General features: G+C 46.7%; 6 protein-coding genes and 3 pseudogenes across 11 annotated transcripts; 4 read left to right on the top strand and 5 right to left on the bottom strand.

Moving 5' to 3' along the window:
• Positions 1 to 89,572: 89,572 nt before the first annotated feature.
• On the top strand, positions 89,573 to 616,422 carry DOCK1 (dedicator of cytokinesis 1). Of its 3 annotated transcripts, none has more exons than XM_082673365.1 (52): positions 89,573 to 89,707; positions 140,426 to 140,509; positions 147,873 to 147,913; positions 151,867 to 151,922; positions 155,429 to 155,525; positions 158,366 to 158,514; positions 162,974 to 163,109; positions 164,323 to 164,480; positions 165,856 to 165,937; positions 166,361 to 166,496; positions 170,233 to 170,305; positions 173,542 to 173,684; positions 180,299 to 180,424; positions 185,131 to 185,255; positions 186,742 to 186,840; positions 187,777 to 187,849; positions 193,246 to 193,349; positions 193,899 to 194,082; positions 198,559 to 198,656; positions 204,120 to 204,209; positions 204,541 to 204,641; positions 208,953 to 209,087; positions 215,598 to 215,706; positions 267,907 to 267,977; positions 270,598 to 270,704; positions 289,921 to 290,048; positions 292,039 to 292,134; positions 410,273 to 410,374; positions 417,569 to 417,663; positions 499,245 to 499,323; positions 507,552 to 507,652; positions 518,021 to 518,079; positions 529,277 to 529,425; positions 539,189 to 539,274; positions 539,461 to 539,617; positions 545,786 to 545,826; positions 547,297 to 547,387; positions 550,901 to 551,020; positions 566,222 to 566,311; positions 567,182 to 567,286; positions 576,886 to 577,027; positions 577,162 to 577,240; positions 578,989 to 579,073; positions 582,123 to 582,209; positions 585,081 to 585,257; positions 586,255 to 586,338; positions 591,793 to 591,930; positions 599,829 to 599,974; positions 603,669 to 603,867; positions 607,700 to 607,853; positions 611,211 to 611,362; positions 615,272 to 616,422. In XM_082673365.1, the coding sequence occupies exons 1-52, from the start codon at positions 89,662 to 89,664 to the stop codon at positions 615,365 to 615,367; spliced, it is 5,661 nt and encodes a 1,886-aa protein (XP_082529491.1). In that variant the 5' UTR covers positions 89,573 to 89,661; the 3' UTR covers positions 615,368 to 616,422. The 3 variants fall into 3 exon arrangements, with proteins under 3 accessions (XP_082529491.1, XP_082529492.1, XP_082529493.1); XM_082673366.1 differs by having other exon boundaries at positions 204,129 to 204,209; XM_082673367.1 differs by having other exon boundaries at positions 173,605 to 173,684.
• Positions 159,040 to 159,195, top strand: LOC309834491 (large ribosomal subunit protein eL39-like; annotated as a pseudogene). The gene has a single exon. The product of its transcript is annotated as a large ribosomal subunit protein eL39-like (transcript).
• INSYN2A (inhibitory synaptic factor 2A) lies at positions 301,379 to 338,026 on the bottom strand (the record flags this gene model as incomplete). The annotated part of the gene is made up of 3 exons (XM_082673368.1): positions 336,849 to 338,026; positions 316,816 to 316,887; positions 301,379 to 301,559 (listed from the first exon to the last, which is right to left on the bottom strand). Exons 1-3 carry the CDS (start codon positions 338,021 to 338,023, stop codon positions 301,379 to 301,381), a joined length of 1,428 nt encoding a protein of 475 aa, XP_082529494.1. The 5' UTR covers positions 338,024 to 338,026.
• LOC309834490 (putative acidic leucine-rich nuclear phosphoprotein 32 family member C) lies at positions 393,233 to 394,188 on the bottom strand (annotated as a pseudogene). The gene is made up of 2 exons: positions 393,585 to 394,188; positions 393,233 to 393,313 (listed from the first exon to the last, which is right to left on the bottom strand). The product of its transcript is annotated as a putative acidic leucine-rich nuclear phosphoprotein 32 family member C (transcript).
• Positions 616,423 to 808,179: 191,757 nt separating the features above from the next.
• On the top strand, positions 808,180 to 809,874 carry FOXI2 (forkhead box I2; the record flags this gene model as incomplete). Its single annotated transcript, XM_082674073.1, has 2 exons — positions 808,180 to 808,726; positions 809,432 to 809,874. The coding sequence occupies 2 exons, from the start codon at positions 808,180 to 808,182 to the stop codon at positions 809,872 to 809,874; spliced, it is 990 nt and encodes a 329-aa protein (XP_082530199.1).
• Positions 809,875 to 886,382: 76,508 nt separating this feature from the next.
• CLRN3 (clarin 3) lies at positions 886,383 to 899,254 on the bottom strand (the record flags this gene model as incomplete). Its single annotated transcript, XM_082673581.1, has 3 exons — positions 886,383 to 886,663; positions 892,420 to 892,599; positions 899,026 to 899,254. The coding sequence occupies 3 exons, from the start codon at positions 899,252 to 899,254 to the stop codon at positions 886,383 to 886,385; spliced, it is 690 nt and encodes a 229-aa protein (XP_082529707.1).
• A 23,727-nt stretch (positions 899,255 to 922,981) lies between these two features.
• On the bottom strand, positions 922,982 to 923,777 carry LOC309834915 (S-phase kinase-associated protein 1-like; annotated as a pseudogene). Its single transcript has 2 exons — positions 923,666 to 923,777; positions 922,982 to 923,375 (listed from the first exon to the last, which is right to left on the bottom strand). The product of its transcript is annotated as an S-phase kinase-associated protein 1-like (transcript).
• A 101,765-nt stretch (positions 923,778 to 1,025,542) lies between these two features.
• On the top strand, positions 1,025,543 to 1,075,830 carry PTPRE (protein tyrosine phosphatase receptor type E). Its single transcript, XM_082674116.1, has 20 exons — positions 1,025,543 to 1,025,626; positions 1,033,035 to 1,033,153; positions 1,040,376 to 1,040,481; positions 1,040,786 to 1,040,859; positions 1,042,500 to 1,042,636; positions 1,047,938 to 1,048,028; positions 1,052,494 to 1,052,570; positions 1,053,251 to 1,053,287; positions 1,055,116 to 1,055,213; positions 1,059,473 to 1,059,592; positions 1,060,845 to 1,061,008; positions 1,064,552 to 1,064,687; positions 1,064,963 to 1,065,112; positions 1,065,437 to 1,065,530; positions 1,066,512 to 1,066,588; positions 1,067,775 to 1,067,909; positions 1,070,979 to 1,071,104; positions 1,071,980 to 1,072,146; positions 1,073,537 to 1,073,672; positions 1,075,523 to 1,075,830. The coding sequence occupies exons 1-20, from the start codon at positions 1,025,616 to 1,025,618 to the stop codon at positions 1,075,595 to 1,075,597; spliced, it is 2,130 nt and encodes a 709-aa protein (XP_082530242.1). The 5' UTR covers positions 1,025,543 to 1,025,615; the 3' UTR covers positions 1,075,598 to 1,075,830.
• Positions 1,075,831 to 1,092,202: 16,372 nt separating this feature from the next.
• Positions 1,092,203 to 1,109,861, bottom strand: MKI67 (marker of proliferation Ki-67; the record flags this gene model as incomplete). The annotated part of the gene is made up of 11 exons (XM_082672980.1): positions 1,092,203 to 1,092,207; positions 1,092,636 to 1,092,791; positions 1,094,632 to 1,094,803; positions 1,094,911 to 1,095,032; positions 1,095,122 to 1,095,443; positions 1,098,384 to 1,098,559; positions 1,101,368 to 1,101,413; positions 1,103,322 to 1,103,388; positions 1,106,485 to 1,106,600; positions 1,106,692 to 1,106,770; positions 1,109,770 to 1,109,861. 11 exons carry the CDS (start codon positions 1,109,859 to 1,109,861, stop codon positions 1,092,203 to 1,092,205), a joined length of 1,353 nt encoding a protein of 450 aa, XP_082529106.1.
• Positions 1,109,862 to 1,153,433: the final 43,572 nt, after the last annotated feature.

Genomic DNA, 1,153,433 nt, shown 5'->3' on the forward strand with positions numbered 1-1,153,433 from the left:
AAAATGGTTTAAAAAAAAACAGTACTGTATCCAAAAATAATAACCTAGACACAGACCTTACACCTTACACAAAAATTAACTCCAGATGGATCATAGACCTAAATGTAAAATGCCCAACTATTAACATTCTTGAAGAAAATCTATATGACCTTGGGTTTGGGGATGAGTTTTTAACTACAACATCAATGGAATGATTCCTGAAAGAAAAAAATTGGTAAGTTGGACTTTATTATAGTTAAAACATGCTCTGCACAAGACACTGATAAGAGAATGCAAAGATAAGCCACAGATGGGGAGGAAATATTTTCAAAATACTTATTTGTTAAAGGATTTGTATCCAAAATAGGCAAAGAACTCTTAAAACTCAACAATAAGGAAACAGAAAACCCAAGTTAAAGATGGGCAAAAGATCTGAAATGACGTCTCTACAAAGAAGATAAACATATGGCGAATAAGTATATGAAAAGGTGCTCAACATTTGTCCTTAGGGAATTGCAGGCTAAAGCAACAATGAGACACCACTGCACACCTATTTGAATGGTTAGAATCCAAAAGACTGACAGTACCAACTGCTGGAAAGAATGCAGAAAAACAGGAATTCTCAATCATTGCTGTAGGAAATGCAAAACGGTATAGCTCCTTTGGAATACAGTTTGTCAGTTTCTTACACAACTAAACACAGTCTTACCATAAGATCTAGCAATTACCTTCATAGGTATTTACCCAAATGATTTGAAAACTCATGTTCACACAAAAAACTGCACCTACACGTTTATAGCAGCTTCATTCATATTTGCCCAAAACGGGAAGCAACCAAAAAGTCCATCAGTAGGTGAAGGGATAAACAAACTATGGTATATCTGTACAATTATATGATGTTGGGGAAAAGGCCAACAATAGAGACAATAAACAGATCTATGGTTGACAGGAGATCCAAGTCAGGGTGTGCTGGTTGATTAGGTGAAGCACACAGGATTTTTAGGACAACAAACCTATTCTGTATGATACTATAATGATGAATACAAAACAGGAACATTTACTGTTTACCAAAACCTGTAGAACTTGACAGCCCAAAGAGGAAACCTTAAAGTACGCAAATTAGGCAAATTTATAAAAAATCACTGAGGATGTTGGGGGTCCCAGGATGGAAGTCAGAATGTGACAGAAGACTCTAAATGCAGTAAAAATATATTCAACAATCTGACTAGGATGGGGAATAAGGTGCTGACCTAAGAAACTTTGGAAATGAGTAGCGGCTATACACGTAACCTATACATAAGCACCTTAGTTGATAAACTTGTTCCCGTGGGGATATGCATTAGCAATTCTGAAACCGTTATACAAATATAATGAAAGTAAGCAGTTAATAAATGGCTGGAGTCCGGTTTCTCACTGTTAGAATGGGAATGGATTAGAGTTAGAGGTAGGAGTATGCTAAACTCATGTTCAGCTTGCTATAGATACAGATGGCTACACGTAGCAATATTTATAGATATGTACATACACATGGACTAGTACATGCATATATGACTGCTCTGTCAGCTGAGAGGACCTAAAAGGAATTACAGCCTAGGACTTCCCTGGTGGCTCAGTAGTTAAGAATCTGCCTGCCAATGCAGGGGACACAGGTTTGAGCCCTGGTCGGGGAAGATCCCACATGCCACAGAGCAACTAAGCCCGTGCACCACAGCTACTGAGCCTGCACTCTAGAGCCCGCGAGCCAAAACTACTGAGCTCATGTGCTGCAACTATTGAAGTCCACGTGCCTAGAGCCCGTGCTCCGCAACAAGAGAAGCCACCGCAATGAGAGGCCCAAGCACCACAACGAAGAGTAGCCCCTGCTCGCCACAACTAGAGAAAGCCCGCGTGCAGCAACGAAGACCCAACGCAGCCAAAAATAAATAAATAAATAAATTTAAATTTAAAAAAGAAATGACACCCTAGTAGCAACAAGCACAACAAGCACTAGATCTTGGTTTCTAATGACATTCTCCAGTGAAAGAAATCCAGGCTAGTTAGACAAATGGTGAGATTATAGACTGGGACAAGAAATACACAAGATGAGCCTGGAGCATCCTGTAATGCAAGGAAGTATAAAAAGAAAAAGAAAGCTGAGGATATTTTAAAGGAGTACAGAAGCAGTACTGAAGGAGTACTGAAAGAGCTCCCCATGGCCAAACTGGAAAATTCTGAGCAGTGGAATAAAATAAATAAAGTAGTATTGGATTATAACTCAAAGCATATAATGAATATGTAGGGTCCGTGCTGATGTAAATGATTAAATAAGTAAATAAATAAGAAAGATTAGGCAAATCTTCTATGCAGAAGAATTCCACATGATTTATGTATACACTCTACCTTTAAGGAAGGGGGGCATACTCCTTGCTCCTTAAGTGTGGGCTTTCTTTGGTGACTTTCTTCCAAAGAGTACCCGTAGGGAAAGGGAGAAACAGAAGTACAACTTTATAGTGGAGGGATCTGACAAACACAGCCTCAGCCCGGTGATCAAGGTCAACACCGGAAGTGATGAGTCATATTAATAGGAGGTACCCTTGGTATGATGTGATGAGAATAGCACCTTACCTCTGTGGTCTTCCTCCCCAGGACCCCTTGAATCCAATTCACTCATGAGAAAAACATCAGACAAATCCTGATTGAAGGACATTCTAGAAAATATCTGACTGGTAATCTTCAAAACTGTTTAAGTCATCAAAAACAGGGAAAGTCTGGGCTTCCCTGGTGGTGCAGTGGTTGAGAGTCTGCCTGCCGATGCAGGGGACGCGGGTTTGTGCCCCGGTCCGGGAAGATCCCACATGCCGTGGAGTGGCTGGGCCCGTGGGCCATGGCCGCTGGGCCTGCACGTCCAGAGCCTGTGCTCCGCAACGGTAGAGGCCACAACAGTGAGAGCCCCGTGTACCACAAAAAAAAAAAAAAAAAAAAAAAAAAAAAAAAACAGGGAAAGTCTGAGAAACTGCCACAGACAAGGGGGCTTTTAGGAGACAAAATGACCAAGTGTAATGTGGGATCCTGGGTGGAATTAAGAAACAGAAAAAGGGCATTAGGTAAAAAGTAAGGAAATCTAAATAAACTATGATCTTGGGAATTCCCTGGCAGTCCAGTGGTTAGGACTCCACGCTTTCACTGCCGAGGACGTGGGTTCAATCCCTGGTAGGGGAACTAAGATCCCACAAGCAGCAAGCCGTGGCCAAAAAATAAAAAATTAAAAAAAAAACTATGGTCTTTAATCAGTAATAATGTATCAACTTAGTTGCAGGAATTGTGACAAATATATTAACATAAGATGCCAATAACAGGGGAACTGATGTGGGGTACATGAAAACTCCCTGTACTATTTTGGCAATAATTCTGTAAATTTAAAACTGTTTTTTAAATGTTCATTTTTTGTAAATCAAAGAGATAGAAAGCAGAGGTCAAAATTGAAAAAACTCACAGAACTCTGAAATTCAGGCAACACATCTGCAAAAATAAACATTAAAAAGCTTGTTTTAATCTACCAACATGTCCATCATAATAACATCATTGGTTAATCTAACTTGATTCTGAAATAAACTGATTTCATTATATCTAATTATAGGCAAGATGCAGACACATACCGAACTCTTCAAGAATCAGATGGGCTGGAGACAATATCTTAATAGAATGAGTGGTTTGTTTCTTAAAATGCTACATCAGAACATGAAGATCCAAGCATGCATGCTGGCTAAACCCACACAGAGGTGGGCAAATAGAATCTCAAACATTGTGCTGCTAATTTGTGGCATCCTTATAACTCAATTGGGCAGTTTGAGGAACATCACAGAAGAAAGACAAATAATAAGAATGGACCTAAGGAGATTATAAACAGAGCTAGAAAATAAGAAAATGAGATTCCTGCTGGATAAATGCCAGTTAATACCTATAGGAAAAATAATCCCAAACAGATAAAGTCACAGGGAATGAGATGCTTAAAATTGCCAAAGAAATCAAGCAATGAAAGCAGATTAGATGTTAGTTTGTACGCAGTAAGGCGCGGGCAGTGAACCACGGTGGGAACAGGACGTGGGCTTCAGAGATGGTACAAACAAGCCAGTGAACCTCTCCTGGGTAAGGACCTCTGGTCCTCCGGGAAGCTGGGGGAGGGCTGAGTGTGGAGCTGGCTTGTCCCAGAGAGCAGAGAGCTAAGAGATTCCATGCTCTTCAAATTCATGCCAAATGAGAAGGTTGTTCTTCACTTCTGCTAAGTGTTCATAGCTGAACAGAGTCAAAGCAAGCCACAGAATATGAGAATTGGAAAGGACTTTTGAAATCCACTGTCTAAAAAACATGATAATGGGAGCCTTGGGCATCACTGAGAGGTGACACAGCTTAACACCATTATTTTCAAAAAATAGAAGTAGTCAATAGTGTTTGCTGAGCGCTTACCTCGTGCCAGCCCTGGGCTAAGCATCTTATGTGCATTGTCTCATCTAATCCTCACAACAGCCTCTAAAGGAGGAAATGGAGCTACAGGTTTCCCCCGCTGTCCAACAGCAGAGCATTCCTATGAAAGCTTCTGTAACTGAAGCAGCATAAAGGGAAGAAACAATTACCTTAGGACACATCTTGCTAACAGGTGTACAAAATAAACTGAGATAAAGCACAGGTGCTCACAGACACAGTTCAAAGCTCTGGTGACCTGAAGCTGAGATGCTGAGTGTAGTCCTGGGGAAGGAACTTGGCGGGTCCACTGCCCCTAAAGTGACTGCTGCAAAACAAACTCTGAACACAACTTTCACAATTTTTGCTTTTCACCTTTTTTTGTAAAAGTGAAAATCTTCTTCCAGTTTCTTTCAGTTGGCAAAAACAAGTACTAGTAAAGCTCTTTCATAAAAGCAAAGCATTAAGTGAACTTTCCAAAAGTGGGGGATACCTGCATCCCCATTTTACAGATGAGGAAGGTGAGGCCCAGAAAAGTTGAGGCACTTTCCTGAGGCCTCCAGGCAGTTGATGGCAAGGCCAGGATGGTCACCAGAGCTTCACAGTGCCCAAGTGTATGCCCCTAGTCTCTCAAAGAGGTGGCCCCCTGCTGGGCAAGCAGCCCAGGTAGTCCTGCTGGAGTGGCTGAAAGGTCTGAGTCCCCAGCCACTGCAGACAGAGGAGGCACTGGGCCACCTGCTGTCTTGTATGCTTTGCTTTCTGAGAAAGTGAGTTTCACAGGGCAGCTATAGCCCTGGGGTGGGGCGAGGGCCAGAGGATGTCCATACTATGGATGTGGGGAGCCCTGTGTGGCCACACACCTGGGTCTGTCCTCTTACTGACTCTTCATCTGGAAATGGGATGTGTTCATTGCCGTTTGCTTGATTCCTCTCATGAAGGGTCTCTCTCCCTCCCTGTCTCTCCCTGTCTCTGTCTCTCCCTGTCCTCTCTGTCTTTCCCTCTCTCTTCTGAACTCAGGCAGGTAACGGGATTGGCATCCATTAGCCCGTCAATCTCAACACTGACAAGTGAATAATGCAGTCCCCTCCCTGTGAACTCTTTCTGCTCCATAGAGATGGGCAGTGCCAAGGCCTCAGGGCCCCACCAGTCAGGGGGACACTCCCAACACACCGCAGGGCTCTGCCCCAAACACGTGGCCCACGCTTTCCTTGAGCCTTACACTCCCCCCCAACCCCCCGCCTACCAGCCAGAGGCCAGTTCAAATCATCTCTCCTGGGCATCAGTCCAAGCTCAAAGGGGTCTTGGGAATAGCCCCCTTGCTTAAAGAGTGTCCACTTTAGGTGGGAACTTCTCGTTTCACACCAGAAATGTTGATTTAAGGGGCTTCTCTGGTGGCACAGTGGTTGAGAGTCCGCCTGCTGATGCAGGGGACGCGGGTTCGTGCCCCGGTCTGGGAGGTTCCCACATGCCGCGGAGCGGCTGGGCCCGTGAGCCATGGCCGCTGAGCCTGCGCGTCCGGAGCCTGTGCTCCGCAACAGGAGAGGCCACAACAGTGAGAGGCCCGCGTAACGTTAAAAAAAAAAAAAAAAAAAAAGAAATGTTGATTTAAGCATCTGTTACGTGCCAGACACCTGTCTGACACTGGTGCAATCAGGAAAAATTATAAACTGTGCCCACTTTAAGGAAACCAGTCTGGTGGAGGCCACCATCATGTCCACAAGCCAAGAAGAAAGAGTTGGGTCTCTGCACAGCAGAAGCCTTGACATCTCCCAGGGAGTGGGCAGTGACCTCACCAAGCCAAGAGGATTTTATGTCCACCTACACATGGTGTTAGAATACACAGCTAAAGCACAATAGGGAATAAGAGAAAATAAGATGCAATGGAAGGAGGTGAAAATGATTGGGTCCAGGCAATAAGTAAAGAGAAAAAAAGAAGAAATAAGAGGTCAGTAGAAGGTCAAGGAGAAGGTTTCAAGAAGCAGCAAGACTTGACTTGGGTTTTGAAGGGCATCTGGGCTCCAGGTAGGCATGGCTCAACGCGCAAATGGGGTTTCATGTGGGGAATGAACGTGGCGAGCAGAAATCAGAGGAGGCCCAGGTCTCAGCCCAGGGCATGAGTGGGCACAGAGGGCACTGCCCACGCCCAAGGAGCATCAGGCAAGCTGGGAAAGGCCAGGGCCAGGACCGCTGCGAACACCCATCCGCTCCCCACTGACAGAGGACCTCGGCCCCTGGGCAGCCTTTGAGGAGTGTGTGGGCAGCCAGGATGGGCCAGAACTGTCTGGTCACTTCGAGGAAAGCTAGGAAGTTCCCTGCCCAACCTCCGAGGCCAACTGTGCAAAAAGTTCTACCCAAAGATCAGAGGAAAATAATTCCCGGTGGGCTCCCCACTTTAGATGTGATTCTTCAGAGTCACAGAATCCACCTGGAGGGGCTCATAAAACACATCTGATCCAGAGAGCCGCTCAACTACTCTTACAGAAAGTGGGAGTGAACATGACAGAGTCATCCAACGTGACAGACAGAAAGAGAAAGCGGCGCCGGGTCTAAACTCTGCGCTTAGACACGTCACCTACACAGCGCCAGGTATTTTAGGGGGTGCTGGGGATAGAAAAGTGACTAAAACAGACAAAAATCCCTGCCCTCACAGAGTCTGCATTTTGGGGGCATCTACAAATGGCAGATCATAGTAGTGCCTCCCTATGGAATTATCACAGTTAAAATCAAGTTCTGTCTTCGATGCAATGACTGTTCAATGGTGAAAGAAACAAATTCCAAGGCCAGCACAGAATCCATGGAGCTGGGACTCGACAAATAGGGAAGCCGGAGGTTGGACCCTCCCTGCCACGTCCCAGGATGTCCCCACTGCCCAGACCAGACGCCCATGAGGCTGGAAGCAGGAAGATCTCCGGCTTTGCCTCCTTGCTGGAGCGCCTAAAACCAGCAGCTCCACAGTGCAGGAGGCCCCCCCACCACCAAGGCGTCCCACGAACGCCACACCCACGTCCCCAGCCAGCTTGCACTCAAAAGGAGCCCCGGAAATCTTTGTCGACCAAAACAATGGAAATTGGTTTTTTGCTCAAAACCTGTGATATTCTTAGGCGTCTTCCTCTACAGATGCTTCCATTTACACCCTGTAGGTTTTAAGCAAAGATAATTAAATAGATCTTGCAAGGCAAAGACCAACCGGTGTGATAGAAAATTATAGTTCCGCACATGCTTCTAACTGAAACATGCAACTTAGCAAACAGACCCAGCACCTTCTGCCTTGTTAGTGCCAAACATTGATCTCCACCCTCAGGTGCGGTAACAAGAGAGGTGAAGAATCCTGAGCAGGCCCGGAATGTGATCTCACCCACCAAACCTTTCTGGCTTTCTTCTGGGTCCTCACTTTCAAGGGTCGGTGCCTCAAAGCCATCCAGCTTCAAAGCCCAAAGCTTCTTGCCTGGATTAGCGCCAAGCCAAAGGCCCCGCGAGGAGTCTGTCTGGTAAGGTCCTTCCTCCTGCTGGGACTGACTGTCCTGGAGGGAAGAGCTCCTGAAAGTCAGGGGCCCGGCCAACGACGCCACGCGTGCGTGCAAGGGTGACACCACGTGCGTGCAACCACACCACGTGTGCGTGCAAGGACGGCTGCCCGGCCACTGCACCCACCGCCGCCCTGCCCCTGGCCTGGGGCCTGGTTTGCTGGCCTCCGGGCCTGGCTCATAAGCGACCCTCCCCTCTGCCGCCGACTGCCCTCTGCTGCCTGCTCCTGTTTCTGCTGGTGATGTCGAACTTGCCCAAGCCCCCTGCCCTGGAAAACAGCGATGGTCAAACCCTGTCCCTGCCTTTTTTGTTCCAGCGAACAGCCAACTGCAGAGAACTGCCCTTCGCCATAGGGCTTAGGTCAGAATCACAGGTGCCCCCGCCCCGCCCTTGTTTACCCATAAGAAAGCCGGACACAGACCCCCAATTCCCATTTATGTCTCATAAATGATTGGCTGAACTGGCTGTGTCCACTGACCAATCTGGACAAAATGCCTGCTAACTTGGCCAAAGTTTCATCAGGCTCGGAGCCCCTTCCCCAGAGCCCCTGAACTGGTCCTCGGGCACTGGAACAATGAGCGAAACTTTCCTAACAGAATCAGCTGACCTCAGAGCCAAGCACGCCCCGTCCGCTGTCTGATCACGCACTCCTCCCGCTGCCCCATCCCTGGTGCTTTCTAGCCCGCTGACTCCACCCTATAAGGGAAAAGCCCTTGCAACGTGGATGGACCTAGAAATTATCATACTAAGTGGAGTAAGTCAGAGAAAGACAAATCTCCTATGATATCACTTGTATGTGGAATCTAAAAATGTGGTACAAATGAACTTATTTACAAAATAGAAACAGACTCACAGACTAGAAAACAAATTTATGGTTACCAAAGGGGAAAGATGGGGAGGGGTAAATCAGGAATTTGGGATTAACAGGTACACACTACTATATATAAAATAAACAAGCACCTACTGTAGAGCACAGGGAACTATATTCAATATCTTGTAAAACCTATAATGGAAAAGAATATATATATATATATATATATACATGTATATGTATATATACATATATAACTGAATCACTTTACTCTATACCTAAAACAGTGTAAATCAGCTATACTTCAATTTAAAAAAGAAAAAGAAAAGAAAAGAAAGAAAATGCCTTTTCTGCCTGACCTTGAAGAGCTTGCAGTTTCATGGTCAAGTGTCCTTATTAAAATAGTAGTCCCCTCCCCCTACTGCAATAATCCTTTTAAACAAAGTTTCTCTGTACTTCAGTCCAGATTCCTTTTATCTGACACCAGCACCTCCAGTCCTCCAGAAGCCCTCTCAGTCTCCCCCACTTTCTCCTTGATTACCTGGAAGCCCAGGTACCTTTTGTGACTTGTCTCCTCCACAAAGTACCACCTGACAGGAGGCTTAGCCCACTGGAAAGCAGATGGTGTCTGACCAGCTTGGCTCCAGATCGCTGCGTTGTTATGATGGGCACATGACCTCAACAAGTTCCTTCATCCCTTAGAGCCAAGTCTGCTCCTCTGCACAATGCCATTAAAGACGCTTTCCTCGCAGGAGGAATAAATCGGGGTGTGGGAGATAGGGGATGTGGGCATACGTAAAGCACTCAAGTCTCCAGAAGCCACAGCAGCAAACACAGAGCACGCGTGCCAAGACCGCTCCAGCCCCCAAGACAAACATCACCAGTCGGGCACAGCCCTCTTGCCCTGCCAAGGAGAGGACAGATGCAGAACCACCTGGGAGAGCCCAGGAACTGATACAGAAAGGAAACCGGCCAGGGCTGCTCCGAGAAGCTGAGTTTCTAACATCGGAACACAGCGCAGACGCCTTCAGGTATCTCAATGCTTCCTTCCCACCTAGTGGTTCCCACACAGCTGGAGTTCAAACAAGGTAATAATGGGGCTTTATTGTCTCTGTTTCCTATGTGCTTATCTGAGTTGAGGCTGCAGAAGCTCATTAAAATATCCATTTTCAAAATTGCTCTTAGTTGGCATCATAACAGTTCATGGTGGTAGCACTGGCTATGAACGGCTATATAAGAAACGCCTTTGAAAGGATGCAACTGACAAGGGCTTAATTTCCAAAATATACAAACAGCTCATACAACTCAATAACAAAAAAACAAACAACCCAATCAAAAAATGGGCAGAAGCCCTAAATAGACATTTCTCCAAGGAAGGCATACAGATGGCTAATAGGTATCTGAAAACATGCTCAATGTCGCTAATTATTAGAGAAATGCAAATCAAAACTACAATGAGGTACCACCTCACAGTGGTCAGAATAACCATCGTTAAAAAGTCTACAAATAATAAATGCTGGAGAGGGTATGGAGAAAAGGGAACCCTCCTACACTGTTGGTGGGAATGTAAATTGGTATAGCCACTATGGAAAAACAGTATGGAGGTCCCTCAGAAAACTAAAAATAGAGCTGATATATGATCCAGCAATCCCACTCCTGGGCATATATCCAGAGAAAACCATAATTCAAAAAGATCAATGCACCCTAATGTTCATTGCAGCACTATTTACAATAGCCAAGATGTGGAAACAACCTAAATATCAACAGCTGAATGGAAAAGGATGTGTTATGTATATATTGGGGGGGGGCCAAAAAGTGCCTTCCGTTTTTTTAAGTAAAAATAAAAAACACATTTTTCATTTTCACCAAGAACTTTATTGAACTACATATGCACCCTTTTGTTCCACTACCTCCTGCCATTTTTCAGGGAACTTCATAATTCCATCTTCCCAAAACTTTTTATCTTTTTGACAAAGAACTGTTCCAGGGGCCTTTTACAGTCTTCCAGGGAACTGAAATTTTTTCCATTAATAGAATTTTGTAAAGACAGAAATAAATGGAAATCCGAAGGTGCAATGTCTGGCAAATATGACAGATGAGTCAGAACTTCCCAGCCCAGCTGTAGCAGTTTTTGCCTGGTCAGCAAAGAAACATGTGGTCTTGCGTTAACACTGGTGGAAGATTATGCGTTTTCTGTTGACGAATTCTGCATGCTTTTCGTCGAGCGCCACTTTCAGTGTCTAATTGAGAGCAGTGCTTGTTTGAATTAATCATTTGGTTTTCCAGAAGGAGCTCATAATAGAGGAATCCCTTCTAAACCCACCATATACACAACATCACCTTCTTTGGATGAAGACCAGTCTTTGGAGTGGTTGGTGGTGGCTCATTTCACTTGCCCCACAGTCTCTTCCATTCCACATTATTGTACAGTATCCACTTTTCATTGCCCGTCACAATTTGTTTTAAAAATGGAACGTTTTCATTACATTTCAGTAGAGAATCGCATGTGGAAATACGGTCAAGAAGGTTTTTCTTGCTTAACTTATGTGGAACCCAAACGTCAAAGCGATTCACGTAAACCAAGCTGGTGCAAATGATTTTCAGCACTTGATTTGGATATTTTGAGTATGTCAGCTCTCTCCCGCGTTGTGTAATATTGATTGTTCTCAATTATCATTTCGATTTGATCGCTATCAACTTCAGCTGGTCTACCCAACCGTGGAGCATGGTCCAGCGAGAAATCTCCAGCACGGAACTTCGCAAACCACTTTTTTTTTTTTGCGGTACACGGGCCTCTCACTTTTGTGGCCTCTCCCGTTGCGGAGCACAGGCTCCGGACGCGCAGGCTCAGCGGCCATGGCTCACGGGCCCAGCCGCTCTGCAGCATGTGGGATCCTCCCGGACCGGGGCACGAACCTGCATCCCCTGCATCGGCAGGTGGACTCTCAACCACTGTGCCACCAGGGAAGCCCCGCAAACCACTTTTGACATGTTCGATCAGTCACAGCACTTTCTCCATACACTGCACAAATCTATTTTGCTTTTCAGTTGTGTTTTTACCTTTCTTGAAATAATAAAGCCTAGTATGCTGAAAATGTTGCTTTTTTACCTTCCATCTTCAATATTAAAATGGCTACACAAAAATTCACCAGTTTTGATGTCTTTTTTAAATGCACACTGATATAACAGCTGCCACATACAATCTAACAAAATTGATTAGAATGAAGTTAAAGACAACTAAGAGCTACTAAAGCCATCTTGTGGAAAAAACTGAACGAACTTTTTGGCCCACCCAATATATATATAAATATATATATATATATAATGAAATATATATTTATATAATATATAAAGGAAAACTACTCAGATTTTATATATATATAAAAGCTGAGTAGCATGTATATATATATACATATATATGTCTATATGTGTGTATATATATATATATATATATATATATACACAATGGAATATTACTCAGCCATAGAAAGGAATGAAATAATGCCATTTGCAACAACATGGATGGACCTAGTGATTATCATACTAAGTGAAGTAAGTCAGACAGAGGAGGAAAATACCATATGATATTGCTTATATGTGGAATCTAAAATATGATCCAAATGAACTTATTTACAAAACAAAAACAGACTCATCGATGTGGAAAACAAACTTATGGTTACCAATGGGGGAAGGGGTGGGAGAGGAATAAATTAGAAGTTTGGGATGCTAACTGTTATATATAGAATAGATAAAGAACAAGGTCCTACTGTATAGCACAGGGAACTATATTCAATATCCTGTAATAAACCATAATCGAAAAGAATATGAAAAAGAACACACACACACACACACACACACACTCACATATATATATATATATAATTGGATCACTTTGCTGTACACCAGAAATTAAAACAACATTGTAGCTCAACTATACTTCAATACAAATTTTTTTAAAAAAATAAGAAATACACTTTGTATGCAAGGTCTTTCCCAAAGTGAGCTCCATAGAGAGGAAACGTTCTGTAAAATATCCCATGACATAAAAGGTGACCCCCTAATCCTACAGCTAAAGCCCTGCGAAGCTGGGAGTGCCGAGTTTAGGTTACAATAGGCAGGTTTGCTTCTAAAGTAAGTTTTACTTGGCTAGCACATGAATCTTGGTTTTCTTTTGTTTGTTTTCTTATACATTTGAATATTTTCAGTTCCACAGTGCTGCCCATTCAAATGTGTGCTTTCCATTTTCCCACTGTCGCCCTCACCACTCAGTGACCCATTCCCACCAGATCCCACAGTTGTCACCTCTGCTGGGATACTATGGACATTTGGTTCTGTGACTTCAGTCAGGTCTCCTGCCTCCTTGACCAGTGACTTTTCCATAGTGTCCTGTGGCCAGCTGTGAACTTCAGCTGCTTCTCAAGGAGTCTTAACCCCAAGTCAGCCTCAAAGGCCAAGAGAGTCCTTTAGGTTCTCAAGGGACACATACAAAAGTCCGAGACTCAAAAATCTCATTGATTTAACCTAGAAAGCACAATTTTCCTTTCTGACCTAGCTTTTCTACTTCTAGAAACATATCCCCAGGAAGTATGATCCCAAAAATATACGTGTAATGATAGTTATCAGAGCACTGATTGAATACTAAAAAATTGGCAATCATTTAAATGTTTAGCAATGTAGCACTAATCCACAATTTACACCCACTGAGAGATTATACAGCCATGTAAGATATACATGCTATAATCAGATATTTGTTTAATAACATATTCATGGCAGAGAGTTAAGTGGGAAAATTATGCCTTCTCTTGTAGCGAACCCAGTTTGCTTGGTCCCCTGATCCCGCCACCCCTAGAGCCTTGGCTGTTTGCTCAGTGAGAATCCCACTGCTGCCACCAAGACCTATTTAGTCTCCTGACCCTGCCTGGTGCCTCAGTCTCCCCAGACAAGGGCTGGGCTCAGGTGCAAGCCCGTGCCTCCAACAGGCAGGTCTAAATCAAAAACCCCATGTATGGCGGCTCCCACCACTTCCAGATCCAAGTGAAGCACTTGAGCTGCTGGGTAGGACCTGCTTTCTCCAATGGCTGCCTGGAGAGGCCGGCAAGAAAGCACAGAAAGGCCAGATATTTGACGTCCATGGGGCAAAATTTGACCAATGAGAGGGAAGAAATTAGAAGGAGCCCTCAGGTAAGAACCTCTCCCTTCCAGCCCCTAAGAGTGTTCTGAGACATGGAGGTCCCACACAGGCTGTTGGAAGATAGCCCACTGCGTCTTCTTGTGAGGCTCTCGATAGCCCAATAACGTACCACATTATAGTTTGCTTTTTTTTTTTACCTCTTCTGCCTCCTTCCCCTTTTCCCTCACTGTTGTTGCCATGGGATTGCACCTCCCAGGAAAGCCTTAGCAAATAAGCTAGGTACCTAGGCTAAAACAAAAAAATATCTAAAAGATACTCTGTGTGTGTGCGTGTGTGTGTGTGTGTGTGTGTGTGTTCACACACATGCATGTGAGCCTGTGTAGGAGAGAGAGAGAACTGTGGTTTCAGGTGATGTTCACTTTTAAATTGTAATTTTTTGTATCATTTCAATTATGACTATTATTACATTTATAATCTTTAAAGTTTATTTTTTTGAGAGTGTCAACCACTGAATATTCTAACCGTCCCTGTAAAGGTTAGAAAACTGCAAAATTAGAGGAAGCACAGTCCACAAGGTCACTGCTGACACTAATTGCTAGTCTGGAGGATCCCCGAAACCCCCTGTAGATTTGATCACTGGCTAGAAGGACTCACAGAACTCACTGAAAACTGTTATGCTTGTGGTTATGGTTTATTACAGGGAAAGGATAAAATTAAAATCAGCCAAGCGTGGGCGGAGGGATAAATTAGGAGTTGGGGGATTAACACACACACAATACTATATATAAAACAGATAACCAACAAAGACTTACTGTATAGCACAGGGAACTACACTGGATATCTTGTAATAACCTATAAGAGAAAAGAATCTGAAAAAGAATATATAGATAGATAAAGAGATAGATACAGAGATGGAGATGAGATATATATGTATGTATGTATGTATAACTGAATCACTTTGCTGGATACCTGAAACTAACACAACATTGTAAATCAACGATACTTCAATTAAAATCAGCCAAGGGGAGGGGCTCATGGACAGAGTCCAGGAAAAGTCCCTAGTGCAGAGCTTCCATTTTTGTCTCCCTGTGGAGTCAGGAACAGCACTTATTTCCCAACATCAACATGTGACAACACGCACAGAATACTGCCAACCAGGGATGCTCACCCAAGTCTTGGTGTCCAGACTTGTACTGGGGTTCCATCACATAGGCATCACTGATTGCCTGTAGAGCTGGTCTGTCTCCAGCCCCTCTGGACCCCTGACCCAAAGTCCCCACCCTACATCACATTGTTGCTATCCTGCTTGGCCCAAGGCCCCAGGAAAATAAAAATGCTCTTACCAGGCAGAACATTCCAAGGGCTTAGAGCTCACCGCCCGGAAGCTGAGGGCAAAGGCCAGATCTCGTTCTGGGCAGGGATAAATTCTCTGGTGCTCATCCCCTGTAAAATTTTAGCTCAGTGGTCCTCCAGTGCCTCCATGGTAGAGTCAGATCTTTGCAGACCCTTTAAGATCCATCCACTGCGTATCTCTCCACGCATGTGCATCCCTCCCAACCACACATGCTCTCCTTCCATCCTGGTCTGTTGCAAGCACTGCTCTCTCTCGCCTCCAGGCCCTTGCGTGGTCTATTTCCTCTGCCCTGAGCATCTGGCTAACGTCACCTCACGCTCGGACACACTGAGGTTCTGCTTCCGAAGCCTCAGATTCTTATACCCACAAAGCCTTCTTCTTCCTTGAAGGCCATGTCTCAGGCCGCAACTCTCATGAAGGAATTCTCTTTGAAACATTGTTTCTTTGGGCAAAATAATGCCAGAAAGAAAATCCGTACTAGTGATGGAAGTAAAGCACCTAAGAAATGATGGTTCTTAACCAGAAAATGGAAGTGTAGGAGAGATTACAGAGTGAAATATCAAATGTGGCAGCCTTTCGTATCTATGCCTGTTACATATTAGTCTCTTTCTGGAAAAGCAGTTCAGGAGTTAACTCGACAAGCAGTCCTATTGCTACAAAAATTACACATTGAGTTAAAGATAAAACTTCAGTGATATTTAGAAGGACAGTCAACTATGGTGTATCAATATGCAGAGAAAACATGTAACTATCAATTGATTTAAATAATTTACTTAATCTCTTCTTAGAACCCACTGTGTGTCATATATTGTTCCAAACCCTTTACAAATAACTTTTAAAATAACTTATTTAATCCTTTTAACAATCCTATGAGATTAGTATTAATATTAACCTTCATTTACATAGGAGGAAACTGACACACAGAGAGGTTAGGTAACTTGCCCAGGGTCACACAGCTCATAAGTGGTAGAACCAGGATGGGCATCTGCATTCTGATTCTATGGTAATAATGTGATTCACTAGAGTATAAACTCCCAGACACCAAGAACTGAGATTAATTTGCTCACTTCTATATTCCCTGTTATTAGCACAGTTCCTGATACCAAATAGATACTCAACAAAGGTTTATTGTTAATTGATTAATTCATTAACAGGACTAAATATTTTTAATGTCCATTAATTAATTAATCACACTAAGGGTTTAATACATGAAATATTTAATGGACATTTTAAGACATTAAATTATCTGCCCAGTCAAACGTACTCTATAATCTAGCGAATGTTTTGTGGCTGCAAGGGAAACAAATGAGTTAGGGATTCAGGGAAGGATCCAGGGAAAGAAAAAGTTGGAGAGCCTTCTCCTAGAAAATAAGAGTTGGCAGATGACTTTCCGGGGTGCATATAGCTAAGATACAATTAAATACATTTCTTGTTGAAGTCTTGAGTACGCTGTCAGGTTCATTACTCAATGCCCATAAGGCTTAGATTGAGAGAATCACAGAATTTCAAAGGTGGAAGTGACCTTAGAGGTCATCAGATTTAACTTTCTCATTTTGCTGTGTTTTCATAAAAAGAAACAAAGACCCAGAATGTTCTGGTGGCTGGCTTATGATCATCTCTCCCTCTATGTCGAAAGCCCCTTGTTCCCCTCTTCAGAACGTCCTGGTGCAATGCATCCTACAAGGCTCTTCTCAACCCACCCACCCCCTTGTGGTCTTTCTTGCACCCTCGAAGCCACTGGAAGCCAGTTATCTCCTTTTAACTCCCGTAACATCCCGTTTTTAGCACTCTTTAATGCTTAGCTTTCTTCAGCAGCTGAGTGTGTGTTTAATTTCCCCAGATGGGCACGGAGGTCAGCAAGCATTTGTTGAATAAATAAATCCAAGCTCTGTGTTGGCTGACACAGCAGGACACATCTGGCTTCACGTTCCATGATGCAATGTGCCCGCTCACCGGGGCCTGGGGCCCAGAGAACAGTGTGCGTGAACTTACACCTGTCCTCTAGGAAGTCAGTGATCATAGTGGTTAGGGTCATAAGCCTCAGAGCCTGGGTTCACATCCTTTCTCCATCACTCACTGGCTGGGTTATTTAGGCATTTATTTATCTGCCCTCCTTGTCTGTCAAATGAGGATGAAAATAAACTATCTCTGCCCAAACGTACTCTATGAGGATAAAACGGATGATGTTACGTAAAGCACTTAGAACAGTGCTTAGCACATAGCGAGTGTTCAATAGATGTTACCAAAAACAGAATTATTAGTTTCTTGTTATTGTGCCTTGAATAAAGCCTGACATACAGTGTCTAATAAATGGTAACTGCTATTAGTTCCTTTGGCATCTAGAATCTTTGTCACTGTCTGCGACTACACTTCAGAATAGAACATTTCAAATGATCAGAAGAACAAAGAATACAAACAAAGAATAGACTAAGGAAACTGCACCCCTCGAGGGGAAGTGGTAGGAAAGCTATCTGTGCAGGAAGAAATGAACATAACTACTACAGACTCTTAAAAATTCCATAAAGTTGCATGAGCAATTAAAACACATTAGGGACCAATTCCAGATGTGCTCCCAGGACCAAATAGTGTAATTATGTCACTGAACTAATATCATCGTTTCCATTTAGCTGAAAGAGTTCTCAGGTCATAAACACAGTGGTTTGCGTTCTACCATAGCCGACTGCTATGAGTGTAGTGGATGCCTAATGACCCAGCCAGTTTAATCAAAGCAAGGAATCTTCTTTCCAGACGCTTCTGTCACTTACACTGCGTGATCTAAACTTAAAATCATGGCACAGCTCAAACACAAGGCAGTATTCGTTCACCTTTATGAAGCTCTTAGCTCTGAAGATTTAAAATATACTGAACCAAGTACTTTGAATTCAGGGAAGAAATGTTTCCTCAAGTTAAGTAATGGGAGTGTTAAGAGTTATGAGGCATTATTAACCTTTCCTGCCCTAGAACCACATTTCAGAGATGATGAAAGAGGATTTTGCGTTCCACCCTCCACATAAGCTTTCTTTCCTCTGATTTTAAATGTTAGTCTCAGATTCCTTTTTTTTTAATAGTAGAGCTGCTGTCTTTTTTTTAACTAATTAATTTATTTAATTAATTTTATTTTTGGCTGTGCTGGGTCTTCATTGCTGTGCATGGGCTTTCTCTATGCAGCGAAAGGGAGCTACTCTTCGTTGCGGCGCACAGGCTTCTCATTGCGGTGGCTTCTCTTGTTGCGGAGCACCGGCTCTAGGTGTGCGGGCTTCAGTAGTTGTGGCTCTCGGACTCAGTAGTTGTGACTCACGGGCTCAGTAGTTGTGGCGCACGGGCTTAGTTACTCCGCGGCATGTGGGATCTTCCCGGACCAGGGCTCGAACCTGTGTTGCCTGCATTGGCAGACGGATTCTTAACCACTGCGCCACCAGGGAAGTCCTAGTCTCAGATTCCTGTGGCCTGTGGGATAATGACAAGGTGCCCACGTTTTATCACATTTTCTCATCTTTATTGTATTTCCTACATTTGGGCAAATAGTCTAACTACCCAGCCCTGTCAACAGCAACAGGGGTCTCAGCAGCTCAGGGGGACCTCAAAGACCACCACCATCCTGCCCTTTGCATCAGCTTTGACCGAACAGGTAAATCCATGGCTGTAAGAAGGTCTTTGCGTCCAGGTTTTAGGTCTGCTTGACACATGAGCAGCACTTATGAGACAGAAACAGAAGTCCTTCTTAGACATAGCTTCTTTAGCAGGGCATTTTGTGAAAAGAAATGAGACCATTTGGGGCTTCCCTAGTGGTGCAGTGGTTAAGAATCCGCCTGCCAATGCAGGGAACATGGGAACACGAGCCCTGGTCCGGGAAGATCCCACGTGCCGTGGAGCAACTAAGCCCGTACGCCCAAACTACTGAGCCTGCACTCTAGAGCCCATGAGCCACAACTACTGAGCCCACGTGCCTAGAGCCCGTGCTCCCCAACAAGAGAAGCCACTGCAATAAGAAGCCCATGCACCACAATGAAGACCCAATACAGCCAAAAATAAAAACAAATAAATAAATAAATTTATTAAAAAAAAAAAGAAATGAGACCATTTGACTCCATTGTTAAGCAGTACTGTAAGTGCCTATAAGAATCCCTGCCTTCCTGTTCTTGAAGAGGGAAGTTTCATTGTGAGAGACATTCTTGATGCATTTCTGTCTAAATTTTATTTGAAGATAATTCTTTTGCACTTGTAGAAAGTTTATTTTATCTTTGCTGAAGGGAAATCAGCCCTGTTGTATTATGCTATTTTTTTTTAAATAGGAGGGATGTTACCTATTGCTTGGACTTTCATAGGAACCTGATATTCCTGTGAATAAGATAATTAGAAGGATATAACTGAATAGCAAGTGAATTGAAGCATCCTAAGGGTGCATCAGCATGAGCTGGTAAGGGAATGATGGCACTCACACAATGGAGTATTATAAAGCAATTTCAAAGAATGAGGCAGTTCTTGTATTAATATGGGATATTCTCCAATACAACATATTATGAAGAAAGCAAGGCCATAAACAGTGGAAAGAGTAGGCTACAATTGGTGGGGGTATTTTCAAAGGAGAGATAGACCCTTATATTTACCCATACACACAACTTCACTGCAAAAATCCAATAGAAATTTATAACAGTTTCTGTCTCTGGGGAGGTAACCGGAGAACTAGTGGACTGTGGAGAAAGAGACATATACTTTTCTACTGTATATTTCATTTATTTTTACTGAGCTCTAGTATTCAATTGAGAGAAAGAGAGAGAGAGAGAGAGATACATTTTTTGGTATCATTTTTTTTAGATTCCACATACAAGCCATATCATATGACATTTGTCTTTCTCTGTCTGGCTTATTTCACTTAGTGTGATAATCTCTAGGTCCATTTGCTGCAAATGGCTAGAAAGAGATACAATTTTAAAAAAGGTTATTTCTACAAATGATGTTAGAACAGTTGTCAGCCATACACAAAAAAATAAAACTTGACCTATATAAAGACTAATTCAAAGTGAATCAGAGATCTAAATATAAAATACAAATGATAAAACTTGTTAGAGGAGGGGACTTCCCCGGTGGTCTAGTGGTTAAGACTCCACACTTCCAATGCAGGGGGCGTGGGTTTGACCCCTGGTCAGGGAATAAGACCCCACAAGCCATGTGGCGTGGCCAAAAGATTTAAAAAAAAATAAATTTTTTAGAGGGAAACCATCAAAACCTGGGTAAGATGAAGAGTTCACAGAAATGACACCAAAATCATTACGTTAAAAATAGAACTTCAGCAGGTGTTGGAAGAGGAGGTATTTGGCTTTTATTCCCACTCAGCAATAATAATTTGACAGGCATCCACAGACAAAACATTTAAAAAATTGATAAACTGAATTTTATTAAGATCTAAGATTTGTCCTTATTCAAAGTTACCGTCAAGAGAATAAAGAGACAAGCTATAGACTGGAAGAAAATATGTACAGATCACATGCTCAACAAAGTACTTATATCCAGAACATAAAAGAACCCTGAAAACTCAACAATTAGAAAGCAAACGACCCAATTTTTAAAATGGGAATGGACCTGAACAGACACTTTACCAGAGACTATTTGCAGATGGTAAATAAGCACATAAAAGATGTTTACCATCATTAGCCATTAGAGAAATGCAAATTAAAACCATAGTGAAATACCTATACACCTACTAGAAGGACTAAAATGTTTAAAAATAATGACAATAAGAAATGCTGGCAAGGATGTGGAGCAATGACAACTCTCATACATCGATGATAGGAATACAGAATTACAGTCACCCTGGAAGACAGCTTGGCAGACGAATAATGAAGTTAAATTTTATCATTTGACCCAACAATCCCATCCCTGAGTATTTGCCCTAGAAAAAAAGGAAAACTTATGCTCACACAAAAACCTGTATTCACAGCTGCTTTATTCGTGAAAGCCAGAAGCTAGAAATATTCCAAATATTGTTCACTAGGCTAATTGATAAAGTGTGGCACATCTGTACAATGGACTACCACTCAGCAGTAAAAAAGAAAAAAGAGACAAACTATTGATACATGGGACAACTTGGATGAACTGCAAAGACATACTGCATGAGAGAAGCAGGCTCAAAGGTCTACATATTGTACAAGCCCATTTATTTGACATTCTCAAAAAGACAAAACTATAGTTACGGAAAACAGATCAGTGGTTGCCAGGAATGACAGGTAAGGGGAAGGTATCACTACAGAAGGAAAACATGAGGACATTTTGGGAGGGTAATGGAACTGTTCTCTATCCTGATTATGGTAGTGGTTACATGAAGATATACATGTGTCAAAACTCATAGAACTGTACCAAAAGAAAACAATTTTTAATTTAGTGTATATTTTTAAATTATTTTTTAATAATTTTTTTTAAAGAATGGTGAGTTCCAGCTTCCAGTACTAGTGGAGTAGTTTGGTAAAACTAAGACACTGTTACAATGTTCCTATATTATATATAAAGTAGTGAATTGTTAAATCTAAGTTGATTGTGATGAATTAATGTAATCCCTACAGCAACTATTAAAAAATAAAATTAAAACAGCAAAAATGCCTAAAGAAGAAACAAAAGAAATATTGTATTAACTCACAAGATGTCAAGAAAGGAGAAACAGAGAAACAAAAAGCAAATGAGACAAATAGAGAACAAATGGCAAAATAACTCACCTAAATCCACCTGTATCAATAAGTATATTAAATGTAAGTGAACTAAAAACTCTAATCATAAAATAGAGATTCTCCAGCTGGATAAAAAACTAAGATCCGGGCTTCCCTGGTGGCACAGTGGTTGAGAGTCCGCCTGCTGATGCAGGGGACACGGGTTCGTGCCCCGGTTTGGGAAGATCCCACATGCCACGGAGCCTGTACTCCGCAACGGGAGAGGCCACAGCAGTGAGAGGCTCACGTACCGCAAAAAAAAAAAAAAAAAAAAAAAAAACCTAAGACCCAAGTATATGCTGTCTACAAAGGAGTTATTTAATAGTTTTTTAAAAGACACAAATAAGTTGAAAGTAAAAACATGAAGAAAGCATATACCATGCAAACACTAATCCTAACAAAACTAGAGTGGCTACATTAGTATCCAACAAAACAGATTTCATGACAAGAAGCATTACCAGAGATAAAGCAGAGCATTTTATAATGATAAAAAATGTCAACATAGCAGGGAGGCATAACTGTATCCCTAATAATGGAGCTTCAAAATACATGAAGCAAAAGCTGATAATAAAAAAAAGGAGATGTCCGCCAACAGATGAATGGATAAAGAAGATATGGGAGATATATATATATATATATGTTGGAATATTACTCAGTCATAAAAAATAATGAAATTCTGCCATTTACAGCAACATGGATAGACCTAAAGAATATTATGCTTAGTAAAATAAGTAAGTCAGACAGAGAAAAACAAATAATGCATGACATCACTTACATGTGGAATCTAAAGAAATAATATAAACAAATGTATATAGCAACATAGAAACAGATTCACAGGTGTAGAAAACAAACTAGTGGTTACCAAAGGGGAGAGGGAAGGGGGAAAGGGCAAGTTAGGGGTATGGGATTAAGAGATACAAACTGTGTATAAATTACATAAGCAACAAGGATATACTGTATAGCACAGGGAATTATAGCCATAATCTTATAATAACTTTTAATGGAGTATAATCTGTAAAAGTACTGAATCACCATGCTGTGTACCTGAAACTAATATAATATTGTAAATCAACTATACTTTAATAAAAAAAAATAAGTTAACATAAATTTTTTTAAAAAAAAGAGAAATAGGCAAAGCCATAATCAGAGATGGGGATTTTAATGCCTCTAAGTAATTGATAGAACAATTAGAAAAATCAGCAATGATACACAAGATCTGAAGGGCACTCTAAAACCTCTGACCTAATAGACATTTACAGAACACATATTTAAGAAGTGTGCTGCAAAGTTTGAGCATTTTACCAAAAAAAGAAAAGTAAGTGTGGAGGAGAATGGGTATAATTACTAATGAAAAAAATTATGGATGAATGTTCATAATTGTTGAAACTAGGTGATGGGTACATTGGTGCACATGTATGATTCTGTTTACTCTGTATATGATTGAAATTTTGTGTAGTAAAAGCTAAAAATTAAGTTTAGGTCAGAATACATGGCCTTTAGCAGATGATTTTTTTCTTTTCCATTATGGTTTATCATAGGATATTGAATATAGTTCCCTGTGCTATACCCTAGAGCCTTGTTGTTTATCCATTCTGTATATAACAGTTCGCACCTTAGCAGAAGACTTTTAAACTTTGTACACACGCAAAGGCACGCTGACTCTGATGGTAGAACCTCAGGAACCAAATGTGGCGTGAACAGTGGCACAAGCCTGCTCCCTTGCCTGTTCCCTTTGTCTCCTTAGGTCTCCCCACCCTCCAGGCACACCACAGGCCCTCAGCATCCGTAAGATTATTCCCCCAAACTCCTCCTCCTCTCCAAAGGGCGAAAGTCCGCCTCGTCACACTCAACTCCACTTCCCCTGAGGACTTCTCTACCTACTCATCCTACTTCACCATGTGAAGATGTTGCCCAGAACTTTCCATGACACTCACCTGGCATTCAACACTTATCGTCCAGTATGGCTAACTTTCCTTCATTAAACCTCATAGTTCCAAAAATGGACACAAACTATAAAAATTGTCAGAATCTCCACATTCTGGGTAGAAAGCAGCCATTTTGTTTTGGCAAACACATTGGTGAACTCTTCCCTTAGACAAAGATGGCTCTCTAAACCTAGGCCGGAGAGAGTAGGTCACAAAATAGGAAGTTAAGTAGGAACAGAAATCTCCTGTCTACCCCAGGTTAGCCTTAACACTGTAGTAAAAGACTCCCACCCCAGCTAGGGAGGGGAGGAGCCAGGTCTGTGTCCACCCTCGTGGCACAGGTTTGGGGGAGAGACGAGCAGGAAAAGGGACCCACATGGCAAGAGGCAAGCAAGACACACCTCTGACCTCTGCTCCTTCTTGCCTTCCCAGCTCAGAGTTTCTCCCTTTTTCTTTTCTGTAGCAGCTAAGCTTTGGTTAAAGCAGTTTAAAATCTCCATTTCTATTTTGATAATATGAAATCTTCCACATTGGAACATAAAATATTGATCACGCTCACTTCTGAAACAGAGACTCACACATCAACCCTTTCCAAACAAGCTTGGAGAACACCCTGACCCCACGGATCATCTTCAGTCTATGCTCAGCTTTAGGAAACAACAAAAATCATACCAAGAGAAAGAAAGAAACATTTGTATCATGCACCCCTTCAAACCTCAAAAAATATGTATATAAACATTCATGAAAATATGAAGGAAAAACATGAAATACATGACCATTTCCTTTTTTAAAACTTCCTGGAACAGTATGAGTGTAGATGGTCCTCACCTTGCGTGGTGGTGCACGTTGGGACCATGCAAAATCAAGGACTGCCCGTACCCTTACTTAGTAATTTACGATCCCTTAAAATTGGTAGCAAAGGGAACTTTTTGATTAAAGACAGGGGAGTAAACCTACTTCTCCCATCCCTTTCAAGGTCACCCCAAACAACCTGAAAATGAAGGGAAAGCCTCTTCTTAAAATGGACAGGGAAAGAGCCACAACTCCAAAGCACAAAAGGATGCATGCCTACAGCGTGCTGTAAAACACAGTCAAAATTGGGGAAGACGCCGAGAGATAAGGCACATCTTCAGATTTTAAGCTGCTCACCAATGCCCATAAAAGTTTGTCAAGGTCCTGAAAGGCTAATCTCTTCATCAGCCTTTGATTAGATCTGTGAATAGGGTAGATCATGCTAGAAGCAAACCAATTAACTGATGGTCAGAAGAGGTCAATGTAAAGGAGAAACCACGAAGAGACACCACTTTCATTTATGAAGGACATGGTATCTGACCTGAGGGAGAGATTGCCTGAGAAAAAGAGGAAGGGGAGGCAGTCTGACCAGATTATGAAACAGAGAGGCTATGGCTAAGGACTTTATAAAAGTCCACTGACTTTATGGTTGTTGAAAATTGAGAGTACTTCTCTTTTATCTCAAAGATCACAGGTGCAATGGACTGAATGTTTATGTCCCCCCAAAATTCATGTGCTGAAATCTCATCCCCAAGGTGATGGTATTAGGTGATGGAGTCTTTGGGAACTGTTTAGGTCATGAGGGTGAAGCCCTCATGAACGGGATTAGTGTCCTTATGAAAGATCCCCTGCCTCTTCCACCCTGTGAGGACACAGGGAGAAGCGCCACCTCTGAGCCGGAAGGTGGGCTTTTGCCAGACGTCGCATCTGCAGGCACTGTGACCTTGGATTCCCAGCCTCCAGAATTGCGAGAGATAAATGTTTGCTGTTTATAAGCTGCCCCGTTTATGGTATTTTTATTACAGCAGCCAAAGTGGACTAAGACAGATGCAACCTGATTCTCTGATAAGAGATCAAAGAAAGAAGATTCAAACAGATACTATAAGGCACCAGAAGAAGACAAGCAGGTTGGAAGATCTAAGAAAAATAAAAACATTTACAAATTCAAATCAGTACATCAACTATACTTCAATTTTTAAAAATCTTAAAAATAAGTGGTTTGGAGGGGAGGGATAAATTAGGAGTTTGGGATTAACATATACATATGACTATATATAAAATAGATAATCAACAAGGACCTACTGTATAGCACAGGGAACTCTACTCAACCCTCTGTAATAACCTATATGGGAAAAGAATCTGAAAAAGAATGGATATACGTATATGTCTAACTGATTCACTTTGCTGTACACCTGAAACTAACACAGCATTGTAAATCAATTCTACCCCAATATAAAATAAAAACTAAATTAAAAAAGAAGGCACTATTGCTTTCACAATTCATAAAATGCTCACAAAACCTCATAACAGAAATAAAACATCTAAAAAGTTTCCAATGTAAAAAAGTTTTTAATTAAAAGAAGTTTTTAAGTAGTTTGGGAGCCCAGTGTTATAGGGTCAGAGGTTATTCAGCCCCCCACATGGGGAAAAAGAAGAATTTAAATCATATTGGAAACAACCAAAATTAGTGCTCAGAAATATAGCTGGGGCAAAACAAAATGCGAAAAATAAAGCTATAAACTTATCAGAGTTCTGCCTTTTGGTCATACAGACTAAGCTTCATGTTGGTTATAATAATTATAAACTCTGGACAAAAATCTTTAAAATATAACTTTTGGAGGCACTGGAGAGCAACCAAAATTAGGCAGAAACTGGAGGTAGTTCAACCCTTGAAAGAAAGGAGTCACAGGGGGTGTGATCCACGTTTAATTGCTTTTCCTTCCAGAACACTCTGCCCCGCATGGTGGGGGTCCCTTAGCTCTCAAGAAAGTCACAACCTGCTGGCGAGAGGAATAGGGAGAAATTCGGGGCTGCCAGGATGTAAGAAATTAAGGAGGAAATCCAATAAAGGAGGGAGGCACAGAAAGGGGAGCTCCATGACTGAATAATCTCACCTCCAAATCACTGGCTGGCCCTGAACTGTATATGTGACCGATGCGACTCCAAGTAGAGGGGGGACAGCAGGAAAGCTGAGTGCTGAGCAGGGATTTCTGTTCCCACCAGGAAACAGTTTGGCATTTCAGTGACCAAGTTAAAGGCACTGGGTAATCACCCAGGTTTCTAGTGAAGCCCCAGAAAGGCCAGCCCAGAGGCAAGTCCACATCCCACCCAATGGCACTGGGAAGCTGGACCGGAGGGCTCACGGTCCAGGTCATCGCATTCCAGCTGCCAGGGTCAAAGGACAAAGCCGAGACCAGGCCAGAAGATGGACATACAGCCAGGGTCCCTGTGAGTGTCCACCTGCCGAGGCTTGTGTCACAGGAGGGTCCAGGTGCACGGAGGAGCCCCCCCTCATTCCAGAACCTTCTTTCCCACGATGTTTCTCCCGGGCTTTGCTTCTCTCTGATGCTGTCTTGCTCTCCATTCTCTGAAACTCAGCCACGGGGCTTATCCTCTTTCCAGGATTTGTTGAGTAGCCCCTGTGCCGGGCCCTGTGTTGGTTGCTGGGTTTCTTCCAGCTGGTTCTTTTCAGCTCTAAGCTTTCACTTGGATCTTCCCTTCTGACAAGACACCATCCCCCTTTGGGGCCTCAGTGCCAAATCCTAAGATGCAGCCTGAATCCTTGGCAAGGGCAGAGCCAGAGATGACTTTACGTGTGTTTAAGGTGCAAGGGACATCGTTTCCTGGTGACACGTGTGAGCCCCAGTCATGACAAATACGTTGCACAATGGATGGGGCCACTCCTCCGCTGGAGGTTTGCCAAGATTGATTTTTTCTTCCACATACACATCCTTCCCATTACGTACCAGTCAGCTGGGGATCTCTCCATGAATTGTAACACTCTATCTTCAAGGCCTTTTTCCGTGATGAGTACAAACTGGAGAAAGGCATTTTAGAGCTTTCTGAAATCCAGCATCTCTGATGACTTTTAAATGTGTCTACATGGCTTCACTCTTAAGAATCAGAAAAATACATTTTTCTGGGACAAACTTCACTCATTCATTAATTCAAATGTCTGTGCTCTGTTCACAGGAGATTGATTCAAAACGCTACAAGACAAACGCTAATTATGAACTTAGCTCTGTGACCCTGGACAAGCGATATACTTACCTGCTGTAGTTTCTATTTCTTCTATAAAATGGGAATAATAATGTCACATACTTGATAGAGGTGTTTGACAAATAAAGAATGTATGGGAGTATTTAGTCCATGGCTGGCTCAAAGGAATCAGTAAAAGCTAGCTGTCGTTTCAGGTTTATCTCTATTCACAGGGTTAGCGCGGGAGAGAGCAGGGATTTGAACCTACGACCAGTGCTCAGAGACTTGTTACACTTTCTGTAGATGTAAAGCCCTCTGCCCTACACCTAGCACTCGGGAAACACAATAAATCATAGTAACTGTGGTTCTGAACCAGGTTCTACACTAGCAGAGGTTTACAACTGTACCTAAATAAATATACAGATGGACAAAGACTGCAAAATGAAAAAAAAAGTTTTAGAATAATGAATTATGGCTCTTTCCTTCTCTTTTCCCTTAATTTTATGAAACTAAATAAATGAACACTTTGGAGGAAAAACAAACATTTGTAGTTACAGGTTATAAACAGTGTAAGTGGAATGAGATACAGGGATTCTGGGAGGGGGCAGGAGCATCCCCAGAGACAGTGACAGAACTGTGACACCCAATATATCTGGACAGAACTAAAATTCAAAATGAGGGGCTTCCTTGGTGGCACAGTGGTTGAGAGTCCGCCTGCTGATGCAGGGGACACGGGTTCGTGCCCCGGTCCGGGAAGATCCCACATGCCGCGCGGAGCGGCTGGGCCCGTGAGCCATGGCCACTGAGCCTGCGCGTCCGGAGCCTGTGCTCCGCAATGGGAGAGGCCACAACAGCAAGAGGTCCGCGTACCGCAAAAACAAAAACAAAAACAAACAAAATGATACCTGCACCCGTATGTTCATAGCAGCCTAAATGTCCATTGATAGAGGAATGGATAAAGAAGATGTGGTACATATATACCAAGGAATGAAATACTGCCATTTGTAGCAACATGGATGGACCTAGAGATTATCATATTAAGTGAAGTAAGTCAGAAAGACAAATACCATACAATATGACTTAAATGTGGAACCTAAAATATGACACAAATGAATTTATCTACGAAACAGACTCACAGACATGGAGAACAGACTTGTGGTTGCCCAGGGTCGGGGGAGGGAGGGATGGATTAGGAGTGTGGGATTAGCAGGTGCAAACTATTATGTAGAGAATGGATAAACAACAAGATCCTACTGTAGAGCACAGGGAATATTCAATATCCTGTGATAAACCATCATGGAAATGAATATGAAAAAGAATATATATATATATGTATAACGGAGTCACTTTGCTGTACAGCAGAAATTAACACAACACTGTAAATCAACTATACTTCAATTAAAAAAAAAAAAAAAGCAAGCACTGTGGTGCCCAAAAGAAAGCTAAGGGGAAATACAGGTATTTGGTTCAAGTCCACAATCATCACGATTCTAATAGGTGACCCCTCTCTAGGTAAGTTAACATACAAAGCATTTAAAATAACAACAATCGCTGCCCACTTTTTCTTGAAAGTTTGAGAAATGTGCCAGTTTGGAGACAGGCAATAATAATAAAGAATTAAACATCGTTTCCCATGTTTTCACTGAGTAGCTCTGGCCAGCTCTCAGTAGCAGTAAACAAGAATGAAGCCTTGTAAGAAAAAAAAATGGATTAATAATTAAAAAAAAAAAAGTTTAGCTCTCTTAAGGGTCAGAACCAATAGATCCTGAGACCTGGGAACCCAATGGCACAGACCACATCTTTTTGCGTCCCCAAAACCCTGAAATGCTTCCCATTTCTCGACAAGTGTGTGGTACCACACGGTCCCTACTCACGAAGCATCTCCTCTGTGCTGGGCAGGCACTGTGCTAAGTTCTTCTCTGACAAGTTTCTTATCACACAGTCGCAGTGATAACTAACGTTGGGGCCAGGATTCAGACTCACGCTGGTCTGATTCCAACATGGGTGTCCTTACCCACACCCCAGAGCTACACCTGCCCCTTAGTCTCACTTCTGTTATTACAACAGCTCAGCCCCCAGAAGCACCTGTACCTTCCTCTCTCTTTTGTTTTGCTTCTGTTGTTCTCTCTGCAGAAATGCCCCCCTCCAGTGGGATGATGGATGTTTACTCAGCTTACTGTGATGATCATTTCATGATGTATATAAGTCAAATCATTATGCCTATACAGTGCTCTATGTCAGCTGTAGCTCAATAAACTGGAAGAAAATCAACGCTACCCCAGCAAGTCTGTTGAAAGCCATTCTTCCTTCAAACTAACCCTCACAGGCTACTTATCCCCTCCAGACAGAGATTTCTGCACTCCCATCCCTCCTCCCCCAACCCGTTCTCCCTGACTGTGCCCACATCTGTTTTTCTACACCTGATACACCTGCCACCTCTCTTAAGGAAACCAAAAGGGTATATGGGGTTTCATGGGGTCCTGGAAAATGCCTGGGCTTTCCCACCAGAGCTGGAAGCCAGTTCTGCGTCTCGTTCATTATGTGATGTTGAGTAAACGCCTCAGAATCCCATCTGTAAAACAGATGCAGCCCCTCCCACTCAGAAGGGTTCCCGTGAGGGTTTAGTGGGACGAACCAAGCAGCCTAGGGGCTCCGTGAGCCCTGCTTCCTTCTGCCTCCCCACGGACAGCCCTCCTACAACTGCCTCGTCTGGTGGTGAGTTGGTATTTCTCTTGCTACCTGGTTAAGCTGTATGACACACATGGACAGATCATATGTTACTCATCATGCCTTTCCTGCTCAGCCCAATACATATCAGGGCCTCTGTAATTACCTGTCTAACTGGATGAAATGCACATCTCCCCCAGAACACGGAAGAACAGTCGCCTCGCCCTCGTTTATTCAGTCTGGATCTCATAACATACATTTTTAATACAATAAGAATTATTCAGAGTTGTCCACATTCAGAAACAGTCTTTGCAACGAACTTCTAAATCTTTAGTAAGAGCCATGTTTACATAAATATTTATTGAGTTTAAGGCTTTCAGTGTATATTGTAAACAACACTGCCAGGCATAGTTCTTATTATTGCTCAGGAGAGACCGAATTTAATCATTCATATTCTGTTCTTAGTTATTAAGGATACATCACCCTGACCGGGTATCTCTGGAGCCACCGGCAAATAGAAGCAAGTAAAGAAAGAAGAAGAGCGTGATTCCAGGATCCTTGGTCACCATTACCACTCACCAGCCACGGACGGGTCCAACAATCCCATCTGTAAAATGGGGATGATTTGGGCATTGCCCTCAAGCAATGTTGTAAGAATCCAATTAAAAACCATATGCAGGGCTTTCCTGGTGGCGCAGTGGTTGAGAGTCCGCCTGCCGATGCAGGGGACACGTGCTCGTGCCCCGGTCCGGGAGGATCCCACGTGCCGCGGAGCTGCTGGGCCCGTGAGCCATGGCCGCTGAGCCTGCGCGTCCGGAGCCTGTGCTCCGCAACGGGAGAGGCCACAGCGGGGAGAGGCCCGCGTACCGCCAAAAAAAAAAAAAAAATGCAAACGTGTTTGCTAACAGGTAAGAAATGCAATGTTACTAAGAATTACTGACAATGCGATACTGGGGCTATTCACCAAACATAGCTCTGAGCTTCCTGGCTATCGAGTCTCAAGGGATGACCATAGTTTACATGGTTTTTCAATGTTTAGTAAGAGGAAGCTGAACAGTTCTTTCAAAAAGAAACTCTAAGGCTCTGCTGAGGGGAATGTGGCATCTTGACACACACAGGAGACCAGCAATTTCCTAATGAATGATGTGTTTGGGGCTGTTTGGGAAGGAACAGAGACCTTCTTCCTGGGACTATTTATCCCAGGAAGGTCTGATGACAGCTGAGGACATCAGGCAGGATTGTCGCCCAGGTTCCCAGGCAGCCAGATTTACTGCTCCTTGCAAAGCCCTTTTTTGGGGCTTGAGAATGTCTCAAAATGATAAAATGGCTTCATTGTCTGTAGACCCTCCACAAGGCAGGAAAGAGAGAGAGAGAGAGAGAGAGGGAAAAAGCAAGAGAGGAAGAGAGAAAGAGAAAGGACATTTAAAATATCAGCTTCACCTACACAAAGATCAAAGAATCCCAGATCCTTGATTTCCCCAAACTGTCTCATCTTACAAGCCAGAAAGAGATGAAAATCTTTACTAGAGTGTGGTAGCTCACCAAGAGAAAAATGCTGAACTAAAAATATTGGGCTGGCCAAAAAGTTCCTTCGGGCTTTTGTAAGCTGTTATGGAAAAACCTGAACGAACTTTTTGGCTGACCCAATACTTCCTTGTTCCAAAGTTAATTATTAAGCCACAATTTTTTATCAGTTAGCACAACCCTCATTTATCTGTTGCTCAATATTCAGCAAATATTTATTGGGCATCTATTATAGGCCTGAGGATATTATTATTGATAAAAACATATAATAAAAATAATAGCAGGCATTTACTGAGTGCTTTCCATGAGCCAAGGGAAAATTCTGGACATTCATGGTCAAAACAATACAGTCTTGGCCACCGCCCTGGAGAAGTAAAGCCTTTCCTCTTCCCCCTACCAGAATTTAGGGAGCAGGGGTCCTGGTGTCCCTCCTGGGGAGAGAGCCAGGAGAGCACTGAAGGCTAGGAAGATATGAAAGTGCATCTCTTATTAAAGGGTAGTATGGCCCCGTCTGCAAGATCAAAAACCACCACAGGAGAGGTGAAGACATTCGAGAACGAAAGGTGAGGATGACTCGTCCTGGGAAAGTGGAGATTCCAGTACCAACCCCACGTGCTCGCAAAGAGCAAGTCCACAGCTGAGTGTTTCTCCTTCAAATCAACTGTTGCAAACATGCACCTGCACATCTGGAATCTTCTAACTGACCTGCCCCTACTGGGTCCAAATCGTCATCTGCTTCCTAGATGCCCCTCCCCTTGTGCTCTGCAAGCAGCCAGAGAGCGTCCTGGATTGCAAGTCTGACTCGTCACTGCCCCCACTTGAGATAAACCCGTGGTGTGTCCCCAGTGCCCTCAGGATAGAGGTGGGCTCTTCACAAGTCTGTTCCCACCAACCTCCCCAGGTTCTGCTTCCCTCATCACCCTCAGACCCACTCAGTCCTCAGAGGTTCCCTCTGGACCCTCACCTCCTGGCCCAGCATGAGCCTCATCCAGTCCCCTCCTCCCGTTTCACCCATCTCACCTCTCATCCCTTTAGCCTCTGGGTCACATTCATGGAGCAGCTCCATCCCTATGGGGTTCCCCCACCAGGAACTGGCCACACTAACTATCGTTTCTCAACTGCTGTCTCACGCCCTGCCCGGCTGGCGTCGACAATAACAGCCCCATGGGGGGCTCCCAATGGAGGCTCGGGAATGTTGGCAGAATGAATATATTAAAGACGAGAGGTAGAGGGCCACCTAAGAAGCCGCTCCTGACCCAGGCTAGACCAACACCAGAGCAGGTGTAGAGCCATCCCAGGTCCACCAGTTCGTCACCTCTGCCTGGGGGCCAGCTAACTACAGACACGGCTTCAGTGACAGTGCAAGATGGGAAAGCCCTGGCCAGTTCTCTTGGGGCCGCTCACCGTGATGTTCCTCTCTGACCGAGTCAGCATGAAACGAACGTCAGTCTCCTCTGTGGTACCATCGCTTTCTTCGAGATGAGTACTATCACCGTATTTTAACTGTCGGTGGACTATTTCAGAGTATCTTCCCTCGTGAGCTCTGAGATAACCTTCCGCAGAATAACAGAATATAAATTCTAGGTCCACAGGGTCTGAGGGGGGTTTTGTGGCCACATTTCTGAAATCAAGTGATTTCTCCTTCAGTGACATAGAGCTCAGTACAATCTTTCACTTACGTGGCAAAATACTCTGAATTTTGACGCTGTGGGTGCACAAGTGAAAATCATGGAACTGAAAGGCCATAGCTTGACATGCAATCACCGGAATCCACCTCCCCCTCACACACGCCCACCACACACTCCAGGGATCTGAAGCCTCCAGGGCAAGACTTGATGCCCAATTTGGTGAACCTGGCAAGTTTCACTGGGGATCTCAAGGAAAATGGATAGACTCACTCTCTGAATGGGATCAAAACATCTAAGCAGAAAATACCAACAATGCTTTGTTTCCACCAAACTTAGCCCCTGGGGAAATTACGCTTGGATGGTTTACGGAATGCGGGTCTTCAGCTGCCGTACACTTTGCAGCGCCAACAAAGGCAACAATAATATGTAATTGATTCCACTTGGATCTCAGCGAGTCAATAAAGAACTTTGTTTATACATAATTTTGTTGGGCAAATCTCCCAGATGGTACTGAAATGTTGCATTTTTAAGATGTTGAGTTTGGTCCAGGAGGATCATAAATTATAAAGATAATGTGTCTTTTGTATCGTTACAGTCATCTAATTGTAATCACAATTATAGTCACTGTGAAATCTAACTACCTTCTATTTTAGTATTACGCCCGACATCTTTTTAAAGCTTCATTTACTTAAGAACCAAAAGTCAAAATAAGGGCTCCAGAATCCCAGAGCTCCACCTGCTAACACAAGGGCAATTTTACAGATTAAAACCTACCATGAAAATAAAAATTTAATATTTTCATAATAGGAATTAACAGCAGTACAAACATAAACTCTCCAATAGGTTTTAGGTTAACTTTCTCACTCTCTAGAAAGAGGCTTTAGCTAGGTTCCTAGGAAACTAACGCTTCATCTCTGCAATAATTTTCTACTCTCTGAAACGTGTAATTTATGCTTTTATTAAAGATAAAATTATGGTTCTCTCTCTTATTGCTGCATCACACAAAAATGCTTGAACAGATTAACACAACATTGGGAGGGTAGGTTTGGGATGTCGTGATTTAAAATATAAGGTGTCAGCTTAGGAAATGCCTGGGGGGGGGGGTGGCCCTGGTGGGTGCATTTCACAGAGCCTGGCAGGCATCCCAGAACAGCTGAGACTGGCACCCCTGCCCACCCCACGTGACTCCCTTCCAAGAGACCGACAGTGCCTGCATACTAAGACACTGTGGACAGAGGAAGCAAGCAGTAGGTTCAAAAACAAGCCCCCAAATGGAAAATTACCCAGGCCGAGGCTAACAATTGCCGGCATTGGCTTATAATTGAGCTGCTTCTCCCAAGGGCAACGCCGCATCACCTGCTCCAGGGGAGAGGCCTCCGGGATTTAGGTATCAGAGGCTGGTTAATGATTCTCTCAAGTCATGGCAGGAAGCCCAGCTGGCTTCAGAACAGATGGGAGGACATTCAGGGCAGAGGAGGGGGACCTGGAAGAAGGGACTAGAGAGGCAGTTCTCAGACCTGAGTAAGTGTCCCAATCATTGCCAGACACATTAATCACAGAGGGCCAGGCTAGACCCCGAAATTCCTATCTGAGGGCTTGGGATGGGGTCTGAGTAACTACGGTGCTAGCAGGTCTCCAGCTTCTGTTACTTACTGGTCCAGAAATCGCATGGGGAAAACCACAGCACAAGAGTCTCATGCTCTACCCAGACCCAGAGCAACACCTGGCACCTGTTAGAAACACAGAATCTCAGACCCTCCCCGGACCTATCGATTCAGAACCCACAGCTTAACGAGATTCTCCACGTGGTTCGTGCACACGTTAAAATCTGAAAAGCAGCATAGTACGTGCTATTTAAGGCCCTTTCGGCCCCTGGGATTCAACTAGTTCTGTGTCCACATGGTTCCAATGTGGATGCCTGTTGGGGGCATAGGGGTGCACGAGCACGCGCGTGTTTGGGGTGGGAAAGGAGGGTGTGGTTCGCTTTTAACCCTTGACTAACTTTCTCCCACTCCCTCTCCCCTCAAAAACGTACTGAGGAAAGTAAGGTTTTGCATCGACCCTCCTGGATAACCAGTCGGTACACGTGCAAAGCACATACATTAGCCCTGAACTGGCTATGCCCATCATAACACTGTAATGACCTGCCCATCCTTGAGGGTCACCCTGAGAGCAAGGTGGCACTGTCCGGAGAGCCCCCATTCTCGCCACAGCATGGTCTGGGCCAATAGATGTTTGCGGGCTGACCGAGGGCTGCCGGGTGAGGACAGTGGGGAGACGCACAGCACCTGATTGCGCTGTCACACCCCTGAGGCCCTCCGCAGCCCCCTCCCCACCTCGACATCCCCTCAGCCCCAGGGCCCGTGCTGTCCACAGCACCGCTCACCCGCATTCTCCATGCTCACAGCTCCTTTCCGGAAACGCCTGGGTTCTGAGCCTCAGCCCCCAGAACCCGGATGCTGGGTCTCAGACTAGAGCAGGAACGGACAAGCTTTTCCCACCAAGGGCCAGATGGTTAACACCTTAGACTCTGTGAGTCACACAAGCTCAGGTGGGCAGCCACTCATCTCAGCTGATGCTGCTTGAAATCAGCCGGAGACAGTACCTAAGCCATAGGCTACGTTCAGACAAAACCTTATGGACACTGACATCTGAATTTCATGTAATTTTTATGTGTTACAAAATATGATTCCTCTTTTGCTTTTTTTTTTAAACCACTTAAAAATGTAAAATTTCTTATCTCAAGAACCACACAAAAAACAGGAAATGGGCAGCGGCTGGATTTGGCCCATGGGCCATAGTCGGACCTCATCTAGAGGTCAAGTGCAAGGTTAAGGTCAAGTCCTGGCAGTGTGTCTGACTAGATGTGTGGCCTTAACCAACCGAGGGCTGCTGTCCCAGTGACATGAGATGACACACGGTCTGTGGCCTGCAGGGAGTGAGCAGTGAGTAGTGGCCGTTGTGCCTGTTGTCATGGTTGAGCTCCAGAAAAAGCCAGTGGAGGCAGGCGGGAAAGACCAAGACACCTCGGTCAGGGCTAGGCCTTGTTTGATAAACCTCCGTGGAAATATGGACTCTTTAGAGGAAAGGGGGCGTCTCTCCATGGAGCCCCAACCTGGAAGGCTCTGTGGACACTGAGCTGCCTACCCAGTGGTCACCAGGAAGATGCAATTAAGCATTTGACAGTTATGTGAGCAAAGGCAGCACCGGGACAGGCGGGGTGAGGTAACTGCAGATAGAGGAGCTACGGTGGCCGGAACAAGCCCCAACCAATGTGACCCAGAGAAGAGAGGGCGCCAAGGGTTCCCTAAGAACGTTGGAGTCAGGGTCTGGCTCCCCCGTCTGCGGGCCCCCAGGGCAAGCTGCTAATTCAGCCTGTTTGAGCCTTGGCTTCATCGTCTACAACATACCTGTCGATTTCTTTGGCAGGTATTTACTGAATACCTACTGTGTGCCAGGCACTGTGCTAAGTGCTGCAGATGCATATGGGTAATGGAGTCAAAAAAGACAAATGATGGACTTGCCTGGTGGCACAGTGGTTGGGAATCCGCCTACCAATGCATGAGACACGGGTTCGAGCCCTGGTCCGGGAAGATCCCACATGCTGCGGAGCAACTAAGCCGGTGCGCCACAGCTACCGAGCCTGCGCTTTAGAGCCCGTGAACCACAACTACTGAGCCCACGTGCCACAACTACTGAGCCTGCGCTCTACAGCCCGTGCTCCACAACAAGAGAAGCCACCGCAGTGAGAAGCCTGCACACCGCAAAGAAGAGTAGCCCCCGCTCGCCACAACTAGAGAAAGCCCGCACGCAGCAACGAAGACCCAACGCAGCCAAAAATAAATAAATAAGACAAATGATGGATCAATAGATAAATGATAGATGATGGATGAATGGATAAATAGACGGACAAATATTAACAGCTGCCATCAGCACCTGCCTTGGCTTACGAGAATAATTGGATCAGCCTTTTGTGTTGTGCACAGCGAGACCAAAGGCCACAGGTCAGCCCGCAGGAGGATTCCCCAGCTGCCTGCTGTCAGGTGGCAGGAGTGACAGGACTCTGGCCAAATGGACAACACGGACCCCCTTCAAGGGACAGACTGACGCGGGAAGGGGTGCTGGTTTTGCCAGATTGTCCACATTTTCCAAAGAAACTCAAACTTCCGCAGTGCACCCAATGTTAAATATTGGTCTCTAGTTCAAAAACTCCCAAAGGCTATGGAACAAACAAAACACACCCGTGAGCTGAAAGTATTGGCCCGTAGGCTGCCGGTTTGTGATCTCTGACTTAGAAAAGGAGGCAGCAAAACAAAGAAATCGCTAACTCACCCTGTAGGAGAGAAGCAGAAAGCAGAACAGACCGTGGGGGACACGGGGGTGGGAGGCTAATGGCGCGCGTCCGGGGCACTGTGCCCACTGGGCTCTGAAGGACAAGGATGTCTCATGTCAACACTGCATTGTTGTGACACCAACTCCCTCATCCCCGGCCAGACTCGGGCCTATCTGCCTTCAGTGAGTGGTACAGGAGAGATGAGGGGACAGACGAGGGGCTGAATACCACCTCTGGAGCAGGGTGGCAGTGGGAGGGTGGTGGCCAGCAAGGGCAGGACCCCAGGAGCCGCAGGACCTACCGCAAGAAGTAAAGCCCCTCGGGATCACAAAAACAGCCTGGGAGTGAAAGGGGAGGCTGGGGTCCATTGAAGTCTGAAAGGCCAGGGTCCCCCAGCCTATGGCAGGTTAAACAGAGGAGGGCAAAGCCTGGCCCCTCAAGGGGGCTGCTGAGGAAATGGACAACCTCACAGCACTGGGAGCGGGGGACAGATTACTCTCATTTACCCACAAAGAAAGCAAGGAGCAGACAATGGGATAATATGTCCAAAATCACACAGAAAAGAGTACATCCAAATCCTACCCAGGTCTGTCTGATGACCCCACAAAGTGTGATTTTGTTGTGTTGATGTGTTCTCGCAGCCCAACCCTGTCTGGAGAAGAGAGGCACTGTGCCTTGTCCCCCAAGCGTACCTAAAAGTGGAAAAGGACAGCACAACCGCTGCTGTGTGAAAGAACACGTCCCACACATTCTCCATCCTTCCTCATCACACTGTTTGCTGAGGGGATGCTGGGGACACAGTGGATAGTGGACCTGGAGCCTGACCATGCGGCTGAAGCCCAGTTTCCCACCTTCATCTGCTATGTCTTCTGTCTTTTAACCTCTCAGTTTCCTCATCTGTGAAATGGGAATAATGATAGCAGTTGCTGTCTTGAAAGTTTCCTCATGAAAGGCTGTGTGATTGACAGTATGGAAGGCCTCCATCAAAGACGTTCCATGCATCTGTTGGGCTGGGTTTTGTTGTCATTGTTGGGGCGGTAGCCCGCGCAGTTTCCCACCTGCGTTGTCGCCGGGGAAGGAAGCCCTGACTCCCGACCACAGCCGTAACCACCTCACGGGGCCGGGCTCTGAGTCTACGGTGTGACCCACACCAGGGGATGTCCCCTCCCCCTGGGGACTCATCATCAGACCCACCTGAGTTGCCTGGGCTGTGGTGATCCCACCATGGGGCGGGGCCCTTGGGGTCGAGAGAGCTGGAGCCCATCAGGGGTTCCGGCACCGACCCCCCAGGCCACTCGGGGTTTCTCCTTCTGTGGAACTCTCCGTCTTGATCGAGGTCTCCTCCAGGCGGGCCTCCACTCTCTCCGGGCCAGATGACCTGTACCATCCCCATCACGTCCTTCCTGTGTGTGTGCCAATGCTTCACGGCCTGTTGAAGCCCAAGTATGCTTATGTGAAGCCCTGCGTTTACTGAGACAGCCTCCTGGGGGCACGCCCATGATTTGGGGGGCAAGGAGGACTTGGAGTCTTAATTCAAACAATAGCTATCAGTGGAATTTTAGACCAAGGCATGAGGGTCACCAGGCTTGTTCTCTGCCGGGGGTCTGCTTACAGATGGGGTTCTGCCCATGACCATGGTTTCTCATTCTGTCTTTGAACAGGAGTCCCACCTGCATACGTAGACACCATTACAATGTCACATATACTGAGGGTAAACCTACCTTTTTTTTTTTTTTTGCGGTACGCGGGCCTCTCACTGCTGTGGCCTCTCCCGTTTTGGAGCACAGGCTCCGGATGCGCAGGCTCAGCGGCCATGGCTCACGGGCCCAGCCGCTCCGCGGCATGTGGGATCTTCCCGGACCGGGGCACGAACCCGCGTCCCCTGCATCGGCAGGCGGACTCTCAACCACTGCGCCACCAGGGAAGCCCTACCTACCTATGTTTTTAACTTCTCGCTTTGTGTTCGCTTAAGGAGGCTCACTGGTCTACACTGCGTGGCCCACTGCAGTCCCATCAATACCATGCCATGTCCTGGACAGCAGAGAGGGGGTCTGTACCAAGCCCAGTGACCCTCATTTTGGAAATGTCCCTCAAGTCCAAACCCGTGGATGCGGGAGGCAACCAAGCCTTGTTTCCTGGGCCCCATCCTCACCCGCTCCCGGTCTGCCGCACCAGGGCCAGCCAGCTGCGTGCATACACAGCTGCAGCCACAGACATGAAAATAAAAGGCCTTTGCCTTCATGGCACTGAAGGCATCACGCTCTTAGTCCATGCAGTACAGGTGCCACGCTTTGGGAATCACTGGCCTATACCGAAGAGTGTATAAATAAAGTCATCAAGTATACTTCCTTCTTCCACTAATTTTGTCATTTAATAAAAAACAATTTTGCTTGATATAGTCCATCTGTTATATACAGAAGGCATGGGCATTACTGCTTTAGGTTAAATATAATTTTGAAATGTGCCACCTGGATCCCATCATCCCCTGAGCCCTTTAAACTATATTCTCTTGGAAAGAATGTGACATGTAAGGTGAACATGGGGTCTTTTTTCCCCATTGTAAATGAGCGTTTTCTGTCCTCTAAAAATCAGAAGGATATTTCTACTGTTAGGATTTTATTATGCTTCTTTATAGTGTCGTTTGCTTTCGTGAAGTTAAAGGAAGCAGTGAAGTGGAGACCAGTAACAAATAGGGCATGTTGAAACCGAGCTCCAGAGTTTAAAGTTTCCATTCATTTAACTGGGGAGAAAAGCGTGTGTTTGTTTAGATACCTAATTATTGGGAAAGGAGAGGGTCATCTGTCTAAGTTAATATCCCCTAACCGAGTTGGAAATTAACGTACATCTCTTTAATTACACCTGCTGCTACAGCCTCATGGACCAGCCACACACACAGGATGGGAGGGGGTGTCCTGACCACCTGCCCCCCCCGACACTGCCTGTTGCTGGAAGGACGTCGGGCCCCCCAGGAAGCTCCAGGAGCCTCTTCCCCATCACCGGCTTGAAACCCACATGGCCCTAAGTGACCAGCCTCCATCAGTGTGCTCAGCCAGTGTATCCTCGGAGCTGTACGATGCTTGGCGCACGGATGTGCACAATAATTGTTGAATGACTGACTGAATGAATGAATGACAATTTAACAAGTGCTTGTGAGCCCTCCTCTGTGGCATCACATGGCATGTGGACTAACATTTGATCTCCAAAGCCAAGCATTAATAGGCCCCATGGAAACCACTGTGGCTCCCATAACTGCTCCCCCTGGAGGCTGGGAAGAGAAGGGCCCCTCCCGCTGTGGGGTTATATGTTAATTTCTAAGCCCACCATCTGGAGGTTCCATTTATTCACTAGCTTATCATTGCCGAAAACAAATGATCTGGAGCTTAAACGTCTGACAATCAAGAAATGGTTGAGGAAATAATAGAATTGCAATGCACTAAGTTGCTATTTAAAATGATGTTTGTCCAGCACTTATAATAACATTAGAAATGCTTATGATCTAATATTAATGGGAAACAAAATCGTCTACGCCATATAAAGTCATATGAAAACTATTACGGTAAAGGCATTTTTAAAAAATCAAAGAATTCGAATACAAGACCGGAAGAAAGCAGCAAGAATGTCAACTGTCTCTGGGTGATGAGTTTATGTTACTTGATTCTCCTTTGTGCTTCTCGGTGCTTGCCAGATTTTCTATAGCTAGCATCTACTACTGGTTCTATATTAAAAAGATCATAAAGCTTTTTTGTTTTCTAAGAGGAGGTGATCTATAGTCACCTCTCTGCCCCCAGCCAGCTGAGATTGCTGTTTCTGGTTTTCCTGAAGAGGGGGTCCTGGTGATACCTGCGTGTCCAGGAGGTTTTCCCACACCCGGAGGGCTTTGGGGTGTGTGCTGCAGAGGGGTGCGGGCCCCAAGCCCCGTGGCAGCTGCCCCTTTCTAGTGATCAAGGACTGAGTTAGTGTCCAGATACCCAGGGCCAGTGGAAGAATGAGACCAGAGCCCCTCCCTCTGCTTTTCCTGTTAATGATTCAGGCCCGTGGACTGCACGGCCTCCCCGTTACATTTCCAAGGCGTTTTACAATCAATAACTAATGTATTTATGATCCTCTAAGAAATAGGTGTCATTTTCCATCTCATTAAAATGCGGCTTGAGCTCCACCCATGACTGACATGGGGATTCAGCTCTGGTTGGGGCCCCTGGGATGAGAAGGTTAGGGTGGGAGGCTAAGGAGGGTTTATAGATTCTCCTGGTGCAGAGGGCAGAGGAAGGCAGAGGGGCGGGGACTCCTAAATGCTGCCCCCGAGCAAAGCTACTGTGGTTGGAAGGGAGGGACCATTCTGAGTTCCCCCAAGGAAATTTCTCAGTGTACATGGTGTGAAACCACTCTAGGGATTCTAGTAACCGGCGTGTGTAGGAAGGATTTTCCAAGGGTCCTTGGAAGTCCTGTGATAGCCAGGAAGCCCCGATGGTTGTGGTTGTTACTGCTAACATGCCCCCCACGTGCAAACACCTTCTGGATGGCATGCCCAAGGAAGCCGACCTATATTCATATATTTCCTACAATGTTTCATTTCTAAAGAAAAATCTTGAAGGTTTTATTTAACAATGTCTAAAACATTGCTGTCACGGGGACCAAAGTCGCTTTTTAAATCACTTATTGAAGCGTTAGTCATTTGAGTTCACAAAGATAGGGTCATTTAGCGGTGAAAGCACTGGATTCCATCTCCACCAGGGCTTCCAGTGCGCGTTCCCCTTGACTTGTTAGCATTTCTGAAATCCAGCAATTAAACCTGCTTAGAAAGGTAGCCAGGCAAATGGTGTTCTCAGCCTGGGTCCTCATTTAGGGTCTCCTTAATTCCCACCAATCCTGCACACGAGACTCCAACAGTGCCTACTCTCAGGCCCCAGATGGCGTCAGGTGCCATGCCCTCTGAAGGTCTTGGTCTCTCTCTTCCCCAACTCTCTGGCTCTCCCCAGGCTTCCAGGCAAACCCACCACATCATCACCCCTCTCCTGGCGCTATGGGGGTGGGGGAAAGGGGGCATCCCCACGCCACTTTCAGGGAAGAGGAGAGGAAGGGAAGGACAACGGAAATAGACTGTGAGATCATCAGGTCGGGGCATGAAAGGTAGGAGGGAGAGCATGTGAGATCGTTCCAGAAACGTAGAAGGGGGTCACTTTGGAACACCTTGAATGCAATGCCAGTGCTGTTGTCATTCATTCTGCAGGTAAAAGGGAGCCATTGATGGTTTCCAAGCACAGGAGTGAGGTGATCAGAGATGTGGTCTTGGAAGGTCCTGCAAGAAAATTATAGCTGGATAAAAGCAACCCACCCTGCAGCTGGAAGTCAGACCGCCCCGTTTGAGACCCCTCCTCATTCCTTCCATTCTCTTTCTATTCATGAAGACTTCTTTCTCCCCTTTGATGTGGCTTCTCTGTCCTCACGTGTCTCACTTTCTCGCTGGCCTGGCAGCATCTTGCAGGCAGGTTTGTGTCTGATGTACCTCCCTGACCAGCGTGTGTGGCAGGAATCCGGGCCACCCATGCTGCCTGCCTTGCTGCCTGATTTCAAACCTGCCTTATTTCGAAAGAGATTTAGGGCAAATTGTGGGTGATTAAGAAATCAGATGGATGTGTGGATGAATGAAGGAACAGATGAGTGCTTGAGGGAATGCCAGCTTTCATAGTCCCAGAGGCCCCTGCCTCTCCTGCAGCCCACTCTGCCCAGAGCTGGCAGTGCCTCTGGAAACCTCTGGGCATGAAAGCCTGAATGAGGGGGAGACTCCCAGAGTCCTGTTCACTTGTCACCTGGCACCAAGCGGCCCTGCCTCACGTATCCAGGTTCCGGGTACCCCCACTGATCCCTGGACGCCCTCTTCATCCTTCTCACCACATTCCTAAAGGATAGAGACTTTCTTCATTGCTAGCTTTGTGAAGATCATTAGAGCAGAAGGGTTACGCCCTGGTCATGCCAAACCGCACATCCTCGGCCTCTCCTTTAGAAAAATAGAAACCCTCCTTGTTTAAGGTGATTAAACTGTGGTCTGCCGAGATGCACGGTTCTTTTCCAGCTAAATGTCCATATCGCGACCTACCCCAGATCCAGTACCTGGGGAGTTTTGTTCTACCTACTGTACCTTTTCCAATTGCACTGGACCCCTGGGCAAGAGAGCATTTTTAAAGATTCCACCTCTGTACTAATATTATTGAAGAAACTGGGCTGAGCAGAAATATGATGTGTTTTAGAAAGATAAGTAAATACTGGGCCTCCAGGCTACGTATATATTTGACAATAGCCTGTACCCCAGGGTCTTTATTTATGATATTGAAGAGAAACTGTTTGGAAAGCTGTAATAGCTTTAACTACAGCATAAAGGAAGGTAATATGTAGCATGATTAGCTTGCCATTATGTTATTTGTGCTGTATAGATACAAAAGTTCAGAATCAGATATTTTATGGGAAATCACTACAATTCTGAAAATGTGACTGAACTTTTCCTAAATATATCAAAAAAGGAACAGCTTGTGAGCGTATATAATTAAAAACAAAGTTTATGAGGCGGTAGATGTCTACAAACATCAACAGAAATTTAACAGAACTGCGTAAAATTTTGTGTTTGGTCTGTTACACTCAGAAGCTCCCCTGCGTGTATCCACTGTTCCTGTAGTGGGAGGTGCTCAGCCCATTCGCAGATGGGTATAGTGATTTGATGAGAAGGTCTAATGGGGTTTGAGACTGATGGGATGGCCATGTACAGCCATGCAGGTTGCGCACTGAACAACTGCAGGGCACCCCTTTGCCATAGAGAATGATGTGAAAGGCCCCTGCTGGAGTTCACAGTACAAGACCCGTACAGCAGTAAGGAGTTCTTCTTGAGCCATCACCTTGATGGGGAAGCAGAATCCACCTGTAATCCCCCAAATAATACAGCTGAGAAGGAAAACCTAAAGCCTTGTGCACTGTTGATGGGAAGGCAGATTGGTGCAGCCACTATGTAAAACAGTATGGAGGTTCCTCAAAAAATTAAAAGTAGAACTACCACATGATCTAGCAATATCTCTTCTGGCTCCATATCCGAAGGAATAAAAAATTACTATCTTGAAGAAATGTCTGCCATGGCAGCATTAGTTTCAATAACGAAGACACAGAAACAGCCTATGTGTCCATCAACGGGTGAATGGGTAAAGAAAATGTGGTATATATACACAATGAAATATTATTCCACCCTAAAAAAAGAATAAAATCTTGCCATTTGTGAAAAAATAGATGGGCCTTGAAGGCATTAGGTTAAGTGAAATAAGTCAGACAAAGATAAATACCATATGATCTCATTTATATGTGGAATCTTAAAAAAAAAAAAAAAGGGCTTCCCTGGTGGCGCAGTGGTTGAGAGTCCGCCTGCTGATGCAGGGGACACGGGTTCGTGCCCCGGTCCGGGAAGATCCCACATGCCGCGGAGCGGCTGGGCCCGTGAGCCATGGCCGCTGAGCCTGCGCGTCCGGAGCCCGTGCTCCGTGGCAGGAGAGGCCACAGCGGTGAGAGGCCCGCGTACAGCAAAAAAAAAAAAGTATAGTTACGGAGAAAAGATTCGTGGTTGCCAGAAGTAGAGGGTGGGAGGAGGGGTGAAATGGGTAAAGGGAATCAAAAGGTACAAACTTTCAGGTATTAAAAAAAAAAGCTTTCCTAGCAATCATAACTACCTTCAATTCATTCATTCACTCATTCATTCATTCAGCTCTTGAAGTTGTGAATTCCCCCTTAGAACCATCACAGGGGCTGCCAGTGGATTCCTACATCAGGGAGAGAACTCAACTGCTGGGTGCACTCTCACCTGGGATCCATGATCTCACCAGCAAGCCAGATGCATTTCCTCCCATATTCCTGCTCTTGGGGGCATCTTTCTTTGACCCCAGTGTATGTGGGTTGGAACGCGTGCTGCCTTCTGACTAACAACTGGGATGGTTGCTTTTGTCATTTTTGGATTTGCATCTGAGAAAAGGCTCAGCTACATCCTCCTGTCTTACATGATGGGTTCCTAATGCTACCTGGCAGAACGTTAAATGGTTTCTCAAAAGCTGCTCATGCTAATGACCTACAACTACTCCATGAAACGTGCTCTCATTTTAGGTCCAGCAAAAACAATTCCATGCCAACAAATGATTTAGAGCTGACAAAAAATATCTCACAAATAAAATAGACACAAAAAAGCAGTGAGTTGACATCTGTTATGACTTTTGAAAATGTCCAGATTGGTATGGATAGATTGCGGGGCTACCTGCCTTTGTCGTAGTTAAAGCATCCTCAAGGGATCGCCACTCTGGAGCTGGAATTTTCTTTGCTGATTCTTCCCTGCCTAACTAGTATTTAACACCATCACACACATCAACACACATTGAATAATTACAAGAACTTAAGTCTCTTCTAGAGAAAAGAAAATCAGATAATTTAGGAGGTAGAAAACAAGACCTAAGACAGAAAAATAAATTGTTGGAATTAGGACTGTTTAACCCAGAGGCAAAAACGACCATCTGATGGGTCACTAATTCCGGCAAGTTGATTGAATACTGACCATCTGGTTTCCCCTTCCTGAGCACAGAAAGGGAAATGATTTTCAATTGCATCGGGAAGGATTTAGGTTGGAAAATAAGGAGGAGTTTCCAGATGCTTAAGTTTATTAAATACTGACTTCTGAGAGGCCACAGCATCACTTTTTGGAAATGATTCAGGGTATGACAAATTCTGTCCATCCAGGCTGTTTTAGGAGCAGTCTGAGTGGGGGACATAGGATGAGTGCAATGATCTCTTTGAAAAGCCTTGCTGCCCTAGTTGTTGTTCTAAAAGCACCTCTTAGAGAAGCATACATAATTTCTAGGCTTTCAAAATACTCTTACTGTCTCGCTTACGTAGACCCTTCCTAGAGGCAGAAAAGGTGAGTTACCTAGTTCTGGCCTCGCCTCTCCTGTCGGTGAGTCATGAGATCTGCAACGTGTTGGGATATCCAGCCCTAGTTTCCTCGTCTGGAGCTGCTCTCGCGGAGGTAAACATGTTGATGAACGGCTTGCTATGTGCACCTGCTGCTGTTTTTATCCTGCTGGCTTCCCGTCCCCTGGATCTGGATCTGGAATCTACTTCCCTAATTGCAGGGGAGGGAACTCAACCGAGGTGGCAATCCCCTCTCCTCTGTCCATTGTGATTGGTCCAGGGGTGGGTGTGTGTAACCCAAGGTGGGCCAATCAGTGTTTTACCTGTAGGTTTTCCCTTCAGTGTTTTCCCTTCAGTGTTTCACCTGAAGGTACTGGGGAAAGGTCTTGGTTTCCTTGCTGGAGGCAAGCTGGCCCAATGGGAGTCCATGACAGCCTGAAGCCATGTCTCCACTGCCTGGAGAAAGCTGTTTGTATAAAAATCCCCCAAACTGTGAGAGGCTGAAAGGACAGTGAGAAAACACTTCAGGCCCTCAAGTCAGCCCAGAAGATGGCCCTCACCCCGCTATTTCCCCTGGGGTTTTGTGAGTCGATAGAATACTTTTTTCCCCCCATAAGCTAATTTGAGTTCAGTTTCTGTCATTTGCAACCCAAACGTTCTGGTGAATATGGAATAAACAGGAGGTCCCGAGGACGTGGGAGCTAGCAAGAGCATAGGGCACAGAAGAGAGGGCACAAGCTGCTCTAAATTCGGAATATCTTTCAGCAAGATCTAGTCACACCTCAGGGGAGAGAAGAGAGAAAGGGGAAGAGGGAGGGGGCAGAAGATTGGAGCCAGGAACCCGGCAGAAGGCAGGGCACAGCCTGGCTGTATCTGCGGAGGCTCTGACGTGCCCTTAAGAACAGCAGTACATAACGTGGGGTTTTCGAACGCTAGCTGCACAAAGGGACTACTCCTATGGCCGTCGATTTCAGGAAAAGTTCTTCCACGTGGAAGCAGCCTATATTCATGGCAGTTGGAAGGGAGGTGTAGGGTCAGAGCTGGGCTCAACATAATGTAGACATAAGGAATGATCACAAGAGGCAGAGCACAGAAGGAGAGTCTTGCAAGCAGGAAATCAAGAATACTGGTCTGATCCTCTCCTGGGAAGCTAAGCCATGGGCTGTTTGCAGTCACTGACAGATAGCCTTTTCGATTTCCAGAGGCCCAGAATGGGTAGTTGAGTCACTGTTATCCTAGATGGCATGGGACCTGGAGATCCCAGAAGACACCTGGTCACAAAGGAACAGGCCTTGTTATCAGAGGAGACATTAAAATGGGGACCAGGTAACCTCTTTAAGTGTTATGGTTTATTCTGCTCTAAGGAAGTGTGTGTGTACGCAAGTCACTAAAATGTTCTCCTTTGATGGAATCACGTTGCACAGGTGATCCAGGACCCACACATGAGCATCCATTCACGACAGTTAAGCCAGGCCCTTTCCCATCTGGCATGGGGCATCTTGTAAACAAAGGACACTCAGCAACAGAGGAAGGTTTCCCCACGTCTCCAGGGGAGCCGAGCAGGACCCAGAATCAAACAGAAATTGTGGACAGGACAGCATCAGTAAGCCAACACAATTATTGCCCTAAATTGCAGAATGGAAAAAAGCAGCTTTCAGAATGAAATTGATCTGGGCAAAAATTGCCGAAAGCACTGTTTTGAGGAACAAGCTACCTTTTATTTTTTACCATCTAAGCTTATTCTGAAGTGACTTTACCATTAGGTTTTAACAAGAAGATTTAATGAGCGAGAAGCTAAACTTCCATTCAGTCGTTTCAAACACCCCCGATTCATATTTACTAATAATGATGATTTCCAAACTCTCATTCCTGCAACCCAGAATGGGCAGCCCAGCAGGCTGTTGCCGTGCATGGAGTAATCTGCATGTATAATTGCCTGTCAGCATGGCATATTAAAGGGAAACATCAAGGTTACAAGGTAATGCTTTGGTCTGCTGTCTAACTTGACGACACAAAGTGGAAAAATAGACTTGAGGAAAAAGCTTTTAGACTTTTCGAGTTTACATGAAATTTGGGAATCTTAACCCTTAGGGTGGGGCTTGGAGGGATCAACAGATGCCCTGAAAATGTGTACCAGACTTTTCTGCATGTCTGTATTATGTGCCTTTTTTCTAGGAAGAGGATCCATAGAGAGGATACAACCCCCCCAGACTTTTAAGAATCACTGAATACATGTACTTTTACCAGTGCGGCCCAATAGAACTTTCTGGAATGATGGAACTATTTTATATCTGCATTATCCAAAATGTTAGCCATTAGCCACTCATGGCTCCTGAGTGCATGAAATGTGGCTAGTGCAACTGATAAACTGAATTTTTAACTTTATTTAATTTTAATTAATTTAAATTTAAATTTGGAAAAGCAGAATTGTAGGGGTTAAAAAACAGATCAGTGGTTACCAGAGGCTAGGGGTTGGGAGAAGGTTGACCACAAAAGAGCAGCCTGATGGAATCATTTGGAGTGATGGAACTCTTCTGCATTTTGATTGGGGTGGCAGTACTTGACTCTATGCATTTGTCAAAGCTCACGGAACCCTACATCAAAACTAATGATTTATTGGGAATCCCCTGGCGGTTAGGACTTCGTGCTTCCACTGCGAGGGGCACGGGTTTGATTCCTGTTCGGGGAACTAAGATCCCACAAGCCGTGTGGTACAGCATATGCATATATAGTGAGTTATTACATGCAGATTGAAAATAAAATTTTAAAAGATGTAATTGCTTACATGTGGCTCGTGGCTACCATATCGGTTGTGCAGCTCTAGACCATCACTTTAAAAGACCTACGTGTGTAGGCATCACCAATGATGTAACTGGACTTTCCTGACTGACAGAACAGCCACGGTGACCTGAACATACGGCCTTAGCCTTGGTAAGTTCCACTGACAGTAGACATTTTACTCAGAAGCAATCTCAAACTCACGTGCTCATGGAAACCCTTTCAAACACAACTCCAATTTTTTCCCTTTTGACCGTTTATCAGTTTCCTAAGGCTGCCCTAACAAAGTACAGCAAACTGGTAGCTGAGAACAGCAGAAATTGATTCTCTCCGGCAGACCAGAAGTCTGAAATCCAGGTGTTGGCAAGACCGGTGTCTTCCTGACTGCTCAGAGGGAGAATCCAGTCTATGTCTCCCTTCTAGCTTCTGGGGGCTTCTGGACGTCCTCGCACGCCTTGGCTTGTGGTAGCATCACTCCCATCTCCATCTCCACCTTCCACCTTCGCAGAGCATTCTCCCATCTGTGTCTCTCTGAGTCTCTGTGCACAAATTTCCCTCTCCTCATATGGACACTAGAAATTGGATTTGGCCCACCCTAACTCAGTATGACCTCATCTTAATGTAATCACATCTGCACAGATCCTATTTCCCAAAAAAGGTCATATTCACGGGTACCAGGACTTGAATGTATCTTTTCAGGGGACACAATTCAACCCATAAAAGCCTAAAGTCATTGTTGGGACAGAATCCTTTTCCCAGTATAGAGCATTCCAGACCAAGTATAGCTTCACCTTGGACTTATCTTTAATTTCATTTGTGTGTATGTATCTGTGTGTGTGTGTTTTCCATTTCAGCATTTTTACCATGACATGAGTGTCCTGTCCGTGGCAAAGGGAGTGGTGCCTGGCCAGTACCCTCCTTTACCGGGCCCTTGCCATTCAGGAAAAACTTCCCTTCATTAATGGAAGGGCAGGCCCTGAGGCAGAGATGTGGCCTCTCCCAGATCAGTGGCCCTTGAGCTGGTTGGCAGAACTCTGGGCACAGGGGCAGGGAGGCCATAGGACAAGAGGAGCTGGATTTGACGCTAAAGCCTCTTATTACAGGTGACACAGAAGGACTTACTTTACTTTTTTTTTGGCGGCACAACGTGGCGTGCGGGATCTTAATCCCCTGACCAGGGATCGAATCCACAACCTCAGCAATGAAGGCGCGAAGTCTTACCACTGGACCGCCAGGGAAATCCCAGTTACTTTACTTTTTGAGCCTTAATTTCCTCACTAGTCACGTATGACTGTCATGCTTACTTCTTGGGTTGTTTTGATCATGAAATAATAGATCTATTGAGTACTTAGCTAATGGATGTGTAGTTTTCCAAGTCCTTCCCTTTTGGACTATTTTCCTTTCATTTCTCCATACACATAGAGCCTTATACTATAAAAATAATTTCTATTTAATATAAAATGCAGAAAAATGTAAAAGGTAAATGATTTGTAATTCCCTCACCCAGGGATAATCATTATTTAAATTTTTAAGTATTTCCTCACCATCTTTTTTCATGAATATATTTAATACACTATCTCTGCAAAATTGGTTTCATTCTGTGCATGTTTGTTTGGAACTGCTCTCACTTAACAAGACAGTACATTTTCATATTTAATATTTAATTAAATATTCCTCTAAAACACGGTTTATAATGGCTGCAGAGTGATCCATCATGGATATAACATATTTCTTCAACTAATAACCTTCTGTCAGCCCTTTTGGCTGTTCCCAATTTTTTACTTTTTCAAACAAGATTGCTAGAAACGTTCTTATGTATAAAACACTGTGCATCTCTCCAATTATTCCCTTTAAAAAAGTTATCAGGGGAGAATTTCCTGGCAGTCCAGTGGTTAGGACTCAGTGCTTTCACTGCCATGGGCCCAGGTTCAATCTCTGGTCAGGGAACTAAGATCCCCCGCGCTACACGGCACGGCAAATCCACTCTCTAAAGGACCATTTCATAACTTCTCCTTCCTGCTTCCATCTTTCCCTCCGCCTTTTCATCTCAGCTGATAACCTTCCCTCTTGATTTCACTGAGAAGACAGAAGCCATCAAAGAGAACTTTCTTATCTTCCCTTGACCAAGTCCAGCCACCTACCTTCTTCTGGACCATCACAGTATCTGGCCTCCCTCCTGTACAGATGAAGTTCAGCCCCTCCACCCACTTGGGTCCTGGGTCCTGGGTCCCAGCCTCTGTTGCTGGCTCAAGGATGATGCTCCTAGACCCCTCCCCTTCCTCTCCTGCATCTTCAGAGAGCTTTAGCGCATCTGCATCACCCCCAACACTTTGCAAACACACATGGATTTACCTCCTGTATTTGTTTTCTATGACTACTATCACAAATGACCGCAAACTTAGTGGCTCCAAGCAACATAAATGTATAATCTTACAGTTCTGGAGGTCAGAAGTCCAAAATGGGTTTTACTGGGCTAAAATCAAGGCGTCAGCAGGGCTGCATTCCTTCTGGAGGCTCTAGGGGAGAATCCACTTCCTTCCCTTTTCCAGCCTCTCTCTTATAAAGACCGTGTGATTACACTGCCATCTAGATAATCCAGGGTACTATGCCCATCTCAAAACCCTTAATCACATCTTCAACGGCACCTCTTGTCGAGTAAGCTAACATGCTCACAGGCTCCGGGGGTTCTACCATGGACATCTTCAGGAGATGGTTATCCTGCCAACCACATCTTCCATCTTTTCTCTCAGAAACCACTCCAGCTGGACCTTTGTCCCACTAGCATCCTGCTTCTGCCAAGTCCCCCATGGTCTCCCCGGCGCCGCATCTGTGGTCAGGTCTCAGCGCTGCGGTGCCCTGATGTCTTCGCTACATTTGACAAGAGATCACTATTCCCTTCATCCTTTCAGGACGCCAGAATTTCTTGGTTTTCCCCTTATTTCACTGGCTCCTCCCCCTCCATCTCTTATTAAATCCTGCCCCTCCCCTTGACCACTGTGTAACCCTAGGACTCACTTCTTTATCTGCACTGACTCCCTGGGTGACCTCCTTTGGTCCTACGGCATAAAACATTACGTGTACTGATGAAACCCAAATCTACGTTCCCAGTGCCAACCTCTCCTCTGAGCTTCCAGACCCAGAGCAGTCCTCTTGGATTCTCACAGGCGTCTCCCACTTGGCGTGTGCAAGGCTGAACTCAAGGTCCCTCCACCTCCACCTGTATTCCCATCTCAGCAAATGACGCAGGGCACCAAGATACTCTGACGAAAAGCATGAATTCATTTTGGTTCTGCTCTTTCCCTCAAAACCAGCATCTGATGCATCAGCAAGTCTCGAAGGTGCCACCTTTACCACACATCCTTGGACGATCCTCCATCCCTGCAATACCCCGTGCACTGTCCCCTCTCTGCTGGGTCACTGCAGGGACCTCCAAGTTCCCTGAATCACCAGTCTCACTGCTTCTAGTCCTGACTTATAGTCTGTTTTCAATGCAGAAGTTGGCACAATCCTTAAAATGTACATCAAATCCTGTCATTCTTGGGCTCAGATCCTCCGATCAGACTATATACAAGATCAGGATGGCAACCATGGCGCAAGGATCTCAGACACATAACAAGAGGATTAAGGACTTTGCTGATGACCAATGAACAGGTAGAAGAATCAGGGCATCGTAAGTCCTGTTGGCTGTTGGCGGTATTGCAGGAAGTTAGCTAGAAAACGGGCAGCAAAAGGGTGCGATCAAGATTTAGAAGAGCTGTGCATCAGAATTAAGAATTTCTGATCAGCAGTGTACCCACTGGTAAAATTAACAGAAACGTGACAGACTGGGAGATGTTTGCAAATCTACAACTGACCAGGGATTTAAAACAAAATTAAAAAAAAAGATTTCAAAGAGCTCCAACAACTGGGCCAGGCAGAAGCTCTGAAGCCTGGCTGTGCGTTAGAGGCAGCTCAAAAGAATTTTGACAATATTGCTGTCTGGGCCTTCCCCAGATGACATCAATCAGAACCTCTGGGCATGAGGTCCCAGCACCAGTACATTTTAAAAGCTCTCCACACAATTCTGCTTTGAGGACTGAAAGCCACTGTGGAGGGTATGAACATGGGAGCACGGAGATAAGGTGAGAAGAAGGAAAAGGAGGCTGAAAATGAGAAGATGAGCAGCTGAGAGGCCAGGGTGTCTGACGGTCATTTATGCGGGTGCTGAAGCCTCCGTGAGCTGCAGAGCAGAGAAATCCAGCTCTGATTGGAGACGTTTTCCTGGACTGATCTTCTGGGCATCTTGTTGAGATAAGACGGGCAATTTGTGGTGGGAGCTGGGACTGAGGTCCTCCCAGGGCACATGGGCCTCTGAAGAGCTCCCTCAAGTTCTTCCGAGGGCAGTGCTGAGGCCCGGGAGTGGGGTTATGCAAGTAGGAACATTCTAAGCTCAGGGACCTCTTTTGTGTCCGTGGCAGACAGAACAATGCCCACCTGGAATGGGCTGAATGGCGTCCCCCCAAATCCATGTCCACCCTAACAGTCAGAATAAGATTTTATTTGGAAGTAGGGTCTTTGCAGATGGAATTACGTTAACATGAGATCATACTGGATTAGGATGGTCCCTAAATCCAATGACTGGTGTCCTTATAAGAAGAAAGGACACGTAGAGATACACAGGAAAGAAAGAGGTCGTGTAAAGACACTGGCAGAGATGGAGATGACACAGCTACAAGGGAAAGAATGACAAGAATTGTCAGAGCCATCAAAAGCTGGAAGAAGCAAAGAAGGACTCTTCCCTAGAAACTTCGGAGGGAGCAGAGCCATCAGGACAACTTCTAGTCTCCAGAACTGAGAGAGAATAAAATTCTGTTGTTGTAAGCCACCCGGTTTACGGCACTTTGCCATAGCAGCCCTAGGAAATTAACATACCCAGAGATGTTCACATCCTACTTCCCAGATCCTATAAGTGCATATGTTATATGGCAAGGGGGAATTAAGGTTGCTAATCAGCTGCCTTTAAAATAGGGAGCTTCTCCTGGATTATACAGGTGGGCCCATTGTAGTCACAAGTGTCCTTAGAAGTGAAGAGGAAGGCGGAAGATTCAGTGTCCGAGGGATATGATATTGGGATGTGATGTTGGAAAGACTCAGGACTCAGCGGGTCATTGCCAACTTCCAAGATGGAGGAAGAGGCTACAAGCCAAGAAATGGGCAACCTCTAGAAGCTGAAAAAGGCAAGAACACCAATTCTCTCCCTAGGGCTTCAGGAAAGGAACACAACCTTGCTGACTGACACTTTGGTTTTAACCCAGGGAGACTCACTTAGGACCTCGGACCCCAGAACGGGAAGGTAGTAACTTTGCATTGTTTCAACCCACTGACTTTGCGGTAATTTGTTACAGCAGCAACAGAAAACTAATATAATAGCAAAAAATAATTTTTACCTTTTTCTATACATTCTCCCCCAATCAGTTTTAACTTTGCCACTTTTTATATAAGAAATTAACATTTTTTACCGAGCAAATTCTCTTGTATAATTTCCTTTATGTTTTTATCTTTTCGTACGATACCTAGATCTCCTCTCCGTAGAGGTGGGATATGTACTCCTTTTATCCTCTTACAGCTTTTCATGATTTGAATTTTTATATTTAATTTTATAATCCAGTAGCTTTTAACCAATTTTTTCTGGTTGCAGATCCTTTGAGAATCTGATGAAAGCTATAGATGCCAAAGAACACAAACATATACACGGAAAAATTTGAGATGATCAAGAACATTCTCAATCTTGCTGCAGTTTCTTTTGGTTTACAGCATGGAGCAGAGGGCTTATTTCAAAAAGGCTTTCTTGTCCCACTAACATGTCACATAAACAAAAGTTTCAAATATCAAACAAAAGGCTTTTATTCCCTTAGGCCAAAGTTTTCACCTCTAGAAAAAGAAGGTAAAAAAATTTCTTTTAAAAGTAAACCTAGGGGGCTTCCCTGGTGGCGCAGTGGTTAAGAATCCACCTGCCAATGCAGGGGACATGGGTTCGAGCCCTGGTCCGGGAGGATCCCACATGCTGCAGAGCAACTAAGCCCGTGCACCACAACTACTGAGCCTGCACTCTAGAGCCCGTGAGCCACAGTCACTGATCCCACGTGCCACAGCTACTGAACCCGCATACTCTGGAGCCTATGCGCAACAACTACAGAGAAGCCCATGTGCCGCAACGAAGATCCCTCGTGCCACAACTAAGACCTGATGCAGCCAAATGAATAAATAAATAAACATATAAATATATTTTTAAAAATGAACCTAGGTATATACCCAAAACAGCTGAAAGCAGGGACTCAGATATACGTACAGCAATGCTCATAGCAGCATCATTCATGAGCGCCAAAATGTGGGAATATCTGAAGTGTCCACTGATGGATGAACGGACAAACACAATGTGGTCCATCCATACAGTATCGTTCAACCTTAAAAAGGAATGAAGTTCTGACATTACCTTAAAATAAGCCAGACACAGAAGAACAAATATTGTATGATCCCCCTTATATGAGGTGCCTAATATATAGGCAAATTTATAGAGACAGAAAATAGAATAGAGGTTCTCAGGGCCTGGGGGAAAGATGGAATGGAGAGTTAGTGTTCAATGGATACAGTTTTAATCTGGGATGATGAAAAAATTCTGGATGTGTATAGCGGTGATGGTCGCACAACAACGTAAATGTGCTTAAAGCAGCACTGGGTGATACACTTGAAATAGTTGAAGGAAAAAAAAATAGTTAAAGGAGGATTATATGTTGTGGATAATTTACCACCATCAAAAAAAGAAAGAATTATTACTCCTCCCCAGGGAGTGTCCCGGGGAACCCCAGGTGCAGAGTCTAGGAAAGGCCTAGAATAACAGTCAACATTAAAATGGAATGTAAAAAAAAGAGAGAGAGAACAAAATCGATGGAACTAAAAATAACTTTTTGGAAACAAAAACGAAAAATGATCGGACTGAAGCTGTCAATGTTACGGGCTACTCATTTGTTGATTTCTTCATTCATTTAATGACTGTTTACTAAGGACCTACCACGTGTCAGGATAGTGTGAGATACGATGGGCAGAACACATGCACAAGACCTGTTTCCTCTCATCCCTCCCTGGGCTTCGAGTCCAGAGGCTGGACGTGGGGTTGTGCCACCGGGGGCCCCGTCAGAACTGAGCCACTGTTTCTCCCAACTGCTGGGAGCGCTGGCAGAGGATGCGCTCAGCTGAGTCTCCCTCCGAGCCTCACAAAGCCGTCGCCAAGCCTGAGGTCATGCATGCCACCTGGGGGCAGCCCACAATAACCTGTCCATGATGGGGTATAAAGGCCTGGCCAAGGAGGTCATCCCCAAGAAGGCGCTCCGGCTCCAGGGCCCCCAGGGGATGAGCCGAGGCCTGAGTCAAACTGCATCACACACACCTTCTCCCTTCACCCGATCTTGCTTTCCCACCCCACGTCCCCTGCTCCCCCATGGGGCTGATCTGAAGGATTCTTCCCAGTACCTTCCTGCACACAGATCTCCTTCACAGAATCTGATTCTTGGGTAACTCGACCTAAGACAAAGGGGCAGCAACACAAATTCATAAACAATGATAAGACAACTCTGAGTGATCCCCACCAGGAGGAGGGAGAAACTGTCTTCCTGGGTGGCCTTGTTTTCTGGAGGCCAGGCTGATTTTATCTGAAACATGGAGAACAGAAAAGACTTCTCCTGGCCACAGGCGGGAGGGCGTTGTACCAGAAGGGGCAGGCCTGACACAGACGAGAAGGGGTGGGGGGGCAGGGCCTGGGGTGTCCCAAAGGCAGTGGGGAGGCCGCTACAGACATTATCCTGCGAGTAAGTGAAGTAGGATGTTAGGACCTGAGGAAAACCAGGAACTTTGGAGAAGAGAGCTGGGAAAGATTATGTGTATTCAGCGTGGAGGTCTGAGAGGTGGAGAAAATTACCTGATGATAAATTGTTAAACTGTTAAAGACACAGCAACATCTTACCCTAAATGCTTTCTTTTATAAGTTCCATATGGGTACGTGCAGTGACCTGCAGGAAGAAATGGGGAGGCATTATATCTAACATCCCTTTTCACAGATGATGATTCAGACGAAGACATGCAGTGAGGTTAAGCAATTTGTCTAAGGTCAACCATTTGCAGATTTATATTCCTGCGGGGCAAGAGGGGCACATAGCAGCATATTTAACAGTGACATTGATAGAATTCATAAGTACATAAGAGGATTTTTTACGAATTTTTAGAAGTTATCCAAGTCCTTCATGTAACAAGCCAAAGTCTGAGATTCAGAAGGGTTAAGTAGCTCACCCGAGATCACAGAGCTTTAGAATTAGACGGGGTTCCCATTCTCAGGACCAAGCAGCTATGGAAAGTTCTGTCAGCCACATAGTGGGATTTGGAATTGAATCCTCCTTTAGGTTTAGACCAGTTTTATAAGCAGCCCAGTAGACCATGCCCTGGCTCGGTCCCCCATGACTGGTGAGCGGGAAATGTAGAAATTGTTTTCTTTAGTGCGCTCCATTGAGATCCAGAAAATGCTTAATGTGGTCCACTCTTGAGTGACAGGTTGCATCAAATTACAACCTTCGCATCATGATGTCTTGTGACTTGGAGCCCTCTCTATAGCACATGAGCCCATCACGATCCCAGATCGCTCAGCTGTCCAGGCTCATCTCCCCCTGTTCTGTACCACCTGCGTGGGCCCCAGCAACACGGAAGCCCGAGCCATCCCCAGGCCACCATGCTGTCATGATCCAGTGCCTTTGCACTGTGTGTTTCTTGGCCTCTGCTTTCCTCTGCTCTGCCCGGGAAATCCTATGTGTTCAAGACTCAACTTAAAAAAAAAAAAAATTCTACACCTATATTTATAGCAGCAGTATTCACAATAGCCAAGAGGTGGAGACCACCCAAATGCCCATCAAAGGATGAATGGATAAACAGCATTCGGTATATACACACAATGGAATATTAGTCAGCCTTGAAAAGGAAGGAAAGTCTGATGCATGCTACAACGTGGATGAACCTTGAAGACATTATGCAAAGTGAAATAAGCCAGACCCGAAAACAAATACTGTATGATTCCACTTATATGAGGTTCCTAGAGCAGCCAGCTTCACAGAGACGGAAGGGAGAATGGTGGCTGCCCGGCGGGGGTGGTGGGGGGGGTGCGGGGAGGGGGGAGGAGAGAAGCTGGGGGGAGTTATTGTGTAATGGGTACAAAGTTTCAGTTCGGGAAGATGAAAAACTTCTGGAAACTGATTGCACAACAGGGTGAATACACTTAACACTGCTGAATCGTCCACTTAGAAATGGTTAAAATGGTAAATTTTGTCAAGTGCATTTTACCACAATGTGGAAAAAAACGTTTTTAAAAAGTCCATCCTCTGCAAAGGCTTTCTTGCGTCCCCACGTGGGGTGATCGACTCCACACCCCCAGGTCTGCTTCAGGTCTTCTGGACACATTGGTATTGACACACTGACCACGGCCACCATGGAACTACTAACCGAGGTGCTTCCTTCAACGAATGAGGGGACTCTTGAGTGGAGAATGGCATGATTCTTGTTGGTCTCCGTAGCCACAGCCCCTACGCCGTTGCTGGTACATGCTGGACAATAATTGCTGCTCAGTTAGGACCCTAGGTAGGATGTTATCACGAGGCGTCAAGCCTTCCCTAGCTCCTTGGTAGAATCATAGGTCCATGATGCCGCTACAACTGACAAGCCATTTGTAAAGAACAGGCTTGACAGATTGAACACTTTCCCCTTGAAAAATGGAGATGAATAAGAAGATATTGAGCATCCTGAAGGCATGGGAAGATTTACAGAGACATTAACGAGAGCCCAGCCCCGCCCAGCTCAGCTCTGCGTTGTTGGCTTCTCATTCACCTCGCAGCCTGCCTCCCCTTATGGGGGTCTGCAATCTACAAGCCTATAAATATCACAGTAACATAGGACCAGGAGTGTCAGGGATGTCAGCCAAGGTGGTAAAAGTGTCTGTTGAAGAAGCTTGAGGGTGCATCACAGTGAAGGATGGACTGGAGACGGGAGATGCAAGTGTTAATTACAAGGCTGGGGTTTGGGATCCAGGGGCAAAGGCAGCCTTGGAGAGTGGAAGGAAGGACAGGGCCGAAGAGCTCCCGAGGCCAGGAGCCATTCCCGGGCCTCTCTTCCTCCTGAGCTGTTTCCTGCTCTCAGTGCTTGTGCATTGGGCCCAGTGATGAGTCGTTAATTGGGTCCTAACACAAGTCCCCGCGTGCTTTCATAGAGCCCCTCCCTATCCTCCTATGGTCAGCCTCCGACCTGGGCTTCAGAGGTGAAGAAGAAACAGCTAGATGGGGCAAGTGCCCCAAAGAGGGTGAGTAGTCAACCCAGAGGTGTGAGAGGAGAGGCTTCATCAGTGGGAGCTGGGTGAAGAGGTTGCAGGTGATGTAAATGATTATCTCAGAGCCAAGGTCACCTGGGGGGCTAGCACGACGCATACGAGACCTTCAGGGCAAACAATCCGAAAGCAAACAGCGATGCATGGACCCAGCTAAATGGCTCGGCTAATAACAGCAACGATAACTTACACTGACTGGACACGCGCTCAAGGCCACGCACTGTGCCCAGCATTTTTAAGTGCGCTATCTCATTTCATCCTTCAAGATCTCTACAGGGGATATGCCATTATCCCCACGTTTCTATCAAGAAAATTGAGGCCCTGAGAAGTCAAGTGACCTGCTCAAGGATCTGCGTGATGTCAGAACAAATGTGGAGAGGCAGGAAGGGAGCCATCATAAATCAAGATAAAGAGCTGCGACCTCGGGGCCGCCGAGGAAACACACGCTGGAGATGTGACATCAGCTGCAGTCATCACCAACAGGCAGAGGGTCGGAGCTGGGAATAAAATACCACCTAGGTATTCAGCATTCACGTTAATCAGAGGGTAGGTTGGTACCTCAATAAAAGGGGCAGTAGAGGAAGTGGGGGTGAGATGTACGGCCCGCTTCTACCTGGGGACGGCGAGCTATGGGCAGGGAGTCCATGCGGGCTGCACACTGGAAGCCGAGGGACACAGAGCAGCTGCTGCTCTCAAGGGAAGGCAGGCTGCCACCCCAGTGTCTCCTCCCACATACTCCAGCAAGACCTCGGCCACAGGCAGGGTGTGTCCGGGTCTGGCAGTTCACAGACACCCACGTCCTCAGGGGAAAGGAGAGGGCAGTCCCTTGGCAAACATCTTCTGGGGACTCTGCACTACATTTCAAGAACCTTCAACCTGCCCCTTCTCCAGAATCTGTAATGAAGTCTGCCTGAAATTACAGGCTTAAGTTTTAAGGATCACTCAGTAGAACATGCGATGACAATGATGAAGTGCATTCCCCAGCAGATACTGGGGGAAATACACTAACTCAGATTATCTTAGCCCTGGAGCTGTGCTGCATGACAGAAACTCACACTGCATCTCACACTCAGCACACGTTTAGTGGGTTCCTCCGTGTGCCATGGGCTGTGCTGGGTCCTGGGCCTATAAGGTCAAAGAAGACCTGGGGGGCTTCCCTGGTGGCGCAGCGGTTGAGGGTCCGCCTGCCGATGCAGGGGACACGGGTTCGTGCCCCGGTCCGGGAAGATCCCACATGCCGCGGAGCGGCTGGGCCCGTGAGCCATGGCCGCTGAGCCTGCGCGTCCGGAGCCTGTTGCTCCGCAACGGGAGAGGCCACAACAGTGAGAGGCCCGCGTAAGGCAAAAAAAAAAAAAAAAAAAAAAAAGAAGACCTGGGTTCAGCCCTCAAGATGCTCACATATGGGGGTAATGGGTCAGGAATGACGTGGACTCTGCAGGAACACACTGGCGGGTCACTGTCTGGGTTTGGGGACACCCAGACCTTGAGGTGAGAATTGGAACGCCGGGAGCTACTCAGCAGGTGCCAGCGATGCTAGTAGGGGGCGGAGAATAAGACCAGGGAGGAAAGCAGCCAGTAAAGGATGCGTTATCGAGCCAGCATCCCCGTGGGGTGAAGGAGCTTCATCCTGCTGGGGAAGCTGGGAGCCAGTGTAGGACACCTGCCTCTGAGCTACCCCACCAGAGGACGAGGAAGCTGGGGGCATTTATGCACCAACTCCCACCAGTCATGGGCTAAGCCTACTCCAGAAGCCTCTAATTCTGACCTGCCACACAGGTGACAGCCGGCTCCAGGGGCAAGCAGAATCCCTCGGGGGGCGGGTGGGAGGCTATGCTGGTGCTGGGACTCTGGTCCATCTGCACTGGAATGGTAAAGGCGAGGGGACGTGGCCAAGACACTCCTAGTGGCCCCCCGAGGGCCACACACCTCCAAGTGGTTATTTTTAAGGGGTTTGTCTTGCCTCACACATTGGAATATTAACCCGTCCAAGGACAAAGGCCCCTCCTACACCTCCCGGCATCCGGTCACATGTATTGCCACATATTTGACCAATACCCTGTGCCCAGTGTCAGACCGGGAGGGTTCCATGCACCATGCTCCCCAAGGACTCTGTGCTATGAAATCATCAAGCGTGTTTCATAGAGAAGGAAACAGACTCAGAGGGTCAGGGCTGGGGCGTATGGGCCGTGGGTGTCGCTCACAGCACGCCCATGCGGGAGCTACTCTGTGCAGACTTCTACATGAATGGAGCCTCCTAGCATTGTTCAGTGCGAAGCCTGGGCAACCGTGTCCGGGGGCCCCAGGTGAGAAAGGGTGATACGTTGCCAAGCATCCCTCTGCTAGGAAGTGGCAGTGTGGGCACCTGTCGGCTCCAAAGCCCCGACTCCTAGACCCTGCTTCTTTCCCTCCACAGCCCTGGAAGAAAGCACTTCATAAACAAAACCCATCTTAACTCTTTCAGTCCCTCGGGCTGCTGCTGAGTCATGCACCTCCAAGGCTTAAAGGATTTGCGCAAGTATTCAGCCCAGGCCGGGGGTGACATGAGTCATGATAGGCAACAGGCAAGAATCAGAAACAAGAATCAGAGAGGCGGAAGTGAGCAGAAAAAGCAGAGGTCTTTGGAAGACGACAATGAAGCAGGTTTAAGAGGCAAATGGGCAGCAGGAGAAATGAGGGAGACTTAGACTAAGGAACCGCACAGCATTTCCAAAGAACTCAGAACTTTTAAAAATAAATTTATTGATTTATTTTTGGCTGCATTGGGTCCTCATTGCTGCGTGCGGGCTTTCTCTAGTTGCAGCGAGCGGGGGCTACTCTTCGTTGCGGCGCACAGGCTTCTCATTGCGGTGGCTTCTCTTGTTGCAGAGCACGGGCTCTAGGTACGCGTGTCAAGGTCATGCATGCGCTCCACCTGGCCAGTCAAGTGATCCCTCCTCTGTCCTCATCCCAGCGTCTCAGTGACCTTCGCAGGGGGCCTCTCCTGCCTGCTGGACCCCACGCTTTCTGGGCTTCCCTCCTGGTCTCTGATGCTCCTTTCCAGCCCCTCCTCTGCTTCTGACCCTCACTGAGGGCATATCCAGGGTCTGCTCTGGGTCCCCTCCTCTTTCTCTCTGCACATTCTTCCCGGGTATCTCATCCTGTCTCCAGGCTCTAAACGCCTTGTATTTGACCCCTGAATCCATATCTCCTGCTCTCATCTCCTCCTGGAATTCCAGATTTCTAGATCCAACTGCTTTTTGACATGGCTCCTCACATGTCTAAGAATGATCTCAGACTCAAGAGGCCGAACAGAATTCTTTATTTCCCTCCCTTGCCCGCAGCCTGCATCCTTCCTGCATCCCCTCCATCTCTGTAATCACCACCCCATCACTCACCCAGATTTCCAAACCAAAAATCTTGGAGTCTTTCTGGCACCCCCTCTTCTCCTCACTCCCCACTTGCAGCCCGTTACTGGGTCCTGTCATAGCCCCCACGTGAGCGTGGACCTCTACACCTTGATCTCCAGAGATCTTCAGCACCTCGTAATGGGTATCCTGCCTCGACTCTTAGAGTCAGAACTTTAAAAACATTAGATGTGTTCCTTCTCTCAGCCTAAAATCCAAAGGTTACCACCACATCTAGAATAAAACCCAGCCCTTCTCATGGCCTGCCAGGCCTCTAGGTTGTCCACTTCTTAACCCTGACCTGTGCCTCTCTCACATGGTTCATGCCTTGCCAGCCATGCAGCTGTGTCTGTTCCTTAAACACGCCAAGTTCATCCTTCACGTCGGGCCTTGGCCACCCCTAGTTCCTCTCCTCAAAATGTACACCCCTCACCTGAGCATCACAGAGTCCCATCTTAAAGGTCCTCTCCCCGTCTCCGCCCTCTGTGACCCCCTCCCCCTTTCATTCTCTGCAGAGCCCGCCTCCTTCGTTCTCCTGTTTAGAGATTTGTTGGTTTACTGTCTGTCTTCCCAGACTCGCTCACCATGGTCACACCAGCGCTTGGAGGAGTGGGTGAACATTGTTGCCACCGAGAAGCACTTGAATGAACTCAGAATGGACAAATGTTTAAACTGACCCAAACCAAGAGAAATCAAGCTGTGAAGTCTCTTTCAAAAACGGGCATCTCCAAGAGTCTTCTGAGAACTAAGCCGCCTACAAGAACAGTGAGATTACCATTCTTCTGTCCCCAAAGACCAATGATAAAAGAAAGCGCATGCCCAGAAGTCCCGTCAAGGACATTGCCTTCTGGGGGCTTCCCTGGTGGCGCAGTGGTTGAGAGTCCGCCTGCCGATTCAGGGGACACGGGTTCGTGCCCCGGTCCGGGAAGATCCCACATGCCGCGGAGTGGCTGGGCCCGTGAGCCATGGCCGCTGAGCCTGCGCGTCCGGAGCCTATGCTCCGCGAAGGGAGAGGCCACAACAGTGAGGGGCCCGCGTACCGCAAAAAAAAACTCAAACAAACAAACAAAAACCAAAAAGGACATTGCCTTCTGACTCCTCTTCTAAGTCAATCTCATCATTGCAATTAGCTCCTTTCACATTACAGAGTCAACCTGAGCCCGATGGTAAATCAATGACATCTCGACGGAGAATAAGTGGGCCCATCTTACACTCCTCAGGCTCAAACTTCAAAGAAATGTGTGTGTGTTTCCTCTCTAACCCTTAACCCTTGTGCTGGCCACTCAATGACGTACAATGAGTGACAACTTTACAATTGTGTCATTGATCAACTGCCTAGGTTTTCTTTCATTGAGATTTGGACTTTGCTCTATCATTTTTCTATAATTCTATGTCAGGATGATATTTCAGTAAGAAAACCTATCTGAAATCAGAAGTATAGGTCTTAAATTTAGACATTAAAAAAAAATGCACCGAACAAGCAAGGTTTTGTGAACCTCTATCATACAATAATCTAGAGGTCAGATTGGCCCACAGCTGTGCAAAGTCAAAACTTAGTGTTGTTATTGTTCAAAGAGGGAAACTCTTTGGATGTGTAAAGAGCACAGTAGAATAAGCAAGATGGGCTGGGCTTGTTAAATGAAAACTAAGCAGGACTTCTCCCTAGAGATAGGATTTGCTCTTTGATAACAGTTGGAACTCTCAGACCCCATTTGACCTAGAGCCAGAGACTTTCTCCTTAAAATTCATATTTTAAAACCTTAATTCAGTTTATAATGTGTGTTGTCTTAAAGCCTGATGAAGATAGCGTTATCTGTGTTGTAATAAATACTAATAATCAACTTCCCAATATCATTGTATTCCTGATGTGGATTCTGTGACTTAAGGATGTGGGTTTAATGGAACCACCATCCCATTACTGCCATGTGACATCTTATCTGAGGACATGCCACTCCTGAATGATTGAGGATGAGGTCATTCATTGTACCAACAACCAGAGTCCTATTGAGATCTTAGCTCTTTGTGGTCTCTTATCTTATCTCCCATCTTTTCTATCAACTCCTATCCTAACTCTCTACCCGGGGCCAGGCCCGCATCACTTCTCCCTGGCAACACTGTTTCACTGCCCAGACGCTTCACCCTCCGGACAGATGTCTGGAGCCCAGCCTTCGGCATGCAGCCCCTGCATTTGATCTACAGGACAAATGCAATCACCAGGTTGAGACGCACTCGACATGGAGGGATGCCTACGGGAGAAGTCTTTGAACCCGAGCAGCCATGACCTTCCCCCTTCCCATCCTGACCTTCATTCTTGCCTCCTTGACCTTCCCCCTTCCCACCTTTCCAGTTGCCCTTCATTGTTCCTCACCCTTCTGTCTGGACTCTACTAGACCACAGGTGACTTCATGTCTTCTCAGCTTTACTCACACCCCTGTTGTCTCTTCTTGAAGGATTTTTCTCCCCTGCCCACCTCCCTGCCCAGCTCACATCTACTCATCTCCTGAAGCATAGCTTCACCTCTGCTGGCGAGTCTTCTGGGTCCTCAGACCTGGCTCCAGGCCGCTCTCCTGAGTGCCCATCATCCCCAGTGCACACAACGCGTTCCCAATAAACTCTTCTGGTCCACTTACCCCACTGGACAGTGATCTCCTTGAGGGCAGGGTCAGGGTGCTTTCTGGCACAGAGCAGACACTCCACAAAGGTTAACCAAATGAAGGTTGAATGGATGGGCCTGTTACTACTGTGATGCTAAAAGCTTTTGTAAGAAAATGCTAGCTCCTGTCGTCTGGACCAACAGGAGCCAGACAAGCAGCCAGTGTCCACACTGGGGCAGAGCCTTCGAGGGAAGGTAAGTTCACTTGTCGGGCCACCATGGAGGTGGCACAGGAATCGAAGGGAGAATCTGTCTCTGTGGTGCCAAACATGGGGGCTCTAAGTAGCATTTCAGGGAAGAAGACAACGGTCCTGACCTATGTACGTTGGCTCGAAGGGGCCATGGACAGAAACAAAAGAAGAAAGAGATTGGGAAAGGAATCTGAAAGCGAAGATGTAAAGAAAGGTGGTATTTAAAAATAATAACTGAATAAAGGAGAGGCCGTGAGGTATATGAACAACCCACTCATTCAACACAGGACTGATGGGAGGACACCCACAGACAACCACCTGAGAGCTGGGAGTTGGGGCTTCCCTCTGGAGGGGCCACGGCAGGAATCTCCACCCATCGAGTTTGCTTCAGTGCCTGTCTTGGCATCAACAAACAACTGACATCTCAGAGTTCCTGCTACAATAGGAAAAGCAGGCAATGACTGTCCCCTAGGAGGCCACTCAGTGTGCGCGCTGGGCCTCACAGGGGGCGCCAGCTAGATGTGTCCTAGTTGATGTCCCCGTGTGCCAGGTGCAGGACATCAACATTGCAGCAGCCGAAACCGAATCTGGGGTTGACCAGACATAGGAACAAATTCAGGTTAACAAAATTTCCAAGAGGTGAATGTATATAATAATACAGGCCACATGATCACTGATATCCAAAAATAAAATGCTGAGTTGCCTGCAAGACTCATGTCTGTGGATCTGTCATGCTCTCTTGGAGGGAGACCTCAAGGGAAGTCACACCGTCAATTGAAGGGCAGTGGAAGCACAGAGTCCAGCAAAGGCTGCTGCTTGGAGGACCTGAAGGCTAAGGCCAAGGGACTCTGCCGGCCAATGCCCCATCTTTATTGTAAGGTGGGCTCTAAGCTACCATCAGAAACTTGGATTTGAACTGACAAATTCTTCCTTTCTGTCTGCACCTTTTCTAGCCCTTCTCCCTTCCTCAGACTGGATATAGGGGACTAGGTTGAAGACTTTTTGGAAATAATACCCAAATAAGTGTCACAGTTTGGTTGCTCCCAAAAGGAAATACTGTGACAAAGATTTGCATGAAGATAGCTTTTTGGAAGGTGATCCCAGGAAACACGAGGAAAGAAGTGAGGAAAGTGAACAAGGAAGGGAGAAAAGTCGATGGTCAGGATGCTCCTTGGTCGCCCCTGGGGGTCACCTGAGATACCAGGTGGAAAATGCCCAGTAGAGCATTTACCCACCGATCCCTCTCCTACTGGTTGAAGTTTATCCCTGGAGGCAATCACTCTCCACTCACTTCCAAGCTGCACCTGTGTGCCTCTAGGCATGCTTCAAGTGCCAAAGAAAGCCCTCCAAGCAGACGGGAAGAGAGAGAAACCAGAGTTCAAGGTGGGGTGTTGTCAGGGTGCTGGGAGTTGTCTGCAGGTGCAGAAAAATTCACATGGGCCCACAGGTGATGCTACAGCTAGTTATCCTCAGGTCCCATGGGTCATACATTTACAGTCAGCTAAACTGCTCCATAAATGGGTAATTGGCTGATACTCAAGCCTTTTTCCTTCCCCTTGAAGTGTAACCTTCCAAAAAGCTCTGTTCGAGCCACCACCCTGGCTTCATGGTCCCACCCCACTCAGTCAAGGCATTCAACCCCAAGAATAAAAGTGATATTCCATGAAAAGATGATTCTTCTCTTCATAATGTTTTTATTCACTATAGACTATAAATGATTCATAACTTGATTTTCCCCACTTGTCACAAAATACGAATTTTCATTTCATGTTCAAGATTAAATTTTAGGCTTAAATTAGCCCCTTAAAAAGTAGAGTGATCTTTCAAATAAACTTGCAGTTCATTTCTATTTTAATACAGAGATTAACAGACCTACTCAAGATTTAAGATGTTATCTTTTTATTCAATTAATATCTTAGAATTAAGTGTTTATTATTGGTATTCATGAAAACTTTAAAAATTATTAATTGGGCCTAAATGACAATCAAGTCAAAATTTTCCAAATTAAGATGTGAGACTAAAACAAACACTTATCACTCCTTTCAGCTATGATATAATTAGGAAGTCAGTCAACCTACTATTTATTTAAAGTATCCATTCAACCACATTATAAACCATTAATTTTTAGGAATAGTTCAGTTGCCAAGCTCAAGCTCCTGGAGTATATTCTTTGTTCTTCCTCCCACTACAACAGCAAATGACAGTGACAAAGTTTCTCGCATCTGCTACCTCTAGCTGGAGTGCAATTATAGAAAGAGGGGACCATAATTAAAAGCCATCCGAAAGCAAAGATATAGGTGGATTCTGAGAACAACGGTTGAAACCAAGAGGGGTTTTGCCCCTTCCAATAGCAAGTGACTACCACAGGCCCGTGGGAAGAAGGACAAAGGGACGGGGGCAGCTCAGGGCCTGCCAGGGATTTCTTCTAGAACAGGGCACACACAGAGGAGAAACTGCAGGGGATGGAATAGTTTTGATCAGGACAGAGACAACAGAGAGGAAGGTAAGATCCAGGTCACAGTGGTTAAGGGGAATGGATCCCAGAAACCTTGCTCGGAAAGCAAGTTGCCAGATCTTTTAACAAGACACAAAAGCAACAGAGGAGGAGTTAGAAGAACTCTGGGGAGTTAGACAAACCTTCTTGAACACTGCCTTAATTGGAAAGTTAAGGAGAACTAATTCCACTTAAAAATGAGCAATGGACAAGGAATGAAGTTAAATTCCATACAAAGTGACTATAAGAAAAAGAACAGAAGAGGCAGAATAAACATCCCAATAGATGATCAAAGCATGCCAGAGAGATGAGACAACAGACAGATCAAAAGTAACCTATTATTTCAAGATAAGCTAAAATATATGAGTAAACAACATTTAGGAAAATTCAGGAATGAGATAACAGAACTTACAAAAGAAGTCAAAAAAAACTTTATATAGAAATTGAAGACTTGGGACTTCCCTGGTGGTCCAGTGACTAAGACTCCATGCTTCCGATTCAAGGGTGGGGGTTCGATCCCTGGTCGGGGAACTAAGATCCCACATGCCACGTGGCACAGCCAAAAAAACAAAAAGACAAAAAAAATTGAAGACTAATTTAGAAGGAACACAGTGATGAATAGACAGAAATAATGCCTGAAGAGTAATAGCAGAATTTTTAAAAAGTATTTTAAATCAAAAAGAAATTTAGGGCTTCCCTGGTGGCGCAGTGGTTAAGAGTCCGCCTGCCGATGCAGGGGACACGGGTTCGTGCCCCGGTCTGGGAAGATCCCACATGCCGCGGGGCGACTGGGCCTGTGAGCCATGGCCGCTGGGCCTGCGCGTCCGGAGCCTGTGCTCCGCAATGGGAGAGGCCACAACAGTGAGAGGCCCGCATACTGCAACAAAAAAAAGAAAAAAAAAAAGAAATTTAATAAAAGATTTGAGAAAAAGTAGCCAATGTTGAAGTAGGCAAAGAAGATTAAACATGCAGATAATAGGAGTCCCTTAAGAATGTGATCAAGGCAAGGGAAGAAAACAAATATTAAAAACATAATTCAAGAAAGATTCCCTGAAATAAAAAAAGGATATGAAACTACATATTGGAAGAGCATAGTACACACCTGAGACTACTGACCCAGAAAACCAACACCGAGACATGGTCTAGTAAAATTACTAAGTTTAAAAAATAAAAAAAGCCCAAAAAACTTTGGGCATCTAGAAAAAAAGAACATGGGAATTGTAAGGGAAAGATAATTAGACCATCTTTAGACTCTTTAACTGCAATACTTCCTGCCAGAAGAAAGTGGAGCGCCTATTTAAGAAACTCAAGGAAAGGGATGGTGAGCCAAGGTTTTTTTTTTTTTTTGGTACTCGGGCCTCTCACTGCTGTGGCCCCTCCCACCGCGGAGCACAGGCTCCGGACGCGCAGGCCCAGCGGCCACGGCTCACGGGCCCAGCCGCTCCGTTAAGTCAAGGATTTTTATATCCAGCAAAACTGACTTTTCAACATAAACACAAATTACTACGAACTTTCAAGAAAGCAAAGAATACTGGTCCAATCAGCTATTCCTGAGGAATTTAATAGAGAAAGACTTTCAGATCCCCAAATGATCAGACACTCATGGGCATAAGGACAGATGGTGAACACTAAATATACCATTATTTGTAGAACTAAAAGTAAGTGAGGGTTGAAATGTAGAGGTCATAGTAAGTCATGAGGATGTGCTCTGACAATGTAGGTAGAGACAACTGGTTTTTTTTTAATGGGGGATTAGAGATTGTGGAGAACGTATGCTCAAAAAATATTTAAATATATTCGTGGTAGGATTAGCACTATTATTCTGTGGCTGCTGCGTGCTTGATAGGGGATAAAAGAATGCAAAATTTGGGGCCGTATTAATTCTGTCATCCCCTGTGTCCTTAAAAACTAGGAGTTATGGGCTTCCCTGGTGGCGCAGTGCTTAAGAATCTGCCTGCCAATGCAGGGGACACAGGTTTGAGCCCTGGTCCAGGAAGATCTCGCACGCCACAGAGCATCTAAGCCCACGTGCCACAACTACTGAGCCTGCGCTCTAGAGCTTGCAAGCCACAACTACTGAAGCCCACACGCCTGGAGCCCGTGCTCCGCAACAAGAGAAACCACCGCAGTGAGAACTCATGCAGCACAACGAAGAGTAACCCCCGCTCGCTGCAACTAGAGAAAGCCCGTGTGCAGCAATGGAACCAATGCAGCCAAAAATAAATAAATAAATAAATTTATTAAATAAAAACAAACAAACAAAAAACTAGGAGCTACAGATATAGTAGGAGAAAACTGTAGAGTTTATGTCACAGCTCTAGAATCTTAAGGTTGAACTGGAAGATCAATATGAACTCAGGAAAAATTTTTTCATATACATATGATTTTTATATATGTATTTTTTCATATGTGTATATAACATTGCTGAAAAGGCTGAGAAACAATAATTAATCCAGTAACAATGAGCATTTCTAGAGCATTCTTTCTCACTGAAAGAAACCAGCACTTTTTGGAGAAATGACTGATTATATAGTCCTGGGGCAGAAAACATATAAATGGCCTGAAATATCTTTTAATACCATATAGCACAAAAGCTATCAACAACTCCTAGGGTCATGTCAAAAGGACCCAGGAGCCAATGTGAAATGCCACCTTCAGACCAAAGGTGGGACCATACCTTCAATAACGATAATAACTGCAATGGATTGAAACCCACCCAATATGTTTAAATCCATAACTTCATAAAGTTAAGGCCAAAAAAAAGGGGACTGCATTTGGAAGATTACAGAAAAAGAGTTCATCATCCTGAAAACTGGTAACTAAAGAAGAATTAAACATTATCTGACAAGCCCCCTGTGGAACCAAGTAGTAGATAAGGAGGAGTGTCTCTTTAAAAATGTATTTCAATTAGTAAATGAAAAGAGAAATGGTGGAATTAGAATACCACCACTTAGCAATCTCTAATAACTTAACAGATAAAGGCATTGAGCACCAAAGCCCGCTAACATTACAAAGGGAGAGACAACTAGTTATTAAGTGCATCCTATAGTCTGGCCAAAGGGACCTGACCTGAATCTGATCCAGTTTCTGGATCCAGCTGTAAGTTTTCAGGAAATACAGGGACAGAGGAACATGTTAAACTGTACCATAGGGACTTCCCTGGTGGCACAGCGGTGAAGACTCCAATCTCCCAATGCAGGGGTCCAGGGTTCGATCCCTGGTCAGGGAACTAGATCCCACATGCATGCCGCAACTAAGACCCGGCAAAACCAAATAAATAAATAAATATTTTTTAAAAAAACAAAAACCTGTACCATAAATGTGCAATCCGCAAAGCCCAGACTGTGAGAAATTTTACAGATCAATGGTCCTCCAACAGATACTGTATGGAAACAAAAGGGAGTAAAGAGAAACCTAGAGGTTAAAAGAGACTTGAAAGATAAACCAAAAATTTTTTTAACGTAAGACTATAGTTTTCATATAATAAGAAATATATATTCAGGCTCTACCCACACCCTTACTCCACCAATTCCTGGCACAGAGCTTCTCAGAGCCTAGAAATCTCTTAAGTGCTCTGAGTGTCTTTGGCATGCTAAAGAAATGATTCTTTTTTAAAAATTTTTATTGAAATATAGTTGATTTACAATGTTGTGTTATTTTCAGGTGTACAGCAAAGTGATTCAGTTATACATACGTATATATATATATATATATATATATATATATATATATTCTTTTTTAGATTCTTTTCCATTGTAGGTTATTACAACATATTGAGTATAGGTCCCTGTGCTATACAGTAGGTCCTTGTTGGTTATCTATTTTATATATAGCAGTGTGTTTATTTTAATCCCAAACTCCTAATTTATGCCTCTCCTGCCTTTCCCCTTTGGTAACCATAAGTTTGTTTTCTATGTCTGTGAGTCTATTTCTATTTTGTAAATAAGTTCGTTTGTATCATATTTGTTTTAGATTCCACATACAACTGATATCATATGATCTTTGTCTGACTTACTTTACTTAGTATGATAATCTCTAGGACCATCCATGTTGCTGCCAATGGCATTATTTCATTCTTTTTTATTGCTGAGTAATACTCCATTGTGTATATATACCACATCTTCTTTATCCAGTCATTCGTCAGTGGACGCTTAGGTTGCTTCCATGTCTTGGCTACTGTAAATAGTGCTGCTATGAACATTGGTGTGCATGTATCTTTTCAAATCATGATTTTCTCTGGATATATGCCCAGGAGTGGGATTGCTGCATCATATAGTAACTCTACTTTTTGTTTTTTAAGGAACCTCCATGCTGTTCTCCACAGTGCTAATGAGATGACTCTTAGCTGAGGGGTCTCTAGGTAGGGTGTAGGTTGTCAGGATCTGGGCTGGTCCCTCTGGCATGGAGGGCTGGGCAATTTGGGCTGGTTCCAGGCCAGAGGAACCTGCCCTGTGATTAGAGGGTTGCATCTTTCAGCACTACCCCAAAACCTTGGTGATTACTAGTGGCCAAAGATTTAATTAATTGTGCCTACATAATGGACCGTCCATAAAAACCCCAAATGAAGGGGTTTGGAGAGAGTCCCGGTTGGTGAACACATCCACGTGCCGGGAGGGTAGTGCACCCCAAACTCCATGGAGACAGAAGCTCCTGTGCTTGGGATGCCTCTGGACCTCAGCTTCTGTATCTCATCATCTGGCTGTACATTTGTAACCTTTATAATAAACAGGTAATAGAAAGTAAAGTGTGTCCCTGAGCTCTGTGAGTCAATATAGCAAATTATTAAACATGAGAAGGGGGTTGTAAGAACCCCTGAATTGTAGCCAAGTCATACAGAAGTGTGGGTAACCTGGGCACCCACTACTGGCAATTGGCATCTGAAGTTAGGAGGCTGAGGTTGGGGGACTGAGCCCCTAACCTGTGAGGTCTGGCGTTAACTACTGTGGTTAGTGTCAGAATTGAATTAAACTTTAGGACGCCCAGGTGGTGTGGGAGAATTGGGGAATTGCTTGTTGTGGAAAATCCATACAGTTGCTTCCAGAAGTGTTATGAGTGGCCAAAAACAATCAGTTTCAAAAAGCACAAGAAATTAAAAGTCAGGATAACATTGCATCTGGGGCAAAAGAAGGGGTTGTGATTGGGACAGGCATCGGAAGGAGCTATCAGGGTGGCTGGCAAAGTTCTGTTTCTCAACCTGACAGTGTTTGCCTTGAAAGAATTCACTGGGAATTCCCTAGCGGTCCAGTGGTTAGGGTTCCACACTTCTACTGCAGGGGGCACGGGTTCAATCCCTGGTCGGGGAACTAAGGTCCCACATGCCACAGGGCACAGCCACCCGCCCCAAAAGGGGCAAAAGAATGAATTTGCTAAGCCATATATTTGATTTAGGAAGTTTTCTGAATTTCTGATTTATTTTGTAATAAAACGTTTTTTTTTTTAAGTGAAAACAAAGGTCTGTCCCATGAAGACAATTTTCCTTTTGAAAGCTAGAACCTCATTTGTCTCCTGTTCTTTTCTATACATTATCAAATAACTATGTCTATAAGCAAAGATGCGTTTAAAACCTCTCGAGGAATCAGAATGCATAAAAAAGTTGTCATCTTGCTTTGTTTCACGAGGCTCCGTATGGCTTTTCTGCTCTGCAGAAAAATGGAGAAATTCACCCACACAACTCCTGCTTTCAGGACAGGATTAAGTCATGTTTCTTCAGCAGAACAAAAATGTACTTCTCTATTATCTGCTTGAGACGAACAGAGAGACAATCTGAGATTTAGTGATTTCTTTAGAAAAGTAGAGCCCAGTGCGGTCACTTAAGGTCACCCACGCTTGTTTGGATGTGAGCTAGCCAAGGGCTCCCCGCCTCAGACTAATGAATGGGTCCAAGTGTAATAGATGGGAGCAGACCACACGGCAGACTTGCTCTGGCTCTGCTGCACCTTCATCCCATGCGCCATAACTGCATCCTTGCATTGGCACCTCGCTTCTGAGCTCTTAAAACCAGTGATTTAGCAAACCCAGCCACCGGGGCCCTACAGAGAGGTTGGGGATATTCTAGGATCCTGCATGCCTCGTGGTACGGCCAAAACAACAGTGGAACTATACCATTATGATACCATTATGATGAACCTCAAAAAAAGGCTGGGCTTCCAGGTCCTAGGAGCTCCCTGACAGTGGGAGGAACCCAGGCTTCCTGCAGTCTCAGAGCTCCCGGCCTGCAGCACAAGCCTGGCATAGCAGAGGTCTTGTGAATGATAACACATAATAATAACACACATAATAATAAGTACACATACTATATTATGTATGTATTAGAAGTGTTCACTAATATACCCATATAAATAAATATAATATAAATACCTAATGCCGAGTAATTCCAAGGCATGGCTTTTCCTCCGCCATTTACCCCTGCACCTCCTCCCCTCTCCCCGCCATCTCAGACTCCGAGGTCTCCTTTCTGATCCCAGCATCCAGCAGGTGCATTCCTGCCTCAGGACCATTGCACTTGCTGTTCCCTCAATTCTGAACACTCTGCCCCCAGATTTTTGCAAACCTCCTCCTTCTCTTCATTCAGGTCAGCTCAGATGTGATCCTCTCCCATTATCTACCTGATTTACTTGTTTGCCTGTTTATTTCCTGACCCTTGCTGGACTATAAGCCCCATCAGAGAAGGAATCCTTGTCATTTCCGTATCCTGAACCTCTAGGACACCCCCAGACTCCATGCGTGTCTGGAGGACTGGAAGTCGAGGGCTGGCCCCTGGCCTTCACTGTCACCAAGAGCATCCCTGCCCACCAGGTGTTGAGTTCAACACAACTCACCTGGGCCTGGGCTGTGTGCTGAAGCAGGCAGCCTAGGCGCTGGGAGTCCCTAGGTCCCCTTCTCAATCTGGGGGACCCCCCCTTCTCTCCATGACTCTACAAACGTCCTCCTTTCTCCCTCCTATCCAGGACACCAGCCTCTTTCTTTTTTAAAAAAATAAATTTATTTATTTTTGGCTGCGTTGGGTCTTCGCTGCTGCGCGCGGGCTTTTCTCTAGTTGCGACGAGCGGGGGCTACTCTTCGTTGTGGTGTGCGGGCTGCTCATTGCGGTGGCTCCTCTTGTTGCAGAGCTTGGGCTCTAGGGACACGGGCTTCAGTAGTTTTGGTGCACGGGCTCAGTAGTTGTGGCTCACGGGCTTGAGGGCAGGCTCAGTAGTTGTGGTGCGCGGGCTTAGTTGCTCCGTGGCATGTGGCATCTTCCCGGACCAGGGCTCGAACCCGTGTCCCTTGCATTGGCAGGCGGATGCTTAACCACTGCGCCACCAGGGAAGTCCCAGCCTCTTTCTTTAACAAACCTTTTTAGGGCAGTTTCTCTAGAATTAGGCCCAAGATGGAAGTCTTGATCCGTGATGCTCTGCTAAGGCAGTGCTCTCAGGAAAAGGAAAGAGAGGGAGCAGAACAGGGAGGCAGTCAGCCGCCGAAGACTAGCTTCAGCCTGGCCCTGAGGCAGGAGGTGAGGGGCAGGGCAGGAGGGCAGGACAGGAGCTGTCCCACTTGGAGGTATGAAGTCCTGTTTTGTGCCTCTGGCCAATCAGTCACTGGCCTCAGGCAGGGTGACTGTGGGGTTCCTGAGCTCTCATCCAGCCCAGTGGGGCGATGCTCCCAAGGGGACAGGCCACCCTCACCAGGACTCTGCAGGTCAAGTTACCTGGGCGGCACTCATGACTTCAGGCAGCCTCAGCTTCCTGCCTGCGAGAGCCCTGCCTGCAGGAGGGAGAGACCACAGCCTGCAGGGCCTCTGCCCCAAAAGGAGAGGAAGAGGAACCCAAACCCACATCTCAAACGTCCTGCCATCCAAGCAAGCGCTCAGTAATGTTAGCTCTCAGCTACAGGTGTGCCGGGGGCAGCGGGGAATAAAGGAGGCCTGGCCACCCTCCTGCCCTCCCGAGGAGCACTGCAGCCCCCGAGGTGGCCAGCCACGCAGACTCCGAAGGCTTGTCCACTGGCGGCAGGGAAAGCGGGATGGCGGGGATCCCCTTTCCCTGCAGCTCCCCTGACCCGAGTCCTCTCCGTCACTCATTTCCTTCACAAGCAGCGGGAGAGCCTCAAGCTATAGATTTTACAGCCTTAGGAAATCCCATCCAAGTGATGCTGTTCTGGCAGAAAGAAAAGAAGAAAATCAAGGATGCCTAGAATACAGCAAGAAGACCTGTTTCCTTCTTTCTTTCTTTCTGTAAACTTTATTTATCTGTTTATGCAGCAGGTTCTTATTAGTTATCCATTTTATACATATTAGTGTATACATGTCAATCCCAATCTCCCAATTCATCACACCCCCCCCCGCCACTTTCCCCCCTTGGTGTCCATACATTTGGAGAACCTGTTTCTTAAAACTGTTTTAGTTCACTGATTTTAAAAAAAAACTGTGGGAGTTCCCCAGCGGTCCAGTGGTTAGGACTCAGCGCTTTCACTGCTGTGGCCTGGGTTCAATCCCTAGTTGGGGAACTAAGGTCCTGCAAGCCACGCAGTGTGGCCAAAAAAAAAAAAAATTGAACTTCAGAGAACAAAGATCTCCTTGAAATCTGCATTCATCTAAAATAGTGATTCAATGCATATTGCAATTATGACACACTCAAAATGTTTGCAGTTTTATTTGTTTTCTAACGTGATAAAAACCATGCAGGTCAACCCTGGAAGTCATTCATGTGTCTACCTGGGGTTGGATGGGGGTGGGGTCTTTTGTGTCTCAGAGTTAAAGTGGAGCGTGGTAGATGCAGAAAGAATTCTTCCCAAATGCCTCCCGAGCATGCCTTTACCTGGTCTCTCACCAGCAGTTGGGTCAGAGGGGAAGAGAGGGGCCAGGAGGCCCAGACACCCTATTTCTTCAGGGTTTTACCTTCCTTTATCCAGAGTTCTGAAATCGTACTGAAGGGCTCAACCCAGACAACCCAGCAGCTGGCAGCCCCACAGCCTCTGCTTCTCCAGCTACAGGGTCCTGTCCCCTCCAACCCAGCAGAATGGGTTTCTAACTCATGTCTTACCACCTACGCTGCTCCCTGCAGAAAACTTTCCATGCTGGTAAGACAGAATCCCCATGTCTGATTGTTTATGTCCCCCCAGAATTCATATGTTAAATCCTAACCCCGAATGTGATGGGATTAGGGGGTGCAACCTTGAAGAGGTGATTAGGTCATGAGGGTGGAGGCCTCATAAATGGGATTAGTGCCCTTATAAAAGGGACCCTGCAGAGCTCCTGAGTCCCTTCTGCCCTGTGAGGACACAGCAAGATGGTGCTGTGAACCACGAAGTGGGGCCTCACCCGACAGGTCTGCTGGGGCCTGGATCTTGGGCTTCCAGCCTCCAGAACTGTGAGAAACAGATGTCTGTTGCTTGTGAGCCCCCTAGTCTATCATATTCTGTTATAGCCACCTGGAGAGACCGAGACAGTTTCCCCTCTAGGGATGCACACGCACACACACCCGGCCCCAAGCGGCTCTGCGCTGTGCCCTTGCTGGTGGAGCCCTTCTTCCTCACCCACTCTTGCCCTCATTTACTCCCCTCCACCTCCCCGCAGCCCCATGACTGCTGCAGGGCCCCTTCTGCAGAACCACCCTCTCCTGGAAACCCTGTCCAGCTCCCCCCCACGCCCCTCAGCCCCACCTCCCCTCGGGGGTGAGGGGCCCTGGAGAGAGCAGAGTGCCCCCGGGGGTGGGACAGGAGAGGGTCTGAAGTAGGCAGGTGAATGAACACTTCCTTCTTCAGGCAGTCAGGCCTTTATTTTTAGTTCCTTTCTATTTACGGCAAGTAATACTGGTTCTCCTTTTTAAAATCAACTTACTTTTTATGATTTTTAAGAAAAATATTAAGCAAATCGTAGCACAAGTGGTGCTGGGCAAGCAAAAGTCCTCAGGGTGGAAAGAGAGGGATGGGTTTTTAGAGCCCGTGGCCCTCGCTGTTTCCGTCCTCACCTGCACTTACAACCATCTCAGCTGTTCCTTAGCTTGTGGCCCTCCAGACTGGGAGCTCCTGGGGGGTAGTCATCACTGTGTCTCCAGGACCCCCATGGTGCCCTCGTCCAGTGGTGTGCTGTGCACACTTCCTGCCCTGAGCTGAGCCCCACATGCTTGAGTTCCTCCGCTGGGCCTGGGTGTGTGTCTGGCTCAGGCCAGAAGCCACTTCCTCATTGTCTGTGGTCCTGGTCCTTGGGTGACAGCCAAGCAGGCACAGGGTGTGTGTGCCTGCTTGCATCTGGCTGGGGCCCTGCCTCGGGGCCCAGGAGTGGAGAGGGCTTGTTGGTGAACGTGTTGGCGAGGCCAGGCTTGTCCTCTTCTGGGGAAAAGGCCTGGGAGTGGGCCTTCCAAGACGCTGAGCAGGTTCTTTTGTGCAGGTTCAAGAAAAGGTTAATTGGGGTGAGCTCTGTCCCCACTGTCACTCATCTGCACCCTTGCACAGGTGGATCAGCTGGCCCGCAGGCCAAGGATGTGAGCTTGTATCACTGATAGCCCATGCCATGTGGGGACCCTGCAGCACCCAGAAGGGAGCCCGAGTCACCCCAGGTACTCACTCATTCACTCAACAAACATCTGCTGAGCTCCTACTCTACTGACAGCAGTAGCTGACATGTATTACACACTCGCTGTGCTCCAGGCAGCGCATGAAATGCTCCCACGTGGTTGTCTGCAAATGATAGGCTGTAATTAAATGAGATAATACATGAGCTCAATAAAGCCTGCCTCTTTGTATTATTACTGCTTTCATCTCGCTATTATTAGCCCCAAGCGCCAGGCTCCGCAGATAAGATGCATAAAGCCTCCCTCCCAGCCTGTGGAGCGGTCACAGATAATTACAGGACCCGAGAAGTCAGTCCAGTTAGATGCCCTCTGAGGGGGAAGGGCTTCTGTGAGTGCTACAGAGGGAGGGACTAACTGTCTGCAGGGTGAAAACACCTCACCTGGCTGACCCAGGCTGGGATAGCATTAGCCTTGGCCAGAGGGAGAGAGGAGGGTCAGGTACTGTACCGGTCTAGGAAGGCTTTGGCTTAGGTGCCCTCTAGGGCCTGAGCAAGTGGTGTATGTCCGGGGCCTGGCAGGAAGTTGTACGGATGGAGGCTGGTGGGGAGGGGCGCAGGCCCCTGGGGCACCTGGCTAGTAGGGCTTAAGCACCACAGTTTAAGTTGGCGGGCTGGGTGTGTGCCTGTGGAGCTCGAGGTGAACTGGCTGGGAGGAGTAGTCTTGGTGTGGAGGCCGCTCCCGGCAGGGCTGCCCTGGGCTCAGGCCACACCTAGGGAGGAGCCACCTGGCTGCCCTGCTGGGCCTGGATCTCCATCCAGTCATGGTCTTGGGACACTAGTGGTTAAGGTGGCCGTTGTGTGGTCTGGATGATGAGAATTATTCAGCTTTGACACGTGCCTTTGGACTGCCAAGTCCCAGAGACAGGGAGATCCAAGGAGCATTGGTCGCTGAAGACGAGAAGTCTGGAGGCCTGGGCTTTAGCCCCAGCAACCCTGTCAGCCTCCTCACGTGCAAAGTGGGCATAAGAATAGCCCGCACCATATCCACCCTATGGATTTGCCGTCAAGACCAAATTCACGTAGGTGGTTCAGAGTCTGGGGTCGGACGTTACAGCGATTGGGTTCAATCTGGATTCTACTGCTTTTCAGCTGTGAACTCTGAGCAAGTTACAGAGAACCTTCAGGAGCCTCAGTTTCGTCATCTGTAAGATGGGGCTAACCATAGCTCCTAACTCCCAGGTTATTGTGAGGATGACACGCTCCTAGTGCATTAGTGGGTGTGTTCTCAGTAAATTAGCTGGTATTGTGCACCTGTTTCATTTGTGAATGTCAAAACTCTAAACAAAGGACTTCCCAAATTCATCCCCCGTTTCCCCTTAACTCACTTTCTAGAACCATTTCTCTTTTCTCAGTCCATCTTCCCTTCTGCCACCAGGGTGAGCTTCTTAAAGCACAGATTGGCCTTGTGCTGTCGCTCTGGCTTGGTGGTCACAGCCCTTCTCCTCTGGCCGCAAACCCACCGCACCCACCACTACTCTTCATCCCACGCACGCGCTCCATCTCAGGCACTGAGCGCTTTCCGGACCTCGGCCATTCCTCACGCTGCTCCTTCTTCCTGGAATGATACCTTGGGTCTCACCTTCTCCCCATTATGGCCACCACATTGTCTGCTTTCCCTGATTCCTCCAGGTGGTACGAACTTCTCTTTCCTCCAAACACCCCTAAGCCTCCAGAGGCAGGGGTGTGGGTTTGCATGTGTATCTGGGCCCCGTGACTGACAGACCCGGGGCCTGCCCACCGTTGGCCTTTAGTAAGTTCGCGCTCACCTGGACTCCTCTGTGGTGGCTGAGAAGGAGCCTCTGGCCAAGGGTCAGGCTGCGAGACTCAGGAGAGGTAACGCTGCCTCTGCTGTCTGAACCATCAGAAGGCAACGGCCAGGCCCTGGAGCCGTGCCAGCCTCCCGCGCTGCGGCCCACATCCTGTCCCTGGCTTTCGTGGCCTGGGTGAGGATGTATGACAGCGGGAAACCTGGGCAGCTCCTGTGCAGGAGACTGCAAGAAGCCAGGGAGGAGAAATGTATTTCTTATAGATCTGGAGGTTGCAATCTGAGATCAAGGTGTCAGCAGGTTGGTTTCTCCTTGAAGCCTCTCTCCGTGGTCACTTTCAGGTAGTGTCCTCACATGGCCTTTCTTCTCTGTGGGTGCACTCCTGATGTCTCTTTGTGTGTCCACATTTCTTCCTTTTATATGGACACCAGTCAGATTGGATCAGGACCCACCCTAATGGCCTCGTTTTAACTTAATCATCTCTTTAAAGGCCCTATTTCCAAATACAGTCACATTCTGAGGTACTGGGATTAGGACTTCAACACACGACAAAATTCAGTACATAACCATGGGTCCCCAAAGGACAGCCAGAATGGCACTGTCCAAAGATGGAGGAGTAGGGGGGACAGATACTCACCATAATTCCTGACTCCCTCTTCACTCAGGCCCCATGCTGAAAGCAGTGAGCACTTTGAGAACCAGAGACAGAAAGGGTCTCATCTAGATAAGTTTAAAAGGAAGAGGCTGGGAGAATCCCAGAATTTCCCAGATAGAATAAGATACCCCACGGACTTCCCTGGCGGTCCAGTGGTTAAGACCCTGTGCTTCCACTGCAGGGGGCATGGGTTCAATCCCTGGTCGGGGAACTAAGATCCTGCATGCCATGTGGTGCAGCCCCCCCAAAAAAGAATAAGGTACCTTGTTCTTATCCTTAGAAGTATCTACCACCAACCCCACCATGACAATAACAGCTCCCATTTAGGAGCACTGACTCCGACTCTATGGTTGCCATCTCTTTCACACCATTTTTATGTTTTCCTCTACATTTTGTGGGACTTGGAGCATGTCGGTAACTCTGTTTTAAGGTCTTTGTCTGCTAATTACATCATCCCTGTCACTTCTGTGTTTGTTTCTCCTGATGTGTTTTTTTCCCTGGTTACGGGTCATGTCTTCCTGAATCTTTGCACGTCTGGTCATTTTTGGTTGGACGCCAGACATTGTGCGCTTGGTATTGTTGGGCGCTGGATTTTACTGTATTCTTTTAAACAGCACTGGATTTTGCTCTGGCTGTTATGTTCCTTGGGCTCAGTTTCGTTCCTTTGACCTTGCTTCTAGGTTTTATTATTTACTAGAGCAGCCTTTAGTTTAGGGCTAATGTCGTCCCACTACGAAGGTGTGATCCTTTGGAGGACTCGACTCCACTCTATATCATGAGGTCTTTCCACCCTGGCTGGAGGGAATACTAACTCCTGTGTGAGCTCTGGAAATTATTCAGGGCCTGCTACTTCCTGGTGTTCTTTCCACAGCCAGCTTCCTAGCATTTCAATCCACCCATGCAGAGTACTCAGAGATTCAATGCAGCGCTTCTGCAGATCTCTGGAATTCTCTCTCGGTGTGGACAGTTCCCTCCTCTTGGGTCCTCTGACCTGTGACTCCTAGCAGCCTAGGGTCTCCTGAACTCAGGTCTGTCTTCTGTGAGTGAGACCCCTGGCTTGCTTTAGCTCCCCTTCCTGTGCTGTGGCCCAGAAACTGGCTCCAGGAAGCCACCTGGGAAGCCATAGAACTCACCTCATTCATTTCCCTTCTTCAGGGATCACAGCCTTGTGTCACCTGGAGTCTGATACCTGAAAACCAGTGTTTCATCTGGAGGCCCTACGAGTGAAAGCTCTGCTACCATCATCTCATTAAGTCTTCAAGACACTCTAGAAGTCAGATTATTTTAAAAACAAGGCGGGGCTTCCCTGGTGGCACAGTGGTTAAGAATCTGCCTGCCAATGCAGGGAGGCAGCCTCTTCCTTTTAAACTTATCTAGATGAGACCCTTCCTGTCTCTGGTTCTGAAAGTGCTCACTGCTTTCGGCATGGGGCCTGAGTGAAGAGGGAGTCAGGAATTATGGTGAGTATCTGTCCCCCCTACTCCTCCATCTTTGGACAGTGCCATTCTGGCTGTCCTTTGGGGACCCACTGTTATGCACTGAATTTTGTCATATGTTGAAGTCCTAATGCAGGCGACACGGGTTCAAGCCCTGGTCCGGGAAGATCCCACATGCTGCGGAACAACTAAACCCTAGCCACAACTACTGTGCCGGTGCTCTAGTTCCTGTGAGCCACAGCTACTGAGCCTACACGCCACAACTACTGAAGCCTGCACGCCTAGAGCCCGTGCTGCGCAACAAGAGAAGTCACCGCAATGAGAAGCCTGTGCACCGCAACGAAGAGTAGCCCCTGCTCGCCACAACCAGGGAAAGCCTGCACACAGCAACGAAGACCCAATGCAGCCAAAAATAAATACATAAAATAAATAAATTTATTTTTAAAAACGAAATAAATAATAAAAACGAGGAAACTTAGAGCACCCAGGTAATTCTCCCTGAGTCAGACGGCTGCCAAGGTGTTGGTCACGTGTCCGCCTGACTCTGAGAATGCTGCCATGCACTGTCTGGACCCTGAGGGCATCCAGCTTCCAGGGGCAAGGCCTTGACCGTCTCAGGCCTTGCCACCTGGATCCAGGCTCCTTCTACTTCAGGACACTCCCCCTCCTGCAGGTGTCCTGGCCCTCAGCCCCAGAGCTCATTTCTGTGTGTACTCAGTGTGGGAAGGACTGTTTGGTCTGCATTTATATTCACAGTCACATCTGCCCACAAGGCACATTGGGTCAGCAGGCAGCATCCTCTACTGAACAACCTATTTGCTCTATGGAGCTGGTTGAAGTTTAACACCAAGGGTCTGCCTTCATGATCTTCACGGAGAAGGCAGAGCGGTGCACCTGGGAAATGAAGTAGAGCCCGAGTGACTGGAGTGAGGCCAGACCAGGCTACTGTTTCACAAGCGGCTTTTCAAGTCTCAAGCACTTCCCTTCCCTCACTTTATTTATTAAAAAATTTCAGGGACTTCCCTGGTGGTCCAGTGGTTAAGACTCCACACTTCCACTGCAGGGTGCATGGGTTCGATCCCTGGTTGGGGAACTAAGATCCCACATGCTGTGTGGCATGGCCCCCCCTCAAAAAAAATTCAAACATATAAAAAAAGTAGAGGGATGAAACACTCATAAACCTTTCACCTAGACTGAAGAATTTTGTTTCACCTTTCTTTGTTTTTGCTGCAGTATTTTAAAGTAAATGACAAACTTCTAAACACTGCAGCATGTATCTCTAAAATATAAGGACTTTTTTGATATAACCACGATAATTCTATTATTACACTTAGCAAAATAAATAATTTTAAAATATTATCTACTCTTGGTTCATAGTTAAAATCCTCTCTTGTCCTTAACAACTTTTAGAGTTGGTTTGTTAAAGCAGTACCCAGTCAAGGACTGAATTTCTTATATTTCTTTCTTTTTTAAAATTTATTTATTGTTTGTTTATTTATTTTTGGCTGCATTGGGTCTTCGTTGCTGTGTACGGGCTTTCTCTAGTTGTGGCGAGCAGGGGCTACACTTCGTTGCAGTGTGAGGGCTTCTCACTGCAGTAGCTTCTCTCATTGTGGAGCACGGGCTCCACCAGGGAAGTCCTCTTATATTTATTGTCTTTAAAATCTAGGACAGTTCTTTCCCACCCACCCATTTTTTCCCAATAATACTGACTTGTTGATGACACCAGACCAGTGTCCTACAGAAGAGACTACCTTCTATCTTCATCTGACTGTACAGATATTCCTCAACTTACAGTGGGGTTAGGTCCCAATAAATCCATTGTAAGTTGAAAATATCGTAAGTTGAAGATGTATTTAACACACCTAACTTAACAAAACTCATCGCTTAGCCGAGCCTACATTAAACGTGCCTAGAATACTTAAGTTATCCTACACTGGGGCAAAATCATCTAACACAAAGCCTGTTTTATAAGAAAGTATTATATTTCACGTCATTGATTGGATACTGTACTGAAAGTGAAAAGCAGAATGCTTGGTTGTCTGGATACAGAATGATTGTACGTGTCTTGGTCATTTCTCCTCCTGATTGCAGGGCTGACTGCGAGCTGCAGCTCCCAGCTGCTGTCCTGTATCAAGAGATAGAATTGGACTGTGTGTCAGTAGCCCAGGAAAATATCAAAATTCAGAATTCGAGGTAAGTTTTATACTGAACGCACATCACTTTTATACCATCCTAAAGTTGAAAAATCTTAAGTCGAACCATCCTAAGTTGAGGACTGTCGGGGGTTCTTGTGATGTCATTTAACCTTTAGCTCAATCTCCTCTATTTTCTGTAAACTGGAATTTAGGTCTAAAGTCTCGAATATACTTTTTTTTTTTGATTATACTTTTTAGTTCTGCGTGACATTATGTACTGTGACCATATGCTTGGTCATGTAATATGATGCTAACATCTGCTACTGGATCAAAGGGGCAGCAACTAGATGCCTCACTGCAGACCCCGTACCTCCCCTTTCAGGTGGCAAACAGTCTGTGTTAAGCCGCTTGATGAAGCGTGTAAAATCCCTGCACCCCGTCCTACTCTCATCTGCTCACCACCCTTCCTCGCCAGATAAACGTGTCCCCCTCCCCCATTCACTGTGCCTCTGGTACCTCCACCAGGCAAGATTTTGCTGAATTATCTCTTGAGTTTGCATTGTGAATATGGAAAATTTTTTCAAATTAAAAAAATTAATTTAAATATTCTTTCTTTTCTTTTTCATTCTTTTTTTTTTTTTTGCTGTACGCGGGCCTCTCACTGCTGTGTCCTCTCCTGTTGCAGAGCACAGGCTCTGGATGCGCAGGCTCAGCGGCCATGGCTCACGGGCCCAGCCGCTCCGCGGCATGTGGGATCCTCCCGGACCGGGGCACGAACCCGCGTCCCCTGCATCGGCAGGCGGACTCTCAACCACTGCGCCACCAGGGAAGCCCTAAATTTTCTTTTTTAAAAAATATTTATTATTTATTTGGCTGCACCAGGAGCGCGGTCTTCTCATTGCGGTGGCTTCCCAGGTTTCTCACTGCGGTGGCATCTCTTGCTGTGGAGCACGGGCTCTAGGCGGGCGCGCTTCAGTAGTTGAGGCTCGCGAGCTCTAGAGCGCAGGCTCAGTAGTTGTGGCGCACGGGCTTAGCTGCTCCGCGGCATGTGGGATCTTCCCGGACCAGGGATTGAGCCCCATGTCCCCTGTATTGGCAGGCAGATTCCCAACCATTGCACCACCAGGGAAGTCTCTGCACAGGATCTTTAGTTGAGGCATGTGGGATCTAGTTCCCTGACCAGGGATGGAACCTGAGCCCCCTGCATTGGGAGAGCAGAGTCTTAGCCACTGGACCACCTGGGAAGTCCCAATTTTAGTTTTCAAAAATTAATACTGTAATATCAGTTATGCTTTTTCATGGCTCCATCGCAAGATTCTGCCTTATCTTGGGAGGGGGTCACTAGTCTGAACTCCCACTGATGCCTAGGACTGGGGTACTCAGAGCCACAGTGCTCTTGGGCGGGTCACACCTGCAAGCACGGCAGAGATCCAAGTCCTGCGTGATGCCTGGGAGGTATGGCTGAGCTCCGTGGCCCAGCCACGTCAACTCAGGAGTTAAAAATGCCAACTCACCATAACCACCCATGGCTCGTGGAATTGGAGATGGTGCCAGTCTGGAGCTCAAGCAACCACAGGGCAAGGAGCCAGGGCCCAGACTCGATTTAGAGCTGCAAGATGAGACCACTGTCAGAGTCAGCCAGGGAACGCCGACAAACCTCGCAGTGCTTCAGGGACAGTGGCCAAACATCGCAATAATGGGACCAAAACTTCATTGTCTCCAACACATGGTCTGTGCTCCATCTGGAGTTTTAAAATTCTGATTTAGAGATTTATTTTTATGAGTGTCTTACAAAAGTATACAAATCCTACTCCACATTTATTTATCTATTCAGTGGGTCACCTTTATCAGGGTGAAAGGGGAAACTGCTCTAGAAAATGTTCACCATGATGTTATTAAGCAAAAAACCTGGGGGCAGCATCAGATGAGGAAACCAAGCACAGCTAGAGAAGGTCTTACCTGTTCAGCAATATCTTCACCTTTGATCCTCAGAAGAGCTGCGTGAGGTTGGTATCATTCTCCCTAGTTTATAGGTAGGGCTCTCAGAACCCTAAGGCTGACAAGCAGAAAAGCCTAGAGATGGAAGAACGGTGACACAGCTGGCCGTGGCAAGGCCAGGACTCTGAGATGTGCGCGGCTCTCAAGCCCCTGGTCTTTCGCTACAATACGCCATCTTCCCCAACATGTAGCCACACAAGCAAAAGTAAAATTGGGCACAAGAGAGATCAGTATCACTAAAATGTTTTCCAGGTTTTCCTTGCAGAATTCCAAGTTCCTAACAAGACCTAGAAGGCCCTTCTACTGCAGGCCCATTTCTTGGCCCTTTTCCCCTGGCTCCCTGTGCTTCAGCCACAGTGTCCTAGAAGTTCATTGAAGGATTTGTGCTCCTTCCCACCCCAGGGCCTTTGCACATGCTGTTCCCTCTGCTAGTCTCTGCTTTTCCTTAAAGTCTTGGCTTTCTCTGTTTTCTCAGGGAAGCCCGTCCTGATTTGGAGTCGGTCAGGCCGACATGTCGTTTGTCTCAGAGTGCCCTACTTCTCCTGTACAACACTTTCACTGTGCTTCTCCTTCAAGGCTCCGAGTCACCAGGCCACATGTTCAGGGCCTGAGCTCCTGAGGTTTCTAATTTCTACAGGAGGTTTTAAGTGTGTACATGAGGTTGTGTGTGATTGGAGCTCAGTCTCCTTCCTTCTGTGGGACTTAAGTTCCTTATCAGTAAAACAGGGCCTGCAACTTCCTATAAATCAGTGGTTGATGTCCGTGAACTCTCAAGTCATATATTATCCTCTGTACGTAGGAGGTTGCCGCTCAGCCACCCAAACTGACAAGCTCTTAGGGCATTCTCAAGTGTTTAATTAATTTATATTCTGGGTGGAATGTTGAGATTTCCCTGTCTCAAAGTGGTCCCAAGGACAGGCGATGGGCATTCTCTACAGCAGAATGGTGGCCTTCCCGGCCTTTCCTAGGCCCTACCAGCCCCTTCCCCAGCTCTGCCATCCAGCGCTGTCCCTACCCCATGGGGCTTTCCAATCTTTTCTACCTTCCTTCGTCCAATCCTTGAAGGCTTTCAGGCCTACTGCCTTGTCACTGGCTCTTGGGGTCATGAGGAGGCGACCAGCCAGTTAATATTCCATGACACCAAATTTACTCAATTTTATGGGCTGTCTTCATTCTGAAGCTGTCTCATTCCTCCTTTTCTTGGTTTTGACCTATTCTTTTCTGAAATTATGGTAAAAATAACTGTGTGTGTGTGTGTTGTTATAAGTTTTTCCTTGGAGAAATCTGAAACCCCATCTTCTACTGCTGTGGAAAACACAACAGTCTGAGAACTCGTACAGGGTGAAGAGCACGTTCCTCAGACGCCAGTGTGTCTGCTCCAGGCCAGGCCTGGGGGCTCCTCTCCAGGCCAGCATCTCTTCCCCTCTTTCCCCACTTCACAGACCTTGAGTCCTACTCCGCTAGCGGAAGTTTCTGGGGGCCCGAGGAGGCTGAGGTCTCTGGGCCCCAGCGGGGCCTTGCCTGCCTTTCCTTCCTGGCCTCTCCGGGTAAATGCACTCATTCCACACTCCAGCAAGAGGTCACCTCCCCGGTAAGCGCTCCCTGCCCAGGACTGCACCATCTCCTCCCACCAGCCTTGGGTGTCCCTGCTCAAGCACTGGGAGCCGACCCACCTCTTGTTATTCTGCTCATCACCTCCCCACCCCTGGCTTGGCTAGTGTGGTGCTCCTAGCGCACCCGGGCACTGGGTAGGTGCTCAGTTAATGGTTGTCAAATGAATGAATGAACCACGTGCTCTGGAAAGGCTCCTCCCAGGGAACCTGCGGGTTTCCTCAGCTCCAGGCCTCTCCCCCCAAGGCGGAAACTGAGTTGGGGACATCACATCACCGCGCGCCAGTCTAACCAGGGGCTGTTGCAAGCCACAAGCCTCACAAATTGCCAAGAATCCCCCTGCCCACCTGCCGGCCAGGGCGCACCCCTCTGAGAGGGGTGTATGAGATCCAGCCCCCGGGAGGGCTCCGTGGACAAGGGGGAGACGACGCCCCTGCGGGGCTGCTCCTCGGGGGGTGGGGTCGTGGGCCACGGCCCCCCGCCCGCCGCCGTCCCGCCTCCCGCCGGCGCTCCCGGCCTTTCCCATCCGGCCCGCGACGCTCCGCCCGCCCCGCCCCACATGACACCGCCTCCGCCGCAAACTTTTTCCACCCCATCCTGTCGCGGCTCGAAAGGAATGGAAAATGGCGGCCTAGGCGCGGAGTTTCCTGGCGGAGCGGCGGCGGCGGCCTGGGCGCCGGGACGCGGGCGGCGGCATGACGCGCTGGGTGCCCACCAAGCGGGAGGAGAAATACGGCGTGGGTGAGCACCTCCCGCGCGCCGCGCTCCGGGCCGGCGGGGCGGGGCGGGGGCGCCCGGGAGCCTGTCGCCGGCGGCCCGGGCGGCGCGGGCGGGACGCGGAGGGGCCGCGGAGGCCGGGAACCCGCGTCCCCGCCCTGCCCGCCTGAGGGTCCGTCTGCGGGCACTGCCCACTCGGACCCCGGGCGCACGCTGTTCCCGCGCCCGCTCCGGAGCCCGCGCGAGCCGGGCCGGGGACACGCGGGGGTGGGGGGAGGCTTGTGTCACTTCCCGAGGGTGTCCCCTCCGACATCCAGCTCTCGGGCGGGCACCCAGGCGGCGGAGCCTTCCAGCCCCCGGGGCTGCCCCCGACGCCTCGACCCCAGCTGGGCCGGGCCGGGCCGGGAGGCCCCGGCGGCATTGTTCGGCCGCGCCTTTTTGCTTTTCGGATGAAGTTGTGCTTCGTGTCTGCGGCTCCGGGCGGACAGTTTCAAGTTGCAGCGGCCAGAGCGAAGAACTGTGCTCTCCCGCGGTGGGAGGTGGCGTGTGCGACCGGGGCTGGGCGATCGCGCCGCCTGCCGCTCGGTGGTCCTGCCCTGGACGGCGCGGGACCCTCGGAGACCAGCGGCCGAGCGCTCCGGGGTCCCCGGGGCCGGGAGCGGGTTGCGAAGGGCGGGACCTGTTTTGGCTCCGCTGTTCTTTGTCGCTTCCTGGGGGGAGTAGGGAGGGTCGGCTGCAAGTTGACGTTTCGGACCAAGTACACATTCCAGAGTCGGAGGCTCTCCTTAATGGCAAAGCAAGCAGCCCCCCAGGCCCCGTGCGCCCTGCCGCCCTCCTGGCGGGGGTTGGTAGCCTGGACTGCGGAGGCCTGTGGGTGCTTGCCTTCTCTTAACTTGCGCACCGGAGGCTCTGTCTGGGCCCGCGGCTGGTCTCCCCCTCCGCACGGCTTCCCAGTTGGCTTCAGTCCCTCTTTCCTCCTGCTCCGCGATCCAAAGGCGTCCTTGACCACCTCTTCAGCCAGGCTGCACTCTGCCTGACTTGGAAGGCCTTTTGTAGCCTTGGCCTCCCCTCCGAAGCCAGGTGGTGCCCTCCTGGGGTTCCAGACCCTGCGGCCCGTCCCGCCCTCCCCGCCCTCCCCTCCCGACCCTGAGCCTTTGCGGGGAGCAGCCCACTCCCGCTGCTGGTGTGGTTCTGCCCTCCCACTTTGGGGAAGCCTGGGCGGTTCTGGTCCCAGGGCTCTCTCTTTTCTTTCTGTGATGCTTCTGCTAGATGCCAGGGACGTAGAGTGGAGCTGGCCTGGACATTGGGACGCTTCTAGGTCCCCTCTGGGCCCGCAGGGGCTTGTTGCACAGGTGGCGCTACTTCAAAACCACCGTGGCTGAATCCCCTTCCCTCCCCTGTTTTAGAGATGCGGCCTCCGGGGCTCAGGCACATCTACAAAGGCCAGCAGCAGAGCTGGGCTTCCGAGTGCAGCTGAGTTTGTAAGCAGCGTCCTGTGCCCATTCAGGTGGTTTCAACCCCGATAGAAAGGTCCTCATCGATCCACATTGGATGAGGGAGGTTTGGGTGTGGAGATTCCTGCTGGATCAACTTCGGGTGTGGGGTAGCATTGGGGGGGGCTCTGGGCTGCAGTGAGCCTGCTGGGATGCTGTGTGTGAGGGGAGGGCTGAGGGCAGGCCCTCAGGGAACGCAGTGCTTAGAGATGGAAGAGAAGCAGGAGCCCTGGGGAGAGGAGGGGGCCAGGCGGGGGCAGCAGAGCCCAGCACTCCTGCTCAGGACTTGCCCTCTCAGTCCTGTGTGGTGGGGACTGCTGTCCCTCCCACTTCTCAGAGGCAAAGGACAGACTAGCGCCACTAGTAAGTGCTCCATCCTGAAAGTGAACCCTGGTGGTGGCTCTAGAGTTCATGGTCACCCCTCTGTGCTCACCAGGAGATGGGTGAGGGACCTCTCTTTAAGGTCGCTTTGATACCTTTGGCTCCCAGGGTGACCTGGATGGTGTCAGTGAGAACCCTGGAGGTGTCCATACCTGTGGAGTGACTTGTGTCTCATGAGCAAAGGGAACATTCACAAGTAGAGACCCACAAGCAGGGTCTCCCCACTGGGGAGGCAGCTGTGGGCACGAACGTGGTTGTGTCCTTCCCACGGTAAGTCACATGCCTTCCAGAAGCTTTGCTAGCACTCACGGCAGTGCCTTCTAACATCACACCTTTGGTTAATACTTTGGTTTTAGGAAAACTCCAAGTTGAAAAGTTTCCAGAGAAGAAGAGTATCCTGGAGGTTTTGGAACCAGTTCTGGGAAGGATGTGAGTGGCGGTCAGGCAGGGGAGATGGGAGGGGGTCGTCCTGCCTAGTTTCACCAGGTGGAGAGGACGAGACTGCACAACTCTTTCAGCGGCAGGAGGAACTTTAAATAACTGGACCCCCTGTCGGGGAGGGCGCGCAGGCATAGAGCTCCTAGAGTTCCCGATTTGGGGCAGGGGAAGCCGAGGACGCTTGAGTCAGGCTGCCCTCCTGTCTGGGAGTTTGCCTGGGGAGGATCCCGCTGGTTCTCAGGGAGTGGGCTGGCTAGGAAGATGTAAGTGTTGGATGTAGAGATTCATTTCCACGAGTTTAATTCCTCTTTCTGCCGAAGGGAAAATTACTGGAAATCCCCTTTACCAACCACAGCGTTTTTTGGGGGGAGCCTCACAACAGGACTGTGTTTCCATAGATGGGCCCTGGTGGGTCTGTGGGCGGCCAGGCTTCCACCCGGCCAGTGACTTGGCCCCTGAATGAATCACGAGGGGAGAGAAAATGGTAAAACTCCATCTCATTTGGAAACATGAATCACAGCTCATTGTTTGCAAGTACTTAGAATCTGTTAGAAGCATTGTTTGTAAATGAGACACTTCAGTTATTTATTTACTTTGTGGAATCGGGAAAGGAGTAAACAGCTGATCTGTTGCTTGCTCAGCAAAGGCAGGAAACCCTGGTGGCCCCCCCCCTCCGCATTCATGGGAACCAGCCTGTTAATTTCTCCCCTTGGGCTTGAGTTTGGTGGGTCAGTTTTTACAGACCTGGCTTATTAACATGGACGTGAACTTTGACCTAGCTGTCACACTGAGGGGTTGGACCAGATGAACTTTCCCATCATCCCCCAACTAGGCAGAGTCAAAACGTCCCAACACCAGTAAAACTGTGTTCATGGGGCTCCTGTTCTTCAGATGAGGTGAAAAGATGCAGCCGTCACATCCGAGGCTGGCGTGCTCACGTCTCAGTGACGCCATGGAAGGCAGAATAACGGCCCCCCAAGTGTCCAGGATGCGTGAATGTGGTGTGTGACACGGCAGAAGGGACTTGACAGATGAGATCATGGCTGTGAACCCTGAGGTGCAGAGCTGGTCCCGGGTTAGCCACGTGGGCCCCCAAAGCAGCGGACTTTCTCTGTTTGCTCGCACAAGAGAGATTCGGCAGAAGTGGAGTCAGAGCGATTCCGAGCCTGGGAGGGTTCCATGCCCGGATGCTGGCTGGAAGATGTCGAGGTCCACTTGCTACCAGGCAGAGGCCTCAGGGAGCTGAGGTTGGCCCCAGCTGACAGCCAGCAGGGAAATGGGGACCTCAATCCTGCAATTATAGCTGGATTCTGCCAGCACCCCTGAATAAGCCTGGAAACATTCATCCTAGAGTATCCCGTGGAGCGCAGCCGGCCAGCACCTTTACTTTGAGACCCAGAGCCACTGGGTGTCTGACGTGGAGCACAGTAAGATAATGAATGCAGGTGGTTTTCCACTGCCAAGGGTGTGATGATTTGTTATGGCAGCAATAGAACAGGAATGGAGGTGGTGTGGAGAGCAGCTGGGCAAGACTACGGTTCTCTTTCCACCCTTTAGCTTTGCTAGAGGCAGATTGAACGAACACCAGTGACTTCAGCGTGCCCTTCACTCTCCACTCCAGGCAAACCTCAAAAAGGGGATGTGGGCACTGGCACCGAGACATCTTTAACTTCTGGCTCTTAATTGTTATGTGGTCCTTGAGCAAGTTATTCCTGCTTTCTTAGCCTCAGTTTCCTCATCTGGAAAGTGGACCCAAGCCTGCCTACTGCAAAGACCGGTGGGGATTCACTGAGATAATGTCCTCAGAGCGCAAAGCCCTGAGATCAGCGTTTGCGATAAGCCAGGTACGCCATGGAGCGGTGCTTTTAGTAATTTTTTATTTAATAAAGCGCAGTTTAGAAATGTAGTGACAAGTGATTTCCTGTTTGGATTTGACAGTCATGGTGGCTGGAGGGATGCTTCTCTTCCAAACTTGTTGTCTTAATGGTGTGTTTTGCCCCCATATTAGGGGGATGTGACATTTTGCTTGGTGTTAGGGATTGTGACGTGTGTATTCAGATTAGCCCTGCGCGATGATAATTGCTAGGAATGGTGTAATATCCAGTAAATTTGGGAGCGTGAGAGTTGCTGAGAGATGCTCTTTGTTGCTTAGAGTAGCAAGCAAGCTGCTACTTTGGGGGAAGAAAAATTTGATTTGCTTGCAAGTAAATAGAAATGCAGACATTTTCATTCACTGGAGTTGCAGAAAAATGAAATTAAGGCATATTATATTTCTACAAACCTGATTTTACTTTGGAAACACTATAAAAATTTTAAATTTATTGTAGTGCCAGTGTTGGCCCAGAATATCAGACGTCTTATCAGGATTGTCTTAGCGGGTGTGAATAGTTCTTTCTCTTGTTCTCTTGTGACCTCTGAGGATGCAGGTGGTGCAGACACGGAGAAAGAAACAGGCAGTTGTGAGTCCTGTGCTAGGTACAGCTGAGGAGCCACAGTGCCCGAGGGCACCTGCCATCTCTCTGTCTCTCCTCTCTTTTTCTCTTTCTTCCCTTCTTCCTTCTTCCTTCTTCCCTTTCCCCCTTGTTCTTTCCTTCGTTCCCTCCTTACTCTCCCTTTTTTTCTTCATTCACTTTGGGTTTTCAGATAATTACAGACCCAACAGTTGTAAGAAATAGTACAGAGAGACCCTGTGTACCCACTACAATTTTTCCCCAAGGTTATATCTTGCAAAACTGCAACACACGGTATCAGAACCCGGATATTGACATTGAAGAAGATCCAGAGCATTTCCATCATCCCAAGGACCCCTCCTGCCCTTTTGTTGCCAAACCCACCTCCCTCTGCCCTTCCGCATCCTCCCTGGCAACCATGAATCTGTTCTCTGTTTCTGTAATTTTGTAATTTCAAGAACGTTCCATGAATGGGATCTTGCGGTATGTAACCTTGTTGGATTGCCTTTTCTTGCTGAACATAATTCTCGGGAGAGTCATCAGGTTGCTGTGCGTATCCATGGTTTGAAGGATGTCTGGGTTTTGGCTGTTACTAGTAAAGCTGCTGTGAACATTGACGCACAGGTCTTTGTGTGAATGGAAGTCTTCATCTTCCGGGATAACTGCCTAGGAATGCGGTTGTTGAATGGAAAGGTAGTTTGGCTTTTTAAGAAACTCCCAAACTTTTCCCGAGCGGCTGTGCCATTTTATGTTCCCACCAGCCGTGTGTGTGTGTGTGTGTGTGTGTGTGTGTGTGTGTGTGTGTGTGTGTGTGTGTGTGTGTGTGTGTGTGTGTGTGTGTGAGAGAGAGAGAGAGAGAGAGAGAGAGAGAGAGAGAGAGAGAGAGAGAGATCCAGTTTCTCCGCATCCTAGTCGACATTTGCTCTTGTCCCCTGCATCGGCAGGCGAACTCCCAGCCACTGCGCCACCAGGGAGGCCCTCATCAAAAACTATTCAGCCTTTATCCTGGCCTGTTTGCTGTTTACAGTTGCTGCTGCCTTTCCTCAAGAGTGTGATACACAATTTCTATGCCATCTTGCTGATTTTGTTTAACTTACGTGGCTACTAGGTATACTTTCAGGTATAAATGTAACTGTTGTGATTTCCGTCCTGAATTAGGGTTGCCTAGCTGCTGTAAACAAACAGCCCACCGTTTCGCTGGCTTCATACAACGAACGTTCCTTTTTCCTTCACATCGCAGACCACGTGGCTGGTGGGGAGCGGGCCGGGAGCTCTGTTCCATCAGGTCATTCAGGGACCAGGGTGTCTTCTATCCTGTGGCTCTGCCCCCTGGCAGGATCTTGGGCTCCTTGCCTTTTAATTTGGGGGTGGGGGAAGAAAGAGATGAAGGCTAGTTCACAGGAGATTTCTTCCCTGCCAGGGCTGGAGGTGGTACCATCCTTCTGGTCGCATTCTTTTGTTTAGAGCTGCGTCCCTGGCCAGCGTGTGGGACCCAGAAATGTAGTCTTGCTGTGTGCCCTGCAGGAGGCTGATGTGGAGCTCCTCCGAGTGTTTTCCGTTGATCAGCAAGAGCTGTGATGGAGCGGTTAGCAACATGGGCATTGAGCAAGGGGGTTGTAAGATCTCATACCTTTTAGTCCCTGAGAATCCTTTGGCGGAACAGATGGCCAGACCCCTACAGAGATGTGAAGAGATGTGAATGGGGACAGATGCCGCCTTTTTCTTTGAGGTGTATTCCACTACTTATGTCCCGTAGATTTCAGGATGTTCTTTGCTGTGTACTTAATCCGGACGGCTGCTGGGGTCAGGGGAGTGGACCGTTGAGCACAAGGAGAGCTCTCTAAATTGGTCATCTTCCTATTTGTAGGCAGTTCCTATTCTCACCACCCTAAAATGTGTGCAGCACCCCAGACCCCGTTCCTGGGTCTGTTGAATTCTTTTGACCTCAGAAGATGGTTACTAAAGCCTGCTAGTGAGAACTGTGTCTGCTTCTAAGCGTTAGCCTTTGTTAGAATGGAGTCTTCATTTCCTTTTTCTTTTTAATAATTGAAGTACAGTTGATTTACAATGTTGTGTTAGTTTCAGGTGTACAGCAAAGTGATTCAGTTAATATATATAATATATTTATAGAAATAAAGATATATTCTTTTTCAGATTCTTTTCCATTATAGTTTATTACAAGGTGTTGAATATAGTTCCCTGTGCTATACAGTAGGTACTTGCTACTTACCTGTTATATATATAATAGTTTGAATCTGCTAATCCCAAGCTCCTAGTTTATCCACCCCCTGCCCCCTTTTCCCCTTTGGCAAACATAAGTTTGTTTCCTATGTCTGTGAGTCTGTTTCTGTTTTGTAAAGAAGTTCATTTGTATCATTTTTTGGATTCCATATATAAGTGATAACATATGTGTCTTTTTCTGTCTGACTTATTTCACTTAGTATGATAATCTCTAGGTCCATCCATGTTGCTGCAAATGGCATTATTTCATTCTTTTTTATGGCTGAGTAGTATTCCATTGCATATATGTACCACCCCTTCTTTATCCATTCATCTGTCGACGGACCTTTAGGTTGCTTCCATGTCTTGGCTATTGTGGCTAGCGCTGCAATGAACGAACCTTCATTTTCTGAAATAGCGCTTGTCTTTATGACCAAGCAGGCACTGAAAAAGGCTGTAAGGGTAAATCAGTCAGAACTGCAGTAACTTCAAGTGATGTGCGGGGATTTGATGGCGTGGGATTTTAAAGAGCGCTGGACCAGGAGTCAGAAGGCCTGGAGTCCAGGCCTGGGTGCAGCACTTAGTGCCACCTTACTGACCTCCCCAACCTCAGGACCTGCACGGGGCCCTGGGAGAGTCCCAGAGCCTGTGCTCACCTCTCAGCTGCCCGCGAGGAGCTACAGGGATCACGTGTGCGGGAGAGCTTGCTGCCAGAAAAAGTACCGCTCGGATTCGCTTACTGTGTGGGTGTTAACTTCCTATAGAGAAAATACGCAATTTCTGGTGATGGTTTTCTTGACTTTTAATTGGAAGAGGGCATTGTGGCCTCGTGAGCTTTCCTTTTCCTAAAGTTTGCTAATTTGTATTTTATTTGTTACAGACAAGTTGTCTGGTGATGGACTGGCATCGTGGGCAGATGAGCATTCTGAGTGAGCTGCTCACCTGGGCAGTTGAACCTGCGTGTAGGTAGAGAGGAGGAGCGATGGAGTGATGGCGTAATTGTGTCCCAGCTTCAGGGATGAGCACAGTGGTCCTCAACCACAGGGAATTAGCCATAGAAGAAAATGGTGCCTTCAGACAACCCCTTCCTCCCTCCCTCCCTCGCCCCCCCCACCTTCCTGTTTACTTGACAGCTTTGTTCCTAGACCTCGAGGATCCAGAGACACCCCATGTCTCATCTCCGCTGGATTTTTGCCATTCAGTGAATTACTCAGAACTCTGCGGTGTTCGGAACTTTGGGGTTTGCAGGCATGTGGATCTGTTCGGTTCCTTTTTCACGTTCAGTTTGTCTTCTGAGAGTGTGTCCTCCATCCCAGCGCTCGAGGTCTCTGATCAGACTCCGGAGACCGTGGTGCTGCCGCCTCCTTGGCAAGGGCATCCTTGAAAACGCCCCTCCCGGCCTTCTTGGCCTCCTTTCCTACTGCACTCCTGTCCCACCGGCTGACTGGCTGGTCCCAGGTCACGGTCTGCAATTTCCTGCCTCAGCTCCATAGGATCTGTGCCACATCCGGCTCATTCTCCCCCCCCCCCCGGCATTGCTGGGCTGCCAAGCCCTTCCGGAATTGACCGTCCCCGTGTTGCCAACCTCGGGCTGCGGGACAGGGTTGTGTGAGTGCTGAGGCCCCAGGGAGAATGGTCCTCAGTCCCCAGGGCCTGGGAGTCTTGAGGGACAAGGGAGGGGAGTGGTGGAGAGAGCGTGGGGAGGGGGCAAGCGGGCCCCGGGGTCAGGGAGTCAGAATTGAGGAGACCAGAGGCCAGCCTCCCCCAGATCTCACAGCACTCTGGTTTCCCTTCTTAATTTCATCAGCCAGAGTCCCGTACAGATTTGGCTGATAGAGCAGTGGTGCCCAGCAAGGGGTCCGGAGCAGCTGGCCTGAATATGGGGGAGGGAACCTGTCTAAGGCTCAGTGCCTCGTCCCTCCAATATTCAGCGACATCCCTGCAAAGAAGGTCCTTTGAGTGGAGGCTGCCCGGTCTAGGACCATAGTGCTGGGTCGGGATGCCCCTGGGGCTCTGAAGCCCGTCTGCCCCAGTTTACTCACTTGTCGACCATGGATGACAGTAGTTTCTGCCTCACAGAGTTGCTCAAGGGCTAAATGGGCGAATTCATGTAAAGCAGGTTTTCTCGACCTGTGTACTAGCGGCGTTCTGGGTTGGATGTATTTTGGTCTTGGGGGGCAGCCCTGTGTACTGCGGGGTGCTTGGCAGCGTCCCTGACCTCCATCCACTAGATCCCACTAGCAATCCCCTCCCTTCAGCGGTGACAACCCAAAATAGGTCCAGACATTGCCACCTGTCCCCCTGGGGGCCAGGTGGCTCCCACTGGTGTCAATAAAGTGCTGGGCGTCACCCCCAACTCCTAGTCAGCACTCTGTAGTTGTTTACTGTAGTATTGTGACTGTGTTGTTAGAAGCAAAGTCTTTGCCGCATATTTGGGAGGAAAAGTTAGAAACCTGCAGGACTTGTTTCCTGAGGGGTGTGCTTTGGGCAAGAGGGCTTGGAGGAGGAAGCCTAAGGGGGTTGGTGGAGGGGTTAGCGGGGCACCTGGGCTGTCTAAGGATGTTCAGGAGACAGCTATGTTTCTTCTTTCTGAGAGACAAACAGCAGTTTTGAGGTCATGTCCTGGGAAAAATGCACAGATTACCAGGGGAATTATGGTCCATCCCCAACATTCTGTCTAAGAAATATCATTCAGGCTGCCCACAGACCTTCATAAATACGGGAGGTCCGGCATTCGCTCTTGGAGTTTTATTTGCTGGAATAAAGGCACTTATCAAGACTCCATTTCCCCCCCCCCAAATAATAACTTATTTTCTTGAACATAATTGGCTTAACCAGGGGCAAATAATGATTTAGCAGGAGAGAAATGTGGTTATTTTTCTTCCAAATTGATGTGCTTCTATTAACTTCACAAGATTAATTTTCAAGTCCTTCTAACAACATCATGTGTGTTCTACTGCCCATTTTTCAAAGGCAAGAATGCGTTTTGGTCCTCCAGGCGCTGTGACCAGGCTGCCAAGTTTCTTCAGATGGTTCTTGGGGGGTATTGCTTTGAGGATCAGCCTGGAGAGGCCAGGGCGAGGGAGAGGTGGGGACGGGAACCCCTACTGGGGACTCCCACGTATAACAGGGAAGAGAGCTTCCTTTGGTTGACCTCACCGACGTCTGGTGGTGTTTCCATACTGAAGTTCTGGCACATCCTCCCCTGTGTGTTCTGGCGGTGCCACAGTGCCTTTGTGCATGCTCTTCTGCCTGCCTGGAAATGCCCTTTGTTTATCTTCCATCTGTCAAGCTTTTCCAGGCTCAGATCAACTTGTAAACCTTTCTTTTTTTTTTTTTTTAATTTATTTTATTGAAGTGTAGTTGTTTTGTTTTGTTTTGGTTTGGCCACACCACGAGGCGTGTGGGATTTTAGTTCCCTGACCAGGGATCGAACCCGTGCCCCCTGCAGTGGACCGCCAGGCAAGTCCCACAGTGTAGTTGATTTACAGCGTTGTGTTAACTTCTGCTGTACATCAAAGTGATTCAGTTATACCTATATACATTCTTCTTCATATTCTTGTCCATTATAGTTTATCCTAGGATATTGAATATAGTTCAGTATACCGTATACTGCTATACAGTAGGACCTTGTTGTTTATCCATTCTATATATGATAATCCCGAACAGCCAGTCCATCCCTTCCCCACCTCCCCTCCCCCTTGGCAACCACAAGCCTGTTCTCTGTGCCCGTGAGTCTGTTTCTGTTTTGTCAATAAGTTCATTTGCGTCATATTTTGGAGTCCACATGTAGGTGATATCATATGATACTGTCTTTCTCTATCTGACTGACTTCCCTTAATATGATAATCTCCATCTGTGTTGCTGCAAATGGCACTATTTCATTCCTTTTTACGGCTGAGTAGTATTCCATCGTATATACAGACCACATCTTCTTTATTCATTCGTCTGTCAGTGGACACTTAGGTTGTTTCCATGTCTTGGCTATTGTAAATCATGCTGCTGTGAACATTGGGGTGCATGGATCTTTTCAAGTTAGAATTTTCTTCGGATACGTGCCCGGAAGTGGGATTCCTGGATTATGTGGCAACTCTCTTTTCAGTTTTTTTGAGGAACCTCCATACTCTTTTCCATTTACATCCCCACCAACAGTGTAGGAAGTCAACTGGCCAGTCTTCCTTGATTCACCTGGGCTGCACGAGGGGCCCTTCTGCAGGCTGCTCTCTGCAGTTCCACAACATGCTTCTGTCTGTGGGTGCCGTTGGTGGATTCCTCCTTCATGTCCCCTGCTGGACAGAGGGCCCCTGGGGACAAGGGCTGAGTTGTGTTCCTTCCTCTGTTCCCTGCACCTGTGTGGTCCCTCGCACATCTTGTTGAGTGAAGGTGAAGGGACAGCTAGAGTTCATCTCGGCAAAGTATCAGGAGCTAATTTGAAAGCTGTGAGTGTGTGTATCTAGGTTATTACAAAATATTGAGTGTAGTTCCCTGTGCCATGCATTAGGTCCTTGTTGGTTCTCTATTTTATTTTTATTTAATTAGTTAATTCATTGATTAATTTATTTTGGCCTCCCTGCCCCGCACGCGGGATCTTAGTTCCCCAACCCAGGATCGAACCTGCGCCCCCTGCAGTGGGAGCGTGGAGTCTTAACCACTGGACCGATAGGGAAGTCCTGATTATATCTGTGTTATATATAGTAATTGCTAGACTCTTAAAGCCAAAAGGGCAACATTGTCTTGGTTTTCTAATTGAAGGACCAGGGCTGTGAGGGTAGAGCTCGGCTGGGACCCTCTGTGGCAGGCCCCCTTAGAGCTTTAATGAACACAAGAGGCCTCGGAAGTGCTGGGAGTAGGGGAGGGGCAGGGAACCTTGAGGGAAAGGTTAAAACCAGTGATGCAACAGAAATCCAATTCTGTAGGATTCCTGCCTCTTCAACCGTGTGTTGCCTCCAGTTGAACAGAAAATAAAACCTCCATTTTACAGTTTTCACCTGACCAGTAGTTACCAGTGGGGACCACGTGTGGTCAAGGGCTCGAAAACATTTGTACAATTTCCCCCTTCGACCGCTGTGATTTATAGGCAGGCACTTAAAGGTGGGATTAACGTGGAATGAGCCTTCAGAGTGAAGAATCTAAGTGCCTGGGAATAAAGTAGTGGATAAAAGTGTTTCTTAAGGACAGAGTTTTAATAATCATGGCATAAATAGTATAGCAGTAGTTACTTACATTTTTGAAGTCGATATTTTTATTCACCTAACAAAGTCTGCCGCTTACCTGCAAATACGTGCAGCGGCTTTGCAAACGTGCTTTAAATGTGTCAGCCTACAACAAGTTTTGGACCAGCTTATAAAATTTTCATTGGGCTTCCCGCCTTTGTCACTGACTTAATAATGATTCCTCTTGTGGCTGGCATTGCATCACAGCTGGAAGAAATGGAATGGTGCTGTTGAATCTTGTTTTCATTTTTTTATGAACACTTCTTGTTTCATACAGCCCACCTTGCTGGGCAGTGGGCCATCTGCCCTCAGCTTATGCTCTAAAATACTTTTAATTATGTGCGCGCGCACACAACCACACACACACACACACACACACACACACACAGCTGGCTGAAATCCTGGCATTACCTGGTCCAGCTTCTCCACTTTACTCTTCTTCTTACCTTTTCTTACCACTCAGGGGATTCATGGGTACATTTCTGAACATAAACGCGTGGCAGAGTATGTGTGTCATAGCTGCACCCATATGGACAACCGAAAACCTCGAAGGGCAGGAGAGACCAAACGAAGTGATGTTATTAGAAAACCTTTCAGGGACCCTTCTAGAGCAGGGATGCTTCCAATTTCTTCCTTTTCTGAGATGACAAGTGGAGGGAATACCCAAAAGTTCAAGTAGAGATGACTTTTTTTTTAATTGAAGTATAGTTGATTTAAAATGTTGTGTTAGTTTCAGGTGTACAGCACAGTGATTTAGTTTATATATATATAATATATAAAGTATATATATATAATATATATAAATATATATATAGAATATATATGGGACTTCCCTGGTGGCGCAGTGGTTAAGAATCCTCCTGCCAGTGCAGGGGACACGGGTTCGAGCCCTGGTCCGGGAAGATCCCACATGCCGTGGAACAACTAAGCCTGTGCGCCACAACTACTGAGCCTGCGCTCTAGAGCCCGCGAGTCACAACTACTGAGCCTGCATTCCTGGAGCCCGTGCTCCGCAACAAGGGAAGCCACCGTGATGAGAAGCCTGTGCGCCGCAACGAAGAGTAGCCCCTGCTTGCTGCAACTAGAGAAAACCCACATGCAGCAATGAAGACCCAAGGCAACGAAAAATAAATAAGTAAATAAAATTGATTCTTTTTTTTTTGAATCACTTGGCTTTTCTTTTTTTTTAAATTTATTTTATTTTTGGCTGTGTTGTGTCTTCGTTGCTGCACACGGGCTTTTCTCTGGATGCGTTGAGCAGGGGCTACTCTTCATTGTGGTGCACAGGCTTCTCATCGCGGTGACTTCTCTTGTTGCAGAGCACGGGCTCTAGCTGCGCAGGCTTCAGTAGTTGTGGCTCGCGGGCTCTAGAGCACAGGCTCAGTAGTTGTGGCGCACGGGCTTAGTTGCACCGCGGCATGTGGGATCTTCCCAGACCAGGGCTCGAACCCGTGTCTCCTGCATTGGCGGGCGGATTCTTAACCACTGCGCCACCAGGGAAGCCCAATAAAATTGATTCTTAAAAAACAAAGAATATATAAAAGAATATATTTATTCTTTTTCAGATTCTTTTCCATTATAGGTTATTACAAGATATTGAGTATAGTTCCCTGTGCTATACAGTAGGTCCTTATCATTTATTTTATATGTAGTATCGTGTATCTGTTAATTCCAAATTCCTAATTTATCCCCCCCCCCCCCCCCCCCCGCCTCCCACACACTACCCCTTAGTACAGATCACTCTTAACAATGGAATGAGATTTTCTTAAACTGCCACTTCTGGTGATTGAAACGAGCGCCATCTTTATCACAGAAGTCGTGGAGAGCCCAGGAGCTGGAGGGGATGGCTGACCTTGCTCTGGAGTACCGGCCTTATCAGAGGAGCTGTCCCGTGACATCAGCAGGGAGCTCCGTGACTGGAATCAATACTGTGGCAGTTTAATTAGTTATTTAATTAATCAGTCTATCTGTTTATTCATTTAGTTATTTTTCAAGCTTTATTAAGATATAGCTGACATGCAGCGCTGTATAAGTGTCAGGTGTACAGCGTAATGATCTGACTTACAGACATCGTGAAATGATTATCACAGTAAGTTTAGTGAACACCCGACATGTCGTATAGATACAACATTAAAGAAAATAAAATAAAATTTCCTGGTGATGAGAACTCTTAGGAGTTACTCTCAGCCACTTTCAGGTATCACATACACAGTGCGAATTATATTCCCCACGTTGTACATTCCATCCCTGGTACTTATTTATCTTATAGCTGGAAGTCTGTACCTTTGGACCGCCTTCCTCCAGTCCCCCTCCTGCACCCCTCCACCTCTGTGGCAATTTTAAGTCAAAGGTTAAAAAGTCATTGGTGACCAGTGGCAGCCCTGGGAGCGTGAAGGCCTTCCGAGGATTGGGGGCCTGGCCAGTGCTGATGTGACTGCCCTGTGTCTGACCAGGCTGGGCGCCCTCTGGGGGAGCCGTCAGGGAGGCCCTGTGCCTGTAGCTGTTAGAATCCTACCACGCAGGACTAGGAAAATGGAAAACCTCCCAGAGGGGCTCTCTCTCGGCAGGGATGTGATGTGGGTTGTGTCTGGTGTGTGTGTGTGTGTGTGTGTGTGTGTGTGTGTGTGTGTGTGTGTGTGTGTGTGTGTGTGTGTGTGTGTGTGTGTGTGTGTGTGTGTGTGTGTGTGTGTGTGTGTGTGTGTGTGTGTGTGTGTGTGTGTGTGTAGGCTGGGCGGTTGAACTAGGTAACAATGAGATTCTTCCGTCCCCGAAATCGAGCCCATGGGGGAGGCACTTGGCATGTATTCAGACCCCCGGATTCCTGTTTGAGTTTGGGCCGGTTACTTAACCTCTCTGAGCCTCAGTTTGCACATCTGCAAAGTGGGGATAATAATAGTACCCCACTTCCGATGATTGTGGAGAGGAGTGACAGGCTAAGTGTCAAATGCTTAGCACCCGCTAATCACTTAGTACTTGGGAACACCATCCTCAGCACCACATAAACCTGAAAATGGACCCCTGGTGACAAAGCCACCTCTGTTTAGTATACTTTAGTCTTCTGTTTAAAAAAAAAAAAAAAGAAAAGATTAAAGATTACAGAGCTATTAAGTAGAAGCATCGGATTTCCACGTATATTACTTGATGTTTGTTCTCGGTTCTAAACTATTTGCAAGCTTCAGTCTGAATTTAGATATCCAGGAAAAGTAGACAAAAGAAAAAAAATTAAACTTTGGAAAACAACATTTTCACAAAAGTATTTGCATATATTTACATATTAACTTGAGGAAAACACAGTTCCTGATACTTGCAGTATTGTGCTTGGATCCTTTAATCCACATTCTAGGATGGAAGGTGGAGGATGTTGTGGGTTAAATTGTGTCCCCCCACACCAACCCCTGTTGCCTCAGACCGTGATTTTATTTGGAAATAGGGTCGTTGGAGAAACAATTATCTTATTAGGTAAGATGAGGTCATCCTGGATTAGAGTTGGCCTTTTATTCAAGATGACTGGTCCTTAGAAGAAGGGGGAGACCCGGGAGAGACGACGTGAGGACAGAGGCAGAAATTGGAGTTAAGCTGCCAGTAGCCAAGGGACACCACGGAACGCCTGGGGCTACCAGGAGCTAGAGGCTGCAAGGGAGCACCCTCCCATCAAGGCTTCGGAGGGGAGCACAGCCCTCCCCATTCCTTGATTTTGGACTCTTGCACTCCAAAACAGTGAAAGAATAAATTTCTATTGTCATAAGCCACGAGGTTTGCAGTACTTTGTTATGGTGGACCTAATACAGAGGATTAGGGCAGAGATGCATTTGAGAAACAGGTGAAAGGGAGTTTCTGGTCTCCATTCAGTGAGGAAGCTGATGGTCAGAGACCTTGTGTCCCGGTATATTTTGCATCATCTTTTTAGAAGATTGTCTGGAGACTAAGGTGGTGACTGATGTGCAAATATGTGATACTGTTTGTAGGTTTTTGCTCTCTCTTTCATTTGCTTTTTTCTTTCAATTTGGATGTGATGTGGAGTTTCTTGGGCAGAACTTGAGGCCAATAGAAAATGCTTAATAAACTACCATCCCTCCCAAGGGTGAAGGCACTGAAATGTGCATGGAAAGTTCTTCTGGTTGGCAGCTGGCTCTTTAGTTGGCATCTGAGAGGTGATCTCTTTCTTTCCCTCCAGAGAGACCATCTGAATTCCTTCATTCATTGCTTCATCATTATAAGTAGACACTGAGTCAGAGCTTCCATGGAAGACACCCTTCTAGGTGCTGGGGACTCATTGAAGTACAAGGCAAACGTAGTGTGTGCCCTCGGGTTGCCCACCCTCGGGTTGCCCACCAACTAGTGGGAAAGGCGGACATGGGACCGGGTGGTTACAATGCTCGGAGTGAGCGCTCTCTAAGGGTGAGGGCGCCTACTCTGCAGGTGGGGGACCCCTACCCAGGGGCCGGACAGCCTGGGAACGCTGGCAGGAGCAAGTATCATTTCTAGAGACCCAGGGCCTCCAGCAGGTACCCAGGGGAAGAGACGGGACACGTGGTCTCAGCAGAGGGAACTACATGTCCGAGCTTTGGAGTTGGGCTGAGTGGCTTCTTGGAGAGGCTGAAAGAATAAAACATGAACAGAGTGAGGACATTGCCTGGATTCAGAATTTAAAACAGAGTGAGGTGATGGTCTCCAAGCCCCAGGTGGAAGGAAGGAGGCTAAGGAAGGGAGGGGGAGCATTGGACCCCTTTCCCTGGCTTTCAGCCGTGATCCATTGCCAGAGCTGTGTCCTGGGCGGATGGCCGGGCTCTGCCCCCAGGGGCCTCCGCAGAACCTGCTGCCTGACTTGTAAATTTGTCTGGCATTATTAAGTCTCCAACCCCCAGTTTACTAGAAACTCAGGAGAAACGGGCTTCCTTTCTTCCGTTTATAAGCATTATTTTGCACAGTTGCCGCAGAGCCACGATTGCCCTGAGCCAGAGGGTTTGATCTGTTGAGTCTAGACTGGTGTTATGGTTAAGTATTTAATCAGGTCACCTTCAGAACTTGGCTGTAAGCATTTAATCTCTGGAAGCATTTTCATATGTCTCGTTTGAGGGTGGCGTCTCTGTCCGGAAGGACCACAGGGAAGGCGGAAGGAACTAGGTTTGCAGCCATGTGTAGGTCTGTCAGGCACAGATGAAAATCCTTGCAAGTTTATTTGCGTCAGAATTGATTCTGCAGCTCGTTGTCAGGTCCTATTATGGGCTGGATGGTTGTTGGGCTGAATCCCAGAGGGGTAAGGGACCGTTTGCAGTTGGACCGAGCTGGGGGTGAATTCTGGCTATCCGCCTTGCTGATTGGGTAATTTTTAGAATTTACCTTACCTTCCGTGCCGTGGAGGGTGAATTTGCTCCCCTATAAACTGGGGGTAATAGCAGTTGCTACCCTAGTGTTGGCATGGATTAAAAGTCGACACCCAGGTCATGCTGTTATTTATTGGAGTTGCTCTCAAGAGTCTAGGGTGACGGTTACAGCGATGGGGATGCAAAGTGTTTGCCCTTGGCCTTGAAGGGGTCTGGTGCTTGGTTGTGGGCGGTACCCTGTCTGCGAAGCTTCACTGAGGACTCCTGGTGCGCCTCGGGGATGCTGAGGTTGGGAAGGGAAGCACAGAGGGAGCACCCGCTGGCGGGGAGCCCGTGGGAGGTTCTGCCTGGGCTGCAGCATGGGGTGCGGGGGGGAGAGGACAGGGGCCGGGCCAAGGGCTTGCAAGCCAGGTTAGGGGGTGGGAACTTGGTCCTGAAAGCCGCGGGGGCGGGCGGAGTGGGGAGGCAGGCAGGGCAGCACGTATGGCACAGTTGTCAGGTTATGAATCAGTGGCAGGATTTACAAGAAAAGTGATGTGCTGGGGGTGAGATCCACATAACGAACCATTAGGCATGATATGGTGAACAGTTCAGTGGCATTACTACACTGACAGCCTTGTGCAACGTCCTGCATCTAGGTTCAAAACATTTACATCTTTCCAGAGAAAAAGCCCGCACCCATTAAGCTGTTTCTCCCGCTTCCCTCCTCCTCTGAGGCCCTGGCAGCCACTCAATCTGTGTTCTTTCTCTGTGGATTTACCTGTTCCGGATCATACAACATGTGACCTCGTTTGTCTGGCTTTTTGGGCTTGACATAATGCTTTCGAGGGTCATCCACATTGTAGCGTGTGTCAAGGCTTCATTGCGTTCTGTGGCTGAAGAGTATCTCATTATACGTATCTATTACCATGATTTGTTTCTCCACTCATCTGTTGAGGGATATCTGGGTCATTTCCACCTTTTGGGTATTGTGAATAACGATGCCATGAACACTCAGGGTTGAGTATTTGTTGGAACGCCTGTTTCCAGTTCTTTTCGGTACCGACCGAGGAGTGGAATTGCCGGACCATATGGTAATTCTGTGTTTAAATTAGTTGCAAGATTCTTGGACATAATGGCAAACACTGGCTGAGCAGTAAAGATGCCGGCAGCACGGAGTCCTGGACAGGGTCAGGGGTCAGCTTTGGAGTGAGGGGTTCTCTTGGGCGTGTTAACCACACACACAGCCTGCTGAGCGAGGTCCCTGTGTTTTGCTGGAGCCGTAATGTGTAGGGTCGCCCGGGACCCCCTGCTCTGTCTGGTACTTCAGGAGGCAGCAGCTCTGACATCCAGGGCAAGGTGGGGTTGGAGGTGGCTCCCAGCATTTCATGGGGGAAGATTACTTGGAAGAAGGGCGAGGGCAGTATGGGATCTCAGCCTGCAGACCCACGCTTAGACTGGTTGGGTGTGTCACTGACGTGTGTGCACTTCTGATAAGAAGCAGGTGTCTCTCAGGTACAGCAGGGCCGGGTGTTAGGAGGAGGACTGGCAGAGGGACAGGGGATAGTGCCCGTGCAGGGAAGTTGGACTTGGGTCCTCGCCCATCTTTACCGTGTTCCAGCTGAGTAACCATGGGTGAGTTACACGCCTCCGTTTCTTCATCTCTCCACACGGTGTGGTTAGGAAGCTGCATCCTAGGGCCATGGTGAGGATGTTGTGAGCTAAGGGGTGTGAAGTACACGGACAGTGCCTGCCAGGCGGTGAGCATGATCGATGGATGACAGCTATCGTATTGGTTCCCTAGGGCTGCCATCATAAGGTGCTGTAACAAGCTGGGTAGCTTAAAATAACTGAATGTATTTTCCCACAGTTCTGGAGGCCAGAAGTCTCAAATCAAGGGGTTGGCAGGGTGGGCTCCTTCTGGAGGCGCAGAGGGGGAATCGGCCTTTTGCTTCTCTGCTAGCGTCCGGCAGTCCTTGGTGTCCTTGGCTTGTGGCATCACTCCAGTCTCTGCCTCTGTCTTCACATGGTGCTCTGTCTGTGTTTCTCTGAGTCTCTGTCCACAATTCCCTTTTCTTGTAAGCACAGTAGAAACCCCTAATTCAGTATGACCTCATCTCAATTTAATTACATCTGCAAAGATCCTATTTCCAAAGAAGGTCATTTTCCCAGGGACTGGGGATTCGATATTTGAATATAACTTTCGGGGGGACAAAATTTAACCTACCACAGCTACTAATTATGAATGTTTCAAAATAAACCGATCAAACAGATCTAATAACCTTGATTAGATCTGTTTCCAGGTTAGTAGAAACCCCATTTCCAGAAGGTTATTAGGGAGGTAACAGAAGACCACAAACCTGGGTGAGTGCTGACGCCCTGGGAGGACACGCCCATGCCGCACTCTCCTAATGCTGTCTCGGGACAGGCCTGGGCGATAGAGCGTGGACAGAGTTCCTCCATCTGGATACCTGCTGGAAGCTTCCATCTGCTAAAGCTGAGCTTCTCTAACTCTTGCCTTGCTGGGCTGACAGTTACAGCTCCTAGAAGTTTGGGGAACCCATGGTGGGGAACACTGTTTGGATCTCACTTAGGTGAGACTGGGGAGCTTCAAACAGCCTGGGGAGGTGGGCAGATCATTGCCCTCTATCTCAGAGATCAGACCCCCTTGAAAAGCCAGCCAGGGCTTCTAGGAAAGGGATTTCTAGAGCTTCCAAGGGGAGCCAGGCATGAACTGATAAAGTCTCTGATATGTCCAGTCCCTTTCTGAGGATTGGAGCTCCTCAGGAATACGGTCTGGACAGTCTATTCCCAGATGACCGTGGACGGGAAGGATAGCAGTGTTTTTTCATGGGAAGCCTCTCATGGGCTCCGACTTGGAGAGACATGGATGGAGCTGGAAGGACAAGCCCCTGACCTTGGGGGTGAGGGGGTCTTCCATCTCCGGAGGACCTCACGTGTTGGATGGGGCGGTCAGCTTTCCGGGTTTTCTCTGGTTCTTTATGGAAGCCAGCCTGGAGGGGGCGGGGCTACAGCGCAGAGCGCCTGCATCCAGGCTGGTGTAGGACACAGCTCGCATCTGCAAGAGCTGCAGTGTTTTCATCTATGAGCAGTTGGTGCACCTGGACCCTGTCTTTTTCCTGGTGTGGGATTCAGGGAAAGAAGGATGGAAAGCGCTTTAAGTGGTGCCTGGTGTGGGCTCCAGGCGCCTTTCTGGAAGGCATTAGAAAGGCAACAAGAGACAGTCAGATGTTAAAAAGGCATTAAGTCTTTTCTTTTCTTTTTTTAAAACGGTATTTCTTTTTTAAACTAATTATTTTATTTATTTTTGGCTGTGTTGGGTCTTCGTTGCTGCGCGCAGGCTTCCTCTAGTTGCGGCGAGCGGGGGCTACTCTTCATTGCGGTGTGTGGGCTTCTCATTGTGGTGGCTTCTTTTGTTGTGGAGCGTGGGCTCTAGGCACACGGGCTTCAGTAGTTGTGGCTCACGGGCTCTAGAGCACAAGCTCAGTGGTTGTGGCGCACGGGCTTAGTTGCTCCGCGGCATGTGGGATCTTTCCGGACCAGGGCTCGAACCCGTGTCCCCTGCATTGGCAGGCGGATTCTTAACCGCTGCGCCACCAGTGAAGTCGCAGCATTAAATCTTTTGTTAACAGGATGGAGTGGAAGTGTGGGCATATTCTTAGGGCTGGAATGATCATTTTAGAGTAGTGATGGGTAGAAGGTAATCCTCTGGAGCTCCTGACCGTTGGATTCTAGAAGGTTGCAGATAGTCAGAGCTGAACGTCAGAATCCATATTCAGAGAGGTCTTGATTGTTTCGGATCACAGGCCCAAGGACATCAAGGGAGCCTCTGCCAGGCTAACTGTGGAGTCTTAGGCTCAGGGACACAAATTGGCGGACGAGCTGCAAGAGGGCAGAGTGAGGCCTTCAAAAGCGGCCTCCTGCGGAGACCCAGAGACTTGTTCAAGCATCTCAGCCAGCAGCGTGTCAGGACTGCTAGAAAAGCAAAACGCACAGCGTTCCAGGCTGTCCTGGACAAGCGCAGCTGGAGGTTTGTAGGAGGGAAGATGTGGGGATGTGTGGTGGATGCAAGCCCGTCCTGCAGCGGAGTGGATGGGACCTGGTCTGGTGGCACCGGGGAAATGCAAGGCCCGGCGATGCAGGTTGAAGGGCCCAGAGCGGGGATAAGGGGCAGAATGTCCCCTGGAGGACCACGAACCACCCATGGGCGTGTGCACACCTTGGTGACTCAGGAAGGCCCAGCGGGATTGAACTAGAAGAGCCCTGAGTCCCTTCCTTCTGAGATTCGCTTCAGTTACTGCTGGTCCTGGGGGAGGGTTTTTAACAGCAGGTGACCCAGAGTGAGGTCACACAGAGGTCGACTCACAATGTCATTGCTGATTCATGGAGGGCGCCCGCTTTCTCCCCTGGTGTATCTAACATCTGTCCTTCGGACCATTTGCCATGGGTTGATTGGGTAGGTATCGAGGGAGCCTGCAGGCATGGGGTGGCTGGTGGAGGACAGCAAGGACATTGGCTTTGGACAGCTGGAGGAGTGGTGGCCCGCTCAGGTGCCAGGGGCACTGATGGATGGGCCGACCTCCACGGGGCTACCCGTGTGCGAGGCACTGGTCTGCTGGTGTCCACTTCCCACAGTTGGGACAGATTCTGGGTCGGGGAGGGGGCAGGTGTTGCGATCTGTGGCTCTTGCAGGTATGTTGAGATGGAAATGTGACTTTATTTGGAGGGAAACATGTAGGTGATAAAAGTGGTCCAGGTGGGTGCTGTGATGTGATAGAGGCCGGCACCTGCAGCATCTCATGGCTGATGTGATAATGCTGGGTGAAGCGGTTCCCGTAAGGAGTGCCAAGCCTCCGGGGCAATGGTGTCCTCCTTTAAACATTTATCTTTTGCCTTGTCGGACGGGCAGGGAAGGTGGGGGGCCCAGGCCACCACCCGCCTGGTATCTCGGGGCCCTGTGGAGCAGTGTTGCTTCCTGCCTCTTTTAAGTGAAATATTTCAGTGATTGAAGAATATGTGATGATTCTGTGAAGATCTTTGAACTTCTGGGATTGCATTAGCTTCCCTGGCATTAGCTGAGGGCTGCACATCCTGGCGCTGGCCTAGGGCTGGGGATCAAAGGGATGGAAGAGGCAGCCCTCGCTCCCGGGATGCAAAGCATCCCGGGAGACCAGGGCAGGCGTGCAGGGAAATGTGGTGATTTTAATCCAGCTATAAATGATGACGTGCTCATCATCGTGTTTCCCTTGGAGGTCGTCAATATTCTGTCAAAGGGGGCGGACGTTTTTTGTGAAGCAACTTGAACTCCCACCCAGGATGTGGGTTCTCCGGCAGTCTTCAGATGCGTGAATCTGAAGTCATTTTATTTACTCTTAACACTGTGGCATTAATTACATATAAGCCCAGATTGTATATACAGCACGATCCATGATCTTTTAGTCAAAATAAAATGTAGTGTTTTTTTAGTGGCCGCACCGCATGGCTTGTGGATCTCAGTTCTCTGACCAGGGATTGAACCATAGTAGTGAAAGCCCGGAATCCTAACCACTTGGCCACCAGGGAACTCCCAAAATTTAGTTTCTCATTGCCCCCAAACTCAAAACCAAACAGTGTGGTACTTGCCTTACCGTTTGCCCTTCCATCGTCCAAGTTGGAAGTCAGAGGGATGCCTTTGTGTGACAGTGCAGATCTTGGTCGTGACCTTGAGTGTGACACGCACACTACTATGGTGGCTGTGTGGCAGACCCTCACCTTCTGTGAGATGCTGTGCATCAGTGATCTGGTGTTTCCTAATCACAGCGCTCGGTGTTTAGGATCCAAGCCTGGTAAATTCTGCAAATACTGGAAGATGAGTTTTAACTTTATCTGAAAACAATCACAGTTACCTGACGTGGAGATCGTAGCAAGACTGGGCAGGTGCTTTAAATCCACATCGAAGCTCTTTAGGGTTTTATTCCTGCTTAACAGATGGGTGTCGACTTTATCTGTTTTCCCACCTGCTGTGAGTTGACTTTGGATGTGGCGCAGTGTCACGGCTAGCCAGAGCCTATTGGGCATTTGTGGGGTCTTCGTTTTTATTTTTGGCTTGTCTACTTGGTGGAGCCCTCACAGCCGTGGCACGAGGATTGGGCTCAGCAAAGGTATATGGAACTTTTCTTCTGAAATGTGGAGTCTTACATTGTGGTTATGTGAAAACCCTTCACTGGGACGTTACCGATTTTCATCGAGAATTTTCTGTTGAGAACGTCATGATGTTTGAAGAGTAGTCGTGATATTAACACATTTCATTGGTTTCTGATGGTTGAGTGTGTGCTTTTTTTTTTCTGGCTGCGCCTTGCGGCGCGCAGGATCTTAGTTCCCCAACCAGGGATTGAACCTGTGCCGCCTGCAGTGGAAGCGGGGAGTCTTTTTTTTTTTTAATTAAAAAAAATTTTTATTGAAGTATAGTTCATTTACAATATTGTGTTAGTTTCAGGTATACAGCGAAGTGTTTCATTTTTGTATATATATGTTGTTTCAGATTATTTTCCATTATAGTTTATTACAAGATATTGAATATAGTTCACTGTGCTATACAGTAAATACTTGTTGCTTATCTATTTTATATATAGTAGTTTGTATCTGTTAATCCCATACTCCTAATTTTTCCCTCCCTCCCTCACCCCTTTGGTAACCATAAGTTTGTTTTCTATGTGATATTAATAGACTGTGAGTCTATTAATGTTTTTTTTTATTGGAGTATAATTGCTTTACAATCGTGTGTTAGTTTCTGCTTTATAACAAAGTGAATCAGTTACACATATACATATGTTCCCATATCTCTTCCCTCTGTGTCTCCCTCCCTCCCACCCTCCCTATCCCACCCCTCTAGGTGGTCACAGAGCACCGAGCTCATCTCCCTGTGCTATGTGGCTGGGAAGCGGGGAGTCTTAACCACTGGACCACTAGGGAAGTCCTGAGCTTGTGGTTTTTATCTAGAAAATCCTCGTATGTGGTGGGTTTGTGCAGCCCGTTAGGGCTCTACCACAGACTTCACTGGTGGCCCCCAGAGGGATCCTGGCTGCCTCGCAGATGAGAGGCTCTGCCCAGGACATGCGGACTGGAGGCCGGTTCTTTAAAGGGCCAGCAGGGCTCATCCGGGCCTGGCCTGCCTCTGCTGCTGCGCCGGCTCATCTCACCACTGCTCTCGAGGGACAGCCAGGCTGAGCCATGTGCTTACGGCTGTTGGTCCGTGAAGGTGTCCTTTCTCTTAGCTGAGTGCACGTTCCTTGCCCTGCGCTCCTACTCCCCCTGCCCTCTCCTCTCTGCTGTTTGCCTTGCTTCTCTCTGATCTCCTTCCAGGTTTGGAAGCCCCCTTGGACACTTGCCTTCCGCTGGTTAAGGTGCCCCTACTACATGCGGCCCACAATGTCCGGCATAGTAGAGGCCAAGGTCACGGGCTGTGTTGTGACCGCCTGGTTACCGGCCATCTTGGTCCTCAGACTGGAAGCTCCGTGAGGGAGGGGTGGCGTCTGCCCGGCCTGTCTTCTCTGTACCCCTGGTGTCTGATGCTGACCTTGGCCCAGCTGGTGTTTCATCAATCTTTGAACAAATGAGGCTGAAATCTTAAAGTTCCAGAAATCTTTTGATGATCTGTGGGAGTGGCATTGCAGAACATTTGAAATTGGGGCCGTCCTAGAAAAGAGTTGGTAAACTTTTTCTGCTGAAGGCCAGAAAGTAAATATTTTAGGCTTTATGCACTCTAACGCCTCTGTTGGCGTCTACTCGTTTTTGCTGTTGTAGCCCCAAAGCAGCCACAGATGAGGCGTCAAGGCACAAGTGTGCTGTGTTCCAATACAGCTTTATTTATGGACACTGGAACTTGAATTCTGGATAATTTTCGCATGTCATGACATGTTCTTCTTTTAAAAAATTTTTAACTGAAATATAGTTGATTTACAATGTCATGTTCTGGTGTACGGCAAAGTGATTCAGTTATATGTGTATATATTCTTTTCACATTCTTTCCATTATGGTTTGTTACAAGATATTGAATATAGTTCCCTGTGCTATACAGTAGGTCCTTGTTGTTTACCTGTTTTATACATAGCAGTGTGTATCTGTTCATCCCAAACTCCTAATTTATCCCTTCCCCCACCACCTTTCCCCTTTGGTAACCACTAGTCTGTTCTCTGTGTCTGTGAGTCTGTTTCTGTTTTGTCAGTAAGTTCATTTGTATCATTTTGAAAGATTCCACATGTAAGTGATATCATATGATACTTGTCTTTCTCTGTCTGACTTCACTTAGTATGATAATCTCTAGGTCCATCCGTGTTGCTGCAAATGGCATTATTTCATTCTTTTTTATGGCTAAGTAATATTCCATTGTGCATATGTACCACATCTTCTTTGTCCATTCATCTGTCATGGACATTTAGGTTGTTTCCATGCCTTGGCTATTGTGAATAGTGCTGCTGTGAACATAGGGGTGCAGGTATCGTTTTGAATTAGAGTTTTGTCTGGGTATACGCCCAGGAGTGGGATTGCTGGATCATATGGTAACTCTATTTTTAGTTTTTCGAGGAACCTCCGTACTGTTTTCCATAGTGGCTGCACCCATTTACATTCCCATCAACAGTGTAAGAGGGGGTTCCCTTTTCTCCACACCTTCTCCAGCATTTTTTTTTTAAATTAATTAATTTATTTTTGGCTGTGTTGGGTCTAAGTTGCTGGGCGTGGGCTTTCTCTAGTGCGGTGAGCAGGGGCTACTCTTTGTTGTGGTGCGCGGGCTTCTCATCGCGGTGGCTTCTCTTGTTGCGGAGCACAGGCTCTAGGTGCGTGGTCTTCAGTCGTTGCGGCGTGTTGGGCTCCGTAGTTGTGGCTCACAGGCTCCAGAGCGCAGGCTCAGTAGTTGTGGCGCACGGGCTTCGTTGCTCTGCGGCATGTGGGATCTTCCCGGGCCAGGGCTGGAACCCATGTCCCCTGCATTGGCAGGCGGAATCTCAACCACTGCGCCACCAGGGAAGCCCTTGACATATTCTTATTTTGATCTTTTCCCCCAACTATTTAAAAATGTAAAAACCATTCTTGAGCTCACGGCCATACAAAAACTGGTGGCCGACCAGGTTTGGGTGGTGGCTACAGTTTGCAGACTTCTGGTCTAAGTAGTTACTGTTGATTAGGATCGTGTTCAAAATCGTGACCGAAAAGGGCAGAATTCCCACTTAAAAAGAATAAAAAACATTAGTGTAAAATCAAAGACAAATGATCGAACCTGTCAGGAGAAGTAGATTCCCCTGGTGTACTACCTGTTTACCTTTTTTTTTACATGTTATGTGTATTTTACCCCAGTCAATGGATTTTTGATCTCTTTTGAGTTGGTTTTTGTGTGCGGTGTTAGATCCAGGTCCAGCTGCATTCCTTGGTGTGTGGATGTCAGTGTCCCCAGCAGTATTGTTGAAGACTGTCCTTTCTCTGTTGGCTGGTTTTGGCTCCCTTGCTAAACATCACTTGTTCACATACGTGAGGGTTTATTGCTGGGCTTTCTGTTCTATCCCATTGGCCTATGTGTGGCTCTTTATGCTGCTACCACACTGTTTTGGTGACTGTAGCTCTGTAGTAAGTTTTGAAATCAGAAAGTGTGAGTCTTGCAGCTTTTGTTCGTTTTCAAGCTTGTTTGGGGATTCCTTGCATGTACCTGTTTACTTTCGGTGTATTTCTTGGCTGATAGTTTAAAGGATGTCAGAGTTTTTATTTATTTTAATTTAAATGTATTTGTCTTTTAATTTTCCCCCGACTGGCAATGGCTTGATTCGGTAGTCATGTACCCGTAACCTACCACGTGAGTGTCCTCTGATAGATGAATTCAGAGATCTGGATTTGGGGTAGCTGCGTCCATGCTTCCTGGATGCTTTGGTTTGGTGTTTGATAATCCTACAGGTCATAATATGAGGTCCCTTCTGTACTTGGGTCCCTCTCCTGGTGGCTGTAAGTGTAGCACATGCTCCTGAGTGAAGAAGGCTGCCTTATTTGGGCCCTTTGTCCTCTGGGGGTCCCGCCCAGAGGCTGGCCCTCACAGCAGCCTGGGTGAGCTGGAGGCTGGCCCTCGCCTTTGGTCAGGGCTAGTATGGCAGTAGGTCTAGGAGAAGACAGATGGGAGGAGAGGCAAGAAGGAGAAGAAAGTGGGCACAGTTTTTGCTTCCTCCCAAATGCCTTTCTAACCCTTTGAAAGTCCTACATGTGTGACATTGTTGCCTCTGATTTGGACATTTCCTTGTTGTTTCCTTAACTGACAAGAAATTGACCCAGTGAATTAGCATGGTCGGTAGGAATGGTGGCAGACCATGGGGCATTTGAGGACTCAGGGACTTATTTTGCTTCATAATGTAGATTAATTTGTTGGGAGCTGATTGAGAATGATGTGCAATAAACTGGCCCTAGGAAGGGGGAGATCCGTGCCACCATTCGGCTTATTCTTGCAAAGCCGGGTGATTTTCCAAGTTAGGTAAACACAGGGAATCTGGGGCATTTTACACTCAATGTAATTTTTCAAAGTACCTGTACAAGCTTCACTGCAAGTAACTCAGCGTTCGGACTTTTGTAGTTGGCCAGGGTTTATGTAATTAGTTTATCAAGTAAAATTTGAATCGTATTGACAAGATCTGGAGTTGTGATAACAAACAGTAATTGCTGACTCTTTATCAAGGAAATCAAAAGTGTCTGTTGAATTATAGTGACTCTATTATGTTGCTCTGTGAACTCACCAAGGTAATTCTTTTGGGGGTGATTAAATGTAATCACGAAACCATATATATGAGAAAGCAGACAGATGGATAAACAACCAAAGTGATTATCAGCTGTGCATTTACATTTTTCCATCACAATATTTCAAGGACCTGCTGGTCCAGAGTCATCTCTTAGGTCTTTGTCTGGAAGGATATTCTTCATAATGTTGTTTGATGGTTTATCTGCCCTGAGATCTGACCAGAGGGTGTTTCAGCAGCTTAACCTCCTAGAAACTGTTTGGAGCTTCTTGTTTTTATTGGTACCAGAGAGGACGAGAAAGTTTGATGGTGTGTGTACTGTGGTTATGAAAGGATGCTGCCTGCACTGTATAAAGAAGCCCTGAACAGAATACGAAAGAGATTACCTTTTGTGGATGGATTGCACATACCTAAATCCTGATGACATATTTCACTTTATGGTGCTAGTTTGAACTCTAGTCATCCTTTAAAACACAAACAGAAAACAAAACCAGTCAAATCAACAGCAATAAAGAACTCTGGCAAAATCAGAGTCAAACAGAATGTGTGGATTTTACCTGAGTATAATTGCCTTTCCTGGAAAACTCTCTCCTTTCTCAGTGCCTTTGCAGGTGGGGTGCTAAGAGTTCAAACTCGCGTGAAGATGCTTCTGGTGCTTCTCTGCATGTCTTGTAAGCTGCTTTGTTTGAGTGTTTAGACGTGAGTGCTAAGCTCACGCACCGTCCGGGACCTCCTGAGTCCCAGCAATGGGCACAAGGATTGGTGGGCCCTGTCTCTCTCCTTAGTTTGTTTCCAGTGGCGTGAAGCTCACTTTTCATTTCCGGTTGAAGTGGTACGCGGGTTGCTTGCTGTTACAGTGGAAATCAATCTTGGAAGACCTACAAGCATTGGAATCTGAGAGTAATGGACGAATCTGCACCTTATTTCTGATTTGCGGGAAGTTGCCTTAATGGAATGAGCTGGCCTCCAGGGATCAGCCATCTCTGGGAACCTGGGACCTACGATGAAGCAGAGACATAACATCCTGCTTATTCTTCCTGTAAATACACTCAGCATTACAAAAATTCATTAAAAGATAACCACGATCTGTCCTTTGGGGAAGCTTGTAATAGAAAGCAAGGGATAGCTGATGATTCCTCTGGCTGGGTGTATATGTATGTATGTATGTATGTATTTATTTATTTATTTATTTATGGCTGTGTTGGGTCTTTGTTATTGCACGCGGGCTTTCTCTGGTTGCGGCGAGCGGGGGCTACTCTTCGTTGCGGTGTGCAGGCTGCTCATTGCGGTGGCTTCTCTTGTTGTGGAGCATGGGCTCTGGGTGCGCGGGCTCAGTAGTTGTTGTGGCTTGCAGGCTTTAGGGCGCAGGCTCAGTAGTTGTGGCGCACGGGCTTAGTTGCTTCACAGCATGTGGGATCTTCCCGGACCAGGGACTGAACCCGTGTCCCGTGCATTGGCAGGTGGATTCTTAACCACCGCGCCACCGGGGAAGTTCTGGGTGTTTATTTACAAGGTGTTTCTTTCCAGAAAATACTTAAATAGATTATGTGTTTTACAACCTCAATATGGATTTTTTCAGTTTTCGTGAGCACTTGTGATTTTAATTACTATCCTAAAAAATACTCACTTCCTTTCCTTTTTCAACTAGAAATCATCATTAAAAATGGACAAGCAAAGGGTTTAAGACCTTCTTTGAACCTGACCTTCTTACTTTCTTTAAAGGGCTAGTTTTTCTGTGGTTGGAAGCACAGACTCTGGAGCCAGACTCCCCGGGGTCACACCCCAGCTCTGCCACTGCTAGCTGGGTGACCTTAGGCCAGTCAACCTCTGCATGCCTCAGTTTTTTTCTCTGCAGATGAGTTAGCTAAATTCATATATTCAGTAAATAATTACCAAGTGCTTACAAAATGTCAGTCACTGGGCTGGGCCCTGGGATACAATGTGGACCGAGATAGACACGGGGGGTGGCAAGTAAGTCGGCATTCACGGGACAGAGTGGTGAACAGTGGGAGGGAGAAGGGACTATCAAGGAAGGCTTCCTGAAAGAGGTGACATCTTTGTGGGTGATTTGAATAATAGGTATGAATTAATGAGATGAAGAAGGGCAGGCAGGAGTAGCATCAATATATCTGAAGGCCCAGCGGCACGAGAGTGCATGGGACGTTGACGTTCAGTCTGAAACCTTTTGAGGGTGGGTGGAGGATGGATTGATGTCCAGGTTGAGGTTGGATAACTAAGCTGGGTCTTTGCAGACCTCACTGAGGAATTGACTTTATCCCCAGATCAGTGAGTAGTTATTAAGGGGTTTAAACCCAGAGGGTAATGTCATCAGATCTTGTTCTAGAAAGATCCTGTAAGCAGTGGTTTGAAGAGCAGGAAAAAGGGAGGAGAGGAGGTGGGGAATGAGGAGGCTCAGGCAGCCAACCGGGTGACAGATGATGGTGGCCTGGGCAAGGGCGATGATGCAGCAGAAGTTGGGAGAAGTGGATGCATTGGAGGAATGTGAGGAGGATAAGTAATGCGAGGTTGTGCCTGATTGGTTGGGGGCGGGGTCAGGATGGGTGGCTCTGCTGGTGACTGGGTGGGTGGTCCTGGGGAAGGACAGACTCGGTGACGGACATTCAGGAGGTCTCTGCTGACTCCTACGGTGAGCATCAGCTCAGTTTGGAAGGGCTGAGCGCCAAGTATCTCTGGGACACCCAAACTCTGCCGGAGTCAGCGGGCACCGTTGATGGAGTTGGGAGTCATCACATGGACAGTGAGATGGTGACGGAAGCGGGAGGTGACTTAGGCACAGGAAGAGGAGAAGCAGTGGCTCAGGTCACAGGACCCCAGGAGCATCAGGTGTAAGGACTGAAGAGGGGGGGACCTGGAGAGTAGAGGCCCAGGAGGAAGTGGACGGGAAGACAGAGGTGGAGAGTGTCAGTGGCTGGGATGTCTGTGACCCTGACGGGCAAGGTCCAGGGGCACCGTGGCTGGAGCCTGAGTGGGCGCGAGAGCCAAGGACGTGGCTGGAGAGAGGTATGCGTGTCTGGAGAGCTTTGGGGCTGGAGGCTGTTGGAAAGCAGAGGACTGAGCCAGCTCTGCCAGCGCTCCTGTGTGCTAGGTCTCAACAGCTGCATAACAAACTATACCAAAACTTGGTGGCTTTAGATACTGTTTGTTATCTCAGTTTCTGTGGGTCAGGAATGTGGCTTTGCAGGGTCCTCCAGCTCAGGCTGTCTCGTGAGGCTGCAGGTCAGGTCCAGGGCCTCTCAGGGTTTAGCCGGGGTGGGACCTGCTTCCAGGCGCCCACAGTTGTTGTGGGCGGGGTCTCTCAGCGGCTTTTAGCTGGAGGCCCTTGTCACGTGGGCTTCTCCTTAGGGCAGCTCAGACATGGCAGTTGGTTTTATCAGAATGAGTGAGCAGTGAGAGAGACAGACAGACAGACAGACACACACACACCCAGCTAGAGAGACGGAAGCCCGAGTCCTTTTGTAACCTAAGCACAGAAGTAACGTCCATCGCCTGCTGTGTTTTATTGGCTGGAAGTCAGTCGCTAGGTCCAGCATGACACTGACAGGGAGGGAACCACGCGGGTGGGGCCCGCAGGAGGTGGGATCGTGGTGGCCATCTCGGAAGTCTGTTCGTCCCAGTCTCTGAGGTTTGTGTCCTCCCCTTTGTGGGTCCTGGCGACCTGCCCCCCTCAGGCTGTCGTGGTGCCCAGCACATGCCCTGCACACGCGGTGATGGCTGTGCAGGAAGCGTTAGCTCCCTGTCGGGGTCCTTGTAGGGAGGACCTGAAGGTTGAAGGGAGGTGCCCCCTTGGAAACAGAAAAGACTACATCGTAGAAAAAAATTGTTTTATAAGATACCATACGTCGAGTGCGGTTATATTTGGGGCCAGGGGAGGGGTACTCCTCGTCTTCGTGAGGCACAGGGGAAGGCTGTCCTTGCTGTTGGGTGTGTTTTATCGGAGCAGGTCAGCTGTCCTGTCCTGTGGGAAGGAACCTGCAGGGTGTGCTGGGAGGGGGGCGGTGCCTCCTGGGTCCTTGTCGCCTGAGGATGGCGGGGTGAGATGTTCCCTGGGCCCGGAGTCCTTGAGCATATTCTCCAAACCCTGGTGTGGGTGCTTTGGGGCAACTCTACTCAACTCTATCATTATACTGCCAGTAAATAAAACTTGACTTGCAAAAACAGGCACCAGGCCAGACTGGCCTGTGGGTTAGGGTTGCTGACTCCTGATCTATGGAATGAGGAAATAAAATGCCTCAAGTGCTTTTCACTGTTGGTTATCAATACTCATTTCAAGTTTTATGTTGTGTTTTATTATCCCTGTTAAAATTTGCACTCGGGGTTGGTGGAGATCACATGGACACTTCTGAGAGGCTCTGGGGAGTGGTGGTTAGGGCTTTGCTTTCCTGACACTGCCGTTTCTAAGCTGTGGGACTGCAGACAAGTTACTTAACCTCTCTGGGTTTGTTTTAAAAATTGAGCTCAGTTCAGGCTTCCCTGGTGGCGCAGTGGTTGGGAATCTGCCTTTTAATACAGGGAACACGGGTTCGGGCCCCGGTCTGGGAGGATCCCACGTGCCGTGGAGCGACTGGGCCCGTGAGCCACAACTACTGAGCCTGCGTGTCTGGAGCCTGTGCCCCACAGCGGGAGAGGCCACGATAGTGGGAGGCCTGTGCACCGCGATGAAGAGTGGCCCCCGCTTGCCATAACTAGAGAAAGCCCTCGCACAGAAATGCAGACCCAACACAGCAAAATAAATAAATTAATTAATAAACTCCTACCCCCAACATCAAAAAAAAAAAAAAATTGAGCTCAGTTCTCTCTCTCTCTCCTCCCCCTCCCTCCTTCTCCTCTCCTCTCCTCTCTCCTTCTCTCTCACTTCCTCTTGGCCCATGCTTGGACTTTCTCTTGCCTTGGGAATCTGTAGAAGTTAGAATTCCCTTGGTGACTCTTGGTCAGGGGTACTCCCGTTTCTAAGCTGGTACCTTAGGAGCAGAGCCTGAGGACAGGATTCTGGTCAAGTGGTTGAGTGAGGGTGCTCTCAGGAGAGGCCTGAAGGTCAACCGGAAAGCAGACAGGACAGGTGAAGAAACTCCCAGTGCGAAGAATCCCGGGACCTGATCCTCCTGAGGCCCCCGGCCTGGCCTACTGTGTTCTAGCGTCAGCCTGTCACTGGTTGCGGTCAGCCTGGGTGGAACGTCCCAGGTGTTTTCCGGCAGGGTGCCCCGCAGAGGAGCAGGCAGCCTTTGGGAGGGGCGCCCTGCATCCTGAGCACTGATAGCCCCCACCTGAGTGGCCAGGGATGTGGTACCTGAGGTACCTGGGTCTCTGTAACCTCCCCTCCCCTCCCCTCCCCGACCCTGTGCCTCTGCCCGGTGTGCATCCCGCCAGGCTCCAGGGTGGGGACCACCTGGACACGGGATGGCCCTGTACTCTTGCGCATAGTGCAGGGGAACCCACTGTGCTTCACGAGAAGGTGAGGCAGGAGCCCAGGTCCCTACACACGTTATGTATTTGCTAAGGTTATTTTTATTTACAGATTTTAAAAAGCATACATGTTTTGCATGGGTTAGATGTAGAAGAGTGACAAATGCACACAAGGTGACAGTGGACGTTAGGCAAGACGTTCATTTACACGCCCATCCCACGCAGCGGCCTAAAGGTGGCGCCATTGGGACTTCCCCGGCGGTCCAGTGGTAAAGAATCCTCCCCGCAAAGCAGGGGACGCCGGTTTGATCCCTGGCTGGGGAACTAAGATCCCACATGCCACGGGGCAACTAAGCCTGCGTGGCCACAACTACTGAGCCCTAGCGCCTCAACTAGAGAGCCTGCGTGCCACAACTACAGAGCCCACGCACTCTGGAGCTCCCACACCACAACTAGAGAGAAGCCCACGCGCCACGACCAAAGATCCCGCCTGCCGCGACAAAGACCCGATGCAGCCAAAAAAAAAAAAGATAAATAAATAAATAAGAGCACTTCAAATAAAAACGGGGTGCCGCCTATCGAAAAGTATAACTATCCAAAGAAAGATTGCAAGCGTTGACTCTAAGATTCTTATAATACTGGAAGGGAGGAAGAAGTGAAAGCATCCAGCATAACTCAGGATTTGAGTGGAAAATAGTTTGCCACAGACATGCTCCCTTCCTTGGCATAATTAAACTCTTAAAAGAAGAGGAGACTTGTACGTCTATTTATCTAGGGTAGCACTGCTGCTTATTAAAGATGAAACGGTCTCCAACCTTCCCTAGCGTAAAAACTAAAAAAAAATATATAAATTTTATCTTTAGTATAGATTTATTATATCTAGTATTAAAAACTAAAAAGTGTGTATAAACTATATATACATGTTAAACCTTTCCTACCTGCCGCAGGATCAAGGATGATGCCCTGGAGACTGGGAGAGGGCCCTCCAGTACCAGAGATGGAGCAAGAAGGTTCCAGTGCCTGGGTCTGAGGGCCAGCACACTGGACCAGAGGCCCCGTTTCCCCGGAGTCTTAGCCTCTTACGCAACCCGTGATCCCTGCATCCAGCTATTCAGCTACGATTAACCCCAAACTTGCTGGCCCTGCAAGTGTATCAGCTCTTCTGGTCCTTTGATATTCCATCCTCTCCCTCACAAGGGACCCTTGCCCCTGTCCGCCGTCCTGAGGTGGAGGCTGTGTGCCTGTGTGGCTTGTGTCTCCGCACCTGGTCGTCAGAGCGGCTGAGGCATTGCTGGTGCTGGCGGGAAGCACACCCAGCGGGTGTGCTCGCCAGAACCCCTGACCCTCACCCAGGCCTCCCTCCCACATATGCCCTTCGGCCCTGACCCTTGTGCAGTCAACAACCTAGCAACTGCACAAGGCGGTCCTGAATAGGTAGGTGGGTGAGGAATGTTCCTATGATGGATGGGATCCATCCTTGTAAACCCCTCCTCTCCCCAGACCATCGGTGCTCCCCTGTTTTACTTCAGAGGAGCAGGGCAGAACTGGGACACGGATGAATCTCTTTGTGTGATGAGAGCGTGGGGTATTGAATGTCTTTTTTGTGCAATGACCATAAATTCATGTTAGGAAAATGTAGCAGTTTGACGGATGCGGGAAGGATCTGGAGGGAAAAATATTACTAGAGAATATTTCACCTAATAAGGACTTGGTGACAAGGTTTGCTTGTGACAGTCTTTGTGTGATATTAGATGATACTTTGTGTGACTTTTGTTTTGACATCTCTCCGCCTGGTTTTATGAGAGCTATTCAGGCAGCACCAGAGGGAGAGCAGCCAGGGAGGAAGAGCCGTGTCCGGGTGCCCGTGCGGGTGGTGCTCCTTTAGAATGTCACCCGGATGTTTCGTAGCAACACACACGCCAGCGTCTGACTCCTGGCTCCAAAACGCGATGTTCCCCTCCTTCTAGCTCTGTGACTTTGAGCAGGCAGCTGAACACCTCTGTGCCTCTGCTTCTTTACCTGTGAAATGGGAATGGTAGTAGTAATACCTCCCTTGTCAAGTCTTGAGGTAACTGTAGCTCTCATTACAGTTTTTGCTGATTGTGTCGTTTGGAGACCTGGCTTCCCATCACAGGTCTATGGCAGGGTGTGTATCAGTCACGGCTCTGTTTCTGGCTGCAGGGAGATTGTTTGAGATGCGGAGCTCTTCAGGGTGGATGAATCTTGTCTTGCTCGCCTTGTGGGTCTCCACCTGCCCCGTGGTGCTCACCTGGTACCTTGGGCGGTAAACATTCCTCGTTTGCTGGACGGGCTGGTAGTCTTTGGGGTTCCAGTGAGTGCTTGCTTGCAGGGGGAGCCTAGCCAGGTGTGACATGGGGAGGAAGTTTCTCCTCTAGGGTTCTGTTCGTGGGATTAATGACATTGTTATTTCATGATGTCTCAAAAGCACTCTGGAGTAAGGGATGTGGGGCCTTTGATGCCGTCCCCGGTTGTCCCTGTCCCTTTGAAGCACAGTGCGGCCAGCTATAGAGCAGGCGCTCCCCAGCCCTTGTTTGTGAGGCGGCAGCACAGTTGCTCTTTGTTTGAACAGCCAGGGAGGGCGTTCTCCCAGCCAGAGGTCACATGATGCCCGTGGTGGTCAGTTACGCAGCACACCCTCCTTCCCAGTTCTTTGCTCAGAGCTTTATACGAAGAAATGGGGACGCAGTTAGTACCGACATCTTAGTGTGGGGTGAAGTGAGGAAGTACGTGGAGTCTTTTTAAAATTAATTAATTAATTAATTTATTTTTGGCTGTGTTGGGTCTTCGTTGCGGTGCGCGGGCTTCTCATTGCGGTGGCTTCTCTTGTTGCGGAGCACGGGCTCTAGGCGCGCGGGCTTCAGTAGTTGCGGCTCGCGGGCTCTAGAGCACAGGCTCAGTAGTTGTGGCGCACGGGCTTAGTTGCTCCACGGCATGTGGGATCTTCCCGGACCAGGGTTCGAACCGTGTCCCCTGCATCAGCAGGCGGATTCTTAACCACTGCACCGCGAGGGAGGTCCAGTATGTGGAGTCTTAAATGGAGTGTCTGGTGTTAGTAAGTGCAGAGTGAAACTTAGCTATGGTGGTCACCATGATGGTGGTGGAGGTGGTGCTGGTGATATTGTTGGTGGTGCTGGTGTGTTGGTGTCGGTATTGTTAGTGGTGATGATCGTGGGGCTGGTGAGCCCCCACCTTTCTCACTGGAAGCCTTTGCGGCAAAGCCCTCATGGGAGCAGTGTGCTAGGATATACCTCATTTGCAGTTGGGATTTTTCCTGGGAAACTGCTTTGGTGGAGGAAATATTTTGGGGTTGGTGGGTGTTGTCGTTTCTCAGGGGTCAGGTGTGGTATTATCTAGAGCCTGCTGTGGTGAGTGACAGGGAACAACAGGGAATTGCAGGGAAATGAGTGTTTTCTGATGTCAGATGTGATGGAGCTGTAAAAGTTAAAAATGAAACAAGTAGAAATGGTGGGGAGATGTTCAGTTTTTTGTTCAGTGCATTATAAGAAAATACTGAGTGGATCCTGTCTGCTGGGTGTGGTGGCGGACACACTGTTGCATGCGTATCCTGGGGTGGATTCTCTCCTGTCTTCCCTTTATCTTCTGCTTTTGTCCAGCAACTCTATAAGCAAGCAAATAGGTTTTTATAGCCTCTTGCTAAGTATTGCTCATCCCTTGCTAAGTATTTCTACCATGGTGCAAAAGCAATTTTGTTATGTGAGGCAGTATTTTTGTAGTCAATTGAAATGACTATTAAAATATAACATCGCAGTCAGGGTCGCAGGAGCTCTGCTGGAGAGGCACTGCCTTTGCGAAATGGGGCAGCTTCGTCCTGGAAAAAGAACCCTCCTTGGGAGCCAGAGCCAGACCCATAGGCCCGAAACCTGTGCAGTGACACAAGACCTTGCACTTACTTCTTTTTCTTTCTTTTTTAAAAAAATTATGGTAAAAAGGTGCATACCGTAAAACTGATGAATTTAGCCATTTGTAGGTGTCTAGTTTAGTGGCATTAAGTACATCCACACTGCTGTGCAACCGTCATCCCCATCTATCTCCAGAACTTTTCCATCTTCCCAAATTGAAACTCTGTACCCATTAAGCACTGTACCCTGCTCCCCAGCCCCTGGAAACCACCTACTGTCTCTGTGAGTTTGACTACTCCGGGAACACGCCATGTAAGTGGGATCATACAATGTTTGTCCTTTTGTGACTGGTTTATTTCACTTAGCATAATGTCCTCAAGGGTCATCCATGTTGTCTCATGTGTCAGAATTCCCTTCCTTTTTGAGGCTGAATCATATGCCATTGTACGGATGGACCACGTTTTGCTTATCTGCTCGTCCACTGATGGGCACTTGGGCTTCTTGCACCTCTTGGCTATCGTGAATACTGCTGCTGTGAACATGGCTATACAAATACCTGTTCAAGTCCCTGCTTTCAGTTCTTCTGGATATATTCCCAGAAGTGGAATTGCTGGGTCAGGTGTTAATCACATGTTTAATTTTTCAAGGGACCACAAAACTTTTCCACGGCAGCTGCACCATTTTATATTCCCACCAGCAGTGCACAGGGGGCCCAGTCTCTCCTTACCAACACTTGCCTTTTTTTTTTTTTTTTAAAGATAATAACCATCCTAATTGTCTTAAAATTTTTAATCATTTTTGAATAAGGGACTTCACGCTTTTCTTTGCATTGGGCTCGGAAAAGTATGTAGTCAGTTCTGCTGGGAAGGCACCCTGCCTCGGCCTTGCTGGGGGTTCTGTGGACTTACAGCCACGTTCAAGAGCATGAAGGTCTGGCCAGGTGTGGGCTTAGCAACCTGATGGGGAGGACAGAGGCTCGTGCCATCTGGGCCTAGAGCAGCTCCTGGCTGGCGGGTCTGGGGCAGAGGAGAGCTCTGAGCAGTGAGTGGGTGGGCAGGGGGGACCCTCCCCTTGGGCCCTGGTTTGTTTAACTCCTCGTCTTCGATCTGCAGTCCTGTCTGCGGGTCCACGTCACATAAGGTCTGTGAGCACGTGCTGGGGTCTGCTTTGTGAAAGGCAGCCCACCTGTAAACACCCCCTCAGTGAACATGCTGCCTTCTCCCCATGTGTGCACTGTCCATGGAGGGCAAATTGGTCAAGAGATTAAGGGAAGGTTGGTCCTGTGTCCTTAGGGAACTTGAACCTCACACTTGGTGGCTTCGGCTGGAGCAGGGCCTTTGCATCAGATCCATCTACACACCTGAGAAGACAGACACGAGAGGCAGGTGGCCCAGGTCTGGCCAAGTCAGGACCCTCAGCTCCCTCCTTCAAGGCAGTGCTGGGACGGACACTCTCCACTCAGGCCTCTTCTTCTCGACGAGGTTCGCACAAGGGTGACCAGTGAGGGGCTGGGTCGCTGGGCAGCATCTTTTCCACACTCAGAGCCAAGAGAGACCTGCTCAGTCTTGCTGCCCCTCACAGCCCGTCCAGGGCGTGTGGTTTGCTAATGGGCCTGAGTGTGCAGGTGCCCTGGGCAGGATCATTGGCGCCATTTGCCCAAGTGAAACTATGCTTATTCTGAGCGTGTGGTCAGACCTCCAGGACACGCCTCCCGGGTGAGGCTGTTAGAACGGAGGTGTTAGAAGCTGTCTCTGCCGGCTAAGACCCCAGTCTGGTCCTTAGTTTCTAATGTGAGATAAATGCAAACGAAGCTGCAGTGTTTTCCAGCGGATTTGGGATTCAAGTAGTAGTTTTGCCGCCTTGAAAACCTGTGCTGATTTGTTAAATGATTCACTCGATCAACATTGGTGTCACTCTGGGCGCCAGGCAGTGTGAAGCGAGGATGCAGTGATGGAACTGATGGAGGGCGGGTGTGGCAGGAGTTGGAGAGCAGAGAGGTGAAGGGGTAAACCGTCCTGTGGTGTTTTAGAAGAACTCCTCGTGGAATGGGAAGCCAGAGGAGGGGCCCTTCTTCAGGCTCCCCGTGACAAGCATTTATTGGATACCTGTTAAGTGATACGTGCTTCCTGCAGTGAGTAGCAAGTGGGCGCTTCGTCAGGGTGGGCAGAGGGCACTGTTGAGCTCCTGTGAGGGTGCTTCTCACCCAGTAACTCCCTCATTGGGTGAGAAGTGATGGGGAAGCTTTCCTTACGTGTGATGGATGAAGTGGAGGGCCAAGCCAGGTGAAGAGGGGGAAGAAAGGGCGTTCCAGACAGAAGTAGGCTTTGGGACAGAGTCCTGGGGTGGGGTGAGGGCTGTGGTGACCCTGTGGTACGGTGGCCTGGTAACCCCTCTGCTTACATTTGCACAATGACAAAGGCTTCCCCCAGGTTGACTGCTAGCTTTATTTGTGATATTATTATTTTGGGCCATGAAGAAAAACAAATTAGCCTTCTGGAATGTTCCTTTTGTCTTTCCCCTTTATTCATCACTGCTAATATTAGATTTGAAAAAACGAGAGGAGAAGGCATGGCCTCATTCTGCAAAACCAATCAAAGCTTAAGCCCAGTAAGAGGAATTGGGGCTTGTGTCAAAGAGACCTTATCGTTGAGAATCACAGGTGAACAGGACTAAGCTCGATTCTCCTCTCCTTGTTTATGGTGTGTCCCCGGTGGAGGGGACCTGGCTCATTTCTGTCTCCCCAGGCCCCCAGGCCTGTGTGTGTTTTCACTGTGCCCTTTAGGTAGAACCAGTTTGACCAGTGGGAGGAAGTTGCAAGTCCTGGCCAGGTCTGTAGCAGAGAAATAAGACGTGCGTCGGAGGGCTCCAAGCTCCTGTCTTCCCCATCGGGAACCTCGCTAGACCAGCCCCTGGTTGTCCAGTGCCCTGGGCTCACATCCCACGTGGCTGGTGGGTCTGCAGTGCCGTCTGCAGGGAGCCTCATGGTGTTTGCCCAGCCCTGTGGGGTGAGGTCACTGTAAGGTCTCCACGGCTGGGGTGGGAGTGGGTGGTGGAGGGGGCATGGGGTGGGTAAGAGCCGGGTTGTTTCACTGGCATATATTTTCCCAAATTGCAGTAACCTTTCTGCCTGAAGAAGGATGATTAAAGAGTTTAGATCTCTCCCCCATCTCTCCTCTGCATCTCTTTGCCGCTGAGCAAAATGAAATGCAAAAAGAGATAATATTCAGGTCAGCTAAATCTTTTCTGATTTGTGGGTGGATTTGCAAAGACCATCAATAATGAAGTCAGTGGTCTTCTCCCCTGGCACTGACGTTATGAAAGACAAAAGTGTGGAAAGGTGGACTCATTTTTCGTGTCACGGAAAAGCAATAAAGCCCAGACTCATCCACGACCAGTATATTTCCTAAGAAACCTGCGTATTTGGGGCACTGCGACCCTTTGGACCAGACAGAAATGAGATAGTTTCTGCCTCGTTGTGGATAAGGCTTCAATGATACTTTATTCTAAAGCAAGATATTAAAATATCTTTGAATTGTGTCTGTCAGTTCAGTGAGAATTTGACAGAAGACTCTTTTATGTATTTCTTTTCACTATCTTATCTTTGCCATCCCTCACACCTGTTTCCATACAAAAGGCAAAAAGAAATAATGAATAACCAAAGACGGTTCCTGTATCTTGCTATGCCCCTGCACCATTTCTTTAATTATTTGCATGAGTTCAGTGATTCTGATATCCAACATTGCATGAAATCTTGCCACAGGGAATTTTATTGGCAGAGAAAGCAATCTCTCCATTCCTAGGAAAGAAAGAGATGAACCCCAGAGAAGTAACTTTGTGACTTTGAAAGTGGTGCCCTTTTCAGAAATGTGGGTATTCTGTCAGACCCCCACTCATGCATGCAGCTGGAGGCATTTTCTGACCTTGAGCCCATCACCTCTAGTTTTCCTATATTTCTCCTTCTAGTTTGAACCTGATGTTTTGAACCAGGTAAGGGAAGCTGCTACACCCACTGGGGAGTTTGTATGTTGCACAGCTCACAGAAGTGGGGGATGCTGGGTCCACTGGGAATTTTCCTCATTTACTTTAGCAATCTTTCTTTTTATTCATTGCGTCTTTTTTTATTATTATGGTAAAATAGACATAGCATAAATTTACCATTTTTGGGTGTACGGTTCTGTGGCATTAAGCACATTCACATTGTTTTGCATCCATCACCCCCTTCCATCTTCAGAACTTTGTCATCTTCCGCAACTGAAACTCTCCACCCATTACACACTAACCCCCATTGCCCTCCTCCTCAGCCCTTGGCAACCACCATCCTACCTTCTGTCTCTATGAATGTTAAGAATTCTAGGCACATCATGTAAGAAGAATTATAGAATATCTGGTCTTCTGTGTGTGGCTTCCTTCACTTAGCATAGTGTCTTCAAGGTATCCTGTGTCAGCATTTCCCTCCTTCTTAAGACTGAATAATATTCCATTGTATGTATAGACCACATTTGATCTGTTGGTGGACTCTTGGGTTGTTTCCACATTTTGGCCATTGTGAATAATGCTGCTGTGAGCATGGCCGTACAGATATCTGTTCAGGTCCTTGCTTTCACTTCTTTTGGCTATATACCCAGTAGTGTAATTGCTGGATCATATGGTAATTCTAAGTTTAACGTTTTGAGGAAATATTAAACTGTTTCCCACAGTGGTTGTACCATTTTACATTCCCACCAGCAATATTATAAAGTTTCCAATTTTTCCACATCTTGGCCAATACTTTTTCTTTTCTATTAAAAAAAAAATGCCATCCTAGTGAATGTGCAGTGATATCTCGTAGTTTTTAAAAATTGATTTATTTACTTTATTTATTTTTGGCCGCATTGGGTCTTCGTTGCTATCTCGTAGTTTTTGATTTGACTAGTGATGTTGAGCATTTTTTCATGTGCTTATTGGCCATTTGTGTATCTTCTTTGGAGAAACGTCTATTCAAGACCTTTGTCCATTTTTGAATTACGTTGTTTTTTATTATCGAATTGTAGGAATTCCTTATATATTTTGGTTATCAATTCTTTATCAGATACAGGATTTGTAAATATTTTCTCCCATTCTGTGGGTTGCTTTTTCATTCTTTTGATAGTTTCCTTTGGATGCACAAAAGGTTTTAATTTTGATGAAGTCCACATCTATTTTTTGTCATTGTTGTTGCTGCCAGTGCTTTTGGTGTCATAGCCAAGAAATTTCTGCCTAATCCAGTGCCATGAAGTTTTTCTTGTGTGTTTTCTTCTAAGAGCTTTGCAGTTTTATTAGCTTTTATGTTTACGTCTTCTATCCGTTTTGAGTTACTTTTTGTGAATGATTCTTCCTTCTTTTGCATACAGATACCAGTTTTTTCCAACACCCCATTTGTTGAAAAGATTGTCTTTTCTCCAGGTCTTGGCACCCATGTCAGAATAATTTAACCATATATGTGAGAGTTTATTTCTGGGCTCTTTATTCTATCCCATTAGTCTGTATGTCTGTATATGCCACACAGTTTTGATTACCAGAGCTTTGTAGTATGTGTTGAAATCAGAAAGTGTGAGGCCTCCAACTTTGTTCATTTTCAATATTGTTTTGACTATTTGGGCTCCTGTGGGATGGATTTTTCTATTTCTGCAAAAATGTCATTGGGATTTTTTTTTTTTTTTTAAATGGGCGAGTGCTCGCTCTAGAGAAGGGTTTCTTTTATTTATTTATTTTTTGGCCACACCATGTGGCCTGTGGGATCTTAGCTCCCTGACCAGGGATCGAACCCATGCTCCCTTTAGTGGAAGCTTGGAGTCTTAACCACTGGACCACCAGGGAAGTCCCTGTCATTGGGATTTTAATAGGAATTGCATTGAATCTGTAGATCTCTTTGGGTAGCATTGACATCTTAACAATATTAAGTCTTCCAGTCCATGAACATGAGATGACTTTCCATGTATTTGTATCTTTTAATTTCTTTCTGCATTGGTCTGTTGTTTTCAGTATGCAAGTCTTTGACCTCCTTAGTTAAGTTTGTTCCTAAGTATTTTACTTTTTATTTGTTTTATCTTTAAAAAATATTAGAGACAACACTTGTAGCAGCATCCTTAGAACCAGGCTCTGAGGATCTTCCTTCCTTTCCCTTCCCTATCCTGTTCCTTTTCCTTGCTTCCATCCACGTTAGAGTTCCTGCTGTGTGCCAGGTACTGTTAGGTGCTGGGCAAAAGTAAGGCTGATGGTGAAAGCAGTGCTGAGGGTCACCATGGCTCAGGCCTCTGGGAGGCTCTAACCCTGCCTGAGTCGCCTGCCCCCAAATCAGAGAAGTGGAAGGACTGGGCTGTGGGTCATAGAAGCTGGTAATTGAGTGGGTGCCAGTCTCTTTTTTACAATAAAATTTAGGAAGCCCAGCCCCTAGCTCTGATGTAGGGTGGGAGCTGCCCCCTGCCCAGAGTCAAGTTCAAAGGTTGTGCATAAGTGTTTTCTGATTCTTTCTACACTGTTTTTCCTGAATGGGTCCAATATGTGAAAAGGTTGCTCCTTAGAGACCAGGCTGCGGGGTGACTTTACTCCCTGGGGCTGCATTGTGCTCAGCTCTTCTCTGCAGCACCAGCTCACTGCTGGACCAGAGCAGACGCCAGATAGAGGCTTGGGAAACGCTGTATGTCTGTGCTTGGCATGGACTAGATAAACATGTGTTGGGCTTGTGAAACTCAAGGAGAGCAAGACAGACAGCCCCTCAGAAGCAGGCCCTGTGGGGGGCACAGCCAGGATCCATGCTCCGTCCCCTTAAGGACAGGGTCTGCATTTTCCCCAGCCCTGCGAAGATGCCTGCTGTTGAACATTTTTTTCCCCACTGATGGCAAGACAAAGGGAATGAGATCACAGAGCCATTAATTTTCACAAATTGACTTTCTAAAAGAATTAATTAACTTTTAAATTGCTACTTGAAATCCTGAAGTCATGTTTCAGGGGGACAGTGTGTGGAATAGGGAGAGAAGCTGGGAGCTGAGCAGATTTTGAGAAGTGATGTGTGGTCAAGCCCATGCCTTTGGTGCCTTAAGGAGGCTTTGAACCCGCGCGCTGATGGTGGATTATCTCATTAGATGGAAGAAACCCATAGCAGAGCTGGGAAAGCTAATATTGTGTCTCTCTTTCTTATTGATTGAATAAGTCTCGGGCTCCTGGATCTGTCTGTGGAGGTCAAGATCATTTTGAAAAGGAACACATGATACAGTGTTTGCTTTCACGCTGTTGCAAACCTCACAAGAAGGAATACTTTGTGGTCTGGTTAAATGCAGTGAATTTTTGTTGAGTGCCTGCAAGTCATGGTGTTAGCCACTGTGGGAAATCCAGTGATTACCAAGTGTTTACTTTCCCCAAGGAGTTGGGTCTGGAGGAAGAGACAGATACAGATAAGTAACCCTCCAAGGCCCTGCGGTGCCACAGAGCTCATAGGAAGGTTGGGAAGCAAGCAATTAATTCAGGTGTGCGTGTACCATTTTTTGGTCCTGGGGAAGACGTCAGAGTTCAGTAAGGATCTGGAAAAGGATGTGAAGTTAAAGGCAGCCCTTGTAGACAAGTGGGGTCTTCAGAGGGAGTGGGGGGAGGGGCATTCCTAGTGGCAGGCGCAGCTTGTGATAGGCCTGGGGTGGGGGGAAGGGGAGCTGAAGAGGGGGAGTGGGGGGCGGAGACGAGATCGGAAAGGTGGACCGAAGTCAGATCCCACAGGGCTTTGAAGCCAAGAGAAACCACGTAGTGTTTTGGAGTAAGATTTAAGGAAGGTAACTTTGGTGATGGAGAGAAGATTTTGCATAGGAAACCAGCTGAAGTATTATTTTTCATCTCAATGAGAGATGGTGAAGGCTTGGGTCAGGAAGAGTGGTGTGGTGTTGACAGTCTGGCAGGGACACCCCAGGGTCCCAGGGCTGCCGTCATTTGCTGTGCCTCCTTGAGCAAGCCATGACTCCTCTGGAGGCCTCTGTGTTTCCATCTTTTAAATGGGCTGAGGGACTGTAGTGTCCCCCCCACCCCCCAATGTCAGAGTAGTCAAGTAGGTTTTTTTGTTTTTCCCTGAATAGGAGTTACATTTCATTGAATTCTTTTTCTGCACCGATTGGGATGATCATACGCTTTTTTTATCATTTACTCCATTAAACTGGTGAATTACATTAATCTGTTTTCTGGATGTTAAACCAACCTTGCATTTCTGGAATTACCTCAATTTGGGTTCTTCTGTGTAAGGAATGAGAGATCCATTACCATGATGTTGTGGACCCTGGTGGACTTTAGGAGTGCACAGGCACGTTTGCCTGTCAGGGATCCAGGCTGGACGCTGTGATTTGTGGGAGCCATCAGGAGGGCAGCGTGAGGCCCAGAGAGGGCAGAGTTTGAGGAAGAGACCCTGCAGGGCTGTGGCATTCTGGCCTCTCATCCAGGCTGGCCTCTGGCCCTGTATAGCCCCTCCACTGGCTGCTCATGTATGGGCCGACTCTGTGCTGCTATAAACCCTGATGAGGGCAGTGGGAAAAATTTTATCTTCACCTCCTAGGACTGTCGTGAGTGTTGAATTAGCTGAACGTGTGAAGCTTTTAGCCCACTGGCTAGCCCAGGGAATATACTCAGTAAATGTCAGCCACTGTCATTACCAGCGTCATCACCCTCATCATCATCGCTATCACCATCACCCTCACCACCACCACCATCATCATCTTCGTCTGTAGTATCGTCACCATCAGTGTTATTAATGATCTTGGTGTAAATGGAAGCCCTCCTGTATGACTTACGAGCCACCCTTCTTTCCTTACGTTCCTGGGCAGCCGTTTTTAGGGTGATCAGGAGGCTGAGCAGAGGAGATGACTTTGGCTTTTCAACATCTCTGATGCATCTAAGCTGTGTGAAGCACAGACCAGAGTGTTTATTTTTTATTTTGGGAAAAAACGATCCATGTGCTTCCTTCCTCTGTGCTGCTGCCGGCTCTGCCAGAAAAAACCTACCCCCGCCCCCCCACTCCCCCCAACACGCCATCCTGGGAAAGAAGCTCCCATTTCACTTTTCACGTGAATAACACGTCAAGCTTGTATGCTGGACTCTGCGGTCCAGGATTGAGAAATTCATGTTGCAGGTGCATTTATACCCAGTGACGCCGTTTCAAGCCAGGCTATTAAGAAAGGTAAATGGCTTTGAGGGGCAGGAATCGATGAAGGGTTCACCCACCAGCCAGAGGGAGGTGAAGGCTGCTCTCTCCAAAGATGTGAATGAAGGCGCGATGACCATGTTCTCTTGCAGAGGTGTTCCCACATCTTAACAGACCAGAGAGATAAAGAAGACAAACTGCAGAAAGGCCGCCATCTCTGTGCTTCTGTCAAGTAAAGACTTTTTTAAAACCAGATGCCATCTGTCATCATCATCCTTCGTAAAGGAGAAGATGCCTCTGGTCTTTCTCGTCTCTGCTTTTTCACCCCCCCACCCCCAAAAAGGGGCAGCTTCGAAAGGTCACATAATCAGAATAAGGCATAGCCTTTTACATTGAATACTTTTGGGCTTATTTAAGAAAAGTTCACTGCATTGTTCTCATTTTTCTATCACCCAAGAATCGGGGAACCTCAGCCTCAGACTTGTTCAGATGCTTGCAACCCTGCTCAGCAGTGAATAAATCAACCACAAAATACCACTTTTAAATTGTTTTCCACATTCCTCCCTGCACGTGTTTCCTATTGCTGCCATAACAAACTACAAACTTAGGGGTTTACAACAACACAAATTTATAATCTTACAGTCCTGGATGTCAGAAGTCCTAAAGTCAGCGTTTCGGCAGGGCTCTGTTCCTTCTGGAGGCTCCTGGGGAGAGTCCTTTCCTTGCCTTTTCCAGTTTCTAGAGGCTGCCAGTTCTCCTTGGCTTGTGGCCCCTTCCTTGCTCCCATGGTCACATCTCTGGCTGACTCTGACACTCCTGTTGTCTCTTGTGGAACCTTGTGATTACATTGGACCCTCCTGGATAACCCGGGATTAGCACCCCCATGTCAGGATCTTTAACCTAATCACATCTGCACTGGCCCCCTTTGCTGTGTAAGGGAGCATCCTCACAGGTTCTGGGATTTGGATGTGAACGTCTCTGTGGGCCATTTTTCTATCTACCACACTTCCTCCTCCCTCCCACTTCCTTGTCCAGTAATTTGTATAGTTGAGTCTTTTAATTTGCATTTCAATGTGGGATCCTTAAGGCTGGGGGCTGGGCAGCCATTGTTGTGGTCCAGGCTCTGCTGTGTCATTTCGGGCCACGTGCATAAACGAGGCTCCCTTTCCCTTCATCTGTGAAATCATCGGTCTTTAAAGCCTCATTTCATAGTTAAATTTGAAATGTCTCTATTCTTGTATGAGATTTTCACAACTGCTTTTCTCTGCCTGCTTCAGAGGTGGAGGGGCCACTACTTAAAGGTTTTTGCGCGTATGCCTTACAAATTCGCATGGACCTGGATGTATTTACAGTGGACTTGTCCATTTTATTTTAGTTGTATTGTTTTTGATGTGTTTATTTTTTCCACATCTGTAATAGAACAGGCATGCTGGCAAGGATGCTGTTAAGAACGATGGTAAATGCATTTATGGTTCCTGAAGGCTTTGAAAGCGGTTGTGCTGGGCTGGGAGAGGCTGGCATATGTTTTGAGCTTTCTTTATCTAATGCTGTTATTTCTTGTTAAAGATTCACCATAAAATGCTAAATAAACTTAATAACTACTAATAACCATTTATGTCAGTTGAGGACATTTAAATTTTATGAGTATGGGTGAAAATATAGGAAAATAACTGTGAAAATAGAATTTTCTATGTGTATATGGTTATTGATGTTTTATTTTATTTTATTTTTTTAACATCTTTATTGGAGTATAATTGCTTTACAGTGGTGTGTTCGTTTCTGCTGTATAACAAAGTGAATCAATTATACATAAACATATATCCCCATATCTCCTCCCTCTTGTGTCTCCCTCCCACCCTCCGTATCCCACCCCTCTAGGTGGACACAAAGCACCTTTGTGAACATGTGATAGTCTGCTAAGTCTTTGTGGCAGTAAAAACAAAATACCCTCAAACACAGTAAGAGCGTTTACAATTCAATAAGCGTTCACTGCAGGCAAACACATTGCATCAAGTTAACAGATCCATTTCTTTTTTTTTTAATTTGGCGGCGCCGGGTCTTGGTTGCAACATGCGGGATCTTAGTTGCGGCATGTGGGATCTAGTTCCCTGACCAGGGATCGAACCGGTGCCCCCTGCATTGTGAGTGCAGAGTCTTAACCACTGGACCGCCAGGGAAGTCCCAGCATTATTTTCTTTAAGACACAGAGTACACACACCATCCTATGAGGTAGATATCAGTCTCCTCATCATACAGATGGGGAAGCTGAAGATGTGGAGGATAGGGTGTTTGCTGGAGGTCACCCAGGTCTCCCTGGGGAGAGGTGGTACCCTGCCCACTCTGTCTGCTTCCAGAGACCGCAAATGTAGCTTGGTTATGGAGCTGGCGACAGGAAGCGTGCTGTGTTGCTGGGTATTTTTGTAGAAGGGGTTTGAACATGCTTGGACTTGGCTCTCTGGAAGAGGTGCACGGGTGGGAAGACCCCTTTGGCAGGGGAGGAATAAGGAGTGACACACAGGTGTGACTTCTTTCTTTCAAGGAGAAGCAGTGACAGGGGCCAGGAGTGTGTGGTTGGAAGGAGGGCCAGGCAGTCATTCAGATGATGGAGGCCCCCCATGCTTGTTGGAGAAATTTGCACATGATGTGACCAGGGAGAACTCCAGAAATGGACACAGTAATGGCGCCTGTAAAAGACAACCTAGTCCAACAAGGTGTTCAGGATGGATGGATGAGAGTTTGATCCTGATTGATGAAAGGTTTACGATGAATTTTGCCTCAAGTCTGACATCTTTTTAGGGAGAATCCAGTAGGAAGGAAAAACATCACTGTATTTATTTATTTTTATTGAGAGTAAGCTAACTGAATATTTGGGAGTCATAAGCAGTGTGATTGTTGCCTTTATCTCCATGCTTGAGCAAAAGTATGACCTGAATTTAAGGGAATCACTTTTACGTTCTTAGCTAGGAGGAACAGAACTGCTTTTTTAAAAAAATTATTTATTAATTTATTATTTATTTATTTTTGGCTGCGCCGGGTCTTAGTTGCAGCATGCGGAATCTTTGTTGCGGCATGCAGACTTCTTAGTTGTGGCATGCAAACTCTTAGTTGCGGCATGTAGGATCTAGTTCCCCGACCAGGGATCGGCTCCCGGCCCCCTGCAGTGGGAGCGTGGAGTCTTGCCCACTGGACCACCAGGGAGGTCCCAGGGATTTCAGACGTTTGTTGCATATTGTCAGTTGGAAGGATTGCTTCCTAATATTAGACATATTTTTTTGCCTTGCTTAATAGCAGCATTGGCTATGTAGTAATTTAAAGAATCAGTTTGATTTTCAAAAAATATTCAGTCCATGTGTCATTGATTTACAGATAGGAAAAAGTCATCTAATGAAAAAAGTCTGTTAATGGAAATATAAGATAGTATATGAAGTGATAATCGAAATGTTGTTGACAAGAGCTTTAGTCTTCTTTCTATTATAAACATTATTCCACCATAAAAAGAAATGAGGTTCTGATACATGGTACGATGTGCGTACACCTTGAAAACATTATGCTAAGTGGAAGAAGCAGACACAAGAGGATAATACTGTATGATTAACGGGGTGGCTGGAGTAGTCAAATTCATAGAGACAGAAAGTGAGTTACAGGTTATCAGGGGCTGGCGGAGGGAGTGATAGGGAGTGATGGCTTAATGGTTATGGGGTTTCTGTTTGGAGTGATGAAGAAGTTCTGGAACTTGATGGTGGTGATGGGAGAGCAACACTGTGAATGTAACTAACATCACTGAATTGTACACTTAAAAATAGTTAAAAAGGCAAATTTCACATCATACGTATTTTACCACAATAAACCACTTGTGGTTTTCTGGCGTTATGAGTAGTTATGAATTTCTTCTTCTTAAACTGAGGACCCTTGAAAAAAAAGCCTCCTTTTGTGGGTATCAGAGAGGATGATCCAGGCAAAGACTGAATATTTCAATCTTAAAAATGGCAGAAACAATCCAGCATAGTTACCTTTACTAATATCTTCTTACCTCTTTTTCCTCTGAACAGCTTTTTATAACTATGATGCCAGGGGAGCGGATGAACTTTCTTTACAAATAGGAGACACCGTGCACATCCTGGAAACGTATGAAGGTGCGTATTTATTTTGGTGTCTTTCTGTTTGTAGTTTTGTGCAGTTAGTACATTTTTCAGTGCGTAATGGGCAAAGCATTACCCTGTTAGGAAAGCGTGTATGGTTGGTTTTCTTGCATGATAGATGCTGTGTCGGGAAAGGGCAGTGGTGAGGTTATCTGTTATTTAAATCAGTTTTTTTTTTTTTTAATTTAAGGTGAACTTAAAACTAAACTCCTAAACTTTTAACCTCTCAAGTTTTCTGTTGAAATAGTTGTTTTATTGTTAAGAAAAAACCCCCCATTGTTTCCTCTTTTGCAAATGTATGTCCATCTTGACTGTTAATAACTGACCCCTTGAAAAAAAATTTTTAAATACATTTAAGATATTTTAGTGTTAGGCTCATTGTTTTGAGGTGTTTTATGTGAATGGTGAGACTTTTTATGCTCTCACGTAGATTTGTTAACAACTTCCTGAGAGGAACCAAAATTGTCATTTCTTATTTCCTTTTTAAAAAATCTATGACCCCATTTTCTGAATGGTGAACAGAGATTGTCACAGCTTTGTGGGATGTGGTCCAGTAAAGCAATTGTTGTAATCATCCAATAAATATACTGTCGGTGACAGTGGTTTCCTGATGTCCTTGGGTTTTCAGACAATTGGTTTTCATATTTAGGGTTTTGCAAATCATTAAAACGGGACACCTTTCGTTTTATGCTGTGGTTTATTGTTGCACAGAAAAGGAGCAATGACGGGCTTGAGTTTTAGACTCCTCACAAGTGTGAGAGGAGTGTTGGTGGCTTTGTTTCTTGTTCAGAGGGGGTGACTTCCATATAACATAGGAAAAAAGAGAACTGATTAAAATTGATAATTCCAACAGCAAAATTGCTTTCAGATTGGGGTTAGCCAGACCCTTCCAAGTAGGAGGTTGGGTGACGGGGAGAGGAAATTGCACACATCCCGTAGTAATCACAAATTGATCTTCAGACTCGGTCTTTGGAATCCTCTCTGCACGTGAGTGACGCAGCGTTCAGCTTCTGTGCACCAGGCAAGCTGCAGCTTGCTCCCGTGTTCCTGGAGAAGCGCAAACCCATTAAAATACCCATGTCCACGTCCATGTCTCTCACTTCCGCATCTGACTCATGCTGGCTTGGAATTCCATTCCATTTGCACCTTTTACCCTAAGAAATGTCCTACTGGGGGAAAAAAAATCGGCTTTTGTGTCATATGCCTGGAAGCAGATGTAATACTGCAAAAACGGTCTTTATGTGAATGAGTAGCTGCAATGGGCACCTTCTGCCTGGTTTCAGTTTTTACAGCTGACAGTTAGATTGCCTTATCTGCTCCCAGTATATATATGGCCAGTGGCTGAGAGGAAATAGAGAAATTAACTAGAGGTTAAGGATCAAAGCTCTCATCTCAGACACTTTTCAGATCTGAAGGAAGAGTGCTCTTCCATCTTTTTTTATTTCTGCCCCCGGTCAGTTGCATTTGAAATCCTGGTTAATAAACACTGGGCAATGATGTCATTCCTGAATAGATAACAATTTCCTGTGCAGCGCGGGGTAGCAGGGGCTGCGACTTCTTGTTTTTTGCTTTGTAAGAAGAATGCACTCTTTAAACAGGGGAATCCTTAGGTGAGTCGATGATCCCTGTACATTTAACTAAAAAAAATAATTGGTGGCAGGCATTTGACTGTTTGGCCAGCATCGTGATAAAGGATTCTTCAGTGAGCACTTAGTTTCCGGGCTCATCTATCTTCTAAGTCCTGATAAAAATATTCCAGTCTTTGTAAAGACCCTGTAACATAAAATGACTTCCCCTTCTTTAACTGCTGTCTTTTTTGGTTTTAGTCAGAATCCGATCAGAGAAATGCATTTGGGGAAGTAGTTTTGATTTTGGGAAACTTGGTGACTATTATCATCAAATAACAATGGAATAATAGTTTTTCTGCTCTCTCCTCTTGTTCTGCTTAAATTTTATGGATTATATTAGCGTTTGGCATTCTCTTCTTTTCTCCTCACCCCTTCCACTTTTCCCCTAAGAAAATTTATTTATGGTTGTCGAATTTAACTTTCCCTTTCTATGTGATCCTGTTCAGGGTAGGGTACTACTGGGATTGCTCCAGAGAATATAATTTCTAGATGATTATTCCTTATATTAAGGTTCCAAGAACACACTTACCTGCAAGTTATGGTTCATTTTTCTGACTCAGGCTCATGGAGGCGTGGAGCACAGAACAAAGAAAAGCACTTTTCCGGTCCCCAGGGAGGTGGACTGAGCTTTGAGGGCTCGTTCGGGGTATGCCTCTGCCTTTAAGCAGTGTCCAGGGTCAACCAGACAGGAGAGGTGAGCCCAGGTCACCGATGTTGATTAAGTGACTCTTCAGCCAAGGAGATGCCAATCCTGTCACCTGCTCATTTCCAGAAGGATCTCCACAGGCTGGATGCTGTGCCTGTGTGAGAGGACAGCACTGCACCCAGATTAGGAAGGCATTCTTTTGATGAAACCACAATACTGGAACTTCATTTGTTCAAAATTTTCAAAGTGATAATGATCTATTTTCTTCCAAAATGCACCTTAATTCCTTTTCCTGCCACCAGCATCTGTCAGCTGAAGGTCTTGAGAGGACTGCCTCTGGGTTTCCTGGGGCGACGGTAACCAAGTACCACACAGGGGGGAGTTTAAACAACAGAAACGTGTTCCCTCACAGTTCTGGAGGCTATAAGTGCAGGATCAAGGTGTCGGCAGGGTTGGTCGCTTCTCAGGGCTGAGGGGGCAGAAGCTGCTCCATGGGTCTCCCCAGGCTTCTGGTGGTTTGCTGACATCGCTGGCATTCCTTGCCTTGTAGATGCAACGCCCTGGATTCTGCCTGTGTGATCACATGGCGTCCTCCCTGCGCTTGACTTTGACCGTCTGTTCCTCCTTTTTATAAGGACACTGTATTGGATTAGGTCCACTGTAATGACCTCATCTTAACTTGATTATATGCCAAGACCCTATTTCTAGATGAGGGTGCACCCACAGGTGGAGGGAGTTAGGACTTCAACATCTGTTTGGGGTGGGCAGAACACAGTTCAACCCACAACAAACTGGAAAAAGTAGTCATGTTGATAAGGCTGTCATTTCACAGAAGACCACCAGGCCCTCCAGTGCAGCCTCCACCCAGCAGGCCTCCTTTGCACCTTGTCCCAGGTGACTGGCCACCTGGCCCCAGCCTAGTGGAAGAGCACCGCAGCTGTGCTTCTCATCCTGTGTTGCTTCCGGAACCTCCATCCTCTGGCCTGCAAAATATCGTACCCAGGACAGCTCCAGAACGCCCAGTGTGCACGCAGATGCTGTCCATTAGGGCATGGTTTGGTCAGATCCTGCCTTTGGCTGTCTTGTAGTTCAGTACTCAGAGCAGGACACAGTACACCTGACACAGGTGACTGTGCTGTCCATCCAGGCAGGTACTTGTGAGGTGGGCAGGACCCAGGACCTTAGTGATCTAGTTTCCTCCTGTCCTACCTGAGCCCCAGCCTTTTATTTTTTAATATTTATAATTTATTTACTTATTTGGTTGCGCCGGCTCCTTAGTTGCGGCATGCGTGTGGGATCTAGTTCCCTGACCAGGGATCGAACCTGGTCCCCCTGCATTGGGAGCGTGGAGTCTTATCCGCTGCGCCACCGGGGAAGTCCCCCCAGCCTTCTTCTCACACGTGTCCTAGCTTTGCTGCCGGTGGCTTCTCAGATGCTTGGTGAGCGCCCCTCTGCACCTGTGCTCTGCCGGGCCTCCCTCCTCCTTCCTCCATCTGACTAGCCATCCTTGAAGACTCCGCCTAAGCATACCTCCCTGGGCAGAAGCTCCTTTCCGACTCCCTTGCGCCTGCTTTGTTCTGCCTGGTCCTGTCCTCAGTTGGTTGCAGTCCTGGACTTGAGTGTGTGTGCTCCTGTCCTGTTGGGAACGCTCCAGTGTACCCACTGACTTGGCTGCCGTTTTCCTGGGTTGGACGGGGCCCTCCCTGTGTTTCAGGACTACGTCTGACCTATACTTGCCGTTGGGGGGCGGGTGTCTCTTGTTTGGAGCAGGTTGGTTGAGCCCTGCCTGGGAGGAGTGAATCAGCCTGTTAATTCAATGAACCATGCACCTTCCTGCTCCTATAGCTGCATTCCCACTGGCCTGCCCCTCCAAAGCAGCAGCCACTCATCATCCTTCTATGTCCCCCCACTTCCCTGCATGAAACCTCTGCAGGGATGTCCTCTCGCTTTCATGCTCAAATCTCTGCCCTTGTTGGTGGTTTGAGCCCTGCTTGTCGTAGGGGAATCTTCTGGTGTGTGAGCCCTTGGAGGGCAGAAATTGGGTCTAATCTACTGATATTTCTACATTCACTCTGTCTAGTGTGGCCTCGGGCACATAGTCTGGGTTCTCAGTTGGTGGAAGGAATAACAGACGCAGAAATTCTTGAGAAGGAAAAGCCTAGGTGTTCCTTTTGCTTAGGAAGAGGCCATTAAAAAAGAAACCACCGTCTGTTATCATAAAGTAAAATCAAAGGACCCCTTATCTTTTTATCCCAGTAGCTCAACTCTTTCTTCTCTCCCTTCTTCTGGAAAAACCCTTCTGCTGTGTTTGAAGTGAATTTTTCTCTTGGCCTGTACTGGTTGGTACACATATATATATAAATATTTTTAATAGATATTTATTGGAGTGTAATTGCTTCACAATACCGTGTTAGTTTCTGTTGCACGACAGAGCGAATCAGCCATCTGCATACACATGCCCCCATATCCCCTCCCTCTTGAGCCTCTCTCCCACCCTCCCTATCCCACCCCTCTAGGTCATGTATATAAATGTGGTTGTAGGTCTCATTCTGTTTCCTTTTTTAAAAACATTATTTATTTATTTTTGGCTGCGTTGGGTCTTCGTTGCTGTGTGCGGGCTTTCTCTACTTGTGGCGAGTGGGGGCTACTCTTTGTTGCGGTGCGCAGGCTTCTCATTGCGGTGGCTTCTCTTGTTGTGGAGCACAGGCTCTAGGTGCACAGGCTTCGGTAGTTGTGGCACGTGGGCTCAGTAGTAGTGGCTCGTGGGCTCTAGAGCGCAGGCTCAGTAGTTGCGGCACATGGACTCAGTATTTGTGGCTCGCGGGCTCTAGAGTAGTTGTGGCGCACGGGCTTAGCTGCTCCGCAGTATGTGAGATCCCCCTGGACCAGGGCTCGAACCCATGTCCCGTGCATTGGCAGGCAGATTCGTAACTGCTGCGCCACCAGGGAAGACCCTCATTCTGTTTCTTCCCTTTTTACTCAGCACTGTGCTCCAAGACGCAGTCCTGTCGTGTGTATATATTTAGTCCGTGGCCCTCACTGCTCTGTGTGCACCTGCACGTGTTGCTAGCCACCCTCCAGTTCTGGGCACTCATTCTGCCCCCCTAGATCACGCTGCCATGGGCCTCCTGTATCTGCCCCGCTGCGTGTGGATGGGTATGTGGGATGTCTTTGGGGTGCACGGCTGCTCACGGGGTGTGGGGTTATATACTCTGGATAAGTAGGGTCACGCTCACACTGTTTGTGTGGTCTCCACTCCCATCCTCAGTGCCAGGGGCTGCCGGAATCCTGCAGTGTTGAGATTTCTCTCCCTATAATAACCGTGCAGTAACATTGTGTTTAAAATTTTCATTTATCTGATTATTAGTGTGAGCATCTCTTCATTCATGTGTAAGTCTTTTAGGTTCCTTCTTCTATACATTGTTTATAAACATTGCTTATTTTTGACCTGGTTTCTGTCTTCTTCTTGTCACTTTGAAGTATTTCCTTAGATGTTCTAGGACATTCATCCCATGTCAGTTTCAGAAAAGAAAGGGCCAAGTAATACTGAAAATACGGGAAGGATAAAATAACAGGATAGCGGACCGTCCTTTACATTGAATACAGCCTTTTTCCGTTTCACTGTCTGTGAACGCTGTCCCGGGTGGATGCTGATTCTGGCCTTGGCAGGTAGAACCCGCGAAGGAGACAGTGCAGGGCTCTCAGGAGGTCATCCTCCAAACGTGCAGGAAAATCCAGGCATTTTGTGTCTGCGGTGCCCCCGAATCAATCGTGCAGGTCCCTTGTCAGGAAATGAAATGGGTTCGTTGTTTGTATCCAGGTCTTAGCAAACCCTTTGCGAGGCTCCTAGCAATTTCCAGCTTCTGTTCTGAATGCTCAGAAAGCATCTCTTCATAGTGCCTGGAGGATCTTAACCCCGTCACTTTCTGGTTCCTCTCCACCTCTGGTTGTTAAATTATTGCTCTGTTAGAGGTGTGTGGTCAGTGGTGCAATATAGGCCCGTTTTCAGTTTCTGGGCACCTTCATTCATGTATCCCAGGTTTCCGAGGTTTGACTGTTTCACTGTATAAAAGCGCAACACTTGGATGTTCTCTGGGAGTTGACTCGACGGGCGCTTTCCAAGTATCTCCGTCCTTTTGCTCCTGGGGGGCTGAGTTGGAATTTGTCCGAGCTTCTGATTTCCTTTTCTGGAGTGAGGTGGCCTACAGCAGCTTCAGAGTGTTTGGGATAGGGAAACATCCACCGACGTCCTGCCGCGGCGTGGTTGTTGGGAGGCGAGTGACCTGCCGTGGACCCCTGGGCGCTGGCAGGGGCGATTTCTGCCCTCAGTTGAAGTGGAGGGGACAAGGGAGTGGTCCGGTCCAGTCCGGCACTGAATGTCTCTTCCATTTGGCATTTAATTCCTGCCAGCAGTGCTAGCACGTCTGTCTTCTGCTCTGTTTGCTTGTCCTCCCCACGTGAGGGAATGGGAACTTGAATCTAGGCCAGACCCCAAGGGGGTAGGCGGACCCGTATTCCTGGGCCCGGTGCTTCCTGTTGGGGGTCCAGCCTTTGCCACAGAAGCACTTTGTGCGATCGTGGCTGCTCCAGGGCAAAGCCCCCCTCCATCCCTTAGAGGGAGGAAGTCGGCTCTCAATAGGATTTCTGTTCTGCGGCAGCTCTTGATGATCTGAGGATGCTGGTATGTGCACTTGGCAGTGACCCCGCTCCATCCGGCGGAGGAACAGATACGAAAATGCACACTCCAGGAGCCTGCCTAGGGCCGGGTGGTCAAAAGGACCACTCCTCCTCCTGGAACTGTGCTTCTTCAGTTCTCATTGGCGCCTTCAAGGCCGCGTGCGGCAGGTGCAGGTGAAGGAGCTGGAGGTCTGTGTGAAGAGGCCCCTGGCCAGGCTTCAAGCGTGGTTTTGAGATGCTGTTTAGGAGACCCCATAGCATCTCTCCAAAGCCTTAGGATTACTGAGTTCTGTTACGGGCTGACTTCCCTGGTTCTGCAAACAATGAGTTCTTGACAGCGGGAAGGTGCTGTTAGGACGCTGTGATGTCTCCTTGTACTAACTGTTTCGCTTTTGTGTTTGTTTAGGGTGGTACAGAGGCTACACCTTAAGGAAAAAGTCTAAGAAGGTAAGTCTTTGTTATTAAACACAGTGCGTGTCCCTTCATAAATCACAATAGGCGAGGAAATAAATTCTGTCTCATGGTGCCTAAGAGTTGTCCTTATATATCTCTTTCTCTGAATTAAAAAAATGCATGGGTTGAAATATAGGCTACCCTGAATTGTTTCCTTTAAAAAATTTTTTTAATTAAAAAATTTTATTTTGTTAATTGAAGTATAATTGATAATCAGTGTTGTGTTAGTTTCAGGTGTACAGCAAAGTGGTTCAGTTATACATACACATATATCCATTTTTTTTCAGATTCTTCTCCCATACAGGTTGTTACAAAATACTGAGCAGAGTTCCCTGTGCTGTACAGTAGGTCCTTGTTAGTTATCTATTCTATATATAGTAGTGTGTATATGTTAACCCCAAACTTCTAATTTATCACTTCCCTTCCCGAATTGTTTTCTTCTGAACAACATACGTACGTAGAAATTGCAATTTCATTTCTGTGAGTGAATGGCTGGGCTGTGGCGTGATATTGACCTGTTGTCCTGAGAGGTGGACTCTTCTTTTCCTGGTAGAATTCTGCATCCTGTTTAAGCACAGGATGTGTAAGAGAATGATCTGGGTATAATGACTTGGGAAGAAAGTACTGCTCACGATTTTCAATCTTGCATTATCCTTGATGATAAATTAGCAGTTTTGCAGCACTCACGCTTGCTTTTTCCCCTCTTGCTTATAACTATTTTTATACTGCTTACGTCGCTGGCAAAAGAAAGAGGTTCTGCCTTCCAGGGCAGTTTGCATGCGTGGTTGTTTGAATTTCTGAAGCTAAGATGTGCAGTTACATTGCGGTGGACAGTCCCGTACACAGTTCTGTTGTGGCTTTTCCATTCTCAGCTTCACAAAATCTAATGATGGCTCTTCCACTTCATTCTATGATTCTGAAGTACTGTCTATTCTAAGCTGTGGTTTGGCTGTCCATGTTACCTTATAAAATCTCATTATACTTGACAGATGGTTCATTTTATCTGTTTCTTAGCTTGGCCTCTCATTATCTAGTTACTGGGCTGGGCTCCTCTTGTGGTCCGGAGCCTGTAGCTAAGGCTGCTGGAGTCCAGCTGTGCAAGCACAGGGCCTTCTTCATCTGCTTTCCCCAGACGCCCTGCTCTCAGGCTGTGCCAGACAGGTGGGAGCTGTCCATCCTCTGGTCTCAGTCACCTCGGAGGCCTCCAGGCGGAGCTTCACGGCAGCCTTTCTCTGGCATAGTCTTTCCTAATGTGAGAGATGCTGTGAGGGATACCTGGTGAGTCAGATCTGCAAATGGGAGCCAGGACCTCCCACCTCCGCCCTGCCGAGCTCAGACTGGGCTATGAGTCTCTACACATCCAATGACCTGGAGCCTTGAGCTTTGAACAAGGTAGATTCCAACCAGGCGGCTGCTGGAATAGATTTCTCCAGGGAAAGTTCTATTTTCACATTGATTATCTCTTCCATAATTTGGGATTAGCAGATGCAAGCTATTACATATAAGATGGATAAACTACAAGGTCCTATTGTATAACACAGGGAACTGTATTCAATATCCTGTGATAAACCATCATGGAAAAGAATATGAAAAAGAATGTGTGTGTGTGTGTGTGTGTGTGTGTGTGTATATTTAACTGAGTCACTTTGCTATACAGCAGAAATTAACACAACATTGTAAATCAGCTATACTTCAATTAAAAAAAAAAAAGAATGTATTCCTGCAGATGAAAACCTGAGGTTCATGTGAGAAAGCCACAATTGAGGACTTTATTAATAAAGAGATTAGGGTTATGAACCATCCCCTCTCCCCAGTGACAAAGCTGCAACTTCATGTGCATCCCGGGGAAGCTGTTCACTTTTCTTTGATATTTGGCATTTGGTGTCTGGTACCACCTTCCCAGTTGGGGATCTCTCCCAACTCCCCATGCCTCCATGAGCCCTAACCCTTCCTACCCTGCACCACAGGGCCCTGACTTTACAGCTCACAGAGCTGGGTAGGGGCATATTTATTTTTCCACCTAAAATCTTCATTAGCAGATGAGGAAATTGAAGCCTTAAGAAGGTCGTGATTTTGCATCAGCACCCCTGCCCCAGGCAGTAGCAGAGAAGGGACTTGGCTCCTAGTAACCTGACTCTGTGTTCCGGAAGCATCCTTTTATTGGTATTCACAAATGAGCAATAGATCTGGGCTGGTCCCGGCCGCCCCAGCTGGAGAAGTTGCTCATTTCAGCCTTCCCTGGTGGCACAGTGGTTAAGAATTCCACCTGCCAATGCAGGGAATACGGGTTCAATCCCTGGTCTGGGAAGATCCCACATGCCGCGGAGCAACTAAGCCCGTGGGCCACAACTACTAAGCCTGTGCTCTAGAGCCTGTGAGTCACAACTACTGAGCCCGCGTGCCACAGCTACTGAAGCCCACGTGCCTAGAGCCTGTGCTAGCAACAAGAGAAGCCACTGTAATGAGAAGCCCGTGCACCGCTACAAAGAGTAGCCCCCGCTCGCTGCAACTAGAGAAAGCCCGCGCGCAGCAACGAAACCCCAATGCAGCCAAAAATAAAATGAATTAAAAAAAAAAAAAGTCGCTTATTTCAAGCCTCCAGATGTGTCCAGCCTCATTTCTTTTACTGTCCCTTCTGTGGCTCCATGATTCTCGAGAGCAGGTTTACTGAGACTGAGGGACATCTCTGGACATGGGCAGGGGGCGAGACTGGCCTATTTGTATGTGTGTCCGTCCCGTCGTCCCTCCCCGCCCCGTGCTCACCTGTTGACATCAAATGTGCACCTGGAGACCGTCCTGGGATCTGGAGGTGTCCTAGCATCGGGCCCCCGCAGTCCTCTGTGGTGCTCAGCCTCTGTCTTTCTGCCTGACTCCTTCCCTCTCTGTGATAATTCTTCTTCACATGAAGTGCGGCCACTTCCCTTGCAGGCAGGAGGAACCTGAACCAGTGGTGCCCATGCCCCCTTCCCAAGCAAGATTAGTAGGGTGGTTTCTGGATTTCCTGTGGAAATCCTTTGGGGCCAGATGCCAGGGAAACCTAGTCGGAAGCTCCTGTTCCCACGGCAGGTGCCCGAAGCCACCAGGGCCACTGATTGGCTTTTTGCTGCGTGCATGACATCTCACGTGGGAAGCTGCAACCTGTTAGCGTTGCATCGTTGCAAGATCCCGGGGCCTGGTGCCCCATTGCTTGCCCTCCAGGAAGGGAGGTAGTGTCCTCGCTCAGGAAGCAGGACCAGGACTCTTGGTAAAGCTCCTGGCGCTTCACGCACGGCGCCTGACACTGACCGTCCTCTTGAGGAGCTGTCTCCCTCGGAACTGTCTGTTGGGCCCTTGTGTGCCGTATGCTTGGGGGTGCCAAGCCCTGTCTCCGTGTAACGTGGTGTGCTCCCCCTAGGAGTCTGGCAGGTTGGGCGACATGCACCCAGTTTCTCTATTTTATCTGACGGCCCCTCTGGAGATGGTTGAGAAAGTCTCCTTGGGTCAGGTAAGCAGTCAGTGCCTATGTGATGATCAACGGTATAAACTAACTTTTGATGACAATTTTAGTATTTCGAAAGGAAGAGCTGTCAGAAGCCATTGTCAGAACTTGTTCTTAGGCATCCTCTGGCTGCGGGTCTTCCTGTGTTGAGGTCAGCAGTAAAAACGAGGTGTGGCCCGTGGAGAAGACACAGCAAAGTCCCTGTGGGATTTTTTCTTTGCAAACAGATTGCGTCTGTTTTCTTCTAAGACATCCGCAGCCTCTTTGAAACACAAGCGGAAGGAGTTGCCATCTTTTACACTTCTTTGTTTTCTGTGCTATGTTGTGTATGAGACTTACTTAGCATTAGGCTTGCAGATTTAATAGTGATCCAGCCACATCCCCACCTCCATTTTGGGGGGGCAGTCGTTCGATTTGCAATCGGTACTCATATTAATAATAAAACCTACTGTCTTTTTTCCTCCCAAAGGGTATATTTCCTGCTTCATATATTCATCTTAAAGAAGCCATAGTTGAAGGAAAAGGGTGAGTCTTGTCTTGATATTAAAATGAAGTCATGCAGTGATTGCATTTGGCCTGAGGCTCTTTGCAGGGCGATGTTGGGGGTTGGACGATGGGTGACATTGACCCTGATGTGACAGGAGTTTGGGGAGAGAAGGGAAACTGCTGATCTAGGGCTGTCCACAGCATGGCTTTGAGCCTTCACACAGTCTTAAGTTAAGTCAGCGTCGGAACTGCAGCCAACCTCCTTGAACCTGATGCGGGTTTGGAAAGCTTCGTAGTTCTTCCTCTGTGAGCCACCTATTAGGCAAAGCCTGCACGGCGCCCCCAGCTCTGAATCCATTTTTCCGGAAGACTTTGCAGGCTGTGACGCAAATGGGGTTGAGGGTGAAGCAACAGTTGTTAAATTGGGGTGTGTGTGAATTTACACGTTGCTTAATGCTGACGTATGTTTCCTAGAGGTCATAAAACTGATGTATAAGATCTTTAAAAGGGCATTTGTAGAACAGGAACCCATTAGGCTGGAATGGCAAATGAATAGCCAGGTGCGAACTTGGAGGAAGGAGCATTAGAATGTTTTCCTTTTTTGTCTCTGCTACATCTTCACACTCAGTTAAATATGTAAATGATAAAATTACTAACCATATGATTACTGCATAATGACATCTCTGCGGCTGATTACAAAATTGCCTTTCCAAGCAGTGTACTTTTAACATACGAAAAGGACTAGGTCGGGCTCTGTAGTTCCCATTAAAACGAAGAAAATAATTTAGAGGCATGAATGTGATGACCCGTAATAGGGTCCTTTTTTCTACAGATAAAATGTTTTGTGTGTACAGTTTCAAAGGGAAGTAAAAAGAGGAAAGTTTTGAAACTTTCATCCTTCTGTGCAAATAGTTGCATAAAGTGTGCTTTTCATGTAGTTGACATCAGTCTGTAGCAGGATCAGTCTGGACATCAGACTGTAGAGGAATTAGTTTTTTCAAAAGCACTTTGATGTACACAATGAGTATATGTAGAATGTAATTACGAAGCATAATAGTGGAGGGCACGAGGGGCTGTGTGGCTTCTTCGTAAGTAGAGTCACCCCCGGACAGCCAGATGGACAGGCAGACAGACACTTCTGTTCCTGTCACTGGGTTAGTGTCACATGCCCCAGCGTGAGCAAACGAACGGGGCACCGGTGAAACCAGCAGTCTAGAAAGTTCTCTGCCGATGCTCCAGGGCTCCTGTGATTGCTCTTACTGATACCTGCCCTGACCCTCCCTCGGCTGTTCCCACCCAAACCTGGCTGCTTCCCGCCTCCCTCCTGGCAGAGAACCTCCTGCCTTCAGACTTGACCGGTGGTCTCACTCCGTCCTTTTCCTCCGGATACCGTGGGCATCACCTTCCCTTTCTTCTCCTGGTCCTTCCTCCTTGCCAGTGCCGGCCACTCTTCATCCTGCCCCTGCCTGTCTCCTTGCTGTCCAAGTTCATCATCCCGTCTCTCCTGCAGGCTCTCTCTCCTCTCTGTACACCGGCCCTCCTTCAGGCTCAGACACCCCAGATCGTGGCTGTGTTGCGGCTGCCACCGATCCTGTGCCTTTAGCCTCGTGACCAAGGCAATTCCCGTTTGTCCCCTCCCCTGACACCAACATGGTTACCACACCTCCTAATCGCCAGTGTCTTCTTAGCCCTCCTCTCTGGAGCTTGTCTGTCGCATCTGACACTGGCGGGCGTCCGCTGCACTCAGCTCCTGTGGCTTCTGGTGCTTCCCTGCCCTGCATCACCCCTGCCTGCCCCTCCCAGGGCGCCCTCCTTACCTTCTCCTGGTTCTCTGTTGGCCCTCCCCCCTTGAGGTGGCTTCTGTTCTTGCATCTCAGCTGTCCCCTCTCTGTGGGAAACGCTTGGATGGGGACCTCCGGCCCTGACTTGTCCCATGACATCTGCTTCAGTCATGCAGAGCCAGGGAGCTCATATGAGTCACCACCTGTGACAGGCACTGTCGGGTGTGTTTACTGCTGGCCCCCAGCAGGTAGCAGGGTGGTTACAGAGGTAGCAGCACAGCCGCGTCAGATACCTTAGAGCCAGCTGGCACTCAGTCCAGGGGACAGATCAGGCCAATGCAGGAAAGAAGGTGAGAAGGATCCAGAGCTGAGACCGGGGTCCACCGTGTGCAGTGAGGCCCTCCCCCCATGGGGAAAGCGGGGTCTCATTGAGTTCCAGGTGTCTCCTAGCCAGTGGGAAGAGCCCAGTGGACCCAGCATGAAACTCAGGCTCTGTGACATGAGTGCAGCCCAGTCACTGACGAGCGTCCTCGCACTGTGCGTAGAGGAGCTCTCCCTGGAGGCTTTGCAAGGATGACATCACAGAGTCATATGACGTCAACCACATTTTCATCAACATCCCTACTGGGAAACTCGGTGACAGAGTTGGTAGGGCTGCTGTAACCATCACGTCCTGTAATGGACACTGATGATGTCCCAGCAAAGGGTAATTCCTAACAGCACTTTCGTGTGGGGTGGTCCCGTGGGCAGCCCTCCCTGGACGTCTGGTCCCTGCTATCCCGCTGGTGCACGTGGCCAGACCTCTCTGGAGGGACTGGCCCTCTCTCAGGGACTCCAGTGTTTCTTCCTTGGGGAGCACCCCGCCATCAGTGAGTCATTGCAGCCCTGAACCCCGATTGTGAGCTGCAGGGTCCTGCCCACAGGTCTGGGCTCCAGGCAGTTGAAGATATGTAGGTGGGACCTATTTCAATGCCCCCTGGACACTTCATGTTGATGGGAGTCTTGTCTGTTCAGGACCTGTAGGCCCAGGTGGTCTGACTTCACAAGCCACCAAATTCAGTCTCTGACCCAGTCCCAGATACCAATATTATGAGTCCTACTCAGCGCAATGCCGGACGCAGAGCACGTGACCAGAAAACAGTGGTTGATTTAATAAAAACCAGCACACAAATATTGGTAGATCATGAGTCAAGAATAAGTCAAGGGTTAACCTTCTGGGGTGGAGAGAAAAGGGAAAGAGGATAAGCAGAATTTGGGGATCAGGGCACCTGTGGACACTTGAAAGCTGTAACCTCGCTCATATTTCGCAAGGATAACTGCTTCATGTATGTTATCATAGAATGAGTTTTAGGCCTGATGGAAACGTAAAAAATCATCTTATCCCAAACCTGCATTTTAATGCCACACAGACTGGTGGTAATTTATGGCATCTGTAAAATAGATGGGTACGCACATTATGAATACACTTTCCACTTCTCAGACCTTGATGTTCTGACGGGATATTACTTGCCTCCTTCATCTTACCTTGACATATGAGGTAGATGGCTTACACGGAGGATGATGTACGAACGTTCTCAGACTCTGTACAGAAATTACTTGTCATTCGTAGAGATGTATGTATTCCTTTGTGGGCACAGTCTTATTTGTATACTGTCTCTCCATTTGCTTAAATATTGCACACTGTGGCCTAGATTTGGAATTTACAAGGTACCCCTGGTTTAACGAAGCCGTGACCATCTCTCTCCTTTCCTGCATCCTTCCCAGGCAACATGAAACGGTCATCCCAGGCGACCTCCCGCTCATACAGGAAGTCACCACAACACTGAGAGAGTGGTCCACCATCTGGAGGCAGCTCTATGTGGTGAGAAAATGGGATTTTGAATCGGCGCTTAGCAATAGAGAATGGTCTTTGTGGACCCCGCTGAACCAACAGGGTAGTTTGCCTTTTTCCGGGAACCTCAAAAGCAGAACTTGTGGGAGCAGGTCATACTTAGCAGCCTGGCCCAGTACTCTGGCCACCCTCAGGGACCATGTGCCCTTCCACCTGCTTTGTGTTGGGGTGTAGCCGTGCTGACTGCAGTGAAGTGGCTGTCAAGGAAGGGGCCGTGGGTTTCACCTTTCCTTGAGTTGAAAAGGGAAATGGGATGCTTTCAGGCTTTGGAAGACAGGCTGAGGCAACCTGCGCTGGGGTTCCCTCAAAGTTTGTATGTGAGTATGAAAGCGAAAATCTGCTTTGAAACTGTCGTAGGTGCTTCGTTATGGGTGCAGTAGAGAGGGATGACTATCTTTGCCATTGTTTGCACGTAGGTAATGCTTCTTTTCATTTGAGAAAAATGACATAGTCTTCTAGACCTAAGCGTGTCTGTTGCAGAGGGACGGAAATAGTTTACTTTCTGGCTTCGTGTGTGGTGTCCAGTTCTCCTCATCTCGGAAGAAGCCTTATTAATGCAGCGAGTTTAGAGCCCTGACATCTTCCATTTCGTATTCCCCGGGGCATTTCTTTGCACATAAATTCACATTTATGGAAGCATACCTTTTGTTAAGCCTGTATTTCTCTTCAGAGTCTTGACTTCTCATCTGCTAATGTTGTCGGCCCAAAGCTAGGACTCTGGAGGGAAGGCCGTGCTTCGATTTCTCGGGAACATAGAAAACTTCCCAGCGTCCCACAGCTGCTCTCCAGGCAGCCTTGTTGCTTTTGATTATACAGTGGTTTCCTATAAATGCACAGTAATAAGCAGTTGCAGTAATTGTTCATCAAATGTTCTCCAAACCTAAAAGCGTAAAGTTAGCCGTGAATGTTTTGTGTAAATCTGAGCAATTTCGGAGTCGGTGTTTCATGTTAGCAATTTTTAAACAAAAATGCAGCAGCAAAACAAACAGGAGTCGATGCCGACAAATATGTTAGTGGACACGGTTTTAGCCATACAGTCCCGGAACGGGCATTCCTAACTGGCACCTTGGTTTCCTTTTGAAAAATTTACGTTTGCCTCTTAGGGACTTACATTGCTAGATTAGTGCAAAGCTAAACAACGGTGCTTATTGTATGTATATATATATATATATATATATATATATATATATATATATACACACACACATATATATTGCTCATAAATATTTTTTCCCCCTCTGCTCTGTGGCTGTAGACAAGTTAGGAAGATATTGAGGATTTTAGGTATTTGGTAATGCTTTATAAAACTGGACAAGGAGAATTAATAAGATGGAAACAAACTTAATTTTAGAATAAACCAGTGATTTTGATTATTTAGTTTTCATTTAAGGAATTCAGATTATGGGAATTCCTTGGTGGTCCAGTGGTTGGTTAGGACTCAGTGCTTTCACTGCCGTGGGCCCAGGTCCGATCCCTGGTTGGGGAACTAAGATTCTGCAAACCTTGTGGCGTGGTCAAAAAAAAAAAAAAAAAAGAAAGAAATTAAGATTAGGATCATACTAAGGAAAAAAGCTCATGGGATGGAAGATAATCTGTTGGGGTATGATAGGATGGGTAAGTGGTGGGGGTCTTAGAAATTCCTAGAAAGGATGTCAAATATAGAAATAGTGGGGGTGAGAGATTCAGCTGTGTAGAGGAGAAGTTATTCTAACATGTAGCAATGACCACATTTTAATTTTTTATAGGCACCATGCCATGTAGAATTTTATCAAGTTAGGTTTCACCTAGATTTTTTTTCATGGAAAGAACCACAGGGTTCTTTTTCCTTTGGGTGATTCCTCATTTTCTTGATGAATTGTACTCTTTGCGGTGCGCAGGCTTCTCGTTGCGGTGGCTTCTCTTGTTGCAGAGCACGGGCTCCAGGCGCGCGGGCTTCAGTAGTTGTGGCTCGCCGGCTCTCGGGCGCAGGCTCAGTAGTTGTGGCTCATTGGCTCCAGAGCGTAGGCTCAGTAGTTGTGGCGCACGGGCTTAGTTGCCCAGTGGCATGTGGGATCTTCCTGGAACGGAGCTCGAACCCGTGTCCGCTGCCTTGGCAGGGGGATTCTTAACCACTGCGCTACCAGGGAAGTCCCTCTTGATGAATTGTACTCTTGCTGTTGCAAAACTGTTGCTTTTCTTTGTGCCATCAACCCCCTTGGAATATGTAGAAAGTGATAAGCGGTACGAATTTTGTATCTTGTTTGTGCTTCCCTTTTGGCCTAAACGCACCGAGAGCTTTTGTAGACTCAGATTTTGCCTTTTGCAGAAGCCTCTCTGCACGTGCCAAATGCACCACAGTCACCAGAAGAGCCCAGAGGCACGTTCTCTTGTAGCTCAGCCGACAGGCCTCGGGGTTGAGTTTCTCTGTGTGCTGAGAATTATCGGGGGAGAAGGTATTCTGAAGTCTCAGTAGGCAAGATCTGTAGGCTGGACACTTCCTCAGGGAGCTACAAGGGTTGCCCGTTCATAGGCCAGATTCTAGAAGCTCCCGTGCTGGCTTTGAGGCTCCAAGTCCAGATCGTGCCCTGGTCTACTCTGCTTGGCTGGAATATGCAAGATCGCGCATTGTCTTTTATTCTTTTCATCTTTTCGTGTGTGATGGGAACCAAATTCTATCTAATGTGTTCAGTTCCATGCTAAAAACATCTTTAATTTGACATTAATTGAACACCATCATATAAAGCACAGACATGTCTATTTGAGAAAAAAAGAAATCCACAGTGCTCTTTTAAATCAAGAACTTAACATCTGGCTTTTCCCCCCTCGTCTAGCAAGATAACAGGGAGATGTTTCGAAACGTTCGGCACATGATCTACGACCTTATTGAGTGGCGATCGCAGATTCTTTCTGGAACTCTGCCGCAGGATGAGCTCAAAGAACTGAAGAAGAAAGTCACTGCCAAGATTGATTATGGAAACAGGTTCGTTTATTCGAAAGATGATTTCATGCTTACATTATCCAATATAATAGCATCCCCATAAACCTTGAGGAGAATAGAATCCTATCTCACGATAAAACAAAATTTCTAACATCAAAATAATGGCACGGGTTTCATTTTTAAAAGGATGAGCTGTTTTCTCTTGGATCCTGAAGATCAGGGGTTTTCTGAGTCACTGTTGAAAAGTGTTCTTTTCAAGAAGATGGGCCTGGGATAACCTGTCATCGTCACTCTTTCAGAGGGGACCGTGCATTGATTCCCCTGACGGGGAACTTTTCCTTCCTGCTGACAGTATTTGACCTTGATTCCAGACATGGGGGTACTTTGTGTAGTAACAAAAGCACCAGGTTTCTTTCTGTGCAGTCCTGCGTTCTGAAAGTTGGAAGGGACATCGAAGGGCACCTTAAAACTTGGCACCAGTGTAGGGACGCCAGATTTGGCGAACAAAAATACAGCCAGCTGGTCTCTTCTCCGTCATCCTATGTGTGGTTGAATTTGCTCCTTGCCATGTCTTCTCACAAGACTTTCAGGATCAAGCGATTCCTGGCCAAGGAACAAGAGGAGAATTGTCCTATTCCCCAACGGATTTGAAAGAAAACTGGTAATAAAATCGGGTACAATTCCAAGAGAAGACATTGGAGAAGAACCAAGCTGGGTCTGTAAGGAGCCTCGCGTGAGGTGGCACACATATTTATGCTGTGTCAAGGTCACTTGCATGTTACCGTATCTCTCTGAGGCCATCACTAGTATCTGAACAGCCGGATGTGTTTTATTTTTGTGTCAGTATTTCTGCACTAGTGCAGAAACTATTATTATTGGCTTAATAATAAATATGTGAGACCTTTTGTTGGAAAAAGTATACAGCCAGCTAAATTTGCATTTTCGATATGAACAACACGTAATTGTTTTACAGGAGTATGTCTCATGCAAAAGTTCCCATTTACAGCGGGGTGCCGCCCAGCTCTGCTTGAATGCCTTTAACAATGGTGCACTCACTCTCCCACAGAGATGCGTGTCCTGGTGTGGGCATGCATTTCTGATGCACAGTCATCCCAGCTCTCCCAGGTTCTGTAACCAGAATGAGGCCATGCCTTTTCTACCGGGTAACTATTTGACTGTTCATATAATGTCAGAGCTGCAAGAAGCCTTAAAGAGTATCTGGTCACAGGACCCCCAAATGCTGGTCTGTATCAGAATCACTTGGAAAGCTTTCAAAATATAGAATCCTGGGAACCACTCCTTAAGATCCTGATTGCTGGCGTCTGGAATGCGGGCTAGAAATCCCAGTCTTTCAGAATAGACTTGGACTGTGACGGACAGCAGATTGGGAAACTACTGGTTTAGTCCAGCCTCCTCATTTTACACATTAGGATGTAAAGCTCAGAAAATAGCTCCATTCAGCTGAAGGGAGCCGTGGAAAAACTAAAAAAGTGTTTTGTAAAATCAGAATTATAACAGTTTTGTTTTCTGGTAATTCAGACTTTCAAGTGTGAAAAGGTTTTAAAAGCTGCATTATTAGTAAGATGTAATGTTTGGATTAGAAAAGCCTACAGGAGAAGGCTTTTTAATGTTTTTTTCCCCCAGGAAGCCAGAGATTTCTGGGTATAGGATATGAGATATTGTTGCAGTGAAACCCTCTTCAAGACCACCTGCCTAAAAACCCAAACTTTTGGAGCTTTGCTTCTATTTTCTCTTGGAGTATCATATTTTGAACTTATGTCCAGAAACCACCTGCTTCATTTGGCCGTGGGAAGCCAAAGTACATTATGTCGTGGAACAATCTAGTTAAGAAAGGGAAGTATTTCCAAACGTAATTTACTACTTTGATAGGAAATGCAGTCCTTAACAAGATAGGTTTTTGCCCAAGGAACTCACATCTACTCCATAACTTCTCTAAAGCCCAATACTCTGTGCATATCTTTCTAGTTCCTTCTTCAGAAAACAAAATAGTGAAAAATAAAATCACTGTGTTCAAAGTCGGATTTTAAAATGGTTTCTGGGAGACCTTTGAGAATGTGATTAAGGTCATGGACCATCTCTCTAGGAAAATGCACATACATAACACATACACACAGAATTTTGCACGTAATTTCAGGGCGTTCCCTCCCCCCTCCCCCGCCAGAGGTGCTTTGGGCGTCCACGGATTTAGTTTCTGATGGTGTTAGAGTCCCTTGCTCTGCTGCAGTGTACCTTCACAGTGGAGGCTCAGTCTGGATTCAGAACCACCCGAGCACCAGCTGCTGAGAACAGCGCATGGAATGGTTGGTGTGGAGATCCCTGAGAGACCACTTCCTGTGGCAGTTTCCACATGGCATTCCGGAAAGAGCATGGGCTCTGCTGTGAGAGGGCTCTGGCTCAGAATCCAGGCCCTGGGGTCTTTTAGATGTTTCTCTGAGCTTAGGTTTCCTCCTTTGTGAAATGGGTCTGACCAGCTGTACTGGCGGGCCTGAGGTACATGGCAGGGTGTACACAGCAGGCTGGAGCATGGCCAGAACCTCTGCTTCTCAGGGAGCCTGATTCTGTGTGGCCTGCAGGACCTTCTGGTGAGTCTTCCTAAAGCCAGATGCTTTGTAGTTCTGCCCACGCCAGCACTGGCCCTGCCCACACCAGAACAGGAACCCCTACCCACCCTAAACAGCATTGACTCTGCCCACGCCAGCACTGGCCCTGCCCACATAAGAACAGATCCCACTTCATTAGCATTGGCTCCACCCACACCAGCACTGGCTCCTCCCAGGGGACGAGCAGTAATATTTAAGAGGGAGGGGCTTTCCCAAATTGGTGAATCTTGTTACAAAGACAGCTAATAAGAGCATATTACCTCTTGAAATTCCTCACAATCATTACAACCACTAAGGTTCTTTTCATGCAAAGGGAAAAGCCTCTGTTCGTTTAAAAGCCCGTTTACCCTGGGCTGCCAGCAGGCCCAGTTGGTCTTGTTTCACCATCCGCGAATTTGCTCAGTAGATATATTAACAGGACAAAATGAGGTTTTTGTGATTTCCTTGCACAAATAGTGCAGTGGTCCAGCACAACTGACAAAACTGAACCTGCTTGACACGTTATTAGACTCATTCGCCTATAGCTTTAAGGTGTGTGACCTTCGGAGAAGTCAGAGATTCGTTCATCTAAATGGAGGTTTTACTGCCAAGTCAACTTTCCTCTTCAACTCGTAACTGTTAAAGATATTCTCCAACTGAAATTTATCTTCATTTCAAAAGATGTTTTCCTTTGTTGTATGGTTAAAAAAACTAAAAACGCCCCGCTTCTATAGACTTGTTGATAGCAGGAAGAAAAATCCGAAAGGCAGAGTGTAAGGCATCTGTGGTTAAGATCCTCACGTCTTACTAAAAGAAAACCAGAACACAACACCGTAGCACAGCTCTTGGTTTCTTTCTTTATATAATTGCCTTTGTTTATTCTTTAAATAAAAATTGTGGTAAAAATCACCTATTTCGTTGGATTTGGGGAAATGGAGAGAATGTTGCCAAAAAACATTTCCAGATGTAGACGGACAGGTTTATTAGTCAGATGCTGCCTGTGTTGTAAGGTGGCTACTACATTTAGCCACCTGGCCAGAAAGTGGCTTAACATCACTGTGGATGACTTCCATATGTTCCGTGTTGAAACAGTGGAACGTCTTTATCGAAAATCTTCTGTTGGGCTAATTAAGGGATTAGAACTGACTCTAGGTAGAAGGAAAGTAGTGCAGTAGAAGCTGCCAGAGACCGTGGTGAGGAAATGGAGTGGTGGGTGTGCCTCTGCTCCAGCTTTTCCTTCCGCCCACCTCTCCCCAACCACCAGCTGTATATATTTGGGCATATTGGTGGGCATGTGACTGTATATACGTACACATACACACAAATTTATATACACACATGTGCCACGGCATATACATGGCATGTGTGTACTTTAAACTGTCCATACAGGGCTTCCCTGGTGGCGCAGTGGTTGAGAGTCTGCCTGCCGACGCAGGGGACGCGGGTTCGTGCCTCGGTCCGGGAAGATCCCACATGCCGCGGAGCGGCTGGGCCCGTGAGCCACGGCCGCTGAGCCTGCGCGTCCGGAGCCTGTTCTCCGCAACGGGAGAGGCCGCAACAGTGAGAGGCCTGCGTGCCGCAAAAAAACAAAACAAAACAAAACAAAATTGTCCATACAGTTCACATGGTAATTAGCAACGTACATTTCATTTGGACTTTGTAGATCTGTAAGACAAAGCCACTACGGCAATGGAAGTAAAAACTGAATAAGTTTTTTTTTTTTTTAAATTCCAAGGGTATACATTTTAAGTTAAAGGCGGTGACCTTGCAGAATTGTGTTTCCTAATATTGTGTGGGTGCCCCGACTTTCGGTGATGTTTTCTGCTCAGTTGCTGGGACTGAAGTTTGTTAGAGAATTCAGAGCCCTTGGGTTGTGCAGTTCTGAATTCTTGTTGTTCTAGGATCCTTGATTTGGACTTGGTGGTGAGAGATGAAGATGGGAACATTCTGGATCCGGAACTAACTAGCACGATTAGTCTTTTCAGAGCTCACGAAGTAGCTTCTAAACAAGTGGAGGAGAGATTACAAGAAGAGAAGGTAAGTTCACCTCTCTGCAACATGCCATTTACACATGGAACACAGTTTCTCAGCAGCGGTTTACTACATTAGTAAAACATCACCACTGATGCCCATTACGTGCACTGAAAAGGACCTGAAAAGGCACAGCTGCACAGTATATTTCATACGACGAGGGGTGGAATGGAGCCCAGCATCAAAACATGCTGCTGATGACCTGAAAGCATTTCAGCTCTTGAGAGGGGTGTGCTTCAGCTCAGGGGGCAGGGTTTTAATGACATTGGCTTTGTGGTCTTAGCTCGTGGGAAACAATACTCGATTCTGTGTTTCCTCTGATAGGAGGAGGAGAGTGACATATCTAAGCTCAACGATCTTATTTGCAAAGCAGAAATAGAGACACAGACGTAGAGAACAAATGTATGGATACCGAGGAGGAATGGGGGGTGGGAAGAACTGGGAGATTGGGATTGACACATATACACTATTGATGCTACGTATAAAATAGACAACTAATGAGAGCGTACTGTATAGCACAGGGAACTCTACTCAATGCATTGTGGTGACCTAAATGGGAAGGAAATCCAAAAAAGTGGGGATATATGTATATGTAAGAATGACTCGTTTTGCTGTACAGTAGAAACGAACACAACATTGTGAAGCAACTATGCTCCAATAAGAATTAATTAAACAAAATAAGCTCAGTGAGGGTGGGGACACGTATCTTATTGATCTTTTCCATCTTCCATGGCCTTTAATGGTATCTTGTATGTAGTTGACACTGAGAACTCGATTGCCTGATCGAGCCGTCCATTCATTCAGCAGCTGTTGAGCACCTACTCTGTGCCAGGTACTGAGGCCATAATGAGGAATAACAGAGATGTCCTCGGAGGGTTTGATCTAATGGGAGAACCAAAAAGTAGACAAGCAACTCCACATGTAGTCTCCGTTCTGATTCATTGACTGGGCCCCTACGTGTTTTGTATCTGAAAATACTCAGTATAAGCTGTTATGCGACTGGGACCATTGCACAGGGCACTGTTATTTTCAGTTGGGTGCGTGCCTGTGATGAGAGTATCAGGTGAAGACAAGGAAGACGCTGCATGAAGGGCTTTGCTGTGTTACTGCAGCTAGTTTCACATGGTTTTCTGTCCTGTAGGGAATGAACAAAGCAAGGGGTAGCCAAGAGTGTTGCTCTTGTCGACTTTCTGTTGCATTGTTTTATTTCCACTGACAGTCTCAAAAGCAGAACATAGACATTAACAGACAAGCCAAGTTTGCTGCCACCCCTTCTCTGGCCTTGTTTGTTAACCTCAAAAACGTGGTGTGTAAAATCGGAGAAGACGCCGAAGTGCTCATGTCCCTGTATGACCCCGTGGAGTCCAAGTTCATCAGGTCAGTGACGTTCCCTGGCTGCTGTCTTTCCTCTTTGGTTACTGTGGGGAAGATGGCCTCAGGACCCCCCACAAAGTCTTGCTCTTGCAGGGAGCCCTAGGGGTGATCAGCTGGCCAGACTTCCCCCAGGTAGCTTTCCTGCACGTACGTGGATATTTGACGGTAAAGCTGAGTCTTGTAATGTTATAAGGACCTCGCAACTGCAGCTTGAAGTCATGCTTCCTATGTTGTCTTTAGAGGATGTTTTGTTTGTTGCCCCCGCCCCCCCCAAGCCCCACCCAATGTATTGCTCTTGTCTTAATCTTGCTTTTTCGAGCTTTGGTTCTCTGTGAATGTCATTTCTGGACCTTTGGCCTACTGTTATTTCTCTGAGATGGTTGGTGGAATACAGTGTCTAGAACGGTGCCTGCTATGTAAAGGCTCTCAAAGAATGTTCAATAAATATTGTAAATCCCATCTCTGCCATGTCTGTCCTTTCTCATGTGCTCTCTTTCTCAGTTCTTGTTTTTGTTCCTCAGTATAACTTTCTCTTTGTCCAGAGGGAAAAAGTATGGTTTAAACTGTGTGTGTGTGTGTGTGTGTGTGTGTGTGTGTGTGTGTGTGTGTTTTAAAAGTCTAGAATCTTCACTCGTATTTTTGAAAATTTAAAAACTTAGTATATGACAGAAAACAGAACAAATTTCATTGCCACTTCTGATAAGGACTTTATTTCTTCTTGTTGTAGGATTCAATATGTATTTTTAGGTCATATTTGGTTTGTGTCAGGCTCTGAAATAATCAGGCAGTTTTACTTTATACTATAAATGAATGAATGGTGAATGTGAGACTATAATTGTTCCAAATGAACAGATATGCTTTTCATAATAAACTTTTAACATATACACACAACTGTGTAAAATAAACAACAGCGACCTACTGTATAGCACAGGGAACTATATTCAGTGTCTTGTAATAACCTATAATGGAAGAGAAGCTGAAGAAGAATACGTATGTATGTAACTGAATCACTGTACTGTGCACCTGAAACTGACACAACATTGTAAATTAACTATACTTCAATTTAAAAAAGTGGTTAAAAAAGTAATAAAAACTTTGAAATGCCATTTGCATATAGTTCCTTTGGAATTATAACCCTGAGCATCCAAAATTAAAACCTCAAGGATTTTGTATAGGCCGTCCTTGCATACTATCCTGTATGGAAATTGCTTATATGTTAATGGCAGAGCAGCTGTATCTGATGTGGTTGATATTTCTGAACCCATTCAGTTGTCTGCGTCGTGGACCTCCGTGGTATTAATTAAAAGTCAGTGTGGATGTACATTTGGTACCCTGTTCTATTTGGGAAATTAATTTGCTTTTATTTCTTTTTTTCAAGTGAAAACTACCTGGTTCGCTGGTCAAGTTCAGGATTGCCTAAAGATATAGACAGATTACATAACTTGAGAGCTGTTTTCACTGTAAGTGCATCCAAAGATGTTCATTTGAATTGCTCACCATTCTAATGACTATTTTTAATGACCGCGGTCTGACTTTTCACCACACTAGAGCATGGGTTCTTGGGATGCCTTTAATACTTGTTAATTTACTATAATAACATAACTGCCCAGGGATCTTCTGGGTCTCTAGCTACCCTTAGAATCCCCATGACAAAGATGTGTACTTCATTACGTTGAGTATGTCTCTTAAACTTGGATCTTAAGTTCATTTAATGCTAGTTGACTTTTGTGATTCAGCTCCTTTTTGTCTTGTGAATGACTTATTAAAATGCTAAAAACTGGTTGGAGAAAAGAGTCGCAATCCATCTTTCTACTGTCTGTTTCAATTGAACCTGCATTGAATAATGGTTCTCCAAAATAACTTACGGAAATTAATATTTCTAGGATCTCGGAAGCAAAGACCTGAAAAGGGAGAAAATCAGTTTTGTGTGTCAGATTGTTCGAGTGGGTCGCATGGAACTGAGAGACAATAACACAAGGAAGCTGACCTCCGGCTTGCGGCGGCCTTTCGGGGTGGCCGGTAATCCACTTCTTTCCTTTTTCTTAAGAGTTTCAAGATCATCACCTTTGCCGTGAATACGAGCTGCCGTTGAATATTGGACAGCGGGCTGCTTGCTTTATAAGCTTTTCTGTTGGAGAGAAAAAAAAAATGTATTCGTTCTTCTCTGCATGGGTTCAGGTCCCCATTCAGCTCAGGGTCTTTACTCCACAAGCTTCAGGTGCAAATTGTATATTTGGTTTGAAAGTGGATCCTGTCTCCTGGAGGAGACCCTGACCCACATGCTTATCCTGGAGGGAAACCAGTCACTGGAGGGTTGCAGGCTTTCTGGACTTGGCGATTGATAGATTTAGGAATGAATTTACACAGAATGGTCGAAGGGATGAAAAGGTAGAAGGAGCAGAAAGCCCGGAGAGGACAGAGTTCTCTTCAAATAGGGGCCTTTTATCCTGCGGACGTGTGCTCTGGTTTTGTTCTGTTTTTGGTGACAGCACAAGTAAAGGGAGTGATGAGTTATCTCTGTGGAGGGGAGAGGAAAGTGTCCCCAGGACGTCCTGATTAGTTGACCTCTTGCAGTGTCACTCTCAGTTTTCACCGTTTGGGAAGTGATTTTCTCTCGCGATTTGGCGGCTGCAGTGGAGTTTCATTGCGCAGCCCTCTATTTCTTCCTGTCCTTTCTGTGGTTCTTGGGATTTATATCAATAGGTATGTGAGAAAATTCTTCCTTTCCGATACATCACTGGATTTCTTGTATGAGCAGAGATGGAAGGACTCTTTACCTGGGCTACCAGGAAACTCAGGGCTTAGTTCCGTTTCGTTTTGTTTTGGCCCATTTTAAACAGATTTTATTTTTAGAGCAGTTTTAGGTTCAGAGCAAAAGGGAGCAGTGGGGTGAGGTAGGGAGGAGGCAAGCGATCTCTTACCGTCCACGTTCATCCCAGAGGGCTGGCTTTCCTGAGCTGTTGAGCTGGTGTGTTTCTATAGATGCTACGTAAGGACCTGAGCCTTCTGCTTATGTGTTTCCCAACTTCCTACTCCTGTCTGCTCTGAGACGGAGGGAGGACATTTCATCGTGCGATGTGGCCATGTACACTTTGGGCACAAAAGGTAAATCTTTTAAGGCAACGACTCTCAGCCCTAAGTGTATTTCTCATTTGCACTTATACAATCACATACACAGCCTGGGGAGCTATTAAAACATATTCTTGCCCAGGTATGCGGTGCACATCCTTGAACTTGGATCTTTGTGTCTCTTCTGACTGTTGGGAGAGGACGAACCCCTAGAAGCGGATGCTGTGTATCTTGGCCACGTGGATGTGTGGTGCCCAGTGGCTATGAGCAGGCTGTGGGGGTTGTCACTCGAGCCTGCTTCTCATCCCTGCCTGTGCTGGCTTTCTACCTGTGCTGTCCCTCCTCCATCACCAGCATCCTGACGCCACCTTCCGTCTACCCCCTGCATCGTGTGATGTCATGTTTGTGGGCCATTTAGATCCTCCTCTGTCACACACCTTTGGTGACTACATACAGCTGGACTCTTGGCTTTCTTTTTTTTTTTTAATAGATCTTTATTGGAGTGTAATTGCTTCACAACACTGTGTTAGTTTCTGTTGTACAACAAAGTGAATCAGCCATATGCATACATATGTCCCCATATCCCCTCTCGCTTGCATCTCCCTCCCACCCTCGCTATCCCACCCCTCTAGGTGGTCACAGAGCACCGAGCTCATCTCCCTGTGCTATGCGGCTGCTTCCCACTAGCTATCTGTTTTACATTTGGTAGTGTGTATATGTCCACGCTACTCTCACTTTGCTCCAGCTCCCCCCGCCGTGTCCTCAAGTCCATTTTCTACGTCTGTGTCTTTATTCCTGACCTGCCCCTAGGTTCTTTGGAACCTTTTTTTTTTTTAGATTCCATATATATGTGTTAGCATACAGTATTTGTTTTTGTCTTTCTGACTGACTTCACTCTGTATGACAGACTCTAGGTCCATCCAGCTCATTGCAAATAACTCCCTTTTATGGCTGAGTAATATTCCATTGTATATATGTGCCACATCTTCTTTATCCATTCCTCTGTCGATGGACACTGTGGTTGCTTCCATGTCCTGGCTGTTGTAAACGGTGCTGCAGTGAACATTGGGGTACATGTCTCTTTTTTGAATTATGGTTTTCTCAGGGTATCTGCCCAGTAGTGGACTCTTGGCTTTCTTAAGATGGACCCTCATACCTGAACATAGAAACGCTTGGGCTCTTACTTTGGGGGTGACGCCCCCAAGTCCTTCATTCTTCCCTGGGCAACGGGGACCTTTGATGCCCAAAGTCCCAATCACAGCGAGAACTTTCTTCACCAGGGCCTGTGTGCTGAAGACCAGTGAGGGAAAGACATGGTGATGGGCGATTTCAACGCCTTTCCCTCTGAGACTGGGCTGGGGGCCCAAAGGGGCTGTCACTCCCAGGAAGTAGCAGAGCTAAGGCTGCTTTCAACTTACTGGTGCTCAGACCTAGGTTGTGTTTCTTGCTCACATGCTGCCTTCCTGCCAGTAGTTGCTGGGCTCCTGGATGTGTCCAGGGCTAGAGACAGGGCTTTGACAAGGGAGCTGGATTATCAGAGAGACTCATAGTCAGCTGGTGGGATGAGTCCCAGAGGAGAGAGGTCTGCGGACACAGGAGAGCTGCTCACTGCGGCCTGGGCTGCAGGAGGTAGTCTCCTGGGTTCAGACTCACTTGTTCTGACCCATATAGAGCCAGTTGTCTGAGCTGCTGCTGCAAATACCGAAGGCTGATTGGACTTGGGCTGAAAAATGAGCTCTATTTGTTGGTTCAGAACTGGTGGTAAAGATGTAGTCTTGGCCATATGAGCACCTTAACAACAGGAGGGATGCTTCTGTTCTGGTCCTGCAAATCCCTTGCCCCTTTTTAGGGTGGAGGGAGGTGGTAGAAATGGTCCCCATTTTTAATATATGATTGTATGTTGTTAAAGAGGGCACCGTGCAGAAGGAATTAAGTGAGGCGTGTTGCTCACTTACCTGCAGTCAGTTGTAGCCGAGAAGAGGCAGAGCACGTGTCCGGTGCCCCTAGGGCTCTTCTCGGGGTTTCTCGCTGTGTTGGTCTGAGCTGGGCATCGGTGATGTTCCAGCTGCCAGATTTGGGGCAAATTCATTCAGGTCTTTGAGCCTAGTTTCCTCAACCATACAGTAGGTGAGTGAGGGGATTAGCTGTCCAGTGTTTCTTGAAATGGTGTCCACGGATGCCAGCGTGGGGTGGGTAAACCGTAGCCACTTGATGTACTGTTTCCTTGTTGGGGCCGTGCAGTGGCTGATGTGAGGCTCCAGAGCGGTGCTGTCCAGTGTGGTCGCCCTGCCACGTGCGGCTATTTTGGCATAAGAATGAAATCAGAGTAAAAATTCAGTTCCTCCATTCCACCGGCCACATTTCAGATGGTCCTTGGGATAGAACATTTCATCAACACACAAGGTTCTATTGGAAAATGCAACTCAGTCGGTGCCAGTTGGGTAATAGACAAAGGAATTTATTAAGTGGAACTCTGCTGTTTAAGCCCCAACCCCATTTGGGCTGGTGTTTTCTGATAACTTGATTGGTCTTTCAAACGTGGAAATACTTTAAACTTGAATATAAGAAAATTCCACCAGTTTACGCTTGTTGTTGGTCAGAGGACATTCCGATGTTCTTTTGTTTGTTTGTCTTCCATGATGATAGCATTTAAGCAAAACCGCCTCTGTTCTTTTCTTGTCCCCAGTGATGGATGTAACAGATATAATAAATGGAAAAGTAGATGATGAAGACAAACAGCATTTCATTCCCTTTCAGCCGTAAGTATGGGGCAAAGTACTTAACCAGATAGAATATGGAAAATGTATGTTTGTAATAATTATCTTTATAATTCAGTTTATAAATTCAGCACAAACAGGAATTGATTATTGAATAATAATGAAACATCTGTTTAGTCGCTGCTCTAGTGAAGGGCATTTTTGTAGTCGCAAGAAACCTGCGTTACAGTTTATGGTCTTGCGAGTAGAAGATTTTACGTGTGATCCCTGACGTGCCTTATCCTGTGGGACGCTCAGAATTACAATTCCAATCTGAGCATGCATGTTTCTTCACATAATTGATTTATTCTAGTAGCTATTCACAGTTTCAAAGTACAGTAGTTTCAAATTCCTCATGGGAAGTTGCTGTCTTCAAAATAAAAAAACCGCACACAAGAAGAACGAATTCTTTTGTAACTTGTGATTTTTCTGTCTCTGGGGCTGCCTCGAGTGGACGTTGTCTGTGCTTTGCCATTTTTAGGGTTTGTCTAGTTCTGGCCTGAAGTCTATAGAGAGGTGTGCTGGGAAAGCACTTGGAGGAGATTCATTAAATTGATTCTCCGATTTGAAGGTAGTTCCCGTGGAAAAGGTTGAAAGAATTGGTGTTATTTCCCTGGAGATTAAAGCCAGAGGGCGCCTGGATAATGGTCTGTAGTCCCTTCAAGGGCACTTCTCCACCTTAGACAGAGAGAAAGGAGGAGGAATTAGAGGGGTTTAGGTTAACTACAAGAGGGGGCTTCCTCCTGGCGGTGTGAAATCTTAGAAGACAGAGTAAAGGATAAATTGAGTTAGAATGACCTGTCATAGTGCCCTGCATTCTGTCTTTTCTCCTCATTTCTCTTTCTACTTAAGTGATTCCAGGCTTGAAAGAAATTTTATTTTAGCCAGTTCTGGTTGTTTTCAGGTGTTGGCTGAGGGGGCTTGGAGGTTGGCGGGTGGTGCGGGGAGTCCTGTCCTGGGGGGATGGGGGAGCAGGAGGTGGTCTCCCTTTGCACCCCTGTCTTTGCACGACGGACCGCGCCTTCAGCCCCGGGCTTGAGAACCACTTGTTCAAGGTGGAACAGAGTGTTTTCCTTTACAGGCAGGTGATCTGGTCAGACAGCATCTTGAAGCATGGCTCAGTAGGCATTTAGAATAACAGAAAACATTGCATTAATGTGCTTGAAATTGAGGTTCGCTTTTACGTATCTCACCACACAACTGGAGGCGAAGGTTTTTTGTGGCTTCATTGCTTTAGATTTATTCTTCTGTCCAACACTGTAACCACTAGCCACATGTGGCCATTTCAGTTCATGAAAATTAACTAAAATTAAATATTTAGTGCGTCCATCACACTAGTTCCATTTAAAGTCTTCAGTACCACAGGTGGCCAGTGGCTACCAGATTGGTCAGTGCAGGTAGAGACCATTCCCGTCATCATAGAACGTTCTGTTGGAACGTGATACTTTGGAATCATACCTGGTGAAGAGAGTTACAAAGGGAACTCCATTCTGCAGAATCTGGAAGTTTCTTTAGTAAACAAGGAGAACATAATCTTGGAACATGGGCAGATATTGAGGTAATAACTAAAACACACCATTATAAAACGGTACTATTAAGTTGCCCATGAGAAAAACAATGCAGCCCAGTGATGTTTTGAATGCCGTTTTATTCATTAGACCTCAGAGTTTCTTGATGCCCAAATGCACCAGTGCATTGAAATTACCTGTTGCCTACTAGTGTCTTCTGGGAAAAGTCAAGGGAAGAAGAAAACTTGGGTTACGGTTTGAAAAGTGAGGGGGGTTAGTTTTAGACTCACTAATCTCAATTTCACCGGGACTTGTTATGACCTATTTGACGTGGCATCTTGCTGCCACCTTTTTCTCTCTTGTAGTGAAATGTCCACTTTAATTACATGTTCACTTCTTACTGTAATTTGTCACTTCCTGCTCCATTAAAGGAAGACTGATACACAGATTCATATGGTCAGTGTTAGAAACAAAAGAGAAGCATGATTTTAATAGCAAAATAAGCAATGGAAGTAGTTCTTTGGGAAATGCCATGCTAATGAAACCCATTTTTTGCTCCATTAAAACTGATTTGTTATACCACAGGATACATTTTAGGGAAGGAAGCATAGAGTACATTTCTCTCTCTCTGTTTTTTTTTTTTTTGCGGTACGCGGGCCTCTCACCGCTGTGGCCTCTCCCGTTGCGGAGCACAGGCTCCGGACGCGCAGGCTCAGCGGCCATGGCTCACGGGCCCAGCCGCTCTGCGGCATGTGGGATCCTCCCGGACCGGGGCACGAACCCGCGTCCCCTGCATCGGCAGGCGGACTCTCAACCACTGCGCCACCAGGGAAGCCCTCTCTCTGTCTTTCTTAACTTGGTGAAGTAAATGAAAACAGGACTCAGCTTTCTTGAGTAACGTGGGCTCAAGTGATGAATAGCGCTTGTCCTAGTTTCTAGGAATAATTGTAGACATTATGTACCTGATGTACATTTTCTCGCTTGTTGCATATTGTGCTTTGCTGTGCTACACAGTATCTCCCTTTGCCCATGTCGCCCGTTGGTTTCTGTTTTCTCAGTCCTAGTGCAGCTTCTATTAAAAGCTCCTGATCCATGAGTCCCCAAAACATTGATGATTTACATTCATAATTGTGTCACAGTTTTACTCTTCAGGCATGGTAGTTGTGTTCTCTGAGGATTATGCCACTCTTTTCACATTTAATTATTTTAGGCTACGTTGAGTACACAGTCTGATGGAGCAGAGTGGTTGCTACCCAAGCTTCCCAAGCAGTTAGGTCCGAGGGATCTTTTGTTTTTTTTTGTCTTGGTTTTGCTTTTCCCTTCAAAGCACCCACCCCTTGACCTATGCTATATGGTCAAGAATTAATGAAAAAGAAGAAATGGTCCTAAACATTCCTTGGGATTAAATGCTGTTCGGCCATGTTATTTTCAGATAAGTTCCCTTTTAGTAAGTTGTCTGATAGACATGGAGTGGTGCCCTGGTTCACCTTTATTTCCCGGGGGTGGGGCCGACCTCGTTCGCTTTACTCCTCTTGTGCGGTTCAGCATTTTCCTGATCAATGCTCTTCCCTGTCTCTCTTGTCACCTATCCTGTCCTTTGTCGTGCATTGACTTGTGATGACTCTCTCTCGCACTCGGTGATGATGATCTCTTGTGTTCCCTTGTTACCGTGACCTCTGGGTCCCTGTGCCCCTTTGTCTCCTGTGGTCTTGGTCGTCCCGTGCCCTCCAGGCTCGCGTTGGACGACGCCATTCGACACAAGCCGCTGAACATGTCATCCCGTTTTTCACCCAGGGTGGCGGGGGAGAATGACTTCCTTCAGACTGTTATAAACAAAGTCATTGCTGCCAAAGAAGTCAACCACAAGGGCCAGGGTATGTATTCTATGGTTTTGTTTCTATAAGAGTCCATTTGCATGAACTTGGGAACGTGCTGTGGTTTGAATTTTAGTTTGATGATGATGATGACGATGATGACGATGATATTGATGATGATGATGAAAATGACAACAGTGATTGATGCTGATAATGACATGATGATGATAATGGTGATGATAATGATGGTGATATTGATACGATGATAATGACAATGATGGTGATGATGATGTTGATGACGATGATGATGATGATGATGATAACAGTGATACTGATGGTGGTGGTGCTGCTGACGCTGATGATGATGGTGGCAGGGTTGGGTAATGATGTACTCGCTGTCCCTGATGTACGGCCTGTGAGGGTTTTCTTGCCGATCATCTTTTTTTTTTTTTTAACATCTTTATTGGAGTATAATTGCTTTACAATGGTGTGTTAGTTTCTGCTTTATAACAAAGTGAATCAGTTATACATATACATATGTTCCCATATCTGTTCCCTCTTGCGTCTCCCTTTCTCCCACCCTCCCTATCCCACCCCTCCAGGCGGTCACAAAGCACCGAGCCGATATCCCTGTGCCATGCGGGTGCTTCCCACTAGCTACCTACCTTACGTTTGTTAGTGTATATATATCCATGCCTCTCTCTCGCCGTGTCACAGCTCAGCCTTCCCCCTCGCCATATCCTCAAGTCCGTTCTCCAGTAGGTCTGCGTCTTTATTCCTATCTTACCCCTAGGTTCTTCATGACATTTTTTTTCTTAAATTCCATATATATGTGTTAGCATACGGTATTTGTCTTTTTCTTTCTGACTTACTTCACTCTGTATGACAGACTCTAGGTCTATACACCTCATTACAAATAGCTCAATTTCGTTTCTTTTTATGGCTGAGTAATATTCCATTGTGTATATGTGCCACATCTTCTTTATCCATTCATCCGATGATGGGCACTTGGGTTGTTTCCATCTCCGGGCTATCTTGCCGATCATCTTTGTAAACATTGCTGAGAGCCAAGCTCCTGGATGAGAGGAGAAAACTGACTAGGATACGATGAAATGTTTGGAAAGAGCCCAGGGTTGATAGGACTGGAAGCAGCTCCTCTGTTTGCTTTCCTCAGACTTCTCCAGCCACCTCCTCTGTTCAGAACACTTGAATGACTTCACAAGAGAAGAAAATAACTGTCCACTGCCTGTGATTTCACCTTGCTGTTTAGAGACACAGAGACATTCAACATCACCCACCTCCCCACGTGCTCTTCTCGCTGGTTTTTTCTCTCTCACTCGTGTTGTGAACTAATCACTGCCACCTTGTTTTCCGGGGCTCTCGCACCCCGTACCCCTGAGATAGTGGCTCCATTTCGCAGACTGGCTCCCCTTCAGTTTTGTAATCGAGGGGATTTCTCCTCCCCTGCTCCCCAGCCTGCAGTCATCGTTTTTAATCCCACGCTGACAAGTTTCCCAGCGGCTGACCCTCTGTTGGCAGAGGCGATGAATCAGTCACCACGGGCTGGTGACGGCTGGCCAGGAGGGCTGCCGGAAAACAAGTGTTTACTGAGGCCCCGCTTCCAGCTGGAAGGGAAGTTGGGGGAGTCACCTTCTGAGTTGCTCCGACCTGAGGCTGCTTTTAGCAGCCGTGGGAATATCCATTCCTCAGTCCTTGATTAGATGCAGACTTAACCATAAACTCAGTAGAGCTGAGGTGAACAGACCTGCTTCATTGTCTAGTTACCTTATGTCACCAGACTTTTAAGAAACAATTATCTTGATTCATTTCCCACTGTTCTAAGGGAGAGCGTGAATCAAACCTAAAGAATGTCCTGGAGGAATTAACAGCCCCCATCCCTCTGCAGGGGCTTTTTTGGCTTTCTTTTGATATGAACCACCCCCCTTCCCTGGAAAACAACAAAGCAAAAACCCCAACCCAAAATGTGAATGAATCGTGGCCTCTCTAGACAGAATTTTCAGCTGACCCAGGACCCGTCTTCCCATAAATTACCAGCCCTCCCAATTTGCGCTTTAACTGAAAACCGCAGGGAGACCCAATTAAAGCTGTTTGATGAGAGCGCTCTGAGGCAGTGGCCCCAGGCCCCAGGCCCCCGGCTCCTCTTGCAAAGTCATCAGAGTTTTGATACACTTTTATTACAGAGTCACGCAGGGAAAGTGGAGACTGGTGGCCGGCCAGCAGGAACTTGCTCACAGAGAGGACCCGTGGCCCTCTGTCAGTCTCACTGGTATTGTGGCCAAAATCTGTGTCGCAGAGATGGACTGTTGCCAGGGGACCCCGATTCCTTGAACTCTGGGGGGAGGAGGGGTGCTTTCAGGTCACAGTGAGAGCTAAGTGACAAGAACATTGATTGTTTTCAGAGGGACCATTGGTGCCTTCCTGAACCAAAATGCCCTTGGGCCACATCACTGGCTCAGGTTGACCTTGAACCGGAAGTGATGGAGTGACCTTTCGCCAGGGCTCACTCTCAGGCCTATTTCAGTGCATTACAGGGAGAGCTGAGAGGCCCGGGGCCCAGTGAATGCAGCATGGAGCGAGCTGCTAGGTTTGCGGAGTTTTGCCCAGTGGAGCCCCATGTTTCCATCCATGGTGACCCATCAGTTCACACAGTCAAGTGCACAGAGCTGTGGAAGGGACTTGGAGGGACATGGCCTGTCCCTTCTGAACTGGTCTCCAGGCTTTGGCCTAGTTTAGGTTAACATCTACATGTTTACTTGTTGCAATGGACATCTTTTATATTTAGCCCAAATTATTCTGAACCCAGAGGCGCTGGGTATTTTATGTGGACGGTGAGTCCTCCTCCACCCCCAGACGTCTGCTCCTGTTGTTTGAAATATAGCATATGCTAATACTCCCTTTTGTGTTTAGTTACTCTGGTTTAGCAAAAGTCAACTTAAATACACTTTTCCCTTGAAAATTGGCCTCATTTCCTCCTCTGAGGAAAGTGTTGGAAACCCAACGTAACTGGGCAAATTTAATCTCTGTGTTTAAATTGTGTTATAACAAGTTGTGTCACCAAGTTACTGGTTCATCAGCTAGTTGAGCAAGCTGGTACTTGTGAGAAAGCAAAGGTGTTGGAAAGACATCTTTACTTTTACGCTCTTAAATAATTATCTCAGCACGTCCTGCAAGTCCTTGAAAAGTGTCTTCGAGTTAGATTTATTCTGGAGATACTCCTTCCTTTGGGAGGTTTCGGGACTCAGACTCCTAAGATTTAGCTGCGTCCTGGTGTCCCCAGCAGGGAACAGGTTCATGTCAAGTGTCACGTGCAGTGATAATTCCCCTTGCACTTCTGTGAGCGTCCCTTTTCCCTGGTCTGCTCCACTGGAGGACAGAGCCAGGGGTTAGGTGCCCGGCACTCCAAGGGTCCGTCTGTTCACTCATCCTACAGGCCTGGAGCTGTGCCAGCTTGTGGTGCTTCTTTTTAATGTAAATTTATTTATTTATCTGTTTATGGCTGTGTTGGGTCTTTGTTGCTGCGCGCAGGCTTTCTCTAGTTGTGGCGAGTGGGGGCTATTCTTCGTTGTGGGCTCCTCATTGCTGTGGCTTCTCCTGTTGCGGAGCATGGGCTCTAGGTGCACGGGCTTCAGTAGTTGTGACTCTCAGGCTTTGCAGTGCAGGCTCGGTAGTTGTGGTGCACGGGCTTAGTCGCTCCGCGGCATGTGGGATCTTCCCGGATCAGGGATCGAACCCATGTCCCCTGCATTGGCAGGAGGGTTCTTAACCACTGCACCACCAGGGAAGTCCCGCTTGTGGTGCTTCTGTGTGAATTAGAAAGAGATGGTCTGTCCTCTGGGTGAGTGGGGAGACGTATCGCTGCCAGGATACACAGCTTGGTGAGCAGAGTGCAGGCTGGATTTAGCTCCCACTTGCCTTTCTTTGCTAGTTGCCTTGTGCAGTGCACATCCTGAGCAATGATACACATGTCCCTGCTGGGGTGCTACCCCCGACGACTCTTTAGAGACCTGTTTTTATTGGTTATGCTTCTCTCCTAATTCTTCAACTGTCCCTCTCATGGTCGGGAATTTTATATCTTAAAAAGAAAGGGGAAAAATATAGAAGGAAAGAAAAGAAAAGGAAACAAACAAAAAATTCTCCCTCTGTCTCTGTACTGACTAGCTCTTGACTCCACTGTTGATTTCTCAGTGGAATCTTTCGCCTGCTGTCCGCCCTTCATCTCCTGTAACTTCTCTGTCCTTCTCCCAGCAGCGTTTGCCCCTCTCCTCCCCCAGGAGGGCTCCTGCTGAGGCCCACCCTGGTTGCCCCGTGCTGCAGACACTCCCCTTTCCTCGGGCTGCATTTTGTGCCGTCGGCCACATTGATGCCACCCGCACCTGGTTTTCTTTTTTCTCTGCCCTCTGCCTACCCCTGACTCTCGCCTACTTCTCTTTCCTCGTGTGGACTCTCAATGTCAGCAGCTCTCCTGGGCACAGGACGGGCGTCTTCTTGCTCTCCTCCCTCTGTGCTCTGACCCTTCAGGACGTCTCCACTGGGATGCAGGGTGTGCCAGCACCTGCTCTTGGTCATGCCCGGGACTGTCGCCATCTCTGAGAGCCACTCCCCCTCCATCCCTCCTTCCTTCACTTCTGATATGACCCCGATGCTGCTCACAGCACCCCCGCCCCCGGTGCTGAGGTCCTGCCAGGGTCCGCCTGGGCTCCTGCAGTGGTCTCTCCACTGGGGTCCTCACTTCACTCTAAATTCCCAGCTACCCAGTCCCATGCAGCCACCTGAGCCCTGTCAGGTCAGACTCTGGTCGGACTACTCCCCCGGGCCCCTTGGTGGGGACCAGAGCTCCTGCCACGGCCGACAGGCCCTGGGGTCAGGTCTGTGCTGCTTTCCCAGCCGCATCCCACGCCTCTTCTGTCTGCATCTTGGGGCTGCAGCCTGGAACCCCCTTATTTAGCATCTCATCACCCCTCAGATCTCAGCACAATGTTCCTTCCTCAGGGGAGCCTCTGTGACGCCCAGGAGCGCGGTCTCCACGTGTGCTTTAGAAAGCTCTTTGTAGGCACGTATTTCACAGAGACACCCTTGGTGTTTGGCTCATGGAATAGAATTGAGCCCCTGGCAGTGGTGTGGTGAGTCTTTGCCCTGTGTCTGCAGTGCCCTGTGTGTGTCTGGCACACAGTGGGTGCACATTAGGTACTTTTGAATAAATCAGAGGGACAGTCTAGTTGGCAATAGGAGAGGGCTTTCACCGGCTGGTAAAGAAGAAAATGTCATCAGTGACCGTGGACTTTCTCAACGACAAGTTGTGTAAATCTTTGCAGAGGACAGGCCAGCTGCTGGGAGACGAGGGGGCTGGAGGGGGGAGGGGGAGGGAGTGAGGCGTGAGGTTTAATTCAGCAGAGCCGCTTGCAGCAGGAGCAGCCTCAGGTGTGTTCCTTGTGTGTCCACATCAGCTGTCTTCCAGGTCCAGTTAGAATGAAAGTTGTTTGTGAACAAGGTCTGTAGTTTTCCCATTTTCTTCTACTGAGTGCAGGGTGCTGAGCTAAACAGTGGTGAGTGGTCCCCAGAAGCGTGCATCTAGAGGAGGGACAGCTGGACAGACAGACACATACACACGTGGGCACACACACAATAGTCACGTAAGTGAGGACAGGTACTGTTATGTTCTGATGGGCAGGTGGGGTTCCGCAGAGCTGAGTGAGAGGAGAGCAAGCAGGCCAGGCCCCCAGAATCTCAAGGATGGAGACCCCGACCTGCCGACTGATAGTGACGCCCCTCCCTCCCTAGGGGAGCACGTCCTTGCAAACACTGACGGAGCCAAGCGACTGCTTTGTGTCCTGCCTTTGACTTTGTTAAGTGTTGGCTTTCTACCCTCTTATTGTTTGATTGCTGCTCCTGGAGCATTTTATACAAAATGCGTCAGCTTTTGTGGAGCGGGGGACAGAGGGCAGGGCACACACGCCTCCCAGGTACACCGTGCTCTCTCTCGGGCATCCTTGCACCTCTTTTAGAGGGTTTGAAAGCCTTCATTTTCCCCCTTGGAGAAAGGAGCTGAGTGGTGGCCAGAGCATTAGTTGCTACTTTGCTGTGACATTGTGAAACAGAGGGACGGGGCTGCCCTGACTGCCGCTGTCCCAGTCGTGTGGCTGGCCCGCTGGTGGTCCCCAGCCCTGTGTTCTGCGGCTCCCCTTCCCGGGAGCACGGGTGCCGCTGAGCAACTGGATACTTTTGTGGGTTTGTGAAGCTGCGAATTTACCCCCTGAATCCTCTCTCGCTGTCATTCTTCTTGGGAGAATGGAAAATGATAGCCTTCTCAATCCCCTTCCAGAAGAATGCTACCTTCTGATTTGTCTTCAATGTATATCAACTCAAAAGAGTCATCAGTCCCAGGCAGAGGTAGCACGTAACTGCTGTTATGTCCTTAGGCTCCTCCAGTGTGGGATTTGCATCCCAGCTAATCAGATGCGGGCATCTGTGCCAGGCACCTTTTCCCTGGTCCCGCTCCTGTCTTTCTTATCCACCCACACTTCCTCTTAAGGCATTGCGTTGTGAATTAAAAGCTGCTCATTTATTGATATTGATTTCATGAAAACTTCTAAAAATGTACAAGATATAAAGATGTACATGATAAAATGCGACTCATGCATCCATTGCTTTTCTAGGTTTGTGGGTAACATTGAAATTACTTCCTGGAGATATCCATCAGATAAGAAAAGAATTTCCTCATTTGGTGGACAGGACCACAGCAGTGGCTCGGAAAACGGGGTTTCCGGAGATAATCATGCCTGGTAAGAATGGATGAATCCTTTAGCCCCTCTGAGCGTGGGGTGCATGCGGCCGGCATTGGGAGGGTTTATGTAGCTGGCCGCAAAGAGCAACATTTAGGTAGGAGCTCAGGGAAGCAGAGGGTCGAGGGTGTAAAGCCCTGCGTGGCGCTGGGTCATTCCTGCAGGCAGGAGCTGTGGCCAGCGTGACAGCCGAGCACCCGGGGTCAGGCCGAGGGGAGGAGGTTTCTCTTGGTTATAATAACCCTGGAGGGCTGGTGTGGAGCGACTCCTGGTGATACAGTAACAGGCATAAGCAAATGAAACAGCATCGGCCAGAGACCCAGCCCTGAGACCTTGAGAGGGTTTCTGCCGCCAGCTGGGCAAAACGCCATCATGATCATAATCAAACGCACCGCTGTTCCGTGCTCTGCTGTTGCCCTTAATCAGGACGCCTGCAATTTGTCTTCTGCCCACAGTGTCTGGAACGGAAGAATGGACGTTTGACGTCTCGCTCACCCTGGCTGAAGGACTGAATGCGTTTGGTCGGGTGATACTTAATAATGTGATAGGGGGTGATCAGACAGGGGACCGTTTGGAGAGCTGTGCAGAATTCACTTTTAGGCTCTGAGGAACGGATTGATTATGATGGTTGGGTAGGACTAAGGCGACTCCTTTACGATAATAACGTACGTTCACGATGATAGTCCTGGGCCCGTCTTACGATCCTATAAGAGCATTTGAATTATCCAGAATGTGTTCAAAATGAAGGGAGCACAATTTGGGTAAATATACCCTCTTACGTTCCAAGCTTTGAAAATAACCCTCTTTGGTAGGTTATGGGTTAAATGTCTCTTCACCACAGTGGTCCACAGCCTTGAACCCCATCCGTTGGCCCCAGAAACGAGAGTGCAGGCATCCCACCCTCTGGTATGAATATCATTTCTGCCCCTCCCTGGCCCTGGGCAAGTTAGCCGATCTCCCTTAGCTGTGGTTTCCTCCTCTGAAGAACAAGAATAATAATAATTCCTACCTACAGATCTGGTTGGAGTTAGGATGCTTTGGGGTGTAAGTAACAGAAAACACAAGGCCAGCTCAAATGGCCACACCCTGAGCATACTTGTCGGTCATGTGAATGAGGAAAAGGGACAGAGCCTGCTGCCAGGTCAGCCTGGACCACTGGCTCCGGTTCTCTGCAGCCCGCTCTGCTGAGCTGTCTCCTTTGCGTGTTGACTTTATCCTCTGGGGACAGGTCCTGCTGGCGCCCATCTTCTTCCCAAATCCCAGTGTCCTGAAGAAGACGACATGCTTTCCACCCAGCGTTTCCAAACAAGCAGGCCGAGCGTCATCTGGCCTGGACTGCTCAGGTCCCCTGGGGACCCCGGACAGCGATGGTGGTTACGTATGCACATCGGCCACAGGGACCTCTGGAAGGGGTCAGCTCCTCCCAGCTGCCAGGGCTGTATGAGGGAGACAGGGACACACTACACATGTCTGGATAGACATCTGATCAAAAGAAGGAAGGGGGAGCAGAAAGTGACGGCCCAACACAAAGGCTGCCGCAGGGCGGATGCGCAGGTTCCACGCATGAAGCCTGTGAACGTTTACACCCGGTACCCGCTCAGTGTGTTTTAGGTATCACACTAGTATCGCCCCAACCCAACCATGGGTTTTACGCTTATTAAACTGGTAATGAGAGCCCATGTTAAGGTTAACCTCTGATATTTACATACGCCTTCAGTTTCCAAGTGACATTCATATTAATCATCTGATTTGATTCTCAACGAGATCTTGGGAAGCATGAATCTTTATCCTTGATAACCGTGGGATACTTTTTGGTTTGCAAATACTGCTCCCATTAATCTAGCTTGATTCCATATAAGGATCTTGGAAGCCTACAAATTGGTGTTGAACTAATTCCCATCAAGATTAAGCCACAGCCTGAAGACACACGGGTAACGAGCAGTGGAAACGGGGCCAAAGCACCCCATGGTCGGTGCTTCCCTGCAGCCTCCTGGTACAGGGCTTCGCTGTAGGTTCACAGGGAGAGCTGGGCACTCAGTGTGCCTCAGCATTATTGCTTCGCTGATTTTAGGGCATTTTAGGGACATGTTCTTTCTGCTCCCTCTGCCTTTCAGGGCTGTTGTGGGTCATTGTCTACTCTGTCTGTTAAAACGATAGGAAAGACATCTAACATCAGCTAGATTGAATGTTTGCCAGTCTCACCTGTAGAGGAGGTAAGCATGACACTCGGCAAGTTAAGAAAGGATGGAACACCTATTGCTTGTATGAGTCAAGGCTGTTCTATATGAAGCTAATTAACTTGGACTTCCGAGTGGACATACTGTTTGCATTTGGATTCGAGGTGCAAATTTGTAGATGAGGATAACGTCATTGACATCATGCATTTATCTTGGGTGACCTGAGGAGGCCCTCGTGTGCAAAGGGAAACCTGGGAAACTTCTGGTTCACACTGCCTGTGCCTCCCTTACAATTGATAGACTTAAAAAGTAAGTCTAAACCTCTAAGGTAATCTCATGATCGATGCATGGGAAAACTGTGCAGCTGGCTTGTTCCATCTCCTGAGTCTGGGGTTGGGCTTCCCATAGCGAGCAAGCACGGCTTGAGTGAGTCCCCCACATCCTCAGTGGCTGAGTGACCACTGAGAGGCTGTGAGCACCGCACCTTACCCTTTGGGGGGGCTCTCTCAGACCCCTGCCTTCAGCCTCGCAGAACCTGTGCCTTCTCGTATACACGTGTTTATGGAGACGTGCATCTCCCTTGCGCGGTGGGAGAGCCGGCCGTGTCACTGTTGCTGGTTCTCCTACCTTCTCATGACCCGCTGGGAATCCCTAGGTCCTTCTGAAGGATCCTGGTGGGGAAGCAGAGTTGTCGCCGGAGCTGGGAAGGCGGCTGGAGGCTTGGATGGGCCACCTGTATCTGCTTCCAGCCTCCTTCCTCCCCAGAATGAGAACCTTGTAGCCCGGGAGGCATTTGCTGAGACCCCTTTGTGAGTGAGTGCCCATCGGGGGTATCGACCTCCTATAAATTGGGTCTTACTCTTGGGCTGGAGTCAGCATCCCTAGGCCCATAGGAGGAGGGGACCCTGAGGTTCGGCCACCTCCCTGCCCAGCGCATGCTGCCTCTCTGGCTGACGAGGCCCGTGTGAAGCTGCTGTGGCCCTTTTTGATTATGGCGTTGGTGCTTTGATAGGATTTTCAGGCGGAGCCCTTGTACAGACTACCCTGCCTTATCCATCAGGCCGTTTAGTGGTGAGTGGCCTGGGGGTTAAGTGACTGGTCTGAGGTCACACAGCTAATTAGCGGCAGGTCCTGGACCGGCAGCCTTGCCTCCTGCCCCCAGCCCTGTACGCCATCCTTCTTAACTTCTCCGTGGTCGCTATCGGCGATCACAGCCCTACTTCTTTTCCAGCAGCTACTATGGCAGTGGTAGCAACCCGCTGGGATTATTACAATAATGACTTTTAAATGAAAGCTTAATCTAATAGTTGGATACATTAAAAGCCAGAATAGAGCAGTCTAGAAAGCAAAAGAAAAACAAGAAAGCAAGGGGATTTTTTTCTCTTCGGGGATCCTTGTTCTTTGCCCAGAGCAGGTCATTTGCTGCTCCTGGCCACACTGTTGAGGCAGCCAGACAGACAGCAGAGCAGCCGTCAGAGCGTAGCGATGCTTCCTCTAAATCATGTTGCTGATGAAGCTTGCAGAGTTCTCCCAGTCGGACCATTACCAGGGGCTTTGTGTATTCTCAGGAGGGGGAAGCGTCTCGAGCTCACTTGTTGCGTGTGTGTGTGGTGGTATTTTTGGGGGCACAGTTTAAGGCCCATCTCACTTAAAAAATGTATGAGGCTTTGCTCCCTGTGTCCCCGTTCAGGATCTTGACAACTGCCTGCCAGGAAGAGAGAGGATTCTTTGCAGAAAGTTTCTCTCTTGACCCATCCCTAGTCCCTGATCCTAAGTGTCAACTCAGGACATTGGCTTGGGGTTCAGATACTGTTTTTGTTCAACTCCTCAGTGGAACGAAAAGGAGGCCAATATTGCTGGTTATCCTTGGTGTGCCAGTGGGTGTTGGGATATTCCTTGGCTACTGAGCCTCAGATGACTGCAGCCATGCCCTAACAAGGGGTGGCGATGTGGGTTGCAGTGGGCCACGGATGCTGGGGGTTGGGGGGGGCTAGCGTCTGCGCAAACCCACTGACAGCATTCGAGCTGCCCTGGGCATGGGCTGCCCATGGAGTGTAAGAGCTCCTCTGCCCACGTGAAGCACCAAGCAGATAATTAGGGGCCCTGACGTTTTCCTCTTTCTTGCAAGTCTTATAGTGATGAAAATTGCCTTTGTCATGCTGTTAAATGCGGACGCTATTTTGTAGAAAATATTTCATAATCATCTAATACAGTATTTATGATACTCTGCTAGGAATGGCAGAAATCACAGTTACACTGTGAATAATGGATTGGTTTTTTTTTTTTTTTTTCTATTTTTGCGGTATGTGGGCCTCTCACTGTCGTGGCCTCTCCCGCTGCGGAGCACAGGCTCCGGACGCACAGGCTCGGCGGCCATGGCTCACGGGCCCAGCCGCTCCGCGGCACGTGGGATCTTCCCGGACCGGGGCACGAACCCGTGTCCCCTGCATCGGCAGGCAGACTCTCAACCACTGTGCCACCAGGGAAGCCCTATGGATTGGTTTTAAAGGTGTAATTTTTCCCCCCCAGGTGATGTCCGAAACGATATCTACGTAACATTAGTTCAAGGAGATTTTGATAAAGGAAGCAAAACGACGGCAAAGAATGTTGAGGTTACAGTGTCTGTTTACGATGAAGATGGAAAACGACTGGAGGTATTGATTGTTGCAAAGTTGAACCTGTAGTGTTTAAGTTTTACTTCCCAAGTGTGCGCCTTGGCTCTGCTGCAGGATGCCAAAAGCCACAATCTCATTTCTGGGGAAGAGCGTTTGCTTTTTCTTCCTTTTCTTCCCTTGCCTAAGAGGGCTGGTTTCTACCGGGTCCCAGCAGCCGGCCTGTCTCAGGACGACCCTGGGGTCCTGACCACCTTCTTTTTATTTATTTGTTTATTTTTGGCTGCGTTGGGTGTTCGTTGCTGCGCACGGGCTTTCTCTAGTTGCGGTGAGCGGGGGCTACTCTTCGCCGTGGTGCACGGGCTTCTCATTGCGGTGGCTTCTCTTGTTGCGGAGCACGGGCTCTAGGCGCGTGGGCTTCAGTAGCTGTGGCTCTTGGGCTCTAGAGCGCAGGCTCAGTAGTTGTGGCGCACGGGCTTAGTTGCTCCGCGGCATGTGGGATCTTCCTGGACCAGGGCTTGAACCTGTGTCCCCTGCATTGGCAGGCGGATTCTTAACCACTGCGCCACCAGGGAAGTCCAACTGACCACCTTCTTTTCCAAACTCTATCCTGGGGTCCCACTTGCCGGTGTAAACCCGCGGCTCAGAGGGCGAATGATCACGTTAGAAGTTCAGATACTGTTATTAGCATCTTTTGAGACAGATGGAAACTGAGCCCCAGAGAAATCAGTCACCTTGCTCAAGGTCAGAGAGCTCATGAGAGGTGGAACTGGGTTGTGAATCTGGGCCTCTGAGCCTTGTGCTTTGCTCGGTGGTGGTTACCAAGACCACCTCCTGCGTGGTCACAGCAGCCTGCGGGTGCCCTGGGAAGTGCTCAGAGGCTGCGGGCTTCTCTGAGGACTGGAGGCTGAGCCCAAGCTGGGGCCCTCCGCCAGCTGCTTCTCTGGCCCGTGGCTGCAGCCTGGGCTCCCCTGGGCCCACGTGGCCGAGAGCAGTGCCCTGTGGGTGCTCCTGAGGCCCAGCTGCGCCAGGAGGTGGGTGGCATCCTTTCTCTCTGGGTGGCCTGTGTCCAGTGTCCCTGCCCTTTTCCCCTGGGCTTTACCGGTCTCGCTCTCCGTAGAGGCGAGTGGTCAGTGTCTGTGGCTAAAGAAGGGACAGAGTGCTGCCACCTCCTTTTTGGTCTGTAGCCCTTTACTCCAGCCGCCGAGTCAGGCAACTTGCTGCGGGTCCAGGGTGAAAGTTATTAGGGGTAAGGGTACGAAGGATGGAGGACAGTAGCGTCCCCATATACCGCATAACCATGAAGATCTTAGATGTCTGTGAGCAAGGTTTTCTGCTGGCTGCTGGCTCCAGCCAGATCTGTTCTTCCATTGCTGGGAGGTGTTCCATGGGCCATGGGGTTTTTGGTGTTCCCCGAGGGCCCTCGCTCCTTCTGGATCATCAAACCGGGTGGGGGGTTGGGGGACATGGATGCAGCCTCAGACTCTGTGAGGGCTGATGCGATCTCTTTATGCCTCTTCTTTTAAAGCATGTGATTTTCCCGGGCGCTGGTGATGAAGCTATTTCAGAATACAAGTCCGTGATTTATTACCAAGTGAAACAGCCGCGCTGGTTTGAGACGGTTAAGGTATCATTTGCATGGTCCTTTTCCCATGGGGTTGATTATGAAATGCTCATTTGTACCCTGAGGAAGTTCCCGCCTCCTGCCCAGCCCAGGGCTGCCCACCGTGGACACCCTCTGCCAGCCCCCAAGGCACGTTCAACAAAGTCCTTTAGGGTTGCTAAGGAACCATGCTGGTGTTTCTTGGAATTTACATCTACTCTCATCTCCTTTGGGACCTAAAACCAGGACTTTCCTGGAGACAAATACAGAGTCCTTTAAAGATAGCAATTGTCTTTCTCTTTCGGGTCTGTTTTATGTGTGGCATGCTGTCTTTACACCAAATGGAAGAAAATAGAGATGATAATACACGGAGGGCATCGCTGGAGAGATGCGTCCTGTTCCCTTGGCCTCAGTGCTCTGCGGCTCCTAACGCAGCCCGCGGATACCCGCACGCAGCCCACACACCACGCACGGGCTTGGGTACTGGGACACCAGGCCAGCGGCTGGCTTTGGAATACAGATGTTAGCTATTAGGGACAGTCGGCTTAAAGGCAGCAGGTATTAAGTCTTTTTCCTTTTACTGTAAGTCACAAAGGGACCGCCTTCTCGCTGCAGCCGAGGGCGGGTCCCTACAACTGTAGAGGGAATACAGACACCTCCGAATCGGGGCCAAAATCGAAAATGGTAACTTTTAAACATAGACTCTTCACACTGAGGGTCACATTTAAAAACAAATTCGGCTGCCTTGTCCAGTGTGCCTGGCATCCCGGACAGTATTATCTGGTGTAAATTTTCAAAGGGCATTTGCTTCTGGGACAGTCATACCGGGGATGAGGCGTATGGTGTCTTCTCCCTGCAGCGCAGAAGAGCGTAGAGTGGTCCAGGATGTCTCCAGGGGAACAACGCTGATGGAGCGAGAAGATTTCCTAAAGGTGCTCAGCTTCTCTCTCTATTCCGCAGGTGGCCATCCCCATTGAGGACGTGAACCGCAGTCACCTCCGGTTTACCTTCCGACATAGATCGTCCCAGGACTGTGAGTAACCACACGCTTCGTTATCCCGTGTTTATCATGCACTTACTCTGGATGGTTCTAGAACGTGGCTACTGTAACACAGTGAGGTCTTGACACTTCAGCTCCGCGCCCACGCGAACCTGCTCCCGTGGAGTGCTGTCCACTCTGATTGAGTTGATCCCAGGAGATCTTCAGTTTCTTCTCAAATTTGTCTGATGAGGTGCCGCTCCTTCCTGCTCACCCCTTGGGTTTCCTCTTTCCCCTTTGGCTTGTAATACTGCCCCATCCATCAGAAAAGTCACTGAGATATAATACCTAGATTTCAAAAATTACTCTTGATGCTCTTGCATCGGTGTTGAAAACCTCTGGCTTTGCTGGCAGGTGCTGGTGCCTGGAGCTCTGGCTTTGCCTTTTCTCGTCCACGTTGGTGTAGCCTTGGCCATGAGGCTGAGACTTTGGGAGGAAAGAAGTTTGAATCAGTCAGCTTCCAGGAGGATTTATTATCGATGATTGAAGTTTGTCTCATTACCTGTGTTGAATTCGTTGTCTGTTAAGGACATCACCCTGTGCTAGACACTAAGTAAGATACCACAAGAGGAAGATACGCCCCCTGCCCTTCATGGTCTCTATCCATCTGGCAGTGGGCTAAGGTTTGAGAAAATAAGTGATGCTTGGTCATGTGTGCAGCGGCATCGAGGGAACGGTGGTCTGGGTGGGTGCATTTGTCACCCACCAGCGTGTAGGGGCCAGAGCCCTGCGGTTGGGGGACCTCAGCCCTGGCTCTGTGTATCTTCACAGATGTTTCAGCCTGAGGAGGGGAATGCATGGGGGCTGCCGATCCCTCAGCAGGATGCCGGCCGTAGGATAGGGCTCCACAGGACCACCGCTGCTGTGACGGTGTGTCTACCCTCCTTACTGTTTCTGGGGGCCTGCCTGACCTGTGCCCTCCCCAGGGCGTGGAGCCCGCAGAGGCAAGGGTGCAGCAGAGCAGCCGGGAGGGTGAACACGTGAGCAGAGGCGTGAAGTTGGGGGTATGTAGACCCCTGTGTGGGACCAGTGAGAAGCTCTGTGAGGTTGAAGAGGCTCGAGGACTACAGGGCTGGTGTGTGGAAAGTGTGGCTGGCAGCCCGAAGCTGTGCCTGCGTGGGGCGAGACCAGTAGGTGGCTGAGCCAAGGGGTCTGGAACAGCACGGGGCCCCTCGTGGTGAGCGGGCGTGTGCAGGATGCCGGGGGTGGGTGGGAGCGCGATAGAGCATCATTCCACCCCTCCTCTTGTCCCAGTGCTTGAGGGGCCAGCTGAGAAGGGGTCGGGGCCCAAGCAGTGTGGGAGGCGCAGGGTGTGAAGTCTGGGCAGCTTGGAAAGCCGGGCCCGCCCCATTTCGGGCCAAATCCAGGCCACCAGGCAGCGGGCTGGGGTCTGCTAACTGTGGGCACTCCTGGACGGCTGAAACGTGGATGGATAAGATGTTCGGACGGATGCGGACACCTCTTTGTACGTGTTCATCGTGCTTTTACTCTCTCCTGGCGCAAGTATTTTTACCACGTTATTTAGATGAGTCCTCACCACGATGCCATGTGGTAGATCATTGGCGCTTCCTACATTACAGATGAGGAAACTGAGCCTCAGAGACCCCACCTCAGTGGCCCAGAGTCACCTGATGGTCAGTGGAAGACCTCTGGTTCCCACCCCAGTCCTTGTGTCTCCCCTGCCTTTGGGGAGCACCGAGGCCACTGCCGTCATTTGGTCTGTGTTGAGCACCTGCTGTATACACAGCTCACACAGAGAGTTCTCCTCTTGCCAGACTTAGGTTGGGTTGAGGCGTGAGATTGGCTCGCGAGAGCCACGTGCGGAGCAGCGGCCTGGGAGCGTCGCATGCATTAGGCAGAGGTGCAGGGTGAGCAGGGTCAGGTGGTGATTGGGGGAATTGGGGCAGGTATGTCTTCAGCCAAGTCCCAGAAGGTGTGGTGGGCCCAGCGCCCTGCACAGCGGAAGCTGCCGGGGGTGGGAATGGGCTGCAGGGGAGGAGAGGGTGGGGAGCCCTGTTGCAGGGCAAGGACAGGGTTCTAGAATGCACAGGGGACTTGTCTCAGAAGCACGCTCCCTCTTTAGAACAAGCTCATTCTCTCTAATTAATAGATTACACCAGGGCAGAGGGATCTCTTTGGTAGCATTTTAATTTTCAAAATCCTTGTTTTTCTTGTCAGTTTTAAGTACTCATTATAGACAAGATGCTATCACCCGGCCTCCCACGACACATTTGCATAATTAATGAAGTCTCCCCGGCCACAGCTGGTGGGGTTTGGGGAACGTGTCGAGCATTGCAAGTGGGATGCTGACGACGTCCCGAGCTGTCCGCTGCCGGCGGGGTGGGGGCCAGTGGGGCCCGTGCCGCGGCCTCGTCTGCAGATGCTCTGGGTCAGAAATGGGAGGAAGGCCACGCTGCATGCCCTCCCCGCCGCCTCAGGCAAAATGCGCGCTCTTTACCCCAAGTGGAAGAAAGTGAGGGGATTTCTCCTACCGGGAGCTGTCCTTGGGGCTGGGACGTTTGGCGCTGGTGTGACCGTCTAACACTCTGCTGCCGCTTGTTAGCCGTTCCGAACGCATCAGCTGGTGTTCTGTGTGGATGCGGGCAGATGAGTGGCTTTTGGGGCCGGCCTGCCAGGAGCCGAGTTTCCCTTGTTTGCAGGGGGCTGGTTGGGTCCGCCAGCGCTGCCCGCCCTCTGGGGCATGTGGCCTTCTTCTGTGGCCTCTGACGTTTTGTAAATTTCTTGTCTGCCTCATAATGGCTGCTAATGAGGATGTCACAAATGCAGTCCATCCCCTGTGTGAAGATGCAGAATATTAATAAAAGGTGCACTTTTCAATTGTGTGCTACTGAAGAGTAGGGTCAGGGGAAGCCTTCTGCTGGCAGATATGCTCACGTGTCCTGAACTGCAGCTGCTTTCAGAGAGATGTGTTTTTAATTTTTTTCATGTCAGCCCAAACTTAAAAGGATCTCTTCCTTCTCACCTGAACACTGAGTTTTACGTTTTTAAGAACCCTTTCACAAAGTTCTTTCAATTTCTAGAAGTACATATTTTTTGCTTTTATCCCTCCCTTTAGCTTTGGTTGGTCAGTCGTTCATCCAGCTAATTAGCTAGCATTTATTGAGCACCTAATGTGTGCCAGACCCGATGGACACCAGGAACGCAAAGACTAATGAGACGTGGTATCTCAGGCAGTGATGTCCTATAGCAAATATTTTGAGCCCCTGACTCAAGGTGGGCAGATGTATGCTCTTCAACCTCTGTCCTTTCATCTCCAAAAAGAGAATCTGGGATCTATAATTTTTTTTTTTTTTTTTTTTTGCGTCCCAGCAGCCGTGGCTCACGGGCCCAGCTGCTCCACGGCATGTGGGAATCTTCCCAGACCGGGGCACGAACCCGTGTCCCCTGCATTGGCAGGCGGACTCTCAACCACTGCGCCACCAGGGGAGCCCATGGGATCTATAATTTTAAAGGTCTTTTCTAGCCCTGAAACTCAGTGTTTCCGTGCTGTGTTCAGCTTACATCTTGAAAAATTCATCACAAATCCATTTCTTCAGTCCAGACTCCTCATCTATCTCTACCTGATCTGGCACCTGCCCACCTTGGAGCTCTCACTGCCTACCACTCACCAGCCACACGGGCTTCTAGTCCCCAAGCAAGGCAGGCTGGTCCCACTTTAGGGCTTCCGTATTTGGCCATCTCTTTTCCTGGAGGGTTTACATCTTGGCTCATACGTCATCAGGAAGGTCTTCTCAGAGAGACCTTTTCCAACCATCCAGCTGGGTGGTCCCTGTTCCCATCAGCGCGCTTTAACAAGCCACCAATTTTTGTTTTATTTGTTATCTGAAAGGACTTTAAAAAAATAAAAAATTATTTATTTATTTTGGCTGCACCAGGTCTTAGTTGTGGCTCACCAGCTCCTTAGATGTGGCATGCAAACTCTTAGTTGCGGCATGCATGCGGGATCTAGTTCTCCGACCAGGGATTGAACCTGGGCCCCCCATTAGGAGCACGGAGTCTTACCCACTGGACCTCCACGGAAGTCCCTGAAAGGACTTGTTTGTTGGCGTCTCCCCATCTAGAACAAATATTTGAGTACCTAACTTATATAGCAGAGGCACTATTTCATGCACTGGGGAAATAGCAGTGAAAAAATACACAATGTCTTTTGCATGGGAAAGCCCAGTGGATGAAACTAACAATAAACGTCGTCTCCCCCCTCCCCTGGCCCTTTCTCATGCACAGACACCCTACAGGCTTGGTAATCTCTTGGTAATCTGGTAGTAATCTCTTGGTAACCTGTTGTCTTAATCTGCTTGGGCAGCCATAACAAAATACCATAGACTGCGTGCCTTAAGCAACAGAGATTTACTTTCTCACAGTTCTGGAGGCTGCAAGTCCGAGATCAGGGTACCAGCATGGTCAGGTTCTGGTGAGGACCCTCTCCCAGGTTGCAGACGGCCGCCTTCTCTCTGTGAGCTCACACGGAGAGGGACCACTCTGGTGTCTGTTCCCCTTCTTATAAGGGCACCCGTTGTATAGCGTCAGAGCCTCACCCTTATGACCTTTTAACCTTAAGAACCTCCTTCTAGGCCTTTTCTCCAATACAGCCACATGGTGGGGGCGGTTAGGCTTCAGCATAAGAATTTTGTTGAACAAAACAAAACATAACAGTTCAGCCCATAGCGACTATGAAGAACTGACCAGGGTAGGCGTTTGCTCTTCTAGGCAGGCTGGTCACTTCAGAGCAGGTGATACTTTGGCAGAAACTTGAATGAAGTGAGAGAATGAGTCTCACATGCTAATTCTGGGGGAAGGACTTTGTTGCCAAAGAGAACATTTCACAGTAGGGTGTTTAGTCCACTTGGGACTTATATTTGTGGAGGGTGTGAGGTGAGCGTCCATCTGTTTTGTTTGTCCCTGTTGACACTCTGACGGGTCTGCCCCTTCCAGTGGTCACTTGCAATGGCCTGTGTTTTCATGCCCTGTTTGTTCCCACTGGTCTGTGAATCCCTGTGTTAAAAACCCACCATCTTCATTGTTACCACTTTCCAGTTCCTGTTGGGTTTTAGTACTGCAGGCTTTCCTCCACGTTCCTTTTCAAAACCATCCTCCTACTGTTGGTCCTTTACTGTAGAATCAGTTTTCAAGTTTCACAAGGAAGCTCTCCCATGAGATTTTGATTGTAATTGCTTTGAATTTACAGATTAGTTTGAGCACAGCTGATCCTTTTATGATAAGTGAACGTTGTCTATATCTCCGTTTATGTTTACTTTAACATCTGTCAGAACAGTTTTGTAATTTTTTCAGAAAGGCAGCCCTTGTCGCATTTTATGATGTTTTTTTTTGTCGTGATGGCAGTAGAAAATGATTATTAATTTCCGTTGCAGCTAAGGATAAATCCGAGAAGATATTCGCACTCGCTTTTGTAAAGCTGATGCGTTACGATGGGACCACCCTAAGAGACGGGGAACATGATCTTATTGTCTATAAGGTACGCTCTTCTGTTGGTGCAGTGTTGCTAATATTGACTGTTTCAAGTCTTTCTGGGCTTCCTGGCCTGAGCTGACATTTCCCATCTTTGTGAGAACACTGCTATCTAGCAACATTTAATTATGTAAATGAACATTTCAGATGACCAGCTGTCCCTGAGGAGAGAAGCTGATACACAATAACACATTAAGTGCTGTTTAAAAAAATCCTCTGTCCATCTACAGGAATAAGGGAAATCATTAAAATAAGCAGTTTAGCACAGGGAACTCTGCTCAATATTATGTAACAGCCTAGTTGGGAAAAGAATTTGAAAAAGAATAGACACATGTATATGTATAACTGAATCACTCTGCTGTACACCTGAAACTAACACAACACTGTTAATCAACGATACTCCAATATAAAATAAAAAGTTAAAAAAAATAAGTGGTTTAGCAAATGATAAAGAGCAAATATCATGATGGTTAAAAGGATTAAGGATCCTAAGGGGTAGAAAATATTGCACGGGATTGTCAGTTGTATTTGACCTGTTGCATCATTAAACCCACAGGCCGAAGCGAAGAAGCTGGAAGACGCCGGCACGTACTTGAGCCTGCCATCCACCAAAGCCGAGTTGGAAGAGAAGGGCCACTCGGCGACGGGGAAGAGCATGCAGAGTCTTGGGAGCTGCACCATCAGCAAAGATTCCTTCCAGATCTCAACTCTCGTGTGCTCCACCAAACTGACCCAGAATGGTGAGTTTGGGGCCAGAAACGGGTTCGCCCCTGGAGTTTTTCTCCTTCAACCCCATCTTTCTCGTGCTCCCTGCTGAATGGAGGAGGCTTCCTTAGGTCCCTGAAGCCTGCCGGCGAGTCATTCACACCTTCCCTCCGTAATGGCCCGTGTGGATGCTGTTGGACAAGGAGAGAGGGAGAGGGTGACATTGTTCTGCTTTGAAACTCACGTTCTGATTTTATGCTAAGGATGAACCTCAAAGAGAGAGAAAGCAATGGATTTACTTTAAAAAAAAAAAAAAAGCTTTCTGGCCAAGGGAAGGGAGAAATCCACACAATTTGGAGTCAGACCAAAGCCCTGAACTTGAGCCTTGGCCCTGTGCTAATAACCCTGGGAATGACCTCGAACTAGAGTCTCTGAGCTCATTTTCCTCATCTATACCCTGGCTATAATGCCTGCCTCAGAGGGCTGTCTGAGGGCTACGGGAGCTCTAGGGGGTGAGGCCCCTACCCTCCTTGGATCTTTCCCTCTCTCAGCTACTCATTGAGATAATTACCAGTTACCTTTAGTTTTACAAGTTGGTGTTGACGACATTTCCAGTCCCCCTGACAGCGAGATAAGGCACCCCTTGCTGATGCACTCACACCAAAGTGCGACCTTAACGCAGCATCAGATGGTGCCCAGTGTCCCCACGCTGCGGCCCGGGTGCTCGACATTGTTCCCACGGGCTTGCAGCCTCTGCAAGGCATGGCCGTGCGGCCAGGGCACTCCTGATTCAGACCACACTGTCTGGTCGAGGCAGAGGGTCCTCTGCACAGATCTTACATTGAAAAATCGAGTTCACCAAGTGTGATGGTCTCACAGCCGTGCAGAGTAGCTTCACGTTCTCTTGAAAGGCAGCTTGAAAATCCAATATGTTTTCCTCTCAGCCACTGATATGGATTTTGATTATTGATGTCGGTTGCTGTCGTGAATCGTGTTCCCGGGGGTTGTCCGTAAAGCTTGGCAGTAGTCTCGGATGGGCTCAAGGGACAGTCATCGTGTGGACTTTAACAGGCTGATCACAGGACAGAAGGAACCTGTCATCTGGAAGGCCCTGCGTGGTAGTGGAGAGTGCGGGTCCTGATCAGACTTTCACTGCCTGCTCTAGTAACGTCCATGAGCAGACGGAAACCCTTCCCTGGGTCACTGTGTTCCGTGAACGCACGGGGAGGGGTAGGGAGTTTGCAAGTTTAGTGCCCAGGGAACATGCTGTCAGCAAGGCGGGTGCTGGCTTGAGACTGGGTTATAGGAATGATGACCCCGTAGGTCAGATGTTACCCTCTGGATATGGCCCTGATAGTCAACTAGCCTGACAGCTGGCTACTCCTTCTAGGGCTTCATTTAACTCAGGGCAGCCTGTCCAATGGGGCACTTAAGCTTCTGCTTTGTCTTGCCATCTTCGCTGTGTGGGAAGCCACCTTCCTAGAAATGGGTCATGTTCCAAAAGCACGTTCGGAAGTTATTATTTGGAACTTGAATGTATTTTCCCCATTAAAACAGTGTGTTGAATAGCGGTTAGGTTGTGAGGCCCACACACAGAATCCTTCTTAACCCACATATCCCTGGGGAAGACAACTGTGAACTAGGACATTCTCAAGGTATTAAGTCACAGTAATTTCCCGGGGAGATGTGTCCCACCTCCTGTCACCCTTAAGCTCTTTGAATCTCACCAGACACAGGGTAATCCCCTCTTTGGGACTGAGGGGCACAGCACGCTGGTCTCTCCAGTGGCTGTTGCCAGGCAACTAGGAAATTCCGATGTGATGCAGCTCACTAAGCGTGAGGGGGACACATCTTTTGTTGTTCATTTCACACCAGCCAACAATGCCTCTTTTCTGGATGGTGGCGTGTCAGGTGTGTACAAGATGGGGCTGCCCCAATTGGCCTCTGGCATTGAGTCCCAGATTCTCATTTGAGGGAGTCATTTTTCTGAAACCATGACTTGTTACTGCGAAGTTCCATTTCTTAGGGAAAAGTGCGGCTGAATTATTCATCGAGGTTTGTATTAAACATCTCTGTTCTCAGCGTTATGCTGGATGCTTTGGGGGATAGAAAAAGAAGTAGGGGACGTGGTTCCTCTCCTCCATCAGCTTACTATGTAATTAGAGAGAGAGAAGCCATGAGGCAGAGAATTATTACGAGCCAAACTGTGGTGGTTCCCTGGGAATGAGAGGGGACAGAGAGGGTGTGGGGCTGAGCAAGCTACCCCTCCTCAAAGGTGTTTGTCCACTGCTAATTTGCCCAGCTGTATCTTTTCTCAAAAGTACAACACAGAGGTGAACCTCAGCCTCCCTCTAATCCAAAGTGCCACTAACTTTGCATGAATGGGATCCAGAGTATTAACTCACCTCCATTAAAAAAAATGCTGGTGGACTTCCCTCGTGGTGCAGTGGTTAAGAATCCATCTGCCAATGCAGGGGACACGGGTTCAGTCCCTGGTCCGGGAAGATTCCACATGCAGCGGAGCAACTAAGCCCGTGTGCCACAACTACTGAGCCTGTGCTCTAGAGCCCGAGACCCACAACTGCTGAGCCCACATGCCACAACTACTGAAGCTGCGTGCCTAGAGCCCGTGCTCCACAACAAGAGCAGCCACCGCAATGAGAAGCCTGCGCACCGCAACGATGAGTAGCCCCTGCTTGCTGCAACTAGAGAAAGCCCTTGTGCAGCAATGAAGACCCAGTGCAGCCAAAAATAAAAAAACAAACAAACAAAAAACCAAAGATAAGCGGTCCTTTCTAGCATTCGCAAAAGCTGTTTAAAAATAAAACAAAACAAAAAAAACCCACAAAAAAAACCGCTGGTAACTCTTATGAGGTGGAGATCTCCATTAACCCTGGGACTGAGAGCGTGTCTGGGCAGGATGTAGCCCTTCTCACGACTTCACTTTCTATTAGAAATTAAAACACGTTAACCTTCATGATGAATGGCTAAAATGTTCACCTCTTTGATGGGTGGCTGCTGTTGGTCTTCCTGCCTGGCATCACACTAAGTGCTTTCTCCACATCTTGCCATTTAAGTCTTGCACCAACCCTGTGACCCAGGTAACACTGTGCCCATTGTTCAGATAGAAAAACTGAGGTGAAGGTACGTGTCCAAGGTCACATCTTGGTGGCGTGGCCCGGCTGGTGTTTGAGTCTACTCTCTTTGCATTCTAAAGACACTAGGATGCTGTCCCCTTCACACTTTCCTGTTTGTAACTCTTCCCTTCATCAGCTGTACTTGGGGGTGAGGTGATATAAATGAGAATGTGTGTTTGGCGCTCATCCCCCGTATGCCTTTTGTGTGGTCTGATCCTTGAATTATAACTGGTGTCTTGTGTTCACTGAAATTCTACCTATTGCCAAAATTATATATATTTTTTCAGTATTAACTAGGGTTTTTTTTATGGAGACAGTTTCTGTAGCAGAAGTTCATTCCCGATGAGCATAAACAGTAAATTAGATGTGCTTTGCTAACTGTGTTTTTTCACGTACTGGGATATTAATATGACTTCAGATGAAGACGTCCTTTCCCAGAGATGTTTTGGATTCTGTTTTCATGCCTTAAACAAAATCATTTCTCAACATTGTCTTCCACATTTAGTCTGCAAAAACCAATACGTTCAACTTGCAATTTTTCTATTAGAAAAGAAACATACAGAAACTTTTGGAAGGGCCAGGACTTGGTAAAGGTGGCAAGCTCAGTGCAGCAGGGGTCTCCAGGGCCAGGGTTCCTGTCTCCTTTGGGGACTGTCCCCTTGCATTCTCAGTACTTGAATTTATGTTGGTTATTTATTTTATCTTAAAAACCTAAGAATCTTATTCCTGAACAGGAGAAAACCCCTTGGCAGGAGCTGCCAGGACAGCACTGAATGGCCAGCAGCCTTGCAGGCCTGCTGCTCTTCTCATCTGCCTACTTGTGGGTTGGAAAGGCCGGTCCCTCTTCCATGCTCTGATCTGCCTTCTTGTGGGTTCGAGAGGCCGGTCCCTCTTCCGTAGGCTCCCCAGATGCCTTTTTTTTTTTTTTTCCTGGCGGTACGCGGGCCTCTCACTGTTGTGGCCTCTCCCGTTGCGGAGCACAGGCTCCGGACGCGCAGGCTCAGCGGCCATGGCTCATGGGCCCAGCCGCTCCGCGGCATGTGGGATCCTCCCGGACCGGGGCACAAACCTGTGTCCCCTGCATCGGCAGGCGGACTCTCAACCACTGCGCCACCAGGGAAGCCCTCCCCAGATGCCTTTTGAAAGCTTCCATGTGGAAATCATTTCATGGTAAATGTAGTTGGAAATAATGAATCCAGTCACACTGGGTGTCAAGGATGTTGCTAGAAAGTAATGAAATATTTACGTGGCGCACGTTTCCAAATAGGCTTGCTTCATCTGTTCAAAAAATGATTTAGAGGACCTCACACGATGGGTGAACGAGGGAGACAGAGTCCTTGCTGTGAGGAGCTGATGTTCGTTTACTGTTTCCAGTGGACCTGCTGGGGCTGCTGAAGTGGCGATCCAACACCAACCTGCTGCAGCAGAACCTGAGGCAGCTGATGAAGGTGGATGGTGGCGAAGTGGTGAAGGTAACGTGGCTCCCATGCTGGTTCTGGTTGTTTTGTTGTCCTTACGGATATGAGGAGGTGTAGGCTCCGCCTCCCAAGATGGTACAGGCACGCCTCCGAGACACTGCGGGTTTGGTTCCAGACCACCACAGGAAAGCAAGTCACACGAATTATTTGGTTCCCCAGTGAGTATCAAAGTTACATTTACACTCTACTGTAGTCTGCTGAGTGTGCAGTAGCATCACGTGAAAAAAAATAAGTACAATATAAAATAGGTAGCCAACAAGGACCTACTGCATAGCACAGGGGACCATACTCAATATCTTGCCATAACCTATAATGGAGAAGGATCTGGCTTTCTGAGCTAGACCCCTGACAGGGGTCCCTACCGCATTGTTCTGGGTTCCCATCGTAACTTAAAGGGAAACTTTCACAATGTCCAGAGCCCTTCATGTCCTGCAAATGTCGGAGGAGGATGTCCTCAAATTCCTTGCAAGAGTTTTAGTTGTAAACAAAAATGACTAAATAAAATATTATTCACAATTAAAAAGAAAAGAATCTGAAAAAGAATATATATATATATGTACAACTGAATCACTTTGCCATACACCTGAAACTAACACAACATTGTAAATCAGCTATACTTCAATTAAAAACAAACAAACAAACAGACAAAAAAACAACAAGGGAATTCCCTGGCGGCCCAGTGATTAGGACTTTGCGCTTCCATTGCAGGGGACACGGGTTCTGGTTGGGGAACCAAGGTCCCACATGCCTCACAGTGAGTGGAAAAAAACAAAAGAAGAAAAAAGTTTAAACAAAAGAAACAAAAAACCCTCAAAATTAAAAACCATGTCCATTAAAAAAACAATTAAAAAATAACTTTATTGCTAAAAAATGCCAAGCCATCACCTGAGCCTTCAGTGAGTGATAATCGACAGTCACATCAAAGATCACTGACCGCAGATCACCAGCACAAACGTAATGATAATGAGGTTGGAGATACTGCAAGAATTATCCACATGTGACGCAAAAGCACAAAGTAAGCAAATGCTGTTGGAAAAACGGCTCCAGGGGACGCGCTGGACCCAGGGTTGCCACAGATCTTTGATGGGTAAGAACCACAGTGTCTGCCAAGTGCAGTAAAACGAGGTCCGCCTGGTCCTAAGCCTTTTAACACCTAGTGTCTCCGGGATGTTGACATACGCCTCTAAGGCAACAGAATCCTTCTTGGACTCTGGTCCGGGGAGCGCGGCCTGGCTTCACTGTGGTAGAAACAGGCTTTGGAATCAACCAGGTCTAGGGTTCTGCTTCCTCTTCCAGCGGATCCTCACTGTGGGGCTGACACAGGTTAAATAACGTCTTTAAACCTTGCTTTCCCCTGCTGTAAAATGGACATAAGCAGAGTGCCTTGTTCACAGGGTCCCTGTGGAGGTTAAATGAGGTACTAGCCCCTGGGAGGCGGTCGGGTAGTATCAGGATATATCAGTATCGCTGTCATGATCGCCGTGATCGATAACCCTGGCTCTCGACTCACCTAGGAGCCCTGTCATCGATGTGGAGAGCTTCGCGGTGTGTCAGAAAGATCACAGCACTCAGTCCTGTCTTGGCCGTTTTCCTCCCATGGGGTCTTGGATTAATTGCTTAGCCTCACACAGAGCAGGCCCTGGAGCAGTGCCCTTGAATCTTCATCTGCGATAGGACAGTCAGACTAGAGTGATCGGAGGTCCCTTTGAGCGCTCAGATTTGGTCATCGTTGGTGGTTCCAATATTTTCTTCAGTGAAAGGCTCTCCTTGCCACTCCTGTGCCCAGTGACTTCTCCTTGTATGTAAGGAAATGCATTTCTGTGGCCACTGGGCTCCACCTTGGCTGGCGTGTGCAACAAGCCGGGCCACCACTCGTGGCTGCCCGAGAGCAAGGTCCCCACGGCCAGGTCCGTGTCGCCGCCTCAGTTCTTTATCCTCCGGGAGAGGTGCGTGCGGAGGGAGACGACCTTATCTCTGTGAAAATTAATTACTTAAAATGGCCTTAATTAAGCGGCAGTGTGGTTAACTTCAGTAGAAATTAATTTGCTGGCATCGCTCTCCTAAATTCATTGTATAACCGTTCAAACATATCCTCACTGATCTTCAAATTTTAATCACCTTTTCCTGGCCCTTGTCTTCTTCTGCTGGCTTGGACAATGTTAACTGCATTTTAAACTTCCCTGGGTTCTATGAATTCCCTAATTCAGATGAAAACTGGGTGAATTAAGTTAACATCACTTTAAAAGACCCACAGTTAATGAAATTGTGTCCTCTTTCATTTTTCGGTCCCTGTATCACATCAGGAATTGTATTTATGTTGAACTATTGACACACTGACCAGGAAAGTTCTAGAACCGTCTGGTTTTATTGCCCCCCTCAGTTCCTCTTATCTAATCTATTATCACATCTTGTTGTGCATCCCTGGAGATGGTTTTCTCACCTCTCTCCCTCTCCTTCCTGTGTTCACTGTGGTACTCCCCAGGGTTGGATGACCTGTCCGGCCCTTACTTGTTTTGCCTGTTTATTCCTTCCCATTGACAGTGTATCCTAATACCCTGTAGGCCTGGAGCAGGGAATAGACTCGTCTAAGGCCACCAGGCTGTTAACAGAGCCAGGAGCAGAGGGAATCCCAGCCTGCGTGCGGCTGCTTTTGTTCTGTTGAAGGACACTGATAGATTGTGGGTTTTATTCCATTTATTCGAGACCTCCCTTCTGTGTCTTTATAACTTTTAGTGGAGAGATGACATTGCTTGATAGACTGAGCAAAGTATTTGCTTGTTTAGTAAAAGTGACATTGCTTGAGAAAAGTATTTGCTCATTTAGTAAAAAGTATAGTTTCCCATTTTAGTGGGAAATGAAAATGGTGATTGTGCTCTTCCAGCGGATGGTCTTGGAGAGAGGGTGGGTGTCAGAAGAAGTCTTTCATGGCCTTGTGTGAGGGATCGCCTTCAGGACATTCGTGTCCCTGCACTGCTGCGGCTCTACGGCCAGATACACAAGGTCCCCGCTGTCTGCTGTCCTGTTTCTGTGTCATTTGTCTGGGTGGGGCTGGTAGACCTCTTTCCCTGAACTGTGACAAGCCAGGGCTTGGCACTGGACGCTGGTGTGTCTGTTGGCAGTAACATTGGGCTGTTAGCAGATGGCAGCGTCAAGTTGTTTTTTTTTTTTGCGGTACGCGGGCCTCTCACCGCTGTGGCCTCTCCCGTTGCGGAGCACAGGCTCCGGACGCGCAGGCTCAGCGGCCATGGCTCACGGGCCCAGCCGCTCCACGGCATGTGGGATCCTCCCAGACCAGGGCATGAACCCGTGTCCCCTGCATCGGCAGGCGGACTCTCAACCACTGCGCCACCAGGGAAGCCCCAGCGTCAAGTTTTGACCTTTGCAAAGCTTTTACAATCTGAAATGATGGGAAATGATACAAAAGTAACGAGAGGTGGTACAGGCTTAAACAATTACGGAGTGGACGGAGCCCTTGATGTCCAGGCCAGAATGCCTCCTGGTCCGGCTGGTTTCATTCCCGTGTCATTTATATGTGACGATTCTTGGCACAGACTAGGTGGTAGGTGGCACAGTGGAATAGAATGAGGATTTTATGCCTGACGCGTCTCAGATCACTTCCTAGGTCTGGGAACACGTCCTCCCTCAGGAAGAAGAGCTGTGGGGTGCTGGATTTGCAAGGTTCCACGGCTCACGGGGGGTGGGGAGCGAGCAGTGGTTGGGGAGCAGGTCTCTGTGTTTAGTTTCTGTGTCTGCGGGTCGAACTGTTTGAGGTCCTCTGCTGGAGACATGAAGGCCCCTGAGGTTCTGTGCATGGGCTGAGCCGCCCAGGAAGATCTGGTCTAGGGATCTCACTCAGTTACACCTTTGTCCCAGCTGTGGGCCCGTCTCACTTACTCCTTTCGTTTTTAATAACCACTTGATTGAGATGTAATTCACATACCTGAAAGCACCTTTCCGTTTGTACAGTTCAGTGGTTTTCAGTGTATTCACAGAATTGTGCAGCTGTCCACACTATCTCACTTCAGAACAGTTCCACCACTGGAAAAAGAAACCCCATACCCGTTGGCCATCACTTCCACTCTCCCTGCAACCGGCTTTCTCTATGGATTTGACTATCCGGATATTTTATGTAAATTGAATCAGACAATATATGACCTTTTTTGATTGGCTTTCTTTTGCTTAGTGTAATGCTTTCAAGGCCTGTGGTGGCATGTATCAGAACTTCATTCCTTTCTATGGCTGAATAATAAATACTGCACTGTATGCATATGCCACAGTTTTTTTTATCCATTCATCAGCTGATGGACACATTTTGGCAATGATGAATAAAGCTGCTATGGGTATTTTCATACAGGTTTTTGTGTGGATGTATGTTTTCCATTCTTTGGGTTACATACCCAGGAATGAAATGTTTGCGTTACGTGGTAAATGTACGTTTAACCCATTAAGGGATTGTCAGTCTGTTTTCCAAAGCCATGGCGTCATTTTACATTTCTACCAGCACCGTATAAGGGCTCTAATTTCTCTCCGTCCTTCCCCACACTTAACTATTGTACATCGTTTTGATGACAGTCACCTCAGTCTGGGTGAAGTGATATCTCATTGTGATTTCGATGTACTAATCCCAGTGACTAATGATGATATAGCCATACTTCATTCCCTTTTACGGTCAGTAGTCCATTGTGTGTCATTCTGCCTAGTCTTGAACTACCCCATCAACAGGGAACTCATTACTTCCAATGTAGTCTTTTTTAGTTCATCTTATAATACTTCTTTCAGGGGAGAATGGGGTCAGGGTTCAAAGCCAGGTTCTAGTGTGACATAACTTTGAAGTCTCCTAATTTTTTCTAAATTAAATTCATAGTGTTTTGTCATACTATGCTGTAATATTTCTTTGGTGAATTATAGTAGGCATAAAAGGAATTTCTCAATTACTGTTGAATAAGTTAAGCTCATGGTTCTCTGCTCTGTACCCCAGTTTCAGAATCACACACCTCTTCTGTCCTTGGCCATCTGTGTCTGTAGAAGATCCTTTATTATACTAGAAATTTGTCCCTGTGGCTTCTGCCCAGTTGCTAGCTCAGGTCTCACACTCAAACGTGTACGGAATGAGTCAGATTCGGACTTCCCAGGGTTGCTGTTGAGCTTTTTGTCCTGATGAAAGTCAGGAGAAGCGTTGGAGAGGTCTCATGGGTGGGTAGGCGGTGGGCTATAGGGCATCTCCCCGCTGCCCATCCTCTGCTTGGCTCAGGGTGGCCTGTCTTTGTTCTGAATTCACTCATCTCAGATTTTTGTCTTGTGAATCTAATGACTGATAAAAATCCTCAAAGTCTGTAGCTTGGTAGGTGCCATTTGAGAAAGGTGGGTGTTTGCAGTATTGCCAAGGATGATAGTTCTTCTAAGCTGGGGAGAGTGGGGTGAATTTACCTCGTCTGCTGACCTTTTGTGTCTCTCTAGTTCCTCCAGGACACCTTGGATGCCCTCTTCAACATCATGATGGAGAATTCGGAGAGCGAGACCTTTGATACATTAGTGTTCGATGCTCTGGTAAGAGGCCTCGACTTTGCATCTGCTCAGCTATTACGGGACGCTTTCAGGTTGCAGCCTTTGAAGCTGGGGCGGGATCCATCACAGTAACCCTGAAAGCGCTTTCAGTTGTAAACCCAATCAAAGCAGATGAATTGAGAGGGAGAAAGTTTCTCCCACTGTAACACTGTAGTTGGGCAAATGTAAATTGTAAGGGAAGAAGTAAAGTAGCTGACCAGCCTGTGTCCGAAAGTGTTAGAGCTCGTTGACTCACACAGAAGTGCAGGTGATTCAGCTGAAGATTCTAAAATGGTTTGCATTTCTTTTGCTAATGAAAGTATTAATTTAACAGGTATTTATCATTGGACTAATTGCTGATAGAAAATTTCAGCATTTTAATCCTGTTTTGGAAACCTACATTAAGAAACACTTCAGTGCAACATTAGCCTACACGTAAGTTCTGTTTTGTTGTTTTAAAACCAGTACTACTTTTTGTATATTTTTGTAAGAGTCTTTTCCATATACTTTTGCCTGTGATTCTATGTTTCCCTTCCCCAACTGTGAATTTACTGGGATCATTTTTATTATTGTTTCTCTCTTAACAGACCTAAAAATCTTGTTGAAAGAGATAGGTTATATATGATAAGATTCTGGAATAAGTTTTTGTTCTTCTCCACACCTTTTGTCTGTCTTTGAAATGTTCAGTTTGTGGTTGATGAAACGGATACATGAATGCAGAGTGCCCGCCGCACTGCAGCTTCCTGATGACTGTTTGATGAATGAATAAATGGTTGTGGTCCTCTATTGAGGTTATTGGTTATTTAGTATGAATAAAATTCAGTTTTGTACTTTTCAGTCTATCTTTTTGCTCTTTATTTATTTATTACCATTTTTAAGGTTGCAGGTGATTTGTTGATTTTTGTTCTGCTGGACAAAGCTGGATAAAATTGTTTTTTTTCGGGAATTCCCTGGAAGTCCAGTGGTTAGGACTCGGTGTTTTCACTGCCATGGCCCGAATTCGATCCCTGGTTGGGGAACTAAGATCCCGCAAGCCACACAGCATGGCCAAAAACAAAAAAAGGATCTAAAAAAAATTATTTTTTCTTTTAAATTGGCTGGTTAGTGATGTTCAGAGAGCCAGAATGTTCATGTTGTGCAGATAAAACATCTGCGGGTTTGACAATTGTTTCTAGACTTCATCTGGATATTGGCTTTTAATACTCTTGCATCTCTTTCTTTTTTAATTTTTTCTTTAAATTTAATTTTTTTATTAAAGTCTAGTTGATTTACAACGTTGTGTTAGTTTCAGGTGTACAGCCAAGTGATTCACTTATACATATATAAATATGTGTGTTTGTAATATATATATGCACATATATATTGTTTCCAGATTCTTTTTGCCTTTTAAAGAGTGCCTTTCCTTTTGTTCCAGAAGCTTCGGCTCTAACTAACTAGGATTCTTACTGCTCACCCAGCTGCTCTCCGCCTGCCCTACATCCCCACATGGGCCCCTTTGGGGTCTACTAGACACCAAGGGGAAGGTGTGAAGCCTGGTGCTGGTGCCACAGCCCTGGGACCCGGCCACCTGGGCTTATGTTACCACTCTGCCACTTTCAAGCTTAAGTTGCTTAAACTCTGTGAGCTTCAGCCTTCTCATCTGTGCAACAGCACGGTTGTAGGTTTTCTTGAGAATTTTAATGAGTTATTACACGTCAAGTATTTGGAATAATCCCTGCCACTCAGAAAGCACCAAGCAGTAGTTAGGTTTTGTTATGATTAGAATTATTAGGGCGAGTTCCTCATTCTCTCACCATGGGATTTATTGGCATTTATTCAGACTTTTTATTGTGTGAGTTGCAGTGAAAAAGAAAGGTTTAATTTCTTTAAGAACATTCAACTTAGAATCATTCGAATCATTCGAAATGGTTCTCTTTCAGGGCCAGGAAGTTGAGTCAAAGCTCCCATCTGTGTCTTGACCATACTTAGGTCAGAACCTGTTGTCCTTGGCTGTGGGACTCAAGGTCAGCAGCTCTGTCCCTGATTCTTAGGTTCTTCCGTGTCGGCTTGAGTGCATGTTTATTGCAGGCAGTGGGTGGAGCCCCCAGTGGGCGGGGAGCAGCGTGTCCTCACCACACAGGGCAAAAGCTGTGACCAGCTTTGTGCTTGCTGACTAAGAAGCCTTTGTTTAAAACATTCTCTTCTCTCAGTGGAGAAGCCCAGTTTGCCACACTTTGGACAGTTCCCTGCAGACCCTGGGAGGGCTGATCATGTGACACCATCTCTCTATAGCAACCAGAGGGAGCCCGGGGTTTATGGGCGTGGCCTCCGTGCTGCTCTGGGTGCCATGTGACCTCCATAGGTGTCACTTTCACCATTCTCCTTCTTTATTGAAAGGGGGCCAAACAGCTTTGCTCAGATCAGATTTTGCACTTTCATTTCAGAAAATCGGAACAGTGGTAAGGTCACCGTGCTGCATTCCAGGTCGCCTAGCTGGCGTCCCCCTGCCTGTGACTTTGGGGAGAACGGTGCCCTTATTCTCAAAGGTGGAAAACGAACATTGGGGAGCTTTGGGCAAGTTACTCAGTGGGAGACACAAAAAGTACCATTTTATTGTTAAGTTATGATGGGACGGAGTTGAGAATTGGTATCCTCTCATTCAGTCTGTCCTCTGCCAAAAAGGAAATTTTAATTTCGGAAAATAAATATTCTTGTCGTGTTTTGGTAAACTAGCAACCCCAAGTGGTTCTTCAGCCATTGGAATCTGAGTATTTTTGCCTTGAAATACCAGAGGAGATAATTGTGGTTCACGCAGTTCTAACCCAATCATGGAAGGTTGTGTCTGCACTAACGAAGTACTTTCAGCCTTCTCCCGCCCAGGGGACATTCGGGTTCTAAGTGTCATCACAGCCAGTCTCTCCTCCGCCTCTTCTAGGAGCCTTGGTTAGGCTAGAGTCTGGTCCAGGTAGTTTCTTTCTGTCTTTCCTTTGATAAACGTTGAGATCTGTAGCCTTTCTTTGCAAAGAACTCCAAGAGAAGAAATTAAAGATGACTGGAGGCGATGGGCATTACTTCTTAGCCCTCCGACTCTCGCAAAGCAGGAGCTCCCCTGCCTGGGCAGTTAACGGATCAGAGTGACCGGCTCTGGTCGAAGCGAGGAGGGAGGGAGGTGCCAGCTTTGGGGACGGTTCTTCCAGAAGACCAGCAGGACAGGCTCCTTCTGTCCACAGAGCTGCCTTGCCCAGAGCTGGGTCAGACCTTCCTCCCACTGAATCGACGTGCCGTGTGGTCCGCCCCTCTGAGCTGGTGCCGAGGAGGTTGGTCTTTCTGCCGTTACAGGTGGCGTGGCTCGCGTGGACTCGGATCTTTTGACTTCCAGATTTATTTTCTGGTTCTGGGTCATTCTCTTTGCAAATCATTCCTTCTTTGTATTCTTTTCTTTGATTAATCTATTGGAAGGATTTCCAAAATGTATTTCTATGGAATGTATATTTCTTGGGATATTAATAAGGTCTAAGAGTAAAAGGTGTGTGTGGTCCACTCAGTTTGGGACAATAAGTTAAACCGAGTGAAACAGGTTTTATGCCAGGACTTGAGATGTTCTGCCGTGCCTCAGGAACCATCAGGAAACATGTATGGGACAATACCTTTCTGACGTCAGGGCCAGGGGAGCCTGTGGGAGGGGGATCTCTCTGGCTTCCCTTCCTTAGGACATACTGGCAGGAAGCCTTCTATGGTAGTCTCTCATTTCTTGAGTTCTGCAGCCTGATCAGTGTTAGAAATGACTTTGTATCCACTCAGTCACCCAAAAGCCTTTTTATTGTGATTTATCAGTAGAATTGTGACTCTTAGAACCGTTCCGAGGTCATCCAGAATCCAAGTTACCGTTGCTCTTATGAGTGTCTTGTAATAATCTCGAATAACAAGCTAGTGCATGCTGGCTCCCAGCTTAATGGGAAATGCTGTGAGTGCCCTGACAGGTTATTTTTATGACTCTGATGAATATTTAAAAGCTACAGGGAAGTTCTGTTGATTACATAAAAACTTGGGGAGTGGAGAAGTTTGGTTTAGGGAGTAGTCTTGTTGGTTGTTGTCATACAGGTTTTACATATGCTGCTAGTTTTTGGAGAGTTACAGTGTAGCCCAGTACACTAAAAGCTGACAGTATACTGCAGTTAATTTAATTCTTCTTTTATGATTTAGAAAGCATAGCTTGAGGGTCATCCTTGTGAACAGTGATTATTGGTTTATGGGCCAGTAGTGGTAGAAAATGTAGACGTTTGGACAGAATCAAAAACTGATTATTACCATTACTGCCTCTATCATTTGAAAATACCATATGCTCAGTAGAAAAAAATGAGCATTATGAAAATAGATATGTCTGTAGAAATCCCTTTGATTTTTGTTATTTAGCGTTGGGAAAGCTAGTTTACCTACCTAATCCTGGGCTTCTCCATCTGTAAATTAGGGATAAAACTCATCACTTGCCTTATAGTGTTGCTGTGAAGAATAAATTGTAGAATACATTTAAATGCTTCCAAAAACATCTAAAACTTAGAAAGTTCTTGTTAAATGCTCAGATCTCGCTCCTCTGAGAGTTATTATATGGGTTGCTTTTAATCTGCTTGAGATATGTTTCACAAATATGCATATACTGATAAGTGTGTACCCAAATAAAAAGAACCCACTTGTGTATTTTTGTCCCAGTTAAGAACTGAGATATTGTAATCTTCTGGACTTGTTAACTTGTGTTTCCATTATGAACAGGAAGCTGACGAAAGTTTTAAGGAACTACGTGGACAATGCCGAGAGGCCAGGAATCAGCGACCAGCTGTATAAAGCCATGAAAGCTTTAGAGTACATCTTCAAGTTCATCGTGCGCTCCCGGATCCTGTTCAATCAGTGTGTATCACCGTGCTGGCTCTCCGGTGGACTTACAGGAAATCCTTTCCTTCCTTCCTTTTCCTTCTCCATCCCCCTTCCTCTTGCTTCTTCCCCTTCCTCTCGTCTTTCTCCTTCCTTTCCCTGCTGTCGAGCATGACACAGCAGTAACAGATAACAGTCCCGGGCTGGGTTTGCCCACACTCACTGTATCTGCTCCCACATGTAGTGAAAGGCAAGCATGAATTTGAGTCTTGAGCCCTGAGTCTGAAATGTGTGCCTGTGAGTCAAACGTCGTCTCCTGAAAGCACTGATAATTCTTCAGAGGTAGTGCAGACTGAACACCAAGGGTTCTGAAGTTCTTTTCAGTATATCTTATAGAGAAAAAAGCCCTTGAAAACCAAAATTAAAACAAACAAGCAACAACAGCAAAAAGCCAAAACCAAGTTAAACTACCTCACTTGGGAAGACTGGGGGCTTCCTCCCTCTTTCCTTCAACTAGAATCATGTTTTGTTCCTAGAGAGAGATTCCCACATACAAGATTGCCGTGCAAATGGACGCTCAGTGTTTTCACCTAGTGATGTGTTTCATACACTATGTAAGTGAATTTATGAGTTGTGTTTGAACTTTAAAGTGGATTGGGATATTCCCAATCCACTTTAAAATAATGACTTCATTATTTTATAGAGAACATTAGTATTTTTTCCTATATATCTTTAGATGAAAGACATGTGCTAAAATAAATGAGCTTTCAGTTGGTCCACAGTATTTAACTGTATGAATGAAGAGGTGTGCAATGGGTAGATGGGGTGTTGAAGTTGACTCACTCTGCTCCTGCTTTTGGAGCTGTAGCTGCTCTGGGTGACCTACAGTGGATGGTGTTGGTTGCTGTTGGTTATTGGAGGTTGGTGTTCTTGTGGTGAGTTCTAAACACAGAGACGGAGTTTAAGAATCAGTGTCCCTCTGAGTTAGAGAATACATGCGACTTCTAAAAGCACAGCCGTCTTGAAACGTATCAGTGAATCCTTCGGGATGGAGCGAGTGTGGACCCAGATTGGTCCCTCCTTATTGACTCTTTATCTTTGTTGGCCTGAAGTCAGCTTCTCCAGAAGGGCTGGGGAGAAAGGGAAGGTATTCAAAATCCAGCCTGTGCACACCATGGTACATGTAAGCCAAAGGAGCAAGTTACTGACTGTGTGTACAACTGTAAGAGTCGCAGATGGGAGGGACTTCCCTGGCGGTCCAGTGGTTAAGACTTTGCCTTCCAGTGCAGGGGGTGCGGGTTCGATCCCTGGTTGCAGAGCTAAGATCCCACATGCCTCAAGGCCAAAAAACCAAAAAACATAAAAGAGAAGCAATATTGTAACAAATTCAATAAAGCCTTTAAAAATGGTCCACATCAAAAAAAATCTTTAAAAAAAGAAAAAAGAGTCACAGACGGGGTAGTACCCACCATTAATCAGTGGTCATGGCCCCTGTGTTACTGGTCAAGGATTGTTTGTGCTTTGTTCACTCTGACATTCCGTGATCTAGGACCCACGGTTTGAGGCCATCGTGCTCTTATCCGTGACTGAGATATCAAAGGCACACTCTTCTATTTTTCTTATTGTGGATAAGGATGACTCTTGATGTGGGTCGAAGCTTTTTCTTCTCTTCAAGGTCAAAGCTGTTGATGATTTTCTCACTGTCACGGTATGAAAGATGACCAAGTAAACGAGGTTTTGTTTTCCTGTGTTTTATCTTATTATTATTATTATTATTTTTGCGGTACGCGGGCCTCTCACTGCTGTGGCCTCTCCCGTTGCGGAGCACAGGCTCCGGACGTGCAGGCTCAGCGGCCGTGGCTCATGGACCCAGCCGCTCCGTGGCCTGTGGGATCTTCCCGGACCGGGGCACGAACCCGCGTCCCCTGCATCGGCAGACGGACTCTCAACCACTGCGCCACCAGGGAAGCCCCAGATACAGTACTTCTTAAATTTAAATCTTTAGTCTGAGATTGCTGAGAAGAATCTATGATAGGAAAAAAAATCATAACCTTAAAGTCATGGACAACAGAGCTAAAGTCTCTTAGTCGCGTCTTGTCCTCAAACTGCCCAGGGCCTATTTTAGTAGTTCTTCATCTGTCTTATCAAAGGCATTGAGATGAAACACTGTTCCTATCTTGTATAGTCTGCTTAAGGAAAAAGCCATCCTGTGTCCTTCACAGATGTCTGGGATGTTTGATTCCTAAGCAGCTCTGATGCATGGTTTTTTTGAGGTGGGGAAGAAATCACACTCGGGTTCTCATTTTCTTACCTGCAACACATCTATTACCTTGGGAGAAAAACAGTTGTGCTCAGAGCTGGAATTGACAACTGTGTTTTTCTTTTTGCAGTTGGAATAAACTTTTGAGGTTTTTTATTTTTCTTCTTCTTTCAAACTGGTGTACTATGTTTTCACATAATGTAGTAGCTTTGTAAAATGCCATGATAATTGACAGTAATCCTTCCAAAGAAGGAAGGGGTGAAACTTTGGAGAAGAAGGTATTGAAACTTATGGTTGTTACTCCACTGTCTTTCTCACTATGCAAATCCATGCTTTTTGTTTTGTTTAGAAAGCTCATTTTGTTTTGAAATGAGAACAGTAGTTTTAAAACGCTGGTCCAAAGATATTTGGTTCCTGGGGAACCCACCGAAAGATTCCTGACAGCCAGGGGCACTTCTCCACTGGTTTTGTTTGTCTGTGTTTTCTGAGTGGGTGGATCACCTTAACTGGAAAGCCAGAAAACAGTCGCATCCTGCACCAGACCTTCTGACTCCAGTCGCTAAAGCTAGTTATTGCCCACTTCCTCTTCTGTCTTTCTGGTGCTTTGTTGAGTGTTTGCCTGTCACCTGGTGTTAGCTTCTTGAATAATTAGTCATTGATCGTAAGTTGTAAAGTTGAGTATTTAGTTCATTTATAAATAATTCAGTTAAATAATATACTAGGTTTATATCTGCTGTCTTTCTATCAATTTTCTCTTTTACCCGTCTGTATTATGTTTCCTTTTCCTGCTTTTTTTTGCCTTCTTTTGTATCAATCAAAATTTTCTTTTTTTAATCTCATTTTCTCTCTTTTTTGTGTTATTATTGTCATGCATTTCAAGTCTACATATATTTTAAGGCATTACTATTATTATTTTGTATAGTTGGTATTCATTCAGCATGTTTTATATTTATTATTGTTTTTCCATCTCTCTTTCTTTTTTTTTTTTTTTTTTGCGGTACATGGGCCTCTCACCGCTGTGGCCTCTCCCGTTGCGGAGCACAGGCTCCGGACGCGCAGGCTCAGCGGCCATGGCTCACGGGCCCAGCCGCTCCGCGGCGTGTGGGATCTTCCCAGACTGGGGCACGAACCCGTGTCCCCTGCATTGGCAGGCGGACTCTCAACCACTGTGCCACCAGGGAAGCCCTCCATCTTTCTTTTAATTTTATGTTTCTCTATAGGATAATCTTCCTTTGGTGCAAAGAACTTTATGTAGAATTTCTTTGGGTATAAGTCTGCTGCAGGTTTTGTTTGTATGAGAATCGTTGACTTCATCTTTGTTTTTGAAGGGTGTTTTCTTTTAATTTAGAATTCCAGATTGGCAGTTATTTTCTTCTTCCAGATGTTATTCTTTTCTCTTTTGGTTTCCATCATTTCTGGTGAGAAGTCAGCTTTCAGACTTACTGTTACATCTTTGAAGGTAAAGGTGTCTTTAAAATTTTTTCTCTACCTATGTTTACAATTTTTCTCTTTCTCTGTGGTTATTAGCAGTTTTACTATGGATTACATAGGAATGGTTAGCCTTTTATTTATCCTACATTGGATTTTGAGAGCTTCTTGAATTTTTCAAAATTAATTAATTAATTATTTTGGGCTGCTTTGGGTCTTTGTTGTTGCGCACGGGCTTTCTCTAGTTGTGGCGAGCGGGGGCTGTTCTTCGTTGTGGTGCACGGGCTTCTCATTGTGGTGGCTTCTCTTGTTGTGGAGCATAGGCTCTAGGTGTGCGGGCTTCAGTAGTTGTGGCATGTGGGCTCAGTAGTTGTGGCTCTCGGGCTCTAGAGCGCAGGCTCAGTAGTTGTGGCGCACAGGCTTAGTTGCTCCGCTGGCTGTGGGATCTTCCCAGACCAGGGACTGAACCCGTGTCCCCTGCATTGGCAGGCAGATTCTTAACCACTGCGCCACCAGGGAAGCCTGCTTCTTGAATTTTGGATTAATTCTTTATTAGTTTTAGCAAATTCATGGCCATTATCTATTCTAATGTTGCATTTGTCACATTGTAGCTCTCATTTTCTTCTGTAACTTCAATTACATGTATGTTAGATCTCTTCATTGTGTCCTACATATCTCTAGCACACTTTTCTATATTTTCTGTCTCTTCTGTTTATTTTTCTGTTGATTGTCTTCCATTTCACTGATTCTGTCTTTAACTCTGTCTAATCTCAAGTTAACCCATATAGTGAATTCTTAATTTTATTTTATCATTTAAAAAAAACTTTTTTTTTTGGCTTCGTTGGGTCTTCGTTGCTGCGTGTGGGCTTTTCTCTAATTGAAGCGAGTGGGAGCTACTCTTCGTTGCAGTGTGCAGGGTTCTCGTTGTGGTGGCTTCTCTTGTTGCAGAGCATGGGCTCTAGGTGTGTGGGCTTTATTAGTTGTGGCACATGGGCTTAGTTGCTCCGTGGCATGTGGGATCTTCCTGGACCAGGGATCAAACCCGTGTCCCCTGCATTGGCAGGTGGATTCTTAACCACTGTGCCACCAGGGCAGTCCCTGAATTCTTAATTTTAGATATTATATTTTTATTTTAGAATTTTCATCTTTTTTTATACATTCATTTCTCTACTAGAATTTTTTAATCTTACCTTCTATTTTCTTCATCTCTCTATTTTCATATTTCCAGTTTTCTATTTTTTCCATCTTTTTGTTTTAGAATATAATACATTTATTTTGACAGTCTTGATACAGAATGTAACTGCTCGCTAGCTACAGTATCTTGATCACTTGTGGGTCTGTTTCTGTCGTCTCTGTTTTGATTGGGCCACATGTGGTCTGGTGTTCTTCCGTGTTTAATAACTTTGTTTGAATACAGGACTGTGAATATATAAAACTGTCAAAGCTCCAGATGATGTGATCTTCTTCAAGAGATGATTCATCCTTTTCTTTTCTAGGCAGAGGGAGTGAGACTGAACCTTTACACGACAGAGGCTGTAAGGAGCCTTCGTGAGCCTCAGTCTTGTATGGTTTTCCTCTGGTTGCCCAGGGTTTTCAGCTGAGTCTGCTGTGTTACCTGGAGCCCCTCTCCCTGGCATTTTTCAGACTCTATTCTTTATCGCTGGAGACAGACAGACACTCCACTCTGCTTTATAGATGTTTTCATTTTGGTTTTCAGTCCCCTGCGCCATGGAACCTTAGGAACTGGCAGATACACTGGGAGCGGGGTGGGGGGGAATGGGGGAGAATGAATGAGTACATGCTAGAAGCCTCCCCAGGTATCTGCACCAGTCTGCCACCCTTGCTCCTTTTCACCTGCAAGCAGGAGTTCATGACTTCATAATGGTCATTGTTTGGCACACTGTTTATACAAACCCCTATTTGAAAACCCTTTACAAAACAGATACACTAGGTTGCAATGTCCCATTTTAGACAGAATTTGCTGCTTTACAGGAACTCATTTAAGACTACTTCTAGGGTAATTAATTATCACTTAGTTTACAAAATTTTCCATTGTACACAAGTTTTCAGGTATGGTATACTTTTAATTAGGCAGAAAACTAGTCTGTATTAGTAAAACATCTGCGCTGCATCATTTTAAAATGCAAATGTATTGCTTGTTAGTAACACAGCAGCTTGAAGTAACTGCTAATAAATAATTCATAGATGAAACTTATTTACAATTAGCAGCACGTATTTGCGTACATGTAACCAGTGTGCCACTTCCTTATTATCCATTTACTGAATATGATCCACATTTTGAATGTTTTCCCGGAACCACCAATTCTGTGATGGGAGAATTTGTATAGTGTCATTACTCTGAAATCAAGTAATTTTGAGTTTATGAGTATAGTATCATTTTCAAAAGGTTCTAAGATCATGTTAAACTTAGTTATCTTTGTGATTGTCAATTATGTGACATGGGTTTAAGAAACACTGGCAGGATATACACTGAAATATTAATGATGTGATCTCTGCGGGGTAGAATTCAAGCTGGATTTCTCCATCCTTCCTTCCTCTCTCCCTTCCTTACCCTCTCCCTCCTTCCCTCCCTTTTTATACATTTCTGCGTTTTTCAGATTTGTAGAATGTGTTGTGTTACAAGCCAAAAGGCAATGAATACAATGATTAAAATCAGCTTCCTCAGCGTGAAGGCCTGTCTCCCTCGCTGAGGGTCCAGGTTATAACCCTGGTCAGCTCCCATGTTCCCTGGATATCGAGGACGTTCCCTCACAGCAACTCTAATGTCTGTAGATGCAGGAGCACAAAGTGGCGATGTGCCGTGTGCCAGGCCCACAGGTCTGTGTGTTCCTTTGCAGGCTGTACGAAAACAAAGGAGAGGCCGACTTCGTGGAGTCCTTGGTGCAGCTGTTCCGATCCATCAGCGACATGATGAGCGGCGTGTCAGACCAGACCGTCCGGGTGAAGGTAGGTCCTCGGGGCAGCGTCGACCACACTCAGGGCCCCGCTCTTAGAGGCAGGACTCCCTGCAGGCCGGGAAAAGCAGGGTCTGCGTGTCCTTCGAAGCCTGGACGTGAGCGGAAGGTTCAGGAGCGGCTTTGCAGCGACCATGGTCGCGGTCCCTGTAATGGGATTCTTTTTGCTTCCTCTGGAGGGGCTCTTCAATGCTGTCCTTGGTCTTTGCTTCTCTGCAAGGAGAGGTTCTCAGTTTCCATCATGGAAGGATGGGGAAGTGGATGAGGAGGATGTTTTCACGTCACTTGTCAGGGCGTCTCAGTATCTGAGCAGGTGTGGGAGGCTGAGGCTGTAGGTGCCCCAGGCACCCATCAGACCTCAGGCTGAGCTGTGCTGATAGTGATATATCTTGGTCCCTCCAGCGAGTCTGGAAGAGTGAGCGAGGGATCCAACCTTCCCGTGGTCCTGCTGTTCTCGCCACCTTATTATCTGTTCTCGCCCTGTGGTCCTTTGGGAGAACAGATGCCTGCGTCTCAGGTGGGGTCTGTGTGGTCTTCAGGACACGCCGGCGTGGAGGTGCCAGGAGGTGGGGCGTGGGGGACGGGCCCAGGGAGTGGCCCAGGACCCGCACCCTTGCCAGCATCCCTGTCTGGCAGTTTCAGTGTGGCCGACGTACTGGAGAAGAAGCCATGCGAGTAGTGTGTGCTGCCCGTGCTGATTCCTTCAAAGGACAAGAATCTTCCAAATGATTAACTTGCAGCTTTCACTCTGCTGCTGCTTGTAGCAGCCTCTGTACTTTCCTCTTTGAATGTTCTTTTACTGTAGCATTTCCCAGGAAACATCTTTATGGCTATTAAAAATATTGTGGGAAAGTGATTTCCCAGCTTTTAAGTCTGGGACAGAGATGTACGCGTGCTCAGATGTGTGTCACGGTTGCTGTGACCAGGGGAGCAGTGTCACTAAACGTGAACGGTCATGATGGCCCTTACATCTCGGAGGTGAAGCTGCTGTCTGGCAGAGCCGTGCCGTCCTCGGTATCACTTCTCAGTCTTCATGTGGAGCTGGTGATCCACGGAGAAAGCTGTGTGGCGTGTATTTTCAAGTTTGGGCTTAATTATTTTGGCAACTTATTGCCTAAAGCTGCCTTATTGTTTTGAGGTTAAAATTAACAATGTGTTTGGTACATTTACTACGAAATCCTCTGGCATTTCTGGAAAACAGACACAGGGAGTCTAAGAATAGATACAAATGACAGGAAGTTTTGAGCCCAGAAGTCCTTTTTGGTTTCTAAATATACTGTTAGATTATTAAATTTGATTGGGCTTGACTTGTGTCTGCCCACCTCCCTGGATGTCAAGGCATTTAGTAACTGCAGACTTGAAAGTCCTTCCTTCAGTGGGTGTTTTATTATGAGACACGGGTGAGTTCAGTGACGTTTGTGCCTTGGTGCAGACCTTACATCTGCAGCACAGATGACTGAGTTTTATTTGAAATGTTGCCTCCTTGCTGCTGATTTCGTATTTTGTTCTTGCACAATAGGTGCTGCCTCGACTTCTGAAATTTAAGAATTCCCATCACGGGATCCTGTTTTTGTGTTGTTTTGACTCTTTACGTTTTGCTCTGTGGAAATGGAAATACAATTGTGAGTCATCTTACGTAGAGGAAATATGAAAAAGACTGGCATTTCTTAGGGGTTAACGTTGTTTCCCAAGGGTGGCCCTTGTTGGCTGTTTTGATCTTGGAGATGACGTCATTCGTGAGCAGGGGGTCAGCGCGCTCCATGCGTTCTTGGTGATGTTCAGCGTGACCTGCTAGACTTGTGGGCTGGGAGTGGCCGTTCTGAGCACCCCGCCGTCACCCTTCTCAGACTTGCAAGAACCACTTACACCCACCTTGTGGATCCAAGTCAGCATTTTATGCCTCAATGAAGGGAGAGGCAAGCGGAGTTTCTGATAATCATTAATTGCAGGATAGACACGGCATCCAATTAGAATTTTCAGCAGCGCTGCCTTCCACTGGACTTGGAGTTTGCAGCAGCATCATCTAACTTAAGCAGGAGCGTACTTGGGTACGTCTTTGTTACATGGGAGAGGGAACCACGGTGAATGTGTGGGCGATGCTCTGCCAGGTGGCCTCAGGTCTCCTCCACTTCTAGATCCTGCCCTGGGGCCCCCATGCGGTTCTAGAGACACACTCACCACTGTGCTGCTTCAAGATCCCTCAGTTAGTGACCCCCCAACCTCAGAGCTGCTGACAGGTCCTTAAAAAAATTCTTTATATGGTAAAGAACATGAAAAATTACCACTTTAACCACTTGTAAGAGTATAGTTCTGTGACATGACAGGCATTCACGTGGGTGTGAAACCATCACCACCATCCGTCTCCAGAACCCTTTTCATCGCCCCAGACGGAAACTCGGTACCTGTTACACCGTAGCTGCCCCGTCCTCCCCTCCTCCCAGCCCCTGAGAGCCACCGTGCTGCTGTCTGTCTCTATGAACTTGAGTATTCCAAGTTCCTCGTGTAAGTGGAATCATACCGTACATGTCCTTTTGTGACTGCCTTCTTTTTTTTTTTTTTTTTTTTTTTTTTTGCGGTACGCAGGCCTCTCCCATTGAGGAGCACAGGCTCCGGACGCGCAGGCTCAGCGGCCATGGCTCACGGGCCCAGCCGCTCGGCGGCATGTGGGATCCTCCCGGACCGGGGCACGAACCCATGTCCCCTGCATGGGCAGGCGGACTCTCAGCCACTGCGCCACCAGGGAAGCCCGTGTCTGGCTTCTTTTACTTAGCATAAGGTCCTCACAGTTCATCCATGTTGTAGCGGGTGTCAGCATTTCCTTCCTTGCTGAGACAGAATTGTATCCTATTGCATGTATCTAACAAATTTTGTTATTCGTGCACCGTTTGATGGACACTTGGGTTCTTTACACCTTTTGGCCTTTGTGAATGATGCTGCTGTGAAAGTAAGTACAAGTAACGAGCTGTTCAAGCCCTGCTTTCACTTCTTTTGGGTCTGTACCAGATGTGGAGTTGCTGGACTGTATGTGTAATTTTTTGAGGAATTACCATGTCATTTTCCACAGCACCCATACCATTTTATTTTTTATAAAAATTAAAGAAAAAAGATTTCTTGTTCCATTTATCTTAACAGTATTTCTGGCAGCTTCTCAAGCTTGAGACTCATTACCCACCCCCTTCCACCTTTAGCAAATGATGCCGGTTTGTCTGCTGTACTGAAAAGATCCTCTAATACCTGTCCAACATCACCTTTCCTTTCTCACTTCCTTCCGAAGAAGACGAGTCCATTCTACTACCTGAAACTAACCCTCCACCTGTGTTGAGTTCTCCCCTACCTGCCCCTTCCTTTGGGGTCCTGATGGATCCCTCACCCTTTCCTCTCAGTCTGGAATCTTCTGTCTGCACAGTAGATTGCCCCTTTGACATGCCTACAGCCACTGCCCCTTTGACATGCCTACAGCCACCCTCAGACATCCTAAGCATTCAGCAGGTGCTTCGGGGAACCTTCTTGGCCATCACACTTCTCCGTGTCCTGCCCCACCATGAGCAGGTCCTTGTACCTGTGGCCAGCGCCGTCTGGTCCTGTTCTCTGCTCTACCCTGTGTGGTCACCGTCTGCCTCTCCCCCACGCATGACCCAGCGGCACTTCGCCTGCAGCATCTCCAAGCCAGACGCGATCATCCTCTTCCATTGCCTTCTCTTCCTTTGCTTCCCGTGGCCATGCCTATCACGAGCCACTGTGTGTCTGGTGCGCAGTTACTCTTGATGAGATTATGGCAGAACCTCTCTTTACTCGCTACACCCTCAGTGCTATACCTGCCCTTCTTGTTCCCTAAAACTCACATCTGGCAGTAGACTTGTTTTTCTCAGGAAGCTGTGACGTTCTCCAGCTGCCTTGGAGAAATGGGTCAGATTCCAGGTTCTGCCGTTCAGAATCTTCAGTCAATCCAGCCAACTCTCCTATAGCCTTTGATTCTTAGAGACACGAGTGGAGCCCCTCTGGACGCTCGGAAGCCACCCGGAGGGTTAATGCCAAAGGCTGATGGGAAGAAGCATGAGCTCCAGGGGCTGCCATGCATTGCTCACTTGCCGTTCTGAGTGTTTATATTTAGCATCTTCTGTGACCCTCACAGTACTCCCGTTCCATAGGTGTGATCGTTGATTGTAGGTGAAGACACCTAGAGCTGTTAACGAACTTGCCCAAGGCCATGGGACCAGGCAGAGGGATAATTTAAGCCCACGTTGCCCAGATCCAGAGCCACATCCTTCCATTCAGTTCCCCCCAGAGAGGGTCACTGGGCACCAGCGATCCGATGGCTCAGAAACAGGGCCTAAAGTGGTTGTCCACGTCGACGGACAGCAGCTCTGGATCAGATGCTTTGGGGCTGTAAAGACATCACCTTCATTCCCTGTGGAGCTTTTCATCGGAGTGGATATGTCCTGTGTTTTTTGGCATAAAGCAATTAAAAAACTTTGACGCTATGCCAGCAGAAATTGGCTGTGTCTAGAGGAGGTAAAGGCGGTTCCGTGGGGCTGGTCGTGAGGCTTCTTGGAGGATGGGTCTCGGTGATGGGCCCCCTGCATTGGCCACAGAGGCTTCTGTTTCTTCACCACTTGTGGACTGTAGTGCTAGATTTGGGGCACGTGGGGTTTTGCCATCAGAATTAACACAGGCGTTGACATTTTCACTCTGTTCCACAAATCTTACAACTCTGTGGGATGATCCTGGAAAAGACTACCCTGTGAACTAGGCATAACCTCCCTAGAAATTTCTAGAACTTTCTGTTGAGGGAAACACTGACCCTGATCCACAATACAAAATGCATTGTTGGGCGTGTCTGTGTGTGTGTGTGTGTGTGTGTGTGAAGCTGAAAAGTCTTTCATGAAAACGTTCTAACCCTTTATCCCATGGGATGCACTCTGGCATTTTCTGTTCTATTCTGGTATCCTTTGGTCTATTCTGAACTAATGTATTTCACTAAAAAACAATTGCTGGTTGACAGGCACTAAATTTATTTCCTGAACAGCGAACGTATCTCAACCCACATTTGAAAAACACTGCTCTTTACCGTTCCTTCTATTTCTTCCACCCTCTTGTTCGGTTTAGTATGAAATATTATCAGTGTTCTGTGTGTCTTCCATTGTAAAGACACAGGTCCCTGGTGCTCAGTGAATTCCTCTACCAGAATGTGGATTGCACTGGGGTGAAGATTAATTGAATTCGAGGCTCCTGAGCTGCGATGGGCACACAGATGCGTGAGGCTTTGCCTTCCTTCCAGGGGGCTGCCCCTTGGGTGCCAGCTTCCCTGTTGCTTGCCCTTCTGACCCCTGGTGGTGCCACATCTGTCTGGCCTTCCCCGGGGAGAACTGTGTTGGAAATAAGCTATATGGTAATCACAGTAAATGCAGTTGTTGGGTGAGTTTTGCCCTCCAAGAAGCATGGTTTTCATTTCCTTAAATGTAAAATAGGTAGCTAGTGGGAAGCAGCCGCATAGCACAGGGAGATCAGCTCGGTGCTTTGTGACCGCCTAGAGGGGTGGGATAGGGAGGGTGGGAGGGAGGGAGACGCAAGAGGGAGGGGATATGGGGACATATGTATATGTATAGCTGATTCACTTTGTTATAAAGCAGAAACTAACAGACCATGGTAAAGCAATGATACTCCAATAAAGATGTTAAAAAACAACAACAACAACAACAAAAAATAATACCTGGACTTGAACTATACTTACTTCTCTTCTATTTTATCTAAAATTCTTCCTTATCAGAAGCTTTGGCTGCTTTTTGTCCATTTCTCAGCTAGCTTCCAGGGTCCTCACTGCTTCTAACAAATTTGTAAGTTTCGAATATTTTTGTCCTCTGGAAAAACTCTGAATGTTTTAGGGATGATGACAAAACAAGGATCGGAAATACTATGATTTCCTTGCAGATGAGAAAATCAGGTTGCACAGGTGACTGCTGACCTGCCCGGGGCCTTGGCTCTAGTAATAGCAGCTCCCACTTGACCCCTTCATCCTGGGCCCCAGTGTTCTCCACTTCATGTGCTGCTTTCAAGATTCCCATAAGGATGTGAAGTCTTATCAGCTCCCTTAAACAAAGCAGGGATTTATTGTGTCCTGGCCCTCAGTTTAAATGTAATATGTGATCTTTTTAGAAAAGTGGAAAATGCCAAAAAGTCAACTTCAGAAAAATAAGTCTCACTTGTCATCTCCCCCCCCATAAATTACAGTGTTAGCATGTTTGTCTTTATAATCGTAGGCTTTTCCTCCTTAGGCTATGATGATACATGAGATTATGTATATGATATATACGTACAGATATTTCCATATGTATGTATGTGTGTTTATACATACCTGTTTATACAACTTTCCTTTTTTCCACATACATTTCCCTACATCCTTCAGTACTCTTGAAGAACACCTTTTTTAAGGTTATATCGCTTCATGGTTGTGCCGTAGCTTATTTAACCAGTTTTCTATGTTTGGGCACCAAGATTGTTTGTAGTTTTCCTTTCCGTAAACAGTGCTTCAGTAACCTCCCTGGCCAACCCTTTCTCTATGGCAAAGACCTGGTTCTGTCCGGTTAGCTGGGTGCATACAGATTTCCAAATGCTCTGAAGGTCTGTGGAAGTTGTGAGCAGAGCTATCGGGACTTGCTCCCTGCCTGAGGACTCTGTGCACCTCCCATTTGGGCTGTCGTGTCCCACGTGATGGCCTGGTTTTCACTAGAGCCCTGGTCCAGTCTGTGATTCCGCTTCATCCTATTCCTTGTGGGACTGAGCGACTTGACCACAGCGCTGGACGCCTGGGGAGCTGTTTGATGCTCAGAAGTCACCTGCTTACGTAACCTTGGCGTCTCTTGGTACAGGATCAGTGGGTGAATCAAGTAAGGAGACAAGAGCTCTGCTGAGTGCAGTTCCTTCAGCTCAGATGATTCTGGGCTCTGAGGAAGCAGGCCAGCGAGACGTGGGAACCATCATAGACTTGTATGTATTTTAAAGACATGGGTAGCATCAGAGCCAGGAAGGTACACTCAGAGCAAACAATAAAATATTTTCCTCACTTTTTTTTGAGGCTGGGGGCTGGTGGTTGTTGATTGTGTTGATTGATCCAGGATGCCGCAGATGCGAGTCAGGGCTTTGCTTGCAAAGTCTGTCATCATTCGTCCGAGATGGCTTGGATGGAAAGTGACTTTCCAGGTCACTTGTCCATTTGGGGGGAAGACTTTCTGAACCAGGATACTCAGCAGCTGAAGGCTGGCAGCTCAGGAGAAGACAGCCATGAAGGGAACGGCCACATTGGATTGAGAATCAGCTACGGGCCAGGCCTTCTGGAGAGTTCTCCTACTAACAGGGAGGAGAGGGTGGTCCCAGACTCCAGGGGCCGAGGGGAACGAGCTGTGCTTGGAAGTGACACCAGTCTCCTCGGACTGCTGCAACTAAATACCACACACATGGCAGCTTGAAACAGAGATTTCTTCCTTCTGGGTGCTTGTCTTAGTTTGGGCTGCTGTCACAGAGTATCGTAGACTGGGTGGCTTATGAACAACAGAAATTTATTCCTCACGTTTCTGGGGCCTGGAAGTCCAAGATGAGGGCGCCGTCAGGGCAGTTCGGGTGAGAGCCTTCCTCTGCATTGCCCACAGCTGACTTCTTTCATCCTTACGTGGTGGATAACAGAGACATGAAGCAAGCTCTCTTGTGACCCTTATAAGGGCACTAATCACATGATGAGGACCCTACCCTTCTGACCTCACCTAATGCGACTCACCTGGGGGTCTTGTGAAAATGCAGACTCCCCCTCGGTAATTCCAGGGAGGGGCCGAGGGTTTTCATTTCCAGTCATCACCCAGTGAGCGCAGCTGATGTTGGTCCCTGGTCACACTTTGAGGTGGGTGTGGTTGGATCTCACCTGTGCAGTGAGTGTCCTGGCTGCCCTGGAGGGTGGGGGACGTAGGAGTCCAGGCAGGTGCAGGTGTTCCCCTCGGGGCTGGCTTCACCTGCGCCACCAGCGCTCCGCTGCCCGATGTTCTGGACTATTCTGATTTCACAAGTTTTCCTTATGCGTAGATGATAAGACACTTGCAAGTGAAGTCATGACTCGCATCAAAAAAGAAGAAGCAGGGCTTCCCTGGTGGCGCAGTGGTTGAGAGTCCGCCTGCCGATGCAGGGGACACGGGTTCGTGCCCCGGTCCGGGAAGATCCCACATGCCGCGGAGCGGCTGGGCCCATGAGCCATGGCCGCTGAGCCTGCGCGTCCGGAGCCTGTGCTCCGCAACGGGAGAGGCCACAGCAGTGAGAGGCCACAGCAGTGAGAGGCCCGCGTACCGCAAAAAAAAAAAAAAAAAAAAAAAATTTGAAGAAAACATTCTAGGTCGTTTGCTTGGTAAACCTTTGGCTCAAAATGCTTCCAATTTGAACTCACCCAACACTGGGGCTTCCAGCTTCCCCCAGTGTATAATGTGGAGAGCATTCGCCCAGTGTTGGATTTCTGGAATCTCTTCTGGCCAGAGTTCCTTGCAGGGGAGTTGCACAGTCTTCTCAGCTGTAGCCCCAGGACACTTGAGATACCACCCATGTGGGCAGACTTTGTCTGGAGCTGTCTGGATGGAGACACTTGTTTCCTGACCACCTCCCTGCCCCCATTTGTAGTGGACAGGACTTTGCAATAGCAGCAGAAATGCAGCCTTAGCGGAAAGCAAAATCATTTCTGTTCTCCACTCTCCTTCAGCAAGCCAACCGTTTGTGTTGGTTTTCTACCCAAGTTATGGTGCACGTGCGTGAGAATTTTTATAGTTACAACCTAGATAAGGTTCGCTTTGCTCCCTTTTTATCATTATATCATGAGTGCCTTTCCACATTAATGAGTAGTTGTAGTTGTAACGGCTCTGTGCCAGTTCAGAGCACGTGCCTGCATTGATGTGCGTTCGTTTGCTCAATCAAATGATTTTTCATCATTAATTTTTCCATGGTTGAGTACTAGGATTTTTGCTTTTAGCATTTTAAGCCTGCAGTGAATGATTTCATTGAGAAGTAGTTGGTGACATTGATCTTTCCTTTAATTTTGTGGTGGGTTTCCTCCATGTTCTTTTTTTTTTTTTGCGGTATGCGGGCCTCTCACTGTTGCGGCCTCTCCCGTTGCGGAGCACAGGCTCCGGACGAGCAGACCCAGCAGCCATGGCTCACGGGCCCAGCCGCTCTGCGGCATGTGGGATCTTCCCGGACCGGGGCACGAACCTGCGTCCCCTGCATCGGCAGGCGGACTCTCAACCACTGCGCCACCAGGGAGGCCCTCCTCCGTGTTCTTTACCCTCATGTGCCTGTTTGTGTTGGAGGACAAGGCTTGAATTTGGGACTGCAGGATGTCAGGCCTTTCCTAGCCACCTTGCCTGTCCTGCCCCCTGCAGTGATGCTCTCTAGTGGAAAAGCACTCCTCTCAGGCACCTGGAGGGATTGCCTTTTCCTGGCCCCTGACCTTGGCCTTCAGGGGTCTCTCCCCCAGCTCCCCTTCCTTATCCAAGCCTTCTGCCCACCTCTTCCACCAGGCAAGGTGCCCCCCAGCCCTTTTCTCCTTCCTCCATCACAGTCAGGATTTATTCAGTGCTCTGTGAAACTGAGCACGTCTCCTGGATGGCTTTATGCCTAGCCCCTCATTGTTCATTTATTGGCTCATTTGTTTTAAAAATTCATTTACTAATATGTTCATTCTGTGAGCCAGGCACTGTGCAGGTGCTGGTCACACACGTATAATACAGATGTGGGCTCTGTTCTCATGGTGATTACATTTAAGTCAGCGAGACAGGTATTAATCAAATCACCATACCCACACATGTATAGTTGTACGATTTCAAGCAAACCATAGACATAAATCTCTAATTTTAGATTGTAAAAGGTCCTTTGGAGGAAAGTAAGGGATAGGATGACCAGGGATATCAGGGGATGGGAAAGAGTTGGGGGGTTCAAGGAAGGTTTCAAGGAGGAGTTGGGTGAAGAAAGCATGAGGCGGGGCAAGTTCCAGGTAGAGGCCAGTAGACAGGAGGGTATTTGCTGCTTTCAAGGACTGGCCACAAGATCGGTGGTTGTGGCTGGATGGGGTGGGCAGTGAGCTAGCGAGGGCTGGGGGGAGAGGATGGAGAGGCGGAGGGGCGCTTGGGGCAGAGCCCTGTGGTCCTGCTCAGGATCCGTGGACGCCCCTGAAACGGGCATGGTCACGTCAGACGTGGCTTCTCAGAGGGTCATCTGGCTGCTGTCTGCACAATGGGCTGGAGCAGTTAAGAGAGGATGCGGTGGGGTGAGAGGCTGTCATGAAGCCCAGGTAAGAGACCATGGGGCTGGGGCTAGAGCAGGCTTCTTTCCTTTAGCACTACTGACATTTGGGGCCCATCCTTCTTGGTTGTGGGGCTGTCTTGTGCACTACAGATGTTTAGCAGAATCCCTGGCCTCTACACGCTAGATGCATTCCCTAGCGTGACAACCAATAATGTGTCCAGATGTTGCTCAGTGTCTCCTGGGATTGAGGTGGGGGCAGAATTGCCCCTGGTTGAGACATTGGGCTCCAGTATTGGTGATGAGTTTTGAGAAGGAGGAAGAGACTTGCTGGTATAATTTACGGACTGCGGTGGTGGCTCCCATGTGGGAGATGAGGAAGAGGCAGGGTGGTTTCATCACCTCCCAAGACGTTGGCTTAAGCCACTGCATGATGGAGAGACATCTTAAGAAGCGGGTGAAGGGACTTCCCTGCTGGCGCAGTGATTAAGAATCCACCTGCCAATGCAGAGGACATGGGTTCAGTCCCTGGTCCGGGAAGATCCCACATGCGGCAGAGCAACTAAGCCCATGTGCCACAACTACTGAGCCTGCGCTCTAGAGCCCGCGAGCTACAACTACTGAGCCCGTGTACCACAACTACTGAGCCCGCACGCCTAGAGGCCGTGCTCAGCAACAGGAGAAGCCACCGCAATGAGAAGCCTGCGCACCGCAACAAAGAGTAGCCCCCGCTCGCCGTAACTAGAGAAAGCCTGCACGCAGCAACAAATACCCAACGCAGCCAAAAATAAATAAATTAATTAAATTATTAAAAAAAATAAAGAAGCGGCTGATGATTCTAGAATATTTGGACATTGAGGGTGGGTTTCTCCTGAGACCCTGCTTAAAAGTTATCTCTTTCTGAGAACTGCTGTGCTAGTAACTCTGCTTCACTCCATCATGGGAAACATGTTCTTGTGCAGCTGTAGTGTGCCGAAAACGTCCTTATTTACATGCATTTTGGGTATCTACCTGACATTTCTAACTACATGACCACCGTTTAGGACTGGGCTCTCATTTTCCGGTTCCCTTTAGACAGCGTCCAGTTTCCACCCCTTGTCTGGTGTCTACTCAGTGGTGCTGCTGGCTGCGTGGCTGGAGGTGTCTACACAGATACAGTGCTTGTTGCTGTTGGATGCTTGGTTACGTTACATAATACAGTGGAGGAAAGTACCCAACCCAGACTCCTATATGGTTTGGAGAGAGCTTATCCGCTGCTTTTGTCCAGGTGGATTAGGGAGCCTGAGATCACCCTAAGGCCTTCTATTTGTGCAGCTCTCTCACTCATCAAAACCTTTCAGTGCACCTTCCTGTGATCCTCCCAGCGCTGCCACGGCACCCCGTTCAAAGTACTAATGAGAAAGCATGCAGAAGGGAGGGGCAGGAAACACGATCATGTAAAGTCGGTGAGTTTAATAGCAGAGTCATCGATGGAGACATTTAGAACCCACATCCACTGGCTCTTCTCTGCAATCTTCAAATTGCAGCTGCCCCTTGGAGCGCCTTCCAAGATTTTGTTCTAGGAAAGATGAGGGGGTTTAGAACAGGGTCTAAAGCAGTCTGACCCATCTAATGCAGGGTCTCCCAGGTGAACTGAAGGCACAGGGTCTGCAAAGGTCATGTGCACTTTGCTTGTGGAATGCTCCTTATAAGCGCATGTGCCTGTAGGTTCTTTTTGTATTGTGAGTTTCTGTGGATTGAGGCTTCTTTTGATTGCAAATGACGTAAACCTCAAACAAGAGCTAAACAAATGGCAAGATATTCCAGTGTATGGGTAAGAATACTCACTACTGTTAAGATGTCAGATCTTTCCAACTTGATCTATAGGTGCAATGCCATCCCAAGTCAAAGTCCTAGCAAGTTACTGTGTCACTGTTGACAAAAGTGACATGAAGAGGGCAGAAGACCCAGAATATTCCACCCCATACTGAAGGAGAACAGCATCAGAGGACCGACACTCCTCGACTTCTGGGCTCTCTGCAAAGCTCCAGTAATCTAAATGCATAAACCCAACGCACATTCACTTCCGAAAGAAGGAAAGTAACTGATTCTTGTCACTGGGGAGGCCAAGGCGTTAGTCATGACTGTGCCCAGGGGTTGAAAGAGATCCTTGCTCTCGGCTCAGTACTTTCTTCTCTCTGCTTGAGGGAAGAATGGCCACCACTAGTCAGAGGCCTGTAGTTTTCTTACTATTTGTAATCCTAGAGGACCCAGAATGACTGTCTAGCTTTTCAAGGCCAAAACCATCCGCAGAAAGAGCCCTCATTAACCTTCCTCCTGTAAAGGAAGGGACCATCCCTGAAAGGAAAAGACAAGGAAGTTGAAAAGAGCAATGGGGGCTTCCTGCTGCAGAGGAGAGAGAGAGGGTTAAAGGCGGCCGGTAGGGGGGCTGACATGACATTTGTGAGTGTAGCTGAAGCCAGTGCAAATTAGTGACCTTGTGAAATGGCTTCTGTAGCTGTTTTCCGGACTGTCTGCTGGGCTGATGGAAAGGGTAGTTAAAGCCTTCATTTAGGCTTGGTGTCCTGGCTGGCATACCGAGTAGCCCAAGCTGAGGCCCGAGAGGAGAATATACCCTTAAAAATGCCCAGGAAGAATTTTATTGAGAAACGAGTTGGCTAGTGCCAGAGCATTAGCAAGTGTGAAAAAAAAAATCATACTTGAGCTTAAAAAATCATCAGCTCCATTATACTTACATCAAATAATTACAAAATTTCATGAAAGCTATTTTTCAGAACTTCATGATGGAATGAATTACTTTTGTGTGTGTGTGGACGCAATCTTGGACTTTACGTTGAATTTTAAAAGTGCTCACGTAGTTGACACGGGAAATCAGGGAACTGGGGAGTGAAAAAGTCATACCTGAGTTTTTCCAGGACTTTATGAGGGGACAGAATGGTTCTGTGAGGGAGGGTCAGCCCTTGCTTTCCCCACGATATCCCGAATCAGACGTTAAGCTTATACCTTACACTGAAAACCTGAGAATCCTGGGCCAGGCAGAAGAGTTTTGATGAGAATCTGAGCAAGCATTATTCTCCATGAGCTGTGAATGTGACACTTTTATAATTCAAGTAGAATTATTTTCCCCTTGGGAAATCCTATGCATTCAATATGGTACATTGAATTAGGGGAAAGGTAACGGAAAGAAAAGGCCATAAAAGGCATATCTTGTTAAAATAAAGCAGCTTTTATTCTTGCCTGTGTAATCTTTAGACACAGTGATTGATTCTTAGAGTTACTCATATTGTTTTTGAAACGTAAATTGTCTCCTCTCTAGTTTAATGATTAGGGAAGAACAACAGCCCTCACTGTCTGGTTTAAATAAACGTAACTAAAGTGTAATTAATTTTTGAAAACGAGATTTTCATAGAAAATCTCAGGAAGTACACGCTGTGACATTACACATTTTATATGGTCACCACTCAAGATTAAGTACAAAGGTGATATGACTGAGAAATTAGGTGACCGCCAAGTCTGTCCTTTGTTTTTCTTTTAAACGATTCATTTTAAGATGGAAAAAAAGTACTATTCCTGCTGCCATTTGTCAGGCTGATCATCTTGTTAGTTCCTGGTAGGTCATGACTCTGCTGATGGGTTCCCATCAATGCATCCTTAAGGGGAGCAGCTTCGTGGATCCATTACCCTTGGCAATCACCTTGCTGGTTTGCGTGGTCTACCAGTTGGCCCCTTCTCCTGCCTTATTTTTCCTGGACCTGAAGATGAACCACTGGTTGCAGTATGTCGGAGGGCCCCAGTTATATGATTTATTGACTGTAATTTGCCCTCTGGGTGTGTTTCGGATGTGTGTCAGGCACTTACCCCTTCTAGTTTCCCAGCTTCCTACAATTTCCTCTGCAGCCAGAGGTACCCCTGGGGCAGCGGGCAGCTCTGTGTGGCAGCGAGCTGGGGTGGGAGCTGAGTGTTCTTTGTGCTTCATTATTAAAACTTTGCCTAGCGCAGAATCTTGAGCTAACAGAAGCTATAGGACTATTTTTAAATGAAATTTTCATTTCTTTGTTTTGATTGCTTCTCAAAGACGGTAACAAAAAAGAGTAAAGTACCATAAAATAGCACCTCAATCTACCACTGAGAGAGTACTCACTGTCAGCCCTTTGGTCACGATTGTGTCTGAATTCTTTGTTTCTGTATGGATTATACATGTGATTTCCAATAAGCCGGTGATAAATACTTGGCCAGCGCTGTCCCCTGCTTTGTTTTCCCGCAAAGCATGTATGAACTTCTTTCTACAGAATAGATACCTTCCTGTTGACACAGAGAGACTTGCTGCTTGGAACAAATCAGGATCCAATGAAATGCTGATAAATTCAGAACTACTTGACAGTACATGAGCCAAAAAAGCTCAGTCAAAATGATCAGCAGTCAGAGGGCTTCCCTGGTGGCGCAGCGGTTGAGGGTCCGCCTGCCGATGCAGGGGACACGGGTTCGTGCCCCGGTCCGGGAAGATCCCACATGCCGCGGAGCGGCTGGGCCCGTGAGCCATGGCCGCTGAGCCTGCGTGTCCGGAGCCTGTGCTCCGCAATGGGAGAGGCCGCAACAGCGAGAGGCCCAAGTACCGCAAAAAAAAAAAAAAAAAGAGAAAAAGAGTAGCAGTCATAATTAAGGAAAAGCAAAGAACCAGAAAGCAGGGGTCTCAGTGTAAACCTCAGTGGGAACCTTGGAGTTCAAGGCCTCAGGCAGCGTCAGTGCTGATGGTCTGGGGAGGGTCTGCAGGTGTGCTTCTGTGGCCCTGGGGCAGCCCTGGTTCTCCGTAATGCACCTGAGGCCTCTGACGTCCTTTCCGTTCCTCCTGGTTCTCTTCTTGCTGCGAGGGACGGGCCTGCCTCTTGTGCCTGTTCCACCTGCGCTGGCCTATCCCGGTGGGCCTCGGCCCTGCCCACAGCCACGCCGCGCCGCCCACTGCCCCTGAGCAGCCTTCCTCCAGGGCCCGCCCCTTCCTTCGTTCTTCCCGGGGGCCATGTCCATGTTGGGATCGCGCCTGCTTGTTTCTCTGTGGGCACGGGACTTCTTCAGTGACTCCGACATCTTCCTCCCCACCTTGCCTGGAGTTTCGCCGCGTTTTGCAGGCTTCCACGGGTGGAGGAGGGTAGGTGCCAGTAGCCTGTGTGTCCACAGTGAGGAGGGACCTGGTGCCTCTGTGGGAGTGGCCAGGTGGATTATTCTTGGGGGAAAAAATGTTGCGGTAACTTAAACATCTGTGTGGTGTTTGCCTGACGTTTATTAAATTCTTACTGAGGAAACAACCTTAAGCGCGTCTCCAGGTCTGCTTTAGATGTTGGGATCTTCATGATGTTACTGTCAGGTTCAGTAGTTTAAGATATATGCACTTTTAACACGTATGCAGAGGTGGTGTGGATGCGATCACTTGGCCTTATAGCTTGTTAAATGCTCATTGGGTGCCAGCTGTGGACTCGTCCTGGCGCAAGGACATGAGGAATACACAGAGGAAGGCGCAGCCTTCTGTCTGCAGGAGAGGAAAGCAGGTATTTAGTCCGCAAAATAGGTAACAGATGAGGTGGTGCATTATTGCATCGTTGGGCATCCAGATGGGAGACTGCAGGCCAAACAAGGACCCAGAGAAAGTGGAGGTGGGCAGAGATCACCAGATAAGGCATGGTGGGAGCAGATAGGGCTGGCTCTGAGCTTTAAGGGTTGGTGGGAGTAGAGATAAGCAAACATTCCAGGGAAGGGGCAGAAGGTTGGGGATGGGACGGAGAAGGAAAAGAAGGAGAGAGTGGAGATGGCGGGAATGGGTTGGTTTTGTGAGAAGGCTGCATCTCAGGGGCTGGAGTGGCCAGATGCGTCGGGAACAGGGAGGCAGGCAGCCTTGGTCCGACCCCAGGGCCTCAGAGCTGAGAAGAGGAATGCGGTCCTGTTCTGTTCATCAGGTAGTAGTAATCTCTGAGATTCTGAACTGACCCCCTGAAAATTGGCATATAGGTTTGGTTTTTGATCTAAAATTACATTTTTAGAAAAGGACAGGCTCTCCCAAGGGAGTAAAAAATGGACTTTCCCCCCAGGGGTCTCTCAGTACGAAAATTACATTAGAGAATTCTTTGTTAGTTCTTTTATTTGTGTCACGGGATACCTTTTTTCATTTGTATTTTTAAGTAAAACATGTTTTTAGTGGAAAAAAAGTTTTCCTGGAATCTTGCAAGTCCCCTCTCCGAGCTTTGTGGCTGCCATTGGGAGCTCTCCCAGGGATGGTGACCTTCCATCCAGGGAAGCCGCTGGGGGTATGGGGGAGTGGCCCCTGTCTGTCCTCCTCGAGCTTCGCTCAGCTGGAGAGGTGATGTCTTGCGTATGTGGAATATATTTATAGAAAATCATGACCATTTTGCAAGTGTGTCAGTCATATTTGCTAGAGGATGGGACGTGTCCTGAGTCGTCATCTGACGTGACGGTGGCCCCGGGCCCTGCCTTCTGTGCTTCATGGCTCTCCTTCACGTCCGGAACCCTTGCAGCTTTTCAGGCTGCCCTGTGGGCTTTTCGGTCACCTCGTGTGCCAGCAGCTTCCACGCCAGCAAGCCTTTTCCTCTGTGGGGCTGAAAGGACACTGCGTTAGGGGCTGGGAGGCACTGTCTCACCCAGAAAGCGGGCAGAAGCTGTGTTATTGGGGCAGGAAGATTTAGATTATTCCTCATGTATTACAGCTGCATCCACTTTCTGTGTGTGAGCGTGTACATAAAATAGCTCCTTTTACCCTTTTATTTTCAACCTTTCTTTGTTCTTATATTGAAGGACAGCGACTGGTATTGTTTTTCCTCAGCCTGAAACCTTTGTCTTTTATTTGGGATATTTAATCTACTGATTCTTTTTTTTTGGTTTTGTCTACAATACCTATATCAAAAAACTGAATTTTAAATTGAGGTATAATTCATATACATTGAAATGCACAAATGTGATATGTCCAGCTTATACTCTGTTTTGAGAAATGATTGCATCATGTAACTCACACCTCCATCAAAATAAAGAACATTCCCATCACCAGTTTTGTAGATTGGGTGTATTGACTGGTGATATTGGGTGCATTTCTTCTATTTTCCTCTCTGGAATCTGAGCCTCTCAATCCCAGTTGCCTCAGCAGCTCTGGTTCCTTCAAAATGAAACTTTTAATTCCACTGAGTTTTCTTGTTCCCATCAGTAAAATAAAGGAAATGGTTTAGACTGTGTTCTGAGGTTGCCCCTGCATTTACACACTGTGATCCTCTCTCTAGAAACGGTCACCTCTTTAAAATAAACTCCTCTTTAAAATAAACAATGAACATCAAAGAAGACTTTGCACAGGCTGAAAAGGTCAAAATGCCATCATTGGCTTGCATTGGGAAATCATTTCTTTTACGTGTGTACAGAGATGGAACGTTTAAAAGAAGCCGGTTGAGTGTGTAATGCAGTAGTCAGTCCTTTAGCAGTGTTTCATCTTTATATTTTAAACAAGTCGTAACTCCCCGAATTGCTGTGCCAGTTGTGTGATATTTAAAATCTTTTACCAGCTCATTTTTTTTTCTTTTTGACCCTATGTGAAATTCAGTGGAGCACAGTCTCATTCACACCCCGCTTATGCATAATTTGGGATAATTAATATAGTGACTGGGCTGCCATTCACGTCTTCCAGCTAGGAAAGTGAAGCTTTGCCAGATGAATCCATGCTGTGAGCAGGATGAAGTCATTGATGGCGTGCGTATACCTCCTCAGAGAGTGGAATCTTTTTAGGTACCGCATTATGCATCAGTACTCCTCAGCCCTTCTTTCCACCAGATTTCTACCAAGGAGCTGAGAAGTGATGAATTCCAGGTCCCCCTCCAGCTCTGAAATTCTGAGTTCTTGCCGATATCATGCTGACCTGGGTTGTTAATTTCCTTTGAAAACTTGAAAGTAATAGCATTTCATTTTTTTGAAAAGTTATCCTTCTTACCTCAGACCTTTTACTAATCTCTGTGCCCCCTGCTTCCCACCCTTACCCCCACTGCCCTCCAGTCCAGGGTTTGACTGATATTTGCTTTTGTATTGTAAGGGCTAGTTAATGTCTAACCATCCTGAGGTTTCCTTCCCTGCAGTTCCATTCCCCTGGATGTGGAAAATCGCATCATCTGGCGTGCCGGGGGTTGGGTGGTCACGGTCCTCCGGGTCTTCTGGGCCCGCTGGCCCATGCGTCTCACAGGGTTGAACATGCGTATCTTTGCTGGAAGGAGCCCTGAGTAGATTCTGTGTCACGGTTCACACTGAGTCTGTGTCTACCAACCTGTCTTCAATGCTAGGCTATTACAAATTGGTTTTATTTATTCTGTGTTTGAATTTGGACTTTCCTACCCAATAATTTAATATTTTAAAAAATGACAACTTTGGTCTCTTATTTGTCATGAGTGAGGATAGAGTTAGCCAGCCTGCAATTTGCCGCTCTCCTCTCTCGCCCTCCCAGCGTCTACTCATTAGCTCATAATTGTTTTCATAACCTTCTCGGAGTCTGGTGTGATCTCACTCTCAACCCTTTGTGACCCCCCCGCTCCCAAGGTAGTTAAGTGGGATTTTGCTCTCTCTATGAATTATACATGTCATCTCTATTTGAAATGTTCCTGAACCCATGATGCTATAGTTTGGCAAAATAAATACTACTTGCAGAGAATTTAAAACCCATCCATTTATATTTCCGTTTATTAGGAGATATAATGATCTTATGAGTCATGTAACTGTCAACTGATGTTCACCTTCTTTTTTTTTTTTTTTTTTTTTTTGGGCAGTACGCGGGCCTCTCACTGTTGTGGCCTCTCCCGTTGCGGAGCACAGGCTCCGGACGCCCGGGCTCAGCGGCCATGGCTCACGGGCCCAGCCGCTCCGCAGCATGTGGGATCCTTCCAGACCGGGGCACGAACCCATGTCCCCTGCATCGACAGGCAGACTCTCAACCACTGCGCCACCAGGGAAGCCCGATGTTCACCTTCTTGGAAGAAGTGGCTGCTGGCATTCTGCAGTCTGTATATGTGACAGTTCCTGCTCACTGATGTGCACTTGCGCAGACCCTAAGCGTGGGCATTGTTGTTCATTTTGAGACTTCCTGCCTTGATGGGCAGTTAATGACCTTTCACACTGCTTCTGTGGCCCCAGGTCTGAGAAGGGATGTGTCCCCTGAACGCTCTCCCTACAACATACCAAACCCAAGGGTCAGCATGGTTCTTGTCTTTCCTGTCTTCACTCTTCTTTCGTCTGCTTCTGTCTCTTTTCCGGTGCTCTCTGTGCTGTTCCATGGTCGCTACCTCTCCAGGGAGAGCACCTCCAATAGCCATGTGGCCTGAGTCTAAGGCTGGAAGGAAATCCCTGTGTCCTGGCTCAGAATTTCAGGCCATCTCTGTGGTTCTCCTGCCCTGGACAAGCAGAATCGTGGACCCTTGCGAGTTCTTTTTATTTTATTTTATTTAAAAAAACAGTTATAAGTTTATTTATTCAATTATGGCTGCACTGGGTCTTCGTTGCTACGTGCGGGCTTTCTTTAGTTGCAGCGACTGGGAGCTACTCTTCGATGCGGTGCGCGGGCTTCTCATTGTGGTGTCTTCTCTTTGTTGCGGGACACAGGCTCTCGGTGCATGGGCTGCAGTAGTTGTGGCATGCGGGCTCAGTAGTTGTGGCTCGCGGCCTCTAGAGCGCAGGCTTAGAAGTTGTGGCGCACAGGCTTAGTTGCTCCATGGCATGTGGGATCTTCCCGGACCAGGGCTCTAACCCGTGTCCCCTGCATTGGCAGGTGGATTCTTAACCACTGCACCACCAGGGAAGTCCTGAGAGTTCTTTTTAAAATCACTTTTATTGAGGTATAATTTACATCTTACAAATGCAATCCTTTTGAATGTATGGCTTGAAGAGTTCTGAAAATGTACCCACCATCTCATCCTGTTACAATCCAGAGATAGAATATTTCATCACCTCTGTGAGCTTCTTTTGCCAGCCCCTCGACGCTTATACGTATGCTGGTTCTTCACAGGAGAGCAGTTGCACCCAAAGACTGAGAAGAAGAGCCCTGATCTCTTTTCCTTTGGCTTCTACTGTGATTTTTCTCTAAGCTACAGTTTTTAAAAATATTTTAATTCCTCTTTTCCCTTTGTCACTGTGAGAGGCTGCTGACACCTCAGGCCAGTGAAGGATAATTGTAGTAATGAGGAGAAGTTTCCCCACCAGGTATCATTTCCTCACCTTGGACACAAGAGTCTTCTTTCTCCCAGTCATTTTTTGCTTCTTCAGTACGTGGAAATGTTAAGTCATGCCCAGTCCCTCTAGGCCCAGGGAGTTGGTGTCTGCCCAGGTCTGGCATGCAGTGGATGGGGCAGATAGAGGCTTAAGTGGGAGAACAAAAGGTGACAGCGGCTGTGTGGAAGGAGCCGGAACATGCCGTGGGCATCTGTCCCCCCCCAGCCCCTGCAGTCCGCTCCTGACGGGCTCCAAGCCCTTGTCAGCCTTACTCCTTGCTGCTCCCTCTTCGTCTAGACCCCAATCAGGACTGCTCACTTCCTGGCCATGCTGGTGCTTTTGCCTGTCTCTGAGTCTTTGCATGTGGAGATCTCTCTCCCTGGAATGCAGGCTCCCCTCATCTCTCCCCCGGGACCTGCCAGTCAGCTTCTGAAACCCAGTGCTAAAGCTGCTGGTATCAGTTTGTCCTGGCCTCCTGTGCTTCGAGCAGGTGCCTCCCAGCGTCCACTGCAGGACTCCACATTTTTATTAAATGACGGCAAGCAGGTGTGTTGGCGATTGTCCCTTGCATATTCTGCTTCTCCCACAGATCAAGACTCTCTTCCGTTGAGCACCTGGCCTGGCACCTTACAAACGCATGAACTGGAGATTAGAAAATTACTCTGAAAACACACCTGCTGTTGGCATCCAAGGAGCTGTAAAACACCTGGTGCCGTTGCTTTCCAGGACACCTCCAGGCAGGCTGAGCATCCCTGGTTCTGCGGCGGTACCTCCTTGTCGCGTGGCTGGGGAGTGTGCCCTGTTCCTGCATCTCACCTCTTGCTGTCTCCTTTGGTGTCGATTCCTGACCTGACTGCTTTGATATGAGAAACCCTTTGGCTGTTACCGAAGGAGCTGATCATACGATTAACACACTAACTGAACTTCATAGTGAGGAAGTCTGCTTCCTGTTGATAGGTAATAAAACAGAGTAGAGTAATTTGAATTCTTTATAATGGATATGGTTATAAATGATTTCCCTATTTACTCATATAGAAGGCTAAATGGAAGATGATTAGTGAGTCCTCTTTTCTGTTTTTCCTAAGGTGATTTCTTAATCTTCCAAATAAATTCCTCTGATACACAGAAGAAAAAGAATAAGCCCATTAATAGTTGCTTAAAATCTTTAAGAAGCTGTTTAAAGCTTGAGAACTGAGTTATTTATCTGTCCCTTTATTATGTTGTGACACAGGAGAGAAAATAAATTATAGACGTCCATTCCGCTGTGCTTTGTTAACCTGGGGACAAAGTTCCTAGATGTTTTACTGATCACAATATCAGGTTTCTGACGCTTGTCATAAGCAGAATCATGAGTTTTTAGACATAAAATATATTTTCCCTCTTTTGCTGTATTGCCACCAAAATATTAGTATTCTTAATGAATCTGAATCTTTCCAAATCCCTTTATAGTCCATCCTCCGTAGCTGCAGGAGATTGGTTCCAGGATCCCCCCTTGGATATCAGAATCCATGGATGCTCGAGTTCCTTATGTAAAATGGGGTAGTATTTACATAAAACCTAGGCGCATCCTTCTGTCTACTTTAAATCATCTCTAGATTACTTATAATGCCTAATACAATGTAAATGCTACGTAAATAGTAATAAGTACAAAGTAAATGCCATGTACGTAGTTGTAAATACAATGTAAACGCTGTGTAAATATTTGCCAAAGTGCTGCAAATTCAAGTTCTGCTTTTTGGAACTGTTGGGATTTTTTTTTTGGGGGGGTGCGTATTTTCACTCTGAGGTTGGTTGAGTCTGCGGATGAGGAACCTGCGGGTATAGAGGGCTGACTGTACTTAATACTGTCCTGTTGTTTGATGACTAAATAATGCTATTGTTTTAACCTCCTTTAATCCTCTTTATCCTAAGTTCTTCACCGAGTAATCTCGCCTATTGTGGGTGTTTCATCACTTATAACTAATTAATTCTTCATTGGTGAGTGATTGTTATACACTGCAGTTAGGAAGATAATGTCTAAAGCCATTTTGAGCTAACTTTGTGTGTTCTCTGCTACAGCACTTGGGTTTGGGAGGCATCTGGTGACCTCCTTATAATCACTGATCTCCTCGTTTATTTTATTTATTTATTTATTTTGTGGTACGCGGGCCTCTCACCGCTGTGGCCTCTCCCATTGCGGAGCACAGGCTCCGGACATGCAGGCCCAGCGGCCATGGCTCACGGGCCCAGCCGCTCCACGGCATGTGGGATCTTCCCGGACCGGGGCACGAACCTGTGTCCCCTGCATCGGCAGGCGGACTCTCAACCACTGCGCCACCAGAGAAGCCCTCCTCGTTTATTTTTGTTAAGCAGACTTCTGGTTCAAAGCCCCTCTCTCACCAGCATGTCGAAACGTTAAATCTAATCATAGTGTCAAAGACCCTCTCCCCAGAGGGGCCAGCGAGCATAACGGGGTCAGGGCTTTCCTCACAGTGTGCAGCAGCTTCTCTTTGGGAACCTAAATGGAAACATACAGATGCTGCTGCTGAACCTGTGGCTGCAGTGTTCTGTTCAGCACAGCAGGACAGTCTTCCTGGGATGGGGATGCAGAGAGACCACTTGTTGTTTCCTGTGTCATATGTCTGTGAGAACAAAACACAAATTACTATCTCAACAAAATATTAGTTTGCCCTGTCTTTCAGTGAGTTTCCATGAGGATTTCCTTGTTCAAGGGATAGAACTCAAACAACAGTAGATTCTCTGCAAAGTACATCCGCCCCCAGGCTGCTCCCTGGTGACCCCTGCTGTACCCACCAGGGGGACGCAGAATTTTGCAAAAGTGAGGAGGAGGGTAGGGGGTGGCTTCTGCAAAAGATGGTTGACCGGAGGAGGCCTTTGACCTCATGAAGACATGGTGAGGTGGGAGGCCGGGACAGCTACCAGGGCACTGAGACTGTCTCACCCCAAGTGGGAGGGAAGCTAGGAGTTCTCTGCCTTTTGATTCCTGGCTTGTTCATCATCCTCTGATCCCATCTCTGCCTTTTAGCCCATGGTCTACCCCAACCCTGCTTCTTGACCCATCCCATCAACCTCTGGCCTCTGTGGCGCGGAGCAGCCTTGGGCCTGGAATTTGGGGAAGACTTGGTAGAAGAGAGGGAGGTTAAGAATCCTTCTTACCCTTGACCTTCTTTATGGCGTGGGCTTCCTGGGTGGTTTTGCACAGTTAGCGGGATTTTGATGGGCCGCTAACGAGAAGTGGCCACCGACGAAAAAGCCGTATTCGCCAGCTGTTCTCGAGCCCCTGTATATTTGCCAGGCAGTATTCTAGGCGTGGAGATCTGTCCGTGGTCTGGGACTTGCGGAGGGGACTGTATACAAAGTCGGCATTACATTCTAATCAGGGGAAAGAGATGGCAGAGAACGGAGTCGTCTGTCACTTAGTGATAAACAACGATAAAAATCAACTGCTGGTTATGATCACTGTCATTTTATTTAAGACAGGCCCTCCTAACCTTCCTAAAGAAGAAGGGCCCTAATCTCATAATAGGAAACAGGTCTAAATTTTAAAAAATTTCGGCCGTAATAAAACTATTTCTTGGTGTCCGTTTTTCTTATTTTATCACAGTCCAGTGCGGGGACGGTGGTGGGTCACCCTAGGTTGCCCACAGGTACTTAAGACTTCTGACTGCAGAACTCTTTGAACCAAAGGCCTTCCTTCTGTTCCCCAGATCTCACCTCTGGATCCCGTGCCCCTCCTTTTTCATTTTTTAAAGCATTTTGGTGATGTTATTCATACGTGTGTTCATGTAACAAACGTTTGCCAGCACTAACTCAAGGCCAGATACTACGGAAGGTGCTGGAGATGCAGAAAGATAAGAGAGTCTCAGCTCTTGGGGAGGTCCTGAGTGAGTGATGGGGTGCGAGAGGACCCCAGTGAGAGGGACCAGGGCCCCCTCAGTCCTGGGACGTGTGGGAGTTGTAGGAAATTGCTGTGAAATCCTACAAATCAGATCTGGAGAAGCGCCCACATGCAGGAGGAGGAGCCCGGCTTGCCCTTCTCAGTGTCATGGCCTGGGTCTGTGCACCCCACAGTTGCCTCCTAGCTCTCGAAGCTAAGTAACTTTCTCTCTGGTCTTAGAACATCTTTCTCATTATTTTGTTAAAAAAATACTAAAACACATTAGCCTGAAATCTTGATGCTAGTTTGTCATGATTTTACAGGTTACCTGGTAGAATGGATAAAAGGGGAGCAAAGAAAGTTAACACATTTTGCGATTTCCTGCTAGCATGAACTCAAGTGTTGTCATTATAATAAGCCTTTTAAAGGTCATTTATAAAATAGAATAATTGGTCACATTGTGGAGATCATGAAAGATCACGAATATGTACTTAGATATCAAAGGTGCAAGTAGAAAGTTAATATAGAATAGTTTTGTGAAATCTGAGAGTGGACAAGTATATTTCTAAATTAATATCCATATACTAAGATGTTACATAGTTAAATTAATGAAGTGTAAATATTACAACTAGACACTTGGCTTTTCCCTATATCCATAAAAGTATATATATTTGAAGTGGCCAAAATCTCTCACTGGAAAAATGAGGGATTGTCTTACATCCAGGGTCAGCTGATTGATAGGAAGTTCCATACAGCTGGGTAGGTGGGAGTGGATATAGCAAGAGACGTTCACGGTGGGCTCCAGAAGGCTCCAGAATGTGAAGGAACATGGTCCGGTTTGGATGGAAGGAAGTCCACTCTGCAGCTTGTCCGTAGAGCACTAGCCATTAAACAGAGCCTTTGTTCATGTAATGTGTGTGTTAGATTCACACGATGCTTGCCAAAGTGGGAAGAGTTTTCAGAGGATGGGCTTGTCATTTTCCCAGCTGCACACAGAACACCTTGGGTGGATCCTGAGAAGCTCTGCGATGTTTAGAGCATCCAATAAGATGGATCACTGCTTTGTAACATTCATCCTGGCGTTGACCAAGTCCCAGAAGTTCATGCTGGGATTCAGTTCGTGATGCTCACGGGGGTGGGGGAAGGGAGAGGGCCGCTCCGTGGACCCATCTTGGGGAGAATACTGAGTGGGGTTGGTCCCAGGAGCTGTTAAGGATGGATCACGGTTCGGGGGGTGGGGTCCCTGAGAAATCATGAGTGCTCACTCTTCCAGAAGCCCACCGGGGTGGGCTGGGGAGGCTTATTGAATGTGAGGGCAGTGAAGGAACATCAGTTTGCAGACTTCATTCACAAGGAACATTGCCCCTCCCCTCCCCTCCTCAAGGGTTCTGTGGGGTTTGGGATTGCAGCCAAGCCTTTGTGAGATTAGTCCGATGAAATGTAAGTGGCGCTGGGGAGCTAAAGATTTGCATCGTTTAGGGCCATCTATGTTAAGTAGACCCAGAATAATTTTGGTAGTCATTGGTCATTAAAAGAGATACATGACTTTTGTTTATAAATACAAATCTTAGACATAACGGGGCATCTCATCCTGAACTTTCTTCTTCACAGCTTTATTTCGATATACTCTGTTGTTTGTCAAATTCTAGACCTTCCAAGATCGAGAGCTGAATTATTGCATTTTCTCTGATAATCATGTCATTTCATTTTCCAATAAATGTAATTCTTTTCCTGCAGTTGCTTTTGTATTTAATTTCAGAGTTTTCTCTGGTTCACTGTAAATCATCATTTACAAATGCCAAGTGAACGCCAGCAGGTTTTCTGTTTTGATGGTGGCAATTATGAGTGTAATTGTAAAATTCATTCCAAATTTTATTTAACTTGATAACCAGTTGGCTGCCATCAAGTGCCTCAGATTTTTTTTTTTTAAATTATATGTTCACACACACTGTGGAGTCTTCAAATAACAAACCTTTTATAGATTGGAAGTTGGGGCTTTTGTCCTTTTCACTTACTATTGCACTGTTTACTGTCATTTTCTCTGACATTTTTTCTATCCTTCAGTCAGTTTTGGAAGCCGGCGCTGTCTTCTTCTGGAGCAAAATACCATTTTTTTCCAGATTGCAAACAGGGACGTTCCTCCCCTGTCTGTGTTAAAAATACCCTTCAGAAATCATTAAAAGCTATTAACTTGACTAGTGTTTATTTTTGCAGTAGAAGCCTCAACATTGTTTTTTGATTTTGCCCTGGTTTTATGTCTTTCTGTGAACTCTTGTTTTGGTTCAAATTAATCTATCCTTCCTGTTACTGCATCTGGAAGTAACAATGATCATGGTGCTTGCCATTTATTTGAACTGTATCGAGGAAAGAAAACACGAGAGGTCCATCTTATTTCTTTTAGCATTACCTGGAAAAATGGATTTGAAGCCAGGTTCTGGGGAGGTCACTTTAAATGAATTTATGTTGCCTTTTCCATCGCTCTCGTGTTTAATTGCATCCACTTCGGAGGCCTTCAGGCCTGAAAGGGACTGAGGATCGCGTGTCTGCTGAGCGGTCAAAGACGGCACCTTCCTCAGGGGTCAAAGCTGTTAAAAAAGGAAAACCCTGTACTTGGAAGGTTTCTTTCTAGAGGTTCAACAGCTTTGCTGAGCATCCTCTTTGGAATTTTAACACATCTTTGCTCATCAGTGCATTTTGGTTTAACGAGTGAATGAGTAAATGGCTAAATCACGTGGAGCGGTGTTTCTTGCCTTTGTAAATTGGCTGAGCATTTGTGGTTTTTTCCCTTTTATTAATTTAGTGTGTGATTACTGAGCACCATTCTCTCCTGTTCCACAGTTCTTTCTTGAGTGTCTTGTCAGGGCGGGGCAGAGGTTGGGAGATCTAGCAGAACTAGGCAAGGCCCTTCCCCTCACCTTCCCCAAGGTGTGCTTGGTTCAGCGGGTCTAGGCGAGCTCACGCAGGGCTCTGATGGAGATGTGCGTGGGAGGTGTGTCAGTCTGGCATCCACTAGAAGACAGAATTAGTAGGGTACATGTTTACTAATTGCAAGGAATTGGCTTACGTGATCGTGGGGTTGCCTAGGCAAGGCTGAATGAAGTCTATAGGGCGGGCTGGAGACTCTGAGAAACCCCAGTTCTGTTCTTAACGTCTTTCAGTTGATTGGATCAGTCTCACCCAGCTTGTCCAGGATGGTCTCCTTTACCTAAAGTCACCTGATTGGAGTTACTAATCACATCCGCAAATTTCCTTCACGGGACAGCTGGGCTAATGTTGGATTGAACAGATGGCTGCTATAGCCTGGCCAGGTTGATACAAAATGGTGGCATTCACAGCAGGCTATGGTCAAGTTTGCCCTGGTCTTAGTCTCGGGTTGTGTCTGTATGCGTATCTGAGGAAGGGATGAATGGATGGCCAGTGCCGGGGCATCTCGGCTACCTGGTCAAGGGCTCAGTGAATGGGTTAGAGGGCAGAGGGTGGCAGAGGCAAAGGGGAGGATGCAGGACCACCTGGCTTTCTCAGGAATCTGGAAAGAAGTAAAGGTGACTGGGGCTTAGCTTTGGGGGATGGAAAAGTCAGTGGGGAGTGGCCAGGCTATGGCTGTCTTGTGTGTTAGGGAAAGAAGCTGGGACCTGGGCCTCTTGGGGCTCCAGATCCCTGCAGGTGCTCAGCAAGGAAGATGCTGAGCCAGCCCGGCACGCTGGATGTCTCTGCGGCGGTTGAAGCCGGATCCACTGTAGGCTATGCGGGGCTCTGGAGGGAGGGGAGCATCAGCTCCCTGCTCTCCCACGAAAAGCACCCACCTTGGCATCCTTGAGGAGCGGTGCGGGGCCATGGTGACCCGTCCCAGTGGAGGAAGCACTGAGCAAAGCGGGTGGAGATGGCGGAGGGGGGAGGACCTTCCAGCTGGAAAGGGGGTGGAGATGGCGGAGGGGGAGGGCCCTTCCAGCTGGAAGTCGTGCCCACGTGTTGGGAGGCGGCCTGGGCACAAGAGGACGTGGGCTCTGCGCACAGCCAGTCCTAGCTCTTGGGGACTCATGAGCCGTCATGGAGGGCAGACCCAGTGGGCTGAGCGGCGCTTGGGAGAGTCCCTGTGTGTGCAGAGGCCGTCTTTTCTGGTCACCCTGTGGTTCTGCACAGAGCACCCCTGTGTGCCTGCGGTGTGTGCTGTTACAGGACCAGAGCCATTTCTGTAAGTCCTCGCATCCAGCTGACCTGAGCTGCTGCTCACGCGTGGGGCTGGCGTTGCTCCCGTGAGCCTTAGCTTGCCGGCAGCACGTTCTGGGCTTCGTTCTCTCTCTTCTCCAGCAGCCACTGGGAGCTAGACAAAACACCCCATATGATCATCTGTTACAGTTCTTTCCAAAAATGTGCCTTGACCTTTCCTGGGTGCCAGGTGCTAGTCTCCGGCCTCAGGACGCTGACCGTCTGGCATTTCTTAACCCGTGGGCTCTAATCCCTGGCGCTAGTGCCCCAGGGACCTGCAGAGGAGCAGCTGTCTGCGGCCAGGGCAGCAGGAGTCGTCGGCCTGTGGTCCCGACGGGAGCTCGTGCCTGCATGGCTGGAGGTGGGGCCGTTTGCAGAAGGGTACTTTTGAGAGAACATGTTTGTTGGCAGACTTTGAACTTTCCCCGCTTGGGGCTGCCTTTCCTTCAAAAGAGCCTTTGTCAGTGCTCTGTGTTGAAGAACGTAAAATAATGAGAATGCCATTAGGTAGAAGAAAAAAGTCTTTTTATTAATAAATACGTTTGCACAAAGGAGGGAGAAGAGGGGAACAATATGTTATGGGCTGCATTGTGTCCCCAGCACATTTAAGCTGTATTCTGAGTACCTCCAAGTGTGACTGTACTTCGGAGACAAAGCTTTTAGGAGATAATTAAGGGACAGCAAGGCCCCTTAAGGTGGGCCCTGTTCCAGTCCTTATGAGAAGAGGAAGTTACGACATGGACACATAGGAAAGAGGAGAGACACAGGGAGGACCCGGGCTGGACCCAGGGAGATGGAGGTCCTCTGCAAGCCCACCAGGAGCCCAGCCTGGCGACACCTCGATCTGGGGCTTCTAGGAGTCACCTCATCCGTGCGTGTTAGGACACCTCTTGCTGACCCACACAGCCCGTAACAGCGAATCCCAGTGAGTTGCCTAAACTTAGGTTTGACTTCCTAGCGCCCCATCGTCATCACCCTGCCGCCCAGGGCAGGGGATCTTGCCAGGGCAGCTAGAGGGTGATCCAGGCCCATGCGCTCGGCCTCCCCGGTGACTCAGCCCTGCTGGGGTTTCCTTTGTCCTCCCCGGTCCCCCTATTTTGGTCTCTCTGTGACCTTCTCCTCCCCTGTCCCCTCTGTGTCCATGGAGCCCTGACCTGGGGCCCCTTGCCTTCTTAGCATCTGCATTCCGAGCAGGCCCACCTGCTCCGTTCAGAGAGAAGGACAGATGGACAGATGGTGACCGCAGCCTTCCCTTGCCTTGCTGGCTAGTCACAGCCCACCCTCCTCATTTTCTGCCTTCACACCCTCTGTGCACCCACTTTATTTCCTTCCACTCCTTTGTTCTCATCTCAGTCCCCCTGTGACATCGTGCTTCCCCCTCTGGGAGACCTCAGGATAACTGAGGATTCAGGTCTCTGCATCTAAGATTCTAGGAGAGAAAACCCCAGCCAGGGGAGCAGGCTTCCCGAGTCCTGGCACCAGGCCAGGGCTGCCGAGGGGTTGGGGGGCACGCGGGGCGGCAGAGGGCCTGACACTCGGGTCTCCAGGAGAGACGTTGCCCCAAGCTGTGTCTGGTACGGCGATAATTAGTCTTCCCAACCAGCTTTTCCTATGGAGGAGCAGAGACTGACCTGCGGAAATATTTTTAATTACCTAACCCCAAGCTTTTCATTATTTTGGCAACATTTATAAAAATTCCCCGTTCCACGTCTCTGAGTGCCTTTTTACCAAGTTATCAATTTGGATATTCATGGTTTGAATCCTTTGACCTACATGGTAAATGTTTGCTGAGACACAGCTATAGACAAGTGGGAAAGGGGGGGCCTCAGGGGTGGTATTTCGGGGCAGTGATCGGTGTTGGGGGCATCCGGGCGGCTCTTCTTCTGGTTTCCTTGGATTTCCACTTTGCTGGATTGTCTTACATTTTGCTTAATTAAAGCGTGGATTGTGGCTTCGGGGGAGACGTAGCTTTCCCAGTGAACCAGGCAGTGACATTGGAATCGTTATGATGATGACTAATTTCATGTCTCATTTTAGAGGAAGTTTGAGGCACCCTGCTGTTTCCAAGGTGCTGGTCTGTCTCTGCTGGAAACCATCGTGAGGGTCAGTCCTGTGTGTCACAGCTCGAGTGACAGAGAGTGACTCTGAATGACTAAATGAAGAGCAGTCTTGTGGGTGTCATTTATAGTCGGGGGGACAGCACATTCCTTTTTTTTAAATTACGTTTTTGGTGGTGAAATGTACGTACGTAAAATTTACCACGTTAGCCATTGTAAAGCAACCACTTAGTGCAATCCCAGTGTTGTGAAACCATCACCACTGCCTAGTTCGAAAACATTTTCACCGCCCCGGAAGGAAACCCTGTTCCCATGGTGACTCCCTGTTACTCCCTCCCTCAGCCCCTGGCAACCACTAATATGTTTTCTGTCTCTCTGAATGTGCCTATGTTGGATATATCATGTAAATAACAATGAAATATGTGGCCTCCGTGTCTGGCTTCTTCTACTTAGCATATCTTCAAGGTTCATCCGTGTTGTAGCCTGTGTCAGTACTTCTTTCCGTTTCACGGCAGAATCAAATTCCATTGTATGGATGGACCACATTTTGTGTATCCATTCATCAGCTGATGGACATTTGAGTTGTTTTCACTTTTTTGACTATTGTGAATCATGACACCGTGAACATTCTTGTACAAGGTTTTCTTTCAAGACCTGTTTTTGTTCTTTGGGAATAGACCTAAGAGTGGAACTTCTGGGTCATATGGTGATTCTCTTTAATGTATTGTATCGTATGAACTCCTGGATTACACATGAAAGTCGATATGGAAAAGTCCCCCCTTCTTTATTTTATTAAACCTTTCTCTGTAGGGCAAATGCAGGGCTGTATTTTATGTTTTCAGATATCTAGGATCTTCACTGAGATTCAAGACCCAAAGGATTCAAGTTCACGCAGTGTTTTTCCCTGAGCAGGAGACGGGGCATCCAGAAAGAAGAGAGGGAGGAGACGTAAGGTCAGAGTCATGGGACAGCAAATCGATCTCGAGAATTTAGAAATCACAACAGATATATTTTTCCAGGAGTACATCCTGTCAAAACCCACCATTCCTAATCAGAGACAGCAACATCAGTATTATTTACGACCTCCTAAATCTTAGAACCTATGACATGGAAGAGCCTCAGGGTGAAGAAGACTCGAATCCTGTCCTCAAGGAAATGATTGAGCACTGACCGTGCATCAGACGTCTTCCCTGCAGGTTCCCGTTTAATTCTCACAAGATTCGTCCTCTGGGAGAAATCGATACCAACCTACCCCAGGGTTCAGGGACCAACTTTGGGAGAAAAGGAGCAGACTGAGGAATGCTGCCGTGGGTGTCTCCTGGATCTGCATTGCCCTATTTAAATTTAAATCCTTTCAAATTAAATAAAGCTGGGATTTCTCCTCCTCAGTCACCCTAGGCATATCTCAAGTGCTCCATAGACACATGTACCTAGTGGCTATTACATTGGACAGAGCAACTGTAGGATATCTTCCATCACTGCAGGACGTTCTCCTGGACAGGGCTGGCGAGACAACACTGGAGTGACCACAGCAGTAATGTTGATGTGCTGGAGAGGAGGGTGTGGGAGGAGGTGTCAGGATTTGAACCTGGAAAGGTGGAACTCTAATCCCGGCTCCGTCATCCCTGACCAAGGCATATCCCCACCCCCAGGGAACTTGGACCTGCTGCTCTTAGTGTCACTGAAAGCGGGTGGTCTCAGACCCTTGCCTGTGCACGGGTGTTTATTACTTCTCCCTAGTGAGATCAGCACAAGCATTGACAGTAAATGCTTAGGAACTTACCCAGTAATTTGACACAGCTGTGTCACCCAAGTGGCATTTCCAGTTACTAGAAAATCATTTTAATTTTATTTTACAAAGCTGTTGGTTGGAAACGGACTGAAAATAAAAGTAAACTTTCGTCTTCTTTCACTACAGGTAGTGGGAGAAGCCTTTCCTTCTGGTCTTGGGTTGGGAAGTGCGTTAGTTTCCCAGGGCTGCTTTGAGAAATGAACGCGATCTGGATGGCTTAAAGCAACAGAAGTTTGTTCTCTCGTGGTTCTGGAGGTGTCTGCAGGGTCATGTTACCTCTGAAGACTCTAGGGGAGCATCTTTCTCTCTTTGTCTCCTCCAGCTTGTGGCGGCTGCTGGCAATCCTTGGCTTTCCTTGGCTTGCGTGTTCATTTTCCACCCAGCCTCTGCCTTTTCCCTTGCCTGTGCCCCTGTGCACAGCCCCCTCTCTTGGAAGCAACCTAAACGCCCATCGATAGATGAGTGGATAAAGAAGATATTGTGTGTGTACACACACACACACGCACGCATGCACAGGAACGTTAGCCGTAAAAACATGAAATCTTGCCATTTGTGACAATATGGATAGCCTGGCGGGTGTTAAGTGAAATGAGTCAGACAGAGAAAGACAAATACAGTGTGATTTCACTTACATGTGGAATCTAAAAAACAAGACAAATCAACAGATGTAACAAAACAGAAACAAGCTCATAGATACAGAGAACACACTGGTGATCACCAGAGTGGAGGGACCTGTAGGGAGATGGGAATAGGTGAAGGTGATGAAGAGGTACAAACTTCCAGTTATAAATTAAGTCAGTCACAGGGATGTAATGTGCAGCCTAGAGAATATAATCAATATTGCAATAACTTGGTGTAGTGACAGACGGTACCCAGACCTATCAGGGTGATCATTTCATAATATATAAAATTATCGAATCACCATATTATACACCTGAAACTAATGATATTGTTAGTCAACTATACTTCAATGAAAATAAATAAATATAAGTAAGTCACAATAAATGAGTAAATAAACAAAGCAGAGACACAGGCATTGGATTTAAGGCCCACCCTTTCTAGTGTGCCCACATCTTAATATGATTTCATCTGCAAAGTACCTATTTCCAAATAAGTTTACTTTCATGGGTCCCAGGGGTTAGAAGTGGAACATATTTTGCGGGGGGCGGGGCACAGTTCCACCCACAGTGGGCTGTTTTTTGCATTGGATGCAGGGCAGCCAGTGTGCACAGGACTTGGGGTTGGGGTAGGAGTGGGAGGGAGAGCCTGGGTCCGAGTGTTGGGCCCTGCTTGTTTTCACTGTTTACTCTCTTGAGGGGCCTTTTATTCACCCTGTTTGGCTACATCTGCCTGTTGAGTGTCTCCGCACCCTAGAGCGTCATCTCTAATGGTTTTCCTGAGGGGGGGTCAGGTGGGCTGGGGCGAGCGGGCAGCGGGAGGTGCTGGGAGGGTGGAGGAGACCAGCCTCCCTCCTGCATCTTCCGTCCTCCCTTGTCTGCTGGAGCCCCTTCGTCCACCCATTCCTGTTCCTCAAAGGCTGCGTTCTGTGAGATAATTCAGCCCGTGAGTAAAACACAAGTGTGACGTGTTGTTTCCTTCAGTCGCTGTTTTCAAAACTCCTTCACTGAAACGCAGCCCCTTAACATGCTTTGAATGGACCATCTTCTTATCTGTCGACTTCGGAGTTTCAAGTGTGTTTTAGAAAATCACCATCATTGGAAGCATGCTTTGCCTCCTGGAAGCTGTCTAGACAGGTGACTAACTTTCGCCAATTTGGAGGCAGTGGAGGCCTGTTCTAAAGGATCGTCCCCTTCTCACTGGGCCTCCTTGCTGCACGGCTGTGCCAATAAAAAGTAAAAAAGAAAAGTTCATAGTTTGTTTCAAATTTGTTCCTGCCGACATTACGGTAATACCACTATTTTGCATGACTTAATTCTTGGCAAATGGATTTTAGAAGGCTAGGGAGATCACAGTGGCTCCAGAGAAGAAGGTTTTGTGCTTTTTTTTTTTTTTTTTTTGGTACGCGGGCCTCTCCCCGCTGTGGCCTCTCCCGTTGCGGAGCGCAGGCTCAGTGGCCACAGCTCACGGGCCCAGCCGCTCCGCGGCATGTGGGATCTTCCCGGACTGGGGCACGAACCCACGTCCCCTGCATCGGCAGGCGGACTCTCAACCACTGCGCCACCAGGGAGGCCCGAAGGTTTTGTTCTTGAATGTGCTAATTCGTCCCCTTCTCTGTCTCTGGCCTTGTGCGTTTTGCACCGTGGTCCTGCTACCTAGAGCCCTGTGCTACCTGCAGGGCCCCTGTGCTCTGCTGAGCATCTCAGCCTGGCCTCATTTCCTGAGTCATGGCGGTTCCCCTGGCCCCTTGTCCTATAGTTCATTCCGTCCTTGAGCGAACTCCCTTCTGGTGTCCCATGTGCCCAGCCTCGGGGAACCAGGATGAAACAGGTGCAGGAGCTAGTTCCAAGAGTGAGTCTTAACCACTGAGAGGAGCTAAACGAGGGAGAGCAGAGCCACACCTGAGCCTGCGCGTCCCCGCCGTTTCCATACCTGGGCACATCCTTGTATAGCACAGCTACTCGTGGCCAGAGGGGACTAGCCCATCGATCCAGAGGCCTGGGTCTGGCCAGGCTGACCCAAGGGCTGAGGGCTTCTGCCCGCTGGGGACCCATTCGTGACACAGAAGGGGAAGCTCTGGTCTAACCTGGTGGTTCTTAGCCAGGGGCTGTTTGGGAATGTCGGGGACATCATTTGATTGTGATAGTGACTCTGTGTGTGTGTGTTATGTGCAGGGGGTTACGTGCATTTAATGGGCAGGAGTCGGAGAGGTGGTAAAAACTGTCCTGCCCAATGGAAATGACATCTCTCCCATGAGAAACAGGGGGACCTTCCCGCATTGTGGATATTCTCCAGGGAGGCGCAACAAGTGTCCATCTACTTTCTTTCTTAGCGTCTTTACTGGAGTCTAATTGCTTTACAGGGGTGTGTTAGTTGCTGCTTTATACCAAGTGAATCAGTTATACATATGCATATATCCCCATATCTCCTCCCTCTTGCATCTCCCTCCCACCCTCCCTATCCCACCCCTCTAGGTGGTCACAGAGCACCGAGCTGATCTCCCTGTGCTATGCGGCTGCTTCCCACTAGCTATCTGTTTCACATTTGGTAGTGTGTATATGTCCATGCCACTCTCTCACTTTGTCCCAGCTTCCCCTTCTCCCTCCACATGTCCTCAGGTCCATTCGATACGTCTGCATCTTTATTCCTGTCCGGCCCCTACGTTTATCAGAATGATTTTCTTCTAGATTCCATATATATGTGTTAGCATATGGTATTTGTTTTTCTCTTTCTGACTTACTTCACTCTGTATGACAGACTCTAGGTCCATCCACCTCATTACAAATAACTCAATTTCATTTCTTTTTATGGCTGAGTAATATTCCATTGTATATATGTGCCACATCTTCTTTATCCATTCATCTGTCTGTGGACACTTAGGTTGCTTCCGTGTCCTGGCTATTGTAAATAGAGCTGCAGTGAACATTGTGGTACATGACTCTTTTTGAATTATGGTTTTCTCAGGGTATATGCCCGGTAGTGGGATTACTGGGTCATATGGTAGTTCTGTTTTTAGTTTTTTTTTTCTTTTCTGTAAGTTTATTTATTTTATATATTTATTTTTGGCTGCATTGGGTCTTTGCTGTGCGTTGGCTTTCTCTAGTTGTGGCGAGTGGGGGCTACTCTTTCTTTGCAGTGTGCGGGCTTCTCATTGCCGTGGCTTCTCTTGCTGCAGAGCATGGGCTTTAGGCACGTGGGCTCAGTAGTTGTGGCTCACGGGCCCTAGAGTGCAGGCTCAGTAGTTGTGGCACACGGGCTTAGTTGCTCCGTGGCATGTGGGATCTTCCCGAACGAGGGCTTGAACCCGTGTCCCCTGCATTGGCAGGCGGATTCCCAACCCCTGCACCCCTCTATTTTTAGTGTTTTAAGGAACCTCCATCCTGTTCTCCATAGTGGCTGTATCAATTTACATTCCCACCAACAGTGCAAGAGGGTTCCCTTTTCTCCACACCCTCTCCAGCATTTGTTGTTTGTAGATTTTCTGATGATGCCCATTCTAACTGGTGTGAGGTGCTACCTCATTGTAGTTTTGATTTGCATTTCTCTAATGATTAATGATGTTGAGCATTCCTTCATGTGTTTTTTGGCAATCTGTATATCTTCTTTGGAGAAATGTCTATCTAGGTCTTCTACCCATTTTTGGATTGGGTTGTTTGTTTTTTTGATACTGAGCTGCATGAGTTGCTTGTATGTTTTGGAGATTAATCCTTTGTCAGTTGCTTCATTTGCAAATATTTTCTCCAATTCTGAGGGTTGTCTTTTCATCTTGTTTACGGTTTCCTTTGCTGTGCAAAAGCTTTTAAGTTTCATTAGGTTCCATTTGTTTATTTTTGTTTTTATTTCCATTATTCTAGGAGGTGGGTCAAAAAAAGATCTTGCTGTGATTTATGTCATAGAGTGTTCTGCCTATGTTTTCCTCTAAGAGTTTGATAGTGTCTGGCCTTACATTTAAGTCTTTAATCCATTTTGAGTTTATTTTTGTGTATGGTGTTAGGGTGTGTTCTAATTTCATCCTTTTACATGTAGTTGTCCAGTTTTCCCAGCACCACGTATTGAAGAGGCTGTCTTTTCTCCACTGTATATTCTCGCCTCCTTTATCAAAGATAAGGTGACTATATGTGCATGGGTTTATCTCTGGGCTTTCTATCCTGTTCCATTGATCTATATTTCTGTTTTTGTGCCAGCACCGTACTGTCTTGATTACTGTAGCTTTGTAGTATAGTCTGCAGTCAGGGAGCCTGATTCCTCCAGCTCCGTTTTTCTTTCTCAAGATTGCTTTGGCTATTCGGGGTCTTTTGTGTTGCCATACAAATTGTGAAAGTTTTTGTTCTAGTTCTGTGAAAAATGCCAATGGTAGTTTCATAGGGATTGCATTGAATCTGTAGATTGCTTTGGGTAGTAGAGTCATTTTTACAATGTGGATTCTTCCAATCCAAGGACATGGTATATGCCTCCATCCATTTGTATCATCTTAATTTCTTTCATCAGTGTCTTATAATTTTCTGCATACAGGTCTCTGGTATCCTTAGGTAGGTTTATTCTTAGATATTTTATTCTTTTTGTTGCAATGGTAAAAGTGAATGTTTTCTTAATTTCACTTTCAGATTTTTCCTCATGTATAGGAATGCAAGAGATTTCTGTGCATTAATTCTGTATCCTGCTGCTTTACCAAATTCCTTGATTAGCTCTAGTAGTTTTCTGGTAGCATCTTTAGGATTCTCTATGTATAGTATCATGGCATCTGCAAACAGTGACAGCTTTACTTCTTCTTTTCCAATTTGTATTCCTTTTATTTCTTTTTCTTCTCTGATTGCTGTGGCTAAAACTTCCAAAACTATGTTGAATAATAGTGGTGAGAGTGGGCAACCTTGTCTTGTTCCTGATGTTAGTGGACATGGTTTCAGGTTTTCACCATTGAAGATGATGTTGGCTGTGGGTTTGTCATATAACACCTTTATTATGTTCAGGAAAGTTCCCTCTATGCCTACTTTCTGGAGGGTTTTTATCGTAAATGGGTGTTGAATTTTGTCGAAAGCTTTCTCTGCATCGATTGAGATAATCATATGGCTTTTCTCCTTCAATTTGTTAACGTGGTGTATCACGTTGGTTGATTTGCATATATTGAAGAATCCTTGCATTCCTGGGATAGACCCCACTTGATCATAGTGTATGATGCTTTTAATGTGCTGTTGGATTCTGTTTGCTAGCATTTTGTGGAGAAGTTTTGCATCTATGTTCATCAGTGATATTGGCCTGTAGTTTTCTATTTTTGTGACATCTTTGTCTGGTTTTGGTATCAGAGTGAGGGTGGCCTCGTAGAATGAGTTTGGGAGTGTTCCTCCCTCTGCTATATTTTGGAAGAGTTTGAGAAGGATAGGTGTTAGCTCTTCACTAAATGTTTGATAGAATTCACCTGTGAAGCCATCTGGTCCTGGGCTTTTGTTTGTTGGAAGATTTTTTTTTGCTGTACGCGGGCCTCTCACTGTTGTGGCCTCTCCTGTTGCGGAGCACAGGCTCCGGACACGCAGGCTCAGCGGCCATGGCTCATGAGCCTAGCCGCTCCACGGCATGTGGGATCTTCCTGGAGCCTAGCCGCTCTGTGGAATGTGGGATCTTCCCGGACTGGGGCACAAACCCATGTCCCGTGCATCGGCAGGCGGACTCTCAACCACTGCGCCACCAGGGAAGCCCTTGTTGGAAGATTTTTAATCACAGTTTCAATTTCAGTGCTTGTGATTGGTCTGTTCATATTTTCTGTTTCTTGCTGTTTCAGTCTCAGAAGGTTGTGCATTTCTAAGAATTTGTCCATTTCTTCCAGGTTGTCCATTTTCTTGGCATATAGTTGCTTGTAGTAATCTCTCATGATCCTTTGTATTTCTGCAGTGTCAGTTGTTACTTCTTTTTTATTTCTAATTCTATTGATTTGAGTCTTCCCTTTTTTCTTGATAAGTGTGGCTAATGGTTTATCAATTTTGTTTATGTTCTCAAAGAACCAGCTTTTAGTTTTATTGATCTTTGCTATCGTTTCCTTCATTTCTTTTTCATTTATTTCTGATCTGATCTTTATGATTTCTTTCCTTCTGCTAACTTTGGGGCTTTTTTGTTCTTCTTTCTCTAACTGCTTTAGGTGTAAGGTTAGGTTGTTTATTTGAGACGTTTCTTGTTTCTTAAGGTAGGCTTGTATAGCTATAAACTTCCCTCTTAGAACTGCTTTTGCTGCATCCCATAGGTTTTGGGTTTTCATTGTCATTTGTTTCTAGGTATTTTTTGATTTCCTCTTTGGTTTCTTCAGTCATCTCTTGGTTATTAAGTAGTGTGTTGTTTAGCCTCCATGTGTTTGGATTTCTTACAGATTTTTTCCTGTAATGGATATCTAGTCTCATAGCATTGTGGTCAGAAAAGATACTTGATACAATTTCAATATTCTTAAATTTACCAAGGCTTGATTTGTGACCCAAGATATGATCTATCCTGGAGAATGTTCCATGAGCACTTGAGAAGAATGTGTATTCTGTTGTTTTGGATGGAACGTCCTATAAATATCAATTCAGTCCATCTTGTTTAATGTGTCATTTAAAGTTTGTGTTTCCTTATTTATTTTCATTCTGGATGATCTGTCCGTTGGTGAAAGTGGGGTGTTAAAGTCCCCTACTATGATTGTGTTACTGTCAATTTCCCCTTTTATGGCTGTTAGCATTTGCCTTACGTACTGAGGTGCTCCTATGTTGAGTGCATAATTATTTACAATTGTTATATCTTCTTCTTGGATTGATCCCTTGATCATTAGGTACTTTCCTTCTTTGTCTCTTGTAAGAGTTTTTATTTTAAAGTCTATTTTGTCTGATATGAGAATTGCTACTCCAGCTTTCTTTTGATTTCCATTTGCATGCAATATCTTTTTCCATCCCCTCACTTTCAGTCTGTATGTGTCCCTAGGTCTGAAGTGGGTCTCTTGTAGACAGCATATAGACGGGTCTTGGTTTTTTATCCATTCAGCCAGTCTGTGTCTTTTGGTTGGAGCATTTAATCCATTTACATTGAAGGGAATTATTGATATGTATGTTCCTATTACCATTTTCTTAATTGTTTTGGGTTTATTATTGTAGGTCTTTTCCTTCTCTTGTGTTTCCTGCCTAGAGAAGTTCCTTTAGCATTTGCTGTAAAGCTGGTTTGGTGGTGCTGAATTGTCTTAGCTTTTGCTTGTCTGTACAGGTTTTAATTTCTCCATCAAATCTGAATGAGATCCTTGCTGGGTAGTTTAATCTTGGTTGTAGGTTTTTCTCCTTCATCACTTTAAATATGTCCTGCCGCTCCCTTCTGGCTGCAGAGTTTCTGCTGAAAGATCAGCTGTTAATCTTCTGGGGATTCCCTTATGTGTTATTTGTTGTTTTTGTCTTTCTGATTTTAATATTTGTTCTTTGTATTTAATTTTTGATAGTTTGATTAATATGTGTCTTGGCGTGTTTCTCCTTGGCTTTATCCTGTATAGGACTCTCTGTTCTTCCTGGACTTGATTAACTATTTCCTTTCCCATATTAGGGAAGTTTTCAACTGTAATCTCTTCAAATATTTTCTCAGTCCCTTTCTTTTTCTGTTCTTCTCCTGGGACCCCTATAGTTCGAATGTTGGTGCGTTTAATGTTGTCCCAGAGGCCTCTGAGAGTGTCCTCAATTCTTTTCATTCTTTTTTCTTATTCTGCTCTGTGGTAGTTATTTCCACTATTTTATCTTCCAGGTCACTTATCCGTTCTTCTGCCTCAGTTATTCTGCTATTGATCCCTTCTAGAGAATTTTAAATTTCATTTATTATGTTGTTCATCACTGTTTGTTTGCTCTTTAGTTCTTCTGGGTCCTTGTTAAACGTTTCTTGTATTTTCTCCATTCTATTTCCATGATTTTGGATCGTGTTTACTGTCATTATTCTCAATTCTTTTTCAGGTAGACTGACTATTTCCTCTTCATTTGTTAGGTCTCATGGGTTTTTGGCTTGCTCCTTCAACTGCTGTGTGTTTCTCTGTCTTCTCATTTTGCTTAACTTACTGTGTTTGGGGTCTCCTTTTTGGAGGCTGGATGTTCGTAGTTTCCGTTGTTTTTGGTGTCTGTCTCCAGTGGCTAAGGTTGGTTCAGTGGGTTGTGTAGGCTTCCTGGTGGAGGGGACTGGTGCCTATGTTCTGGTGGATGAGGCTGGATCTTGTCTTTCTGGCGGGCAGGTCCACGTCTGGTGGTGTGTTTTGGGGTGTCTGTGGCCTTATTATGACTTTAGGCAGCCTCTGTGCTAATGGATGGGGTTGTATTCCTCTGTTGCTAGTCGTTTGGCATGGGGTGTCCTGCACTGTAATTTGCTGGTCATTGAGTGGAGCTGGGTTTTTGCGTTGAGATGGAGACCTCTGGGAGATTTTCGCCATTTGATATTATGTGTAGCTGGGAGGTCTCTCGTGGACCAATGTCCTGAACTTGCCTCTCCCACCTCAGTGGCACAGCCCTGGCACCTGGCTGCAGCACCTAGAGCCTGTCCTCCACACGGCTTAGAATAAAAGGGAGAGAAAAAAGAAAGAAAGAAAGAAGATTAAATAGAATAAAATAAAGGAGAATAAAATAGAATAACGTTATTAAAATAAAAAATAATTATTAAGAAAAAATAATTTTTTTAAGTAAAAAAAGGAGAGACAGAACCCTAGGACAACTGGTAAAAGCAAAGCTGTACAGACAAAATCACACACAGAAGCATACACATACACATTCACAAAAAGAGAAAAAGGGGAAAAAAATATATATATATCCTTGCCCTGAAAGTCCACCTCCTCAATTTGGGATGACTCGTTGTCTATTCATGTATTCCACAGATGCAGGTACATCAAGTTGATTGTGGAGCTTTAAACCGCTGCTTGTGAGGCTGCTGGGAGAGATTTCCCTTTCTCTTCTTTGTTCTCACAGCTCCCAGGGGCTCAGCTTTGGATTGGGCCCCGCCTCTGCGTGTAGGTCGCCGGAGGGCGTCTGTTCTTCGCTCAGACAGGACGGGGTTAAAGGAGCCGCTGATTCGGGGGCTCTGGCTCACTCAGGCCGGGGGGGAGGGAGGGGCACGGAGTGTGGGGCGGGCCTGCGGCGGCAGAGGCCGGCGAGACGTTGCACCAGCCTGAGGCGCGCCGTGCATTCTTCCGGGGGAGTTGACCCTAGATCCCGGGACCCTGGCAGTGGCGGGCTGCACGGGCTCCCCGGAAGGGGGGTGTGGAGAGTGACCTGTGTTCGCACACAGGCTTCTTGGTGGCGGCAGCAGCAGCCTTAGCGTCTCCTGCCCGTCTCTGGGGTCCGCGCTGTTAGCCGCGACTCGCGCCCGTCTCTGGAGCTCCTTTAAGCGGCGCTCTGAATCCCCTCTCCTCGCGCACCAGGAAACAAAGAGGCAAGAAAACTTTTCTCCGCACTCTCTCCCGGCCAGCCGTGGCGCACTAACCCCCTGCAGGCTGTGTTCACGCCGCCAACCCCAGGCCTCTCCCTGCGTTCCGACTGAAGCCCGAGCCTCAGCTCGCAGCCCCGCCCGCCCCGGCGGGTGAGCAGACAAGCCTCTCGGCTGGTGAGTGCCGGTCGGCACCGATCCTCTGTGCGGGAATCTCTCCGCTTTGCCCTCCGCACCCCTGTGGCTGTGCTCTCCTCCGAGGCTCCGAAGCTTTCCCCCTCCGCCACCCGCAGTCTCCGCCCGCGAAGGGACACTACTCTTACGGCTCCCTCCCACTGGTGCAGGGCCCGTCCCTATCCTTTTTTCTGTGTTTTTTCTTTTTTTTTTCCCCTACCCAGGTACGTGGGGACTTTCTTGCCTTTTGGGAGGTCTGAGGTCTTCTGCCAGCGTTCAGTATGTGTTCTGTAGGAGTTGTTCCACGTGTAGATGTATTTGTGATGTGTCTGTGGGGAGGAAGGTGATCCCCGCGTCCTACCCTTCCGCCATCTTGAAGCTCCTGTCGACCACATCTTTACTCATTCATCTGTTGATGGACATTTGCGTTGCTTCCACCTCTTGGCAGTTGTTTATAATGCTGCAGTGAATAGGAGTGTGTAAATGTATCTTCTGTATCCTGCTTCCATTTCTTTTGAGTAAATACCCGGAAGTGGGATTGCTGGGTCACATGGTCGCTCTATTTTTAATTTTTTGAGGAGCCTCCGTACTGTTTTCCTCAGTGGCTGAACCATTAACATTCCCATCAACAGTGCGCAGAGGTTTCAGTGTCTTTGCCCACACCCGCTATTTTCTGTTCTGTGTGTTTTTTAAAAAATAAATTTATTTATTTATTAATTTATTAATTTTCTGGCTGCGTTGGGTCTTCGCTCCTGTGTGCGGGCTTTCTCTAGTTGCAGGGAGCGGGGGCTACTCTTCGTTGCGGTGTGTGGGCTTCTCATTGCGGTGGCTTCTCTTGTTGCGGAGCACGGGCTCTAGGCTCGCGGGCTCAGTAGTTGTGGCTCGTGGGCTCTAGAGCACCGGCTCGGTAGTTGTGGCACACGGGCTTAGTTGCTCCACGGCATTTGGTATCTTGCCAGATCAGGGCTCGAACTTGTGTCCCCTGCATTGGCAGATGAATTCTTAACCACTGTGCCACCAGAGAAGTCCTCACTGAAGAATCTTAATCTTAGTGTACTGTTTGTACTTTTCTCACTACCTTTTTCCTTTGGATTTTGTGATAGTTATACATAAAACTACGCAGAGGAGTGATTTCCTCCAGCTGCTCACTTGTCACTCGGGATTGAATGAACCTAAACGTTGGCCGTAGAGATGGGGAATGTTATATTAAAGACCAGAATCTGCTTCAAGGGAGCTTGGTATAAAGAGGAGAGGTGATTTTAGATTTAAGATACAGAAGATGTAGGTAGTCTTGATTGAATAGGGTGTAAGGAGCAGAAGCAGTCACTGTCATTATCTTTCTTTTGTTCTGGATTCTTCTGTGTCTAAGAACAGTGTGGCTCATCCTTGAATCTCTCCAAAGTGCCGTGTGTTTCCATTTTAACTGCATGAAACCTTCATGTCCTGCCATCTGCTCCATTTCATTTGTGCCCTATGAAATACACAAGCTCTGGTCCAGGGGCACCTATTGGCTGAACTGTTCTTGCTACATGTTCCTGTATCAGGATGCTTTCCTGTATCAGGACGCTCTGGTTCTTCTGAGCCAAGTCTGAAAGGACAATTTGTGGACCATATATATTTTAGCTCAAAACCTCCAAATGGAATCATTTTAATATGTGTTTTCTGGAGAAATATGTAATTAATAATTGCTTCATACATTATTCAAGAAAAACTTATTTTGTATCACAGATAGCTCTTGTAATCTTATATAAAGATATGCTAATGGATTTAATTAAACTAATCATGCTGAAAAATGTAGCCTGAACTTTACCCTAAAATAGTGTCTGTTAATCATCATCAGTAGTAATATTTTTATCCAGAGAGATACTTACAACATTAAATCGATACTGGATGGAAAGTGCATGTTTTGTTTTGTTTTACAGTTTGGATTAAGTTGGCATTCTCATGAGATGCATGACAATTAAATTTGCTTAGGGAAGAGTATAAAATTTATTTAATTTCTTTAACCTGAACTGTTTGAGCAATTAGAAAACTTTTGGAATTTTCTGCCATTTCATAATTCTTTCATGCATTTCATTTCTTTCTCTCTAGAATTTTGGTTTCAATGTGTTTTTTGTCCATTTGATTCAGTTCTGACCATACTTTCCTTCCTCAGAGTTGTGATACCATGAGTTTTTTGTTTTAACCTTTAAATCATACTTCATTATTGCCCTCTTCAGAGGTGTTTCTCTCTTTTTAAAAAATGAAGTATAATTAATTTACAATGTTGTGTTAGATTCAAGTGTACAGCAAAGTGATTCAGTTATACACATACACACACATATATATATATTTTTCAGATTCTTTTCCATTATACGTTATTACAAGATATTGAGTATAGTTCTCTGTTCTATACAGTAGGTCCTTATTGTTTCTTAAAATTAATTAATTAATTCATTCATTTTTGGCTGCATTGGGTCTTTGTTTTTGCACGTGGCCTTCTCTAGTTGCGGCGAGCAGGGGTTACTCTTCGTTGTGGTGTGCGGGCTTCTCACTGCGGTGGCTTCTCTTGTTGCGGAGCTTGGGCTCTAGGTGCGCGGGCTTCAGTAGTTGTGGCTCGTGGGCTGTAGTGCGCAGGCTCAGTAGTTGTGGCGCACGGGCTTAGTTGCTCTGCGGCATGTGAGATCTTCCTGGACCAGGGCTCGAACCCGTGTCCCCTGCATTGGCAGGCGGATTCTTAACCACTGCGCTACCAGGGAAGCCCGGTCCTTATTGTTTGCCTATTTTATATATAGTAGTGTGTACCTGATAAGCGCAAACTCGTAACTTATCCCCCCCCCCACCTCATTCCCTTTGGCAACTATAAGTTTGTTTTCTATGTGAGTCTCTTTCTGTTTTGTGAATAAGTTCTTTTGTATCATTGTTTTAAGATTCCGCATGTGAGTGGTATCATATGATATTTGCCTTTGTCTGTCTGACTTACTTCACTTAGTATGATAATCTCTAGGTCCATCCATGTTGCTGCAAATGGCATTATTTCATTCTGTCTTATGGCTGAGTAATATCCCATTGTGTATATATATATATATATATCACGCATCTTCTTTACGCATTCATCTGACGATGGACATTTAGGTTGCTTCCATGTCTTGGCTATTGTAAGTAGTGCTGCTATGAACGTTGGGTGCCTGTATCTTTTCAAGTTATATTTTCATCTGGATATGTGCCCAGGAGCGGTATTGCAGCATCATATGGTAGCTCTGTGGGTACCATGAGTTCCTGATTGCCTGGATGTTAAGTGATGAACCCAGTATTAAGAGGACCACCCAGCAACTTGCCTGTCTTTTATTTTATTTTATTTTTTTTTTGCGGTACGCGGGCCTCTCACTGTTGTGGCCTCTCCCGCCGCGGAGCACAGGCTCTGGACGCGCAGGCCCAGCAGCCATGGCTCACGGGCCCAGCCGCTCCGCGGCATGTGGGATTCTCCCGGACCGGGGCAAGAACCCGCGTCCCCTGCATCGGCAGGCAGACTCTCAACCACTGCGCCACCAGGGAAGCCCACTTGTCTTTTGATATTAGTAGAAATAGCTTTACCACTGGCCCCTGATTTTGTTTCTTGTATCTTTCTGTGGATTGCTGCCTTTCAATCAGTGCTCAATGGCAGGGAGCCCTATTGTTTTTGGTGGTAGTTTCAGTTGTACCTGAATCCTTCACGTGCCTGAGTGTGTGGGGGACTGAAGTGCGTGTTCTCAGCATGTCAGTGGGTCATTGCACACGTATTTGAGGCCCAAAGGCCTTTAGGGTTGGACCTGTCCGTCCTCACGTGGGAAAAGCTTTTCCACGTTCAAGGAGAAGTGGCAGCCTGGACTTAAGCTGCCGTTTTGTTAATTCAGGTAAATTTAAAGTCAACTCTGAAAGAATAACTTTCTTAAAAAGCAAACACTGATTTGATAAGTTCAATTATGACTTAAGACACAGGAGACGGATAAACAAAGCTTAAACATTGAATTCATTTACATTCCTCTGCTGTGCTGGTCTCTGTTCCTGGCTAGACCCTGTCCGGTGGGTGTGTTCACACAGGTTATGTGGCCCCGGCTCACAGCCCCGGGAGGGGTGCCGAGGAGCTCCCACTCCAAGCTGAGCCCTGTCTCTGGGGCACATCCCACAGGCCTCACCTCCTGCCCACCTCACTCGCCCAGTGAACCGATGCGTGCCCCCCGCCTGCCCGGAGCCTAGCCAAGGCCTGGGAGGCACCCTGGTGGCTGCTGACATGCCATGCGGGCATCCTGGCCTCTCCCCTACCATTCGAAAGAGGCTGGCATGTTCTGAGCAAGATTTTGTGTAAATAAATAACTGGTTTACAAAAAGTAATAGAAAACAACAACAGAAAAAGAGACGTCTCCGGTGCCCTCCATTCCTGTTACCTGACTGTCTCTGAGACTTGGCAAATGATTCTACTCACTACTTACCACTTTAATCAGGACTTGATAAATGGAAGTTTTCACTGAATGGAGAGTTTTGCACGTTGAAGAAGGTGTGTGTGTTCACATCTGCACACATCCACACTCTCCTGCCGCCACAACGAGTGGTGAGCACCGTCCGTGGGCAGCAGTGATGGGTTGGGGGTGTCTCGTCGCCTCCACGGCACCCTTCCGTTCTCCCGACTGCCGCTGGAGGCCGCCCCATTCACCGCTACTAACCTCCATCTTTTCCCACTGAGAGGCACCCAGAGGAAAGGCTCCCTTCCTGAGTTCACATAGTAGGTGGCGGAGGTGGCAGCCTGGCCCGGAGCCCGGGTGCTCGTCCGGGGGGACACCCACTCCTGGGCGTCATGCCGTCTACCCTCCCTCGTCTGCGTTCGGGCCTTCTGTTTCTGGAGGCGCTTTCTGCAGATGAGGTTCGGCCCATCGCTGCCCCTCACCGAGCCGAGCCCGCCTTGCCTGGCCCGTGCCGCACACTTGAGACGCTCTCGAAGCAGCCCTGCCCTTGAAAGAGACCTGAATTCAGGGAAGCAGCCTGACTCCACGGAGGAAACGGGGGCCTTTTCCTGCAAGCACGAGCGGAAACCAGAACACTCAAGTCTCTCGTCCAGTAGCCAGTGTTAGAAATGGGCAAAGCGGGCTGCGCCCTTAACGAGAGTGGGGGATGGCACGCGCTTTCTCAGGAGGCTTGGGCTGCACTGGGTGGACCTCAGGGTTCCCTCGGCCTCTTCTGGCTGCTCATCTTCCTGGAGGGGATACAGCTGGGTCTCTCAGCTGACGAGGCCGATTTCAGTGGGTGCAAAGCAAAGAGGTGCAGAGTCTCTTGAGGTTAAAGAGGTGCTTTTGGGCAAAGCTCTGTGGGTCCGGGAGTCATGGAGGCTCTGCTGTGTCTAGGGTCCTTGGCCAGGCCACAGCCGTGAGACCCTGGTCGGGGGGCTACAGACACACGGCCCAGCGCGGTAATAGTCCTCGATGGCTGACCCGGAATCCGTGTGTCTTGAGGAAAACAATGGCTAAGGGCTGATACCTCTGCGTGTTTAGGACCAGGGGCAGGAGTGGGGGGAACAGTGACCCAGGAGGAGGGAACAGCATGGGCACAGCCTCGGAGCTGGCAGAGATGTCCGTAGCATGGGGGAGACTGAAAGAGGCTCCACATTGTTGGAAAGGGTCCTGCAGGTGGAGGTGGAGGCCCCTGACTGGGACATGGGGGAGGTGGGGCCCGGGCCTCTGAGGATGCTGGGTGGTCAGGCCTGTATCCCAGGAGCAGGGCGTTGCCACCCAAGTATCTCAGTTAGATTTGCATCTTAGGAAAGCTCCTCTGGCTGCACGTGGGACGTGACCTTGAGGAGGTCAGAGCAGAGGCGGGAGGCCCCTTAGGAGGCCGTGCCTTCCTGCCGGAGGGAGACACAAGAGGCGTGGGCCAGGTGGTGGACACTATAGAAATGGAGAAGGCCGTAGAGGCAGGGCGTGTGGAATAGTGAGGATCCACCAGGCTCTGTGATTGGTCAGAAGTGGGCTGTGCCGAAGACGCAGCATCCTGAGCGTGTTACCTGGGGGCTCCCGGGTGCAGCGCCCTGAGCCTGGAGCACCGGGACGAAGGGTAGGGCCCCCTCTAAGGCAGGGGGAGTTTGCAGCATCTGTGGGGCAGCCACGAGTCCAGTGGCCGTCGGGTGTGTGAGTGTGAAGCTCAGGAGAGAGGTGACCTGGGAGACGGGCATTAGGCGTCTGCAGCCGGCCGAAGGGGGCTCCCTGAGGGGTATGGAGAGGGGGGAGAAAAGTCTAGAATAGGACTGCAAGGACACCCACCTTTAAGGGAGGGGCAGGGGACAGAGGAAGGTGGTCGCCCTGGCAGTGAGGGCTGTGGATGCTCCGGAAAATGAGGGGTCACAGCAGTGTCACGGGAAGGTCACCTAAGCGAAGGCCTGGGGTCGCTGTGGCCTCGGCAGGAATGGAGACTTGATGGCGGCTCGAGAGGTCTGGGCAGTGCGTTGGTTACTGGACACCGGGGTGAGTGCACAGCTTGGGAGCTGTCTGTGCTGGGCTGGGCGGTGGGGAGCCTGGGGCTCTGGGTGCTTTCAAGGGGAGAGGCTGGCGTGGGCTGGAGTGTGGAGGAGAATGCGGGAGGTGCTCGATCAGACGGTGGGGCAGCGGGCAGTATCCCCCCACCCCCACCCCGTGGAGGGAGGTGCTCCCTCTGTCTGCCTGGAGGGACAGGCAGAGGCCGGGCGTCCGGCTTGTTTCGGCTTGAGTGGTGGGCAGAACTGCCCAGCCTGTTCTGATGGTTTTGGTTTTCCCTGAAGCGGGAGGTGAGCTGAGCGAAAAGGGGGTGGGATCCTGGGCTGGAGGAGAGCGAAGAGAGGCTGAGACGGTCACTGGGGGAGGGCAGACGGTGGAAAGGAGCCCACGACCGCCGGAGTACGGAGAGAACAGAGCTGGAAATGGGGTGCGGGGCACACCCTCGCCTTCGCTTCATTCCGTCTGTCTGCCCTTGTTACGTTATCCAGGACTGACGTGGGCTCGTGGTTGCTTCCTGTTCTCTGTGACCCTCGTGAACTGTAAAACGCGACGTCCCTAGCATCTGGCTCAGTTCGGCAGAGCTCCCTGTTAAGCAGCATTTGGGGGTCTCCGTGGGTACAGCCCTCCCTCTGTGGGTGTCGCCTGACCTTGGGTTGGGGAGCCTTCAGCGCCCGGCGGCCCCCGGGCAGCGAGCAGAGGGTGGGCCGCGAAGGCCTGTCTTGTTTGCCGCTGTTTGTCCTTGTAAGATGGTGTTTATCACGCTGCTCCAGGCAGATGGTGCTTCGTGGGGTACAGGCTAAAACGCATTATGCTGATGCATCCTCGCCCGCAGGACCCTCACAAACTAGACAAGACACTTTCTGGCCCGAGCAGTCAGCTGTGCAAACGCTTATTATTAAACGTCACAGTAAATATTTTTTTATTTTTTCAAAGCAACTCTAAGGTATTTGAAGCAGAACTTTGGAAGGCAGAATGAAATTATTTCTATTTAAGGTTCTTTTCAAAAGTTGCATCTCGGGGGCTTCCCTGGTGGCGCAGTGGTTGAGAGTCCGCCTGCCGATGCAGGGGACATGGGTTCGTGCCCCGGTCTGGGAAGATCCCACATGCTGCGGAGCGGCTGGGCCCGTGAGCCATGGCCACTGAGCCTGCGCGTCCGGAGCCTGTGCTCCGCAACGGCAGAGGCCACAACAGTGAGAGGCCCGCGTACAGCCAAAAAAAAAAAAAAGTTGCATCTCGGGCTTCCCTGGTGGCGCAGTGGTTGAGAGTCCGCCTGCCGATGCAGGGGATGCGGGTTCGTGTCCCGGTCCGGGAAGATCCCACATGCCGCGGAGCGGCTGGGCCCGTGAGCCGTGGCCGCTGAGCCTGCGCGTCCGGAGCCTGTGCTCTGCAGCGGGAGAGGCCACAGCAGTGAGAGGCTCTCGTACCGCTAAAAAAAAAAAAAAAAAAAAAAAAAGTTGCATCTCAAAGCAGAGAGTTGGAATTCCTTGATCTGGCCAGCATTGAAGGACAGGGTTAACACCTGGGGAAAAACACCACTAATTCTGTAGTGCAGATTTAGAGGTAAACTTGGCTTACCTGTCCTTGATCATCTTGACTGTGGCGCGTTAAGGCACGAGGGGCTTGGAGGTGGACTGGCTCCAAATACTGGCAAAACAGCTTCACTTCGCTTGTGCCTTGACTTGCTTTGCGATTATTTTCTCCCCGTGTGTGGCTTGTCTTTGTTGTCTCAGCAGAAGTTCTTTTGAAGAGCAGGAATTCTTCATTTTGATGATGTACAATTGATCCAATTTTTTTCTTTTACAGATTTTGCTTTTGGTATCATATGAAAGAAATCTTTGCTTAGCCCGAAGTCACAAGTATCTTCTTCTAGACGTTTTATAGTTTTAAGAATATAAGATCTATGATACATTTAAAGTGAATTTTTATATAGGATGTGAGGTATGGAAGGAATTTTATTTGGTGCTGACCGAGGGGGCACCTTTGTCCCTTGTTGCAAATTGGTTGACCATATATATTCAGGGTAATCCATTTAAGGTGGGTTTCTGCCTCCTTGCTTTTGGAAAACAATGCTAACAGCTGTTTAGGTAATAGGTGTGGCATTTTCCAGTGTTCAAAGTGTTATCCAGTTCTTTTTTCAATTAGATTTTGAGCTTTATTGCAGCCCCTGGAGGTATTTGACATGAGTATTATTTCCTCCATTTCATTCAGGAAGGGGGAGCCCCCCCCCCCCCCCGCCTCCGGTAGAAGGAGTCACTTAGAGTCAGAGGCAGAGGGGGGCGTCCCAGCCAGGGTCAGAACATTTAAAATCCAGGACCTTTTCCCAATCGCATATAGATGAGGGTGGGCTGAGGCCCTGGCTTCCCACCAAACTGAATTTTAATTCTAGCTCAGTTCAGTACTACCTGTGTGATCAGGGGCAAAGTAATTAACATCTCCGTTGTCAGTTTCCTTGCCTTCCTGCACAGCTAACTCCCTGTAGGAGGTCTGTTGGAATTAAAGATAAAATATACACTGGTCTAACACAGCTGGCAGAGCATGTATTAGCATCTATCATTATTACCATCACTCTTATTTTCTGAAAGTGTGGGTTTTCTGGAAGATACAGAATGTGAATATAGGAGATAAAGTTACTAAAGAAGAAAGTGATTCCAAGTTCAGGGACCTAGATATACAGGCAGTCATTTCTGGAATGGAGCAAAGGCAGTCATTCTCATTGTTGAGTGTGGCAGAGCTACAGTGAATTTGTGGGTGGGGAGTTCTTCTGGGGGCACAGGTCTTCATTTGCTAGGATTTCCTTTGGGTAAAGGGGAAAATCACATAAAAGCTTGGTACAGTATAGGCATTCGTGAGCAAGCATTGAATGTTGGCTTCTGCTCACATCACTTTTGTTATGTGTCAGGATATCCATGTTGACACATCTCCACTGTTTGTGGATCAGAGGCTTTGTGTTTTCCCCTCAATTTTTGTTGTGTTTAACCATCAACTTCTCATCAGGAAAGTGATCTTTGTTTTTTTGGTATGTGTGTGGTTTTTCAAAGTAATTACAACTTCGTGTGAAGATTTGCCAACTGCCTTAGGCTCAACGTTCTTCTTTGTTCTTGGTTTCCAGGGTGCAGCGCTGAAATACTTGCCAACCATTGTCAACGATGTGAAATTGGTATTTGATCCCAAAGAGCTCAGGTAAGGAAGCACCCAAGGCGAAGGCTTCCCGTGTGCCACGCTTGGCCTCCTTTTGAGGGCGTTAGTTCACGGGATGCTTGGGTTGTCTCATGTCCACATAGTTCAGTGCTCTGACTCTTTCTGGAACATGTTCTAGTGATGGTGTCTGTGACACTTTGCTCATTATGTCTTTATGTGGAAAAGGTGTCTTCTATCAACGGTCACAATATTTTCTTTAGAAGATTATTTATAGCCTCATGCATACGTAATACAAATTGGGCATTTTGCATCCTTTAGACTTTAGAATTCCATAAGTGGTTCTTGGGTTTGGGTTTGGGTTTCAGCACCTAAACGTTTTGACTCGGGAGCTTTAATATTGGTGTCTCTCCTCCTCTACCTCATTACCATACAGCTTCTTTCTGGGGGCTCCTGCCCAAGGGCTGTGAGCCTCAGACAGGAGCCGCAAGTTGTCAGCTCAGGTTATAGTAAAATGAAAACCAAAAACTAAACTCTGGGCGAGCTGGACACTGGCTTTCAGATGGAGGAGTCAGGCTGGGGACCGAATCCTTCCTTTCACCTTCGGATTTTGCCACCGTCCCCATCCAAGCTCAGTCTCAGTTGTTTACTGTGCAGATGTCACCGCATTTGGGAAAGAGGTGTCTCGAGCCCGTGGGTGCACGGCCTCTGTGACCCCAGACATCCGCAGCACAGCCCTCGTCTGCTCCTTGTTTGGGTTTTGATTTAACGTTTGACACAATAAACTTACCTGCGGGTGGTGACACCTCTTGACCAGCCAGAAAAGTCCACCTAAATATTAGTAAAGGGCCACCTTCCGTCGGGCGGTTAAGCGGAATGAAAAACGGTCACCCTTCTATACTTTATGTCCACCATAGGTCACTCATGCCCTGGAAGTGAAGGGTGAGGGGCTTTTGGGAAGCTGCTCTCCCCACGAATCATCACGTGTCTGATGTGCCTGAGGATTTAGTGTCCTGCGTGGACACATTTATTTTTGCTCCCAGGCACTGGCAATACTGGTTATAGTTTAGCAGGTTCTAAATGAGAAAAGGAGGCACAGATGGGCCCATGGGCAACAGGTCTGCCCTCCCGGGTCTCCGTGTGCTCTGTGCCTGCAGCCCAGCTCTCAGGCAGTGGTCCAGACAATGGCGATATCCGCAGCCCCTGGGAATTTGCTGCATCTTGGGTTCCTTCCCAGATCTTCTGAATTAGGAATTGGGGGCGGGGCCCAGCTATTTGGTTTTAGTGATGCCTCCAGACACTTTCAATGAATGCTGCTGTTTGAGAACCTCAGGTCTGGAGAAACAGAGGACGAGGGGGGAGCTGCAGTTGGGTGGGCCATGGCCATACTCTGGGCCTGTCCTCCTGGGGCATGGGGACCAGGCCTTTGCTCACTAGAGGGGTGACGTCCATGTTCACAACGGGCGCTTGTGCCTTGTGCTTGGAGATCCGGGGAAGACTCCCTTCCCCAGGACCGGTCCCATCTGCTCGTGGGCCCTTGACTCCGCGTGCGTGGGTTCCTCTTCAACACCTTACCTACTGATTTTTTAAAAAAATGACATTGAAAATCATGGATGTATTTTTCCCTGTTTAGAAAATTGAGTCATGTTTTGATGAAACAGAAGAGATCACAGAGGAGAATAACTCAAAGTTAATTCCACGAGGATCTGGATCTTCCTAGTTATCTTTCGTGTGCCAGCGTGTGTGCACACACACTAACACACACGTCCATACACCCCTAAAAGAATTCAGCATTACAGTTTTTATTTTACAGTCGACCCCTGTGCTGAAGACATCTTGTTTTCCCACATCAGGAAGGAGACTTCTACCCCATCACCATAATCTACTGTTAGAACAGTTCTGTCACCCCAGTAGGATTCCTCGTGCCCAGTCAGAGTCATTGCCCACTCCCACCCCAGCTCTAGGCAACTACTGACCTACTTACTGTGTGCATAGATTTACCTTTTCTGGGCATCTCCTATAAATGGAATCGTATAATATACGTGACCTTTTGTGACTAGCTTCTTTTCACTTAGCGTAACGTTTTCAAGGTCTGTTAGTGTCAGGATTTCATTCCCTTTTATGGGTGGATTGTGTGGATCTGCTGCATTATGTTTATCCATTCATCAGCTGATGGACGTCTGGGTTTCTCCACTTGTCAAGTGTTATGAATAACGTTGCTATGATTCATATACAGGGTCTTGTGTGGATAAATATTTTCATTTCTTTTGGGTATATACCTAGAAGTTGAAATGCTGGGTCATATGGTATCTATGTTTAACATTTTCGGGAACTGCCAAGCATTATTCCAAAGTGGCTGCCCCGTCTTGCATTCCCACCAGCATGGTATGAGGGTACCAGTTTCTTCACATCCTAGTCAGCACTTGTTACTGGCTCTCTTTCGGATTATAGCCATTCTGGTGGGTGTGAAGTGAAAAATAACATTCTAAAGCATCATTCTTTTGGAAGAGATTTCGGCCCATATTGTATAGTGGGCCTATTCCAACATTCTGGTGGCATCTAATGACCGTTCACTGAACTTGCGTCTCGGTACTGTCTTGTATCCCACTGGGTCATTTTGCAGTATTTCCAGCGTCTCTTTTCACTTGTGTTTTTCCTTTTATAGCAAAATGTTTACTGATTTCATCCTAAATGTTCCTGTGGGTTTGCTGACCATTCAGAAGCTATATTGCTTGATTGAAATAATTCACAGTGACCTCTTCACACAGCATGGTGAGTGAAACCCTGAGAATCCTTAAATTGTCACATTTGTCATTGTCTGTAGACCTTGCCCCGTCTGAATTCTCTCTTCTTTGTCGAAAGGAGTGGGGAGGGGCTTCCCTGGTGGCGCAGTGGTTGAGAGTCCACCTGCCGATGCAGGGGACACGGGTTCGTGCCCCGGTCCGGGAGGATCCCACATGCCGCAGAGCGGCTGGGCTCATGAGCCATGGCCGCTGAGCCTGTGCGTCCGGAGTCTGTGCTCCGTGATGGGAGAGGCTGCGGCAGTGGGAGGCCCGCGTACCAAAAAAAAGAAAAGAAAGGAGTGGGGAGGTTGCAGCCAATTAAAACAGCTCCATTACAAGACAGGAAGATTTAGCCCTTACCAGAGAATGGTAATTGGCATATACTGTAGGTAATAGATCATTGAAGAATGAAGGCACAAACCTTGCAGTTCGGAATTTAGGTGTAACACCAGAGCCCTAGGGTAATCAGCATACATTGTAGCCTGTAAGATGTGCGATTATCTGTCCTGGGGAGGCAATCACTGTCCTCCATTGAGATGATTGCAACAAAAAATTTCAAATTTTCTTTAAATGTGGAAGTCATGGTTATGTCTTAGCCTGAACTTTGCATTCTGTGACAGGGTTTCTTCAAACCCTGCTCAAAGGAAAAAGAATTTCAATGATTCCTCAACTCATTTATCCCAAGGAACACCTCACATTTCCACACGTTATCTCCCTACCCTTTTAATTAATCACTTTCTTTCTGTTTGGACAGATTGGATTAATATTTTACACTTGTCAAGAAGTTTTATTGAAAGCTTAAGACCTTTGCATAATTCCACAACCTTCCTCACTTACTGGAGACAGATGTGAAGACTGTTGAGTGACATTCTGATGGAGAGGCATACATTTATTCTATTCCATTTGTGTCTGGACGTTTGGCTGTTCTGTTCATTTTCTTTTGTCCTCACGTGTGGTGTTGTTTCAGGGCTGGAGCAGCTCAGTCCTGAGATGTCCCGGTTGAGAACTCAGTGTGTGTCTGGATTAGTCCTTTGTACCATCTAGACTACTGGACCCTATGTTTTTAATCTTATTTCTTAATTTAACTTTATACAATTCACTGGAGTCTGCACTTATAGCTAAGGCTTATGTCAAGAGGAAATGTTAAGACTTCATTTGGGTGGGAGTGTTCTTCTGGAGAAAACACATCAAACCAAGAAGGGAGTAGCTTTTTGCAGCCCTTCCAAACAGACATCTCTTTCTCACTTGCATAAAAGAAAGTCAACTGTGTCGCCGTTATTTGGGACTCAAAGCCCATGAATCGCCTTAAGCCAGTAATCCCAGCTGTCAGTATTTCAGGCTCTTCTTGGAAGGCTGGATATTGAATTGCTTATTCTTCAGGTGTCTTCTAAAGTTTGGGACTTTGTGAGACTCCAGGGAGGCATGAGGCGATAGGCGGAGATGCTGCTTCGTTGTTTCTTTCCATATTGACTAAACTTTATACCACAGTAGGTGAAGTCCCCTGAAAGTTTTATATCTGGGTCTTATTAGGTAGCTTACTAATATCTCTCCTTCCAACCATCCAACCCCAAGACACGCAAAAACACACACCACCACGACCACCACCATCACCATCACCATCGCTGCCACCACCAGTGCCTTCACTGAGCTAACAGTTATCAAAAAAATAACAGTTATCACGGATTGACTGTGCTTGGCTTTTATTGAGTGTTGGTACAGGGATGACCTTCTTGAGGACATATTACGTACATTTCAAAATTTCTGTTGCAAAACTTTGTTCCACGTCCTTTGCATAAGGACCTAAGGCTTAAATGGTTCAACCAAAAATCTTTAAAATAGATCTTCTTAAGGAGTGTATTTCAAGGAAATGTTTTCTTCTATGGACACTTTATTTCTTTAGCTAGTAGATAGCTTGAAGGCAAACTTAGTATTTATTTTTGCAAATTATATCAGCCGTTGTATTTGGCAGTTGTGATTCTCTTTACTGTGCTCCATTTCTATTTTCACTCCTGTTCTGTAAGTCTTTTATCATAGACTGCCTTAAGTCTTGTTTTGGAAATAATGCAGCATGCAAATAAATATTTAGCTTTGTTTGACGGGGTCTTGTCAGGATGTGTAACATTTTGGAATTATTAACTTAGTATCTTTCTAGATACTGCAAAGGTAGGAATTTAATCTTAATAGTCAGTTGCACCCAATGTAGTAAAGGAGATTGTAGGAGATATATGAGTCCACAATTATCACGGGCAAAGTGAGCCAAAATTAGCCTGAAGCTTCATGTCTTACAAGCAGTTCTAGAATTGTCCAATCAGTCGACATTGTCTAAGCCATAATCTTCAGTGCAAATGTACTTCCGGACGCTCACTGGCTGCGTGGAAGCATTTCAGGATGCGTTGTCCAATGTGAAAATGGCCGCGCTTACAGGCTTGAGTTTTAAGAATGTTTCTGGGTGAAGACAGCAAGGACAGCCCAGATTTTTCTCATCTTTAGGCTCCCTGCTTCTTCAAAGTTACCCAGAGCCATCTTACCTCCTTGTCAGGAAAGGTTTATCACTGGAAATCATCCAGTTGGTCTGTTCTTACGAAGATGTCATTACTTGTGCAAAATATTCTGTGCCACATTTGGTATCAATATTTAAAGCCAAACCATTTTCTGGTGAGATATGATGGCTGTGATTTTCTTGCCTCGTTCCATTTCTTGTTAATTTGTAAAAAAATGCAGTTGTCCGTGTCCTCTTTCCTGATCCAAGTGGAATCGGTCAAACTAGCTCCCTTCGTGTCTGGATTTCTGGAATGTGCTACAACTAGGTTTAGCTGCGCAAGCTACTGGGTGTGCTAGACCGTTGTCAGTGTTCTCTGGGGGATGTGGTCAGAGCGCATCCCTGTCTGGCTCCTCCGGTTCCTCTGTTGGGCTCCAGGGCACGTCTTTGCTCATCAGCATGTGTGTTGCTTCACTCATGGAAGAGACTCACTTTGTTGCTTTGCTCTGAAATGTTTCTTTTATCTCCCTCCAATATCAAAGTTATTGCGTTGTTTTGAGAGTCTTACTTTGATGGAAGTGGGAAGCCGATCTGGGTGCAGTGAGGCTGGCAGTGAATTCTGAAGCTGCCATTGCTCCTCTGCAGGAAAGCCTTCCCTTGACAGGTTTGGGTCCCAGCAGGCCAAGGCTTCCAGGCCCCTGGTTGGCTCAGCCTGGCTCCTCTTCTGTCCTCTTTAAGGACCAGAAGACTGAGGGTGCATCCTGCTGGGTTTGTTAGGCTACAACAGGAGATGTGTCTTTTGGCAAATCGGGTTGTGTTTGGCCCCAGCTAGTGTGGACACCACAGCTGCTGTCACTGCCGTCTGTTCCCAGCCGTGCCAGCTGTAAGGCTCCTTCTGAATCAGGACCTTGCAACTCCCACTGCCTCTGCAACCTCCACCCTGGTCTGGAGGAAATGAGAGTTCTTTACAGAGCTGTCCTCCCGCTGCTCATTTCCAGTTGCCGTCCTAAGAAGTCGTGCCTCCTTGGCAGAACCTGGAACATAGTTGTAGCTGCAAGGGTGGCTGTGGATTCGAGTTCTGGCTTCTGTACTGGGGAAAGAGAGCTCAAAATGTAGACCCCCCCCCCGAATTTAAGAAGCCTGTTCAGAAGATGTGTGTGGACCTGGCCCTCCTGCACGTCTGCCACAGTAGATTACTGACCATGCCAGTGGTCCAGCCCCTCGGCAGGTGTCCAGCGACTCAGAGTGCATGGTTGGTTGCCAGTCACATTAGCCTCTTCTCTGAGGACATGTCTCTCTCCCTTTGCTTTGCTTAAAAAATAAAATGAATGACTGGTTTGCATCATTTCTCCTGTAAATGATTTTACTGCCTCATTACTAAAGAACTACGCATGTCTGAAGCCCTTGCTGGGATGAGGGCAGGCAGCTCACGAGAGGATTGCGAGTGTGTGTGGGCTCTGTGATCACATTGCCTGGGTTCAGATCCTGCCTCTGTTACCTGCTAACTCAGTGACCTCGGGTGAGTTACCCTCCAGGCTTCAATTTCTCCAGCTGCCCTTTTCTTCTTGCCTCCGTTACGTATCTTGAAGATTAATACATATGTGGTACTGAGATTTACCCTGAGTGTTTCGTGAACATTCAAGAAATGTTAGCCGTGTCTTTTCATTTTTGTTGAGGGTTCATTAGAAGAATGGCCGGTGAGACCCTGCCCTCGTGGCGGGGTGCGGGGCTATCATGTCAAATAGGGGGCAAAAGAAAATAGACCTGGACCAAATACTGGAAGGGATTACATAGCGAGCTTCCTCCGAGAGGTGCTCTGATCACCCTGCATAAATAAAATGTCCCCAGACACACTGCCCCTGGGCTCCTTCTGCCACTCCCCACAGCGTGCAGTCGTTGCCTGGTTTTACTTCTTGGCTTGCTTGTTTTCTCTGGTCCTTCCTTAAAATGAGAGGCCTTGGAGCATGGCCTTCTTGTTCATCTTGCTGTTCCTCCATCGCTGGTGCCTAGAACAGTGCCTGGCTCACAGTGCATATTTATCTCATGTTCAAATGCAGCACTTCTTTCCCCAGGGAGCGGTGCAGAGAAGGAAGCGTGACATGCATATGTAGTTCCCTTGATCTGAGGGAGGAGAGGCCTTATGTTCACACGGGGAAGCTGGCTGTCTCTCTCCGTCTGGGCTCTGAATGGATGGATCATGGAGCAGGAAGGAGGTGTCTTTGAGGAGGAGTAACAGAAAGAGATAAGTGAGAGAGTTAAGATACGGAGGGTCATCTGTGAGCAGTTTTATAAAATTAAGATTGTCGTCTTCTCTTTTTTTTTTTTTTTATATGATTGCATCTACCCAGGAAACCATCTCTGGCCTCCCAGGCAACTGCTTTGGGGTCTCTGGTGTCCCATCCACTGTGCTGAGGTCTGGATGCAGATGATAATTATGATAGTTAAATAGTGCTGAGCTCTTACTGTGTGCCAGGGGCCATGGTAAGCCCTCATCTATCTATGTTAAATTTTCATTGGGGTATAGTTGCTTTACAATGTTATGGGGCTTTTTTTTTTTTTTTTTTTTTTAAGATTGTCTTCTTTTTGCCTCTGATTTTATTATTCCTCTGTTTTGTGGAAAGATGAAGTGGCAGAGGGGACAGCTCAACTCTACCTCTGGACTCAAGATAGCTCTTTGTTAAAATTACGGAAAATTTTAAACATATAGGAAAATGAGGAGAAGAGTGTAATGAACGCCTCGCTGGGCTTCAGAACTATCAAGTCATGGTCTTGTTTTTATCTCGATGCTCCTCCTCCGGATACTTTTCTTTACATTTATTTTATTGAAGTATAGTTGCTTTACACGGTTGTATTAGTTTCTGCTGTACAGCAAAGTGATTCACTTATACATACACATATATGTGTGTGTGTATATATATATATTCTTTTTCATATTCTTTTCCATTATGGTTTATCACAGGATATTGAATATAGTTCCCTGTCCTACACAGTGGGACCTTGTTGCTTATTCATCCTGTATGTCATAGTTTGCATCTGCTAATTCCAAACTCCCAGTCCATTCCTCCCCCGCCCCGGATATTTTTTTAAAATTTATTTTATTGAAGTATAGTTGCTTTACACGGTTGTGTTAGTTTCTGCTGTACAGCAAAGTGATTCACTTAAACACACACACACACACACACACACACACACACACACATACTTTTTTTTTTTTTTTTTAAAGAAGATGTTGGGGGTAGGAGTTTATTAATTAATTTATTTTTGCTGTGTTGGGTCTTCATTTCTGTGCGAGGGCTTTCTCTAGTTGTGGCAAGCGGGGGCCCGTCTTCATCGCGGTGCACGGGCCTCTCACTATCGCGGCCTCTCTTGTTGCAGAGCACAGGCTCCAGACGCGCAGGCTTAGTAGTTGTGGCGCACGGGCCCAGTTGCTCCGCGGCATGTGGGGTCTTCCCAGACCAGGGCTCGAACCCGTGTCCCCTGCATCGGCAGGCGGATTCTCAACTACTGCGCCACCAGGGAAGCCCCTACATTCTTTTTCATATTCTTTTCTATTATGGTTTATCACAGGATTTTTAGCATAGTTCCCTGTCCTACACGGTGGGACTCGTCGTTTATCCATGCTTTATATCATAGCTTGCATCCACTAATCCCAAACTCCCAGTCCATCCCTCCCCCTGCCCCAGATATTTGGAGGCAAATCCCAGCCTTCACAGCATTTCATGAGGTTGTCTTTTCAAATGTAAGTTTGTAGTCAGAGTAACTGGCATTGTTTCAGGAAATGGAGGATGTGCAGAGGGTGGATCCCCACGTTGGAGCCGGGACCCACCTTGGCTGTCCTGGCTCCTCCTCTCCAGCTGAGGTGAAGGACTTGGGCTCATTATCATGCTGTGTGCGGACAGCCAATGAATGGGCGGTAATGGCTCCAAGCACTGTTTGGAGATGTGACTTGACTACTTGAAAGCTGGTTAAATAGATTATGTGCTTCTCAAAAAAGATGACTCTTGCATGTAATCTGCAGCATGGAGTGAGCAGATTTTCAAAGCAAGTTACGAAGAGACAGAAAGGTCAGAGCTTCCTAATTTGTACATTTGTAGCTTTGTTCCCATGTGATTATATTGTTGCCCACGTATCTAACAAAAGCTGTGAAAATTAAAGCTTAAATCCTATTATAGAAATGAAAATTTTCAATATAATTAAATTAAAATAGGCACTAGGACACCAAGGTTTGGGATTTATGCCCACACAGATATTTTACATTAATGTTATAGGAATTGGAATAAAAGAAATCAACCTTAGATACCATTAACTTTTAAATTAGTCAAGAGCATTGGACATCCTTGCAAGAAGACTTTCAGCTGAGATGGGAGTTGTGCTCTTACCCACATGGGCTGCTTTCTGCTGCAGTCCTTAACCTGAGACCTTGGGAAAGCTCATTCCAGTTAACGCTGAATTCCCTTGCCTTTCAAGATCTAGCCTTTCCATATTCTCATATTCAAAGTGACCAAAGCAATTGACAGATTTCCTTTAGAGCTTACTGTCTACTTACCTTGTGTCATAAGTTTGTTTTTGCAGAATAGTGTAAGATTTGGAGAATAAAGATTTGAAGATTTAGTGGTAAGACAGTCCCTTTGTAGTCTTGATAGTAGTTTAGTTTAATACTCTTGGTGGATTACTTTGGTTTAAGCTTACTGTTCATTGGGGCCACCTTGTTTTTTATTTTTTCTCTGGTGTTTGGAATCTAGCAGTGAGTAGGAATGGAAAATGTGCCATTCCTTCATTCTCGGGCCATTCCTGTAGCTCTTTCCTTCAATATAACAAGTAGGCTCCTTTTACAGTGTTCATCAACCTCATAAAACTTCATTTGTGTTCCATTTTTTTTCTTTTTTCCTTTAACATCTTTATTGGAATATATCTGCTCTACAATGTTGTGTTAGTTTCTGCTGTATAACAAAGTGAATCAGCTATTTGCATATGTATATCCCCATATCCCCTCCCTCTTATGGTTCCCTCCCAGCCTCCTTATCCCATCCCTCTAGGTGGTCCCAAAGCATGGAGCTGATCTCCCTGTGCTATGCAGCTGCTTCCCACTAGCTATCTGTTTTACATTTGGTAGTGTATATATGTCAGTGCCATTCTCTCACTTTGTCCCAGCTTACCCTTCCCCCTCCCCGTGTCCTCAAGTTCATTCTCTACATCTGTGTCTTTATTCCTGTCCTACCCCTAGGTTCATGAGAACCATTTGTGTTCCATTTTTTTTTTTTTTTGCAGTACGCAGGCCTCTCACTGTTGTGGCCTCTCCCGTTGCGGAGCACAGGCTCTGGACGTGCAGACCAAGCGGCCATGGCTCACGGGCCCAGCTGCTCCGCGGCATGTGGGATCTTCCCGGACCGGGGCACGAACCCGCGTCCTCTGCCTCGGCAGGCGGACTCTCAACCACTGCACCACCAGGGAAGCCCTGTGTTCCATTTTTGAACAATACAGAGCTCCTTAAAAATGTAGGCCTGGAGAGCTCAAATAATTTTCCTCATTCTTATTTTCAAGGTGAATGATTCTTCCAGTTGTCAAGCAGAGTAAAATTCTCCTTTTTGATGGTGGAAACATTAGTTACAGCCGCTCTTTAAAACCTGAGGGCAAAGCCCAGATGCCTATTGGGGCTAGCTAGTAGGAATTAGCAAAGTCAGATTTCTAGACCGTTTTCACTGTGATTCGATCCAAGATTTTATATCTCTAAAATAATTACCCTGTCAATCAATTTGTTGTGCTTTAAGTTGTAGAAAGAAAAGCTGTGTGTTTAATACAGACCTATAGTAAAATATACCTTCTTAATGCTTTGGATCGATGAATAAATCAAAATAAAATCTCCTGAGCTTCTCCACTGTGGAGAATGGAGAGGTATTTCTCTTACTAAAAGGGTTCTTAAACCCAGACGTACTCTGTAGTAGTTTTTGTTAACTTGATGGATGCTTTTCACAGAAAGAAAAATTGGGGTTGGGACCCTCATATGCCGTAATTACTTAATGTACCACTCGTATAGCATTTTGGAATACTTTAATTAGAGAGTTGTGCTGAAGACTTCTAATGAACGTTACCAGCTGTGAACCCCAAAGTTGCTTAATTCTTTAAGTAATGATGGAGTATGAATACAATTTTCTCCTCTTTTTTTCGTGCCCTGAGAAAATTTTAATCTTTATCTGTAAAGTACTGTACCTTTTTCATCCCTCATTCTGTATGTCACTCTGTAGCTTTCATTATATGTGTTTTTGAAAAGATCATTTGTTAAAACAGTGCAGCCTTTTTAGAAATGGCCTAATGAATCTAGGAGGGTGAACTCAATTTCAGTTTCTTAATTATATCCATTCCAATTCCATTGTAATTTGTTGAGTACCTACCATGTGCTCAGGACTGTTGGTTAGCAAGTTTGATTCCTCTGAGAATGGCTTCAGAGCCATCAGTTTAAAAATGCATAATTGGAAAAGAGTAATTTTCTTAATTTACAGATAACGACCCAGGAGTTAAGTAGCAAGTCCTAGTCTGCAAGTAAAATCCCAGGCAGGGAGCTGTCCACCACCACCGTGGTGCTGATTAGGGAGTTGTCTTGTTACAAATCCACCCCCTACTCTTTTCATAAGCTGTTTCACATCCAGCATAAGAGTTATGCATTCTGAAAACTGAATTCACTTCAAGTGCCATATGGAACACGATAAAGTACAAGTATGTGAATAAATAAACACATAAATAGGTTAAACATAAATAAACCATGTAGTGTTGTGTTCATGTGCTTATGGAGTTTTCATAGTCTTCTCTTCTCTTTCTGTGTGATCATATCGACAGTGCCAAGTTCCTCAGGCTGTAGTTGGTCTAACCTTTATCATAGGTTAGCCTTTATCATAGGCCCTCTGTTCTGCACCCACCTCTGAGTGGACTCCTGTCCCTGTCGCTTGATACTGGGGACATGAGAGCAGTCTTAGAAGAGGCTGCCTTGGTTGTCCCATACCCAGTCATGCTCACATTGGCACTGGGACGGCAGGTCTCTGAGTCTCCCCAGTTCATGGTTCCTTCCCGGCCCCAAGCTTAGCTCTGTATGTGCACCGTGTTGCGTACAGAAACTTGCCTGGGACAGTTGGAGGAGCCCCAGGTCAGCCTGCAGTCTCCTATGTTCTCCTTCTAGACCCTACTTTTTTCTGTTGCGTAAACCCCTCCCTGAGGGCCCAGTCCTTCCCTCAAGGTGAAGCGGACAGACCATATGATTTTGACGTTGTTTTTTAAACTGTAGAGCTCAGTATGGGGGCAAGCAGTAGAGGAGTGTGTGCTGGGCCACACTGGCCAAAACCTGTGTTCTTGGTTAGCTTCACGCTCTTGGGTAAAAGCATGCACACGACTCCCCAGCTCTGTTTTCCTCTCTTTGTTTTCTCATCCTCCACGTGGTAAGATTCTGCCCAAGGATAGGCAGACCCGTCGAATTCCTCTCAAATGTACCAAGCCACCTCCTTAAATGCATTTCCATCCAGAGGATAGATTCCTGGTCTGACCAGTACTTTCCACACTATCTTCCCTGGCATTTTGTTTGAGTCTTTCTAATATTTTCATCTGCTTTTAAATGGGACTCATTTTAGACTTTTCTCCATTGGTTCTTCTTCCATTTCTTTTTTCTGACAAAGTATTTATTATTATGATACTAGTGGCTGGTTCACCTCTATGATTATACTTCTCCAAACTACAGGATACAAACTATCTGCTGCCCCACTCCGTTCTTTCAACAGATGACACACTTTTTACGAGGCCCGGTGGCTTCATCCAGAAGATGTGTCTTTGACCAGCTTCTTTTTCCTATTGTTCCACAATCTGTATCTTGCCATGTTCACTTCCAATTTCCAGGATACTTTTAATTGCTCTGTCACTCAATTAAAATTTTGTGACATTGGGTACCTCAGAGCTGACAGGCAGATTATCTTATTTCTGATCATTTCAGCACTGAGCCAAGTGGTGCTGAGAATCTTCTTACCAGAATACTTACAGAGGTACTACCTGTAGGTAGGAATCGAAACACAGTGCAGGGCAGTTGTATTTACTCCATTTTACAGACAAAGAAACTGAAGTTCAGAAAGGAGAACTGACATACTTAGGGTTACTTGATGTGAATTGATCCTACTGGTTCTGCTCATGATCACAGCTTACTTAAAGTGAATGAAAGTAATTCTTGGAAAAGTTTAATCTGCATTAGACCTGTAAAGATACCTGAGTCATACATGTTGACACACACGTGCACATGCGTGGGTCAGAGGAGCTCTGGCTTCAGGATCAGGCATCTGACTCTGGCTCAGCTGCTTCCTGGTCCCTATTCTGGCTCCTGGCTCCCACATCTGTAAAAGTTGGACACGAGTAGATTGCTCCCGTGATCCCTTCCATTGCTGGCTCTGTTTTCTTTATTTCTGGTGTTTAAAGATTTGCATGGAAGGAGAGAATTATTTGAACAAATCGAATCATGTGGGTGCCGAGTTCTTAGATCGTTGAAAAGTAAGACGACTGTATAAGACGAATAGCAAACCTCCCCCATTTGCGGGGCTCGTACTGTTTAACTCGCATTGAAAGCGTTCATCTGGGTCTCAGTTCTGTGTAACAGGCTCAAGGTTATTAAATGCACTTTATGGATCATTTGTTTAATGTAACCAAACTAAAAACTAAGAAGCACATTATTTAGTGTTCATAAAATGAAAGTTTTAAATGGACAGATTCATTCTTACTTTGATGTAGAGCTGTAATGGAGTTATAGACGGATATTCTGCTTGGACATTTATAAGCTGATAATACCTGTTGAATACCTTTTATAAAGATTAATATTTTTTACTCTGTGCCCATTACCAGAGCATTAATCATAATGGCTTCAGCCTGCACAGCTGAGGATGAACAGATGTGCAATCATTGCTGTCTGTAATCATAGTGGATCACACTGGGAAAGGGGGTGCGGAAGGCTGGCTGGTGTGTTGCAGGACCTCTGATCCCCACGGCTGATTTGCGTGGAGTCTGAGCCCATGGGCTGCCTGCTCCGGGCTGTCAGCATTCCCTTCTGTGCACGGCAGCGAAAACCAGGACAACCCAACCGTGCTGGCTGGTTTTCGCTTCCTTGTGGGGTCAGGCCTGTGCCTTGACTCAGACTACCAGGCACTGATGAGGCCTGCAGTCCTGTACGTGTGAAGAGGATCTGACAGGAGGAAGCTGTGGCCTTGATTCTCCTTCCAGAGATGAACACTGGTTTATTAAAATGAGAAATCGCACAAGAGGTCTGTAACATCTGCTTCCTAGCATACTCCGAGACTGCGCTGTCCAACCGAGTTAGAATGCCAGCTACGTATGTAATTGATAATTTTATACAGTCCACAGTAAGAAAAAAAAGTACAAAGCAGTTGGTGACATTAATTTTAATAATATATTTTATCTGAAATATCATGTCAACATGACTTTGATCTAAATAGGACAACTGGCATGTTTTACATTCTTGATTCATACGAAGTCTCTGAAATCCATGTGGTTTTCACATTTATCCCCATCTCAATTTGGATGCTATATTTTCATCACAGATGCTTGGTCTTAACATTTAATATAATTTACCAGTGAAAAGTAGACCTACATACCCGAGTTGTTCCCGTTGTTCCAAACAGTGGTTAACAATAACTGAATCAGATGTCTTTTTTTTCCATTTAAGTTAAAATAGTGCATAAAATTAACTGAAATGGGAAATTCTACTCCTCAGCTGCTAGCTACATTTCAGGGGTTCACTGGCTACCCTACTGGATAGCAAACTCTAAGGCATTAGTTTTCTGTGTGTACTTTGTTGAAAAGGCTGACTGCATAATAGTGTTATTTCTGTGACTGTTACTGACAGCTGCTAGTTACTGAGTGCTTACTACTTGCCAGACACACACATTATATCATCTAATTCTCACAGTAAACCCGAGGGGTTAACAATATCAGGCCTATTTTGCAAAGAAGGACAATTAAGGATTTTAGAGAATTTAAGTCACTCGCCTGAGATTCAAGGCAAAGAGTGAGCAAGGTGGATTTTATGATTTCCTGTGTGCACGGGTAAACTGAACTTTAGTGAGGCCAAAAGGCTGTTCCAAAATCAAAAAGACTGTTAGTCCCAAACTCCCACTTTGTCCCTCCCCTCTCCCTCCCCTTTGGCAACCATAAGTTTGTTTTCTATGTCTGTGAGTCTTGGGATTAACAGAACTACACTACTATGTATAAAATAGGTAAACGACAAGGACCTTGTGATAAGCAATATCTTGTAATAACCTATAATGGAAAGCAGTCTGAAAAAGGTTAGATATGTGTATAACTGAATCACTGTGCTGTATACCGGAAACTAACACATCATTGTAAATCAGCTCTACTCCAATTAAAAAGCCAACAAACAAAATCGAATAGACCCAGGTTCCTGGACTTCCAGTCAGGTATTTGTTGCAGCTGTTTTCCATGTGTTTATCTATGGGTAGTTTATTTGAAATGTGTTTTCTTTTTAAAATATAAGGGTTTGTTTGTTTGATTGTTTTTCTTTCTTTTTTTTTCTTTTCTCTTTTTTTTCCTTGAGTGGGGGGATTGTCAGGTTCCTGGGCCATCTGTTTTGAACAAAATGGGACAATTGGCACAAATCATGCTAGAGAAATGACATTCTGTTCATGGAGAAGGGTATTCAGGACACTGAGTTGGGACACTTAGAATATGACAGGAGATTCCTCTTCCTTGGATGCTTTAAAACAGCTCATTGCAGGCGTGAGTGTGTGTGTGTGAGTGTGTGGTGTGAGTGTGTATGGTGTGTGTGGTGTGTGTGTGTGTGGTGTGAGTGTGTGAGAGTGTGTGGTGTTTGTGTGAATGTGTATGGTGTGTGTGGTGTGTGTGAGTGTGGGGTGTGTGTGTGTGTGTGTGTGTGAGTGTGTGTGGTGTGAGAGAGTGTGTGTGTGTGTGAGTGTGGGGGGGTAGTAGCTTCCTCTGTGCTCTTAATTTTTTGTCTTGACTTACAATAAAATTTCGGGATCTCTAGTGTTATTCCGAACTTGTGTCCCACTACTTCTTGAAAAACAAACTTGAAGGAGCTGAAATGCAGAGTGGGGACGTCCTTTGTAGAGTGAGGTTTGTTCTGCTTTGGTTGCGGGCTGCTGGGTGGCTGGGACGGCACCAGGAGGTGGACCTGCTTCTCACTGCAGACTCTCCTGTGATAACCCTGCACCTGTAATCACAGTGACCCCAGACCACTGCTCACGTGCGGGTGCGAGCACACACACGCTCACACACACGTGTGCCCGTGCGCCTGAACACTGCTGTCCGGATCGGCTTGGACACCATCCAGTGAAACTGAGCCACCAGAAAGGCAGGAGCGATCTTGCTATGGTTGCTTTGTCCCTCTGGCGTCTTCCTGGGACGCGACGGGGCAGCCCTCGGCTGCAGGTCCTTCCTCGACGGATAGGAGCAAAGTGCTAGGTTTACGCATGAAAAAGGACAAAAAGTCCTATGGACAAAAGTCCTATGCAGCAGCTGTCCTGCTGGGAAGAGCGCGCTTCTCCACACGAGCGCATGCATGCATGCATGCATGCACACACACACACGGTTGCACACGTGCTTGAAGTCACTGCACACACGTGTGCACGCATGGACACACACACTTCCACTGTCAGGTCTTAGTGTATGTGTGAGGGCTACTCCCATGGATGAGAACAAGACCTCTGCTCTCACGGAGACTGTGTCCCAGGAAGGAGAAACAGGTCACAGAGCTAGTCGTAATTTCCAGCAGTCCCAGAGCTGGCACCTGAGGCCTGCCTGTCCCCAGGTCCGTCGGGGGGCTGAGCTGGGGCCTGCTGATCACGGCTCACCAAGAAGGTGGGTGTGTCAGCTTGGGCTGCTTCCAGCTTTGGTCCCTGCGGCCGCTGCAGGACTCTGGGGCGTTGCCATTCTTCCTGTGGGGACCTGGGACGTATTTCTGAAGGCGCTGCTGCCCTGTGACCCTCTGTCTCTGGAGGCCTGCGTGAGATGCCTGGGGTGGTCCTTGTGCCTGTAAGAAAAGCCCAGGCAAGAGGCTGCTCTGCCTGGTGACCTGGTCCCGTGATGGGCGTGTGGTCGGGGATGGGGCCCTGTCCTGGGGCCGGCGGTGTGGTCCTCCACACAGGAACGTTGGACCCTCACAAAGTCCTGCTCGTGTTGTCTTGTTTCATCCTCTCGATGAAGTAGCCTTATCCCCATGACCCGCCTTTATCGTGACCAGCCAGAGATGGGGTGGGTTATGGCGTTAGAGCTACAGTTGTCCTATGGATGTTGAAAACATCCCACATGTAAATACTATGGGTTCATCTGAAGGATTATAACAAATGAGTTTTTTATGTTCTCAGGCTAGGAGAATGAAATGTCTCTAAACGTGACAAAATGGTAGTGAAGTGTCCAAAAGTTTGGTGTCCAGAGCCTCAGAGGAGGCTGGGTAGCAAATGCACAGAGTGATCGCAGAGCCCTGGGCTGGGTGGGGGGTGGGCGCTCGCACCAGGCAGCCGAGGATGGCTGACAGCATCCCTCCCCGGGGAGGATGGACAGGGCGGCCATCACTTCCCTCTCCCTGGAGTAATTCTGACAGATGACACCAACACACTCGGTTACTTCTGAGAACGGTGAAGTCCACACCTGCCTGTCCAGCGTGACAGATAAATGAGGCCATATGGAATGGACTTTGGCCAGGGCATATGGGTTGCCAGGGCCTACAGAGCCATTTCTGCAAGCTCTGAGTCCAGAGCTGCGTTCCCTGATCCTCTAGGGCTGTTTGTGGACACACGCCTGCTCCCGCGCTGGCCTAGCAAGCCCACTTGGCCTTCTGCCGCTGTTGGGTCCCTCCCAGGCTTGCTTCAGACAAGGCTTTGCTAAGCCTCCGTTGTCATGTTTTCCTTGGTCATGTGGTCAGGGTCTGTTTTTACCTGCTCAGCTCTTCGTGGCTCTTACTTCTCCCACTGACATGTCTTGGAAACTAGACTTATCCCCAGAACGGTGGTGGCAGTGATAGGCATGACCGCGCGGACAGGGTGGCCGAGGGCTCACCCCCCGTTGAGGTCACACTGGGTGATGTGTTTCAGGTGGGAGGGAAAGAGGACTCATCCTGGAGATGTCCTGCCTGGGACCTTGAGGCTGAACACAGGCGGGGCTGCACGCAGCCAGCTCTGCCAGGGGACCTCTCCTGCCCCTTGGGTGCTGGGAGCTGGGAGTGTAGCCCCTACTGTGGATGTTGTGCTGTGGTGTGGAAGGTCAACAGAGCTACTGGGGCGGATGTAACTTGCGAACGTCAGGATTGTGTAGGAAAGACATTGGATTTGGGATGCTTGTGGAGTTCGTGTATGCAGTGGGTCAGCATTTTGGGCAGCTGCATTTTCAGGCTGGGTTCACTGCACGTGGTCATTTTCCTGTGGCATGTCCCTTGGACTGGCTTTGTCCCTGGGCGGCTCTTTGTGCCTGGGCTCCCCCATCCCCTGCACGCTGGCAGCCCGTCTCGGCTTGGGAGCACTTCCATCACAAGTTCAAGGGGCTGTGGCATTCAGAGAGATGCTCTCCATGGGGTCCTGTGTTCACCCTTGGCGTCACAGGAAGGGTTGGGTGGGAAGATAAGGGAATCATGTGATGGCCCGTGACATCCAGGAGCACCAATGTGGAGAGACTGCCTGGTCCCCATGGGACAGCGCCGCCTCCTTGCGCTGTGCTCTCACTCCCTCACCTTCGGCGACCCCTGACAACATAGTCATCCAAGCCCGGCTGGCCCCTGTCCGGAAGATATGCAGCACTTCAGCATGTCTGCGTTACCCCTGCCTATGTATTGGTTACTGTAATGGTGACATCAACAAGTAAATGCATATACTCATATATTCATTGGACAAAACTCAATCTGGAAAAATGGAGTTGCTATCAGTTCCTTTTCTAGGGATTAAATCAAGATGGAGCTTGAAAAAGCCTTAGCGTGAGCTTCCTACATGCGGTCCCCTGGAGGGCAGAGGAGCGGAAGGGCGTGTGCGGTTTCTGCACCTCCCCCTGAGCTGCCTCGCGCCTCCAGCCCCATGCCTTCTTTATCTTGTACTTCTTGGGAAAGTCTTCTAAGCAAGTCTCTGCATACGTTCAGGAACCATTCCGATGTTGCATGCTTATTCTTTCCTTATATTCAGAAAACTCAGGAAACATTAATGCACAACTTGCTTTTAGGTATCATTAACTTTGGAAGTCCTAAAGTGTAAAATTCTAAAAACAAGCACAGGATATTTAAAGTTCCCGAGCTCTGCTGTCTTTTCTCTCGTGCACTGCATTTTAAAGGGACCTACAGCGGCTGGGCTGGTTTCACCATCCAGAACTGGTGTTGTCAGCAGACAGTTCACGTTGGGGGATGGATGGTGCTGGAGTTAAACAGGATTTCCCAACAGGAAGAGACAATTAGTAACTGCATTTCATCTCGAATCTTATTTGTGTCTGGTTCATTATTTTTCTTTGATTTTTCTGAACATTCTTTCTATTGTCTATTCTAAAAAACAAATGAAAACCCAAGTGATCTTTGATCCTTAGACCCCAGTGTGCCTTTATTTCACAGCCGTGCTTTCCGGAGCCGTGTCTGTGCTCCTATTTTCGTCTTCTCATCCCACTCCAGGAAGCTGCCTTGAGAAGGACTCCATCTGCTTTTATTTATTTCTTCTTTAATTTTATTTTTTTTCGATCTTTGGGCTGCACTGCACGGCACGTGGAATAGTTAGTTCCCTGACCAGAGATCGAACCTGCGCCCCTGCATTGGCAGCGTGGACTCTTAACCACTGGACCGCCAGGGAATTCTCCTCGGTGTGCTTTTTATTGTCACATCCCAGGGCTGTGCTTTTCTACCCGTTCTTGCCACCATATTTGGCCACGCTGGCCACCTGCCCTCCCTTGGTTTGGGTGATGTCATTCATCTCTGCGTCAGCCCACATCTTTCCTCGCTCCGTCTTCTGTTCTAATACCAACATCCTGACTGCTGTTCACAGTTTTCCCTTCTCATTCTACACATTCCTCTTTGATGGTCTTATTCACATACTTGGCATTTATTATGGTCTAGGGCTGTTGCTTCTTCAGTCTGTAAGGCTGGAAATCTCTAAGGTCTAGAACCCTCTCTCCATGTGCCTACTAGATGAGGCCGCTTGGAGGTCCAGCAGCAACTCAGATTCAACGTGTCCAGAACCTGGTCCTTTTCTCTGCCCTTAAGCACCCTTCTGTCCCCAGTTTCCTCTCCTTGGATGGCATCACATGGTGCCTTGGATGAACTTGTCACGCAAACGCTGGGTGCTGTGTTTGACTCTCCTTGAGCCCCCACCCTCCTCTCCACTTCATCACCTGCCACTGTGGTCAGCCTGCCTCCCGTTTGCTTTTGTTCAAGGCCTCTTCTTTCAAACTTGCCACTGAAGCAGGAGGTCAGGCCTTTACTGTGTCTTGCCTGGACTATTGCATTAGCTAACCTGTCCAGTAATGAGCCTCCCATCTCCACTGCCCTACCTGGCGCTGTCACGGCTGCTGTCTCTGGCCTTTTGATCTGATCATGTCCCTTCCCTGTCAGCATCTTCCAGTTCTCCACCTCTTTCTGTCTCATCCATCACGTTCAGGATGAAATCCAGCTGCCCGTCTGGTCTTTTATTCTGCTTCTCCTCTCCCCACCCTCCTGTCTACTTGACTTTGTGAATAGGGTTCCTTTTCCTGGATGGCGCCCCCACTTTGTGGGAAATTCTGATTCCTCTTCCCAGCAGGTGAACGTATTACCTCCTTAACTTTCACCTCCAAGGTCAATACCTGCTCCCAGCGCCCCCTCCCTCATTAGCCCAGGGGTCTGGGAGACCAAAGAGGGGCTGGGGCTCTTCACCACTATCTGTATCACATCATAAGAGCAAGTACCCTGTCCTGAGCATCTCACCTGTGCCAGGCCCAGGCCTTCTTGCCTCACCTTGCAGGAGTACATTGTACCTCAAACCTGTGAGTAGCTAGTGCCACTGTGCCCATGTTAGCAATGCGGAAACCGAGGCTCAGAGAGGTAACTAGCTCTGCCCGAGATAACCGTGCAAGGAAGCCAATGGAATTTAAACCCAGGCAACCTCACTCCAGAGCCTGAGCTCTCAGCCCCCTGCAGACTGTCCCTCTGCAGATGTGAGCCCAGCAGAAAGTTGTCCCTGAGTGGGTAAACATTAAGTGGGGAATTTAGTAAGCTATGAACCGGCTAAGCTCAGGAAACTTCGGGAGGTATATGGGAGCAGGAAGGAACCATGCTCTGGTCTTCCTAGGAAATAATAAGAAGAGCTGCAATTCAAATCATTTTTGTTGTAACAAGTATTTCTTCTAAAGTTGCAAATCAGTAAATTTACAGTTCAGCACAGAAATTAGTTAAAACCCCAGCATGCTTGTTGGCATTTGTGTCTATGTACGTACTGTTGGATATATGTGAATATGTATTTATATGTTTGTTTGTGAACTATCGTTGTATATTTACATGGTGACACACACACATATGCGTGCACACGTGAGTGAATTATTTTATAAGAAAACAAGTGATTTCCTCCCAGTCAAGTAGTCTGACCCCCTCCAGATGTCAGTTTCACATTGCAATGTAAATGTAACATGCAGTGTCACAAGCTAGGAGAACAAGCTTCTAGCAAGCAGAGTTGCATCTTGGTGGGTCTCCTGCTGACTGGCAACCCGGTGTCCCCTGCAGACTGCAGAGAGATCCTGCTTCCCATGATGACGGATCAGCTCAAGTACCATCTGGAGAGACAGGAAGATCTGGAGGCCTGCTGCCAGCTGCTCAGCAACATCCTGGAGGTTCTGTACAGGAAGGACGTGGTGAGTAATGGCAGGGCTACCTCTGTGGACCCTGCAGCAAGTGTGGGCCTGCGATCCCCAGGGGCCCCAGCCTCCCAGGACCAAGTCATATTTGATTCAGTTAAAAAAGTATGGCCGGGGGCTTCCCTGGTGGTGCAGTGGTTGGGAGTCCGCCTGCCGATGCAGGGAACACGGGTTCGTGACCCGGTCCGGGAAGATCCCACATGCCACGGAGCGGCTGGGCCCGTGAGCCATGGCCGCTGAGCCTGCGCGTCCGGAGCCTGTGCTCCGCAACGGGGGAGGCCACAGCAGTGAGAGGCCCGCGTACAGCAAAAAAAAAAAAAAAAAAAAAAAAAAATATGGCCTGAATTTTAAGGGTTATCCTTTCTTTTTCTCTCTCTAGAGTTGCATCCTCAAATTATTTTTTATTTATGTGTAAAGCATGATGATTATATTACCATGTGTGCTTTTCAGCACTGAAGATACTGTTTTATGTTTGTTTCCTATGACTTCTCAGCTAAGTGACTCCCAAGACTTAGATTTGATATTTAAGGTCAAAGGCTTTGATATTAAAAATTAGAAATAAACAACAGGAGGCTAATTGCCTGCTTTCTTTCAATTATTATTTTATATTTAATAAATAGATAATATTATTATTTTATACACGCACATAGTAGTTGTTGGTTGTTTTAAGTGCGTCTGAGAGTTTTGAGAAGAGCAGTTCTCTGCCCCTTTTCCTGGGTTCCTCCCCCCACAGGCAGTTTTTTCCTGTGCTTTCTTGGCAGTTTTTTTTTAAAATGGTATTTCCTTTTGCATTTCTCAATTGTATGCTTATTCCACGGACCTTCTGTCTTAATCAAAAGCTGGTGCAAGCACACATGGAAACATCTGACCCTGTGCTTCTGCGACCCCATTGTACCCAGCACAATCATTTGGGCACACGTGTGCACACATATGTAAAGACATTGGTTCTCCAGGTGTGTCTGGACAGGTGTACAGGGCCATGTCTGTCTCTGCCTCTAGCAGTGTGTCTGCCTCTAGCAGTGGCCAGATGGGCCAGGATTTTAAGTCGGCAGGATTTGCTCTTAGCTCTTCCCCACGTGACCTCCTGCCACCTCCCCAGTCCACACACACACACACACACACACACACACACACGTGCACGTGCACGCGCATGCACGCACCTGTCCTGCCCACTTCCTTGCTGCACCTGCTCATTCTCTCAGAGCCTGGGTGTTGCCCTTGAAGAAGGAGATAAGGTAAAGTGATTCATTGGGATGGTGGCTGCATCCGCTCTTCCCGGGCTTTGCCTTTGAAAGATGTTGGAAGCCTTAACCCAAAGGCCAGCCTCCAGGGGTCCCATGCCAGGCCTTTTCCTTTTCTTATCAGATGAAAGGTTGGGAGTAAAGAGGTTGTGTGGCCAAGCCTCACAGAGGAGGTGGTGCCTGCCTGGCCTGTGCGGAAGCATCTAGAAAGCCCATTTAAACACGTTCAAAGTTCATGAAGAAGAATCGGCAGTCCCATCACACACAAAATAAAGGAGCAAATTCTTACTGATAGAAGGTTCTGTGGCACTCTGAATTTTAAGTAAACATTCAATTCCATGTGATTGTGCCCACATTATTGGGACCTGACATGCAGAGCCATCTATGGTTGTTATCTCAGCCTTCCATTTACAAGTGGCCAAGTGTCTTTAGAAAACTCACTGGTGAGCTAATCAGGGATCATAAACATTATATTGTTTAAACAGAGTTGCTTTTATTTTTAAGGTTTGCTTCAATTAAATTACTATGATTATATAACACATTATCATTAATGGACTATAATTAATAAAATGCCTTGAGTTTTCTTCGTGAAGGCTTTTGCCTCTGACGGGCCATTTTTCATCTCGTTAAGCGTTGTAATTGATTTACTCTTTACAGGATAAATGGATTCAGTGACAGCCGCGGGACGGGCATGTTAATGACTGTCTTAGGTGGTGGTATATTTACACTGGTGTGTCCTCCTGCAGGGACCAACTCAGAGGCATGTCCAGATTATCATGGAGAAGCTTCTCCGGACAGTGAACCGAACCGTCATTTCCATGGGACGGGATTCTGAACTCATCGTAAGTGCTCGGTGACACGCTTGTGGGTTTCATTGTGCCTGACAGCATCTTTCCCGGGAAAGTCATTCACTCTCAAGCCCGAAATTCCATGTGGTTCTTTCCCACCTGCCTTTTGAAACTAACCATGTTGTACAACGATACAGCAAGCAGTGGGGATGCATTTATTTACAGTCTAGTAGGTTAAAGGTACTCATTGCCACGACTCCATAAGTCAGTGTCAAAGTTGAAGAGTAACAAACCAACATTTGGTTCTAGTTTTCTCATTGCTTACTTCTAGCAAAGGATGTGTATGTTCTTCTAAGTCCTCATTCTTCTGGCAGATTCTTTCTACGTATTTACATTTAAGATGCCATTAATAAAATTTTATGAAGGGCCTTAAAAAGGAATTGAGGCCCTCCGACTTCGCTGTTTTGTGTCTACTCTAAAGTATTGTAGATGTCTGTCCTGTTCAGATTGTCGAGACAAGGAGTGGTATCTGTTCTTTTTCTCAGAGTTTTAACAATAATTTAGCAAGCTTATTGCTAAAGCAAGACCGCAGCATTTTCATATTATGGTGATATTTTCCAGAGTCTGCCACTCTCCTCCTCACCATCATTATTCTTAAATATGGTTTCGTGGGCAAAAGATGCATTCGTAGGTCCCATTTAACTTCTTTCGTTTGTAGTACATGTTACCGTGTAACTGAGTTTGGTGGTTCGCATTTCAAAAAAATAGCTTTCCTAACCACAGAACAGAAAATCCAGTTGGAGTCTTCGCTGGCAGTCAGACTAGGCACATCGGTCTTCCTTGGGTGATTTTAGTTGTGTCTGTGTAGCCTGGGAACGGATCAAGTACAGTGACCCGTCTGTCTCCGTCAGGCAGCAAAGCAAGACTGGAGCACTGGGCTTGTGTCGGTTTCTGTGGCTGCATCACCGTAAAGGCTGCGGTCTGTGGTTTTGGGTGAATCACAGGAGAATAATTGCTGCCTTTGTATGTTTCCATCCAGTCAAATTGTCTAGTTTATGTCTCAGGGTTTTAGCATGTGTTATGTGCAGAGTTTCCTTTTTAAGGTGTATCTCTTTTAGGTTTGGATTATAACATGTATAAATTAGGAAATAAAATATTTCCTTGTAAATTGGCGTTGCTTGCAGTGGATTTTCCATTATTCTGTAATCATGCTCTTCATCATAACGATTCTTTTCTGTAATCTGGAAATGCTTTTGTATACGTGGGTGGAGACTGAGCCCTGTGGAGGAAGAATTGGGGTGACTCCAGGGGCACCCCCGGGGTCCGGTGTTCCCGTCTTCTTGGGGTTGTGCCCTGGGTGCCCCTGGAACACTCTCGTTGTGGAACTCAAGAGGGCTTTAAGTAGAAAGAATGAATGTGCCTTCAAGTTGAACCAAGTTTGGTGTCATTCTGCTAAGCCCCTGTTGGAACAGGCTGGAGCAGCGGGGCTGAGGTGACGTTCTGGCTGTCACGGAGTCACAGTGAGCGTGTTGGGCACTCACGATGGGCAGATGGAGAACATGGCCGACGTGGAGGCCAGTGAACTGGTGAGATGTTTCTGTCTCTGGTTAGCGGTGTGTTCACTTGGGTTATAAGCCCACCCTGGCCAGCAGTTGAACTGGGGAGAGGAGGGCGGGGAGGAAGCCCATAACGGTTTGGATGGGACCTTAGCCTGGGGCCAGATTGTAAGACATGCTTGCAGCTCAGTCATAGTTTCTAGAATGGAGCGTGGTAACTTCTCTCAGACCACGTGGTCCTGGAGGCCTTTGGGAAATTTCTCACATCTCAGACATAGTGATAATAGCGGCGCAAGTAATAGCTGCTCTCACCGAGCACTTGTGGACGTGCTGGGCACTGTGTAATGAACGGAGGGTCCTCACTTAACCCTCCGCTTCATCGTGCATAGGCCGCTGCAGAAATGCCTTGCAGAGAGATGGGAAACGGTCCCAGACCCACAGCTAGCGTGGCGGCGCTTGCGGGGAGCCCGGGCTGGCGCCAGAGCTGGCTTTCCTTGGTGTCTTCTGTGAGACTGAGACTCACGGTGCTGATCTCAGTGCTGGTCCAGGAGGCCCAGAGGAGGGCTCGGAATTCCTCCTGGTTCGGCATCGTAGTTAGTGCGGCAGCCGCCCAGGGCAATAAGCACCTTTTGTCCTTTGCCACCTTCAGTCGTTTTCGTGGACCAAATGTCAGGATGTCCTGGAGGAAGACGGGCCAGACCATGGATCGGTTGCCCCTTTCCTGAAGGGCTTGGAGGAAGCCATGTGTCCTAAGGAACCCTTAGGGGTGCCTGGGAAGAGCCCTTGCACCTTTACCAAGGCGGCATGAAGTGAGGACCCAGGCTCAGTCTTACCTAGCTGTGGCCCTGCTCCTACTGCATAGGTGACGGGGTCCAGGGCACCGTCAGGGGCCACGGGGCACTAGAGCAAGCTGCCTGCATCCAGGCGCATCCCCCCACCGCCCTGTCCTTCTCCAGCAGAAGTCTCCAGAAGCAGGAACAGGATTTCGGTCCTAAGCTAACTCCTCCCAGTGCCAGCATCTCTAATGTGTATACAAGGAGGCCAGAAATTCCTTCCTAAAATGAACTACGACATCAGGGAAGGAATCTCAAAGAAAACAACTGAATATAACTATAATTATTTAATGAACGATGACAGCATTAAGATGTTTCCAGGAAGGACATTCTCCATTTCACATTGGAGATGTTCAGAGACTCTTTCAGTCGTCAAGGAACCACGAGTCCCCTCTGTGGCGTCCACAGAGCAGTGAGACTGAAATGTTGCCCTGCTGAGCTCAGCCTTGCTGTCCACATGGGCTCCCATGCAGATTTATGCATTAGCTTCTTAACGTCACTGTTGCAGCTCCGTGAATTTAGACGAGAGGAAGATCTGGGGAAGAAAATATCCCAGGCAAGGTGGCCAAAAAACGTAATCAGTGGCCCTTTTAGAGTGGAAAGAGAGCAGAAAATCGTTTTAGGCCTGTTTGGGCTCAGCTGTAACATCCCGTTACACCACAGAGATCCCAGCCCTTATGTGTTTGCTCCTCTTTTTTGCATCAGTGGAATGGAAATGGTATAACTGTGAATCAGCTCACAAATTCTAAAGAATCGCTGAAAATGGACTTTAACAATTTAAGTGATTAAAAAGGTTTTGAATAGCTGTGCTTCACTTAATGATTTATTTCATGATATTGTCAACAGTAGTAGAAGCGTGACGTCTCTTTCCATCAAAACAAGTTATTCGTTGGGGATGAGTTGTGGCCTGGCAGTTTCCCCATGTGTTTATATATGGAATTAAGAAGTGGGGAGCTTCACACACCATTGGCTAAGCTGTGATGTACTGTATAAGCGTCATCTTTTAACTGTATCCATGGTACCTTATAAACACCATGCAGTTGGTTATATATCATTTGTTTTAGTTCATTTTATACCTTTCAACTTTATATTTGAAATGGGCTATTGGAATGCATCTCAGGCAGAGGATAAAAATACGCCATGATCCTAAGTATTATAGTTTTTTTAACAAATAAAACTCCATTTGGCAAGTGTAGGACTGCAGATTGCGTGGTTGCCTACAGCAGGCCCTAACACAGAAGGCTTGCAGTAACCCTGCCACAGAATTAAGATGCCATTTTATCTTTATCCCAGGATCGTCTAATGCTATAGAATAATTGAGTGGGGTGCTGAGCTTTACATGGTCTCATTTCAGATTTTATTTTTCTCTTCCTCTTTGAAAAGATTTCTAGGCCATCAGCGTTGGGCACCTTCTTGGTCATTGTGTATGGTTCTGAGCAGGGGGCCATGGTGGCTTAGGTGCTCTTGTCTGGTGGGCAGGTGACATGGTTTCCCCCTCCCTTGACCCCCCCCCCCGCCACCAACACACACATGCCTGTGTCTTTGCTGGAGTAAGTGCTGTAACAAAGCTGGGTTGAGAGCAGACAGGATGAGTAGCACGCGTGACCCTTCTTTCTCTTGTGATGTTAGCCTCTGCTGCCTCTTTCAGATAATATTTACATTCTGTTAATGGGTCCTTTAAAAATGTAATTGAGTGAGAAGGACTTTTAAGAAGACTGAAAATTACTAACTCACGAAAACGAAAATGTGGCCTTCTTCAAAAGAAAGGTTCCCTTGGAAAATCCACAGAAGTAGGCTTAGGAAAGGGAAACATTCTTCCTGCATTCTCCACTTGTTCTTGTGACCACCAGACCTCCTGATTCCCTAGACTCAAGTGATGGAAGTTCTTTTGTTTCTACTCCGAACACCAGCTGTAGGGGACGTAGACGGGTGCGGTGTGTTTCATCGTGACAGTGGCGCTATTGGTGGGGAAGAGATGCTGCTAGTGAAAAGTCCGCTGACTTCTTTGAACCTGCGTGATTTATAATGACTTGACATACTTCTTCATTTAAAAGATACTGCAAAAGACTCCCTTTTACCAAGACTTATCACCAGATATTTACACAAAGATGTTATTTCCCCATGCACGAACATTTGTTTTGCGATATTTATTCTAATGGACTTTATGTATGAATGTGCTTTTAACAAAATGCTATTCTTAATCTTGCCTTGCAAAGGAAAGCAATGCATTATAAAAGTTTCAAGCGGACAGTATCTGGTTTTTCTCTATGAGTGTTGCAAAAAGTGTCTCTAACTTGTATGTTTGTTAATAAACCTACTTAGGAAACATCTGACTTCCAGAAAATCATCCTATCACAGGTACACGTGTGAGTTGTGATGACTTTATAAATTCATTTCCATATGGTATCGGTATAGCAGTTTTCCCTGCCTTTCACGTGTGTCTGTGGCCGTAGTATTTTTTCAAGGTTGGTCACTGACTGGATTTACTGCAGAGGAAATGAAAACCATATCATTACCTGGGTAAAATACGCTGTGCAGTTCCTGCATGTTCATCCCAAGCCGTATCTTAACTTAATTATTGAGCTCCTTAAAAGGCATTATGCTGCTTGCATATGACCTTCTCATCTGCCAAAGCGTATGCTGCACGTTGTAGCACGATGAGTTATCCCTAGTTCACAAAACAGAACATTGTTTCTGAATCATATAGTTCTTCTCTTCCTGTAAATAAGTTGGTTGCGCACTTACCCATGCCACATGTGCCAGTGGTAGAGCTTTTCTAGATAAAAGGAGATATATCAATGTCGAGTCAGCTGCTGTTATCTTTAGGTGACACTGCACCAGTGACTCTTGTCTTCCTTACTAGTCACGTCAAATTTTATTCACTGATAAAAATGCTCCCAAAGAATCATTCCAGCTGTGGTGGGCTTTGTAAACGTGTTGTGCCCTCACAGACAGGGTGGAATGGAGGCGTTCACGGCCCGTTTCTTGTATTTTGTCCTTGCTCTCTTCGATAAGAAGCACAAAGCAAGCGCTTGAATTTAATGGTGTGTCTTCTGAGTTGGAATTGAGGATTGTGTATCTGCCTTGCCTATGACGGCACCCTAAGGAGAATGGCTTTGCAAGGCGTGCTCGTTGTTGCGGTTTGAGATTGGAGTCGGCCTGGCGTGGGTCCGTGAATGATGATGCCGTTTCTGCCACACCTCAGGTCTCCATGGCAGCGGACACCTTGGCAACCTCATAGGATGTGGGAAACTTCTGCCAACTTCATGTGCCCTTTCCAAGATAGCAAGGTTTCCCCACACCTTGATTTTCTCCCCAGTTTTACTCTGCTTTGGGGGAGAGTCTGAGATGGAAGGACCAGATGCAGAGGCCTGGGACCTCTCCTTGGAGGCTAGTCGCACACTTTCAGAATGACTGGTGGGCACCTGTGTGGCAGAATGCCCTTTGTTGGATCTAGTTATCGATAAGAGAGGACCCCTGAGGCCGCACCAGTATTCGGCTCACAGATAATTGCAGAATGTGCCTTGGAGTTTTTTCCCCCAGCGCTCCGGGCATTGGGTCTTCCTCTCTATCCTATACTTGAGCTGCACTCACCCACTTCTTGCCCCAGAGGAACTTGTGAGGCAGTGGGAGCCTTCCATCTCAGCCGAATCCTTGCTCCCGCACCTTGCAAGTGGACTCTGCTATTGCAGAGCCCAGGAAAGGGGGTGGTGACCTCTCCTCTCCTGAGTTTCCAGGGGGCCCTCTCCCTTGGGAGAGGAGGTTGGTTTGCGCTGGTCTCTGTGGGAGACCCAGACTGAGCACCCCAGTGCTCAGTCCCATTGGGGCACTGGTCCCCTACCCCGGGGAGGGAAGAAGAAAGGAAGGAGTTGGCCGACCCCCTGGGGCTGTGGACCTGCCTGATGGATGATCTAGAGAGAATCTGTCTCCAGGGGGGCATGGCAGGGTTTGCCCTGGAAACACTGATGAGTTCAGTTGTCCCCCGGAGGTTCTTTAAAAATTAGACCTGGGCTTCCCTGGTGGCGCAGTGGTTGAGAGTCCGCCTGCCGATGCAGGGCGTGCCGCAGTCCGGGAGGATCCCACATGCCGCGGAGCGGCTGGGCCCGTGAGCCGTGGCCGCTGAGCCTGCGCGTCCGGAGCCTGTGCTCCGCAACGGGAGAGGCCACAACAGTGAGAGGCCCGCGTGCCGCAAAAAAAATAAAAATAAAAAATAAAAACAAAAATTAGACCTCAGCCAGATCCTGCTGTGTACTGTGCCCTTCGCCCTTAAAAGCCATCCTGTTCTCCTGGCAGCTGAAGCCCATGCCAGGGTGCGTGGTCTGGTCAACTGAGTCTGAGCTGGATTTCAGCCCTGCCCCCTCCCCAGCCAGACCAGGCCAGTAGGCAGTGCCCACGGCCCTTCTCCTCTCCCAAAGACCCAATGGAGTTCTCTTCAGCCTGAACATCTTTCCTTTATTATTATTTCCTCAGATTACTTATTTTTTACCAAATTATTGAAACCATGAAATAAGATTAATAGCCACACAAAACATGACCTTTGATTTTTTTTTTATTTAAAAATTAATAAAGAACTTAGTGACAAGTATAATAATTTAATCTCTATACGTAATGCCATGTGTACATCTACATATGAGGGAACACGGTACTTTTTACCTTGGTTTTGTATCAAAGATTTTACTTAAATCTTTCTAAGAGAAGAGTCATCATCTGTTAGGATACATTGCAGTTAAACTGTGAAATGAGTTTGAAAATATTTTTTTTTCTATTCTGAAGACAGTTTCATTTTTAAATAGGAATTTATCTTCAGTTTCCTTTTTGATCCTGAAAATATTAACTTTTTTTTTTGTCTAGACTGCTTTCAAACAGTGATGTTACTTTGTTTACTAGATGTCCTCTTGTTTAGACGGAATTATGGTACTAAGCAGAGAGCTGCTAACACCCTTATTTCAATTCACTGAGATAGTCGGGATTTTGAAAACACAAGGAGAGATAGCTTGTTGCAAACATTTTTTATAACTTTAGTTAAAAAGAGTAGAAAATACATGAAACACATTTTTTTAAACTTTATCTCTACATGAAACAATTGCACTTCCTTCATGGTACAGGATCAACTTAGCCTTCCTCTTGCACAAAAATATTTCTCAATTCTGTTAACTGATATTCAAGGATTTGGATCCTCATGTATCATGTCCACAAAAGATGCGTGTTTTTCTTTTAATTAAAGCACACATCTGTGATATAGCTTGAGTAATCCCCAAAGAATGCTTACATGAGATACTCCTGTCACTTTTTTTTCAAGTCCACTAAGGTCTTTCTAGAATCAAAACACTTAGAACGAAAATAGATTTGCTATTGAGTCAGGAGGAAAATGCGTGGCAAGAAATAGCTCCAATCTGAGAAACGCAGGTAGATCCTTTCACTAAGGCCGACCACCTTATTGGCATCTGGTCAGTGAGGTGTGCGTGTGAGCACGAGATTAGATAAGAAACGGTTGGACAGAGACCAGAAGACTCGGTTTCATTGTACATTCACAAACGACTCAAAATTAAAGTTGAACCAAAAAAAGTCAAAAGAAGATCCCTACGTCCTACTGTGAAAAGCCAAAACTTCATAGACAAGAGTCCTTAATAGACTAGGGGCTTTTGATTTCTATAAAAAGATACTTGCAAAGGTGCAAAGGAATGAGTGAAAAAATAAAGGAACTAAGATTTATATTGCAATGTGTAATCAAAAGAGAACTCGAAGTGTCACGATTTATTTAAAAAAGACCTAAAAACATTTGATTCACAGCTTTCCCCTAGGTATGTCATTTAGTACAACTCACTAATAGGTTAAATGTAGGTGACGTTAGTTGGTTTGTTGGTAGCAGCTAAACTAAGCACGCGGTTTCTCTTTGAGATAGTCAGATCTTCTACAGTTGTTACAAAGCGTAACGAATCGTATAAAATGTCTGGCTGCGCTTTCGTGATGAACAGTGTCTCAGAGATTGATCCACAGAAACACTTTCCGGTGGCAGAGAACGCCTGTGATTTATTGGTGACTGTATTATCTGCTGTGTATCTCTCTACGTGTGTTTTCAAATTCTTGCCAGGATTTATCATTTGGCCTTTGGGTACCAAAAGATTAAAAATGAGATCTGCGAAAGCTTAGTGTCCGATAGCTCTGACCCTGTCAGCTTGCAGTGATTAAAGGCATGTCCTGACTTTGGGGGACTCCTGGCTGCCGGGCATCTGCAGGGTGAGCAGTAAGCACGTCACCGGTCTGGAGTTGAAACAAACGCTGAATTTGAGGTGTCAGCGTGACGCTGAGATGTCACTTGGCTTAGCGCTACAGCACATGAGGCAAATATACATATAGTCACATTTTAGAGATTATTCATGGTCTCCGACCACTTGAAAAAAATTGTGCTTTCTCCGGAATTTGATGTGCTGAAAATTGCACTCGCCCCCCGCTTATTTGCAAAATTAAACATAAAAATGGAGTCCTTTGCAAATGTAAGGGCTACTTTTTCTTCTCAGTATTAAAAAAAAATAAAGGCTTGAAAATAATTATGAGTTTTAGCTGTGTTACAGAGTGACAGCCTGCCGTTCTGCAGGTTGATAATGTAATCCTTGCTGATCTGGGGTGCGGGCATAGAATGTTTACTTATCATCTTTGACTATGTTAAGTTTCGTTTCCGGTTTTACATCCCACATCCACGAACTGCAAGGAACAGCAGGCAAGGTGTGACATGTACTACTTCGCTTCTGTGAGTTGATCTGTTACAAAGGCCTTTTTGGTAAGCAGGGTGAGAACAGGTGGGGTCCGAGTCAGCCACCGTTCACTCCGTCCTATTCGTTTTGGGAAAGGATTTACTTTGAACTGCAGTGGGTTTTAAAGACGGCCTTTGGACTCCAAACACCATGAGTTTTAAAGGAACCAGAGTTTCCATCGTCCGTGCTTTTTAGATTCAGGTTTGGGTTTTTGCTTGGGAGTTGAGTAAGTCTCCTGAGAGTAAGGCGAGTGTGCGACCTGAGTTTCCTCGAAAGGATGGAGTTTCCTCAGAACTGGCTGGAGTTTGTCTTCTTGCTGCTTAAAGTCTAGCTCCACACTAGAAAGAAGAGAGAGGGAAGAATTTAGTGCTTGGTCTTTCCTATGTAAAGAGCTCCCTTAGAGACAGCAGAATTTGGTGCCATCCCAGCAGGGTAATGATCATTCGGATGGTGTTTAATGCCGTTTGACGGTTCAATATTAAGCAGTTGGCTATAATATGTTTTAGTGCTCGGTCACTGTGAACTATCTCAAAAAGTTTCATTTTCTTTGAAAAATAACTTATTTGCATTCATTGCCAACTTTTGAAGTTTTATTAATGTACACAGGTGGTGTGAAAGCATAGACTGTGTTTGTTGAAATGAGAAATGTGACATGTGAGTAACCCTTTTGCTTGTCCATAGACTGCACACATGTGCTTCATGGGACAGAGAGGTAACCGAAGATATGTGTGTTCAGGGGTCGTCTTAGTGCATATACACCAGGTATTTGGGAGCTCTGTGCAACTTTTCACAAGGTCAGAGAAAACCATTTATCTCACCTGAAACAGTTGTAAAGTGAAGTGACCTTGGCTTCTGGTCTCCTTTGCAAAATCTCATCTGCCTAAAAAACTGGTAAGAGCCCAAATATCCAACATTGGGGAAGAGAGTGTGTTTTATCAAGTCAACACCATTGAATATCACTCAGTTGTTCTCAAAGATAGTTTTCCAGGCAAAAAGATAGATAGTGTTCGGTGAAAATAACAAAACTGTAGTTACGTGGCTGAAGCCATAATATGCAAACATGCAGCCATGGGGAAGGACATTTGCCAGTAGTGATAGGGTTTGTGTTAGAACGACAGGGATAAAGCTGGTTTTCTTGTGTCTTATGAAATTTCTCCTGACAATGCTGCATTTGGCCTAGAGTCCTCCCATCCATTCATGGCTTTGGAAGGGACCATTGTTGACCCCCTAACTTTGGGTAGGACCCCCCTGCTCCAGTGTCACTCTTCTGTGATCAGCCCAGGGGCAATGGGCCTCGCCTCCCTTTTGGTTCCCTTGCCTGTACCCCTAGGATTTGAACCTGGGCGCTGCATCACGCCAGGCCTCCGGAGATGTCCACTCTGTGCTGCCTCCATTTCTGCGCTGGGTGCCAGTCGAAATGTCAGTAGATTTCACTAAAGGCTCAGCAGTGATGATAATACTTGAGCTCAACATTTTACGTCCGGTGGAACCGTAAACCATTTACAAACATGATATCCTATTGATTTAGAGAACCATTAATCCTAGCTACATTTTGACATTTTGAAAAGACAAAAACAGCAAAGCTGTATTATCTGGAGTTTTAAAAACAAGTTCAAGACCCATCTGATGGACCGTGTCATGCTTTAAATCCACTGTTCCATTTTTCGTATCATCAGAGACTGTATTAGTGAAAAAATTAAAAATATTGTCAGAGAAGTTTATGGCTAGTTCTCCCCCTGTTCCCAAAACAAAAACTATTTCCCCCCCTCATTTCAAAGGTCCTCTGAGTTATGCTGCAGTTTATGGGAAATAGAACAAAACCCCGTGAGCTCATAACTTGCTAATCTGGAACGGGATAATGTAGTCATGCTTCCTCACGGGGACAGTTGCGAAAAGTGCACATCTCAGGACGTGCTGCCTTTGTGAAACACGAGCGTCAGTTATCGTTTCAGTGGGAAGAACAGGGATTTCCCTCCTGGCTTTTTCATCTGATGCTGCGGAGTGGGGAGGGGGTGAGTGGGGGCTCAGATAAATCCCTTAACCTCTTTAAGGTTCGGTTTCCTTCACTTGAAGGGGTATAATAATTACTGTCCTGGTATCTTACTGAAAAATGGTAAGGATCCTCCCCACTCCCCCTGTCCTGAAAGAAAGAGTTTCTTAAACTATAAGATGCAATTCAGATACTATTTTCTCCTTATCATTTGTTGATCACTAATTGTATAATGGGGACAAGAGCTAACAATGATTAAGAAATACCTATTCAAGAATTCTTCAACTTGGACATTTAACAAGGAAAATAAGAACCTTGCCATTGAGTCTGTAAGATAGTATAGCATCCAATATGGTATTTTAGGTACAAAAGAGTAATTTTGTCAAGGTGCTTGGTTAGTATTGAAAGCATGTTCTCCAGATCATAACCATCTCAGTAGGCCCAGATAGGTTTTGTGTTATTAGGTCAGAGGGTGGGTGCTAGCATTTCCTGGGCTAACAGTACAATTCTGGGTACCTGTAATTATTGAATTCCCATTAAGCTCCTACATTGGGAATCCTGTTATTAACCGATTTATCACACTGCAGAACCACCACTGTAATCACAGCGTACTCTAATCTGAGTTCTTGTTTAACAAAATGACTCGACTTCATCTGTCTGTTGATTCCTATCTGCACTCCCCCACGACTGAGAAGCTGCCACCAGGAGCTGGTTTCTTCGTGGAGGGAGTGTGAGTGGCCGTGAGCACCTGCTGGGAGATGCCTGCAGTGAGGTGACCTTGAGCCCTGCACCTCCCTCCCGGTCTGTAACCCCAAGTTGCAGTGCACCTGCTTGTCAGGTGATGTCTGGGTACCAGGGGATGCTGTGCCCTGCTATCAGGTAGGAATAACGTGGCTCTGTCCAGTGTTTTCCACTGGGGGACTTTTCTCCTTTAGGGCGGAGCACACCAAGTCACGGGTCAACGTGAAGCAGACAGCCGGCTGGAGAGGGCAGTGTCCGAAGGTTAATAGTCTGGCCGACTCTAGCTGACACAGAGCAAAGGTCCCTTCAGTCTTAGCAGCCAAATGGCCAGGATAAAGCAGCACCTGCTGCCCTGGTCCGCACAGAGGACTTGGACAGAAGCCAGCGGTGGACAGTCTAGGGCACTTGGACTCTGTGCCCAGAGCCCCTCCCTGTTTAACACAGCGAGCTGTCCAGATAGGGCCTGGGAGCGGGGGATGGGGGGTGGGTGCTGCCTCGTGGAGAAGCGATGGCCCTCGATTTGGGCTTCCACACTGATCGGAGGGACACGGGGGGCGTGTTGGCGGGGTTGGCTGCAGCTGCCCGGCAGACGGTGCCTGTGGGCACCGTCACCGTCTTCAGGGCTGTCGCTTTCTCCCCTGTCTGGAGCACGTGTCCTGGCCACTCCTTGCCCCTCTGTCCCCAGGCCCACATGACCTCCTTACTCTCTAGCACCTTCTGCAAGCTCCCCCACTCGGCTCCTTTCTCCCTTCTTGGCACTCACTACAGATGATTGCATTTGTCTCTGTGTCATTTTGCCTCCGTCCCCCGAATGCAGCTGCTGTGACGGGGTGACTCTTGTCCCGTCTCTGCTCCCAGCACCTACAGCACGGCCTGAGTCGTGACAGTTGCCTACGTAATACTTACAGAATTAACGCGTGAGCCGTAAAAGACAAGTCCCGTCTCGGCTTTCGTCCCCATTGCCCTGGGCTGCTGTGTCTTGGTCGGTGATGTTGGCTGTGCCCCCTTGCTCTTCCCTCCCATCGAGCCCCCTCCTTACTGCCGGTAAACAGGGCTTCTCCCGCAGGCAGCGCTATGGGACCCACTCTCGGTGGAGTCTGTGGCCCGGCTCCCTTCTCTCAGAACTTAATCGAAGAAGATGCTGAAACTTTTGTCGTAAAACACACACCAGGATCTGTTTGCAGCCTGCCTCCCCCGCTTCTACTCCTGGCTTCCCCTTTTCTGGAAGAGTCTGCAAGATGGGCGGGGTCAGCAGGGTGCGGCCAGTTGTGCTCTTCGAACCCGGGAGTCTTGTGATTCCCTTCCCACTTTTCCTGTGGGCTGCAGGCCCTGCTGTGGTTTTCTGCATGATGCTGCTTCTAAGCTCAGTCGAGGGCAGTGCACCTGCCCTCTGCGGTTTGGACCTGCCTTCCCAGAGCAGTTCCAGCTCAGAGACTTAGCCCTCATTGAACAGGCAGACAGGAGCGTGTGTGTTCCAAGTCTGGCCTCTAGACCTTGTCCTCATCTGTTAGGGCTCGGCTGGGGCTTGGCACAGCTTCCTGCAATGCCCAGGGTCTCAGCGTCCGGCCGCACACGAGGCTGGAGGCTGCTGGTGGTACCGTCCGCCTCCTGCAGGCCAGATCTGGCGTCTGTAGCGCACCGTCGAGGGGACACACGCATCATGCGGAACACTTGCACCTCTGAGGAGAAGCAGCCTGGAAAAAGTCCTGACTCTAGAGAGTCCGAGCCTGAGTGTGAAGGGACTGGAGCCAGGCCAGCCTCCGCTAAGCTGGCTGTTCTCTCCTTTAGTGCCTGAGGTACAGCGCAGACTGCAGACTGTGCCGGGTGATCCAGAACGGCCCCAGGACTGCTGGGCTGTTTACAAGATATAAATCCCCGGGAGCTATCATTGTTTACGTTTTATCTCTCTCCTTCCCCTGCCTGCGTCCATCCAACAAAATGCTTGCGTTGAGAGCTCCGTGGTAACTGAAGCCGTGCTGCCAGGCGTGCCACCGAAAGCCACTGGCCACATCTGTGTGGCTCGCGGTGATGAAGGATTAAAGCCACGGGCTGCAGACTGCATTTTTTGGTTAGTCTTTTTCTCTTGAAAATAGAAGTTTTATGTGTAGGGACTTGGCTTACAGAATTATTACTCTACATTTCCAAAGAAATAAAAACCTGCGCTGAAGCTCAGGCTGCTCTGGCAGCTGGCACCAGCTTTATTTGCTTCCCGGCGTCTCTGCTGGGCTTTGTAGTAACACTTCTCCCCACGGCTTCATGCAGTTTTGCAGAAGAGCGTGGTCCCAGCATCTCCAGCGGATGCTGTGCTTGTCTGCTGCTCCTATAAATACCCGGGCCCTGCCACAGTTTCCTTAGCAAGATGTCTCCAGCTCCTTGAGTTCATTGAAGGGGAAATGGATTTAGAACATTCCTTTCTCCAGTCCCCTGGGTGTAGCAGTGAAGAGTTAAAAGCAGGTGAGTTCGGCTCCCAGGCATTGTGTGTTTCCTGGACTGGAAGAAAACCCGAAATCTCTGATTTCTCCAACCTTGACAGTGTTGGCGGGGCTCAGTGGACTGCAGAGCGGAGGCCTCCGTTTTTAATTTTCTTTGAATCAGATCGCAGAGTCCCCGGTGCTCGGTGTGGCTCCGACTGACCCACGCTCTGCCACCGTGGATACATCATCCCACCTTCAGGGACCTGAGCTTCCCGGGCTGTGAAACGACAGTGGAGATGCACACGCCCACCGCCAGGGGGCCCCATGGAGCCACCACGCCCACACGGAAACTCAGGCAAACTCGGGGCAGCCAGCTCGCTGGGGCGTGTGATGGCTCTCACAGTGTCCTCAAAATGCAGTGCTTTATGTCCGGCTGGCTTCACGTCAGCGCCTTGGATCACACAGTGTTGTTCAGAAGAAGCTGAAAGTCAGGCTCCAAGTCACAGGCTGGGTTGTCTCCCTTGCAAGCCTGGTGAACCAGGCACATCTCTTTTTATTTACTCCTCAGCCTCAGTTTACATATGTGGTCCCGGCTGTGCCTTTAGGCAGTGGGAGAACCAGGACCCAAAATAGCCATCATACTTCCCTGGACGCATCTCCGTGTGACTACTGAGGGGCCCCATCCATCTGGCATGTCCAGAATCAGAGCGTTTCCCCAGCCTGCTGCTCGGTCTTCCCAAACTCAGCTGCCATGCAGGCACCTTGGCGTCTAGCTGGACTCGCCCTTCCCACCTGCTTCCATCAGCTGGGTACCGTGCAGCCACCCTCAGCAATCTCCAGCGCCTTCCTCTGCCCCCAAAGAACTTAGGCAGTTTTCACTTTGGCCACTGAAACAGCCGTTCAGTGCTTCTCTCTCCGTCTCTCTCTTGCCCTAACGCGTTTTCCAAGTACCAGAGTCACCTTAGGAAAACCTGAAACTCCTTGACAAACTTCCGCTCGTCCTTTAAACCGAGGGCACTTGTTGCTGCCTCCTTCCATGGATTTTCTAGACTAACCACATGTGCCCGCCCCTCCGTCCCGTCCAAACTCCTCTGGTCCACACTGCTCAGGGCCTCTGCACATTTTTATCAGAGCAGTTCTGGCTCATAGCTACTTTTTCTCAGTTCTGTGAAACGCATCGAGGGATAGACCATGTTGAATTCAACTGCATCTGTGATGCCTTTAATACAGTGACAGACTCAGCACGTGACCTCTCTGTTTACTGAATTGAAATAAACTGATGAACTGAACCCGAACCCCCTCACTTCCAGTCTTAGCAGAATGCTGCCTCTGTTTTCTAATTATAACTTACTCATCAAAATGAACATATGTACAGACAACATGTCCATTTGTTATGTACCTGTTGTGTATATGTATGGAGCTTGTTCCAATAGTTTCCAGTATTAATAATTTGAACATAGAAATGATTCATCATAACTCTGAATCCTTCTTCCGCCACTTTTTCACACAGTAGGTGCCTAATCAAAGTTTACAGAGTCACTGTAAGATTTAAAATACTAGAAATAGATGGGTATTCAATAGTACTAATACCTGAACTATAAGATCTATTCCCTTTTTGTGATGGCCTGTGGCAAGGAAATTACGGTTATGGTTATAAAAAGCAAAACATTAGCCAGTTATCCTAGCTATAAAGTATATTCCAAAGTATCCAAAGTTATAGACAGTGACCTTTCTGAATACATCGTGGTACGTAGCCTGACCACGCAGGAGGACAGTCCTTCCTTTTAAGCTTGACTGAAGCTCCATCCTCGGTATCTTTCTTATCTGTGACTCCACTGGAATGCAAAGAGTGGTCTGGCACCCGGGCTTCATCTAAGTGCCCAAATTTGAGGGCTGGCCAGATGCACAGGGATCAGGGAACTGCGTTTGAGCCTCCTTTAATTTTGCACCACAGAGAGGTCGAGGCAGAAAGACTCAAGCGCTGTTTATAACCTCCAACCATAATCATTTCTCGAGTAAGAAAGGGACCAGATCACTAACAGTGTCACATGTGTATTAAGCATATCTGATGTCACACTTCTAGCAAGCCATCAAGATCAGACATTATATTTAGAAGGGATGGATAATTATTAAATGTGGACTGCCAATTCATTGCTGTCCCTGGCCTCAACAAAGAGCACACAATTGTTTTTTTTAATCTTTGAGCAGGAAGTGCATTGTAACTGCAGTTAAAAGGAGAAAACACAGGACTCTCTAAAATTGTTTGTAGTGGGTCCTTCAGGTGCCAGGGCTGGAACACCCAGCCAGGTGACCTGAGTCGGGTCGGCTGAGATCTTGGCCGTGACCTTGTCTTCTGTTCTCATCTTGAGGACGGACAATCTGTTGCCCAGAGAGGAATGACTTGCAGTCACAGTGCTTGAGCTGAAGTGCAGAGCAGCCCGGCCCCTCTGAGCCACCAGCCCAGAACGCTGAGTTGCTGACGCTCTCAGGAGCTTCCCCTCTTCTGACATGAGCAGAGAGAGAGAGAATATGGAGCAGTGACAGTTCTCAGTGCGTAGGCCAGAAAACCATTAGCTTCTTGTGCATGTCTTATGGTGTCACTGGTGACCTGTCTAAACCCCCGGGTTCCCTACCACACCTCCAGGGATGTGTTGTCTGTGGGATCAGTGCCTTCAAGGCGGCTGATGGGGCAGAAGAGTCAGCTGAGTGACAGCAGCAAACCCTAGGTGGTTTCTTTTGTCATTGAGTCCCCAAGGAATTTTACATGCTAACTTAGGGCACTCAGGTGAGGACTGGATGCTGTATCTAGCTCGTAGAAAAATCTACATGGTTGTCTAAAAGTGAATTACGCTGATTTGCTCGTGACACTGACAATGTCACTCCTTCACACTGTTTTGGACATAGGTGACTACCTCATTAATTTTGACTTTTGAGGGTCTTAAGAGGAGGGCTATCAGTATAATTAACCTTTCTCTGCTGAATAATTTTTAACTAATTGCTTTACAAGGAATATGTTGAAATGAGTAATCAGTTTTCACTTTTACAGCTGTAATCAGTTGCACATAGAATTTTTGATACTAAAGGTTAGTAAAAGGTCACTGAAGATGACTAAAACCTGATCCTTACATATTGGGGAAAAAGAAAGAATATATTTTTATAATTCTAACGGAATAGACAAAACTTGGGTTATTGGTTTGGGGAATTTTTTTTTTAAGATGTTGGGGGGGTAGGAGTTTATTAATTTATTTATTTTTGCTGTGTTGGGTCTTCGTTTCCGTGCGAGGGCTTTCTCTAGTTGTGGCAAGCGGGGCCCAGTCTTCATCGCGGTGCGCGGGCCTCTCACTATGGCGGCCTCCCTTGTTGCGGAGCACAGGCTCAGTAGTTGTGGCTCACGGGCCTAGTTGCTCCGCGGCATGTGGGATCTTCCCAGACCAGGGCTCGAACCCGTGTCCCCTGCATTAGCAGACAGATTCTCAACTACTGCGCCACCAGGGAAGCCCCTCAAGGAGAATTTTGAGGTCTGTTAAGTCATTCTTTTTTGTTTTTTTCTAACGTTTAGTTTACTTTATTAAAACATGTTTCCTTACATCAGAATGACATCGCCTAAAGTATTATCCAAGGAAATCCTTTCTGTCCTCTTCCTCCCACCCCCTCAGTCACTATAAATACTAGGAACAGAGCACTAAGTATTAGACAAAAGCTAATTTCCTCCACATCAGTTCATGTTGGTAAAGAACTTAATATGCACAAGTGGTGGTGATCGAAAGCAGGCCTGCAAAGGCCACTTCCACTTAGAGATAATCACTAAATGACAAAGGCAGCAAAGATTCCACTCCAAGTGGGCTCTGGACAGGCTAGACCTGGCCCCGGTTCTGCATACAAATGCAATTTACCTCTCTTAACAATAAGACTTCATTAGTTTCTAGGCGTCCAGTACTGGCTGTCCTGATTGCAGCTCCTTTTTTGCGATACTCTGGAATCAGTGGCATTTCCGTGCACATTTTTGTCTGGAATCTTTGCAGCCTTCTGTTTTGTGTTCTTATTGGTGATGCAATGAATTTCTATTGATGATTTGAGAAAATGCAAACCATTACTTCTGTGAATTCCTTTTCCATCTCATAATATTAGGGTATATTTCTCGTCTTTCCTGAAACCCTCCAATCATTTTGGAAAGGACCTTGCAGAATTTGGGAGCTTCCTTGATAAACAGTTAAAGACTTCGATGCACTGGAAGGTTCCCCAGCTGCTGTAAGGCTACATGCTTGAGTGCCAGCAGCAAGGCATCCCCTTTCATCCTTGGAAATCCTCGGGCTCTTTCTCCCCCTAATCCTTCCGGTTGTTTCCAACCCTCTAGCCTGGGGGGTGGGAGAGGTGTTCTACAGAACACATCTAAACCCTCCCCAATATGCTACCCCTCCAAGATGGTCCTCTGTCCTCTGCGTCAGCTGTCCCCGGGCGGAACACCCTGGTCGCCTTCATCTCCCTGTCCTCTGCCTTTCTTCACTGTGTCTGTGGCCCCCACACCTCCGGTGCAGAAGGTTCCCTGTTGTTGTCACTGTGTTGTTACGAGGTCTTACGGTAGGGGTTCTACAGGGTTGTCTTCAGCCAGATCACCAGTTCCTCCCGCCTCCCGGTGTGTGGGGCCATCATGCCCCTCATCTCCTAGGAGTTCCATGAAAAATGCTGAGGAAACGCACAGAAGCACCAAATGGAAGGGACCCGGGTGCTTTATCAGAACAGGTGTTTGAAATTTCACCTCTACTTGACCATCCATGGATCATATCAAAAGATGGAAATACAACGTAGACAACAGGGCATCCTGCAAACTCCCTCCCTCTGGGGTGTTGACAACAAAGTGATAGGCAGCCGGGCAGTGTTTCCCTTCCCTTCGGGGGCCAAGTCCACTCACGGATTCACTGCATAATTATTAGTGTCACTTGAGGCTGGCTGTGGGTGGCCCTGATGATACAGAAAGGACGCAGGTGCGGGCAGTGTCCTCCTGAAGGGGACAGGTGTTGTAGGACTTGGAACTAAATGGTAGGAATTCTAATACTTTACAGGAAGATTTAAATTCTGGTAAAGATTCTACTTAATTAGTCTGAATCATCATTATCATTATCTTTCAAAGCTCGCTTTCATTCCCCAAAGCCTTTGAACTGAGGTTAGCACAGGCTCTCCTCATAAAAATGCACAAATTTGAATTCAAGCCATTTTGTTGTGGTATTATTTTACGAATTAACCACTTCAGTAAAGCAGGGAAATGGTATGTTGCATTGTTCCTTTTTGAAACAAAATCTGAACAAAGGATGAATCATCAGTTAGCGTGACTCATCGGATTAGTTTGACAAGAGACCTACTGAGACGGGGTGGATACAAAGGATTTCAACTGCTGATGAGCTAAGATTATATTAGTACTTTATCCGTCGAATATTTTCTGAAATAATTATAGCCTATTTTGACAGGAAATATGGATGATAGCCAGAAAAGTTTTACTACAGAAAACTAAAACTTGTATCCCTTGTTATCTTGTTTCATGCTGAGATGGTCTTAAATTAGAATTTCACAATTGGTCCAGATCAAAATGGAAAGAATGTCATTTTAGGAAACAAAAACTGTAGTCATGTCAACCACCTCCAAATTCCCACTGATGGACGATACCACTTTTGGTGCTTGGGTTTCAGTGTCTAGGAAGCAGGGCAATCCACTGCCCAAGGATGGTTGCTTCGGCTCTTTGTAAATCGATTTGCCAGTACGGGAATGGATGCTGTTTGGTTGAGAAATGCCCTGTGAATGCCCAAACTTTCATCTCCAAGTAGACTTTCTTCTGAAGTTCTCAGATCCATTCCTCTTATGATTGCAGATCACTGACTCACGGCATTTCAGAGCTAGAAAGGACCTACCTGATCCCTTCCTTCAATCATGCAGGACTTGGAGATCTAATGGACACCCCTCCAAAAACAGAGGATGGCAGCTCAGCCCTGACCTCTGGGGCGCCCCTATCTGAGCATCAGTCCCAGGCAGGCTGATTTTCACAACCTTTCGTTTGTGGCCCTGGAGGCCCTTTTTCCATGAAATTGCTTCAGGATCTTTTGTCCCTTTGATATTTTTTTTCCATGACGGACTTATTTTTTTTAACAGAGAAATATGCCACCCAAGGCAAAGGCACACATTTATTCAAGGGCTTGCGTTGCTAGAACCACAGGCAGCCGTGTCTTGGACACGGCCCCCTTTGCATGTCCCTAGGCCAGTGTTACTGGCAACATGGTGGATTCTTACATGCTCGGAGAGGGTACTTGGGTTTTGGGTGAAAAGCAGTGTGTAAATGCAAGATGGGCGGGATCAAATTCATTGACCTCCAGGGCTCTCTGCCTGCCAGCAAACAGGTATGACAAGTGACAACATGTGGAAACTGGCAGCTCTGATGGCCCCTCGTGTTCGCCCAGGCTCTGGGACAACCACAGGTCTTTGGCATTTTAAAATGTCTTTATTTTGAAACTCCTTCAACCTATTCAGTTCTGAGGTGCTGCGGGCATCCTCTGGGAAAGACCCAGAAGAGTGGCAGAGATGGTGGTACAGGGACTCTTAGAACATTCCTGAAGTCTAGGGTGCAGGCCCTGGTACCTGAGAGCCTGGGTGCAGAGCCAGGCATAGAACCAACTGCAGGGACTCCGAGCTTGAACTCATCCCCTCCTGATGGGATCGTCTCTGCAGAGGTGTGTTTGCAGGAATTGATGGAGGATTTGTTGCAACGTCCTCCGTGAAAGGAGATGCACTTGAATCATAAAGCCTTTGCAATTTGGACACTCCCGCTGGCTCACCTCTGAGATGTTCTGGCTGCCCGCTGGCACTGCTCCAGGGTCACCTGGACAGGTGGTTTCTTCTGCCCAAGGCCTGTTGTGTTCTGGATGCTTTTCTATCGGAGAAACCTCTATCCTTCATGAAGCATTTGACATTCGAGGATTGAATCACAGGGCTGGCTGTACACTGAGAAGTCATCTGGGCGAATTCTCCCTTGCTCTACGCCCCCCATTCTTTTTTGGCAGAAGGGAACCCCAAGGGAAATCACCTATCTGGAGGTATGAACAGCTGCCAGCCACCACTCTCTTGTACCAGTCTTTGGTTTCCTGATGGGATCATGAGAGCCCCCTTCACCGAGGTGCTGGGTTAGTCACCACCACTGTGCCCCCCACGATGGAACTGCCGCCCACGCGGGGCTGGATGCTCCTGGCAAACAGGCTCCTCTGTTGTTGCTCCCTGACCCTCTGTCCTCACTTCTCCAGCTGTGTGCTCACCAAGGGGATGCTGGGTTTGGATCTGTTTATGCCGTTTGTACTCACCATTGAAATGATGTGATTTATTTGAGTGTTACATAAACCAATGAGATACACTGGAGGCAAGAAAGAATTATTTCTGTGGGTTAGATGTTTTGGACAGAGGAGCTTGCTACAAAGTACTGAGTGTGACAAAGGGAGGGGCACATCGGCGCCCAGAAGGACCCTGAAATCAGGTTCTGTCACGAGACGGTGTTCTACCTCAGGAAAATGGGTGTGGTTCGTGGCAGGTACCTTGGAAGTCCAGTGGGGGTGACCACGGGCACAGAAGACATCTGGGCTTCGCCTCAAAAGATTGGCATAACTTAACATCACGTACATTGTAAGACAATTATATGATTCAAATTCAAATAACATGTTTACGTTTAGGATTTCTCTTTTGACTGGTGTTCCAGTTAGTGAACCAGAAGTGAGCTTTCTTTCCTCTCATCTGTAGTGCTCAGAAAACTCTTGCTAATGTCAAGAACCAAACCAGTGTCAAGAGTAACTGTTAAATTTAAACAGTTATAATTTTAAATTATATCCTATATAAAGTGACAGGAAAACTGGGAAACAGAATTTAACGAAGATGTTTGTTCAACTTGGTAGTAATATAGAGACCTCTGTTTGAATTCTTAGCAGGAAGACTGCTTTTTGGGGCAGTGGGAGTCTGGCTGAAATGTTACTAGTAAGCCTTCCTTCTCTTTGCAGCAGAAGTTGGAGTGTTGGGAAATTTTTATTGTTGTTATCACTCTCATGGGGGGATTTTAAAACACTTTCCCGAAAGAGCTATCTAAAATTCCACCTCTTCTCTAGTACCGCCTCTCCCGGGATGCTCTGTGCGCTTAGAGAGGGGGCTTACTCACTGTAGGGTGGCATGGCTGTAGAGGCCCCCACTGTACACAGTTCCTGAGGATGCACAGTCCCTGCAGTCACATCTTTGATGACAAGGTCTCTGTGAAGAGACGCATTTCCCCAGTTTGCGGGAGATGAGCAAAGTGGTCGCAGTGACTCAATCCCTCTACCTGGTGAGTGAGTCTTACGAAATTTTGTCAAATTCTTGTGGTGCTGGAACTCCCAGTTCTTACGATAAACGGGCCAGTGGCCTGTGTACTGGGATTCACACAGATCGCTGGGTGAGCCATGTCTAAACAGTAACCACTCAAGGCTAATTCCTGTCCTTCACAGACTGTTAAATCACTTTAAACATGACTTTTTTTTTTCTTAATGTAAGTTACTTCTGGATTTAGAGCTAAATTTATGTAAATTACTTCAATTTACATTGGAGAGTGTCCTAATAAATTCTTCTTTCAGTCACCCACAAAATGTTAAGTGGGTTTACATCATCAGGCTCACTCTTCGCAACTTCTTTGGAAATCTGGGTTCACTTCGACTCTGTATAGCATTGGAGACTGGAGGCGTTTTAGCTCCCAGAGGAGCAGAAGCTAAATGGTGAGGATACTTATGCCAGGAGCTCTCAGTTCTTCATTTCTTTTCCTAATTGACTGGTTTAACGAAAGCATTTTTTTTCTTTGAAAGCATTTTATTTTATGTCACTTACATCCCTTCACTGTTGATTCAAAATTGTTTCGCATAATATGGGTGTAGTAAAAAGATTCCCACTGACCAAACTTCTCTAAGTCTGTATTTGGAGCGCTTGACGTTTCTTGCCTGGGCGCTTGATTTTCACCTCCTTGTTAATAGTGGAGAGCAATCGGGCATCTCGGCCTGCTGGGCCAGGGCTGCTGCAGGGGACCCGGGTCCCTCTGGGTAGCCAGGAGGCCTTAGCAGTTTGTGTGCCTTTTAGTAGATTGTAACCAGGCCATGGTTCCTGCAAGGCAGGCCTTCTCAGTCTTGGCACAATTGACAGTGGATGGGCTGACTCTGTGTCATGGAGGGCTGTCCTAGGCATTATAGGATGTTAGCAGCATCGCTGGCCTCTACCTAATAGATGCAGTAGCACCTCTCCAGTGGTGACGGCTGAAAGCACCTCCCTCCCTTCTTGCCAGATGTGCCCTGGGAGGGTCGAGAACCTCTGCAGGACGGACTTTTGCTACGGTGGTACCGGAGCTTGTGTCTGCCCTGTGGTTTCTTCTGCTGCAACCACACCAGTCACCAGGTGACCCAACTCTACTTTTAAAGAACCTGAGGCCCAGTCTGGGATGCTCCGTCTGGATTGGAGATGGGATGGACCCAAGACTGTGTGGACTCAAGCTTTTTGCCATTGTTAAGACATTTATACCCTCTCCCTGTCTCTACCTTCTTGATAAGAGGGTGGTAACTTTGAAGATCTCTTTAGAAGGTGTTTTTTGGTTGAGATTGGCGTTCCTTTATACGGTTTTAGATATAAAACTGTGCAGCTTTTTCTTGTTGTTGATAATTTGGCAAATCAAGTAAAATTGTTCTTCAGGCTTAATTTAAAAAAATGAACTAAATCATAACATCTCTTACTGCTCTCATCTTTTGCTTACGAAAATTACATTTCCAAAAAGAAAAAATAAAAAAGACAGTAACCTCTCTGAAGGTCATGACCATGTCTTAAAATCCTAAATTATTGCCAAAAGCCTAACATGCTTTTTGCTTGTTGAAAGTTTCTGCTGTATTCTTGTCAACGTGAGTAATCTAAACGCACTTCACACTGAAAAACAGGAAGACCAGCCACAGGGCTCTAGACAGGGGCTTATGCCCCAAGGGGCATAAGTGCCCAACCCTGGTGATTCCCCAGGACATAAACTGCACACTGGGTTTTTCTGTGGCATTCCTAGCACATACAGTGTGGTTTGCAGCCTTTGATCTATACCATCTGAAGGTCTTACATTTCACAGCCGTTACGGAACACACAGTACAGTGTTCATGGCTGTCGATTCTGAGGGAGCAAGCCATCAAACTTACACCGATTTTGGAAACACTGCTAAGATCCATTTGCCAGATATCCATGGGTTCAAGCTCTCCCTCATCCCGTGATTCTGTACGTGAGGTGGAGTATTGAGAAGCAGCCTAGAATTCTGGTCAGGAAAGGTTCTTTACTTTTTGTCTGATATAATCACCCCAGCATGATCCCAGATGATTCTTGCATTCGTGGGTAAACATCATTTGTCACTCATAATAACAAAGTGGGAAGAGGAGAACGTTGACATACCTATAGATAATACATGCACTGTTCCTGCATGTGTCACAATTAGCTGTGTCTTGCCCAGTCCGATATGAAAGCCTACAAGATAAGAACAGGAGAGCATTACACGTGGTGGCTGCTGGCTGCTGGCTTCTCTAGAGCACACAGCTCCAATCAGATTCTTTCCCAACGCCATTGCTCGTTATGGTAATAGAAATCGATCAGTGTGTTTCCCATTTTGCTCCTGTCTCTGCATTTATTGTATACGACCAACGCAACCTCTATAGCTGATGCTTAAATTAAACCTAGGATGCGAACATAAACTACTGGATGAAGTAAATAACCTGATTTTGTTCTAAGCAAAGGGAGTTTGGGATGTTTCAGTGCAGCTTGGTCTTTATGGTGTTTAAAAGAAACTTCGATGGGAAACCAACCCCAGATCTTCTGACTTGTTTCTGCCCCACCACCCCTCGGCCTGCGAGAGGAGGGGTCTGCAGACTGGGGCCCTCAGGCGAATCCCACTCTGAGCCAGCAAGCTAAGAGTGAATTTCACATTCATAAATGGTTGAAAAAGGTTGAAAGAATAATAATATTTGGAACACGTGAAAACTAATGAAATTAAATTTTCAGTGTCCATAAATAAAGTTTTAAGTTTTGATAATAAAGAATAGTGAACATTTTCACGTTAGTAGCTACAATACCCTTGGTCTGCAAATCCCAGGATACTCACTCTCTAGCTCTTTAGAGAAAAAAATTTGCTGACCTACGTGGTAGAGTGTCGTGCTGCATTGTCAATGCCTTCTGACACCGTCCCTCGCTACATTCTCTGGTGAGTTCTGTCAGCCCTATGAGACTAGACATTTTTAGGAGGAGAGGTAGGGGTGCTGATTCTCTTCCCATTAACAGAAATAACCTTAGAGTACTTTTTGGAGTATATTCTGGAAGGTTGTATAGACTTAAGGGTTTGATGAAAGGATCTTCTTGAATCTTTCTCAGCCCAGTCACCCCAAGAAGCTAGTTTTGGGGAGCTTTCATAATGTTTTTCCTACCACTTTGGCCGGCCTTCCCTCTCTGATATTTTTAACGTGCAGGCGTATTTTATTCTGAATATTACTTTGTGCTAAGGGACAAACATGCTAACCAGAATCTGTTAAATCAGTGGCACAAGAAGAGCTTCCATCTGAGTTGCCTTGTACATACTTCGGGGGCAGATCTACCTTTGGAGAGTGACTCAGCATAATAATGGTGCTCAGAAGGTTTTCTGTCAACATGGACAGTCGATATTTTATCACCTTCCCTATGTAAACTTCTCTTGCACGCATCATGGATTTTGAATTGAAATTAACTTTTGTTTTCCTCATTATATTTGGTGTTGCATAAACATTTGACAAAAGGATTTTCCTATCCATGCCACGTTGTCGCAGTGAGCTTTGGTGAACTCGGACCTGACCTTTGAGCTCTGTGCATTTCATTTATTCATCAAGTGACAATATTCTGTCCTAAAGTGTCGCCAGTCAGTGCCTGTGGCCCGTGATATTCGAGCCAGAGTTGGAATCACTGTGGCTGCGTTTGTGTTGACCTCTGTCCCCCATTTCGGACGCCTTTGGATGCCCACTTGGGGTCTTTTCCTCTCCCCTGAGCTTTGTCAGGAAGAGCTTGTGCATCACACCTTCCTCTTTTCCTTAGCCCTTTCCTCCTGATGACAAGCCCCACGGGTACATTCCTCCTGAACCTTCCTCCCTGGCTCCAGATTTGTCGAACCCATACCAAGGGTCCTCTGTGTTAGACATTGACCTCCATTCTCCCATGCCTTACTATATATAAAAGGCCTTTCTCCATCCCACTGATTTTACTGGAGCTCTGTCCTAAGCTCATGTCTGACCGTGGTCATTTTGTAGGGTAAAATAAGCATGGTGCTTGAACACAAGTCCTGGCAATGACATGTTTGCTGCAGGACGTGTCTGTCCCGCTGTTAGGCTGGGCTGCAGACGAGGGACAGCTCCTCTGTGTGTTGCATTGGTGTGTATTAAGCAGCAGCCAGGGAAGGGGATATGTAATAGTTTTCTGTATGCCCTAGTCACATTCTAAAGTTTAGGCTTTTAAGAGAAAACAGACGGAAATCAAGGGCATTTCCTATCCTTTATCTGAGGGGCACGCTTACTGGGCTCTAAGGAAAATCCGACTTCCATGCTTGCAGAACTTTCCTGCTCGAGACCTCAGGAAGAATCTGCATCAGTTCTCATCGACACCAACACCCCTTCCTTGCCCAGGAGCATGGAGTTCCCAAGTGTCTTACTTACATTAGAGCCTCAAGTCTTCGAATTAATTACGCTACCTCATTTTACAGAGGAGAATATAGCAACACTTCAGGTCTGGGATCTCATTATTCTTAGACCCCAGGCTTCTGATGCTCCGGGATGCCCTGCTCGAACCTTGGGACCTGTGTTCTGCACTTTGTATAATTGCCACCTTGGGATAGTCAATGAGTCCAGCACTGACGGGACAAAGACTTCAGGCACCTAAAACGCACAAGAGAACTCTCTTCCAGGACCTTGGGGTTCTTCAGTTATAAACTGCTCTTTTTAAAGCCCTTTCTGAACAGACTATTCTTATCACTTGGTAAAAAGCACGCATTTTCCCCCTGTTATAATCAAAAAGCAAATAATGATTAAGTGCCATTAGGTGTCAGACATCATTTTGGCTACTGAGGAGACATTTTGGAATAAGATTGTGTCCTTGTCCTCGAAGCTTACAGCAGAGTGGGAGAGCCAGACAGGCAACACATGAACACATGAACGAATGAATGAATGGCTTTGGATACGTTTCGTTGTTGAGGAAATGTTGTACGGGTGGCTTTGGCTAACCCCCCCCCCCCCGAGGACCCTGCATTTGGAATGAGACCTGGATGATAATGAAAGAGCAGTTAGTCATCTCCAGATCTAGAGATGAGTTTTGCAAACAAAAGGGCCATCACTTGTGAACGTCGTAATGGGAATGATGTTGGCATGTTTGCAGGACAGATAAAAGGGCCAGTGTGGCTAGAATAGCTGGGGCACATGAGAGAGGCGGGAGGTGAGAACAGATCCTATAAAATAGGAAGCTCTCTGGACATTGTTGTAAATTTAATGGGAAGCCACTGTAGAGGTTTATTTATACGTGGATGACAATGACATGGAACCTACTTCCTCCTAACCTTTACTCTCACTCCTCCCTTTCTATCACATCATTTGCATTCAGTTTCTTTTTTCTCCCTTTTATTTGTAGCCCAACCTAACTCACACAATCCTGAGATACAGTATGGTTTGGCTGATGTCTGTTGATTAGAATCAAGTGAGTCGTAATATCTGCTTTATAGAGTGACATATCTGTGTGTGGTCCCCACTTTTTTAGCTAATTTAAATGAAAATTGGGTGGTCCGGCATATTGCCACCATGTGTGAGAAGTGTTTTCGAGATCTCACTGCCACGCACTATTCTTGGGAAGACCCTTCAGGATGTTTCCATGGTTTTGTTAAGGACCTTTCTTTTTGAAAGGATTCAAATCTTTGGAGTCCAGAAAGGTAGTTCATAAAAACGGATGTCAGTGAGAGATTAATTTGTGGATAAAAGTTAAAGTGTTGTCCTTGTGTCATATGGTTAAGTCACAGGCTGCCTCCAGGAGCTATTGTTAATCGAGGTATGTCCACTACAATTTTATTAAGCGTGAGGGTGTTCTTAGTAGAGGTCTTAAACTGTGTAACCCATTGTGCTTATTGCTTTGATAGTCCACCTAATTGTCCTTGGGGCTTACAAAATGTAGGGTTTGGCTTCGCTGATGATTTTATGGTCACATTAATAATTGTGTTGCAGAATCTGAATAAATGTGTTCTCCAAATACAGACAAAACAGGTAAGTCCTTTCTGCAGGACACACAAAGTGCCATTATGGAATGTCCCTCATTTCCCTTCACTTGGAAACAAGTCATAAAACCCATACTTGGAATGATTATCTTTCTGGATTGCCATTGCCAAAAAGAGAAGCAATCCAAAAACTCTGAACTGCTGGAGCAGATGCTTCTCCAGTGACAGTAGGGCTAGAGGTCTTTTGTGATGAGAAGTTTGGAGAAGAGAGAGCTTAGATTATTGATGTCAAAGCCACAGAGGGAGAACACCTTGGTCCAAAATTATAAATTTTCTGTCTTGCACATGAATTGCTACCTTTATAAAACACTCTTCTCTTTCGTTTTGGGGAACCTATACCTTATATAGGTTTATAACCCCACGCCTGTCACGATGCCTGGTACGTGCTGGGTGTCTGGTTAATATTAATTTATTAACCAAATAATACAGTCAGTCTCTGTGTTCTCATATTGAAGTCCAGTAACAGACAAATCTAATGAAAAAAATTCTGAGTGCAAAAAGCATATGAAAAGTATAAATTATGAAAAGTTCTGATTCTCACTTTCTAGTGTGAACCTCCTTGGATCCCAGCGACAGGCATGCTCACTGCAAACATGGATTTTTTAATGCACTGATCTTTGCAGCGCTTGCCGTTTATCATCTCACTACAGTGAGTTGCCATTTGTCAATGTTCTGGACTCAACAGCGTATATTACTGTGGTGGGGGGAGGTGGGGCAGTGGAAAGCATAACATTCAGCACCAAGGACAGCGCCAAGAGGCCAAGGTGTTTTTCCTGTTCCATTGACCCTCTTGACTCCCATCCCCCCAGATCACGGTTCTAACCCAGGGACCATTTCTGGAATCCTGACCCTCTCCTTCCTTGATGCCCTTTGGACACTCATTGGTCAGGGTGGGCTTTATTGAAAGGTAAAGGAGACTAGACTTCAGTTATGAAATTAATAGGGATGTAAAGAGGATGGACTTTGTGGGAAGCACATGGAGGGGTGGTTGTTCTTGATTTGTTAAAGCAGAAGGTTTTGCTCAAGCTAATTTTACAAGGTAGTTTTGGTGGAGTCCAGTATGAGAGTCATTTCCATTTCCGCTTTGTAGTGAAACAGATTTCTTCAGAAGACCTTGCTGTACTTTAAAGAAAGTAAAATGAGTGTCCTTTGTTGAAGACAGCATGGAACTCTAGTTGGGGCACCCCCATTCAAAGAAAACATCAGATCCTCCTTTCTTAGTGGCCTAGAATTTTCAAGTTTAACTCAGAATGTGGTTCACCAGTTTCTCTAGCTACCTTTGGCTTCTGAGGCCATCTGCTCCAATTCTTTAGTTGTCATTATCAAAAAATCCTGAAGGTAAAAATATACTTTTGTCCACTTGTATAAAATAGACAGCATTGGTGACAATTTTGGGTCTGCAAGTCTTCAGTTAGTCCTGTTGCAGATCAGCAACAAAAGAGGCAATGAGGGATGGGATTTTAAAAACAGAAACAAAGAAGGGAAGGCAAAGGGCAGAGCTCGTGTGGCGGTCCTTGTCACAAAGCCTTAGGAATGATCAGCGAAGGAGGATGTCTGCCAGCTTCAGCCTGAGCTGGACCACAGGTGTGTCCCAGGAGGCAGGGATGGAGAGCCGGGGACAGGGGGGACAAGGCGGCATCTGCTTTTTCATGAACGCATCACAGGGAGATCTAAGGTAGCAGGGCCCTGGGTGGTAGGAGAGGGCGCTGCAAAATATCACAGAAAGGTCACCGGAAGCTTTCTTCCTGGCTCCACGTCCAAGTGGCTCAGTGTCTCTGAGACCTTGAAGATGGGGCCTGAGAGTGGAGACTGACAGCTCTGTGTCTCCAGTCCAGCCCCAGCAGAGAAAAATTGTTTGGTGGAAAGGTCAGGAAGGGGAAAAAAATGTCTCTTACTGTGCCTGCTCTCAAAAGCAAAGTCTGACAAAGTTATAAGCAGCTCAGAGAAGAGTGGTTGGCAAGTGGAAATAATTCTATGGTATTGAATTGTAATCACTGGTACTAGGTTACTGGATTGGCTTTAATGTGCTGTTTCTCCTGCCACATCTCACAACACTGTTTTCGCCAGAAGATCTTTAATTGCCCGTGGAAAAATCTCTTCTCACATTCCCTGGGGAACTGTGAATGGAGTGTTTGGTTTTAGATTTCAGAAAAGCATTCTCCTCTCAGCTAGCATCACCAGTGTGTAAGCATGCACCTGGAGGGGCCCCTCCTCCACTTCCACTTTGGGACACAGAGCAGGGCGCATGGCACAGGACACACAGCGCAAGTGACCCCATTGCTAATTTGTGGGTCTTTTAAATGACATGGTGATTTTCAGCAAGTTTAGAGCTCTTAGCATGTAAGCAAAAAACGTGTTTGGGTAATGTGCAAATCAGGGCGTGATCCTTTAATTGGGGTCTTCAGAACACTCGTTACATAGGGTATTGAGTCACTTTGAATTAACTCAAAGGTATGTGTTAGGCCCTCTGCTCAGACGTTGTTTGCTGCAACAAAGAAAATGGCACGGTCTCTGCTCCCAGTGATCATTCTATGCCGTTGTTCAATTTATTCTCCTAATTTTGATCTCTCTTGTTCTTTCAGCCTTCTCACTTTTTTTTTTTTTCCGTCCGCATTCTAGGCCAGGTTTGTGCTCCAGCTGTGCCTTCTTGATAACTGAGCCATCATTTATGGCGGCATCTTAAACGGCTTTTCTACTTAATAGTCTCAAAGTGACATTAATTAGAGGCATAAAGTGATACCACTACTTTTTTTTTTTTTTTTTTGTAGTACGCGGGCCTCTCACCGCTGTGGCCTCTCCCGTTGCGGAGCACAGGCTCCGGACGCACAGGCTCAGCGGCCATGGCTCACGGGTCCAGCCGCTCCGTGGCATGTGGGATCTTCCCGGACCGGGGCACGAACCCGCGTCCCCTGCATCGGCAGGCGGACTCTTAACCACTGTGCCACCAGGGAAGCCCGATACCACTACTTTTGTTAGGGGAAATTAAATTTCAAAACTAGTCAAACTCAGCTGTTTTCAGTGACCGTCTCCTATGTTTTAAGCCCACCTCTGGCAGTAGTTTTAGCTTGTTCCTAAGTCTAATTTCTCACTAGGAATTTGCCAGATTATGCCCTGCAACTGTAGTTTAGTTCCTACTATATCAGCTGTTTAGTGGCTAAAGTGAATGTAGACTTTCCCCATATAACCGTGGAAACTCAACTGTATCTGTTTTATTAACTTGAGCTATTGAATGCCAGGATTTGGGGGACATCCAATTTAAGTTCGTTAAAAAAATATGACGCCAGTTTTCTTAACAAACGCCAAGAACATCCATTGGTCAATTAAAGGCAGTACTGGCTTTCACTGGTGATGGTCTGACCAGGTCTCTTTTTCCCAGTAGCTGAGGGAAGTCGTTTTGTAGCCAGTGGCAGACCTGCTATGTTAGGCTGGGCAATTCTTTGTTCGTTAGTGGCCTGGAATCCCCAAGCTGACAAAGCAGTGTGTTTGTTTTAAAAACTGAGGTTGCAGTTTGAAGAACACAGACCAACACTGACCCCAGATCTTTTCACCACCCCTGCTTTCCCCTGCCTTAGGGATGTCTAAGTGGGCTGGCTGTTGTGAAGCCCTTTTAGAATTCTGCACTGTCACTTGCTCTTCAGGTGCCCTTTGGCCAGCTCTCAATGACTTTTCCTCCACGAGCACTCCCAGCATTTGGTATCGTCATGGCGTGCTTTGCCTTTTTCTTTGTTTGCCCAGCCAACATCTGGCTTGCTGGTCACAGGAGAGGTGGAAAGGCTTTGGATGCATGGAATGATGAATGAAAGAGCAAATGAAAAATAAAGTTGTTTGGGAAGGTAACGTTGTCTCAGTCGATCCATGAGGGTTGGTTTGATTTGTTTCAGTGGAATTTGACAGCTCCTGACATTTAAAGAAAGCTTTAAAAGACTCACTTCCATGTTTTCTGTTTATTGCCCTGAATATGGTAGAGCAGTGCCTGCACTAGTTTCTTGGTTATAATCGCTGCATTGTTTGTATTTAGAGAATTTTAGCCAGCAAGCATTTATTCTAGGACCCTGGTTTCTCTCTTCTCCTGCTCCTTTGCCTGTAGATGTGAGGTCAGGCAGTAAGGCCATTCTCATTAACTACTGGTTTCCTCTGTTTTTAGTTTCGTCTTCTGGACTTCTTTTTGGAGGAAAGGGCTCTCATTGAGATTGAAGGACATCAAAGACTTCTTTCCACACACACTCATGCGATCCTCCTGAATTTGAATGTGTATGTTCCAGATGTCGCTTGCATAAAATAAGAGTTGTTCTGGTTGGAACCTTTAAGGGAGATCCATTTTTGGAGTCCTGTGTTAGAAGAAATAATCGCTCTACAAACTTGACTGTTAGATTTCACAGCATTCTCTGTTGAGTCTCAGTACAGCTGAAGAAACTTGAGGGCTAGCCTGGGAACTCCAACACCACCTATGATTTTGGCTTGTTGGAAATCGTGCAGAGGTCCAACAAGTTACTTAGAAGTGATGTTTTAGAGCACAGCCCAATCATAGCTTGAGCTGGATCTTTCTTCTTCCCATTAGTGTTACCCTTACTTAATTTTTTCCACTAGAGGGTGAAGTTCTCAAAATTGTACCTGTACCATTCTCCCAGAGCCAAGAATTGAGATGTGGACCCTTGAAGAACGAGCTCTCTATGTAACCCCGTGTGAGCTGATTAAACACATCAGGATGGTTTTCAGTAATCCTAGTTATTTCTGTGTAGTGCTCTGATTATAGACTTTCAAGCACTTTGCTATAGATTAGCCAAAGTAACCAACTGGCTTTCACTGTGTTCGCGTGTTCCGTCCATGGGATGGTTCTTGTTCGCCAGCTCTGTGCACGGCCCTTTGCTGGGGAGCAGTTGCTTGGATGAATAAAACACAGACCTTGCCCTCATGACACTTAAAATCTAGAGGACATTTGTTTCCAAGATGAAGGAATTGCTTCCAAGTTAACGGAGTAAGTTGTGTAACTTCAAAAAGTAGCACTCCTTCCGTGGGGCGGTTTCTGTGCTCATTCACACCAGCATCCTTGGTCTGGACCAGCTCCTCTGTTCCCTCATAGGCTGCCCAGCATGGCTTCTGGCAAATTCCCAGCACCCTGTTGTGGCTCTTTTCCAGATCATTCCACAGCGAATGCTGATGATGTCCAGTAGAGGTGTCTTTCTCCTGTGTGGCTGAGAGCACACTGGTGGCTGTGGACACAGCTTCAGCCATCTCCCCAATCCCAGCACGTGGTCTGGTACCTCCTGGAGAGCAGGGCTGGAGCTGTGCTTCGTAAACGCGGGCTTCTGTCGTGACTGATAGAAAGTCAGTACCTGCCTCTCTTCTCTGCTTTAAACTTACCACCGTGGAACATGCCATAAATTTGAGTTATGGTTTTGCTTTTTAGTCTGTCTCTTCTGCTAGAATGTCAGCACCCCGAGGGCAGAGATTTTGTCTGTTTATTCCCTGATGGGCGTTTAGTGCTCACATTGGGGTCTGAAGTGTAGCGAGTACTCAAGAAATAGTTTTGAATAATGAACGAGTGAGTGAACGAGTGAATGAATGAATGAAGAATCTGCCTGAGTGTTCTGCTGGATTAACTGATACCCACCCACAGGGTGGTCAGTTCTGTGATGTTCCCAGCTGGATCAGGTGAAAACATCTGTCTAAAAGTATTACCCTGGTACCATCTTAAATTTCCCCACACAAGTGGGAAGGGTCAGTCATCCTCTGCTCCCCACACCCAGTTATTAAAATAAATGGCTTAGTCTGCGCCTAAACCAGCTCCCTCCTCACCCCAGGAAATGTCATTTCTTTATCCCAGAAGGAATCCTGGTGAACACGTTTCAGTGGCAAACACCATATATAATGAACTTGGTGGCTTTCTTTAGACGCTGTTGACAAATTAACTCTTATTAGCCCAGCCCCCCAACAAATGCAGTGACTCTGTTATTCTGGGGAGGCTCTGGCTGTTAGGGAAGCTTTTAATGCTTGTTTTCATTACAAAGAATTAAAGGGAAACTATAATGGTGGTGAGTGGTGCAGCATGGCCGCCAGCATGGGGAGTCGAGGCCATGCAGCGTCTCGTCCCCCGGGGCTGGCAGCAGCTACCTGCCTCTCCTCCAGCAATGGTGTCTCATCGTCTGTGCCTCTCCCTGGGCCCTGCCCCGGCTCTCTCCTTCCTTGCCTTTACACAGAGCCATGCGTGATGAAGAAGAGGGACTGTCTTCTTATTATTGCACAGTCATTATTACTCCTATCAGAAATACGTGGAGATTTGAACAGAGACAGACACGGAGATGACCACTATTGTTAGGGCAGGACTTTTTCTTTAGTGTTTTCTAATCCTATTTCCATAATATAAAACCATCATATGTAAAAATAGGGGCAGATATTGATTATTATTTGGCATGTAGAACTGCCTGGTTATATTACAAATAGGGCAGAGCTTCCAGTTTCCTTCATATATTCCTGAAATCAAGGAGATGCTAAGTTGCAAAATGATGACGATAATGACAAAAAAGACACTGGCCCCAGAGGGCACCAGGAGTAGCTATTAATAAAGGAAACAACTTTTTAGGGCTGAGCTGAAGCTGAGTTGATTAACTTGTTTCCTGAAGGAGACATAAAACTAAAGCTGTAGTTTATTGAAAATTAATGAAAATGAGTTTTGGTGGCCTTGCTGCCAAACTAGAAGGAAAATAGGAATGTGAGTACACTGTGCGAAAACGAATCTTCTTCTGGGCTGCCACTTCCTTCAGCTGTAGTATTGCCGCTTACCATCTCACAGAGGTTTTAATTTGAAAGCATTAGTGATGTGCGTTGGGCAGTGGTTCCGATGGTAAATAACCACAGAGCCTTTACCTTTGATGTATAATTTCTTTTGATGTATTTTTTATAGAGCACGTTAGTTCACAGTTTCAAATCAGACTTCCTCCCTGTGAAGCTTCTGTGCTTTGTTTCAGAAGCTTGACATTGCACTCGTTTTTTAAACAAATGCTTCAGAGCTCTTGCAGCTGAAGATGAAAATCTTCAAATTTTGGTGTCAGCAAGTGTAAAATTCTTGATGTCCAATTATGAGACTTTTATCTGGGGAGCCAGTCCAGTGCTGTAACCAATGAGATACTGACAAAAAAATCTGGCTCCATTTTGGGTCAAAATAGGCCCAGTTTTACACCTTCTTTACATAGAGGAACTCATTTTTCATAATTGTCCGTTCAGATCTGGCTTTTAAAACACAAGTTTGCTTGTTTTTATGGTGCATTAAAAACTTTGCTTCAGCGTTTGCTCCCATGAATGTGGACATACATTTGATTAAGGTAGAGCCCGGGTGGCGCTTGGTGGTCGCTGGACGAGCCACTTAGGTGACAGGCGGTACGTGAAAGCTTTGAAGTGGTTTCCCCGGGAGGGTTGCTCATGGACGGCTGCTGGTCCCTGGACTTGCATATCAGCGGCTTTGATTTCTCTGAAACTACCTCACAGGGGGGATTCCTCTTACTGATTAGGAATCCTTAAAAACATAATTTATTACTGGGACCCCTTCCAAGGTGCTTTCTGCTCCCCCCAGCGTTAAAAGGGTGCTTTCTCCAGAACATAAATTCACGTGGACCTTTACCAGGTCCGGGTGCGGGAGCCTCTTGATCCCATCCAGTAAAAGGAAGAACCCAGAATTGGCAGGAGCAGCAGAAGTGTCTGCTTTGCAAATCTGCGGAGACATCTAGGTCTCCCATTTTCAGAGGAGGGAGAGGATACTGCTGGGGCCTGATGGGTCTAGCTGTGAGTTTTGTCTTTACTGTTTCTCACCAGTCTTGACCTTGGGGATGTTACTTAATATATCTAAGCTTTAGTTTCCCGGTGGAAGCATATTCCTACCTTACAGTGTTATTTGGGGATTAAATGAGACAATGCAGGATGGCCACCATATTGTAGGTGCTCAGAATGGATGAGCTCTGTTGGTGCTCCGCCCAGAGACCCACACTTCACCGGAACTCTGCCCCAGAGCCAATGGGAAATAGAGCTCAAACCAGTTTTTGCGTAGCTTAGCAGAAGTTGCATGGGGTTTCAAAAAGAAAAAAAAAGTATTTGAAAAGTAGAGCTTGCATTTCATTTCTCTCTTTTTTTAAACCCGAGTTCTGGGACACAACTCCATAAACTCCATAAACGTTCATGCCAAGCCTTGAAGTGCTCATTTTATCTACGAATGGGGTGTCTGAATTGCCTCGTGGCTCAGTAGTGAGGCTTTTATTCACCTACCAACTTAAAAGGCTGGGGAGGTATTTGAAATCTTCTTTTGGCATTCTGCACAGGAAGATTATTTAAATTACATTTTCAAGTATGTGTGATACCTACATGAAGCCCAAAGCAAGAATTTGGAACCCGTTTTATATTCTCATAAATATATGTGCCTCATTTTTCATATTAAGGATGGAAAGGCTTATTATTGCCTAAAAACTTAAAAATAGTATTTACAACGTTATATACATTTAAGCTATAGGAAGGACCCAGTGCAGCCCTGTGTATTAAATGAAGAAAATGCTAGAAGAGAATATCATGTATGCTTCTATTTCAAAATCATAAAACACGGTAACTTGTACTTTAGAACTTGAATATTTTATCAAATATATAAAAGCCATTAGTTATAAAAGAAAAAGAAAAAAGGGGGGGTTCCCTGAAGACTATTCAAAGGATTGCAAGCTAGAAGGACAGAGGCCAGTTGCAGCATGTGTAGCAGTGGAAGAGATGAGGAATGGCTGAGGCATCAGGAGGAGAAAGAAAACCTAATAGTGGGACCGCTGTGTGCGTTTATTAACCGACATCCGTAGAAAGGGCTGTGTTGCTTTCTCTGTCTCTCTCTCAACTTCTGTATGTATTTACAGCAGTGGCTGAAATTATGAAGTTCTTGGACATCTCTGGAGGATTGGTTCTTAGATCAGAAAGGACCCTTGAGGTCCCTTGTCTCGTGTGGACTGTCCTCCTTTCATGTGGGAGCGTGGGGCTCAGAGGGGTGAAGCTAGGATGAGCTGGGAACAAAACCACGTTTCCTGACTCCACGTCAGCTGCCTTGGCCGTTAACACCAAATAACCCTGCCCCGTACGCTTCTCTGAAAGCAAGCACAAAGCTGGAGGTCTGCATCCTGTAATCCTCAGCCCCTCCTAATCCTTGGAAATAAACCTGCCTTTTGAGTAAAGCAAGAACGTCTCTCTGAAGGTGTTCACGCCTGCACCCTTGCATCATGCATTTTAGCACCTGGAAGGTTGCTTCTCAGTAACAAAGTAACTTGAAAGGAGTTAACTTTGCACACACACTGTGCAAAGAGAGCCTGGTCCTCGGTATTTTATTTAATCTCCCAGGGAAGCCCAGGAGGGGCGGGTGTTCTTAGGTCTCTTTCACAGAGTCAGAAGCCTCTGGAGAAAGGCACTGGAGAGGTTAATAACCACCCCCAAGCACATGTAGGACAGACAGGGAAGGACGGGGCAACGTGGCCAGCTCAGGACCAGTTGGCTGCAGAGGCCTGGTCATTCTCGGAAAATGGAAAAACCATGTGAACAGGAGGGAACCTCAGTCCGCTGGCTGGCATGTTTTAAAAAATGTTTTGGGTTGCAACAAATGGGCAGACACCAAAACTGATTTCTCAAGAACTTTAGACAATGACGTGCTGACATTTCCATCCCTTTCAAATAGGGAGCATGAGAGGACAGGGGTGCGGCTGGCAGGAGGAGAACCTTTTTGTTTCCGAGCTTGACCCTGTGTGCTGCTCTCCCTTCTCGGCTCACACACCCTCTTTCCTGTGATGCGCTGTCGGGCCAGACACCCAGGAAGGCAGTGCTCACATTCCAGAGACATCCGCAAGGACGCTTGTCAAGACCTCAGAAGCGCCCACCTCCCCTCCTTGACATCTGGCCATTCCAGCTAACCCGGTGGAAAACTTTGATCTCAGTTAATTGGGTGGGTTCGGGCAAGAGTAACCCGGTCTCCTTCTAGAGGGTGTACAGCCGACCTGAGATGGGTTTGCCTAACTGTGCCTGGCTCCCCCCTGGGCTCCGGGTGGGTGGGAGGCTGCACGCCTCCTGCTGGGACCTCTGACTCCGGGCGACTCCCTGGCTGCTGCAGTGATGCTCGATTTTGCTGTAGGTTCTTTCTGCTCTGTGACTTAAACAAATTAACTTGTCCCTTTACGCTTCCTCTGTAATTGCGATGCAGTATTTATTCTGTTTGGGCACGGATAATTAGAGAAAATTTGGAGAGATTTCTCATCCCCTGACAGGTCCCCCTGAAGAGTGCCTGCTGCTCAGTGATCTGTCAATATAAGGCAGAAGGTAAAGCAAGTGTGTAATTTCTGTCCATCCAGCGTTAACATCTAGGTGAAAGCAAGTCACATCATATAAATAGGTGTTGTGATGACCTCTTACTGCTGCTGGTGGGAGAGTGAGACCTTTTCCACATCATGTATGTATATGCATGTAAATTACAGGTTTGTGTATAATACACACGCACACGCACATGCACACTTCCCCAGCAGAATCCTGCAGGTTTGATGGGCTGATGAACAGATAAGCGTAGGCTTGTACAGACACAGTGTCAGCGACCTGTGAACACTTCAGAGAGGGCCTGAGTTCTTTGCCTTGTACCCTCCCCCCTCCACCTTGCCTGACACAGCGCGCAACACTTAGGAGACTCCTGGTAGAAGCCATTTGAACCTGTGAATGAATGGTACACTCGTCTGTGGGGCAGTCACATCTGGGATTGCCCTGCGCCCATATTGTGACCTGGTTTCAGGTCGAGGAACTATGGTTACTACACTTACAAGACCATGTCGCAGGAGCTGGCAAACTGGCCCAAGTCTGGCTAACGCCTGTTTTTGTGAAGTTTCCTAGGACCATGGCAATACTCACTCGTACGTGTGTCGTGTATGCCTGTGTTTACGATGTAGTGGCACATCTGAACCACTTGAACAGAGACTGCACGGCCCTCAAAGCCTAAAATAGTTACTGTCTGGCCCTTTGCAGAAAAAGCTTGCTGACATCTGCTACATTGGAAGCTGATCCTGAGATCTTTCAGTAAAAATAGATCCTGCAGGCCTAGGTCCTTATTTCTACGTGTACGTACCACACACACCCCCTCACCCATTCTGTGGCTGCCTCTGTTGTCAGTGATTAAAAGGAAAAACAAAGTTGAGCAAACGTGACTACAGGATTCCACACTGGGTTTGTCTTAACTCGTGGCCGTCCCCAGACCTTGATTCCTATCGCCTTTGCCTGCAGAGCCCCTGAGGCTGTGCCCGCAAAGGGCCCCAGACCTCAGGGCGGTCCCCCTGGCTAGTTCTTCCCTTTCCTGTCGCTGTGTGACGTGGACTCGGGAGAACGGGACATCCCCCCGTGGAGAAACCCGTTTCTCAGTGAGGTTGAATAGGACCCCATGGCCGGGAGATTGAATCACTGGATTTATAACGCTCACTGCAAGCTACCGGGCTCCTCGGGCTGGTTGGTTACTTAGGATTTTCGTGTCTTATGTGATGGCCTCACACGTGTTCTGACTCAGTACAAAGCCCCCGGAGCTTCATGATCTCCTGTCTGCCTGCTGGTCACATTTAAGGGCCAGGAGTGGCCTGGGTTTAGCTGCTCCTTCCTCCTTCCCACACACCCAAGCCTGCAGGTAGCACTTGGCTGATACTGGGAGAGACCCGACCAGTGAAAGAACCTTTCTCACCCTGGGCAATGGCAGGTCCTGCCCTCTCGCTTAATGGGTGGAGTAAAGCTTCTCATGTCATCTGTAGGTATTCTCTGAAGAACCGAGGGTCGCTGGGTTGTCATCAGCTAGTGAACCCCTCGAGACACCTCACATGTGGGGCTGCCAGCACCTTAGAAGTAAGCAGCCGTCTCCCTGCCGAGGTGGCCGGTAAGGGTGCAGCCCCTGAGCTGAGTGCTGCAGCCCCACAGCCTTGGGTCGGAGGGTCACCTGCCCAGCAACCCAAAGCTGCTCTGGGGAATTACGACTGTTAACAAGAATTGGTTGGGTTTCTAAACTCAGTGCCCCGTTTGCCCGGTCTCAGCCTTCAGCGATTACATTTGTGGCTCGTTTAGATATCCTGTGTCACCCTGAACTTCCTGGGAAGAGACAAGAATAACGCTGAGAGCTTTGAAATAAGCAGGATCATTCTTGGCATTCACGCAAACAGAGGGATCAAAGGCTGCCTGAATTGTTTAAAGTGAGCGGTTTTAGTGAATTGCCCAGACGTTTTACAAGGGACTAAGAATAAGAAGGCATGTTCCTGAACACTTTGTGCACATCCACTCGCTTAAAGAATGCCTCCCGCTGAAATGCTCATATTAGGATAGGTCCTTTTTCAGTGCCCGCTGTGTGTCGGTTATTGCTGAGACCTTTGTGGACAGCATTGTTAAGCTTCTAGCATCCCTGTTTAATAGAAGATGAAACTGAAGCTCGCTGAGATTAAGTAACTTGCATAAACTGAAAACTTTCTCTGCTGAGGCCTTTCGGGAATCTATATAAGCAAACGAGAGTAAAGAAAGAGTCTCTTCTGAAAAATAATTTGGAAGCTACTGAAAATGGTCCTGGTTGGTGACACAGAAATTTCTACGCACAGAGTAAGAACTATTGCAAGAACTTGCCTGGCAGACTTGGTAATGCATAAACAAACTCAACAATGAAAAGAAGTTCTATTCAAGTTATACATTCAATGTAATTTGCCCATGGCCATGCTAGCCAAGTTCAAAGAGCATTGTCTTCCTTTGGTCTGCGCTAGAGCACGCCTGAGGCCTCGCCAGCCCTGGCTCAAGCCTGCAGTGCAGTGGGGATCTGGGGGCAAAATGTGTCACTTGGTTTCAAAGTCGTGAGCTCTTAGATTGATTTCTAAGTCAAGTGCACACGGAATTCCTTCCCTCACTGAGACTCCTGGTCTCAGTTAATTTCTATACAAAGGCCCTTGCAAGCTAATTTGGGGGTGAAGGGTGAGGAGAGAAGTGGATTGTACACAGGTTCTGAGCATTCTTCACAGGTGATGACGTGGAGTGTTTTCCAGTTATTTTAATGTGGTCATGAAATTCCTTGTCATGTTACATAATGACTATAATAATAATCTGCGTAACGTAGAGTGAGCTTTCCTATTTTCTACCGTGAGATGCAACGATAGGATAACATTTCCTGGCTTAGATTGAGCGCATAAAATAAGTCGTGTGAATTCCTCCTTTAAAGTGACTGTCCTGGTGCATGTCCTTCAGGGGATTGGTCCAGTGCTCAGAGCAGCCGAAGGTTACATTTTCGGGATTTAATGAGCTGGCTGATATTGGCCACAATAGCAGTATTTACACCGTGGAAATCGGCAAATGCTACTCCCCCTTCTTTGAGAGCCAGTTGTTAAAAATGTACCAGCAGACTCTCCCCCCTTGCTGGCCCAGACCCCTGAGAAAGGGATGGAGAAGGAGCTTTGCTTCTTATCTGCCCGCCTCCGAGGCCGCTGTCTCCTTGTCCATATTCTGACGTGGAAAACAGTGGTGGGAATCTGAATTCTGGGCAAATCAATGACCCTGGGCAGTTGAGCAAGAGAGGTCACCTTCAAGGTGGCTTTGGGATTTGAAACCACTTGACTCACTGTTAGCCGGAGAGCTCAGGGAGGGAGGTGGAAATGCAGATTATTAGGAACAGATGTGGGGGTTCACCTGGCTATGGTCCTGCTTTTCTACCGTGAACTTGGCCTGTGCAGACAACTGACCTAGAGATTGATTTCTAAGTCAAGTCATCCTTTGCCTTGATCGAAGGTGCCCACTCCTCAAATGGTTAGGAGCCAGGCACTGTCCCTTGTTTTGGGGATACTGGGGCGAAGGCCTTTTTGTGATGATGGCAGTGTCCTCTGTCTTGTGTAGGAGTCAGTCTCCACAGGTGGCTCTTGGGCACCTGTGATGTTTCCGATGTGATTAAAGAACGGAATTATCAATTGTAATTAATTCGAGTTTGAATTTCAATAGCCACATGTGGACAAAGCAGGTCAGGGCGTGCAGGAACGGCACTTGGTGGCAGCCTGTGTACTGAGAGTGTGTGGGGTGCATCCGTCACTCTGGACTCAGACATGGGGCCACTCAGTGTTCCCCAGACCCCAACAACACTGACCAGCAAGGCAACCCTCACGCCACCAGCAGACACCAACCCATTCAGATGCACCTGGTGCTGGGCTCCGTGCATTCAAAGGTCACTCCCTGTCTTCCTCACCCTCGGTCTGCAGGATGGGGGATGAGCTCCCACTTACAGGTGAAGCAATGAGGCACAGAGAGGTGCAGCCCTCGCCCAAGTCCTCAGAGCCAGAATTCCCACCTAGACATGTCTTAACAAACTCAAAACCACTTTGAAGACTGATGTAGTCTCAGAGAACTCAGAGGATCCCATTTAAAACAACTTTCCGCCCTGTTCTAATAGAAGGAACCTCTGTGTAGAACACAGTTCTCCTTGCATGGGGTGTTTGTTGATGTTCAACCCACGCAGGTGTTTATTTTGGGACACACCCCTGTGAGATGCACGCGACTTAGTATATGCACTTGGTTTTATACCATTTGTTGAATTTTATTTCCCATTTGGTGATGTTGGTATCTTTCTAGTTTGCTGTCTGGTTTAAGTCACTACCAGCTGTATCGAAGTCAGTGATCGGTCCCTGTTTGGGCTTTTCATGTTTCCATGGGAGCGGTCTACTGATCAGAAATCCACCTTAGTGGATTACAGACCCACCTTAGTGTGTTGCTTTTGGTTATGTATTTATTCAAGGCTAAATGATTGAAGTGGGATGAAAATGGAGATGTAAACCCAAAATTCAAGAAAGCCTTTGAAAACCATTCGATAATGGTAGGTTACTATTAATCTACTGTTAGATTAGTTTGCGATTGGCTAGCAACTTGTTTTGCTTAATACTGTAGGCTGCAAACAATGCTGGGTCGTAGGAGGTGGGGGTTATTGAGAGTTAACTCCTTTTGTAGATGGACCACCTACACGAAGTTGGAGAAGCCAGACACCAAGGGCAACATCTGCACCAGGCACCTTGCCTCTGGGGCCAGGGCTTAAGATCATAGAGGTTGCTTCCTCCCCTTGTTTTGCAACATGCAAACACAATGTAACTCAACCACAACAATCCTGTGCAAGGGTGGTTTGCTGCCCTGACAGTGCATTTCTTGGCTTATCTTCATGCTGGCTGCCAGCTCACTTAACCCAGGGGTAGGAGCCCACGGGGTGAAGCGTGCTAATCACGTGAGGCAGCAGGGCACTGCCTCAGATGCCACCTCCAAAACATGGGCTGGTGGAATCCAGACAGCTTCTTGGGGGAATGGGAAAGAGAAGGTCTGGCCGTCTAGACAAAACCAGTGAGCCATGACACTGTTTCAAAAAACACGGAAGCAGAGCAGTGCTGGCTGTTTCGTATCAGCCTAGCACACTGCCTGGCTGTCCTAGCACAATTTCAAGTACAAAAGAAGGGAAACAAAGTTCAGCGATCTGTTATCAATGGCAGACAGTCCTGGCTGTTTTCATTCTCTCTCCTGCCCATCTGTGCACACAGGGCAACTCGTGGAGAAAGGCATCTTGCTGCTAATGGTATACACATAGGATCTGTCTAAGGATGGGCGTTGCTTCTATGCGTTCCAAGTAAGCAAAAAAAAATACTGTCTGTTGTATAAAATATAAAACCTCATGCAGTCCTGAATATCAATGTTATTCCAATTATTTAGCATAAGTGAGTCAGCGTTTACTTTTCAAAATGCCATCCGAATTTCTTTTCCATAATATGTTTCCTAAGAGGCAGGTAGCAGCTTATTTAGATTAGATATTCTGGACTGGCATACCTATTATACTTCATCAGTATTATAAACCTTTAGCCCTGGGAGATAAAAACGAAAGCTCCGTCAGTTCATTCAAAAAATAGGCATTAAATTCCAGGCCAGGCACAGGAATGCTAACCGACAAGTCAGTCCTGCAGGTGAGGATGAATGAGGTCTAGCATCATAAAATAACCTGGGACTGCTTTGACCTTGCTCTGTCCTCATCTTACAGCCTGTTCTCAGAAACACAGGCTTTAGTCTCATTAAGGATTTGGGCTTTGGGGGCTGCTGCTGGCCCCTGAGGGTGATAAGCCTGCAGAGAGCATCATAAAAAAGGCGTGAGCATACATACCCTTCCCGATGGGCCTCTCCTTTCTCCAACTCCTGAATGACCCCCAAGAGCACTTTGATGGTTTCTTGGCTTGAACTGATTAAGTTCTCCATCATCTGAAGCTGTGCTTTCAGATCGACCACTTCCGCACGAGGCACGATTTGTTGGCATTCTTCACCCGCGGCGAGCGCTGTCGGACAAGGCTGGTGCTCGTGCGCCGGGGGGGCCTGAGTCTGCAGGGACGCTTCACTACATTCGGGGGACAGGCACTGCGTCGGGGGCGAGCAGGCCAGGGCAGCGCCGGGCGGGGCCTGGAGCCCATTGGCCTGTGAGGCCTTCCTCTGCTCCTGGTCGGCCACGGGGCAGAGGGACCACTCGCTCGAGGGGGCGGAGTTCGACAAGGCCAGCTCGGGGGCCCTAGCGCCGGGGGCAGGTGCGTAAACGGTGGCCACCTCCGTCTTAAACACCGTCCCGTGGGCTGATGCGGCGGGTTCCTCGGCGTCTGGGGTCGCCGGGTCGTGCTTTGCTTTCCCGTGCAGCTGGTAATCGGGCTCTTGGGAGGGAGGACGAGTGGAGTTCTGGAGAGGAGCATCTGGGCAGCGGTGCAGGTCGGGGGTTCTGCATGGCTCTGCGCCGTTGACCCCGGCGGGCTGGCCCAGCGCGTTCACGTGCTCATCGGAGTGGAAAACCAATGCCGCCGCCTTCTGAACCCGGTCCGCGCCCCACTGCCGGGACTCCTCCCCGGGCCCTTCCTCAGTCTTCTCTTTCGCATCAATTACAAACCCATTGTTTTGACTTTTAAAGGCATCCGCGGCTGGGATGCCTTTGAGATTCCCCTTCTTGCGGTCCAGGGGGAAAGTTTGGTAACACTTCTTAAGGTCCGGTGAGGTCTGCACACCTGTGCTCTTGGTGACGTTGGGGATGGACCTTCGAGCGGGCACGGTCATGTATTTGCGGTAGGTGGCCCTGTAGGACGCCGGCTTGTCGCCCAGCTGTCCCGAGGAGAGCTGCGTGTCCCTCTGCTCGTTCTGCGCCTCGCAGATATCCTTGAACCGCACCTGCAGGGCTTTATTACGCTTCTTAATCTGCCGGTTGGGGTCCAGGGCGTATTTCATCTCCAGGGCCAGGCACGCGGCAGGCTCCACTTCACTCGCCGAGGTCGTGAGTGCGCATTTGCTGGGTTCCTTACTGACCATGGTTCCTGCAGTCGGAGACAGTAACAGACGTGTCAGTGGAACAGAAACACACACGCAAACGCAGGCAGCGCAAACTTTTGGCCGGAATGACTGCTGCCTGCTCCCTAATTATTTTTAAACAGGTGAGGTCGGCTTTTATGTTAAGGAAAATCAGACAGGCGGAGAATCGCTGGCAGGCACAGTTTGAAATGCTTCTCAGATATTAAAGCTTGCTTCCTTCTCCATGTGGGATACCCTCGTTTTTCTTTTGATAGTAAGGCATGTTTCCCTATTAGACAAACCTGTTTTACTATATTCATGAAGAAACCCGACGGCGCTGCCTCTTCTGCTTTGCAAATTGCCACTTCACGCACATCTCCACTTCACAGGCAGATGGTTTTCCAAATGCAACTTACTTGGTTTGGGTTTTTATTACTTTTTCGAAGATGACGTGATTAATCTATTACTGGAATCCGAGAGAATTGCTATTTTTTCTTAAAGACTTCTCGGGGATTCTAGCTCCTGATCGGATAAATGTGGAGAGCCCTCCGATGAGGAACTGAGCTAAATCTATTTATGGTGGCCACTCTGGATGCCGTGGGATAGGGGGCCGTGCTGCTTTATGGGAAAAGCATAAAGGAAAACAAAATCTCTGCAGTATGGCTTGCTTCTAATGGGTTAACAGGAACCATAGAAAGGACCTGGGTTTCCCTACATCTACAAAGTCTGTGTTAGCAACTCTGTTCTTTGATTCTGTGGAGAGCGGTATTTGAAAATACTGTTGTTTTTTTTTTAAAGAAATGATTCATTCTAAAATCAAGTTTTGTGTTTTGATCACAACCTCTGAAAATGAACACAATGGTGGTTGTTTCAGGATTTAAATCCTGAAAGAAAATACAATCACAAGGCTTTATGTTAATCATGCAAATTCATCTTGGGCTGAATTATTAAATGCAACTAAAAAGATGCAGGTGGCCAGTGACTGCTCCGGGGGAATACCAGTGGGTAGAATGCCTTCACTTTATTAGGCAGATTCACAGCTGTGTATTGCACATGGAAGAACTTTCTTGAGGGTTGAAGTGAAAGCGAGAAAATACAGTTAAGTATGCTGTTTGTGAGTTAGCATTCATTTTTTTCCCCCTGTGTTCGAGAAGAATACAGTCAGATGGGAGGAAGCTAGGCTGTACAGGGCACTGGCGTCCAAGCAAGGTGCCCAGAGAGGCAAGGTCACTGACAGGAGCCGGTGAGAGGGGAACAAGAACAGGGTCAGGCCACCCTGTCCCTCCAGAGCACTTCCATGAAATGCTAGAGGCACTGCGATCGCGTGGCTGCTGCTCTGGGACCCAGTGGGTGTGTGGGCCCCCAGGAGCTCTGCTGATAGAGGAGGCCCACACCTAGCACCTTCAGTGCCACACGTCCCTTTTCAAGGAGGAAACTGGGGTTCAGAGAGGTTATGATACTTAGTCATCGTCACACAGCAAGTAAGACATACTGGCAGGCTGCTGATCTACCTGACTCCCGAGTCCATGCTGTTTCTTGTCCCTCAGGTGTCCAGTGAACAGAGAGGCAGGACACTTCCCCACGTCCCGAGTCCTTACTGACTTAGGACTGCAGGCTAATGGGGGTGGTGGTTCAGAGAAGGGGAAGAGAGGAGAAGCCGGAGCCCCTGTCTGAGAGTGAGTTAATGGAACTGCGCCCCCTCGGAGTCCGGGGACTCCGTTAAGTTGACATCTCATGCCAGCATGGCACTGGCGCGGTCCAGCACTTCACTAGTGTTACTGAACGAAAGGCTTAGAGAAAATGCAGGTACTTCATCAATTCTGCCTTGAACAGTAAGCTGGGAATCACGTTAGAGGACATCAAAAATAATCCCTGCAGAGCTTGGTTTCGATCACACCAGGGTGTCCCAGCCTTGGCACTCCTGGCATTATAGGCTGGGTGATTCTTTGTTGGGCGGGCTCTCCTACACAGTATAGAATGTTTATTGGCATCTTGGCTTCTCTCCACTAGATATCAGTAGCACCTCCACCCCAAAGTGACAGCAAGAAGTGGTTCCAGACAAATGGCCCTGGTGGGGGGGGGGCGGGGGCGTGGCTAACCATTCCCAGTTGAGAACCACTGCATTAGACCTGTAACCTTGGGTGGCTAGAGTGTGTCCTGAAGGTAAGGCTGGGGTGGAAAGCCACGCAAAAGACCAAGAAGGGATGGCAGTGTCCCACCTCCCAGGGGGCAGGGTGTCTGCAAATACCAGCTCTGACGCTCCAGTCTGGGAAGGATCCAGCTCTGTCCTGAGCCAGCACCGAGGCAAGGCCTCACTCCATTGCCGCCTGTGTGCCCTCCGACAAAAGAATTAATCTGGAACAATCACAATCCGAGGGTAGTTTGGAGAAGACAGAGAACAAGCCTTCTTTGGTCTTTGGTGCTCTACTGGGTACTGAGGATATCTGGAGACCTTTGTCATCTGAAACTCGAAAAACTAGGCAGTTTTGGAGAGAAGGAAAGGGAGAGGTACAGACTGAACTAGATTATGGGTGGTGGGGACAGAGCATGCCTGCTAAGGGTAGATAATGTATATGGTTAAGAGACACTTACTTATTCCATGAGGTTAAAAAGATGCACACAAGGGACCTTGTGTTGGGGAGATTATGGGGGGGGCGGTTGGGATAATAAGGAAATGAAATCTTAACCCTCACTCGATCTCATATTCATTCTTTAATGCCTTTGTTGTCCAGGTTTGTCAGAATGTATTGTGCCATCATTCTACAGACGACCTTCATACTAGGGAAAATTTGAAAGAGAGAGCATTTTTACAAAAAGCAATTTACAGTAATTTTTCAGCCTTTTCCCTGCCACTACAGAAAAATGACTGTCTGAATAAGTTTGTCCTACCATGCTATATTCATCCTCACGATTTGCCAAAAACTGAACTGAAGTAATTTTTTTTACATCAGTCTGCTGGTTTGGAAAGATATTCTGAGTCTTGGAGCCAATCATCAAACTAATAAAACAAATCAGAAGAATTAGTTGCCAGTGGCAAAGTAATAATAATAAACAATTCCTAAGCACCTCTCTGTCTCACAGGGGGTTGCAAAGTATATGAAAATCATTTCCTTATTAGTAGAAATGATGGTGCTAAATAAGATTTTTTTATCAGTGTAGCTTGCTGTTGCTGAATTCGAGTATAGTAATGATGTCGTCCTAATTTCACTGATAGTAAAGACACCAAGGAGTTTTGCAGATGACTTATTCTGCCTTCAGATGAGTTTATGAGCTCTACTGATGACTGGATGGTATTCTCTAAAGCTTCACAATGGAATTTTCCTGGACATTAAGAATCACTTTTATATTAAGTTGGGCACATCTTTCCAGGGTATTCATTCACTGTTTATTGGGGGGATTGGGCTCGAAGTGATTACCATTAAGAAGACAATTTTGTATGGAAGTTTGGGAGTAGCGGAGGCAAACTATTATACATAGGATGGCTAAACAACGGGGTCCTACTGCATAGCACAGGGAACTATATTCAGTATCCTGTGACAAACCATAATGGAAAAGAATTATACATATGTATAACTGAGTCACTTTGCTGGACAGAAGAAATTAACACAACATTGTAAATCAACTATGCTTCAATAAAATTTAAAAAACAAATAAAAAAAGATTGTGTCACAAAAGAAAATTGGACATTCTCTAGATGAGAGTCTGAGACAAGTGGAACTGCCTGGCACACTCGTTTTTCATCGTCCCTTCACGCATTCGTTCATGTACACGTTTCAGTGTAACCTCAACATTCAGTCCCTATGTTCCCTGTTTCTGTGTCCTAACCGAATGCCAGCACTGTCCTAGGCACTTCACGTGCACCTTCTCCTTGACGCTCATGACAGCCTCACAGGGGCGGTACTACTGTTATCCTCAAGCTGCAGATCGAGAAACTGAGGCACAAGATTTTTTCGAAACCTGCTCAGAATCACACAGCCAGTGCATCCCTTTAAGCCCCATGCATTAGGCAACTACCCCTGCCTGGGGAAATCTGTAACTGGAAGCGACCCATGATAAACCTCATAAAGAATCAAACAGCTGGAACTCACGTAAGCCATTTCCTCGGCCTGTTGCCGCAGAGTGGGTGCAGGTTATGCAGAGAACCTCCAGGTAGGTCCCAGGAACGTACCTGGTCCTAGAGCACAGACTCAACAAGGGCTGCCTTGAATTTTGGATCGAGCATGACACCAAACTGGCATTTTCAGCGATGGCTTGCCTCGGCTGTGTCACCGCAGAGAACCATGGACTCTTGGAGTTAATCTCTTGGCTCTAAAGCAGCAAGAGTTCAGAAAGTTTATTTTTCATAAGAAAATTGTGTTTTAGAATTCACTGGACTGTGCTGTCTTGAGGTGAAAATGGCAAGTCATGGTTGCGCCTGGCTAGCTCGGGGAGAGCTTGATGTCAAGGAGCTGTTTGGAATATAAATGTCTTAATTACCCTCAAATTAAATTTCATAATCAGATGTGAGTTGTAAATATATAAACCCTGTATTTTTAGATTAGTGATGGAGAGTCATCTCTGCATGCTGCTTTAAATTAATAGCTTATATAAAGATGTTCATTCCAGCTTAAAGGAGTGAAAAAATGGAAGCAACTAAACGCCTAACAATAGGTAAACGGTTAAGTAAATTATGGTGTATATTCACTCAGTGAGGCCATTAAAATGATAATTATAAAGATTATTTAGGACTTCCCTGATGGCGCAGTGGTTAAGAATCCCCCTGCCAATGCAGGGGACAAGGGTTCGAGCCCTGGTCCGGGAAGATCCCACGTGTTGCGGAGCAACTAAGCCCGTGTGCCACAACTACTGAGCCTGTGCTCTAGAGCCCGTGAGCCACAACTACTGAGCCCACGTGCCACAACTACTGAAGCCCGTGCGCCTAGAGCCCGTGCTCCACAACAAGAGAAGCCACTGCAACGACAAGCCCGCGCACTTCAACGAAAGAGTAGCCCCCGCTCGCCGCAACTAGAGAAAGCCTGCACACGGCAACGAAGACCCAGCACAGCCAAAAATAAATAAATTAATTAATTAATTTAAAAAGTATTATTTAGTATCGGAAAAAAACGCTTATGAGATAATGTTAAGTGAAAGAAAGCAATCTACCAAATTGTACTGGAAGAACATGAACAAAACTGGTCATCGTTGTGGTGTTGAGATAGTGCTTTTGGGGAGGTGTATTTTCCCTTCTGTTTTCCAGTTTGGGTAGGGGGAGTTGCAGTGTTGTTATGTTGTTTGCCAATGAAAAAGACACAGGGCAAAGTTAGTCCACACCTTAGGGCAGCATGACAGGGTCAGGCCTCTGGAAAGTAGAAACACTTGGATCAAAAGAAGAAAAACCTAGAAATGATTAGATTTGGGTACAAGCAGTCTCCCAAAGGTCATCTTTTATTGTTTTGAGGAAACCTTGGATAAAGAAAGAAAATGAATTTCAAAATCCTAACAGTGTTCGTGTGTGTGTGTGTATCTGCAGGGTGTAGACATCTACGTACATGCCTCTGTATATAGGTGTGTGTGGACTGGCTGGGAGATCCGGGGAGCGTTTAGTAGAAGATATATCCATATGTGTGAAAACTCACTGTCGGCTGGAATTTGCCATCTGTTTTAATTAGGAATCAAGCAGTTTTGACCTATAATCTGCAGTTACCATCTGAAGGAAACTGTGGGATTTCAGCACGAGAGAGCATCTCCACTGGGTTAGTTCTGTTCTTAGTGTCTGAAGGGACCTGAGAGGTTTCCAGTCTGGCCCTGAGCTGTGATATAAATGGCATAATGCAGTTGACTGACAGTGGGGACTGGGGAATGGGACGGCCTTGCTAAGACGCCTCCCAGGGTCCCATCCGTCAGTGGATACAGCAAAAAAGCAAGGCAAGCAACCCGATGAGTTTGGAAAGGGACTGCGTGACATTATTGGGTGTTCTCGTTGCTTTCCCACTGTTGAGACACCTTGGTGTTGAAGATGCTGGCTGGGATTCAAGATTAATTGGGTCAGCATTTTCCTCTGTATGCGGAGGGAATGCCTGAACATTAGGCTACTCAGAGTGGGGGAGTGGTGAAAAAGAATATTCTTTGCCTTCACACGCTGCTTCCCGGAGGGAAAGGGAAGTGAGACGGAGCCTCACCTGTTAATGAATTCATCTGCCTTCTGAAATAGTTAACATTAAGACCTGTTTTATAGCCACTGATTGATTCTTCCAAAATGGGAGCCCTCCTCTCCTCAGGGCAAAGCTAACTGCTATAGATTTTGGACTGTGTCTTAGTTAGATTCATTATCCAGTTTAATTTCCTTTAATACACTGAAATGATATTTTCCCAGACATTTCTTGCCTTCTTCAGAGGTCATTGATTAAGAGGGCTGAAATGGGGTAAAAGGGTGAATGCCGACACCCCCCTGGGATTGAGCCCTGTGGGGAGGCTGCTCCCGTCTCAGCCTCCGATGCGGTGGCCCAAGTCACGCCCCACTCCCTGGATTTGTGGACTGTTGCGGTGAGGCCTCCATCATTAAGAAGTGAGGACCATCCAGTCGGAAGCAGGGCAAAGGGCACTCAGGGAGCTTCACGGCAGGCCTTGGGCAGAAGAAACAGCATGGCAGGTGGGGCCCCGGCTCATGTATATCTTTGATTTCAGAAAACCCATTTTAACCTACTGAAAACCTTTACTCAGTTACTTCAGCCGTGTAACATAAATAGATGCTCACTGGCCTGTTTCTAATGAGTGGGAACAGAGGGAGTGAACCATCCATTTTCTACGTGGATGCTTGGGTTTGGTGTTGAGGTTTTAGACGAACCAGATGATGCCCATTGGACCAGACTTTCCTCTTCATTTGTGTTTCACCGTTTACTTAGTTCTTCGACGTTCAGCTTATACTGACATTAACCTTTGTTCATCCTCTGTCCAAATAGAATCTAAATTACTAGAAATAAATTAGCAAAAGTTTATGATGGTGGCAAAAACCAACTGGAAAAAATACCTCCTCCAAATGAGATGTTACGTCACTGTAAGAAATTTTATGTGACGCAGTTAGCTTTGCTAACTAACAGTGTCCAAAAAGAATTCAGTAAACCTGGTTCCAATAGCTCCACCAGAATCACGTGTAAGATAAGGCAGAGGAACTGATTTCCCAGCTCCTCTTCTGTCCCCCATCAGTATGACAATTACAGAAAATGTTAACTCTAAGGGCTTTAGTTTTGAGCATAGCTTATGAGTGCATTGAGATTACTGTAGCAAATAGCTCACCTGCTCTATTCCCTGATGGTTCCAAGTAATTAAGCAACAATCAGCTGGTAGTTTGGGGCCCAACCCCAAGAGGCTGGAATTAGTAGGATGCAAATGAGGTGGCTTCCCTTTCTTAGACTGTTTATGGGAATCTCAGTCCTTTGAGAACACGTGCGTACTGGGATGGGCTTTGGGCTTGTTTTGCCTTATTGATGAACTATGGTGAATCCATACTTTTTTTTTTTTTTTTTTACTAAATGGCACGTTTTGACTCATGATATATCTGAAGCTAAAATTAGAACAGTAATTTCCCCAAGAAATGACTGTCAAAAGAGTATGTTTTCCCTGCTGCTTCTACCAGCTGAATCTCAGGATACCATATTGGAACACCCAGGCAGGGTTTCTGCTTGGAGGTTACCATTCACTACAATTGAAATCAATTAGAGTTGAAGATGTAATCCATCTCTCTGGCAAGGCCATGGGAGTGTCCATCTATTACCATCAAAACGGATCCCCGGTGTGCTTTTCATTTGTAGTGTCTCCCGTGTTTCCACGGTCTGGCCAAACTGTAGACTCTGCAAGGTCTTGGGTGTACTGCAGCGGTAGCAAGCCAAGAAAGAAAGGGAGAAATGAGCATTTCTTGTCATCGGCTTCTGTTTATAAGTGGATGGCAAAATGTAGAGAGACAACCGCCCAGGTCAGAATCTTAACAAAAAGCCACAGTCAGAGTCAGGGTGTGTGGTCTTCCCACGTATGGCTCATGCTTTATCAGCTGGGGTCCAGGGTGGAAAGGTTGCTTGGTCTGAACACTTGAGTCTTTCCTTTGATTCTTGGGCTAAAAATGATGCAGGGATTATTTAATCTGAGAGGACCGAAAGGACATGAATTAAGACCCCTTTCCTTTCCTTCCACGCAGCTGATGAACAGTGAGGGGGAACCTCAGAAGTAGTTCATTACCCTCAAGAGCGATGTCGTCAGTGTAGACCAACTTAGGCTCGGCAGGGAGAGAGTGTACACTTTCATTGAGGACAGGGAACCTGAGGGCACGTTACTAGTAGCAAGTGATAGTTCCCAACGGCAGGTGCACTAAGGGTGAACTTTCAGTGTGCAGGACCCCAAATGTCATGGTTAGGGGTGGGAGATGAAAAAGAGAAAACAAAAAGTGTCTGTGTGTCCCATACTTTAGCATCCAAATAGCTGTCACATTTTACTCCTTAACATAAATTCGACTTCTCATTGATCCTGGTGGGATTTTCTCCTCTGCCAGGCCAGTTGGTTTGTTAACTCTGTCCTTGACTAACGGCTGTTGTGAACTTCTGTCTTCTCCGTGCGTAACAATACGTAGCTACTTTTAAAAACTATGAAGCTCCACCGCTCCCCCCCACGAAAACCTCAGCAGCATCTCGGGCAGCCTGGAGGACTCTGTGCCCTCCCGGGAGGAGGGCTGGCACAGGGCAATGGCCTGAGACCCTGGTGGTCTGTACTCAACCCAGTAACAAAGCTACTGTGCTCACCTCAGCCGAGCATGGAGCAAAGGTGTTAAATGCAGGACTGAACTTGTCTTACCGGGGGGTCAAGAGATCCCAGCCCATCCACCATAGGCTCGTGTGAATCTCTGAGTCCTTTTATTCTGAGGGTGCCTTAACAGCTGCTGACAGTGCTTTGCCTGACTGACTCCCTAGTTTAATGCCCCCAACCCAGCAATCACCAGCTCCCACTGATTTTTGTTTTTCCTTCCTCTTGCTTCACCTATTGATTTCTTCCATTTTGTTCCCATCCTTCCCACCTTGACCTTGGTGTTTCTACATCCCCTGCCCTCAGCTCTCTACCCCTCCATCCTGCATGTCCTCTTAGCCCAGGCTTGAAGTGCAAACATCTCTCCTCTCTGTGGGTACCTACCTGAGTCCCAGTTTGGTGCTTCCAAAAAGCAATTTTTTAAGGGTCCTCTATAATCTTTCCCATCCTGCTAATCTCCCTGGACTTCTCATGGTACTCACAAACTCTGTCTGTTCAAGTTAAGTCAGTTCCTGTACTGTCTCTGGAGTACACCCTGGTCACTCCCTACTTTGTGTCTTTGCTTCCGGTGGTTCATGTTCTGGGGCTGTGCCCCACCCTCCTTTTTAATGGTCCGGGTCTAGCCTTGCCTTCTCTGGCTACTCCAGTCTTCATGGCTGCTTCCGCTGACTCAGCGAACGGCACCTGCACATGGAGGGTGACGTGTGCTGGGCACGCAGGGCATCGAGGAACAGTCCTCGGCAGTGTGCAGCTCAGCATGGGAAAGACATTCCTCTGTGGATGGCACCAGCCCACCGTGCTCAGGACCACCCTGGCGTCAGGAAGCAGAAAGTGCGGAGAGACGGTTCCCTGGGGGTCAAGGCAGGCCTCCCCTGGGAGACATGGAAAGCTGGCCTAAAGCCTGAGTCACTCTTCTTGATGTGCCAGTTCTCTCTTCTTACACGTATATAAGTGTTTGTAGACTAGGTTCTGCTAAGCAGCTCCTCTCTCTTGAGCTCAATCAGCCTTTGATTCTTGCTAATTAGTTTAAGAATATAATGATACACATCCCAGGATCCTCACAGCAGGGGCCTTACCCATGACATTTTAAGAAGGTGTAGAGCGGGTACTCAGTGTTACTGGCTTTCATGGAGTCTTTCTGCATAACCTGGATCCTCAGATCTGGTGAACAGACCTGGCTGTGTTCTGCAACCTGGGTAGGGATCGGATGAGTGGAAAGGGAATGGGACAGATTTCCATTAGTTTGAGCAAAACCATGTCCACAAATTTTTATCTTCTGAACCTTGGCGTAACTATCTTGAGTTTGTTACACGGTATTACTTTTAATTTTTTTCTGTGCAGGTGGAGGGAAACGAGATGACACACACACTCACAAAAATGAGTAGATGGTTCAGAAGTGGTGTATGTTTTCTATTTAATCATAAAGTTTACTGGGGCCCTTACAACATATTTGGTATAGTAAATGTGACCAGCAGGCTTGTTCTTACACTGCCCGGCTTCCTCCTTGGGAGTGGGATGTGGTCATGGCAGAATAAATTAAGAATCTAATTCAAAAATCTCAATAGCTTGGGATAACATAAACATGTTAGAGAGCGTGGAATCGGTGTAATCTCAGCCTACTAATTGGACTCTCGATTTTGCTATAGAGGAGGAACCCCTGACCTTTAAGGGTGGGGGTGGGGGTGGGGGTGGGAATCAATAGAGGGTTGGGAATCGCACCTTTGCATTGAGTTACTTCACAGCATGTGTGTTTTGGCCCAAAGGTGTTGAATGAAATAAATAGCTTTTCATTTTTCCTTACTTTGAAATGAGAACATAAAGTATAAAATTCCACTCAATAAATAAAATCAGTGGTTAGAAATATAATTCTACGCTACTGTTCGTGATGAACATGGGGAGGAAGGAAAAGGGAAATGGGGAAATAAAATGAGAGGGAGAATGTGAGGGGAACAGTGAATGCTAGAACCGCACAGACAGACACAGGAGAGGAAGGGGAGGTGCTCAGGGAAGCCAGTCCAGGCAGAGGGCATTACATCCTGAGTGCTATTAACTGGGGATGGAGGTACAGATCGTTCTGATGGACCAGAGCCACTACCGTCAGCTTTCCCACTGCTCTGTCTCAGGCAGCTGCAGCAACCCTTCTCCTCCTGTCCAGAACGGAGCTGGACAGTTCCTCCCAGGGCAAAACAAAAATCAAGCCAAGGACAGGTAACTGAGGCGGGACCATCGTACAGTTTCACATTTTATGAAGCACCCAACACACAACGAACACAAGTGTTAAACTGAACGAATAATCACATTTTAAGCTGACGTTTCTGTGTTCTGCTTCTGTCTTTTAATCTCTCTGGCACCTTGCTGGAACTGATGCTCTCTTCCTTCACAGGGATTGTGGTAAAGGGAGAGAGAACAGAGGGGTAAGACTGTGGAGGTTCAAGAAGTTAGCGTCATTGTGCGTAAGCAGTACTGCTGATCCTGAAATGATTCTCTGCGCCCATCAGAATCCTAAAAATACCGTTTTAAAGGAAAACATAAGTCTTCCTAAAACCTCAAACGACCCCTCTGTACTTGGCTTTCTTGAAACTTTGGAGGAGAGCACAGCATTGAAGAAGTGGTACCTTTTACAAGTTTTGTTGTTGTTGTTTTTAAAGACAGCCTTTCTGGCCACGTAGGGGAAAAGAATCCGAAGGGAGGCTGTGCTCATCCCAGAGGAAGTAGGAGAACATGCATCTTCCTCAAGGCCTCCATCCTTGGGCCTGACTCTCTAGAATACATATACTGGTCCCCAGCCCAGTCCAGGTAGTCAGAATTTCTGGGGAAACTGGTGACAGGGTGGCCGAGATCATTTTGATAATGCATGCAGGATGAAGAACCACTGGTCTCCGTGTTTTGTTTTGTTTTGTTCCCCTCATTTTCTTGTATTTCCTGCTGTATCCCTGAAGCTTGGAGCTACATGTGACACACAAAAGGTACCCATAAATATTTAACGAATGAAGGGATGAATGAGTGATGTCTCAGGGGAGCAAGCAGAGCCGTCCCCTTCTAGTTTTTCTAGAATGAACCTGGGACTCAGCCAAGGGTTGCCGATCACCAAACAGCCCAGGTCGAGGCCAGCAGAGTGGGCTTTCCATGGCTCTGTTCATGGAGCAGCAGTGGGCGTGGATGCCCCTTCCACAGAGAGGGACAATTAGTGACCTGTCATTGTCATCGTTTAAAATACAGGTCTTTTGCAATGTGGATTAATTATGAAGTGGCGAATTCCAGGTAAACAGTCACCTGGCAGGTCCATAGCAGGAATATGACACATTCACATCTTTGTTTCTTTGGATGATTCTGGTTGGGGGTGCAGCACATCTAGGATTCTGCCCCTTCCTAGGAATTCCGTGGGTGGGGACAGCTCTTCTCACCAGGGATCTGGGGTTGGAGATCAGTTATTAGTGCCAGTGCTTTTCAGTGAATGATTTAGATGTAGGATTTTATAAGTTAGCAAGGGGGTACACAAGGTCATCCCTGTAGACTAGACTCATTCTAGTCTTTTCTTGTCCTGGTCATTCCTGGATATGTCGTATCACACGGCGCTTAAGAACTGGGCTTTAGAGACTGACTGCCTGGCTTTGAGTTCTGGCACTTCCACACGTTAGCCCAGAATCCTGAGCATGTTATATGACCTGGGCAAGTCAAGGTAATACAACGCTGATGTTTCTATCCTGCTTGGCCTGGGTTAGGTGCCATTTTGTACTTTATCCATGTTCTTACATTGCATTTTCCAAATACTCTCTGAAGGAGGAGTTACCATATTTTAAAAGGTGGAGAAACTGAAGCACTGAGAAATAAGTCTGTGTCCACATCACCCAGATAGAAACTGGCAGAACTGGGGATGCAGGTGTGGACAGTGTCCCCTGGACATGCTCTCAGTGCTCTGATCCTGTGATGAGGGCTCAGGAGGCTGGTGCCTATGAAGCCCTCAGTATGTGGTCCTGGCGATGCTGCTGCTGGTGATGAAGTGCTGTTGACAAGGACAACGCACTCACGAATACGTTATGGGTGTAGATGACACTGGATATGTTATTTGAGAGAAACAGGTTTGAGAACCACTTGTTAGGTTTCCACTTTGGCTGATTAAAAAGTATACAGTTGGACTTCCCTGGTGGCGCAGTGGTTAAGAATCCGCCTGCCAATGCAGGGGACACGGGTTTGAGCCCTGGTCCGGGAAGATCCCACATGCCGCGGAGCAGCTAAGCCCGTGCGCCACAACTACTGAGCCTGCGCTCCAGAGCCCGCGAGTCACAACTGCTGAGCCCGTGTGCCACAACTACTGAAGCCCGCATGCCTAGAGCCCATGCTCCGCAACAAGAGAAGCTACTTCAGTGAGAAGCCCGTGCACTACAATGAAGAGTAGCCCCCACTCGCTGCAACTAGAGAAAGCCCGCACGCAGCAATGAAGACCCAATGCAGCCAAAAATAAATAAGTAAAAAATATAAAAAAAAGAAGTATATAGTTGTCCTAGGTTTTTACTTGAAAACAGGGCATGCCAGTGGTCATTTTCACATAATCTTTAGATCTAGAGTTAGAATTGAGGTGATGCTTTGATGTAAACAGAATTTAAATGGTCACTAGGAATGAATTGAGAGCCAGGGGCCCTGGATTCCAGTCCATTCTCTACCACTCACTCAGCAGTTGATCACGCCCCATCGAGAAGCCATGCCTCCCCTGAGCTTCCCCTCCCAACAAGAGCAGGTGATATTTTCATAGACCCAGTGTTGCCAACCATGTGATAAACTCCATCATTTAGCCTAACCCTTGGGGATTTTTGCCACACTAGAAAATCTGATAGAAAATAAATAAAGCAGAGACATACTTAGAGGAGAGTAAATAGTATACATGGAGACAAATAGAAATAGCAAAAACAAAACAAGAATGGAAAATACTTTTATGAAGCCACTGAACTAACAACTACTTTGAAAACAGACAGTAAATACTTGAGAAAATCAGCTATCGTGGGGTTTTTCAATGGCCTGAGAAGTCAAATGAAAAATATGGTTTTAAAGTGAGCAACTTATCTTTTTTAACATTTTTAAAATTTCAAACTTTCCACACTTGCACGTGGTATGAACTTTTCTTGGGAGTGATTTCTCGGCACACTTCTACAAGCTAGGCGAGTCTTAAGTGCATGACTAATGGGGTACTAGTTGTCTAGTTGTTTGTGCCATGCAGTTTCAACAAGGAAAAAAGAAACAAACAAACAAAAAACCCCAAGTCTTTATGAGCCGCTCTGGTATTGATTAGAACAGAAGAGCTACGTTGATGGGTCTGGCACAAAAACCAAGGGAGTAGACATGTCATGATATCATATTGAGAGGTGGGGTCAAGGCTAAGAGATCAGACGTCTTCTGGTGGTCTTGGGTTGACCCAGTGAACTCGCTGGTATTTTGGTAAAGTGAAAATTCCTTTCAACCCCAAAATGTCAGCATTTGGGGTAAAAGAGCATTTAATCTCTTGGATTGAGGCGAAATAGAGTCATCATCTGTCCTGTTCTTCTCCCTTGTTTCTTTCACTCTAACACTAGGTCACTAAACTTAAACGTATTCTTTCTTGCTTTATTCTTTACATTTTATTTATTTATTTATCTATATATTTTTGGCTGTGTTGGGTCTTCGTTGCTGCATGCGGGCTTTCTTTAGTTGTGGTGAGCGGGGGCTACTCTTCATTGCGGTGCATGGGCTTCTCATTGCGGTGCCTTCTTGTTGCGGAGCACGGACTCTAGGCGTGCGGGCTTCAGTCGTTGTGGCACGCGGGCTCGATAGTTGTGGCTTGCGGCTCTAGAGCGCAGGCTCAGTAGTTGTGGTGCACGGGCTCAGTCATTGTGGCTCACGGGCTCAGTAGTTGTGGCTTGTGGCTCTCGAACGTGGGCTCAGTAGTTGTGGCGTGTGGCTCTAGAGCGCAGGCTCAGTAGTTGTGGCACACGGGCTCAGTAGTTGTGGCTTGTGGCTCTAGGGTGCAGGCTCAGTAGTTGTGGCTCACAGGCTCAGTTATGGCTCATGGGCTCAGTAGTTGTGGCTCGTGGCTCTAGAGTGCAGGCTCAGTAGTTGTGGTGCATGGGCTCAGTAGTTGTGGCTCGCGGGCTCAGTAGTTGTGGCTTGTGGCTCTAGAGCACAGGCTCAGTAGTTGTGGCTTGCAGGCTCAGTAGTTGTGGCTCGCAGCTCTAGAGTGCGGGCTCAGTAGCTGTGGCACGTGGGCTCAGGAGTTGTGGCTTGTGGCTCTAGAGTGCAGGCTCAGTAGTTGTGGCTCACGGGCTCAGTAGTTGTGGCTCGTGGCTCTAGAGCGCAGGCTCAGCAGTTGTGGTGCACGGGCTCAGTAGTTGTAGCTCGCGGGCTCCAGAGTGCAGGTTCAGTAGTTGTTGTGCACGGGCTCAGTAGTTGTGGCTTGGAGGCTCAGTAGTTGTGGCACACAGGCTTAGTTGCTCCGCGGCATGTGGGATCCTCCTGGACCAGGGCTCGAACCTGTGTCCCCTGCCTTGGCAGGTGGCTTCTTAACCACTGCGCCACCAGGGAGAGCCGGCATTCTTTCTTTAAAAACTCAGCCTCTACTCATGTGAACTTTTACCAAAGGAAACTCTATAAGGTTGAGTTTGGGGGTGGAAAACCCCAGACCTTTGATGCTCTTTTCTTTCCTGATCACTGTGTGGCCCAGATGTAAGGACTGTCCGTCTCCAGAAGCTGTCTTCATTGTTAGCAACTTCTCACAAGACTTCCTTTTAATTCCTACTTCAAAACAACTTGAAATGGAAGAAAAAAAAAAATTTGTCCAATCTGGAGTCTGTGAATTTCTAGCAAGATCACTGACTAGGTTTATTGTTAATAGCCTCGTTAAATATTCATGAAGCACCTGTTATTTGATAGGGCTATTCTTAGTCCTTTAAGAATTTCTCTGTGTTGAGGATCCTTTGATCCAGTTTTCTTCTCTGAGAGTATATCTCATGGACATTGTAAGAAGTCAGAAATGATGAAGAACTTATCTTTTAAAATAATATTTCCAGTTGGAAACTCAAGTTCAAATTTCTAATAGTAATCATGTCTTTCCCCCCAAATCTGCTGGCTCCCTGGCTTCTCTATTTGCATTGATTCCCCAACCACCATGTCTGCCTGGGTTAGTAGCGTCTTTAAATGCCTTCTTCGCGTTGCCATGTCATAAAGATTTGCTGCCGGGGATGTCTCTGTCCCAGCCACCCCCTTATATACCATTCCCACTGTCACCAGTCACCTTTGCTACCAGTTAATTCTCACCTGTCACACCCTCTCAGCCGATCTCTAGCTGTCAAGACTTAATCTTCTGGAAGTGTATGTGATTGTTCAAAACATTCAGTGGTTACCCATCGCCAGTGAACACAGGACCTTTCTTTCCTGCCTGTTCCTGTGTTAACTGACTTCAAATTGCTTCTTCACTCTGATCTTCACCCCGAGACCTTTGCCCAGTGTCACTTCTTTTTTTTGTGTGTGTGGTACGCGGGCCTCTCACCGCCGCGGCCTCTCCCACCACGGAGCACAGGCTCCGGACGTGCAGGCCCAGCGGCCACGGCCCATGGGCCCAGCCGCTCCGCGGCATGCGGGATCCCCCCGGACCGGGGCACGAACCCGTGTCCCCTGCATCGGCAGGCGGACCCTCAACCACTGCGCCACCAGGGAAGCCCCTCAGTGTCACTTCTAACCCTTCCCACACAAGTCTCTTGCTCTGAGTACGTGGCAGCTGTGCTTAAGCTGCAGAATTTGTGTGTACGGGGCCAGTCTCAACCCTTGTCTCAGCCAGGACATTACCCTTTCCTGCCTGGGAACCTTCACAGCACACCGCTGGTCCTCTCCTGAGCCTGCCTCCCACCTCCTCTCACCCTCCTGCCCTTGAACTTCTTGAGGACCTCTCACTCATCTTGCAACGCCTCACACATTGCCATGGCCACTGTTGCTACTGTTGGGTACATTTCCACAAACCAGCCTTCCTTTCTGGACCAAGCCATCTGTGTATCAATCTACTTTCCAGTGCTTGCCCATTATCAAGTCCAGATTTAATAGTTCCATTACATTTCCAAGGATGCTAAAATCACTTACTACAAAAGCAAGCAGCTTCCAGGGAGCAAAATGCAGATCATATGAGGTGTTCTGAGTCTAACTACTAAGTACACACAGAAAAACTAAAGAGATAGGCAATAGACAAACACTGGATACTTCCTAGGGAACAACCACTATGGAGCGACCCACATCACTGGTGGGATGACCTAGAAACACAAACGAAGATTGGTCAGTTTCATTATCGTGGACAGTGGAGATGCTGAACCTCCAGGGTGATTTCTTAACTGAGCAGCTGAAACGAGGCCCCCAGACCATCAGCCTCCTTTTCCTGCCCTTTTCTCTCTGGAGTCTTGGTGAGGCGAGAGAGTAACTTTTATTTGCAGGGCTGCTTGTAATATTTCTGGCATCCCAAATCCTCCTTCTCATGTCTTTCATATGCTGTAATTATTTCATTTTATGCCCGAGGCTAGATTATTAAGGATTGAATTGGAATTTTTTATAGTAACTGCGATATAAACTTCGACTAGCCTTTTGCTATGCTGTTGTGATTTTTCAAAAAGTTTCTTCACCCGTGCCTTGGCCATAATAGAGTAACTCGGGTGAAGGTTCAGTGTGTAAACGAGAGTCGCTTTCCTCCTTTTTTGCTCCAGTTCCTAATAGCAAGATGACATGGTAAAGAGACCTTGTCTGTGGATGTATAATACTTTGAATAATCAGTTCACTACTCTACAGAAGCAATATTCGCAATGATATATTTGAAGACCGTTCTTTCCAGATTCCTTGGAAATGTGGTGTTAGCCAAAACGTTTATAATTTAGAAACCTAAGTCTTTTAAGTCTTTCTTGTCCTTAATATTTGCTTTTCTGTAGTCGAGTTAATTTTCTTTCTCTCCCAACTAGAGCTGGGAATATGCACTCAGCAGAAAGACACAGAGCCGTCGGGTTAAAGTGTTTTGTTTTTATTTACATCAGCGATTTGTCACTTGATAATTAATATCTTTGTCTACCTTAGAGCCCCTCAACTCATTCACTGTGGTGTGAACGATGTCTCAAGTACGTATGACTCGTACCCATACTGAATGTCACAGTGGCTTATGGTGATATTGCCGTGCACCTACCCCTATGGTAGAGGGGGTGTCTGAAAGAGTTTATATCAGGAATTGAATTTGGAACCCGGAAATGTCTCCCAGTTATGTTTTTTGTCAATCTGAGAGGTCAGATTCTTGGGTGCTTGGAGACACTTCAGGGTCTCTGGACCTGAAAGAGATACATTATCATACACGGTCCAAAGGTTCAAACTTGTAATTTGTACGGCTTACTGTTTAATACTAAGCAGCCTCTTCCTACGAATCCCAGCAGGGTCCCCACCATGTGGCACTAAATCTCTGTGTTCTGTCCTTAATATATAAGAAAAATAGACTTTAAATATACACTGATTAAAAGTTATAAGGTTTTTCTACATTTATGTTATAGGTTAGCCCAAATATTAAAGACATATCCAAATGTTTGTATGCAAATACCCTGGTAATAAGAGTGTTGTCATGTCATATCAGTCATACTAAATTTTGCTTTAAAGTATTGAAGTCACTCCATAATGAAATATTAAAATCAAATATGTGAGGAGACTAAAAAGAAACTGCTTCATAAATTATGTCAGCTCATTTCGTTGGCTGGGGAATGAAGGACTCAGGGGAAGAGGTTGCTAAGGGAGTTGGTGATGAAGGAACTGTTGAAAATAACAATGCCAGTTTTGTCTGGGGCATCATCATGACCCCATAGCCCCTAAATGACCATGGTTGGCCTTAAATAGGCAGGCGTAATTGGTGTGGCTCTCCGAGCTTCTGATTGGTTAAAGCGGCAGCCTTGCTGTGCACCTACTCAGGGGTCCGGTGGGCTGGTCCTGGTGACCCGGTCACTGCCCCCCTAAATTGATGCTGGCCCTTAAGACTGCCGCTTTGCAGTGTAGCTGTGATTTCTTTATCATGGAGAAGCAGCCTGTCCCCCACATAAGTAATCTGCTTCTCATACAAGAGTTCAGTTGTTGTAGCTCTAAATGAGACAGCCGTGGGTGAGAGCAGACAAGAGAATACAAATGTGGAGCTAAGTGAACACATCTGTCCAACTGCTCTGCTGGATTCAACTCTTCATTCTGAGAATCATTTTTATTTTCTGACTTCTTATTTCCTTGTGCAGGAATCTTCCCCGTAGACCAGTGCTTTTCACGCCCAAGTCTTTTCATTAATTTACTTATTTACTTAATTTTATTTTTCTCTACAGAGGGAGAACTAAAAGAAATACCTTACATGTGGGGAAAACAAATGTGGCAGAACAGAGAAGCCCCCAAAGTCAAGAGACTAAGAGAGAACCCAACTTTCCCTAGACTTTCAAAAGCTTTCCAGCCTTGGCCCGATTAACCTATGTCATCACCAGTGGCTGTGTGTCTCAATAGGATAATGGGCCTGAGTTAAGTAAAAGCTAATGCCTTAATCACAATAATAAACTATATTAAGTTTAAAGGTAACCTCTGCTTTTCAAGGGTACCCATCTTTAAGTAGAGGCCTCTCCTTTAGCTAAGAAATTAAACTGAATCGTCCTGTCTTTAAGGAAATGATGAATTTCGTGAAGAAAACCTCAAACTCTCTGTAGCTAACGTAATTTATGCAAAATCATGCAATTAGTGATAGCTGCGCTAGACATTTTTTCCTCCAAATGCTCCTGTAATAAAACCGTCCTGAGTAGCAGTGCCATCTAATGTAAGTAGTAAACGTAGATAGTGAACTATTAACATCTGGCGAGGCATGCAGATGGCAGGACTTCCATTTTCCCTTTGAGCTGACAGCACATTTGCTAACCATTCTGGCAAAAAAAAATGGCAAAGATGAATATGAACTTTTCTTTGAAAAGTAACATTCAACAGGATATGAATGTAATAAATAGCACACAATGTGAATCGTAAAACCCAGCACTTTCCGCCTCTGCAGAGTGAAATGATGGTTATACTTTCTGCTGGATCCGTAGCATAAGCTTAATGAGGGTAAAGCGTTTTCATACGTGCACCACTCGTCAGGAATGGCCCAGGTCAGGTGATCTGGGTGGTAGTTTTCAATCAAATCCCCAGTCCGGTAACCTTGACATTTCCTCCCTCCCACCCCCCCACCCCCCCACCCCCCCACCCCCGTCCCCCGGCAAATGGAAAGGGAACCTCCTGGTTAGTGCTCATCCAAGGGAAAACCTCCAAACGCGCCGGCCTGGACCCTCCTAGTCTGAGCTGTAGTCCTGTGAAATGATCGCGTGGGTTCCCAGCCAAGGCAGGGCTGGCCCAAAGTTCCTTCCCTCTCTTGGCCACTTCACCTCGGGATGCTTCCGCAGAATTTACGCGCCGAAGCAGACAAGGTCAAATTCAACGGCTTCACTGCCGCTCATGGTTCAGCGGCCCGACCGGGCGTCCAGCCCTCCGGCACAGACCTGCAGCAGGAGAGGGCTCAGGGCCCCGCTCTGTAGATGAGCCAGACGCACCCGGTCCTCCCCGATTTACACCAGATGCGCCTCTCCTCCCCCACTCCTGGCATCCCCTTATCGCTAGCTCCATCTCCCTGTGGCATATTTTGGGCTAGGAGAATGCTGAGGTCATGGGGACAGGCTCTTTATCCTGACGACGGAGATGCCGGCCGGGAACCCTGAGCATGAACCAGCAAGACGCAGACTCTGCTCTTGACTTCGGGCTCCAGGCGCTGCCCGGCCCCGGGCTGGCCCGCGGGCTCCCTCCTCCCTCCTGCCCTGGTTCGCCAGCAAGCCTGCTTAGCCCGGTCTGCAGCCTTGGTTGGTTTCCCACGCCTGTCCCGGTCTGACTCGGGATGCCGAGCCCCTGGAAGGCCCGCGGGCGCCGACCCCGGCCCGCAGCCCCGGGAAGGTGCCAACCCGAGCGAGCCCTGGCGCCACGGGAGGAGACGGGCATTTCACGTGGGCAGCTGCCTTCGCTCTGCCCACGCCTCTCCATCGCGGCCGGCGCCAGGGCCCCTCCACTCGGACTTTTGCCCCCGAAGTTAATCAGCCGTACTTGCCAGTTCGCTTTAGTTTGGAAAAGACTTAAAAACACCGAAATCTGCCGGGGCCACGGCCGCCCCCTGATCCCCCCAGTTCTGCCTGGCTCGGGCTGTCGGGCGCTCACGAGGCTGTGGCGTTTGTCTAGAACGGACATCGCAGACACGCAGCCCCGCTCCTCCCCGGCCGTCGCCAAAGTTGCCTGACGCCCCTCGGCGACCCGGCCATGCCAGATGCAGTTGCGTAACCTCCCGCCCCCGCCCGCAGCCCGCCGCCCGCCGCCCGCCGCCGGGTTCGCTCCCGGCTGCACCGGCGCGTCCCGGCCCCGGGAGCCGCCGAGTCCCCGGCGAAGCCCGTTCGGGGGCGAGTGCGAGCTCCCGAGCCGGGGTCGGCGCCCGTCCCGGCGGTGCTCTGCCCGCGGCCAAGTGCAGCGGGCGCCGGGGCGCGGGAAGAGGGCGCGCGGGGCTCCGCTTACCTTCGGCTGCTTACAGATAAGTCGAGGTCGGTGCAGCGCTGGGCTCGGGCATGTCTCACCGCGGACCCGGGCAAGCCTGGAGCGGCACGCAGCACTCAGGGCAGGGCATCCGCGGCGAGGCTCGCCGGGCTCGCGCGGAGGAAGGCTCGGCTCCGGAGATTTGGCCGGCTGCGCGCCCGCCGCCCGCCCCCTCCACGGCCGCCGGCCCGGCCCGCCCGGCCCGGCCGGCCCCCGCGCCGCAGCTCGCGTCCCTCCGGCCCGGCTCAGCGACGCGCGCGGGGAGGCAGCGGCTTGGCCAGCTCCGGGGATGCCCGCGCGCTCGCTGGCTCGCGGCGCGGCGGAGGCAGCCACAGCCACCAGGCTCCGTGCTCCTCCAATGTCCTCATTTACTGCGATTGTCTCCGGCGAGATCTCGGAGCAGAGGCCGGGAGGCGGGGGCGGAGACGGGGAGGCAGCGGGAGGGAAGTCCTTGCCGCCGCCCCCGGGTCCCAGCTACTCCGCCGAGCCGGGCGGCCGGAGGACAGGGCGCCGGAGCCGCGCGCCCGCCGCCTGTGCGCCCGGCTGGCACTGAGGCGGGCGGAGCCCGGGGCCCCGCGGGGCGGGAGCCGGGGTGGCGCGGGGCCGGACCGGGCCGCGTGCGTGGGGTGGGGGGACCCGAGGGAGCGGAGCGGACGGGAGTGCAGGAGCCCCCGCCCGCCGACGCCCGAGCCCGGGGAGGAGGTGGAAGGAGCCGCCGGCGGCTGCCGCCTGCGCGCCGGGCTCTACCGCGGCGCGTCCTCGGGGTTTCTGGGCTGCAGGCGGCGCTGCGCGGCCCGGGAACTTGTTGAGCCTACCCTGGAGCTGGAGCCGCCTCCGGAGCAGCTGGAGGGTGGGGCCCCCTAGGTTTTTACCGGGAGGGGTCGGTGGGGGACCCCGCGCGATGGCCGCCTGCTGTGCCGGCCGACCCAGCCCAGCGGGGCTTTGAAATCCAGGAGCGCGGGGGGTAGGCGCCTGCCCCCTCACCTGCGGATTGCTGCCCAGTGAAGGCCAGGGTCAGGGGCGCGTTGCCTTGGGCCCAACCCGGGGTCAGCCCCCCTTAAGTGGAGACTGACCGGCAGGGTCGTTGCGACTGGCCTGGGGACCCAAGTGGGGCTGCCTGCGGCGTCCGTTGCCCGCTGACCTTTAGGAACACTCCAGAGCCGGCGCCACCGCTGCTCCTAACCGAGACCCTCCCCCGCCACTGACGCTCACCACCCACCTGCCAGGCCAGAGCGCTTGCTGCGTTAGTTTCAGGCCAGAGTGGAGCTCGCTTGGGGAGGCACAAGGAGCTACACCCGCTGCCCCCCAAATCCACCTATGAGTAGGTCCTCTGAGCTCAAAGCACCTGGCCCCCAGGGGCTTTGCTAATTCCTGGCAGGACCTGGTGCCGTGCCTGCGATGAGACAGCCAGCTAGCTGCGGGTCACCTGGCTCCCTAAATTGTCTCAGGCTTGGGGCTTGAAGTTCATTCTCTTTGAACATGCCAGAAAGTAGCCACGTTCATTAGACTTAATATTTCCCAAGAAAGGTCAGAGAAATGGTAGACCGGAGGGCAGTGCCAGGTTCTGGGGAATGAATTGGGAGGACAGTTGGTGACGTCCTTTCACTCAAGCACGTCTTCAGACACAGTTGCTGGTGCACACACCCCGCCTGCTCATCCCTGACGCACCAGCCCTGTGCCTGGGACTCAGCCATTGCTGGGTCCTTGCTCACTGAGTTGAATTGAGCCTAGCTCCGTGCTTTATATAGTGTCAGTTCTTTATAACTCACTTTATACGAAATTCTTTATTTGTCTGTACATGTATGCTTGGGGTGATGTTTCCAGACATTACACAAGAAAAGCATCCTGAGATCTCCTTTTCTCTCATCCTTTGGGATACAACTCTACAATCCTTGGCCTCCAGATATGCCCAGGAAGGGATTCCAGAACCTGTGGATCCAAACTCTCTCACCGTGCTCTTTATTATCCTTTCTTAACCTAGATTCTTCAAGGCTCATTTTCAGCCTGTTTACTTCTCTGGCTGGTAGTGGCGCTGATGGGGCTGGCTGGAGAGATTTGCCAGGTGATGTGTGAGCAGCTGGGAAACCTGTAACCCCTGTTCTGCCTGGAAGGGAAACGATATTGGGGATGTGTAGGACTTGGGGACATTCAATGCCAGGTGAGAGGGATCGTTGCCATGGATGCCTGCAACGTAATCCTCCGGGGATGAGCTGTTGCCACTGGGGGTTCAATAATCTCTCCCAGTGGTCTGGGCAACTTTCTGTAAATCTTGCTTTATTGCTAATGCATAACATCGGAATCTGTCTTCCATCTCTTAAACGTGTCACTGTAAATGAAGCTGCCAGGGCATCCTGAAATTGTGCTGGTGGTAATGGAAAACTAAATTTTTAGGGACCATGAGTGAAAACAGATAAACATAAATGCATAAATGCATGCCGGGAACAGAGCTGAGCCACAGGTGGCAGCGTGAAGCTGTCAAGCTCCAGGGACAGTGGGGTTTGTGATCCACATGATGTATAATTCTGGGAAGAAAATGGAAAGCTGTAATTGGCAGGTTAGAAAACCCACTTAATATGAAGAGGAGGGTTTAATTGTCCTTTTTCGTATCATCAAGACTACTTTTAGTTGTTCATGGATCTAGTAGACACGAGTCTATTAAAATTTTTGGTATCCCCCCTCTTTTTTTTTTTTTTGCGGTACGCGGGCCTCTCACCGTTGTGGCCTCTCCCGTTGCGGAGCACAGGCTCCGGACGCACAGGCTCAGCGGCCATGGCTCACGAGCTTAGCCGCTCCGCGGCATGTGGGATCCTCCCGGACCGGGGCACAAACCCGTGTCCCCTGCATCGGCAGGCGGACTCTCAACCACTGCGCCACCAAGGAAGCCCCTCCCTCCTCTTGTTTGAAGTAAAAAACTATTTGTCTGTCGTATTACTTAATGGCAAGTCTTCAACTTCACGAAGGTAAATTATGGTGAGACATTGTCGCACCTTACCTTAGGCTGTGGAGAGGTGTTCCACGTGGGTGAAGTTGATGCGACATCATGCTCTAACCTTTAAAGCAAACGCTGTGATGGGGGCTGGCTGGGGACACAGGGAATTCAGCCATCTTCCTGCTCCCAGATCCCCATGGCATTATTTTTTATGGATGGAAGTGTGCGTGTTTTAAGGTGTAGAATAGATCATGTTTAGTTCTTTCGGAAGAGGAGTTAAAAGTTGGTATGAAAGTAGATTCATTTTAGGAATCAATTTGGTAAAAATTGGGTGCTTACCTTTTGCTTCAGATTTTTGCTGGAAAAGATGGACTGGCAAAGGCAAAAAAAAAAATAGCTACTTTTAAAGTGGAATTTCCCGAAAGCAGAAGCACCTAAGAATAAAAATACAAGAAAGTACAAGAGAGATGATTAAGAAAATATCCGAGTGTCTTTGTTTGCCTCCTTCTTGGATGTGGGCAGGTGTTGTGCAGAGAATTGCTGGCTTTGCAGTCCTACAGCTTAGTAAATTTTGAGGTGTCAATTTCCACGTTAAAGAAGACAAGAATATAGTCAGAGATGTACAAGAACGTTCATTAGTTTTGTACATCTGACTTCCAAACTGGAAATAATGCAAATTTCTGTCAACAGTAGAGTGGATAAAAATTGGGGGGGTTATTCATACAGTGGAATACTACACAGCAAGGAAGTTATTGCTGATGCATATGATAACATGAGTGACCTTCACAGACCTTGGACGGCAGAAGCCAGACACAACTGTCAATGTCATATGATTCCATTTAAATAAAGTCCAGGAGGGTAAAAAATTTACCGATGGTGGTAAATGTCAGAAGGATGGTTATCTTTGAGCACACGCGTCATACAGGGTCACACTGCCTTCTGTGTATCTTGAACCAGGTGGTTGCACAGTTGTGTACTTACGGAAAAGTTCATTGAGACATTCTCTTTTTTCAGGATGCTTCCATTCTGTCTGGGCATTATCCCTGCGACTTGGCAATGTTTGCACACAAGTTCCCCCAATAATCTATTCATTTAAATGAACCAGCTTATCTATCCATCAGTGAAATTAGCTTGTATCTTCCGAAGTGTCTTTCTCTCCAAAACCCAAGCCCAGAGAAAGAGAGCTGTCGACAGACTCACTGGTGCTGTGGGTGAGGCTCTGATTACCTGCATGTTGGAGCATCCTTCTTTGGGAGGCTGCTCCTAGACATCTGCTCGACTCTCAGGATACACAACCACAGTAGAGGTCATGTTGGAGATGATTTTCCTACCGTCCTTTCATGTTCTGCAGCGAGTGAGGTGAGCCTGTGTCTGTGATGGCAGGTTTCACCCTTCAGTTCAGAAGCTGTGGGTACAGATCAGCCATGCTCAGCCCCTGCGGAGGGGAGGGAACTCGGGTTGACCTAAGCCTGTAGGGGCGAGATCAGATACATTGGGGCATTTTTCTTTTCTCTTTCAAGAACAAGATATAGCACTCAAAGGGGCTCCAGCCAGACCTCATCTTTTGCGTCAGAGGCTAGTGAGAAGCCTTCTGAATCCCTCCTTTTGTCGTATTCTGCTCAAGCCTTTACTGCCCGCTTTCAGGACTGACTTTCTGCGCATAAGAGTCTCCTTCTGTGTAAAGTCCCTTGCCCGTGGCTCTTCCATTGTCCTGGCAACAAAGCCGTGTTTCCTTCTGGTGGGAATCAGAGCTGTGTTTCTCGAGTACTGGGCATTCTCCCCATCCCTAGTTTCTTTCCCTTCCACGGTGAGCAACCAGGGATGATGTTATTGCCTTGGAACACAATTTGGTTCCGAAAAACTGAACATCACGCAGATGAGTTGAAATTCCTGGTTTTCTGTAACACATCATTGTGAATCTCATTTATCTGTAGGAAATGGAATGGTTTTATTTGTAAAGAGAGCAAAAGTGGTGGTAGGTTTTCTTAAACACACCACGCAGCCGAGGCAATGGTATGTGAGAAACGGTGAAGAGTGGGCATTTGCTTTTGACTCTCCCCTCCCCGCTCAGGACCCCTCGTGTGCAGGGCTCTGCACACCCAGAGGCTTTCCCCTCCCTCAAGCCCGTTACCGCCCCCTTTCCTTTAGGTGGGTGTGCTGAGAAATAAACACCTGCACCTCATTTACCTGACCTTCATTTTGTGAGTCTGGGTGATGGGGCCCATGGGGGATTTCTCATCATCCAAGTCTAATCTGCTGCGGAGCAGATCTCTTCTGGGTGAGGTCGAAGGTAAGGGGCTTTGCTTAACCCCTGCTGGTGATGCTGGCTGCCTCTCTGACGTGGCGAAGTCAACCCCTCGTCAAGCAGGCAGTTGACGCCGGCTGAGGAATGATACCTTTGACCAGAATTAGGTCAAGAAGGGATAAAAATTGCTTTCAAATTTCAGTGTCTGCTCTGCTAACCCACTTTGCTGGCGTCCAGACTATTGGTGACCCTTCCTTGAGCCGTCTGCCCTGGGGCACACAAAGCCTGTGGTCAGTGTGGGCGGGGCATCAAGGAGGCCTGCGGTCTCGCCGCAGCACTTGCTGTGGGGTATCCGACAGAGGTATTAATTGGTTTGCCTTCTATTGCCACCTGGGGATTCACAGACATGGAGGAGGGATGGGGACAAGGGCAAAAGGAGAAAAACAAGGAGCCCTCGTTCTTCCACTCTTTTCCTTCCACAAACCCCATTTGACGATAATGGTGGTCCTCCTTGGTCCTGTTTCTGCAGAATGCCACGTACCTGGTGAACTGCGCAGTATCTCCTGTTGTCCTCACAAGACAACCGTGAAATAGATGCTCCTATATACTCTTTTCAAGGGCTTCCCTGGTGACGTAGTGGTTGGGAGTCCGCCTCCCGATGCAGGGGACACGGGTTCGTGCCCCGGTCCGGGAAGATCCCACATGCCGTGGAGCGGCTAGACCCGTGAGCCATGGCCGCTGAGCCTGCGCGTCCGGAGCCTGTGCTCCGCAACGGGAGAGGCCACAGCAGTGAGAGGCCCGCGTACCGCAAAAACAAAAACTATATACTCTTTGCACAGAGGAAGAACAAAAAAGTTAAGTAATTTCTCCAAGGTCACACAGCTAGGAAGTGATGGTGCCTAGATTCCAATCCAATACTGCCAGCTGCCACAATGCTACACTGCCCCAGTCAGGTTTATGCTTTCTGTATCAATCTGAGCTTCGCTCAGGGACAGATTGAGTGTTGTCCTGTTCGTACCACGCACTGGTCAGACATCATGGTCCTACTTGAGGAGTGGCCTTACCCAGCGAGGTCCATTCCCGGCCACACCAGCTACCCGTGTCCAGAGTGCACTTCACCCCTCCAGGCTCTCGTGGTGCCACCTCGGCTCTGTCAGGGAACAGATTCTGACTAGTGATGTTAACGCCAATGCCAAGCCCTCATAAAGCAGGTCACGTGTCTAGGCTGACTGGGGCGTGGCTTTGGCCAGGCGTCGTTTCTCCTTTATTCCCTAAACGTCATCTGATCACTGTATCAGTTATACTTTTAAACAGCAATATGCCATAATCATCTCGAACTTGGAGAGCACCTTTTGCTTCTCCAGTGTAATTTCAGTGATCTTAGCATACCTGCTAAGGTGAATACCTGCTATTAAAAGGAGCCATCATAATATACACGTTCCGTATATACCACAGGCGACCATCTCAGTTTCTTCCGAGACCAGGTATCATGACGCTGTGTTACCGTGGTCTTCTAGATGTATTTGCTTAGTAAGGTGGACCCTGGATGATGAGGTAGCCAGCTGCCATCCATCGGAAAGCAAGCATCTTGTTCTTAAACGCCAAGTTCCAAGTGGGAAGAGTACAGAATTTTAAAAAGTCTCTAGTTCTGTTTGGTGATCTCTAAGGTTACACACAGATTTGCAGTTCTGTGTTTTTCATAAATATTTCTTTTTTTTCCTCGTATTACCGAATCCTTGGAGAAGTAAACAGGCCATTACTTTAATTCCACTGCGCTGTCACGTTGCAGAGCTCCCTGTTTCCAATTTGCCTCATGTGTGTTTGGGCACATTCTGGAGCAGTGTTACACTCTAGACGTGCACCTGGCCTTAGAAGCTCACTGCTGGGTTCCCATGTGTTAATACTAGTGCACCTTTAACTAAAGTTAAAGCAATAAACGGAAACATATTTTAACACATTTCTTATACAAATTTAACTTCTTATAGGATTCAAAGAAAAGTAAGACGTTTTGTTTTTAAATGTTGCTTAGTGTTCTTTTTTCTTTTTCCTTTTTTTTAAAATACAAAACCCAGTGTGGTAGGTTAAAACGCGTATGGTTAGAATGTGGTGCAGATGGCCAAGGTTGACCACAGTCCCTGTACAGTTGATCACGGTTCCCTGGTGGGTTCTCTCCCTGCCCCCAGGCTTCTGAGCTCAGAAGGGAGGGGTCTTTATATCCCAGAACATGCATTTCATTCCAGGAACAGAGGCAAATCATACAAAGCTTTTTCTCATTGGTGTTCATTGGTTGGCTATTTCAGGAGATTAAAGGAAACAACTTGGAAATCAATTTGTTTTTAAAAAAAAAAAAATTGAGGTGTGAATTTGGAAATTGAGTCACCAAAAAGATGAAATAGCATTAGTAGAGAAATCTGTTACTCAGTGTCAGGTTTCAAGGAAATCTTAATTCATTTTTTTTTTTTTTTTTTTTTTCCCGGTACGCGGGCCTCTCACTGCTGTGGCCTCTCCCGTTGCGGAGCACAGGCTCCGGACGCGCAGGCTCAGCGGCCATGGCTCACGGGCCTAGCCGCTCCGTGGCATGTGGGATCTTCCCGGACCGGGTCATGAACCCGTGTCCCCTGCATCGGCAGGCGGACTCTCAACCACTGCGCCACCAGGGAAGCCCCTTAATTCATTTTTATTCTGTCCTCACTATGGACCCCCAACACGTAATGTTTCAGAATTTGTTAAATATTGAAAATGCGCACCGAGCCTTGGCATTGCAGCAATCAGTGAGGGTTCTTGACACTGACAGCTGAGCCCCTACATGGACTCTTGGCCTCAGTTCAACGTGTCCTCATTAATCATGATTTGTCCCCTCTTGGCCCATCTCATGCTTCAAATCTCTTTACCCATTTGAATGTGGATCACCTTGCTACATTTGATGAGCATGAGCACATGTAAAATTATCATTTTATGAGGATGTCTTGGGCTATGAGCATTGTGCCCTAAAGTTCTAGTAGAAGATGAAATTCATTGATGATTTATTTATTTCACTGAATCCAAATATGAACGTGAAGAAATTTATTTGAATGGTACTTTCTTCCCCCTCTCTCCAGCAGAGTAAATCCTGTCACATGAAATTGCTGATGATACTTCCGAGTCCCTTAAAATAAGAGATGTGATTCAGTCACACCATGGAAATAGTAAAGCGCCAGCGTCTTCACCTGCAGTTCATCAGCTGTTGGCTCTTTCCTTTTTGGTCCCTGGGTGTTAATGAACATTTTCACTCTGGAGCTTTCTCTGCTCCCTCCTCCATCCGGAATTAGGAATGAGGGTTCTGAATGTCAAGCTCTGGGTCTCAGCCCCGGGGATTCCATGTTCGGGCTCTGTGGTTGTGGGTGAACTGCATGAATTCGATCTGACGTTTTAGACAAACTCTCACAAGCAAATGAGCAGATTAAAGCCACGTCGTAGTTTGGTAACCACTCCCCTCCTGGTCGCGTAAGTGAACCGAGGCAGATGCCCGCAGCATGGAGCATGTGGCTTTCCAGAGAAATGTGTTCCTGTTGTACATTGGGCGTATGTAGAGTTCTTTGTTGAATTCTTGCTTTTCAAGCGTACTTTGTTAGTCCTTAAAAGACATTTTTAAGACATCGCTGTAGTGAAGTCAGCTTAAGGTGTGATGCATGCGTGTGGCGAGTGTTGAGACGTGGCTGAGTTCACCATGGAATTTAAATAAGCTCCAGTGAAGCAGAAATAATGTCTGTATACCATGTAAAATGCAGAGATCTCCCACAGATTTCTTTCTTCTTTATTTCTTGACAAGCATGCGTAATCTCTTCATTTGAATACAGAACAGAATCAATATTTTAAACGTTATTCATCCGTGGGTGCAGCCCACTTTAAGCAAACTCCTTATATGAAAGGATGGCCTGGCAACAGGCAAACTGATAACTTTACCAAATGCTCATTTCGGCGAAGGCTACCTTCGAATAACCACTGTCTCTCACGCACTTAGAGGGATTCCGGTTGTCAGAAGTTACTTAATAAGTGACTTTGCAGGACTACATCTTTTGCATCAAGTATCGTCTACTGTACAATGTTGTTTATACACACATATGAATACACGTATACACTGGAAACTCCTGAAATTGCCTGCGGTGGGTTTCTGTACACATTCCCCGAGTAAGATAGTCTAGACATGGTTTGGGTCGTCAGAGCAGACTATCAGGGTTCTCGGTTTGCTAAAGTTCCCCTCTACCCTCTCTATGACCTTTACCGAGTACAAACCAGAGCTAAAAAAATAAAGAGGTAGACTTACCTCCCAAAGGACCAGGCACTGTGCTAGACGCTTTGCCTGTTTTCTCTTACTTCATCGCCTCCACAGCGTTATGAAGTAGTAACGTGTGAAATGCAGATCGAAGGGCTGGTTGTGTAGCGTCTTGGAAGATTTTTTTTTTGCCTACACCACTCTTCAGAGTTATAGTAAATTGGAATTTACTAAGGTGTTTTTCTAAGTACTTTACAGGCCTTGTCTAGTTGAGTTTATTCCTGTTTTTACGGTAGCCAACACTTCTCGCTAATATAAATAGATGTATTGGCCTATTACATATTTCATTTAAATATATGCTAACTTCTTCTGGGTAAATGACAAGCCTTGGCATCCCAGGCTCTGTTCTCCATAAAGTGCAGTCAGTTTCGGGTACCGTCTTTCCTCCATTAACTGTTATTGCGTTCTTGACCTTCATGGGGAAGTAGAAAACACCCCCCCATTCTCTAGTCCTCGTCGAGCTGACTCATTTTACGCCCATTGGGTCTTCTACGCTGGTCATGGTTCTAGACCTTTTATGAATTAGGACCTTAACCTTCCGAAAAGCTCCATCAACCGAGGTCATGGTTATCAGCACCATGTCAGGTGAAGAAAAGAAGCACAGAGAGGTCTACACAGGTGACTGAGTAGGTCTGGGATCTTACATAGAAACCACTACCAAGAAGTTGTGAGTGATTAGGAATCTTCTCCAGAAATATCAGAGAACAATTCAGCTTTCAGTGAGGCAAAATAGAGATGCTAGTATTAATTTTCAGCTTGTACATGAACGAACCAATAAACTTTTGGGAGACCTGGAAGTGCTGTCCCTTTTCTCCCCAGGAAAACAGAACATCATTCGTTCTCGTACGTGTTGAGAACGTGGGCGATTATCATAAGGCAATTTGGGAATTTTTGCCTTAATAGGCAGCTGACTTTATTACCTAATTGTTAATGGAAAGAAGAATTTATAGCAGTGGGAGGCAGACTTTTTCTTAGAGTTACATAATAAATATATTTTCGACTTTGGGGGTCATACAATCTGTGTTGTGAAAACCCATCTGTGCTGGTAAAGCAGGAAAGCAGCCACAGACAATAGGTAAACAAATAAACATGGCCGAGTTCAAGTAAAACTTTATTTATAAAACCAGGAAGCGGGCCAGATTTGCTGACCCCTGATACGTAGCATAAGTTGTTCTGAAGAATTTTGATGCCATAAATAAGCCCACATTTTAAGGATGAATTAATAAAGCATTTGACTCATCACAAGAAACAGTGTTTTTTCCTTTTGCTTCTCACATACACTGGATTCTAGGTAATACTGCTTCATCTGAGGTTTGTGCAGAACTAGATCAGTGTATCCTAGCAAGGATTACTTCTGGTGAGGGATATGGTGATGGAGCAGTTCATGTCTCAGTATTTGAGTAACAGATAATAATTCCATGCATCAAGATTCACATTCTTGGAAAAAACAAAAACCAAAAAGACAAAACTGGGAATGGCGACATCTTTGTCATTGTGTACCAGAGGATTTTGCTCTGCTGGTTATAGGAATACTCTAGTTATTGGAACTAAAAGGCAGTAAAAGGGAAAGTGAGCGTATGTGGGGCCTTTGAACTTTCACACCCTTGGAGAGAACACTAAAGTCAAGACGAGACGATGCTAGACAGCTGTTACTGGATTTTCATCTATGCCTGATTTATTTAGGTGCTTCAGGAAACCAAATGGAATATCTTTGCTGTAGGCTTTCAATACTGGAGCTATTATGGTGACTGATATGAAATATATTTTGTTTTGGTAGTTTCCAAACAGTTGAGATAAATAGTTAAGTTTCTATAACGGGTCTTTGTAACCATATAGAAAATGATTAAGTATTAGCGTCATATGAATTTCTCACTGAAATAAGAATAAATACTCAAATATCCTTACTAAGGTTATACTTAATCCTTCAGGTTTGAATATTATCAGGGAGCAGAGATTTCATGTCCCTGTATCATTTTTTTAAACATGCCAAAGATGTGACCTAGTGATCATTGAATTCAATAAACTTCATTGTGTATTGTCATCCCACTTTAAGATTTGACGGAACACACCATTGTAAAGCAATTATACTCCAATAAAGATGTTAAAAAAAATTTGTCAGTATCCTATCATCTGTTAGTACTTTGTGATAATCTCTAAAGACATTAGATAAACTTTTTTTCTTCTTGCGTTTTACCATGGTTTTATTTATGTATTTATTTATTTTTAACATCTTTATTGGAGGATAGTTGCTTTACAATGGTATGTTAGTCTTGCTGTATAACAAAGTAAGTCAGCTATACGTATACATGTATCCCCATATTTCCTCTCTCTTGCGTCTTAATTTAATTTTATATAACAACATTTTTTCTGTAGCCTGTCATTAGGACTATGGTGTACCTTTATTAACTAAAATTAGTTTGTTGTGCGTTGTGCTGTAATTTAGCAAGTTGCAGTTAACGTCATGTCTCTTTGGCGATGGCCGTGTGTTTACCTAGCAGTGAGGATCTTAACCTACATACATTGCATTTCTCTCAAGTGTGTTTAACTGAAGGAAGCGTCTTTGAATTTATCTTCTCACTGTATAACTCTTGGAAGTACTGAGATTCCTTGGAAAACCCAGAGGCAGTTCTTCGGTTTTATGCTCTCCTTCAGCTGACAACGAGTGGCAGTTCTGAGAACCAGTTTTCATTCTTTTTGTGTGTGTGTGTGTGTGTGTGTGTGTGTGTGTGTGTGTGTGTGTGTGTGTGTGGTATGCGGGCCTCTCACTGTTGTGGCCTCTCCTGTTGCGGAGCACAGGCTCCGGACGCTCAGGCTCAGCGGCCATGGCTCACGGGCACAGCTGCTCTGCGGCATATGGGATCTTCCCAGACCGGGGCACGAACCCGTGTCCCCTGCATCGGCAGGTGGACTCTCAACCACTGCGCCACCAGGGAAGCCCTCCAGTTTTCATTCTTATACTAAGGTTTCACTTGATGAATCAGAATGTTTAACACATAGAAGTTAAGAGAAAGTTGACCCTGCCTTTGGAGTTGAAGAAGAAAAGCATAAGCAAGTGTGTGTTGCGTGTGTTCTAGGGCTTGATTTGGGTTTTTGTAAAAGAAAGCAAAATCTGAGGTCAACCTGTGTGGGAAAATCGCACTCAAGATTTTCTGAAGGTTGAAGAAAGGAGCAAGGGCAAGTTGGAACTGTAGGGAGAGCAGGGGCTCGGAATGGGGTCAAGCCCGTGGAGTCTTTGGTGACCTGGTGTTTTTCATGACTTGCCTGGGCTTGAGGGGAGGGTAGTTCTCATCCTTTTTGTCAGAACCGAGAATCTGATACGTCATGTCATGCTGGAGGGGGGAGGCTTACAGGGAGTCCTCCGAGCCATTCTTCTTTCTTCCCTTGGTTGGAGCTGCCTTTCATTTTAAAATGGTGGATTTGGAAAAGAGAAAAGTAGTAAAAGTGCAAGAAGATGATTCACACCAGTAAGTGCTCCGTCCAATAAGTTGTAAAAATAAATACATCCCACAGCTGGGGCAAGGAAGTGTTACACGTAGAATTTATTGAAGGAACTCTGTTCAGAGAGACCTAGCGATCGTGACTCCAGTTATACATGGATGTGCCCCCCTCCTGTTAGCAGTGCACCTAATTATGCAGGACCCTGGAGCACATGAATTCAGCTGGGGCCCATTTCCTAAGACTTCTCATCTTGATGTTCGTTCACCCTAGCAGGGCCGCAAGCGTTTCAGTGTCCTCTGTGCTGTTTTCCAAGGACGTGGAGGCTTGGCTTAAGGAAATCCTAAGCTTGGCCTCTGTGCAGCTGGTGTAAGTCGTCATTCCCGCTTTATTAGTCACTTCGACACATTACGATGCTCTGCCAGGATTTCTTTTTTTTCAAATCAGGAAAAAAAAGAGAAGATTTATATCTCAGTCCCTTGGTTCCCTCACAGTGAGAATGAACAGTTTTTATGGAATCTTAAATTTGGTGGTTATCGTCCCATTACCTATAGAAACTACCGTAAAGACTCCATTCCGCTCCCTTCGACACGTGCTGTGGGCACCATCAGTGCTCGTAATGTGGCCCCCGTGCTCATCCCGGGAAGAAGGGCCCCTCCTTGTCTCTGCAGAGGACTCCCACAGAAGCCTTGGAGGGCCAAGGAGGTGGTGTGAGGCATTAGAGCTGCCATAAAGGAGCCCGTGTTGGAAAATTTACTCTGAGGGATGCAGGACCCAGTACCGTTGGACGCTCATGCAGTCAGAAGGGGACTTGCTGGGATTCCTGGGAAGGAGCTCTCTCAAGTTGAGCCCAGGAATCCAGAAATGCAAGTTGAGCGGGAGCTACGTCAGGCTGTTTCTTTGTCCCTCCTCCTCTGCTTTCTTGGCCTTTAATTCTCCTGTCCATCCGGCATTGCACCTCTAGATGCGATTGGCATAGGCCATGAATATGTGGGTACCAGGCCTAGCTCTCCACTCTGCCCCTCCCTGCAGGAGCTGGGCTGCTGGTCGACGTTGGGAGCAGGACGACCTCTACTGGTCTCTCTCTTTTTGTTTTCCTTCCCCAGAGATTCCTCAGCACTTGCAATTGAACGCGTAATGCAAATTCTCTCCCTCTGCTGCATTGTCTTCGGCATGACTACATTTCTTTAGAAGAGTGAAATAAAAGCTCAGAATATTCTTGGGGCTGGTTTCTAAATGTGACGGAGGCTTAATGACTTAAGGCGTCACAACCAGCGGCTCTTGGCATCCTTTTTAGAGCTCCAGCTGGGTTGCCCAGCTCTGCACACCAATCGCAGGAAGGGCCGCTGGGAAGGCCAAGTGCAGGTAGCTGGACAGATGGGGTCTGCCTGTCTCCTTTTTGGGAAGGGCATTTCTCTTAATTTACTCAGTGGGTTAAGCTATCAGACACCTTAAGGGGAGAAAGGCTCCCCCTCAGGTTACCCCCAAAACTCACGTATTGACCTTTGCCAAGCCAGCCTCTGTGTTTCCTGTTTTCTGCCTTTATAGGGGAGTGTGGATTGACCCCATTTGTGAATTTGGGGTCTTGAGATATGATCTGACCAGCATCAGGTGCCCCTTAGAAGCATAGCTGTCTGTGTGCTTTTCATTATTGGCATGTTTGCCTCTGACATGTAACAGCTTTCAGTACTGATTTTTTTTTCTTTCCACATTTTTTTTTAGAGCAGTTTTAGGTTCACATTAAAATCGAGGGGCAGAGACAGAGATTTCTCCCTCGCCCTCTGCTCTCCCGCACACACAGCCCCCCTCCGCCGCCCACTATCAACATCTCCCACTGAGGGGACCGTTTGTTACAATCAGTGAACCTACACTGACACATCATGATCACCCAGAGTCCATAGATGCCATTAGTTCAGGCTTGGCGTTGTATGTTCTGTGGGTTTGGACACAGGTGAAATGACACGTATCCATCATTATAGGGTCATGCAGAATAATTTTACTGCCCTAAAAATCCTGTGCTTTTTATGATTGTGATATTTACCTCTAACTTTTAACAGCTTTTCTTATTGAGTTTTTATACACTGATTTTTTGGGTTTTTCCCTAGTCGAAATGATAGGTTAGATGACTGGTCAAATAAGAAAAATTCAGGCACCATCATTTTTATAAAAGCATATTCGGAAGTAATACACGCAGTTGGTGAAGAAGGAAGATGGCATCGCCGGTGGTCCACCTGTGCTCTGCAGCCACCCCTGGGTGGGGCTGAGTCTTCCCAGGGACGTGCCCCCAGGTGCAGGCTGTTCCTGTGAACACTCACCCTTCCCTGACTCCGGCCCTTCGCCTTGTCCACATGGAGGTGAATTTTGCAAATCATTTCCTGTCCTTGTCAGCAAGTCTGCCGCGTGTTCCAAACCACTGCCGAGCGTGCCGTGATTCCAAAGTTTGAAAACAGCACCGTTTACAAAGACTTAAATCTGCAAACCAAATTCAATTTACTTTTGAGAATACAATGTTTTCCTCCTTGAAGGAGTCATCCATTTGGAGAATAAGCATGTATTGCAGAATTATTCAAAACTGGTTTTATCGTGAAGATTTGTAAAAAGCAATTTTATTTCTTTGGTATTTAAAAAAAATACCCATCACCAGTGAGTGTATCATTTTGGTTATGTGCGGTTTTTATTTTTTTTTCAAGGACTCAGAGGATAATATCCTGAAAAGAAGGGTTATTAACCCCGGCTCACCAATTTCTGAGTTGTCTACCTGCTGGCCTCCTATTATGTGTCTGTCTGCTTTAGATAGACTATGAGGTTATTTCAAGAATCCTTTTGGTCTTTGCACTCGTAAGAAATGTTTTTTGAAGCAGATGTACACGTGGCCGCTATGTGACAACACTGGCTGCATTTCAAGAAAAGCGAGACTTCATTTTATAAGTTATTTTGTACATAGGTGTGCTTGAAGGGAATATGTAAGCGTGTGGTATCATCCATACAGAATTGGAAAAGGTAAAAAGCCTTTAATATTATAAGGCAGGCACTTGCTGGCTTTTGAGGACTGGGCTTCATGCTTCCAGAGTCCTTACTTCATTTTCTTTTTGTGCTTTCAGATCCCCCCACGTGCATTAAGCCTTTCCCCGTGGGCTTTCCTGGATGCCCAGTCATTCAGAAGCGCTCGTTCCATTTATGAGTATTTGGAGTATTTGTGTGGATGTTTTTCTCAGGATGACTTTACCAGATCTGTTATGTGCCCTTCTGTGAAGGATGCTCTCTCTGAAGGACGTTGAGAGTCCTTGTTAGTTAGGTGACTTGTTTTGTGAGCCCTTTTTTTGTTTGACCTTTCATACTTCTAATTTTTAAAATTTTTACTTTTTTAAAAATTAGTTACCTGTTTTATACATAGTAGTGTATATATGTCAGTGCAATCTCCCTATTCATTCCGCCCTCCCCCTTCCCCCCTTAGTATCCACACGTTTGTTCTCTACATCCGTGTCTCTATTTCTGCTTTGCAAATAAGTTCATCTCTACCATTTTTCTAGATTCCACACATAAGCGATATTATACGACTTTGTCTCTCTCTGTCTGACTTAATATAATAATCTCTAGGTCCATCCACATCTCTGCAAATGGCACAGTTTCGTTCCTTTTTATGCTGAGTAATATTCCATCGTATACATGGACCACATCTTCTTTATCCGTTCTTCTGTCGACGGGCATTTAGGTTGCTTCCATGTCCTGGCTACTGTAAATAGCGCTGCAGTGAACATTGGGATGCATGTATCTTTTTGAATTATGTTTTTCTCCGGGTGTCTGCCCAGGAGTGGGACTGCTGGGTCGTATGGTTGTCAGCACTTGCTAATTCCCCACTGCCCACGCTGTCCCCTCGAAAGGATGGGGAATGCGTATCACACTTGCTTTGAGGTTGATTGGCTGCATCCCACTTCCATGATGATTTCCTGCTTATTAAGTTTAAATTTGGAGAAGTGTTTTCACGTGGGAAAAATAAAACCCCAAATTCCTTATTTTTTCATTTTTAGCAGTCATATAGTAATGAGCAAAAATACAATGAAGGATGTACAAAGGCAAATCTAATCTCATCTCTCCCCAGTCCCCCTTCCCACTCTCTCCTGTCACTCACAACGTTGACATCTTGGCTTGTTTCTTTACACAGCTTTCCTCTTGTTTATAAGTACTTATGCAATTTTAAAATATATGTACATATTTTATTTATACATATAAGCTCAGATTATTATTGGGAGGGGAAGGGGGGTTTGTGTTTTTACAGAGTAGAATTAATATGTTCCTATTACCCTTCATTGCTTTTTTTAAAAAAATTTTAATTGAGACTGTTTTTTTTTTAATTAATTAATTAATTAATTTATGGCTGTGTTGGGTCTTCGTTTCTGTGCGAGGGCTTTCTCTAGTTGCGGCAAGTGGGGACCACTCTTCATCGCGATCTGCGGGCCTCTCACTATCACGGTCTCTCTTGTTGCGGAGCACAGGCTCCAGACGCGCAGGCTCAGTAGTTGTGGCTCACGGGCCCAGTTGCTCTGTGGCATGTGGGATCTTCCCAGACCAGGGCTCGAACCCGTGTCCCCTGCATTGGCAGGCAGATTCTCAACTACTGCGCCACCAGGGAAGCCCTGAGACTGTTTTTTAAGAGCAGTTTTAGGTTCACATTAACACTGAGGGGAAGGCGCAGAGATTTCCAATATACCCCCTGGTCCCACACATGCACAGCACCTCCACTATCAACACCCCCACAGGAATGGTACCTTTGTTACATTTAATGAACCCATATGGCTCTTCATACTCATCCAATGTACCTCATTCACCTTAGGGTTTACTCTTGGTATTTTCCATTCTGTGGGTTTGGACAAATGTATAATGACCCGTATCCACCATTATAGCGTCGCACAGAATCCTTTCACTGCCCTGAAAATCCTGTGGGTCCTTGGGTGTTCATCCCTCCCTGAGACTCCGACCCCTGACAACCACTGATCTTTTTGCTGGCCCCATACCATTTCCAGAAGGTTGGAATTATACATTATGTGGCTTCTTTCACTTAGTGATATGCATTCAAGATTCCTCAATGTCTTTTCATGGTGTGATAGCTCTTTTTTTTTTTTTTTTTAAACTGCTGAATTACATTCCATTGCCGGAATGTTTCACAGTTTTTTAGCCGTTCACCTACTGAAGGGTACCTTGGTTGCTTCAAAAGTTTGGCAGTTGTGAGTAAAGCTCCTATTAACATCTGTGTGTAGGTTTTCATGTGGACATCTGTTTTCAACTCCTTTGGTAAATACCAAGGAGCAAAATTGCCCCAAGGATCTTAAGGTAAGAGTACGTTGTTTTGTCAGATTGCTTTTTTTTCATTTGACAGTATAACATGGGCATTCCTGCAGTCCATAGATACAGATCTTAAGTGTTTGGCTTTATTTTTACCAGAATATTCTTCAAGCATTCCTCGTCTGCTATAAACTGAAGGCTATAATGTCTTCCCTAATTTTTCAGAACAAATTTATTGGTAGTAATTATCTTTGCTGCAAATACGTTTGTGGTGTTCTTCATGGTGGAAGAGTTATTGTAAGACACGACTTGGAAGTTACGTTTTGGGTTAGTATTGTAGGCAACTAGTCGTATTCTAGATAGAGAAAGAACACGGGAGATAATTTTTCTTTTTAATTCGAGCAATCAGTAATATTTTCTAGTGCTTTGGAAAGATCATATATTTAGGAAGTTCCTATGAAAAATCTGATTTATTCTTCATCGCGTACTCTTGTCTACTTTGGGGCTAGGTTAGAGGTTATTTGATTTAGCGTTGTATTTTGGGGTGTTGTCAAACGTTTCCTTTTGTCATAGTGATGATCTATGTAATGGATTGGTCACATAAGGTTGGATAACACGGAGTTGAACCAAATGAAAATGTTGCCTTATAGAAATTCTCAGAAACCTTAATATGTGAATGTATCCTATGAATTCGTTGAAGGTGAGATAGGGCTTAGCATTGCAATGTTTTCCTAGCTTTCCTTTCTAGGGAGCTCTCTATTTTTGTGAAGCATGCCGTGGCCAGTATTCCAGGGAACACACCTTGGGAAATGATGCTGCAGTGGCTATTACATGTACGGTCGTGAGCTTTCGCACTGTGGAGGTTTCTGTCTTATTCCAGCCGACAGGTAGTGCTCATCGGCGTCCGTTTTTTCTTTTTTCTTTTGAATCAAAATATATCATGCATACAAGCGAGTAAATACAATAAGTATGTACAGCTTAAAATAATAGTAAAATGGGCTACTGTGCCGTTTCCAGCTCAGGATCCTTAGATGCTCCCTTGGCCCTCAAGTGTATCCCTCTACCGTTTTCTGGTATGATCTTTAGTTAGGTTTTTCGGTTATCCCCTTGCTCTTCTGAATAGTTTCATCACATATTTATGTATCCCTTCAAAGTATTTTCTTATGTTTTGCTTGCTTTAGTCCTTGAACCATCCAATACATATTTTTCTGTGACATGCTTTTTACTTTCAGCATTGTGGTTTGGTAATCTGTCCATGTCAATGGTTGCAGCTGTGGTTCGTTCATTTTCTTTACTGTGTACTATTGCAGTGGTAGGAGTAGTTCACGACTGAGTTATCGCTTCTTCATGCTTGGATATATGGGTGGTATCAGGGCTTGTGCTGAGAACGGTGCCATTAAGATCATTCATCTCACTAGCTCCAGGCACACCTGTGTGAAAGCTTCTCTAGGTTATGTACCTGGGGGTAGAGCATCTCTTTTAGGCAAATACACCCTTAGGCAAAGAGAATCCCCCATCCTTCTTAAGCTCTAAAAGTCTGTGCAGTAATCGTGAAACATAGACATAGACACTGTGATTCCTTCTCAGGCTAATCTTTATTCTCTTTTCGTAATCCAGACTAATATCTATGGGGTCGTATTTTTAAATGTACACGTTCCCCTTCTATGTGATGGGAACATATTGGTGGCCTGAAGCTGGGTATTCTCCCCTTCATCTCTCTTGAGCTTCCAGCTCCCCTGGGAGCTCAGGGCATTGAACCAAGACAATTTAGAACAGAAGCCTCAGCTCAATTCTCTACCCTGTTTATCTTGAGTTCCTGCTAGCAGGTACGGATAATGATGGATTGTGAACAAATAGCTCTGCCTTGTGTTTTTAGACCCTGAAATGGACAAGATGGCTTTGATAATCCTCTTTGACTGATAGGCACTTTTTGTATCCAGATCTCATTCAGAAGCTTAAAATATGCTTCCACAAGGTTGATTTTAAGGTAAATTATACAGAGCTAAAGAAAATAAAGGCAGAAAAACCCTACCTACACGTGGGATGATTTACGGACATTTTCAAAATAGTCAAAATCCAGGGTTTTTGTGTGTTTTTTTTTTTTTTGTAGCAAACACAAACAAAGAAACAAAAAAACCCAGAAGACAATAGCAAAAACATCTAAATAACATGAGCTTAGAGCAAGATTTCCCCTTTATTACCCTGTACCTTCAGCCTACAGGAACTGCGCCTCTTCTATTCAAATGTGGCTCTGAATATTCATATGTGTTTCTGCTGCTGAGTTATCTGACTGCACCTTTGCATCTGAAATGTAAACTCATAGAGATATAGCTCCCCAGTAGTTGTATCTAGGCTGTGACAGGAGGATTGATTCACAGGGTTGGGCATAATAGAATCCCTGATACCTGGGGGTCAGTTGCAGAATTCATGAACGAAATTGTTCTCTAGAAGGTGTGTGGTCTACCAGATCCTTGGGCTGCATTGGGGAAAACAAAGCACAAGAACACCCCTTTGGAGTCACTTGTGGGCTATTGGAACCTGTTGGTCAAGATATTGTTTGTTGTATTGACTCTTTAAGCACCAAGTTTGGAAGTAGCTTCTGTGAGCTTTTCTACCAAACTCCACGCAGAAGTAAATATTTGGTCAAAAAATTTAAAAAGTCCTTGGAACCAAGCTGAAAGTGAATGATACAGACACAATGGCAAGGACAAGCAGAAGAGAGATTGGTGCCTGTTCTGTCTTGTTCTTTTCACCATTTGGCAACTCCTAGAGAATATCTGGCTGTTGCCACCACCACTTCTAACTACCCATGCCCCCGCCTTCTCTCCCTTCCCTTCTGGAACTGTTCTGTCCTGGAGTCCCTGACATCCTCTGATAACCACATCCCATGCTGATCAGACAGCCCTCATCCTCCTGAGGCTTTCCTGGGCATTTGAGTACCTCTTTCTTCCTGCTGATGGATAGACCAAAAGGACACATTGCCTAACCATTATTAGTTTCAGAACAACACTTGAGGGTAGAATTAAACACCCTAAATTTATACATGAATAAATTGATACTCAGAAAGATTAAGTACTCTCCCTGGTTTACATTATTTATGAAAAAATTGGAATTCTTTCACAACGTGGTTGTTGTTTTTTTAATTTAAATCTACTGTGATCCCTCACTTATGACCCTAATTTTAATTTATTTTACCTCCTTCAGCACTTTTAATCATTGTTTTTTTCTTTAATAAATTTATTTAGTTATATTTGGCTGCGTTGGGTCTTCATTGTGGTGCGTGGGCTTCTCGTTGTGGTAGCTTTTCTTGTTGCAGAGCACAAGCTCAGTAGTTGTGGCACACGGGCTCAGTAGTTGTGGCTCATGGGCTCTAGATTGCAGGCTCAGTAGTTGTGGCGCACGGGCTTAGTTGCTCTGCGGCATGTGGCATCTTCCTGGACCAGGGCTCGAACCCTCGTCTCCTGCATGGGCACGTGGATACTTAACCACTGCGTCACCAGGGAGGTCCTAATCATTGTTTTTTTATGACATCTTTTAGCGCAGCTGTCCTCATACTGTTGTCACCCTAATATTTTTCTTTCAACTTTTTTTGTTTCTTCTTATTATCTCCCTGCACAAACCTTGTTTTCTTTTTCTTTCTTTTTTTCTTTCTTTTTTCCTTTTCTTTCTTTCTTTCTTTTTTTCTTTCTTTTTTATTGAGGTATAGTTGATTTACAATGTTGTGTTAATTTCTTCTGTACAGCAAAGTGATTCAGTTATATGTATACATACATTCTTTTTAAAATATTCTTTTCCATTATGGTTTATCATAGGATACTGAATGTAGTTCTCTGTGCTATACAGTAGGACCTTGTTGTTTATCCACTCCATATAATAATAGCTTACATCTGCTAACTCCAACGTCCCACTCCATCCCTACACCAACCCCCTCCCCCTTGGCAACCACAAGTCTGTTCTCTATGTCCACAAGTCTGTTTCTGTTTCGTAGATAGGTTCATTTGCATCATATTTTAGTTACCACATATAAGTGATATCATTACGGTATTTGTCTTTCTCTTTCTGACTTACTTCACTAAGTATGATAACCTCTAGTTGTATCCATGTTGCTGTAAGTGGCATTATTTCATTTTTTTTAAATGACTGAGTAGTATTACATTTTATATATATATATATATATATATATATATATATATATATATATATATATACACACACACAGCACATCTTCTTTATCAGTTCATCTGTTGATGGACAGTTAGATCGTTTCCATGTTTTGGCTATTGTGAATAGTCCCTGCACAAATCTTGACCTCTCTGCAAACTTCTGTGTTCTGCGTCTGCACGTCCCATCATTTGCTAGAGGTTGTTAATCTCCTACGACAGGCACTTCTCCCATGTCATTGCTTTGTCTTCCTAACATCCATTTTTAGTTATAAATTTTATCAACCAAATGAGTGTTCTTTATTTTTCTTTACTATTTTATAACTATGAAATATTTAAGTTATTTTTAGGGATAAGTAATGCTTCATGGACCATCTTTCTGCCAAAACATCTCTCTATTTAGGTTTATTTCCTTGGGATCAACTCCCACAAGCAATGTTGCTGAGTCAGAAGTATTTTAAAGGAGGACTTAAACGTGTCAATTTGGGAGATTGGATGAACAAAACAGAAAATCAAATTTAAAGCGCAAGCTTAAAAGCTAAAAATGAAATGCTATCTACTAATCAGAAAAAATTGAAGTGTCTATTTATGTATTACTGTTCATTATGTTTGTAAGCAACATGTTGTCTTGATTCTAAGCCAATCATGGATCTCAGTACATGGTCAGGAGCTTACATTTCTACGAGTATGTTTGAATTCCGTCACTTTTCCTCTTGGCAATATTCCATATTCCATTTTGCCAACTATTGAGATACCCAGTCCCACAGTGAGCACCCAGACTGGTCCTCATACTAAAGCAAGATTTTACTGGTAATAGAATTCTGGTTCATTAATTTTCTAAATGCTCTTGCCTGCTGCTGGAAAATTTTTGGCCTTCAGAACAACGTGTTCACAACTGTAGCCAGACAGAGGAATTTATAGAAGCCTTCGGTTGTCAGATGGGCAAGCTCTGCTAGGAATAATGGCTGGAGTCAGGCGAAGGTTTGAGCAGAATTTTAAGGGGAGGAATCATTGGTCGGGGAAGTGGCCTCCCAGTTGCTGGTTGCAGCCATCACCTTTCCATCGTTGAGTCTGTATCAGGGGCAGGGGTTGGTGTTCTTGCACAGCTCATCCTATAGCTCTGATCCAGTCAAGGCCAAAGAGCAGTGATCACTGACCATCATTTCTCCTCTTCCCTCCAGCTGTTGTCTGGCCAGAGGGTAGTACAGGGGACAGTTGGAGGAGGTACTCATTCACTTGTCGCCATATGTATTAGGTGATTACCACATTCCCACGTTCTAAGTGCTAGGCATTCAGTGCTGCACCCATCAGCCTTGTTCCCTGGCCTCAGAGGAGCTTTATTATAACACAGAGGGAGGGGGGAGGAGGAGAGAAAAGGTGAGGGTGGGGAAAAGTAAGACACATTCCAAAGTCAGGCATCTCGTGCCATTGTACCAAGAACCCGCTCATGGGACACCTGCTGAGACCCTCTCCTGTCAATATAACTTGCCTTTGTCCCTGATTTCCAGCTTTAAGGAGATGAAAACTGGTCTTTCAATTGGATTCTGCACATTACTTCCTTGGAACTGGATAGTGTAAGCGGTTTAAGCAGTTTCACGCTGGGTGTAATTTCATTAGTGACACTGTGTTTGGATCATAGTTCTCATAAACTGATAGTATGCTAATTTTCCAGAAGCCAAAAGGATGAGAATCCTACTGTGTGTCTGTTGAGCATACTGTGCTTTGCCAGGAGGTTCTGAGCTCCTAGGGATTTCTCATTCTACTATATATATATAAAAAAAAAACAAAGATATATCTTGAAAAGATTTCCAGTTAATAAATATTAAGTTCACTTACCAATTTCTCATCTGTTTGGAGATCCTCATGGAAATAATGGCAAAGCCATGCTTCAGACAGGTAATGCCGACATACTGGCAATGTGAGTGTGCTCATATATGCTTTGCATGTTGAAGAACAAAGTTTTCTTGTATGTTGGTGCCATGTGTCAGTGGGAAAAATGCCACATGGAAAATATTTTTATGAGATATTAAAAATTTTAGAATATAATTACTTTCATTAATCTAAAAGAACATCAAAATATTTGAATAGGGATTTCCTTTATAGAAATAGGCGCATAATTTGACTTAATGTGCAGTAGTACATGTGAGACGCACAATTGACAATATTGTTGTGTCAAAGTAGAATCTGCCTTTTTTTTTGGTTCACTAATAGTAGAGCCAGGTAAATAACTTTGGTTCAAAATGGAATCATCAAGTCATAACATTTTGAACTGGAGGAACCTTTTTATTTTTTACTTTTTGGCTGGGGGTGGCGGAGGAATCTTCTTTAAATGAGAAAAACTGGTAACTTACTTAGCTTGCTGCCAATGACTCGGACAGGTAGCTTCTGACCTCTATCCCGTCTAATCTCCTGCCCACACCTGTGCTTATCAAACTTTTCTCACTCCACCAGCCAAGGTTGCTCTTGGCAATGATCCCCTACCGTTTGCACTGAGACAAAGCAGGGCTTTTGCAAAGTTCACATGTCTCTATACTCTCTGCACCGTTGATGCCCGTTGTCTCTGTCACGTTGAAATTCACGGTCCTTTCCTTATTTTTTCCTCCTATTTTGTGCTTTTATTTCCCAATCAAAGGGTAATCAGTTATTAAGCTCAAACTTCTAGATATTGTTTATTTAATTCTCCAGATTCAGAGTTGGGTCTGTGGATTTGCCCTAAGGTTTTCCTTTTAGGTTCAAGAAGATTGGGGGTAAAGAAGGAACTGTCAGTGCACTGTGGTTGGACTGGACTTGCTGAAATATACTCTACAAGTCCTGACAAGTGTGAACAGGTGGATTCATGATCTGTTCGAAGCAGCCCTAAAGAAGTAAAGGTTTTGGTTAAGCTCACTGCTCTTTGGGGGTTATGTGCTTAGCTTTTGGCTAACTTCCTTATCTCCCATCATTCTACTCACATCTTGGCCATTTTGTCTATAAAGGGGAGGGAGTACTAGGTCTTGTTGGAGCTAATTAATTTTTTTAAATTTAATTGTGATGAAATATACATAACTCAAAAGGTACCATCTAACCTTTCTAAGTGTACAGTTCAATGGCATTAGGTACATTCACACTGTTATGCAACCATCATCACCATGCATCTGAAGAACTCTTTTCATCCTTGCAAACTGAAACTCTTATACCCATTAATCACTAACGCTCCCTTCTCCCCTCCTCCAGCCCCTGGTACCCTAGCACCCTTCTCCTTTCTGTCTCTGTGGATTTTACTACTCTAGACAATCAGGGCTGGCTTTGAAAGCGTTCCTTGGTGTGGAATCCCCTGGTCACCTTCTCAGCCCACTTGATTCCAGTGCTGAGTGAGACCCTGTCTTCCTTACCTTCTGTCCCATCTCTGTCCCAGCCCAACCTGCTCTGTGATACTGACCATGTCCCCAGCCTACACCAGTGGCAGGCGTAGACCAACTCTTACCGTTTTGACTGTCGCTGATGCAGCCCTGTTCATTGTTCACACTGTCCCCTCCTTTACTGTCGGAGCTTCTCAAGCCTTGAGACTGTGTCCTCATATTTCTGTATCCTCAGCCTCTCCCACAGTCTCCGGCCCAGGGTATGGGTCTCAGAATGAATGCTAGGAGCATTAGGGATAAGTTACAGAACCAAAAATGTTCAAAGATGTCATCTGGTTAAAGTTCCTTCCACTCCTGTGTCCTGGATTGATCTTCATTGTATCTTCCTGGGTGAACGAGCAGCTGCCTTTCTCAGTTGATTTAAAGGTACAGTAGTTTAAGGTTCGTCCAGAGGGAGTGATGAGAAGCTATACCCAGCAAGTGGTTTAATGTGCAGCTCTTGGAGTCACAGTGTCTTAGAAAGATGATCTCTTGTGTGGAACTTGCACCTTATGGCTTATCTTTACTGAGCTTCCTTCAGTTATTTCCTTAATTTGATGTAGAGCTCAGTGCTTTTTCAATTAAAGACTCTTGAACTAAACCTTTGGGAGGACGGTCTACATCTTGTGAAGCTCAGCTTTTCTGTTTTTTTTTCTTTTTAGATGTTGGGGGTAGGAGTTTATTAATTAATTTATTATTTATTTTTGCTGTGTTGCGTCTTTGTTTCCGTGTGAGGGCTTTCTCTAGTTGCGGCGAGCGGGGGCCACTCTTCATCGCGGTGCGCGGGCCTCTCACTATGGTGGCCTCCCTTGTTGCGGAGCGCAGGCTCAGTAATTGTGGCTCACAGACCCAGTTGCTCCGCAGCATGTGGGACCTTCCCAGACCAGGGCTCGAACCCGTGTCCCCTGCATTAGCAGGCAAATTCTCAACCACTGCGCCACCAGGGCAGCCCAGCTTTTCTGTTTTGAGGCCTCATTCGGAGGAGAGTGGAAAGCTGAACCGTGTGTAGCCCGGCCTGCTGGACAACAAAGTACTGTTATGGTGAGAGTGTTTGACAGACACTCTTTAATTCAATGACATTGGATCAGGGAGATGCTGTTCTAATAGCATCAGTCAGTATTTTTGTCTTTGTCGTCTTTACCCATGGGTGTAGGGAGGGAAGTCGCTGTATCTGAGCTTCCAGGAGCAGCACAGAGGGGTACAGATGTCGCACTTTATACACGCTGATGTTTCCAGAATTTATTTTTTATCAAGATTTGTGCTTACAAATGGCTTGTTGAAAGTAATTGTGTAATTAGCTTAATAAATCACCTTTCTGTCATTGGTCTCTCCATATCTCCGTACACACACTCCCAGATCAGCAGTTTGCCTTTTTTCACCATAAGCTTTTATCAGTGGGGACTACGGACCAGCTGAGGTTTGCTTTCTGCTCCTTAGCTTATCAAAATGACTTGGAGACTCGCAAGAAAAATAAGATACTGATGTTTTCTTGGTATATGTTTATAGCTATGCTTTGGGCTCACATGCGCCTTCTTAAAAATTTATGTGTTTACTTTCTGTCCCTGGAAAACCAGGTTTTCTTGATAACCCATTAACTATTTTTTCAAAGCAATCTTTTTTAAAAAAATTATTTCCAATTTATTTATTTATTTTTGGCTGTGTTGGGTCTTTGTTGCTGTGCATGGGCTTTCTCTAGTTGCAGTGAAAGGGGGCTACTCTTTGTTGCGGTGCACGGGCTTCCCATTGCGGTGGCTTCTTTTGTTGCGGAGCACAGGCTCTAGGCACGTGGGCTTCAGTAGTTGTGGCACGCGGTCTTCAGTAGTTGTGGCTCTCAGGCTCTACAGCGCAGGCTCATGTGCTCTAGTTGCTCCGCGGCATGTGGGATCTTCCCGGACCAGGGCTGAAACCCGTGTCCCCTGCATTGGCAGGTGGATTCTTAACCACTGTGCCACCAGGGAAGTCCCATTAACTATTTAATAAGAAAAAGTATCCTGTTTTAATTATATCCAAAGATAACCTTGGACTATTTTTTTGAGGATGGAGAAGGACTATTAAGAAACACTTTTAAAATGTGTTTACATTTTTCTTTTACCATGGCTTAAGTTATTTGTAATAAAGAATTTCAAATAATAATAAGCGAGAATTTAAAGCAGGAGTTTTGTGGAAGGGCAAAAAGGAGTGTATATGATAAAAAATTTGCTTAAACTCGAACTAGTAGAAAGTTAAAATACATTTTAATGAACTTGAATACGTTAACTGTGCTGTTGGAATAAGAAAAAGTTATATGTAACCATTAAATTAGAAGTATCAGAAAAGTTACTATATATACTTTTGTAATCTATTTTTGAGTAAGTTCCTTTATGTACATAAAATCAGTGTTTACAAAATATATCCTGAAATTCACATTTTCCACCGATTAACTCTATTCTCTCTCTGCCAGTAAATCTGAATTAGAGAGGTTTGGAATTCATATGTTGTTATGTGTCAGAAGTACACAAAGTACTAGATGGGAACAAGAATTGTAATTTGTTTGCAGGCCCCTCGTAACTGAATTTTCTAAGTACTGAACGGACTTTAAAAAACTTTTATAATTGAGTGTTTTATTGGAACGGAACAAGTTTTAGTCAAGCAAAGCAATTGCCCCACTTGCTGCATCAATGCTACAGGCAAGAGAGGGGTGTGTCAGAGACCTCCCTGAAGAGGACAGGTGAGCCCGTGGTGCGCCCTCCGCTATGTGAATCTTGACATTTTCTCCCATCACCATTCTTTCCTTTTAGATCCCAGAGAAAGGGCACAACATAGGATGCAGCCAAGCCCGTCCTTTTCCTTGTTTATTCTGTTCACCATCTCATGTTGATCCAGACTGCTGGCAACCAAATGCAGGGCTTAATCAGTTTTGTCTAATTAACTACAATTAGATTGAAGGATTTCTCTCCAAGGAGTGAGGGTTGCTTTGGAAGAATGCAGAGAAGTTAGCCTTCTGAGTTCTAGCTGTTGGAGACATAGCTTAGAAAATTACAAGTTGTTACAAAAGTATCTTTTCCACTATTTCACTCTGTAATTGCCAGGGAAGGATTTGCATTTCTGTACAAGAGTATGCAAAGAGAAAGCCAGATAAAACCTGTCAAACATAAGAAGTAGTTAATACAAAATGCTCCTTTCTAAGTGAGCACCAAAGTTGTTGATGTTTTGAAATTTTCCTAATAGGCAACTTTCTATCCCCATCATGTTGATCGTACTTGTGGACTGGAGTAGGATCTAATTGGCAAAGAGAATAACTATGTATAAGACACAGGAAACTTGCAGGCAAATAAAGTTGAGCATTGAGGTCCCTGCCCTGTCTTTGCTTCTATCTTACTTTCTGCCTCTCTGACCAGTTCCCATAAAGGGGCCTGTTGGGCTCCCAGCTCCCAGGCTCCTGGGACCTTCACCATTGTGATTAGGGAGCATCTCTGCCTGGACTGAATTTCTCCTACTTCTCTCCCCAGTTCCACCGGGCTGGGTGCCCCTGTTCCATTCCCCCCCCCCAGTACCCGTGTCACCCCATCTTGACCCTGCCACGCTAATACAACTGCTCTTTAATGGGTCTTTTCTCACCAGACACCAGGGCAGGCACCTGTGGCTTATCTCCATTCATATTCCAAGCCCCAGCACAGGACCTGACCTGTAGCAAGTAGTGATGCATGTGTGTGTTGATGAGTGAGTGGATGATTCCGAGGTCCTAGTGTACAGTCAGCTCTCCCATGTGGCCATTCTTGACCCCTCCCACTCACCAGGTAGCTCTCGATTGCTCTCTGAACACACCTGTAATCAGTTGCCCTGCCTGTCCTCTCCTTTATCTGCTGCAATTGGCTCAGTCTGTCCTTGTTGCTCCAGAGCTGCTGTCCTGGACACCCTCTCTTCGGGGTCAGGGCAGCACGAATATACTTGCTAGGTGAAGACACCTGGCCATCATAAGAGCTTCCCAGGGTAGGGGGAAGGCGATTGAGACTTGTAACTCTCTGCCAGTGTGGGCCTCCCTCAGCTGCAGCACGGCTGGCGACCGTTTGTAACCAACGCATTTTACAAGCGGTGTTCCTAAGGCCTCCGTTCTGTATCCTCAGACATGCCCTGAGCACCCACCCGATGGGCAGAAAGCAGACGAGAAGTGGATGTGAGGTGGGCTCTCTCGTCCTCTGCCGGCTTCATCCTGAGCCGTCTGCCAGCAGCCCTTTATCTGAAACGCCTGGCTGCAGCGGACGCTCTGGACACTTTCCCCCAATCCTGGTTCCCCCGGAAATTACCCTGCTCTTCCTGGGCTGGAAATGCTGCCCTCTGGTTGGAAAAGGCTTACTTCATGGCCAGTTATGAAGGGCAGGTAGTGTGTAGAAAGGGGCGGGGCCGTAGTGATGCCCAAGCCTTCCTCCTGTTCTCAGGGTTCCAGGCAGTGAGAATCGCACGCTTCCTTCCATGCTGGCAGAATCAGGATGAGCCTCCTTTGATTTGTGACTCTCCCATTGGGGCGCTGATGGTGAGGTTTCATTGCGGCTCAGACACAGTCAGATCTGGAAGCCAAATCTCGGGGTGACTTTCAGGCTGGGCTGAGCATGGGTCCCTAGCAATCCCCCTCAGCTCCCTCCGAGTTACATGCGACAAGGTAGGACTTTTTGAGCCTTGCATAAACGTGCTGTATTGGACGTTCCTGAGCTCTGACTGGTCTCTTCCCCATTACCTTTATAACCCTCAGCTTGAATTTTACTGCCTACCCTATAACTGATACTTGTTAGTAACGGAGTAGATTTTCCATCTGGTAAAATCATGAAAGTATTAGAAATTTGAAGGTGATTTTATTCTTTTTATTTTTTTGACTTTATAGAAATTTATTTCATAGCAATTATGCCAAAGTAAGGACTTATCAGATACACAAGAAATGTGAACCATATAAATACCTCATGATCCTAACAAGACTCTAATTATATCAAAATTTTCTCAGAATTTTATTGAAAACATTAGCATCTCAAAATAATAAATAAATATGTTCTTTTCTCTGTCAGATTATAACGATCTCCTTGATCACACGTATTTCTTTGTATGTTATTGAATTTATCTGTTCTTTCAAAGTAAACTTTTTTTAATGGTGATATACACACGCTGGGTTAATAATGTCCTTTGGGCTTCGACACACTCTCCTCTGCATTCTGTGTTCTATGACGATAATTTTAATATTTCAAAACGAGCCACATTTGTCCTCGCCTGTTTTTCGTACGAATGGATTTTGCTCACAGGTTGTAGAGGGAAGGGGAGTTGAATCATCTGGCTGTAGATGAGGAGACCCTCCAGAAAGGTGTGCCTGAGTCTCGGGAATGTGCCCAGGTCCCCGGGTGGTTGGAAGACTCTTTCTCTCTCATCTGTGGGGCGGGGAGCAGCACGGTGCACTTGGCGGAATGTTCTCTCAAACGCTGTACAAAGCCTGTGAGCAAAATGAGGTTTTCTGCTTCCTCATTTTTGCTGGATTACGTGGCTGCATTGTGATCGCTTGGTGGCTACCATCGCACTCTTGTTTGGTTTTTGCCTTTGCCCTGTGTTTTGATGGAGGCTTACAATGACGTGATGTGACTCAGGTGAAGCTTTGCGTGGGATGGAAGCCACGGGCTGCACCTGTGCACGCCTATTACTGCCCAGTAAACAGACTCACAGACCATGTCTTACAACAGGGCCCTGGGCTTTTACTCCATGTACAAAAGTGCACAAATTTTCTAGCATATCAGGTTGTCGTTATCAATGCAACGCCCGTTAAATGACCAGGCCAGCTTTGCTTTAAGACTCACCTGTCAATTCTTTTTTTCCAGGACACAGTGTTTAAATTTGCTTTGAATATGATAACCCAGAGAGAGAGCTCTCTTTAGAGAAAAGGTAGATGGCGAATCCCCAAGGTAGTTTCTTACATTCAGATGCGCTCACAGCAAACCCCACCACAGAGACATTTTGCTAACTAACGTGAATTCAGTACTATTAGATAACAAAAAAATTCTGGTAGTATTGTCAGCATCTCAGAACATACGTTTCAAGTTGATTGTAAAAAATACTTTGGTACATGAATTTCTTTAGAAAAGTGTTACTTAGCAGTAGGTTTAGGGATCTTTAAAAAGACTAAAGAAATTGATAACTTCATTAGAAGTACATTGTTTTTAATGATATTATTAATCTGTCCTTATTTCCAATTATGGCCTTTGCTGGACTGAATAATTTCCCTTTTATTTGTTTATATCAGGCCTTTTTTCACTTTAATTTTTTTTTTTTTTTAATGACAACATCATGGGCATTCAGTCTGCTTCATCAAAGGATTTATTGCTCTTTTCTTGGCATTAGAACCTGGTTGGCGAGTGAAACGGTGATCCCTGCCCTCTTGGAGTCTATATTCCAGTGGGGAGAGTTGATCAACAACAATTCTAATAAGTAGGTAGATTACGTGAATGTGTGTGAAGGTAACTCCTGCAGGAGAAGGTGGTGTGAGAGGATGGGGTGTGCTGGGGCCTGAGCAGGGGTCCCACTCTAAATGGGATGCAGCAGCAGCAGTGCTGGGGAAGCAGGCCTTGGAGCCACGTGCTGGAGGAAGGGGCTGGGCGTAAGGTGGTCTTCTTGGGGAGGAGCCTTCATCAGAGGACACAGGCAGGGCAGCCTAGCCTCTTGAGGGGAGAAGCTGGGCAAGTTCTGAGACCCCATGGAGACTGTGACTGAAGCCATGAGGTTACATTAGGTTCTAGGGCTGCCATAACAAAAGCCACAGAGTGGGTGGCTTAAACAACCAAAATTCATTCCTTATCGTTCTAGAGGCCAGAAGTCCACTATCAAGGTGTCCTCCTGAGTTGGTTTCTTCTGAAGTCTCTCTCCTTGGCTAGTAGATGGCCATCTTCTTATTGCATCTTCACGTGGCCCTTCTTCTGTGTGTGTCCTAATCTTCTCTTCGTTAAGGAATACCAGTAATATTGAATGAGGGCCACCTTAATGACCTTATTTTACCTTAATTGTCTCTTTAAAGACCCCATCTTCAAATACATTTACATTCTGAGGCTCTGGGGGGTTAGGACTTCAACATATGAATTTGCAGGGGAGGGGGGACAAAGTTCAGCTCATATCAGAGATGGAGTCAGGGGTATTTTGTGGAGAGGGGGGCAGCTCATGGATGGCCTTGTAGGCCCATTCATTGGTCGACATTAGAAATTATTATTTGTGATAATGGTTTTATCCCCAATAATGGTGCTTTCCTTTCCAGAATTCCCACGTAGTTGTGTGAAGTTTCCAATTCTTTCAAACAAATACCTCCTGTTGACCATGCTTCTTTTTAACTGATCAGTCTAGAATTCTGCTTTTTGCCCCTTCATGACGCCAAAACAGCTGATTTAAATTCAAAACTAGTGGGCTTCATTATCCCGTGTACTTCTTGTTGAGACAGGAGCTAGGATCACTACATTTTGCACTTTTAACTGTGTAGCCAGAGAACTAGCTTGTGAAAAACATACTCAATTTTGCAAACAAGGAGTGATTCTGGAGAATAATTAAAATTCGTCATTATAGTACGACTCTGTGGATTTACCTTCCACTACATGCTGTTAAGATCTTGTCTGATCAAGATTAATAAAAAAAAAAATCTTGGCTAAACATCTGTTGAAGAGTGGCTGCCAATGTAGATCGTCTCGGTGTGACCTGCGATTAGAGGTTTGGGTTCAGGTGAAGGGAAACCAATGTGATTTGTGACGCTTCCTTTGTCTTTCTTTTAAACGTTCAGATTTTATTTACGAAGATTCTTTGTTGTACAGAACGTAAACATGCTGTTACATTCTCAGCGTAACTGGCAGCCACGACGGTCGACTCACAAATCACAGCTGTCCACGCTACCGCAAGTCTTACACAAAAACCTAACAACGCTTATAATTTTGTTGAGGTGAAGTCCCCAAGCTTGGTGGTGGATTTCTAAGAGGGACTAAATGGAGGACGGTAGAATGTCACAGAAACTGTTCTTTGGCTCTTTGGGTGGGTTGGTGTCCTGGGGTTTGTGATCACAGCTACCTTTTTCTTTTTTTCTTAAACAGCTACCAAATCCCTGTGAGCAGTCCAGCCAATACTGAACAGTTCTTTTTTGCAGGTTATTTGGGGTCTTAATCATCTTTGCCTTCATCGTGTTTCTCTCTTCCTCGTTTCACCTTTCCCGATTTCTTCCTCCTCATCTTCATCTTCATCTTTTTAAAATAAATTTATTTATGTATTTTTGGCTGTGTTGGGTCTTTGTTTCTGTGCGAGGACTTTCTCTAGTTGCGGCGAGCGGGGGCCGCTCTTCATCGCAGTGCGCGGGCCTCTCGCTGTCTCGGCCTCTCTTGTTGCGGAGCGCAGGCTCAGCGGCCATGGCTCACGGGCCCAGCTGCTCCGCGGCATGTGGGATCCTCCCGGACCGGACGGAGCACGAACCCGTGTACCCTGCATCGGCAGGCGGACTCCCAACCACTGCGCCACCAGGGAAGCCCCCGTCTTCATCTTCATCAGCTTCTCCATCATACCCGAATTCTTCCTCCCCACTGACTTCGTCTTCATCCTCCCCTTCTACGTCTTCGTCTTCGTCTTCATCCTCTTCTTCACCCACACCATCCACCTCAGCATCTGAGTCAGGGGCTTCACTGTCTTCTCGGTCATAGCCAACCAGGTACGTGAGCTGGGGCGGGAACTCCGAAGTCAGTCAGGTTAGTAACCTCACGGTTAAACAGATCCAGGCTCTTCAGACATTCCAACTTTTTCAAAGGTTCCAGGGTGCTGATACCTTTCAGTTTATTTCCACTGAAGTTTAGATGTGTAAGATTTGGAAGTTTTTCTGCTAACCTATCCAGATCTCCCAAGATTCAATTGTCACTGAGCTCAAGCTTTTTCAATTTAGGTAGTTGGGGAGATTTGAAACGGAAATCAAGCCTACGTTAATTAAACTGAGGAACTCTAAGTTCACACATTCAGCCGTTAAACCCTCAATTTTCCCGTCATTTGATGTGCAATCGTCCAGGACAAGTTCTTGAACAGCTGCCGGGGTGCAGCTCCTCAGCTCCAGGTGGATCGTCCTCTTCATGTCCATGTTTCTCTCCCCACCCCCCCACCCCGGGTCTTCAAACTTAACTTTCCGCGGCGGGGTCGGGGGACGGGGGAGAGGCGTCCTAGCCTGCGCAGGGAGGGCTGTCGGAAGGGGTCTGAGCGGTCCCGGGCGGTGGGTGGTGTGCGGCGTGCCGGCAGGCGGGCGGAGCCCCTGGAGCTGGAGCCGGTGCATCCTTTTTATTTTTATGCGTGAGTCAGGTACCTGAAATGTCTGTGATTGTCATGTTAAAACATTAATCTTCAAAATATGTGAATTTTGTTTAAAGAGATTAATCTTAAGAAAACAGTGTTTTATATTCCCTAATTAAAACTGTGGTGGTCACCATTATGATTGGTAATTACAAGACACAGCTCTAAATTTTGAGAAGAGTAGGGGAATGGCTTCTTCTAGTATTTTCATTAAGTCTGTGTAGGAATAGATAGATGTGAATAATGTGTACATAACTCTGGGTACTCGCTGTATATTTTGATTGATATCCCGTTGAATATTTTTCTCAACATCTTGGAAGGGGTTTTGGTTTTGTCTTGTTTTTGCAAAACGTGATGTGACAGTATCTACAGTGTATACTTGCCAGGTGCATGATGATACCTCAGAGCAAGTACCAGAGGGTCTCCTTAAGATACTAAGGAGCTTTAAACAAGAGCTTCACTTGTCAGGGTTGAGTGAAGCTCTTGTTTAAGTTTAGCTGACAGTAAGCTCCCTGTCAACACACTCTGGCCAATAGAATGTGAGTTTCATGAGGGCTTCTGGAATAGTGCCTAACACAGTGTGCCTCTGTAAATGTTTGTTAGACGATGCCCTTCCTAGGAAATGGGATTTATGAAGAAATGTCCCTCTTCTAAGTTTTGTTTTATTATAGCTTGGCCTTACATATTTATTTTGGGGGGTGGTACCTTTCTTGCCCCCTTAGTAAAATTTAACAGCATCCCTATGTGCTCTTTTTTTTTTTTTTTTCTTTTTGCAGTATGCAGGCCTCTCACTGTTGTGGCCTCTCCCGTTGCGGAGCACAGGCTCCGGACGCGCAGGCTCAGCGGCCATGGCTCACGGGCCCAGCCGCTCCGCGGCATGTGGGATCTTCCCGGACCGGGGCATGAACCCGTGTCCCCTGCATCGGCGGGTGGAGTCTCAACCACTGCGCCACCAGGGAAGCCCCCTGTGTGCTCTTTTGATGCGTAATTCTATTGCTGGATCTTTTTGCCCTTCAATATAAAACTCTTATATTTTAGTAATATCCATAATCCTTTTTGTTTAGCTTCACATATTTTGTCAGAGATGATCTCTAGGTTAGGAATTTTCCTTAACATCTTAAGGTCTATCTTAAGCCAATATCCAGGAGACTAGATATTAAATATTCTCACCACCCATAAAAATGGCAATTATGGGACATGATAGATGTGTTAGCTAACCATAAGTTGTGATTGTATTGCAATATATAAATGTATGAAATCAACACATTGTATGCCTTCAACTATGTCAATTAAATCTCAATTAAAAAAATAAAAATAACACATTAGACCCTAAAGGCATGCATGCCCATTAAAATCTCTAAAAAAAACCCCAAAGATGCTGGCTCTTATTACAACTTGCCATCGTCTTGGTGGTGAGGACCTGTGTAGTAGGTCCAGAAACAGAAATACAGTTTATAGCGATTGGAAAGGACAACACAAAATTGTTGACAGATGTTGGCTTGGTCTGTTTTAACATCTATCCCCAGGCCCCCCTCCACACCCCCCCCCATAACAAAGACTACAGGGAGTGATGACAGATTTCTGCAAGTTGACAGTCAATGGTTTTCCCAAGTATACAAATAAAAATATAGAGAAAAATTTAAAGCTTTTTGGAGAAAAAGCTCTCCTCCCACTAGGAACAATAATACAAGAGCCGTTTAAGATCCATATGATGAAAATCACAAAATATTCCTGAGTGGCATCAAAAGAGACCTGAACAAATGGAGAGACACTGGGTGCGTGTCATTGAGAAGGCTGCTATCATAAGCCTTCTCAATGAATTTAAAAATTCAGTGCCACCTCAATTTCAATTCCAGTGGGACTTGTTTCACGCTCAGTAATGTGGTTCTAAAGTTCATGTGAAAGAATAGATTGGCATGGACACTCAGGGAAATGTGAAAACCAAGGGTAGTGATGTAGGACTTGTACTACAGATAACAAACCATTTGAAAGCTAAAGCTACAGCAACTGAGGTGTGATCCAGTGTTCATTAAAAGTCGTCTCTTTCTATATATGTGAGCGCAAGGATGAGTCCACCAAAATACCAATATTAGTTGCATATCATCTTACGGGGATTTTCAAATTTTCTTCTTTATATATATATATATATATATATATCTTCTTCTTTTTACTGTGTGATCATATATATATGATCACACAGTAAAATTCACCCTCTTTAGTTCTGAATTTTGATGGATATATACAGTTGTGTAATCACCACCAAATACAAATTTAGAGGATTGTGATATGCCTAAAAAAGTCCCTCATCATTCCCCTCTGGAGTCAACCGTCTCCCCTTTGTCACTGTAGTTTTGGGTTTCTAGAATGTCACATAAATGAATTGATACACTGTGTCGCCTTTTGTGTTGACGTCTTTCAGTTAGCACAGGTTTTTTTTCTTTGAAACAAAAGAAACCCTTGGTGTTTGAGAACGATGCACATTTATTTATTCAGTAGTAGGTCCATTGTATTGCACAGTACTATTCCGTCACATGGATTTACCACGGTCTGTTGATCCACTTACTAGGTAATAGACATGTAAGGTGTCTCCATGTTTGGCAATTAAGACTAAGACTGTCTATAAATATTTGTATAGAGGTCTTTGTGTGGATATATGTTTTCATTTCTCTTGGGTAAATACCTAGAAGCAGGAAGGTTGGGTCCTGCCAAACCTTTTCCAAAATGTCTGTATCCTTTTGCCTTCAGACCAGCAACATAGGAGAATGTCTGCTCTGCAATTTCCTGCTTTTTTTTTTTTAAACTTTAGCCATTCTAATAGGTGTGTAGTGGTATCTCATTGTGGTTTTAATTTGCATTTTCCTAATTATTAGTGACACTGAACATGGTTTCGTGTCTGTCTCGGCCATTTGTATCTCCTTTTAAGTGAAATGTCTCTTTAAATTTTTCTGCCAATTTTTCGATTTGGTTGGTTGTTAATTGAGTTTTCAGAATTCTTTATATATTCTGGATACAAGCCCTTTGTCTAAGGTGTGTTTTGCAAATATTTTCTCCCGTTCTGCAGTCTGCCTTTTCACCTTCTTTTCAATGTCTTTCAAAGAGCAAAGTTTTTGATTTTGAAGAAGTTCTTTTGGTCATTTTTTTCTTTTATGTTTCATGCTTTTTGTATCCCAGGAAGTATATGCCAAATCCAAGGTCAGAAGGGTTTTCCTTGTGTTTTCTTCTAGAAGTTCTGCTGTTTTGGGGGTTTTGCATTTATGTCTATGTTACATTTTGTGTTGATTTTTGTATATGAGGCAGGGTGAGGATCAATTCTCTCTCCCCACCCCCTGCCTTTTTGTTTGGGACTTTTCATATGTGTCTAATTGTACCATTTGAAAATACAACTTGTTGAAAAGATTATACTTTTTCATTGAATTTTCTGGAAACCTTTGTTGAAAATCTGTTAACCGTATGTGTGCGGTCAGGTTTTCTCATCTATAGGCCTTTTTCACCAGTACCGCACAGTCTTAATATCTGTAGTTTTATAGTCAATCGTAAAAGCAGGTAGTGTGTGTCCTTTTACATTATTCAAGATTTCTTTGGCTGTTTCACATTATTTGCTTTTCCACTTAAAGTTTAGAATCAGATTGTTAATTTCTACAATAACCTCCTGCTGACTGTAGATCACTTGGCATCCTAACTATATTGATTCTTCCAAAGCATGAACATAATATGTATCTCCAGTTTTTTTAGGTATTCTTTGACTCTGTTTTGAACGTTTCGTGACTTTAGCGTACAAATTTCGTGACTTGTAAAGTGTTCTTGTGTGTTTTTTGTGTGTTTTATCTGTCATCATCACCACCACCACCATTATAGCCATCATTTGCGTATGTACCCAGACACTGGGCCCAGGCCAGTGGTCTTGGCCAGTGTCCCATAATCTGGAGCTGTCTGCTGCTCCCTCTCCCGTCCCCTCCCCCTTCTTCCCTTTCTTCCCCCTCCTCCTCCGTCTTCCTTTTTTTTTTGAAACTTTGGTCCGAGGGCTGTTTCTTGCTCTTCTCATCTTCTAATTGTGTATTGGCCAGGTGGCTTAAACTCTCTCTATAGACTCTTGTCTGTAAAAAGGAGTTAATATCCTCTATGCACCCCCTGAAAAAAGCTAGGGTAAGGATGTTTTCCTCAAAAAGTTATTCCTCATGATTTAACATTTTTGGCATAAAATACTACCTCAGTGATAATGTGTCCTTCACATTCCATCGAACTGGGGGGCACAGCCGTAGTGAGGAAGAATGTGGGGGGGGGGTGAGTTTCAGATTGAGTATCTTCATCCCCAAGGACCTTTGACCTAATAGTTTCAACCCCCATTGAGGATCCTTGCTGGAATCAACCATTGCTTTAGGAGCTGAAACTGGTGATTTCTTAATTTTTTTGTCCCATCTACATTGTTTGGTCTGTAAGAAAAGAGCCTTACCTTTGCCTCTCTTGGCCACCTGCCTCACCAATCCCCTTGCTCATGTATCAACATAGACTCAAGGACTTTCCATGTGTTGTAATCCATTGCTCTCCTTGTTCATTGTGACACTCGGGTGTCGCAGGTGTCCCAGTGTGGCCAGGATAGCCTCTTCCAGCATCCTCCTCATCCTGCCTTGGTCCCAGGCCCCCTGTGTGTGCTCCTTCTGGGTGGTGCTGTGTCTACTCACCTGACCAAGCCCCGAACTCCATGCTTTCAACACAGCACCCACTCTTTGTGAGTTGAGCATTGCACCTGTTAATACTCTGCAACATTTTGAATCTTTTCATCATTTTGGCCTTATCCCCACACTTTCTTATGTATATTCCAAGTGGCTCCATCTCCTCCGAATCTTGGGGACCTTCGATTTCCTCAGGACTGTGGTGAAGGGAGATGAGATGGGCGTGAAGCCCCAGTGGGGTGTGCTTCATACTTACAGTGTTTTCTTACACACCTGCTCGACAGGTACATTGCTCTGCAAAATTTCTCTTGGGTACCCCCCAGATTGAGTCCCACTTCCCCATAGTAGGAAATTTTGAAAATAAACCTCAAGGCACTTAGAGCCTGAATCACTTTGGATGCTTACGCAGTCGTAAGCAGACGAGCTATGGGTGATGTGATGTGTGGCGTTTGAGCCTGTATCTGCGCACAATAGATGTATTTATTTATGTATAAGTCACTATTTCCTAAGAAATAATAGCTTATAAACGAGATCATCCCTGTTTCTTTTATATAATAATCTCATATTCCCAAATATATTTTATTCTCCTTAAAGATTCATTAATTTTTTTAACCCTTGGTATGTGATGTAGTTTTCTCCTCACTGACTCATGTAACCAATATAAATAGTATTGAGGGACAGTATCCATTTATGATTCATATAGAGGAATTTCATTTCATCCAGTAAAGAGTTTCAACTTTAATCTATAACTGTGATGGTAAGAGTGTCCTTTATGGACAGAAGTCAATTTAAAAAATACGGAGAGCATTGATCCTCCTTCAGAGGCAAAATTTTATTAAGACTCAGTTACTCTTGTTTCTGTTACAGTGTATTTACAGTTACTATATATCATGGGAGAACATTTGAAAAATCTGATTATTTTAAATTATCTGATTTTCTGAGTTTATGAAAATAAATATAAAATTTTCTGCTATACTCCGACTTACGCTAGCAACAAATGAATTCTATCAAGAAGTTGTATACAAAGTATATATTCCTCATTATTACATAAAGTATAAATTGTATACATAAAATTTGACTGTGATTTATTTTCATCCCTTATAACAAATGTGAATATGTGTTTAATTTATTATATTGAATAAGCAGCAAATGTTGTTATGATTAATACAAGATCCAGATAGTCCCTTTTGGTATATTCGTCCTATAAACATCTTCTTACAATTACTGCCACTGTAAAATGGAAAATGATTTTGTTTTTAAAATTAGATTTCTTTCTTTATAGTGTCTGCAATGATATGAAATACTGGCATTCAATTAAAATTTAAGATTCAGGTTTAATTTTGTTGCTAGTAGTTGTAAAAGGGCTAATAGATGACATTAGTTTCTCAACTCTACTATTTTTAATTTTGTATAGCTTCTTTTTACAATCATCCCTCACTCCGTGGTCCTTTATATTGATAAAATAAGGGATCGCAATATTTTGGAAACTAAATAAGTGAAAATTAACTGTACTTTGGATAAAGGATTCATGGGACTGAATTTATCTTTAAATGAGAAAGGGAACAAAAGACAGCCCTCAATTTCGCCATGGATTGTATTTCTGGGAAAGATGTACCAAGTTCAAATTATGTGAGTGAATATTTATTTTTCCAAGAACCTCAGTGTTAACAATAGTACCCGATTCAGCCGTTTTGTTGTATCTTATGCTTAAGCACATATTTACTTAACAAGACGTGAAATACTCTGCAAAGTACAGCAGTGACTTTTGCTCTGATGTTTTTCACGTGGGGCACTGTCTTCTTACCTTCATTTTACACCGTTGTTCTATCTGCATTATCATTTCTTCCTTGTAACCCCCATCCTAAAAGGGTTAAGTAATTTCCTATGATGGGAAAACACATAAGTGAAGAAATCAAAGCAAAGGTGAAGAAAACTGTCTTGTATCTATTTCACAAATCTAAAGAGAAAGAACAATTTCACAAGGATCATAGAATTTGGAAGGAGTTTTCCAAGTAGGTTATTATTGTTTTAAATCAGAATAGTATATTACTTGGTTTACAAGGACAGATCGTTTGACTTGCCCTGAGAATTAGCTGCCCCTTCACCGGCCCCTCCATGAGCAATTCCCGATCCACACCTGCAACTCTTTTTGCTTTTCATTTGTTCTTGAATGTTTGAGATTCATTGTTCTATCCGTAGTGTTCCAAAATCTCACAAGTATGAGTCTGGATCGTGCTTGACACACAGTGGGCCCTTTCATTTTGTGTATGCATGACACTTTAGAAAAATTATCTTACATCTCTTAATTAATTTAAGTTTTATTTAAAATTTTTGACAGCTTCATTGAGATCTAATTTATATGCCATAAAATTCATCTATTTAATGTGAACGATTTAAGGGTTTTAACTATACGCACAGAGTTGTTTAACCATCACCATGATCAATTTTAGAATACTGTCATCATCCTCAAAGGAAATCTGTATGCAATAGCAGTCACTCCCCATTTCCGCCCAAACCTCCAGCCCTTGGCAATCACAAGTCTAACTTTCTGCTTTTGTAGGTTTGCCTATCCTGGACATTTTCTAGAAATAGAATTATGCAAAATATGATCATCTGTGATTGGTTTGTCAATTTCTGCAAAGCAGCCAGCTGGAATTTTGATAGGGATTGGGTTGAATCTGTACCTCAATTTAGAGAGTATAGCCATGTTAACAAAATTAAGTCTTCTCATCCATGAACGTGGGATATCTTTCTATTAATTTAGGTCCTCTTTTATTCCTTTAACACTACCTTCTAGTTTTCAGGGACCAAGTTAAATTTATTCTTAAGTATTTTTTCGATACTTTTGTCAGTGGAATTTTTTTTCTCTCTCTCTGTGTCTTCTTGTTCTACTTTTGGAGGATTTCATTAGTTTTTTATCCCGACGCTTCTATTAAAATGTTTATTTTTGCTAATACAGCTGAAATATTCCAGAATCATTTCTTGGTCTTTGTTCCTTTTTTTCTTTTTATAACATCATGTTCTTGTTTTATGGATATAATCTCCTATCTACCTGAGGAAAATAATGATCGTTCTTTGAATTTTCTTATGTTTTCTAAATTTTCTTTCATTCCTCTGGCTTCTGTTTTTGTTTGTTCAGGTCTCCTTTATTAACGCTTGGTTGACTTTTCTCACAGAGCTTGGAGGCTGCTGGGCTTCACTGCATGGCAAACCACTGTGGGCTGGGCTCTCACGCTGTCAGAATCTCCATGGGAAGTTAGTGGGTATGCTCTTGTGCTGGTCAGTTTCTCCAAAGAGGATTCTTCCAGTCTCCTGTTCCAGTTTGCTGTGGGGCTAAGCCTGGTGGAGGGGCTGAGCCTTGCTGCTTTGCTGGGAGCTGAGCCGAGCAGAGTGGGGAGTTTACAGTGATTGGCTTCTTTTTTCTTTTATTTAATTTATTTCTTTTTGGCTGTGTTGGGTCTTTGTTGCTGCGCATGGGCCTTCTCTAGTTGTGGCGAGCAGGGGCTACTCTTCGTTGCGGTGCATGGGCTTCTCATTGCGGTGGTTTCGCTTGTTGTGGAGCATGGGCTCTAGGCACGTGGGCTCACTAGTTGTGTTTCACAGGCTCTAGAGCACAGTGTCAGTAGTTGTGGCGCGCGGGCTTAGTTGCTCCGTGGCATGTGGGATCCTCCCAGATGAGGGCTCAAACCCATGTCCCCTTCATTGGCCGGTGGATTTCCAACCACTGCGCCACCAGGGAAGCCCCCAGTGATTGGCTTATCATTGGATAGTCTCAGCCAGGTGGCTCCTGCTCCTGTCTCTTTTGCTTTGTCCAGAGGATAAACACGTGGTTCCCTGCCGGGAGTGAGCGGGGTTCCCTTGGTGGATGTGCTGGGGTGGGCATATTGGCCACGTTTTAAAGACATCAGTGCTTTTGGTTTCCACCTGACATGCAGCCTCGCTTTCTGAGTACCTGGCACCTCCAGTTTCCGAGCCTTCCTAGGGTTCTCTGCCAGAATCAACAGGATTCCTGATAGATATGCACTCCCTTCCTGCCTCCAGGGCAGCCGGTAACCATTCCTGCATCGACTTGTCAGCTTCCAGAATTCTCTTGTCTGTAGTTGTGTCTCTTCTTATTCTCTTGGTCTTTGTGGGTTTGTGAGGTTTTTTGTTTTTAAACATCTTTATTGGAGTATAATTGCTTTACAATGGTGTGTTAGTTTCTGCTGTATAACAAGGTAAATCAGCTATACATATACATGTATCGCCATATCCCCTCCCTCTTTCATCTCCCTCCCACCCTCCCTATCCTACCCCTCTAGGTGGTCACAAAGCACCGAGCTGATCTCCCTGGGCTATGCGGCTGCTTCCCACTAGCTATCTGGTTTGTGAGTTGTAAAAACTTTTCTATTGTCAGTTTAATGTGAAGAGACAGATGAGTTTGTGTTTTCATTGTTTTAAATGTGTTATGTGGAAGCCCCCTACGTATATTTTCACAAACATCGTCTCTACAGAGACTTTGGAGGACGCTTTGGGGCAGTTAATGACATTTTGGGATATTATTTGTGTTATCTTTTTGGACTCCCTATTTTTCTCTCTTAAATTTCCTTGTAACAAATAGAACCTGTAAATGTTTCACCATTGGCTTTCCCTCTTGAAAACAGGAAGCCTTTGCGTTCTCGAGAGCTTTCTCCTCATCTGTCCAAGAACTTATCCGTACGGGGATTTATTTCACGTCACCCCTGCCTCTGAAACAGAGCACTCAGCTCTCAATTACATTCCCTTCTCCAAATCCTCGTCCTCATAACGTTGCTTTACAGTATTGATTCTTTGGCTGGAATGCTCCCCAATATGAAAGTCATCCAGAATCCATCAAGTCATCCGTCTTCCTGTCTTTACTACAATTCTTGCCCAGTGTCATTTAGCAGTATCATTGGGGATTACTTTTTCTTTAATTTTTAATGGTGATGAAGTAGGTTTGTTTTCATTGATATATTTGAAATGAAACATATAAATGAGAATTCCTCTTCAAAGCACTTGCCTTCGTGAAACACGTTTAAAATTTTTTTTTTTTTTTTTTTTTTTTTTTTGCGGTACGCGGGCCTCTCACTGCTGTGGCCTCTCCCTTAGCGGAGCACAGGCTCCGGACGCGCAGGCTCAGCGGCCATGGCTCACGGGCCCAGCCGCTCTGCGGCGTGTGGGATCTTCCCGGACCGGGGCACGAACCCTTGTCCCCTGCATCGGCAGGCGGACTCTCAACCACTGCGCCACCAGGGAAGCCCACGTTTAAAATTTTTAACATCTCATCACTGGCCACCAAGAAGTGTAATCTCCGATTCAAATAATAGATTCTCCTCTGATTCAAGCCTGGTGCCCGTCCTCCAGACTCCATGCTCCTGGGGCTCTCTTCGCATCTCCAGTAGCTTCTGTGGTTTGGAGCTGCCCCCAAATCCCTTGGCGTTCAGAACACTTGGACGAGAGTTAACTTTTCTGCCTGTGCCGAGTGCCCCACGCACAATGTGAGCCCCGCGGTCATATGAAACATTCTGGACTGGCGGATGGAATTACCAAGAGCAATTTCATACGTTATTGTTCAAGCCACATAACTCAGTCCTGATGTTAGTACATAAAGGAAGCACCCCTTCACAGCTCAGGCCTGTGAGTTCAGATCCTTGGGATGTTTCCTTCTAGTTCATGTACTCAGTCTTGGACCTTAGACTAGCCAAAGATGACAAAGATACCATTGAAAAGAACTCATCCTAAGTTCCCATTCTCCAAAATCTGTTCTTTCTTAAAAACCTTCTGTCTCTATATCCTGTAGGGACTTTGTGCATTCACTAGCCTGCCACTCAGTGTCCCCTGCTCCACCAGCAGTGCTCCATTCTACCTGTCCTCTGTCTTACCTGTCCTCCTTCCTACCTGTCCTCCATCCAATCTGTCCTTCATTCTACCTTTCCACCTGCCTAGAGCACTGGGGTGCCAGACAGATTTAAAACTGGGGCATTGAGGGTAGTTCTAGGAGGGAGGGCTCAGAGGCAAGTTCAGTCCAGGGCTTGAGCAGCAGTGACCTAGTCCTCGTGGATGGGGGAGCCCCATGAAAGAGATTTTTGAGGATAAGGGAGTAGGAAATGGGGACTCACGGGCAGAGGGAGAAAGAGGAGATCTTATCTGTCTCTCTCAGGACTACCTTTTAAAATACTAATATAGGGACTTCCCTGGTGGCACAGTGGTTAAGAATCCACCTGCGAATGCAGGGGACACAGGTTTGAACCCTAGTCCGGGAAGATCCCACATGCCGCGGAGCAAATAAGCCCGTGCACCACAACTACTGAGCCTGCGCTGTAGAGCCACAACTACTGAGCCCGCGTGCCACAACTACTGAGCCCACATGTCACAACTACTGAAGTGTGCGCCTAGAGCCCATTCGCTGCAACAAGAGAAGCTCCCCACTCGCCACAACTAGAGGAAGCCCACATGCAGCAACAAAGACCCTACACAGCCAAAAATCAGTCAATCAATAAAAATTTATATAAAAAGTAAAATACTAATATATTTTCCATTATAAAAGTAATCTGGGGGCTGCCCTGGTAGCACAGTGGTTGAGCGTCCACCTGCCGATTCAGGGGACATGGGTTCGTGCCCCTGTCCGGGAAGATCCTACATGCCGCGGAGCGGCTGGTCCCATGAGCCATGGCCGCTGAGCCTGCGTGTCTGGAGCCGTGCTCCACAACAGGAGAGGCCACAACAGTGAGAGGCCCGTGTACCACTAAAAAAAAAAAAAAAAAAAAACTGGGCTCCTCCTCCCATCCCACGACTGTCTGGTGTCTTTTCTTCTAATTGTTTCTTCTTTTTTATTTTTTTCCTATGCTATATTTATATTCTTTGTTTTGCTGAAAAGTATATGTACCATAATTATGTCTGATTTTCATCGTTGAGCATTTTCTTATGTTATTAAAATAGTTCATATTTTCATGATTAGTATTTGATGGTGGCATAATATTTCATCAGAAAACTATGGTGTGGTTACGTGATTTAGCAAATAAAAATCTACTTCAGGTAAACAACAGATCATTTTCTTAGTATATGAATGTCTGATGTGAAATTTCCAATACAAAATTTGGGACATACTTATTTATCTGAGATTCAAATTGAACTGGGCATCCTGTATTTTATCTTGCAACCTTACAGAATCTCATATTACTTACACAGATCCTAGCTGTTGAACATTGGGATGTTTTCAGTGATGCAGTGGACATCTTTGGGCATAAAATTTCTAATTCTGAATTACTTCCTTAGGTGGCTTGTTAGAAGTAGAATTACCCTGAGGAGATGAGTATCTTTTTTCCCAAGACTTTTCAAAGCTATTGCCAAATCACTTTTTAAAAAGGTTACAGCAATTTATGCTCCCACCAGTGGCATCTAAGAGTGCTCATCCCCTGCGCCCGTGCTAACATTATCATCACTTAAATACTCCTCTGCTACTTTGGCAGGCAAATGATGATATACCGTTTTCATCTTTGATTACTAATGAAGTTCACATTTTTTGTTTATGAGGCTTTCTTTCCATGACCTGATTTTTAAGTTTTCTTCCACTGCCTCCTGATTTCTCTGTCCCTATTTTGCATTGCTTTGAAGTCACAAGGAATATGTCTTATTTTTATTTATTTACTCATTTTTACTCAGCCACTGGGGCTGGAACCCCGTCCCCAGGCTCAGGTTCCAGGAAGAATTCTGCACAATCACCACCAGCCTACCTGCCAGCCCACCCACTGTCTGACATGAAAGCTTCCTAGGACTTCTAAATGCATTTCCAATAAATCAATGACAAAGCATAGAATAGTAATTTTATTCTGAGCCTGCAGAATAAGTTTCTTTTGACAGCTCTCCCCCATTTCTGTTTCTGGTGTACGATTGGTTTCAAATACAGCTTCCATAAATACCTGCTTTTAATCTACCTGTAAAAACCCACCACTCTGCTCTAGAGGGTTCCGCGGAGTTCACGTGGGCATTCATGCTCCATAGCGTCCGCTATGCTGCTTCTCTAAAGATACTGGCCCCCATGGATGGGACTCCATTCCAAAGGAAAGGGGGAGCCTTTCTGTGAAATTTGACAGGAATATTACCTCTTTCCTAGTGGGGTCTAAAGCTTCAGCTTAGAAAAGGGCTGAAATAGCAAGATTTGCTTCCTCTCCAAAAGACTGAACAGTACACATTGCTTCTGGAACATTTCCTTAAGTTAAGTAAAGAGCACATTTGCACCTGCTGGCCTTTTTTTTTTTTTTTTTTTTTTTGCAGCGCGCGGTTCTCTCACTGTTGTGGCCTCTCCCGTTGCGGAGCACGGGCTCCAGACGCGCAGGCGCAGCGGCCATGGCTCACGGGCCCAGCCGCTCCGCGGCACGTGGGATCCTCCCGGACTGGGGCACGAACCCACATCCCCTGCATCGGCAGGCGGACTCTCAACCACTGCGCCACCAGGGAAGCCCCCTTGGCCTTTTGACCTCTAACTCATGGCGATGACCTGCCTCTGTCCCTTTCTCTGGGCTACTCCATTTAGTCCCCATTGCAGTTAAATAGGAGGCCATTTGGTTGCCCTCTCTGTGACGTTCTCATCCAGAGAGGCGGCTTCCCGACCGGCCATTTAAGTATTCCCAGGCCTTGCTTTATGGAAATTGCTACGTTCTCTTCAGTTTTTCATGTCATGCATCGTGTCAGTTCCCCCAGCCTTTGCCTTGCATGAATTTTCAGCATTACATGGCACTCTGCTCCCTACATTATGTGCACGTCACGTGTTCGAGTATCTGGCCAGACTCCTGATGCTCTAGGGTTTTTCCATTAATGTCACTCAGTGTGCATGTCCTTTGCATTTTCAAGACTGCTCTGGGGCTGGGGTCTTCTTTTCTTTCCACTTTCAACTTGATATCTTAAGTACAGGACATAATGTCTATTGCTCTGAATTATACGTAGCTACCTTTGTGATTTCAATGATTCTAATTTGTAAGTCCCTATTCTTTAACTCTTTTGACCTGCAGAGAATTAATCTGAGCCCCTGTTAGGTGAACCTTGACTGATACAGGCCTTTTCTTGCTCTAGAAAAGCTCCCTGTCTAGTAGGGTGGAGTCCAGGTCACAGCTACCTCGGTCAGGGTAGAAATTGGGACACTGTCTATGGCCGCCTTTCCATTTCCTCATCCTCTTCCCAACTTTCTCGGATGACCACAGAAGTGCATGAAGTCTCTACTTCATGTTGGCCATTGTCAGTGACCTCAGATTTCTCAGAAAAATAATTAAAGTGCCTATCTGGATAAGAGGAAAATTAGCTCAGCTACTAAGCACCTACCTTGTAGCTGGTGTGCTGGGTTCACAGCTGGTTTTCCATATTCTCATCAAGAGGGGAACACCACTCAGCCTCAGTTTTACTGCCTATAAAATGGGACGAGATGAGAATCTGAGGTGTGATTGAATGAGGCCATGGTTCTAATGGCCTCAGCACAGCGCCTGACATATTGCAATTGGTCAACGTGTAAAATTATGAAGACTGATATCCCAAAGGTGGCATCTCATCAGGAGTAAAGAAGATACAAAGGCGGCTTCTCTTGAGCTCAACGGGATGCCAAATATTTACATATTTCAAAAGTGTATACTCATACGGGCTTCCCTGGTGGCGCAGCGGTTGAGAGTCCGTCTGCTGATGCAGGGGACACGGGTTCGTGCCCCAGTCTGGGAAGATCCCACATGCCGCAGAGCAGCTGGGCCTGTGAGCCATGGCCGCTGAGCCTGAGCGTCCGGAGCCTGTGCTCTGCAACAGGAGAGGCCACAACAGTGAGAGGCCCACATACCGTAAAAAACAAGCAAACAAACAAACAAAAAAAGTGTATACTCATAAATAGACATTTTACCATTTTACGAATCATTCCTCCAAAGGAAAACAAGCATTATTTAGCTCTTTCCCTGAACACCACCTTGAAATCTAAATTTCAGCAATTATCATCATTAGTAAATAGTTTACATTTCTGGGCAAATGGAAGATACCTTATTATCATTATTTTACTTGTTCAACTTACGTAATGCATCCTCTGAGGACCCATTTGGAAGCATATATGTTTATTATAGATATAAAATGGATCCGAAAAAATTTTGGACTTTAACATTTCACTGTAGAGCATGCATTTGAAATGAATACAAGAGATACTTAGGCATTCAAATACATTGCTTTTAAAACAGTTAGTAAAAGAATGCAATTTGTAAACTCATTTAATAAGGCAAAATTAAGGACATGTCTCAAAGTATATCTCATCCTATAATTTTACCAGACTTGTGCTAGTTTAATGGGAGAAAATATATGTCCTCTGTTTCTTGAAATATCATTACTTTAGGGGAAAATATTTAAAAGCAAAGAAGTCTTTTAGGAAATTGTTAGCCATGAACCCCAGAAGTGATACATTGCAGTTAATGGCAATGGGACTGCTTAACCCCCGCCCCCCGGCTAGACCAAATCCCCCTTAGTGTGTCTGCACACACACACACACGTGCACAGACCTGCACACGCAAACATGTCCACATGCACAGCCACTTGCATGCTGGTCACTTCTGTTGCTAAGTGCTCTGGCCCCTCAGTTTCTCCATGTCTTGATTTTGTTTGGTGGTTTCTTTTTTCCCCTTCTTTTCCTTTCCTGCCAGCTCTGTCTGGTATGAGAAATTCCCCGTCTCTCCCACTTTACATTCTGATGAGGCTGCATTCCTCCTCACATGCTTCTGGTGGAGGAGAAGTGAGCCATAACTCATTGTGGAGTCGGTGGTTATTGCCTCCAAATTGGCCAAGGGGGATAGAGGCAGATTTTGAGAAATAAAAGTCCTCTCTTTGCCACAGCCCGGGAGCAGGGGCTGCACACACACTTTGCCTGATAACAGGGGCAGCAACTTTCCAGGGAACACAACGCACAGTGGTGGCGGTTTCGAGCCTGTCTTTCATTGCACATATTTAATGCGAGAATATTTCAAGCTTGTTTTTTCCAGACTGGACAGTCATGTATCAGGAAACATTTAATGTAGTTAGAAGGAAATGTAGCAAAAGGAAAGATGGTGAGGCTGGAGTGACCACTCTCCTAGCTGGCCAGCCTGGCACATGGCTTCTCCCTGGTGGGCTTTGATCCCAGATGCCTAGTTTACAGCAGTTTCTCCCATGAGTGTTGTGGGTCTCCTCATCTCATTGTATCTTTTGATTTGTTTACAGGGAAACTTCGTGGCCTGTATGACAGCTATTTTACGACAAATGGAAGATTATCATTATGCCCATTTGATCAAGACTTTTGGGAAAATGAGGACCGATGTGGTGGTGAGTGTAACTTTGACTTTCTATAACTGTGTTTTGAGGCCAGCATTTTAGGCAAAATGCTGATGTCAGTATTTCCATTTTCAGTATGATTTTGGACTTGCCTCCACTTGATTTCAGAAGCCACTAGGGATGGTCTAACTAAAGGCGTGTTTATAAGAAGATAAGGGTCAAGATACAGACTCTCTCCTTCTACTGACCTGGGGAGTGATTCAGGGTGTCAGCCGAGAAAAGCCCCTTTTCTTTTCTCTCCCATGCTTTGTGGTCACGGAGAATTTGGTGATGTTACCCATGGAGAGTCTGTCATTACCTGCTGTTCATTGATTGATTGACTTTCAATAGCAGAAGCCAGGAAGCATTGTCAGCCCTAATTGTGCTCCGTTATTAATTAGCTTTAGTCACGGAGGCTCGTTAGCATTTCTCGAAATAATTCTCTAGTCATCCTCAGTGGGAGTATGATACGACTTAATTAGGAGACGTACAGAGGGGAACTTAGGAGCTCTGTCCGTAACAAGCTGACATCGCAGGGCCATACAGCAGATGTCCTCTGCGAAGCCGCAGCCAATGTGTCTGCAGAGTTTCTGAGTGTATGTCCACCTCGGCTCTCCTGTCTGGGAACACAGACTCCATTTCTGAGGCCCCTAGATTCCTATAGACTGCAGCAAGTTCTACTAGCGTTTCCAGAACAAGGTTGGTTGCACTTTCCATCAATCTTATTAAGGGATAGAGACAATGCATTTAAGGCTTTTTTCCAAAGGATTAATTCTAATTAAAAAAACAACCTTATTAACTGTTGCTGCTGTATGTGTGTGTGCGTGCGTATGTATATTTAAATTATATATATATAATATTTAATATAATGATAATAATATATGTATTTAAATTTCTAAAAAATTGATTTATACCTTAAAATCATAGCAATTTTCCTTAAATAAAAGTCAAGGAGCAAGAATGTGTATGTGTTTGCGTGTCTCTGTGTTTAGTCTTCCTTAAAAATATTAACGAGCAGTTGAATGTAGGACTGTACTCAGGCGTGTAACATGTAGCACGTGTGATTATATCCTGCGATTCTTCAGCAGTCACGGCACAGTGAAATCAGATTTGCCATGTGAAACATTTCATGCCTCATGTTTGATCACGGGAAGGATAGTTGTAGCTGAACCTTTATGAACAATTTCCTAGACAACACTTCAGGCTGAATAATAAACTTTTCAGAATGAGAAGCATTACCTGTGCTGAAAACTTAGGACTCCATTTAATTATTTGCCCTTTATCAGAATAGTCACATGATCAAAATCATACTATTCATGCAGACTGTTAAAAATATTTAATCTGGGGCTTCCCTGGTGGCGCAGTGGTTGAGAGTCTGCCTGCCGATGCAGGGGACACGGGTTCGTGCCCCGGTCCGGGAGGATCCCACGTGCCGCGGAGCGGCTGGACCCGTGAGCCATGGCTGCTGAGCCTGCGCGTCCGTAGCTTGTGCTCTGCAACGGGAGAGGCCACAACAGTGAGAGGCCCGCGTACCGCAAAAAAATACATATATATATATTTAATCTGAATTATTCAGTGTTGCTGTGGATAGGGAAGCTTCAATGTATTGTGAAAAGCGATTATACAAAATAGTGTTTAAAAATGACTAATTTGCCGAATTCCAAGTGTGTACCCTCTCTCCTTCACAGAGTAGATCATCAGATACTTGTTGCATGTTGTGGTCCTGATATCCCAAGGGATTTTGCTTCCTTAGACACCGTAGTTCAGAACAGCAATTATTTGCAGACAATTGGATTTCCATTATAAAATGGCATTTGTGGTTTGGATATCATGAATTCATACTGCAAGGATCGTAAACCTTTTTTATTGTTGTTAATCTGTCAGAACTTTGTAAAGTGTGTTCCTATCTATTAACTATACGTAGAGGGTATTTGACTATTTTCCTACTTGGACAAATGCTCACAAAAATGAAAGGTCGTTTTGTGTTAAATAATTGGAAGTTAATTAGTAATGCAGTGTACGAAGAGCCTAGACCATTTTCTCAAGACTACTTCCTTGTAAGAAGTGCTTCTTCAGGTTTTCACATTCAGCTCTGGTTTGGTTGGATGAGTCATTCGCATACAAAATCTCAGTTATTATCAACACCAAAGTCACAGGCCTCAGAACTGGTACTTTTACAGTCTCTCAAGTGACCCTTTGGACCCCAAGACAGTGAAAGGATGGAGCACAGCATGGAACTGAAAGGCTAATCCAGGAAAGGAAAAGGGTGGACGCGTTTGGCTCAAAAGTCTCTCATGACAGAGACAGTCCCTTTAGGATGGTGAGCCATGTGGGGTCTTTAAGTTCTTCTGCGGTGGAGATGCTGGCCTGAAGAAGGGGCTGCTAGCTGTCTTGTGTCCCAGTTACTTAAGCAGGACCACAGGTGGAGAACTTACTCAGTGTCCATAGTAAGATCAGAGGTGAAGAGGAGTACTCTGGACCTTCCAGGGGAGCCTGTTCTCTTGACACTTGTCCCAAGTTCCCACTAAGTGGCCATAAAGGAATGTTTGTGGAGTGACTGAGTGAATAATGACGTATCCAAGAACAGTGCAGGTGGAAGTAACGTTTATTGGTTACAGGTTGAGTGAATGCAGGATACAGGACGGCGAAGGTTGAAAGAACCAGGCTGTGGGGTCCCTCTCATATCCAAGGAGGACCCAGGGGCAGCCACAGGCTACCGTGCATCCCCGCCTCTTTCTGTGGCCTCTCCCAGTCCTGTGCAATTGTAGGTTATGTAGGGAAGCCCGGTCAGGCAGAGCTCTGAGCTCTTAGCTCTTAGTCCTCCTCCTGGATTACCCTCCTGCCTCCGTTCAGCTTCCATCCCAACACCTTCTGGGAACCCCTACCCGACACCTGCCTTGACCTCACCTGGTGGCTATCGCCCACTGCCCCTTCCCTTGTACCTTGTCCATCCCAGTCAACCAGCAGCCTGTGCTGGGGTGGTCCAGCGTGACTTCTCACAAATGGAAAGTGGTGAGGATGCTCACGGGGATTATGAAAGCAAGAATATTTGCCAGGTGACTGTCCTTGCCTGGGAAACATTCTGCTATTGGGCAGGCCTGGTCTTAAAGAGCCTTGATTTCTGTGTGAAATGGCCACCGAAGGGTGATCCACAAGCTTGTGTAGGGAATGTCATGAGGAGCAGGAGGAGCCTTGCTCTGAGCATCCGTTTCTTTATTTCTTGTGACCATTCCTCGTAGACGAAGCTTATCGAAGACTGTCTCCACTGGGTGATGAGTTTGGGGGTGCAGAATCCTTTTATAGTGAATTCACTCAATAGCTGTTTATTGGAGACTGACTTTGTGTTAACAGGCGGAGGAGGTGACAGCAGGCAATGCAGACGGGTTTTGCTCTCGTGGCCCCCAGTCTAGTGGAGAATATCACAGGTAATCAGGGAGTCCTTCAGATAACCCAGGCTATCCATGCTCCAAAAGAATGATCCCTGTGAAGCAGCCAGACTGGACTGAGTCGGGTGGTCAGGAAGCCTTCTTTGCAAAGGAGAGGATTGTGGAATATCGAGGAATAGAAGAAAGGGCACTCACTGTAGGTGGTAGAGCAGCAAGAGTCCTGGGGGTGAGGTGCAGCCGGACAGGTGCTGGGGCATCCAACTGCACAGGACCCCATTGGTCATGCTAAGAGGCTTTGTGTTTTTCTGCTTGTTTGGTTTCCGTTTCTGTATCATTTATTTACTGTTTTTCCCTTAATTATTTAAAATTGTTTTTAAGGCATTTATTTTTTGAGTAAACTTTTTATTTTGAGAAAATTGTAGTCACATGCAGCTGGAAAAGACAATGCAGAGCGCCCCTGTATTCTTTATCCAGTTTCTCCCAATAGTGGCATCTTGCAAAACTATAGAACAATGTCGAAATCAGAATGTAGACGGTGATACAGTTCACTGATCTCATGTTGATTCTCTCCATTTTGCTTGTGCTCTTTGCTCTATTTATCTTGAAAAATTTCAAACATACAGAAAAGCTGAAAGAATAGTACGATGGAAACCATTCTTCCTGTCATCTGAATCCATCAGTTGCAAGCACCTTGCCATATTTGCCTTCCCTGGATCTCCATGGACCTCTTTCTATGTAGCCAAATCCCGTAAGTGTGTGAGAAACATGTAAGTGGTTCAGCAGATATCTCTCAAGGTTGGAGACGACAGTCAACGGCCTTAATGACCTTCCAGAACGTAACAATCACCTCCTCATACCGTCTGTATTCAGATTTCTCCTCAGTTCTCCCCAGTCTTTGTTGTATTTCGTTATAGGCTTTCTCAAACCTGCATCTAGTCTGGATTCACACGTTGTATTTGGTTCTCTCTCATTCATCTCTTCTTTTTTCTAGAATGAGTTCATCACCTTGTTTTTCCTTCCCATTCATGGCATTGCTTTTTAACATTCTACTTCATTTTTATTTATTGTTTTGAAGGGATAAAGTCATTAGCTTTGCAGACTTTCACCCATCCTGGAATTTTTGATTGCTGCCTCGTGTGCAGATTTGTTTCTGCAAATTCCTATGTCCTGCAAACTGGAAGCTTGATCTAAAATTCAAGTTCCCCCTTTTGGCAAGCGGAATAGAAGTTGGTGTTAAGCATTCCCTGGTGTGTCTGTTGGGAGTCTGGAAATGCTGGGCTGACCACTACTGATGATGCTGGGTTTGATCACTTGGTTAAAAGGGAGTCACTACCAGATCTCTCTGTTGTGAAGATACATGCCCCTTGAAGATTATCATGTAATCTTTGGGTAATACTTTGGCATCTGCAGAAAATTGCAAAGGTCTTCCTCTAGCAATCTTTCATCTGATAAGTTTAGCATGTATTGATGGTCCTTGTCTGAAACAGTTATTTCTCTGACTTAAGAGAATGGTGACTTCCTACTTCTGAGAATCAAGACTCTTTGGCTTTAATCTAAGAACACTGGGAAGCCCCTGAGGACGTGGGTTCAGTGGGAGATTGGGGGAAGTGTTGGTGCCCTGATCAGATTTGTAATTTGAAAAGGTCACTCTGGGTGAAGTGTGGGGACCAAGAGAGACAAGAATGACCATAGGTAGATGGGCTAGGATGCCCCGCTGGTAGTCCAGGTGAAAAAGGATGATCAGTTATCCAAGTGGGTGGGTATAGAGATGGACAGAAGCGGATGGTTTTACAAGAAGATTTTGCCTGTGGAATACACTGATGGCTCTTGTTAGAGCTGTCCACTTATTATATGGAGCATCTTGTGAATAATCTAACTAAAAATGTAGCAGGGATGAATTGATTATAAAAAAATGAACTTTTCACAAAATATCTCATGTGAATCTTCCAACTCCCCTCTTTGACTTGGAGATAGCAGTTGTAATAGTCCATTCAGCCTCATCAGCCGTTCTAGGCCAATGCCATGGTGGGGACCACCACCATGGCTAGTAAATTATGCAGACCGACAGGGAAGCCTTGCAAAACCTCATCTCCGACAATCTGCAGCATTTTGTTTGATCAGCAAAGTACCAACATTTAACAGCTGAGCCATACTAATGAAGTACGGGACTGTGTTTCCTAGAGGGGAAAAAAAAAAAAGGAATTGGGAAAATATGCTTCTCTTCTAGAATAATAAAAACCAGACCCTGTATCTCAATTATTAGGCTTTGAGGAGTGATCAGCAAGAAAGCCAGCAATTTCATGCAAATAGAGATGTGACTAAATTACGGCACTCAGCCGGCAAAGTAGACAACCTGGTCATTAAAATGTGAAACTCTCGACAAAGTGGGGAAACTTAAGGAGTGAAGTATGAATTTCAGTAATTAAACTGGGGAGAGAAACTGTTCCTTGTGTCAGGGGGCACCTAGAGCACCCCTGCTCACAAGCCCTGCTGGTCAGGGCTCCTGTGGGCAGAGTTTGGAGGACATGGAACTGACTTTTCCCTCCTGACTCTGCCCGGGATCCTAACCTCTCCTGCACTGGAGGCCTCTGTTGTATAAAGGGTGATCATGATTGCTCCTTGAGTTTTTATTCATGGGAGGAGGCTCGACAGACCCCTCCCAAGGCAGAGATGACTCGCTGTAACCTGGCATTGCTGTTTCGGTTGCAGAGGAAGCATCTCTGAACATCGGCTTACTGCTGCTGTCAGATGGAACTGGTGTCTCTTTGCAAGAAGTTCTTGGGTAGAACTCTGTGCTGGGAATTGCTTTCTTGGCTCCATAAATTCTGTTCACCACCTTGGTCTTCACAGCCATTGTACCTAATTATGAATCAGTAGATTAAATAAATGAGAAACATCCACTCTATTTGGCCATCTCTGACTGTAACCTCATTTTCCTACATGAATTCTCAGTTGCCTGTCCCCTTCCCACCCAGATCTTGAGGGAGCATGCATCCCGGGCTACCGGGATGTGTGCTTTTCAGGATAACCGCTTGTTTTGTTCAGGTTAGCTCAGAATAAGCACTAAACTGTCAGATTCAAGAAATTTTCCTAATTCTGGCAGGCACAGAGTGGACCCACTAGGAAAGGGGAACCCTTCCCGATGCCAGGAGCGGTCTGATTGGCCAGGAAGCAAGGTGGGGCAGCAGGGCACCACTCGTGAAATTCAGGGACCATCTAGGAGACAACAGAGGTATAACTGAGGAGCTTGTGGATTTGAGGATGCCACATAAAAGAGTCTGGAATGCGACCACATGCTCAAATGGTTTACTGGGAGCTGAATAGGTGCAGATGGTCAGGAGTTCCTGTTTGAGCCTTTCAGCTGTTAAATTACATAAGAAAAAGGAAAGGATAATAATACCACATATTCAACCCAGTGGGCCCTGTTCATAATGAAAAATCTCTGTAGAGTAAATACAAGACATAGTTATGACCTGCGTGTTACGTTTGTTTAAAAAGGTTTCTTTAAGCAGAAAGAGTGTGACTATGTATTTGTAACCTTTGGGGACTGACTCTTTGTGACTCTTAGATATGCCCAAGGAGTATCTTTTAATATGTCCTTGGGAAAGTTCTCCGGGACAGGAGGTGGTGCTCAGGCAAACAGAAAGGCGGAAGTGTAATACATACCTCCTGTGAAATACATCTTCATTACTTTTTCGTATGTTCTCATTCAGTTAAAAGAAAAAAAAAAAAGTCATTTATAATGTAAAATTATTCCAGGGGGCATTGGTTTTCACCTTTTTCTGGGTGGGTTGTTTCAGTGTTCTCTTTTTTATTTCAGGATTTTCTGATGGAAACATTCATCATGTTTAAGAACCTCATTGGGAAGAATGTCTACCCTTTCGACTGGGTGATCATGAACATGATGCAGAATAAGTGAGTACGGGGGAAGGCTCTCCTTGATGAGGTGCCTGATTCATGTCTGGTGGGAATGGAGGTGTTGCTTGGATACCGTGGGGTCTCCCACGTTGTACAGGGTGCTCCCCCTTCTGTGATGCAAATGGTTCTTTGGAGAAATGGGCCTGGAGATTGGGTGCTTTGCCTATGCCAGCACAGGCTCTGGGGCTGAGAACTTGGGCTCTGCCCCCTGGAGAAAACAGATACGAACATGACCCGCCTTTCCCTTCACCTTTGGCAAGGGCATCAGTTTGCCGTCTAATCTGAACCGTGTGTGTTTGTTACCCAAAGCGATTCTCAGCTCTGTGGGAGTTTTTTGAAATGTGTCTGCATTTCACGTATTTCAGCTGGAAAGCATCACGAGCATTTTCATCACACGTATTAACTATTAAGCACGTGCCTTGTTCATCTTCTCGTGAGGGCTGTTGGTTAATTTTCTAGCACTTGGGTTTTATAATTTCTGTAAGCGCCAACAAAGATCATGGGGTTCTCGATCGCATGTGGTTTCTAGAAGGAATTTCTGTTGACTTCTTTTTTCTGCTTCTTTCTTTTTGCAGTTTTTATGGAGATAATTGTAGGTTCATAGTCAGTGCTGCGGTAAGAAGTAAGACAGGAGATCTTGTGTACCATTTACCCAGTTTTCCTTGATGATAACATTTTGTAAAACCTTAGCCCCAAACTACAACCAGGGAGCTGACATTGATACAATTTACCCATCTTCTTCAGATCTTCCCAGCTTGACTGGTACTCATTAGTGTTTGTGTTTGGTGTCTTGCAATTTTTTTCACATGCATGTGTTCTCAAATCCACCCTCACGGTGAAAACACTGAACATTGCCTTCACCACAGGGGATCCTGTGGTTCCCCGTTTGTGACCCTCCCCCTTCCCTAATCCCTGGCAACCACTCATTTGTTCTCCATTTCTAAAATTTTGTCATTTCAAAAATGTTATATAAATGGAATCATACAGGCTGTAACCTTTTGGGATGATTGACTTTTTTTCTTTCACTCTGCCTAATTGCCTGGAGACTCATTTAGGTTCTCGGATCAGTGGTTTGTTCCTTTTCATTGCTGAGTTAGTGTTCCCAGTATGGATGTGCCACAGGTGGTTTAACCATTTTTACTGTTTAAGGACGTCTAGACTATTTCCAGTTTGGGGCTATTACAAATACATCTGCTGTGAACATTCCTGTACAGGTTTTTGTATGAACTTAAGTCTTCATTTCTCTGACACAACTGACCTGGGATGCAAATGCTGGATTGCATGGTAATCATATGTTTAGTTTTGTAAGAAACTGCCAGACTCTGCCATTCTCCGTTCCCGTGAGCCATGTAAGAGAGATCCAGCTTCTCTGCATCCTCGTCAGCATTTGCTGTTGTCACCGTTTTTCATTTTAGCCCTTCTGATACATGTGTACGATGTCTCATCGTGGTTTTCATTTACGTTTTTCCTGAGCCTCTTTTTAATGATTTGTCCACCCTATGGATAAATTCATAGCAGCAAGGGCCTTTCCCTTTGCCTTTTGTGGGTGATGCTCCTTTCCAGGACAGCAGAGATGAAATCGGCCCTGTGTACCATAAGCTGTGGGTTCTGAGCAGGCCTCCGCTAGGACTGAGCCGAAGTAAGTGTTGTCCATCTTAAGTCATACGTTGCTGTGGCTGAAGCCTCCTTCCTCACATCAGACAACATCTGAGAATTAAGTGGAGAGGCTCGGGAGGGAGCGGCCTCTCACAGCTGGAGATGTAAACGTGGCCAGCGCTCACAGCAGGGGTCCTGGCCTTGGCCTCTTGCATTTCCACCTGCTCTCTCTTGGGATCTGAATCCTCACCCAGAAAGTGAGGAACTTAAAGCACGAGGAGTTTCTTCCTTTCTTCTCTGTCGGGATTAAGTTTTGTGAGTGATGATTTAGAATGAGTCTAGAGAGCTGCAGTGTTCATGTTTTTAGTGGCGTATCTTCAACAAACAACAAACAAAACCCACTGTCCTGGATCTACAGGAAGACTCGGGCTCTCCTTGCTCTGCTGGATGCCGTAGCTGAAAACGACAGACCCGTCCTTGCCGTCTAGCAATGAAATAACTCGAGGCCTCTGCATTTAACTAGACCCGGCAGATAAACTCGCCACGTCGGTGGTGAAATCACGACTCCGTTACTCGACTGAGTAGAGCTAAAGGCGGCCGCTGAGTCAGGCAGCCGGGCGGCCCCGGGTGTGGTCGGGAGGCGTGCGTGTGGACGCCTGACCCCGCGTGTGGACTTGACCTGTGCTGCATCTCCCCTGCAGAGTGGCCGTGTCCTAGCACCCAGGCTGTGCATTCCATACCCTGGGGACAAGGGTGAGAGAGGGTTGCTCCTGCAATGTCAGATGCCATCTGTCCTCAGAAGTTGTGTGACTTGGTGACCCCAGTCCCAGGGGTCCCACCGAGGTAAACTGTCACCCCACTGAGGAGGATGCAGCCACACTTTACTTTGATGCTATTTTTTTTTTTTTTTTTTTTTGCGGTACGCAGGCCTCTCACTATTGTGGCCTCTCCCGTTGCGGAGCACAGGCTCCGGACGCGCAGGCTCAGCGGCCATGGCTCATGGGCCCAGCCGCTCTGCGGCATGTGGGATCTTCCCGGACCGGGGCACGAACCCGTGTCCCCTGCATCGGCAGGCGGACTCTCAACCACTGCGCCACCAGGGAAGCCCCTGATGCTATTTTGATGGTGATGGAGAGTCTGTTTTCAGTTATACCCTTACGGTTGCATCATAGCCTCTTCCTGCGACTGCATCCTCTGCCTTCTCCTGCCAGCACTGAGGTATCTGATCGTCACCCCGGACCTGCACGTGGGCGAAAGCCACGTACTCTGTGACTCAAAGCATGGAGCGCAGCCCTCAGAGTTTCCTTCTCCAGAGACCCTGTCCAGCTTCTCCCAGGATGTTCTGTAGTTCCCGGGGTGAGGATGTCGCTTGACCCGTGCTCGCTGGAATTGTGCGTTCCCTGCATTCCTCCTCACGTGCCACTCTGCAGGGTGCAGCCACGTGACAGAGATGCAGGTGTGCCGTGGCATCTCCACCAACCCAAGCCTTTGCGTCTCAGCCACAGGGAGGAGAGCTCTTTGTTTGTAAGGAAAGGCAGCTCTGCAAGGCAGAAGCCCTGGTTTGTTGTGTCCTCTTAAAGGCAGATGCCGGAGACTTCTGAGGATAAAGTCTTGTGTCAATGATGATGGAATTAGGGTCTGGAGCCGGAAGTCTATCCTATTATCTTGGGCAGTGTGCTCGTAGGCTGCAGCCCTAAAAGACATCTCCATAAAGGAGGAAACGCTCAGAATGTAAAATCCCTGTGGTTTCTTTTATGTTGTACATAAAATGTACGGAGCCATCTCATCAAGAATTCTAGTACTCTGAGGCCAAGTCTCCCAGCTGACAGCATTTCTTCCATCAGAACATCCCAAGGAGGAGCTGTGTCTGTGTATGCCTGTGTGTGTGTGTGTGTGTGTGTGTGTGTGTGGTATGTGTGCATGCGCATGTATATGGACGTTTGTGCATGTGTGTGGTTGTGTGTGCACGCACACGTGTGTATGTGTCTGTGTACGTGTGTGTGGGTTTGTTGATACCAAGTAAAGACCTTGTTTTTTTTTTTTTTTTTTTTTGCTACACTGCAGCTTGTGGGATTTTAGTTCCCCAACCAGGGATTGAACCCAGGCCCTTGCAGTGAGAGCACCGAGTCCTAACCACTGGACCACCAGGGAGTTCCCTAAAGACACTTATATTTGCAGAGATTTTGACTCTGAGAAGCTGCAGCCAATCCGCCTTCCTCTCACAGCTGACACACTTTGCAGGCACAAGGTCCCCAGCCACAGGGAATAACAGAAGAGCAGGCCATGAAGGAGGCATTTTAGACTCTGATCAAAGTTGGAGCTGTGAGGGACTTCCCTGGTGGTGCAGTGGTTAAGAATCCGCTTGCCAATGCAGGGGACACGGGTTCGATCCCTGGTCCGGGGTAGATCCCACATGCCACAGAGCAACTAAGCCCGTGCGTCACAACTACTGAGCCTGCGCTCTAGAGGCCACGAGCCACAACTACTGAGCCTGTGTTCTAGAGCCCGCAAGCCATGACTACTGAGCCTGCACTCTAGAGCCCGCGTGCCACAGCTGCTGAGCCCACATGCCTAGAGCCCGTGCTCCGCAACAAGAGAAGCCACCGCAATGAGAAGCCCGTGCACTGCAACGAAGAGTAGCCCCCGCTTGCTGCAACTAGAGAAAACCCGTGCGCAGCAATGAAGACCCGACGCAACCAAAAATAAATAGTCAATAAATAAATAAATAAATAAATAAATAAAAAGTTGGGGCTGTGATCATTGTAATTTTCTTTCTTACATCTTACTGCCTTAAAACGCTACCCCCTCTGTTGAATAAACAATATTGAGTTTTAGAAGCTGAATCGGTTGGGTGGCTGAGGAAGATACTGCCTCCATGCAGCCAGCTAGGTAACACTTAAAGCTATCTTAAGACATCTGGTTGGTGACCCTTTAGTTTTCTTTAACATCCTTGTTTAAATGCCAGTTTCAGAGTGCAGAGTTTATCTCCTTTTTCATTTAACACATGCATTCTTTGTGATGTGTTGTGTGTTTTCATCTTCAGGCTAAGGGTGAGCTGAAACATATGCTTCCCACGTGCCAAGCACTTCTCGGGGGAGACTACAAGTCATCATGTCCTTAATACCCTCAGCAGCACTTTGAGACAGCTGTTGTTTTTATGCCCACTTTACAGATGGGAAAGTTGAGGCACAAAGGTTTCTTAAGTTGCCAAAAAACACACAGCTGGGAGGTTATAGGGCCAGTCCCGTAGCCTAAAACCACGCTGCTACCTTGAGTATGCCTCCTGTTTCCCGAAGAGAGTATTTTGTTTTGTTTTTAATCCTTATGTCTTTAAAACACAACTTTTCTGCAAGATTTACTACTTACCTGAGTGAATTTTAAGCACAGAAGTCAAGATGTTCCTACTTAGCTTTTTTTTTTTTTCCGGTACGCGGGCCTCTCACTGTTGCGGCCTCTCCCGTTGCGGAGCACAGGCTCCGGACGCGCAGGCTCAGCGGCCATGGTTCACGGGCCCAGCCGCTCTGCGGCATGTGGGATCTTCCCAGACGGAGGCACGAACCCGTGTCCCCTGCATCGGCAGGCGGACTCTCAACCACTGCGCCACCAGGGAAGCCCCCTGCTTAGCTTTTTGGAGCCATTCAAAGTATATGCTGTTACAGAGGATCGCATCCATTACTGAGCTTTATGGAGTCCTGCTGTGAACTTTTAGGACAGAATCTCACTAATATCTTAATAAAATAATTTCCCATAGAAATTACATAGATACCATATAACACTGTTTCTTTGTCGTTGTCTGTTTGCCCCTTTTTACTCCTATGACTTAAGAGCTTGATATCTTATGTGCTGCCAGAGTTGTCTGTTCCTCCTCCCGGCATGCATCAGACGATGTTTCCTTGCCTGCTTGGGATGAGCAGTAATTCCCAGAAGTTTCCCTAGTCTGTATCTAAGTTTTAATGGCACAGCTGGACATGCAGTTTTACCACCTACAGCTTAGAAATGGACAAAATCAGCCTCAGCGGCCCGTGAATACCCGTGTGCTTGTTCAGCCTTGCCTCTGCAGATGGACTGCTCTTCAGTTCGTGGGGCTTGGACGCTGTCTTTAGTTACATTTTACATTAGTTTGGAGGCAACAACTTGTAAATCAGGAATCAGATTTATAGGATATAATGAATATCTCAAAGGACAGTAGTCACTTGGTTGCTATATTAAAGATAGTAAGTGATTGGCAATGGCCTGACAGCAGGCAATGGCCTGCTGTAGGCTGTACTAGTGTCAGACGGCAAGGTGACATTAAAGATAAGCACAGTTCGGGTATAGTAGACGTGTGCTTGTGTGTTAGCATCCAGAAGTGCTATTTAATCTGCCCAGAGGGAAGCAAATGCTATGTCTCCATTTAAGATCTCAGGTGGCGTTGGAAGCATAGACCTTCACTTGTTGGCGGATAAGTGCTGGTCGCCATTCTTGAACTTCTATCAGCTAAAACGTTCAGGTTTACAGTTTGTGGTATCTGTAGCCTAGTCTAATGTTGAAGAGTTATGCTGTGGCTGTCTTAGAGTTCTCTCTGGTTGTTAACACAAACGTGACCACTTAGTTGCATTTCTATGTCTTTCTTCCGGTCGTAGGGCTTGAATTCATCCCAGTAGAGTGTCATAATCCCAGTAGAGTGTCTAGTCATAATCCTGAATTCATCCCAGTAGAGTGTCTAGTCATAATCCTGACTAGAATTTTAAGGCATAGGAGTGACTTGGTAGGAAATGAGTCTGTTGGTTTGACTGAGTTCCTTTTTCACCTTGAAGGAAGCATTTGTTATTAACTACTTTTATTTACTTGCAAAAGGCATTTCTACTGTGTGCCATGGGGTAAAAACAGGGGCAGGATTGAGTATAATTTTCAGATTTTTAGAATTAGACTTTCTTATTCATGTGAACTGCAGAACATGGGATAAAACCTTTCTTACATTTGTCCACCCTTCAGACTTGCAGAAGAATTTTAAAAATTCAGTTACCCTGATTGAGCTTCTCCCTAGGTCTTGTTGCTTGTGTCCTCTTCTCTTAGGATGAAAAATAAACCATCATTTTTACTTCCTCAGAGCTCTCATTGTTTACAACTCTGATTATCGGTATTTTCCAGTGTCCTCTTTGGTGTAGATTTTGTGTCTCGTTCTCCTTGGTTTTGTCCATGTTAAGCTGGGGCCTAAGGAGGTTATATTTATAATTTGTTTTTTAATATCCTACACACATTCATAACAGAACTTGGTATATTTTACAAGTAAGGATTCATAGACTGTGAGCATCAAATAGACCATGTAAAGCCATAGAGAAAACTGGAAGTTTTTTAGAAGCCAAAATACTTGAAGCTGCCTGGGAGACGGAGCACGAAGGAAAATATAATGGATTTTGCAAAATTCTCACTGGGTGATAAAAAATATTCTTGCTGTTTGTCAGGGGAGATTGGCAACTTATGGTAGAGATCCTTATATATGACATTGAGCAAAAGAATATCACATTGAAGGAGTAAGTTGAGAACTCAAAATCGTGCCCACAGAAAACGGAAGACATTATTTTTATTTCAATTTTGAGATGCTTAAGATGTTACTGGTCAGCATGTTGACCATGAGCAGTTGGTCATCATTGGACCTGTCCTAAAGACCAGCTTCTCGAATGTAGTGGATTTTGCTGAGCTGCCCAATTTAGTCTTGTCTAGTTGTTGACCGTTCAAATATTGGAGACCAACCCATCTAAACTATTGTCTGGTTTGTTTACCTGAAGTCAAGGTTTCATCTTAAATGTGTACTTTGAAACCCTGACAGTTCTTCCCAGCCTGGAATTGATGAGATCATACTGCTATTGATGTCACATGTCTGGGTGTTACTCGTTTTTTGATCATGGCCGTTTGAAGGCCAAACAGTCCCAGGTGATGGGAGCACAGTCTGCGTTCTCGATTGTCTTTGCATGGCAGTGTTGGCTGATTTCTACTCCTCTTCTCTCACCTGTCATTCAGGCATTTTTGGACCAGGGAGTGTTTTCCTCAATCCATCAACACAGTGCATTATGTTTCCACCAACCTAATGCATACAACACATATTTACACACTTAACAGCCACATATGGCTCCTTCCATTGGGTCAATTTTCCATGCATATTTTTGTAACTTAGCTATTTTTCTCCTGTAAAATATGGCATTTTCCCCACTGGTAAGTATTATTCATCAGATGTATCAGCATCCAGGAAGGCAAGCTCATGGCTGTTCCTGCCAAAATTAATTTGACATATAGTCATGATAGGAAGGGTCCTTAAGACTTAGAAAGGGATTCCATCTTTGAGATGCCCAGTTTCTTAGACGTCGTGAAGCTGCTCAGAAGGCGGATTTGCAGGGTAGGCTGTTTGCAGGTATAGTGCCATTGGGTTTCATTGCTGTGAAAGAATTTTCGTCCTTGCCAGCTCTGTGCCTTGGGCTTAGATCAGAGAAAATGTACCATTTGCTTTCGGGAGAGAGGAAGGTAGGGGTCCCCACTTTCCGGGGACCGGCCTTAAGTACTGTGGCACTAGCCACAGCCAGAACAGACACCTAATGGTCGAGTCTGGGAGGACAGCGTGTTTTGTTTCCAACTCAACCTCCTTTCCAGGAAACGCTGCTCCGGTGAAAGGGCGTGGAGTTGAAATCTTTGTGCAAGTTAAAAGCATGGGTGTCAAGCATTTGGGGCTCAAGAGACTCTTGGATTGTTTCTTCTCAACATCTTTTCTCCTTTCTTTGAAGCGTGAGATTTTAGTTGATGTTGTTTTTAATTTATTTTTGAAAATACCTGGGTTCCTTTTGAGGTTTTGCATATCCAATAACTTGACGGTTTCAAGCACACCTAAGTATCATTTTTTCCTTTGAAACGGTATACAGTAGCTGACGTAAACACTGTCACAACCCCACTAGCTAAGGACCAAAAGGAAAATATATATATATATATATTATATATATATATATATATAATATATATATAGTGTTTGAGTGAAGAAACAGGAATTCAAAGTCAGGATAATGTAAACACTCTGGAATGAAAATTTCCCTAGTGCTCAGCACGCCTGCACTTTCTTTGGCTCATACAGTTCATAACATCACTTTTGGAACCTCAATCCTCTACAGGGAAACTGGGCTAAGAGGAGATGTTTTGCAGCTCAGACCCCAGTTTGCAGGCACTGAGGCCCGGGCCTGCTTCCGCATTGGGCCCACTGGGGCTGCAGCTCAGCACATTTCTGGCCAGTCTCAGGGAGAAACACGTGAGGTCGTCTTCCGAGGCAGAGGTGGCCCTCGTGAAGCACCGAGATTCTGAGCCAGCTCTTGATTTGCATCTAGGAAGGGACCCCACGGCAGGGAGAGGAGCCCACGTGCGCAGTGCTTTGCTATTAGTTGGAACTCTGTTGATCCTTTATGGCGTTTTCATAAGTTATTTTAGCATTTTCCATACAGTTATTCTCTGGCATGGATACTTCTGCTCTTTGCTTAATAATTAAGCTTTTGGCCTAAAACTAACACAGATAATTCCAGATTTTACCTGGCTGTTGATAACCACTAATTCATTGCACATGGCATAGATATTTTATGCAGTTGGGTCTTATTCAAATGGCCTCTTTATTTAATTCCGAGATGAAAAATCAAAGTACTCTCCAAAGAATGGCAGTGATGAAGCACTCTTAGCCAGGACTCTTACTTAGGGAAGCTTGCTTTAGAGGAAAGTTTTGAAAGGGCAAATTCTGTAAGAATTCTCCGAGCCAGTGCACACCTTGCTGTGAGCTCCCGGCTGGTGTTGACGACGCCATCCTGCCGGCACTTAATGCTAGAGGATGTACTTCACTTCAGGAGGAATGAAGCCAAGTGCCCTCTCTACTGCTGCATGAGACTGCTCTCAATGCAAAACAAAATGGACGAAATATAATTTATTAAGGTCGTATTCCAGATCTTTCCACCCTAAAATTTTACCTCCAGTGCTCCTGGGGCTTAGCAGAAAGCGTGTGTAGTGTGAGACCCTCTGGTGTCATGCTCTTAAGTCTAGAATGGGTGGAGGAGGAAGCCCATGATAACTGAGTGCTCGCTGTGTTGCCAGCATTGTCTTAGGTATCTGCTCTGTGGTTCTCAACCTGGGGCGCTTTTCCCCCCTAGAGGCCATTCGGCAATGTCCAGACACCATTTGTTATCACAGTGTGAACCACTGGCACCTTGTGGGGAGAATCCAGTGGTGCTGCTAAACATCCTTCCACGTACACGAGAGTCACCTGCTGCAAAGAATCATCCCCCCCATGTCAATTATATCCCCATTTTATGGATGAAAAAACTGAGTCTTGGTAACGTTAAGTAACTAATAGAAATATATGTCATCCATTTCAGTGATCCCCTTTTCTTTGTTTCCGCTTTTCTCAGCCACCCTTCTCTGTTGCGTGACCCCAGCAAGGACAGGAGCCTTTACCATAGATAATAGCAGCCGTCCACTGACGATGCCAGGGCTGAGCTTTCCTGTAGAGGGGGAGGATTGGAGGCAGTTTTCCCCAAGATGCCCTGCCAGGGGCTACAGCTTCACAGAAGATCCCTGTGGGCGTGGCTCGGGTTCAGGTGACAGTGAGAGTAAGTCACACTGACGAGAATTTAGATCCCGGGGGTGCCCTTCCAGTGCCTGGCACATAGGACATGGGTGGAAGATATTAGCAAGTGTCCCTTATGGGGGAGTTACGGTTTTTGTTTTTGTTTTGTTTTAGACCCCTCATACAAGTGAGATCATACAGTGTCTGTCTTTTTCTGTCTGACTTATTTCACTTCGCATAATGCCTTCAAGGTCCATCCATGTTTTCACAAATGACAGGATTCTCTTCTTTCTCATGGCTAGCATTCTATTGTATATATACACCACATCTTTTTTATCCATGCATCCTTGTTTCAGGGATGTGTGTTGCTGATACCTTTTCTTACTCACCGAGTCCTTTTTTTTTTTTTACTCCCTCTTAAGAGTGGTGTTTGTGGGTTGACCTTAAAATTTTTTATTTGAAAAATTTTATTTTAAAAAAATCTTTGAGGACTCTTGCAGAAGGAAGGCGAGTGGACTTCCTGCTGGTCAGTTGGTCCTAACAAGCATGGTGACCATCCAGATAGCGAGGCTTAACATATTTTCTATATGGAAGCTCCGTGAAATGCAGTTTTTGACATGAAATCATCTTGAAGATTGAACATGGAATTACGCCATTATTTATCAAGCTCTTGTTCTTCTCTAGACACAAGATGGGAAATAAAATTGAGTAATATTTTATCTCCATCTTCAGCTTGACAGTGGAATACTTAAAAAAAATTCACATATGTAGTACATTTGCAGGTGTATAAAGAAATGATAATACTGTTAATATAATTTCTCCATGGACTCAGAATGTTAGGTTCGTGATGGTTTCTATACGTTTTTGCTCATATAAGATGCTTTTTTTTATGTGCCATGTGGTACATTTTCATGGGATTCTGTACTTTTGTGCATGACCCTTGGACGCTGCATTGTGGGAAATCACTCATCACCTCAGTGATGCTCGGAGTTCGGTGTCGCTGTCCAGCGCATAGTAGATGCTGAACAAACAGTGGCTGAGTAATTGCCTGACTGCAAAGAATGAATGTCGATAGGGAATGTTCTTGTTACAAAGTCGGCTGGTAAAACACATGACGTACTCTTGTAGTGGTTCTTTTCCAGGAATGAAACACAGTTACCCTTGTTATTTTGGGGTCCACAAAGAAATAATTCCAGATGTAGGTATACAATAAACAAATGATTAGCTAGTGATTAGCTATTAGCTAATGAATTTCCTTAATTGAAGGTGTTCTAAATGTACCACAGAAATGTATGAGGGAGACCCGTGTTTGTACGTACGAGCCAGCCTCTGACTGCAGGTCTGTAAGCTGCTGGCTGCTGGCTGTTTCTTCTTAACCTTTCCAATGAGACTTCAGAGGAGGGTTTTACTTAATACCATACCTGTCAGATTCCCAGAGCTGCAAGTAAATTGAAAATACAAATTATATTGAAAAGTGAAATATTTTGTTATTCTACAGTTTGGTGGATTTAGGAAGAAAATGAACTCTGACAGCTTTTGCTCTTTTCATTTCATTGGCTTCTAATGGTTCCAAACAAAAGCCCCGTAGCCAAAGCCTTTTCCCGCATTGCTGTGTCAGAGATGCCATGAGCCCTTCTCTCTGCTCAAGACCCAGTGTCCGCCGACTCCATGTCTTGGGTGCACAGGATCTTAGGAAGGGATAGAAAGTGCTAAATGTTAATATTTGTGAATATAAATATTAATCACCCCTGGAGCACTCCAGCTGTCTGACCCGTGGGTAGCTTTTTAGCACTTACCACTTTTTTCAGCTTTCAATCCATTTTGCATAGGCAGAGATATCTTTTCCCCATTTTTTTCTGAACTGTTGCCATTGCATCCCTAACATGGGGCTGTTCGGGATGCAGAGGTTTGGGAGAGGGGTTTAGGGGAGCCCCCTCCATCTCTCCTTTCTCTTTCTTGATTCATTTATGTTCAGAGGAAAACCTTAGTGAGGTTTCATGCAAGAGCCAGAAAGTCTGAAGTTATCAGGTTGAATTCCTCACCTGTGATTCGGTGGGATGGGATGTATGTGTTGAAAGGGGACGGGGGTGTTTCATAGGGCTGAGCTCCTTTGACGGAGGCTGAACCATTAATACCTCCCAGGGTGGCTTTGCTTCAGGGACCTTTCCACACCTTCATCCTTCACATCTTTGTCACGATTCCTCCTTTGTCCTAGCTGGGGAGGGCTAGGCAGCGGTGGAGGCATTGACGGGGGCAGCTTTGGCCCTTCCTTGCAAGTCCCCCTTCCCTGCCATGTGGGAGCCGTCTGCCTCTCTGCTTTCCCCAACATCCCTGGGATTAAGGGGTCAGGAATCTGATTTGATTCTTCAAGCTGAATGTTATTGCTCCACTAAAGTAAATGGCTATCTCATTCCCATCTGATCCTGCAGTGTATTGTGTCCAAGGTGTTTTTAATTAGCTATTAACCTGCAGATGATTTGGAAATGGAATATGAAAAGACGCTGCATATTGGATAGATTTCTTTATTTTTGATATTAAACCTACGAATTAAGCTTGATTTAGAGGGAATGAGTGTTTCTCTTTTATGAGATATGCTTGGAGGTAAACATGGTTTGCATGTAATTTTGGGGGGCCTGGCATTTCTGAGCAGTGTTTGTCACATAGTTAGGTGTTCTTTCCTAGAACTTAGCTCCCCAATATCCAGTGCATTATGAAGCGAGTTTCTCATAATGAGAAAAACGGCGAGAAGGCAGACATCCTGCTAATTATTGATCATCTGCCCCAAAGGTAGATTTTCGTGGTTTTTCAGTTTAAAGAAACCATGTACATAACACAACACTTGAAAGAAAACATGTATTGAGCTGGGATTGTTGGGATAAGAAGGGGCTAGAGGGAACCCTGTGGTACCCAGGCATAAATATGTCTCTCCGCCCAGACAAATGAGGGACAGTGTGAGTCCCATCATCCGTGGCATCTGATGTGAAAGGAGCTCTTGCTTTCTTCAGGGGAAGCCCGTGTTTCTCTGATGTTAATTTCTATGAAGTTTCTTATCTTGGTCCTTAGAGGCGAGGCTGCAATTGCTTTTGTTTTGTTTTGTATCATAGAATATGTCCTCAGCGTCAGATTCGAAGAGCTGGCACAAGCCTTCTCTGTTACTCGTGATCACCTGGGTGAAAGTCAGGACAGAGAAGTGAATCCCAGTTCTGTAATGTTATTATCAAGGTTGCTAAGGTTGCATCAGGTAAGGAGCTCCCTTTGTAGATGGAGAAGCACACCTGCCTTAGAGTTTGACAGACTTTGGTTCAAACACACCCCTGCTAGTCGGACAGCCTTGGGGCAGTGGTTTGCCTCCCCAGCCACCTGTGAATTAACAGCCATCTGGAAGGATTCACGATGGTTATGCCAGTGGCCAGCAAAGAGCCACCCTCCACCAGGGCCAGAGGGAGTGTCCTCACCATCCTCGTGATGGGTGTTATTGGATGATCATTCTTGAATTAGTGAGATGCAGGGGTGGGGCTTTGGGAGCCTGGAAAGCCAGCAGCTAACACAGCTCTGGCCCCCTTTCTCTCCCTTGTCAATTGAGCTGGCCTGGGGTGAGGCAACACGGGAGCTGTCTGCATCGAGCTCGCTGCAGTGCCCGTGATACCGCTTAGTGGATGGAGATAAATCCACAGCGGGACCGCAGGAGGCAACGTTTTGTGATTCAGTGTGTTCCTGCCCTGAGAGAGTCCCGACCCCACCCTGCCTGTGTGGCTGGGATGACCTTGCGTATTAAGTGCAGTTCACGTCCACTTCCCCGACCTCAGAGGGGATCAACCTTTCCTTTGGCCTTGACTCTGGTCCTGGCAGTGAGGGCAATGGGGACAGGGTCCATCCCTGCCCTGCGGCCTCCCTTAGATTCCAGGAAGCTGTTCTCTGCATCCCTTGAGGTATGTGGCCTTCCTATGGGATGAAGCCCATCTCCTCTGCCACTCCAGATGACGGAAGTTGCAAAGATGCTAAACCCATGCCCCTCGGAAGAGAGTTTGCTCTCTGTGTTGCAGGCCTGGGGGCTGCCCAAGGGCAATCTGTACCGCTTTGAAAAGAAAATCGCCCTCAGGGCTGGCTTCTGTTTACACTTTAGAGATCTGTGGGGTGTTGGAGCCAAAAACCTTTCCTGGAAGAAAGTGACTGGGTCCCCTGGGGCCGCAGAAGTGCTCCTTTATCGGAGGAGCTATAATCTTCCACATCAAGGTGCTGAGGTCCACTAACTACCCACCCTTTGACCCTGTGCCCAGGGTCAAGCCCAGTGAGTCCTCCAGAGCTGGGGTGGGGAGGCTCTGGGCTTGAGGAAGAGGAAGAAGGATCTGGTAGCCTCATATCAGCCTCTGGTCAGCTACATGCGGGACTGACTGTGAAAGACCACCTGGCCGAGACTGCAGGTGACCAAGTTAGAGGCAGATTTTGTAGTGGTTGTCTTGAGATCAGTGAAAATTCTTGTTTAGATTCAAGGGAAACTCTTTTTATTTGCTGGGATTTCTGATTTGTTCTCTGAGGGACAATTCAAGATCATGTACTCCCAGGGCTGGGAAATGCCCGAGGCTGGAGTGAGGTTTAGGAAGCAACGGCAGACTCTGCACTCACGGTCACGAGGCATCGCTGTGATGAAGGGGCCACGAGGAAGCACCACACTGTCGATCAGCTCCTCAGTGATTCTGCTGATCCCAAAAGGGAACGTTCATCAGTTTAGTTATTTACACTCTTGATTGTGCGAAGATGCTTTGGGGAGCGCATGGGGCTTGCTGCCGCGCCGTAGGTAGCAGGAGACCATCTTTAGGTCCTATTATTGGGTGATATGCACATGACTGTGTCTCTTCTAGACAAGTGGGTCCTGTTCCGCCTCATTGCTACATTTCACTTCATTCAGGTGTTTATTTCTTTCAACTAATTCCCTTTGAATTTCTAAGCTCATCTTTTTGGAATACCCACCTCAGCTTCAAAGTTGAGCTATTCGAGGACGGCTCTTTTGCTTCGCAGAGGGTCAGCCCAGCCTCTCTGCAGCCCAGAGCTGCACACAAATTTGGGATTTAAAGAATTGTTACTGGATGGATGTGGAGATGAAGGGATGGGTAGCTAAAGATGCCTCTGGTCTTCTGGAAATCCTCAACAAAGGGATGAAAATAGCACAGGGCTTTCAAGTTTGCTGTTTCCCAGACTTTATAGTTTGGCAATCTGTATTTGCAAAAAGGACACCTTCTATAAGCAACGTGGGCTGTCTTTATTTTTCATTCTATGAACCATGGGCATTCGGTCTCCCTGCCTCTTACCTATGTCGCCTTCTTTCTCGCCATTGTTTGCATGTCTTACCCCGTTTCTGCCCTACTTTCCTTCACATTCCTCAAGTCCTTACACTTGCTGAGATTCCAGCTTTCATCGCCTTCATCCCTTCCCTGGCTTCCCATGTGGTGTCTTCCGTGCTCTCCTGCATCTGAGGCACTGATGGACATCCGTTCCGGTAGATATCGTATCTCCTTTCAGCCACACGGATGCTCCAGGAGGCAAAACCAGGAGGCAGTGGGTGGTCCACAAAGCTGTGGAGGGACCAGCCCGAGGCTCAGGCTCTCGGTTCAGACCTGAGTTCCTTCACGTAGAAGCCACACAGCCTTGGTGACTCCATTAATTCCTGGAGTTGCAGCTTCCTCATTCCTGAAGTGGAGACCACAGTGGCTTGCAATGGGCATTCTAGAAGATATTGTAAAGCAAATAACTGGCCTGCAGCGGATGCACGGGATCTTGTAATATAAGAAAAAACAAAAACACGACAAAGCCGGGAAATAGCGAAAGAATTTGGTGCCTCTAAGAATGAAGACTTTTCTAAAAAGTACAGTGTTCCCACTGAGATAGGGAGAGGGAAAGATGCTGCAAATAGACTTAAGATGGGGTTTCATCTTAATTACATGTGAGCATCTTTAACCCAGTGTGAAATCTTCAGACACAGATGTGTGATTTTGCATATGATCCTATAAAATGAGAAAATTTCATGTGGCTTAGATCGTGGTGTGTATCTGTATTCTTGCTCCTGTGTCAATGCATGTGTACTGATAGTTTATTGTGGGACGGGCATTGTTCTGGCTCTGGGGACACAGAACAAATAAAACAGAGTCGATTCAGCCTCCAGGAGCTGCAGGCGTTTCAGTCATCAGAGTTCAGAGGCATCTGGTGTCCAGTGCATTGGAAACAGATGGCCAAGAAACAAACGGAGCAGCACATGAATACACCTAAGTCTCTCCATGAGGAAAGCTTCAGACAATCTCCAATTGAGGGATACTCCACAAAATATCTGACAGGTGCTCCAGTCAAGGTCATCAAGAATCAAGAAAAGTCTGGGAAACTGTCACAGGCCAGAGGGACCCAAAGGACAGGAGGACTGTAAGTGATGTGGTAACCTAGCTGAGATCCTGGGGCAGTAAAAGGATATGGGGAGGAAACTAGTGAAATCTGAATAATGTGTGGTTTAGTGAAGAGCAATGATGCAGCACTGGTTCCATGATGGAGACAAAGGTACCATGGTGATTTAAGATATTATGGTGATGTAAGATGTTAGCATCCAGGGAAACGGAGTGACAATCACATACCAGAACTCCCTGTGCAACTGTTTTTTGTAAATCTAAACCTATTCCCAGATTTAAATTTACTTAAAATTTTTTAAAAATCAAGGAGGTGGGCTTCCCTGGTGGCACAGTGGTTGAGAATCCGCCTGCCAGTGCAGGGGACATGGGTTTGATCCCTGGTCCGGGAAGATCCCGCGTGCCGCGGAGCAACTAAGCCCGTGCGCCACAACTACTGAGCCTGCTCTCTAGAGCTCGTGTGCCACAACTACTGAAGCCCGTGTACCTAGAGCCCATGGTCTGCAACAAGAGAAGCCACCGCAGTGAGAAGCCCTCGCACCACAACAAAGAGTAGCCCCCGCTCGCCACAACTTGAGAAAGTCCGCGCACAGCAACGAAGACCCAACGCAGCCAAAAATAAATAAGTAAATTTATTTATTTAAAAAAAAAAATGAAGGAGGCATGTTGGAAAATATAGATGGTGATGAGGATCATTCAGAGAATTTGAATGGGAGGCTGTGACAGGCAAGGCTAGGTGGCTGACTTTAGACCAAGGGTTCAGTGAAGGGCTCTGCAGGGTAGTGGCAGTGAAGTTGGGACCTAAAGCAGATGGAAGAGGGAACTCCCTAGTGGTCCAGTGGTTAGGACTCCAAGCTCTCACTGCCAGGGGCCTGGGCTCAATCCCAGATCAGGGAACTAAGATCCCACAAACTGCGTGAAGCAGCCAAAAAAAAAAAAAAAATCCTCACTAAAGTATTGGGTTGGCCAAAAAGTTTGTTTAGGATTTCTGTAAGGTGTTATGGAAAAACCCAAATGAACAACTTTTTGGCCAACCCAATAGATGGAAGAGTGTCCTGTTCAGAGAGCAGGTGGACACAAGCTGTCTGGTGGGTATGTATGCAAGATACAAGGAGCAGAAAGAAGGCTGGTCTTGCTGTTCTATCAGAGATTTATTTTGAGGTGGAAAGTTGCTGGAAGCTTTAAATCAGAGAAATGGTATCACTGACGTTTGTTTTTCTGAGACTGTTTGGGCTGCTTTGCCGAGAGTAGAGAAGAAGAGAGAACTGTGTCATTGGAGGGCCAATGAGGAGCCGCTGGAAGAATCTAGGCAAGAGATGGCTGTGGCCTGGGCTCAGATAGTCTCTGGGGAGAGAAAGAGGAATGGGGGCTTTGGGGCATGTTTTGGAGGCGGGGTCAAATGGACCTGTTGCAAACTGTGTGTAGGGAGGGAAGGAAAATGGAGAATCAAGGAGAAGCCTTAGATTTCTTAGAATAAAGATGTGGTGGATATAGATACAGTGGAATATTACTCAGCCATAAAAAAGACCACAGTCTTGCCATTTGCAACAACATGGACGGACACGGCAGAGAAAGACAAATACTGTATGTTATCACTTATAAGTGGAATCTGAAAAGTAAAACGAAAGAATAGACCAAAACAGAAGCAGACGCACAGATACAGAGAACAAACTAGTAGTTACCGATGGGGCAAGGGATGGGGGGGCAAAATAATAGTCTTTACCTCTTAAATCCCTACCCCTAAGGATAAAATAAGATGCAAGGACATATTGTACAGCACAGGGAATATAGCCAATAGTCTATAAATAACTTCAAATGGGTATGAGCCATAAAATACTGAATCACTATGTTGTACAACTGAAACTAATATAATATTGTAAATCAACTATAATAAAAGAGGTATAACAGTAGTACCAAAAAAAAAACCACACCAAAAAAACACAAAAAAGGGATGGGTGGAAATTTTAATGAGATGGAAAATCAGGCTTTTGGGGAGCTCTGTTCCGGCCTAGTTCAGTGTTTCTCAACCTTTTTTTTTTTTTTCATTATCACCCTCGTAAGGAGAAGGATTAAATTAGATTTAAGTTTAATTAAGAAGAGACATTAAGTGCTAAGAAGTAAAATTTTGTAGGTAGGGTGAGCTTGGAGGGCCGCAGGCCAGGGTAATGGCTCAAATGTTCTACATCCTCCCCAAGAACCAATTTTCACCCCCTTAGGGGAGATATCAACCTGTGGAGAATGAACAACCTGGTTAATAATGAGATGCCTAGGAGACAGCCAGGTAGAGAAGCTCGGCTAGCACTGGAAATTCAGACTGGAGTTCAGACGAAAGGGGAGGTTAGGAGATACAGTTGGATGTCCCTAGCATTTAGATGATGAAATTGAAGCCACCTGGGGAGTGAGTGTGGCTGGAAAAGTGAAGCGGACCAGGCTGAAGCCTCAAGACACTCTTGCATGGAAGGGGTTAACAGCAGAAGAGATGGCATCAAAGGAGAAAAGCCAGGAGAGGGAAGACGAGGTTGAATTCTGATGAGAGGATGTGTAAGATCACAGAGAAGTGAACAGAGGAATCGGCCACACAGGGGTCACTGCTGCTGTTGACCAGAGCGGTATCCTTGTAATTGTCAAGGAGGAAACCAGCCTGCGGGGGTCATGGAGAGAGTGGACACACTGAGCGGGCACCTCTGTCAGGATGTAGTGATGCATTGTTGTGTGGGGGAAAACTGTGATGCCAGATGGGTTTGATATGTATTTGTTGTTGACGTAGGAATCATCCAGTGGAGAGAGAAACAGATGAGGGGTAGTGGTGGGCTGGGTGGAGGAGCTCAGTTTGAGCTGTGGGGTCCATAGTAGATGGGATGGAAGGGCACGGGCTGGCCTTTGATAGGAACGAACACGATGGATCCATTGTAACAGGACAGAAGACAGAGTGGGTACAGATGTCATCACAGGTGTAGAGGTGACTGTTGTATGATGAGAAGATTTCAGCGTGTTTCTTTCTCTTTTCTCGCTAAAGTATGAAGCAAGATCATTAGCAAGAAGGGGTTTTCAGAAAAGTCAGTGATTACGATCTTGTGTCCCCCCCGCCCCCCAGTCCTTAAGGACGGAAAAGCAGGAGCCCAGGACACTCTGGCACAGTGGTCCAGAGTCCCAGCAATGGTACGCTTCAGGCTGGTGGCTTGCCATCCTTTCTCTGTTTTGTTTAGAGGTACAGAATATACAGCTCTGCTCAGCGCTTCTTGATCAGTCCCAGGCGCAGCAAGAATTTTGTGAACCATATTCTTTTTTTTTTTTTTTTTTTTTGCGGTACGCGGGCCTCTCACTGCTGTGGCCTCTCCTGTTGCGGAGCACAGGCTCAGCGGCCATGGCTCACGGGCCCAGCTGCTCTGCGGCATGTGGGATCTTCCTGGACCTGAGCACGAACCCACGTCCCCTGCATCGGCAGGCGGACTCTCAACCACTGCGCCACCAGGGAAGCCCCAAGAACCACATTCTTCCATCATCATAGTTGCTCTTTGGTCTCCATTGCTTTTTGAACTGCTCGGTTGCAGAATGCATGAAGGGATTTTAGAAATCACATGCTGAGCATTATGGGCCATTTTCTGTTGCTAACTTCACTTTCCTAGTTCCTCAGTGACATAACATGCATGTCTCTGCTGCCGGCGAGCAGCAGGTCAGGGTGTATAGAGCCCTGAAAGCTAGTGGCCTTCATGCATCTCACTGATCTCATTCACGTAGAAGTGCCTCTTGTCTAGCTAGAAATGCTAATGCCAGTTGGGCAGCCGTGATGAAGGGATTCCCATTTCAGCTGCCTTGATGTTGAGAGTGGAGAGCGAGCTCAATTGGAACATAATCAGTTTCCCTTTTAGAAAAGGTTAATGTGGAAATATCTTGTGAGCAGCAGAGATTCTAATGTCCTTTTGACTTTAAAAAATTTCCTGGGGAGAGGGATAAATTAGGAGTATGGGATTAACAGATAAATACTATTGTATATAAAATAAACAACAAACAAGAAACTACTGTATAGCACAGGGAACTATATTCAATATCTTGTAATAACCCATAATGGAAAAGAATACAAAAAAAGAATATATATATATATGCATGGAATCACTTTGCTGTACACCTGAAACTAACACAATGTTGTAAATCAACTGTACTTCAATAAAAATATTCTCTATTTTCATTACTGTAGAAGCATTTCATACAGTACAATCACGAACAGTATTGGTTGTTAATCAAAGCATTTGGTGTAGGGGTAGATCACTAAAAAAAAGATAGTACATATATACATTGCACACTTTAACTTGTAAGATGTAAACGTACATTTGTTTCACAAGGTCTGTTTGTTTGCCACGTTGTTCTACCTTCCTTATTTAATTTAAGTTGGGTCTACTGATGAGCACTCCACATTGTCTTTCTGGCATAAAACATCTGCAATACGTGAGTTTTCATGCCTTTAAAACCTGGAAAACTCAAGACCAGGAACATAGCGGTTTGAACTCTCCTGGATTTCTGGGATGTTCTCACGCCCATCTGATTTGACAGCAGTTTTTTTTTTTTTTGCGGTACGCAGGCCTCTCACTGCTGTGGCCTCTCCCGTTGCGGAGCACAGGCTCCGGACGAGCAGGCTCAGCGGCCATGGCTCACGGGCCCAGCCGCTCTGCGGCATGTGGGATCTTCCCGGACCGGGGCACGAACCCGTGTCCCCTGCATTAGCAGACGGACTCTCAACCACTGTGCCACCAGGGAAGCCCTGACAGCAGTTTTTAAAGCAAGTCATCCGTCTAGTCTTTTCAAAGCTTTGACTTCATTTTCACATGAAAGTCAACTTTCTTTTCATAGTCGTAGTTTATCATTTCATATAATTTTTAAGTAATTTATGCAGTTATGATAACAGGTTTCCTGGATATAAACCAGGTAGGGAACACACACAACTGTATGTACAAACCATACGTGTGTATGTGCTTTGTTCTTAACTATAGAGGTTACATGATCACATCGAAGGAGAGCTATTTAATGTTACCCGTAGTGTCACTGTTCTATAGATTAAAAAAAGAAAAATCTCTGTTAAAGTGAATATTAGGTCCTCCTTGATTGGTGTTGGGTGTAAGGGATTTTGCCTATAGATGTCTCTTAAATCCCTGTGCATTAGAAGAAAAAGACCTAACTGGATAGTGTTGGACCTTCCCAAGAAAAGAGACATCAACATACTTAAATTAGCATTAAGTGCACTCCTGGCAATTATGCAACCACTGGCCTTTACTGTTTCTAATTAGCTCTTCGCGGACCTCTCAAAGATGGCGGGTGGGTAAGCTCTCAGATTCTCAGAAAATGAGACCAAGTATTAAGATCTGAGAGAAAAGTAGTAAATGAAGCAGAACTGGCATTCAACGGACCAGAGGGTTTTGTTCTCACTTTTCTCCTAAATATCTCTCATCTAGTCTGGGGGTAGATTACATGAGGTTTAGGGAGTACCAGGAAAGTAAGTTAAAAAAACTATAAAAGAAGGTTGATTAAACTTAAAAGGTTTATGTTCTTTCCTAACCCTGAGTATTGAACCTGCTCATGTGGTAAAGCACCACCTGATCACGTGGTAACAGATGAGAGCAGGTGGAACCTGATCACGTGCTAACTGATCACAGGATAAAGCATCGCCCAGGCTGTGAGACTGGCAGGGGAGGGGGCGAGGCAGGTGGAGGTGAAGAGAGGAGAGGAGAAAACCTTACATTGTTTCCCTTTCAAAAGATGTGCTTCTTCTTAACAAAATGTAATCACTGATGTTAGCAAACTAATGAGGTGCTCTAGCATTGTTTACCAAATAAAAAGTTTCCTTCTGTGTGACAAACAGGAGATCAGATCAAGTGGTTAGATCTGCTGCTTATATGATGATGGGTGCAAAAATAAGTACCTAATCGGATTCTTAAGGTCTGAACGAACAGACACCAGCGTGAGACCCACCACTTAATGTAGCTCCTGTGCCCCCAGGACATCTGCTCAGTGCCCTGAACATCTGGGTTCCCGAGAAATATTAGATGAATCTGTTGATCCTGCTTTATATTTAATTAATGCTTTTCCAATGTAGTGTCTTCTACAAAGGAGTATAAATCAATACACTTGGCTTTTTCACAATAAAATAGCATTCATGATGCTTTGAAACAGCTTCAAAAGCCCCAACTATATTCTTAGGCTTGTAGGTGTATTTTATAGGAATTATCATCAAGGGTAATAAAGATCATAATAAAAGCATTTGATATTTATCAAGCCTTTAGTCTGGGCTGCACTTTCCTTGCATCCTTTGACACAATCCTCTCTGTAGCCACAGAAGGCTGATCATATGATCCTTATTTTGCAGGTGAGGGAGCTGAAGTTGATACTGATTTCGGCAGTTCATGCCAGGTCATGTGACTAATAAGTCAGAGAGGACCAAATTCAAACCCCGGTTTGCCTGACACCATAGTTCACTTTCTAATTTTTTAATCTCCAGTTATATTTTTCACCTCCTTTGTACCTTCTTTACCCTTTAGAATGTGGATGGGGGAGAAGGCATGAGATTATCCAATAATGCAATTGCTTGGATAAACATTTTTTCCCCTACTGTTTTGATATAGAACTTCCAGCCCCTTTGTCAGTTAAATAAATGTTTGGGGTATTAAAAAAAAATGACTCTAGGGCTTCCCTGGTGGCGCAGTGGTTGAGAGTCCGCCTGCTGATGCAGGGGACACGGGTTCGTGCCCCGGTCCGGGAAGATCCCACATGCTGCGGAGCGGCTGGGCCTGTGAGCCATGGCCGCTGAGCCTGCGCGTCTGGAGCCTGTGCTCCGCAACGGGAGAGGCCACAGCAGTGAGAGGTCCACGTACCGCAAAAAAAAAAAAAAATTACTCTTGACACTTGTGAGAGATTGGCAAGGCAGACCTTATTCAGGACGATCCTGATGGCTGTAGGGACCACAGCAGTGGGGTTTTGCAGTGGTGGAGAGAAATGGGGCTCAACTCCCTGAGAACCTAAGAAGCAAAAGGTGGGCACTTTTAGCCGAGGAGCAGGGTGGGATCAGTGGATGTTAAATCATGAAAAGGAAGCATCAGAGGTAAGGGAAGATGCTGGCTAAACCAGCCTAACAGGTTTCTTGCTGAAGGCAGACCAGGGTGATCACACACCACCTGGGTGGAGGTGGGGGGGAGGAACCAGGTCAGATATCCGGGGTGATCAGCTATGGAGGGTGGCGGATTCTTGCTAAAACTGGTTGACGCAGAGAGAACCACGGAAGCCCACAGGTCAGGGCTTAGTTGAGAAGAGAGTTCAGGGGAGCCTGAGTTTGATGAAGGAGAAGATCTTTGTCAGGGGCAGAAATATGGCTGGAATTCAAGTAAAGAACTGTGCTAGTGTTCACTGCAGAGCCGTTTTGCCATGCGCTTTGGAGGAACAGCACAGAAGGAAGATCCCGTCAGCTTGGTGCCCTTGCCCCCGGCTGCAGCTGCATTAGGAGACCGCAGCTCACGTTCTTGCTCTTGTGAGCACGGCCGCCCGAAAGGGACTGTCACACGCAAAGAAAATACTTATTTCACTCCATCATTTCTCATTCATCCCATCAGTGGCTTTTCCATAATATCTCCGTATCAGTAAAATTGTAGAAGCGTGACCTGAAAGTCGAGTCAAATGTCATACTTTGAGAGCACATTCATTTTTTTAAGAAATATGTTTGTGGTTTAAAAACTTCATATTATATGTTTTACTTTTTAAAAAGGGAGAAACCTTTGTTCTTTGAGTAAAATGCCCTGGCAGTGAAGCGTTTTTGTCTTTTTTTTCTTTTTAAGATTTTTTTTTTTCTTAACTCAGACAAAAATACCACACATTTCCCACAGCATCATCTTCACCCTTTCCCATCGCCTTGCATTCAGACAGCTTTCAGGCATTTGGAAAATTGAAGGCCAAAATGCAGGGGATTCGCTCAGCCTTGACAGTTCCTGGGGACAAAGTTGGCATTTTGTTCACTGTTCTTACAGGCACTTAGCCTCTTGCCAGGCACTTCGACATCAGAGAATTCAGGGCGTAGGTCAGTGACTACGGGGGCAAATTGATGTAGAGGTGAGTCAGGGGCTTATAGGAGAAATGCAAAATGCCCTGGTCCTTCAGCATCTACTGAGAGGCCTTCATGAGGCCGTTGATAATCCGTGTTGGTTTGAAACTGAAGGTGTCTGTCTGTTTTCCCTCCCTTTTACTTTTTTTCTCCCCAAGCCAGGAAGAATCAGGAATATTTTCAGCTTTTCCATTTATGAAATGTCCAAAGGAAATGAAAATCAGGTCAGCCCCATGGTCCGTATTTTATTCCCTGAGTTGGTGAATCCCTGACACTGTTTAGTTTAGCAAGTTGCTCCGTTGGAATTTACAGTAAAGCCTTATTTAATATATTTCCATTTAGTGAGTGTTTGTTTTAAATAACTTCCCTGGCTTCCTTGTTTGGTTTGTGCTGGAGACTTTGTCTCTGTGTTTCCAATGTGGCGGGAAACGGAGGCCCCCGGGCTTTGCCACACGGATACAGTTTTATTTTTAAATCGAAAAGTCGATTTGTTTAATGTACTTCAAGAAGCAAATTCATAAAGCTGCAGCTTTCCTGAAAGATGTTGCCAAAGTCATAATTGGTAGAAAGTTCGCAAGAAAGAGGGATTAGCTTGTTGAGCTGTGGCACAGCAAACTGTAATGGTCTCAGGTAGTTTTGTGGCTTGTTGAGAGAATGACACAGAACTTAAGAGTTCGTGAGCTCTCTGGCAGTGACATAGAGATCGCCTTTGCTGGGAGAATTTGCAATAGGACAGCTCTCAACCCTATGGGAGCAACATGAAAGGACAGATCATTCCAGAAGGGCTTAGGAGGTAAGTCTTTCACTATATGCCAGGGATCCGTGATGTTCCTGGGAGTGGGTCACAGGTGCTACACAGGCATGTCACATCCCCGGCAGGTGCACAGGTAGGACTGGGTTCCTTCTGTCTCCTGACTCTGTGCTTCACTGGCATTGCTGGGGACGGGACCCAGAGGGCCTGTGAGTGTCAAAGGCCTGCTGAAGACACCTGGGGCCGATCTCGTGCTCATGCAGCCTCATCTTGAGAGTTGGGTGCCTGTTTGAACAGGATGCTTTGAGAACCAAATGGCCCAAGTTGGTTCAGATGAGCAGATGCTGACTTGGCACCACGGGGGCCCTGACCCCACCCCTGATGCTGAGGTTGCCGGGATGTAGACGCCGACCGCCCTACAGGTCAGAGGTGCTGTGTCACTTCTAGGAAAAGACTGCAGAAAACATTGCAGCTCCCGGCTTGGTTGGTGCCCACCCTTCCTTCCTCTCATCTCCTTCTCTCTGAGAGAAGTCCTGTCTAGGGAGGATGTGCAGACCACCAAGGCTACACTGCTGGGATGAGGAGGGAGGAAATGGTCTCAGAGCGGAGGCACGCATGTACTGTGGGCGCCAGTGCAGGCTTCCTCTCACAGGGGTTCAGGAAAAGTGCCAAGCAGAGGGAGATCTGGGAGCTGGGCTGTAAAGGCAGAATAGAACTCAGTCAGCAGAAGCAGGGGGAAGGTTCTCCTGCTATGCTCCTGTGAAGGAGCATAGTGTGCAAAGCCCCAGTGCTGTGCAGGGCCTGGGTTAGGGAATCTGTTGGTGACCCAGGACGGCTGAGCAGAGGGACCCACACGATTGAGCAGGATAGGGTCCTGGAGAGGTGCTCTCAGGCCAGATAGCAGGAGTCCTGAATGACAAACTCAGGCCCTGAGGTCAGCTGAATGGCAGCCTGAATTTCCTCTGCAAGCTTATTCCTCCCCTGCCGTGTCACCTAACACACATTCACAGTTTCTGTGGAGTAGGACATAGACATCTCTGAAGGTAGCGTGGAAAGGCTATTATTCTGCCTACTGAAGCAGGCAAGACTTGTCTTGTTGGTCCCAGTATGTGAATGTCTAGAGTAGGGCCGGGCACTTACTAGGTGCTCACAAATTATCCTGGAATGCATAGTAGGTATACCACGAATGTTTGCTTTCCTCTTTCTTGTCTCCTTCCTGCCACTGGGAGATATATCTATGTATCTATACATCTGTTTTATTCTAGGAGGTTCTGGTACAAGGTTCATGGGGGCACTGACCAAAACTTTCCCTTTCATACAAATGACATGCCAGTTGCATCCTCTGTGGAGGTGGTCTCCCTTCCTCTGAGCCTCCTGCTCAGGGGAAGGTGAGCTGTCTCCTTCGGCTCAGCTGAGTCAGTCTCTAATCAGCTAAATTCTTAACCAACTTTAGGCTGTTCTACACGTATTAAATCTTATTTATTTATTTATTTATTTATGGCTGAGTTGGGTATTTGTTGCTGCACGCGGGCTTTCTCTAGTTGCAGTGAGCGGGGGCTACTCTTCGTTGCAGTGCACGGGCTTCTCACTGCGGTGGCTTCTCTTGTTGCAGAGCACGGGCTCTAGGTGCCCGGGCTTCAGGAGTTGTGGCTTGCGGACTCTTGAGCTCAGGCTCAGTAGTTGTGGCGCGCACGGGCTTAGTTGCTCCGCGGCATGTGGGATCCTCCCAGACCAGGGCTCGAACCCATGTCCCCTGCACTGGCAGGCAGATTCTTAACCACTGCACCACCAGGGAAGCCCTACACCTATTAAATCTTATCAAATCATGACATTCATCCCACCCCAAAAAAATAGCAGGAAAGACTCAATTGCTTTGGTTGTTACAAGTCTTTTATTCAGCAAAGACAGTGTTATCTTGAGAGGTGGTTAGACAGCGTGAAGTTTTATGTATCTTAATAGGCATAATTCATGTGTTGGTGCTGTTAAATGTTCTTTTTTAAAATTTTAGTTTAGTTTAGTTTGGTTTCGTTTAGGGGGAGGAGAGGTTTACAAGTTACTTGGAACCAAAAGGGAGAGCAGTTGTCCTTCTTCCAAGGCAGGGAATAGTCAACTGTTGCTTTACAGCAGCTTCACATTTCAAAGGAGTTAGAGCTACTTCCGCTTTGACTTCTTAATTTAATCAACATTATTGGGGTATAATGTCTACTCAATAAAATTTACCCATTTTAAGTGTGTAGATGGTTTTCAGAACCTACTTGATTCTGATATCATATTGGGAGAAGGAGTGGAAATGTTTGGAGTTTATAATCCTGAGAAGCATCTTTATTAACTGTGATTCTGATTCCTTTGCTTGGCAAAATCACATATGCCTGAAAGGGCAGCTGTCATTTCCTCTTTAGTGATGTCCTGTCCTCTGGAAGGCTCTGGGCTTCTGGGCCTTTGAGTTGAGTACAGATGACTTCCGGGCTTTTTCCTTCTGCTGTATTTTTTCCTCTTTCTGGAAGAGAGGCCAAAGGCACAGGCGAATGTGACTTGCACGGAGCTCCATGGTCCCTGGATGTGGCTGGTCTCCCTCAAACCTGAAACACGTGGGCCGATTTCCCCCTCACGGGGCCGGGCAGGTGAGCATGCTCAGTTGGCTTCCAGCCGACTGTTGCTCAGAAACCTTGTGGCTTCAGCCACCAGATGGTGGTCCGCCCGGGAATGAATAGCATTCAGAATTCCATTGCAAAGATTAATTTTAAAAAGCCAGTGGAAGCCTAAGGAGTCACCTGAGGGAGACGACAGCACACCTCCCCCTTTTCATTATGCTCCATGTCTCCAGCCGGCACTGCTCCCCTACCCCCTACCCACCCTCCTCTCCACACACACCCCCATTTCTTTCTTTGCTTCTTCAGCAGCAACAAGATTCTCTCGGCTACATATTCTTTTTCCCTCAGCTATTTCCGACATCACCCTGAGTCCTGAGAGCAAGCTCTGTTTTGGTGACAACCAGTTGTCATTTTTTAGTGGCAGACTGAAAAAAAAAAAAAAAGACAGTATCTTTGGAGTGCGTTGGGGATCTGCCAGAGGGGACCCAGGTAATTCATGGGTTTACCAAATACTTTGCTACCCTTTCTCTTCCCACCAGGTAAGAACAGATAAATGTGGAAAGTTCTCCACCCAGGGGCCAAGTGTCCCGTGAGTTGAAAATGTGCTGGAAGCGCCGTGCTCCTGTGGGTCCTGTCTGGCTGAGACATGGCGCCTTGCTGGGGCTGTGCTGGGCTGTGGTGCCCTTGGCTTAGCTCCGCGAAGGCACTGAATGCCAGTTGGAAGTTCTGCTCACAGAGCATCGCACTGGGGTTTTGCTCGGCTGCACTAAATAATGAATCATCGGTTTTCTTTGCCCTGTGCTTTCACACTCCTGCTCTTGGATGGAGCGGCTGTGTTCCTTGTCTGCCACGGGTAGTCACTGTTGGAAGGAACAGGTCAGGGTGGGGACGGAAAGAGTGTGCTTGTAGCCAAACAGGCCAATGAGGTCAGAGCAAAGCGCAGAGCAGGGGCCGAGCCCTGTTCTGTGGTCTTGGCCTGATTTATCACCCTAGAGGTTACAGAAGCCTCCAGAAGGCATGCTGCCTGCTTCCACCCTCACAGGGCACAGGAGAATTGCATAGTGTTTCCTTTCAATACATTATATTCAGTAAATATAGGAAGAAGGAAACCATCCTATACCTAGTCCGAAAGGAGTAAGAAAGATACATATGACCCTTTTCTCCAATTGGCTTTAGGCAGATGTTTTTACATGTATGTTTTACTTTCTTAGAATCCTGATATAAATATCATCTGTGTGCTACGTTTTTCACTTACCAGTCTATCATAGACAATTTTCCATGTTAGCACAGAATTGTCATCACCACTGTTCTTTTTTTTTTGTTTTTGCGGTACGCGGGCCTCTCACTGTTGTGGCCTCTCCCATTGCGGAGCACAGGCTCCGGACGAGCAGGCTCAGCGGCCATGGCTCACGGGCCCAGCCGCTCTGCGGCATGTGGGATCTTCCCAGACCGGGGCACGAACCCGCGTCCCCTGCATCGGCAGGCGGACTCTCAACCACTGCGCCACCAGGGAAGTCCATCACCAGTGTTCTTTTTGGCTGCATGAATCTATCCAGTAACTTGCCAGGATGTTCTCTCATTTCTTGTATTTAGATTACTATCAAGTTTTATCTGTTGTAGATAACATTGTGATGAGTGTCTTCATGCATATGGCTTCTGTGTTTTGGATTATTTCCTAGGATACATTCCCAGAAATGGGATTGCTGGAGTTTGATACATATTGTTGAATTTTTTTCCAAAAGGATTTTTGCCAATTTTATTGCACACTTGCCAGAATTCAGTATTATCTTAAAAAATTTTTTTTTGTTAATTTAGCAGGCAAAAAGTGGCCGTGTTTTGTTTACATTGCCATTTTTTCAGTTATTTGCAAGAGAAAATAGTTTGTGTTCATTTTCTTTCTAACTGCATTTTTTGTTTTGTAAACTGTTCAGAACCTTTGCCTATTTATCTATTGTCTTTTAATGTTTTTTTAAGAATTTTATTAGCATTTTTATACAGTGCTCATATTAACCCATTTGATATTTCTACAACTATTTTTCCTGTGTTGTTTGCTACTTCATTTGGTTATTTTTTTTTTTTTTAAAGAATTTGCTCTTGTTATTTTGTATCCAAATTTTTAACTTATCAAATCTCTCCATCTTTTTCTTTATGATTTCTCCATAATGGCATCCTCCATCCACAAATGTGATATTCAATTCTAGGTTTTATTTTTATTTTATTATTTTGTGATTTTAGCTTTATCTGATTTTGATTTTTTATGCTAAGCATTTCTGAATTGATTTTTAAATTTCAACTACTTATTACAACATCATTTATTAAATAATCCTGTATGATTTAAAAGTGATTCTTTCAATTAACTTTTTAGGTAATGTTATTGGTCATTTCTGGGCAATCTGTTGCTTCCATGATATAATCTATTCTTGGGTCACGACCACATTGTTTCAATTACTACTGCTTTATGGTATGGTTTAATATCAAACAGCACCAGTGTTTCTTTATTACTCTTTCTCTGATTCTTCTTTAATATTCGAATTTATTATTCTACCAAATGAACTTTCAAATTATTTTATTAAATCTCCTACCAAATATAAATTTTTTCAAGTTCTGATTGGACTTGCATTAGATCTGAGTGTGAAACAGGCACATTTTATGGCGCTGAATTTTATGCTTAATGTATTCGTTTATTTCATGAAAGAAATCCATGTTTATTATGGAAGGTATTAGAAGATAAAAACTAAAGTGGCCCATCGCCCACAAATGACCTTGCTGACCTGGATTTAATGTAGACGCTTGGGTGTGTGCACATATTTCTCCTTTCCTGGCTTTGGCAGTGGTGGGGGTAGCCTCACAGCTCAGCTCCCAGCCCTGCCTCACCTTCAGGGTGGAGGTTGGAGAGGGCCTCCACGCTGAGGACCCCGGTGCCATCTGGCATGCTTCCCTACATTCAGCTGCCAGCCTGCTTTTCTGCAGTTCTGCTTTCCCTGCCTTCCCTCCAGGTAACTTCCTGTGTAGGCTTCCATCTTGTTTCCTTTCCATGATAATTAAATGATGACCATCATGTATCTCTTACTTTCCATCTGGGATCTTTTTTTTTTTTTTTTCTGATTGAGGAACACCTGGGTCTGCTGACTTCGAATTCTCTCTTTACTATGTAATGTCTTTTTCATTTCATTTCTGAAGACTATTTCGGGAAAATAATTTTAGGCTGGCAGTGACTTTTCTTCAGTTTGAAAAAGTTATTTTCTTGAAGGTAATGATTCCAGTATCTTTTGGCTTTTATTTATGCTACAGAGTCTTATTATTTGCCTGAAGGTAATGTGTCTTTTTCTCCAGTGGAATTTTAATGCCAATGTATTTTTCTTTTTTTTTTTAACTTTTTATTATGGAAGTTTGTATACATATATGGAAAAATAGAATAGTATAATGTCTCTCTGTTATAACCATCATTCAACTTTAACTGTTATAAACCGTGACTAAGCTTGTTCTAGATATCACCTGAACTTCTCTCTCACCATTATTTTTAAGCAAATTCCAGGCATTATATCAGGTCGTACATAAATACTTTAGTTATAGCTCTTAAAATAAGAATTTTAAAAACACCACCACAACGTATTATTATACCTTAAAAACATCATCTTAATGTATTTTCTATAGTTTGTTCAAGTCAGTAATTAAACAAGGTACAAACATTGCATTTGGTTATTATATCTAATGAGTTTCTTTATAATCTTGAGGTTTAACCTCTCACTTTAAAAAAATTATTTATGGAAAATATTGCCATGTTTATCCTGTAGGAATTTCCATATTCTGGATTTCTCAGATTGGATCTCCCAGTCCACTATGTTTACCCTAAACTGATATATCTACAAACTCAGTGAGATTTATCTTCTGTTTGTTTCTTGCTGTTTGGCAAGAATACCTCTCAGGTGGTCTGGTGTCCTTTCTGTTCCCTCATACTGGGAAGCACGTCATGTCCGTCCATCTTATAAAGCTGAGACTAATTAGGATCTTCCAGTATTGCCAGCACTTATCCTTTTTTTTTTTTTTAGGATTTATTAAAAATGTAGTAGTTTTCACCCAATGATTATAGCAACCAATGATGATCATTGACTAGGTCCATTATTTGAGGTGGGGGGGCATTTATTATTTATGTTCTGTTATTCTATCTGCATTCATTAGCTGGAATTCTTTCACAAAATAGAAAGTTTTTTCACAAAGTATTTGGTTACCCCGAAGAGCAGTTTTCAAAGGAGCAAAAGGATAAATGCTTGCCTCTTTTATTTGCTTATCTTCCAAATAGTGAATTGGATCACTAGTATCCTCCAACAATGACCAATGAGTTGTTTTTTTCTTTTTCCTTTAATATTATCATGAATCATCATGTGTCTCAGGCTATTGACATCATTACTGTTTTTGCTGCTCAATTGTGCCATCTTAGGCCGGCCGACTCTCTTCATGTGGGTGCCTGGGTCTTTTGCACACAGCCCAAGTCCTCTTGGAGAATGGCTTGGCTTTTTGATGTGACAGGCTGTCCCAGACTGATTTGGTACATTTCCTGCCCCAAATCTGGAGTTAGCCGTTGAAGAAGCCTAATTGCTTTTAGTGAGAATTGGTATTTAGAGACCATAGCTGGGCAATAAGGGTGCTCATTGCACCTGAATTAGTCATTGTTTCTAGGTCTTAGTGGGCAGTGCTGGGAAATACATTTTCAATAGAGAAAGCAATAATAGGAATTCATACTGATAGTCCCAATTCCAGTTTAGAGTTATGGAGTTATTAACTTATCTTCTTTGATTTTTTTTATTTGTAATTTTTTTTTCTTACACTAAAAATCTTGGTTTCTGGGCTTCCCTGGTGGCACAGTGGTTGAGAGTCTGCCTGCCGATGCAGGGGACGCAGGTTCATGTCCCGGTCTCGGAGGATCCCACATGCCGCGGAGCGGCTGGGCCCGTGAGCCATGGCCACTGAGCCTGCGCGTCCGGAGCCTGTGCTCCGCAACGGGAGAGGCCACAACAGTGAGAGGCCCGCGTACCACAAAAAACAAAAACGAAAACAAAAATCTTGGTTTCTAACGACACTAGCATAATTACTTATTGCTTTGTCCAAATATATGTATATAGATGATAAAATATACAATAATTTATAATACATAATATATAGCATATATTATATATTTCTCACACACATATGTAAAATAGTTTCAGAATAGCAATGCTAATATTATTACTAACAATATGATTACTGAAAATAGTTTATTTTTTGGCAGGATGTATTCTACAAGAAATACAAAGTCAAATTAGTGTGTTTTGCATACATTTGAGGAGATTCCTCCGGTATGGTTAAAGTCATCAATTTGATATTTAGAATAGTTTCTTTTTTAAAAAAAAAATGTAGTGCTTACTCTTTTATTTTCTTATATTGTTATGTCTTTCGAATACAGTAAACAGGTGTCTTCAAAGTGCTTTCATTTTGGCACCTCGCTTTCTCTGTAAGAAACCATTTTTATTACTTTGTTGTTCATCTGTACATTATTACTTAACTTTTAATATAAGTAAATCGGTTACTAACCAGGGTTCTTGGCCCCCTTAATCAATAGAAATTGATAAGAGGCCAGATAAGAAATTTAGGCAAGGCTTTATTGGGCCCCCTGCTGTAGCAGGAGGGAGCGAAAACAAGTAACAGTTTCCCTTGCTCACTCCCTCAAGGCAAGGCGAGCTGGTTCCTTCTATGGGGTGAGGGTAGGGACAGGTCCAGGGGGCAGGTGGGAGCTGTGGCTTAGGTGGTCTGCCCACCCCCTTGGTGTGGTGTTAAGTGCAGGGGGCATGTGCAGTTCCCCCTGCTTCAGCCATGGACACATACGTGGAGCCTGAGTACTGATGGGGCGGGTTGAGGTTGGGAAGGTGTGACATGCCCTCGTATCCACATCTTTTGAATTAGTCGAGACTCCTGGTTACAAGGGTCAGGACCCAGGCTAGGAGGGCTTAGGCACGACAGGGACTATGCCAGCACGTGTCAGGCACCGCTTTGATGGGCCTCTGGGGGTGACCTGCAGGAATGGCTTGCTGAGTACCTCTCCTCGATGCTTTCAGTGTGGGCCAGCTTCATTTCTTCCTGCTACCGTCCCCCCACCCACCCTCCCTTGTGGCAGATGGGGAATAAGGGCTACTCGCCACACGCAGCTCCCATTCTCAGACAGATGGGTGTACCTGCCCCTTCGTGTGAGTTCTAGAAGCCCTCGAGTGGAATTCTAATGCTCCTGTGGCTCAATACCTAGTACACAGCCCTGTGTAGCAAGCAGGCAGCAGAGGTGGGATTGTTGATCAGAGACGCCCCTGTTGGTCAGTTTGCTGGGAGAACCTGATGGGACGGGGCTCGATCCAGCCATCCGGTGGCTCAGTGGCTGACCCACCCCTGCCGGGAAGTTGCCTCCTACCCTGTGGCTTTGCTTCTTTCTCCACCTTGTTAGGCAGAGCTCAGCCTCCTGCCCCACTGTTACGGTGGGTGTGTAGTGTTTATCATAAGCCTCAATAGATAGAACACGGAGGAACAGACAGCATTTCGAGGCACAAGCCAAGTGAAGTGAAGTGCAGGCCATAAGTAATCTGTTAAACAAGAGGTCTGGCAGTAGGGCGCCTGTGTGAGGAAAGGGGTTTCACTGGGCTCCCCCGGGCTGTCTCCGTCCTACATGGTGCAGGATGGTGTAGGATGTAGCCAAGCTCACCAACCCTTGGCGGCGTCAGGCTCTGTGTGTGCCCTGCACTGCTCTGGAGTGAATATCTGTGGCTTGACAAGGACAAAGCAGCAGCGGTTCCCTGGAAACTGCGTGTCTAAAGCACCTCTGCGTCTATTTCATCAACTTGCCTGAGTTGAGTCACAGTTGGCCTCTGACAGCGCTGCTAACAGACCACGCTGATTTTGGACAGTTTTCATTATGTGCGTTTCCAGTAGGACTACTCCCAGTCTCTCCAGTTGGTTTTTTTTTCCCACTTTTAAATCCTCTGTAAATGTTTGCTCGGGCCTCCATGTCTGTGCAAGATGCAATCTTTCCAGAGCCCGTGTGCCAGCACCAGGGAAGGAAGCTGAGGGTTCTCTCTCAGCCCCATTACCAGAGGGACTTGGGCTGCTCTCCGCTGGTTGGGACATCCCCTGTGGCCGATGTCCACTGGCCACCTCGCTGCAGAGTTCTCTTCTGCTGTTTCATGGATCACGAGTGTGAAACAGTGCTCTTGGGCCTTTATAAAGGCCACCAACGTTTGTCACGGCCTCAGGGTCACATGCCCCAAATAACACTGAACTGAGGCCATGGAACAATGGGTATAATGCTGTGAAGTAAAGGACATCGGTAACTGACAAATCCCAGGTGTGGTGTTACTACCTGTGAGACGCTTATTTTCACATGCGTCATGGCATGCGTCTTTGGGTACCCTTTTTTTTTTTTTAATTGAAGTACGGTTGGGTTACAATGTTGTGTTAGTTTAGGGTGTACAACAAAATGATTCAGTTTTACATATATACATTCTTTTTCAGATTCTTTTCCATTATAGGTTATTAAAAGATACTGAATATAGTTTCCTGTGCTATACAGTAGGTCTTTGTCATTTATTTATTTTATATATAGTAGCATATCTCTGTTAATCCCAAACTCCTCATTTTCCCCTCCTCCTTCCTCTTTGGTAACCATAAGTTTGTTTTCTATGTCTGTGAGTCTGTTTCTGTTTTTTTTGTTATGTTTTGTTTTGTTTTTTGCGGTACGCGGGCCTCTCCCCGCTGTGGCCTCTCCCGTTGCGGAGCACAGGCTCCGGACGCGCAGGCTCAGCGGCCATGGCTCACGGGCCCAGCCGCTCCGCGGCATGTGGGATCCTCCCGGACTGGGGCACGAACCCGCGTCCCCTGCATCGGCGGGCGGACCCTCAACCACTGCGCCCCCAGGGAAGCCCTGTTTCTGTTCTGTAAATAAGTTCATTGGATACTTTTGCCTTCCTGTTGGCCGCTGAACGGTGCAGCCCGCCGACTCATCAGGCTGTTGACCACGTTTATTTAAGGAGAAATAAAAGCTGTTCTCACGCCTCACCCGCAGTGACGGGCTTTATGCTCTCCTCTTGCCGAGGAAACCTGATGATGATGTGAAGTGACACTCGACCCCCGAGAGTTGATATTGGCAGACAAATTTCTTGCCCTGTCTCCTGGCCACCCGCTTGCCGCTTTGCAGTTGTTAGGGACGTTAGAAACAGGGCCGGGAAGTCCCAACTTGACAGGTTCAATTTGTAACGTGAAAGGCGCTGTGGGAAAGAAGGACTCCAGAAGCCCGGCAGTGCCCTGCCAGCCCTGCCGGCCAGGAGCCCCGCAAGATGAAGAGAGGAAGCGGGGCTGTTAGTGGTGGGAGTGGCGCAGCATCCCACAAGGGCCCCCTCCATATGGCACTGCCGGGCGGGGGGAGCGTATTGGGGTCAGGAAGCTTCAGAGACGTGGGGCTCCTGGTGCTCTGAACTGCCGCCCCGGATCTTCCGAAGAAGCACGGACTTGGAGGCATGGCCTTCATGGGGACATGGGGCACTGCTGGCTGGCATCTAATCTGTTATCTCTGAGGGGACAATAGTCTAGGTGGGAAGAGAAGCAAATGCCTGCCTCTGCGGAGAGAGCCCTGGTGGCCTGCAGGCGGCTGTGACTCTCCCTTCGCTGTGGCTCGGGCTGTGGAGGAACACTGCTGCCTTGTCTGGACCCTGAAGGGCCAGGACCAAGTTTCCTGTGTCACTTGCATCCACCTTTGGTGTATCCCGCCCAGACTAGGTTCATGGTCCGTTCTCAAGGGACAGAGCAGTGGCTTTGCAGCCGAGGTGGACGTGACATGTGTCCTTGACCGAGGCACACGCCCTCCCTCCCCTCTCCCCTTGTGGGCAGGTCACGCTCTTCAGTCTGCTGGGCAGCTTTCCGGGGGGTGAGTGTGGGACCGTGGGGTCTCTGAGGACCGAGGTACGTGCCTGCCCAGGGAGCCAGACGATCAGCCCTTCTGAACCTGGGCAACAGGATCTGTGGCCAGGTCACCCAGAGCCTAGCATAGAAGTGGCGCCCAAAAGATATTTGTGGAATGACTACACAAGATAAAAAGAAAGCAGCAAAAATGGGAGGGCTCTTCTTTTTTTTTTTTTTTTTTTTTTTTTTTGCGGTACGCGGGCCTCTCACTGCTGTGGCCTCTCCCGTTGCGGAGCACAGGCTCCGGACGCGCAGGCTCAGCGGCCATGGCTCACAGGCCCAGCCGCTCTGCGGCATGTGGGATCTTCCCAGACCGGGGCACGAACCCGTATCCCCTGCATCAGCAGGTGGACTCTCAACCACTGTGCCACAAGGGAGCCTGGACTCTTAATTTTTTTAAAAAGCTGGTGAGAACAGCCAGGAGCCCTCCTCTGCCGGCGTCTTCCCAGCTCCCGGACTCTGCCTCTGGCATGGTTTTAGAACCTTCCGACCACCTGGTCTGCCCCCTGCATGCACGTGCATGGAGCTTCTTCACGTCTCTGGGGAGCCACGGGGACCATGCTGTGGGTGCACAGCGCAGGGGAGCAGCGTGTGCTCACTCACCTACCCCCAACCTCCAGGGCAGGTATGGGTGCCTGCCTTCTGCGGTCCGTCTGTCCCCCCCACTCAGCTCGTGTCATTCCTCCTGCCCCCATCCTCTCGCTCCTTTGGGTGGTCATCACCTGCCTATTTTAAGGCCTCTGTCACTCAGATAGGCTCGGAATGGAACAATTTTGAAGTTGAACCTTTTCCCAAGAGATGTGTATTTGTACCGAGTATTGCTTTGTGTGTGAATTTTCCTGTTCTTAAATAGAGATGACAGAACCATGATGGGAGGGATTTGGGGCCAGGGAAAGGAGCCCCTTTAACAAACATGGCCCATAGCTTCTGATGGAGGTCAGGATTCCTGACTCACCCCTAGATGACCCATTTGGATAGCTAGAATATATTATGTTATCTTTGTTTTTAAAAACAATAGGTGTAACTGGAGCCTCTACAACATGTGAAAACCCTAAAATCAGATCTGTGGTATTTAACTCTTCTCCAGTGGGTACTGATAATTACGCTTTTAAGCAGAGTTAAGTACAGGAGGGGTCAATTCTGGGTGGACAGGCTCTGGCTTTCTTAGAGCATGCTGTGCAGTTTGGGGCAAGTTTCTTAACCTCTCTGGGATTTCCCTTCCTCATCTATGAAATGAGTGGGTGTTATAGTTGATGTATGATTTTTGAAGTCCCTTCTCACTCAAAAAGTCTGCCTCAGTACTTTTAACGATGCGGGACTGCCTCTTTCCACCTGACGGATTACCTGCCAGGTGGCACCAGATTTCATTACGAAGCAGACGGGCCAATTAGTTTTCACATACGTCCGTATAAAACACCAAAACATCAAGGTACTCACAAGGGAAGGCGGAAGAGGAGGGCGAGGCGGGGCCTGGAGCCAGCCCGTCCCCTGCACGGTGCCCTCGGCCCCTGCCTCTCCCGGAAAGTCCTGTGTTCCTCTTGGGGCCCCAGCGCGCCCACCTGTTCGTCACACCTCAGTGCCCAGCGGGTGAGCCAGGCTAGTTGTGGTTTAATTGGCAAAACAGAGGATTATCCAGCAGTTCAGTTAGCTCTTCTCTCTTTGCCTGCCCGCCAAGCAAGCAGGCCAAAAACCAGCCACCCAGGCCCTGCCGAGGGAAGGTGGAGTCTCTTCCCTTACCCCTGCGTGCGCTTGGTCTCGGCGCTGAGCTCACTGCGGCTGGAACGTAGCTGCTGCCCAGCGTATTTTCTGCTCATCTCCCTCAGTGCTGACCTTCTGCAAAACCCTGGTCCCCGGGAGAGGCCGGCCTGTGCACAGCCAGTTTCAGGACAAGGTGACGAGGGCGAGGAGGGAGAGGCTGGCAGAGGTGGCCTTTGCGTGTTGTGGGCATGAGGAAGGAGGGGGCATTCCCAAAGAGGGAGGAGATTGATGGGTGGACGCGGGTGGCCCCGTGCGCCTGGATCTCAGGCAGCACGTGAAGGAGAGGCGCCATCTGTCAATACATCCTAGAGGGCGTCCTCCCCCACGTGAGATGTGCACCCTGTCCTGTCAGCGGCTGGAGGCGGGGTCGTTCGCCTGTCCACCAGAAGACTGGGTCAGGGGTTCTGGTCCACTTGCTGAGGCCTCAGGTGAGGATGCTGTGGAGACAGGGATGGCAGCAGAGAGAGTGGGGAGCTATTCACAGCTCATAGGACAGCAGCAGCTGGGCGAGTACAAAGGAGGGAGGTGGTTAGGAGCCAGAATCTGTCGTTTTGCCAGTGAGCTGACTGCGGAAGGCAAGGAGGGGCCTAGAAAAGACAAGGCAGGATGCTGTCGTCACAGATGTCGGTTTGGAAGGGAAGAAGGCTGTTGTAAGTTTGATTGGGGACATGCGTAGTTTGAGACGCCTACAGGAAGGATGGGCAGACCAGTAGGAACCTGCAAGTATAGGCCTGGAGCTGAGAAACAAGTAGCCTCTGGAGGAATAGCTTATCCTGGTGGAAGGTAGAGAGGCGATGGGGCACGAGAACCATCAGCCCCGATTCCAGGGTGGGGGGAGGGGTAAGACATGGGGTGGGGAACTCTGTCCTGGGGACCATCCTCATGGAAGCAGGTAGAGAAAAGAGAGAGGGCCGCTGAGCAGTGAAGGAGAGCCAAGAACCAGCTTGTGTAACTAACTGATGCCAAGGAAGGAGGCCTCAGGTGTGACGTGTTCTCATCAAGTTCTCATAATTAAACAACAGAATGATATTCCTCAGAAAGCGAAGCAGCTCTCAATCATGCTCTATCCCTCTTCCAATTTTACAGTAATAAATTTTAGTAACTCTCTGTAGTTAGGTTTTAGCATCTTGGAATATTGAAAACATAAACCAAACACTCCTAGCATTAGCTTGAGAAGCCCTTGCAGTGAAAATCAGTCCATGAGAAGGGAAATGCAGGAAGCATTTTCAGAAGAAAGTGACGACAGCTCTAAGCATCCTTTTGGAGCAAGAGTCCAAGTCCACCACTGTGACCTATCAGGATGCCTTCTCCACTTCCTGGTCTGAGTATTATTCATTTCAAGGTTTTGTTTATTTTATCTTGAGGGGAAACAAACACTACTTAATTAATCTCACCAAACATCATATTGGAAAAGTAATTATTCCCACTCCGTATAATAACCTATCTGTAGGGAAAATAATCCATTAAGTGTGAATCAGTGTGCATTTAGAAACTGCTATTAAGATCAAATTGGTTCCTAGTTATGAGTACCATCATTTTGGTATTTGCTTATGCATATACTTTGTGATACCGTGTTCTGTGACCTTAAAACCTAATACCCATACAAATAATACCTGTATGGTAATTAGTGTCAAAAAATCACAGGTCAGGGCTTCCCTGGTGCCGCAGTGGTGGACAAATCCGCCTACCAATGCAGGGGACATGGGTTCGAGCCCTGATCCAGGAAAATCCCAGATGCGGCGGAGCCACTAAGCTCGTGCACCACAACTACTGAGCCCACGCGCCTAGAGCCCGTGCTCCGCAACAAGAGAAGCCACCGCAATGAGAAGCCCGCACACCGCAACGAAGAGTAGCCCCCGCTCACTGAAACTAAAAAGAAAGCCGGCGTGCAGTAATGAAAACGCAACACAGCCAAAAATAAATAAATAAATTTATTAAAAAAAAAAAACTCACCAGTCATCCAATCAGATGTTTCACAGATGAATCCCTTTGTTTAGGGTTAGTTTTAGTCTGTAACAAATTAGAGAGTGAATTCCCTCTTTTGGAATGCTAGTGATAACTGTAGCAGAGGGTGAATTTGCTTGTATTTTCAATAAGTCATTCGTTAACTGAAATGAAATCTTTTCATTAAATTATCTCTTATGGTTGAGTTAATCGGGAGTTTTCCTTTCTTTTTTAATTTACTGGCATATCCTTCAGTTCTCCTTGAGTGAACCAAGCAATTGCTTTGATCATTGTCAGCCAGAAAGCGTTTCCCTTCAGTATCTCCCTCTTCCCCAACTGGGACATAAATTATCTCACAACCAAGATTACCACCTGCTCCTGAGACACGGGAGCTGATGATCTGCTCAGAGCTGGGCCTTGTTAAACCTTCTGAAGATGTATAAAAACTGCTATTGGTTGATTACAAGGGAAACACCTCGCAAACTTCTCTGGGTTCATATCACAATGTCCAGAGACCGCAGTGAGCAGAACATCACTTTGGAAAATCAGCTGGGCACACTTGTCAGAAATTTCTTGAGATTTTCTTGGCCTGGGGAAGGAACATGAAGGCCCTGCTCATGAGAGACAAGAGGAAATCTACCCGAGGGTGGCAAAGAGCCTAGTGATGGTTTCATTCATACAGGAACAGATGATGTAGAGGTGGGACACAGCCAGCATCTGTTGGGGATGAATTACGTCCCTGCAAAGATACATTGAGTTCCTATCCCCTGGTACCTGTGAATAAAACATTATTTGGAAATAGTGTCTGTGCAGATGTAATCAAGTTAAGAAGTCATACTGGAGTAGGGTGGGCCCTAATCCTATGACTGGAGAAAACAGAGGCTCAGACACAGCTTGCAGGGAGAATGCCATGTGACAGTGAAGACAGTGATTGGAGTGATATATCTCCGAGGGGTGCCAGGGACACCACAAACTAAGACAAAGGCATGGAGTAGGGTCTCCCAGACTGGCTTCATAGGGACCATGGCTCTCTGGCACCTTGACCTTGAACTTCCCGGTCTTCAGGACTGTGAGAGAATAAATTTCTGTTGTTTTACTCCACCACTTTTTGGTCATTTGTTGCCAAAGTCCTAGGACACTAGGACGTCACCTCGGCCAGTCTGGTTGAGTCCTGATGGGACCTCCCAGGCCCACTGTGGCTACTTTGGAAGGTCACCGTGCTGTGGTCAAAGGTAGACAGGACTTGCTCCGTTCAACTAAGTTCTTGTACCGCATACTCACCTCAACCAGTGAAACCAAACCTCGCACCCCCATCCATTGCTCCTCTTTCTGGAGATGTAGTTTTAAGAGAGAAAAGTATCTGTGCAGTGTTACTTCCCCCAGACTCTGTGTCCTTTCTTGCAGCAGCCCTGCCTTTGGGACCCAACTCTGTTTCTCCAAAGCCAGCCGCCCTCTACCCACCCACCCAACATTAATTCTGTGCTCGGAGGAGGTGATTCAGGCAGAAAGGCCGGGAGGAGCGCAGACAGGAAGGTGACCAGTGGTCTCAGTGGCCTTTCCCCTCAGGGACATCCCACAGGCTGGTGGCAGCCTTGGGCTTGAGCTGGCGTCCTCCCCTGATGACAGGTGCTGGTGGGCTGCAGCCTGGGAGCACGTGTCCCCACCTGGGCTCTTGGGAATCGCCAGATAGAGACCACAATGTGAAGGGGGACATTGAACAATGGAAGGCCTCTCTCCTGCGTCTGATTCCCTCTTCCTTCTTCTCCATCACCCATCCCATCTTCCTTGTGCTTTCCTGATAATTCTGATTCTTTCCTGAGCTACTTAGAAAAAGCCTAACAGGAAAACAGCCACTGAGAGACTCAGCTTGGACAAAGACAGCCGAAGTAGCAAAGGTCAGTATGTACTAGAATGAAGGACCCCAGAGACAATAGCAGGGACTTATGCAAATGCATAGACCATGGCCCATCAAGGACTGCCCTCCAGGAAAACTGTTAGGTCACGAAATGGAAAAGGGCTGCCCCCTCCCCTTTTACAGTGTGTTTTCTTTTTCCTTTGCGGGCCCTGGGATTCCTTGTAGATCTGCCGTTGGATTCTTTCTGGTTGTTCATTTGAGGGGGCCTTTGGTCTGCACCCTGGCCACCCCCGGGATGGCTGTACCAGGCCTTTTCCCTCCTTCCTCTCCAGCTGGCCCTCCTGTGCTCCCTGGGGCACCACCTGACTTTCTTTGTTTTGTGTTTGTAGTGGAACTTGTTCTATCAGAACTTCTTCCTGGCCATTTGGAAGGCGATGACAGACACTTCCGGCCTCCCCTGCAGCCAGGCTGTGTGAAGCCTGGGTGCACCCCTCCGCTGCAGTCTCCAGAACAGATAGCAGCTTTTCCCAACCTTCCAGCCTCATTCAAACACTGGAGCTGAGATGTTAGAATCACACCTCCCCTGGGAAGAGCAGCTGAGGTTTCTGTCTTAGCAGAGTCAGTGCGCATCTGTGTGATCGTATCTCTATGAGAGAAGCCAAGATCAACAAAGAGGAGTGTTTTAGAAGCTTTTTCCAGTTGAGAGGCTGACGTCCATTTCTGGCTGCGCGCTGGGCCATGGCTCCCAAAGCACTTGGATGCAGGGGTTGAAGCCCAGGTTTCGTCTAGATTAGCGGGTTAATGGTTGCGTTTCCTTGAGCCCGTTTTACACACCAACGTGATTCAGCAAAACCTTTGAAAAGTAGATTTTGCATCCTTTTTTAAACACCTAGCATGTGTATTGACCCTAGCAAAATGACCCAGATATTTGGTTGATGTAACGAATATGAACCTGTCAAACTAACTTTAATGAGTACTGTACTAGTGGCTTCTTTTTGCAGAGGGAGGGGTAAGAGGGATGATAGGTGTTTGCAAAATAGCTTCGCTTTCGTTGTGTGGAATAATAATTTCTCAAGGCTTTGTGGTCACCTGTGAATACGTACATTCAGATTTCAGTATTCGAAAAAAATGTCGAATGTGTTGTAGGCAAGGGTTTACATCAAGTCAGCTACTTAAGGATCCGTGAGTGCACACAGTGAGCCCGTTGCCCCCAGACCTCTGTGTTTTCATTTGGCGATGGTCTCATGGGCCTTTTTCCTTCCAGTGGCCCCATGGGTTAGTTAGTATGACAGGTCTCAGAATCCAGGGTCCCTTCTGCATAAAGGTGAGAGTCTAGGATGCTGACCTAGGTCCCTTTCTGGCCCACCTCTTTTCAACAGCCTGTGTTTCCCACCCTCAGTCTGCCCTGGAGGAATTCAAGCCAGACCTTTACCTCTCTGCTTGGCCCACCTGAGCCCACAATGCACCTGAAGCCCCAGATGCCTGCCCTTTCCACACGCACCTGTAAGGCAGGTGGGTGATGGAGGTGCTGAGGGGACCTGTGTGCGCAGGGATCACTGAACAGACAAGACGGGTCCTGAGCTTGGAGGGAGGGGGCACCAGGAGACAATTCCTGCGGGGCCAGAGCACTCTCGGTGGGAATTCTGAGGCTGTTTTTAATTCTCTGCTGGCTCTGCCTGTCTCTGAATCAAAGCCATGGCCGTTTTCATAGTTAGAGGCATTTTGAGGATGGCAAAGATATCTCCCCACAGAATCCAGTCTCACCTAGCACCGTGTCTAAAGTCTAGGCCATTGCATGGAAATTGTGGTTTAAAAAATGGAGTGCTCAAGGCAACAATCCCGACAGTTTGGGTTTTTAACTTTATTACTTCCGTTGAAGCCTTGTGGTCGATGCTGATAGTTTGTAGGTGTACTGTTTTTTTGTTTGTTTGTTTTTTTATAGTGTCAAGAGCCACTTTCTTTTTTTTTTTTAGAAGATGTTGGGGTTAGGAGTTTATTAATTTTTTATTTATTTTTGCTGTGTTGGGTCTTCGTTTCTGTGCAAGGGCTTTCTCTAGTTGTGGCAAGCGGGGGCCACTCTTCGTCGCGGTGCGCGGGCCTCTCACTATCGCGGCCTGTCTTATTGCGGAGCACAGGCTCCAGATGTGCAGGCTCAGTAGTTGTGGCTCACGGGCCTAGTTGCTCCGTGGCATGTGGGATCCTCCCAGACCAGGGCTCGAACCTGTGTCCCCTGCATTAGCAGGCAGATTCTCAACCACTGCGCCACGAGGGAAGCCCCTAGGTGTACTGTTTTATACCCAGGTACAGCTTTTTCTCAGCTCTTACATGAAGGAGGTAGGTGTGTGGGTCTTCAAACAGGTGGAAAAGAAACATTTCTAAATGGGTCTTGTTGTGAGAACATCCACATGGATGCCAGCTCTGTGTGCAATGAAAACACAAGTGTGAGGTCACTAGAAAAGCTGCATTTTTCTTTCAATGTCTGGCTTCTTAAAATCACTAGTGTGATCACTAGTGTGATCTTAACATTGTTTTACCATGAGGTTGCACAATTAAATCTCATGCTTAAGTTTGCAATAAAATACAAAAACTGTGCACAGTTAAGAAAATCATTACGACGCTTGTTAAAATGGTAAGGAAAACTTTGTTCAGGACTGCTGTGATGGGTGTCAAGACTTGCAGTAGCAGAGAAAGATCGAGTTCAACTCCAAATACAATAAGAACAAGTGGAGATTTATAGCCAAGGAACAAGATGGGAGGGTCAGTGGGTGGAGAATTACTAAGAGGATCAAGGGTTGGGGGATTGTTGCTAAAGCCTGAAGACAGGCCTTAGGCAGTTGTCTCTTGATGTCCACAGGAGATTGGCTCCCGGATCCTCTGCGGGTACCAAAATCCGAGGAGGCTCAAGTACCTGATGTAAAGTGGTGTTTTGATCCATGGTTGGTTGAATCCATGCGTGAGGATCTCGTGGATATGGAGGGCTGATTGTATATCCGAAGTGGGGGATGAAAAATTTAATTAGAAATTGAGGAGGAGGGAGTTGTATCTAAACTGACTTAGCAGGATTCTTGCTACAACCAGGCTATTAAGGCCCAGCAACCATGGGGGCTAAAGTCAAAGCCTGATCAAGAAGAGGGTTCAGAGGAGCCTGACTCAAGTTCGTCAAAGAGAGTCTTTGTCAGCACTTGACTTAGTCTTATTACTCAACAGTTACTGACCTCTTCTGGGTTCGATACTGGAGTTTAAAAATATTTTTTTAGTGGAGGAAGGATGAGAGGGTATTATGTAATCACAGTGCATTGAGATGGACTAGGATGGGGTCATGTACAAGACACAGTGCAGGCCCATCAACGGGAAGGATTCAGCCGGGCCAGCCTGAAGCTGGGGGAGTTCAGCGGAGAAGCTGTTTTGGGGATTGTTCTTAAAAGAGTTTCAACAGTTTGCTAGGATGAGAGCATTTGAGAGTGGAAAGGGCCTGGGGGCGAAGGAACAGCATGTGCAAAGCAGTGTAAAGAACATAAGAGCTTTCTTGCCTCTCAGGATGCAGGGTTCCATGTGGCCCAATGGGCACAGAGGGACAGGAGTTGAAACTTATCAAATGTTCAAAACTATGCTATTCTTTGAGGTATTACCCTAGCAACTTGTTATTCAGCTCGCTGTGATGTGAGATTATCTTAGGGGTTCTTCATGGGCTTCAGAAAATAATTTCCTCTTTTATCATGACCAAAATTCTGGCGTATTTTTGCATTTTCAGGAGTCATACACAAGAGGAAAATGTCAGCCCTTTTCCTGAAGTTTCTTCTATGCACTTGTGACTTTCAGTTAAATTTTAAGGCCTTCCAGAGCAGAAGGAATCTTTTGCAGTGTGGTTAAACCAGAAGTTAGGTGATTAGTTGAAAAAGTGGAAGCTATCCTTTTGATTATTACACCCCTTAATTATTTTCTTTTTACATAAAACACAGAAGTGTGCCTTTTTTCACTCTTTTTTTCCTGATATTTTTATGTAGAATCAGTGACTGTTTTTGAATGTGGTTCCACTGATTCACTTTCCTAATACAGAGTCGATCAATTCTGTCTAAGATTTCTTTAAAGTGGAGTTAGGAGATCTTCACATTTTCTAGTTTTTCCAGTTGTCTCACCCATGCCTACTTTTGCAGAATTTTTTAAACTATTTACCTTTATCATCCTTCTAAAGCATTCAATTTAGTTTTCAAAACATGGTTCTTCCTTTCGGGCACTCACAATTCATTGCTTCATCTCTTATTTAATTACCCAACTGACCCTGGGATTATGTGCCCTGAAGAGTGTGGCCAGAAGAGCCCAGAAGTCTAGAAAGTCAGAAGCCTGTGGCTGCAATGGTCATCGTGCCCAGGACACCCGTCAATATAATTCACTGAGGCTCTGCGGAGCATTGGTGAACTCGGGAATGTGTTTCCCTAGAAATGATTTCAGAGGCTTTTTCAGGTACTTGAGTGCCTAACACATGCCTAGCTCTGTGCTAGGTCTCGAGGGGAATACCCATGATGCACACGACCCGGCCCTGCGCTAAGGGCACGTGGTTTAGGACACAGGATGGCAGTCTGGTAACACAGTGCAAAAAAAGTGACGTGCCCTTGGGGAGATAAGGCCAAAAGTAGCTGGAACATGCTCTCCAACCTCAAAAATTTATCCTCAAGAACAAAGTCTTATGATAGATTGGCAATCTATTCGCAATCAGAAAAGAATCCAGGGGGACTGTATTTTTTGTTACAGAATTGAGATTTCCATTGGTTGTACCATTTCTATACGGAGATAGAAGTTTATTGATTTGTTTCTTCTGGTTGGTTTCAGAGGTAGTTGTTTCCGGGTCAGGTTCTTTTCACCTGCTCATTTCATAGATCAGGCCCCTGACCTTCATTGTACTAGGTTGACCAGATGGCTTGAACCCAGGACTGTGGGATCTATGCATCTAAATAAGGTAATCACAAATCGAATGTTGTATGTGGTTAGCTCCAATATATTTCAGATATGTATTTGATTTTCAGTCGGTATATCAATTTGAAAACCTAAAAAGTGGGTTGTTAGAAACATTGTTATTAGGGACATATTTACTTTTTGATCTAAATGAATTCTTGGCATTTTGTGCTATTGCAGTGCCTGTGGCTCACAAATTAAGGAGCAGTGAATGTGTGAGTTCATCTTAAAGCCTGGTCTGTAATTGCATGTAGAAGCAAAAATTTAGGTATCATAGGAGATCTTAGTGGCATTTAGGAGACTGATTACCTGAAAACATAGTTGTGTTGTTGAGAATGAGAATGTTTTTTCTTTCACGTAAAAGTTTGTTCTAAGGTCACCATTAGGCCTACTTTCTCTGACTTGGCATTTTATGGTCTTAGGAATTTATCAGGGAAATACGTTTCGTTTATACTGACTACATTACGGGAAGCTTGGATAACTGTTTGGGGGCCTTTTACATCTCTATGTGTTAGATTTTCAGCTATTTATGAAATTAAACCACAAGCAAAGCCATGGGAGGCATTAAAATTGAAGTTTGAGAATCAACATCTCGATTTCTTAAAAAGAATTTTACCATAATGTCTCTCTGGATAAGAATTGAGAAAAATATTTACATGTATTATGTGCAAAGTATAACCATTAAATTAGCCATAATTGAAAAGATGCAATACACTGACAATAATTTGGGAACCATTTTAGGATTAAAAGTAAGATCCATTTATAAGAAAATGTTTTCATTTTAGTTTTTTAATGTTAGTTTGATAACTTAAATGTAAAGTGGTGGAAAGCGGTGGAGAAAACCCACTGGAACCGTGCAAATCAGACTGAGGGCATCTCTTATTTTTCTGGCATTTCATCACTTTGATTGACAGCTTGTCACTATGAAAGACAAATGAGAATCCGTCCTCCTTCTGCACACACTTGGGCAGCGAGGTCCTTGGCATGGGGTGGCGTGGTAACATAATGCAACATTGTCGTGTTTTGACATTTTACCTTTTCAGGATCTGCACTTTCTCTGTGGGACCATCCACTCTTTCCCACCCATCCCCATCTCCTCTGAGATGATTTAGATCTCAACCTGGTCTCCAAAACTGGACGCCAAATCCTCAAAAGAAATTCTCCTGTTCGATGCCCTGTCTGTCCTAGTGAACAGTGCCCAGTCTGCTGTCTGCATCCTTCTCAGGTCCTGGGAGGGGTGGCGTGCGTAGCGGTGACCCTTCCACTGCTATGGCTTGGACAGAAGTGGCATCCAGACACCTCTGCGGCCCCGGCCTCTCCCTGGGGAGGCTTGACTCTGAGTCTGGGTGCTGTTTGGGTCCTTTTCACTGCAGAGCTCCTGGCCCACTTCCTGGGTCTCACATGTGAAAGCTTGCCTGCCCCACCCCGCACCCAGTGTCTGAACACATCTCCAGGCAAGGCCGCCATCTCTGGGACATCCTCCTGTCCAGGCCTCTTCTGTCTCTTGCCACCTACAGCTTTCTTGTGGGAGCTCCTTATCTCATGTTTCCCTAGAGTTGTCACGGCCCAGAAGGTGAGACTCTGTGTGGGGCTGGTGGGCAGGTGGCCATCTGGCTGGCTTGGTAATGGAGTGGCTCCCTGGTGGGCTGGTTGCATTGAAGACTGCCTTTTGAACCAGGAGGAGATCTGTGGCTGGTGTTGTCCTGTCTACTAGGTGGTGGGCGAGGTTACTCTGTTTCTCATAGCACCATAGAACGAGTCTCAGATTGTGTCTCAATCCCATCCTGTTGGTTTCATGGTTTGTGGAAATTTAGAAACCACTTGCTTTGCCACAGGACTGTCTCTCGTGGCATGGCTGCATCTGAGCTTACCCTTTCTTTGGCTAATCCTGGTGAGTATTTTAGTACCTGCTCTGGACATGGTCTGTGTGCTAGACATCTGGTCAGCTGCCCCTCTGGTACAGGACCTGTGTCCTTGCTCTTCATTCGTGGTGGAGGGGACTAGAGATGCAGGGCCCATTCTCTGATCTCAGTTTGGGATTATCTACGTCTTGTAATTAGGAAATTACACAGCTGGGACCACGTTTCTCTGACCATTTCCAAGACTTATCGGAGCCAGCCTATGGAGGACCTCTCACTGTTGTGGCCTCTCCCGTTGCGGAGCACAGGCTCCGGACGCACAGGCTTAGTGGCCATGGCTCACGGGCCCAGCCGCTCCGCGGCATGTAGGATCTTCCCGGACCGGGGCACGAACCCGCGTCCCCTGCATCGGCAGGCGGACTCTCAACCACTGCGCCACCAGGGGAGCCCGGAGGGCCTTCTTAATTTTCAATGTTAATGTTTTTTAATCAATGAGATGACCCACAGCATTAAAAAAAAAATCCCTTCACATCTTATATTCTAGGTCAAGGGAATCCTGTGTTCTGCATTTTGCATTAAGGTTCTGGTGATAATCCAATCTGAGCTAGGACTTGGCATTTCCTATGGCTGGGAGCCTGTCGCATGTTGTACCCCAGGCCCCACCGCCCCTGGGGATTTACTCTGGCAAGTGAAGGAAATGGGTCTCAAGGTCTCTTCCCACAGCTTGGTGCCCAATTACCTGGAAAGACTGGGTAGCAAGTCAGTAGTTGAGCTTTGTGGCTGCTTATTATGGATTTGTTGATAGGAAACAACTTTGCTGACTGTTTACATCATGGAAATTTGATAAGCCATTTGTCTTACTTAAACTGCGTATTTTATAAGTATTGTCAAAACAAGGGAGGTCATTTGTAACAGAAGCAGAGTATGTAGAAACTGGTCTTGGAAAAGTGTTCTCTAAATTGCTTCACTTGCAGCTACGGAGGTTGCCATAAAGAATGATTTCTCATATTGGATTTTCAAAACCACAGGAGTGGTCACAGAGTAGGCAAGGGACAGCCTGATGACTTAAGACTATTTAATGCCTTGGTTGTCATGAAATAGAAGGAAATAAACTCCGGTGGGCTGCTAGAACACATTACTACAATCTCTTAATGCCCCAAACTAGGAGGCTGATTTATCTCCTCTTATGTCTTACTAGATGACAATTAGAAGGAGAGAAGAAAAAAGGGCAACTGAAGCCAATGGCAGAAAATTAATCTGAAATGAGTGTGATGCAGGCAGCCATGTGTTGTTCTTAAGTTCCAGTCGTGTTTGGACCTAACGCTCCTTCAGTGGATTTTATTTTATTTTTTTCATGTACAGATATTTGGATATGATGAGACGTAAGAATGGACCAGGGGGCCATCTACCCCAGTCCTTCCCAAATTTTACTGTGCACACAAATCTGGAGATTTTATTAAAATGCAGCTTCGAATACAGAAGATCTGGCAAGGAGCCTGGAACTCTGCATTTTCTAGCAAGTTCCCAGGTACTTCCGAGGCAGCTCTTCCATGGGGCACACGGCAAGGAGCAAGGTTCTCATCCATCCTTGTTGATTGCAGGCAGAACCACAAGCTAGCTTCAAGTCACCCTTTATAGAGAGCGCTCTCTGTCCAGAGCTGATGGGGGGGAGTGAGTGCCCAGCCAGCCAGATGTTTCCCACCCCACCCCGTTCTGCTACTCCTCCCGGAGGAGGGGTTCTTCCCTGGTTCTCCCCCAAGGCTCATTCCCTTCTCGCTTCAACCCCAGTGAAGAGAAGGCAGGTCCCCCCTCCTTTCATGTGTTGGTTCCAGGATTTGCTTAAACTACTTAAGTTCTTGTTTCCTTTCCAGCTTTCCTCTGGCCTGAGTCAGCCTTGCTGCTTTCCTCAGGATACCGGGGCTTGTTGTAATCATTGTAAGCCTTGGTCCTGACACTGGCCCATGACGTTCTCTCTGATAACCTGGGATGGGCTCCAATTCTGCAGCCTGGAGGATCCATGAATCTTATTTAATCTTGGACAGTGCTGCTGGCACGCATAGCAGATAAGGCTTTCCCCATCTTACAACATGAAAAGAGACCGGTTAGCCTGCGGGCCACTCACAGAGGAGGATAGCCAGTGATGAGCAGCGTAATGGGCTTTTTGGTACCGCACTCAAATCCATGGGCCGATATTAACAGAACAATGTATGGAGCCCTTCCTGTGTCATAAGCATGCTGACTGTGGGTGTTGTTTTTTTTTTAATTTTTAATTAAAAATTTAATTGCGGCAAAATATCTGTAATATACAATTTACCAACTTAAACTATTTAAAGTACAGAATTCATTAGTATTAAGTCTATTCACGTGATTGTGCTGGAACTTTTTTCATCTTGCAAAACTGAATCTCTGCACCCATTAAACACTAATTACGTTTTCTTCTCCCCCAGCCCCTGGTACACCCCCCACCCTGCTTTCTATTTCCATGAGTTTGACTCTTCTCGATACCTCATAAGTAGAATGATGCCGTATTTGTCCTTATTTCACTGAGTGTAATGTCCTCAAGGCTCATCCATGTTGTAGCATGTGCCCGGATTTCCTTCCTTTTTGAGGCTGAATAGTATTCCATTGGATGGGTTAGACTACATTTTGTTCACCCATTCATCTGTTGATGGTCACTTGAGTTGCTTCCACTTTTGGTTATTGTGAATAATGCTGCTATGAATATGAGTGTATAAGCATCTGTTTGAGACGCTGCCTTTAATTCTTTTGAGTATATACCCAGGAGTGGGATTGCTGGATCAGATAATAATTCTATTTTTCGTTTTTTGAGGAACCTCCATTATAGTTTTCTGCAGTAATTACTCCATTTTAAATTCCCACTGTGGTGAACAAAGACTCCAGTTTCTCCAAATCCTTAGTAACACTTCTTTTCTCTCTCTTTTTCTTTCTTTCTTTCTTTCTTTCTCTTTCTTTCTTTCTTTCTGTCTTTCTGTCTTTCTGTCTTTCTGTCTTTCTTTCTTTCTTTCTTCCTTCCTTCCTTCCTTCCTTCCTTTCTTCCTTCCTTTCTTTCCTCCTCCCTCTCTCCCTTCCTTTCTTCCTTCCTTCCTTTCTTTCTGATAGTACCCATCCTAATGGATATGAGGCGTGTTTTGCTTCATTTTTATTACAATACATTGGCTTCCCCTTATCATCCTCACACAACTCCCCAATCTATCCTCATTCTGTAGATAGAAGTTCTCTGCAAGGAGCTAAGGCACTTGTCAGGATGAAGGCAGTGGAGTGACCGCAGGTCTCTTGCCTTTTCTCCTTTCGCTGTAGCCTGCTGGCCGTCCTGCTCCCCGAAGTCCACTAAGACGTGAACTTAAGGAGACTTCAAAGGGGGCTAGAAAGGCAGTAGTCCACTGACTGCTCAAGTTCGAGTGTTTTGAAGTCAACAAAATAGCCAATGATATTCCAAAGTCCCCACACATTATCAGAGACCTTGTCAAAGGAAACAGTTCCTCCTCAAATCAACGCGTTCATTTCTCATTTTCTGATATCGTCATGGCTCTGCTGGGAACCTCCCTTTGGAGATGTATTGTCAAGTGCCTTTTCTTGGGATGGATTTGCCCAAGGGCAGAGAGACCCAATCTAGAACTAAAGCCCCCGGCCTGTGATTCCAGGGACTCCTGGCTCACAGGGGCTCCTATCTGGCTCGGCTCTGAGTTTGGGCATGTTTGCCATTGAGCTGGGTCTGTGTGTGTGTGTGTTATTTTTGTATAGCAGCTCTCTAATGCACACAATTGATTTGTTCTGTTAAGATGTTTTGTGTGGAACAGATTTTATGCCTTGTTTTTTAGAGCTTTGCACCCTTCAGAGAAAATGACTTTTCCTGCCCGGGAATATTGAGACTGGAAATATTCCTCTTGACTCAGAGCGTGTCACACGCACCTGCTTTTACGCTTTGGCTCCTGAGCCTGCCTATGACATGAAATTCCTCCTGGGACCTGGGTTATCGTAATGATGTCTATTTTTAGTGCCTCTTGAAAACAAGGAAGGGCAGGCCATAGAAATGCTCTCCTTGGGAGTGGAAGTATTTAGAGTTGGTCGGGATTGTGTGCTTGTGTATGATTTGGGAGCCATTTTTTCTCAACTGTAAGATGGGAGAAGGGAAAAGGAATAACAAAGGCCAAGGCCGCTTGGAAATGAATGATGCTTCTCCTGGGCTGTGTTCTGGATGAACCATGGAAACCTGCACCTGCTGATTTCTGAGCTGAGCGCCGTGCTGGTATTGGGGAAAGTCCAAAACAACTCCAGCAACTTCCATCATAAGTGGGTTTCTTTAAGTTGTAAGTTATCTTGCATGCTTTCTGGCCCCAGAGCGGCTGCTTCTCTGAGTGATTTCAAATGTATGTGTATACGTAGGCAAAGCCACATGTATCTTGTCTGCAACATTAGGTTTCTGTTGAAAACTAGGAATCATGATGTGACCAAATCAGTCACATCTGAGGGAGTGCATCTGAGGGAAGCTGGTTTCTGAGTCTCCCCAGATTCCTCTAGAAAATGGCTGTAGGGGAAGGAACCTTGTCTGTCTCGCCTGGACCTTCAGGTCTGTGAACCGTGACCCGGCTCACCCCTTCTATGACTGGCACAGGTGCTCAACACAGGCTTTTTATGAGTCCACACACTGTAGGGGTTGCTGTTCAGAGAGTGTGTTGTGTCTTTACTCTGTGTGTTGGAGATTCAGAGATGAAGGAGTTGGGCTCTGCTTTCAAGGAGATGGGCAGATGGACACGTAAAGACAGTAGTGACAGTGATAAGGTGATGACTGTAGCATATAAGCAGCACCACCAGGGCAGAGAGCCCTGGGAGAGGCAAGTCCCCCATTCCAGCCCAGCTGGTGCTGGCCAGAGGTGCTTCCTGGTCTTAGGGTTAGACTAGGCCAGCTCATTCTTCCTTATGCCAAGGGGGTTATCCAGTCAGCACAGTGCAGACCTGCCCCCTCCCCCATGACAAAGGTTTGGGATTTGGTGGCATGGAAAGTTGGCAAAGGGGAAAAGTACCACCAAATCCATAGGTACCTCATGGGAACCACGTTCTGTGGACTGTTAAAAAGAGATGATAGGGCTTCCCTGGTGGCACAGTTGTTGAGAGTCTGCCTGCTGATGCAGGGGACACGGGTTCGTGCCCTGGTCCGGGAGGATCCCACATGCCATGAAGCAACTAGGCCCGTGAGCCATGGCCGCTGAGCCTGCACATCCGGAGCCTGTGCTCTGCAACGGGGGAGGCCACGACAGTGAGAGGCCCGCATACCACAAAAAAAAAAAAAAGAGAGATGATAAAGATTCCACAGGAATGAACCTATTCTGAGCTGAATTGTGTCCTCACCAGAATCCATGTGTTGAAGTCCTAACCCAAGGACCTCAGAATGTGACTGTATTTGGAGATAGGGCCTAATTAAAGTTAAAACGAGATCATTAGGGTGAACCCTAATCCAATTTGACTAGTGTCCTTGTAAGAAGAGGAGATCAGGACACAGACCCACACAGAGGGAGGACCGTGTGAGGACACAGGGAGGAGACGGCCGTCTACAAGCCAAGGAGAGAGACCTCACCAGAAACCAGCCCTGCCGCCACCTTGATCTCGGGCTCCCAGCCTCCAGCGTCGCGAGGAAGTACATTTCTGTTGTGTGTACACCGCCCGTCTGTGGTACTTCATTACGGCAAACCTAGCAAATGAACACGGAACCCTATTTCCTTACCTGTTATGAGCGCCGCCCCCAGAGGCACATCAGCTGAATTTCAGGGTTTCATGCATCCTTCTCAGCCAACGGGGGAACAGGCATTTGAGTACTTTCATTTAGAATTTCTGGGGAAAGGAGACGGATGGACTATATTTATCCAATAGTAAAACTCCACAGCATTGGTGAAAAGATAGGAGGGAATATTGATTTTTTTTTTTCTTAGAAATCAGAAATCACGTTTAGAAGAAAGTATAAAAAGCCATCCATATGCTGTTTAGCTTTTATTTGGATGCATTTTAAACAGAGCATTAAAAACAAACGTTTTGCTTTGTTTCTTCTTTCTTTTTTGTATTTGAAAGTACTGTGTTTGGGTTGTTATTTTTGTATTTCTTGGGTTTATTTTTTCAGACCGTGGGTGATTTTAGCAAAGATGTATGACTTTAACCCAATAGGATAGTGTTGACAAGATAACTGAGTGTGGGTTTATGAAACAGCACTATCCTGCAGAAAAACTAAAGCAAAAGGACAGGGAAACCACAGACTAGGGCCCGAGACAGGGATCCCTCACATTCCCCAGGCAACTGGCACCTCTGGGGCCACCCCACTCCCCAACCCCCATCACCCAGAGCATTTTCAGGCATCTGTGCCCATGAACTTGGAAATAGACACTGCCACCAAGAATGAAGACCCACACACCATCAGGGGATGAAAACTGCCAGCATCGAACAAAGAAATTCCCCTTAAATAATCAGATGTCTCACCCCAAACCTTGTTCCCTGAGCTGCCTTATGCTCCAATGAGCTGCTGCGTCTGTGTATGCACTTGTATCATTCTCCTGAATTATTTCCCCAAATTTGACAGACCTTAGTAAAGCTATTTTGAGACTTTGCTGACAGTTTTTCTGGGCCCACACTATGCACTTCAGCCATTTCAGTCTTAACTCTGTGACCTCATTAAGGGTGTATTTTTGTATAAGCCTGTGGGTCCGGGTGCAGTGACACACGCACTCTGTTCTGATTCCAGGATCCCGAGTTTAAAACAGCCCTGCTCTGTTAGTGCACTCTGTGCATCTTAGTGTGGCTGGACCCAGAGAGGAAGGCTTAGTCCACTACAGCCTTTTACAAAGCAGCACTGAAATGGTGTTTTTTTCTCAAACTTGATATATAATATTGAAATCCTTTGCTTGAAATGGTACACATTTTTCTTCATTTGCCTGCCCTGTTCGTACAGGTAATTCTCAAATGTCTAACCTGGAGTCCAGGGGTCTTGCCACTCAAGCAGGCCACTGCGCCTCTGATCCCCTGAGTTAATTTATAATCATAGAAGTGACAGTCGGCTGGTGAGAACACGTACACCATGTCCAATGACCAGGGTTCGGCGCTCTGGATTCTGGTTCCAGTTTATTCATTGGTGACATTGAGAAGGTAGTTCCCTGAAACCCCAGCCTGGGCTGCAGCGTCCTGGATGGCAGTTCAAGACAGACATGTCCTGGAGCCACCACATAGGGTTTGGTTAGTTGAGATAATAAACACGGCAGGCTTTGAACAACTTACAACGTTCAATCTTTCAAAGTTGTGAACGCCACTGACATGGTGCTCCACTAATATGCTGGTGCCTTTCCAGCTCCGTGAGTTACCGATGGACACCCGAGTTCTTACCTGGACACCCCAGGGTGTCTGAACACACACAGCCGCTGTGCTGTGAGGTGCACTGTAGTCCCCACCAGTGGAACTTGCTGCCGTTCTAGCGCCCATAGGCTCTGCCTTAGTGATACTGATGGACCAGGAAGACAGTGGCCTTTGGGTCATAATCAGCCCCTATTCTGAAGGCAGGCAGGGTGTCTTGCAGCCTCTCCAGGCCAGAGTCGGCACCCAGCAGTTATCAGCCTTCTCTTGTCCCATCTTAACGTAGAGACGTACATGAGACAAACGGACACAGGTTTGCTAAATTCAACCTCATTCAGATTTGAAATGATGAGTGAACTTGGGGATCATTTTCATGGCAACATTGGTTCATTCTTTCTCTAGTCAAGTGTTCATCGAGTGCCTGCTAAGGCCACATAGAGTGCTGGATGCTGGGGATAAATGTAAGCAAAGACAGGTGTGGAGCCTACCATCAGGCAGCTGAGGGTCCACAGGAGGAAGCTGGACTTGGCTCAAACCGCCAAACAAGTGAATGTCTAATGGCACATGTGACCCAGGCACCCTGGTGAAGAGATACATCGTCCTATAGGAGCGTGTTAGGAGGGATGAGTGGGCCTGGGAAGGCTGGGAGCTGAGGAAGTGGAAGGAGTTAGCCGGGTGTGTCCAGGCAGGAAGCAGGAACCCTCTAGGGAGTGGGGACAGCACTTGCAAAGGTCCTGCACGTGGGAAGCACTGAAAGGTCAGTGAGGCCTGGGCTCATCCTACAAGTTAACACATCCCCATAACGTGTTAGGGCCCCGAGGACACCTTTGGTGAACACTTTCCCTCCCTTACCCGCTTTCAGCGGGAACGAAGCTCACCACACGTCGGCCCCAATATGGTGGCATCGTCTCGTTTTGTAATGTGTTTGACTGTTGGTCTAGATTTGTGCCAGGCCCTGCTGTAGACGCCAGGTATCTAACACTGCATAGCCCGGATCAGGCCCCTGCCTTCACGGGGTTTGCCTTCTAACCAGTGTGGCCTCAGACAGTAATCACCAAATATATAACTAGATCAGGTAACGTCAGCAACTATAAGTGCTATGAAAAAAAAAAAATATGGCAAGGGGCTGGAGAGCCCCTGGACGGCTGTGCTGTCCCTGGCAGGGGTCCGGATGGCTTCCGGGGAGGGTGGGAATGGGCCGTCCCTGGATGAGAGGCTGGAGTACCAAGGCTTTTCCTCTCAGGCTTGCTCCTACCTGCCTTTTCCCCACTGCACAGAACCAAAGCCTTCCCAAGGGCGATAAAGGGGAAGACAAGAAAACTAAGAAATCAAAAGAGAGAAAACCAACAGAGATTGCCAAAAGCATGTGGTGTGAACACTGATCGCATCAGGAAGAAAATTGTTTCCATCCCCAGTTTGCTTTTCCTTTAAATAAGACATTCAGACATAGCCTCACCGTAAAACTGATTTATTGTGCGGAAATAATTTCCGTAGCAGGGGAACTAATTTGATTGTGTAGCATAAAGAAAATGTATGTGGGACAATGGGGAAGAATAGAGCCCAAATGAATCCAATATATTTTAATCTCTGCAATACAGATTATATTTTCAATTAAGAAGCTTAAGTTGCATGTGTTCAGCTGGCGGGGGCTTCCCGGAGCCCTTTACGCGTGGGTTTATGGGTAATAAGTCACTTAGCATTAGCAAGTATGATCATTAGCCCGTGATCACCCAGCTGCCTCCTGTTAATAGCAAAGTCACTGCCTACCGTGGTCATGGCCACGTTCGGGTGGTGAAAAGTGGAGTAACACGGAAAACGGAATTATTTTTTTGGTGAATGCAATTGACTAGGCAGAACAAGGAGATCCTGGATTCCATCTCCTTCAGCCCAAGCCGTGTCTGGTTCCCAAAAATCATAGTCATGTGAGAAGGTGGCCTTTGGATCATCTCTGCCAGGCTTTCCAGAAGCAGAGCACAGCATGGCCACATGTGTCTGAACTGCTTTGTTTTATTAACTGTGGCTAAGGAGCATGGGCTTTGAAGCAGACAGACTTTGGTCTTTGCTCCACGACTTGCTTCCTGCATGAGAACCTTATGGACTCCTAGGTAAAGGGGAAGTAGGATGCTAGCCCTAACACAACAGTTGTAAATCAACTATACTTCAGTTTAAAAACAATTTTTTAATGGGAAACAAAAGGGATGCTAGCCCTTATCCGCTCCTCTCGCGTCTCACGTAATCTTAAACCAACCCATGAGGCGGAGCCCTAATCCTTTATATTTTACAGGCAGTGGCCTCTGCCCCTTGGGCTTTTTCTCAGGGGTAAAAAGGTAGGACCCAGAGCGCTTCTGCACCTGGTCTGTGCTCAGGATTCTTCTCCCTCTCTTCGTTCCAGTAGCCGTCGACTGGGCAGAAGGTCTGGGGCCTGGCTTTGCAGACTCTCGAGCTTTGCCTCACCCCCTCCCCTCTTTAGCACAGACATAGCCGACTAGGGTGAGGGCATGAAAGAAATAAAGGGGTCATTAAAAAAAAAAAGAAGAAGAAGAAGGAATCTGGCAGGGAGAGCAGAGGCAGATGTGGAGTTCGGTTTTTTTTGTTTGTTTGTTTTGTTTTTTTTAATCTATTTTGAGCCTTTCCAGAAGGCTGGCTGGGAAGGCTGGGGCTGCTGACACACAGGGGCCAGTGCAGCCAGCAAGCAGCTGTGTAAGTAGAACGGGAAGCCCAGGGCTCCTTCGCGCGCAGCCGCGTGGCTGGGAGCACGTCGGGTTGGATAGCATTAAATCCAGCACCATGGACCTGATGAAGGTCCAAAATAAGGTCAGAGCCGGGCAACGGGGCTGTAAACCGGAGACAAGCTGAGAAATGGGCCCAAGGCAGACAGGCTGAGCAACAGGTGTACGGGGAGGGTGATGAGCCCAGAGCCTGGACGTGGGAAGAGGAGGGAAGGGGCTAGAGCAGCAGTGGTGACAGGCGGCAGATCCCAGGTTTAAAATCCGGTGTCACATTGTTCCTTTGGGCACTGGTTTGCTCTAGAAGTATTTATGGAGTAGTCAGTGCAGCTGGTGTGGAAGGGAGTCAGCCCAGCCCAGACCATGGGAACCCTTCCCCCTCCCCTCCCTTCCCCTCCGCTCGCCTCCAGGTTCTACTTCCTCTGCCCAGAAAGGTTGGAGTTTCCCTAGGCTCTATTCTTGGCCTTCCTTTTGTCCCACTTATTCTAAAATCTCTTTTCCGTGTTCTCTCATCCGTTCCTAAGGATCTGTTTGTACCTGGGCTCAGATCTAGTTTCAAATGTATACATCCCACCCTTGACCTCCCACCTGATCCCAGACCTCACTGACAGCAGCGGGACCCCAAGCCTGAAGCCAAGATCTCACTCCCCAGGGGAGATTTCTCCGCGCTCTGATCCCATCACAGTGGTTATCACCGTAAATGACACCTTCCATCCTGGTGCGCTGGGCACAGGCCGGCGTCTTTGAAACCTCGTGGTCCTCCCGCACCCCAGCTTCCGCCCCTCACTCACCCCTGATCAGCGCAGTTCCCAGTGCACAGTTGGTGCTCAGTCTCGTTCAAGAACCAGAGGGCAAGAACGAGGGGCAGTGGGAAATGGGCACAAACCTAACTCCTTAAACCAGAGGTCAGCAAACTGCAACCTATGGGCCACATCTGGCTTGCCACCTGTTTTGTTTTATTTGGTTTGGTCATTTTTGTTTGTCTGTTTTTATGGCCTATGAGCTAAAAACAGTGTTTACGTTTGTAAAGGGTCGAAAGCAAAAAGTCAAAAGAATAACATTTCATGACACACAAGAATTATATGAAATTCAAATCCCAGTGTTCGTAAAAGAAGTTTTATTGGCACACCCACTCGTTTGTTTGTTTTTGCGGTGCACGGGCCTCTCACTGTCGCGGCCTCTCCCGTTGCGGAGCACAGGGTCCGGATGCGCAGGCTCAGCGGCCATGGCTCATGGGCCCAGCCGCTCTGCGGCATGTGGGATCTTCCCGGACCGGGGCACGAACCCGCGTACCCTGCATCGGCAGACGGACTCTCAACCACTGCGCCACCAGGGAAGCCCGCACTCGTTTGTTTTTTGCTACAGCAGCAGAGTTGAGTAGTTACAACAGAGACCAAATGGCCGGCAGAGCCTATCTGGCCTTTTACGGAAGAAGTTTGCTGCTCCCTGGACTAACTATTCAGCATGGTAAATGCCATGTTAATGATGGACGTGTTATTTGCATGCTGTCATCAATAATTAATAATCGATAATCATTCTTATGTTAACTGGGAACCTATTATGTAACTGATGGTCTGTAGGATACAGAAATGGCTACCTGTGGACTCTGCCTTGCAGGAGGCAGGGTCGTTACCATGAAAGGAATAGGGAAGAATATCAGCCCTTGGGCAGTAGCTCAGGTAGCTGGAGCAGGGAGAGATGCACCATATCGGTACTTTGGACCAATACAGGCGTTATGGTTGCCAGGTCATTTGATTCTGTCAGTATGGTGGGCAGAGCACGAGTCCCCCTAAGATGCACATACCCCAACCCCCCGATCCTGTGAATACTTTAGGCTACATGACTGGGGCATCTTAAGGTTACAGACGGAAGGTGGAAAGCTGGAAGAGGCAAGAAGATGGAACCTTCCCTAGAGCCTCCAGAAGGAATGCAGCTCTTCTGATACTTCAATTTTAGCCCAGTAAGATCCGTTCTGGACTCTGACCTCCAGAAGTGTGAGATAATACATTGATGTCGTTTTAAACCACTAAGTTGTGGTAATTTGTTACAGCAGTCTTAGGAAAGTAGTGCACTCAGGGACATCGCTCGACTTCCCCTGTCCCCTTGGCCTTGCCTCTTTCCAGCCCGGGCCAGGTAGGGGTCCGGGACTCCCGGTGACGTCTGCTTGTGGCCCTGAGAATAAATCAGCCCGAGCACGGCTGTCCCCTCCTCTTGTTTTCACTTGACATTTGTGGATTTCCGTCTAAATGGCAGCTTCATAAAGATGTTCTTTATCTCAACGTAAAAACGTAATCAGACGCATTACAGTGTAAATTCGTGATGCTGCTTCACACTTCGGGCAGGTGGGGTGACTCAGTCTGGAGCAGAGAGAAAGGTGTTTATTCTCCTTTGCACCCTCGGCTCTTCAAAAGGCTCCGCCCTCCTCTCCAGGGACCTTCCCGAGTTCCCCTCCACCCTGGGTTCCCCTTTTACAGTGTTCTGCCCGCTCCCTGGGGTGGGGACGTGGGGAGCGGAAGGCTGGGCAGAGATGACCCTCGAGGCAGAGCCCCTGGTCTGGCCACGGATGAGGGCTTCCCCTGTGTCCTTCACAAATTCTGGGTGCTCAGATGTTATCGAGTCACTCCACGTTAGAGCCCCAAGAATCTCAGGAATAATCCGGCCCAACATGTGCCGTTATAGGGGTGACTTCAGCCACTTCCCGTGGGTACAGAGTCCCACCTCTTCCACCCGTCCTTCCCTCCCACGCCTTTTCCACATTCCCTTGTAAAGTGGAGAATGACGACATCCGCCCCTGCTTTCCCCATAACCTGGAGCTCTGTGACCCCCGCGAGGTTACCCCACCCCCCACTGACCGTGGTGCCCCCCACTGGGAGCAGCTGCCCCCAGTACCGGGCTGTGTGACTGCTGCTTCCCACAGCGTGTAAACTAACGTCTCCTGGGAAAACTGGAGACGTGACCTTCCCTGCAACCTGGTCTGCCAAGCAGGTTTTATATGTGGAAGGTTCTGCTCCCACATGCCCTATGGCCCCACGCCCTCCTTCCCCAGCCTCTCGGGATGTCCCCTTCCATCAGGACCGTCTCGACCATGCATGCTCCTGGGGCTTGAGCCAAGTGCGTGTATTTCCTTTCAGCCAGTTGTGGAAAAGGAAGGCAGGCTGTTTAAACTGTAGTTTCCCTCATGTATCTTGTAAAGGCCAAATCTGAGTTATCTGTAAAGGGTACCTCCATGGTAAGGCCAGGCAGCTCCGTTACGTGTGTGGGTGCCTCCTGCATGTGGGTGCCTCCTGCATGTGGGGTGCCTCCTGCATGTGGGTGCCTGTGTCTGGGCGTCAGCCTCTGCCTTCTGCACACCGTGTGGCCAGTGAGCCGTGGGGCAGGGAGAAGGACGGGCCGTCATTGGGCTTCCTGGCTCTGCACCTACTGTCTGGGCAACCTGGGCGAGGGCTGATTTCATGGTTCCCACCTGTGCACTGTAGAGAGCACATGAGCGTACAGATGAGTCCTGGCACAGTAGGTGCTTGTAAGGGTTGCTTGATCAGTGTCACCTCCCTTGTCCTTGCATGGGATGAGCAAGAGGCGACTTTTCTTCGACTGCATTTCAGCATCTCAGCCGGTGTCCAGGGTTTCTCTCACTGATGGGTGGTGTCCAGGTCAACTGTGGAGTAATCCGCCATGCATCTGAGTCTTGTGCCGTCTCTCCAGGGTGAGGGGTCGCAGCAGAGGTGGAAAGAAGTATTTCAGGGAGGATGCTGGTTCTTGAATCTTGAGGTGGGCGGGGTCCTTCGGCTCTCCCAGCTTTGCTGTGTGTTGTCACGGGATCAGGAAGCAGCAGGTCCACAGAGACATTCTCCAGGCCCTCAAAAGTGTGCTGTAGATGTTGACTCAGAGGACACTTTATGGGAAGAGAAATCTGCTTCTGATGCCTTCAACCCCTGGACCCGAAATGACGGCGAGGGGCTGAGCAGAAATAAACCATCTCAAATTCAGTTGACAACCTGGCACCAGCCACCTCTCCTGGGAGACACGAAGCAGACATCACCGTCGTCCCCTGTCATCTCAGACTTGCCATTAATTGGGCATTCGTTAAAGTAACGTGTCGATATTAGAAATTAGAAACGACTGGAAAGTTGATTTCAGAGGGGGGGCACCTGAAGAAGACAGCTCTGATTGGCCCCCACTGAGTTTCCAGGGCAGGATCGGGGACCCCTATGTACACCATCTCCCAGGCAGCATTGTCTCCAAGCCCGTTTTGCAGATGTGACAGCCGAAGTCCAGTCCAGGGCCCATCATGCCTCTGTTTGGGGGAGAGCAGTACTGTTGGGAACTGACCGAAGGCATGTTCTAGGTTCTTTTTCATCGATACTGTGAGCTGTTCATTAGTGAAAATGGGTGAAAGGTAGCTGTTCACCACTTCGCTACCAAGTTATAGTGAAAGTGTCAGGTCGAAGTCTGCCACACAGAGACATCTATTAAGAAACGCTTTCTGGGCTTCCCTGGTGGCACAGTGGTTGGGAGTCCGCCTGCCGATGCAGGGGACACGGGTTCGTGCCCCAGTCCGGGAAGATCCCACATGCCGTGGAGCGTCTGGGCCCGTGAGCCATGGCCGCTGAGCCTGCGCGTCCGGAGCCTGTGCTCCGCAATGGGAGAGGCCACAACAGTGAGAGGCCCGCGTACCGCAAAAAAAAAAAAAAGAAATGCTTTCTCACCAACAATCAATGCACACAGTTTGTTCTGAGACTTCAAGATGCCCCATTTCTCTGTTAGTTTAGGTGTTGAGAAAATCTTTGGGAGGCAAGGTTCATACAAGCCTATAGTCACCATCAGGCAACCAGAGCCCTCCAGACCAGTGACTTGACACTAGAGCGTAGGGTCAAGCTCTGGGCCCCCCGTCCGTCAACACCGGGCTCCTTGGAACCAAGCACCCACTTCACACAGGAGCGAACAGAGTCCCTAAAATATTTTAGCTGATCCACTTCCCTTGCATAGCATTGATTTCCACTAGGACGGCCCACTTCTATTAACCATTATATTCATTAAGAAGGCACACAGGGCTTCCCTGGTGGTGCAGTGGTTGAGAGTCCGCCTGCCGATGCAGGGGACACGGGTTCGTGCCCCGGTCCAGGAAGATCCCACATGCCGCGGAGCGGCTGGGTGAAGCGGCTGGGCCTGTGAGCCATGGCTGCTGAGCCTGCGCGTCCAGAGCCTGTGCTCCGCAATGGGAGAGGCCACAACAGTGAGAGGGCCGCATACCGCAAAAAAAAAAAAAAAAAAGAAGGCACACATTTCCCAAAAGAAAATAATTTCTAACAATTATTCTTCTCACGCTTCTGCTTTCGATCAAGAAGAAGCTTAGCCAGAGCACTTGCCCACGCAGTCTTCTGGAATGTGGTTTTCTGATTAAAGGTTGGTGACCAGGTGTCTGTAGTAGCACTTAGAATTTATCCCTTAAACCAGCACTCTCTGATGAAGTACTTGAGCATAATTTTCAGACCTCCTAACACTCACCTTGAGCTTATTGTGTTCCAGCAACTGTTCCAGGCACTGTACACGTTTTAGCTCATTTAACCTTCACCACCTAGGAGGTCGATTACTCTTGACACCCATTTCATGGAGGAGGAAACCAGCTCAAGTTTGCACAGTGGGTCAGTGGTAGAAGCCAGATTTCATCTCAGGCTGTTTATCATTGGAGTCTCTACTCTAACCATTGTGCTAACCTGCCTCTCAACACTAACCAAGGCTTGATTCTAGTCTTCCAGTCTCGTGGTGAGGCTCTTGATGAGGGGGAAGCTCAGGGTTGCTTGATGGCTGTGGTTGAGGATGCGGAGATGCTCACTGTTCTATCCAGGAAAGAATAAACAAGATCAAACGGTCTTAATTGTAAAAAGTAAACAGATTTAAACAAGCAAGTAGGGGAGGAATAATTAGTTTACAGAGAGAGAAAGTAGTGGAAACTGTTTTTAGAGATTGGAATAGGTAATTACATCTTTTCTGCTTGAAAATCATTTGTTTAAATAATAGGTCAGGACTTCCCTAGTGGCGCAGTTGTTAAGAATCCACCTGCCAATGCAGGAGACACGGGTTCGAGCCCTGGCCCGGGAAGGTCCCACATGCGCGGAGCAACTAAGCCCGTGGGCCACAGCTACTGAGCCTGTGCTCTAGAGCCCGCGAGCCACAACTACTGAAGCCTGTGCGCCTAGAGCCCGTGCTCCGCAACAGGAGAAGCCACTGCAATGAGAAGCCCACTCACCACAAGAAAGAGTAGCCCTGGCTCGCCGCAACTAGAGAAAAGCCCGCACGCAGCAACGAAGACCCAACGCAGCCAAAAATACAATAAATAAAATAAATAAATTTATAGAAATAAAAAATAAAATAAAATAAATAGGCCATATTTTCAGCTTTGTGTGGGCTCTGCCTTCACTGTTGCAACATGTAAATGAATGGGCATGCCTCTGTGCCAGGGAAACTTTATTAACACACACAGGCAGACGAGTGGACTTAGCCCATGGGCTGTAGTTTGCAGACCTCTGAGATATGATACTGTCCAATTTTATATTTCCTTGCTTAGGGTTATAACACGGGCATGGGACATTCTAGTTCTGTACTTAATGTGCAGGACCGTGCTACTCTCGCTAAAAAGAAAGCCTCATTTCTTTAGGATAAATCAGAGGAATTATGTAAATAAGAATGGCTGTTGAGGTGATTTTTATGGACTGTATGGGGAAGAAAATCATTATTCAGTTCTTGAGCTCTTGTGTTCTGGGTTGCTACACTGAATCCAGCAAGTAAATGAGCTTGGAATCAGACGGCATCCTGGGCTTGGAATAAGGTTATGCCTGTTAATAGAAAGTGTCACTCAGTGGATTGCAAACAAACAGCTTCTGAAAGAGCCACTTCATTCTTGCAAGACCTGGTTCAGGTTGGTATTTCGAGTTTTAGCTTCCACCGACCTCCCCTTCACTAAGCTGAGTCTTTTATCTTGTCTCAGATACTCAGAACAGCATGGCAGCCAACAAAAGAGAGAATTCCATGATGGCAGCCTTCCCCCCGCCCTCTCTCTCTCTCTCTCTCTCTCTCTCTCTCTCTCTCTCTCTCTCTCTCTCTCTCTCTCGCTTGCGGAAGAATGAAAGTGGGACCCAGAAAAAGCAGTTTGGCATAGAGGTTCGTTGTTCCAAGTGGTCAGTGAGGGTCCTTGGAGAATCTCCTCTGCTGGGGCGTGGATGGGAGTATGAATAGGATACATTATCGTTCCTGTGACTGTGCATCGCCTGGAAAAAGGGATTTTTGCAGATATAATTAGTTGATCTTAAGACAGGGAGCTTATCTGGGTGGGCCTCATGTCGTCCCAGGAGTCCTATAAAAGGAGAGTCTTTTCTCTGGCTCATGGCAGAAGGAAGTGGGAGTTTGAAGCATCAGAAGGACTCAAATGCTGATGTGATGACGGCCACATGAGAGGGAATATGCAGGTGGCTCGTAAGAGTAGAGAGGGGACCCCAGCCGGCAGCAAGGAAATGGGGGCCTCAGACCTACAACTGCAGAGAACTGGCTTCTGCCTGTGAGCCTGGAAGTCAAGAGCCTCCTGTTAGAACCCACCCTGGGCAGTGCCTGGACCAAGGCCTTCTGAGACCTCGAGCAAGGACCCCACTTAGCCTGCAGGGAGTTCTGACCTGTGAAACTGTGGCATAACGGTTGCTGAAGCCACTACATTTGTGGTAATTCGTTACACACCAGCAGACAACCTACCAAGATGGCGGCACTGCCCAGGGCAGGCGGCCTTCACGTGATGCCTGTCCAGCCGGGAGCTGGGGATGAGCTGTGGCCCTGGGCTGGGACCTGTCTCTGCAGCACTGTTAGTCTCCAAACCCGCGCGTGACCCTCACCAGGCCACCCTTTTCCGTCTTGAGAAGTTACCCCTTCCATGAAAGTCTTTGGCACTGCCTGAGCTGCTCTCCGTGGATGAAGATAGTGGAAGAAAGTTCCATACACTCGACCATTGAGTGATGAGAATTCTAAGCCCCAATAAAATCAAAGACCTGAAGTTACAAGACATTGTTTTCTAAGAGCTTCAACAGCACCTGAGCTTTCAGGAGCGCTGATCTTGTAAAGTCTCCTTTGCTCACTACAAGCTGAAGAGCTCCTCAGAGGCCTCTTTGGAAACAAATAACAAGGAAGAGGACAGAGGTCTTCATTTTTTGTATCTTTATCACACTCCCGATAGCACCTGCCAATTACTGAGCAGCTAGAATGACCCAAGCCCTTTGCAGACACTGACCCCTCTATCTCCCCCACTCACAGACCTCGATAAGGAAAACTGGAGTTCAGAGGTGTTCATTCACTAGCCCAAGGTTGCACAGCCTGAGTGATGGGACGTGATTTAGGCACAGAGCTCTCTGAGGGGTACCCCCCCCCCAAACGGAGAGGCCCACCAGCCTAGTGGGAGGGAAGCTAAACGAGTAGTGAGTAGAAGAAGCCGAACACCAGTGAGGAGGGAAAATGTGGAAACACCGCCAGCTGCCAGGTGCCTGCTCCATGCACACGTGCAAGCACCCAGCCCCCCAAATGGGCAGAAAACCTTGTCCCAGTTTTTAGCCTTTGGCAAACGAACCTAAAGCAAATTACATTCGTTTGCTAAATGATGACAGTGCCCATTAGCAAGTCATGAAAATGAACCGGGATAGATTCTGGGCATAGCTAATATATTCTGAGTGTGAAATAGCTGGAAAGAATCATCCCCTTTGTGTAACTATGCTAGTTTCTCTTAAGATTTTTTGCTCTGGGCCCTGCAGTTGGCTCAGAGCCTCTGACCATGTTTTCTTGGGCTTACTAAGCGGATTCAATTGTACTGTATTTTATACAAGATACACTGCTGAGTGCTATAGGGAATGAAGTGTCAATGGACTTGCAGTAGATTTGAGACATGCCCTGTTAGGTGACCACTGTCATGTGTGACGTTAAGTGAGAAATGATGTTCTAGGATCTTAAAGGCCTCTGGGCGGATGGTGGTTGTCACTATCAGCTTTCTGTTTATTTATATTCACACTTTTTTTAATGCCCCACCTCCTCCCAAAATAAATCTGAACAACCTGGCTCTCTGGGGAGGAAAATTCAGAAGTTCTTATTCCCAAGTTGGTTCTTCTTCATTTGTTGGTTTATTTTTGTTTGTTTGTTTTTAAATCATGGCACTGCGTCATACTGATGATGGTGGGGTTATGAACAGAAAAATCAGGATTCCCCCTGCTGCAGTTTCTGGAAATACTCTGTTCTCTTCCCTTCTCATGTTTTTCTTTCTTTTTTTTTTTTATTGGGGTAAAATTTGCCATTTTAACCGTATGTATGGGTACAGTTCAGTGGCATTCATTCCATCCACCTTGTTGTGCAACCGTCACCACTATTTATTTCCAAAATGTTTCGTCACTAAAAAGCGACTCTTGAGTCCTCATTTCTACCACCACCCCCTACTCCCACATAATCTGGAACTCAGAAAATACTTCGGTGACAGATACACACGCTCTTACACCCTGGAAAGCATGTCTTCCAGGGCAGTCAGGGAGTATGGCTAAGGGATGGGTCAGTGGTCACGCCTCCCTCCCGCTTCCTCTGCCCCCTAGCCTACCCACCCGTGGCTGTCCTTGGGCAGATCCACCATGGCTGTCCTGACGCCTCTAGTTATAATCACGGGAACAACGGGTGGACCGTGGGAGAGGAAGGAGGAGGCTTGCCAGATGGATGCTGGGGTGCTGGTGGCGGGGGTCTCTGGGGTCAGCCAGGACCCTCGCTTATTCGACGTGGATGATTCTAGAATGGAGATATGCCTGTCCCTTGCATGGCCCCTCCGTCAATGGCGACATCTCACTTCTTAGCATTTGCTGTTGGGCCTTCCTGATGTGTCTGTCTTGGGGATTTTCCCCCTTTACCCAGGATGTCCCTAAATCAGCCAACACTTATTTTGTGATGTTGTGTGATGTTGAAATAGGTGAGGCAGGCAGGATTGGGGATGGAGAGGAAAGTAGAAGAAGAAGGTATTAGAGAGTAGAGGGAGAGGGTGGCTTTATACATTTAAAAAACTTGACCCTGAAATAAAACTGTTAGTTAGTTAGTTGCACCTGGAGGTGCACATGGAGGGAACCTGCCGACTTTGGTTTCCAAATCGTTTTTCTCCCAACTCTTTTTTTTTTTTTTTTTTTTTTGCCCACACCTCGCAGCATATGGGATCTTCCCCAATCAGGGGTCGAACCTTCACCCCCTGCAGTGGAAGTGCAGAGTCTTAACCACTGGACTGCCAGGGAGGTTCCTCTCCCAACTCTTGGTAACACCACTCCTAGGGTCAAATAAGGAAGCTGTTTTCTCTAAGCTCTGGAGGGGGCTTTTTAACATCTGTTTGATCAACAAGCTTTATTTTCTGATGCCAAGAAACCGATGAGAGCCCTGGCTCCCTCCTGAAATAGGTGAAGAACTCTCCAAAAGTCTGTGTAGAGGACAGATCAGAACTGAAGCACAGCTTTGCAGAGGTTGGCAAAACTTTCTGTTAAGGGCCAGGTACCTTTGCAGGCATCACTGTTCAACACTGCCTTTGTCGTGCGAAGACAGCCATAGAAAATCCCTCATTGAAAAGATGTGGTTGTGTTCTAAGAAAACTTTATTTATACCACCTCACACCCATTAGAATGGCTACTATCCCAAAACAAAAACAAAAGCATAAAAAGCCAAAACAGAAAAACGCAAGTGTTGGCAAAGATGTGGAGGAATTGGAACCTTGAACTGTTGGCCAGAATGTAAAATGGTACGACCGCTGCGGAAAACAGTATGGAGGTTCCTCAGAAAACTAAACATAGAATTACCACCTGACCTAGCAAGTCCACTTCTGGGTATAGACCCCAAAGAATTGAAAGCAGGGACTTGAAGAGATATTTGTTCACCCATGTTTACAGTAGCATTCTTCACTGCAGCCGAAAGGTGGAAGCAACCCAAGTGCCCATCCATGGATGAGTGGATAAATAAAATGTGGTATTATCCATCCAATAGAATATTATTCAGCCTTTAATAGGAAGGACGTTCTGACACATGCTACAACATGGATGAACCTTGAGGACATTATGCTGAGTTAAGTAAGCCAGACATGAAATGACAGACATTGTAGGATTCCACTTCTATGAGGTCCCTAGAGTAATCAAAATCCTAGAGACAGAAAGGAGAAGGGTGGTTGCCAGGGGCCAGGGGCTGGAGAGAGTAGAGAGTTACTGTTTAATCAGGACAGAGTTTCTGTTTTATGAAAAGAGCTCTGGAAATGGATGGGGGTGATGGTTGCACCACAAGGTGAACATATTTAATGCCACCGAAACGTGCGTACATTTAAAAATGGTTAAGATGGTCAATTTTGTGTTACATGTACTTTACCACAATTTTTAAAAGTCTTTATTAAAAAAGAAATCAAAAATCTTTTTTTACAAAATTAGGCTGTGGGGAACCTTGCCTTGAAGGATGGGAGAAATAGTTGTAGGCAGCATGGGAAGAAGCCAGGGGTGGGTGTGTATTAGTCGTAACAGTAATTGATGCCGTTCATGAGACAACTGCCGCATCACAGACATGGAGACGTCAGAAGAGCCTGGTGAGGTCTGTGCTAATAAGCCATTGTCCATAGAGCGACCCACCCTAAACCCTCCAGCCCGTCAGGGCAGAGGTGCTTCCTGAGCATTAGCCCAGGCTGTGGAGCAGGATGTGCCTGGAGGCCGTGATGACCCATGAACTCTGTGTACGGCAGGCACTTGCTGCCCAGATGAGTTAGAAAAGAGTTTGACAAGAGAATGTGTTTCAAGTCTTTGCTGTAAAGTGCCTTAACTGTTAAGGGTCTTAAACCTGGGAAAAATTAGAAAACATTCTAAAAACAATAGGGGCCACTATGAAAAGGCTACACGCTGTAGGATTCAACAAAATGACATCCTGGAAAAACCAGATCCATGGAGACAGTAAAGATCAGTGGCTCGCAGGGGCCCCGTGGGAGGGGGAGGGTGGACAGGCAGAGCGCAGAGGGTTTTTAGCACAGTGACACTATTCTGTATGATACTGTGACGGTGGAAATGTGTTCTTGTGTATTTGTCCAAAGCCGTAGAACGTACAGCCCCAGGAGGGAGCCCTAACGGCGCTCTGCACTTTGGGTGACGATGACGAGCCGATGTAAGTCCATCAGTTAGAGCGCATGTACCGCCCTGGTGCAGCATGTCAGTCGTGGAGGAGCCAGCGGGGGCGGGGAACGCTCTGTGCATTCCATTCGATCTTGCTGTGAACCTGAAGCTGCCCTTAGGAATCCCGTCTGTTTAAAACTAACAACAATAATAATAAAGTGGGAGGGGGGCAGGATGGGGGAGAGTGGAAGCCAGCAGGAGCAGAAGGTGGTAATTGTTGAAGCTGAGTGAGGAGTACGGGGGTCTCTTTTGCTGTCTACTTTTGCGTGTGTTGGAAATTTTCCTCCATACAGTGTGAAAGGAACACGGTTGCAGGGTTATACTTGTATCGTGCTGACCTCACTGACTGACGCTCCTAAGGAAGGTGGCACAATTGTGACCAGTTGTCACCTTGATCTAAGCCTACTGTAAGGAACATGGACTTTTGCTCCTCTGAGCTTTCGTTTCCTTATTTGTAAAATATTAGGTAATTCATACCCCCCAAGACTTGTGAGCGTCACACACGGTGATGTCTGTGAAGTAGCAACACTGCCTGGAACATACAGGGTGCTCAGAAGATGCTTTACCAGCAAAGCAGCAGAAAGTTAGGCGGGTGGTCAAGTGGCAGAGAGCGGTGTTCGGTCCCGCCACTTTCAGGATGTCTCGCCTTCAGCCCACAGTGGTTCATGCGCGACACGCACTGTTTTGGCCGGAACCTGAGACAGGAGACGGACTGTGCCTCTAGAGCACCAGTGTGTTGAGCATGAGTCAGAGCTGCAGACCAGGGCCCACAGCTGTCTGCTCCAGGAGACCCCCAGCAGGGATGAGGCCTTCTTAGTCTGGAGCAGACTCTCCCTGGGGATTCTCTGTATTCCTGGGCCTCGCGGACTGAGCCCACTTCTCCCAGATCTGTGGATCTCCCAGAGCTGGCCAGCAGAAAGGTTCAGAGCAATTTGCATTTTAGTTAGGAGTCTGATGGATGTCGAAGTCTTACTGATTTGAAAAAGAAGTGAGGAAGTCTCATGCATTCGGGAAACAAGGGCGGCCGACCCTTTTGTCTCTCTGGCCTCTTCCCTGCTTTCAAGTCCTCAGGGCCCCCATTGCCTACCATCAGAGGTGCAAATTCTGCACCTTGGTGTCTCCAACCTCTCACGGCCCCAGCCAACTCTTCCAGCCTCATTCCCAGAAAGTTCTCATGACACTGGCCTTCCCACTGTTTCCCAAGTTGCAGAGACTGGGGCGGGACCCACCAAAGCCCCCCACCTTTTGTGCATCACTTCACCTCGAGACACACCAGGGTCTTTCCTAGAAGTCACTTCTCTGTGCTCACGTGGTCTTCGTTCCTCACCCAAGATCCCACCAAGGGAAGTGGCTGATGCTGTTTAGACACTGACTTGACGCCGTGCTGCTTGTGGGAGATGCCAGGAGACCGATCAGCTGGAGGAAAGCATCCGTCCCTTGGAATTGAAGTGACAGCCTCTGCACCTCTTCCATCACTTCACCTGCAGTTGCCCCTCCTTCCCAGCATTCCTGAATGATGCGGAAGAATCATTTTCAGGCGAATTTCCAGCCACGATCCCTTGACTTATTGTTCTGCAGGGATAGGCTGTGTCGCTTTGCATTCGTTGCCTTTTGTCTAACCACTTTGGGCAAAACATTTTGGTAAAAGATGCAGATTTCTTGTTTCCCCCCAGAACGACTCTTATGTGAATGCCAGAGGTATTTAAATGCCCTCATATTGCACTGTGCAATCTAATTATACAGCTTAAAGTAAGTTTAGAGAAGGAATAGGAGAAGCCCCACAGCTTCACCATTTGAGAAATGGGGCTTTGCCTTGCACTGGAAGCTCAGGGCGTCTCTCGATAGATGTATTTCTCTCTGTAGTAATAAGGCCTCTCATCTTCCACTTCCATTGGCAGCAAACACTGGGTAAGAGAGATACAGAAATGCCTGTGGCCCTGTCATAATAAAGTCATTTTAGGGACTGTAATTGTGCCAGGAGCTTCTAGTAGTTAAACTGGTTTCTGATTATGTTCCACTTTCTAAGTTCCCTTCTTCTCAGTTAACACATAATTATTTAGGACTGTGCTCCTTTGGTCGCTCAGCACACATAGCTTTCCAATAGGTAGCTTTGGGGGACGGTCCCCTGCTGGAGCTCACGAGGCAGCCTTGGCTCTTTTGTGCAGGGATACAGTGGGGATGTGGGTGAGAGGCAAGGCCGGGGGACGGCTTCTGGAAAACGCCTGTGGTTGGGAGACTTGGAAACCGGCAGCTGCCTCCTCAGAGCCTCGCTCCCCCTCACCCAGCCTTCTCTCGAACACATGCAGAAGTCGAGTCACGGGGCTTGTGTCCCCTTTTCACCAGATGCTACTTAGCATTTTGTAAAGTGTCAGCCGAGGCCATAGTGTTCAAATGACTTTGAATTAGGTGGCAGTACATCTTCCTTACCTTTAATCTCAAAGGTAAAGGAAAAAAAAAAACCCTGAGATTTAAAGTTCAAGATAGTTTGAGGCCCCATAGTTTAGTACCTTTATGTATTGGTTGAAAATAGGAGAATCTCAAAAACTTGGGCACCTTTTGAAGGTCTTCTAGCCAAATGTTTACATGGATGTAAAGAGAGAGATATGGATGGGTAGATAGATAATAGATAGATGGTTAGGTAGATGGATAGATAGATAGGTAGGTAGGTAGACAGATGATAGATGGATAGATGGATGGATGGATAGATGGGTAGATGGATGGATAGATACGTGGATGGATGGATAGATAGGTAGGTAGGTAGATAGATAGATAATAGTTGATAGAAATAATTAGATTAAAACTGTAATTGGATAAGCCTGTGTGTGTAGCCAATTAAACTCGTATTTGACACCGTCAGGAATTACAGCACAGTGTTTTGTTTCCAGCGGCAGCTCACTGTAGTTAAATGTCCATGTAGAAGAGAAGGAAGTCAAGGAGAATTTCCTGGGCTTTTTTGTTTGTTTGTTTTTAATTGTATGAGCTTTGGGAATGAGTGATCTCTGTGTCACCAGGCCCCCAGATTATTTAAAATGGGGAACGTTGTGACGAGAGGGGTGAAGGTGATGACTGACTCTCTGGACACAGGAAGGAGTCGGTTACCAAGCAGAGTGAGATGGAGTTCTTTCCATGGAGCCATTAACAAGAAAAGGTGCAGCCACTGGTCTTGAATAATTGGAATGTCTGCAGACAGTACATCTGGACCTCAGGGCTTCTGAATCTTCGGGGGATTTGCCTGTGGCTCTCTCTACATTATTTATTTCGTGTGTTCGGTTTTACCTTTAAAATGTTTAGATTATAAATAAATCCTTTCATAGATTAAAAATGATTGAAAAGAGCTCTGTGAAATATGGGCTTGCCCTTTCTCTTAATCATTTTGACCGTGTGGGACAGCATCCATGAAAGCATTTAGTTCTCACACCGTTAGCTTCGTTTTCTAGAAATTACTTCATGCTCGTGGCTCAGAACGAGGCATGACTTGCTTGGTGCGCGTCTCTTCCACTCCCTCCCTGTTCTGGCAGAGTCAAAGCAACACCTGTCCCAACTGCTCCCTGCCTCCTACCCACCGTGTTCTCGGTCCCCTCGCTGCAAGCATCTCGTTCTCTTGTTCTTGGGAGCTGGGAACATTATGAACAGTAGGTATGACCTCTGTTCACTGGGTCCTGACATTTATGTACAGTAATGTTGGATGGAGAGAATAAAGACCAATGCAGATTGCCAGAGGGTGGATTCCCCCCCCCCGCCTCTAGAGCAGGCTCTGAGTGTGTGGGGGTGTGTGTGTGGGGGGGTGTTTGCGTGGTAGGAGTTCCTGGACATACCACTGGCTCTGAGACATCTGTTAGTGCAGTTATAAACTGATGATCCCTTAGATCAGAACATTTCCAACTATGCATAGTGGTAAGATGTGCTTTGGGGGATCCTGATGTGTAAAAGACGACCTTCCCTCCATTCAGGAACTAGCTCCAGAAGTGGAGGGGAGCAGTACCCAGCCATAAATGCCAAATGCCTAATGAGAATTGTGGTTATCAAGAACCTCGAAAGAGCTGAACCCCACAGTGGAAAATCTACTTGGAATGCAAGGACTCCAGGGAGAGCTGGGGGCTACCAAATATTCTAGCCTCCCTGAGCCCTCGGATGTGGGTCAGGGCTTGATCTCCTGGGCCAGCTCATCCATCCGTCATCCATCCATCCATCCATCCCTCCATCCATATTCATCCATTCATTCTTTCCTGTGGCTAATACACAGTGAACATATGTGATGTGCCGGATGCCAATTTGGCATTGCAGACACGCGGGTGAATAAACACGTCCATTTGGGAACAGTCTGGAGGGCTTCTCTGTCCTTGAGTGCAACTCCAGCGGTGCCCAGCGTGGACAGGGTCACCAGGGATGCAGAGCAGAGCCCACTTGCACCCCATCCTCCCTCTCATTGCTTCCCGACAGAAAAGACTTGCTCTTCCCCTCTGCTGAGCTGGGCTGAAACCCTTCATTTCAGACTAGTAAGGCACCCTGCTGTCCCATCGCTTGACTTAGCTCTGATGCTTCCCATAATCTTTGACTGAAAGCAGATGGTTACGCACACGTTTCTAATGCGATTTTCTTACTTATTTCCCGCAGTTTGATGGTTATTAGAAATAACTCATGAATCACAGCAGCTATTAAATATTCTTACCTAAAAGTTAGCCTCTGGTTATGTTTCTTTTTGCCTAGTTAATTGATTTGTGTTCAGGTGGACTTGGAACGTTGCTAAGATTTTAATCCTATCAAGTGTGAAAGGTAGGATGGAATGTATGTGTGTCCTGGGTGGCTCTGCAGAAGTGAGGTGGCCCTTGATACCTGTAGCCTGAGTGGCGCACCTCTGTTGCAGCATTGATGATGGTTTTTATTTGATCATCTCTTTGGTTTTTCCCCTACAACTTGTATTCTGTGTTATTTGTTTTTTTGTCCTGGCTTTTTAAAAAATTTATAGCGACTCTAAATTATAGACTCTCTCTCAGCATTGCCCCTTCTCAGTTGTCAGTTCGTTAAAAAGTTTTTGCTCAGCCTTCATATTATTTCAGAATGGCATCTTTTTTTAAAAGTCATTTTGAGCAATATCTTTATTTAACTAGCTGAAATTGTTCCAGAGCTTAATTAGAAGTAGCATCTTGCAGCTGTTTGGGTGCTATCTTGAGGCACAATAATTAGCCCGTAATAATAATGCATGTCCAAGTGAACTTGTCGTTATTGTCATAGAGGGCTGAAGAGAGTGGCTTCCTTAAAGCTCATAAGGACTCTGGGCTGCGCCAGTGAACGGCCAATTCCTGAAGCTGAAGGAAAAGTTAAGGGGAAAAAGAAAATGTCCCCGGCTGGAAGCCTAGTGGTTTTGTGCTGTCTGGCAGCCCCTCTCTGCCCCGTGACAGGAAGTTGTTTTACTCCACTGACACTTGGGGCATTCCTCCGGTTGCTGGGGTCAGCGCAGTGCACCTCCCCAGGTGCTGCGGAACACAATTGCCAAGGGTCACATGGGCCGGGTAGAGCATCTTCTCTTGAGCCATGCATCCCGTACTTCTGAGGACCAGACATGACACGGGCAACCTCAGCCCAAGGCTGGAGGTCTGATTAGGGTTGCCAGGTGCCCTGTATATAGGAGTCGTGTCCTGGATCTAGTGATTTTGTCCTGGTGCTGGATTAATTTGTCAGGATGCCCTCAATGCCCTGTATTCAGCTTTTTTTTTCAATAAATTACGAAACTCAGCCAGAAGAGCTATTTTTCCAGTTTAACTAGGCATCTTATAGTGGCAGAATCTGGCCACCCTATGGCTGATGGATGTGCTGCTGCCCACTCCATGCTCCTGGTTAGTGGACAAGCCAGCACGCCCATGCCCCTCCTTTAATAGTCACTTACGGCACCGATTCCTCCTTTCTGGTTATGTCTTAACATCCTCAGGGAAGAATTCAGATAACTCCGGCTATGGTTTTCTTCAGCCACTAAGACAGCAAACTCCGGCACAGGTCATTTGTCACACTCGTTTTGGTCCTGGATCCCTGATAGGTCTCTTAATGAAATGATGTCTGCAAATCCTCTTTCTTTGAGCTATGCCAGAGAAAGCTGCGTGATAGCGGGTGTTGGACAGGAGGTGATGGTGGGAGGTGGTGATGGAGACCTCCTTAAAGCCCCAGGTGGACCTTCCCCCTCTCCCTCCTCCCAGGCTAACTGGCCTTTAGTGGCTCTGGGACTGTCAGGGCTGGGGAGCTTCTCCAGGCATGCATAGCTAAAGAGATCCTGTCGTCAGAGAGCACCACTTCCTAGTAAGTAACCTAGATTTCTCTTACACTCTGGCTGCTTCCTGCTGTCTAAACAGAGGAAGTGTAATGAAGTTTATTATCTGCGACCTAATGCTCATCCCTCTGGCGTCCTGCCTTTGTGCAAAGGGAGAAGGGTCATTTGAAAAGAAGCATCAGGACTGAGCTCTGTTGTTGTAAACACTCTGCAGAGTAATAAAACAAATCTACTGAACAAACAACCTTGTGAAACACTTAGTACTCTGGAGTCATTTGTGACAGCCCTGAGTTGTATAACATATTCCATCACAGGAAAGGAAAGGTCAGGGTATGGAAGGCTGTGATACTTTGTCCTGTGTTCTTAACATGGTACCTTGTCAATGAATCAGTGAATTAAAATTCCTTCTAAAACTCTTGTCAAGTTACTGTCATATCTGCTAAAGCTTTTTCATTTTATTTAAACAAGTAAACAGTGACTAAAATTAGCATTTGGCGTATAGGACAAATGATACTGAAGTAAGCCATACGTCCAAGCTTGATGATATTTCACCTATTGATAAAAAAAAAAATGCCCCCTGCCATATCAGTAAACAAAGGATATTGCAGCCAGCAAGCCATCACATTATAGCCACCCCTGTGGTGAGCCCAGAGTGAACTCAGGACGAGAAAGCACAGGATACTGGCCCCAGAGAGCTGAGGTGCACATCAAAGGAACGATTTCAGTGAGCCCAGACTCTTATCTTCCCATATATGAAAAACACTAAATTCCTTAACTTGAGATATCTGCTTTTCTTTTTCTTTCTTTCTTTTTTTTTTAACTGGAGTATAGTTGCTTTACAGTGTTGTGTTAGTTTCCGTTGTACAAGGAAGTGAATCAGCTGTATGTATACATATATCCCCTCCCTCTTGGACCTCCCTCCCACCGCCTCCTCCATCCCACCCATCTAGGTCATCACAGAGCACCGAGCTGAGCTCCCTGCGCTATACAGCAGGTTCCCACTAGCTATCTATTTTACACATGGTCGTGTATATATGTCAGTCTTAATCTCCCAATTCATCCCACCCTCCCCTTGCCCCCACTCCGTGTCCACATGTCCGTTCTCTAGATCTGCATCTCTATTCCTGCCCTGCAAATAGGTTCATCTGTACCATTTTTCTAGATTCCACATATATGCTTTAGTATATGATATTTTTTTTCTCTTTCTGACTTACTTAACTCTGTATCACAGACTCTAGGTCCATCCACATCTCTACAAATGACCCAATTTCATTCCTTTTTATGGCTGAGTAATATTCCATTGTGTATATGTACCACATCTTCTTTATCCATTCATCTGTCGATGGACATTTAGGTTGTTTCCATGTCCTGACTATTGTAAATAGAGCTGCAGTGAACACTGGGGTACACGTGTCTTTTTGAATTAGGGTTTTCTCAGGGTATATGCCCAGTAGTGGGATTGCTGGGTCATATGGTAGTTCTCTTTTTAGTTTTGTAAGGAAACTTCATACTGTTCTCCATAGTGGCTGTATCAATTTACATTCCCACCAACAGTGCAAGAGGGTTCCCTTTTCTCCACACCCTCTCCAGTATTTATTGTTTGTAGATTTTTTGATGTTGGCCATTCTGACTGGTGTGAGGTGATACCTCCTTGTAGTATTGACGTGCATTTCTCTAATAATTAGTGATGTTGAGCATCTTTTCATGTGCCTCTTGGCCACCTGTCTTCTTTGGAGAAATGTCTGTTTAGGTCTTCCACCCACTCTTTGATTGGGTTGTTTGTTTTCTTGATATTGAGCTGCTTGTATATTTTGGAGATTAATCCTTTGTCAGTTGCTTCATTTGCAAATATATTCTCCCATTCTGAGAGCTGTCTTTTAGTCTTGTTTATGGTTTCCTTTTCTGTGCAAAAGCTTTTAAGTTTCATTATGTCCCATTTGTTTACTTTTTTTGTAACATCTTTATTGGAGTATAATTGCTTTACAGTGGTATGTTAGTTTCTGCTTTAGCAAGGTCCTTTTTGACCCACCTCCTAGAGAAATGGAAATAAAAACAAAAATAAACATATGGGACCTAGTGAGACAGCCCTCAGAATGGGAGAAAATATTTGCAAATGAAGCAATTGACAAAGGGTCAATCTCCGTTTGTTTATTTTTGTTTTTATTTTCATTACTCTGGGAGGTGGCTCAAAAAAGATCTTGCTGTGATTTATGTCAAAGAGTGTTTTTCCTATGTTTTCCTCTAAGAGTTTTATAGTGTCCGGTCTTACATTTAGGTCTTTAATCCATTTTATTTTTGTGTATGGTGTTAGGGAGTGTTGTAATTTCATTCTTTTACATGTAGCTGTCCAGTTTTCCCAGCACCACTTATGGAAGAGGCTGTCTTTTCTCCATTGTATATTCTTGCCTCCTTTGTCAAAGATAAGGTGACCATAGGTGTGTGGGTTTATCTCTGGGCTTTCTATCCTGTACCGTTGATCTATATGTCTGTTTTTGTGCCAGGACCATACTGTCTTGATTACTGTAGCTTTGTAGTACAGTCTGAAGTCTGGGAGCCTGATTCCTCCAGCTCCGTTTGTCTTTCTCAAGATTGCTTTGGCTATTCGGGATCTTTTGTGTTTCCATACAAATTGCAAAATTTTTTGTTCTAATTCTGTGAAAAATGCCATTGGTAGTTTGGCAGGGATTGCATTGAATCTGTAGATTGCTTTGTGTAGTGTCGTCATTTTCACAATATTGATTCTTCCAATCCAAGAACATGGTATATCTCTCCATCTATTTATGTTATCTTTGAGTTCTTTCGTTTTGTTGAGGATTTTTGCATCTATATTCATCAGTGATATTGGTCTTTACTTTTCTTTTTTTGTGATATCTTTGTCTACTTTTGGTATCAGAGTGATGGTGGCCTCATAGAATGAGTTTGGGAGTGCTCCTCCCTCTGCAATTTTTTGGAAGAGTTTGAGAAGGATGAGTGTTAGCTCTTCTCTAAATGTTTGATAGAATTCACCTGTGAAACCAACTGATCCTTGACTTTTATTTGTTGGAAGATTTTTAATCAATTTCAATTTCATTACTTGTGATTGGTCTGTTTATATTTTCTAATTCTTCCTGGTTCTGTTTTGGACAGTTGTACCTTTCCAAGAATTTGTCCATTTCTTAGTAATCTTTTGAAGTTCTGACTACCTGGTCTTTGTTGCAGAAACTCCTGTGGATCCTGGCCCCACCCTCACCTCTTTGGAGCCGTCCCTCAGAGCGATCTGAGATGCTGTGTCCTAGGCTTAAGTCCTCAGTTTTGTCCGCCGAATAAAACATAATTCGCACCTTTTAGGTTGTGCATTTTTTTCCAGTCGACATGCCAAACCATTCCAAGCCTGACAGTGTGTAACAGTGCTTTCAAATGCTTCACTTTAAAAAGCCAGCTAAGCAAAGACCAATTTGGTAACACTGATACATTGTGACTTGAGAAAAATATTTAATTTGCACCTTTTCTTTTTAAAAAAAATTAAGGTTTTTAGTGATATTTTTCATATGTTACTTTCACGCTCTGTTATTTTGGTCTGTTTCTTTTATTCTGCATGTTTCCTTGATTAATTTGGAGAACATCTGCATATAATTCTCTGGGCTTTTCACTGGCAAAACCTCACAGCTTTTCACAGGACTTAGAGAGTTCCCGTGCCAGACAGTCTTGGATTGTAGCTAGTTGAAATGCCAAACCTCCAAAGGTGCCAGAGCAGACGTGTGTAATTATGTAATTTTCTCTTAATCTTTCAGAGTCTTTCTGCGAGCGATTAATCAGTATGCAGATATGCTGAACAAAAAATTTCTGGATCAAGCCAACTTTGAGCTGCAGGTAAGAGAAGAGGTAGACATGACCTTTGTTGAGAAATCATGTTAAAACAAATTGCTGGTCTGAGCCCATATCTTACATTTCTAATCCTTGAACTTAAGTTTTCCCGTTTAAGGTGTGGAAATGGAATTTACAGTGTGTGATACTGGAACCCGAGGATTGAAAATGATGCCTTTGGGCTATTTGCTCAGTTTAGCGAGGAAGGAGATGGAGCCGTTTCAGAGTGAAAGTCTTGAATCAGAGTGACAAGTAGGGACTCTGAGCAGGAAGGCCACCACATCTCGATTGGTGAGGCTGCCAAGATAGTCTCAGACCATCCTAATGTGATGAGGGTCAGCCCAGGAGGAGAAGTGGGTCTGCATCACTGAGCCCAGCCTGCTTGTAGATGTAGGTTTTCCCCTGATATATTCTCTTCCGGCTTTGTGCTGCCCCAGTTGGCCTTTACCAGGCAAAAGGTCCCAGCCCTGCAACACCCCTGGGCTGTGGTCAGCTGATCCTTCCATGTTGGCCCTACTTCGCCGGTGCTTGTGGAGTGCGTGTGTGTGTGTGTGTGTGTGTGTGTGTGTGTGTGTGTGTGTAAAGGATTGGTTTTTCCCTGGCATGATTTCTTACTATGCATCTACTATTTGTGACTCTCATTTCTACTGGACTTCGGATATATTTCTGCTAATCATGATTTTGCCATTATGTAGTTTCATTTACTAAAGTTTGCAAATAAAAGCATCCAAATGCAAACAGATGAGTTTCCTGGGTGGGATTTTTCACTGAGAAGGAACCTGAAGAATTTATGTATACCCAGAGGGTGGTCTGGCTCAAAACTGAGTTACCAGAGAACAAAAATTAGACAACCATCTACCTTCCCTTTTGCATGGTCTTCAGAAAATGTAGAGCTAATGTGCTACTCGGTTTATTAGATTAAGTTCTTAAATGCCTAGGCCCTGTTTCTTGTATCATTTTTTTAAATTAAAAATGTTCTATCGTCATTTAAGTACCTAGTAGTACATCAGGTACTGTGTATTTGGAAATGTTACTTACTATTTTTCACAATTTTAAATGTTTTATTATTTTCTCTGCTTAATGTTTGTTTTCACACGTCCTAATGCACAGATACATGCACGTAAAATATTTACGCAGTGTAAATCCACACGTCAAATAAAATATGAAAGGCCCCTTACCACCCTTTCACCCTTTTCTCCCTCTGCCGGGTAACTTTTTAAATAATTGTTGTGTGTTCTCCTTGAGGCTTCTTTAAGCATTTACAATTGACCCTTAAGCAATGTGGGAGGGCGGGGTGGAAGGTGATTAATCTGAGTATAATTCGACCAACCACTATGTAGTACTGTAGTAGTTACTACTGGAAAATATCCACCTGTGAGTGGACCCGAGTAGTTCAAACTCGAGTTGTTCAAGAGTCAGCTGTATCTGGACCTAGACCTGCTTTCTTTTTTTTTTTTTTTTTTTTTTCATTTTAACATCTTTATTGGAGTATAATTGCTTTACAATGGTGTGTTAGTTTCTGCTTTATAACAAAGTGAATCAGCTATACATATACATATGTCTCCGTATCCCCTCCCTCTTGCGTCTCCCTCCCTCCCACCCTCCCTATCCCACCCCTCCAGGCGGTCACAAAGCACCGAGCTGATCTCCCTGTGCTATGCGGCTGCTTCCCACTAGCTATCTACCTTATGTTTGGTAGTGTATATATGTCCATGCCTCTCTCTCGCTTTGTCACCATTTACCCTTCCCCCTCCCCATAGCCTCAAGTCCATTCTCTAGTAAGTCTGTGTCTTTATTCCTGTTTCACCCCTAGGTTTTTCATGACATTTTTTTTCTTAAATTCCATATATATGTGTTAGCATACGGTATTTGTCTCTCTCTTTCTGACTTACTTCACTCTGTATGACAGACTCTAGGTCTATCCACCTCATTACAAATAGCTCAATTTCGTTTCTTTTTATGGCTGAGTAATATTCCATTGTATATATAGACCTGCTTTCTTTTGGTTTTGAACGTGAATTGGGTCGTGCCAGCCGTGGTTTTCACTTCTATCATATTCCACAACATAAACGTTACCAACATCGGTGCAGGCATTCCTGCACTGATAGCCTGCAGGCTATTTTCAGTTTCTCCCATTTCCAAGCAGTGCCGCCATGAACAGTGTGACACACGCATCTCAGTGCTGCATTGCTATAGAACAGGTTCCTGGAAGCATAATTGCCAGGCTTGACTGGTAAGATATTTTAAGCTCCATGGACACTAATAAATTACCGACCTAAAACGCTCTAGCAATTTGCAATCTCACCAGCCTTCTCTGAGAGCAGTCATCGTCTAGAGTCTTCTCCCATACCAGTTTCTTTAAAATTGTTGACTCTTGTTTTTATTGGTATTTCTCTGATTGCTAGTTGGGTTGAGAGTACTAACTGGCTGTGAGGATTTCTAGTGTGAACTGTCTGATCATCTCCTCTGCTCGCTGTTCTCTTGGGCTATCTGTCATACTTTTTTGTAAGTTGGAATTCTTGATATAGCCTAGTCATGGGTTTAGGTTTATCGTATAGAAATATTTGATTTTTCTGTAGTTAAATGTGTCAGTTCTTTTATGGCTTTGGGGTTTTATGTTTTGCTTGGCAAATCCATCTTTGATTATAAATTTAACTATTCTTTATGTAGATAGTCTCTGATAATACCTTTATAGTTCTGCTTTTTTTTAACTTTCCAATGATTAATCCATCTGTGATTTCTTTTTTTAATGATTTTTGAAAAATTGAAGTATAGTTGATTTACAGTTGTGTTCGCTTTAAGTGTACAGCAAAGTGATTCAGATACACATATATATATATACATAAAATATATATATCTATATTCTTTTTCAGATTCTTTTCCATTATAGGTTATTACAAGACATTGAATATAGATCTCTGTGCTATACAGTTGGTCCTTGTTCTTTATATGCATCTGCATTTTCTATACTTAGTGTTAGGGGTCAGAGTTTAACTTCACTTTTTCCCACATTATTTTATTGTCGACAAAAAATTAGTCAGTCTAAGAATTGGAAAATTTAATTCAAGCTGAATTTGAGGATTATAACCCAGGAAGAACATCTCAGAAAGCTCTGAGAACTGTTCTGTCAGTTAGAAATCAAGACACACTTATATAAGTTTTTTTGAGACAGAGGGTGGTACATCAAATGACATATTATTGACAGTTTACATAATCCAGATCTAAGTCATCCACTTGGGTCATGTGACCCCTTACAAGGTCAAGAAGGGATGTTGTCTTTTAAGGAGTTGTCTTGTTGATGCGAGGAGAATGTTTCTCTTTATGGTTGAGCAGCTATTTTCTGCTGATGGGGGAGGTTTGGTCAATGCCTAATGCAGATATACAATGCACAGTGAGGGGAGAAAGGTGTCCAAAGGGCAGAGAAGAATTTTTATGTTTAAATAACATATGAATTTTATTTCATATTATAAATAGTTTCTTCTTTCCCAGTGATTTGAACTGCCACTGAGGAAACTCTTAATTACAAATGCATGTGGGTACAGTTCTGTTTTCTGTGTTATCACCTATGGGTTTTATACGTAGCTAGTATAACCAGGACTTCCCCGTTAGTGTGTTATTGCAAAATTATCTTGACTCTTTCTGCTCATTTCCTCTTCTGTGTGAAATTCAAAATCACCTTGTTAAACTTCTTAAAAATGCCGTCTACATTTTAACTAGAATTCTGTTGAATTCATAAATAATTGTAGGGGAAATGTAACAGCATTTCGGGGAATACGTGGCAGTATTTATTTTTTCCCACCCCACACAGGAATATTTAGGCCTTTTTCTGTGTCCTTCATTAGGTTTTCTTTTATCCGTGTAGGCCGTGCCTGTCACGTGAGATGGCTGTGTTTCAGGTGTGACTGCGGTGGGTGTGGGCTTACTGGTTATCGCTGAGCTTGCGCATTGTTTCATGCATACGGTCCTCTGGACGCTCCCTTCAGGCCCAACACCTTGGCTGCAATGAGCCCTTTTGGCCTTCGTCCCTTGGCAAGTGTGAAGTGCATTTGATTGTTCCACTTTGGGGGGCTCCCACCCTCCCACCCCCAGGGGGAGGCTTGGGTGCCATGTGGCCGAGGCCGCCTTCAGCGTGTGGTCCAGGCAGCGGCCGCTCCCACAAGGTGCATTTTTATGTTCTAACATTCCCTGCACAGTTCTCTCTCCTGACACTTCCTTCTCCTTTAACTAGTCATCCCTGTGGGCTGCTACTGCTTCCCTCTGTCCCTCCTCAGTCTGCTTCTCATTTCCAGCAAGTATGGTACGAAGAACTTTTTTTTCTTAACCTTATCCTAGTGAGCTGCCAGCCTGACACCCTGTCACCTCCCCAGATCTGTAGTATATATTTCATACAAACAGAGACTGTCCCCTGCCTAACTAGAGTAAGAATACCAAAGGAAACTTACTTTCTCATCACCCCTAACCAGTCCTCAGACCACATTCAAGTTCAGTCGTCCCAATCCCATCCTTCAGAGGTCAGCATCACAAATGCCGTTAGTTGTCACATCTGAAATCATGCGTAGCTTACAGGGTTTGTTTTTTTTAATGTTTGTACTTTTATGTGATTTTTTTAAAGACTTTATTAATGACAGTTTCAAGTTCAGAGCAAAATTGAGAGAGAGGTGAAGAGATTTCCCATAGACCCCCACCTCCTGCACACGAAGCTACCCCACTATCAACATCCCCCACCAGATGGTACATTGTTACAACTGATGGACCTACACTCACGCATCGTAATCACCGAGTCCTTACTTTACATTACAGTACACTGTAGACGTTTTGTCCACTCTGTGGGTTTGGACAAATGGAGAATGACTTGCATCCAGTTCCATTGCCCTAAAAATCCTCATCCTCCTCCTGTTCATCCCTCCCTCCCCCGATGCGTTCAGTTTCTGTGTGTCTTTCGTCTCCTTCAGGCTACAACAGTTGCTCACTCCTTCCTGGCTGTTCTGTCCTCAGCACTCTTGCAGAGCCCGGGTCTGGGTTTGCAGACGGCCCTGCACTTGGGTTGCCTCAGTTTCCCCAGTGCTTAGACCCAGGCTGCACCCTTGGGAGGAGCATCTCAGAAGTCATGACCCCTGCCCCCCATGCCAGATGCTCCCAACTCCTGGGGGCCCCCTCGTCCTGTTCAGGCTCTGACAACGGCCAGGGGATTTTTGAGGTGCACGATAGGCAGCCTCCTCATTCCTAAGGATGTAAAAATCTCCTGTGGGTCCCAGTCTTGCTTTACAGGTGGAAACTGAGTCGCCAGGCACGTGGGCCACGAGGGAACCTCCTTCTTCAGGGCGTTGGACTACGCAGTTCCCCTAAATATCTCCCAGGGCAGGGTTTTCAGGAGACTTGCGGCTCAGCTGTCGTCCTGGCCGCTGTGTGAGTGAAGAGAAGGAATATAGAGTTAGTGAAACTGGCATTTAAAAAGACACATTCATATTTTTGTCGATGTTGTTTTTATGGGCAGCAGGTATACATTAAAATACGTTCTGGGTCCTGCTCTAGTGGTGCCCCTCACCCAGACGTGGCCAGGGACCCCTGCCAGTGCTGTGAGAGGAGGGCACTGCTGGGAGGTGGGTGGCGATAGCAGGGAGGTGTTAGTTCCAAAAACAAAGGAAGCGACTTGTACTTTATTGACTTGAGTCACCCCTTTTATCAGAAAAAGGCCTAAAAGAGAAAGTGCGTTTGTGGGCAGGAAAGAATGTGGCCTGTGAGGTCCAGGATGGCCCGCTGGAGACCCTTGTTCTGCTTCACGTGTTTTTTTTTTTGTGGTTTGGAGCAAGTCTCTGAACCTCATCTGTGAAATGGGAAGACCAGCCCTTACCTGGGAATGAGCTGCTCTGTTCCAGAAGAAATACCAGTTCCTGAGGAGCACCGGATAAATGAAGCCCACTGCACTCTTAGCTACATCCATGCTGGGAAGTTTCCTCTTAATTCTCTGGTCGCTGAAAATAGAGTCATTACTGTTAACACCTTGTTTTTACGTAACTCTGTGTAACCATCTCATTTGATGCAATGAATATTATCCCTGTTTTGTAAATAAGAAAACCAATACCCACAAATTTCTTCCTAAGATCATTGAAGGCACCTTGGAGCTTGGACATGTGATGGCAACTCTGTCCAGCTCTTTCCCACTGAGAGCAGGTGAAAGTTCCCCTGGAATATCCTGTTTTACAGGAATGGTCCGCTGAGGAGTATCTGTGATGGCCAGTCTCCGAGCCCCTTGCTGCAGTTCCCGGGGGGGAGGGGGAGGGTCTCCCCGCTTATCTCTCACCTGCGCTCGCCCACCCTCGGGTGCCGCCCTCTGAGAGAGGATGCAGATGGAAGCAATCTGGAGGAAGTGTCCATAGAGTTTTCATTTGCATTTGAGAAATCCCCAGGGGTTCATCCCTCAAATATTGATTATTCCTGATGAATCACTTACTCTGAGCCAGGCTCTGCCCCAGAACTGGAATCCTGCCCCCACCCTGTGTATCGTGGAGTGCAAAGGGAGGACGATTAGGGCAGGACTGTAGGGACAGACCAAGGTGCTCGAGGGCGCGGAGAGGGCAGAACACACCTGGTCCTGGTATGCTAAGACCCAGTGAGGGAGGAGAGGGGGGTGGACCCGGCATCTGCAAAGGCCCAGGGGTGGGGAGAGCATCAGCTCGAGGATCTGATGGGGAGACAAGGGTGCAGAGTATGGATGGAAAGGCTGCTGCAAGGCAGAAGCAGAGGGAACCAGGCAGCGGGACTCCCCTTCAAACTCTGTTCTGACCGGAAACGTGTGGGAAGTTCCTGAAGAGGTTTGAGCTGGGGTGTGGCCCCTCAGATTAGTGTCAGTTCCCTCTGGCTGCCCTGTGGGACGAGGCGAGGACAGGAAACAGGAAGCAGGATGTTCTGGTCTGTGAGGGATGATGCTGACCTGGGGTGGGTGATACCCCAGCCCTGAGACAAAGTGGGTGGGCCTGGGAGGGATTTATAAGGGGAAGCAGAAGGACTTGCTGATTGAAACGGTGGGATGCTGTGAGGGACAAAGCCCAGCATAAGTCCCAGGTTTCTCCCCTGGGCAGTGAGGGGTGTGCCCGTGTCATATATTGAGTTCAGGCGAAAAGTCCCCATTCATTATCCAAGAATTCATCCTTCATTTAAATCTTCTTCACCTGGTCTTAAACATTGACCTCATCAGGGGGTCTTAGTTTCATGACTTCAGGAATCTACCCATCATAACACTTCTTACTGAAGAACACTTTTATGGGATACTGTGTCCAGATACACAGAGCTTCCAGTGAAGAGCTTCACGAGGACAAAATGATTTTATAGTAAATTGTCATTTAAGCCACGTACAGTCTGTAAGTCCTTGAAATATGAAATGTTGGATCTTTTTACGTTTTCCTCAATTTTCTAGTGTGTATATATTTTTAGTCTCATAAAAATGATAAATTATATAAATCTACACAGTAAGTCCCCTACCTACGAACCTTCACGTTGTGAACTTTCAAAAATGCAAATGTGCATTCGCATGTCCAATCACGTACGTTAGTTCACGCGTCTGGCGTACATTGTCCCTTGCGTGTATCCTCTACAGTCGGTTGTGCTTTTGTGTACTTTACAGTACTGTATAGAGTACAGTAGTACCGTATCTTTATTTCAAGCCCAGGACGTCCGGAAGCAAGCGTAAAAGCAGTGGTATATAGCTGGTTGTGTTAGTTGGGTACCTAGGCTGACTTGGTTGGACTTACGACCAAGTTGGACTTACGAACGCACTCTCGGAACTCCTTCATATGTAGGGGACTTGCTGTGTACCATGAGGTAAGGGGCTCCATCATACAGTATTAATAACAGCTAATATTTATTACGTGCTTACCATGCTCCCGGCACCATTGGATGGGCACTGCATGTCTTTACTCCCTCCGTCCTTTAGCAGTCCTCTCAGGTAGGTACTGTTGAAATTCCCACTTTACCTGAGGAAACCGAGGCACAGAGAGGTTAGAGTGCCTGCCTACGTAAGTGGCTGGGCTGGGATCTGACTGCATGCACTGTCAGAGCCCATGCTCAGCCCTGAACCACACCGTGGGTGGCTGTTAGCAATGTGTATGTAGAGAGTGCGGCTTCCAAACCTTTCAGAAGTGTGTGCTGGGCAAATGCTATTCTAAACGTCTCGGAGCGTTTCTGAGATCCTGTATTAATCGGTTCGGCACCTTAGCATCTCCCCTTTTTGGTTTCAGCTGTGGAACAACTATTTTCACCTGGCTGTCGCTTTCCTCACTCAAGAGTCCTTGCAGCTGGAGAATTTTTCAAGTGCAAAGAGAGGGAAAATCCTTAACAAGTAAGTCCGCGTAGCCCCAAATGCACGGGCAGGAGCCTGCAGTTCTATTAGCACAGTCTTCTTGCGTCTTCTAAGCCAACTGAGTACCAGTTGAGGTGTAATCATGGTGTAACGAGAGGGTGGTTTCACACCGTGAATTGAGTATTGCCTTTTGTAACCCATGAATGCAGATCTAAAACTACAGCTTCATTCTGGTGGGTTGCAGGTCAGTCAGTGTCATTCAGGACTATTAGCACCAAACAGAATGGGAGTTTCGGGAGATAATTGCTTTTGCTGTGCACCGTGCTCATGTCACACCACGTATGGTTTGCTGTGTCGCTTAATTCTCCAACGCTGTTCAAACAAGGAAGCTTCTGACGGAAGCTGTTGGCGTCTTGGGATTGTGGAACAGCTCATCGCAGAGTGATGAGTCATCTGGGGTTCCTTCTTTGCAAGAGATGACCCCGGTCCTCTTCCAGGCAGGAGATCTGAAAGTGCTTAACTAGCCCTTGGATTATCCTGAAAACGTCTGAGAAGCCCGGGGGAAGCCAGGATCCCTGCCTGGCTCCTTCAGCACTGCATCCCGAACAGCTCCTGGTCCAGGGTCAGCAAAAGAACCCTTATGTGGGTTTCTTTGCAACCCTTGGGCACTCTGAGGGCCTTGCCACCTCTCTCTCTACCTCAGTTTCACCAGCGTCTCAGTTCTCTGGGGGCCCCTTCCATCAGTACATCACGTTGCTAAGTCATCTGTCCCTGTTCATCACTTCGTAATCCCTCTGAGCCGTGTTGACGGTCCCAAGGCATTGCCAGCCTGGTACCATCACTGAGGTTAGAGATTCCAGGGCCTCTCAGAAGGGGACAGCCGCTCAGCCCTCCTAGTAACCCAGGAGAGTGTGTCTCCCTTGCAGACCAAATGGAAAGCACACTATCCCTGGGGAGTAAGAAGTAGTTCAGCCGATATTTACAGAGCACGCGTGACCTGTCAGTGACTTTCTAAGAACGTTTTATGCATTTTTCACATAGAATCATTCGAACAAAAACCAAAACTATTCCATAGGTTGTCTTATCATCTTTATTTTCCAGACGAGGAAGTGAAGCAGGTTGTGAACCAGGGTCCCGTGTCTCACACTGAGTCATTCTAACTCGGGCAGTTCAGAGCCCGAGACGTTTAGCTGGGCTGCTTTTAGAACCTTAAATCCTTCCCTGAGCCATCTAAAAGTCAGCTTTCATCGGGTCATCTTGGGACTTCCCTGGCTTCCCTTCCCAGTGATTAAGACTCCCTGCTTCCCAGGTTTGATCCCTGGTCGGGGAACTAAGATCCCTCATGCCACGTGTAGCAGCCGAAAAGAAAACAAAAACAAAACAAAACATCGGGCCGTCTTTCCTTCAGGCTTCCGCAGTTGAATGACTGGTCTGTTGGCCGTTGATAGAGACAAGTGTTCCTTCTTCAGAAAGGGAAATGCACCCCGCGCGGCGTGGGCCCAGTGGGTGCCCAGCGGCGATGGCAGGGAAGATGGGCCCTGCTCCGAGCCAGCAGCGTTTATCCCTCATCTTGGCTCAGGAGACAGACTCTTCTAGGCAGCACCTTCCGGGGATTGGCTCAACAGGGATGCTACCGCTTTGTGAAATGTACATTCCCTCAGTGCTCCCAGGAAGTTAGGGGTGGCTCCCAGCTTGTCCTTGATGAAAGGCTGTCATGGCGAAAGCTGTTTGTAATGGAAACACTAGTAACCAGCACACACAGGACTCGGCCCTAGCCTCTCCCCACCAGAGCCCTCCAGAGCCCTGGTTATCCTGTCCTGCCCCCCTGTGTGCAGTGCTCACGTGGGGTGAGGCCGGGGTCCAGACCCAGCTCCAGCCGACACTGGTGCCCATTCCTTGCCAAGCTTGTAGCGCATCCTACCCTTAGAGATGCCTGCGGAGAAGAATTGCGTTTAAACCGGAAATCTGCCTGAAAAGAGCTGACGTCTCCTTCACGGTTTGGAGAATAAAACCATTTGATTTGAACATTCTCCGGTCAGGGCGGGGCCCGTCTCTCTCCCTGGGCCCTTTCCTTGTTGGTGTGAGAGCGTTAAAATCTAAGCTAGAGCGACACCAATACATGCATTCACCACACAGGGCCTTGTCCACCAGAGAAAACGTTTGCTTCCCACATCGTGCTGTGCCTTCTGAGGCTTCAAAGCCAAGGAAAATTAAACACAGCCAGCTGGTGTCACCCCTCCCAGAGGGCCTCTGAATCGGGCTTTTAGAATTCTGTCTCTCACAGCCGTGGCAAGGAGAGACTCCAGATTTTCCCTTTGAAATTGTCTCATGGATCCCCCGAGGGAAAAAGCCCCAAACATTTCAGAAATTGTCTTTGCAGGAGTGTCTCAGCTCCTGTGCAGTCCGAGGGGCCCTCTCCCAGGGGCACAGGTTCAGCGTGTGGCCATGACAGGCCGCGGAGGAGAAGGAATTTCCAGCGTCTATGTTAAGCGCTCCCGGCCTATGAGGCCGCGTGGCTAAGACAAAACGTGGGTTCACCTGTTTGTTGTATTCACCCTGCCTCTTGCTACACCTTAAACACTTTATCATCCATGTGCAGTTTTAATTTCTAAATAGCAAAACCTGCATGAGAAATATTAGGAGATATTCCTACCCAAATGCTTAAATTTTCTAGTGCCTTAGAAATGTTTTAATTGGTTTCACATTGTGCCATGTACTCATGGCACTAGAGTCCTGGTGCTTGGCGCCCAGAGATACAAAGTTCACCGTCTAGGGGGCAGGTAGCTGTGCAAAATTACATGATTGGAGTAGAACGGAAGTGCTCCCCAGGCGCCTTGGCAGCCCGGAGGTGGGCATGTAGGACTCGGCCTGGGTGGCGAAGGTGGCTGAGATGTTCACCAGACTGATTGACTGACCCCCTTGTCAGCAAACAGCCATTTCCAAAAGGGGTCATCGCGTCCTAAGGGGCAGGGCCCACTCTGTAAGCAGAAATGCTCTGTGTTGCTGAAGCCTAAGTGAGTGGCCGGGCCTGGAGTGATCGGAACTTGGGGTAAAGGTGCGAGGGACCAGGTGACACGGGGACTAACCCCAGGCGTCTGAGCTAATGGCGGGCTGCTGGTTTCCGGCACAGTGGAGCGTAATTCAGGGGGTTATTTTCTTCTAGAGGGAAAGGCCGTGGGGTCTGAAAGTGGAGTGATGCCCCCCTGTTTAGTAGCCTCTGGCTGTCCACGTCGGCTCGTCTACTGCTGTAGGGTTTGTGAATCCAACCCAGGGCTTCGGCGTGAGCCCCCTCTGCCCCCAGCGCGGCCCTTCCTCTCCGCCGCGGCCTGCACCTCCTCCCGCCGGCCTGGTCCACAGCGCTGTGGCTCAGAACAACAGAAAATCCCAGTATCAGAAGATCTGCCTGTTCGTTCCCTCTTGTTAAGCTTCCCGTCCTCCTGGTGACCCAGGCTGGGGAGATAATTAGGATATTTATTCCAAAGGCATTCCCCAAAGCACATGGGAGTAACATCAAAGAATGGGCCATGTAGCGTGCAGAACACTGATTAAGTCAAACCCAAACTGAATACAAGATTTGGCAATGATCCACAAAATAAATAACCTCTAGGAAGCGAAGTCCATAATGAGAACATTTAACGGACTCACCTTCAGACATCCTTGGCGCTAGTGACTCCTAACAAAGACAGAGAAGGCGACAGAATGCTAACCCTGACCTTCCTGAATGTCCCATCCTCCATCCCCCACGCCTTGTACGTTACGGGGGCTCCGGAAGCGTGAGTCAAATGTGAAAGAGCTGGCTCTGGATTAGCTGCCAGCTTGACCATTTTAGTTTGTAAGACATCGTGTGTCCTAGCGTTGGGGCAATGGGGCGATGTGACTGCAACTGGCCTTCTGTGTTCACGACCAGACTGCCTTCTTGAAGAGGAAAGGGGTTCATGACTGGGCCTCCAGCAGCTCTAAGCATAAAATGCCCATTTAAAAATTCCAGCCCGAGAGGGTAAAGCGTGATGGCCAAGCCCAGGTCAGTGGATTTGAACCTAGTAGATTAATGTGGGTTCTTCATGGTACCCTCTCCCCAGTTGGTCCCGGGATGTTTCCCATCCTTTTCTGGTTCGTTTCATTTTTCCTATAGAAGTCTATCCTCAGCTCACTGCCTCTTCTAAGAGGACAGGTTTCACTACTGGACCAAAATATCACAGTGTTTCCAAACACTGGGTTCTGAAACATCAGTGTGTTAATTCATACTGTACACATTACTTTTTAGGGAAACCAAAAGGAAAGAAGTACACAGGGGCAAGCCTTGCTTTGCAGTGCGACCTAATCTGAAGCTGGAGTTGAACGTTCCAAATTATAAAAGGAAATTATTTGTGTTTGTGCTAATTTTTTTCCCAAGAGACTCAAATTATTCCAGATAAATTCACTATGTACTAAGAAATAGAAGGGGACCCAAGGAGATGGACTCAACAAGCTGTAACCTGTGCTAAGGTCCTTTTCGAAGAGTTAATTAAGTGTCCCACATGCATTAGCGATGCTGTATTCTTTTTTTTTTTTTTTTAGTTGAAGTATAGTTGATTTATAACATTGTGTTAGTTTCTGGTGTACAGCAAAGTGATTCAGTTATATATTTTTTCAGATTATTTTCCATTATAGTTTGTTACAAGATAGTGAATATAGTTCCCTGTGCTATACAGTAAATCATTATTGCTTACTTCTTTTATATAAAGTAGTGTGTATCTGTTAATCCCATACTCCTAATTTATTCCTCCTCCAGTCCCTTTCCCCTTTGGTAGCCATAAGTTTGTTTTCTGAGTCTCTTTCTGTATTATAAATAAATTCATTTGTATTATACTTTAGATTCCACATACAAGTGATACTATATGATATTTGTCTTTCTCTGTCTGACTTACTTCACTCAGTATGACAATCTCTAGGCCCATCCATGTTGCTGCAAATGGCATTATTTCATTCCTTTTTATGGCTGAGTAATAGTCCATTGTAACTATATACCACATCTTCTTTTAGTGATGCTGAATGTTTTTGTGTGCACATATTTATTTTCTTTCTTAAAAAAACTTTTTTAATTTTATGTTTTTATACAGCAGTTTCTCCTGAGTTATCTGTTTTGTACATATTAGTGCATATGTGTCAATCCCAATCTCCCAGTTCATCCCACCACCACCACCCCCTCATCCCCCTGCCCAGTGCTGCTGAATTTTATTGAACGTGATAACTTCATGCAGTGGAGGACACATCAGACCCCTGTGTCTAGTAAGGCTTATTCCCATCTGTCACATTTGGGGTCCCATCTCCTCCCACCTCCCCAGAACTTACCAGTCTTTCCCATAAAAATAACAGTGTCTCACCCCACCCATCATCTCCCTCCAGCTCCCTCCGTGCCTCTCTCACTGCACACCCACACCCACTCCCGATGCTGGCTGCGGGCCAGCTCTGTCCTGGGCTCCCAGAACCCCTCTGTAGGTTTCCCTCCTAGCGTTTTGGCCTCTCCGCCGCTCCCTTGTCAGGCTCAGACTCCTCCCTCCACCCATTAGTGCAACAGCTCCTCAAGTCTTGGTGTTGGGCCTTCTTATTCTGTTCTCTTTCCTTAAGACAGCAGTTTTTAAATTGTGCATCTCAGCCCTTCACTGGGCTGGGATAGCAACTTAATGGGCCATTGTATTAATTTCTTAGAGTCATCTGCCATAATGTAACAACACAAACTAAGGGAAACAACAGAAATTTATTGCCTCACAGTTACAGAGGCCAGAGGTTGAAGCCAAGGCATCAGCAGAGTTGGTTCCCTCTGGAAGCTCAGAGGGAAGACCTTGTTCGTGCCTCTCTCTTATCTTCTGGGGGTGGGTGGCGCCCATCCTTGGTGCTCCGTGGCTGTGGCCCCCATCCGTGGTGCTCCGTGGCCGTGGCTGTATAACTCTCGTCTCTGCCTCCCTCTTCACGTGGCCTTCAGCCTTGTTTGTCTGTGTCTCTAAATGTATCCCTCTCCTTATAATGATGCCAGTTCTTGGATTTAAGGCCCGCCCCATCCAGCATGACCTTATCTTAACAGGATTACATCTTGTAAAGACCCTCTTTAGGGGGTCACATTCACAGGTAGTAGGGGTTAGGGCTTAACAGATCTTTATGGAGTACACAAGTCAACCCACACGACCCAAGACCAACATACCTTTTTCCCCCCTTTTTTTTTTTTTTCAGTGAAATAGAATATAAGGAAGCATCAGAGTTGATTGCAGGTAGTAAAGTTAAGTCTTATTTCATAGAACTTTTGTATACGTACATTTTTATGCATGCTGCTTAGTAAAGTATATTTCTTATTGCAAAAGAGTTTTTGAAACTTAAAAAAAAAAAACTTATAAACCTGCCTCTGCAGCCTTGGTTCACAGCACACCCCTCCTCTTGAGGGGAAGGAGTCAGGCAAGCTCCCTGTCCTCCAGTCTCACTGCCTTCTTTGGTCCGTATACTCACCTACCCCCACCCCCCTGCCACAGGGCCTTTGCACCTGCTGGTCTCTTCCCCTCTCTGTCTGGATTACACCTCTCCTTCTTCAAATCTTGGGTAAATATTACTCTCTAAGAGAGCTCCTCCCACAGCCAACCTGGACCCACTCCTCCAGTTTTTCCTAAAGAACTGTTACCATGGCCTCCAAAAAAACATAAATAATAACCAAAAAAACTACTATATATACATATATGTGTGAGTCTCGTATGATTGTTTAATGCCCATTTCTGCTGCATGCTAATAGTCCCTCAGGTCTGTGGATTGTGTCTCTTTCCCACATTATATTAGTGGCCCCATATTAGCTCTGTGCCTGGCCTTCAGTAAGCATTTAGTAATTCATTAAACAATGAATAATGCTTACAGAACAAATTAATCTAAAAGACCATTGCAACCATGAAGGGGATGCTGTGATGAGGCCCACTCTGAACTTTTAAAGGAAGGACCAGCCTGGCTTCGTTGCTTGTTAGGACAGATGAGGGCACCGTGTCCTCGTTCTCCCAAAGGCCTGGGAGATAGATGAGCATCATGCCGTCATTATCCCAGTACTACACATGGGGAGACCAAGGGTCAGAGTGGTCAGGTAATTTTCCCAGTGTGCTTAGATTTGGTCTCAGGTTGGTCTTACCCCCAGGCTTGGGCTATCTCTGGTGGACATGGGATTTCTGCTTCTGGGGGCAAAGATTCAGGAAAGCAGGTGCTAAGGTAAGGTCTCAGAGACCAGAGTCATGCTATTTTGGGTCAGAGTTACAGGCCTGGATGTGGGATCTGCGATCTACCTGGGCTGTCTAAAGGATGCCTCCTGTGGGCTCCCTCGGGCTGGCCATCTGGAGTTGTCCACTCACTTTGTGGGTGGGCACAGGCGACCTGGGGGTGGTGGGAAGCACCAGGTGACTCCGGCTTTGCAGAAACAGGCACGTCATTTCACCCCCAGGAATCTCTGCTTCCTCAGTGGGAAGATAGCTACGGGAACGTCTTCTTCCTCACCTTGTGGTCTTACTGTGAGAATCAAATCACATGAAACACACCACACATGCACTTTGAGGGGTGAGACGCAGTGCTGTGCTGCGACATCGTGGAAGTCTGCCCTCTCTGGTCCTCGAGATGCATGCTGGGGGTGAAGAACAGGAATTCTTTGGGAGTCTGGAGACTTGTGCCCTCTCTTCTCCCCTTGCCCTGTGACCATGGCCAAGTCATTTTGCTTCCCCCGCAGGACTAGTTCAGTTCCCTCAACTATAAATCATTAGTCATGGACTTAGTAACGATCTCTAAGGCTGCCACCAGCTCTGGAATTCTCTCTCCAGGTAGGAGCATGATCCCAGATACACTCCATTACTGCTTTTTTCTCCTCCTTGGGGCAAGGATTACAAATGGTTCAGGAATCCCTCTTAAGTTCTGGTGACAGCTGTGACTCCATTTGGGGATTACGCTGAGAAGTGTATAGATTTGTCAAAGCTGCCTTCTTATTAAAATGAGAGGAAAGATCAATCTTACTGCTGGAGAGATTCGGTCCTGCCCTTTACCTTCCAGCTCTGTACTCATCTTGTACCAGCCTCGAGCACCTGTGTCTTACTTGACTATTACAATGGCCTTTTTAGCACCTTTCTGCCAGAGGCTGTGCTCTCCTGAGCGACGCGCACTCAGATCTTTGCTAATCCCCCCTTTCTGAAATACTGTGAAGACACGTCGTTCCCCACGTAGAAGACAGTGAAGCGTCACTGAAAGATGTAACCCAGGCATCCGTGAGCCCCTCGCGCTCCGCCGGCACCAGGGACAGAGGCGCTGGGCGGAGAGACAGGACGGGGCCGGCTTCCCTCTCCTCACATGCCTCCTGGGGTCCCCGGGTCAAGTCCAGCACTGGACAGACAGCAGTCACTGTAGGGCCTGAGGCATCCATTGGGTCACTCCTGGTGATCCAAACCCAACCTGTGAGCCCGCTGCTGCCAAGGCTGCCCTGCGCTTTATCCTTCTGAACTTTGGGGTTTGATTTGAATTATTGTAAGACCTGGGAGAGGAAGTTGAGTCAGGGGCCAGCAAGGCGCAGACACTGATGGAGGCCGGCCTGGCTTTAACCATTCGTACTTTTCAAGAGATACTGTTCCGGGCTGAGAAGGAGTTGCTTGGCAGTTAAGAGTCTTTAAGCTTGAGTTAGTGACAGGCCCACCCCTGGGACAGGTTCTCGCCTCCTCTGGGCCTCTGGCGGCCTCTCTGTGTTGAGGTCTGAACACCTGGCAGCAGGGGCTGGGGTGTTTACGTTCTCGGGGTCCTCCCTGCGATGCCACACTCCTCACCTCCCCAGACACCTGCTCCCCTGAAAGGCAGCTTATCCCCCTGGACAGCGCAGACCCCTCCAGCCTGAGGAGGAAGCATCTGCCCTGGATGGAGCGTGGTTTTCCTGTCCCCGATCCTATTCTCCTGGTAAATGCCCAGAGAACGGTCTTCCCAGTCATCATGCAGCCACCCACATCCTCTCCAGGCCTGGGTGCTGGGACCCCTCTGTCATTCCTACAGGAGCAAAATGGGGATTGGAAAACGGCTCTGCAAGCCTCAAAAGGGTGCACGCCTCGCTGGCGCTCAGATCTTGTGCCCCTGGGGCACTTCTGGGTGCCAGCTAGGCGCAGAAGGGTGGCCCGGTCCCTGCTCCCTGTGGCTTGGTGCTGGGAGCATTCCTGGGCAGAGATCCCCTCTCTCTCACTCACCGAATTTACCTGCACCAGCGCTCACCTGGTGTCGGGCTGGACTGGAAGGCAGTACATTCACCTCAGAGGACCAGCTTGTCCTCGGAGGAAGGGGTACAACACTGCCCTCTCACTTCAGTTTCTCCACGGGTACAGTGAATGCCCTGGCGCCTGTCCGGCTGTGATGCTCCCAAGGTTGAATTCTCCAAAGAGGAGCTGCTGGGTGCGTTCATCTTTCCTGGTTGAGGTTCTCACAGGGTCTGCTGTCCTTTCCTCCTGTAAGTGACAGACGGGTGCTTAGGGTACCCGAGGCTTTGATAAAGGGTAGCAGCCAGCTGGGGCTGTTGATTTACCAGCCGGATCTCAACCTGTGGAGTCACAAGTCGGTCATCTGTAATCAGAGCTTTTCTTCCCACATGAGCTGACATAAGGACGCACAGAGCAGGCGCCACGACACAGCTGCTACACTGTAACACTGTAGGATAATTTTGCAAATTATTATTTGTAATAGAATCAGCCTTTTCCTTAGGCAATAAAGGAAAATGTTAAATTGCTCACAAACTAATAAAGGTTTATCTTCTGAAACATCAAATTCTGTTTACTCATGAAACACACACCCCCTCTGCTGACCCACTGAGAAGAAAATTAGCATTTATTTTTGCTGGTACATAAAAACAGGGGAATGTTCGTTGACATCTTTTCGTGTTAAGCCCTTCCTTACATTGAAAATGATAAAGAGCCAGGAGTGGGAGCTGTATGAAAGAGGCCTTTCCTGCTCTGATTGTCTAAGACTCCGGGGCTTAATTTAACATATGAGAACTGCTTATTGTGTGCCGGGCTGTAGGATGTCATTTGGTGTCTGGTTCCTGGATGCTTATAACATGCGTGGAAAACAAACTCCCCCTCAAGCCAAGGAGCCAGGTTCTCTTTCTCCTGCCATTAGAGACTGAAGAAAGGAAAATACTTTCATTTCTCTCCACTACCTCCCCCATGTTTCCACAGAGGGGAGGATCTTATGTAATCTGTGGTGATGGGAAAATGAGATCCCTAGCTGGATTCCTCCTCCTTCAGTTCCTTTTGGTGGCAAAAGAAGTTGATGCTTTGACACTCTCTTTATTTGTCTCAGGGACGGGAGAGTTTCATTGCACTTAAAAATAATCCAAGTCTGATTTTCAAATGCTCCATAGAGTGACTCAGCGTTTTTCCTGTCCCTGGTTTTCAGGTACGGAGATATGAGGAGACAGATTGGCTTCGAAATCAGGGACATGTGGTACAACCTTGGTGAGTAACTGGGACTTCAGGGCATCACGGTGAACGTCATGACTCGGTGGTGGGCGATGCCACTGGCCCTGTTTGTCAGCTTTGGGGCATCTTAAAAATCTGAACAGCTTCTGTCCTTCCGAGAGCAATTGCTACCTTTGCAGTAAGTGCTTTCAGTGAGTAAGAGATGGGAGACCAAAGTAAAGGGAAGGAAATCTGATTGGTGGAGAAAACAGAAAAGTCAATAGAGCGCCCTCTTGTGTCAGGTGAGCAGAGCTCTGCCTTGGAACTCTTGCTCCTGGGCAGAACTACCATTCTCTCCGTTTCTCATGAATCAAAGCATGTAGCTCATCCTCCTGTTATATAGTCCATCACTTATTGTATTCAGTTTCACATAATCTACCTTCCAAAGGGTTTATTCTCCAACTCAAAACTAGACCCTGTATTTAGGTATCCTGCCACCAGGTGGTGGTAGGCTGAGTACTTGTGCAATCAAAACAATAAGGGATACGTGTGTTTAAGAGAAGAAATTAACATAGGCATTTATCACTATAAACTTCCCTCTTAGTATGGCTTTTGCTGCATCGCAAAGTTTTGGTATGTTGTCTTTTCATTTTTCATTTGTCTCAAGATAATTTTTGATTTCCTCTTTGACCCATTGATTGTTCAGGAGTGCAGTTTTAAACTTTCAAGTATTTGTGAATTTTCCAATTTTCCTTCTGTTATTCATTTCTAGCTTTATTCTATCATGGTAGGAAAGGATACTTGGTATGATTTCAATATTCTTAAATTTGTTAACAATTGTTTTGTGACCTAATATGTGACATATCCTGGAGAATGTTCCTTGTGCACTTGAGAGAAATGTGTATTCTACTGCCGTTAGGGGAAATGTTTTGTATATGTCTGTTAGGTCCATTGATCTATAGTGTTGGCTTACTGGTGAAGAAAGATCTCAAATAAACAACCCAGCTTTACACCTCAAGGAACAACAACAACCAAAAAAAAAAACTAGGCCTAAGCCTAAAGTCGGCAAAAGGAAGGAAATAATAAGGATTAGAGAAGAAATAAACAAAATAGAGGATAGAAAACGTCAATAAAATTAAGAGTTGGGTTTTTGAGAAGATAAACAAAATTGACAAACCTTTAGCTCAATTACTAAGAAAAAAGGAGAGGAGACTCAAAAAAATAAAATCATAAATGAAAGAGGAAACATTACAACTGATGCCGTAGAAATAAAAAGGATCATAAGAGACTACTGTGAAAACTTAACGTGCCAGCAACCTAGAAGAAATGGATACATTCCTAGAAACATACAACCTACTGAGACTGAATTATGAATAAATAGAAAGTCTGAACAGACCAATAATGAGTAAAGAGATTGAATCATCTTACAACAAACAAAAGTCCAGGTCAAGATGCCTGCACTGGTGAATACTACCCAACATTTAAAGAAGAATTAATATCAATCCTTTTCACACTTTTCTAAAACACTGAAGAGCAGGCAACACTTCTAAACTCATTTAATGACATGAGCATTACCATGATGCCAAAGTCAAACACACTACCAAAAAAAAAAAGAGAAAGAAATCTATAGGCCACCATCTCTGATGAACACAGATGCAAAAATCCTCAACCAAATACTAGCAAACTGAATTCAACAGCACATTAAAAGGGTCATATGCCAGGAACAAGTGGGATTTATCTCTGGGATGCAAAGATGATTCAACATATGCAAATTAATAAAAGTGATAGACTACATTAATTGAATGAAGGATAAGATTATCTCAATAGATATAGAAAAATCATTGGACAAAATTCAAAACCCTTTCATGATAAAAACTCCACAAACTAGGTATAGAAGGAATGTAACTTAACATAGTTAAGGGCATATATTGTCAACTAATATCATACTCACTCAGTGGTAAAAAACTGACAGTTTTTCTCTAAGATTGGAAACAAGACAGGATGCTCACTCTCACCCCTCCTATTCAACATAGTACTGGAAGTCTGGACAGACCAATTAAGTAAGAAAAAGCAATAAAAGGCATCCAGATCAGAAAGGAAGAAGTAAAATTACCTCTCTTGGCAGATGACATGATCTTATATGTAGGGAACCCTAAAGACTCTTCCAAAAAAGTGTTAGAGCTAACAAACAAATTCAGAAAAGTTGCAGGATACAAAATCAACATAGAAAAAAAAAAGTTGCATTTCTATACACACTACCTGTAAAATAAATTAAGAAAACAATCCCATTTTCAGTAGCATAAAAATGAATAAAATATTTAGGAATAAACTTAACCAAGAAGGTGAAAGACTTATACACTGAAAATTACAAAACACTGATGACAGAAATTTAAAGAGACACAAATAAATGTAAAGACATCTCATGTTCATGGATTGGAAGACTTGATATTGTTATTGCTTTCAAAATTCCAGTGGAATGTTTTACAGACATTGAAAAATCAATTCTAAAAATCATGTGGAAACACAAAAGACCCTGAATATCCAAAGCAATCCTGAGAAAGAAGAACAAAGATGGAGGCATTATACCTCCTGGTTTCAAAATAAGTTACAAAGCTATAGAAATCAAAACAGTGTGGTACTGGCATAAAGACAGACATAGACCAATGAAACAGAAGAGAGAGCTCAGAAATAAGCCCACACATATGCAGTCAACTGATCTTCGACAGGAAACCAAGAATACACAGTGAAGAAAGGAAAGTGACTTTAACAAGTGGTTTGTGAACAACAAATAGTGTTGTTAATACTGGATATCCACCTGCAAAAGAATGAAATTGGACTCTTAAGCCATATACAAAAAGCAACTCATAACACACTAAAGACTTAAATGTAAGACCTGAAACCATAAAATTCCTAGAAGAAACCATAGGAGAAAAGCTTTTTGACCTTGGCCTGGACAATGATTTCTTGGAAATGGCACCAAAAAGACAAGTAGACTACATCAAACTAAAAAGCTTTTGCACAATAAAGGAAGGAAACAATAAAATGAAAAGTAATGGGAGAATATATTTGCAAACCCCATGTCTGATGAGGGAGTAATATCCAGAATATATAAGGAACTCCTACAATTCTATAGCAAAAAAACAAATAAACCAATTAAAAAGTGGTCAAAGGACTTGAATAGACATTTCTTCAAAGAAGACAGACAAATGGCCAGTAAGTACATGAAAAGTTGTTTAACGTCATTAATCATCAGGGAAATGCAAATCAGAAACCACAGTGAGCTATGGCCTCACACCTGTTCGGATGGCTGTTATGAAGAAAATAAATAAAAGATAATCATGTGTTTGCAAGGATGTAGAGAAATTTGAACTCATGTACACAGCTGGTGGGAATGTAAAATGATGTGTATGGAGGTTCCTCAATAAAATAAAAATAGAACTACCCCTATGATCCAGCATTCTCACTCCAGGTTCTATATTCTAACGAATTAAAATCAGAATCTGGATATCTGCATTCCCATGTTCGTTGCAGCATTATTCACAATAACAGAGATATGGAAACAACCTAAATGCCCATCAACAGATGACTGGGTAAAGAAAATGTGGTATTATAGATGTACAATGAAATATTATTCAGCCTTAAAATAAAAGAAATCCCATCATATGAAAAAAAAAATGGAAGACCCTGAAGACCACTGTTGGATGTGAACTAAGCCAGTCGCAGATGGACAGTTACTGCATGAATCCTCACATATGAGATCTCTGAAGGAGTCAAACTCATTAGAGCAGAGAGCAGAATGGTGGTTGCCAGGGGCAGGGGTGTGCTGAAGGAGCAGTGGGGAGGTGTTGGTCAAAGGATGAAACGTTGAAGTTTTGCAAGATGCATACATTTTAGGGATCTGCTATACACGCGGTGCCTCAAGTTAATGATCCTGTATTGTACATGTAAAGATGTAAGAAGGTAGATCTCATCTTAAGTGTATTCTTACAATAAGCAAGAAAAAAGTAAAAATGATAAGAAATTAATTCAATTTTATTTATAAGTGAATTGATTAATATAACAAGGAATTTTCTATTAAAATGTTAGCCACTATGACATGTCATTCTGTTGGTTATGTTCCTTATAAAGGAATAAACAACTGCTTATAATTTGGTGTCTCCTCACCACCTTTATGTGTCCTCTGTGGACCTGGCCTCTCCTAGTTGAGACGAAGCTCTTCCTGGCACCTGTCCTCCGCTGGTTTTGTGCTGAGGTGCCCCGGGCACCTTTCTTCAGCACCACTCCTGGTCCTGTGCAAGTTTCTGCCTCTGAATTGCCCAGGCTCTCCTTCCTTCTCTCAGATCGGCACACAGATCCTACCTTGGTTTGTTGTGGGAGGGCTTCCACTCTCCCCACCCCCCAGTGACTTTTCTTCTCTAGAAGGAGGCAGGCCACTGCCCACTTTGCTCTCTAGTCACCCCACTGCATCAGGGTTTTGTTTGTTCCACCAGGGCTGGGGCGCCTTAGCTGTATCCCAATCTGTGTGCTCCTGGAATAGCTTTCTTCGTGGCTGGAAAGGTGCCCTGATGTACCTACATTCCTTGGGCAGAACGAAACGAGGTGACAAAACTAAACACGGCTTTCGATGAAGGCCGTGGCATTGGACTCCACCGCCTTCCTGATGGCCCTTTGAGCAGACAGGGCCGGGGTTTTGAGGGCCAGCCCTGCTACTTGGCTTAGCGGTCAGTACGTTCACAGCGGCTTCTTTTCAACTGAAGCCAGGTTTCCTCAGAGGCCTTTGACTCCTAATCCTTCTTGAGTGCCCGGAGGTCAGCAGAAGTGTGTAAAGGAAGGCCCTGTCACATCTCTAGGGAATGTTAGGAGAATTTCCAAATATTCTTTGTCTTTCCATTTATATGAAGGATGGAGTCTTTTTCAAATGGGTCTTCATCCAGAAAAATAAATGTAGAACTCTTTGGGGGGGAAATCGATACTCTGTGGATAATACTAAGAACATGGAAATTAAGAAACTTGGTTTAACATGAGGCGCCTGCTGGGTTCTCCAGGATAAAAATCCAGTGCGAGAGCTCCCAGGTGGAGAGAAGGAGCTGGTGGGGATGACTTCTCTGCCTGTGCTCTCACTGGGAGGAGAATCCACTCCCCACTTGCTGTGTGGGCATCAGTCCTGGAGTCAACTGGGGACCCCTTAAGGAAACTCTCCACTGGGACTTTGCTGCAGCAGCTGAAACGTCCAGCATCAAAGTACTGGCTCTCGGTGTCAGAGTGCCTGGCTGCACCTCCAACACAGAACCTTCCTGGCACTGTCCCGTCCTTGGTCTTCCTGCCGTCCCTGGGGAGAGAGCAGGCACCCTGGGCTCCGAGGGAAGAGACTGGATATGAGTTCCACTTGAGTGGAACTTCTTGCCTGGCTGCGTGACGCAGTCGGTCTGGGCTTCCCTCACTCAGCTTTCTAGGCTGTAAGATGCAGAGGCTGGACGGAAGTTTTCAAGAGCCTTCTAACTCTGAAGCTCAATAATGCTTTTTATACATATGGTGCTCAGTAATGCTTTTTACATATATGGTGCTCAGTAATGCTTTTTACATATATGGTGCTCAGTAATGCTTTTTACATATATGGTGCTCAGTAATGCTTTTTATCTATATGGTGCTCAGTAATGCTTTTTACATATATGGTGCTCAGTAATGCTTTTTACATATATGGTGCTCAGTAATGCTTTTTATATATATGGTGCTCAGTAACGCTTTTTATATATATGGTGCTCAGTAATGCTTTTTATATATATGGTGCTCAGTAATGCTTTTTGTATATATGGTGCTTAATAATGCTTTTTATATATATATGGTGATCTCGGTAGTGAAATGCTGAGCCTCCTAGAACCGTTCATGATTCATTTAAATTGATCCTACCCTGACAGCTTCATCTCCCACGTTTCCTGGCAGGTCAGACACTGTGGGACTCCTGCCAGGAAGGTTCTGTCTGTAGCCCCATTCCGAGGGAGGGGCAGGTGAGGGCGAGCAGGAACGTTCAGGGCAATGGCATGGAGGGAGTCATTCTCGGCTGGACAAGTGGGAGCCCAGGGCTCTTCTAGGTGCTGGAGTCCAGTGAGTGATGGGCTGCACCCACTGTGGCCAGGCTCTTCAGCGGGGACCTGATGTACCTCTGCATGAGGGCCCTCTGCGGTCATCTTTCACCCCGGCCCTTCCAGAGAGAGTGACAACACCTTCTGAATTGTTCAGTGTCACCTCTAAAGTACGAACTGTGAGCTAGTCTATTTCTCCTAAAAGGACCCTTTTAGGTGTGTTTTCAAATGCTTCATTCCGAAACGCCTCGGTAATTTTTTTCTCATCATTTAGGATAAGTAGAGACAGCCGCCCTGGTAGATATTCACACTGGTTTTTAACACACTAAAAGGCGTCCTTCTTGTTTGATTAGTAGCTGCTGTCTCAGCTCAGCTCACCCGGGACCCTCCCCTCCTCTCTGACCTTCAACTGAAGGACCATTTCCTGGCTCAGAGGGAGCCCCCAAAGGCCAGCTCAAGCCCAGGCTGGCCTGACACATGGGCGCCCCAGACACTCGGGTTTTCTTTTCTTTCTTTTCTTTTTTCTTCTAAGTGTTCTCAAGGTCATCTCTGGAATCCCTGAGATCGAGCACAGTTTGAAACTGATTCCTCCTCATTTGCTCCGTGTCTACGATTTCAATGGAAGACAGTGGGATGGGCCCAGGGAAGCATGAGCTTCTCTGTGAAGCCACCTCTGGGCCCTCGTGAAGCCTCCAGTGTTCCGATGGTTGGTTCTCTCGACATTATGTCATTACGTTCTAAATAGTCTGAGTCAAGTGACAGAGGCTTTTGATTTGCAACATAAAGGATACAGTTAAGAGAGCAAATGTCCCGTCTCATCCCTGTCCGTTGCTGACTGGAATACAGTGATGAATGCAGCAGGTCTGTGTTTGGCAGCATTCTACCAGGACCTCTGCCTCTGGCATGAGAAGCCGCCAGGAGGGCAAATGTAAACTGTGACTGTGGTCAGTGAAGGGCAGGGATTTGGTAACAGCAAGAAGTAATCATTAACCCACGTGATTGGGTTCCTTGCTTACAGAATAATTAAATTATGTTTGAAAGTTAAAAAAAAATAATAAACATGTCGGCTGCTCCCAAAATCTGGCCCGGCTTCCCCTCAAAATGGCTAAGGCTAGCTCCGTGGGGTCACCTCCGGCCACCTGGCCCTTTCTTTGCTGCTCTGAATCTCAGGTGTTGGATCCTGCCCTCCAGCGTCATTGCTGAGGATGCCACTCTAGAAATTAACGAGAGCACATCTCAGTTTCCTAAGATGTATACAACCTATTTTCTACACAGCTTTTAAACAACCAAAAAAAACCATTTTTTTCAAATGGGCTCAGGTTTGAGATCATATTGGCAGTCTCCACCAAGAAAATAAAAATAGACGTCAGATCTATTTATCCTCTTACAATTAGTCACCTGTCACTGGATCAGGCCCTGAGCCAAATGTGCCGTGAGACCGTCTCCTTCTTGAGTCTTCCCAGTCATACGTGTGGTGTGAGCGGCCCAGAACCCACCTCCTTGCACAGCACTGGAACAAGGATCCGGGGTCTGTGTTGCTCAGTTTAATGCAAGTGCAGACGCAGTGCTGCCCCATGGGACAGAGCAGCATGGGGTTTTTTTTTTTCCTCCCAAACCTGTCATATTTTGAGTGTGAAAGGAGAAATCAAAGGCAGACTCTCTCCCAATAAAGGCGGGGGGCGGGGGGAGCGGACGTGCTTATTTACTCAGCTCTTCAGTTATTTATCAAAGCGCACTCTGTGCGGCAGCCTGCAGAGCACCTGAGCTCTCTTTTGCCTTCCTCACCTCGATTTACATTTTGTTTGTTACATACAGCGCCCCGGAGCCGCAGTCTCTCCAGTCTGTCCAGAACAAATGTGCTCGCAGGAAGATCTTTATCTTCCACGTTCGGTCTGGGACATTTGTCACGCAGGGATTCCCTTCATGGGTATTTTTGGAGACTTGGAAGAAATTGTGTGCTTTTCATTAAAACCCACATACAGTGGGGCCTAATCCGTTTGACTGGGTGATGGAAATTTTTGCTCTGTCTACTCTTGTGTATATGGAGATTTTCCTGGGATTAGACGATGTTTAAGGTCCCGGATTTCTGAACACTCATGATTGTCAAGAGATCATCCAGGCACCCAGGGGGAGGCTGTTGATGGGGGAGAAGCCAGCTTCCCTGAGACAGCGCGGTCTGGTTCCCAGGGAAGAAGCTCCGTGTTTTGTCACTAGAAGAAAGACTGTCGGTGGGTTTTTAAGGATTGAGGAGTGGTAACCAGGAGTTTGGCCAAGGTGACCAGAGTGATCCGTCGATTCCCATTGTGATCCGATAATTAGTTTGTTCTTCCTTTGTCTCAAAAGGAAAAAAAGAAAGTAAATCCTCTTTTTCTTGAAGCCTGCATTTCAGGAGTCACCTTGATTCCCTTTGATTCCAAACCTGAGTTCATCATTAAATTTGAACAACAGATGCTCCAGGGGAAATCCATAATGCAAATGCCAAAAAAAGAAAGAAAGAAAGAAAAACGATGAATATTGGAGAATTGTATCCAATGCTTACTCATTGGTTCTCCGAGGTTAAACCCTGGGGATATCACTGTGGCTGAAGTTCAGTGCTGGCCCCCAGCCAACGTGTCCTGTGTTAATGGGAGGGGCAATAATCAAAGCTGAGGACACCCTCGTTTTTGGAACATATTTTTCCAATCCCTGCATTGGCAACCGCTTGTTTCTCTCCTATGCAATCCTCCCAGCCTGGAACAATAAAGGCTGTCAGTGAGAGACAGAGGCCTTCGTGACGCTGCAGTTGTGGTTGATGAAGAGCTCTGTCACCAGCATCTGTTTTCTGAAACATTGGCTTTGACAGGTTTTAGGCATAATACAAGAAAAGTGTCACCTGAGAGACTGGATATAATAGCATTTTTAAGAGAATGCTTTGCATCACTTACATGCTTTTCAGAAACATTAAGCATTTGGGGAAGCGATGAGAATCGTGTTATATTAGGGCCTTAGTCAAAGTATTATTTAGTAAAGGTTAATAAGATTTTAATTATATTCAGATTCCTTTTTGAAGGTTGCATTTTATGTATGTGTCCACCCAATACAAATTTCTGAATACTTTAATATAGACCACTTATGAGGATTATGGATTTTGTTAAGGGTCTTTATTTATAATAGCCAAATTTGTTTAATGGTTCTCTTTACAGAAATCTGCATTAGCTGAGTTATAAAGAAAACGAAATTATTTAGTGTATCCATTGTATTTCCAGATTGTGTAAAAATGTTAGTAACATTGATTAACTCTGGATAAATTACGAGTGCTAATAACAAAATGTCACAAATAACTCATTCAGGCATTTAATTCTTGTGCATTCTTCTATTATATGTTGGAAACAAAAAGATATAAATTGTAATGGGGTGAAATGAAAATAAATCAGGATTTCTGAAATTAAAGATAAGAAGGCAGGAATTATAAAAGACCCCTTCCGTGATGGGACCTGCCTCTAAATTTAATCATATCACCTTACATAAGGTCAACGCCCCCCTTTTTTCAGAAATGAGTTTTCCAGCAGCTCCTTCCCTCTGGTGGCCTTTTATCCCTTCAAGTTCTCTGGAAGTTCACCCACATCACTCCCAGCCCTCAGGAATTTAGACATAGCAGGGTGTGGAGGCCACTGCTGGGGTGAGGCACAATGGTAGCAAAAAACGAAAAAATGGAGATTTTGAGTTAGCGGTGTCCGAGTCGAAGGCGGAGGCCTCAAGAGGTGTGATACCAAGATTTCCAACAAAATAATTGAAATAGAAAAGAAAAAAATAAAAAGGTTTGGAGCCTGTAAGAATCCTGTCTCTACTTTCTGGGACACCCAGTTTAGAAGTGTGGTACCCCAGTAACGCTAGATAAAATGACAGGTCAGTGTCCTCTGCATCTGGGTTATTACGGCAGCACACGGAGAAGGGAGTGGTGTGGACAGCCAGCATCGTTTCTGTTACCACGAGATGGAGAGGACTAGTGTCCTGGAAAGATCTCGTGACCGGCAGGCCGGGCACGGGGGACACACCTGATGCTTCAGAATCACAGACCCGGGTTCCAATCCTGCTCTACCATTTCCACTGAACAGCACGCTGGTTTGGGGAAATTCACAGTTTCCTCATCTGTAAAACAGAGTTCAGAATGGCACTCCCTCTGGGGGAGGATGTTATAATGGGGGCAGGGGTGTAGGAGAAATCTCTGTACCTTCTGCTCACTTTTGCTCTAAAAAATAAAGTCTATTAAAAAATAAAGTACAGTCTGGTTTTTAAAAAGAGGAGAGGAATGGTAGCCGTCTCACAAAATTATGTTGAGAATTCAGTGAGACTCTTTCTATGAGGCTGGTCATGTAGTCGTACTTAGTAAGTGTTAGCTAATTTTATAATATTCATCATTAATCATAGGGGCAGAAGTATGTGCTTAAAACAGCTTTTGAAAAGTTTTCTCGAAAGTTGTTTTAAGCATATACTATTGTCCTTGTGAATCATAATGAATATTATAGTCTTATGCTTTAAAAATCATATCTGGACAAGATAGGTGCGTTATCCAATCAAATAGTCAAAAAAGGCAGAATCCTTTCTGTTTTCACAGCTTCACATCCTGAGGTCTGGTTTTGATTTCTCTGATCAGTCACTCGGAACGTTATAGAGATCCCTTGACATTATTTACAGAGGTTCCAAATAGTAAACTCTTTTTCATATGATGTTGCAGACAGAAAGGGCCCAAGAGACCACCTGCCCTAACCTCTTCACTTTATCAACTCTTGTTCATTGTTCATAAAATGAGATGCCAAGGGTCCCGTCTCCCAGCCCTGCTCTTTCCAAAACTGGGTACCCGTTAGCTGCTCAGGCCCCGATGTGTGTGATGTAATTGTCTGTTTGTGAAATGGCATTTGTCGTCGGTAACAGACAAATCATGACTGCAGGCCTTATATTGGGTAGATTTTTTTTTTTAACAGCTTCACTTACACTGTTTGGAATACAGTTCACTTCTTATACTAAAGACTGGGCACACGCAAAATTGTTGCCTGTAGGTGAGAAATGGGCACATATTCCCAAGATCCTAGCATTCAAAATCACAATGATCTGTGTAGTTTTGTTTCTGTCCATTGAAGCTCATTTCAGAATCCTTTATTTAAAACACTTCTGAATAATGCACTTCTTTATTCAAGGTCAACACAAGATAAAGTTCATTCCAGAAATGGTCGGCCCGATATTAGAAATGACACTGATTCCTGAGACAGAGCTTCGCAAAGCCACCATCCCCATCTTCTTTGACATGATGCAGTGTGAATTCCATTCCACCCGAAGCTTCCAGATGGTAAGGACGTGGGTGTGCAGTAAGTGGCTTGGAGAGAAAAGGGGGACAAGCCTGAGTACCTTGAGACTTATAGATGGTTCTCCAGTTACACATGCTGAATATGGAAAACATAATTCCCTACAGCTTAAGAGAGAAAAGTCCTAGACTTTCCTTGTGGAAGAAGCCTGTCATTCTTAGGGAGGATCTCACTCTCATCTTTACAGAACGTTGTTCTCCATTTTTAGCTTTTACTTACTTTTAAGTGGATTTACTGACACATTAAATCTGGGTAAAACTCTCTCTTTGGCCCTCCTTTGTATGTGCACTGGAGCTTTTGATCAGATGTTACTGTGTTCTGTCAGACTGGCTGCTTCTTACTGAGTTAATTATTTTTAAGTGTAAAGTCTTTGCCTTTATTTTAAGTGTGTGCCTTGGTCTTTTTACCTGTGCAATGGAACTGATGAAAATTCCATAAAGAAAGTGTAACCCAGATGCAGTGCTAGAAACATCCTGTATCAACATGAAGGACAAAATCTGAATAATTGATATGTGAAAAGGAACAAAATCTCCTTCCCTGGAAAAGTATGGTGTTTATGGATTCCTGGCTGGGTACGCACAAGCCCACACACATGCACATACAATGGATTTCTCCTTTGTGTACTGATGCTTTGCAGGAGGCAAGAGAAAAAGCCAGAGATAGGAGGTCCTCTAGATTGAAAACTACCTCTGTTAAAATATTATAGTGATTCAGGGGAGTTAATGTACTAAGCATTTTACATAAATTTTTGAGGAATTTAGAGAGAAATTCCTATAGTGAATGGAAATCAAAACTGCGTCAATCAAGGTAGCATGATTTTAGTGAGATCTAATATTTCAAGAGTAGGTTTTCCTTCCTCACTTTTGTACTTTCCAGTTTCAGAAACTTTGAATAGTTTATAGGCTTTAATTGGTCATTCTTTGTCATTATTGCATGAAGCTAGTAGCCACGAAGAGCAATTATACTATTTCCCAGAACAAGAGACAGATACAAAGCCCAAAGAAGCCCCGTCTGTAAGCATGGCATTCAGACGCTGAAGTCTGGGTAGATCCTAAAGCCCTGCTCAGTCAGGAACCACCTGGGTCTTGAGCAAATCGCTGACCATCTGTATGTCTCCAGCTCAGAGCTGTAAAATTGGTATGAAATAGAATCTATTCGAAAGAGCTGTTGTAAGATATAGAATCAAACCCATAAAGCCCAGCCTTCCTTCCTTCCTTCTTTTCTTTCTTCCTTTTGGGTGAGGAAGGTTTCCTTACATTTATTTATTTGTAAAATTAGACTATTTTGAAAGAGCAGCTGGCTTGGTTTGTTCTGTCTGGTTCACCGTCAGCCTTTGTACACGTGAGGTGTCACGTCGTAAACACTGTCCCCTCTTTGTTAACATTGTTCTTCTTGTTTGTCAATATATCAAGGACATTTTCCTCGACCGCAGCGTAGTTACCATGATTTCGAGGATGGTGTAACGTTTCATAGAATGAGTGACCTCATCCTTTCTGATCCATCCCCTTTAGTGGGGCATTTAGGTTGTATTCACTACTATGAATAAACAATGCAGTGAACATAATCGTGCATGTAGCTTGAATTTCTTTTGGAAGTTTTCCTGTTGTACAGTCTCAAAAATGCAATTGCTGATTCAAAATATTTTGTGTGACTTTTGACATTACTGCCAATTGATCTTATTGCCACAAGATGTGACCCATCCCTACTGCCACCGGCACGAAATCATGGCCCCGTCTCACTGCCAACTCACCAGAACTAGGAACTGTAATTTAAAATGCTCTTCCCTAGGCTGCAAATGCATCAGATGTTTTGAATTTTGTATGAATCAAGCCTCAAAGGAGGACCTTATGGAAAGATGCTATTAAATTAAAGAATCAGGTAAAGGAGAAAAACATATTTATATAGATAAATGTTACTAGCCCGGGAATATAAGATCAAAAACCTTTAAAACATTATGTCATTTGTGATTCTTTCAAGGAGTCTTTGGGTCAAAATAAGGGCCGTTGGAATTGAGAGTTTGGTTTCTGAATTGTTCTCATCCTCCCATTCATTGTCTCACTCCTGTTTCACCATAGTTTTAAAATGTCTTATAACCGTCTTCTGCGCATGTGCTTCATTTTCTCCAGTTCACAGAGTTCTCAGGTTTATCAGTAAACGGCCCAAAGTAGACAAGAGTCACGGCATTTTTGCCTCCATTCTCAACACTGTGTGCCCAGTAGTGGCTTCAGAATCTGTCCCAACATCATGAGACATCTTTCCAGAAAACCAAATGGTTTAAGTCGTACCATGAAGTAATTACACCCATTTAATTCCACCATCACAACTTTCTTAGCCTAAAACATGCCTCACTTGGACATGTGTAAATAAAAACACAAACATGAAGACAAAGGTCCACAGAAAAAGAGAACACATTCGGGCTAAGTGTAAACAGCTGCTCGAGTTTTTGGTGAAGAATCCTTGGCCGTTCGTTCCTTGTGTTGTCATCTGCTCGTACCCTCACAGACAGGTGCTAGGACACCTCGAAGGTAAAAAGCAAGGCAGAAAAACGAAAACTTGTGAAAAAAATCTCTCTGCCACATTAATGTGTTCTGGTGAATTGCGAAATGATCACTTTCCTTTTCGTTGGGACATCTCAATTTTTCTACTGACCTATCTCAGCCTCCCGCGGGAGGCCACGTGGATGCCACGTGACGTCATCCTTCCCAGCTCTGCTGCTTCCCCATCATCCCCATTTCTGCCTGGCTCCTTGTCATCTGGTTCACGGGTCCAGTCCCACTGGCCTGGCCTTGGCTTGCTCTCTTGGCCTCCATGGTGGGTTGCAATGACTTGTGGGTTCTTCCTCTGTCTCATCCCCAGTGTCCGTCTGCTCCCCTCACCCCCTATCCCAGGGCTCTCCTGGACCACAGCATTTGTCTCTCGACTTGCTGTATCTTTTCTGACTCCTTTCTGTTCTCGGTTCAGCTCTCATCCTCCAGCGGCTGCTCTCCTGAAGCACAAGGCACGCCCTCTGTTCCTCGTCCGTGATGTTGGTGAACGTGTGCAGCTGCACGTGTACAGACCAGCAGGGCACAGCCTTCCCCGCCTCCATCCAGGGAGCTCCTAGGATGGAGCTGACTGGCCACTGTTTAATCCGCCACCAGTTCAATTATCTAACCTTATTAGTCACGTGAACAAGGCTTAAATTGGCTCTGCCTTCATAGCAGATGTGCAAACCTAATGGAGTTAGGGGAAGATTAAGGTTTTTCATTTTTACAGAACTTTAGTGTTTTGAACATGTGGCGTAGCCTTGCTTTTTTAGAGCTTGCTGTATCTTTCAGAGTGGGGCTGTTCAGATGCTTCTCCCACTGCTTCCCTCCAGTGCGTTAGTCCCAGTGGATGCATACTCTTCTCACTGTCCTTGGCATGCGTCCGATCTTCAAGTCATCCCTGCAGGTGTGTTCACTGTCAGCCACTGTCCCCCGTCCCCACCCTACCCTACCCCAATCCCAGAGATCCCAGAGTAGCGTGATTAGCCTGAAACTGAGGACCTTGGGAAATCTTGGGGGGGGGGGGTGTTTGTTTTGTTTTGTTTTGTTTTTTTCCAAAGGAGAGACGTTATGTGTGAAGATTTCAGGATCTGCCCAGCTAGCACGGAGAGGTTTGGGATCATCCTTGTCTTAGGGCCTCTTACATCATCCAGTGGACATGGAGCCCCAAGATGGGCCTTAACTGACGCTTCCCCCATCTCACTGAGATCCCTGCCCCCAGATGAGTACCATTCTGAGTCTTAGCCTCTCTGGGTTTTCCTTCAGAGGAAAAGCATACCTTTAAATTCTCTCCTAGCACCTTTTGAAAGAAATGCATTTGTTATGTCTTTGGAAAATATAGAACTAACAGCTGAGAATTGCAGCAAATGACTATTTGGGCTCTTAGACCATTCATGAAAATGGGATGGAAAAGGCTCCACGGCAAAGTAATATTTTCAGTCATGGAGCTATTTTCTGTCATCTTCGTGAGGGTCAGCAAAATGCTCCTCAACTTCCAGAAATTCCTATTTAGTTGTAAAAATATTAGAATGTGAGTAATCTTTGTTCTGCTATGTTCCCGAGTTCCTGTTTGAATAATCTCTTCCCACTACCCAGGCTGGTAACCTTAAGCAAATAATTGAATAACCCAAGTGGATGCTGACAGCTTCCGCCACTTGGTGGCAAAGCCAATATATTTTGAACGGTAACATGAATGTGAATAAGTTTGGTGGTGATTTTATCTTGTTTATTCTTTTTTTTAAACATCTTTATTGGAGTATAATTGCTTTACAATGGTGTGTTAGTTTCTGCTTTATAACAAAGTGAATCAGCTGTACATATACATACATCCCCATATCTTATCTCGTTTATTCTTCAGTTCATTAGGATTTTGTTGATTGGTTTGTTTTTGCTTTCATTTAAAAGATAATACTTGATTCTGTCATTTTGGATGATTAGAGGGGAAATATGGCCCAAGAATTATACTTTTATTTCACTGAACCCCAGACCCAAAAGTGGTCCAAGAGATCATGGAAAATAATACCCTGGACTCAGAGTTCTGATGACATCGAATCCTATTAGAAAAGCTCTCCAGCAAAGAGATGCCTAGACTTCCATAATCTCTAACCAACAGGACTTACTGTGCAGACTTGTTCCTGGAGTCCACTGTCAGTGAATACAGCCCTGAAGTCAATCCTCGGTCTGGGTTGTATAGCAGTGGGGCACAGCTACACCTGTCCAAGGTGTTGCCAGGTGTAGCAGCCAGTTCCCCTGCCAGGCTGCTGCAGGTCTAGGGCTTGGGACCTCTAGGCTCCTGAGTATTTCACAAAAGCTTCAAGGTCACTGAGCTGCCCGCTTGTTAGACGTAGAAGGATGTGGGGATTTTAGAATACGGGATATGGAGTGCCAGAGATTAATTAAGTGTGTAATTAAGTTTACAGAGTGGTTAAGCAAGAGGAATGCAATATACATCAAAATACTAGTGTGTCTGAGCACAAGGATTAAAGGCTGAGTGATAGATTTGGGGGGATCAGTTACATTTCGGGTGTCAGCATGTGAGCCCGGAGCCCCACAGGTGTCAGAGAACCAGGCTGCTCTCTGCCAGGCCAGTGCCCTCTTCTTGGCCATGTGATCCACACAGACACAGTTCATTGCCTTTCTCCCCCGCAGCCCCTCCAGTGATGCTAAAGAGAAGGGCATGGTTCTGCAGTGCTGTTGGATTGGACAATTCCAACGGGGGGTGCAGAACCAAAGAGCATCTAATTTCCCAATCTCTCTAATACTACGGGGTGGTCTAAAACCATGGTCCTACCTCCAGAACCTTGTGAGAAGCTTTTCTTAAAAAACAGAGAGTAGGGCAAAGTGCACCCATACAGGCAGACCTAGGAGATATTGTAGGTTTGTTTCCAGACCGCTGCAATAAAGGGAAATCTCAATAAAGGGAATCACATGAAGTTTTTGGTTTCCCAGTGCATATAAAAGTTGTTTACGCTATGCTGTAGTCTCTTAAGTGTGCAATAGTATTATGTCTAAAAAAGCAATACTTTAATTAAAAATACTTCATTGCTAAAAATTAAAAACTACTTTATTGCTGAAAAATGCTAACCATCATCTGAGCCTTCAGCTAGCTGTAAAGGCTGCTGGAGGGTTTGAAATATTGCAAGAATTACCAAAATATGACATAGAGACACAAAGTGAGCAAAGGCTGTTTGAAAAAGGGCACCAGTAGACTTGCTCAATGCACAAACCTTCAATTTCTAAAAGACACAGTAATGCAAAGCGCAATAAAGAGAAGCATTCCTGCACCCAGGATTAGTTGCGAATAATTTAGGGTTATTTAGGTTATTATTTAGGGTTATTAATAAAGGGTTTCGAAAGAAACCCTTTCGCTAATGCACTAAGCTGACCGCGGTCCTAGAGCTCAGCTTTCTCCCAGCTCTTGGTAACCTCTAAGCACTTTACCCACGTGGTGAGTTATTTGTGCAAACCTTTCCATCCTGGGCCTCCCTTGCTCTGACATAACCCCAGATCTCTTCTGTAAATGTGTCCCTGGATGCCTGGAGAATGCAAGCCTGGTTTTTATACACTTATAAATGCATTATAGCAAGAATGGTAAATCTAAGCCCCAACAGAAATGATGCATTCCAAACCAAGGAGAACTGGCTTTTGGATTATCCACTGCTGAGACCCTTCACCCCATGATCTCCTAAATTGGAGCCAATAACCCATGGTTCGCAGTGGCACTGAGTGGTGAAAGCAATGGTTCTAAGTTAATTGAATTAACGATGATGTTAGTACATTACCCCTGAGAGCATGGCTCCCTCCACCCCTGACCCAGACATCCTCCGCTGTGTTCAGCTTAATAGCAACCTTCTGAAAAGCCCTATCTACGTGGCCTCTTGTGTTTCATATTCTCAGAGGGCTGCTGGTATCAGATGCTTAGAGACGCTCTGCTCAATATTTTAAGTTGGACACCCTGTGGATCTTTTCGAAGCAATATTAGTGTTTCAGAAAAGAGAGGAAAAGATAATGATTTTGCTTATCACATGACTGAGCCTCTGCTACCTTTTGAGCAACACAGTAGACCGTCGCTAATTTTATCCTAACCATAGAGAATCCGTTTGCAAATTACCAGACACCATATGCATTTACAAGTAAGATAATAAGCATAATTTTTATAAAACCAGCTCTCCTCTCTCAGCAGTTACTTTCTCCAGTTTATTTGGACAGGATCATTTAATCCTGATAACAGTTCACAGCACAGGAGCAAACTGATTCTAGTGTATGCTGTAGAAATTAACGAAGGCCCTAGAATTCGAGGCTGGCTGCAGATCTGTGGAATTGAATCCTTGCTGATAAACGGAGTAGAGTTGCCAGGTGTTTGTGCAAATTACAGAGTTTAGACTAGAGGTTAGTAAAATTAGAATCAGCTGTGTTCTTCTGATTTCCTTATCATTCATCCGCTCTTTTTAGAAAACGTTAAATTCATCAGTCAAAATTTGATAAGCAGCGTATACTTTAAGGAGCTGGAGCTTCCTTTATTGCCCTTGTTTGTGACAGTGAGGTTTGTGTGGAAGCAGAGAAAACATGCCATTTCCAGAAAGTAGAGCCTCCAAATGCAAATACCGTCTGATTAACTAGAGATGAGCAGTTTGAAACGCCAGTGTGTGCTTGCCAGTGTTAGGATAAGGTATGTTTTTTTCTTCATTCTCTAAGCCTTCTTTGTTGTATGCTCCTTAAACGTGTGTGGAATGGAATCATATGTTTTAATTAAATTTAGTCTTATTTTGTCTCTCGGTTATTTCTTCTGAAGAATCAGCACTCACCACTTAATATTTGGCATTCCCATCATGGAAGATGGGGCTGCCAACGTTTGGTCTAGTGGCAAGCCATCTCTCTTGTGCTAGTTTCCAAGAAGAACCGCCTTTTGCAGAATTTTTTTCTGTAAGGAACAGAGTAATAGCGGGTTAGTATCCAAAGGTTGTTATTATATAGTAAAAGTCCTTATCATGAGACCTCAGGTGAACAAAAAGAAAGCAACTCATGCTTTCTTCTTCAATAGAACTATGATTTTTTCTCTGTTCCTAAAATCCCTGAACTTAAGCCCAACAGAATCAAAGAGGGTGTTTATTTGGGGGAGGAGGCAACGGAGCAGAGAATTAATTGCAGGGATTCACTGAAGTCCTAATTTTTGTGATGTTGCTGAGTCCTTGATGTCAAGCAAGAATCAATACTTCTCTCCAGTCCTGCTTTAAGCCTCTGTTTCATCTGTAGCGTGATGAAATTGTGGCTTCAGGCAGCGTGCCCCAATCAAGGTCACGCTCTGAGGCCCCTCCTTGGGTCTCACCAGCCCCCTTGCCTTCTGCTTCCCAGGGTCCACAACCAGCTGACACTGCAGCAGCTGTGCCCTGGGTCCCCAGTGCAGTAGACGGTGCCTGGTGGACCTGTTACAAGCACTTCGAAGAATGTGTTCACCACTTGGCTTGTGTGGCCAAGAGAACAGGTTGTGTCTTAGCAACCTACTGGCCTACTCCTTTGGGGCCCTATTCAGTCCTCCCCAGCTTCAGTTTAACACCAACTCTATCCAATATATTGATGTGCACATAGCACATTCATCCCATTAGAGCATCCATCTCAGGTGCTGTCCTAGGGGTTGGGTATACAGCAGTGACCAAGAGAGAAGAAAATTCTTTCTCTCACGCAGCTTAAATCCTTAAGGGATCCGAGTAATAGTTGCCTGGGGAAGCAACGTCTGAGCATGTATTTCACAGGGATCCCACTAGAGATGATCATACAAAGTGAAATAAGTCAGAAAGAGAAAGACAAATACCATCTAATATCACTTGTATGTGGAATCTAAAATATGACACAAATGAACCTATCTACGAAACAGAAACAGACTCATAGACATAGAGAACAGACTTGAGAGGGGTGGGGGAGGGAAGGATTGGGAGTGTGGGATTAGCAAACGCAAACTATTATATAGAGAATGGATAAACGAAAAGGTCCTACTGTATAGTACGGGGAACTATATTCAATATCCTGTGATAAACCATCATGGAAAAGAATATGAAAAAGAATATATATATATATATGTATGACTGAGTCACTTTGCCATAGCAGAAATTAACACAACATTGTAAATCAACTATGCATCGATAAAATCTTTTAAAAAAAGGGATCCCAGAGACCCTTGCATACATGCCATGGTCTACTTGCTTTGTGAACCCTGAATTCAGCTGTTGTTTCCTTCAGTTCCTCCTTTGCCCATCCTCTTTCGGTTCAGTGTGGGTCCCTCCATCTCTAGGGAACTAAAGCTCTTGCAGCCCCTTCTTCCTACCAGGCCCACATCCATGAGTAACTGCAGGACCGCCTTGCAACAGGGGCACTCACCTGGCCAGAGTCCCAGTACCAAGGTGGCTCTGAATTTTGCCAGGGATGGGGGACTGGGCAGCGAGGTTGGGGATGCATGTCCATCATTATTGCGGTAGTTATTTCCAGCCTGATCGGCCATGGGGTCCATGACCTCTGTGAAAACATTTTAGAGAGTCTCTCTTCTCCAGAATTTAGAGTTTTCCTGAAAGCATGAGACAGAGAGACCATCAGTTGTGAGGATCCTTTCCCACCATGATATTCCGGAAGTCTCATCAGAAGCTTTGGGGAATTCGAGGAAAGGCCTAGGCTGGACCTTTTTGAGGTGCCTGCTGGTCTGTCTGAAAGGCATTGCCCCTCTTGCTTTTTATTCTGTTTCTCACCCAGAGTGAGATGTTTCGCTGGGACCCATCAAGGAGTGGCAGGGAAGTGGCCCTTTCCCTGTTTTCAGATTGCAGAGAACTCTGTGGGCAAGTGACACAGCATCTGTTCTTTTCCGAGAACCAAGGAGCTATTTTAACCGTTACTTGTTCATAAAGATGCCGTTTGGGATGTGTTTTCATGTTGCTCCTTGATTTTTCTTCCCTACAGTTTCCTTGTCTGTCTTTCTCTGGCTCTTTCTCCTGTGATCAGAATATGCATCGAGGCTTCATTAACCAGGGAAGGAAATGAAAGATTCCCTCTGTGACAGGGGCTCATCAGAAACCGCCAGGAGTTCAGGAAGGACAGCTCTTAAATGAGATCAGGCTTCAAAGGTGTAGGGCAACTCTCCGATGATGATCTGTCGGCGATTTATGTATTATTGACGCTCAAGTCACGAAATGAAATATCCACCATGCTGATCATTTACGCTTTCTCTGTTTAATTATAGTTTGAAAATGAGATCATCACCAAGCTGGATCATGAAGTGGAAGGAGGTAGAGGCGATGAGCAGTACAAAGTGTTATTTGATAAAATGTAAGTGTTGATTAACAGTGGGATTTATGTCAGAATAGAGACAGAGAGACTGTAATTAGACGACAATGAACTCTGTAGCCCAGAAATAATTAAAAAGTGTTAATAATGGAAAATATTTTAAATTGCACCTAAGTCAAATTTCTTTTGCTGAGTGTGATTAACAAGGTGTGTGTGATTATTTTTCAGTCTCTTAGAGCACTGCAGGAAGCACAAGTACCTTGCCAAGACGGGAGAAACTTTTGTAAAGCTCGTCGTGCACCTGATGGAAAGACTTCTGGATTACAGGACCATCATGCATGATGAGAACAAAGAAAATCGCATGAGCTGCACTGTCAACGTGCTGGTGAGTGAAAAGTTAAATACCCGGTCTTCCCAGGAAGCCGGAGATTGAACCAGAAGTTCAAAGCCTTGTGAAAGCTGTGGCCACGGAGCTTTGCAGAGCAGGACACAGCCTGTTTCCTTGGCTGTGGGAGGGAAGGAGGAAGGAAGAACTGTTTGCGTATCTGCTTTAAGCACGTCAGCAAAATCATCTTCCTTCTGGGTGTTTTCACACTGTTCTTCCCCTGGTTCAGAATGATGAGCCATCTTATTTTGTAAGCAGGGGAGCACCCTCACTGATTACAGATTCTAAATGTTTCATTACTAGGAGACTGTAAACATGTCCCGTAGTGGGTCAAATGGTGGTCTCTGAAAGGTCACACATCCTCATCCTCAGAACCTGTGAACGTGACCTTGTTTGGAAAAACAGGCTCCTAGCAGATGTGATTAAGTCAGAGATCTTGAGATGAGACCGTCCTGGATTACCCAGGTGGGCCCTAAATCTGATGACAAGTATTTTTTTCTTTTTTTTTTTTGCGGTACGTGGGCCTCACTGTTGTGGCCTCTCCCGTCGCGGAGCACAGGCTCCGGACGCGCAGGCTCAGTGACCATGGCTCACGGGTCCAGCCCCTCCGCGGCATGTGGGATCTTCCCGGACCGGGGCACGAACCCGTGTCCCCTGCATCGGCAGGCAGACTCTCGATAACTGCGCCACCAGGGAAGCCCATGACAAGTATTTTTATAAGAGGCAGAAAAGGAGAAGACAGAGACCCAGGGCAGAAGACCACGTGAAGAGAGGGGCAGAGATGGGAGTGACGTGGCCACAAGCCAAGGAACGCCTGGAGCCGCTGGACGCTGGAGGGGCAGGAAGGAAGCTCCCCTAGTCCCTTCAGAGGGCACGTGGCCCTGCTGACCCCTGGGTTTCAGACTCAGGCCTCCAAAACCGAAAGAGAACGCAGAGCTATTGTTTTAAGTCCCCGAGGTTGTGGTAATTTGTTATGGCAGCCATAAGAAACTCATGCGTGGCCACGTGATGGCTTGGGTGAACTTGACCACTGCCATCCACTGGTGTCTTGCACAGCTGCTGTCACTGTGCCATGGTCAGGCTCTGTGGACATCGGTTTTTGACGTAGTTGTGGTACGTCAGGCATGCTTCAGGGCGATGAACTTCCAGGAAGCTTTACGACAAACTCAGCTGCAGGGCATGGCTGGTTGGCCTCGTGGCTCTCAGGAACCACGTGACCACAACGTCTGGCTCCAGAGCTCTCTGCATCTCTCTGCATCTTCCTCCCCTGCTGCTTCCTAGACGCTAGATAAGCAGACTCCTGGCCCTGGTAGTGTTTTCCTCAATTTCCCCCGCCTGTCCCAACGCAGGAATGCAAGGAAACACTGTGCCTGGTTTCTTCTCTTTCCTTCTCTGGGGTGTCCTCTCCACCACCTGGTTGTTGGATAGCGGGTGGTTGCCCTGCCCTGACTTCCCCCATTTGTACGGACTTGTAGGCGGTTTGAACTTATGGGAGTGGACTTTTGTGCCAGGAGGAGCAGGCCACATCATTCATTGTTGAAAATCACCAGAGATGTTTGGATTAAAAAGATAAACAAAAAGGAATATTTTTCACCTTCCATCTACTTCATTGTCAACACCGAATCTGAGCTTTGCCACGACGAGCCGGCCGCTGAAACTTCCAGAGCAGGTTTTATTTGTTTGTTTTTTTTTCCTTGAAAATCTAAACACGGGACACTTCTGGTTTCTGGTCCAGTATGTAAAAGGGGCTTGGAAGTCGTTACTCCTATCCTCACCACAAGAAAAAAGCTGGCAAACTGAAAATCAACAACTCTTCTTCGATCCACAGGGAAAACGCCTGCTCCCAAAACTGTGATACGGAGAATCACAGCCTCCCGGAGCAGAAACTAGCACTGGAGCTGGTACTGGACTCCTTTTACCCAGTACATCATGGCCACTTTCAACATAAAATAACAAGGTGTCTTAAAGGAAAAAAAAGACACAGTTTGAAGAGACAGGACATCACAGCTGGACTTGGACATGGCTTTAGAGGTTTTAGAATGATCATACTGGGCACTTAACATGACCATGATAAATAAGCTAAGGGCACTAATAGAAACAGTAGACATTATGGAAGAACAGGTAATGTAAGCTGAAAGATGGGAATTCTAAGAACGTATCAAAGAGAAAATGCTAGACACTTGCAGAATGAAGAATGCCTTTGGACTTAACAGTAGACTGGACATGGCTGAGGAAAGAATCAGTGAGCTTGAAACATCTAAATATGTTTGCATGTGCATCATAAGGGTCCGGGGCCACTGTAGGAGTTACTGGCGTCCATCCCTGAGATCTGGCCCACTGGCTATGTTTGCCTCGCCATCCACCTGTAGCCTGACTGTGCTAGGGCGGCAGCGAGCTCTGCCCCAGGTAAGGGCCTCGATCCTTTGCTCAGGAACGAGCCTGGCTCTTGCTCTGTTGTCTTCCTGCATTCTTGCCTCTGTCCGTAGGAATTTATTTTGATGATACCAGTGTGGTTAACACGAAATAGAAATCAGTGTCTTTCTGCAGGAGAGAAACAGAAACCTTTTCAAAAACATTCCCTACCACGGACATACTTTTCTAGTGCTACCTCTGAGCTTTAAGGGACCCAAAAGGCCCATTTGTGTCCAGAAGGAAGAATTATTATCATGTCGATTAGGTTTCCACCTTTGATGCTTGGCTACCGTTTGTTTCAAGCAGGATCTTTCATGCTCACCAGGATGCAAAACCTAGTGGAGAAATGGTGACAGGCTCTGAATGGGGGCCTTTTATCAGAATCAGACTCAGAATCAGAATCAGAATCAGGGTCAGAAAAATAAGGTCCTGTGAGGACACCTGAGATCACAGTTCCTGACGTTATGGTGTGTTCCTCTCTCATCCTGAGATTATCGGACATCATTCACTTCCTTCAGCTTGAAACATCCTGAATCATTCTGGGAAGAGTCAAGTGTTCTATTCTTAACTGTTTCCTGGGGAGGATAAGATGGATCCCAGACTATCACAATTCTTTCATTTAAAAAATAGAGATCTATGGATTACAGAGAACAAAAACGGATTTTTACAGATAGATGTTCTGTCTCTTAATATTCACTGCCAAGAACATTTCATCATATCAATATATTTCTAACTTCTGGGTCCATTTTTACCTTTTCTCCTGGTACTTTTCTTGTGAAACAAATAGAGTTTCATAGAAGTGAATATGTCTATCCATCTCTAGATGAGTGTGGATGTATAAACATACATCTAGAAACATACAAAATGTACTCAACTGATCACTAAGCAGAAATCCCCTTGAAATCCTAAGGTTAAAAAATGAAGAACGTAAGATTTATTCATCAATAAATAAATGTAAGCTCATTGCAAAATTTCCTTTAAGACCAGTGCTATTTTTTTTTTTAAATAGAGTTAGTGGAACGTTCTAAGTTGTGTGGGCTCGTTAATGTCCTACTCTTCCTATCACGTAAAAAACAAATTAAAATTAAAAAATGAGAGACAGGGGCTGTGATTCTGCCCAGCGGCCTAGTCCTTTAGACGTACCTCTGCAAGCAAGTCTGCATGTGTACTGGATCATGGTTCCCGCTAGGCAAAATGCGTATTTGTAATTAAGTGGCATTTCATCGTCACCTCATAATCATGCAGTCTTTAATTACTGGTTCACGATTTGTTGTGTGTCACCTGGCTCTTCTATGCAATTATCAACATACTCATACCCAAGAATGGTAGAATCATTGTTCTACAGACATAAGTTAGGTCCTTCACGGCCCCTTTACAGGCTAATTAAGGTGGTTCCAACTAGAATTCTAAAACTCTTAGGATGTGTCTTAGTTATGAAGGAGTACAAAATTGAAATACAGTGAAAATGCTTGCGCTCTGAAAGATCAACGCATAGCACTGGACTGGAATTGGAGACCTAGTCCCAATAGGGTTGCTTGGACAGGTGTCAGCCCTGGTGCGGAGAGGCCCACGGGGGGTGGGAGGATGCCCGCAGAGGCCAGAAGTGGGGCACCGAGCAGTGTGAACTTTTACATAAAGAAAGAAAAAGTTTTATAAAGAAATTGGGATTTGAGATGAACGTCCTTCAGTTCTAGGGAGGCTTTGAAGTCCTAGGCAGGGAATAAAACGCAGAGCAGGCAGGGAACAGAAGACGCTTCCGTATCTCGGAGAGAGGGAGGAAAGTCGCATGATATCCCCGTTGTGAAATTGTAGAGGAGAATGATCAAAAGCTTAGGAAAGGATTAAAAATAGGAGTGCAGAAGAGGGTGGTGTGAAATCGTAGCGTGTAAATACTGGTGAGTTGGAAGTGAAGGGCTCATCCCCTGCCTTTGATGTAGGTTCCCTTTGTTACATCGCTCCGAGCCGTCAGCTGAAAATATCCTCATTACCCAGACACAGCACACGAACCAGAGGACACGCAAATCTCAGGTGCTGCAGAATGTGAAAATCTCGGCGCGTCTTTCTAAACGCGCCCCCGCTTACTCTCTGCGTTTGTTTATGATTTCTTTTCGGAGAGATCAATTGTGGAAGCAGTGTCTTTCTTTGGCTAATGAAATGAAACAGGCTGTTTCATCTTCTTGGGTAATGGCATGCCTTTATGATGGTGCTATTCACTAGTTATCTCAGGCCCCCGTTCTAGAGTTCTGACATGGTGCGCAGGTGCTAAATTTCACATTGAAAGCGGCAATGGTGTTTCCATACTTTAGGCCCTGTTAGGTGACTGTTCTGCACCTTTCTGGTGCCTCGTGAACGATAAAAGATTTTAGAGTGTTTGTAGAGATTTCACATTAAGAAATGTAATTGTAATAGAAATATTTATGCACATCCTGAAAATAGTTTACAATATGTAGAATTAGCCTATTGTTGATAATCTGCTAAGTAACCTTCCTCTTATCAATGCTGTACACGAGGTGTTTTTTAAGCAGCAACCAGTTTTCTCACTGTGTTTTGGAAGGTCTGTCTAGATCAGCGCTTTTCGATAGAAATTTCTTGATAATGGAGGTGCTCTGTATCTACACTATTCAAGACAGTAGCACTGGCTCCATACGGATATTGAGCACTCAAAAGTGTGTGGCAAGTGCAACTGAGGAAGTGAATTTTTAACTTCATGCAATTTGAATTAAATTGACTTTCTATTTGAATACATGTGGCTCGTGGCTACTGTGTTGGACATCAGGTCTACAATGCCACGTTGCCTTCTTGTGGCTCTTGGTGAGTGAGGCTAGACCCAGCATGCTTTAAATCATGTTGATGATGCTTATTCCAAAAATTTTTTTTTCGCTTCTAATGAGATTACAATGGTTAAGAACGGTGAAGATATCATATCTTTCGGTAATTCTTTGTTTTAACTGAAAACAGGTGACTTTCAAATGACAGAAGTAGATTTAAGCCATCACAGCGTTTATTTTATTTTTTAATTTTTAAAAATTTGTTGCCAAGCATGTTTTTTGTTTCCTTTTTGTTTTACTGAAATAGAGTTGATTTACAATGTTGTGTTAGTTTCAGGTATACAGCAAAGTGATTCAGGTCTATATATATCTGAATATATAGATTCTTTTCCATTATAGCTTATGACAAGATATTGAGTATAGTTCCCTGTGTTATACAGTAGGTTCTTGTTGGTTATCTATTTAGATGTGATATATATGTACACAACGGAATATTACTCAGCCATAAAAAAGAATGAAATAATGCCATTTGCAGCAACATGGGTGGACCTAGTTATTATCATACTAAGTAAGTCAGATGGAGAAAGATATATGATATCATTTATATGTGAAATCTAAAAAAATGATACAGATGAACTTTTTTACAAAACAGAAATAGACTCACAGATTTAGAAAACAAACTTATGGTTACCAAAGGGGAAGGGGGGGCGCAGGGATAAAATAGGAGTTTGGGATTAACATATACACGCTACACTGTTTAAAGTATAGGAAATTTATTCGTTAGAATCACCCCCCGCCAGCCAAAAAAAAGAAATGAAGAACAGTGTAAGGTGTTTTTGCATTTCACGTGAATTTATGGTTCATATCCAAAGATCTGGGTCCATCTGGCTGTGTTTGACACACGTTGAAGACCTGTGGACTTTAACGTGTGTGTGGCACCTTTTATAGAACAGGTTTCTTAACACAGTGTTGTGGTTTGATTTTTCAGAATTTCTACAAAGAGATTGAAAGAGAAGAAATGTATATCAGGTATGTGGGCGTCTGGCCCGTCTGCACCCTCGGCCTGTTTAATGGTGGCTGTTTGTCACGTCCGTGCTAAAGAGTGTTGTATAGCCACAGGGGTTGGTCTTGTAGGAAATCGTGACGGCTCGAGTTTGAATTTGGTGGAGCTCCCAGAAGCATCGTCAGGCCTGGTGCGGTCTGTCCGTGCCGACGCGGAGATTTGGGGTGGGGGGGCATCCTTAGCCAGCTCAGAAGAAAATTATTATTTCACAGGGTTTTTATTCCTTTTGACTGACCCTTATGGCCCTTTAGATCAAAGGCACTGCCACAAATTTTATTGTTTCACAGTAAGCCATGTGATCAAATGAGAAGTCCAGTCTTAACTTATCAGAAATAAGGCAATAGTATAAATTTTCAGTCTCTTCTTACCTGGGTACCAAATTCTCAAGTTTCATACTTTCTTCTGGATTTTTCTCCTTCACTTGCCTTTTTCTCTAGGGTGGTGGGCTATGATTGGTACCCTCTTCTTCTTGGTCACTCTTAGGGGCCAGTGTCAAATTTTAGCAAGATTACCACTTACGAGACCAGAATAATTATATAATCCACGTGGCATTAGAGTTTAATGATGAATCTTAGTTACATTAAGCATTATTTTCTTTCTTTTTTTGTTAAGTCTCTAGTGTATTTATTTGTATAAAGAGTAAACAAAAACATGATTTTCTAACTTTTGATTTCTAAGACTTTTTAACTTTGTCCTTTAAAAACAGTACCATGTGACTATAATAAACCTTGAGGAAAACAATCAGTTTCTTTTATCCAAAATGTAGGCTGTGGTGGGAGGGAGAGAGATGCAAGAGGGAAGAGATATGGGGATATATGTATATGTATAGCTGATTCAGTTCGTCATAAAGCAGAAACTAACACACCATTGTAAAGCAATTATACTCCAATAAAGATGTTAAAAAAAAGTGTATACAAAAAAAAATGTAGGTTGCTTTATATTAGAAAAGCAACTTTTGTTTCTTTATGGCAGAGGCATTCTTTTGATCACATTCGCTGTGATCATTGGAGCTCTTTATTCTTATGGTTTTGTATTATTATGGATCTTGTGTGTGTGTGTATTTGGACTCAATAGAAGTGTAAGAAATCAGAATCAAACATTGTGTGCTCTCATTTCAATTGCAAGAAAGAAAACTCTGGAAAAGATGAGAAAGAATGAGAGACCTTGAAGTATAATTCCACCTCCTTGTGCCACCTTCAGTTTTGTCCTGAAAAGAGAGGACTTAAATTTTAAAAATATATCTACTGTGTATTACTCTGGTTGGTTTTTCTTAGTGCTTCGTGTACCAGAAGCTTCCAAGGCATTATTCATTGTGAAGATTGTAAAAGGAAAGTATAGAGATGACTTACTGTTGAAGGTAGAATTTAGCTCTTGCAATTCTCAACACAAATTATTTGGTGATGCTTTAAGAATGTACCTGTGTTTTATCGTCTCAGGTATTTGTACAAGCTCTGTGACCTGCACAAGGAATGTGATAACTACACTGAAGCAGCCTATACCTTGCTTCTCCATGCGAAGCTTCTGAAGGTAGTAAAACTTACCATATACTTTCATGATCCTGTCGTTATAAATTATAAGATCATTTAACGTTTGATTTTTCCACGACAAATTTCAGTAAACCTAGAACTTAAGATTTTAGGGATGTTGACTTAATGCAGTGACATAAACAAAGATAGTTAAGAAGTACTTTGAGTATAGATTTGGCTCTCCTGAATGCAAATTGGACAAGATGTCAGAGCAAGTTATCACTGAGCATCTTAAACACCCATGATTGGTCTGTCAGCAGTGAGTTAGAGATTCTGTGATTCCTTATTCCTGCCAACAAGACCCAGTAATGCCGGAGGGCGACCTCAATAAGAAGGAACTTCTGTGGTACAATAGCTAAGAGAGAGGATGAGCCCGCCTCTCATTATTTTATCAAAGAGTGTAGGGACCAGATCATGACTTTTCTCTCCGTGCGTTCTAAGCGGTTGCATTGAGATCTCCTGTTGGTCCATCAGTTCATGTTGGGCTTCCTGCCTGATTCTCCCGGGGGATGTTACCCCTCAGCATAGGTCTGGCATGACAGCTTTCAGCTCTCAGTGTCCTTTTGTTATTCAGATAGCTTTGGGCATTGGGGTGTGTGTGTGTGAGTGTGTGTGTGTGTGTGTGTGTGTGTGTGTGTGTGTGTGTGTGTGTGTTGCCATAATATATTCATGCTCTCCCCATGTCCATTTTCAGCCCAGTTAGTCATACAGAGTGGACCCACAGTAAATAACTGGGTGGTTGTTTGTATTGATGGATGGCAAGATGGATGTGTGGGTGGATGGGTGGATGTGTGGATGGATGGATGGATGGATGTGTGGATGGATGGATGGATGGATGTGTGGGTGGATGGATGGATGGATTCATGGATGGATGGATGTGTGGATGAATGTGTAGGTGGATGGATGTGTGGGTGGATAGATGGTTGTGTGGATGGATGGACGGATGTGTGGGTGCATGGATATGTGGGTAGGTAGGTGGATAGATGAGGGAATTTCCCGTGTTAGGCAGTGAATCCCCAGCAAGAATCTTCTAGCCCTTGGCCCAGTCCTGAACTCTCCAGTAGCTTGTGTGATATGCATACTCATAAGCTGCTTTAGGGACACTGGAGTGTGGAGATTGACCTTTGCCTGAAAACAAGAGTCCTTTATAAAGAAAACACAATGAGACTCGTTTCAATCTGAATGCCTCATCCGTAGTCATCCATGGTACCCTTTTGGCTTTGCACCATATAAAGCTCTCCTAAGGACTGTCATTTATGAAGATAGAGTTATCAGTTGGGACATCTCACACCAGCCCTCCCACTTTGAATTCTAATGGCTTTCATTTGTTAGAAACCCAAATTTTAGTAACAAGGTGATTTTGAAACTACGAAGATATATCTTTTACACCAGGGAAATTAAAATGGGCTTGACAAGCTGCTTGGTCACCCTTACTCTCTCTCACAGTACATAAACTTTTCTACGGGCGTGTGAATGGAAAATAGATATATGGGTATGAAGCATCATTTGTTTAATCATTGCACTTACTGAGCACAGACGGGGTTATCACAAACGGTACAAGGATGTTTCACAACCCAAATCAGTCGGCCCAATTGCATTATCATTTCCACTGGGGTTTTGAATTTTCCAGTTAGATGCCAAATAATTGCTCTCCATATCTTTTACATCATTACATTTTGCAGTTTGTCCTAAATATGTTTTGATATTGCAGAAAATGTGAATTCATGCTGGTTAATCAGCGTACTAAAGAACGTTACTTGTATCTTTATGAAAATTCTTCACCATGATTGATATATTCTTGTTCATTGAGTAAAAATCCTCAAATAGGGTCTTCTTTTTTTGGTTAAGGCTATTTTGTCAAAAAAAAAACAAGGGCAATAAAAACATCAGCCTTTCGCCTAGCAACCAAGTCATCTCATCTCATTGTTTAAGTGGAAGGTGTAAAGGAGTTTTGCTTCTCCATTCAGTATTTTTTTAGGTGATTTTAAACTCCAAGGAAGTTATTTGGCATCCAAACCTTCTTATTCTTATTTATCTTATTGTAGTTACGTTTCAGAATCATGTAAAATTTTACTTTTACCCTTCGTAAAAGTAGAAACCTGGCCATGTGGTGAAAATGCCACAGTTAATTGAGTTTGTAACCCCAGTTATGGTTGGGCTACACACTTCTCCTTTGAAGGTGAAAGAATTTGCAGCAGCGTAAAGGTTTCTCACTCTTACTCGACACTCCAGGTGCCGGAGAGCCCATCTGGCCCCATAGCCCTTTCACCCTGTTCTTTGGAGCCCTGCGGTCCAGCACGGAGTGCTCCAAACCCCTCTGGCTTCGGGAAGGTGGGAGGGGGTGTGTGCTGTGAGAGCCCGCCTCTTAGGGAGCCTTGCACTTTTGCAGGCCTGTCCCTCGGGGCCTTTGCCCTCTGCCCCAGTGGTTCCTGTCCATTTGTCTTGCCCCCTAAAATGTGGCACCACAGCTGGTCCCATTGCTCCAGATGTGGCCTGGCCAGCCCTGAGTCCAGTGGGGGACCCCCCCACCCCACTCCACTGTGGTCCAGGCAGCCTGCAAGTCCGCTGCTTTCTTGGTAGCATCCTCGCTGTCCTGTCTTAAAACAGGGTCAAGACCCACCTCCTGAGTCCAACTGACGAGTGAGCCCATCCTGATTCTTTCCTCCGAGGAGCCTCTGCAGAACCCCTCGTCCTGCCTCCCGCCCTTAAATTGCCCATGAAATCTTTTCTGCAGAGTTATTATATACCACTGTGCTCTAATTTGTAATAGCACTCTCTCTGGGGCAGGCATCTTCTGACTCATCTTTGACCTGGTGCCTTGCACATAGTAGGTCCCCACCAAATATTGAAGTTTATTAAACCCTATATTTAGTGCCGTTGATTTCTTGAGCATAAGTTTAGGAGTTTAGGTGTCAAATGAGCTTGCCTTCATTTTGATGCATCCTTCCTTCATCCCGTAAGTCCACTGTCACGTCCACAAACGCTGGCCGAGCCCTGCCTTTGCGACAGGCAACGTGCCTAGAGCTGAAGATCCCAAGACGCCTCCCTGTCTGTAAGCAGCTTTCTTTACGACCTGTAAGTGGAATCCATGTGCCTTCTGCTGTTGATTAAAATGTTGAGCAGCACAGGACTGAGGCCGCCGCCCAGGGATGCCCCACTTGAGGCAGCCATAGATCACCCGGTTCCTCATTCTTCTGGAAGGTTCCGAGGCATCATGGGCAAGCTGACAGTTCTGTGCTGTCCAGAACCTGCCGGGTTTCTCTTCTGTGTGAATGTAGACTGAGCTTTGCCGCCTTCTTTCTTTCACTCGTCTTGAGGCCTCTGCACAGAGGTTCTGCCCTCAATTCCAGACCCGGCAGCCTGCTGGCAGCAGCTCCAGCGACCCCCGGAATCATGGCCCAAGCACCCACACTGAATTCAGGGCTTACTGTGTGCATTCTGACCTGACGGTAGGGAAACGGTAGCCCTGGCCATGCCCTCACCTGGCACCGCTTACGCTTTGCTTTTGCCTCAGTGGTCGGAGGACGTGTGTGCGGCCCACCTCACCCAGCGGGACGGGTACCAGGCGACAACACAGGGACAGCTGAAAGAGCGGCTCTACCAGGAAATCATCCACTACTTCGACAAAGGCAAGGTAAAAAAAAAAAATGCAAATTTTCTGGTGTTTTCCTCTTTGTGTGCACCTTCTTGCAGCGTTGTAAACACATTTTTTAACACATGGTGTTTGTGGTACCAGAAATTTGTTACAGATTGCGTATCTGAAGGTTTTATGCAGGACCCTCCCGCTGGCGCTTCTAAGTAGAAATCCTACCAAGAATAAAAATCAATCGCCCTTTTGTAGATGCTCTGCTGAAAGTTAGAACTGAAAAGCACAAGTATTTTCACAGTCCTTGCCAGAGAGAACCCAGGCTGGGACGCTGATTTGGGGGAATTTCTGGCTACATTAGAGCTAATGCTTTCCTTTGACAGTTTGCGTTTTTCTGTTGTCACCAAAATATTAATCCCATGGCAAGACCAATATCACTCATTTTGGTGGCATCTCCATTAACTGGCTCAAACAAAATTATTTAATCTGTTGACTTCTACTAAAAGGAAACCTGCCATCATTTTAATCAGCCAGTAATAGGTCTCATCACTGTAGTTCATGTGATTCAGATAAATAGTAACTATTAATAAAAAAGGGGGGACTTCCCTGGTGGTGCAGTGGTTGAGAGTCCGCCTGCCGATGCAGGGGACGCGGGTTCGTGCCCCGGTCTTGGAAGATCCCACATGCCGCGGAGCGGCTGGGCCCGTGAGCCATGGCCGCTGAGCCTGCGCGTCCGGAGCCTGTGCTCTGCAACGGGAGAGGCGACAACAGTGACAGGCCCGCATACCGCAAAAAAAAAAAAGGGGGGGGGCTTCTTCAGTTAAGAAGTTTTTAAAATCTGCCACTAAAGTGGCTTCTAAGCTCATTCTGTGCCTTCCTCGGGATTCTTAACTCATCCCAGTTACCAGCCATTTTTTTTTTTTTTTTTTTTTTACTTTTTTACCTTGAGAAAAGTTACCAGAGAATTCCACGACGGTACCTGTATTCGTTTCTTAGGGCTACGGTAACGTAGGCCTACCCACTGGGCAGGAATCTGTTCTCTCACAGTTCTGGAGGCTATAAAACCAAAGTCAGCGTGTCGGCAGGGCCGTGCTCTCTGAGAGAGAATGATTTAAGGGGAGAATCTGCTTCCTGCCTCTCAGTGTCTGGTGATGCCGGCAGTCCTTGGCTTGTAGATACATCACTCCAGTTTCTGCCTCCGTATTCGTGTGGCTTTTTCCCTGTGTGTCACTGTGTCCAAATCTTCCTCTTCTAAGAGCACCGATTATTGGATTTAGGGCCCACGCCATCTAGTGTGACCTCATCTTAACTTGATTATGCCCAAAGACCCTGTTTCTAAATAAGGTCACATGCACAGATACCAAGGGTTAGGACTTCAACATATCTTTTGGTGGGGGGACCCAGTTCTACTCCCAGCAGCACCCACATCGGGAAAGGATGGTGGCTGACCCTTTTTGTGGTTGTCGACATAAATCAAACCCTTTTGAGGAGATCATGTGTGTTTTATTTATTCCCTGGGGTCCTTGACATGGGACAAAAATCAAAATGTTCAGAATAGCATGAGGATTGGCCAGAGGCCACTTGGAAATGGTCTGTGAATTATACCTGGTCCTATAGCAAAGCAGAATATATTTCTTCATAGAAATGAGATGGTTTCACAATTAAGGCCAACTGCTAAAATTTTATTAGCTTAGCCAGGGGAATTCTGCTTCTCGACAGACTGCTAGAAAAGTGGAGCCGTTCCTTCCCCCAGTGGCTTTCTGGCTTATCATGTTTTTGAGAAGGGTAATCAGGTGTTACGGAAGGGACAGGAGGTGGGACCCCAGAGCGGCCCAGGAAGTCTGGGGCCAGAGGAGGTGGGACCCCAGAGCGGCCCAGGAAGCCTGAGGGCCAGAGGTCCTTGGGGCTGAAAGAGTGTGTGCCTTCGCTGATAGTCATTGTGGGTTCTCACGTCCTCTGACAGCGCTGGCCCCGAGATCTCTCCCACCACATCTCAGCTCTCCTCCCTCCCTCGCTCCTTAAATTCTGGCCACACCACCCCTTCTGGGTCCTCATGCACCCCAGCCCTTCCTGCCTCTTCCTGGCAGGCCTCTGCTGCTCCTAACCTTGGCTCATTTGTCCTCATCCAGCTTAATGTCACCTCTGCTCTGATGCCCACAGTGGCCTCTTTTTTTCCCGTATAGCACTTAACCACAATTTGCAGCAGTAGATTTGCACGTGTGTTTCTTTAGCGAGTCTCCCATAGGCCATGAGCTCTGTGAAGATAGAGGCCACACACGTGCAATCCCTCACAAGACATGTAATTCTCAGAGCCGGGCACGTAACACAGGGGCGTTTGTTAGATGAACAAAGAAATCAGTGAAAGAATGCAGGAACAAAGGAGTGAATACTCAGCGTTTAAGGGTGATTTCGGACAGATGAGAGGTGCTCATGGACAGCAGGACAGCTGGCCTTCAATAAATAATAAATTGAGGAACCAAGTGGGTTTGGTTTTGTTTTTAGCCAGAGTAGCCTCATACGGAGGGAAAACAATGAACGTGTTCGGTTTAGCACGGTGGTTCTCAACCAGGACCCTTTCAGGTCATCATGCCTGGGGGTGTGGATGTGACTGGCGTCAAGTGGGTCAAGGTCAGGGATGCCACTCAACATCCTACATGGCGGACAGCCCTCACCACACAGAACTATCCAGCCCAGAATGTCAGTAGTGGCCAGGCTGAGAAATCCTGGTTTCGAAAAAAAGCTAATTCAAGTGATAAAGCACTACAGGCAGAAAGAGAAAGGGGCTGAAGGAATGTTCTCACGTGTTTCTGTGTTTTGGAGGAGACAGAAGGACGGCTCTGGTAAAGTGAGCACTTAGCTCACCTGGAGTCAGGAATGTTCAACTTGATTGAACTTGTTAATCAAAACTGAGGAGAATCGTCTCCACAGCAGCCGTTAGAGGCGTACTGGCAAAAGAGACTGAAAAGCCGTTTTTGAAGGCCCATAACTTCTCCACGAGGACGTTACAAAGAAACGGAAGTTCACGCATCTTTCTGAGGCTAACATGAGGGCGAGGGAGAAAATTTCATCAAACAAAATTTCAAGTACCTGGATGATGAGCCGCGAAGCAAAAAAAAAAAAAAAAAAAGTCGTTTTAACATCAACGAGCATTAAATTTCCTGGGGAAAAATTAACAGAAGGAAGTAAGTATCCATCTTCTGTATTAGCTGGGACGGGCTGGAATCTGCTGGGGTTCCAACCTCTCACCGTCTCAGTGGTGCTACGCAACCCAGGTTGATTTCTCACTCCTGCTGCCGGTCCCTCCTCACTGCTGGGGACCCAGGTGAGCGCAGGTCCCAACACAAAGGAATGCAGCCTCAGAGGGACAGCGAGTCACTGCCCGGCCCCTACACACTCGGCCCAGAAATGACACATGCGTTTGTGCTCGTGTCATTGACTAAAGCAGATCACGCGGCCACAACGAGCTTCAGTGGATGGGGACGTGCCCGGAAGGGAAGGCAATGTACGTAGCGCCTGCATCTACCAGGTAAACCAGGTAAACTACCAGGACGTTGAATCGGACAAGCGAGGCGGGGTTCTAACCTAGGGCTCTCAAGGCACGTGGAAATTGCCTAAGTATATGTGTGTCCTAGAAAGGTACTATTCCCTCTAACCCCCCAATTACACAGCTTCCCACAGCTGGACATGTGAGAATAGCGCTGTCTCTAGAACCTGGTGCCGGGCCAGCTCCTCCGTAGTTGAATTTCTTCCTCGGGTTAGGGAGGGGTTGGGAACGACGTGACTGGGCTGGGCAGTGCAGGGGCAGCTGCACCTGAGAACTGGTTCCAGCTCCCTGTGGCCAGGACGCCCGAAGTCTCAGCAGGTGGGGAGTCAGGGTGGCAGGAAGTCACAGCAGAAGGAAAGTTTGCTTCTTCATGCCAGATTTAGAATCACATTCATTAAGGAAACAAGACCGAGACCTGGTCTTATTATACCTGCCAGGTGTAGGGTATATGCGGTGTTCTGGGAAAGAGCATCCTTCGTGCCTTCTCTGGAATAAGACAATGGCTGAGGTCGTTGCTGCAGATTCAGAACTTGACCTTGGGAAGGACTAGATGCACACATTTCTGTGCTCTGTGCCCAGACTGAAGTTTTGTTTTTTGGGTTTTTTTAATTGAAATATAGTTGATTTACAGTGTTGTATTAGTTACAGGTGTACAGCAAAGTGATTCAGTTTTATATATGTGTGTTTGTGTGTGTGTGTGTGTGTGTGTGTGTGTGTGTGTATATGTACATATGTATATTCTTTTTCAGATTCTCTTCCATTACAGGTTATTATAAGATACTGAGTAGAGTTCCCTGTACTATACAGTGGGTCCTTGTTGGTTATCTATTTTATATATAGTAGTGTGTACACGTTAATCCCAAACTCCTAATTTATTCCCTCCCCTTCCCCTTTGGTAACCATAAATTTGTTTTCTATGTCTGTGAGTCTGTTTCTGTTTTGTCAATAAGTTTATTTGTATCATTTTCATAGATTCCACATACAAGTGATATCATATGATATCTGTCTTTCCCTGTCTGGCTGACTTTACTTAGTATGATAATCTCTAGGTCCATCCATGTTGCTGCAAATGGCATTATTTCATTCTTTTTTTGGCTGCGTGCTATTGCATTGTTTATATACCGCATCTCCTTTATCCATACTCATCTGTCGATTCTTGGGGGAAAAAATATCTTGAAATGGGTGATAGTTGGCAAGTGATTCAGCCCATGGGAATTTGAAGGAAGGCTGCTCACTGTGGGGTCCTCTGGGTAGAGGTGCCCAGGGAGCCAGCCCTCCTATGATGGGCGGCTCCGACCTGAGCTGTCTGCTACAAGAGTCACAGGACCCATGCAGCCGTGAGCACCTGAAACACGGCCAGTCCAGACTGAGACGCACCGTCAGTGCACAGCAGCACTGGATTTCTAAGGCTCCGCCTGAACAAGAGACCTGTTATGAGCTGAACTGTGTCCACCAGAAATTCATGTTGATGCCCTAATCCGAGTACCTCGGAAGGTGACTATCTGGAGGTAGGGCCTGATCCAATATGACTGAACTCCATATAAGAAGAGGAGATTAGGACAAAGACACACACTGAGCAAGGACTAGGTGAGGACACAGGGTGGGGATTTGTCTCACAAGCCAAGGAGAGAGGCCTCAGAGGAAAGCATCCTTCTGACAACTCGGCCTTGGCTTCTCGCCGCCAGAACTGTAAGGAAATAAATTTGTTTAAGACGTCCAATCTTTGGAACTTTGTTATGGCAGCCTGTCAAACATCTCATTAATTTTGTGTTATTGATTCCATTTGAAAGAATACTTCAGGTATATTAAATATTACTAAAATTAATTCCATTTTTTTAAGAGTTTGCTCATTTTTAAAGCTTTTTCCTTTTTTTTAATAAATTTATTTATTTTTGGCTGCGTTGGGTCTTCGTTGCTGTGCGCGGGCTTTCTCTAGTTGCGGCGAGCGGGGGCTACTCTTCATTGCGGTGCGCGGGCTTCTCATTGCGGTGGCTTCTCTTGTTGCGGAGCACGGGCTCTAGGTGTGTGGGCTTCAGTAGTTGTGGCACGCGGGCTTATTAGTTGCTCCGCGGTATGTGGGATCCTCCCAGACCAGGGATCGAACCCGAGTCCCCTGCATTGGCAGGCGGATTCTTAACCACCGTGCCACCAGGTCCCTAATTCCACTTTTTAAAATGTGGCTACTAGAAAAATTGTACATGTATCTTGGCTGATGGTTCCATTGGACACTACTGCTCTGAGCCAAAGACTTTGCTTTTGTTGAGAACGGTGTCTGCTAGCACATCCATCCACAGGCTGCTGGTAGATCGAAGCTTTACTGCATGTCCTTTGGAGTCATCACAGGCAGCGGCATTGCTTACGTGCTCGTTGGGATATATTCCTTACACTAAATGAATATTTTGAAAAACTGAAATAAATCTAAGAGAATTAGGAAATGGGAACCAAAGCCAGGAGATAATAGAATGTATGTCAGAATGACAAGGGGAAGCATGATCACAAGCACCAAAATTGGATTTTTTTTCTTGTGACCCAGTGTCATTTCTGTAATTTGAAATAAGTGTCCAGCGTATGGTTGTTCTTAGCATTAGGGGATTTGGAGGGATGGGCATGTGAGGGGCTCTTTTATGAACAGAAGGTCCTCTGAATGAAATACAGACAAGGCATGGTAGGCAGGGAAGGAAAGAGTAGAAACAGAGGCAGTTATGAAGATAAACCATAAGAAATCAGGAAGAAGCAACATAGCTTTGTTGGAGCAAGATGGAGTTTTCTGGTACTTATGTATTTTATTTTCAAAATTTAGAATTATGCCTCTCAGTTGTTTTCTTCTGTGCTTTGACCAAAGTCTATTATAATCTTATTATTAGTTTCCCAAACTCTTAAGGATGAGTCACGTTTTCTCACTGTGATTTGTGTGTCCAAGTGCCTTCAGGGATGAGTGTCACCGACCGACTAGCTCTAAGGTCTGCACCTTCTTGGCCAGGTTCTACCTGGGACACTGCTGAACAATGTGGGTCTCTGAGCAGAAGTCAGCTCATCCGGCGTGTTTTCCTCATGAGCTCTCAGCCTCCCTGGACTCCCAGTCCAAGATGCATCGCCCACATCCACCCCTGCCATTCTGCTCCCCGGGCCACCATTCTGGGCTCTAACAAAGTGGCCATGACATCATAGCTTGAATCGCTCCAAGGATGCCCAAACCTCAAGGTCCCCCAACCTCCTCTACAGGCAGATCCAGGCTTCTACCTGGCAGGTGAGGCCCCTTACAGCAGGGCTCTGCCCATGTATCTACCCTCTCGTCACCCACAGCATCTTGCCTCTTTCTGAACATGCTTTTTGATTCCCAGCCCCGGGACCTTCTGTGGTCTCCCCCGGATGGGAACGGCCCCTTCTCACCTGCTGTCTCTTGTGGTGACTCCTTCCCACCTCCTACGCATGTTTTCTTGCTGTCTCCACCTTGGAGCCTTTCCTGCCCCCCATGCAGAGAGAGTCCTGTCTCTGGGCTCTCCCTTCCCTGGCCAGGAGCTATTTCTATGTATCCTGTATCCCCTCCTTTGAGTATCTCACACTTTAATGGTCCCCTGAGTCCCCTGGGGATCTTGTTAAAATGCAGATTCTGGGAACTTCCTTGGCGGTCCAGTGGTTAATACTCTGCGCTTCCACTACAGGGGCGCAGGTCTGATCCCTGGTCGGGGAGCTAAGATCCCACACGCTGCATGGTTCGTCCAAAGAAAAAAAAATGCAGATTCTGATTCACTAGGTCTTGGGAGGGGCCTGAGGCTCTGCATTTCTAAGCAGCTCCCAGTAATGGCAGTGCAACTGGGCCAGGGTCCACCCCTGGGTCACCAGGTCCTGCTTTGACTGGAGCTCCTTGGGGACAGGGCAGGCTGTGTCTGACACTTCTGTTTGTCCCTCTTCGGGAGCCCTGTGCTGCACCCAGACTGGGTATTCAGTCACTTTTTTTAAGTAGACTGTTTTTTAATAGCAGTTTTTAGGTTCACAGCAAAATTGAACAGCAGATATGGAGAGTTCCCATGTACCCCTGCCCCATCCCCGACATGTGCAGCCTCCCCCACTGTTAACAGTGTCATTTTTATTGAATTAAGCACATTCTGGCCAATGCTTGAGCAAACGCTGGAAAAGGCCACCATCACTCAGACATTCCACAGAGTTCCTAACATGGGGCTTTTTTTTTTTTTTTTTTTTTTTTGCGGTACGCGGACCTCTCACTGTTGTGGTCTCTCCCGTTGCGGAGCACAGGCTCCGGACGCGCAGGCTCAGCGGCCATGGCTCACGGGCCCAGCCGCTCCGCGGCATGTGGGATCTTCCCGGACCGGGGCACAAACCCGTGTCCCCTGCATCGGCAGGCGGACTCTCAACCACTGCGCCACCAGGGAAGCCCACATGGGGCTTATTTGTCTCACGTGTGTGGTCTGGCCTCCTGACGCAGACTCTGAGCCCCAGAAGCGTCTGAAGGGCATCCCCCTGCCCCCCACTCCTGCCCGGCAGCCCCAGGGGCAGACCCCTGTCCTCATTCCAGAGGTGCCGCTCTTGGGTGCCTTTTCCGCAGGCTTGACTTGGCTTACGTGCTGCCTTCATTATAGAAGTTGTGGATGGAACAAAGACAGATTCTCCCAAGACCCGGGCCGGCTTTTCCTGCCTGGACTCCCAACAGAACCCAAGGCAGATTTGTGTCCTGGAAACCGTGAGCGCAGGCCCTTAAAGGAGCGGGTTCCCACCCCATCCCTTGGACGCCAGCACCTGCGGGGACACCCCAGGGCGCCCGCCAGAAACTGGGGTCAGACTGTATTAAAAGTCTGTCTGCCTTTGTACTCTGAAAGCAGCAATGCTGAATGGATTTTCTTCTCCTTCATATTGGACACTCCAGTTTTTGAATTATGTTCTGTTATCTTTCTGTATTGCTTCTTCACAAAAATCATTCTTTTACTTTTGCTTTTCCACCGTTTAAAAGGGTTCTGAATGTCTTTCAGCCCAGCTTTTGGTCTTTTCATCTGTTTCTTTCTCTCCAAAAAACATCATTTCCATCTGTTTCCCTTTTCATTCTTCTGCACTTCTTCCTTCCTGGGCTAATAAGTACTCCTTGCTCCTTTTCCTTTCTCTTTTTACCACCTGTTTTTGCATCTCCGGAAGCCCACTGTCGGGTTTTATCGTGGCAGTCGAGCGTTCTGTCCTGAAGATGCTCTGAATTGTCTTATTGTGTTTGGTTGAGGCCTAGTAATTTTCAGTAAAGCCCTTAGTTCAAGCCCTGCACTGAAAGTTACCAGGCTTCCCTATGGAGGGTGTGTCTAAAGTGGAAACCCTGCTCTCAGGAAAATGCAGTCAGAGGGAGGGAGCCAGTATTAATGAGCATTAACCTCCTCGAAAGCCAGGAAGCAGCCTGGTAGCGTCAGCAAAGGGGGCACGTAGCCGACAGCCCATGTGATGTATGAAGCTCTGGGATGCTTTTCAGCTGGAGCTCTGTCTTCTTTTCCCTTAAAATAACCTCGCCTTGACGAAGATTGCACTTTGCCTTGTGCCCAAGTCAAAAGAGGAGGCATCTTGCATCATCTCACGAACTAAAAATAGGGGTTTGGAAGCAGGTTTCCACTTCTGATGAAATGGTTGGATTTCTTTTCTAAGTATTGGGGGTGACATTTTCTCATCCTCTGAGTTTCCTTTTAAAAACACAGCTGTCATTGAGAGGAATTACAGGTGCGAGCATCATATCACCCTCTTCTTGGTCTGTTCTCAGCATTTCCAGAATTTTCAAAAATCCTGACATTTGCCAGAATCTGTTCAATTAGCAAGAATTTGGCTGCAGTGCTCAGAGATCATGTGTTAATTATGATTCGCCCCCGAAAAAGAGCGATTTATGATCAGAGCATGAGAAAATCAAGGTTTAGAGTCGGTAACAGCCCTGCTGCCCCACGCCCCGCCCTGCAGGACCCCTCACACGTGTTTCTACCACCCAGCCTCCTGGGTGCCAGGTGCCACCTGCATCCATGAATTACGGGGTGCAGGGGGGGCGGGAGGGCAAAGGCCCACCTCGAGGCGTGAGCAGGTAAGTACCAAAACCCTCCTCTGGTCTGTTGCACTGGTAGGCGCTGAGTCAACCTACCTAACAGGTATGGGAATGATTCCCTCTTCTGAGGAGAAAGGGGAGACTTCCTTGTCCCTGAGAAGGTGACATATAAACTGGGTCTTGAAGAATGAGACAAAGCTTGCCAGATGATGGCTGGGAGGGCAGGGATTCCAAAGACTGGGAATCACACTGGTCAAGACCAGGGCTCCCGAAGACATCTCGCTTTTCTGGAGAAGCCGAGAAGCCTGTCTCTCGGGGGGGGGGGTGAGGAAGGGGTCCTGGGAGACACAGATGCAGAGAACTTGGGAGCCAGTCTGTCCATGGCCTTGTGTGTCTCCGGAAGATTTGACTTACCCCATGAGGCACAAGAGCCAGTGAGATTCTATGAACATAGGCAAGGGTGCCTTTATTTTCCTCTTTTCAGGGAGTGATTTTGGCTCCAAGGTGACAGAAGCCCTGGGGGTGGAGGGGGCTGGAGCAGTGGTCCAGGCCTGACCTGTGGTGGCCCAGGGAAAGGTGGTGGCAGCGGGGATGAGGAGAGGCGGGTGACAGCTCCAGAGACTTGAAGTCAGCTGATCACACAGTGTCTCTCAAATGGGGTCAATGTCAGATGTGTGAACGCCCAGAGGGGCCGGGTACCAGGCTGGCTCAGACACCGGGAGCAGAACAAGCCTCACGTGGCTGCAAAGCTGGCAGGGAAGTGACTTCTGATCCGTCCAGGGAGGTGTTACTTCCTTCCAGGCAGTTCGAGCAGCTCCGGAGTGATTAGGCTCCATTCCCTCACGTGTGAATTCTTTTTCAAAGTAATTGATTTTCCAGCTAGTGATAGCCAGGCTGTGTGGGGCAGCTTTGACCCCGTCACACCCTCCTGCCCCGGGGACAGCCCTCCGTGATCATGTCCAAGGCCTCTCTTCCCCCACTCAGCCCGGGATCCCCCACCCCATCCAGGACATCACTCTGGCCCGTCCGCCCTCTCCCTGACAAGCAGCACTGTTTTCCTCTCCACTGGCTAATACACACTCGCCTACAACCATGCCATGATTTCTCCCATCTTTAAAAAAATTCTCTCTCGTTCTGACTCCCCTCGCCAGCTACTGCCTGTTTCTCTTCTTTCTCCAGCCCTCCTTCAAGAGCTATGTGTACACTTCTGTTCCTTCTCTGTTCTCCCTGAACCCACCCCCATCACAGGTGCCCAGTAATTATCTACAGAATGAGGGGATGAGTGACAGGATGTGTCCCTTCTCCTTCCAATCAAACCACCAAGGAAAAGGCAGCGGTATCTTTTGCTGTCTGGTTTAGGCTTTCTAAGGGCTTGCAGAACTACAGATGTCCTGGCTTAAAGAAAAAGGAAAAAAATCCTTTTTTTTAGGAGGAAAAAAAAAAAGTTATGCCTTCTCCATTTTTCCCCGGGGCATTAAAACTGAGCAAACCATTTTCCATTTGGACTAATAAAGAATTGCTGTGGGGAAAAAAAGGAACATGATTTCAATGGTCAGTAATTCTTGAGTACCTGACTGCACCACAAGGCAGGATTTGTCTTCGAGTCGGTGTAAGAACCTTTCCAGCAAGGCTTCCTAAGTCCAGCCCAAGTCCCAGATCCCACTGGGTTTCCTGCCCTACCAGAGGGCAGCCAGCCCATCTGACCCCCTTTCTCAGGCTCTGGCTCTGTCATGTGTGCGCTCAGAGAGAGGGTGGCGTCGTTACTACACGGTTGGGCAGCTTTGATGCAGAGCACAGAGCAAATGCTCCATTGCAGGGGCTGGAAGAGTGGGGCCTGACTCACTCTCAGAAATGTCTTCAGAAAGTGTCCAGCCTTTGCTCAGATTAGTGGAGATCAGCTGAGAACTGCAGGAGGACCCAGGATGCAGCTTGGCTCAGGGAGAGATGGGGAGGCCTAGAGAGAGTGGAGGTGCCCATAAGGAGTCTCCATTCTGTAAGAAGAGGTTGCAGCAGCGCCGGGACTGGCTGGGTCTCCTCTCGGCTGGACCACACCCCTTGGAGTCGCCATCCAGACTTATGACACACATCTTTCCTGGGGAATCCAGCCCATCATCATCAAGGGACTGGAAAGAGATTCTCACTCACGTCATTCTTGCAGTGAAGCACTCACTGGCCAGGGCATAAGGCTAGTTCTGGGCCACATGGGTCCCCTCCAGTGCTGAGGGCCCTGAAACAGTGTTCTGGAATCTTCCACAGCATTGGCTCTTCATCCATTTCCTGTGCAGGGCACTGGAAATTTAGAGGGTGATTGAATATGACTCTTTTCCCAACAGCTGCCTGGAAAGCCAGATGAATTTTAGAATGACTGCAATAAGAGCATCCCATAAAACATCTTCACTGGTGAGGGACTTAGCTAGTTAGCGGGTTAAACCGCGGTTGCACACCAACATCCCGGTGAGTCATCACTGGCCTGAATTATTTGTAAAGGGTGTTTGTCCAGGCTGCCATCTTGGTTTTCATCCGCTGCCTCCCTAATCCTGTTAGATCAACGTTGTCATTCTACCCAACTGGTCACTCGTCAACCTCACAGTTCTCCGTAGGAAAGCAATCGCTGATACGTGCTCTGCAGCCACTTCAGTCTTGGAACTAACGAAGGAATTTCATCAGAAAAAAAAAGTTTTCTGTTCATGACACTTGCAGAAATGGGACTTCCTGGAAGCGAAAGATTCAGAAAGAAAAGGTGATCATCTCAAGAGAATGTAGCTGAGATCATCTGATAAAAAGAGGAGGTGGGAAGAGTGTGCTCTGTGTTGGAAGTAAACGAACAAGGCCAAGGATGCTGTAAGATGGACTAAGGATTTCAAATCAGAAAGTAAAGCGGAGCGTTGCTAGGGTGCTTTTTCATTTGGGGCTGCCTACTGCTTGTCTAAGAATGGAGCCAGGGTAGGGCATTCAATCACACAGGCTAAAGCGATTCTTCCACCGAGATCATCTAAATCTCGATCATATTGAATCTGTTTTCTCTCTGGCACGGAAATATTTTCCAAGGTATTCACACGGGAAATATGAGCAACCCACACTCTGTAGAGCCCTAGCCAATTAAAAGTAGATGAAAATCTCCTTAATGCAGAATCCTTTAAAACATTCCGGGGTGAGGGGGGTGGAGAGGGGAATGTATATTTATAGAAAATCTGATAGAGAACACAACTGTGTAACCTCTGGGTGAGTTGGATAAAATATTTATTCAAGACATATTTCTTTTAAAAACAATTACTTTTGATAGTTTAAAGCATCTCGTCTGTCATTTAGGATAAAAATAGATTAAGCAGTGAATTAGAAGCCCTAAGATTCTGGGCAGCAAAGAGAGTGGTGTATTAGCTTGCAGAAAACTAAAGAAAAATCAATCGAGTGAATGAGAACTACAACTAAAGGTAATGATTTCTTTGAAATGGAAATGTACTAAGGGAGGAATTGGTCACTGGAGCTTAAAAGAAACATTCCAAGTGGAGAAGCTCCCTCTTCCTAGAAATATGAGCTTCGGCTCTGGCAAAGGGCATGCGCTAGCTGGAGCAACAGATGAAGATATTCAAAGGATGCAAAGCTTCAGCAGGATGAAGGAGACAGGTAGGGTTTCTTGGGAAGCGAAGTGTGTGGTTCTAGGAAGAGCATCTCAGCCACTTTCTCTCTTCCCTGGCTGCTGGTCCTAACTCTGAAATCTTTTTCTACTCTGGGCTTATTTTTAATACTTTCAAAGTATTAAAATGCAATTTCAGAATAGCTTTTTCTCATCAAAAATAGCAGATGGTTTATTTAAGTAGCAGCTATGTAAAGAGCATTTTAAGTCTATTGGGTGATTCAGTAATAAGTAAGGTCCTTGATAGTGTGGTTCTACTAAGAAAAGGCAAAGACTGGCAGGCAGGTGAGGGTTCAGTGCCAAGGGTATGCCAGTTATGGGACCCGGCTCCCTGTGTTCTCAGTGAGAGCCTGGAGTTAGGGACTAGCTTACCATCCTTTAAAACCCATTCTAGGAGGAGGGGGTGCGGGGCAGCTGCAAGTGCTGGCACATGGTCATTGTTATGGGCTCAATGTTTGCATTCCTCCAAAATTCATATGTTAAAACCCTAACCACCATGTGATGATATTTGGAAGTGAGGTTTTGAGAAGGTAATTATGTTTATATTGGGTCATGATTAGGGTGGGGGGCCCCCATGATGGGATTAGTGCCCTTATAAGAAGAGGAAGAGAAAGATCTCTCCTAAGGCCATGTGAGCACACAGTAAGAAGGTGCCTGTCTATGAGTCAGGAGGTGAACGCTTACCAAGAACTGAATCTGCCTACACCTTGATCTTGGACTTCCCAGCCTCCAGAACTGTGAGAAGGAAATACCTGTTGTATGGGATTTTGTTATAGCACCTCCAGCTAATTCATCGAGAGCAAGAACTCCAGAAAAAGACCAAGCTGGGGCGAGTACACCGCACTGTGTGCCCTTGGGCAGGTAACTTACCTGTCTGATCCCCAACTTCCTTATCTGCCAACCAGGTGTAATAAAGATACCCACCTGACAAGGCGAAGGACTTTAACAAGACAATGCAGGTGGCATCTCGCTGGAGGTAGAATAAGCTTGCAGTCACTGCCCTAACAGTGCTACCACTTTGTGGGGACGGTTCCAGTGGAGAAGTGAGCGATTCATGTCTGGGGACCCAGTATGTGGGGTGGTGTGACACTTTCCTGATTCTAAGTGAATAACCTTCATTTCTGTTTGAGAAACATTGTTGAGCAGGTCCTGGGCTCCATACGGTCCAGAGGTTTTGTTAATGCTCAGGGCCTGCCCTCAAGGGGCTTATAGTCCCTGAGGAGGAATGACAAAGGAGCATTCCACTTTCAGTACATTACCCAAAGTTTTTTTAGTAGGGGAATCCTGGGTCTTGTAGGTGGCACCCAGGAAAGCTTTCTGGAGGAGATAGTTCCTCCATATTTTCCATGTTCTTTTCAAGTAAACCACTGTAATTTATTTTTCCCAAGGAAAACAAGGGAAATTCAGGCCTACCACATGTATCAGTAAATTAATCCACATGTGTCAAAAGTTTATCAGCATTTTAATAAACGTTACCTGATTGGGAAACCCACTTTTAAACCATTACCGTAAAAAATTCTCCCTTTCGAAACGATGGCAGATTTTACATCCTGACGGTATCTGCAAACATAACACGAACTCCTTGCAAGCCTTCATTTAGATTTGAAATAGATCCTTGTCTTTCTGACCACTGACACATAGAGCTTATTAAATGGGATGATTTGGGAAAGTAGCAAAATCAGGCCTGTGGTTTCTACGCAAACGCTCCTCTCAACCTCGCCCTGTGGTTTCCTTTCTGAGCTCCACGGCTGCTCCGACAGATGGATGTCAGCGGCCAGCAGCAGGCGAGGCAGGACTGGCCGGCTGACTGCTCCGACCAGGGGCAGTGGCCAGCATGATTGATGAGCCAGTAGCTGACCAGTTCGGTCAACTGATGCCCGAGCCAAAGGCCATGAGCCTCTAGAAAATATCTGTATTTTTCCAGTGCTTTCAGATTAAGCGAGTGTATTTCCAGCTTGTTTCATCATGAACAGTTGTGTTGCGGCATATTACTCTTTGACCACAGGATTCAGGTTTGAGTTTCTCTTTCCCTTGTTGCTTTCTTTTCCCTCACAGATGTGGGAAGAGGCCATCGCCCTGGGCAAGGAACTGGCTGAACAGTATGAAAACGAGATATTCGATTATGAACAACTTAGCGAATTGCTGGTAGGTCTTTCTTTCTCTTTAAATGAACAGGCAATCTCAGCTTGTTCTTCTGGAATTTTTCTTTTCCTTTGAACGTTGGGATTCTCCTTCATTTTGTCCAGGAGGACACTTGATTTATTTGCTGGTTGATTCTGGCCCACGAGTATTCACTTTTTATTCCCCAGTGAGCTTTTTCTGGCCCACGAGTATCCACTTTTTATTCCCCAGTGAGCTTTTGTAACCAAACTCTAAGACGCCTCTGAACGATTTATATGTGAACAACTACTGAGTCTAGGTGTACGTTGGTCTTGATGGCCCAAAGGTCTCCAGGAGTCTCCACTCGTTTAAAACTGTGAGCCTGTCCACAAGAGGGGGACGGATGGAGGCTAGCTCAGACCTTTCTCCTGCCACAGAAGCTATCGGTTTCTAACTACTGCTTTCTCTGCTGTATCGTTTTTGTATTCAGCAGATCGACTTATGATGTTGTGATGTGTATCATGAATGTGGAACAGAATTCTGCCCTTTTAAATTCTCTTGAAATGTATCCCATTATCTGACTGATACCTTTTTTAAAAAAATCCTAAAGATCAGACATTTAATCAGAAGAAAAACCATCTCTCTGGTGCCTCTTTGGTTATGAAAACACCTATACATCACAACTGGTTGCTGAATTTGGCTTTTTGGTCAAATTCCCCTGCTGAATGTTGGAGGGTGAGTGAGGAGTACTGTCAAAGCTTCGTGGTGAGATTAAATTCAATGCCTGCGTCAGCACCACTCCCCCACCTTCTCCCCCTCTCACCCACTAGAACTGCCAAAGCTGGAAGAATCCAGATGCATGGATGTTCAACTACTCCATTCAAACCTGAAATGCATTTCCTTTCTTCCTTTCAGAAAAAACAGGCTCAATTTTATGAAAACATCGTCAAGGTGATAAGACCCAAGCCTGACTATTTTGCTGTCGGTTACTACGGACAAGGATTCCCCACGTTCCTTCGGGTAACTTTGGATTCTGTTTTGATTGGGTCAGGATTGCTCCCTGGGCAGCGAGCCTCTTCCCTTTCCGAGGAAGAATTTGGACTTCGCATCTGAAGTCCGACTCTTTGTATTATTTTAACAGCTCTGTGCTTGACTTACGGTGCCAGAGAGGGGCTGATCATATTTTTTGATTGCATATAAACTTTCCATCTCATTTTTCCCAAATAGAACTCCTGTTCAGACATTTATCTGTATTTTTAAAATTATGGTTGGAGACTTCCCTGGTGGTCCAGTGGTGAGGACTCCGCACTTTCACTGCTAGGGGCCCAGGTTCAATCGCTAGTCAGGGAACTAGGATCCCACACGCCGCGTGGCACGGCCAAAAAAAAAAAAAAAATTCTGTAAGATCTATATGCATAACATAAAATTTACCCTCTTTCGGTGTATCGTTCAATGGCATTAAGTTTATTTAGTTCGTTGTGCAACTATTCCCACCATCCATCTCCTGATCTTTTTCATCTTCCCGAACTAGAACTTCTATCCCATTAAACAATAATTCCCCCTTCTCCCCTCCCCGCCAGACCCTGGCAAACACGCTTTTACTTTCTGCCTCAGAATTTGCCTGTTCCAGGGACCTCATTTAAGTGGAAGAATATAAACTTGTCCTCTTGTGTCTGGCTCACTTCCCTGAGCATCATGTCTGCAAGGCTTACCCATGTGGTAGCATGTATCAGAACTTCATTCCTTTTTATGGAAGAGTCATATTCCATCGTACTGATGTACCACATTTTGTGTATCCATCCGTCCTTTGATAGACTTTGGGCTCTTTTTTCCTATTATGAATAACACTGCGATGAACATGAGTATTTTTAATTATATGAGAAACTGGAAATGGATTCCCAGTGCTGGAAACTCAGAATCATACTCCATTTCTGAGACAGGCATGTGCTCTTTGACACATGATGGAAGAAATACTGTGATCACCATCCAAGTCACCCAATAATCAGGAGGCCAGAAACTGTGTAAATAAATGCTGCCCAGCCTGCTAGTAGGATTGTTAAAGTTTCTCAAAAACGCATTCTTGGATGCCATTGACCATGATTTCCTGTCATTTCTTATGACCTTTTTTTTTTTAATGTCACCTGGTTTTCTCTTATCCTGGGAGACCATGCGTGATCCTTCTGGTTTTAGAGAAGCAGGAGCTCTCTGCCTAGGGCGCACCTGTCTGGGGCAGTTAGATCCAGTTGGGAGATTTCTGTAGCCCCAGAGGTGTGTTCCTTTGGCCCTGGTGTTTCTGATCCCACAGGAGGCCCTGATAGTATAAGACGTCCCTTCCCTCTGGCACCAGCAGGGAGGACTTACTTGGTGAGGACCTGTCATTCTGTATAGGAACTTCAGCAAGTGGCCCTCGCAGGGCTGACCAGCTCCAGAAGGTGTGACCTGTTAGTTGATATGCTCACGCAGGGTCCTGGCTGGGTGCCTGGGGCATCTGGCCTGTCCCTGTCACTGCTGGTCAGTCTCTCCTTAACACCGACACCTTCATCGTGCAGCTGTGGCATCTAAGATAGAGGTTAGGGAGGATTTTGAAATTAACTTTAAGTAAAAAGCCAATCCAAAGGGGATAATGAGCCTGGAGTTGAAGTCACCTACTGTTGCTCAAGGCTTTAATTAATGTATGTGAATCTGTACATATGCCTCCGTGTGTGTGTGTGTGTGTGTGTGTGTGTGTGTGTGTGTGTGTGTGTCTCTAAGAAAGACTGAGAGGGAGGGACAGGCCCTAAATCACAGCTGACCTGTGCTGTGCTGGGAGTAGAGTGTGTGTGGCCCTCCTTGGACGGTGCCGTAATTTAAGGCCTCTACGGCTCTGTCCTGGTGTCCTGAGCTGGCAGCAGGGCGGGGTGAGCATTTTGCAGCCCCCAAGCCAACTGATGCCAGGGTTGTCCTGGGAGGTCACATGAGATCCATGCTCCAGGGACTGTGCTGGGTCACCTGCCCGTCACAAGGACAAAATGCAGAGTACGAATAACGAGTTTAACGGGCTTGATTAATATGGAACTGACTTGACCCCCACCCCCGAATAATTCTGTGGGCCTATAGCAATACATTCATTACGCTTCACAGATTACCTGTCGGGGCTCCATCTGACAATGACATTAGCAGTTACAAAAAAGTGGGTGGGATGTTTGTGTACTTCATTCAGTGCCAGGAGCACAGCCTCTGAGAACTGACTCGCTGCCCCCTCTGCTTTGTTTTGCTTTAAACATTGATCGCATGGGCTTTTTTGCATTTGTATGAATATTTATGATTCTTACAAGGAGTAAATATCTTTGACTATTTGTACGTTTCCCTCCTGTTTTCAGGCTTGAAAGGACCACTTCAAAATGCAAAGTAATTGACATTTCTAGAAAATGTGATTAGAGTGTTCATCTGTAACTCACTAGTGTTTTTCTGTTAAAGCCTTTATATACATTCTTAGTATTACGTCTTCCTTCTAGGGTAACGCATAATAAATGCATGCTGGTTTCCCAGTAGCCTGTTATACATTAAATCGCCCTGAATTTCTGAAATGTTTGGCTTTTTATAGCCCTGCAGGTGCCCGTGCTGTGTGTTTATATTTATCTTTCTAATTAAGACCACATAGTATTTTGGTTTCTGCTTCAGATTATTTTTTTAAAGAAAGAGTACATTTTTCTCCTGTAATGGGTACTTTAAGACATACCTAAGCACAAAGTGAAAAAACATTTTAAATTCTTCCTTCTTTAGTGATTTACAAGGACTCAGAATAACTTTGGACTAGGGAAGGGGATAAATGGAATGCCACAGGGGCTCTGTTTTTGTGAAAATTCATTAATTAGACAGATTTTAATTTGGCTTTGAGCTGAGGCTCTAGGACGCATCTGTTTGTGTATCTTCTCTTCCCCTTTCTCCCCCCCCCCACCCTTGCACTCTGGCATCCGTCCAGGGTCAGGGAAGATAACAGGGCTGCCCCTAACTCATGACCAGCTGGCCTGGACCCTCTTGCCCAGGGTCCCTGATGAAACAGCAACCAAGTCCAAGGAGGAGAAGCACGAGCCCCCAGCCTCCTGTTTCTCGGGTTCTGTGGGTTCTGCTCCTCGCAACAAGGAAAACCTTGTGGCAGTTTTCATTGATGTTGAGACAGCCCTAAGATGGGGCAAGAAGATGGGTGGGGGGAGGTGGAGGGCTTCAAGAACCAGCTGCAGCATCACACTACCCACTGACACCTTTCTGTGATTCAGTTGCCACTCAGAACACACTTGTTGAATATCTGAAGGTATGGAGACCAGTGCCGTCTTGGAATCAGAACGTTCCTGACACACATTTACAGAGTCACGAGACAGGTCTCAGTGAGACAGCCTGAGTAGAGAGGAATGCTTACCTACGTATCATCCTCCCTCGAGGTCGCCCAGCCCAGCCACCCAAAACAGCCCCCAGGTGCACTCTCCAGACTTCGTGGAGGTGACAGAAGTGGCATTTGAGAGGGACAGACTCCAGCCTTTAGGAGGAACACGCTGCATGCTCTGCCCTGTCATCCGTTGACAGCTCGTTGTGCACACGACAACTGCAAACGTTCCAGGGGGGGAGTCCAGCCACCACCTCCACCCTCTCAGCACCAGGGGAGGCCCAGAGCCTTGGGTGCCTCTGCTTTGGTCTGGACCCTCTCCCCTCTGGTTCTGCTCATCTCTTGGCTGTGACCCGTAGGAGCCAGCTTGGAAAGTCGTGCTCAGGCTCTGAGGCCCCACCTTAATCTCAGGCTCTCTTGAATTCTTTTTTTTTTTTTAATTTTAATTTAATTTAATTTTTTTTTTATACAGCAGGTTCTTATTAGTTATCCATTTTATACATATTAGTGTATATATGTCAATCCCAATCTCCCTATTCATCCCACCACCACCACCCCCGTCACTTCCCCCCTTGGTGTCCATATGTTTGTTCTCTACATCTGTGTCTCACTTTCTGCCCTGCATACCGGTTCATCTGTACCATTTTTCTAGGTTCCACATACGTGCATTAATATACGATATTTGTTTTTCTCTTTCTGACTTACTTCACTCTGTATGACAGTCTCTAGATCCATCCACGTCTCTAAAAATGACCCAATTTCGTTCCTCTTTATGGCTGAGTAATATTCCATTGTATATATGTACCACATCTTCTTTATCCATTTGTCTGTTGATGGGCATTTAGGTTGCTTCCATGACCTGCCTATTGTAAATAGTGCTACAATGAACATTGGGGTGCATGTGTCTTTTTGAATTATGGTTTTCTCTGGGTATATGCCCAGTAGTGGGATTGCTGGGTTGTATGGTAGTTCTATTTTTAGTTTTTTAAGGAACCTCCATACTGTTCTCCATAGTGGCTGTATCCATTTACATTCCCACCAACAGTGCAAGAGGATTCCCTTTTCTCCACACCCTCTCCAGCATTTGTTGTTTGTAGATTTTCTGATGATGCCCATTCTAACTGGTGTGAGGTGATACCTCATTTTAGTTTTGATTTGCATTTCTCTAATAATTAGTGATGCTGAGCAGCTTTTCATGTGCTTCTTGGCCATCTGTATGTCTTCTTTGGAGAAATGTCTATTTAGTTCTTCTGCCCATTTTTGGATTGGGTTGTTTGTTTTTCTAATACTGAGCTACATGAGCTGTTTATATATTTTGGAGATTAATCCTTTGTCTGTTGATTCATTTGCAAATATTTCCTCCCATTATGAGGGTTGTCTTTTTGTCTTGTTTATGGTTTCCTTTGCTGTGCAAAAGCATTGAAGTTTCTTTAGGTCTCATTTGTTTATTTTTGTTTTTATATCCATTACTCTAGGAGGTGGATCAAAAAAGGTCTTTTTTTTTTTCTTTTCTTTTTTTTGCAATACACGGGCCTCTCACTGTTGTGGCCTCTCCCATTGTGGAGCACAGGCTCCGGATGCACAGGCTCAGCGGCCATGGCTCACGGGCCCAGCCGCTCCGCGGCATGTGGGGTCTTCCCGGACCGGGGCACGAACCCATGTCCCCTGCATCGGCAGGCGGACTCTCAACCACTGCACCACCAGGGAAGCCCGATCAAAAAAGGTCTTGCTGTGATTTATGTCAGAGTGTTCTTCCTATGTTTTCCTCTAAGAGTTTTATAGTGTCTGGTCTTACATTTAGGTCTCTAATTCATTTTCAGTTTATTTTTGTGTATGCTCTTAGGGAGTGTTCTAATTTCATTCTTTTACATGTAGCTGTCCAGTTTTCCCAGCACCACTTATTGAAGAGACTGTCTTTTCTCCATTGTATATCCTTCCCTCCTTTGTCATAGATCAGTTGACCATAGGTGCGTGGGTTTATCTCTGGGCTTTCTATCTTGTTCCATTGATCTATATTTCTGTTTTTGTGCCAGTACCATACTGTCTTGATTACTGTAGCTTTGTAGTATAGTCTGAAGTCAGGGAGTCTGATTCCTCCAGCTCCGCTTTTTTCCCTCAAGACTGCCTTGACTATTCTGGGTCTTTTGTGTCTGCATACAAATTTTAAGATTTTTTTGTTCTAGTTCTGTAAAAAATGCCATTGGTCATTTGATAGGGGTTGCATTGTATCTGTAGATTGCTTTGGGTAGTATAGTCATTTTCACAATATTGATACTTCCAATCCAAGAACATGGTATATCTCTCCATCTGTTGGTATCATCTTTAATTTCTTTCATCAGTGTCTTATCATTTTCTGCATACAGGTCTTTAGTCTCCCTAGGTAGGTTTATTCCTAGGTATTTTATTCTTTTTGTTGCAATGGTAAATGGGAGTGTTTCCTTAATTTCTCTTTCAGATTTTTCATCATTAGTGTATAGGAATGCAAGAGATTTCTATGCATTAATTTTGTATCCTGCAACTTTACCAGATTCATTGATTAGCTCTAGTAGTTTTCTGGTGGCATCTTTAGGATTCTCTATGTATAGTATCATGTCGTCTGCAAACAGTGACAGTTTTACTTCTTCTTTTCCTATTTGGATTCCTTTTATTTCTTTTTCTTCTCTGATTGCTGTGGCTAGGACTTCCAAAACTATGTTGAATAATAATGGTGAGAGTGGACATCCTTGTCTTATTCCCGATCTTAGAGGAAATGCTTTCAGTTTTTCACCATTGAGAACGATGTTTGCTGTGGGTTTGTCGTATATGGCCTTTATTATGTTGAGGTAGGTTCTCTCTGTGCCCACTTTCTGGAGAGTTTTTATCATAAATGGGTGTTGAATTTTGTTGAAAGCTTTTTCTGCATCTATTGACATGATCATATGGTTTTTATTCTTCAGTTTGTTAACATGGTGTATCACAATGATTGATTTGCGTATATTGAAGAAACGTTGCATCCCTGGGATAAATCCCATTTGATCATGGTGTATGATCCTTTTACTGTATTGTTGGATTCTGTTTGCTAGCGTTTTGTTGAGGATTTTTGCATCTATATTCATCAGTGATATTGGTCTGTAAGTTTCTGTTTTTGTGGTATCTTTGTCTGGTTTTGGTATCAGGGTGATGGTGGCTTCATAGAATGAGTTTGGGAGTTTTCTCTGCAATATTTTGGAAGAGTTTGAGAAGGATGGGTGTTAGTTCTTCTCTAAATGTTTGATAGAATTTACCTGTAAAGCCATCTGGTCCTGGACTTTTGTTTGTTGGAAGGTTTTTAATCACAGTTTCAATTTCATGACTTGTGATTGGTCTGTTCATATTTTCTATTTCTTCCTGGTTCAGTCTTGGAAGGTAATACCTTTCTAAGAATTTGTCCATTTCTTCCAGGTTGTCCATTTTATTGGCATAGAGTTGCTTGTAGTAGTCTCTTAGGATGCTTTGTATTTCTGTGGTGTCTGTTGTAACTTCTCCATTTCCATTTCTAATTTTATTGATTTGAGTCCTCTCCCTCTTTTTCTTGAGTCTGACTAATCGTTTATCAATTTTGTTTATCTTCTCAAAGAACCAGCTTTTAGTTTTATTGATCTTTGCTGCTGTTTTCTTTGTTTCTATTTCATTTATTTCTGTGCTGATCTTGATGATTTCTTTCCTTCTGCCCTGCATACCGGTTCATCTGTACCATTTTTCTAGGTTCCACATACGTGCATTAATATACGATATTTGTTTTGCTAACTTTGGGTTTTGTTTGTCCTTCTTTCTCTAGTTCCTTTAGGTGTAAGGTTAGATTGTTTATTTAAGATTTTTCTTGTTTCTTGAGGTAGGCTTGTATAGCTATAAACTTCCCTATTAGTAATGCTTTTGCTCCATCCCATAGGTTTTGGATCGTCGTGTTTTCATTGTCATTTGTCTCTAGGTATTTTTTGATTTCCTCTTTGATTTTTTCAGTGATCTCTTGATTATTTAGTAACGTATTGTTTAGCCTCCATGTGTTTGTGTTTTTTACGTTTTTTTCCCTGTAATTGATTTCTAATCTCATAGCGTTGTGGTCAGAAAAGATGCTTGATGTGATTTCAATTTTCTTAAATTTACTGAGGCTTGATTTGTGACCCAAGATGTGATCTATCCTGGAGAATGTTCCATGCGCACTTGAGAAGAAAGTGTAGTCTGCTGTTTTTGGATGGAATGTCCTATAAATATCAATTAAATCTATCTGGTCTGTTGTATCATTTAAAGTTTGTGTTTGCTTATTAATTTTCTGTTTGGATGATCTGTCCATTGGTGTAAGTGAGGTGTTACTGTCGATTATTGTGTTACTGTGTTACTGTCGATTTCCTATTATGTTACTGTCAATTTCCTCTTGTTAGAGCTGTTAGCAGTTGCCTTATGCATTGAGGTGCTGCTATGTTGGGTGCATATATATTTATAATTGTTGTATCTTCTTCTTGGATTTATGCCTTGATCATTACATAGTGTCCTTCCTTGTCTCTTGTAACATTCTTTATTTTAAAGTCTATTTTATCTGATATGAGTATTAATACTCCAGCTTTCTTTTGATTTCCATTTGCATGGAATATCTTTTTCCATCCCCTCACTTTCAGCCTGTATATATCCCTAGGTCTGAAGTGGGTCTCTTGTAGACAGCGTATATATGGGTCTTGTTTTTGTATCCATTCAGCAAGCCTGTGTCTTTTGGTTGGAGCATTTAATCCATTGACGTTTAAGGTAATTATCAATATGTATGTTCCTGTTACCATTTTCTTAATTGTTTTGGGTTTGTTTTTGTAGGTTCTTTTCTTCTCTTGTGTTTCCCACTTAGAGAAGTTCCTTTAGCATTTGTTGTAGAGCTGGTTTAGTGGTGCTGAATTCTCTTAGCTTTTGCTTGTCTGTAAAGCTTTCGATTTCTTCATCGAATCTGAAGGAGATCGTTGCCAGGTAGAGTAATCTTGGTTGTAGTTTCTTCCCTTTCATCACTTTAAATATATCGTGCCACTCCCTTCTGACTTGTAGAGTTTCTGCTGAGAAATCAGCTGTTAACCTTTTGGGAGTTCCCTTGTATGTTATTTGTCGTTTTTCCCTTGCTGCTTTCAATAATTTTTCCTTGTCTTTAATTTTTGCCAATTTGATTACTGTGTGTCTCGGCATGTTTCTCCTTGGGTTTATCCTGTCTGGGACTCTCTGCACTTCCTGGACTTGGATGGCTATTTCCTTTCCCATGTTAGGGAAGTTTTCAACTATTATCTCTTCAGATATTTTCTCGGGTCCTTTCTCTCTCTCTTCTCCTTCTGGGACCCCTATGATGCGAATGTTGTTGTGTTTAATGTTGTCCCAGAGGTCTCTTAGGGTGTCTTTATTTTTTTTCATTCTTTTTTCTTTATTCTGTTCCGCAGCAGTGAATTCCACCATTCTGTCTTCCAGGTCACTTATCCGTTCTTCTGCCTCAGTTATTCTGCTATTGATTCCTTCTCATGTATTTTTCATTTCAGTTATTGTATTGTTCATCTCGTTTGTAATTCTTCTAGGTCTTTGTTAAACATTTCTTGCATCTTCTCAATCTTCGCCTCCATTCTTTTTCCGAGGTCCTGGATCATCTTCACTATCAGTATTCTGAATTCTTTTTCTGGAAGGTTGCCTATCTCCACTTCATTTAGTTGTTTTTCTGGGGTTTTATCTTACTCCTTCATCTGGTACATAGCCCTCTGCCTGTTCATCTTGTCTATCTTTCTGTGAATGTGGTTTTTGTTCCACAGGCTGCAGGATGGTAGTTCTTCTTGCTTCTGCTGTCTGCCCTCTGGTGGATGAGGCTATCTCTCCCTTGAATTCTTTCTGGTAGGATGGAAACTACTTAATTAGGGGGGAGATGATATGGACACCATTCTCCTCCACTTGCCTTGGTGCCTTTACCCTGTCTGACCATTTCATGCCCACTAGTGTGTGGGCTTCAATCACTCGCTTGGTTTCTCATGGTTTTGTAAATTGATTGCTACTGTTAAGACTGAAATGTACTTTCAATAACATCATCTTTAGTGCTTCTTAAACAGTATTAACTTACCTGGCTTCTGTTCCTGTGTTCTTGATTAGTAAGATCACCACAATTACAAGCTGTTCTTCAATTCAGTGACATTTTAAAAAAAACTGTCAAGCCCATCTTGAAGACCAATGCCTTTATGTGTGAACTTTTCCTGGCCCTTCCCCTGGGGTGTTATTTAATGAATGTCATTGTTTCCAGGGGAAAGTTTTCATTTACCGTGGGAAGGAGTATGAACGCCGGGAAGATTTTGAAGCTCGGCTATTAACTCAGTTTCCAAATGCTGAGAAAATGAAGACAACATCTCCACCAGGCGACGATATTAAAAACTCTGCTGGCCAATGTATCCTTTCAGACAGCCATGTCGGATATAAAACAATGGCGATGTCGTTTGTTTGGATGGTTGGGTGTACGTGGGACCTTGCTCCTGGCTAATGACCACGCTGCCTTATGATCCTTAACCCCCTTGACCTTCAGATATTCAGTGCTTCACAGTAAAGCCCAAACTCGATTTGCCCCCTAAGTTCCACAGGCCCGTGTCAGAGCAGATTGTAAGGTAACATTTTCCTTACCCAACATGAGGGTGGTGAGAGGCGTACACAGATCGCTTCTTCATAATTTCACGTCTCAGAGGGTGGATGTCAGCCTTTGATTAACTTTTCAGATGCTCTTTCTGTTTACTTCAAAAAGCAAGGGAAATTAGTCATGTTCAGCATCAAAGAAGGGGGAAGGAAGATGTGAACACGTGTGGCCGGGAGGGTGCAAGGCTGTTCCTTATGCCCGAGATTGGGAGACAGGGAAAGTCAGGGGGAGAAAGGGGTGCTCTGGGCTCCATTTGAGCCACCAGGTGAGAGACCCCCCCTGTAGACCTTTTCTCCAGGGCTCAGGCCCTGCCCCCCACCCCACAGATCTGTCTGTGTGCCTGTGGTGTGGCCAGAGCATTTGGATCCCAGAAGCCAGGAATAGGGATTCAGACATGTGCTCGTGATGGAGAACCAGGTGGGGGATGAGAAGAAGCCTTCACCTGTACAACAGGGTGATTACATAATATGGGATTTGGAGGTGGATTTTTTTTTTTTTTTTTTTGCAGTACGTGGGCCTCTCACTGTTGTGGCCTCTCCCGTTGCGGAGCACAGGCTCCGGACGCGCAGGCTCAGCGGCCATGGCTCACGGGCTCAGCCACTCCACGGCATGTGGGATCTTCCCGGTCCGGGGCACGAACCCGTGTCCCCTGCATCGGCAGGCGGACTCTCAACCACTGCGCCACCAGGGAAGCCCCTGGAGGTGGATTTTAAAACTCACAGGCCAACTGTCCAAATTTGAGTGAGATTTTCTGCATCTACATTGAATTGCCCCTGACTTAGCAGTGGTGTAGAAACACCTACACTAGATGTCTCTTAGATATGAAGAATTTTCTATTTGATCCATGTACTGGTGAAAAACAGTTAACCTCTTTGATGGCCTAATAATGCTCAGGATCTGCTTATTTTATATCCTGAAGTTTGGTGGATTGGGTTCTTCTGCAAAATTCACTACCATTTCTTTAACCTTTCATCAGCAAACGTGGGAAATAAACCAGGACTCGGTTTATTGACGGATGCTCGCTTTCATAAGGCTTAGACTTCAAGTTTTGCAACATTTTTTTCTCAGAGAGGCAGTAAACACTAGTGGACTGTAGTGTGTGCTCAGATATTTCCCTTTGATGTGGGGCGCCCACCTGCGTTTCAGCGCAGGGGGGTGAGTGAGCCTCCCAGCCTGCCTCTGGGATGTGCGTGAAACCCACCCCCTCCCCAGGGGAGGAAGGCACAGTCTCCATCTTATGTATGCCACCCTTGGTGGTTGCCAAATCTGCCTTTTGTAGATCTGAAATTAAAGTATACAAGACCTTTTAAAAAATAAGACATATTTTTAAATTTTTAATAACTTATTAGATTAAATTATTTAATTGTTGAACTATGAATTCAAGTTTTAAATAATAAACGCATAAATGGAGAATGAAGGCCTTTTCCCCCTCTCCTTTGCTTCACCTTTTCTGTTTTTGCTGGTTTCACTCTTACTCAGCATCTCTTCTCCCTTGAGCATTGTCAGGGACAGAGAAGAGGCAAAAATTCAAGGTAATTTTTCCACCTGCCAACGTCTCTCTTCTGAGGCTGGCGGGGAAAGAAAGCCCAGCTGTCGCTCCAGGTCAAGGCTGGAGATGTTTTAAGGGATGCACTGACCTATAGGGAGACCGGATCCTGTGTCTAAAAGCAAATCGGCTGCTTTTCTGGTTAAATGTCTAATGATTCCTCTATCTCTGTACAGTTTTTACAGAGTAAACGAGGTCCAGCGATTTGAATATTCTCGTCCGATCCGCAAGGGAGAGAAAAACCCAGACAACGAATTTGCGGTAAAAAAAAAAACCCACCCCCAAACTCATGCCACGACTAACAAAACTGCGCGTGGAAGAGCGTGTTCTTGAAGGCTCCCGCAGTGCAGGATTGAATGCCTTTGTGTGTTATGTGCAGAGATCCTAGCATATTACCCATTCAGATTTAGTGAAATGACGACCATTTCACAGATAGTATCACTAAGGTGCTTGTGATACTGTAAGAAGGTAACTAGTGCTTTGGAGTGTTTCTGTGCTCGGAGCACACTTGCTTCCCTCCTGCGTGTATCTGAGTCTTCCTCTGTGCCCTGGGTCCTGGAGCAGGTGCTGGTGTCTCAGCTATAAATAAGCTCTCGGAGGTGCCGAGTGCTTACACGGCTCTCTGCAGGGGACAAGCAGTCAGGAGGTGAGCTGGGCTCACTACCCAGCGCCCACACCTGAACTTCACTGTGGCACAATACGCCGGAACAGGGTCCCCGCGGGCACAGCTGAATAACAGGCCTCGTTGGATGTTGAGAAGCATCCCGGGCCTCTACCCACTAGGGGCCAGCTAGAGCCTCCCCGGCGGCGACAGCGAATCACGTGTTTCCACACATTGCTAAATATCTGTGCCTTGTTGAAGACACTGCATTAGAGTCATAGAAATGTTAGCACAGATTCTTGCAACCTTTTAAAAGATATACATACAACTGCTTTAATGGATTCCATTTTGCAAAGGCATGAAATAAAGCAGAGCGTTTTTATTTTTTAATTAATTAACTTTTTTGAAGTAGAAAAGAATAGCTTTGTTGCTTTACCAGGCAAAGGGGGCCACAGGGGGCTAATGCCCTCAAAACTGTATGTTGAAAGCATAGTTTTATTTATTTATTTATTTTTAATGTTAACGTTTCTCTCTCCTCCCGCCCTGAAAAACCACCTCTGGAAATCCCTAGATAGGCCCATATTTCAAGGTGGCGTTAGCCCCAAGGACCCCTGGCGGGGACCTTGTCTGCAGGTATCTGGGGGTGCAGGGGGTCAAAGTTGAATTAGCACCATGCTGCTGACCCAAAGGGAAGCTCAGAGCACTTTCAGCAAAGTTGCCTTCCACCCACCCTCCCTTTGAAGCCCTGTTTCCTGTCATCTTTTGATCCCCACGGCGATGCCTGTGAGTCTCCAGTCGCAGCCCCTGAAAGGCCCTTCCCTTCCCTTCCCGAGCCCAGTTTCCTGTGTGTCAACTAGGACCTTGGAGTTGGGAAATTCTAAGGCTGTCCCCAGTTTCATCACTGGCTCTTTCAAAACCAAAACCCTGTTTCTTGGTTAGTGGGGCATCCTGAACCTGTTTGGTGACTCGTTTCGCTGTGGCACCGTCTGCAGTGGTGAGAGAGGCAAGGCCCCACCTAGACACCCACACCGGGGCTGGGCTTCCTGAGCCGTCTCTGTTCTGGTCATCACAGCAATAACTCTGTCATTTCTGTAGCACCCTGGCTGCAGGATGTATGGGCGGTTCTTGAATCTCCCTCAGGCCTCTCACGTCTCGTGGCGACGTACGTTCTTATACGGTGTAGGAAGAGACACAAGGAGGTCGAGCAAATTGCCAACAGTTGCGCAGCCATTCGAGGCAGAGCTAAGAATAACCATGGCTCCCGAACTCCGGAGCTAAGCCTTAGAGGCTGGGCTCTTTCTAAATGGCCCAGAAATCCCCTAATGGCCCCGTTAGGTTCTCACACACAGATGAGGCTTTCAGAAGCCACGGGATTTAGTCCTTCACGTGCTTGACAAAGCCCCAGGCTTTCAGATAAGCGCAGGGGGTTTGGTGGTAATGGGAGGCCAGGCTGGGGCCTGCTGCAGGGAGCCTGGCTCCCAGGGCCTGGGTGCTGGGAAAGCTGCCCTGCCAGGCCAGCCCGGGAGCTCAGAGCAGCTTGGTGCCTCCAAACCTGGCCACGCGTGAAGTTCTGAAACCCAGAGCCGGCAAGGAGGAGGGAGCCAGAGACAGGGTCAACGTGGAACCCGCAGGCCCCGCCCCCCGGAGATGCTGGGGTTGGTAGGGAGCAGCGCAGCCTGCTGTTTCCAGGCCGGTGCCTGAGCCAGTAGCCCCCGGGGGCAGCAGGAGCCTTGACCTGTGTCCCTGGGGCCTCGGCCAGGTCCTTCCCCTCTCCCAGCCTGGAATCTGAGGTTTGGAGAAAATGCTTTCTACATGCCAGCCAGTTTTCTGGAAATGTTGACAGTCCATTACGCCATCTTTTTATATCTGGATCGCTATGGACAGACTCAGACCACTCAGTGATTCTCTGTTACTGGGAGGTGTACCAGGCAAAAGCTGCTACCAGCCGGACACCCCGCAGTAGGAGGTGGGAGGAAGGGGGTACGGTTCACCCCTGCAGCGGAGTTCCGTGCAGCCATTAAAGAGGGGTGGAGTTACGTTTCCTGGCTTTAAACAACTTCCCGCAATATGTACTATACCATTTTCGGGAGAATACATTTTCATTGAAAATACACATATACACACTTGTTAATGCTTAGCAGGAAGCCTTGAACCCCAGATAGTAAAAGGTTAGGCTGTCATCTTTAGGTACGGAGTGATTTTTCTGCCTTCTATTTCCATATCTTCATTTTCTGATGTAAGTATATATGTTACGCCAAAAAAAGAAAAAAACTTCATCATTAAAATACTGACTGATTTTATTAGAATGTTGAGAGGTCACTTTTATGAAGCGCAGTCTTCCTCAGTGGAGTTGCATCTTCAAGTTTCTTTTGAACACTAAGTAAGGCTAATGGAAAGCTCGTTGGAGCCTTTCCAAAAACCTGTTTGCTCAGAGGGAACCTCCCTCGTGTGGATGTATGTAATTCTCCCCTTCTACTGTATTTTCTTGGCCAAATGCCAGGGAAATGGGCACCATTGGCCGGGGAACAGGGGGCCACGGTGTCCTGTGTAACAGTCTGGCAGTTCAGCAGAGCGTGGCCTGGGAGGTGTTCCCTGGGCGGCTGGTGACCTTGCCTCCCAGACCCTTGCAAATCCCCGCGAGGGCAGAAGCTGTCATCTACCTGCAACGTCCTTCTCCTAACAAGTGTTCTGTGTGTGTTCCCTTTGCAGAATATGTGGATTGAAAGGACCATATACACAACTGCGTATAAATTGCCTGGCATTTTAAGGTGGTTTGAGGTCAAATCTGTTTTCATGGTAAGCACACCCCACAGGAGGAACTGCCCATCACCCCCTCTTCTACGGTCTGACACGGCCTCTTCCCCGGGCCTGTCATCTGGTCACCGTGGCCGGCAGGCATGCTTCAGACCCCACATCAGGCTTAACCCAGAATCACTCTCCCCGTCCACGAATACTGCGGTGGAAATGCCGTGTAATCACAACCTCCTCTAGCGTAGAAAGAAACCAGAGCTAAGATTTCATTTCTTTTTACAAAATATTTAAATCTAGTCTTCACTGTGCTGTTTTGACAGTTCTTTCTGTTACCGAAATGACAAGTTTGACAAATTCCAATTTACATACGCTTTTGAAGATCTTTCTTCCTGATGGTTTTATTGCCATTTACATGACAAACAACTTGATTAATAGTACTTGCTCCTTTTCAAGTAGAAATAGCTTGAGAATATACCCCTCACCCACCCTTTTTAAAGAAATAATGACCCGCATCTCATTAGCTAGACTTTGCCTCGGTGATGAGCTATCGGACAGTTCCAGTCACAGGAACCAGAGTTGGGCAGAAGGTTCTTACTGAGTGTATAGCAGCAGCAGCGTGACAGTTGCCAGTATAACGAGGTCTGATTGGAATATGTGTGCTTTGTCATGTGTCTCAATGCCTTTGGTTTTCACCTGGCAGGATCTTAACCAGAGGGGTGGTACCCACTGTTGAGTTTACCATGAGTCCCCTTGGAAACTCCTGCTTCTGCCCTAGGACGTGGCTGGCGCCTGTCTTCCCAGCCTTGTTTCCACTCCTGACCCTCGTCCGCGCCAGTTGAGCTCTGGCTGACCTCTCCCTGACCTCTAAGCTCAGTTGACCTCTCCCTGAGCATGCGTGTGGTCAGCTGCATCCCATCCCCATCTCCAGCGCACCCTCCTCCTACTCTGAAGCCCTAGGGCTCTGGGCCCCCCTCCCCACCCCCGGAGGGCGCCTCTACTTCCTGTGTCCCCAGAGACCCCACTCTGTCCCCCTCTAGCACCCAGGCAGGCCCTGACCTCTGGAAGGCTCAGGAGACGTGGCAGGTGGCAGAAATGCAAGCCTTCACTGGCACCATTCGGAGCTGGTGATGTACATGCGGGAGACCACAGGACAGGAGACCCTTCCCTAAACAGGCACCACTCCTATCCTCTTGTGAGCCTCTTCCCATAAGCCGTTTGTAATCAGGGACTCCGTGAACCAGCCCGGATGCGTGAGGACGGTGCTGAACAGCTCGAGGTGGCGAAGGCTGAGCCCTGATTTTCTGTAAGGATGTGGCTCTGCCACGGGCTATGCTTGCCCTTTTTAATGAACGAAGAAAGCTGGGGGCTGAATAATCCCAGGATGGCAGGACTGTAATAATCCTGCTGCCCGCACTCCTGGCCCCGCCATCGCTGGAACAGACCAGCAGCTGACCCTCTTGGTTTGATGAAGCTAGGACACTGCTCTTTCTTGCGGCAAACGGGATCAGCGACAGGGAGTTAGCCATCAGTCAAAATGGAATTCTGCCCTGGAGAGTCCATTTGGCGAAGTTCTGTGTCTGGGGTGGTGCATTCCAGGGTCTGATAAAGCCAGGTGTGGGGTGAAAACAAAGGCCCTAGGGTATGTGTTATTTGGGGTGCACTTGCAACCAGGGGGCACCCTCAGCGACCAGCACATGGTCGGCCACCTCTTTGCGTGTTACCTCCTCTCCATCAGGTCACTTCTCCGGCAGGTGCTCGCCGGTGACAACTGAGGGTGTCGTTCTAGGGTCTCTCTGTTCTCTCAACATCTCTGCACCTCCAACCCCCGTCTCTCTACCTCTCAGACAATCCCCAGGGGCTGTAGAAGGAGAAAACAGGCTGCTCTGCTTTGCCATTTGCTAAAGACACCCTAGGGTCCCCGGCACAGGTGGGGACCCGTCCCACTTCCCTTGGGGAAGGGAAGGATCAGGTTATCATGTGTTGTGGTCACCCTTGGACGTGGCTCCGGGGCCCAGCCTAGGGTCTGTTAGAGCCAGGCCTGGTGGGAAGGTGGTGTTATTGTTTTAAACGCAGACGCATCCTCCTGGCACCTGCGGGCTGAGCCAGAGAGGATCGCGGGGCGGGGCCTCGCCAGGCCCTGCAGGGGCCCCCAGAGGAAGAAGGGCACTGGGTGTGGGCAGAGCTGCAGGAGCGGTGGCGAGGTGGGCCCATGCTGGCTCGCCCTGCCTCCTGCTCTGAGGGTCCTGCTGACCAGTGGCAGGTTTGCAAGGGAGGCCCGTGAGGTCCAGCTGAAGTGGTGACCACCGGGCAGGGGGGGCTCTTCCTTCCTATAGGAGGGTGTGTGGCCTCCTGCGGAGACCACGGCAGGACCCCTCTGCCCCTCCCCTGCTTCCCTAACCAAGCAAGTCCAGGGACAAAGCGCCCAGACCTCCTGCCTCAGGGACAGGGAGAGATTGCTCAAAATTCCTTAAGACAAGCAACGAACAAGGCCATAGTTCAAAGGCTGCTCTGTGAGGCACGTAGACTGTGCGCAAGTGCCACTCAGGGCTGTGTTTTCCTGGGATGACCGTACGTGTGCATACGCACGCACGCGCGCACACACACGCATACACACGTGCATGTGCACACACATTCCCCAGGACTAGGTGACCTTGCGCTGTGCCTTTGGAGTTTGCATGTGGGGACAGGTCTATGGAAACACATAAAGATCCTAAAATGCCCGGCTTCTCTCGGCTGGGTGATGAGGGACCTTTGCCCCAAGAAGCCACTGGGAAGAACAGTGCATGGAGAGTAGGAAGCCTGCCCCACTCGGAGTGTGTGTCCTCTGGCGAGGAGCCAGAGGCATCAGCAGAGGCCCTGGCAGGACAGGGGCCGCGGCAGCTGGCCCGATGCCATTCCGTCCTCCCCCTTCCACAGGTGGAGATCAGCCCCCTGGAGAACGCCATTGAGACCATGCAGCTGACGAACGACAAGATAAACAGCATGGTGCAGCAGCACCTGGACGACCCCAGCCTCCCCGTCAGCCCCCTCTCCATGCTCCTGAACGGCATCGTGGACCCCGCCGTCATGGGAGGCTTTGCAAATTACGAAAAGGCAAGTGACACGCCAGCTTCCTCTTTCCAGCCCTGTCCTGGGACGGACTGTCTCCAAGCCCGGAAACCACCGTGGTCTCACTGAGCGAGCTCCGCAGTGACCGAGCCCAGGCCGGTCCGCCCAGAGGCAGCCTCTGCGGCCTCCCGATGGTCAAAGCCCCACCCCGGGCCCGACCGGCCTGGGCGTTGTCCCCTCATCTTCACCCTGCAGCGGGCTGTGCTAACGGAGCCCTAGAGAGTGACCCTCGTGACAGTCCAGAGGCCTGGGATCATTAAAGGCCAAAAGACACAGTTTCAGTGAAAGACAAAAGGCTTAGAATATTTAAAATAGATGGGAGTCTGGTGCAGTGGGGACAGCCAGCTGGTCTCCCTGGAAAATATCTCAGTGAGATCAGGCAGAAGCTGAAGATCGTGGGATGTGCTCTAGACAAGGGGTCTGCACGACAGCCGCCGCCGGATTTTGTAAATCAAGTCTGGGACGTGGCCACGGCCATTCTCTTACTTGGTGTCTGTGGCTGTTTTCCTGATACAACAGTGACAGAGTTGAGGCCCTTCACGGAAAAGGTTTGCTGCCCCCTGGTCTAGACAAAATGGAAACTGAAGCAGAAGGGGCTCTGCCTGAAAGTGGGCTGTGAGGCGAAACTGCCCTGGACACTTTGGAGAGGTGATGCTCTGTTCCAGCTCCCTTCAGCTGTAGGGCGGACCCGGGATGGGGGTCAGGGACACGAGAGCAGCTGGGGAGCTGCCTCCCAGCGAAGTGAGTGACCCGGGTCAGCTGTGGCTTTGCTGGGCTCCATGGACGGGGCCGCCACAAATGAACAAAGTCCATTTGTTGTGCTGACCTTACTGGATGTTTTGCTGGGGTAGGATCCAACCCTGGGGGGAATGAGCTGGGTGATGGCCAGGGTGTGCGTCTGTTTCACACACAGCTCTCTCCCCAGCCCTGGTGTACAAAAACGTGTGTTGGTGTACTAAGTGTCTCTCCCTGTCTCCACCAGGCCTTCTTTACAGAGCGGTACCTGCAGGAGCACCCCGAGGCCCACGAAAAGATCGAGAAGCTCAAGGACCTGATTGCATGGCAGGTAAATGTCCAGCCGCAGCTGCAGGGCCCGAGGTGGGGAAAGTGGAGTCTGGGACCAGATCCACCAGGGCCACCTTGGCACACCTGCCAGCCGCCACGGAGGACCCTGGACTTCAGGCAGAGCACCCGTGACCATGTCTGTCCCGGATAAACCCATTCACCACTGCCGTGATTAACTCGACCCCTGGCTGTAGTCATGCCTTTGAACACCTAGAAAGTTCTGTCTTGCAAATGAGCCTGGTCTGTTCCCTCCCCTCGGTCAGTGCAGTGCCTGCTGGGAAATCTTTGCCTGGTATCGACAGAACGGAACGGCACAGGCAAGGTCAGGAAACGGTGATGCCCTAGAGAGCGTGGCTCCAGCCTGTCCTGGGAGGGCGCTCGAGCCGATGCCATCGGTGTGAGAGGTGGGGATGGGAAACCGCCGAGCGCCCACCCTCCTGTTCCCCGTGCCGGTGGTCAGGGTTGGGGGAAGGGGTCCTCATTTCCGTTTCCCCGGCTGTAGTTCTGCATATTTGGCTTTTCTGCTTGTGCTCCTGAGGCCGTCTGAGTCTTTCCTTAGCGGGACATGGTCTGGAGAGGCTGGGCAGCCCTGGAGGGTGTCCTGGGCTCCACTGGAAGTTCCCTTTTCATGTGTCTGGGCTCCTGGAGCTTTCATGAGCCTGGAGGTGGAGGGGACGTCCAGACCCAGTTCCCGTGGGAGCTCTGCCTGCTTGCTCTGGACTTTGAACAGCTTCGTTAAGCTTCCTTTTCTCACATGGGAGGCAAGGAGGATGCTGCCTATCTACACCCCACATGCCAGGCTGGCGGAAGAGGGCTGAGGAAGGCAGAGGCCAGGGTCTCCCTGTGCCTGGGCGGCATCCCACCCTAGCCCGGGGTCCCAGGCTGTGACCAGTGCTCTGTGGCCGCTTTGCTCCCGGCCTCCCTGGAGCCTCACCAGCCTCCCTTGGAGCCTCACCGTCCTGGCTTCGTCATCAGCTCACGGGCTGTGTGACCTGTTAGGGTGGAGTGGGGCTGAGTTTTGGTTTCAAGCCTAATTACAAGTATTTATTTTATATCTATAAAATATATATGGATATTGCTGTGATAAAATTTATGTAACATAAAGTTTACCACCTTAGTCATTTTTACATGCACAGTCCAGTGGCATCAAGTATGTTCCCGTCGTTGTGCAGCCACATCACCACCATCCATCTCCAGTTTTCATCTTGCAAAACCGCTGTGTGCCCAATAAACAGTAACTCTCCATCCTCCCCACCCCTGGAAACCACCATCCTACTTTCTGTCTCTATGAATTTGATTATACTAGGGACCTCATATAAGTGGAATAATACATTGTCCTTTTGTGACAGGCTTATTCCACGTAGCGTAATGTTTTTAAGGTTCATCTGTGTTGTAACATGTGTCAGAATTTCATTCCTTTTTAAGACTGAATAGTATTCCATCGTCTGCATAGACCGCTTTTTACTTATCTGTTCATTCGCTGATGGACACTTGGGTTGCGTCCACTTTTGCTATTGTAAATGGTGTTATAATGAACGTGGGTGTACAAATATCTGTTCTCTTTCCTGCTTTCACTTCTTTTGGGTATATACCCAGAAGTGGATTGTTGGATCATATAAGTCTATTTTTAATTTTTTGAGGAAGCACTATATTGTTTTCCACAGCAGCTGCACTATTTTCCATTCCCACCAATAGTCATGCACGATGGTTCCAATTTTGCCTCATTCTTGTCAACATTTGTTATTTTTTGGTTTTCTTTTTGTTTGTTTGTTTTATAGCCGCCATCCTAATGGGTGTGACTTTTCCACAAATCCGCAGGCATTTGATATCAATTTGCCTTGGAATTCTTCTGTGATAAGACACCCTGGGAGCTGAATTTAAGGGAACTTTTAGGCCATGATGGTTTCTTTGCACAAGATGTAAGCCTCAGGTAGGCAGTCTCCCTCTGTTACTAAAAAAGAGGGAGAGAACTTAAAGGTCTGAATGATTCCATTTTAGATGTTGTAAAAACCAAAGGGTACAGAATTCAAAACTCCACTGAAGGCTATATAAAACCATTGCTACACAAAAACTAGTTTGGTCTGCAAAAGTTCTATTGATTTTTTTTTTTTTTTTTTTTTACTGTAAGCTGTTACAGAAAATTGGATTTTAAGAGTTTCAAGCCCTACAGAGGAAAATAATTTGTTCCCCAGAGAGAACTTTATGTCAGCACTATGTCATCACCCCTAATCAATATATTAAAGGATGAATTTTAAAGTACCTCGCAGGAAAGTCGGGAAAAAAAATCTGGTTTCTAACCACTTCATTAAGTCAAAGAGTGATGAAAATACATATTCAAAACATTACCTGTGATCTTGCTTTCATTTGCAAATGTTTTGAAGACTCATCTTTTAATATCAGTAATTGAGTCATACGCTCATTAAAAATAAGAAGTTTGGGGTTATCGGAATGCTTTCTTCTGGTTTTGTGTTAATTTATTTGGTTTGGTTTTTTTCCTGAAAACTCCATCAGGGCAAAGTGAGGTTTTCCTCCTGGGAATCCCAAGGGTTCATTGGCAGGGTTTCCATCACTGATGCCTAAAATCATTTGTGAAGGCTGGTTATTAAGTCCCAGGCAGCTCCCGGCTCTGCCGTTGCCGTTGCTGAAACAGAGGGTGCTGACCCCCTCGCGGGCAGGAGCTGGGGTCGGGTGCAGGCTGCCTGGGGCCTCTTCTAGGTTGGCGGCTGACACCAGGTCAGCAGCGAGCGCCAGCCCCTTCCTCAAAGGCACAGCTCCATCTTTCCTTACACGCAGCTCTCTTGTTGGGCATCCCTGCTGTGTGTCCAAAGATGAATGCATATAGACTCATATGAAACCACTGTGGTGCATGCATATTTCTCTTTTTTTTTTAATTTATTTTATTTATTATTTCTAGCTATGTTGGGCCTTTGTTGCTGCACATGGGCGTTCTCTAGTTGCGGCAAGCGGGGGCTACTCTTAGTTGTGGTGCACTGGCTTCTCATCGCGGTGGCGTCTCTTGTTGCAAAGCACGGTCTCTAGGCATACGGGCTTCAGTAATTGCAGAACACGGGCTCCGGTAGTTGTGGCACGGTGGCCCAGTAGTTGCGGCACACGGGCTCAGTTGCTTCGCGGCATGTAGGATCTTCCCAGACCAGGGCTCGAACCTGTGTCCCCTGCATTGGCAGGCGGATTCTCAACCACTGCGCCACCAGGGAAGCCCCATATTTCTCTTTTGAAATGCACAGAGATGAAAGACCAAACCCATTCATCATCCCCAGCCGATGACAGTCGTACCGATGTCGCCAGTGGTGGCGCTCCTGGAACACTTAGCAGTGCTTCCAAACGTTCTTTGCCGCCGGCAGGCCATGAATCCATGTAGAGACACACAGGAGCAGACTTCAAATACAGCACCGCCATTTAGAAGGGTGTCTTTTGAGAGCAGGCTGCATGCTGTCTTTGAACAGCTAGAGGTGTGACTTTGGGGACGTCCTCCCCCCTCTCTGGGCTCTGGGAAACTCTTTAGATGTGCGGCCTCCTGGGACCCACTCTAGACCAAATCAAGGCTCTGGGGGTGGGATTCAGGACTCTGCCTGAGAGATTTTGACGCTCAGCTTGGTTGGAATCCAAAGACCGTTCCAGGCCTCAGTCCATGGCTTCTGTTTGTGTACTAGGCACCTCATATGTTGGAGTGTTTGCACAGAGCATCTTTTTATTCCTAGCTTAAGTTCAGCCCCGAGCAGACATAGAACAAGGGCCAGGTCCCACCCGTCTTTTAGAAGGTTATATCTGACCAATGTCAGGGACCTGTTGAGGGGATACATTTCATACCCCATAAATTTCACCTGCCAGGTCACCGTTCTTTCAGTCCCAAGACCTGAATCAAAGGGTCTTAACTTTAGTCCAGCAAGTAGCTTCTTTGATGTCAAGAATCTGGCCAATTAAGAGTTTTATCAAACCAACAACAACAGAAAAAAGCAGAAATGATTGGACCACACTTTTATACATCTGAGAGAGGGCCGTTTTCCAAGATGCTTTCAGGATCTAGAGTGGCTGTGCTTTAACCTTGAGACAGCACCCCGACGTTGTCTTCACCCCCAGAGAGCCACAGCACATGTACCATCCCACCAAAGGTTGTCTGCAGCCTGCCTTTGCCGACCCCCAGGAAGCAAAAGGATTTCTGTGAGCATCTTCTTCTGTTGAACCTGAACAAGCTGCAGCTAGCCCCTGAAGGCTGCCATCGGCAAGAGTAATTCGTGTGGGATAGTAAAACGTCCCATCTAGCTTGAAACCTTAGCCGCATGCTGTCCTGTCGGTGATAGCTGTTCGGAAAGGGGTGCCTGGCGTGTACCTTGGGTATAAGCCCAACTGTCAGCCGAACACACTTTGTGCCAGGGCAGCTCGAGAGCAGGCTGGGTGGTGTAAACACGGGGGAGCGCTCACTTATTCCGTCCTTTCCTGGAGCACCACAAGAGGCACCAGCTGCGTGCTATAAACGGCAACGAAATACGTTTTATGCCTTGATTCATCTTGATAAGATTTCTTGAATTTGTTCACATGAAATTCAATTGTGCACTTATTATCCTTCTTACTAATAAATCTGCTCATTTAGATTGGTGTTCTGTCATATTAAGAAAATCTGTTTTTAATCAGTATTTTGATTTAATTGTAAAGTATTAAGAGGAAGCCTCTTAGCTTGATTGCGTTGAAGAGCATCTACCTCCCAGTCTGAGCCTCAGGGGAGGCAGAAGCCAGGGGAAGAAAGGAGGCTTTCTCACACCCACCCCCAGCGGCTGTGGCTCCGGAGGGTCTCTGGGGCTGGGGAATAAAAATGTCTCTACAACGCTTTTAAAGGTCAGCTGTATCTCCGCGCTCCGATGTGAAGTCTTGGCACGGATATTTGTGACAGCAGTGTTGGCAGAGACATGATTCTTTTTAGTTTTAAGGAAGAATAAATTTGGTTTTCCTTTCCAAGTAAGAACATCCTTCAGGACTATAGATCACGTATTATTAGATTTTTACATTTTGGAATAGGGTTCTCACTTGCCTGTAGAGGCAATATTCTTAGCGAAAAAAATCTTTGTACCGTGACTTGGCCCTTTGCTAACAGATCAAGTCACAGCTAAACAAATCCAAAACGCAGCCCTTCCCAACTTCAAGTGGAAAGCACAGAGAAGTCTATTCTGGGGTTGATGGTCAAATGGGAGTCAGGCAAAGTCACGGAGTAGCCGGTGTGCTGCATCCCACACTAGACGTGTCCGACTTAAAACACAAATGCTTGTCATGTACACATTTTGGTCTGGGGGAGTAACCTGCCTGATGATGAATTTAATCAGCCGGTTTGACTGGGAAACCAAAGCAGATGCATTTTGCACATTGCCACTTCCTGCCTGGTGTGCACTTCTCTCCCTGGACCACTAAGCAAGAAATAAGGAACGTCAACCTGTATGTCTTTCAGATTCCATTTTTGGCCGAAGGGATCAGGATTCATGGAGACAAAGTCACAGAAGCACTACGGCCGTTTCATGAGAGAATGGAAGCCTGTTTCAAACAGTTAAAGGAAAAAGTGGAGAAGCAGTACGGGGTCCGGACCATGGTAAGTGGCTGGCGCGGCAGAGGGGAGGGAGCGTGTCTCTTTGTCACACTGTCCGACTGTGGCAGGCTCACAGGGCCTTGTACTTGAGTTGTGTACGTGACACCTGCTTAGGAAGTGAGATAAGGAACCTCCGCCCCTTCATCATTTCATGTGCCAGCACACTAGGAACCACCTCTCGCCAACTGGAAATGTCAGGGTGTAAACGTTCCTGAATTTGCTTGATCACCAGATACCCCGCTTGTGGCTGTGAACACAAGCTCCCCATCGTGTGTGGAGCGACAGAAAGATCTCATAGATCCGTGCGACTCAGGCTGGTTCACAGAGACCACACCTCCAGAAACATGACACGCACGAAGGGTTAAATAACACACACGGAAACAGCACTCACGATGTCCCAAAGCCGAGGTAGAGCCTGTGCCCAGGCCAAGGTCAGAGTCACTGAGGGGCGCAGTGGACTGCTGAGGTCTGAAGCTGTTACCTGTTGGAGGAAGGGGTCACTGATCTAGGCCAAGGGTAGGTTGCAGGAGGCGGGCGGGACACTGGCTGGAGGGAGGACTCACTTAACAAAGGCTGAAGGCAGGGATTTGAATGGCAGAGGCCAGGGGCCGGCGCAGACACAGCCATGCCTTGGGCAGAAGACAGATTGTAAGAAGGAGCTGGGAAGGTGACCAGCCCCCCAGAGCCTGGAATGCCAGGATGTTCCAGGGTGAAGGACAGACCTGAGCTTTTTTTTTTTTTTTAACATCCTTATTGGAGCATAATTACTTTAAGCTGGGACGAAGTGAGAGTGGTATGGACATATATACACTACCAAATGTAAAATAGATAGCTAGTGGGAAGCAGCCGCATAGCACAGGGAGATCAGACCTGGGCTTTTGCCGAGAGTTGGTGGAAGGTCTCCTAGCCAGGGCTGAGATCAGGAGCATGATAAAAAAAAGTGGCTAGGCATTTTTATGGATGCAAAATACCTGACAAGCCTTACGGTGGGCTTGAGGCAGTCTTCATGAGCCATGCCTTAGCAGCTCCGGGGGCAGGGCCAGGCACCTCACATCAGAGCACCCCTGTGGTGCAGTTCAGAGCATCACTTCCACCCTTACTCAGGGTCTTTGGGAGCCTTGGTGAGTCCTAGCCTTGACGGCTTGTGGACTCAGGAAACATCTGGCCTAGCAGATGGCTTGAGGCCCCCTTTCTCCATTGTCCAGGGGTGAGCATCAGTGTCGCAAAAAGAGGCCGCGAGACCTCTTCTGGTCTGCTGGAATCCCATGCCTGCTGGCGTGGAGGGGGTGTATGCAAGCAGGTCTTCTGTTATCCTGCAAAGGGAAGGCAGCTGCAGGAGTTACTCCACCTCTCCTAACACAAGACGCTCTACCTCCTAAAGAATCAGGTGTCCAACCAGGTGCGCCATTTTGGTTTCTTTTCTGACCCAGCTCCATCTTCCTGCTGTTCTCTAAAGTTCTCTGCTGTTCCCTGTTGAGCTGGCTTCTTTTTGTTCACCCATTTATCTCACTTAGCAAACACTAATTTAGTGCTTACCATGTGCCAGGGACCTTTCTGAGGTTTTTAACAATTATGAACTTCTTAGGTTCCTGCAACACGAGGAAGGAGACACTGTGCACATCCCCATTTTATACATGGGGCAACAGGAACATGGGAAGGTTCACTAGCCCGAGCTTACACGAGTAAGTGGCAGAGCTCTTCTTCTCTTGCCTTTGTGGTTGGAGACATGTAGGAGAGCCAGACCACCCCTGAGAGGGGTTATGCTCTATGCTCTCCCACCCTCCCCAGCCCTGCCGGCCATGCCTGGGCCTCAGAGCCTCCAAGCCCAGGACCCTGGTGCTCATCAAATGAGGTGCCTTTGGCCTTGACCACAGCAGAGCATGAGCCTGACCAAGCCAAGAGTAACACAACCGCCGGGCTGTGGTCTGAAGACTCCGCAGGCAGGAATCTGGGACCGTCAGCCCAGCAGGAGCTGCTACAGGTGAGCAGGCTTAGAAATCAGGACCACGCTGGAGGAGCCTTCGTTGCAAGTCAGAATCCTCGAGCTGCGTCTCATTACAATCAGCGTCAAGTGGCCAGAAGAGTTTCAAAGTACATCACGGTGCACCTCTTTCAAAGGCTGATGCCACTTTTAATTCTTTCTGAGAAATAAACACTTGTGAAATCTCCAGGTTTTCTTACTAAGTGAAAAGCTTCCTCTTTGATCAATCATTTCATGTATATTTCAGGAGGACAGAAATCTGTCTGGCTCGCCAGACGTCCTTCATATCCCTTTCTCTGCTGTGATTCATGAGTTCTCTGCCGGCTGTGCTTGCACACGGGGGAGGAGGGAAGAAGGGCAGGGCGGTTGTGTAGGCAGTGGGACGTCCTAGGCCGGTGATGAGCCATTTGCACCGCAGTCTGAAACGGCATCTTCTCCACCGAGGTCCCACCCCGAGGCAGGGGCAGCCAAGGCATCTCCACCACCACCCCCCAGCCAGGGGTTGACCAGGCTTATTGGGAATGAAGTTGGGGACAGAATTAAGGATGTGTTTTCCACCCGTGGATGCTTTGTCCCCTGGAGCTGCTTCCCTGAGTCTACCTCTATCCTGGGACCCCGAAGGCAGGCTCTGCGGCCAGCCTCCCTTGAGCAGACAAAAGGTCAGGCAGATACCCTGTCATCCTCTGAAAAATGTGGTGATAAAATGCCGTCTGGAATGAGGCTTTCCCGTCTTACCTACTTGGAGAACTTTCAAGCTCCTCAGAATACTTTCAAAAGCAATACAGTATCATCCCGTTTTAAAAAAGATGGATTTAAAAGTAAAATCCCCAGGGCTTCCCTGGTGGCGCAGTGGTTGGGAATCCGCCTGCCCACGTGGGGGACACGGGTTGGAGCCCTGGTCCAGGAAGATCCCACATGCCACGGAGCAGCTAAGCCCGTCACCACAGCTACTGAGCCTGCGCTCTAGAGCCCACGAACCACAACTGCTGAGTCCGCGTGCCACAACTACTGAAGCCTGGACGCCTAGAGCCCGTGCTCCATGACAAGAGAATCCACCGCAGTGAGAAGCCCATGCACCGCAACGAAGAGCAGCCCCCGCTCACCACAACTAGAGAAAGCCCGCGCACGGCAACGAAGACCCAACGCAGCCAAAAAATAAACAAAATTTTAAAAAATAAAATAAAAACCCATAGAAAGGACATAAACCATTTTGTCAATTTTTCTGGGTCAGCCTAAGCCATAGAAAGGGAAGACTTGGACACCCTCTGACTCCTAATCCACCGGCGGCTCCATGGGACACCCCCGGCCCGCTCAGCTTTGGCCTTCATTCAGACAGTCCTGGGCTCTAAGGTGCCACCGCTCCCCGGATGAAAGCACAGGAGCCTAGCCTCCTCCCTATACTTAGATAGTGAGGAGTGCAGACCCGGGGTCCCCAGAGAAGAGGCCACGAGCACAGCCACGTTCAGCACTGGCCCCCAGCTCCTGGGGAGAGGGCTGGAGTGAGTCTGTGCTTCAGGCCGTGGTAACAACGGCAAGGGCAACGGAGGCTGCGGTTCAGAGCGTGGCCCGCCCTACGCGCGTCACCTGCGTCATTTCAGCTCATCCTTGCCGGCCTCTCAAGGTGGCATGATTATTCCCTACATGCTCAGGAGGAAGCTGAGGCCCAGAGCAGTTCCGTGTTTTATGCCAGGTCACCTAGTCCATGCCAGAGCCAACATTCCCGCCTAACTCTAACCCCCCCCCCCGCCACTGCCCGCCCCGCTGCAGGGAGAGAGATGTCCCCTCTCTCCAAGTGTCCTAGCGCTGAAGCTACCCCATCAGGGCTGGGAGAGACCAGCTGCTTCAGATGAAAAAACAAAAGCCCTGGATCCTCCATTTCTAGAGGCTCTGCTTGGTCAAGAAGGAATTGGGAGGTGAATGGCCCGGGAGGACCCAGGGCCACACCCAGTGGCTGCCCTGCTGATGTGGGACCCAGACTGGCTTCTGTCCCTCGTCTGCCAGAGCCGGCTCCTGCCATCTCCCTTCCTTTGTACTTCCCAATCCGTGCTTGTGCATCCCGACCAAGACGCAAGCCTGCCTCTCAGGGCAAATCACCAGCCCTCTGTGGTTGGGGGTTGGACGCTCACGCCTGCTTCCTGGGCCTTCCCACGAGCTGGATGAGGTCATCCTGTGGCCACTTGCACCTCTTGGTCCCTGGCCGGCTCCCTCCTGTGCACCCCCTCCCTCAGCGCTGGCTGCCATGAAGATCATTTCATCAGAGAAATGGAAACTGTCATGCTGGGCGCTCTTAGGAATGGGGGCTCATGGCACCCAGATATCAGATGGGTCGTGTTTCTTCTCCACCGTAAGCAGAGCTGCATTTCCTGGAAGGCTGCGTCTCCACGTACCCAGAAGATGATGGACAACGGAGGCAGCATCTGCCGAGCCAGAAGAATCAGCCGAGCACGAGGTTGACGGCTGTCTTCTCTGCCCGTCACCTGGATCCAGAGAGGACGGGGTTGAAGTCAAGCTGAGGAGGTTGCCGGGGAGAAGTGGGAAGGCAGCCCCTCTCGGGGCAGGAGGTGGTTTGAGCAGGTGGGTGCTCAGAAAGACAGTCCCCAGCTTCCAGAACGCTGATCCCCACCTCTGAGCCGTCCTCAGAAGCTGCTGCTGTGGAAGAACTGGCAGGGGAGAGCCTGGGTTTTGAAAGGCAGCGGCCGTGAACAGGTCTCACTCAGAGCATCAAGAGGGTCAGAGTCCCACAGAGATGCCAGAGAGAGTAGCGGTAGCCGAGCTGGGCACGGTGGTACCAGGGGTAGCAGATGGGGTGGTCAGGACGCACCTAGAGTAGCAGGCAGGACTCTTCCTTGGGAGGGTCAGGAATGGAAGGACCCAGAACAGGCTCCCAGGGCTCAGCTGCAAGGCTGGGTGAGAGGTTTGGACTGCCGTCTGAACGTGTTGAAGAAAGGGAAACTACTGAATGGGAGAAAGTATCTGCAAATGATAGGACTGCCAAGGGGTTAATATCCAACATATATAAACAGCCTATGTGACTCCACATCATAAAAACAAACCACACGGTTAGAAAAATGGCCAGAAGACCTCAGTAGACATTTTTTCAAAGAGGACATGCAGATGGCCAAGAGGCACATAAAAAGATGCTCAACATCGCTAATCACCAGGGCAATGCAAATCAAAACCACAGTGAGATATCACCTCACACCTGTCAGCACGGCTGTCATCACAACGAACACAAATGACAAATGTTGGTGAGGGTGTGGAGAAAAGGGAAGCCTTGTGCACTGTTCATGGGAATGTAAATCGGTGCAGCCAGTGTGGAAAACAGTATGGAGGTTTCTCAAAAAACTAAAAGTAGAACTACCCTATGACCCAGCAGTCCCACTCATGGATATATATCTGGAAAAACCAAAAACGGTAATTCAAAAAGACACAGTGTTCATACCCCAGTGTTCATAGCAGCATTATTTACACTTGCCAAGATGTGGAAGCAATCTAAGAAGATATGATATATATGTATATATGAATACCACTCAGACATAAAAAAAGAATAAAGTGTTACCAATTTGCAGCAAAATGGATGGGCTTGGAGGGCATTATGCTCAGTGAAATAAGTCAGAGAAAGACAAACACTGTATGACATCACGTATGTGTGAAATCTAAAAAATACAACAAACTAATGAATATAACAGAGAAGAAGCAGACTTACAGATACAGAGAACAAACTAGTGGTTACCAGTGGGGAGAGGGGGAGGGGAGGGACACTATAGGGGTAGGGGATTAAGAAGTACAAACTGTTAGGTATAAAATAAGCTACAGAGATATATTGTACAACACAGGGAATATGGCCAGTATTTTATAATAACTATAAATGGAATATAACCTTTTTTTAACATCTTTATTGGAGTATAATTGCTTTACAATGGGGTATTAGTTTCTGCTTTATAACAAAGTGAATCAGCTATACGTATCCCTATATCCCCATATCTCTTCCCTCTTGCGTCTCCCTCCCTCCCACCCTCCCTATCCCACCCCTCTAGGTGGTCACAAGGCACTGAGCTGATCTCCCTGTGCTATGTGGCTGCTTCCCACTAGCTAGCTATTTTACATTTGGTAGTGTATATATGTCCATGCCACTCTCTCACTTTGTCACAGAAATGGCTGAGAAGAGGATATTGTAGACTGAGTTTCTAGAAACATTTTTACAATTTGGGTTTGTCTGCAAGTCACCACTTCCTTTTAAGTTTTCCTTATAAAAGCCAATTAATGGCAATGGCTGTCTCCCTGGAGATGGGCCATGGCACCATCATTGGTGCTAAACCCAAGACCGACCAGACCCTCTGTGCTGGCAGATTTCAGCTGCATATTGAGCCAGTGATCAGTAAACTATGGCCTGACACCTGTTCTTGTAAATAAAGTTTTATTGGAACACAGCTGTGCTCACTTATTTCTGTACTGTTTATGACTCTTTTCGTGCTTGGGACAGAGACCTTATGGCCCACAAGCCTAAAATACTTATTATCTGACCCTTTGCAGAAAACAGTTACCAGCTTCTGCTTTACACTGTTCTTCAGCAATTTTGAACCTTTTACTATTTTTTAAAATTTTATTTTATTGAAGTATAGTTGATTTACAACGTTGTCTTAATTTCTGCTGTACAGCAAGATGATTCAGTCATACATATGTATATATAAATACATTTTTTTCATATTCTTTTCCATTATAGCTTATCACAGGATATTGAATATAGTTCCCTGTGCTCTACAGTAGGACCGTGTTGTTTATCCATTCTGTATGTAATAGATTGCATCTGCTAATCACAGACTCACAGTCCATCCCTCCTTTTCCCCTTGGCAACCACAAGTCTGTTGAACCTTTTACTATTGAAGAGATAGTGTACAGATCAAATAGTATTTCATGGGCAAAACAAATATTTAAGAAACAGACCATCTTTTCAATGGTGTTGTACAATCTGTAATCACCCGTGGTCCCGGGCAGGTCTTCTATAGGTGATGGGCTGAATGAAACACCAGCTTTGGTGGAGTGGGGATGGGCTTTAGGGAGGTTGAAGCCACACAGAGAGGGAATGCCCTGCAGAAATTTGGTTTCCACATCCTCAGGTTAAAGAAAGGAGCTTCTGCTGCAGCTCCATCCCAGATGTACCAACATCTGGCTTGGGGTGCAGATACACTAGCATTTTGTAACTAATTAGGTGTTGACATGTGCTGTATTTCAGTGACACTTATTTTGTTAATGTACAATAGTATGACATGACAAAGAGACGATGGAAAACTCTGTCCAGAGACCGTTCTTCTCTAGAATGCATTGCTAGTCCACTTTCTGGTGAGGAGGAGTTTTAGCAACGCCAGCCATGGAGCCATCTAATCCAGTCGCTGGCAGGGGAGGAAATCCACCTTTAATTAAGCAGCAGGTGCATCTTATTTTAGTCTAGAGAAGTTCCGTCATCATGCATCCATGTATTTTAGTGATCTTCTTGGTTTGTCACCAGGCAGAGAAACAAAGTTCATCTAAAGATCTTGTAAAATTCTTCCACATTCTAGATATTTTTCTACAAGATAAATTTTCTGATCAGTACATTGTACCGTGACTCTGGAACAAGTTGATGCCTTGTGGTCTTGGTAGAGAAAACTGCTTTTTAATTTTTCTAAAAAACAAAGTTCCTCCTGGTATTTTTCACGATATCAAATCAGATTTCAAAAAGCCTCCAAATAATCATCGTTTTTGTCTTCAACTTTGAACAAGCACATGCATTGTTCATGAAAGCGTGGACAGTTTTGACCTAGATTCCGGGCTGCTAAGACCACCTGGTCCGAGGTGTCTGCCCGTGCCAGGCTGGGCGCCTTTTGCCACAGCATCAAACGAGTCTCTCTCTGTCTGTTTCTCTCCCCTCTGCCCAACCCAGCCCTCAAGTCTGGACGACAGAAGAGGCAGCCGTCCCCGGTCCATGGTCCGATCCTTCACAATGCCTTCCTCGTCCCGGCCTCTGTCTGTGGCCTCTGTCTCGTCCCTGTCATCAGACAGCACCCCTTCCAGGCCGGGCTCCGACGGGTGAGTCTGGCTCAGCAGCCGGGGAGGTTTGGGAGGGGATTCAAGGAGCCACCCGGGGCCCTGGGTTTGTTTCATCACCTGAGAGGATTTTTAAAAATCAAAATCCTCTTTGAGATGGAGACCATCCAAGACTTTTACAATCATGGTGCCGCTAAGACTTGTAGAGTCTTGTGAATTTTTGAGGAAAAATTTCTCGCTTTGGGTACCACTTTGGATGAGGTTGTCATCAAATTGTAGAACCTCCAGGTGAGTGTTCAGTGCTTTTCAGCAAGTCCCGGAAGCGGTGTGATGCGTTCCTTGCCAGCTGCGTGCTTGTACTTTCCATCTCTTGCTCACTTCCGAGGTGTCACGCTAGGGCAGGACTGTCACACACAGGCAGGCTTCCTTGGTTGCTGGCAGGGCCACCTTCTTTCTACAAGATCTCTTTGGAGACCCAGTTTTGCCCTTGAGCACCGGACGGCACAAGGCAACTAAGAAGGGATCAAGAACGGAACGGACGGGGGAACACTTCATTGAGCTCCCACTGTGTCTCCTGCAAAGAGAACCTCGTTACTGACATTTTTGTGTGTTTTGTGACTAGCATATATGAAAAGTTTGTTCTGATTATACAGAAAGAAAAAATGTCACATGCAATTTAAACAGTAGAGAAGAACTGCTAATTGGTTTGCTGTCAAGTTTGCACAGTTGTGTGTTTGTCCAAGCCCATTTGGTTTACAATCCATCATCCCATCGTATCAAACCCACAGGCTCCTGACCCCTGTGACACGCAGACACAGACTTCCAGAGCGCCCCAAGGGACAGCTCCAACCCAAGTGCCCTTTGTTGCTGACGACCAATGTACCCAATGAAGGATGGCAAACTGCTCCCACGTTTTTTTCCTAACAGTAATTTTTATCAGTGTCTGTTACTTCTAAGGCCAAGTCCATATGGAAAACCTCAATTTAGCGGTATTTAAATCAAGTGTGCTTGTCGCTGAGAGCAAGATTGCTAAAGAAACTTAATTCAGCTTCTCCGCAGGTAAATCCCCAGGCTAGTTATGAAAAGGTTTTTATATTTCCAGGAACGTAGGGGTGAGGGCAGAAAGTGATCTAGAGGTTTTAGATGGAGTAGTGCTGTCCTGCACATGTGAATACATGAGTGGGAATCGTTGTCTCCAGCCCTGGAGCCGTATTTGTTTAACCTTGAACTAGAAGGCATCTTTATTAGAGTCCAGATTTTTGTTCATTCTCGGGGTTGCCACCCTTCACCACCTAAGGGATGTGGAGAAAATGAGGCTTTGGTCTCAAGTGGCATCAGTTACGTGCAGAATAAAGTTCGTCCTGTCGGCAGTTGGTTCTCATAATGTGAAAAATGTAAAGCTCAGCCTTTCTCTTGGTTCCTTGTATGTGCGTCTGGATTTCACAGCACAGGTTCTCCCCGGAGCTGTAAGATGTCCACTAATCCTTTGTTTCCCTACATGAATTATCCCAAGTTCTGCCAAACCTAGAATAAAATCCTGAAGATTTTTAAATTTTTGTTTATAGTAGAAGAGATATAATATTTAACACCTAATGGCTGTTGATTTAGTAGTTATTGTGTATCCAACTGCAGAAGTCCAGATGCCCAGAAATGCCGTAATAATCAAAGTCAACACTGGTGTATTTCATTAATCATTTTCAAGTTTTTATTACGCAAAAATTTCAGAATATACGAAGGAGACAAAATAGCATAATGAGGCCCTGTACCAGCCATGAGCCAGCCTCAACAATGATCAACTCCTAGCCCACACTCTCCCTCTTCCATATTATTCCGAAGCAGATCTCAGGCATCATATCATTTCATCCGTAAACATTTCAATGTGAATTTCTAAAAGGTAAGAATTTACCAAAAACACAATCATACTACCTTTAGCACGTGTAAAAAGGGAACAGTAATTCCATACTATCGTCAGATATTGGTTTTAATTTCCAATTGGGGCATAAATGGCTTTTTTTTTTTCTTTTTAGTTCGTTTGAAACTGATCCAGATAAGAGCCCCACTTTGCAGCTGGGCTGCTGTATCTCTTTAGTTCTCTTTTGATCAATAGATTTCCCCTTCTACTTTTTTCTTTTCATTTCTTTTCCTTGTAATTTATCTGTTGAAAACTCCAGGTTGCTTCTGGTGTCGTCTGGGTTTTGCTTACTGCATCCCCTACAGTGTTACTGACTGTGTTTCTCTGTCTTTCATATATCCTGCAGATTAGTAGTCACATCTAGAGGCTTGTGCACGTTCAGGCATGAGTTGGAGACAGGATGACTTCAATTGGTTCTTCCATTCAGAAGGACATTCGTGTCTCTCTCCCTTGCAGTGATGTTAGCAGCTATTGATAATCAATGCCTACATTCAATACCTGCTGACCATCCAGTTTTTTCTTTTTTTTTTTTTACAAAACGTAGCAGATGTGATTCTTGCTCTCAGCAGTCGGCGTCTTCTGTGGATTTGAAATGTGGTTTTGTGAATGACCCATCTAATATGTGTTGACTTCCATGTTACCTCTCCCATGTTGGGGAGCCAAGGTGCTGGAATGGTCTCATTCAGAGCAGTGGTTTTGTTCTCAATGTCCCGTTCACAAAAAAGTTTGAAAGAAACCACAGCTAGGATGGCAATGTGACAGGCTTTCTAGATTTCCTTCTCTTACAATCAGTGTCCCCTTGAAGAAGACACTTCAGTCTCCAGGTGTCCCAGGAAGTCAGGCTTGGAAGGTCTCAGTGAGAACTGGGGGCTCCCAGGGGCAGGCTCGGGACCTGGCCCCTTATCCTGACAGCCCGCGTTACGGGGGTGGGATTTGCCCTCCCACAGGGCTCAGGGGCTGCCTGACATTGGGCAGCTCAAGGGCAGGGAGCTTCCGTGAACCCTCTCAGCTGACCCCTTTGCTTCTCTTAACCATATGAGAATGATGGGTAGACCAGTTTAAAAAACACATTTATCAGAAATCACAATATAGGCTATTTCTCCTATATGACTGTATGACTCTGGCTTCTTTTAAGAGATCATATCTCTTCTTAAATACCATTTTCATTCCATTTCATTTTGTGAAGGGGGACATCCAGCCCATGGTGCTTAGAGGTTGTGGAGACTCACCAGAAGGTGGCAGAGCTGAGACCCAGAATCTCTGTCTCAAGCTCAGTTCTCAGCTAAAAATCTGAGGGCGTCTCCACATCCTTGCAAGCTGGAATTGGCTTGTTTCTCACTGAGCCATCAAAGGGCTGTCAAATGGAAGCCACCTGTGTACCAATACGGACATTTCTTTGCGTTAGCATCTGCCTGTTTCTCCTCATTGCATTCGTGAATATTTCAGTATGACTCTGTCAAAGGTGAGGGCTTCCCTTCTGAAATAGACCCCAAATACCATCCTCCCGTCGTAAATCAACAATAATCCCTGAGTACAGTCATCCCATATCCAGTAAGACTTTACATTTCCCTCATCATCCTGTAAGTGTTCTATTTTTTTTCCAATTCGTTTTTATCGAGATTCAAAACTATAACCATTGCAGTCGGCAATATGTATCTTAAGTCTCCCTTGACCTTCCTTTTAAAATCCTTTCTTTCCTTGTAAAAGTGGGCATTTCCCAGGGAGCACCTGATTCATTCTGAGTGACTTTACATGGAGCTGCAGGGCGAAAAGCAGTGGCTGTCCTAGTAAGACGTCATTGATTTAAAGAACCGTTTCCTTTAGGTTTGCTCTGGAACCCCTCCTGCCAAAGAAAATGCACTCCCGGTCCCAGGACAAGCTAGACAAGGACGACCCAGATAAAGAGAAGAAGGACAAGAAGAAGGAAAAAAGGAACAGCAAACATCAAGAGATATTTGATAAAGAATTTAAACCCACCGACATTCCCCTGCAGCAATCTGAGGCTGTGATCCTTTCAGAAACGGTAATTTCCCAGGGAGCTTTCCCTCGCTCCGCGGTAGCTGCCGGGACCTGTCTATGCGGCACATTTAGCCGAGGGGGCTGTCAATTGGATTTCACTGCATTGGCTGTGAAATAGTCATTTGAAAATCGGGGTTCTCTCGCAGCCCTCCCCTTGTATAACTGATGCCGTAGGGCATCCAGAGGCACAGAGGAGAGCTGCATCTCTCCAGAGGATGCTCATCTTTGCCCCCGTGGTCCATCCTCCATCCCACAGGGGCCCCAGCCATCAGCAGGCCCCACATGGTTCTAGGCTCCGCAGCAAAGTTGGACTTGCTTCCATTAGACATCCGGACGTCTCTGGAGATGAACAGGTTGCTGTTGTTGTCAGAGAGCAGTACTCCGGGCCAGCTAACGCTGTTCCCTTGCCCCTTCCTGACCAGGAATCACTAAGCCACCGTTTCTGCCCGAATGTTATAATCTGCTCCGCTAGTGTCCCAGAGCCCCTTCCCGCTGGGCTGTGGCAGCTGTACACAGGCCCATGTCATCCTCCCAGCCTCGTGTGCTCCATGCCTAAATCCCTTGGCCGTCTTTCAGAAGGATTTTCAGGGACTTAACGTGTCACGTGCTGGTGAGTTGACATTAAAGATGGATCCCTGGGAATCTCGTTCATTCCAGAGTCTGGGGTTGTGTGATGGCAGTGAAACCCAAGCAGCACGTGCTCTCCTCCCAGGGCTGGGCCTGGGGGGATGGGAACTGCCTCTGCTCCCAGCAGCGCATAGCAGCGTTTGGAGTCTGGGGGCAAAAATTAGGCACGGACAGCTTCTGGGGTGAGCTGTATTCAGGACGTACTATTTGTAGACCGGAGACAAAATAAAGAAGAGGCTCTCCGAGGCCATCAGCGTCAAAGGTCAAGTCAGGCTTAGAGCTGCCTCCCTGTCAAAATGGATGGACGTTTGCCTGTATGGTGACCAAGAATGTGCCTGCCCTGGGCAGGGAGTCCATGACCTGTCCCAGCTGTTACTGAAGGGTTGCTTATCAAAGGGCTCAGGTGGGACCACCGTTTAATAAGACATACTTCACTGCTTGTTTATATCTTGAATACCAGAGGCTATGTTCCATCCAGGCCGCACGCCGTGGAGACCAGCTGCCACGTGCCGCTTGGGTGTTTAGAGGTGGAAGGGAGCCCCCAGAGCCACAACGCGGTCCTCATGAAGGCAGACGCCCTCGCGAGGCCTTTGCACACAGCTCGGACTGCAGCTGGGCTTCGGTGCTTCACTGCAGAGGGCAGGGGCCCAGGGTGCAGGGCCCGGGGCGGGACTGGCCACAGGCTTAGCACTAAACGCCCAGATGCAGCCTCGTGCAGTGGGATCCAGAGGTTTCTGACGAGCCCGCCCCCGCCCCCTGTGCTCTGTCCGCTCTTCTGGAAAGTTGGGAGACCAGCGACCCCGCTGGGACTGGCTGGCACCCCCCTCTCTCTAGAGTCCAGACACCATCACTGGGTGGGGGAACGAACAGCAACATTTTTTGAATATTTACTAAGTGCAGAGCCTGTGCAAGTCTTCCGTACATTTTCATTTAAGCTCCACTTTAAGATGTTAAAACTGAGGGCCTCAGAGAATTTGAGCCACGTGGCAGAGTTGAACAGAATTAAGTTGCGTGCAGAGAAGGGAAAGGACGTGCCAGGCTCAGCCATCGTCACGGTATAAGCCTGTCCCTCCCTATGTGGCCCTGCTTTCCCGCGAGGATGCTAGTGAAGATGGGCTGAGTTCTGGCACAGAGTGCACCCCGCCCCCCGTGGCTGGCCTGGGGTACCCTCAGCCAATGCACAAGAACCCACCAAGGTCAGAGCACAGAACCTTGACCCTGCTGTCGGCCTCTGAGGAGTCCCAGAATAACCACGGCTGTAGCTGCAGGGGCCTCCTGACTTCTCGCTGGAGGCAGATTGGCTATTCTTGTCCAGCCCCGGTAGCAGTCTGTCCTCCGGGTTACAGCTGCTGGCAAGGTCTGTGAGTCCAGTTAGGCACCTGGAGTTTCCTATTCAAGCCTCCGTGTGCCTATAACCAGCCAGGTGCTGCGGGACAGAGCAGGTGGGCTGGTGGGGTCCGTGAGAGGCAGGGTTACTGAGTGGCGGCAGTAGCCCCATTCCCTGGGGCGGCGCTGGGCTTGCACTGCTCTGTGCGTTCACCTGGCCTCCTCATGCTTCTGCAGAGGTTTTCTCTGTTCCCTCCACGGGGCTGGATTAGGCTTCCTGCCTGAATTTGCATCATCGACAATTTCATGACCTCTAGCTAAGCCTCTCAGAGTCTGCCTGGAGCAAGAGGGGCAGCCTCCACGTGCAGTTTGCATCTCACCAGTAAAATGTCCTCTGCTCCCCGAATTGTCAGAATGTGCACTTATGGGATGGGGTGGGAAGGATGGGAGGGGCACCTATGCAATCCCTGAATCTCCGTCTCCAGTCCCTATACACACGCACCCGAGGAGGAGCCCAAGCTCAGCAGGCTGTCCCAGACCTCCCGCAGCAGTTGAGCTGCAGGGAACTCATCAGTTTCTGCAGATGAGGGATGACACCTGGTCTCCGGTATCTCCTTCGTTGGCGTAGTATAGTTCTGGAGGTCGGCTTGTTGGCCAGTGTCCCCTCAGTCCCCCGTTTACCAAAGGGCTTAAGCCTTCCTCCCCTCCTTCCAGCCTCAGTACCTCCGGGGAGGCCCTGCCTTTGCAGACCACTGAGAGGCACATGCTGCCGCCCACCGGCTCTGCAGCTGACCCTCACCAGCAGGCCCAGGAATGAAGCCCCCGGAACCAGGCCCAGAGCCCTGCCCTCCCGCCCTGCCTGTCCCGGAGCAGAAATCTTCATTCCTCCTTCTCAGCTGGGTTAATAACTTTGCTAATGACTCCTACCTTGGGAGTATTTTGAACCGCTTGTGTTCCCCCAGGCCTAATGATCTGAGAGCAGGTTGTAAGAAATAGATAAATAAAACACCCCGATGTTACAGTTGCAGGAAAAGCCTTAGGTGGGAAAAGTCAAGGGCATCCGAAAGTCAGAGATGGGGAGGATAAATGCAATGAAAAGTGGAAAGAATTCCTACTCAGTAATAGCGTAGCATGAGAGAAGAAACAGGAGATGAATAAAAAAAATCCTTCGGCGAGTTTCTAGATTTTCACGTACCTGCCAAGAAAGACCAAGAAATTAGGTGCCTGAGGCGTTCCGGTCACTGAGCTGGTCGTTGAGTCCACTCGTGACCCTTTGGAGCTCTCCTTGTGTGCTCTCACCCCCACTGAATGGCCCACATTACACTTATGTCCAGGAAACCTGTGATGTGACATCAGCCCCAGAGTGGGTGAGGAGATTATTGTGAAGCTGTATCAGTTTGCCAGGGCTGCCGTAACAAAGTACCACAGGCTGGGCAGCTGAAACGACAGAGATTGATCGTCTCACGGTCTGGAGGCTGGACGTCCAAGATCAAGGTGTCAGCCAGGCTGGTTCCCTCTGAGGCTGTGAGGGGCATCTGCTCCTGGCCTCTTCCCCAGCGTCTGGCGGGCGACCAGCAGTCTTTGGCCTCGCTTGGCTTGTGCAAGCATCACCCTGATCTCTGCCTTCGTGTTCGCGTGGCGCTGTCCCTGTGTGCACGGGTCAGTGTCCAAATTTCCCCCTTTTATAAGGACGCCGGTCATATTGGATTAGGAGCCACTGTAACGACCTCATCTTAACTTGACCATCTGCAGAGACCCTATTTCCAGATAAGGTCATATTCGCAGGTGCTGAGGGATTAGGGCTTCAACATAGGGATTTTTGCAGTGAGACAACTCAGCCCATGACAGATCCTAACTGTGCTCTTTCCGTCCCTCTGATGTAGATAAGTCCCCTGCGGCCCCAGAGACCGAAGAGCCAGGTGATCAACGTCATGGGCAGTGAAAGGCGCTTCTCGGTGTCACCGTCCTCCCCGTCCTCCCAGCACACGCCTCCTCCGGTCACACCGAGGGCCAAGCTCAGCTTCAGCCTGCAGTCCAGTAAGTGGGACACTGTCCACATTTGAATTCCTGACGCTGCTCTGTGACCTCCCCCTTGATCGAAGTCTCTAAAGTTAGACCCACCCTCTCTGTCCAGCAGATGGTGAGAGTTTTGACAAGCGCCTGACTTCCTGGGAATGTCCCCTGGAACTAAAGCAAATCAGGCCAAAGCCCAGTCCTGGGCTCCTGCGCTCCCTGGGAGGAAAGCATGGGGCCCGTTCAGATGTGCAGACCTCCTGTGTGCTGGGGGTAACTCGAGACGCATGTGGAATGTCCTCCATTTCGTGTCACCAGATAATGCAGCCCATGGGGGCGGGGTGGGGGAGTTGTGAGCCTTTTTGCGTCCAGGAGGAATGGGAAGGAAAGAAGCCCTGCCAGGCTGTGCTGAGGGGCTAAGGGTAGAACTTACTTTCCAGTTTTGCCCGATTTCTAGGGCCGCTCGATATATCGCCACAGACCTGGTGGCCTAAAGGATCAGAAAGTTACTCTCTCACAGTCTGGAGGCCCGAAGTCTGAAACCGAGGTATCAACAGCCTTGCCGCCGTGTAGAGTCTCAGGGAGAATCTGCCCGTGCCTCTTCCGGCTTCTGGTGGATTCCGGCAGTCCTTGGCGTTCCTTGGCTTGTCCACGCATCACTCCAATCCCTCCCCTCTCTTCCCAGGCCTTGTTCTCCGTGTTTCTGTGCTCTGTCCTCTTCGTACAGGAGACTGGAGATTGGGTTTAGGGCCCATCGTAAATCCAGGATGATCTCCTCTCGAGATCCTTAACTAATACATCTGTAAAGACACTATTTCCAAAGAAGGTCATATTCTGAGGTTCCGGGTGGGTGTGAATTGTGGACAGATGCTGTGGAACCCACTGCAAGTGGTACCCGGCTTTTCACCACTCAAATCAGGCCGGCCAGAGAGGCAGCATCCTGGCAGGAAGAAAGTGGCAGGGAGTGAGGGCAGCAGCAGAATGAGGGCGGCCGGAGAAAGAGGATAGGGGGGGACTTCCCTGGTGGTCCAGTGGTTAAGATTTCACCTTCCAGTTCAGGGGGTGTGGGTTCCATCCCTGGTTGGGGAGCTGAGATCCCACATGCCTCGTGACCAAAAAACCAAAACGCATTTAAAAAAGAAGCAAGGGCTTCCCTGGTGGCGCAGTGGTTGAGAGTCCGCCTGCCGATGCAGGGGACACGGGTTCGTGCCCCGGTCCGGGAAGATCCCACATGCCGTGGAGCGGCTGGGCCTGTGAGCCATGGCCGCTGAGCCTGCGCGTCTGGAGCCTGTGCTCCTCAGCGGGAGAGGCCACAGCAGTGAGAGGCCCGCGTACCGCAAAAAAGAAAAAAAAGGAGAAGCAATATTGAAACAAATTCAATAAAGACTTTAAAAATGGTCCACATCAAAAAAATCTTAAAAAAAAAAAGCGGGGGGACGGGGAGTACCAGCCTGAGGAGTGGCTTGTGCAGGGCAGCAAACAGTTGTCCTCAACATCTGGTTTCTTCTTGCTGAAAGGGGAGTAGCAGAATCTGGAGGTGGTCCATCTGGTCAGGAGTCAGGGCTGCCACGGTAATGAGCCTGAGAGAGCCACGAGTTTCTGGGCTCTGGAAGGGAGATGGTCTCCTGGTATGTCCTAGTTTCACATCCTTGCACTATAACCAGTGATCTTCTTCAAAAATATTTTAATTTTTTTTATAAATAGCTAAAAACAGGCACCATTGCAGCTGCTGTGGAGAACGCTTTAGGGGTTCCTTGAGATTAAACATAGAATCGCCATAACCTCCAGCAAGCCCACTCCTAGACGTTTACCCCAGAGAATTGGACACAAGGACTCAAGCAAATTCTTGCACGTGAATGTTCATAGCTGCATCATTCACAACAGCCAACGGGTGGAAACAGCCCAAGGGTCCATCAGTTGATGAATAGTTAAACTGAAATGTGCATCCGGAGAAATCCCCATGCGGTAGAATACGATTCATCCGTTACAAAGCAAGTTCTGGTACGTGCTGCAACATGCATGAACTGGAGAGCGCTAAGTGAGATAAGCCAGGACAGAAGTACGATTCCAGTTACATGAAATAGCTGAAATAGTCAAGTTCATGCAGACAGAAAGTCGATTCGAGGTTATCAGGGGTCGGGGGGAGAGCGGAGGGGGAATTATCACTTTCAGGGTAGAGCCTTTGTGTTTGGGGTGATACAATTGATAGTGCTGATGGTTGTGCAACAGTGTGAATGTGGTCGATGCCACTGATTTGTACACTTAAAAATGGTTAAAATGGTAACTTTGAAATAAATACCGTAAGAAAAACAACCAGTCACGAGGGCAGTCATTCAATCAGAGACCGCCTTCTTGCCCCTGGATTCAACTGCAAGACTTCCTCATAAATTGACACAACTCTTCCTAGGAGGCACTTTCCTAGTGAAGGGTTTTTCGTCAGAGGCATCATCGGGGAAAACTTTGAAAGAGACCCAACAGCAAAAATGTCAGTTTTTCTCTCTTTAACATAAATGACACATTATTTCTAAGAGTCTCAACAAAGGCTGAGAAAGTATATTGCCTTAATGATCACTCCTCTGTCTGAAAACAGCTCCTTTTTGCTTCGCTTTAAAAACGGTACTTCCCCTCGGCTTACTTAAAGCACCCGCCGCAGAGGCTGCTCCTGCTAATAACTGCGTTTCGTACAATTGGCTTTTCCTGGTGTGAGAGTTTTGAAAGGCAGGTGGCTGCTTGGGAGCTGTGTTATTAGACTTGGCTTTAGTGAAGCTCCCCGGCTCATAACTGCAGGACGCCTGGTGCAGCGTCCCGGCTGGGCTCTGAAAACCGCAGGCGTAGACAGTCCTTGTGACCCCAAGCTGTGTAGATGCCACCAGGGCAGAGGGGCCTAGGAGGGATCAGAATGGTCCCAGGTTGGGAATTCCCTGGCGGTCCAGTGGTTGGGACTCTGTGCTTTCACTGCTGAGGGTCTGGGTTCGGTCCCTGGTCGGGGAACTAGGATACTGCAGGCCTCAGGGTGCAGCATGCAGAAATAAATCAATAAATAGATAAATAGTAAGTACATAAATGAACAGTAAATAAAATAAATAAGGGTCCCAGGTCGACACGGCTGTTTTTCCAGTGGTCTGGTCTGTCCTTTAAGCTCAGGTTTTAGGCATCTCGTGATAGTTGGTATTCTCTTTCTAGAGCATGCCCTTCGGAGGCAATGCCACCCCTGGCCTCCTCTGCCCATCTCTGCTCTCTTCTGTGCCCTGTTGACAAGCATTTCTGGGAGGAGAAGGGGTTCCCGCTTCCCTGCCACTCCTGAGAGAGCACAGAGCCGCTGTGTGTGCGTCCACGCCTGCTGGGGATGTGGGTTTGACTCTGATGCACCCTGTTTCCCAGGTTTGGAGCTGAATGGCATGACTGGACTGGACGCGGCTGAGGTTCCGCCCCCTCTGCCTCTTAAAGGCACCAGCGCAGACTATGGGGCCTTGGCCGAGAACCTGGACCTGACAGGCCTGCCGAGCCCCCCGCCCCCTCCTCCTCAGCAGAGGGTAAGTCAGGACTCGGGGAGTGGGTGGCTCACATCCTTCTCCGCACCAGGTACAAACCCCTCCTTCCTCGTGTTAGCGTGTTGACTCTGGGCAAGCCGAGATGTGATTCCGAGCAGAGGTCACAGTGGTTGGAACGCCGGCGCGTGTGGTCTGTCATTCTGTGTCCTCGCTGCAGGGACGCACTTTCCCATGGGGCCCTCAGGACAAGGCAAAGGGGGAAGAACTCCAGCCAGTGGATCGAAGGGCCACTCTCGTGACCTTGGAGGTCACTGCACTTCTTAGGAAAGTGTGGTGTTGAGAAGTAGCTTTTGTATGAAGAGGTTTGTCTGACTTTTTAAGAAGCTGGCCAGTGCCACACATGGTCGGGGGCCGGTGCTCCTGGACACCAGCCTCGCCCTTGAGAAGCCCAGGTCCCGGCAGTTCCTCCAGGCAGCCGCCCTCGCACCGGCCACTCCCGGGTGGGGACAGGCACTTGCTGCACAGAGAATCTGCAAAGGAGAAGCAAGGTTGGGCAAACTCTGTTTCCCGAGGCCACCCATCCCTAGCCACACCTCTAGCCCTGAAACCTACCCCACCCCGTTTAGATTCGGGGTGCTGGCTGCCGCAAGCATGGTCTGCCAACTCGAACCCTCGTCAACACTGGTGCCCAGGCTAGTCCCCCCTCGGAGACCGTCATTAATCGTGTCTGATGTGCTCACTGCTCTGGCCTCTGGGCCTGCCTACTTATGCAAACGTCAGCTAAAAGCCTGAAAAAAACACCTAAACCCATGCCTCTGTTACCGGCTCACGGCTCTAGAAACATTCTTTTGAGATCCCCCCGCATTCTCTCCTGCTTCTTAAGGCTGCTGTCACACAGGCCTCTCCTTTGTTCACTGGCCCGGCTGCGTGCAGAGGTCCGCGTGCCCACGTGAAATGACCCGGCAGCGCCGGGTGATCGCATCCAGGTTCATCCTCCCCCAGCCACGCTATTCACAGCCTATGAAATTAAAGCCATGCAGGCTGAGGCGTAGAATATCCCCGACCACACGTGCAGCTGGTCAGCCTCTCTAACGTAATTATACGGCAACGGAACTCCTGTAGAAGGACATCGAAGACGCGAGGTAGTCATGTGGCCACGATTCTTTTCATAACAGCAAGCTGTGTTTTTCCTTCTAAAACAATATAAATCCTGCATTCTTTCTTCTTTCTTTCTTTCTTTTTTTTTAATGGAGACTTTTTCACTGAGCTTTCTGCAAGTTTATTATCTTCTTGTGAGAGGAGCAGAAGAAAGAGGGGATTTATTGACAGTATATTTATTCGATTATTCCTCTTGCGCAAGAAAACCAGACAAGCGGTGGGGCTTCCTCTTTGGTGCTGAAGGGGTGGTTCCTGCTTCCAAGGCTGCAGTGCCTCTCGGGTCAGCCCTCTGTCCCTCGAGATTCCATGATGGGGGACCGGCCGGAGAAGGGACCCGGTGCCCCATGATGGCTTTTTAGGAAGCTGGAACAGTTTGTAGCAACTAAGGAAATGTAAGTCTGACCCTTCCCGCGATTTTCACGACAGGTTGGAATAAAAAGAGACGCAGGGAGTTGAGAGAGATCGTTGATTGGTTGGGGTGTTGTTTTCCTAAGAGCGTAGTTAACCGATTCCATCTTGATTTTCATATCTTTATTTTATCGGAAAAGCAAGAATGTCCCCCAGGTCTCCCTACACTGAAAATTCTGAACTTGGAAGTGTGAAGCAAGTCCATTTTTGTTACAAATCAATTCAGGGGCAACATTTGATGGTCTCGGTTTCTGGGACACATCCTCTGAGTTACTGCTGCCACTGCTGTTGGAGGAAGGACAGACATGCACAAGCTTCGGCTCCATTTATAAAGGGGTGTGAGTTCCATGAGATTAATTACCCAAGTCGCCTTGCTGCCGGTGTCTTGTTTGACGTACCTGCAGTGTGAGTACCCCTTCAGGAGGCATGCCTGTGGGTTAGGGTGTCATCTCTGGAAGCAGCTGGGTTTCCAGGGGTGCCTCCCTTGCAGGCCCCAAGAGCTGTTGTGGGATAACGATCGGTTCGCCCTCCTTGGGGGCTGATACATGTCCTCCTGTCACTCTCATTGACCAGCCTCGGGCTTGTAGTCAACTCTCTTTCTAGTTGTTGCCACTTTAAGCTGTCATTTCTTTTGAAATGCCTGTTATGACCGGTAGTCCGAGCTCTCAAGCCGCTCAGTGGTGATGAGCCCACCATGCACGTCTTTGGCACAGAGGGCAGTTGCGACTGTGGCCTGGCCCCGCGCCGCTCACACCGGCCCGCACTGTTTACTTCCATGTGTCAACAAGCAAACGCCTCATCAGAGCCAGAAATCGGTATTTCTTTTGACCGTTCCTACCAACTTAAAAAGATTTACAAGTCTGTTCTTTCACTTGCCTGGTTACAGTGTCTAAATATCATTACATCAGTTCTGTGTTTCCACATTGCTTCTCTTCTCTCTCTTAAGCCCTAGATCACTTTAGTATTTGTGTGTCTCAGAATCAGGAGGAAATCTGGGCAATGAGTTAAGACACAGCTTCGTCACTGTTCTGTCCTTGAAACTTCTTTTCTCACATTGAGCTGAATGTGAACCTCCCCTGAGAGGCTGTTAACAGTGCACTCTCAGCCTTAGCTAGAGGCCAGTGCTTTGTGATCTTTTTCTGGTTTGTTCTACCTGTGGCATGTGCCCACTTATCCTGGTCTGTTTATTTGTTCCTCTGCTCATTCATTCACTCATTCGTTCATTTGTTCACTCATTTCTTTATTCATGTGGTCAACACACGTTGACCTCTTGTGCGTGTCACGTGCCCACCAAGAGCAAGGCCACCAACTGCCCTTCATCATTCACACCCTGACAGGTACATTCCGTTTCTCTTATTGCCGTTACGGTTATAAATCCATTTTTTTTGCGGCATGCGGGCCTCTCACTGTCGTGGCCTCTCCCGTTGCGGAGCACAGGCTCTGGACGCGCAGGCTCAGCGGCCATGGCTCACGGGCCCAGCCGCTCTGCGGCATGTGGGATCTTCCCGGACCGGGGCACGAACCCGTGTCCCCTGCATCGGCAGGCGGACTCCCAACCACTGCGCCACCAGGGAAGCCCGTAAATCCATTCTTGAGAACCTAAGGCCACCAGTGTTCCATAAGCCACGTCCAGCCCGCCGCCTGTCTTCGTAAATAAACTTTTATTAGAGCACAACTGCACCCGTTTCTTGATAAACTGGGCTCCCCTCATGAAGAATTTAAACACCCCCCTAGCCTTGTTCATCCTCCTCTGTTTACAGTTTGGGAAGCGACTGTGGATGAGAAACTACCTTGTCAACGGGTCACCTGGATGGTGGCCGCAGGTGCCACCATGGCCCACCTGCTGACCCTCTCTCGTGTGGTCTTGCCATTTCTGAGAGCAAAGCAGGCCTCGCAGCCACCCACCCATGGAGAGCATCTCCAAGGACTTCGTCCCTGAACCATTTCGGGGCATCTTCAGGGGTCATGAGGAGGGGCCTCTGGGTGGTCCTCACCCCAGGAGGCTCAGCTGTGACATGGCCACAGGCTGCCTGGCTGGCCCTGGGTCCTGCTTTGCCCACATTCACTTGTCCTTAACCATTTCAGCTGCTCACTTATGAACCCGGTCCATTTCCAGGGGCCCTTAGGTCAACAGCACGTGGATTTAAAACCACCACCCAAAGAGCAGCGGTTACGCGTCTCAGGGGCTGGTCAGACGTGTGACGTACTACGTGTGAAATAGTGGCCGGGGCCACAGCCACGCAGTCCTGAGCGTGGCCGACCTGCCTGCCCCGAGTCACGAGGAGAGGGCAGTTCCCGCCCAGGGCTGCAGGTCGACTTTCCCTCACCGCGCCCCCCCTGCCGGCTCAGACCCGCCTGGAGTCTCCCCCGTTTTCTGTCTTCCAGCATCTCCCCCCTCCGCTGCCCAGCAAGACCCCGCCGCCGCCGCCTCCCAAGACGACGCGCAAGCAGACCTCAGTGGACTCGGGGATCGTGCAGTGAACGCGCAGCGCCCGCCAGAGAGCCAGCTGGTATCCTTCCTCTCCCTCCGCATCTTCTCCCACGTCTGGCGTTTACCTCATTGGGCCTGTGATGTCTGATGTTTAGTGCAATTGCTTTTCCTTAACAGGAGTTCGTCTCCAGCCACTGAGTGAGAGGGCTTTAGCACTGGGGAGCGAGGTGGATACGGGCCTGGGACGTGCTTTTATGTTTATCAAAGTCGGAGGCTTCTGAGTGTGTCCGTCTTGAGAAAGCCTAAGTCTTGCCCAGAAGTCCTTTCTTTTTGTGCCAAATGACACATTAGCAGAGAGGCCGGTTGACCTGAGTGGAGCGCAGTAAGAGAGCTTAGGCCTTCACTGCAGAACTGTGTAATAACAGCTTAGGAACCCTCATCTCTCGAGGCCAAACGCCGGCTGACTCTTGCAGGGTGTTTTCTCAGACCCTCCTGGCTGCACCTGGTGATGTGACTCTTTGTTGGTTGAGTGTCCCTTCAACTTACATCAGGCAACTAAGGTCAGCCCTTTCAGGGAAGTCCCTGATTTCCTTTGGTATACTTTAAAATAGGATATTTCTCTGCTACTGAACAGTTACTAATTTATGGAGTGGAGACACCATTTAAAATACTGGGATCAAGTGGAAAAATAAATGAGTATAGGCAGATCAATTTTCTCTCTTTTTCGAAAAACAATACGTAGACCACAGGAGATGGTTTTAACTGGGTGAATTCTTCCTGTGCTCATTCTGTACAGAAGTTTGTATATATGAGGGTCTTTAGAACTTGTTTTAATTTTTGTGGTCCTTCTGTTTATTGTAATACGTGTCCGCAAATGGTTCCCGATATGTGTTCTTAACGTTTAACTGAGGGAAGTGTAAAAAAAACCCAAATTAAGTTTTCTTGGTTTTTTTCCCCAAAGCTCAAGTCCTAAAAATCATTGTGGAGGATGTTTTAAAAAAAAAAAAACTAACTTAGTATAACCTAATATTTTTATTCTACCATCTATATTTTTTTATTCACTATAATCATGATATTCTTCCAGTAGGCTCGAAAGTTAATCCATGACAACGAAAAATAAAATGTCATTTAAAACGACTCGCAGTGTCTGACATACTATGTTTTTATCCCTTGATGTAAAATCTAAAAGCCGCTGTTTTCCATTTTGCTTTCTTAAAGAGCTTTGTGATGCCTGTTTATCTGTATGTACATCCTCCTCAAACGCCGGTCTTAATCATCTGTGTTTAATTATCTCTGACTTGGAGGCCAGATAGACAGCACCCACACGCCTCTGCATGCGTCTCTGCGCGTCCTTACAGACAGAGCAGACCTGAGCCCAGGGAAGGCTGGAGCTCTCTCCCGTCAGCCCAACCCCGGGGCCCTCTGGCTGCACTTTACTTACATCCCCTTTTAGCCTTTTCAGCTGCTAATTTGAGAGAGGGCTTTGTTTACTGGGGTGTGTCACTGCACTTGAGGGGCATCAGACTTCCCAGCTTTCTCTAAATCTTAGGCGGCAAGAAACAAAGAAGGCGCTGGGGTCCTGCTTTCCATCCAAATGTGTCCCTGGTTAAACACAAGGGTGTGACTCTGCCCCTTCTAACCAGGCCTCGAAGGAGGCTGCTGCGGAATCCCCAGGAGGCTTGGGGGATCCTTCGCTGGCTCCATGGCTGGTCCCCAGTTTATTCGAACTTGTAAATATCCAGTTCCCCCTCCCCCGCAGGGAATTTTAGACACACGTGAATATGGAATGGTTTTCTTCTTGAATTTTTACTCTTTGACCAACATGAATATTCATGCTCCATTGAGTATGTTAGAAACCAGATATTATCCACCATCCTAAGATAATTGCAGGGGCACACCCACCTGGGAGGGGCCAGCCTTTGGCCGCGGGTGATATTTGGAGAGTCAGTATTTCACTTCTCGCGGAAGCTCTAGCCGAAATTTATAAAAATAGTTCCTGGCCCTATGGCAACGGTTGTTTTTATTCTAGAACAGCATCTGGGTTCTAGTTCTCGCCCTGCATCGCCACATCCGCCAGGAAGTCTCACGGGATGATCTCTGGACTGCACACTCCGTCCAGGTCCCCCTCGCCCCCTGCCCCCCCACACCATGTCCCCATCCCCCCAGCCGCCGGAAATTCCACGCTGGCCTCCAGAGCTGCCAGGTACGTGGCAAACACAACAGTTAGGAAGGGAAAAGTGGACACTTTTTACAGGTGTTACAGAAATCTCCTAATATAAATATGAAAGTATATTTACAAAAAGTGAACTTCTCAAGCTAGGCAGACACAATTTTTTTTTTTTTTTTTTTACCTTTTAAATCAACATGGGCTACAAAACTATAGTCAAGGGGAAACTGACCTCTGTGTCATCAAGTGTCTTCTGGAGACATTCCTTCTAGAAGGAGGTTCGAGAGGACAGCTTACCTCTCTAGCTGCACTAATGTATTCCTTTTACTCAGAAACAGTGTTTCTCAACCTTTTTTCATAATTGCGTCCCAGGGGTCTTTTTAGACATTTTTTTTTCTAATCATTCTCTCAAGAAGTTTTAACAGTAGGGATATACCATACATCTGTTTACATACTTTATGACTATCTCTGCTTTTTACATTGACAAAGTAAGATTATTGTTTTGTTCCCCAAGAACCAATTTTCATCACCTTCGGGTGATATTGCCTCGTTGAGAATACTTGCTTTAAAACAGGAATGGTGAGGGTCTTATTGTCTATTTTTGCTTTGATGGCCAGGAAGCTCAAAGCCAAATTTAGCTCTCACGCATTCAGTTAAATTTGGTTTTATTCTTTCGTCTTTCACAATACTTCCTCGTGTATTACAAATCCATCTTTAACTATTCAGTTTAACATGTGCTTTCCCCAAATCTTTATTAAAAGAAGATAGTATATAAACTATGTCTTATAAGTGTAAAAATTTTTTCTTATTGAAAAACAACCCTTGGTGCTTGAAGATTGCTTCCTAGTATTATATTTTAAAAAATTATTTTTTAATCAATGTTAAGATTAGTCTTTCACGTAAAGATTTGATCTCTTTCAATTCCTTACAGATTTTGCAGATTTTGTTATCTTCAGCTCTGGATTTTTTTTTTTATGTCATTGGACTTTATGTTTTATGTTCACCAAAGTCTTTCTTGGTGTAATGGATTTGGGCTTTTGCTTTTTAGTTCTAATTACTTTTTAGTATTTTACTTACTTGTTAAAGTCTATTTGGGGACTTTTACTTTTTTTTTTTTTTCCAATCTGCCTTTTCTGAATTATTTAAACTCTACTGTTTAGTTGGTGATGATGGTAACAGGAAACGTAGTGAGCCAATAACCCTTCACAGGTCCTGTGAAGACCTGCATGCAGTGAGTGGCCCAAGCTTGTGAGGGGAGGCGAAAAAGAGCTGTGTGGGACGGGGGGCACAGCAGAGTTCATTTTGATAATACTGAGTTGTTATAATAACAACTCATTTGTTATAACTGAGTTGATGATACTGTGTCAGCCCTGGACAAAAGGCCTACAATGGTTAGTTCGTCTTACGGGTCAACTCAGCTAGGCTCTAGCGCCCGGTAAGTCAAACGTCAATCTAGGTGTTGCTGGTAGGTGTGGTGAACATCGACCATCAGCTGACTTAAAGTAGAGGAGTTGACCCTCTGTAACGGGTGGGCCTCGTCTAATCCGTCGAAGTCCTTCAGAGCAAGACCTGAGGATTCCCAGAGAAGAAGAAATTCTGCCTCAAGAGGGCAGCATCAACCCCGCCTGCATTTCCATCCTTCCCTACAAATTTTTGGACGTGCCAGACCCCACAAGCACGTGAGCCAATTCCTTAAAATACGTCTCTCTCCTTATGTATGTGTATCTCCTATTGGCTCTGTTTCTGTGGAGAACCACGATCCAAGAGTGTCACAAGAGGTTCAAAACAAGATAATTCATGCAGAAGACAAGGGGCAGCAAACCTCCTTCAGTGAAGTGGTAGAGGCTTCAGAGGAAAGCTACCGGGTAGAAGTCCAGAATCCGGAGCCCCCAGACAGCCACTCGGCCCTGCCGTGCACGGGTTTCTTCCTCGGTCACATGCTGACAGTACGAACTGCCCATGCTGGTATTTGTTTTCCTGGAGCTGGAATGTCTAAATGGTTTCCTCCATGGGTCTGGCGCTGGGGCTGGCTGAGCGTCCTGTCTCTCTGACTCTCTCTGTCTCCATCTCTGTGTATCTTTCTTCTCTGTCTTTCTCTATCTCTCTCTGTCTCCTTCCCTCTCTGTCCCTGTTTTTCGTGTCTGTCTTTCTCTTTCTACCTCTCTGTGTATGTCTCTGTCTGCCTCTCTCTGTCTTTGTTTCTCTCTGTGTCTGTCTGTCTGTCTCTGTCTCTATCTCTGTCTCCCTATCTCTGTCTCCCTCTCTCTCTGTCTTTATCTCCCTGTCTCTGTCTGTCTGTCTGTCTCCCTCTCTCCCCCTTTGGCTGTCTTCCATCCTCCGTTACTGTTCCATGTGTAAGAGGCTACTTTGCATGGCCAAGAATTTCTCTGTTTAAACTCAGAACAGAATTATTTTCTCTGCTAAGCTATGGTGAGGCTGTGGCTGCGACCCTCCCACGTGACCCAGCAGGGGTGTGGGCTGCCCTTCATCTCAGTCCATCCAGTCTCGGCCTGGGCTCCCCTCCGAGTCAAGTTGCATCCTCTCCCTGGGCGGCCGGTCGCACCAGCACCTCCTGCTCTAATATTGGCTCTGGAAATGGCCTCACGCAGCAGCCGTGCTCCCTTGCTCTTTTCTTCTCTTGTCGACCTTTGTAAGATTTGAAGATTCCAAAATTTGTCCTACAATCCTCTAGCAATTGTGGTGCCTTTCCCACCACTGGGAAGTAATCCCATTCCTTCTTCTAGCTTCACAGCATCATTTCCTTGCCTCCTTGGTCTCCTTTAGTTTTGTACACCTATTGCCACCTGTTCAGCTGTTGCTTATAATTCCCGTTTATTTTCACTATTGGTGGGTGCTGAATTTCATCTGTTCTTTGTTCTTTCTCTTAACTGGTTGTGCCATTTTATAAAATCTTGGGAGTGTGTCTACAGCTACATGCCAGGTACACTGCACAACGGGGAAGGAGAGACACCCAGTCCTGTCCTCATGGATCTCAGAATCTGGTGAGGGAATGAATGAGCCAACAGCCAAGTAGGATTTGGTTTGCTGAAGGACACGTGGTGAGCGCTGGGCAGGGCAGAGCAGAGCAGAGGGGCCTTTCACACAAACTTTTGGGGACGTCTGGAGAATGAGCAGAATTGGGCAGACTTGGAGGAGGGTCAGGGACGGGAAGAAGCAGTGTGTGCTACCTCCCAGACATGAGGGGGAGCCCCACACTGTGAAAGAACTTCCAGAAAGCCAGCAGAGTGGGTCCAGTGTGAAGGAGCAGGCTGAGGAAGGCCAAGGAACTGGGCAGCATCCAGATGGGGGCTTCCTATGCTCCCAAGCTATTGTGAGCGCCCTGGGCTTTGTCCTGTGTACCCCAGGGCCCATGTTGAGGGTGGGAGGATCCACACAGGCTCCATGTCATGTCCTCTGCTAAATGAAGCCACAGAAACCGTATTGGAGCATGGTGGAGCATGGTGGAACATGATGGACCAGGATGGACCATGATGGACCAGGATGGAGCATGATGGACCATGATAGACCAGGATGGAACATGATAGACCAGGATGGAACATGATAGACCAGGATGGAACATCATGGACCATGATAGATCAGGATGGAACATGATGGAACATGATAGACCAGGATGGAACATGATGGACCAGGATGGAGCATGATGGACCATGATAGACCAGGATGGAGCATGATGGACCAGGATGGAACATCATGGACCATGATAGATCAGGATGGAACATGATGGAGGATGTGGAGCATGGAGTCCGTTTATCCTTGACTTTTTAAAAAGTTTTCTATTGGAGGATAGTTGATTTATAATGTTGTGTGAGTTTCAGGTGTACAGCGAAGTGATTCAGTTATACAGACATATAAATATATATGTTCTTTTTTAACATTCTCTTCCATTATAGGTTATTATAAGATATTGAGCAGAGTTCCCTGTGCTATGTAGTAGGTCCTTGCTGGTTATCTATTTTATATATAGTACTGTGTATCTGTTAATCCCCACCTCCTAATTTATCCCTCCCCCGTCCTCTTTGGCTTTGATAAGCCTTGTGGTGGAGTCACAAACGAACGAGGCAGCAGCACCATCTTGCTTCCTGGGGGACTCCCCCGTTCCCTCCGTAGCTCACCAGTGGACGCACCATCTTGCTTCCTGGGGGACTCCCCCGTTCCCTCCGTAGCTCACCAGTGGACGCACCATCTTGCTTCCTGGGGGACTCCCCCGTTCCCTCCGTAGCTCACCAGTGGGCTTGCGTCTCATCACAGGTGATTCCAGGGGCATCTGATTGCTGCCATTAGGACTTTCTCAGGGATTTCACGCTTCAAACAATAAAGCTTCTTTTCTTTCCCCTTCCCTTCTTTCCTGAACAGTTCAGTCTTTGGCCATTATTGGGACAAAGCAGGGTAGGCATCGGTGCTGGGGAAGAGGATGGGGGAACCATGGTTGTCACAGCCAAATGCCATAGAAGGGAGAGATGAGCAGTGTCCCCCCAGGTAGGGAGCAGGTGGGACTCTCCCTCAAAGGACTGGAGGGAAATGGAAGGTATGGCCACGGGGTCTCCTAAACTTTACTCCATCAGATGAATCCTCACCATGGCCACATCTCAGTGAAAGCAAAAAGCCCACCCCCCCCCCCAAAGTAGCAGTGGGCTTTGCGCTTGTGTCCTCACCATCAGAGTCCATGATGGTCTCTTTCGGGGGTGAGCAGGGAGAAATGGGCACCCCCAGGAGGGGCCAACAAGCAAGCCTGAGACCTTCCATTCCCACGATGCTGACCTGGGCAGGAGCAAATGGCTTTTCCTGTGCTGCCCTTGCCTTGCGGGATGACACTCAGCGCCGGGCAGTGCTGAGGGCACCCTCCTTCCTCCATGATCATGACAGATCATATCCAGAGCACACTGTACACAAGCTGTGTGCCTCCGTGGAAACCACACATTTGAAATGACCAGGGACCCAGAAGCCACTCAGAAAGATGCTTGATCACAGCGCCCTGACTCCTCAGCTGCTGATGCAAAAGTGCAGCAATTTGGGAGGTAAAAATAATCACTTTGGGAACGGGAATATTTCTGAATTAGCATACATTATACTATTTTAAAGTCCTTGGTAACAGTTAATTTAGCATCACGAACACTTGCGTTGGAGGGAAGGGCACTTAATATGGAGTGAGGAGCTACCTGGAAAAGGCAGGGTTATTTTTAAGCTACCTATTTTTGATTTCTCTGCAGGGAACACAGACAGCGTCGTGGGCTTTCACTGCCTTGCTGAAGTGTTTTCACATGAAAAGTAAACTTTGGAGGGCAAAGCCATCACAACAGAAAAGCAACATCAGACTCATCTCTCAGTTTTTCAGAAACATTAGTGACATGAGGGTTCTTCGATAGAAAGAAAGACCATATTGTTGATATTTTAGCCTTGGGGTAAAGAGCCGGCTGCTTCCTCTGGTTTGATGGCCTTCAAAGGAGGCTCCGTTGGCAGCTTGAAGGCAAAGTGGGCAGAGGATGGGGCCTGTGGCTGCAGCCTTTCTTCCTTTGATCATCCCTTGGATAATGCCTCCCCAAAGGCAGGAATGCTGGGAATTAAATGCAAAGATTGAAGAACGGAACTGTACAGTCCCGGGTGCCTTGGTTCCCCCTTGCTGAGACAAGCCTAATGAAATAAATCAGGGAGAAGGTTCAGTGATATGGGAATCATTCCAGGCCCAGCTCCCAGCAGTTCGGGGTCAGCGATGTGCCAGCAGAGAGGAAACGGGGCATCCAGAGCCCCTGCCTTCTCTGCAAGGCAGCCTCGAATTTTCAGAACCCGTGGTGCCAGGGAGGACGAATTCACCACAGTCATCCTTCTGGCTGCATGGGGCGTCCTCGACTGGCACAGACTTACGTTTTAGAAATGGAGAAAACAAGTCCCAGAATGTTGTTAGGAGAGACCCTTAGAGCTTATACGGCTCAGAATCCTCAGTTTTAAGATTCCGCACTCATCAGAACGTGTAACGTGAAGCCAGTAAGCACAAGGCACTGGTCTAAGGCGCAGAATGGTCATACGATTCACCAGCGTCACACAGCTGGTCTTCTATATGGTGACATTTTTAGAACTCACTTTGGATTAGAAATGGGCAGTTTCATTGGCGAGTCTTTTATTTTTTTTGAGGCTCCAAGCCTCCCCCAACTGGTGTTAAGCATAACTCAGTACTAAAAGCCAGCAGCAGATCGGGCTGCTTTATTGAGCACTTTGTTTTTCTCTCTACAAGTATGACAAAGTAGCCCATGGGGCTGCGGTTAGTTTTCTAACAAGGATGCTATTACGAGCCAGACCTGCAGTTCCCGATGACTCTTCATGCTCCAGTACTTTACCAAATTGTGTGTGTGTTAATTACTCAAAGTTATTATCCTGCCAATAATTTGGGTAGCAGTCATTTCACATCACCTGTCACAGATAACCACATTGAAAGAAAGAGAAGACGGCTAAGTGCAGGTGTGGACCATTCTTCATCAGGCTGGACAGTGCTTACCTTTGCTCGCAGAAGGGGCCCCGTCCAGGGCTGGTCTTCACACTGTGGCCAGGACCTTGGGTGACTCAGTCATTGAGAAAAGTCAATTCAAAGAAACATCATTTGGATAGAAAAATAGAATTGAAGCCAATGGTCTTGCAGAAATCCACTGAGTTTCATGGAAGGGGAGGGGCGGCAGGCATGTTGTTTTTTGGGTTTTTTGTTTTTTTTTTTTAATTTATTTATTTATGGCTGTGTTGGGTCTTCGTTTCTGCACGAGGGCTTTCTCTAGTTGTGGCGAGCGGGGGCCACTCTTCATCGCGGTATGCGGGCCTCTCACTGTCGTGGCCTCTCCCGCTGCGGAGCACAGGCTCCGGACGCGCAGGCTCAGCGGCCATGGCTCACGGGCCCAGCCGCTCCGCGGCATGTGGGATCTTCCCGGACCGGGGCACGAACCCGTGTCCCCTGCATTGGCAGGCGGACTCTCAACCACTGCGCCACCAGGGAAGCCCAGCAGGCATGTTTTTGAAAAGCCCCACAAAGCAGCTTCAAGATACCCTCTCCCCATCTCTGTCACCCTTTATCCTCAACACAAATGCACCTGTGCCCCTGCACTCTCTTCTCCCATATTCCCAGTTCCCTCTAGAACCCTCTGGGAGAGCTCACTCCTTCCTATCCCCAAATGTTTGTGTGTCCATGCATTTCTAGATGTCTTTCTCCCCATTTTTGTAAGTCTTTCCTCCTTCTAGGTCTCAGCTCTTTGTTCCCAGGGTTCTGTCAGCCTCCCTGAAGGCCACAGAGGCCATCTGGCTATCAGAGACTCTTCCCGGTGGGGATGGAGGAGCTCAGAAGGCTGTGCTCTCCCCACTAGTTCCCGCTGTGTGATTAAGGCACATGTGAAGACAGAGAAGGGGTAATGCCTCTGAGGAAGGACTTGGGCATCCCTCCTGCTTCCAGGATCATTGCTTCCTTCCTGCCAGCCACCACCCCTTCTCCCCCTGGATATCCCTCCTCTCCACTCGGGGCAGCACCCACGGGACCCACTCCAAATCCTCAGCTCCTGCTGCAGATGGAGAATGGCTGGCTACCCAGTTTCCATTGTGTGCCTTTGTCCCTTGTACCATTCCTTCAAAAGCCATTTGCTTTTTCCGCAGGGGAAGGGGCAGATTGGATGCAGGGAGGAGCCTCCCACATGCTCTAGAGCCGGAGCTCAGGTCAACTGTAGAAATTCGCCCAATCGGTGAACCCTCCTTGACCTCGTTCTGCTCTGTGTAAGACCAGCATTCACAGTCATCTTGCCCCCTTGGTGGCCAACGATTTGCCTTATCCTCACGCCCCAGCCCTTAGGCACACCTGACCTAAGAGTGAGTTCGTGGGGGCATTTAGACTCGGGTTCCCGCTGGTTTAGGGTGGCCTCAGGGGGTTAACTGCCCCGCTACCTAATGTGTACTCACTGGGGAACCTGCCATTAATTTCACAGGCTCATAGAATGAGCAGCCAAAGAAAGAAAAAAAAACCCCAGCAAGTCTCAGTCAACGCCCACGAGGTGCCCCGGCTCGCCCCTCTCCGGCAAGGTTAAAACTCACCCTTTCCCGTCACTTGCTCCAGACATCTCTGGCGGGATGGGAAATGCCATCCTGAGTTTGGGGAAATGGCAAGTAGAAAAATCTTCACCAAACTTTAATTCCTGCTGTCAGCTTCCTGGGGACAGTTAGTAGTGGGTCAAGAAATGATCACGTTGATGAATTGTTATTGGATAGAAGATAAAATAATAATAATAATTTTTGTTATTAGCTTCTTTGTTCTCCAAAGTACTTTCATGTACTTTCATTTTATTAGTTCATCAGATCCTCAAAACTGCCTTGTAAGTAGGTAAGAGGAATAACAGATTTCTCTTCCCATTTTAGGGAGGAGGAATTGACACGTGAGATGGTTGAGTGACATGTGGCCGTGACTCCCCACAGGCCTGTTCCAAGCCCAGCCAGGCATCCGGTGGACCCTAGAGCACAAACGTCCCGTTCAGTCCTCTCAACACCCCATGGGGTAGACGGAGTGTAGCTTATTCATTCATTCAACACACGTCTGGTTTTCTAGTTGCTGGGGATAAAGCAATGAAGGAGCAGGTAAAGTTCTTCCTTCCCCTCGGGGGGCTCTGGAACCTGACAGCAGAGCACGATTCTAGCTCTGCTGCGTGCTTGCTGTTGACCTTGAGCAAGTTAATAACCTAAGCCTCGTGTCATGATCATCAGTCATGCTTAGTCATGTGAATAATAATATGAATCCACGTACCGGAGACTGGGGTGGATGCCTCAGCTGACTATCGCGCCAGCCAGTCCGCATGGACATCCCCCTGGCAACCTTTATTGATCCAGAGCTGGACATGAAACCTACATTGACCCAATCAGACCATAGCAAGAGATTTATTTTTCATGCTTGGGGAGGAGGTTCTCTCACTCCTGATGGATGTGAAAGGGAAAGCTTTCGCTGTCCATGATGACGACGCCTTGGCCCCATTGCATAGCTCTCTAGTGATCATGAAGGAAACCAACCTCGGCGTGGCGCTGGTGCAGGAGACGGTGTATCAGCCATATGCGCTGACAGTCCTGAAACCTAAGTGGCTTAAAGCAACACACACGTCATTCTCACTCATGCTACGTGACCTGCCCACAGCAGAAGGGGTTCCTGCTTACTGTAGTCCCGCAGTCGTCCAGGCAGACGGAGGCTCCATTTCAGCACTGGCTTGCACATCATCACAGCAGGGGAAAGAACATGCCTCAACCCCATCTCCCAGAAGTGGTCCAGGCCGTTCTGTTTACGTTTCATTCACCAAAGCAAGTCAAGAGCGGGTGAGGCGTGGGTAGTGTAATCCTACCATGTCCTGGGAAGGAAGGGGACATAGAAATGTTTGGTGAACAGAGTGGAGAAGCAGAGAGAACTGGGTCCCTGATGGCATTGCTAAGCCGTCACCCCCCCATGCCTGGCCCTGCCTCTGGACCTGCAACTATGTGAAATGATGCTTTTGCTTCTTCTTTGAGCGGCATATTTGTTTCTGCAAGGTTGGTCCAGCAATGTCTCCCCTTTCCCTTCTGATTTTTGTACTTTGAGTCATCTCTCTTTTATTCGTGGTCCATCTCACTAAAGCTTTGTCAGTTTTGCTGATCTCTTTTCAAAGAACCAACTTGTAGTTTTGGTGATTGTCTCTATTGGTTTTCTCTCTATATTTCATTTATTTCTGCTCTCATCTTCATTACTCCTTTCATTCTGCTTGCTTTGCGTTTAGGCTGCTCCTCTCTCAGGCGTTTGTTACTTCCAGCTGCAAGCATGCTCCCTGGTCACCTACCTCCTGTGTGGCTGAGAGGGTGAAGTGACATGACGTACAGTCAGTGCTGGGCACAGCGAATAGCAGCTGTCCTTGACTCTCTCACTTTGGAAATCATCACCTAGGGGAGTAGGCACCACGATTAACTCCATTTTACGGTGGAGGCAGCTGTGTCTGAGAGGATTCTTTGCCAACGTCTCAGAGTTCACTGGGGAGAAGCTGGGATTCCAACCTGGATCGAATTCCTAAGTTAGGCCATCCGGGCAGAGACTCTGTTCCCACGCCTCACTGGCCTTTGTCAGGGCAGGAGTGTCCCCGAGCTGATGACAGCCTCCACTGTGGATGGGCGTGGACAGGAGGCTGATGGAAGGGCAGTGCCCACTGCTGCTGAGCGGCTTACAGTGCCTGCTAACCCATCATTATTTTGCTTCCCTGGGAGCGGTCGCTTGTTCTTCAGGTCACAGTAGCACTAAAGAAACAATTTTCCTCTTAGAACTGCCTTGCCTCCACTGCTCTCATTTCTGCCTGACATAGAGCATTAAGCAGTGGGGCAGCGTAACTGAAAGTGGCTTGTCATCACGCAGCCGTGTGTGTGTGGTGTTCTTTCTTGAGGAAGAAGACACTTGGATACAAGGAAACACTCTTGTCTTTGAGGATGCTGGGGGTGGGCTGCAGGTCTTCTGTTGTCTGGGATGGCCTGAGGCTCTTACAGGACCATCCGTTACCCTGTGCTTGACCCAGGCTGGTAAATAACGGCATTCTCTGGGGGCTGATGGAGCCCAGCCCCATGCGTCCCAAAAGCACTGAGTCTCCTATCAGTGAATTTCCCAAAGGGTCTTGATAACTCCACCCCACCGCACTGGTATTGCACATTAATGAAATAGTGGGGAACCACTGGGGGCTTTTCGGACTCTCAGTTGATCATAATTATCCCTTAGGCTGTGGCCAAGTCTTTCCCATCAAAGGAAGTTCCCCATTTCCACGCCAACATGCCAGGTAGTGTTTCGCTCAGCGCACACGTTCCCCGTGCTGCCTCAGGAGAGCACACGGAAGAGGGAGGGTGGGGGAGGGATGGATCGGGAGTTTGGGATTAGCAGATGCAAACTATCATATATAGAATGGATAAACAACAAGGTCCTACTGTAGAGCACCGGGAACTCTATTCAATATCCTGTGATAAACCATAATGGAAAAGAATATGAAAAAGAATGTGTACGTATGTGTAACCGAGTCACTTTGCTGTACAGCAGAATTTAACACAACATGGTAAATCAACTGTACTTCAAGAAGATGAATTCTTTTAAATAAGAGCACAAGGAATGTGGCATGAGCTAATGTTTCTGAGCTCCAGAGAGACCCACTGCCCCAGCTCCTCCTAGCACACCTCTGCCCTGGGGAGCAGCCCGTGGGGGCTTGTGCCCCCTGCATAGAGTAAGGAGAGTGGTTCTGGAACGTTCGGCCGTCTCCACTCCTCTCCCTTTGTAGGTGAAGATGATGGGGAGAGGCAGGTTCTTTGAGCAATAGCTGAAGACTCAGTAGACCCCTGCTTAGCTCCTGGGAAACGCTGCAGTGGCTCATCTCCCGTGACCTGAAGTGTTTGAGAGCATGTGTGTGTGTGTGTGTGTGCGCACGCACGCGCATGCACGTGTGTGCACACGATCACACGCAAGGTGCTGTAGAAACTGCTGCTAACAGATAGTTGTTGAAACAGAAAGGTCATCTGTTGTATACTTCTGGCTGCACCAGACACTTCCTCTGCCTTGTTAGACAGGGTTGTATCCGCTTGACAGGAGAGGAAGCTGACCAGAGACCCAGCACTTCAGGCCGGATCGAACTGGCTTCAAGCTGGACTCCCCACTCCACCCCACCCCCGGCTGTTTGCAGGAGGTGAGGCAGACGTGCTAAACCCACCTGGGGCCCAGTGCGGGTTCCAACCTCCCTCCCCCACCTCCCAAGGCCTGCCCCCATCCCACCCACCCCGGCCACAGGGGCACGGGAGGAGGCCTTCTCTCAGCAGCAGCTCCCAGTGCAGAAGAGACCCAGCGTCCTCATGGTGTGTGATAGCGCCCAGGAACCGCGCGAAGAGGTGGTCAAGCTCCGCCGTGTGTGTACTGTGCCTTACGGAGGCTCGGCCCTGAGGTGGGCAGGTGAGTTCGGCTCCATCATCCCCTATGTGTGCACGTTTCACGTCCCCAAATAAACTGTCTCAGGTTCCACACTTTGGGAAAACGTGGGCTACATACGACAGAGGCTCTGGGCCTAATGAATCGGGGAGTAAATGTTGGGGGAGGCCTCAGGGGGGAAACCCCTGCCCAACCAGGAGGGAGCAGAGTACTGGAAAACAAGGCGGGCCAAGCCAGTGTCGGGGCCGGAGGCTTCAGTGACCAGGACATAACAGCATGCAGACTGACGACCTAAAGAAAAGGCTGGAGCCCCTCCAGCCCCGTGCTGGACCCGCTTGCGGCAAGACCGTCGGATTCTATAAGGGGCGGAGCCAGCCTGCCTCTGAAACCTGCAAGGTGTCGCACATGACAAACTGCAGTGCACACAGTCCGCCAGCAGAAGGCCCTGGCGGTCACGGCTGGATGGGAAGACGGGATCCCGGCTCAGGGCCTCACCCATCCCTCTATCGTCTGCATGTCTGCACAGCCCTACTTCACACCTTGACTCATACTCTCCCCCCTCACCCGGCACACCTTCCTCTCTTGTGTCCATCAGGCCATGCCCATCACTTCTTTCTAAACCCAGTTCAAACTGAGTCTGGCCCTCTGTCCAACCTGCCCCTGGCCACGTGGCTCACCCCATAGAAAGTTGGCTTGGTTTTCAGTTACTTCAACTTTCTTAGGCTCCCATTAGCTACTCATTCCTGGCTCTTTCTACATTAAATACACAACTAATAGTTGCTGAATGAGTTAAACCGTCACACTAAGTGATGAGAAACTTATGGAAATGATAAAAGAAGTCGGCAGAAACCAATGGCAGAAGCAATAATAACAACAACAAAAAAACCTCTGAAACACATAATCTTTAATCTATGGCTCTCTCCTGAGCATATCAACTTTGGAAACATACAAGTGCCTATCTGGCTGAACTTCTTTTTATATTAAAATGTTAAGCTCCTCAGTAATGAATTTCAGAATCTAAAATATGTCTGGATGGAGCCCTGCCTGGCCATGAGAGTCAATGTGAGCCTTACCGAGGAGTATTCATTGGACAGAGAGTCTTCTGTTTCAGATTTTTCATGTCCATGGTCTGCTCCATGAGTCCAGGGAAACACTCTGGGCTTCATGGTCTAGAGCCTTTCATCTTATGAATTAACTCAAGGTCCAGCCTCTAGTTCCTTCTCTCTGCTCATCCTAGAACTTGCTTACTGGAGGGGGTCTTGTTTCCAAATGACAACTGGATACCCAGAGCAGGCTGAATAGAGCCATGGGTGGAGTGCCTCCCTGGCTGTTATGATGACAGCCGACCTGGTCAACGCCAGCCAGGTCCATTCACATCATCACTGTTGAGCTGTGTGCACTGACTACTGCTTGCCCTTTGAAGGTCCTCTGCAGGGCCCCTGGCAGGCCCACCTTTCTCTGATTACACGGCGAGCTTTTGTGAGGTGTGGTCCCTGCTCCTTGGAGGTGGTTTGGAATCCTGCAGGGAAGGCCGTCCCCAGGTGGGCTCAGCACAGAGGAAGAACTCACTCCATAACCTGGGTACACTGACACTGATCCACCAGCTGGACCACACCACAGGCGGAGGAGCTCCCCAGCATCCCTGGTCTCTGAGCTCAGCCTGGCCCCGTCCCTCACAGCCCCGAGACTTGCCTGATCGTGAAGTGCACTGTCCGCCCATCATGAAAGCAACACTCCTAGCAAGTCTGCAAGCTGTGTCCTCAGATGGTATCAATAGACCTCATCTCCAGGAAAGCTGAACATGATACTAAGGATAGTATTTCTGAGTGAAAAAGGGGTTTGGTTACTCCAGAGTGTGTATCGCCCTGTTATGAGAAGAGAGAGTGCCCGAGGTTGCCTGCTTTTAGCCTGCAGGGCGTGGTCCGCCTATCCTCAGGGCCACGGGCTGGTCTGCCTTTCCAGCCCCTCAGCACCTGGACTTCTGCCCTTAATGGTTGCTTGGTCAGGATGATGGATGGGCAGGTGAGTGGATGAATGGCTTGAACAGCATCCTCCAAAGTGGAGTATATGCTGGAGATGAGGAATTCTTCCCCGGGAAATAGAAATAACAAGCAGGGTAGAAGTACAGCCTTCATTTACAGTACCACATGGAAGACCACCTGGCAGAGCTGCCTGCTGCCTGTCTCTGTCCTGGGAATTAATCCAACCTGGACTCACAGCTCTTGCCCTCAGTCTCCACATGCAAACAACCCAGGCAGCTCCTCGCCTCAGGGACTCCATCCCCACGTCCATGGACCACTGGATGCCCCAGTGGTGCTCCCTGCCGGTCTCACCTGCCCCTGACATGCCAGGGAGAAGAGGTCATCAAAGCACAGCAAGTTTGGCTGGAGGATAGTGAGTCCTCAGGGAGCAACTGGCTTTAGATAGGAGCAGCTTTCAGCTGCAAACGTGTTTCTGGGAATCTGCATATAAAGCGCATCTGGATGAATCAAAGCAAATCTTGTCCTAAGAAATAATAGTAAATGAAGCATTATGAGGGCATCCCTCACACTCACATATGTACATGACTGCATACATTTTCCTATCTCTTTTCCATACCGTGATTCTTTCGTTGCAAAATAAACCAAGAGTTAGAATCTAAAAAAGAAGGACGCAGACTAATTTCTATCAAATAAGAAACAAAGATGCACATGTACAGTGTCATTCATTTGTCTAAGTATGTGGGACTGGACCCACAGGGCTGTGAGAAGACTGTAGGAGAGAAGAATTATAGGGGAGTGGGGATGCTGGGATGGAGATAGACATAGGAAAGAGAGAAAAAGATGGAGAGAGAGAGGCAGAGACAGAGACAGAGAGAGAGGGAGACAGACAGAGAGAGAGGTGGGGTGGCTATGTAAGTGGGGGACACCAGTATTCATGGTAGAACGCAGTGGATTTAAATGTGACGGACAGACCTGCTCAATTGCATCAGAACTTGGGTTTTTGATTTTGTGATAACTTCTTGGTAGATTTTAAAATTACTTTTGGCTTATTTGTTTTCAACTTTTAAAAACAATTTTTATTTATTTTTGGCTGCATTGGGTCTTCGTTGCTGCGCAGGGGCTTTCTCTAGTTGCAGCGAGCGGGGGCTACTCTTCATTGCAGTGCGTGGCTTCTCATTGCGGTGGCTTCTCTTTGTTGCAGAGCACGAGCTCCAGGCACGTGGGCTCAGTAGTTGTGGCTCTCGGGCTCTAGAGCGCAGGCTCAGTAGTTGTGGTGCACGGGCTCAGCTGCTCTGCGGCATGTGGGAACTTCCTGGACCAGGGCTCGAACCCATGTCCCCTGCATTGGCAGGCGGATTCTTAACCACTGCACCACCAGGGAAGTCCTCAACTTCTTTTAAAAGTGATGTTGGTTTAGTTATGTTTTCCTAAAAAATCATCCATTTCATTCAAACTTTAAAATGTCTTGTCATAGAGTTACTTATTCTTTATCTTTGAAATGATTGTATTGTGCTTATATCGTTTCCTCACTCATAACAGCGTGCTTTTGTTGTCAACCATTTTTCTTGATTAGATTTTCAAGAGGCTTGTCTATTTTATTGTTTTTTAATAGAAACATTGCTTGGACCTGCCAATGTTTTGCATTTTTAAAAATATACTCCAGTTTCATTATTTTATCTTTTTATCTTGATTAATTTCTTCATCATGTTTTTCTCAGGTTTTTTTCTCTTTCACTTCTTTAGTTGAATGATAAGCATATTTAATTTTTTAAAATTTAATAATAAAGAGCATATGAGAGGATAACTAAGGATTTTACCTTTAAAGTTCCCATTGTCATTATTATATAAACATTCTGTAATTGCAATTCTGATTTCCTCTTGTCTCAAGTATTAACTACAGGACTGAAATGTTTTACTTCCAAAATGGTTGAATTTTTTTAAAAAAATCATACATTTATAATTTTATTACATTGTGATCTGAGAAGGTGACCTAAACATTCTTCTCTTTTTAGAATATTTTAAATTTTTATACATGGCCCATGTATGTATATTTTGGAATAATGCGTACCCTAGATATAGGGTGGATAATGTTTTATATGTTTATATATTATATTATATATTCAGATATATGTAAGCGTGCATAAATATAAAAGATATTAATACAATTAAAAATATATATGATCACTTTGTCCCTTCTGCCTCAAATAGTTCTCCTCCCCACTCTGTCGTACTCTCAGTCTTCCTTCAGAGGTAAAAGCAAACATCATCTCCTCTACAAAGCTTTCCCTGACCCTCAGGCACAAGAGAGAATTTTCCCAAATCCCCTCTGGGTCCTCACAGCACTTAGTTATATCACTATGACTGGAGTGATCCCAGCCAGTTTGAGTCAATGGCTTCCTTCCTTCCTCTCTGAGGACAGGCTAGGGCTCCCTCTTTGCATGCCCAGGGGTTAGCACTATACTTGATACAGAATAGTAAATGTTCTTTAAAATAATGTTATTCAAATATATACATCTGTAAATGTTTACTGAATAATGTATTTCCAAAGCCGATAACTCTAGCGTCGGCTGGGTGCACATTTTCTCTGTGTAGTGTCGTGTTTTATAGAAAAACACACAAATTAGCTAACTCGTCAATCACAGCACAATATTACCTTTGTGTTAAGATTCAGACCTTGTAGCAGATCTATTGTGATGAACCCTTTTTCAACTTGAGTCTCATCAAGCTTCATTATTCTCAATCCAGTCTGACAGTTGGAGGTTAAAAATACATCCCCTGCCTTGATCAAATTACCTGGTTCCTACAGGTAGCCAACTAGGTGAATTGCTACTGCCTGTGAAGGTCTAATGTACACGGTAGATTTAAGATTCTTGGAATGTTCAGTTTCTAACTATTTATCCAATGCTTACTTAGTTGCATTAATGGCTGTTCTATGTGGCACATGCAAGATACCATATGGTTTATGAAGATATTTTTAAGAAAGAATGTTTACCACTACCTTGAATGTTATATGAGCACAATTCTTTTCATATTATTTTATTTTATTATCAGGAGCTTAGGTTGTAACTCTTTCCTCTTTTAGAGAATATTTTTTCTTTTTTTAATTAATTTAATTTATTTTTGGCTTCATTGCTGCGTGTGGGCTTTCTTTAGTTGCGGCGAGCGGGGGCTACTCTGTTGCGGTGCACAGGCTTCTCACTGCGGTGGCTTCTCTTGTTGCGGAGCACGGGCTCTAGGTGCGCGGGCTTCAATAGTTGTGGCACGCGGGGCTTAGTTGCTCTGCAGCATGTGGGATCTTCCTGGACCAGGGCTCGAACCCGTGTCCCCTGAGTTGGCAGGCGGATTCTTAACCACTGAAACACCAGGGAAGCCTCCCTTTCTTCTTTATGATACTCATTTTCAAGGACTTTTAAAATGCAGAGTTTTCTTTGGAGATTGTTTTAATTTGCAATAGGGTCCGTGGGTCAAAACATTGAAAGGCTGCTGCCATTCTGTTGACTCCCTGAATGCTCGTTGGATTCTGTCACTAATTGAAAGGCATAATGGCACACAGCAAGAGTCTCATCACTGCTTGAAAACTTGACTCGAGAGCTTTCATTCTGCAGAAGGAAAGGGCATCACTTTGGCTAAATGGTCATATCCTAATGCTCATCCTCAAAGCTCATTAGTGAGATGATGACATTTCTACACAAAGTTTACCTCGTTGTGCAATAAAAGCGATAGTGAGACTTTTAATCCCTTTCTCTTGTTTTAGAGCTCTGTGACAAAGATTACTGTCTGAAGGGTACAATGTAATCAGCTCATCGGACATTCATATTTCTCCTTCTAGCAGTTTATCATGGATGTAGCTATGCCCTCTACCTGAATATCAGAGGTGAGTCTTGGTTAAGAAAAGTAGATTGACCAATAATGATTTGGGGGTATTTTGACCAATGATGAAAAGTAACGTGTTTATAAAATGTTTCCATAAAGGGAACTTCATTTCCTCCTCTTTTTTTTTTTAATGTGGTCACATCATTTCTTTCATGTCATAAGTCAATGGGCATGAATAATCTCTTGGCGCTGCATTCTCCTTATTGTATTACAAAGATGACTTCTAAACGTCCTAAATATTATGCTCCCATCGACAGACTCGAGTGATTGTTCTACAGAGTCCATCACCCTCCCAGGAACCCTCCAGGGAGGGTGGGAGAAACTGCCACCCAAGAGTCTGCTTTGAACAATTTCTTCAAATTCTTTCACCAGAAAATGTTCCCCGTGCAATAGAAAAAGGTTAAAGTGGTTCATAAATTTGTAACAAATCTGTTGACAATAAAATAATTCTTGTCAAACAAGAACAGTTAAGAGATGCTGAAAAGAATAGAATGCCCTCTTCCTGTCCTCTTCAATTGTTTGCTAGTAGCGGAATATTTTCTTTCTTTCTTTTTTTTTTTTTTTAGCAGGCTAGGTTTAATTTTTTCCTCTGATAATTTAGGTAGCTACAGCTTGAACTAATTAAAACCAACATTAAATAAGGATTGAACAACCTGACAAAAAGGTTTGTATTTGAAATACCAGGTGAAATGCTATCTGAAAAACATTTTTCTTTGGTTGCCCTAAGTCATTAATATATTAAGGATTTCCATCGTCAGAATGTCTGCAGGTTAAAACCTTCCTCCAAAAGAGACACTCAAGTGTCTTAGAAGAAGGGTGAGTTATTATCTTAGAAGAAGGGTGAGTTATTATTTTAGAAGAAGGCTGGGTTATCACCTGCCTTGGTCCCCCTATTGTGGTGCTCAAGTTATTTCCTTTGACTTTATAGGTTTTAAGTCTTCTTTGTTGATGGAAGAGGCAAGATTACCATTTCCAGAAATATTCAGAGAGTTTGGAGAATTAACCGATTGTACACCTACTACGTGCCAGTCCCTCTCCGGCACTTGACAATCATCCTCCCATTTGTCACCATAACACTATGGAGGGGACATTATGACCTTCAGTTAGTGGATGAAGTCAGTGGGGGACAGAGCGGCCAAGGAATTTTCTCAAGGTCATATTCCTTGCCCGTGGCTAGCATCAGTTGGCTTTCAACACCTCCTGGAAAATCTTGGGTGTTTACAGAGTCAGTGTTCTACTGTTTTCTACAAGGCTGTGCCCACTACATCTCCCCTTCACTTTCACTCCTTCTGTGGTCCAGGAAGGGAATTCTCTTGTCACTCCCACTTCCCCTCAATATGGAAAAAAGGAACTGGCCAGACAAAGAGATGTTCCAATATCCTTTACTTAAGGTTCCAGTGGTCTATCTGGATCCAAATCCACAGAAAACATGGCATTATCTGGGCTAGGGAAGTAGAGTCTGTAAGGAGCCTTATTCCTGGCTCTGCACTCACTCACCCCTGGATCCTCCAGCACCAGACAGAACCTCCCATCGTCATCATCATCACCACCACCATCATCATCATCATCACCATCATCACACTACCATCATCATCATCACCACCACCATCATCATCATCACCATCACCATCACCATCATCATCATCATCATCACCACCACCACCATCATCATCACCATCACCACCATCAGCATCACCATCATCATCATCACCACCACCATCATCATCATCACCATCACCATCACCATCATCATCATCATCATGATCACCATCACCATCATCATGATCACCATGATCACCATCATCACCACCATCATCACCATCATCATCATCAACATCACCATCATCACCATCACCACCATCATCATCATCACCACCATCACCATCATCACCACCATCATCACCATCATCATCAACATCATCACCATCATCACCATCATCATCATGATCACCATCACCATCATCACCGTCATCACCACCATCATCACCATCATCATCAACATCATCACCATCATCACCATCATCATCATCATCACCACCATCACCATCATCATCATCACCACCATCACCATCATCATCACCACCATCACCATCATCATCACCACCATCACCATCATCACCATCATCATCACCATCATCCTTTAGCTCTTCCCTTTCCCCCTTCACAGCCAAACCACCCCTGACACCTCCACTCCCTTACCTCCCCCAGCAACTGAGTGCAAATAAGATTTTCCCTGCTTAGTCCAGTAAAATCCCTATGGCTAAGGTCACCACCAATGCCACTTCTGTTATACTGGTGGGCAATACTTAGCCCTTCTCGGCTCCTCTGTGAGCAGCCTTCCACACAGCATCCTTTGAGGAACATCTCCTGATTCTCTTCCCACCTCCCTGATGGCCCCCCTCAGGAACCTCCATGGGATCGTCCTCTGCTGGCTCCAGACGCAGGCTGATGGCTCCTATCACTCTGTGTCTTCAGCTCAGATCACCTGGGCTTCAGGTGTATGTGCTCAACCATCTGGGTACAGCTTCACCTGAACGCCCTGTAGGCCCTACAGAGTCACTGTGCTTGTGCCGGCTCTTCTCCATCTGCCTCTCCACCACCTTCCACCCTGCTTGGTGCCCAGGAGGTACCAGCTGGCTCCCTCACCCTCTGCTTCTGCAGGAGGCTGTCAGGGCTCGAGAGACTGAGGTCAGGGGTTTTCTCCCCAGACCCCTCCCTATGGGGCTAGAGATTGACACTCTGGCCCTTTCCACATAACTACTCTTTATGACTCAGGTCATTCATGCTCCCCCTCACCTTCTGGCGTTGAGGTGGTGCTGGCCTCCCCACCCCATTTTCTGGCAGCTTCACATCCCTCTGCCCCTTAAATCCTGCCCACACCTTTATCACTGGTGCTTTTGCTATCCTCCCCTTGGTTAGCCTGATGGGGGTGCCTTTTGTTCCCTGCTGACCCATACGATGTCCCCACTGGCTCTGTACCTTTCCTTGCCAGCCTTGCCCTTGTCCACCAACCTGCATTCCCATCCCCTAGTTCAGTGAATGGCTCATCACCACTCAGGTTGCCCAACTGGGACACTGGGACACCTCCTTGGCTTCTTCCTGTCCCTCATCCCCACATCCATTCCATTCAAGCTCCTCTAGACTCCGAGTCCTTCCGCTCTCGATCCCCACTGCCACAGCTCTTGTGTTGACCACCACCAGCTCCCACCTGGACACCCTAAACACATGCTACGTGGTCTCCCAGCCTCCACGTTTGCCCCTTTAATGCATTCTCCACGTTGCAGTCAGAACAATTCTTTCTAAAATACAAGCCTGGTGACATCAACCCCCATTAAGCCTTTATTGGATTCCCATGGGCCTCAAGATAAACCTCACGTGTGCCTTGGCTTTTCCAGCTCAGACTCACCCAGCAACATCTTTCATGCCCGCCGCTCCAGCCAAGCTGAATTTGTTTCAAATGTACCATGATTTTCACCTCTGGCTCTTACATGTGTTTCCAGGGTCTGGGAACTGTAGTAATTCACCTGGTATTTCCAATGAATACTTCAGATATCATCTCAGACATTGCTTCTTCCAGGATGCCTTCCGTGATGTCCCCTACTGCTGCTATGTCTGCTCCACAGCATCCTGGATATCCTCATCATCAATAGCTATGGTTTATTGGACACTTACTACATAACAAGAGTTGTGTTGAGCACTCGACATGAATTATTTTCCTTAATACACACAGAATCCCTGAGAGGTGGTGTGGTACCTATACGATAAACTGTAACAGCCTATTCACTCATCTAGAGCAGGGCTTGGCAAACTTTTCCTAAATGTAAATATCGTAGGCTTTGTGGGCCATACGATCTCTGTTGCAACTACTCAACTCTGCTACTGTTGCAACTACTCAACTCTGCTACTGTAGCCTTAATCACGCTTAAAATCAATGAGCCTGGCTGTGTGTCAATAAAACACTTCACAAAGCTGGTGGCGGGCTGAATTTGACCCAAAGGCTGTCATTTGCTGAGCCCTGCTCTAGACTAGACTATGTGGCTCATGAAGACAGGGACTGTGTCTCTGCTGTTCACCAGCGCGCCTCCAGCTTGGGGACCAGCACACAGTGATGCTTTACCACTGTCTCCAGGGAGAGGTTTGGGGGAGGACAAATGATGAGAAAGAACCAGGCATCTGTGACTGCTGAGCAAGCAGCGTTCTCGGCTCAGTTTGCCTGATGCACCCAGAAATCCCCCCTCGCTGAGCCCAAGCCCACATGGTACCATAAGACTCTTAACTGCTGGTCCTCCCGCTGCTCAGGAGGCGCAGACAGAAGACGCAACTCCCTTCCAGTGGGAAACCTCTAGGGCTCCAGCTCCCACAGGCTCTTCTCCAGGTTAAACCTCTCCCCTTCTCATCGTCTCCCATCTCCATGGTGATCAGACGCTCCTTCATCCTCTCTGCCCCCCCAAGGCTCCCCATTTGCCAATGTCCCCCTTAAATGGCTCTCTCTCTCTCTCTGTGGAGGGAAAACAAACCCTCCAGGCTCATGGGGTGCTATGGTCTGGGCAACACCCAACTCATGGAGTCCCGCCTCCTCCGGGCTCTGGGCTCTAAGAGTCCTCGCCTGGTCTCTAACGGGCCACCTCCCAGGTTCTAATGGAGTCAGTCTCTGCAATTCCCAGCCCTCTCTTAGGAGAGCTGCTTCTAAAGCAGGGCTCACCCATGTTTTACTCAGAATGTTTCTCAACTCCGTAGATTTTTAAAAATTCTACAGACTTACGGCAGGATTTTGATGTGGGGTGTGGAGTGACATGGCAAATCAGGAACATTCTTCCAGCCAGCTCTGGAATTTGGGAGGGATCGTTTCCAGCAGAAAGGGAGGCAGAGGCACTATCTAAATGCAAGGTCACGCATTCCTAGGGAGCGGCGTTCAAACAACTGCACGCTTGGAAATAGGGAAAGTCACCTCATATTTCAGAGAGCCCCATGGCAACACCTCCCTTGACTTAAAATTACCCTCAGCAGCAGAAATGCCAAGGCTTCCGAGGAACCCACCGTCGCCATCAGACTTCATTTTCCTTCTCAGCCTCTCCCGTCACACACCTGTCAGCACCTGACCTGGGCTGGAGCTTGTTAGGTGCGAGGCTTCTGGATCAAGCCATCTGCGTTCCTCCAGGGTGGAGATTGCTCTCACTCAGTCCCTGACGCCTGCCCGGCCCAGGGTGGGGTCCCGCGCATAGTTATGGACCTGCACGAGCTCTGCAGCCGGTGATGAGAAGCCTCCGCGGCGTTTCAGTTGGCGCCACCAGCAGAAGGCTGCCTGGGAGCTGCCTCTGTGTCTCCTCCTGGGAGCAGCTCAGGCCCGTCCCTCTGCCAGCACTTGTGCCTCTGCGTCCAGGGTCCCCGGCTTGGCTTGGCTTGGCCCCCCGGGTGTCCTGCTGGCTGGTCTCGGTGATGAGCCACGCTGTTTATGTCCCCCAAGTCCACGGCCTCCGCATGGCTCCATCACCACCGCAGCTCTTGTTCTCGCTGAATCATAAACTTAAGTCCTAAACTTCCTGGAGTGAATCTTTTGGCGAAATAATTTTGCAAAGGTGACTCCTCTGTGTTCCCAGGATTAAATAACACAATTGCGGCAGCTTCTCACAGTTCATGACTGTGCTTTTCAGTCTCCTCAAATGCTGCTCGAAATCTCTCGGATCACTGCTGTGGGCAGGTTAGACGCACTCGAAATCTCTCGGATCACTGCTGTGGGCAGGTTAGACGCACTCGAAATCTCTCGGATCACTGCTGTGGGCAGGTTAGACGCACTCGAAATCTCTCGGATCACTGCTGTGGGCAGGTTAGACGCACTCGAAATCTCTCGGATCACTGCTGTGGGCAGGTTAGACGCACTCGAAATCTCTCGGATCACTGCTGTGGGCAGGTTAGACGCACTCGAAATCTCTCGGATCACTGCTGTGGGCAGGTTAGACGCACTCGAAATCTCTCGGATCACTGCTGTGGGCAGGTTAGACGCACTCGAAATCTCTCGGATCACTGCTGTGGGCAGGTTAGACGCACTCGAAATCTCTCGGATCACTGCTGTGGGCAGGTTAGACGCACGTGAAATGTGAAACTTCGTCCCATTTCACACACAGTCAAACGCCTGCTGGCTCGGAGGAAAGCCTCACGAAATAGGGGTGGGGTGAGTAAGGCGACCAGCCGATGATGGAATGGAGGCTATCTGACGCTGGCCCCTGGCACTGTGGCCGTGGTGGGACACAGAAAGACACACCAAGGTCCCTTAAAGTGTTCCAAGAGCCTTCATTTCTAAGCGTTCTATTCTCCTTCTCAAAATCCATCAACCAGTTTGCCCACTTGTTTCCTATACTGGTATTCCTGATTCTCTTATGTTTCTTTGGACCACTGAGCTGCCAGATTCATTTTCCTGGAGAGCAGCTTCCATCCCAGAATCGAAGGACCACCCGCTCAAACATTTCTGATGGCCCCTCTGCCTCGCTGCTTGGCCGGTCCCCTGCGACGGGTCCCGGAGGCCCCGCGGTTTCATCCAGGCCACCAAGCCGGCCTTTCTCCTCACTCTTCGGCACGGCCAAATGGATGGATGTCTCATCCCCGGGACCTTCTCCTTGTTCACTGCCTCTGAGTCTCTGTGTGGGCTCATCCTCTTGCTTAGAAGCCCCTTTCCACTGTCTCCATCACTTTTGATATTCAGATCCTCCACGGAGCACCTCTGCTCTTTCTTCCTCAGCTCCTTATGTCACTTTGGGAACTGAACAGGGCCTCAGGAGGACAGGGTCCTAGACCGAGGGGGCTCAGACGCTTTCTGCACGATGTGGATGAGTCCCTTTGCCTCTCTGGGTGAGGTTCGCTTACATATGAAGGGACTGGTTTGGACAGACCCTGTGCAGGGTTTCACCTGTACTCCTGATTCTTTCATCATGCTTCTTTCATCATACTTTTATTTAAACTGCAAATACCTTTATGGTTATAAAAGTAGTATAGATGCAATTAAAAATTTAGAAGAATCCAGGTTTCAAAGAAGAAATTTCCCTTAATTGCTACCACCAGAGATAATTATGTGAACAGTTTGTTGTTTATTTTTCAAGGCCTTTCTATTACAAACTATTTTTTAATGTTTTTCTAGATTTTTTTTTATTTTTTTATTTTTGGCTGTGCCGCGTGGCATGTGGGATCTTAGTTCCCCGACCAGGGATCGAACCCGTGCCCCCTGCAGTGGAAACGCAGAGTCTTAACCACTGGACCGCCAGGGAAGTCCCTATTTATTTTTTAATTTTTATCTTATATTGGACTCTACTCTTCTCATTGATTTACAATGTTGTTTTAGTATGAGGTGTACAGCAGAGTGATTCAGTTATACATCGTCGTATACCTATTCTTTTCCAGATTCCTTTCCCATATCAGTATTGCAAACTCTTGAGATCTTATTTTTCAGCACAGAGCATGGACTTACACTAGAAACTTCTACTTTACTTGAAAACTTCTTTTCACATTAAAAGCTGCAGGAGTGCCTTGTCTCTTTCAATAGCTTGCAGTGGATTCTGTACAATGCTGCCCAGAGCCCCCTTCAGGAAGAGGGCGCTCGTTCCCTTGGCAGCCGCCAGACAGAGCGCTTCACTCATGGCTCACAGCAGAATCCGAGGGGCGCTGACACGGAGGAGGAGAGCTGCCTGTGACTGTCCCAGCCGCTCCGACGACTGGCCCATGTGAGGGTCTTACGCTTTGGGCACCTCTGGAAAGTGTGATGAGCTGAGGCCTCTTTCTGAAGAGCATCAGCTCAACCCTTCCCCCTGCCAGTCCTTAGAGGTGTTCCCAGGTGCTTCCCAACAAACCTTCATTGTGCAAAAATCTGCCTTTGTCTGATTCCCTTGACATCCAACCTGCTTTTCTCATTGCATGGATGTACCAACGTTTAGCTAAACAGTGTTCACCTAGGAGCGTTCAGATGCTTTTCAATTTTTCACTGTTTCAAGCAATGTTGAAACTGACATCCTTAACCATACATCTTTCTTTTTTTTTTGCGTTACACGGGCCTCTCACTGTTGTGGCCTCTCCCTTTGCGGAGCACAGACTCCGGACGCGCAGGCTCAGCGGCCATGGCTCACGGGCCCAGCCGCTCCGCGGCATGTGGGATCTTCCCGGACCAGGGCACAAACCCGTGTCCCCTGCATCGGCAGGCGGACTCTCAACCACTGCGCCACCAGGGAAGCCCCCTAACCATACATCTTTAAAAAAAATTTATTGTTGATGTACAATATCATACAAGCTTCAGGTGTACAACATAGTGATTTACAATTTTTAAAGGTTATAAGCTCATTTATAGTTACTATAAAATATCCGCTATATTCCCTATGCTGTTTAATATATCCTTGTACCTTATTTATGTTATACATAGTAGTTTGTACCTCTTAATCTCTTACCCCTCCCCCCTTCCCTCTCCCCACTGGTAACCACTAGTTTGTTCTCTATATCTGTTCTCTATAAAACTAGTTTGTTCACTAGTTTCTTTTTGTTATATTCACTAGTTTGTTTTTTTAGATTCCACACATACGTGAGACCATGTGGTATTGTCTTTCTCTGACTTATTTCACTAAGCATGATACCCTCCAGTTCCATCCACGTTGCTGCAGATGGCATTATTTCATTCTTTTTTATGACTGAGTAGCATCCCCTTGTATATATGTACATCACATCTTCTTTATCCATCCATCTGTTAATGGACACTTAGTCTGCATCCCTACCTCGTAAATAATACTGCTATGAACATTGGGGCGCACGTATCTTTTCGAATTAGCGTTTTCATTTTTTTTTTCAGATAAGTAGCCGGGAGTGGAATTGCTTGACCATACGTCTTTGAACAAACTTCTGATTATTTCCTTGGAGTAGCATAACATAGTGTGTCTGAAAACGTAGACCCTGAGAGTCCCCGAGACTCTTATAGGGAGTCTGTGAAGTCAAAACTCAAAACTATATATATATATATAATATATATTATATAAAATATTATATATATTATATATAAATATATATAATATATAATTATATATATTATATAAAATTTTATATAATATATATTTATATATTATATAATATATTATATATAATTAATATTATATATAATATAAATAATATTTAATAATTTATAATATAATATTAATTTAATAATATATATTTAATAATAATTATATATATAATTATATTATATAATTTATTTATTAATATTAATAGTAATAATACTAAAATGTCATTTCTCTCTATAACTGTGTTGACTTTTGCAACTACGGTGCAAAAGCAGTGGTGGGTAAAGCAGCCAATGCCTTAGCAGGAATCAAAGCAGGGGCAGCAAACTGCCCCCATGGCCATTTCATGTGCTTACAGTTAAAAACAGCTATAGGTTCGCTCCAAAATGCCCTTGATGAAACAGTAAAAACGATTACTTTTTAAAAATTTTGACCCTGTGTATACATCTCTTTCCTATCCTGGGACCTGTGCATAAAGCATTTCTGCTATCTACCCTGGGATGTGCATTGTCTCGAGGAAAAGCACTGATGCAGTAGTTTCTGTTTTGAGTTGAACAAGCTGCTTCTTCCTGGAAACGCCACTTTGCCTTCAAAGAATGACTGACAGACATGCTGGGGCTCTTCAGACCGAGGTATTTGCTAGACATTTTCTCAAAAAGGAACGAAATCAACCTGTCACTTCAAGGAAAGCAACTGACAGTATTTTTGCCGGTGATAAAATTTGAGATTTCAAGTGAAAATTGGAATTTTGGAAACCTTGTATCAGCCACCATGAGTTTGACAGCTTCCCAGTACTTCTGAACTTTACTTATAGGATGGGCGGTGATTTTAACAAGTACGATTTTTTTTTTAATATTGTATAATGAAATGTGTCAACATTTGGAAGACCTGCAGACTCAGTGAACCAACATTTTTCCAAATGACCAATGCATGATGGTACAGAATTGTGTGTGAGAAAACAATCCATTCAGAGTACAAGATGGACCAATGGTGTTTAATGGATTGGAGTAGAGAAAGTTCATTGATGGGGTTTTGGGTTCCACGTTGCAACTGAACATTTAGAACCTATAACTTGTAGCATGCAAGAAGAATATTCACAATGATCTGAGAGGCTATTAAAACATTGCTGTCTCTTCCAGCTACACATCTGTGTGAGGTCTGATGATCATACACGTCAATCAAAGCAACGCATCACAACACATTGCACGTAGGAGCAGATGTGGCGATCCAGTTGTCTTCTCTTAAGCCAGACATGAAAGAGGTATGCAGAAATGCTACTCTTCTCATCATTTGTTTTTGTTTTGAAAAATTTAGCTACTTTTTATAAAATAATTTATGTTAATGCATAATGACATTATTCCTTTTCTAAAATGTATTAATAAACATTTAGAAGCATTCTTAGTTTTAATTTCTAATACAGTAAATATTGATAGATAAACAATGCTTTGGGGGATCCTCATTAGTTTTTTAGAGTGTAAAGAGTTTCTGAGACCAAAAGGTTTGAGAACTGCTGGCATAGAACACGTGTCTCATCATTCCTCACTCTTATCCAAGGAGGGGAGGTGGTAATCTCATAGGTTATTGATTGTATCACATTAACTGCTAAGCCAGGTCACTATACATCGAGCTAAACACATAAGGAGAGGGTGGCCCTACTGCTCCCACCCACCCTGTGGTGGACACCTCATGCAGGACCTATCTGCCAGCCCTTCCTCCTGTTTTCCTTCCTGGACGGTCCACCTGGATCTAAAATCCCCATCTTCTCAGTTCCTGGATGTCCTAAATTCCAATAGTTGTTTTCTTTTCTCACTTCACACCCTAGACCAGGGTTTTTCATGAGGCTCCACCGTTTGCCTATTATGTTGCAATTCTTCCAAGTTTGTGGCTTATTTTTAAACATTTTTGATGATGCCTTTTGACATACAAATCGTGTAAAATGTTTGATATAACATCAAGTTTTAATCTTTTAAATTATGGCTTTTGCTTTACTGGCATGATAATTAAATTATTTTTTACCATATGGTTATAAAAAATATCCTTCTAAATTTTCTTTTGGCATTTTAATGTCTTCTAATATTTTTAGATTTATCCCGTTAATAAGATTAGAATCCGAAAAAGTTACATTATTGAGGTATAATTTACGTACCATAAAATGAATGTATGCATATTAAGTACACGTTTGGTGAGTTTTATACTCCCAATGAATACATTTTTGATTAAAAATGTGTATACCACATATGTATACATTATCAGAAGTAACAATCATTGTATGAATACACTGCAATGTAGGCATCCAACAGTTGACGGATGTTTGATTTTTTTTTCTATTTGGGAGCTATTATTAATAAAGCTGATATGGGGCTTCCCTGGTGGCGCAGTGGTTGAGAGTCCACCTGCCAATGCAGGGGACGCGGGTTCGTGCCCCGGTCCGGGAAGTTCCCACATGCCGCGGAGCGGCTGGGCCCGTGAGCCATGGCCGCTGAGCCTGCGCGTCCGGAGCCTGTGCTCCGCAACGGGAGAGGCCGCAACAGTGAGAGGCCCGCGTACCGCCAAAAAAAAATAATAAAAAAAAATAATAAAGCTGATATGAACATTTAGATACAACTCTTCGTATATATAGTCTTTAAAATGATATATTCAAATTGGTTATTACTGATATAAAGGAAAGTGTTTTGAAATATATTTTAATGTTAAATGTAAGAATCTTAGGAAATGCTCTTTTTAATTTCAATAGTTTTTTCAGTTAATGCTCTTTGATTTTTCGTGTGGACAGTAGGATAATCTTCCAGGAATTCTAATCTTGTCTTTTCCTTTCCAATATTTAAACGTTTTGCCTCTTGCTCTTGCCTTATTACCTTAGTTAAAGTTTCAGGCCAAAAGTTGAATAACAGCAATTATTCTTGCTCCTGACTATATAAGTCATATATTGTTGTATAATGTTAAGGCACGAATTATATGTCCCCCACCCAATTTATATGTTGATGTCCTAACCTCCTGAATGTGACCTCATTTGGAGATAGAATCTTTACACAGGTAGTCAAATTAGAATGAGGTCATTAGGGTAGACAGTAATCCAATATGACTAGTGTCCTTATAAAAAGGGGAAGATTGGTCACACAGACACGCACACAGGGAGAATGTTACGTGAACACTGAAGACAGCCATCTCCAAGCCAAGGAGACAGGCCTGGAACAAATCCTTCCCTCTCAGTCCTCAGAACTGTCGACACCTTGATTTCAGACATTCGGCCTCCAGAACTGTGAGAGAATGTATTTCTGTTATTTACGTCGAAGCCACTCAGCTTGGGTACTTAGCTCTGGCAGCCCTAGCAAACTAATGCTATAACAAATCACCCCACACTTAGTGGCTTAGAAGTCACTGTTTCATTTGTCCATCACATGGTAGGTCAGCAGTTTGGTCTGGGCGTAGCTGGACTGTCCTTCACTGGTCTCCTCTGGGATCCCTCATACAGCTGCGGTCATCTGCAGCTTGACCAGGGCAGAGTGGCCCAGAGCAGCCTCACTCACAAGTCTAGCAGCTGGTGCTGGACATCAGCTGAGACAGCCCTTCTCGGCTCCACGTGGCCTTGCATCCCCTGTGGGCGAGACTGGGCTTGCTCCCAGGGTGCTCGCAGAGCAGTACTCCCCAGGCGCACGAGCAGGAACTCAAGGCCTCCGGGGTCCTTGGCCTGGACTCACACGATGTCACTCCCGCTATGTCCCATTGCTAAAAGTGTGTCATGAGACCAGCCCATATTCATGAAGTGGGGACTCCACCTTGGAGACTCTGCCACTTACGGGACGAGTGGCAACGCAGCACTGCGAAGGAGGGCACACCCACAGGCGGGTGGGTGCATGGCCATTTTGGGCAGTTAGCCACTCTAACTCTAATGGGGACGTGTGACGATTGATTGGTAAGTATGGCGCCGGCCTGATGTTTCTAATAGATGCTCTGAATTTTTGAAAATGTATTTTTACTCCCCAGAGACTTAGAATTTTTCTCAGAAGCAGATGTGCAGTCTTGGTAAATGTCTTTTTGGCAACCATATAAATGGCCATATGGTTTTCCCAGTTAACCTCTTAATATGAGAAATTACAGTGATGGGATTGCTGACGTTCTCCTTCTGTTTGTAGAAAGTTCATCTTATGTCGCCAGCAAGGTATGAACTCCCTGAGGGTGTGGACCCCTCTGTATGTGTGTACTGGCACACGGCAGACTCACAATTAAGATCTGTTGCAATAGGTTGTATAGATTTTCATCTAAATTCAAGGGCATGTTCTCTCAGGTAAATCAGATGACGCACTGGAGGCGACATGACCTTTCCCAGTTTTCAGCAAAGCGTATTCCCAGCCACCTCATGAGCATCATCTCTGCTGCTACAACCCTCCCGTCTTCTCCCCGACCCCTCCTGGGTTCCCTTCCCCGCAGTGCTAACTTACTGTCCTGCAAACACAGAACTATGTCTCGTCTTCCTCATTATCCAACAACAGGTGGTGTCTATTTTTAAAAGTGCGTGATTTATATCTACAAGGGCTGTTCATTCTCAGCCCGCTTCTTTTCCCACCTGTTAGGAACTCTGCCGAGAGGCATCAGACCCTCTGGGATGGCCTGTGGGCCTTCCCGCCTCCTTCCCTTTCTAACTGCAAACCCTCCGTGGGAAGCAGGTGGACTTCCCACATTCAAATTCTGGTCCTGACACCTTTTATTCTTTAAACAATAATCTTTTTATGACTCAGTTGCTTCAGCTCTAAAATGGGGGTAAATAAAGGCGTTCTCCTTCTTGAATTGTCATCAGGATAGAACAAGAAAACAGCTAAGTACTTGGCACACGGGCAGTGCTTCATAAACGTTGGTTGAGTCAATGTCATTTTTTATAGGTTAGTTTTCTCCTGTGGAAGTAACAAGTTTCCGCAAACTTACTGGCTTAAAGCAACACAAATGTATTAGCTAATAGCCTGGTAGGTTAGACGGATGATACAGGTTTCACTGGAGTAAAGTGAAGGTGTGGGCAGGACTGGTTCCTCCTGGAAGCTCTAGAGGACAATCCATTTCTTGGTCTTTTCCAACTTCTACAGGTGCCTGCTTTCCTTGATGTATGGCCCCTTCCTCTTTCTTCAAAACCAGCCACAGCAGGTCAACCTCTTGTCACAGAGAACTTCTCTGATCACCTCCTCTGTGTCTGTGAAATAGTAGGAAATACATATATTGGTCTCCGGCCGCTGCTCCTGGCACAGAGCTGCTACAACCTTTGTAATTTCCTATGTAATCAGGGCACTAGGAGCATCTTTTGTTCTAATACTTGGTCTTTGACCCCAGTTCCTAACGCAGAGCTCTTAGGTCCCTTGGAATTTCCTGGGCCATGGGAGTGACTTTGTTCTAATGTGGTGACTCTGGGTGGATGGCTTCAGGATGAGGGCTGGTCACCAGAAAGACCAAGCTGTGGTTAGACGCTTGGAACTTTCACTCCCCCTCCCATCTCCACAAATGGAAGGGGACTGGAGATTGAGTCAATGGTCAATCATGGCTATGTGATGAAGCCTTTATGAAAATCCCAAAGTACAGGTTTCCAGGCTGGTGAACGCGTGGAGGTCCTGAGAGAGCCGCAGCCTAGAGAGATCATGGCAGCTGCACACCCCTTCCCTTGCCCTATGCACCTCTTCCCTCTGGCCGTTGTTGAGTTATCTCCTTTACTAATAAACAGACAATCTGTTAGGTACACTGTTTACTTGAGTTCTGTGAGTTACTCTAGCAAATTAATTGACCACAGGACAGTTTCACTGCCCTAAAAATCCCATGTGGGCTTCGCTTTTTAGGATCCTGTGTTCTGTCTAGTCCTCTAAGGACTGCCCATCTCAGATTCTTTGTTTTCTCAATATCCTAATGGCTCTGTCTTCATTCCAGTCCCTCTTGGGGCACTTGTGTGCCCCGCTATGGTACATACTGGCCCCTAAATTCCTCAGAGACACACTTTCCTTCTCTGGGAGGACCCTGATTCCTTTTGTCCTCTGCCTGCACCTCTGTACCCCCGACCAGTCTCCTCTGGGTATAGCTTGCTCTAGATGGCTCATCCTGACAGCCTGCGAGCTGTCACTGGATTCCTTGCTTGTGCCTTACCAGGGTTTCCGTCCACGGCCGTGGCAAAGCCTCCCTTTGGCTCCTGCATGGGGAAGTAACATCTGCTTTATGTAATGAACCGGCACTTTCTCTACTTTCACATCCCTGGCTGTCCCCCGGGGCTCACTTCCTTCTCAGGAGCCTGCCACGAGGAAGTCCATCAGTGTCTCCTCTGAAGAATGCAAATCGCTGATTTCGTATGCGCCGTCACTGACAGTGTTTTAAGGCCACTTCAGAGATTCAAGGACATTAGTTCAGCTTCCCAAGCCAACCGTGCGTGCCCTTCCGGGCAGTCGAAGGATGTACACAATCTCCTACTCTCTAGAGCAGAGGGGGGTTAATTTTTTTTTTTTCATGATGCGGGGAAGTGGCTGGGCCTGAATTTATTCTTGAAGTGCACACTCGGGCCATGTCTGGTTGTGGTTCCCCTTAGCCAGCTGATTCCCAGCTGTTGGAGCTTAAATCCATCCTGCTACAGCTCTGGACCTGTGGGTCCAGACTGGGAACCCTGGAAGTGGTCCTGGCACTTGTAAGGATTTGTGTCTGTAATGGATCAGCTCTTCTGAGCTCCACCATCCCTGGAATGTGTCCTCTTTTCCCTAGTGGTCTTTGCCTCTTGAAAATTCATCTCGTCTGATCAAAGACGATTGTTAGCCCCACCCACCTTGTAGCACCTGCGGATTGGTGGGTTCAGAGCGCGGCTCGGTTTCCCTGCGCAGACGCAGGGATCACAATTGCGTAACGCGTGCTCCTGACCTCTTTGCAGGCCTTGGCTGGTAGCACCCAGGCTGCTAGGTGGGGAGCGGACTTAGCTGAGTCCTGGGCATCAGCCCCAGCTGAGCCCGAGCATACTGTCAGAGAGGAGACCATCTGTCCGTTCGCTAATCCACGTGGCCCCGAGCAGCATCTTCTTCCTGTGGTCCCTCCGTCATGCCCGTGGGGCTGGGGCAGCCTCCGAATGCTGTTTAGCAGCAGGTCCAACAGTCAGGGGACAGGCGTTCCATGATGAAGACCCTGACCTGGCCCGTGTCTGCACCCCAAGCGCAGGTGGACACATTTGCGGCAAGGAAAAGGGGAGTCCAAGAGCGGGAGGTTTGCCATCTCATCACTCCTAGGATGAAATTTTGTGCCAAACCCAGGCCAGAAGTAGCTTGTCAGGGAGATACAGGAGGCAAGAGGCAGCCTCCACAGGACTCTGCAGAAGGAGGGGTGAGGACACAAGTCTGGGCAGAGGTGGAGTGTTCTGAGATCTCTCTCTCTTTAAACCAGAAAATAGTGACACGTTTCAAAGATGGAGCTGTGACTTGGGTGTGTCTATGCTCTCTCCCCAGTGACATTTTAAGTGAGGGCTGGAACCAGGACTTACACATTTCATGTTCCCTGCAGCGCCTGGCCGAGGGCTGAAGAGGCAAAGAAGAGAGTGATGGGGCCAGGCCAGCAGGTGCCCGGGTGCCTGCCAGCGCTCTAAGGGTCAAAGGCCATCAGGTACATTGGAGGAAGGGTTTGGTGTACAAGAAATTCCACCGTGGTAGTAGTGGGCAGGATAAATTGGAGGCAGTAAGACAGAGGGACAAATGCCTCAGTGATACAGTGGTGGTACCAGCAGAGGCAACAAGTACCCTGAGAGCCATGGGATGGGGTGGGGTGGGGTGGGGGGGCAGGCCGAGCACTCTAGTCAACTAGCAGATGTCAGGGAGAGGGGTGGGAGTGGCTTCTGGGTTTAATGGGGAAGATGGCAAGGCCATTACCAAAAATAAGCTGCTCAGGATGAGAGGAGGGGTGTGAAGGATTGAAGGCTCTCCATGTAGGAACATCTCCCAGGCCACTTGGGAAAGTGGTCCTGAGCTCAGAACAGATGTCAGGGGCCGATACGCAGGTGCAAGGGGGAGGGGATGGAGTTCACACTGAAACTGTGGGTGGGCGTGGGACCCTCTCAGGGACTGTTGACTAGCAAGCAAAGGCCATGGGTGAGAGCACAGTCATGAAGGACCCTGAGGAGGGGAGCAATGACCAGAGAGTGGGACAGAGCTGGGGAGGAGAGGCCAGACCAGGGAGCCTGCCCTGGAGGGAGGGGCCAACCATACCCTGCGCCTCGGTGGGTCAGGAAACCAGCTCACAAGGGGCTGTGAGAGCACAGTAGCCATGATGGGGTCCAAATCCTGGTGGCCTGAGGACCAAGGGGGAGACAGGGATTCAGAGGTGAGTATTGCATGAGGCCTCCAGTGAGGGCCAATTAAGCACTTGGGAATTATGCAAATCATTGCAGATTCAAGAAAGGAGATAAAAAGGTGCTGGCCCTGCCTGCCAAGAGCTTACAGTTAGGAGTGGGGGACAGACTTAGAAAGGAAGACAGAGGAGCACACAGGGTGCAGAGGGCCCAGAGGGCACGGCAGACGGTACCCTCTGGGGGAATCAAGAGAGACATCCCAGGGGAAGTGTCTCTTGAGCTGAACTTTTAAAGCTTTCTAGCAAAAACTGGAATTGACAAAGCTACCTATCAGTAATGTAGATATTTGCTGCGTGAGCAGGTATGAATTCCCACTCTCTGAAGACTGAGTTTCTTCATTTAAAATATGCAGGGCCTGGTCTGTGGTCTATGTGGGTGTTTCTGCCTCCAAAAGACGATAGTTTTCAAAACCTTTGAAATGTGGAAAACAGTATGGTGGTTCTTCAAAAAATTAAAGGTAGAATTAACATATATTCAGCAATTCCACTTCTGGTTCTATACCCCAAAGAATTAACAGCAGGGTCTCCGAGAGATATGTGTGCACTCACGCTCGTACCTGCATTACTCACAGCAGCCAGAAGATGGCAACAATGCAAGTGTCCATCTGTAGATGAACGGATAAGCAAAATGCAGTTGTAGCCATACTTGGGGATATTAGTCACGCGTGAAAAGGAAGAACATTCTGCCACATGCCACAACACGTGAATGAACCTTGAGGGTACTGTGCTAAGTGAAATAAGCCAGTTACAAAATCACTGTGTGATTCCACTTATGCGAGGCACCCAAAGTAGTCAAATTTACAGAGGCAGAAAGCAGGTGGGTGGTTGTCAGGAACTGGGGGAGCAGGGACTGCGATGCTGATGACTAATGAGCGGAGAGCTCCAGTTCTGCACAATGAAAAGAGCCCTGGAGTTGGATGGTGGGGATAGTTGCACAACAATGTGAATATACGTAATGCCACTGAGCTGCAAACTTAAAAATGCTTAAAATGGTAAATTTTATGTTGCGTATATTTAACCACAATTTTGAAAAAGTGCTATGAATATGGATATAACTTACGAAAAGTTCTAAACTTTTTCATGTAACTGGAATTTCGATTTTTCACAAAACATAAAGCCACTGAAAAAGACAAACCACATTAGGCTAGAGGTCAGAGGCTTGAGTTTTATTGAGTTTCATTAAAAAAATTTTTGAAATAAGCAGTGGGCTGGGTTGAACAGCTCTGTCGGTGGCGGGTGGGCTGCCTGGGGCTCCAAGCTGTGAGCGGGTGGTGGGGGGGGCGGTTTGGGTCTTCTTCATGGGTTTTCCCTTGAGCCAGCAACTCCCTGGGGCATGAGTTTCTCATAGCCAACGGCAGGAGCACAAGGGACCAAAGCCAACTGTGCTAGCAGTTAAGGCCTGGCTCATGTCACATCCACTAACATTCCATTGACCAAAGCAAGTCATATGGTCAAGACGAAAACAACGGACAGGGGAAGACTGTTCTTCCGACAGTGGGAGGGGGATGCAAAGTAACATGGCGATGGCTGTGTTTGTATATAATCCTGTAACAGGAGTGAAGGAGTGGGGTCAGGAATCCAGTCCACTCCAATCATATCCCCAAACTGAAGTGGTTTTCCTTTTACTCCAGAAGCCGGTTCTATTTCAGAGTGAAGACGACCATTTCTTAACGTTGCACCGTACTTATCTGATTTCTTGCAAAATCTTTTCTGTAATCAGCCTTTCATTTTCATACAACTGTGTTTCCATTGCCGTTTCAATAAACAAATCACGGCCTCTCAGAGAAGCCATGGCTTCTGTGTTTGTTCTATTTCTGTAGATGAAAGTGCTTCACAGGATCTGAGCTCTTCTGACTTGTATGTGCTCCACCAGCATCCTTCCTGCCTACTGGAGTGACACTTCAATTTTTGCCAATAGCTTTTTTTTTAATTTCCACACTACACCAATTTCATCACTGTGCCGTGTCCTGACCCCGGTGTCTAGCTCTCACTGACTTCCTAATACCATCTTGGTCATTAGTTGGAAATGGATCCGGACATTAAGCCTCCCTGATAATGCCTCTGACATGTAATCATTTACTACATCCATCACTTCCACCTTTATTATTCGGTGTGTCAGGAAAGTTCCCCAATTAACACTAGGAAGGTTGAAATCAGACATATTGTCATCACAGCTGAGTTGTCCCACCAAGGCACTCCTGTTTCAATGTAACAACCCAGGAAAACAGGCAGACGGCAGATGTTTTATTCCATAGTATGGCCCAATTTTTCTGGCTAGCAGAAAATAAAAGAAATGGAAAATCTCAGGAAGAACATAAAATGCTGATACTCCAACTCAATTTATCATCAGTGATAAACGTCAGCAAACATGCAGACGCCATTTTATGTCTCAGTACGTAGAGCCTCACCTGTTAATTCTGGGCGTCCAAGAAACATTTTTGGAAATGTTGTCTTGGCTTATTGTAAAATGAGTGGGCTTCCCGTGAGAAGGCTCTCTTTTTGCCAGGATGCAAACCTTGCTTATGGAGGATGCACACCTGTGTGCCTGCTAGTTTAGCAGCAGGAAGATGTAGTGTGTGTGCCAAGAAAGGGAACAGGCTCTGCAGATGCTGGGCAGTAAACCAAGTTCTGTAGGACCAAGGGGCCAAACCACTTGGAATCGTGGGTTCTGGTGGAGCATCCCTGAGCCTGTCGTGACATTGCAGAGTTCTGGTTAAGGCAGTGCTGAAGCAGGACTTGTGCCGACACAGCGTGTTTGCAAGATGATTGTCTGAATGTTGTGTTGTAAGAAAGACAGTTGGTGGTGAGCAGATCTGCAGCTGTTGATCTCAGTCAACAGAAAAGATGTAAACTTTAAGTTACCACCAGAAGAACCCGGTAAATACTTCTCTGTGAGCCAGTCAAAGCTCCCACTTGCCCAAGGCAGAGATCTGTCTTGGCAGGTTGCCTGGTGGGTAGGACAATGTTCTTAAGTCCTCTCCCAATTCACTCTCCTGGTCCATCCTCCATGCTGTTCTTGAGCAAATGGCTGGCTTTGAAAGAACTCATTTATAGATGAGTAGCAAACAAAAAGGAATCTACATGGGTCTCAGAAGTAAAACTGCAGAATAAAATGATCCTGCAAAATAAAAAGAATATACTAAATCAAACGCAGATCCAAATTACACAACTGAAGAAGAATTATGCCATGAGATAGCAGCTATTTGTGGATAAGCACTTCTCTATGTTAGCAAACAAATAAAAGACAGCATGGTCACCCTGAAATAAGCACACATATCTGAGCTATAAAAGCCCCAAAGCAGATGATAAGACAACAGAAGGTAGTGACAAGAGAACTGAAAGAGTTTAAGAAATAAATGGACGAGACAAATCAGAAAAACTTCAGAAATAAAGTCCAAACTAGAGTCAGTAAAAAAGGAGACTGGTGCTGCTAAAATTGCAGTCAGAGATACGAAGAAATTTGGGGAAATAAAATGGAAAAAAAGTGGAGTTTAAAAGATTAGAGGGAAAATGTTATGTATGGAAGGCAGCCAAAGGACATATACAGTGTAGAAAACTGGTGTTCTTGGAAAAAAGAAAAGATGAAATGGAACTGAAAGCATATTCAAAAATATAACAGAAGACAACTCCTGTGATAAGGGAATGACTGAATATGAACTTGGAAAGAGCAACAAGAAGAACTGGTACAGAATAAAAACTGGAGAGATGGTCTGGAATTTAAAGATGAAGAATGAGTTGTATGGGTATCAGACAAAAAGGAATAAAATTCAAATCACTTATTTAGTAAAGTAAGTATATAGAGAATATTTGAGCCCTTCTTTAACATGTTACATGACAACAAAATCCAGCAAAATGAAAATAAAATCAGGGTGAAAGGATTGCTGGTGAGCACTGAATTTACTTCAATATGATAATTGTGTACAGATCAGAATAAATATTGCAAACCTTGAAGTGTAGACTAATCTAAGGGTAAATATCAGGAGGTAGGGAGTGTCAAGGAAGTGGGAAAAGTGTAAATGCATGGATTCTTCATTTTTTAATAGATGTTTTCAAAGATGATAAGTGAAGTAAAGACAATAACTGAACTAAAGGTTTAAATATGTTAAGGGTAAATATAACTCCGAAAAGAATTTGAAAAGCAATATAACTAATTAAAATTCCCCCAGAGTGGAAATTATACAGAGTATATACTCTGACCAAAATGAAATAAAACTATCCATTAATAGCTAAACATTTCTTATTACCTGGATATTTAAAAACTCTCAAACACAAGTTGAAAAGGAGATAACAACCAAAATTACCTAGAAAACATAAGAACTACATACCAAAACTTATGACTAGCTAAAGGATTAAAATTTTTTTCTAACTTTAAATACCTATGTTATGAAACAAGAAAGACTGAAGATTAATGAATTGTCATTTAAATAAGGAGTATAAAACAAACAATATTTAAGACAAATAAAACCAGAATTAAATAATAAAGATAAAAGTAGAAATTAATGTATAAGACATAGAAACCCAGTAGAACTAATTCATTACTTCAAGAGGTGGTTCTTTGCAGTGGGGGAGATAACCTCTAGCTAACATAATTAAAAGAAAAGGAGAGAAGCATAAATATCAAAAATCACAAAAGAGATTGAAAAATTAGAGCAAATATAAATGTAATTAAAATAATTGTTATAATAAGAATATACTTCATTAATACTATGCATAAATACCCTGGATGGAATGGATGCTTTATAGAAGAACATTAATAATCAGCCTTTGGCCCTATAAGATTGTTGTAGAATACCTAAAACCGTCTCCCAAAGGTATTCCACTCCGATCCCTGGAATCTGTGAATATGGTAAAATGTCACTCCCATGACTGTGTTCTGTGACTCGGCACAGCTAACCTTAAAGTAGGGAAATTATGTAGATGGACTTTTTTCTTGTCACACGAGCCCTTAAAGCAGAGCACTTTCTCGAGCTGATAGTAGAAAAGAAAGACCGAAAGATTCAAAGTGTAAGCAGGACTCATGGTTCCACTGCTGGAGCAGAGATGGAGGGGCCACATGACAAGGGATGCAGGTGACCTCTAGGAACAGAGTGGTCCTGCACGGACAGCCAGCAAGGAAATGTGAGCATCAGTCCTACAACCACAAGAGATTGGATTCTTCTGACAACCTGAATGTGCCTGGAAGCAGATTCTCCTCTAGAGCGTCCAGTTAAGAGCCCAGACCAGCCGATGCCTTGATTTCCGCTTTACACAACCCTCAATGGAAGGGATGGCTGAGGCTGCATGGAATTTTGACCTACAGAACTGTGAGCTAATGAATGGATGCTCTTTTCAGAGGCTACATTTGTGGGTATTTGTTACAGCGGCAACAGAAAGCGAATACAAAATACAGAGGATCGAAGTGTACAAACTTCTGTGAAAGAAAAAGAATTGTCAGTAAGTTTCAGAGACAAATGTGGACAAAATTTTAAAATACACATAATCTAAATTATTTATTGAAACCAGAACCACATAGAAAATAAAACTTGACAAACAGCATAAAACAACAAAAAAGACTAAGGCCATGAGTACTGATGCAATAATTTGAAATAAAATTTTAGCAATAGATTCTAGCAATGTATCACAAAAACCTGAATCTAATACTACCAAATATGTTCCCCCCCACCCACCCTGGGAATGCATGGATGTTTTGACATTAGGCAAACCGTTAATATAATTCAAGATGTTAATTGATCAAAAAGCAATGATCAAATGACCTTCTCCATGGGTGGCAAAATATATATGTTAAAAAAGTTAACATCCAATCTTGACACTGTAAAAACTTTCTCTTAATGAACTAGGAAATGATAGAAGTCTTTCTACAATGTGAGACCAAAAGCTAGCGGAGGAAACACTAGCAATATTTCCAATAGATAAAGATGCTCAGTGTAAGTTTATTTTATACATATATATATATATGTAATAGACAATATCTGAAAGTATACAAAAGGAATTGTTAACAATGGCTTCTTCTAGGACTGGCAGCCTGGGGTAGGAGGAAGCTGTTATTGAGTATTTTTTGCACAGTCGAATCTTTTGAACACACCCTTAAAATGTGTAACTTTGGATCCTCTGACTTTGAATGCTTTGCCGTCACTGACGTAGCGAACCAGCTAAAGAAGTGTGTGAACGTTGGTCACAGAGCAGCCTGTGTTTGCTTAATTTGGCAGTGGGGGTACTGGGAGGAGGTACTTGGTACTCCAAGGTGCTTCCTCTGAGTCTTCCCTTCATGGATTCCAGTTCAGGGTGATTCAAAGAGAGAAGCACAGGCAGGTCTTGGAAGGCTAAACTCACCTCCCTAGCCGCTCCCATCACCTGTGCCCACCACCGTATCAAGGAAGGCTCCACTGGAGGATGGGGCGGGGACGGGATTTTTGGTGCCGTGTGGTTCCTGCACCAGCTCAGCATGTGCAGTCATCCTTCACCTCAGACACAGGAGATCTCAATACACATAACTTGTTATTGTTTCTACTTCTCTAACATGGTCTCCATCAAATCAAGCCCATAGGAAGGGAGAATTACAATTGGGAGGAAAGAGAAGTAGCATTTTTCCCTTGATGCAGGAAGTTTCTAGAGGTTGACATATGTTTCTGTCACAATCTACTTTGAAAATCTGAAAGTTTCTGAAGAAACTTCGGGAAACAACCCTTCTGGTCCACCAGACTCAGCTTAAGAAATTTCTTTTCTGAGAGATCCAGTGTTTTTCTCAAAAGAAAAAATTCTCCCTACACGGTACTCCTGGACTCACCCTTCAATTAGTGGAGTTGGCAAGTGTGATGAGACTTGTCCCCCAGCTGTGATCACCAGGGGATACGGGCCATTCTCCAGCACTTCGTGGCTTTCAAGCTTTTATAAAAAGAAGAATGGATCTCAGAAGCAGGAAGCTAAATGTATTGAACATGTGCCTTGAGCCAGATAATTGTGCTAAGTGCACCTCGTGCATGGTCCTCACAGAAGCTTTATGGGGAAAACATCCTGACGCTTTCTTCAGGTCCATTTTACAATAAGGACATGGTCTTTGAAGAGTTCAGTCACTTTCTCAAGCCTGCAGAGGAAGTGGTCGCACCAGGATTTTAGCCCCTTTGTCTCCGAAGCCCGTGAACACTCTAAGGTGCGGGCTTGTATCTTCCACCAGGACACAGGCCCTTTGGGGATGAGCCCATGTTTTAACCTCAGAACAGACTCAGAAACATGCATACTGAGGGAATAATGTCTTCTAAGTCCTACAGTGTTGGCTTTGTATGGTTCTCTCCTGTGACAACTCTTCGATATGTTCCCTTATCCCCCCAATTTACTGTAAACTGACAGTTTGTTCTATGGCTTGTTTAGATTCAGGTTAAACGTTTTTGGAAAGGATGTTTTCTAGATGATGCTGTGCAGGTCTTAACGCATCACATCAGGGGGACTCTGAGGCTGGCCTGTGTCTCTGTTAGTGATCCTAAGACTGACCCCTTTGTTAAGGGTCGACCATGGGATCTCTCCGTGTGAAGGTAGGTTTTCCCCTTGTGAGAAGTCAGAAATCTGGGAGGGGCTACTCCAGCACCAGGCAATATATTTTGTTCTGAATGCTTCAGAATGGTTTTAGCATCATTTGATTCTCCTTGCCTGTATCAGTTGTTTCCTGGAGGACTGCAGAATGGTGATTTTTCTCATTTCCTCATTATTTATATATTTGGTAGCAGTAATCTTATGAAAGGAGAGCTTGCCAGTATAAAGTGGAGATGAAACTATAGTTTCTCAGATAATACAGAATTTATGGTTATTTACCCCTTTCATTTACCAAGTTTCAGAGTAAGAAGTTGGTACAAACTCACCTCCAACACTGGGAAATGATCCCTGCCCCCCCCCCCAGCGTATCACTATGGACTCATGGATTTTTGTTACTCTATGAATTCGTCATGTGTTTTGAAGTTCAGATTGCCACCCATCCCTCATTTAGCCAATGGGGCTCCAAAATGACTCCTGGCGCTAATTTTTTTTTTGCGGTACGCGGGCCTCTCACTGTTGTGGCCTCTCCCGTTGCGGAGCACAGGCTCCGGACGCGCAGGCTCAGCGGCCATGGCTCACGGGCCCAGCCGCTCCGCGGCACGTGGGATCCTCCCGGACCGGGACACGAACCCGCGTCCCCTGCATCGGCAGGCGGACTCTCAACCACTGCGCCACCGGGGAAGCCCCCTGGTGCATTTTGACAAAGTCTATTTAGTCTTTGAGTATTTTTGTGTCTTCTGGCTCAAAATTATGTCCCAGGATCACCATCTTTTCTCGTATCTGGAATCATTATTTCCTACCTTAAGAAATCTTATTTCCTTATAGGGAAAAATCGTATGCACAGACCAAGATCTGGGTGCTAGGTAGGTTCATTGCCTCTAGGCCCTCTCAGTAGGCAAAGTTAGGTTTTTTTTTAAAAAAAAATATGACTTGATGTTGCTATTTAAATTCAAATTTAACGTTGAAAAAGTATTTTAGATTTTACAGTTGTACCTCCTCTTTTCTCTTACACTAAATATCTGGGTTCCTAATAATACAATATATTAATATATTAACTTATTTGCTTTACCCTAAAAGATACATTAAAATGTTTTAAAATGACTATACAGTATATTTTCTATCAATAAAAAGACTAAGTGAAGTTTACATTTATTTGTTGTTCATTTGATAGTGACAGATCTCACTGGGTATGGACTGCCGTATTGTGTTCAAACGTCACTTGGAAGAACTCATTTCTGTGTGATTATTTCACCAACTTGGTGTGTCGTTAGTTTGATAGATTCCATTTGATTTTTAGTTTTCAGGGTTTTTGTTTTGTTTTGTTCTTTTATATTTAATTTTCCTTTTTGAATATCTAAAAAATTTTCAGGATTCAAAAGTCAAAATTATATAAAAAAGGATCTCTGAGAAATCACATTTTCATCAATCTCTGCTCTCACTTTATTCCCCCTCCCCTGCCTCTTCTGGGCAATCATTTCATTCACTTCCAGCTATCCTTGCAGGGTTTCTTTTTATTTTTCAAAAATAGGCAAATAGTACATTTCTTTGTATTTCCCCTACCTTCTTACCCCCAAAGCAGCATTCAATATATACTGTTCTGCACTTTGCTTCTTTTCATGTAACAACATGTGCTTGAGATCACCCCAAATCAATACATAGAGATCTTCCTGCCTGTTTCATGGCTGCAGAGTACTCTATTGTATGGACTTTCCATTGTTTATTCAACTAGTCTCTTGTTAATGACATTTGGATTGGTTCCAATGATCTACAATTACTAAAAGAGGGTTCGAGCCCTGGTTCGGGAAGATCCCACGTGCCGCGGAGCAGCTAAGCCCCGTGCGCCGCAACAGGAGAGGCCACCGCAATGAGCAGCCCGTGCACCACAACGAAGACCCACCGCAGCCATAAATTAATTAATTAATTAATTAAAAAATGAAATAAAAGCTTTCTCTCTTAGGGTCAATGCTAAGGAACACACCTTCCTCTGCAATATTTCAGAGGGTGTTTGAGAGGCGGGGCAGGTCATGCCCTCCCAACTTGGGCCTCACTGCAATAATAAAATAATAATGATGAAAGCTACGTTTTGTCACTGAGCGCTTACTCTGAGCCTAGGGCTGTGCTAAGCACCTACTCTATGGAGTCGTCCATATGATTCCCTTTTTGCCAAGGAGGAAACTGAGGCACATGGAGAAGTTAGGGGATAGGCCCAAGGCCATCTAGCTAGTGTGAGAAGGAGACAGAATTTGAACCATATATCTTACCAGTATAAGTTAATTGAAACCCCAAGTCTAAACCCTTACCCTCTGGGCTATTTGCCTCCCACTTTTAAAGGGAAATAGTGCATTAGAATGTCCACGTTCCAACAAGAACATTCGCAGAGTCGATCTGTTCTAACACAGCAGCAGCCTTGTTGAAGCAACAAGGCAGAGAGTGATAATAAAATAGATGACAAAGGGGCCCTGCCCCAGGGGAGCCGGAAACATGGCTCAAAGGTGAGCAAAGCCCCTTGAGAGTTGAGACAAGTCTATGGTTCCAAAGTGACCCTGTGGTAGGGATGACAGGGAGCCATGAGACCAAGGGGTCCAGCTGAGTCTGGGGCTTCCCTGAGCAAGTTCCACCTCTGAGAGGTGTGCTCAGACCCAGGAGCAAGGGTGGCTTGAGGGACGGGGTGGGAAAGCACTGTGGAGGGTTTTGATGCTTTTTCTTTTTCATCTGCACTCCTTCACAGGGTATTTGGAGCGATGATGAGCTGAGCTGTGTTGCCACCCACGGAACCCTGCTCCTCTAGCTGCGTCTCGAACTTGTGACTTAAGGCCACTCTGTGTCCAGCTCTCTATTGATAGGTGGGAATGATAATACTGTTGCTTAGGCTTTAATCCATGCAAATCGCCTGATACCTGAATCATAGCAATCACTCAGAAAAGGTTTCCTGTTATGTTAAAAAAAAAAAAGGTGAACTTGAAAATGTTGCGTGGACTGGAGCGATCACTGGGACACAGCTGATCATCCCACCAGTTATTAGACAGAGCATCCCTGCCAGGTGCTGCAGGGTAATGACGGTAGCTAGCTCTCTGTAAGGAATGGACAGTTCACCAGGTATACGTGCCCATCCTTCCCCTCCATTGTCACAGTCACCCAGGGACGCAGGTATAATTTGCATTCCCATTTTCTGAGTGATTTTCCCTGTCACTGGGGCTGGCCAATCCAGAGCTCCTATTTCCAAATCAAAGCTGCCTCTAGGATCCATATTCTTATCCCAAGATCATTTCCCAAGATCTTTTTAGTGCTAGCGAGGCTCCGAGAAATTTACTTACATTATCATATTTTATTCCATCTTCACAAAAATTTGGAGGTAGGAGCATTTTTTTTTTACCAGTACTCTGCAAGCTCAACTCAGTTTTGATGAGGAGAAAAACTAAGTCTCAGCAAAGCTAAGTGACTTGCCCAAGTGAAATAGCTAGTAAAAGAAGGGATATACTTTAAATCCCAGGGGCGTCTCATCCCAAATTTAGTAATCTTTCCTTCTTTGTACCATCTATTCATTTGCTTATTTCTTAAATAGCTTAGCGAATTATTATAAGGCAAGTAATCTTGCAACAGTTAATCAAGAAATAGAATTTTGCCAGTCACCTTATAAATTCCTCCATGTGCCCCATTCCAATCATAGACCTCTCTCTTCCCAAAAGTCACTACTACTTGACTTTTATGGTAACCACATCCTTGGGAGTCTTTATGTTTTTGTCCCTCAAGTCATCTTTAGACAGGATAGTTTAATCTTGCCCATATTGTGAAACAATACGTTTTCTTAAGTTTTGTGTCAGCAACATCCTTTTCTTTTCCATACAATCTGTGTAGCCTTTGGACCCATGGTCTCCCATAGATTGGACTTTGCTGAGTGCGTGATCGTGGTGTGGTTCAATATGCCCCGGCCCTCGGTATTTCCTAGAATTTGACAGTTGGATCTGGAGGCTGAATGAGACTCAGCTGGACCCCTTTGGCAAGGCCACAGTTGTGTTCTTTCATTGGGTGGAAAGAGGATCCGGTTTACGCTCTTTTAAAGGTTAGAGCCATGGTGCTCGATGCCTTGATCCATTAATTTACTGGAGGTTGTAGAATAGTGATGTTCCGATTCTATGATTTCATTTGCATGGATTCACTGGAATAATTTTCTAAGGAGATATTTCCTTCACCTGCTATTTTGTCATCCGGTGGCATAGTTCGCATAGGAGAGGCAAGGTAAATGCTTGATTCTTTTCTCTATTTCTCCAGCTTCCAAGATGGTGACTTGATTCCTGTCATTCGTTCCTGGATTTAAATATATTTGTTAGAGTTCAATCCACTGCAATTTTTTTTTTCTTATTGAAGCTCACTTTAATTATCCCATATTTGATCAGTGGAAGTAGTTGTAGTAGTTTCCTTGTTATCTGCTTGTTACAAGACGTTCCAAATTCACCTTATACATCTCCTGCTCCAGGCCTGGAATCAATGATTTCTCTAAGCCCTAGTTTCCTTTACTGGGAAATGGTATTTCAAGACCACAATTTGGGTTCTTGGAATGAGCGTTGCTACTGGGTGTGCATAGCTACAGTGTACAGAATTAGGAGATATATGTATTTCTCCTCCAAATACAGATATAATAACATGTGAGTTCATGTTGATGTTTCCAAATTATATTCAAGGTTACAAGGTTTTAATTTGACCTTGACTATATTACATCTGAGTTTCTTTTCTTTTACACTGTGTCTTGATTCTAAAGAACACAGGGGATGATAAAAGTAGAATATTCCAAAGTGACTCATTACCTTCATTCCACTTATACACAGTAGAGTTTCCTGAGGACAATTCTTACACTACTACCAACTGTGATTGTTGAAAACATTTGTTGAGTCCTTGGGAAAATCTCACACGAACAGTAACCCCTGAGTTATTTTACCTTGGTAACCATTTGTATGAGCTCTTTCTGCTTGAAGATCAGCTTTGCCAGATATAAAATCTTGACTAACGTTTTATTTCCTTAAATATCTTAGATATGCTACTTCATTTTCTTCTGGCATGAAAACAACACTGGAAAAATCATCTAATAATAATATAATTTTATTTTCCTTATAACTCACATTTTATGTTTATCTATATATCAAAAGGATTTTTTCTTACAGTTTTTCTTTTAGTAAGTCTCATAATTTTACTAGAAAATATCTTCTTATTGGTTCTGTGTCAGTGTTCTCACATAAATAGTGTGCTGTTTCAATATATAGTTTCATATCTTTTTCTTTATTTCAAGAATGTTTCCTGGGCTTCCCTGGTGGCGCAGTGGTTGAGAGTCCACCTGCCGATGCAGGGGACACGGGTGCGTGCCCTGGTCCAGGAAGATCCCACATGCCGCAGAGCGGCTAGGCCCATAAGCCATGGCCGCTGAGCCAGCATGTCCGGAGCCTGTGCTCCGCAACGAGAGAGGCCACGACAGTGAGAGGCCCACATAACGCAAAAAAAAAAAAAAAAAAAGAATGTTTCCTTTCATTAGAGTTTGTATAATCTATTCTGTATCCTTCCTTTCATTTTTTCTTTAGGTACTATTATCTGTATGTTGGATTTTCTTTGCCTATCTTCAAATTTTAAAGATTATCTTGAATCTTTAAATTTTTTCCTTTCTTTTTCATTTTCACTACTATCTGTACTAAGAAATTGTTTGCTTATTTGTGCTTGCGTTCCTTCTAGTTTAACCCTCATTTCCAATTATATTCAAAAATTTTTATTTCCAAGCGTTTCTTGAGTTCTGTTACCCCATTCTGAGTTTTTCTAATTCTGATATATGTTGTTCTTTTGTGTCTCATGTTGTTTTCTTCATGTCTTTCAGCTCATTTTGAAATAGGTTTCTTTCCTTTTTAGTATGAATTTTGGGAGTGCTTTCATTGTTTCTAGGGATGTTATTCTGTTCCATAATCTATTTTTTCTTATGTAACTTTGTATGGGATTTGATTGTATTCTGGGTTTTTTTTTTTAAGTGAAATTAGTTTTTCTTAACTTTCAGAAGGAGGCTCCTTTCAAATATAGCTTTCCTAACTTCATAGAGCTCCTTCACCTGCTACCTAAATGTGATGTTCAAAACAGGGCTGCTTGTTTTCTATTTCTTGGCTCTGTTTCCTCTGCCCCTATGCTGTTACATTACTTTTCATTTCTATTATCCCTTTCTTGCTCAATTTTGATAGCACTTCTAACCGTATCTTCTCAATTTGGAACTCTGCTAGATGAGAGTCCTGAGGGTCAGTTTCAAGAGTTCACAGGCTGGACAGCTTCAGACCTTTCAAACCTTCTTAACTTAGGTCCCTGGCCCTCTCTCATTACTGGAACAGGCAAAACCGTCTCCCTGTTTCAGCTGCTGCTCTCAGATTGGCAGGCTATGCTCACCAGTAAATATTTGTTAACTATTTTGAGGTCTTTCTTTTCTAAGGTCTTTCTTCTACTTTCTCCCATACTGACACCAAAAGTCTAGTGGCTTTTGGAGATTTTTCTCTACTTGCTTGTATTGTGGAGTCTGCAGGAATATCTCACTGCCTAGTTTTGTTGTAAATTTTGTCCATGAGTTTTGACCTGCAATGTAGTTGCTCTCTCTGTTCTTATGTAGATATTCTGGAAAATTCCCAAAATATACCCCCTGCCATCTTCCCTGAATTGCATTTTTTCTTTTGTAAGAAGAAATAGTATTGGTCAGGGTTCTTCAGAGAAATGGAGTTTATTATAGGAATCGACTCATGTGTTTATGGAGGCCAATAAGTCCCACTGTCTGCCATCTGCAGGCTGAAGAAGCAGGAAAGCTGGTAGTTTAATTCCATCTGAGTCCAAAGGCCTGAGAACTGGGGGGCGGATGATGTAAGTTGTGCTCTGAGCCCGAAAGCCCAAGAACCAGGGGCACAGAGGACAGGAGAAGATAGATGTCTCGCCCCTCCTTTTTGTCCTATTTTAGTACTCAGCAGATTGGATGATGCCCATCCCATTGAGGAGGCCTGGTTGCTTTACTCAGTTCATTAATTAAATGCTAATCTTTTCCAGAAACATCTGTAAATAATGTTTCACCCGCTATCTGGGTATCCTTTAGCCCAGTCAAATTGACACATGAAATTAACCATCACAGAAATTATAAATTATTTCAGATGAACCAAAAATATGGAAAATAATACAATGAATATTGCATAATCACCACCCAGCTTAAGAAGTAAAGCATCCTAACTATAGCAGAAACCCACTGAGTACTTCTCTTTAATCACATTTCACTCAACTCCACACCACCCCTCATCACACCCCAGAGGCAACCACTAATGGATAAACAAGTTATAGTATATTCATAGAACAGAATATACAGCCATGCAAATGAATGATTAAAACCACAGGTATCAACCTGGATAGATCTGAAACACTCCAGTGCCCTTTCCACAACAAAATGCACATTTTTATCTTTATTGGGCATGGAGGTAGCTGTTTTCACATCTCTTCCACTGAGAAGTGTTCTCTTTCCAAGTGGGAAGCTGACAAACTGACCACTAATTTTCTTCAGGAAGGTCTCACAGCGCCACCTAATTCACTTAGATGGGAATTTTTGTAGAGGCCAAATTTGGTATTTTCCCATTAGAAATAGACTTTTTTTTTTTTTAGGCTTTATGGTTTGTAATTTCCACAGGTTAATATGCTTTGCATAAAGAAGAAAACATAATTACTTTGCACCGAGCTGTGAGGAGGTGTACCAACTCAAGGACATCATTATTGCTGTGTTGTGAACATAGCAGTGTTGATTCTTATTTGTGAGACTGAGTTATCATGCTGCAAGTTTGCAAAGTTATTTAGACAGAAATAAGTATACCCAATGTAGTCAGATTCAGAGTACTACAGATGGCAGTAAATTAGAAATTTGATCCTAAATATATACATTCTGTTATCTTGTTTTTTCTCTCTCTTTCCCTGAGTGATTTATTCCTTTCCTTGCAAACTTTTGATCCACTTATAGCTGCTTGTCTTTGAGGATATTTTCTTTTTGGATCATACTTAATAAGACGTATGTTATGGACATCACAGAAAATTCAGTCCATCCTTGGCCAGCTGTCTTCTATGAGGGTGTATGATCGTGTGGATTCTCCCTCTGCCCTGGACATTTACCCACCACTCAAAGGCAACCTTAACGAATCACATGGACCTTTAAAAAGCAATTATCACATAACCTCTAACTGGAGGGAGATCAAAGTCAGCAGTAAGCCTTTAGTAACTTGCAGGTTGGAGCTGTAGCCATTCATGCGAATTCCATCACTTGGAGCTGTGCTGACTCGTGTACCACTTTTACCTTTCTTAGCATCACTTTCTTTGTCTGTAAAAAATGGAGGTGGGAAAATTAGCCCTACCTAATTCAGAGTGTTACAGACTGTACTTTGTAAAGTATAGACCATTATTGAGATAAACGGCAAGCAAGAAGGACTCTTTTTTTTTTTTTTTTGACTGAATAACCTGGAAGGTCAGCACAAGGCAACCGAATTGATGTGCATTTGAACAGGCTTGTTTAACTCAATTGTGTCCTCAATCTTGGCTGTTCTAGAATCTTCTTGGGAAACTCTAAAAAAATAAACAACACCCAGACCCTGCCACAGGGATTCTGACTCAAGTGGTTTGCAAAGAGAGCAAAGCATCCTGTTTTAATTTTTTTTATTTTTTAATTTTTTTATTTTTGCGGTACGCGGGCCTCTCACTGTTGTGGCCTCTCCCGTTGTGGAGCACAGGCTCCAGACGCGCAGGCTCAGCGGCCACGGCTCATGGGCCTAGCTGCTCCGCGGCATGTGGGGTCTTCCCGGTCCGGGGCACGAACCCGTGTCCCCTGCATCGGCAGGCGGACTCTCAACCACTGCGCCACCAGGGAAGCCCAAGCATCCTGTTTTTAAAAAGACTCTTCCGAGTAACTGAGATGTGCACCCAGGACTGAGATGCTTTAGCTGCTCAGCTGCCATCTGAGATGATCTAACTTTCATCTTTCAATGAACGAATCCTTCAAAGTATGCTGACCTTGCAGCTGGCTTTGAATAGTAATAAATTTGTGGTTCCCACGAGGGCCTGCTCAGACTCATCCCAATAGGTATTTAAAAGTGGAGATTTCTGAGCAAAATCCCAGGTCTACTGAATCGGAAGCTGTAGGAGAAAAGACCAGAAATCAGAGTCTCTTTTATAAGCTCCCCAGCCCTAAATGGTTATCTGAATGCCAGCAGGCTTCTTTAGTTCCTCATGGAGGGATCGCCTATCAGGAAAAAAAATGAACACGGGTCTAGATTTCTCCTTTGAAAAACCAAACAAGGCAGAGGAAATGAAGTGTGCCATTTGAGTCCATGAGAAATCATTCTTTTATGTCTCAATTTCTCCCAAGAAACTTCACTTATTCAACATGGCTTTATCAAGCATATGAGACCTATGCTGGGCAGACACCTTGCAGGTTCTTTCTGGAAACCTCAATGAATCAGACATGGCCTTTTCCTCCTAGCATCCTGCTGGGGAAACGGTGATCAAAGAACAGTGAGAGCATTTCTGCAATCCTTTCCTTCTTGGTATTCCCAGGAGAAAATAAGCACGTAAAATATTTTAATACATCCTGAAAATGCACACTGTTTGATGCATATATACGTCTCTAATTCTGAGCAGTGTGGAGTCAGTGCTCTAAACCAGGATGAGCAGGGCGTCCACCCTGCTGGATTCCAAAGCACCCGCTTCCGGTCATCCCCTCAGGAAAGCAAGAAGTTCATGATTTCTGTGTGGGTGCCACCTACATCTGGCCTCCTGAGAATTACAGATGAATGTTGTCTCATCAACGCTTGTTCTGCAGATGCTCCAGCGGTGTAAAAGGCTGACTTCTCATTCTCCCGAGTTGGCTTTTTAGGTGCCAAGATTGCAAAGGACCGTGGGAGGCAAATCTGCCTTTAGAGAAAATGTTTTAGTAAATGGGAACCTGTGACAAGGTGTTAAGCATCAAAGCTACTCGTTCCTCATAATATACACTGTTTGAAAACTTGTGATATTTGTGAAAGGTTTACACGACCACAGTAAGGTCAGTGCTGTCCTTCATGAAGTACACAAGCCCCCTTTAAGGACAACCTGGACTGGCCAGGTGTGAAAACCAGTCCCGTTCATTACTCTCTCCCCAGTCTAGGATTTTAATTAACATTAAATATCTAAGGCTGAGTTAAAACCCCAAAATGGTGGTCATTCATTCATTCAAGAAAGGCGTGTCTTATGTGCCACTCATCATTATGGACTATGGCAGAGGACTAACTTCACTCAGTGTTCCTGGTTCTGAGTCTGTATTAAGGCAGAGGCATTGTGCCACGTGTCAGGAGTCTAGAGAGGTTAAAACGTGGCCTCATCCTCAAGGGGACTGTGTTCCAGTGGGGGACCCAGGCATGAGGCTGAGGGTGCTTGGGCTTTGAAGACAGAAAAGTGTTAAAATTCGAGTGTAACCACTCACTCTGTAGCCTTGAGAAAGTGAATGAACACTTCAAAGACCTGTCACTGCAAATTGGACATAATGAAAGTGTCAGGATGTTTTTCTTGTAAGTTGCCGTGAGGATTCCATGAGACAACGCATGTAACACACAGTTACTTGGCTCAAAGCAAATTTTTATCCTCTTGTAATTAGCTATAAATTATTGAAATTATAAATATATAAATACTAAAAATATGAATTATAGAAGCTTGGCAGTCTGTGAATTAAGGACAAATTAAGCCACACTTCAAGGGAACAATCAAACAAACCTAGAATATGGGACATTCTTCAAGGCAACGGGGCTTGTCTTTTCAAAGAGCCAATGCTGTTAAAAATAAGTGGCAGACTATCTGAATTTGGAGACCCAACTAAAGTAAATGCAGTGCATGGAATTTGATGGACTCCTGGTGAGAAACCAGGCTAGCTATAAAAGACATTTGGGGACCACAGATTAAATATGAACATTAACTAGACATTAGACAAGATTGGGAAATTATCATTCATACTCTCAGCTGTGATAACAAGCCCTATTTTCAACGTTCGTATTTTTAAGAGATACAAGTTGAAATATTTAGTAGCAAAGTGTCAGGATGCGTGCAACTCACTTTTTAATGGTTCAACACCAACCGACCTGGACAGGTAAATTGATTATTTTTACCATTTACCATTTTGTCAATTGATTTTGACAAGTGTGGATTTATATGGTGACTAGTACAGGCTACTCTTCTTTCAACCTGTCTGTATGTTAATTATGCTCAAACTTTTTATATGCTTGATTATATTCTTAAGAAAACATTGAAATTGTTTTCTGATTAAATACCTCATTGCTCTCTCCTAAATCTTGAAGGAATATTGGCGCTGTAGGGCATTGTTCAAAGTTTATTCAGAAACTTTAAGAACTGCCTTCCTACACCAAGGCTGACACACCAATGTCAGAAGCAGGGGACGGTTGGCAAGATGCTGAGATCCAGATGGGACTGAAGGAATTAAACCCTCCTCCTCGTGGGCTCTCCACATGGTCCTGGCCAGCTGCCCCCTTCAGAAGCGTGTGAAGACAGACCTCTTTTGTTACTGGCTCCGGGCACAAACTCTGGCCAGATAGAGAATTTTTCTTTGTGGGACCTCGGGTAAGCGACAACTTCTCTGAGCCTCAGTTTCCTCATCTGCAGAACAGACACAACAATAGGATCTACTTCTTAAACCTAAGGTGATAGCCCGTGAGCTGACGCACACAGAGTGCTTGGCTGGGTAACTGTCCCACAGCCAATTCTCCATCAGTGAGTTACGGTTACTATTGCACCGACGAGACACTGGGTTGACGCCTTCCAAAAGTATTCAGGGGGATCAGAGAGCTGGTGATGACCAAATGACACAAAAGCTGCTGGTCTCAGCTTCTCAAACATCATTCCCGGTGAGCGAACCCCTCTCACGCATTCCTCATGCGCAACCCTCTCTGAACCCGTCTAGACCAGGGTCTTCTGTTTTTAAGGTCTAAGTTTTAGGGGTTCTCTATAGCCCCTTAGTCCCATTAAAGGTAACCCAGTCACTTTCTGCTTTAAATGTGGTCAAAGTGGGGCCTGGGCTTAAGTACTCAGGTTCCCCTCCCTTCATCCCTGCGCTCACTCTCGGGTGGTGGTCCAGATGCCATCAGGCAGGAACAGCTCCTGTGTCCCCTGGAGCTGGGGGTGGCCCTGGGGTCTGGGCTGCCTCGGTCCTTGCTGGCCTCTCCTGGGATGAGGCTTATCCATCCTGTCCCATCCTTATGTGTGAACAGATGCTCCTGAAGGCTGAGCCCCACTTCTTCCTAAACTGTGGGACCCATTATTTCCTTTCTAGGTCCTTCCACTCCCGTCTGGAGGGAAACAATGTCTCAAGTGCCCTCGTGCTCCACTGTGGGTGCACAGAAGTGTGGGGTGCACAGGATAAGAGCCTGGAGAGGTGTCCACGCCTGGCCGCTCTGAGCATCGGAGAGGCCCAAGGGCAGCTCCAGGGACATGGCGACTGATGGTTCACACAAACCCCACCCATCTTCTGGGGTTTGACCTTAGCAGGGGTCAGGGCTGTGAACTTCTTAGGGACCCACTGTTCCTAAATTCATGCCAGTCGCTTCTAGTCTCTCTCCTGTGGCCAGCTGGGCAAAGCTTTATCCCCTTTTAAACAGAAACAAGCGAGTTCTCTTTCTCATCTGTTATATATGGAGTAACTGCTATGCCCTCATTCTTCAGACCTGAGCTTTTGATTTTCCAAACAAAGGTTTTTGGAATTCACATCAGCTTTCCTCTCTCAAGGGCCTGGCTCTTGGAATTGAACACGGTAGCTTTCAAGATCATCATATGCTCTGGTCTCCTCCTATCTTCTTATTGCTACTTTTTGAGGCAGGGGGGCAGGGTGTCATAGAGAAAGCCCTTCTCCCTGCTTGAATGGTGGAGAGGAGGGAAGAAGTGAAAGGAATTAAAAGGAAAAACAAATCGTTACTATTATAGGCTGAAAAATGGCCGCCCAAAGATGACCATCTCTGTAACCTAATCTCTGCAACCACTGATGTTACCTAAATGGCAAAAGGGACTTTGCAGATGTGATTAAGGTAAGTATCTTGAGATGGTTGAGTTTCCTGGATTATCCAGGTGGGCCCAATGTAATCACAAGTGTCCTTATAAAAGTAAGACAGGAGAGTCAGAATCAGAAAAGGGAGATGCGACAACAGAACCTGTGTTTGGAGAGATGAGGTTTGAAGATGGAATAAGGGGCCACAAGCCAAGAAATTGGGGGCAGCCTCTAGAAGCTGGAAAAAGCAAGGAAACAGATCCTCTCCAGGACCCTCCAGAAGGAATACAGCCCTGCTGACATCTTTTTTGAATCAAATGTGTTTTAAAACTATTTTTTTATTGAGATAGAATTGACATACAACATTGTGTTAGTTTCAGCTGTACAAGGTATTGCTCTGATACTTTGTATATTGCTCTATGATTGCCACCCTAGAGTTAGCTAACACCTGTATCACATCCCATAATTATCATTTTTCTTTTGTGGCGAAAACAATCAAGACCCAGTCTCTTAGCAACTTTGTATTGTTGTCTGTAATCACCGTGTGTGCATTAGATCTCCAAAACTTATGTATCTATCAGTTGCAAGCTTTTTACCCTTAAATAACGTCTCCCCAATACCTGCATTCCCCCAGACCCTGGTAGCTTCCAGTCTACTCTGTTTTAATGAGTTCAGCTTTTTAGATTTTACATATAAGTGATATACGATATTTGTGTTGTCTGACTTACCTCACCTATTAGCGTAATGCCCTCGGGGCCCATCCATGCTATGGTGAATTGCAGCATCGCCTTCGTTCTCATCCTGCTGACATCTTGAGTTTAGTCCCGTACGTCTCATTCTGGACTTCTGATCGCTAAGAAAATTAATTTGAATTGCTTTTAAGACGCTACAGTTGTGGTAATCTGTTACAGCAGCAATAGGAAAGTAGTGAAGCAGGAGGTAGATGGGCTCCAGGACAGACATTTACAACTGGTCAGCTGTTCACACTTCCTGGGGAGAGAGGAAGATGGGCTCCAGGCCGGACATTCATTACCAGCTTCCTGTTTACAGTTCCCGAAGCAAGAGACAAACGGGCTCCAGGACTACATATTTATGACCGGACTCCTGTCTGTATTTCAAGATCTGCACCTCGACATAAAAGCCAGCAACAAAAATAGGGTAAATAACCAGACATTGGGCATTTTTATGGCAGGGACAGAGTGGGACTAAACCCCGTTAAAAGATCAAGAGGTCATACATTTCCCATCCTCGGGGCAAGGGAGACATTGCACATGCGCAGAAAGGCTCCTCGGGGGTCATAAAGGAGGGGGCACCACCCCATAATAGGTGATGCTAAGGCCGTCCCATAGGCCTCTGGGCTGTAATCCATCTTGGAAAAACGTTGCACACGCATGCTGGAGAGGGTCCCAGGGCAGGTCAGGTGGAAAAATAAACCAGACAATTGGCCAGAGGTAAACAGAGACCCGGAAGAACTGCCCTATATAAGTGACTTACCCGCCTCTTCACCCCTCATTGGGGGGACGCCCACACCCTTGCTCTCTGGGTGTGCATCTCTGCCCTGCTTCTGTCTTAACTAAACAAACTGTTTCTCTGTGTGCTCTCCCACTTGTTGTTGTGCTATGTCTCTAATAATAAACTTGGTACCTGTTTTTACAGTTTTGCCTCCATGAGAAATGCATTTTTCAACGGGGGCAAGAGCCAGGGGGTGTGGTGGCTGGGATTCCTGGTTTCCATCCAGGCTCCCCAGGTTCAGTTCCTGGGCAGGGAATTAAGATCTCGTTTCACGCCACCACTCACTGCTGCCTCTCTGAGATCAGTAGTACAGGAATATATCAAGATACCACCCAGTGGCGCATCGCCATTTGTGGGCTCGGGTGAAGAATGCTATCTCTCCTAGTGGACTCTAACCCACGAGTATGGAATCCAGGTGTATTTTGCTTGCCGTTGTGGTCTGCCTGTGGTAGGCGATCAGGAGATATTTGTTGAATGAATGACGTTTTTGAGGACATTTCTTGAAGACGGCTTCTGTTCCTGAGATAACCATGTATGTCAATCTCAGGGACATATTATCGTGTTAGTCTGGTACTTCCTGGTCTCTGGTCTCTGCAAAATGTGAGGCTCTTACTTCCTGCTACGTTATTTGTTTTTTAAGGTCAAAACACACCCATCTCAGCCCTCCCCTGCAGGTCTCATTTCTGTCCCGAGGAACATGCTTTATCCCAGCCAAATGATAGGACTGGGACGCTTGACAAGACATTGACAATGCCCCGTCCAGGCAAGACTACACCCTCCGCTCATCTTTGAAACGGTGTATGGGGACTCACTTCATACCCCCTCATCCTACCCCCTCTCAAATGGCTTAGAACAGGTAGCCTCCTCTCTCACCAGGATGGAATCACACCCCAGACCTCCACAGCCAAACACCAGGAATCTGAGCTTGCCCAGAGGAGTCGTGGTGACTCTTCCACGCTCAGGTGCTTTGCTCCCAAGAGCTTGAACCTTTCTCTGTCACTTGTGGTTCAGCTCTGAAGAGCTAGACAGACTGGCCTTTGAAATATCAGTGCATATGATCCCACGGAGGCATCTCCTTCTCCTCCCAGCACAGACCGTACAGGCCAGGGATGGCCCATGGGTGTCCTTGTACGTGACAACTGCAACTGATCAGTGGCTGCCTGGGTGGAGGACCACGTAGGCAAAACTCCTAGCCCGCTGTGTTATGACCAGTGCAAACAACACGTGTTGAACATGCTTTGGGCACTACCAGCAAAATTTAGGAAATCTGTTAAACTTTCTTCTACCAGCATGACGAAGCTAACTGTAAAGTTCGGGGCCCAGAATTTGGGTAAAGAAAGGGCAGAAGCTTTACCTGAGCAAGACCCTGGTTTGAAGGCAAAGAGGGGTAAAGCGGCGGCCACTTACGACTCTGCTGAGGAGGCGGTGAGCAGGGAGTGTGGATTTCTCTGATGTTAAGTAAGTGACGTAGTTTGAATGACGCTCAACCTTCCAGCCCTCCCAGGGAAGAATAGCAAAGATGCAATGTAAGCATGACATTGATTCGTTTACCAGTGTTCCTTCCAAGGAGACATGTATTTTTAAATAAATGATAGATGCTACGAAAAAAAAATACAGCAACTACAACTCAGTTCAGACAAAACGAGTGTCATGATCGATTAGTGCTGCCTGCAGGGACATGAGAGGGAGAAATGACATCAGGAATTTCCCATTCCTGTGCCTTCCTGCTGGCATCTTCGTGCAGCTTTGAACCGCCCACTTTCTTTGTGTATACCTCTCTCCAGCTCTATTAGAAATCTTTTGAAAAGGACGGAAAGCAGGACGTAGACTTCTTTGAGTCTCTGGAACCTGGCACAGTGCTTGGCACATAGTAGGGCTTTTATAGATGAGTATTGTTTTATTGCTCTCAGAGTATTACAATAGAAATACTGGCTTAAGTAGAACCAGAATTTCTTACGCACGTTGTCAACCCCCTTGGAGAGCAGTCTTGTCTGGTTTTTGTCCTCCTTTCACAGCAGGGAACCCCAGGGCCATCAGTGAACCTGCCTTGGTCACCATCGTTTATGTCCTTTTGCCAGTTTTTCCCAGTTCCATGTGAGCTCTTTTTTTTTTTTTTTTTTTGTGGTACGCGGGCCTCTCACTGCTGTGGCCTCTCCCGTTGCGGAGCACAGGCTCCGGACGCGCAGGCTCAGCGGCCATGGCTCACGGGCCCAGCCGCTCCGCGCGGCATGTGGGATCTTCCCAGACCCGGGCACGAACCCGTGTCCCCTAGCATCGACAGGTGGGCTCCCAACCACTGACCAGGGAAGCCCCATGTGAACTCTTTTTATTCTTCCCTCCAGAAGCTTGAAGCCTCTCCTATTAGGGTTGAAGACAGGTACAAATAACAGTGATCTAATTCTGGCACTAAAGCAGTATTTGCACAGGTTACTTTTCTAGGATAATATCTCTAAGTTGAGTAGAGACGTAGATAGTCAGCAATTTGGGGAAACAACCACTGAAAATTTCTGTACACACTAATAGCACTTTTTTATTACCGATTTTTTTTTGAAATGGGCACGTAGACTAGAATGCTGATAAGGTGGCAACTGTGACTCCAGATTTTAACCATGTGTGGTTAAGAATGAATTGACTATCGTACAAATTTCAATAAAGAAATTCTCTTCTTAATGAGCTTCCCATATTTAACCGTTGTTCACAGATGACTCAGCTAAATGAATCCGAGTTTAATTCTCCCCAAACCTTCCTTTGGCATGACTAGTAACCAAACCAGCTGTCTTATCTTACAAAGTTCTTTCTGGTTTGCTAAGAATATACCAGATGGCTTAAACCCTATTCCCGCCACCTCCCCCCTTTACAAGTTGGAAAGTGAGGGAGTCTCTCCTGTCACCGAGATGTTGTATTATCACTTGAACTGAGTTGTATTCATGCTTAAAGCTTTCAGCATTGCTGTGGGTGTCAGGAAGTGACGGTTAATGCTAAAAAGGGTTAATCGGATTTAGTGGATTGCCATCCAAGTTTTATTAAATGTCAGGGTTCTCTCAATATGCTGCACAGCAGCAAGATGAGGATGTCATTGAGAGGAACATATATAGAATGTTTCTGTGCGGATCCCAGGACACAAAGGGAGTCGTTTCCCGGGAAACAGCAATGTGTTCGTATTCACCAGTTCAGGGCGCTTTCCCAGCTTCTTTCTCCTGGACTGAAGGGTTTTGTGGGGAACATGATGCATCCCCTTTGTTGGAGGAAAGCAGGCTGTCCTGGCCGAGCTGGCCTGGGATCCCAGCTGTCCATTGTCAATCTTTCTCACAGATGGGACAGGAGGACGGCGGCTGGTCAGAAGTGAGGGGTGGATTGAATCCAGCCCAGGAAAGTTATTACCCTCTCGCTCGACTGCTGATAAGTGGACTTTGGAAACAGATGGTGCTGTCTGCAACCCAAATTACAGAAGGCAGATTCAAGGGAGAGGTAAACTGTGCCTACCTCTTTGCCAACAGATGGACAGGCTCTCCACTTATTACCCAGCTACGAGATACACTTTCAATTACCCATATTTAAAATTCTAACCGGAAATGGCTATATGGGTATAAAAATAAGGGGAAGCAATATCAAGTGAGCACTGAAGTATTTAGCAGCAGGAAGAACTTTATAATTAATGCTACTCGTTAACAATTTCAATCACAGACTTTTTAAAAAGAGACAACCAGAGAGAGGAAGTTCATGACAGGAGAGTCAAAAGGCCTCTACTTTAAAGAAGAGCTGCCTGAACACTTCTGGATGGTTCTGAAGCACACTGAACACTGACCGGGGTTTCTTAGAGCCTAGGTATTGCCTCATCAAACCCTCCCCTATGACTGATAAACTAAATCCTCAAAGTGAAGTGAGTGGGCCTTTCAGGTGGGTAGTGGCCACGCTGAGGTTGCCCTGTGGGCCCTTCTCCTAGACTTGGGAACGTCACTGTTTACTCCGTGGCAGAGAAGGCTGTTCTTCATCCACACCCACCTCCTCTCCTGGTCTCCTTTCCAGCCTCCCTTGCCGCCATCTGACTGAGTTCTAGTGAATGCATAATGGCTGCCATCTCAAGACCAAGACTTCAGAGCAGCGACAGGCCCCAGATGACGTTGGAGTCCTGACGTGGAAGGAGCTTTGGTCCTTGATCACCACGTGGAGGAGAGCCACCCACTGACCAGGAACAGCCTGTGGACGATGCCTGAGTAAGATCTGTTGTGTTTGATCCGTGGTACCCACTGGCCTGGAGCGTGGCAGCAGAGGCAACAATGAGAAGGCCACTCTCATCATCCGGATGGAAGATGACAGCCATTAGCAGTGGGATGTGTCCAAGAAGATGAGGCCAAGATGGGTGCAGAGATTCAGCGGAACTTGGCTTCAGACACAGCTTGGAGTTAATTAAGACTGAAGGAGGGAAGGATGACTGGGTTGGAGATGGGTCACTACTGAAGCCATAACCCTCAGAGCCCTAGCTCAGAAGACCAAGTATCAGCTCAGCCAACAGAAAGTAATTTCAAACCAACCCAAAGTCCTTACTTGCATTTTCACTCATGTGAGTGGCTTACACAGTGCCTGGGGACTTTCCCTCCTCTTCTACCTGCCTGTCTCACGTGCTCCAGGGAACCTGGCATCTCTCTCCTTAGATGCATCTCCACACCCGCTCTGTGGACCCGCCCCACCTCTTTCCAGCTCTGCAACCTGATGCAAAAACCTAAAAGCACGGGTTGGCAATGCAGAACGTTCCCCAGGGAGAGGAAAGAAACAGCCAGAATCCAGGAGTGAGAAACACTGTCCCATCAAATGAGCAAAAGAACGCTAATGCTGAAGTTTCCTCGGGGTGGAATAAAGCACCTCTTCCTTGGGCAGAAGAGAAAGGAGCTCCCGGAGGCAGCTAGGCAGAGAGTTTCTGTATCAGGCGATGGGTCCCACTGACAGGACAAACCGTCCTTAATATCTTCTCCTGGTTCACCTGTGTCAGATGAAATGGCTGTAAGAGAATCCACGTCAGTAGGAGAAAGCCAGATAAAATGTATGGAAGGTATCTTCTTTCTTTTTGTCTTTTTGGAGTATTTTGGAAAGCCGCTTCCTGTCTTAAGCCGTCCTCGTGTTCATGAGAGGAAGTTAGGTGTGGCCATGAGGCAGGAGCCTAGGTGTCCCCAGGTGGCCAGGCTGTCTGGAGAGGGGACCCCCTTGTGGGCAGAGCCACCAGGGTAGCACCACTTAAGGAAGCCAAACACACCTAAGCTATGAAGATGCTCTGAAAATGTGGTCCTGACTCTGAGCGGTGAAGTGTTACTAAAAGAAGAAAATAATACAGCAGTTATCTGAAACCACAAACTAGCACTCCGACGTGAAAATCAGGCTTGAGAATATCAGAGACCTACAACAGAGGAAAGACTGAAAACTCTTGGTCGTTGACAAACTGGAACATTTAGTCTTTGCTGGATCAAAAATGGCCTGATACCACATCACCAGAAGAATTCCCTGCCTTCCAGCATTATCAGTGTTGTGATAATGAAGCATTATGAAGTGTGTGTGTGATCCAATTTCCACTTTATCGCAGAAATAAGGAGTTAGAGAGGCCCCAGGTCATTATTGGTGATTACCAATGTGCTTGGATAAGTTGCAATTCTGTTGGTTATTTAACTCTGAAAAGTACATGACATTTTTAAAGAGCTATTGGATTATCAACACATGCCACATTTCAGAGATGTAATGAGCTATGATTACCATGGGATGCGAATATGCTTTTTAATATAATCCTGAACCAACGCATACAGGAGAGTACAACTCTCTTTCAAAATCATCACTTTTTGAGTCGACTTACGTTTTCCAGTGTTTCTGTGATTGCTCAAACGATTGTTTGGTCTGCTCTTCAGAGCCACATTATGTGAAACTCCAGAAAATCATTCTCGTGGCTTTCCAGCCATGACTCATTTTTTATCCTAATAGTGCTTGGTTTCATCCCCCACTGAATTCTCAGCCCTGGTTCTGAAAGACTTTTTCCTCTTTTTGAAAGTCAGCTCCATCCAAGGCTAAAATTGTTGGCAGCAGTGAGAAAATGCAAAGGAATAGTCTTCCTTATTCTCTCAAATTTGGAATTAAGTTTCGTTTTTTTCCCACATAATGGTTTTTGGGTTAAAAAAAAAAAGTGTCTGCCGACTTCAATTTATCATGAAGGATTGTTCAGGAATGAATGGATGAATTCAACAATACTTGGCTGGCGTTTGTTGTGTGCCTTTTATCATGGGTCCCAAACGGGCCAGGTATTATTGGGGAAGCTGTGGTTCTGAGACTTGGGGAGAGAGACCCCCTCCCCCCACGTGGACAAGCAAGGTGGGAAATATGCAGCGGGGCATGGCGGCCAGTGGCGGAGGGGGTGGGGCTGGACCAGCCCCAGGGAGAGTCCAGGACGGGCTTGGGGGAGCAGCGGCAGGGAAGAAGGAAGGATGTGAGCTCTGGCAACCCGCCCAGAGTCCCTCCAGCCCGCCTGGCCTCTCCACAAGGCACAGCAGGGACCCACGCTATTTTCAGGGCCTCCCAAAATGTTTCAATTTCTTTTAAAATCAGAAGACTACGAGCCAGCCTGGATTTTATTTGTCTTTCTACTAATGCCATCATAAAATATAAGTTTAATTATTTCTTTCAAAGGAATTTTTATATTTCTTTTTGGAGGAAGAGGCCCATGAAAAGCGTCACGTGGCCCTGCTCCAGGTTGAGCCTCTTAAGTGATGTCTCAGCATAAGTCCTGAATGGGGACGCGACAACCAGGCTTCCCCCCTGGGCAGGAACAGCTCCTGGTTAAGGACTGTCAGGGGATGTCAGCTCCCTGCGCTCTGCCCTCTGCTCCCGGAGCCCTGGGTGCTGGCTGTGGAAAAGCCCATCCCAGGGCCGGGGCACAGGATCCACCCACGGGGACAGGAGAGCTGCTGAGCAGGGCACTGAATCTTTGTTTGTGGTTGAAAGAAAGACAAGCCCTGAAAAGTTAGGTGGGGAGCACGGAAGACAGCAAGAAAAAGGGACGATGTGGTCACTAGGGACCTTAGCCAGTGACCGCCAGCCCTGAGGCTCAGAAGGGGCCACTTGCATTCTTGTCTTAAAAAATGGTGAACTTAGGGGCTTAGGAGAAGAAAGAAATGCATTTGTTCTTCCCAGCCTTCCAACAGGTAGTCCCAAATCACTAACACATACAAACTGTGGCCTGGCCATCGAGCATCCAGAAAACGATGCCTGCAAGGCAGAGGCCTCAGACTTGGTGCAAAGGGGGCAAGACTGGAACGCTCCCTCCCCAAGAGCATCTGATAACCTTGGATGAGTGGAAGCCGGGCCAGGGGCTCAGACCCAGACAAGGCTCATCACGCGGGCTGGGAGTGCGCGGCTGTGACACCGCTGCTTTCTCTAAGAGGGACCTTCTTGCAGACGACGATAGGCATCAACTCTGGGCGCCAGCTGACATTTACAGTCTCGGCGGCCCTTTTCTGTTGCCAGTCTCTTCTTAATAAAGCGTGTCACCTTGAGAGGGTGCGGGGCTGAACTCCTTCTGGCCTTTCTCCTTTCCACCCGACATTCTTTCCTTCACTTCATACCTAACTCTGCCCCGCAGAACCACAAGCCTAAGAGATTTCAAGGTGGTCATAAGCCCGCCTCGCGGTCTGTCCGCAGCTTTCAGGGTCGGACTGCTCACCTCCTTCCAGAGAGCAGAGGCCTGTCGTCAGCACCATACTCTGCCTCTCATGTTCCCGAATTCCCGAGCCCCCAAGAGAACCCAGCTCTTTCCCCGAGGTGGTTCTTTAGAAAAAGGTAAGTTGTATAGGGAGGTGATGTGGGGAAGCAGAAGATGCTTGGGTTTTGTAGGAGACAGTCTAACATTGAAATTCCACCTCTGCCCACCGTGTGATCCAGGCAGGGCTGGTTTCACATGTGTGGGGCGGTGGTCCATGCAGACCCTCGGGACCCCGCGCTCCCTAGGGCCTGGGCTGGTGTAACCATCTGCTGTTGCTGTCTAGAAAGTCCCCCTGTTTTTGAACAAAGGACGCTCACCTTTTCATTTTGCACTGGGCTCCACAAGTGGTGTAGCAGTTCCTGGATCTTGGGCTAGAACATGGAGACAGCAGGCACCCCGTCGGGCGGCGCCAGGCCCTGTTCTGCTTGTATTAAAGCATCTCCCCACGAGCTTACGAGGTAGTTGTTGGGGTTTATATTGGCTGCATTTACAGATGAGGACATTGAGGCACAGAGAGGTTAAGCCACATGTCGAAGGTCACTGAGCTATAGGACATGGGAGGACCGTGGTCCAGAGTGTTCTCACAGCCCTACACTCTGCTGCTTCTCAGGCAGGAGCTCGCTCTCCCTGAGTCCGTCTGTGCCTTTGGCAGCCCAGTGTCCCTGGGCTTCCTGTGGTAGCAGCACTCTGCTTGGCCTCCTGGGAAGGCCCCACCCCTTTTCTGGATGATTCTGGTGCGATGGTTCTTGCTTTCTCTGAACCCACTCCGTGAGGTCTCATGACCCATCCAGGTTAATCTGACTTTCCCTCCTGGGAATTGTTCATCAGGGCAGCATTGATAAGTGTTATCCCACTTTAGCTGGTCTGGTAGTTCCTGCTCCTGAGATACTGGGTTGGCCCAGGCCCTGTCCCAGGCACAGATGTTCAAATCCTCCTTTAATTCTGTGAGCCTCCCACAGTCTCCAGGTTCGAATTAGCCGGGGCCCACATCTGTCTCTTACGATCGCAGAACTCTAAGTGTACCGGGCCTCAGGTGCTTCTCTGTACCACGGCGACATTGACTGTCACACTGGGGTGTGGTGACAGAATGATGCTTGCATCCTGCCTGGTACAGACCTGACACACAGAGGGTATTCAGAAAAAGGGGGCGTTTGCCATTCAAGTTAAAAGTTAAATAATATGATCTTCACATTCCTGCAGCTTTGCTTTTTCACAGCGTGACTGGAAATCCGTTCTTGCGGTTGCACTGAGAAATTACATGTTTATCATACGCTCAGCTGAGAATCCAAAGGAGCTCTTTATTCAAAGTGAAATGAGGTTTCATCTTTGACAGGTGGGTTTATTTCGTAATGCTGACATCTTTCTCGAGCAGCAACTTCCTTTAGAATCTCTCTGAACAGCCTGTGCAATCATAATCCACGTTGGCAGACAGACACAGCCCCTCAGGTTCTCTAGCTGCTGCCAGGAAGAGGTGGTGCAGCCTGGGCGTCCGACATCACATTCCGAACCTTGTAAGGTTGTCCTATTTTCTGCCTGCATCCCCTCCGCCCTTCTCCGGGAGCACATATATGGATGTCGAGGAAACGAAGGATCTGCCGTGTAGATGCGTGTTGATGCTTTAGGCTGAATGGGGCGAGCCTTAACGGGCATTCATGGAAAATAAGTAAAATAATTCCCAAAGGAGTAGCATTGCAAAGTCCTCACAAATCTTTCCAAACCAGATTATTCGTGCTATTCACATCTGGGGTTGAAGTTGTCTGCTCGAAGGTTCTGCCAGCTCTCTCTGACCAGTGAGGGCCGGTCCCACTGCTGGAGCAGGGCAGCCTGGGAAAGGAGCAGGACCTATGCAGGAGCGTCTGCGTCGCTGGGCCCCTTCCTGGAGGAGGGGCCTCAATCTCGTAGTTGGAAATCCCAAGAGTATAGTCCTCCCTGCTCCGCCCTGCTCATCCTTGGGGATTCACTCAGGAATCTGTATTTAAAAGAAGGAAAAATGATGCAGCTACTAATAGGACTTCAGAGCCGGTAGATCTCCTGGGCAGCACATACAGTCAGAAAAGGTGGGAGCAGTGCCGGGAAGCCAGGAAAGCTTCCTGCAATGTGAGGGGAGTCCTGCAAGGATGGGCGCGGCGCAGCGGGGACGTGGTGGGACCAAGGAGGCTCCTCCGTTGCCTCACGGCTGCAGCGCCCGGAGGGATCTGCAGAGCAGTGGGCCCCTGAGGTGTTCCCTTCTCCAGGCTTGAACCTCACCCCTCTCACTGGCAATGTCTCCACAGTGGTTTTTATTGACAATTTCTTGAGCCAGCAGCCTCTGAGGTGGGCCAGCAGAGCTCTCTCCATTGAAGGAAAGGAGTGATTGGCAAGCCTACTGTGGAGGGCAGTGACCTCCAGTAGGGAAAGTTGGCCCCTCCCACCCACGGCGTGCTCCAGGAGCTGCTGCGACAGCTACTGGGAGACAAAGTGACTTGGCGAAGCAGAGTCCAGCGCAAGGCCTGAAGAGTTCTTTCAGAGGAAGCGGGTGGCATGCATGTTTCTTTCCCAGGGACGTTTAAGAGTTAATGGAAGCTCAGCAATTGATCTGCAACAAGTCCCCTCTGGGTCCTGCTGGGCAATAAGGAGAAACAGGGCTCCAGAAAGAGGTGGATGGGGCTCTGGGACAGAACACGGGCAGAAGACTTCCCAGGCCACAGTCAGGAATCCTAAACCAAATCGTCTCTGACCGCTAGGAGTTTTCTTACAATCATTCAATCTCTGAGGCCGACTCGATCAAGCAGAAGTTCCAGGATTCATTGCTGCCAACAGCAAAGAGCCCTAATACTTCCTAATATTTTTTCCCCACCTAAACTAGATGTCCCAGCAATGGAAGCCAGTTGTAAAGAACTTGGCCAGTTTAACCCACTTCAGTACATTTTCCTGTGGTCATCGTTTCTTCACGTGCACGTGAAATAGTGCGAGGTCCCCACTCAGAGGGCGTTCCTCGGTCTTCCAACCTCGTACGACTGGTATATATTTGGAGGATGTTAAATAAGGGAAAACGAAACTGTAACCTGTATAACTTACCAGTCATGGTTTTCTTTTGCCCTTCCACTGGGGCATGGGAGCGAGACGGCTGTCTTAAGAAGAACCACAGAATAGTTCTGGGAATTCCTTGCAATTCAGAAAATGGAGGTAAAAGGAAGCCTTTCGTGTTCCCTAAGGGAAAAAAAAGGAGGCAAGAGGTAAGGTTAAAAAATGGACAGAAGTCCTCAACAGACATTTTCCCAAAGAAGACATAGAGATGGCCAACAGTCACGTGAAAAGATGCTCAACATCACTAATCATCAGATAAGTGCAAACCCAAACCACAGTGAGATCTCACCTCACACCTGTCAGAACGGCTGTCATCAAAAAGACCGCAAATAACGAGTGTCGGTGAGCATGTAGAGAAGACGGAACCCTTGTGCACTGTTGGTGGGAGTGTAAATTGGTGCAGCTACTCTGGAAAATCATATGGAGGTGCCTCAGAAAATTAAGAATAGAGCTACCATGCTGCTGACTGTTTTCTGAGCCAGAAAGAAGGCAAAGATAACCCCCTAGGGCTCCATCAGCCATCAGGTGGAGAGGGAGGCATCCAGAAGTTCCTGCCTCTCCTAATGGAAGATGTACAGAACAACTGAGGGTGAAGAGCCATGATTCCAGCGTGGAGAGGTCAGGGCATGGGAAGGACGGGCCCCTTAGCGAGGCTGTGGGGTGAGCAGGCCAGGGCAGACGGGGTGGTCAGGGCAGGCTAGCTGAGAGTCAGACCAGTCTTGGATGTTTAGGGATACCCCCGCTCCAGGAAGTACTAGTCCATAAACAGGAATCCCTCCCAGGTGCTTCCCAGGATGCTCTGGGACAGAAGCAGGAGGGGAAATGCCAGGGATGGAGTCCTTACCCCAACACTCCCGGTGGACATGAAGGCAGCTGTTTCAAGAGAAGGAGACCCTTACTGGCAACTGAGAGACCTTCAAGTGGCAAGTGTAGTGTATTTCCAGACACCCTTCTCGCCCTCCCCTCTCCCAAGAATCCTGGTATAGATCTTGCAGAGAAAGAAATCACCAAAAAGCAAAAATAGAGGCAGTGATTCTTTTCCATTTACCTCTGTGTCTCGGCCACCCTGTTTGTAAAATAAAAATAAACACTCCTAAATCTACAAAGTTGTTTTAAGGGTCAAATGCTTCAAAGTACATTTGAAAAAAATGAATGTAGTGTCCAAAAGCAAGATCGAACACATGCTGTTGTTAGTGCTTTTCGGGCTGGAGCCCCAAAGGCAACGTGGCCATGTATCGCCTTGCTCATCTTGCAGCCTGAAATGCCACCTTCAGATCATTCCCACCTTCTTTCAGGGAAGAGAGAGGCTGTGTAGAATCTGTCGATCACAGTGACAAGTCCTCAGCCAGCAGAAGGAAAGCGCAGGGAATGAAGACAAGTAGCCCCCCCAATTCCAACCATCCTAATCTTCTTGCCATGCGCACGGGGCTGGGGCACTTCTGTCCTGGGTGGAGCGAGCGTGCACTCTGGCTTTGCTGCCCAGCTGCATTAATTTTCCCGATGAAGCAGCTCCTTGCCTGAAACTTTCTGTTCTCTCTTCCTTCCTCCCCCACACCCACGCTTCTCAGGTTTTTCATTTTTCCTTCTGGCCAGCATCTGACCTGCATTACAAATCTTTCTCAACTAAACATCAGTCAAGGTCAGGAGAAATGACACACATATTTAAAGCAAATGAGATGCTTCCACTGGGCTCCGAAACCTTTCATTTGTTCAAGAGTGAATTATAGTGTCTGTTGCTAATTGTATGGCTAAAATATTAGTTGGATGCCTTTGAAATGTTCACGGGTAACTGTACGTAAATAACCAGCCTAAATATGTGATGTGGCAGTGCAACAGCTGCGGCACACGGCCGTCAACCATCCATGTCAAACTCAAAGGCATGTAGTGTACATTTCATACTTGTAATCAACTTAATGTTCCTTTTTGCAGGAAATTATACGTACTTCATATTCATTGATGGCTTCAGAATTCTAAATATTAATACAATCATTTTCAAAACAGTAAAAAAAATCCACAAAATAACAAGATTGTCAGTTAGATAGAGATTTATCTTCACCCTGTTTAGACACCTAAAGTTCAGAAAGCTCTCTCTTTCAGAGATAATCTCATGAAATTAGTTGGGAGATCAGGATCGTCTTGTAGGCAGAGATGGAAGCCTCCAGTAGATAAAGTTTCAAGTGCCTTGTATTTATTTGTCCATGAATACAAACCTAACAAAATACTGTAAAGTTTAAATGGGTACATCATTGGAAAATAACTACGGTGCTCGTAAGAACTAGATGGCAGAATCTATGGATGTGATGTCTAAACCTTGGGGGAAAGGATGAGGAAAGAGGTTAAAAGCAAGATTGTATTCAGCAGGGTCATCCCGAGAGACAAAGTTTACGGGAATTGCCGAGCCCCGGGCGGCTGCCTGCAGGGAAGAGCCTTCACTCAGCAAATCTAGCAGCTGGGTTCTCCCCTCAGCAGTCCTAAGGCTCTGAGGGGTATTTTTCCACTCTGAGCCTTTAAGCTGGGGATCCCAGGCAGAGTTCTGTCAGGGCTGTGTTCCTCTGCCCCAGTCCCACGATGGGGGCTGCTGGAGTGTCAGTGGCCGGGCAAGGGCTGTTCCCTTTCCTCGCATCTGCTTTCCTCTTACGGTACTCAGATCATCTGGGAAACAGCCTCTGAAGGGTGAAGGAGGGGAGCAGGAAGGAGAGTCAGGGCTGAGCCCCAGGCGCTGATGGACATCTCTCTGCAGACTCTCCCTGGTCATGGCTGTGTGGGGTCACGCCCTGGCTGGAGCCTCAGGAGAGTGACTCAGGATGTCTAAACCAGAGCCCACATGGTGTCTCTGGGTCTACACCTGTTAATGGGAACCAGAAGAGCCCCTGCCTTTCGAGGCCGTGGTGAGGATGAAAGGAGACGGTGCCCGTAAAATGCTGAGCTCAATGCCTGGGACACACTGTCCTTGATTCCCCAGCCCGCCTCAGTCTGGTCTCCTAAGGGAGAAGGTGGGGAAGAGAGAGGTGCTCAAAAAGAAGACACAGTCATCTGTTAACCTGACTTCTCCTTCTCAGCCTCCAGATTTGCTCTCTGCTTGGTTTCTCCAGTGTCTCCATACCCAAGCGGGCCAAGGCAGCTCCAGTTTCTTCCTCTGACCTCGTCTCCTTTCCCTCCTTCCCTGCTTCCTGCTCACCCCTGCTCTTTCAGAGCATGGTGTACTCCTCTCCTTCAAACCCAGTGTCACACTTAATCAGTCAACCCCTCCTGGCTTCACTTGGCATGATGCCCTGCACCGCAACATCTGGTCAACCATCCCAGGGGCATCCTCATGGGTCACCTAGATGATGTCTCAAGACCCTCAGACACCCATTGCCAATTCCCAGAGGCAGGAGCCCAGGTCCCTGTGGTATCTATGGTGCTCTCCCAGCGCCCCCCTTTGCTGGAGAAAGAATGTAACCTGGGTGCTGTGACTGTCCTGCATTGTTGCACACCCATCTCATACCTGTCTCACCCAAGCTGATCGGCAGCCCCATCAGCACTGGACATGCCTCGCCCCTCCCCCATCATGGCTGGAAGGGGCCGTGGGGGTGGGTGGCTAGGGGCACCTCAGGCAGGAAAAGCAGGAAGAAGACAACCCCTGGCCACTTCATAGTTTGTATTCCCCTTGCAGCCCACTCTGTGATTGATAGAATAGGATGTGACTGCAGGAGCTCAAAAAATACTTGTTGTATAAACACAATCTTCCTCTAGAGTAAAACTGAACAGTTTATTCTTCTCATACAACAAAACTTTGCTATAATCCATCTGTTACTTAGAAGGCATTCATTCTCTTGATTTCTTACTTCCTATGTTTGTTTGTTCATTCAACAAGTAATGATTGGACTTCCCTGGTGGCACAGTGCTTAAGAATCTGCCTGCCAATGCAGGGGACATGGGTTTGATCCCTGGTCTGAGAAGATCTGTGGAGCAACTAAGCCTGTGCACCACAACTACTGAGCCTGCGCTCTAGAGCCCACAAGCCACAACTACTGAGCCCGTGTGCTGCAACTACTGAAGCCAGCATGCCTAGAGCTCATGCTCCACAACAACAGAAGCCACCACAATGAGAAGCCTGCACACTGCAATGAAGAGTAGCCCCCGCTCAACACAACTAGAGAAAGCCTGCATGCAGCAACAAAGACCCAATGCAGCCAAACATACATACATACATACATAAAACACAAAAAACAAGTAATGATTGAATCCTTACTGTTCTTTGTATGTTAATTAAGACAGGGTACCAAAACTGGACGGCTGGAGGAGAACGTGTTTCAAGAAGGAAGGAGGTTGGCAATCTGGGTCCTAAGCAGCTGAAGGATCAAGTGACACAGGAACAGAGAGGTGGCCTCATGTTTGCTAAGATCTTTGGTCACCTTAACAGGAAGGGTCTTGGTGGAATTGGTGGGGAAGCTCACGTAGGCTCTATTTAAAAACATCCAGATGTTTTGTCCGATACAAACTATACCAACATGTTTGGAAGCTGATGGTGGTAAAATATGAAAGAGAGAGAATGCAGGGGAGTGAGAGGAGATAGCTGTGGGCACAAGTCCTTGGGAAATCAGGGCATTTGGCCCCCAATAGGAGCAAGGATTTTTATCCATAGCCGCGGAATCAGGGCATGGGTACAGACATGAGTAGGTTGATGGTTTTTATGGTGAGAAGACGAAAGAGTCCCTAACTCCTTGCTTCTGCTTTCTCAACAAAGAAAGAGGCAAAGCCATCAACTCAGAGTTGTGGGGGGGGAGTGTGGTGGCATGGAGGAGGACCGTGGGCCATACGAACATTAGAGGAGAGAAGGTATGAAATCCCCCTTTTACATACTAAGAGGATGGACCTCCTTACCAGGTACGTCATACTCGTTGGGCAGGGTTGGAGCTCATTGGAGATGTATGGTCATGAATTTTTACACGAGACTAGGAAACACTGTTGTAAGGCTCTTTATGGTCATAACTTGAGTGAGGTTCAGAGATGGGGTCACATGGGGTCACTCAAGGTTGGAGTTTGGCCAGTTGTGAGAGAGGGGGTGCTTTCGGGGAGCATCATTTTAGCGATGGGCTGCGGGCTCTGAGCTGGGTGATGGGGGAGGAGGGACCCCTCTGAGTGTGATGGGTGTTGAGGATGAGGCAGGAACAGAGGCGGGACACTTGTGCGTCAGAGGCTCTGGAGAAGAAGGAGTGGGATGGGGGAGCGGGTGGGAGGATGGGACAATGCGGTCAGCTTGGTCACCATTGACCTTTGGAGGAGCTGCCTTTTTGAGTGCCTACGATGCGCTGGTGAAAAAACCACTGAATCACCTCATCTCCCATTAGTAACTGTGTCAATTTCTGTCTCCCAAATGTCTCAGTTTCATCTCCTTTTCTCCGGCTCCAGGGCCACCACCCTGGCGCACAGCCCCATCGTCCCATCTGGACACTCACGCCACAGCCCACAGGGGGTCCTCTCTGTCCTGGTCCCCAGCCCTCCCCTTTCGCCTGCTCCTAGCGGCCAGACCGTTCTTCTTAAGGCATGTGATGAGGTTTGAGGGCCTCAGAATCAAGTCCAGGATGTGCACACCCTGCACGATGGGGACCCCCTGTGCCCTCCCAAGTGAGTCTTTGCAGTTACCAGACTGAGCCACCTTCGTGTCCTCAGATGACCAGTGGGTTTCTTCCTCATCCCTGTGGGGCACACGCTGCTCTGCCCTTCCTCATAGTCAAGGCCAAGTCCTTTTAGGTGTTGTTCCCACCCCAGCCCTGACCTTGGAGTTGTCATTTCCCCCTGTGTTTACCCTTTGTGGGGTTTCTTTATGGCTGCATCCCCAGAAAATCACACAGCTCCTGGCACAGAGTGGGCCTTCATCGATTCTTTGATGAATTCATAAATGAAGTAAGTGTTGGCTCCTACCAAGATCATTCCCGAAAATGCTTTCTGCCCAGTCTCTGGCAGAACAAGGTGCTTTATAGCAGGTTTTTCTCTTCTCATGTTGATTCCTTAGGAAGACCATTTCAGGCTGCTATTCACCAGGTATATAAGTAGTATACTGTACCTATTACATCAATGATTAATGGAATTTATTAAACAAAATGCCATTCATGATATGATGACACTATGTCCAATATAACATCTGCTTTCTTAAAAACAATTCAGAGTATTGTTAAAATAAAACCAAAGTGTATGAAAAATAGAACAATATGCAGACGTTTGTAACTGAGAACGTATGTCAGTGAAAACAAAATTAAGAGCATGTTTTATTACTAATTATTTAAATTAACATGTAATACATAAGTAATATGTATTATATCTCAAATACTGCCTTTGATGGTTTATAAAAGTGTGTATTACTTCATTGAACCTAAGACTTTATCCATTAGAAGTTACACCACTACTTTATGCATGGTCAAGAAACAAAAACATGCTGCCTATGAACAGTGATGCCATGGTTGTGAACTGTATGTCCGTGCTAACTCTCCACGTCCAACAGGAGAGAGAGAGAGCAGAGAGCTTGTTTACCTACAAACAGTGGCTCTCAGTGGAGGAGATTTCGTGCCCCTACCCGGGGGACATTTGATAGTGTCAAGAGACATTTTCAGTTGTCCCAGCTGGGATGGTGGAGCTACTGAAATCTACTGAGTAGAGGCCAGGGAAGCAGCACCACACAGGGCAGCTCCCAATCACAAAGAGCCATCAGCCTCAAATGTCAACCGTGCCAACACTGAGACGTGATGCTCTAAAACAAGGAGACTTCCTTGCACTTTTTACATCCCACCCTCGCCTTCTGCATTTTCTTTGCCTTTTATTCCATAGAACCTTGATATTCAACACTGAGCCTGTTCTGAATGCCCACGTGAAAACTGTAATAGAGCATTTCAGGAGCAACCAGGAACTGGAGAGATGATTTATTTCAATAAATTAACCTAAGCTCTGCTCAAGCCTCTATTTCTCCTACTCTAGTATAAAACCAGAAAACGCACTTAGCCACAGTTTACCTTTTATTTAAACTTTCAGAGGATATAACAGTGGTATGAATTAAGAAGCAGTAAAATTAAATTGATTTTTCCATATATGCTGAAAGATGCAGGGTTTAATGTGTGTTATCATTAGGGACAATGGAATCAATTGTAGAATTATTTTTAGGACACCAAAATTCTAAATTATTCTGAGCTGATGACCTTTTCCAGCTTGTCCCTGCAAAATCATGTGTTAAAATCATTTTAACACATCTCCAAGTCCTGTTTTTAGCAAGGAGCCAAACACAGTAGCGATAGAGTTGGCGTTTGGGGGAAGTTTCTTGGTGTTGTAACAGGAAGCTCTGGAAATTAGAAAAGAAAAGGCTTTCATTGATCTTTTCGGTACAAAACACATCTGACTTGATGTGCTTGAACTTCTGAGGCGTGATTCAGGACATGTCTGTCAACTTCAGTGTCGACCAATGAGAAGCAGAAGTCCTTCTCCCTCTGGCTTTCACACTGATGTCATGAGGAAACATGTGAAAAGGGCTTGGGGGACTCTAAGACGGTTACACTGTGACGAATAAGAGGGTAAACTTTCGATGAAAAGTCCATTAAATTCCAAGCTGAGCGCTCACCTGCCCTTTAGGTGTTGACGGTGAGTCTCTGCAGGTTCCAATTGCACCATAAACACCTGTCACAGACATCACATGACAGGCACAGTCACCAAAGGCGATGGTCAATCCCAGGACCGTGAGCCACTGTCGGGCAGAGTTCTCTGGAGGCTCCTGACTCCATCCCATCCCCCCTCCACAATGTGCCCGGAATCCACCCCACATTTTAGGCATCCAGTAATCGGCTTTCTATCTTCTCCTCACAATCAAATCCTGATTGAAAGAAAAACCTTGCATCGGACATTTACAGGTTAGGGTGAACTCCAAAGACGGGTCTTCCTTTCACCTGTCTTGAGGGGGAAGAGCTGACAGTGTGCTGGGACCTGTGTCAAGGAAGAGATCCCATGGGTCTCAAGTTTGAGCAAAACGCTTGTTCAACCTCTGTTTTCAGGAGAAGACTCCCTAATGCCATCATGCCCGATTCCCTCCCTCAGGAGGCCTCCTGCTTTACCCTCTTTTTAGAATAAATCTATGGCTTCTGACAAAGCAGAAGCTGTCCGGCCATGGGAAGTGGGGCGGGGATATGGGATTGAACAGACCCTTAAACTTCCAGCTGATCCTCCGTGTTTTAGTGCCACCTCCACCACATCTGAAAGTAACCGGTTCCATGAATACTTGAGTCCGTTGAGGGGTTTGTTGCGAAACCACCATTTTGATGGGCACCTTCCTCTGACCTGCTTCATCAATTGCTCCTCACTCTGCAAGATGCGGCTGTTGTCACATCTTCTCTCCCTTCCTTTTGTTCTTATGTGTGTATTTTTGCTGGGTTTAAGGAGATACTAAAAGCATATGTGTGTGTTCAGTTCCTTGGTGCCCTTAAGCCTCTTCTCCCAAACTCCATCCGGTGTCTCCTAAAGGACTGTGATCAAAGGTATTGGATCACATGCCCCAGCTCCCAGCTTGGCACTAATTTCTGTGATCTGGATTCTCTTGAAAGTCAGGTCACCTGCTTTTCCTTGTGGAAGGCTAAGTGTGACTATATGATTGACTGATTGACAACTACATGAGAATCATACCGAGGGGCAATTTACGAAAGGAAGGGATGCAGTGCTGACAAATGAGTAGTGGAGGTCCCAGACACAGGACAGCCTTGTCCTCCAAAAGTGCTGATCTTGAGAAGGCAACGATTTTCCTCCACTACTTTGTATTCCAGAAATATTGGCTCCATCTCAGAAATACTATCTATACAAGCAGAAAGCACCTCGCTCGGTGTTTCCCTCCATCGTAAGCCTTGGCAACATCTGTTCATTCACACGTAGCGCTTCTGAATCCATTATTGATGTGGATGCCCATTGGTGTGCAAGGACAGAACAGGCTTCCAGGGGAAATTCCATGTCCTGTAGAGAAAACGAGGCCACTGCAGGTAGGCTCGCCTACAACTCTGGCCCCAGAACTTTGGGGATGTTCATGGAAAGGGGGGTAGAGACAGCGTCCTTCCGTTATTTGGATGGTTAGTGGCAAAGTGGGGGGATGACATTTGTTTCCATGTTTTAACCTCAGAAGTCCTAAACGAAGGAAATCTGTTATAGAAAACTCAGTGTGTGCACGTGTTTTGGGTTGATGCTCTTCATTCCTGCAAGGACTCCTTGTGCGTTATTCTCTGAAAAGAGACGTCTGATATTCAAGGAAATAATATCATACTTCTTGAGTGTTTAAACTCTGAGCTAAACAAACTTTTGGTTCCTTTTGAGACCTCTGGCCATCTATGTCACAGAGACACAGTTTAGAAGACAGCACTTTTGAAGGACATTTTTAACAGCAAACTTTAAACGAAGTCACTGGTTGGCAGGTCAATGACAACGCCTATATGTTACTGTCCTTTTCCAACTTAACAGGAACAAAAGGCCATGGCCAGATCAGTTAGTCACATATGATGGGACATGTTGCTATTTTTACTCCTGAACTTTCCTGGTATAAAAGGATCACCAACGGAGGATCTGACAGTAAGGGTGAGGAATTTGGCAATAAAATCACTGATCTACAGAGATTTCAGGAAGTCCAAAATAATCAGGTAAAAGATTGTATTTTTCCACAAAGAAAAATGTTGAATTTGTATATGCTTTTTAATTTATATTTGCCTGAGTAAGACTTTTCTGAGTCGTTTTTTTTTTTCCTACTCTGCAGCTCATTAAAATCCAGTCTTATTCTATTTCTGTTGATTTCTACAACGCATGTGTTTTGCTGTCATCCGGTTCCATCTTCTAAGGTAAGAGATTTGCCTCTATTTTTGATGCTTGACTAAATGACTAGAATTGCAGAGTATGGAAATTCAAAATAATCTCTGGGAATATCTGAAAGAAAAGGTACTTCCCTGTTACTAGAGTTTACAATGAAAGAAATATAAGTAGAGTCATAAAATTAGGTAAAAAGAAACATTTTTACAACAGATGATACAGACTGTACTAAAATTTGCGTTGAATTATTTAGAAGTTGGCCCCTGCATTCATGTCACTGTAAAATGTAAATTATTTTGCCCATGACAATTTATTTGTTCCACATGCATCCACTCATAATCAAAGTGAACATTTAACCATTGAAACTGTATTAAAAATACAATGGATTAGTTTTCAAAAACAGCAACTTTCTTAGTTTTACAAAAATGGTAACTTCTTCTGATATAGAATATAGATGATATGCCAGTTCTTAATGAATATCATATAAAATATTACTTCATATATTTATTCAAGCCTATTGATTGAACTCCTAACTATATTTATTGATCTGTTCCACACATTCAGAAAATGAATGTCTTTCTTCAGAATTTTTAATGCTATTGCTACATGACATTTCAGGGGTTTTATGTCAATACTTGGTCTAAAAGTTTTAAATATCTTTTGTCACTGATAGTGTTTTGTACTTTAACTTTGCTTCACTAAAAGCATACTGTAATTACTGAAATTGATGTAATTATGAAACCACTTTTGGGATAATGAGATGCCACATGAATCCTGAATAATAAATATATGTCCAGACATAATGATCTAGCTATTTATATTATGCGTCTTCTCACTAATCTTTGCATCTGTCATTTTTCTATTTCTTGTTTACTTAATCTAGCTTCTTTTTTCCTGGTTTACACTCCTATGAGCATTCTGCATTAATTTAGTCATTGATTCTATAAGACACCACATTGATCAAGGAGACGACTCTCAATCCATAAATTGGTATATTTTCTCAAGTGTGTTGCTAATTACTTTCTATTCTTTCCCTGAAGGTTTGTTCATGACATTTCTCTTGAGCAATAGGCACTTGTGTGTAGGGTTTTTTTTAAATTAAGAATGTTCTTTCTTCTGTTGTTCTTATGAGATATCCTTGTCCATAAATGAAATGTTTCTTCCTTCACTGCATTTTCTGTATTTCTACCTTTTCATGTGATAACTTTGTTCTCATTATAACTGAATCACATAATAATGGTGCCAATTCGACTGTTTAGGGTGAGTGTTTATGCAGAGGACATATAAGCTTTTATAATATTTGTTATGAACTTCATAAAGTTTATCAACCAGGCAAATCTACCGTATTATTCAGTTAACGAGTCTGCCTGATAAGGGTTCCCTTCATGGATCAGCAAAGTTCATCAGTATCTTTTTAGGGATGTTTAGTGATGTTTTGGGGATCTCATAACTAGAAATGAAGCATTTTGTTTTGTTTTGTTTTTGCAATATAAAGGTGCATCATGAGAATTTCTGGAAAGAACTGGAATGCTTCCCTTCCTGAAATGACTCATAGGCCCCTCCTTGCTGGGAATTTCAAATAGATGGCATTGTATCGCACTTACACCTCCTCTGCTAACACAGGGTAAAACACAGTGTAAGAATTTTTGATTGGTTTTCCCATGACCAATACTTCCGAAATTCTCTGACAATTCCCAGATCCAAAATTCAGAAATGCCCATCTTTTTTTCCAGAGAACAGTGGGAATGGTTTTCCTCGGAGCTCTGACAGCTGGACCCTCCAGGGAGCCACCCACTGATGGGTGAAGAATCCCAGGGAACATTTTATGCACTGGCCCCATTTCAACTTCCAAAGTAACCCCAAACCAAACTTGTTTTCCTGCATCAGGATAGGAAAATGTGTGCTTTTGACACTGAAGTATGTTTCTTTATTTGTAAAGGGGACATTCAGCCCCCCTGTCCTCTTATAGTTCTAATACAGTTGAAAAACATGGGCTTGGAGTCAGATGTCTCAGCTCAAATCCCGCTTCACCTACAAGCCATTTAATTAGTTTCCTCATTTAAAGGAAATTATAACCAGGAAATAATAGTACGATTTCATAAAGCTTTTTGAGGGGATAAAGTGAGGTGATAGCACACATGATCACTGATCACGCCCCTTTGCTCCTGTACTTAGTTTCTTCATCTACAAAGTACGGGGTTAGTATGAACTGCAAGTTCCCAACGGCCAATCTGAGGTCTAAGATTCCAGACTTATTTCTTCCACAGCGAAGTGCTCCCTACACTATCCTACATCATCCAGGCCTTTGAGGCCCTGAGGAGGAACTGAACCAAAGTCAAAAGACAGAGATGTCAACTCTCAAGTTCACACACATCCTCGTGGAGAACCCTGGCAAATGGCCCAGGATAGACCCCAGAAGGAAAGTGGTTCCAGCTGAAACTTGGTTATCATGGGTTGTTTTTCTCAGTGAATTGAAAAAACCAGTCCCAAGACTAATTAGAGCCACTTGAAAGATTCTTTATAAAGTAATAGCAACAAGATAACTGTACGGTGTAGGATGCAAACACTGAAGAGCTACAATCCCATAAGTAGTGTAAATTTAGAAAAGAGGGTACACAGCTCCAGATAATATTTTGTATTTTGATAAAGTATATATTTTAAAAGGTGTTTTAGGGCTTCCCTGGTGGCGCAGTGGTTGAGAGTCCACCTGCCGATGCAAGGGACACGGGTTCGTGCCCCGGTCCGGGAGGATCCCACACGCCACGGAGCGGCTGGACCCGTGAGCCATGGCCGCTGAGCCTGCGCATCCGGAGCCTGTGCTCCGCAACGGGAGAGGCCGCAACAGTGAGAGGCCCGCGTACCACAAAAAAAAAAAAAAAAAAGTGTTTTCACAAAACCCTTTTTAAATATTGGATTTATTGCCATAAGATTTTGAAAATTGTTACTATTGAGATAAGCTTTGAACGCTAAAGCTGTATTCTCTCCCTCTTGCCCCATCTCAACTGCCAGGTGTCTGGAAAATCTGACTGCTTTGTCATATCCTACTGAACAGCTGCCCCATGAGGATGGACAGGAGAGAGGGACTGGATTTTCTAAAGCCAGTTTTGGAGAAGACACTTATGAAAAGGTCCTTTCGCAATGGAGTTGGCACAGGAATGAGAAACACTTCCTTTCAAAGAGCAAAATCATGACTAAGTGTGCAAAGGACTCTGGGAATTAATCTCAGACTTTGTATAGTGTGGCTAATGTGTTAAAAGTCACATATCTTTATCATTTAGTATTGCTATGCTCTCAGTTCTCAAATATCTTCCCTCTCCTAGCTGGTACGAAATAAATTAAGTTTAAAAAAATGTAAACCCGTGCCAAACTTCCACTGTGAGAGAATAAAATATTTATGTGATCAGTTAGTAACTTTCCGGAATAGGCATGGACACATTTGTTTGATCTTAAATTGGTCAGAAAGTATGAGAATTTTTACTGTGACGACAGTGGTATGAGTTTTTCCCCTGCCTATCATATCATAATACTGAATTTTTTTCTTTTAAATATGGTTTTCTGGAATGACTTTAGCAAGGCCAATGCTTTGGGGATGTGTTATTTCAGCTTCTAAGAGAGTCTTGTGAAATTAACCAAAGCTAAGATTCATGACACGAGTGTAATTTCCTCAATCGATTGATACCAGAAACAAACATGACCAGGGCCCTCTGGATGTAACTCTTGCTACCCTTTTCCACCAGACATACTTAGACATGGATTATTGTTTTGTCTCGGGAATTTGTCTTCTTTTCAAATCTTAAAACACAGATATATCGCCAGTAACAATAAAGACAGCAGAGAGATGGCTGGTAGCCCAGGAGCGTTATGGGGGTGGAGGGAGTCCTTTGTGAGTCAGCTCCCCAAAACTGTGCTGATTCAAGCCCCACTCCCTCCCCCTTCAGGAAAGACCTCAAACCCCTTCCACTGAAACTCCTGATATTACATTTTTTTTTTAGCCACAGGTCAACCAGGGGTTGAACCCGGGCCACAGCAGTGAAAGCCTGGAATCCTTACCACTAGGCCACCAGGGAAATCCCCTGACGTTACTTTTTTTTGGAAAAGGATAATGCAACATTGATTGATGTGTTATTATTTCAAAAGCATAATCTTCATAATGTGTATGTGCGTGTTTAATTCTGCAACACACTAAGGGCATTCTAGCCAATGCTAGTGTGTTCTAGCCAACACACTAAGGGCATTTCCATTTCACTCTATCGGTGTAGACACAGATGAGGTGGAAAAGTCCTAATGCATTTTAGGACTCGGGACCTTTTATGTCCTTCTGCTTTCTGTCCCTGCAGTCCTGGCCTTTGTTCCTATTAGGGTAGCTTTAGAAATCTAACCAGCTGGCCCCTGGCAGCTCCATTCTCCTTACCCTCCACCGCAAGCCTGGACTCCCCTCGGAGCACCTGGAAGTGGCGGGAAGGGATCCACCTACACCCTGCCTGTGGACAGGCTCTGCGGCACCAGGAGGCTTAACGGGTGAGATGTAGATTGCCCCCAAGAAACTGTGGAAAACCTTTCAGATGATTGTCAGGGAAATTGGTATTTTTTTATCTGCCTAGCATTGTTGGTGGGGCAGCTAATTGGATAGCCCACTAGACATTATTTACTCCTGAAAAGCTGAAAACCGGTTGCTGCATTAGTAAGCGCATGGCAAGCATGCTGTCCATCAGGCATCTTGCGTAGGGAAGAGAGAAGGTTTTTATTGCAGAGGAATCTTCTTAATTTTCTATTTGCATTTATATGGATTGGTTGGAATAATAAAACATCAAAAACGTAATTGGAAAAATTCTCTTCCCATTTCTGGATCTGAACTATCATTCTAACCTCAGGGGGGAAAATGGCCTATGAGAAAGTATTTGCACTCTAAAAATTGTAGCAGAGAAAAACTAGCAGGCAGGGAAATTTGCTCTCTGAGGAAAAATTGTACCTCTTGATAAGGTTTTAGGAATAAAGTGTTTAAGATAAAGAGGACTTCCAAGTCGTGTTTAGACAGTGTCATTAGAGAGGTGACCGAAGGATGACCATGGAAACCTTTGGAGAAAGTGAACCCTAAGACAGTGTAGCACCTGAGTGGCCAGTGGGTCATATTCAGTCATTGGCACCAGTTTCTGCAGGGTCCTGAGCAAGGCTGTCTACTCCCAAGGGTGCCTGAAGAATGGCCTGGGGTCAGAGGGCATGGTGATGAGAGGGTCACCAGAGGTTAGCGACTCTGGTGACGCCCCTTTGTCACCAGGGGATATTAGTGGAGGCCTGAGTTTCACCTTTAGAGCCAGTTGCCTCAGGCTTGGGGTTAGAAGCCCTCAGAATGCAAGCATCCCCAGGGAGGAGTAGCTTTGTGTGTTCATTCTGATCAACTCTACATTCACTCACTTAAGTTTCATTTCTTACCTGGAGAGGTATAATTGGAGAGGAAGGAAAAAAGCCCTGAGGGCCATGAGCGCCTGGGAGAGAGAATGCTGTGTGGAGAAAGAGACCACAAAGCAGGACCTGGGGAGGCAGGATGCCAAAGACCCCCTGGCCACACACACCGCGCTTGGATCCCAGGGCCAGTGTCTACGCAGCTGCATGACCTTGCTCAAGCTTCTAGAATTTTTTGAGCCCAAGTGTCATCACCTATGAAATGGGACTAATACTTACTTACCTTACAGGACTGTCCATTCATTTGCCAGTTCATTTACTTGACAAATATTTATTGAACACCTACTGTATTCCAGGGACAGTGTTCTAGGCAGTGGGAATACAGTACAGTAGTTAAGAAAACAGACCAAATTCCTGCTCTCATTGATCTTTCGGTGGAGTGGGAGGGGGGTTGGAGAAAAGAAGATTATACATGTTAGATGGTGATAAGGGGTAAGTGATAAGGAGAACCAGCAATGAAGGGGGAGAGGGAGGGCGGAGGGTCTAGGCGTGGAGGCATAATTTCAGATACCGTCATAAGGGAAGGCGTTGTTGAGAATGATTAGTAAACCCCCCCAAATTCCAGGAATGGAATGAACATGGTGGGAGGACATGGTGCTGTAACCGAAAGTGGGCTCCGGCTGCTCGCTGCTCAAAAGCCAATTGGTGGAAAGGAAAGTTTGCTTTATTTTGGAGGCTGGCCACCAGGGGGGGCTGGAGGGCAGACTCCTGCCCAAAGGCCATCTCCCCGCCAGCCCCCAACAGTCAGGGGGCAAGAGCTTTTGCAGACAGAGGAAGGGGGCTGCGTGCAGAAACAGCACATTCAGCTCGGACAGTCATCTTGAAATTGCTCTTGTGGTGGCCTGACCAGCATCATCTAGATTGTTCTTCAGTTCCTGGATTGGTTTGTTCCCGTTGCCTTGAGGCCAGTTCTCGGAACTGTGGCAGCTTATGTCATGGCTACACTCTGGTCATCATGGAGTTAACTTCTTCCACCTGGTGAGGGTTTCAGTGTCTACAAGACAGCTCGCAGGATACGGCTCAGAATATGATCTACAGCCCTTGAGGAGGAACTAAAGGTCCTTGACTTTGCTTAATGACTAAAGTATTATTATTTAGTCTTGTTGGACTGCTTTTCTTTGCTTCTGCATTTTCTCACTTCTCTGATTAAACTTATTCTTCAGCTAAAGTTTCTCCACAGACAAAAGGCAGGCTGAGGACATGGGGGCCAGGACCATAGGGTCCTGCTCCGTTTCAGGACCAGACAGGTAGGGGGCTTCTGTATGGTCTTGTCAGAAATTTTGCTTTTCCTCTGAATGACATGGGATGGCACTGGAGAGTTTTGAGCAGAGAAATGACATTATTAAATATATCTTTCAGCTTTCATTGATTTGTAAGAATGAGAAATAAAGTGCAGACATAGTAGATCCCAATAATACTAGCAGTAATTATTTCTACGGTTGACACCCAGGAACTCGTATTGCTTTTCTTCCTAGCCTGTTTCATAGTTCTGCCCTGGGAAGTAATTCAACTGAGCGGGAACCCTTGATTGGGCAAGTACACGGGAAGGGAGAGCTGTCACTCTCCAAGGTGCTGAGAGAACATGACTGAGAGTCAGATTCCTGTCCCATCAATTAAAACTCACCTTAAAGGTGAAATTCTATTTCACTGGATTCTCTTTCACGTACAAATGTGGAACATTTTGTTCTCAAAGATTTACTGAGATTCCCATAGAAACATCCCAAATTTTGAGAGAGGGATGCATGAGTGTGTAAATCTGTGGGTAGAAAGCTCGAGCAAACAAATACAGGAATTAAGCTTTCAGCTCACACACTTGAAATTTTGAGGCGCTCTTCTCATTTTCCTTCTGGTGGTGATTTATTTCTAATGCAGAAACATGAACAAACAAACAAGGATGCCTGCTACAAAATTTCCACTCCAAACACTCAGCCTCATTCATTTTTGAGCCGTCACAGAAGGAGCAACAATTTAGGGAAGGAAAATCTAAAAACAATTGAATTTCATTTCTCTCATATAGTAAGACCCAGAATATAGCAGTTTGACATCAGAGTCCCATGTCTACACTCAATATTCTCATCTCCTTCTGACCCTCAGACAATAACAGCAGAAAGGAAACACCAAGAGGCTCTGCTCTGCCCCTTCCCTCCATATGTGTTTCTTTCTGCTAATATTCATGTGGACTCACATGCTAAGTGTAGAGGCAGGTTTCTCTGTTGATGGAAGGCTGTGGCTTTAATTCTCTTCTATGGAGGGATGATTGTCTTCTGGGTGCTGGACCGCTGCCCCTGAGCCGCCTGGGGTGACTGTCGTCAGCCCTCCTCCACTTCATGAGAGCTGAGCCCCCCTCAACTCCCCCAGGCTGGGATATGCAACTTTCCGAGCAGCTGACAGTCCAGCTCAGATTGTTTCTTCCCAGCTAACAAATCCATTCCCCTGCTCGACCTACAAAAAGTGAGATGGCCGGCAAGCCCTCTCTCCTGGAGCACAAACCGTGGTGAGCCCAGCCATGCAGGTGCAGGCACCCCTCTCTGTGGGACCCAGACCAGGCCCTGCAGTCATTGCCCAGCTGCTGGGCCTTCTGCCCTGACCTCTGCCCTCCATGGTGTGGTGTTGAGGCTAAACCCGGGCCTTTGGCTGACACCTTCTTGGCTGACCCCTGCCCATCAAGGCTAACGCCCTAGATGGAGAAAACCTGCAAAAAAAAAAAAAAAAAATCAAACCTAAAGAGATCTTTGCTAAGCGGGACTCGGTGTGGTCGCAAACTGTCTCCTCTGCAGTGATACCCAAACTCCTCTGCAAGCCCCAAACAGGTTGGGGGCTTTGCTTGAAGTGCTTTCCATACTCCAGCCCATTTATACCCTCCACAGCCCCAGCCCTGGGAGAGGGCCCTGGGATGCTCTTTTCTCCATGGACAGGTAAGGAAACTGAAGCTCGGAGATCCAGTGGTTTTCTCTTAGAGGATCAAGGTGAAATACCCGGAAAAGGGCAGGTCTGCCTGACTGCAGAGAAGGTGCCCTGTGACCTGTGATGTCCAGTTGCCCACAGGTATGGTGTCAGGCAGTGGAGAGAAGAGAAGGAAATGAGAAATCAGAGAAAGTGTACAAGACGGCCAATTTGATGTGTCAACTTGACTGGCCCATGGGGTGACTTGATATTTGGTTAAACATTATTCTAAGTGTGTCCGAGTTTCTGGATGAGATTAGCATGTGAATTTGCAGACTCAGTAAAGCAGGTTGCCCTCCCAGGTGTGGGTGGGACTTAGCCAGTCCCCTGAAGGCCTGAGTAGAATGAAAGGCTGAGTAGGAAAGAACTCACTGTCTCTGCCTCACCTTTTTTTTTGTTTTTTTTTTGTTTTTTTTTTTCCCGGTACGCGGGCCTTTCACTGCTGTGGCCTCTCCCACTGCGGAGCACAGGCTCCAGACACTCAGGCCCAGCGACCACGGCCCATGGGCCCAGCCACTCTGCGGCACGCAGGATCCTCCCGGACCGGGGCACAAACCCGCATCCCCTGCATCGGCAGGCGGACTCCCAACCCCTGCGCCACCAGGGAAGCCCTGCCTCACCGTGTTTGAGCTGGGACGTTGGTCTTCTCTGCTCTCGACTCAGACTGAGACTGAAAATATACTATTGGCTTTCTGGGGTCTGGACTTCTCAACCTTCATAATTACACGAGCCAATTGCGTATTATCTCTCCCTCTTTTCCCCCCGCCCCCCTTCTCCCCCTCTCTCTTCATATGTCCTATACATTCTGTTTCTCTGGAGAACCCTGACTAACACAGTGTATTAGTTTTCTGTTGCTACATTTAAAAATTACCAGAAACTTAGGGGGTTAAACAACACACATTTGTTAGCTTCTGATGGTCAGGAGTCTAGACACGGCTGGGTCCTCTAACTCAGCGACTCACAAGACTGCAGTGCAGGTGTCATCAACGCTGCAGTCACACCTAAGGCTCAACAGGGGAAGGATCCACTTCCAAGCTCACGTAATTGTTGGCAGAATTCAGTCCTTTGTGGCTGGAGGCCTGAGAGTCTCAGCCTCATTCTGGCTGTTGGCCGGAGACCGTCCTGAGTTTCTAGAGTCTGCCATCAGTTATTGCCACGTGGGCTCCCACCATGGCTGCCAGTTTCATCAAAGCCAGCGAGACAGAGAATCTTGCAGTAAATGGACATTGCAATTTTCTGTAACATCGTCATGAAAGTGACATCTACCACCTTTGCCATATTCTACGGACTGAAAGCAAGTCAGAGGTCCTGCCCACACTCAAGGGGAGGGTTTACACAAGGGTGTGAACACCGGGAAGTGAGGGTCATGGGCGCCACTTCAGAGTCGACAGAGGAGTTATGGGTGACTGGCCTTGGCTGTGGGAGAGAACCATTTGTCTCTAGACCGGAGCTCTGAGAAGGAGTAGGATACACACCACAGGTGGTCTGGCAGACTGGCGGTCTGTTAGTCAGACTTAGATTGATTTTAAGGCTTAAATGCAGAGTGAAAATTAAGTCCTACTAATGCCAGGCACTGGTTAAAGAGTTTCATATATGAGCTCATTCAATTCCCATAACTTCTTCAAGAAGCCAAATATCTCTAAGGTAGGTGCTCTTACTATCTTAAGGATACGGCATCAGAGGCAGAGAGGTTAAGTAACCTGCCTAGGGTCACACAGCTTGTGAGCAGTAGAGCCAAGATGGGGACCCAGGTGGTCTAACTCCAGAGATGGAGGATTTTCCCCCTACTCAGCATCTAAAACCCTTAGACGAAGAAAGCTGCCGTCTCCTGGGAGTGTTCAGGCATTTGAATGGCACAGGCTGGTGAAGAAAAGCTGGCTGCAGCTGGAGTATAGGAAAGACAGGCTAGGAGTAAGACAAAAAGGCAGAAAGGACACAGTGAAAGGAAATGGTGTATTTGAAATTTCCAAGACATGTTCCCCATGGTGAAATGTGTTCTTGTGGGAGAGAGCAAAGAAGCAATTAGAAAATGACTGGATCCAGTTCAATTAGAAAATTTGGAAATTATGAAGGAGCTGCCTCTGCACTTGATAAATAGCAATGTGCTATGGTGAAGTAACTGTTCTATAAATAACAGGGAGAGAGAGTATTTCCTTCTATAGCAGGAAAATTGCTAAAAGTTATACTGGAGAAGACAGCCTCCAGGAGGTGTGTAACTCTTGTTCTCCTGTCCATAATGGGCCTTCTCATATCCTTGGGCAAGCAGGTTAGTAATTATCAAAGTGAATTATGGTCACTGCCAAAGGATGACATTAGCTAGAATCCTGCTTCCTGCCACCATGGTGGAAACCCTCCAGGTATATCGAAGAACTACGGGTTAAGGTGCTTTTTTTTTTTGTGTGTGGTACGCGGGTCCAGATGCACAGGCTCAGCGGCCATGGCTCACGGGCCCAGCCGCTCTGCGGCATGTGGGATCTTCCCGGACCGGGGCACGAACCTATGTCCCCTGCATCGGCAGGCGGACTCTCAACCACTGCGCCGCCAGGGAAGCCCCTAAGGTGCTTTTATAGCCTTTAAGAAACAAACTCTGCAGCTCAGAATCAGCGCACTGTATTCTCTGCCCGCGATCCTCTGGGCTTTGGTGACCCAGGCCGTGCGTGGCCAATCAGTTCCGAGGGGTCTCGTGTTGCTTGAGGTTTAGAAGCATAGGTTTGATTTAGACCTGCGGGAGCTTCAACAGCCTTCCACTTGATAAGCTTGGTGGCTGGACATGATCCTGGGCTTCTCGGGAAACTGAAGCCTCAGTTGCCTCATCTGTCAAATGGAACCCAGGGTGACACGACAATAAAGTTGTAGTGAGAAGTAAGTGAAGTAAGACGTGTTATGCACCTAACACAATGCTCCACCTCTGAGTGCTCTGTCGATGGTGACCAGCTGCAGAAGAATATGCCAAACATCCCAGCTGAACACTGCATAGAAAACGGGGTGCACCACTCACACTTGCAGATTAAGTGGGTGAAGATCTGGAGGCAGGTACGGTTCGTTGGTGATGGAATTATGGATTGGATGCTATCCTGAGTATGTTGCTAAGCTATTATAGATGCCCGTATGGCTGGTTGTGAGGGAAATGTTCTATGCCCTCTAGAAACAGTGTGGCCAATAATGTAGATTAATGGAAGTACATTGAGAGATTGAATGTACAGACCAGCAAGGACCAGAACAAACTGGACGATGCAGACCCACCCCTCTGCAGCCACCAGGCCAGGAAGCCAATTTCCGCAGCAACTGGCACAGAACGGTCAGGACTTGGTCAATGACTGCCAATTTCTCTATTTTCTTTACCCCACATCCAACTCATAACCAACAGAGAAAGTCAAATATGCTCTCAAACCAATCACATAAGATGCCCCACTTCTGGTCAGCCCGCCTCCACCTTCTCTAGGCCAACAGCCTCCAGTCAGGGCAAACCTGAAACCTCCCTGTTTCTCCACTATAAAGTTTCTGTGCTCCTCTGTCTTTGAGTCTCTGTCAAACGCAAGTGATGGTGGCCGACTCCCTTGCTATGGCAAGCTGTGGACAAATAGCCTGTTTGTTCCAATCGGGGTGGTCTACTTGTTTCTATGAATAGATACAACCAAGGTGACATACATTAAGAAAAACTTCCCAGGAAATCTACAATATTGGTTGAAAGTCAATATCTGTTGGCTTGAACTTTTTTCAGTGTTTTTTTCTTTAAATAAAGACATTTTATTCACTTATCTTACTGTAAATTTAATAACCAGACATTTAGAAAACCTAGGCAAAAAAAAACCCCAAAAGGCAAAAAAAACCCAAAAATTGAAAAATGTAACCCTAATCTCACTACCCATCGGTAACCTCTCTCAGTGTCTTCAGCCATCTATGTGATGTGGGAGCAGAGACATGCACACACGCACGCACATTTTTATATAAATGTGGTTACACAATTCAAATTCTGAAATCAGTTTTATGAATTCACAATATGCATAGATAGCTTTCTATGTCTGTCGATGCTGAAATATACCATCGTGTTTAAGGTCTGCAGAGGATTCAGCTGTGTGCATGTATCACTAGTTAAATCTTCCTCTGTTAATGGACATTTCAATCGTTCAATATTGTGTTAATAGGAAAAATGCTACAACTCATACTTCTGCACCTTTGGTCAGTTGCTTTGTAATAGTAAAATGCTAGAACTGGGAAACCTGGTCAACAGATTATACACATTTAAAATTTCATCATATGCTGCTAAAGTGTCCTCTGGAACGGTCACGCTGGACATTGCCTATCTTTTTCAAATTGGCCAATTTGGTTGGTAAAAAGCAGTATCACATATTTAAATTTATACTTTTTCATTTTTTCATTACTGGTAGGGTTAAACATTTATTATCTATCCAGCTGTCTGTTTATCTGTCTATCTACATACCTACACACACACCAACACACACACACACATTTGGAATTCTTTTATGAATTGCCTTCTCATGTACTTGGCCCATTTTTCAATTAGATATCTTTTCTTATCAATTTTAAAACTTCCTTATGTAATAGGCTATTGAGCATTTTTGTCATATTTTGTAATTAGATTTTTGTTTTATTTGTATTTAACTTGCAAATATCTTTTATTTTTCTCCCTCACATTTTCTGGCTATTGGGTCATGGGAAAGAAAATGCTCCCATTCCAAGAAAATAAAAGGTTTTAAGATTTTATTGACGTCTTTGATCCAGGACATCATCTCTTGCTGAGTTAGATTATATCCTCAAGTGTATTTACATAAGCGTGCATCAGCCCTCTTTGCATGTTTAGAATGCCCTTCAGTTGACTTCTTTTTTTTGTGAGATAACAGTATCTTTAATATTTAGCTAACAAAACATGTAGGTCAATACTCAGTGCATATACAATAAGACAGAGCAGCAACAAAAAATATTTACAAAGCACATTCTAACTACATGGGGGCTTTCAAACAATTAAGTGTTGGATAGAGAATGTGCTCATTAAAAACCCAGCTGAGGGCTTCCCTGGTGGCGCGGGTGGTTGAGAGTCCGCCTGCCGATGCAGGGGACACGGGTTCGTGCCCCGGTCCGGGAAGATCCCACATGCCGCGGAGCGGCTGGGCCCGTGAGCCATGGCCGCTGAGCCTGCGCGTCCGGAGCCTGTGCTCCGCAACGGGAGAGGCCACAACAGTGAGAGGCCCGTGTACCACAAAAAAAAAAAAAAAAAAAAAAAAACCAGCTGAGCCACACCTCAGGGCCTCAGACCTGACTAGGGACATGGTGGTGGTGAGGGGGAGAGTTCATTGTGCTCATGGTCTTCAACTCAGACACTCAGACCCTGAGAACCTTGAACAATCTCCATGTCCCACATCGCTCAGCTTTCTCTCTCCCAACCTCCGCTGTGTGTGTGTGTGTGTGTGTGTGTGTGTGTGTGTGTGTGTGTGTGTGCATGCACTTGCTGACTTTTTAAAAATTTTTATTGTTTTTACCGTAGGTCCTTGTTGGTTATCTATTTTAAACATAGCAGTGCGTACATGTCAATCCCAAACTTCCAGTCTGTCCCTCCCTCTTACCCTTCCCCACTGGTGACCATAAGTTCATTCTCTAAGTCTGTGAGTCTGTTTCTGTTTTGTAAATAAGTTCATTTGTATCATTTTGTTTTTTTTAGATTCTGCATATAAGTGATATCAGATGATATTTGTCTTTCTCAGGCTGACTTATTTCACTCAGTATGATAATCTCCAGGTCCATCCTGATTTTATCTGTTCATCCTTTACCCCATCTTAGACAATGATTTTCTTTTTTTTTTTTTTAACATCTTTATTGGAGTATAATTGCTTTACACTTCTAATGTAAATAACAGCTTACAGCATTTTGAGGTTGGGATTTTTTTTTCTGTCAAAATTTTGTAGATATCTGATTGCTTCATTGTGTTTTGGAATCTTGTGCTGCTGAGAAGTTCTAGCTTGTCTTTAATATTTTTTTTTTTTTTTGCTTGTGAGTAACCTGTTTCTTCTTTTTGCATATTTGTAAGATTATTTCAGTTTTTTTAAAAGTTCAGTTTAAAAGTTTAAACTTCAGTAATCTTATCAGGATAAATCTTATCAGGATATTTATCATTCTCTATTAATTAATTGTCCAGGTCATGGTACTTCCTTGAAAGCTCTCTTCTCTTACATTTTATTATCATGTAATTCTACTCTTTTATTTTCTAATTCATGGAACCCAATATCCATATCCAATATCCAATGTCTATCACATTTTGATCACTACCTTAGTCTGAATTCCCCAGAACACAGAATATGGGCAACACCTCATGGCCACCCTCTGTTTGGAGTGCAATTCCAGGACAGCAAGGATGAAAGAAGAATGGAAGTGAAATGAAGAGGGAGGAATAGCAAATACAAGGTTGTGCGTTACGAGCTGGTCATACCATCATCAAAATCATAGTTGGTATTCTGGGACTACATGGACCGCTGGTCTTAAGACAGTTCACTGGAGAAGGGAGTGGAGGTGTAAATCGTTTATCTGCCGAGATTTTGGTCAAATTTGTCCGCTTGCTCCTTTCCATCAAAGTTTTTCCCCTGGGGTACTCCCTTCTCCATACTCCTGGGCTGTGTTGCCCGGATCCCACCCCAAATCCCGGCCCCAGGCAGCTGCCAGGGAAACCAGGTCCCGGTCCCAGCATGTGAAGGTTCACCTAAGCTTGGAAGTGGGGAAAGCAGGAGCCCCCGGCCCTGTGGAGTTGGATGCAGATGCAGACCGCCGGTGACATCAGGGGAAATGGCCGAGCGTGGGTCTGGGACCAGGTGCGAGTGCTGGCTGCACAGCTGAGAGCCGAGCCGGTGGTGCCACTGCAGCCCCTGATCAGGGCAGTCTGCTCCCGGCAAGGGCAGCATCCCTGACAGGGGCTCCCCAAGTGGCCCCGATGCGTGTAGCCCAGAAACTGGGAGGCTCATCTGTTGGGTCCGGGACAACCATTTTCTCTGTCCTTCTTTTGTTTCTTTGTCTTTGCCTCTATGTTACCTGGGACTTTTCATTCCTGTCCTGAATGTTATTAACTTGGTTTCTGTAGTGTCAATTCTGATAATTGCAGCTTCTAAAATATTTTTAATTTCTGCAATGATACTGTCTTTATCTTTAGGCCAACAGATCTATGTTAATCTCCTTCTTTTATCTTCTTTCACTTTTCATCTTTTGTCCTTTTTACTCTCTGAAGAAGGTGAAGAAAATTCCCTGATTTATTTGATTTCGAAAAACGGCTGCTTTGGGATATTAACTCTCTCTCTCTTTCTTTTTTCTTTTCAAAAATAAAATGTAAATAATATTTTAAATATAAAATATTTAAATAATATTTTAAATAAAATAATCATGCATTTTGAGCGCTTACCACAGCAACTATTTTGTTAAGCACTTAGCATAAGTTACCTCTTAACCCTTACAACCACAGGGTGACATCCGTAGTATTATCTCAATGAGGCATAGAGAGATTAGTTCAATTGTCCAAGGTTGCAGAGCTAAAACATAGAGGAGTCAAGGCTTAAATCGGCTGTACCCGACTCCAAACCCTGTTTTCATTTACTGAGTGCTTTCTACGTGTGAGTCCTTTCTATGCCTCCTCAAAGAGACCATGTGTTGCCTTTTTTTTTTTAACATCTTTATTGGAATATAATTGCTTTACAATGTTGTGTTAGTTTCTTCTGTATAACAAAGTGAATCAGCTATACATACACTTATATCCCCATATCTCCACCCTCTTGTGTCTCCCTCCCACCCTCCCTATCCCACCCCTCTAGATGGTCACAAAGCACCGAGCTGATCTCCCTGTGCTATGCAGCTGCTTCCCACTAGCTAGCTATTTTACATTTTTTAAAAATAAATTTATTTATTTTTGGCTGGATTGGGTCTTCGTTGCTGCTTGCGGGCTTTCTCTTGTTGCAGAGCACGGGCTCTAAGTGCGCAGGCTTCAGTAGTTGTGGCGCACGGGCTCAGTAGTTGTGGTTCGCAGGCTCTAGAGCGCAGGCTCAGCAGTTGTGGCACACAGGCTTAGTTGTTCCGCGGCATGTGGGATCTTCCCGGACCAGGGCTCGAACCAGTGTCCCCTGCATTGGCAGGCGGATTCTTAACCACTACTCCACCAGGGAAGTCCCTATTTTACATTTGGTAGTGTATATATGTCAATGCTACTCTCTCACTTCATCCCAGCTTATGCTTCCCACTCCCAGTGTCCTCAAGTCCATTCTCTCTGCCTTTTTAACCTTGTTTTATTCATCAAATTAGCTGCAGAACCTTTCCTGGGCAATTGCACTATGCATGCTCAGTTTCCTCACCTGTGACACAGTTTAAGTTGTGTTCTCTCCAGCTCTGAGCATCCTGGCTCTATTTTTCTCCATACTCTGCACTGCACTGGTTTTGGAGACTTAACCTGGACTTTCAGTTTGGGTGGCTACTTGTTCAGGATGAGATAGTGAGGCTGCAGTCTTAACTCTGCATCTGCTAAAAAGAAATTTTGAAAACCAGACAAAAATGCCCCACATTTTCCCCACAACTTTTTCTTGATTGGGTAGCAGAGTGCAATGAACCACCAATTACTAGAAGCAGGAAAAAAGCAGAATTTTGCCTCTTAGAATTCGAAGGATGGAACAAATCTTTGGTGTAGACAGTTTCTTTGTTCTAGGAAGGGCCACATCAGGGACCCCTCCTGACCACCATGTGTAGGTCAAGTACTTACTCTGTGTCCTCAGTGCAGCACCAGACCCCGGCTAAATGCCAATTCCAATCCAAACTCTTCAGACCAGGGTGTGGAGTGCTCTCTGGATAACATAAGATGCTGTCCTGTCTCAGGGGCTGGGAGGGGGAGCAGGTGTGCACATTCCTGCAGAGTAAAATAAAAACTTTAAAATTCTTTTTATTGGCGGTTTCCTCCAGTTTTCCAGAGATGACATTTGAGGATGCTGGGGACATGGGTGGGGACAGAGCTGGTGAAATGGGCTCTCCACTAGCGACAGAAAGATGCCTGACTTTTAACCACAATGTCCAGTATTTGGACTTCGTTTCCAGAAATCAAGGGGGTGTTACGAAGTGACTTGGTCACGATGTCCTTACATTTTCTCCGGTTCGCATAGTGACCCAGAGAACTCTTTGGTTGTTTGTCCCCACCCCCTTCTTCTGGTAATTGCATAGAGAGATTTCGCTTTGGACACACACTCCCTCACTACCAATGGTCCCCCTGGAGCTCTGCTCCTGTTCTGATCTGCATACTTAGTCCCGCTTCACAGGACGGGATGTAGGGATTAGCACGTGAAGCCCAGACTTTTGCTAAACTTGCCTGGAAGGAAAATTCCTTTTCTCCCATGGCCTTGGAGCTATGAGGAGAGGTGCTATTGGCAACCATTTTTCCATGATGGGAGGAGTCTTTAACTGGTGGTGAATGATACAGGGACATGGGGATCTACCAGGCCCCAAAGAAAAGGGGTCCTGGAGTCTGTGATGCCTAAAGCTATATCCACCTAACCCTTCCCTTGATGTGAGCCAGTAAGATCTCCTTTTACTTCAACAGCTTTGAGCTGAGCTTCCTGCCGCTTGCAAACTTTCTACCGCACCCTGGGCACCTCTGTGTCTTGGACCTGAGCAAGATGTTCTCTATTTCTGCTGAAGTCAGATGTCAGCCCTTCCTCCAAGGTCTCGGGTTCTACTAAATAACTTTGATGTTCTCTAATAACTTAGCCATAGCATTTCACTTGCCCAGGGGACCTGCCTTAGGGTATTGTTTCACTAGAAGTATTACATAAAGGTTTCAACACGCAAAATTAATATAAAGTTATCCTCTTCTTAAGTGGGAGACTTCCTTCCCTTGGCTTCAAAGTGAACGTTAATGTACTCCCAGGACGAGAGTGGGTCGGAGAAGGCTCTGAATTACCCTCCATCTCAAATGTGCACTCAACGTCTGCCTCGTATAAATTGGGAGCAGAGAGGAATAATAAAGGTGGTGGCATCTTCCGTTATAAACTCCTGCCAGAGAGCATGAAACGCGGTGACAGAACGGAGCAGCAGAAGGAAGGGGTGGATGAGACTTTTACGTTTTTTGGTTTTATTTTGTGGATATAATCACAAAAAATAATGTCTTCCATTTGGATAAAACATTTATCTTTTTATTTCTCGAAGAGAGTTCACATCCTGTATCTAAACTGACATAGGTAGAAAAGATATTATCATTTCCATTTTACAGCTGACGAAACTGAGGTCCATAGGAACAAGATGAGGACATATAACTAATTACAAATCTATGATTTTTGGGTAGCCAACGCTGTGGGTTCTCATGATAAGCGCTGTCTCTGTTTTCAGACTTTCAGATGATATGAACACGTTATAATTCAAGAGGAGCGTGCAGGAACTTGCCACTGAGAACGCGAAATCTCTTATTCAAGAGCCCAGAAGTTTCTCATTGATATAAGGACTTTGCAAAGGGCCAGCATTATAGCTGCCATTATGCTTTCATTAGTAACTCCTAAAATTAACTAATTTTAAAGACTACATTCAATATTTTAGAAGAACTTTTGGAAGGTTTAAATCATTATCCAATTTCATATCTCTTTAAGGCTATCATTTCAGAGGCAGCAAATTGGATCAGGTAGGAGGGACAGACATTTGCAAGATGACAGATGAAGTACAACTCTACTTTAATTGTGGGATAGAAACAGCAATGTCATTGCGAATAGAATGTGCGTAGGCAGGTCTTCCTGGGCTCCTGGGCTCCTGTCCTCAGATCAATGAGCAAAATGAGGTGGGATTGGGATTGAGGTGCCCTGGATTCATCCAGTCTCTCTCAGGATCATGGGCTCTGTGTCATAGATCCAGGGGCAATCTCATGTCATAACTATTTTTCAGGGTTTTTTTTTCCAATGTCTATTTCATTGAAGTATAGTTTTTTTAATAATTGTTATTGGAGTATAGTTGATACATATATGTATATCCACTCTTTTTTTAGACTCTATTCCCATATAGGTCATTACAGAGCATTGAGTAGAGTTCCCTGTGCTACACAGTATGTTCTTCTCAGTTATCTATTTTATATATAATAGTGTGTATATGTCAATCCCAATCTCCCAATTTATTCCTCTCCCTCTTTCTGCCTTGGTAACCATAAGTTTGTTTTCTACATCTGTGACTCTATTTCTGTTTTGTAAATAGCTTTATTTGTAATATTTTTTTAGATTCCACATATAAGTGATGTGGTATGATATTTGTCTTTGTCTGACTTACTTCACTCAGTATGACTAGTATCTCTAGGTCCATCCCTGTCACTGCAGTTGACATTATTCCATTCTTTTTTATGGCTGAGTAATATTCCATTGTACATATGTATCACATCTTCTTTATCCATTCCCCTGTTGATGGGCATTTAGGTTGCTTCCATGACCTGCCTATTGTAAATAGTGCTGCAATGAACATTGAGGTACACGTATCTTTTCAAATTATGGTTTCCTCCAGATATTTGCCCAGGAGTGAGATTGCTGGATCACATGGTAGCTCTATTTTTAGTTTTTTAAGGAACCTCCATACTGTTCTCCATAGTGGCTGTATCCATTTACATTCCCACCAACAGTGCAGGAGGGTTCCCTCTTCTCCACACCCTCTCCAGCATTTATTGTTTGTAGAATTTTTTTTTTTTTGCAGTACACGGGCCTCTCACCTCTGTGGCCTCTTCCATTGTGGAGCACCGGCTCCAGACGCGCAGGCCCAGTGGCCATGGTCACGGGCCCAGCCGCTCTGCGGCATGCGGGACCCTCCCGGACCGGGGCACAAACCCGTGTCCTCTGCATCGGCAGGCGGACCCTCAACCACTGCGCCACCAGGGCAGCCCTGGAGAATTTTTTTGGTGATGGCCATGCTGACCAGGATGAGGTGATGCTTCACTGTCGTCTTGATTTGCGTTTCTCTAATAGTTAGTGACGTTGAGCGTCCTTTCATGTGCCTCTTGGCCATTTACTGGAGTCTAGTTGATTTACAAGGTTGTGTTAATTTCTGCCGTACAACACAGTGACTCAGTTATATGTATGTAAGTTCTTATTTCATATTCTTTTCCATTAGGGTTTATCACAGGATAGTGACTATAGTTCCCTGTGCTCTACAGTAGGACCTTGCTGTTTATCCACTCCGTACAAAAAGTTTACATCTGCTGACCCCAACCTCCCACCGAGGCAAGACATATAAAAGCTCAGTGCGAGGCCTGATACCAGAAGGGCTCAGCAAGTGTCGCCGTTACTTTTGGCATCATCCCAGCACAGCACCACCAACATCATCAACATCATCATCGCGGTCCTGGTCATCAGACTAAGCTGGGTCTCTCTTTTGGGAAATCTAGCTATGGCTCTCTGCCCGTGATCTACCGTAACTTAGTGTCCTGACTCGAGCGGTCCATGTTCTTGCTTGTCTGCCCACGATGGAGAAGTGCACTTTGCATACCATACCTCAAGCCTAGCACACAGGAGTCGGCATAAAATATGACAAGAGACGTAATTTTTTTACACTAATGTTTTTGTCTCGTCGTTCAAGCCAAATGACTCAGTTGTTCTACAAGCCCTGGACTTGCAAATTAGTGGGTCATGTGAGTGTTTTCCATTTTATAGCCTTAATCCTAAGTGGCTTGAAATCAGCCTCTGTGGCTGTCTGAAGTGATGACTCTGCTTTTCTTTCACTCTGCTTCTCACAGGGCTCTGATACTGCACAGCCCAAGAGGAAATTCCGGACTCTGCATTTTGCTTGGAGCTGAATCTGACGTCTTCCTTTTGCCCCAGTCCTGCTGATTCATACCTCCTCGTTATGATCAAATATATTAAAAAGAACAAAAACAAAAAACAGTTATGGCTTGGAAAAATCACTTGCTATTAGGAGACCTCCTCCAACTGGGTATTTTCACTAAGAAAATACTGGTGCAAAGTGCTGCTGAAAGCTTTCCAACCTCCAAAATATCTGACTTAGTGAAAGAAAAGAAAGCCTTCTCCTGTTGGTGAAATGATCTGGGACAGATGTTGGAACAAAGTAGGCTAAAGATTAAGAAACATAGATTTAAAAAATCTATTTTCTTCTTCTCTCCCTCCTCTTCTCCATAGTAAATTGCTAGAAAGAAGAAAAGTAATTATAAAATTTAGACGACATACTTTTAAAAATCATAAGGTTTTAGAATTCTTATAGTAGTGCGGTTGTATGAGATGTCTATTTATTTGGGCTAAATTTTCTTTGCTTAAATTATGGGCACAAGTTTCTTTTTCCACATTTACTTTTAGGATGGCACTCAAGTTTGCAGAAAATATGTACACATAGAAAACTGAGTGTGTATTACGTGATTATTAATCCAAAATCCTGTTAACTTACAGCAATTATTTGTGAGAATAAAATCCAAAATTCTAACCCTTGTGAAACTGCAAACACAGCCCTCTGAGCGATGTGGTGGTCTTTTGTTTTTGGTCGTAATATAATTGGTTTTGGGATTTGAAACAGGAGAAGCCGCTAATACAAACATTGAAACATAATAATTCTGGTTTTTGGGGATATAAGCATAATCATATGACAAGTGTTTTGTATTATTGGGCACAAGAAAAACATTTGTCTTATTGCATGATAATCAGATCCTTGTCAAAGGAAGACACTTGATAAGCTATTAATATACTAGGATCTGTCGTGACCTTCTTCTACTATCTATCATAGGATCCAAGGAAGAAGGAGAGGGAGAAGGGGAGAGAGAAGATGCTTCCTGTTCCTCAAGCAGCTGCCCTTGAGTAGGAGGCTTGTTGATATATTGCATGAGCAGGTAAATCAGTGCAGAAAGAGATGCGATGAATCACCCTTGGTTGGCTCCATGCTCCATAAAGGAACTTTCTCATAAGCAGAGGGATAAGCTTCCCCTCTGAGGGACCTCTCATGGTGGTTGGTTTCCCCCATCACTGCTGGCTCAGAGAGATAGGTCCTGTGTATTTTAATACAACTTTGATCCCAGCAGACTCTCCTTGCCTGTTTTCTCCCCTTCTCCACTTTAATTTGAAACACTGCTCCAGGTGAGCTCTGGGAAGAGAGCAACACCAATGGAAGAGGCACACCAGCCTCTCGAGAGGCTTTGGCTTCATGTGCTGGAGGCAGAAGAACCACAGGAAATCAGAACAGCTGCTCCTGAGGAAAACCAAAGTGTGCTCGCTGGGGCAGGGAGAGCACTGGTTAAGACTCCATTGCTGGCAGGTAACAAGAACTCAACTCAAACAGGTTTTAGGATAAATAAGTGTGTTACAGAGATATGGAGTAAAGACTGGCTGAACCTCTGGATCAGGGCTCAGTCTCTGCCAGGTTCTCTCTGTCTGGATAGCTCTCCTCCATTCTCTCTCTGTGTTGGTTTCACTCTTTTTAAATTCTATACAAGAGCTTCCCACATGTAGTTAGATACGGGGCCACCTTGAGCTCATCTAACGGTTTCAGCCACTGAGAAGGAGGTGCCCTCCTCTGGATCAGTTGGCTGGGGCCAGGAGTGAAGACCCTTCTGTACGAACATGGTGTGTAACACATTGAATCTCATGTATGAACCACACATACGTATGAACAAATCTCATTTATGGGTTACAACCATGAAACCATGATGTGCAGGGTCATTCTCAGAAGGGAGCCACTCAGGACAGACAATTTCACGGACATGCCCTAGAAGATGGGTTGTCCATTGGTCTTTCATTCCAAAACAGCCCTTCACCGAATCTCCCAGAGAGAGAATGCCAGGATGAATCAGTTAGGAAAAACAATTAAGCAGCCAGTTGCTTTGATGTGCTATGGACTGGACTTGGTCAGCAGGGTTGGTCATTCTTGATATCTAAGCACCTCCCCTCAGCTTTTTGGAATAGGACAGGTGACCTGAGCAATAAGAGATGATAGTGTCACCTCCATAATCCTCCAGGCCAGCTTCCTTTCATAGCTCTTCCTTGGGCACTTCATTGGAAAAAGGATGTGTGATGGTTAATTTTATGTGTCAACATAACCGGGCTGAGGGTTGCCCAGGTAACTGGTAAAACCATATTTCTGGGCATGTCTATGAGAGGGGTTCTTGAGAAATTAGCATCTGAGTCAGGAGACTGAGTAGAGCTCTGTCCTCGCTAATGTGGGCGGCCATCTTCCAGTCCATTGAGGGCCCAGGGTGAAGGAAGGGCAAATTCTTTCTCTCTTCTTGAGCTGGGACCCCCATCTTTCCGGCCTTCTGACAGCAGAGCTCCTGGCTCTCAGGCTTTCTGACTCAGGCTGACTCATACCACTGGCTTTCCTGGGTCCCCAGCTTGTAGACAGCACGTTGTAAGTCTTCCCAGCCTGCACAACCATGGGAGCCAAAGCCTCGTGGGAGAGGAAGCCCCCAGGGGTGCTTGCCTCAGAGACTATGACTTGCCCTGGATTCCTGGCCATGTATAGCTGTGGGCACATTTGGCCTGAGTAGCCACTTCCATTGGGTGATTAGAAAATCCTCAGGCGATTTCACAACTAGGTATACCCACAGAGTCCGCATAGGTACACCCTTATTTCCTAGTCAGTATGGTTCTCTTATTTCTTGCCAGTTTTCCAGCCTGATGCAAAAACACAGCAGTTGCAATTGATTTGCTTCATACACTATACTCTCAATTTTTATTTTATGTCCTTAAGAATAACCATGTCCCGAACATGTTTTTTTTTGAACATATATTTTTTTATTGTGGTATAATTGCTTTCCAAACATGGTTCTTATAAACACTTAAAGACTTTTAAAGTTTTTAATGGAAGGCAAATCTAAATGTATTATGTAAGATGTTTAAAATTGTCATTATGTATCACAGAAGAATATAAGATGTTTCTTTCTTTCATTATACATCATTGGAACTTGGGAAAGAAGATTTGTGAAGTGGCACTTCCGTGTTACATGTAAAAGATAACTAATGTTCCAAGAAGAGCAGTGATGTTCCTGTTGCAAACTGATGGAAACTGAGTTCTTCCCCCACCAAAATGGCTTCTAAAATGATTATTCCGTTTTTTGTGAATTTGTTTGAGACATTAGCGGTATCATCACACTGCAGGAGAGAACCTCTGAAGAGAATTCAAAGTGACTACAAACTCTTGAGAAATAGCCAGTCGGGAGAACACAGGTCATGCCAAATTTCAATGATCAGTTTAGAAAATGAACATAGAGTCTGTGCTCCACTAGAACAGGGTGTAAAGTCCTTGTGGACAGAGTATATTTTTCTTATTTACTCTTGCAATCCCTGTACTTAACACGGTGACTGGAAAATAATAAATGCTTACTGACTAAATGAATAAATTATTTACTTACTTATACCTTGCTTTATTTTTAAGAAATAACTAGCTAGGAATAAGTAGAGCTAAAAAAGACTTAAGGAAACACAATGGATAATAAACTGCACGTAAGCATAAATTAAGATGATTATTAATGAAAGAGAGGAGTCACTTCCATTCACGTTTCATAGTGGTCTAATTGTATACTCGACAATGTGAACATGGAAGATATTGATTAGCTGTCTTTCATCTTCATGGAAAATGGGACAAGAGAAAATGAGTTAAACATTAATATGTGATATTTGAAGCAGACATAAAATGATTTCTGATGACATTGATTTTTTATTATTTAATTAACTTTTGTATTTTAGTTTATTTTTTAAATTTTAATTTTATTGAAGTACTGGTGGTTTACAATGTTGTGTTAATTTCTGCTGTACAGCAAAATGATGCACATTCTTTTCCACTATGATTTATCACCGGATATTGAATATAGTTCCCTGTGCTACACAGTAGGACCTTGTCGCTTATCCATCCTATATATAATAGTTTGCCTCTGCTAATCCCAAACTCGCAATCCTTCTCTCCCTCACCCTTTCCCTCACCCTTGGCAACCATAAGTCTGTTCTCTATATCTGTGAGTTTGTTTTTGCTTCATAGATATGTTGATTTGTGCTGATGACATTGATTTTTAATACCTTTTTCAGAAAAACGCTGGTTAGCCTTTCAGTTCAAAATGGAAGAAGGAACACATGTCTGTTTCTATCCACCAGCAACTACACTAAAATCATAACAAAGGAATTTTAAAAACAGGCATAAACCCACAAGACTAAGGAGAATGAGAGAGGAAATAACAGCAAGCAAATTTGGGAAGTTAGAAAGAAGATAGAAAAGGATAAATGACCTAGTGGACCCCAGAAAACTTAATCCTAAACTGGCAGCAGGAAAATTTTAGAATTGAGTCTATTTATACTACCTAATCCTTAGAAGGCCCAGTAATTAGTGGCACTGGATGCCTGTGGAAGCAGGTTAAAGTGGGGTGACTAAAACAAGGAGGAATTTTAGAAGTCTGTTTAAGAAGCAATTAGACCTCCAGATTCCATCTCCCGTTCTCTGTGACCACGTCTCAACTTGCCCCCTTTTCATGGTCCAAAACTGGAATTTTATTCTTCAGCAAGGATAAGAAAGGGGTCTCTGGATCAAAGGAACTAGGCATGATTAAATACAGGGGTACTCTACTGAGAACTTAGGGGTCAGGTGGAGGTGGGTGTCCTGGATGCTGGGAACACACCTCAACCCTCTGCTCTCATCAGCTTCTGCAAGGATGAACTTCATCTTCCAGTTGGGACACTGGGAGACTCTTCTCTTGGTTATTTGGCTAAAAGGAAAGACCTAATGTTGCTAACATTGAAAGTTCCCCGACTAAGCAATCAGCCAGTTCTCATAGCAGCAGCACTCACAGATGACAACCTCCATATACATTTAGAGGACTCAGTTGACTCTGCAATGCCCTTGACTTAGAAGAAGCAGACAAACAAGGATTGAGAGAAGTCTGAAGAAAGCCTCTAGCAGGGAAGATAGATACCAACACTTACAGATAGAAAAAAGCAGCTTGGAGAAAATAGAGCTAGGCAAGAAAAGGAAAACATGAAAAAAACCAAAGCAAAGCCAAGGAACAATGACAACAAACCATCAGTAATATCCTTACAGAGATAAGATAATATCATGAAACCACAAAACAAGAACTGGATGTTATAGAAAAAGAACATTCAAGGAACAAAAAGAACATTATTGGGAATAAAAAACACAGTCAATAGAAAATTTTGAATATAAGTCAAGAAAGTGTCCCTGAAAGCAGAACAAAAAGATGAGGAAATGTAACATAGAAGAACATAATTAGAGGACCACTTCAATAGGTTCAGTATTTAAACAATGGGGGTCCCCAAAAGAGAACACACCGAGAAAGATACCATCAATGAAATAATTCAAGAAAATTTCCCATACCTAAAGGACGTAAGTTTCCAGTTAAGGCTACACTAGACATATAGCACAATAGTTGAAACTAGACCTCACTAAGGCACACATCATGAAATTTCAGAATATCTAGGACAAAAAAGGAAGCTCCTACAAGCTTCTAGAAAGAAAGGAAAAAAGGTCACATGCAAAGGATCTAGAATCAGAAAGATTTCTCAATAACACTAATGAACAGCTGAGAGCCAGTGGAATAAGATCTTTGTAATTCCAAAGAAAATGGTTTCCAATAGAGAATTGTATACCCAACCAAGTTATTAATAGATTGTGAGAGTGAAATGAAGATATTTTCAGAGAAGTACAGTCTAGGAAACGTTCTTCCAATGCACTTATTCTCAGGACACTATAGAAGAATGTGCTTCACACCAAATAGAGAATAGACCAAGAAATATAGGAACACAGGGATAAAAGAGCAGGTGATCCAGGCGGAAGATAAATGAAGGGAACCCTGGGAGAGACGGTGAAGGGAGATCCAGGGAACAGCAGTGCCCAAGCATAAAGGGCAATTGTTCCAGATTGGAGCTGGTCAGAAGACTCTGGGAGATGCTGCACCAGGAAGTTTTGATTGATAAAAATGCTCATGTGTCTGAATGTCTTGGAAGGAGACTATGCCACTAATGATGTTTTCGTGGTTGGATTAATGATAAGTGCATAGAAAATGAGGCAAATTAGAGAGATAAAATATGACCTCAAGGGAAAATGAAAGTTGTTCAGGAAAAGAAAAGTAACCTTAACTTTCTATATGGCTTACTTGTGCCTAGTGTTACAAAGTCACAATACATAAACAATACATACCGATCTCACCAAAATTATGATTTAACTGTATAATGCCTAAAATTGAAAAATTGCGAAGAAATACAAGCCTATCCTTGGAGATATGGAGCTGAACTCCAAAATAATCAGCTGTCGGTGATGGGAGTTGTTGCCTCTGGAAAGGGGAAAAGTGGGTGTGAAGTGGGGGTTTTTATGAAGGATTTTCAGCTGTTTTTATAAGGAAGCTTGTTTGGTTGACTCTTTATGCACATGTGTAAGTTTGATAAAACTAAAAACTAACAGAGAGAGAGAGATTGACAGAGAGGAGAGAGAGAGAGAAGGAGGGAGGGAGGAAGGGAGGAGGGAGTAGGAAAAGAATGAAAGAGAAGGATGAGGAATGAAAGGAAAGGATGAGGCATGAAGGGAAAGGCCACGTAGATTGTTTGCTTCTCGGCAGACCACCCTTTGGTTGATGGATCCAAGGCTCTGGAACTCAGGCTGCAGAGTTTTCAGAATGCACGATTTGGTCTACCATGTGTGCATTGGCATGTTTTCCCTCCTTTCCTCATGGCAGTAATTGTAAGCTTTAGCTCACTCTTGAACTGACTATAATCATTCATTAAAAAACCAAATGAATATCACAGGAAAATTCTCCCAATTTAGGCTGGGCTAAGACGGACATGTCTGAGGTGAGTCAATTAACACCAGTGTTGCTTTTGCCCAGCTGTTCACACATTTGTGGTACACTTGGGAGATCACGGCTATGTTTGCAGAATTTACAATTCAGATTAAAGGAGTACTTTACAGCTATTTAGAACAGATTTTTGAAGACAGCCTTTTGATCTTCTCAAGCCTTAAACACTTGCAGGTTTGGCTGCCATGTGGGAGAGAGGAACAGAGCAGCTCTGTGGAATAGTAACAGGCAAGCAACCTTTAAACTGATGCTGGTCTCCTCCTGCATGTTATTTGACTTCAGTAGGAGGAGACTTGTAATAAGGTGTACACATCTTTGTACCATCCTCCTTCTACTTTGCGTTGCAAGTGACCCTGTCAGAATCACTGAATATCAGCCCTCTTTCTTGATTAAAAGGGGTTTAGTCAAGAGACTGAGAGAAGCTGAGTGGGAGGTAACCTAAATGCTTCCCTGGATCTGGGTTCAGATTTCAGTGTGACTATTCATTTGGGAAATGGATGTCATATCTCTAAGCCCCAATTGCCTTATCTATGAGATGAGGATTCCAACATTCTTTCAAAGATTCCTGAGAGGATTATCTGAGAGCATGTAAACAAGCACAGCACAATGTCTGGTATATTTTAGTGGTTCAGTGAATGAAACTATTATTATCCAATGAATTGCCTCATCTATAACCTTGGTAGCCCCTGGCTCCACCCTTTAGAAAAGATGACCGCTTCCAGCCATACCATTTACAATTCAAATTTGGACCCATCACACGTATTCTTATTTGGCCAGCATAGCAGTCCTAAAAAGTAGGATGAGCAGGTAACACAGAGGATCAGAGGAGTTAAATAACCTTCAACAGATCGTTCAGCTGGTAAAGAGTTGAACCCAGGCACTCAAATCATTCTAATGCCTCATGTAGGAATGTTCTCACTTGTGTACTATCTAGAGGGTGGTTTGAATTGTTAGAAAGCCCTTCCAAACACTCAGCTGGAATCAGCCACTTATTTAAGTCAACTCCTTTCTTTGATCGATGACCCTTAGGAACATTAGAAGACAGCTACTCTGCCCCCATGCCTTCTTGGGCTCCCACTCAATGGTTTGAAGCTAAGACCAAATTACGACCACTTCTGCGTCAATGCTGAGTGTCTTCCAGGCACCAGCACTCGCGAGGACATAAGTGTCCTGGACTATTGGCCAAGGTCTCCTTCAAGGGCATTTGGAAGCTTTCTCCTCTCTGATGGCCATTTTGCGAATCCCACAGGATACTGGATTCTCAGGTCCTCAGGTGGCCTTGCTGGAAGCTCTTCACGACAGCTTTTGTTGCAAGAATTATGCTTAGTAACTTTGCAAGCTTATGTGAGATTGAAGAGTGTGAAGATTGGAGTAACCGCAGAAAAGTGTTCAAGGCCCATCTGCTCTTGGTCAGGCCACTTCCGTTCCTGGAGCAGGTTTTATACTTCTGCAAATTTAAATCAACAAAGTGCCCTTCACTTACACACAATAGTTTTCATGGACTGAAAACTGCAAATCCAAGTCTGTCAGTTTCACCTTCCTGTAATTTGCTGTGCAATCCTGGGCAGGTGACCGCAATCCTCCATCCATATGGAGGGCTTTGCATCTTATAGGGAGCAAGGGAGAACAAGGGAGATTTGCAATGACAATGAATAAAGATGGTCCTAAATACAACGCCAACTGGATCAACATACCCTTGGAAATCAAACTCTGAACACAAAATAACCCAATTCTGATCCCAGGGAGAGTAGGAAGACATAGATTCTAGTTGAGGAGGGATGAGATACAGACAGACAAGTTGCTCTGTGCTGCTCAGTGTTTCCTGCTGGGCCCAGGGGTCAGGCTGTCTGCTGGGTAGAGGCCCTGGCTTTGAGTACCTGCGTGGGTTTAGGATCCAATTCCCAGATGGAGACAGGGCAGAAGGTACCAGTAGCACATACAGGTGGGAGGATTCAGTCCCTTGGAGAAGGAGTAAAATCTTATTTCCAGATGGAGAGGTCAAGGCTGTGGATAGTTTTGGTGCCTTTCAGTAGGAGGACAACGTTATTCCCAGACCTGATTGGCAGTCATTTCTGGCATAATGGAACTTAAACACTGGCAAGGATGCTAGCTTGTTTGTCACTTGATTGTGTTACAGAAATAAAACTTAGGGTGATTTGCTTGTCTGTGACGTATGACTCAGTGGTGCCGTCTGCAGAAGATGTGTGAGAAAAGGATTCGTTGGATAATTTTAGAGAAGAAAGCTGAATACAACTCTATTCTCTTTTTTGACAGAAGATAGGAAGAGGAACATTTAAGCCATCAAAAATTCATCTTAACCTACTATGTAGCACAGGGAACTGTACTCAGTATCTTGTAATAACCTGAATGGAAAAGAATCTGAAAAAGAAAAGGTATACATTTCTATACACATATATAAATGAATCTCTTTGCTGTACACTTGAAACTAACACAACATTGTAAATTAACTATACTTCAATTTTTAAAAAAGCATCTCAGTCATACAGCTCTAGTCAACTGGTAAGCCATTCAGTGGAAGTATAACCCTAGCCAATCAGTACTGCTGTCCATCTATATAAACCTTAACAAAGGGGCTAGCAATAGAAAAGACGCCAAATATTTTAATCTTGCCTCATACAATTTATATTATTGCCTGGTGGTAGAAACTGCTCGAGAACTGTCAGAAACTCTGATTCCCATTGTTTAGTTGGCGTTTAAGCATTTTAACGAGAAAGACCTAAAATCATTCCTCTTGAACATTTGAAAAATGGATCAGAAGTAAATTGTGCATAATATCACTTTATCTTTTCTTCGTGAAAACACTGCCACCAGCTGGTTAATAAATGGTTTTGACTACTTTTTTTTTTTTTTTAGTGACGTAAGCTAGTCATTTCCCCTTCATTTAAAAAGGAGCACAATTTCTAGTTTAAAGTAATTTTTCTTCTTTTCATAAAAATTTCCAGCGTCTCGTAATGCCAGTTGCTCTTCAGTCCTTTGAAGAGTAAAACGATCTGAAGAAGGCCTGTGTTGGCCACCCCGGGCCAAAGTGTCAAATGTGTTCAAGGGCAGTGATGGTTCACAGTGGGGATCTTTGAACTTCATGATTTCAGTCTCGTGAATTGCGCGCAGGGCCCATCCTCCAGTTCATGGGACAGTGGCCCTCACTTCCATAAAAGGAAGGAGAGCCCAGGCTAGGCGCCTGACTACCACAGTAAATGTCCTGCGGCAGCATCTACATACCTTAGGATTTGGAGGGTGGTCCTTCCTTGCCCACTGAAATGGGATCCAGCTTTATCTCTGCATTGGTACATGACACACTCCAAAGAAGTTATTTTGGCTTTCGAACATGTTTAAGTGACCTGAGATTTTTTTATGTATGAAGACACAGAACAACAGAAAAAGAAGAAGAAGAAGAAAAAACCCAAAGAGCTACATCTGACAAGCATGAAACAGAACTCAAGACCTGATGAAATTTTATAAAATTGGAGTCACCATCTTAATACTTACACGCATTCATCCAGGTCAAACGTGACACCAGGAGCAGAAGCCCATCACTTTGTTCAGAAATGTCCTTTGCCAAGGAGGGCAGGGAGCCTTCGAGGGAGCTCATGTCTCGTGGAGCTCGTGCTGAACACGTTCCATGCACCAGGAACATTCTGGGCTCTTCCTCAGAGACGGCAGGAAATGCTGGGCTCCAGGCAAGGGAGTAAGAAACAGCGCACTGGAGGCCCCACCGAAGCCAAGTTCAAGTGAGCACTGAAGGTGGGTAGGGGTCACTCGTGGGACCAGAGGAAGTGTGACCAGGAGGCAGGAGTCCTTCAGCCACAGCAACCCTAGACTGGGAGAGGGGTGACCAAGGGCTGGCCATTTTGGAGAATCTCAGCCCTGGAACTGGTTCTTGCTTTGTTTTCTTGAGGTTTGGTTTGATTTTATCTACCTCGAGCTGGAGTCACAAAGCCTGGTGTGTTCCTGACCACCGTAATTCAGTAGGATGTTGGTGAATGGGGTCCAGTCATTTCGGGAACTGCTGAATTAACCAAAGCTGAATAACACGTGCTGCCCCCCCCCCCATTTATCTCATTGCAAAGCCCCTTTTTACCGAGCTGGGGCAAGACTTGTGCCCCAGGAATGTCCACGGGGAGGCTGGCTGTGCCGGCTGCGTCCCCTTAACATCCACGCAGTACAGCGTCAGCGCGATGGGGCTAAAAGCAGGGCCACGTGACCGGTGAACGTTTCTAGGAAGCTGCTTCCAGTGAAGCCCCCTAAAAAGCTCTGAGATGCACGACCCCTTCTCACCTCCCAGCCTGTGAGGTAGGGGACACCTGCCCCACTTTGGGGTGGGAAACAAGCTCAGAGAAGATGAGTGGTGTGCAGAAGCCCACAGAGCGGGCAAAGCGGAGGGCTGATATTCAGACGTGTGAGTTCCTGCCCCCTCCACGCCACACAGCCGGACAGAAGGACAAGTAGACTGGGCAGTGACCTCAGGCCACCTAAAACCCATTGGTGAACTCGAGCACTTTACTTTCCCTCTCTGAACCTCAGTTTTCTGATGTGTAAAATGAAAGAGTTGGACTCAGATGATTGCTGGCGTACTTCAGCGGTACTCATATTTGAATGTTTCCCACAACCATGATTGTGCGTGTGTGTGTGTGTGTGTGTGTGTGTGCGCGTGTGTGTTCATCCATGCACATAGGGCTCTCACTACAGTGAGAGTTTAGTATGGGAAAGCATGTAGATGCCCCACCCGTACACCGCAATCATAACAACTGAATTTTCACACTAAAACTTAATTCCAGTTGTTTCAGTTGAACTCAGATAGAAGCCGGAGAGAGAGAGAGAGAGAGAGAGAGAGAGAGAGAGACAGGGAGGGAGACGGCATTCACTGGGATCCCTTTCCTTCCAACTAATGAGGAAAATATTAAGGATTTCCTGAATAAAAAGATTCATTTCTCCAAAAGGCTTTAATAAGAAACGGAGAGGAATCATTACGAATTTAAAATACGAAGATAAAAACTCTCAAAGATTCCAAAGCACCTACATTAAGCTGTAACATCATTTATTAATTGCATGGATTTATAGAACTCTTTACACTTAATACTTAATTGAGTTCACAGGCATGAAAGTATTTTTGCATTACTGTTACCTTATTTAAGTGCAAGTGTCCATTTCAGGATATTATAAATGACTGACAGCACTTGAATTTCATGGTAGAGTTAATGTGAAAATGAGGTGCAAAGCAACTATTTTGAGTTTCCCTCAGGCCTTCATAGTGATCCCCAGAAAAAACATTAAAACTATTTTTGATTCAAAAATTTTTCTCTCAAAAAATTGACTCTTGAAATTTTTCTAAAGGATAATTTGCTTGAAAAATCTTTGCTGGGGTACTGCCAAACTTTTCTCTTAACACCCAATCAACCTGACACTGTAATAATATCAAGACCTAAAGGAATTCACTGTATTCGTTTTAGCAAGAGATGGTGGTCGATTATTGGATGGCTCCAGTTCTTCCACACGCATCCCAGGTCCTCACAGTGAATTCTCCCGGTTGCAGAAGGATGTGCTTGGCTTTCCTGGTTCTGCTCGGCCTGAGGCTGGGCTGCTGGAGCTTCTCCTCCACTCTAGTGATCAAATCCCCAAAGCCAACGCATCCCCAACACTTCCCTGAAGGCCAGTTTCCCCACATTATACGCTCTTGACCTCCGCTTCATCACCCGAGGACCTTGGCTTCCAGGCTCAAAGCTTGAGCACAACTTACTGTGCTTCAGGTCTGCCAGGTTTCTCCCCCCACGCTGCCTGGGGCCCCCGCACAGCCCTCCCCATCCAGGAGATGCGATAACCTCAGCTGCACAAATGGACCTTTTCTGAAAGGTCATGCGTCTTTGCCAAGAAAACTCTGGAAAAATAGAACTGGATTTTTCCTGCTTCATCCGATGGAAGGTTTTATTTCATGCTGTTTTTACATGGTAAGAGTAATACACAGTTAGAAAGTGCTGTCATTTTATTAAAGCGTATTTGAAAATGTTTTCTCAGTGAAGGTAGCAATTTAAGTCCAGAAGCTTTGCTACAATGAGGTAGATTATTGTGAAGCAATTAATCCACCATGCATGTGTTGAACATATACAAAGTTTCTAACATCTCATCCCCGTTATCACATTACCTGCAAAGCTTGTTTTAAGAGATTCTTCTGGATACATTTTGTTTCCTTTCCAATACACTGCATTGCTAAATTCAAACACTTTTTCAGAGGTTGCAAAAATAAAATATAAAATAAAATAAAGTAATAGACTCAGTGTAGGAAATTGGAAATAGAGCAAACTACAAACAAAAACTAAACCCCTATCACCAGAGCCAACCTTCCCGGGTTTTTCACTCCATGGTTTTTTTAAGTGTGTTTTGAAAAAATAGCTGCATAAATACAGGTTTTGCGTCCTGATTTCTTTCTCATTTAACATAGCATAAGCATTTCCCACTTCCTTAAATATTTAGCAAGACATGGTTAATGTTTGCATAATATTCCATTGTGTTATTATGCTGTAATTTATTTACCCATTATTTTTTAATGCAATCTCATTTTTTTCAGTGAAAAGGTATCGAGTGCCACTTGGTGTCAGGGGCCATGTGTTGTTGGACATCTCCGACATTTTAATTTTTAGCTTTATGAACCTTGTAGCGTTGAGTATATTTTTTTCATGCATCTTTGTGTACAACTTTAATTCTTTTATTAGGATAAACTTTTTCAAAGGTCCCTGTTGGATTATAAAGGATTAACAGATTTTTTTTTGCCAAGTTTTTATTTGAAAAACTTTCAAACCTACAGAAAAAAATAGAAAGAATAGTATAATGAAGATTTCACTTAGTTTGACCAACTGTAAACATTTTGCTCATTTTTTTCTCCACCGCCTCCCTCCCCCCAGCACACACACAGTCTTTTCCCTGAACAATTTAAGACTTTGGAAAGTAACTTGCAGACATCATAATATTTTCTCACCCCTCAACACTGCAGCCTGCAACTCTAAAGAAAAGACATTCTCCTATACAATCATGCTACCTTTATCATGTCCAAGAAATTCACCATTTGCACAATAATATTAACCAATATACAGTTCACTGATTTTTTTCCCCCCAACAGTCCCAATAATGTCATTATAGCTGTTGGGTTTTTTAAAATGTTGTTTTGTTTATATGCTTCTCTTTTTGGCCCAGGATGCAACTGAAATTACACATTGTACTTGGTTATCATGTCTCTTTCCTCCCCCACCCCCACAGATTTATTGTGGGAGAATTTACCTGGAGTAAAAGTCACTCTGTTTAAGTGTATGACTATAAATGTTGACAACTTATATAGTAAAGAAACTACCTTGGTGGTAGTTTCAAGATACAGGATATTTCCATCATGCCACAAATTCCCTGTAGCCCTTGGATAACCAGTCCCTTGCCTCTTCTCACCCTTGGAAACTACTGATCTAATTTCTAAGATTTTGTCTTTTCCAGAATGTCATATAAATCAAATAATACAGTAGGTAGCCTGTTGAGTTTGACTTCTTAAAATTAGCATATGCCTCTGGGAGTCATCCACGTCCTTATATATATCAATAGTTTGTTCCTTTTTATCACTGAGTAGCATTCCATCATATGGATGGAACACAATTTGTTCATCCACTTACCAGTTGATGGACATTTAAGTTTTTTCCAGTTTCAGGGAATGAGTAACAAAGCTGCTACAAACATTTGTGTGCAGGTTTTTGTGCACTTAGTTTCTTTTAGGTAAATATATAGGCTTGGGATTGCTGGGACGAAAACTAAGTATATGTTGAATTTTATAAAAGACTACTAAGCTGCTTTTCAAAGTGTTGTATCACTTTGAATTCCCCTCAGTAGTATATGAGAGTTTCCCTTGCTCTGTATCTCAGCCAGCATTGATATTTTCTGTTTTCTGTTTTTAAAGCTGCTGTGAAATGTATGCCCTGGACCTTACTGCAGTTTTAATTGGCATTTTCCTAATGACTGATGACGTTGGCCATCTTGTCATGTTCTTATTTTCTGTCCATCTATCTTTTTTGGCAAAGTGCCTGAGTATCTGGTCAAAACCTTCGCCCTTGGGGGTTGTTTCTTTTCTCAGTACTTTTGAGTTTTGAGAGTTTTTCACATAGTCTGGGTACAAGTACTTTATCAGATATGTGTTTTGTAAATATGTCTTTCCCGTCCATGGCTTGTCTTCTCATTTTTTGTCTTAATGATATCTTTCAAAGAGCAGTCCAAATATCTTTTTGTTTTCTATAATGAATATTTTTTTCTTGTATCCAAAATCTTTGCCTGACTCAAGGTCATAAAGCTTTCCTCAAATGTTTTCTTTTCGTGGTTTTATAATTTTAGGTTTTACATTTACAACCATTGACCCAGAGTTAATTTTTGAATATAGCATAATGTAAGTCAGTGTTTATTGTTTTGGGTATACATGTCCAGTTATTCCAGCATGGTTTTTGAAAAGTATTATTTCTCCATTATATTACTCTCCTTTATAAATGAAAGGATAAAAAAGGCATGTAACTGCCAATCCTTCAGTACTAGAATGTAATGTTATATAACAAAAAATTTAAAGCCTTTATATAACTTTTATTCCTTCAAAACATTTGTGCTACTATGCTGGTTTATATAGATTAAAAGAAATTTAATACATAAAATGTTAATTTTTCAGAACTATTAGAATTTCAGGAAAATTTTATATCAATAGAGCCTCTTTGCCCTTCACCATACACCCCTGGGCATACCAGTTCATTCCCTTTAAAAGATAATTAGACGGAAAAAATTTTTGACTCCTTTTGGTTTTTTTTCCAATTGGGAATTTCTTGCTGCCACTCAATCACAAGTAAATCCTGTATTCCAGTTCGGTATTTATGCATGCTTTACCATGAAAAATAATAGTTTAAGTATATCATAAAGGAACAAAAGATTTTCTTTCTGCTTTGTTGCTTAACAGAAGAAATGCTGGTGCAGTGATTCTGCCAACTTCCCCAAACCTGGACTGAATTGCAAAAAAAGCTGTCTCTGCATATCAGGTTCTATATCCAGGTCCTTTTTCCTTCTGACTTGTTAGCTCAGTATCTCGAGAATCCAGGCTAGCATAAATGCATGAATATCAATGGCATCAGTGTTTTTAACACTTTTCCACCACTGGAGCCAGAGTAATTCTGATGAGAGATGCCCCCAACGCTGCCCAGGTTATTGTACTGTGCAGAGTCTAGGCTCCCACTGGTGGGGATCTCAGGAAACACATATTCTGATTGGAGGCCAATTGTGCATATGGCAGACTAAAAGGTTCTCTGACTCTCTCTGTGATTATTCATTCCACATTTGCAAGACCATCATGTGGCCAAGGAAAGAGACAAAACAAGGAACAAGGGACACATCCTACTTTCCTGGAGCTCAGAGCCTGGTAGGGAAGGTTGGCAATTTCACCCGCTACAAGTCACACAATGGGGGGCTTGGGGACTGAGCCCAGGGAGTGCACCCTGGTCAGTCTTTCACGTGGTCATCACAACCATCTCTCAGTAAGGAAAGACGATTGATGATGTACTTTATTTTGCTGCAAATGCAGTAAATCTCATCACATGTAAATGACCCAACAGTCTCCAACGATGAATCATCTTCATGATCAATTGTCTTCATCCAATCCCCAAGCTCAACCTCATTTCAACAGTCTTGTCATCGGCAATAAATGTATTCCATTTTCCCTTGAAATTGTTGATTAAATGTGTTAAACATCTGCTAAAATAAACCATCTCTGTGAGCTACTCTTTAGCATTTGGATGAATAATGAATTCATTCCCCTTGTCCAAGTGATGCCTGTTATTTTTCCTCCTTGAAGGAAAACAATTTGACCATGAATAGGAAAATATTGACCAGTGCCTTTTTCCAATCAAGTCAGCTAATATTCACGGATCAGGACAAAAATTCAAGGCCACCTCCCATTTTATTAAAATGTGACCAAAAATAAACAAAAAAGCACTGTCTATTTTATTCAATATATTGTTTTTACCAAGAATAATTCCAGTTGCAAATAACACTGAAAATAATCACCAGCAATAGCTTAGCTTGGAATTTATTTCACCCACAACATAAAAATTTAGGAGGTGACCAAATAAGGCCGGTACAGGTGCCTCCAGGATCGAGGCCATTCCACGTTTCCATCTTTGCACTGCACTGCCTTTGTGGCAATCCTCCTGATCAGCATGCTTGCCATCTGCTGTCACAAGACGTCCCTGCAGGCCGGCCTCAACAAGGAAGGTGAAAAGGACGGAAGAGAGGCGAAGAAGCATCGCCTCAGCCACTTCTAGCTGCAAGGGAGTCTGGAAAGGGGCATAGTTTAGCTGGGGACCTGGTGCCTGAAACAAAACCAAGGTCCTGTTAATGAGGAAAAAGGGGGCACTGGATATTGACCAGGCAACTAGGAGAAACTCTGCCATAAAACACAGAAATCAGGGGACAGGCTATTTGAGGGGAGATGTGCTTGATATACTTAGATTGTGCAATGGACCTTAGCAGATGTATCAACAATGCTCGCATCCTCTGATTCTTTATCATTTTCACGCACACCTGCTTTCACTCCTAATAGGCAGCATCTATGTCTCTTCGTTGGAGGGTTGCCTCAGGCTGCTGAAGCATACTTTACTTATATACAGAAAAGGAAGGGAAGTGCTTGAGAATTTACACCTCCCCCACACCAGGATCAGCCCTTAAACGATAGTATAAGTGCTTCATCTCTCTTTACACTAATAGGAATGATTCTGAGATGTGAACAGTTGACCCTTGAACATCAGGGATTTGAACTTCACGGGGCCACTTATATGCAGATCTTTTCAATAGTAAGTACTACAGGACTACAGGACCTGTGGGTTGGTGGAATGTGAGGATGCAAAACCGGGGATACAGAGGAACCACTTGCATGGAGGACCGACTATAAGTTATACTCAGATTTTTAACTACATCGAGGGTGGGCACCCCTAACCCCTGCATCTTCAAGGGTCAACTGTACTTATCTCCACGGTTTTCCCCAGGGATTGAGCCAAGTTGCACTTCTGGGGCCTCGTCTGATGCTCACCTCACTTGTCATCCTTGCCTTCCTGGTTCTGCCTCCTCATTCCTATATCAATTTTCCTGGGATCACTTCTTCTTTTTTTTTTTTTTTGCGATACGTGGGCCTCTCACTGTCGCGGCCTCTCCCGTTGCGGAGCACAGTCTCCGGACGCGCAGGCTCAGCGGCCATGGCTCACGGACCCAGCCGCTCCACGGCATGTGGGATCTTCCCGGTCCAGGGCACGAACCCATGTCCCTTGCATCAGCAGGTGGACTCTCAACAACTGAGCCACCGCGGAAGCGCCCTGGGATCACTTCTTAATAAACTACTTTCACAGACATCTTCACCTACAGGAATGCTTCTCGGGAACCCAAACTAAAACATCAACTGTCATCACTGTAGCCTAATCAGTGCATCTAAATATACGTCATTCCCCGCCAGTCAATTCTGCAATTACTAAAAAAAAAATGCTCACCCATTGTTGAAAATTTCTGTGCCACATCTAACCATCAGGTGTTTTGCAGCATAATTAATGTTTATAGGTATCATCATCATAAGCATTGTGAACACTGATCTATGTAATGGGGTCAACCAAATGCAAGGGAAAGAATTGAGTTAAACTCAGTCTCTTATCCATTTATTTGAGCAAAGTGTGACTTTTAATCAGAATAAAATGCATTCTTATCATGCCATTTGAGAAGGCTATGTTTCTAGCAAGGCTGCCTGTATTTGGTTCCAAACTAGAATCAGTCATACTGACTGGGTAGGGCTACACCAGCTTTTCTCCTGTAAGGTGAATTTCACTGTTCAAGTGATTTCTGAAACCAAGCTTGATGATAGAGACAAGCAACTTCTTAAGTTTTATTGCTTTTACTTTTCATTCATTGTTTCTAGGCAAAAGACTACCCTTTCTAGCTACAAAAATATTCTCAGGGCTTCCCTGGTGGCGCAGTGGTTGAGAGTCCGCCTGCCGATGCAGGGGACACGGGTTCGTGACCCAGTCCGGAAAGATCCCACATGACGCCATGGCCGCTGAGCCTGCGCGTCCGGAGCCTGTGCTCCGCAACGGGAGAGGCCGCGACAGTGAGAGGCCCGCGTACCGCAAAAAAAAAAAAAAAAAAAAAAAAAAAAAAAAAAAAAAAAAAAATTCTCAGATTTTCTTTAAAGCTTGCAGGTTTGTTTTCAAATATCCCATCATGATCTTGTTTGGTATAATTTATTATTCAGTTTTGTTAAACAGGAGACAATAAGATTTAAGCATATTTGCTTTGCCACAATTACAAAATTCATCTTTCAAATAACTTTCTAAGAACATCCATGCCTTCTCGATTGGCTGACACTGCTGGCTTCTGGTGTGTTGGCTGTGCTTGAAGCACCTTCTGGTACATCAAGTTCAATGTCTGAAGCTTCAGGGTCAAAGGCAAGTCTGCCTCAATCCTCAGTGACTCCAGAAGGCTCTGAATGTCTTCATTACCCGATATATTTTCATTTGTTTCAAGCTAAGACTTCTAACTTCCCTTTTTAAAAACAATCCGTTTCAAGCTCCCAATCTAAAATATAATTCTTAAATTATAATGCGTTTACAGAGGAAATGAAGAATGGCACTAACTCAGCAAGAGCTAACTTTGTAGTCGTTTTTTGTCATGAAGATTCATTGCAGCTGGAACCAGGAATAGTTGCATTTTGATAAACAAAACGTTTGCACCAACTCAACAATGGCAGGAAGTTAAACTGGCTTGTGTGGGCCAATTTTATTTTCTGTAATCAAACACTGGCTCAGGAAGTGACACATTCCCTTGAAAAATGGCTTCCAGTTCAAGATTTTGCACCGAGGACACGTTTTTACTTCCTCCAAATAAACTTCCAATGACAGTTTTTAAAAAAACACAGAAGGGAATCAATTTGTAAAAAAAATAATTACACCTTAAAATGGCAAATGAAGAAAGACAGGAACTCATAAAACCCTCCACTTTTTAGTGTGTCTATGCCATCAGGAAACTCTCTGTGCCTGACCATTAGCTTAGTCATAGTTTTTGTAAACAAAGTGTTTATGGAGCACAACTTCTTTACCTGATTGGCAGGAACCAAGAGCAGTCTTTGAATTCAACACCGGTTCATCTGGTGACAATCCCATTGCTCCCCAACCTCAGCACTTGGTTGAAGGTGAGCCCTGAGCCGAACACATTTACCTCCACTCCGGAGCGGAAAGCACTCAGCTCATGGGAGAGGACTACTGGCGGGGGTACGTCCATCAGAAATATTCGGTGGGTCAAAGACTGAAGACCGCCTGGATGACCCAAGCTAGAGGGTTCCTACCTTCGAACACGCACCCAGAGAGCTGGAATCAAGCAGCTACACTATTTCCCATTGGACAGCACCTAGGTCACTGGTGGAAATTACTGGAGTGAGTAGGAGTAGGGGTACAAATGTGCGGGGCTTAGCTGAGGACACTCCGCGCATGGAGCTGACCCCGCTTCCCCCATGAGCCACGCGCATATCCCCCAGGGCGCAAGACTAAGACTCTCCACCTTAATGAAACTGGGTCATCAGCAGAGCAGAAGCCTGGTTTTAAACATTGACTGAGCACCTACTCTGTGTCAACCACATGCTAAGCCCCAGCAGACAGGAGAAGGTGGTTCCTTCCAGGGCTCCCTGCAGAGCAGGTGGGGCAGATTTAGCAACTTGGTGTCACCTCTCCCCCCCTCCCAGGACTTCAAGCCTCTGATGCACAGTGAGAACTTCTCCAAACACTGTCTATTTCTAACGTGAACCAATCGGGCCATCTGCCGGGTACACTTTTAACTACTGTCAACGCGCCAAGACGCTCTCTGTCCAAATTTACATGCGGCAAAGGACTACTGGGTCACGCCAGCCACTGAAGAGCTCACTTTAGAAAACTGAAGGACTCTTGAAAAAGAAGTCTGTGCTCCCCCATCTGTTTTAGGGGAACCTAAACCATCCCATGACACGAATAATGACGGATCAGGACCTTACAGGTAATCACACCATTAGAATCCACTTTAATTAATGTTTCACATTTGGAATTCCTCATGCCGCAGCCTGCTGTTCTGTTCCATGGTCCTCACTCGGAGCTCACTGGGCAGTCCTGTGTTTCCCAGCCGCTGAGCCGCAGCCCCCAGTCCACTTGGTCTCAGAGGGCCTCTGAAATGAGTTTGGGTGTCTCAGGACAAATCCAGACTGAAAAAAGAGCTATGCCTTCTTAGCGATGTTTTTTTTTATGTGAAGGAGACAATAAAATTCCCATTGCTAAAACTATGACAAATAAAAAAACTTGGTTGCCCGTATCCCCCATGGCCCAATTCCCAAGGAGATTCCCCTGCGTCTTAACCTCCCTCACGGGTGTTGGTTTCAAGATGGTCTGTATCTTGTCCTTCTTTTTATACTCCAGGGTTCTTAGCATCTTGAGGGCTGATAGCGTTCTAGAGCCCAAGGAATGGGTCCGATGGTGCTAGAAAAGGAAAGGGTTTTCTTGTTCTTTGGGTTGTTTTGTTTGTCAGTTTTCTTAATGGAGGAAGTCCAGTGTGTCTGGTGTCTGTGTATTTATGGGGTGATCCCAGGAGTGGGCAGAGCCACTGATGAACAGAGAGAGGGTGATCTCGCTGGGGCACCCCCTTGAGCGGGGGCGGGAAGGTCCGCTTCAGATGAGGATGCAGATGGTTCCTCTGTGGTAACACGAAGGAAGGCCCAGTGAGTGTTCCTCCACAGTGCGTTCAGATGTGGAATTTAAACAACACAGCAGTTGGTTCTTCTGCGTCTTGGTGAACACCACATTTCTTCCTGATCTCAAACCACCAATGTTTGGTTGTCATTCTAATTTCTACCTTGTGGGTTCTAACGAGGAGCAAAGGGTCTCCCATATTTGATTTGAAAGTGTAGAGGAAGGCAGAGAGGCACTGTAACTTGGATACAACTTTGCTTTTGTTCTTTATTTATGATGAGTAAAAGTTGTCATTAGGGTAAATTTACGAAAGCTACTAGGAACATTTCAGGTGATGGAAAATGGGTGCTTTTCGATAAGTGATGGGAAGGATGGAGTTGTCATCCCCCGGGTAGGGCAGACTATGGGTAAACACGTTTGGAGGGAGGGGGAAGACCAGGAATCCAGTTGGGGGATTAGCATTGAAATTCTAAGTTTAAATTCTGTTCATTTAAATTTAGAAAATCTAAAACGACCCCCACAGCCCTCCACATTCCAAGAAAGGCCAAACAACTCAAAATAAAAGTAGGAAAAGAATTCTAACAGGCAGTTAATTGAAAACGAAATGTAAATGAGCAATACACCAAAAAAAAGTACCCTCATCATCAGGAAAATATTTATAAAACATGAATGGGCATGCATTTCTGTTCCAAGCAGATTGGCCTAAATGATAATATCAAGTGAAGATGTGGTTAACTGGGCAATTTCATGGACTATTAAAGGAAATTTTAATTGGTAGAGATCCAGGAAATGCTTTGGAAGCTGATTAATATTTGCAAAATCTCATGGGATGAATTGTCTACACATTGATTTGGGTTGCTAGGTTAGGTTTTACTGAATTCTGGTGAGCTAACTTTTTGAGAAGAAAGATTTTTTTTTCAATTAGTTGCTCTGTTAGATGCAGGCTACTTCTAGACTAGAAAGTTAAATTGAATTTTGAAACTAAATACTAATACTTTCTTCCCTTTGCCAAATTTGATTCCACCGAATAAGCCATTGGGATGTCAGAGAAATTCTATGTCAAGAAAAGTGCTGGGGTTGATATCGTCTATTGCAATCCTGAAGTGAGAGATTCTTGAACTTCACACAGTTGGTCAAAAGGGCTTGGCAAGTGACTGCAGAAGCAAATGAGGGTTAGAGGTTAAGTCTGGAAGAAATCGCTTCCTGTTGCTGTCTCTGCTGCTATTTAGGTCAAGAGGATGATGGGTGGTTAATGATTGTTAAATATAGACAGCCCCCTGCCAAATACAACATCAAAAAAGATTCTGAATTACCCAGTTCTACATAAATCACGTTTACTAGGTACATACCTAATTCTTCTAATGGAGGTGTGGCTCTGGTAGTCTTGAAAAGCCCAGAGTATGCAGACACAGCTCTCCTCTAGGACCGTAAGGTCTGTGATAACCAGACGATCTATTTCATCTCTGAATCTCTACGCCTACTACGGTCCCTGGCATAGAGAAACCACACAAAGACCAGGAGAATCATTCAACTAATGTCTGATAAATAAGCGAATAGAGGGATAGATGAATGGACGAGGTATGTGGGTGGATGGACAAAAAACCATACCAACGAAAAACAAAACTGAGTTTTCACTACACAGCAAAGTTGGTTCTAAATAGCCCAAGGAAAAACCTGACTCCAGAGACGTCTTAGAGGATGTGTGCTCAGGAGAAAAGCCTGGATAAATAACCTGTTAAAAGAAGACATTCACAGAGCCATTTGTTTATTGGACAAACTCAAGCTTTTTTTTCCCCACTGGCATTGGCAGCATTTCTATGAACTGGTTCTTTCCTGACTCTGCAGATCTAATTATGAAGGTATGCTTCCTTATTTTTAAATAACTGGATAAAACAAAAAGATTTTGTTTTGACTTCCCAGATTCCTAACTTATTTTCAGAAAAATGTTAGTAAAGGCTTTTATTTTAATTCTTATGGTTTTATAAAGGAAGGCAAGGTGAATGTGTACGTGCTTTTAAGCAAATGACATTTCCCTCTTGGTCTTATTAGCTAGATAATACATCTAGTGTTCTATCTGCATGTGGCAAATTTGGTCTAAGGGCGGTTTGGAGAGATTTTCTGCATCACAAGGCACGTGTCCTTTATTCACAGTCTACGGTGACACCACAGGGAACAAATGAAGGATGTGTGAGAGGTTCCTGTATACGTCTCTCTTCTCTGAGATTTATGACTCTTCACCTTCAGTGGAAATTTCTGGAGCAAAATCTCTCCAAATTTTGCAAAATCAAATCTTTGTAATGATGTCGGTGCGAATACAAAGACATGAGTTAACATAAATCGGCAGCTTCAGTTCCTTCCCTCCTCGTACAAAAAGAATGGTTTTTGCAAAGGAAAACTTGACGTGTTAAAGGCAAAATAAGGTATTTTTCTCATAGGCTGTCTCTGGATTTGGAAATTGTTTGCTAAAGAGACATGAAAAGAGCTTGGAAAACCAATAAAGGAGAAAAATGGACCAACACAATGCTTTGCAAAAGGTGAGTATTTAGTAAACACTTGTTAGATTTGAAAATATTTTGGGGGGGAACCTTTTAAGCAAAGGATTTTTAAAACAAAATTTTAGCATGTTTGTGCTTATATAAAATGAAATTTCCTCTCCCACACTAGGGATAAACGTGGGCCACAGTTTGGAGGCCAACTGGAGAGCAGATGAGGTGATGTTATTAAACAGTGTCAACCTGGGGAGAGCTTGCCCTCCATGGGGCACTGGCAATGTCTGCAGACATTTATGGTTGTGACAACCTGGCTGTCATAAGTGCTCCTGGAATCTTGTGGGTAAAGACCAGAGGTGCCCTGAAACATCCTATAGAGCACAGGACAGCACTACACAATGAAGGATCACCCAGGCCAAATTGTCAGTAGGGTGAGGTTGGGAATGTCTAGTGTCAAGGTTTTAGGTGGGGTTGGAATCTGGGTCTGGGAGGAGAGCTTCTGTGGCAAAAGATGGAGGGAGGGGCTCCCAGTCTTCCCCTCCAGGTGGGAAGGTCAGAACAGCTGGCATCTCCAAGGAGTACGGCTGCCACATGTATTTAGCAATCAGCCCATGTTTCAATGTACTGATACATTTTTGGTCCCCAACCCAGTGGTGACACCATATGCCATTTAAATTTTTATGTTTGTCAAATTATGCTTTTGCTTTTAAAATTAATTGAAAGTATGCATCCTTTTTTTTTTTAATTTTAAGTTTTTAATTTATTTTTGGTTTTGCCGTACGCGGGCCTCTCACTGCTGTGGCCTCTCCCGGTGCGGAGCACAGGTTCCAGGCGCGCAGGCTCAGCGGCCATGGCTCACGGGCCCAGCCGCTTCGCAGCATGTGGGATCTTCCCAGACCGGGGCACGAACCCGCGTCCCCTGCATCGGCAGGCGGACTCTCAACCACTGCACCACCAGGGAAGCCCTGCTGCATCTTTTTTTTTAAACGGAAAGAAAGCCAGACATATTTATAAATAACATTCAAGATTATAAAAAAATTAATTTGAATAAAATCATTATTAGTACACTGATCAGAAATGAAAGTTCTACACATGAAATATATTTTTAAAGTAATATACTTACAAGAACCCATTACAGGATTACAGGGGTTTCAAGAGATTATATATTCTTTTTTGTTTTGGAGCAGAGAAAGGTTTATTTCAGGGCTATGCACAGAGACAGGTGGCTCATGCCCAAAACCCCTCAAACTCCTCGAAGGGTTTCAGCAAAACACTTCTTTTTTTAACTTTGTATTTTATATTGGAGTATAGTTGATTAACAATGTTATGTTAGTTTCAGGTGTAGAGATTATGTATTCTTGAGAATGAAATCAGTGAGTGAAAACTGGTGAGAATACAACTCCCCAGGGCGGCAGCATGTCAGGTCGAGGGTTTTCTCCAGTCCAGCCCCATCCAAGCCTCCTCTATTCCACTCTTCTCTCTGCCGTCCCCTCTACCGTCCCCACCCCAGTCTGCTCATCAAGACACAGATGTGCCGTTTATTGATGAAAGATATCATACACTCTATAACCAAGGACACTTCCAATGTAGATGCTCTTACAAACATAACTTGGGAAAGATAAAAGGTTTATCATTTAAACTAGGTTTAAAAAATGCATACTGCTAGTCAATCTCTTTACTTACTTCAAGGAGAGTGAACTCACTTCACTTTCTGTAGCATTTTATGAGCCCTCCTGTGTACTAAGTGTTGTTTTTATTATGCCAGATAAATAATGGTATCTGTTGCCTTGGGACTGCTGTTCATGAAAACCACCTACCCCTGCTTTTTGACACTTCCAGTCGTGTGAGGGGAACTAGCCCAAAGTTGATAAACTGCTTTAAATGTATGATCTCCTTAGTGGTGACAAATGAGTCCAATATCCATTCATTACTCTTTTGTCGTTTCATAGGCAACAAAGTCCTGTTTATACAGGACTTACAGAATAACTTCACTTGTGCTTCTGTTTATAACTCATCATTAACAATTTTTAAAATATCAAAGGTTTTCCTTTCACTGCTGTGTAGAATAGAAGGTGAATTTTCTAAATGTAACTTCATCACACAGCTGGCTATAAATATATATAAACAGTTAAAAGGAGTTATTACTATTGTGTGTGTGTGTGTGTGTGTGTGTGTGTGTGTGTGATGTTTAGCCACAACACTGGAAAGCACTGAGGTCTTTGGTCCAAGGTACCATGGGACTTTCTCCACCAAACTCCATACAAAATCTGCATCTCCTAGAAGGGTACGCAAGCTGACTTACATTCCTGTAGACCACGCTGAACCACAGTATCAGAAAAGAAGCTTTTGTTCCAATAATGATTTCAGAATTAGAATGCTATGTAGGGATTTTTTTAAGGAACCTTTTTCCCTCTAGTTGAAGAGCCTATGTTATCAGTAAAGTGAAGACTGACTGAAATTTTGGAGACTGAAGGATAAGTTTGAAATGAATGGAAGAGGATTAGAAACAAAACTTTTCTAAATAAGGCTCTGCCTGTACCCAGACCATCTTTCACTGGACAGAGTAGCTGTTAGGGGCATGTGGGTTCTGGTCCTAGGGCCCCACTGCCAGCTGGCTGACCTGGGGCAAGGTACTTCACCTCTGTACGCCACACTTTCCTCATTTATCAAAGGGAGCAGCTCACACCTAACTTAGGGGCTGCAGTAATGTTTAAATGAAATTGCTTAGTACGGAGCCAGTCCCAGAGCAAGCATTAAATAAATGGTGGTTAATTCTACTGATAAAAATATTCAAGCAATCAGAGAGTGTGCAAGTTACAGAAAGCAAAGTTATAAAGAGGTTTCCTGGGCCTCACTTGTAAGCCAAGACCAGAAATTGGCTCTGAGGCTGCCAACTCGTTATGTGCTTTCCACAGGTAATCTTGAGATGAATTAAGGTGTGAATTTAAATGATCTTATCCATGTGTTTCCCTAACCCGCTGGTGAGAAAACTCCCTCTTTACAAAGGGATAAAATTCTGTGATTCAGATACTTTTTTTATACAAAGAAAAATGCAAAAGATAAGAGAGAGAGAGAATCTGGCTACAACACCATGTCCTGTTTCAATGGGAGTCGGGAAATAGGCTCTTGTTAGTTGTTAAGTTGTGTGGTTGAAGATATTCATTGTGTAAACACTGCTTTGAAACCACTCTTAGGTTCAAAGTCAGTTTCAAATAGCTCAAAGAAAGGAGATTTTTAAAATACCAACATCGTTCCTTTAAGAAATTTAGCTGGTAAAACTGGAGAGCGGCTTAGCAAAGACAGCATCGTGATGCTGAACAAGGAGAAAGTTCTGGTGTGAATCTCATCCTACTTGGAAGGAATGATCAGAGGTCCTCCAAGGGCCTTCAGCCAGGTTCACCTACTCTGTTCCTTCATTAGCTTCTGTGTTTGAGCTGAAAAGAAGGGAATCTGAGCAATTATGATGCGCAGCAAAGCACTTTTACTGTAAAGGAGAAGCAGCAGCAGTTCCGAGAGCTGTGGCAGGTGGGCGGATGGTGTGAGAGCAGGACTTTTGTTATCCCACGTGAACAAGGAAGAAAACAAGGACATTTCTGTAGGTCAAAATTCAGGAAACCAAAGTCAAATGAAATGATAATAGGAAGATCCGAGAGAATTTAACCGACACGTTATCATCGAGGGGTTCTTCCTGTTGCTCCCTCTGGCATGTCTTTGTTTATGACCAACAAATACATTGGGCCGGTTAAATGTTTAAATGCAGGGGGCACGTTTGCTTTTATTTGCTTGGTGTGTGTTTTGCATGCCCCTTCCTATGGTAACTGTGCTGACTGCCCCTCATCCACACAGCGTGCCTTCCTTCTCTCTGTCTGGCCATACTGGTGGATATGGGATCTAGCCCGACCAATGCAGGTTTCCAAGTGCTGGCAAAGAGATTTGTCCAGGGATGAGCACGTTGCCAAGTCAGGCCAATTACATAAGGGCACTGGGGGGAGAAGTTGGCCAGCTGCGTGAATGGGACCATAGCTGCGGAATCTACAGCCCCATTACCTGGAGGATCCTGAGAGATGAGGGCAACAAAGGGACAGAGGCCACAAGGAAAGATGGACAGAAATCGAAAATCCTAAAGGCCTTATTTGAACTGACACAGTGACGTCTGAACCCTTCCCTCCCGCCCTGTCCTTCCCAATTATGTTGGCAAATTTGCCCCATTTATTGTTTAACCTGATCTGAATTGGAACTTTGGATTATCGTGAATTGTAATTTTCGTAGTCATATTTGCCATGGTTCAGCTTATTTCTGCCTCTTTCTGAGTGGGGGTCTATCCATTGGTTCAATACATTTATTAACCAAGACCCCATTGACTTATGAGAGCAGACTTCAGAATGATGGATGGAGAGAGTACACCTCCAGGACTGACTTCAAACACTGAAACTGATTGTGTTATGGCGTGAAATAGCTCACATGGGTTCCCACTTTTGAAAACACAAACATAAAAAATATTAAGCAGTTTAATATATTGAATTGAATTCCTCTTTGATGATTTAGAACATACATCAAGACCTACTCCACCAATGTTTTTAAAGTATGCCAAGTGTGCATCTCTCCCAGCCAGAGAGGAAAAAGAAGGGGAAGCCAGAGTCACCACTACAGAGCTGGGAAAGTAAGATATGAACCAGAAGTAGCAAGGACTACCGGGTGGCTAGAATAGGAATGATTCCAAAAGCAGGAGCCACGGGAATGTCCAAAGGCAGAGGTCCATGCGGGTGCAGGGACTAGTGATGACTGATTGGAGGAGGATGAACCCAGCGGCTGTCTGAAGAGGTGAGCACATGCACGATGGACTGCTGGAGAGAAAGGGGAAGAGCCCTGCAGGAGAAGAGGGGAACGGGCAGCAGGAAGGGCTTGGATGCCAAGTCCTATATACTATATACTATATACTACCTTACTGGATTAACTAATATCCCAGGAATGCCTGATCTCCCTTTTTGCACATCTTTTTGCTATTTTCTCACTTTCTGCTACTGCAGTGGGCTAAAGCACAGCTCCGACTCCAGGGGGCTCAGATGTGAATTCTGAGGAAGTCTCTGATCCAGGGTTACCTGGCTGTCTTTTAATTCCTGCTTTCTGCATTGTCCTTAAATTCAATTACTAAAAACTTCCAATTCTGTCCCTCCGCAGTGTAAAAGCAGGCTCATCAATGAGCTGCCTGACTTCCCTCATCACTACACCTACCTGCAAATTTGCTTGGTCTATTTTATGATAACATTTTCCTTTCCTTCCAGAGGCACTCTGTTCTTGCCCTGTTTATATAAACTGAATTCCATTAACTCATTCCTTCCTGTTCTTTAATATCAGTGCTAATGAAAAGGAAGGACTTTATACCACAGGGGATGACCTCAGAATAAAGAGTAGGAATTTCCCTCCGTGGGAAGTTTGTCCACCTTTCCGTTCTTCTTCCCCCTGCCTCCTCTCCATCCATCCATCCATCCATCCGTCCACCCCGCCGCAATCTTCTCTCACCTGTCCTCTCATCTCACAGCTGCTTTGAACCACGTGAGAAGCAAACTGGAAACAACACATTAAAAGATCGCTTCATCAACTTCCAGGACCCCACCCTTGGACTGACTAATGTACTCCAGCCCCACTGCAGAGCATGGAGCCTGACACCCAGGGCAGATCCAGGTTTGGTGGGGCATGAAGCTTATACAACTTGGGGGTACTTCTTTAAGAAGAAGAATGCAGAATTATAAAGACATAAATAGGTGTGAAAGTAAATATTTATTTAACATGATAAATGACAACACATTACAAATTTTAGAAGGCCTGAAAAATCCACAAACACTAAAAAATCCAGAAAAAAGTAGTATATTTTCCTATGTATTTGGCTGCATACTCTGATGATCTCTTCATACAAAAACAATCTGGCCATCATTTTCTAGAAAGCAATGCTATCCAATAGAAATACCATGCAAACCCTTCAACGTGTCACATGTGTGGTCTTCAATTTAGTAGTGGTCCCATTTAAAAAGGAAGAAGTGAGAGTCATTTTAATTATGTTTCATTATCCCAATATAGCCCGAATATTATGATATCAATAGATTATTAATAAAAATATTAATGACATACTTTACATTTTTTTCCTTAGTCTTCAAAATCTGGTGTGTGTTTTACACATACATCACTTTGTCAATCATATTAGCCACACAGGAAGAGTTCTGTAGCTACATGGCTAGTGGCTACCATAGGGACTGGGCAGCTCTATCAAAGCTAGAAAGATAATCCAGTCTTTCTTCTGTCATGGAGGACCAACATTTATTTTTTTGTTACTGATGGCTTAGAAAGTTTTATTTTAAGCTTCCCAAAGTCATTATCGGTAATATTATGAGTTACTTAGAATTATTGTCATGTTTAGAAAAACTATCAAGTTTCTCAAATGTGAGCTGTAAAGTTTCAGGGCATTTCAAGTTTTCTTCTGAAGGAATTAATCTTAACTACTCTTCTAAATGAGGACCCTCACTAACCAGTTTGCTGTCCGTTCTCACATTGCAGTGGCTTATTGTTTTTTCTTACCTTTTATGTCAGAATTTCATGACAAATCAGCAAGAAATTGAAAAAGAACCTATATAAATGTGCTTGGGCAGGTTCCTATAGACGGATGGTGTGTAGCGAAGGGGAGGAGAGGGGGATAAGATGGGGAACGCGGGTGAGATTCAAGGAGGGAGGTGAAAAGCTGTCTACTGCTGCCGAGAGGTTGGGAGTGGCCCCCCTGCCTTGGGGTCATGGTTCAAGTCCTGTACGTGAATCTCTGTTTTGGAGACAGTCCCCCACAGTCTCTAGGATTTCTGCATATCTTCTCAGTAGAGTGACTGATGACTTTTTCCCAGGGCTAGCTTTCCAAGGATGTTTGCACGTGACCTTGGAAGACAGAGAGAGTACCTCGCAGCAAAGGGCCGATTTGTTTCCTGACCAGGATAATAAAGATAGTCTCCCTGTGGAGGTAAAGGTCTGATGTATGTGAGTACTAGCCTCGTTTGTCTCTGACCCAGGGCTCTCGAGTCTTCTGCCAGCATCCGTGAAACTGTGGCAGGCTCACTTGTCGATGTGCAAGGGGGATAGAATCCTGGACCCTTAGCAATTCCTGACACCTTGGGAGCATATGAAAGGCCGTAAGTGCAGAGTTAAGACCATTAGAATTCGAGACCTCTGAACCTGAGTGTGGCTCCAACTCTGTGTTTTGCGGGCTTGAAACTGGCTGTACTAACGATACACATGAAAGTAACTGAAATCACATCTCCCGCCAAATGTAAAGAAATGCATCCTCAATCGGCTTTCCTGAGCCAACCCCCACGATGCTTATGGCCATTCCACTCCACCCAAAATGAGGAGATATTGCAGCAGAAATGGGCAGTAGTCTAAGCTGATTGGAGTTGAAATACTTTACTCTGGTAAATTTTATGACCGTGTGAATATGTTCATTCACAGGGCCCTTCAAATAGAAAAGCCTGGTCAGGGTAGAGCTCACTCCCCTAGAATGATGTGACTCGTTTTTAAAAAAATCATTGAAACCCTGGTGAGGTTGATCTGCTTCACAGAGATAGCCTGGCAATGACTATTGAACATTATCACAAGGGTGTTAAAGTAAACCGCTCCATTGCAGAGCCTTTGGGCACTCCCCCATCACAGGACCTATATTCCTACGTGGTTCCTCCTGCATGGTGGCTGTAACTAATCAGCACATCTTAGCTGCTTAAACAACACAAATTTCTTATTTTACGGTTCTGTTGGATGGATATTTGACATGGGTCTCACTGGACTAAAATCAAGGGGTTGGCACGGGTGTGTTCCTTCCAAAGGTTCAATTCCTGGGCTCTTTCTGGCTTCTAGAGGTCACCGTATTCCTTGTCTTGTGACCCGTTCCTCTGTCTTCAAAGCCAGCAGCTTTGTCACTCCCTGCTCCCGCTTCCCTACCACACACCCACCTCCTATCCTCCTTTTATGCCTCATTCTTCCACTTTTAAGGAATTTTCTGATGATGTTGGACCAACCTAGATAATTCAGGGAAGTCTCTCCATTTTGAGGTCAGCTGAATACGAACCTCTATCCCATCTGCAACCTTAATTCCCCCTGGTCACGTAGGTCTGAGATTCTGGAAAGAGAACCTCCAGATGGTCCTTAGAGCATCTGTGCACCCCAATTCAAGGCTGGCTTGATTCACCAGGGAAAGGAACAGAGCAGAGACCTTCCAGTGCTGTCTCGACACTCCCAGGAGCAAGACAGTTGACTGAAAATCTGGGCACTCCAGGAAGACAACCTCTTGGCAAGCTGCCATCTCCTATACAACTCTCTAGGGGTCAGACTGGGCTGTGGGGAAGCTTTTCATAAGAACGAGCTGGCAGGGAGGGTCAGGGAGTCAGGGGGGAGGATAAAAAGAGGGGAACAGGTGTGATCCAGAAATTGACAAGTGGCCAGAGCCTGAGCGGAAGCCACCAGTGGAGGTTCCCAGGGTCAGAAATGGCTGAAGGACTTCTAAGCACAGGGATGCCTAATACCTGATTTTAAGTTGATTGGTTTTGAGTCAGTCACCCATAGAGCTGAGTGAAAGGGTAGGGGCCCCAGCTAAGCAATGCAGTGGAGAAAGAAACACACAGAAGGAAGACGAGAGCAGCGGAGTCAGGACAGAGGATCAATGCAAGTACAATTTTAGAACCAGAGGAACCAGGAGAAACACAGCCCCAGCTCTTCCACTAGCTTCCCCAGAGCGTTGAAAGATCGGTGGCTTTCCCGGCATCCCTAGAGCAGAGACGTGGGGACCAGACACTTTTACTTAATTCTTTTTTTAAATGTAAAACGTATGTACACATAAATGCACGAATCTTACCATTTGCGGAGTTTTGACAAGTGCATACATGTGTATAACCCAAATCTCTGTCAATGTATAAAGCATTACCATCACTTCAGAAAGTTCCCTCACGCCCTTCCCCAGTCAAACCATGCTCTGTTACGATGTTTTAAATTTTTTCATTAAACTTTTTATTTTGAGATAATTGTAGATTCACATGCAGTTGCAAGAAACAACACAGAGAGATTCCGTGTAACTTTTCCACCGTTTTCCCCAAAGGAAGCATCTTTTAAAACTGCAGCACAGTTTCACAACCAGAATACTGACACTGATGCAGTCAAGACACAGAAATCTCCGTCTCCACAGGGAACCCTCGCGTTGCCCTTGTAGAGCCGTCCTTCTCCCCCCTCACACCGCCCGTAACCCTTGGTAACAACTTATAGGTTCTCCATTTCTGTAATTTGGTCATTTCAAGAATATTCTATAAATAACATGATACAATATGTAGGCTTTTTGGATTGGCTCTCCTCCTTGCCCAGCCCAGTGTAATTCTCTGGAGATTAATCCAGGTTGCACATAAACCAGTAGTTTCCTTTTTAGAGCTGAGTAGTCTTCCATAGTATGGATACGCCCGTCTGTTTGTGTGTTTGTTTGTTTGTTGCATCAGTCTCTTTAATCACTCAGTTGTTGAAGGACATCTGGGTGGCTTCCCGTTCTGGTTATTGTAAATGGAGCTGCTATAAATGGTTGTGTACAGGTGAACAGTAGGTTTCATTTCTCTGTGCATTGCTGGGTCAAGTGGTATGTGGAGGTTTCTTTTTTTTTTAAGAAACTGCCAGACTTCCCTGGTGGCGCGGTGGTTAAGAATCCGCCTGCCAGTGTAGGGGACATAGGTTCGAGCCCCGGTCCGGGAAGATCCCACATGCCGTGGAGCAACTAAGCCCGTGCACCACAACTACTGAGCCTGAGCTCTAGAGCCCGTGAGCCACAGCTACTGAGCCCATGTGCCACAACTACTGAAGCCACGCCTAGAGCCCGTGCTCTGCAACAACAGAAGCCATCACAGTGAGAAGCCCCCCGCTCACCGCAACTAGAGAAAGCCCGTGTGCAGCAATGAAGACCCAATGCAGCTAAAAATAAATAAATAAATTTATTAAAAAAAGAAAAAGAAGAAGAATGTGCCAAGCTGTTTTCCATGGTGACTGTACCATTTCGTATTCTTACCAGCGATGAACGCATGAGCCAGTTTGGGCTGCTTTCACTCAAGGCTTGGGATATATGAGGCAAAAAGAAAACCCAAAGAACGTGCACTCTGTTGTTCCTGGGTCCTGAGGTCCCTAATTAATTTGCCCTCTTCTTCCCGCATCTTAGGGTTTCCTTATATTTGTTTTGTATACACAATGTCGAGCGTATTTAGCCGTACTTAGTTGGAGGAATAGGAGAAAGTATGTCTACTTCATCTTTCCAGAAGTGGAAGGAAGTCTACACTTAATTCTTTTTTTTTTTTTTTGCTGTACACGGGCCTCTCACTGTTGTGGCCTCACCCGTTGCGGAGCACAGGCTCCGGACGCGCAGGCTCAGCGGCCATGGCTCACGGGCCCAGCCGCTCCGCGGCATGTGGGATCTTCCCGGACCGGGGCACGAACCCACGTCCCCTGCATCGGCAGGCGGACTCTCAACCACTGCGCCACCAGGGAAGCCCCTTAATTATTTTTTAATAGGACTTACTGATATATAGTTTACATACAGAAAAATCCCCACATTTTCAGTGAGCAGCTAGTTAATGTTTTATACTTGTATACACTCATGGTGACCTCCACCCTTTCAAGATACTGAACATTTCCAATTCATAACCTTTCAGGTAACCACTAGTTTGACTTTTACTACCATAGATTAGTTTTGCCTATTTTTGAAATTCATATAAAAAAGTCCTACGAATTATTTTCTTCCTTGTTTTTTTTTATTCTGCAACATAATATTTTTGAGATTCACCCATATTGTTCCGTGTATCAAAAACTCTCACTTTTTACTGCTGAATAGCGGTTCATTATATAGATATACTACAGTTAATTTATCCTTTTTAAAGTTTGTGTTAAAGGGCGATTTGATGCCAACAAGCTGTGGAGTTGGAGATGAAATTTGGGCTGTTAAGGCCACTGAGACATAGGTTATAAAGGTTAAGATTGAAAAGAAAAATCATAGCTGTTTCATATATTTTGTAACAGGTTAATATGAAATGTACAGTTGACTTTCCTCCTCAAATATAGTAATTTTAGGAAAATCCTATTAGGCGCCCATGGATATCCGTAACTTTTGAAATTCTGATTGGTTGGTAGCTAGGGGTCTGTGTGAAATCATGCTTCAGAATCGACCACACGATCACTACCATTTTGGCAGAAATACGCCTGCTATAAAGTGATAAATAAGGAAAATGTGATGCCATTACTGACCAGAAAAGACTACTCAACTCGTATTTTGCTTAAAAAAATTAAGAAGCCACTTGGTGTTACTTTGCTTGTAAAGTAAAACAAAACACTGTAGAAAATAAAGAAATGTTAACTCAATTACTGAGTTGGATTTTGTGTGTTTGCAGAGATTTCTGTATCTGGCAATGTCAAATATTGCTGCTGAAGATGGGGATGGGATAGCATGCCAGAAAGATCACCTTTGAGCCAACAAAGCCATGGTTGGTTCAGAAAAGCATTCACTGTGCACTTGCTACGTGCACAAGGCAAATTGCTCAGTGCATACAAAGAAGGCGAGTGCAGAAACCCTGGCCGGCGAGAGCTTGCAAATTCCTTGGGAGAAAAGACAAATGCATGGAAAATAAAGTAACAGTCCACGATTTCTCAATAACCATACTATATGAGTTCATAAATCCTTCACAGAAGGTCTCATCCAGCAATCCTGAGGTAATGATACAGGGGAGATATTCCTTTCATTCTGAATTAAGTGGGACTTAAAACTCACACATGGCTTTTGCTCAAGGTCACATCAGGTGTGGGTGTGGCACAGCCGGGAGCCGGGATACCCTCGCTCAATTCACCCTCGTGCTGGCCTCACCCCTTGGGATGGCTCAGAACGGAGGAGATAGGAAAAGATGTACAGGTCGGAGAGGAAGCTGAATCTTCAAGGGTGGATGCAGAGATCCCCCCGCCCCCGCCACAAGAAAATAGAGTCGTGTGAGCCCAGCCTTTGTTGCTCACCCCACAAGCCAGGTTTAGGGGAGAGTATTCAGGAGATAAAAGTCGAGTTTGGATGTCCTAACCTCCGGGCCAAGGGAAGAAAGAGGAGACACTAAATTGTAAAGGAGAGCTGAGACCGAATTTGAAGATGACCAAAAGAAGAGAGAGATGATAGCGGCTGGGACCAGGGACCAGGGACCAGAGTAGGAGCCATGAAGATGGTAACACGTGAGGTTCCGATGACGTGTGTGTATTTTTTTTTCCCACGTACTTCTTTTTGCTTTTGTTTGTTGTTTAGTTACCGTTCAATCTTTTTACTGAAAGACAGGTGCGATGTAGTGAGTGAAAGGAGGTGAGGGAAAAGGTCTTCAGTGCGGGATTTGTGTTTATCTCGCTAGCTGCTAGGCTATACTCACAGTGGGCTGTAGCTCTGGTGTCAGAGGCTACTTTGGTGTCTGTTTTTGTCGCCCCCCTCTTTGTCATTGGGATCCTCTAGACGTTTCTTCCTCAGTAAGGTCTGGGATGCCTGGTTCTTTCTATTGTAATCCCCTGTCGTCACACAGGAGCTCTAGAGGCAGTGGTGAGGTGTGGCGATAAGAAGGCTCCATGGTCCTAGGATTGGGGCTCCATCTTTCAGGGACCCTGTGTCTCCAGCGTGTGACCTTCACAAATGCTGCTCAATTTTGTTTGTTTTGTTTTCCGCCTTAGGTGGGACAGGAAGGCTATAAGGGGCTGGATCTGGACATTTCCCTCCCCCTAGGTAGGTTACCCTGCGGTAAAACCCAAGGTGGTTAGTGAACAGTTTCACAGAAGGGCAGGCTTCTGTGAAGGAGAACAGAAAACTCTGGATGTATTTCAAAATGAGTGCTTTAGCACATAGCACAGGGAGATCAGCTCGGTGCTCTGTGACCACCTAGAGGGGTGGGATAGGGAGGGTGGGAGGGAGACGCAAGAGGGAGGGGATATGGGGATGTATGTATATGTATAGCTGATTCACTTTGTTATACAGCAGCAACTAACACAACACTGGAGAGCAATTATACTCCAATAAAGACGTTTTAAAAAAAAAAAAGAGTGCTTTGCCCTTATCCCTGCCAGAAGCGCCATTCCTCTCTGCACCCTGAGAATCTAGGGGGATTCCTGGAGGCAAACTCTTGCAAATGTGGGAGGCACTGCGACTGGGTCCCCCTGGGGTTCTTCACTTTCTAGAAGGTCCACATGCAGCCTGCAGCAATTCGGCAGCCACAGCTCAGGGTCTCTTACCCCAGCCCTGGCTCCGGTAGCCTCTTCGGCTCCTGGGCGTCTGCTCTAGAGGCTGGGATGTTCTGTATTCACCTGTCTTTCTCTCCAGTTTGGGGGCAGCTGTTATCCCCGTGAGCTCAGTGCTCTGACAGATCTAAGAAGTGTTTGTTCAGCTTTTTTCTTGCTGTGAGGACCCCAGTGGCAATTTCCAATATCTTTATATATCAGACCAGAGACTACAGTTTTCAATCATGTTATTGTGAAAAAAAATTAACATATACAGTCCTAGAGAAGCCCCCAAACCCATACTCCAGCTTCAGTAATCATCAAATCTTACCCAAGCTTGTTTCATCTATACGCCCTCCCACTGTTTCCAAATCCTAGAATTATATTCCAGAATTATATCATTTCGTGAATGTACATTTCTGTTAGTGTTTCTAAAATATAAGGATGTTAAAAAAAAATAAAATAAAATATAAGGAACATTGAAAAAATCTCCAATACCATTTTCACAGCTAAAAAAACCCCTCTAGTCATTGCCTAATATCATCAAACATTGTCATTCAGATTTTTCTGATCACCTCATATTTTAAAATTTATTTGAATTAGAATCCAAGCTACGTTGAGCATCCTTTTTAAAATGAAATTTTATTTTTCCTTTACCTCTTCTCTTCCCTTCCTTTCCCTCTTTCTCTGACTTTAAACCAGTATTAACAATACTCCATACACGCACACACTCATGGGACAGAAATGTGTTCATCATTTTACAAAAGGGGAGTTAACTTACATGCACTCTTCTGTATCCGTTTTCTCACTTAACGCATCTGGTAGATGAGCTACCAGCTGCTAGAGATCCAGCTCGATCTTTTCAAAGAGCTTCATAGTATTCCAAGGCAAATACGTACCAGACGTATTCAATCACTTACTTATTAAGGATAAGCATTGCAGAGACATCCCTTTACATGATCCTTACCCAGAGGTGACACGGTTTTGAAAGCATAGATTCCCAGGAGTGGGATTCCTGGGTAGAAGTGTAGGTAGTATATTTTTAATGGCTTTATTGAAGTATAATTTATATACCATAAACTGTACCTATTTAAAGTATAAAACTTGATGTGTCTTGCACAACCATGAAGCCATTAACACAATCAAAATAGAACACACCCATCACCCCCCAAGTGTTCTAGTGTCTTGTAATTCTGCCCCTCCACCCCTTCCTTTGTCTCCTACTCTTGTCCTCAGGCCACTTCTGATCTCCTTCCTGTCATGAGAGAATGTTTGCATTTTCTAGAATTTTGTATGAATGACATCAGACTGCATGCACTTTTCTTTTTTGTGTGCCTCACTCAGCATAATTAAGTTGGGACTCATCTATTTTGCTGTAAGCGTTCCATTCCTTTTGATTGCTGAGTTCCATTGATTTGCTTATCCATTCACCTGTTGAGGAACATTTGGGTTATTTGAAGTTTTGGAGTATTATAAAGAAAGCAGCTATGAAAATTTTGTACATTCACATCAATGTTGTTATAGCTATTCTAGAACCTTCGCATTTTCATATGAATTGTAGAATAAACTTGTTAATTTATACCAAAAAAAAATTCCTGCTTGAATTTTGACTGGAATTGTGTTGAATCTATAGATCTATTCGGGGTGAGTTACAACATAACAACACTGAGTCCTCCAGTCCACGAACATGGCCTATCTCTCCACTATTTGGGTCCTTTTAACGTCTCTCACTTTTACAGTTTTCAGTGTCTTGAACTCCCTTTGACAGATTTACCCCTAAGTATGTCACATGTTTTTGATGCTATTGTAAATGGTATTATTTTTACCTTCAAGTTTTCATGGCTACTGATTAGAATTACAATTGATTTCTGTATATTAATCTTGTATCCTGAAACTTGATACTCACTTGTTAGTTCCAGTAGATTTTTGTAGATAATATAGCATAGATGCTCATATTGTCCATGAATCAAGGTAGTTTTCACACTTTCATTTTCAATCCGGATAACTTTTATTTATTTTTGCTTTACGGCACATGTTTTATTCAACATTCCAGAGAAATGTTGAATAAAAGTGCTGAGTTCTTTCTTCGTAGGCAGAAAGAATTCAGTCTTTCAATATTAAGTAGTGTTTAGCAGATTGAGGAAGATAAACTTCCTAGATTATAAACTTCCTTCTTTTCCTAGATTACTGAGAATTAAAAACAAAAAAAAAGGAACAGATGTTACATTTTTGTCATATGCTTTTTCTGCATCTGTTGAGATGATCATATGGTATTATTTTTTCTTTCATAGTCTGATAATGTGTTGAATTACATTGACAGATTTTCCAGTGTTAAATCAACATTGCATTTCTGGGATAAAAAACCCATTTCCTCATAATGCATTATTTCTGGCATATAGTTTTATGAGGGATACTGGTATGTAGATTTCTATTCTTGTGATATCTTAGTATAGTTTTGGTATCGGGGTACAGCTAGCTTCATGGAATGAATTGAGGAATATTCTTTCCTATATAATTTTCTGGGAGAGTTTTAGTATAATTAGTATTATTTCTTCCTGAAATCATCAGTGATGTCATTTGGAGTTTTCTCTCTGGAAGGATTTTTAACTACAAATTTGACTTCTTTTTTGAGTGAGCTTTGGTAGTTTTTGTGCCTTTCAAGATATTTGTCCATTTTATCCAAGTTATTGAATTTATTGGCATGAAGTTGTTCATAATATTCCCTAAATTTTTTTTTTCCTTTTTGGCTTCACCGCGCGGCATGCGGGATCTTAATTTCCTAACCAAGGACTGAACCTCTGCTCCCTGCCGTGGAAACGCGGAGTCCTAACACTGGACCACCGGGGAATTCCCAATATTCCCTTGTTTTTAAATATCTGTAAAATCTGTTGTGTTGTCATCTATTTCAATCCTGATATAGATAATTTGTATCTGCTCTCTTTTTTTCTTTCAGCCTGGCTAGAAGCTTATCAACTTTTTTGATTTTCTCAAATAAACAGTTTTAGGTTTCATTGATTTTCCCTTCTGATTTCCTGTTTTACATTTCATTGTTTTCCACTCTGATTTTTATTATCTACTTCCTTCTGCTTACTTTGGGTGTGAGTAGCTCTACTTCTTAAACTTAAATTCTTAAGGGGGAATCTGAGGTCATAAACTGTAATCTTTCTTCTTTTCTTGTGTAGATATTTAGTGCCATAAATTTCCCTCAAGTATTATACTAGTTGCATCACACAATCTCTGGCACATTATGTTTTCAGATATATTAATACATGTTCAAAATACTGTGTTTCTGTTTTGAACTACTGTTTACAAATACTTCCTCTTTCCCTTTTGATTTCTTCTTTACTCCACTGATTATTATAAAGTATATTATTTAGTTTCCAAATAATTGGGAATTACCTGCACTCTCTCTGTTTTAGATTTCTAATTTAATTCCACTGTAGCCAAATAACATAGTTTGAACAAATCAAGTCCCTTTAAAAGTATTAAGACATATTTTAAAGCTCAGAATTTGGTTAATCTGGGTAAACATTCTGTGTGTACTTAAAAAAATGTGTATTCTCTTATGTTTGGTGGAGTATCCAAAAATTGTGGATTATGTCAATGTGTTTGATTAGACTATATAAGACTCTACTTAACGCTATGCTGCATATAACATATGCATTTTAAACATAAAGACAGAAATAGGTTAAAACTAATAAGATGGTAAAAGATATGTTTACACTGATCAAAAGAAAACTGTATCTGTGTTGGCGACGTTAGTATCAAAGTAAGTTTCAGATTTCCTTACCAGTTTTTTGTGGACTCATTCTGTCAGTTATTGAAAAGGAGGGTTGAAGTCTCTGACAGCTTTGAACTTGTCTATTTCTCTTTTCAGTTCTACCAGGTTTTTGCTTCATATATTTTGAAACTGTCTTATTAGGATTGTTATGCATCCTTGATGAATTGACCCTTACAGCATTAGGAAACGACTTTCTTTATCTCTGGTAATATTCTTGGCCGTGGAATCAACTTTGTATGAAAATTTAGAAAATTCTATTATTTTTTTCAGATATTTTTTTCTGTCTTCCCCTTCCTTCTATTCTTTTGCAGACTCCAATTACACATACAGTAGGTCACTTGAATTTTTCCTACAGCTCACTAATTTTCTATTAATTATTTTAGGTCTTTTTCTCTCTATGTTTTATTTGGGGCAGTTGTGTTTACTATGTGTTCAACCTCTCTTTTCTTCTACATTGTCTAACCTGCCATGAATACTATCCAGGGTCTCACAGGCCAGGCAGCCCGGCCTGGCTAACAAAGTGGGCAGCTGTCAGAGCTAAGAAATCTCAGGCAAGTCCAAACCGGGCATCGAGATGGACGGAAGGGGGCTGGCCCGTGACCAGGCAGGCTGGGGTGAGTCACAAGCAGGGTTCCGAGTAATGCAGCCGCACAGACAGACTCCACATGGATGGCAGGTTAGCATCAGAGAGACTGGAGAAGGCGAAAAAAGAGTGGGAACACGGCAAGACTTGGGACTCTCCCTACTTAAGGGGACACCATGTCTTTTTTTTAACGTTGATTTTATATCGGAGTATAGCTGATTCACAGTGTTGGGTTGGTTTCAGGTGTAGAGCACAGTGATGTAGTTATACACACACACAGGGTAGAACAAGCCTTGAGTGGTTTATCCACTCTGTGTCCCTAGACAGACTGGTCCATGAGGCAAGGATGAGTGCTTGCGCTGTTCATGCCAAGTGCTTGGTACAGAGAGCTTGGGTATCTTTTTAAGTCAGGGAAGAAGCAGGTCCATGGACTCTCAAAGACCTGGCAGCTGTGTTTAGGGCAAAAGGCTCTTGACAGAGGCTTTTGTGATTTAGGATTTTATGACCTGGAAGCAAGGAGACGGAAGGATGGGATGCCGTCCATCAGCTCCTCCCTCTAACAATTTCCCTCCAACTCTAGTTTTCTGGCGATTGTTATGTTTTTACAGAGTGAGGTGGGGCATGAGTACAGGATAGCTGTAATTATGCCCATAATGCATAATCAGTACCAGACTGAGCCAATGGGAACGGATTATGTTTATAATTGCAGTAAACTGTAATTTCATATAAAATGAAAATTGGGGGTCTCTGACACATCTCAAAATTATCTAATTACCAGAAAACAATTTTGAATGCAAATGCCCTAACCTATTATTAAACATGAGCACATTTTTAAAGTATAACTACGAGCCAATCACAATTGCTCTGACATGATAATACAAGGCCGTCCAAAGCATGTGAGCAACGTTGAAGGCTTCTAGTTTTACAAGGCAAAGTGGCTGGAAATAGGAAGGCTGAGAAATGAAGCCAATGGCAAGATGAGGAGACCTCAAAGCTCGAGGTCACCAAAAACAAGGGACATCTGAGAAACTGCCACGGCCAAGAGGAACCTAAGAGGACATGACAACTAAGTGTAAGTAGGACTCTGGTTGGGATTCTGGAGCCGAAAAAGGACATTAGGTAAAAACAAAGGAGATCTGAATAAAGTACGGGCTTTAGTTAATAACATATCAATATTGGTTTGTGAACTATAACAAATGTACATAATAATGTAAAGATGTAATAATAGAGGAAGTTGGTGTGAGGTACCAGGTAACTGTCTATCCCATCCCCCCAATTTTTCTATAAATGTGAAATTGCTCTAAAAAATAAAATCTACTTAAAAGTAGAGATAATGGAGAAGGACTTGTGGTGGCCTAGAATTCACGTATAGCTGTGCTGAAGTGGTTTTACTTGGCTAGTTACATTATTTCGTTACCTTCATAGCTTAAATTGCATTTTAGTGGAGCATTGCAGTCACACAGGTATTAACATATGCTCTAAGTCACTCTTATTTTATTTTGCTTAGTATTTTGGGTATCTGTACACATGTATGTTACGAACACTTGCAAACATAAAACAAAGACACACACGGCTTCAATGCAGAATTTTTGAGCTTAACTTTTTAAAAAAATTTATTTTATTTATTTTTTTTTGGCTGCGTTGGATCTTTGTTGCTGCACGCGGGCTTTCTCTAGTTGCGGCGAGCGGAGGCTACTCTTGTTGCGGAGCACAGGCTCTAGGCGTGCCAGCTTCAGTAGTTGAGGTTCACAGGCTCAGTAGTTGTAGCTTGTGGGCTCTAGAGCACAGGCTCAGTAGCTGTGGTGCATGGGCTTAGTTGCTCTGCAGCATGTGGGATCTTCCCAGACCAGGGATCAAACCCGTGTCCCCTGCATTGGCAGGCAGATTCTTAACCACTGTGCCACCAGGAAAGTCCCTTGAGCTTACTTTTGATTAGCTGAGCGAGCGCTCTTAAATGTTCTTTTTTTTTCTTTTTTTTTTTTTTTTTTGTGGTACGTGGGCCTCTCACTGTTATGGCTTCTCCCGTTGCAGAGCACAGGCTCCGGATGCGCAGGCTCAGCGGCCATGGCTCACGGGACCAGCCGCTCCGCGGCATGTGGGATCTTCCCGGACCGGGGCACGAACCCGTGTCCCCTGCATCGGCAGGCGGACTCTCAACCACTGCGCCACCAGGGAAGTCCTTAAATGTTCTATTTTAAATGCAGAATGCCTCCTGGAGCAGAGTAAAGCCATTTTACAGGGACAAGAGGGACGAGGAAAAGACCAGAATGCAGCAGGGCAAAGATGATCCTTGAGATTTTTCTGGCCATCTTCAAATCAATCATGTCACGTTTATGATGATTTATTGTCACACCGAAATGTTTGATTTGTTTAGAAACAATAAATAGTAAAAAGGACAGTGGGGCTGCAGATGCAGTTGAAAGAATAGTACCATTTTCTCACCTTATTTGAATATTTTTTTAATTTAAACCAAATGACTACCCCACTGACGACATTGACATTTGATCTGAATGTTCGCAATCTGCTCGCCAGTGCAATTTGGGAGGTCCTTTCCGTACATCAGGTTGGACAGACAGACCACTTTTTCCAGTGCAGGATGTGGTGAGTGTTATAACTCAGCACTTACTGGAGGGTGTGGTATCAGCAGAGTCGTTGGGATGCTGCTCTGAGCCCATAACACCAATCATGGATGCTGGGCAGAAATAGGACTTGGAAGATGTCAGCATAATGTTTAATAGCAGTAGTTGTAACAATAATAAAACTCAGCTCCGTTTCCTGAGCTGCATGCAGTCTGCGTCAGGCCGCACGCTCCGTACTTCAGGTTTGCAGTCTCTCCCTTAATCTTCCCTCAGCCCTGGGGGCCAGCAGGTCCTGTCCTTGCAACCTTTGCATAGACTCCAAAGCTGATGCTCAAGGGGCTTTAGTGTCTTGTCTGTGGCCCCGTGGCTCGCAGATGGTGAAGCTGGGACTGTTTATTAGAGCAGAATGTTGGCTACCAGAACTAAATTCCAAAACCCAGGTATTACTAACTGGTCTACACCCTCTGGTAGAACAGAGCCATTCTTTGTTATTCACAATCTGTATTGTGAGAACTTACAAATTGTCAGAAAAGTTAAAAGAACAGTGCAGTGAACACCCATATATTCTTCCTCTAGACCTGACATTTGTTCATGTGTTTCTTCTTTCTCTGTGTGCGTGTGTACGCGTGTGACCTTTTCTGCTGGACTATTTGAGAATAAATTGCAGACATCACGAGACTCACTCCCAAATTCCTTGGCGTGCACCTCCTAAGAAGGAGGACATCAAGTGAAGGATATTCTAGATCAGATTTTTCCAAAAAGAAAATCGAAGCTCAGGTGAGCCCGGGCAATCCCCCGCCTTCGGAAAACTCTTCATCCTCCTGGGCCGGTGCATCAGGTTCTCCCAAAGTCTGGCCCCAGCGATCAAGCCTTCTCGCCACCACTGTTGGCTGCATATTCCTGACCACTCGTCATTACCTGAAAACACCCACAGCCTGATGCTGTGGCTGGGCCTCTGACCACCCATTTCATGCGTTGACATCTAATCCGCTCACTCTCTAAGGCCCAGGGGATGCTACCCCTCCGTGGGGCCCCCCCAGTGTCCTGGTCTGTGGGGCAGCGGGCATCTCTCTACTCGATCACCCTCCAAGTGTTCTGTTTTCCTTTATTCTTTTTAATTAAAATATAGTTGATTTATAATATGATATTAGTTTCAGGTGTACAACACAGTGATTCAATATTTTTATAGATTATACCCTATTTAAAGTTATCATTAATAACGTGTTGTATAATATATTCATGTTGTGCTCTTCTGTAGAGACAGCTGTTACCCTGTCTGACTCTCTCATTGGGTAGCAAGCTCCCAGAGGGCAGAAGGTGAACAATTCATCCTTGAATTCCCCCTTGAATGGGACACAAAGACTTAGACACAGTAGGTGCTTAATAGACACTCACTGCATTGTGTGGATAAACTTGCTAAAGATAAATGGAACATCGCAATCACTCTAGAGTTCAGACGCTGGAAATCTTCTCTATTTTTATTACAAGAAAAAAAAATTGAATTAATTCATAGCTACAAACACAAAAAGCCCCCACCAGTGCTAGGGTGGTCTCAGTATCTCAGACAGTAGCACTTCAAGACAGAAGTCCTTTTTCTTTTAAACACCATCATAACGAAAAGAGCTGGCCATGTTATAAAGTCATCTAGGGGTTTTCGTATCAGCAGGTAGTTTCATTCTGTTTATACTGGGGATTTTAAACCACGCGAGGAAACATGAGATGCTATGAAAAAGAAAATCTTGATTGACAAAACTACAGAAAGGGGAAACATTTCTTTCTTCAAAAGTGCCTGTAACATCCAAAGAATGTCACAAAAAAAGGTTGTCAACAGCAGATAGTTCAACAGTTACGTTATTATACCCAACCGCCAAAGTGGTAGAAAAAGGCTGTAAATGAAGCAGTCGAAATGAACAGAGCCTGTTTAGAACGGAAAAACATAATGTATTTCTGAATGCAACAGCTGCATGTGACTGTGACAAGATCCTGGCTCAGATCACAGCTCTGGATTATGCCGCACTTTGCAGGGTCTAATCTGCTCTCCGAAGGTCTGGCGAGGCGGTTAGCAAATTCATCAAGGACGTTCTTCCCGCCCTGGTGATGTGGCAGCTGTGTGATGAGCAGCTGCCGCGTGTGGATTTAGGGTCAGCATGCCTGCAAACACAACCTCTCTGGTGGGTAATGCGGGAGAAGTGAATGCCAGCCTGCTGGTTTCCCCTGTCAAAACCCTCCGAGATGACCCCATTCAGTACAGCTGGGCAGCTGTGGGTTTTGTTTTTTAAAAATAAAAACAATCGGTTCCGTCCTTGAAGAGCGCTTAGTAAGAAAGGGAGCTGATAACATCTGCAACCTGAAAGAACGATCGCCTTTGAGTGGCAATGTGTCCTTAGTGTTTCATCCTCTGATGGGGTGAAAACCGCCCTGGGGAAGAGGCCTTGGGAGCTCTTGTAAGGGACCTTTACGAGACCTAGTAGCCTGTGACGTCACCCTTTCCCCAAAGCAAAGACAAAAACTCATTGAGAGAGATGCAGCCAAGCTGACTGTCCTCTCTCCTCTCTTCCTCTTCTAGGAGGTGCTGGCGGGCACATACGAGAGAAGTCAGAACCTTGGGGTGCACAGTTTTATCTGACCTGCATACCCTCCCTGGGGAGTCGAGCTCCCCATCTCACTGTAATCCCATTTAATCCCTTTGATTTGGAAGAGTCTGAACTCACCTCGTTGATCCCAGGAGTGAGCACATGACCCCAGCTGGCAAACCAAAGCCCTCTGAGCCACAGTGATTGGTTGGGAGATGACCACGTGACTCGACCAGGCCAGTCAGAGCCCTCCGGGAGGGAAAGGCTGAGGCGGGTGGGTAGGCCCGGCCAGAAGCCATCTGCTCCATGTGCAGAGAGACAATTGGAAACGAGCCCAGCAGGACAGGACACAGCAAATAGAAAAAGGCGAAGGCTCCATGACATATATATATATATATATATATATATATATATATAATTTATATATATATTATATATATATAATTTATATATATTTATATATATTATATATATATAATTTATATATACTGACATCTGCTTCATGTTTTGATCACTTAAAAATATAGCTGTTGTTTAAAACGGCAGCTTTGAATATACATTTTGTTTAGGGGCAAATATATAGAACATGGCAAAAAAATACTGTGTTGTATACTAAGCTTCTACATCGGGTCATGACCTACAGCATCTTATGTCTGAAGCTAGATCTGCTTTTTTTGCTACAATTTAAAAAATACTGGAAAGCCATATTGAATTTTTAAAAAATGTACAAATTCTTTGGCACTCCTCTCTTCTAACGCTGGAGACTAATTCTTCCTCCTTTGAATGTGGACCAAAAGTAGTGCCTAGCATCTAGCATGGCAAACGTGATGCTCTGTCATTTCCACGGGTAAGTCTTTAAGAGAGTACACCCCCTGCCTGGCTCTCTTTTTCTGAGGGACAGAGATTATGCTGTTTAAAGTCCTCAGCAGCCCTGCGGAGGGGCCCGTAGAGAGAGGAACGGAGGCGTCCCACCAACAGCCAACATCAACTTGCTGGCCAGGAGAATGTACCATCCTGGAAATAGATGCTCCAGCCTAGGCAAGCCTTGAGATGACTGCGGCCCTGGCTAACATCCAAATGAGCCACACAAGAGACCTCAGGCCAGAGCAACCCACTGACCCGCTCCTGCATTCCATGGAAAGATAATAAGCCATTGAGTTTTGAGGTGATTTTTTTTTTTTTGCACTGTAGAAGTTAACCTGTGTCGGGCAGGGGAAAATGCAAACTACTTGCAGGAGGAAAAGCAAGGTCTTTCTCACTGGCCTGGGATCAAGCCCTTTTTCTGACACCTACCACCATTTTTTTTTAATGTAGTTAAATGGCTAATTTCATGTGAGGTATGAGTTTTTAAGTGGTGGTAAAATTATACACAACATAAAATTTACCCTTTTAGCCGTTTTTAAGCGCCTCTGGGTACACTCACGATGTCGTCAACCATTCGAAGCCTCAGGATTGCCCATGGAAAAGTGGGAGATTGCCACCTATTTTGCAAAGCTTTTGGTGGGATTAAATTGGGTGGTGAATAGCAAGTAGGAGGTACAGAGTAGGTGCTCAATAAATGATAGCTCTCATTAGCTGAGTTCACAGAGCACATCAGAGGGGAAATCATATTTCTCTCATCTCAGCCAAATTCAGTGTGGTCCACGTGTTCAGGTTCGATATAGCCTAAACAAAAATCCCATGCTCACTGTCTTCAGAGAGACTTCCCCCTTTATCTCAATCACCCAGCCTGCAGAGGGTGAAGGGGCGAGGCAGAATGCCCACACCGGTCACAGGAGGGCTCTTTGCTCTTCCGCTGTCAGTCTCCCACCCTCACCCCCAGGGTGCTGGGGTGTTACTGCTGTTGTTCTGTGCCACGTTGGTGACGGGGAGAGCAATGGCCAGCCCAGGGCTGCGCCACGAGGACGAGAGTGCAATTAATATCTCTTGCCCGACCTATTCCTCCCCCAGCCCAGCCCACCATCTGCTCCTTCACTGCTTTACTGCTATTTTCTCCCGAAAACAAGTCACCACTCCATCTGAGTCCCCAGGGGTCCTCGTGGGATTTATCTTCCTTCTCCAAAACTGTACAGTTTCCTCTTCCCTTTTTGGCATCTTCAAGTTTGGACTGGGAAGGGAGCCAGCTGCCTATGTTAGCTCTCTATCTCTTCCTGATGGTGAGCAGTCAAAAATAATACTCACTGTGCATCTCTTTAAACCTTTCTTCTCAAGGTGAGTTATCAGTTCAACTAAGGCCTCGGCATTGATTACAGTGACCACATTCATTGAGCTTCAATCCATAGAAAATTCCAACATGCTTGTCGAAAGTCAAACCCTGCTTTTATTTACTAAGGAATGTGCCAGAACTATTCACAATGTATTCATTCAATCAACACATGTTTATTGAGCACCTACTAAGTGTCAGACACTGTTCTAGTTACTGGAGATACATTAGTGAACCCAAAAGTTAAAGTCCTCTGTCCTGTGGAACTTAAATATAACCATAAATAGTAAGCAAATCTCAGCGTGTTATGAGACGCTAAGTGCTATTTCTTTAAGTAGAAGAGAGGAAGGAGAATCACGAGTGAGGGAGGGTGTGATTTGCAATTTTAAATGGACAGGGCTGTTCAAAATAAGAAGGTGATACTTGAGCTGAGGCTAGAAGGAGCAGCAAAGAATTGAAGGAAGCACTGGATCCTAATCAATGTTAAGGTCAACTAAGAGCTTTTAGAATTACAAAGAAAACAAGAAGATAAGCAAGAAGTAAAGTGACCAGCCTTCAGTGCTCGTGGTGTGATGGGGACCATTTAGGTGCCATATTGCTCTTCTCTTGTAGGGAGAAAGATCTTCTGATTGTAAAGAGTAGAATGAAAATTTGCCAGAGGGAACTGAAAGTCAAGATGGGAATAGACATTATTTTTATAAAGAGAACACTAGGGCTTCCCTGGTGGCGCAGTGGTTGAGAGTCCGCCTGCTGATGCAGGGGACACGGGTTCGTGTCCCGGTCCAGGAAGATCCCACATGCCGCGGAGCGGCTGGACCCATGAGCCATGGCCGCTGAGTCTGCGCGTCCGGAGCCTGTGCTCTGCAACGGGAGAGGCCGCAACAGTGAGAGGCCCGCATACTGCCAAAAAAAGAAAGAAAAAAAAGAGTGAGAACACTAAAGTACTCTAAAAGATGCCAAATCTCCTCCCCAGACCATTTACATACTGGGATGTTGGGTGGAGGGAAGTTACTGAGCAATCATACTTACTTTTGCCTCTGGGGCTCCTCCATCCTTCCCCATGATGTGGATCACTGCTGGGAGCCTGCCAGGTGCTCTCACCTGTACACCCTGCAAGTGTGGGCAGTGAACACTCAAGGGGGACAGAATGCTTCTGTGTTTTGACCTCAGGTGGGTGGTCATGAAACACCTCTCATAGGGCTCCTCAGAAAGTCCCAGTAGAATGCAACACTGGTCATCCACAGTGGCCAACTCAATAAAGCATCCTTATGCCCTCCCTCTCCCCCGTCCCTTACTCCTGCTTCATAGGGTCACTTCCCCAAAAAGCTACCTGAAGACACCGAGACCTAGAGAGGTTCACCTATTGGCCCAGGATCTGCATAGGTAGTAGGTAAGAGGGTGAAGATTCTTGGCTAAGGTCATGGTCCCTCCTCTTCCCTGCGAGCCGGTGTTTCTCAAAGGATGACTTGTCTGTGACTTGCAACAAAATCTTCAGGGAGTCTAGTCTAAAATGCAGGTCCCTGGGCTACCTCCCAGGCATACTGAATTTTAATAGGGAATGAGGAATACGAGGAGAAAGAGACTGGCCACAGACTTGTCTAACAGCCTCTCCTCACCCCATAGCCAGGACTTCTGCTTACACACTGAAGTTCATGGACTACAATATGCCATCATGTTGCCTGAGCTCAACCACCTTCAGGTGGGGACTCAGGTCTCTGGGCTTTTCAAGGGATGTGCAACCAACCATTGTTTTAAAGGAATCTCCATCCCATATGTACTTTTTCCTAAAAATGACCCTGAGAATGCAGGTTCTCCTTTCTTTCCTTTTCTATCACAATCACCTTCTCCCTTTAACAGAAAAAAAAAGACGTGTATCTTACTTTGGCATATTGCTCTGGGGTGTGAAGCCCAGCCCTGCCCAAAGCGTAATTGGAAATACCCAGGTCACTCTGAGAATGTGAATTACGCTAATGAATAGGTACCCACTCCTTTTTCAATTTTCAATTCAGGTATTTCCCAAACCTTTGCTTTTAGCAAAACTAAAGGAGGAATTAATAGAGCTGGCAGCTGACAGATAATTCATTTCTTGAAATTTTAGGTCACTAAGAGTTTTGACATATAACTCAGAAGTATTTCAGAGAATTTCTATCATGAAACTCCTTTTACCTATTCGTTGATGTCGACAAGTTCTCTCAGCATTTACATCTATTTTAAAATAGATGCAGACTGCCACATTTCCAACAAGGTCATATTCAGCCATATTCATTATGCATTTCAAATCGACTATAAAACTCTCCATCCATTTTACCAAAAGATGTATTTCCAATAACATTTGATATGTTTAATAATTACTTATTGAAATTTATACTATATGCTGATCAATTGCATATTAATAGTACTTTTAATAGTAACCTCAGCCAGAGTAAATTTTTTAACAAGCCTTATGATCACAATAAATGTTTAAAAATTTTAGATTTAAGTATGTATCATTTTTTTTTTTACAAAGAAGCATTAAAGGCTGCTCAACAGAAGACATTCAATCATAAAATATCCTAGACGCAGAGAAAATTCTGTTCCAGAAGTGGAATGAAAATGCAAGTTCAAATAGGAAAAAAAAATATATATATATATATATAATTTCTAACTCTTAAAGGATAGTTTGTGTATTTCTTAAATGGATGATAGCAGATATTGAGTCACTAGGGTATCAGATTCCTTTAGATCATTAAAAAGAATGACAGACTGTTTTATTTTTAAATGTAAATACATATGATATTCTGGAAATGATGCCTGTTTGCATATTTCACTCATATGATGAAAGCATTTGGACGTGAAATTTAAACTATCTTAGGGGGTGGGCCGTTTCTCCAAGTTCTTCTTTTGGGGTGACTAAACCAAATCAGTTGGTGAGCACTGCCTTAGAGCACTAAGCATTCCCAGCTTGTGGAACTCAAATCGCTGAAATAACAGTGAATACCTAGGGATGGAGTATGGGAAATACACGTGGGAGGCGTGAAACGTACCCAGGAGACCTGAAGGCAGGTCCTTCTGTCTTGAGAAGACGGATTTACCCTGGAGTCCAGGTATATAAATTCAGCTGGATGATGAATTCAGGAAAGATGAAAAATGATTTTAGAATAATGAAAGTTTGAAATTCCTAACTTGAGAGCAGTGATATAAATCGAGTTATATCAAATATAAAGTTAGGGGGCTTCCCTGGTGGCACAGTGGTTGAGAGTCCGCCTGCCGATGCAGGGGACACGGGTTCGTGCCCCGGTCTGGGAAGATCCCACATGCCGCGGAGCGGCTGGGCCCGTGAGCCATGGCCGCTGAGCCTGCGCGTCCGGAGCCTGTGCTCCGCAACGGGAGAGGCCACAACAGTGAGAGGCCCGCGTACCGGGGAAAAATTAATAATAATAAAAAAATAAAGTTAGAAATATTCCAACAGAATTTATAATAGTATTTAAAGGAAGATGAAGAAAAAGGCATATCTAGACCTTACATCTAAGAAAAGAGAATTAAAATAACAAAGTATCATGTTTATCAAAATTAAGCACACACATACAGAGTTTTCTCAAGTTGTAGAAAAGGACATCAAAAAATGTCTAAATTCTCCAACCTATTGAAACACAAGCGTATATTTCTATCCACTTCCTTTTTTCTAACCATTTGCAGTTTATCACATACATCAGAATGCCAAGGTCCAACACCCAGGAAATGAATTTTCTTGATTAGAAGAATTTCAGCCAGAATTCCAAACTTTCAGTGATTCAGTTTTAGCCTGAATAACTACTTAGAATGCTGGCAAAGCTATTTTATGACCTATGTATAAACTGAAAGTTCTCCTATTCCAGAAAAGTAAATTTAATTCATATCAAGAAGCATATACATCTTTCGTGTGATGAACATATTGCACAGAAAGAAGACGCACTTCTGCACCTGAATTATCCTCACTTCTAGATCAGGGGAAAAACAGGATTTTCATACTTACAGACTGAGATCAAAATATTGTTTAAAAACACCCTGGAGAGGCCCAATTAAAAATATTAATTATAGCTGCCATTATAACACAGCAAGGAAGAATGTGACCTAACATATTTGGCCCTGAATTTTCAAATACCAAATTGCTATCCCCCCAAAATGCATAAAGTGGATTCTAGTAAATCAAGGGTTATATCGTGTGTCAAAGACCAGTCTGAGATATATTCCTATGGGTAAGCTACGAACCTAGAAATTGGATCTTAACTTCCAGTGCACAGCTTCTCGTACTGTGCAAAAGGAATCATACCATATAACTTCACCTCCCTGAATACTTTCCCTGAAATACTGACTTTACATCCCAAATTATAGTGTAAATCAATATAAAAATGCGATGAGTAATACTGATTCTATCTTATGCTGAGAATCCTCATTAACTTGTGTCTGTGTGTGTGCCTGTGTGTGTCTGTGCTTTCAAACGCTGGGTTTCAGACCACAGGACCAGATATTTGAGCATTGACCTTTCCTAAAGAAGTCAGAGTAAGGACTTGAAACTCCTCAAGTTCTTATTACTGACCCTTCCTTTACAGGAATCAAATCTGACTCTTCCATGGGTGAAAATAATATGTGTATTACATATGACAAAAAAATAATATGACCTTCTGTGTGCACTATTTTGATGTGGAAAAATATGTTTCACCCCTGTCTTAAGGACGGATTTTCCATAGTGGGAAAAGAAAAAAAATGATTTAGATGGATGTGTCAGAAATTGTGAGCATTGGGTTCATATTGATCTGATCAAGACTTATGAGCAGAGGTGAAATCTGGCCCAGAGAACAGTTTGGAAGGAAATTCACCCAAAGACTTCGGACTCTGAAGGCTTCATCAGAAATTGCAGTCCCTCTACTGACTGAAAAATGGTTCGGCTGCATGGTTTTAGAGGCCCAGTGTATCAAGGACTTTTGCTTCTTTGATGGAGTATCTAAGTCAACAGAAAAAGGGGACACTAACCTGCCATTCTGAGTTTGCTGAAGATCAAATATCCCATCCATAATTGAGTGATCAATAACAGTTTTCATTCCTCCACTCCCTGTTTCCCTCTCGACATCCATTCTCTAAACCTCTCTATGAAGTAGAAACAATTCAGGAGCTGAGTCAATAAAGATGCCTTGGTTGTGAGTAAAGCTTTAGTGCTGGCTTCCAAAATACAGTCTAACTAGAGAATATTGGATCAATTTGCAAGCAATTAAGCTGAAGGATATAGTTGAGAGAACACTGAATGAGGAGACAGAAGACTTCTGCCCAAATCCCAGTTATCTTAGTCTGGCCAAGTGATTTTAGCAACTTACTGTAGCTGTCGTTTCCCCATGTATCAAATGGGGGATGACAATACCTATTCTACATAATCCACAGGTTCTAGGTGGCTCATTTAGTTCGAGTGCACATAAATGCACTTTAAAGAATTTAAAGCATCACAGAATGTTTTTTCAATTAAACATTCTCTTTCCATCTCCATCCCCCTTTGTTATATATACTCTGAATAGTTAGTTCGAGTGCACATAAATGCACTTTAAAGAATTTAAAGCATCACAGAATGTTTTTTCAATTAAACATTCTCTTTCCATCTCCATCCCCCTTTGTTATATATACTCTGAATATTTCAGAAACAGGTGTGATTTAATATAAGGTGAACTGCTCCTGTAGTCAACACTTGATTATTCATGCTTAGAGAATAAATGTTACACATAGATAGGGACTTTTAGTCAATAAGTTTAATCTTTTTCCTCAGGTGACATCAAATTAATTTGGATCATGTCTCTCACAAGGAATTACAGAGGATTTAATCAGGATTCCTCTGTGGTTTTGAAAGAAACACCTCAGAAACCCTTGGGCTGCCAGATGGTTTTCAAAATCACTTTAACCTGAATTCCTCAAATTCAAAGACTCACACGGGCTTCCCTGGTGGCGCAGTGGTTGAGAGTCCACCTGCCGATGCAGGGGACACGGGTTCGTGCCCCGGTCCGGGAAGATCCCACATGCCACAGAGCGGCTGGGCCCGTGAGCCATGGCCGCTGAGCCTGCACGTCCGGAGCCTGTGCTCCACAGCGGGAGAGGCCACAACAGTGAGAGGCCCGCATACCGCAAAACAAAAACAAAGACTCACACAAAAAATATCACTCCAACTTCTAGTCATATATTTTCCTCTGAGTTCAAATTTTCCTAATTCACACATTTTAGGATAAAGCTAGAAAATAGTCCATTATGTTCTTGGGAAGATATGTCTGTTACCTCTTCTGTATTTCAGTGGTACTACTACTCACTATCAATGTTAGTAATTATACTCATAAGGTGCCTGTTTGTATGTGAATGTCTGTGTGTATGCATATAAATGTGTGTGTGTTTCATAGTAATGTTACTTCTGGGAAAAAGTCAAGGAAGATTAATAGGGTATAACATTTCTAATAACAACAGGATATTAGAAGAAAATAAGAGAATGATTACTTGAGTATATGAACAATATGGTTCAAACTTATTATTTTGCATTTGTTGAATCCATAATTTATATTTTAATAAACTTTAGCATTTTCTCCAAAGTACATCCCAGTTGTCTTTATTATCTGCATAACAGGAAGACTCATTATATAATACAATTATAATGTATAAACAAACTTCTAATCACTGTTAAGAAATTATTTATTAACAGGTAACACTAAGAAATTTTCAACAAGGATAACTCCGCTGGATTGTACAGTTTAATCCTATTTAATTATCTTTGGTTCCATTGCTGTTACCCATCTCTAGATAGCATGATGAATATTATATTTAAGAAGCTTGTGTTGAGACATAGTTAAGCTATCAGTACTTCATAGAGGATTCATACATGGTCCAGAATTTCAAATGTCATGAAATACAGAAATTTTAAATAAACTAAATGTGTTATTATGAGTTTTTCAATAGGATACACAATATTGACTGATATTCCAATTGTATTAACAATTGAATTTATATTGTATGTTAATGAAGGTTTACCAAACAAATGTGTCTTACTATCAAGTATTTAATTGTTTTACACAAAATAGATTTTAAAGAAAAGTGTTTCCACTTATTCTGTAAGTATCTTTTTTCCCTTCTATAATGGCGTGCATAAAGAATAAATTAAATTATTTAGGAAGGTCTAAATAGACATTTCTCCAAAGAAGACATACAAATGGCCAACAGACACAAGAAAAGATGCTCAACATCACTAATTCTTAGAGAAATATAAATCAAAACTACAACGAAGGACTTCCCTGGTGGAAGAGTGGTTAAAAATCTGCCTGCCAATGCAGGGGACACGGGTTTGAGCCCTGGTCATGGAAGAGCCCACATGCCATGGAGAAACTGGGCCCGTGAGCCACAACTGCTGAGCCTGCACTCTAGAGCCCGCAAACCACAACTAACGAGCACGTGCACCACAAGTACTGAAGCCCACATGCCTAGAGCCCGTGCTCTGAAACTGGAGAAGCCACTGCAATAAGAAGCCCATGCGCAGCAACGAAGATAGCCCCCACTCGCTGCAACTAGAGGAAGCCCGTGCAGCAACAAACACCCAACGTAGCCAAAAATAAATTAATTGATTAGTTTATTTATTTATTAAAAAAAAAACTACAATGAGGTATCACCTCACACTGGTCAGAATGGCCATCATCAAAAAATTTACAAACAATAAATGCTGGAGAGGGTGTGGAGAAAAGGGAACCCTCCTACACTGTTGGTGGGAATGTAAATTGGTACAGCCACTATGGAGAACAGATGGAGATTCCTTAAAAAACTAAAAATAGAACTACCATATGACCCAGCAATCCCATTCCTGGGCATATACCCAGAGAAAACAATAATTCAAAAAGATACATGCACCCCAATATTCACTGAGGCATTACTTACAATAGCCAGGACATGGAAGCGACTTAAATGTCCATCAACAGAGGAATGGATAAAGAAGATGTGGTAGATATATATAATGGAATATTACTCAGACATAAAAAAGAATGAAATTGTGCTATTTGCAAAGACATGGATTGACTTAGAGACTGTCATACAGAGTGAAGTAAGTCAGAAGGAGAAAAATAAATATTATATAATATTGCTTATATGTGGAATCTAGAAAAATGGGATAGATGAACTTATTTGCAAAGCAGAAATAGAGACCCAGATGTAGAGAACAAAAGTATGGATACCAAGGGGGAAAGGGGGTGTGGGATGAATTGGGAGATTGGGATTGATATATATACACTACTATGTATAAAATAGACAACTAATGAGAACCTACTCCATAGCACAGGAAACTCTACTCAGTGCTCTGTGGTGACCTAAATGGGAAGGAAATCCAAAAAAGAGGGAATATATGTATATGTATAGCTGATTCACTTTGCTATACAGCAGAAACTAACACATCGTAAAGCAACTATACCAATAAAAATTAATTTAAAAAAAACTGCATCAAGGGGATTTCCTGGTAGCCAAAGCAATGGAGACTACACACTTAAATACAAATATCTCCACACATCTACCACAAACTTTACCAATCAACAAGCAGAGCAAATAAAACCATATAAATCCCAAGCTTTCTGCAAAAATAAAAAACAGAGAATACTAAATATTGCTAATTAATGTAAAAAACAAACATCAAGATCCAGCGGAACTTCTTGTTTTTCAAACATCTACCACAAACCTTTGCTAGGAGAACTGGTAGAGGTTCTGAAAAAGCTACAAAGGAAAGGATAAAAGGGGCTAAGATAAATTACCTTCAGAAATAGACATTTCATTGTAAGTGTGAAAATACTGAGAAACAGTCCTTGTGGATAAGAGCACTGACTAACAGAAATAAATGTAAAGGTGAGGATGGGACCCATAGAGAGAATTTGAAAAGTTATGTTTCTGAAGGAAAACAATAATAAGGAAAACACTCTGGAGATTGGGTGATGAACAGAAAAAGAAGCAATGGAGGAAATTCAGAGTTCTGTGAGACAGAATAAATAAAAATAAAATCAAACTGTGCACACCCTCTTTGAAAAGAAGCCATCCATTGATGAAGCTGTATTACACATAAGAAGAGCATGCTCTTGTAATCATCCCAAGCTGCTGTGTGCATGGATGATAGAAACATAAGAAGTCTTCATTTATAAAATCCTCTAAGAAGGAAACAAAAAATTAAAATCAAAACATTTTAGCTGATAACACTTCTCCTCCTCTCTGTTTCAAATAACCAAAAAGCAGAAGAAAGAGGTAAGAAAAATACTAAATTACTTAAGTATGATTAAACAAGCATTTAGGGATATGAAAAACCATTGTGAAACAGAAAAAAAATTTTTTTTTAATTTATAAAAGGAAGACATAAGCCGAGAGTAGACTGAATTTAGAAAATAAATATAAGGCAAAGACAATTGGCATACCCCCAATGACAACAGTGTTTCATCGTGTCCCAAAGACAATATATTTGAATAAAAATTTAACAATGGGCTTACAGGAAAAGAAAAGTAGAAAATACAGAAGAAAAAAATGAAGTTAAAAAAAAGAAGAGAAGGAGAAGGAGAAATGTTTAGAGGGAAAGTGGTTGAAATGAAAGACAGGCAAAGAAGACCTAACATATGTGTAACTGGTGCCCCTAAAGATGGATGGCAGATAATGAAACAGAACTAATATTTAAAACTACAATTCAGTTAAACTTTCTGAAAAGAAAAAAGGCCTGGTTCTACATAATGAAAGAGCTCCATGGGTACCTAGGAGATTGACCCAGAATGATGAGCTCTGAGACATATCTAAGTAAAATGATTAGATTTTAAAGGTAAAGAAAAATATTCAAAGTCTCTCCAAACAAAAAGATCAAACTATTTACAAAGGCAAAAAATTCAACTAGCACCAGGTTTCTAAAAAGTAATATGCAAAGCAAAGCACAATTTTCAAAAAAAAAAAACTCAAGGAAAGAAATTATGAGCCACAGATTTGACCTAGAGAATGGATTTTATTCTATCAAGAGAAGATTGGGGAAACAGAAGCAAAAGAACTGATTGTGAACGTTTAACTACAGATGTAAGACTAAAACAAAGGCGGGAAAATAATATTCAGATATTACATGTTTTGATGAAGTAAAAATCATGCAACTAAAAGTGAGGGCATAGGGAAGACGGAAAGAGAAAATAAAATGAGCTCATTTTAAACTTCATATGCACTATATGGGAATCAAAAGATACTATTAAAAACAGAGCAACCAGATAGCAAACACCTAAATTTAAAAAAAGCAGGGAACTAAGTACATTAAAGCAAGCACTCAAACAAAAATACAGGCTCTCCTAAATAACAGAAGAAAAGAGCAACTAAAACATTCTATAGAGATGAAAACACAGCAAATATTACACAGTAACCGCAGAAATTAGAATATATAATATGACAAAGTTGAGATCAAGCTTATCAGTCATATCAGTAAATACAAATAGACGAAATTCACCTATCAAAGAAAAGATTTTTAATTTCACTCATAAAGCAAGACCCAACCTAATGAGGAATATAAAGAACCCAGCTAAAAGGACACCTGGAGCCCTGTGATTCAGGAAGCTAACATGAAGGAATGCGCAAAAGAATTCTAGGCAAAGGAAGAAATAAGAAATAGGGTTTGCATTCCTTATGTTAGAAAAACAGAGTAGAATTCAAGATAAAAAAAATTAAATGTGACAAAGAAGTATACTCACAAGTGTTAAAAACCACAATTAATAATGGAGTTATAGAATGATAAATGCATGAACACCCAAAAAAATGGAGCAATTACTTTTATAAAGCATATACTATATGTAAGGAGATATAGAAAGAAACACACTAATAATAAGAGACTTTAAAATAGTACTCTCAGGGCTTCCCTGGTGGCGCAGTGGTTGAGAGTCCGCCTGCCGATGCAGGGGACACAGGTTCATACCCTGGTCCGGGAAGATCCCACATGCCGCGGAATGGCTAGGCCCGTGAGCCATGGCCACTGAGCCTGCGTGTCTGGAGCCTGTGCTCCACAATGGGAGAGGCCGCAACAGTGAGAGGCCCGCATACCACAAAATAAATAAATAAATAAATAATAAAATAAAATAGTACTCTCAGTAGAAGTCAGATCAAGAAGATAAAATACATAAAGCTATAAAATGGTGTATCCTGTGGAAATATATCTAACTTTATACATAAAAATAGGGAATACTCCTTCTCAAGTGCATAGGGATTATTTGTGTTATAGGCTGAATGTCTGTTTCTCTCCCAAATTCCTATGTTGAAGCCCTACCACTAATGTGACTGCCCTTGGACACTTTTATGAATGTAATTAAGGTTATATGAAGTCCTAGGGTTGGGGCCCTAATCTGAAACAATTAGTGTTGCTACAAGAAGAGATACCAAGTATCTACTAAAGGTAAAGACACCTAAGCCCTGTGACCTGGCAATTGCTTTGCTAGAAGAATCAGTGCAAATGTCCAACAAAAGGCATGTATAAAAATGTTTACAGCCCCACTATTCATAATAGCTAAAAACTGGAACAAACAACCTAAACGTCCATCAAAAGTAAAATAGGTAAATTGTGGTAAATCCGCATAACGGAATACCACACGGTAACGAAAAAGATGATTTACAGATTCAGGCAACAACATGGATAAACTCTCACAGATACAATTTTGAGAGAAAGTAACCAGTCGTAAAAGAGTGTATATTCTAAAATTCCTTCTCTATGAAGTTCAAAACCAGGCAAAACTCGTCTAGGGAGATAATAGGATAGTAGTTTCCTTTGAGGAGTAGCAACTGGAAGGGGGCTTGAGGGGGCAATTTTGGGTAGTATAAATATTCTATATTTTCTTCTAGATCTTAGTTGCTATACACTTAAGATCTGTGCACATGACTGTGTGTTGTAATGCTCAATTTTTAAAAAGACAAAAGAAGTTTCATGGATTAAAAACGTGAGGGCAAGATACAGACATTTCAGACAAGAAAAAACTGAGAGACTTTATCACCAGTAGAGCTTCACTACAAATAATGCTGTAGAGATTTCTCCGGGCTGAAGGAAAGTGACGTTGATGGAAACAACGAACTGCAGGAAGGAAGTGAGAGCTTCCAAAAGGGTAAACGGAGGTAAATGTCCATTAACATCACCTGTTTAAAGGTGCATTCACTGCAATGTCTCGTGGCATTTAGAGTCTAGGTAGAAGGAACAGAGATTACAAGGAACACACAAGTGTGGGGCAAGAGGAAGTAGAAGTCAAATGCTGCACAGTTATTGATTGTCCAGAAAGTGTTAAAAGTATTGAATTATGGTGGGTTGTAATAAACCAATGATACATATTGTGATCTCTAGTGTAACCATTATAAAATAACAGAAGAGTTTATAACTAAAAACCTAATAGAGGACAAACTATTTAAAGTTGATGTGTCAAGAAATGAAGGTCTATGCGTATTAGGCAGGTAATGAAGGTAAATCTGGAAAGAACTAGAACAGAAACCATCACAAGAGCTCACGCTGGGATATGAGACTGGGGTGGAGGAGGTGGGGAGACTGCTGGTTTTCTTCTTGAAGTTCGTGAGTACGCTGCAACTCTGGACTATATAAACGCATATGCGTGTGTGTAATGCTTTGATAAAAGTATAAAATTAATTTTGTTCAAAGGACTGGAGTTGGATTGTTGGTTAAAGGACCACCTGAACCAAAATTTGGATTCCACAGTCAGTGTTGAGGAAGCGTCGTGTTCCAGGACAGTGGCTAGTCTGCCCTCTGCCATCGAAGAGGGAACCAGGTGGTAGCTGGAGTGACATTAAGCAGTCATGCTTGGGGGGAAAATTCTCACCTCCAGTGGGTAGAAGGTCCCAGACAAACTGAGAAAGCTGAGTGCTGAGCCAGCATGAGCAGTGGCCCCCAGCAGGGGCGGATCACCCAAGGCAGGATCTTGTCCCCGGAAGACAACCAACAGAAAGAACAGTCAGCCCATAACACACCCTTAATTAAACAGAAGCAGAGCCTGTCGAAGTCAGAGAGCTGGGCATTATTTATCCACAAGGGGCAGAGAATAGGATTATGATAGCCTGTCCAGTTCCAAGACTCTTTTGAAGTGAAAAAGAATTATCTTTCCAGTTGGAGACATGATTTTAAACCGGCTAATTGTGGTTTCAGGGACGTTGGGGTCCTTCAGGTCCATTGAGGTTCCTGTTCACTTCACTTTTGAAATGTTAGTTGCAGCTGAAATAACTCTGATGACTCCAGCAAAATACCTCTACACACGACTTTAGTTTACAATGTTGTTACTGATTTTCCCAGGTATTTCAACTTGAAGGAGTGGTCAGGACTTCAGGGATTCTGAAATGATTCATGGGATAAAGATGGCAGATGCCTGACATAAGGGAAACAAGTGGGACTTGCCAGTGCCTAGGCATGTGTCCAACATTGGCTCTGACCCAAAGGGGCATGATGGCCTTGGGTAAAACCATTAACTCCTCGCATATCAATTTCCTTTTTGTAAAGGGGGGCCTTAATACTTGCCCAACCTATATGATGGGTTGATGTGTGGAGAGCCTTGAAATTGGATAGCGATGTGGCTACGCTTTCTAGTATTTAAAAGACTCTAATAATATGAGGTTACTGTTGTTCTTAATCATTCCCATGGTGATACAAACTGTCCAGATCAATATATTACTATATTTCATTACACCTATTCACTGAAATAATCTTAAACTAGAGCAAAAACCAAAGCTGGTTAAAAGATTCCCCAGAAAAAAAAAAAAAAAAAAAAAAAAAAGATTCCCCAGGTTTGGCCCCTGTGCTATTAGCTTCTTTTAAAAGAATCATCCAGAGACTTGGGAACTCTTATTAGTTGATTTGCTAAATGACAAGCCTGAGGATTATAAGTAGCAGAAGACTTGACGGGGTGTGAATGACGCCTATATATGAATATGGTTCTCCTCTTCCTGCACTCAAGTGGGTCCACTTGTAATCCGTAGCTAAGCAAGGCAGAAATCAAACCCTTCTTATAACTGATAGAGTTTGACTTTTAGGACTGTCCCACTTACCTAAGAGTAGACCCAATCTATCAGAAAATAGGGCTGCTATAGCTCTCCTTTCAAAACTGACATACAGGACACCGAGAGTAACACATTCATTGAAAATCAAAAAGAATGCATTGTTGCCCCAGTAGTTGAGACACACATGTCCTAAAGCGGCCACTCCCTTTGAAACTTTCAATATGGCTTTTACCCAAGATATGGGCTTTTTAGAATCTAGCTGAATGCTGCAAATGCTTTTGTCATTTTATCACCTGGTGATCAGAATACAAATCATATTCTGGTTTGATCTACAAGGAACACTCCTCTGTAAAGAGCTTCATTTGTGCTTCTTTAAACAAAACCCACTCTGAAATCTGTCCTCTCTCCCTCACAGAGAACCCGTAGGGCAGTATTGTGAGTATATATCAGAATGAGGGGGCATTCCATCACGGAGTGAACTGCACCTCCCAGGGTGCAATTATGCCATCCATCACCAAAGCAAGTTGTTGGCCTAATGATATATTAGTGTAATAATCTGCACAGGACACACCGATGATGTATTACTCAAAAGATGACCCTACTTATGGAAGTGAGGCTCCAGGAAGAGCCTGGGTACCCTGGAAGGCAATTGGAAGGCTTCCACCCAGTCTGCAATCACTCAGCAAGCACCACACAATGGAAGGCACTTTCCAAGGAGCAGAGAGAAATAACTGTTTTTAAATTAAGTGTCCTGTCGTCTTTGTAATAAGTCTGCAGCCCGATTTGACCTTGGCGTCTTTGGCTAATTCTAATTTGCAGGCACTATCTTGGTCCGCGGTGAGGAATGTGGCATTTTGCTCTGGGCAGTTTCGGAATCAGAAGATAGCCAGGCTCTCTGCCAAGCTCTCTGCTGCATGTCTCTTCCTTACGGTGGCTGTGGTGCAGAATACCTTAGAGATTTTTCAATTAGTTTGGAATAATTGAAATTACCTACAATGATAATCTTATTGAACACATACTTGGCCTTCTCATATGATGTTTCATTGCTTCTTCTGCTCTGTAAACATAGATTTATTTTCCTCCTGGTTTCTCTTCCCTCAAAATGTTTCATGTTATTAAAAACAGAAGATTGCTTGTCAAATGTTTTATTTGCCACGTGTCTGGGGCCATCAATCATCTTTCCCCGCCCCGTGTGCGCATGCACACTTCATTAGCTTAGCTCCGCTCGTCTTGCTCATGGAAAAAATGCTGCTAATTGGATTAACAGATATATAAAAACTAATTACAACATAGCATTTACATGATAATAACTGCACTTGGTAAAAAAATAATAGAAGCATCACAGTAAGGAAAAATGTCCATCCTACTAACTGTGCGCTCTGGGCATAATTGCTCTCGCGGCAGAGGTGAGTTCTTTAGGCTACATTTATAACGGCGGAGGTGCTCATCTCCTTCTGGCATTGAATTAGGCATGTAACTGTCATAAAGGGAACACAGCACAAAAGGTCAGGCAGCAGAGGAGAGCAGTCTGGCAGTCTGGTGGGTCTCAGAATGCGTCCACACATGGGGCTGGTCTCACTGTTTCTCTTCAAGCCTCAGTCTCTGCTTCCCAAGTGCACATGAAACAAGTGCCCTTGACCACACTTGAGTCCAGAGGAACCCTGAGCTGTGCGCTGGGATCTAAGGAAGACAAGCCAGAATGTCTGACCTATGGATGGTGCTTTAGCTTGGTGACCACAAAGAATGGTCTACGTGAGTTGACTTAAGTAACCATGGGTCTATCCTTTCACGCTTCAGTGTGTCTGCGAGGGGCTCCCTAGTTGAACAGAACGGTGGTATCAGGCAAATGGTGCTCCCGGATCATTGGTAGAACCTACTCCTTCCCATCCAGCGCCACCAGAGAAGCCCCATTCGTTTACTTTATGTGCCAGAAGCCCCATTCCTTTACTTTATGTGCCAGATTCCATTAGGCCTTGGAGTTTGCAACCTCTACCCTTATACCTCCAGAATTCCTTGCTACATCTAGTAGCAAGATCCAGTCTTTATATTCCGTGTTGAACAAAATATATGATCAAAAGGGCAAACTTGCCATGTAACCTTGAAGTTCTTCCCTTGCAGACACTCAATTTTCTCATCCATGAAATGGGGTAGAAGCTCTAGACACTTTCTGAAGCCCTTTCTGATTCCAGCGTCTATGGACTCAACGACTTCACAGTCCCCTTGTTCTTATACATCAACGCTGTTAAAATTCAAGAGTGTTAACTTTGCATTTCTTCTCCTTTCTCCTGCATTTGTTGAAATCTTTTAATTTCTTGAAAGAGGGCCCAAGTTGTCAGTGACAGAACACTGCTCATGTAGACAACCAGGAACGCTTCTGGAACCAACTCACTGTCCACTGGACAGGAGGCTGTCGTATGCACAAAAAAGTCCCCAGCCCGCCAAGAAGCTCTCCTGAAGGACCAGTGGGTCTTATAAAGAGGGCAGGGATTTAACGGGCCTGAAAATAGAGCTTCCTTCTCTCCACTGGAATTCATTTTCTGTGTTCAGGTTTGGGGAAGCTTGACATGGGAGAAATGGAGTCTGAAAGCCCTTGTGTGTGAGTTCCTGTAACTTCTGTCCTTCAGTAAGGCAGTCAGTCCACCCAGAGCTCTGACATGGAACCCATGGCCCTGGCTCTCATTCAAGACACTTGGGGAGGCAGAAAGAAGGTCACGTCACCGTTCTTGCACAGTGCTTTTGGGGAGGCTGCTAGAAAGAAAGACGTTTCCATGGAACTTCACAAATGTGTTCTGCCTCATGTAAAAACATTTTTCTGGCAAGTAACGTCCTCGACTTCTTTCCCTTCCAAAAATGCCCAAGAGTACAATGCATCTCGCAGCTTGCTACCAGCTATGTAGCATGTGGTAACACATGCGCTAAAAGCTGGATTTCCAAAACGCACAGCAGAATAGATCTCCTTCCATTGGAATGGATTTATTTGGTCATTGCCCAGCTCAAGTCTGTTTTAAATAACTCATGGTTCTTACAAGGAATTGAAAATGAAGCCAAAAATGCATCCAATTAAATGTGGCATCAAATGAGAACATGTTTATCTTCAGCAGTAAAAAAAAGAAAAGTCTAATGAGAAGAGTGGAAATCTAGCTTTTGAACTTCTATATACCTAGTGTTGTATTTTACAGTGATGATCACTATAATATACCAAAAAACCCAAAACAAAAACTGTTTTCTGTATCCAAGAATCACTCTAAATAAAAAGTAGGTGAGGCAATTGTTATCAAGTACAGAAAATTAAAAGTTTCTAAATACTGACTTCAACTCATGGAATATATTAGATCAACTTTTTCCCTGAAGTTATTTTTTCTGGGAAAAGAAAATATAAACTACTTTGTGACTCCCTTGCAAATAAAAGTGCTTGCAGTATAAATGTTATCTATTGAAGTTATCGGTACCATGTGAGCTAAAAATGTTTTATTCCTTTTGTGCCTCTTCAGATCTGCTTGCTTGGGCTTCTCTTTGTATATCTGCCTTCAACAAATCGCTGGATCGTCAGGAAAACGGATGCACGGTTGCTTCTGGAAAAAAATTGCCTCCAAAAACAGTACAAAAATCTAGCCTGACACCTGAGTCGCATCATAAACCAATAGCTCTCCCGGCGTCCTTTGGCTTTAAGGGAAAGCCAAACTGAACACAGGCCAGGAGCTGACTGACACTGAATCCAAGAAATTCTCTCCTGTTTTGCCAATTTTATTCCATTGCTACTTGGTAAAAATTAGAATCGTCTCTCAGCAGAAGAGCTCTGAGTTAAAGAGACAATCAGGTGCGCAAGTGGGAAATGATGCCACTTGGATCTTCGTCGGTGAAATGAACATATTGGGTGAGATTGTCTCCAATGTCAACTCAAGCTTGGAGGTTCCTGGACTCTGGTTATTTCCCTCATGTCCTCACAATCTGAAGAGAGTTCACCTACCTTCCCTGATACTGAAATTCGTTTCCTGAGCATTTCACTAATTGCCCCATCCCCACTATTTGTGCTTCTCTGAATTAAGAAATCTTATTAATATACTTGATTTTCACATTTCTTCCCTTTTAAGCCATGACCTATTTTGTCTGAGGTTTCATGGTTTCCCATAAGAGTAGATTATAAAACTACAGAAATCTAGAAGAAGAATTGTATTAAATATTTAACTTAACCACTTTGTGAAGAGTAGTAAAGATGAAAACGATCGCTTACCCTGTTGGGCCAAAAGTGAGAGTCTTGTGTGTGAATCTCCTGGGAAAACGTGGCAGTCTCTATGACGGGAAATGTCAGTGTGGTCCAGACTCTTCTTCAGTGACCCACACTGTGAACTGTGATTAAAGAAACGTCATGCACATGGCCTTGCTGTGCCGTCTTAAGATCATGCCCGGATTTTTTTATGGATTTTCATAGTATCAGGGAATAGAATTCCCCCTCAAGTCCAACAAGTAAGATTGCTTTTGAGAAGGTGAGTCCTGGACGGTGCTTGACCAGCCAGCGCAGCCACTGAGTCTCTGGGTGCCCTGGAGCAAGTTATCTCATGCCACTCGGCTTGTTCCTTCACCCACAAAATGGCCGTGACAGTATCCCTTACCTCCTGTTGGGTTCCTGTACAGATTCAGTGAGGAATCACCTGTAAACTGCTTGGCATGGTGCTCTGCACGTACTGAGCAGAATTTCAGGCTTTATCACTAACTAACCTTGCAGGAGCAAGGTCTTAGCAACCCCCTTTAAATCCGATCCTGAAAGAAAGTCTAGGGAGAGCTCCCAGCCTCGTTCACCTAATGCCAACAGCACCTTGAGGATATTTATATATAATGTAAGAGGCCTTTCAAGAGGGCTGTTTGTTAGTCACATTTTAAGTTTAATAATAACATTAATAATTATTCATGGTGGATAAAGGTAATCAGGAGACAAACTGATTGCTAGCGCTCTCAGAAAGGACACATCAAGGCCGTGACATGAATTGTGTTACCTTGCTTGGAATCAAGCACCAGAAACCACTAAATTGATAAGAGAACGGGGCTGAATGTTTGGAATCCGCAGGGAGAGTGATGCCGAGAGACCCGCTTCTGTCTACACTCAAACTACCGTTTTGTGCCACTGAGTCTTGGTCCATTCTTAAAACCTAGATGTCTTGGTTTTCAATTTTTCTAAGAGGTCTACCTCTGCCTCATGCATTCATTCATCCATTTGTTCGTTCATTCATTCATTCATCCATTCGTTCGTTCATTCATTTGTTCATTCATCCATTTGTTCTTCATTCATTCATTTGTTCATTAATTCATTTGTTCTTCATTCATGCATTTGTTCATCCCTTCATCTGTTGGTCGCCCTCGGGTACCACCGGACTCGCACGTAGCGGCGGCGCAGCGGGCGGCCCGGCCCTCCTCCTGGCCCGCGCCCCGCCTGGGGGCAGCCCGAGCGCCCGCGGCTTCCTCCTCGCCCTCCGAGGCCGAGGCCGAGTCCTCGCCGTGGACGAGGCGCCTCAGCCGGCGGTGCACCGAGCCGCGTTGAGGGCCCGACCCAGGTCGTGAGAGAACCGCGGCCGCTGCGAGCCGGCTTCGGGCCCGGAGGCCGAGGCCGAGGCCGGGGCGTGTCCGGGATCCGGGCGGGAGCCGGGACTGCGGGCGCGGGCGCTGCAGGATCCGCCCTGACTGCTCTGCGCGAGTCTCGGGCGGCGGCGGCGGCGAAAGAGGCCCGGGGAGGCCTAAATGTCCGCTGTTTTAATAGTCCACTTCTGTGAACGATTGTCCGTTTACCTACTTTAATTATGGCCATGACGGTGTTCTGGTTGCAGCCAGTGCCAGCTCCCTGCTGACAACGCTCGTATGGCAGCTCCGTTTGCCCCATCGTCTCTCAGGCCATGGGCTGAAGACATTCCTCCCAGAGCTTTGTGCCCGGTGAACGACGGAGGCCTTTTCAGAGAGAAAAGCGCTGTTTTGGCGTATTCGGGCAATTGCCTTTCCCTATAAATAACATCAATTACATCTCCCAAGTCCATTTCTTAAAGTATATCAAAATAAATTCATATATTATAAAAATACGATCTATGGGATATATTTCAGTTGTAATAAGTGATCCTTATCAAAGTTCAATTGAAAATAATTTAATGTTACAATAATAAAACGTGCTGAAAGCTGGAATCAGAGAGTGAAAAACATTTTGTAAAGATTAGAGACTTAAAAACAATACTGAGTTTTGTATGCACTTAGGAGCCTTTATTTCATTTCAACACAAGATGTCTGTTTGCTGACATTTACTCAGATGCAAAAGCATTCCTGCTACAGAGTACAACTGAGAGGGTGGGAAAGACGCAGCTCAATTCGTTATCGACAGGAATTTTATTTTTATATGAAATCTACTTCTTGGTGGGATGCGTGAAAACATGAAAGTTAAAGGGAATTAGAGATTAAACAGAATAAAAATTTAAAAAAGTAAATAAAAGCACATATTGAAATCTGAGGAGGAGTCATTTTTCCTGTTGATATTTAATATTTTTCATTTACACTCCGACCCAGCCCCAAGAGAAAATGAGTCAGGGTTTCAATAGTAGCAAATAAAATGTAATAAACCCATAGGAGGATATTAAGAAACCAATGCAGGCGTACAAAGGAGATAGATAACTGAGATGCTATGAAATTAAGGAACTAAAATGCCAAGCAATACACATAATTTTTAAAAAACTATATGTGCACGCATACATTTATGTATATGCAAATGTGTGTCTATGCATATGTCTGCGTTTATATACACATATGTGTGTTTATAAAGAGATGTGTTTGTGCATATATTTTTAGTTTTACCTACAATTACTTTTAAAAACAGCCTTCACACTTTATGTTTTCACTAAAAGGTATATTACCTAGCTTCTTAAAATACCACTTATCATAATTTTATCAGCATGCTGATGCTACCAGAATACAACTTAAAGACACAAAAAATACTTAACACTGGTAGATAATGCTTACGTATAGGTTTTCTTTACCTTTTTAAAAAAGCTTACCTCAAGAATGGAATTCAAATTATTGACTCGTCAACTTTGAGATACTAATACGGGTAGAAAATGCTTTGAGTGCTTTTCTGAAACAATAGGCCACAAATCTTCCATAAATAGTAATTTAGACAAGTGTCTGTACAAGTTCACAAAAGGAAGTCAACGTCCCTGAAAGGTGTCAGGTAGCAGCGGCAGCCCGCTCACCCACATAAAATACGACGCTGAAGATGCTGAGAATTACCTGTGGAGGAAACAGTAGGCGAAGCTCTGGGATTGTACGCTAAAAAGAATACGTCGCACAAGAGGGCCCCCGTCACAAGGACAGCTACGTGTGCGCACCACTCGGAGGGAAGAAGAAAGAATAGGAAAAGAAAAAGAGAAAATGAGTGTTAGCTGACAGTGAGAGGTGACTTGGGAGCCTCCTGGCTGCCAGAAATGATCCCATCAAGAAATGATCACTTCCATTGGCTGAGTTTGGGAAGTGGGAGCAGAGAGAGCCGTTCACACCACAGGAGCTCGGAATCCTGAACCCTGCAACGTGCGTCAGCTCCCTGTATATTTTTCAGTTCCGGCCTTTAAAGCAAGACTCCCTTCCCCCTGAATTCCCTCCAAAGTCAGAGTGCTTTGCTGCGCCCCATTGTTTCTTTCTTTCCACATATTATAGGATTATTCATAAAGCATGAAGAGAAACTGGCACCCAACAGAGTGATACGCGTGCCACTGCTATGGGGCCACGTATGTAATAAACTATTCTCGTTCTCTCCAGGGTTCTCTATGACGAAGCTGAGTAGCAATGAGATGTCAACACTGTAGAACTTGAAGGGGCTTATGGAGTGTCCACTCCTACACCTCTTCTACGTTCAAAGGTCACAGAGAAAGAAATGCCACTACTTGGCCCTGAACTTGGGGCCAGCGCAGAGCATCCTGTTGGACAGCTGTCTCTGAAGCATCCAGCATCCTTTCTGTTCTGCTCCTGTGTGGGTGGCTTAGTCTTCCTGCCTGGTGAGTTCAAACCCGATTGCAGAGAATTCCAGCAGAGATATAAGTTAGTGCTGATGTGAAGTTTTCACAGGACAAGGGCCAGCTGGGTGGAGTGGGGTGGGAGTAGTGAGGGGGAAGATGTGTCAGATGAAGCCCAAAGTCATTTCCCAGAAGCCACAGGATGAACATGGCCAGACCCATTAGCAACCCAGCTGGACCTGCTTTGTGTCTGCTTAGCATCAACATTTCAGAAGCACCTCCTCCACCATGGCATGCCTTGGCTGTATATTTTAATCCCTGTCTTTGACTAAACGTTGATCATAATGCGTCACTTCATGATGTTTCATGAAATGAGAATTCCGCGGTTACCTCTGAAAAATTATATGATCATCCTTTGCAGAGGAATTGATCATACGGTGGTTTACTAGCCCAGAAGACGGATGACTTATGGTGGCGCCGTACCCCGAGCACCAAGAGCTCAAAGAGAGCCCGTGACTTAATGAAAGTGCTTCTGGACGACAGCCAGCCATGCAGTGTCCTGCTCCATCTAGAAGATAAAACATAGAGCTCACCTGGCTAAGTGCTTTCTACTTTCACGTTATACACGACTGTAGAATCCTGAGGTTCATTCAGTCCCTAGAAGAAATACATTTTGGATTCTTATGTCCTCCATCTGCATTGAGGTCAAACTATAATATTCAACTAGTATAAAGTACATGACCAATTTTGACTTGGGAACAAGAGGACTGGGAGAAGTTCAAGTTTAAAAGGCTCTGTTACAGCGTGTTTAAAAGACCCATCGTATCCCCCTGTAGAACGTGTGAAGGAGGATGCTAATGGTTTCATTTATTTATCAGCCTTCATTTTCCCAGTGCCAGGGGGGCAGTGGGTAGACACCCCACTCGCAGACAAGTCGAGGCATTTCTGTGTAGAGCATATCTGTGGCTCCTCAGATTTGACATTTACACATAAGCATGTCATTCACATGGATTTGTACGTTATCGATGGTTTCTGGTTTCCGTTTTGAATAGAACCATAGATTTCTGGATTCAGAGTGAAATGAACGAATTACAAACCATCGCCGCTCTCAAGCAATTGTAGCCCTGATGTGACTTCTAAATTGTGAGTTCTTCACTTCTGATTCCTCTGTTTGCATATCTGTGCAAATCCAAAGGATTAAAAAGGAGCTGTCAAGATTGATAGGCCTAAAATAGGCTTGTCTGTTCATTCTGAATGTACACACGCATGTAGATGTCTCACCTTCCTATTTCTCTCTGAACCTTCAGTGAAGAGAATAAAGTGTATATTAACAGTTTGGGACATTTTATTTCTTAAAAAAAATATTTTTTTTTCCAGAAGGAATCATTAACGGCACTTAAATCAACCAGCAATGAAAAGCCACTCCGCCTTAGAAAGTTTACAGGACGCTTTTTTTTTTTTTTTTTGCGGTACGCGGGCCTCTCCCCGCTGTGGCCTCTCCTGCCACGGAGCACAGGCTCCGGACGCACAGGCTCATCGGCCATGGCTCACGGGCCCAGCCGCTCCGCGGCATGTGGGATCTTCCCGGTCCAGAGCACGAACCCTTGTCCCCTGCATCGGCAGGCGGACTCCCCAGGCGGACTCCCAACCACTGCGCCACCAGGGAAGCCCTACAGGACCCTTTTTAAAACACAGTTTTAGGGACAAGTAAATTTTTACCAACTCAATTTAAATTCCCCTCCAATGACCTTAGTCTAAGAAAAAATAGCAACAATCTCTTACACGAAAGATATGACTAATCCATGATAAAACATATTTTAACACTCGTCTTTAAACCCGTAAAGCGCATTCTGACATCATCCTTCACAATAATTTCACGTACATTTACTCACCAGGAAAATTACTATAAGATACACTTTTTAAATCTTCTTTTCTGTTTAAAAAAGTTCTGTGTTTAAAGGGATTATACAATATTTATGAAGCCTCCTTTGAAATGCAGGTGCAGAAATGACACTCGGTAAATAAAGAAAGAGCTTTTGAAAAAGTCCCTTTGTTTTGCCACGTCTCCTACAAGGCAGGGGGGACAGGAAGGACCAGTCCTCTTCAAGGGCAGGGACACTGCCCCGAGCTTCAGGGCTGCTATACTAAGCCTGGCAACATATGTGCTTTTCAGTTATGCCTCAGATAAAATCACAGCTATTTAACCAGTTACTGTACAGGACACGTGATATGGCTGTTGATTTTTTCCAGAAAGCAGCAGTTTTGTAAACAGCTGAATAATGCACATCCACCTTGCTTAAGCAAAGACTAAGCCCGTGACCTTCTCGTTTAGAAAGACCCTGTTATCCACTAAAGCATTGTCAGTGCTTGTTTCAGAGCTGGAGAACCCTTTGGGAGGTTCAGTCTGCTGTAGCTCCTGGCAAAATTACCCTCACGCACGTGATAGGAAGTTCACGCTGCAAAGGTTCAAAGGTGATTTGGGGCTGTCCTTTGCAATCAGTAATTTGATCACCTCTGCACTTAAAGGAAGGTACTTGGAAAACTAAAACCATGATTCCTTCAAGGCAGATTCTAGACCCCAGGTAACTTCTTGAAAGAATTTGTGTATCCATCCTGCTTTGACATGATGGGACTTTTGATTATTTTCCCCCTTGAGTGATTAATTGTTGACTAGAGGAGTCCTGCCGCCTGGGATGTCAGCTCACCAGCCAAGAGTCGTTCTTATTATGAGCAATTAAACTGTGTTCGTGGTCAAGACTCCCATTCTCAGGTCTTCTGTGTCATCAGTGAAGGTGTCGTGAGGATTAAGTTACCAGCTGAGCTGGCTCATCCTTGCTGAGGGGGCTCCCCATTAGGGACAAATGCTGTAATGACTCCCCAAAAGTATCCAGCTGGGCTATTAAGTGCTTGGGAGTCGGTGTCAGCTGCTTCCTTGAAACAAGAGGGTGTTGTTTCACCTACACCCCTGCTGTTCCCTGCATAGAATCAGATGAAGAATCCTTCCCTAAAGCACCAGGGGGGGATTCTCTTTCTATTCATTTCCTCCTCTGTGACACTCAATGTCTGGGAATTACACTTCCCCCAGTAGAAGGTTACAGACACTCAACTCAATACACTTCTGGTTCCCACACAAAATTATTCTCCTGTTACTTGACATGGTAAAATAATCTTTAAGTCTTAACTCAGGGAGGTCTCAGTCTAATGCCTAGAGACCAGCTATTTTACAGAAATAGGTCAGAAGCTCTGGTTTCAACAATTGCTTTAGAAATTCTCTAACTTCTCAAAGGTTTTGAAGTTTAGATAAACGGAGATAGAGGGGTTGGTGATTAAGGCAGGGGTGGGGATGCAGGAAATGCTGAGAATAGGGTCCCCAAATGCTAAGCCTTAGAAAACTTTAGATTCAACACGTAGGTGGGAGCAAGCTAATACATGTTAAGAACAGAAAAAGGCAGGGATGGGTAAACGACTAAAGACAAAGGGATGGTTTGTTGAAAGTCCATATAATAGAGCAATTAGACCCCCATCCAATGTTTGTGAGTACCCTATACCCATAAAAGAAACAACACTAGTATTTGCATTTAAAGGCTTAATTAAATAAATGTAATTTAAGGTAAAAAAAAAAGAAGAAGAAAAAAAAGAAAGAACACTAAACCAGAGGGTCTCAGACTTAAGTCAGAGCACCACGCACAAAGGAAAATGGGAGTAAAATATCTTACTCACATTGTGGAGATTAAGTAGGGGTCTACAAAATGAACAGTGAGACATAGGTCTTCTTCCCCTTCCCAGCTCCACAACATATTTTTTTCTGAGCTGACATTCAGGGTTCAACTCAAAAGATGCCCTGATTTCTGTGTGCGTGCACACACACACATACACACACACATACACACACAGCTACCAACCAACTTTTTTATTGCCTCACTCCTAAATATGATTGGTCGGCCAAGCATCACTAGACTTTTAATGACAGGCTCCAATATGAAAGATACAGATGGAAATGAATAAAATATTAAAAAGTTTAAATGAACTCAAAGGAAGCAGAGGAAACACAGGATGAAGAAGATAATTTCAAAACAATTATAGTTAATATCTTAAAAGAGGTAAGAGAGAGTTTTGCATCCATGAAACAAGAACAAGAAGCTGTGAAAAGGAACAGTCAAAAAATAAGAAAGTACTCTGGTTAAAAAAAAATTATTAAAAGTATCCATGAAAATTTTAAGAAAATAATAAAAGAATTGGAACATAAAGTCAAGGGATTCTCCCAGGAAGTAGAACAATAATAAGAAAAGGGAGAATTAATAGGACAGAAATGAAAAGAAAATAGTTGGTCAATCTAGGGTGTCTAACACCTGACTAGTAGGCATTACAGAAAGAGAGAGGAGAGAAGAATGGGGTAAAATGATCTAAAAACAATGTCAATATGAATATTTTTATAATCAAAGGACATGAGCCTCTGGATAGAAAGTGTGTTCAGAATAATCAGAGAAATAGAAGTCCGTAATCATGAATCTTCAGAATCCCAAGAACAAAGGGAAGACCTTGAACATTTCCAAGGGGAAAAATACACCACACCCCAAGGATCAAGAATTTTAAATAACTGTGTACTTCTCAGAAGTTTTTGAAGCTGGACTATAATGGAAAAACATCTTCAAAACTCTATGTACAAATAATTTCCAACATATAAATCTATACTCGGACAGACTACTAATCAAATGAAGGCAGAAATTTCAAAGTATGATATCTGAAGAACAAACACTTCCCAAGCGCCCTTCCTTGAGAAGCAACAAGAAGTGCCCTCCATTAAAAGAACTGAATAACCCAAGAAAGGGGAAAGGTATGAGACCCAGAAAGCAGGGGGTTCAAGGAGGAACGAGGAAAAAGAAATCCCCTGGATAACGCTGGAGAAATGTCTCCATGAAAACAGTAGGCAGCCTGGTTTAGAAAAATTAAAAGAAGGACTCCAGAAAGACTACTTCTCAGACGCGTACACAAAGCTAGGTAATTTATTATCTCACGTTAGGCTATGTGAAGAATTGTACTGACAAGCCTTGGAGAGAGTATTGGAGGTATAGAAAGACTCAGTCAGCTGTTCAAGAGAAACAGTGTAACTTTCAAAACTCGAAGCAATTGTTAACCCTTGGAAAAATAAAAAATGTACATAAAAGAAAATGTAATCATATTTGGCTTGGTCAGCCGTGAATGATATTTACATAATGATAATAGCTAAAACACTGAAAATGTATTTAAATAAAAATTATGATACTAAACTGGGACAATGAGTTGGAGGATTAGGTATAAGGGAACCAAAATTTCATCTCCCTTAAAGTAAAGCCAATAAGTAAAGCTAAAAATTAGTGAATCGGGCAATAACAATATCTGCATATTATTTGAAATGTGGAGGTAAATCTTTTAAAAATCAAGTAAAAGAGCTTAAAAGTTATTATTTCTATGGAGAAGAATGGGGTACATGGGAGGGAAAGAAAATAAGTTTTTGCTATAATTTTCCATTACTTTGATTAAAAAGTTAATTAAAAAAAGAAAACAGGGCTTCCCTGGTGGCGCAGTGGTTGGGAGTCCGCCTGCCGATGCAGGGGACACGGGTTCGTGCCCCGGTCCGGGAGGATCCCACATGCCGCGGAGCGGCTGGGCCCGTGAGCCATGGCCGCTGAGCCTGCGCGTCCGGAGCCTGTGCTCTGCAGCGGGAGAGGCCACAGCAGTGAGAGGCTCTCGTACCATTAAAAAAAAAAAAAGAAAAGAAAACAGGTACAAGCATGTAATTTAGAGTTAGAGAGGAAACTTCAAAATATCTAACACGGAAAGAATTAAAAGTGGTTACCTCCGGGAATAGGGTTGGTGATGGGGAAGGAGACTTTAATATTTCACCTTAAACCTTTAGCATTATGTACATATTACTCTAATAACAAATAAAAACAAAATCACTACAGGATTAAAAATGAACATATTTAAGTTTATTACAGCAATTTACAAAATAGATATCAAAATAACTAGCAACCCACCAAAAGGAAAACGTTCTAGCTAACAAATATTGAGTGTTTACTGAGTGCCAGTTACTGAACTAAATGCTCTAACGTGAGCCACCATGTTTGGTGTTTAAATAAAATGCTATGGGATGGTCACTGCTGATTTACCCCAAGTTAACTCATAAGGAAATTAAAGTTTAGGTTAGGTAACTTGTTTAGTTACAAGTCATGGTGGAGGAGAATTCAAAATTAAGTGGTCCCAAGCTCAAAACTTATGCCTTTTTTCACTCTACTGCATTACTCCCCTGCAGGTAGACAGCTGTAAAAAAAAAAAGACTCATAGTCTTTCTTTGTCAAAATGGCAGCAGCAACGAATTATGTTCTGAAGACATTTACGACTAGATTGTCAAGTCTTACATTTCACTTTTGCTAAAGTTCTTGTTCACATCAAAAGCATGTATGCTGAAAACAATATTCCCCCAGAACCTGGATTTGGTGTCTATGTTAGAGTGTTTAGCTATGTTAGGCTATAACAAGAAGCTCTCATTTCAGAAATATGAGCTCTCAGGGAAGAAAGTGTCAGAGGTTTGAAAATTCAATGACGTGATCCAGCGAAACATAGCCCACTGTCAATCTAACTACCAGGGCTCAGGACAAGATACTGCATTTATGGACCTTAACCATTACAAATCCTGAAGGCAAAACCCTACCTTTACCATCCACCCAAATGGTATTGAGTCAATACGATGAAAAGTCGGACATATCAAAAGTTGTTGAGGACCAGAGCAATTAGAAATTTCAGACAGACGGGGCTGGTGCGTAAATTTGTACAACCACTTTGGAAAGATGTCAACATCTAATAAATCTGAGCGTATTCATACCTCATTGAGTATGTAATTCTATGCTAGAAATTCACACATATATCTTTGCCAGAAGATTCGTATAAGATGTTCATAGGAGCACTATATCTAGTAGCCAAAATACTGGAAACAATACAAATAACCACCAGCAGGAGAGATGGGTAAATGAATTTTGATATGGTCACACAATGGAATATATTACGGAACAACAACAAAGAATCAACTGTAAGTACTTGCAACAATATGGCTGAATGTCACCAAAACATGTTGAATGAAGGAACTAGACAAAACAGCACATACTAATGTTAGCATTTATATGAAGTTCAAAACCAGGTACAACTCATCCAAGTTAAAAGTCAGCACAGAGGTTACTCCTCAAGAGGGGCATCCACGCCTGGGAGCAGGAGGGCCTTCTGGACTTCTCTAAAGTGCTGTAAACTTCCGGGTGCTGGTGGCAGAGATGAATTGACTCTGTGAAAGTTTGCCAAGCTGTGCACCTGATTTGTAGACTCATCTGTAGAAATAGCAATAACATATACAAAAAAACCATGAACTGAACCAGGGAAGAAGTCTTGATATATTCTTGGGTCTGTTCGCCTCCAGCTCACCTTGAGCACCTTATAAAATTCCTGGCTTAGAGAAGAAAATAGTGCATATATATCTTATCATAGCAAGCTTAGCTATCCTCGCCTGCTCCAAATTTTTGTCCCAGGTTTTTCTCCCTTAGCGCCTTTGCCCTTTCCATCCCCTCTTCCTCGTTCTTGACCTCCTGATCCTGATAACATCACGCCTCTACAGTGAACCACTATGTGCCCTTGCATTGCCTGGTCCTTTGCTGCCCTGCACTGCAGTTAGACACTTGTCTCAGACCTTCTTCACTGGCTTGCTGGCTTCTAAACAGTGTCACGCCTTCCAGGACTTAACACAGATCTTGGCCTATAGTAGGTGTTGAGTAAATTCTTGTTGATTGAGAATTAACACACATCCTTGTGGTAATTCATGAGAACTAAGATGTGTGGCCAAGGAAAAAAAAATCACAGAAACTGGCATAACCTTGCAGGTTTCATGCAGGTGCCACCTTGTTAAAATGATGACCATGAACAAGCCTTGAGGAAAAAGAAATAATCCAGACGGTATTGTGCAATCAAAGTGGAGGAGACGTATGAAGTTTAAAGTGGAGAAGTCACCTTCTCCTCCTGGGAGTGCTTTTCGGTGAGTATACGTGCTGGGTACCACACATCAGCCTCTGACAGGTGAACTAAACCTGAAACAGAAGGTTTACAGTTAAGAAACGTTACTGAACCAGCCCTGGTTTCTGTTTCCTTGCCTGTATAAAGGTGATACTAGCGATCTACTTTTCTTGTCTTGTGGACTACCAGAAAATCTCAAATGAGACAACGTCTCTAAGGGTGTTAGTGTATTCCAAAGCACGTGTACCTGTGAAGAGTTATCATTTTTGCTGGTAGCCCTGATTCAGAATCAAACCACCAAAAGTAACACTGCAACAGCAAAATAATTCAGCAACAACCACCAAATTGACTCTCCAAGTATCAGTGTCTAATTGGGAAACAGACACTACTCCAGGTATTACAAACAGAGAGGATTTAACACAGGGAATTAAGTGATAAACTAATTGCATAAAGGCAGCGTTACAATGACGTCAGGAGCTGCAGAAAGCTGTCACATCGCTGCTGCAGCCAGTGCAGCCAGTGCTCACCTGAGCCCACGGCCCACGGTCTCTGCTCCCCTGGACAAGATTCCAGGAGCCGTGTTCTACGGGCCCCCAGCTCCATGGGAAGAAGTCAGCCCACCTCCCACTGCCACAGGTGCTGCTACCAGAGCTTGTAGCTGCCCCCAGTCGCCTGCTGCTCCCCTTGACTCATGGCCCTGCCTTGGCTGGTAGCACCACCCGAAACAGAGTAGCTCATGCCTTCCCCTGCCTTTTCAACCTCCCATTGGCAGAAGCTAATGGAAACCCTGCTTCTGATGGGAAAGTTGCTTCTGAAGGCTTCTATGCTGTTAGAACAAAAGAACATACAGAAAAACCTAGAAAGGCAGAAGTATAAATGAGTGCTACAGACAATATCTGGCACTAAATTCATTATTTGTTATTTTGTAAAAGTAACCAGCCCTGATCACTGTAACCACATTGATATCTAAGAAGAAACTTAGACCCATCAGGCTGAAATTAGTTTTAAATTTTCTTCTTTTAAAAATAAGTGGGGAGAAGTGTAGACCTTTACAATGTTTCTGGTTTTGTAAAAGTTTCATTGAATATCATTTCTTTTTAAAAGGTGTGCGTATTTACTCCTCAACGAAGTGTCTTCTTTTGTAGAGAAAAAAAACCCAATCTTGTACAGCGCATTACGAGTGCTTTTTCAACATGTTTGGCTTTTTTTGTCCTTTGCAAAACCCCTCTGAGATATGGCATGTTTTACAGATGGAGAAACTGAGGCTCAAGAAAGTTTAAGGGATGTGCCCAAGGGCACAGGGGTGGTCAGTGGCCCGACTGGGAGCTGGGAGCAGCTCAGCCTCCCTGGCCAGGCTCTCTGTCCCTCAGGAGCATCTCTAAAGTAGGGAAAGTGCCAGTAAACTGGAAAAGCCAGGCTGGGTGGGAAATGAAGCTGGACCACCAGCCCTGTTCCTCATAACCTATGTGGGGTGGTTGGGTCTCCCCTCCCCCCATGATGCCTCAGGTCCAACCTTGAACCGATGCCCGCCCCCCAGCCCCACACTGTGCCTGGAGAGACACACAGCTAATTATCATCTTGTAATTAGATTGGTTTCCTTTTCTTAATGCAATTCTCTATGGATGTGCCACTAAACTGGACAGATGTCTGCAGAGCTGCCATTGTGTGAGTAGTTATCTAAACGTAACTAGAGACGCAGGGGAATTTCTAAAATACCAAGGAAAATGACTTGTTTCCCACCAGCCCCTGGGAGAATCTGATGGAAAGAGAGCAATGTTTGGCCATTGGCCGGGGAGGAAGCAGTGCCTGGCAAGGTAAAGGGCTCTGGATGGAAGTCCTTTGGACACAGAGCATTTTAGTTCAATTCCAGATCATCGTAGATAATGCTTGAGCTGATGTGGGCACAGGGGGCCTTCAGATGAGATCCGTGAGGTCAGAGGGTATGAGCTGAGGGTACCAATCCGTTCCAGAGAGCATCTCCACAGCTTACACACAAAATGGACAAAATTGGGCTTCCCTGGTGGCGCAGCGGTTGAGAGTCCGCCTGCCGATGCAGGGGACGCGGGTTCGTGCCCCGGTCCGGGAAGATCCCGCGTGCCGCGGAGCGGCTGGGCCTGTGAGCCATGGTCGCTGAGCCTGCGCGTCCGGAGCCTGTGCTCCGCAACGGGAGAGGTCACGACAGTGAGAGGCCCGCGTACCGCAAAAAAAAAAAAAAAAAAAAAAAAAAAAAAAATGGACAAAATTGCAGAAATCCAAAGGTTTGAAAAATACTGAACAAGCAAACTCCAGGGCGGGGGGAACCCCTGAAAAATGCTCTAATTTTGGAAAGGACAACAAGAGGAAGGAGAACCAGACTGATCTAATTGACTTGTGGAAATGGCAAAAGCTAAGAACCAAATTATACGGAATCATTATGTAGAAATAGGAACATCATTTCCTTCAGCCGGGTCTCCCAGAAAACCAATTCAATAAATAAATCATCAAAAAAATAAATTTTCACATATTAGTATTATACCATATAACAAATATTTAATTCAATATTTTAATCTAATTTAATATATTACTAAATAATATAGTGTAATATAAATAATGTACATAATATATAATAATTATATTGTACACCATATAACAAAGTATAGGATAAAATATAAAATGTAATTACTATATTATAAAATCAATATATTTGATTTACTATATATTAGTGACTTGAATGATAATGTTTTAAGCACTAACTAGGTACTTAGCGTGCATACCTGATTTATCCTCCCTTGACCCAGTGGAGCAGGTATTATTATTATATGCATGTCACATACAAGGATAATGAGACTCAGAGAGATTTAGTATCTTAGGCAAAGGCACAGAGCAGCGACACGGATTCAAAGCCGGGACTGCCTAACTCCAGAGCCCATGCTCTTAAATGCTAACTTCACTGCCACTTAGGCAGGCTGTGAGCTCTTGTGTCCTTGTGATTCCTGGCACGAGCATTCTTAGCTCATGCTCTGTGTCAGGCAGGACAGGAGAACAGTGAGAAGCAGTCAGAGCATGGGTCGGACCTGGAAGACCACTCGGACCATCCTCATTTCTGGAGGGGCAGCAGTCTTCATAAACGAGAGCTGTACCTTCTCTTTGTGGCCCCTAAACAGACCAAGTGCCAACGATGGAGAAATGACACCATTCCTTTCAGTGTTTCACATCATCTCCATCTGCATCTCTGGCGAGAAGCAGCCAGGAGCCCAGCCCCTTCTGTCCTCCTGTGTTTGCTGGCCTGATTCACTCCTGAACCAGAGTGGTCAGGAATCAGGGGACATCGATTAAGTTGAAGAAACAGAATGATAAGAAATTGAAAAGAAAACGATCTTCTGACCTTTAGTCATTACAAGATGTAGTCAGAGTTACATCTGGGCAGGAGCAAGGAGGGAGGAGAAATGCCCTATCCACTAGTCAGGAGCAGCTTAGTCTCCATCCTGATCTATTCTACTTATATGACCACGTACATTTCACAGGAAAAATAGGACTTAGACGTTCATATAATTGGTAAGTAGCAGTCGTAAAGAGCGGGCCTCACTTTGACAAACCAGTAGTTGAGGATTCAAGGATCTACAAGGTGGAAGATGAGAGACCTTCTCATCCAACCTGATCATGTACAGATGAAGCTCAGGTGGGGACTCTCCCCACCAAAGGTCACCCAAGATGGGAAAGGCACAACCCAGACGAGAACGCCGGTCCCCTGGCTCCCAGGCAATCCCGCCACCGCCGCTACACTGGATGGGCTTAGCTTCACCATCAGTGCGACTTTATTTTCATTCCAAATACATTATTATTATTTTTTAATCAAAGGAATATTCATGGTACTTAACTGCAGTAAGTGTTTCTTTTAAGTAAAATGTTAAAAAGTCCTGTCTATTTATTACATTAAAAAATATTCAATAGAATGATCATGAAAATTGGCATTAGAATATTTAATACAGACATAAAAATATAAAAGAAACCTTTATAATGAAAGAAGCCTACCCTCTCTGTAGGTAGGTTATATCCTTAAATGCTTTTCATTCAAAAATATCTTTATTGATGACTATGGATTCTGAATATTTCTTTTCTCTTGTCGATTTCGTTACCTTTATACCGAGGAAGCAATGGAACTTAAGCTACCTATTTTGTAACATCAATGTGGGATTTTTCTTTATGAAACGGGGCTACTTGAGGAAATAGACTCTATGACTTTCCACTAGATGGCAGTACAGTCACATAATTACAGAGGGAAGAGGCGGGATGAATAAACAAAGTCGTCACGTGATTCTAAAGAGGATAAAATCATTGTCTCACCCCCAGCTTATTGGAGTTTACTGTTTATTTGCTACAATGACGGCAAGGCAAGCTCATTATTTAAAACAAAAAAAAATTTTTTTTTTCTGAAAAAATAAAGCAGACTAGTGAAGAGAGAAAATGCACTATTCTTTGCCGCCCTAATAACACTCACTGCCATGTATTTTATGCCAGGAAACGTGCAAAGTGCTCTATATGCATGATATCATTCTGCCCCAGTGGGGCGGGGGGGACCTGGGAGACAGTTACTATTACTATATTAGTAATGAGGAAAGTGAGGGTCCAAGTTAACTCATCCAGGATCACATAGTTAGTAATTGGCAGGACCAGGATTCAAACCGGAGTCCATCTGACATTTCCTCACTGTCAAAGCCAACCACTGTTAGCATGGTTCCACTCAGTCCCTGAAAATGTCTGCCTGATACAAGATAATAAATGTTACCACAACACTTAGAACATCCTTAGATGATCCCAAAGGTAGCCATAACTTTTAATACTCAAGTAACCCTATATGAAGTCTATCACATTTATTTACTAAATATATACAGGAAAGAAAATAAATATTGTACAATTAAATGACCAAGTGTGCTTTCCAACTTCTTACTGCTCAGCAAATTCCAGGCTTTACACATACATGGAATAAAATGAAACGAGCCCAACCATCTGCCTAAACAGCAACAGACCACACAGAGAAAAGAAAACTTTCAAGGGACTTTATAACATATTGCTTTGACTATACTTCTTCAGTGGGATGTATTTTAAGGATTATAAAAAAGAACTGCAAAGAAGTCTTAATTCTCATTCAATAGTTTTTCTGTTAATAATGATACTGGCATGGTTATTGGAGGTAGGCTGTGAGATAAAGCAAGAAGTAATCATGCTAAAGTGACTAGGAATCAGATTTCCAGTGTAAGAGAAAGAAGACACAGGTATAAAGTTTTTTTAAACAAACCTTGTAAGTATTAAATTTTAATAAGTATATTAACTCATGTTTTTTTTTTTTTGCGGTGCGCGGGCCTCTCACTGTTGTGGCCTCTCCCTTTGCGGAGCACAGGCTCCGGATGCGCAGGCCCAGCGGCCATGGTTCACGGGCCCAGCCGCTCCGCGGCATGTGGGATCTTCCCGGACCGGGGCACGAACCCATGTCCCCTGCATCGGCAGGTAGACTCCCAACCACTGCGCCACCAGGGAAGCCCTTAACTCATGATTTTTAAAAAATGTATTTCCTAGCTCTGTCCATTGAAAGGTCTGAAAGCAATGTTACCCCTTTCGCCAGGAAAATATCCTACTCCTTATGTTTTAGTCTCTTAATACTATTCCTTCTAAAAAGGAGCCAGGGCCCATTGGAGAAATAGTTGATTCAAGGTCTGGGTCAGGGAAAGTACAAAATAAGCCCAGGACTGCTGTGTGAAACAGCAAAGAAACGGCCAATGCCTATTGGGACCATGTCAAAAGGATATGGTGGCCAGCTCAAAGGGACCCCCAATGCCTCAGTTTTGGACAATATATACATCACAAAAATAAGTATACTTTATTAAAACATTAAATATATAAACATTTATGAGTCCATAATGATACTCAGAGAAATCCAACAAAACAAAACAAGAACTTACTGTTTCCAGTTAAGGTGACTGTTTCACCAACTCCTTACTCTTAAAATTGATCAATAAAGGGAAATAAGTGTGTAATTTTCTGGTCTTTTTAATATAAATTATAGTTCATGGAAACCCAATAAATCTAGTTGATGACGGCTCTGTTTTACAGAAAAATGACAGTTAATGAATGTTAAAGAATGACAGAGTTAGAAAATTTTTATTTTGCAACTCGCAGTAGAGTAATTGATTTAGGGAGCAACCATTAATGGAAAATAAAATCAATAGCAATTCTTACCTGGGGAGGATACCTTTACGTGGGGGGAGTTGGATTTTTTTTTTTTTTTTTTTTTTCCCGACCGTGCTGGGCAGCTTGTGGGATCTTAGTTCCCTGACCAGGGCTTGAACCCAGGCCACGGCAGTGAAAGCGCTGAGTCCTAACCACTGGACCACCAGAGAACTTTTATTGTATCCAAGCATCATCCCATGGATTAGTTCCTAATTGTCTTTTCAATGTCACTCCTTTAGCCCAGTGATCAAACTCAGAGTCAGTGACAGAGGCATAACCTGGCATCGTGTGTCTCCTGATATGATGGAGGAAAACCACGTAACCTGAATCTGCAGCAATCTTGAGAGCTAAATTCCAGTATAAAGGAAATGCAGGGAATATGGTAATAAACGTCACCAGGAGAAAACAATCAGACACATCTGGATGGTGGGACTGCTCTTTTCAAAGAGTCAATGCCTTTAAATATTCAATTTGAGAGGGAGGTAGGGGCTGTTCTACAATAAAAGAAACGGAAAGTACCTGAAAAATACAAGATAGCTCTCGTGGGCACATTGGATTCTGATTTGAAAAGAAAAAGGCTAAAAAGTTATTTAGGGAAAATTGGAGAAATTTAAGTATGAAGTGTGTATTAGATAATATTGAAGAATCGCTGCTAATTTGTTAGTTGTGGTTATAATATTGTGGTTACACAGGAGAATGTCTTTTTTTAAAGACTGATGCATGTTTAAGGGTAAACATAATTATAAATCAAAAGATTTATAATTTGTATTTAAAGGCTTCAGTAACAAAATACATAGCTACACAGAGGTGAAGCAAATACAGCAACAATTTACAAACTTGAATTCAATGTTTGATCATTTTTAGAATAAAAGTTAAAACATATAATATTTAAAGCAGTTTTAAAATCAATAAGATGGGGTCCGTTTAAACATAGTTCAGCACAGCCAGGATTTTCCCTAGTAAAGGACACTAGAGCGTACTTGGAGAAAACATATTATAATAAAGCCTTTCCTCAGTTTCATGTCAAGAAGGTGGATAACATATTTAGGTATGAAAGTGTATTTAACATGTAGGGAGACAAACGGTGAACTCAGGATCAGGTCTGGATTCTCCAGACCAATGGATGTTTGAATGAGAGAGAGAGAAGAAATACCGTTACCTACTATCAGTAAGTACTTAATGTTTCTGTGTGTTTGGCATGCATGATTTCATTTAGTCTTCATCATAACTTATGAGCTGGGCGCTACTAGCTCCACTTTGCAGAAGGAGAAACTGAGACTTGGAAAGGTTAAGCAGCCTACCCATTCGGGTGGTTGGGACCAGAGCCAAGGTTTGAATCCAAGTCTGTCTAGCTAAAGCTCTCACCTTCTACATTTGCCAGCTGAAAAAGAGGTTTGGCAGTCTGCACAGTCTGAAAGTTGTCTCAATATTTTTTCTCAGTGATAAGAGTTTGAAGTACATTTCAGTTATGAACTACCATGGGGTGGTAAGGAGACAGGATATGCATTCATTGAGAAACTTAATACATCAAAGCACTTCACAGGTGGGGGAAAAAATGGAACTCAGCGGTGGAATCATTGACCTACGTTCCACAGGGTTCAAACCAAAGTCCGGTTGACACCTGGGCCTGAGCTCTTGGTCACAGTGACCCCTGACCTGACCCCTTCTAGAGTAGGCAACTAGAAATCCATAGCTAATTCCAGAACTTGGGACATTATTTGGCAGAGAAGAGCTGCAAAAGTCAAGGCCAGTTTTTGTTGATGTTGTAACTGATCCATTCAAAGACCAAAACCCCCTTGAGTTCTCTCCAATTTTGAACGTTTAAAAGAGTTAACTAGACCCCACCAATCAGTCTTGACCAGCAGTGGTTGTGCCTTACTTGGAGTTCCACACAGGGGATGGTGAGAAGTAAGGGCACAGGGGCAGGGCCTTTCTCGGGGGAGGCACAACCCCCATGAGAAGTGGGAACCTTCTTATGACCACAAAGGTGGGGTTTCTGAACTGGGGTGACATGGCCCTGTTTGGTTTGGTGGTTGTGTTTTTAAGTTTTCTACTGCTGTGTGACAAATTACCACAAACTTAGCAGCTTAAAACAAAACTCACTTATTAGCTCACATTCTGTAGGTCAGATATCAACCAAGGCAGGGCTAGGTTCTCTGCTCAGGCTAAAATCAAGGAGTTGGCTGCTGCATCTGGACCTTGGTCCTCTTCCAAGGTCATTCCTGCTATTGACAGAATTCAGTTCCTTGTGGTTGTAGGACTGAAGTTCCTGCTTCCTCGATGGCTGTGGGGGGTAGGGAGTGCCCTCATCTGCTAGAGGCTGCTCTCAGTGCTCATGTGTGGAAGATAATGAATTCAGTGCATGTTGAGTTGGAGAGGAAGACATCCAAATGGATGATAAAAATGACCAAATCATTAGTTAAGGCAGAAGTTTTCAATCAGGAGTGATTTGGCCCTATAGGCAATGGTTGGCAATGTTTTATACATCTTTGGTGTCACAGCAGAGGGGTATTGCCAGCATCTAGCAGGTAGAGGCCAGAGATATTGCTAAACGCTCTACAGTGCACAGGACAGCACAGAATTATCCAGCCCAATATGCCAATAGTGAAGAGGTTGAGAAACCGGGAGTTTATGGTCAGTAGTTAAAGCCACAGGACTGAGGAGAGGGCCTGGAACAGAGCTCTGAATGGAGGGCAGGCCAAGCCAGAGCCTGAGAAGGAGCCAGAGAAGAGGAGGTAAACCAAAGGACGGAGTTCAAAAGCAGGTAGAAAAAGGGGTGTTGATTCTCAAATGTGTCAGGAGCTGCTGAGAGTCAAGCAAAAGGAGTAACAGCGACCATTGGACTTAGAGTGACAGAGGCCACTAGAGACTATGCCTGAGCAGGTTCACTGGAGCCGTGGGGGTGGACGCCCGTCTGGGCTGCACAGGTGTGTTCTCCAGACAGAAGGACGCACCAACAGCCAACAGAGGCAACCCTTCCAGACACTGGGCTGCTGAAGAGAAGCAAAGAGAGAGACTGACGTGGTGAAGAAAGGACACCTCTCCCACGGTGACCAGAGGAAGGAAGACAGCTGTGGTGTCCTTGGGAGTCTAATGGAGGAAGGTTGGGGAGACCTACCCACAAAGTAGGCAGTGGGTCAGGTTTGAGAAGGAGAAGCAATGGGTCAGATGTTTGAGGGAGGGGACCAGTTCTGTTTAGGACTCCTGGGCAGGGCCAGGGACCCAGGGGAAGCTGGGGACTCTAAAGGCATAGACTTTTCCCTTGTTATGTCTTCACCTGAGGTTTTTTCTTTGTTTGTTTGTTTTGGGGGGGGGTTGGTTTGTTTTTTCCTCTTGGAAAATTCTCATCAGAGTTCCATCCAAGACCAACTCAAATGTTAAAACATTTTTCCCCCACATGACTGCGCTGCATCACCTGATACTCATTTTATGAGTCCAATCTGTTGAAAAATAAGGAAATTATTACAGTAGAGATGAAGATGCACACTGGGCTCAGAAAGCAAGGAAGGGTGATTAAAATATGGACATTCCTGCGCAGCACAAGTTGTAATGACTTCTATAAGGTGAAAGTGAGGGAAATTTCAGGAAGGTTCAACTGATTTTCTTAGAAGTCCTGAAACTCACACGTAGTAAAGAGTTACAATATTAACAGGAAGAAAGGCTGTTAAAATGAAAAGGAATTTGGAAAGGACTATCATCTGTTTTTATTCTTTCACATTATAAGAGATGACCCAGGATGTTCTTTAGAATTCAATATCTTTGATTTTATTATGATGCAGTACAGGTAAGTGCAGATAAAATTGATTCTTCCTCTAGATCATTGTGTCACTCCACCAAGACAAGTTTTCCTACATTTGAAGCCTTGGGCACTCAAACCCCCCACAAGGTGCAGCAGGTTTCTTCCAAGGGCCTCTGCAGGTCACACAGCAGCTGCTGGAACAAAGGGAAGGCGGGGCCGGGTCTTTGTGGATTCAGGCCTGGCTGGCAAGTCCGCCCACCCGGCTGTGTCTCCCATCGCACTCTTTCTCCATCACCCCCATAGTTCGGGTTAAGGCAGAGCTGTGTGGCTTCTGTGATGTCCCATTCTCATGAAGGGTGGTTTCTGGAAAGCTGCCCCCTAACCAGTAGCCATTTCAAAGTGTCAGGTGTGGAAAACTGCTGACTCCAGCAAACTAAGTATGACTACTACGGACAGGGGAGGGGAGGGAAGGGGAGGGGAGGGAGTGTGTGCGGGGCTGATACCCAGTTTGCGGGTAATGAACCCATCCAAGTCATGCCTGCAATCATATTTGCTGATGGAAAGACACTGTCTTTAAGACGCCATCACCAAAAAGCTTGTCATATCTACAGAGATAGCGTGTGTTTAAAATGGTGAGGATGTACTGAAAATCTCTAAACTGTCAGGCCAATGCTTCTGGCTGCGGTTTTTTTTTTTTAACATCGTTATTGGAGTCTAATTGCTTTACGATGATGTGTTAGTTTCTGCTTTATAACAAAGTGAATCAGCTATACATATACCTACACCCCACATCTCCTCCCTGTTGCGTCTCCCTCCCACCCTCCCTATCCCACCCCTCTAGGTGGTCACAACGGCTGCTGTTTGTGACGGAAGCAAGAAAAAACCGGGGCGTGCTTCCCATCCCAAGTACTGCTGTCCCCCTTCCCCCCAGAACTATCCCTGCAGTGATGGGGGACGGGGTGGAGGAGTTCTGAAAGGTCCTGGGATCCTCACAGCCCACGAGCTTTTGACATCAATTGGAAATCTGTGGGAAGGGGGAGAGGGGAGGGCCGGTACAGGCCGGCTGAGAAGCTAACTTCCATGAACCAGTTCTGGTGGTTTCTTTCCTGACGTCGTCTGAGAGCCCAGGGTCCCTGGTCTCTACCCTCTCAGAGCGCAAACAAACCCCCAGAACTGCCTGTAGTTCAGAGACCACTTCCCAGGGGGCTGTTACTTCTAAGAGGAGAGGCCCACGTGGCAGTAGAGGGGCTCTCCCTTCTGCTACTTGTTAAATAGATCCACAAATTGGTTGTTTTACATGAAATTCGAAATCACAACCTGAGAGGCCCAAGACCACACCGACGTTCACGCCTGACTCCAGCTGGGCCCCTTATTTCCAGAGCCCGGGGTTTTCACTCCGTCTAGTCCTTAGCCCCGCCCACGCGCCCCCTCCTGCCCCCTCCCCACCTCCAAGAGTGCGGGGAGGGGGCGGCGTGGGACAAGTGGGTTGGAATGTTTGATTTTTAAAGGAATTGGATGTATTGGCTTTGACCCTGCACAGCCCCGGGATGCTGGGAGACCGATTTCTACCAGAAGGGTGCTAACCCCGCGGGCGCTGAACGTCGGGGCCCGTCTCCTTATCTCTGAACCTTGATCACCGCTTCTCCGCGCGAGGGCGAGGGGCCCCAGCTCGGAGTCTGGGAGGCGCTGCTCTTCCCGGCTCCGTGCATGAGCCTCGGGCGCGGCCCCAGGCCGGGGTAGCCAGGGCCCGCCGGGTGGTGGCGGGCGCACCGCAGGGACGTGAAAACGTCCCTGTTTTCACGGGGCCAGGGAAACCCAGCAGAGGGTTTTGCCACCCACCGCACCTTGTGCCCGAGGCCACTGCGCGCGGACTGGGCAGGCGTGGTCTCGGGCTCCCTGGATGACTGGGGCGTCCCGAGTTTCCAGCGTCTCCGCGCTTACAGGGGTCCGGTCTGCCTTCGAGCTTGTGGCGGGGTCTCCCGACGACTCCAGCGCCACCGTCCGCACCCGGCCAGACCCTGCCTGGGCCCCTCGCCTTCTCCGCCGCTCGCACTGGCCCTTCTGCTGCTCACTCGGTGTCCCAAAAGACACAGCGAGTCCACGGTGGACGAGCAAGGGGGGCTCGCGCTGGACGGGGATCCCACTCCGAAATCTTGGGGGCCTGCGCGAGACGTGGTACCTGCCGCAGGGTGCAGGGCTGCGGGGCCCTGAAGGCCTGACGAGGCTGGAATCGGCGAGATCCCCGGGGACCCAGGGTGACAGTGGCCAAGATTCTGGCTCGAGATGGCGCAGACAGCACAGGGTCTGGGAATTACTGGAGCGGCTCGTCGAGAGCGCCTCGGGACCTGGGCGGGGCGGAAAGCTGACCCCTGGGCAGGGATGGAGACATCACTCCTCTAAAACTGTCGGGGAGGGGCTCGCCGCCGACACTCACCTGGGGCTCGGGCCCCGATGGCATTTAAAGGGCGGAGGGCGGGGCCCAGCGGGCCGCACTGGGAGCTGCTGGCGGCCGCGCTGGTTGGGGCGCCCATGAGCTTCGGCTCGGAGCCACCCGCCCAGACCCGGGAGCGCCTGGCCATGGCCGCTTACCGCGACGGCTCGGGGCCCTGCGCGGCCCCGCACGGCCAGGCCCGGGCGGCCGCGCACCCCGCGGGATACGCGCGTGGCGACCTGGGCGTGGCGGGCGGTGGTGGCCCGCGCCTGTGGCTGAACGGGCCCGCGCTCAGCTCCGCGCCCTACGCGCCGGGACCCGCGCCCGCGTCCCCCTACGGGGCCCCTGGCCCGCTCCTCGGGGCCCCGGGCGGCCTGGCGGGCGCCGACCTCGCGTGGCTGAGCCTGTCTGGCCAACAGGAGCTGCTGAGGCTGGTGCGGCCGCCCTACTCGTACTCGGCGCTCATCGCCATGGCCATTCAGAGCGCGCCGCTGCGCAGGCTGACGCTCAGCCAGATCTACCAGTACGTGGCCGGCAACTTCCCCTTCTACAAGCGCAGCAAGGCGGGCTGGCAGAACTCCATCCGCCACAACCTGTCGCTCAACGACTGCTTCAAGAAGGTACCCCGCGACGAGGACGACCCAGGTAACTGAAGCTCACCGCCACGCCCCGTCCAGGACTCCGCGGATTCCCGCAGCTGGCCTCCTGGCACTCTAGGGACGGGGGGCCTTGGACAGCCCGGTCCTCTTTGCACAGCTGAGGGTGCCGAGGCGGGAGGAGGGTGGGGAAGCGACACGTACTTGGCCGCAGACGGCTCAAGGACGCCAGCAGAGCCCGCGGCCCTGACTTGAGGTCTAGGGCAACAGGAGTCTCTAATTCTCGCGCGCTCCCGCTAAGGAAGAAGCTAGTCTGCTGGGGGACCTTTGGAGTGACTTCTCTGGGCCTGTGTCCTTTACTGTAAAATGGGAAAGATGGTGGCCACCCGGAAGATTAAGACAATCAGATGCCGCTTTGGGAAGCCTTGGAGCCTGCAGAGAGGCCTGGCATTGTGGGCTCCACTCCACTGGCAAAGCGAGTGCCAGAGGAGAGCCGGTTCGGCTCTGCACCTCATAGGTCTTCTCTCTGGCCTTGACCTTAGCGAGGTCGCCCTTCCCTGGTCTTTCTGGGATGCCCACATTCTTCCGAGTCTGACTGTGGAGGCCTGATCCGGTACAGAGCACCCCCTCAAGGTTTGGGGTGGGCGTGAGGGCTCACGGAGGGACCGGTGAAGCTGACCTCCATTTCTCACGTTCTCACATCACTTCGGTCAAATCCCGGATTTTCTGATCTGGGCCCTTTCTTCTTCTGCAGGTAAAGGCAATTACTGGACCCTGGACCCAAACTGCGAGAAGATGTTCGACAACGGGAACTTCCGAAGGAAGAGGAAGAGGAAGGGGGAGGCGAGCGCGGCCGCATCCTCGGGTGCCCGGAGCCCGGGAGGAGCCGAGGCGCCGGAGCTGGAGCCCCTGGGCGCCGCCTCCCCGGACCTGCGGCTCTCGTCGTCCCCTCCCGCGCCCGAGGCAGCCGCCTGCTTCTCCAGTTTCGCCTCGGCCATGGGCGCCCTGGCTGGAGGCCTCGGTACCTTTCCCGGGGGCCTGGCGGGCGACTTTTCTTTCGGGAGATCCACGACGGTCGCTGCCCACGGTACCCAGGCCCCCGGCCCCGCGCTCGGCTTCGCCTCCGGCCATCAGACGGCGGCCACCGGCTTCCGCGTCGGTCACTTCGTCTACAGTCGGGAAGGGACTGAAGTTTGAAGGGAGGCCGGGGATTGTCCCGCGTGCGGTGTCCACAGGAGATGAGCTCAGCCCCACGTGTTCGCTCCGCAGGGGTCAGGGCAGCTCAGGGAGCGCAGGGTGCCGGGGCGGGATGCAGGGAACGGAGCCAGCCTGTCGTGCACCCCTCACGCAGGCGACCATCCAGGTGGGGTGAGCGGGAGCTCCCCACTCCCCCTGTGCTTCCACTTGACCTGGACCTCGAACCCACGCTCCCAGGGGGTTCCACCTTAAAGGGGCCACAGGCTGGCGCTCACCCCAGCTTTTGTGAAGGAACCTGGCGCACCCCAAAGAGCCTTCTCATACGTGCTAGTGGGGACGCCCGGGCCCCTGTGGGGAGGATTTTCTCCTCCTTCCCGCCTGGCTCACCCAGCGCACAGGGCCTTTCCTTGGCGCTCCAGGGAGGCCCTCGGGGTTCCGGAGCAGCCCCAGGGGGCCGGCCGGCTTCCACCCACCGTCGGGGGGAGTGTGCAGCCAGCGAGGGGCACCTGGGACGGTCGGGACCGGACGCGAGTACGAGGGACTTCCTGAGGGCTGGATGGGAGGAGGGCTGCGGATGAGCGGCCCTGGGGACACCAGCTCCTTCCCTGCCACTCAGCGCCTGCCTCCCTGAGTCTGTCGTAGGAGCAGGCGCCTCCGGGGGCCACCAGAGCCGTGCCGAGCGCGCTGGAGTCTCAGGGTGGGTTTAGGTTTGCCACCCAGCCACACTCGCACGCCGGAGAAACCACTCCTGTTTTCCTCTCCCTTTGTACCCCTCATCCCCCAAGTTGGTCCCCAGAATCCCCACTCCTTGCGCGGAGCGGCTGCCTTCTATGCAAATGTAAACCCTCCTCCCCAATTTGTATAACATTTACCCAGAAGGTTATCTTTGCAGCCAACAGCCATTGGGAGGAAAAATTTTGACTTCGGGACCTCCCCGAGCTTCTGGAGGCCGGGGCCCGGGATCATTAGGTTCCTCCTGGAGCGGCCGTCGCCTCGCACCAACCTTCCCTGCGCTGGGGGCGTGCAGGAGAGGCGTCTTCCCTGGGGAAGAGCAGGGAGAGGACCCTGCGAGCTTGGAGGAGGGCAGGGGATTTGGCGAGCCCAGCAGAGCAGGTGCCTCCAGGGCGTGAGTTTTAGAGGAAGCGGAAGGGCTTCGGGCATGCCTAGAACAAGCCAAGAGTCGCGGTGAATTTGGAGCCTGGGTGGTGAGGCGCAAAGTTGCAAACTGCTCAGCATCGCCTCTCTCTGTTGCCAGGCTGTGGGAAGGCAAGCCGCGTCCTGGCTCTGTTGTGATACTATGTTGCCCAGCCAAACTTACAACCAACCCAAAATCTTTTTGGGGAAAAACACTCCCCAAATGTAATACAATTTAAGAAAACCAGAAAAAGAAAATCATCACCTTACGAAAAGAAAGAATTTTTTCTCAGGCCCATTTAATAAACAACAAATGCTAAAATATAAACACCAACATACTGTAACTCGAATCCACTTGCTGTTCTATGCATGTGAAGAATCCGTCACTATTTCCAACATTTTCAGTTTAGACTCTGCACCTGCAGGAAACTTGGAGTAAAGGAATTTTTAAAAATAAGTTTGACAACATTGGGAAAGTACAATGTACACTTTTACAATTAATAGAGCTTTCAGAAAATTGGCTGATAAATATGTATATAAACATTGTGTATCGTAGCTGCATGACTGCTAGAAATTGGTACGAAGCTGCTTTTTTTTTATCATCCGACAATGATTTTTCTGACAAAATAGAGGGGGGAAAAGTTTCAAAAAGATCTTTCAACCTTTAGTTTGTTTGACTAAAAATCAATTTTTGATGTTTAAAAATGTTCATCCATTCATACTTTATGCCATTCATTGGTAATGGTATAACCAAATAGATGGAATCTTCATGAGAAAAGTAGAATTTAAAGTAATTCTGACAGTGCAGGGCATTTGGAAATCAGAAACCATCCCTTCTCCATGACAGTCTATGTGTCTGGATGTATTTTTATAACAGAGGGGCAGGGAAGGGGAGAGACTAAAATGCAGTTTCTGGGCCCTGGGGCAGTCAGCTTCAGAACCACTTTGCATTAGCCCAAAGATATATTTTCCCAGAGGAAAGAAACTACTGAAATCAAAATAAGCAAAAAGAACAAAGAAGCCTGTTATCGGTTTATAATTAAATATCTTCTTTGGGCCAGGACTCAGTGAATTTGACCTTAGTTTCTAGGACAGCCTGCACATGAGCAACTGAAGGACCAGCTTCTTTTGGTCAGATGGAGGAAATGCTGCCACGAGGCCAGAAGAATCCTCTCCCCAGGGCTCAGGGTCTCATCTCCACCTCTCTGTCTTTTTGGTCTTTGAAATAGCAAAATGTTGTGCTTTTGCATATCACGGGTAGGTGCTGTAAGCTAGCTATGGCTTTTCTCTTGAGGAAAATTCCAAGCTGTTTTAAAACTAACTGCAAACCTTTACAAAAGGAGTGCCTTGGTAAGATGTTATAAGCACACGATGGAGTGTCACTGAAATACTCAACTCTTCATTTGAATCAACATTTCAGTGGCACTGAATAGTTTCAAGTATAGAAATGATGTGTTTCCAACTTCAGAAGAGAAAGACAAAATTGTCAGGATACCAGGTTTTTAGGAATTTTTTCCATTGCCAAATAATAGTGGAAATTTTCAGGTGACTGAAAAACCAAAGAGCATAAAAATAAAGTAAATTATGAAATTACCTCCCCTGGAAGCAGTCATGGGGTGAAGAGGTGTCCCAGGCAAAGAAGAACCATTTGTGTTTGAAAACCCAAATATTTGTTAAAAGTATTTTTTAAAGGGTAGTAACTAGAGTTTTAAAAAGTGAGCACTGGATTTCAAGGTAGGAATTCACATATGGATTCAACATTGAGTATGTCCACCTATGATGAACGTAAGTTTTGCATTTTGACAATTCCGCCTTGGGCTATTCATGTTCAACTTTTAATCTTTAATTTCCTGAGTGTATCCATTGTAACCAAGTGGCATTTTTTTATTCAGGGAAATAACCTTACAGTAATTATTGTAACCCTTCAGTGAAACAGGAGACTGAAGCTCATTGTGATTTTGCAGATAGAAAAGCTGAGTCAAAGGGTTAAGTGATCTCCAGAAGCTCATCTAATGAGAACTAAAAGGGCTTCTGACAGACACGCAACCTTTCTATGGCTCACACTCAGAAATGCACCTTCACGTGTACATATCTGTTTGCTCGCGTGTGCCTGCACACACACACATCATTGAGCCATGTCTTGACCAGGATCCTCAAGAAAAAAGCCATAGATAACTGCACAAACCCATGATACTCAAAGGCATAGTATTTTCAAACAATACTGTGAGAATATCACATTTGCTGACTTCCCCGGTGGCTCAGTGGTTAAGAATCTGCCTGCCAATGCAGGGGACACGGGTTCGAGCCCTGGTCCGGGAAGATCCCACATGCCGCAGAGCAGCTAAGCCCGTGCACCACAACTACTGAGCCTGCACTCTAGAGCCTGCGAGCCATAACTACTGAAGCCCACGCGCCTAGAGCCCGTGCTCTGCAACAAGAAAAGCCACCGCAATGAGAAGCCCATGCACCGCAACAAAGAGTAGCCCCTGCTCACCGCAACTAGAGAAAGCCCACACGCAGCAACAAAGACCAAAGCAGCCAAAAAAAAAAAAAGAAAGAAAGAAAAAGAGTATCACATTTGCATTCAGAATTTGACTTCAGATGGAGAGGAACATGTGCAACTATCATAGAATATAGTAGGGGTGGAGTCGCACATCCTAATAAAATGTGATGTGTTCAGTAAATCTTTCGAGCGTCAACTCTGTACCTGCCTTTGTATTCAGCCCGGCAGTGAATACCCCGGGCCGTTGCTGCCCTCCCAAAGCCTCCTTCCAGTGGGAGAGGCAGAGATCAAGGAGCAGTTACAGGCTGGACCGTGGCTGTTTGGTTCCAAAGCAATGACTTTATGATCAAGTCCGTAAGCCATCTCATTTGTAAACACACAATTGCCTCATGGCTGTGTTTCCTACACTCCGAAAACTCGCAAGTGTCTGTTTGCTTTCTCAGCTCTATAACTTCATTGCGATTTAGGCCAGGAGTTGAACACTGCCCTGGCCTGGAGCAAGTGTGATCTGCTCCCTTCTCCACAGCATCACTTAGGAACTTTAACATAAAGCCTGTCCGCTTATTAGAAGATCTATTAACTGATGGTCACAAGAGACCAGAGCTGGCCTTTCCCCGAGGTTCCTGGGTGTGGATGCCTTTGGCGCGTCCCTGCATCCGCTTGGTGAAGTTTTGGGAACTCTTCCTCTTTTAATCTAATGGAAAATTTGCTAAATAACATTCCTCAAGGCTACTTGCCCAGCACCTGCAGTAAACTCCCGTCAGGGACTGGACACAAAGAATGTGAAATATTCTTAGTTTCATTCAGTTCGCAGAGGGTAAATGAATCGTATATTAAATTAGATTTTCACCAAAAAAAAATATCAGTTATATCCCTTCGTTAACATGGAGCTAACTGAACTGATGAGTCTTTGAGGTTTTCTCTACCCCCAAGAATCACCCATTCATTCATCTGACACTGATTGAACATCAAGGTGACAAGGACTCTGTTAAATGCTTAATGGACATCATCTATTTAAGCCCTCACAACCAGCCAGGGAGGCAGGTATTATTATCCCCATTTTACTGATGCAGAAATTGAGACTCAGATTAAGTGGCTTGTTTCCTAGAGGCCACAGAGAATTCAGAGCTGTGTCACCAAGAACCTACCTACCACCCGCCCCTGACTTCCTTGCCTCCCACTTCATCCTTCAGGTCTGAGGGAGATCTCACTTTTCAGGAATCCTTCCCCGGCATCCAAGTCCAAGTTAGTTGCCCCTCTGCTCTGCTCCTGCAGCTCCTGGATGGGCTGCCTCATCAGCCTCCCCCAGAAGGCCCTGTCACCACCTCCATCCTCTCCTGGGGTCTATGTGGGGAGGAGGTACCTGCTTTATTTCACAGGAACATCCCCAGTGCCAGGCATATTGTAGACACGATATTGTAGGGGTGGGGGGAGGGTAGCAGGTGAATGAATGAATGAATGAATGAGAGTGTGAGTGGGCAGAGTTGTACCTTAAGCTTTCCATATACTCTCCCTCCCTTCATAGGCCCCCTAGTCTCCTATGACAGGCCTGATTCCTCCATGTCTAGAGCCAGAGCTTCAGCTGGACTCTGCAGATACAAAAATGAATGAGACACAGCCTTGGAGACCACTGTCGGGCAGACTGCCCTGTGCTGGGCTGCTGTGTGCTGAGGAGTGTGGAGCTACGTGTAGGAAAAGCCAGAGACGTGATGGGAGATGAGGCCAATAAGGTCTGGTTAGTTTCTCACTTTGAACGCGAAAGCAATCATAATAATACCAACAACGTCACAGAGAATCCAGGCTGACACCTCCATGGCCACACCTTGATGAGAGGTTAGCTATGTACACACGTTTATCGGACGGATGAGCCTTTATTTGCCAGTGGTGCCTGGGCCTTTTCCAGAATACCTTTCCCTGTCACCTCTGCTCTCCCCAGACCTACATCCTTGTCCAGAATGAGGCTCAGCTTCCAAGAAGGTTGGAAGAATTTAAGGACAAGAATTGGGTCATGCTTCGGTGTCCCTCCCACAGGGTCTGGACTAAAAGACGGGGAGAGGCAGAGCGCGTGTACAATTGGTAATTTTGACTGCACCTTCTAGAAGCGTTCAGGTGTCTGCCTGGCTCGGGGCCCCTGATCTGTCTCAGCAATCCATCACCTGTGGCTGCCCCTGACTCCTGCACACACTGGCGGTTTGCCTCTGCCTAAGGGGAACATTAACTTCTGCACCTGAACCAAACGACGCCCTTTGACTGGACCTCGCTTTGCTGGGCTGGGAACACTTTAGTCCTAGAAGCCTAAGGGCAGGTCGGTTTAGGGGAAGATGGACTTTCTTGGGTAAGTAGAATTAATACTTTAATGAAAGGTTTCTGTTTCAGGATTCTTGAAAAGTTGGAGCTTAGTTCTTTATGCTCTTTGGGAATCCCGAGTGGAACACGATGGCTTTGCTGCTTTATGTACTTCGGTTTGTTTGACTTATTATTTTAAAATTTCTGTTAAGAAGAATAAATCACATCATATATTTTAATTGAGGCAAATTAAAAGGAATTTGGCATATTACTTAAACCTTGCATGCTACCTACATGCAATGTAAGAAAGAAATTATAAGGGAAGGAAAGAAGAAAACTTTTAAAGACTCATTTGTAATGCAATTCTTAAGAGATATATTGCCCTTAAACTTGTTTTTCCATTCATTATTGCTTTCATTTTTCTACAACACCCTAGTTAAGATATATAATACATAAAAGATATGTAAGAAACGTAATATATATAAGAATCTACAATAATAATATTTCTTCATTAGCAAGAATTCTTTTCCTCCCTGGCAGGAATGCTTCTTCATTTTCTGGGTTTGAATGCATAAGTCTGTTAGTACACATATCATATTAATGCATTCATGGCAGGCACAAAATTAAAATGAGATTTATGAAAGGAAAAAGTCACGTAGTTTCAAGTAACTAGTAAGATGGATGTTTCTGAATTCTTCTGACTTCTCAGGAGGAACCCCTCTCGGGCTCAGATTTCACCTGGGCTCGTTTATACAGCAACCCCATGGCTCCCTTTGGGGCATCCACAGTAAAAAAGACTTTTAGCATAACTGGGTGTAGAATGACAAGAGCCGATGCTGAGACGCATGCCCTGTTCACCATCCACTGGAACAGGCTTTCATAAACCCAGACACGATGCTGTGGGCTTTGTGGAGATGTTCAGTTTAGAGATAATCGAATCAAAGTCTTCAAACATGCTACAGAGTGAGTGACAGTGTCAAGAGAGAGCAAAATTGCAGAGTTGGGGTTTCGATTGTAGGAACACAGATCCCTGCAGTTGAAAGGAATCTCGCTAAGATGCACTGGGCAGGGCTGGGTCATCAAGGATGATGCCCTGGTACTGAGCGCTCACTGTCAGCAGGGGCTTTAAAGACGTGACTGCTACTAAAAGCTACTAGGCAAGGAAGGTGGTATTAACTTAGCTTTACAAACGAGAAAATTAGGCTCAAAGAGGTTAAGTGACTCACCCAAGGTGGGTAGGGCAGTGGGGACCAAGGATTAAAGCTAAATTAGTCTGACTCCAAAGTCACTGGTGTTCCTACTTTCCGCACTGCCTTTCCTGTAACTAATGGGGGGCGGGTGCGGGGAGCGGCAGAGAAACACCGCATTCTCTGTCCTCAAATTCTGCTCTAGAGATGTTAATCCATTGTGTCACATTCCCAGGAAAGCTCAGACACAGAATGGAAACATGAAAACATCACTAACTTTGGACTTTATTATATAAAAAAACATAATTCAATGGGTATGCTTTTAAAAAATAGCACACGACTGTTATTTATTATAAAACAGAATTCAGTACTATAATTTTAAAAATTAAGGGCAATCTTTAAATGAACAGAAATACAATCTATAGGCTCCAAACTGAAAAGAGGGCACAGAAAAATTACAGCCAGGAAATTCCAAATGATCATATCTGGCCCACCACCTGTTTCTGTATGACCCACGAACTAAGAGTGCTTTCACATTATTTAATGGTTTAAAGAGAACATAAGAGAAGACTATTTCGTGACATGTAAAAATTACATGAAATTAAAATTTCAACGCCTGTAAATATAGATGTACCGAACACAGCCTGCACATTCAGTTCTATGCTGTCCACAGCTGCTCTGGCGCTGCATCAGAGACCACAGCTGCATTAGAGAATAATGTGGCTCTTACGGCTACACACACCGCAGATCCCAGTGACAGATACAGCCCTGCATCTTAAGGACCATGTATGTGGCTGTTCCAAGCCTTTTTTTATATTACCAATGCATACCCATTATATCAAAACAAGAAAAGAAAAAAAAATGGACTTCAAATGTTGCAATTTTAAGACACAGTAGAAGGTGGATTATTCTGTTACGGAGTTAGATGGCCAGGCACTGTGTTTATCAGGCAATGACACCACACATGTGCTAAAGAATACACTTTAATCACCATTACCAGACTAAGCCTTTCCTTTCCATTCAGGACAGTGATGGTCAGAAAAATTAGAAAATAGCTGTCTATTTTCTAAACAAGCTACCTCACCACAGCAGAATTTCTCCACAAAAATTAGGAAATGAAAATGAAGTTGCAACCAGACAAAGTAAGGTTCTGGGTAAGAAAAACTGTTTATTCATGATGTGTTCATTAAATCAGGTTTGAGAGCAGCAGTTGAAGAAATGAGCTCAGAAAATATCCAGAAAAAGTAAACTTGTTTAAGACTATTAGCTTTTGTCCTCAATGTTGTACTATTGTAATTATGTATTATAAGTTGAATGTCATCAGTAAAAATTTTGTGGAAATCTCTTTTTTCTCTCTTGTTATATAAGTATCACAAAATATCCTCAATTTTGACCCTTGGTCCGCAAAGCTTAAACTGTTTACCATCTGCCCTTTACAGAAAAAAGTTGTCAACATTTATCAGAGGATAGAAAGGCGAGTGGGAAAAAATAGTTAAGAGTAAATGCAAAATAAGATGGTAGAAATTAGCCCAAATGCATAATTAATCATAATAAATGTAAATGATAAACTGCTCTAATAAAATCAGAGGATTGGATTTATGTATTTTTAATCTAATTATAAGCTGCTGATAAGAAATATACCTGGAATTAAACCTCAAGGAAAATTGAAAGTGAAGAGATATAAAAAGAAATAGCAGGCCCATTCTAACAAAAAGAAAGCTGGTATAGCAACACTAATAAAAAATAAAATTTAAGTGAACATACATGGATATGAAAAAAGAAGAAAAATACACAATAATAAAAGAAATTGACCATCAAGAAGATATAAAGAATATATATAACCAACAGTATTTTCTCACAATTCAGTAAAGGAAAGCTGACAGAAAGACACTCATTTAACAAACCCACAGAGTAGGGGATTTGAACCCACTTCTATCTACATCAAGCAGATAAAAAAAAAATCAGTAATGCTGTGGACTTGAATATCAAAATTGCCCAACTTGATATAACAGAGATAGTTAGAACCATATGCTAACATGATATTAATACATATTTCTTACAGTTTTTATTTTGTAAAGTAACCACAGACTAGATCACAAAGGTAAATCTCAACAATGATGGAAGGACTTTGTCACATAGACCGTGTTTTCTGACTACAGTGCAATAAAAGATCATTAAAAATGTCTGGATACCAAAATAAATTCTTAAAATTCTTAAATTCTTAAACATGTCATGGGGTAAAGAGAGAATTGAAATGAACAATTGTAAAAGTGCTTAAAAGATGGCTGTTAGAGGGAAACATTTAGCATTACATTTATTTAATCAATGTATTTAGGAAAAACAAAGGATATAAAAAATAATTGAGGGGCTTCCCTGGTGGCGCAGTGGTTGAGAGTCTGCCTGCCAATGCAGGGGCCACGGGTTCGTGCCCCGGTCCAGGAAGATCCCACATGCTGCAGAACAGCTAGGCCCATGAGCCATGGCCGCTGAGCCTGCGCGTCCAGAGCCTGTGCTCCGCAATGGGAAGAGGCCACAACAGTGAGAGGCCTGCGTACCACACACACACAAAAAAAATTATTGAGTTTTGTGTTCAATACAAATAACTAGAAGAGATAAATGGTTTAAAAGGAAAAAGGAAGGAAATTGTAACTATAAAAATAGATGAGTGAAATGGAAGACAAAACAATATAGACAATCAAAAAAATCAGGCGTTGTTTCTTCAAAAAATGAATAAAGCAGGCAAAATTTAGAAAGACAAATCAAGAAGAAAAGAAAAAGGAATCAGTAAGCGATTATCAGGAAAAATGGGCATCTTCAGCCCCTACCACCCTCTTACCCCTGAAATGCTCCTTTGTGACTGGAGGGAAGGAGGTAAGAAAGATTGCAGTTACCACATGGCGAGGAGGGGGAGATTCCACGTGAGGCTCTACTTTCTCTGGGAAGCAGAAGGTGAAGTTACCTGTTGAGAGGTAAAAGTTAAGTAAGGAGGGAGTGAAGGAGGAGTTAAGGAAAGAGAAAGGGAGTCTTAAGAAGAGAAGGTGCAGAAGAATATAGTGGTGAACAACAAAAGGAGAAGACTAAATGTCCCTAAACGTTTTGGGGACCATCACCAAGGTTCCAGATGAAAGTAGGGACAGGTTCCTTACTCAGGTCTCAATTCTGATATCAAGCAGAGGGTCAGAAGCTTCGAGGCACCACCTAAAAAATAAAAACCTGTGATGAGTATCTTCAAATAATTGTTTCCAACTAAAACCTTGAAGTTGTATTGGTTTAAAAAGTATTTTAAAATTCAAGCTTTTAGAGCTAGAATGACAATTTGAGATCATTATTCCAGGGATGGCTAATAACATTGCACTTTTCTCTCCATTCCTTACTCTCAGAGCAGACATTAATAATCAATCACTGGATTCTTATCCACTCCATCTTCAGTTACCTTCAGAATCTTTCTCATTTTTGTCCTTCAGGAGGCCATTGCCTGTCTCTCAGAGTTCATACGTGGAATTAAATCTGCTTCCAGCCATAATAACATAAATGAAGATTGAAAAAGGTCAAATAATTTGTTCAAAGTAGGTCTTCCAGTTAATGGCAGAGTTATGCATAGATTCTGTTTCTCAACTCAGTCAACCATGCTAATGTACTGTGGAAAAGGTAGCAGACATCTTTATATTTCAATAATAACTGTATGGTGGGTTTTTTTGCTTTGGTGTCTTTTAATATTATCTCTTTTTCTTTGTTTATTTTTTCTTTGTTTATTGTTTGAATAAGATAAGTCTAGATGGGAGATTTTTGGGTAATTATCCTACTTGGTATCCTCTGAGCTTCCCAAATCTGTGGTTTGGTGTCTGTCATTAATTTTGGAAAATTTTCAGCCATTATTACTTCAAATATTTCTTCTGCCCTTTTCTATCTTTCTTCTCCTCTGGTATTTCAATTACTTGTGTGTTATATATTTTGCAATTCTTGGATGTTCTTTATTATTTTGTTGTGTTTTAATTATTTTATCTCTGTGCGTTTCAGTTTGGAAATTTTCTACTGAGTTATCTTTACGTTCACTGAGTCTTTCCATGGCCAGTCTACTGATGAGCCAATCAAAGACATTCTTCATTTCTGTTGTAGTGTTTTTGATTTCCAGCATTTCCTTTGAATTTTTTCTTCGTTTTCATCACTTTGCTTCCATTACCCATCTTTTTATTATTATTTTTAATTTATTTTATTTTTGGCTGCGTTGGGTCTTTGTTGCTGCATGCAGGCTTTCTCTAGTTGCAGCGAGCGGGGGCTACTCTTCATTGCTGTGCTTGGGCTTCTCATTGCAGTGGCTTCTCTTGTTGCAGAGCACGGGCTCTAGGCACACGGGCTTCAACAGTGTGGCACGTGGGCTCAGTAGTTGTGGCTCGCAGGCTCTAGAGATCCGGCTCAGTAGTTGTGACACACGGGCTTAGTTGCTCTGCAGCATGTGGGATCTTCCCGGACCAAGGCTTGAACCCATGTCCCCTGCATTAGCAGATGGATTCTTAACCACTGTGCCACCAGGGAAGTCCCTACCCATCTGTTTTTGCATGTTGTCTATATTTTTCATTAAAGTCCTTAACATATTATTCATAACTATTTTAAATCACCTATCTGATAATTCCAACATCTGTGTCATATTTGAGACAAGTTCTGTTGCTTGCTTTGTCTCCTCAGACTGTGTTTTTTCTTGCCTTTTAGCATGCCTGGTCATCTTTTGCAGAAAGCTGAACATGATGGATTGGGTAAACTGACCTTTATTGTGAGGCTGTGTGTTAATCTGGCTAGAGGTTGGGCTGCATTTAATATTTGCAGTAGGTGCCAGAAGCTTCACATGTCTCCATTGTCCTTGTTTTTGTCTCTCCTGTTGGGTTTGGGCTTCCTGAAGTCCTCTTCCTTAGAAACCTGCAGCTTGTAGTTCTTTCATGTCTAATCCACTGTGTGGGGGAGGGGAAGCATTCTGTTACTTTGTGATTCCATCTCAGTCTCTGAGTGTCTGTGTCCTTGGGCTGTGACCTTCACAGGTGTTTCTTAGCGCCCCCTCACTTTTCTTGGGCAAGAATACCAGAGGGTGCTAGAGTCAGAGAAATGTTCTTCCCCAAGGGAGGCAAGGCTTTGGTAAAATTCCTTTTTCCCTGGAAAGTAGGCTTTTGTTATGGAGAACACTCTGGGTGTATTTCCCAATGGTTGTATCCTTTCCCTTTTCCTGACTTCCAAGGGGTTTTCTTGGCTCCTTAGCATGATAACTTAGAGGGATCCCTGTAAACAAAACCCAGGAAAGTCTAGGGGAACCCTAAGACTGTGATCCCCCTGAGGGCTTTTCACTCTCACTCTTGTCTGCATTCAGCCTTGAGCAATTTATCAAATTCCCCCTGTAAGTGTGTCTAACAGTTTATAGCTCCAGTAGCTTCTGTTCCAGGTAAGCAGATCTCGGCTGGGACTCTAGGTTTGCCTTTCTTTCTAGATCTTAGGGTGACAGTTTGTTCTCTGATGGTTTCGAGAAGTCATTGTTCTTCAGTTGGTTCAGCTTTTTCTTGTTGTGAAGATGGGAGTGATGACTTATAAGCTCTTTACATGTCAGAGCTGAAATTAGAAGCCCTCTTCATACCTTTTTCAAAGATTATTGAATGCCTACTATGTGCCTGGTCATGAGGTGGTGAACACAAGAAACAAAAATCCCTGCTTTGTTGAGCTGACTGATGCCCAGATGGCTGTGGAGTCCTAAATCATTTCCAGCCTCACCTTCTCCCTTCAATCACAGACCCACATCTCCAGCTATTAGGAGGATGTCACATCAGCCTTTCAAATTCCACGTTGCCAATCTGGACCTCGGTGCCTCCCCACCAAGCCAACTGCTAGCCTTGTATTCACCATGGTCCATTGAGACACCAGACCACGCCCACCCCACATCCCTCTATTTCATCAATAAACCTCATTCTTAGATAACTCTTAACTCAGAGGCTTTCTCTCCATCCTTACTGCCACAACTTTGGCTTAGGTTTCTACCATCTCTGTTTAGGGTGTTCCAATGGTCTCCTGACTTCAATGGTCTTCAATCCTTTGCCTACGGTACCACCATACTTAAAATACCATAAGTGTCAGATAAAGTCCAAATTCCTTATCATTTGGACCTTATCTCAAGGTCCTTTACCATCTGGCCCTACATCATTTCCATTCTCTTCCACCATAACTCCTCTCTCTCATCCCCACCGAGTATGCCAGGGCCAGTCCCTCGCCTCCGCCAAGTGCCCCTTCTCTCTCCCCATCTCCCACCACAACCCGAATACTCCTTAAAGATCTTACCTCAGTTCCCAGACAGAATGAATCAGCTCCCTATCCACGTTTACACCCCCCCCACACACACATATACACACACACACACTTTCTGTGACATCTGGCACTCTGTCTCAGTCCATTTCAGCTGCTAGCACAAAATACCACACACAGGGTAGCTTATAAACAACAGAAATTTGTGTCTCAGAGTTCTGGAAGCTTGAAGTCCAAGGACAGGGTGCCAGCAGATTTAGTATCTGGTGAGGACCCATTTCCTGATAACCTTCCATGCAGGAGGGGCGGGCCAGGGGGCTCTGTGGGGTCTCTTATAAGAGAACCGGCCCATTCACTAAGGGTTTTACCCTCAATGACCTAAGCACCTCCTAAAGGCCCCACCTCCTACTACCCTTGCTTTGGGCAGTAGGATTTCAACATATAAATAATGGGGGAGACACAGACATTCAGACCATAGCACACTCTAAGGCGTGATTATTTGTATCTTTTTTTCCCCACTAAAAAAAAATGTGACTTTTTTTTTTGAGAACATGCATCCCTTATTTACCTCTTGCTGTCAGAAGTTGGCAGTATACCGCAAGCAAAAATTATTAGCTCCCTCACTAAGCACCAATATGAAAATTGAAATTTTTAATTGAAAATGGGATTTTCTTGCACAGAAACAATGCTTTGCTATTATAAAATGGAAAGATCTGTGCTTATCACTGACTTTTCTCTTCATCCTGGCCTAGAGGTTAGCTGGCTGATTTCTAGGTTTGCCTTTGCCCACTTGACACTCTTATTATCATGGCCTCAGAGAAATACACTGAGAAAACAGTGGATTGTTGTATTAACCAATAATACAACTTGGGAAAAATAAGCAGAATCCCACGCATCTCTAAACATTCATTTGCCGCATCCTGTTCTTTCTTGCGTTGTGGTCACATTGCCTATCTGTCTCCCTAACCGGACAGTCAAATCCCGGTAGACCGAGTAGGCTGATTACTCTTCAGGCCCCTAAGATCCAGGTTTGGGGCACATTGATGTACTCTCAGTAAACACAGGACAAGGCTTTGGGCACTTTTTTGTCTGTTAGCAGAACCTCGCTTTCCATCACTACGGCAATAAGGGAGCGTGGAAGATTGATTCGTCTCTGGAAGGTCCCACGGGCTGTGGGAAGGGTCCCAGGCTGATCTCAAAGCCCCTCTCTCCACTCTCCAAGCAATTCTCCTATAAGGAGAGGGCTTAGGCTCACCTCCTAGTCATTCTCTCTGGCCTCTAACTGGCCTAAGAGGGGCTGGCAAGCTCCAAGGTCAGTCCACGCTCCATCCTCTCTCGCCTGCATTCCTCCGCCGCCTCCCTCTGGACCACATTTCCTGGGGCTCCCTCCATCCACCCACTTCTGCAGCCCTAGGCTGATGACTCCTGGCCTCCTGGCCTCACACTTTTCAGTAGCTCCTTCTTCCTTTTAAACCCACGCGGCTGAACACCCTGCAAGGCTCCTTAGGCCACACTGACACCCTCAGGCTATTGAGTGCAGCCTTTCTCTTTCCTTTTCTCTCCTGCCTCACCAACTTTGCACAAACAGCTTTTTCGGCCCCAGTCCTCCTCCCAGTGTGCCCACTGCAGTCGTCCTCACAACCCCTATCCTCCCTGCACAGGTGGTATCCCTCCTCCAGGAAGCCTCTCTGGGTTTGGCCTTTGAGTCTTTGTTTTCACAACCCTCTTACTTCCACTCATAGATGACTCACCATTCTCCATCACTCTTTGAGGGTGGGGCTGTGTTTGCATTTTTCATCACAATATCACCTTGAAATATCACCAGGACAAATCCAGTCCACTGCCTGTTTTTGTGTGGCCCTGAGCTAGGAATGGCTTTTAAGTTTCTAGAGCGTCAGAAGCAAAGCCAAACAAACAAAGAAGAATATGTGACAGAGACTGTGTGTGGCTTGCAAAGCCTGGAGCCCTGGTAGGAATGCAGCCTGGCACACAGTAGGTGGTCAGAAAACGTTTGCTTGAGGAATGTGTTTTCACAGTTGAAGGCACGTGGGCTGTGCTGTCTGGGAGAGGTGCTCTTCATAACCCATCAGCAGACGGGCACAGATAGAGCTTCACATTCTGGGAGTGACAGTTGGAAACTTCAGAAAACTGTTCTGACACAGTATTTAGGGGATGGAAGCAAGACAGCATTCTGGTACGTTTGCATCAGAAACTTCCAGAGACATTTTAAATACAGGTAGCTGGGGATGGGTGCATTTTTTCCTTGCCAGCAAGTTCCCAGGGTACAGTCCCATTTTCAGAGTAACAAAGGGAGAAGAGATAAAAGCCAAGTGTGTTTACTTCCAATGTAATCCAATAATCACAGGCATCTTTGATGAACTATTGCTATATATCCTGTTATCCTGGAACAAACACTTTAATGATTTCATACTGTTTTTGTAGAACATGTTTTACCAACTTCAGAGTTAACATAAGCCTTTGCTTGAAAGGTTATATTCCTAAGAAATTAAAACAGGCTCTGTAGTAAAATAATTTGACATTTCAGGGAGTCATTCCTTCCGTACATTGAATGTCAAGGAACATAGAAGAGAATCTCTAATTAATGGTAAAAAACAAAGGACAGTCAAGTCTATTCTTACTTAGGTCCATGGTTTCAACCTGATTAGCCAAATAAACAGCTTTCTGCGTTTAGCCCACTGAGTAATAAATATTCTGTGTCCTTGTCTATTTTCTCTTACAGAGAGAGAGAATTTTCAGCACAGCCCACTAAAAACAAAAGAAATTTAGGTCCCTGAGATTGTTTTTCAAGCCTTTTGCCTGTGTTTCATGGTGACATATACTTTTGTTTAAATAAAACGCTGAACAAGAATATAAAAGTATTCTGGGCAGCAGGAAAGCACAAAGACTTGGAAGCAAGAGAAGAAGAGATGTTTCAGGGACATGAAAGATCAGCGTGGCTGGTGCCCAGCACTGGGGTAGCATAAGAAGAGGCTGGTGGGCTAAGCACGGGCTGAGTCCTCTGGGCAGTTAGGACTTGACCTCCAGGGCAAAGGGGCGGGTGCTTATGGTACCAAGAGGGGCTGGCCTAGTGAAGAGGGGGTTATACAGAAGTGGTCGCTTTTGGAAAAAGTTACGGTTGCGTACGTAGAATCTGGGTATTGGCTTCTTACACTGGCTCTATGTTTACCATCAGGATTATTTGGAGGGAAACCAGTTAATTCATAAGCTCCCTGGGTCTCCCGTTCCCCTATGGTAAAAGACACCACCTCACAGCAGTTCTTTGAGGATTGAATGATGAGATATACATAAAATACCTGGAATGTGCCTGGTACCTGGTAGAGACACAACACATGTTAATTGTTTATTCTGCAGTTCCAGAACATTTCTAAAATTGTCTTTCTTTGTAATAATAATAGCTAACGTACTATGTGCCAGACTTCATTCTAACTGGTTTTTAACCAATGAATTCATGTAACTCTTACAACCTAAGAAGTAGGACTTATTGCTATCTTTACTTATACGTGAGGAGACTAAAACACAGAGAGGTTTGAATAACTTGCCCAAATGACACAGCAGCTAAGTGCAGAGCTGGGATTTGAACCCAAGCAGTGTGATTGAGTCCTCCCACAACCAAGAGACCAATTTGCCTATTATACATAAATGATCCATCTGAGTCCCACAAACAAGGCTTAAGGTAGGTATGCTATTTTCTTTTTTAAATTTTAATTTAATTTTTATTTTATCTTGCGCTATAATTGATTTACAATGTTGTGGTAGTTTCAGGTGCACAGCAAAGTGGTTCAGTTATATATACATATATCCATTCTTTTTCAGAGTCTTTTCCCATATAGGTCATTACAGAGTCTTGAGTAGAGTTCCCTGTGCTATACAGTAGTTCCTTGTTGATTATCTATTTTTATACCACAGCGTGTATCTGTTCATCCCCAACTCCTAATTTAACGCACCCCCTCACCTGTCCCCTTTGGTAACCACAAGTTTGTTTTTGAAGTCTGTGAGTCTGTTTCTGTTTTGTAAATAAGTTCATTTGTATCATTTATTTATTATGTTTTTAATTTTTTTTTTTTTGCCTATGCCGCTCAGCTTGCGGGATCTTAGTTCCCCAACCAGGGTTTGAACCTGTGCCCTCAGCAGTGAAAGTGTGGAGTCTAACCACTAGACTGCCAGGGAATTCCCAGTATCATTTCTTTAGAACTTTACATCATTTCATCATGAGCTTCCATATGCAGAAGTCGAGGCTGACAGTCTAAGCGGCTGGTCCCTGCCTGAGAAGTTAGCCTCAAAGAAGCCACACAAGGACTCTGGCCTCAGCCACAAGACTTTGATTTCTGGGCCCTTTCCACCACACCCCAAGGGAGGCCCACCTCCCAGAGATGAGAAAAAGCAGATTCCAGTTTAATTGCTGGAGTACACATCTGTTTGTAAGTCTGCTAAAATATTGTGTAACTGAAGAATATTCCAAGAACATCTCTCTCCCCGCAAGCTTGGTGTCTGTATCACATTAAAACTATTTAAATTAGTGCCTGTGACTGCAAGATCCTCACATGCTCCAACATTTGCATGTCACAGGAACTGAGATTTATACCTATGATTTATACATATATTACTATTTATACATAAATTATACATAAATATAGACTTAAGCGTACTATTTATACATATTATTTTTTTAATTTTTTTATTTTATTTTTATTTATTAGTTTTGGCTGCATTGGGTCTTTGTTGCTGTGCACGGGCTTTCTCTAGTTGCGGCGAGCGGGGGCTACTCTTCGTTGAGGTGCGCGGGCTTCTCATTGCGGTGGCTTCTGTCGTGGAGCACAGGCTCTAGGCACGCGTGCTTCAGTAGTTGTGGCATGTGGGCTCAGTAGTTGTGGCTTGCAGGCTCAGTAGTTGTGGCTTGCGGGCTCAGTAGCTGTGGCTTGCAGGCTCTAGAGCGCAGGCTCAGTAGTTGTGGCTCGCGGGCTTAGTTGCTCCGTGGCATGTGGGATCTTCCCGGACCAGGGCTCGAACCCGTGTCCCCTGCGCTGGCAGGTGGATTGTTAACCACTGAGTCACCAGGGAAGCCTTATACATATTATTTGATAACAATTATGGATCTCCAAATCAACTTGTATTTCAAAAGAAACAGCACAGCAGTAAATCTTGATCTAAGAGCCAGAAAAGATAGAAGATAGATAAAACGTGTCTGTGTATACATGTATATGTGTATTCTAATCCTGAAGGTATGTTTTCTAAAAAGACAAAAATACGAACTGTGTGAGTTCTCTATAAAATGAGAAACTTAACCAGGATCCCACTAACGCCTTTAATAAATTATAATTGTGAAAAGCCAGACATGGGAACGCTTGGAATCAAGAGAGCCTGTGTAGAGATTCCTCACCCCCCACGGGTGTCTGCCTGTCTCATTGCTACTGTATAACCTGACCCGTCTTCATGCATTAGGGCTGGGCTTAGCATAGAGCCACACATCACCTGCTGGACAGTTATGGGAGCCACTCTGAAAGCTACTAATACCAAAGAGAGACTCAATGACCATGATCATGCTGGGAAACAAAAGTCACAGCCCTGTCTTTCCCAGAAAGGATCCATTCCCAAACCATATGCCCCAGCAGCTTCCTGCTGACTTTAACCAACAAGAAAGCTATAAGGAGCCTGAGCTAGTCCAGGCCTGTGAAATTTCTCACTCATTTGATCGTAAAAAGAGAACGCATTTGGAGAGTTTTGCTTTCATATCCAATCATTCTTAACTAACAAATGTCAGCTTAATTCAGTTGCACCAAATCAAGACTTTCTGTAGATTTTGAGGCAAAAATTTCTCATGACTCTTCTACTTTTTCAGTGCTTGTGAAAATGGATCAGAGATTTAAGTATTTTTTAAAAATGAAAACTTTTAAGTGCTAGAAGAAAATATGAGTGAACTTGTCTATATAGGTTGAGTGGGGGAAACTCAAAATCCACAATAGGTGAGGAAAAAGATTGATAAATTTGACTTCACAAGCAAAAGTTTTGCATGGCAAAAAGAGTAAATTAATATTGCCATGATATAGAAAGTGTTCTTCTTTGTAGTAATAGTCCTTGTCTTTTTTTTTTTTTTCTTTTTTTTTGCGGTACGCGGGCCTCTCACTGCTGTGGCCTCTCCCTTAGCGGAGCACAGGCTCCGGAGGCTCAGGCTCAGCGGCCATGGCTCACGGGCCCAGCCGCTCCACGGCATGTGGGATCTTCCCGGACCGGGGCACGAACCCGCGTCCCCTGCATCGGCAGGCGGACTCTCAACCACTGCGCCACCAGGGAAGCCCTACAATGTACCTTTATTGTTGTAAAAGACTTCTCAGTAATGTTTTTCGGTGATAAATTTTTTATTATATTTTCTGGCCATTTGACATGATTTTACTTGTTTAAAACTAATCTGTGTGTTCCTTTTCTGATATAAAATATCATTAAATAGAATTTTGCTACAAGATTTCACAGCAGTATGTAGCAAGATAGAAAATATTTTTATGTCCTCATCGGCAACTCATCCCTTCTGAATTCTCTCACATTCAAGGTGAAATATACATCAGGCTCAGTACCGATCCGGAGCAGAGAGTCATTCAGCATCACTGGACATCACGTGAGTTCATGTGACCCACCTTCTCTTCATCCATGAACATTCCTGGTTAAGGCAGGTTATCCTTGACTCCACTCTTTCTATGAGCCAGACACCAAGATACACACTGTAATGATATGATATCATTAAATCCTTCCAACAAATCATCACCAGCTGTACAGATAAGGATCTGAGAGTAGAGGTTAATTTTCCCAAAGGTACAGGTTCTTCCGAGGTGCTTTTCAGATGTTATATGTCCATTAGGCTAGGCATGTGCTAGTAAGGGTCAGAGCTAGAAGCTGGATATGACTTTTAATTTCAAACTGTCTTATTCGTCCGCCTACCAACATCTTAACCACCATCTATCCTCCACCATCTCATACAACTTCCCAGTGAGAAGCTTTGGGCTGCTGCAGAGTTTTGGTAGGAAACTCCATGTAAGATTGCCTTCTACTCATTCACCAGTTTCTGGTTTTATCAGCTTTGGCCAGCGCACCAGCAAAGCACCCGGGCATGGAGATTAAACACAGCAACGTGGACCATAAAGAATCACTGAGGGGGCTTCCCTGGTGGCACAGTGGTTGGGAGTCCACCTGCCGATGCAGAGGACGGGGGTTCGTGCCCCGGTCCGGGGGGATCCCACGTGCCGCGGGGCGGCTGGGCCCGTGGGCCATGGCCGCTGGGCCTGCGCGTCCGGAGCCTGTGCTCCGTGACGGGAGGGGCCACAGCAGTGAGAAGCCCGCGTACCGCAAAAAATCAAAAAACAAAAAATAATAAAACCCAAGAATCACTGAGGACTCTTTTCCTAGGAAGACAGCAGTTACTGGCATCCATCTGGAAGCTTGTGGCATACTGAACGGCACCTTCCTATGCGGTGCTACGCTACCCATGTCCAGAGCCCTACCGTTCATTGCTTTCCAGACTACACTGCAGCCAGCTTTTCCAGGGTAGGGTCCTCCTTTGCCTGCTTTCTATTCCCGGAGCCCAGAGGAGGCGCTCAGTGCATGCTCTTTGAGTTTTAAACACAACATGTCATCAGAATGCATTCTCTGTACACACAAAAAAAGTCAGTCACTCAGATTAGCTGAAAGAAAAGCAAGTATGAATTGTTTAAAATTCTGTTTTATAGTCTTTTATGCTCTTTTGTAAAAGCTAAATCTAATAGCTGATGGCTAAATGGAGAATGTATCTCAGGGCTTTTAAAATTATATACAGAGATGAACTTCAATAAGCACAACTTTTAAGATAAAAATGGGGCTGTTGACACACAAACTTGAAGAGCCTCTTCTTCAAATAGCTAAACGTACTCTCATCACCACATCACTCCACCTTCGGGATGAAGTTCTGAATTTAAAGTTGTAGTGACTCTTTAACTAATAACATTCTACTACAGATTTCTTTAATAATTTTCTAACAAGAAGTCCTATGAAATGTAATAAATCTTAGACACGAAGCGCAATGTATTTTTTAAACTTTTACTATTCTAACTTTGCTTTTATAAGTCAATTTATCCTTTTAAAAATACCCTTCAATATCACCCAATTAGTTTAAAACTGCATATATAATTGAGCCATGACAAAAATCCCCAAGGTTTTATTGTCATATGTGTTTTAATTCAGTGGGTTATATATTTTAGGAATGTTGGTGACAGGCCTTCATTCTCAAGGTTCATCAATTAAGTGCTTCAATTGAAAATGGAGATAATCATATTCATAACTATTAATCTCCCTTTTCTCTTTATCTACAAGATCTCAGTATTATTGGAGGAGGTGGAAACATATCTGGTTTAAAAAAAAGAAACCTGCATTTCTCATCATCTTGTGGAAATATGGTTTCCCTGTGACTAAGTTCTGACCAATGAAGTATGATCAAAAGTTGTTTGTTGAAGGTCTAGGAAAATCTTAAAATTGGGGTAGGGAGGGGCATATTCAGGTTGTGTACAGCCTCTTTGCCTTTTGTTCTTTATCTTCATCCTTTTTCTCCTGCCTGAAATGCAGTCATGATGGCTGGAGCCCTAGGAGCCATTTTGAGCACATGAGGATGAGGGGGGACCCCTGAGAATGGCAGAGAAGAAAGGTGAAAGATGTCTGGAACCCTGATGATTTTGTGGAGCTACCACCGTACCAGGCCTGACTGGCCTCTTGCAGATGGTTTTTACGTCAGAGAAAAACAAAACTTCTATTTAGTCTGCTGGAGTGTGCAAATTCTCAGCTCATCCTCAATATGACTTTCCAAGGAAAATTAGCCAAAGTTCAAAATAAATGTATGAGATATAAAAACGTTCTTGTAGCCTGGGAAGTGGTATGTGAGGGGAGTGGGGGGCATGTGACTAAGGCACACTCTCAATCCATGGCCAAGCTCTGCCTCTCTCACTCTGTGAGGATGGACCAAAGAAAAAGTGTCAGTTTTCACCTCCATTGTATCATCAAGAAAATGACGGTGGGTTCGCCAGTTCACTCATCCCTACCTCAAATGTTTGTTGAGTGTTTAGCACATGCAGCTCCGTGCATGCAATCTACAGATTCAGTGACAAGCAGTGACAGGCTATTGCTGTCATGTCACTCAGGCTTGGGACCCAACTTGTGTTGGCAAAGAGAAGGCGTAGAAGACATTATTTTTTGCTCAGCCTGGAGAGATACTGCATGGGTTTGATGAATTGATGACAGAAAGAAGAAAGAAGAGACATACAATGGGGGTGGGTGGGGGAGCAAGACCCTACTCATCTGCCTGGAGACAATGACTTTTGAGTTCTGCAACCCCCTTCCCAACCGCACACACACACACACACACACGCACACACACACACACACACAGACTCTTTGGAGGGGCTCAGCTCACTGGTGCTGGATGGGTCTAACCACACAGAGCCCTTGGCTTGCACTTTGACTAGCAGTTTGTATACAACCAGAGCAAACTAGTTGTTGCTCCTCGGCTTTCTAACCCAGTATTTACCTACAAAACAAATATTATTTACTGATACTTTTCAACTGAAATTCGATGCCCGTAGGAATGCACGCCAAGGCTGAGGCAGACTTGTCTTTGAAGGGCTCCAGCTTTCATTTTGCAAAGCCGTTTACTGGTTTTTTCCTTGGGCACAGGTGTCTTTAGGCACCTGGGGGACAAGGAAGCTTCTTTCATGGAAACAGCTCTCCAGTCTCTCTGGAAGCCAAAGACATTGTTCCTGAGAGCTTTTCAATGCATTTGCTCTTCCTTAAAATTTCACACCAAGTCAAAAGTGTGAGAAGGTGACAGAATGTGTAAGAACACTCATCATCTCCATCCTTGCTCTAGAAAATGTCAGAACAAGAGGAAGATTAGACACGAACAATAACTCCTGTCCAGTTAGAATAAAAATGGCAGAAGCAATGACATTGCATCCACTTCCTTGTAGACCTTAAAGCCATATGCTCATTTTGTGATTTAAAATTCACAAATCTGCGGCTCCCCTGGTGGCACAGTGGTTGAGAGTCCGCCTGCCGATGCAGGGGATACGGGTTCGTGCCCCGGTACGGGAAGATCCCACATGTCGCGGAGCGGCTGGGCCCGTGAGCCATGGCCGCTGGGCCTGCGCGTCCGGAGCCTGTGCTCCGCAGCGGGAGAGGCCGCAACAGTGAGAGACCTGCGTACCGAAAAAAAAAGAAAAAAAAATTCACAAATCCTACCCAGGAATAGGCTTTGGTCCTTTTAGTGATCTTGTGAACCACACATGTGAATAAAGTCTGCTAAGCCACGCTTCTCTTCAACACAAGCCAAGTCCTTCCTTGTACACCTTCCCCTTCAATCATACCTGAAGATGTAACTGCTAACCTCTGGATCTGGGAGAGGAGAAGGAACTAGAGGACCACTTGGTCTGAAAGTCCTTCTCCCTCCTGATGCTGAATTTTCTACCCTTTTGTCAGTTACTCCACTTGGTCAAAACCATGCATCTCTCCACTCTCCCATCCCCTCACTCCCAACTCCAACCCGGCCACTATTTAAAATATAATATGGTGACAGCCTTGGTCAAGCATGCCCTGGACAGGGGTCAGGAGACTGGGGTCTAATTCTGGGTCTGCCATCCACTAGCTGTATGGCTGGAACCAAAGTTGACTTCTCTGGGTCTTTTTTATAAAACTGAGAGAACTAGGTTATATTATCGGTAAACTCCCTTCGTCTATGAAGGATTTTACCTGGTTGAAAAATTATCAATGATTAAGAAGCATCTCTGAATTGTGGCACCAGCTGGGTCTGCTTTAAAAGCAGAACTGTGAAGAAATGAAGGAGTAGGGAAGTGGTGGGGTCCCTATAGAGACTGGGGAACCTCACCTTCCTGGAGCAGAGCAGAGCCTTCCCACAGAAATTGTGTCCAAGGATGCTGCACACCTGCCGCTCCTTCCCTTCAGTGGAAGGAGGGTTCAGGGTAAGAGGCTTCCTTGTCTGTAAGCTGGCAGGAGACCACGCCCTCCTCCCATGTGCACCCCTCCAGGCCCAAGGCTGTGTGAGCCTGTCAGGGAATCGCCCGGTGTCCTTCAGTGGTAGCCTGGATGTGATCTTTGGAAAGCTGGAGACTTGGGACAGGCATCCATTTGGCCTAAAGCAACAGTTTGGGGATTTTTGTTATTTTTGTTTTGTTTTCTTTTGTTTTATCCAAAGTTCATTTTGCAGAGAAATTGGCACTGTTTCTCAGAAGAAAAAAGCAGCCTTGGGAAATTTTTCTTCTTAGGGGTTTTGTCCAAAGGCCAAAATCACATTTGAAGTTGCTGAGAGGGGTTTTTCCACTATAGGAATTGGCAGCTTCCCCAGAAACATAGAAACATGTATGAACTCAACAGGAAACTAAACGAGAAAAGCAAAACTCTGCAGTTCCGTCATGCCTTGGCGAGCCAGGTAGATGGTGCAGGAAGGAGAGGGACCTCGAGCAGAAGGCTTTTACCCCAGACATCACTCCACCTGGGTCCACCTGGGAGGACCCCCACCCAGCCCAGCACACCTCTGCCCTCTGGACACAGAAATACAAGGGGGTGATGGCGACACCTGTCCCAGCAGCCCCAGGGGCCCACTCTGGTGCCTACTCTGGTTTGGGGAAGGACGAGCAGGCACAGTGGACTCCTTCAGTGACAGGGCAGCATGGTTGGAACTCAAGGCACTGCGGAGGCGCTGCGTGTTTTGCCCTGGAAGAGAGCCTTTTCAAGGGAGCTGTTGGGCCCTTAAATATTTCCTTATCACTCAGGACAGGAAGTGCTCCAGGACCAGAGAGGGAATCCATCACCTTAATGAATGTTCTCACAGCTTGCATGGGGCAAATACTTCCCACTCTGAAGTCCTGCCTGCCAGACACGCATTAGCAGCAAAATCAATGCACGTAGCGACTGAGTCATCTCAAAAAAGACTACCTCTGTAATCAGTTATACTCATGGTCCTGCAGCATTCAATTCCTGCCAATGTGCATTTTAAACCAGCGCTTCAAAATAATCAATTTCTGATTCTCGGGTCTACTGCAATGGCTTCTCAGGATGAACTGCTTTCAGAGACATCACCGAGTTGATGCCACGGACAAAGGGGCCCTGCAGCGGAGTTTCCACCAAGCCAACCCCCTCCAACCAGGTCTTCTGGAAAACGGGGTACCAGAAGGGTCATGCATTTGGGGTGGGGGGCTTCACCTCTGATATTATGCAATTCTCACATGAGCCTCCCTGCGCCCTCTCCAAGACCTTGGCTGACCTCCCCTTTTGCTCTAGGCTGCCCTTTTCTGGAATTTAATTCGTAAGTGAATTTTATGTGATTAATCAAATGGCATACAGTCAAGTTTCAACTTGCAAAGAACAAAAAGAAAACCTTATAACCTCGCATTTTCAGGGAATATCGATTGCTTTACTCTGAGTTTCCACCAAACCACTTGACACTCTGTGAGTGCTGTTTGTAGGTAGAATAGGGTTGTTGTTGTTTTTAAAGTCATTACTAATATTTTTAATAAATTATTTATTTTATTTATTTATTTTTGGCTGTGCTGGGTCTTCCTTGCTGCGTGCAGGCTTTCTCTAGGTGTGGCGAGAGGGGGCTACTCTTCATTGCGATGCGTGGGCTTCTCATTGCGGTGGCTTCCCTTGTTGTGGAGCATGGGCTCTAGGCTCGTGGACTTCAGTAGTTGTGGCACATGGGCTCAGTAGTTGTGGCTCGTGGGCTCTAGAGTGCATGGGCTTAGTTGCTCTGCGACATGTGGGATCTTCCCAGACCAGGGCTCGAACCCATGTCCCCTGCATTGGCAGGTGGATTCTTAACCACTGCACCACCAGGGAAGTCCCTAGAATAGGGTTTTAAAAAAATTATCCTCAAGACATTTTATGCATTATGATGGCGTGTCACATTGATGGTAGAACAGATATTGGAGCCAGTCCTTTCTGGGATCAAATCCATTCCACTTCACCATTTACTGTGTGACCTTGCGTGTGTTGACCTGAAACAAATAGACTGCCAGATTTTTCTCCAGCAAAGACGGCTTAATTTGGGATCAGCAGAGAATTGTAATTCAGGGTCTGCAACTATGGTGAACCACATGCAAGTCCCTGAACTGCAAGGAAAGGAGGTGCTTTTATTAAGGGAAAAGGAAGTTGGAAGGCTGGAGTGAACAAGGAGCCCATGGCTTTTCATTGGCTGAGTCCTTGCCAGGACAGAAGAGGAGTCTTTCTTCTTCCTCTTGGCTCTGCTATGGTCACAGGACATGAGAGCGCCCCCTTCTGGCCTCCTGACTCTGTAATTGAGGCTCCTGTTTATTCATTTTTATAGGTATGTTACTTAACCTCTCTGAGTCTCAGGATTTTCATTTACCTGTTTAAATACCTTGCACAGTGCCTGGTATATAATACACACTCAAACTCAAAGTTCCTTTCTATTTCCTTATCTATTTCTAGGTAAGGAAACAACAATCGTGAAGTAAGTCATTTGCCAGATATTGTATAATAATAATTATTGTTATTTATTGTTGTTGTTTCCATTATTATATTATTATTTTGTTCATTCTTTTTGTTTGTTTGTTTTTGTTTTTGTTTTTTGCAGTATGCGGGCCTCTCACTGTTGTGGCCCCTCCCGTTGCGGACCACAGTCTCCGGACGCGCAGGCTCAGTGGCCATGGCTCACGGGCCCAGCCGCTCCGCGGCATGTGGGATCCTCCCAGACCGGGGCACGAACCCGTGTCCCCTGCATCAGCAGGCAGACTCTCAACCACTGTGCCACCAGGGAAACCCTATTTTGTTCATTCTTGTAGGTAACATTCTTTGAGCACTTTTTTCTCTCCCAGACATTATGGTCAGTTCCTATCTATGCATGATACCAGAAGAAGTATGTAAAGGGCTGAGCCATTTATACATTAGGTTTCAAAACCATAAACAAAGAACAAATAGGTAAACTGGATGTCGTCAAAACTAAAGACTACTGTGCTTCAAAGGACACCATTAAAGCGTGAAAAGGCAACCCGCAGAATGGGAGAAAAAAATTGCAAACCGTATATCTGATAAGGGACTTGTATCCAGATTATATAAAGAATATTTGTGACTCAAAAATAAAAAGACTACCCCCCAAAAAAAATAAGCAAAGGGCTCTGAATAGACACTTATTCAAAGAAGATATACAAGTGGCCAATGAACACATGGAAATATGCTCAAAATCATTAACTATCAGGGAAATGTAAATCAAAAGCACAATGAGATGCTACACAGCGCCCACTAAGACAGCTAAAATAAAAAAGATGGGTAATAACCAGCATTGCACGGATGGGCAGAACACAGAACCCTTGTACACTGGTAGCGGGGATGTAAAGTGGAGCATCTAGTTTTGAAAAGGGTCTGAGAGTTCCTAACATAGTTAAATGTAGAGTTACTCTATGACCCAACAATTTTATCCTAGGTACATATTCAAGAGAAATGAAAACATGTGTCCACACAACAACTGGTACATGAAAGCTTATTGCAGCATTCATTGTAATCGCCAAAAAGGGAAAATAACACAATATCCGTTGACTGATTAATGGATAAGTAATGTGTTATATCCATGCAGTGGAGTTATCTGGCCATAAAAAGAAATAAAGTACGGATACATATTACAACAGTGTTGGATCTTGAAAACATTAGGCTAAGTAAAAAAAAGCGAGTCACAAAAGGCCACATGTTATATGATTTCATTTATATGAAATATCTAGAATAGGTAAACCCAGAGAAAAGGAAAGTGGATTAGTGGTTGCGTAGGGCTGGGGATTGGAAAGAAATGAGGAGTGACTGCTGATGTGTACAGGTGGTTCCGTTTGAAGGGATGAAAATCTCCTAAAAATGACTATGGTGATGGTTGCATGACTCTGTGAATGTACTATAAACCACTGAACTGTGTACTTTAAATGGGTGAATTGTATGGTATGTGAATTATATCACGATCAAAATATTATTTTTAAAAAATAAGCAAGCGGTTAGTATATACTGACTTTCTTTGACAAGGTGAGCTCAGAGTTTTAAGGTAGTCTGTGGTCCTTCAGCACCCCTTCCACCCCCTCCCACAAACACACACAGTGATCAGGGAACTGTCCCGGAGGCCTTGGTGCTGAAGGGCACTGGGTGACTGCCCAATGTGGCAGCCCGATCATTTGAAGCTCGTCCATGCACCAAGAAGTCCAATCCTCTGCACTGGTGCCATTCTGGCCGGGAATGCCCTTCCAGCTACTTCTCTATTGGTAAATTCCGGTGCTTCTTCCAAGGCATGGTTTTGGGGCCACTTCCTCTGGCGCCCCACCCAACTCTTCTGATATGGTTAGACGTTCTGTCTGCTCCTTTGCTCTCAGACTTGTCACACTGCATGACCATTAGATGAATACCTATCCCCGTCCTCCCGCCCCAATGACGCTTTCAGCTCCCTGAAGATAGGAACTGAAACATGTTTATCTGAATGTCTGCGTCACCTGCCAATGCCCAATAGACAATGAATGAGAAAGCTAAGGGGGTCACTGAGCACTTACTGTGTGTCAGACATCATGACACAGTACTCACATACGGTACAGTATTTATTATCAATACTTTTCCCAAAAGCCTGCAGAAGTTGATATTATAAACCACACTTTTCCAGTAAGGAAACCAAGACTCAGAGAGGTCAAGTTCCTTCTCAAGGTCACAGCGTTAACACTTAGCAGAACCTAAGTGAGCGTAGTCATGCTAAAGACCATGGCTTCTTATAAAGAACTGAACAGTCTCTCAAGACTATATTTTTTTAAATAAATTTATTTTATTTATTTTATTTTTGGCTGTGCTGGGTCTTCACTGCTGCACGCCAGCTTTTCTCTAGTTGTGGTGAGCGGGGGCTTCTCTTCCTTGTGGTGTGCGGGCTTCTCATTGCGGTGGCTTCTCTTGTTAAGGAGCACGGGCTCTAGGCACGTGGGCTTCAGTAGTCGTGGCTCGCGGGCTCTAGAGCGCAGGCTCAGTAGTTGTGGTGCACGGGCTTAGTTGCTCCGTGGCATATGGGATCTTCCCGGACCAGGGCTCGAACCGGTGTCCCCTGCATTGGCAGGCGGATTCTTAACCACTGCGCCACCAGGGAAGCCCTCAAGACTATATTTATGCATCTATTTCCCTAAAAACGTTCTTTTTCTCCTTCTAGCTGCTCCTGCTTTTCCTCTGGGCTCTCTGCAGCCTCCAACAGAGGCTTTGGGACCTTGTGTTGGGTTTTTGCTTTTTCTTAAGGTTGACTTCAACTGTGATGCATGACAAATGGCTCCTTGTTTTCTTGGACCCAAATCATGCCTCTTCAGTAGAGAATGTCCTGACCTTTTACCCTCCCTGGCTGCTAAGGTAGACTTCACACAGACTTCTGACTGATCATTGCCTTTTTTTGGTGGGGGCGGGGAGCAAAATTTCTGAGGATTTCTGAATCTAAGATGAATACTCTGTATGAGTTCTTTGGTTGACTCTGTAAATGTAATGTCAGGTCAAACTGTCCACTGGGGAATAACCCTCCAGACTCTTTGGGAAATGGTCCAAGCAAAGCCATGACGGTATTGCAGATAGGTGCAAGAGCATCTTGTTGCCACGGTAACAGCACTGAGCTTCTGACACAGCCTATAGCCTGGTAAACACCAACATGTTGTCTCATTTCCAGTGGAAAAACAAAACAACGTTCCTAAATCCGTGTTTAGAACTTTATTATGACAAAGATGCAGATCAGTATGGTTTCATTTCTTCGTCAGAGTGTTTCTCTGGAAACTGAAATTTAGGCTATGAAACAACGGAGATTTCCTTTAATGACATTGTTGGTGTTGGAGTTCCTACAAATTTCCTCTTTCCACCCCAATGCCAAGAGCTCCTGGGATGAAAATAAATTGACCACCCAGTCACTTATCTGGGTCATAATATTTGTAATCCAACAGAGAGACTATTTCCTTTTTGACTGTGATTAGCAGATATGAAGCAACTCAAATGATTTACAGTAAATATTATTTTTATGCTGGTGAGAATAACACCACCACACCTGCCTTCACTGACATTCTAAACAGCTGGGACAACTCCCTCCCTGCTGACTGTCAATACGGTGGACAAAACACAGGTGACCTCCCAAGGTCACATCCAGTGGGCGTAGTTAGGACCTCAGCTTCCAAAGGCTGTGCTCAGACCACTGGGATAGTCAAAAAGTCCAAAAGAGGGTTTTTTCATTCTAGAAACTCCCGTGGCATTCCTTCCTGAAGATTTGGGGAAACAAAGCCAGAAGTGAACTGGGGCAGGAGGAGGGAGGGAAATAGTTAATGAGATAGGATCATAATTGTTGCTGCCCCGTGGCTTTTCTGAGAGAAGAAGGAGTTGGGAATCCACTTACTCTGGACGCCAGCAGATGGGAAAATGTGCAAAACAAACAGCCCAGTAAGAGCTCTGGTCCTGCATGAGGCCTGTAGAGGGTCCATCCAGAGGCTCCTGGGAAGACTTCCTGACGTCTCTCTCTGTGATGACTTCTGTTCATCACTGGCCACGTGCCCCACCCCCTCCTCGGCCAGACTCGCCTTTCCCTCTGCAGACTCCCAAGCAGGGTCTTAGAACCTCACTCCTCTGAGCCTTTTTTTGCCCCCAATCTCTACTTGTCTCCCGGCAACCACAGAATGCTGGGACTCCAGGACCATCCTGTCTGGGAGGACAGGTTCACAGTCAGAGCTCCCTTCTAGATGCTGTCCCCTGCACCACCCCACAATGCACTCCATTATTTAAACAGTATCTATTGTTTCGACTTGTTGAAAATGTTGCTCTAGAAAAGCTTATTCTCCTACTGGGTAGAGATACTGTCCTCTCTGTTTATTTTAATCGTAAGCAATACTGCCTTATTCTGCTCTCAGTAAATCTTCTAGAGTTGATTGACTGATTGAGCACACTTCTGCCACTACTCCCATTTGGTCCTCTCCATTTTTTTTTTTTTTTTTTTTTTTTATTTTTGGCTGTGTGCGGGCTTTCTCTAGTTGTGGCGAGCCGGGGCTACTCTTCATTGTGGTGCGTGGGCTTCTCATTGCAGTGGCTTCTCTTGTTGCGGAGCACGGGCTCTAGGTGGGCGGGCTTCAGTAGTTGTGGCACACAGGCTCAGCAGTTGCAGCTTGCAGGCTCAGTAGTTGTGGCGCACAGGTTTAGTTGCTCCGTGGCATGTGGGATCTTCTCGGACCAGGAATCGAGCCCGTGTCACCTGCATTGGCAGGCGGATTCTTATCCACTGCGCCACCAGGGAAGTCCCTCCATTTGTATTTTTTAAATGCCACCTCCCTCATCTGCAGCACTCTATTTTTGAGCCAGTGTTTGTGGGATAGTTCACCCTGTGTGTGCTTTTTAATGGAACCTAAGTTTTTAAATAAGATCCTTGTTTTTTAATTATAGCCGTGAAATCTAAGCTTTAGGAATAGTGTGAATAAGCACTTTTTTAAAAAATGAGGCTTGTTCCTTGCAGTGAGGTTTACTCTAAGGGATTCTAAGGGTGCCTTTGGTTTCCTGAAGAAGGGATTAGCGCATGGGGGCTTCTCTGCTGTGGTCTAATTGATTGTCTCCTCACACAAAAGGTGCAATCGTAACGGAAGAAGACAGAGGCAGGGGAGAGAGAAAACACTTTTCCGTACCTCACTGTCTGTGGTCCAGACGGCCATCAGGAAGGAGCACGTGAAGGATTCCACTTGGAGGTCAGTCTGTCACATTTACTGCAGCTTCACCCACCCTCTGCTCCTGCCCCAAGATAAATTCAAACAGCTCTATTGTTTCACAGAGAGAGAGCGAAACTACCCAAGGCTGCCCTTTGCACTCATGCGAAATTACTGCAGTGACCCGCTCCTGGCTCCTGTCTCGGCTGGCGAAGCTACCAGCTCCCAATTACCTCTGTCTGCCAATGACTCATCTGACGGTGATGTGGAGACCCGGGCACTAAGCTGAGCAGACTTTGCAGCCACACAATTGGATCCGATTCCATGAGGGAGCCCATCTCATTATTATAACGATAATGATCACAGCAATTAAGAGAGTGCAGGCTGCCTGGTTGATGCAGGGAGGAGCTGGTGTGCAAAGACAGTCTTTGGAAAAGGGCTGAAACTCACCAATTCCAGAACAACTGCACATCTGCTGCTCTGCTGTGGATACATGAAAGACAGTGACCCTAGGAAGGAGTGGGTACATCCAGACATCCTTAGGAGCCCAGTGCAAATTGCAGGTTCATGATTCTGACTGGCATGCAAGTTGAGACAGTCTTCACCTTTGGAGATGGGGGTCTGTGCTGGTAATGACTCCACCAACCAAAGAACAGAGGGCCATGCAGACCCTTTCCCCAGGGCCGCATCAGCTGTGGTCTCGGTGTCCACTGCACTATCCCATCCACACGTCAAACTCCAGTCACCCAGAATGACTCCTGGTTCCTGGCCCCCATGCCTGTTCTTGCAGAATTCCGTGTCTTCATGCTGCGTGTTCCTGCTGCCCACAAAGCCTTTTCTCTCCTCTATGGATGAGCTCCCACCCATCCCTCAAGACCCAGCTTGAATTTCACCTCTAAAAAGCCTTCCCTGACCCCAAACCCAAGCAGGGCTTGTATCTCTCTCCTCTATCACCCTATAAGAATTTGTATCTTATCACGATTGTAACACTTACCAAACAGAACTATTTATTCACAGATGTGCTTTCCCCACTGGACTGCAGGAGAGGAAGGACTGTGGCTTGTCTTGTTCTTTGTAGCATCTGTGTGTGTGTTGAATTAATGGATGATTGGACCAGTATGATATGTGAACTTTAATATCCCAGTAAATACTCTCCTCTTATGAGCTTTTTGCCCAAGGAATGGATACATTCTTTTGACTCCTGAGTTGTCTGGAGGGTTGAACAGAAGCATCACTCTTATTTTGCTCAAAGCAATGACAGCCCCTGGGCTCCGTGGGCTAGTAGCCTATAGAACACTGATGACCTGCCACCCTGTAGAACATGCTTCCAGCAGAAGAATCCCAATGACTTTCACATGTCAAATTCTGCACCTGCTCTTTTCAAAGCATATGGAAAGAAGGCATTAATATTTGACATGCATTATAAAACTACAGAGAGAAGAGCCAGCCATTTTAGCATCGTAACACATGTTAGCCACTGACACTTGTGCTGGTGTGTAGAGACAGCGGAAGGGTCTTCTATGTGTAATTCACCTCGCACTTGAAGATCAACGCCAGTTTACATTGCGAGCACACAAGGGAGAACGCACTATACCTGCTCTGAAAGGTAAAGTGGGTGGCCAAGCAGCCCATGAAATTCAATTCCACAGAGAAGATGACCTGATAGTCCAATGTGGGGTTGCAGCCACTTCTGAGTCCAAGACAATGGACAGTTGCGGGGTGATCCTGCTTGCCTTTTGGTTCCAGACAATGGTTAGAGGTTGCTTCATAAGCAACCTACAAAACCATGAAGGAGAGGGGCAGGTGGACTGAATTCTCAGGGAGAGGAAAGGTAATTAGACACAAGTGTCCATGTGTGAAGCACAGTGTATAGAACCCAGGGCTGAGCAGAGACACAGCTGGTCAGTTAACATCTCAGGGGTTGGTGTCTCCACAAGTGGAATGAACGGGGTTGACAGTAAGGTTTGCAAGGTCACTTCCAACCCTAGCCTTTTATTGATTTTTAAACCCCAGGCTTCAACTGGTCCAATCCAAAAATTCGAGTGCCCCAGACTCCACCAAGAGAAGCCTTCACCCGCTGATGGGGCATCTATCATTGAAACTCACATGTCACCTTCTCAGGGACGCTTCCGTCTCTCCCAACCTCCTTCTCTGCTTAGTTGTCTCCGTAGCACTTCCCACCACATTGTGTTTTGCCCACGTATGATGTTTACTTGCTTAACTATAATATAGGACGATGGTGGCAAAGACTGGTTGTCTGCACCTAGCCTAGTTCCAGGCACATAGTAGGTTATTAATAAATATTTGTTGAATGAATGAAGGCTCCTCTGCTTTGAAAAACCTGTATTATCTCAGGAGAAAATGATGAGGAAAAAAATACTTTTTACTTCGATGATACCTGTTACTGGGGAAAAGCTTCAGGAATTGTTAACTTATGGAGTGAATGCTGCTGTATAACAATTATTTCCTAAATAGCCTGGAAAATCTGGAATCATCCATACAAAGGAGAAAAACAGGTGTAGAGTAAGTTAGTGTGTGATTGCAGTATTACAAATAATTGAAAAAGGAGACCTTTTCTGCTTTGGTCAATTTCTGAGAGAGTCAATGGATAAAGCTGATTCAGACCCTTAAGAGCACACTCTGATCTCTGTTTCCTGTGGTTTCCACTCCTCCTGGGGCTAGCTCTATCTGCTTGCACTTTAATTTCAGGCTTGCACAGATGAGAAAAGGATAAGAAAGGAGATAAAAGTCAAGTTCTTGGTTCTCCCAAGATCCATGTAATGTCTCTGGAAGCCCACAGCATAATTCCTTTAACATCTTCTACGTGATAAGCACCCCGCTGTGGAAACCAAAAATCTCTGAAAGATATGGCAGTGACCTCCCGCTAGCAGTGCCACAGAAAAATGTAAGCTTAAACCCCAGGCTTCTCCTGTTTCACCTCCTCTGCCCCAGACCTCGGTTCTCAAATGTCTTAGCAGGGCCTCAGTACCATGGGATCTGAGCCCTAAGGGTGATGGTGAATTAACAGGAGCTGAAAATAACCACGTGTCAACATTCCTGAGACTTCACTCCAGAGAAACTGAACGGGAGGAGAGGAAATCGACAAATCATCCCTTAACCAAAAAATATTGGAGGTGTTGATCACAATGAAACAGGCAACACTAGAAGAGATGACAAACTGTCAGGTCAGAATGCAGTCTGACAGTTTGGGGCTGCAGTGAGTTTTTAGTGGAACTTCACAAATTTGATCAGACACTCGAGGGCAAACAGCTCTTCTCTACAAAGTGACCTGGTATCCCCAGTAGACAAACAACACAGAAGACTTAGCTTCCTCCACCTGTTCCAAGTGAACCGTGGTCCTGGGCTGTTCCAGAAGCATGTTCTCTCCATGTCACAGGGATTTTAAAGAATAATTCCAAAGGATCTGAGCGTTTTGGATCTGATGCTTGGTTCACCGGATGCTCTCCACACAAGGAGATGTTTTAGAGTCTCTATATTTGGGCAATTTGATGTTCCAGCCTTTTCTTCTACTCAACATTTTAGCCTTTCTCTGGATTTCTTTATTAACTATAGAACCCGTTTATACAGGATCTGTACACATAGGCTCTTTAAAGTAGGGTATATGTTAACTCTAGGATCCTCAGTGATGGAATTAAAGTGTAATTTTTGTCCATTCACGAATTCATTCATTTAGCAAACGTTAATCGTGCCCACCGTGGGCAAGAGCTTTGTGAAGAGCTGACATCCCTGCGTCAATCACAATCTCCCTGTGCAATCTCCCTCTGATCTTGATTGGCCAAGACCCTGATTTTCCAGCAAGCCTCCTTGCACCGTCCCTTCAACAGCTTTCCCCATCCGTGCTCCTTTCCCTAAGCCAGATAGCGAACTGAGCCATCAATGTGTGCGAGGCATAAAAAAAAGCTAGGTTAGCAATACCCATTCTGTCACGTGCACAGAGTCTATCTGGATCCAGACACGCATAGCCCCATCAGGACAAACGCAGGTTAGGAGAGAGGATTTTCGGGGGGTTTTGTTTTGTTTTGTTTTGTTTTTTCTGGTTTGCCCACTCTGGACACCAGAATCTAGACTTTTATGGTTATCTGGAGCTCCCTTAGGTAAAAATATAGAACTACTTCAAGGGGTTCTTATTTAAGGATTCCAAGATGAGACAAAAGGATTTGGAGCCGATGACAGGGGTCCAGGCAGTTCTTGATGACAACCATGTGTGTTTCCTCTGCGTATCTTTATGCAAGGTGCTGCGAAGGGTACGTAGTAGGTCCTGAGGTGGAATTTTAGTTTCTCCTCCCCGAGGGACTGGTGATAACCTTTGCCAGGTGTTGTGGGCACAGCTCTGCCTGGGTTTTCTTCTGTGTGCTCCATCTTGCATCTTAGCCTTTGCATCACACCTTGCTAGGACGAGCCTTGAAGCACCACGCTTTATTCACCACTTCCTTGGACAAACTTGGCTTTTCTTCCATGTGCTCTTCAGTGAGGACTCTGTCATGAGCAGGGTTCCATGGGCTGTGGTGATAGGAGAGAGATTGTGAAATCTCCTTAGAAATCTATATGGAGTCCAAGTGAAGCACAGGGCCTCTGTTGTGTAAGTTCATGACCTTCTTATGTGACAGCATTAAACTCTCCTCCTGTCCCCAAAACTGACAGCCAAAGAACATTGCTGCTTTGTAATCCATGTACTGTCAGTGCGATAGGTTCATAAATCCCGGCAGGAGCTACTGTAGCTCATAAGAAATGAGGAAGTATAGAGGAAGAAACACCAGGGCATTGCCAGCCCTTACCCCTCTTTGGGGCCCTGGGACCTTCAGTTTGTAGACAAGTGACATCTAATCTATATCAGCAGAGTACTCAAGGACTAAACTCCAGAAAACTTATATACAGCTCATTTTAAATTATTAAAGTTGGTAGGTAGGTGTGTGTGTGTGTGTGTGACTTGCGTGTAAATTGAGTGTAAAGGAATTGAAGGGAGTTGAGTAGTATGGGGAGCTGACCACGTACTAAGATTGTCATAATTTAAACATATTAAACACCAGTTCCCCAGCCGTACTTATCAACCCAAGCGAAGTTGAGTGATTGTGCTGTGAGTTGAGGTATGGTAAGAGGGCAGATTAGAATAATGGTTAAAACTCAGTCCCTCCAATCAGGCTTCCGGGTCTGAATATAGGCTCTACTGCTTAGAAGGTGCACAGTCTCAGGCAGACTACTTAACCTTGATTTTCCCAACTGTAGAACTCAAATGAGCTAAGGTATGGAAGGCACTTAGCTCAGAGGAGTGGATTTAAGAAGCACTCAGTAAGTCTCAGCTCTTAGCATTTAGTGCTAGAAGCCAAATGGACTGTCACCCAGAAAAATGCCCCACGTGACTTCCCAAGCAAATTGCTCAGACCCTTCTTGAGTCATAATGTCTTTCCTCTTTCCCTCTGCCAGTCCAGTTTCAAAAAGTCTCCTAAAGCCATGCTCTGTTCTCACCACCACCTCCATGAAGCCCTCTCTAACCTCATGAATGATGAATTCACAATCCAGCAAACCGGAAGCACCTGTACAGCTGCTGGTAAGTTCAGACCCTTCTGTAGGTCTCTGCTGAGACCCCACAACAATAGTCCTAAGGAATTCATGGAACCCCTCCAGTCTGTGAACAAGGAAGTTTTTGATAAGGAGGCCCCAGTGATACTTACACCCCTAAAGGAAAGGCTAATGTCCAGGGGTCCCTATCACTAGCTCAACCAACACACCAAAGATGGAATAAGCACAAATGGCAGCACAAAAGGCCAATGCTGGGCATCTGGACATGGTCAATATGGGTGTTATTATCTTTATCACGATGTATGAGGTGTAGCTGATTGGTGGTCTTGTATCTCTGACACTATGTCCCATACCTCTCCAATGGCCTCATGTCACTGTGGAATCTCTCCAAATACTGTGGAAATTTACAGCCCAGGACAAGCAGATAAGTTACTCTCTCAAATAAAAAATATCTTGCTTCATCTCAAAGGAAAGTGTGACCTCTGCTGGAAGATTCTTGGGACTGATCATGACTAGGAAGTTGAAGGAAGGAAGGAAGGAAGGAAGGAAGGAAGGAAGGAAGGAAGGAAGGAAGGAAGGAAGGAAGGAAGGAAGGGAGAGAAGAAATGGACTGAGGGAAGGAGAGAGGGAGGTAAGGAATGAGGGAGAGAGGGAGGGAGGGAAAAAAGAGGGAAAGAAGGATGGAAGGGAAGAAAACGAGAGCGAGAGAGACTGTAACAGAGCAGGACCCTATGGGGCCTTCTCAGGACAGGACCCTCCCTCCCAATGTCCTCCATCTGCCTCTTGTCTGTAGAGGAACTTTAGCCACAGAATAAATTTGATCAGAGAAGTGAGAAAATGCAAAAGCGAAGGAAAGCAGTCAAACCAGACAAAATAATTATAGTTTAGTCATTAAATAAAGCAAAGGACCTTTAGTTCCTCCTCAAGGGCTACAGATCATACTCTGAGCCATGTCCTTGAGCTGTTTTGCAGATACTGAAACCCCCACCAGGTGGAAGAAGTTAAGTATATGATGACCAGACTGTAGCCACAACATAAGCTTCTCCATCTTGTGCAATTCCAAGAACTGTCCTTAAGAAAATGGGAACAAACTGACCCTGGAGCTGAAGATTGACTGTACTTAAAACAATCAAGATGGTGCTGATCAGACCACCCCATGACCAGTCTCAAAATGATTGTCAGAGCTGACTATGATGTTCTGCACATAGCTCCCCTTCCCTCTGCCTGTGCACCCCTGAAATTCTCCATTAAAACCCTTACTCCCTGATTGGCCATCGGGAGTTGGCTTTTGGACATGAGTCCACCTTCTCCCAAGGTTGCTGGTCTCCAGAATAAAGCAACCTTTCCTTTCCTACCAACACTTGTCTCTTGAGTAGTGGCTTTCAAGAGTCAAGCATCCGAGCCTGAGTCTGGTAACAAGATGAAGGCAGGCAGCCCCCCTTGATGCCAACCCAGAGCCCATTCCTTCTGTGAAATGCCAGGCTGATAAAGCCTGTCTGATGGACCTTTTGGTTTCACTGCCTCCATGTTTCTTTCTTGATACCCCCTGGTGTGTGCAGCTCTCAAGTGTGAAACCAGCCTTCAACTTTCCATAGGACACAGAGCTTCTGTAAGCTAATCTTAACCATTCTCTACTGACCATTTTTAAACCTCTTTTCAAATTAGATTTTGGAGAAAATTGTTCTATTACTGCATTTTGGTGATTTGGCACGTAGTTGGGGAAGGTGGCCCTTGTGTTCTGAAAATTGTGCTAACATCTTGAAGTTCCTTGTCTCCAAATCTCCAGGGATGGTGCGGCAGGGAGGAGGTTGGGGTTTCTTTGCTTTAAGAAATATAATCTTTTAAACACCCCTTCCCATGTGTTCCCACCTCATAGAGTGGCCGGTTGATAAAAAGGCCACGTGCGTTATAGAAAACCTAGATTCTTAGACACACATCTCACTTCCTTGATCAGCGAGACGGCAGAATTTCTCAGGTATTCATCAGTCAGGAGCCCATGGAACCTTAGACTTAGTTCTTTTCCACCTTCTGCTGCAGAGATAATGGCAGGAAGTTGCCCACAAGTATCTTTTAAGAACAAAATTCACGCTGTGGATCATCCACAGACCTCAAGCACGTTCTGGGTCTTTGGAGTCTGCACAATTGTCCCCTTTGTTTTCTAAATCACACGTGTTAAGTTTGGGGTTGTTTTATCACCTTATTTTGACAGAGAAAGTGGGCAAAGAAGAAAGAGGAAAATTGTCACTGTGGATCATTAAAATCACAATTTGAATAGCGACTGGCATGTAATTGTGGAAGTTACTTGACCATAAATACATTTACAAGTGAACTCTTAGTTTTGGAAGGTATACACTATTAGCAGATATTTAATTGCTAATGTAAAATGAGGGGAAAAGAGCCATTAACTGGGAGATTAATTGTACCCCAATTTTCAGGCAAGTATTAACTAGAAAGTATGAACCCATATGGCTGAAAAAATAATCTCTCTCCTGGCAAAACTTCTCAAAGGTTAGAGAGAATGATTTGAAAATGAGAAGATATTCACCTTTAAACCCATCTCCTCTCGATTTCAACAAATTTGTCCCCTGCGACTCCTCCTGTCAGATCTTCATTCTTACTCTTCCTGTTCCAGATGTTCCAGTCCTAGAGATGCCTGTCATTGCCTTCTCTGGCCCACAGTCTTCTGGGAGAATCTATCTCCCACTGTCGTGGGTTCTCTGTTTGTATTAAATGATGTATGGCCACAGTTGACTCCATAGAAATGAAGTCATTGGCTGGTCTGAACCTATCTGATTTGTTCGCTCTGAATAACTTGAAGGTACCCGACTGAGTTAGTCTGTGAAGAGCTCTTAACCAGAAGGCAATGTACAGCCAGGGCCAGAGTCGTTATTTTTCACCCTTTGACACAAGATGGTGCTGCAGAGGCCCAGACAGAAGCAGAGACAAGAAACCATGTGCCTCCAGAGAGATAAAAAAAGGAACGACATTAATGGAATACTCATGTCCCAAGTCTAGCCCCTTGTAAAATCTGACCCTTCTTTCTGCCATGTGATCCTAAAGATGCCATCACCACCTCTTTTTCCGTCATAGGCACCATCATCTTCACCAGCATCGGCATCCTCATTACCACCATCATCTCCGTCACCACCATCATCCCCATCATTACTTTCATCATCATCACCACCACTACCACCATCACCATCCGTACCATCACCACCATCACCAGTATCATCACCATCATCACCAAAACTGTATCCCCATCACCATGACCACCATCACCATCATCACCATCACCGCCACTGTCACCACAATTGTCATCATCATAACCTCCATCTTCACCATCACAACCACCATCAATATCCCCTCACTGGTAACACCATCAGCCATTCCTGTCACCCTTACCACACTATAGCCACCATCTTCAGTATCACCATCATAAATTACCACCAACACCATGAATACTACCAGCAGCAGCAAATCATCTCCTTTGGATTCACCTTATTTGAGTTTCTCCTCCTTGCAACTAGGTGACCCTCGAGAAAGATGTCATGTATGAGAAGGGCCTTAGATTAGAATTTCTACAAAGTTAAAATGGTGACAAAAATATTGGAGCCAGCCCAAAATACCTGTGAGAAACGGATCGTGCAAAACATTGGGTTTGGTAGGTTTTTGTAAGGGAAGTCAATAACATTTTGTATGATTAAAAATTTTGTGATGGGGAAGATTACCTCAGAGAAGAGCAAACCTGTATGTTGCATTTTCCGTCTTAATACATCCTCAATTGTTGTGGAATAATAGTGGAAACTTGTCTTGAAATCAGGAGAGCAGGGTTCTGCCTCTGTCTTTATGCTTTTCTCTCCTTTATGCTTTTCTCCCCCACCCCTGCCAGTTCCCCTCCTCCCACTGCAATACTGTTAAGTTAGACTGCATACTGTACTACTGGACACAGAGAAGTCCATGGCTGGTAGACATGGCCAGAAGGAGATCCCAGGAGACAAGATGTAAGAAAAGAGCTGGAGGAGAAGGGTCTCAAGTACAATGTGTTCTACATTCAGGACTGTCCTGATTGATGGACAGAAGACCTTGTGTAGGTTCACATCCCTGGCTCTCAGCTCCCCATGCTGCTCAGGTGTGTCTTCCAGGTCTGACGGACTCCTCCCCAGAGGTGAGCAGAGTGAACATAGCATTGAGAAGAGGCCCCTCCCACACCCTAACCTGTAACTCACAGGCCAGGGACTGTCACACTTGGACCACCCCATGCTCTCCTCTTCTTCGTGCAAGTTATGTCCATATGTGCCTGTCTCCTTTGCTTTCACAACAAGGGAGTGAGAGCACCTTAAGAGTGTGGGTCACGTCCTATTTAGAAGGGAATTAGGCTTAGGAGCCTAGGAATCAGGCAGACCAGGATGAATAACTTTGAGCCAGTAGCTGAGTCTCTCACAGCCTCAGTTTCCTCTTCTGTGAAATGGGGACAATCACAATACCTACTTATTGGGTTTTGTATTAACAAGATAATAGTAATTGCTTTTATTAAATATTTATCATTTGCTGAATCTAGGGTTTGGCACTAAATAGATGCACATCATTTTTATTTTGTTTTTATTAACTATTATATCTTTTGCAAAGTCTAACTCAGTTGTTTAATTAGTGTTAAAGATACTAATAAATGGACATTTAAATTTAGTTAGGGGTAAAACACAAGAGATAGGAAATGAAAGTCTATTCTAAACTGTATCTTGACATTCTGTGTTTGATACGGCCACTTCTCCTGTTTCACTATAAGCTCCTTGAGCCTGGACACTAGGTCTTTACTCAACTTTGTCTTCGCATCCCTGACATAGGAATACAGTCAATAGTAGATGCTCAGTAAAAGTTTGTGGAACTCAGTTATGTTTATCTGCCGCTGCCTTTTAGTGATGCTTTGGGCTTTTTGATTGATTTTAGAAACAAAAATAAAATGGCCCTTAAATAAGAACCGGTGGAGACGGATGGTTTGCTATAAAAGAGTGAGAAAGCGACACCATGAAGACCCTGGCATCAGAGAGCTGCCGCCTCTGCAGGTGGGGAGCCTGTTTCCCTACCCTCGGTGCTGGTTTGATGTAGGGCTCAGGGAATCAGACAAGTAGATAAATTCTGCTTCCTGGGAGTGCAAAATTGATCACCAAAATAGTTTCAGCTCTTCATGGCATGCATCAAAAATGTTTGTTTACAGACAGCTGAGGGGCTGCTAATTACCTCCTGACACCCCGCCATGACACTCATGCCGCCCGGGCAGCCGTGTAGTGTGTGCCTGTCACCCTATTCGGCCAAGTAGCAATTTCCCCGGTTGGGGCCGCCAGCCCGCTCTCCTGTGAGTGATGGAGATCAGGGCGTTTCTCACTCAGGCAGCCCGACGCTCACACAACCTCATCCACTCTTGGCAGAAACCCCTTCAACTAATAATGAGCACTGTTCATGCGGCTGCAGGTTCCATGTAATTGCTGTGGACTCTACACCACAGTGCTCAGCAGCTCATCATGGGAGGGAAAAAAAAGGACTTAGGTGAGTCAAACATTGTCAACTCTTATTTTAATGGACACATTGAGCGCTTCTGAGCCACACACTATTTTTCTCAATTTAAGATTATAATTCTCCACTTGGCCAATTTTTAACCTCATTGATTTTAACATCCTGCTCCCAATTTTAAAGTAGTTAATCTAAGAAAGTAATTGAGGTGGGAACGGGCCTTTGGAAATCCCTCGCATTTCTTAACTAAGAAAAGGACGTATGGGGCTTCCCTGGTGGCGCAGTGGTGGAGAGTCCGCCTGCCGATGCAGGGGACACGGGTTCGTGCCCCGGTCCGGGAGGATCCCACAAGCCACGGAGCGGCTGGGCCCGTGAGCCATGGCCGCTGAGCCTGCGCTTCCGGAGCCTGTGCTCCGCAATGGGAGAGACCACAACAGTGAGAGGCCCGCGTACCGCAAAAAAAAAAAAAAAGAAAAAAAAGAAAAGGACGTATGGAGAACTGTGTAGATTGAGGGCCCGCCATGAGCCAGGCGTTGAGGGCATATTAGGTGTCTTATCACAGCCTTCTCAGCAGCAGAATATGGTAAGTGGGTACCTATGTCCTTTTGAAATATTTCCCACTCTCACTCACATTTCACTGATTATTGTATAAAAAAGTACCCTGGGCCAGTTCTTGGAGAATTTTAGACCTTATTTAGAATTTTAGATGTTCTTGTAGACCTTACTCATATGCTCTCTTCTTCCATCAAAGTTACTTAACAAGCATTTATTGAGCACCTATGTGACAGGCACCGTTTTTAGCCCTGGGACTCCCACAGAGAACCAGTCAGAGCCCTGCCCTCAGGGAGCTCACAGTTTAGGGCAGAGACAGGGAACCAGCAGCCAACAGGCCAACCTATAATGTCAGGAGGGAATCGGTGTCGTGAAGAAAATGGAGCATTTTGGAAGGACAGAAGGATGCATGACAATGGGTGTGTTCTTAAACACTCTAACATACCAGGAGCATCAGTCAGCGTCCTGGAGAGAGCCACGCAGGGCACTCAAAAAGATTGATCTGAAAACCATCAAAGGAGGGGACCGTTATGGAGGTGTGGGCTACATTAAGGGACCACCAAGGAGGTTGAGGCCGCAGCAACTAGCAACAGGGGGAAGATAGAACCTTCCCAGGCCTGAAGAGCCTGGGAGAGAGTGGAATTAGCCGGGCCCCAGAGAGCCTGGCGGTGGAAGAGGGAGCGCAGAGGCCCCAGAAAGCACAGAGATGAAGGCATGTATGCCACAAGTCTAAATATCTTCAAGTGATATGTCCAGCTACCAAATTGTTAAATAAAACTTGTTTTATCCTCCTACCATGATAAATACATCTGCATAAAGACAAAATAGGAAAATATATGTAAAGCTACAGTAGTATATGTCTAAAGCCAACAAAATACCAACAGTAACTAAATTTAATTATTATTACCCATTTCTGAGTATTCTGTTGATAGGCTAGCAATATACGGATGAATAGCAAAATGCCTACATAATCCATACATTTTAATATTCTTAATCCACAAGATCTACTTTCCATGGCTTCATTATAGGAAAATCACAAATTATGTTTCATATTCAAGAGTTTTACATTATTTCTATTCTGTTGACAGTAATGCCAAATTAGACAACATTTCTGTAGTTACTGTAGCTCTTAGTTACGTCTTTTCTTAAGTTCAATTGGGAGGCAGTTTGCCCTGCTGAGGCTGTAGCAGCTGGAATTGTCAACAAAATTTTAAGCAATGCTTAAATTCACAAATGAACCATAAAATTTACATATTGTATTCAAAAATTATAATGGGATCTCCTATGATACATTATCCTTACTGAAAAAAATAACTCACAATATGTTAAGCTTAGATAAATTATTCTCACTTATTAAGCAATTTCATGTATCTTAAACCAACATATAGATGTACGCAGTGTTAGCTTTTCCCTTTTCCTTCACATTTTTAAATGCTGGAATTCTATTTAAAAAAAAAAACTGAAATAGTAGTATGAAGCTTAGCTTGTTCAATTCTCTTTTTATTTGACATTATAGTTTTATTTACAGACTAAATACATAATAATTTCAGGAATATTTTATAGAAATTTCTCCTTCATAATCATGCAAAATTTTTATTTTTTTGTTCTAATTTTCTGATATGCATTTTAGAATGTCACTTTAGTTTATATTTCACCTGCAGTTTCTTTCAATTTATTTTTTTCCTAAAAATTGTTAAAACATTTTTAATCCTTTAAAAGGTGAAAATAGCCAAACTAAGATCTACTCGACCTTTTTTGGTGCAATTTTACTAACATGAGTAACAGCAAGCACCTGGTTATAGCAAATAACTGTGAGCTTCGCAAATTCAAAATTAATCTGATTTTTCATGACAGACCAGATTCTTTATTCGGGAATCTTCTGTCCTCATTCCTTAACTGTCCAGAGGGTCTCTTATCTCACCTAAATCAAACCTGAGTGCTTTAACAGCATGTATTCAACATTCCATCGTGTATCTAAAGTGGTCGCAAAGTCACATTTGACATGCGTTTCATCAAAAGTTTCCAGCATGGGCAGATGCAGAAGATACCACTCACGACCTTAGAATGGTGCTGAAGAATGGCACGGCTTTGGCTAAGCCGAGGCCATGTCTCCTGGTGACAAATGTGTCAGTGGCTGCTGTGTGAGACCCACCAGAACCGAACACCAGAGCAAGAGGAGAAGTCAGGAAGTGGTCCCCCGGCACCAGCGGTGCAAGAGTCTCCACACTGCTGCCCTTGAGAGGAAGGACTTGATGAGGAATGAATCTGACTTTTCTTGGCCGTGGTACAGCCCAGATCCAGATGGTGGAGGACCGGGCTACCTTTCACCATGAGAACTCAGGGGAGAGTTGTAGAGATGTGTCTCCTGGGGCCTGAAGGACTCAGTCACCGGACAGAGGCTGGTGGTATGCAAGTAGGGCAGGAAAAATCTTTTCCCCTCACTCTCCTAGGCGGGGGCCTCAGAGTCAAGCTGAGCAAAGATGTTAACAAGGAAGGGAGATCACAATGAAGAATATGGCTCTTGGAGATGGCCAGAAGATTGAGGTTTACATATCATCTTAGGTTGAACAAAGAAAAAGGGGTCGGGCTTCTGTCTGCAGAGGGAAGTCCTGGGAAGGGGAAGAAATGAGTGCCATGATGGGCCGCCTTGTGCAGACGCGAGTTTCTTGGGGGATGGATTTGTCTCCAGGGGTAGCTCGCCTCCTGGTGGGAGAAGTCTTCATAAGTGAAAATTTCCTTTACAAAAGGGGAAGTTTAACTCTATTTTTAGGCAGCTAGGGAGAGGTAAAGAGCTTTTCCTGCATCTGCCTATCCTCAGTTGCCCTTAGCTCAAAATAATCACTATGCCAAAGAGGCCCATTTTGGGTGGCGTGTTCCAGTACACCTCTCAAGTGAGAGGCGATCATTTGTTCTTAGTACGTTGATGTGTATGCAAGTTTGTGACATGTGGGGCCTTGTGACACGCCCTTGTGTTTGTACAGGGCCCGTGTCAAAGGAGCAGAGTCCCAGAGGGACCCACCACTTCTAGGGAAGCATCCGGCAGCAAGGGGGTAGAAATACCAGGCCCTCTCTCCCCCACAGAGGGGAGGTTGGCCTCCTGAGCACCGAGCAGGACAGAGAGAGTGGAAATAGATTGGGTGGCGGTGGGGGGGGGGGGTGAGAAACAGGGAACACTGACCCCATAGTGCTCGTCGCTGGTTGTTAGGGTCTTCTGACCTTCACATAATTACGTTTTGTCTTTCTCAATTTAGGACAGTGTAAGAATGAATTTTTACATTCTTGTGGAATGAAGGAAAGTAAAGCAATTTCCTCAGACAGAGGATCCAACACCTGAGAGCAGTCCCAGCTCTGAAGTGAGGGCTCTGCATTTTAGAACATCTGGGACGGAGCAGGGTACCACCCAGAGGGTTGCCAGGGTAACAGCCCACAAGAGAATAAGGAGAATTATTGCCAATAGAAGTTCATTGCCTTTGCAGCACCCTGGCGCAGCCCCTAAGAGTTTTCACAGACTTCCTGTGGTGAACCGCTCAGAGTTCTACAAAAAAATCCCCCAAATTAGTCCTAGTACCTAACAGCACAAATGCAGAGGTGTGAGACAGTTTGGTTTTTCTCAGAATATGCCTTGATGGAAAGGAAATTGAAGTCTTTTACTTTTGCATAATTTTGTAAATTATATGTACTTGCCAGTTTAGCCTGAATTAGTCTTTTCCTCACCCTGATCTCCATTTCATTTAAAAATAGTAATACTTGATGTGCAACTCTGGGTTTTTCAGACTGCTTGAGGCAAACAGGCTCCACTCTGTTGCTTAAACGTCCGGCTTGTAGAGTCCACAAATGGTTGTATAATCAGAGAGCATTATTTGTGGGCTTAAGTGGAAAAGAAATACCCGCCGGTCTCATTGCTTCACATGGCTTTCACAGGCCTTTACGTTAATCCGGGGGGTGCGCGCCAGGCTGCATGTTCATTCAGGGTTTTCAGTGCCTTACGGAGTCAGCTGGGGAGAAATAGTCACCAGAGTGCTCGGGTCCCGAAACAAGACCCCAAAGAGGCTCAGACCTCACGGGGGCTGCAGTGGGGCTCCATGCTGTGAGGCCCCAGCGTTTGACCCTCCCCTGCTTTCTTCAGGTCTTGATTTTGTGTTTCCAGCAGAGCTGAGCACCTGCCGGAACAAAGCAGGGATTCCCTCCCCATCTGGGACCTGTCCTGCCACTCAGCCTGGCAGACACCCGCACCTGTCAGCAAGTTGCTGTGGGTGACAAGGACTCTGCCGCCAGAGGGAATCCTATTCTCTGTAACCTCCAAGGGCTCTTAAGCTGTCCGCTTCCTCTCCGTGCAGCTCAGTTTCTATGGGTATAAAATGAAGGGGCAGGACCACCATGACCTGCGTGGTCCAACGTGGTGGCCCCCAGCCACACATGGCTATTTAAAGACGTTAAAATTAAATAAGAGCAAAAACTCATCTCTTCAGTTGCCCTGGCCACATTTCAAGTGCCCAACAGCCACGTGTGGTTGGTGGCTACGTATTGGACGGTGCAGACAATAGAACATTTCCATCATCGGCAAGAGCTCTGTGAGACAGCCCTGACCTAGAGGTCCCTGGGCGCACCCCGCAGGGCTGGTCCCCCACCCACAGGCTGGGTGAGTCCCGCCCGCCTCCTGCTTCCTCCTCATGGGGTGTTGCGGTATGCAGGGAACTCCTTAGCGCCCGTGGTTCAAAGTATGAGTATCAGTGACCATTAGCTTTGTTATTGTTTGGAGTTCTCAGTGATGCTGCCCGTGAACAAAAACCCTCAGGAGACCTAGAAGAGGACGTTCCACTGGACCAGAGAATGCCAGCCTGAGAGGGGAGACAGACGCCCAGAAAAGCTACTGCCTGTGACCAGGAGAGCTAAGGGTTGGTGGGACCAGGGGAGACCACCGCTCACCAGCCTCGTGGGGGAAGAAGGGGGTCTGAGCAGGTACGGGGAGTAGGGAGGACAGAAGCAGGGGAGCAGTGATGCTCTTCAGACCTGGGGTCTTGTCCTCAGATGATGTTTGAGTATGAAGTTACAATGGTTGTTGACCAGTGAAAATTCTCTCACTTTCATGGGACCATCCCAGCATCCGTCAAGACAGCAGACCGCCTGGGTACCACAGAGAGGCCCAAGTCCTGTGGTCCAGAACAGCAGACCACCTGGGTACCACAGAGAGGCCCAAGTCCTGTGGTCCAGAACAGCAGACCGCCTGGGTACCACAGAGACGCCCAAGTCCTGTGGTCCAGAACAGCAGACCGCCTGGGTACCACAGAGAGGCCCAAGTCCTGTGGTCCAGAGGAGGCCCTTGGGTTCCCAGAGCGAGCCCTAGCCTGGTGTCCATATGTGCTCGAAAAGCAGATCCGCCTCGAGAGCCAGACACCCTCACGTCCACTGGAGACAGAATCGCAGAGGCCCGGAGAGCTGAGCCTGGATCCGTCTCTGCCTTCCTCTACTGCAGCCTCTCCGGAACATGACCCTCAGGCCCAGCCTCTGCTGTAATTTCTCGCTTTCTCTCCCTTTCTCTCAAGCCCTAGCTGGCCTCAAAATGTCCCTTCCCACACTCATCACGGCCTCTTCAGAGTCTAGAAGGGAGGGGAGCCCTGGAGCCCAGGTGGCCCATCCTTCCCCATCAGTACTGCTGCCTGCTGCCCCGTTGGCGCCAAGAGGAGTGCCCTGGCGGGGAGGTCAGTTTACATGCCAGGTTCCCAGGGCACAGGTACAGGAGACCATCCCCGGGCAGGGCTTCCAGAGAAGCACCGCCTCTCAGTCCCCAAGCAGAGGCAGTGCCGCCACCTGGGAGCTGTAGATTTAAGGACCTTGATTCAACCTTTGCCTTCCCTCCGGCTAAAGCCTGAAACCCCATCTGTCTGGATTTATTTGGACAGCTTTAGAATGTGCTATCCTTGTGGGAGTTTTAAACTGTGTCCGCAGGTTTGCCAACACTATTCTCAACAGGTGGAGTCAAATCCCTTTCCCCTGGGGCACGGGCTAGACTTTGCCATTCGATTCTAATGAATAGAACGTGGTGGATATGACTACGTTATAAAAGACATCAAGGACTTTTTAAAAATTTTTGTCTTATATTGGTGTATAGTTGATGAATAATGTGTTCATTTCAGGCGTACAGCAGCGCGTCTACTAAATTGAAACAATACAGAGAAGATTAACATGGCCCCGGCCCAAGGACTTCCTTTGTTTTCTGTTTTGGTTCTTTGCCCTGGGGAAGGGTAGCTGCCATGTTGTGAGGATGCTCAAGCAGTCTTTTGGGGAGCTCCACGTGGTCAGGAGCTGAGGCCTCTTGCCAATGGCCACGTGAGGGCCTCATCTTAGATGTGACTCTGCCAGCTCCAGTCCAGCCTGCAGATAGGTGACTATGGCCCCCTGCCAGTCCCTGAAATCCCTGTGAATCCTTGTAAACCCCCTGAATTCTTGACTGCAACCTCAAAAGAGACCCCAAGATAGAACCATCCAGCAAGCCATGGTCAGATTCCTGACCCACAGAAACAATGTGAGATAATAAATGCTTTTTGAGGCGTTAAGATGCTAAGTTGGAGGTCAGAGCACTAACAGAGTGCTAAATTGAAAAAGAGAGTCTGGTCAAAATCAGACAAGAACATTCCTCTGAATATTTCTTAAGGGGGTGCCTCACTGGGAGCTAACAGGACATCCCTCTTCAGTAACTTGGCATTACCAGGGTCCCGCTTGAGACTGGGGCATCTGAGCGCTGGTTGAAGTAGCCACCTTGTGTTTCAAGGTGTCGCCGCATCGGATAACTTTGCATCCGCATCTTTAGGGGCTAGGATCCTACTCCCCTGCTTCCAGGGGAGGCCTGCCGGCTCCCGGGTTGGATCACTGCCCCTACTCACTCTGGAGCACGCACTTGGGAAGAACCATGGCGAGAGGCATTAATCACAGGCTCTTCCTCTCTTAAAATGTTTTCTGACTGAACTCATGTCAGTTGTATAAATTAAGGACTTGCTAGAGTTTGCTCAAATTTCATCTTAAAATGTATTTTTTTTAAATAGATCTTTATTGGAGTATAACTGCTTCACAATACTGCGCTAGCCTCTGTCGCACAAAAAAGTGAATCAGCTGTACATATACATATATCCCCATATCCCCTCCCTCTTGAGCCTCCCCCCCACCCTCCCTATCCCACCCCTGTATGTCGTCACAAAGCACCGAGTTCGATCTCCCTGTGCTATGCGGTTGCTTCCTACTAGCTAAGTATTTTACATCTGGTAGTGTGTATATGTCCATGCCACTCTCACTTCACCCCAGCTTCCCCTTCCCCCTGTGTCCTCAAGACCATTCTCTATGTCTCTATTCCTGTTCTGTTCATCAATGTATTTTAAATTTCACTGAATACTGAGCTTAGCAATTCACGTGCCTCACTTCCTGTTGACAGGTAGTTTTTCTCTGAAAAGAGACTTGTAGAGTATTTTCAGTTTCCTTTTGGCAGTTCCTAATGTAGTTTTGGCGGGGGGAGAAAACACTTCATTTTGTCTAACCGACTGTTGTCCTAAAGAACATGATTTGGAAAATGATGGTGTTGGATCCATAAACCTGGCAGCTTCCTTGAAGGTTGTGCTTTTCTATCAACTTGTATAGGCTTTAATGTAATGGATGATACACTTAAAAAGCAAAAGGAGGGCTTCCCTGGTGGCGCAGTGGTTGAGAATCTGCCTGCTAATGCAGGGGACACAGGTTCGAGCCCTGGTCTGGGAGGATCCCACATGCCGCGGAGCAACTAGGCCCGTGAGCCACAACTACTGAGCCTGCGCGTCTGGAGCCTGTGCTCTGCAACAAGAGAGGCCGCGATAGTGAGAGGCCCGTGCACCGTGATGAAGACTGGCCCCCGCTTGCCACAACTAGAGAAAGCCCTCGCACAGAAACGAAGACCCAACACAGCCAAAATAAATAAATTAATAAACTCCTACCCCGAACACCTTCTTTAAAAAAAAAAAAAAACGCAAAGGGAAATTAAATTATGGACCCATAATCTGAAGATGGCCTGGGTAAGCTTTTCTTGTCTGAAAGTGGAAGCTGAGATGTAAGATGAGCCAGTCCAGGTCACTTGGTTGTGGTTAATGGGGGGCTGAGATGGACACCCACCTACTGGGTGCTCCTGGGGTGAGACTGAGGGGCCTCCCTAGGCGTCAGCTGACCCATCGTGCCTGATGGGGGTGCCAGATAAATGCAGGATGCCAGGTTAAATGTGAATTTTTGATAAACAACAAACAAGTTTAGTGTAAATAGGTCACATTTTTTATTTACCTAAAATTCAAATTTAATTTGGTTTCCTATATTTTTGTTTGCTCAATGGGGCAACTCTACTGCCCGGGCCCTGGGTTAGCCAAGGCCTCCAGGGGCAAAAGTCTCCCCAGTCGAGCTGCTTGGGTTGTCAGGTTTCACTGTCCTCTGTCCCCTGAATGAGGCACAGATGAGATCCAGACATTGGTCCACAGGAAGCAGAGACAAGGACGATATCCTCATGCAAGTGTTGAAGGAGAGTCATGCCCTCCGTCCTCACGCCCAATCCCTCGTCCTCAGCCTAGTAATTCTTTCTTTTTGAAAAAATAATTTTATTGAAATACAGTTGATTTACAGTGTTGTGTTAGTTTCAGGTAGACAGCAAAGTGATTCAGTTATACATTTATACGCATCTATTCTTTTTTTGATTCTCTTCCATTATAGGTTATTAAAAGACATTGAGTATAGTTCCCTATGCTATACAGTAGGTCCTTGTTGTTTATCTATTTTACATATAGTGGTGTGTATATTTTAATCCTAAACTCCTAATTTACCCCTCCCTCCTTCCCGCTTTGGTAACCATAAGTTTGTTTTCTACGTCTGTGAATCCATTTCTGTTTTGTAAATAAGTTCATTTTTTTTAGATTCCACATATAAGTGATATCCTATGATATTTGTCTTTAAACAAAAGTGGTTGCTTAATTCTTTCTCTAAACAACACAGATCCCTCAGCAACACCCAAGGTTCTCTGCAGGAGGCCCCCGCAGGGGTTGCAGAGCAGGCATGTCTCTGCCTACGGGGCTCAGAGCTCTGCGGAGCTCGTCCTGACAGGGATGGGGGGCTGACCTCTCAGAAATCGTGGCCCTGAGTCACCTTCCAGGGACTGGGTGGGGGACCTCCTTAGAGAGAGGAGGCAGGTGCCAGCTGCCTGCCCACCTCCAGGAGGGGCCCTACGTCTGGCCACAGCAACCTTGATGGCCCACTTGACCTTGAGCCCCTGGAGAGAAGGAGCTCTCTTCTGTGTCTTTGAGTTCTAGCTCCTGGCACAATGCTTGGCAGGGCAGGGGGTCTGTGATTCGTGGCTAGGTGGTGGATGGATCAATGGGAAAGTCTCTGGCGATAGATCTGGGTCTCTTACCCTCACCCCACCCTCATCTGCACACCGTGAAGTCCCATCTTCAAGGCCAGAACTGGTGGTTCTTTCCCGTCTGAATCTCTGGGGTCTAGTCCTCAAAGGGAGGACGCATCCCACAGGGAGGACTGAAGCAGCTGCTGTGTGGCCTTTCTTTGCCTGCAGAAGGCACCCTTTTCTGGCTTTGTGGAGGCCAAGAGAGACTCAGAACAGGCCGCCCAGTGTGGGAAGCCCGTCCACGCTAGCTGTGTGATCCTGAGTGGATCCCGGACTCGGTTTCCCTCATCTTCTGGGGCGGTCTGTTTGGCGCTGACCTTTTACCACTTTATAGTCGACAGCATCACCGCCAGCAGCCGGAGCACACAGGGCTCTCGGGGCCAGGTGGCTGCAAATAGGGCCGGGCTGCCACAACCCTGGGGATTGTGGGAGAGTCCACTGGCCTGCAAAGAATGCGAAGGGAGGAGCTGTGTCCCGAGGCAAGCTCTCCCTCACTGATCAGGAAAGTGGTGTCAGGGGCTACGGAAGCAGGCCGGGTGGGCTAGGCCCAGGGCTGCGGGCAGAGATGCGGGTCCTGGGAACCCAGCCAGGGGCTCCCGGAGCTCATGCATCTTCTGAAATCAACACTCCCTGTCACCATGTCCCAAAGAATCCCGAAGACCAGGTGGGGTGGAGGAGGGGGTGATGAGTGGGAGCAAAAGGCAGAGCCCCGAAGGCGAAGTCAGGGCAGCTTCTCCAAGAGGCATTTGATTAATTTTCCTAAAGACGCCAGCCGGCCACCTGCCCCTAAGGTAAACAGGACAAAAGACACCATCGTCCCTTGAGACGTGTCAGATGGCTTGGAGTCAGCCCCATGGACGGCTGTCTGGGATACGTGGGGTGGTTTAACTTCCCATCACCAGTAACACACACACACACACACATACACACACACACATACACACACACACAGAGGTCTCTACGCCAGTGGACCTCACTCTGGTGGTCTCGCCTCCAGGGACATGCAGCCATGTGTATTCATGTCCTTGGTTGTCACAGCTTTTAGGATAAGGACGTAGCGCTACTGGCACTGAGTAGCGGTCAGGGATGCGGCTAAATATTCTAGAATGCACCGGACAGTCCCCGGACAGAGAATCATCAGGCCCAAAACGTCAGTCGTGCTGGGGTTGAGAATCCCTGCTCTAAAATTATGAAGCTCCATATAAACTTTTGCTAGAAAAGACTTTGGGGTTTCCAAGCGTCTTCCCTGGAAAGACCATGCCAAGTCTCTACAAAACAAACATCTGCTATTAGCATCAGTTTATGTAGACATCTGCTGAAAGATGTCTGCTTTTGATGAAGCTAGCCCTTTCTCAACCACTTTGTAAGTGAAGATTCTGTAGGGACACAGACACACACACACGCACACGCACACGCACGCACACACACACACAGGTCAAGATGCACAGCTCATTGTTTTTCTCCCAGTGGAAACCATAAGTCCAGACCCTTTGGCAATGCCGAGAGCAATAGCAGAGGCACATTTAAAGCCCTTAAAAACTGCCCGTAATTAAGGAAGTTAGAAAAATGCTCCGGAGGCATTCGTGTGAGGATGTAATTCCTTTCACCCTCATGTGCAGAATGGAAATACGAATGTGGAGCCCATTTTCTGTTTGGCATTCAAAATCTTTTCTTCGGGTTGAAACACCCAAACTTTAAAAGACGGATGAAAATGTAAAGACAATTGAAATGTCATTTGACAGATGGCAACATTTGTCTTTTCACTAATTTAGGCTAATTTTTCACTGCAATTACACTCCACTGTCATGGGGATTCTTGCTGCGCTCACCTCGCCTTTAGTACAAAGGAAGGACTCCAAGCAATTTTTGGGCAAAGGAAAACATTCCACCTTCCTGGTTTGGGGACTTTGCTCCCTCGTTTTTGTCTGAAAGCCTGAAGAAAAGCAAGATGAAGGGAGTGTACAATTTTCTCACCGCAGTGACAGTCATACTTTAAAATCATAAAAACCCATCATTTAATTTGGAAAAGTTTAAAGGAGAAATTCTTCTTCATTTCTGCAGGCTGGTGGTGTGAATTACAGGACAGAGCACACTTGAACTGACTCATGCTGGTTACAACTGGATTTCTGCTTAAAGGGATATAACAAAAAGGAGACTCCAGGGCTTCCCTGGTGGCGCAGTGGTTGAGAGTCCACTTGCCGATTCAGGGGACACGGGTTCGTGTCCCGGTCTGGGAATATTCCACATGCCGCAGAGCGGCTGGGCCCGTGAGCCATGGCCACTGAGCCTGCGCGTCTGGAGCCTGTGCTCCGCAACGGGAGAGGCCACAGCAGTGAGAGACCCGAGTACCGCAGAAAAAGGGGACTCCAAACAGTCTCATTTTTCTTTTCTTTCTTTCTTTCTTTTATTTTTGTGCTAACAAGCTTTTCAATTTCTCAAAATAGCAGTCAAGAAGTCCTGATGAATTTGTCCTATTAAAATTATACAACAGAGAGGTCCCTGGACACCTGACTGAAGTAGTTTTTTAAGGGAAGAAACTTGCTCCTTCACTAGATACTTTTCTTGGGGAACAGGCGCTCGAAGCGGGCACCTGAGGAAACGCTTCTCGTACGTTTTGTGACGGCAAGAGGTGAAGTAGCCATAAGACTGGGGCAAGTGGGATGGTTGGGATCCAGAGGGAGGACGAACAGCTTCAACTCAAAGGGAAAACTCCAGTCCCCAGAGGTGCGGCTCCGTGGAAGGGAGCCGCCTAGGTCTCAATTTAGGAAAATAGAGGACACAAGGAAGCCACTGGTTTGCCACAAGTTGACATTCAATAGGAAAAAAAAAGTCAGCCCAGTTACACAGCATCTGCAGGAGAGGATCACCTCCTGTGGCTCCCTCTGGACCACTCCCAGTGCCTGCTCCCAGGTTGCCTTCCTCTGTGGGAGGATGCTGGCTTCTGCTTCAGTTTCAAAGCATCACTTATCCCACAGGTCCTTAGCTCCCAGGTATTTGTATTAATTTCATAACGCTGAAAACCCTACCTTGTTCTTAAAAAGAAGGGGGTCACTGTGCTTTACTAAGTAGCTTTTTATTAATCACAATGTTTCAGCAAAATTTGTACTTTGGAGAGCATGCAATTTTCACTGTGTGCTTCCTATAACTGCCTCCTAGGATATATAAGCTATGATATTCTTTTTTTTTTTGGTGGTACGCGGGCCTCTCACTGCCACGGCCTCTCCCACTGCGGAGCAACAGGCTCCGGACGCGCAGGCTCAGAGGCCATGGCTCACGGGCCCAGCCACTCCGCGGCATGTGGGATCTTCCCAGACCAGGGCACGAACCCGTGTCCCCTGCATTGGCAGGCGGACTCTCAACCACTGCGCCACCAGGGAAGCCCTAAGCTATGATATTCTTAAATATAAATGAAAACATTTTTAAATTTCTCTAGCCTCTCAATTTGTAATAGGAATGGCCATTCATTTCCTAAAGATTAAAACAAGAAGCAGCAAGGACTTATTGGGGCAAGAGGGAGAGTTTTCATCTCACTCCGTCAACAATCCCAACTTTTAGATAAAGGCGTTTCTTCTCAGCAAGCTGAGAAATCCCGTGAGGAATCACCATCAGAAGTTTCATTCTGTTTGTTTTGGGGGCTTCTAAAATCTCTTATACGAGGGCAGGGTAAGCTGGTGGCCCCACTAGCTGAGCCTTCCTCCTGCGTTTGTGAAAGATGAAGGAAGATGGGCGGAGCGGGTTTGGCTGGCCCCCGTCAGGGTGATTTAAGGGACCTTCATATGGCCTTCACCAGGCAGCCAGGTGAACCCAAAAGCGCAGGTCGATAAAGACGTTGGCGCTGTCCCCAAGCTCTGCATCGGGAGCCATTTTTCTCTTAACCGCAGGGAACTGACACTTTGTATCTGTGGAGAAACAGGCGGAAGCCATAGAATCAACCTGCTCAAGGTTCCAGGGCTGACAGGCAGCAGACCCAAGGCCAGACTCAAAGCCCAGTCACAGGCCTGGACTTCCCAGCGTGGCCTCCTTCTCCGCGCTTGGTTGTCACTGGGTGTCATTGTTCTGCAGGCAAGTCACTTGCTGCTGGGTAACCTGATCTGGGGAAGCCAGCTTTGGAAGCAGGAGGATGGTGACCACGGGACCTCTTGAGGACCTCGTACACACGCAGTGGTGTCCGCAGGGACAGGCCCTAGTCCAGGGTGACACACCTGGCAGCGGGAACTTGATTTCAGGTGTTCACTTGCTTTAATCCTGGTCTACTAAGACTTAGATGTTGAGTGATCGTTCTCTGCCTGCAACAGAAGTTTTCTCTTTCTGCTTTATGAAAATGTGCTTTGGAAGATGGAGAAAACATAGACCAGGAGCCCAAGATTAAAATTAATGTGATATTTGGAAATAGGTGCAGCCTTTATGATTAAGGTTTTCTAGGAGACACTGAAGTGACTTGCAAAACAAAGTGTGTGTGTGTGTGTGTGTGTGTGTGAGAGAGAGAGAGAGAGAGAGAGAGAGACAGCATGCCTGTATGTGTGCATGCATGTGAGTGTGTGTTTGGGTGTCTAATTTTGAAAGCTTTGACCCTTTAGAATGCTTTTCCAGGAAGGGTTTATCCCACAGCTGTTTCCTCTGTAAACCTGGAAAGCAGGTGAGTGTGTGGATGTTTAAGGAGACTTGTGAGATGCCAACAGCGCCCTGGGACAGAGTGCTGTCTTCGGTCTTTGTGTCCTTCCTAGAACCGTGTAGCCAGGAGAGAGCACCCAACAGAGGGTGAGTAAACGAATGGGTGAAGGAAAGATTTGTGCAATGAGCGATGGATGTGAACCTTCCCTCTGAAGGACGTCACAGCCTCTGTCCAGACCAGACAACACAAGAAGAAGAGAGAGGGTCCACCTGGAACTGAGCGGGACCCTCTGGGGCCTTCCCAGGACTGACCCCCTCCATGTCATCCACCTGCCTCTCATCTGTAGAAAAACTTTAGCCAAAGAATAAATGTAATCAGAGAAATGAGAAAATGCAGAAGCCCAGCAGAGACCCTCCTGCCAGTTCTGCATAAGGTGCTTTCTCGTCCCTGAAGACGAAAGAGAGGAACGGGGGTCCCAGGGCGATACCACGTGGTGGAGGTGAGTGGTCAACCTGGGGAGACCGCCCAGAGCCTGTAGACCCTGCGAGGGCAGAAGGAGTGCCCCCCCATCCCCGAGGACACCCTGCAAGGCATTTTGTCAACTTCCGGGGCGACCAGCTTCCCCTTCACCCCATGCCCCCCGGCGGTAGCATCTCCAAGTTCACCAGTTGGCCGAACAGCGACTCTTTCTCCTGCACAAACAGAGTCTGGGGACTCAACGTTGTCTTTATTGTTCAACGGGCCGTGTGCTTGTTTAGTCCATTCACAGGGGCTCTAAACCTGGGCTGGGGCTGCCTGGACTGACAGGGGAAGTGAGTCCCTGTCGGGGGAGTCGGTTCCAGGCACCCAAGTCTCCCTCAGGAAGGGACAAAGCCCCAGGCTTCTCACCTCTCTGGGGGCCTTTCATCCCTGTCATCTCCTGCTTCAATGAGGGGGCAGCAGAGGAAGAGATTAGCGGCTTCCTGTTTACAGGTAAGCAGGGAGAGATCTCTATCGCGGCTGCCACTCACTGAAACTGATCTGGGGATCTTCAGGTCTGTCTTTCCAGGACAGCCCACTGGCTCCCAGCACTGCGAGGGTCCTTGGGGGCCGCGGGGGGCCTTGCCCTCGCCGCCCGGCTCAGGGCTGCAGTGTCTGGCGGGGGCACTGCTTCCTGGGGCCCTTGGGGGAGAGGATGTGTTTTAGGGGAGGAGGCCTCACGATCGTGGGCTCAGCTCTCAGCCCGGCTTCTTCTCCGGCTCTGGACATCCTGGCCAAGGGATGTCTTCCCGTGTCTTCCTCCACCACCCGTCCCCAGACTGAGGACTCCAGGAGCTTCAACTAGACCATTCTCGGGCATCCCGGTGGCATGACCAGCTTCCTCCTGGGTAGCCCATGTCCCAAATGCACCTGAACTCGGCATGTCCCACAGTGAACTCGAGCCCACCATCCCAGACCTGCTTCTCCTTCAGCCACCCTCCGCCTTCCCCAGAAGCCACAAGGGCTTCCCTGTGTCCCACTCCCTTCCAGCCCACCCCCAGAGCCCATCAGTCCCATCTTCTTATATTGACTAAATCATGGTCTTCCTTGCAGCCCCACATCCCGCCGTGGCTCAGACCCTCACCTGCTCTCCCAGCCCCACGGCTCCCTCCCGCTGTCTCCTCCCCCTGCCCTGGTCATCACTGAACAGTGGCCAGAGCCTCTGCACAGAGACCCAGATGGCCCATCTAAATAAACCACACTCACAGTCACCCCTCCCAGCTGAGACCCCACAGGATCTCATGCATTCAGGGCAGGTCACAGAGGAATCCAGCCTCCACCTCTGCCTTCTCACTGTTCTCTTCCTCCAGGCTGATTTCCAGCCACTCTCCCCTACGTGGAGCCCCCAGAACCCAGCACAGTCCCTCACCTCAGGGGCTTCGTACCTGCCGCTTCTTCTACCTGCTTCTTCCCTAACTGACTGACTAGTCGCTACTGGCTTTCACATCACCTCTTCCAGGAAGCCTTCTCTGATATGCTCCTCCATCCCATCCCACCCCACTCCCTGAAAATGCTGCATTTTTGTCTTTTGTTCCCTAAAGGGTAGCAGACACATTCTACCCAAGACTATGTTCGTCTCTGTTGGGGTTCACACACAGCAAATCTGCTGTCTCTTAGATTTGGGGTAAAGGAGTCCATCACCAGGTCTCAGAAAAAAAAATCACCAAGGCTAATAGCACTGCAGCCCACAGGATAACTGTGTTTTAAATTAAACATCTTCAACAAATCAGGCATTTAAGGGGTTAGCTGTGACCCTGGTACAGCACATATGTGTATATGTGTGTGTTATATATGGGTGTTACCCACCCATCCCCACCAGCTGCAGAGCACAGATGGGAGCACTGATGCTTGGGGGCTCCAAAGAGCTTGCCCAAGTGCTAAACAGCGAATGCGGCGCGGCCTGAACCAGACCCTAGTTCTTCTCCATCCTCTGTTCACTCGACAGCAGCCCTTGTGGGCATGACTGCGGTCCAGGGGCCATTTCGGGCACAGGTTTTAGAGCGGGAATGTGGAGACAGAGAATCAGACAAACCGGAAGATAAAGTGCTGGGGATGGGATGCAGCGGGAACGGGCAGAGAGGGGGCGGGAGGCAGTACCTGCTCAGAGGCCTGGGGGGTGAGAAGGACAGACCCGTGGAAGAGTGACCAGCACACGGAAGAGCCGGCCGCAGCCCCTGCAGGGTCCGTCTGTCCTCACGTCCCTCCCAGGACCTGCTCAGCAGCCTCTGGTGTCCACAGCAGGAGGATGCGATGCATACATGTCCTCTGAATCCCACGGAAAACACAGACAGTCACTGCCGTTCCATGGCCTAAGTCACGGTAAGGTTCTCTACGTTACAGCAATACCGACTCCTCTGGGGCCCTTGTTTATAGAATTAAGCCACCTGTGTTCACCCAAATAAATCATACATGGACATTTAACACGTAAAAGGAAAGACACCAAAAAAAAAAAAGAAGAATCTACCTTCCTTCCTAGGGTTCTGTTTGAGAGAATGCTAATCTTCAAGAGCTATAAATTCATGGGAAAGTTCTATTGAGAAAGAATTTAAATGGAGTCTGTGAGAAATAATTTTTCAAGAAGAAGAAATGCGAGTTTTTCCCTCAGGCCAGGGGATGTTTCAACCCCGCCAAAGGCCATCAGTCAGAACCTATTAGGTGAAATGAATCTCCCCAAGCAGCTGTAATCCCATCAAAGGGGGAAAGGGCAGGAGGGAGCGGGTGTGACCGCCCCACCCCGGGTCTGGGAAGGAAGTCTCTTGCTCACAATGCAAACAAGTTTTCACTCAAGGAAGGATTAGAAAGACCCACTGCTCACCCAATGCTCCCACTCACCCCCCAGGAGCTGCTCTGCTCTGTTCCAGAAAGACCGGCAATGCCTTTGAGAGTATTTCACTCAGGGAAAATCCCCAGCTTCATGACTGCTTTCCTTAAAAGAAAGGAATTAGTTATAAACCAGAAGACACGTTGCCTTCCACTGCATCAGCCCGCAAGAGGGGCCAGGGCACAGGTCCCTCCAGAGCCCTTGACATCAATACCAAGTGAAAACTCGTTATAAAAATAAATTAGAAAACAGCTCCTAAGCACTTGCTGTGGGGGCTGTTCTTCTTCTGTTCTTTAAAGCCCAATAAAACAATTAACTTTTACATCTCAGTTCCCCCTGCCAGAGAGCTGGTTTCTCCAAGCAGCGCCCTGGGCCGCGGGAGCCTCTGTTAGAAAGAAGTGAGCCCTGGGCTTCCCTGGTGGCGCAGTGGTTGAGAGTATGCCTGCCGATGCAGGGGACATGGGTTCGTGCCCCGGTCCGGGAGGATCCCACATGCCACGGAGCGGCTGGGCCCGTGAGCCATGGCCGCTGAGCCTGCACGTCTGGAGCCTATGCTCCGTGACGGGAGAGGCCACAACAGTGAGAGGCCTGCATACCGCAAAAAAAGAAGAGAAAAGAAAAGAAAGAGGTGAGCCCTGCAGGGAGGCAGGGAGACAGCCACGGGCCACAGGGCACAGGTCATGGTCTGGCCGCTGCCCCCCTGGACTCCCGGGGCTCTGCTGGCAGCAGCTGCCCTTCACGGGAGGGCAGATGGTCAAGGTCCAGCTGTGGTCGCCATCCCGCAGGCAGAGAAGAAAGGAGTTTTTATAAATGTCACTACCTGAGGTGGACGAAATGAACACTCAAAACTGAGTGTGCACATGACACCAAGTGCTCAGAGCACGCGGCTTCCAAGTTAATTCTGAGTGTGGTCTATAAACCCCCGACCACTGCTCTGGGGCTGGGCCCTGTCACCTTCTGTCTGCAAGGCACCATGGGACTTGGCCGGGCCAAGGATGCACCTCGGCTGGGCTGGTCGGCAGGGGGTGACTGCCAAAGCTCTGGGGGGCAGGGTGGTGGGCAGGCCCCACCGGTCCACTTGAAAGACAAGGTCAGATCGGACGCAGCCTCCAGAGTGCCCCCCAGCCCCAGGAGCACACCGTGGGCTGAAGTGGAGTTCAGAGGGTTAGAGGAATAGGCACACAGGGCTGGAGGGCCGCCCTGGCTGGGAGGCAACGCTGGGGACCCAAGGGCAGTAGAGCCCAGATGGCCGGGAGGAAGCAGGGGTTGAGGTCCTGTGAGGTGGGGCTGGGGATGGCCCTGCGTGGGGTGACGAGGGGGCCTGGGGCCGTGGGCAGGAGCAGGGCAGCGTGCAGGCAGGGCAAAGGCAGGACTGCTGCCAGGGCCCCCCAGGAGGGGTGGGTGGGAGAGGGGCGGGTATGACACACCTCCGAGATGGCTGCCTTGCAGATGCAGCCTGGAGGATGCGCAAAGGTGATGGCAGGAGAGTAGATGGGGAGACGTAGGTGTTTTGTTGTTTTTTGTTTTTTTTTTTTGCGGTACGCGGGCCTCTCACCTCTGTGGCCTCTCCCATTGCAGAGCACAGGCTCCGGACGTGCAGGCTCAGCGGCCATGGCTCACGGGCCCAGCCGCTCCGCGGCATGTGGGATCTTCCCGGACCGGGGCACGAACCCGCGTCCCCTGCATCGGCAGGCGGACTCTCAACCACTGCGCCACCAGGGAAGCCCGAGACGTAGGGGTCTTGGAAAGAGGAGGCAGGTCAGCAAGACGGGGGTCGTCTGGGGCGCGAAGACTTCTCTGAACTTCCAAAGAGCCTTTGGTAATTTCCACTTCGAGTTGGGAGTTTTCCCAGAGGCACGAGAGGTGATAAGGCTCCGCTTTGGTGGGGATGTTGAGAACATGCAGGGAGCACGATGGGCCACAGAGGGAGGCAGGACCCCTCACCCCTCGTTCTCGCCTCTTTTCCGCGGGGAGAAGGCGGATCCCCAAACGGGAAAGGGCAGAACACACCACGTGCAGAGGGCAGAGTGGCCCGAGTGCAGGGAGGAGAGCCAAGGGGGGCTGCCCTCTGGCTGCAGTGGGAGCCGCCAGCCCACAGGGAGAGGGACCCCCAAGGGGAGGGCTGGCCCAGTGGGAAGGAGATAGAACCCAGAAAGGAGAGCCCAGTGCGTCGCTGCCAATTCCTGATAGGGCTTCAGAGCCGCCCGTTCGGGGCTTCCCTGGTGGTCCAGTGGTTAAGAATCCGCCTTCTAATGCAGGGGACGTGGGTTCGACCCCTGGTCGGGGAACTAAGATCCCACATGCCACGGGGCAACTGATCCCTCGTGTGCGGCAGCTACTGAGCCCACGTGCTCTGGAGCCCTCGCACCACAATGAAAGATCCTGCGAGCCACAACGAAGACCTGATGCATTTTTAAAAATAAAAAGTGTTGAGTGAGTGCTGTTTAGACCCACTCGTTCTCACTGGCTCTAAACGACACTCTCTTGTTAGTGACCAATATCCCAGCTGCTTTTGAGCAGCTATGAGGAATATGTCCCTGTTCAGAGCTGACATAGTTTCAGGGGAAGCAAATTATTTCATTGATTCATGTATAATCCAATCAGCTTACTCTGTGCAAGAAGGATTCCCAGCCCATCACAGTGGGCACCCGAGAGATGCAAATATATTGCTGAGGGTGCACAGCAAAGGCGGCCCCAGAGGGCTTCTTGGAGGAGGTGGCATATTCTCAAGGTCTTGAACATATTGTGGAAGAATTAAGAATTAGATTGTCGTAGGTAGTGGGTGAGGTTAAGGGGAGGAGGGAAGGAGGGGGCTTTCCAACACTTGGAATCTACAAGGATGTAACAGGCATGGGATTTTAAAAGGATTTCAGCAAAAATCAACTGCACAGTGACACCCATTAATGATGATGGAGACTCATCTCCAGGCTTCTGCTGCAGCAGTTGACCTTTCGCATCGTAGAGGAGTGACGTTAGTCTAACTGCTCAGTGGCTGTTGCCAACGTGAGCCCCATCAGTCTCAGGATGCAGGGATCTGCATTTCCTCCCGGCTACATAACCCAGCGACCACGTCCCATGGCACCGGCCTGTGTTCTCAGGCCAGAGGAGACGGAGAGGAGGACCACACCACTCCTGGCTCTCCCATTGTCCACCCCGGGAGCCGTGGTCCAAGGAGGAGATGCACAGACTTATCAGCCCTGAGTGGAAGGGCAGGGCGACCATGTTAGAGGTTTGGGGTCGTTCCACATTTCTTACATAACTTTCTCTTGTTAGCTATCCGCTGCTTTTGTCAGCCACCCGTCGTTTTCCCAGACAAGAGGGGGCCTAAGGGGAGACACAGAAATCAGAAGTGAACTGACCCACAGTTATGGCGGATGTGGTCCGAGAGCACTTAGAATCCGGGAGCCCCGCTCTCCCTCTTGGCAAGCACTCCTCCCCCCAGAAACACAGGATCTGCTCCCTCCAGGCCTGTGGGGATGGGACCCTGCCTGCCAGCACAGAGCAGCTCCCTCACCCCCTCAGAGAAACCAGCCCTGGGTTACTGGCAAAGCCAGCTAGAAAATGAACAAGAATCCAGTTTTAAAGACAAAACCAAACCAAAAGCCAAGCATTCCCAAAAAGGGTCAGTCAGCATCCACCGAGGTCCACTTCGTGGTGTGGGTGTTACACACACACACACACACACACACACACACACACTCACACTCACACAAAAGGCCCTAATGTCAAATAAATTGGAGAGGGTGTCAGTTTAGCTGAAGGGGCGGATTCCTTCACTGTCTGACCTCTGACCTCTGGAAACTTTAGAGTGTAAATGTGACTCTGCAGGGGAGCACTAAGCAGAGCCCTCTTTGAAGGAGCATCTTGGAGGACAAGACATTTCCAAAATCACTGGGGCGGGGTGTGGGGGGGGAACATCCAAGTAAAGGCAGGTGGGCTTCTGCTCCCCCATGGCTCACGTACCAGAATGGTGTCTTCCCCGGTTCGGAGCCAGGCCCCGCTGATTCCTCGACTCCTGCTGAGAGCTCAGGACCCCCTGCCAGTCCCGGGCACTTGCTCTTCAGTGGCGCCGGCGGCCCACGCACTCGCGGGCTTATACTGCCCTCTAGTGGTGCCGCCTTGAAAGGGCCGTGGGATGCTGAGGCGGGGTCCTGGGCCGCCCGGGGGCTGTAAGGTTGTCGTCGTCCCGCTGTCTCTAATGCCTCCACAGTGAATCCACAGAGACTATCACCTGCTTATGCTGCACCTTTCAAAAAGATAAACATAATGGCTTGACTCTAATAGAAAGCGGAGCTGCAAGAACTGAAAGTAAGTTATATGAGAGTGTTTCAGTGACTCACCAGAAACAGTTTCCAAATCTCCCGCTAGGAGGCAGTGTTGCTCCCACTGAGAAAGGCCGAGCAGGGGCGTGACGCGAAATAGTTAAGGACTTTGAGGGCAATAGGCTGTCCTCAACCCCTCACCCTGCGGGGGCCTCACAGCAGCTGCGGGCGGTACCTAACTACCCGTGCACGGCTGTGCTTCCGTAAAACTGTGTCCGCAAAAGCAGGGGCCTGGCTGGACTTGGCCCACGAAAGGGAAGTCGTTTGCTGACCCCTGGCCTAGAGCTGCAGCTTACAGACGAGGAAACTCGGCTGGAGGGTCCCTGGGAGGGGCGGGGGGAGGAGGCAGAGAGTGGCCAAGGCCCGGAAGTGAGATCCTGACCCCGTGGGAGCAAAGCCAAGTTCCCTGAGCCTCCCCGCCGCACCCCCCCACCGAGTCTCCCTCCACGCTGTCCCTGAGCTGTGCGTGGGGGGCAGGGGGGGATGGGGATGGGAGGGTACAGCGAGCCCCATTCAGCTCTGACACCTCCGGTCCCTCCTGTCTCCCTCCATCCCACGCCAACACTCCTTTATTCATTCATTCACTCACTCACTCAGCCTTTGGTGACCCCCGACCCCATGCCTGCCCACTGCCACCCTCCCAGCCTCCCCAGGGGACAGCCATCGTCTCAGAAATGCCCCACAGGGAGACAGTAGGCCACCCCAGCTCCCAGAGCAGCCCCATGGGGCAGCTCTGGGGCTTTCTGATTCGCCTCTGTGTCTCCCCAGGGCACCTGCTCTCTGCTGCCTGTCCCCAGGATGGGTCCAGCGGCAGGCACTCAGCATCTTGACCACAGAGTGGAACCTGGTGGGAGTAGCTGCCCCGACTGCCAAGAAGACCACCAGGGTCCCCAGCCCCCTGGGATCTGCTCGCTTCTGGGCCAGGATACAGACCAGTGCATCCCAAACTCTCCATGGTTAAGGACAGGTTTATTTCTTTTTCTCAGTTCGTCTTGGACTGATACTTCTATAAAATTCAATAAACATGAAACCTAGAAAATAAGATAAAAAGACCTGTAAAATGTATTATTAGATTCAACAGGCATAAATTCACTCTTATTGTTGAACGTCTATAAAAGTTGCTAAGCCCTCGGTCTCTCTTCCAGCCTCCTGGTGGGCAGGGAACAAAGAGCCTGCAGACCCGAGGCTGAAATGGGCTCTGGGCTCTGGCTCCTTTGCAGCGCCAGCGGCAGCGGTAGTCCAGGGTCAGCCAAGCCGGCCGGAGGGCAGGAGGGGCTCTTGAGGTCTGGGGACTGTCACGTAGGGTCTCGGGAGGCACCTTGGGACCCAGGACCCCGTGTACCGGCCGAAGTGCTGTAGCTGTGGCTGTCCTTGCCGTCACTGGCTGCGGCTCCACTGACGAGGGGCATCCCCTCTGGAGTGGCCACGGGGCATCACACGGATCCTGGCCCTGCTCACGGGGACCCTCAGCCCTGCTGGAGCTCTCCACACATGCCGCCTATGCACCACTGGGCAACCGAGGACCCAGGTCCGGAGTGGGAGGCCTCCTGCCAGGTGGGCGCCCATCACGGGCAGGAACCACACCTCCCAGAGGGGCTACGAGGCCGGGAGTTCCCAGCTTCCTGGTTCCTCTCACCCTCCTGGTCTCAGGGACCCGGACAAACTCTGGACCCAGATTCTTAGAAAGAGAAGGCTGCCGGAGACCTGGAAACATGGAGATGGTCCTGTAGGGGCTGGCACCGGCAGAGGTTTCCAGGGGCTCCTCGGAGACGGGGGAAGGGCATCTTCCATGAAGCTCCTCTTGGGTTCCTGGAAAGAGTAGACCAGAGTCTGCAGCCCTGGGGGTACTTGTCTGGACCCTGGATTGAGACCCTGTGATTAGTCAGGAAGCTGAGGGGATTCATCTCTGTGTCCTGTCATTGACAGAGCTTCTCAGAGAGGTCTGTGGTCCTGAAACCCACCAGCATGTCTCGGCAGCTCTGTGAGGGGTCCTGGTGGATGAAGCCAGGCTAGGACCATGCATCATCAAGGACAGGCAGAAGGTCCAGGGCTCAGGAGCGGGGTCAACAACTAGAACAGCAGAGAGTGGGAAAGACCCAAGTCCAGGACCCCATGCTCAACCAAGGGAAGGGACAGGGTCCCAGGGGAGCGGAGCTGGGATTTCAGAGAGTGAGTGTACTGGTTTGCTCGGGCTGCCACAGCGAAGTGCCACGCGCTGGCGGGCTCCGAGCAGCAGACTCTTATCGTCTCCTGGTCCTGGAGGGCATGACTCCAAAATCAAGGTGATGGAAGGGTCAGGTTCCCTCTGAGACCTGGGGGGGCGGGGATCCTTCCTTCCTCTTCCAGCTCCTGGTGGCCCCAGGCGTTCCATGGCTGTGTCTGCATCACTTCAATCTCTGCCTCGTTTCCACATGGCTGTCTTGTCCCTGTGTCTGTCTTCGTCTGGCCTTCTCCTCTGTGTCTGCGTCTCTGTCCAAATTTCCCTTTTCTTGTAAGGCTACCATATTGGATTAAGGGCCCACCCTAACCCAGTGTGACCCCATCTTAGCTAATTACATCTGCAAGAATCCTATTTCCGAATAAGGTCACATGCGCAGGCACCGGGATGAGGACTTCCAACATCTCTTTCTGGGGGACAACTCAGCCCATAACCGTGGGGCTCTCGCCTGGATTGCCCGAGGGGAGCTGGGGTTCCGTGGACTCCGGCTCACCCGCAAACACCGTGGCCTGAGATGCACCAGCCGATTACTGGATAGAAAGGGTCCCTTAAAAAGCCGCTCTTTCTCACTATTATGGGCCAACTTTTAATAAGAAGCAAGTCAGCATCAGTTAATAGGTAACGCTGCACTGAAGGCAAGGGCCACGTCTTATCCATCTCCGTGTCTGCCCGCGATGCCTCGCAGATCCGGGGGGCCCCACAAAAGCCAGTGGGCGGGGCGGCTCGTCCGAGGTGCAGTGGCTGGTTTCTCAGGGTGAGCCACAGAGGGGTGCTGGGGTGGGAGTGGCCGGGGGCTGCCCATGTCGGGCTTCTAGGAGACTTTGCCGGTTTTATTCATCCTTTTCCGGCAGGTATTTCGTGGCTCACAGCGCGTCCATCTTCTCCATGATGAAGTGTGTGAAACGCAAAGGCTCTCAGCTCCTCTCTCTGTTTCTCCTCCTTTGCTGACAAAAGCCATAAAATGTTCAAGGCTTCTTGGAAGATTTGTGACATTTGCAGGTCCGGCGGGTGAGAATTAGTTGAGTTCTACTTAAGAAACCTAGATCGTCTGCTCGAGCTGTTCAGAATAGCAATTTTCACCTTTTATAGAAGGATTTATAAAATCACCTTAGAACTGTAAAAATGTTTCCTGGAAAATACCAGAGATGTTTTGAGATTTCTGCGTGTAGCATATTCACTGATAATGTTATTCATAACGTTCTCTTCATGGAAACAGATTAATAGGATCATTTGTGAGGTTTTACCAAAGAAGGTGGTTGGAAAAGCAGGGAATGAAAAAGCAGGTTGCTAACACAAGGGTTGGACAATAGCATCCAGTGGGAGTCAGCTAGGACTTTTGACCTTGGGCAGCTCAATTTTGACCTTTTGGACCTCAGTTTGCTCATCTGTCAAATGGGGTTAGTAATGGTTCAGTCTCCCAGAGCTCTTGTGGTGGTGACAATAAAAGATGCTTAGAGGCTATGGAAAAGTGACCTAAACCATGGACAGAAGGACATAATCTGTGATTGTGGCTATCTTGGTGAGGGAGGAAGGGGGACAGAACCGGGGATGGGGTAGAAATGAGGCTTCCACGGTCTCAGAAATGTTTTGTTTATTTCATGTAAAACTATTAGAAGAGAATGTAACAGACTTTTTAAATAGCTTTATGGAGATATGATTCACACACCATACAACTCACCCATTGAAAATGTAAAATTCAATGGTTTTTAGTATATTCACAGATAGGTGAAACGATCACCACGATTTTAGAACATTTTCACCGTCTCAAAACGAAACGCTGAACCCTTGATCAGTCCTCCTTGACCCTCCTGCCCCCTCCCAGCTCTAAGCACACTGATCTACCTTCTGTTTTTCCTGATCTCTCTATTCTGGACGTCACATATGAATGGAATTCTGCAACATGTGGACGTTTTTGTCTGGATTCTTCACTGAGCATTGTGTTTTCAGGACCCATCCATGTTGTAGCATATTCAGTACTTCACTCCTCTCTCTATGGCTGACTAATAGTCCACTGCGTAGTTACACCACATTTTGTTTATCTATTCATCAGTGGATGGGCATTTGGATGGTTTCCACTTTTTGGCTATTATGAATGATGCTGCCATGAACATTCATGTACAAATTTTATGTGGAAATGTGCTTCTAATTCCCTTGGGTGTATAGCTAGTACTGGAATTGCTGGGTCGTATGTAACTCTCTTTACCTGTTTCAGCAACTCCCAGACTGTTTTCCAAAGTGGCTACACCACTGCACATCCCCACCAGCTGTACACGCGGTTCTGAGTTCACACCCTCAACCATGCTTACTGTTCTCTGCCTCTGATTCCAGCCAGGCTAGTGGATGCAAAGCGGTATCTCATTGTGGTTTGATTTGTGTTTCTCTGAGAGCTAATGATTCTACCTGCCCCCTGAGCGCTGGCTCTTTGCTTGCTTTGGTTGAAAAGCATCAAAACATCACTGTGTGGGTGAAATTGGGCTCATCGTGAACCCTCTGAAGTGTGGCAACTCTGCTCCCAACAGAAAGTCTCAGGCAAGGGAGCAAGACGGTTCCTCAGAGCGGGTGTCCCAGTGGTTAGAAAAGGAGGCTGTTGGCCAACGGTGTCTGGTCTGCATGTCCCTCGGATGAACCACGGGAGCCTTGGTAAATTCTCTCGCTCTCATCTGGGGCCCACAGGCTCTCCCCGTTGACTCCCTTCCCTCCACCATCACCCTGGCTGCGGTGCTCCCTTAAAAATCATGGCTGTCTTTTCTCACCTTCAGCGGATAGTGAACAAGATACGAAGTCTCCCATGAAGTTTCCAGTAGATTTCCTCTCTTCACAGCTTGGGTCCCAGGCAGGGACAGCCCTGTGCTTTGCCCTGCCCTTGTGCTCACAGCTCAGATGTGTGCCCTGTGAAAGGCCTCTTCAATCTCCGCATCTCCCGAGCCTGCGCTGAGTCTTTCGAGAGGGACAAGTTGCTCCGTGGCGTCCTCTAAGCGACGGAGGCGAGCACGTGCCAGCCTGTGGACCCAGGGCATGTCCTGCATACTTGGAACCTTGACCTGTTCACATTTTGTGTTTATGTAAATGTTTCTTTAAACAATAAACTGAATGAAATTAAGAAGAAAAAAACAAGAACTTAAAGGATCCTAAATCTTCCTCTACCCTTTCGTTTCTTTTTTTCAAATGAGGAAGCAGAGACTAGAAACCCTCGACTTGCTAGATCTGAGCTTCCCTTGCTTTCCGTGTAACCCGAGGGCTGGATTAGATCCTCTCTAAGGTCACAGAATTCGGGGTGGAGCAAAGGCCACGTCTTTCTCGGGGAACCTTCCCAATTAGCCTAGGTTCACCTTCAAGATGTTCCCAAAGAGGTTCTGCTGGAAAGCCTCGTCAGGGTGGACTCAAGGTCTGTCTGTCCAGCTGGGTTCCCACCTTCGGCCACCCATCTTCAATGGGCTTAGTGCTCAATAAATATTTGTTCACTGCGTATTCACTAAAACCTAAGTCTCAGCACACAAGCATGTGCTTTCGGCACGGCCTCACCTGCCTTCAACAGAATACTGAACCTCTACCCAGCACAGTGATGGAGCTATCAAGGAGAGGTCAGTCTGCCTCGAGTACATAAAGATAACACTCAGTGTGCAGTGTCTGCTGAAAGTAGTTAAACTTTTAAGCCAAAGGAGAATGATTCCGCACTTCAGAAATCCAGCAAACTTAGTTAATCCAGCAAACTTACCAGGAGGACACCTGACGGAGGCCAAGGTCTAGTGCGTGGATGTGCACGTGGGGCATTTTACAACGCTTTGGTGCAGACACGAGGGGCCACTGTAAGATTATCGGCCCCCAGGGCACGTGCCTCACCCAAGACATGGCAGACAGTCTGCGCTGGAATCTCTGCTCAGTGTCTCCCTTGCTGTGGGATTGTGGACGCACCCTTTAACCAGCGTAAGCCTCAGTCCTCATCTGTGAAATGAGCTCGTTCTAAACCAGCACCTGCTTTTGCCAGGAGGATTCAATGGATTCTCGCCTGTAGAGCATTTAGGGGAAGCACATGTTGAGAGACGGTGACGTTTGCTGTGACCACACTCTTTTCTGGAAGACCCACCATCTGTGCACTGAATTAGAAAAGCAGAAACCCCTGCTTCCGGAAGGGACTGTTTTGTGGGTGTGTCCTGCTCCAGGACAGCCAGAGGGGCAGAGAATTCTACAAAGGGTCAAGGTTAAAAATTATTAAGTCTACGCCTCTTGGCGAGCAGTGGGGGACAGAGGTAGGAGGGGTGTTCATTTTTAAGTAGTTCATTTAAAAGGAATAGTCATAAAATACAACGTATTTCTAGCTAAAGTTTTGTTTTTTAACTAAATATTTAAACATTTTGAAAATGAAATCTTCATGGTCTGAAGCCTGTCACAAAGACAGATTCACTTGTCTTTTTTTGTAACTAGGACGTTGTCTGGAATTCTAAGTGATGCTCTAAGAATTTTCAGAGTCTGCGGGCAGCGTGAGATCACAGAGCAGGAAGGGCAGGGAGAACAGCCTGGGCTGACCTTCGTGCAGTCGCCCTCAGGGCATTTAATATTCCACAGACTCCCCAGGTCTCAGTTCCTCCTTGGGCTCGGCTTTAGTAATCCAGGGACCCAGATCACGACGAGTAACCTGGGCCTCGCCTTCTATTTTAAGAAGCACAAAGTCCTCAGGTCACGGGGCGTTGCCTCATCTGAGTGTGTGGGGGAGAGTCACGTCAGGGGACCCTGCCCTCTCCAGCCCAGCTGAGGATTTATTTGAAACAAATTGGGCGCTTTTGCCTGAGCAAGCTGCTCCTTTGTGTTCTGAATGAACCAGATCCAGATCCACGGAGACACACAAATGCCGTGAAATGTGCGGCTTAGCCCCGCGGCCAATACCGCGAAGCCATGCCTCCTCTCGGGCAGAGCTCACAGGCAGGGACCTTCTCCTCTGTCCCCTCGGTCCACCCTCAGCCGGATGCAGACAAATGTTTATGCAACCGAATCAGACGTTAGTAAAAAAGAACAGGGGCCCCGAGACCTGGTTTTCGTGCTGCTTTGCTACTTGCCAGTTGTGGACACTTGGGCAAGTTTCTTAGCCTCCCCGGGTTGAAGTTGTTTGTCGCTCATTTACAGAACAAAAGAATTATTAATGTGGTAGCTAAAGGGGCAACATCCTCTAGCTTTTACAGTTGCCACCACCATGCTCTGCGGGCTCCCAGTTCTGTGAGGAGAGGCATAGCCATCAGTTATCAAGGTCCCGAGTTCTTTACATCCCTGATCACAGTTCGTTCTCACATTGCTGAGAGCGAAGCCTGGTACTGCGATCCCACTTCACAGATGATTAGAATGAGGCTTTTGCTGAGATTAACTTCTCCACCCCAGGCAGCCTGACTGCAGACGTTCCCTGCTCAATCACACGCTGGTTGTCATTTCTATTATTTATTACTTATTTTTTCATCATGAGAAAAGCTCAGAGAAGGGGGGAACTGCTGGTTTCTTGCGGCTCCTATGAGATGTCAGAGCAGTGTACAAATGGAGCCCCCAACTGGGTCCTGTGTCCTGGGTCGGGGGGTGTTTGGGGGTGAGGACAGGCAGTGAGGCCCCGAGAGCAGACTGCAGCCCCAGCTGCTACAGAGGCATCAGCTCTCCGCGCCCCTGGCGGGGGGAACCTATGTATGCAAGGCCCTCGGGGGGCATCTGGGTCCCAGGGTCAGGAGACCCCCGTGGGGCTCAGGGACCAAGGAGCCTGGCTTCTCTCCAAGCTGGAGTTTCAGAATCAGAAAGCCTCCCGACTCCTAGACATCCGGTCCCACACACGCCTGCTCTGCGTCCTGGTCCAGGCTCTAGAAAGACATCAGATTAGACAACTAAGAACCTGGCTTCAAGTCTGCACTCCGTGGCTGGTTTCAGTGAGAAAGAAGGATGCACTCTGGGTGGGCGATGGGCCGGCAGAGGGAGAACCTGTTCTGGAACTTTACTTGGCACCTGCCTATGCTTTGCAGAACTGCAGGCCCCTAGGGCTTCCAAGAGGCCAATCAGAAGGCGGGAGGCTGCTGATCCGTCTACCTGTATGGCTATGTGCCACAGGCACCAATGCTGTACGGCCACGTGGGGCTGGCTGCCGGATAGCTCATTAGACCCAGAGAAGTGGTATATCCAAGGAGACAACTGCCCCTGCCCTGCCTGGTCCACAGGCGTTGGTGAGATGATCAAATCAAATTGTAATGATGAAGGCGAAGCTTAACTGGAGGCTGAGGCCCCTGTCTGCCACCGTGCTCTGCAAGCATCAGCCCACCAGAGGAGCCCCATCACTTTGACATTAGTGTAAAGTACGACTTTCCCTACAATTATGATCACAGACTCTATGTTCTTATAAAACTGAAGAGCACGATATTTTATATGGTAAACTAGCTCATCATAACAGGACCACGTGGACCGATTAGGGGTCACATCACGACCCTTGAAACATTCATATTTCATGGACCAGTTTGGACCCCTCAGGTGGTTCCGTTACAGGAAAAGTAAGAGAATGCACATTTATTAGTAGTTTTAGAACAGCAAATTACTATTCAACGGTACTTCTTTCCCTGAAAAAAAGTCAGTCCCCCTCCCTGCCCCACGGACATTCGCTAAAAGGCCCATCTTGGGGGGCCAGGGCAGGAGGCCAGAGTTGGGTCGTGCCACATTGCCTGTGGTTATGAATAGTCAACAAGCCCTGTCCTTCCTTAAGAAGATTTCCACTGAACACACAGGCAGCTTCTTTACTTTCTACCTTCAGACGTAGTAAGAGAGCAAAGCTCTTCATCTCCCAGACTGTGAACTGTAGTTCCACTTACCTGATTTTCCCGTGTCTTAAATGGTTCCTCAAAGACCATTTATGATATAAGGATTAAGATAGTTTGTCCTCTAAAGAAGCCAAGCTCTGCTCCAATGCTGAGATGAGTAAACACAGTCTTCCCCAGCTACAGAATCTTTTGTACTGATCCAGGATGTGAGGGCAAATTTGTTACCCTCATCTGTTTCCTCTTTGTTACTCAACCCTATTATCAAAATCTGATATAAAATTCAAACTTCCAAAGAACATTAATATTTTTAGCTTCAAAGAATTTAGAACAGTTTCGCTGTGGGTAATCATATTTTTAATATGTTCAGTTTCACACTAAGTTGATTTATTAGAGTAATTTTGACTTTAGTAGGATTTGGCGGAGGGAGGTTATGGAGAACTGACCTTTCAAAGAATGAACACAGTTTTGTGACTAAGAATGGATTTCACACGGAATTAGTGACTGCTTTTTGAATGTCTGTCTGATCTCTGTGGGGGCAGGTACCTGGCTTAGCAAGGCATTAATCACATCACAGGTATTCAGTGCATGTTTCTTGAATGAAAAATGTTATTTCTAAGACAGATTGTTAAAAAGTAATGGGTAAGAAGATGGTTAATCTCTGCTAGTTTCATAAAGGATGTATCCTCCTGTCCAAAGAGCTGCTGCTTTGTAAATTACACTAAGAGAATTCTGCTTCTTTTGGCTCTGGTTCCATCGAGACGTGAAAGGTGATTATTTCAGAATTCGGTCAGTGCTCTGTCAAGCCCCAAAGATTCTCAAAGTGATTTTCCGGGAGAATATCCTACTGGCGAAGTAGGTCGAATCCATCTGATGTCTTTTCAAATATTCCAGGTCACCCACTGTCCTCTCATGAGGCCATGAACTCGTTCCACCCACCTGTTCTTAGAAGGCAACCCATCACCTGTGCTGTGCACCTGCCCTGCTGTGCGCAACCCATCACCTGTGCTGTGCACCTAACCATCAGGGTATGCCTGCAAGCCATAGAGCTGAAACCCATTTCTTAGCCTCTGGCTGGGCAGGAGTCTGCTGATGGGTGATACACTCCCACCTGACCACCTACACCTGTGTCGGGGACACTGCAGCAACTAAGCAGAGGGTTGGTTGATGGGGTTTTTAGAACTTACCACAGTATGACATTTCTCTTTTGACTGAATTCACCACAATCTTTTTAAAGCAAAAATATATTTAACCTTCTTAGAATGAGGCTGTAGGGCTATAATTTTAATCTTTCCTTGATATTCTTCCTTCCTAATCTTTTCCCTACAAAAAATCCATCTTGGGGCTTCCCTGGTGGCGCAGTGGTTGAGAGTCCGCCTGCCGATGCAGGGGACGCGGGTTCATGCCCCGGTCTGGGAAGATCCCACATGCCGCGGAGCGGCTGGGCCCGTGAGCCATGGCCGCTGAGCCTGCGCATCCGGAGCCTGTGCTCCTCAACCGGAGAGACCACAACAGTGAGAGGCCCGCATACCGCAAAAAAATATATAAATAAATATAAATAAATAAAATAAAATAAAACCCATCTTGGAAACTCAAAAATGAATATCAGCATTTCTACTCACCATTGGCTTTAAGTTATATGGGCAGTTGAGGGTCCAGAGGACCAGGTCATACACCCCTAGGTCTCTCCTTTTGCTTCCAACACCTGGTCTAGGAAAAAGAAGTTCTGAATCTCTCTGTGCCTGGAAGTCTTCATTCACAGAGTGGAATAAAAATGCATGGTCTCTCCTGAGGTGAATGAGATCATAGGTACCAAAGTGCTTCGAGCAACTCAAAGGGAAGGTGCATAACCCAAACCTTTATTACCTAAGAGATTGAGACCAGGTCAGAAGGGTCCATAGACTCACAATCATTCTACTGCTTTGAACACTACAAGGACTGGAGAGCTTTCTTCTTCATCTTCCCCACCCTCATGGGAAGAATCCTTTTTCAAGGGTACATCAGTTATGAAGAACATAGTGTCATGAGATACAAAAGCTGTCACAGAATGACAGTCAGACAGGCCTGCACTTTACCTGCCGATCACCCAGGCAAGCCAGCCAGTTACTGCTCGGGGAGCTGGCATACAACAGAGTAGACCTAACCACCAAATGCGGGTACAGAATTCAGAATAAAATTCCATCCCTTGGGGCATATTCCATGGGCTTTTTCTGCTCCTGCTTCCACTGCTTTCTGGCCTTCTGGAAGAAGGCGATGATGACCGCGGTGACTACGTTTAGAAGAATGACGAGCAGGGTGAGCCAGAATGAGTATCCGTAACTGTGGGAGGTTCCTTGGTGAGTGACTGCTGGATAAAGTGGGTAGAGCCTCTGGGCCAGCTCCTCTGAGAGATGATTGGATTGTGTGTTCCCCACAAAGAGCACCATGCTTATGAATATGAAGGATGCTGAAAGGAAGAAATAGTTTCATAGATAACATGGTGATACATTTTTTAATGTCACTGTTTTCCTTTATCACACGTACTCTATGGGTATTCACTGAATATCTACACTGGGACTTACTCTCTTTTAAGCATTAGGGGGAATGTAAAAGAAATGAAAGGCGCGAGCTAGATTAGCTCCAAATGCTAAAGACGGTGCAGGGCAGTTGTGGACAGGGACAAACATTCAGCTCAAGCCCTTTCAGAAGGAGCTGCTCTGCCCACTTCCCTGGGCAATGAACCTAGCAGGTGTACTGAATGAGGGATGAATAAATGCTTGGACACGGAGGTCAACGGGGAAACTATCTAGAGAGACCAGCGGGATGGGAAGGCTGAGGAAGGACAAATAGAAAAGGCGGCCCAAACAGAGACTCGTGGTGGTTGATGAACTCAGAGCACCCGGGTCTGTGAGGCACAAGCTCATCTGATGGGGAGGGGTTCTGAGGGTCCTGAGCACAGGATACAGAGGATGAGCCCACTTGGAGAGCTCTGAATGCCGGCTCCGGAGCTGGGATTTCATTCTACACACAATAGAGCACAGCATTTAACCAGGAAGCATCTCTTTACTAAATTCATTTTAGAAGAGCATTTTAGTAGTGTGTATATGTCCATGACACTACCAAACGTAAAATAGATAGCTAGTGGGAAGCAGCCGCATAGCACAGGGAGATCAGCTCGGTGGTTTGTGACCACCTAGAGGGGTGGGATAGGGAGGGTGGGAGGGAAACGCAAGAGGGAAGAGATATGGGAACATATGTGTATGTATAACTGATTCACTTTGTTATAAAGCAGAAACTAACACACGATTGTAAAGCAATTATACCCCAATAAAGATGTTTAAGAAAGTAATAATAATACCTACCTGGAAGGGTTGTTGTAAGAATTAAATGAATTCATATATATATATAAAAAAAAGAGCATTTAAAATTTTTAGCTTCCCTTTTTTATTCTTCACAATGTCCTTCACTAGAGCACATTCCACCATTTTGACTTTGGAAAGCTCCTTTGGCCTAGTTAAGGAACATAGTTCTGGAGTCAGAGAGAGCAGGGTTCAAGGGCTCCAGCTACTGGCGCTGGGAGATGAGTTTAGCTTCTCTGAACCTCATCCCTCATTCTCCAAAGTGGGCGAGCTAGAGACACAAAGTAGATTCATGGCTGCTTAGGACTGGGGATGGCCTGGGGGGAGGAGTTTCCTTTTGAGACCATGAAAATATTCTACAATCAACTGTGGTGATGGTCGCACAGGTCTGTGAATATACTAAAACCACTGAATGGCACAGGTTAAACGCGTGAACTGTATGGTATGTGAGTCATATCTCAGTTAAGCTGTTTAAAAAGGCGGGAGAAGGAAGGTCAGGACGCAGACATTCCAGACGCGTGATGCTGCCGGCGAACCGTCCAGCGGGGCGGGACCTGAGCATGCCGGGTCCGGGAATCCCCAGGACGGAGGTCCTTTGGGACACAGTCTGCGTGACTCGTCATCTGCTGACATTTACCCAGAACTAGAAGGACATTTTGGCATCAAACTTGTCCTGATCGTAACCCACACCCAGGGAACGGCCCTCCAGAGGCCCTAATGAGAGGGCTTCTGCGTGAGGACTTCTCACTCTCCGTGATGACGGTCTTTCATCCTCAACCTAATGGTTTTATTTCTTAATAATAAAAGGAGTGAGTACATACAAACCCCCTCCTCTCTGCGCTATGCGTCTCACACCCCTTAATTATCCTTCATCGTGCTCTTGGGAAGTTTCTAATGAAAGCTTAGTCATAAAGGGGTAGGATGGAAATGGGTTAAATGCTTTTTCCTGAAGTAGATGCTTAGATTTGAATTGGGAGGGGCCGCCATGGACACGGATGCTGACCTGAGCCCCCTGAGAAAGGGCACGCCTCTCACAGCCTGTCGTCCAGCCTCTGGGACAGAAGAGCTATTGGACCTGGAGGGAGCCCCTGGTAGAAGGAGGAGGCCCTGAAAGCTCGGGACGCTGGCTTCCCACCCCAGCCTGTCCCCACTGGGCCGTGTGACCTGCTGGGTTACTCTCTGCTCTCGGTTCCTCGACTGAGGTTCAAATGTGTTGGGACACACCGTCTGCAAGATTCTCTCCGGCTCCATCATCTCTCAGACTACAGTTCTATCCCCTGGGGTCAGGGTTGTGCCATGCCAGGCTGGGGTCAGAGGGCACAGAGGCCCGGGAGGTGATGCTGGTATTTTTCTCCTCAAAGCAGAATCCCAGGGCTTCCCTGGTGGCACAGTGGTTAAGAATCCACCTGCCAATGCAGGGGACACGGTTCGAGCCCTGGTCTGGGAAGATCCCACATGCTGTGGAGCAACTAAGCCCGTGCGCCACAACTACTGAGCCTGCGCTCTAGAGCCCGTGAGCCACAACTACTGAAGCCTGTGCTCCTAGAGCCCACATGCCACAACTACTGAAGCCCGTGCGCCACAACTACTGAAGCCCGTGCGCCTAGAGCCCGTGCTCTGCAACAAGAGAAGCCTGTGTACCTCAATGAAGAGTAGCCCCCGCTCGCCGCAACTAGAGAAAGCCTGCGCGCAGCAACAAAGACCAACGCAGCCAAAAATAAATAAATAAATTTTTCAAAAAAGGAGAACCCCCTCCCGATCCTTCAGCAACAAACTAGCAAACCACTCCCTCTTCTTCCCTGCAGCCAAGGAGAGGGTGTCCAAGCCCAGCCTGGAGAGGGGTGTGTGGCCCTTCCCTCTGCCTCCAGGACCCCTGAGGGCAGCCTGACCCCTGCCCTCTCCCCATGGTGATCCAAGCCAAGGACACAGTGATGGCATCTCTGTGGCCAAAACCCCCTGAAGGCTGAGCCTCCCATGAGCTGAGTTTTCACTAAGTTCTCCGACCAAACTCGGGGCCCAAGTCTGCCCTATCGAAGCCGGAGGCTGTGAGGGCCTTCAGAGGCAAAGCCAAAGGCTGAACAGAGAGGCAAAGGCAAAGTCTCCGAGTGTGTTTCTGCCCAGCTCACAGCCCCTCTGTGTGTCAGAACTTGCCCCAAGCCTGGGAGGGAACGTGGCCAGAGTTTGCTGCCTGGCAAACAATTCTTTGTTGTTAGAAGCAGGTGGGGATGGCGGTGAGGGGGGCTGCAGGCCCCATTTTCCATGTTTTCCTCCACAAACGTGCCCTGTGCAAAGCCAGCTTAGACTCAGCCATGGAGAAAGAGGCTGAAAGCCTGGGGCTCCCTCCTGCCGACATGAAGGGATGTGCTCCGAGCCCTGCAGGTGCAGACAGAGGAATGGGGGCCGGCTTTGTCCCACTGGGCCCACATCGGACCTTCCCGTCTGGTCCGAGAGCCCGACGTTCCTCTCAGATCCATCCTCCCCAGCTCCCAGGTGGCCAGTTCTCTGCCAAGGGGCTCAGTCAGTGAATTCCACCCTGCCGGCCATGGAGCTTTGCTCCAGAAATGGAGAAGGGCAATTCCAGTGAGAGTCAGACTTGGGGGGAAAAGTCGTCTTTCCTCCTGGGGTTGCTGCATCGGTGATGGGCCAAGAAGGGCTGGCAGCCCACTTGCCTTTAAGAGGACCAGCCCAGCTGCTTAATGATAGAGGGGACACTGGAGGAGAGCAGAGTTCTGATGGTGCTGGCTGAGACCCTGGATCCAGCTGTACCTGAAGCTTCTTGATCAGATGAGCAAGAATTAAAATCGTCTATGTTTTACCCCAGCAACGAGTGCCAATGAGTCTTTCCTTTGCGTTGGTTGACGGAGGTGAACGAGCCTCCCAGAAACAGCTTGGGGCAAGGAACCCTGGCATCCGGATGAGGATCTGAGTTTAGAGCCAATTCCCTCAGCGCCACTGTGAGCCAGGAAGCAGGAATACTCATTCCGAGGGACTGTCGTGCCTGGCCCACAGCAGATGCCCTTTACATTGGGGCATTTGTTTGTTTTTACCACCGGGAAATAAAATCACAGGAAGAAAGGAAAGGGCTGGTCACGTGTGGTTGTGGCTACACCAGCCTGACACCAAACGCTCAGAGCTGAGGGGGGAGCGTGCGACGTGGCCACGGTGCAGGCTTGCCCAGGGCAGCCCAAGTTTCCACCCTTGCGGTGCACGATAGTTATGAGCTGCGCTTGCTTGAGCAGTGAGTTGCGTGGCTCTCCCTTGTATCCCTGCTGGGCTGGGACTGACTCACACATCTCCTCAACCATTAGCTTGAAAAAGGCCGCAGTGGAAGTGTTTACACACTCGCACCAGCCAGGGCTGCAGTCAGGGCTTCCCTCCCCCAAGAGCCGGGTGTTCGTTCTCAGCACAGCACCGCTGGGAGCCCCAGCACAGGGGCCCCTCCAGCCACCTGCAGTGGCCAGTGTGAGGATGGCCTCTCAGCAGGAGGACAGGGGAAAGCTGCTGCCCAGAGCGCCTCCTCTGAGGCTTCCTTACAGCCTAATATCCAGGGCACCTTTCTTTGTCCCTGAACGTTCCTGGTCTGTGTTAAAAATATACCACCGGGCTTCCTTGGTGGCGCAGTGGTTAAGAATCCACCACTGCAGGGGACACGGGTTCGAGCCCTGGTCCAGGAAGATCCCACATGCCGCAGAGCAACTAAGCCCATATTCCACAACTACTGAGCCTATGCTCTAGAGCCCGTGAGCCACAACTACTGAGCCCACGAGCCATAACTACTGAAGCCCATGCGCCTGGAGCCCATGCTCTGCAACGAGAGAAGTCACCGCAATGAGAAGCCCGCGCACCGCGACAAAGAGTAGCCACAGCTCACTGCAATTAGCCCGTGCGCAGCAGCGAAGACCCAACGCAGCCAAAAATAAAATGAAAAAAAAAATTTATAAAAATAAATAAATAAATAAAGTAACCTATTTTTTAAAAAATGCACCACCTGTGGCTTACACGCAAGCACCTCCAGAGCCGTCCGGTTAGTAGGATGGGCTGCTTCTGATTCGATCTCGAGATCAGGTTCTCGTGGAGGGAGGGAAAGACCAGGAGAAACCCGGTTGCCCGGCAGGGGCAACGAGGCTCCCATGTGACCACCTCCCTGGGCAGACACAGTGGCCACAGAGTCCATGAGACCCAGAGAAAGTCCAAAACACTGTGACTCAAGCTGAGCTCCACTTCCCATCCCTCACCCCAATACCTTTCCCAGCAAACAAGTAACACAACCTAGCAACACCGCCCAGCAACATCCGGGACTCACAGGTTGCCCACAAGAAGGGCATTGGCCCCAGATTCTCCAAAATGACATTCTTGGTGGCTCTCTGTGCCACGATCAGGTTTAGATTTTGTCAAGTTGACTGCTGTTCTACGAGGGCAAGAAGGAGGCTAAATAACACACGTGCATGTGTGTGCATGTGTGTTCACGTGTTGACTTCCACACATCACGTGGAGCCTAATGTGGAGTCAAGCACGCCACAGGAGCCCAGTGAATGTTTTGTGGATGCATGTGTTTTTTTTGTTCAACTCCTTACACCAGATACTCCAAAGCAAAGCCTCGGTATGGCATGTATTTTAACACCTAACATGCCTTCCTCACCTCACTCTGGTCTCTTACCTGGGCACCTAAAACAGAATTTTATTTCCAAAGAGACTGAATAAATGCTGTAAGTTTACAAAAATAAACCTCAGCCCCCAGCACGCAACTCAGCACACAGGGGGCCCTCTTAACGCCCATGGCTCGACCGTGACCGTGTGTGTCCACGAGTGTGAGAGGGAAGCAGGGGGACAGAGGCAGAGAGCACGTCCTCTCAACGATACTCACCGCTGAGTCCGTTCCAGGTGTACACCCCCATCGGTCCCAAGAACGTCTGATAGGGGTTGCTGAAGCTGTTGTAGAAGGTGAACACAGAGCTCAACAGCGAAGTGAGCAAACTAAGGACCAGGAACAGGATGACCACCAAGTGCAGAGTCTTTGGGGAAGAACTGCTCAATGTTCCTAAAACTAAAGCAATGTTTGGTAAGTACGCGGCACCGAATGCAAAGACCAGCTCTGGACCAAGGGCAGGTCCACCCTCACACACCCCATGCTGCCTCCTTCCCCATTCTACCCTCTTAGGCACTGGGGTTAGAAACTGTCAGCCTTTTCATAAAATTTGCATATTTCTTAAGCGCAGGGGAGCTCCAGACGTGGATATGCACTTGCGTAAAATGAAACGCAGGTGCCCTGGGCCGTTTGCCACCAGTTCCTGCTTTTGCCATTCTCCCCTTTCTAACCACCACCCGCCAGCCTCCCCAGGCATCTGTTTCCTCCGCTCCCTCCTTTGTTTACAAAATGAGCAGACACCTGAGACACGCTCTCCCCACACTTACCTGGAAACCCAGGCATGCATTTGTAGACATCTCCAAGGACAGCCAGTGTGTCTCAGGCCCTTAGGAGATTGTCACCACATTCAATAGAGTGTTTACCTCTCGTTTCAGGCCCTTAGGAGATTTGCCACCACATTCAATAGAGTGTTTACCGAGAGGTTCTGTGAAAGTCACGGCGGCGACAGAAGGGAAAAAGTAAATTGGGAAAAAGATTTCAGAGTCTTTAGTAATGTACTAACACCATCATTGGGAATTACAAGGTGTTAGAACCACGATGGGGGTGGGAAGGGAAAAGGAAAAGCTTCCTTCTTTCCATTCCTGATTTTCAGGTCCCCTGGGAGAGGGCAGGAGCCTCTCATATCTTCACGCCGGAGCAGCTTTAAGGAACGGAAACAAGGACGGCCACGGAAGCCTTCTTGCTCCACTCTGGATGTGGCACATTTTCAGGAACGGGGCCCTGGGAGCCAGGGGAGACCTGGAGCCTCCTCCTGAAACGTGTCCTGGCAGCAAGGAGCCCTCTCTTTGCAAGGTAGCCTTTTCCATCACTGCGTCTCCTTAGTCATTTAAAGGTTTTTCATTCTGCGTCTCTACAACATTTACCCTGGATCCTAACGCTCCTTTTGGAGCGACGCAGAATCCACTCCCTCCTCTCCTGCCTGGAGCCTTTCCCAGTATTTGAAAAGGGATATAAACCCCAATGTGTTCTTCGTAAGACGGGATTCCAAAGCCCCTGCCAGCCTGGCCCCGACTCTGCACACATTTAGTCTGACTTTACCTCCCTACCCGTGCTGGCCAGACGGGCTCAACTCTCCTGATAAGATGTGACAATACTTGTGCGGGGTCCATCCTCTCTCCACCTCTGAATACCCACATGTTATTAGTTCAGATGTTTTTCTTTTTACATCAGCGGTACTTTGTGAGGGAGGTAAATTTCCTGTCATCGGACAGAGGGTGGGCATGAGAGAGCTTTGGCCAGCAAATCTGCCGTCAGACATCTGGACGCTGGGAATCTGGCTGTAAAGACCCTCGTGTGTGAGAGAATTCATCCTGATGGCCACGTCACGTGGCCAAGCCCAGGGCTGGAAGTGTCTCCACACGGAGCAGGGATAGAGGCAGGCAGGAGGGTGTGGCCAGCGGACAAGAAAGGAGTCAGGAAAGACAAGGGGCGGGAGAAAAGAAATGTGGGTATGGTCTCCCGTGAGCACAGCTACAGCCCTTCAAACCCCACGGGAGACCAGAGAGGATAGGAGAGGGAAAAACCAGTTCAGCAACACGGAGGCCATGAGTTCACCACTCAGTGAGATGGGACTGGGTGCAAAGTTCAGTGCACACACGTCCAGTCTGCTCATGCCTAGCAGTGCCCAGCCCTCGTCACTGTTTCTGTTATTAACCCATGGGAAGGGCTAAGTTCTCAGCGCAGTCCCCTTTGCTATGCACTCCAGGTAAGAACTCTGAAAGGCATTGGTTAAACTGAGAATGCTGTCCTCTCTGCTACCCCCTGTTGCCTGCATGGGGATGGGTGGGGCCCGATGGGCCCCCTGCCCTCCGGGAAGCCGTCTGGGCTGGGACAGCTCCGAAGGCCCTGCCCTCAAGCCCGAGGCTCTAGCTCCTTTGCCTGGCGCACCCCGGAGGTGCAGTGGTGAGGGCTTGGCATGGCTGTGATGTCTATTTTGCAGCTCGTGGAAGATGACACCAGAATAGGAAAAACAAGAAGCAGGACACACCTGTTCAGAGGTGCAGGGTCAAATACTGCAGATGTTTCAAACTTAGTCACCGCCGGCAAGAACCACTCCCCTTTTTTCCACAATCCCACAGCCTCTGCCTGAGCATGAAGGAGGGAACTCCAGCATTGAATCAGAAGTTTGCCGGGGACTAAATGTCCTCTGTCCTTAGCCAATAAGACAAAATTTGGATACTTAACTAGAAAATAAAAATTTCAGCCTGGGAAAAATGTCCTGTGTCCAAAGCACCAAGTTTCCCTGGGGAAATTTTCTTATTAAAAGCTGTAAATGGATGTTCATTTGCAAATGGTGAACATTCCATCTTTTCATAGTAAATTAGAAAGTGACAGTCAGGTTTGGCTTTCTTTTTTTTTCAGTACGCGGGCCTCTCACTGTTGTGGCCTCTCCCGTTGCAGAGCACAGGCTCCGGACGCGCAGGCTCAGCGGCCATGGCTCATGGGCCCAGCCACTCCACGGCATGTGGGATCCTCCCGGACCAGGGCATGAACCCGTGTCCCCTGCATCGGCAGGCGGACTCTCAACCACTGCGCCACCAGGGCAGCCCTTGGCTTTCTTTCTGACTGTTGGTAACATCTATTAGACATCAGTTCTCAAAAGGGAGTCCATTTGGAGCCTACTGACTCACACTTTTCTATGAATTCATGTGACAATTTATCTTAATTTTAACAGCCATATTTCCAAATTCTAGTTCAGCCTTCTGAATTCCCTGCCACACAGGTATGACAGCTGTATCTCCCCTCCCCTTCCTGGCTCAGAACTCAGACAATGAAAGCTGGGAATTCAGTGAAAGTTGGCAAGAATGAAATCACAATCAAACTCCACCGCATCTGACAGCTGCTCTCTGCCTACAAAATTAGCAAATACATTCTGTTCTTCTTCCTTCCTTTGAGGGGTCAAGCGACGGAATCGAGAAAGCCACCCCACAATTGAAACTAATCGCTCGGATTCTGGCAGCCCCGGGGAAGGAGGCCACGGCTCCCGCAGCTGGGAGGCCGAAATGGACTGGGTGGTGGGCAGCGCACAAATGGGGGTCATCCGGACATCCGGGCTTCCTGTGCCTGGACATTTATACTCAAGCCCCGCTGGCCATCTGGCCCTTCTAGCTCTGGTTTTCAGGAAGTCCTCGGAAATTGAGGGAGAGCTGGTGGCTTTCTTGTGCGGAGGAATGGTCTCCACCCCCTCCTCAAGCACCTGGTCACCAGGGGGCCTGACCCAGTGGAGCTTCTCAGTCCCTGGACCACAGTGTATCCCTGGAAGGGCTCATTAACTGCATGGATCCCAGAGTGTGGCCTAGGAGCTCTCCCAGGACGTCCCAGCTGATGGCTTCAGCCTCTAGGAAATTGACGAGGGGTGTCTCAGAGAGAAGGATGGGGGAAAGCTTTTTCTGCCCTTTTCTGCTACACCGCCCAGTGTGGTCATGTCTCTGGGGGTAAATGATATGTCGCTCCCACCCCGAGGGAAAGTATGGGATGTGTATGGGGTGGGGTGGACAGATAGGAGAAGTAAGAAGGGGCTTTTTGTAAATTCTGGAGATAGAAACCTCATTTCTTCAGTTCAGTCAATCTTGCAGTTCATTGATTTTTGCAGCAGACTCACTTTCCTCATTATTTTTAGCTTGAGCCAATAGTACAACTTTGAGTTCCCCCGGAACAAAAGGGGTAGGTAGTGAAAAGAGACTGGTGGGCAGGGGGAGGCACATTTGGGGTGAAACTGCCCCTTGTTCTCATAAGGACCTGCACACACCTTTGTCCTACAGGTAGTGCGGGCTGATGGATTTAACTGATGGGGTCCGGGCCTTTCTCTAGAAAGACTAGGTGGTGAGCAACCCAGCTCTGTGCAGTTCCGCTTGGGATCCAAGCCCCTCACTCACATAGTAGTTGCTCAGGAAGGTTTTTCTGAAGCAAAATTAAATATCCGGAATCTTTGGAGTAGCAAGGCAACGTGCTCACGGGTGGACACCTGGCACTTTTCATCTGGGTGTTGGACCAGCTGGGATGCCTCTGGATGAGGCTAGTAGAGCTTCTGGTGAGCCTGAGCTGCCCGAACAATCTAGCTACACCCCGGAGAGTTTCCTCCCCAGGTTGGACTGATTCTTTTCCTCACCAATTGGCGTATTGTAGGCTGAATTATTTTGGCAAGTTGAACTCAGCCATCATCACTTCATTTCAAAATCTGCAGCCCCAAATCGGCACCATGTGATAAATCCTATGTAGAAATATAGCAGAGCTTTGCAATATTCATTACTCTTTGGAGATTTCAGTGTGAACTCATCCTAGCTAAGAAACTGACATGGTTAACTTCTCATAGGAAAAGGCAATCCACCACAGCAGGGCAGGAAAGTGGCATTTATACGATGATTTTATTGTACTGCCAACGGTTGGTTTCTGATTGGAAATAAGCCCGTGTGGTCCTAAAGAACCTGTCTCACTGCGTGTTTGCAGATCTGCTCCCGGGGGACCATGTCCGCACACCTGCACCAGCTGAACCACCGTCTACATTTGGGTTATGTGACTTTTCCCTCTCCGAGAGGACTGTTGGCAAGTGTTCCCAGTTCAATGACTGCTAAAACCATCAACACTGAAGACCCCCTGGGCTCTGAGGTGTCCCTAGCAGATTTGAACGCCCGGCAATTGTGCAGCATCTCAGTGCCTGGGAGGTCGTTTATTTTCTACAGCCCCTGGGGTGACTGGAGGCAGTGACTTGAAGTTGGAATGTGGTTCTCTGGGGAAAAGAGGAAAAGTAGGAAAAATAAAAAAGAAAAGGAAAGAAAAGAGTAAAAATAGAGAGCCAGGCAAAGCAAATGCAAATATTCCACCTCCTCTGTGGGCCCACGGGACTGCCTGCCACCTTCAGAGCTATCCTTGACCACAGCTGTCCCTGCCCTCCCAAAGCCACTGTGCCCACGTCACTCCCATGGGGTTCTAGAACCAGGCGCTGACCCACCCGGGCCTCCTCGGTGCTGCTCTGGATGTAGGGAGTCAGGGATCTCATTGAAGCCAGTTATCTCAAATTGGAGCCAACTGGTTCCAAACAGACACTGTATGAAAATCAAAAAATTCACAGGCTGTTTTCTCGTATTTTAAAAATTTTACAAGTGTCTGGAAATTCAGGAAGTTGAACAAGTTTTGGTTTCGCCAATGCTATTCACAGAACTGAAAATGGTAGTGAACCTTTGAAAGTCTTCTTTTCTAGTCGCCGCAAAGAAAATATTCCTCATTTTCCTGAGGACCTGAGGCTGGTACCGGAGGAGATGTGTAACGCTGCTAAAATACTGGGCGAGACGTTGCTTTTGCTAAAGTCTAAAAGGCAAATTTGTAATTTGGAAATATAAGTATGTTGCTCTGGATTTAAGGAAATCATTTCATTAATAAAGTCACAAATTAGAGCTAGAACTTGGAGCTAATGTCAAAAGCTAATGTCCCACCATTATGCACGGAATGAGGGCTAAACATTACATTTGTATAAGGCAGAAAATGATGTATGTTTATAAGGAAAGAGGTAATGACTGCATAATACCTGATAAACCCTGTGTAGTGAACTGCACGCAACACCCTTCGAAAAAAGTCCATTTAAGGTGGTAAACAAGTTACAAATTTGGTTTTAAATTTAGAAAACATAACGGTATATATTCAAACTTCAAATGCCAAACAAATAGCTAAATTCAACTTATCGTTCTCAAGGAATTTTTGTTTTCCTCCCATTGAGACTAGGACATTAGTGTGTATGAAATCAGAAAAAAAATTTAGGAATTCCTGTAAAATATTCGATTAACAGACTTAATGGAAATTTAATATCAATTCCAACAGCAATGAGATATTTTGGAGGTAAGACTGCAAATTCAAATCAGTGAAAGAAATGAACTTGAGATATAAGGCTAAGAAATTGTCCATATCTTCCACTTTATTTTTTCCTTGCATAGATGCCAGTAATTAAGTTCTAGACAGAGGTTCTTGCTCCAACTAAAAATCCACAGTCAATACAGTTAAAAATGCTGTCGCTACTGTCTGTAGAGCACCACATTGGTGCTCCATATTTTTACTTAACTATTTCCCTATCAATACACTCTGTAGTACTGTTTAAGCATAGCCTCTGCTAGAATGATTTAGACTGTTTTGCTAATAGACACAACCAGAACCGAGGAAGCTGAAATAATGATTCCGTGAATTTTCAAAATTAAAACTATGCTTTCATATCTACAGCCCAGCTAAGTTCACAAGGAAATTATTTTTGAAGGGCTATTGGGCCGAAATACAGGATGGTATGAATCTTCCCCAGTTAATTCAATCTCACTGTATCCATTCAAATGAGTTATGATTTACCTTCAAAATTTTTGTCTGATTCTGCAAGTCCATGATTCAATTCTTGAATACTCTTCCCACGAAAGAGTCCGTAGGTGATAATCACGCTACCATTCGAAGAAGTCTCACTAATGACAACCGTACTGCGGATCCATTCTTGAGTTGTGAGAATAGAACAAATTACGATTAAAGCCCCCAAGCTTGTGACAAAGCTGGTTAAGAACGTCAATCTTTTCGTTGCCGTAGGCATCGTCTCAGGAAAATGAGGATCCTAGGGTAAAAAAACAAAGATCTTTTTATAATATTTCTGGACCTTCTCATTTGGAGTCCAGTATTTAGAAATGGAGTCTAACACTTGCTTGTAAAATATAAAACCTCTCTCTCCATGAGGAAGGGTCATACTAACAAACATTGGACTATGAACACGGTCATAAAGATTTACAGTAGCTGAACTTTGGTCTGGAGTAAGAGGTTGCTATGGTTACCGCCAACCAGCAGGAACAAGGGGGTAGGCATGGTCTTTCCAAGACTTCCTCAATCACACAATTAATTTATAACTCTTTTTCAAGTGCCTTGGAAGAAAGTTCAGCCTATCACGTCAGGAGAGAACTAGAATTCCTAAATAATGAGGGAGCAGAGGATCCGTACCCCCCAAATGTTGCTGATTCTAGCAGCCGACAACATAGAGTCCCACCTGCCAAGGTTAATGACTTGACCTTAACAAGTGTTCCAAAAGGAAACCCTAAGGAGATGAAGCTCTTGCTAGAGATACTGGAGAGTGGAAAGAGAAAAGTTGACACCTTATTTTTAGACCTTGATAAAGAAGTGCTCCTTTCAAATTTCCTCTTTCAAATTGGATCACACCTGCACATTATTTAAATTATAACTTGAGAGGTTTCATCTCTCTTTCTCTTTAGTTCTCGGATGGAAGTGGTTCTGAACATTTCTGCTTTAAGCCTTTGTGACTCCATTCTCCCTGCTGAGTGGCGAATAGTTTGTAAATGATCATTTCTGGCCCTCAGAGAGAGTCCCCCGTTTGGCAAGAAGATCATTTCTCGAGATAATAAATAGATGTTCACAGCACATTATGTACACTTCTTTTTATTATATTCTTTACCTGGCTATAAAGTAATATTGTATATGCACATTTTCATCCTGTACTTTTCTTGGATAGCACCTAACTTATTAGTGGAATGAGTTGATAATGTCTGTCTTTCCCACTAGAATAACTAGACTATGGGCCAGGAGGTGGACATGTTTGTTTGGGGCACCACTAGACCCAGGGTCTGCCAAAGAGCCTGGCACAGCAGACACTCAGCAAATTTTTGTTGAATGAGTGGATATATGTACATGTATATACATGTATATGTATATGTCGGGGATATACGTACAAATACTCCACTATGGTGGGCATTTATGATGCTCCAGACTTTAAATTATAATTGAAAAAGAACAAGCATGAACATCCTTCTAGATAAACCTGCATCCGTATCTCTGAATAATTCCTTGCTTAGATTTCTCGATGGGAGTCAGAGCATGTAAACGTTTTCTGAAGCTGTTGCTATGCATTGCTAAGTTGCTCGTCAGAAAAAGTTGTACCAAGTTAACCACACACCCTTAACACAGTGAATGTGCATCTTTATCTTCACAACGTTGTATATTATGGGGAAAACTAGTTTTTTTCTACTTAAGTCTATTCATTTTAACTACATTTTTAGGGATAGGACAGAATTTCCGTAGTTCTGTCCTTCTAGTCCTTCTTCCAGTCTGAAAATAATTTTATATCATGATACAAGCATTATATATGCTCGTTAGAAAAAATATCAAATGGAACTCACAAAAAAAGGAAGAAAGCAAATATAATTTAAAAATTCATCCTAAAAGAAAAAATTGTGTTCATACTTGGGCAATAACTTTTATACCCATATCCTTATGCCCATACACGTTTATATTAAAATCAAGTTCTACTCCATGTTCTATTTCATAATCTTGTTAAAACTCTCAACAGTTTGTCATAGGACTCCCTTTCCTGCCAATACATCAGGTTCACCATTGTATGAAGTAATCAGAATTTATTTATACATATCCTTGTCGTGGACATTTTAGTTTTAAGAGTTTTTCATATGGTACATTCTGTGTGTAAGTCCTTTACTAGATATATGTTTTGCGACTATTTTCTCCCAGTCTCTGGCTTATCTTTTCATATTCTTTGTAGTATCTTTTGAAGAGAAAAATTTTCTAATTTGGGGGAAGTCTAAGTACCAATTGTTTTCATTTTGTGGATTGTGCTTTAAATGTCATATTTAAGAAATCTTTGCCTAACCCAAGATTGCAAAGGTATTTTTCTCCTATGCGCTCTTCTAGAAGTTTTATCATTTAAATTCCCACATTTATGGTTATTTGCTTATTTTGAGGTTTTTTTCTTAATAGAGTATGAAGTAATGGCTGAGATTCATTCTTATACATGTGGGGATGCAATTGTTTCAGCTTGATTTCTTGAAAAGATTACCCTTTCCCTGATAGATTGTCTTGGCATCTGGCATCTTTGTTGAAAATCAGATGGCCACATTGTGTGGGTCTCTTTCTGGATTCTCTATTGCAAAGTCTTTCTTCCCAGCTCTGTGTCAACTCCAGGAACTGTTTCTCACACTGCTTTCCAGTGGCTCTTTTCCTGTGACCTCAGATGGCTTCCTCTAACCCTTATGGACCAGCACGCAACCAAAGATTTGAGGGATCTCCCTGCAGATCTCTAGAGCTTGCCTGGGCAGCCATCTCTCTCCAGGACTCTACACCACCCATTTTAGCCACTTTTGCTTCCCCAAACTCTGATCTCTTTCTCTTCAACTCCAGATGATTACTGGCTCTTCCTGGTTTCTTCTCTTGCACCATTGCCTGTGAATTCCTCCTTGAAAACTCCCTGGTGCAGTGGTCAGTAAAACCTCATTTTTTTCTTTTCTTTCAGGAATTAAAGCCCTATTCTGCCTAATGTCCAGTGTCTAGAAACCCTTTTTTTTTTAATATATATAATTTTCTGTTTTATTACTGGACGGCCAATCCGGTCCCTGTTCCTCCATCAGGGTCAGAAGTCGTTTTATTCTTGAACGACAGCATGGCTGCTACATTTTCTTCCCCTCAAAATTTTGTGCATATTACTCTGTTGTCTTTTGACATTGAATGTTGCTGTGGAAGAGTCTGAGGTCAGCTTTATTTCTTCTCTCTGACTGTGACTTTCTTATTCTGATAGCATAGTGATAAAAGCCTTTATTCATGAAATGCAGTAGCTTGACCTGAATACATGTTGTATAGATTGTTCTGTATCATCTTTTTTCTCATTCTTAAGTTATTTTTTCAATCTGTTCCCTCAGTTCATGGCAGATACATTTTTTCTGTATCATATTTCTGAATTGTGAGCCCCATTTGCTGAAATCTTACCTTGAGGCACATCAGTCATTCTTGGGTTGGGTTATCTTTGACCTGCACATCCACCATCTCTCTCTAATTGCTTTGGTCTCTTCACCTTCTTCCTCTGCACTCACCATCACTCTCCTCTGTGGGAATAGCTAGTCTTTTTCTAGCTTATGTATTTAACCTGAAATTGTGTGGTTTGGAGTTTCAGTTTGTTTCTATTGTTTTATTATCTCATTATTCATTTCTTATTTTAATAAATTCTTCTTATTATAAGTCTTTACATAGCATAATACATGCAGAGGAAACTGTTCATTGGATTTTGTTTTCCCAACCCCAGAGGGTTTACTCCGTCTTTCTTTCCTTTGGCTGTATGCTTACATAGTCCCCTTGGCATTTCTTTTTACCTTGCTTATGCTTAACCTGGGCAGTTCTGTCCAACCATTGCTTTGTTCTAATACATTGTGAGTGATTTCCACTGATATTCTTCTTACCTTCTCTGGGCTCACTTTGTCTTTTCTTCACCAAGCTTCAGTTTTTGGCTGGATGACTTTCTTTCACTTTTTCTGCTGAATGCATCCAGGAGGAAAGAATGTACAGAGGTTTGACAAAATACCTAAATCAAGTTGACTTAAGCTCACATACGTTTCAGGTAAGGGAAGTCCCATGCATAACCTGGTACAGGGCCTCAGACAAGGTCACCTGTCTTGTTCTCTCTCCTGGTTATGTTTCTTTTGGATCTGCTCCTGAGTTCATGGACTTTCATCCTTGTCCAGAACTTTTATCCTCTCAGCTTTAAGTTATTGCAAAAAATAATTACATGCCTCTACCCCAGAAATCTCTTGACGTTTTATTAGCTCTAAAGCTGTCACACACATACCTCTTAGAGTTGGGGGGAGGTGGTCTTGGTTTTGATTCATTTGAGTTTGGGGAGGCAGAATCTGTGATCTTGCTTCAAGTCAAGGACCTTTTCCAACTAGGTTTGGGAATCTCAGAGGGCTTGACACTGGGGACCGTCTTCCACTCTGTTAAGAGTGAAAGATGTCCGGGGACTCCCCCAGGGGCAGGGCTTGCATGAAGTATGGGCTGAGATAGACAGAGCTGGGTGTGGCAGACAAAAGAAAAGTGATGTCAGAGCCTGTGGTATAGAGGCTGCTGCAAATAGAGCACAGTCCGGAACACAAAGACTTCATAGACTGGAGAACAAGACCAAAATCTGGGTTGAAGGTCACGTCAGTGCCTGGGCAGTGGCCCTGGCTCCAGACTTCCCACAATTCCATCATTCCAGCTCTACTGGTGCCATTTTTGACAGATGTGAATTCCCACCTCTAATTCCTTAATATTTTTTCTATATTCATATTTTTACAAATTAATTGGCTATGATACTATCTCCATTAGCCTACTTGTCATAAAAGCTCAGATGATGTACCAATATGAAAATAAATACATGAAAATAAATATGCAACTCATATCTGAAGTTTAAAAATGGCCGTTTTGTACTGTCTACCATATACAATCATCTCTATCTTCCTCCACAACATATCGTTACTAAAGGATTCTTGCTTTGGAAAGTGCTAGTCTAGCTGATAAAGCACTGGGACAAGCCGTTAGCTTTCTTGTTTATTTCTACAATTTAAGGCTGCTGATTTCTTCTTTTGTTTGTCATGTGGGTTATTAAAGGTTAACATTTTTTTTTAAATCGCAAGTATACATCTTACAGCGCCTAGAACTCTAAAGAATGTAACAGGATTTATTTTACTATTTTTAATTAATTCGTGTACATTTCACTTTTGTTATAAAATGTATGTAGACTGTGTATACTTTGGGATCATTTTAATAGAGAAACTGCCTAGACATACTCATAATTTTCCATTAAAGAGGCAATTAAAATTTTTTTCATTATTAATTTCTTTATTTTTTATAAAAGTATAGTTGATTTACAATGTTGTGTTAATTTCTACTGTACAGCAAAGCGACTCAGTTATATACATATATATTCTTTTTCATATTCTTTTCCATTATGGTTTATTACAGGATATTGAATATAGTTCCCTGTGCTATACAGTAGGACCCTGTTGTTTATCCATCCTATATATAATAGTTTACATCTACTACTCCCAACTCCCACTCCACCCTTCCCCCACCCCCTCCCCATTGGCAACCACAAGTCTGTTCTCTATGTTTATGAGTCTGTTTCTGTTTTGTAGATAAGTTCATTGTGTGGTATTTTAGGTTCCATATGTAAGTGATATCATATGGTATTTATCTTTCAAATAGGCCATCTTTTAATACATAAAAGCCTTTCTTAACATTGCAATACTTCCGGAAATTAAACATTTAAGAACTAAATTTCTATCCTGCTTTAATAGCTGATAAGAAATAGCTGTCTATCTCTTATTTACCAAGAGACTTTCCTTGGTGTCTCAGTGCTGTGTTATATTCTATTACCAACATTTTTCCTCAATTCCTGAAGCAAATCAAAAGTATACACAAGGCAAAATCTAGGTGGATACTAAATCATTCCACAAGTAATAATGTTCTGTGGATTATAGACACTAATTTCGTGGTGAAAAATAAAGAAATTGTCATTTCATTCTGCCAGAAATCCATTGAAGGTCTTCAAGTTTTTCAAAGAAGTTGAGGAAAAAATATACTTTTGCCAAAGCATAAACATTTATGATTTTTTGAGTGGGGAATAGGAGGGAATTCCATGCATCCCTTGAAGCAGATCATGGAAGGTGCTGAATTGTTTTATTATTTGTCCTTCCAATGGTATTTACTCCAGTTTCTATATGTCAGTTTACTTAAGGGATTGAATCAAACTTTCTTAATCATATAAGAAGAGAAGTAATTAATGCTATTTGTCATTACAGGTAGAATGGTAACTGTACTCATACTCACATAGTGAAAACTTATTTCCAAAGAATCACACGCACACACTCACACACACACACACACGTATTGCTAATCTATTTTAAAAAAAACAACCTGGATCCAGTGACCAAGAATTCTATATTCACACATATACTCATATACTTGAAACGACATATGTATGATAAATAACAAGGATATTCCACACAGCTGTTTTTGTATTAGAAAACGACTGGGAATAACCTATGTGGTCTACAACAGAAGCAGAGTTAAATACATTCTGGGGCAACCACATATTGAGTAAAATGTGGCTAAAATGGCTAAAATGAACCAGTGGCTAAAATGAATGAAGTAGGTCTATAAGTATTACTATGGAAAAATACCCATATCTTGCAATTTAGTTAACAGAAAATTCATATATATACATATGTTTGCAAATGCCTAATATTCCTCTGGAAGATTAGACAAGAAACTGGTAACTAACTTTGTCTCAAAAAAAGGCGAACTGGTTGTCTGGGGAACAAGGAAGCAAGGAGACATGTTTTTCATTATTTCACTTTTTGAACCTTTTTCATTTTGAGCCATGTATATGTGTTCCCTATTTTTTTAAAGTATAAAGTTAACTGCTATTTAAATAACATAACCACATAACTTTACTAAACTATTACAATTCTAAACAGCACATAACATAAAACTTGAATTCACACACACACACACACACACACACACACACATATATACACATATATATTAGTTCATTCATTCAAAAATCATTCCCTCTGCACCATTTAAGGTGCTTGATAGGGGCTAAAGATGCAAAAATGACTTAGACCAAGACTTGGGGGAAGGGCTCCATATAGATAATTACAAAACAATGCAATAAATATTTAAAATAAACGTAGGAAATCCTGTGTTAGCCATGACAAAGTAAGGATATCAAACTTATCTTCCCGCCATATAAAAGCGTATAAAACTGGAAAAACACACATGGTAAAGTTTTTTTGTTTTTGTTTTGTTTTGATCAGTGGAAGTCTGTGATCCTTGAAAGAAAGGAAACATATGAAATGATTACAACATTAACGCCAGCATTCTGACTGGGAAGTTTTCTAAACTGCAGCACAGAGAAGTAAAGCCCAAAGAGAGAGCAGCTTTGTGTCTGAGTAGAGGAACAGAAATCAAAGTTTGTGGCTACTGGGGAGGCTGGAATGTGTGAGACAGGGTGCCAAAGCAGAATAAATCTGTGCAGAAAAGAAGTTCTAGAGGTCTGCATAAGAGTTCCTGAAGTCTTCCATAGAATACTAACCTGTACATTATCAGGATGAGACTTCAGTGAAGTCTGTCATAAAACTGGGGCTACTCTCACCTAAAAGGGTTTCTACAGACTTATTCTAACAAAAGCTCAAGCAATCTAAACTCTCAAGAATGTTGCATCCTGCAAACGATTAAAAAAAAAAAATTAGACCTGTAAAGGATCAGGAAAATAATCAGGACCAAAAAACTCAATAGATGCACATTTAAAGATGACATAGATGTTAAAATTAGCCAAGAACTTATAAGTGCTATAATGAATATATTCAAGGATTTAATGGAAAAGCTGAATACAATAAACAAACATATGAAGAAACTTGGCAGAGAAATAAAAATTAGTTTTAAAATAACCAAATAAAAATTTTATGACCTAAAAATACAATATCTGAATGAAAATTTCACTGGGTGGACTTAAGAGAAGATTAAGCTCTGTAAAAGAAAAGATTAGCAAGCTTAAATATATAGCAATAAAAACTAGGCAAACTGAAATACAGAGGAAAAAAATGGCTTAAAAGTTTAAAGAGCTTCAGTGACTTATGGGACAATATTAGGCTATACCATGTACATATAAATGAAGTCCCAGAAATGAGGGCAGGCAGAAAACATTTTTGAAGAAATAATGGCTGAAAAATTCCCAAATTTGATGAAAACTATAAACTAGGTATTATAAACTATATTATATACCTTATGAACAAGAAGTACAACTAATCCCAAGTGTGATAGAGACAAAGAAAACTGCACTAAGACATATTTTAATCAAATTTTTAAAAAAACAAATGAGAAAATCTTTGCAGCAAAGAGAGAAAGAAGATACATTACCTAAAGTACTGATATAGGTAATAAAGCATGAAACTCAAAGAGGTTTTGCTGTGTGAAAGAAACTAGAAATAAAAAAGTATATTCTGTACGATTCCATTTATATGAAGATCTAGATCAGGTTAAACTATCTATGGTAATAGACATCAAAGCAGGGGCTGTCTTTGGCAGGAGTGGGAGATTTTCTGGGAAGAGGCATGAGAGAACTTTTTGGGGTGATGTAAGTGTTCAATATCTTGATAGATGCATTTGTCTTTATTTATTAAATTGTACATTTAGGATCTCTGTAATACATGATATATTATTCAACAATGAAAAGTAATCCAAGAAGAAAAGGGTAAAGGGAAATTCCAGAAAGGGTCTGTCCTCATGATTTCACTGGTTAGTAAATGTTAATACTTGGGCATAACTTGGGAAAAGAGGAGGGAGTAGGATAGATGGGTAATGTAAAAATGGAAAGTTCTGGATCCACTAGAGTTACTCATTCTGGCACATTCTAGAGATTGGAATAGCCAACCATCCTGAGTTTTCTCTACGTGGGGACAGGTCCTGAAATCAGTCTTCCTGGGCTTCCCTGGGGGCGCAGTGGATAAGAATTTGCCTGCCAATGCAGGGGACACAGTTTCGATCCCTGGTCCGGGAAGATCCCACATGCCGTGGAGCAACTAAGCCCGTGTGCCACAACTACGGAGCCTGCGCTCTAGAGCCCGCGAGCCACAACTACTGAAGCCCGTGCGCCTAGAGCCTGTGCTCCGCAACAAGAGAAGCCACCTCGATGAGAAGCCCACGCACCGCAAGGAAGAGTAGCCCCTGCCTACCGCAACTAGAGAAAGCCCTCGCGCAGGAACGAAGACCCAATGCAGCCAAAATTAAGTAAATAAATAAGTAAATAAATAAATAAAAATTAAAGGAAAAAATCAGTCTTCCTTCCTTGCCCTGTTCTGTAGCTAACAGTCACCAAGACCTTCTGATTTTATCTCCTAAATTTGAGCAATTTTATGTTAATGTTTCTGGACAATGTTTAAAAGCAAACTCTGATTTCTGTCTACATACCAATTTTGCCTTTTTTGCTTATTCTTCTAGAGACCATTTCTGGCCTCAGCATTTTAACTTTGACTGGCATCTGTTGAGCCCTTAAAGCATGACGGGCATTATCTGGGTTACTGCAGAGAAATCCAAAGGCCGGGTAGGGTCCTCCAGTCCTCCAGTAAAATGGAAAATGAGACACATAACTACAGTTAACATTACCAGACACAGGAAAACTGCCTCCAGCTGTGTTTTAAAGGAAACGAGCTGCATGGCTTGGTGAAGGGGAGGAGGTGAGAGACAGGTGGGAGGACGGCGTATGTGAAACCGATGGTGGTTTAAACAGGAAGTGCGTCAGGGGCTAAAGAGGAAGCTGTGGAGGTAAGAAGGGCCATGTCCTGGGGTCACGAAAGATGAGAATACGTAGGTGTTCAGGATGGCAAGAGGCTGGGGGTGGTCCTCAGAGCCTAGGAGGGGAAAAAGGGAATTGATTCTGATGTCAGGAGGGGCCTTGAGCCCATGAGAGATGGAAGGAAGATGGATATGGAGGGTCAAGGGGTTTCCGAATGGGAATCAACACAACCCTGGATCGATGTCTCTGACGACACACTCTTGTACGACAATGATGAATGTCTTTAGACTTCAGAGGTGGAGGGATATTGCTTAATTCCGGGAAGAATCGCTGGGGTCCAGCAGAGAGGATCTCCCCCGGAGAGAGGCACCATCTGCCCCTCATCATGTTCCCCCAGCTGCTGACTTTCCAACAGCAGATGTCTGACAAAGGCAACTTGTTTCTCTCTTCTTGCATCACAGTCTCTGCCTCTGCAGCCCTGCAGGGTTAACAAGCAAAACTGTGCTCATCAGAGTTTGAAGTGATCGCCTCCTGTACAGAAGGCTGGCTCTGGAGGCCACCACGGCAGGGACATTGACAGCTGGGTGGAGTCACTGGGCTACCTAGCCCCACCTGACCTGGGCTGTTCCCCCAGGGCGCGCTCAGGAGGAAGCCGCCCACCTGCTGGTCTCCAGGGTGACCAGGCTGCCTGGCGCTGGGGCTGGCGCCCCTCCTCTGTTCTGTCAGCCCACAGGCTTTTATTGGGCACCTCCTGGCTATCCTGCTGCAATAGGAGCTGGAGATGGAGAGGTGATGGGGAGAGGCACAGCGTGGACGCTCTTGGAGCTCACAGCCCTGAGAGAGGGGGAAGGAGGGGGCCATGACTGACGCCCTACAAGTGAATTCACCCTGTGAGAGAGGACCCGAGGGGAGGGGTGCAGGGTGATTTTCCAGAGGCAGTCAGGAAGAAGGCGCAGGCCAGGTACCAAGGAGGGGAGTCTCAGGTGGGGAAGAGCTGGGCTCTGACCCTGAGAGATGGACCTGGGGGCTGGAGCCCAGGGAACGGGGTGAGGGTCTCAGGAGCCGCTGAGACGTCAGGCAGAGCCTCCCACGCGTTTGGATTTTATTCGGAACGAAGGCTTTTAAGCAGAGGACTGGCAGGACCGGGTTCCATTCATAGGGGTCCCCCTGGATGGTGTGCTTAGAATGGATTGCCTAAACAACAGTGAGTCAGAAGTTGGCGGACCACTGCAGTCATCAGTGAAGGCAGTGGAGTGGGGAGGAGAGGCACATTCAAGAGGCGTTTTGGAGCTAGACAGGAAGTAGACGTAGGGATGGATTAGAGGTGGGAGGGGAGGCGGAGACAGGATGCCTGCCGAGAAACAGAGTCAGAGCAAGAGTTGGGTCTGCCATGGTAGACAGCCAGGAGGACCAGAGCCTGGAGGAGACCACCAGACGGGCTGTGCTTTCTGAAGCTCCCTGCATAGACATGGTGTTTTAAAGTCCTGGCGCTGGACAAGATCCCCCAGGGACAGCATGGACAGGGCAAGGCAAGAAAGTTGAGTTCAAGTTCTCCACTCTTTGACCCCTCTTTACACCCTGTGGAAAGGAAGTTGCATTGTGGATGATCTCAGCCAATAGGTGGCCATCCTGCTCAGCCTTTGGGGTCTACAGCTCTGTCCAGAACAGGTCCCAAGTGTCTCAGAAGGTGGTCTGCTGGCTACTGATACAAGGTGGGGCAACACACCCTGAATAGCACCTTCTCACCATTGGCTCCTTCATTCAGAAGCCATAATGAGTGAGGTCCTTGCAACAGGGATGCACTATCCTTCATGAGGGCGGGGGCCTTGGACCAACGTGGAGGGCACAGCAGGAAGGCTCAGAACCAAGATGAGACAACATGTATCCTTTCTGCCCTTCCCCATGGAATCTCCTTTACTCTGAAACCTCCCTAAATAGCTTGCAAGAGGTCACCTGGAAAGCGGTCCCCCAAAAGAGCCGGTCCAGACCCCTCTGGCAGTCGCTGTTCCTCCTGCGTGTGCTGGATATTGCCTTAACAACAAGGAAGCCCTTTTCAACATCCACCAAGTGGCCACCCTTATTCCCGCTTTACAGAGGAAGATACCAGCTCAGGAGATTTCCCGGCTCTCCCTACTTCTCCGAACCAGAGGCAGTACAGGGTGCCTGCCCTCTGCTCTCCTGGACCGATTGCATGGCCCAGAGCTGGCGCCCAGCCACGCCACTTCCTGGTGTCCAGGGCCAAGGCTGGGTAGGGCCTTTCCCGCTCGTAAAAGTGGCTGTCACACCCTGACCCCCTACATGATGCCTGGGTCCGGGCACTGGGGCCCCGGCCAGGGTCTCCGCGTGGGGCACCAGCCTGGGCTATAACGTCCAGGATGGCCGAGTCCCTGCCGGGCGCCGGCCATCCCTGCGGGGCGGAGCCGCGGCCTCAGGTGGGGCGGGCGCCGGGTGCGCTCCCCGCGCCGGACACCAGGCGTCGCCCCCGCTCCTCGCGGCGCCGGGCCCCCGCCCCCGCCGCGAAGCCCGAGCCGAGCGGCGCGCAGGAGCAGCGGGAGCGGCCGGACAAATTTCCTGCTCGGCAGCGGGCGGCGCGGGTGCGGCGGCGGGCGGCGGCGCCCGGACCCCGCGGCCTCCGCGCGTCCCCACGATCCTCCTGCGCGCCCGGCGGGGACGGCGGGGCGCCCCGGAGGGCGGCGGGCGGGCGCCCGGGAGATGCGGAGCCGCCGCGGCGGCGGGATCGGCGCGACCGGACCGGCCCCCCCGAGGTGAGCGTGCGTGGGGTGCGGGCCGGGGGCCGCGCGCCCGGGGCGGCCGGAGCAGGCCGGGGACGCCGCCTCGGCCGCCGCCGCGGGAGCGGCCGCGCCGGGGTGCCGGGTCCCCGAGCCCGGTCCCTGCCGGCCCGCGGCGCGTCCGGTGCCAGCGTCAAGGGACCGCGCGACCCCGGCCCTCGGGCCCCGGACCCCCAGCCCAACTTGGCGACCAGGTTGGCAGCTCTCGCGTTCCCTCTGGGTAAACGGACCAGAGGAGCGTGTGTGTCTGCGGGTGGCGACGGCGCTGGGGGGACGGCGACAGTGAGGACGCGTGTGAAAGCAGGGGAGACCGACAGGGGGGTGCCAAGCGGGTGTGTTGGGGGCTGCCGCACGCAGGGGTCGAGACGAGACGGGCGCCTTTGGAGGAAGCGACTCCGAGTTGCACCAACTCCGGAGGGGCGTGCGCTGCTGTCCAGGCGCCCCTTGCCTTCCCAGGGAGGGAACGGAGTGGGATGCCGCTGGGGGCTCAGAGATGCGGCAGGGAGTGTGGGGGAAGTGGGCAGGCCCCGCTGGCCCAGGCCGGCCCGCGGCGTCAGCGGGGTGACCTGTCAGAGTTCCTGGGCCAGAGGGCAGTGCAACGCCAAGCCCGCGGGCTTCCCGGGACCATCTGGGAAAGGCCGGACAGCCCCTAGGATGGAGAGGCGTAGCCAAGCCCTGAGTGATTGTGCTGGACTTGACCTAAATTCCTTCCTGGCATGGCAAACCTTTCTAGAAAGGTGAAACAATTATACTGGCAGAATTGTGATATCGATCTGTCGCGGAAGAGGACCTCTCTACCAGAGTTTCAACCCAGGAAACTCAAGGCAAGCGGAATCCGGCTCTGTGTGTGCTTGTATTCTAGAGTGAGAGGTGGCAGAACTGGATCAAAACCGGCAAAGGCTGGTCACGTGTTTCAGAAGTCTCTGGGCCCATGTCCAGCCAGCTCCTGACCCCCGGTGCCTCTTGACCCAGGGTCCCTGGAGGTCTTTGTGTCTGGAAAGGTCAGTGAATTCCTGCCTCTGCAAAATAGACTCATGCCCGTATAAACTGTGGCAGGGAGGGGGTCAAGGGAGGTCCGTGCCTTTTCAGAACCAGAGCTCGCAGCCAAAGGAGGGTGTGAAAGGGTGGGTGCCGGTGGCCCAGGCTGCCTCCTGACTGCCATGGTCACTCATCCTTCGTGGTATGGGGCAGAGCTCTGTGTGCGAATAGGACTGAGATCTGGGCTTTCTGAGCACAGGCTCTAAGCCTTCGGGGAGCAAAGGGCCAGGTGGTGACATGAAACAGGCCCTTCCCCAATGTGACACTGCCTCTGACCATGATCTCAGGGGCTGAGGTCTTTGTTCATTGGTGTTAGTGATGCCTGTGAACCAGCAACTGCCCCTCCCTTCCCCACAAAATCCCCAGATTTTCCATGTGTCAACGACACTTAAGAGCTAGATTTGTCCCTGTAGAAGGCCAGATGAATCCAGATGGTTTTAGATTTAAAGCCATACCTAGTTAGCGCCCCCAGCCAAGTGAGTTGTGGGCAGTGGTTGAGGAAGTTCATGTTACTGTCACTGTGCTGCCTCCCGGGACCTCTGTGGAGGCACAGAGGGGATGTGAAGCATTGTGGTCAGGTCCACAATCCCTGCACGGGGGCCACTTCTCACTTCTGTGGAGGGACACCTGGCCCCGAGATGGCCAGGGACAGTGCCTCCAAGGAAGCCTGCAGAAGCCTCCCGGAGCTCTGTGTCCTCGTGCTTTACCCCTTCCCATCGAGGGACGTGTGTGTGAGCAAATCATCAACCCCTGAGAGTGGCTGCAGCAGCCGTAGGATGGGGGTCCGGGGTCCGCAGAGGGGGCGTATTGAAGGTGGATGTGTGAGGAGTTGACAGCAGTTGATGGTTGGTTAGCAATGAAGCTGGAATGTGAAGGTGGGTCTCCTTTGAACTGTGCCCCCGTTGGTCCACTTGTCTCTCCTTCTGCTGCCGTCATCCCAGTCCAAGCCATCCCCCTTTTAGCAAAACTCCCTCCTTCCAGGTCAGAGGCACATCCTAGCCCAGACCAGTCCTCTGCAATTCCCAGGCTCAGGTGCCCACTCTACCTTTCTTCTGGGATGTCAAATGCCCCCAACTCAACATGTCCCAAATCAAACTTGTGAACTCCCCTGACCCAGCCCAACGCTTTCCTAATGTTTTCTTTATCCGTCTAATCACACCAGCCTCCACCCTGCTGTGGAAGAACATGCTGGATTGTCATTTCCCTGAGGACCATACTGTGTCCTCCATGCCCAGCCAGGCAGGTAACTGACAGGAGGCTCTGAAAACCATCACTGGACGGATTGAAACGTTTTAGGGGAGCATCTGCGGATGTGGGGAGTTTGTGTCTTTTTAGGGCATGTCCGTTGTGGTTGATAGGCAACCACTCTTTTTTTTTTTTTAATGTGATTGAACTGGATCCTGGAGAGATAAGAGAGGTCTGTCCAGGGACCACATTGACAGTGTTTCTGGAGATGCCCGACATACTTGCTAAAATGACTGTCTGACCTGGACCAGAGTGACCTCAGATGACCTCCCAAGGAGGCGGGCTGGAGATCAGTCAGGAGCCCCATGGACGCCGTCCTCCGTTCCTTTATTTGACATGTCTTTTTCGTTTATAATGTTTGAGTTACACTTACAGAGGTTCTGCTGTCAAAACAAGAACAAACATATCCATTAGGATAAAGACTGGCCTTCTTAATATTTGATTATCACTAGGAAGAAACTGTGTGTTCCAAGATCGCCTTCAGCACTTCTCTTGGCGTGCCATCTCCTAGTGAACCAATGGCTATGTGCTCCCCGAAGGCACCGCTATGCTTTCCAGATTCTCAGAGATGGAGCCTGCTCAGCCCCCTACTCTGAATCTCCTTCCCCTTTATCTCCATCTTCGGGACTCCTACTCATACCTCAAGGCCCACAAATGCCTGTCTCCACAAAGCCTTCCTAACCTCTCTCCATAAGAGATATCTCTCTTCCTTTTAGTTCTGTAGAAGGTTGCCTGTCCTGAAGCAGCTATGAGAATCTGTTTTGATTTCCAGTTGACTTGTTTATCTCCTCTACCAGGTCATTTGTGTTTTCAGGGTGGAAGGTATGTCTCTGAGAGCCTGGACTTTGGGTTCAGGTATGGATTCAAATCCTGGTTCTGGTATGACCTTGGCTGAGTTATTCAAGATTCATGCCTCAGTGTTCTCTCCTGTAGAATGGGAGTGATAATCTCTACTTCACAGGACTGTTGTGAGAGTGACAGTCGATGCGTATAAAGAACGAGGCACATGGCTGGCACTCCGTAAACTGTGGTTATCCCCTCCAATACCCGAGGCTGTGTATCGCATGCAGTAAGAAACAGTGATGTTTGAATGAATACATGAACAAACTCAGAGTCCACATGAGTAGATAGACACCTTTTGTGTGCCGTCCACAGCGCTAGATCAAATCAATACGGTGGGACATGCCAGTTAACGATATTTTTTTGCATGATAATTTGAAAGATGATGTAAAATTTGTGTGATTAAGTATTTTAATCTGTGCTCCATGAACAGATCCATTCTTCAACACACGCCATTGACTCTTCAATGTGCGAATGATCTGGTAGGCGGAGGTGCAGTGTTTTATGTGCATTAGCCTGGGTGCACGGGCTGCATTAAACCAGGCTGTGTGCCGGATGCAAGTGAGCCAAACCCGGCATCGAGAAGCGGTGTGTCTAGAGCCAGCGTGGCCCCAGGGTCAAGAGAATGGCTTCTAGATTAGAAAACAAACTGCCCCCCAAACGCTCAGAGCTTCACTTTTCTTACCTCCAAAGAGAGACGTGTGGCACCGGGCCGTCTCTGAGCCCCTCCTGACCCCAGTGTGCTGGTCGATTTCACCCAATCCACGCTGGTCCGGGCGGTGCTGCCGCCGACCGCACGCCCGGCTGCATCCACAGCTGGGCGGTCTCCCGTTCCCAGTTCATCGCAGGGGCCACATCCTCTCTGTGCTGGGTACCGGATCTACCCAGAGTAGGATTAGGCTCATGGGTGTGTTCAGCAGGGTGTTAGTTTTACATGCTGACCCCAGACATACCGAAAGGCTTTTTTTGGAGAGTTAACGTCTCACTGTTGTGCCACTTGGGTTTTTCTCCAAAAGCAGAGTGCTGGATAACTCTCTAGATGGCTGGAGTTTTAGCTCAGCTGCACCGGAGGAAAACGGGTTTCCTTGAGTTTTACTAAATCCTCCAACAGATACGCAGGTGTACAGTTGTGGGGCTGGGGGAGCGTCTGCCGGATTCAGGCTGGGAGACCCCTAGTCTGGGGATTACCAGACTGGCTTTCTTTGCTTCTCTCAGTCTGGCTGCTGTTCCCCAAACCTTGTCCATCAAGGGCCGCCCCAGGTGTTCTCCCTGGGGAGTTTTGATGTGGTTCGCAGCCTCTTTGAACTCACACGGCTCCCGGCCCGGAGCCAGAAATGTGAGCCTGATATCTTTCTTTCAGCTGTGCCGATACTTCAAAGGAGTTGTCAAAGCTTATGAAATAAAAAAAAATTAGCAATATCTTTCAGAAAAACAAACATACCCTTTTATATTGATTCCCAGCGAAATAAGAAGTAAGTAAATATATATTTTTTAATGTGTGTTTTTAAATAGGTTTCAAATATTTCAAGAGTATATTGGATGAGAGATCCAAAACGGTGACAACGTTTTCTTTCTCCCTGAAACAAATATAAACTCCAGCAGGGGACAGAGGAGAGTTTGAAGGAAAAAAATGATCCTTGGTTACGTGCTAAAAACCCGAAGCGTTTTGGGCAGGTGTTTTGCTGTTCTGTTTATTGGGTGGGGAATGAAGAATTGATAGGAAAACTTATCTGCACCCCAAGCCTGGGTTCCAGCAACGCTAAATATGATCTGGCAGAAAGGCTCACGCCGGAATGAGTGTTCAGCGTTCAGCCATGCTCCCCGGCAGGTGCACTGGCTGCGTCATCCTCTCCAGGGATGCTGGGTTGCTCGCCAGGTGCCTGGAGCTCACAGGGCATCCAGGCTTCCAAGAGAAGTGGAAAGTGGAGCAGTGGAGGGAGGGGAGGAAGTGACAGACCCCAGCGTGAGCTGTCCCGGGCAGTGGAGGAGGCTGTATGCTGGGCTCCCCCAGCAGTGATTTTACTCTGTCTGAGAACCAGCAGTGGATCTAAGCCCCGGGCTTTGCTTTTCACTGGCAGGTGCCCAGCCCAGGACTCAGAGCACAGGCTTTGGAGCAGAGGGATGGGGTCAGGCTGGGGCTCTTGACACGGAGGCTGTGGGCAAGTGACTTACTATCTCCCAGTGTGATCCCTCCTCTTTCTGATGGGGACAATGATACTTCCCAAACAGGGTTGTTATGTGGATGGATTGAGGTCACGTATAGAGAGCACGGCCTCCTGCTTACCAGACGGTCGCTGGTACTGCTATCATGTCCAGGAGTCCGGGGGCGATGGGACTGGCATCAAAGGCTCGAGACGATCTGAGCTCTGATTTCTGCTCAGCTACACTTGCTTTGTCCTCAAAGCAAGTCACTCCATTTCCATTCTGTAAACACAGGCGTTTCTGGTTATTAATGTCCTTAAATCTATTTGGTCGTTTCCAGCTGAACATTAGTCAAGGATTTTTGTACTAGGGAGCAAATTACTTCCATTTTTCTTCTCAGCTAAGATATTTGAATGTCCTGTCGCCTAGCTCCTTGGTTACCATGTGTTATTCTGAGTGACCTTCGTACTCAGCCTTGTTATTTTGTTTCTAACCCCAAAAGGACTTGGCGTTTTCAGGCTGTGTCCCAGGGACGGGGCTTCCGTGGGTCTGCTCGGCTGAGTTCAGCAGACTTGGACTTGACTCCTTTGTCAATGTGCGCGAGTGCCGGGGGTGGGAGCCCGCTGGGGCAGAGCCCAGCCAGTGCCAGCTCCTGTCCCAGCAGGTACCCCATTAAACCGTGGGAGCTCCGGCCTCCCTTTCTTCCTCTCTTGTTCAAAAGGCTGCCCTCAAAGGGGGACACCCACTTACAGGATTTGATGTCACAGCCCTGGGGCCTCCCCTCCCTCCCTCACCAGTCTGGCTGGATTCTTGTCACAGGATAAAGCTTTTCTCTGGTCGTTTGAAATATGGCTCAGGAGGGACTTTGAGGGCTTTGAAGACACCAGTGGTCAGTTTTTCTTACGTCGCAATTTTTCCCAGGGCTGGCCTGCCCTTAGCCATTTTATACTAATCCACTTGTTACAAAACAGGGAGACTATCAAGATATTAAGCTTTTTTTTTTTTTTTTTTTTTGCGGGACGCGGGCCTCTCGCTGTTGTGGCCTCTCCCGTCGTTGCGGAGCACAGGCTCCGGACGCGCAGGCTCAGCGGCCATGGCTCACGGGCCCAGCCGCTCCGCGGCATGTGGGATCCTCCCGGACCGGGGCACGATCCCGCGTCCCCTGCATCGGCAGGCGGACTCTCAACCACTGTGCCAGCAGGGGAGCCCGAGATACTAAGCTTTTTATCTTCTCATGACTGTCCTCTGAGGAGGCCTCCAGATTTTTCGTTCCAGAATGGGAGCCCTGGATCCTAGTACCTGGAGGCAAGAGTTAAGGACCAAGGCATGGCCTGAGACGATTTCAGAGAGCAAGGGGGTGACCTGTCACTTCCAAACACACTGCATGTCAGAAGCAGAAGCTCTCTCAACAATTCCAGGGGAACAGGGGTAGGGAATCAGTAACAAAAAGTCAGGATATTTGTATCCTTTTGTGACGGTTCAGGGATTTACAGTGACTCAGTCTGGGCTCACAAAATGTTGCCTTAGGGCACTTGCTTTAATGACTAGAAAACACATAAATGCTCTTTCAAAGAGATTAAAATACTTTAGCTTCTTAAACATGCAAAAAATAAACCCATCTTAGTTGCACTATGACATTGGCTAATCAAAAGAAACTCTCCTTTGCAACCACATTATTTCAAGTCAGCTCAAAACCTGCCTGGTTACTAGTAAAGGTATTGCTTGTAATGAACGCTTTTCTTCAGTAGGTGGTTTTTCTGGCTCTGAAAGTGGCCTTAGTTTTATAAACAGCCGAACATTTAAGTCCCGGACACCGAAATGCTTTGAAACAGTCACCCCGTCCTTCAGGTTCAAATACAGTTGGCTCAGCACTGTCTCCCCCTGAGCTTCTGGCAGCACCTCATTAAGTGCATCGGTAATTCAATAAATTACTTTTCGCCAGTGTTGCGAACATCAGCTAAAGTTCAGTCATCTATTGGAGATGGTATCAGTCTGCTCATTTAAATTCCTTTGAGCAAAGTCCTGATTTTGGCCCAACATAGTATAAAAATGCAAGAGCCAGAAATTTAATAATTTTCCACAGAATTGGGCCAAGCTAGGCCTATTCTTAGCCAGCCAGTGACATTCTTTCAAAGGATATTTCTTGGTTTTCATCAAATGTGGGTAGTATTTAAAAGCGTCTGTAAGGTCGCATAGAAGGGACAAATGGGGATTTAAGCATTTATTGAGTATCTACGATATACTTGCACTGGGCTTAACACTGGTGTTACAGAAAAGTCACAGTGCCTGTCCTATGGGTGCCCCACACCCATAGGCGGGCAAAATCCATCATTTCCAGGGCATATATAATGTAAAGGTGGATGCAGAGGTGGAACAGAGCTGTCAAGACGGGCTTTTGAAGCGGGGGCCTGGAAGGGCTTCACCAAATAGAGCAGGCTTCGTTTTCAAGGATGTTTTCTTGGCAGCCAACAGGGCTAGAACATTCCAGACAGAGGGGCCTCCGTGTGCTTGCCCAGCGGTGAAAAGTAGCGTGACCTGTCTGAGGAACAGCGGGTATCTGAGTGCGGCTAAAGCCCAGGGATGATGAGACTGGGACAAGACAGATGGAAAAGCTTGGGATTCTCCAGACACTTCTGAGAGTCTGGGTTCTGTGCGATGGCCCAGCAGTTCTTAACCTGTTTAAGCTCATGTCCTCCTTTGAGATTCTGAGGAAGACTCTAGACTCATCCTGCAGAAAGATGCATGTGTCTACAGTTTGTTTTTATAGCTTCACGAGTCTTGCCTGACCAAGGCCCTGACGTTTCTGGCTGGGAAGACTGCTTTGCACCTGGGCCAGATGCAAGATTAGGGGATGATGATAAAACCAGATTGTAGGCTGAGTTGGAGGTGCCTCTGGCCGGGAGCCAAGGCATTTGGTGACTAGAGGCAGGTGATTCCACTACGGAGAGTCGGCCCAACGAGGCTTGAGGACAGTTTTTCATCTTGAAACTGGTGATGACAGTGTTTGTGCATCACCCTGCTAACTGTTTATCTTTCTTTTTATGAGAAATTTGATTACAGTGTACATTGTACCTGGGGGATTGGACAGTATTCCTCATAAAATAACATGAAATAGGTCATTTAATGGTGACTGTTGTCATCAGAGAAGCCGACTCAGAGGAATTGTGGTAGGAAGGGCTCATGAACCTGCACGTGGCCACCGTTGGCCTCTGACAGGTATAGACTGGGAGTCCCCCCACTCTCTCCCTGCACCCAGGACTCTTGCCTTGCAGACCTCAGTCTAGCTTGCTGCATCACATTTTAAGTTTCCTTTTTAAGTGGAGAAAAGCCAGATTTGAAGCAGTGACGTTTATTAAAGGAGTGGAACACAGCAGCTGGGGGAGAGGCTCAGAGAATCATGGTCACTTACGCAAACCAAATGTGAGGGATGCTTAATGCAGCTGGCCCGCCCCAGCTGGTCAGCATCCTGGAAGTTGTCCCTCTGGCAGAAAGAGAGGAAAGACGCACACTTACAAGAGCGAAGAAGGCCGGCTGCCCCTGAGGAGGAGCTTCTGACAGAGGTTGAGTGCCTTTGCCGATTTCTTAGCCAGCCGGAGTGAGAACCTTCCCTGTAGATTTCCACGAACTGGCCCAACTGGGAAACTCAAGTTCTGTCTTCCATGCCGGGGAAGGGGAGTTTTCCTGAGAGCTCCCTGGGCTGTAAAACACCCTTCAAAGTCATGGAGGTCAGGAATGATGGTGAGGCCTGCAATTGCATTGCATTAAAAATTCATTTTCTCAGGACTTCCCTGGCGGTCCAGCGGTTAAGACTCCGTGCTTCCACTGCAGGGGGTGCGGGTTCGATCCCTGGTCGGGGAACTAAAATCCGCATGCCATGCGGCCAAAAAAAAAAAAAATTCATTTTCTCCCTTCATTTTACAAATGGAGCCAGGTCCAGGTACCTTTGTGTGCAGAACAGTGCCCAGGATGGACATACGACCTGGCTCAATGCAACCACGGTTTTGTGCTCAGGAAACTGAATTCACTGCACACTAAAGAGGCACCCTTCCCACTGATTTTCATCAAATAAAAAAGAAAACACTTTTACTCATTTCTAGTTATTTTCTCAATAACCTTCCTCATTTGTTTTTTTTTGCGGTACGCGGGCCTCTCACTGTTGTGGCCTCTCCCGTTGCAGAGCACAGGCTCCGGACGCGCAGGCTCAGCGGCCACGGCTCACGGGCCCAGCCGCTCCGCGGCATGTGGGATCTTCCCGGACCGGGGCACGAACCCGTGTCCCCTGCATCGGCAGGCGGACTCTCCACCACTGCGCCACCAGGGAAGCCCCCTCATTTGTTTTTAAGTAACTAGAAATACGTTTTCCGTATAAGTCCTTCAGTTTACCAAAAACCAAAGCCAATTCTGTGAAATAATGTCATTTGCAGCTACATGGATGGACCTAGAGATTATCATACTAAGCGAAGTAAGTCAGAAAGAGAAAGACAAATATCATCTGATATCACTTATGTGTGGCATCTAAAATATGACACAAATGAACTTATCCACGAAACAGAAACAGACTCACAGACATAGAGAACAGACTGTGGTTGCCAAGGGTGAGGGTGTGTGTGGGAGGGATGGATTGGGAGTTTGGGATTAGCAGACGCAAACTAGTATATATAGAATGGGTAAACAACAAGGTCCTACTGTAGAGCACAGGGAACCATATTCAATATCCTGGGATATCGGCTTCCCTGGTGGCGCAGTGGTTGAGAGTCTGCCTGCTGATGCGGGGGACGCGGGTTTGAGCCCCGGTCTGGGAGGATCCCACATGCTGCAGAGCAACTGGGCCCGTGCGCCACAACTACTGAGCCTGTGCATCTGGAGCCTGTGCTCTGCAACAAGAGAGGCCACGATAGTGAGAGGCCCGCACACCGCGATGAAGAGTGGCCCCCGCTTGCCACAACTAGAGAAAGCCCTCGCACAGAAACGAAGACCCAACACATCAAAAATAAATTAATTAATTAATAAACTCCTACCCCCAACATCTTCTTTAAAAATATATATATATATCTCCTGGGATAAACTGTAATGGAAAAGAAAATAAATGAATAAATACCAAAGCCAAGTCTACCTTTTTGCTTTAGACATTTTCTCTTTGAGAAGTTTGGGGAACTGTGTGAGCTCCCTGTTTAGAGTCTGAGGACAATGCCTGCCCTAGGTGAGCAGCCTGAGACTTGCCGGGGTCACAGTGCCTGTTCCTGGTACCATGTGCTGACCAGGACTGAGCATCCTTTTTTTTTTTTTTTTTTAATGTAACTTACTTACTTTTTATTGAAAGTATCTTGCATTCGTGACTGATGCTTTCTGCGTTACGCCACACATTTTAACATTAAAGGTTAAATTATTTTTTACACACAAGTAGTGTTTATGGTTTTCCCCACATGGGATTACTGTTTATAAAAAGATGACACACCACGTGGGTCAAGTGTCTTTTTTAATTGAAAAGCCAGCAAACTGTCTAATTCTATTTCCTCTCAAACCACAAACTGAGTAGTAACTGAGCCTCTAGCCAACATATTCAAAGCTGAGAGGATTAAAAATGCAAAAACACGTCCTCAGATCTAATTAAGGGAGCCCTGCTACATACAGGCTAATCGATACCAGTGGACTCCAGGAAGCTGGAAGACATTCTGATAACCCCACTCTGATAACATTTACCTCAAGTAGCTTTTTTCCAGTTGCCAACTCATGAATAAAGGTAATATGTTGTTAATTCTATTTCAGAAAATTTTTTGCAAGTTGTTTTATTTACAATGCCAACTTTTAAAAGTCACTAAACTGAAGTTAACTGGACAATAAGCTAGGCAGAAATGCTTTACAAAAAGAGGGAAAGCCCAAAATACCACTTTATATAGAGAACCCACAGTTCAGTTTTATTCAGAACAAAGAAAAAATAACTTTTGATCATATTAGAAGAAACTGAGCCATAAGTTTGGAATCTGTACTGAAACTACACATGCAATGAGGACGAGATTCTGCTAAAATACAACTGATTTGCTGCTGCATTTGTGGACCGTTTTTCTAATATTAACAATTATAAACAAAGCAGTGCGACTAGTGTTTGGAACAATCCTTACAGTGTCACAGCATCAGACACAAAATTTCACTTCTCCTCACACCACTGGTTCTCTCTGTGTACCTGGGCTTCCTCTTCTTCAGTAAAATCATTTTTGATATTGAATGTCTTTCGAATCTCCTCAGGAGTTTCTCCCTTGATCATATTGGCAACAGTCTTGCAGGTAACATCAGGCAAACCTTTGATGTCTAAGTAGTTTGCTGCCAGTATAAGCTCAAAAAGTGTTCCTTGGTCAACTTGCAGGAATTCTTGATCCCAAACAGGGATGTCATCTGTTCGCTTTTCTTTGTTCTCATCATCCTTAGGAGAGGAGGACCATCCCTGTGGGGGGTGCACCACTGAATGACCTTTTTTAATGTTGCTGCCTTAACATTTGGCAAGGGGACTGGATCATCATCTCCCTCATCATGCATTCCCAAATCTTCCAACATGGTCTTTTTTTTTTTAAATTTAATTAATTAATTTGGCTGTGTTGGGTCTTCATTTCTGTGCAAGGGCTTTCTCTAGTTGCGGCAAACGGGGGCCACTCTTCATTGCGGTACGTGGACCTCTCACTGTTGTGGCCTCTCCCGTTGCGGAGCACGGACTCCGGACGCGCAGGCTCAGTAGCTGTGGCTCACGGGCCCAGGTGCCCCACGGCATGTGGGATCTTCCCAGACCAGGGCTCAAACCCGCCGCGTCCCCTGCATTGGCAGGCAGACTCTCAAGCACTGTGCCACCAGGGAAGCCCCAACATGGTCTTAATGGTCACAGATTGTTTCACAATTTCAACATCAACTTCAAATATCTATCCATCAGAACTCTGCAACTTAATTGAAGGCATGGTGTTAGGACTCAAGGAGATGGTGGGCCAGAGACTGATGAGAGCAGGGTGGCGTCTGCAAAAAGAAAAACAGACAAGTTGAGAACAAGTCCAACCGAGCATCCTTTTCCTGTTCTCACCACCCTGGTGGGCTGACCCCGTTATCCTCCCTCCTGTGTCTGACCCCCTGTTCAGTTTTGGGGCTTCGGGAAATGGGGGCCCCTCGCGTGGAGGCCCCACACGAAAGCCTAGCTTATCTGTCTGTTTTGACAGGAGTTGAACGGTCCAGCCTCTAGCAGAGTCTGGAGGTGAGGAGCTATGGCCTCACTGCTGGGCCTCCATCCTGTGTCTGCTTGGCCTGACTCTCGCCGGCCTGTTCCTCTGGGTGTGGTTTCGGCCCGGCCAGCTGCGTCCAGGCGGTATTTTAGAAGGCAGTCACGTGTGTTTCTTGCAGGTGGCATGCTTTTGTTTAGCTAATGATTTATTGGTTTTTATAGTAAAATGCACATCCTGAATGGGCAGGCAGTGCCGGGCAGAAATCAAGGACATCAATCCTCGTCCTTTTACTTTGCAATGATTTTCTTGTTGTCTTGTTTTGTGTCAGTACAGCAGTGATCTGTAAGTGCTTTACAGAGATTATGCTTTCTCTAGTGACCGGCAGCTTGGAGCCGTTGGAGCAGCCTGGCTCCACGTGCTGTGTCCATTTTCAGACCCGGCAGGCAGGGAGCGCGGCCGTGCTTCCCAGAGTGACTTCCGAGCCGATGGCCTGAGCGATGTTGGGCGGGGATTGCTTGGCTGTGTGGATGTAATGGGCTTGATTGATGGTGACTATATGCATTGAAACGTGTGGAGTGATTGGTATCTGGTACCCTGGGGCTCGACCCCTGTTGCCAATGATAATGAGACATCGGTTAGGCGCCCATGAGGAGAGTCCCTTGGCCCCCCTGGAGCCTGAGGGGGGCCTGCCTTCTGGGAGGAGCCCCTTGCTGCCTCCACTCTGAGTCTGGTTGAGGGTCCACTCTGTTCCCCACCCCCAGCCAGGATATGCATCCCCAGGGAGCTGGTGGGTGTGCAGCTGCCCTGAGGTCACCACACTCCCCTCCGATCACCGGTGCTAGTTGGTGGGGGTCCCGGTGGCGGGACGGAAGAAGCAGCTCCCATTACTGACGTGGCTGTAGCCTCCCAGACCCGTCTGTGGGAGGGTCTGCTGGAGAGTCTGTACCTGGGTGTGGGCTGACCCTTCCTCCACGACTCCCCTGGCCTTCCCTGGGGCCCCAGTGCAGAGGAAGGTGTGATGTCACACTGCAGACTGGAAGAGGCGGGCTGTGTATTGTCAGGGATCTGAGGGTGTCAGACGTGGAGACACGGTTCATTCCACTCGGGTTCACAAGAGGCCTCCTTGACTTACGTAACCGAAGGTTCGGGAAGAGCGGGATCCAGTGGCTCAGCGTTGCCGTCAGGGTCCGCCGTCCTTTCCCCTTCGCCTGGACAGGCTCTTTCCCCAGCAGCCTCTCATCCCCCCAGGAGAGAGCCTTTCCAGCAGGTGCAGCCGTAGGCTCCCAGGTGGGTCTCCCTGGCTCTCATGAGCCAGGCCTCGGCCACTTGCCATCCCAAAAGCTTGCACCGTGGCCAGGGCTAACCCTATTCTGACTGTCCAGGCTTGGGCCCCGTGTCCTGCCAGGGGTCGGCGGTGGAGCAGCTCCCTCCAGATCACCTTGGGGTGGGGGTGGCTGGGGCCTTCAGGGGAGGGGAAGAGGCCGGACCACTCAGGGAGCAGATGTGAGGACCCCTCGGCCTCCTGGGAAGGGTCTTGGAATCAGAGGAGGGGCTTGGGCTCCGTCTTGGGCTGGGGGAGGTGAAGGGGGGTTCTGAGGAAGGGGAGGTGGCTGATGAGGGGTGGGCTGGGGGCCCGGGGGGCTCTCAGTGGTCTCCTCCAGTGGCCCGTGCATCAGGGAGGGCCCAGAGCATCCTGCATGCCGTGAGGTCGGCAGCTGCATTTTTCACAGAGCTCCCCAGGGAATCCCGATGTGTGGCCAGGTGGAAGACGTCAGGGGCTTTCTGCAGGGGCCCAGGAACGAGGTCAGGACTCTCCTCAGTGACAGAGGGCAGAGGGTGGCCCCGGAGGTATAGGCGGCCCCGTGGCTGCCTGGGCAGGTGGAGAAGAGGCACCGATTCCTCTCAGGACCAACAGCAGGATTGAGATGGTACCTGGTACCCGTGGCTCTCAGGACTGAAATGCAACCGTCGTCGGGAGGGGGCCCGTCATGAGTGCCTGCACCGAGGGAGACTTGTATCCTCGGCGAATCCCCTTCGTTCGTGCTCTGCTCCCCTTTCAGTCCGGCCGCTTCTGTCCTAAATGAGAGCTCTTGGATAGACTAACCCATGACCGAGGTGTTAGGGACTCAGTGGGGGCCAGTTTCAAGCGTTGCTTTTTATAAGACGACAGCTTGGGAAAGCCGAGGCCTGAACGGAATAAACGGTGGAGGGTGGGATTCCCAGCAGCATGCTGGTGATGGTGGAGGCTGCTACCCGCGGCCCTGAAGCCCCAGGAGACTTGTAGTCGTGTACATATGTCCATTCAGTCATCCGTTCAGCACGTATGAACGGGAGACCTACTCTGTGCTGGGGCTCCAGTGCTGAACAGAATCCACGGGTCCTGCCCCTGCATCCTCTACCTGGTGCCTGGGCTTCCATGTCTGTCTGTCTGTCTGCCCCCAGGATTCCCCTAAGAGGCTGGTGGTGCCCAGCTCAGCCTTGCTCTGGGGACCGTGTGTGGCGAGGGGGCCGCCCCGAGGTCCTGGTGTCATCCACGTGGGACTGAGAGGCTCTCCTGTGCCAGGAACTGTGCCGCTTCCCTTCCCCGTGGATCCGGAGCAGTGTGTGTTCGTTAGGGGCCCCATTTCCACGTGGGTGTTGATGGCCGAGTGGCTGCTGCCCAGGACTGAAAGTTTGCCAGCCTCTCTTTAAAGAGCCCATCTGTCTTGTAGTGAATACAGATTCCTGTGACTCTCTAACCTTAACATTCAAAGGAGGTCGGACTCTAAGGCCAAAGTGGGCGGCGGGGCCACCCATTGGCTGTGGCCGGGCTTGTCCCCCACCAGGCTCCCCTTCTGCTCCCCGCTTCCCCACTCTTTCTCTTGTGCTTCCCCAGTCTCAGCTCCACCCCTGGGGCTTCTTCTTCCAGAACCCCAGACCCCGCTGAGCTCACCCTCTCACGGTGGGGCCACTCGTGCTGTGGAGTGAGGGCCCTGACCCCAGACACCGGCCCCGCGGGTGGCAGTGGCCATGTCAGCGGCAGTGGCTTCGTGCCTCTGGCAGCTCTCCCGCCCGCTGCACGCCTGCCCAGACCGGTGGCCCCGAGAGCTGACACTTCACCTTCAGAGTGGCCGGCGTGCCGTTCTTTTGAAACGAGCAATAGCAAAGCTAGTTCAAGAAATGCCCATTGTTTCTTCCCTCCTATTGCCCAGTCTCCAAAAAATGAAAAGGTCCGATGGCCTCATCACATGAGGAGGCCAGGGGGACAGGCTTCCGGGAACAGGGGCCACCCCAGGGGCTGCAGGAGAGACCCTGACTCAGGCCTGAGGAACCACAGATGCCTGGGGCTAAGTGCTGCAAGCCTGGCAGAACCGAATAACAGAATGATTTTGCCCAGCTGCTCCTGATGCGAAAATCATTTCGGATTCGTTTTAAGGGCTCCATGGAGAGTTTCTACTTTGGGAAAAATTCGATCAAGATACCCTAGCATCGGAGTCACAGTCTTTCTTTAATGCAATGTCCGGACCACACATACGTTACTTCTTGTTACCTCTGGCGGGATCTGGATGAACCCGGGCTTGGAGCTGACCTTCAGGTGGGGTGCCCACTCCCTTGCACTCATCTCCCGCGGCCTGATTTCTGGTAGGTGGGAGCTCAGCCCCTCAAAAGAGCAGCGCGGATCCCGATGAAATCCGTGCGATCGCTGCACTGTCTGGCCTGGCTGGCAGGGAACGGTTTCCCGGCAGGAGGCTTAAGCTAGAAAACATCCATGACGAGTACAAGGAGTATTTGGGTGGAGGTTTAAATGCTGTGTCAAAATGCATAAAAAATACAATTAACCACGGTGTGAGGTGGACCGTGTCTCTGAGAAACTGAGCAAATCAGAGGAGCACGTGAGAACTAACTCTGAAGCGTTTTTATCGAGAAGGAGTTTGAGCTGGAAATGGGGTGCAGTTATAGGGTCACAGGCCTGCTTCTTCGTCAGCAAGGACGAGGGAATGTTTTTGAGATGCGTGATTGGACAGATGTATGTTTGTCAGCAGGATTTCACCATTGGCCTACGGTCGGTATGTTCCTCTCTGCCCAGCGTCCCTTCCTGTGTTCAGGGGGGTATTTAATGACCCAAGCAATAAAAACTGCAAGATTAACCAGCACAACGTGGGTGAAGTGTTCAGTAGGGTCCCATTTGGTTTACAGAACATGGAAACATTGGCACGGACCCGCCATATCTTAGTGCTTTCATCTTTCCTAAAAACTATTGATAATATATAATTTTTAAATCTACAAGTTATCGAGTACAACTGTAGCTGAGCTCGCTAGAAAGTAGCTGCTTTAATGAATGAGCCAAGTGAGAAAACCTCAGCCATCGGTACCATTTCTATTTTAAGCAGAGGCATTTGAAATGCACATTCCCAGGCACCGAAGAGGTGGTCCTGCGGACGAAGCACACGCGGCCTTCGGCAGTTTGGTCTCAGCTCACCTTCTGAAGCCGGTACGTCTGAGGCTTGGCTGATCCAATTCCATGGCTGCCAAGCTGATGTCGCCTGTGGGCAGGAGGCCTCAGTGCTCCCCATGTGGACACATATCCGTAGGACAACGTGAGCATCCTTATGACCGGCAGCTGGCTTCCCCCAGAGAGAGTGGTCCCAGAGAAAGCAAGGCAGAAGTTGCAGCATCTTAGCCTCTGAAGTCACGAGGTCTCTTCTGCAATATTCTGCTGGTCACTCAGGTTAGCCCTGCTTACGCAGGGAAGGATGACCAGCCCTTCCACAGGGTAGGTGCTGGTGAGGAACCTTCCTTCGTTTATTGTCCTGGGTGTATGAGTTACGGCTTTTAGCTGTGTACCACAGAATTGAGAAAAGCAACTGGACAGAAGATTACTGAGTAGTCCTTAGAATCAAATGGAAGACTGGAGAACCGGTTTCAGAAAAGGGGCAGGAACCCCAGAGGCTCACAGCCTGAGCCACAGTCCAGGCCAGGCCACAGGAGGTTTTGATGAGGATGTGGCCTGTGGTCCGTGGCTGCTGGGTCTGCTGGACGTTGCTGCCACTGTGCCCTCGCAGCTGTGGCCTCGACCAGCAGCTGCAGAGCATCCCTGGATACACAACTCGCCCGCAAGAGTCAGTCCTGGGTAGGATCGATTGTTGGAGGCTGCATCACCTCCCTGCCGGAGTTTGGCTGCCGGTGAGTGGAGGTGGGACCGCAGGTAGGATCCTGCCCTGGGTGGAGCGCTCTGAACCACTGACAGTGCACGTAAGAGGGATGCCAGGAAGTAGGACGAGAGCTGAGGCTGCTAAGGGCAGCCGCCAAAGACAGGCATTCATGCTGCCTGGTTTGTACCGAACTCAAGGGCTATTTTTGTCTCCAAGTAAACCCAGTATTACATATTAATGTATTCCTGAAAAGTTATGCTAATTTGAATCGTGGTTTATATGCACTGGCTAAGCTTAATACCTTCTAGAAGTCTGTAGATAATCCTTTTGTAAAGCAGCTAATCCTTTTAGGGAACAAATAATCACTTCTTAACAATTTTGTTTAAGGTCAAGACTATATATATTGTGTTTTCTTTTTTTTTTTTATTGTGTTTTCTCAAGGCAGAGTTTCCAACTTTTAGGTTTCCTCCTCGGCTCGTAGTGAGGAAACGTTACAGCTTTATAGATAACTGTTTGCAATGTCTCGTGCTGTGTGAAAAAAAAAAAACTGAGGTTTTTGTTTTTTTCATTTTCTCCTCTACTGTAACTGATTGTCTTCTGGAAGGAACTACAGGCTATTAAAATTTTTAAAGAGCTTGTTTTTATTTTGTTCTCACCCCTGAGGCTGTTTTAATGTGAGCGTGTTTAGCCGTGAACGAGTGACGAAACGAGCGTTTATAGTTGTTCTGTCTGGGAAGTCAGATTTGGAAAATTCACCTTTAATATTAGTTTCTTTTCCTTCTGTGGGAAGCTTTCACATCCCAGCAGGAATATTTGATTCCATTTCCTAGAGCTGCTTTCACGTTTCCTGGTTAACTGAGTGCAGGAGCCTGGACGGCAGGGATGTGGGGAGCAAGACAGAGACATGGGCACTGCTCCTTGTGGACTGGTGACAGGTTCCGTGTGTGCAGAGTAGTCCTGGGAGTACAGGGGCAGGGAGAACCAGCAGACGGGGAATGGGAAGCAGTCGGGAAGCGGCTGTTGTGATCTAATAGGGAGACGAGAGAGACAGAGACAGAGACCGAGGGACAGAGACAGAAAGAGACAGAGAGCTAGAGAGACAGAGACAGAGAGACAGAGATGAGAGAGAGACACAGAGAGACAGAGACAGAGAGAGACACAGAGAGACAGAGACAGAGAGAGACAGAGGGACTAGTAACAGCTGCCATTCAGGGGCCTCCACGTGTCAGGCGTGTGCATAGCTCTTGTCTCTTTCCTCACGGAGTTACAGGAACAGGCGGGTTTACTGGAGTGGCCTCCGCCCCAGGGCAGGTCACACACCTGCAGGAGGGCGGCACGTGTGTTACTATGTCAGTAAGACTAATTCAGCTACCTTTGCCTCCAGCGTTGGAACCCGTAGGTGTCATTGGTTGACACTAAAGGAAGTACTGACCTATTTTCAGAGGCCGTGTTATTAAAAGATACATTCCTTTAGCTACTGGAATCATACTCATTGTGACAAGATGCCCCCCTCTGAGAAGGCACCGGGGGACACAGTGGATTCACTTCGTGTGGCTGAATTTTCTTAAGTTGAATATGTGTAAGATGTCAGGCCATCTTATGGTTAGCAAAACTGAGGCTTGGACAAGTGACATGAGTTGTTCAGGGCCATTTCCCTAGAAGGTGGCAGAGCTGGGCTTCCAACCTGGGTCTGTCCGCTTTCTAAGCAGGGCCTGTCACCAGACCTGCACGCTGGGTTGTAAGGAGCAGAACAGCTTGGAGGCGATGGGCCTGGAAATCCAGGCAGCTTGTTTTGAGCCTCTTTCTACAATTCCAGACCGTGATTCTGAGATGGCCACATCTTTGAATAAAATATGTGGCTAAAGAAAATACAATAAGTAACATTTGTGAGTGGGTTATTTTGGTCCTTTATATCAGAATACAGGTGATTCTGATTCCGTGGTGGGACATAGTGAATTACTTTCCTGATTTAATTTTACTTTTAAGAGTGAATAGTGATATCCATTTATCTGGTGCATTTTAATGTGTTATTTATTATGATTATTATATTACTATTATTATTTAAATGGATTTTTCCATGTTTTATATTGTATTTCAGTATAAAATACAAAAAGCACCATCAGTTTTTGGCCAGGAAAATTAACGCACTCTGCACAAACTATCAGAGGGAATATTGATTTCCTAGATACGATAACCCTGAATTACCTTTTTTCTCAAGATTCGTAATTGCATTAATGGTAGCCTTCAGATTTATAGTTAAAGCAAAACGTTAAAGAAGATTTATTTGGGATATTGGCTGTTTTTCACTCATTTTCCAACCATTCTCATGCAATATCTGAACAGACTTTAAAATTCCTTTCATTTAACAGAGAAACGATTCTCTGAGTTGCTCTTGTTTTGTTTATCGAGTTCCTCTGAGTTGCTCTTGTTTTGTTTATCCAGTTGTCATCGTGTGCTGGCTTCCTGGCCTGCTCCCCCTTTCAGTAAATCGTGTTTGTTATTGACAAGCCTGTTTGTTTCCTTAGAGCTTGGAATTTCTGAGCGGGAAGGAAATAATAGAAAACTTAGTGCAGATACAGCAATTCTCTGTTTTTAAATGCACGTGTTACCATCCGTTTGTATTGATTCTATCCGGCCTCCTTTTGGAAGTTTTCCAGTGCCAATCCATTCCCTTTTTACGTCTTTCCTGGTTTTTCTCTGTGCGCTTAGAATCATTTGTTCTGCGTGTGTGACAGAGTTGCTGTGCTGGGTTAGACAGCGTGCTCGTCTGATGCTGAATCCACCTACAAGGCTGAGTGAATAGGAAACATCCTACCCTCAGTACAGACTTGGAGGTGTATACTGGAAATGTGTTTATCTATCTTTGAAATAACATTTTGGAAAGCACAGTGTTAGGTGGATAAGGACTTCACCGATGTCACATCAGAAAAAAAAATAATGGAACTTCCCCGGCAGTCCAGTGGTTAAGACTCCGTGCTTCCAATGCAGAGGGCGCGGGTTCGATCCCTGGTCGGGGAGCTAAGATCCCACATGCTGTGTGGTGCGGCAAAAAAAATTTGAAAAAAGAAAAGAAAAGAAAATCATAGCGTTTGGTTTCATAGTGTTTTTTGTCCAGCCCAACTTTTATAGCTGAACAAAATGCTGAGAGCAGTGTTGGAGGTCAAGGTCGCCATAAATCAGCTTTCACACTGGAGAATGAAAATTAACTGTATAGTCATGCAGAGTGACATGTCTGTTAAATACAGAGATTGTTGTGAATAGATTTACACATTCAATTTGTTTGCAGTTGTCAAAAGTGCATTAATTGTAAGCCCAATGACATTGTTTGCTGTTTCAAATGACTTTTAAGTTACACATGTGCTACTTAATCTTAAAAGCAAAATTAAACCTTGGACTGGCATACATTTCAGGTTACAACATTAAGCCATTGTATTTGGGGGGCAGGAGTTTAATATGCATTGTAAAATAAAATTAGGAGGTGCTTTGCATTCATGATGGCTTCTGTAATTAGATTCTGTCAACTGTAATTTTTCAGGTTAATTTCTTCCACGATGTGTGCTGTGTACATAATAAAGTTATCAATCCCGATTCATGTTAAAATTATTATATAAATCCTTAGTATTAAAGCAACAAAGTATTTTAAGTAAATTTCTTGGAAGTTTGAGTTGTATGGTAAATAGGTGAAATTGATTTTTTATTTATTTTATTTATTTTTTATTTTTGGCTGTGTTGGGTCTTCGTTTCTGAGCGTGGGCTTTCTCTAGTTGCGGCGAGTGGGGGCCGCGCTTCATCGCGGTGCACGGGCCTCTCACTGTCGCGGCCTCTCTTGTTGCGGAGCATAGGCTCCAGACGCGCAGGCTCAGTAGTTGTGACTCACCGGCCCAGTTGCTCCGCGGCATGTGGGATCTTCCCAGACCAGGGCTCGAACCCGTGTCCCCTGCATTGGCAGGCAGATTCTCAACCACTGCGCCACCAGGGAAGCCCCGATTTTTTTTTTTTTTAGAAGTAAAAAAAAAAAGATGGATATTTTATTTGTTTTAACAAATACAGGTGTTTATTGAGTCTCTACCTGGGCCAGGTGCTGGGGACCCAAAGGTCAGGAAACTGTGGGCACCGCCCTCAAGAATCTGCTAATCTAACATGGTATTTCCAGAGGGTTCTCTGGGACATGTATCCCCTCCCCAAGTGCCATGTGTGGTCAGGTGCGCTGAGAGCTATAGCTGCCTCAGGTGCCACTTGAGAAGGTGTGAGGACGCCAGCGTTTCCAAACTGTTTTGGCCACAGAGACTCTTCTCCTCATAACATCGCTGATCGTGTTGGTCTGCACTCGGGGATTCTTAACCTGGGATTTCGTGGGAGTCTATGGATAGAATTCAGAGAGTCTGGAAATTTAGATGGGGAAAAAACTTACACTTTATTTTCATATAACTGGCTTCCTTTGTCATCCTATATTCCTCATCCCTTAAAACACTTTTTTATGGTGGGAACAATATATATATTTTTACTTTATGGTTAGTTTTTACTTATTTTTTTATTGAAGTCTAGTTGATTTACAATGTTGTGTTAGTTTCAGGTGTACAGCAAAGTGATTCAGTTATACATGTATAATTATTGTTTTTCAGATTCTTTTCCCTTATAGGTTGTTTACACAATATTGAGTAGAGTTCCCTGTGCTGTACAGTAGGTCCTTGTTGGTTATCTATTTTATATATAGTACTGTGATATATATGTTAATCTCAAACTCCTAATTTATCCCTTGCCCCACCTTTCCTGTTTGGTAACCATAAATTTATGTCTGTGGGTCTCTTTCTATTTTGTATATAAGTTCATTTGTATCTTTTGTTTTAGATTCCACATATAAGTGATATCATATGATATTTGTCTTTCTCTGCCTGGCTTACTTCACTTACGAACAATTAAAAAAATTTTTTTCAGGATTTAAAAGTCACTTTTTTTGGTGTACAGCTCCATGAGTTTTGACAAGGGCATAGAGATGCGTGACCACCAGCACAATCAAGACACAGTCTTTGCCTCCCCAACTAAACTACTCTTATGCTGTTCCTTTACAGTCAGACCCTCCAACTCCACCCCTAACTCCTGGCAGCGACTGATCTGTTCTCCATTCCTAGAGTGTTTGCCTTTTCTAGAATGTTCTATAAATAGAATCATACAATATGTAGCCTTTTGAGTCTGGCTTCTTTCACTTAGCATATGGGTTTAAGAATCATTCTTGCTGTGGTGTGTATCAATATTGCTGAGTAGTATTCCATGTATGGAAGTACTCACTTGCGGTTAACCATTCTCCAGATGGGGAGAATTGGGGTTGTTTCCGTTGGGGACACCTATGAATAAAATGGCTATAACATGTGCGTATAAGTTTCTGTGTGAATCTAGTTTCGTGACACTTGGATAAGTAAGTAGGATGGGGTTGCTGAATCACATGTACGTTTAACTTTATAAGAAACTTTCAAACTATTTTCCGCAGTGTTGTACTATTTGCTTTTCCATCAGCAGTGATGAGCATTCCAGTTGCTCTGCATCCTTGCCAACATTTACTGTTGTCTGTTGGTTACTTTTCTAATTTCGCCATTCTTATAGGTGAGTAGCAGTAGCTCATTGCAGTTTTAATTTTCATTTCCCTAATGACCAATGGCTTTGGGCAACTTCTCCTGTGCTTATTTGCCAAACTGTACATCTTCTTTGGTTGTGTCTGTTCAAATATTTCGCCCATTAAAAATACTGGGTTGTTAGTCCTATATATTTCATTTTATGCAATTAAACACATGATTCTGAGAATAAGCTTCACTAGATGGCCAAAGGGATCTATGTCAGCAAAAAGATTAAGAACCCTTGGGAGACACACTAGCTTTAAAATATCTTTATTATTTACATTTTTGCATTGTATTGTGGTAGAGCTACCTTGCTCAAAGACTGACTGCCACACCGTTTCCAAGGTAGCAGCTTGCCCACAATAGAATACACCACCATGCCATCATTCTTTCTTTCTGTTCTGAGTACATTAAACAGGATTTCACAAAACCGCTCTCAGCTGTGGGTGGGATCCCCTATGCCTCCCTCCTCTTTGGTGAACTGTAAAGCATTTCTTCTGTTTTTATTAATGAAATTCCTTAGCCGTCCTTGATTCTTTACCCAAAAGGAAGGAATCCTAAATTGCAGGAAAAATGGGAACCAACATATTCCAGGAGAATGGTCCTATTCCACCTTTTAAGTTAAGAGCTCTTTCTTAAGGCAGGACACAAGTGTGTGTGTTTCATCACGGCCTGTGATTATCTCCGCTGACATATTTTTCTGCCTTGATCTCTGTCTTTTTCATCACAACAGAACTCATCTCCCAGCAAAAATGTTTTTTTATCTAGTGGAGCAATTTTTTTAAAGCCTCTGTGGACTCTTTAAGTGAGCAGCTAAATACTGACTCAGTCGTATCTGAATCTGTGGGTCAATATCATTTTCAGTGGCTAACGTTTTTAGGAACCATATGCTTATTTATGACCAATATATCCGTTTTGTGGTTCTCCTAGTAAGGAATATAAGGAAGATACAAGGTACAGAAATTTGTGCCATAATATTTTAATTCATTGAAAGGCCTTACGTAGGATTCTCTTCTTCCCCATTGGAAGGAAAAAAAAAATTGGAAAAGAAAAGTAAATGCACTGTGTGTGCTGAAAATTTGGCAACACGCAAAAAATCGTGCCGTGGTGAAGAGCTCTGCCATGTGTTAGCTATTGCTTTAGAGTGAGTTTTAGTAATGAATAGATGCCCTACATTTTATATTTGGCTCACTTAGCATATGCAAATATATATATGTTAAGCGCTTATCGTTTGGGAAATCAGAGACATAAAAATACATTCTGACCTTCCAGCTGTGCACAGTCCCTCTGGGAAAATGAAGAGCCACACAGGTAAAGTGACAAGGACAGTTATAAGGAAGAGTCAAGTCTTGTGACTCTCACATGGGCGCATCACTGTAGTTTTTAGTGTCACTTCTCAGTTTTTCTCTTAGAGAAGGGAGGGTGGGAAAAGGCGCTTTTGCTCACATGCACACGTGTGTGCCCACGGCCACTCTCCCACTCATCAGTTTCCTGTTGCCGACGTGATAAGTTCCTGCCAATTTAGCAGCTTAAAGCAATACCCACTTCTGATCCCACAGTTTCCCTGGGTCAGGAGCCCAGGGCACAGCTTCTCTCTGGCTGGTTCACTGCTTGGAGTCTCACAGGACGAGATCAGTGTGTCGGCAGGGCTGTGCTCCTTGCTGGAGACTCTGGGATGTGTCCTCTTCCAAGGTCATTTAGACGAGGTCCCGTTTCCATGCTGGCTGCAGGTGGAGGGTGGGCCTCAGGTTCTAGAAGCTCCTTGGCTCCTGGCCCCCTTCCCCCATCTTCAGAGCCAGCAGGGTTGGGGCGTCCCTCCCCTGCTCCCACCATCTGTGCCCACCCTCTGCTCCTTTCCTGCCTTTAAGGGCTCGCGTGACAGCACTGGACCCACCTGGATAATCCCGGATGCGCTCCCTATTGTAAAGTCGGCTGTTGGGAACCGTAACCCCCTTGCCAAGTCCCTTCCGAGCAGCACCTAGACTGGTGTTTGACGGGTTGGAATCTGGGGGATATTTTTTTTTTTAACATCTTTATTGGAGTATAATTTCTTTACAATGGTGTGTTAGTTTCTGCTTTATAACAAAGTGAATCAGTTATACATATACATATGTTCCCATGTCTCTTCCCTCCTGCGTCTCCCTCCCTCCCACCCTCCCTATCCCACCCCTCTAGGTGGTCACAAAGCACTGAGCTGATCTCCCTGGGCTATGCGGCTGCTTCCCACTAGCTATCTATTTTACGTTTGGCAGTGTATATATGTCCATGCCACCCTCTCACTTTGTCACAGCTCACCCTTCCCCCTCCCCATATCCTCAAGTCCATTCTCTAGTAGGTCTGTGTCTTTATTCCTGTCTTACCCTAGGTTCTTCATGACCTTTTTTTTTTTCCCTTAGATTCCATATATATGTGTCAGCATACGGTACTTGTTTTTCTCTTTCTGACTTACTTCACTCTGTATGACAGACTCTAGGTCCATCCCTGCCAAGTCCCTTCCGAGCAGCACCTAAACTAGTGTTTGACGGGTTGGAATCTGGGGGATATTTTTAGAATTCTGCCTCCCAGCCCCTGCACGTGCACATTAACATCAAAATAACAAAATGTCAGGTTCTCCTGAGGGACTGTGTGCAGCAAAGGGATTCGGTTCCCTTTTGGAGACAATATGTGCAGAGATAATTCTGTGATATTTACACATTCGGTGTTTACTCCTCGCAGATTCCATTATCGTATCTTTACGAATACTCTTTACATAAATTAAGATGATTTGTCTATTTCCTGAAAACACAGCAACATGCCACACATTCTGGATGAAAATGCGGGATTGTTTACATCATGGGCCAAATTAAACTCTGGGAGAATTCTGAAGTAGGATAGATGGAAATGTGCTCAAATGTGTGGCGTATTTTAGGTTTCCTAGGAATTTCCTTTCAAGTGTAATCGCAAATTAATATTACAAAGCTATTTAATTATAACATCATCTAATATCCTAATATGTATCTGAGGTCCCCTGGCATTTAACAGAGAAAGTAATGATAAACACACATTGTTTTCCTCCGTGGGGTTGCCCAGGACAACCTCTGTCACCTGGGAAAGACAGGTCTACCCCATGTGGTGGAGGACAGGGGCTGGAGTCAGAGAATTTGGATTCTGTTTTCTTCCCCCACCCCTCCTGGCTGGGCTATTTGGGGCAAGTTCTGTGTTCTCAGGCCTCAGTGTTAACCATCTGGGAATAATAATCCTGACTAGACTTTAATGAAGTGACGTCTAAGAAAATAATTTGTGGGGCTTCCCTGGTGGCGCAGTGGTGGAGAGTCCGCCTGCCGATGCAGGGGACATGGGTTCGTGCCCCGGTCTGGGAAGATCCCACATGCTGCGCGGAGCGGCTGGGCCCGTGAGCCCTGGCCGCTGAGCCTGCGCTTCCGTAGCCTGTGCTCTGCAACGGGAGAGGCCACAGCAGTGAGAGTCCCGCGTACCGCAAAAAAAAAAAAAAAAAAAAGAAAAAAAGAAAAGAATTTGTGAATTAGGAAGAGTTAGACACCTACTCGTTAAGCAACCAAAGAGAGAGAGAACGCAAGTGATTGAAAGTCACTCAGCTTTCTTTCTCACACTTGTTCTGACAAATTCTGGAACCAGTATAGAGGAGGTGGGCTTTCTCAAATGAAGGCTCTTTGCAGGGGATAATCTTGGAATCAAAAACAAAAACGCTGGGGTTCGCCTTCCCTTTTTCTCAGCGCTAGAGTGGGTTCATTGAGGGGAAGGGTACCAGGTCCGTCCTCAGCTCCCTGGTCTCCGTGTCATTGCTTCCCTGTTGAGAGCCCAAGTGTGAAGCTCTTATGTTAAGAGGATATTCCTGTCCTTTAATGTGTTAGAATTTTATTTGCTTTGGAGAGAGAGTCACACACTTGCCTTTTGGGACATGTCTTTGAAATCCATCCTCAAGAAATAAGATACTGTTGCAAACTGAGCTTGGCTATCTCTCCAAACTGGGAACCCTAATCTACTCCATGGCTAGCCTGGGGATGGTTTGAGTTTCCCGGAATTCCGCATCTTTTCCCAGGGATAAGCACATCTGTAGGAAACGTGCTGGCCCTTCCTCACCTCCCTAGTTCAGCCTTGGTTTAGGAAACTCAGAAGCTGACACCATGCAGCATGAGCAAGACACCTCCGTCCCATGTTTGCTTTCATGGGAAAGGAGACACTTGTCCTCTAGGGACCCAGGCTCGGGAGGGAGCCAGGTGTCTCTGAGGCCGTGGCCCAGGGCAGCACCCGCTGGAGGCCTCCTTCTTTAGACCTGTGAGGAGGGGACTGCTCTGTCCTTCACTGGCAGCGCTGAGTGTGGGGCTGGCATTTGGGGTTCCGCGATGAGCATCCTTCCCGAGAGGGAATTTCCTGCCAGCCCTGCCCCCCTCCCCCCGCTGCCCTCCCCGGCCCCGCCCCGGCCCCCATGTACCTCATGCAAACCCTCTAATTAGCAGGTGTCCCCATCTTCATCTGCCCTTCTCTCCTCCAGTTTCCATGAAGAGGCCGGCAGTAGGGACACGTGACTGACGGTGCCGCCCTCCCCCGGAGCAGCCCTCTGGGTGCTGTGGGGGGTGAGGCTCCCCTCCGATTCCCCTGGCCCCATACAAAGCTTTATGACACAGGCCCTTCCCCCCAGGCTGGTATCTAAAATCTGCCGCTCTGTTCTTTGCTCCCAGTTCTGTCCCTGGGGATCCCCCTTCTCCCACAGGACCCACCCCGTCTCCGCCCAAGGGCACCTTCTCTGACCCGTTTTGCAGGGCACCCTGGCTTGGAGATGGGTCTAGCTCCCTGGCAGCTTCAGGCTGGAGGCTTTCGGGAGCTGTGGTCTCCCTCCAGTGCCCAAGACAGGGTCCAGAGGGTCACAGAGACTTCCTGCAAGGGCCTCACCAAGGTAGAAGCTCCTGGAAGGAGCACCTGGTGTCGGTCATTAAACTAAGCCTTGAAACCACATGATTTCTTACTAAGTCAGTAACCTTCGTCCTTGATGTGCAGGTGGCAGAGGCGTCTGAACCTCAGGTATGCGGCCCCTGGGGCACCCTGTCCTGTTGTGGCAGAGCATTGTGTGTGTGTGTGTGTGTGTGTGTGTGTGTGTGTGTGTGTGTGTGTGAAGGGACGCTCTTTCTGTGGCTCCTCAGACTGCAGCCCAGCCCTTCACGTTTCACTGAACACAACCCACCTCTTATTTCTTACTTAAATTTGAAAATTACTCTCTGTAAGATAACCCAGGAGTGTCTGATGTCATCTTTTAAATGGTGACAGTACTGTATCCTCCGTGATACTTAAAATCAATTGTACAAACCTCACCAATCACAGCATGGTAGAGATGATCCCATAGTGAAGTTCATGTCAAGACTGTTTCATAAATGGGTACGGATTTGGGGTTTATCTTTTTAAAAAATGTAGTTTGAAACGACATTATTTGAGCTGTTTATTCAATATTTGTGGTATTTAATTAATAGTGGCCAGTGTGTATATATGTACGCACACACACATACACATGTCTGAGTTTGCCTGGACCATTAGCCCTGTTGAAGAGACAACTGATTCTGACACCCAGGCGGGTGGGTGTCGTAACCCCCGAACCGCTTACTCAAATTGCTGACTGTGCAGGATCATTCCCTGGCTGATCTAGTTGCAATTAGCTGAGAATTTCTAATTCCAGTTCAGCTTAAAGATGACCAAGTGTTGCTGTCATCCTGTAAAAGGCATGAATAATGATTCTTGAAACAGTGAAGGCGGCCTGTGTAGGAAGCAACAGGGGTGTTGAGAGCTGAGACTCGTAAGCCCATATCTACGTCCTCCGCCTTCCGTATTCTGTTCTCCTGGAGACAGAACTCTGATATTTTTATTCCTGAAGAGGCTTGGCAGGCAAACGCAATGCAAAAGTAAAGGTGCCGATTCCAGTGATCTGGCTGCAAAATTTTTATTAATGGGATGCAGGTTTTAAATATGCAATTTACATTGTATTTATTCAGATGACAATGCCTTTTGAAAAAATATCTGCATTTTCCCCACTTCAGGAAGAAATCAAAGGCACTTTGTCATGAATCATTTGGCTAAAATTCCTCTCTAGCACCCTGTACAGTTCACTCATATAGGAATTGGTGAAAATCGGGTGATTGGCAACTCTGCACTTGCCCAAATTAAACCACGAGTGTAATTTGTAATTAGAATCCTGAACTTTCTGAGCTGAAAGGAGGTTCTAGCAGTTGCCCAACCAGGGATGACATTTTTGCTGATGAGGAAACAGAGGTCCCGGGGTCATTTCTAACCTAGGTAGAATCAATATCTCAGTTGGGAAAAAAGGGGGAATTCCATAAGTATGCCTTTTTTTAAAAAATTGAAGTATAGTTGATTTACAATGTTGTGTTAGTTTCTGGTGTACAGCAAAGTGAGTCAGTTATACATATATATATATATTTTCATATTATTTTCCATTGTGGTTTATTACAAGATATTGAATATAGTTCCCTGTGCTATACAGTAGGTCCTTGTTTATCCATTCTGTATATAATAGTTTGGTGTATGCCTTTTTAAAATAAGCTTCTTGTAAGTTTGTGTGTATACATGTGTGTGTGTAAACTCCATGGCTCTTACTTATAGATATTAATAAAGATGTATGTCTAATATTCAAGTAGATGATACTATCTCATATTCTTTTAAAAAAGCTTTCATTCCCCTATGTCTCCGAATAGCAGCCTAGTAGGGTGCAAAGCTGGTTAAAAGTCAGGAGCCCTGCTATACTCGCCAAGTCCCGCCGTGACTGTTGAGTGCAAAATTGCTTTCGTGTTGGGACTCAGTTTCTTCACTGTGAAGGGAATTGACAAACAAAATCTCTCCATGAAATAGTAGTTGCGAACAAGCCAGCATGGCAGCCCCTTAATTAGGGGGGGTGTGCCATTCAGCTGGAATCCTCTAAGTTCTAATCATGGAGCACAGCTCAGTCATGACTAACTGTTGGTTAACTGGACATTTTTAAAGTAATCTTATACTTTCTTCAATCCAGAACATTGTTAGAACTGATATTACTTCTTTGTTGTATATGTTTAAGGTGTAGAACATGATTTGATGTGTATACATTATGAAATGATTACCACCGTCCAGCTAATTAACATACAGCTCACTCCAGTAATTACCTTTTGTGTGGTGAGAACACTTAAGATCTACCCTCTTAGCAAATTTTAAGTATACGATACAGTGTTATTAACTATAGTCACCATGCTGTGCATTAGATCCCTAGATCTTATCTTATAACTGAAAGTTTCTATGAAACCACGTCTCCCCATTTCCCCACCCACAGTCCCTGGCAACCACCAGTCTACTCTTTGCCTATGAATTTGACACGTTTTAGATTCCACATGTAAGTGAGATCATACAGTATTTGTTTTTCTGTGTCTGACTTATTTCACTCAGCGTACTGCCCTCCAGTTTCACCCATGTTTTTGCAGACGGGAAGGTTTCTGTCTTTTTTAAGGCTGAGTAGTATTCCATCATCTCTCTCTCTCTCCCCCTCTCCCTCTCTCTCTCTCTCTCTCTCTCTCTATATATATATATATATATATGTATGTATATGATATTATTGCGTGTGTGTGTCTCACATTTTCTTTATCCATTTGTCCATCAGCTGGCACTTGGTTTGTTTCCGTATCTTGTCATAATGCTGCAGTGAACATGGAGGGGCAGATGTTTCTTTAAGGTAATGATTTCACTCCTTTTGGATATTTACCCAGAACTGGGGTTGCTGGATAGATATTACTTTTTAAATTTTTTTCCCACAGCTTTATGATACATTTCACATGATATTACCTCTTAATATTCTTTTTTGCTACTGGTGGGAAGTATGTAAATGGATAAAAATTAGTATCATTGCTTCTGCATTTGGAATTGGAAAAACAGAAACAGAGCCAGTCACCTTTGTCAAGGCATTATGTCCATCCTCAAGCCCCAGATACGTGCTCTCTGACCCTGCCTGGACCTGCACATCCCGGGGCACTCCATGTTGACATGAGTTAGGATGTCATGTTATCTAACCTTCCATGAAGAACTCGAGGAACCCGACATGCAAAAAGCCTGCTACCGCAGAGGGATGCTTCCCTCTCTTGGAACAAAATTGTGTGCCTGCCTTTCTGAACAAAGGCTATGAACTAATCCCCATCGTTCGTTATCTTTAAGTAGCATAATAACATTCCAGTAAGATGCTTTTCCAGGTATTTCGGCAACTGAAATCGCTTGCTTGTGCTTCACATTATAGCTTTTTCAGTAAAATATGACCTTAGAACCTTTCACTCCTGTGAACAAAAGGGACCCATTCCATCAATTATAGAATTCTTCTTGGGATCTTTTTTTAAAAATTCTTTCATCTTTCTTTATTTTTCAAACATCCTAGCCTCCTGTAGCAAAAACACCCAGGACACGTTAAACTTCATCTTTGGAAGATGACTGCAGTGTGTGATTTTCCAAACAAGGAATCTTACATTTTAGGTCTAGTTATTCCAGAAAAAAAAAAAAACAAGAAGAGGCCCAAGCGAAGAATTGTTTGTGATCACTGGTGATCGCAACGCACATTTTGAAGGTTCAGTTGAGCACAGGTCACTGTATCTCCACGTAGGGGATATGAGGGGAGGGAAAGCATGGCCCGGCCCTCACTGGGATTCCAGTCCAGGTGGGAAGGCAGTTCAGGTACACGGGAAGTGGGAAGAACAGCCATGGAGACGTGTTCCACACAGCCAGGGAGGGGGCAGCACCTGGAGGGCAGAGAGAAGAGATGGACCCCAGCGGGGAGGCAGCTGGGGGTGGGCCACTGGGATGGCTGGCGCTGCAGCCCGCCCAGGCTTCTGGTCTACCCCGTATACCCATCCCCAGAACATCTCTCTGAAAACTCTGCCCTGACCTTGGTGCTTCCTTGATTAAACACCCTGGAGACTCCTGGTCATCTTCATGCAAGAATCCCATCTGCTTAGTCCCAGGGACAAGTTCCCTACCAGGCCCCTGCTGACCTTGGACACCTCCCATCCCGCCGTCCCCAGGCACGCTTCGGTACTCACAAGGGGCCCACGTGGGCTTGGGAATGGACAGATGAAGGGCTTCCCACACGAGCCCATGCAGAGCAGAACATCGGCCGGAAGGAGGCACTGAGCTGGCCAAGGCAGACGTCTGTCCGTAGGCGCTCCTGGAACAAGGCTGGCCAAGATGGGAAAGAGCAGGAGAGTTGGTATAAACAGGAGGTCCTGCGGTGTCTGACAGGTCAAGGTCAAGGTCAGGACCACTGAAAAGGCTGGGCTTGCACCAAGCTGTGGAGGGTGCACTGATTCTGAATGTCTCCAAATGGTAAAGTCAAGAACTTCAGATTAAACTTTCTTTCCAACTGGAATCTCCTTCTTCTCCATCCCCGGATTCCTGGACAGCCACCATTCAGCGGAAACAGCACAGATTTCCTGTGTGCCCATTCTGTTGTGTGCCCGGCCCCATAGCTGCAGGAGGGTCACAGGGCACAGGCCAGGCAGGTGTGGTCCAGGGACTGGCAGAGCCAGGCTGGGCGGAGCAGCACCTGCCCCACTCAGGTTCAGCCCAGTGCAGCCTGGGTGGGTATGTCTGAGTTTTCAAGAGATGCTGGACATCTTTTTTGTGCGAAACGCTACAATTTAAAAATGTGGACAGGGCTTCCGAGGTGGCGCAGTGGTTAAGAATCCGCCTGCCAATGCAGGGGACATGCGTTCGAGCCCTGGTCAGGGAAGATCCCACATGCCGCGGAGCAACTGAGCCCGTGAGCCACAACTACTGAGCCTGCGCTCTAGAATCCTCGAGCCACAGCTACTGAAGCCCATGTGCCACAACTACTGAAGCCCGTGCGCCACAACTACTGAGCCTGCGCTCTAGAGCCCAAGAGCCACAACTACTGAGCCCACGTGCCACAACTACTGAAGCCCGTGTGCCTAGAGCCTGTGCTCCAAAACAAGAGAAGGCACCGCAGTGAGAAGCCCGCGCACCGCAACGAAGAGTAGACCCCACTCACCACGACTAGAGAAAGCCCGTGTGCAGCAACGAAGCCCCAATGCAGCCAAAAATAAATAAATAAAATAAATTTAAATAAATAAAATAAAATAAAAAATAAAAATGTGGACAACTGAATAAAATATTCTTTTACACCAGGTGAGCTAAACAGGCTTTCTTGCCTGCATTTGGTCTCTGGGCAGTCAGCTTTCCACCCCAACTGATGAATTCTTTGTTCATTTCTTTACCTCCGGAAATCCATTCCTCTGCCCTTTCCACAATCTAACTCCGCCTCCTCCGTCTTGCTAAAACCACTCGAGCCAAGTCCCCGTGGGCATCCTTGAAGGCTCTGTCTTTATATCCAGGCTCCTTTGGTTCATGGACACAGGCCTGGGGGCCCTTACCTATAGACAGGTGATTTGCAGAGCGGGGAACAGGTAAGGTGGTAAGGCAGCCCAGTCCTCCCCCGGGCCAAGTGCAGAGCCACGGCGAGACTGTGCACTGTGTCACCAGTGGGAAAAAAGGCAAAGGAAATGGGCAAAATGTTGACACTTATCTGCAAAGCTGAGTGTCTTTTTATAATATCTCACAGGGAGAAAGTAGGTCAGCATCCCCCAATGCAGGCCACTTCTCCTGCAGTAAATCAAGAGTGTGTAGATGCCCCACTTGCCATGCCGGGGGTCACCGTGCCAGAAGTAATGAGAATGAGTGGAAATGAACAGAGAGCCTTGCATTCCAGGAAGGCACTTTAAGGAAAGGGAACCAAGGAATCTCACTCCGTCTGCTCTCTAGCAGCTCAGAGGCTGTAAAAACCACTAGGGATGGAAGGGAATTGGGGAAATGAGGAAGTCTGGGGGTTGGGTGCTGTGTGTCTGCCTGTCTAAAGTGAACTTGTATAAAATGAAATTTTTTCTTTAAATTATATGATCGCTTTGATTTTAAAAATTGACTTAACTAACAAGCCCGTGCCTTTGATAGGTCAACTTGATCGAATTCAGTTTGACCCTTTGTCTTTAGACCTGAAAGCCAGTGCATGCAAAGTGTCCATCGATGGATGGATGAATAGATAAACAAAACAAAGTCCATCCACACAGTGGAGTATTATTCAGCCTTGAAAAGGAAGGAAGTTCTGACCCAGCTACAGCGGGGATGAACCTTGAGGGCCCAGTGAGATAAAGCCAGAGAACAAATACTGTGTGATGCCATTCAAGTGAGGTCCCTAGAATAGATTCACAGAGATGGAAAGTCGAATAGAGGTTCCCAGGGGCTGGGGGAGGGGAATGGGCGTTGTTTAATGCATGTGGAGTTTCACTTTGGGAAAAATTCTGGAGATGCTAGTGGTGAAGGTTGCCCTGTGAACGGCCTTAATGCCACTGAACTGTACACTCAAAAGGGGTTAAAATGGTAAATTTTATGTTAAGTATATGTTACCACAATTTTGAAAAGAATCCTGCAAGCGCAGGAACCTGAGGGTGGCGTCTGTGATCACAAGGCCAAGACGCCTTTGAGACTTGGAAGTCGTTTTTATCACACAGCCCGGGATTCTTGAGTGCTTTTCTTCATCCCTCTTCGGTCTAACAGAAACCTCAATGATTTTTTTTTTTTCCCTCAGTTTTATCCTTCTCTTGTTACTCTGCCGGGTATCACCACATCCTGTCCTAACGAAAACAATCAGGTTCTTTAAACTAGAAAGAGGTCTTTTAAGGAAACCTTCCCTGTGTGTGCGTTCCAAGCAAAATGCGGTCATGTCTCTATCAACTTTTGAGAAATGTATTTTTTCTGAATACTGCAGTGGTATGTGTTCATCTCTAAAAATCGAGACCATATCAAGATGCTTTCAATTATTTCTCCTGTCCGGTCTCGTCCCCTCTGGGACATCTGTATTGAGGAATAACGCCTTGCTGGTCCCTTCTTAGCCGCTCTCTCCCATTAGGCCCAAGGGCCTGGGGATCCCTCCGGTTCTGGTTGCGGTTCTGTCAATTCCTGAAGTTCCCTGCTTTGTCTTCTCCCACATGGAAGGAAGGGCAGGGATTGGGGACAGCCCATCTCAGGGTCCCTGTTCGGAGGAAGCATGGGGCAGGCCCCTCCCACACGGGGCCAGGCTGCAGGCACGCGAGGACCCCCGCGCCCACCCCCCGACTGAGGCCCCAGGCATCCGGAGTCTCGCCGCCTGGAGTGCTCTGGAGGCCTCCCCGGCGGCGGCAGCGGGAGAGCTGCACCCGCTATCATTTTCTCAGGCAGATGGGGTTGGAGAGACTTGTACCACTTTATTCTAAAGTTGGCCAGCACTTCCCACAGGGGTTTTGTCTGTCCTCCCATGTCTCCTAATTCCGGGCGTTCCCAGCCCTCACATCTGCCAGAGGAGAGCTGGGGAGGCCTCTGCTCTTCAGCAGCCGGACAGGCGGACTGGACTGGCACTGACCATGCCGGAGCTGGGCCTGCCTGCTGGCACGGGCAGTGGGGCTGGGGGGCCGTGCGCACACGGAGGGGAAGGGCTGCTCTGGCTGTACACACTGCGGAAGGAGAAGGGGTCCGCGTGGGCACCGGGGCTGCAGAGTCTCATAGGAAGCACTGGGGCTGTCCCCGCAAGCTGGCCAGCTCAGCGCTGTGGAACTCGAGAGCAGGCGAAGGTGTTCCCATCAGGGAAACACATCAGCCAGTGGACGGGGTGGAGGGCGGCAGCAGACCAGGGCCCTCCTGCGGGAAGGCTGAGGTCCAGGTGGGCAGAGGGCCTGGGGGGGATTCAGGAACCACACTGGGGGATGAAGCAGGACTTAGGATTAAGAGTAAAACCTTAGCTGCTGTGTCATAATGACAGTATGGTCACCATGAGGTCAGGGCCAGAGGAGCAGCCCTGGGAGGTAAGACGTTGACTGGATGGGTAGATGGATAGGTAGGTGAGTGAATTACCGCTGGATGCGTAGGTTGATGAAGCTAGGAAAGTAGGCAAAGCTCAGATCCTGAAGGCCTCATAAGGAGCTCGAGGATAGTCTGAAAGCCATTTACAGAGTGTAAGCCCGAGATCTGTGTCTGTGAAGAGTGCTGCTGGCGCCATGTGGGTAAGAGGCTGATGGAAGCAAAGACCACTTGGAAGGTTGATGCAGTGAGAGATAACAGTGCCCTGCAGTTAGGTCAGTGACAACGGGATGGAGAAAATGGGCCAATTCCGCAAATTTCAGGAAGCATGATTCTCAGATAACAGTGCCTTAGATGTTTGGGGTAAGAGCGGGAGACACCAGGATGACCCCCAGTTGATTAGACAGCTGGGGGGACAGCAGCACCTTCCACGGGGGCAGCAGGAAAGGGGGAGGGTCAGGTTCGAGGAGAGGAGGGATTATGGTGACGGTCACAGCACTGCGGACTTGGTGGCCTTGATCTGCTGGCGGCCACCTCCTCTCCAGGACCCTGACGGCAGGCCCCGCATCCCCAGATCCTAGCTCAGGGCGTTTGCAGGTGGGCTCCCTAGTGAATGTGGAGCTGCGATCAGAGCACCTCTAAAAGCCTTCCTCCCCTCTGATCTCTGCCACTCCTGTGACACGTCCTCGGGGCAGAGTGTGGTCACTTGAGGAGCTGGTAGGTCAACACGGAGAAGCCTCCAGAGCCAAGTGGCCCTGTCTGGCCGCGTGCCTCAAGCCCGGGCCGTGTGCCAGCCAGACTCTCGGGTCCTCGCCCGGAGGCCCCCGCCTCGCTTCCCCGCTCTGGGCACTTGCGTGAGGAGGCCCCTCGCTCACGACAAGTGTCGCCAACACTGAAGGCGGGGGAAGCTACTGTGGACAGAGCGTGTGCCGTCTCCCTCCACAAGAGCAGGGCTGGGCAGTTAACCAAAGACTCGCTGTTCCGACACACTCGCTGTTCAGGGAAGTAGGTCCTGCGTGCCCAGGGCAGCCACAGAGGCCATCGAGGGTGAGATGTTTGGGCTGAGCCAGGCTTTCCCTCAGAGCTCCGAGGGTGGAGGCCGCGGCCATGTTGTTTTCCTGTCGGTGAGGCACTTCCTGCCCAAGATTCATCACCCCCTCCTCGTATGCTTGCACAGAAATGCATCGTCTGGTTCATCCATCTTCCGTCCTGACCCCTGCGTTTTCCCCTGGCCCGACGCTGGAGTTGAAGAAGAGAGTGCGGTGGGTCACCGCTGGGGGCCATGTGCTGACCTGGGGTGTGTCCTCGGGCTTCTGAGAGAGGCCTGCTCTGCGGCGGCTTCTCCTGGAGGCGAGGGCGGCCCCGGGTGGCTGGGATGGGGCAGGGAGCAGGCTGGAGAAGGACGTCAGATCCTGTGGGGAGGCTCATGAGGTCTGACAGGCCAGGCGAGGCATCTTCCCTCTAGGGTCGGAGGTGGGGCTTCTCCAACAGCCTGACTTACGCTGATGATTCATTGCTGTGACAGAAGAAAGAGGGAGCTCCTTGTTTCTCATCGTTATTCCAGGGATATGTTTGCTTCCCTCAGCACTTCTGAGACAGTCAGAGACGACTTCCAGGGTCCCCAGCTGACCTTCCAAACGAAGTAGCTGAGCTGCGCCTGGTGGGCTTCTCTTGTCAAGGTCCAGTTAGAAAGATGAGCCAGGACACGGAAGCAACCTAAGTGCCCATCGACAGAGGAGTGGATAAAGAAGGTGTGGGACAAATACACAATGCAACGCTGCTCAGCCATAAAAGGGAACGAAATAATGCCATCTGCAGCCACATGGATGGACCTAGAGATGACCATGCTAAATGATACTGACTTACTAGTCAGACAGAGAAGGACGAGTGCCATCCGATACCACTTACATGTGAAATCTAAAACAAGATACAAATGAACTTATTTACAGGACAGAAACACGGCTCACAGAGGCAGAAAACAAATTTAGGGTTACCAAAGGGGAAAGGAGTGGGGGGAGGGATAAATTAGGAGTTTGGGATGAGAAGATACAAACTACTATGTATAAAATAGATAATCGACAAGGACCTACTGTATAGCATAGGGAACTCTACTCAGTTCTGTGTAATAAGCTATGGGGGAAAAGAATCTGAAAAAGGATCTATCTATCTATCTATCTATCTATCTATCTATATATGTATATATATAACTGAATCACTTTGCTGTACACCTAAAGCTAACACAACATTGTAAGTCAACTATACTCCAGTATAAAAAGTTAAAAAGAGGAAAGATTCCACAAGCTCAGCTCATTCTGAGAAAACCCACACCATAACACTTACATTTTTTGAACTTCCCTTATCTTGCTTCAAAGTAATTTCAATTTTCTCGATATCCTGTCCCAAAGATGCGGTAACATAGTTGGTGCTGTATGTTGGGAACATTGTCCCTGGGACAAATTGTAGTGGTGTGAATGAAATGATGGTTCTCCTCTAAATGATTCCATATTTATGTTAAAAGATAGATACATAGAATGCATTGAAATCCTCAAGTGATTAAAAATAAATGTATGTATCAATTTAATTTCGTTATCAAATTAAATTATTTATTTATTTGATTGGAGACTCTGCCACAGGGCCTAAACACAAAGAAAAAAAGTGTCAAAATTCATGGCAGGTGAATGGCCATCTGTGCCTGTCTTGTGTGATGGGGACTGATCACCTCCTAAGTGGCCAAACCTGCTCAAGGCCGTAGGAGGAAGAGATGAAAAATCAGACTCTGCCCTCACTTCAGGGCCAGTGAGTAAGAGCACATGCACAAAGATGTTTACTGTGGCCAAAAATAAAATTAAAGAAAAAATGTAAAGGCCCATCAATAGGGAAAGGTCGATAAAAGATTGTTTCCACTTCTGCATCATGGACCAAAATGCTGCCCTTCAGAGGCGTGCGTTGGACCTCTAGGGGCTGACAGGATGGGGTGTCTGCGACGCTTCATAAATGAGGAGAACAAGATACATCAACGTGTTGTCCTCTCCCCAAAGCCTGCACCTGTGAGCACTTGTCTGACTCTAACTGTGGGCAAGGACAAAGGTGTGCAGGTTATCACGTATCTGTACTGGACCACATAAACTCAGGAAAAGTCCCTGACTTTTAAAATTTTGTATACAAACTAAACCGGCCTTACCCTGTAACCGGGATGGGGAAAACATGGTTGGCGCTGGATCACCAAAGTTCAGTGTTCCTGGAGCTCAGGGCAATGATGTGGGGGAGGGTGGCATGTATGTAGAACGTTTTTTTCATATGCTTGTCATCTGTATATTTCTTCCCTGAGGTATCTTTTTGGCTCTTTTGCCCAATTTTTAATCAGGCTGTTTATTTTCTTATTGTTGAGTTTTGAGAATTCTTTGTATATTACTGATAACAGTCCTTTATTAGGTATGCCTTTTGCAAATAGTTTCCCCCAGTGTGTGGCTTGTCTTCTCATTCTCTTGACACTGTCTTTCACAAAGCAGAAATTTTTAATTTTTTTTTTTTTTTTTTCTCTGCGGCACGTGGGCCTCTCACCGCTGTGGCCTCTCCCGCCGCGGAGCACAGGCTCCAGACGCGCAGGCCCAGCGGCCATGGCTCACGGGCCCAGCCGCTCCGCGGCACGCGGGATCCTCCCGGACCGGGGCACGAACCCGTGCCCCCTGCATCAGCAGGCAGACTCCCAACCACTGCGCCACCAGGGAAGCCCAGAAATTTTTAATTTTAATGAAATCCAGATTATCAGTTACTTCTTTAATGGATCATGCCTCCAGTGTTGCATCTAAGAAGTCATCACCATACCCAAGGTCATCTAGATTTTCTCCTATGTTATCTTCTAGGAGTTTTATAGTTTTCAGTTTTACATTTAAGACTGTGATCTATTTGGAGTTAATTTTTGTGAAGGGTGTAAGATCTGTGCCTACATTTATTTCTTTGCTTGTGGATGTCCAGTTGTTCAAGCACCATTTGTTGAAAAGACTGTCTTTGCTCTATTGTATTGCCTTTGTTCCTCTGTCAAAAATCAGTTGACTATATTGATGTGGGTCTCTTTGTGGGCTCTCTGATATGTTCCATTAATCCATTTGTCTGTTCTTCTGCCAATACCACATTGTCTTGATTACCATAGTTTTACAGTAAATCTTGAAGTCCAGGTAATGTCAGTTTTCCAGCTTTTCTTCTCTTTTAATAGTGTGCTGGCTCTTGTCAGTCTTTTGCTTCTCTCTATAAAAGTAGCATCAGTTTTTCAATATCCACAAACAATTTGCTTGTATTTCAATTGGAACTGCATTGAATCAATAGATCAAGTTGGGAGGAACTAGCATCTTGACAATATTGAGTTTTCCTATACATGAACATGGAATATCTATTTATCTAGCTCTTCTTTGAGTTCATTCATCATAGTTTTGTAGTTGTCCTCATAGAGATTTTGAAATTTATTTTGTTTGATTTATACCTATTTCATTTTGAGGGGTGCTGGTATAAATGGTATTGTGTTTGTAATTTCAAATTTCATTTGTTCATTGCTGGTATATAGAAGAGCAGTGACTCTTTTTATATTAACTTTGTGTATTGCACCTTTGCTACAATTGCTTATTAGTTCCAGGAATTCTTTTTTTTCCCCGCTGTCAATTCTTTCAGATTTTCTACATAAGTAATTACTATTATCTGCGAACAAAAACAGTTTTACTTCTTATTCCCTTTCAGTATACCTTTTATTTCCTTTTCTTGTCTTATTGCATTAGCTAGGACTTCCACTATGATGTTGAAAAAGAGTGATGAGAGGGGACATCCTTGCCTTGTTCCTGATCTCAGTGGGAATGCTTCTAGTTTCTCACCATTAAGTATTGATAGCTGTAGTTTTTTTAGTAGATGTTCTTTATCAAGTTAAGGAAGTTCCCCTCTATTAGTTTGCTGAGAGTTTTTATCATTTATGGGTGTTGTGTTTTGTCAGATGGTTTTTCTCTTTCCATTGATATGATCATGGGATGTTTCCTCTTTAGCCTGTTTATATGATGGATTACATACATTGATTTTCAAATGTTGAACATACTTAGCCTTATATACCTAGGATAAATCCTACTTAGTCATGGTATATAATTCTTTTTATACAGTGTTAGATTCTATTTGCTGATATGTCATTGAGGATTTTTGTATCTATGTTCATAAGGGATATGGGTCTGTGGTTTTCTTGTAAAGTCTTTGTCTGACTTTCGTATTAGGGTAATGCTGGCCTCATAGAACGAGTTAGGAAGTATTTCCTCTGCTTCAGTCTTCTGGAAGACATTGTAAAGAGTTGGTACAATTTCTTAAATGTTTGGTAGAATATACCAATGACCATCTGTGCCTGCTGCTTTCCGCTTTGGAAGGTTATTAATTATTGTTTCAATTCCTTTAATAGATACAGTCCTGTTCAACTGGTCTATTCCTTTATTTTAGAGAAATCCAGGTTAATTACAGGTCAGGGCTTGAGGGGAGTGAAGTACAGTGCATGTTCATCCTAAAAGTCCACCCACTTCATGCATACTCGTTCATCATTCATTTTCACATTCATTCATTTAACAGCCACCTACTGAACCTGTTTAATAGGAACAAACCCTGCGTCAAGATGACAGCCTATGCATTTCTTAGGTCTTCCTCTGCTTTTTCTTGAATTCCTTACCTTTTTTTGTTTCTAAAGTGTAACTGCACATCTTCAATAATTTAGATTTAATTAGTCTATATTTTGTAATAACCGTTGAAATTAGCTTGATAAAAGACAGTCTTCCTGAATTTGCAAACAAAGTGATTGCCGGGCAAGACAGAAGCGCAAGTCCATTGCCGGGAAGATGTTTGTGTTTAAACCACACGCTGTTCAAATGGAGTTCAGCACATTCTCCGTAGGGGTTTAGGACATCGCTAGAGTCAGACCCACTTGGAGTGACCCTGGTTCAGCCACTTGCCAGGAGGGAGACCTAGGATAGTCTCCTTACCTCTTTAATCCTCCCTTCTCTCACTTGTAAAATGCAAGTAATAATACCAACCCTGCAGGCCGCTTGTGAGGATAGATGGAATAATGCTACAGAGCTTCTAGCCCAAGGCTTGGCAGGCTGCCAGTGGTAGCTCTTGTACTTACCTTTTTTTTTTGCGGTACACGGGCCTCTCACTGTTGTGGCCTCTCCCGCTGCGGAGCACCGGCTCCGGACGCTCAGGCTCAGTGGCCATGGCTCACGGGCCCAGCCGCTCCGCGGAATGTGGGATCTTCCCAGACCGAGGCACGAACCCGTGTCCCCTGCATCGGCAGGGGGACTCTCAACCACTGCGCCACCAGGGAAGCCCACTCTCGTACTTATTAAAGTGAGGGAAGCTGTATTGAGGGGAGCTGTGTTGAGATTCTCCTCGGTGTTGCAGGGGATGCAAAGTTCCTGTCCTCACAGAGAATAGAGTTGCTTGGGAAGCTAGGACAGAGTGAAGATTATTACTATAGAAGATGGAAAGTGATCAGAGATGAGGGGAAATGAATGCACGGCAGAAGCTGGTCAGAAAGGAGACCCCCTCCCCCGGTGTGGTCGAGGCTCGCTGGTGTGCGCAGTACCTGGTGGACTCAGGGTCCGCTGGATGGTCAGATGGTGGCATCTGAAGTGGCCTTTGTAGGGCAAGGTGGGATGCGCATGGGAGAGCGGACCGTACCCACCTGCAGCGCACAGGAGCAGGCACGTAGGATGCGGGCAATGAGTTGGATTTCACAGAGAGAGAACAGGTTGAGAGCAAGCACAGAGGGGAGAGCCTCCTGTTTGCTGAGAGGCACAATTTCCTATCTGCACATTCAAAAGCTCCTGTATTCACTTCTCCTGGCCTTGGGCCCTTGGACGATTTCCCTGCTATAACTTAGGCCTCGCAGGGTTCATTCTTGTTCATCTGCATCCAGCTCCAGTCTCCTTGGGGTCGGGTCTCATTTGTGACTTCACCTGGTCCCCTGTGACCCGGAGCTCCTAGGGACGCAGACGCGCGCGCGCGCACACACACACACACACACACATCTTTTCACAACTGTAGCTTTGTGTCCCTGCAGCCTGGAATGGGTCCAAGTCATGTCTGGACCCCTAACTCAATCAGTGTGTGAATTTACCATCACCCAGACCTTGCTGGAATTTATGAGTTCCATTAGCCCCCAAATGCGAGACTTTTTCTTCTACGGGAACAGGTGGTTCCCACTGGCCCCTCCTCTTGGCTGTGAGCACACATTCAGATGATGCCAGCGACTCGGCTGGTCGAGGCAGAGCCTTGGGTTTAAGGGGGGCCTTTCCTCCTCCCCAGCGTGTCCCGCATGCATGTGGCCTTCTCCGGGGCATACAAGTGCTTTTTTCAGCTCCCACAAATGAAAACGATGAGACATTCAGCAGAATAGCCCAGCTGCAGTCTAATTATTTCATATCATTATCGGTGACAGCCTCCCCTCTTTGGAGCTGGGATGGTGGGAGGGGAGTGAGAACAGTGTTGGCTTGTTGGGGAGCCGTTTGTGGGGCACCCGGCGTGGAGAATCGAAAATGCTTCCTTAAAGGCCTCTCTTTGGGACTGGGTGGGGCGAGGGTGTGTTTGGAAGCGGGCGGAGCTTGGTACAGGCCAACAGCAGCCTTGGTATTTCCCTCCGGGAAGATGCCCCTCTTCCTGCCCAGGACTGGGGACAGTGCAGCACGACAGTGATCGGGGGGGAGGGCTCTCCCAGGAGGCTGTGGGGTGGGGGGAGCTCTCCCAGGAGACTGTGGGGTGGCCTGGCACCTGAGAACGAACGAGGCAGGTGCACGGGGTAGAGGCATCTTGACTAAGGCGGGCACCCCTTCATCGGATGACCGCCCTTTGTAGCTCTGTGACCCTCTCCACCGGCATCTGTCCGTTCCTGCACTTGGTAGTCGTGTGTGTCTGTGTGTTAATGTTCTCATTCCTGTCCTCCACCCGCAACGCCACCAGACTGCAGGCAGCGCTGAGCGGGGCCAGGACCCTCTTGCGCACATGCTGTCCCCAGGTGGGGCAGGGCCTGGCGTGAGTGCGGGTACTTGACAGGTGCTTGTGGAGTGAATGAATGAATGAATGAATGAACAGATGAAAGAAGACATGAAATACACCTTGGACGATGCCTGGCATGTAGTGACCACCCAGGAGATGCTCGCTCTGGTGGATGGGAGAGAGACTCGCACTTTCCTTCATGGATTACTGGGTGGTTTTAATTTCATTGAACAATAAACCTTCATTATCTTTCTTTTCTTTAAGTTTTAGGTAATGACAGGGAAACATAGTAAACATCCAGTCAGTCCTCCTCGCCAGGGCCCAGGGGTCAAGGGAAGTCTGGCCACCAGGGCACGTGGCTCTGGCCCCCAGCAGGAGAGTCTTCCTGCCCCTAAACCTGCAGAAAGGCTGACACCAGCGGAGCACAGGCCCCGTGCCTGGTCGTGTGTCCTTCTCAGAGAGAAAGGGAGGCCGGCAGAGAGGCCGATCAGGGAGCCCAGGCCAAAGGGTCAGGTGACTCGTCTCTGCTCCCCAGACAGTGAGCCCAGGTCCACTGCTACATCCTCTGCCTGCAGCTGCTCTACTTTGCCAGGCACAGACCCGTGCCCGTGAACAGAGGCCACCGTCATCTGGAGGGGAGGGGTTGTGCCCTGATGCGCAGTCTGCGGGGCTGGGGACTGGCCGAGCCTGCAGGCAACCCTCCAGTTCTCACCAGCACTTCCACGTCCCCTGCACTGTCAGCTCACTGTCAGAACGAGACCCGTGCATTTTTAATCAGCTGCAGTCAAACAACTTTCAATGTTTATGGAACAAATGCCCTGTTCAAGGCGCAGCAGTGGGTGCTCTGGGGCAGACATGGGAGGCTCCGTCTCTGGGATCCCTGCCCACGCCAGCGCCCAGGGGGGTGTGCGCTCAGGGTTAGGGTTCCTCACATTCTGTAGGGAAGAAGGAACAAAGCCCTGTCCCGAGAAGCCCCCCGACTGCTCACATCAATGTCTTTGAGAGACTAATGATGCTCGTTATCGAGAAGGTTGATTTTTTTCCTACAGTCTGATCTCTGGGGCCAAGCCTCTGTGAGAGCCTAAGCTGGACCACTTAATAGGTCCAGGCAGAGAGAGTGTTCTCGGCAAGTGCTTCCCTTAACGTGGCTGGTTAGGATGGGTGAAGCTTTCTTCACTGGGGTCGGTCCCACAGATTAAGGATTATCTTCCTGGCCTCAAAAGGACCTCCAAGCTTTATCCTAGGGAGTTCCCAGACACTCTCCCATTCTCCCATCCATCCCCTCCATCAGTATGTTCCAGGCCACCTCCTGAGCTCTCTGGGATCTCAAGCATTTACCACTGGGAGAAAGAAAAGGTGTATTTGTGAAAAAGCAGTGCTTCATTTGGCTTAAGATCAGTTCGGGATAAACATGGGGATGAGGCAGAGGTGGTTTGGAAAAGAAGTTTGCCAGCCTGGTAATTTGAGACATCCGTGTGGGGAGCCATAGAATGTTTTAGAGCAAGGTCATAGCAAGGTCAGATCTGCACCTTAAAAGATAGCAACTGGCCAAGAGGAGAGGAGGCTTGGAGGCTATTTCGGACACTATTGCAGGAGTCTGTTCATCACACAGATTACGTTCCCAGGCTTGTGCTGAGCGCTGGGAGGATGAATTGGAAATGGTGATGCCTCTGACTGAATCCAGGCAAAGGCAGCCAGAGCTGAACTGCGACCAGAGGCAGTGGAGAACAGGTAGCCCTCAGCAGCCTCATGGGCGGTGGAGGAAGCCGAGGATGCCCTGTGTGGGTTAGGAGTGCAGCAGTGGTTCTCTCTCGCCCCCACCCCAGAGCATTTGCTGCAGACATGTTTGATTGTCATGACTGGAAAGGTGGGGGGGGGAGGGTGTTACTGGCGTTTAGTGGATGGAGGCAGGGATGTTGCTAAACATCCTATGATGCCCAGGAAAAACCCTGTGACAAAGGGTTATCTGGTCCAAAATGTCATCTTGCCAGAACAGAGAACCTCCAGGCTAAGGTAATGTCTAGGTTGGTAGGAAGGGATCTTACCCTCCGCAGAAACCAGGGCCTGGGAGAGGAGCTAGGCTGGGGTCTCTGTATTGCCAAGTCAGGGTATTTTCAGATTCCTATATGGAAGTGGAACTGTGCATACAGAGACCTTGGCTGGGGAGGCCTGGGCTGAGAAACCTGGCTGAGGCTGGAGGAAGGATGTGCCTGAGGAAGGGGGTCCATGGGGGACAGCCACTGAGGTGGCAGCTAGGCACCGCCCCCACCGAGGCACGTGAAAGTCCAGACACCGGGATACCGAGGGTCCTTCACCTGCCCCTGAGGGGCTGGGGCAAGCAGACTCAGCCGGAGGCCTGTGGTGTGGGCCCTTTCTCCATGCGCTGGCTGCATCTAATAAACTCCCGCACCTCCTTTAGCTCTCAGCCAAGGTCGCTTCCTACAGGAAGGCCTCCCTGACTACTCGTCTGGCTCAGGTTGCATCCTCTCAAAGAACTGTTTGTTAATGTAAACACGTGATTCCCATGTGTCTCCCCCCGCCGCCCTGTGAGCTGCCTGAGAGCCAGAGGGGCTTCTGAGTTGGCCCCTCGTGATATCTTCAGAGCCCAGCACATAGTAGGCACTCAGAAAATGTTTCATCAATGAGCGCACTTTGTGCTTGATAACTGAGAAAGAGTCTTCTTTGCATCACTTGTATGGCAAAATCGAGTTGACAAATCCAAAGTGGTCAGAGGGAGCACTTCCAATCCTGGAGAGGTCTCCCCCAACCCCTGCCTCACCTAGAGGGGCAGCATGTGTGCGTGTGTGTGTGTGTGTGTGTGTGTGTGTGTGTGCAGAAGCCACTGGGCCAGGGGTGTTCTCCAGCAGTCTGAGGCCACAGCACATGCTCACCTTCTGGGAAAGCCCTGGATACCAGGTCCTCTGTGAGAGAGAAGAAGCAGAGTCTGCTCCGGCCAAGGGTCTCCAACCCCTGTGCCCCAGCTGCCTTGCCCTCTGTGCTGAGAGGGACAGATGGTTTCTCCCTCCTGGAGGAGAAAGCAGGCCCCATACCTTCCACCTCTCTTACTGCTCATCCTTTGGTCCAGGGGTTCAGGCTTATTTTCATAAAGCAAGAATCAGGGTTAGTGCTGGCCCCCAGGTTTTAAAATCTTCCTCCCGGTGTTGTCTAGCCTCTTTCCTGTCGAGGCCACTCCTTGCAAAGCTAATTGCATTTGAAGTTGAACCCAGTGTAATTGCAGTCCATTACCTCCTCCTGGTGGGCAGGGTATCCTTTTCCTTTATTAAATTTAAACGTTTAGGGATTTATTTTTATAGGTGATACTTCTAGCCATCTATAAGAATTAATGAAATGCCTCATTCCCGTGGCTAACAGTAGACAATTCTCAATTTTAAGGGAAAGATTTACTTCTTTATTCATAAACCTAAGGGCCACAGCAACCCTTTTCATATTGCAAGGGTACTTGCATTACATGGCAATCCTTCCTGCAAAGACACAGGTTGGTAACATTCGGGAATATTATTGAATGCTTTGGGGAATGCAAATTCTGTGCAAGTAATGATTTAACAAGCAAAGCTAAAGAGCACTCTGCACCAAGGAATGCCACGAAGAGTTTCATTTCCAATAAGCACTTGCGGTCAGATGTCCAATTTTCAGAACACGGGCTCAGCAGCACTCTTGTAGATGTCGGCGTCATGCTGGGAGGTTGGCGAGTTCTCTGGATTGCAGGAAACTGCGGTGTGGGTGAGCGACAGGGTCCAGCCAGCCACAGCCTTTCATGTCTTCTCCCACTGAAATGTCCTGGAAGCATTTGGGTTTTAAATAAGTCTCTTTTCCCAAATCTCATAAACCTGTGAAGATCCTGCACTCTACATGTGACATTCGGTCCAAGATGGATTTCCTTAATAAGCACGTCCCTACAACAATAAGTGAGTTTTACTTCTGAAGAAGCTTCTTTAATTTGAACTTCCATAACGATATTTTTATAATCACCAAATGGAAGGAAATAGATGCCGACTCCCTTACTTTTATCATTCTAAATGTCACAGGAATGGCAAGGATGTTGAAAAGACAAAAGAAGTGCTTCAATGAGTAATTCCCATGGTAACTAATAGAGGTTGATCTTTTTTTTTTTACCCTTTCTGTGGCTATTTTAAGTACTTAAATTGATTTATATCCTCGTGGAGATGTGAAAAAAGCATGGATTGAGTTCGTCCACTCCGCTGGGAGTTGGGGAGTTTTTCTGTTACAAACCATGTTCTTTTCATTCTTCCCCAGGTATTTGCAGTAGAAGGTAAGAGCTAGATCCCAACCAGAAATGTTTACATTTCCTTTAATTAGGAAGAAGTCATGATTTCCCTTTGTATTTCTTCCACCGTTTATATTAAAACATAAGTACGTAACCAATTTCATTTTGTATTCCTCTTACAGTTTATATGAAAACATAAATATAAATGTGTTTTAGTGGCCAGACATTAGATGAGAAACCTGGCTTAATTTGAGCTGAGCAGGGGGACCCCCTCGTTGGGTACAGTGAGGGTCTGAGCCCAGAAACCTTGTCTCTGTCTGGTACCCACTGTGGAGCCTTTAGAGCACAGCCAGCTTGGGGTTGGGCCCGTCTCTCACCTTGTTCACTGGCTGTGAACCACACTCCTGGACGCTGAGGTCTCCTGTCTCCTCCTTCAGGTGTCCTCCTTCAGGTCCTCCTCACTGGCCCCTTTGCCTGCACCGCCCGGCCCCTGGATGCCTCCGCACGGTCGCTGGTCCACAGGTGGCCCCGGCTGAGTGCAGTGCCAGCTCCCACACCCACTGAACAGGGCAATGAGCAGGTGCGCCGGGTCTTCACTACGCATCCAGACACCTGAACAAGTGGACGGGCATTGCATCCTCATTTTAACACAAGGCGTGGAACTCAGCGGTCCAGGCGCTGCATCTTGGGTCGGCAGGGTTCGCTGTCTCTGGCTGGATGTCCATGTTCTGATAGGAACTGTTCTGATAGGAACTGCTCGAAGGTTACCCATCATTTATGTTTTAAAGTGTGTCAGGAAACTGAAGGAAAGGTAGGACTAGGGGAGGTGTCTCAGGTATAATACGTCAACAGATATTGTAGTCGAAATACACACAGAGGGAAACTTTTGGGAGAAGGTTGTGGTCCTGGTTCTGATAAAAAGTCAGTATTTATTAAGCCTGTGGCCTGAGCCAGACATCGTAGAAGTTCCATTATGAACGTTACCTGGCACATCCCACCTCTTTACAAGGTGGCCAGCCACTCAGTTTTCCAGGGAGTGCGGGGTTCACCGGCCCGTGGGATTTTCAGTGTAGAACAAGAAGGTCCGGGGCAAAGCTGGGCTAGTCGGTCACCACATTTCCGACTTTCCCAGGGAAAAGGGGGACTTCCCTCATTTTGTAAATGGAAACCCCACAGCTCAGAACGGGGAGCCTTTCTCCCCTGGCAGAAGGACCGATCCGAATCCATGTGCTTTGACCACAGCACCTGATCAGCCCCTGAAAGGCAATTCCCTCCCACCACTGAAGGGTCAAGGTCATCCGTAGGGTCAACATCATGAAAAGATTTACATGCAGATTGAAGATTCCTGTCCTTTTGAAAACAAATAAAAGTCAGAAAGTCATTTCAAATAAAGTTCGTGCCTAAAGGTAAACAAGCTTGTTTCATAAGAAATCAGGCTTCTGATGGCGAACAAGCAAACACGCCAAGGGCACAGCCAGGCCAGGGGCACTGTGCCCTTCAACCCCTTAAGTCTCCTGATGCTAACGGTCATCTGTCACCCTGTTGGGCGAGGAGCAGGTAAAGCGAGGATGTTTCTTAGTTGACCATATTTGCAAATTGCTTTTTTTTTTTTTAACGTCTTTATTGGAGTATAATTGCTTTACAGTGTTGTGTTAGTTTCTGCTGTATAACAAAGTGAATCAGCTATATGTATACATATATCCCCATATCCCCTCGCTCTTGCATCCCCCTCCCACCCTCCCTATCCCACCCCTCTAGGTGGTCACAAAGCACGGAGCTGATCTCCCTGTGCTATGCGGCTGCTTCCCACTAGCTATCTATTTTACATTTGGTAGTGTATATACGTCCATGCCACTCTCTCACTTCGTCCCAGCTTACCCTTCCCCCTCCGTGTGTCCTCAAGTCCATTCTCTATGTCAGTGGCTTTATTCCTGTCCTGCCCCTAGGTTCATCAGAACCATTTTTTTGTTTTTAGATTCCATATATATGTGTTAGCATACGGTATTTGTTTTTCTCTTTCTGACTTCACTCTGTAGGACAGACTCTAGGTCCATCCACCTCACTACAAATAACTCAATTTCGTTGCTTTTTATGGCTGAGTAATATTCCATTGTATATACGTGCCGCATGTTCTTTATCCATTCATCTAAAGACACATTAGTTAATTTGTTTGCTTATTTATACAGGATCAAAAGCAATACCAGCAATGATCTAAAATAGTAGCTCAAATTACTACCGTGGAGCATCCCTCCCGATGTGGGTTTACTTACAGAGCGAGCCGCTGAGTAACCAGCAGGGCCGGGGGACAACACGGGACCAGCTGCCACACCAGCCTCCTGCTGCTTTATCCCCGCTCCCTCTCCTCCTTCCGGGGCAAACACTCTCCCCACTTCTAAGCCCTCCATTCGTTTGACTTGCTTTTGAACTTTATGTAAATAGAATCACAGAGTATGTAACACCTTTTTTTCATGTTTTGTGAAAACCTACGATGAGCAAAAGGCACTATGCAGTTTCTCAGTGAGTCCCCATGACGTGGCTTTGATGGCATCCCAGTTGGCTCTTGTGGACACGTGTGTCCCTGTGTCGGTCACAGAGTCGTCTTAGCGGCCAGTCCTCAAAGGCCGTGCTCACCGATGACCAGCTCACAGACCGTGTGTGTTCAGGAAGGCGTCGCCACCACGTGAATCGATGGTTTAGCATTCGGCGTAACTGTGAATTCGGCAGAGCACTTCGGGCACTGTGCGCCTGGGAAGGTTTCGGGATGTGGCAGTTGCCTGCGCTCTGGGCTGCAGCAGGCAAGTTGGCACGAGGAAGAGTGGCAGCCGCCTGGGGGGTGGAGGAGGGAGGGGAGGGGCCTTCAGGTGTCATCTTACAGGGCAGCTACCACAGACCTGATGTCCAGTGAAGGCACAGCCATCTCGACAGACGGTCCCCGGCCAGCCCCAGCTCTACCCAGCAAAATGTTCGCCCACCCTGGCCACCCACAGGCGTTGTCTCTGACAACCAGAGAGCTGTGGGTCAGAGCCCGGGGCAGGAAATGCCCATCGATTCCATCCTGGGCACGGGCGTTACCGGTGTGTCATCTTGGTAATCTGTGCTCTTTACCCCCAAGAAGGGTCTGGGGCAACTTAGGGAAGGGAGGCTGCACTGTGTCAGGATGGTGGTAATTCGGGCAGGTTTGGGTCTGTGTGCTGCCTTCGCCTTGAGCTCCTGAGTCTGCGTCTCTAACTCTGCGTTTCTACCCTGTGAAGCTGGAATAATAACCAGGCGGTCGCGAGAATTCAGTTAAAAATATTTGGTGGAAGCACCCTGCACAAGTAGGCATTCCACAGATGCCAGCTCCCTTTCCCTGGAGATAAGTTGTGATTGCAGTTGTACCTTAAATTCGGTCCTAAGCTTCCTGGCTGACATGGCAAAAACGGAAACACAATGATTCGTATTGTTCTAGTCTGATTAAAAGAATGTTCCCGCTTTTCCAGGAAGCATCAACACTTTCCTGGTGCTAGTTTCTAAGACGGCTTTATTTTGAAAGCCAGAGTCATTCAGTTGATGGTGATTGCAACAATGATTTTTTTTTCTCCAGAAGATGGAGAAATCCCCGTTCTATCTCCACAGCATGTATTAATCCCTTAATTTAAGAAATACTGAACTGAGGGTATAGTACTAAATTAAGTATGGAAAGCTAATACCTTGGCATAGGATTAAGTAAGTTCTGTTTCTCCATTTCTTTCACCATCGCTTTTTCGTGGAATCTTATGATAATAACATAAAGCAAAAGAGCGTAAAGTCTGGAGGGACTAGAGGGGACCCTGGGTTCACCCAGTGCTCTGGAGCCTTCCAGGGTCACCGTGTGGGTGAAGGAGGTGACATCCGTAACCGCGCCCGGTGGTCTCTTGGTGTCGGCATCTGTACAGGAACCAATCGCACTAGGGGTCTGTAGAATCATAGCGAGTGTAAGCTAGTTAGTCGAGACCGGAGTGAGCGGCCGCCACCGTCCTCAGCATTTGTGGACGTGCTGGTGCCTGTGGTGGGCTCTGCTCCCCGGGCTCACGGACACCGGGTCCAGGGGGCAAGGAGCCTTGCAGAGGGAAGCGTGGGTGTCTCCCTCCCCTGCCCGGCAGCTCAAGAATTTGGATTCCTTTGCCCAAAACATTGCAGTTCTTTGTTTTTCTCCTAGAGGAACTTACACACACACACACACACACACACACGCACGCACATAGAATAGTGTGTAACCAAGGTGTTTCCCTGGCCTGCAGTGGCCTGGGAGCCCACCACACACACATGCAGACTCTGGACCAAGAGAGGCAGAGGTGAGGGGGCTGGAAAGGTAGGGGCCACTGCACAGCGAGGTTCTTGGGGACCCTGTCCTCCCAGGGCCTTCGAGAGCAGAGCTGCTACGTGACAGCAAGAGTGCCTTAGACCTCGGAGCTGAGCAAGCCAGGGAAGGGCAGTGAGGGGCCTTATCACTGTAAGCACAGCTTTGCAGGTGAAAGGTCTGCATTTGCAGAATTAGCTGGAGTCAGAGCTACAGACCTGGAGCGCCCTACTCCCGCCCAGGACCAGAGTCCAGATTCCTGTCCTTAGAGGCAGCCCATCTCTCCTCCCTTGTTGCCTGTCCCGGGGGGTTGTGGTGGGGGGGGACCCTTCCTTCACCACTGTTGACAACTCATCTGTTGTAGTTTTTTGTGTAGCCCAAAGCATCTCATCAGATGCTTCAAACATGGTAGGCATTCGAGAAATATCTGCTGATCAACTGATTACATGTTATAGCCACAGATGGAACGATCCTACAACCTCCTAAAAATACTTTATACAATTATTATTCTAAACTCTGGAGCTTGAAAATTTTGACGATTCTTTCATTAATCCTACAGCAGTCTAAGTTTACTAATGGACTCTAAAGTTTTCATTACAGCTGCGTTCATGAGCAAGATAACCTGATGTCTCCCATGTTGAAGATTTTAGGTGGATAATATTCCTACTCAAGTCATAAGAACCATTTATTGGAGAGAGACCATTTTGTTTTAATTATGAACGATTAGTCATTTAAAAAATAACCCATCCCCCCAGGTGAAATTTATCTGGGGCTAGTGGTTGGACAGAAAGGCTTCTATGCCATTCAAATTAGTTGACACAGCAAAGTCAACTGGGTCATTATCCCGACCCATATCTGTGACGGAACCGGAGGGCTGCCTGTCTAACACACGGCAGCAAAGGCCGCTGTGTCCTCTGGCCCACGCAGAGGGCCTGACCGTATGTCACACGGAACGGAAATGTTAGGGAAGATCTTTCTGCTGTTGTCGTTTAATGAGTACAGAGTTTGTTTTGCAAAATGAAAACGCTCGTCTTGTATATTTGCACAACGTGAATATACTAAACGCTACTGACTGTGCGCTTGGAAGTGATTGAAATGATACATTTTGTGTTATGTGTACTTTTAAAATTTTTATTTTATATTGAATTATAGGTGATTAACAATGTTGTGTTAGTGTCAGGTGTACAGCAAAGTGATTCAGTTATGCATATACATGTATCTATTCTTTTTTGAATTCTTTTCCCATTTAGGTTATTAACAGAATATTGAGCGGAGTTCCCTGTGCTGTACAGCAGGTCCTTGTGGGTTATCTGTTTTAAATACAGCCGTGTGTACGTGTCAGTCCCAAACTCCCCAACGTGACCTGCGGTGTGAACTTCGTTCATCGCGAGAGTTACACACGGTTGGACGTGGCGGTCACTGAGGCCGGCACATTTGCACAGAGGGTCACCCAAACGCTCAGGGCCCGCTGAGTCCACTGCACAGAAGGGCCCCGCTGGGCACAGGGGCTCTGGCCCCGGGCGAAGGGTCAGGGAACTGTTGGGAACACGGCTGTTAGACTCACAGGCTCGGGTGGAGGGTGAGGTTTGTCCTCACTGAGGGAGGTCACCCATGTCTCAGAGCTCCTGTTTCCTCCTCGGTCGTGGGGAGGGTCGTCCTTGGCCCTTTGCTCTAAGGAGAGGGAGGCTTCGGGGAGGAGGTGCCTGCCCGGGGCTTGACACGCAGCGCGGCCACGGGTTACGCGAGCCCGTGCACGGCAGCCTGGCCTTGCTGTCCTCACGGTCACGGTGATTTCAGTTCTCAGGTAGAATGACCAAATGGGTAAGGTGGGCACCATCCAGCCCTGCCCTCAGTGCTTCTCCCTCACGAGGTGGTTCCGGCAGGGGGTCCCAAGAGCCCGTGGTTTCCGGGTCAGTTAACGTGGAAGCGGGTTCTTTGGAAACTTGGCTGCTCTGCAGTGAGACTCCCAGCTCTCCGCTGGACAAAGATACAGGCCGGGGGGCAGGCGGCTCGCTCGGGCCAGTCGGGGACACCTGCTGGGGTGGCCAGCGGGCCGAGGCAGGGTCTGTTCGGTGCCCTTAGGTCCTGCCAGGTTCAGGCCTGCTCTTGAGCTCTGGGCCGTTTTCCCAAATTCAACTTCCAGAGCTCTTACCTCTTCAGAGACCCAGCTCTGTTTCAAATGAGCTGAACATTCTTTGAATTTGCTCACGAGTCACTGATCTGAGTTTGGGTTTAGGTGGGAAGGTGGTTCTTTGGTGTCCTTGGCTGCAACACATCCCATAAACGGTGGTCGTTTAAGGAAACGAGGGCGCTGTGGCTGGGGAGGCATCTCTGGAGCGTCCTTCCCCTGGCCGGCTGGGTCACGACTGCTTCCTCGGCCGTGGCCCTGGGCACTGCTCCTTGCATGCAGCTTGTCTCCCAGGAAGTGATTCCCGGCCCGGGCATCAAAGCATCAGGATTCCCAGACGTTGGGGGCATCATTGCCCAAGGGCGATGCCCAGGGGATATCGCTTCAGGCCTGACCTCTTTCTGACCACGTGCAACTGGCTTCCAGGTCGTCGTGTGGATTAGAGAGGCCCCTGTACTGGGGGTGTCCAGCCTTGAGCCTGACAGGTCATCAGTGCCCCTCTGACCCCTGTGCACGTGGCCCCAGCCCACTGCCACCCCCAGGGGGCCAGCAGTGGCCTCTCTGTCCTGAGCCGCCCGTTACCTGGACCTTCCCCTCTCCCCTTCACAGCTCACAAGCTCGTTCACTCAGCGCTGCGTGCTTGGATCTTCCCCTGAAGCCGTCTGTGACCTCATGTGTAGAGGCCATTGAAGCACAGAGAGGATGTGGGACCTGCCCAAGGTCACCTAGGTAGGAAGGTCACTCGCCTTCCGTGGCAGCAGTGCTGGGGCCTGGCTTGGGGAGCACACGCGCTGCTTCTCCCTCCCTCCCTCAGACTTGGGTCACAGGGCAGACCACCGGCCATACGTGAGGCCGGGGAGGACCCTGGGGCCCCTGCTCCACTTCCAGCCTCTGACATCTCCACGTTTACCCCAGTGCCTGGGACTGTACAGATTGTTTGTGGAAGCAGCTCAAATCCCTTCATTTTCAGATGACTCCTTGAGTGGTAAAGGAAGAAAATCATTTTCTTTGAGAATGATGGGTACGCTGCCTGCCAGTGGGAGAGGAGGGCTGACCTTTCTAGGTCGATGAAGGAGAATGCCAGTGGAACACGACACTTGCGTTGCAGTCTATTGTCCCGAATGGAGCGCGGCATATTTGTGTCATAATGCCGTTTTTGTTTTCAGATGAATACTGCAGTTTTCTTAAGTGTGGAGGAGGGATTCCTTACAAGTTCACAGGACTTTTCCTGTGGCGGGGCAGGGGGAAAATGGGCGCCCGTCCTCAGCAACAACGCATATATCAAGCCTGGAGACATTTTTGTTAATAGCTCAGTGATGTATGAGTTCCCCGAAAGCTCCCCTTCCATCGTGAGCTCTCTGTCAAATGGCGACGTTTCGTTTTTCCTCTTTAGGACGACACATTTAATGCTCAAGATGTTCTCTTTCCCCTCATTGTTTTAAAAGCAGCCTCTTCTCTGAGCATTTTCCACGGATTCTTAAGAATGAACTAGTTTAGATGGTTCAGATCAGCCAGTTAAGGTGGGGAAAAAATCATAAAATGTTTGAGGGGTTCTGGGCAAAATAACTTGTTGATGAGTAGATCTCTTAGCTGTCTGGCTTGCTGGGTTTCAAAGTCTTTCTTGGAAGACTTTATTTCCAAGTTCGTTATTACTAACAAACTGCTCTGCTCTGGAGGCCATGTTCCTGAAAAAGAACTGCACCATTTTCAAAAAGGTTTTCTCCTTTTCTTATGATGCTTATATATGTCCTTAGTCTCTCAGTGACATGCTCTGGGTGTCTGTGAGGGATTCCCGTACACATTACTTCCTGGCGACTCTGAGACTAGGACCCCACCTCCAGGAATGGCAAACCTTCTACCTGGGTGCCCAACTCAGGTCCAAGGTTACCTTGATTTCTTCCTTCCCTTTCTTTCCTCTTCACATCCATTCCCCGAGGCTGGTGGGCTCTTCCCCCCTTGATCTGTAGATAGCCGCCTTCCCCGGCTCCATCCCTACTGCCAGTGCCCTCAGGGGCACCTCCCCGTGGGATCCACTGGCGAGGCTCAGCTCACCCCAGCCTTTGACCTCTCCGCAGCCAGCACAGTGACCTTCCTTGCAGAGAGCAGAAAGCGATGTCCAGGCTGCCAGACTTCTGCAGCCCCCTCATGGCTACAACCCCAATCCAAATGCCTTTGCGGCTTCCCGGGCCCTGCCCATCTCACATTCCAGATCCGTATTAGTGACTCGCCGGGTATCTACGGAGTTCAGTGCTGGATCCTGTATGTGGGTTTACCTCATCTGTTCACCCAGCACAGTAGGGATTCTTATCCTTATCTTGCAGGGGAGGAAACGGAGGCTCAAAAAGGTTAAATGACTTGTTGCAAGGTCAAAGCCAGGATTCAGATCATCTGCCATTTTTAGAATGTTCCGTGAGCTCCCCAGCTTCCTCGCCTTTTTGTCATCTGCCTGGAGATCTTATTCTTGAGAAAGATGCCCTGACCTCGGCCCACAGGGGTTACGGGCTGCCGCTGCCATCTCTCACAGCCCCTGGGCTACCGTGATCAGAACACTCACCCCTGCCTTTCAGTGACTTGTTGATAAGCCTGTCATTGGACTCCGTTAGAGTAAAGACCCGGAGCTTCCGTCCACGTACTTTTTTAATCACTTAAATTCTCAGCACTTGGCATGACACTAGCACCTAAGTAGACGCTCAGTGAACAGTAGACACTCAATGAACAGTAACGTCTGATTTAAAGCACTTACTCATTCTTCCAGCTAGTATTTTCTGAGTTTCTGGTAAGTGCACAGAACTTTGTGTATAATAAAGACGTTCAAGTTAGAGATAATAGGATTTCTGTTCAGAAGGCAGCAAACTAGCCAGAGATCGTGGATATGGGGGTGAGCGCACCTTGCTTTTGTCATCTGCAAAATGTGGATTGTGCCTGCCCACATCATAGGGCAGCCGAGACGGTGGCAAAGGTGGCCTGATCTCGATCCACCATCCTCTATATCCTGTTGTTATGAAGGTGGGGCTGGAAAAAGAGGACACAGAGGGTGCAGCAGAGAATAGCTTTGTGCTCCTGGAGCAGCAGGAGGGATAAGACCAGGGTAGCTGGTGGTTGGGACAAGAGGGTGGGGCTTAAGCGACACCTGGGCAGAGGGGGGCGGGGTTTGGGGGAGATGGGGAGCTTTCTGGGTCAGGGAGCAGCATGAGGAAAGTGATGATGTGGGGAAGACCTTGATGTGTCTGGAGGACAGTAAAACACAGTTTCCGTGGGTGAGGAGCCTCTGGAAAGTTCCGCCCTGCACAGTCTTGCGAGAAGCATGCTGTGGCTTTCGGAGGGGCTGCTGAAAGGGGGGAGCTTGGCGTTAGAAGTAGGAAGGGGACCCCCAAGTTGGAGGGTGTCTGGGTACCACGTGCTGCTCACTTGTGGCCTTTCCACATCCGGAGACTCTTCCCCGGGAACTTCCAGGCTCTGTTGAGCAATCCAGGGGGTTGTCTACCAACACACTCGACTTTTCTCATCGATGCCAATCTGATGAGCAGAAATGCTGTTGTCTTTATTCAGTAACAATAGTTATCATTATGTCATCATAATATTGCATCTCTTAATACTAGCAAAGTGGCACGTTTTACTTGTCCCTTTGCTATTTGTATATGATTGTTGGTAACTGGCATTTTAATTAACAGCAACAATTGATATTTTAAAACTAAGCACATTATAAGTTTCCTTTCATTCTGGGTCCACGGGAATAATGATCCCCCTGAATAATTACTTAATGCCGTGGCCCATCCCTTGCACTGCCTTTGGGAACGTGGCTTTGCCCTTGGCCTCTGCAGCTTTTGCTGCTGTTCACAGCAGAGTGTAAGGACCGTCACCAGCCGAGCCCGTCCTGAGTACCTTTCACAGTCTGAGCCCAGTGGGAGGAGTGAAACAGGCCTCGCTCTCAAGGAAAGCCCCTCTGCAGCCCCATCCTGCAGAGGGGCAGGATGTCAGGTAAAGTGTGATCAAGGCTCTGGCACAGGCGAGCAGGGAGGCACAGGGCATGCGGAGTAGGCTGTTCTCTGGTCAGGTCTCACTCCCACCTTCAGCTGGCTGTCTAGCCCACCTTCTCCCCTGCCTCACCCGGTTGGAGACATTGAGGTGTGTTCAGGGGTGGTCACTGGGACCCCTTCATACTCTACTGGTTCCACATTACACACGCCTGGCCCCTAGCGCCAACCTGGAGGGTCACTCGATTTTAGAGAATCACCTGGAAGGTAAGAACGGTCCTCAGACATTTTTGGGCAGCAGAAAGTTTAGAATCACAGGAGTTTTGGTACTCCTTCGGAGCTCATGAAATTCATGCAAGGTCTGTGCTGGTCTTGGGCCAGCACTGTTCTCAGCATGTGGGATATTTCTCTCTAGTGTTACTAGGAAAACTCATGGCCCTGTGTATATATCATAAAATCACATCTCTAAGCATGTGAGTCTACTAAAAACAGGCTGAGAAACCGACTGTGGTTTCTGATTTTTATACTAATGGTTAATTTGGGGATTTTTTGGTTTGTTTTTTAATAACAGCTTGATTGAGATACTCATCACATACCACACAATTCACCTTTTAAAAGTGTGCAATGTAATGTTTTTTAGTATGTTTTTCAAGTTGTGTATCCATTACCACAATCAATTTTAGAACATTTGCACCACCCCCAGAAGAAACCCTGTATCCTTAATCAGTCACTCTCCCTTCCCTCCACCCCTCCCCCCAGCCTTAGGCAACCACCACTCTAGTTTTTGACAATGTACATTTGCCTTCCCTGAACATTTCATACAAATGGAATCTGGCCTTTCGTGATTGGCTTCTTTTACTTAGCACAATGTTTTCCAGGTTCAGCTGTGTTACAGAGTGCATCAGAAGTTCATTCCTTTTTCTTAACCAAGCAATAGTCCATTTTATGGATAAACCGTATTTTATTTATTTATTCATTTGTTGATAGACATTTGGGTTGGTTCCACTTTTTGGCTGTTATAAATATGAAAGTTTGTGTGTGGATGTGTGTCTTCCATTCTCTTGGGTTTCTGCGTAGGAGTGGAATGGCTGGATCCTGTGGTAACTCTGCGCTTAACCTTTCTCATACTGTTCTCCAAACTGGCTCTGTTACTTTACAATCCCACCAGCGGTGTATGAGGGTCGTGGTATGCGTTTTGAAAGATAAGGTCTCATTTAACAAGGAGATCATAGTGTTCCAGCACCTGTCGTTCAGTCCCCTTTCAGAGCCTTTTAAAGGTTGTAGCCCATGGCTACAGTTCTCTTCTCTGTCTCAGGCCCCATCCTCTGCTGATCCTAAGGGCTTGGAGAGAGTCTTGAGTATTTTCAGGCATAAAAGGAAGGCTGTGAGTTGAATGTGTTAGGAAACTAGGGTGAGGTGTCCTGGCCTCTGGTGGATGAGCTCTCCCATTTTCCTTCTGCTCTTTGATCCTTAGGAAGAACCACACCTGCTGTAAATTCTGTCTGTGGGTTTTTCTACAGTGTGTGGGACAGCGCTGTGCGTACTTGGAGAACTTTGGTCCATAACAGGGATTCAGGGAGTATTTTGTGAGTGATGTGCTGAAGGTAATGCTCTCGTACTTGGACTTTCCAAAGTCACCTTTCTTCCCCAAATCTGCATTGTTGATTTAGAGCAGCTCTGAGGGTAGAGCAAACAGTGTGCTCAGAGCCCCCAGGCCACCCAGAAGTCCCCTGCAGACAGTCCTGTTGGAAAGGGGCTGCTTTGTGTCTCTTTCTGCCCGAGGGACATCTCTGGTCACAGAGGATATCTGGCCTGCATGTGGCCCAGCCAGAATTTCTGGGGACCCCAGGAGCAACTCAACTAATGAGGGGTGGGCCATTAAGGGTTAATTTGTATTTCAGTCCTTTTATTCCGGGTAGAACTGACTGGCAGATGAGTGATTGTTCGTGGAGAAAAAGTAAAGCGATCAAATTAATCTACTGATCTTATTGCTCTGTAAACTGGAAAGTGATGCTGACATTTGATGTTTTTAGTAGAAAGTTGTGACCCAACCTGAGGAGCCTGGGTGCCCATCCTACAGACCAGGACCCTGAGGTCCACGGGCGCAGGGCAAAGAATGTGCCTGCGTTGTCTTGGGACCTGGCTGAGCGTGACTCAGTTTACTGCGGTCCAGTGGGATGGGATAGGGGTACAAGAGCCAGCACCCAGGAAGCAAGAGGGCTGGGGCCAGGGTTTAGGTGGGACCCTGCTTCATAAGAAGAGTGTGCAAAGTGAAGCAGGCTTGGTCACATGCGTGTAACTAAAAACGGGGGTGAAGGGGGAGCTGGCTCACACGTGACTCATAAGGAAGGGGCGGACCTCCAAGGAGGTGACCGGATTGAAGAAACGTCATCTGCTGACAAGCCGAAGGGCTCCTGGGTTTCCTCTGTCGATGAGAAATGTCCGTTTGTCCACTACTGCAGAAGAGATAGAACCATCCTTTATGAGGCAGGATTGCCAGTGCTCGTATGTTTCCAACAATAGCCACTTTTTTCCCTCTTGGAAGTTTGTTTTCGTTTTTAATTGGAGTCTAGTTGATTTACAATGTTGTGTTAGTTTCTTCTGTAGAGCAAAGTGATTCAGTTATACATGTACATACATCCACTCTTTTTTAGATTCTTTTCCCATGTAGGTCTTTACGGAGTATTGAGTAGAGTTCCCTGTGCTATATAGTAGGTCCTTACTAGTTATTTATTTTATATCTAGTAGTGTGTATATGTCAATCCCAGTCTCCCAATTTATCTCTCCATTTTCCCGGCTGGTAACCATAAGTTTGTTTTCTACATCTGTGACTCTATTTCTGTTTTGTAAATAAGTTCATTTGTATCAATTTTTTTAGATTCCACATATAAGCAATATCATATGATATTCATCTTTGTCTGCCTTACTTCACTTAGTAAGATAACCTCTAGGTCCATCCATGTTGCTGCAAATGGCATTTTTTGGTTCTTTTTTATGGCTGAGTAATATTCCATCGTATATATGTACCACATCTTCTTTATCCATTCCTCTGTAGATGGACACTTAGGTTGCCTCCATGTCTTGGCTATTGTAAATAGTGCTGCTGTGAACATTGGGGTGCACGTACCTTTTCAGATGAGAGTTTTCTCCTGATATATGACCAGTAGTGGGATTGCTGGATCGCATGGTAGCTCTATTTTTAGTTTTTTAAGGAACCTCCATACTGTTCTCCATAGTGGCTGCACCCCTCTTGGAAGCTTTTGAGGGAAAGTGTGAAATCTGCACCCCTACCCCAACATTAGGAGACTTAAGGGCCCTGGGCAGTTTCCAAGGCAAAGATAACAAAGCAGAGGGGGAAGCTGGACCCCTGGTATTGGGACTGGATTTTACATGTGGGCGGGAGTGACCATCCAGGGGGAGTCAAGGGCCCAGGGGCTGCATCTTGGTGGGACTAAGCCCGCTTTAGTCCTTTTGGGTTCCTCGAGGTGGGCTGGGTGGGGTGGGAGAGCACATGCCTTACCTGTGGGAACAGGTGCATTTCAGGACTCCTGTTTCCCATCCTCTGAATCTCCTCACCTGCTTCTCGATGCTCAGAATCTCCTGCAGGGCTCTGAGCCCAGCTCTGCACAATGAGAGAGAAAGAGCATCACTAAAGTAGCAGGTGGACACGTGCACACAGGTGGACACGTGCACACAGGTGGACACGTGCACACAGGAGGACACGTGCACACAGGTGGACACGTGCACACAGGTGGACACGTGCACACAGGTGGACACGTGCACACAGGAGGACACGTGCACACAGGTGGACACGTGCACACAGGAGGACATGTGCACACAGGAGGACACGTGCACACAGGAGGACAGTAAACCTGTCACTGAGCCTGGCTATGTGTAGAGTTAGAGGGGGGAGGGGAGGGGCCAGAGGGGCGAGCTGTGGATCTCATAGACCTGCCTTCCTCTTGCCCTCTGGTCCTGATAACCTCCCCCAGCGGAGGCTGAGCTGAGTGTGCTGTGGGTACCAGGCCCTGCTCAGAGCCCCGGGTGGGCCTCACAGCAATAGGCCCACCTAGGGACATGCACAGACCCCACAGCCCAGAAAACCCCACAGCCCAGGCAAAAAGTCCTTGTGCCTTTTTAGTACTTAGTGCAGCTGGTTCCGTTTCCCAAGGACTCCAGGAGGCAAGGAAGCCTGTGCCCAGGCCCTGGAGAGGGATCCTTAAGGCAAGTTACTTTACCTCTAGACCTCAGTCTTCCCATCTGCAAAGTGGGTCTAAACCAGACTCTTCATCAGAGTATTGAGAGGATTCAGTGAGCAATTAGCAGGACGTCTGGCTAAGTGAGCACCTGGCAGGATACCTGTCCTCAGGGTTGATACTTTCTCCAGAGATGTTCACACCATCCCTGCCCTCAAGCACTGGAGCCCCCACGAAGAAGCTACTCATGGCGAAAACACTTTTTGAAAGGTGACAGTGACTAACTGCCACAATATAAGAAGCGTTTGTGCCGAATGAGAGAGGTGGGCATGTGAATTAATAACGCCCAAGCTGGGGGCAGGAGGACGAGCCCAGGGAGCCCTGGCACCGGGCGGGGGGCGGGGCATGTGCTTGACCCACACCTGCAGCCTGCACAGATGGCCCGTGAGACGGGAGCCAGGATAGACCACCCTCCCCTCTGGGGCTTCAGAAGCGAGCACAGAGAATCCACGTCCTGTGTTCCTCAATTCCATGGCAGTGAGCATGGCATAGACAGACATGGAAAAGGGGAAACGAGCAGTTGTTTGTACTTGCAAAAACGGAGTCCTTGGCGTGCTAATTTGCATAGTTTCCTAGTCCAAAGAGGGGACCCCCAACTGTGGGGTAGAGAGGTGCCCTTATGTGCACTTTGGGGGCTGGGGATTGTGCTTCAGAAAACACTCTTGAGAAGCAGGCAGCGACGCGCATGGATCTTCTGAGCAGCTGCCCATGAATAATTTTTAAAAGTTGCCAAATATTTAGAAGTCCAGCTCGTTCGTCATAGATTCACAGAACGGGTGCCTAGGGAAATGGACTTCTTTTCAGCCTTGGCAACCGCGTTTTAAGGACCCTCCCCCTTTTCCAGGATGGGCAAAAGATTCTCCCAAACTGCTCATCATTCAGAGAGGTTTCCTTTCAGCCTTTCTTTCATGCGTTAGAAAATACAGAAATTAACAGCTTTGCTGATGCCTGGAAGGTAAACAAGGAAACTGTGAGACTTGGCAGAGTAGGAGATCAGTGAGGACCTGAAGGGATGATTCAGAGGCGTTTTGCATTCTCCCTGTCCTTTGAATCAGCAGCAGGAAGCAGGGTGAACTTGGTCCTGCTTGGACACAATGCTGAAGCAGCAGTGGTTTCATCCATTTCCACTGCCTTTGGTGGATGTGTTGGGGTTTCAGTTGCTTTCCCATGTGTAGTGATTTTCCTGCTCGTTGGACCCCCAATCGTCCTAGTTGTTGTGCTTGAGTGTCACCATGACTGAGAGTGAATGACACTCCTGCTATTCCAAGGGCTCTGACCAGTGGGTCAGGAGAAGCCGGTCTTGGGGAACACGGGAGCCCAGGAGAGTGCCACCACGATGGAGGAGCCTCACTCTGGGGTCTGATTATTCCAGGAAGATTACTTCAAGTCTAGGGTCCATAGTGTCTAATTATGTGTGTTAGATTTTTATTTGTGTGGCCTTGCTTTTTAAGATTTTAACCCATCATTAAAAGTTCACATTTTAGGTGCCCCGTACATGTAGAAATACATATATAAACATTTAAAAGTAAAATGCAGGGGCTTCCCTGGTGGCGCAGAGGTCAAGAATCCGCCTGCCAATTCAGGGGACACGGGTTCAAGCCCTGGTCTGGGAAGATCACACATGCCACAGAGCAACTAAGCCCGCGTGCCACAACTACTGAGCCCACGAGCCACAACTACTGAAGCCCGTGCGCCTAGAGCCTGTGCTCCGCAACAAGAGAAACCACCGCAGTGAGAAGCCCACACACCACAACGATCTGCTCGCCACAACTAGAGAAAGCCCGCATGCAACAACGAAGACCCAATGCAGCCAAAAATAAATACATTTATATATTAAAAAAAAAGTAAAATGCGGATGAGCATCCCCAAGTTTTTAAAATGCTGCTGCCCATTTAAAAGAGAAGCCTGTAGATACACCCTCGGCAGCATGCAGTCCCCCCACTCGAATGTTTACAATGCTTCAGGCCCAGGGTGTGTACAAAAGGCATCTTACTTTTGTCTGAGCTTGGAAAAATTACCAAGTTCTGTCCATCTCAGAGCTTGACAAGTCGGAATAATTTTAATTGTTTCCTTAAATAGAGCAGGTCCGATGGACTGATTCTAAATTGTGCCGTTTTGTTCTCTCTTAGCCTTAGCCGAGGTCTGGATGCACAATAGCATTGCTGGGTCTTTCCATATCTTGTGAGCGATCAGGACCAACCCTGCAGTGCAGCCACTTCCTGCGGGAGTGCCTGCCCCCATGACCTCGCCTGCCCTCCCCGCCCCCACGGTGGATTTCCCCTGCTCCGTGGCCTCGCTTGGCCTCTTTCCCAGGGTCTAGCTGGGCATCCTCCTGCCTCTGCTCCCTGGAAGCAGAGCGGCTGCCCCTGTAGGCCCCAGGGCCAGACCTCCACACTTCCGTGGTCAGGAGGCCCAGGGCTTCTGTGAACCCAGCCGCTCCCATAGGGCTGTTTCTCCCCACAGGAAGTATGTGGCCAGCCTGGGCCTTTCTAGATCTTTCCGGCCCATAGACCACAGTGGAGCTCCTTCTAGGGTTAGAAGGGACTTTTCAAAATTCTGCAGTATGCATGTCGCCCTGAACAGAAGGTCATTTTGTGGGCCCTCCTCCTGGCAGGCAGTGCCCCACACACTAGGAATGTAAAGAAAAGGAAGATGGTCCCTGGAGGAATTACAGCTTCGCTGCGGGTGGGGGGGCGGGGGGCGGTGGAGACAAGAAAAGAAAAAACAAGCAAACCGGAGGAAACCACATTGTAGGCTGGTCTCAGCATCCCTGCTTCCTTGTTCTGTGTGACGCAGGTCAAGGAGCTCACCGAGCCTCAGTCTTCTCATCCTTAAAATGGGTCTCATCTTGCCTCCTAGGATTGGCTGTGGGCTGTGGGTGAGATGCCACAGGAGCCGCCGACGCACTCGACTGGCCCAATGAATCAGTTTCCTCTCGTTTCCGTTTTCAGAGGATGGTGCTGTTCTAGTTAAGACCAGGAGCCTTTCCAGCTGTGGCACTGCCCCGTGCAAGCTCCTCAGAGACAACCGCCTCCAGAGGGACGTGGGTCTGTCCGTGGAACCAGCTTCCCCCACCCCCCGTTTTTAATGTGCTTATTTCACCATTTAGCTATTCGCTCAATATTACGGTAGCCATCTGCAGGAGGGCCGTGGGCTAAGGGAAGTGTTCATGTGATAAAGGCTGACTTCAGAGGATATTCTGGTTGCTTGATTTTTGCTCTAATTCTGCACTTTAGAGAAGCTGATGGCTGTGGTTTCATGTGAACATGTGTGAGCCCCAAGCCAGTATAATCTGTGATCTGTTTGTAGAGCCCACTGTTTCATGTATTTTTGCTTTGCTTTAAAAATCACTTCAAAGTTTAATTCAAAATTATTAATCGGGCTCGTTTGGGATTTAGTCCACGGTCCTTTTACTCATTTATTTAACCACCCGTTTACTGGTTTTTTTGCCTTGTGGTTTTTAGTTGGGTTTGACTCAAGGCTGCAGCCCTGCTTCTGCCTATCGCTGGGTTTTGTTTTACATTAAAATGACTCAGCATTGGGCTTCCCTGGTGGTGCAGTGGTTGGGAGTCGGCCTGCCGATGCAGGGGACGCGGGTTCGTGCCCCGGTCCGGGAAGATCCCACATGCCGCGGAGCGGCTGGGCCCGTGAGCCATGGCCGCTGAGCCTGCGTGTCCGGAGCCTGTGCTCCGCAGCGGGAGAGGCCACAACAGTGAGAGGCCCGCGTACCGCAAAACAAACAAACAAACAAACAAAAACATACTAAGTGAAAGCAGCTAGTCACTAAAGGCCACATACTATACAATCCCATTTATATGAAATTTCCAGAATCAGCAAATCCATGTCGGAAAATAGATCAGTGGTTGCAGGGGCCAGTGGGTGGGGAGAGGGTGGTGTGGGGGAGTCATGAGCTAAACGGCAGGGGGTTTCCTTTGGGATGATGAAAATGTGCTACAATTAGATGGTGAGAATGGTGGCAAAACTCTGCGACGGGGCTAAATACCATTGAATTGTATACTTTAAGCAGGTGGACTTTATGGGATGTAAATTATATCTCAGTAAAGCTGTTGAAAGCCAGAAGAGCATGAAAGCTAAATGAATGGGGAACGAGCAAGCTGGATACTGACTGAGCTGGAAAACTGGGGTGAAGGCGGGTGTCCTGTGTGGGTTTTAAGAGGCTGTCTGTGGGGAGCTGGGCTGAAGGGATGGCTGGGGGTGGGAGGGGACATTGTAGGTCACAGAAGGAGCCGCTAACAGATGGAGCGCCTTAGGGGCCAGAGGCTAACACTTCAGATCCAGGGCAGCTGCCAGGCTCCGCCATCAACCAGAGCCTACAGGAGCATTCGGGGCAGGACACTTTTGAAAGCTGATGATGGCAGCAAAAAGAAGTTATTATCACAGAGATTAAAAGGCCTCAAGAAGACCCCAAATCCTGAGGCAAAGACGGGCACATTCAACTAGTGCTGTAGCAAAAGCAGTGGCTAGAACGAGCATTATTTTTTTTTAAACCAGAAAACTGACCCTCTCTTTTTTTCTTTCTGTTTCAGACTATAGCCTTCGTTTTCCCTTGGTAAGTACAAAACTTTTAAAAAATTTTCTCTGATGTGTAGTTAACTAGCGAAAAAAAAATGTTTGGGCTTTCAATGTTTGAGAAGTATTATCTTCTAGAGAAAGAAGGCCATATGGTCAGCGCGTTATATTTGAGTTTTATGCCTTCACTGGCTTGAACAGGCTCATATCACACTTTTGGTTACATCATTTTTTTTTTTTTTCGCGTTCAGAATCTGGCTCAGCTGCTCAGAATCCTGAAATGTATTGTTGAGAACACAATTCCCACACGCCTGCCCCTCACTGACTTGTCCTTACTTTTGAAAGGGCCTCGCCTTATCGCGGTGGCACACATTCGGGGACTGTTGGCGGCACAGTGGCGCATAATTGCATTGATGGTAATTGCTTCTTAAATTGATCTGCTGTGGGGAAAACTGCTGAAAAGGAGTTTTTCCAGATTGCACTTTTAGTGGGAAAAAATAAAAAAAAAACAACAGTGTTGGCATTCCATAATTTTTTACCTTTTGAGGCAATATTCCATGGCCTCCAGGTCCTAGTAATTAAAGAAACACCATCGCCTTTTTTGTGTTCGCTTAATCAACTTAATGTTGTCAAGTTTCCTAAGGAAACTGAGCGAAGACCATCTAAGAGGTTTTGAACTGGCTGCAGCCTGTGGGCAGGGAACGCATGGTCTGCCCTGGTAGGCGCGCACCTCTTGTGAGTGAACCAGGATGTGGGCCGCTGGGATGTTGCATTTCTCAAATGAAGCACCTTATTTGAAATACCTTGACTCTGTTAAGAATGAGTGTAAGGCTGACGGGTGGATTCTTTGGCCCCGGCTGGCCCCTCTTTTCGGGGGTGTGCCTTTCATTTGGGCATCAGTGCATATATGGTGATTCCTGGTGTGATCAAGGGCATTTTGGTTGTACAGACTGTTTCTCCTTATCTCAAAAAATGCTAAATATAGTCAAAGATTTATCAAGACAGAGAAGAGGAAAACTTCCACTTCCTACCTGCTCAACTGAGTTTGTTGTCCATGTTCTTTACCCTGTAATTATCGGATGTTGATGATTCCGAATGGCGCACTTTGCTTGGGCAAATGGTCACGGTGGGATCAAAGAGAAGGGTCATTACTGGAATAATATTACTGGGATGGAGGCTTACTTAGAGGAAGTCAGCAATGCCTTTGCCTCAGAAGCCCAAGTGAGAGGTCTTGCTCGCTCGTGTGGGTTGGGATGGATGTTAAACCTGCTGCCATCAAAAGCAGTGGATCCTGACCACGCTGAAATTAAACATTTGAGGGCAGGCCCCGCAGACTCATCTCCTTCCGAAATACAAGGTGCAGGTTATGATGCGTTAGAAGTGTCTGACCTTTGCTTCCCTCAGCTCTCGACTCAGCACTGGCCCCTCCACCCCCAGGTGCCATCCACCTGCTCTAGGATTTCCTGGCCACTCTCAGCTGAGTGAGCCCATGACCTGTGCTTCTAGGGGCCCCTAGCCTCCAGTGTCTCAAACCAGCCCCACGTTCAGAAGTGCATGCCCCGTCCAAAAGCAGCTGAGCCTGTGTCCGGGAGGCGACTTCTGACCTCTGGTTCTATCACAGGTGCTTAGTAGCCACCAGCTTCAGGCAGCGTCTCTTCCACCTGGTCCCATCCTTTGCCTCCTTTGCAATAGGAAAGTAAAGTTGTGCTTAGGGAGCTGTGAGTCCTTAGACAAAGAGCGTTTCTGATTTCCAGAGTCTTTCTCTTCCACGTGAGGAAAGTGTGTTGGAAGCACGAACTCCCCAACCGTGGCTACCTTAGGCGCTGCCTGTGTCTGGAATTGAAGGTCTTTTAGCCCATGGCACGTTCACTGCCAAACATCTCAGAATCCTTCCAGAGCGTCAGGGTTTCAGCCAATAGAAAGGAATTTATTTTTAATTGGTGAGGTTGGAAACTTGCTTTTGAGTCAGTTAGAAGTAAATAACTAGGTCACCTTGGGCAGATGGGGAGAGAGTAAATGCCCTGAGGTTTGGCCACCCCAGGCCACCATCCACACTCGGTGCAGTGGCTCCAGAGGAGTGAACATGCCAGCGTCTCAGGTGTCAGCTCTTCCTAGGATTCTTGTGACATTTAAGTGAAATAACCCAAAGTCTAAGCGTTTAGTAAAATGGTTCTTGTCTACGTCATCAGAAAATGATGCAAATTGTTTCTGCTGTTTAAAGAAGGAATTTAATTGGGTAGTGATGTATTCGCTGTATTATAATGGATATTTAAAGGCATTTCCTTGTCTAGAAATAATCCCTGATCTTCCATTTAACAAAAGACACTCTGTGTTAATATTTGACTTTTTTTTTTTAATTTATTTTTGGCTGCATTGGGTCTTCGTTGCTGCACGCGGGCTTTCTCTAGTTGTGGCGAGCGGGGGCTACTCTTCGTTGCAGTGCGCGGGCTTCTCATTGTGGTGGCTTCTCTTGTTGTGGAGCACAGGCTCTAGGCACGTGGGCTTCAGTAGTTGTGGCACGCAGGCTCAGTAGTTGTGGCACACGGGCTTAGTTGCTCCGCGGCATGTGGGATCCTCCCGGACCAGGGCTCGAACCCGTGTCCCCTTCATTGGCAGGCAGATTCTTATCCACTGCGCCACCAGGGAAGCCTGATATTTGACTTTTAAAAAAAAAAAGTCAATTTTAAACTGGAGGAAGAGGAGTCTTTTTAGTACAACCACCCATTCTCATATTTTTCTTCTTCTTTTTTTCAGTATCTAAAAATAGATTTGGGAAGTAATACTATAGTTCATATCGATCATCAGATACGACCAGAGTTCCCTCAACTGGGGAATGCCTGCAACTCTGTGGGTCTCGGTTGCATAGCGTTCAAAAAATGCAGTGGAATTTCAGAATTAAGACTGTACGGAAGACACATAATTAAGGTTTAAATATTTTCTCCAGGCTCGTTGAGGTCTTACGTTGTTGTACCAAAGCGTATCCACCAGTAAGTGAAATTAAATGACGCTGCAGTTTGGCGATCTCACTTTGGTTCATGGAAATACCCAAGGAGTAAAAGAAAACCAAATTGAAGTGCTAATGTTAAATAACAGTGAATTTAATTTTAAGAGTAACTTAGAATATTCATTCACTAGCCTTGTCCTCTGTAAGGATCTAAGATTCCAACTCTATCAGTTTCAACGCATGTGATTTTCCTCTTCCAAGTCATTTTTCTTCTTTGGTGTTGGTCTGAACAGTCACCATGGTAGAGAGGCAAAAAATAAAGAACCTGAAGGTTTTTAAATCGACTGCAGGGGCCTTGTTCTCCCAGGGTGGGGTGAATACTCCAAGCATCTTTCTGCCCGTCTCAGCTGGGGTTGCATTTCTGTTGGCAGAACAGGTGCTCTATGTCCTGTCCTCGTTTCTGAATCTGTAGGAAGAACAGAGAAGCGTGATGGGCAGAGCACAGGAGATTTGAAAACTTTCTAAGAGATTCAATCCCTGTTTCCTTCCTTTGCCACGTTCTCGGGGTTTTATTAGCATGTATGGACTGCGCGGGTTTCCTATCCAAGCAAAATGTGTTTCTCCCAACAACAAAGCAGTTATTCTCCCGCAAACTGAGAGTAGAAACTGACAGCCAGTTGGAAGAATGCCTTTGGATCTGATGGTGACAAACAGCTCAATCCCTCATTTATTTCCATTTCCATTTTCCCCCAGGAAAGTTTCAACATTCTTCCAAGAAGTACCTCCTAAAAGCGTCCAGTAAGTAATTGTTTGTCATATAGCAAAGGCATGGATGTTGAGCTGTCAGAGTTTCCATTTAGAGGAAACAGGAACATAGCTCTCCTATATAAACGCGTGTCTCATCTCTGAGCTCCCAGCAGACCCAGTTCAGAGCTGGAATTGTTCTTCTTGAAATCCTGTTCCTGCTGACAGGAAAACATGGATTCTCGCAGGCCAGGATGGTTCCCCAGCGTCGTCCCCGTAGGACAAGAGGTAAAGGGAAACTGAAAGGGGAGCCTTTCTTGTCCCTTGGGATTTATGTCATGGTTTATTTTTATGTAATGTAACTCCTAAGATATTTAAAAATTGGGTTAAAGAATATTATCAGGACGCCTCCGTTAAATGCAACATTGGCACGCACTTTGGTTAACTTTGTGCAGCCCTGGGCAGGAAATCTGGTACTCATGCTTCAGGAAACTGTTCAGTGCACCGCGGCTCGGCCAGGTGGTGCCTGGGGATGGTACAGAGGAACGGTCTGCTTTGGGGCTGCTAGGAAACCGAGTAAGGCTCACTTTTTAGGGAAACAATCCCCAACTATTGTTGGGGCCCTGGGTTGCCTGGATGACACATCAAAATCCCACCCATTTTAAGTTGGACATTTTCTATTTTTATAATCAAAACCGCCCTCTTAATTTTCCTTAGCAACTAGATTTGTGAAGTGGCATTTCAGTTAAAAGTGACTCACTGAGAAAGTGGGAGGTACCTAGGTGGCCGGGCAGCAAGCTGGTTTTCCAGGAGCTGGTGTCTGGGTTCACGAGGGCGGGGCCAGGAGTCTGGGGCCAAGGTTGTCCCGTCTGTGTAGCTGACGTTGTAGGGACAGATGGCATCGTCAGCTGCAGATCTGTGCCGACTGCCTGGCTAAAGGCAGCGTTCACACTGGGGAAAGAAGACAAGATGTTTATAAACCCGTTGGGTGTGTGACTTACAGAGAACGTTCTCAGACCCATTGGGCCACAGAGTCAGGAAGGAGTCCTGCTACCACAGGGAAGGGTCACAGACCAGCCCCCACTGGATATGGCACCTCGCCCCCAGCTGCAGTCCCATCCACGGGGGACGTCCCTTTGTGAATCGGGACATTCAGCCAGCAGGAGACTCGGTGCTTTCTGTTTCAAAATTGCCAATCGGGAGTGACTTTTTAAAGACTGCTTATTGCGATGCAGAGTTTGCTATAAACTATTTAAAATGTTGGGAAAGGAAAGGTCCCTGTGGAATTGCTGAACAAAAATGTGTCACATAATGGTTTCTCTGAGTAGCTTCTCTCCTTTTTTTGAATCGAAATGAACATAATCTAAAACCAGAACTTGGATTCGTGTTATTTCATGATGGGGACTGATGGAATTCTAACAACCTTTAAAAAATATGTTGACGGTATTCAACTGATTTCAGACAACTCTCCCAAGACTGATCTGCTCTCAGAAATGGTACAGATTTTGTGTTCAGGTCTTACCTATATGTAAATATGTTTAAAGCTGCCGTGTTGCTGCTGAGAAGTTAATTCTTTTTAAAAACGTCACGTTGCTGGAAATTATGATCTGCAAAAGCAGGACTTGATCTATTTCCTGTTTGGCCGGATAACGTTGTAAATGCCTTATGCTGAAAACCTAAATGGCATTGCTGGTAACTCACGTGCGTTCATCGTCCTCTTTGGGCCTCATTGACACCTGGGCGCAGTCTAGGTGTGCGTTCTCACCTCCGCCATAAAGATGGGGAGACAGAGACTTGGGCAGGCATGGAGGGGTGAGAGTACAGTGGGAAGGGGCTCACAGGTCCCCGTGTTCCCTGCACTGAGCCCAGGTTCCTCTCAAACCTCAAAACCAGTCAGGTCTCATGACCACCTCCAAAGGTAAGGTGCAGACCTGCCAAAAAAAAAAAAAAAAAAAAACCACCCAACAACGCATTTTCCATTACGGAAAATGTGATTTTTCTGTTATGAAAGTAGCAGAGCTCATTACTAACTAAGAACATATCCTGTGGATTCTGCAAACAGTTTTCTGGTAAATAATTATATTTGGGAACACTTTCATGATCGCCTAAGTCGATCTTGGCCAGGGTTCCAAACTATTTCCTCGTGTTATCTGCTGACCGAATCCAGTTTTCTAATCTCTTCCCACACGCTTGCCAGGCTTCCTTTCGGCGTGGCCAGGAGTCTGTCCATTCACTCGCCCAGCGTTTATCAGGTGTCTCCTGCAGGCTTCTGACTGTGCCACCAGGTCTTGAAAAATGCAGCAGGAGATCGTATAGTTCTGATATCAGGAAATATTGCCTGCGGGGTGGATATTTGAGTCCTTTCTTTAGCAGTTCTGATTGTGTGTTCTGCGCAGTAGCCTAGAAAAGGATTGGTCAGAAATCAAGTTTAGTTGTAGAAAGCTGAATGACTTGGACGTGTCCCTTCATGCCCTGAGTCACACCTTCTTTGTTTAAAACATAAAGAGCCCTGTGAGGACTTTTTAAAGGTCCCTTTATGACATAAAGTTCTGTGATCGAGGGCAATGCTTCTCTGGATTTTGAGTTAACAGCAGAAATGCCCCTCAAGTAACCACTGCTGCGTATCCTCCGTGTTTGGGGGCTGTCACCTTCATTGCTTTCCCTTCTGAGATGAAATTTGTACATTGTGATGTAAAGATTTTATGATCTTTGCTTTGAAAAGGAAGCCGCTGTGTGGGTGCTTTCTCGTCCCTTCTCTCTCTTATTTGTATTTGCTCTCCTGCTGCCCTCCAAAAGAAGCAGGAACCTGTAAAAGAGGGTTTTATTCCTGGAAAACAACATTGGAAAAGCAATCTTCTTCTTTCTGTGATGGTGCTTACATATATGCGGGAAGTAAAAGCTGGGAATCCGTGGGTTTTGATTTTAAAACTTAAGCAGATACATTAGTTAACAAAACAAAGGTCCTTTCTCCACTGTTTTGCAATCCATCCTGGCAAAGGGTTCTGGGAGCCTGCTATGGTGTATTTTACCTGAAGAACTGATGGACGGGGAAGGTGAGTTGCTTAATCTCATCAGATACCATGGAAACCCCAGTACCACTCTGCTCCCCTCTTGTGAGAGTCCTCCAAAAACAATCCCAGCTGCAAAGTGTGTGTTGCTGAGATGAAGTTGGAGATCCCGAAAGCACACAACGTGAGCGTGATCAGGTTCAGAGGCATCACTCTTTCCAGGATCTATTTTTGGCTTCCTTCCAATGTGAAGCCAACCCGACATTCTGTTGTGCTGTTTCCCGCTGTGGGTGGATTTATTTAATTTTTCATGAGTGATTCACTACCCATGGCTGTATGTTTTCCTCCTGTGCAGCTGAGGATTAAGTCATGTTTCCTTTTAAAAATTATTTTTGATAGAATCTGAGCCATGTGGCACTCAGAGGGTTTGAGACTAAGGGACACAGTAGTATCACTAAGACAAGGCGCTTAGCTTCCCCGGGCTCTTACAAAATGGCAGTGATGGTGTCACCCTGTGACTGGGATGTTCTCCCCCAGAGGGGACTGCGTCTTATCAAACAGCCAAAAACATCTCTCTCTATAAAAATGTTTTTGTAAGTTGTGTGATTTTTTTAAACATTTTTTTTCACTTTGCAACAAATCCATTCCACTTGGAACGCCACGTGGTAGGTAGGATTCCCTAACAGAAAGCCTAGTAACAGAATCAGTTTCCATGCAGGTCCACGCTTTTCCCCCCGAGTGGCCTCTGTCTGCCTGGCTGGGTTCTAGTAACCCCCCTGTGTCCATCACCTTAAGTGACAGTAGCTCTGGACCGCAGAGCTGTTCTGCTCCCGTCTCAGGCTCAGTCCTTGCCAGACTGTTTCCACTCAGCGGCATCTCAGCCCTGCTCCTTGAGATGCATGAGGAGTGAAGATCATCTGTCTTTACCATGAGGCACTCCCTCCTGGCCCGAGCACAGACCAGGGATCCTCCAGAGAAGCAGTCCAGGCGCCTGCCCTGCGCCCAGGGCTTCCAGCGTCAGATCTCCACAGTGCTGCCTGACAAGATGGGTGAGCACCAGAATGGCAAATGCAGGGACCAGAAAGGTCCGGAGGCAGCAGGAGACGGTACAAATCAGAGAAGAATAACAAAGGAAGATGAGGATGCGGCGGGAGGGCAGGTGGGCAGCTCTGTGGAGTCAGTCCAACCAAACAGCATGACCAGAAAAGGAGCAGAGGAGGGGCCGGCCTAGGGGTCAGAGGCTCGCCGTCTCTCCCGACTGGCTGGGTGGCTTTAATCAAGTCGCCCACCTCCTAAGAGCACTGTCTCCTTAATCGCCCACCTCTGGAAGGCTCCGGCATTCTTTCCATCCAAGATGGGACCCCAGGAGATAGCAAAATTCTAGTACAACATTAATAGCACAAAAAGTCATCTGTGTTCTGGGTGAGGACACTGGAAAGTGCAAGAGGCCATGGCTGGGGGGTTGCTTTTCTTTAGGGACGATCTGCCTTTAACCAACATCCTAGGTTCAGGCTCAGGGCTTCCCCGAGCTGTTTCCCTGCAAAAGAGACACCCCTTCATCAGGGTGGCTGCTCCCGGGCCTGGTAAAGCTCAGGAAAACCAGCTTCGCTGAGAGCCAAACTGCAGGCCTGGAGCAGGAACCTCCGAGGCTCCATCCGTGTGTAGATCCACCACTGTCAGACCTTCAGCTACCACACCAGACATCCAGGTACCGCGCCCGAAATCCACACAGCATGTCGGAAATCCAAATACTGTGCGGGAAACCCAAGGACCTGGTCAGAAAATCAAGAACTGTATCTGGGCCTTTGTAATGATGGTACAAATGGGAGTCTTCATTTTCACCAGACCATGGTGAGCCCTTTCTGAAATTCATTTTAGAGATTAAAAAATTTAACTTTTATTTCAGCTGGGCTGTAACACTCCTTATAAAAAAAACTGTGTCTGTTGTATATATCACAGTGTCCCTGGCGAATCTGAAAAAAATGTTGAAATTGACCCTAATCACAGAACCCAGTGGGCTTGACTGAGGGTGAACAGATGATCGAGGAAACGGTTCCTTGAAATTTCTACACCAGATTCTGGGAAAGTCAGAGAACCATATCAGTGGTGTCTGAGAAATCGTGGCAGTGCTCTCCAAAAATCCACAGGAAAGGGTTTCCTTCAAGGGTATGGTTAAGAGAGAATTAAATACTAATCTTGAGGAATGAAAAGTCAAATTCAGAGAATGGTCTGATGGCATAGGACTGCCTGTTCAGCTTTAGAAAATGCATATTTAAAAATATAAAACTTCTGTTTTCTACTTTTTTCCATGATTTATGTAATGTGTGACACTTAACGTGAAACTAATGCTTGATTGGATCCTTGCAGAGGGACAGAGAACAATGGATTTGGCCCTCATGGCTGCCTGTGACATGTAGGGGCGTGTCAGCTCCTGGAGGACAGCAAATGTCCTAATTCAAATCCCCAGGGGTGGCCTGGCACCTAGCAGACCTCCGCATACAGTGGATGAATGAGTAAATGAATGAATGGACTGAGGGAGAGTGGGGAGCGAGGCAGTTAGCAGAAAGAAAACAGCATTTTGCCTTCTCCGCAGCGCCTGGGGCGGCACTTAGCAAGACCAGGGCCACCTACAGAAGATGCCAGATTGCTTGTTCAAAAAGCAGGAAAAAAGCTTTCTCCTTTCTTCCGTGGTCTCTGGACCTGCCAGAGTGTTTTATACCTTCCACTTAATGTCATGCTCCCTGGGGGTATGGGGATTCTCTCAGGCAGTAGAGACCCTCAGAGATGCCTGGCACCTGCCCTGGAACTTGGCAGGTGGCGTTTGCGTATCAGGGGCCAAAAATGGACCTTTAGGAACCAGTCCTGGGAAGGGGGCAGAAGGTGTGAGTCGAGGCCCCAAGCCCCTGGCAGGATGCAGAATTGTTCCGTCAGACTTCACTTGCCAAACACAAATTCAGAGATAAAATTCTTCCAAGTTCAAGAAAGTGTCTGCAGCATTAAGCCCCAGGCCGTGAGCCCCTTCTGAGTCTCTGGTCTCAGACCCCGAAGCAGGCTCTGGTGTGAGAAATGGTGGTCAGAGCACTGGAATGTTCCCCCGGGGCATTTTGCGATAAAGGATTTCACCCGCCCCCCCCTCCCTGGGAACATGATCTATTTCCAGCTAGATCTTTACTTCTCCCTGCTTCCATCATTAGTTTCTGGAAAGGTCTCCCCCCCACCCCCGCCACCGCCAGCGCTGCCAGCCCTCCGTATCTGACCCCCAATCCCAGGTGACTTTCTGCCACCCTGTTTCGATTTCTCTATATTGTTGTGGAAACGCTCACTACTCTTTGGAACGGCCATATTCACCCACTCTCTCCCCTTCTAGAACATAGGCCCTGTGAGGACAGGGATCGTGTCCCTCTGTCCCTGCACGCAGGTGCTGGCACGTGAATGAATGAATATGCTTTAATACTCCTGACACTGCTTTAGCTCCATTTTGGAGCAAGAGGGATATAAATAAACAAATGAAGGCAATTAACACCCCCAAGATTTCCAGTAAATCCCCCAGGATTTCTTCTGTCTAACACCAGACTGGCTTCAGTGATTTCTTTCACAGGTGAGGCTGAGCTGGTATTGTTTTCTCTTGTGCCTGCATGGCAGGTGTCAAATGGGCATGCTGGTACTTCTGGCCCACTTTTTGCCTGAACTCGGGGGAAAGCAGTGTTCCAGGTGTGCACTGGTCCCCAAACCAGGCCAGAACTACACGTTTCAGCTCCATTTGGGTTTTTTTTTTTTTTTTTTTTTTTTTTTTTTTTGCGGTACGCGGGCCTCTCACTGCTGTGGCCTCTCCCGTTGCGGAGCACAGGCTCCGGACGCGCAGGCCCAGTGGCCGTGGCTCACGGGCACAGCCGCTCCGCGGCGTGTGGGATCTTCCTGGACTGGGGCACGAACCCGTGCCCCCTGCATCGGCAGGTGGCCTCTCAACCACTGCACCACCAGGGAAGCCCTCCATTTGGGTTTTTAATGGCAGTTCTCTTACCCACCCCTGCACTCATTTTAGGCAGATTCCTAAGAGCTAAGGGGTATGCTTTCCAATCAAAGCCACCTACACGCCTTGAAATTCCTTGTCTTGAAAGGGATGTGCTTTAGGTCAATCAATTAAAGGTGTAGTGTAACATGAGGACCTGCCACCCACCAAAGGTTTTATACACCAAGGAGAATGACCGAGGTTCAAGCCCTGCACAGCACAGGGCTGAGCGGTGGGGAGTGACAGCGGGACCCAGCTCTCAGAGCAGCCCCAGGACCCAGGGGGAGAGGCGGGCGGGGCTAGGCACCTGGATTCGGAGAGCTCTCACTGCCCGGGACCTACACCAAGCTGCTGGTCGCAGCCTTACCCTCCCACCAGTCCTGGGGGAGTAGGTGACATGGGTAACTGAAGAAAATACAAGGAAATTAGGTGAAAAAGACCTGAATGTGCAAAATAAGTCATGCTAGCCTGAACTGCCCCTGCGGTGTGGAGTAGGATAGGATCTCGGAATTAACAGAGTTATTTGTAATGAGGTGGATGGACCTAGAGTCTGTCATACAGAGTGAAGAAAGTCAGAAAGAGAAAAACAAATACCGTATGCTAACACAGATATATGGAATTTAAGAAAAAAAAATGTCATGAAGAACCTAGGGTAAGACAGGAATAAAGACACAGACCTACTAGAGAATGGACTCGAGGATATGGGGAGGGGAAAGGGCAAGCTGTGACAAAGCGAGAGAGAGGCATGGACATATATACACTACCAAACGTAAAATAGATAGCTAGTGGGAAGAAGCTGCATAGCACAGGGAGATCAGCTCGGTGCTTTGTGACCACCTAGAGGGGTGGGATAGGGAGGGTGGGAGGGAGGGAGGGAGGGAGGGAGGGAGACGCAAGAGGGAAGAGATATGGGAACATATGTGTATGTATAACTGATTCACTTTGTTATAAAGCAGAAACTGACACACCATTGTAAAGCAATTATACTCCAGTAAAGAGGTAAAAAAAAATAAACAAAACAAAAAAAACCCAGTGTATTTTGTGTTATCCCTCAGGGGGGTTGGTCAGAACCCCCTGAATTTCAGGCAGGTAAGCTTTTAGCACTTTTGCAGCCCACTGTCATAGAAGGAGTTACATTCAGAAGCCGAGTCTCACCACATCGCTGTATTTTTAGAGAGTGAGAGCGCCATCCCCTCCACGACCCACAGCCCTCATGAGCCCTGCAGCCTGGACCTCGGACTCGACTCTGTGACATCCCGGAAGCTCCTGGCTGCAGGGGCCTTCCTCCTTGCTGCCTGGGCTTCAGACACGTTGAGTAAGAGGCAAAGCACACCATCTCTCCAGGGAAATGGATGGAGCAAAATCCAGGAAAACAAAAACAAGGGAACTGCCTATAGCCGAGTGGGTTGGTATATCTCACGAGTAGACTTGGTGCCTCTCAAAATCTCCTTATCCTCAGAACTCAGAGCACCTTAAGCCAGGAGCCATGCTTGGGCTTCTCCTCTCTGAGAAGGATGACTTCGGATCTGTGTGGCTGGGGGTTGAATACTGGGTCATCCTGGCTCCTGGGAAAGGCTGCGGAGAGTTCTATGCTCTGATGGAAGGTGGTACCACGGGATCGATGCTGAGGGCAGAGTGATTCTTCCTGGTGTGTAAAACCTATGATTGATAACAGGCTCTCATCTCCGACTGCATCTTCAGTTGACTGATTTAAACATAGCCCTTTTCAAGGCGCGGGATTTCAAGGCCGGTAGGCGGCTTTGCTTGGTGGGCATAGCCCTTGAATCTTGAAATACATCAGAACTGGATGGAGCTATTTTTCTCCCTCTGAAGCAGAGGAGGTTAGGTCATGGTGGTCCCTCTCTAGGAGGAGAGGGTGCAGCCCGGGGGCTTGCCAGAATGTGGGTGTCGCAGCCCGGAGGCCAAGTTCAGGGTGTCGCAGCCCGGAGGCCAAGTTCAATCACCAGGGGCTGCCTGACAACCAGTGAGTCCTGTGCTTTGTAGGGCCTCCATGTGAAGGACTTAGGTCCCAGAGGCCCCTAAATTCTCAGGGTCTGTGGATCCGGAATAGCACCACAGAACTACTGGTACTCAGCTGATGGCCCAGAGCCTGGAGACAGGGTTTGGAACCGGACGGTACCCAAGGCTTCTGTAGTTTCATAGATAGATTGTTATTGCATAGATTGTCTATTGCATAGATAGATTGCAATAGATTGTTATAAACACCTATGAAATCCCCTGTTTTCCAATGATGCTGCAGTATTTGATTAATGCTTCTGGATGACATCACAGGATGACTGAAGCAAGCACTGCTTGGAGTTGTGGTGAATTTGCCGAGCATGAGAGGAAAATTGTCAGGTCAGGAGCCTAATCATTTTTAACTTGTCTCATTTGGCATTCTGTCTGTGTTTACACTCAGGCTACACACTGGGGAAAAAAAAATCCCAGACCACCTTGAACGAAATGGTTTTGACCTCTATTTCTAAAATGTGTGTTAGCATGAAACAGGGAGCTTTCTCTGAGGGTTCAGCAAGCAATCTCCTCCACCTGCTTCTGTCTTAGCTGCCAACCTTGGGTATTAGAGTGCCAGGTTTCTCTGGGAAAATTCATGTCATGGACATCGTGTTGCCAGGAAGCGCACCATTCACTTTTCATCTCAAGATGATGTAAAGTCTCACATGTTATTCCCAGCGTGGATGCGGAGCAGTGAATGATGTCTAATTGTGTGGAAGGGGGAGAGCTCCTCTAAGAAGCTCCTCTAAGAAGGATGCAGTGTCGGAAGCTTCCGTCGCTCCGCAACATTGTAACTTAACTTCTGTTTCACCAAAGGCAGTTAATTGGGCTGAAGACTCTCGTGCATATGACAGTAGAGAGAGGGGAATATCTTCAACCTGCCCTGATAAAAACATTGCTTCCACTGTAGAAAATAAACCCCTAGGAGAAGATTGCGGATGGGGGCAGGCTGCATGCTGCATACCAGGGGGTGGCATGTGGAGGGAGATAGTGGTTCCCCCATTTCTCCTGCATTATACTAACTTCAGATAAAGTCTATTCAAATTGCTCAGGATTCTAACCATACAAACTCCAGCTTAAGGATTTTTTTTTTTTTTCAGAACATCAGCACTGGAGGCTTCCCCAGGTTTTGTAACGGTGGTGCCTCAATACGGAAGCCAAGTCAGTGGGTCCCCCTCCATTCAGCACACCCCCCACCTCTCAGCGGCCACCCTCCGCCTCATTTCGTATCCAAGCTGAGCTCAGGAAGACCCTTCTTTCCCCTGAAGGAGGAGTCAGAGAGGTGCAGAGATGGCTCAGACCACACACACTCAGGCTGTGTACTCACACACCCAGGCTGAGGCGCCCTGGCTGCTGGGAATCACTCTGAACGTTACAGCCCTCCTCCCTCCCTCCCTCCTTTCTTCTTTTCTCCCTTCCTTCCTTCCTTCCTCCCTTCCTTTCTTTCTTTCTTTCCCAGTGCACAGTGAAAAGGCACACAAAGCAGAAAAAAAGCACTAAGGGTCTTAAAATATAAAGCTTGTTCCTTTCTTCCACAGCCTCTCTCGACTTGCCCTGGTGGTGTTTTTTTGCTATTTTTTAAATTAATTTTTTATTGAAGTTTAGTTGATTTACAGTGTGTTAAGTTCTGCTGTACAAAGTGATTTAGTTATACATATATATACATTCTTTTTTTTTAAACATCTTTATTGGAGTATAATTGCTTTACACTGTTGTGTTAGTGTCTGCTGTATAACAAAGTGAATCAGCTATACGTATACATACATCCCCATATCTCCTCCCTCTTGCGTCTCCCTCCCTCCCACCCTCCCTATCCCACCCCTCTAGGTGGACACAAAGCACTGAGCTGATCTCCCTGTGCTATGCGGCTACTTCCCACTAGCTAGCTATTTTACATTTGGTAGTGTATACATATATATCCATTCTTTTTAAATATTCTTTTCCATTATGGTTCATCATAGTATATTGAATATAGTTCCCTGTGCTATACAGTAGGACCTTGCTGTTTATCCATTTAATTTTATTTATTTATTTATTTTGGGCTGTGTTGAGTCTTCGTTGCTGCGCGCGGGCTTTCTCTAGTTGCGGCGAGCAGGGGCTACTGTTTGCTGCAGTGTGCGGGCTTCTCACTGCGGTGGCTTCTCTTGTTGCAGAGCACGGGCTCTAGAGAGCAGGCTCAGTAGTTGTGGCTCGCGGGCTTAGTTGCTCCGCGGCATGTGGGATGTTCTCGGATTGGCAGGAGGATTCTTAACCACTGCGCCTCCAGGGAAGTCCCTATCCATTTCATATGTAATAGTTTGCATCTGTTAATCCCAAACTCCCACGCCGTCCCTCCCCCACCTCCTCCCCCTCATTTCTTTATGAAGTGGGAGTTGTGAGAAGTGTGTCTATTCATCGCTGCAGCCTCAGTTTCTTAGGCCCCCACGGCATTCTTTCCTACGTGGAGAGAGTTCTCTTTCTGTCCCTAAAACAACAAGCTTCTCAGCTTTGAGCCTGGCCAATCTTAGTGTCATGGCAAAAACAGAAATGGAAAAAGGCAAAAGAAAACAAACACCAAACAAATAGAGTGTCGGAAGGAAAAAAGACCAGAGTGCACAGGTAACATGAGTTCAACTCAGGTTAACTTAATGAATTGGGGCCAAACTTAGATTTGGCATTTTCCTTGAAGTTTGGCTTTGGTAAATGACCTACCTGCCTTTTCCAAAACGTGACCTCTGAAATCCAATCCCGGTGATTTGATTTCTCCCCTTTCGATGAACACTGTGGTGTCAGGAGTGCAAGCTGGCTCTCAAGACCATTTGCAGTAGGAGGTAAGGACAGCCGGCTGCTCACCCTGAGCGTCCAGATAAATTTTGTGTTTGCTCAGAAGGAAACCTGGTGAAGTCCGTGTGCTCCAAAGGAAGGCTCCCACCCGCCATCTTCCTCGCCATCTCCCATTTCCCTCCTCTGCTTTGGGGCTGTCACGCGGTGGACACGCCTCCCACAATCTGGAGTCAGGGCTAGAGCCTCAGAGAACCAGCATCTCTGAGTTCAAAGTGAGTTCCGCACTTGAACGGTTCATGCTCAGGAAATCAGGGCTTAAAGACTGAAAAGTCAAATCAGTAGTTTCATTTATTTAAGCTTCACAGGTTAGAGACCTCAGGAATTAATAAATAAGTACATGGACATGTATTAGTGTGCAGTTGTGTGTCTACTAGTTACAAGTAAAAGTAAGATAGGAGACTTTAAGAATGAATACGGCAGAGGTTCAGTTAACATAAACTCCCAACAATAAAAATGTACACTTCCTCATTTCTAGTCGTATTACTTTTGCCTTTTTTTTTTTTTTTTTTTGCATTCAAGAAACATTTGTTGAGTACCAGTGTAAGTAGATTCAGGCAACTAATTGCTTTGCATCTTTTTTTTTCCCATTTTTTAAAATTTATTTTTTATTTTTATTGAAGTAAAGTTGATTTACAATGTTGTGTTAGTTTCAGGTGTACAGCAAAGTGATTAAGTTTTTTATATATAATTCTTTTTCAGATTCTTTTCCATTATGGATTATTACAAGATGTTGAACGTAGTTCCCTGTGTTATACAGTAGGTCCTTATTGTTTATTTTATATACAGTAGTGTGATCTGCTCATCCTAAACTCCTTACTTTTGCTTTTTGAAAAGCATTTCTCAAGTCATTGGAAATAGTAAGAAATCTCTCCTTAAGTTAATGAAGGGAAACAAATAAGAAATTTTTGGATGTGTCCTCTTGTTGTTTGAGATCTTGCTGCGCACGTGGGTGCTGGCACACACAGACGCTTTCGGCCGTCCGCATCCGTCACCACCGTGAGATGAAGATGAGTTCAATTAACTAAGTTTTACGCAGCCAGGTGTTCGTTTTCCGAAAAAACCCGTGCAGGGTGATACAAATGGTTTGATTTAAGTGTGTGGCGTGACTGCATCGGGAAGCAGTGGAACCCCAGCAGCGATACTGCAGCATCACCATGGCAACCGGTGGAAATAATGGCCCCCTTCGGGAATAAAAGAGATCTCAAATCCTGTTGCAGGCGAGTAGCATTGGCTGTCTGCCGTAGAGATGGTTTCTGATGATTGTTTCAGAAATTCCTTATCAACAGAAAATGAACGAGAAGTGGCGTTTTCAGAAAATGAATGGATTTACAGGCAACTAACGTGCTCATCTCAGGCACCCAGGAAGGCAGGGTGGCGATCTATTCCGTGCGCGCCGCTATTCCAGTAGCTGCTGGAAGCCTGGTCACTGGCCCTGCCACACAGAACACGTCTGTAGGGCTGTTGTCGACCTGTGCTTCTTTTATAGGCTTTCCACTTCGGTCTGGATTTTTTTGCTTTATTGGAGGCAGAAATAATTGGGAATTCAGTGAAAGAGAATATGACTACCTAGCACAGTCCTTGGTAGATAGGAAGCACTTTGTAAACAGTGCTTCACATCACATTCTCAGGACGAAATGAAAGTGCCTGGGGCTGGTCGGAGGAATTGATACTATTGACAACAACGACAGCAGCAGAGGTGACACGTAGCAAACCATCCTCGAGACGTTGGGTGCCGCTTTGGTGCGTTTATGTCGGTGCTCCTTCCTGAAGATGTGCAACTGGTCAGACTTGTCTGCACAGCCTTTTGCCTCGTGCACTGATAACCGTGTCCATGGGAAAGGCACTTTCTTTATGAAGGGGCCACACTTCCAGGGATACAGCTTGACCCACAGAATGTGAGATAAAGAAGCTCCGTAAAAAAAAAAAAAAAAAACTTCCACTTTAATGCAAGAGAAGGAGAACTTGGTGAGAACAAGCAGCTCGGCAGCTTCGGTTTTTCAGATAACAGACTTGAGAGTAACACTTGGGAGTCCGTTTCCCTTTTTATTTTAGGAAGTGCTCTAGAGAGAAAACAGAGATCTTTCTGCTATAAGAAGTTCTCTCTTCAAAGCAGCATCATGCCCGGAATAGAATTTTCTCTTAGAATTTTCTCTAAGCTAAGTGGAAAACTCTAGAATAAAAGATTTTTACCTTTAAAGCCTATTTGGGGGGAAGGCTCGCATCATACGTGTGTGGAAGAGTTTTCCTGCACGTTTTTTTCACTTTCAATTTAGTTTTGCCTTGAAAGAATTCGGGGGAAAGGATAACATTAGTGGTAATTTTTATTTGGAAACTGAATCTGAAGCATGCCGGGCTCGTGATCTTGCCATGCCTGTGCTTGCTGTCTCTGGGCTGTGAACCCCGCTTGTCCTGGGCGCTGGGTGTTTTCCCTTCCTCTGCCTTTTCAAGCGCAGTGCACCGGAGGGTTTTGATGACCCAGCTGGGACCGCCGACTGCAGCAGCCAGCAGCTGGGTTGTCTTGCTTCCAGCAGCCAAACTGCTTCTCTGCCACCTTTCTTCCTGATTTATTTTAAACTTAAAAAAAAAAAAAAGGAAAAAAGGGCACTCCACCACTGCAAATTATACATTTATTTGCAAGTGTTGATTTCAACTAGAGATGAGCCCTCTCTCCTGACACTTTTTCCCCTGCTGGATTTTGGGCTCTGGTTTCTGATGACATAGTCTGGGTACTGCAGCCACTAGCCTCAGAAGGAGAATTACAGAGGGAATCCCCGCGTAAATTACGTATTGCCTTTTGCATCAGTAGCCTGCTTGGAAATGTTCAAACTGTCAACCGGCGAGACTCCAGTGCTGTGGACATGGGTTTGAATGAGTTGATCACCTAGGGGCTGTTCAGAAAGCCATGCTCTGTAAGTATCTGGGGATGCACAACACAGACAGGAAAAGGGATTTCTGGAATGTTCTTTATGTCGCTGGTTTTGGTTGGGAGAAAAATGCATTTTCCAACAGCTTTTAAAATGTAATATCTAATGTTGCCTCTCACTGTTAATTTAAGAATGTCACAGCGCTTCTATTCTTGGTCAAGGTTGTGTGTGAGCTTATGCGACCAGCTTGTAAAATGTAACATCCGTGCAGGTGGTGGGTGAGCAGTTTTTACAAACGATTGGTGCAGATTTTGTCTTCCTATGCGTTAAATTGCTATTTAACATATAAGTATTCTCTTTCACTTAAAATATAATATCTAAATGTTCTTTAAGCAAAGAGAACGTGCTTAAGATTTTGGACATGCATCTTTCAGCTAACGTGGAAATTATAAAGACATTTTAGGAAATATTTGACATGAAAGCCGACTAACCAATTAAAAAATGGGAGGAAGAGATTTTCTTCTCGCTGTTTTCTTTCTTTCCTTCCTTCCTCCCTCCGTCTTTCTTTTCCTCTCTCTCTCCCTTCCTTCCTTCCTTTCTTTCAATTTTTCTTTCTTTCTTTCTTTCTTTCTTTCTTTCTTTCTTTCTTTCTTTCTTTCTTTCTTTCTTTCTTTCTTTCTTTTTCTTTCTTTCTCTCTCTCTTTCTCTCTTTCTCTCTTTCTCTCTGTCTCTTTCTTTCTCTCTGTCACCTTCTTTCCCTCCTTCCTTCCTTCCCCCCTTCCTTCCTTCCTTCCTTCTTTTTCTCTGTCTCTCTCTCTCTTTCTTTTTCTTCCTGCCTTCTTTCTCTCTTTTTTCTCCTACTGCTACAGTTAAGGCTGTATCATTTTGTAATTGCACCTGTTCTCACAGTGACTGTATGTTTGATAGATGCTCAGATTACTTTCAGTTGCTAATGCTGCTCTGTGGGTAACTCAGACACAACTGCCTTTGAACTACTTTGGATACATATGGTGAGAACAGGCTTCCTGCTGAGAAAAAAACATTAGGTTGCTTCCTACGAGGTGGTTCATTTAATCAGTTTATCCTGGAACGTCAGTCTTTCCCAGCAAAGTAGAGGGAACCCTTCCAGGCTCTGTACACTCCTGGAGGGATGGCCGTTCATCCCAGTGTTGCCGTAAGGACTGCACCTGCTCGCTCACTCGGGACCAAGCCTCTGGCGGCGCCTGTGCCCGGTGGCTGGAAACTGCCGTGCCAGGGCCGGCCTTCTCCCCGGGAGCCCCGTTAGAAGGGCACCCCTGTGCATGTGGGCCCCCAGAAACATCATGAATGAAAAACTTCATAGCACTTTGCCTCTTAGGTGAAAGTGCGTCCCTTACCTTCCAGCCAACTTAGGTGCCGTCTGGCTGTTCGTCACTAAAGAGAAGTGTGTGTGTGTGTGTGTGTGTGTGTGTGTGTGTGTGTGTGTGTGTTTGCGCGCGCTGTGTACGGGGCAGCACACAGAAAAGAGCAAGGGACCACTTCTCTGGGAGTTGGAAGCTAAGAGCATCCAGTCATAAAGTCCTGTTCTTTCACACTGAGTGGCGTGGGTTTTGGCGTCCTGGAAAAAGGCTCACGGTTAGGAGAACCTGAGCTGTTGTTCCCACGGTACCTTATCCCAATCAGGCACAGGGTGAATTTTGCACGATTTTTCTGCCTTTTGATGTGATTTAAATCCACCTACTCCCAGTATGGCTTTGGGGGCTGTGAGGTGGCCTGGGGTAGCTCCCACTCTGTCCCCCAGATCCTGGGTGGGCTCAGGGCCCCGCTCCGTAACACAGGCAGACTAAGGACTGCGCCTTCCGTTTCCTGCCCCTGGGGACCTCCCGGGGGCGCTGAGGGAGATAACGTATGGGAAAGTTCTCAGAACCAGGAACACACGGAGTCTGTGAAAGTCAGCCCCTGCTGAGTAGGGCCGCCACGCGGCAGCTTGACGTTCCTCTGTAATAAGGGGTCTAAGGGCTGAAGGGCTTACGGTCTCACCTGCTTTCCCCTCCCCCTGGCCCCCCTAAATAAACTCCCTCATTCATGTTGCAGGAAGAGCGCCCCTCCTGTCTGATGTCCGGAGGGCTGGCCACTGCCTCGGGACTTCAGTTACAGTCTGTGACCCCTGGGCAGGCACACTCCAGCCCTCGCCCCCTCCCTAATCCAGAGCCGTGTGTCTGCTGAGCGGAAAGCTGAGCTGTAACAGAGTGTGAGTGTCCCCCCCGCGTTGGACCGCACCTCTGTTTGCTTACCTGAGCTGCGGGGAAGCTGCGGGAGGGAGCCCGTCCTGGGAACAGGTGATGAAGGTTCCTGTTTGCAGGAAGTTTGTGTAAAGGTGGCCCCCCGTGCAGGAGGGCTCCAGAGGTACCAGGGCAGAGAGAGAGTACTCTTCAGGAGGAAGCAGGGGTGGGGATCACTGTGCTTCAGGGCCCCAGCGATTGCAAGGGGGGGTCCGAGGAGGGAAGACGCAGCAGTGGGCGCGTTGGCCGGAAGAGCGGAGAAAGCGGAGACCTCAGAACCCAGGAAGGCAGGGCTGCTGCTTCTCTGCTCACTGTCGTCGTCCCTGCTCCCGGCATCCTGCCTGGCGCATAGCAGGTGTTCGCGCAGTTGCTTCTACATAAACGAACATGAGCTGGTGAACGAAGCAACCTCAGTTGGTTCTGCAGTACTTGGGGGTGATACGTCTTATGTGTGATGTGTTTTGCCTCCCTACGAACAGGCATGCGTAGCTACGTAGTTTGAAGTATGGAAAAGCGTTGCAAGAGCCTTTGGATCAGAGGCTGGGTTGAAATCCTGCCCTGTCACTTCCTTGCTTTGAGACTTCGGGAGTGACTTGAGCTGTGGAAGGTGGTACCTTCCTCTTCAGTGGCTGAGGGACTGAGATGAGATGATTCCTGTAAAGCGCTCAGCAAACTGCCTGGCCCCGAACAGCCTCTGTAGAGCATCACTGTTATTGTTATTATTTCTTCCTTCATATTCTCCTAACTGCACTGGGTAGCAGTCATTTGTATTTCTTTGGGAAACACATTTAAAAAGTCAGCCACGGGCTTCCCTGGTGGCGCAGTGGTTGAGAGTCCACCTGCCGATGCAGGGGACACGGGTTCGTGCCCCGGTCCGGGAAGATCCCACACGCCGCGGAGCGGCTGGGCCCGTGAGCCGTGGCCGCTGACCCTGCGCGTCCGGAGCCTGTGCTCCGCAATGGGAGAAGCCACAGCGGTGAGAGGCCCGCGTACCGCAAAAAAAAAAAAAAAAAAAAAAAGTCAACCACGCTCGGGGGAAACAAACTTTCAAAAATGTTTTCTAATGTGTTAAAGAAAATATTTGCTCTGTCGATTTTAAAAGCAGCATAATACTGAGGCAGTTTTTAAGTCTAAAATAATCTTAAATAGCTGGAAGTTAAAAGTGCATTTCTACTCCATCCGTTTATGGCTGTTCACACGCAGACATAAGGTGCTGGGGTTCTGCCAGGGTTTTAAAATTAGAGCAAAGGAAATGGGACCCAACTTAATTAGTATAAATGTTGCCGTGTGACTTCTAATAATGAGTGTAATTTGCAATGCATGCTCACCATGTAATTTAGCACAATGGGACCCACGGAATGTAGGACTAGTATTTAATCAAGAGAAATGATTAATGCAGAAAGGGATGAAGTTTGGAGATTGGAATCCTGTATAGAAGCCGTGCGTGCTCACTGGGATATTCCGCCTGTAGCACCATTTCCAGCACCCCTTCCGGCCCCACCCCAGAGGAAGCTGTGTCAGCTACTGAGCTGTGTGACTCTGGCAAGTTACTCAGTGTTTCTGCGCCTCAGTTTCCTCATCTGTGAAGTGGGGACAACAGTGGTCCCAATCTCTTATTGTTGCCGTGGAGATTAAATGAGTGGACAATGGAAAGCCCTGGGTATGCAGCGCTCAACCAGTGTCTCGCCGACTCTCACTTTTGTGACTGTTGTCATTCATGACGATCTTGGATGCCGGGCTGGGGAGGGTGACTTTTATCCCAAAGTACAGTATGGGGTGGTCCTGGGATGCTCTGTCTTTATTGAGGTAAAATTCACATCACCTAAAACTAACCATTTTAAAGAGTAAAAATCAATGGCATTTAGTACATTCAGTGTTGTGCCGCTATTGTGCCTACCTAGTTCAACACGTTTTCATCACCCCAGAAGGAACCCTCTGTACCCCTTAAGCGGACGATCCCCATTTCCCCCTCGCCCAAGTCCCTTGGGATCACGAATCTGCTTTCTGTCTCTATTGTTGGTGTATTCTGGTATTTCATAGAAAAATGAAATCAGACATTATGTGAGCTTTTTGTCTGGTCTCTTTCGCTTACCATTATGTTTTTGAGGGTCACCCAGGCGGTAGCAGGTGTCAGTGCTTCCTTCCTTTTCATGGCTGCCCTAATATCCCATCGTACGGACATGCCGCAGTTCCATTTAGTTGGTCCATTCATCAGTTGATGGACGTTTGGGTCGTCTTTTGCCTTTTGACTATTGTGAAGCATGTTGCTGTGAATAGTGGTGTACAAGTCATCATACTCCTGTTTTAAGTTTTTTGGATATATACCTAGGAGTGGAATTACTGAGGATAGAGTAGTTCTGTGTTGAATTGTTGGAGGGATTCCCCCAGACTGTTTTCCACAGCAGCCGTACCGTTTTGCGTTCCCACCAGTGGAGTATGAGATTCCTGTTCCTCCCCCCATCCTCGCCAACACTTGTTATTTTCTATTTTTTTTTAAAGTTTAGTCATCTTAGTGGGCATGAGTGGTATGTTATTGTGGTTTTGTTTCTGTTCACGTTTCCCTAACGATTAGTGATGTCGAGCATCTTTTCATGTGCTTGTTGGTCATTTGTGTATCTTCTTTGGAGAAATATCTATTTAAGTTCTTTGTTTTTTAATTGGGTTATTTGTCTTTCTGTCCTTGAGTGGTAAGGGCCCTTCATATATGCTGGATACTAGATCCTTATCAGAAATATAATTTGCAAATACTTTTTCCCATTCTGGAAGGTGTCTTTTCACTTTCTTGCTAATACCCTTTGATGCACAAAAGTCCTGAGATGGTTTTAGGTGGAAACAGAACATAGCAGTGAACAATTCTGAATCATGAAGGGAGAAATTCTTCCCTTCTTCATCCCCGTCCAGTCTTTCTCGTGCTCAAAGCGGGGAGAGGCTGTTTGATGCTACTGTGTCTTCAACACTGTCACACATCTTTTAGCAGAAAGAGAACAGGCTTTGGCCCAAGAGCTTTCCACGGGGCCAGTGTTTAGCAAGAATTGCTTCCCCTTCTGCACTGAGCTGATTGTCAAGATCATCACTATATATGGCTAGCGATGCTGGTTTTCCCATTTACGCTAATGACGAAGCGTTTCCTTTTAAAGCAGCCGCATAGCACAGGGAGATCAGCTCGGTGCTTTGTGTCCACCTAGAGGGGTGGGAGGGAGGCTCAAGAGGGAGGAGATACGGGGATATACGACGTTTGTGTGTAGCTGATTCACTTTGTTATACAGCAGAAACTAACACACCATTGTAAAGCAATTATACTCCAATAAAGATGTTAAAAATTTAAAACAAAGCGTTTCCTTTTAAATACATGTATTTGGTTTTTTTAGGAAAATGAGTGAATGATGAGACAAAGCTTGTGATGGTGATGAGAGGATACAGATGCATGGGAACTGCCTGAAGGTCCCTGGGCACAGAGGAGGGGTGGGTGGGACCACCCATCTGGGGATGGGGTGCAGGGTGGACCGCAGGTACCAGGCTGAGCGGGCATGGGAGGGCCACCTGGCTGCCACCACGGCCTCCCTGGGGTGTCCTGGGGGCTGTACCTGGCCCCGCTCTTTCTGGTTCCTCACTTAATCCTGATGACTGCCCGGTGTGGTGAAGAAGGTCTTGACCTTCAGGGTGAAGAGACAGAGCAAGCGAAAAGTGGGCAAGTCGACTGTGAGAAGAATGTGGAAGGTTGGGGACTGATGGATGTAGGGGATGAGCAGGAAGGAGGTCTGGAAGGACCTGGAAGGATCTGGAAGGATCCCACAGCCAGTGAAGGGGGAAGACGGGCAGACAGGGAACTAGAGGCATTTTAGAAATCTCTTCACAACTTTCTTAGCTCAGCGTCTGTATCCATTTCCTACGGTTGCTGTAGGAAACGAACACAAACTCAGTCACTTAAACAATAGATACGATTCTCCCACAGATTTGGAGGCTGGAACTCTGAAATCAAGGTGTCAGGAAGGCCCTGTTTCCTTTGAAGGCTCCAGGGGAGGTTCCTTGCTTGCCTCTTCCAGCTTTTATGGTTCCTGGTGATCCTTGGCGAGCTTTGACTTGTGGCTGCATCACTTCAATCTCTGCTTCCGTCTTCACATGGTGTTTTAGGGGAAAAAAACAGCCTTTCTTTCCTCCTATGTGTCTCCTTCACGTCTACACAGAACGCTTCACTACTGACACTTCTGGTCCCAAAACATGTGGAGGTTTTCTCCCACCAAGCAATTCTCCGTGACACCAGCTGGGCATCCTACAATTTAACTGGATTCTAACATCATCTGAAAATAGCATCAGATCCCACAGATGAAGGGATCCCTCCCACGAGATTGCTGCCCCTTCAGCACCTGTGCTTCTGACCGAGTGGCTCTAAACTGAAGGTTCCCACAATCCCTTCCTCGGGTTCAGTTAATTTGCTAGGGCAGCTCACAGAACTCAGGAAACACATCTCCCAGTTTATTAAAGGATGCGATAAAGGATACAGATGAACAGCCAGATGAAGAGATACACAGGACGAGGTCTGGGAGGCTCCTGGGCGCAGGAGCCTCTGTCCCCGTGGAGTTGGGGTGCGTCACCCTCCCTCTACATGGATGTGTTCACCCACCTGGAAGCTCTCCGAACCCTGTACTATTGTGATTTGTATGGACTCTTCAGCAGGCACGAGCAATCATTAACTCCGTTTCTAGCTCCTCTCCCTTCTCAAGAGAATGGGGCGGGGGGTAGGGGCGTGGGCAGGGCTGAAAACGTCAAGCTTCTAATCATGACTTGGTGTTTCTTGTGACCAGCCCCCATCCAGGAGCTCCCCCAGAGTTGCCTCATTAGAGCAAAAGACATTCCCATCACCCAGGCCATTCAAAGCATTTTAGGAGCCCTGTGCCAGGAACCAGGAGGAAGATCAGATGTATATTGCATGTTATAAATCACAATGTCACACGTCCTTCTCTGTGTGTGTCTCTCCTCTTCTAATAAGGACACCACTCATTAGATTTAGGGCGCACCCTAATCCATTATGACCTCATCTTAACGAATTACATCTGCAAAGACGCTGTTTCCAAATAGGTCACATTCGGAGGTTCCAGGTGGACAGGAATTTGGGGGGAGCACAATTCAGCGCACTGTGGCATCTGTTGCTTGTCCTTTTCCGCTGCAGATCTTGGGAGTGGTAACGATACTATTGGGCTTCCTAAGACCAAAGGGAGTCCCTGGACCTTCTCTCTGGAGCTCAGTTAGGGTCAGCACCCTCGGGGTCCCTGGGCATGATTTCACAGACCAAGGAGAAAGCAGACTCTCACAGGCAAAGGTCAATCTGAGCACAAGAATTTTACACACTTCTAGGAGCCCCTTAGGTACTTAACTAACTTTGACTTGAAAATCACTGCTTAATTTTAAGCCTGTTTCCTCCCATCTGAGCCACAGAGAAGTCGGGAAGTGTAGTCTTTCAAGCTTGCTACGTCGTTACACAGCTTCTAGAAGCAAACCGGCAGTGGAGCGGTATTGATGCTCTGTCGATACAGAGTTGCGTCTTTATTGAAAACTTTCCTGCATGGAGTCGGAAGACACCTGATCAGTACCCTGGTCCTTTCTTTCCATCTGGGTGACTTTGCCAGACCTGGGATACAGCAAGAAGGCGATCAGCAGGCCTTTGGGTGGATTAAAATAAAGAAGGAAGCCTCCCTCGGGGAATTGAAAGGCCCGCACCCCCGGGCCCCCATGACTGTGCCAAAGCCCTGTGAAAGGCTCCTTCACCAGAAAAAAGCCTTCTGGGTGGCTCCGCCCTAAAGCATTCTCCTCCTTCTCATCATCGGCATTCAAATAAAAGGATGCTCTTTGCTCAAGAGACTCCCCTCTGACACAGCCAGGTCCAGTGTCGCTTAAAGCGGCCAGACTCTGCTTGGCCTCAGCGTTTCTAAACACACTTGAATAAACTCAAATTCTCAGGGCCTGTTTCCTATTTTCCTGTTACCTGACTTCCTAGCAGATTGGGACATCCATTTCCTTTGAGGTTTCTTTTCTTCCTTTTTTGGAGTAACAGAACAAGGAATCTCTCTCAAAGGACGTAAAGTTCTGCGATTCTATATTGATAAATATTTGAGGAGATGCAGCTGGTGTTTATAGAGATAGCAGTTGGGGAAAATAAAGCTCAACTCAGGCTTTTTTTTTTTTTTTGGTAAACTTTTTGGCCATTTCATTCCCTCAATGAACAAATATTTATTAAGCACTTATTTTATGATGCAGGGCCATTTCCCAGGTATAATAGATAAAATGAAGTTTCTGAGTAGACCTGTTTGGAATCCCAAACCCACAACATGCTAACATCAGTTAGTGCCAAAACAATTCATGCAGTTCCATGACCCCCTCTGGGGGGGGGGTGCGGAGTTAAAGTAAATATTTTCAGTGAATTTTTGGAATTTACAGAATGTGTGTCCATTTGTCTTGAAAGGAAATGCTTTTTAGTTTAGATGGAGTCCTGCACTCCCTGTGCCTGTCCTGATAAAACATTACAGTGTTTCAGAATACTTCCCAGGTCTGGTGAGCTCACTTTGACCTTGGAGACATGGTTTTCTAAAGTCTGGTTGTTTGAGACTGCCTGGGCTTGAATTCAGGCTCTGCCATTTTATGGCTGTGTGGCCTTGGGCAGGTTACTTAACCTCTCTGGTCCCTCAAAAGTCCTCTGCCATAAGACAGGCATGATGAGTGCCTATACTGTCTCAGAGAGCTGCCATGAGGGTCAAGTGTGTTTGTGTGTAAAGTGCGTGGACCCATGTCTTGGGCCGGAGCAAGTGCCCTGTGATGTCACCATCACGATCAGCCTCAGCATCCTTACTTGACCCTCACCTGCACGGCTCACTGTGCTTCTGGAAATGGTTGTCTCTGAAATAAGGGCACAAGTTCTGTCTCGGTACCCAAGTGCTACGTGGCTGAACTTCTTACTCCCGGTGCTGACTTGGGGTGGAACTCAAAGCTTGGTGTCTCCCCGCCGCACACAGGGCTCGCACTGGGGGTAGCAGGCAGCTGCCCCCAGGTAAGAAGTCTGCCTTCGCCTCCACCCAAGGGACAGCACAGCGGGCTCTGTGCCATGAGCACCTGCCGTGGGAACACTGCACAGCAGGGACGGTGCATGGAGGCTTGTGGAGTCCAAGAGGCGTGCTGTCCGGGCGGGTCTCAGGCATCCTTGAGGGCCTGGGCAGAGCCATGCTTGGTAGATGCTGTGGTGGGTGGGTGAACCCCAGACATCTCACTGTCCCGGAACTGCCGGGCCCTTCTGGGGGTTTATGTCTCTGGGACTGAAAACTGAGGCCCCTCTTAGGTTTCCTTCCCCGACTCAGAACACCAGTCTGTAATAAGAGAAATAAAATGGATTCTGTTGCTTCTTGTTTGGTTGCCTTTGAGCTGAACATATTTTAAAGTGTTTATTCGCATTCCAGAAAGGGTGTGAAAGGCTCTCTTCTTATCTTATGGACTCTCCCCCAAGTCTCATGAGGTCATTGTTTTGCTCATTTTACACACTCAGAGAGGGAAAGAGCTGGCCCAAGGCCACACAGCTAGAGAACCAGAGCTCAGGTTGCCCTGAACTGGTGGCCCAGGCTTTTTCCAGTGCTTTCCATGCTGCCGGAAGGGCAACTGTGGTTTAAAGGATGCTGAAAGGAATGAAATAATTGGGGATTTGAAAACTTGGAATTCCCTAATTGTTTAAATGCCATTAATTAGATTGAGGGGGATTTTAGGCCATTTCTGTTGGGTCAGGTCTCATACGAAGACGTGTCTCATGCCAGCCTGGTGACCTCACCTCCATCCGTCTCTCCTAGTCAGGTGGACACACAGTGGATCTGTGGAGCCCTGATGCTTTGAGAGGGAAAGAGGACACTATGGAAAATTAGGCCGGTGACGGGCATAACTGAGACCATCCAAGGCAAGCAGGGCGTATGGTGCCTCTGCTCACAGTAACAAGGGCCATTCACTCTGCAAATCCTCCTGGGCAGCCCCTGGGCGCCAGGCCCTCTGCTGGTCATGAACCAGACCCACATCCCATCCTGGAAACCTGGTGGGTTTGGAGCACGTCTGCGCATGTTGTTCACTCACGGCCTCGTCTGAGCCTCAAGTGGAGATGACACCCCAATTGACAGGCAGGCTCTCAGACAAAGTGGCAGGGCCGGGGGCTCCCGAGGCCAGCCCGGGCGGCAAGAGAGAGCAGAGCGCAGCTTGGTTCGGGAACTGACATTTTTCCTTGGACTGAGGAACACGAAGCTGCTCCCTGGGGCACAGGTACCGTCACCACGCCAGGGACAGGCAGGCCCCACCCTGTCCAGCTCCTGGCCTCCCCCCTCACTTGCCCCCTTTCCTTTCCTCCCTGCCCTCCCGGCCTCTTTTGCTCTCTCCATCGCTTTCCCCCCAAACATAAATATCAAAGCAGTTGTCGTCAGTCAGTTTATTAAATAACTGATAACTGATCCATTACATGGAAGCAAGTGATAGGCCAGGCCAGCATGTCCTGGAAGTCTTCCGTCTTAATTAACTGCTACCTCTGCCCTCGGCCACCACTTTATTTGTACATAATTTGAGTTATAGTTTCCAGTAGAATTAATTTTAACGTGTTTGGAAGAATCGCTACGGCGGGAACAAAGCCAGTTTCCTGCACGTGGCATGCTGTCTGATTTATAGTCTCTCTCACTTCAGGCGAGGAAAGTCTGTTCAAGTGTTAAATCTCTTAACTGAGGGAGAGATAGAGTGTCCACAGATTATGAAATAGAATTCCAGGCTGGGAAACAGGTGTGAGGATGACCGTTCAGGAGAATTCAGAGGCACCTCAGAATGCTAGTTACTAATCCCTTCACTGTAATGCATGGAGAGGATTATTAGAGAACAAATAATGGTCCTGGCGCTTGTGGGGTTGCTGTGCGGCGCTGTGCAGGTACCAGAAACCCCGTTTCTGGAGTGACCCTGGAAGGATGCTGGGTGGGTGAGAGCCTGACCTTATAGGAGGTGGGAACATTCTGGGTTGGAGTCTGGGAGCCCCGGACAGGTGCTGATGGGCTGTTCCCTGGCCTCCCCGCCTGCGCCACCTGCTGGTCATCTCTGCCGTCGCGTCCGGGTTTGCAGCGACTGCGCATGCGTGGAGGCAGGGTCCCGCCCCCGCCAGCATTCTTGATGCTTCCAAATTCGGGTGCAAGTTGAGCCAGTAAAACAAATTATAGAATTATAACACTTGAATCACTTGAAAGCTCCTTCTTGGACACTCCTGCCCCTCTGGGATATTCCGCTTTCTAACTCCACGCTCATTTTTGTGTGTCCGTCTGTCCCATTAGGCTGTGAGCATCTTAGGGGCACCTTGCACCCCCGGAGGGTACCACGCAGCTGTGGGTGCCTCGAACGTGCCGGCGCAGGGGCGGCACCCTGAACACGGGGGTTGTGTCTGTAGCTGCTCCCTCCCACCTGCTCAGAGCAGAACGTGGGCCGAGAGTTCACTTGCGTCCCCTGTGGGTCTTAACAGGCAGACCACAGAGGAGGGGGGCAAGAGACTTGGCCCGGGGTGACAGGTAGAGGAAACAGGTGTCAGGGCTCTTTGCACTAGACTGGCCACCTTCTGGAGCCTCCCAGTGAGTCACAAAGGCAATTTTGGGACAATGAAATGCCCCGAGGAGAGTTGCCATCCTCGTCACTGAGAAGCCCAGCAGCTTCCTGGCCAATACGCCCAACTTCTCCTTGCCCTCTGCTCTTGAGGACAGACGCAGCATCCCCAGGACCCAACAGCTGAAGTATCCGCTGCTACCTTCTTCTCTTGCTTTGCCTGAACCCCAGGTGGAGCTCCTGACCAAGGTAGGAACAGGGGGAGACTCCAGACTCAGGAAGGAGCCCACCCATCAGCTTCTCCCGACAGCCATACCGCTGACTGCCTGGACTTCTGCTCAATTCAGGGGTCGTGATGATGCACGTACTACGCTCGGCAAGGTAGAGGCGTGGTTTCCTGCCCACAGGAACTTCCCAAAGTCAGGAATGGGGCATTGGTCCCTGAGGCATCCACCGTACCCAGGACGTCTATATCGAAGGCAAAAGCAGAGTAGACCTTCAAGTGGTCTGGTGTGGTCTCTCCCAACAGCCCCACCCTGACCCACCGAAGTTCTTTTCAGGAGAGGGCTGGCCCCCGGCCAGAGTAGAAATCCCCGGAAGGCAACATCTCTGTCTAATCTTGTTGATTAACAAGGCCACCTCCTATGCTCTGTGTCCAGAAGACACTCAGTAAATATTTGTTGAGTGAATAAACACGTAAACAAATCCCTATGACTGGCTCCTGGTCGTACTCAAATCAGCATTTCTTTAAAAATTCATGAGTGCCATCATGTTTCCCAGAGTGAGAGCAAACCATTTTATGAAATAAGCATGAATTTTCTATTAAAGAAAAGCGTATCAATTTATTAATATTCCCAAAGGGTACCTTTTTTGGTTTACCGCTGTGCTGCTGTTACAATTTTCCATAATTATATGGTGTTGATGGTAGTTTACCGACAGAGCATCGATAACGAAAACTGTAACCCTGGAACTATTTTACTTAAAGTGTTTAGCCTTACCAGATGGAAACTAATCAGTTAGCTGAGTGCAGGGTGGCAGAGAGAATAGACTCCCCCAAAACTGTAAGGAGGGGAAACACAGAATTGTCCTACGGATCTGAATCCGTGTGATCTAAACAAATAGCAGGTAGGCTGTCTATTAGAAAACCTGTCGGGATGATTTAGAAATGGAGGGAGAGTCTGAATCCTGAGTGCCACTGGGGGCTGGTGGTAGAAAATATCTTGATAGAAGTCAACATTCAGGGGTAGAGCCTGTTGAGAAAAACAATCCTGTAATCAAACAGTTCCACATTATTAAGAGAAGGTGTTTAAAGAGCGGTCCCTGGGGCTTCCCTGGTGACGCAGTGGTTAAGAACCTGCCTGCCAATGCAGGGGACACGGGTTCGAGCCCTGGTCCGGGAAGGTCCCACATGCCGCGGAGCAACTAAGCCTGTGTGCCACAACTACTGAGCCTGCGCTCTAGAGCCCATGAGCCACAACTACTGAGCCCGCGTGCCACAACTACTGAAGCCCACCTGCCTAGAACCCGTGCTCTGCAACAAGAGAAGCCACCGCAATGAGAAGCCCGCACACTGCAGCGAAGAGTGACCCCTGCTCGCCGCAACTAGAGAAAGCCACGCGCACAGCAGCAAAGACCCAGCGCAGCCAAAAATAAATAAATATTTTACAAAAGTTAAAAGATAAATAACTAAAGAAAGGTCCGTGACGGAGGACTTGTTTATTTCGTTCACCGTTGTACAGTAGATGCCAGTAAGTAGTTGAATGAATGAATAAATGAAGCAACAGTTGACTTACTTAGATGAGACCCAAGCGACCTTGCTTCAGGCGTGAAGTGGGCCAGGCCTTCAGAAGGGACCCTGGCCCCTGCCTCCTCTCCAGACACGAATAGTGTGTGTATCCACCGTGGTTGAGGTGTGCAGGGAGGTTCCAAAGCAGCTTCTTTGAGTTCCGAAATATGGCGAGCTCTTTTCTTAGTTGCAATTTGCAGCCAAAATTTTCTTCCAAATAACCGGAGGTGCGGTTATAAATAATTCATGCACATTGTTTCCCAATTATCATTTTTCAGGAGATGCCGGCAGTTCTTTGAAGTCTTTCCTTCTTAAGGGACAGCGACCCACCCTGTTGAGCTGGGCCAAGCTTCTGCCCTAATTAGGCAGTTACACAAGAGACCTGGACGAGGAGGGTGGATTTACTTTTAATAAAAGAAGATTAAAAACTGTGTATCTGCCGCATATTAAAGAAGATCGAACCAAATTAAAATCCTCCCACCGCTGTGGATAGTCGTGGTCTGAAAAGGAAGTGTTTCACTTGGAATTACTACAACTTCTTGCTTTGAGTCAGGAGAAAATTCAGGCTCCCCCAACCCCGATTTCAGAATCATCTGTTGGCGTTCTGAGCGAGAGTGCTGGGTATGGAGAGGCACTTTAAATCCGGACACCGGGCCCAGGTGTCCCCTGGTGGAGTGGCAGTCACAGGCTGTGTGATGAAGGAGGGGGAGTGGGAGCCGTGTGGCACGCTGCCCATCCAGGCTGCTGGTAAGGGGCCAGCTCACGCAGCCTAGCAGGAATTCAGGCAGACCTGCTCTTCCCAAGAGAAGCCAGATCTCCAGGCTTTATGTAGACTCTCCCCCTTTTTAAATATTTCAAACTAATTTAAATCCTTTTAAGTCATCAGCATACACCTACTCCTTGAACCCAGCGATTCCACTTATAGGCATTCACTTCAAGTGAATGAAAAACACTTGCCCACAAAAAAGACTTACACCCAAGTTCATAACAGCTTTGCTCATAATAGCAAAAAACTGGGAAACAGCCCAAGTGTGTATCAAGAGGAGAATGGGTAAGCAGCATGTGGTAGTCGTGCAGTGGAAAACTCTTCAGCAGTGAACAGGGGTGGACCTCTGACGCCCGTGGCCACGAGGATGAGCCTTGGAAACCTGTTGAATTTAAGAAGCTGAACACAAAAGAGTATTGTGTTTCCATTTACAGGAGGTTCAAGCACAGGCAGAGCTAACCGTCTCTGTAGATAGAAACCGGAATAGTGCGTGCTTCTTGGGGTGCGGGAAGAGTGGACAAGAAGGAAGTTTCTGGAACAGTGGCCAGTGCTCTTCATGTTGACTGCATGGGGGTATACATTTGTCAAAACTCATCAAACCATAGGCTAAAGGTCTGCATTTGACTGCATAGAATTATATCTTTAAAATTGTATCTTTAAAAATAAAAGAAAAACTTTCAAAACCCAACGCACATCAAACCTAGGCTGTCCGTGGACCACACTGCGTCACCAGGCTTGGGTTTGTGACTTCCGTGCTTCAGTGGATTTTTACCCCTCGAAGCATCCAGGTGGAGAAGCACATCCCTCACCAGCAGGTGTGGTGTGATGTGACAGGGGCGGACGGGATGGGCAGGAGGGTCCCCCTCGCCAAGTTGCTGCCCAGCCCATGCAATGGCACCATTCTGAATTTATTGCTAGGATTTCGACTTTCCTTCAAATGCAGTTTAGAGGAACGTGTTCACCTTGTTCAGAGCAAGTGACAGTGACCTGTCAGCCTTCCTGTCTTCCTGGTCGGGGGACCTGTGCCGGCTGGGGTCTTGGGAGAATAGGGACAGAGGGCATAAAGCCCACCTTTGCCCTGGATCAGTCAGCCCGGCATCTAGTGGAGTCCGTCCTGTTCCTCCTTTCCCCTGCAAGGGTGTAGGGAGTGTGGGCGAGGAGGGTGCCCGTCCAAGAGAAAAGGAGGCAGACGTGTCCAGGCGCACGTGTGGAGCATCTGCCGTGTGCTTGTGGGACCGCAGAGCCAAGGAGCTGAGGGGCTCAGACACGGGGGAGACGGACAAGGCAGTTGCTCAGGGTGCACAGTGGGGAGCGGGTGGCCTGGAAGCAGGTGCCCGGGTCTCCCGGGGCACGGATTGCTGGAGAGCTTGGCTGGGGTCAGAGAGCTGAGAGCCAAGAGGAGTTTGGCTGGCAGAGCAAGTGCAGAGGGGGATCTAAACAGCAGAAGCCAGTAATCTACGGGGAGCAAGGAGGCTGGCACGTTTGCTGTGTGGGGGGGAGGGGAGGGGGGGCTGGAAGGGGAGATGGGGCCACCGCCCAAACCCACCCGGCCGTCTGGCCTCAACCCTGAGGGCAGTGGAAGCTACTGAAGAGAAGGATGTGGCAGGATTTTCATTTGATGAAAATCGCGACCTTGGCAGCCTTGAAGGCCGGCTTCAGAGGGGCCCCTTCCTGCCTGCCCTGCGGGGCCCACAGGGACCGCACACAGATCTGGCCCCAAATTCAGTGGGCTTCTCATCCCCGCGACACGCCCCAGACCGGCTGCTGCCCGCCACACGCGGCCCCAGACTGAGAGTGCATTCCGGACATTTTCAGAGAGCCAGTGACTGATGGAGGTGGATTCTGGAGGCGATGGGAGCTTTGGAGTGGGCAGCATGAGAGGGACTTCTTAGATCCGTGTGTCCTGTCCAGAAATCTGAATCACAGTCCTTGACTGGATGGGAAGCTCCGTTCGCTCCCCGATGCTGCTTCCTGGTCTCCTGGTCGCACGCACGTCTTCAGGGGCCTTTCAAACAGGAAACAGAGCCATCAGGCTGCCCAGCGACTTCTGGCTCCAAGTCAGACACGGTGCCTTCCTCTGCCAGCTCCCTGCCGTCCTGCCTGTTGATCTCCCGTGTCGTGGTCCAGTCAAAACAGGTTTTGTTCACGCAGCCAAAATCTATACTTGTGCGGCCTTGGCGATGCACATATTTCTTCCTTTCCCAGAAGTTTAGTGGGATAGGGTGGGACTGGTGAGCCGCCCAGAAGACTGCGCCATAATCGCGGTGTTGCCACCTCTCTGTCCCTGCCAGGCTCATCCTGGGCCTTCAATAGGCCCCAAATGCTGGGGAGCGAGCCCTCAGGCCAGGCTCTGCTCTGTGGTGTTCTTGCTCCTCTAGATGCTGCACGTCTAGGGTCTTCTGTAGGATTTGCCTGCATAGCCAGAGCGTCAGCCTGGAGCACGGGTCTGCTGCTCTGTGACGCTTTGATAGTGTGCCCTGCTTAAGCCCGGCCCATCTGCTCATTCACTCATCTAGTCATTGCTCAACAAATGAGTACCCACCATGTGCCCTGGGATTGTCCCCAGGGCTCCCCTTGGACCAGGGTTTCAGACCAAAGACAAGTTGGTGAATGGAGAGGAGGTGGGAAGGGTTGCTAGGGCAGGGTCCCGTGGGAGGTGCAGGGTGACAGCACCCATTGTGCCCTTCAAGGACCCCTGCCCTTCTGCATATGAGCTGTGAGGATGGACAGTCTGGCTTTGCCCAAACTCAGTGATGGTCCCTGTGCAGGGACCCTTGTTACAAGGAAGCACCAGGAGCCTCTCCAGGGAGATCAGGATTCTCTCCCTGGGCTCCCAAAAGGCTTTGCTGGGAGGTGGAAGCTGCGTGTGTGTGTGTGTGTGTGTGCGCGCTTTGCAAGGGGCTACCGTGGGAATGAAAGGCAGAGAAATTATGCCCAAAGCCAGGAAAACTGATCGCTGGTAATTGACGGTGGGCCTTCTTACTGAGGTGTCAGAATTTAAGCAACCCAGTGATGTGCTTTAGATGCGACAAGGTGCACAGTTGTGCCTCAGAAAATCCCGACTTTGCTCTTGACTCAAGGGTGACGTCTTGCACTGATGCAAAGCCAGTTTTTACTTGATTTTGCTGATTGCTCTCTTGACCCCAGATCCAGATATAATATCATCGGACCACAGATATAAGCAGTTTTCTTCCACTGAATTTCTGCCGTTTGGTCGCCAGCAACAGAAACCTACTTAAGGACGGTTCAGTGTACAAGAGAAACCGCCTTAGCCTGGCCGTGGGTCGGTATTTGGGTTTTAGAGCCTGGATGACTAGATAACGCTGGATCTGACCTCGCCTCAGTTTATATTAGGTAACAAAACGACACACGGGGCTTCGGAATGACAAAATGGCCAGTGGCTTCTGTGGATCCCCTGGCCAGCTGGCCCGCCCCCTGGGAAGCCCTGCCTCCACTGTCCTCCGGGACTCCGACCAGCTGGTGCCTTTCCCTCCGGTTTCGTGTGGATCGAACTAGCAAGAACACAGCCCTGGACAAGCTCACAGCGCTGAGGCTCCTGGTCCAGCCTGGGGCCACCGGGAGGGATGGACTTCACTGGGAGCCACTTGAGTTGAGAGGCGTGGTTAAACCGTATCTCAGCCCTGCTCAACCCAAGGAGAGGGCATTTGTGTGCAGGAGGGTAGAGGACCCAGGCGCTGAGACCCAACGTCTCGGGTGCAGGTGGCGTCCATCCTCCGTGTGCTGTGCTGGCGTGGAGGAGACTGTGGCCTCCTCGGCGGGGCCAGGGTCCTCATCCTGTGAGCCTCGGTAGCCAGAGTGAAAGCCCTGCGGGTGTGGGAGCTGCTCACAGAATGGAGGCAGAGGCTGGATTTAATGGAAGCTAAAGTGCAGTGATCGGCTGGCACCTTGTTCCACAGACACGTGCAGCCTCAGGGCGGCTTCTGCAGCCCTTCTCCTGGGGCCACCTCCACCCTTCCCCAGGGAGTGGGCGCTCCGGAACGCACGCTGTTTCCAGAATTAGCCCAAGCAGAGCACTCGGAAGAAAGTCAAGCTGCAGCCCCCTCCAAAGCCGAGAGTCTGTCATCCAACGCTCCTGCCGGGACCCAGGGTCACACAGCGATCTCTTCTGCTTCCTTGCACTCTGCCCAGGAGTCTGGCCACCACCCATTACAGGACCTAGGTTGCCTACTACAGAGGGGAAGAGAAAGGTCCAAAGACACCTTTAAAAATGCTCTTGCGGGGAAGCAAAGAAGGAAAAAAATGATGCTGGAGTTCCAAGTTTCTTACTGGATCTTTCCCCTTTTGCTTCTCCTGAGGCTGCTTTTAGGTGAAGAGTCGCCATCTTTATTTGACGTTTCTGTCGAGTCTACGTCTTGTTCCCAAGGGCTTTGATCTCCAGTGTAATCAACCTCAGTTTTCAGGAACGATTGTAGAACGTGCATTTAGTTATTGATCACTGGCCGAGCTCTGTGCCCAGGCGATCGGCATATTTGCTGAGTTCAATTAACCCAAGGCTGCAGCAAGGATATCTAAGCAATTAGATGGAGGGTGTTGTCTTACCGTCCCTGGAGGTAGGGATGGAAGTGTTGGCTTATTTACGGACCCTGTTTGAAGGACGTCACAAATTGATTTACTGACACAGCCCAGGTGAAAGCTGAGTGGAAGTCACAAGGTAGAGGAAGTGGTCTTACCTGATCATCCCCTCGGAGGTGTCCTGACCATATTCTGAAGCCCCGGAGAACTCTTCACATGCCTCACTTAAAGCACAAGCCCCTCCTCCCTCAGCAGCACCTGGGCTCCCCAGGGGCACCCAGCACACCTACTCCCTGCAGGTGCGCTTGTCAGGCAGGACCCTAGATGAGGGCCGAGTGAGAAAGCAGGGCAGGCCAGGGCTCCCCGGGCTCTTTGAAAATGGTGTCTGTGCCTCTGAGAATCTTCCTGCATCGGCAGGTGGATCCACGTGGCCCTGATGGGTGTTCTTCCGGCTGTTAGTGAAATTCGGGTCCAGAAAAGGAGGCACGGCAGCTTCAGAGTGGTGAGGGCCTGTCCTTCCCCGACCCCAAGCCGTCCCCCTGGCAGAGGCCCAGGCCTTCCCTTGGCCTCCTTCTGGCAACGTCCCTACAATGTTACTGGATGCTTTGCAAACTCTGCCCTCCCCCTGTGTAGCACCTCCCCGCCACGCTCCCCGCCCTCAGGAAATGCAAGACCCCAAGATGGCATGACTCCCAGGAGATCACATTCAAGTTCAGAAGAGGGAGCGGACAGGAAGCCACATGGATCAAACCCCACCCGCTGTAGGCACCAGCAGAGACCGCCAGGGCGCTGGGCTAGGGTGGAGAGAGCAGAGCTTCCCAGGGCAGGGGCAGGGGCAGGGACAGGGCCCTGGAGGTCGGTGCGCTGCCCAAGTGGACGAAGGCATGGGTGGCGTCCGCCCAGGAGAGCCGCGTGGACAGGCCCGAAATGACGGCTCGGGTGGAAAGAAACCACCATCGCTGAAGAGTCACCCTCAGTGAGATTGTAGTGCTTTGGGCTGTAGCACCAGGACATCGCCGTGAATATTAAGGTACAATATGATGAGAACAAAAAAGAATCCTAGTACCTTTCCCAGGGAGTAAAGATCACCGTTCGTATTTGCTACACATAAGTTGATAGCACCCTCCCCTAGGGCCATGGCGATCTCTGATTGAAATAGTAACAGGAGCTGAGAAGGCATTGGGGCAGGATCCTCGGTGTCTATTAATCGTTATCTGCTTATATCTGTAGAGGTTAACTTTCTGTCTTCTGGACATTTTTTTCTGGCTCATAAACAGTTATTCTGCAATAATAATTTGGTTGGTTTTGGTAAGATCTAAAGACTATCCCAACAGAACTGTCTTGTCACTGCTGAGGTCGTAATTTTTATTGAAGAAAGGATTCAGTGATGTTATATCTTCTGTGAAATGACAATCAGCTACTGCAAGTGTAGGAAAAATTAATTATTGGTAATTCGTGAAGCTCACGAACGATTGATTGTGAGACATTGTTCACAATATTTCAGGTGAGGCAGCAGAACCTTCGTCTGTCATCTCTGGTTTTACGTAACTGCCACTCAGGATGGAGAGTTACACTTAGAGGTTTTCAGGGGTTTCTTCCTTTGTTCTTTTTTGATAATAAGAAGGATGGTTTTCTTTTCAATAGGGAAAAAAAACTTCTGCAATAAAAGTCTAGTTGTACTTCATTCCTGTCTTATTTGGCCCCAACTGTGGAAACATGGTCAGTTTCATGTTCTCTGGTAGGTGACTGGTCGGTGGGCTCATTGGTGTTTAAACACATTCAAGTACAGCTTTGGGGTCGGTGAAAATGTGCTTTGGAGAAGCTTCCTTGGATCTTCAGTCACCTGTCAGTCTGTTGTCTCTATTGTAATGGAGAAAAACTTAATTCTTACAGAAGCAGCTCTTCACTTTTTCTTCATAGAGGGCACGTTGCATAATTGGAACTTGCAACTTCTGTAGGAAATTGAAATTATCCCCTAACAGACTTACAGACACGCCTGTGTTCTTACGGGTCCTTCCTAGTGGCCAGGGAAGAGTGCTGCCATGTCCTCAGCCCCTCGCTGTGCTGATCTGCCCCAAGTATCAGGCCCTGTTCAGTTGGGCAGGCAGGGAATTCAGTGTGGACCAGTGCATGGGAGGTTCAGATACACAGGGACTTTATGTCGTCCTTGTGATTTTTCAGAATTCTTTGATGAAATCCATTTCAGCCTATAGTCCACACAGGTCTTCAGGAGTGCGTATAAAATAAAGCAGAGATGAGTTATAAAGGACCGTTTACTCTTAGACGTAATGGACTTCCTGAATTCCTTGAAGAGCGGCTGCCGCTCTCTGTTGCTGTGTCAGCATCAGCGGTAGTAGATTTGGTGGAATTCCCAGTGCAGACACTTTGCTTGGGATCCTCCGTCTGTTCCTTTGACGGGCCCCTGCTTTGCTCAGGGAAATGCCTTCTCCAGGTTCTAAGCCTCGCACTAAGGAGGTAAGCTCAGCACACGGCCAGCTGAGGATGGAATAACAGTAGGTTTATTACCCCACTTTCCAGACAAGTAAACTGAGACATCCGTCCACAGCCACCTGCTTTCTCCCCCTGAATCTAATAACTGAAAGTTTCCAAGAGACCAGTCACATTTGGGCAGAGGTTGAACTTCCAGGGCTCGTATTCCCCCACACTGTACACCCTCTTCTTCCAGAATGTACCCGTTCATCCAACAAATCAAATCTTGTTCTCGAATCATGTAAAGTTCAGTTTACAGGAGCCAACTTGGGCGTGGAAGCCGGGTCCTGTGCGCCCTGTGCCTGCACGTTCCCTGTAGACCTGAGCCCGTCCACGCAGCCTTGCCCTATGTACCTGAGCAATCAGTGCCCATTTACAGGCAGCTCCTGCACACCTGGTCTCCTTTGAGCCCCCAATCTCATGAACACAAGAGAGGAACGTGATGAGGACAAGAGAGAGATTAAAGTAAATGTCATGTACCCTCTGCCCTGCCATGGAGGACAAATTACCTACTTTTTAGGAAAAAGTTGAGTGGTGAAAGATCCCAGTCCAATCACCATGTTAAATTCTACTGACTTTACTAAACAGAAAGGATTTCGTGTTGAGACTTTTACTTTAGACAGTCCTCAAACCAAGCCTGTGATGTTTGTAGCAAAACTCCCAGTTCTGCTGGGAAAACTCCCACATTCCCAGGGAATCTCAGCTGAGGGTCTGGGGCTGCCCTTGTCTGCGTCTGCCTGGGCTGGGCCAGGGGAGCTCAGGACCAAGGACTGGCCAGAGATCCACTTACTCGTGACCATGTTCATCACTAGCATTGGTGTAGTGCAGTTTCCGGCCCCAGGTCTGGAAGGGTCTGAATTGCCAGGACTTCAGTGAGACCCAGAATCTGGAAAATCTGACCCGTTAGGTGAATGATCTGAGCTTGTGCTGTAGTTTTCTAAAGGAGAGTGAAAGTCAGCGTCACGGCAGACTAACTCCCAAACTGGACACGTGGAAATCTCCATTGCCATGACCACTGGAGGAGAAAGGACGTCAACAGCCCTGCACTGCAGGGTCACAGCTACCACGGAGGAAGGACTTGCGCCCCCTGGCGGGCAGGTCTTGGGGCCCAGGGGCCAGCCCTGCCGGTTCCCACCTCCTCGCAGCGATCAGCCCTTCCTTTGCCTGTCCCCTGGTTCTCCCAGATCTGTCTGACTCTTCCTTTCTAGTCTGTTTGACTTTCTTTTCTCCGGGAGCCTCTAGGCGTCAGTGGTCCCAGTGTTTACCCCATGCCCCATTTCTTCTTTCACTTTTGCTTTTCTCAGGTCCTTAGCCATTGCCAAGGTCACCTGCCTGCTGGCAGCTCCCAAGCTCCACCTCCAGCCAGAACCCCCTCGGAGCGTCACACCTGCCTGATGGACGTGACCTGCCGGGTGGCCCACAGGGCTGCAGACTTGACCCTGAAGGCACTGTCCCACCCCTCCTCCAAGCCAGCTCCTCCCCGAGGTCACTTTCTCCATAGAGCTCCTCTCTGTTCTCTGGGCTAGACGCCCCTCCTTCCAGCGAGTTACAGACCACGACCCTGACACCCTCTGATAGGGGAACCAGATAGAGCAAATTAAAACCAGCCAAAGGAAGCCCAGCGAGATGTGAGTTCCCAGTAAACAGCGGATGAGTATAAGTATCCCCGTGAAATACTCGGGGCGCGCTGATATCGGGGTGCTCCGCGCTTTATCTGGCACACATTTCCGATCCTTCCCATTCCTTGCATGGGCGCTGCTGTCTTCCAGACACACCGAGCTCCACCGAGACATCAGGACCCTATCCTCTCCCGTGTGCGGGGCTTTTAAACCTGGAAGCCACCCAGCGTGGCTGTGTCACTGCCCGCTCATGACGAGCAGTCCCAGCGGCCCTGAATTACTCATCATACCGGACCCATCATTTAGCCAAAGGGCCTCGCAGATAAAATATGTGAAAGTAAGTTGCTGCGTTGCGGCCGGCCTGCTGGCCCTCTGCTGTGGCGTGTCCCACTCACGGCAACATGTGCCCTTTGTGTGGATTTGCAGTGTGCCGGCCTGCAGGGGGTGCCTCTCACCTGCCCTGTGGCCGTGAGTTCTCTGGGCTTCCCCAGTGGTGGTAAATCGTGAACTCTGGGTTGGGCATGAATGGGCTGCAGGTGGGTGTGTGTTTACAGACAGGGGTGGGAATCGAGGGGCCCCAGCAAGGAAAGCCCCCAAAACTCCCAAGGGTGGAAAGGTCGGCAGACTGCTTTGCTGTAGCCTTAGTGACAGGGAACACCCCACGCAGCAGGGTGCCCGCAGCTCTGCACACTCCTTTTGCAACTCAGCATCCCCAGCGCCACCTCCCTGCACCTGCGACAAACCTCTCACCTGCCCACGCTGCCCACAGCCTCATAGCGCATCTTTACACTTTGGAAACTGCCCTTCGGGAGCGCAGAGAAGTGGGGAGGAAGAGGCCTGCGGGGGGAAAGCCGAGCCCCACATGCCGTGCAGTACACGAGCGTGTGCGCCCCGTGGGAGCGGGCGACTGCCAGAGTCCCGCGCCGGGTGTGGGGACTGAGGGCCTCCGGGAGCTGGGATGGCCAGCCTGGGCCTGTCCACTGGGCCTGTCCCCATGGTGTTCACAGGGGAGGGCAACTTCCTTTCCGGCTCTGGCCCCACTGTGTCCCACACACCAAGTGTCTTCATGTCTCTGCCGTTTGTGGTTAGAACCGGCCTGGTTGGGACGCTGTAAGCCGCCCTCCAGGCTGGCCGCCGAGGCCTTGGGAGGTGGGAGGCTGCACAGACTCGAGCTGCCCTCACTTCTCACCCCCACTGGTCCAGGGTGGCTCTGCTCAGAGACCTTCCTGCCAGACAGCAGAGAGCCCCGGAGAACCTCAGAGACAGCACGCGTGGCCCAAGCCCGGAGCCCATGGGGCCGTGTCTGAGGGCTGACCCACACCCGTCCATCCGGGCTCCATTTCGAGGACTCACTTGTCCTTGAATTAAGCACACGGCCCGTCTTCTCTCTGAGGTGAGAGCTCTCAGAGTCCCTCCAGTCATTCCTCTGAGGATAGCGATGAAAAGTAACCACGCAGAGAGTTTGGACGATAGGTCGACGTGCTCATTGCTCGCAGTTTTCAGGATCTACTTTTCTTTGTGAGGCCCGTGGACCTCGGTGAGCTTGACGCAAACCTTCGATAGTGGAGAGCAGAGGAGAGCAGAGAGGCCCCTTCTGCTCCTAAAAGCAGGCAGCACTCTGTCTCCTAAACATATCACTTTGTCATCAAATGGCAAGATACATTTTCAGATGCTATTACATCAGCTGATTTTATTGTATCGATATTTCCCCCAATTAAAAGGGAGAGAATTTAGTTAGCTCTGCGGAAGGGCCATTTTTCCTAATGGATTGAGAACTCGTGGCCTCAAATTTGGTAAAAGACTGTGGTATCCATTATTCTGAGGCCAAGTAACATCACCTAACGGTGGCCGTGACGTCTGCTTTCCTCACACCCGTCTCCCCACGCTGCGTCCTCTCACTCAGGACCCAGCCTCTCCTTGAGCTGAGTTCTCTAGTTCTCTTGTCTCGGGGATTCGCTGAGCCCAGGACGTGCCTCAGGCTGCGGACAGGGCACCCTCATTCCCCCAGTGCTCTCTGCCCTGACAGCCTGGGTGGTGGCCAGCAACTCACCCTCTGACCTCCCTTGTCCTTGTCTGTCCGAGGCAGCGGTGGTGCCCGCCTCTCTGGGCGGCTGTCAGGGGAGGTTCAGACGAGGGGACCCTGGGGGACACGACGGGCGACGCAGGCCCTGCCTGGCCGAGCTGCCCAGGCTTGCCTCCTTCATTTCCCCCTGGCTGTCTTCCCCCTTTTTCTCTCCTAACACATGGACTTCCTTGCTAGTCTCCTTTTAATGATGTTTCAGGGGTTTGACATTTAGACCTGTGCAGTTACCTTTGTCCAAAAGCAATTAAGTTCCAACCTTCAGCAGCTATGATGAAAAGTACCCTTTTGCATCTTTTCCTTTTTAACAAGCAAAGCCTTCTCTGAAAAGGCGGGATGGCTGTGGATACAGGGGAACTTGCTGAGTCCGCACATTTTCCTGCTTTAGGGGGTCTTACAATTGTTATTGAAATCTCTCATGTGTAAGTATATTCACCCCCGAAGCTTGGGAAAGGTCTGGGCTTGTTTCTCCTTTACCGTGAAAATACATCTTTCTTCTTCTTTTTATTCTTCCCCAATGCATAGAAAAGTAATAATTTTGCCCCGTGGGTAATATTGTCCTGATTTTCTAGAAGACAGGCGTGGTGGGATCAGATACCAGATACCTAGGTAATCAAGGCCCCAAGGCACGTATCGGTCCCTGCTTTCTCAAGGGTTTATCAGGAAGCTGGGAGGGGCTCAGCTCTGTGCCCGGCAGGCAGAAAGGGCTTGACTTGTCTTATTAGGGGTCATTTCAGAAAACTGGTGCTGCCCTGTCCTGTCTGTTTCCCAGGCGAGCAGTTGAGGAAACCCGCTGTCTGTCTGTGCTCCTGGTGGTGGTTTTCCAAGCACAGTCCTTTCTCAGGGGCCTGAGGGATGGAGGGATGCCCGGAGCCCCAGGTTCATCTCTCACCGACCCGCACCCCACGGGTGTCGAGCGGTAACCCCGACTGTAGGTGAACAGCAGTGCTTGTTGGCTTTCTGGGATCATTGAGGTACCATGTGTGATCTTCCTGGTTGAAGCTGCCTTTCTGCCCTCGGGATTCGTCAGCAGGCAGAAGGCTCGTCCTCCTGGCCTTCGCTTTGCTCCCTCGCCCGGAAGGGTGCGGGCAGCGTGTGCGTAACTGCAGGCCTGGGAGCGTGTGAAACTCTCCGTCCGCGCATACCACCCGCCAGGCTTTGCGCACACGTGGCGTTGAAGGGTACGTAAAGCAGTTTGGGGTCACCTGAGAGGGGCCGATGGCTGGCCTTTCTCTTTCCTCTTGCCCTCCACTGAGGGCCTGGATAAGCAGCTGCAGAGAGAGCCCCTCGCCTGCGCCAGAGATGCCCCCTCCAGTCGGGCAGACCTGGCCGGCTGAGATGACAGGGGTTGACAGCCGCGGGAGGCTGCCGAGGGGCCTGACTTCTTCCGGCAGGAGCGAAGAGGCCGAGAGGCCTGGGGGCAAAGGGCGTGTGTACCCCGAGCCTCCCGCAGGGAGAGCCGGGCAGGCAGAGGGAGGCCATCGGGTGGTTCTGTCGGACTTTGGCCAGGGGCCTGGCAGCTTGCCTCTGCTCTGGAGACCAGAGGAGCATGGGTTGGGTTCCTAGAGAGCACTGAGCTTCCCCAGCCTGTCTCATCCATTATCCTCAGAACCTTCCAGAGAGGGCGGGTGGCAGACGTTCTAAGCCACGGTGCTCAGGGGAGGTGAGGAACCGTTTCTGTCTGCAGTTAGATGAAGGATCTGCACGGCTCTGCCTGCCTCCGGGCCGGGGTTGTGTATGTGGGGGGGTCTTTGTGGAGCCTGGAGGCCTCGCCCCGGGAGGACACACGCAGCCACTCTGGGACCTGAGCCCACCGCCTGAGCAGGCAGAGTCGCCCACCCTGAGCTCTTCCACCTTCTCCTTTCTCCAGCTGCCTCTGAAGGTCACTGTGACTGGCGTTCCCCAGGAAAGATTGGGGAGAACGGGACACAGTGCCCTTGGCCCTGGCTCCGCCCCGCCTGGGTAGGTGACAAGGGGCATGGGCTGTGCCTAGCTGGAGGAGGCTCGCACCGCTTCTGCTCCTGGCCCGCAGCTCCCAGCACAGCTGAGAGACCCGTCACTAAAGCCCAGGGGGACAAGCGGGAGAAGCCATGTGTCCGGGTTGGGGCCGACTTGGGACTCTGATTATGGGCTGGCTAAGGCCCCTGCATGGCGGGGCTGGGCGCACGCGCTTGGGCTCAGGGGCTGCCGGCGCCTTGCCCCACCTACGTGCATGGGTGGTTCCTGGACATCAGTGTGGCAACAGCTGGATCTGTCCAAGCTGTTTCTGAAGCTTGTTTGCAGAGAAATGGTTCTTTTGTGGGACAACAGGGAGCTTATCTCCCTCGACAAAGACCATCCCAGGAGAGCACGACCTCCACAGACATTCTTGACGAGGACCACAGAGTGAGTGGGCATCCAGGCTCCGGGCCAGCGGGCTCTGTCGTGGAAATAGCAGCTGCTTTCCCTGCCCCAGGCTGTACCCACTGCCCTGGCTGCTTCCAGGGGGAGTGATGGGGCGGAGGTCTTCTCGGGAAATAGTAGCCGTCACTTTGCTGAGTTTAAAGTCTCCCTGCAGCACGCGTGGTGCCCCGGTAGTTCCAATAACCAGCCCAGGCCGATGAGTTAACAAGATTCACTCACAGTTATTATCTCATTGGATCCTCTTGTTTTACTAATTGGGAAGGAAGGTCAGAGAGGTGACGTGGCCTGGCAAAGACCTTCATCCGGGTGGGGGCAGGAGAGGAGAGAAAGAGAGAGAGGGTGAGAGCAACAGAGATACAGAGACAGAGAGACACTAAACGCAGTTGGGCCTTCAGTCCCAGTAGAAGAGGGACAGGAACCTGCTCTGCTTTGCCTAAGGGGTTTATTTCCTTCCACCACGTTCCCTGAGCATCTCCCCTGTGCCAGATGGACGCAGGCATGAGAGCAGCTCCGCCCTCAGGAAGCCCCGAGGCAGGAGTCATTCTGCCCAGTGGAGTGAGCTTTACTACAGTCCTGCTGGAAAGCTTTTCCTGGATGTCTTTAAGGTAACCCTCCTCAGCGTTGCCAGGAGAGACCCTCGGGCTTCCTTATCCTGGGCAGGTCCTGGGGCTTCCTAAGGACCACGTTCTCTGCATGGGGGGCCCCCCTGCTTTCTCCTCCCACTTCCCACCGTGGACCGGTTGACTCCTCATTGAGAAGACGCCCCTCTCCCCGGGCGGCTTTTCAGACCTCCCTGCACAGGGTAGGTGTCCCCGCCAGGTGCTGCCACCTCACAGTGTGTGGCCCCCTCCTGGCACGTCAGAGTTGCACTGTCATTATTTAGTTATTTCCTGTCTCCTGCTGAAATATGAGCTCTGAGGGAGGAAAAGGCGGTGCTTGATTTGTTCCCTTGTCTCTGCAGACTTTGGCAAACAGTCGACTCGGTAAATATCACTGAAAGAGGAAAGAACAAATGAACAAATAATCAGCCCAACAGATCGTTGCAGGTTTACAGGGTTCACACAACGAGCCAGTAAACTCATGCCTTTGAAATCAGACGTGTGTGTAAACCTAGCCACCGAGGTTTAGTCCACTCATCCCTGTCTGTAGGCATCTCCACGTCTCATCCCAGGTGGGTGGAAGCAGCGTGGTCTGAGGTTCACCCCAGCGGGGGGCCCTTGGAGTTGGCCACCTTCTCCTCTGTCATCTACCCTGCTGAGTGGAGGGTCAGTGGAGAACCATTTATCACTATCCTTTCCCTGAGTCCCAAGGCACTGCTGCATCCGCATCTACTTAGCAGCTGTTTTAGGAGCTCTGTGCCTGAGGATGACGGATAGAAGATGCAGGACGTAGTGCCCCGCAAAGCATGACTTTTCATTTAGATCAAACGGCTCTTCTCCGTTAATTTTGCCTGTTTTCAGCTCCAAGTGTCATTGTGCACTTACTGAAGGTGAAGTGATAGGTGTTAACGCTTCCGTAGCAGATGAACCTCACAAACCATCAAACGAGGCCAGTTTGAGATCAGAGTCATTGTCAAATAGTGATTTTCAAACAGAAAATCAGTTAATTCCAATCTTAGTTCAGTGGTTTTTCCATTTCACGGAATCCAACCACAACTTGAAAATTTGCTCCGTCAAAGATAAGCACCTGACGTGATTGCTGATGTTACTGCAAATTTGATGAAAGAATTCAACATCTATGATACAGTTATTTGTTTTGTAGGATAATATAAATGTTTGTGGTAAGTGTATCACCCTCAGAATTGATTGTGGTATACAAATAATTTATAACTGTGTCCAAACCAACGGGATGTTCTGTCCGTTAAAATGGAAGCTGAGGACGTCAGACTTTATAAATGGCGATAACTACAAGAGTAATTGAACTAAAAATGTTTGGTAATGAAGCCGATGTTGAATTTTCTAAAATACTTCGGCTGATAGCATGCATTCTCCCTTCTCTGTTCAGCGTCATATTTCAGAAATGTTTAGGCCGTCAAAGAATTACTTTGTAAATCAATCTGAGAGTCCAAAGACGGTGAACTTTTCTCTAAATGAGGCCCTAAATGTTGGCTTCATTCTGTTATAAATTAGTTGGAAATATTTAATAGTAGCCATCAACAAACAGAACACCAAAAAACACAACCACAGAACAAAACAAAAGCAAAAACTCGCAGCTTTGAGACTTTTATAGAATTACAAGTATTAAAAACATAGTTTATGAACAGGAAGACATAAAAATTCCTACAAAAGCAAGGAAGGGATAAACAAATTCAGTGATGAGAGCTCACAAGATGCTATTTTGAAAAAAATTACAGGCAATTTCATGAAGAAATTAAATATTAAGGATACTGAAGAATATATTAAAAGTGAAACATACTAAGAACAGACAAGGCTAAGAAATTTATTGGAGCAGGTGGACATGTACTGAGAATAAATATTCTGTTCATGTTTTTATTTTATTTTCATAAAGACAATATAAAAAGGTTGTTCCCCCCCAAATATTGCTGTAATGTGCATTGATATGTTAATTTTGTCGTCTAGAATTTTTTCTTAAGTTTAAAAAATAGTTTTTGAACAGAACTCCTTAATAGTTTCCCATTTTAATAAGACCAAAATGCTCTTCAATAATTATTTTAGAAAGCATATAGCTTTAGTTGTTTTAGCCCCTCCTTCACTCTCAGAAGGGTCCTGATTTGGATGAGGAAGTATACGGCGCCCATTCTGAGGGCTCTAAGTGCAATGGCTTTATATCTCCAGCACGATGGCTCCCAAATCCTCATCTGCTCCTTTGTGAAGGAGCCTCGTGTGTTTTATCAATGTAATCGAGAACAGAAGAACCACCTGGGAGGGGCTGGAGCTGCAGAAGGAAAACACTACCCTCTTGGGGACGCAGGGGGCAGTCTGGTTCAGTCTGCCAGGACACCCAGGGCTACTTGGAAAGGGCACTTCCAGGCCCCACTGGGCAGGAGGGGTCAGCCAGGCAGCCCCTCCTCAAAGACACCGGCTCAGGGAAGGCGCCAGCCCTCAAAGCGCTGAAGATCCCAATCGTCTGGGGTGGCTGGGACGGTACCCGGTCTGCTTGGGTCACCCAACACCCAAATGACTGTAACTCACACCGGGTGGTAGGACCCCAGGGAGCAAGCGTCGGTCTCAGACTTGCTGGACCTCAGAAGCTGAAGGGACAAGTCAAGGGAAAGGAGAGATGGGGTCGCGCGTGAGGGGAAGCTTGTGAGCCAGGGCTGGGGGGAGTGGGCAGGGGGCGGGAGAAGCCCTCTCCTGCTCTGGTTCCACCTCCATCTGCTTCTGTCCCCCAGCTGCCACTGCCCGGTCTCCCGCCCAGTTCCCCTTCCCGTCCCTGAGCCAAGCACCTCAATCCTCACCTGTCTCCCTCCCACTTACCCTTGGAGTGAACTCAAGCCCACCCCTCCCAGCCAATCCCCAGACCCCCCTCCTCTTGGTGGTCTCCACTAGAATGGCCCACAGCCCCCTGAAATACAACTTGTCGTCCCGCTGCAAGGACAGCAGGACATTTCCCGTGGGATTTCGGTGAGGGTGGGGGAGGAAGCTCAGCTAGCCTGTCACACGTCATAGGAGCCCCCCAAAGCGGGGCCCCACTCCCCCGTCTCAGCTGATGAATGATGTCCCCTCCCATCCAGCTCCCAATATGGAAATCCCAGCGCCTCTGACACCCGACTCTTCACCACGTCTAGCTGATTACCATCCACGTGGATTCCACCCTTGAAACCCCCCTCACATGCTGCCTCCCTTCCATTCCCATGGTCCTGCTTTAGTCCAGACCTACTCCACCTATTGCCTAGACCAGCACATCTCAAATTGTAACGCACATAGGAACCACCTAGGGACCTTCCGAGAGGGTGAGAGGTCTGGGTGGGACCTTGGATCCTGCATTCCGAACCAGCTCCCAGGTGAAGCCCATGCTCCGGGACCATCCTGAGGCAGCAAAGGCTACATCACCCCCCGCTTCCCTCCCCATCTTAACAGTGGCTCCTGATGGCTTCCAGTCACTCGAAACTTCATGGCGGTTCGTCGCTCAGAGCCAAGGTTCTCAGCTTCGGTCTGTGTAAAACCCGTCACCGCCCATGTATTTGGGTTTCCAACATCCGGAATCTGGATTAGGCCCAGGAATTGGCGTCTTTGTTTAATGCCCCCAGTGGTTCGAATAATGTAGGTTTTCGGCAGAGGTTGTTTTGGTTTTGGGGGGTTTTATTTATTTATTTGTGGCTGCACCTCCAGGCTTGTGGGATCTTAGTTCCCCAACCACGGACTGAACCTGGGCCCCAACATTGAAAGCACCGAGTCCTAAACACTGTACTGTGAGGGGGCTCTGATAGTCTAGGTTGTTGATGGAAAATGAGCCTTTAATACCAAACCAAACGCTTTACCATGGCACTCAAGGGCCTTCTCAACTCAGCCCCATCTTTCTGCCTCGCTCATCCCTGCTACCTTCACGTACCAGAAGTCCAGCAGAATAAACCGTCCACTGTCTGGACAGTAGGTGGTGCTGTCGTCTCCCTCAAGCCCCTGTCCGTCCCCTCTGTGTCCTGGAGGGACCGCTTAGCCCTCCACCCCTGGGGAGCCCTGCTGACCTCCCAGGTGAATCACCGCCCCCATCTTCCTTCCTTGGTGCTGTGGCCCCACGTCTCCAGAGCATGAGAGTGGGTGTCTTAGGGGTAGCTGTTTGCCACTCGTCCTTCCAGCTCAGGAGGGCTGCTTTAGGGCAGGGACAGGTCTGTGTTCATCTTTGCATCTCCAGGACCAAGCGGGCTGCCTGCCCCAGAGCCATTTCCTAAAGAATAGTATTGAAAAGGCATCAAATGGAGTTTAGAAAAAGACAATTTTAATCAAATGTATAGCTGGCTGACTTTTGAAGGTGTAAAAATAAAGTCTGCTTTGTTGGAAATCATCTGTTTTGATAATCTCAGGTTTGGAGAGCAACGTGCTTTATGCCCCACAGTACTTCACGCTTGGTGAGCGCACAAGCACTGATTAAATACGGATCACTCAAAGTCAGTATAGATTTAATTACTGTTTGAAGCATTATTTTTGTACTGATTCGTGTCTGTGTTTATCGGGTAGCTTGTGCAAACCCTTTGAGGGTGAATGGCCAGGGACTGGCAAGCTGTCATTGGCCTCTTAAGTGATATGATTAAGGGACTCTAGGTGGTGGGCTGGGTTTGAATTCTGCAACATTTAGTGCCCTCTGCTGGTCACACCAGGCAAATCACCTGCTGCTCCAGGAGGCCCTTGCAGAACTCATGGTGTCTGATTCCTGATAAGCTGGTCTTGTCTGGCCTCCCTTTAGATTGTTGAACATTTGGAAAGGAGAGTTTTTAAATTAATGCATGGAAGAGAAAAATGTTCCACCTAGGAATTCTGCCTCTCTGGGTTGTATTAAACCAATTAATACCTTCTAATAAATTACACTACAATTTACTCAAATATATTTTTTTAGTGATCTCATTTCCTTTTCTCATTTTTATTGAAGTATAGTTAATTTACAATATTGTGTTAGTTTCAAGTGTACAGCAAAGTACAGCAAAATGATTCAGTTATATATGTATTCTTATATATATGAGATTCAGTTTTATGTATATTTTTATATTTATATATTTTACATACACTTTTTTCAGATCCTTTTCCATTATAGGATATTACAAGATATTGGGTAGCGTTCCCTGTGCTATACAGTAGGTCCTTGTTGTTTATCTATTTTACATATAGTGGTGTGTATCTGCTAATCCCAAATTCCTAATTTATCCCTCCCCACCTCCACTATCACCTTTGGTAACCACGAGTTTGTTTTTTTATGTCTGTGAGTCTGTTTCTCTTTTGTAATAAGTTCGTTTGTATCATTTTGTTAGATTCCACATATAAGTGATATCATGTGATATCTGTCTTTCTCTGTCTGACTTACTTCACTTAATATGATAATCTCTAGATCCATCCATATTTCTGCAAATGGCATTATTTCGTTCTAGAAAGGAGTAGTATTCCATTGTATATATGTACTACATCTTCTTTATCCATATATTAAGAGTATCATAAGAGTGCTCAATAACAACTTTTTAAGGCAGTGTATGCAGAGTGCCTGTCAGGGGTTGAGGGCTTTCGTCTCCAGCGGCCCAGGATTGGAATAGCGGCTCCTGAGTTTCCTCTGGACTGGATATGGACCAGCTGCCCCGTGGGGCCTCAGTTGCTCCGTCCTGGAGGGATTTCTGTGAGGGTGATACCCATAGAAAGGGGGTAGCGTACAGTAGGTGCTCACAGAGCGAGAGCTATTTTGCATGTATGGCTCACTTAGTAAATCTAAAATATATCTTGGAAACAAAAAAGAAGAAGGAACTAAAAGTGTTGATCATGACTGTGGTAGTTGTTCTGGGATAATTGTCATACTGTGCTCAGAATGGTTTCATTTTAATAGTGGTGATTGCTAGAAAATGATTGGTTTTTTGCGTTCATTCGGAGCCTTCTCTAATTACAAGTGTTTCTTGGCTTTGGTCCATTCGTATTCCCGAGGGAGGCTTCTTGCAGGAACGTGCCATCTGTAGGGCCGGGCGCCCAGGCTGACTGTGGACAGGGCTCGTGGATGGAAACGGAGGAGGGCGCCCAGGAGGGAGGACACACCTGCATCATCAGCACCAGATCCCACCCGGCAGGTGCCACTGCCCACCTTCAGCTGCAGGGAGCCCTCGGGAGGGGTTTCTGTACCACCAAGAGGTCACTATCATGATTCCCAAGGATTTATGGTGTCTTTGCCGAAACGGAGCACTGAGTAGGGGGTCCCAGGTGACCGCCTGCAGGTCTCCTGGGCGAAAGAGCCTTTTTCTCTGTCGAGCCGCGTTGCAGTCTGGGTTTGCCCAGCACGTCTGCCCATCCACCCAATAAATACCTTCCCCCATCCCCGAGGTGCCCAAGTGGGTCTGTCAGAGATGAGCTGACCGTGACCCCTCCTCCAGGAGGGGGCTTCCCTCTGCTTCCCCTGAGAGCTCAGACCGGAGCAGAGTCCAGATGCAAGGCCTGATATCAGCCCGGAGTCGTGAAGATTACACGGGGTGATACAGGAAAGCTGCCGGCAAAGTGCTTGGCTCAGAGGAGCAGTGACGTGACGCCAGCTCTTCATCCCCAAGTCGCTGTTCACACCTCACGAGGCAGGGGACTGAGCTGAGCTTCACGACAGTTAATCAGGCTCCGGAGTGTGGGACAGGTGGACGGCCAGGGCCTGGAGTTTTTCGGGGACCTTTTCCTGTAGCTCCGGTAGGAGGTACTCAAGGCCGGCACCCGGAATAAGGGCCGGTGTGTAGTTGTGGTTGTGGCCGAGGGACAGCAAAGGGGGACCCTGTGCAGGTGGCTGGACCCCCCTTCCAGCCCCCCAGCCCTGTGACCACAGGCCACGTAACCGAGGGCGCGGATGCATCTCTGGGCTGCTGTGATGCAACACGGAACTACTCCACCGTGTCACCACGGGCACAGCGAAATGTTCCTATACGTTCAGCAAGTTACTGTCGTCGGCAATCCTCAAGCCAAGGTGACCGGGCCTCTTGCAGGGTCTGTGAAGCTGCCTCTCGGAATCGCAGACCTCGCGATGTTTTAAGAGTTTATTCTCCCCCGGCACCTCCACGTCCTTGGCCTCTTCTCTCCCTCCCGAAACAGACAAACAAACAAAAACAGCAGGAGCTTTTGTAACCTGCGGGTGGTTATGGCGCTACTAACCTGGCTTGTTCTAAGGTGGGGCTACTTCCCAAGTGCAGGTAGAAATCGTGCCAGTACAAGACCTCCCCCCACCGCAGACTGACAAAGCCACGCTCCCAAAGGGTCCCCACTGTCACCCCGATCCCCGGCCCACTGTTTTTCTTCCCGAGTCCTCTGTGTCTTCTGAGTTTCCCGCCTCGGTGGAGGCTGGCCATCCCCAGGTGGGTGGCGGGCGAGCCCTCTGAGCCCGTTCTGCCTCTTGCAGGGTTGCCATGGAGCCCTTCTGTCCGCTCCTGCTGGCCGGTGTTAGCCTGCCCCTCGCCAAGGCCTTCAAGGGCAACGAGACCACCACCGCGCAGAGCAACTGGACCTCCACGACCGCAGGTAAGGGCCCCCCGCCTCTTCCTCCCTGCCCTCCTGCCCACACTGCCCACTGCCCCGCCTCCTCATGGCCTTGCGGGGTGATGGGCAGGTGCGTGGGAAGTGTGCTTCTGACCCTGCACGTCTGTAGGGCAGACTGGCTAGGAGAGCAGTTGCTCCGTATTTGACTGGAGCAAAGCTGAGCACTCGGGAGGCAGCGGACATAAGCTCCCACCCCTGCCCTGGGCTGAGAGCCCGTGTCAGCTTGGTGGGACGGAGGGCAGGATGGCCCCCGTTGTGCTGAACCCAACTCAAAGCAGCCCTGAACAAACATGGATGAGTCAGTGGGGGATATTTAAATGCTGGCGTGACAGTTGATGCCATTCATTAAGAAATTCATATTGTGGGGCGAGATATTGGTGTAGTAGTTAGGTTTATTTTAAAACATGAGTCCGTACCTTTTAGAGACGCATACTCGAATGTTGACAACTGAAACGACAAGATATCTAGGAGTGACTTGGAAAAGAATGCATAGCGGGGCAGGCCACAGACGCACACAGTTGATCCAAGAATGTCAGGGGGCAGATACGTGGGGGTTCGTTACTCTAGTCTCTCACTGTTTTTATACTTTGAAAGTTAAAAAGGAGAAAAGGAAAAGGAATGCCTGATACATGAGACAATATGGGTGGGTCTCAGAAACATGCGAGGTGACCAGACAGGGAAGAGCACGTGTTGTATTTTCCACGTATGTGAAGCGCCCGGGACAGGCAGATCACTGGGGCTGGGCGCAGGACGGGGAGTGAGCACACATGGCAGGAGGGGTCTTAGTGGGTTGATGGAGAAGCGGAGGTGATGGATTGTGGGGATGGCGGCACAGCTCTGTGAATTCATTGAAAGTCATTGAGTCGTATGCTTAAAATGGGTGTGTTTTAGAGCTTGGAAACTTTACCTCCATAAAACAATGTAAATGCAAAGTTAAAAGAAGAGGAGAGGGAGAGAAGAGAAGCAAGAGCAGATGCCCCTGAATCGCCCGCCTGTGTTCACATCTAGCTCTGCAGCTTAGTGGCTGAGTGACCTTGAGTAAGTCGCTGACCCTCTCTGTGCCCAGTATCCCCAGTTGTAGATGGCGGTGATAATAGTACCCACTTCTTAGCAGTGCTGTGAGGATTAAGAGAGATAACCGTGCTGGGGTGTGGAGGACTCCTCAACACTGGCCGTTTTTAGCGGGACAGTTATGTCATAGGTCATCCGGCCAGACTCTTAACCGAGAGTCGGCTGTTCAGTATCTTTTGGTGTCTTCTTCTTGGACATGTGCCTGATACAGAGGGAGGCCCAGCTGGGTGGGTTCCAGGTCCCCGAGGAGTTGATATGGATTTCCTGGGCACCGCCATGCCTCCCTGGTAGACTTGTCGGCCTGTCTGTGTCTGCCAGCTCCATCCCATGGCAGGGCCAGCAGGAGCCTGTAACCAGCAGGGACTGGACCTCCGCTCTGCACCCAGACCTGTTGCCAGTTCCCACACCTGCTGCTCCATCCCCATCCCCTCCTTCCCCCAAGACTCCCAGACATAAAACTCAAGGAATTCTCTGATAGGGATCACTTGGTGTATTGGTCAGGGTTCTTCAGAGAAACAGAATCAATAAGATATATAATTATATGTATATTTATTATGAGGGATTGGCTTACATGACTGCAGAGCCAGGGTGCCAGTCTTCCTGTGGAAACTGCCAGTCTTCAGTCTCCGCCTGAAGACGGGCAGGCTGCCGTAGAAACAGAAGGAGCGACGCCCCAGTTGGAAGGCAGTCAGGCAGGAAGAATTCCCTCTTACTCGTGGGAGGCTCCGGCTTTTTGTTCTATTCGGACCTTCAGCTGATTGGATGTGGCCCAACCCCCAGTGCAGAGGGCAATCTGCTTTTCTCAGAATACCAGCTCAGATGCCGGATCTCATCCACATGGCCTCCCTGTAGAAACACCCAGCTTACTCAGATACGTTGACCCAATATCTGGGCGCTCTGTGGCCAGTCGAGTTGACACATGAAGCCTCACAACTTGCTCATCACAGACCTTCGGGAGAACAAAAATTATCAACTTCCCTCCAGGAGAAAGTTGGCCAAGGTGATTAGAGTTGACACTATTCAGCCTGGGGTCAAGAGTTCAATCCCCATCCAGCCCGAGGGCTTTGCATGATTTCCTAACCCTGGACAAACATCCTACTCAAGCCCCTAAGAGCAGGGACAAGTGAGGCTCCCTGCTGGCCTGAGCACCCAGCCAGGAGAGCCCTTCTAGGCTCCTGGCCATCTTCTGCACTGAGCAGCACCCTCTTCACATGGAAACCCCAGAGGAATTCAAAACCACGGAAAAGAAAGACCAGAAGCCCCAGTGAATAGAAACTGTGCTCGTCACGCTGCCTCGTCTCAAGCCGGCCCTCTGGGTGCCGGGTCCTTGGTGGAGCACTGCAGCCCGGGATGCTCAGGACGGTGCTTCCCTGGGATGGGCGGAGGGGAGCTGGCCTCTGGCTGGCCCAGTGCCCAACACCTGCAGGAACATGTAACAAAACATTCAACCAGGCGGAGAGCATCCTTTGCCCAAAAGTGGGGAAGAAACGCTGCAGCTGTGTGAAGGCACCTGCAGGTGGTGCTGTGGTCACTGTCAGGGTGACGGGCTCCCCACTCCTGGGTTCACCTAAAAATAAAATGCCTGGCTGATAATCGGCTGTGGCTGTCAGGTGTCCTTACAGGAAGCGGGACGGCTGTGTGACCCGGTGCCCACCAGAACGAATGTGAAAGTCACCTGTTGCAGCCTCTGCAGGCATGGCAGTGGCTTCTGGTCACTTCCAAGAGGGAAACCATCTGGCTCAGGGCCCCTGTTATGTAAGTAGATGGGCTCCTGTGGCCTAGAATTCCGGAGGACACCTGACCGACCGTGTGAGGTGCCCTTTGAAACTTCATCTGTTCCCCAAAAGAAGGATGAAGCATCGCTTGGGATGATCACAGTGCTTTGCCAGTGTGTTCCAAAATAACCGGGAATCATTTCATTTGCTCACTGAACAAAATATTAAATAATCATCAGGAGACATTATTTTACACAAGTAGTTGAAGGTAAATATCTATAAATTGTACAGCAAAATGGTATTGTCCAGATTATATGAAGGATTCCTAAACATTAACAAGAAACAAAAAAAGACAGTAGAAAAACGGTAAAAAATTTGACCAGGCAAAATATGAGTATCTAATTAAGTATGTTTGTGAATCATGAAAAGGCACCTAACCGTCTAGAAATTAGGGAAATGCAAATTTAACTGGTATTATTTTACTTATCAGATTGACAGAAATTAAAAGAATTACTAATATCTGGGAGAAACAGGTTCCATCGTACACTCCAGGTGAGCGTAGAAGGTGGAAACATTGGCAGTTGGCAGTTTCGATTACAGTTTAACGTGTGTGGACAGAATACTTCCAGGAGCTCGCCTACAGAAACCCTTGTGAGATACACAAAGATGTCAACATGAGCTGCAGAATTGTAGGTAATAGCCAGAAAGTTGGAAACAACCTAAGTGTCCATCCCACTCTTGGTTTATCCAAAAAGTGGAAATTCAAGGGGCAGTTAAACAAAATGAAGAGGCTCCTGTGTGCTGACACTGAAACTCTCCAAGACAGACGACCCAAGAAAGGCAAGTCGCAGAGCTGCCAGATACCGTATTTCATCTGTTTTTTTTCCCCCCACATTTCACATCACTGTATCCTGAAGTGTGCCTTAATATCTTTTTTCCTTTCTTAGTGGTTCATAAAGTAATAGCACATCTTACGATCCATGGAGTCTTAGATGTGATGAGAGAGTCGTTAGGCCTCCAGTTATCAGCGAACCTGTAGGTTTATGAATGTAAACGTGTAGGGAAAATGTCAGGGCAGATACACCGCATGGGTTTAACAGCGTGTAACTCTGGGAACAAGAAGGGATGGCCCTTGCCCGTGACTGTTCTGTGTTTGGTCTGAACATTTTGCAGCAGGCCTGGATCCCTGTGTTGCTCCTATCGACCAGAACCCAGCAAAACGCAGGAGGTACAGGGTGGGAGCAGACTTTTAAAGCGCCCTCTGCTGGTAAACAGCGGGTCCTGCAGGGACCTTGCCCGCCCCCCAACCAGAACACAGCTGCTCTGCCACCTTCTTCCCCTCCCTCCTCTTCTCTCCCACCCCTGCCCCAACTCTTCCCTCCCCCAGGGACCCCCAAGGCAGGGCAGATCCGCATTGGAGGAACATCATCCAGTACCCCCCTTCCTACAAGAGGGGACCCCAGAAGGGGGGGTCCCTTTGTCAAGGCCTTACACAGAACTCTTTAGGGCTGAGGGGGGAACCAAGGGGCCTCCCCACCCCCTGCTGCCCACCCTCACCTCACAGGGCCGTCCAGCACAGCGGGCGAGCCGCACAAGTTTAAGCGTGCAGGTGCATGACTGAGGTCAGGACTCACACGGCAGCCCCTGACTTTCAAATTCCAAGACCAGATTCCATGTAAGCCGACACACACGTGTGCACACTTCTCAGGCGTGCATGGGCATAAATTTGCACGAACATCCATGCGCACCTGACCTGGAGCATTGGCTGCATAGAATTGGAGGAGATTTGGGGAGAAGGCTGCTCTGAGTGGACCACCGGGGTACTTACCTCCAGGAGAGCCCCGCTCTGCTCCCCAGCCGTGACCCTCAGCCCCACCCAGTCTGAGTCACATCACCGTGAAATGAAAACAGAAAGAGACTTGAATTTCCTCTTAGTCATCACCCTGACTTCCCATCGGGAGCCCATTGGTGCCCGGGAACACAGCCCAGCCTGCGGAGGGTTTTTCCGACCCACATTCGTTTTCAAAATTGTATTTGGGTTGAATTGCTTACCAATATTTAAAAATCAGATAATTTTTACGTAAAAATATAGATTTCTTCCTTCGGTAAATTGGAAGAACTGAGCACGCCACGTGCACCTCTCCTTGGCCCCCGTGAGCTGGGGCTAAGACGCAGCCAGCCCCGCGGACAGGGCATGGACACCCCGCCAGTTCCCGGAGCCTCACGGGGCCTGCTGGTCCTTGACTGTTCCTGCCTGACCTCCATCTTCCATAACAGAGGCGGCTGCTGACAACTGACAGAGACCCCGAGCAGGGGAACCCATTTGTCCCTGTGGCCCATCGCTTCTGTCCGGGTACACGGCCCCTTTCTGGGGGCCTTGGGTCATTCCGCCTTGGTCCTTGAGGGTGTGCCGTGGAATTGCCCACGTCTGTAACTGCAGCCTTGACTCCGGGCAGCATGAAAGCGGAGGCTGGACCCTGGAGCCCCTGACGGCCCCAGGGGTGGGCTGTCTGTGATCCCGGTGCCCACCTGAAGCTCCCGGCAGGCCTGCACGTTCAGCTAGGCCCATCCAGCCCTCGGACCTACGAGCTGGCCCGTCAGTCACTGCCAAGGTTAAGCTGAGCAAATGCAGAAGTGGGGAGTTCGACAGAAGGGACGCCCCGGGAGAGCAGAAGGGCACCTGCCAGGCTCTGCGGCTGCATCTGGATGGGCAGGGATGGAGCTGAGTGGCCTCTCTGGGGCTGGGCCCAGCTCTGCCCATTGGTAGCAGGCGTCTCCCCCATCAGTCTGGGCTTGAGTTGCTCCAAGGCCCTGGCAGGGTTCGGGGGTGCTCCAAGGAGCTGCAGGTAGGTCGGCTCCTAGGGTCGGGGAGGAGCCTCTGTAGCGGAGGGGCTCCCAGGGAGGGACTGAGCAGAGATCTCAGCCTGGCATCCCCAGCCTCCCAGCACAGCTGCGGTGGTCCCTGAACATCACTAGCTCGGGTGGCAGAGGCATGGGGCAGCCTGGAGCGGGGGCGTGTCGTAGGTTGGCCAGGTTTACGGTGGCTGAGGTCACCTCCTCACCGCTGTCCTCAGGTTTTAATACTTCCACGTCTAGCAGTCACTCAGGTCTGTAAGAGTCCTTCGTTTATTAGGAATGTAGCACTGACCACCCACAGGGTGCTGGCGTCAGCGCAGGGCCCCGGCGGCAGAGCTCCCGGCCCAGGGGTGAGATACCCGTTACACCTTTGGGATACGTGGGGAGGGGTGCGAGACGGGGGGCTGCGGGGCCCTGTTGGTGCTTCTGTGAGTCAGAGCGATGACGGTCCAGTCATGCCTTCTAGGGGCTTCCACTGAAACGGGGGTGAAGGCGGGCCCCCCGGGCCTGTTCCCCCTGGAGAATAGGCTGTGTGCTATAGGCACACAGAGCCCCTCTGGGATCCACTGGAGGGGAGCTGCGTGGGCTTCGTGGACGAGGGGCCTTTGAGGTGCTCCTTGGCGGGCGAGGACGCTTTGGAGAGGAGGGCGCCGCAGGGCAGTCTGAGGGGACAGGAGCTGAGTCAGAACACTGGGGGAGGGGTGGGCTCTGAGGGTGGCGGCCGGGCCACCAGAGCCCCCTGGAGTTCGGGCTTGCGGGCCAGGCCCTGGGCAGCCACGTTGGGTCCAGGGACGTGGCACCTTCTGGTCCAGGAAAGACAGATGAAAGGGGAGCACGGGTGGTGCCTGGTCAGCAGCTTTCCTCTGGGCGGGTGAGGTCGGCAGCTCACGGCTCCGGGAGGCCGGGTCACCATGCGACCACGGGCCACTGTCCTGGGACAGAGCAGCAGGGCATCTACACTCCCACCCTCCTCCACCTCCCGTTAGTGGGAGGGACAGGTGCCCTGGGACCTGGGGAAACAGGTCACACGGGGGTCTGGGCCTTCACTACCCAGCAGCAGGGGGCCTTGGACACGTCAGGTCATCACATCCTCAGCTCAGCTTCTTCTTGGTGTCAACGCTGCTCATCTAAGTAGAGGGGCCTTTGTGGACCCAGTGGACCAGGATGGTGGACTGAGTTGCAAACTGTAAAGTGGGGTCCGGGAAGAAGGGCAGATGAAGGAGGGAGTTTGCAAACTGTAAAGTGGGGTTCTCGTGTCAGGGAAGAAGGGTTGAGAGGGAGTGACTACTTTGCAAACTGTGAAGTGAGGTTTTGGTGTCCAGGAAGAAGGACTGTTGACGAAGGGAGTTTGTAAACTGTAAAGGAGGGTTCTGGTGTCCTGGGCCGCTGGGATGGGGGGGACGAATTGGTGACCTCTAAAGTGGGGTCTGGCATCAGGGAAGGGGGGCTGGTGGGAGGGCCACTTTGCAAACTGCGAGGTCTGGTGTTGGGAACCTTTCCTTGCCCAGAGCCCGCTTCCCCTTGTGCCTCGGGTCCTGACGGGGACCTGCTTCTGCCCCCAGGCGCTCCGGCCCCCGGCCCTCCGGCCCCCGGCGCGCCCCAGCCCCTGCTGGCCTGGCTGCTGCTCCCCTTGCTGCTGTTCCTGTTCCTTGCAGCCTACTTCTTCAGGTAGGAGTGTCCGGGCGCTGGCTCACCCACACCTGCTGGGGAGGAAATGATGCGAGAGGCTGTCACTGCAGATGAGCAGGCGGGGGCTGGCCGGGTGGCAGAGGGCAGAGCAGGGGCGGGGCCAAGGGGCCAGGGCAGGGCCGGGGCCAAGGCGCCAGGGCAGGGGCTCAGCCATGAACAGCAGGAACAGCTTCTCTCGGCTCACCTGGTGGGTATCCCTGGGGCTCACCTGGTGGCTATCCCCGGGGCTCTGGACTCTCAGCAAGCTCCCTGTGCTGACACCTCACGCGTCTGTGTCTCTAAGGTTCAGGAAGCAGAGGAAGGCAGTGGTCAGCTCCAACGACAAGAAGATGCCTAATGGAATCCTAGAAGAGCAAGGTAGGGGGCCGGGCTGGGCCGGGCCTGGGGGTGCCGTGCCTTTCTAACACCTTAACACTTAAACGATGGACTCCTCCGGCTTTGCGACTTTCATCTGGCTTTACCCGGTATCATGCCGTCCTTTATAACCGGAGTTTCCCCGTTTCAAAACTACTGTCATTTTCTGTCCGGTGTGAAACAGACGTTTGAGGCATTTCAGTTTGTGGCTTTGGGGGAGACACTGTTCATATCCTGTCGTTTTTCCAGGATTTCAACATATAAAATTTATCAGTCAGTCTTAGATCGTCCTAAGCTGAGACAGGTGGGCTCACAATTTACAGTTCTCGAAAGGGCCACCCTGGCATCCGCAGTTTTCCCATCAGCGAAAAGAAGGGAGTTGATGTACCAGCGTGCTTAGCAGGGAGGCGCAGAGTAGCTCAGGGGGAGTTTCCTGCCTTTCTTTGAGGTTCCGAATTCAGCTACTAACTTGTAAATTCTGCTTACAAAGGCACATTGGTTTTCTTCCCACGCGTTGAGATGTCCAGGAAAGGTATGTGAGGCAGAGGCTTTGAAAACTATTGTTCACACCAGTGACTACGGCTTCCGCAGTCAGCTTGCTGCCTGGTTGTCCCGTGGTTTGCGGGAGCAGAGGTGCCGTCAGACTTCAGATGAATTACGAAACCGACCCGGCACACGACAAAGAGTATCGGCAGCAAAGGACCTCACCCAGACCCAGGAGGGCAGTTCTGTCGTGCTGGGAGACCCGTGACCCTGGTTTCATGATGACACGTGGCATCCAGGCACCACCTTCCTGCCCCCTTCTCCCTGCCCTGCACGTCCCAACAGCCCAGATGGGAGGAGGAAGTTGGGGCTGGTTAGGCCACCTGCTCATCCTAGAGTGACTGTCTCAGGAGGAATGAGCCCTGGAGGGAGTTCTTGGCTGGCCTTCAGAACAGCTCTGCAGGTGGGGACAGGCCCTTTTGCAAGTGACAGCAAAGTAGTGTTGACCTTGTTGAGAACAGCAGCTCAGTTCCCTAGGAAGAGAAGCACATGCCAGGGTGTCACTTGCTGTCTCACTGTGAATTTGTGAAAGCAGCTTGTCCGGGGACACCCTTGAAGTCTGGCCCTTCTCCTTTTCAGTGCCGCCAGCCCCTCCCCCCCCCAAAAAAGAGAAAAAAACAGCAGTGGTTTCTCTTATTTCTCTTGGAGCTTATGGGACTTGAGTAACCGGGACTAGTTGTGACAAAGAAGACAAGGCTGCGGGAGACTCATACCGGAACTGATTCCCAGCCTGTTACCAATTTGCGCCCAGAAACCTATTGTTATTCTGCTCCATTTCAAACCTGGACAGTTGAGCTGGAGTGTGAAGCCACCTGAATCCCTTGAGGAAGGAGAGGTGGCTGGTGGGCGAGTGAGCTGGGAAGGTGAGGCGTCTCTGGTTGGTAAGAGCAGGGGACGCCAGCCAGAGGGGCGTCCGTCTGTCACTGTGAGTGATCGGGGTGTGTTAAAAGAGACAGACCTTGCTTCAGCTGCTCGTGATCTGAGACGACCGTCCCCCTCCAGCTGTGTCATTTCCCCACGAACGTTGTCTGTCTGTCTGGTTAATGTCACCCACCTGGGAATATGGCTTAATAAGCCCCGTATTTCTGTCAATCCCACAGAGCAGCAAAGGGTGATGCTTCTCAGCAGGTCCCCCTCGGGGCCCAAGAAGTACTTTCCCATCCCCATGGGGCACCTGGAGGAGGAGATCCGGGTCCGCTCGGCGGATGACTGCAAGAGGTTTCGGGAGGAGTTCAATGTGAGTTCGGGGCCCCTCTTTCTTGTCACGTGGAAGGGCGCTGGGTCGTGGGATGTCGTGTTTCAGGATAAATTAGCCCAAAGGCTCAGAATGCTGGCGTCCATCGAGACACTGTCCCAAAAATGGGGCTCCAGGGAAACCTGGTTTCTGCCGTGATGACCCTCCGCTAACCCTCATTCCCAGTTATGAGATGGTTGAGAAAGAGGTTCAGAACCTCCTTGCAGCTCAGACACCCTGGGTGCCGTGTTCAAAAGTCAAGTGTGACGGAAACACCGTTATCTCGAAAACGTGCAAGACCAGGGCCTGAGTGGACCACAGGGTAACAATTTCACGCTGAGAGCAAAGGAGCCCCCAAACCATCCTGCACAACATCAATTAAACAGTCAAGGGGCTGCCTTGAGGGGACACTAGCTCTGCCTGGACAGCCCTTTGATCCTGCCCAAGTCAGTGTGTTCATCCTGCTACCGCTGTTCTGGGTGAACTTAATGATGGCAACAGCTAAGATGAACTTGACGAACTGGTCCAGCCCGATGGTAGCAAACCGATCCTACTATCAACAAAAATGCAAATGTACATTAATGACACCTCCCCTTGTGTTGCTCATTTTTTAATTTAATGTTCCATGAATTGTGAATCTGCTAGATAGATAGATAGATAGATAGATAGATAGATAGATAGACAGATAGTTACAGATGCTTGGACGCGCAGGCAGGCAGACAAGACGCACTGGGAAGTGTGGTCTCGGGTTTGGCTGTCCAGTGTTGATCTCTGATCGTGTTTTGAGTTTTCTTTTCTGCATCTTCCTCATATCGTATATAGCCGTGCGCTGGTGTTGAGCTTGAAAGAGGACGGGTTTCCAGCAGGGGGGCCACCTGGTCCTGGCCCTGCCTGTGGCACCGCAGCCCCGCCCGGCCCATCAGTTATTCTCCTGGAAGCCGCAGCTTCCGTCATCTGTGAAGGGGCAGGGGTGGGAGGATGCCTTGATGACCTCACAGGTCAAATATGAGGCTCTGACTTGGTAAACAGCAAAGAGTTGTACAATTGTGACATCTAAGGACAGCATGACTCCTGCTGCAGACAAGTGACTTTTTATCCAGAAGCAAAACCCACGCGGGCGCGGCAGGGTGATGGCGCATTTAGACCCGTGCTTTTGTTTATCTTTTGACACAAGCCTCACCTGCCTTTATCTCGCTTCCTTTTAATTGTTTCCAAATGTATCCCCTTTTCTGAGCTATTAGGTCATAGTGAAAGACAGCTCCAAGCAGTATTGTTTTGCAGTCTCTCAGCCTGACAAGAGAAGTTAATTCTCCATTTTCCAAATGACTATCCAAGTTGGCAGCTACAGGACCATTTCCCCCACGTCCATTCGTGTCCTGTTTCCTCTTGTACTTGTATTTCTCCACGGGGAGGCTGGTGACTGCCCTTGCCGAGGGAGGGATGAGTCAGAACTCGCTGGCTGTACCACCATCTCCAAAGCGAGGGCCCGGGAAGAGGGTCGGGCAGGTGAGGCACTTGTCCCAGGTGCAAAATTTAAGGGGGCACCAAAACACTCTGCCATCTGGATAAATTCTGTTTTCATGCAGCTTTTAAAAATCATCAAAATTAATGCAAGCAATCCATGATGAACAAAACAGCACAACTGTAAATAAAGACAGGGTCACTCTGGTGTTTCCTGTTGCCCCAGGCTCCGACATGGCTTATCAACACACTGTTGCTCATCCTGACGGTATTTAAAAGTTTGATATTTTGGTTATCATGGATTTTTTTTTTTTTTTTGCGTTTAGATTTTTTATTTCTTTTTTATTATTTTTTTTTTGCGGTACGCGGGCCTCTCACTGCTGTGGCCTCTCCCGTTGTGGAGCACAGGCTCCGGACGCGCAGGCTCAGCGGCCACAGCTCACAGGCCCAGCCGCTCCTCGGCATGTGGGATCCTCCCGGACCGGGGCACGAACCCGTGTCCCCTGCATCGGCAGGCGGACTCTCAACCACTGCGCCACCAGGGAAGCCCTTGCGTTTAGATTTTTTTAGATGTTGCATTTGAATGGGATTTTTCTTGATTCCTGGGTTTTGGGGTACCAACCAAAGCAAGTGCCTTGCTCTGCTCTCCCCACCCCTGCCACCGAGCAACCTTCCCAGCTGCCCTCCTGCCCACGGCCTCCACTCAGGGAAGGGCCGGGAGAGAGGGTCGAGGGGTCGAGTCCAGCAGCATGGAGCCTGGTCCTGGCTCCAGGGGACCCAGGGCAGCTGCACGTCCCCCTCTGGACCCCAGTTTGCTCCTCTCTCAAGTGAAGGGCAGGCTCTAATGAGAGCATCACAGCTGCCGTGACCAGCCCGCTCTTGCCTCCACTGGTGGACACGCTCGAGCTGGGCCCTCGACGCCCGTCCTCTTCTTTACTCACCCTCTGTCCTGAGCTCCTCTCCCAGGAACTGTGCAGGGAGACGGATGAACCTCAAAGTCGTCGATCCGAATGAGTTGGGACTTGTGTGTATGGCCAGTGGAAGCTGCCGTGAACTTGACGAAGTAAATGGGGGCCTGGCACTGGGATCCGTTCAGTGGGGTGATCAAGGCATGGATGCTGGAGACGGGCTGCCTGGGCGCCTGCCCCAGATTTGCTTCTTACCAGCCTGGAGGGCTCGGGCGACATCCTTAACCTCTGCCTCAGTGGCCTCGTGTATGAAATGAGGCCCTCCCAGCCCCCATGGGAGTGTCTTAACATGTTAAAGAGGTAAGGTGTGTGCCCAGCTCAGCCCGGCTCCTGCACGAGGGAAGTCTGAGCTGCCGTCCTTCTCAGGACGACTTCTGTGAATGTCCAGTCTGCCGTCTCCACCCGCAATGGTAGAACGCTGACCTAGCAGAGTCTGTTCCAGGCCCCCGGTTAAGTCCCTGCAGGTGAGGAAAAGGCCCCCTCCAGACAGCTTCTTCCACGAGCCTTTGTCCCAGCAGGTTATTTTAAGCCCAGTGCCTAAAAATGTCACCTCAAACAAACAAACCAGCAAACCCTCTTCAGCCAGTTTACGTAACCGGACAATCGATCACAAGGTAGTTATCAGCCAACTGCTAGCTGCACGGCTCACTCGGGGCGCTGCAGGGGTTACCCAGCTATGGCAGGCCACACCCGGCCTGCCCCAGAGCTCTCTTATGAGCCCTGTGCCTTTGGAGCAGCTCAGACATGACTGACGGCAGGAGGAAGTGCTGGCCTGCTCTGTGTGGGTGGTCATTCTGTGTGCTTGGAAATGGGGTAGAAGTTCGGGGAGCAGGGTGCTTTGCCTCCACTGTGAACTCCTGTGCTGCCGCCCACAGAGTCAGGATCATCACCCCATCTCCGTGTTCTGCTCTCCAGTCGCTGCCGGGGCCACACGGCTGGGGGTGGCAGGTCCATCCTTACCACTCAGACCCCTCCAGCCACTCCTTCACCTTCCTCACTTTCAGAGGAAGAGGGAGGCTTCTTGATTTTGTTTTGTTCTGTTAATTTATTAATTTAAATAGAGTATTTTTTAGAGCAGATTTCGGTTTACAGAAAAATTGTGCAGAAAGTACCAAGTTCCCATATCTCCCATCTTTCCCTGCACAGTTTCCCCAATGATTAACATCTTGTCTGAGTGTGTTACACTTGTCACAACTGATGAGCCAACATTGACTCGTTGTTACAAACTAAAGTCCGGGTTAGGGGTCCAGCGCTGCACGTTCTATGGGTTTTGACAAACGCACAACGTCATGCATCCCCCGCGATGGTCTCAGGCCTCATTTTTGTTTTCAGTGCTGGGGTCAGAAAAGCTTTGGGGTGAAAAAGAGAAGGCTCTAGAATGTTGCTACAAATTTCACGTTGAGGTTTGGTCAAGAAACTCAGTGTTAAGACAGCTCGATGAAGAGCTCCCGGCGGAGGAGGTGCTGGTCTGGAGGAGAACTGCCCACCAGCCTTGCCCAGGTGCCCGCCGGGCAGACCTCCACACTGGCCCTGGCAGAGCCTCTGCCTGTGGCCACTGGGTGTGGTGGGGAAAGAGGCCATGGGCTGGCCGGGGCTGGGTCTGTGATGGAGAAACCCCCGACCCGGGACAAGGGGGCTCTGGGCCCCCATGGGCTGCACACCCGACTCAGGGCCTTGGCTTCAATCCCAGGCTATGCCTCAGTCTCCTGGGCACCTACAGCCGGACGCAGGGAAGCCCTCGCTTGTCCCTACACTTAAGGAAGCGAGTGCCCTTCTCGTGGCCCAGGTGCCAGCTGCACGTGCCCTCCCACTGCCTGCTACGTGCCAGGCACGTGACTCTGGACAATTCTGCAGCCACCCTGGGGTTCTCTTTCCTCATCTGCAAAACGGGAGTGATCCTGGTGTCACCTGATAATAGGTAAGTTGTGAAGGCAGGTGACCCAGCTCCTCCCTCAGTGCCTGGCACGTCGTAAACACTCGATAGATTTTAACACTAGTGACCCCTGGTTCCTCTGACGGTCAGGCTGAATGTTGAAGGATGTGATTTGGGGGTTCAGAAGGCTCTCTCCCACTGTGCACTTCGAGGAGCCCCCCTGAGCATGGAGCCCCCCCAGCAGCGAGCAAACAGGAAGACAGTTGGTGCTAACAAGAGCCAAGGGCCTCTGAGTCGTGGCAAGAACTAGAAGTCAGGACGCTGGGCTGACACCTGCTGTGCCACACGTCAGCTTTAGGGGCCTAGCTGAGCCCCTATACTCATTTTCCTCCTCTAAGACAAAGGGAGGGTTAGGGTGGTGCGTGCACCTGGGGAAGTGGGCAGCTGCTGTGCGGGCCTGGGGTGGCCTGAGAGCTGCATTTTCAAGGAGCCCCACAGCTGTGCCTGTCCTCAGAGCACACCAAGTCCTCAGCAGGTGAGGGCTCGAGGACGGTCCTTCGCCATCACTCTACTCGTCCTTCAGCCCAGCATCTGGGTCCTTGCTCCCGGATCAGAGCTCTGCCGTGGCCAGTTCCTACGTACTTGTGCAGGGCCTGCTCTGGACCAGGACTGTGAGTCCTGGGGCTTTGGTGGCAGTGCACGGGCCAGCCCCTGCCTTAATGCACTCCGGGGTCCAGCTATGGGTCATCAGGTTATCTGCACCTCCACTGGCCCCACTAGACAGCGGGCCCAAGGAGAGGCAGGCCTGTGTCTCCATCACATCTCTGCCCAGTGCCGGCCCAGCGCCTGAGGCAGAAACTTCCACGGGCAGGAGCAGAGAGATGGGCCCAGCACTGGAGGTGCTCAGAGACCAGATTTCTGGATTCCTGCGCTCAGTCGGGAGGTGACGTAAACACGGTGTTGGGTTCCCCACGTTTATTGCTGACCCTGTGCTTCTTCTAGTCACTGCCGTCCGGACACGTACCAGGAACTTTTGAGCTGGCCAATAAGGAAGAAAACAGAGAGAAGAACAGATACCCCAACATCCTTCCCAGTAAGCGTTTACTTTTTTTGCGCGATGGGTGGCGCTTTGACTAAACTCAGCCTTGCCTTGCAGCTACTGGTGACCCTGCCGGTCCTGACAGCAGATGCGCGGGGGCTTGGAGGTCAGGGCCTGGGTCAGTATAGTGGCTCAGCCTTTGCAGCTGGGAGTCTAGGTGTCTGTCTCCCGCCCAGGACTTGGGTAGCCTGTGTTGCTCTGGGTCTGGCTGCCAAGCCTGTGCTCGCTGTTGAGACCTGCGCTGCCTGGTCTATTTGCCCAAGAGGGGTGCCCCCCGCACCGGCTGGCAGGGCTCCTCCTATGGACCCAAATTGTGCCTGGGTCTTGGGCAGCTGGTGGCCCTGGGCATCTCCCGTCTTGGACGCAGTGCTTCTGCCACCAGCAACAAGGCTTCTGTACCAAGGACAGAAGTGGCAGAATAGGAGAGCTGTCTGACATTGGCAGCTTGGTGGGAAGGCTTAGAAGTAACTGGATCTTTACCACAGCTAAAGATGGCCATGGGCTTGGGAGGGCGGCCTCCAGGGGGTGGGGGGCCGGGGAGCAGACACATCTGTCCAGGGGCGTTGCTGGATGGGCTGCGCCTTGGCCTCGGTGCCAAGACAGACCCCCAGAGTTCCAAGCTGCCTTTGTGGAAGCTGGCCCGGGAGGTGTGTGACGTCCTTCCTCCATCCTGGACCCTCCTGTTGGCTTTGCCATCGGGCTAACAGAAGGGCAGCCTCAAAAAACTCCAGGGAGTTCACGTTTGAACCCCAAACCAAGGCCTCCCGGCGTCCCAGGGAACACCTCCCTTCTGAGGCGGTGCTTCCGTGGGGTGGAGCCAGCTGGTCTGTGCTGGCCCTCAGCATGGCGGCTCCTGGTTGCATTTTTAGGGTTAGAATTGAGTCCAGTGGCTCTGTAGGTAGGAGATGCTGTGGTCCGCGTCGTCTGTGTGGTGTCTGGATTATTGGCCCTTGATAGAAACAATTCTTTCCCATCTTACGTGCATAGGATTTATTTGTGGTTTTGTTTGGGGTTTTTTTGGTTTTTTGTGGGTGTTTTCTGCAGAGCCCACCATGAGCCTGGGTCAGCTAAAACCAGAGAAATTAAGTAGTCTGCCATCCCACACATATTTGTAGAGGCAGCCAAGGGAGCACCAGGGAGACGGGTCAGGAGGCCACTGTGGTCACACAGCCGAGCTGAGAGGGTGGCTTGGACCAGGGTCGGGTTCTGCACACACTGCAATGATCACGTCGAGAGGACTTGCTGTTAGATTGGGTGAGGCTTATCGGAGGCAAGTTTCTCGGCTTGAATAGCTCAAGGGAAAGGAAAACCAGGCAGGAGGTTGGGAATCTTTGGAATGTTGTTGGTCGAATAAAGATCGGGATATTTGGAAGTTAGCATCTCGTATTAGTTGAATTAACTAGCTTAATTAATTACTTGGTGCGTTGACTGCAGAACGTACACGTGGAGGACCCACTCAGCGCCAAGCCCTTTCCCAGATTCCTCACCTGTGTTCCTGTCCTTATCACTCACTGAACACTGTATCTTTTAAAGCTAACGATTACATTGCTGATTAAGAGTAGTTTTGGTGGGAGCTCAACCGGGCGGAATTAGCAGCCAGGTGTAGGAATTACCTGCACCCACCACTGCTCCCAGATGTGATGGCTGGGGGAGTGGGCGCCTCCCCAGAGGATCACCAACGGGGACCAGCAGGACCTGGTCCGACACAGCGTCTCTAAGCTGTGTCCTCCAGCTCGTACTGTGGAAGTGAGTTGGCCTTTCCTGCAGGTATGAAAATGTGGGTCCTGCCTCAGCCCCTCCTGGCCCAGGAGTGCCACGTCAGAGGTAATTGAGGGTGCTGGCCATCCCCAGGGGCCCACGGGACCTCTGCCAGAATGTGAGTGTTTCATGTTGGTGGGAGGATGCGTTTACGGAGCAGTGGCCTGGAGATACTCGGGGTGGGCCCTGGAGATGGCCAGCTGGGTGGCATCTGGCGTTTGGCATCAGCCAGACGTAGAAGCGTATCTGATTAAACTGAGCGGTTGGCCAGAGATGCCCTGGGCAGCTGGATCACGGGGATATCGTGCAGGGGGCTCCCAGGCCTGCTCCCCCAACCCCAAGGCCGGGAGACCCTTCTCTTACTCAGGTTGAGGTCAGGGTCAACGGGCAGGGAGAGGCGCGGGGGCCCAAGGCCCTCAGTCCGGTACACCTTCCCTGCCCCTCCCCCTCTTCCCCGAGCAGAGATTGGCTGTAAATGTATCTGATTTATGAGGTGCCCCGGGGCAGGAGCCCAGTCCCGGATGTGGCTCTAGGGAGCTCTGAGGACAGAGGTCAAGATGCCGGGTGTGCTGAGAGGCTGCCTGTTCCAAGGGCTCCACGGCCGGTAGCAAGAGAGCATCCTCTGTTCTGGAAAAAAACCGCCAGCACCTGGTCATGTTAGGAAATAGTGTTTTGAAAGAGTAGTGCGACTTTTTAGAGTAAAAAGACAGGAAGCTCTTAGAACTGCGAGATGCTAAATCTAACCAGGACGCTATTTTTACCCCCTGCTTTCTATAGCTGTCCTCAAAAGGGTAAATTGGTCCAAATTATGTTCAACTAGCTTTATACGTGTTCAGCTAGAGCTATTTCTGCCTCAGGGCTGTCAGCCCCTGAGCGGAAGGGTCTCATGGCCGAGCCTTTGTGGGCTGTGAGTTTGAGGTCGGGCACCCTGACAGCCCTGTGTGGGCCGTGACTGACCCTGAGAGCTGCACTGGCTGTGCTCGCTAGCAGCAGTGGTACCGTGTCCAGACAGCTCGCAGCCAACCCAGCTTCCTTCCATGTCAATGGGAGACGTACAGCCTGTGACTAGGAGGGGACAAAGCAGGGGCCAGGACGTGGAACTATTCAATAATTAATGCAGTAAATACATACGAAGTACCCACCGTGCGCTGTGCCCAGCGCAGCGTAATAAACGCGGAAGCAGCTTGATCCCTGGGCCCCGGGCCGAGTCTGGGCATCCTACATATTTCTACTCCTGGGAGCGGCCAGCCACTTACACACCAGCGGGGGGACCCAGGGCCGGGGCCACACCACCTGTAGGGACCCATAAAACCATCTAGTTTCTTTGTGAATCACAAGAAAATATATACGTAATCCAGCCTGGTTCACACTCATCTTTTTTTTTTTTTAATAAATGTATTTATTTATTTTTGGCTGTGTTGGGTGTTTGTTGCTGCGCGCGGGCTTTCTCTAGTTGCGGCGAGCGGGGGCTACTCTTCGTTGCGGTGTGCGGGCTTCTCATTGCGGTGGCTTCTCTTGTTGTGGAGCACGGTCTCTAGGCACGCGGGCTTCAGTAGTTGTGGCACGCAGGCTCAGTAGTTGTGGCTCGTGGGCTCTAGAGCGCAGGCTCAGTAGTTGTGGTGCACAGGCTTAGTTTCTCCACGGCATGTGGGATCTTCCTGGACCAGGGCTCGAACCCGTGTCCCCTGCATTGGCAGGCGGATTCTTAACCACTGTGCCACCAGGGAAGCCCCTCACACTCATCTTTATACCAACTACTAATACAGTTGTAAAGTAAAATGTGTAATTTTTTTCTTTTGGAGAAAGTGGCCCATGAAGGCAGAAGTGACGTGGACCCACGTAGGTCACATAGGGCCCTGGTTGAAAACTCTTCCACATGTGTGTACACTCAAATACATACCACAAGCATACTCATACACACCACAAACACACATATACACCACACTCACATAAATACAACACACATTACACACACTGTATACAAGACACACCACTATACACCCCACAAGTACACCACACACACACACACACACACACACACACACACACACACACACACACACACACACACACACACACAGCCCTCCCTGGTCGGCCCTCCCACACTGGAAAACCGCTTGTACCACAGGCCAGAATCCTCCAGGCAGTGGCCCATCCTGCCCAGGCAGTCCGTGTGAGTGTGGCTTACCTTTCTGCTCTGGGGCAGACCTGAACATGAGGACTGGGGTCTGGAGTCCCAAACCCCAGAGCCTTGTGTCCGTGTGTCCAGAGGCAGAGTTGTGCTCCTCCTGGAAAGCCTGGGAGACTGGACCCCGGAAGTGGTCCTGAGGGTCCCCGCACTGGTCAGTACTGGGGCCTGGTTTGGGGTTCAGAGGATATTGCCATCACACTGTAGGGGTCCCGCACGTTCTGCTGTGTCTACGTGATGGTTCAGCAGACCAACTCCTGGACCCTGAAATTCTTACCTGTCATCATCCCACAGGTTGTATTGAGCTCCTGTTTGGAGCCTGGCTTGTCCTCAGTGCTGAGGTACAACAGGTGCTTCCCCGACCTCAGGGCACTGAGGATCTCGTGGGAATGTCTAAGAAGAATGTCCCTTCTGTCCCGTGATCACCATGGTTATGTCCTTTGTAGTGTTTAATACTGTGCATGTGATTCCCTTGTCCTAATGTCATGGTTTTTGTGCTGGGTTTTCTTGCAGATGACCATTCCAGGGTAATTTTAAGCCAGGTGGACGGAACCCCATGTTCAGACTACATCAATGCTTCATACATAGATGTAAGTATGCCCAGCCCCCCACCCAGCATGACACTCATGCCTGGGCCATTGGGGGTTGAGTGTGAATCATGACCGTTGGACGCTTTCTTCTCTGGGGCCACAGATGTAAATTGTCACAACTTTCCTGAGCGCAGTGGCCACACTGGTCACAGCACAGAGCATGAAAGTGCTGGGCCTTTTGAATTAGCACCTGTGTCAGGGATTTGTTCTTAAGATGCAGATAAGCCCTGAGGATGTCCATTACAGCATTATTTATATCACTGACCAAACAGAACAGAGGGGACCAGTTAAATAAATTGTGGTAAAATCATACACAATGGATTATTAAGAATCCATTTTAGTTGAACCTTAAAAGATCGTTTAATAGAAATTTTTAATTATCATAAAAATTCAGTATAAGAGAATGTGTACATATTAACCAATTTAAATATATATATATATATACGTGGGTGTCTGTGTTTCTGCTTGTGTGTGTGTCTGGGAAGGTATTCACAGAAAAAATATTGGAGAGGGATATACAAAAATAGCATGTTATTTCTGGAATTCCTGGTGAGTTTTCTTCATACTTTTCTGTGTTTTCCAAATTCTTCACGATGGATACGTGTTATTTTCCTAACAACAACAAAATCCTTCCATGACGATAATTTTGAAAAATTATAAATCTGATTTTATTTTTCTAGGGTTATAAAGAGAAGAATAAATTCATAGCAGCTCAAGGTAAGCTTTTTGTTGAGTTACTTTCTGAACACGATTTTGGTAAAATGGCGTGGAAGGCGATTGCTTCTTTATCCGGTACCAACCGTCCTGAGGGTTTATGTCGGCTTTTTGTACGTGTGTTTGCTGCTCCGTTTACATAGCTGATCAGAGTCCGTCTAGCCTTTCCCGAAGCACAGAATTCAAAGCTGTCATGAATCTCACACAGCACTGCCACTCACTGTGTCTGCTTCACTGGCCAGGAGTGTCCCATCCCCTGCGAGCTGGCCAGAAATGCAGCAGCTCAGGCCCCACCCCCAACGTGCTGCTGTCCCTGAATTTGCATTTTGGCCAGCGTTCCCAGGTCATTCTGCTCAGTAGAGTTTGAGAAGCATTATACTGTGAGGTGATGAAACTCCTCCTAGGAACAGGGTTTCAAAGGAGCAGAAGAGTTGGAACCTCTGAGAGCATATGCCCCCTGTCTGTGGTCAGTGCAGACAGACATGGAGCGTTTGGGGGCGTCTGTCATACAACAGGCATGTTAGATGTGCAGCCACACGATGTGTCTGTGCAGAAAGACACACGATCTGTTTCCACACCTGCATGATTTAAACCCAGACACCCAGTGGTCTGGGTTGCCACTTCAGCGTGTCGATACTTGCGTTAGAAAACCTTGAATCTCCCTCGGCTGGCGAAGCTCTACGTGGCTTCCAAGCTGTCGGGTTTGGGGATTACTTTCAATCCAGCATCTCATCCATCTGCCCAGGGGTTGCATCCCCAGGAGCCAGTACTGGTGCGGTTGGGTGTCATTGGAGCTAAAACTAGGTTTCCTGGACGTCCTGACTCCTCAGCAAGGGTCTTTAGAGCTGTGGGTCCCAAATTCAGTGTAGATCAACATCTTAAATGCACATTCCTTGAAAAATAGGGAGATACACATACGCCCTCCGTCCCTCAGGAATAGGCCCAGCTTTAAATGTCAGAAAAGCTGACAAACACCAGCTGACACCAATAGAAATGTCTTTTTCGTTCTTATAAGCAGACGTCCGGGGAAGCGGCGCAGGGCCGGGGCGGCAGCTCAGGGGAGAGGGGCCTCTTTTATACCTCTCCGCCCTCCATGGTGTCATCCTCAGGGTCACAACATGGCCTTCTGCACCTCGAGGCACTGTGTCCCTAATAAGGCAGGAAAGAGGGCAATGGGCAGAGGACTTTCTTCCAGGGACACTTTGTCTTTTGTTCAGATCCCCTCCCCAGGGACTTCAGCCCACATCTCACTGGACAGCGTTACTGGCTGTCAGGGCAGCCAGAAGATGAGATGTTTTCAGAGGAAGGGGGGTTAGACATGGCGCGCGGGTCATTCAGCCTGCAGTCTCTCTCTCTCTCTCTCTCTCTCTCTCACACACACACACACACACACACACACACACACACACTCACTCTCTCTCTCTCTCTCTCTCTCTCTCTGCTTCAGCAGTTCTGGATGGAGGGTCATATTCTGAGGCTTTGACAAGCACCCCAGTGGCCACAAACCACTTTGACAGGCAGCTTGAAACCCAGCTCCCATTTGAATAGCCTTTATGGCCCAGGAAGATCATCACCCACCTGGGTCTTACTTAGCTCCTGAGGATTTCCCAGCCCCAGCGGGACATCGCGGGAGAGTGGTAGGACAGAGTGCAGAGGCTGCCACCTACTCCGGTTCTGGGACTCTGTAGGGTGTTAGATAGACCGGCAGGCCCATCACCCCCTTCCTCGGGGCGGGTGGGGGAGCCGTTCCCGGGGCCTGAGGGCCAGGGCCACAGGTCTGGGGCTCGCAGCGACCCCTCGGTCTGACTTTGGGACCATCGTCTGCTCACAGGCCCTAAACAGGAGACAGTGAATGATTTCTGGAGGATGATCTGGGAGCAGAAGTCTGCAACCATCGTCATGTTGACGAACCTGAAAGAAAGGAAAGAGGTAAGTCCAGCCTCTGAGTCACGGGCACTTCCTTCTCAGCTGCTTTGCTGGGGGTATGCTTACCACTTCCTTTTCCTTTCTCTCCCCGCTCCCCCCGCTGCTTATCACTGCAGAAGAGAAGAAACACCCAGTGGCTCACAGCCTTTTTATTTTGAAATAAATTCTCTGTGTTCCAAGGATCTCACTGTCTTAGACTATGATGTAAAAATGATGCAGAAGTTTCTTCTTTCAGCTGAGGGTCATCCCTGGTGGGCTACTCCACGGTGGGAGTGATGGATTCTAATATAGAGGTCTTTAGTATGTTGGACATATAATGTGTGGAGCCTCAGACCATAAAAAAAATGATTTCCCGTGTATTACTCAGACCAGAGAAATGCATTTGAAGAAACAAGGTGTATTGAAGTAATATTGATTTGTCGTGTCAGTGTGTTTAATTAGCTGTTTCTAATTATGCTAATTATGTAATGCATGTACATTATAAGAACTTGAAATCTCTAGGTTGAGCTGGTTCATTTCCTACGGGGACGGGGACGCGTTGGCCTCTGTCTCCTGGACAGGGCTGCCCCAGGTGGGGTGCATGTAGTCAGCCGCCCGGCAGACCCCTCACGCAATTTCTATTCCACTGACGGGGGCTGGCGCCAAGCGGAGAGCACGTGAATGTAGATTATGTCAGGAGGTGACAGAAAATATAAAGGAGAGTAACGGGGACAGCGGGAGGGACGGGCCACCCGGAAGGCAAGGCCAGGCTGAGGGTGCAGAGACGCCGGGGCATTCTCATGCCTGGGAGTCACTCACTCTTTAGCCAAAGGGAAACAGACCCCTGTAGGATAAACGGAACACAGCATGACTGTGGCTCTGGAGGTGTGGAGGAGAGGAGGGGCGGCCCCCCTTGGGTCCTGGGCTAGGACCGGGGCAGGAGGGCTCATTTAGGGGGTGATGGTGTCGCTGGGTCTCAAAGACTGGGCTGGTGCGGGGAGGGACTGCATCGGATGCAGCTGGAGAGAGGCACTGGGGCGGGGAGGTGTGTTCGCACGGCCGGGAGCAATGTGCTGGACCCAGAACCAGGACGCCCACACGGGGGACAGAGCGGCTACAAATGCACCAGGGAACCGGGGCTTGGGGCTTGAACGTCGGGCTGAGACAGGTGGGCAGTGGAGGCCCTCGGCGGGTTTCTCAGCAGTAAGCAGGGGCCTGTGCTTTAGGAAGTGAGCTCTCGCTCGCTCTCCAGAAGGAAAGAATTGGGAGCTGGAGGCACGGACGCTGGCGGCAGGGAGACTGTTCTCACAGATTGCAGCGTGAGGACCAGCACGAGGGTGGGCGCGAGCAGGCCAAGAGGAAGACCCAGCCTGGCGAGAGACGTCTGTCCTGCTGGCCTCTTCCCAGGGTCTGCGCGTCCTGGCACTCGGCCAGGCACGGGCCCAGAGGCACTGATTCCCCCGACCCTGCGCCCTGCGCTCCCATCATCACGCACTGGCCTGGGGCTGGCTGGCCTGTCCCTAGCGAAGCCCAGGCAGCTTGGCTGGGGCCCGGGCTGGAGGGCGGGGCTGCCGGTTGAGATGGAAGTGACAGGCCGTGGGGAGCTCAGCTGGGGCAGGGGTGGGGAGGCCAGGTGGCAGGCGGGGCAGCCCTAGCGGCCGCCACCAACACTAATTGGTTCCGCCCAAAAAAGCACTGGATTTTTGCATCTATGTTCATCAGTGATATTGGCCTGTAGTTTTCTTTCTTTGTGACATCCTTGTCTGGTTTTGGTATCGTGGTGATGGTGGCCTCGTAGATTGAGTTTGGGAGTGTTCCTCCCTCTGCTATATTTTGCAAGAGTTTGAGAAGGATAGGTGTTAGCTCTTCTCTAAATGTTTGATAGAATTCGCCTGTGAAGCCATCTGGTCCTGGGCTTTTGTTTGTTGGAAGATTTTTAATCAGTTTCAATTTCAGTGCTTGTGATTGGTCTGTTCATATTTTCTATTTCTTCATGATTCAGTCTTGGCAGGTTGTGCATACAATGGAATATCACTCAGCCATAAAAGAAACGAAATTGAGCTATTTGTAATGAGGTGGATAGACCTAGAGTCTGTCATACAGAGTGAAGTAAGTCAGAAAGAGAAAGAAAAATACCGTATGCTAACACATATATATGGAATTTAAGAAAAAAAATGTCATGAAGAACCTAGGGGTAAGACAGGAATAAAGACACAGACCTACTAGAGAATGAAGTTGGGGATATGGGGAGGGGGAAGGGTAAGCTGTGACAAAGTGAGAGAGTGGCATGGACATATATACACTACCAAACATAAGGTAGATAGCTAGTGGGAAGCAGCCGCATAGCCCAGGGAGATCAGCTCGGTGCTTTGTGACCACCTAGAGGGGTGGGATAGGGAGGGTGGGAGGGGAGACGTAAGAGGGAAGAGATATGGGAACACATGTATATGTATAACTGATTTACTTTGTTATAAAGCAGAAACTAACACACCACTGTAAAGCAATTATACTCCAATAAAGATGAAAAAAAAAAGCACCGGAAGAGGCTCCACACACACTTTCGGGTCGGGGAGAGGAGAGGGGTTTTCTTTTGTTTTCCAGGGAGCTGGGACGGGGCTGGGGAGGGCCAGCCTTCTGTGTGTGAATCCTGCCCTGGCCTTCCTCTCTCACCGGAAAGGGGAGGAAGCAGGGGGTTCCTGGGCAGGGGCACGGCCCCGGGGGGGTGGGGGTGGAGGGTGGCTGCACGGGAGGTGTCCCCACGCTCTGGGCAGCTGCGGCAGGACCTGGCCCTAGAAGAGGAGGCTGACCTGGAGCCCCGTGTCCCCTGGGACCAGCTGTCCCCTGGGACCAGGCTTCTGGGGGCTCGTTTATAAACATGAGACACAACGAGCCCACTGCAGAAGCGGTGGGACTCAGAAGACGCCCCCAGCTCCCCCATCAGTGATCCTGTTGCTACGTTACTTGACATTTTCCCTCCATCTTTCTCTACAGAAAGATCCTACTGCATTTTTCTGTCTCTGTGACTCAGAGCTGGCCTGCTTCTGTGTCTTGATTTTCACCGTTTCAGATGAAATCATTTCTCAATAGAGTTCCCTTTTTCTTCATCGCTTACACTTCTGCTGTGGTCTCCCTGGCTTCAACATCCTGACTTGACGTTGCGAAATGTAGCTGCTCTGGCATCTCATGATCTGATGGGAGGGAGGGGACGGCACCCGCCATGTAGACGGGAGGCCGAGGGCGTGGAAACAGTGCACACACTGAGCCCTCTGGGGGCCTGAGAAACAGCCCTCAGATCCCCGAGTGAGAGTTTGTCAAAGTGAGAATCTCTGGAGGGTCCCTAGGAGGCCAAGACCGTCCCGAACCAGGACCTTCAGGGCTTGGTTTCTCCTCGGGGTCCCTTCCGAGTCACCCGGGCCCAGGCCGTGAAGGGGATGTTGTCTGGTGGGTGTCATCACACAAGCTCTGGGCACTGGTGAATGCCAGCTGACTCTTGTTTTATAAGATTATTAGTGACTCGACAGCTGTGGCCTGTGGGCAGTTTCCAGGGTAAACGGCTTGCTGACCCCAGGGCCTCTCCCGTGGCTGTGGAGCCGGTGTCTCTCCCTTAGGCAGGCCTCATGCCTTCAGGTCCTCCTTGTAGGAGGACAACCTGGGATCAGGGGCCGGAGGCCCCATCCCCACCCTCTCCTGTGGCCCTTTGGTAGTTCGGGGGGAGGGAAGGCAAAGGAAGGGCCTCTCCGTGACCGCGCGTCTGCTCCGCAAATTCCCACATCGGGCTCCTCCCGGCTGGAGAAAAATTAGGAATGTTCAGCTGACCACAGGCTCGTGACTCTCCCACAGAGGATGGGTGGGATGCAAATTTAGTTCGTCCTTAGTGCTGGGCAGGAAAAACGACCCGCTGAGTGCGACAGGTAGTGTTTGGGGAGCACGTGGTCCTCCAGGGCTTAGGGCGGCCCCTCCCAGGTGAGGCCACTTCTGCTCTGGTCCCCGGCTCTGCAGGGAGCAACTCAGCCAGACGGTTCGGTCGACGTGTGGGGTTAGCGAGTGGATGAGTGAATGAGACATGAACTGGAAATGGTCCGATCCTGGTCTCAGCCCTGCCATTCATCAGCTGTGTGGCCTCAGTTTCCCCATTGATAAGATGGAAACACACTTCCCCAGCTGAGGACTGTTTCACGGGAAGCTGGTGTGTGTGAGGCCTTGTGGCCATGGCCAAGGAGGGGGCGACGAGGTGCTCAAAAGTCCCCACAGACCTATTGTTTCTGTTCAATTGTTCCACGCAGGAGAAGTGCTATCAGTACTGGCCGGACCAGGGCTGCTGGACCTACGGAAGCATCCGGGTGTGTGTGGAGGATTGCGTGGTCCTGGTGGATTATACCATCCGGAAGTTCTGCATTCAGTCCGTAAGCACGTTACATCCTGGACTTTTCTGGAGAAGCAGGGTAGGGAGTAAATACCCGTCTACGTTTATAATAGGAAGCGCTTTGCCCGCGGCTCTCACGAGTGGAGGATGAGGCTGGAGGAAGCGCTGGGCGGGGATGTGGGACGGTCGTTAGTGGGCCCAGGCGGTGAGTCTGCAGGGCAGATGGCAGACAGGTGCACGTGGGCCTTGAGTCATTACCGGATGTTCCTGGCTCCCAGGGACCTTTCTGGATGGAGGAAGTCGAGTCAGTGGGGGGGGGCCATGGGGGTCCCCACTCAGTGACACAGTGTCATTTCACACGCTGGAATGGTGAGGTGAGGTTTTTTTAGCAGTTTCAAAATTATATCTGAAACACCTCATTAGTTTTCCCACTGATTTCCTGCTAATCCTTCCTTCCCAGAAAGGATTTAAGGCAGTCTTCAATAGGTACCTGTAATCAAGGCAGATGAAGTAGAGGTTTAAGAGATTAAAAAAACCCAGAAAAGACAGAAGGTCGTGTCATCAAGAATCGAAGGTAGAGTGAGGGGTGTAGTCAGATTACAAAAATAAGAGTCTGAGATTCTGAGAAACCACAGCAAAAAGGGAAAGAGGATGAGCCTCATCGTTCTTACTGTCCCCGGCCTGCTTGCCTCCCCAAAACACACACACACACACACACACACACACACACACACACGCACGCAACTTCCCAGTACACCTTATGGCTTTGGGCAGAGAACCAAACCTGGGTTCTGGGTAATAAAATCTGAGAGAGGCTTTGAGGCGTGGGGTGGAGGGGTCTCCCGAGGGTAGACCAACCACATCTTTTCCCCGAAAATTAAGATGCTTATGAGAGTGAAAGCTTCTGCTGTTGGTAGTTACACAGGCATAAAAGCTAAGCCCCCTGGGATGCAGCCACCCTGCTTCCCAGCGGGGTCCATGAGCCCTGGGGCCATCTGTAGGGATGTATCTGGCTGTCTGGGGCCTGGCCTGGCCTGGTCCTGGGACAGGTGACCGTGGGTCCTGCTCTGCTGCCCCTGCTGCCACGGTGCTGTGTCCAGAGCCGGCAGTAAGAATCAGGGTCTCTCACTCTGGGGCGTCCAGCCTTCACTGATGGGCCCCTCCCTGCACCCGTACCCATGGCTGCCCACGCCTGGATGGCAGAGGGGGACCCCAAGCGAGCATTCTCAGAGCGTGATGCTGGGGAGGCGCAGGGGCCGCCCACCTGCTCACACCTCCGTGCATCCCCGCAGCAGCTCCCCGACGGCTGCAAAGCCCCTCGGCTCGTCTGCCAGCTGCACTTCACCAGCTGGCCCGACTTCGGAGTGCCCTTCACCCCCATCGGGATGCTCAAGTTCCTGAAGAAAGTGAGGACACTCAACCCCACGCACGCCGGGCCCGTCGTGGTCCACTGCAGGTACGTGCGGGGCGGGGCCACGGGGCGGGCCCTCCGGGGAGGACTCAGGCCCTCCGGGGAGGACTCAGGCCCTCCTGGGAAAATCACCAGGGGACGGAGAGCCGGGTGGGCAGAGGGGCAGCAGGGGCGATGTGAAGGCACCTCCCAGATACCGGGTGCAGCTCAGAGAATCCCTCAGGGCAAGAGCTGGAGGGATAGTCCCCATCCGGGGCGGCGGAGCCCTTTCCTCAGTGCCACCGGGGGAGAAAGCCTGATGTTGGGACCACACAGAGCCGAGAGGCCCAGGTTGGTGGTGGGGGTGGAACTCTGCCATTCACCCCCCGGGGACCCTCAGGTCACCTCCAGGAACAGAGTTGGAAACCGCGCTTCTATAGGGGGTCCACCTGACCTCTCTCAGCAGAGGTCTCCGCGTCTGTGACGGGGAGGACAGCCTCGGAGGGGCTGCGGTTACAGCCGCAGCAACTAAGGTGATGGAAGAGCAGGTTATGAAGTGATTGCTTCTCCCAGAGCATGTTCCCCTCTCCCTCTGCATACCGGGACGTCCTCTGGTTGTTCTCACGCTGAGCTCTTATTTGCTCTGAGCTCCCCAAGCCATAGCGTCAGGGCTCAAATCCACCCCCTCTGTAGCTCATGACTAAATGCAGTTCGGCTTCGAACACGAAAATCACGGTCATGAGAAGGCCTTGGACTTCTGGGGGGCCGGCTGGCGTGTGCATGTGTTGTTTTTTAAGACAAAGGCACAAAGATGAGAACGTTCCCCAGCCATGCTTCTCATTCTTTGGTGGATGCACGGTCAGAACCCGAAGGTGCTGGCCAGATCTTTTCTCTGCCCCAGCCCAGGGGCTTCTGCTGTGCCCCTCATTGCCTAGGCTGGGAGGTTTGGGGGTCACTGGGGCGGGGGGGGAGCGCCTGGCGTCCTGGCCGGGGATGGAATCCTGGATCTGCACCTGGGAGCTGAGCAACTACACATCAGGTGAGGTGACACCTGTAAGAGTCCCGTTACCTGGCCCTGCACGCTCCTCCCAGCAGCTGCACTGGAGGGAGTGGGACATGGTCGAGCCCCGCTTGGCCCCCTCGAGGCGGCAGCCCCTGTTCTCAGACACCCTGGAAGCCAGGGTCTGCATGCCATTTCTGCTGAACACCCGTGTGGCAGGTTTGGAGCACCTGTGTCACTAGGTTCAGGTGCCTTTTGCCCCTGGCAGGGTTGTGATGCTCAGAACGGCCCTGTCTTTAACAGCTGGAAACCAGTGTCCAGTCAGCGTGACACCCAGTGAGCAGGGCCCTTCCTCCTCAAGCCTGGACAGCCGGGCCACAGGCCTGGGTTCCTGCACGGGGATTTCTGAGAAACCCCGCAGAGATGCGGGCCCGCGTAGCCGAATCAGTGGGGTCGACGCCGGCAGCTTGTCATCGGGTGGAGAGTTTGAAGGGCCCTTCGCTGGAGCAGCGGCTGGCAGGGAGCTATGTGCTCAGTTCCCGTCAGCTGCAGGAGGCCCCCGGCTGTGCTCTGGAGGGCAGGGGATGAAGAAGCAGCCTCTGTGGCATCAGGGGCGGCTGCGGGCAGCTGTTCAGTGCTGTTCTCTTCTGATGCCTCTCGATCCACTGTGCGTGTGAAAACGCAGTATGCGGCCCTCCCCTGCTCCCCTCTCCCTCACCACAGGTGCCCCCAGCAGGTGCATTTGCCCTTCATCTTGGTTTCCATCCTTGGTTCCCCTGTGGCTGTGAATCTCAGCCTTTGCCATTGAACACAGAAGTAGTCTCTCGGGGTAATGCTTTATTTCCGTGCCGCCAGTGCAGGTCCTGGCCCTCCCTGCTGCTCTGTGCTCTGCTCTGCCCCCGCGTTTTTGTGTGCATGGAAGGGAAGCCCTTCTCTCGGGGTCTGCTTCCCTGCAGAGCTGAGTTCCCCTGCAGGCAGTTGGGTGGTCTGGGTGCTGCCTGCAGGGCGTCACGTGGTGACAGCAGTTCCCACCAGGAGTTCAGGCCAGCCAGAGCCCCCCCAGAACAGGGAAGAGGCTCCCGTGGGCTGGCAGCCTCCGGTCTCGGCGGGAGCGGACCAGACCTCCTCATTCCTCCACGTTCATCTTCTCACGGGGTCTCCTGGGGCTCCAGTATGTGTATCGCCTGGGGGTGGGAGGTTTCTCGATTTCCTTCTCTCTCCCACACTCACCCTCAACGTCTCCCCCTTAATCCCTTAAAAAGAACCCACTGCCTGCCTGCGGTCCCTGTACAAACAGCAGGGAGGGTCTCTAGCTAGGGCTGTGAGCTCTGCACCAGCATCCAGGGCCCAGGAGGGAAAGAGCGCCGGGCCCGGGGCCTTTCCTCTTGGAACCGTCGCTTTCCCCGCTCCCAGGTGCTCCCCTGCCCTCTGCCCCGCGTGCACCTGGGCCTCCAGTCCTCTATTTCCTGGTCCTTACCGCTGACCTGTTGGGTGGGGCGCCTTTAACTGGTCCTGCACCTGATGATTTTCTCTTACTTTGCGTTTGTGAAGAACCAAGGCTCCCGAAGGGGCCTCTCCTGTCTCGCCCGCTTCCCCTCCCCTCGATGTGATGAGCGGGGAGTCCTTCCAAGGGCGAGGGGCTTCACTGTCTGTCCTAGCACCATTCTGGAGACTAATGGTCTGGAAAGAGCGGTACCACCCTCCCCCCAAAAAGAGGAACAGGCTGGGGGACTTCATTCATTAAGTTGTGAGCCTTTTCGTTTAAAAGGTCACTGGGGCTGCAGGGGCCAGAGGGGGAAAGCCCCGTTCGGCCAACTAACCCGACAGATGCCTGGGCCGCCACGTGCAGTTCTGGTCGACGCCGCACATATGAGTCTGGGCCATTGGGGTTTATTCGTCCAGCGGATGTTGGCTGAGTCCGTTTGTGTGCCCCCTGAGCCCTGGGTGTTGGGGAGACACATATGGACGGCCTGCACTGGCTGGTGGGCGTCTAGATGAGACAGGTGGGGTGGTGGTGGGGAAGATGTCCAGAGACTGCTGCGGGGACAGCGCTGGGTGGGAAGGAAACCCGAACGCAGGAATGGAATCGGGCAACTTCCTGAGGCGGGAGACCTCTCCGTGGAGCCCCTAAGGACCAGCTGGCCCCAGCCAGCCCGGAGGTGAGGGCTGGGATCCCAGACAGAGCCCCCATTTGCATGACCTTGGCTCCAGGGCCAGCAGACCTGGCCTGGGGTTCTCCACTCTTATGAAGAGCCTGGAAAAACCATATCAAGCATGACAATTAAAAATCCAGTTACACAAGTGAGAAGGAGAAGATGACATTTGGTAATAGAGGAAAAATTACCTGTACAACTCACCCGAGGCTTAGGACACAATTTCCAGGCAGAGGGAGAGATTTGACGTCTTTTCACTAAGACTGTGGTGCCCTCTGGTGGCCTCGCGTGGATTTGCTCCTTATTAACCGAGGAAAGTTTGCGTTCAGGGATGCAGTGGAAGTCTCTGTGGAGGGCGGGGTGTCCTCCGGTCCAGACTGCAGGCGTGTTCCGAGGCCCCGTCGTTCATTTCGGGGAAATGTGACTCACGACTTGGCGTCTTTCTTTCTCCCCAAGCGCGGGCGTGGGCCGGACGGGCACCTTCATAGTGATCGATGCCATGATGGACATGATACACGCCGAGCAGAAGGTGGACGTCTTTGATTTCGTGTCCAGAATCCGCAATCAGCGGCCTCAGATGGTTCAGACGGACGTGAGTAATACCCTCCTCGGGCCCAGCTGCCCGTCCTGGTGTGAGCTTCGCACAGCAAACCCAGACGCCCCAGGATGTGTGCCCTCTCCCCAAGATGGTGCGCGCAGAGTGGTGCCCGGCAGGGAGAACGTCCTCAGTGACGCCCGCTCTCACGCTGCCAAGGCCATAGATGCTCGCTATAAATGGCCATTAATCTGACTCTGCCCCAAACCCCCGTCCCTTTACACAAAGAGAAGAGAAGGGCCCCCTTGGAGCCCACCTGCGCCTCCCCGCAGATGCAGTACACGTTCATCTACCAAGCCTTACTGGAGTACTACCTCTACGGGGACACCGAGCTGGACGTGTCCTCCCTGGAGAAGCACCTGCAGACGCTGCACGGTGCCGCCACCCGCTTCGACCAGGCCGGGCTGGAGGAGGAGTTCCGGGTAGGTGCCGACTTAAGGGCCACCTCTTACACGAAGCTGCTTTCAGTTGCTTCCCCCCCTGATTGACCCCAGAAAACGCGGGGGAGCCGTCCTGCCCGTGACTTCCGAGGGAAGAGTACTGGGGACTTTCAGAGCTTAGCAACCACCTGTGCAGTGGGCGTGTCGTGCATACACTTTTATTTCCCAAGACTCGGGAAGTGTCTGGAGAAGCAGACAGCTGTTTCCATTGAGCAGGTGCCGTTGACGGTAGAGCTGTTAGAAGGCTGAGGGGTCTCTCGGGAATGTCCGGGTTTTCACTGCACGGCTGTGTCCTCTTGGCCGCAGAAGCTGACAAATGTCCGGATCATGAAGGAGAACATGAGGACAGGCAACCTGCCGGCCAACATGAAGAAGGCCAGGGTCATCCAGATCATCCCGTGTAAGGCAGCCCGGGCCGCGGAGGGGAAGCCCTTGAGGCAGGCGTGATCGGGCTGGTACCCTCTGGCTTCAGTTGCTAAGAAGTCATTGCCCACCCACCCCTGTAAACCAGGGGTCAAGGGCAGGATGCCCTCTGGGAGCTCTGTCAAGTGTGGGGAAGGCACGAGTGACCCAGACAGTCCTGTGGGTGTCAGGCGAGCAGCTTGTGACCTGGACTTGGAGGCAGGAGGGGAGGACTTCCTGGAAGCGGTGAGATTCTGGCCTGACTCTGCCTCCTGCTTCTGCATGTCATCCAGTTCTACCCCGAGCCTGGGCAGAGGCATGAAGCCCCCCGTACGCAGAGCAGGGGTCCTGGCCCAGGATGTGTAGCAGGACCAAACTCAGCTGAGACCTTCCAGGAAGGGGCCTGGGGACGGGCGAACCATGGGCAGGGTGGCATCGGGCACTGGGCTGCCCGGGGTCTGGGGGCCTGCGGGAGCATCAGAGGAACCTGGGGGGAAGGGGAGGGCACCCACCTTGAGGGGAAGAGGACGCCTCATCCAGACGTCCCCTCCACCTCCCCGCCCGGGCTCAAGCGCGGGCAGGAGCGGGTCTCACGTGGACCTGCCCAGGCAGGCAGTGTGTGGGCTGAGAAAGTCCGGTCTTTGCGGCTGTGATGTCCCGGGCCGGCTACCCCGGGCTGCCTGCCTGGCCACACTCCTTTTACTCTTTAAATTTACTTTAATGCTTACGTTTTGGTAGGAATTACCTCAATTATGACAAATGAGAACGATAAGTGGATTACTTTAGAACTTCCCTGGTAAAACACAGCTTCCTGGGCCACTTGAATTATCCTATTTTAGAAAGTAAACCTTCCTTTGAGTTGACTTTTTTTTAGTGATTTTATCCATAAGTTTTATGTCTCGGAAGCTCCTAGCAGTATGTTCAAGTTTGCAAGGCAGGATGGGGTTGGTTCTGACCCAGGGGACACACTGCTTTGCAGATGACTTCAACCGCGTCATCCTTTCCATGAAAAGGGGCCAGGAGTACACGGATTACATCAACGCGTCCTTTATAGACGTAAGTGCAGCGGCCCGGCCCTGCTTGTGTGCCTGGAGAGGACGCATGCTCTCTTCATCTGTAATCACAGAGACTCTTGATCAACTTGCTTTCACAATCAGAAAGGATGGACACGCCCACAGAAATCGAAACCATTTCATTAGCAGACACTTGCTTAAAGAAAATGAATAAGGAACTTTGGAAATAGAGGATGTAGGTGTGCTGCTAAATAATTTGCTATTTTTCCATTCTGCTTTTCTTTTTAAATTTATTTATTTATTTTTGGCTGTGTTGGGTCTTCATTGCTGCACGCGGGCGTTCTCTAGTTGCGGTGAGCGGGGGCTACTCTTCATTGCGGTGCGCGGGCTTCTCATTGCAGTGGCTTCTCTTGTTGCGGAGCATGGGCTCTAGGTGCATGGGCTTCAGTAGTTGTGGCTCGCGGGCTTGGTATTTGTGGCTCGCGGGCTCTAGAGCGCAGGCTCGGTAGTTGTGGCTCACAGGCTTAGTTGCTCCGCGGCATGTGGGATCTTCCCGGCCCAGGGCTCGAACCCGTGTCCCCTGCATTGGCAGGCAGATTCTTAACCACTGCGCTACCAGGGAAGCCCTCCATTCTGCTTTTAATACATAGTGACTTCCCTTTTCCCTCTCTGTTGCACACCACCTGCTATCCATGCTTGCACGCGCTTTCTCTCGCATGTGCTGTGCGTGGACAGCACGATTGTGTTCAGGCCCAGTCTTAGGCTGCTTCGTGCATAGCAGAGTTAGCTGATGAATGGGCAGGAGAGAGCACAGCAGCCAAGTCCGTGCAAGGGTTTTTGTTTGCAGATGAGAATGCTGTGCCAGGGGTCACTTGGGCCCGAGGGGAGGACCTGGGACTTGAACCCACTTCCTCTAACTCCATGCCCAGGCTCGCTGCCCCACTGCGATGCTAACTTAGCTGTGACACATCCAGACATGTTAGAATCAAAGCCAGCCCAAGCAAGGGGTTCATGATACCCATTCAGAGGTGACCTGGGGCTGAAGGGGGGCTGTCTAGCTTGGGCATCTCGACCTGTTTTCTGAGCGTGTGCCAGCTGGATTGGCTCAGGCCCTGGAAGTCTGGAGAATACTGTCCCTCATCCGGCCCTGGGCTGTCCTATACTCACATGTCCCACGGTGGAAATGGGTTGGAAGGAAGTCGGACTTTAACCTCTGCTCCCATTTGAAGGGCTACCGGCAGAAGGACTACTTCATCGCCACCCAGGGGCCCCTGGCGCACACAGTGGAGGACTTCTGGAGGATGGTCTGGGAGCGGGAGTGCCATACGATCGTGATGCTGACCGAGGTCCAGGAGAGAGAGCAGGTCAGGGCGCCGCCCAGCCCACCTGTGGGGCCGTTAACACACACCAGGTGCAGCCCACCTGATGTGACTACCTGTCCCTTGTGAATGTCTCACCCGCTGTCGTCTGTGAGGCCAGGCCACAACCACTGAGGAGGGGGAGAGGCTGGAAATGGAAAAGGTTTTTTTTCATCACCACGCCCACCACAAGTTAATCGTAACTACCCACTGGCTTTATTCTTAGCCTACATTTTATGTAACCTGGCTTGAAATTCTGCCATCTTGTGTTTGCCACAAATACAAATTTGGTCACAACCTGTTGAAGAAAAAGACATTTATTCACTTTTTTTTTGAACAGAAAGACATAGGTATTGATATATGTACCTAATTAGTATAGTTCTGGTAAAACTGAATGAGTTAAACATTTCTTTTCTCCCAAAGATCCATGCATGGCCTTCTTGTTTTGTGTTTTTTGTTTTTTGGGTTTTTTTTTCGGTATGCGGGCCTCTCACTGTTGCGGCCTCTCCCGTTGCGGAGCACAGGCTCCGAACACGCAGGCTCAGCGGCCATGGCTCACGGGCCCAACCGCTCCACGGCATGTGGGATCTTCCTGGACCGGGGCACGAACCCACGTCCCCCGCATCGGCAGGCGGACTCTCAACCACTGCGCCACCAGGGTAGCCCTGGCCTTCTTGTTTTTATTTAATAACGTAATAAACAGTCACAAACCCACCATCCAGCTGAAAAACCAAACTTTTGCCAATAATGTACATTTTTCCAGATTCTCCCAAGAGGTAACCACTGTCCTGAATTTGTGTTTTTTGATTTCTTTGCTTTTTAAAACCAGTTTGGTTGGGATATAATTCACATACCATACAATTCATCTTTCTAAAGGAAAAGTGGTTTCTAGTATATTCAGAGTTGTGCAGCATCACTAATTCCAGATCATTTTCATCACCCCAAAAAGAAACCCCATACCCACAAAAAAATCACTTACCCACTTCCTCCCTGTAGTCCCTGCAGCGACAAATCTACTTTCTGACTCCATGGATTTGCGTCTTCTGGACATTTCGTATAAGTGGAATCATACACGTCTTCTGTGATTGAGCTCTTCCACTTAGCGTAAATGTCGTCAGGGTTCATCCGTGAATCAGTTCCCCGCTCTTTTTTACTTTTTATTGTATAAATATACCACATTTTGTTTATTCATTCATTAGTTGATGGATATTTGCGTTGTTTTCACTTGGGCTATTATGAATAATGTTTTGAACGTTCATGGACAGGTTTTTACATGAATGTTAACTTTTAATTTCTCTTAGGTAGATACCTAGGGGCAGAATTGCTGGGCCATATCATGACTATATTGCAAACTCATATCACTTAACATTTGGAGGAACTGCCAGACTGCTTTCCGAGCAGCTGCCCCGTGTTGCATTCCCACCAACAATGCACAAGGGTTCCATTTTCTCGCCATCCTCATCAACACTTATCATTATCTTTTCAATTAAAGCCACCCTAGGAGATGTATTCTTAGCTTTTTTAAAAAATCTTTTGATATCACGTGTGTGTATTCCTAAAGAAACAACTGTTTAGTTTTGTCTGCTTTTGAACTTTATTCAAAAGTTGACTTGGGGGCTTCCCTGTTGGCGCAGTGGTTGAGAGTCCGCCTGCCTATGCAGGGGACACGGGTTCGTGCCCCGGTCCGGGAAGATCCCACATGCCACGGAGCGGCTGGGCCCGTGAGCCATGGCCGCTGAGCCTGCGCGTCTGGAGCCTGTGCTCCGCAACGGGAGAGGCCACAACGGTGAGAGGCCTGCGTACCGCAAAAAAAAAAAAGAAAGTTGAGTTGTTTTTTCCACTCAGAATTATGCATTTGATATTCTCCTATGTTGCTGCCTATAACTATGGCTCATTCATCATTATTTCCTTATACTCCACAACACAAACTGTACATCCTGCATCCATGGACTTTGCCCCTTCTCCTGTCATGGGCATTTGGGTTGACTCCATTCTGTTGTTTTACAAACAGTGCTGCGGGTACTTTCTTGTACGTGTCTCATGGTGCACAAGGAATAGTAGGTTCCAAAGAGACAAAATGCTGCACTGGAGAGTGTGTGTGAAAGTTTGAATTTGCAAGACATTTCCTGATGGCTTTCCAAAGTGGTTGTGGTTTCCTAAGTGGTCAGTGGGGAATATCATTCATCGACATCCCTAGGGTTGTCTGATGTCCTCATTCTTGTTAATTAAATAGGTATAAACATCATCTCTTCGTGTCCTTGGTTTGCACCTCTCTGATCCCTGTGAGGTCAGGAATCACTATGCATATTTATAGAGGACATGTTTCGTCTTGTGCAAAGTGCCTGTTCGTGCCTTTCACTCATTTTTTTAGTGGGTGGTTTGCCCTTTTCTTATTGATTTATAGGATTTCTTTACGTATTCTTGGTACTGATCCCTTGTTGGTTTTACGTATTGCAAATATCTCATCCCAGCTGATGGTCTGTCTTTTCTCTTGATATTTTTGGGTGATGCAGAGTTAATTTGATTATAATCTGATGTTGCAATCTGCTGTATCATGGTTGGTTTGCTCTTTGGGGCTCTTGTTTGTTAAATCTGTCCCCCAAAATGAAAAGGTATTTTCTTCTTCTAAGGCTTTCACAGTTTTGTTTTTGACGTTGAGTCTGACCCTGTCTTGGTTTGTTTTTATCAAGGTTCAAGGCTACCATATATGGTAGGGCAAGTTCTACGCTGCCCAACTCCAGGAGGGGCTGGGGCATTCGTATCAGCCCAGGTAGGGTGTGAGTCAGGGATCCAGTTCCCTTTTCCCATACGGAGAACTGATTTCCCAGCTCCATTTACTGACTAGTCTCTCCTCTGTGTCATGTCACTTCTGTTCTGTATCAAAGTTGCGAATACACGCATGTCTGTTTCTGGACTCTGCTCTGTTCCCTCGGTCAACAGGCACTGGTAGCATTCACATTCGTGTTCATATGTTATTTTCTTGGTCAGACGAAATACGTTAAATGCTTTGAGAGCAATTCTGCACCAGATCGTCAAAACTGCTAGCAGCAAATTCTTTTTATGTTATCCCCCAAGGATAAATGCTGCCAGTATTGGCCAACAGAGGGCTCAGTGACTCATGGAGAAATAACGATCGAAATAAAGAGCGATACCCTTTCTGAAGCCATCAGTATACGAGACTTCCTGGTCACTTTCAATCAGGTATTGTTGCCCAAGCCCTTTAAGCTCTTGTGGACATCACTCGGGGTCTGCTTGTCATTGTGCCAGAGTGTCCTGCTGCTTCAGGCTTTTCCGGAGCCCCAAGTTAGATTAGTATCGACGGCCAGTGAGGACAGTATGAAGCTGTGTTATCAAGTGGCCGATCTCCCGTAAGATTTGACCTCGTGGTCCCCTGCCTCCTTGCTGGAGCACGGGGATGGTGGGGCAAAGAGGCCAATTCTGAGAGGCGTCCCACCGCCACCCGCTCCCCAGGAGCAAAGACCGTGGCCGAGAGCAGGAAGAATGAGTGGATGAATCCACAGAGGCGTCTCTGGGGCTCTCTGCCATCCCCCCTCCCCACCGGGTCTCGGGCACTGCTCCCTGGCAAGAATGGGGACGCTGTGTGTCAACTGTGGGTAAGATGACCCACCTATGGGATTTGATTCTGAGCTCAAGGCGGTCAGAACAGTGAAACCCAGCTTTGCCCAGAGACTTGTTCTCCTCCACGCGGGTCGCAGAACGACCCAGGGCCGCTTGACTCAGAAACTCCTCGTCTCCAGCCTTGAAGGGACGTGCAGGGTCCTGGCCTCTTAAAAAAAGGGATGATTCCTGTTAGCTCCAGCAAAACTGCCGAGGATCCGTAGAGGGGTCTGGGGGGCCCTGGGGACTCAGGGGCACATCCTCTGAGTGTCCTGTCCCCACCCAGAAGGAGGCACTGCTGGCCTTCTGCTTTAGGGTGGCCACGGCCTACAAACACCCTGACAGGGAGGCCAGCCACATGGGAACTCTGCTGGCTGCCAGACACCGTGGCCCGAGTCCCCGGGAGGGCAGGGGAGCCTGCGGTGGGGCAGCACTGAGGCGCCCTTCCCACCCGGCAGCCCCTGGCCCGCCAGGAGGAGCAGACCCGGGTCGTGCGACAGTTCCACTTCCACGGCTGGCCGGAGATCGGGATCCCCGCCGAGGGCAAAGGCATGATCGACCTCATTGCGGCCGTGCAGAAGCAGCAGCAGCAGACGGGCGATCACCCCATCACCGTGCACTGCAGGTGAGCGGCCCCTGGGGGCCCGGGCAGCCCTGCGGGTGGGGCGGACACAGACCCCACGCCCAGTTCACTGCTCCCAGTAGCATCATTTGCCTGGACGGTATCCTTGCCCTTCCCTTACGCACGTCACATAACGCAAATGCATAGGTGTCATCTTACCATAACACGCAGAAGCATTTGGGCAGAAGGAGTCAGGAAATGCCTCAAACACACACTTCTTTGTGCTTTTTAAGTTGTCGAAAAAAAAAAAAAATTGCCAAGCACCGCTCCGGCAAACCCTGAACTTGAGTCGTCTTCGTTTTGAAAGGCCATCTGACTCTGGCTGGTGCGCCCACCCAGCACAGCAGGAGGCTCTTCTGAGCTTCTCACGGATGTCCAGGCCGGGGTCCATAACGGAGGGCCCACCGCTCCACGCCCTCCGTCTCAGCCCGGCTCCCGAGTTAGGCCCAAGGGCAGAGGGACACACTAGGGGGACCCCTGGACACAGCTGGGCGCCCCCAGCAAAGACTTTGAACGACGGCATCACGAGGGTAGAGGGTGAACCGGCTGAACCTAGACACCTGCCAGCTCACCTTTTTGCTGGGCCAGGCCCGCCTGCTGGCAGGGGCCTTGACCACCCCTGCAAAGCTCTTCCTCGCGTTTGGGGAGTTTGATCTCGGGGCTGCTGATTTGCCTCCAAGGCTGCACTTCTGTTCCTTTGTCTGCACGTGTGGTTCCCACATTTTTGTGACTGCCATTGGCACTGACCCACTTCGCCTTGTAGCTAATAACACCCAGCGTGGAGGGTTTGGGCCTCTTTCCTTGTCTGGGACCCGCCTGGCGCACTTCCGGCCTGGCCAGCAGGGAGAGCACACGCCTCGGTTTCCAGTCCCTGGTGCCTTTGTAGATGTCCTTTTGAGTTCCTTTTTGTTCCCCCTCTGCAAACCCAGACTGAGCTTAACACGTGTTGGGCACCAGGGATGCAAAGGTGAAGGAGACCCACAAGGTCATCCCACCTGTGGGAAGGCAGACGCAGGGAGAGCAACCGTAGAGTCAGCCCACATGTGGGATTCCAGGGCCCAGAGGGCAGCCGTGCATCCCCAGAGGGCTCCCTGGAAGAGGCCAGCCAAGCCCGCCTCCATTAGGTCTGGTCTACACGAGGAAGAAGGGAAATGGTTCCACCAGCTTAAAAACTTGTAACCGGTCCTGATTCAACTCATGTTGTAATTAGGCAAGTGTTTTAGGAATTTTATGTTTGCTGACTCTTAGTCCAAAGCTAAGCTACCTATAAATGATCATTAAAAATCCAAGCTCCAGTCATTCCAGTACTGACGTGTAGGGCTTGGCGGAGGCTGTGGGATTCTCGTGCCCGTGGGTGCGTCTGAGTATCTCATCCAGCACGTTTTCTCTGCAGTGCTGGAGCTGGGCGCACAGGGACTTTCATAGCACTCAGCAACATTCTGGAACGGGTCAAAGCTGAGGGACTTTTAGACGTATTCCAAGCTGTGAAGAGCTTACGACTTCAGAGGCCACATATGGTGCAAACCCTGGTAAGAAACCGTTTCCAGAGGGATCGAGAATGGTCTCATGTTGAATCTGATGTAGCTTCACTGAAGGAGTTCAAGTCCACGGGGAAGGAGGGAGGTAAAGTTTCCAAGAAAAAGAGCTAAAGGTTCCAGTCAGCTCACAGTAAAGCTCTACAGACCCCCTTCTTCCCTTGCGTCTGGCTGGGGTCTGTCCCCCGGGCAGGACACGTGAGGAGGGGCACACACATGACTTCAGATGGTAAGACCCCTTGGACAGAGGCACAGATGATAGCAACCGTTATGTCAGAGTGAACTGTTCCTCCAGATTCCAATGTGCATTTAAATATGTACCACGTTCAAAAATAGCACTGACGTTTCCAGTCCTGATTCTTGTAATCGATCTTCCACTGTTCGTGTGGACTCTGTTCCTTGGCTGGATCTCACTCAGCCTCCAGACACTGCCCAGGGGCCTTACTTAAGGAGTCCGTGCGATGCACAGTTCCTTCTCACGTTCTCTTTCATTTCGTGGTGAAAACACACACTTGCTGGTTTTCGGAAGCGATGCCTCTTCACCAAATTTGGTGATTGTTCTGCAACGGCAAGGTCAGTTTCAAAGGCTGTTATAACCCGTCGTTTTCCCCAAGGCTTCTTCTTTTAGCACTTGCCCTCCCGGCCCGGCCCACTCATTCTCTGTGCTAACTGGGTCCTGACTCAGGCATTTTCCTTCCCTTTCCCGTCCGGGGGCTGGATGATCGGGTGGGAATCTTAGTAGCTGGAAGGGAGGACCCCCACCGTCCATTCTTGGCTCTCCTGACAACCTCCCTGCAACCTCAGGACAGCAGTTTTCTGCCTCATCTTTTCTTCCCCTGGAAAGCCCAGCTCCTTCCCGTGATGGCTGGACTGAGACTCCAGAACGGCCAGACAGGCTAATGTTTGGCCTCTTCCAACCCAAAAGCCTGTAGATTTTTGTTCCATGGGAATTTAGAGAAGAGGCTGAACCCAAGGTGTTGGGAAAGAAGAGGGAGGGGGATGAGGAACGCCCTTGGTCCCCCTGCTTCCCCAGCTCCCATGTTCACTGGGCCAGCAAATGACCAGGGTCTGCAAGGAACCAGACCCTTTTAGGGTAGCTGTTGTTAGTTGAACCTGCCTGCCTACCATTGTGCACGCATGGTTTTCCGAGGCACACGGTAGGCTCACTAAGAAAGCCCTGCGGTGGCCATTTTCCCCAGCTCTTTCATTTCCTCTTTTGAGTGCCCGTTAGGGGCCGTGTCACACAACCCGCTTTCTGGTCCCCTGTTAACCCGCCATCTGGCTCTAGTCTCACCCCCTCAAAGAGCCACTGGGGGGTCTGGAGTCAGATGATGTCCAAGTGTTCCAGTAAGTTAACAGCCTTATACATATGCAACACAGTTTTCTTTTAAATTCTAGTAAAATTGATATAAAGCAATGCCCTTTTATAGTGTAAATTTAGGCTTAAAAATAATCTATATTTCTGTCTTATTTAACTTCTGTGGATTATTTTCATTACACTCTGAAGTTTGATGTTAAGTGTGCTCATTTTTTTTCAGTTCAAAAGTGGTTATTTTTAAGTTTAAATATGAAAACTAAAGATCTCTCACTCAGACTGTCCAAAATACACTATGCTAAAGTTGAAACTGAACATTGACATTTTCTATGTAGAAAAACAGCTTTATTTGGAAATGTTCATGTGCCTAGAAACTAAATTATATAACAGAAGCTGATACGCAGTAGGATATACAGTATTTCAGTAACTGGTCAGACTTTTTTATGTCTTCTCTTTAAAGTTTCTCCTAATTAAATTAGGCAAATTTTTTTTCATATTATTTTAATGTGTTCTTGTTTTTCTTTTTCAGGAACAGTATGAATTCTGCTACAAAGTGGTACAAGATTTTATTGATATATTTTCTGATTATGCTAATTTCAAATGAAAATTCCTGCCTTAAAATATTTTTTAATTTAATGGTCAGTATATTTTGTAAAAATCATGTTAATTTATTTCATAGTTGACATTAATATCCTCCTAATTTCTTTGTATATATTTTGTTATGCTTAAAGGCCACCTGCTGTAAAGTTATTAAATCTTAAATACCCCTTTTAAAAACTGGAATAATGTATTAAGGTCAAATAATATTCCATAAAATATATATTTCTGCTAATATCAGTAAAAATATTTTAATTTTTCATTAGATTCATATCATTTCATTTCACACAGTCAGCACCTCTAAATGTTAAAAATCTTAATATGACAAGTGTGTTTATTTATGCAAGATACTAACCACAACTTCCTTAGAAAACAGTCGAGGACTCAGAAATCGGTGGAAAATACATTTTCCTGACACTGATTTTACAGCCCTGAGCAGTGGCAGGATTTTTTTGTTTTTTTGTTTTTTTTTTGCGGTACGCGGGCCTCTCACTGCCGCGGCCCCTCCCGCCACGGAGCACAGGCTCCGGCCGCTCCGCGTCATGTGGGATCTTCCCGGACCAAGGCACGAACGCGTGTCCCCTGCATCGGCAGGCGGACTCTCAACCACTGCGCCACCAGGGAAGCCCCCCAGTGGCAGTTTTGTGAAAGCAAACTGTTTGTGAAGATACAGTGTAAATAGGGAATTCTGTAGTCCTCAGTCTCAACCCACGTGGTTCATCTTTACATTTTAAAGATCAAAGAAGACTTTACAACCTGAGTCCAAGTCTAAAACACACTGGAGTAGTCAGTGACTATATAGTAATACTTAAAAATGCATTTATTCAAGGCTGTGTCGTGCCATCTTGGCCAGATGAGAAAGATGTAAAGGCCAGTGGTCCAGTTCGCACGGGCCTTGGGTCCGGCAAAACCAGTTATCAGAGTTTCAGTCCCACGGCGCTGGGCGCTGCTTGCTGTCCGTCTGTCTGAGAATCACACCCACTGCACTTCTCACTCCCCCCTGCCTCCCGGCCCCCGCCATTCTGCCCTGCTTGTCGTGAGCTGTGCCTCAAGGCATGACAAAAAACCACTTCCATTCCAAAAGGTCAGATAGAGCATCTGACACGCATGGAAGCAAGGGGCTCCCGCCTGGTAGAAACAGTTGGGCAGCCACAAGCAATTATGCTTTAAACTTTCTGAGAAGCATTTTGGTATTTAAAAATCTCTTGTAAATGCTAAGACTGTTTGTAAGAAAAGAAATCTTAAAATCTAGATTTATACAGTTTTTTTTAAAGTCCCACTCCTCGATATTTAATAAAAGAAAAAGAGAAATCCTTAATCTAAAGGCTAATTTATTTTTGAATGGTTACTAGTGAGACCTCTGACACTGGATAATAATGATCTCACTGCCAGACAGGATTGGCTTATGGGGCAAAAAAAAGAGAAGGGATGAATGTAAAAAGGTTTGATTTAATGGCAGTGATCTGTCTGTGGCTGTTAGGTACCTAGCCGATGAGCACAATATAAAAAAAAGACATCTGAAAACATTTAACATGTGCATTTTTGGGTACACTTTTTGCTTTTTAAAAGAGATGTGAATGTGAAGGCCTTTATTTGATATTTCCACTGGTAACTGATTGCACAAAGGTAACCCAGGGTAAGTTACGTCCTAATAACAAGCCCGCCGGTAATCAAGCTTCTGCCACTCCTCCGAGCACCACCCAAGGGTCAGATGAGGTGCCCAGCTGGACGGACAAAAGCACAACTTTGTGAACGCTGCCATGGCCACCAGCCTGCAGCCCTGAGCTCCACACACAGCTGAATGCGTCCCTCACCCTTCTGGGTACAATGATTATGCATTTGGGTCGAAGAGAAAATGGAGGGAGCTTTGCGAGATGCACCTGGTGGCCCTGTTTGTTTTCATTGTTAAAGTCCCAAGCCCGAAGCCCTTCTTGACTAAAGGGGAGGAGAGAAAACTGAGCACCAAAGCCTAGAAACAGAGCCGGTGTTTGTGGTGAAGGCGACATATAGGGGTCGAGACGCCTGGATTGGGGTCCAAATTTAGGAGCCTTTAGTGAGAATCCTTCAGGCCCTTCAATGGTCTTACTGGCATCTCTTGTCTTGAGATTAAGGTAGACCTTCTCGGGGAAGCGCCCCGTTTGTGTGTTCTTCTGCCCCCTTGTGCATCCCCCTTGTCTGCTGCGGTTCCGCCCTCATGGTTCTGAGAACAGAGCGGAAGCCACTGTCCCTGGGTTGCAGGACCCCCTCCGCCTTTGGGGCAGTTCTTGCCTCCCAGTAGCTGCAGCCTCCTAGCCTCGGCCCCGGTCCCGGTTCAGACAGCCTTGGTGGGCGCTCCGGGACTCCTGTCCTCTCTGTCTCGCTGGGATAGTTTGACTCTTCCTCCCCTTCGGTGAGAGAAAGTCCATTGTACATAACAAAACGGCGCCAGGCTGGTAAAGTCATTTTTCTTTGCCAGTTTTCTCCGTTGCATGCGGCTACATTCAAACGCCAAATAGCGATTAGAAGACGACCATTCTGATCTCCTTGCTTTTATCAGTCACTGTGTGACTCACTTTACTGTTTCTCTCCATGTGCTCTACGAATGAAGAATGCATACCAGTGTTTTAAAAGGTATTTTTATGTGTTTTTTAAAACTTTTTAAAACGAGCCTGACACCTCTGTTTCAGCATTTGGAGTCACGCCCATGTTATTTTTTAAAATGTGTGATTACTGATACTTCTGTTGTGTTTGTGTTAATTTATGTGCAATCTTGATAATATATGTATGTATTCCGGTTTCATTTTTTCTTTTATTCCATTTATCACTTGATCTTGCACTGATTATGATGCCAGTGAATGCTGCTGAATTCTGTGTATATGCAAATTGCAACATCCAAAACATTCTGATGCGAGGATAAATCTTTACTTTGACTCCAGCCTGCGTCTCTTTCTTCACTGAAATCTCCTTATCTCGTTCCTCTGCCTTAAATCCTTTTAGACAAGACATTCATTAGGAGGGAAGCATTGATTTACGCAGACAATTTTAGGACTTGTAAAATTTAGCTCAGACATGGTAGAGAAACAGTCCCCCGGGCAGGAGTGGGCATGATGGCCAGTGGGCCAGCCTTCAGAAGTCCTGAGGGAGTGTGGGTCACTAGTCACAAGCGGCCCTGCAGAGGCCCACGTCCCTCCTCCGGTCCAAACAGGGCTCCGAGCCCTGAGCAGTGGTTTCCCAGCATCTACGAGGAAGGTGACCACATGCTCAAAGTCCACAGCCAGATGGGGTCAGAGAGCCCTTCTAATGTCGCTTCTCCTCCTAAAACCTAAACACCTGTTAGGCCTCCCTTTACACACCTTGTGTCTCTGGTGATCCCAGCTCTCTTTTTCAGCTTCCCCGCCCTTCCCCAGCTCACACGCCAGCTTCCTCTTTTAGATATTCTGGGCCTAATGTGGAAATCTAAACATCTGCTTTTTATTCTTGGTTGTATTTATTTAATAAATTTTATAAGCCTTGTTATATTTGTTACAGATGTGATTAATTAGGATGAGGGCCTAGGAGTCGGGTGGGCCATTAGGGTGGGTCCATTCTACTCCAGTGTGAGGGCGCCTTTTTGAGAAGAGGGAACTTGGACCCAGAGACACACGCACAGGGAGAAGAACATGTGAAAAGAAGGCAGGCGTTGGAGTGATGCTTCCGCAAACTAGGAAGCCCGGAGGCTGCCGGGGACCAGGGAGTGGCTTCTCTTTCACAGCCTCGGAAGGAAGCAACCCTGACTTGGCCTTCGTGCCTGCAGGACTGGAGACAATAGGATTGGGTTGTTTGAACCACCTGGTTTGTGGCACTTTGTTAGGACGGCCTTAGCAGACCAACACCCTGCCCCCGCTCTGACCCCTACATCCAAGGTTTCTGTTGTTGGATGTCCCCGAAAGAAGGCCTGAATCAAGCCCGTGGGCGCAGGTAGCTAATGGGGAGGAGACCCCAGCACGTGCGAGTGAGGGAACAGGGCGGGAGGGGCAGCACAAAGAACCCCCACCCCCTGGGACTCGACTCTGCAGTGATGCCCGAGGGCCTCCCCGAATCGCCCTCCCGAAGGACGGGACCCTGGAGCCTTGCCCCGCCACTACCCCCGGCCCAAGTTGGAGGTTTTCTCCAGCGGTGCCAGCCCCTGGTCTCAAAGGACGGTGTCACCCTGGCGACACAGGGAGATGCGTTTGTTGTACAAGTTCAAAGCAAACAGAAAGAGTGTGCACGAACTTGGCCTTTCACTCGGTTCCTCCTCTCCACCTCAGTGCATTGGTAACTTTGGGGTACATCCTTCCAGACGGCTATCCACAGACTTAAACCTGTACAGTTACATAAACACACGGCCTCTTGCTTGTTTGTTTATAAAAACAACAGAGCCGGACTCCCGGTATATCGTCAAGTCCAGGATGAGAGAATTGCCAAACCCACTTTGCTTCGCTGAGAAAGCAAACACTGCCAATTATTTCTTGCAAGACACCGTCAGTTTTGAGATGCATCCTGATGTCGAGAGGTTAATGTGTAAAAACCTGGTATCTTAGAACGACAAAATGCACTACCTGCGGCCAGTTGTGTAAATTGCCCCTTTGTCCCGCCTTAGGGTCGGGCCATGTCAGCACATACACAGCTTCCGCATCCTGTCTAAAGGCTGCTTGGCATTCCTGGCATAGAGCTACTCTGATGGACGTAAAACGTGGAGACTAACCCTTTGTTATTCATGTTATAAATATTTCCCTTCGATGCTTTATAAAAGACTGTCCTTGATGGCTTTCTAACGTCCCTTGTCCAGGAAGCTTCGGGACTTACCAGCCTGTCGACAGGGTTGCTGGGTGTGGGGGTGATTCCGCCTGGCAGCAGGGCCCTCTGTGGCCCTTGCATGGCGGCACCCAATAAACGCATCAAACCAAACATTCATGCCTGTGGAATCACCGTGTAGACGCCAGGAGGGGCTTCATGTGAACAAGTCCTGGGCACTTTTTGTTCCTCTGTGAAGAGCAATGTTGATGACATCCATGTGTCAGCGTGGCGCTCTGTAGCAGGAGAGGGGAGACTGCAGCCCTGTCCAGGAGACGGCCCGAGGCCTGGGGGTCTGCACGGCACCAGAATCAGGGTCCCTCGGGCTGTGGCTGGAGCATCGCATCTGTATCTGGAAAGATGATCCCACCAGCTCTTCTAGAGGAATCGTCTAGAAAGCCCAGCAGATGGGCAGATCCCAGCCACAGTGTCTTAACGCCGTTTTCAGTTCAGTAGCTGGACGTGACTATGGAGTTGACATTTACGATGTACTTTCCACGACAACCCGGACACCTCCACCCAGCACGCCCGTCTGCCGGGGCCTGAATTCCTCCATCTTGACTGTGTTTAGGACTCAGGATGGCCCTTCCTTCCTGCCTCAGCCCCTCCAGATAGTAATGAACTTGACACCTGGACACCCAAAAGCCTTTCTCTGCCCCTGACAGACTTCTTCCTGGGAACAAACCGACCCACCACGGGCTCCCACCCCCTGACTTGCCCGCAAGTTCACTCCCAGGATCTACTCACGTTAGGACGGCCAACCTCAGGGCAACATGCATCTTCGTTTACTGACTCTGCGGCCCTGACCAAATCCCTGTCCTTGGACTCCCCACTTCTGTCCAGACGAATAGGACAGAGCCAGGGTTGTGGGAGTCCCCTTCCCCGAATACAAGGGCCGTTCCTGCAGGACCAAAGTGGGCCTGCTGGCCAGGAGGGAAAGCAACTGTCCGGCCACGTCAGAGCTGGGGAAATGCACACAGGCCAGAGGGCCCACGCCGACCCACCCGTCTGCCACTCACTGTCTGGCTTTGGTTTGGTTTTCTTTCCCTTCCCTCCCTTTAATAAAAAAATACCATGGGCTTTAAGATCATTTCATCCCAGACACCTCCTGCACAGGGTCACCAAGGTATCGAGACTTGTCCATCCATGGTCTGCCCTCCTGGATGGACAAAGCTTTGTCCTAGAGGGGGGCGTCTAGTTTTCACTGCACTACGTCCCACGAGGATGCACACCAAGACCCCAGGATACAAAACGGGGGACTCACCCAGCCTGGGAAATGGGGATGGCGTTGAACGAGGCTTCTCTGAGGGAGTCTCACTGGAGCTGAGCTCGGGGCTGAAGGGGACCATCTTGTGAAGCAGGAGGTGGGGAAAGTCCGAGGCAGAGAAGAGAGCAGGGCGTGTGCGTGTGAGTGTGAGTGTGTGTGTGTGCGTGTGTGAGTGTGTGTGTGTGAGTGTGCGTGTGTGTGTGAGTGTGTGTGTGTTCATCTGCATGTGTATGTGCGTATAAACGCATGAATGTGTATGCATGTATATACGTGTGTAGGAAGGGGTGTGGACCCATGTATGTTTATGTATATGCATGTGTATATGTGTGCAGGTCTATGTGTGTGGGGGGGGGTGGAGGGGTTTAACTAAGAAAGACAAAAGTTGGCTGGTACAGAACTGGAGCAAAGAAGTCAAGGAGAGATTGTGGCAGCCGTATCACGGAAAAGCTTGGAGATGAAAAAGTAAAAACAGCTTCCAGTGCGCTCGCTTTGGCAGCACATATACAAAAACTGCAACAATACAGAGAAGGTTAGCACGGCCCCTGCGCAAGGATGACACGCAAATGCGTGAAGCGTTCCATATTTTTTGTTATACGGCAGAAACTAACACAACATTGTAAAGCAATTCATACTCCAATAAAGATGTTAAAAAAAAAAAAAAGAATAGCTTCCGTTTACTGAGAACTTTCCACCAGAGGGATGTTACTCACTTGGAATCTGAGGCTCAGAGAAGGTACCAAACCACACAGCGAGTAGGTATTTATCTCTTGCACCCCATTCTCAAACACACAGTTAGCCTGGCTAAATATTAGTGGTTAATATTTCTGACCCTTCACCCTCAAGGATGCGAAATAAAGGCTGTGTCCTGTGGACATGGGCTCTTTTAAACACTTGTTTGAATGACCTTTTCTAATCCAGCACCTACAGCCCTATAAAATAAAACCACTTATGCTCTTGAAATACTGTACTTACGAAGGCGAGAAAATATGCTGATATATTTCAGTGAGAGTTTTGGTTAGAATTGAACCCTAAGAGCTTTCTAATTAATTTTTATCCCATTCCCCAGGCATACAGCTAATTGAAATTTTTCTATATGTAAGGTTCATAGTTATTACTTAATGTGAAGTGTTGGCAGAACAACTTAATCGTAGAAAATTCCTGTTCTACAATTTCTTGAATCTTGCCTACCTGAATGACACATGTGTGACTCACACCTTCAAATAGAGTGCCTTTTCTAATGAGGGTTGCGTTTCCTAAAATACTCTCCCTTCTGCTCACCAGCATCCCACCCCTCTTCCTGGCCCAGCTCTTTGAATGTCCCCTCCCTGCTTCATCCTCAACCCTCCTACCTCCATCTGTCACTCACCCTCCCTTAAGATTTCAGACAACACTGTCTAAAACTGTATTATAGCAGCCAAAATAGCAAAAGCAAATACCACTGACTCAGCAGACACGCCTGGATTCATGCATTCGTTCAGCAAACATTTATTGTTATGTGGACCTGGATCCATGCCAGACACGGGGGTTACAAGAGTAGACAGACAGGGGCACCAATGTTACAGTTCACACTCTAGGGGACAGCGACCTTTTCTTATCTTCCATCCTTACCTCCACCTGGCAAGGTAGGTGAATGGGGAGGACAGGTGACTGGAGGGAAGGTGTGCTCATTTCTGATTTAGGGAACACAAAGGGACAGGAGGACAAAGCGGAACAGCAGTGTGACGGAGGCTCTGAAACTGAAGAAAGACGGAAGTCCAGGCTTGAAACGAGATGTAGGAGCCATGGGCTCCCATGTTAAGTGACTCAGAAATGGTGGGGGAAGAGCCTCATGCTCTGTGGCTGTCAGATGGCCACTCTCTTGGGGGAAACGTTCGGGTTTGTGTTGCTCCGTCCAAGGTGACCTGCTGGGGACTAAGACAGGCCAACAGGTGTGGTCAGAGAAAACAGGTGAGAGCAGATTTGCAGAAAGCTCAGAATATGCAGATGACATGAAAGCTCAGAGGGGTGCTACAGTTTGGAGTTGAGGGGCACCCTGGCCGATGGCCCTAAGATTGAGTGGGGCGATGACTTCTCAGATGAAAGTAGTCCTAGTTTAGACAAAGATGCTCAACGTGGAAAAGGCAAGCTACCCGTCATTCCTCAAAGTCTCGTTACCCTGAAAATGGCATCGCAAACTGTCCTCCACATCACACACTTATTCCCTTAAGTGGTCAGGACACCAAGGAGAGGACAGTCCTGTGCAGATGACCCACAGCCCTAGTGCCTGGACCCGAGGTCTCCCCAGTGTAAAGGTACACCTTGTAACTTTCATTTTTCTCTTCCTATACCCACTCATTCATATTTCCAGAATGCCTGCCTGGTGTTGGGGGTGCAGGACAGAAGCCCCGCCTTTCACATTTGGATGGAGGAGGTATGTACATGAAGGACACAGACACACACGGAAACATTTACAACACAGCATGGTAAGTGCCTGAGCCCACGGCCAATGGGGGCTGACCGTGGAAGTCACAAACTCCAGGGCTTCATCTCGCCAAGTTGAAGGCCACACCTTGGCAAACCGCCCCCCCCGCCCCTGCCCCCCACCCACCCAAGCTTTATTTTTTTTTCAGTTTAGGAGACCCAGCAGTCTCCTTCATAACCTCCACATGGAGGTTTTGAATAAACTATTCAGAGTCAGAAAATTCCAAGCTTTCTTCCCTTAAACCTGCCCTCCCTTCCAGATAGCATTATTTACAGAATTCACTATAAAATGTACGGCAAATATTGTACTACAACTTATCGCTAAACTAAATTCATTACATGTTTTTCCCTTTTAAGCTTCTTGGCTATGTATCTTCACTGTCGCGATGACTTCTGGTTCTTATTTTCTTGACACCCACATTGTCATTTTCCTGTTTGGGAACAAAAGTATAACTCTTAAGTAATTTAAAAGAACAATTTTTGTAACCGACTGTGCAAAAACCCCGATCCTTTCTAGGTGTGATGCAGGCCTTTAGTCCTAGAAAATTAATCTTGAGGTTGGAAATAAACTTTAAGATAGAGCCTGTGAAAGTTGCCTTAAACTGTTTTTACTATTTAATTTTTTAAAGTTAAATACTGTGTCCTTTGATAGAAAGGTTTATAAGCTATTTTTAAGTTCATACATCATAAAAGGAGAAAGAAAATTTCCACACAAATACATACATTTTCACTAATTTTCATAAGTACCATTCAGAAAAAGTGAATTCAAAGGTATAATCAGGCTGAAATATTTTTTTTCTTTTATACACAAAGACAATTATTTAAGACCTTTATTAACAGGTGCTTGCAGTTGGTTGACTGTTTTGAAAAAAATCAAGCTGTAAACTTTTATTACAAATAAAAAATGAGGTTCTTAAAAATCTCAACTTGACCAGATGTGAAACAAATTAAAAACCAGAAGACCCAAAAGGTTTCGGCCTGGTTTTCTTCTCAGACCAAAATCTTTTGGGTCTTCTAAACAACTGAGGTGTTTGAAGGGGACCACCCCTCAATGCTACGTGAGTGTCAGCGGAGAGCACGTTTGGGACGGGACAAAGGACACCAGACTGCCTCCCGGGTGGGAGCTCTGAACAGTGCTACCCACCTAAACACACCTCCACCTGCTCTTCATCCCAGCTTTCCAAAGGGACGCCTTCGAAATCAGGCGTTACCCCTCTGGAAGTTTCATTCAATCTCTAACCAGGGACTGAAGACAGCTGCCTGGAATCTTAATACAGGGTATGCAACGAGCAGTCAGAAAATACTAACTGGATAAATCCCTTTTCCTTCCTTTTTTAAAAAGTTTTTGGCCACGGCAAGCAGGATCTTAGTTCCCTGACCAGAGACTGAACCTGAGCCCCCTGCAGTGGAAGCTCGGAGTCTTAACCCCTGGACCGCCAGGGAAGTCCCATCCCTTGCTTTTCCTGAATGACGACTTTATAATGTGAATTTACTTTTCAAAGTGGAATTCCCAAGCCAGATACACCTGAATATAGAGACACAAACTGTGGCTTAGATTCATGCCTCTTACATTAGTCCAACCGGGAGCTGGTGGCGTGTTATTACATATCATGTGTTGTGTCTGCTCTAGCAACATGGGGCAAAAATCATAGTGAAACATTCTATGCACTTAAAAAAAGAGAAACAGGAAATCACTTGCCTTTTGGAGGCTATTGGCACATCTCCTGGCACCCCGGGTTACTCTCTGCTCGGATCCACTCTCCGAAGTGTTTCCTCGAGGGCGGAGAGTAATCTTCCTGGATCTCAAACCCTTGAAGTCTGAATATTCCGTTACTTCTTTCTCTTCCTGCTTCTTCACGGGGATTTCCACCCTTTCCTGCCTTGCTGTCTCCTCTGTTGCGTCAGGCAAAGCCTTCTGATTCTGCTTCCCAGATCTCAAGGGCCTCCTTCTGTCTTGAACTTTGCCCCCAGAGGTAGGATTCTCGGCTGCATCTTCTGGACTTTGTAGCTTCATCTCTTGGGAGGTCTCCATGGACTTCTTTTCACTTCTCTTTATTTTCATCTTTCCTGCTGATATAAGAGACCCAGGTCTTTGCTCCTCTATATTCGTTTTAGTGGGGCGCCTGGTACGCAGGGACATTCCCTAAAAAAATTCAAAAGACATCCCCAAAACGTCAAGAATGAGGAATACAAATCTTAAAACTCCACATGGAGAAAATCATTCGAAAGTGAACTCAAAGGGGGATTAATTGGAAAATTTTCCATTGGTTCATTTTCTAAGATGCCAGTAATCTAATCGAGTCAAGGGAGTGACTGTCACTTTGTTCCAATGGAGGAATCACCATTTCTACTGATAAACCATAAGTAAGGAATTCAGTATAAATTCCAATCACAATGTCTGAATGTCATATACGTCAGTCTGATTATAACAAGCGTTAAAAGGGTATTCCAGGAGAATGCCCCATTATTCAGGTAGTAAATGAATTCCTAATCCTTTAACAATCATTGATAGAGCAGGACAGGAAAATCTCAATTTCTGGAATCGAATTTACAAGCTTCTCTATCTGACAACCCTGACAGTTAAGGTCTTCCCAAGACACACGCCCCGTGTAAATTGTTCTAATTGTTTCAATACAGATGCAGATAGTACTTCTACCCAGCACTCCAGGTCTCGGTGTCTGAAACAAGGCAGGGCTGAATTGCCCACTTTTTCTCGGCACAAAGTTCCACACCTTTGAAGATGAACACAACTCAGTCACTTCCCGAGAAGTTCTTGGCAAAATGTGTAATAATAATTTTGACCAGTTATTTTCCCAAATTAGCCTATTCTCTCTAGAAATCCACAAAGGATGCTTTACGAAGGTCTGCAGTTACTCACTGTGCTGAATGCAGACCCCGTGGGGAAAGGGTACCCACACATACATTTGCGTTATGTACAATTTATAGCAAACGTTATACCAGAATGGAGAGCATCCACCCAAGATGACATGGTAAGATTACATCACATGATGACATCACACCACCCATTACCTTATTTGGAGTGTCTTCTCCTTGTGGATCCGTAGCTTTAGTTTTCATGTCATTGTTGGGCAGGTTTCCCACAGGTTTAGTCCTTTGTGCCAAAATCCTCAGACTTCTCTTCTTCACTCCCGAGGGTTTGGGGGGCTCCCGTCTCTCCCTGGGGGCTGTCCTCTGCTTCTTCTGGAGGGGCTTCTCTTCCTCAGGGTCCTGTGCAGCCATCGTGGGGCATAGCCTCTTCCTGCCCACAACCCTTGCATCTTCTCCCAGTTTGCTCTTGGGGGACGGGGAGATGCAGCTCTCACCTGGTGATTGTACAGGGTCTCTGCTGCCCACAAGGTCTCCCATGAACCTTACTTTAGGGGCCCTCAGGACTCTTCGGGATATTTCTACAGGTCTTCTTCTGTCCGCTGTTTGCTTTGGGGCTCTCTTAACTGCAGAAGCATCGTTTCCCAGTTCACTGGCCTGATCTGGCTTTTGGAAGAGCTCTTGGAAACTGGCCGGATCTTCCAGGGGTTGGGATTTTTCCTTAAATGTTCTTCGCCGACTCTTGACACAAATTACATTTCCTGCTGAGTCCGGGTTCTGCCTTGAAGTTTCCTTAAACTCTTTGGTATTGTTCTCATCACCTACTGGTTCTCTGTGCATGGTTTCCCCTGCTGTTGGGATGGGCTCTCTGAGTACTGAGAGCTCTTCTAGGGCTACTTTTCCCAGTGGTGACTTGAGCCGTCTCCTCCTACTTGCTGGCCTGGTGACTGGTCTGGCTGGCGGAGATTGGCAGGGCACTGCAGTGATTTTAACGTCACTCACCGGTTCTTTGGCCTGACCTGGCTTTTGGAAGAGCTCTTTGAAACTGCACGAGTCTTCCACGGGTTGGGTCTTTTCCTTAAATGTTCTTAGCCGACGCTTGATGCCAATTACATTTTCTGCAGGGTTGAGTCTCTGCCTTGAAGTTTCCTTAATCACTTTGCTGTCTTTTTCATCACATACAGGCTCTCTCTGCGTATCCCCTGGTGTCTGTGTGGGCTTCCTGGGCGCTGAGGGCTCTTCTGCATCCTCTTTCCCTGGTGGTGACTTGAACCGTCTCTTTCTACCTGTTCGCCTGGTGACCGGTTCTACTGCTGGGGATTTATAGGGTATTGTGGTGGTTTTCTCATTAGTCATTTTTTCCTCTGCATGATCTGGGGTTTGGAAGAGCTCTTTGAAGCCAGCCAGGTCTTCTAGACATTGGACCTTTTCCTTGGGTGTCCTTGGCGGCCTCTTGCTTCCGTTTATATTTTCTGCTGAGTCTAGTTTCTGCTTTGGAGTTTCCTTAGATAATTTGATGCTTTTATCACCATCCGCTCGTTCTCTGCCTGAATGCCTGGCTCCCCCTGGTGTCTGTGTGGGCTTCCTGGGCGCTGAGAGCTCTTCTGCATCCACTTTCCCTGGTGGTGACTTGAATCGTCTCTTTCTACCTGTTCGCCTGGTGACTGGTTCTACTGCTGGAGATGTATAGGGTATTGTGGTGGTTTTCTCATTAGTCATTTTTTCCTCTGCATGATCTGGGGTTTGGAAGAGCTCTTTGAAGCCAGCCAGGTCTTCCAGGGGCGGGGCCTTTTCCTTGGGTGTCCTTAGCCGCCTCTTGCTTCCAATTACATTTTCTGCAGGGTCCAGCCTTTCTTCTAGAGCTTCTTGAGACACCGCAATGCCTCCGTCACCACCCTCTGGTTCTCTGTGTGAGTGTGTGGGCTTCCTGAGAGCTGAGAGGTCTTCCTGCACAGCCACTCTCTGGGAAGGTGTCTTGAAATGTCTGGTCATGCTGGTTGATGTGACAACTGGTTCTGGTGGTGGAGATCGGCAGAGCATTTTGGGGGTTCTGTCCTCAGTCATTGGTTCCTTGGCTTGATGTGGGGTTTGGAAGAGCTCTTTGAAGCCAGCCAGGTCTTCCAGGGGTGGGGCCGTTTTCCTTGGTGTTCTCGGCCGCCTCTTGCTTCTAGTTACATTTTCTGCAGGGTCCAGTTTCTCTGCTGGAGCTTCCCGAGACACTGCAATGCCTCTGGCAGCACCTTCTGGTTCTCTGTGTGAGTGTGTGGTTTCCCCTGGTGTTTGTTGAGGCTTCCTGAGAGCTGAGACGTCTTCCTGCACATCCACTTTCTGGGAAGGTGTCTTGAGACGTCCCTTTCTACTTGGTGTGTTGGCTGGTTCTGGTTGTGGAGATTGACGAGGTATGTTGGTGGGTCTGTCATCAGTCGTTGGTTCCTTGGCATGATCTGGGGTTTGGAAGAGCTCTTTGAGGCCAGCCAGGTCTTCCAGCGGTGGGGCCTTTCCCTTGGGTGTCCTTGGCCGCCTCTTACTTCCATTTACATTTTCTGATGAGTCCAGTTTCTGATGTGGAGTTTCCTGAAACAATTTGATGCTTTTATCATCATCTACTGGTTCTCCCTCTAAGTGCCCAGTTTCCCCTGGTGTCTGTGTCATTCTGCATGCTGAGAGCTCTGTCTCTACATCTGCTTTCCCCAGAGGTGTCTTGAGCCATCTCTTCCTATTGGTAGGTGTGACAATTAGCTGTGGTTGGGAGGACATGCAGAGCGTTTGGGGAGTTTTGACAACAGCCCTTGGTTCCTTGGCATGATCTGGGGTTTGGAAGAGCTCTTTGAAGCCAGCCAGGTCTTCCAGGGGTAGGGCCTTTTCCTTGGGTGTCCTTAGCCGCCTCTTGCTTCCAATTACATTTTCTGCAGGGTCCAGCCTTTCTTCTGGAGCTTCCTGAGACACTGCAATGCCTCCGTCATCACCCTCTGGTTCTCTGTGTGAGTGTGTGGCCTTCCTGAGAGCTGAGAGGTCTTCCTGCACAGCCACTTTCTGGGAAGGTGTCTTGAGACGTCTGGTCATGCTGGTTGATGTGACAACTGGTTCTGGTGGTGGAGATCGGCAGAGCATTTTGGGGGTTCTGCCCTCAGTCACTGGTTCCTTGGCTTGATGTGGGGTTTGGAAGAGCTCTTTGAAGCCAGCCAAGTCTTCCAGGGGTGAGGCCTTTTCCTTGGGTGTCCTTGGCTGCCTCTTGCTTCCAGTTACATCTTTTACAGGGTTGAGTTTTTCTCCTGGAGCTTCCTGAGACACCACAATGCCTCCGTCACCACCCTCTGGTTCTCTGTGTGAGTGTGTGGGCTTCCTGAGAGCTGAGACATCTTCCTGCACAGCCACTTTCTGGGAAGGTGTCTTGAGACGTCCCTTTCTACTTGGTGTGCTGATTGGTTCTAGTTGTGGAGACTGGCAGAGCATTTTGAAGATTTTGTCAGCACTCATTGGTTCCACTGTGTGATTTGGTGTTTGGAAGAGCTCTTTGAAGCCAACCAGGTCTTCCAGGGGTGGGGCCTTTTCCTTGGGTGTCCTTAGCCGCCTCTTGCTTCCAATTACATTTTCTGTAGGGCCCAGCTTTCCTCCTGGAGCTTCCTGAGACACTGCAATGCCTCCGTCACCACCTTCTGGTTCTCTGTGTGAGTGTGTGGGCTTCCTGAGAGCCGAGACATTTTCCTGCACATCCACTTCCTGGGAAAGTGTCTGGAGGCATCTCTTGCTACTTGTTGGCATGTTGACTGCTTCTGCTGGTGGAGATTTATAGGGTATTGTGGTAGGTGTGTCATCAGTCATTGGTTGCTTTGCATGATCTGGGGTTTGGAAGAGCTCTTTGAAGCCAGCCAGGTCTTCCAGGGGTGGGGCCTTTCCCTTGGGTGTCCTTGGCCGCCTCTTACTTCCAGCTACATTTTCTGCAGGGTCCGGTTTCTGCTTTGGAGTTTCCTGAAACAATTTGATGCATTTGTCATCACCTGGTTCTCTGTGCCTGGGCATAGTTTTCCCAGGTGTCTGTGTGAGTTTTCCGAGGGCTGAGGCATCTTCTACATCCGCTTTCCAGGCAGGTGTCTTGAGCTGTGTGTTTGTCCTGGTGGGCGTGCCGACTGTTCCTGATCTGGGAGATTTACAGAGCATTTTTGTGGCTCTGTTCTCTGCATCCACTGCTTCCTTGGCATGAGCTGGGGTCTGTAGGAGACTTGGGATGTGCAGCTGGTCTTCCTCAGGCTGTGTCTCCTGCAAGCTCCCGCGGGCGGTCAGGTCTGCTGCTACCTCACACCTGAGCTCTGAGGCTCTCCTTGGCCCCCTCGCGGCTACCGTGTGTGTGGAACCCCCTTTCGACCCCACGTGCTCTGCCCGCGCTTCACTCTCCTTCGCGTCTCCCTCCAGCTTCTGCTCTGGCTGTGGTGCTTTCCTCAGACACCTTCCCAAGACGTTCTCAAGAGCGGCAGGTTTTGGGCCTTCGTTTTTACACTCTACACCTGGTGCCTGTGAGCTTCTGAGCTCCATGGACCTTCTCAACTTCTTTGCACTTGATGTTGTCTTTGGTGTCATTGCCTCAGACACTGGAGTTTCCATCTCAGCACCTGCTGATTTATACACGTTCCTGGGAGTTTTCGTAATACTTTCATCTATTTTAATTTTAATACTCTGGCGTCTTAAGGCAGGGCTTGCAGAACTTTGATCAGACAGCTCTTTCGGTGCATCTTGAGTCCCGGGGGACACATTCTGTCCTATAAGAAATTAAAACATGCATGATGAGTAGATTCTGTGCACCGTGCGCCAATGTGGTGTTTTAGCCTCACGAGGTATTTAAGAGCCAATAAACCAGCCTCCCATCCATCTCAGGATACGAGGCTGCCTACGTGGCCATAAATCTGCCTGACATGAACCACACACAATTAAGAACAATGTTTTTGGGTGACACAGAGGGGGGTCATGCATAGGCAGTGGTAAGGGTCTATGGGGATCGGATAAAAGAAAAACATTCCTTAGGCTGCCAGTCAGGTCTCAGTGAGCTGAACACACACATTTTTTTCATCAAACGTGAGAAACGGCTGTTTCATCTGCTGGACCACCAATGCAATAATATGGGTTATACTTAGTGCGCTAAGGGTCCATGTTACACGGGAAACATCAATTCTTTAGCAACAGGAAGCATCTTGAGTGTAGCACACTGTCCCCTCTGTGACAGAAACTCGGTGACCAGTGTAAATGAGAGAGAAACAGACTCACATCTCACTCTCACCCTGCGGCAGGTGCCCAACCAGAGATTAACAGGAGTACCTGTGTGGTGCACACCTGCTGCCTTTCTCTTTGGTAATTGACAGCACTCTCACATTTGAGTAATTTACATATAAGTATGATGAGAGATCATTACACTTTCCTGCTTGTCAGCCTCTTCACTTATGCTAAATGAAGAAGGCCACGTGTACACCCGTAGTTTACGGTTAGTAAACAGGCATGTGCCTTTCCATGCAAGTCTCTGAAAGCCAGTGCTACTTCAGCTGCTGATAGAAACCTCCCCTAAGAACAATGGGACAGGGAAGCTGGACATGGTACTTTATCAGGAATATCTGTCGTAGTGAAATAATACAGTAGCTGTTGTGAAAAAAGAAGACCATCTACAGTTTCCACTGAAAAGATCAAAGTGCCAGGGGAAAAAAAGGAAACCCACCAGAATTTTCTGAAGCACACAGCAGAGGTTTTCCTCCTGAATGAGGTACTGGAAGCTCTTCTCCAAGAAAATCCTCTGAATTTGAAAAAGTGGAGGGACACAGGCTCATCCTTTGTGGTTTCTCTTTCACTGGAGTCTTGAACATCTCAGGCAGCCCTGTTACATGAAAATAGTGGAAAAACAGTTAACAGACTGCTCATACCTGCAAATCAGCATGCCTGTCCTCATGTACAACAGAGGAGATGTCGGAAGGCAAACAACAGATCACTCCCTAGAACTTCCGGGAGACAGGGTCTCACAGGAGAGGTTGATGCATCAGCTGTGAACCCATATTTTGAAGAGGGCAATGGCAAGTTAGACTCATATGTGGCCTCTTCTCTGGCCTTCCTCTTGGAAAGAATGTAATGAAGGAAGTTGATGTCCACCCTCTTCTAGAGTGAACTCCAGCTGTGAGCATTGGCCAGAGGACAGAGGCTGCCCTCCAGGGTCCCTCTCCATGCATCCCCAAATCCAGGGCCCTCAGGCTCCTTCGATAAGTCCTAGGTTATGCACTACAAGAGTTTATGTACAAATAAAATGTCCAAATGTTAAAAGTGAGATAGGACTGCCCATTTTTAGTATGGTCAAGTACTAATATCACCATCTTTTCATTTTAACACCAAAAGGTAGTACCAACATAATCTCAGAAAACAAACAAGCAAACCCATCCAGTTCGCTAAAGGGAAGACTTAAGTTTCTCAAACTCTCATTCTCCTCCTGTTCTCCTTACTTTTCTCATTCTGACATCAATGGACCAAAACAGACCAGCAGCTGACTCTCTCAGTCTGGCAGCCGTCTGCAAATTGTGTTTGGGAAGCCTGTTCTGAAGGCACCCAAGCCAGGCAGCTCACTTAAAAAGCTCATTCCTCCGCCACCGTTCAGGCCTTACTTAAAATATCCAAGATTTAACATTTCATCACATATTAATGTTTTGTCATAAAAGTACTCACACCGAGGGGTGGCCTTTGTTGAGTGTCTAGAAAAATGTTTTGAAGGAAGGCTGAAAAAATTTACCATCCCAGGTACTCTTTAAACTTCTACTTATCTTATAAATATTTTTGAGAATTTGCCTTCAATGCTTCGTAACATATATAGTAGTACACTCACACGTGTGCGTAATTTACAAGCATACACAGATATCTGCGTATTGGGCGGTATAAGCTCAAATTGTTTTTTACTCATGGAGCATGCTATCAGAACTCTGGCTATCACTGTTCTACATTTTTATAGTTTGCTTTTAAAAAGCTAATAAATATGTTGATCCAAATGTGATTCTAATTGGAGAGTATCTTGCATAGGTTTTATAAGTGGTACAACAATTCTCCCATCTTAAAATCCACCAGGAAATAAAAACTAGGTTCCACCTAATGGATTCAAGTGTCACCTCCCTCCATAGGTGCTCAGAATGGAAACCACTGGTCAAACGACGTAGCAGAAAATCCCAAACCCAGGGTCCTGCCGTGGTTCTAATCCAGTACAAGTGTCAGCAGCTCACATCACACTTTTACTGAAAATAGCAATACTGGCTCAACTATGAATGGCTCAGAGAAGCCTCTGTTTCATGAACCAGCTAAGCTACACGGAAGGAAAAGAAATCTTGAAACAAAACATCACTCAAACCAATTGCTCCGACTCTGGCAATTATAAGAGCAAGGCTGCTTTTTCACCATAAAGCCGCTGCCAACGTCGTATACCCGCGCTGCTCTCCCAGGTAAAGATGTGCATTTCCTGCCATACCTGCTTCCTACAGGCCACGTGACTCCAAATCGTCAGGGACCCGGCCTTGTTCTCCAGTCCAGCACCCTGTTCCTTGAATATCATGACCCTCCGAGTTGACTAGATTGTTTATCCTCCTGTCCCACGCACAGCAGATAAACAAACGTGACACCAACCCATGTGGACCCACGCAGGAGGATGAAAGCGTTCTGGTTCCTAAGAGCCATGGCTATGCTTTTACCTGAAAGATCTTCACTAAAGTCCATTGGTTTGTTGACCACGAAGTTGTTCAGCATCCTGTAGGGCCGAGCTGGCCCGTTCACTTTCTCGATGTGAGCTTTCCCTATTATTATGGTACAGGGAGAGTTTGCGTGGCCTGTGCTAAATTGATTGTGAACGATGCCAGTCAGCTTCTGGAAAACAATCAGGAAGTCAATAAAGCGTCAAAGCCTCAATCCACACTTAATGTATCCCTTAATCATATGATGTATCAAAGAGCAATTCACATTGGAACACCTACCTTCGGGGTATTATTGGTTCTTCTTTGCCTCTTGCTCAGGGGTCGTGGAGGTCCACGTTGAACAGCTCTGGTCTGGGTCTGCTTGGTACCAAGTTTTACCACGTCTGCCCACGATTTTGCCACTGTCACAGGGAAAAGATGTTGAGACTTTTCAAAACCGGCACTAACGAGAAAATCAACCTTGAAACCTATCTGCTGATACAACACTAACCAACTAAATTGGCCTCAGAAGCGCCACTCCTTCTCTTGGAATAAATCATCTGTAAGATGCCATGCTGGCTTCGATCCACGGAAGCTCTCTTGGAGGGCAGGTTGCTACTTTTTCTCCGTCCTCTCTTGGGAATATCTGTCTGATGTGGAGATTTGCTGTCGCTGGAGATGGAAGACGCCTTGGGTAAGCTATGGCATTGGCCGGGCGCGTCTGGAGAAGCGGGAGCAGCGTTAGGAGCTGGAGGCCTCACAAACGCATCCTGCGCAGTCGCCTGCAGACAGACTTCTGAAGAATCTTCTTTCCCTGACGGCTGAGGCTGCTCCTGACAAGATTTAAATGTGCGTAAGAAACCTCACCACAAATATAAGAAACCTCACCACAAATATAACTTCTCTGTAGGCTCAAGATGACGGAGTAGGACGTGTGCTCAATCCCTCTTGTGCGAGCACTGGAATCACAACTAACTGCTGAACAATCATCGACAGGAAGACACTGGAACTCACCCAAAAAGACACCCCACATCCAAAGACAAAGGAGAAGCCACAGTGAGACGGTAGGAGGGGCGCAATTCCAATAAAATCAAATCCCATAACCGCTGGGTGGGTGACTCACAAACTGGACAACACTAATACCACAGAAGTCCACCCACTGGAATGAAGGTTCTGAGCCCCACATCAGGCTTCCCAACCTGAGGGTCCAGCAACGGGAGGAGGAATTCCCAGAGAATCAGACTTTGAAGGCTAGCAGGAGTTGATTGCAGGACTTGGACAGGACTGGGGGAAACAGAGACTCCACTCTTAGAGGGCACACACAAAGTAGTGTGTGCATCGGGACCCAGGCGAAGGAGCAGTGACCCCATAGGAGACTGAACCAGACCTTCCTGCTGGTGTTGGAGGGTCTCCTGCAGAGGGGGGTGGGGGGGTGGCTGTGGTTCACCAAGGGACAAGGACACTGGGAGCAGAAGTTCTGCGAAGTACTCCTTGGCGTGAGCCCCCCCAGAGTCCCCTATTAGCCGCACCAAAGAGCCTGGGTAGGCTCCAGTGTTGGGTCGCCTCAGGCCAAACAACCAGCAGGGAGGGAACCCAGCCCCGCCCATTAGCAGACAATCGGATTAAAGTTTTACTGAGCTCTGCCCACCAGAGCAACAGTCAGATCTACCCACCACCAGTCCCTTCCATCAGGAAGCTTGCACAAGCCTCTCAGATAGCCTCATCCACCAGAGGGCAGACAGCAGAAGCAAGAAGAACTACCATCCTGCAGCCTGTGGAACAAAAACCACATTCACAGAAAGACAGACAAGATGAAAAGGCAGAGGGCTACGTACCAGATGAAGGAACAAGAAAAAACCCCAGGAAAACAACTAAGTGAAGTGGAGATAGGCAACGTTCCAGAAAAGGAATTCAGAATAATGATAGTGAAGATGATCCAGGACCTGGGAAAAAGAATGGAGGCAAAGATTGAGAAGATGCAAGAAATATTTAACAAAGACCTAGAAGAATTAAAGAACAAACAAACAGAGATGAACAATACAATAACTGAAATGAAAAATACACTTGAAGGAATCAATAGCAGAATAACTGAGGCAGAAGAACAGATAAGTGACCTGGAAGACAGAATGGTGTAATTCACTGCCACGGAACAGAATAAAGAAAAAAGAATGAAAACAAATGAAGACAGCCTAAGAGACCTCTGGGACAGCATTAAATGCCAACAACATTCGCACTATAGGGGTCCCAGAAGGAGAAGAGAGAGAGAAAGGAACAGAGAAAATATTTGAAGAAATTATAGTCGAAAACTTCCCTAACATGGAAAGGAAATAGCCACCCAAGTCCAGGAAGCACAGAGTCCCATACAGGAGAAACCCAAGGAGAAACACACAGAGACACATAGTAATCAAACTGGCAAAAATTAAAGACAAAGAAAAATTACTGAAAGCAACAAGGGAAAAACGACAAATAACATACAAGGGAACTCCCATAAGGTTAACAGCTGATTTCTCAGCAGAAACTCTGCAAGCCAGAAGGGAGTGGCATGATATACTTAAAGTGATGAAAGGGAAGAAACTACAACCAAGATCACTCTACTTGGCAAGGATCTCATCCGGATTCGACAGAGAAAGCAAAAGCTTTAAAGACAAGCAAAAGCTAAGAGAATTCAGCACCACCAGGCTTTCTATTTATTTTATATTGGAGTATAGGTGATTAACGATGTTGTGTTAGTGTCAGTGTTGTGTTAGTGTTAGTTCAGTTATACATATACATGTATCTATTCTTTTTCAAATTCTTTTCCCATTTAGGTTATTACAGAATATTGAGCAGAGTTCCCTGTGCTATACAGCAGGTCCTTGTTGGTTATCTATTTTAAATATAGCCGTGTGTACGTGTCAATCCCAAACTGTTTAAATCTGGAAGCACCAAACGTTTCAACCAGTGTCTGTCAAGTATATGGTAGAGATGGGAGTCTACGTCTCTCACTTAAAAAAAAAAAAAAAAAAAAAGTGGCGGGGGGAAGAAAACACCAAACAAATCTTAATTGGGGTATTTCAGGTGGAAAGATGAAAGGAACTTCCTCATGAGTGAGGCTCTTATCTAAGTCCAAGGAAACACCGTCCGTGGGAATTTAACCACCTTTGATCTGCATGGAAAGACAGCCACTCACTTCCGGGAGCCCATATAAAAGGGAAGGAAAGGAGACATACCTCACACGCCTGTTAGTGTGAAAGGAAATTAAAGGCTTCCCAAGCCCTCTGATGAAGGCGAGCTGTGGGCCAACACCTTTCTAGAGATCTAAGGTCACAGCCTAGGGTAGGTGATGAAAAATTGTAAAGAGCTGATGATGAAAATCATGGGTGTGCTGCCATCCAAGATTTTTCTTTTCACCTTGTAATTCTAAAAGGGAAAAACACCAAAACCTTACGGTTCTGTGTCGTGATGCCTCCAGATTCTTTCCAAATGTATTGACTATAACCCTAGCATGACCACCTGGCCCTGCAAGTGTGGTCAGCAGGAGGCCTCTGCAGAGAAGGAAAGTCCTGAGGACCCACCTGTGCTCAGTCACCCTCGGGCCATGGTTAGGAACCCAGGTGCTCAGTTCCCAACACCCACATGAATGAGCTCTCACAGAGACTTTTATATTTTTACTTTGTTATTAGAAAGAAAAAGGTGTTCATTGTCATTCTACTAGTGTGAGGGGTTGGAAAGAATATGGACCAAGGATGTGTGCTATCATCAGACCCGAAGCGGGGACCAGTGGGTAAACTCACCTTGATGATTTTCTTCAGGACGGCTGGCGTGTGGGTGACCAGAGACCTTCTTTGCTTTGGTGTCTCTCCTCTTTTGAGAGGTGTGTTGGGAGGTAAGTTTTCATCGAATAATTCAGGTCTCAGGCGACCACCAAAGGAGACCCGCCTCCTCTTCAGGGACACCCCATCCATCTTATCTAGAGGAACGGGTACAGACGTGGAGAGGGCAAAGGAGAACAGTACCATAGGTGTGACTTGTTTCCATCTACCATTGAAGACAAACTTACTGTAAATTCACTGAAACCTGGCACCTCACACACCTTTACTCTCTTGTGATGTTGACGAGGGTGATGCTGCTTCAAGAGCTCAGGAAAGATCCAGGACAAACCACTAAATGCCAAGTCCCAACCTGACAGGACAAGGACTTTCTTTAAACATTGACAAGTCCTGTGCGGACAGAGCTTAATAAAGGGAGTGGCCTGGAGCAGTGGCTCCCACTTCGGAGCAGGGGGATGAAGGGGATGAGGCTTCAGCAGTGGCCTGAGAAAGCTTTTCCAAGAGACTCACACTTGGGTCTCAGACCTACCCAGCGAGTAGAATTCGAGCTGGAAACCTCTCCTGGTGATATTGACAGATGGGCAATTCACGCGTCCCAAGCCCCACTATCCATCTTTGCAAACCACTTGTCAACATAAACCCTTGCCTGAGTGAGGCGCCCCGTTTGTAAGACTTGTGGGGACTCTGTGACTGATGTGCGTGGGTCTGCTTTCAGAGCCGCACACCCCTGCCCTGGGGGCTCCCTGCAGAAGCAGAGCTGACAGGGCACAGCATCGGAACACCTGGGGGCCCCCGAGGAGCGTGGGAGGCCCTGGAGCTACCACGCCTGCTCCACAGGTCACATCTCTGCCACCCATGGGGTGCCATTAGGTTACTGGTTTCCCCGTTTGCAAAAGGAAGATAACAAAACTCCTGTCTCGTGGGCCCTCCTGCTGCCAGAAGAGAGGATGGGAAATGAGTGTCTGAAAGGCACGTAAAAGAACACCTGGCACGTAGACCCATGGGGATGGGGCAGGTGTGTTTTAAGGGCCACCCCACATGAAAAGAGTTCCAAGGGATTTCCACTGACTTATTCTAGAGGATCAAACTCATAGGATAAAAGAGCTTATAGTTCAGAATTAAACTCCTGTGAAAAGCAATTATGCTTATGCTTATTCTCCTTTGTTCTGCGGTAGACAGAAGAATCAGATATGCTTTGGAACCAGCTTATCTCCTTGGACCCCCGCTAATTCTCCCCTAATAACCAGCACTGCTCTGGTTGGTTGGTTATCTGGGTCTTCATGCAAATCTATGAGTAGATGATGAATATGGGCCTTTATGTGACTCACAGAGCTCATCATTCGTGAATGAAGGAAGGTCCCACTAATTCATACCTAGACATAAGGTAGGAGTAAACCTGGGGGGGATACATTTACAGTTAAATAAACTTACTCGTGGAATCGCCGAAGCTGCTGCCATCAGCCGAGCTAAGACCGGGTAACCCAGGGCTCACCGGATCCGCTGCCATGCCCAGCTTCTCAGGCTTGTTGAGAAAATCGCTTTGAATCTTCCTTTCAACTTGAGGGACCAATGGAGCTGAAATTGTCTGATGCAGAATCTCTGTTTCTGTTGTCAGATCGTCAACATTTGTAGGATTTCTCTTCCTCTTTCCGGAGCAAAGTTTTTCTGGTGTATTTCCAAAACTCTCAACTTTAACGGGCGTTTGAATACTAGGTAAGAACTTCCGAGGACGAAACGTTTTAATATCTGCCCTGGAGCCTTCACTTTGATCTAGGTTCAGGGACGCACCACCATTGACAACACTCAGGTCTTCACTCCGCCCACTCCGTGAGGGACTTTGTTGTGAATATGGTTCGGGGGTCGTGGTTTGCAGCGTCTCTATCTCTGTGCAGACGCTGCTGGGACTCCTGGTCTCCTTGGGCGTCTGAAATGGCTCATCACTCCTCTTCCCCTCAGTCTGGCTACTTCCTTGTTCTCCTGAAGCAGGGTCTGCCTTAATTTGGGGGCTTTGGCCCGATTTGGGTCTGGATTTAAGTGAGACCAGAGTCTTGCTCTGTAAAGCACCAGTGCTTTCTTTTCCTGGTGTGCAATGACTCTGTGATCCTGATTTTCTGCGATTCTGAAGAACATTGACTTTTCCTGATTTCACATCTAACTCCACCTTCATTGACTCATAAAGCTTCCTAAAGGGAGACTCATTTTGGTCACTCTCCTTAAGACACTTTCTAGAGGAAAAAGCCTTCAGTTCTCCATTACTGATCCCGAATGTTACACTGGAACCTTCTTGAGAATCCCCAGCAGTGGGAGCTGTTGCATTTCTGCCATTATCTCCAGAACGTTCTGAGGAATGAACGCTGTTAGGTGTCTTCCCAGCAACAGGATCTTCTGAGCCACCTGAGACAATACCAGCTCCTGTGACATTCTTCCCATGCACCACAGGCCTTCCGGAAGCAGCGTCTTCCGTGAATTTTGAACGGGCACTGGAATCTTGAACTTTTCCATCTTGACAATGAGTTATGAAATAAGAAGCAGAAATTCGAGAGTTTCTCAGTGATTAACATGGGCAATATTCACATTTTAAAATTATTTCAAATTGTCTTAAAAACCTAGCTTTCCACTTAGCCTACAAATTTCTTAATGTCCAAAATGTATTCTAATGGTGTTCTGGTACTAGTTCCATGATGAAAATAAATAAATCACTTTAGCCTCTTATACCTCCTATAACCAACAGGAGACATCCAATGCTATCAATCTGCTCAGAATTAGGGGCAACAACTGAGCATGACAGTTCGTCTCTACATGGACCCTCCAACAAGCATATGGAGCCCATACATCACTTGTGAGAAAAGTTAACTCACGTGTCTGCCTATGTCTGTCCCTTCCTTGCCACAAAGCTACATAGAGAACAGATCTTACAGGATCCCAGACAAAACCAAAAATCTACTAACCAAGGTTGGAAGGGAAGCTAGATCTTGAGACCCGACGCGAAGGCTCCTGTGAATTGGCAGATAAGAACAGCAATTTAGATGCCTTTTCAAATACGGACAGTCACATTTACTAAAATGTTCTTCCTTTGATGACCTCCTCTACCCAACTGTTCTTAGAGAACCTTCAGCGACTTTGAGAAACGAGCCCAAGACATTGGGCTGGTACTCATAACACAAGCATTTCTCAGTTGATTTTTTGAAAATATAGTAATAGAATAAGAAACAAACTTGAAGATTAAAATTGCTTAAATTGAACGGCAGTGACTTTTTATAACTTCCTTGAACTTCTATGAAAGAAGAATCAAAGCTAAAAGTAAACATCATCCACTCAGTATCTGGGAACCTACCAAGGGCACAGAATTATTGACTTTACACTGTTTTATCAGAAGTTGGCTAAAGGGCCCGTGGGTGAAGTGGGGCTCCACTTAGCATGTGTGCTCATTGCTGGCAGGTACTAAGGGTTTATCTGAAAGCCCAGAAGTTAAGGCAAAAGCGAAAACAATGCACCCAGAGGCCCTGTACCCTCAGAGCACGGGGCTGGGGTGCAGCCCTCCTGCTGGGCCACCTTCACATTCCTTCCCAGGCAGCTTTTTAGAGGGTAAGGAACAACTACAGAATAACACAGATGTAAGATATAAAAGTCCAATATTGTTTCAAAGGAGGAAAAATAATATCTTCTGAATTATTAGGGGTGGAAATCACAAAATATATCCAAAGGCAAATACTTTAACTTCTTTCTTTAATCAATTTCCGATATCTTGGTATTGAATACGCTGCTTCTCAAACTTCCCATGTGAGGGCTCGGTTTCTAACTTCCAATCTGAGGTTGACAAAAGGAATCATATGACTGAACAATAAAAATGAATTAAAATTTAAAACTGTGTGCAAAATACAAGCCCATATTTTTTGTACTATAATATCCAATAGCCATAAAAATCACTGTCAAATAACATGTTCTAAGTATTCAACTTCAATATTTACTTTATCACAATCCAGATAACGAACAGGTCATAGACCACTGGGACCTCTTATCTAACCCATAGTCCAGCTTTTTGGTTGGGTTCCTTATACCTACTAACGAGTTAGAAGCGGCGTTGGTTGGTGGGTGGGATACCTCAAAAGCTAGCTTTCCCCCAAAGCTGATGAGCAGGGTTGACATTAAAGTTAGTCCTCTGGGGAAGCAAGGGCACATGGCAGGAGCAGGGAACTTCAAATGCAGAGCCCACTGCTGATTTCAGGAGTATCTGTGCTAAGACTCTTAAGCCAGGGAATTCCAACCTGGTCAGAAGAGAATAGCTTGAATAGCTTCATAAAAAGTAAGAAGGATAGGAAGTCTCAGGAGTAACCCAGAACCTTCTAAGTCCTGCTAAATCTCCCAGGATGGGCCCAGACTGCATTTTAATAAGGTGGGTCGTTTGGAATACGTTTTCTCCACGGATAGACACAGGGCAGTAACTCTCCTCCAGTGTCGCGGGTCATGTCTGTCAAAACTGGGAAGCATCATTGGTACCTACAGCTCTGATGTGATTATTCTGGATGAATAAAGACCAATGAGTACAATGGGACAAAAAATGAGCCTCCAGATCATGTGGTTCTGGAATCTGAGTGGTCTGGAACCCTGCGTCAGGGTTGCCCTAACCAAAGGTTTGCAAAATCATATTGCGAGTTACTTTAGGAGACTTTGGGCCCGAAGTGTAACACCTGGTGCTCTCATTTTGAATGAAAGAGGAAGGATAGTTCAAATTATCTTGATATATCTAAGTTCACCTTGTTTTACTACCTTAGCGACATTTTCCTACTATAACTGGTAAGTCGTTCTCCCTTGTGAGAAATCAGTGTCAAAGTGCATATAAATGACTTCATATCATCATGCAACAGAATCAGAGCCCAAAGTTCCATAATATCCCCCCATCACCTGTTCCCATCTTTGTCCTGGAAATTCAGGTGACTTGCTTCCATTCTGATGACTTTCATTTTCATACCTGAAGTGCACAGAATGACAGGCATATATTCAGATTAAAGATTTGTAACCAATGATAAAACTTCCACATCTGACTAATGTCCAAGGAGCAAGGAACAAAGATCAGGTTTTACTCAAGACATTACCGTATTCATGGAAAGAAATCAGGAAAGTGTTTTTATGCTAAAAACTTAGGTAAATTGGTTTCTTCTGGAACACCACGGTCAGAGGTTGGGACCAGATTAAATTTCTGAACCCTGACTAGTCTGTAAGATTCAACAACTTCCCTGAGCACCTCCTGTGTTGGAACCAACTGCACAAGAGAGCAAAACCTGGTGTCTGCTAGTTTTTGTTCGTGGAAATCATCTGATGGCTTGGAAGGTCAACCAAGAAGCTGGTTGGCATCTGACACCTTTATCACTCTGTGATGTCATTCACCACAGGGTAACCACAGAGCTCTACTTTAAGATCACTATGATCTTTTCAGCTTTCCACTTACTCCATCTGTATCTGAACAAAGACAGGCATATTTTAGGAAGACGCAAAGATATTTAGCAAGAGACATGGTTGTTCTAACAGACCTCAGGTATCCATTCACAGAAACTTTTATAACACATACTGAACTCTGGTACCTCGGTGAGACAGCCTGATTCGAATTTAGATGCCATCTACATAAGCTCTGAAGCAGCCAGTCATCTGGAACTGTTTCTCATGGTACCAGAGTTCTGAATCAAGCCCTTCTTCCTATGACCCATGTCCTAGTCTTTGTTGGAGGTATTCTGTCATCTCAACTAATCTTAATTTGAGCAGCATCTCATTTGGGGGACATACTTCTGCTCTCCATTCCTCATCAAATATTTCCTGCCTAGAAATAATATTTATTTCTCTATCTAATAAAAAATACCCTTTAAAAATGAAGGCAAATTCACAAAAAGCACAGAAAAAGAAACGACCAGGATATTCAAATTAGAAAATATCTATTTAATACAAATGAAAGCAGTAATGGCGTTCCATTGGCAGAATGGATGACAAAAACGATCCAACTACATCTGCCTACGAGAGACACAATTTAGAGTCAAAGACACAAATAGAATGAAAGGATAATGATGGGAAAAGATATACCATGCAAACAGTAACCAGAAGAGAGGTGGAGAGGCTGTACCAATACCAGACAAAATAGACTGTAAGATAAAAATTATTCAGAGACACTGCTCATGTTATAATGATAAAAGGGTCAATCCCTCAAGATCAACCAGTTATAGACAAAAGTGCACCTAACAGCTGGTTCCAAAAGGTCATCTAAACCTTAAGGATTATGAAAGTTGAAAGCAATGTGATTAAAAAAAAAAAACAACAACAACTATAGTATGAAATCTCTCATCAAAAGCATTACTAAGGGCTTCCCTGGTGGCGCCGTGGTTGAGAGTCTGCCTGCCGATGCAGGGGACACGGGTTCATGCCCCAGTCCGGGAAGATCCCACATGCCGCGGAGCGGCTGGGCCCGTGAGCCATGGCCGCTGAGCCTGCGCGTCCGGAGCCTATGCTCCGGAACGGGAGAGACCACAGCAGCGAGAGGCCCGCGTACAGCAAAAAAAAAAAAAAAAAAAAAAAAAAAAAAAAAAAGCATTACTAAACGTACAGGACATTTCAGAATGATACAGCTTCATCCACACCAAGAGGAGATGACTCTTAATTTAAACCCATAGTATGGCCTCAAAATATCGGACGCAAAAAACTGACAAAGGTAAAAAACAAAGAGAAAAAAAAACTTCAATGCGTGATTTCAGCTTACCTGTCCAGGTAACTAAGAATCAGGGGGAAAATTTACTAGGATTCTAGAGTCAGGAATTAGAATCTGAGGGACCTACGCAGACAGAGCACTCCACGCAGCAGCTGTGGAACACACATTTTTCCAAACACCCAGGACAGATTAGTAAAAATGTAACCATATCTGATCATAAAAAGCAAGCTCTGACTCATTTCAGAAACTGGCAATTACTCAAATGTCCATCCAGAATGAATTAATTGCGTATGTAACTGTGGATCTTATTTCAGTGAAATCCTTAAGCAGCGAGAGGAACAAACTGGGATGAATCCATCCATCCCAATCCAGGCTATGAATCCCACAACCGTAAAAGCAGAACTCAGTTACTACTTTATGGAGTTTAACAAAGGCAGACAAAACCATAGCAGTTAGAGATGCATGCTTAGGTAGTAGAACTCTAAAGACTTTCATGCTATCAGAAAAGCCACATTAGTGGTTTACTTGGTGCGGGGAAGAAGTAATGATTAGAAGATGCATGAAAGAAACTTCCGGAAATGCTCTGTTTATGACTTGGGTGATGTATTAGTTCTATAACAAAATGTCACACCCTGGGTGGCTTAAACAAGAGAAATTTATTTTCTCACAGTTCCAGAGGCTGGAAGTCCAAGATCAAGGTGTCGGCAGGGTTGGCTTCCCTGGGGCCTCTCTCCTGGGCTCTGGCCGCCCTCTGCTGCCTCTTGGCACAGTCATCACTCTGAACACCTCCTTCCCTGGCTTCTGTGTCCTAATCTCCTCTTCTTATAAGGACACCACTCGGATTGAATTAGGACCCAGCCTAATGGCCTCATTTTAACTTAATCATCTCTTTCAAGGTCCTATTTCCAAAGACAGCCACGTTCCGGGGAGCTGGGGGTGGGGGTCAGGACTTCAACTTGGGAATTTAGGGAGAGCACAGTTCGGTCCGTGACGGGCGATTATCACAAGGCTGCTCACTTCATGGTAAGCTGGGCCATACATCTCGTTTTGTAACTTTCTCTATGAGGGTATTTTACTTTAAAATAAAAAAAATAAAATGAATGCAGTTTCACAACACTTACAACCAAATGAACCTCCTTTGGGGCCTGGCCACCTTGGCATAGTTACGTGCTCTCTAATCTTTGAGTTGGAGCACACAATAAACCTCACCTGCCATTCCTTCTAGATCCGTATGAATTTAGATAAAGACTGTGTTGGGAATGGCAACCTCAAACATGTTGACATTCACCCGCATTACAGAAGGATCACTGATGGACTGTGAGGCTAGTTTTTGGTGGATCAGAAGGTCTATTTCTTTTTAGCCCATTTCTTACCTACCTGAAAGACCGATCAACAACAGTTATCACGTCTCCATGTTTTAGCTGTACAGGTTTATCAAAAGTAGATCCATTTACTCGTGTTGGATTTGTGGAACTGAAATTAAACAATATTGCCTACAAGTAGAAAAGAGAGGAAACCATGTAAACTAATAAATGGATAAAAAGTGAAAAGTTTTAAAAAACAGACTTCCAAAAACCCGCTCACCTCCTGTCCATTGATTTCAATTTTGCAGTGTTGTTTGGACACTACGGGAAGCTGTATACGAATGTCACACTCGATACTCCTTAATTCAAAAGAATAAAGACTTTTTAGGTTGCTGCAATTTAAAAAACTTACATCAGTGATTCAAAATAAAACAGCATCTGACACTATGTGTTTTTTTTTTTTTTTTTTTTTTGCGGTACGCGGGCCTATCACTGTTGTGGCCTCTCCCGTTGCGGAGCACAGTCTCCGGACACGCAGGCTCAGCAGCCATGGCCCACGGGCCCAGCCGCTCCGCGGCATGTGGGATCTTCCCGGAGCAGGGCACGAACCCATGTCCCCTGCATCGGCAGACGGACTCTAAACCACTGCGCCACCTGGGAAGCCCCTGACACTATGTTTGATCTGTAAATGTAATGACATAAAGGAAAGACAAACTGGGCAATGTAAATGATCTTTGCATTTTGCCCCCAATTTTTATAAGTATTGTATAAGCAACTATTTTAAATCATTAAAACTTAAGAGTACTTAAAAATAATTATAATGGAAAATATTAGAATACAAAATTGAATTGCCTTTCACTAAAATATCTATGCTTATAAGATCCAGCTAAAGGAGTACTTTACATCAGTTTGGAGAATACTTATCGTTTGTACTCTGTGCTTTTTTCTTTTTTCCTATAAAAAAGGTTTATGTATGTTTATTGGTAATGCTATGTATGTTTCAAGGTTTAATCAACACCTAAAGTGCTGTTATTTCATGCAAGGACCTCTCCATGTCTCAGTTTCTTCATATACAAAGAGGACTCCATTGGCAAACATATCATGGTGTTCTTCAGAAAATTAAATGTTACTCATGTCTGTCATTTGCTTGGCACACAGTAAATGCTCATAACTTGTGAGCTTTTTATTGTTTTAAAACTATATTATTGGGACTTCCCTCGTGGTGCAGTGGTTAAGAATCCGCCTGCCAATGCAGGGGACATGGGTTTGAGCCCTGGTCCGGGAAGATCTCACATGCCAGGGAGCAACTAAGTCCATGTGCCACAACTACTGAGCCTGCGCTCTAGAGCCCGCGAGCCACAATTACTGAAGCCTGCACGCCTAGAGCCCGTGCTGTGCAACAAGAGAAGCCACCGCAATGAGAAGCCTGCGCACCGCAACAAAGAGTAGCCCCCGCTCGCTGCAACTAGAGGAAGCCCGTGCGCAGCAACGAAGACCCAATGCAGCCAAAAATAAATAAATAAACTACACTATTAACTGACAGTCACAAGCCTCCTATCATTACAGACACTAATCTACAAGCAACTACAAATTATCTAGATGCAACCTGTCTTTTTACAGAAAACTAACATCAGTAGGAAGCAGCTGAAGGAAGAATTCCCAAACCTACACAGAAACTAATCAAAGACGCCCTTAGCAAGGCTCTTTGGGTCTCTGGTGTTCCTGTTACCATCCTGTGGTTTTACACGTTTGAACAGACCGTATGCCTCCTCTCTGTACTCAATACGAACCTCTGGAGTCTAAGAATATCCCTTCCTACCTGTACCATGACCAAACACTTACGAGTGGGTTTCTGGATTATAAAATCTCGCATAAAAATACACTTAATCACTACAATATGATAACAGAATTACTGCTATTTGGTACCAAAATGTTTTTTGTTTTTCCCTTTTGAAGAGAGTGGAAGCTATGGAAAGTGAACAGTTACTTTAAGCCAAAGAAGAGAATTTGATTTTTAGGTATCAGAACATCCCAGCAAGAGACAGAAAAAGACGATCTCATTAGAACTGAGAATCTGTTTGGCAGGAGATGGCCATCAGGAGACACTATAGATCAATGGTTCTTAACCCTGGTGCTGCTGACGTCTGGGGCCAGCTAGTTCTCTACTAGCGGGAGCTGTCCTGTGCATTGTAGGGTGTTTGGCAGCAACCCTGACCTCTGCTCCCTGAGGCCAGTGCTCTGTGCCTCCCACATTGTGACGTGAAAAAAATGTCTCCAGACTTTGCCAAATAGCTCCTGGGGGGCAATACGGCTCTCAGTTGATAACCACTGCCGCACACTGATTCCAAACTCAATTTCCCAGCTGATGTGATGACTGGACAACGGCCAGAGTGCTGAATAGTGATCACCTCTCATATGCCAGGCCCCACACCAGACACCGAGTACAGAATTATTAACTAGACAGTCCCTGTCTTTGGGGAGCTTCGTAGTGAGACAGGCAAGCCACAGCCTCATCACCATGTGTGGGGTTAGGAAAGACAAGAGCAGGGCTCAGTAAAGGCTCCTTCTCAGGTAACATGGACCCTGTCTCTGAAAGTTGTAAAGCAATCAGTACGTAGGAGGGTAGAGAAATTCCAGAGGTGAAAGTTCGAACTGGCTAAAAGCACCAAGGGGAGAAAGAGCTTGAAGTGTGGTGGAACGTGGCAGGAGTGGGGCTGGTGGGAGGATGGGGTGTGGGGCAGAAGGGGGTCAGGGTTCCACCACACAGGGTTCCACGGGGGGGTAACTTATCCATCACATGTTAGAAAAGGAGAGGCGGTGTGATTAATGGTGCCTGTTACACAGGGACCAGAGTTACTGCCACCACCAACACCAAGGCAACAAAAGAGAAGTTCTCAAAATGCAACCAGAAGGACTTTCCTTCCCATTTCCATTTTTCCAAAAAGACCGACAAGCCATGCACAGATTCCTTCCTTCACTTGTTCAATAATATCCCCCAGCAGCCAAGGAATGCCCAGTTTGGAGAGATTTCAGATGAACACAATGGCTTTCTAGAGACAGTCTGAAGTGAAGCAGGATTTGAGAATCCTGTACATTTTTCTCCAGTTATATTTTTATCAAATCAATTTAAAATTTTTTCTTTGACTGAAAAAACACAACTATGTAAACATTGTCTTCGAATTCTATTTCATAATAAACAACCAGTAACAATGACAATACACAGGAAGTCCTGAGCACACTCGAGGGCTGCCTACTCCTGGAGCTGTGTATCTCGTCTGTTAATCTCTGGTTAGTAATATTGAGGTTTTTTTTTTTTAAGCTAAATTGTCTAAATTGTCCGCGGGTGGGCAGGGCTCACCTTCCAAACAAGCAGGTATGAAGGCTCAGTGGAAAGTGGGGGCCGTCGACCCCGCTCCTTTTAATGGTAACAAGGCGTCTTGTAGAACCCATTTTCTAAACAGGAATTTTGACTATAATCCGTACCGGAAGGTCAGGCATCAAAAGGTTTGCTGAAGCCGACTTACAAGCAATCCTTTGACTACACGCCACTGACAAAATAACAAAAATAAAGCACACAGGGGGTGAGGGTTATTCTAAAGCAAAGAGTAAGAAGTTACTTGTAAGTGACCAACTGGGGTCGCGTGTACTATTCACCGCTGCCCCTGCCGCCCCGACCCACGCCTTACCTGACCCCGGTGGAAGCCCCAGCCAGGCCCGGTGCTGCCCCCACCACCCAGCGCCCTCCAGACACCTGCGTCCAGGACGCCGCCCGCCAGGCTCCCGGCTCCCGGGAGTTCCCACCGAGACCCCACGCCAGAGCCCAGGACGAGCCAGGCCAAGGCCACGCTCCGGCGCTGGTGTCCGCATAGCCCCGAGTGGTCCACGCGGCCTCCGCCCCTCCGGCTGCCCCCGCCCCCGAAGCTCCCCGGCCGCGGCTCACCCAGGACGAGTCTCCCGGGGCGACACCAGTGGTTCCGCCGCTCGTCGGCGAGCAACCCGAGTCCGCACCGGGAGGGGCCGGCGACGCGCCCACCTCCGCTGCAGGGACCGGGCCTCAGTCCTCTGGCCCGCCCCCACCTTCGCCGTGGCCCCAGTCCCCTCTCCTCCCGCCTTCGCCCTCGCCGGTGGCCCGCTGACCCTGCCCAGAGACGTCCCGGAGGTGCCCGGCGTTAGCGGCTCTGGCGCGGAAAGCCGCCGCCGCGCCCTCCAGATTCAAACGATAACACCGATTCAAATTTGGCGCTAAGCGCTGCGATTGGGCGCAGGGGAGAGGAGGCAGACCAATGGGAAAGAAGAGGGCGGAGCAAGCGGGGACGGGCTCCGCGGGGAGGGGCGGGGCGGACGGGCTCGGCCGGGCTGGCTCCGGTGCATCCGCGGAAGACGGCCACCTGAGGGTCCTCAGCTTCCACGGCACCTACGGGTATGAAATGCAACAGGGTCCCTCCGCCGCGAAACCCTTCTTGCCTTCTTTTCTCTAAGGACCAAACACAATTGTACAGTTAACAGTGGTACATAATATGTTACTCATTGCTGGAAGGTTTACAATTTTTTAAAATTCCTGTATCTCCCTAAAAATAACCAGTTGTTGTAAGCAGTTTCTTGTGTCTTTTCCCAGTTACACATGCATTATTCTCTTATGAAAACGCACGAAGACTATCATAATATACACATTGTTCTGTACTTCGTATTCTCTGCTTCACAAACTCCGAGTATATTAATATTGAGTACGTCTTCCTCCTTTCTTTTTGATGACGGCAAAGTATTCGGCTTTAGAAACCATAATTTATTTAATCTCTGCTATTGCCATACATATAGGTTTACAATGGTTTCCTCTTAGAAAAAATTCTTTAATTAATAAACCTGCTGCACTACAAAATGGATGAATTGTAAAATAATTAGCCACAGGATTCCTCCACGTGAGTGATGGGACAGGGGGAGGGGAGAGCTTCTGCAGGCCCTCGTGGTACGAAGTGAACTGGGGATGTCCGCCGCCCTCCAGCTCACTCCACACCTTTGGAGCTTGGGTTTCCTTGATCGGGAGCTGCTGTTCTGGGGACCCGAGGGTCTCTTTGATCCTTGCAGGAGATCCATGAGGTCAAAACCACCTTTGTAATAACAGACGGTCCTTGCCCTTTTCACTCATTTCTCGTGTGTGGAGGGTGGCATTTCCCCTGTGCAGAGCAGATGTGAGAATCCAGCTGTCTTTTATTAAATCAGGTATCACAGAGATTTGCTGTGATACTTGGTTTAGTAAAATATATATTTTATATAAAATATAAAATAATGCTGCTCTTTTCACTAATTTGTTTTGGATAATAGAGGTATTTTTCATTAAAAGATGTTTCTATGTGAAACATGAAATGGGTTCATCATTGCTTTAAAATTAATTGATAAATGAAATTTTAAAAAATATTCAGTTAATAACCTACATAAACAAAAACTCTTAGTGGTCCTCAGTGATTTTTAAGAGCGCAAAGGGACCCTGAGACCAAAAAGTTGGAGCCTTTCTATTCCTGAGATACAACGCAGAGATAGATTGCCTACAGCAATGTGGGAAAGCACCTAGAAAAACAATGTGAATGTGTAGAATTCCCAACTCCTAATCCTCTGTGACAAAGCTGATGTGGGTTGGGTAGTGTAGATGCCTGGATACTATTAACCTTCTGGGGGATTAGTTTCATTTCCTCACTTTTACACTATGGGAAAATAAAACTAAAATAAGATTAGAAAGGACGTGGGGTCCTTGATCCCTGGATTCCTTGAAAGGACATTGGATTCCATGATCTCTGTCCGGGAATGGCTTCACTTCAAGTTGGAGCACTGGCATATCCACAGGCAGATGACAGTGCAGGCCTCTGCCAGCATATCTAGATCCCCAAAAGATGCTGAGTGAAATCACTACTTCAAAGGGGAGCTGACATAGAAGGAAACAATTTTATTGGAGAAGGTTATGACCTCTAGGTGTATGATATGTGAGTAGTTGAACTAGATAGGTAATTGATAATCTCTTATAAAAGATTATTCCTTCCATTGTCAAAGGTTTGAGTAACTAACAATTTGAACCTTTCAATTCTGTGGTCTTCATAATTCTTGGACTCCCAGGGCCAGACGGTGCCCCTGGAGAAAATCTCACAGACCCTCTTTCCTGGAGGTGAGGGGTGTGTCATTATTGAAACTCCTGGAACCACTTTTCAGTATGTGGTTCTTGCAAAATGAAAGGAAAGATCTATGAGTTTAGGTTTAGATATTTGAGTTGCTTGAGAACAGAATTTCAATACTCTAATAATTAGTTCAGACAAGTTTCTATCCTATAGTAATTGTGTTATTTTTTTACTGTAATAAAATCTTTAGAGATGATCAATGATTATTTATATGTAGTTATTAGAAGATTATAGAATTCTAGGTGTATATCTATCGTTGGGAAAGCCCTCATTACAGCCTTAACTAAAATTTTGCCTTTGAAACATTGGAAATTTCTGGGTAGGGAAAGGTAATTTTCCTTGAGATCGACTCTCTTTCTCTTTTGCCAGTTTTAAAAAAGTGTCCTTTACATATGTCCACTCATAAAGGAAGTTTCGCTGTGCAATGCATTGAAGAGTTCGTGATTGGCAAGGCTGAAATATTTACTTTACAAATACAGTACACTGACAAGCAACCGAGTTTCCAGACTCAATGGTTCCCGCTGGGTGATAGACTCCAAATTGAGGAAGACAGGGACCCTAGGTACAAAGGTGAGAGAGGAACCATATACAAACCAGTGCATCAAGCAACCTGAAGAAAGTACAGGCCAACTTGGAACACTTATTGCTAAGAATAGAATAGGGACCCCTAGAAATTTGAAGCTAAAAAGTTATGAGTCCTAACCTCCTATATTAATACTGTAGGAAAACCCTGTCACCTAAGTAATAAAAAAATGAATTGCAATGGAATGTCCTAGACATTTATCATAACAAAAGAGAGAACAGTGAGGAGAATAATTTCCCTAGAGGACAAGGAAAGCATGACAGGAAGATATAGGTTTACAAAGAGGCCTTCAAGTATAGAGGCTACAGAAAACTTGTCTTAAACATCCTTACTTGGGGTGATCAAGCTTCAGATAACCCCAAACTGAAGATACCTTTAGTAAGTTTCAGTGTTGAATATTAAATATAAACATAAGTCCAGAACTAAGGCTACGTGATGGTTTTAAGCAAAAGAATATCTTTTGTAGAGGGTATAAGCTCCGACAATGTAGACGTAACACAACTAATAGCGAATGGGGTGGGGTAGAGGTGAGGGTATATGGAAAAGAAAATAAGCTCTCTGATTGCCTTCTAGGTATGAACTGGGAGTAAAAGAATATTACTTCAGATTAAATATTGTGTCAGAGAAGGTTTTAGCTAATTATCAAGAAGGCTCATATTAAGACACCAGTGGGCTCAAAAAGAAGGGACAAAGATATTATGTAAAGCTGTCAGTGTAAGTGCAGCCATTAGACCATAACTACAAATACTCTGAGATATCTAAGCATACAGAAAAGAGAGACAGAGAATACAGATAACATAGTGAAAGACTACATAGCTATATCAACATATATTTTAAAATATAACAAGATTGGTATCAAATACATCAATTGATTCAATAGCTTTAAATGGCCTATTCAAACAAAAAGATTTTAATATTTCTGTAAACTGCTATGGAGTAATTGCCTCCAAATATTATCAAGTGCAAAAGATAAAGTGGGAAAACTTGCATATAGCATATGCTGCGTTAAATGGGCTTATGAATATATATGCATATTTGCTCTTATTAAAATGAAACAATATACATACAGTTTACATATGTATATATATGTATATAATATATATATTATGATATACATAATATACATATAATGTGAAATACATATAATGTAAAAATGGAGGAGGGAGCACAGGGAGAAAAGCTAGATTTCCCTGAACTTCCCTTCTTTGATAGATTTGACTCTTGAATCATATTAATATTTATATAAATATAAAACCAATTGAATCAAAGATATAGAAAACCCTAAAGTAGAAATTAAAGTGAAACTAACATTCAGGCAGCAACAGAGCCGCACAAAGAGCAATACTTTGAAGTCATTTAAAACACAATAATTGAATGGTGCATCCCTTGAGAGCCATTCCCCAAGGATATAAATGAACTGAAAAATAATATCAAGCAGTTTTCAATAATTGCATTGGTGGTAATATTGATATCATTATTCTGAACTTATTATAATGGGAGAAAGCAAATAGGTAATTACGTGAGTATCACTAGAGAGTTTTTCAGCCTAAGAAAAAAGGCTATAAATATGAAATCAAACAGTGAAGTGTTCTGTGGCTACCCTGCAAAGAAGGGACCCTCCCCTCAGGTGTGATTTGTGTGTAGGGCCTGATGATGCCGCCTCCGTCCTCCAGAGGGTATGAAAGTCTCATGACTCAGATAACTGAGGTCTCCGGGGGAGCAGGGCAGGCCTCTCACCGGGTCTGAAATGGCTTGAGAGTGTGAGTAAAAGAACCTGGCTGGGGTTTTGCTGTGGTCAGGAGGCGGGGCCGGCGTGAGGGTAAGCTGGTGGCGGGGGCTTGCTGGTTAGAAGCAGGGAGCATCTGGCCCTTCTTATCAGCTCACTCAGATGTGGGGTCAGGCCGGGGAGGCGGGGGAGGGGAGGGAGGCAAGGGATGAGGCTTCAAAGCTGTCAGCAGCCAAATATCAAAAAGCAGAGCTGGATTCCTTGTTACAGTAAGTAGATTTTGAATTGGGAATGGCAGTATGAATTCATGGTGTATATTTCTTTTAAAATGTGAAAGAGAAGACATATTTCCTGATATATTCCCAGAAGGACCTAGAACTTACCCAATAGTCATGAGTGTCCTTACTTCCTAGATTGTGGTCTCTCAATACTGTTTCCTACTAAAAGAAAACCGAGTTTCCCGATAGAAATGGTAAATCCTGTATCAGGTGCAAGAACTGAGCAGGATAAGCCTGGAATGACTTGTCACACTAAAAAGCAAGGAAGGAGATGGGGCTTCCCTGGTGGCGCAGTGGTTAACAATCCGCCCGCCAATGCAGGGGACACGGGTTCGAGCCCTGGTCCGGGAAGATCCCACGTGCCCACAGCAACTAAGCCCGTGCACCACAACTACTGAGCCTGCGCTCTAGAGCCCGCGAGCCACAACTACTGAAGCCCGCGCGCCTAGAGCCCGTGCTCCACAACAAGAGAAGCCACCGCAGTGAGAAGCCTGCGCACCAGGGCAAAGGGCAGCCCCCGCTCGCCGCAACTAGAGAAAGCCCGTGCGCAGCAATGAAGACCCAACACAGCCCCAAATAAATAAATAAAATCAACAAGTAAAAAGCAAGGATACCTCTCAGAGACTACTGGGGTCAGGCCTAAAGGACCCAGGAGCCGCTGTGAAGAGGCCTCCCGTGTCCCAAGGGGGGAAACTCTGATCACTAGCTAAAAAAATATTGAATAACTACAGGGACTTGAAATGCACAAAATGTATTTAAATTCCTCAAGTTCACAATGATTCCTTCAGAATAAAAAGAAAGAAAAGAAACTCACTGGACACCTTCAAAAGATATAAGGAAACCAGTCCACTCTGGCAAAGCAAGGGAGAAGGTCAAACTTTCATCTGCCTTTCTTCCAGGAGCTGTGCCTCAGTGCAACCACGCAGCTGATTAGGGAGAGTTTCTCTTTATAGATGCATTCAGTAAGTGACAGGAGAAGGGAAATTGTAAAAGAGTGTCACCATTCCTCAAATCCTTCATGAAAAGATAAATCCAGGCAATGATCATCAAAGGCTACTCACATCACAGAAAGAGACTGAGCATTGAGTGCAAGCAGAGAGCAGTATACACCTGGACCTCCGAGTGGTCTGCGAAGAAATCAGCTGGAATGGGATTTGGCCTCCAGATGGAAATACCAGTGTCCGGGAACCACGAGGGAGAGGGGCAAGTAAAAAGCAGAGGTAGAATCCAGATGTGGGCAAGTCTGCAGGACAAGGAACTGCTTTCTTCAGTATACTGCAAGGAACAGCAAAAACAAAACAAAACAACAACAATAACAAGAGGGTAAAAAAACCTATTTAAGGAACAGATGAGAAGGTCTTGGACTTCAACCATGATGGAGTAAACTGGTTTTAGACTCACCCTCCCACTTCAAACAATCGTAAAATGCAACAAAATAGGTAAGGCACTCTCTGTGGGAACTGGGCCACAGCCAGCTGAGGCTGGCATCCTTGAGAGAAGAAACCACGCAATTTGAGCCATGTGCCTCCTGGCCCCAATTTCTGTGCGGGTGCAGGGAGGTGAGACCGAGTGGAGAGGAGGCATCTCCCCTTGCCGTGGGAGCAGAGACTGGAGAATGGGCTGCTGAGAAAGACGGGTTTGGCAGGCGTGATGCTGCAAGAGGAGGGACTGTGTGCAGAAGGGCAGGCACGCAAACACCTTGGCTGAGGGTCCTCAGCCAGGGGCTGGACTTCCCAAGTCCAGGGCAAGACTCTGCAAGGCCTGGCAGTCAATGGAAAAAAAAATCTGTCCACCTAGATTTCTATATCCAAGGAAAATACCCTGTTTTAAAAAAGGGTGAAATAAAGACATTTTCAGCTAAGTAGGAACCTAGAGAACTAGAACTCATTCCCAAAACACCAGGAAGTGCAATTTAAAACTCCACGGACATACCGTTACACACCCACCAGAAGGGTTAAAATTAAAAAGACAGAAAACAGCAAATGCAGGGGAGGCTGCCGAGCGCATGGGGTTCTCAGACATTGCTGTGGGCATGTAAGTGGTGTGACCAGGTTGGAAAGTCTCAGACAGATACTTATAAAGTCAAATATACATCTTTCCCAGGATCCAGCAATTCCACTCCAAGGCATTTGCCAAGGAGAAATGAAAGCATATTGCCACAAAAGGACTTGTGTGAGCAGCTATATCCAAAACCTGGGAACAATCCAAATACATCAACAGGGTATGTCCTAAGAGGCTATGTTACAGTATAAGCTGTGTTATATTTACACGGTGAAACATGGAAAAGGAATAAAAAGAATTAAGTCTTGGTGCATAGGACATTGTGACTGAACCTCGAAGAACATATTACGTTGGGTGAAAGAAGTTAGACACAGATGGGTACATGCTGCCTGCCCACTTATGTGATTTTCTAGAACGGCAAAACTCCTCTATGATAACAGAAGTACAGTCAGTGGTTTCTGGTGGGCTGCGTGTAGCAGGATGGATTGCAAGGGGGCAGGAGGGGACTTTCAGGGGTGATGGAAAGCTTTTACATTTGGATTGATATGTTGATCACGCAAGTATCTATATTTGACCAAACTCTGAGAACTATACACTTGAGATCTGTATGGTTTCTGGTATGTGAAAAATTTTACCGGAATTCAAAAAGCATTTTAAAATCAAAGGAAAGCAACTCATGGGCCTTTTTGGAATTGATTTGGAAAAATCCACTGTTAAGGACACATCCATGAGGCAGTGGAGAAACTGGGGCACTGAATGAGTATTTGATGATATTAAGGAAATATTTTTGGTGTGATAATAGTATTATTATTGTGACAAAGGTATTGTTATGTTAGAAGAGTCCTGACTGTTAGAGATACACACTACCTATTTATGGAGGAAGAAATAGGATATCTGGGATTTACTTCAAAATAAATCAGTGGAGGTGGGAGGTGGAAATGTCCTGGGGGTATATGGATGACACCAGATGCCCACATACAACAATTGTTGAAGCTGGGTGATAGGTACAGGGGGTTCCTTACGTTACTCTTACTGCCTCTCTGTATGTGAGGCCAGGCCCTGGACTTGCCTCCTGGGGCCTCGCAGCCTCAGTCCTGCTGCGTCCCCAGCGGGCCTCCCGCGTAGCCCCGCCCCGCGCCCATCCCTTAAAGAAGTTTCTGTTAAAATGTTTAAAGTACAGTAATTGCTAGCATTTCAAACAAAAATCCAGCTTTTGGGCTTTTCTTGAAAGCAAAAAAAAAAAAAGCAGTCCACCCGCATCAGGCCCAGTCGCCTTCCGCCATCTGCTGGAGCCGAGTGACCGGAGCGCCACTGCTCCGAGGCGCTTCTGTTTGTCCCACCCGGAAGCGGAGGGGACCCGCCGGCCCGAGCCCACTTGGCCCCCGGAGCGCGAAGGCTGGGGCCGCAGCGCCATCTGGCGACGCAGCGGGCCCACTGCGCCCTTCGGTGGAAACGCAGGCTCCGGTGCGGGAGCGCGGCGAGGTCAGCGCAGGTGCAGAACCGCGACGCTGTGACTGGCGCTAACCACCGGTAAGGCCGCTGTTACGAGACTTTGGAGGGAAGACAGTTCCATGCTTCCGTCCAGCGTTTGTGCTGAGGTAATTGCACTTCTCAGAGTTGTGCTGACCCAGGGAGATGTAGACCCCGCAGCCTATGCCAACGCGTGGGTTGCGCTGTATCGCCCGGCAGGGTGGGCCCCGGAGACCCAGAGGGTTCAGTCTGCTCGGTTTCCTGGAATCACGGATCCTTCTCAAAACAAACCCAAACTAAGTGCTGCCGGAATAGGACTGATGGGGATATAAACCTTTATCAACTGAAAAGCTCTGAATTAAGTTAAGTGCCAGTCTGTTCCAAAATACGATGGGAGAAATGGCTTTAACTGTCTCATGAAGGCTTTGGATCATTACTGCAACATGGAGCTAATTCTTTGAATCATTTACTACTGCTGTAATAATAACTTACTGTCTGAAAACTTTAACCTTTTTGTATAAATTTACTAACTTGGAAACTTTAGACATATTGCCCCAATTAGCCATTATGTGTTTTAGGCATTTATTGTGTCCACTGAATGTCAGGCGGTGTGTTAAAAGGATGAATATGACATTCCATGTTGTCAATAGGCACCCAGCTTGCAGGGGAAAAATACCCGAGAGACCTACTGATAGGGTGTGATGGGTGTGACACTTGCTATAGCGGATCCTGAGTATTATTTATAGGATTAGAATAGTGCGCCATCTAGAGGAAGATCTCAGTAGTCAGACTTAGCAGTAACCACCCCAAAGATGTCACATTGGGGTATGGATAGGAATGAACCCCATTCTGGTTAAGTTCCACTTCTGTGCTGTTGGGAATGTTCTTCAGGTAAACTTTGGAGAGAGATTGAAGTGAGAGAGGTGTGCGGGAGGTTAGAATCTATCTTCCTGAGCTTACTGCGTGGACTGTTGAGTTAGTGAACATGATTATAATTTTTATCGAGGGTCCGCCCTATGTCAGGTGCTCTGCTAAGCACTGCAGGTTTCTCCTCTGCCCTAGATACTCTGGTTCTTCCCTCCAGCGGCAGGACCGTATGAGGTCCTGGGGTGCAAAATTTAAGGAAGGGTTTGTGTTACCCAACGCAAGTTCCTGTGCCGGATGCCCAGTGAGGCCAAACAAACGGAAACATTGGGGTTTGGAGCAGAGAAAGGTTTATTGCAGGGCCATGCAAGGACACAGGTGGCTCGTGCCCCCAAAGCCCCAAGATCCTTGAAGGGTTTCAGCAAAGCACTTTTAAAGGCAAGGTGAGGGAGGGAGGGGGTGTGGTTGGTTGTTGCAGATTTCTTGGTGTCGGAATCCTTTGTTCTTACAGCTGTTCAGGGAGGTCAGGTCACGATGTTCCTGTAAACCTGCAACAAGACAAATGCTATCCTCTGTTCTGCAACTTTTTATCTCTGTATGAATGGACTCTTAAAGGTCAGAGCCCTGAGAATAGGTTATCCTGTATATTTCAGGCTATAGACAACATTCCTGCACAAAAGGTGCAGAGCCAGCATGGCTAAGCACAGGCAACAGAGCACAAAAGTTTAAAGTAAAAGGAACAGATCCAACATGGAGTCAGTGTCGTTCTTCCCTATAGCACTTGCTCTCAGAGGCTGACCCTCCACTTGAATGACCCTGAGAGCCCCTCCTTAAATTCAATGCCCCCCCCCGGCCCCCTGCAGCCACATGTGTGCCTCTCTCATCTGGCCCTGGTTCCCATTTTCTGAATGAGGAAACAGAGAGGTTGATAATGCTTCTACGATCACACAGCTTGGAAGTTTCTGAGGTGGAACATGAATCCTATGGCTTTGTGTGACTCTGGCGTCCTTTCACTTAACACCTAGGTTATGTAGTTTCTTCCTGTGGCTCTAGGAATCCCTGGCCATTTTTTAAAAAGATATCTCCACTGTTAGCAGCTTTACTTGATTACAAAGCAGTGGAGAAGGGTTCTGGGGTTCACCTCAGCGGGGAGCCTCGAGGGCCTGAGCTGTGAGTCCCTGCTTGGATGGGAACGGTGGGTTGGGACTTAGGTGCCATAGGCACATGACCGCCTTAGGGCTGAGCGTACAACCTGGCAGGTGAAGATGTTGCTGAAATCTGGCCCCTGTACACCAGTGCCGGATTAAATTTCAAGACACAGAGTTCTGGGTGAAGTAGAAGGAAGTAGCTTTATTGCTTTGCCGGGCAAAGGGGGCCACAGCGGGCTAACGCCTTTAAGACTGTGTGTCCCACGCTGGAGCGGGGGCAGTGAGGAGTCTTATAGTGTTCAAGGAGCAGGGCGTGATCAGCTTGGGCACATTCTTCTGACTGGCTGGTGGTGAGGTCATTGAGAGTCACCACTATCCACCTTCTGGTTCCAGCCAGTCTGAGGTCTGCGTGCATGTGGGCAGCATCCGGTTAACTTCTTCCGCCTGGAGGGGGCTTCAGTATCTGCAAAACAGCTCAAAGGACATGGCTCAGAATCGTATCTATAGTCCTTGAGGAAGAACTGCAGGTCCTTGACTTGGTTTAATGGCTAAAGTACTATTATTTTTTCTTGCTTGACTGTTTTCCTTTCTTTCTGCATTTTCTCACTTCTCTGATTACATTTATTCTTTAACTAAAGGTTTTTTTACAAAAAAGGCAGGCGGAGGACAGGAGTGGGGGTTTGTTCTGGAAAGGCCTCACAGGGTCCTGCGTGGTTACAAAGGCTTCTGCAGCTGCCATGGACGGGCCCGGTTGTGTACAGCAAGCCCGCCCTGTGGGGAACCGGCCCTCACTCTTCTCTCACCACCCCACCGAGGCCACACGTACCTCTTGGCACTTGTCACAGACTGAAGCTCTATTTTGCATTGTCACTTAATACAAACACTGATGCTGATCGTGTCGGAGGTCATAGCAGTGTCTCCCATCTGTTGTGAGCTGACCAGGACAGTCCCCCGTTTCCTGTGCTATCTCGTTAGGCTTCGTGACAATCTCGTGGGAGAAGAATCGTCCTCATTTGGGATAAAGAAGATGTGGTACATGTATACAATGGAATATTAGTCAGCCAGAAAAAAAGAATGAAATAATGCCATTTGCAGCAACATGGATGGACCCAGAGATTATCATACTGAGTGAAATAAGTCAGGCAGAGAAAGACAAATACCATATGATATCGCTTATGTGTGGAATATAAAATGACACAAATGAACTTATCTACGAAACAGAAATAGACTCACAGACATAGAGAACGGACTTGTGGTTGTCGGGGGTGAGGTGGATTCGGAGCGTGGGATTAGCAGGTGATAACTGTTGTATAGAGAATGGATAAACAACAAGGTCCTTCTGTAGAGCACAGCAGCCTATATTCAATATCCTGTGATAAACCACAGTGGAAAAGAACTTAAGAAAAGAACCACCCCTATTTGACAGATGGGGACCTGAGGCTCAGAGGGTGAAGTGACTTGGTCTGTGGCACACAAGTGGTCTGTGTCAGAGCAGGCGACACTCAAGTCTTTGTGTGATTCCACTGCTCCAGACACCCTCTCTGCAGCCTCTCTGTGTGTAAAGGACTCTCTCTTCACGCACTACTAAGTGAAGGAGGTGGCTGCTGCCTCATCTGTTTTTTGTGGTGAGGATGATACTCCACTAAGGCCTATTCAAAGAGTGTGGACTAAGTGGTGAATGGTGTGGAAAGACCCAAAGGAAGTGCTGAGATAACCATGCTGCCGGCGAGTGAGATTAGGACCAAGGAGAAGCAGAGCCCCCGGCACCAGGGCTGTGCTGTCTGTCCTGGGGTCCACCTGCCTCCGAGCAGACTCAGGGAAACCTGCTCTTTCACTGACAGGACGTGGGCACCTAGAAACTCAGAACAGCTCACTTGGTACTTGTTTTAAAAATAACCTCACTGGGCTTCCTGCTAGCGCAGTGGTTGGGAGTCTGCCTGCCGATGCAGGGGACGCAGGTTCGTGCCCCGGTCCGGGAGGATCCCGCATGCCACGGAGCGGCTGGGCCTGTGGGCCGTGGCCGCTGGGCCTGCGCGTCCGGAGCCTGTGCTCCGCAACGGGAGAGGCCACAGCGGTGCGAGGTCTGCATACAGCAAAAAAAACAAAAAACAAAAACACCTCATTCTTAACATTTTGGAAATATTATTTTTCATTAGCAATGTCTGCTTGTAATTGAATATTTATTCCAATGAGAAATAATGACCAGGTTCACGTCTAAAATGTTACAAAAGTGATACACATTCAGTTTTTTTCTCACATTCTGCATAATACCCGTTAAGTCTTCTTTTGGCAGGAAAATGCATCTTCAAGGAGCAGCAGCTGCTTTGGAGAGATGTGGACCTGGGTTTACCATCTTTCCTCACCCCTCATCACTGTGGTGCCAACTTTCACAGGAGAGCAATAATAATACTGACTTCGGGGGGTTATTTTGAGAATGACATGAGATAAGATGAGTGAAATGGCTGTTATGGGCTGAATTGTGTCCCCCCAGATTCATACGTTGATGGAGTTCTAACTCCCAGTACCTCAGAATGTGATTGTATTTGAAGATAAGGTCTTTAAAGAGATAATTTATGTTAAAGTGAGGTTACTAGGGTGGGTCCTAATCCAATATGACTGGTGTCCTTATAGGAAGAGGAGATTAGGACACAGACACACACAGAGGGAGGACCAAGTGAGGACACAGGGAGAAGATGCCGTCTACCAGCCGAGGAGAGAGACTTCAGAGGAAGCCGGCCCTGACCACACCTTGCTCTTGGCCTTCCAGCCTCCAGAACTGTAAGAAAATCCATTTCTGTTGTTTGCGCAGTCTGCGGTACTTCATGACGGCAGCCCCAGCAGACTCCCACACCCGCTCTCCCAGGCCTAGTGTATATTAGGCCCGCAGTAAGTCCTGATTTCTTTTTCTTCTTTATTGTTTTCTTTTGGGAGGAACCTGATTATTATCATTACTTTTTAATAACAGTCACCTTAATAGCAACAGTTTTCTTTTTTTGTTTTTTGTCAATATTTTTTAACGGAAGTATAGTTGATTTACAATGTTCTGTTAATTTCTGCTTACAGCAAAGTGATTCAGTTATACATATATATATACATTCTTTTTAAAAAATATTCTTTTCCTTTATGGTTTATCATAAGATATTGAATATAGTTCTCTGTGCTATACAGTAGGACCTTGCTGTTTATCCATTCTCTCTATAAAAGCTTACATCTGCTAATCCCAACTTCCTACTCCATCCCTCCCCCAATCCCCACCCAATCCTTGGCAATCACCAGTCAGTTCTCTATGTTCGTGATTCTGTTTCTCTTTCTGACTTACTTCACTTCGTGTGATAATCGGTAGTTGCATCCATGTTGCTGCAGATGGCGTTATTTCATTCTTTTTTATGGCTGAATAATATTCCTGTGTGTGTGTGTGTGTGTGTGTGTGTGTGTGTGTGTGTGTATCACATCTTCTTTATCCATTCATCTGTCAATAGACATTTAGGTTGTTTCCATGTCTTGGTTATTGTGAATAGTGCTGCTATGAACGTAGGGGTGCATATATCTTTTTGAATTATAGTATTGTCTGGACATATGCCCAGGAGTGGGATTGCTGGCTTATATGGTAGTTCTATTTTTAGTTTTCTGAGGAACCTCTATACTGTTCTCCATAGTGGCTGCACCAATTTACATTCCCACCAACAGTGTAGGTGGGTTCCCTTTTCTCTACATCCTCTCCAGCATTTGTTATTTGTAGACTTTTTAAGGATGGCCATTCTGACCCGTGTGAGGTGGTACCTTGTTGTAGTTTTGATTTGCATTCCTCTAATAATTAGCAATGTTGAAATCTTTTCATGGGGAGGCACCTGATTTTATTAATTCACTTTCTTGAGGTCAGGAATGTGTCGTGCTCATTTTGGTTTTGGCCATGTCTAATGCACTCAAGGTTTACAGCATGAGTGAATCCAGATGCTGTTTCTCAAAGTGTGTTCTGTGGCACAGAGTCCCAAAAGACTGCATTTGAAAAAGGGTCCCATGGTCAGATGACTTTGGGAAACACTGTGAACCGGCTTGGGGAGAGGACATGGGATTCATCAGGGAGGGGGCTACGTCTGTGGTCCCCAGGACCCACCGACAGGAGAGCAGAGGCCTTTCTTGTGGGTCTGTGACTCCTTGTTGCAAGGGCGAGCCTGTGGTGACTAACTCGACACTTGGCAATCACACGTGGGACTGAGATCCACTTGTGAAATAATGATTGCAGTCATCTAAGGAATCCGAAGATTCGCTTCAGTTGATGAAACTTGAAACTTGATGGAAAATTTTCCTAATAGCTTTTTAACCCTGGTTTGCAGGTATTTTCTCAATACCTATTCATGACCTTGTTTATAACTTGGGCAACATGTGTATCTTATAGATGCAAGAACATATCCTTGGCTCCAGAGGTTATGGAGCCATCACATACATTTATTTCATAAAATACCACAAGGTTCACAAACCCAGATGATTTGATTTACATAAAGCAGGGTAACCCATTGTTTGTTTGAGGAGTTTGTTTCCTAGTTGAATTTTGGATCACCACGACCCGATGATGTCTTCCTGTTTACGGTGGGGAAACCCTACAGGCACAGCTTCACCACTCTACTGCCTTTAGCTTTCTAGGAGTGATTTACCTGCATTGCTCCTATGTGTTAGCTACCGTGGTCCAACATTGTCTAGGTTGACTTGGAATTCAGCAAGGCTTGACTGCAGTTTCCCTTCTAAATGGGCCGTAGATGTGTCCAGATATCACTGTCGGAAAACTGTGCTCACAGACGTGTGTTGTTTGATGCTAATTATGTTGTGTATGTTTTAATTAATCTACACATTTTTTTTTTAATTAGGGAAAGCCAGTAACTACCTCACACTCGCCAGCTTTTCATTCTTTTACTTTGGAGGCAATTCGTATTCCTGCTAGCACTCACTGCCCGTATAGCTGTGGCCGCATAGGGAGAAGTCTCTGGGTCTTTGGTTGCTGAAACACTGGAGAACCTATGATTGGTGGCCTTGGCTCAGCTTAAGGGGGCCAGGGGGTGTTTTCCATGTGCTGAGGCTCCTTCACCCTTTCCCCAGCAGTCCTTGGACTAGCCCTGGAGCTGGCCTGGCTAGCACCCTGTCCTCCTGGAAGTTAAGGAAAAAGAAAGAAAGAAAGAAAAGATTGGCATTTATTGAGTGCGAAATCTGTGTCAGGCATCTGCTAAGGTCTTCACTGGGATCATCTCATTTTATCTTTACAAAAACTCCATGAGGAAGGTTCTTTTGTAGAGGGTCATAATCATAAGTATACTACGTTGCAGTGGTTACACAGCTCATGAAACAACAATTTAATTTTTTAAAAAAGAAATCAAAGTTGTACACGCACCCGATTTAAAAAAACAAAACAGTTTTACAAGGTTTGTTGAAAAGCACACATCCCCAGCTCAGAGCTCCCCTGTCTATGTCACCTCCCTCCCGTGACACCTCCCCCCGAGGTCATCCCTTTTGCATCGTACCGATGTAGTCTGTGCTGGCACGACTCCCCCCGGGCGTCTCAGTTTTAAGCATGGTCTTTTCTCTGTGAAGATGAGAATGCACCGCTGTCCCTACCTCTACGCCTACCCTACACACTCATACCCTTATGTCCACCCGTCCACTTCCTATACTTACCCTGCAATCCTGATTAGAGCCGTGTCCGCCATCATAGCTACATAAATGCTGTTCGAAGTTCAGCCACGTAGTAAATTATGGTCACTGTTTATTGCACATTTTTTTGTGTTGTTTTTCCAGGAGTCAGTTTTCTTTCATTTTCTCTCCCAATCGCTCAGTGTGGTGCATTCATCACGAGGTCATTTGTGTTAACCCTCAAGACCTCTGGGTGCCTTCCCTACTCTCAGGTTTCCTTCTTGAGGAAAACCTCTCCCAGAGCTCCTGTCCTGGGCCATCCAGTCTGCACTGTTTGCTCCTGACATCTGTGTTCCAGAAACGCTTTTTTTCTCTTTCTAACTCTCAAGCACACCTGCTAGTCATCTCCTAAGAAAGGCTCATGGGAAACCTGGGTCTGAAAAATATGGAAATAATTTCCCTTGAGAACTTTGGTGGCTTCTGTCCACCGTCTTTGGCTCCTGGTTTGTTGCCTGGTTTGTTGCTAAGGTTCTGGATCCCTAGACGGGCCTCTTTTTCCTTTTGCTGCTTCCTCTCTGGAAGTTCGAAGGATCCTTTGTTTGTCCTCAGAGCTCTGAATTTTCACCATAGTGTATGTTCCTGTGGGTCCAGCTTCATCAGTTGTATTGGGCTTCTCGTAAGCCCCTTTCATCCAGAATTTTGTGATCTGGGACATTTTCTAGAATGATTTGTTAGCTAATTTCTTCCCCTTAGCCTTCACAGTTCTTTCTGTCTGGAAACTCCCATTATTTGGATATTTGACCTCCTGGGATGATTCTTTAATTTTCTTTTTCTTTCTCTCCTGTTAACCAATTTTTTTTTGCTCTGTGAGATTTCTTTGATTTTGCGCCCCAATCTTTTCGTTGACTTTTTTCCAGCTATCTTATAATATTCTGAGTTGCCAATAACTCTCTTCTGTTCTCCAAACATTCCTTTTCATGATCTCTGTCTACGTTATACGGTTGTGAGCTCTGGTCTCCTCTCTCCGGGCATATTAAGGAAAGCTTTTCCCTTCTTCACACACAGTCTCAGTCTCCCTCAACAGGCTTCTTTCTGTGCATTTGTTTTGGTCATTCTTTACTGGGTGGTCTGCTTTCCTCTACTGGTTCCTGTCTGCTCACCTTTATACACACATGACATAATGCCCATGGCATCTCTGAGTTCCTGGGGCTGTGGGCTGGGAGCTGGGCAGTGGGTTGTAGCTCCCACCCCATGTCAAGGTCTGTAGGTCTTTCCTCACGGGTGGTCGTGAAAGAGAGCAGGACCCTGTGGTCCTTGCCCCCCATGTCCTCCGCCTGCCTTTTGTCTGTGGAAAAACTTTAGCCGAAGAAGAAGTTTAATCAGAGAAGTGAGAAAATGCAGAAGCAAGGAAAATCAGTCAGACAGGACAGAACAATAATAGTTTAGTCATTAAGCAAAGTCCAGGACCTTTACTTCCTCCTCAAGGGCTGTAGATCATATTCTGAGCCACATCCTGGGAGCTGTCTTATAGATACTGAAGCCTCCACCAGGTGGAGAAGTGAACTACATGATGACCAGGCTGTAGCCACGACATGAGCTGCCACAGTTCTGAGAAATGGCCTCAAGGAAATGGGAACAAACCGACCCTGGAACTGAAGATTAATTATATTGATACTTAAAACAATCAAGATGATGCTGATCAGGATGAAACTGATGACCAATTTCAACATGACTGTCTGGGCTGCCTGTGCTGTTTCTGCATGGAGCCCCCTTCCTCAGGCTATAAAAGCTCTTGCCCGGATTGTCAGTGGGGTCGACTCAGCCCTCCCCCATGGTTGCTGGCCTCCAAAATAAAGCAAACTTTCCTTTCCACCAACCTGGCCTCTTTATTGATTTTTGAGTGGCGAGCAGCTGAACGCCACTTTCGGTTACATTCGGATCCCCCAGAGGATATTCCCTGTGTCCCCTGCCTGGAGGGGACAAGCCTTGCTGCCCAGTGGGAGAAAGACTGGCATCTCAGCATCCGTGGGCTGTGTGCACTTAACCCCTCTGTTCCTACAGGAACTCCTGTCCTCACCTGTGTCCAGTGACCGCTGGCCCAGGGACCTCTGTTATGGACCTCTGACCTCCCCTGGAGGGGGAAGTACAGTGTCCTGGTAAGCAGAGTGGGACGGGGACTCTTGCTGCCTTGTGACCTACGTTCAGTACCACTCCCACCCTTGAAACCCCTCCCTCTGCTCCCAGGGGCCCTTGTGCCACCAGTGCCCCAACCTCTTGGGTTCTCTGGGTAAACCAGGGTAGCTTTTGGCCTTCTCGGCCCAAGTTCAACTTTCAGGGCCTGCTCAGTCAGTTACCACCTGTCCACCTGCCTCCAGCTTTTCCAGAATGTTCTTGCAGTCTTTCCTTTTCTTCACACTTGTGTGAGAGGCTTTTATCTTTTAACTTTTGCCTTCGTATAAAATGAACCCCCTCTCTCTCCATCTGCAGCTGTAGATCTTTAATTCTCGTTGCAGAGTGCTGTTCCTTTGTGTGATGAGATCACATTGTCTTTGTTAATCCCCTTGTTGATGACAGTGGGTCATTTCTGATGGTGGCTACTGCGAGCTTGTCGCAGGCTGCGAACATTCTCGTGCGTACCTTTTGGGGCACATGTCCTTGTTTCTGTTGGCTATGTATTTAAGAGGGCAATTCCTAGCAGGCATAAAAGTCTATGCTTCCTTTAGCAGACGCTGGCTGACACAACATTTTCCAAAGCGTTTGTCCAGTTTTCACAGCCACCAGCAGCACCTGGATGACCCCACACCCTATTTGAGCCCTTCTGACGGGTGTCACCATGACCTCACTGTGTTTTCAACATATTTCCCTGTGGAATGATGACATTCAGCACACTGTCATATTTTTGAAGGCCTTTGGCTGTTCTCTTTTGTGAAGTCTCTGTTCAGGTGTTTAGCCCAATTTTCCATTGGATTGTCTTTTGCTGATGAATTTGTGTTTAAAAATATATTCAGAATGTCAGTACTTGTGATACAGATAAAGGCAGACATACATGTATACACATAGAAGTATATACACACGTGTAATCTTCTACTCTGTGGGTTGGCTTTTCATTCTCTTAATGGCGTTTCTCATTTTAATTCTAATTGTAACACAGTCCTGTTTAATGATTTTTCTTTGTAGTATTTTGGGGGTCTTGTTTAAGAAATCCTTGCCTCCTGTAAGTTCGCAAAAATGTTCTCCTAAGTTTTCCCCTAAAACTTTTATTTTACCTTTGCCTGCAATCCATCTAGCATTGGTTTTTGTGAATAGTTTGAGATAGGAGTATGTGTGTGTACATACATAATATATATACATAATATATATAAAAATATTATAAAATATAATATGTATTATATATAAATATATTATATAAATAATATATATAAATAATATATATAAATAAATATATTTTCCCATTTCCCCCCGATGGACATCCAATTGACCTAGCACTGTCCTTTCTCCTCTGCATTGTTGCATCACTTTGCCCTAAATATATATATATATATATATTTGTTTGTTTTGTTTTTGTTTTGGATCTCTTTATTTCTGGTACTGTATGTCCTCCAGGTTTATTCTTCTTCAAGGCTGTCTTGGTTATTCTGCATATATTGAGTTTATAGTAATTTTGAGAGGACTGACATCTTAGCAGTTTTCAGTCTTCAGTCCAGAATCTTGGAATCTCCCTTCATTTATCATTAGTCCTCTCAATAGTGTTGAGTTAGTTGGAAAGCTTTTTGAAGGTCTGTGCACACACTTCACTCACTGCCCAGTCATTCCTTTTTTAACCCTTCAGCCCCCATGTCAGCCTTTCACTAACAGAAACCCATTCTCAGAGATGGCTCTCCTTCCTTGTTAACAAACCCAGTAAACTTTTCTAATTTTGTGTCCCTGTAGACCTCTCTGAACGTTTAACACCGGTGCCTCCTGGTGGATTTCGACTTTCCTTAGTACCACTTGCCCCTTCCATTATGACAAGCTTACAGTGAAAAAAAAATTCAAGCTCACATCTCCATACTTGGAATTCCAATTTTGTTCTCACATCTAGCCTCTTTAAAATATTAATAGGGCTTCCCTGGTGGCGCAGTGGTTGAGAGTCCGCCTGCCGATGCACGGGACACGGGTTCATGCCACGGTCCGGGAAGATCCCACATACCGCGCAGCGGCTGGGCCCGTGAGCCATGGCCACTGAGCCTGTGCGTCCGGAGCCTGTGCTCCACAATGGGAGAGGCCACAGCAGTGAGAGGCCCGCGTACCCCCCCCAAAAAAAAATTAATAGATTATATTTTATGAATATTTTGGGGTCTACAGAAAAAATTGAGTGGAAAGTATAGTTTCCCATATTCCCCCTCAACACCCCTCCCCCAGCCCAGTATCCCCTATTATTAATGTCTTGCATTGATGCAATACCTTTGATACAACTGATAGCGAATCTTGATACATTATTATTAACTGAAGTTTATAGTTTACCTTAAGGTTCACTCTTCGTGTTGTACATTTTATGTGTTTTGACAAAGCTGTAGCCGTCAGTACCATATAGGATAGTTTCACTGCCCTAAAATTCCCACGTGCTCCGTCCATTCATCCTTCCCTCAAACTCCTGAATCACTGGAAACCATTGTCTTTTTACTGTCTTCCTAGTTTTTCCTTTTCCAGAATGTCATGTAGTTGGATTCATACAGATTCTTTTCTCTTAGCAACATGCATTTGAAGTTTCCTCCATGTCTTTTCATGGCTTGACGGCTTGTGTCTTTTTGTCACCAATATTCCATTGCATGGATGTCACAGTTTGTTCATCCATTCACCTATGGAAGGACATCTTGATTGCTTCCACGTACTGGCAATTATAAACACAGCTGCTATAAACTTTCATGTGCAGGTTTTTGTGTGGATGTAAGTTTTCAACTCATTTGAGGAAATACCAAGGAGCGTGGTTGCTGGATCAGATGATAAGAGTATGTTTAGTTTTTAAGAAGCTGCTAAACTGTCATCTAAAAGTAGCTCAACTGCTTTGCATTCCCACCGGCAATGAATGAGAGTTTGCTCCTGTAGTTTCATATTCTTGTCAGTACTTGCAGTTGTCAGTGTTTGGGATTTTAGCCATCCATTAGGTATATATGGCATCTCGTTGTTTTTTTTTAAGATTTTTACTTTATTTATTTATTTTTTGGCTGCGTTGGGTCTTCGTTGCGGTGCGCGGGCTTCTCATTGCGGTGGCTTCTCTTGTTGCGGAGCACGGGCTCTAGGTGGACTGGCCTCAGTAGTTGTGGCACGTGTGCTCAGTAGTTGTGGCTCACGGGCTCTAGAGTGCCGGCTCAGTAGTTGTGGCGCACAGGCTTAGTTGCTCCCTGGCATGTGGGATCTACCCGGACCAGGGCTCGAACCCGTGTCCCCTGCATTGGCAGGTGGATTCTTAACCACTGCACCACCAGGGAAGCCCACATCTTGCTGTTTTAATTTGCAGTTCCCAAGTGACATATGATGTTGAACATCTTTTCATATACTTCTTTACCATTTGAATATCTTCTTTCTGTTCATGTTTTTTGCCTATTTTTAAATAAAGTTGTTCATTTTCTTATTGTTGAGATTTAAGAGGTTTTTTTAATGCTTGGATACCAGTCCTTTATCAGATATGTTTTTGCAAGTATTTTCTCCCTGTCTGTGTTTTGTCTTCTGGTTCCCTTGACAGTGTCTTTTGCAGATCAGAAGTTTTTAATTTTAATGAAGTCCAACTTATCAATTTTTTTAAGAATCTTATTTTTTTTTATTTTTTGCGGTACACGGGCCTCTCACTGCTGTGGCCTCTCCCGTTGCGGAGCACAGGCTCCGGACGCGCAGGCTCAGCGGCCGTGGCTCACGGGCCCAGCCGCTCCGCGGCATGTGGGATCTTCCCGGACCGGGGCACGAACCCGTGTCCCCTGCATCGGCAGGCGGACTCTCAACCACTGCGCCACCAGGGAAGCCCAAGGATCTTATTTTAACACCTAGAATTTTGGTTTTGGTTTTGAGCCTTAAAATGTGCAAAAGCTTGACTTTGAACTTCCTCCAGAGCCAGACTTTGTGTCGTTTCCTTTATTCCCCACACGTCTCTTGTCTTGCTATCCCATCATGGCCTTTCCCTTTTCTTCAAAACCAGATGAAGGCAAATAGCCCTGGGGTGCTGCTGTCAGCTGTCTTTCTGCCAGGCCCACTTCCTTGTCCCCGTCCCAGACTCTGGCCCACTCAAGGCCCCACTTTGGCCTGACTCTGGATTTCACAGGTCAGAAGTTCATCCTGCAGATCACCCCGGGGGCCAGAGGCAGGCAGAATCATCATTTGTTATGGAAATGACCTTCCATTTCAGAAGCCGTGTGGCCTCCTCCTTGTTCATAAAAGTTTACATTTCTCGCGCTCTGTGATGGGCCCCGACTTGCTCCTCATTGCGTGGGTGATGGGTGTTAATACCAAAGCGGGAGATGATGAAGGACAAGGCCGTTACCTGAATGGTTGCCTGTCTGGGTGAGGACTCTGTGACGGAGGGAGCAGTGTCTCCCCTTCCAGAGTAGAAACCCCTTTGTTTTGCCACAGGAAACCTCAGGTGAGGTGCAGCTGAGGTTGAATGACTTCAGCAGTTATCTCTTCATCATTAGGCCACTTCTACCGAGGCCATCTCCTCTGTAAACACAGACAGTGAAATATTAAAATAATTAATTTTATTGTTGGCTGCGTTGGGTCTTCATAGCTGTGCGCAGGCTTTCTCTAGTTGTGGCGAGCGGGGGCTACTCCTTGTTGCGATGCGCGGGCTTCTCATTGCGGTGGCTTTTTTGTTGCGGAGCACGGGCTCTAGGTGCTCGGGCTTCAGTAGTTGTGGCACGTGGGCTCAGTAGTTGTGGCTTGCAAGCTCTAGAGCACAGGCTCAGTAGTTGTGGCGCACGGGCTTAGTTGCTCCGCGGCATGTGGGATCTTCCTGGACCAGGGCCCGAACCCGTGTCCCCTGCATTGGCAGGTGGGTTCTTAACCACTGTGCCACCAGGGAAGTCCTAAGACAGTGATTTTATAATTTGCTCTCAGGCAACTGAGAGTTTGGGGGCTCTTTACCTTCTGCCTTTTTACAGCAGCTAAATCACAGCTGGGGTTTTTCAGAGCTCAGCAAACGTCATTATTAAAAACAGAAGTTATTAGTTTCAACGCCAAACAGTAAGTCAGTGTGAACCCCTTGCTGGCTCCCTGAAGGAAGGTCTCTGTCTCCTGGGTCCAGGAGAAACACAGCTGACCTTACAGTGGGGACCACTGGGGTGGGCCTGCCGGGTGAGCACCCTCCTGCCGTGTGTGCAACTGTTGCATCTTCAGGTAAAGTAGGAGGACCACTGAGTGGGCTTCTTCGATTGGAGCCATCAGGCTTATGGACACTATTCCCCCTTCAGGTCCTGCAAATTCACAGATAGAAAAATAGAAAACAGAAGAAACATAGAAAAGGGAAATGAGTCTAGAACAAGTTAGTTAAAACCATTCTCACTCCCCCATTCCACCCCCGCGCTTTCTCCTTTATCCTCTTGCAGAACCTACTCCTAATTCACAGGTTTCTTTGCTCCTTCATGATCTTCCTTACCTTCTGCAGTCCTTGCTTTGTACTGATGATTTGCCCTTTCAGGGTTTGCACAGCGTACCGCTTTCCTGTTAGCCCTGAGCACAGATGGGTGCCTGGTAGGTCCACAAACCATGATGGTTAAAGAAATGAGCAAGGACATGGGTGTCCGAATCTCTGGACGACCTTGGCCTCTCCTGCTGGGTGTTCTAGAACTCTTCCACACCAGCTATCTTCGAGGGGACGGCAGTTTTTGTTCTCTCTGGACCTGTTTCCCATCTTCAAACCTTGATGTGGTTAAAAATGTTTTTGCTTTATCTATAAAGCCCTTTATTCAAACCAATCAAAGCAGGGGTGTGTTTTGAGGGGGGTGAGGTGAGCGAGGGGACAGGAAGCAGACCCCAGCCCTGGAGCCCTGCTCCACCGTGGAGACCCCCAGGGGTCCTGGGAGCGCGTGCACAAGCCGCCGGTCTAGGTAGCTCCCAAGATCCTTGGCAGGTCTGCACTCACTGGCCTCCTACGGCTTTCTGTCCACAACCTGGCTCACGAGTTCAGCCTCAGGCCAGCTGCTTCCTCGGACTCCCTGTGTTCATTTGAGGGGCCAGCACTCACCCGGGTGCCGTCTCTCCAGGCCCACAGAGGGGCCCTTGGGAGGGGCCTCTCTGCATTTCCAGTCTCTCCCTCTCATCCCGCTGTCACCCTGCCAGCTGTCACCCGCCCTCACAGCTGCGGGTCTGGACGGTGCCACAGGCCTCCTTCCAACCCCTCTGTTTTCTCTCCTTCCAACCCCTTGTCTTTCTTCCATTGCATGAGGCATGAACAGAGCTGCCAGGCTAAACCTTTTAAAGCGCAACTTTTGCCCGTCAGTTTCCTCCTCAGAAAGTCTAAATGCCGCACTGCGCCCCGGTGACCGGGAGATAAAGCCTCTCTTCTTGGCACGGCATCTCGGGCTGAGCCAGCTCTGGTTACCAGCGATCTTCCCAGTTTTGTCTCTTAGGGTGCTCGGCCGCCACCCTCACCTGCGCCGGGCTGGCTCGCGGGCTCCCTTGCAAACCGTGAGGAGAAAGGAAACAGAGGAAGAAAGAAAGATACACGTGTAAAAACAGGAAGGAGATGAGATGGAATTTCCGCTCCTCCCTTGTCTCTGGCCGGCTCGCCCAGCCCCACCCCCCTGCTGGAGGACAGAGACGTCCCACCCCGCCACTCACTCCTACCAGAGGTAGAGATGAGGAAGGAAGGAAGGAAGGAAGGAAGGAAGAAAGAAAGAAAGAGAGAGAGAGAGAGGGAGAGAGGGAGGGAGGGAGAAGGAAGGAAGGAAGGAAAGAAAGGAAGGAAGAAGGAAGGAAGGAAGGAAAGATAGAAAGAAAGAAAATCCCTTAGAATAATGACAGAATTGTGGTGATTAAATGAGCTGACAGGTGTTTAATCATAATTCATTAAAAATCTCAAAGTATATCTCAGTGATTCTTGGTCTGTCCTATATAGGTTAGAATATGATGTAAGGGATGTGGGTATGTACACCTGCTCATTGGAAAGGAATGGGCTTTGGAATGAGGCTGACCAGGTTGCAGTTCTGGCTCTGCCGTGAGCTGTGTGGCCTCTTGTGAATTGCTGAACCTCTCTGAACCTCGTTTTCCTCACCTGTGAAAGAGTAAATAAAGCTTGCTTCTCAGGGAAGCTGTGAGAATGAAATTAGTCAACTTAGGTGGACCTTACAGTCCATGATGGTTTCACTTTCTGCCTCCCTTAAAGCAAAGCTCCCTCTGGGTCTCTGCCTGGAATCCCCCCTGTACTGTTCTTTGGGACCCACAAATTCCCAGGCTCTGAGCCTGGATGCAGAGGGCCGGCCTCAGGGAGAGAGAAGGTAGAGCAAGAAAGTCCAAGGGAAAAGCAGGAATTAAAGCTAATGGGGGTCTCCCTGTGCAGCTTGGGCTGTAGGGAATCCCATATGGGGGGCGTGGTCATGGGCCACAGCTCCATCATTCAGGGAACTTCTGGCTGCCAACAGTTAAGGCAGGATCTGGGTTTTCTGTGAGGGGAAAACACGAATCTTAGATCACTATTTGCTTATCATTTGTAAGATAACATTATTCACACTCAAAAGGAATGATCACGTGTATTACTTTAAAAGCTGACATGTGGAATAAGTAAATTAGGGGATTTTTCTTTAAAATGTGTACAACATTTTGAGTCTGACACAGAAATTCTACCCCAAACTCCAGATTATTTTGAGAAACTGATCTAATAAAATGAAGAATTAGAAAGACCACCCATAACAGCTTAAGGAGAGTTCAGTGATTTGACAAGCAAGTACATGGTATTTTGTTAAGTGAAGAAAACACACTTTCTAAAACAAGAATGTGTAGGATGATCCCATTTTATGGAAAACAATACAAGAAAAATATAACATATATAGACAGCAAACTATCTGGAAAGACATATCCTACTGCATTTTTTCTTCTTTTGAATTATTTTTAGTGCTTAGGTTGAATATTCCTTTGGTAATAAGAAACAGACAAAAAAAGTCCTACTGTTATGTAACTCTTGGGAGAAATACATGCTTCACCTATTAAGTAGTCATGCAAAAATAATCAAACTCCATAGATGCTAAGATTCAACTACCAACTCCCAAGAAATACAGGGGATGGAGGACTGTGTACAGGGGACCCACAGGAAAGCAATCAGCCCAATACAGACTGCGGGGAACGCTATGCGTTAAGCCACTGGCTTCTGTAATAGATAAAGAAATTGATGAGAGATAAAGATGGAGACAGGAGGAGGGGAGGGGAGAGAATTTAGAAATTAAAAGAGGCTTAAGAAATGCACTGGCCAGTTAACAGCATGTGAAACTTATTTGCATTTTGACTCAAACTAAAAAAAAGTTGTCATCCAGGAGATTTACGGGACAATCGGAAGGTGGAACTCTGGCTATGTAATGCTATTAAGGAATTCTTTTTAATGTTATAGGTACATAAAGACCGACTCTTTCAAGATGGATCCCAAATATCTCCAGTTGGATGGCCAGGCTGTCCAGGATCTGCTCCCCAGTAATAAGGGGAGGAGGGGGGCAGGTGGGGGTCCCCCAGGCAACAGGACTGGCCATTAGCTGCTGAATATTAAAGCTGGATGGTGGGACCCGGGGTTCACATCACTGCCGCATTTACTTTTGTGCCTGTTGACATTTTCCTTAATAAAGAAGTCTGAAGAAGCTGCTCTTGGTTTTCTCAAATGACTCAGACCAGCTCCCTGAACTAGAGGTTTCTGCCCACCTTTCTCTGGAGGACCCTCCAGTGCCCCTCCTTTGCTGCTTCCTCTCCTTTCCACTTAATTATCTGGAGAATTCTGGGGCTGGACTCGCTGGAACCTTGGCAGGGTGCTTCGAGTCTTTCCATTCTGAAAAGATTTCTCTGTTGAGTACCTGAGGACCACAGCTTTCCGAGCTGGGAGGCCTCCTCGTCCCCCAGGGCTGTGCCACGCTAGCCACTGCCACCAACGGTGGGCAACAGGGCACCACCTTTGCCGTTCAGGTACGTTACCAGCTAAACCAAAATTATTAGCCTTAATACAATTTTAAAACAATTATTGAGCTAACTGGATGCAAATTAAACAAAATGAACCTATAAATATATGTGTTTTTCAAATTAGTAATTGGATTTTTTCATGATCTTTGGCGTGACATTGATAAGCTGCCGCTCATAACGGTCTAATTAGGCAATATGTAAACTTTGGCACTTGGTTCTGTCCTAGTGGCTTTTTCAAATGATGTTTGTAAAATTTGCAATTTCATATTACAGATTAAAAATTAAAAACTGCAGGAGGCTAACATTAAAATGAGAATTCATTTCAGGGAAAGCCCTGTAGACAAAATTCACCCTAATAGAATTGTGCATTAGGGGCCGCAAATCACGATGTATAGTTACACAAGGGAAGCCTTGTCAAAACCAGTATTGTTGGTCTGTAGTTCTATTCACAGTATTAAACCCATCAGCAAAGCCACTTTGGGGAAAATGTGAACATTATCAAAGAACAGTAAATTAGCAAGAAATTAAAGCATATACCCTTGCATTTCCAAAACAAAAGATCCCTTCATTAAAAACCTTTCATCAGTGGTTTAATATTCATAGCAGTAATTTGCATAACTAAATCAGTTTTCACTGATGAGAGACGACCAAAGTTTTTTCACTAATTTCTTTTTTGAATGAGCTCTCTAGTTTTTTGATTAAAATTTCACACCAGTAGTTGAACAGAATTGAATCCACGGCTTAGCCACATTTGCAAGTATCATCTTTTAAAACACCAGATTAAATGTTACTTCTTAGGAAGGCAGGTATTGTTCAAATAGCTTTGTTTACTTTAACTGCATATAGTTTTCTCTCCTTGAAATTTGGGCCTTGAGTAGAAAAGGTTGACAGGGACAGAATCAAGCTGATGGCGTTCGGACTTGTTTCTGTTTTTTTTTCCTGAACCCGAGGGTGGGCACTGCGTGAAGGAGCCGCCGCGGCCCGCTAGTTCCGGCAAAGTCATTTGCCTGCACACGTTAGGGATTCCAGCATCTTTGTGAAAGTACCGTGATTTTCTAGCGCCGCTTCTCCTTAGAAAGGGTGGTGACCTGGTGAGGAGAAGAGGTGAGGAGGCCAGCTGGTTAGACCCTGGGGATGAAACAGAGGGACTGCGATTTGCAGGGTTTGGTCCTTTGGCTGTGACACGTCCATCCATTTGTCTAGCAGTTTAGTCCAAGTTAAAACTGAAGTCACAGCCTATGTTCAGAGCGACTTAGTGCACGATTATTTTCTTCCCTCTTTCAACCTGAGGGGCTCAAAGATAAATTGGTGCACACTTTTTGGAAGAAGGTAGTCACATGACTTTCATCAGTTGTACGTGATTTTCAGACTTTTTGAAAAATTGTGAATGAAAATACCAGTGGCTCTCCCGGGTGTGGAGCTTTGCTACTTACTTGAAAAGCCGTACCGTGAAAGGTGCGTTGCCCCTTCTTCTGCGAGCAGCATCTCCCCACTTTCTCGGTCCCAGGCAACCCCAAGTCACTGCCTGAAATGTGGCTCAGTAATTCTAACTCTGGGGAGTTGTGGGTCAAAACCACTATCTTCCCAGAGACATTCAGCTCTTACTGGTGAATCGGTTTCTGGAGAGTCCTACATTTTGGGAACCAGTTGTATTTCTTGATACCCAAACCAGGAAACTCAACCATTGACATAAAAATGAGGACCTTAGGAGAACATTTTTTTTAAAATTAGTTAATTAATTAATTTTTGGCTGTGTTGGGTCTTTGTTGCTGCACACGGGCTTTCTCTAGTTCAGGTGAGCGGGGGCTACTCATCATTGTGGGGCTTCTCACTGTGGTGGCTTCTCTTGTTGCGGAGCACGGGCTCTAGGCACGCGGGCTTCAGTAGTTGTGGCACGCAGGCTCAGTAGTTGTGGCTCACGGGCTCAGTTGCTCTGCGGCATGTGGGATCTTCCCAGACCAGGGCTCAAAGCTGTGTCCCCTGCATTGGCAGGCAGATTCTTAACCACTGTGCCACTAAGGAAGTCCCAGGAGAACACTTTTATAAAGTATTTATGATGGATCGTCTTATATTCCTTTCATCCAGTCAGTGTATTTCTGTAGAACCTATTGGACACCCAGTGCTGTGCTTTTATTTCACGGAGATCCTGAAACTCTCTGTGCTGTGGATTCAATAAGTGGCTACACAACGGAATTCTTGTCTGGTAGTTGTATGAAGCCCGGGATGGCAAGTTCCACTCTTCAGCAGATGAGATTATTTAGGGCAGGACAAAGTCAAGTTAAATTTTTTTCTCTTTAGATTATCAAGTCAGCTTACCTACACGTTAGCTTTATATAACAGGCTTATATCACTAGCAGATCAATCTGAATATCTTCGAAACTAGGGGGAAACATCCCGTTTCAAGAGAACTTAAGAAAAAGCTTTTTTCCCTTTGACAGGCCTGTACGTCTCGTTTCATCGTCCACTGCTCTTACACAGGCCTTTTTTTTTTTTTTTTTTGTGCGGTACGCGGGCCTCATACTGCTGTGGCCCCTCCCACCGCGGAGCACAGGCTCCGGACATGCAGGCTCAGTGGCCATGGCTCACGGGCCCAGCTGCTCCGCGGCATGTGGGATCTTCCCAGACCGGGGCACGAACCCGCGTCCCCTGCATCGGCAGGCGGACTCTCAACCACCGCGCCACCAGGGAAGCCCTTAAACAGGCATTTTTATGGACTGGTCCCTATGGCTGCCCTTAGCAGTCTTCTCATCCCTGGAAAGTGAGGGCAGAGAGAATGCACATCTCCCCCGCTCCTGGAGGGATCAACGGAACAGTGGAAGCAAAGGAGGAGAAAATTGGAAGGCATGTATGTGTCTTGGACAAAGTAATTTGTCTGGTGGCAGAAAAGGCTGACGGAGGAAACGCTGACTGAAGGCTTCCTGTGGGGGGGATGGAGTATGTCTCTTGGGAGGGAGAGAAGGCAACAGTGTGTGGGGGGTGACCCTGGACCTGCCTCCATAGGATCTGGTCTTGGACAAACCTGTGTGGCCTCAGAGCAGCCCCCTCTTCCCTTCTCTGCAGAGTGGTCATGTCCAGCCTATGGATGTAGAGGAAATCGCTTAGAAAACCACACTGGCCTAAGCCAACGTGGCCTGAGATACAGTGAAGTCCAGGCGCGATGTCCTGGAAACACGGGGGTCCGGGAGACAGGGCTGTGTGTGCAGACTGCCGTCCTGCTTTTCTTTCCACTGGGCTCCTAATTTCCTGGCCATCTTTGACGTTTCAACGTGTGCCTGCGTCTTCTGTAGAAGCATATGAACTAGAGACCAACCAGAACTTTTTGATAACATGCAAGGGTTATTATTAAATAGAAGTTTTAAATAAAATGCAGAACAAAGAGGGCTGTGATGGGAAGAAAAAGCAGAACTAAGGGAGGAACACATTTCAAGTGTGACTTCAACGGCAGATTCGGGGTCTGGATGGTAACCTTGACCAGGCAGCCAGAAGGGAGCCTGCCCATGTCCGGCCCTGCTGGAGGGGAGCTGGAAGGCGCTGGTTCGCTCAGTCGCCTCAAAGTCCCAACGCCGGTGCACGCTGACAGAGGCCACGTTTGCTTTTGCATGAACGTTTTAGAGCAAGGCTGGCCACCAAGCACTAGGTCCTCTACTGAGCTCTCTCCACTTTCAGGGCTGACGTCCAGTCCCGTTTTAGAGGGACGTTTTGGCACAGCCCGCGGCCCAAATTCAGGCCCATGTTGGTTTTCCAGGATTGAAGGAACCCTCAGATCCCAGCACTACCGATGCCTGACGTGTCTAATCTCTGACACCCCGCCAGCTCAGGAAAGATTTCATAATTAAAAATGTAAAAATGTTAATTACCTGAAGATACTTCCTGATGGGTAGCACTAATCAGGAGGGAAATTGATGGTATTGAGACAGGGAAAATTATTAGATTAAGCAATATTCATGGGAAATGTATCTCATAAGAACTCTGTGTGCAGTCCTGCCTGTTTGGTGGTATTTCTACGTTATGTTTTTTGGTAGGAGGAAATGCACTAAACTAAAAGAGAATTTGATGAACTGCATTGGTCAGAAAGCAAGGTATGTCTTCCTGGTCAGAGAAGTATTCAGAGACTCAGCAATGATGCGGGGAGGAGTCGGAGGGAAGGACCGTACAGCTTTGATGCTCTTGTGGCCTCACGAGAGAGGGGTCTCGTGCTGGAATCTGGTGGGGGTCCTGCTGAAGGTCTTGGCTGGGCTAGTCGGTGAGTGGGTTGGATTGTGCCCAAGAAGGGTCTGTGGGCGCCTGTGCTCACATTAGGGGGGTGTTTCTCCAGCTGGTGTGTCCCTGGAACCTCAGAGGTGCATCGTCTGTCCTATCGGGTGCCCTGACTGCCTGGAAAACTTCTGTAAAGGTCCAGAGAGCAAATAGTTTCAGTTTTTCCAGGACTATAACTTCCGTCCCAACTGCTCAGCTCTGCTGAGATAGCTCCAAAGCAGTCGTACACAGTTCACACACAAACCGCATGGCTGTGTTCCAGTCAAACTGCATTCACAGGCACTGAAGTTTGAATTGCATACAATTTTTACGTGTGATGAAATAGCTTCTTCTTCTTCTTTTTCCATCATTTTAAAATGTAACATCTATCCTTAGCTCGTGGCCCGGATCAGGCCTGCAGACTGTAGTTTGCCAGCACTGGCTGTGTGAGACTATCTTAGAATCTTCATTGGCACATCTCCTCCTTGATCAGTTTCATGTATTTTAAACTCTAGAAATGGAACTTTCTGTGTTAGTTGAACAAAACCACAGCAGTAATGAGAAGGCAAGAACTGAGAAGTCTTGGTGGGTCCCAGGTGATAATTTAAGTTGAATAATAACTCAAGTCTCTTTTGAATTCTGGCATCTAAAAATTTTTTTTATTGAAATATAGTTGATTTACAATGTTGTGTTAGTCTCAGGTGTACAGCAAAGTGATTCAGATACATCTATAGATATATATACAGATACATATATTCTTCTTTAGATTTTTTCCATTATAATTATTACAAGATATTGAGTATAGTTTCCTGTGCTATACGGGGGTCCTTGTTGGCTGTCTAGTTTATATGTGGTAGTGAATTCCGGCATTCTGTCTGCTTGGTATGATGCACTGTTTAGACAAGAGCTTATGTGGATACTCATTCATTCAGTGATTTACGTTACCTACTCATTCATTGACAAAAGAGTGGAATGTCTCCTTGTGTATCAGACACAATGTGAGGCCCTTGGAGATGCAGCTGTAAGAAGGTTAGGCAAAGCCCCTCTGTCCTGGAGTTTACAGCCTAGGGAGGCCGACTGACATTTAGCAATACCTGCACAGATACCCATGTCATGATGAGTGTGTCACTGTTATTGTAGCAGTGCCTCACCTGTACCCCTTGCACCTTCCAGCTACCAGTGTCAGCCTGTCTGTCTGCTGGCTCTTCCCTCCATGCCTCCTCCCCCACCTGTGGGAAGCCCTGGGGGCTGCAGCAGGTGTGCACACCTGAAGTGCTGAGGAATCGATACCTCATTCGATCTCACCCAAGGACTTCAGGAGCAGGTGTATAGATACCCCAGCTCCCTTGCCCACTGAGTGGGGAAATGCTTCTGTTTTACGCCATTTCTTAGAGTTTCCTCCATGGTATTAATCTCTCATCCCCTACACTGGTCACTGGCTTGAAAACAGACAGACATGTGACAGCTTGTGATTAGCCTGTTGGATCAGAGAAGCAACATTTAAACTGAGTGCTGGCAGAAGAAGTGAGATCTAGCCCAGGAGGGTGCCAGGGGTGTACATGTGAGTGTGGGAGGACCCTGAGTAGGTGGAAAGAAGCCGGGGGGTCTGACCACCCACCTGGCTTGACACTGTGCCAGGTGAGGGGGTACTGAGACCCCTACTCTCATGAAGCCAGAGGTCAACTGTGGTCAGATTCCTAGAGGAAGAATCTCTGGGATGTGTCTTGATCTTTTAATTTTCATATTATCTTCTGATTCTCTCATTTTGCCCAATGACAAGCCCATGAGTGTTGGGAGGGAAAATATTCTATGTTTGTAGAGAATGAGCTGCAGGAAAGTTGAAGGAGCACAAAGCCAGTGGGGCTCTGGGCTCTGGGCTCTTAGACCCCTGGCGTGTCTCCCTCTGTGATACTACCGATGGTGCCCAAGGAGGGAAGACCATCTTCTGCCAAACCGGGGATACCTGCGTACTGCGCAAAACCATTCAGAACACTCAGAGGTAGACCGCAGTCAAACCCATGGGGAATCCTACCACCCATTGGTAATGCTCTGTGTGCAGTCTTCTGCACTTTTTCTACAGACACACATGGTAACACATATATGTGTTTTATACAAATAGAATCCAAGGGGATGGCTATTCTTCTGAAACCTATCTTTTCATTAGTATATGTGAACAATGTCTGTCAATAATTGGACATCTAATAATAAATCATAATAATTTCAGATGGGTGTACTGTATTCCAGGACATGGATATCCTGGGATGTATTTATACATAATTTTTGCTATTATAAACAAGGTTGCGACGAATAGCCATATATGTAAAGGTGGGCTGATGTGTCCAGCAATTCCCGTAGGCTCAGTGCATGGACTCAGAGCCTGCTCAGAGCTGCGTCCACATTAATTGATCCTCTAGTTGATCCTCCTTCTCCAGTTGGGTGTAAGGGTGCTCTGTCCCCATCCTTATCAGTTCCAGGTATCACACATTCTTTGATTATTAATAACGCGTAATAGTACAGCTTTTGAATGAGCTCAGTGTTCCTTTCCAAGCCCTGAGTTTGATGCTTTTCATGCATTGACTGTTTGGTTCCCTGTGGGTGGCAGAATAATGCTCTCCCAGAATGTCCATATCCTAACCCTCGAAACCTGTGAATATGTTACCTTTCATCATAAAAGTTTGCAGGGACTTCCCTGGCGGTCCAGTGGTTAAGACTTCACCTGCCAGTGCAGGGGCTGCGGGTTCGATCCCTGGTCGGGGAGCTAAGATCCCACATACCTCGCAGCCAAAATACCAAAAACCGTGAATCACAAGCAATATTGTAACAAATTCAATGAAGACTTTAAAAATGGTCCACATCAAAAAAAAAATCTTAAAAAAAAAACAAACGGGACTTTGCAGATGTGCTTATGTTCATGATTCTGAGACAGAAAAATTATCCTGAGCCCAGTGTAATCACAAAGGCCCTTAAAAGGTGGAAGAGGGAAGCAGAAAGTCAGAGTTGGAGAGAGATTGGAAGATGCTCCACTGCTGGCTTTGAAGATGGAGGGAGTGTCGAGGAATGCAGGACCCTCTGGAGGCTGGAAAAGACAAGGAAACAGATCCTCCCCTAGAGGCTCTGGAAGGAACGCAACCCTGCTGACGCCTTGATTTGAACCCAGTGAGACTCTCTGGGACTTCGGACCTCCAGAACTTTAAGATAACAAGTCGGTGTTGCTGTAAGCCACTAAGTTTGTGGTACCTTGTTACAGCAGCAGTAGGAAACTAATACTGTCACGTGATGCCCTGGTGAAAATTCTGCTCTGATCCCCATTTTATAGAGCAAACTGAGGTTTGCTTACTGCAGTTAAGTTACGGGCCTAAATGAAAACAATAAGATTCTTTGTAATTTGCAGCACATCTAACAAGAGGCAAAGCTGCATCTGGGGTCCAGGTGTGTTTTTCTGAAAACGATTATCAAATAGACTTTAGGCTGTTTCCTGCTACCAGTCTGAGCGGCTAAAAATGTCATCTCATCATTCAAATTTGCATTTCTTCAACGTTATCTTTTCATGTTTATCGGCCATTTGGTTAATTTTCTACTCATACCCATTCCTATTGATTTGTAGGAGCTTTTCGTATTTTCAGCATAAAACCATTGTCTGTCAGGCAAATTATGAGTATATATTTTTATATACTCATAATATATTTATATATCATAATATATTTTTATATTTTTGTTGTTTATCTTTGTTTAAAGTGTATTTTCTTATATCAAAATTTTTTTAATTTCTTAATTTTTTATGGTAAAATGTGTCCATCTTTTTTTTTTTTTTTGCTGTACGCGGGCCTCTCACTGTTGTGGCCTCTCCCATTGCAGAGCACAGGCTCCGGACACGCAGGCTCAGCGGCCATGGCTCACGGGCCCAGCCACTCTGCGGCATGTGGGATCTTCCTGGACCGGGGCACGAACCCGCGTCCCCTGCATCGGCAGGCGGACTCTCAACCACTGTGCCACCAGGGAAGCCCCTGTCCATCTTTTTTTAATGGTTTATATTTTGGCATTATAATTTAAAAAGACATTTTCCACTCCAAGATTGTATAAATATCCGTGTTTTCTTTTAATAACTGAAGGGTTTATTTTTTATATTTAAATCTTTGACTCCTATGGAATTTATTTTGGTGCTAAGGGTCTAAATTAATTATTCCTTTCCCTTTTCTGAATTTCCATAAGTTCCTGGATCTGTGTCTCTAGTGTCTGTACTGTGATCCATTGCTCTGTCTTTCCTGCACCAGGACACATAGCCTTAACCCGGTCACTTGATGAGATCCTCCAATATATGAAAGGCCAGGGTCACGGTTGGGGGCATCAGATGTGCTGTTCCTATTGTCTTATTTTACATTTCCAATTTATGAATAGTTTACACCTATGTCTCTTTGTATTGTGCTTTGTTGTTTCATTTTAATATATATTTTGTCTTATTTTTTTCTCTTCCTGTTTTTGTTTTTTGCCATAACAATCAAAATTTTTTTTTGTTAATTTAAAAAAAAGAATTCTTCTGGTAATTTAGAAGCTGTACATATTCATTTTCTAGGCACAGAGCAGCTACGCTCACTCTATTTTTAAAAAATTTAAAATAGCATCACTGGTTTGATTATTTGGTGGTTATGAAAATGATACATGACTATTAAAATTATCAGAAACTGTCTGAAAATGTAAAGAAGTGAAAGTCACCCATCATCATATCACCTGGAGAGGACTACTATTAGCAGTTTGTGGTATAATTTATAGACTGGATGTCTAAGTAACTCTCCATTCACATTGTTCGGTGGTGTGTTTTGTTTCTGTAATAAATATCCAGGACGTCTTTCCATGCACATAAGTTAAACTACATCTCCATCCTTAAGAATAACATAATATTCTATTGTATTAATTTATCTATACTCCTATTGTTGAATGTTGAGTTTGTTTCCACCTTTTACTATTATAAACAATACTGCAATGGACATCCTGGTTCCATTGTTTCTTTACTGTGTGTTTTCAATTGTTTGGTCAAAGATGTTGATATTGGAATGGCTTCTGTCCTATGTTGCCAAATTACCATCTCAAGAGACTGTGCTATTTTGTATTTCCACCAGCAATATAAAAGCGTCTCATTTGCCCTACACCCGAATCAACTTGAACTTTATTGGTCTTTTTGATCTTTGTCAGGTTGGGGGTTAAAAATGGTATCTCATTATTTTATCTTTAGTTATTTATTAGGTTGAACATCTTTTTGTATTATCCATGAATACTTCTTTACATTTTGAATTTGTATTTTTCTTTTTTTTAAAAAATTATTTATTTATTTATTTGGCCGCGCCAGCTCTTAGTCACGGCATGGGGGAATCTTCATTGCCGCGTGCGGGATCTTCTTTGCGGCATGCGGGATCTAGTTCCCTGACCAGGGACCCCTGCATTTGGAGTGCTGAGCCTTAACCACTGGACCACCAGGGAAGTCTCTGAATTTGTATTTTTTTTTTAATTTATCTATTTTTGTCTGCATTGGGTCTTCATAGCTGCGCGGGCTTTCTCTAGTTGTGACGAGCAGGGTCTACTCTTCGTTGCGGTGCGCGGGCTTCTCATCACGGTGGCTTCTCTTGTTGCGGAGCATGGGCTCTAGGCACATGGGCTTCAGTAGTGTGGCATGCCGGCTCAGTAGTTGTGGCTCACGGGCTCTAGAGTGCAGGCTCAGTAGTTGCAGCGCATGGGCTTAGTTGCTCCATGACATGTGGGATCTTCCCGGACCAGGGCTCAAACCCGTGTCCCCTGCACTGGCAGGCGGGCTCCCAACCACCGCACCACCAGGGAAGCCCCCTGAATTTGTATTTTTCAACCAGGTGAAGAATGAAATGGTGTCAGTGGGTGTCCCTCCTGAATGACACTTTTACATCCAAGATCCCACTGCTGTGGGCGGGGGTGCTGAAGACAAGATGAGGAACCCACTCTGGAGCTTGTCGGGAGCTTAGCTGAGCTCTGCATCTGATAAGCCAAGCCTTCTTCCAAACGACGATTTGACCCTGGATTGTCTTCTTGGCTCTGATTTGGTACTTTCTGGAGATGCCATTTTTAGTACCATTTGCTTAGCTCCATCTGGCCATCTGAGAGTAGATTCATGGGACTGCTTGGCCAAAATCTAGGATGCCAGGTTCCAGCTAAGATTGCCCAAAGCACAGCTCCAATTACTGCAAGAAAAGAGAACTGGGCAACAGTGACTTGTCTAAGATCATGTGTCTGGTGTGACAAAACCCATGCCTAGAACCCAGGTTTTCATTCTCTTTCTCTTAGGTTATGGTGTCACACCTTGGGACTGCCAATTTTCACTGCCTAATCGTTATCTCAAAGTCTGTGTTCTTAACCTCAGTCTTTCCCATGTTGCACTCATTCACTCACTCACTCAACAAATACTGCACGTGTGCCAGGCCACGCTCTAGCACTGGGTTTGAATCCAAGCTTCTTACTTCCTGATCCTGTTCAAGATACTTACCCATAGACCTCAGTCTCTTCATCTCTAGAGTGGGAGTGAATTTAAGAGCACCGTGTGCACCTCATAGAGTTTTGTGAAAATCAAACGCCATGATGAGGGGAGGCGCATGGCACATGCAGGATGAAAGCCAGCTTTTGTTTTTGAGAAGAATGACCTTGGCTACCTCATGGGGGAATACAGTGATATCTCTGCAAGTCTCCTTGAGGGCAGGCTGCCTCTATCTGCCTTCTCCTGCAGGAATGAACCCCTTCCCGTGGGGTCCTGATGAAGGAGCCACACACAGTGGTCTCCAAGACCCTCTAGCTATAGCATTCTTCAGTCCTATGAAATCTGGTCTCTGCTCTAAGTTGGGGTGATAGGGGCTTCCAAGTTCAAGTTCTGGCTCAAGAGACTCAGCAAGTGTCTTCTGGAGAAATCGGGACTATGGCTTGCTGTTTGTTTCCGGGCTACACACTAAAATTTGAGAGTAACTGAGCAACCGAGTTTGACTTTTAAATAAGTTATGCTGCTTCTCTTTCTCCCTCTGCCATCCCCAGGCTCAGTTCTCCCTCTTGTCCCAGGAGCCCACCCACCTGAAAATCAAAAGATGAGCTCCCTGCAATTCTGGGAGATCTGCTCTGATTGAAGACTTGCAGAAGAGCCGGGGTATCTGGGGTTTTGGAATAAAATTTCTTCTTCTGCCGACAACAGATCCGTGTCTAATCAACACCCTTAATTAAAAAAAAAAAACTCAGGTACTTAATTTGATTTGCTTATTTGCATAATATTGGAGGACAAAAGAAATCTGCTCCACAGCCTGCATTTCTGCTGCAGGCCAAGGGCTGCCCCCTTGTGATCTGCCCCATAATCGGGGCTGGCCTTGGGGGAGACAGAGGGCTCCCTCCTGTCAGTGCAGTTCAGCTTCTGGGGGTAGGGTCGGGGGCAGGGCTGCTCCATAAGTGAGAAGTTTCCGGAAATGTCTTTGTAGGAAAAAAGCTTTTGTCCCACATTTCAGTTGCTGGTTTAAAATGCCAGACTCTCTGAAAGTGGACCCCTTTCATCTATGTTGTGCCTGCAGTATAAATGGAATGCAATGTCAGGGGCTTTAGGGAAGGAGCTTGTTGGGGAGAGGCAGTGGGGATGCAGAGGGGGCACTGGAGGCAAGTTGCCTCCTTTCACATCCTCACAAGCCATGGGTGACATGTGCTGCTTCTGTTGGTCTATCTAGCTGTCCTCATTGGAGTGCCGTATAAGCTTCTAAGGGTAAATGTTCACAGCAGATTAATCTTAAGGACCAAATTTCAAAACCAAAAGGAATGGAAAGTTCCACTTGAACAGTATTGACTTCAAGCATCTGAGTTAAGTCCCACAGGGACCTACCTGCCCAGGACTCACCACCGGGTCTCAGGTCAGATGGCCAGGCAATGTACTTGCGGGCCAGCAGGGGGAGCCCCAGAGTCAGGAGGAGAGCCAGACAGGCAGGCAGCTTTCAGCACAGAACAGAGACTGTGAACTCAGGAAAAATTTATCTGCTGAAAAACAGGCAGCTTTAGGAATCTGCACAGCTATTTACATTATATATTCAACGCTGTTCAGAAATGAGGTAAAATCAGGCTATCAGAACTTTGAGCAAATGTTTGTGTCCATTCTATTATTAAAAATTGTGTTTGATAAGACTATTTTTTCCCTCAAATGGTCTAAGTGATTGCTTAGAAGAGCTCCATTTCACGTCTTTTAATTTTGAATTATTCTCTTATCTGTAATAAAGCACCAGTCCAGCCCAAAATTAGTATTCTTGAAGAAAGGGCTTAATGAGCTAAAACATTTCTATCTGGGATAGGGAGAGCATCTTATCTTGCTTAAGTGTTTTAGAAGGAATTTGCAAGGCAAGAGGCAGAATATTTGGTACAACTAAGTGGAAAAAAAAAAAAAAAAAAAACAACGTTGGCCTCTCCTCTTTTCCCGTGTGCAAAATAAGCGAGTTCACATGGCAATGCCTTTCTGTACAGTAAAGTTCGACATGAAGCCCTTGATACAGAACTTGGGCTTTTCATTTCAGGTGCGCTGGGATCTTTTATTAACAAGAGTTAAGGAAGAATATAGCTTTCTTTTTCCAGTTACCTTTCTGGCATCGGATGCTCTATAATAGATCATCGTCTGCAGCAGGCGACTTTGGAAATAGCTGACTATTAGCAACTTAATTGCCCTTGAATATACAGTGCACACTTGTGCGGAGTGTTCATGGAGAAGGCTGCCAACAGACAGTGAAATTAGAAAAAACGGCCTCTTGGGTTACATCTGTACTGAAGTTTTAAAGAAGGAATAAAAGAAGATGTGGCTGTTAATGGAAGTTTTAGCAGGAGTTTCACAACTGTCACTCCATTTCAGGCATCTACTAGGGTTCTCGCTCTTTGTTAAAAGCTAGTTAGTATCTAGTGTATGGATAAACAGGTACTCTGAGTATCATTATCCGAGGATCTGTTAGTCCACTGACTTTTTGAATTATGGATGTAAGAAAGGTCTTTAAAATATACTATTTGAGGGCTTCCCTGGTGGCGCAGTGGTTGAGAGTCTGCCTGCCGATGCAGGGGACACGGGTTCGTGCCCCGGTCTGGGAAGATCCCACATGCCGCGGAGCGGCTGGGCCCGTGAGCCATGGCCGCTGAGCCTGTGCGTCCGGAGCCTGTGCTCCACAACGGGAGAGCCCACAACAGTGAGAGGCCCGCGTACCGCAAAAAATAAAATATACTATTTGATAGTAATGGTTTCATAAGAAAGGATATTTATTACACGTGTTTTATAAAGTTCTGAGAATTATGTCTGGGCTTAAAAGTCACTACATGCAGCAAGGCCTCAATTATATAACATGTTAGATTTTGAAACCGAGTATCCAGAACAATGCAAGTTGGGAATTTGAACAGCCAGATGTGTGAGGTCCATTTATACCCTCAGCAGCCCCAAGTTGATAGCCTGTCTGTAGTGGGATAAGTAAATGCAAACATATTCATTTGGGTAAACTATAAAAAAAAGTTAATTTAGAAGGCTGGTCAGTGTGCAGATGTTGACAGAAGATATTAAGTGAGATTACTGTTCTGCCTAGGCTATTAAATGGTAATGGTGTTGGCCATGGGTAGTTATGGGGACTAACAAAGTAATATTGTAATTCTAATAAATATCCAAGGACGTGGAAACTGGGAGTGAAAAGGAAGAATGGCTTGAGCCAGAAGGCAGTTGAGCTAGAGACGGTTTCAACAGCTGAGTCGATCATTCATTTTGTAGAAAGAAATCCTTGTTATGCTTCAATTAAAACAACTTTTTTTCCAAATTAGCATACAATAAAATTGATTTTTTGAGTGCGTACGTCTATGAATTTTAACACATTGTATAGATTCCTGTAACCACCACCACAATCAGGATTCAGAGCAGTTCCATTACCCCCCAAAGCTGCTTCCTGCCCTTCCGGAAAAGTCTTACCCTCTTCCTCTCTTAACCCTGGAAAGCCACGGATCTGCTCTCCATCCCTACAGTTTTGTCTTTCTCTAAAAGGCAAATGAATGGAGTCAAGCAATATGTAACCTTCCGAGACTGACTTCTTTCACTCAGCAAAGTGCCTTTAAGAGTCATCCAGGATGTTGTGTACACTAGTAATTTTTTCTTTTTTATATTTGGTTAGTAATTGATTGTGAATATTGCATGGTTTGTTATTCATTCATTAGTTGAAGGACTTTAGTGTTGTTTCTCGTTTTTGGTGTTTATGAATAGAACTGCTATAGACATTCACATACAGATTTTTAAAAATTATTTTTGGCTGCGTTGGGTCTTCGTTGCTGTGCGCGGGCTTCTCTAGTTGCGGAGAGCGGGGGCTACTCTTCGTTGCAGTGCGTGGACTTCTCATTGCGGTGGCTTCTCTTGTTGTGGAACACGGGACTCTAGGCGCGGGCTCATTAGTTGTGGCATGTGGGCTCAGTAGTTGTGGCTTGCGGGCTCTAGAGCTCTGGCTCAGTAGGTGTGGCGCACGGGCTTAGTTGCTCCGTGGCACGTGGGATCTTCCTGGATCAGGGCTTGAACCCGTGTCCCCTGCATTGGCAGGTGGATTCTTAACCACTGCACCACCAGGGAAGTCACCACATACAGATTTTTGTGTGAATATAAATTTTCATTTCTCAGGAGAAAATATTTAGGAGTGGATATTAAGTGTATGTGTGAGTTTATAAGAAACTTTCAAACTTTCCAGCATGGTTGTACCATTTCGCATTCCCAGCAGCAATGTAGATGTCCAGCTGCTCAGTAGTGTCAGGAATTTTTACTTTATTTAAATTTTATTTTTGCCATTCTAATAGGGGTATAGTGTTTATTGTCATTTACATATGGTCTTTAGTAAAGTATCTGTTCAAGCCTTTGCCCATTTTCTAACTGGATTGTATTTTTTTACTCTCAAGTCTTGGGAATTTGTATGTATCCTGGATCCAAGTCATTGTTGGATATGTGATTTATAAGTATTTTCTCCCAGTCAGTATTTTTTTTTCATTCCCTTAAAAGTGTCATGCACAGAGCAAACATTTTAAATTTTGATTAAGTCCAATTTGTCAGGTTTTTTTCATTTATGGATTGAGCTATTGGTGTCATGTCTTAAGAAGTCTTTGCCTAACCCCCAAATTTTCTCTTATGTTTTTTTCAACAAGTTTCAGTTTTATGTTTTACTTTTAGATCTGTGTTCCATTTTGAATGATTGATGGTATAAGTTGGGAGATTTAGGTCAATGTTTGTTTTGTTTCGTTTTGCCTATGAATGTGTCCAATATAATTTGTCTTTCTACCTTTGTCAAAAATAATTTGACCATATTTCTGTGGGTCTATTTTGGGTTTAATATTGTTCCATTGATCTATTTTTCTTATCTCTTATCAATACCACACTGTTTTGATTACTATAGTTTTATAGTAAATCTTAAAATTGGGTCGTGTGTTTTCTCTGATTTTTTTCTTTTTCAAAATTATTTTTTCTATTGCAGTTTCTTTGCCTTTCCACAGACATTTTAGAATTAGCTTGCTTATGTCTTAAAAAAAAGATTCAGTCAAGATTTTGTTTGGAATTATATTAAATTTAGAGATCATTTTGGAGAGAATTGACATCTCCTCTATGATGACTCTTCCAATCCATTACATGTTATGTCTCTCTGTTTATTTAGGTATTCTTTGCATTATTCCATCAGCATTTTGTAATTTTTAGATTCTGTACAGATTCATGTGTAGATTCAGTATATGTTTTGTTAGATTTATACGTAAGTATTTTATTTTGAAAGGAGCTACTGTGTTTTTCACATTTAATTTTGATCTCCAA

Source organism: Grampus griseus (assembly GCF_964374135.1).
Source record: "Grampus griseus genome assembly, chromosome: 16".
Classification (NCBI taxonomy): Eukaryota; Metazoa; Chordata; class Mammalia; order Artiodactyla; family Delphinidae; genus Grampus; species Grampus griseus.

What these genes read in the sequence shown, in the direction of transcription:
- DOCK1 (XM_082673365.1), top strand. Translation starts at nt 89,662, where the DNA reads ATGACGCGCTGGGTGCCCACCAAGCGGGAGGAGAAATACGGCGTGG. An exon ending in TAAAAACTCTGCTGGCCAAT is followed by an intron (nt 577,028 to 577,161) that starts GTATCCTTTCAG and finishes CTTGACCTTCAG; the next exon opens with ATATTCAGTGCTTCACAGTA. An exon ending in AGGTCAAATCTGTTTTCATG is followed by an intron (nt 582,210 to 585,080) that starts GTAAGCACACCC and finishes CCCCTTCCACAG; the next exon opens with GTGGAGATCAGCCCCCTGGA.
- PTPRE (XM_082674116.1), top strand. An exon ending in CTGGACCTCCACGACCGCAG is followed by an intron (nt 1,033,154 to 1,040,375) that starts GTAAGGGCCCCC and finishes TTCTGCCCCCAG; the next exon opens with GCGCTCCGGCCCCCGGCCCT. An exon ending in TCAACGCGTCCTTTATAGAC is followed by an intron (nt 1,066,589 to 1,067,774) that starts GTAAGTGCAGCG and finishes TCCCATTTGAAG; the next exon opens with GGCTACCGGCAGAAGGACTA.